Source organism: Homo sapiens, chromosome 15 (genome assembly GCF_000001405.40).
Source record: "Homo sapiens chromosome 15, GRCh38.p14 Primary Assembly".
Classification (NCBI taxonomy): Eukaryota; Metazoa; Chordata; class Mammalia; order Primates; family Hominidae; genus Homo; species Homo sapiens.
In genome coordinates this window covers 70,824,467-71,821,885 of record NC_000015.10, presented here as the reverse complement: position 1 = coordinate 71,821,885, position 997,419 = coordinate 70,824,467, and the positions used below count along the sequence as shown (strand labels likewise).

The 997,419-nt window shown below is 41.8% G+C and overlaps 5 protein-coding genes, 8 long non-coding RNA genes and 4 pseudogenes across 34 annotated transcripts, besides 49 other annotated features; 12 read left to right on the top strand and 5 right to left on the bottom strand.

Moving 5' to 3' along the window:
* On the bottom strand, positions 3,633-11,332 carry NR2E3 (nuclear receptor subfamily 2 group E member 3). Of its 2 annotated transcripts, NM_014249.4 has the most exons (8): positions 11,025-11,332; positions 10,277-10,403; positions 10,017-10,120; positions 9,710-9,931; positions 9,375-9,550; positions 8,251-8,497; positions 7,769-7,874; positions 3,633-4,334 (listed from the first exon to the last, which is right to left on the bottom strand). In NM_014249.4, the coding sequence occupies exons 1-8, from the start codon at positions 11,140-11,142 to the stop codon at positions 4,202-4,204; spliced, it is 1,233 nt and encodes a 410-aa protein (NP_055064.1). In that variant the 5' UTR covers positions 11,143-11,332; the 3' UTR covers positions 3,633-4,201. The 2 variants fall into 2 exon arrangements, with proteins under 2 accessions (NP_055064.1, NP_057430.1); NM_016346.4 differs by lacking the exon at positions 3,633-4,334 and having other exon boundaries at positions 6,957-7,874.
* Positions 17,052-17,121: an enhancer, noted in NCBI's record as "active region_9706". NCBI's record gives its function as "activates an Ori minimal core promoter by ATAC-STARR-seq in GM12878 lymphoblastoid cells {active_cell/tissue: GM12878}" and the evidence as "EXISTENCE:reporter gene assay evidence [ECO:0000049][PMID:35858748]".
* Positions 18,842-19,136: a silencer, noted in NCBI's record as "tiled region #1602; K562 Repressive non-DNase unmatched - State 12:CtcfO". NCBI's record gives its function as "represses a minimal TATA promoter and a strong SV40 promoter by Sharpr-MPRA in K562 cells {active_cell/tissue: K562}" and the evidence as "EXISTENCE:reporter gene assay evidence [ECO:0000049][PMID:27701403]".
* Positions 38,503-724,992, bottom strand: THSD4 (thrombospondin type 1 domain containing 4). Of its 10 annotated transcripts, none has more exons than NM_001394532.1 (18): positions 724,880-724,992; positions 680,330-680,437; positions 666,954-667,023; positions 606,487-606,851; positions 578,790-579,237; positions 565,171-565,273; positions 410,063-410,199; positions 161,152-161,356; positions 93,162-93,337; positions 90,669-90,765; positions 83,879-84,154; positions 76,651-76,780; positions 74,844-75,048; positions 73,292-73,465; positions 63,811-63,984; positions 56,687-56,866; positions 50,678-50,822; positions 38,503-44,654 (listed from the first exon to the last, which is right to left on the bottom strand). In NM_001394532.1, exons 2-18 carry the CDS (start codon positions 680,356-680,358, stop codon positions 44,512-44,514), a joined length of 3,057 nt encoding a protein of 1,018 aa, NP_001381461.1. In that variant the 5' UTR covers positions 680,359-680,437; positions 724,880-724,992; the 3' UTR covers positions 38,503-44,511. The 10 variants fall into 10 exon arrangements, with proteins under 10 accessions (NP_001381461.1, NP_079093.2, XP_047289036.1 ...); NM_024817.3 differs by lacking the exon at positions 724,880-724,992 and adding an exon at positions 706,188-706,415; XM_047433080.1 differs by lacking the exon at positions 724,880-724,992 and adding an exon at positions 691,349-691,367.
* Positions 39,837-39,926: an enhancer, noted in NCBI's record as "active region_9705". NCBI's record gives its function as "activates an Ori minimal core promoter by ATAC-STARR-seq in GM12878 lymphoblastoid cells {active_cell/tissue: GM12878}" and the evidence as "EXISTENCE:reporter gene assay evidence [ECO:0000049][PMID:35858748]".
* Positions 59,459-60,658: an enhancer, noted in NCBI's record as "P300/CBP strongly-dependent group 1 enhancer chr15:72053567-72054766 (GRCh37/hg19 assembly coordinates)". NCBI's record gives its function as "activates an origin of replication core promoter dependent on BRD2, BRD4, P300/CBP, MED14 and CDK7 cofactors, with strong dependence on P300/CBP, by STARR-seq in HCT116 cells {active_cell/tissue: HCT116}" and the evidence as "EXISTENCE:reporter gene assay evidence [ECO:0000049][PMID:35650434]".
* THSD4-AS2 (THSD4 antisense RNA 2) lies at positions 130,347-133,185 on the top strand. Its single transcript, NR_120346.1, has 3 exons — positions 130,347-130,520; positions 131,116-131,226; positions 131,332-133,185. It is a non-coding gene; the product is annotated as a THSD4 antisense RNA 2 (long non-coding RNA).
* Positions 165,146-166,345: an enhancer, noted in NCBI's record as "BRD4-independent group 4 enhancer chr15:71947880-71949079 (GRCh37/hg19 assembly coordinates)". NCBI's record gives its function as "activates an origin of replication core promoter dependent on BRD2, P300/CBP, MED14 and CDK7 cofactors, and independent of BRD4, by STARR-seq in HCT116 cells {active_cell/tissue: HCT116}" and the evidence as "EXISTENCE:reporter gene assay evidence [ECO:0000049][PMID:35650434]".
* Positions 211,542-211,836: a silencer, noted in NCBI's record as "tiled region #14876; HepG2 Repressive non-DNase unmatched - State 3:PromF". NCBI's record gives its function as "represses a minimal TATA promoter and a strong SV40 promoter by Sharpr-MPRA in HepG2 cells {active_cell/tissue: HepG2}" and the evidence as "EXISTENCE:reporter gene assay evidence [ECO:0000049][PMID:27701403]".
* Positions 248,882-249,176: an enhancer, noted in NCBI's record as "tiled region #7020; K562 Activating non-DNase unmatched - State 23:Low". NCBI's record gives its function as "activates a minimal TATA promoter and a strong SV40 promoter by Sharpr-MPRA in K562 cells {active_cell/tissue: K562}" and the evidence as "EXISTENCE:reporter gene assay evidence [ECO:0000049][PMID:27701403]".
* On the top strand, positions 297,288-343,443 carry LOC107984716 (uncharacterized). The gene is made up of 3 exons (XR_001751787.2): positions 297,288-297,848; positions 303,411-303,464; positions 340,213-343,443. It is a non-coding gene; the product is annotated as an uncharacterized LOC107984716 (long non-coding RNA).
* Positions 336,517-336,596: a silencer, noted in NCBI's record as "silent region_6615". NCBI's record gives its function as "represses an Ori minimal core promoter by ATAC-STARR-seq in GM12878 lymphoblastoid cells {active_cell/tissue: GM12878}" and the evidence as "EXISTENCE:reporter gene assay evidence [ECO:0000049][PMID:35858748]".
* Positions 344,694-344,783: a silencer, noted in NCBI's record as "silent region_6614". NCBI's record gives its function as "represses an Ori minimal core promoter by ATAC-STARR-seq in GM12878 lymphoblastoid cells {active_cell/tissue: GM12878}" and the evidence as "EXISTENCE:reporter gene assay evidence [ECO:0000049][PMID:35858748]".
* Positions 355,711-356,402: an enhancer, noted in NCBI's record as "OCT4-NANOG hESC enhancer chr15:71757823-71758514 (GRCh37/hg19 assembly coordinates)". NCBI's record gives its function as "activates a minimal SCP1, AML or CMV promoter by ChIP-STARR-seq in naive H9 embryonic stem cells {active_cell/tissue: H9 hESC(naive)}" and the evidence as "EXISTENCE:reporter gene assay evidence [ECO:0000049][PMID:30033119]".
* Positions 428,398-428,898: an enhancer, noted in NCBI's record as "H3K4me1 hESC enhancer chr15:71685327-71685827 (GRCh37/hg19 assembly coordinates)". NCBI's record gives its function as "activates a minimal SCP1, AML or CMV promoter by ChIP-STARR-seq in primed H9 embryonic stem cells {active_cell/tissue: H9 hESC(primed)}" and the evidence as "EXISTENCE:reporter gene assay evidence [ECO:0000049][PMID:30033119]".
* Positions 428,899-429,399: an enhancer, noted in NCBI's record as "H3K4me1 hESC enhancer chr15:71684826-71685326 (GRCh37/hg19 assembly coordinates)". NCBI's record gives its function as "activates a minimal SCP1, AML or CMV promoter by ChIP-STARR-seq in primed H9 embryonic stem cells {active_cell/tissue: H9 hESC(primed)}" and the evidence as "EXISTENCE:reporter gene assay evidence [ECO:0000049][PMID:30033119]".
* Positions 434,407-435,300: an enhancer, noted in NCBI's record as "OCT4-NANOG-H3K4me1 hESC enhancer chr15:71678925-71679818 (GRCh37/hg19 assembly coordinates)". NCBI's record gives its function as "activates a minimal SCP1, AML or CMV promoter by ChIP-STARR-seq in naive H9 embryonic stem cells {active_cell/tissue: H9 hESC(naive)}" and the evidence as "EXISTENCE:reporter gene assay evidence [ECO:0000049][PMID:30033119]".
* Positions 435,364-435,898: an enhancer, noted in NCBI's record as "OCT4-NANOG hESC enhancer chr15:71678327-71678861 (GRCh37/hg19 assembly coordinates)". NCBI's record gives its function as "activates a minimal SCP1, AML or CMV promoter by ChIP-STARR-seq in naive H9 embryonic stem cells {active_cell/tissue: H9 hESC(naive)}" and the evidence as "EXISTENCE:reporter gene assay evidence [ECO:0000049][PMID:30033119]".
* Positions 457,155-457,662: an enhancer, noted in NCBI's record as "H3K27ac-H3K4me1 hESC enhancer chr15:71656563-71657070 (GRCh37/hg19 assembly coordinates)". NCBI's record gives its function as "activates a minimal SCP1, AML or CMV promoter by ChIP-STARR-seq in naive H9 embryonic stem cells {active_cell/tissue: H9 hESC(naive)}" and the evidence as "EXISTENCE:reporter gene assay evidence [ECO:0000049][PMID:30033119]".
* Positions 457,663-458,170: an enhancer, noted in NCBI's record as "NANOG-H3K27ac hESC enhancer chr15:71656055-71656562 (GRCh37/hg19 assembly coordinates)". NCBI's record gives its function as "activates a minimal SCP1, AML or CMV promoter by ChIP-STARR-seq in naive and primed H9 embryonic stem cells {active_cell/tissue: H9 hESC(naive and primed)}" and the evidence as "EXISTENCE:reporter gene assay evidence [ECO:0000049][PMID:30033119]".
* Positions 458,171-458,678: an enhancer, noted in NCBI's record as "NANOG-H3K27ac-H3K4me1 hESC enhancer chr15:71655547-71656054 (GRCh37/hg19 assembly coordinates)". NCBI's record gives its function as "activates a minimal SCP1, AML or CMV promoter by ChIP-STARR-seq in primed H9 embryonic stem cells {active_cell/tissue: H9 hESC(primed)}" and the evidence as "EXISTENCE:reporter gene assay evidence [ECO:0000049][PMID:30033119]".
* RPL17P39 (ribosomal protein L17 pseudogene 39) lies at positions 480,153-480,766 on the top strand (annotated as a pseudogene).
* LOC124903520 (uncharacterized) lies at positions 515,553-531,313 on the top strand. Its single transcript, XR_007064700.1, has 2 exons — positions 515,553-526,727; positions 526,967-531,313. It is a non-coding gene; the product is annotated as an uncharacterized LOC124903520 (long non-coding RNA).
* Positions 525,826-527,025: an enhancer, noted in NCBI's record as "P300/CBP strongly-dependent group 1 enhancer chr15:71587200-71588399 (GRCh37/hg19 assembly coordinates)". NCBI's record gives its function as "activates an origin of replication core promoter dependent on BRD2, BRD4, P300/CBP, MED14 and CDK7 cofactors, with strong dependence on P300/CBP, by STARR-seq in HCT116 cells {active_cell/tissue: HCT116}" and the evidence as "EXISTENCE:reporter gene assay evidence [ECO:0000049][PMID:35650434]".
* Positions 526,282-526,576: a silencer, noted in NCBI's record as "tiled region #14552; K562 Repressive non-DNase unmatched - State 24:Quies". NCBI's record gives its function as "represses a minimal TATA promoter and a strong SV40 promoter by Sharpr-MPRA in K562 cells {active_cell/tissue: K562}" and the evidence as "EXISTENCE:reporter gene assay evidence [ECO:0000049][PMID:27701403]".
* LOC124903521 (uncharacterized) lies at positions 530,083-551,039 on the bottom strand. Its single transcript, XR_007064701.1, has 2 exons — positions 549,760-551,039; positions 530,083-544,482 (listed from the first exon to the last, which is right to left on the bottom strand). It is a non-coding gene; the product is annotated as an uncharacterized LOC124903521 (long non-coding RNA).
* On the top strand, positions 558,876-564,649 carry LOC105370884 (uncharacterized). Of its 2 annotated transcripts, none has more exons than XR_001751791.2 (3): positions 558,876-559,033; positions 563,825-563,880; positions 564,564-564,649. It is a non-coding gene; the product is annotated as an uncharacterized LOC105370884 (long non-coding RNA). The 2 variants fall into 2 exon arrangements; XR_001751790.2 differs by lacking the exon at positions 558,876-559,033 and adding an exon at positions 560,998-561,164.
* Positions 597,957-598,457: an enhancer, noted in NCBI's record as "H3K4me1 hESC enhancer chr15:71515768-71516268 (GRCh37/hg19 assembly coordinates)". NCBI's record gives its function as "activates a minimal SCP1, AML or CMV promoter by ChIP-STARR-seq in primed H9 embryonic stem cells {active_cell/tissue: H9 hESC(primed)}" and the evidence as "EXISTENCE:reporter gene assay evidence [ECO:0000049][PMID:30033119]".
* Positions 617,548-618,390: an enhancer, noted in NCBI's record as "OCT4-NANOG-H3K27ac hESC enhancer chr15:71495835-71496677 (GRCh37/hg19 assembly coordinates)". NCBI's record gives its function as "activates a minimal SCP1, AML or CMV promoter by ChIP-STARR-seq in naive and primed H9 embryonic stem cells {active_cell/tissue: H9 hESC(naive and primed)}" and the evidence as "EXISTENCE:reporter gene assay evidence [ECO:0000049][PMID:30033119]".
* Positions 618,391-619,235: an enhancer, noted in NCBI's record as "NANOG-H3K27ac hESC enhancer chr15:71494990-71495834 (GRCh37/hg19 assembly coordinates)". NCBI's record gives its function as "activates a minimal SCP1, AML or CMV promoter by ChIP-STARR-seq in primed H9 embryonic stem cells {active_cell/tissue: H9 hESC(primed)}" and the evidence as "EXISTENCE:reporter gene assay evidence [ECO:0000049][PMID:30033119]".
* Positions 621,680-622,180: an enhancer, noted in NCBI's record as "H3K4me1 hESC enhancer chr15:71492045-71492545 (GRCh37/hg19 assembly coordinates)". NCBI's record gives its function as "activates a minimal SCP1, AML or CMV promoter by ChIP-STARR-seq in primed H9 embryonic stem cells {active_cell/tissue: H9 hESC(primed)}" and the evidence as "EXISTENCE:reporter gene assay evidence [ECO:0000049][PMID:30033119]".
* Positions 622,181-622,681: an enhancer, noted in NCBI's record as "H3K4me1 hESC enhancer chr15:71491544-71492044 (GRCh37/hg19 assembly coordinates)". NCBI's record gives its function as "activates a minimal SCP1, AML or CMV promoter by ChIP-STARR-seq in primed H9 embryonic stem cells {active_cell/tissue: H9 hESC(primed)}" and the evidence as "EXISTENCE:reporter gene assay evidence [ECO:0000049][PMID:30033119]".
* Positions 626,262-626,556: a silencer, noted in NCBI's record as "tiled region #1499; K562 Repressive non-DNase unmatched - State 13:Ctcf". NCBI's record gives its function as "represses a minimal TATA promoter and a strong SV40 promoter by Sharpr-MPRA in K562 cells {active_cell/tissue: K562}" and the evidence as "EXISTENCE:reporter gene assay evidence [ECO:0000049][PMID:27701403]".
* Positions 632,827-655,074, top strand: THSD4-AS1 (THSD4 antisense RNA 1). Of its 4 annotated transcripts, NR_120348.1 has the most exons (4): positions 632,827-633,070; positions 636,380-636,461; positions 638,670-638,780; positions 654,697-655,074. It is a non-coding gene; the product is annotated as a THSD4 antisense RNA 1 (long non-coding RNA). The 4 variants fall into 4 exon arrangements; NR_120351.1 differs by lacking the exon at positions 638,670-638,780; NR_120350.1 differs by lacking the exon at positions 638,670-638,780 and having other exon boundaries at positions 636,380-636,481.
* On the top strand, positions 656,374-658,414 carry HMGB1P6 (high mobility group box 1 pseudogene 6; annotated as a pseudogene).
* Positions 666,670-667,869: an enhancer, noted in NCBI's record as "MED14-independent group 3 enhancer chr15:71446356-71447555 (GRCh37/hg19 assembly coordinates)". NCBI's record gives its function as "activates an origin of replication core promoter dependent on BRD2, BRD4, P300/CBP and CDK7 cofactors, and independent of MED14, by STARR-seq in HCT116 cells {active_cell/tissue: HCT116}" and the evidence as "EXISTENCE:reporter gene assay evidence [ECO:0000049][PMID:35650434]".
* Positions 667,293-667,794: an enhancer, noted in NCBI's record as "NANOG hESC enhancer chr15:71446431-71446932 (GRCh37/hg19 assembly coordinates)". NCBI's record gives its function as "activates a minimal SCP1, AML or CMV promoter by ChIP-STARR-seq in naive H9 embryonic stem cells {active_cell/tissue: H9 hESC(naive)}" and the evidence as "EXISTENCE:reporter gene assay evidence [ECO:0000049][PMID:30033119]".
* Positions 701,289-701,805: an enhancer, noted in NCBI's record as "H3K4me1 hESC enhancer chr15:71412420-71412936 (GRCh37/hg19 assembly coordinates)". NCBI's record gives its function as "activates a minimal SCP1, AML or CMV promoter by ChIP-STARR-seq in primed H9 embryonic stem cells {active_cell/tissue: H9 hESC(primed)}" and the evidence as "EXISTENCE:reporter gene assay evidence [ECO:0000049][PMID:30033119]".
* Positions 706,022-706,111: a silencer, noted in NCBI's record as "silent region_6613". NCBI's record gives its function as "represses an Ori minimal core promoter by ATAC-STARR-seq in GM12878 lymphoblastoid cells {active_cell/tissue: GM12878}" and the evidence as "EXISTENCE:reporter gene assay evidence [ECO:0000049][PMID:35858748]".
* Positions 706,262-706,401: a silencer, noted in NCBI's record as "silent region_6612". NCBI's record gives its function as "represses an Ori minimal core promoter by ATAC-STARR-seq in GM12878 lymphoblastoid cells {active_cell/tissue: GM12878}" and the evidence as "EXISTENCE:reporter gene assay evidence [ECO:0000049][PMID:35858748]".
* Positions 706,262-706,515: a biological region, named in NCBI's record as "ReSE screen-validated silencer GRCh37_chr15:71407710-71407887".
* Positions 706,338-706,515: a silencer, noted in NCBI's record as "fragment chr15:71407710-71407887 (GRCh37/hg19 assembly coordinates)". NCBI's record gives its function as "represses an EF-1alpha promoter that drives an FKBP-Casp9 reporter gene in an ReSE screen in K562 erythroleukemia cells {active_cell/tissue: K562}" and the evidence as "EXISTENCE:reporter gene assay evidence [ECO:0000049][PMID:32094911]".
* Positions 706,382-711,642, top strand: CT62 (cancer/testis associated 62). 2 transcript variants are annotated; one of them, NR_168259.1, is made up of 4 exons: positions 706,382-706,757; positions 708,123-708,251; positions 709,592-709,738; positions 710,460-711,642. It is a non-coding gene; the product is annotated as a cancer/testis associated 62 (long non-coding RNA). The 2 variants fall into 2 exon arrangements; NR_168260.1 differs by having other exon boundaries at positions 706,382-706,962; positions 708,123-708,255.
* Positions 706,432-706,491: a silencer, noted in NCBI's record as "silent region_6611". NCBI's record gives its function as "represses an Ori minimal core promoter by ATAC-STARR-seq in GM12878 lymphoblastoid cells {active_cell/tissue: GM12878}" and the evidence as "EXISTENCE:reporter gene assay evidence [ECO:0000049][PMID:35858748]".
* Positions 706,552-706,601: a silencer, noted in NCBI's record as "silent region_6610". NCBI's record gives its function as "represses an Ori minimal core promoter by ATAC-STARR-seq in GM12878 lymphoblastoid cells {active_cell/tissue: GM12878}" and the evidence as "EXISTENCE:reporter gene assay evidence [ECO:0000049][PMID:35858748]".
* Positions 718,213-718,322: an enhancer, noted in NCBI's record as "active region_9704". NCBI's record gives its function as "activates an Ori minimal core promoter by ATAC-STARR-seq in GM12878 lymphoblastoid cells {active_cell/tissue: GM12878}" and the evidence as "EXISTENCE:reporter gene assay evidence [ECO:0000049][PMID:35858748]".
* Positions 718,463-718,512: an enhancer, noted in NCBI's record as "active region_9703". NCBI's record gives its function as "activates an Ori minimal core promoter by ATAC-STARR-seq in GM12878 lymphoblastoid cells {active_cell/tissue: GM12878}" and the evidence as "EXISTENCE:reporter gene assay evidence [ECO:0000049][PMID:35858748]".
* Positions 718,683-718,752: an enhancer, noted in NCBI's record as "active region_9702". NCBI's record gives its function as "activates an Ori minimal core promoter by ATAC-STARR-seq in GM12878 lymphoblastoid cells {active_cell/tissue: GM12878}" and the evidence as "EXISTENCE:reporter gene assay evidence [ECO:0000049][PMID:35858748]".
* A 3,463-nt stretch (positions 724,993-728,455) lies between the features above and the next one.
* LOC105370886 (uncharacterized) lies at positions 728,456-745,260 on the top strand. The gene is made up of 5 exons (XR_932439.2): positions 728,456-729,120; positions 729,336-729,432; positions 730,442-730,534; positions 741,921-742,089; positions 743,532-745,260. It is a non-coding gene; the product is annotated as an uncharacterized LOC105370886 (long non-coding RNA).
* Positions 735,713-736,328: an enhancer, noted in NCBI's record as "OCT4-NANOG-H3K4me1 hESC enhancer chr15:71377897-71378512 (GRCh37/hg19 assembly coordinates)". NCBI's record gives its function as "activates a minimal SCP1, AML or CMV promoter by ChIP-STARR-seq in naive and primed H9 embryonic stem cells {active_cell/tissue: H9 hESC(naive and primed)}" and the evidence as "EXISTENCE:reporter gene assay evidence [ECO:0000049][PMID:30033119]".
* Positions 748,564-749,763: an enhancer, noted in NCBI's record as "P300/CBP strongly-dependent group 1 enhancer chr15:71364462-71365661 (GRCh37/hg19 assembly coordinates)". NCBI's record gives its function as "activates an origin of replication core promoter dependent on BRD2, BRD4, P300/CBP, MED14 and CDK7 cofactors, with strong dependence on P300/CBP, by STARR-seq in HCT116 cells {active_cell/tissue: HCT116}" and the evidence as "EXISTENCE:reporter gene assay evidence [ECO:0000049][PMID:35650434]".
* Positions 757,821-758,848, top strand: RPL5P3 (ribosomal protein L5 pseudogene 3; annotated as a pseudogene).
* On the bottom strand, positions 768,228-968,508 carry LRRC49 (leucine rich repeat containing 49). Of its 5 annotated transcripts, none has more exons than NM_001284357.2 (17): positions 968,417-968,508; positions 948,663-948,978; positions 928,246-928,302; positions 925,950-926,037; positions 920,862-920,964; positions 917,131-917,334; positions 910,288-910,354; positions 902,693-902,836; positions 885,064-885,125; positions 857,954-858,101; positions 841,702-841,785; positions 837,629-837,792; positions 813,270-813,507; positions 811,894-812,079; positions 808,973-809,082; positions 784,554-784,707; positions 768,228-772,477 (listed from the first exon to the last, which is right to left on the bottom strand). In NM_001284357.2, the coding sequence occupies exons 2-17, from the start codon at positions 948,678-948,680 to the stop codon at positions 772,274-772,276; spliced, it is 2,031 nt and encodes a 676-aa protein (NP_001271286.1). In that variant the 5' UTR covers positions 948,681-948,978; positions 968,417-968,508; the 3' UTR covers positions 768,228-772,273. The 5 variants fall into 5 exon arrangements, with proteins under 5 accessions (NP_001271286.1, NP_001185947.1, NP_001185946.1 ...); NM_001199018.3 differs by lacking the exons at positions 948,663-948,978; positions 968,417-968,508 and adding exons at positions 923,431-923,519; positions 928,944-929,060; NM_001199017.3 differs by lacking the exons at positions 948,663-948,978; positions 968,417-968,508 and adding an exon at positions 928,944-929,060 and having other exon boundaries at positions 928,231-928,302.
* Positions 798,027-798,625: an enhancer, noted in NCBI's record as "H3K27ac-H3K4me1 hESC enhancer chr15:71315600-71316198 (GRCh37/hg19 assembly coordinates)". NCBI's record gives its function as "activates a minimal SCP1, AML or CMV promoter by ChIP-STARR-seq in primed H9 embryonic stem cells {active_cell/tissue: H9 hESC(primed)}" and the evidence as "EXISTENCE:reporter gene assay evidence [ECO:0000049][PMID:30033119]".
* Positions 831,274-831,774: an enhancer, noted in NCBI's record as "H3K4me1 hESC enhancer chr15:71282451-71282951 (GRCh37/hg19 assembly coordinates)". NCBI's record gives its function as "activates a minimal SCP1, AML or CMV promoter by ChIP-STARR-seq in naive H9 embryonic stem cells {active_cell/tissue: H9 hESC(naive)}" and the evidence as "EXISTENCE:reporter gene assay evidence [ECO:0000049][PMID:30033119]".
* Positions 831,775-832,275: an enhancer, noted in NCBI's record as "H3K4me1 hESC enhancer chr15:71281950-71282450 (GRCh37/hg19 assembly coordinates)". NCBI's record gives its function as "activates a minimal SCP1, AML or CMV promoter by ChIP-STARR-seq in naive H9 embryonic stem cells {active_cell/tissue: H9 hESC(naive)}" and the evidence as "EXISTENCE:reporter gene assay evidence [ECO:0000049][PMID:30033119]".
* Positions 929,100-929,798: an enhancer, noted in NCBI's record as "H3K27ac-H3K4me1 hESC enhancer chr15:71184427-71185125 (GRCh37/hg19 assembly coordinates)". NCBI's record gives its function as "activates a minimal SCP1, AML or CMV promoter by ChIP-STARR-seq in naive H9 embryonic stem cells {active_cell/tissue: H9 hESC(naive)}" and the evidence as "EXISTENCE:reporter gene assay evidence [ECO:0000049][PMID:30033119]".
* THAP10 (THAP domain containing 10) lies at positions 929,453-940,544 on the top strand. Its single transcript, NM_020147.4, has 3 exons — positions 929,453-930,042; positions 938,978-939,125; positions 939,236-940,544. The coding sequence occupies exons 1-3, from the start codon at positions 929,614-929,616 to the stop codon at positions 939,430-939,432; spliced, it is 774 nt and encodes a 257-aa protein (NP_064532.1). The 5' UTR covers positions 929,453-929,613; the 3' UTR covers positions 939,433-940,544.
* Positions 943,813-943,989: a silencer, noted in NCBI's record as "fragment chr15:71170236-71170412 (GRCh37/hg19 assembly coordinates)". NCBI's record gives its function as "represses an EF-1alpha promoter that drives an FKBP-Casp9 reporter gene in an ReSE screen in K562 erythroleukemia cells {active_cell/tissue: K562}" and the evidence as "EXISTENCE:reporter gene assay evidence [ECO:0000049][PMID:32094911]".
* Positions 945,537-945,736: an enhancer, noted in NCBI's record as "active region_9701". NCBI's record gives its function as "activates an Ori minimal core promoter by ATAC-STARR-seq in GM12878 lymphoblastoid cells {active_cell/tissue: GM12878}" and the evidence as "EXISTENCE:reporter gene assay evidence [ECO:0000049][PMID:35858748]".
* Positions 945,747-945,806: an enhancer, noted in NCBI's record as "active region_9700". NCBI's record gives its function as "activates an Ori minimal core promoter by ATAC-STARR-seq in GM12878 lymphoblastoid cells {active_cell/tissue: GM12878}" and the evidence as "EXISTENCE:reporter gene assay evidence [ECO:0000049][PMID:35858748]".
* Positions 950,079-950,636: an enhancer, noted in NCBI's record as "NANOG-H3K27ac-H3K4me1 hESC enhancer chr15:71163589-71164146 (GRCh37/hg19 assembly coordinates)". NCBI's record gives its function as "activates a minimal SCP1, AML or CMV promoter by ChIP-STARR-seq in primed H9 embryonic stem cells {active_cell/tissue: H9 hESC(primed)}" and the evidence as "EXISTENCE:reporter gene assay evidence [ECO:0000049][PMID:30033119]".
* Positions 950,637-951,192: an enhancer, noted in NCBI's record as "NANOG-H3K27ac-H3K4me1 hESC enhancer chr15:71163033-71163588 (GRCh37/hg19 assembly coordinates)". NCBI's record gives its function as "activates a minimal SCP1, AML or CMV promoter by ChIP-STARR-seq in primed H9 embryonic stem cells {active_cell/tissue: H9 hESC(primed)}" and the evidence as "EXISTENCE:reporter gene assay evidence [ECO:0000049][PMID:30033119]".
* On the bottom strand, positions 961,524-963,249 carry KRT8P9 (keratin 8 pseudogene 9; annotated as a pseudogene).
* Positions 967,729-992,756, top strand: LARP6 (La ribonucleoprotein 6, translational regulator). 3 transcript variants are annotated; one of them, NM_018357.4, is made up of 3 exons: positions 967,729-967,997; positions 985,381-985,591; positions 988,770-992,756. In NM_018357.4, the coding sequence occupies exons 1-3, from the start codon at positions 967,798-967,800 to the stop codon at positions 989,832-989,834; spliced, it is 1,476 nt and encodes a 491-aa protein (NP_060827.2). In that variant the 5' UTR covers positions 967,729-967,797; the 3' UTR covers positions 989,835-992,756. The 3 variants fall into 3 exon arrangements, with proteins under 3 accessions (NP_060827.2, NP_932062.1, NP_001273608.1); NM_001286679.2 differs by lacking the exon at positions 967,729-967,997 and adding an exon at positions 968,068-968,539; NM_197958.3 differs by lacking the exons at positions 985,381-985,591; positions 988,770-992,756 and adding an exon at positions 970,166-970,440.
* Positions 967,839-968,340: an enhancer, noted in NCBI's record as "H3K27ac hESC enhancer chr15:71145885-71146386 (GRCh37/hg19 assembly coordinates)". NCBI's record gives its function as "activates a minimal SCP1, AML or CMV promoter by ChIP-STARR-seq in primed H9 embryonic stem cells {active_cell/tissue: H9 hESC(primed)}" and the evidence as "EXISTENCE:reporter gene assay evidence [ECO:0000049][PMID:30033119]".
* Positions 992,757-997,419: the final 4,663 nt, after the last annotated feature.

Here is a 997,419-nt window from a genome sequence, read left to right as displayed (position 1 = left end):
AACTCAGTTTGTCATTTTTGTTCTGCTACCAACTTTACTGCATGTCTGGGAAAGGCATTCGCTCTCTCTGAATGTTAGTTTTCTTATCTGGAAGTCAGTTCTGTTTCCCAAACTCCCAGCTTTGGAGAACTCCTACTGACTCGCAGGTTTTAGTATAAAAGGTAGTTGTCCTAGGAAGTTTGCTCTGACCCTGTGAATTGGGTTAGAGGTCTGTGTTCTCAACAGCTCTCAGTTTTCACAGCGTCAAACACTTACCTGTCTTGCTGACTCTTAGATCCCAGCACCTAATAAAAGGTGCTGGCTAGGCAGATATTGGATGAGAGGATTGACTAGGATCAGTGGTTCCAAAATGCCAAATCAGGTCTGAGGTTACATGGGGAAAAAAACATGTCCCTAATGCCAAATGTATTCAATTTTTAAAATTCTGGGGTCATCCTTCTCACTTGTTTTTACGTTACATTTACATTTTCATTTTTGCATTAAATTTATATTACATTGAAATATGAAGTGTTAATTGTTTAAAATTCCCTTAGTTGCCCAAATAAAACCTAGAAATACCATTTTTATTTATTTTTATTTTTTTGAGATGGAGTCTCACTCTGTCACCCAGGCTGGAGTGCAGTGGCACAATCTCGGCTCACCGCAACTCCCACCTCCCAGGTTCAAGTGATTCTCCTGCCTCAGCCTCCCAAGTAGCTGGGACTACAGGTGCCTGCCACCATGCCTGGCTAATTTTTGTATTTTTAGTAGAGACGGTGTTTCACCATGTTGGCCAGGCTAGTCTCAAACTCCTGACCTCAGGTGATCTGCCTGCCTCGGCCTCCCAAAGTGCTGGGATTGCAGGTGTGAGCCACCACACCCAGCCGAAATACATTCTTAAAACTTGCCCCTGAGATGATTACTGAGAAGACAACTATTGTGATTATGAAGACCTGAGAACAGAAAGGTATATAAGGAGAGGCAAGTTATAAAGTGACCACAGCTTTGGTTTGGTTTGTTTTTTAAATTGCTTTTGCCCCTAGAATGGGTGGCAGTACAGTGTCTTAGAGCCAGAGATATAAACATGAAAGTAGATAAAGTACATGTAATATCTGACTGTTGAATCTTGTAGGTATCTCAGACTCACAGTCAAGGAGTGTGTCACTTCCAGGTAGTGCCCACAGGCATTGTCCTAGGTGCTTAGGGTACATTAGTGAACAAAACAAAGATCTCTGCCCTGTGGAGCCTGCATTCTAGTGGGGAACACCAGTGATGTCCACCAGATAGAGACTAGTCATCCATGATACCTGGGTTTGACTATGAGGTTGCGCTTCTTGGCATCTTTGAGTCTTTCCCTGCCCTTCCTACCTTGAAATATCCCCTTGTGGGTAGAGGAGTGTCTCGTGAATCTAAAAACTAGCTTTATTTGAAAAGAAAGGCCCAGATAGTCCCACAGGGACTACCTCTGTGGTGCTTCATAGCCAAAGATATTTCTGGCATTGAGGGGGAAAAAAAAAAGCTTTCAAATTATCTACCCTCCTAATAAGGACCCTAAATGCAATGGAAAAGCCATTACTCATCAGAATTTCTGTAGAGCCAATCTACAACAAGAAGTTGAATAATGGCTGCCATCATCCTAGGTGGTTTACAAACAGGAGTTTGTATTCTTGTCTGTAAGACATGCTGAGAGCTGTACCAGGTTAGGAGAACAGAGGCCACTTTGTATTCCAGGTGAGATGGACTTAATACAGAAATTAGGATCTAACAAAGGTCAGAGATATTCCCACAGGTCAAGAAAGCCAACGCAAATCTCAGCTACAAGTTCCAGAGGAGTTCTCAAGAGCTTGCCTGGAAGCTAGTGCAATTCTAGCCAGGAGGCTGCTATGAAATCTATTTTCCCACGACAGGGCTGCAGTGTCTCCAAAGAAAAATGGCTTCTCTTTTTCCTAATGCCAAATTTAATCAGTTTGGCATTAGGGGGGAAAAAATCTCCTGTGAGTGTCTTTCATTAGCAAATCCTAGGGGAAAGGGTTTCTGGGAAATGTAGTTCCTTCCTGGCATCTCTGCAGTGAAGAAAAGCCCTTAGAAGTGGGGGAGGGGTGGTATTGATGCCCGATTGACAGCAGACAATCCAGCTTATGTACTTCCTCTAATTCTCCAAGACTTCTTGGAGAGCCCTCAAATCTCCTTCCCAATGTAGATGTGCTGGGCTCACACATCCCAGATGCTAGCCTGTGAACTTCAGCAGGCTACCTTTGCAGTCTTACCATGTCCTCCAAAGCCAAACTGTAAGATACATACGCAGGGCTGGTCATGTCATATTTCAACCATGTGTCTTACTAAGGTGGCTTTGCTCAGGGCTTAGCTCATATGGATAAAACTTTTGATAGGGAATTGGACTGTATAATGGCATTATAGACATTAGTTGACCGATTAACTGAGGCCACTCTGATACTTTGAAAAGTTGGAGAGAATCTGAAGTAGCCTAGGGGCTGAAGTAAGAAGGGCTTCAGCTGGGCAGCATTTGCCATACTCTTTCCTCTCTGGCACCAGCCCTAGCGGTTCTGAGTTCCTGAGTAGATAGGGCATTTCTGTCAGCTAAGGGAATTCAAACACAAGCCAAAGGACAGGGAACCCCTAGGATTTCTCAGCCTTCTCACATGACCCTTTCTGTCTTGATTTCAAACACTTATCCTTTGAAGGCAGAAAATGCAACAGAATTGTTCAGTCTTTCATTCCAAAAGTGAAGGGGAAGTTGGGAAAGAGGCGGTGCCAAAGTTAAGCAGCATTAGGTAGAGTCACACCAAGGTTTGAGTCCTCTCTAAGCATCAGTTTTTTCACTTATAAATGGAGAAAATTGGCTCTTCCCTCAGAGTTAATCTGCGGATTAAATGGCAATTTAAAAAGTGCCCGGCTCACTGCCTGCTATTAATATATACATTGCCTGATCTATGTTAACATGTTAAAATATTATTTTCACAGTCATCTGGGTCTATCTTCAAAAAGGATTAGGTTCACACCTGTAATCCCAGCACTTTGGGAGGCCAAGGTGGGTGGATCACCTGAGGTCGGGAGCTCTAGACCAGCCTGGCCAACATGGAGAAACCCCGTCTCTACTGAAAATACAAAATTAGCTGGGTATGGTGGTGCATACCTGTAATCTCAGCTACTCGGGAGGCCGAGGCAGGAGAATCACTTATACCCGGGAGGCGGAGGTTGTCGTGAGCCAAGATTGCGCCATTGCACTCCAACCTGTGCAACAAGAGCAAAACTCAGTCTCAAAAAAAGAAAAAAGAGAAAAAGAAAATGATGAAGTTTGTCTGAGCTGTATCTTTCCATAAGGACCTGAGAAGTGATGAAGAGTCCCTTTCACAAAACGTACCTGTAGCTGCCTTATGTTGAGTTGGAAGGTGTTCTTTACTTAGGAAGGAGATGAGGCAGGAGATAGGAGATAAAGGTTGAGAGATGCTGCGGATGATGGGATGCCATCTGGAGAGAAGCTGGGTGGTTGAATTCTATGGGAGATTTTCCACTGGGCTTGAATTCATTGCGCCTGGTCTCTGACTTGGAGTGGAACCCAGATGGAACTCAAAGACCTTGCGCTCATTCCTTCAGTGTCCCCAAAGGGAGAGCCTTGACCACACTCATTTTTCTGGTTTTTTTTGTTTTTTTTTTTTACTTTTTTATTGAGGTCTAACAAAATAAAGTGCACAGCTCAATGAATTATTACGTATGAATACATTTGTGAAACCACTGCCCAGATCAAAATCAACATTTCTGGTACACCAGAGGGCTCCCATGAGCCCCCTCTGTATCAATCCCCCACCACCCAGAAGTAACCACTATTCCAACTTCTATTATTGTCAATTAGTCTTGCCTGTTCCTGAACTCTGCATAAATGGAACTTCGGCCTGGCTTCTTTCATTCAACTTTTATGTCTGTGAAGTTTACCTGTGTTGCCACATGTATCCGTAATTCATTCTTTTTAAATTATTTTTCATTATATGAATATACCACAACTTGTTAATTCATCCTACCATCAATATACAGTTTGGGGCTATTATGAATAAAGCTGCTATGAATATTCTTACAATATCTTTCGGTGGGCATTTCTGCTGGGTACACACACCTACGAGGAATTGCTGGGGCAAAGAGTAGGCAAATGTTTCGTTTCAGTAGATTGTTTTCCAGAGTGCTTGGAAACATTTCACCTCCACCCCCACTAGTTTTTGAACATATCACAAAGGAGCTTCTCCATTGGAGTATTCCCTATGGTCTTGCGGAAAAAGAGGAGCTCGATGCGTTCCGCAGTGATAAACCTCAAAGACGGGAGGAGCAGGAGCAATTTCCCAAACCTGAACAGGAGAGAGGACGCCATCAGTTTTACGACCAGCTTCTGAGCACTAGTCCCTGGGGCGGTGCCCTCCCAGGAAAGGGAGGGGAGGAAGGAGAGGAGAGATGAGGTCCCCAGAGTGGGTCAGGAGGAATTTCGAGGAAAAGCCACATTCAGGCCAGGCGTGGTGGCTCACGCCCGTAATCCCAGCACTTTGGGAGGCTGAGGCGGGCGGATCACAAGGTCAGGAGATCGAGACCATCCTGGCTAACATGGTGAAACCCCGTCTCTACTAAATATACAAAAAATTAGCCGGGCGTGGTGGCGGGCACCTGTAGTCCCAGCTACTCGGGAGGCTGAGGCAGGAGAATGGCATGAACCCGGGAGGCGGAGCTTACAGTGAGCCGAGATCCCGCTACTGCACTCCAGCCTCGGCTACAGAGCAAGACTCCGTCTCAAAAAAAAAAAAAAAGAAAAAAGAAAAGCCGCATTAACCAGAGGAGTTGCCTCCACCTACCTCGACCCATTGTGAGCCGCCACCCTCTATTTAGTTTAGGAGTGCAATGAAAATAATGAGTAAATATTGTTTATTATATGTAAAGATTATAAAGTGAAGTTTATATTAACTCTATACAGATGGTTCGACTTTATCATGGTGTGAAAGTGATAAGCATTCAGTATGCTCCTTGACTTAAGATGGGTTATGTATGAAAATTCATCTTCAACTTACAGTAGCTTCAACTTAACAATGGGTTTATCCAGATGTAACCCCATCATAAGTCAAGGAGCACCTGTATATGAAAATATTATTATTAATCTCATATATAAGTATTATAATTATATGATTAGTTTTTAGTAGATAAGAATTGTTTGTAAGAATACAAATTCCTGTCTGTATACCACCTAGGATGATGATAGCCATTACTGAAAATGTCCTGAAGTTGAAGGATAATTTTGGTGACTGAGATAGTCATTGAAAAAAATATTTATTGTTTTAAATAAGAACTATTTGCTGGCTGAGCGTGGTGGCTCACGCCTGTAATCCCAGCACTTTGGGAGGCCGAGGCGGGCGGAACACGAGGTCAGGAGATCGAGACCATCCTGGCTAATGCGGTGAAACCCCGTCTCTACTAAAAATACAAAAAATTAGCCGGGCGTGGTGGTGGGCGCCTGTAGTCCCAGCTACTCGGGAGGCTGAGGCAGGAGAATGGCGTGAACCCAGGAGGTGGAGCTTGCAGTGAACCGAGATCACGCCACTGCGCTCCAGCCTGGGTGACAGAGAGAGACTCCGTCTCAAAAAAAAAAAAAAAAAAAAAGTATTTGCTAAGACAGGAGTCCGCAACACAAAAGACGGATGGTGAAGCCCCAAGAGACAGATGGGGGAACTAAACCTTCCCTGGGTAGGTCTGATGGCCAGGGTCAACACCCAGCATCAAGGAGGCTACTCCACATTGGGCAGTCCCATGCTCCTCTCACCGTGAATTTCGGGGAAGACTTCCCCACCACTCAGTGATCTGCTGGACTTGCTTTGCCAACCTAAGGCCTTCCTTTCTCTTGCTAGTGCCAAGTGAGCAGCACTGAGCAAGTCGTATACCCCTCCCATCTGCCTTCCCTGCTTCTGTTTTTCTGATCTAAATTAGAGTGGGAGGAAGAAGAAATAACTATAAAGTCAGTTAAAGAATGTTTTTTCCAAACTGCAGGTATTGCCTCACCTAGTGGGTCTGAAATTAAATTCAGGGGGTCACAATCAGCCTTTTCAAAAAAAGAAAAGAGAAACATCAGGTAAATTGTAAAAGCTAAGGGTAGGAATTACTTCGTGGAACTTCGCTTTGGTGTCTGTGTGCATATCAGGGGGCGATGGTAATTGTGTTTCTTCCTGGGTGTTGCAGTTTTTAAAAACTGAAATAATATGCTGGATTAGAGAACCCCAAACCACTATCTTCATGCTCAATTCCCTTGTAGTAGGCAATGAACCGCTATAAAAGGGACATAGGAAATCTTAATCAGCATTTTGAAATTTGACGCATAACCAATATGCCAGGACATCTCTGGGAGTTGGTTCCAACAGAAACTTGGCAGAGAAAGGCTGCTGGTTTCTGAATGTCTCTGAATCCCACTCTTCAGATGCTAAGTCAAGTCTTAGTAGTAGCAGCGTTCTCCCTATGCTCATAAGCAGCACAAATCTTCCTGTGCTATATGGCATATACTTTGTATACTGTGGCTTTTCTTAAAAGGAAATTACCTTTTCTCCTTGTAATCATTTCTTGGATTAGAGGTGATGCAAGGATGCCCATATTAGCTTGCTTCTTCAGAAAGAAACTGCCGGGAGCCCCAAAGATTGCAGATAACATGGTCTAAAATAGCCAGTAGATGCCTGAAGGCCAAATGTTCCAACCTTGCTGAGGCTCCATGACATCTGCCTGTGCTGGGCCAAACAGCGTAGTCCCAGAGCACCGGCTCCTGCCCCACCCTCGCGCAGCCACACTCAGCCTGCAGCAACTCTCCCCCAAACCTAGCCAGGGCCATCCATGTGCTTGGCATCTCTACAGGATGCTCAGTGCACCTACAAAACACCTTATCATCTTCCCTCAAAACCGTCTTTCCTCCTGGCTTTCCTTTTTATATTTTTAACAATGTCTTCTCCCAAAGAGCTCCTCTTCCCTCATTCCTTACCTTCACCCAAACACCGGGTCTGACCCATTTCAACTCCTAGAGTCTCCCTTCTGCTTCCCCTGGCCATGCCCAAAGATCAGAACTCCATGGAACCATCTGGAAGGTGGCAGTAGCTGCCATCCCCTTCCCAGTAGTATCCTCTGGACCCATGGCCATGCCAGTCTGCGTGAGGTCCAGCCCTGTGTATGACCCTCTGCTCGGAAACCTGCAGTAGCTGCCCTCTGCCTCCCAAGTCAGACGTGGCCTTTGGCTGGCATTCAAAGTCCTGAACGGGCTGGTCCTAGGGTACTTTTCTGGCTTATTCTCCCCATTTCTCACTGGCAGGAACCTGTTATACCTTCAAAGTGGGCTCCTGTTCTAACAACATATCATGCTTGCCCCTCTCTCCCTTTGCAAATGATGTTTTCTTTTAGACTTCTTCTTCCTTTCAAGTCCAGCCCTGTCTCCACAAAGTCCCTCCCAATTCTGCTTTATGTTTCCCATGCAAGGGGATCTCTGTCTCCTGCAGATTCATGCAACCCTCAGTACCTGGCTAGGGCAGTTTTTGTCTTCAGTGAGGTCACTGCCGGTTGTCTCTAGAAGGCAGTAGCTTTGTCTTATGTACATCTTGGTCCCCACTCCCGGGGCCTGGCACTGTGCCTGGGACACCATAGATGTTGGCTGTATGCTGTTGAACTGAGACCCTTGTGCTGTCTAATCAGTGAGCTCTGGGAGAGTGTGGGAGAGGCAGAGAAAGGTTAGAGGTCAGGGACAGATGAGTGGGTGGGCGCATGCTCAGGTCACCTCACGGGCTGGCTGGGGTGGTGGGCCTTGCTGTGCTGGCTCAGCATCACTTGGGACTGGTCCTGCAAGGCCTCTACGTGCTCAGGATCCTTCAGGCCCCGCGTCTCTGGGGAGAAGCAGCACCAGTGAGCTTAGCACAGGTTTACGGCTGTTATAAGGCTGGCCATGAAGTGGTGGCCCAGGGTTCTGGCTGCAGACATGGACCTGGGGCCCTGTGGGGTGGGCTCTGCCAGGCCCAGAGGAGCCACCAGGGGCTCCGGCTGGGGCTCAGGGTCTCCCAGGGGCTCCCAGCCTGCCCTGTCCCCTCACAGTCAACCAGGAGTGGCCCCAAGGAGAAGGGAGTCCAGCCTCACCACTCTCCTCCCACCCCCCAGGATAGAGGCCTACACACATCTGCACACATGGGGGTAGTGGAGGGAGAGTGAGAGGCAGATGGAAGTCACCAGAATTCCCACTCAAGGTTTGGGCAGAGACTCAGTTACCTGGCTTGAAGAGGACCAAGGCCTTCATGCAGGCAAACTCCGTGGGGTCCACCGCCAATGCCCGGAACCGAGAGATAGTTTCCTGCAGGACACGCGTCTCCATGCTGGCCAGCGTGAGCCGGCCCTGGGCACCACCGGCAGCAGAGGCCTCGGGCGGTGCCAGCAGAGGACAGCTGTCCAGAGGCAGAGACCACTGGATGGCCCCGAGGAGAAAGAGTTCACTCCACGCCTCTTCCAGCAGGATCACCTGTGCTCAGACAGGGGTGCCTGTTATGGCAGACACACAGCTTCTCTGGCTCAGTCTGGAGCCTCTGCCACCATCTCAGGCACCCAAGGAATGGAAGTGCTGTCCTGGGACCCGAGAATGCTCTCCTGACATCAGCCAGAGGCTCAGAGCTCTGGGATTTGGCACCATCCGGCTCAGCTGCCTATCATCTGAGACACTGGGTTCCATCCAGAGCTGCAGCTGGGACATTTAGGAACGCCCAGAGCCATTGGAAGTTGGGCAGCCTCAGAGACATGCCTCATGAGTGTCCTAAGTTGAGTGTATTCAAGTGGTGTGGCCTGACTCTTCTGAGTTGCTCCACCCCAGCACACAGACTGGCTGAGGGCCTCAAACCCTCCTCATGCCTCTCCTCCTGGTTTTCCTGAAAGATCTGCTTGCCCATTAGAAGCCGAGAGGGATGGCCCAGAGCTGGAGAGATTGAACTAAAATGCAAGCCCTGAAGTCGTAGGCACTTGTGCTCCAAGGGGGCCTAGAGTCAGCCACTCAGCCTGTTCAGGGTGTGCAGGTCACTTGTTACCCACAGAATGTCTGCAGGGCCTGAGGGTCTTCCAGAACTTAAGAAGACCCTGGGCCCTGTAGGTCCCTAGCCATCATCATCTCCTAGGTGTGCACCCCGACCATCATCCCTGTGCCAGAGATGCATGCACCCCCACCGTCACCATCCCTGAGATGCACCCCAGCCATCGCTGAATCAGAGGTATGTGTGTCCCCAGCCATCACCATCCAAGCTGTGTGCATTCATACTGGCGTGGGGATGTGTGTGCCCTGTCTGGTTGACTCGAGTGGGCCGCCTGACCCCAGCCCAGCCTAGCTCCCCAGCAGGCAGGCCGGTAGGTACCTGATCCCGGAAGGGCAGGCTGGAGAACACAGGCAGGTTCTTGGCCCACTTGACGGCCATGAAGAGTAGGCGAGCCGAGGTCTCATGGATGCTGTCCAGGCCGCAGGGGGAGGAAGAGGAGTATGGAGAGGAGGGGAACTCAGGGTCATTGCTGGTGACATCAATATTCTCATCAGCTGTTGGAGGAGGAGGTTGTGATCTTAGCGCCTGCTTCTCGGGAGGTGGCAGGGAGTACTTGGAGCCCCGGGGGAGGGAGGATCAAGGCAAGGCGCTGCAGCCCTGCTGTGACCCGGGAAGCCAAGCCCTGCTGTGCCCTCAGCTGCTCTCCCACTCACCATCCTCTGGCTCCAGCTTAGCACAGGTTTCAGCTGTTATAAGGCTGGCCATGAAGTGGTGGCCCAGGGCTCTGGCTGCAGACATGGGTGTGGGGCCCCGTGGGCTGCGCCCTGCCGGGGCCGGGGGAGCCACCAGGGACTCCGGCCGGGACTCAGTGTTGGACTCCATGCTGTCCAGGTGGACCTGGGCTGTGCTTCGCGGCTGGCGCTCGTTCTGCACGGCTGGGGAGGCAGGAAGGGTCAGGACGACACGCCAGTCCCGCTGCCCATTTCTTGTCACCTCCCCCCGGGCCAGCCCCCGCCTCACCGTCCTGGTTCATCCCCGCCTGCAGGCACTTCTTCAGCCGGCAGGCCTGGCACTGGTTGCGGTGGGCCTTGTCCACGGGGCACATCCCTGCCCCCACCTGGCACCTGCAGGTGAAGAGGAGACCCCAGGGGTCAGTGTCCCTCCCATGCCCTGAGCCATGGGCTTGGACATTTTTGCCCAAGCCCCTCTTCCCCTGAGCACCCCCTCACCCCTCCAGAACCCCTCAGGGGCAGACGCCCAGCAGGGCCCACCGCACTCACCTGTAGATGAGCCTCCGCCGTACGCTCCTCTTGAAGAAGCCGCTGCAGCCGTTGCAGGCATAGATGCCATAGTGCTTCCCGCTGCTGCTGTCTCCGCACACGCGGCACTGGAGCGAGGGGCTCACGCCTGAGGGGCAGGGGGCAGGGCTGGGCCAGGGCAGGGCTGGGCCGGGGCAGGGCTGCACGCTCCCCTCCTTCCCTCGGGTCCCTTTCCCAGTCCTCAGGCCCCGCTCACCCGCATTTGAACGAACCCACGCGTGACTCTTCCATCTGGAGAAGTGTCTCCCTCACTGTGCATCCACACCCCAGCCCCCACCCCCATTCCTTGCCCTCTCTCCTCCCTCAATGGCCAATTTTCAGCAAGAGTCCGAGCCCTAGCTCCACTTTCCCAGCTCCCATCCCTTCTCTGTGGGTGGCTTCAGGCTCCATCATCCCACAGAAACATTCTTGTCAACGCCACTAGGGACCTCTGTGCTGTTAAGCCCTAAGGGCGCTTCTCTGTTCTTTCCTTCCCCATCGGCTAGGCTGTCCTGTCCTGGCTCTGCAGCCTGCCCGCCCCCAACCCCCATCCCCGCCCCACCGTGTTTCTAGGATTCTGGGTTTACCCACAGGCTACCCCACCCTTGCCCACAGCCGGCGGGGCTGGGTCTGAGTTGTTCTGGCTCCTTCCATGGTCCCTGCGAACCTCTGGCCCTTACCCTGCTCCCCAAGGGCCCAGACCCAACCCTACCTCCAGGAGAAGCCATACCTGTGGGATCCTCCCCCAGGCCCCATCTGCCTGGAGACTCCTTCCTGGAGGCAGCCCCAGCTGCAGGCGCAGCTGCAGCCACTGTGGAGCTCATCAGAGCTGTTGGTCTGGTCTCCATGGGTTACAGGGCAGCCTCTGCCTGCCTGCGGGAGGCCTGGGTTGCTGAGCCTGGCCCAGCCTTTGCCTCAGTCCATGAACCTCTGTCTCTCTGTGCCCCTGTCTCCCTTCCTGAACTCTGTCTGAACTCAGGAGCTGCCCCAAGGTCCCGAAGCCCCTCACAGCACAGGCTCTGGCTTGAGGAGATTTCTCCCGGGGCAGCCGCTGGACGCAGTTTATGATCCTCTTAATCTTTACTGTCTCCACAGGGGATCAACTGGCCACACCTGCAGCATTACCAAGGTGCCCCGGGAGCCGGTCAGTCCTGCTACCCCATGCTGGTTCCCGGGCTGCCCAAGGTCCCCCGGGGCCCTCCTGCCCTGTGTGCTCAGCTGTTCACCATTTCATGCCACATCTTGAAGAGAGGTGTGGACTCCACCTCTCCCAAGGACTTTAAATCTTTTTCTTTGTTTTGATACGGAGTCTCGCTGTGCCACCCAGGCTGGAGTGCAGTAGCATGGTCTCGGCTCACTGCAGCCTCTGCCTCCTGGGTTCAAGCGATTATCCTGCCTCAGCCTCCCAATCAGGTGGGATTACAGGCACCTGCCACCACGCTCGGCTAATTTTTTTTGTATTTGTAGTAGAGATGGGGTTTTGCCATGTTGGCCAGGCTGGTCTCGAACTCATGACCTCAAGTGATCTGCCCACCTCAGCCTCCCAAAGTGCTGGGATTACAGGTGTGAGCCACCCCACCTGGCTGGACTTTAAATCCTTTTGAGCTGCTTGGCACACATCCGAAGGCAAGTGTGTGGCCAGTGTGTGTGTCTTTGCCTGTGGGGGTCCTGCCTGAGACACTCCCCTTGGGTCCTAGGTAGATCTGGCTCTGCCCCACGAGGTTCTCACTCCAATCCCTTGGAAAGGGACTGCTTGGGGCTCACGATTTGAGGATCCAGCCCCCCCAGAAGGCTAGCAGTCCCCAGACACCTGGCACAGAGGACGTTCCCAGAACCGTCCCCCGTAGGGTCTGAGGCTGGCCTGGAGGAAAGAGGCCTGGATCCCCATCTGGAGGGTCTCCTTCAGGCCTGTGAGGGGGCAGAAGAGGAGCTGGCAGGCTCCTCTGGAGAGCCAGGCCTGCAGGACTAGAGCCAGTGAGGACACAGCCACCTTGAGCCTGGCCACGGGCTCTCAGGAGTCCTCCCCTTCCCCCCGAACTCGGCCTCACAGCTCCGCCTGCCTCTTGCCACACCAGCCCCCTGCGCTGCTCCCAGGTCCATCCTTCCCACCTCCAGCCCAGCGATGCCTCTGCTCCTGTGGGAAGGAGAGGGAAGGAGGAACTTGTCTTACATCCTTGCCTTATAGTAAGCCCCGGGCCCCCGCAAGGGAGTGTGGAGAGAGCAGAGGCAGACCCAGGTTCAAGTACCTTCTCCATCACCGGCCAGCCATGTGTCCCTGAGAAAGTGACTCAATCTGTCCAAACTTCAGTTCCTCACCTGTAAAACAGGATGAGAAGAGCACCTGTCCTATGGTGTAGTTGGGGAACTAAAGACAATGGTTCAGGAAATGTGTTTCAGAGCCTGGTACTCAGTAAGAACCTAATAAATGGTGTGTGCAGCTGATATTGTTATATTCTTGGGGTTACTGAGAAGGTCACACTCAGCAGCCTTTTCTTGCCTGCTCCTCCACCCCCAGGCCCACTTGCCAGCCCCCTCCCTGCCCGGGACAGAGCTGAAAGCCCATGTTGTCCTGGAGGGGACCACTTGTCCCCAGCAGACCAGAGCTCACCTCAGGATGAGCTGGGGTGGGGTTGGTCCAGCCTTAGACCCCAAGGGGAAGCGGGCGGAGCGTGAAGCTTCCAGAAGGATCATGGAGTTAAGGGGACAGGGGGCGGGGCCTGGCCCTTATGTAAGTGGGGTTAACCCTCCCTGTGACAGAGAAGCACAATTAGGGATTTGGGAAGTCAGCTCGAGGGGCTTTGCAGGGTAATCCGCTTTCTGGGGCCTCAGAAGATCGAGGCCACCGGGCTGGGTGCTCTCACCTGTTCTCCTCTCCTCCGTCCTCACCCCTCCCTGCCTCCTCTGCCAAAAAGCCCCTCAGGACAAGGTCTCCAGCTCCACCTAAGACTGAAGCTGAGGCCATCCTCCATGGATTTGACTGGCCACTCCCTCCTTCCCGAAGCCGCTCTTTCCCATCTCTTCTGGAACACGGGTCTTTGCCTTGAACTTGTCATCACCTCCATGTACCCAGAGACTGGTCCCAGCAGCCCTTCCCGCTCTCTCCTCGGGCAGTTTCACACACACTCACGGCTTCCAGGGCCACTTCATATCAGTTCCACCGTGGAGTCCAGCTCCACATGCCCCAGACCAAACCACCCCCAATTTATCTGCACAGAGGTAGTAACCCCAGGACTGGGGGGCCGCCTGGAGCAAATGCGTGCAGGTTTGAAAATGCCTAAGGCTGAGCTCAAGGGTCTCAGACTCTGGTGGCTGGAGCCAAGGACAAGCTGATGACAAAGGCACATCAGAGACAAGACGGAAACTCAGGACAGCGCTGCGCTGTCGCGGGAGCCAGGGACGGGGAGGAATCAGCAATGGTGGTGTCACCATGCAAGTGTTCCTTCCGTGTCATGCAGAAAGGAAGCATGCCAAGTTCTTACACAGATCCTTCAAACCTCACAGCAGCCTTGTAAAGGAGCTGTCCTTACTAGCCTCAACTCATGGGTGAGGAAAAACAGAGTCAGAGAAGTTAAGTAATTTGCTTCAGGCCACACAGCTAGTGAGTGGTGGAGGAGGCTGGGGATGCAGATGAGGATTTCAAACTGTGCTTGGCACTGCACTCAGCTTTGCACCAGGACACCCTCCCAGGAGGGGCAGCTGCCTCATTGGGTTTCAGCAGCAGCCGGAGGAGCTGGTGCCCTGGGAGGGAGCATGATTCAGGAGGCCTAGTTGTGGGGAGGGAGCGTGGCTGTGAGGGAAGGAGACGGGGCTGAGGGGTGGCAGGGAGGGTAACATTAAGGAAAGATTTTTTTCCCCAACGAATTTAGATATTTAAAGAAAAATATGTTAGGAATGCAGTTCCTTTTAAAATGGGAGCTACAGAGGAGAAAGAGCCAGGAAGAGAGGTGGAGGTGGGTGTACCTCAAACCCTGCCCCATGCCCAGCATCTCCGGAGAGACACCTGCAGGCTTGAGGGGGCGGCAGCCGGCAGGAGAGAAGGGGCTGCTCCGGCCTGCAGCCCGGGCTTAAGGGCAGGCTTGGGCCAGCACCGCTCCTCTCAGAGCCTGGCTGTGTGGGCTTGGGGAAGTTATTCTGCCTCTCAGTTTCATGCTCTCTGGAATGAGTAGGATGGTGTCCCATTGGGCGGTTGTGGTGGGATTAAAGGAGGTGAACTGAAGCGGAAAGGGCAGATGGAAGGGAGGAAGCGGGGGCAGGGCTACTGGAGGAGAGCGCTTCCTTCTCTCAGGGGCAGCACACGCAGGGGAGGCCGCTGAGCGGGGCTGGCTTTGGCCCTCCTGCTCCTTCTGCCCAGACCCTTCCCATCCCTGAAGGCCTGTCCAGGGCTCACCTCCTCCAGGCTGCCTGTGCTGACTCCACAGGCCACCTGTTTTGACTCCTCAGGCCGCCTGTGCTCTCCGAGAGAGAGCTTCTCCGGGTGCAGATCTTGTCCTTACATTGAACCTCACTCCAGGTCAACTTTCTCTCCTCCATCCAGATGGAAGATTCCAGGGAACAGGCTTAGAGTTTCGGGTTAGCTGGGGATGAGGATCCCAAGGCACTTAATGGACAGAGAATCTGTTTTCAACCTTGTCTGTATTTCCCTGTATTCTGTAGTGGGTATGTATTACCTAAAATGGCAAAAACAAAACAAGCCAGGCCACACAAGAAACCCAGTCCCATCTAAATGAAAGCCCCCTGCAGTGTTTGACCGGCCCATTTTTACGCTGTTGATTTTGACTGTATTCTGTCACTCCATCACGTGGATGCCAGCCAAAATCCCCTCTGAGCCTGGCCCTGGGTTCTTTGGCAGGTCAGGCCAGCCAGAGCTGTGCCCTATGCACTGTGCTGGGGGAATGGAAGCCAAAGCCCAGCAGGGCCTGGGGGTTGGGGGGGTCTCCCCGATCTGTGATCACCAGCTGCTGGGGCAGACGCCAAAGGATTACTCAGCCCAAAGCCCTGAATCTGCTGACTAAGCTGCCAGAGGCCACCTTATCACTAATACAATTATTCCCCCAGGGGACAGGTCAGCAACTTCCTCTGACTCCCAGGAGGTCTGGGCCGGTTGGGGGTGGAATAACAAGGCGTGATAGGGGCAGCAGGACTGACCTCCCTCTGCATCCTCAGGGCCCTGGCAAGGAATCCCCTGTTCTAGCCTCTCTAGGGGGAGCGGCTCTCTGGGCTTCTTGTCTGGGGCATGTCTCAGCCACAATACTGGGTGCTGGGAACAAATCTTCCAGGATCTCTTTTTTCCTTATTTTATTTTTTTTGAGACGGAGTCTTGCTCTGTCGCCCAGGCTGGAAGTGCAGTGGGGTGATCTTGGCTCACTGCAACCTCTGCCTCCTGGGTTCAAGCAATTCTCCTGCCTCAGCGTCCCGAGAAGCTGGGATTATAGGCGCCCGCCACTATGCCCGGCTAATTTTTGTATTTTTAGTAGAGATGGGGTTTCACCATCTTGGCCAGGCTGGTCTTGAACTTCTGACCTCAGGTGATCCACCCACCTCGGCCTCCCAAAGTGCTAGGATTACAGGCGTGAGCCACTGCACCTGGCCCCAGGATTTATTTTTTCTTTCTTTCCTTCCTTCCTTTTCCTTCTTTTCTTTTTTTCTCTCTTTCTCTTTTTGAGACAGGGTCTTGCTCTGTCACATAAGCTGGAGTTCAGTGGCGAGATCACAGCTCACTGCAGCCTCAGTCTCCTGGGCTCAAGAGATCCTCTCGCCTCAGCCTTCCAAGTAGCTGGGACTACAGGTGCACACCACCATGCCTGGCTAACTTTTTAGTTTTTCATAGAGATGGGGTCTCCCTGTCTTGCCCAGGCTGGTCTCGAACTCCTGGGCTCAAGTGATCCTTCTGCCTCAGCTTCCCAAAGTGCTGTCACCATGCCTGGCCCAGGATTTATTTCTTAAACAGTCACCCACCCCCACAAATTCCTGCCCACCCCCCGAATTCCTGCCCCCCACCCCCAAGTGTCTTCACCTTCTTTGAAGCATAGCTAGTGGGGAGTGCACAGGCCCTGGAGCTGAGGCCTCAGCCATCCACACTCCAGGAAACTATCCCTTGGAAAATTTTACAAAGATTTAATTATATGGATGTACCCTGCAGCAATTTTCTAGACAACTGGCTAAATAAGTTCTACTCCCTCTGTACAGTGGAATCCCATGCAGCCATTGCAGCTGGTGGTGTTCCTATATTCATTTACATGGAAATATGTCCACAATGTCTCAACTTCAAAGCCACTTACAAAACAGACATGGATAGTTTGATTTCATGTGGCCCAGGGGAATTTCTGGCTGAAGATCATGGGATGCTTGTCTCCTTGGCAGGACCTAAATGAATCAATGGTTTTCTTTCTAGAGCAGGGAGTGGAAGGTGCAGGGCTCCGAGAGGCAGACACCAGCGGGAATGTTTCTCAATAAAGCTTCTTTCTTTTCTTTTCAAGATAACATTTAGAAATGATCAGATATTCCCCTGCACAGTTTTCCCAGCCCTTGACTAGTAAAGTCTTTTTCCCCTTGAACTCTTCTAAAGGTCTAAGCAGGGCTGGCGGGGGCCCTGCCCTGTCCTGGGACAGGCAGACAAAAAGCAGCCTGTCTGGAACATGCACCATCTGTTGCTCCACCCTGGGTCACCTCTTCCTCCTCTGTACCCGAGATGACTGACAGGAAAGACCTCCAGGTTAGCTTGGCTTGACTCCCAAGCACCATGCGAGGTGGCTGTCTCAGTTCTGTTGCAGAGCTGTCACCAGAGGCCACCGCAGACATTCTCCCCACAGGCAAATATTTCTGTTTCATTTGAATGTTTAATAATACACATGTATTACAGCTCTAACCTGGATAAAATACAGTTCTTTGTATTTTAAAAAAAGAGACTAATTTGAAATCAATATTACCTATACTAATAATGATAGGAAATATTTATAAAGAAATTCAGTCTTTATGTGTGAAAATGAGAAGCTCCCCATGCTTTCATTTTCTCTCCCTCTTCACCCAAGAGGAGGACCTAAATCTCTAGCGGCTGCTCTGGCCTGAGCCTCCGCTGCTTGGAACAGCTGCAGCCCCCAGTGCAGAGGCCGCCCGTCCACCTGCTGCACCAGGTGTAAACCCTTTAGTTGCTGGGCCATGGGCAGATCTGGAGACCCTGGGAGGGGCCAGAACACTGGGGGCAGGCTGGGGCAGGAAGCTATTTGAAAACCAGTATAGAACTATTTTTAAACGTTTAACAACAGGCACAACCACACCAGGGTACACTAGCTGACTGACCAGTTCATTTATGCTGGTGGTGAGGACACCATGGAGGAACAGCAGTCAGGGCTGTGTCCAAAAAGTTATCTGGCTCTCAGGCTCAGAGTATGCATTCTTTTTTCATTTTCTTTTCTTTTCTTTTTTTTTTTTTTGAGACAGGATTTCGGTCTGTCACCCAGGCTGGGGTGCAGTGTGGCGTGATCATGGCTCACTGCAGCCTCGACCTTCTGGGCCCAAGCAATCCTTCTGCCTCAACCTCCTGAGTAGGTGGGACCACAGGTGTGTGCCACCACACCCGGCTAATTTTTAATTTTTTTGTAGAGATGGGGGTCTCCCTATGTTGCTCAGGTTGGTCTCGAACCCCTGGGCTCAAGCGATCCTTCTGCGTTGGTCTCCAAAGTGCTGGGATTACAGGGCGTAAGTCAGTGTGCTTGGCCTAGAATTATAATCAAGATAAAATAAAGCTTTTTTGTCTTTTTAAAAGAGACGGGTTAATTTTTAAAAAATACGAGCTGTAATAATAATGGAAAATATTTATTAAGAAATTTTATGTGCCAGACACAGTTCTAAGCGTTTATATGTGTAAACTCATTTAATCCTCACGACAACACAATCAGATAAGCATTGTCATTATTATCCTTGTCTATAAGCAGGCGCCTGTAGTCCCAGCTACTCGGGAGGCTGAGGCAGGAGAATCACTTTAACCCAGGAGGCGGAGGTTGCAGTGAGCCAAAATCATGCCATTGCACTCCAGCCTGGGCAACAGAGCAAGACTCTGTCTCAGAAACAAACAAACAAAAAACAAAACAAAAACTTCTGTGGAAGTCGAATTATTTTGAAGATAAAATATTTAAAAACAATATATACAATTAGAATATATTAAGGGGTTATTAGTTTGTTATGACAATGGTATTGTGGATATGTTTAATTAAAAAATAATCCTGCTAGAGATATACTCTGAAGTATTTACAGAAGTGAGTCAATGTCTTGGATTTGCTTTTAAAGACTGTTTTTTTTTTTGTTGTTGTTTTTTTTTAATAAACGAATGAATGAAAAGAGGGAGTAGATGAACTGAGGACTGAAGGTGATAGTTATTGATATGGGTGATGGGTACATGGGTGTCATGGACCTTTTATCTCTAATTGCTTTTGTGATTGAAATGTTAGGTAATAAGTTTAAAATATGTATACACATACAAGCTGCCTACACGAACAATGAAACAACAGGTGCCACTGATGACTTTAGACGCTCTACAGGCTCCTCAGCTTGGACCCTCCCCACCCTACTCTGTCTCCACTGCCCATCTTCGCCTTGCCTTGCAGCTTTGGAGGCTCTAAACTGAACCAGGTGACGCGCGCGGCAGGAAACCCCCGGTGCTACTGGGGAACTGCCGGGCCAGTCGGTGGACCAGCGCCCCCTCCTGGAAGGACAAAAAGCGCAGCGAGAGGGGCCGGTGCCACCTTGCGCTTCCTCTGACCTCGAGTGCTGGCTCTCTCCTTCGCGCTTCTGGCTATACCCGGTTCTGGCTCGGCTCGGCCTGTTCTTTCCCTCTTTCTCCAACCGACTCCTCCTCACACTTCAAGACCAGCTCCAAGGTCTCTCCTGAGAGCACGCACTCTATCATCGCTCCTCACATCCCAGGCCCTATCAGAAACAATCTTACGCCCTTTCTTTGCAGTCACCCGGCTCCTCCAATGTGCACAGAAGCTTTGTGAGACCAGGGTCTTGTCGATCTTGTTCAACGGCATGACACGTAGAAGGAGTCTGATAATTATTTGTTGACCGCCTGAGTGGACGTAAGCTTGCCCTAGTCCTGGCAGCCTGCGGCGGCTTCGGCTTTCTGCCCTGCCCGGGGCCCTGTGGGCATCTCTCGGGCATCCTCCCGGGACCGGGTCCCAGCAATTGCAGGTCCCAATGGTGTCCGGAGGCCCGGAGTTGGTTCTTTCCGGTGGGTTCTTTGTCTCGCTGGCTTCAAGAATGAAGCTGCGGACCTTCCCGGTGAGTGTTAAAGCTCTTAAAGGTGGCACAGACCCAAAGAGTGAGCAGCAGCAAGATTTACTGTGAAAAGCGAATGAACAAAGACTCCACTGCACCAAACTGGACTCCCACTGGTTACCAGGGCTGGCTGGGGTGGCCAGCTTTTATTCCCTAATTTGTCCCCGCCCATGTGCTGCTGATTGGTCCATTTTGCTGAGCACTGATTTGGTCCATTTTACAGTGTGCTGATTGGTCCATTTTACAGAGTACTGATTGGTCCATTTTATAGTGTGCTGATTGGGGCATTTTACAATCCTCTTGTAAGACAAAAAAGTTCTCCAAGTCCCCACCTGACCCAGAAGTCCAGCTGGCTTCACTTCTCATCAGCAGTCGCGGGGCCACACACCCTTATCCTATGAGGCCGTTTATTCTGCCATGAGAGGTGTAAAATGTGTTTTAATAAAAGGCATTTACCTGGCCAGGACCTAAACTGATTGAAGCAATAAGCTACTCGGAAGGGAATGCTATTGTCCTAGGGGGCTTTCCAGGCTGCCACAATGATGTTCCATTACCCAGAGAAGCAGCATCCCCCTGGCACAAGACAGTGGTTTCCAGGGCGTGATGACTGAAGGTGCTGGGAAGGGTGGGTCCTTCTGCAGTCTCTACCGGGACTCTCTCTGCTTTCATCTGTTTCATAGTTGGTCAAATTTTGTTTGAAGAAGTTTTTTTCTCTTCCTAAAGAGTGACAAGTGGGTAGCATTGAGCCTCAGGTATGAGACCGTGCGTATTAGCTGGGTGGGCTCGGCCAAGTCTCTTCACCTCTCTGGACTGTTACTATGAGGAAATCATGGAGCTAATAGTGGAGCTTCACGTCTGGGTGAAGGCAGAGGACCGAATCAGAGGACCTCTCAAGTTCTCTCAGATCTGATTTATTGTACCCAGAATCACAAAATAGCAGGTAGTTGGATCCACTTGGAATACCCTGAAAGGCCACAAGATGGAGGTGTTACTCCATGAGAAAAGTTTGGCCTGCTCTGCACTGTTCCATCCCCCAATTTGTAGCCTAAGAGACTTGAGAATTTCTTCTTTGGAATTGTAGCAAAGTAAACACTTCACCAATACGCACTTGCATCTTCAGGCAGAGGATTTAAGCTCTTACTAAAGAACCCCAGCGGTTCCCTATAGCGTTTCATGCACAACTTTTTTTTTTAAATCAAAGCACCAAAGAGGGGCTGAGCGACAGTCAGGAGACTATCTGACGCAGAGGTGGCATCCCCGCCCCCTGGGAGTATCACCCCATTGTGTCCTGATACACTGGCTCATGTGCGTCAGAGCTCCTGACATATCGCAAACACCCAGAAAACAGATGTTGAGTGGAGTGGATGCTGGATTTATTTTACTGAATCACGTACTTGGCATTAAAATATACGGTGTCCCCTACAGAGGGTTTTCCATGTTCCCATAGGAACTGTTGAGATTTTTTTTTTTTTTTTGAGACAGAGTCTCTCTCTGTCGCCCAGGCTGGAGTGCAATGGTGCAATCTCTGCTCACTGTAACCTCCACCTCCCGGGTTCAAGCAATTCTCCTGCCTCAGCCTCTCAAGTAGCTGGGATTACAGGCGCCTGCCACCACGCCTGGCTATTTTTTTGTATTTTTAGTAGAGACAGGGTTACACCGTGTTGGCCAGGATGGTCTCGATCTCCTGACCTCATGATCTGCCCGCCGCGGCTTCCCAAAGTGCTGGGATTACAGGTATGAGCCACTGCACCTGGCCAGGAACTGTTGAGATGATTGGAAAATGGCTGGAGACAGATGCTTTGTCTAGAATTTGGTTTCCTGTATTCTAGAAGTGATTGCCTCAAGGCCCAGATTCCCAGGATTTGGAGATCAGTGAGCAGGAAGGGCATTTACTGAGTCAGTCCTGGGAGCAAGTGTCAGGTGAATCCTGGCAAACCTACTATGGACAAGGGTGTCGCCAGAGAAAGATGAGATTCTGTGCATGTGCTTGGCTAGGAACCTCTGTCATGTTACACTTTGCTGGTAGGTAAAGAAAGTATGAAAGCACCGGGATTAGGCAAACTTGGCTCCGGCAGGAAGGATGTGTCTTAAGCAGCAGACACTAGGAATGGAGGCAGGGTGACATGGAGGAGTGAGGGGTGTTGACTTCTCATGGCCCTGCCAGTCAGGGGAGCTGGAAAGGTACTTGGAGGAGGTGGTACAGAGGTGATGACTGGGGTCACCTGGCAGAGAGCGTGAGTGATGATCAAGAGTGCATGGCCGGGCACGGTGGCTCATGCCTGTTATCCCAGCACTTTGGGAGGCCAGGGTTGGCAGATCACCTGAGGTCAGGAGTTCGAGACCACCCTGGCCAACATGGCAAAACCCCATCTCTACTAAAAATACAAAAATTAGCTGAGCGTGGGTGGCGGGCGCCTGTAATTCCAGCTACATGGAAGGCTGAAGTGGGAGAATCACTTGAACCCGGGAGGTGGAGGTTGCAGTGAGACAAGATCACACCTCTGCACTCCAGCCTGGGTGACAAGAGCAAAACTCCATCTCGAAAAAAAAAAAAAAAAAAAAAAAAAGAGTGCATGGCTCGGCATGGTGGTTCATGCCTGTAATCCCAGCACTTTTGGAGGCTGAGGCAGGTGATTGCTTGAGCTCAGGAGTTTGAGACCACCCTGGGCAACAAAGTGAGACCCTGTCTCTACAAAAAAAATACTAGTTAGCCTGATGTGGTGGTGCACACCTGTAGTCTCAGCTACTTGGGAGGCTGAGGCAGGAGTATTGCTTGAACCTGGGAGGTCAAGGCTGCAGTGAGCTGTGACTGTACTACAGCCTGGGTGACAGAGCGAGGCCCTGTCAAAAAAAAAAAAAAAAAAAAAAAAAGGGAGGGAGGGAGGCTGGGCACAGTGGCTCATACCTATAGTCTTAGCACTTTTGGAGGCTGAGATGGGTGGATTGCCTGAGCTCAGGAGTTTGAGACCAGCCTGGGAAACATGGTGAAACCCCATCTCTACTAAAATACAAAAAAGTAGCTGAGTGTGGTGGTGCATGCCTGTAGTCCCAGTTACTCAGGAGGCTGAGGCAGAATTGCTTGAATCTGGGAGGCAGAGGTTGCAGTGAGCCAAGATTGTGCCGCTGCACTCCAGCCTGGGCAACGGAGCGAGACTCTGTCTCTAACAAAAAAAGGAAGGAAGGGAGGGAGGAAGGGAGGCAGGGAAGAAAGGGAGGGAAGGGATGGAGGGAGGGAAAGAGGGAAGGAAGGAGAGAAGGAAGGAAGGAAGGAAGAGTGAAAGAAAGAAAGAGTGAGTGAGTGTATGCCTGGAACCTGAGAGCCAGAAAACTTTTTTGGACACAGCCCTGCCTGCTGTTCCCTGACGGTGTGCTCACCACCAGCATAAATGAACTGAACATTCCTGAATCCTGGCTGGACCATCCTGTCAGGGCCTGTGCATGGAGGAGGCCTGGTGACCACCACGAATGGCCTGGACAGGTCCTGACTAGCTATTTGCTACCTTCATGGCCTCCCTGACCCTTGTGGCAGCCAGGAACGTTCAGCCCTTCCTGAGTGGGTGACTGGGGATGGAGCACAAGAAAGCCTGTTTTGAATTATCCCATGCTCCACACCATTCGTTATTCCAGTGTGTGCACACTCGAGTAACACTCAGACGACCTTTAAAAGAAAATAATTGGAAGATGGCCGAATAGTAACAGCTCCGGTCTACAGCTCCCAGTGTGAGCGACGCAGAAGACGGGTGATTTCTGCATTTCCATCGGAGCTTTGAAGAGAGCAGCGGTTCTCCCAGCACGCAGCTGGAGATCTGAGAACGGGCAGACTGCCTCCTCAAGTGGGTCCCTGACCCCTGACCCCCTGAGCAGCCTAACTGGGAAGCACCCCCCCAGCAGGGGCAGACTGACACCTCACACGGCCGGGTACTCCTCTGAGACAAAACTTCCAGAAGAACGATCAGAGAGCAGCATTCGCGGTTCACAAAAAACCACTGTTCTGCAGACACCGCTGCTGATACCCAGGCAAACAGGGTCTGGAGTGGACCTCTAGCAAACTCCAACAGACCTGCAGCTGAGGGTCCTGTCGTTAGAAGGAAAACTAACAAACAGAAAGGACATCCACACCAAAAACGCATCTGGAGATCACCATCATCAAAGACCAAAAGTAGATAAAACCAAAAAGATGGGGAAAAAACAGAGCAGAAAAACTGGAAACTCTAAAAAGCAGAGCACCTCTCCTCCTCCAAAGGATCGCAGTTCCTCACCAGCAATGGAACAAAGCTGGACGGAGAATGACTTTGACGAGTTGAGAGAAGAAGGCTTCAGACGATCAAACTACGAGCTACAGGAGGAAATTCAAACCAAAGGCAAAGAAGTTAAAAACTGAAAAAAATTTAGACGAATGTATAACTAGAATAACCAATACAGAGAAGTGCTTAAAGGAGCTGATGGAGCTGAAAGCCAAGGCTCGAGAACTACGTGAAGAATGCAGAAGCCTCAGGAGCCGATGTGATCAACTGGAAGAAAGGGTATCAGCGATGGAAGATGAAATGAATGAAATGAAGCAAGAAGGGAAGTTTAGAGAAAAAATAATAAAAAGAAACGAACAAAGCCTCCAAGAAATATGGGACTATGTGAAAAGACCAAATCTACGTCTGATTGGTGTACCTGAAAGTGATGGGGAGAATGGAACCAAGTTGGAAAACACTCTGCAGGATATTATCCAGGAGAACTTCCCCAATCTAGCAAGGTAGGCCAACATTCAGATTCAGGAAATACAGAGAACGCCACAAAGATACTCCTCGAGAAGAGCAACTCCAAGACACATAATTGTCAGATTCACCAAAGTTGAAATGAAGGAAAAAATGTTAAGGGCAGCCAGAGAGAAAGGTCGGGTTACCCACAAAGGGAAGCCCATCAGACTAACAGCGGATCTCTCGGCAGAAACTCTACAAGCCAGAAGAGAGTGGGGGCCAATATTCAATATTCTTAAAGAAAAGAATTTTCAACCCAGAATTTCATATCCAGCCAAACTAAGCTTCATAAGTGAAGGAGAAATAAAATCCTTTACAGACAAGCAAATGTTGAGAGATTTTGTCACCACCAGGCCTGCCCTAAAAGAGCTCCTGAAGGAAGCACTAAACATGGAAAGGAACAACCAGTACCAGCCACTGCAAAATCATGCCAAAATGTAAAGACCATCGATGCTATGAAGAAACTGCATCAATTAATGGGCAAAATAACCAGCTAACATCATCATGACAGGTTCAAATTCACACATAACAATATTAACTTTAAATGTAAATGGACTAAATGCTCCAATTACAAGACACAGACTGGCAAATTGGATAAAGAGTCAAGACCCATCAGTGTGCTGTATTCAGGAAACCCATCTCACGTGCAGAGACACACATAGGCTCAAAATAAAAGGATGGAGGAAGATCTACCAAGCCAATGGAAAACAAAAAAAGGCAGGGGTTGCAATCCTAGTCTCTGATAAAACAGACTTTAAACCAACAAAGATCAAAAGAGACAAAGAAGGCCATTACATAATGGTAAAGGGATCAATTCAACAAGAAGAGCTAACTATCCTAAATATATATGCACCCAATACAGGAGCACCCAGATTCATAAAGCAAGTCCTGAGTGACTACAAAGAGACTTAGACTCCCACACATTAATAATGGGAGACTTTAACACCCCACTGTCAACATTAGACAGATCAATGAGACAGAAAGTCAACAAGGATACCCAGGAATTGAACTCGGCTCTGCACCAAGTGGACCTAATAGACATCTACAGAACTCTCCACCCCAAATCAACAGTATACATTTTTTTCAGCACCACACCACACCTATTCCAAAATTGACCACGTAGTTGGAAGTAAAGCTCTCCTCAGCAAATGTAAAAGATCAGAAATTATAACAAACTATCTCTCAGACCACAGTGCAATCAAACTAGAACTCAGGATTAAGAAACTCACTCAAAACTGCTCAACTACATGGAAACTGAACAATCTGCTCCTGAATGACTACTGGGTACATAACGAAATGAAGGCAGAAATAAAGATGTTCTTTGAAACCAACGAGAACAAAGACACAACATACCAGAATCTCTGGGACACATTCAAAGCAGTGTGTAGAGGGAAATTTATAGCACTAAATGCCCACAAGAGAAAGCAGGAAAGATCCAAAATTGACACCCTAACATCACAATTAAAAGAACTAGAAAAGCAAGAGAAAACACATTCAAAAGCTAGCAGAAGGCAAGAAATAACTAAAATCAGAGCAGAACTGAAGGAAATAGAGACACAAAAAACCCTTCAAAAAATTAATGAATCCAGGAGCTGGTTTTTTGAAAGGATCAACAAAATTGATAGACCGCTAGCAAGACTAATAAAGAAAAAAAGAGAGAAGAATCAAACAGACACAATAAAAAATGATAAAGGGGATATCACCACCGATCCCACAGAAATAAAAACTACCATCAGAGAATACTACAAACACCTCTACGCAAATAAACTAGAAAATCTAGAAGAAATGGATAAATTCCTTGACACATACACTCTCCCAAGACTAAACCAGGAAGAAGTTGAATCTCTGAATAGACCAATAACAGGAGCTGAAATTGTGGCAATAATCAATAGCTTACCAACCAAAAAGAGTCCAGGACCGGATGGATTCACAGCCGAATTCTACCAGAGGTACAAGGAGGAACTGGTACCATTCCTTCTGAAACTATTCCAATCAATAGAAAAAGAGGGAATCCTCCCTAACTCATTTTATGAGGCCAGCATCATCCTGATACCAAAGCCTGGCAGAGACACAAACAAAAAAGAGAATTTTAGACCAATATCCTTGATGAACATTGATGCAAAAATCCTCAATAAAATACTGGCAAACCGAATCCAGCAGCACATCAAAAAGCTTATCCACCATGATCAAGTGGGCTTCATCCCTGGGATGCAACGATGGTTCAATATATGCAAATCAATAAATATAATCCAGCATATAAACAGAACCAAAGACAAAAACCACATGATTATCTCAATAGATGCAGAAAAGGCCTTTGACAAAATTCAAAAACCCTTCATGCTAAAAACTCTCAATAAATTAGGTATTGATGGGACGTATCTCAAAATAATAAGAGCTATCTATGACAAACCCACAGCCAATATCATACTGAATGGGCAAAAACTGGAAGCATTCCCTTTGAAAACTGGCACAAGACAGGGATGCCCTCTCTCACCACTCCTATTCAACATAGTGTTGGAAGTTCTGGCCAGGGCAATTAGGCAGGAGAAGGAAATAAAGGGTATTCAATTAGGAAAAGAGGAAGTCAAATTGTCCCTGTTTGCAGATGACATGATTGTATATCTAGAAAACCCCATTGTCTCAACCCAAAATCTCCTTAAGCTGATAAGCAACTTCAGCAAAGTCTCAGGATACAAAATCAATGTACAAAAATCATAAGCATTCTCATACACCAATAACAGACAAACAGAGAGCCAAATCATGAGTGAACTCCCATTCACAATTGCTTCAAAGAGAATAAAATACCTAGGAATCCAACTTACAAGGGATGTGAAGGACCTCTTCAAGGAGAACTACAAACCACTGCTCAATGAAATTAAAGAGGATACAAACAAATGGAAGAACATTCCATGCTCATGGATAGGAAGAATCAATATCATGAAAATGGCCATACCGCCCAAGGTAATTTATAGATTCAATGCCATCCCCATCAAGCTACCATCGACTTTCTTCACAGAATTGGAAAAAACTACTTTAAAGTTCATATGGAACCAAAAAAGAGCCCACATCGCCAAGTCAATCCTAAGCCAAAAGAACAAAGCTGGAGGCGTCACGCTACCTGACTTCAAACTATACTACAAGGCTACAGTCACCAAAACAGCATGGTACTGGTACCAAAACAGAGATATAGATCAATGGAACAGAACAGAGCCCTCAGAAATAACGCCGTATATCTACAACTATCTGATCTTTGACAAACCTGAGAAAAACAAGCAATGGGGAAAGGATTCCCTATTTAATAAATGGTGCTGGGAAAACTGGCTAGGCATGTGTAGAAAGCTGAAACTGGATCCCTTCCTTACACCTTATACAAAAATCAATTCAAGATGGATTAAAGACTTAAACGTTAGACCTAAAACCATAAAAACCCTAGAAGAAAACCTAGGCATTACCATTCAGGACATAGGCACGAGCAAGGACTTCATGTCTAAAACACCAAAAGCAATGGCAAAAAAAAGCCAAAATTGACAAATGGGATCTAATTAAACTAAAGAGCTTCTGCACAGCAAAAGAAACTACCATCAGAGTGAACAGGCAACCCACAAAATGGGAGAAAATTTTCGCAACCTACTCATCTGACAAAGGGCTAATATCCAGAATCTACAATGAACTCAAACACATTTACAAGAAAAAAACAAACAACCCCATCAAAAAGTGGGCGAAGGACATGAACAGACACTTCTCAAAAGAAGACATTTATGCAGCCAAAAAACACATGAAAAAATGCTCACCATCACTGGCCATCAGAGAAATGCAAATCAAAGCCACAATGAGATACCATCTCACACCAGTTAGAATGGCAATCATTAAAAAGTCAGGAAACAACAGGTGCTGGAGAGGATGTGGAGAAATAGGAACACTTTTACACTGTTGGTGGGACTATAAACTGGTTCAACCATTGTGGAAGTCAGTGTGGCGATTCCTCAGGGATCTAGAACTAGAAATACCATTTGACCCAGCCATCCCATTACTGGGTATATACCCAAAGGACTATAAATCATGCTGCTATAAAGATACATGCACACGTGTGTTTATTGTGGCACTATTCACAATAGCAAAGACTTGGAACCAACCCAAATGTCCAACAATGATAGACTGGATTAAGAAAATGTGGCACATATACACCATGGAATACTATGCAGCCATAAAAAATGATGAGTTCATGTCCTTTGTAGGGACATGGATGAAATTGGAAATCATCATTCTCAGTAAACTGTCGCAAGAACAAAAAACCAAACACCGCATATTCTCACTCATAGGTGGGAACTGAACAATGGGAACACATGGACACAGGAGGGGGAACATCACAGTCTGGGGACTGTTGTGGGGTCGGGGGAGAGGAGAGGGATAGCATTGGGAGATATACCTAATGCTAGATGACGAGTTAGTGGGTGCAGTGCACCAGCATGTCACATGTATACATATGTAACTAACCTGCACATTGTGCACATGTACCCTAAAACTTAAAGTATAATAATTAAAAAGAAAAAAAGAAAAAACAGAAAATAATTATTTCACTGCCCTTCAATGTTGAATTAAATAATGTTTAATTATAATATTATGGACATAAAACTAAGTAGAAGGGGTATGACTGATATAACTATCCCATCAAAATGAAATTGCTAATTAAATCAAAGCACAACTTCAAAACACAGGGTTAAAATCAACAACTTTGCAAAGATAGAGAATGCTGTGCTGAAACCCAACTGCTCCTCATGGCATAGATGTAGGAACTCATGGGATGGTGGGCGTTCTCACGGGCTAGGAGGGTAATAACAATGAACTCACCATTCTTCTGTGCCACTCTACTGCATTCTTCCCACATTAGCTCAGCTTGTTGCAATTAAAGCAATACTACTTAACTCTGCTGCTGGAATGAAATGTGGTATTGAGATATAAGTAATCAACCAGACAGTGGAATATATGTTCACCATTATTTTAAAAGGTTATTGTTAAAAACACAAAATTTAAAAACTTCTTATTGAAAACTTGAGACTCCTGAAGAATACTGTTTTGTTAAATTCTCTCTCCAGGTTGAATTCCCAGGCATGGAATTATTAAGTGAAAGGGTATGCTCAGCTTCACGGCTCTAGCCTCTAATGCTAATGGTTTTACCCAGGAAAATAGGTGATTTGCACACAAAGCAGGTGCACGAATCCACAGCTTACATCAGACTGCTGGCCTTAGTCGAATCCTGTTGCTCCTCTGCCCAAATCCCTTACTGGCCGGTAATCTCACTCAGACTGAACCCCAGGTCTTTCCCCTGGGCCCCACGTCATCTGACTATACCTCTTCCCCTGCTCCGCCTTGTCCTCCCGCATCTTGAACCCTCTGCACAGGCCCCACTGCTCAGGGCTTTCGCACATTTCCCTGCCCTAACAGGGACACCCTTATCCAGATAGCCATGTGGCTGGCTTGTTCCACACCCCCTAACCATCTATTTCAAATTGCAGGTCCAACCCTGTCTCTACCACTCCTTATCCATGTTTTCTACTTTGCTTTGTTTTTGTTTTTGAGACAGCATCTCACTATCTCATCCAGGCTGGAGTGGCTGGTGTGCAGTAGCAAGGTCATAGCTCACTGCACCCTCCATCTCCTGGTCTCAAGCGATCCTCCCACCTCAGCTTCCCGAGTAGCTGGGACCACAGGCATGTGCCACCATGCCTGGCTATTTTTTTTTTCTCATAGAGACAAGGTCTTCTTATGTTGTCCTGGCTAGTCTCAAACTCTTGGGCTCAAGCAATCCTCCCACCTCGGCCTCCCAGAGTGCTGGAATTACAGGTATGAGCCCACATATCATGCCTGACACACCACGTAGAGTGTCCTCATTTATGTCTTTATTTTCTCTCTCCTTCTTTAGGATGGAAGCTCCCTGGGGACAGTCTTATGCCACCTGGTTTACTGCTATATATTCAGTGCCTAGCATAGTATCAGGCACAGGGTAGATGCTCAATTAATATTTGTTGAACGATTGAATGAGTGAGTGAATGATTACCATGACTGAGGAGGATAGAGGCAGTTGGGATGCAGCGAATCCCAAGGGAGAGTAGCTGAGTTCTGAGGCAAACAGAACTGAGTCAGGAGCAGGCTGAGGTAGACTCATATCCCTTCCCTTGAATGCGGGCAGGCCTATGGTTGGCTTTGACCAATATAACAAGGCAGGAGTGTTGTCTGAATGATTCATACAACTTTTATGAGGTCAGCCTCTCATAGCACCTGCCACAACCATCTTCCTCACACCCTTATATCAACAGGAAGACCCTGAATCAGTCTTGACTTGACTTAAAATTGCCACAAGGAAAACAGCAATGCCGGCTGGATGTGGTGGCTCATGCCTGTAATCCCAGCACTTTGGGAGGCCAAGGCAGGCAGATCACCTGAGGTCAGGAGTTCAAGACCAGCTTGGTCAACATGGTGAAACCCTGTCTGTACTAAAAATACAAAATTTAGCCGGGCGTGGTGGCAGGTGCCTGTAATCCCAGCTACTTGGGAGGCTAAGGCAAGAGAATTGCTTGAATCTGGGAGGTGGAGGTTGCAGTGAGTCAAGATCATGCCACTGCACTCCAGCCTGGGCAACAGAGCAAGACTGTCTCAAAAAAAAAGAAAAGAAAAGAAAAGAAAAGAAAACAACAATGCCTCTGGCTCTTATCAATGGGGCCAAACTTGAGAATCAGCTTGCAGGACCCAAATCTGGATGGAGGGGCCGAGGATGGAAAGAGCTGGAGTCACCAAGAGTGACGGCTACATTGCCGTGGTGCTTCTCAGCTGCCTCTTGCCGCTACAAAGGCCTATTTGTGGCTTTCCAGTGTACCTCCAGGACAGGGAGTGGACAGGGACGACTGCCCATCCCCAGGCTCGGCAGACCCCTCTGAGGTCACTGAGGTGGGCCGGGTAGTGGAGTGAGTGAGAAGTGTGAGCCTTTCCCTAGGTTAGCGTGCCAGGGGTTCCACATGCAGGAAGGGTGCTTAAGCCCAGGCCTAAGAGATCTGGCAGCTCTCTCTTCCTTCCTCTTGCCTGTTCTTCATCCAGAGAAACCCTCGTGAAGAGACCACATGGAGAGGAAGAAGCAGGGAACAGGGCGGCAGAGAGAACTGAGGCCCCCTTGGCAAACCATTCCAATCATCTCAGCCTGATCATCATCAGACCTGCGAGTGAACCAGCCAGCCTGGATGGCCCAGCCCCGGCGGACTTCATGTGGAGGAAGAATGAGCTATTACCAGTGTCCCGACCACATTCCTGACCCAGTGAATCATGAGAAATAATAAAATGGTTGTTTGTTATAGAGCAAGAGATAACACAAACGGGGGCATTACCTGAGTGTGTCGGGAGGGTGCAGGGGGCATGGTTCTGGGCTCAGGTGAGCTGCAGGTAGGGACGGTGGCAGAAGTTAGACTGGTGGCACTGTCCGGGCACAGGTGGAGGGAGAAGCCGCCACTTCTGCTGTCAGGGTGAGAGCATTGAGGCTGACATCGGCATCAAGTTCCAGCACACTGGATTCTTTGGGTCCCACTGGTTCTGTCCCCCACCTCCTTGGCCAGCCTTTAAACAAGACTGTTCCTGGGCCTAGAAGAGATTTTTGGAATCCACGTACAAAAGTGGGATGTAGAAGTAGAGGTGGCTCCTGAAGCATTTTCCCTGCAGGCAACAGTGTTTGTGTTTGTGTGTGTGTGTATGAGTGTGCATGTGTGTGTATGAGTGCATGTGTGTATGAGTGCGTGTGTGTGCATGTGTATGAGTGCATGTGTGCATGTGTGTGCGTGTGCATGCTTGTATGTGTATGAGTGTGTGCATGTGTATGAATGCGTGTACGTGTGCATGTGTACGTGTGTGTGCATGTGTTTGTGCATGTGTGTGTGTCATAGGAGAAGCCTTCCTTGTGTCCCCAGGCTCTTATTCATGAAGCCACAGTGATCATCAGCAGTATCTGCTGTGATGAACGCCCCATGCTCAGGGTGTCAGTTCTGGCTGAAGTTTACTTTTAAAGAGAGTTTAGTCTTCTACGTGATGGCTTCGTGTGATTGTTTCAGAAAGGCCGCAGCATGCAGAGGAACCAGCATAAGCTTTGAAATGAGGCGGACTTGGGCTCAAAGTCCCCAGTCACTTGAGACCTGCATGATCACGAGCAAGTTCCCTCACCTGGCTGAGGCTTTGTTTTCCCCGCTGTAAAGCAGAGAGACCTGCAGCACCCAGCTGTTGAGGTGGCTGTGAGTATACAAGGTGAGGTCGATCATGTGGAGGCGCGGTAAGTGTAAGTTCCCTAGCTATCTGGTTAGAAATAAAATCTGTAGCATCACCCGTTCCAGCTCTCAGCAAATGGAGAGCCAAATATGGTGTCCATTCATAGGCTGTTCGCTCCAGAAGCCTGATGCAATAGGTCTCCTTATCTGCAAGTGTTTTAGGTTGCACAGCATTTTGTAAGTTCCATGAGATTTATGTATTTCCATTGCCCCAAACATTGCTTGGCACAGAGTGTGTGCTCAATAAATATTTGCTGAATAAAGGGAGGATGTACGACCTAAACCCATTTTAAGGAGTAGTTCCTCAGTGGGTCAAAGATGAACAGACACTGCGGTGTTTGAACTTTTGTTGTCCCTTCCTAGAAGCTTTTGCTTGGTAAGGGTGCAATAATCAGACATCCCAGGTTGTCTCACCCACATCCTTCCTGTCTTTCTTCTCTGCTAATGGAACCCCAATTGGTCACAGCCAAGCATAACAATCCCTTCTCTGTCTTCCCAGCTTCCTCTGCAGCCACAAATGGCCATGGAGCCCACTTTGGCCAATAAGATGTAAATAGAAGTTTGTGGGACGTAGGATGGGGCTCTGGGAATGTATTTGGTTTATTGGCAAATGGAGATACACAGCTGCAATGGCCCTTCCTGCTTTCTTCCCTGAAGATGGACATGATAGGTGGAGCAGGAGAAGCTGGCTTGCAACCATGAAGAAGAGGCCAAGAGAGCTGCAGAGAAGCTGGCCCTGAAGCTGTTGAGTTGCAGACCTAATCCAACAACTGCCTCCCTCTGAACTTCTTTTTTTATATTTTGAGATGAGGTCTTGCTCTGTCGCCCAGGCTGGAGTGCAGTGGTGCAATATTGGCTCACTGCAGTCTCTGCCTCCTGGGTTCATGCAATTCTCCTACCTCAGCCTCCCGACTAGCTGGGATTACAGGGGCATGCCACCATGCCTGGCTAAGTTTTGCATTTTTAGTAGAAGGACTTCCCGGCCAGGTGCGGTGGCTCACGCCTGTAATCTCAGCACTTTGGGAGGCCGAGGCGGGCAGATCACCTGAAGCTAGGAGTTCAAGACCAGCCTGGCCAACATGGTGAAACTCCGTCTCTACTAAAAATACAAAAATTAACTGGGTATGGTGGCATGCACCTGTAATCTCAGCTACTTGGGAGGCTGAGGCACAAGAATCGCTTGAACCTGGGAGGCAGAGGTTGCATTGAGCCAAGATCGCGCCACTGCACTCCAGCCTGGGTGACAGAGTGAGACTCTGTCTCAAAAAACAAACAAACAAAAAACCCACCAACAAAAACAAGTCCCCAAGTCAGTGCAGTCAAGGTTTCTCTTTTGTGTGGACAGCTGAGTGCCTAAATACACCAATTATCTAGTAAAAACAAATAAATCACCTATGCAGGAGCACAGAGGCTTAAAACCACTTCAGAGTCCCTAAGCGTCATTGGCCAAAAGGTGAACTAGTAGATTCAGACCTAGCATCTAGACTTCATAGAAGACTGTTTTATAAAGAAAGCAAATGACTCAGAGGTCACCTGCTCATCTTCCCGGTGAATATAGGAAACCCCTCAGCATTCTGAAGGGTGAGGTGCCTCACTTTTCAGTGCGGTCCTTGGACCAGCAGCATCAGCATCACCTGGGAGCATGTTAGAACTCAGTCCCCACCCCAGACTAACTGTATCAGAATCCGAAATTCAACAACATCCCCAGGCAATTCATATGCACATCAGAGTGGGACATACTCTTCTCAGTGTTTTCAGCCTTAGCTAGAATTCCCTGGAGAGGTTTCAAAACATCGATGCCTGGTCCCCACCCTCAATCAACTGAAGATCAAAATATCTGGGAGTAGGGCCCCCATATCACTTTTAAAAGAAGTTCCAGTTGATTTCATTAGACAGTGAGGCATAAGGAAGACCTAAGCCAGACTGTCCCACTTAATAGCTTGGTCACATTACTTATTCTCTTTGGGCCTCAATTTATTTGTCCATAAAATGGCCGCACAAGAGTGCTTGCTTCATGAGTTGTTGCGAAGATGAAAACTAAGTGCTGTAGAGACTCGGACGATACCTGACATCGAGTGGTGCTCACCCAGTCAGGGTTCCCCAGCCTTGATGAGGGCAAGGATCACCACACAGATTCCTGTCCCCTCTCCTGGGACCTCCCCTCCTCTCCACTGGCTCCACTGTCCACTTTTGGAAGGCTTGTTCTTTGCTTCGTTAACCCATTCTAATATTGTGTCTTCTTTCCTAGCACTTTGTAAACCCGCTTCTCTCTCTTTTCTTGGTCAGAGAGACCAAGGCAACTGTTCCCGATAAAGTGATGTAAGGCGCCTTATTAAATTGCACTTGAGTCTACTAAGTATTGACCATTCCTCCTCCTCTTCTCCTCCTCTTCGTCCCGCCTCCTCCTTCCCTACTCCTCCTCCCCTTCCTCCTCCTCCTGTCCGTCCTCCTCACCCTCCTCCCCTCCTCCTCCTCCCCTCTTCCTGCCCCTCCTCTCCCTCCTCCCCCCCTCCTCCTCCCCTCCTCCTTCTTCTTTCTTTCATCTTTCTTCTCCTTCTCCTTCTTTTCTTCCTTTCCTCCTTTCCTCATCTTCTTCTACAGGGTCTTGCTTTGTCACACAGCCTGGAGTGCAGTGGTGCAATCAGAGCTCACTGCAGCCTTGAACTGCCTCCTGAGTAGCTGGGGCTACAGGAATGCACCACTTCGCCTGGCTAATTGTTATTTCATTTTTTTTAGATATAGGGTCTCACTATGTTGCCCAGGCTGGTCTCAAGCTCCTGGGCTCAAGTGATCCTCCCCCTTCAGCCTCCTAAAGTGCTGGGATTCTTTATGGGTATGAGCTACCATGCTCAGCTAGCCATTCTTCTTAAACCATAATTGATAAATGATTCATTGAAAAAAATTCAAACAATTAAAAACATTTGTTTGTGCACATAATTTACCTTGCTTACCTTCAAGGTTGAATGAGCACCCCAGTTAATTCTTATTAGGTAAATCTGAAAAACACAGCGAAAAAAGTTAGTTCTCTTTCTCCCCATCCCCTTTTTGTACTTTATTTCTGCCACCCACAACTTTCTATTTTAGGAAATTTCAAACCTCAGAGAAGTAGTGTAATGGACACCACATACCCTTCACTAATATTCACCAAAATACATCTTACCTTATCTGTGTGCATGCTTTCTCCATACACACATGTGCATGTGTGTGCACACACACACGCACACACTTTTAGTGACCCATTAGAAGGTAAACAGCAGATCATGACCTTCCTGGCTAAGTACTGGAGGAACATGTACTCCTGTTTGGCCAAACACCATCCTCACGTCCAAGAAGCTTTACACAGATTCAACAATGTCATTTTTTTTTCTTTTTTGAGACAGAGTCTTGTTTTGTCGCCCAGGCTGGAGTGTAGTGGCATGATCTGGGCTCACTGCAACCTCCACCTCCCAGGTTCAAGTGATTCTCGTGCCTCAGCCTCCAGAGTAGCTGGGATTACAGGTGTCCGCCACCAGGTCCAGCTAATTTTTGTGTTTTTAGTAGAGACAGGGTTTTGCCATGTTGCCCAGGCTGGTCTCGAACTCCTGGGCTCAAGCAATCCACCCACCTTGGCCTCCCAAAGTGCTGGGATTACAGGCGTGAGCCACTGTGTCCGGCCAATGATGTCATCTTAAATACAGCCCATATTCAAATTTTCCCTCTCCTAAAATGTTCCTGATCACTTTTTTGGGGGTCTCACTCACTCTCTCTCTTTTTTTTTTGAGACAGGATCTCACTCTGTCACCCAGGCTGGACAGCAGTGGCTCGATCTCGGCTCACTGTAACCTCTGCCACCCAGGCTCAAGTGATCCTCCCACCTCTGCCTGCTGAGTAGCTGGGATTACAGGTGTGCACCACCACACCCAGCTAAGTATTTGTATTTTTGTAGAGATGGAGTTTTGCCATGTTGCTGAGGCTACTTTCGAACTTCTGAGTGATCTGCCCACCTCGGCCTCCCAAAGTGCTGGGATTACAGGCATGAGCCACTGCCCCTGGCCCTGTCTCTTAAAGTGTCTTTTCCCATTGTTCAGCCTCTCTGATTACTGGAAACGTCTCATTTTGAACCAAGTCTGACTCCCAGTCACATCCCTGCCCTGGTCTGCTGGAGGAGTCCGGGTTCTTGTCATCTGTCCCTGACAGTACTTTAAATTGTCTGAAGGTTGAAGACAGCCCTCCTTCCAGAACCCCTCCATCCTGGTCACCATCCTACCATCCTCTGGGCTTTTTCCAGACAGTCAATAAACCTTATGACATGTGGTCCCCGGAACTGGAGGCAGAGGGTCCCAGCCTGGGTCTGCCCCTTGCGCAGAGCAGGCTCACTGCCTCCCCCTGGTGGGGGGTGCACTCCTCCAGAAGCCGCCTCAGATCACATTGGTCACACTGAGCCCGGGTAGGATGGGCAGCGCTGGACTTTTTCAACCAGTCCTTGTGCAATTGTTGCCCAGTGACTGAAACTGATGTGGAGAAAGAGGTTGGAACTAGTATAGGCTGGAACCATATAACATGCCAGGCCCCGGGGAGATGGAGGCGGCAAAGAGACAAGCCTCAGCCTCTAGGGGAAGAGGACTGTGGCATCCTAGCACCACCAAGTATCAGCTGGGGTACCAAACCTCTCCTAGTCTCAATATTCTCATCTGTAGGAGGAAACAATATTTGAACTTCATAGGTTTGCTGTGAAGACGAAATGAGCTCATGTAAGTGTGCTCAGCAGAGTGGCCGGCGCCTGGTGGACTCCTGTATTGAACTGTTGAAGAATAAATGGAATTTTGGGGTGATGGTTGCCCAACACTGTGGTTGCTTTAAATACTAGTGAGTTGTACGTTTGGAAATGGTTAAAATGGAGGCCAGGCGCAGTGGCTCACGCCTGTAATCCCAGCACTTTGGGAGGCTGACGGGGGCGGGTTGCTTGAGCTCAGGAATTTGAGACCACCCCGGGTAACATGGTGAAACCCTGTCTCTACTAAAATACAAAACATTAGCTGGGCATGGTGGGGCACACCTGTAGTCCCAGCTACTTGGGAGGCTGAGGCACCAGAATCGCTTGAGCCCCGGGGGCAGAGGTTGCAGTGAGCCAAGATCACGCCACTGCACTCCAGCTTGGGCTACAGAGTGAGACTCTGTCAAAAAAAAAAAAAAAAAAAAAAGTTAAAATAGTGAATTTTATGTAAAGTGGATTTTACCACAATAAAAAAAGAATGGAGGTTTTTCCAGGCAAAAAGGTGGATGGGAAGGGTGGGCGATAGCATTTTAGGCATAGAGCTGGTTTCTGAGTTATTGACGACATGCTGTCCAGGACGGAGTCCGTAGCAGAGCTTGCAGGCTTCGCTAGAGACTGCTCTCTAGGCCAGGGTGGGCTTCAACTGGCATCACCATCTTAGTCGCGTTTCACTTTATTTTGCACCAAGATCGCCTGAAAGATTTTGTCGAACACTTTGCTAAAATCAAGCCCCAAGTGAAGTCAGCTAGAGGGAGCTGGAGGAAGATTAATTCAAGTTAGAGATGGAGCCCCACCAAACCAGCAGAGTGGCTGCCAACCTATTCTGCACAATTCCCTGGGGGAGACATAAAGAAATTCATGTGAGATTGCATCCTGGGCGCGGTGCACACGCCTGACGACTTCACTTTAAGCTTCTCAGGTGAGTCTAATGCAGCCTAACATAGGACGGGTGGGCTCATGTTCTTTCTAAGGCGTGTCTCATTCTCTAACTGGCCCGGCTCCACCTCAAGCACCCAAAGCCAACGTCTACAAGCGGCTGACCTCTCAAGGGTCTGAGTTTTATTTTTAGAGGGGGCTATTTGTAGGAGAACAGAACGTGAATAAGGCCAGAGAAAGCACACGCTTGTCAACAAAGCAGATATTTCAACCAGTTTATTGTCTGACTCTTCTTTTTAGAGGGCGCTATTTGCAGGAGAACAGAACGCGAATAAGGCCAGAGAAAGCACACGCTTGTCAACAAAGCAGATATTTCAACCGGTTTATTGTATCTTTACAATAATAAAAATAAATTAGTCACACACAAAAATAGTCATTTTTGCTGAAGAGAAAACAGACCATATTTACTCACATAATTCGCCTTCTACCTTTCACCTGCTTATGTAATAATTTAACACTGTAGAGGGGACATGGAGGTGACGGAGTATTTAGTGGGTTCCTTGCTCCTGGCTGTGCAGTTCACAGGCCCCACAGGCCTTGGCCCCAGCATCCCCAGCAGGGACAGTGGAAGTGTCAGAGCAGTAAATGCCACCACTTCCCTCTCAGCCTCTCCCTGTCCCCGCCAGCCACCTGCCTCACCCACGGCTCTAACCAAGCCCACCGAGCAACTGACGCTGCCAGTCTAACAACGGGGACAAAGCAAAGAGAAAGGGATAACAGACACCCTCCCATTTCCTTCTCCAAATGTCTGTGGATGAGGGGAAGGCAGATTAGATGAGGAAATATAATATTTAAGATGAAAAAGTAGCAATCAGGTTCAGGTACAATGCTACCTGAATGAGTCGAAAAGCAGAGTAATTTATATTTGATCTTAAACCTCAGGGAACTGGACTGATTAGCATACTAAACAATTGTAACTATGGACTGAGAAAAAGACATCAATCATCGTACAGCGACATTCCAGGAGGCTGGGTTAGTATGATCACATGCTTTCACACAAATGTGGATCGCATATGTAAATAAATACCTATCAGGTCCCTTTAAAATTAACACATTCTAAATAATAGAACTATTTTGGTGTAGTGACTCATTCTGCAGATAGAGTTCAGAATACATATTTCCTATAAACATCTTGTATTTACAGAGAACAAAATAATAAGTTATAACAAAGTATATCCTTCTGTCAACTGAGTCGTGGGGAAGGGGTCAAGGCAGGGGGTATTAGTTTGTATAGCAGGTGGCTTCCCTCTCGCAAGAGAAAGGACTGAGAAAGTTGGCTGGAAGTTTTCACCCTCTTGCGGTCACACCCTCAGCACGATGGACACCCCCCCCCTCCATCATTATCTGCTGAAATGAACAGGAATGGGGGGTGGTTCAGGGTGCAGGGAGTTACTTTGCCCCTGCAAAGGTGCAGAAACTCCAGTCGAGCTGAGAAAGAGTGATGGTATCTATAGGGTCCTAGGCAAGCCATGGCTCTGCTTACACCACGGTGAGAGACCCTGGGCAGGCAGCCCCCCATCCTGCCGCTCAGCTACGCCTCGATGCAGACGGCGGCTCTGACCAACTTGCCAGTGTTTCTCTGAGACATGAGGCCGCATTCAGCTCAGGGTTTCAGTCCCACAGTGGGCTCCCCATGGCTGACAGGGTGGCAAAAGTCAGAAACGGAAAGTGCATAGCTGTGTACTTGCCTTCCCCCACCAAACAAATCACCTAAAGCTCTTCTACTCACAGACTCCCCTAAGCCCTGAGTGGAGACGGCCCTGAGCATCACGTTGCCCAGCCAGATGCTTGAATCCCCTCTCCAGCATCCCTGGCAAACGGCCTCTGCTTCCACCTCCAGTGATGGGTGGGTCACCACCTACCACAGTCCCTCTATCTCTGGAAGGCTCCAACTTGTGAAAAGCTGGGTCTCTGCAGGAGCTAAACTGTGCCTGCCTGTAGCTTCTTGGTCCTGGTCCTAGGAGAGCTCTCCTTGTGCCCTAGTGCCTTCTCCAGCCTGAGGGTTCTCATGAAGTCCTTCCTGCTGTTTCTGAGAGTCTGCACACTTCATCAGGACGGGGCATTGATAAACTGATGTTATTATAGATGATCGGTTTTCTTCTTAAAGTATGGTTCCGGCAAATGCAAACACAATGTGATGTGATCCTCACCACTGTTTTCTCCTCACGTAGCCTGCATGTCTGTGGGTTTTGTTTTTGCATGGTTCCATCCCACTTTGACTCACACTGAGCTTAGTCAACTGAAATTCTTGCCTCTCTCCCACCTTGTATTTAGTTTTTCATTTTAGCCCAAATATAGTACTTTATGTGGATTCCTGGTGAATTTTTAACATCCAAGTTTTATTCTAGTCTCCCTGATCTTTTTGGATCCAGCACGTGTCACCCAAGCCATTGGCTCTTCAACTTCACGTCACCCATACATTTTGTGAGGAAGCCATCGATATTTTCCCATGTAAACCATATTAAAATGTTTTATATGGCAAGGATCAAATACTAGTCTCCACCCACAAGGCTGATATAGATTATCCAGCCTGTTTTAAGGGAAGTCATGTTTCTTTTTACCACTTATATTTATGTCTTCCTCCTCATTAGAATTGATATTCCAACTATAAAGTGGCTATCCGAATGAAAAGAAAACCCACAACATTTGTTTAGACAGGTCCTGGTAATATCTGGATTTCTCTGCCACATAACTTGATGAAAATACACCAAGCTCGTGTCTTCTCTTTTCTGTCCCTTTGTAAGGCCATTCTTTTTAAAGCAAAAAGAGTGTTGAATGCTAAATACTTTGAGAATAAGTAGATGAGTACATAAGAAAATAAAGAAAAAACCCTCCAAGAACTCTGGGCCAGAGAGGTAAGGTAAAGGGACAGGTAGGCACAGTGCGGAGAATTCTTGTCATGTTCTAGTTCCCTGGGGGCGGGGACAGGCTGCCTTGCCCTCCCTGGGGTCCCCAACAGCTTGCAGGCAGCGGGCACTGAGCATACCTTTACGGAACTGAACTGACTCCCTCTAGTGGCTGGCTTTAAATGGCTTTTTTTTTTCTTTTGGTGTTTTTGTTTGTTTTTTTAGTTGTATTTCTTAGGCCATCCCTTTTCTACAGAGAGAACCGCAAGTCATCGTGAGGGTGGAAAGAATCGATAGTACTAAATGTCCTTTGCCTAGGCTGCAAGAGGCACAATTTCCTTTTTCAATGGATGAAAGTAAAACGGCAAACTATTTTTGTTTGGACTTTGTTGACTTTTGTGAGGAAACCATATGACAGCTTTAATATCTAATTTTAAAATTCAGAGCAGGAAATGAGGCAATCCCGTACACAGGCCAAGAAAAAAACCGTATCAAAATGTAAATATCAATTCCACATTACGGCCAGTTAAAGAACAATGGGAAGACCAAGAAGGAGATGGCAGTGACAGAAGAAAGGAGAGGGGGAAATAATGGGCACTAAGAAAGCAGAAAGAGACATATTTGGAGGGAGATGGCTACCGAAATCTGGGCTTTTCTTAGATCCTCTCCAAGGAAAGTTATCACTGGAAATACCCAAGGCCCTGATTGTATGCACTGTGCTAGGGAGAAAGACATTCAGATGCTGAAATAAAAAACTAGGGAATTAGTAAAAATTGGATCTCTAAGACAAATAAATTGATCAAACTATAATAATAATCAAACTTCTAATAATGTATAACCTCTCCAGAGATGAACTCCAAGAACAGCTCAATGGTTTGTTGAAAAAAAAAAAGAGACCCCTGGTTTATGCACTTTCTCCCCAAGGGAGACATGGGGTTGATCCATCGGGTCTTCTTCAATTGCACAGTTGGCAGGCTGGCCATTCCCATGGAGGGTCATTCTCCTTTTAAAGAATGGTTAGGTAACCTTCAGCAGCCATAGGGCACTTTAGACATAAAGAGACAAAGCCATCACTGACCCAGCCCAGCCACGAGAATTCCTGAGTTGGAAGAACCAGGGTGTTCACCTCCCACTCAACAGAGAATTCCCTTTAAGGACAGAGCGCTCTCTCATGTGTGGTGGCCCTTGCCTCTGTTGGGCGGCTTTGATGGCTAGAAGGTGTTCCTTTAACTTGAGCTAAAACAGCCTTTCTCTCTTCCACTCATTGATCTTAGCCTGCCCTCCAGCATGAAAAGAAAACCTCTTCAAATGACTGGCTTGCTTGGAAAGATCTGAGAGCAGCCACATACAGGAACAACTCTCCTCGTGACAAGCAGCAAAACAAGTGGTGAGTGGAAAAGAGCAGGCCCTGAACAGCACCAGTCAATATGCTTGGCCTCTCTGGTCTCTTTTCACTTTGTCGGTTTGGGAGCCTGGGCCTCTGCCAGGATGCTTATCTGTAGGAGTTCCAAGAGAATCAGGAGATGGGGATGCTTTTGGGAAATGATGCCTGGGGCTCCCTAGAAGAGAAGCTGGAAAGCTACCCACAGAAAGGCCAAATAGAATTTCTGAAAGCCCCAGGTTAGTGGAAGCCTAAAGAGCATGTCAGGCCAGGTTGCCATACTGCTTCCAAAAGCTGCAAACCATCATCACAGTGGCAGATTTGTCAGCTAAAAGAGCAAATGGGGGAAACACTTTGCTAAGAATCCAGGCTTGCTCTAAAAGGGAAATATGCTCAGGACCATAAGACAAATTTTCTGTAAGTTTAACATTTGTTTAGCTTGCCATTTTTTCTTAATGGGTAAAACATACATATATTCCTCTTAACTGTTTTCAGAGGGTCCACCTTTCAATATGCACTGCATCCTTCCAGGCCTGCGGCCTCTGGAACTGGATAGTTGGGGAAAGTGAATTGGAAGAGATGGGGAAGGGTCCACAGCTCCTTGTCGCAGGCCAACTGCATTAATGCAGAGCTTGGTGCTCAAGTCTGGGGGTGGGCCATATGGACTGTGAGTCATGGGGGAGGGGAGGAATTTGTGGCCACAGAGGGAAATTCATAAACAAAACCAGAAAGACCAGAAAGAGACTTTTTCTAATACAGCAGTGTTTCGGCTGGGACAGGTTGGCCGGACTCTCCAGGAACGTGGTGAAGAGCGTGGGGGAGGCGGCTGAGGCAGGGCAGAGCCCAGGCTGCAGAGCTGTGTGCTTCACAAGTTGGCTCTGTGGTCGGGAAGGCTCCACGGCCATAAGGACCCTGGCCTTTGATTTCCTGGGAGGAACAGCACTTGGAACGGAGTAAGAATTTCAGGCAATCACCTGGTTTCCCCAATGGCTTTCTTGTCTCACGGACAGTTTAACAAAGCTGGCAGAGTCCTGTAACTAGGATCTGTAACTTTGGGGGTAAGGGCAAGTAGGAACAGACATCCAAAACAACTGAGTGCTGGGATAAAGGCTTGACCGGAAAGATTTCAGGGGCCTGGGCTTTGTTTGCATTCTGGGAAACTTCTCAGTCTCTTGGTCAGAAATGAAGCAGCACCTTTCACATCTAAGTACAGGCCCCAGGCTGGATACTGGTAGATGACTGGGGCGGGGACTCAGCTCTTCCACTGGATGGGTGAATATACCTGGCAGGTCAATTACTTAAGTTGAGCCTCAGTTTCCCTGTCAGTAAAATGGGGATAATGAGTCACCCCCTGCCTCCCATTCTGGGATGTTGTGAGCTGCTAAGGAGCTAGTATCTGTGAGTACACCTGCTAAATAAAGCACAATATTCATGTGAGCTATCTGTGTCATAGGGCAGGAAAACAGTCTAATGTCTTTGAGAATGAAAACAGGCACATCTGGGCTGAGGTCACAGAGGGATGCACGCGTGTCAGCAAGGCTTAGTGGGGCGCTGGGTTGGGGGCGCTGCCTCCTTGGACTCTCCAGGGTGCTAAGTTTAGAAAGACCAGTAGCACCAGGGACGGGGCAGTGCTCAGTCAGTGGCCCATCTGCTGACTTGAAGGTGCCAGATGGGAGCAGGGCTGAGAGCTCCATGTACTTCCCACTGCTTGACTTTCAAAGGGCACCATTAGCAGATGCCAGGTCCAAGGAGGGGATCATCAGTACATGGTGATGCTTAAAGGACTGACTGTGGCTTTCAAACATCTTGTGTAAAAAGCCCCTGGGTACCACGGGGTGCATTCACCGGAGGCAGGGGTGGTGACTAAGTTGGTTGGCAGCGCCTGGGCCAGGGGGCCCGTGGTGGAGCAGCAGCCAGCCAGGCGCACTGCTGAAGCCCCCGGGAAGGCAGTGATGCTGCCCTACTGATGGGGGTGCAGGAGTGTTATCTGCTCCCCAGGAAGCCCGTCTGCCTGTTGGCCACACGGGTGCAGGAGGCACAGCAGGCGGTCTTGTAGTAGTTGTAGACACAGAGTCTTGCCTGGACCACCACGTTGCAGTTGTAGTACTTGTCCTTGCAGTTTTCATCTGTAGCGAAAGAGAATGAACAGAAGACTCCCTGAGCACAAGAGGCAGCCTGGACCAGTGGGAAGAGAAAGGGCAGTGGCTGTGGCTTTAACTCCTGCGCTGCTGTTTATTACCATTGTGGGGTATGAATGTGTGCCAAGGGCTCACAGGTTTTTCTCTTTCTTTTAAACACGATAAGGGAAATAGGTATAGAGAATAAGTTACTCATCTGTGTCCTCACTTCTCTCTGATCACTTCCTCCTTCATCCTCATCACTCCAGAGGTAATCAGAAGTTCCAAATTTGGCGTTTCTTATCCCCAAACATTTCTTTACACTTAAACTCTATGTGAGGGAATCCCTCACCACTCTGTGACATTTAAACATAAAAGATACATACTGTATAAGCTCCTTGGCAACTTGCTCGACATTGAATTTGTGCGATTCATTCATATTTGATGAATGCTATATTTTCATTATTGAATTTTCTTGTGTATATAATCCACAATTTAATCATTTTCTATTGATGGACATTTAAGTTGGACATTAATCCAATTTTTTTTTTCTAGTGCAAACAATGCTTTTAAGTAGTTTTGTTACCATCCTCTGCCTGGGCCTTGCTGGGTCATAAGGTATATCCAACTTTGCTAGATACAGTCAGTTTGCTCTCCAAAGTCGGTATAACTGTTTATGTTCCTGTCAGTGAAACAGAAGAATTCTCTTTTTGCCATATGTTTTAGTTTTTGCTGAGCTAGTGAATGTGAAATGATTCCCACGTGAGGCTGAACATATCATGTATATTTGCCATTCAAGCTTCCTTTTCTGTGAATTGCTTTTCTGATCTTTTGCTCATTTTCTGATTTAGTTAACTTTAAAAAATGATTCACGAAAATTCTTTATATCTAATGGATCTGATCCTTTGTGAGTTAGGTTATATGTGCTGCAAATATCTTCTTCAGCCTGTGGCTTTTCTGATCACTTTGCTTCTGGTGTTGATTGATAAACAGAGATTTTTAATTTTAATGTAATTGATATTATAATATGTTTTCCTTTGTGGTTTGGAATTGTTGGTTTCATTTAAAAAACCCTTCTGTACTCTGAAATAAAATATAAATTTCCCTGTTCTCTTCTAAAAGTTTTAAAATGTTCTTTTCACATTCTTTTGACTAATCCACCAGGAATTAGGGTTTGTGGAGTGTATGGTATGTGTAGGATGAGAGGAGGGAGTTCAGTTTTCTTGTTTTTTTCCTTGTATATGGATAAACAATTGTCTCATGACCATTTATTGAATTGTTCATCTTTTCCCCACAGCTTCATAATATGACCTCCATCATATATCACACATCCTTTATATGTGTATTTCTGGCCTATTCTGCTCTCCTTGCTTTTTTTATCCATCCTTGTGCCAAGATGCCTTGATATGTGGTAGGAAAAGTCCCTCAACATGGTTAATCATCAAAACAGCCTTGGCTCTTCTTGGTTCCTTGCTTTTGCTCTTCCATATAAACTTCTATTTATTTTATTTTATTTATTTTATTTTTTTTGAGACGGAGTCTCGCTGTATCACCCAGGCTGGAATACAGTGGCTCTATCTCAGCTCATTGCAATCTCTGCCTCCCGGGTCCAAGCCTTTCTCCTGCCTCAGCCTCCCGAGTAGCTGGGATTACAGGCACATGCTGCCACACTTGGCTAATTTTTTTCGTATTTTTAGTAGAGATAGGGTTTCACCATGTTGCCCAGGCTGGTCTCCCACTCCAGCTCAAGTGATCTGCCTGCCTTGGCCTCCCGAAGTGCTGAGATTACAGGCGTGAGCCACCACATAAACTTTAGACACAGGTTGTCAGATTTTTCTATGAAAAACCTTGCCTGGATTTTGATTAATATTGCTTCCATTTATAGATTACTTTGGGAAAGAACTGACAATATACTTCTCAGCTGCTTGCTTTTTAAAATATTACTCATAAATATATTTAGATAATTTTTTGTATCATAATATCTACCATCTTCTTTTTTGGGGTGTCTGTATTTTGTCCTATGTGCTGGAACATAATTAAATAAGTCATTTCCTTCTAGTTATAGAAATGTAATTGCTTCTAATTTTTTTTTTTGAGATGGAGTTTTGCTCTTGTTGCGCAGGCTGGAGTGCAATGGCATGATATCGGCTCACCGCAACCTCCGCCTCCCGGGTTCAAGCGATTCTCCTGCCTCAGCCTCCTGAGTAGCTGGGACTACATGCACGTGCCACCATGCCTGGCTAATTTTATGTATTTTTAGTAGAGATGGGGTTTCACTGTGTTAGCCAGGCTGGTCTCAATATCCTGACCTCATGATCCGCCTGCCTTGGCCTCCCAAAGTGCTGGGATTACAGGTGTGAGTCACGTCGCCCAGCTTGCTTCCAATTTTTATAAGTTACAAGAAATTGTACGGTTCATTCATTAATTCTACACAATTCATTAAGCCCTATTTTTTTTTTTTTCAGAGATGGGGTCTTTCTGTGTTGCTCAGGCTGAGGTGCCGTGACTGTTCATAGGGGCAGCCACAGTTCGGGTTCCTGGGCTCAAGTGATCCTCCTGCCTCTGCGTCCTGAGTAGGTGGCACACCCGATGAGCCCTATTCTTTGCATGTGTGTGCCCCTGTACATTTTTGAAAGCATATTTTTAGTATATATTCCTAGAAGTGAAATTATTAAGTCAAAGGTAATAATATCTTTGTATCTTGATAGATATTGATAAAATTCTCTTCAAAAAGTTTACACCAAGTTACGAGTTGCCACTTGACCTATCCCCCATGCGGTTGCCAACAATGAACAAACATTGTCTAATATTTTAAAAGCTTGCCAATCTTATGGAAAAACATGGACTCCCATTATTTTTAAAATTTGCATTTCTGATTACTAGTAGCTTGAGCATTTCTTCAGCCTCTTGTAGTTTTTTTTTTTTTTTTTGAGACAGAGTCTCACTCTGTCACTCAGGCTGGAGTGCAGTAGTGCGATCATGGCTCACTGCTTCCTCGACTTCCTGGGCTCAGGTGATTCTCCCACCTCAGCCTTCCAAGTAGCTGGGACTATAGGCATGCGCCACCACACCTGGCTAATTTTTATATTTTTTGTAGAGAAGGATTTCACCATGTTGCCCAGGCTGGTCTCAAACTCCTGGCCCAAGTGATCCACCGGTTTCAGCCTCCCGAAGTGCTGGGACTACAGGTATGAGCCACCGCACCCGGCCCTGTGGTGAGTTTGTTCATTTCCTTTATCCTTTACAAAACTGGACCACTTGTCTTTTTTAAAAAATTGAGTGAGTTCTGTCTATATTGGGGATTTAATTTTCTGTCTACTTGAGTGACATTTATTTGATTTTAAGATGCTATCAATTGTAGGATGATTTAATCATGTCACTCTGGGATTAAATGAAAGATTATATGCAGATTTCAAAAAGCTGACAACAGCACACATGTACCCATGTACTCAGGTACTATTTTCTTCTTCAGCAGCATCATCAAAATGTGCACTTGAGCCTTCTTTTCCTTCAGAGCCTACACAGATTCTTGCTATCAGCAGCCCTCTGGGATATACCGAAGTGTGTGTCATAACTCTGGCTTGTGGCCTGGACATCTTTAGTAACTTTGGCATTGACAGGTATAATTTTGAGGCACATCAAAGAATACCAAGGCTTTGTCTACATATTCTGTTTTGTTAATCTCATAGTTTCCCTTTTTTTCTCTAGTTGGATTTTATATAATTAGAAGTTAGACAATTTCCCCTGCTTGAAAAGATACCATAGACAAATACAGAAGACAAAAACAGTGGCAACACATTTTGTATTATATTATATTAGCTAGAAGCCTTTGACATAGTGAGGCAGCTGAGTGACAGCTCTTCAGAGTACCTGATTTGCTTATGCCAGTCATTCCTAGCTTTGAGAATTACACAATCAATTCCAAGGACCTGGTGATTTTGATTGTCTTTAGTTATATTATCTGGCCTGAGACAAACAGGCAGCTTTATGTGTATAACTTTTTTTTCTTTTCTTTTTTCTTTTTCTTTTTTTTTTTTTTTGAGACATGGTCTCACTCTGTCTCCTAGGCTGGAGTGCAGTGGTGCGATTGCACCTCACTGCAGCCTTGACCTCTTGAGTTCAAGTGATCCTCCTACCTCAGCTTCCTAATTAGCCGGGACCATGGGCATGCCCTACCATGCCCAGCTAATTTTTAAGCGTTTTTTGCCAAGATGGGGTTTCCCAGGCTGGTCTTGAACTGCTGGGCTCAAGCAATCCTCCCATCTTGGCCTCCCAAAGTGCTGGAATTACAGGTGTGAGCCATTGCATCCAGCCCAAGATACTTTTTTCTAGCATTTTTACAGACTGTTTTCTCTGTTAGAGTCTTTAATCCATTAGACATTTATATATTTTATATTTTTAAAGGGATCTTCAGTGTGGTCTCAATACAATGGAAGCCTCTCCTCTCCCCACTTACTTATCATTCCCCCTTTATCAAACTTAACTTTCCTTTATAAAGGAGTCTGTTTCAGAATTCTGCATTATAACGTTGGTATATGGTATGCCTATATCATATATCAGGTTTGTGCAAAAGTAAATGCAGCTTTGAAAATAATGGCAAAAACCACAATTACTTTTGCACCAACCTAATAGTTTTAGTTTCTGTAGCTTTATAATATGTTCCAATATATGGCACATACGGCTCCCCTTGGGAACCTTCTTTTATCACCTTTATAGTATTGAGTGTTCCCATTCAGGAACATGTTAATGTTTCTATCTATTCACATTTCCCTTTATATTCTATAGCAAGGCTTTCTTACTTTTATTTATTTTTTCTATATAGATCTTATAAACTTGTTAATTTTCTTCTTATGGAATTTATGGGTTTTTTTGGTAGCTACTGGGAATGGTCATCCCCATAACTTTAGTCATGGGTCATTGCTGGGACATAGGAAACTTATGATCATAAAGCATCTATGCTGTAACTGACACATCTTCCCTGGGATAGGAAGGATGTTAGGTCAGTATATTAAAACCTTCAATTTGGTCCACAGCAGGAGGAATCTACCCCATGAAAGCTTATTGATATATTAATACATTTCCTTTGATGTTATTGTGAAGACAGAAAAGTAAATATGTTCTTAGCAGACTGTGAAGAAGCTACTGAAGGGGCTCGGTGCACCTCCATTCTGGAACCAGTCCTGACTATACCTGGGGGTGCATTCTGAGTAGATTTCAAGTTGGGCTTTGGGGCATCCAATATGCCTCTGGAGATGCATCTTCACCCACCTCACACTTCCTATCTGCCCAATCTATGTGCGAGGTGCCTTCTTTGGTTTTCTGGCTGTACTTGAGCTCCCCTGCTGGGATGGGCCCCTTCCTCATGAACCGCAGCCCATGAGAGGGCCTAACCTCCCTAACACTCTCCAATGCTTTCCTCCAGGAAACTGGCCCCTATTTCAAGGGTGCAGGTTGGGGTCTTCTGAATTGCAAGACTGCTGTTCTTTGCAGGACTCTGACCATTGTGTGGCCTAGATCTTCCTGCTGTCACTCCTCCTCCTTGAGTCTAGTCACTGCATCTCTCTGGACTCAGCTTGCACTACGCCCCTCTGAGAGATGGTCAGACCCTCCATCACTGTCTCTACCAATTCTTGGCCTCCTCCCCTTCCTCCCTTCTCTGCCAACTCCCTGCTAAGGTCCCAGAATCTCCCCACATGGTCCAGCCTACACTGGTTTGCACCTACAATTAAAAGTTGACATTTTACTACTTTGACCTTAAGGACGATAGAGCCAAATCTTTGAAGGCATTACCATTTTAATCAATCCACACTAAAGTGTGTCTCTTGGTGGGTGGCTTAGACAGCCATCCTCGCTATGAATGATCATCTTAAACCATGAAATTTATAATACCAAAAGCACCTCAACCCTCTGAACTCCATGACTGTGTGCAAGGTCACAGAAAGACCTAGAAGAGGCTTGTTATTGTCACACCGGAGAATCTGACAAGCTTAAAAAACACAAACCTTTCCCCCATGATTGAAATCTCTACTTACCAACTTCAGGGACACAGTCCTGAGGGTTACAAGATTCTCTCTCTTCTGGTTTCAACTGAGGGTCACAGAGGTTACTTAGAGTCATGTCATCAGACAGACACCGCACTTCCCGGACCCGAAAGCCACCCTGGCAGCTCTTGGAACACTGCATGGGAACAAAGGGAAAACATCAGATTTTTGGGCAGACCAATAGCTCAGCACACTGGAGAAAGAAGACACTGGAAAATCTCAAACATTTCCAAAAGGAGACAGAATATGAAAACAAACTCCCATGTACCTATCAACCAGCTTCAACAATCAGCAACTCATGCCAGGTGTGTCCTATCCATATCCCCAGCCCTCCTGCTCCTCCCACTATTTTGAAGCAAATCTAGACATCTGATCACTTCTTCCATATACTTCAGGCTGTAGCTCTAAAAGACAAGAACTCTTAACAATTACCACAGTATCATTATTCTCCCTAGAAATTACAATAATTTCTTATTCTCTTCAATATAGACTCAGTGTTCCTACTTCCACTTATCTTGCGAATCCTATAGATTTTTTTCTTTTTTGAGATGGAGTCTTGCTCTGTCACCCAGGCTGGAGTGCAGTGGCGTGATCTCGGCTTGCTGCAACCTCCACCTCCCAGGTTCAAGCAATTCTGCTGCCTCAGCCTCCCCAGTAGCTGGGATTACAGGTGCATGCCACCACACCTGGCTAAGTTTTGTATTTTTAGTAGAGACGGGGTTTCGCCATGTTGCCTAGGCTGGTCTCAAGCTCCTGACTTCAGGTGATCTGCCCACCTCGACCTCCCAAAGTGCTGGGATTATAGGCGTGAGCCACTGCACCCAGCCAAGATTTTTTTTTTTTTTTTTTTTTTAAAGGACATATCATATTTATTCATACACATGCTGGAATTATTGGTGCAGACATTTAAATACATTTTCTTTGAGAAAGTCCTTTTTTTTTTTTTTTTTTTTGATGGAGTTTCCCTCTTGTTGCCCAGGCTGGAGTGCAATAGTGCAATCTCAGCTCACAACAACCTCTGCCTCCTGGGTTCAAGCAATTCTCCTGCCTCAGCCTCCCAAGTAGCTGGGATTACAGGCATGCACCACCACGCCCAGCTAATTTTTTTTATTTTTAGTAGAGACGGGGTTTCTCCGTGTTGGTCAGGCTGGTCTTGAACTCCTGATCTCAGGTGATCTGCCCGCCTTGGCCTGCCACAGTGCTGGGATTACAGTCGTGAGCCACCACAGCTGGCCTGGGAAAGTCCATTCTTTTTTTTTTTTTTTTTTTTTAAATTTATTTTTTTTATTGATAATTCTTGGGTGTTTCTCACAGAGGGGGATTTGGCAGGGTCATGGGACAATAGTGGAGGGAAGGTCAGCAGATAAACAAGTGAACAAAGGTCTCTGGTTTTCCTAGGCAGAGGACCCTGCCGCCTTCCGCAGTGTTTGTGTCCCTGATTACTTGAGATTAGGGATTGGTGATGACTCTTAACGAGCATGCTGCCTTCAAGCATCTGTTTAACAAAGCACATCTTGCACCGCCCTTAATCCATTTAACCCTGAGTGGACACAGCACATGTTTCAGAGAGCACAGGGTTGGGGGTAAGGTCACAGATCAACAGGATCCCAAGGCAGAGGAATTTTTCTTAGTGCAGAACAAAATGAAAAGTCTCCCATGTCTACTTCTTTCTACACAGACACGGCAACCATCCGATTTCTCAATCTTTTCCCCACCTTTCCCGCCTTTCTATTCCACAAAGCCGCCATTGTCATCCTGGCCCGTTCTCAATGAGCTGTTGGGCACACCTCCCAGACGGGGTGGTTGGCCGGGCAGAGGGGCTCCTCACTTCCCAGTAGGGGCGGCCGGGCAGAGGCGCCCCTCACCTCCCGGACGGGGCGGCTGGCCGGGCAGAGGGGCTGACCCCCCGCCCACCTCCCTCCCGGACGGGGCGGCTGGCCGGGCGGGGGGCCGACCCCCCCACCTCCCTCCCGGACGGGGCGGCTGGCCGGGCGGGGGGCCGACCCCCCCACCTCCCTCCCGGACGGGGCGGCTGGCCGGGCAGGGGGGCTGACCCCCCACCTCCCTCCCGGACGGGGCGGCTGGCCGGGCAGAGGGGCTCCTCACTTCCCAGTAGGGGCGGCCGGGCAGAGGCGCCCCTCACCTCCCGGACGGGGCGGCTGGCCGGGCAGAGGGGCTGACCCCCCGCCCACCTCCCTCCCGGACGGGGCGGCTGGCCGGGCGGGGGGCCGACCCCCCCACCTCCCTCCCGGACGGGGCGGCTGGCCGGGCAGCCAGCCAAGATTTTTTAATACAGATTTTTTTTCCTTTAAAAATCAGGATTGCTGGGCGCAGTGGCTCACATCTGCAATCCCAGCACTTTGGGAGGCAGAGGCGGGCAGAGCAGGTCAGAAGCTGAGGAGGTCAGAAGATCGAGACCATCCTGGCTAACATGGTGAAACCCCGTCTCTACTAAAAATACAAAAAAATTAGCCGTGCATGGTGGTGGGCACCTGTAGTCCCAGCTACTTGGGAGGCTGAGGCAGGAGAATGGCGTGAACCTGGGAGGCAGAGGTTGCAGTGAGCCGAGATGGTGCTACTGCATTCCAGCCTGGGCAAGAGTGAGACTTTGTCTCAAAAAAAAAAAAAAAAAAAAAAAATCAGGATCTGCGTCAGGTCTGCAAGTTGCAATTGGTCAATAAGTCTCTCACAACTCTTTCAATCCATAGGTTTCCCTTCCACTGTCTTTTTCATTCTTGCACTTAAAAAGTTTTTGGTTGCGGTGGTGGGGTGGAACTGAGTCATTTGTTCTGCAGTTGCCCATAGTCTGGATTTTGCTGACTGTGCTCCCACGGTGTAATTCGTGTTCCTCTATGCTCTATATCTCCTGAACATTGGAAGTTGGACCTAAAAGAGGCCTTAACAGGTGCAGGGTTTTTTTTTGGTTTTTTTTGTGAGACTACTTCCGGGGGGCTGCCTCTCTTTTGGGGATGTTAGTGGCCACTGATGTGCAATGCTCAGATCCATCAGTTTACAGGGAGTTTAGAATTCTAATTCTAATTCTATCATATTCCCTCAGCACCTTTACTCTTTGGTTACCCAGTGGTATGTCGTTTAAGAAAGAAAGCATAAACACTTGAATCTTTCCCTTCATTTACGGGTTTTCATAATAATAAGTTGGTTCCCTAACATCCTATGATGATGACTTATCAGTTTTTTAAAGTATTATAAACTTCATTGTAAATGGATGGATTTAAACACATATAATGTGTTTCATCTAATCTATGGTATTATTATTCTTACTGATGCTCAATGGCTCACAGGAGCCTCTACAAGTTGGCTCTGGGATGCTTTGGACATGAGCTCTGTTGTGTTTAAGAACTTCCTTGCTGCCTGCTAGAAAAAGATATCCCAACCTAACTTACATATATGCTGCCCCAGATCTGGAAGCGGCCACCCCCTCTGAATCCCGAGATTGGTCACTGATTCTAGACTCTTTCAGTGGGTGAAATTAGAAAAGATTTTTAGAGAGATAATTTCTAAGTTTATACTGACACTTCCAATTCAAATTCAGGACAACAGGCTTTTTATTGCGGACTTAAGCCATACAATATCTATCTTGTATCTGTATCTACTTTCTCCTAAGTTTGAACATCCTACTTCTCAAGGATATTGGGGCTAACAGAATTATACTATCATCTAATTACTCATTTACCTTCTCACACATTATATGCCCAATCATCATATCCAGCACAACACTATCACCAAAAATAGGATAATTGCAAACAGTGTGAACATTCTTCTGCAGTAATTTTTTTTAGGGATAGAATGTCAAATTACTATGTATTCAAGTCACTTGCAATAGTGCTGATGCCACCAACTAGAAACATATTTACATTAATTTGTTTCATTGTATTTTCAGTTCTGGGGGATTGCTTTTTTAAAACTTAATTTTCTTTTATGATTATCTAAAATATTTACTTAGTTCCAAACTCAAATTTGTAAAACAAGGTACATTCAAAGAAGTCTAGCTTCCATCAGTCTTTGCTATTATAGTAACCATTTACTTCATATTTTCTAAATTTGCATCTAAAAATGTCCCTTTTTGTGGTATACACATCTATCAGTTTTGACAAATTCATACAGTTGTGTATCTCCTACCGCAAACAAGACACGAAATATTTTCATTGCAGACAAAAAATTCCCATGCTGCCCCTCTACGGTCAGATTGCACAGATGTGGTCACCCCATCCTCCAGCAGGCACTGATTTGGCGTTTGTAGCTGCTCCTTTTACAGAATATTATATAGATGGACTCATACAACACGTAGTTTTTTGAACCTGGCTTTTTTTTTTACTTAGCAAAACGCACCGGAAGTTCATCCATATTTTTGTGGCTGAGTTTTTTGTTCCGCTGTGTGGATGCACCATGGTTTGTCCGTTCACCTGCTGACGGACATTTGGGGTGTTTTTGAAGTTTGTCTCCTTCAACTTGGCCTGGTGAGCATGGCTCTTTGTAGACTCTCCAAATCAGATGACAAAAGAAAACTGCGATCTGTTATTGTATCCTCAAGCCTTGGTCAACATCAAAATAATTAAATTCCACTTCCCAGAAGTTGCCAGAAACCTTTCAACCCACCTCCTTCATTCCCATCTACCTCTGAGATGTGGTTTGCTACACAGCCAAATGGCTGTTATCACTAGAGCAGACAGACACTTTTTGGAAATGGAATTCTCAGCTTTTATTCATATATTTTCTAAGCAAAATTCCCTTTTATCACCCTTGGATCACTGTGAGAAAGGCTCTGGCCCCCCTACTCTGGGCTCACTACAGCCTCTGCTTGAAGATCTTCAGTGATGAGAAGCAGAATGACCCTTCCTCCACTTCCCACCCCAACCCACAGAACTACGCCAATGGTCACCTGGGATGGGGCCCTCAGGAGGTTTTCTGGTCACCTGGAATGATGGTGAGGAGGTTTTCTGTTTTAGGAAGTTTCTTGAAAATGAACTCTTCAACTTGAAAAAAATGAATCTTATCACTATATCCATCCTTTCCCCTTTCATTTCTTAATAACTTATTTCTGTATTTATCAATCTCTCTCTTTCTTCATTTACACACTATTTCCCTCCTTACAAAAAGGATTTGAAATGACTTGAGAAAGACTTAGAGGGCCACAAGATTTTAAAAAAGTGAGAAAACTAGTACTAAAGGAAGATAAAAGTAGGAAAAAGAAAGAGAAGCCACAGGAATATTAGCACATAAAATCCACTTTGCAGGATCTGGTATACTAGGTGAGGCATAATTTTGGCTTTGCGCTTCCTAGTAGCCAGTTCAAACAGAAAACAGAATCAGTCCCACAATCCATAATCCAGAATGTCTATAGGATTTTTAAAAAGTGTACACACACACACACACACACACACACACACAGAGAGTGTGTGCGTGTGTGTTTGTGTAATGTAGTAATTAAAAAAAATGTTTTTCAGAGATGGGTTCTTGCTAGTTGACCTGGCTGGTGTCAAACTCCTAGCCTCAAGTGATCTTCCCACCTTGGCCTCCCAAAGTATTGGGATTACAGGTGTCAACCACCACGCCTGGCATCAGATGTAGTTCTTTTAACAGCACCCTTGAATCCTCAATCCTCTATGGCAGCATTGCTCAAAATGCAGTACAAAGACAACTCCATCCAACACACCTCAGGAACTTGCTAAAAATGCAAATCCTCGGCCACAGTTGGCCCAGAGTTGGTCTTGTCAAACAAGATCCTCAGATGATTCCTATGCACACTGAAGTGTGAGAGTCACTGTTTCTACAGTTTAGAAAGCAAGATCATCTAGGTCTCAGGCCTTCCCCACGAAGCAGGCTGAGTCACGGGGTACTCCAGCAGCTACCACCTAAGGTAGATTGCTGTAGGGAATCTCTTTCAGGGCTGAACCCAGTGCCTGGCCCAGAGGGGTCTATAGGAGTTCAGGTGGGGGACGTTGTGCCAATGCAACCTCCATCAAGAGCACCATGACTTACCATGCTCCATTCGGTGCTAAACCATTTGGCTCCGCAAGGCTTGAGGTGGCAGGATTGCTGGCTGGGGGGTTTCTCCAGGAAAGAACATTCAGAGGGGTCCAACACTTCAAAGGTGTCTGCATTCTTTCTAACACAAATCACCTCCCTCTGTTGCGTCCCGCTCCCACACTCGATGGAACACTGCAGAAAGAAGCAGAAAAAGATGAGTGTCACATGATGGAAAGGGGGTGGCAGCTACTGTCCATCAAGGGATGCTTATGACGGGCACCGTCAATTCTACCACCAATTCTAGGAGGAAGAACCCAGGAGAACTTGGAAATGTTTCTGGAGGAGAAATGGCATATGGAATGCAGTTTCCTAACAGTTCTGTCTCCAAATGCAGACTAGGTGCCCTGATTGTCATACCTGGAGGATGCTAGTCACTAAGATCTTGTTGTCTTCTGTGCTGAGAGGGAAACAGTTTACCATAAACTCTCCTGCAGGAACACACCAGCCAGGTCATTTGGTTGTCTCTGTCCCATAGACTCTGGCACCTCTCACAGGAGGCAAGACAATGAACTGACATTCTTATCTGTTATTCTCTTAGGAGGTGGATACTGTGACTGAATGAACTCCTACACTCTGCACACCTGTGAACACCCAAAGCTGAGGAGAAGACCTAAGACTTGGGAAAATGTACCCTATGGTCAACCCTCCCCTTCCAACAGGGCAGCCAGCGGGAACTGTGACTACAGAGCCCAATCTTCTTGTTTCCTAATGTGGTGCTGAAATCTGCACCATGGGGTAGTGACCCCACAAAGAAGCCAGGCAATTACATATGTTGGTTCATTTCATTAGTTTATGGAAATAAAATGCATACAACTGTTTGCTGATAAATCATCCCATTTAGTATCTATTACTTTGCAAAATGTTTTTTGTTCATGTTTGGTTTACTCAATATTTTTCCTTGTTTTTGAGACAAGGTCTCACTCTGTCACCCAGGCTGGAGTGTAGTGGTGTGATCATGGCTCACTGCGGCCTCAACCTCCTGAGCTCAAGTGGTCCTCTCACCTCAGCCTCCAGAGTAGCTGGGACCACAGGTGTGCACTGCCTTGCCTGGTTCATTCGTTCTTTTATTTATTTATTTTTTTTTTGAGGCAGGATCTCACTCTGTCACCCAGGCTGGAGTGCAGCGGAGTGATCTTGGCTCACTGCAACCTCCACTCCCCAGACTCAAGTGATCATCCCACCTCAGCCTCCAGAGTAGCTGGGAATTACAGGCATATGTCACCACACCTGGCTAATTTTTGTATTTTTTTGTAGAGATGGGGTTTTGCCATGTTGCCCAGGCTGGTCTTGAACTCCTGAACCCAAATGATCTGCCTGCCTCGGCCTCTCAAAGTGCTGGGATTACAGGCATGAGCCACCATGCCAGGCCTTGCCCGACTAATTAAAACAATTTTTTTTAGAGACGGGGGCCAGGCGCGGTGGCTCACTCCTATAATCCTAGCACTTTGGGAGGCCAAGGTGAGCAAATCGCCTGGGGTCAGGAGGCTGAGGCAAGATAATCACTGGAACCTGGGAGGTAGAGGTTGCAGTGAGCCAAGATCGTGCCACTGCACTCCAGCCTGGGTGACGAGCAAGACTCTGTTTAAAAAAAAAAAAATTTGTTTTTAGAGACAGGGTCTCATTATATTGCCCAGGCTGGTCTTGAACTCCTGGCCTCAACCAATCCTCCTGCCTCGGCCTCCCATCGTTCTGGGATTACAGGCGTGAGCCACTGTGCCCAGCCTCTTAATACTTTTTGATTTAAAGTTGTAAAGCTGTGGTCTATGTACTTTATTATAGACTTTAAAGAATCGACTACCTTTATAAGAAGCCTGCAACAATGTCTGCAGTTCAAACTCTAAATATTAGCTTTGCTGTCCATAGGCAGCCACACAATCAAATAAAAATAGAGAGAAAGAAAAACACGCATCTACAGAAAAAAAAAATTATAAAACCCCCAAACCAACAAATGATGAAGTAGTCACACAGGGCATGAAATAGCAGAGGCCATCAGTTTCTGCTTTGTCTATGTCTTCTTTTTTGCCATCTTCGTAGCATTAAAAAACTACGGGATTTTTTTACTAAAAAAAAATTTTTTTTTTGAGATGGAGTCTTGCTCTGTTGCCCAGGCTAGAGTGCAGTGGTGCAATCTCGGCTCACTGCAACCTCTGCCTCCCAGGTTCAAGCAATTCTCCTACCTCAGCCTCCTAAGTAGTTGGGACTACAGGTGTGAGCCCCTATGCTTGGCTAATTTTTGTATTTTTAGTAGAGATGGGGTTTTGTCATATTGGCCAGGGTGGTCTCAAACTCCTGACACCTCAAGTGATCTGCCTGCCTTGGCCTCCCAAAGTGCTGGGATTATAGGCGTGAGCCACTGTGCCCAGCCAAAAAAAAACTATAAGATTTCCCACTCTGTTTCTCCTATTTTCTTCCATGTTAGTTTATGATTTGGAGTGTATTCGTGTCTTGTCCTTTTCTTTCAAGTGCTGCAGGCAATGGAAGAACTGAAGGCAGGAGAAGAGCCACAAGCTGCAGCAGGCAAAGGTCTGGCCTCTCCTGCAGGAGGAATGAGGATGGGGCAGGGGTGGGCGGCAGGGGTGGAACACTAGACTGAAGTCAGGAGACATGGAAACTAGAGTCTAGACAGTGTCGCTAAATAGTTCTGTGTCTTTGGCTAAGACGTTGCACTTTCCCAGGTCGCTGTGGTCTTATCTGAAAAGAGAAAGTGAGGGGTTTGAAAACATAATCTGAAAGACCCCTCAATGCTATGAGATCCTACATCTGTACTAAGTGTGTGGCAGAACAGAAGACTGCAAACTTTGATCAAAACTTGTAGTTATCTTCTGCTATTTTTGGCAAGTCCTTGAAGAGATTGTGTACTTCAGGGAGAATGAGCCCGTCTCAGCCTTCTCTTACTGTAAATGCTCAGAAATGGCAGAATATGTGCGTCTGGAAAGTGAATGAATGTGTTCATGTGTGTGTATCTCTATCTCTGTGTGTGTGTGTGTGTGTGTGTGTGTGTTTGCACACGCGCATGAGACAGCATTTGAAGACAAGAAAGGGCAATCAGCCTTGATGGACCAGAAATTATGGGGAATCTTTGAACAATGAAAGACAGATGAGATCAAATTGAAGAAGGAAACTATAGTCCAAATGCACACAGAGGAGGAGCTCTAGCAAAACTCATGTGCTTCAGGCTATATTGGTGGTGGACATGGAGATCAGGATGGAGGCCTCAGGACAATGAGTGATCAGCTGAGTTACTGGCCAAGAGCAGCCGGGCTGGCCTGACTGTGCCAAGGAAGAGGAAGCAGTGAGTCATCTGCCAGAAGCATTCGTGTCAAAGTGCAAAATGAAGTCATTTTCAGGTATTCAAGGGCTCAGAAACCTTACCACTTACAAATCCTATTTGAAAGACTTCCTGGGTTATAGTCTTTAGCAAAATAAAAAAGAACCAGGAAGAAGACACAGGACATAAAAGAAGGAGCTGGCAAAGACACCAATAAAAGCCGTTATTACTAATGGATGCCAGGTGTCTTTTTGGAATGATAAAAATGTGCTGGAATTGGATAATGCTGAATATGGTTGTACAACTTTGTGAATTTACTAAAAACCAATGAATTCTATATTTTTAAAGGGTAAATTTTATGGTACGTGAATTATATTTCAATAAAAAAATCTTTGGGGGGAAAGCAGAAAACTATTTTAAAATTTAAATCTATATTTTCTATAAAATTAACATTAATCTGGAGCTAGATCCAGATAATATCAACATCTTTTTGGAGATATTGTAGATTGAGAGAGTGGAGGTAAATAAAAGGGGAAGGCTTCTATTTTCTTTTAGGAGAGGATGTGGTCACTGATAACTTGACACTAATGGAGACATAAAAGTTTAAAATTCTGTGCTAAAAATTTGAATCTTATCACAGAAGAAATACCACTAGAAGATTTATAACTTCCAAAATGTTGGAGGGGAAAAAATGGAATTAAGAAAACCTGACTAATAACAAGCATGTTGAAAGGAAAGAGGAAAGAAGCAAGAAAGCATGAAAATAGAAAACACAAAATAAGATGGTAGGGAAAAGTCCAAACATATAAGTGATTACAATAAATATAAATGGTTAAAATTTAACTCTTAAAATACAGAGGTTTATAGATTGGGTAAAAATAAAGACAAAAATAGTCCTGAAAGACATACCTTAAAAATACATAGAACGTTTGAAAATTAAGAAATTGATGAAGATACATCAGGTGAAAATCAACAATAAGAAACAAGATGGAGTAATTCAAATAGTAGATAAAATGTAATCCACAGAGAAAAGCACACATGAGAAAAAGTAATATTTAATAGGGATAAATGCTTTCAGTGAGAAGTGATGGCAATTAGGCATGTTTCTGTACCTAAAGAATTCCTGCAGTTGCACTTTTGTGGATCACTGATTCGCGAAGAGATGAGAATAAATATATCTATTGCAATAAATGCAATCAATAAAATGCAATCCAGACCCAGAGGCAGACAAAATGGCTGCTCCTGAAGACTAGAGACTGTGACAGATCTCCCCGGAACTAAGACAATCTAAGGTTGCAGTAAACTCAGAATTGATAGAGAAGAAAGGAAATAATTCTGGGCATAAATAATAGACTTGGTAGACTCTCATGAGTAAGAGTTGGGCTACTGTGCCTCCAGAGTAGAAAAAGACTCCCTAAGCTTGATATACTCCTAGTTAGTTTCCAGGGATCTGGGAAGCAGCAGAAATGGAATATATTCCTTTCTTGGTGGAGTCAGAAAGACTCTAAAGCCAGAAACTCCTTGGTCTCTGCCTCTCCATGGACTTAGGTCTCATTCTCTCAGACTGGCTTTTTGCACAAGCCTCAGTAGGGCCACTGCCAGCCCTTGAGCTCACAACCTCTTAGTGAGTCTCTTCCCTAAAACACAAATGAAATGTCCTTGGGAAGGATTCTGTGGCTCAGCTTGGGTCACACATCCACCTGTTGGATCACATGTCTACTCCTGGACTAATCACTGTGACCAGGCTGGTGGGGTATTCGAAATACCAACTTTCATTCAACCCATATGGTGAGAAGGAACATTTATTTTTATATTCTGAAGCCAGTTAATGTTTAAAACTTACCTTTCAAGAAATAAGCATGCTCTTATTTCATTTTCTTTGGGGATAATGTCAAATTCCTAGGGCAGGGAATTTCCAGCAGGCCCTGACATCCTTATAAATCCAGAACCAAAACCCTTGGCCACATTCAATTGTATCTTGACCCTTTTGGACAACAGGGCAACAAATCCTTTGTTTCTAATCTTAGCAGAAATAAAGGTTGTCTTTGCCAGGGTTCATACCACCCTTGGTTCTTTAAGCTTAGGTCTAAAGTCAATAGGAAGCCACAAGCAAAAAAGGCCCTGAATCCTGCTCCCTTCTCTTCTAAGAATGGTAGACATATGAGTTCGATTGTACTGCTTATCTTCACGTGTGTGACTGTAATGATCTGATATGATTTCACACATCTATGGATATTTGGTATAATTGGTGTCCTATATACAGTCGCTGCTGAATTATCTTTGGGGTTTAGGTCCTATGTATTTTACTACCAGTAATGAGATAGAAATAGCTGGCAGAAAAAATAAACATAGAGAGATGGGAACCAATATTTATTAAGTGTTTCCCATATCCCAAGCAATGGGTAATTCTCTTTATGTATAGCATCTTATGAAAACCTCGTAACAACCTTAAGAGGTTGATATGATTACCTTCATATTCAGATGAGGAAACAGGCTCAGAGAGGTTAAATCACTCACCTAGAGCCAGAAAACTCATGAGAAGTCAAGCTGGGATCAGTTAGCAAATGTGTCTAACTTTGATATTCACCAGAGTAGCACTGGAAGTACTTGAATTCTTTCTGAATTCTCTATATTTTAAAAAACATTAAAGGGAATTTGAATAGAAAAACATTTCCCTATGCTTTTTGCATAAAAACTCTACATTGAAGTGGCAGAGATGATAGGGTTTGAATATTTTCACATTCTATTTCTCACTTGCCATTATACCACATGCACTTTCACATCTTCCTAACGATCGCTGTCATTGTCACCTTATATTTTACTGAGTTATGATATGCCATAATATCTGTAACCATCCTGCTGTCATGAACATCTCTGTTGAAAAAGGCTGTTTTTTTTCTTTTGTTAATTATTTCCTTAAAATGAATCCCCAGGAGTGGGGTGACTGGGTTAAGGCAAAGGAACATTTTTATGGTTCCTGACTTTTATTGCCAAATTGCTTTCCCAAGGGCTTGTGTCAATTTACAAGGATAAGGCAGTGCATTTTTTTCCAAGGTCAGTTTTTAATGCTACTTAAAAGAAATAAAATTCTATATGGAGCCAGAGGTCTTGATAATGTGTAAATCATGATCATAAGCCAAACAGTCCTTGGAGAACCAGCCAGCCCTGGGAGCCAAATGCTAAGTGGCTCAAGAACTCCAATACTGATGATAATCAAACCAAGGCAGTCATTTCCACATTTTCTTAGTGGGGTTCACGTTCAATTTTGGAAGAGTGAGGGAAAATGTAATTCATCAATTATTAAAGTATTCAGTATTATTTATTCTTCATAATGAACAATTCCAACTTTTAAAATTTCTGCTTCTGATACTGTCAAATACAGAAAAACTGGCTTTATTAACAGGAATAATAGCAGCAGCCACCATTTATTTTGTGTCAGGCACTGTGCTACATACTTTATGTACACAATTTCATTTCTTCTAAAAATAACCTCATAAGGTACCATCACTGCCAGCATTGTATAGATGAGGAAAGCATGCTAGGCCATAAGCCCCCTGAGGGCAGAGATATTTGTGTTGCTCACTGATGTAACCCAAGTACTTAGATGAGCACACCGTAGGTGCTCAATGAATACTGTTGACTGACTGAGGCTCCAGAAATATAAATAGCTTCTCCAGGGTCACAGATAGACAGTGGCACTGCTGGGATTCAAAGCTGGGACACCTGACACAAAGTCCTGGTTCCTAACCCCTCTGGTATGCTGCCTTTTGCCTGACACAGGCAGACATACCCAGTTCTGGCCACTCACCTGACTCCAGCTCCCGGCAAACCACTCCACCTTGCCCGTGCAGGGTCCGTTGTCACATGGGGTGGCCTCTGCCGGCCGGTTGTTCCCACAGCCCTCCAGGGGCAGGCTGCTGACATGGTTGGTCATGCACACCACCGAGCGTGTCCGCACTCCGGCCCCACACTCCGCTGAGCACTGTGAGACAGGGGAAGGGCACATTAGTCAGGAGGCCCTGGCAGCTGCTGAAGCCACTTTCAAATGATGGAAAGGAGGATGGAATGCTTCATTTTCCTGCCGTCTGTTTCCCCTAGAAATATCTGGCAGCTTCTCGTGCATAGCCTACTCCATTATGAGATATCAGTATGGCAATTCTCTGTCTTAGATTTTCTGGGTTGGGCTTCATTCCAAATTCCAAATATCCAATCTTGCCACTGCAATTAATACACTTATACTTGTTAGACTATCCTTCCCAGCTTTTGCTTTCAAAAATATATTCAGCTTGGCCGGGTATTGTGGCTCACGCCTGTGGTACCAGAGCTTTGGGAGGCTGAAGTGGGAGGATCGCTTGAGCCCAGGAGGTTGAGGCTACACTGAGCTATGACTGCACGACTGCACTCCAGCCTGGGCAACAGAGTGAGAAGACCCTGTCTCTAAAAATAAAAATAAAAAAATATATATATATTCAGCTGAAGAAGAATGGGTGCATGAAAACCTGGGCATATTTCTACCTGCTAGTAGCCAAGTCTGGGTTGGAAAAATAGGGGGACTTAAGTCTGTCACCTCAATGTTGCTGCCTGATATTAAGGCAAATTGTTCCAGTCTCTGAAGGTCACAGCTATGAGGGGATTGGGAGACAGCTTGGTATAGAGGGAGAGCTTGGCTTTGGAACCAGGTACATCAGTGTTGATATCCTCACTAGCTGTGCGGCCTGGAGCAAGTGACCCAGCCCCTCCTACCTTTGGCATGCTCATCTAGACAACTGGCATAGAAACACATTTCTGACAGGGCTATGGAGACTGTATAATGTGCTTTGCAGATGGGAGGTGCCCAGTAAATGGTATAAGGGGCTTCAACCCCTACATTCCCACTCCAAGATAGAGAAACTAAGCCTCATAGGGATAAAATCTTCACTTAAAGCCAAATATCTATTAGTGATTTTTCTACTACAATCACACTGTCCTCTCCTAGGATACAGTGAAAACATTCCTGAGTCACAGCCCAAAGCTCATAGAGCATTTTCCATCTGTCTTGCCATACGTTGGAATGTGCCCTTATTTTGGTTCTCATCTTATCGTGTCTTTTCTTTTTTTCGAGACAGGTTCTCGCTTTGTCACCCAGATAGGATTGCATCACCCAGGTGGCGTGATCTCAGCTCACTGCAGCTTCAACCTCTTGGGGTCAAGTGATCCTCCCACCTCAGCCTCCTGAGTAGCTCCAGGTGCTCACGACCATGTCCAGCTAATTTTTGTATTTTTTTGTAGAGACGGGATTTTGCCATGTTGCCCAGGCTGGTCTCAAACTCCTGAGCGCAAGAGATCCGCCTGCCTCGGCCTCCCAAAGTGCTGGGATTACAGGTGTGTGCCACCACACCTAAACTTTATCTTTTCAAACATTTTTGGGGCGTCCTTATCTGGGTGTCCTACAGATACCTTGAATCCAGCATGTACACCTTCACCACCGTTACCATTCCTCCTTTTATTTTTCTGATTTGCTTTCAAGTTTCTACCTGGATTTAAAAGTTGACTATTCTCCTACCCTCTTGCTTCCAACATCTAGACAATCATTAGGTCTCACAGACTCTAGTTCTGCCACATTTCTCTAACCTGTCTTGCCCCTTTCCATCCATGGTTCCCAGCACAGTTTACTTTCTTACCCTGGACTGTGGCTGTAGCTTCTTGCTCAACCTCACCAGCTTTTCCAATGCATTGGGCTGCCAGGTGTTGAGAACTCCATGCTAAAAATTCCCTCTGAAGTTATCCCATTCCTAACAGAAGTCACATATGGACTTCTAGCATTAAGGGTTTTCTATAATATGGCCCCAATTGACCCAATTCTTCTAGACTAATTTCCTATTATCCTATCCCCCATACCTCCTTCTGGACAGACTCAGAGTGGCTATTATTCCCTGATCACATAAAAGGCTCACAGAGCCCTTGCCCCTGTCATTCCCTCCACCCAGAATGCTCTTTCCCTTCACTGGACAGATCAGAAGCCTTTAAGGCTCACCTCAAATACCTTCTCCTCTGTCCTCTGTGAAGACTATCTTGAGTGTCCAATTTAAGATGTTCTTTCAAGCCTTGGAATTCTCATGGCACTCTATGTGCTGCTTCCTGCCTTTGTATTATGGTTATTTGTGTCCTGTCTTTTTTTTTTTTTTTTTTTTTTTTTTTGTCTTTGCTGAAGCAGGCTTGGTGAGAGCAGGAACTAACGAATCATCTCTAATTCTTTCTCAGGTCAGTGTCTTATTCATGAGTAAATCCATGAATATCAGTTGCATATAGACTTGGGCCCTGCCTTGTTCATTTCTCTTATCTATTAGCACTTTCTAATCCTAGACGTGGCCCTTTAGCACATGACCAAAGCCCTTTCTAAGGGTTTCTGGGTCTTTTCTTAAAAATAGAGTCAATGTTTGAGTTCTACCCGTATTATTTTAGAAAATAAAGCAATAGAATTTAAATAAAAATTGAGAAAAGGGAAAAACAATCCTTACAACCTCATTTCCTTATCAAAATTTCCACTTTCATTTTTGTATGCTGACATCTAGTCTTGTAAAATCACATGCCAGCATGAGCGATCAAACATTTACCTTTCCACTGCTAAGCTGGGCTTGACCCCTTAGGGAAGAAACTCCCTCTGGAGCAAAGGGCTTGAAGGGGATCAGAACATGCCACCCCAAAATATGTTGCTTTGGCATGTTGATTATTTTGAGCTGAAGGCTATTGAGAAATAGCAGATGCAGGAAGAGCTCTCTGCCTTCCCCATTTCTGCCTAAAACCAGGGCATAAATTTCCCATGAGAAGGGTGCCCTCCCAGTGCTAGGAAGAAGAGAAGATTCTTATCACTGGAGATGGGGAGTTGACTCCAAGACAAGTCTGCACAAATAAACTTTAATAAAAGGACCCTTATCTTCTGTCAATTTCCCCCATATTTTTCTTAGTCAATTTCTCACAATTTACTGTCCCTAGAAGCCCCAGCCCCTTTCCTTTGTCTAATCACTTCTCCATAGTTTATCACCCTTTGTTAAAATGGTATATAATCCCTCAAGTCTAACTGCTTCTCTGGGGTTGTCACTTCTTTCCTATGAAGCCCCCCATGCCACTACAAAAATATTAACATCAAACAAAATTGGTATGCTTTTTATCTGTTAATCTTTTGTCAGCTTAATTCACAGACTGCAGCCAGAGAACCTAAGAATGCAGAGGAAACATTTTTCCTCCCCTACAGGTTTGCAGACATTTTTCATGTCCTTTGCTATTTTGCTATTTGCATATTTCATGTCCTTTGCTATTTTGCTAGATTGCTATTAGAAATCTGGGACAATGACTCAGTCCTTTAGCTTAAAATTTGTTACAATAATTGGAATATTCTAGGCTAAAGGATTTGTTTGTTTGTTTGTTTGTTTGTTTGTTTCAGCCATGTATGATCTGGTTTTCTTCCTAACTTTAAAACTCAAGACATTTAAATACTCTTGTAAAGAATACAATGTAGGCCAGGTGTGGTGGCTCACACCTGTAATCCCAGCACTTTCGGAGGCTGAGGCAGGTGGATCACCTGAGGTCAGGAGTTTGAGACCAGCCTGGCCAACATAGTGAAACCCCATCTCTACTAAAAATACAAAAATTAACTGGGCATGATGGTGTGCACCTGTAATTCCAGCTACTTGGGAGGCTGAAACAGAAGAATCGCTTGAACCCGGGAGGTGGAGGTTGCAGTGATGCAGTAAGCCGAAATCATGCCACTGTACTCTAGCCTGGGTGACAGAGTGAGACTCCATCTCAAAAAAAAAAAAAAAAAAAAGAATAAAAGGTAAACAGAATTTCAGTTATCTTCATGTTTCCAACCCTTAGGCTACTTGTTTCCAAGTAATTTCCATCTGACTAGCTAACTTAATTTTCTGCTTTCAAAACCAAGTAATGCACATACATTTGGGAAAGTGTCTTCACATCCCCATATACCTAATTTAAAAGAAGAATATGAAGGACCATGCCAGTGCCCAATGGGAGGACATCACATGGATGAGGCCTGTAGAGGAGTTTCATTTTATTACAACACCTTCAGTGAAAAGCCCAACAAGTGTAAACATGAAAGGAGCTCCCCACTCACGACCTGGTCCAGGAAGCCTGTCAGCAGAAGCAAGGGGAAGGAGAAGTCCCTACCAGGGAGTGGGGACTAACCTTCCAGGTGAGGCTCCAAACCACACCCACCCACTGTCCTTAAAGGATGTTCCTAAAAGGACCAAATCTGCTTTGCTAGTCAGAAGAGGACATGACTCGTAATTGAACTTCTGGGCTGATAAAACACAGAAACACATGGAATTCCTAAGCAACCCTCTGGTGGGGACTGCCTTCTCATTCCAGCAACAGTTAAATCCTAAACTTGGCCCAACTGGCCCCTAAGGGACTATAAGGCTGTAATGACTATTCTTGAACTTCAGCTTTATGCATCATTTCTTATAATTTAAATGATTCAGTATTTTTTTCCTGGAAAACTTTCTTAGAAATTAGGTGTTACCAAACTAAGGCTGGTGGACTTTCTAAAAGTGTTTTTTTCCTGTTGTGATTAAAAATTGCACATGGGCTTAAACCTATCATTGATTTGTAGAACTGAAAAGTCAACGATGCTTACTTCTGATAAGGCCCACTCTCAAGTACAAGCAGCTGAAAAGATGTTTTTAAGGTGAGTCATTAAGCCAGAAGAAACTTTGTGTCCCTAGAAGTTTAACAGAAGATTCAGACTGGGGTTACAACCTCAATTCACTTAGGTAAAGATTAATTAATTTTAAATTGGGCAATAAGACACACTCTGTACTCTTAAGTGTTTGCGAACTTTAATTTTCTTTGGTCTCTCCCTCTTGAGCTTATTGAGTCGGAAGCTGTGTCTCGTTCATGACTGGCATGTAACAGGTGCTCAACACGTGTTTATTCCCAGTAATAAAAAATTTCATAGTTCAGACTAAAGCTTAACGAGGCCATTTTCTACACAAAGCAACTATTCAAAAGTGGAAGACTGCCATCCGCTGGTCATTCCAGGGGCTGAACCTTTTCTAAGACCAACTGGTGGCCCAAAGGCCCCTGGTAACACGCAGCTGAAGAAGAATGAAGCAGCCCACAGGAAATCCTTCCCACTGTGCCAACCTCATCTAGGTCATAGCTTCAAATATATTACTGCAGCGGTTACTCAGCAATGTTACAGTTGAAAAAACTGAAGCTCGGTGAATCAGTAGCTGGCTCAGGGTCAAATACGAAATAAGTGATGGTCATGGAGATGATACCAAAGCCAATGTGCGTTTCTTAAACCCAATAGTACTCCCTTCCCACTCATCTACTCTAAAATAAGCATGAACATTTAGAATTCATGATCTATTCTGAGGGTAGATAAGGCAAAAATTATTTACTTACACCATAGCACCCAACTTGCATGATTTAGAACATCTTTTCCAAAACGAACGAAAGAGTTCCCTGAATAGAATAAAGTGCTCATTCTTTGCTCTATTTATAATTTTAAGCCAAGCTAGATTCGGCAAGAACTTATGTTGAAATGCAAAGCAAAATTACTTTAAGGGGAAATCTGCAAGTCATTATTGGAGAGGAAATAGGTAGAGTGGAAATCTTTGGAAAATTTACATGTAGCTTTTTACTGTTCTAAATAAATGTGGGAGACACACAGAGGAATGAACCACTGCAGCTATTTTCCCCACAGAGTTGTTTTTTCTCTGTACGTATTGTGCTCTGTGCCCCCTGCCTTTTCAGAGAGTGGCAAATGTAGAGACATGGAATTTACAAACTAAAGAATCATGGCAACAAAATGACTGTAAAAGCGCTCTCAGTTGCTGCTTGGAAGACTACACCGAAATAATCTTTCTGGAGAACAATTAGCTAAAATGTATTAAGAGTTCAAAAAGCATTCATAATATTTTCCCATAATTTAACATGATTCCACGCCCCCACTATTTTACAGAGATAAGAAGAGGTGCATATAAAGATTTATGCACAAGAACACTTACTGAAGTCTTTTAAAATATTCTGTTTTAAACAGTAAAACATCACCCGTGTATGGAGGCTTATAACTGTAATCCCAGCTACTCAGGAGGCTGAGGAGGGAGGATCACTAGAGCCCAGGAGGTCAAGGCTTCAGTGAGCCATGATTGTGCCACTGCAGTCCAGCCTGGGCAACAGAGCAAGACCTGGTCTCAAAAATAAAAATAAAAATAAAAATAAAAATAAAAACTAGAAAATCCCAAACATTTAGAAATAGGAGATTGTTTCAGTTATATAGTTCTATAGCTTATTATAATAAAAATCATGTTTTAAAGATTTTATGCTTATAATAATTAAGTGAAAAGAGGTGACCAAATTATACATACATTATGATATAAAGATACATTTATATCTTTAAAATACGTATGAGGAAAAAAAGCTATGTAGGTAAAGTATGTATGAGAAGAAAAAACTTGAAGTATAGCTTAATCTCAAATTTTCTTTTGGTGAAGAGGTTTGGAGCATACTTTTCCAAATTTCTCATATTCTTAAAACAATACTGTGTTACTTTTTAACCAGAAAAAAGCCAACATTTTTAAGAAAAAGAATCATTCCAATATAAAAATGAAAGTCCAGCATCATTCTTTTCATCCATTTGCTGATACAGGAAATCCATCAAGTTTACTGAGAACACGAATGAGTTCAGAAACTGAAGCACAAAAGGATTAGTTGAGGAAACTAGATATTTTTAGCCTGGAGAAAGTGGAAGGGGTTCCCCAATGGCTGTAGGGCTGTCCTTTTCTAAAGGACAGTGGGACTTAGTAAGAAACACTTTGGTTAACTGTAAAAGGAGACCTCTTGACACCTTGAGCTGTACAAGAAATAGATGTAATTGTCTGGACACAGGGTGAATTTCTGATAAAGGGTTTGGGCAAGAGCTGTGACCTATGTCAGGGGCACTGCAGAGGATTCCTCATGCTGGCAAGGAGGCTGAGCTCACAAACACCTTCCCCCACTGTTTCCGCAGTACCATGCGCTAATGTTTGGGATGGGAGGCTTGGAAAATAGGGATACACCGAAGAACTAGGATGAGCTCTCCTGGACTCAGCTTTAGGGCAGAAGCTTGAGTCAGTGGCCAGATCAGCACTTACTCTCCATCTGTTTCTCTTTGGTTAGAGCCTCCCAGATGGCCAAATTAGTGTCTGCTCCTGGGACTGGGGGCACAGTCAGATGCTCATCTTGGAAGCTCAGTATTTGCACCAAGGGCTGTCCATCTGGGGCCATCGTGGGCCTAAGGGGCAGGGGCCATATGCCATGAGGTGTGGGGAACACACAAGAAGATGAGCCGCTAGGTAAGAATCTCCAGGACCATCTCTGGAGGTGGAGTGAAGGCTGCATTTGCAGGTTTGTCCTTCCTCTCTTTCTGGATAACACTCCCTGTGGAAGTGGATTGTTATGGTGATAGAGGGACAAAATGAAGGGGCATCTTACACCGCAGAGGGAGAGAAAACCTATGTGAACACCTCTAGGGGTGATATTCAAAATACTCAATAACAGGTGCATGGTGGCCATTGACCGGTCAGAATGGACACTGACCAGTTGGAGTCAGCCAATGTGGCCGTATGGGGCATGTCTGCTGATATCCCCAAACTGCGTGAAAGGGTCCTTCTTTGAGTCTGAGATACTATGGTTGTTGTTCTCATGATGCTGGGAGTGGGGACGGGGTGGGGGCTCATGGGCTGCATCGTGTCTCCTAAGATCCAAGAACATGGCTGGGCTCCTCTGTCTTTTTTATGGCCTTGTTATTCAGAGTGTGGTCCTTGGACCAGTGGCCTCAGAGACCCTGGGAACCTATTAGAAATGTAGGCTGTGGCCAGGCACAGTGGCTCATGCCTACAATTCCAGGGCTTCGGGAGGCCGAGGTGGCAGATCACTTGAGCCCAGGAGTTTGAGACCAGCTTGGGCAACATGGTGAAACCACAAACAAATACAAAAAATTAGCCGGGGTGGTGGCGCGCACCTATAGTCCCACCTACGTTGGCGGGAGGGGGGCAGGGGGTGCTGAGGCAGGAGGATTGCTTGATCCCAGCAGGTCGAGGCTGCAGTGAGCTGAGATTGCACCACTGCACTCCAGCCCGGGCAATAGAATGAGACCCGGTCTCAAAATAAATAAATAAATAAATAAATAAATAAATAAATAAAAATTTAAAAATATAAAAATATTAAAAAAAAGAAAGAAAATAAATGTAGAATCCCTGGCTCCTCCCCACACCTGCTGCCTCAGACCTACACTTTAATGCGGTTCACAGGTAACGTGTACGCACGGGATTCTAGCAAGGGAAGTGGGGCAGAACTAGTGTATCCGAGAGGTAGGCCGCTAACCAAGGTCAGAGATAGCCAATCATGTCCTCATCCCAGGTAAACTCCCTAGATCTCCTAGAGAATCCAGAATCTGGACTTGGTGCCTCTCACAGCTGTGCAGCTGCCCTGGGCAAACCCTCTGACTGGCCATCCCATGCCCGCCAATGCGCCGATCCCACCAGGAAAGGAAGCACAATTCCTTATCTCCTTCCTCTTTTCTTCTCCCTGTCCCAAGGTATGTTCTACAATTTGTTTAGTGTCTTTTCTCAAACTTCATTTTTGATTGTGGTAGAATACACATAGCATGAAATTGACCATCGTAACCACTTTTAAGCCCACACCTCCAGGGCATTAGGTGCATTCATGCTGTTGTGTAACCAACATCACTCCATCTGCAGAAACCCCTTTTCATATAAATCCTCCTTTTGCCTTTGATGGATGAATTTAATATATGACTGTTTTCCCTTATATCCAGGTAACTGGTGGGCTAATGGTTGACTATATATGCCTTTGAGTTATTCTTTGACACCTGAGACTTCCCATGGGAGGCCAGGCTACTGGGGAGGGAACGGGGTGTGGGATGTTTTGAGTTGGCAAAAAGCAGTAGAGGGGCCTGCCATTGCTGAGTGTCTATGAGACACCAGGCACTTACAAGACATATGAACGATGGGATGTAATGATTCACTTCACCTAGTATTATGGAGTGACCACATGGAGTGCTAAGGAGAATTCAATCAAGTTTTGCATACACCCTCCTCACCTTTGGAGACCCTCAGTCCTCACATAAGGATAGAAAGCCTACGATAATTCCTCTCTGGGCCTTTTTTTTCCCCCCAGAGCCAGAAATCAGTCTTGGGATTCTGAGCTAGTGACTCATCTTTGTGTGGTTTTGGAGGCACCTGGCAGACCTCGGTCCCCGGCGCTCTGCCCGCCATCACACTCACCCTTTCGCTCCACTCGGTGAGGAACCAGCTCTTGGCACAGGGTCCCATGTCGCAGTTCTCAATGTCATTCGGCCGGAGCTTCATGTTGCATTCCTCATCGTCAACCACATCCCCAATGTTGCTCACACACTTCACATCACGGGTCCTCTGTCCCACGCCGCAGGGCACCGAGCACTGAAACACAGCACACTGACGTCAGGGGAACCAGCAGCTTCAGCTCTGGGAGAGAATTGCCAGTATGGAGCCCGCAGCCTTTGTGATCAGCCCCATGAGACTGAGGCTCTGTCATGCATGTCACCAGCTGGGGCAGGGATCTGAGCCCTAGAAAACTCCACAACCCTTTTCTACAAGACCTTCTTAGATGCCTCGCCTACTGTAAACTAAAAATAAAATCCTAAGCCTCCCAGCTGACTGAATGGGCCTCCTCTTGGCCAAGGAGACCCCCAGAGAAACCTTAAAAATGGATTTCCTGGCCATGACAGGATGGAAGGTTGGACACACCCTGTCATACCACCTCCGTTTTGCAGTCTAGACACAACCGACCAGCACTGATGTTAAGGGAGAAATCATAAGACTGACAGAATGGACTCTCTGTGGCAATAAGATACCAAATTATAAACAGGACCCAACGCCATGGCAGGCAAGGGGTTAAGTCATGCACCTCTGCCCTTGAAGAATAAACTATGTTCTAAGTTGCCTGGGAAGAAGGTCTTAGGATTCATGGCTTACATCCTGTTTAGAGTAAAGAATATTATTGTCAGTTCCTCAAATCTTATTGTGAATTCTTCAAACTGTTGACATACTGATTAATACGTAACCTGTGGACATTGAAGAGGACACTGGTTTGTTTGGTTTGTTTCTGAGTCATAAAGTTTTGCTGATTTATTTCTGACTCATGAAGTTTTATTGACTGTCTTGCACTTAAAACATTTTAGCCTGTATGTCGTCATCTGTAGCCAGTGATTGCAACCTCTGTGCTGTACCCTCCAATGAAAAAGACAACTCCGATTCAAGGGGTCCCCGTCTCCTCTCCTAAACTTTCTTCTAAAAGCCTTTCAACTTGTAACAGACTTTGGAACATGTCCAACGTTGTTCGTGTGTCTTCTTGGGCTGATCCTTACATTGGCTTCCAATAAATCTTTTATCAAATTATTTCTGCCTTAACAGCCTTAATTTTGACTGACACTACTCTATTCTTCCAGGCCTCAGTCTTTTCAGCTATAAAATGGGTAGGGAAAATTGGAAGGAGTTGGCTCTACCAGCAGTTGCCAACCTTCACTTCACCATGACTCACAAAGCAGATGAGGCCAGTATCAGAGGGCTCCCCCTGGGCTCACTCATAAAGTTGGCTGTGGGTGGCACACACTACCCTGAACTCTATTGAACTATTGGTACATCCTGTGGTTTGCAAAAACAGCCGTCCAGACCCCCACGGGACGGGTTCCCTCCTGTGGAACTCAGGGTTACCCATCTCAGGTCTTGGTGGGGGAGGCTGGAAAGTGTGGTGGGAGCTGGAGAGGGAGCTGCAGAGCGGGCTGCCCTGCCTGCGTACCGAGGTCCAGTCGGTCCGGATCTGCCACTCGCTGCAGATCTTGAGTTGGCAGGTGCTGGTGGTCTCAGGTTTCTCCAGGTGCTGGCAGCGGTAGGGCTGCACCGTCAGGCTGCGGTTGGCGTACACCTGGCGGCACAGAACCTGGCGGTGCTGCATGCCCAGGCCACAGGTCTTGCTGCACTCAGACCACTCCCCGATGTCCCAGCTGGTTCAGGAATGAGAGAGCGAGAGTGAGAGACAACCTTCAGTCAACAGGAAGTCAGCGTGAGCCCGCAGCAGCGTACACAGAATCATCAGAATCACTATGGGTAGAGTTTCTTACTAGAGCATTGCTTGAAAGTCAGCCTAGGCTGGGCACAGTGGCGCACGCCTGTAATCCCAGCACTTTGGGAAGCTGAGGTGGGAGGATGGCTTGAGCCCAGGAGTTCGAGACCAGCCTGGGCAACATGGCAAAACCCCGTCTCTACAAAAAATACCAAAGTTAGCTGGGTGTGGTGGTGTGTGCCTGTAGTCCCAGCTACTCGGGAGGCTGAGGTCAGGGGATGGCTTGAGCCTGGGAGATTGAGGCTGCAGTGAGCCATGATTGTGCCACTGCACTCCAGCCTGGGCAATGGAGTAGGACCCTGTCTCAAAAAAAGAAAAGAAAAAGAAAAAGAAAAAGTCTGCCTAAGGGTCATCTGACTCTGTAAAGGCAGATAAATTTGCCTGACACTTGACATGCTATTTACCAGTGATTAGGGCCCAGATTCTATGAAAAGTTATAGAAAACTGAAAACGTACAAATGATTTTTATCTAATTAAAAAAAAAACCTCCAAAGGTTAGTTTTATTACACTGTAGATCATTAACTCATTTTTGCTACTAACTTAGGAATCTTATTCTAGCATTATTTTTCATTAACAATTCCCGTATCAGTTTTGCAAACCCTCCTCTGTCATCTGCTCTGTTATTAGTTAAATGAGACATCAGCCCATGCTCACCATATACTTGGATGAGAATTATATTTTTATTACTCTGCAAATTAGGTTTTGACCCTTTTAGGGCCCTTTCCCCTTGTTCTTCTTCAAGTGTCCCATTTATCATTCAATAACCAGTTCAAGGCCAGGCGCAGTGGCTCACGCCCGTAATCCCAGCACTTTGGGAGGCTGAGGTGGGCAGACCATTAGTGCTCAGGAGTTCAAGACCAGCCTGGCCAACATGGCAAAACCCTGTCCCTACAAAAAATACAAAAATTAGCCAGGCGTGGTAATGTGCACCTGTAGTCCCAGCTACTCGGGAGGCTGATGCAGGAGAATTGCTTGAATCCAGGAGGCGGAGTTTGCTGAGATCGTGCCACTGCAATCTGGCCTGGGCAACAGAGCTAGACTCTGCCATAAAAACAAAAACAAAACCAAAAAACCGAAACAGTTCAAGACCTCTCCCGAGACACTTTTCTTGGCCTCTCCAGGCTGATGTTTTTGTGACTTGCATTATCCTCTCTCTGTGAACAGCTCACCTACGACACCAACTACACTGGCTTCTCGTTTTTTGCTTCCTCCTTTGTTTTCCTTACCAGGCTCAAACCTAATTGCTCCAGCTTTGTCAAGGGTGGGCTTCCCAGAAGTGGGTTGACTTGCTAAAGGCTATCAGCTCCTGAGTTCATCCTGAAAGACAGGTGTGCCTGCTAAACAGACTGCATTTTATGCATGGTCCAAGTCTTGTATTTCTAACTCAGATTTAGACTGACTTATATCTGTTCCTAAGGTCCTGTGCATAAGTGACCTGAAGTGACCCGGTAATAGGCGACCTAAATGGAGGGGCCTTCTTACAAGGCTGGGCAAGGGAAGATGTTGCAGGGCTCCTCCTCGGGGGTCGGCTTCATGCTGGAGTCACAGTAACTCTCAGGAGCCTCTTCATGAGTGCTTCTGTGCACACAGCGGAAAATAGGGTACTGCGATCCTGCAACAACAGGAGAATGTCTGAAGGACAGTCCCACACACTGGAAAGCTGGGCTATGGGTGGAGATGCACAGAGATTCGGGTGCTGATGAAGAGAGGGCACAGAAACAGTGAGGACAATTCACACATGCATGCACACTTACGCTCCCCCTTCATTTGAGGGTTTACACACACCTACCTCACAGGTCTTTGCTAGGAACTGTGGGGGTGCAAAGAAGAGCCTGCCCTAAAAGGAATCAATAATCTATTTGTGGACACGGTCTAAATATGCTCAAAGGCAGATACAAAGCATCTTCATTATAGTTCAAGATAACAAAAGAGAGATTCCCTAGGCAGGGGAATGATTATAGAAGGAACACAAATAGTAACTTTTCTAAAGTTCTCTGGAAGCGTCAAAGAGAAAGTGTCCTAAATGGGCCAAGCTTCGTTCTAGAGAAAGAATTGGGTTTGGGTAGATATGTGCATGTATATTTTGGAGGGAGGAGGCTGTCTAGGTCATTAAACTGGAATGAAAGTACCTGCCTGACAAACTAGCCTGCTACACCAGGTACATTTAAGGGATAGGTTGAAGCACAGAAGTAGAAGATTCAAGAAAGGGCGGAAGAGCAGCTGCCTCCCCCTTTGGCAAGCGTCTTTCATGTTCTTCTAATAAAGTACCCATCCAATGGTATTTCAGTGATCTGAGCATTTGTCTACTTCCCATGAGACCGTGAGCTTCTGAGGGACAGGGCTACTTCTTAATCTCTGTAGCCCCAGTACCTAGGAGAGTAGCAGGGGCTCAATAAATGACCGTGTTGAATGAATGTTTGAATGGTGTTGAATGAATGTTTATAACTGTTTTAGGTTTTTTGTTTTACTTTCATTGGATTAATAAGGATACATCTATTTTCGATAAAAAGCCAGAATTTGTTAAATGGAATGTCTAGGTGTCAATTAAAAAAAAAAAAAAAAAAAAAAAAGCTGATTCAATTCTGCCTTCCTTTCTCTGCTGCCACCTGGTGGCAACACTGAGCTATTATTAATGGACGTTTATAACGTGAGAAATGTAACCCCTGAACCTGAACCAACCACGGGAAGATGCTTCTTCACAAATAACTGTCTTCCCCACAGTCCAGGCCAGTATACAACTCCTGCCGGGAAGAACACTATACTTTATTCTACAACTCTGTCTTATCTCTGTTGCTAATTGGCCAGGCATTCATATTTTCTGAAGTTCCAACTCCTTACAATTTTAACTGCAACATAGGGGCTATCTTTTAACATAAACATCTTAATATTTCATCAGTCATGAAAGTGTTTCAGTGGTTTTTCAAGCTCATCTTGTATGACACACTGACCCAGAGGGTAGTAAGAAACTTGACAGTTTGCAAGACAGTGTTGAATCTGAAACGATCATTTGTTTAAATTACCCTGGTAGTAAAAATTTACAGTGTGGCTATAACTTGAGACCATTATTTAAAATAACGTTCCAATTAAGCACAATTATTGGCTGAGTAAAAGGCAGTACTGACTGTAAAGTTAATGGGATGCAAAGAACTTTTGTGGAATTAAAGTTTGTCCAGCTACAGATCTCCTTCCATTAAATAGAACAGATTTTTAATTAAATTCAACAAACATTAAGTACACTGTGCAGTTATAAAGGTGAATACATGGTTCACAGCTTGCAGTGGGACCCGGCTATTAAGGGATTAAGTAAAGATCTTATTTAGCCTATTCCTTTTCCTTCAGACCATGCGGGTTTAGCTTTTCCACTTAGATGTTTGTGGATAGGAAAGCAAAAGGAACTATCTCAACCACTTGGCACTCAAATAAGGGAGAAATCAAATTTTTTTAATCAAAAGGATACAGGCTCCCATAGGAATGCTCTGTGTCTTGGGAAGATGGGTCCTGCTGGGGTTGTCCAGCACCTGGCCACTGCTTGTCTTCCCTTGACATTTTACGGCGTTTATGGACATTGTCCATGGTCCAGCTCCACGGAAATGAACTCAGAGGCCCTCTGGCTCTCTGAAGGTGGGAAAATGCCAGATCTACAAATCTTTTTTTATTTTTTTTGAGACAGAGTTTAGCTCTGTCACCCAGGCTGGAGTGAAGTGGCACGATCTCTGCTCACCACAACCTCCACCTCCCGGGTTCAAGTGATTCTCCTGCTTCAGCCTCTCAAGTAGCTGGGATTACAGGTGCCTGCCACTGCGCCTGGCTGATTTTTGTATTTTTAGTAGAGATGGGGTTTTGCCGTGTTGTCCAGGCTTGTCTTAAACTCCTGACCTCAGGTGATTTGCCCACCTCGGCCTCCCAAAGTACTGGGATTACAGGCATAAGCCACGGCGCCTGACCCATATCTACAACTCTTGAGTCTAGTGACCGCAGTGGTTTCCTTCTTTGGGTCAGTTTTAATATATTTAGAAAGGGAGACAGCACCTGGCCACCTCCCATTGTTCAAGATTGCAATTCAATTATTCCTCTATTTGCTAGCAAGCAGGAACAAGGTGGTGAGGTCAGGCACTGGCTGGGCTTCAGGCAGCAGGAAAACTATTCGAGATCAGTTCGGTTGCCTTATATGCGGACATGTTGATCAAAATAGAAATATGTCATGTTGAAGGGGGGAACTGTACACAGGTAATTAGCAGATAATAAATGAGGTCAGTGAATTCAGGGGCTAGTGTAGAGGTCAGTGGGACATTATGGAAGAGAGACAAAATAAAGAGCAAGAAAAAAGTAAATGACTTTAGACTTGGAACTCTAGGAATCAAATGAAACAAGCCAAGAGTTTGACAGAGGCCTGATCAATGGCTGTGTGAGTATGGACCACTCTTGGATGCCAGCAACAGGGCCCTTCCCTGAGATGGTGATATCATGATGCTGGAAGCACTTAGACAAAGGGAAATTTGACCATGAAAAGCACAGAACTGTGTGGTGTGGTTAGCTCCACCAGGGAGGACTGGAGAAGGGTTTAGGCGAGGGTATGTGAGAAAATACACAATGGGATCACAAGGGGAACAGACTTATTCTGTGCATAAGTGACTTGGACAATGCCGGGAGGCTTGGGATTTCCTGGTCACTTGCCATGACTGCTGACGACCATTAGATGTGCTCTGCATCTGTGCCTCCGCATTGCCTCACCTACCCTGCATGTCTGGTGCCATCACCGCCTGGGACAGAGCAAAGGAGAGGCCTCCACGGGCCGCTGCCACTTGTCACTTGAAAGAAAAAGGAACTAGGATTGCCAGAGAAGGGAGGGATGAGAAACAACACATCCCTAGGTTTGCTTTATTTCCAAGGCACCTCTTCAGTATCTCTTGGGCCTGAGAACTGGTGCCATTTACTGGGTAAAGAAGAGCTAGACATGTCGCCTCAGACATTCTGAGTGGCAGATGCCGAGTGTGTGTGTGTGTGTGTGTGTGTGTGTGTGTGTGTGTGTGTGTACATGCACACATGGGTGTATATGGGCTAAATATTGAAAATGGGTCCTGTGCATGCTCAGTCCCATACCTCACACTCTTGTGAATTTCTGTGTGTGTGTTTCTGCAATGCAAAGGACAGAAGATTAAACAAAATCATATGGAAATCTAGAGAAAGAGATTGTTCAGTTTTTTTGTTTTGTTTTGTTTTGTTTTGAGACGGAGTCTTGCTCTGTTGCCCAGGCTGGAGTGCAGTGGCATGATCTTGGCTCATTGCAACCTCCGCCTCCTGGGTTCAAGCAATTGTCCTGCCTCAGCCTCCCGAGTAGCTGGGATTACATGCATGCATCACCATGCCCAGATAATTTTTGTATTTTTGGTGAGGACAGGGTTTTTTGCCACGTTGGCCAGGCTGCTCTTGAACTCCTGACCTCAAGTGATACACCTGCCTTGGCCTCCCAAAATGCTTCGATTACAGGTATGAGCCACCATGCCCGGCCGCTTATTCAATTTCTAACAGGTAAATCCACATTCTTTATGCTATGTTGACAGAACATGGGAAAAGGCAGTAATAGACTTGTATATCTAGGATACAATAAAGATGTAAAATCTACCCTTATGTCTTTTCTAGTAGCTCATATATTCCGCATTTGAAATGTGGTGATGATATAGTCACTTATTCAAAAAACACAGGAGTGCCTACTGTGTGCTTGGTATGATGCCTGGTGCAGAAGTTGCAAAGTGTATATTCATGGAGACAGCCAAGCCAAGCAGGGCTGGGACAGAAATGTGTCCTGAATTGCTGTGAGGTCCCAAGGATGAAATGCCTACCTGTTCTTTGCAGAATCAGGAAGGCTTTGCAGAAGAGGTGGTCTCAGAGCTTGGAGTACGAGCAGGACTTTGCTGGCCAGATACCAGAGTGTCGTAAAGGAGGGATACTAGCATATAGTGAGGTAGTAACAGTTATGTTTTGCCTTCAGTCTATCAAAACCTTGCTTTCTTTAAATTTCAACTCCATACCTCAGTGTGGATGACACAGCGTGCGGATGGGTTGTGGGGGCAAAAACTGGAACATTTGGTTATGAGTTTGCTCCATTAGAGAGACCGTGGGAGCGTCTGGAGGAGACACAGGGAACCAGCACATGCATTTGCCCTCATCTCATCCTGCTCACAACACAAGGCCTATGGGCTCCGGACAGGGTGAAAGAGAATCTTCTCCACATGGCACCCTTTGTTGAAAACCACGCAGTGACAGCTTTCATCCTTTTTATGACTTTCCCTATTTTCACCTAGTTCTGAGTGTATCTGGTTCCTTTGATGGGCATCACACATTACCTAAAGGTAGAATATTTCAATAATAATACATTTTGATTTCGGGTTCCTATATCAATTATGTTACATACTGCTTACCTCTATAATATCACAGAGTCTCACCAAAATGGTTTTGGCCTTAATGCAAAAATATTTCTAGCTTTCTGACTCTGTCAAGACATATTTTATATGCATTTAATTTTTCCTCACAAAGTATATAAAAGAAGTTGGTCCAATGAATCTGCAGTCCAGATTCTTTGCACATTTATTAAGTATAAGCATAATAAAATTTGCACAATAAAACCTCTATAAATCAACACTCCAGTTACCAAATCATTATGGAACTGCAGAGGTTCCAGGCAGGAAAAGCTCCAGCCCCCAAGAAGAACCAAAGACCTAAATTCTATTCTCAAAAGCCACTAAGCCAATGCTCTTATGAAAAAGATAAAAACTTTAGAAGCTGTCATGAGATTTTTCAGTGTGCTAATTTTGTGAGAGGTTCCAAACTTTGTACTCTTAGATACCAGTATCAAAAGAAAAGAAAAGAAAGGAAAAGAAAAAAAAAAAGCAAAGCAAAGCAAAGCAAAAAAAAAAAACCACCCCAAACCAATGCTCTGGGACATCACACAGTTCCCCAGTTTGCAGAGATTCCTGGGGGATACAGCCTTCCTGTTTCTTTAGCAACCTCCCCTCAAAGAAGAGCTGTTTCAGGGGATAAAATAGGACTTTACTACAAACAGGAGGCTATTATCATATATATGAAGGAAATTATAACTACACAGTTCATAGGTGTATCTTTGCAATGAGTCAGCTTGAAACAGAAGCAGCATTGATTTCCAATCTGGTATGGAATGTCAGATAAAGGGTTTCTGGACAGCACATTCCACATGTATCTTAACTTTGGAGTTTTCAAGGAAACGGGACCCTGGGTCCACTTCATCATCCTGATGTGACCCCTGTAACACTGCCATGTCTTGCTTTCAGCCTATCACAACCCTACTTTATTTAAATTTCACCTAAACTGTATCCTCCCAAATCCTACAACTCTATCTTTTCTTTTGTTTGGAGAGACGCCCCATGCTTCCTCCGGTGTGTGGACTCCCTTGTGGTGAGGGGTCAATAAAGCTGACTTTGTTGGGCTTCAGGTTTGTCCCTGGTGGTCCTAGCTGATCAGGTTGGAATAATGAATGAATACAGGGTTGGGATTTTACCGGGATAGTATGGGAGCTGTGAGTGTTGGTCAGTGTAAAAGCCAGCTAACACGCCAAGCCTGCAAAGTTTTGTTTTTTTTTTTTTTTTCTGAAATCCTGAGATTTGAGAATGAGTTTCAACTGGGATTTGTGTAAGTCTTCCACAACCCTGACTTGGAGATTAAATTTTAGATCTTGAAGTACATGAGTGTATTCCGTTTATTAATGAATATATGTGCACAGCAGGCCTGAGTTGCTCAAACCCTGCACATGCCAAAGACAGGCCCTTGACCAGCTCCTGAGAGAGAACCTCTAAGCCCTTGGAATATGCCACCTGATAAGAGTGTTTTTTTATGCTGAGGTCTTGGGCCACGCAGTATTGGTTTGGCTTCTGGGATGGTAAAGGGAGAGTAGCTAGTGTCACTCATGTGGGAGCTGCATACCTAGACGAGAGACCCCAGTAAAAACCCTGGACACCAAATCTTGGGTGAGCATCTCTGGTTGGCAGTACTTGGCATGTGTTCTCAGCCTCTGAATTACACCATTTCTGAGAGAATTAAGTGCATCCCTGTGTGACTCTGCTGGAGGCAACACCTGGAAGCTGGCGCCTGGCATCTCCAGGACTTTGCCAACACACCTTTTCCTTTATTAACTCGAATCCCTATCCTTTGACTGTGATGAATTGTAACAGCTCTTCTGGGTCTCGTAAGCCCTTTGAGCCAATCATTAAACCTGAGGGTGGTGTTGAGGGCCCCAATGCAATCTGTCACACCCATGAGCCATCTCATAGACAGGCTCACAGAGGTGAGGGTTTGCCATTTCCCTTGGGCCAGGGGCCCCCAATCGACACCAGTCCATGGCCTGTTAGGAACCAGGTCGCACAGCAGGAGGTGACTGGTGGGTGGGCGAGATCAGTGGTGGCGTTACATTCTCATAGGAGCGTGAACCCTATTGTGAACTGTGCAGGCAAGGGATCTAGGTTGCATGCTCCTTATGAGACTCTAACTAATGCCTGATGATCTGCGATAGGGCAGTTTCACCCAGAAACCATCCCCCAACCCCGCCACCATCCATGGAGAAATCGTCTTCCACGAAACCAGTCCCTGGTGCCAAAAAAGCCGGGGACCGCTGCCTTGGGCCACCCACACACTCCTTGCTTAGGGTTCTGCAGGGATCCACCCGTCCCCCACACAGGCTCACCTTTCCCACAGGTCGTGGAACATTCTGTTGTCCCAAGCTGCTTCCAGTTGTGATCCCGGCTGCGCCGTGGGGGCTGCGGTGCTGGTGGCACCAAGTTGTCCGGTCGATGGGGAGAAAATCTGTCTGGATGCCTGACTGGGAAGGTCTGTGCCGATTCTGAGGTGAACATCTCAGGGGCCTCCCCACGCAAGTCTTCCTTCTCCTCGTTCCTCCCTTTCTGTTCTCCCTCCTCCTGGCTCCTGCCTTCTGTCACCATCTGGCCATTGAAGGGTTCCCCTAGGAGAGGTGAGCGTGCACACACAGAATCAGGATCAGTTTAGACCCTGAGTTGTAAAGAGGAAATTGCTTCGACATTAGAGACTGTGTAGCATGAGATCGTTTCTAAGTCACAGCACATAAGCACATCTGTTTAAAATAAGCAGACACCTACTAGTGCTTTCCCTCACATGCAAAGCACTTTTGAAAATCAATAAGACAAAGACGAACACTGCAGTAGGAACAGGAATTGTGAGCCATAGACAGTTCACATAAAAAGAAACACAAACAGCCAAAACCCATACAAAAATCCTCAACTTTACTCATAATTCCATAAATACACATGAAAAGAACACCACCACCTAACACCAAAGATTGGAAAGTTTGGAAACCCTTAAATCCCTAAACTCCTTTTGAAGGTGCAGGAAAACACACTTCCAGTCACTATGGATGAGCCTGCAAATAGATCCATGGTTTTGGAGGGAAATCTGGCATTATTTATCCAAATTTGAAATGCACATACCCTTTGACCTAGCAATTCAGTTTCTATCACATCTGTTCCGCAAATATTTTCTTGTACATAAATCTGAATATACAGGTATGGTTACTGAGGTATTATTTGAAATAGCAAACAGACACAAATGTTCACCAGTGGTACTGGTTAAACTACGTTATGCTACAAGTACAAAATGGAATACTATGTGAGTTTTGAAAAGAATGCAGCAAATATAACGTTCCGACATGAAGAAATGACAATATTGTTTGGTGAAAGAAAAAAGCAGAACACACACACATACACACAGGTGTGGCAGGTCACTTTTTGAGATACTAATTTGTGTGTGATTTACTATCTTTATTCCTCCACTTCCTCCTCCGGTTTGAAAGAGTAGCCAAGTCCTTAGATGTTATTGCTTTGTTTTTGTGCAGGACAGAAAACAAAAGCTGCTAGAAGTCAACAGCTTTCCCTTCCAAGAGTGCAAAGCCTAGGCTTTCATTAAGGGTAAAGTGGATGTCCCTGAGGGGCCAGCCCAGAGAGAGGAGGAGGGCACATTTTGAGAGAGAGAGAAAGAGAGAGAGGAGAGAGAGACAGTGGCAGAGAGCAAGGGAGAGAGAGAGCAAGTGAGAGAGAGACAGAGAGACAGAGACAGAGACCAAGAGAGCAAGAGAGACAGAGAAACAGAGTAAGAAAGAGAGACAGCGAGAGAGAGAGACAGAGAGCAAGAGAGACAGAGACACAGATAGAGAGAGCAAGACAGAGACACAGAGACAGAGAGTGAGAGAGACAGAGAGGGCAAGAGAGACAGAGAGCAAGAGAGAGACAAAGACAGCAAGAGAGCGAGACAGTCAGAGAGCGAGAGAGACAGAGTGCGAGAGAGACAGAAACAGAGAGCAAGAGAGCAAGACAGAGAGTCAGAGATAGAGAGCAAGAGAGAGACACAGACAGAGAGCAGGAGAGACAGAGAGCGAGAGAGACAGAGTGTGAGACAGAGACAGAGAGCAAGAGAGATGGAGAGAGAGCAAGAGAGAGACAGAGACAGCAACAGAGAGACAGAGAGCAAGAGAGAGACAGAGTGTGAGAGAGACAGAGACAGAGAGCAAGAGAGACGGAGAGAGAGCAAGAGAGAGACAGAGACAGCAACAGAGAGACAGAGAGCAAGAGAGAGACAGAGAGCAAGAGAGAGACAGAGAGATAGAGACAGAAAGCAAGAGAGCAGGAGAGACAGAGAAGAGAGACAGACAGAGAGCAAGAGAGACAGAGAGGGACAGAGACAGAGAGCAAGAGAGAGAGACAGACAGCAAGAGAGACAGAGAGATAGAGACAGAAAGTGAGAGAGACAGAGAGCAAGAGAGACAGAGAGAGACAGAGAGACAGAGACAGAAAGCAACAGAGCAGGAGAGACAGAGAGCGAAAGAGACAGAGAGCAAGAGAGACAGAGAGATAGAGACAGAAAGCAAGAGAGCAGGAGAGACAGAGACAGAGAAGAAGACAGACAGAGAGCAAGAGAGACAGGGACAGTGACAGAAAGCAAGAGAGACAGAGAGCAAGAGAGACAGAGACAGAGACAGAAAGTGAGAGAGACAGAGAACGAGAGAGAGACAGAGAGCAAGAGAGACAGCAAGAGAGAGAAACAGAGAGCAAGAGAGACAGAGAGCAAGAGAGAGAGAGAGAAACAGAGAGTGCGAGAGAGACAGAGAGCAATAAAGAGAGAGCAAAAGAGAGGGAGATGGTAAGAGAGACAGAGAGGGACAGACAGAGAGCAAGACAGAGAGCTAGTGAGAAAGAGAGAGAGAGAGAGAGAGTGAGAAAGAGAGAGAGAGGTTTTCAAGATGGAGGAGAGGTAGGAGTCTGGAGTCTTGGGTTTCCTGAGTGCCATGGATCCTTAGGTGTACCAGACAATGTCCAGTGTCCCAGGAGGAAGCCACCCCTGCAGCGGGAGAGGGGGCCTGGCTGCCAGCCTCACCAGCTTCCTGTGCCCCCCATGCAGACTGGAAGGAGCAGAGCCCTAACCTGAAGGCCCCATGAGGCTGCTCCCGGTGGCACCTCAGCGGAATTAGTGTGGACAGACCACCAGGGGGGTCTAGCCAATGTTTTGGCTTGTCTAAGACTCTAGATCTTTCCTTATATCTGGAGTGAGAATATGTGTGTGTGTGTGTCTGTGTGTGTGTGTGTGTAACCCCCAAGCAGACTGCGATTGAATTATCTACTGGTTTCAAAGAAGGGTGAAGTTGAGGTCAGATTTAAACTGACTAATGGAAAATAATAATATGCAATATTCCTTGCACATCTGAGATTGTAGATGATGATTCAAATGGCTGGAAACATGTTTGTGTATGCATAGAAAAGGGCTAGGCAAAATCCCACCAAAGGGTTAGACTCCCTCTGGGAAGGGCATGGGGTTGGGAGCTGTGGACTTTTTTTTTTTTTAATAGGCTTTTTTTTTTTTTTAGAGCAGTTTTAGGTTCACAGCAAAAGTGAGTAGAAGTACAGAGTTCCCACACACCTCCTCCCACCACACAGGCACAGGGTCCCTTACTACCATCATCCCACATCAGACTGGTACATGTGTAACTGATGACCCTACACGGACATGTCATTATTGCTTAGAGTTCATAGTCCATACGAGGGTTCACACTTGGGGGTGCACATTCTGTGGGTCTGGACAAGTGCACAGTGACATGCATCCGCCAGTGTAATATCACACAGAGTAGTTTCACCGCCCTGAAATCCTCCCTGTTCCACCTTTTCATCCCTCTGTCCTCCCAGCCCCTGGCAACCACTGACCTTTTTACTGTCTCCATAGTTTTAACTTTTCTAGAATGTCATATAGTTGGAATCAAACAATAGGTAGTCTTTTCAGAGTGGCCTCTTTCACTTAGTAATATGCATGGAAGGTTTCTCCATGTCTCTTTGTGACGTGATGGCTCATTTATTTCTAGCCCTAAATAATATTCCATTAGTTTTTGTCTATCCACCTACTGAAGGACTTCTTGGTTGCTTCCAAGTTTTGGCAATTATGTGGCAGTTGCTTTTGACTGTATATATTTCTATTTTGACTGAATATTGTTCAAGTATGTCTCATTTTAATAGAAAATAAGGAGGCAAATTCTAGGGTTACTGTAGAACACAGTTAAAACTACAAGGGGGCTGGGTGAGGTGGCTCATGCCTGTAATCCCAACGTTTTGGGAGGCTGAGGCAGGAGGATTGCTTGAGCCCAGGAGTTCAAGACCAGCCTGGGCAACATAGCGAGACCCCATTTCAGCAATAACAACAACAACAACAACAACAACAACAACAACAATTAGGGCTTTCTCAGCAATTTTTTTTTTTTTTTTTTTTTTTGGAGACAGAGTCTCACTCTGTCACCCAGGCTGGAGTGCAGGAGGCTCACTGCACCCTGTGTCTCCTGGGTTCAAGTGATTCTCGTGTCTTAGTCTCTTGAGTACCTGGGATTACAGGTGAGTGCCACCACATCCAGCTGCTTTTTGTACTTTTAGCAGAGATGGGGTTTTGCCATTTTGTCCAGGCTGGTCTCGAACTCCTGGGCTCAAGCAATCTGCCCACCTCGGCTTCCAAACGTGCTGGGATCACAGGCGTGATCCACTGCACCAGACCTCTCAGCTTTTTTGCCAGGGCTTTCTTACTTAGTTGGTTATTATGCTTCATGGTTTAAAATATGACATGCAAATATGACCAACAAAATCAGGACCAGGCATGTTGACATAAATGAGAACTGTCCAAGATGTTGTTGGACAAAAAAATTTAAGAAGTCTTTTCAGTGCCTTGTTCTGGGCTCTATGCTAGGATGGACAACTAATTTATTCAATCTCTTCCCATGTCCTCTCCCCTGCCAAAAACCACCTTATAGGGTTTTTCTTCTATTTTGTAGACTGGGTGTGTGTTCAGAGAGGTTGCTGACCCGCCTGAGGGTGCACAGCAAAAAGGTGCAGAGCTGGATTCCAACTCTGCCTCCAGACTCCATTGACATGGAAGAGGAAGCCTGGTGACAATGCCCCTGCTTACCAACTTTTTACAGGTGACCCCTCCAGGCCTGCCCTGTCCCAGGGAGCTGATCCCAGAACCCCCATGCTATTCATGAGCTGAGCCCCATCAGGCCTGACAGAAATCATCATCATCCTGATAGATTTCAAATAGTCTGTCTGATTATCCCTGTAAACCAGCAATGGACCCCAGAAATCTTACCCAAACTTGGTTTCTCAAACTGTGGATTGCTTCTGGACATGACATAAAAATTCTCTGTTGTGCTGAGTTTGCTGACTTGGAGTTTGGACAACACACCCACCCCATGTTCTGGGGATGCACCCAGCTGTTGTCCTCCCCAGTCTGTAGCAATCAGATAACCTGGTTATCCCGTCCAAAGTTCAGAGAAGAATGGATGGGGCGGGTTTGGCACTTGTGCCTTTATTTCCTCCTAGGGTAGGGATTGGACCAAGTAACCTCTCAGTGATATAACAAGCACAAAGTATGGTCACACAGGCCCTCCTCAGGTCACTGCCCAGGTGTGAGATCAGGACAATTATTAACTTACTCTTCCTAAGCTTCCATTTCCTTACTCTTAAAATAAGGCTAATAATAGTACTTCCCTCCAAGTACCTCCCTCTGTCATGAGAATTCAAAGAACTAATCTACGCAAAGAGCTCAGCACAGCAGTTTCTAAGCCCTTGCACACAGCAAGGACTCAATGTGTGTGAGCTATAATTACCATGAATACTTCTGCAGACCTTCCTATTTTAAGGAAGGAAAAGACTGCCTGCATTTGGGTGGTGGGCTCCATCATCCTCCGGTAGAGAAATGTCTGCAGACTCAGAGAGCAGTCCCATGCCCAGTGCCAGCCGAGAGAAAGCTGCCTGCTCTGTCCATAAGCAGAGCCCACCAGGAAGACTCAACATGGATTGTTAGGTGTGAACTCATTATTCTTGTCTTATAGGTCAAAGTATTATTAACAGAAACAAAAGGGGAACCAAGAGAAAAGGCATATAGTAGACAGATAATGGCCCCCTAAAGATGTCCACATCCTAATCCCTGGAATCTGTGAACATGCTACCTTACATAGCAAAAATGGACTTTGCAGGTGAGACTAAATTACAGATTTTGAGAAGGAGAGATTATCCTGGATTACTTGGGTGGGCCCAGTGTAATCTGAAGGGTCCTTATAAAGGAAAGAGAGAGGAAGATGAGAGTCAGAGAGGAGATGTGATGAGGCCAGGGTCAGAGAGAGATTTGAAAGTGCCACCCTGCTGGCTTTGAAGGTGGAGGAAGGGGCCAGGAACCAAGGAAGGCAGGTGGCTCCTAGAAGTTGGAAAAGGCGAGGAAGTGGGTTCTCTCCTAGAGCCTCTGGAGAGAGAGGGGCCCTGATGACACCTTCATTTTGTCCCAATGAAACCCACTTCAGACTTCTAACCTCCAGAGCTCTAAGAAAGTAAATTTGTGTTGTTTTTTCTTAATTTTGAGATAGGGTCTCACTCTGTTGTCCAGGCTGGAGTTCAGTGGTCTGATCACGGCTCACTGCAGCCCCAACCTCCTTGGGCTCAGATGATTCTCCCACCTCAGCCTCCTGAGTAGCTGGGATTGCAGGCACACACCACCATGCCTGGCTAATTTCTGTAATTTTTTTTGTAGAGACAGGGGTTTCATTATGTTGCACAGGCTGGTCTTGAACCTCTGGGCCCAAGCGATCCACCTGCGTCGGCCTCCCAGAGTGCTAGGATTACAGGCATGAGCCCCCTTGTCTGGCCTGGAAACTAGTATAAAGCATTTCAAATGTTGAACTGGCAGGGCAGACCCAGGATGCTCATGCCATTTTGGAATCGAGTGAATGAAACAGTCTCATCAGTGAAGGCTCAGACAAATGGTGAAGCCTGCTCCAATGTCAAGGCCCCTTGGCTTTGAAATATGCGTCCCTCAATTTTCTCTGTGTTGACCGAGAGACAGAGGGTGGATGCACAAGAATTGAGAGAGAGAAGGCTTTACAAGGAAATGACCAGAGTCCCCGGCCACAAGACAAGGGATTCTACCTGGTCTCCTGTGGGGTGGCACCTGGGGGCTGATGGCGTTGGTCCCCATGATCACGTACTCGTAGTGCACGCCTGGGTTTGGCTGCTGGTGTATCATCTGCTGACACAAAAATCAGTGTTACCGCACTTGGCACGTATGCACACCCCTTCTGGGTTTCAATGGCATTTGCAGAACTACTGAGAAATGACTGGGTTGGTTCACTCTAGTACGCATCCAGTAATATCAGTGAACCTGTGGCAGATTAAACAAAGTTATTCCTGGATGGCTTTTTGTCATTTACTTTTGAAGAATGAAGAACTTAGGCCGAGCAAATCAGAAGAAGACTAAGCTAAGAGTCAAGATTTTCTAAACTCCAAAGGAGAAGATGGAGCAACGGTAGCAGAACCTTTCTGTCCTTAGATTTTGCTCAGTGCTCTTGAAACATCCAACACAGATAAATACGTGTACACTGCAGGAGAACTGTTTTAACACTAGGTGGCGTGACAAAGTCATGCGAACAAGCAGCAGACCTCCTGGACAGAGCCACCCCGGGATGCTTTAGGTTCCCTCAAAGTTCTTGACCTGGCTGGTGAGGCTGGCCCCCAGGTCCCTCCCTCTTATTCAGGGAAAGCCCCAGAAACACAAAGACATGGGGCCAGGAAAACAAGTAGAAGCGACCCAACTCTTGCTGGGTCATATTCTCTTAGGAATGATGACAAAAATAGGATGGCAAGCAGGAATCTACGTAGGACTGTGGAAGTCAGCAGCTGAACATTGTCTGGGCTGAAAACATATTAAATGAGCATGGCCCAACAGAATACGTCCCTCCCTATTGGATTTAGAGCACACAGTCTTTGCTGCCCATGGATTTCCTGATGGGGAGCAGGGTGGTGGGCTAAACCCAGCAGCAGAATGAGAATCCACAGTGTAAATATGAGCCGTGCAAGGAGACACGGTCGGGTTTGATGTTTCTGTCTCTGCTGCTTTATAAAGCAGCTCTCCTATTGACCAGCTGTGTAACCTAGAGCAAGCCCCTTCACCCTGCAGTTTTTGATTTCTTCCTTGGGGAAGGAAGAGGTTAGAATCATGTCACTTTCAAAGGTCCTTTCCAGCTAGAAGCATCTCTGAGTCACTCCTGCATGGTGGGTCCTGTGTCTATTCTTCCTGTTTATGCCATGATCTCTTGCCACTCCCTACTGATGAAATGGGTCTTCATTTTATAAATTACCCAAAGGAAGGCAGACCTGAGAACCCCTGGGATTCTCCTACCCAGGAACCAATATCAAACCATCGGCGTTGCAGAAACGTGGTGGGCACTGAATCCCCAAGGGACACGGTTGTGTGACCTCAGGTTCCTGCTGTGTATCCCTCATCCCCTCACTCCCTTTTCACACAATCTTCCTCTCGGTCTGTGGCTGGAAATCCTCCCTCCCTCTCTGGTGCCTCTTCTGCCTGAGCATTCTGCCAGTGCAAAACCTTGTCCCGTTTATGAAATTGCTGTTGGCTTCCATTCCTAGACCACCCACAGTAGGCCTTTAACAACCTGAGTTTTTACCTCTGATGCCATTTAAAATATATTCAGATTCAACCAACCAACTGGACAGTCTAAAAAAAAAATCCAAAATAAACTACAACAAGGCTTCCTTTGTAATTTCGAGTCTACTAGGCCCAAGAGGAAAGGACATAGAACTGTGTGTAGGTGGAGAAGTAATGACAATGCAATTAATAATATTTCTAAAACTCTGACACAGCAAATATGTTAATCAGCTCAGCTTTGGGGACAGAAATAATGTGTATATTCATGGGTGATCTCAATCTTTTTATCAAAATGTTATTTCAAGCTTTTATGTCTTATCACCCTTTATTTCCTGGTCTTTTAAGAAGATTGAATTCTAGTGGTTTCCTTTGAACGTAAGGACCATTTAAAACTCTTGAGCAATTTAATATCTTAGTTTCACGTAAAAGAAATTAAGGTTTTGTCTTCTATGAAGCAGGGAGCTTCTAGTAAATCTCTCTACTGTGACTCTCAGCTTTATTGTTTCATCTGGAGGGCTCTGGAGCTCTCCTTTCTTCATTTGCTCTCAGAGTCTGAACAGGGCTGGGAGCTGGGAGCGGTCCTGCCTTCCTTTAGGCTCTTGCTTTCTTTTGCCATAAAAAGAAAACATGCCAAATTAGCAGTATAAGGAAAGTGCCTGGAGGAGATCCAATGCTCATGAAATAAAGGGCATGTTTTGCCTCTGATTTGGTTCAACAAGTAAAATTGGTTTTACTGGGTCAATAAACTCCGAAGGTAATAAGCATCTGGTGGAGTTGGAGGTTGCTGTGAGCTGGGCCCATTCAGAAGTAAAGGCAAAGATGAACGCCAAGCATTCAAGGAGTGCCTCCAACAGGCTCTGCTCAAAGGGTTTTTATTGAGTATGGGCAATGATTTGTTGCTTATTTGTTCAGAGTATGTTCCTTAGAAGTGACAAGATTCAAAATCCAAAGAACAGTCCAGAAACATCCAAACTCACGTAGACATCCAAGATCTCGTTGGTGGGACCTTCCGCCAAAAAGGACTCTCCGGCAGTGCTCGAAATCTCATTTGGACGCTTGTAGGTGAACATGGTCCCTCCGCCCTCGTATTTTCCTGGTCGATCAATTGCCCAGTTCCCATTGATGATGGAGCGTCCAGAACGACTTCTCAGGGCTGTTGAGAAAAATCAGACAGTTCTTTGGGTAAGCCCAGGGTGTGCACAAGAAACAGAACTGACTCCCCCAGTTTCTGGCTTCTTCATTCATCAAGGTTTTTGACAGGATCCACTATGTGCCAGGCAATGATCCAGGCCCTGGGGCGCCATTAGGCATCTAGATTACATCCCCTTGGGCTTAATCACTGCTTCAACCCACCCTAATCCCTTCTATCACTTGGACTTAGTATAGAAATGTAGGGTGGGGGCTGGTTAGGTGAAAAGGATGTGGAAAATGGGAGGGAAAGGAGAAAGAGGAGGAAGAGAAAAAAGGGGGGAAGGGAAACGTATTTATATTATATACCATTATCTAGGTGAGAGGTTGCACGCTGGCAGCCCACGAGCTGATTTTGGCCCATAAATGGGTTTAGTTTGGCTTCTGTAGTGTTATTAAAAAAAATAACTGAGCCCAAATTTAAGAATTGAAATATTTCACATAAAAAATTTAAGAGTTCTGGCTTCTCTTATAAACCAGGAAGACATGTTAACATTGGCTTCACACTCCCTCATGGCAGCAATCGGCTGGAGCCCAGGATGGCTGTCCCTCTCAGATGGACCCTATATGCTCTGATTTGCCCCAGTCCCCACCCCTCCCTGTTGCCCCCCAACACTGAGGTTAAGTCTCAGTTTATTACCCCTTTATTTATGAATATGGGTGATTTATATCATTTATCATACTTGCATTGTTCTTTTTCTTATCCAATTTTTTCTCCCCTCCCAGCCCTCCCCTTTTTTTTTTGAGACAGGGTCTTGCTCCATCGCCCAGGCTGGAGTGCAGTGGTGTGATCCTGGCTCAGTGCAGCCTCAACCTCCTGGGCTCAAGGAATCCTCCTGCTTCAGCCTCCTGAGTAGCTGGGACTATAGGCATGTACCACCATGCCTGGCTTGTGTGTGTGTGTGTGTGTGTGTGTGTGTGTGTGTATATATATATATATATATATATATATATATATATTTTTTTTTTTTTTTTTTTTTTTAAGAGATGGGGTTTTGCCATGTTGCCCAGGCTGGTCTCAAACTCCTGAGCTCAAGCGATCTGCCTGCCTCAGCCTCCCAAAGTGCTGGGATTACAGGTGTTAGTCACTGCACCTGGCCCAGAATTTTTCTTATAATTCTCTCTACTTACATGTCTACTACAAGTGGCAAAGCTAAAGCTAAGAGGGTCACATGATTTTCTCATGTACCTGGTCAGCTTCATTCACTTCTATGACCTTCCTGAGTTCCTGGGCATCTGAGGCTGTGGGCTGTGTTAGATACCGCACGTGCACTGTCAAATTTAATCGTCACAACATTGCACAGCAGATGTTATAATCCCCATTTTTCAGAGTGGCTCAGAGATGGGAGGGAACTTGTTCAAGTTCATGAGGCCCATAGGGGTCAGACCTGTGATTTCTAGTGTGTACTCAGGAGGCGGGTACGAAAGGAGAAGGGGGCAAGGAACAAGGTGTTGGAGTTAACAGGAGAAGAAAGGGTGGCATCTGGAAATAGAATTTCTTCAGCTACCCTTGGCACCTGGAAACCCACAATCCAAAGGAGGACTGGTTTAGAGAAGGTACCTTTTTTTTTTTTTTGAGATGGCGTTTCGTTCTTGTTGCCCAGGCCGGAGTGCAATGGTGCGATCTCGTCTCACTGCAACCTCTGCCCCCTGGGTTCAAGCAATTCTCCTGCCTCAGCCTCCTGAGTAGCTAAGATTACAGGCATTCACCACCATGCTCTGCTAATTTTTGTATTTTAGTAGAGACGGGGTTTCACCATGTTGGTCAGGCTGGTCTTGAACTCCTGACCTCAGATGATCCGCCTGCCTCAGCCTCCCAAAGTGCTGGGATTACAGGCGTGAGCCACTGCGCCCAGCCGAAGGTCCTGTTTTAAGTGCTATGTACATAGTGGACCTGTGATGGCCACTGGCTCTTTGCACCTTCGGTTTATAGAATTCCTAAATTTAACTTTTTATAATTTGTTATGGAAAAATGTATACATATGCAAAAGTGGTGTGAACAATATAATAAACCCCCATGTACCCATTGCTCAGCTTCAACAAGGATCAGCTCATGGCTTCTCTTGTGTCACATTGCAAATATGTATCCTTCAACTTTTCAGTAGGTACCACTAAAATATAAGAACTTTTTCTTAAACTCATTTTTTCAGCCGCGTTCCTACAATGGGCCTTCCCAGAGCTCTGGCCTGTAGAATCAGAAACTGCACAGAGGGGCTGGAGTGGCCCAAACTCCAGCTGGGCTCCCCCTGCAGACTCCACACTGGGCTGGCTGGTGCCATGGCTGCAGGGAGGGCAAAGCTGCAGACCTTTCACTACTGAATTACAAGATCAATTCAGCTTACTGAGTAGCAAAAAAGGGTCAAGGGTGGAAACTGAGGAAGAACAGATTTGGGGCTATTCTCTATGAAGAATCACACTTCTTCAAAAGTGGTGCGGCTGGGCACGGTGGCTCATGCTTGCAGTCCCAGCACTTTGGGAGGCTGAGGCGGGCAGATCACCTGAGGTCGGGGGTTTCAGACCAGCCTGAACAAATGGAGAAACCCCGTCTCTGCTAAAAGTACAAAATTAGCCAGGCATGGTGGCGCATGCCTGTAATCCCAGCTACTCAGGAGGCTGAGGCAGGAGAATTGCTTGAACCTGGGAGATGGAGGTTGTGGTGAGCCAAGATCGCACCATTGCACTCCAGTCTCAGAAAAAAAAAAGGAAAAAAAGTGGTCCATATAATGTCTACCATTTTCTCACTTCCCACTAATTCCTCAACCATCTCCAATCTGGCTTCTGCCTCCATCATTCCATTGAGGAAATTTAAAATTAGCTCACCAAGACCCCCATGTTGCTAAATCCAATGGGTGTTTCCCAGGCCTCCTCTTTTCAGATGTCTCGGCAGCACTTGGCACTATTCCATCCTATTTGAAACACTCTCACCCCAGCTTCTGGGAACCACACTCCCCTTGCTTTCCTCCTGCTCTCAGGCTGCTCATTTCTGTTTTCTTTTCTGTCTCATCTTTCTCTACCTGGCTATTAAATATCAGAATTTCTTAAGGAATAAGAGTAGACCTGCTTTGGGCACTATATTCCTTTCATGAGCAATTTCCTAGGACCATGATTTCAACTACCATATGTGAATGACTCACAAATTTATGTTGACAGGCCAAACTTTGCCTCTGGCCTTAGAATTTCATATGTAATTACCTCCTTGCCAGCTTTAGTCAGATGTCTTGTCTAAGGCTGAACCCAACCCCGGCCTCAGTGTTTCTTATCTCAGTAAATGGTACCACCATCCATGTAATCAGAAACCCAGGAATCATCCTGGATACCTCCTCTCTTCCTATCCCCCCAAATCTAACCCGTCATCAAATCTTATTTAATTACCTCCTTGCCAGCTTTAGTCAGATGTCTTGTCTAAGGCTGAACCCAACCCCGGCCTCAGTGTTTCTTATCTCAGTAAATGGTATCACCATCCATGTAATCAGAAACCCAGGAATCATCCTGGATACCTCCTCTCTTCCTATCCCCCCAAATCTAACCCGTCATCAAATCTTATTTAATTACCTCCTTGCCAGCTTTAGTCAGATGTCTTGTCTAAGGCTGAACCCAACCCCGGCCTCAGTGTTTCTTATCTCAGTAAATGGTACCACCATCCATGTAATCAGAAACCCAGGAATCATCCTGGATACCTCCTCTCTTCCTATCCCCCCAAATCTAACCCGTCATCAAATCTTATTTAACCTCCTCCGCCTCTCTTCATGTCCACTGTCATAATCCAGGGCCAGGCTACCATGAGATCTCATCTGGACTAATAAAATATCTTCTAATTGATCTTCCTGTTTCTCTTCTGTTCAGCTAGAACAGTATTTTCAGAATGTAGATTAGATTACCAACGATGGCTCAAAATTCTTCAATGGCTTTCTATTGCTCTAGGCAAAAAAGACTGGGCGTAGTGCCTCACGCCTGTAATCCCAGCACTTTGGGAGGCTGAGGCTGGCGGATCACGAGGTCAGGAGATCAAGACCATCCTGGCCAACATGGTGAAACCCCGTCTCTACTAAAAATACAAAAAATTAGCTGGGCGTGGTGGTGGGCACCTGTAGTCCCAGCTACTTGGGAGGCTGAGGCAGGAGAATGGCGTGAACCCAGGAGGCGGAGCTTGCAGTGAGCCGAGACCACGCCACTGCACTCCAGCCTGGGTGACAGAGCAAAATTCCATCTTGGGGGGAAAAAAAAAATATATATATATATATATATATCCCATCATAGAGGCCTCCTCCCCCAGATGCTGCAGCCCAGCCTTATCTTGCATCACTGTTCTTCTCTCTGTGCTCTGCTCCTGCGCCTTCTTTTAGCCCATCTACAACATCATCTTCCCTCCACGGTGCTGTCCCTTCTTCCAGAAATGCTCCTCCCTCAACTCCAAGTTCTATTCATTTTTTTTTTTTTTTTTTTTTAAATAAAGACAAGGTTTTACTCCTGTTTCCCAGGCTGCAGTGCAGTGGCACAATCATGGCTTACTGCTCACTGCAACCTCCTCCTCCCAGGCTCAAGCAATGTTCCCACCTCAGCTTCCCACAGGTGCGCACCACCACAATCGGTTAATTTTTGTATGTTTTGTAGAGATGGGGGTTTCACCATGTTGCCCAGGCTGGGTCTTGAATTCTTAAGCTCAAGCGATCCTCCTGCCTTGGCCTCCCAAAGTGCTGGGATTACAGGTGTGAGCCACTGTGCCTGGCCCTATTCATTCTTTAGATGTCAATTTCTCCAGGGCAGTCTTCTCCCACCCCTAGTCCAGCCCCCTCTCTTCCCTGCCATGCTCTAAGGGATGCAAGAAACTTTCCTTCAAGGCATTTAATTCAGTTTAATTCAGTTTGTCCATACACTTACTGAGAGAATTATTTGATCAATGTTTGTCTCCTAGTACACTGCCAGCTCCAAAAGATTTCATCTCCATTACAGTTTGAGAGTCTAGCATAGTGCTCACCACATAGTAAGAATTGAATGTTTACACAGTAGACAAGGGCAAAGAGCTCAAAAGAAAAGCAAAGAATAATAAATAGGCAATTCACAGAAAACCAAGTACAAGTACTCCATAAGCAAATGAAAAGAGGCTCTGCCTTACTTATAATTCAAGAAATGAAAATCAAAGCCACAATGGGATCATCCTGACCATCCAAATTAGCAAACATTTTAAAAAATTTAATATTGCAAGTATTGCCAGGTGGGTAAGCAAGGAAGTATTGATGGCATTGCTGGTAGGAATGTAAACAGACTCAGCCATATTGGAGGGCAATTTGATTACATGGCTAAAACTTGAAATGCCCATACACCCTGACCCAAAAACTCTACTTCTAGGAAACTACTTGAGAGATATACTTCTATGAGTATACAAAAATGTTTCTAACAAGGATATTATCTGCCCATTTTTTTTTAAATAGAGAAAAAAAAAACTAGCCTAAATGTCCATCCATAGAACGTTGCTTAAGATGGTTCTAACACTGGCCATCCACACAATGGAATACCAAGTGACTCGAAAAAGAATGAGCTAGGTCGGTGTGTGTGGGTATGGAAAGAATTCCATTATACATTTGTGAATGAAAGAAAAATTCAGAACAGTGTGTTTGGTATAATCCCGTTTGTGCACACTTTTAAATAAAAGCATAGACAGAAAATATATACATAAAATGTTTAGAGAAGGATAGTCACAAAACTATTAACATTTGGGACAGGAACTGGGGTTTATGTTGAGATGGGAGATAAGAAGGGAGACATTTATTTCTCATTTGATATCTCTTTACTGCCCTTTACAATTTGTTTTACCATATGCATGTATTACCTTCTTTAAAGTTTAAACATTTTGAATCAATGTAACGGACATGGTACAAGCAGAAATACTTGTGAAAGATATTTTCTCTTTTTTATAACTTCTTCTTACGATCCCATTCACACATCAAAAATGCAGAATTGAGGTAGGTTCTGGCCACGATTTTATTGCTTTTAATGGGAATATCGTAGAAGAGGTTATCATCTGGTAACTAAAAAGTCCATTAAAGAACCATTTGAAAGACAGCACAGGAGGAATCTGCAAGGACCTCCCTATGAGATTAAAAATTGGTACCTTGAATCTTTTTACCATCTATTACTATTACTCACTCATTCTCTCTAAAGGTTTGGGTTAATCTTGAATCATACAATAGCAAATAATTTTTAAAATGCCACAACAGATTATTAGCAAATGTGGTCCTGATTCCATAGGTCCATGAATTGGCTTCTGAAACAGCTCAAAAACTAGCCCCCATCTGGCCTTGCATATCAAAAACAGCTGCGGCTACAATTTATATGCCTGCAAGCAGTTCCAGGGCTAGGAATGGCATCCAGAACTACCTCACAAAAAGGTGCAGGTGGCTCCTGGCTTTTGCTAGACGCTGTGTTCACTGAAGGTCAAGCTTTAACAAAGCCTGTTTGAAGGGCAACCTCATGGCTATGTCAATATAAAGATACCTTCACTCTCATTTGACATTTGGGTTTTATTCCTTTTTTTTTTTTGAGACAGGGACTCACTCTGTCACCCAGGCTGGAGTGCAGTGGCACCATTATAGCTCACTGTAACCTCGAACTCCTGGGCTCAAGGAATCCTCCTTCCTTGGCCTCCCCAAGTGCTGGGATTACAGGTGTGAGCCATCATGCCTGGCCCCTTATTCCAGTCTTGGTGCTGGGCAAATATTTTTGGCCTAAACTGTGGGTACCAACAATGCCATTCTCCAAGATTCATATAACAAGAGCTTATATATGCAAGCCCTGATTATCATATACTTTAATCCCATAATCTTTTATTTATTTAGGTTTTTTTTTTGAGACAGGGTCTCACTCTGTTACTCAGGTTGGAGTGCAGTGGCACAATCTCAGCTCACTGCAACCTCTGTCTCCTGGGTTCAAATGATTCTCTTGCCTCAGCCCCTTAAGTAGCTGGGATTACAGGCATGTGCCACCATACCCAGCTAATTTTTTTTTTTTTTAAGACAGAATCTCGCTCTGTCACTAGGCTGGAGTGCAGTGGCACAATCTCAGCTCACTGCAACCTCCGCCTCCCAGGTTCAAGTGATTCTCCTGTCTCAGCCTCCCCAGTAGCAGAAGCTGGACTATAGGCGTCACCATGCCCAGCTAATTTTTGTATTTTTAGTAGAAACAGGGTTTCACCATGTTGGCCAGGATGGTCTCGATCTCTTGACCTTGTGATCTGCCTGCCTCGGCCTCCCAAAGTGCTGGGATTACAGGCACAGGGGTGAGCCACCGCACCTGGTCTTTTTTTGTATTTTTTAATAGAGACAGGGTTTCACCATGTTGGCCAGGCTAGTCTCAAACTCCTGATCTCAAGTGATCTGCCTGCCTCGGCCTCCCAAAGTGCTGGGATTACAGGTGTGAGCCACCATGCCTGGCCATAATCCCATAATCTTAATGCCCATTGTGATGATGACCCAACCACTTGTTCCTACAACCAAAATAAAGAAGCTGGTTTCCTTACAGGAGACACATGACTATGATCTAAATGTTTGTTTCCTTCTTTGAGAAATGAAGGTGAAGTTCTTCCTAGTTTCTGGCTGGGAGATAGGTTAGCTTAAAAAGAAAAAAAAGTTTCTCCTAGCAACAAATCGCAAGCTTTGCAATGCTTCAGCAGTTCTTGGAAGCTACGGTAAGTAGCCGAACAAACCGAATACTGAAGTGTCAGACATCATTGGCCACCAGTACAATGCCAGCTGGAGGTCAGAAGCCTGGCTTCTTTGCCATTTCTGGTCTAAAATATGAGCTTCCATGGAATCCCACACATGGGCATGAACCCAAATGGGTCTCAGAATGTGTTAGCTAATGTGGATACCCTGAAAATGAAATATAACTCTTCCTGTACTGCCTTGGTGGGTTCTGTGAATTCCATCCTTCTTTTCACTAACCTCCAACTGAAATTTAGCATTTCGTTTTATTATGAATGTGGTAACACCCATAATAGTATGCAGGACTGTGACTCTATCACCAACGGAAATCATATAGATATTCATGGGACTTTACAGAAGTTACTGATATTTTGAAATATTATTTAAGAACTCATAACTATTTTGAAATTATGATAATTATTAGATCTTCTAGGAGTTCTCCTATTTTAATGTTAAAGAAGCATATGGCTGGGCACAGTGGCTCATGCCAGTAATCCCAGCACTTTGGGAGGCCTAGGTGGGCGGATCCTTTTAGCCCAGGAGTTCAAGACCAGCCTGGGCAACATAGGGAGACCTTGTCTCTATCTAAAGTAAAAAAATTAGCCAGGAGTGGTGGTATACACTTGTGGTCCCAGCTACTTAAGAGGCTGAGGCGAGAGGATCCCTTGAGTCCAGGAGGTTAAAGCTGCAGTGAGCCGTAATTGTACCACTGCGCTCCAGCCTGAGAGTGGGACCCTGTCTCAAACAGAGTGGGACCGTGTCTCAAAAAAAAAAAAAAAAGAAAAAAAAAAAAAGCACATGTTATTACACAGCAAATTTGTTTGTTAAAGAGTATTTTGATGGCCGAACGCAGTGGCTCATGCCTGTAATCCCAGCACTTTGCGAGGCCGAGGCAGGCAGATCGTTTGCGAGCAGGAGTTTGAGACCAACCTGGGCAACATGGAGAAACCCCATCCCTACAAAGAATTAACAAAATAGCCAAGTGTGGTGGTACACACCTGTAGTCCCAGCTACTTGGGAGGCTGAGGTGGGAGGATTGCTTGAGCCTAGGGAGTTGAGGCTGCAGTGAGCTGAGATCGTGCCACCGTACTCCAGCCCGGGAGACGGAGTGAGACCTTGTCTCAAAAAATACATGTTTTGATAATTGTATTTCAAGAGAATTGGTTTCCTTTGTACTCTTCTGTATTTTATTTTATGAGTTTAAAACACTGTTCTGAGAAGGTACCCATAGACTGCCTAGGAGTTCTGCTTCCATCTGGATATTCCTGTTTAAGAATTCTAATCTCCAAAATGTCCTTCTTTCCTTCTGACCAAAATGGCAAACACATGCGGTAATGCATTAAAATTCTGTTAAAAGAAAAGCAAACATTTCTCCTTAGGTAGACCAAGTCTAGTTTGATGTAATGTCCAAATTATGGTTTCTGTTAAACAAATATACGCAGATATCACACAGTAATTTTTTTTCAGTCAGATTCACTTTGGCATTTTGAGTTTGGATGGACTCAAACCTGTGTGAGTTTCTAAAACATGATGTAACACATTTGGACTGAAAATCAGAAGGCTGGCTTTCTCTTTGGCACTCTAATCACAGGTTGTAAGGGGTTTGAACGAAGGGAAGTGCCAAGGCTTTGTTCTTATTTCATTGCTAAATTATAGCAAAGTATGTCTAATTCTCATTCTTTAAATGTTAGAAGGTTTGATTTATTCTGACTCCAAATTTCCTTTGAATACTAACTTTAAAGAAAGTTTGTGTGGTTTAACTTTAAAGAAAGTTTATGTATGTTTAAGCCTCAAATAATGTTGTATGAAATTGATCCCACCTATGGTATAATAAGAAAATAAACTGGTCAAAAAAGTATTGGGGGTTGTAAAGGTACAGCTCATGACTTTGGGAGCTGAGTCCATGGAGCAGTCAGACACATGCCAATACAACGTGACCAGAGAGGCTGGTAAAATTTCCACGAGATGCAGAGGCTCTCAGAGAGCGGGTGGCATTTGAGCAGAGATTTGCAGGGAGGAGTGGGTCACCGGACAGAGGATGAAGGAAGGGCATTGGGGGTCTTGAAGAATGGCATGGACAAAGACAGAGGCAGGAGGGGGCACGACCTTAGAAGGATGGAGAAGGGAAGTTGTGGGGCGCTGGGAGCGTGCATAGATGGGAGCCCCTGGAGATGAGTTTGGATGGAAGACATCAGGCAGACTGTGACGGCTGATTGTGGGCACTGGGATGCCTAAAAGATTTTTGATCAGGATACAACAACTGAAATCTGGTTTTAGGAGCCTACGCTGGCAGCTAAATAGGAAGATGGGTAGCATGTGATACCCAAAGTTCATTCATGACACAAACAGTTCTCACGTACCTACCATGCCTCTCCCAGCCCATGGACAGAACCAGCCCTGCAACTGTGGCCATCTCAGGCCACGCTCCCCTCTTCAGGCTGAGCTGTCCACTTGCTACGAGCAGGGAAGGACTATGTCTGCCCTTCAGAAGGAATTCCAGGAGGCTAATTTTGTCAATGGGTCTCATTGTAGCCCAATTTATCTAGAAGAGAAACCTGATATCTTTCTCATCCCAAAGTAGTTGCTTCCTAATTCCCTCCTCTAAAAAAAGAAATTGTTCTCCCATTACTCAGATTCCAGTTTTTGCAATCTTTTTTTTTTTTTTTTTGAGACAGGGTCTCGCTCTGTTGCCCAGGCTGGCATGCAATGGCATGATCATGGCTCACTGTAGCCTCAACTTCCCAGGCTCAAGCAATTCTCCTACCTTAGCCTCCCGAGTAGCTGAGACTACAGGTGTGCACCACCATGCCCAGTTAATTTTTAATTTTTTTGTAGAGAAAGGGACTTGCTTTGTTACCCAGGCTGGTCTCAAACTCCTGGGCTCAAGTGATCCTCCCACCTTGGCCTCTCAAAATGCTGGGATTACAGGCATAAGCCACTGCGCCCAGCCTGCTGTAAGTTTTTCACAGGGCAGGAGCCCTGTCTCATTTAGTACCTGACCAACAGACACTCAATAGATATTGCCAAGTAATGCTGGCAGCCCCCTCTCATGGTGGTGGGGGGTCTTGTTCAAGGGCCAGTCACTTAATGGCCCCATTACCGCTCCTCTGTCTCCCGTGCTGCTAGCTCCTGCTTCTAACTCTCATCCCTAATCTTAGTGTCTATGCCCTGTTCTTTGATGTTTAATCAATTGCTTTTGTGATTTTTTTTTTTTTTTGCTATGCTAAATGCCATATTTAAGTTTCTCAAGATTTTTTTTTAACCTCAGGAGCAGAAAGGTGAATTAATCAGACTCTTTAGCCTGTGGCAATTTTGTTGTATAAGGTCCACCTGTCTTGTCTTATTTTTCCCTTTATGCCAGATTCCACCACCATCAGTCCCTGGCTATCCCAACAAGCACCTACACTAATGTGATACAGACATGTAATTTACATAAATGTTACTGGGTTTTCCCTTTGCTTTTTACACTGTCTTTGTTGCTGAAATGTCCATCTAGATAACTGCTTTCTAACTGCCATATAGAATTCCATGGCATTCACCTACCTCAGTTTACTTAGCCAATCCCCTAGGCCTCTGGAGCCTGGTTTTAAATTTCTTTGTTATAGTCCACAGTGTCAGTAAAGAGCTAGTGTTTAGTGATGACTCATTAGGTATTTGTTACAAAACACCAGAAGCCAAGAAGGCCCATTTTCAAAAACAGAAACCCATCACTAGGAAGAGGAAAAGTATCTTATCAGGGCTCACATATGTATGCAAAAGGCAGCAACATGTGCCCCAGAATGCATCTTCCTCCTGGCACAGAGAGGGAAAACTGGAGTTGTCTAAAAAATAAGATATCCGAGGTGGGGTCAGAATTCAGCTTTTATGGCTCTTGGTCATCTGGTCAGGTCTGACCCAGAAGTTCCCATGGAGAAACATCTTTGGTGACCTCATGGAGTTAAATATTAGGATTCTACATGAGGAAAGTCCAGGATTCTATGTGAGTGACCAGAACACATGAGGAAAGAAGCATCCTGTATATACTGCAAGGGGGGATGCCCCAAGAAGTGAGACCTGCTTGGTTTGAGGGAAAAAGGCCCTGGAAGTCGGGTAGGAGGATGATAGTGTGCGGTCAGGTGTGCACCGTGGCTGGGCAGGATAACAGCCCACTCGCTGGCCTGGCATCACCCCACAAGTACAGTCAGCTATGATCTAAAGCACTGGTCATTAGACTACAAAAAAAAAAACAAAAACCAACACACACACACACACACACCCCACACTCTATAAAACAAACAGGAAAGTGCTCTATGAACAAAAAGAATTAAATCAATACTCCAGTGCGATTCTAGCGTAGTACTACAGTGCAATCCTACAGCACGATTGCACTGTAGTGTGGATTTACTTCTTTCATTTATGTGGTAATTGCATGGCCAAACATATCCTATACTGGGTTGAATAGTGTCCTCCCAAAATTCATATCCACCTGGAACCTGTAAATGTTACCTTATTTAGAAATAGGATCTTTGAAGATGTTATTTAGATGAGCTCATGCTGCATTAGGGTGGGCCCTAAATCCAGTATGACTGGTGTCCTTAGAAAAGAAGGCAATTTGGACAGGCAGACACAGACACACAGTGAGAATGCCATGTGAAAACAAAGGCTGGAACTGGAGTTAGGAAGCCACAAGCCAAGGAAGGCCAAGGATTGCCAGCAAGCACTGGAAGCTGATAGAGGGTCACGGAACAGATTCTTGCTCTAAGCCCTCAGGAAGGAACCAATCCTGCTGACACCTTGATTTCAGAATTCTGGTCTCCAGAACTGTGAGAGAATGAATTTCTGTTGTTTTAATCCACCCAGTTTGTGGTATCTTGTTATGGCAGCCACAGGTAACTAATACACATCCCTATTATCTAATTCATGTGTGTGCTTGCTTCAGGGTTGGCATGTTTGGTGGTTGTGGAGTGGTGGGTGTTTTGGTTGGCTTGCAAAAGACTAAAACACCAATATTTGAAGCCAGTGTTAAATAGACCTATCCTAAATAGAGGAAAAAAAAAAAAAACCCAGAGCCTAATTCCAAATTTTGAGCCCCAAATCTGCGACTAAATTGCGATGACGTCGGGGAATAAGTGGAAGGGTTGTTCTCAATGTCATGGACAGCTGATGTTTTAAATTTTACTATACTATGAACCAACATAGGATAGTTCTTTCTTTGATTTTACAACACACACACAAACACATACACACACAGTGGCTTCCACATTCTGTTCTAATTACCTGGTCTCATTAAAAAAAATATAAACACACAACTAAATTCCATTTCTGTTCTAAGCACTGTAGAATCCAAAGCCCATTCAATGCTGGGAATTCGGGTAATTAAACAAAAATTCCAAAAGTTAGGACTAAACATAGGAAATTTGAAGTATAAGCTTGAATCCAATGAAAAGATGCAGGATTGTGAGGGGAATTTCAAATGATCCATTCAGAGTTGTAACCAACAAGGCACTGTCGCCATGGGTTCCAAGATGATGGCAGGAATTCATTCCTGACTACCAAACGGACTGCTAATGGCAGAAGTAGTTAACCTAAAAAACACAGGATGTACATAGATGCTAATTTAATACAAGGGTTTTGTAGAGACACAAATGAACCCAAACTTTGGTGTTTTTGAGTATTAGAACTCCAAGCGATAACTGAATATCAATTTTAATGTCCTTTGGGAACAGATGTACATAAACAAATTCCTGTTTAATTATTTTGAGTGTCGAGTTGTGATTCTCGCATGCCATACTCCTGCAAGACTGACCCACTTATGTCTCTGGAGTTATAAGGGTTATGTATCTAATGATGGCAGCTTGTCCACCCACTCACTAGTTGAACAGGTAGGAGACATTTCTGTCACAGTAACAATTTAAGACATTATTTTTATTTGTATTTATTTAGTTTTCATCTATTTATTTTAGGATTGGGGGTACACGTGCAGGATTGTTATGTGGGTAAATTGTGTGTTGCAGCGGTTTTGTTGCCCAGGCTGGAGTGCAATGGCATGATCTTGGCTCACTGCAACCTCCACAAGCGATTCTCCTGCCTCAGCCTCCCAAGTAGCTAGGATTACAGGCATGCGTCACCACGCTCGGCTAATTTTATATTTTTAGGAGAGACAGGGTTTCACCATGTTGGTCAGGCTGGTCTCGAACTCCTGATCTCAAGTGATCCACCCCCACTCGGCCTCCCAAAGTATTGGGATTACAGGAGTGAACCACTGCTCCTGGCCAGCATTATCTTAAGAAAAGAAAATGCCAAGGCAAAACTTCAGCATCCTTTTAGCTATATTTAATTTTATTAATTCTGCTTTTAAATTTTAGAAGTCATGTACAATAGACACTCCTAAAGCTTATCCATTAACCTATCCTAACCTATCCTAAAAGTCCACCCCATGCCTGCACCACCCTGCCAGGCATTTTCCGCCATTCAACAAAGAGTAGTTTAGCACCTACTATGTGTCAGGCACTGTTTTAGGTGCTGGGGATAGCAGCAGTGAGCAAAACAGAACCCCTCCCCCCCCAACACACAACACCCACCGCACATCTTTGCCCTCATAAAGCTTACATTTCAGTGCTTATATAAACTATCTTCATCTCATAATCCTCTGGGACAGGGTTTTGTGGATGAGAAGAATAGGTTCAGGAAGGTTAAGTATTAAGGTTGGTGCAAAAGTAATCACGGTTTTTGCAATTAAAAATAATGTCAAAAACCACAATAACTATTGCACCAACCTGTACTTTGTCCAAAGTCACACAGTAAGTAACTATTGGAGCTATGACTTGACCCCATATCTGCTTGTCTTGTTCTATGGCTCACCTTCTACTCCACATTGGAACAAGGAAATAAGATAGTAGGTGTGGGGGCAACTGGACAGTCAGCTTCTCACAGGTTCTGAAACATTGTCCAGTACAATTTTTTTTAGGTTTCACATCCATCCACAAATCCTTTTAACTAGTTAGGCCTGTTAAAACATCAATGCTTTCCCTTTAGTGTACTATCTTAATCATTTCTAATCTATTATTTAAGATGGCTCAAATGACCCCTGTAACTTGGTAGAAGTTGGAAATGAATTTATCTGGGGTAGAGGCAGGATGAGAGACTTAATATCTAAATTCTACTTTGATGTCCGATTTGGTGGCAAAGCTCACAGTAGTCATCTGATTCCTCCCTAATGATACCCTGGTTGTCATGGCGATGGGAGGGGATTGTGAAATATCACAATGAAGCTTTATATAAATCTATTTTCAAGCTAGATGGAAGACATTCGAGCATGACATCAATAAAACGTAAGATGCTGTAAGATTGTGTAAACCCCACTATATCTCTTTTTCAGAACCCCAAGGGGCAACAGCTGCTGAAAGAATCAGCAACATAGGTGTGGGCGGAGGGCCATGTGGGCACAGTGACCTCCATACAACAGCCTCTGGGGCCCTGCAGAGGATACTAGGAGCTCATTAGGAAAACAGCAGGAAGGACCAAGACAGTTCCTGAGGGCAGTTCCCAAAGGCCAGAGGGTAGCCACACAGCCCTGGAACAGGGGGAATTTAATGCTTGGCAAGGACACTGTGGTAGCTGTCCTGCCCAATGGGAGGGACCAGAGCATATGGGGTTCTAAGATTACAATGATGGCATATTGGATTAAGACGATTCCAGTCACTGTTTTCTACCATTACCCAAAAGCCTTTTAAACTAAACTTCCCAGGTTTCCTTGGCTTGAGGAGCCTGGGCTACCTCGTTATTGATCATAATATTAACAATTATCATAGCAGTATGTTGATTCAACAATTAATTCAACTTTTACAGATGTAAACTTGATGTTTTAAAATTTATTAGTTTCACCTCCTTGAAAAATTCCCCTTCCCCAGTCGTTCGTCCCTGGTAACCACTGCTCTGTTCTCCACACCTATGGGTTTTCCTTTTCCAGAATGTCATAACAAACGGAAGCATAGGGTATGTAGTCTTTTGAGTCTGGCTTCCTCCACTTAGCATAATGCATTTGAGATTAATCCATGTTGTGTGTATCAGTGGTTTATTCTTTTTATTGCTGGAGTAGTATTCCATTTCATCGATGTACCCTAGGTCATTCATTCCTTAGTTGAGGAATAGTTGGGTTGTACTAGGGTAAAGGGCTGTGAATAGAGGCTTATCAATTGTATTGATATTTTCAAAGAACAAGTATTTTGTTTCTTAATTTTCTCTATTGTTTTTCTGTCTTAAATTTCACTGATTTCTGCTCTTGTTTTTATTGTTTCCTCCCTTCTGCAATTCTCCCTTCTGCAAAGCAAAATCCAAAGAAATATGATTTGGGATTAACTTGCTCTTCTTTTCCTAGTTTCTCAAGGTTGAACATCACATTATTGATTTGAGCTCTTTCTTCTTTTCCAGGATAAGCATTTAATGCCACAGATTTCTGCTAAGCACTGCTTTAGCTGCATCCCACACATTTTGACATGTTGTACTTTCACTTTCATTCAGCTGAAAATATTTTCTAAGTTCATGTGAGAATTCCACTTTAATTCAGTGATTGTTTAGAAGTGTGTTGTTTCATTCCTATGTTATTTTTTAATATTTGGGAAATTTCTAGATCTCTTTCTGTTACTGATTTCCAGTTAAATTCCATTATGATGAGAAAAGCGATGTTTATATTATAGCTATATTAAAAATTTTAAAGTCTGTTTTATGGCCCAGAATATAGTTTATTTTAGTGACTGTTCCATGTACACTTGAAAAGAATATGTGTTCTGCTGCTGTTGGTTGGAGTGTTGTATAAATGTCAATTAGGTCAAGTTCTCTACTTGTTCTATCAATTATTTTAAGAAGAAGACTAAAGTGTCCAAGCATTGTTGGGGATCTGTCTATGTCTCCTTTCAACGCTATCAGTTTTTGCTTCATGTGTTTTAGAGTTTTGCTGTTTAGATGCATATACCTTTATGGCTGTTATGTTTTCTTGGTTAATTTCCCCTTTATTATCATGTAATCTGCCTCTTCATTCTTGGTAATGTTTCCTTGTTTTGAAGTCTACTTTGTGTAATATTAATATAGCCACTCCTGCTTTTGATTAGTATTTCCCCGAAATATCTTTTCAAAAATGTGTTTCCTTTAAATCTATTTATATATATCATTACCTTTAGAGTGGATTTCTTATAGACAGCATATCACTGGGTCTTTCTTTTTCAATCTAATCTGACCATCTGTATTTACAACGAGTCATGACTAGATTTCGCTCTATTTTATTGCTCTTCTTTGTCACCTTTTTTATTCCTCTGTTCTTTTTCCTTTCTTTTTTTGTACTTGCATAATTTTCAGTATTCTGTATAATTTATCTATTTGCATGTTGGTCATATCTCTTTGAACTATTTTTTAGTTGTTGTCCAGGTGTTAAAACATACAAACCTAATTTGTCATAGTCTACTTTGAGTTAATATTTACCATTTCAAACAAAATGTAGAAATTTTAAAAGCAACAATGGGAAAAGCTCTGCATGTGTGGAGGCTAGGAATATAGGGGAATTTTCTGTACCTTCGGTTTTTCCGTGAACCTAAAACTGATGTAAAAAATAAAGCCTATTTTCAAAAAAAATCTGAAACCAAACAAACACAAAATAAAGGTCCTTCAAGTCTCCCCTATTTATGTTATATTTGCCATGTGTATTTCATCTACATATATTGAAATTCTCCCAATGTTATATATATATATGTATATATATATACATATATATATTTTGCTTTCAATAATCATGCATATTTTATAGAACTTAAGAGGATATGACTTTGGCTTTTTCTTTTAACCTCACAATAATCTTGGTAAATAGGTAAACAGATATAATGAATTCCATTTAAGAGGCAAGCAAACTAAGTTAGATACTTGTCTGCTCTGACACAGCTGGTGAAGAGTTGAACCAGGACTCAAACCTATATGCTACTTCTTTCCCCTGTACCAGGCTGCATTTTGTTCCTCATTTGTAAGTTACAGCTTTGATACAGAACTAGAGTCTGTGTGGAACAGAACGTACCATGAAATTGTAAAAATATATTGGCACTGAGAATACCTAGGTTCAAGACCTGCTCTGCTCACTGCAGGTCATAAGGAAAGAGCTCAATCCAGGCTTAACACTCAACTTGTGAATGCAGAGCTTGGGAACTTTCACAAATAATAATAAAGTATTTTTCCCCTTGAAGATACCGTATGAGCCAGATGAGGTGGGTCTTACATCCTCTATGTGGCACCAAGATAATAAGCCAAAATTGACCTGGGTCTAGTTTCTGAGGCACTGGGTCAACCACATTCTGGCTGATGCTGTTCATGTTCCCAACTAATAAACAGATTAGGTCCATGGTCATTTATCTTGGCCCTCCTCCATTTGGGATTTGCTACTTCTATTCATCAAAATAATCAAGATTCCAACTACAGATGGCTGAGTAAGAAAATAATTTCTGTGGAAATCCTATTTCCCTTCCCTTAAATTGGTGGTTTTTAAAACTGTGTTCCTTGGAGTCCAAGAGATTTTCATTAAGTTTCCAGATTTCTACAAAGTGTCCTCAGAGGTCATCCTGGAACAGAGGGTGGAATGGAATGGAGGGGGGCACCTCCCTGTTGCTTTGTTTTAAATATTTTATGTTATTTGAACAAATAGTTCCTTGGAATTAAATAAACTGGAAAACTTCCACTTTGGAGCATTGACTCAGCCCCCTCAGGATGGGAAAGAGCTTGAAGTTTATCTATCTTAGTCTACCTCTATGCGGAAGGCTTGAATTCATCATCACCAAGTGACATCCAGCCTGGATCTGAGCAGCTTCAGAGGCAGGGGATTCCCCACATCCCTAGCCGCTCACCCCGTCTTGACTAGTCCTGATGCTTTTACTACTGCATGCATCACTGCTTCTCAAACTTGGCTGCCCATGGCAAGCACCTGAAAAGTTTTTTTTTTTAAACTGATGCCTGGGCCTCACTCCCAGAAATTCTGATTTAATGGGTTCAGGTATGGCCTGGGCAATGGGAGATTTGAAAGTTTCCTGGTGATTCTGATTTGTAGCAAAGTTTGGGAACCATGCCTTAGATAAGCTAATATCTACACCCTGCATGTGTCCACCCAGTGCTCTTACTCTTCCCTGGAAAGCTGGGATAACAAGTCAAATCCAACTTCTACATAAGACCCTTAAGAAAATACGAAGACAGCTTCACTTTCTTCCCAGCGTTTCCAGTTAAGGTCCTGGTGCTTCCTAGATGCCTCCTCCTGCCACATGTTATCCGGCTGATCTACGTCATCTATAGACCAGTGAGGAGCCCCCCTGGAAGGTAATAACTAGGACGGGTCTGATCATGGCACAGGAGAGCAGAACCGTGATGCCCCTTCTTCTCCACAGTCCACTTCAATTGCTGCAGCTCAGCTTTCCATGGAACCCCACCTACATGATAAAAACGCTTTGATTTTTTTTCACACAGGTGCTGCTGCTAAACCCTTTTTTCCCCCATCTTACATTTGGTCACTAATTACTGGCTAAGGCCTAACGACAACCAGAAAACCAAATCAGCAGAACCTGTAGGCAATTCACCCTTACATCCCTGTAGCATTTTATAGTTCGCAGAGTAAATTCACACACCTTATTTTAATTACTCCTCCCCCTGGCTGTCCTTATTCCAATCCCGTTTTCCAGGTGAGAAAGCTAGTTTTAGAGCAAAGAATAGGCGTGCCCCCAAACCACATGGTTAGTATGTAGCAGAGTAGGGGATGTAATCCATTTTGTGATCTGTACACCACGCGACTCTACCTCCCACGTAACTGCACAGTCCACGGTAGTCCAGGGACGGGACCTCACAGCAGGGAAACCTCGGCTTAGCGCTGCTTCGTGTGGCAGTGTTCCAGGGCCACCCACGCTCTGTGCACAGCTGTGTGCAGCACCATAACAGCAGGACAGGGGTCTTTGCCACAGTGCTGAGAAAATAGGCCAGGTTTCAGGGCAACGCTATTTGCCCCTCACTTTAAGTGCTGACAGAAATTAGGTGGTGACTTAAAAACTTCCTCAGAGAAAGACTGCCACATGCATGGCTCAGCCAAAAACCAAACCAAACCAAACTAAACAAAACACCAAAAGACACTCCAGGTCAGAATGAAAATCCGTTTGGCAAAAATTCCTAACCCAGCTCAAGATGAATTCCTTGCTGCATATATATATGTGATGCCTTATTCTCCTTTTGGTTCCTGACATGGCTTTGCCCTAGGACTGAAAAAAAATCTCACAGCTGACACTTAAATGATATACCCTTTCAGTTAGTTTCTATATAGTTTGTTTTTCTGGCTGCACGTTTGGTATTTTCTCAAGACTGTCTCATTCAAACTCCCATTACTGACCCTACTACAGGTCTTCATTTCACTTATTTCATGGGTTGGGCTAAAGACAAGGCCGATAGCCCTTGGCCAGGCACTGGGCGTGGTAGGTCCCAGATGCAGGCAATAAGGAGGTGCATTGTCTACAGAGGATGAAAAACAGTCATAAAACTGTCTAGAAGTGGTGCTTTTTATTATCATCGTGTAAAATACTCTCCCCTGCTGGGTCAGAGCACTCCTACTCTCCCTCCTCCCCAGCCTTGGCAGGTCATTGATGACGTTCAATCACAGACTGCAGTCCCAATCTGCTAAGGTCTGGGATCTGTTTTTGTCCTGTGTCCAGTGAGTTGGGCAGACAGAAGTCACATCTAACCAGGCTTGGCAGGACTTCCACAAAACTTCCCAGACAGTACAGATGGAAGGGAACTCAGTTAACTCTCTTAAAAACAATATAGTCCTAAAAGATGGTGCAGCTTCTATGGCAGAACCAAAAACCAGAGCAAACTGGATTTTAAGAGGCTCCAAGAATATACTCTTGCACAACACAGTGGTTATTCCCAAGCCCTGGAAAGTATCAGGCTGGAAAAAGAGGGCATGAAATTGTTTTTATTTGAAAGGCATTTGTTTGGGAAAAGGATGCTTTCTCCAAGCAAAATGTTAGCTTGCTTGGTTAGAAGTTAATTACAGTATTCATTACTTAAAGCCAGCCTGGAATTTTGGCTTGAATTCTTAGGAGCCTATGATTCAGGAGGGAAATGACCTATTCAACCCCAGGCCAGTGAGCTAAAAGTTAATCTGATAACTGCCTTGTTCAAAAGGGCCCAAGAGATAAGAAATAAATCCCCAAGGGGTAAAAATCAAAACTGTGGTTTTAAATCCAGGAAAATTATCGTAGAGATATCGAAATGTTTGTTACCGAGATTGGAGCTAAATGAGGAAATGACTTAAAAGAATAAAGTGGTTAGTTGCCTTGGTTCCCAAATTAATAATGTTCTTGTTCTTTTGATATCTCTGATATTCACATGTTGGTTTAATTAAAATATTTGGACTCTAAAGTGCAGAACAAGCAGGGAAATCATGCATTTGGTATGTGGCTTTAATGGACTATAGCTTATTCTAATCTGTCTTCAAAAGCAAACTTTATCCTTGTTGGTCATCTTCAGTCAGCCCTGTCTTCTGGGCTGGGTACTACTGACCAACTCGTGTGGGCTTCTGGACATCACGGCTGTTTTTCAGTTGTCCCATCCTTGATGCCTTTTTGACCCTTAACTTTGGGTTTCTCCCAAGGTTGGAGTCTCAGCTTGTGGTTTTCGTGCTGCGTGAGACTGACCTGATTGCTGGGACTTCTAGGCTCCCCTCTGTTTCACCCTTCAGAACCACCCTCCCATCTCAGCTCAGAGACCCTAACTCCAACTGTCAGTAGGCCACACCCTTGACCTTAACCCCTCCTGCCTCCTTCAGGATTATCCTCTGTCACGCATCCCTTCTCCCTCCCATCTCTTATCTCCCACTCTGCCAACTCCTCTCCATCCTCCAGGAAACATATTCCAATTATCCTAGCCTTAAAAAGGAAAAGACAAACCACGTCTTGCCTCAGTTCTGGCACCCCTTAATCCTCCTCCTCCTCTTCAGTGTCAAACTTCCTAGATAACATTCACTCTGGCTGCCTCGCACCTGCAAAGGTCATGCGAGATGTTGTAGCTGCTAGATGCAGCTGTCTCTTTTCTCAGATGTCACGTTGGTAGCATGTTAACCCTTTTTGCTAGAATGTAGACTGCTTCTCCCCAAATCTCTCATCTTCACCTCCAGGGCATTGCATTCTCCAACCTCTGTCTACCTCGGGTCCAGTTCCTGGTTCTCCTCTCCGAAGGGAGCTGGTGCTACAGTCTTTAGAAGGTGGCTATGCTCACCACTGTCCACCAACCTTCTCTGGTCAATTTCTGTTTTTCTCTGCATTCTATCCCTTGGACAATCCCAACTATCCACAATTTATATCTTTTGTCCTGAACTCCAGCACCAGGTTTCCCCAACCTGTTAGAGATTTCCCCTGTATATTTTATAAAAACCTCCAGTTCAACATGTCCCAAACCAAACACACCATTTTTTTCTCCCATCCCTGCCTCCTCCTGTTCACTGGCTCAGGTGTCCTCCCAGTCATCAGGCTGGAGACCTCTGGGTTCCCCTGGCTCTTCTTTTACCCCTAGCAGCGAATCAACTACAAAATCCTATTTTACAAGCAAGCTGCATCCTCATTCCACCATGAGCAGTCAAAACTTCCACACCCCAGGTTGGTGCCCACACTGTCTTCTGTTCGGAAGGCCAGCCCCAGGTGAGGAGAGTGCTGAATAGAAAAAAGCTCCATTTCAAAATCTGCCATTTACCAGCCTCGACCTCAGTTTCCTCACATGTGAAATAAGGGGTTACACAATCTCTGAGGCTTTATGATTCTCTAGATGCAATTCCTCACCATGTCTGCATGTCCCAAAGCCTGTGTATCCTTCAAGATCCTTCTCCTCTCAAAGCATTCTCTGCCTCTCTCCCTGCCACCCCAACTAGAAGTAATGTCTCCCCACTCTGGATTACCGTCACAGTTTCTGTATTTCTTTCAGGGCATATAGGGCATTTTACTTATCTCCCTCATTATATGAACTGCCACAAACTCTTGGAGGGAAGAGTTCATGTCTTGCGCTTTTTCTCCTTTAGATTCTCCTTGTATGTAGTAGGTGACCATGATGTAGTCATTGAATGACTGAATGACTGCAAAATCTTCCCCACTGATGAAAAAGCTGCAGGAGCTTCTCATTTCCTCCTGGCTGCTGTCCTGACACAGGGCTGGAATAGCTTGTCTCTTCTGAGAACTAGAATAAGGGGTGGGCCAGCCTGGCAGCTGCTGAGAGTGTTGGTCTATAAGGGGCTCTAAAACACCTCCAGGACAGCAACATCTGACCAGATATGCAAGGAGATGATGGAACTCCTGTGCATGGCAAGAAGAATGTCCTGGATAAGCTGCTCGGGGTTAGAGGAGACACTTCCCTCCCCAACAAGGCAATACTTCATTAACAATAGAAGTCAGTCCAATGGCGTCTGAGGAATGTGGGTCTGGTTATCTGTGGGGTTTTAGTTTTGTTAGTTGCGGTGTGCAAATTAGGTGCCGCCCGCCTTGCTCTTCCTCTCCACACACAGGGCTCAGCCTGTCCTCAAAATGAAAGTTCAGTAAGTATTTGAAGACTCAGTTTGAGGGACACCTGCTGTGGGCTGGCTCCGGGTGCCCATCCCTCTGGCCCTGCTCCTTCCCTGCAAGGGTAGAAGAATTCCAGCTACCCTTCCATTCTTCCAGCTCCTTGACTGCCCTTCAGTGGATTAGGATTATCTTCATTCTTTGGCTTCTGCATTTTCCCTTCCAAATTCTACCCATTCTTCAGGGCTGGGCCCACATTCTACCTCCTCTACACCTCCTCCACCCTTGATCACTTCATATAGCACTGGTTTCTCTCTGATTTGAAGGCCCAAAGTGGACTTTTTATTCCTTCCCTAGGCCAAACACTTTACATCAGAGTCCGTGAAGATGGTATCACTATGTACTTCTCGTTCACAGAGGCTAAGGCTTGCCGTGTCTGCACGTCACAGTCTGGATTCAAACTTGGATTTAGGCTGCAACACACTTGCTGTTTTCACTGCCATCATGCTTCTCCCTGGTCTGTCATACAAATCATTGTAGCTAGGGGTTGTAGCCAACCGGCCCCTGTATGTCCAGGACCAAGTGCCTGGTTCATGGTGATTGCTGGATACATGCATAATAACTGAATAAATACTTAGCTCTGAATTATATAATACAGGGTTGTATTAGTCTGTTCTCATGCTGCTAATAAAGACATGCCTGAGACTGGGTAATTTATAAGGGAAAAGAGGTTTAATTGACTCACAGTTCCACATGGCTGGGGAGGTGTCACCATCATGGTGGAAGGTGAAGGAGGAGCAAAGTCATGTCTCACATGGTGGCAGGCAAGAGAGCATGTGCAGGGGAATTCCCCTTTATAAAACCATCAGATCTCATGAAACTTATTCACTGTCACAACAGCAAGGGAAGACCTGTCCCCATGATTCAATTACCTCCCACCCGGACCCTCCCACGACATGTGGGAATTATGGGAGCTACAATTTGAGATTTGGGTGGGGACATAGCCAAACCATATCAAGGATTAATGTAATGTGCTATCTTGTCACTTAGCAATCTTCATGTTAGGGTGCTAACTCTAAGAAAACTGGTTTCTTGGGGAGAAATCACTTTAAGTTCTGTTAAAAACTTTGTAGAGTTTTTCAGGCCAGGCGCAGTGGCTCACACCTGTAATCCCAGCACTTTGGGAGGCCAAGGTGGGCGGATCACGAGGTCAGGAGATTGAGACCATTCTGGCTAACATGGTGAAACCCCGTCTCTACTAAAAACACAAAAATTAGCCGGGCGTGGTGGTGGGCGCCTGTAATCCCAGCTACTCGGGAGGCTGAGGCAGAAGAATGGCGTGAACCCGGGAGGCAGAGCCTGCGGTGAGCAGAGATCGCGCCACTGCACTCCAGCCTGGGCGACAGAGCAAGACTCTGTCTCAAAAACAAAAACAAACTAACAAAAAACCCCAATCTTTGTAGAGTTTTTCATTAAATATTGGCTAAAATTTGCCAAGATCCTTGCCCCTCACCAGAGACAGGCGCAGAATACAGTGCTGACAAGGAAGAAATTGAGGAGGCTCCCTAGGAATTAGACCCATCTCCATCCACCCCAGGCTGTGGTAGAACCTTAGGCCTGCAGCTGAGCCCTGCAGCTGGACTCAGTGCCTGTGTGTCAGAGCACCAAGCCCTTGAGGCCCTGTCCCCAGTGCTATGTAAGACCTGTCCCCAGTGCGATGTAAGACCCTGTCCCCTCTCTTTGCTGTATCTCAGGTTATAACCACTCATAGGTTCCTCCCTTGCTTAATCAGGCCACTAACCAGGAATGATTGAGTGAAACATTAAGATGCCAATGGACAGCTGAGCAAATGACATAAGCTAATGGAAATATGTTAAATCTCCCTTGTAATCTAACACAAATTAAAATAATAAAACTATCATTTTCACCTGCCATATAATAATAACAGAAAAATTAAATAATAATAGAGATTTCTGGGTCTACATGATGAGATAATCACATAAGAACAGGAGCCTGGCCGAGTGTGGTGGCTCACGCCTATAACCCCAGCACTTTGGGAAGCCCAGGCAGCTAGATCACCTGAGGTTGGGGGTTCGAGACCAGCCTGGCCAACATGGCAAATCTCTGTCTCTACTAAAAATAGAAAAATTAGCTGGGCATGGTGGTACATGCCTGTAATTCCAGCTACTCAGAAGGCAGGAGAATCCTTCGAACCCAGGAGGCGGAGGTTGCAGTGAGCTGAGAGGGCACCACTGCACTACAGCCTGAGCAACAGAGTGAGACTCCATTTAAAAAAAAAAAAAAGAGCAGGGGTCAGAAACCTTTCAAAACTAGGTGTCAGATTTGCTCATTCACTCAAACTCTTTTTTGAGCACCCACTAATGTGCCATGTGCTGGATGCATACAATAGTGGACAGAGAGGCACGGACTCTGCCTCCTTTGAGGGAAACAGGTTGCTGAAAGGGAGAATGGTGGGAAGGGAGTGCAGTGGTCAGGAAAGGCCTCTCCAAGGAGGTGCCTGAGTGTGTGGAAAGAGCCAGCCTTGTGAAGAGCAGGGAAGTGCATTGCAGAAAGAAAGAACTGTCTGTGCAAAGGCCCCGTGGTCAGAAGAACTTGGTATGAAGACATGACAGAAAGCCCAGTTGATGACTTTTGTCCTCATGAAGAGACATAATCATGTTGGCTCTTCTGGAGGTGTGTGGGTTACAGGGTGGCAATAGCATTCTCAAGTAACATTCTGCATAGGAGGGGCAGAAGTTGGCTCACATAAGAATCAAGAAATTTAATGAGGCTTGAGCCCCCAAATTCAGGGTCTTAAATCTAATACAATTTATTAACCATCCTTCTCTGGGCCTCCCCTTCCTTACACATAAAATGTTAGGATTGAACAAAAGGATATCTCCAAGGACTCTTTAAGTGAAAAATTCTTTTAAAAGATTCAATGTAATTAAAACAATGAGTTCAAAATGATGAAATGAATCAATTAACTAAGAGTTTAAATATGACTATGAGCTTCAGAGGCTTGATGGCAACTTCCTCCTGTCTTTCCCTGGTCCCGTTACAACATTCCAGGCTGCAGGGTCCAGTGGTTCTGGGGGGCCCCTGGACGAGGCCTGCCCTCAAGGAAGAATTCTGAGCAGCAGGAAGAGCAAGCAGATGGGAGCACCTGACCCATAAGGAGGAAGTCACGGATGGATTTGCAGACAGTCAAATTTCTGAAGACTGTCAGTTCAGAATACCTCAGATGGAGAGGAGGCCTGGCAGGGGGCATCTGGTCCAAAGACACTTTTCAGATTTGATTTATAGGCTGTGCAGCAGTGTTACCTCTGGCAGTTTTATTTTCCATATGTTTTTCATCAGCACAATTTTAATTTTTTTTAAATCACAGAAGCAATGCATGATCATTAAAAACAATTTAAGCCTCCTAAAAGAAGTGGAAGGTCTCACTTCTTCTGCTTGGCCCCAATCTCGCTTCACTCCACAAGGATAACCACTTTTAACAATTAGTGAGAATCCTTCCAGATCTTTCTGTGCATGTGCGGACAGGCATAAACAAAATTATATAAAAGTTCACATGTATTTTTTAATACAAAATGGGACCCTACTATAATTTTTTTAGCCCACCATCATTTTAAGGACCTTCATTTTGTGTTATTAAATATAGAGCTAGTCCATTATTTTTAATGGCTAAAGAGTGTTTCATAGGATGGAAATAATGTAACATTTAATCATTTTTCTATTGTTGAATAGTTAGGTTGCATTTAATTTTTTCAGCTTATAAAACTGGCTGCAATGGACATTCTTATAAAGGTCTTTGTGCTCTTAATGACTATTTTGCTAAATCAAGGGTTTGCTTACTGTGGTACATTATACACTCAATACTTAGTGAGTCACAAACTTCTCCCCCAGCTCCCTACCCCATATTATATTTTACCATCATTTTAAATTTCTGTAATCTGCCAGGTAAAATTGTACCCCACTGTAACAATCTGAATTGTCCTGATTACTAGTGGGTAATAAATATCTTTTCATATATTTAAAAATCATTGGTACTTTTTCCCCTGGGAATTACTTACATACATCCTTTGCCTTTTTTACATTGGGTTGTTTTATCTTTTCTTAGTGAACTTCAGGAGCTTTAAAAAATATTAAGGATATTAGCTATTAGCACTTTGTTCAGAAATATTATTTCTCAGTCTGCCATTTGACTTTAATAGTGTCTTTTGACATAGAGAAGCCCCCAATTCTTATTAAATCAGATTTGTAAACCTTTTTAATGCTTATAGAGGCCAAAAGAGTTTAGTTCTTGTCAGAAAGTCTCTCCTCACCACAAAATTTAAAAATATTTTTCTGGGATATTTTTATAGATTTTATTTTTCTATATTTTCTTTTGGTATATTTATAGTTTTTATCTTGGTATATACTGTGACACAGAGATCTAACATTATTTTTTAATAATAATTATTATCCTAATGCTGATTATTGAGTTGTTTCCTCAATTATTTAAATGTGCTTTTATCATATACTACAAACAGGGGTCTATTTCTAGATTATTTCATTTCATTACCATCTCTTTGGTATCCCTGTTCCTTCCCCACGTGTTTTAATTGCTGTGGGCTTATAAAATTTTCATATCTTGTAGGACATATTTTCACTTCATCTTTATTCAAAAGCTTTTGGCTACTCTTGAACATTTGCTCTTCTAGATGAATTTTAAAATCAGGTGATTCTCATGAAAATTCCATTGGAATATTGAGGAGTTTAAAAATTGAATTTATGGATTAATTTGGGGGAAATTGATGGCTTTTTAGTAAGGAGTTGTCTTCGACTGAAATATGTTGTTTTGTCATTTATTTAAATTTTATGCCCTTTAGTAAAGTTTGTTTTTCTTTCCTATGGTTCTTGTACATTTATTGTTTCATTTATTTTAAATATTTAATATTTTTCTTGCTATAGTGAATGGCATCTTGTTAAAACTACCTGATCTATATGGTTCTTGCTTATATATAGGAAAGCTATTGAGTTTTAAATGTTTACTTGATCTGGACAGTGTCATGAATATATGATTAGGTCTAATAGTTTTTCATAAGTTGGCAATAATTTTGTTGGTAAGAAATGATGTCATATATAAATAAGGTGGGTTTTATCCTTTTTCTACAATCTTTATACCTCATTTATTTTTCTTGTCTCATTTCATTGGCTGGAACCTTCATAGTGATATTGAGTATCCTTATCTTTTCCTCGAAATAGGATTGGCTCTCTTGTTTCACCTTTAGGTATGATGAATACTACTGAATTCCAGTAGACTTTCCTTATCAAATTAAGGAATTTTACTTCTATTCATAGCTTTTTATTAATTTGTACAGATTGGGTAGTAAATATTATCAAGTAATTTTTCAGTATCAATTAAGATGATATTTTTCTCTTAACATCTTGGTGCGTAATAGATATCCTAAAATGAACCGACCTTTTTACTCCTGGAATTATTTGAATTTTTAAAACTGACTACAATTTGCCCCCCACAAAGCCCTTCTGATGAGACTGGCCACGAAACAACAAAGACCGTCATATTAATATAGAAAACCCATTCCATCAAGAACAGAATTCTGGACCTGCCATCTCTCAACCAGTTCCTGTTGCTTGGCACTTCCAGGCATGGAAGCTCTTGATGAAAGTATGGTATAGAAAGCTGTATGATCTCAGCATGGACTCAGGTTTGGATGTGGCTTTGGCAAACTCTGGGCTGTCCCTGTCAAGTAAAATGTGAAATGTCTAATGCAGAGAAACAAATGGAATAATTGGCTTTAAAGAAAGCCACTTTATTGAGGTATAATTGACATTAAAAAAGCTGGATCGAGACCATCCCGGCTAAAACGGTGAAACCCCGTCTCTACTAAAAATACAAAAAAATTAGCCGGGCGTAGTGGCGGGCGCCTGTAGTCCCAGCTACTTGGGAGGCTGAGGCAGGAGAATGGCGTGAACCCGGGAGGCGGAGCTTGCAGTGAGCCGAGATCCCGCCACTGCACTCCAGCCTGGGCGACAGAGCGAGACTCCGTCTCAAAAAAAAAAAAAAAAAAAAGCTGTAGCTATTTAATGTATACACCTTGATAAGTTTTAGAGACTGTGACATCACCACAATCTATGCCATAAACACATTACTCACCTCCAAAAGTTTCCTCCCATCCTCTTTATTATTACCATTTTATGATAAGAATACTTAAAAATAAGGTCTACTCTTTTAACACATTTTTAAGTATGCAATACAGTATTGTTAACTGTAAGCCCTATACTGTATCGTAGAGCTCTAGGACTTATTAATCTTTTATAACTGAAACTTTGTACCCTTTGAATAACACCTCCCATTTCCCCCTTCCTGCCAAGCTCTAGCAACCACCACTCTACTCTTTGCTTTTATGAGTTTGGCTATTTTAGATTCCTCATATAAGTGGTATCATGTAATATTCATCTTTCTGTGCCTGGCTTATTTCACTTGGCATAATGTCCTTCAGGTTCACCCATGTTGTCACAAATGTCAGAATTTTTCTTTTTAAGGCTTAATAATATTCCATTGGGTGTGTGTGTGTGTATAGACGAATGGATGAAGAACTTGTGAAATATATACATGCATGTATATATTTCATGTATATATACATGCATGTATATATTTCACAAGTTCTTCATCCATTCGTCTATAAATACACATTTAGGTTGCTTCCATGTTTTGGCCATTGTAAATAATGCTGCAAGAAATAAGGGAGTTCACTGATCTCAATTGAAATCAGGATCTCCTGATCCTGATATATATACCCAGCAACCCAGGGATTGCTGGATCAGATGGTAGTTTTATTTTTCATTCTTTGAGGAACCTCCATACTGTTTTTCATAGTGGCTGCACTCATTTATATTCCCACTACCAGTGTGTAAGGGGGCCCTTTTCTCTGTATCCTTGTCAACACTTATCTTTTGTTTGATAACGGCCACTCTAATAGAGTTTATTCTTCTCCCTCAGATTCTACCTTAGCACCCAGCTGACTACATTCCAGATGGTTGTTTAACCTTCTGTCTCTCCTCTAGACTGAGTTATCCAAGGGCAGGGAATGGTACTTATTTATCTGTGTGGCTCCAACATCTACTGCAATAGGCATCAGGAAGTGACAAGTACCAAATGATTTTCAAGGAGTGTGCCACATAGCCCCCAGGTCCTGGGGCGGTCCCGAGGGACTCTGCAGTGTGAGAAGGGGCTGAGCTGATGAGGGGGAGGCCCTTGGCCCCTTCTTCAGTGAGAGAACTGCCTTCTGTGTCTCATTCACGTGCTGAAGTGGGGGTTCTGTGCCATATTTCATCTATTATCTACCCCCATAAAAAAAAAAAGGATTATTTCTACCATGTTCCCTTTCCATGCATACATAGAGAAAAAAGAACTTCAAAGATGAGACATCATATCTTGTGCTGCAAAATGAATTTATATTTTGTAACTGGAAAGATATGATGTTCTACAAATAACCAATAACATCTCCCCTGCAAAATACTTAACTCAAATGCAGGTTTTGCAAACACCATAAATTTTCAAAATCCTAAATGTTAATCAGTGTTACCAAAGTTGCCCTCTCTTCTTTTGTTTTACATGGTGCGTTTTGGACTGATCTGAATTCTACAGCATTTCTTTTCTATGATGTCCATAATCACCACATGTCCCCTCCTCTTCTGTCGTCTGGATCCCAGTGCATACTCTTTCTTTACAGCAGAGCCCCTTGGATGTGCCCTACTTCTTTGCCTGCCTGCCGGCCCTGGGATCCTCTGGCAGAGGCTTGCTGGGAGACAGGTGTGTGTCTATGTCGATGTGCCTATGCACCTACTTCCCCTGAGCAAGAGTTGTCCTGAAATGAACACCAAGTTTGACCACTGAAGCTGCTGTGTCCCAGCAAGTCCCACCCCCAGCCGGCTCCTTCACTCCCCAATTTCATGCACCTCTCATAGATCTTGTTCATGCTGCTGTCCTCCATCCCCCTTTCCATTACATCATCTCACCCTTCCGCATGGCTCCTCTGCCTCGTTTTCTGATTTGTTTCTTTCTAAGCTCTCTGATTTAATATTCCTTCCGGTATTCTCTCTGGCACATTTTCCCTCATGCTTCCCCATTCTATACAATAACTTGTATCTGTGGGCTCTTAACAGTGGCCACTTGAATCATCCCCTTTTGCTCCTTCACCGTCTTATCACCCAGTTGCCAAAGGGCACTCCCTCCTTCCTTTCTCCTGTTCTCCTCACCTGAGAAGCTGTGCATTCTGAAGGCTGCCTCTCAAGTCGCATGGGCTTGTGACTGTCCTGTACACTGCACCATGATCGACCTGGACACCTCGTGTTGTATTTTCAGGCTTTGGGTGGACTTGTGGCTGGGAGTGGTTTTAGATCACCTATAGGCCTCTATACTAGTTCTCTCCTTCACTCTTCCTTATAGATCAGCTCCCTTTCTCTCTGCCTGCCTCAAAGCCCTGTAGTGGGGTGGGCTGGAAGGAAGCATGAGTTTTCCTGTGCTTGGATTTGGTATTCTTTCTCTCTTTAGTTAAAGTTATTTTTAACTCTCTGTCCTCAAGGTATGCCAAGGGTGTGATTTTTGTGTCTTTTCCTTTCTCCCTTTTTTGATCTATATCATTTGGGGAGGAAATATTGGGATATGGGCATCTGGCTGCCACCATTATCTTCAGCTAATTGGAAGCCCCCATTTTCTCCTTTTAACTGATAATAGCTATGCTATAGTTTCAATATGCATTTCATATTGAAATGTGATCCTGAATGTGTTGGGAGGTGGCGCCTAGTGGGAGGTGTTTGGGTCATTGGGGGTGGATCCCTCAGGAATGGCTTTGTTTCCTTTTAGCTGTAGTGAGTGAATTCTTGTTCTGATGAGATTGTATTAGTCCTAGTGTAAAGGGGTTAGTTCCCAAAAGAGTGGGTTGTTATAAAGTGAGGTTCCTCCTCCTGTTTGGTCCCTCTCTGCACATGGGTCTGCTTCTCCTCTGATCTTCTCCACCATGTTGTGACATAGCACGAAAGCCCTCACCAAAACCACGGCCATGCTCTTGAACTTCTCGGCCTGCAGAACTATGAGCTAAATAAACCTCTTTTCTTTATAAATTACCCAGTCTCAGGTATTTTTAAAACAGCAACACAAAATGGCCTAAGAAAAGGTACCATAAACAGGAATTTTCAACAAATTAGATACTTTATATAATACTAGTAAAACTAGCTAACATTTATTGAGGCCTCTCTGTGCCCCAGGCACATCCTGCATGCTTTATCTGTATTAACTCATTTAGTTATCACAATCATTTTACCTCTGCTATTTACATTTTACAGATAAATTAAGTAACTTGCCCAACACACACTTATTGTCTTATATAATCTTCACAAAGTCTCTGGGTGGGCATTATTAGCTTCATTGTATAGATGGGAAGCAGAGGCTCAGACAGGCTAAGTAACTTGCCCAAGGTCACAGAGCTAACAATGAGGAAGAGTCAAGATTTGAATCTGATTCTGAAGGTATTCTTCTCCCTTGTGAAGGAAGAAGAAAGCAACATCCGTCCTGCCTCCTGAGTGTGCAGGGGCTGTGGCTCCCTGGGTTGGTTGGGACTCAGGCTACCTTCTTACCTGTCTCTGTAGTGGTCACCATCATCTGTCCCTTCACTAAGGGAGAATGGCTCTGCAATCAGCAAAACTCACCACTATGAGAAATGTTACAGTCAAATACCCTGGGCTGTAACACACACACACACACACACACACACACACATGCACACACACAAATATTTTATGTGTATATACACACATTATTAACAAAAAATCTAATGCCTGCTGCCCATATTACAGCGTCTCAAGAAAATTATAGGTATCAGGAACTGAACTTGCACACACACATACATACACACACACTCATACATACACAAACACACACACACATACACATACAATAAAAGGATAGAAGGGAGAATCTGTAGATTAGAGAGGCTTAAAGGACCTAATTTAAAATGGGCCAGGTTAAACCAGAATGCCTAGGGATGCACACTTGGGTTATACAATTATAAAGAAATGCAAGGAAATGATTTCTCTAAAAGTCAAGAGAGGAAGAGAGGGAGCAAAGATTGGGACACAGCCTGTGGAAGGGCCTCTGGGGACTAGCAGAGTTCTAGTTCTTCCCCTTGTAATAGCTCATTAAGCTATATGCGTATTCCGTGGGAGGTTTTGGAAAGAGGGCCGTGAGGAGACAGAATGAGATGTGAATTCAAGGGGCACAGAAGGCAAACTTCAAATTAAGAGAGAGCCAGGGCCATCACATGCACTGCTGGTTCCTCGGCACACCTCTCCATCTCCTGTGGGCTGCTGCACTTAGGACCATCCTGGTGGCCAGGTGCACACGACTCCAGGTGGATACAGGGGAGTGTTCTGGGTGGTTTGCTGTGGTCCTGTGGGGTCTAGTGTGGTGGTCTTCAGTGCTATCAAGGGGCTATGGACTGTCTCAGAGTTGTACTTCAGGCTTCTCCTGACAAAGCTACACAGAGTTATAACAGCATGTCCTGAAAATTTCAGTTCAGTTCCTGGTATCTGTACTTTTTCTTGGGACATCATAATATGGGCAGCAATCGCTGGATTTCTTGTTTTTAACAGTTCTTTTGTTTGGAAGCAGAATTTTTCACTCAGTTAAAATCTGAAATAACACATTATTTCTTACAATTGCATATGAATTCCCAATTATTTCAATAAAAATTTCAATTAAACTATACACAGAAATGAAAAGTTAAATTGCCAGGCAACTTGCTGCACAACTGGAAGGAAAATGTATAATCCTTGCAAAAGCTTAACCATGTTAAAAGAAAATATGTTGACCCAGAGTCATACTTGAAAGATGCCAGACCTTTATTAAAAGTCATCAGAGACAGCAGATCTTAGAGGCAAGTGAAAAATGCTAACCAGGTCCAAATCTATATTTTGGGATAAAATAGATTATAAAGAGAAAGAAACTGAAAGAAGAGAAATCCAAGTATTCTGAATCAGATGAACCAACCATGACATTACAAGAAGGATAAAGCCACCAGAACATAGATGGAAATCCATTCCATCTCTCATGGTTTTTCCAAATAGAGGATCTGACCAAGACCATTTCTCACATGGTTTCCACCAAAGGGTCCACCTTCATCTGAGAGGAGATCTTTATGCTCACCTCTGCTCAACCTCCAACCTTGACACTGGCTTTTCTTTCTTTCTTTCTTTCTTTTTTTTTTTTGAGACAGGGTCTCACTCTGTCATCCAGGCCTGAGTGCAGTGGTATATGATTCTGTTCTCATGCTGCTAATAAAGACAGATGTGAGACTGGGTAATTTATAAAGGAAACAGGCTTAATGGACTCATAGTTCCACATAGCTGGGGAAGCCTCACAATCATGGCAGGAGATGAAGGAAGAGCAAAGGGATGTCTTACATGGTGGCAGGCGAGAGAGTAGGAGCCAAGTGAAAGGCGAAACCCCTTAGAAAATCATCAAATCTCGGGAGACTTGTTCATTACCATGAGAACAGCATAGGGGAAACCGCCTCCATGATTCAATTATCTCCCACTGGGTCTCTCCTACAACCCATGGGAATTATGGGAGCTACAATTCAAGGTGAGATTTGGGTGGAGACACAGCCAAACCATATCAAGTGGTGAGATCATGGCTCACTGCAACCTCCTGGGCTCAAAGCCATCCTCTCACCTCAGCCTCCAAGTAGCTGGGACTACCGGTGTGCACTACAACACCTGGCTAATTTTTGTATTTTTTGTACAGACCAGGTTTCATCATGTGGACCAAGCTGGTCTTGAACTCCTGGGCTCAAGCAATCTGCCCACCTTGGCCTCCCAAAGTGCTGGGATTACAGGTGTGAGCCACCAAGCCCAGTTGGCTTTGTTTCTTTATCCACCAATTTAGGATCCTTGCTGCTACTGGATCTAAAGAGACAGATCATGAGACTTGGACCTCCTTTTCCTTCTGCCTCACCAGAAAGAATGTATGGATCACCCCAGGATGCTTCCTGCTAAGAGGTTTTTGTGGCCTTACACATCCTTTGATAGCAATGAAAAATGTCTGTCTACTAAAAGGTTTTCCTGATTTTCCTTTCCCATAGGCTAGGTTTCCCCCCACCCTCCCCACATCCTGAAATTATTGAGCTAACATCAGGGTTGATTTCATCTTCAAACGAACCTATCACTAAACATTCAGAACCATAGCAAGAAATTTGAGACCTTTTTATCTCCCTTTAAAAGCAATTTGGACTTCACTCTCATCTGTTTAGGAAACTGCTCTTCCTTAAGTTATTATTCTTTGCCCACTTGGAAGTTTTATGGAATTGTAATTTCAGGAGACTGACTTGTAAATCGTTTCTTTAAATACTTAAAAGCTAGCTTTAAACATTAAAATATGACCTCGGTCAGCATTTCCCCAAATTGTCTTCCCTGGAACATGAGTCCCTTCAGAGGACAGCGCTTCTTATTACCAGGAACACAGCCAGCAGACGTCATCTGCAGCACCTTGGTGCCACTCTCTGCCTCCCCACTTTCTCCTGCTGCTTCCCTTTAAGTACCCTCAGAGGTCAGAGCGACACTCCAACTCAGAGATCTCCTAGTTAACTCCATCAAGCACAGAGGAGGAGACACAGAGTTGAACAACTTGAGAGTTGGGCTCTGGTGGCTAAGCTGAGGTCACCCTGGCCAGCTCCTGACCTACAGTTTACTGGTAGCTCCCTGTACACTGCAGAGCTAAATCTTCCAACTCGGTGAATGAAACAAAACAAAAAACAAAACAAAACAAAAACAAAAAATCTACAGTGGAAGAATATATGTCCTGCCATAAAGTACAGCTTTGACTCTGGCTAAATCACCTTGGCATCTAACAACATAAAAGTGGGGAAAAAAGTCCTCTCGTGTTTTGAGGGATGCTCTGGAATCATAGTTCCAGCCAGATGACCTCATAAGCTATGTAATTCTTGAAACCCATAGCAGCAGTTCAGTTTAGAATAATAGAAACATTGAAATTAACTCATCTTTAACGTACACGTGCACATACACCCACGTCTCCTTTATCAGTCTGTGCCTAGATGTTCTGGAACACTCCTTTGTATATATTAATGTCCTGGTATTTTGTTACTCTTAAACTAATTACATGGGAAGCTAGCCAGATGGAGGCTCTGGTCATTTGGATAGAGAACACACCCATGTGATTACTTGTTACTTTTGGTGAACGTCCCAGCTGGAATGTTGTTATCCCTCCCAGAGAGGTTAAACATTCCAGCCCAACCACACTGCTGTGTTTGGCTACTTGAGGTTTCCACCTGGACGGCTTGATCTTCGGGAATCTTGATTCTAGTTTCATTCTCATTCCCCTGGGGATACGCTATGCCAATCTCTCATGTATTCGCCATGTCCAGCTGCCTGGAGTCCATCTGAGCCTCCCAGCAATGGTTCACTAGGGATCCCCAGGGCAAGGCAGTCCTGTGCTAGACAAGGGAGAGAATGTCAATCTCTCTCACACCCTAAAAAAAGAGAAACACTTCCCAGGGGAGGGAAGAAAAGGCACAGTTCAACTCATCATTACTAAAAGAGACCATGTGTTGAGAGCTGACTGCATGCCAGGTAATCAACCAGGAGTACATTCTGTAGTTTAATCCTGTAATGATTCCTGCTTTAGAGCATAAAGGTCAGAGAAATGAAACAATCTGAGCAAGGCTGTGAAGCCAGAAAGTGATGGCACTGCCTCACTCAGCTCTGCCTCGATCCAACGTCTGTGCTCCTTCCCGTCCAGACAAGCTGCTCCTTAACGATCAGCTAACACCTGAACAGGCATGGTCTCCAGCCAGGTGAAGTCCCTGCCTTGAGTAGCAGGATGTGTTGATGATAAAGGAAGGTGAGTGTATTCTTTTCCTATTTGCTGTTGTAACAAATCACCATTCACTTAGTGGCTTAAAGCAACATAAATGTATTATCTTGCAGTTCTGGAGGTCAGAAGTCTGAAATGGATTTTGCTGGGCTAAAATCAAGGAGTTGGCAGGGCTGTGTTCCTTTACGGAAGCTTTAGGGGAAAAATTGTTTCCTTGCCTTTCCAGCTGCTAGAGTTGTATTTCTTGCACTCCTTAGTTTGTGGCCCCTTCCTTCATCTGCAAAGCCCGCAGTTCAGCCTCTTCAAATCTCTTCCTGACTCAACTCTTCGTCCTGCCCCTTCTACCTAGAAGGACCCTTGTGGTTACACTGGACTCACCTGGATAATCCAGGGTAATCTTTCCATCACAAGGGTCTTCATTAGGACCTTAATTCCATCTGTAACATTAATTCCCCTTTGCCATGTGATATGGTTTGGCTGTATTCCCATCCAAATCTCATCTTGAATTCTCACATGTTGTGGAAGGGACCTTGTGGGAGGTAATTGAATCATGGGGGCAGGTCTTTGCCATGCTGTTCTCATGACAGTGAATAAGTCTCACAAGATCTGATGGTTTTATAAGGAGGAGTTTCCCTGCACAACCTTTTTTTGCCTGCTGCCATCCATGTAAGATGTGACTTGCTCCTCCTTGCCTTCTGCCATGATTGTGAGGCCTCCCCAACCACATGAAACTGTAAGTCATTAAACTTCTTTCTTTTGTAAATTGCCCAGTCTAGGAGATGTCTTTATCAGCAGTGTGAAATGGACTAATACACCATGTAACTTAACATGTTCACAGGTTCTCGGGAGTAGGCTGTGGACAACTTTGGGGGGCCATTATTCTGTCTACCATAGTGAGTATCAGTAAGACTCGGTCCTCCTTGCCATCTCAGGTCCCCACGCCCCAGTCAGGCATGTATACTGACTCTTGGCTCCTACTCTGCTAGACGACCTTGTGACTATCTAGAAGTACAGACTCAGGCACCATCCCAGGAGGTGGGGAGTGGCAGCTGCAGCTGCATGCCACAAGGACCCCAGATTCTCAGCAAGGATTCTGGGCTTTTGTGATTCCGAAGAAAGAGCCAGCAACACCAAAGAGGACAGTTCCACCAAAAGATCTTAAAAAATGTAAGGCTCAGGCAATTACCCATTAATCACAAAACCTCAATACAACTCCAGGGCCAGAGCCAAAGGCAAGGATGGCCCTTCTGCAAAGATCACTCTGGCTGAAATTTGACTTATTTTTCCACCAAAGATTGACTTTGATGCTTAATTGAATCTGATTCCACTGGGATAAAAAATCTTAATTGGAGAAGAGTTTGGGGGCATTTACTCTATTTCATGCATCACCAGTGGGAAGTTTGAAGCGGCATATTTTGGTTAAATATCAAGGACTTTTGAAGAGCAAGACCTGTTCAGGGTTGAAGAGGTTGCCTCATGAAAAAGTCAGCTCTAAGCCTCCACTCACGTTCAGGGACGGGGAAGAACACCCAAACAGGTTGCTCCAGAAAGGATTCTGGACTCAGAACCCAAACTGGAGGGAAATAACACCCGAGGAATCTCTTCCATTGTCCAGAAGAGGTGCTGGCACTTTCATGTGTACATCTTCTCAATCCCCATGATCTCAATGAGGGTGATGGTATCAGTTCCATTTTATGGATGCAGAAACTGAGGTGATGCACGCAGTCTTGCCCCAAGTGACAAATCTCATCCAGCACAGAGCTAGGAGGATGGTGTAGGTCTTTTTCTATCCCACACACCTCTCTGGTTAGGCGTGAAGCCTGGAGGAACTTGGCTCTCCTTTGTGGGTTACTGATTTTATGACAGCACTGAGGGGGAAGGCTTATTCTGTATATGGAGGCAGCTTTATACAACATGATCTCCTTTCATCCTCTCTACCTTCCTCTTATCCTCACTTTATATGTGAGGAGAAAGGAGAGTCACAGAGTTCAAATAACAATGCTCAAGATCAGAGCTGCTCAGTGGCAGACACAGAATTCAGAGCCTGACTTGAGGCTCCATGTCTGGGACTCTCTCCCCTGCCCCTTCACAGACGCTGCTTCCGGAAGCCCAGAGCTACTGAGCATCCGAGGAACCAGGTGGTGGCTCCCAGAGCAGAGAGGCCACACCAGGTTCAAAATCCATCCTTGGTCTGACTTTTTGAGGGTTAAAAACACTTCGTAGAAATTTCCAGTAGAATTATTAGTATATCTTGGTCACATTTTAGATAAACCATCTTTCAGAATCTCATTGAGGAGGAAGTAAACTGAAGAGCTCTACAGGGCCTTATGGATACAGTTGCAGAGTGTGGGGATCCCTGGCTCTTGCCTGCCAGCCAAAGATGGACAAAAGGCGTTCCTGAGCTTTATCTCATGGGCCGGGATGGAGAGGAGGCAGGGAAATGGCCTTGCCCAGGAGGAGAACCATATGCACGTGGTTCTGGAACATCTGTCATAGTGGGGAATGAAAATGTCAAAGTAAGCAAATAATTGAAAAAGAAAAAAACACTGGCAGGGGGTGATTATTCCAAGATGTTAACATTTTGCCCTCAAACACAGGTTTTAGAAAATTACAGGCACCTCTCTCTCTTCTCTCTCTTGCTCTGTCACAGACACACACACACACACACACACACACACACACACAGAGATACAAAACAAAAAAAAACCTCAACAACAAAAAAGAAAAAAACAAAACAAAACAATGAAGATGATTAAACAGGGAACCTAATAGAAGAATGTTACTATTTTTAATTACAGAGGATTTAATTTCCCTTTTTCATCTATTATTTTTGCAAATAAGCTTCTCATCTAGGCTGGAACTGATTATGAAAGGTTGGGAAAATATTTCATTAACTGGAGTAACAACAGTTTTACACATTAGCATTTTACTTTTCATTTTTATGAATCAAATGGAATACGGAGTCTCTTAAAAAATTAGGACACAATTCACAATATGACATCAGGATTAATTCACTGGAGCATGTAAATGCACTCATGTTTAGGGTGAAGTCTGGGTCCCAGTGATGACTAATTCTACACAAGCTCTTAAAGGCTGAAAGGAAAATGTTCTTTGTAACCTTTGGGAACTATAGAAAAATTAACAGAAGAATTCTGGATGGGGCTCAAGACAGAAGACTGGCTTGTAAAGGCTTCCCACCAGTCAATAAATCAAAATCATGTGCTAAATGCTTTATTGCATGCAGAGCATGCAGTTGGGAACTGTGGAGAATTATGAAGAGACGGGAAAATACAGATTTGTGCTCAAGGAGCTTTTTCATTAAAATAGAAGGTAGAGGCAACTGTTACATAGAATACATCTGAACACATGTGAACAAAACAAACATTTACAGGAGATTATAACTGAAGCCACAACTGCAGCCTAAAACAGACTTGGCTAATAACAGACTTAGCTCATAACAGACTCTCAATAAGTGAATGAATGAATAAATGAGAAAAAATGAACAAACAGGTTAATTTGCATATTGGCATACTTTGCATTAGTAATTTCCAAATATTTGCATTCAAATATTTTTGATTGATGAATGGTTGATACAGATGAATTTCTGAGGTGCTGGTTTGTTTTTTTTTTTTTTTTTGAGACAGAGTTTCACTCTTGTTGCCCAGACTGGAGTGTAATGGCACGATCTCAGCTCACTGCAGCCTCCGTCTCCCGGGTTCAAGCAATTCTCCTGCCTCAGCCTTCCGAGTAACTGGGATTACAGGTGCCCACCACCACTCCTGGCTAATTTTTGTATTTTTAGTAGAGACAGGGTTTCACCATGTTGGCCAGGCTGGTCTCAAACTCCTGGCTCAGGTGATCCACTCGCCTTGGCCCCCCAAAGTGCTGGGATTACCGGTGTGAGCAATGGCGCCTGGCCAAGGTGCTGGCTTTTAAGGTTAGCTTGTGAGTTCAGCCGTTTTAGTGGTTTTTCACGGTCTCTTATGCCTGTTTTCTAAAAACAGAAAGTGCTGTCAGGAGGAAGCAATAATGCTCTGGTTATAGCTTCCTGGTCCTAACAGCAAATATCCCATAACTTCTAAAAATTATAGCATAATTTTTCATATAGAATAAAATTTAAAACAGCAAAACCTAACAACATTAAGAGGTGGACTCAATAGTCCTTAAAGAACAAGCAGTTAAAGAAGGTGGACATCTAGTGAGAAGTCTGTAGTTTAATTTTTATTCTCTAGGGGTTAATAGATGCCACCTGCCTCATGCTCAGAGTTGACTATGAAACTTTTATCAACTAAATGTTGGAAGGAAGCGTGATATCCTGCTTTGGTACCAGCCAACAGGCAGGATATGTGACTGTCCATTGCCTTGGTTACTGTTCATCTGCGTGCTGGTAGAACTCTCCTTTAAGATGGTCAACTAGTGTTGACTGAGATATTCCTAAGTCTTAACCAGTTTTCGGACCCCTGCCAGGAATTCATTTAGTGTGGCGGTCACCAAAACACAGTCTCTGAGCCAAATATGGCCTGCCACCTGCTTTTGTAAATAAAGTTTTATTGGAATCAGTCACTGCTTTTGCATAGGAGAGTTGAGTAGTTGTGACAGTGTCCATAGGGACTGCAAAGCCTAAAATATTTCCTATCTGGCTGTAAATCTTCAGTTTTCTTGCTACTGCTTCCCCCCACAGAGATTGGAACAACAGAGTGCACCATGTCCTCCATCACTACTGACTTCCCCTTCCCCCAAGAATGGGTCTAGGGACTCCTCCTCTTCCTTTGTCCTTATAACCCAAGCTTAGCAATATGGTGTTTGTGGGTGAAACGTCATGTCATTACTCTCACTATCCCATGTGTTCTGATTTCATGGTTTATATCAACTGACAGAGACTGATGAAGTGATGAAGAGGCAGTGCTCTGGCCATCTCAAAACAAAGGTGCTCCTATGTGGAGGGAACAGCTGTCCTTTTTTGTCTGGTATAAACTGTATAGCCCTGATTCAGTAGACAGAGAGAGAAACAGTTTCTTTCTCACCTCAGCCCTCAAAATCATGCAGACTACACTCTCCAAAGCAATACAATCAGGTATTAACAGCACAAATGCAACCAGTTAAGCATGTAAATCTCAACAGATGCCTCAAGTAGTTTGGGTTAATAAGTGAATCCAACTTACACATCATGGGTATAGAGTTTCAGTTTTGGAAGATGAAGAAAGTTCTATGGATGGGTGCTGTTGATGGTTGTACAATAATGTGAATGTGCTTAATGCCACTGAACTGTACATTTAAAATGGTTAAAATGGTAAATTTTATGTTATATATATTTTACCATAAAGTTTTAAAAATTTCTTATTAGGGGAAGCTGGGTTAAGAGTACATGGGAACTCTGCATTCTCTCTGCAACTCTTCTGTAAATTTAACATTACTTGAAAATAAAAAGTTTAAAAAAATGGATATATTTCCATTTACTTGGAAAAGTATATCTGAAAGTATGGTCCTTAAGATCCTCTCAGGGGATCTTTGAGATTAAACCTATTTCCATAACAACTCTAAGATGCTATTTGCCTTTTTTTCTCTTACTCATGAGTATAAAGAACATGACAAGTTTATTGATGTGGTTTCAGATTTCCCATTGCAACTAACCTTTAAGAAACTACCACTTTTCTAGTTTGGTATAGTATCAAAGGAGAAGATTCACAATGATCTGAAAAGACCACTAAACTACCTCTCTATTTTCCAACTACATATTTATGTGAAACCAGATTTTCTTCATATACTTTAGCCAAATAATCTATCACAATAGATTGGAGAAGCAGATATGAGAATCCAGCTGTCTTCTATTAGGCCAGACATTAAAAGATACAGTATTTGCAAATTGTAAAATGATGCCACTCTTCTCAAAATGTTTTTGCTCTGGGAAATAGTTACTTTAAAAAAACTGTTACTGTATTATATAGTGAGTTTATTATTGTTATTTGAAAGCAAAGTAATATAAAATTCTCAAATTTCAGTTTAAAATGTGAATACTGTAAATATTAACGAATAAATTCATATGAACAAAAGCTCTCTGGGGTCTTCAGTTTTAAAGAGGAGAAAAGGGTCCTGAGATGAAAACATTTAAGAACCACTGAGAAAACAGCAAAAACAGAAGTGTCACACATTGAATTTATGCAATTTAAATACTCTTATTTCTTTTTTTTTTAAAAAGAGGAAACCAAGGTAGAAATCATAAAACAGAAGTATGTGAATTCAAGAAAGAAAAACACACATAAGAACCTGAGAGCTGGTCTCCAAGACATTTTTGAAAATAAGCAAATTTAATAAAAAAGCAATAAAGCCCAAATAAGAGAATATATCAGATGATGCTGAAATTAAAAGTGAATTTGATATGTAATTCTATACTACATTTGAAATTCTCCATGAAAAAGATACATTAAAAAATTACCAGCTTGATTTAAGATGAACAAGAAAACATAGTAGACTCACAGCCATAGAAGAATTGTTACAAGTTAGCAGTAATTTCTTCCAAAAATATTCTAGTGCCAGATGTTTTTTATTGGTGAGTTTTTATAAAAATCTGAAGGAACAGATTATTATATAAGCTTTTCCAGAGCACATAAAAATTGGAACACTAACCTAACCTCCACCTCAGAGAGGTAGCACAAAATGAAAACAATAGGCCAATCTCACTTCGGAATACAGATTTTAAAAATCCCAAATAAGGTCCTAGCAAATTGAATTCAACAGAACATTAAAAAAACCATTCAGCAAGATGAAACAGGGTATAATCCAGGAATTCAAGGATAATATAGAAAACTTTAAAGAAAAAATAACGTAAGTAGGTGCCAAAATGTCATTTAAAACTCATCCTGGTAAAAAAAAAAAAAGATTACAAGATTAGAAATAGACTTTCTTACCCCAATGATGAGCATGTAATCATATATTCAATTAAAATATTTATTGAGCATACATCCATTTTCCTTGCTAGTAAAAATTAGGAGCATTCACATTAAAATCAGAGATAGGTTAAGGATGTCTGCTATTCAGAGTAATTACTATTGGAAAGGAGGAGGCAATATTATAATTATTTCTATATGGTATGATTATATCACTAGAAAACGATGAGAATCAACTCAAATTACTCAGAATTTATAAAAGCGCAACGAAATTACCAGATAGAGGTAAATATAAAAAAACCCATAACTTTTCTGTATATTGATAAGAATTTTAGAGATAAAAAGGAACAGATTCCATTCTTTGTCATCATCATCATACCACAGCAAAATGCAATTAAATACCTATGATGAATCTTTACAAGGAATGCAGAGAATTTATATGGAAAATAACAAAACTTCACTGGCAGATGTAAGCTATTTGAATAAACGGTAATAAATGCTATGTTCTTAGACTGAATGGTTTTGTTGCTGTTTTGAGATGGAGTCTTGCTCTGTCGTCCAGGCTAGAGTGCAGTGGTGTGATCTTGGCTCACTGCAACCTTGCCTCCTGGGTTCAAGTGATTCTCATGCCTCAACCTCCTGAGTAGCTGGGACTATGGGCACCTCCCACCATGCCCAGCTAAATTTTTGTATTTTTAGTACAGATGGGGTTTCACCTGTTGGCCAGGTTGTTCTCAAACTCCTGACCTCAAGTAGGCCGTTCGGCTCGGCCTCCCAAAGTGCTGGGATTACAGGTGTAAGCCACTGAGCCTGGCCAGACTGAACATTTTAACCATGTCTACTCCTCCCAAATGAATTTATAGATCTAATACACTCTGGGCATGAATCAGGTTGGAATTCAAGGATCACATTCCTTAAGACATTGACAACCTAACTCAAATAGCAGCCTGCTCTTCCAGCCAGCACTCATTCTCCTCTTCCCCTGTTTTATTTTTTATAGCATGTCTCATCATCTGAAATTACCTTTTTGTTCTTTCGTCTCCAGTTTCCCCGGTAGAATTTTGTAAATGCCATCAGGGCTGGTGTGCCCTTTTCTGAGTATTCCCAGTACCCAGAATTCCACCCGGCACACAGTAAGGACTCAGTACATGTTTATTGAATGAATTTAACATAATTGCGTGCAAACACCCATAGGATTTTTTTTTTCCTTACATATGACAAAATGGTTTCAAAAATTCACCTGGAATAATGCTAGACTGTCTGAAAATTGTTATTGAAAAGAAGCAAGGCTGGGTGCGATGGCTCACACCTGTAATCCTAGCACTTTGGGAGGTCAAGGTAGGCAGATTACTATAGTCCAGGAGTTCGAGGCCAGCCTGGCCAATATGGTGAAACCCTGTCTCTACAAAAAATACAAAAATCGGCCAGGCATGGTGGTGTGAGTCTGTAGTTCCCGCTACTTGGGAGGCTGAGGTAGGAGGATCTCTTGAGCCCAGGGGGGTTGAGGCTGCAGTGAGCCATGATTGCACCACTGCACTCCAGACTGGGCAAAGAGTGAGACCTCGACTCAAAAAAAAAAAAAAAAAAAGAAGAAGAAGAAGAAAGAAAGAAAGAAAGAAAGAAAGAAAGAAAGAAAGAAAGAAAGAAAGAAAGTAGCAAAAGAGGGAAGAATTGCCATGCCAGATACTAAATCACATTTTAAAGCTATGATAACCAAAATACTCTGTGTGGTACAGAAATTATTTGACAGATAAATGGAATACAATAAATGGTAAGTATGTGACTTAGCACATTCTACACATTCCAATGTTAAATAAATGAACCACTCAACAAATTGGTTTGTAAAATTGGCTAAACATTAGGAAGAAATCTACCTTCTCATTTTATACTCTACTCCAAGGTAAATGTTAAAAATGTTGAGAAAAAAAAAAAAAAAGCCAGATACAAAACAGTATATGCTGTATTATTCCATTTATATAAGGTTTTTCTAAAAACAGACAAAAACTAATGTATGGTGTGAACAATCACGGTAGTGGTTCTTTCTGCGGTGGGGAGGTTAGTGACAGAGAGGGGACACTGGAAGGGGCTTCTGGGAGCTGATCAAGTTCTATTTCTTCATCTGAGTACTAGTGACGTGACTGTGTTCACTTTGTGAAAATTCATCAAGCTGTACTTATAGTTTTGAATAGAGAACTTTTCCTGTGTATTTATACTTAGCATTTCAATAAAAAGCTTATCCAACAAATAAGTAAGTGCTAAGCCAGCCAATGGCTCTGGCCAGACAATAGGCTTTTGGCACTTAAACAGGTATCTCTTTTTCACTTGTGCTTTGAGAAGAGGGGATAAAGTCTGTGATGAAAGTTTAACTTACTTAATTGTAATGAATTCAGCAGGTCCATAAAGACCTTGGGTTGAACTATGTCTTCATCCTTTCCAGGGGGGGTCGGATTTCACAGGGGCTCCAAGGGTCCCCATGCTGAATGGTACTGAGAGACCGTGCCCATGACCCTCACATGCTGACAGCAGAAATTTCACTGTTCTCTGAGGCACAGCTGAACATTTTAAAGACCAACACATCAGAGAATAGTAAGTCAGTATTCATATTAAAAGAGGAACATCTAATAGCCCAATCCTCATACTTGCCTAGGTCTGAAATACAAGTGTTGATCAACTTCCGTTTGCCCCCATGAACATCTTGGTACCACCTCAAGCCAATGAGCTGAGTTAGGGGACACCATATTTACTGGATACAACTCAAACGGTGCTTGATCTTAGTTCACTATCAGTTAGTTATAAAGGCATGTGCCATGTAAAACTTTTTTTTTTTTTTTTTTGAGACGAAGTTTCACTCTTTTGCCCAGGCTAGAGTTAAGTGGAACCATCTTGGCTCACTGCAACCTCCACCCCCCCGGTTCAATCGATTCTGCCGCCCCAGCCTCCCGAGTAGCTGGGATTATAGGCTCGCCACCACACTCTGATAATTTTTGTATTTTTAGTGGAGATAGGATTTCCCCATGTTGGCCAGGCTGGTCTGGAACGCCTGACCTCAGGTGATCCACCTGCCTTGGCCTCCCAAAGTGCTGGAATTACAGGCATGAGCCACCACGCCCAGTGTGCCACGTAAACTTTTGATACTGATTGTTGGCTTGATAAGTCTAGAAAAAAATTGTCTTTTGCTTTTGGAAAGGTATTTATTGTCTAGACAAAGTCTCAAAGCACAATTATGTGGATCTCTAACCATATAATCCTGGACTAATTTGTATAACAGTAGCAACAATTAAAATACCATAGTAGGGCCGGGAGCAGTGGCTCATGCCTGTAATCCCAGCACTTTGGGAGGCCAAGGCAGGTGGATCACTTGAGGTCAGGGGTTCAAGACCACCCTAGCCCACATGGTGACACTGTCTCTACTAAAATACAAAAATTAACTGGGCATGGTGGCACATGCCTGTAATCCAGCTACTCAGGAGGCTGGGACAGGAGAATTGCTTGAACCTGGGAGGAAGAGGTTGCAGTGAGCTGAGATCATGGCACTGCACTCCAGCCTGAGCAACAGAGTGAGATTCCATCTCAAAAAAAAAAAAAAAAAAAATTACTAGTAATGACATCTGATGTTTATTGAATAAGTATTTTGTGCCAGTCATTGTGCTAGATGCTTTACCTGTTTTACCTTATTTAACCTTCCCAATAACCCTATGAGATAAATATTATTGTCAATTCATCTTACAGGTAAAGAAAATGACATACGGAGAGGTCAGGTAACTGACTGAAGGCTATAGAGCCAGAAAGCTGCGTGGCTGAGAGTAGAACTCTTAACTTGCACAATTCTGCTCATACTGAAATGTTTGAGACAGTACTTTGGGTCCTTTGGCCAGTGAAACTGATAATTCAAATTTTTCTTAAAATTCCAAGTGAGTCCTAGCCATGCACGATTTTGTAAGTTAAGGAGGACCTAGCAATGATGTGGAGTATTTATTTACAAGAAATCTTAATGCAGTTGATTAAATCCTTTTTCTCTGATCAACAAATTTTTACCCTACCAACAGAAATTATCTTACAGGTTAATATTGGTCTTCTCGCAGCAATTCTAAAAACTTGGCAAATATGTGATTTGTTAGGGATAATTAAAAATCAAGGAATTCAACTGAAAGCATTCATGTAGGACAGGATCTATGCTGCCTGCTGAGAACCTGCTGTTTGGATTGGGACCTTTGTATGGGAGAAGGCTTAGAGAACCTTGGTGTTCCCAGAACTTACCAACAAAACAGGAAAGACAGGAAAGGCTGGACTAGGTTTCAAAAGTACTGCTTTAGAGACAAGGGAAGGGATTTAGCTTATCTCAAATGCAACCACTCCCCTCTTTTTAAAGAGGACTGATTACCTAAATTTCCAACTCCCAAAATTATTTATCCGTCTTTTCTACTCTGATTTGCTCCAGATCATCTCAAGTTTCCAAGTGCAGTTTATCACTCCCTGATGTAGCAATACTGTGGTGTGTATTACGTTCTTCTATCATAAGGTGCTCAACCTACAGTCACTGATTAAAAACACACGCAAAAACTCTGGTTTTCTAACACGGTCAAATTTACTGTTTGGAATCACAGAGCCCACTGACATAGCAGTATCCTTGTTATTAGTCACTTCCCCTGCCTCAGACTCTTCCTATAGGCCAGGCCTTTTTACAGCAGCCGCTCCCCCTCCTCCTCTACAACTGCCCCAAACTGTCTGCAGAGCAGAGGCAGGACCCTGTCACAACTCTTCTCCAGCCGAGCATCTTCAGATTTAATACAAAGGATGTGGTTCAGGATGAAACAGGCCTAGCTATACCCTGTATTTGCAGTCTCAAATGTCAAGGTCACCCTCACTTATTTCATAAGTGACTAAGTCCAGAACATGCCTCACATTCTTCCTTCTCTGTACCTTAGCTTGTGCTGCTTCTTCAGATTGAAATGCTCTTTCCCTATTTCTTCTGAGAAAAGCCTATCCATCCACCAAAACAAGGGTGGGCAAACCACAGCATGAGGGCTAAACTTGGCGGCTGGCTTTTTTGGTATATCGTATTTTATTGGAGCATAGGCACCCCCATTCATTCACATATTGTCTATGCTGCTTTCTCACTGTGCAGCTGAGTAGCTGTAACAGAGGCCAAATGGCCTGCAAAGCCCAAGATATTTACTATATGGTCTTTCCAAAAAAAAGGTTGCCAGCCCCTGCTCTACAAGCCCAGTTTAAATACCACCTCCCCCAGGTGCCTCCTCTGATTATCCTATTAGAGTTAATTTCTCCATCCTTTGCACTCCCATAGCACTGGGTCTCTTTTCAAAGTCATCAAAGGATTTCCAAATGGACAGTAAATGCCTTTCAGGGAAGGGGCCATGTATCGTTCAACTCTTTCTCTTCATAATATATTGTACACAGTAGGTGCTTACAGATATCCATTGAAATGTTTAATTATCTTGCAGGAATATCAATTCAGACAAAGAGCAATGTTTTCTTTAATCAAAGAAAGAAAATCAGTCCTGATTCACACTAAACACTAGATAATAAAGGGAAAAATAAATATTGATCAATGAGACAAATTCTGCCCCCAAAGCATAACAAATATAGGCGTGACTATAAGGCCACAAAGAAAGTTAAAGGGTGGGGCTATGTGAAAGTACATTTTCCAAGGAAGAACATGAATATTGATTCAGAATTCAGACAGAAGGAGTGAGTCTTTCCCATGCTGACATTTATATGGTTTCTAATTCAGAGAATAGTGTCTGGCTTGGGGACAGAGTAGGGTAGAGTCAGGAGATGCCAAAAGTTATTCTTAAAGCTGTTGATGCTAAAACAGCCAGAGCAAAGCTAATAAAGGCGGTTCATGATGAGAGGGAGAAAGGAGGCTTATCTTCAAAGACCACCCCTTCAGTGACTTATCTGCAAGACTTCAAGGTTTAGAAGAAGAGCACAATGTGCCTAGAGTTCTGCTTAATAAAAAAGGGGAAAGGGTGCTCAACTTCTTCCATGGGAAAGTAAGGCCTGAAGAGAGAAGAGGGCAATCTTAGAAGGCAGGTTTCACATTTCTGAAGCTCTGATGCTCACGAGGAAGGAAGAGAGGCTCCCAGTGAGAGCAGTAACCATGGAGAAGCAAAGGGTGGGTCATCCCCAGCTGTTGGTTAAGAAATCTTCAAGATTACTGTTTTTCTCAGGAGTCACTTCTCTTTCATTAAGTCAACTATATTTATTAAACGTTGTTTAAACCTTAGATATCTCTTCTTGGGGCTTAGCTTGTATTAGTTCCCTAATGTGGTAGCTCAGTGATCTAACATATCACAAAAAAGCAAGACTTTGATTCAAACAGGGAAGATTTAAATGCACTTCCAAGTGGGTTAGGGAATAGGCGGATCTAGGGACAGTGTTAACCACATTGGACTTGCAGATAATGGATTCTCAGCTATTATCCTAATCCAGATAGGAGACCTGGGAGCGATTAACAGCCCTGCTGAAGATGCTGTCCTTAGGCGCTGCTGCCTAGAGTGGGCTAGGAGACAATGTTATTCCTCATGCAAGGATAGCGGTGTCAAATCACTTCCATAAAAATTCAAGACTCAGCCAGCTCAGCAACTGTTTCCTGCATTTGAGGAAAGTATCACATTAAGTGTAGGAAAACAGGTGTGGGCATTTTGCATATTTCTGAGACAGACGATACAATTAAAAGCAAAAACAAACCACAGCTTAACTATTTCCCCAGAAAATGAAAGACAAATCCATGTACAAACAGGAAAACTCAGTCTCACATTTCCAGGGTAGCTAGGTGCTAACTATCAATACAAAGCAGAAAATGTGAAACAATCAGCAGAAGGGGGTGGGGCAGAGTTGATTTCCTTTCGTTCCAGCATATCTGAAAGCTTTTCAAGGCAAAGGACTCTGAAAGTGAAAAGAAAGTCCCTGTAAACAGATGCAAGGACATCAGAGCTGTCCTAAATCAAAGGGAGGTGCGCTGTCAGACACCATGTGGAAAGTATGTAATCCAAAAGTAAGTCCAGGAGTGCTAAAACAAACAACAGCATCTTTCCAAATCACAGCAAGAGGGCACAGTCTCTTTGGCATGGAATCTTTGTTTTGTGAATATTTGGTTCTGGACAAGAGTCATAAAAGCTTTTGGTGAAGAAAAGGCAAGAACTGAGTCCAAATAAAAAACAAATACTCAATGATCACTTTCCTCATCTACCAGCATTGACGAGGAACATTCAGCCAAGAGTCAGGATATCACTTTGAGTTGTTTGTGACTTAATCGTCTCCAGGGGCTGCCATGACCTGCAGCAGGTAACAAAGCCCAGCGCAGCATCTTGTCCTGATGCCTCAGAGCTGACCATTGGTGCCTATTATATCACATGCTTAAATACTCTTTCAAAAACACACTTGAAGTGTTGGCGAGAATGTGGAGACATTGAAACTCTGGTTGGAAGATAAAATGGGGCAGTTGCTGTAGACAGCAGTTTGGCAGTTTCTCAAAAAGTTAAATATAGAGTTACCATATGACTCATCAATTCCACTCCTAGGTATATACCCAAAAGAATTGGAAGTAGTGACTCAAACAGGTAGTTGTATGCCAATGTTCATAGCGCATTATTCACAATAACCAAAAGAGAGAAACAGCCCAGGTGCCCATCAACAGATGAATGGATAAACAAAATGTGGCATATACATAAAAAAGAAATGAAATTCTGGTGCATATTACCACAGGGATGAATCTTGAAAACATTATGCTAAGTGAAATAAGCCAGACACAAAAGGACAGATACTGTGTGATTCTACTTGTATGAGGTTCCTAGAATAGGTCAGTGCATGAGGCAGAGAGTTGAAGTTACCAGGGGCTTGGAGGACGGGGAAAGAAGGGGGCTATTGTTTACTGAGTACAGCTTTTGGGATAAGAAAATATTCTGAGGCTGGGCGCAGTAGCTCACACCTGTAATCCCAGCACTTTGGGAGGCCGAGGTGGGCAGATCACGAGGTCAAGAGATTGAGACCATCCTGGCCAACATGGTAAAACCCTGTCTCTACTAAAAATACAAAAATTAGCCAGGCATGGTGGTGCATGCCTGTAGTCCCATCTACTTAAGAGGCTGAGGCAGGAGAATCGCTTGAACCCGGGAGGCAGAGGTTGCAGTGAGCTGAGATCGTGCCACCGCACTCCAACCTGGGCGACACAGCGAGACTCCGTCTCAAAAAAAAATTCTGAAAATGGATCGTGGTGATAGCAGTGAATGTACTTAATGCCACTGAATTATACACTTAACATCATTAAAATGATAAATGTTATGTTTATATATATTTTACCACAATAAAAAAAGAAAAAACACACACTTGATGTTTTATTTCTCTAAAATGTTCTACTCTTTTTAAGAGCTGGATACTCTTTTAAAAGCTAGTTCCAGAAGGTCTGCTGAGGCAAGATGGTGCAAGTCTAGTGACTAAGATAATAACTATGGAGATTTAGCCCAAGGATTCCCAAAGAGAGCATGGGATGCATGATTGTAATCAAGTTTGAGGTAGCAGTGGGGACAGGGATGGAACAGTGAGGAGGGTGCAAGATGGCTGCAAGGAATTCAGTGGAACATGTCTTTCTTCCAGTGGCTGGGAAGTGAGAAGACACAAATACCACCCCACCCTGCCATATTTTTCTTGCAAATGGCCATGGTCATAAACATGCAGGGAAGGTCATAAGTGAGGCCTGTGCCCAGGTTCAAGTCCTGACTCCACCCCTCACAAATTGTTTACCACAGGCAGGTCCCTCAACTATAAAATGCAGATGATGACATTAGTTCCCACCTTGTGTGAGTGTTGTGAGGGTTAGATGAAGGAGGTGGGAGACCCAGGATTCCAAGCATCTAGTGAGTAGTAATATGACTCCAGTACCACGAGCGAGGTCTCATGATCAAGAGGGGCTAAGATGTCTGAGCACAGAACCCCCACACGGGCTGCACACCATGCATGGGCCTCAGGAGAGCCAGCACGACCTTTATTTCTGTATCCACACCACTGAGCACAGTTCCTGGCTCATGGTGTGTACTCCAGAGAAGACTGTCTAAGGCTGGCCTGTTTGTCTTCAAGGATTGCACGGCCTCACCGGGAAGAGCACAGACATGTAAACAGATAAACTACAGTAAAATATATTTAAGTACCGAGCTGGAGAGATGATCAGAGTTCTATGAGAATCCAAAGAAAAACTGACTTTCTTTGCTTTTCTTTTTTTTCTGTCCTTTATTCTTCTGCCATGTATTAAGAAAGCAAGAAAGGACTCCAAACACCACAGGGCTGGCTATAAAAGGGCATTTTAAGATGGTACTTCTGTTGTTGGGGCTGCCTCACAGCTGTTCAGAGATAAGCAATCTAGGGGCCCACTACCAAGAACTGAGTGAAATCTGGAAAGTAAACCAAAGGAGGGGGATTGGATTGGAAGCTAAGGATTCAGAGTGAGCTGATGAATGTGAACTTAATGGTACATAAAACGGTCATTCAAAGAAAACCTTAGATATTTATTGTTATTTTAAAAATATCATTCTGAAATAAGTGGCCTACAAAACTTCAGCACTGAAAGGGATCTTAGTGATCAAACAGGCCAGGGTTTCTTACTTCAGCACCACTGAGGTTTAGAGCTGAATAATTCTTCACTGTGGGAGCCGCCCTGTGCACTGTGGAAGGTTCAGCAGCATCCCTGGCCTCTATCGACAGATGCCAGCAGCACCCGCCTCCCCCCTTCTCTGCCCTCACTGTAACAATCGAAATGCCTCCAGCCATTGCCAAATGTATGGGGAGCGGGTGCAGAATAGTCCCTAGTTGACACCTACTGACATAGGGAAAAGGCCTTTTATCCTGAAAGGACATTGCAATCACCTTTAAAGTTTAAAAAAAAATCCTGAAGTCCAGGCTGTCAGGCTGTGCCCCTGACCAATTAAACATGCAGGTGGGACTCAGGCATCAGCATAGTTCAAACATGCCTCACACAGCATGCCTCCCATGAGTGCAATGTGCAGCCAGGGTGAAAAGCACTGATCCAGGGAGATATGGGAACTAATAGGGTTGACATGCAGGGTATTTTACCTACATTTTCTCATTTAAAGGTAATAGTTCTATGACATTGTAATTGTTTTCCTATTTTGCCTATGGGGAAACCGAATCTCAGAAAAGTTAAGGAACTTGTCCAAGAGCATCCCAGCTGGAAATAAGAGCTCTGCAAAGACCAATTTCAATGGGCAGAGCTGGACTGTAAATGGAAGACAAGGCCAAGAACTGGAGACCACATAAGAGCAAGAGCAGAGGAATGCCACTTAGACCACTGGATGCAGCCTAGGGCTGGGGGAGTAAGGTGGAGAGGCATAAACACATCATCACACATTTATACCCCTAGAGAAACCATTCTCTGAATAGAATGAGGTCAGCACAGGAGACGCACAGAAGAAGCATGTCTACTTTTCTTTCTCTTTTTGTTCTTCTGGGAAGAGGCAACTACTCCGACAGACAGTTGGGTGCAAAAGCCATAAGAACACACAACTGTGCCAGTTAAATCAGGTAGGCTTTTGATGTCTAAGAAGAAAAGTATATGGCCAGCCGTGGTGGTGGGCGCCTGTAGTCCCAGCTACTCGGGAGGCTGAGGCAGGAGAATGGTGTGAACCTGGGAGGCGGACCTTGCAGTGAGCCGAGATCTTGCCACTGCACTCTAGCCTGGGCGACAGAGCGAGACTCTCTGAACAACCTGCTCCTGAAATGACTACTGGGTACATAACGAAATGAAGACAGAAATAAAGATGTTCTTTGAAACCAATGAGAACAAAGACACAATGTACCAGAATCTCTGGGACACATTTAAAGCAGTGTGCAGAAGGAAATTTATAGCACTAAATGCCCACAAGAGAAAGCAGGAAAGATCTAAAATTGACACCCTAACATCACAATTAAAAGAACTAGAGAAGCAAGAGCAAACAAATTCAAAAGCTAACAGAAGGCAAGAAATAACTAAGATCAAAGCAGAACTGAAGGAGATAGAGACACAAAAAACCCTTCAAAAAAATCAATGAATCCAGGAGCTGGTTTTCTGAAAAGACTGATAAAATTGTTAGATCGTTAGCAAGACTAATAAAGAAGAAAAGAGAGAAGAATCAAATAGACGCAATAAAAAATGATAGAGGGGATATCACCACCGATCCCACAGAAATACAAACTACCATCAGAGAATACTATAAACACCTCTATGCAAATAAACTAGAAAATCTAGAAGAAATGGATAAATTCCTGGACACATACACCCTCCCAAGACTAAACCAGGAAGAAGTTGAATCCCTGAATAGACCAATAACAGGCTCTGAAATTGAGGCAATAATTAATAGCCTGCCAACCAGAAAAAGTCCCAGACCAGGCGGATTCACAGCCGAATTCTACCAGAGGTACAAAGAGGAGCTGGTACCATTCCTTCTGAAACTATTCCAATCAATAGAAAGAGAGGGAATATTCCTTAACTCATTTTATGAGGCCAGCATCATTCTGATACCAAAGCCTGGCAGAGACACAACAAAAAAAGAGAATTTTAGACCAATATCCCTGATGAACATTGATGCAAAAATCCTCAATAAAATACTTGCAAACCGAATCCAGCAACACATCAAAAAGCTTATCCTCTAAGATCAAGTTGGCTTCATCCCTGGGATCCAAGGCTGGTTCAACATACGCAAATCAATAAACATAATCCGTCACATAAACAGAACCAAAGACAAAAACCACATGATTATCTCAATAGATGCAGAAAAGGCCTTTGACAAAATTCAACAGCACTTCATGCTAAAAACTCTCAATAAACTAGGTACTGATGGAATGTATCTCAAAATAATAAGAGCTATTCATGACAAACCCACAGCCAATATCATACTGAATGGGCAAAAACTGGAAGCATTTCCTTCGAAAACTGGCACAAGACAGGGATGCCCTCTCTCACCACTCCTATTCAACATAGTGTTGGAAGTTCTGGCCAGGGCAATCAGGCCAGAGAAAGAAATAAAAGGGTATTCAATTAGGAAAAGAGGAAGTCAAATTGTCCCTGTTTGCAGATGACATGATTGCATATTTAGAAAACCCCATCGTCTCAGCCCCAAATCTCCTTAAGCTGATAAACAACTTCAGCAAAGTCTTAGGATACAAAATCAAGGTGCAAAAATCACAAGCATTCCTATACACCAGCAACAGACAAACAGAGAGCCAAATCATGAGTGAACTCCCATTCACAATTGCTTCAAAGAGAATAAAATACCTAGGAATCCAACTTACAAGGGATGTGAAGGACCTCTTCAAGAAGAACTACAAACCACTGCTCAACAAAAATAAAAGAAGACACAAACAAATGGAAAAACATTCCATGCTCATGGATAGGAAGAATCAATATTGTGAAAATGGCCATACTGCCCAAGGTAATTTATAGATTCAATGCCATCCCCATTAAGCTACCAATGACTTTCTTCACAGAATTGGAAAAAACTACTTTAAAGTTCATATGGAACCAAAAAAGAGCCCGCATTGCCAAGACAATCCTAAGCCAAAAGAACAAAGCTGGAGGCATCAAGCCACCTGACTTCAAACTATACTACAAGGCTACAGTAACCAAAACAAGCATGGTACTGGTACCAAAACAGAGATATAAACCAATGGATCAGAACAGAGCCCTCAGAAATAACACCACATATCTACAACCATCTGATCTCTGACAAACCTAACAAAAACAAGAAGTGGGGAAAGGATTCCCTATTTAATAAATGGTGCTGGGAAAACTGGCTAGCCATATGTAGAAAGCTGAAACTGGATCCCTTCCTTACACCTTATACAAAAATTAATTCAAGATGGATTCAAGACTTAAATGTTAGACCTAAAACCATAAAAACCCTAGAAGAAAACCTAGGCAATACAATTCAGGACACAGGCATGGGCAAGGGCTTCAGTCTAAAACACCAAAAGCAATGGCAACAAAAGCCAAAATTGACAAATGGGATCTAATTGAACTCAAGAGCTTCTGCACAGCAAAACAAACTACCATCAGAGTGAACAGGCAACCTACAGAATGGGAAAAAATTTTTCCAATCTATCCATCTGACAAAGGGCTAATATCCAGAATCTACAAAGAACTTAAACAAATTTCCAAGAAAAAATCAAACAACTCCATCAAAAAGTGGGCGAAGGATATGAACAGACACTTCTCAAAAGAAAACATTTATGCAGCCAACAGACACATGAAAAAATGCTCACCATCACTGGCCATCAGAGAAATGCAAATCAAAACCACAATGAGATACCATCTCACACCAGTTAGAATGGCAATCATTAAAAAGTCAGGAACTACAGGTGCTGGAGAGGATGTGGAGAAATAGGAACACTTTTACACTGTTGGTGGGACTGTAAATTAGTTCAACCATTGTGGAAGACAGTGTGGCAATTCCTCAAGGATCTAGAGACCCAGCCATTCCATTACTGGGTATATACCCAAAAGATTATAAATCATGCTGCTATAAAGACACATGCACACGTATGTTTATTGCGGCACTATTCACAATAGCAAAGACTTGGTACCAACCAACCCAAATGTCCATCACTGATAGACTGGATTAAGAAAATGTGGCACATATACACCATGGAATACTATGCAGCCATAAAAAAAGGATGAGTTCATGTCCTTTGTAGGGACATGGATGAAGCTGGAAACCAGCATTCTGAGCAAACTATTGCAAGGACAGAAAACCAAACACCGCATGTTCTCACTCATAGGGGGGAAATGAACAATGAGAACACTTGGACACAGGATGGGGAACATCACACCGGGGCGTGTTGTGTGGCAGGGGGATGGGGGAGGGATAGCATTAGGAGATATACCTAATGTAAATGACAAGTTAATGGGTGCAGCACACCAACATGGCACATGTATACATATGTAACAAACCTGCACGTTGTGCACATGTACCCTAGAACTTAAAGTATATATATACATATATGTAAAATTTAAATCTAAAAAAAAACAAACAAAAAAAGAAAATGTGGCACATATACACCATGGAATACTATGCAGCCATAAAAAAGGATGAGTTCATGTCCTTTGTAGGGACATGGATGAAGCTGGAAACCATCATTCTGAGCAAACTATTGCCAGGACAGAAAACCAAACACCGCATGTTCTTACTCATAGGTGGGAATTGAACAATGAGAACACTTGGACACAGGGCAGGGAACATCACACACCGGGGCCTGTCATGGGGTGGGGGATAGGGGAGGGATAGCATTAGGAGAAATACCTAATGTAAATGACGAGTTAATGGGTGCAGCAAACCAACATGGCACAGGTATACATATGTAACAAACCTGCACACTGTGCACATGTACCCTAGAACTTAAAGTATAATAATAAAAAAAAAGGTACACCCGAAGTGGCATAATCCTGGAGGCTTCCTTGGCAGTGGAGCTGAAGAGAAGCCTGTTTCTTGTCATTGCAAGGAAATTGCAAGGCAAACTAAACAGGTTTGTTAAGCAGTCACTGATACATATTGGAGTCTTGAGATAAAGCAGGGAAAATATGTATTAAATTCATTATCATGCTAGGCAATTCGTGTTTATCCTACTGAATCCTCATATGCCTCTAAGAGAGGATGATTTGTATCTGTCTGCCTGTCTGACCCCTGCCCACGCACACTCAGAGGAAACCTGCCTGACTGCAGCCTGGCAGCATACTGGGCTCTGCTCCATTTGGAGAAAAGGACTGTTGCAAAAACAGATGAAAGTAATTGTGGAGGAAAGCAACTGAACGTACCTAGAATAAGCAACTATCCATTATCTTTATAAATATAAACTGACAACTAAGGATTGATCATCAGACATTCAGAAGAAAACTAAACAAAACGGGCAAGTTTTAATAAAAATTCTTAAAAGCTAGTTATAGAAAGAAAAATCCTTATTTTGGTGAAAGGTATCTGTCAGAAAACCAACAGCCACAAAAAAAAAGGACAGAATTGTGTATACCTGTGTAACAAACCTGCACTTTCTGCACATGTACCCCAGGACTTAAAGTATAATAAAAAAAGATGAAAATTTTTCACCACAGAGTAATAGATAATTTAAGCAGAGTTGAAATGTAAGATAAAGGCTAATATTTTAGATAGACATCACCAAAAATGGTTATTACTGATTATGTATATGAGTTCTTAAAATCAATAAGAAAACTACAAGTGCAATTTAAAAATGTCAAAGTCATAGAGTATAAAGAACAATAAAAATTAGTGGTCAGGAAAATGCAAATAAAAAAGATCTAGTAAGAATTAAGTACACTTATAATATTTAGTTTTGGTAACGGTGTGAAGAAAGAATTATTTCATGTGCTTCTGGTGGGAGTGTAAATTGGCACGACTTTGGAGAGAAATTTTGCTTTATTTTCCAGAATTTTAAGTGTGCATTCCATTTGACCTACAAATTCTTCTGCCAAGAGTCTATCCTACAGAATTATTTATATAAGTATGAAAAGATATACATATTAGGATATTCATGGAAGCAGTACTTGTTAGAGAACCTTTAAGTTTTCTTCTCCAAGAATTTGCTCAGTTTCTTCCAGAAATAACTTTTCCAGTTATTTATCTTGGGCCTTATCTTTCATGCTATAGGCTTAAGAAAATGTCTAGTGATCCTTGGTCACCCATTCATGTTATCTTCAGTTATCCATTGGCATTCAAGACAAAAGCAATGTGAAGGTTTCCTGAGAACCCTGTGCACGTTGTGAGAGTTTGTTAAAAGGCTAAGTTCTACAGAGTCAGAGAGTGGGGTACCAGTCAGCAAGCTGCCCTTTCTCCAATTCCACAATGAAGACAGAAGTCTTGCAGCACCCACCTCTCATCCATGTCCTAGTTCCTTTCCGTATTTGGACGAGGAGGCAATGCCAGCATTCTGAATGTGTGTGTGTGCTGGGAGTGGGGGTGTCTGTTCCACAGACAGGTTTTTTCACTTCTTTCCCCATTTTCAGCCACATTCTCCCCTTCTCCCCTCCCTTTTACCTGCTGTCTTCCAGGCTCAGAGCCTCTTGGGGCTTCATCTCACAGGTCAGCCCCTTCTCATCCCAGACCCCCTCTGCACACCTGGGCTGTGATTTCCTCTGCTCTGCTAGTGAACATCCTCCCATCTGCTTTCTGTCTTCCAAAAATCTGTTAAGATATTTGCTCACTGATGCCCCCACTCCAGTCTTAGTGGTTTTAGGTCACATCTTTTAGTTAAATCGCTTTAGTATCATTTTGAAGGAATCTTTGGAGAAAGGGAAGAAAAGCTCATGTGCTCAGTCTGCCATCTTGAACCAAAATTCTAAAGTATTATTTGTAATGTTAGAAAACTAGAGGCAATCTAAACATCCCTCAGTAGGGAAGTACCTAAATAAATAATGGTACATCCACTGTACAGAATACTCTGCACTAAAAAAAAATCAATAACATAGGCTTATATGTATTAATATGAAAAGATACCCATGATATGATATTAAAATAAGGACACAAATTGCAAAAAGTATGTATAGTAATATCAATTTTAGAAAATAGCTATTTATTGGTACTTACAGAAAGGGCTGGAGAATACACAATGAACTGTGAACAGTGGTTATTTACCTTCAAGTAGTCTTTACACTTGAAGGCAGTGGATCAAGTGTGGAGTTTGTATGAAGAGGGAATTTTACCTTTTTGCTCTATTTCATTTGTCTTCCTTGAAATTTTTACAGTGAACATGCAAAAAATATTAGGGATTAATAGTCATACGAATGTAAGACATCATAGTATTTAAACATCCAATGTTTCCTGTAAAGAAAGCTGTTCAAAGAATAAATTAAAGCTTGCAAATTATAGATGATCCATGATACTTGACTTTTTTCAATGCTGACCATTACTGTTGTTTAAAACTTTTAGGAGAACATGCTTAAAAGTAAGAATACTGCCAGTTTATTTTTGAAAGTTTACAGATCTTTAAAAATTCCTTCCAAGTCTAAAACTCTATGACAATCTAACATGTTGGCAGGTGGTACATGTCTTGTATAATCAATTTGTGCTTGGTATGCTTTTATGTCTGATTTCTTAACTGTTGCATAATGACATTAGTAAACTGAACTGACTGAACTATGCCAAACTTTGATATTTCAGCTAAAATAATTTTACAATATCTTTTATTAAGAAAAAGGCAAGTAATACAAAATGTCAATCATTTAAATAAACTTTTTTTTCCCCAAATGGCAGAGTTCAGAATAATTCACATACAAAAGGAGAATTCATAGCTTACAATAGATACAGGAGTTCTAAAGTCTTTCCCATTTAAAAAAATTTAGGACTCTAGAACTCATGAAACAGTCTATATTTTGGAGCATGTAAACAAATTCAAATAAACAGAAATTTGGAGCTCAAGTCTGCAGAGTTTCATTGGTGTATAACCCCAAATGAGATGAATAAACATCTTATCTCCTGAAATATGTGCACCATTAAATGTTATGATTTCTCTAGCTTTGCTTGGAGACAAGAGTAAGCATTGTGGTGAGTTGGCCTCTTCCCCCAGCTCTACATAGGCCACTCCTCCTAGGAGTTATGGCTGGGAAGGGGCCAGACCCAAAGCCTTCAGAATCTGAGTCTAGTAGGCTAGGCCTTGATGGTCAAACTAAATTAAGCCAGAAACTCAGAGTTAACTTTAATGTACCATCACTATAAATATATCAGCCAAGGTTTCTGGAATACATGCCTCCGTTTTCTATTTAGTTTTTAAGTTTTAAATTTTAATTTTCATATCTTAACTCTATAATTATACCTTCAGTAAGTTTTAGTAAGTCTAAAGCATTTTGAAATAAGCAAAGTATTAATAGTAAGTTTTAGTACGTCTAAAGCTTTTTGGAATAAGCAAAGTATTAATAAATAATGTCCAGTGTTAAAGATCAGAAGGCCATGTATGTGAAAATGCTTTGGAGACTGAAGTATTATATATGTGTGGTATGACTACTGTTATTAACTGAGAAGCCTAGGGTGGGAGGAGGGAGAAGATCAGGAAAAATAACTTAGGGGTACTAGGTTTAATACCTGGGTGATGAAATAATCTGTACAACAAACCCCCATAATACAAGTTTAACTATGTAACAAACCTGCACTTGTACCTTTAACTTAAAAGTTAAAAAAAGAGAATCCTAGGGATGCTCATTTAAATATTGAGGGCTTAAAAAATCATTTAAAATGAGGTAATTCAAAAAGAACAAAATACTTAGGAATACAGCTAACCAGGGAGGTGAAAGATCTCTGAAATTTTAATTCAAAACACCACTCAAGGAAATCAGAGATGACATAAACAAATGGAAAAACATTCCATGCTCATGGATAGGAAGAACCAATATCATTAAAATGGCTATACTGCCCAAAGCAATTTACAGATTCAATGTTATTCCTACCAAACTACCAATGAAATTCTTCACAGAACTAGAAAAAACTATTTTAAAATGCATATGGATCAAAAAAAGAGCCCCAAAGGCCAAGGCAATCCTAAGCAAAAAGAACAAGGCTGGAAGCATCACGTTACCTGACTTTAAACTATACTACAGGGCTACGGTAATCAAAACAGAGTGGTACTGGTACAAAAACAGACACATAGACCAGTGAAACAGAATAGAGAAATAAGGCCCAGAAATAAGGCCACACACCTACCACTATCTGATCTTCGACAAAGCTGACAAAAACAAGCAATTGGGAAAGGACTCCCTATTCAATAAGTGGTCCTGGGAGAACTGGCTAGCCATATGGAGAAGATTGAAACTGGACCCCTTGCTTACACCATATATAAAAATCAACTCAAGATAGATTAAAGACTTAAATGTAAAACCCAAAACTATAAAACCCTAGAGGACAACCTAGGTAACACCATTCTGGACACAGGAACTAGCAAGGATTTCATGATGAAGATGCTAAAAGCAATTGAAACAAAAGCTAAAATTGACAGATGGGATGTAATTAAACTTAAGAGCATCTGCACAGCAAAAGAAACTGTCAACAGAGTAAACAGATACCCTACAGAATGGGAGAAAATATTTGCAAACTATACATCAGACAAAGGTCTCATATCCAGCATCTATAAGGAACTTTCACAAGTTTACGGAAAAAAAAACAACCCCATTAAAAAGTGGGCAAAAGACATGAACAGAAGACATACTTTTCAAAAGATGACGTATGTATGGCCAACAAGCATATGCAAAAAAGCTCAATATCACTAATCATTAGAGAAATGCAAATCAAAACCACAATGAGATACCATCTTACACCAGTCAGAATGGCTATTAATAAAAAGTCAAAAAAGAACAGATGCTGGCGAGGTTATGGAGAAAAGGAAACACTTATACACTGTTGCTGGAAATGTAAATATTTTCCAACTATGGTGGAAAGCAGTGTGGTGATTCCTCCAAGAGCTAAAAACAGAACTACCATTCGACCCAGCAATCCCTTACTGGGTATATACCCAAAGGAATGTAAATCATCCTACCATAAAGACACATGCATGCATATGTTCACTGCAGCACTATTCATTATAGCAAAGACATGGAATCAACCTAAATGCCCAACAATGACAGATGAGAGAAAGAAAATGTGGTACATATACACCATGGAATAGTATGCAGCCATAAAAAGAATAAGACAATGTCCTTTGCAGGAACATGGGTGAAGCTGGAGATCATTATACTTAGAAAACCACGCAGGAACAGAAAACCAAATACCACATGCTATCACTTACAAGTGGGAGCTAAATGATGGAAGACATGGACACACACAGAGAAACAACAGACACTAGGGCCTACTTGAGGGTGGGAGGAGGGAAAGGATCAGAAAAAATAACTATTGGATACTAGGCTTAGTACCTGGGTGACACAATCTGTACAAAAAACCCCAGTGACGTGATTTTACCTATATAAAAACCTGCACATGTACACCTGAAGCTAAAATAAAAGTAAAAAATAAGATTAAATGAGGTGATTAAATCATCAGCTTCAGCATTAATAAATACAAGTCTGCCTTTTTCATAGAAATCTATTTTCTATTGTTACTGGGGAATCAGTTATTTAAAAAAATACCAAATATTTCACAGGGAAAGTTTTATTTGCATGACAAATAACTAAAGGTAATTCTGGAAACAACAGGAAACTAAAAAAAAATAAAGTTGTAAAAGTTCTGGAATCTTTGGCTGGGCATGGTGGCTCATGCCTGTAATCCCAGCACTTTGGGAGGCTGAGGCGGGCGGATCACGAGGTCAGGAGATCGAGACCATCCTGGCTAACACGGTGAAACCCCATCTCTACTAAAAATACAAAAAATTAGCCGGGTATGGTGGTGAGCGCCTGTAGTCCCAGCTACTCGGGAGGCTGAGGCAGGAGAATGGCGTGAACCCGGGAGGTAGAGCTTGCAGTGAGCTGAGACGGCGCCACTGCACTCCAGCCTGGGCGACAGAGTGAGACTCTGTCTCGGAAAAAAAAAAAAGTTCTGGAATCTTGAAAGCAATGATACAAATGTGAAGTATTCATTTCCTTTATATTGCTTATTCTGCAGATCAAACTTATGCAAATAGCTGAGTAAATTTTGTGTATCAAGTCAAATTTTACAGAAAATACAGTTTTCATAGCCAGAACTCACAAGGTAAGAAAACCAGAACCCTCATTGTTACCTAGAGAATTATGGAGAAACCTACCACATATCTCTTTGAAAAAGGTTTCAGTGTTTGACAATGTACAATGTAAAAAATAGCCGTCGAAGAGTTCAAAATAGCTAGATACACCTGGTAGTGGTTTCTACATGATCTCAAGCAATCTCATGTATATTTACTTTTAAAATATACAGACTTCACAGAGCAGGAATAGTGGGTTTGGTAAAGAGAACACCTGTGAAGAGAAAAGGGCCGTAACCAACGTACACTTCAAAAGGATGAATTTTATGGCATGTGAATTATAGATCAATTTTTTAAAAAGAGAATACACAAAGCACCCCAGGTGACGTAAGTGCTCTAGAAGGAATCTCTGTTCGTCATCTCTGGAATCTGCTTTCATTAGAGCCTGCTCTTTTGTTTCTGCTCTCTCTCCTTCACACACGGGACCTTATGTAATATTTTCATGGACGCTACCGATTTCATGTGCACCCCACTGATCTTTGGGCATAGGAAGTTGAACTTGACTTTTTGAATCACCTCTCCATTGACTTTTTTCTTTTTCTTTTTTTTTTGATATAGTGTCTTGCTTTATTGCCCAGGCTGGAGTGCAGTGGCACGATTACAACTCACTGCAGCCCTGACCTCTTGGGCCCAAGTGATCCTCATGCCTAAGCCTCCCAAGTAGCTAAGACTATAGGCATGTGTCACCGCATCTGGCTGATTTTTAAATTTTTTTGTAGAGATGGGGTCTCACTTGATGTTGCGCAGGCTGGTCGTGAACTCTTGACTTCAAGCAGTCCTCCTGCCTTGGCCTCCCACAGCGCTGGGCTTACAGACATGAACCTCCCTGCCCGCCCCTCACTGACTCCATTTTCCCTCTGCCTTCCCTTCATCTTTTTTAAGGAAAGAGGAAATGTTTATTCCACAATTTTGATGGAATCAAAACTGACAATCTCTCTGAGACAAAAGAAAGGCAATGAACATTTGTCAACTGCCTAATAGGTGTCAGGGGCTCTGCCGAGTCTGAAATATCTGTATCCTATTGAATCGCATGACTACTTATAAGGTGAAGATTCTTATTCCCATACTCCAGATGAAAACAACAAGCCTCCGAGAGCTTCCTCCATTCAGACATCCAGTAGATATTCACCCAGAATGTCTATTTTTTATTCAGGGGGCACAGCTTGAAAACTGCTTACTGAATACAACTAACTATAGCCAGGGAAAATGTACTAAAAGCAACACAAAGCTAATAAAAAGTGGCATTGTTTGCCGGTACATCTGAACACAATCACAATTCAAATAATCCCCAGAAGAACATTTCCCATTCTAGGAGGCAGGATGTTTATGGAGATGTGATCTCATAGCAGTACAAAAGAAAGGAGGAAACACACAAACACTATTTTTCAGTATTAAAAAGAATATACAAAGCACTCACTGGGAAACTAGGTTTTCTGACACTCTGGTGGCTCCTGGGTTTTGTCAAAGCAAATTGAACAGTTTTTCTTTGATTGGGTTTGTCTCTGAGTCCCATCTGCCATCCCTTCCTCCTCCCCCCCCGTAAAACCACTTAGTTTTGGCTGCATTTGACTAGATGGGGATGGAAGAGCTGTAGAATATGGAGTTCCCGAGTCTGGAGTTAACTTGTGGGTGATCCTGATATTTGAAAGTTGCAGACTTAATAGTCTTTCAAGTGCTGCAGCCATTGACTGCTGCACGGCCAGTGGCACACCAGAGGAACTTAGGTTCTGAGACTGCCCATGGGTATCATCTCTTGACAGGCTACTACACCTGGAGCTAGACTGCCTGGTCTGAACCCCAGCTCCACCTCGTTATGGTATGGTGAGCTTGGCAAGGTACATAATCTCTCTGTGCCTGCTTTCTTACATGTAAAGTGGGGATGGGAATAGCTTCTTTTCCCTGTTGAGAGAATTCAAAGATTGAATGCTTGCAACACATTAAGAATAGTGCCTGACACATAGTTTGTTTTAGGTAAGTTCCTGTTCAATAAATAATTAAAAGATAAAAATGAATATAGCTATTCATTAAACAAATGGCTCCCTTATATTGTTAACTGATTTAAACATGCTTACATCTATTAGAAATTCATAAAAAGTAATTTGTTCAAGGCCAGGCGTGGTGGCTCATGCCTGTAATCTCAGCACTTTGGGAGGTCGAGGTGGGCAGACCACTTGAGGCCAGGAGTTCAAGACCAGCTTGGCCAACATGGTGAAACCCCATCTCTACTAAAAATACAAAAATTAACTGGGTGTGTTGGTGCACGCCTGTGGTCCCAGCTACTCGGGAGGCTGAGGCAGGAGAATCATTTGAACCTGGGAGGCGGAGGCTGCAGTGAGCAAAAATCGCACCACTGCACTCGAACCTGGGTGACAGGGCAAGATTCTGTCTCAAAAAAAAAAAATAAATAAATAAATAATGTGTTCGATTGGCTTGTGGTTTTTATCAGATGGAATGCAAATAGCTCCAAAGTCCAGAAGGAAGTATCAACAAAGATCTTTTGTAGAAAAATGGGTTAAAATTGGCCTCTCAGTATTGATGATGTTGCCCAAAATGATTGCTGGAGGATTCCACAGCTTTTCAGAAGACATGCACACTACTATGTATAGGTCTGCTGCCCCAGGCAGATGAGGCAGAAAGAAGAGAAAAATGGCTTCGCTTTAGACCTCCAGGGAGTGAAGGTATAGATAGGATCAATTGTCCCTGGCCACCTCAAATCCCAACAGAACAAACACTGGCTGGTCTCCGCGCTTTGCAAAGAGCTTCTCCCATCTCAGAGCAATAATTTGGGCTGTTATCCACTTTATAACCATGTTTCTCTTGGGAAAAGCAAAGGCTGGTTTAAATGTATAGATATTAAGTATTTATCTGCAAGAAGGACTTTTTTTTTAACGTTCTCCACTCAAGCTTCTCATTTCAAGGCGCAGGCCAGGTGGTACTTTGACATTCCCCAGGGGCACTGCCTGCATGCCCCGGGACTCTCGGACACTGCTGTGTCTATCTCACAGTTCTGAAGGAATACATCATCTGGCAGGGACAGACGGTTTTCTCTGGAAAAAGACCAAGCTTACCCAAATAGTTGTTGCTCTTGTACATCTCCGTGATGTTGATTTTCGTGGCTCCCTCGGGAATCTCCACGACGCGGTGGTAGCCCAGGCTGGTGAGGGCATGCTTAAACACGCCCGACACAACCTGACAGCCCGTGTTGTCTCCTCCACACACCCCACATTTGTCCACGACTTTGTCGGAGCCTAAGTAGTCATCACAGCCAATGCTCTGCAAAAAGACAGAAAACAAAAGACTCATAGTATGTATCAGGAGCATGCAGAGGAAGGAAGGGAGAAGATCCCTGGGCAAGAAATTTCTTTTCTAGCTATTTACGAAATGTATATTCTAGGAGTGGGGTGGGAGCCACAGACGGTAAACCAGACAAGTAAATAAAACAGAGTTTGTTTGGTGGTGGTAAATGATCAGGAGAAAAATAACACTGGGAAAAAGACTAGGGAAGATGTAGGGTGCTAGAAATTTACTTAAACAGGTTGTACAGTGAAGTTGTTCTGAAAATCCCCGTTGGACTCTGGAAGGGGAGAGGATGGTCTGTGCTGGGATTTTTATATAAAGAATCTCTCTGGAATCATGACAAGTGCCACATCTGAAACTGAAGTTTGCCCTCATGTCTTCTTATAGATGCTACTCTTAGCAAAGTACCTCCAAAAGTAGTGTTCCCTGGACCAGTTTCTTAGGAAATTAAATGGTTTGGGAGCTGAACCTCTAACTGGTAACTGTGGCTCTAGAGGCCTCAGAAGCAGGACTTTTCCTTGGTTACCCCAGAGCACTTTTCCCAGAGCAGAAGGATGAAGGTAAGCAAGAGCCAGAATCATCAACAAACGAGATCATAACCTGCTAAACCACAGAGTGCTGTCTGTAGAGCTGGTCTCATCAGTGTATAAAGGAATTCTGACTTTCCTGAATTCCCTCCCCCGACAAAAGGAATCTTCCCATTACTCATTCTAAGATCTTTTTGCTTTATCTCTCCCTCCTCATTCATGTTTCCGTTGGGACCATTTTATGTCGCACACACAAATTAAACTTTGGGCCAGACATGGTGGCTCATGTCTGTAGTCTCAGCACTTTAGGAGGCTGAGGCAGGAGGACTGCTTGAGCTTAGGACTTTGAGACCAGCCTGGGCAACTCAGTGTGATCCAGTCTTTACAAAAAGTAAAAAATTAACCAGGTGCGAGGGCACACACCTGTAGTCCCAGCTACTCAGGGAGGCTAAGGTGGGAGGATCACTTGAGGTCAGGAGTATGAGGCTACAGTGATTGCATCATTGTACTCCAGCCTGGGCAACAGAGCAGGCCCTATTTTAAAAAAACCAAAAATTAAACTTTGGAACAAAATGGAATGATCTTCACAAAATCTTTTTCTACTTCTGAAGCTTTCCACTCCTGACCTCACAGGGCTCAGGATCATGTTTCCTGAATCTAAAATTGGGACTCATGTTCTGAACAAAGAATTCTGTCACTTTTCCATGAGCAGATGGAAGTGGGTAGATTATGGTTTGGACAATGAAATATTGTGAGTACAGGATTATTCACTGGGTCATGAGGATATGGAAAGATACTTGAAATCAGAATGGTATTCTAATTCTTGAGACACATATTCTCCAAATCACAGGCTTGTCCTCTTTCTTGAATTCTAAGTGCAATAATCAGACCACATCTCTAGGACAAAGTGAGCAGCAAACCAGTCAAAGTCCACTTTTGATTTTGTTATGCAACCCTGGGTCTCTTCAGGTAGGTCCTATAGGTCAAATCCTGTGGGCAGAGTCAAATCAAAAGGTGCCCATTCCTTCCCCTCTAGTTGCATGCCTGATTGAAACCTTTCTGCAGGCACTGCCCTTGGGCATTATTGCTTCCATATTCCCAAGCGCACATTGACCCATCAATAATGACTGGTCTCTCTTCACAAATAGCATCTCTGTAAAACATTATCTCTGACAGTAATAGAACATCATCTCAATATGCTCATCCACATCCAATTAGCCTTTCCAAATGCCATGTTTGCTATGTATTTCTCCTCCCTCAAATCCTTCTCAATCTGCCCCACGCACATTTTAGCAGAAAAAATAAGGAATATGTTTTCCATGTGTGATTTCCATAGCCCCACCCCCCTTGAATTCTCCCTTGCTTTGAAACAACAACAACAAAAATGTCACCATCAACAGGGGTTTTGAATAGTAGAACCCATGTTATCAAGGCAAGATTCCAACTGAATCAAGGAGATGCCTCTGACTGTCATCAAGGGGGAAGGTAGACAGGAGAGGTGGTCAACACCCATTGCCTGCCCTGTCTAGTGACATCTCACACTCCCTCCCTTCCCAACCTCCAGTCTGTTGCTGCTACCCCTGGACTCGACTTGTCCAGACTGAGCTCATTCTCATAGGGGTCCTTCTGTTAAAGGGAACAATGTGTACACAGGTAGGAAAGAACACAGAATGACACGGCTGAAGTGCAAGCCTGCTGGGAGGGATAATACGAGGCTGGAGAGTTCAGCGGAACTTGTCAAGAATCTTGTTTGCCAGATTGAAGAATTAGATTTTCATCCTATGGCATCAGCAACCCCCAGATGTCTGGAGAAGGGGAGAGCCATGCTCAGACTTGCTTTTCGGTGGTAACAATGACTGCAGTGTGGAGCGGGCCTTACCTAGAGTGGAGACAATGAACCGTCCAGTGAGTCCCTCTCCTGTAACTAGGGTGTCAGAGATATTTCAAGAATGAATGAGAGTCGCCAAAGATGGGACAGACGTCACATTAATCACATTAATCCTCAGCCCCAGCCCAGTTAGAATGGAACTATCACAAGGAAATTACACTAGCATGGATAGCTTCAGATAACCACAGACACAGACAAAATGTTATTTGATCTTGTGAATCAGACATTATATGAAAATGCTCTGCACAGTTTGATGGACACACCCCCACCAGATTTCCTGCAGAGCATGGTTGCTCTGGATCAATCTAGACATGGGAAGGAAAGGCTGCAAGAGTTTTTCCTGGTAGATGTCGAAGTAGCCTGGAGGTTGGTTTCAGTGAAGCATGCGGCTGCACAAGGATGCCAAGAACTAAAGGTGACAGCCTGTCTACCGGGAGCCATGATCAATAGCTTCCTTAGAACATACTAGGAGCACTCTTCAGTGTTCTAGTGGCTACCCAGGCCTCTAAGAGACTGAGTTCCCATGGAGTTACCAAATATCTCTCCTTTACTTCACAAAGCAAGAGGGACAACTCCAGAATGAGAACTAGGCAGACAACACATATTCAAGACCTTAATATTTAGCTGAGGCCAAGGGCAAATTACACACATGACAACTGTCCCTTCTCCTGCACAGGGCTGTTGTGAAGATCAGATGATGTAATGAGGGAAGAATTGGACTAGATGTCTAGGAGGGCATGGCTGGGGAATGACCTCTGGACTAGGATCTGAATGACATGAAGGACCTGCCATGACAAGATCGAAACACGTAAAGATGCATTTCATCACTGATATTGTTGAGTGACTACACTGAAAAGGCTGCCTGGAAAATCCCAAGCTGAATCAGACACAGGTCCTGACTTTGGGAATCTGAGTCTAACAGGAGCAATCAGACATACACATAGAGAATCACAAGCTATCAGGCCATGAGGAACGCTTGCATGCTCTATGTCGTGCTGGACAGGATCAAATCTCCTTTAGAAAGTCGATAATTAACAATTGGGTACATAAAGTCTGGAGGATGTTGCAATATCCCAGCCTGAATGAGGGGACTGGGGATGGCGTGAAGGGATTTGAGAGATGCTTAGGATGCAAAATGAACAGGCCTTTCTGACTGTCCTCATCCTCCTCCTTGCCATCTTCCTCAACATTATCATGTCTAACATTTACAGTCTTTACTATCTTCTAGGTCCTCGGAAACATATATGTTTTTCCATTTAATCCTAAAAAGCCATCTGTGAGATTGCTGAAATTTATAGGAAACTAAGACTTAGAAGACAGGTTAATTTGCCCAAGGCTAAAATGCTAATAATAGATAGAGCTTGGATTTAAAGCAAGGCCCCAAATCAAAGTCCATGTTTTTAACCATTAGGTAAAAGTCGGAGGTCAAAGGATCGGAGGTCGTGTTGAGGGTTCTAGCTTTGTTGAAGGAGTAGATCGTGACAGTGACCTAGGTGCAGAGGAACAAGTTCAAAGCATAGTTACCATGAAGCCTGGAGAGGGCCTGGCCTAGAAGTGACTCTGGCTTTCTCCTCTTGCAGGATTAAGAGGGACCAACCCCATTATGTATCTCTCTTACACTGGCTCTTTTAACATTATACTTTATACACAGTGTGTGAATACATATTCTAGCCCATCTTCCTGTTGCATTACTTTCTTATTGTTATAATGTTTTATTTTGAAATAGTGTAAGACTCATAAGAAGTTTAAAATGAGCGCAGAGAGTTTCGGTGGTCTTTCACCCAGCTTTCCCTAACGATAATATCTTACATAACCAAAGCACTTTGTCAAAACCATGTATGCCATTGACAGCAGTATACTACTATTAACTTAAGAATAGGCCTTGTTTGTATTTGTTATCTTTTAGATGCACTTTTTTTGATGTTTCATGAACTATTATCACATGTATAGATTACGTGCTATGACTTTCTTTAAAGCAGCCGATAGTCTCCTCCAAAACACAGCTGTATAATCATTAGGTATAATCACTAGCTGATGTCATTTATCAGGAAAAACAGTTTGGAATAATGGAAAGAATGTTGGGCTGCAAACCAGAAAACCTGGGGTGCAGTCCTGGCCCAGTCCCTGGCTTGTTGTGTGATGCTGGATTGGTCACTTCTCTTTGAGGTAGGTGCTGAAAACATTTCCACCACCATCCAGATCTTCTTCCCAAGGACAGTGTTCAGAAACGAATCTGGCTTGAATTCTGGTTTGTGTATCAGGAGGCTGATCAATTGGTCGCTGATAGGGACGACTTAGTGCTGACCTATGTCTAGACTCTTTCCGAGGCACCACTGCTTTGGGTGGGCAGGAGAATATGCGTTCTTGTGCTGTCTCTGCTGCTGACGAGTGCTGTATCTTTGGACATTTTGATGAGCTGTTCTGAGCCCTGGGATTTTTTTTCTGCCTGGATGGGGATGGAGCAGCTACCCCTTAGGACTGTTGGGAAAATCAAATGAGGCAAACATAGAATGTAATTAGCAGAATTCTGCAATATGGTGGCTTCTCAGAAAATGCTGGGTTTTGTCATCTTTGTCTTTATGTATTTTATTTTGTCTGAAGTCTATTCACTTTTAAGTAAATCTCATCATCATACAACCACCCGGACCCACCCGTACTTCTGTAACACTTTCTACTACTTCTTAGTCAGAAATATTTTCTTCTTCATTTGGTGAAATTCAGAAAACTTTGAAGTGCAAAAAACAAAACAAAACAAAATCGGCCAAGGTTCACCATAAAGTCAAGACACCTCATACAGCTTCTACATTCTCACTGCTCAAACGGTACCTGTCGAAAAAGGCCAGAAAGAACATCTACTCTCTGATCTACCTTTATTTTATGTTTCTTGCTCATCGTGTACTGCTGTTCAGAATAGATATTTCTTGCTGTTACAAAGACCAGTGGATAACCATCAGATGTCCTTTGTATTTTTTCCAGTGATTTCTGCAACACGTTGTAGGAAAATTTTACACATCGCAAGCCATCACAGGAGAAATTGCTCAAGAATTACCCCCAATTGTGTGCCAAAATTAACCTGAATGAAATTTCCTGAGGGAAATGAGCAATCTGGATGACATATTTGGAGGTGAATTTCACAGGGAGGAGGCCTCTGTCCTTCACAGCAGGGTAGGCTGGTGCCAGGCATTCAGATAGTGGAGGTCCTGATTCCCTAATGGGAAGCAGATGTGTCTGTGTGTGCTCAGTAAACACATGAGATAGGGTAACCTCAACTGTTTGGCTAGATGACCCCCACAGGTAAAACAGCGTGCCTTAATAATCATGCTGGTAGAACAGTATGGGAGAATATTAAAATGATTAGTAGCTGACACCAATTTACTTATATTTACGGTGAGCTAATTCGTGGAAATGCATATGGATGCCAAAACGTTTATTCATGACATTCTGTTGAAAGAAATCCTTTGTATATGATAAATATCTTCCTGTTATTACTGTTAGGCATGTAGATCAATACCACCTTCCTGGAAAGCAATTTAGCAATATAGACCGTTTGATCCAGTAAATTCTTCTTCTAGGAATTTATGCCAGGAAATAAGAAATCAGGCCAACAGTTTCTGTATGAAGGGCTCATCACAGTATTGTTAATAAAAAATTGGAAACATCCTAAATGTTCAACATAAGGAAACAGTTAATCTATTCTGGGTGGATCTTTTTCCAGTTGTTATTCTCATTAAAATCTTCTAACACTTATGCCTGTAAAACTGACCTTCGATATAGTTCAGTAAATGTTTCCTGAGCCAACTTCAACTACGTGCCAATTCAGTGGTAGGCAGCGGAGACATGAAGGTAAAACAAACAAGGTTCCTATTTACAGTCTAAATCAGGGGTCAGCAAACTGTAGCTAGTAGGCCAAATCTGGCTCACAACCTGTTTTTATAAATAAAGATTTATTAGAACACAAACACTCCCATTTGTTTAGTTATTGTCTATGGCTGCTTTTGTGCTGCAACAGCAGATTAAGTAGTTGCAACACAAACAGGAAAGTCGACAAAGCCTAAAATATTTAGATCTGGCCCTTTACAGAAAAAAATTGCCAATCCCTGGTCTAAATTGAAAGTCAGACACAATCAAATCACTTCAATATTGTTTGTAAATGTCGAGTCCTGTGCAGCCAAAACCAAGGCTCAGGTAGATGCTTCCAAATCTACCCCTGACTGCCCTCATCCTGTATCATATACACCCACTTGATTTGTTCCAAAGTGACTCAATTGTAAAACAGAAGGCAGAGAGTTGTCTTCTACCACAGTAGTCTTCAACTTTTTTAAGTAGAAAAAAATATACTTCAAAAATAAAATCTCATGTGGAAATCCAAAGCTCCACTATGCAAAATGAGAAGAGCAGAACTGCTTTGGTTGAAGGACTGTCAGGGTTTAGAAACCTAGCTTCTCATCCTCCTGCCTGCTCTTCTTCCTCAAGGTGAGGGCTTCTCAACTCCAGCTCTACTGATGTTTTGGTCCTGAAAGGTCTTTCTTATGGGGGTTGCCTTATGCATTGTAGGATGTTTAGCAGCATCCTTGGCTTCTACCCACCAGATGCCAGGAGCATCCCTCTCAGTGTGACAAACAAAAATGTCTCCAGACATTGCCAAATGTTCCCCATGGGAGCAAAATCACCCTCAGTTGAGAATCACTGCTCTTTATTCCAAAGCTCATGGGACACCGAGGAGCACATGACAGATTCCCCAGAAAGCTTTAAAATGATGGTAGTTCCACAGAAGTGCACAAACAGCCTTTGTAAATGTCAGAGAAGCTAATAAGCAAAGAACACTTAATTATCCAGTTTCCAAAAATAGTTCCTTACTGCTATCAAACCTTCTCGAGTTCTTTAAGATTGCCTCTTGGCTTAGCTTCAGCAGGAGTATCATTATGTATTGCAAAGAGCACAGTACCTGCGACTTGGTAGGTGTTTAATAAGCGTTTGTTGAATGAAAGAGCAGCTGGTTGAAGAATCAAAAGATCAAAGTTACAGGACCAACCTGCTCTTCGAACTGGCTCATCTCTAAGGTCCCTTCTGGTGCCAAAATTTTTCTTTTAAAAAGAGATACAGCCCTGATATGAAGAATCCTGCCATGTTTAAAGGGAGGGAAATTTGCTGTATATACACAAAATTAAATTGGAAACAGGAATCAATGAAGATCAAATTGACGATGCCATTCATTTGAAGAGAAGAAATGGTCCATGGCATAAAAGGTATTTTGGCTTCCTAAATGAAAGCAATTGTAAAACGAGCGATCTGGTTTTAATCAAGCTTATGGCTGTCACTTTTCAGTACCTCATCCTAGTTCATAATAGGATAGCATCTTATCAAGGGACTCAACTGGAAGAAAATGTTGGCGCTCTTGTAGGATAAAACTGGGTAAGAATCAACTGCAGCTATGTTTACAAATCTGAAGAAAGGAGTCCCGAGAGGTAAACATATCATATTCTGTAAGATAATTACCACCTCCCCCAATTCCAACAAGGGTCATCGTTCTCTGGAGGGTGGGGATATCCCAAACTCTAAAATTCTAATGCTTTACTTTCATAATTTTCCTCCTCCATGGATTGAAATGGGGGAAGGAGGAGAGAGGCCTGAAATAGCTTTTGACAGTGATAATTGCTCTATTATAAAAGTAAGGTAACCATATTTTTGTATAGAATACTAGAAACCTCTAGACTTTCACTTTACTTTTAATGTGTAGAGCCGTATGGTGAATTGTGTTTAAAGAGATCATAATATGTCTGGCCAGATTTTATTGTAATTTTTTAGTGTCTCAGGAGGGGCTGGCAGCAGGAAAAAACCACGTGGGATGGGTCTGTTAGAAGCTGTGGTTTGGGGCTGATAAGGGGTCAAGACTAGGAAGTTCCTTGCAGAATGGAGCAGAGAGACACTGCCTACACCCTATAAGGCAGAGTTCTGGAGGCTAGATTATCAGCAAAAAGGCAATAGTGAGTTGGGTTGATGAACTCTGATCCAGGATGGAGGTTGCTTGCACACTGGCCTGATTTACAGGGCCTCCTGAGCGCAGATGGCCTGTGTCTACCAATGCAGGTCCCCAGAAGGCTCTCACGGGACCGTCCCCATGGCCAGAAGGCAATGATGGAGATTCACGCCGGCATCTTTGTCATTTCCTTAACACACAGCCAAATGTGCCTGTTTGCATTTTTCTCCACAAGATGGCACCTCTAAGCCTTTGCAAGAGGGTACTTACCTAAACAACTAGTTTAAGTACAAGAAGCAGTGATCCAACATTAACAAAAACAATGACTGTTGAGAAACACAAGAAGGGTGGACCCAGAGATGCAGGCTGACTGCATATTTACTGTGCTCTTATGTGCAAGTTTCTGCCATGTTGTTAAGGCATGATTTCATTTCTTAAAATTTTTTTGGAACATCAAAAAAAAAAAGGTGGGTGAAATATTCAAATCTTGTATTTCCAAAATGTTCAAGAAAAATGCTTTAAAATCTGTGTAAATGAGTTACAACATTGGGGAATATATAGGCTTCTTAGCTATCATTGGGCCATCTCCAGGGACGGCTGAGAGGACTGACTGGGTGAGTGGGACGAGATGATGAGAGAAAAGGCTGGCAACGAAAGTGTGGGATCTTAAATCCGAAGACTCTTGAGTGGGAAATGGCAGGCTGAAGAGCTCTTTTCAGAAGATGTCTGGCAAACACGGGCAATGGACTGGAGATGGAAGAGACTGGAGACTGGGACACACACAGACAACTGCATTAAGATGGGCACAAAGTGATGGAGGCCTGGACCAGAGAGATGAAATTAGAATGGAGGGCAAGGGCCCACCAACATCACGCTGAAGGAATGGCCAACTGGACTGAAGATGGATGTTCTACCAAAGGTGGAGTAAGGAAGACCAAGGTTCCTGGCCTGACAACCTGAAAGAATACTAGTGTTCTTGAGGCAGAAACTCCACTGGGGGGCAGGCCTTTGATGGAGCCATCTTACAGCAAGGGTCTGAGCATAGATCTTGATACTCATTAATTCATTCATCGAATTTAGTTATAATAATTCTCTCTCTCCCATTCTTTCATCAGAATTTTCCTCTAAAACCCTATGCATTTTTATTTTAGCTTTTTGGATAGGAATCCTTCTAAAGTATATTTTATAATTCTCAGTTTTTAAAAAAATCAAGACTAGTAAGTGTAAGGTTCTTGTACTGGTTCGAACCCTGAGAGCGTGCCAACAGACAACAGGAGGCGGTGTGGAGCAACATGCTGTTTTAATGAGCACCAGGGTGCAGGCGGGCTGAGGCCTAAAATGGCGTCAGCCCCAAGTGAGGACAGGGCGAAAGTTTTATAGTCTCCTGTAAACAGGAAGTGTCCTAGTCTGACATTACTGCTATGTTGTACCCGGATGGCCTCTTTCTTGATTTTCAGGGGTACGTGTCTTCCGGCTGGCTCTCTTCCTGCTTCTGCTATTTTGCTGGAGCACACTGCTGGTGCAAGTAGCCTTGTGCCTTGGGACTGGGCCTGAGAAGGGAGGAGTTATTCATCTCCTTAAGCTTTCAGGCCCCCGGGGAGAATCTTACAATAAGCCTTAGTTTATTTTCTCTGGCCCCCTGTTACTCAAAGTGTGGTCCATGGACCAGCAGTGCAGGCATCGTCTGGGGCATTTTAGAAGTCTTGCACCGCTTCCCAGGGCTACTGAATCAGAATCTGCAGTTTAACAGCATTCTCAGGTGATTCCTATGCACATTCAGGTTTGAAAGGTGCTGCTCTACATTGTGGGTCAGCAAGCTTCTTTTGTAAAGAGCCAGAGAGTAAATACCTCAGGCATTGCAGTCATATGGTCTCTGTTGCAGCCACTCTGCTGGATTGTTGCAGCGTGAGAACAGCCATGGATGACTTATGGCTATGTTCTAATAAAACTTTATTTACACAAACAGACGGCAGGTGGATTAGGCTCACATGCTAGATTTGGTTTACTTGCTAGATTTGGCCCATGGGCTATAACTTGCTGACTCTTGCTCTAGATGACTCAGAGACATTCTGAGGTGTGAGAGATTGCCACCCTCTATATTAAGTAGTTCCAACTACCAGAAGGTCTCTGCCGTCCCTCCTCTGGATGTCAGAAGTCACTTCTTGCAGCTGGCAGTCCTTTTCTGACTTCCTTATTGGCTGTTTTCACCAGGAAATGGTTGAAGAGCAAATGAACTATCACAGAACTGAAAGAACTCCCTAGTCAATAAATGTTGCTGCCATAACTGGCTAGCCATATGCAAAGATTGAAACTGAACTCCTTCCTTATACCATATAAAAAATCAACTCAAGATGGATTAAAGACTTAAATGTAAAACCCCAAACTGCCAAAACCCTGGAAGACAACCTATGTAACACCATTCTGGACATAGGAACTGGCAAAGATTTCATGACAAAGATGCCAAAAGCAATCAAAACAAAAGCAAAAATTGGCAAATGGGATCCACTTAAGAGCTTCTGCATAGCAAAAGAAGCTATCAGGCTGGTGCACGGCTCATGCCTGTAATCCTAGCAATTTGGGAGGCTGAGGTAGGCAGATCACCTGAGGTCAGGAGTTCAAGACCAGCCTGGCCAACATGGTGAAACCCCATCTCTACTAAAAAAATACAAAAATTAGCCAGGCATGTTGGTGGGCACCTGTAATCCCAGCTACTCGAGAGGCTGGAGGCAGGAGAATGGCTTGACCCCAGGAGGCAGAGATTGCAGTGAGTTGAGATCACACCACTGCACTCCAGCCTGGGCAACAAGAATGAAACTCTGTCTCAAAAAAACAAAAAACAAACAAAAAAGCCCTGAGATCTGGCTAAATAGAAAAGCCTAGTTTTGCTTCCAGTGCTGGAGAGAGAGGAAAGGGACAGAGAGGAAAGGGAGAGGAGAAACTAGGAGATGGTGGAGAAGAGCCAAAGAGAAGCTCTGAGTGATGGGGGGACTCCTAAGGACTTTGAATCTGAAGTGCACTTGCTGGGATTTAAAGAATTTAACAAAAATTTCTTTTCTACGTTCCATATGTTCAAAACGTCTTTTCTTCTAGACACATGAATGTTCACCTAAGAGCCTTCCTAATAATGCACATTACACCCGCAGGTGACATCATTTTCTGAGCCCTAGTTTTGTTACCTGTAAAATGAGGGATCAAAGTATAATTCACAAATCTCTTGTGAGGCTTAAATGAAATGTGTAAATGAAGGTACCTAATTCAGAACTGGCATGAAGTAGGGGCTGGTAAAATGTTGTGCCTCTCCTTCTCCTCGAGACGCGTCCCTTGGCAGTCTGGCCATGGGATCCCCTTTTTCACACAAGCTACATATACTTCTCTACCAACAGGGGAGGCTTGTGTATTTGCACTGTCCACCAAAACCCCCCTTTCTTTTCACATGATTCTCAAGTGGTGTTTGAAGACAGAGCTGTAACAGGTAAACTGTCACAATCTATTTGCATTTCAATAATGCTCTGGGACAATGGTGATCAAGGCTTCCAGAGATTTCTTTTATCTTTGTAACTTTTCTCATTAACAACAACAACAAAAAACTTAAAGAAAATGCTTTCTTTTGGTAGTCTTTCCCGGTTTGTCTTGGAGACCAGCTATGGAAAGCCTAAAAAACTGGAAAGGGATTATTTTCATTTTAGAAACAGAGCAAGGGAGACTGCTGGATGGAGCCTATGGGTTGGGCATGTAGGGTCATGGTCTTAGATGAGTTGTAGGTGGAAAACAGATGCAATCAGGGCATTCAAGCATCTGGTAGGGATTTAGGCAGTAGGAAGCCCCATGGATATATGTGACAGCTGTTACGGCTGGACCACTCACCATGTGCTTGGCACCTTACCTAATATGTTATCCTGCCTAATTCTCTCAACAACACCAGGAGGTAAGAATTACTATCCCTATTTTGCCAAAGCTCTGAGAAGGTAAGTAATAGGTCAAAGCTCACACAGAAGTGATGGTGGCGGGTTTGAAATAAGTGCCTTCTGGCCCCGAAGTCTAGGATCTTTTTCCTCTGCTAGTTGTATTGTCTCTTGGGACAACAGAAACCCTTCTTGTAAGAACAGGGCCTGGTAGATGACTGACCAAGGGCCACCTATACGCTTATATCTCTCAGGCTGCTCTCGGGCTTTCCCCAACATGCTTACACACAGGCTTTACTCCCAATCCGAGGCCTCCCCTCCCACGAGGCCTGGCCACACTGCTTCAGCATCTCCTATAGCGTCTCTTGATTCCCTTGCAATCCCATATTGAAGTCCTCTGAAGTCCCATATTGTGCTGATTTACCCCCCATGAAGGGACATCTATAACACCACCCTTCCTCTCACAACAAATTCCTAGATCCAAAACTATCCACTGAAATAGTAACGATTTTTCTCATTTGTCATCCTGGGAATGGGAACTATTGGTTTGCCAAGTTGAGAGATATTTATAACTCAATGAAAAACATCAGGTTCCTTGGGCGACGTCATTACCCAACCCGAGAGCTTGCTCTCTGAGACCAGAATGACTAAGAAATTAAATAAAGATAATTCCTTATTATTCTCTCTTCTAACCATAGATACATCCAATATGAATATTTCATTAGGAAATAAAGACATTGTGTTCCATGCATTGTCAGAAGGAAGAAATTTGGCTGAAATGTTTAAACATGAAGGCTCCTTCATGCTTTTCTTGAAGGATGGCTAAGAACAGGGTTATCTGTCAAACTCAATGTGTTGCTTAACAGTAATTCAGGTGGCTGCCAGATGAATGATTCTCATGCTGGCAGAGAATTTCCGTTCTCTTGCAACTTTAAACTGAAAGGTAGGGCAATAGCAGATCTGCTGCCCACACATGGCTTCCAAGAGACTGCACTAACAATATGCACTTGTATACATAAATATTTAGGACACATAAACCAGTTGGAAAAACACCGATCCTTCACCTTCTTTGGTAGAACCTTGAAATTCTTAATTTTCACCAGTCCCTTCTTTAAAATCCAGATTGTATTTATGAGCTTTTAAATCATGCCCCCCAGATGTGTAAGCATAAAGGCTAAATGTTGTGGTTTCAGGTAATCTATACTGCACGTGGTTGTGACATTTATCTTCCAAAGACACAGCTATCATCATGTCATTCTTCTGGCTCAAAAGGCCTCCTGATGTCAGCCATCACTTAAACGAGCTGATTACTTCCTCCTAGGCATTATGCCTATATGTGATTCTCTGATTCCAGGTGGAAGGGAGTGCCCAGGGCTGCAGCCGCTCAAGAATAAGCCTTAACCCAGGTGTGGACAACTGAGTGAAGGTAGGGATTTTGACAATGATCCAGTGTCCTTATGCTTTGACAGCAAAAATACTTTGCTGTCATAAAGTGAAAATACGTAATAATTAGTGACACTATTTATTAATTATATCTCCTAATTTACTGGGTTGGTTTTATGATGATGAAGCCAGTTTATGTTTGTAAAAAGCATCTGACACATGGAAGGAACTCAATGCATATTATGTTTTATTTAAAGTCAAGTTAAAGATAACATAGAGGGCAAATTCAAAGAAACACAAATAAATGATATCAATTCCCAGCTTAAACAGTAGCTGATTGGAATGTTATTTAGCTAGAGAATGGCCTGAATATACTTTTAAAAATGTGAAACGGCAGCAAATATGGAAGTAAAATGAAAAGCATTTCTCCAGCAGAGAACAAACTCTGGTTAAAAGAGAGAAAGAGCCAAAGTCAAAAAGAATCAAGGATTCCATTTTGACAACTTATGGACTCTGGTGACTTTAGGTTCCATAAGAAAAGTGTGCTCCCTCTATTCAGAGAGGTGTGCAGAGGTGCTCCTGAGCACCAAGAAAAGCAATATAAAGAAAAGAAACTGGTATTTGTTGCTTATCTGATAGGATGAATGTATTTACTACCATTTTAATAATGGAGGAAAGAGGGAGATTAAGTAACTTGCCTGAGGTCACACAGCCAAGTGCTAGGATCTGTGCTCGTATCTATCTAGTTCAAAAACTCAAAAGCAGAGTTTTAAGGTGGAAGCCACAAAGGCAAGGAGATTAATGGAGTGATTGAAACAGGGAATATGGTAGTGAATAGCAGATGCCAGCAAGTGCAGAGCACCCACTGAAAGGTGCACGTGTTGGACAGGTGGAGGGATGAGGGAAAGTGGCACTGGGTGGCTTTGGAGTACTTGCTTTGTCCTGGTATTTCTTGGAAAGGAGTCGTCTTAATTGCATCTTGAATTTCCCCTTTATAAACATGGGACACCTCCAATTTCCCAGAAGCTTTGAGTTCTCTCTTATCCATTGCCTACATGCACTGCCTGAAGTGCTGGTACTAAAACCTCTCCCAAACATTTTGTTTTCTGTTGCACCAAAAGGCTGTGATAAAAGCTTTTTTCCCCAAAGCAAACCCAAGGGCCTGGGACTTTAAATTATTTTGGACAGCTCCTATTTCTTCTGGTGGCTCACTCTGCCTCAGGCCTCCAGAATGTTCTTCGATTATCAGAAAGGGAATCTAAAACCATGGTATGATTTCGATGACAAGCCAGGATTTCCTCATGATATGGTTTGGCTATGTCCCCACCCAAATCTCATGTGTGGTGGGAGAAACCTGGTGGGAGGTAATTAAATCATGGGGGCAGTTTCCCCCATGCTATTCTCATGATGGTAAGTTCTCATGAGATCTGATGGCTTTATATGAGGCTTCCCTCTTTGCACGGCTCTCATTCTTCTCCTTCCTGCCATCATGTGAAGAAGGACATGTTTGCTTCCCCTTCTACCAGAATTGTAAGTTTCCTGAGGCCTCCTCAGCCTTGTGGAATTGTGAGTCAATTAAGCCTCTTTCCTTTATAAATTGCAGAATCTTGGGCAGGCCTTCATAGCAGCATGAAAACAGGCTAATACACCCCAAGACCATCTTTCCTCTGGGTTTGAGTCACCCTAGTGACCCTGGGGCTCCCCATTTTGAGCCCTGAGGTACCAGCTTTGAGACTGTATTCTGTATATGATTGAGGGCTGCAAGGAAATCACTGTTCGACTTGTGTTTTTAAATAATGATAGAAAAACAGCCTATTACCTTTAAGCTGAAGGAACTTCTGGAGCTCTTGAGCAGGGGCAGGCTATAAATCCATAACTTACTAGGAGCTGCAGTATAATGTTCATTTTGAACCGTTATTGCCGCCTAAGGATTCCATGAACTAACCAAGGCATTACCCCTGAGCTGAGGGGTGAAATGGACTGCTAGAGGAAGTTGTTGGAAGTGTCTACTTGAATACTAGAGAAATCCCTGCCTCAAATAAGTTGGTAATGGTGACATGATTGATACAAAGCCATTCAGATTAGTAACCAGTAAAAGTGATTTATTCACTTCTTAGGATGGCTGGAAAACCATGTCAGCAGCATAGATGAAGATATCCATCTTCCTCCTTGCTGTGACTCAAAGTCAGCAACATATTGAACCAGTTTTTAAAAAATAAAAGCTAAAATGTCAGAGGAACAGAATACAAAGGTGGCATAGAGTATTGACCTAGCTGGCCGTGAAAGTCAAATTTGAATTTTTTTTTGTAAATCTGGAGCTTACAGTTACCAGTTTGTATTAGGAAAAACCACAAATTCTTGCTGGTGAAGATTAGAATTCTGTATTTTATACAAACTGAAGTGGATAGGAATAAAAATAAAATGAATTTGGAGCAAAGGACATTTATCCTTTTCAGAAAATATAGCTCTGAAATTTCATTTCGTAACAGATTTGTAGTATAGAGAAGAACAAAATGGCCTAACCAATTGAAGGAAGAAGAGGCTTATCATAGAAAATCAGGCTTATTGGCAAGTATTCCCACTAAACATAGAATGCTAGAATCATAGACTCTTAGAACAGAAGAAAACATAGAGATCATCTGGTTTAACCACAATCAGTTAGACCCTGGTGTTAGCCTGAGTCCTACTGTTTTCTGTTGAGACCTTGGACAGTCACTGGGGCTAATTTAACCTATAAATCATGTCTGCTAAATGAGACAGGTCAGTGGCTTTCAAGCTATTCCAAGGCTCTACTTCAGTATTTTCATAATCTTTAAGATATATTTTCAAAATGTGAAGAACTGTGATAAACATCATATATACTCAACCACAGTATACGCCTACGTGTAACACACCAGACATCTCTGCATTAACTCATTTTTATGCAGCCTTTGGAACAAACTGCTCCCATTTTTATTCAACCAAAGAGACTGTCTGTAATTTCCTGCCTATGTTAATTAAGAACTCTTCAAAGGTTGTAAATTGAAACACAATTCAGAAATAAAGTAAACGCTAAGGCATCCAAATCATTTTCCATATTACTTGTGCTAAATTTTCTAATGGACAAAATAGCCACATGTTCACTAAATGCCTGTATAAGAGTTAGATGTTAATGTTTTAATTAGAAATTAATTTATACTAAAGAACAAGATCATGTCCTTTGCAGGAACATGGATGAAGCTGGAGGCCGTCAACCTTAGCAAACTAATGCAGGAACAGAAAACCAAACACCACATGTTCTCACTTACAAGTGGGAACTAAATGATGAGAACACATGGACACATAGAGGGGAACAACACACACTGGGGCCTACTTGAGGATGGAGGGTGGGAGAAAGGAGAGGAGCAGAAAAAATAACTATTGGGTACTAGGCTTCGTACTGGGGTGATGAAACAATCTGTACAACAAGCCCCTGTGACATGAGTTTACCTATACAACAAACCTGCACATGTACTCTTGAACCTAAAAATTGTCTCAAAAAAGAAATTAATTTATGCTAACAAAACACATTAGTGGTTTTAAAAAATTTGTTTTATGTGTTGGGATTACTTATATCTCTTTTCTTTGGAAACAAGATCATTTTCATGAAAAAGTGTTAGGACCACCGGACCAGATGATTTAGCATATGCATGGGCACTTTAAAAATGTTTTACTATTTAAATTAACTCACTGACTCCTCCCAGTACCCCAAGAGGAAAGTCATACTATTATTTCAATTTTAGAGATGAGAAAACTGAGGCAGTTGAGTAAATTGTCTAAGATGAGTAAGATGTTGAGCAGGAATGTAACCCAGGCATTCCAGTCCCAGAACCTAGACTCTTTTTTATTTTTTTATTATTATTATACTTTAAGTTTTAGGGCACATGTGCACAATGTGCAGGTTAGTTACATATGTATACATGTGCCATGCTGGTGTGCTGCACCCATTAACTCGTCATTTAGCATTAGGTATATCTCTTAATGCTATCCCTCCCCACTCCCCCCACCCCACAACAGTCCCCAGAGTGTGATGTTCCCCTTCCTGTGTCCATGTGATCTCATTGTTCAATTCCCACCTATGAGTGAGAACATGCGGTGTTTGGTTTTTTGTTCTTGCGATAGTTTACTGAGAATGATGATTTCCAACTTCATCCGTGTCCCTACAAAGGACGTGAACTCATCATTTTTTACGGCTGCATAGTATTCCATGGTGTATATGTGCCACACTTTCTTAATCCAGTCTATCATTGTTGGACATTTGGGTTGGTTCCAAGTCTTTGCTATTGTGAATAGAGCCACAATAAACATACGTGTGCATGTGTCTTTATAGCAGCATGATTTATAGTCCTTTGGGTATATACCCAGTAATGGGATGGCTGGGTCAAATGGTATTTCTAGTTCTAGATCCCTGAGGAATCGCCACACTGACTTCCACAATGGTTGAACTAGTTTACAGTCCCACCAACAGTGTAAAAGTGTTCCTATTTCTCTGCATCCTCTCCAGCACCTGTTGTTTCCAGACTTTTTAATGATTGCCATTCTAAAAGAACCTAGACTCTTAATGTTAACTTTTAACACACCTTCAGATGATCTCCTGGGTGCCTGGTAACTTTCTAAGCCATTTCTGTCCTTGCAAGAGCCCTGTCTATCTGATTTTGTTTGACTTTCTCCGGTGACAGGCAGCCTTCCACCCATTAAGGAAGCCAGTTCATCCCTGAATGATCCTGACTTGTAATAAATCCTCTTCTCTCTGTGTACGGTCCATTGCTCCACGTTCTGCCCTCCAAAAACCTTTGGACACTGGTCTGTGACACTTCCTTTCTAATATATTCCATTTGGTTTTATGTATTTGCCTAAAACAGGTCGTCTTCTCAGGACTACAGGGTGAGAGCACCCTGATGCAAGGAGAACCCTCGGTTTCTAGCTCAAAAGTTAAATTACCTGGAATAACTTTACTGTGGTATAGGTATCAATTTTTTTTTTTTACAGTTTCTTTTTAGCATTGTACCTTTTCTAGCATTTGGTTTTCTTGTGAAAACAGTGGCTTAAAAATATCCCTTTAATGAATCTTCTTTCTGTGACAAAGTATTTGCCCTTTTCTCCCTTTTATTATGAAAGTGACATAAGGGATTCTAAACTGTTAAAACAGTGAAAATCACCATAAGTAGAAATGATGCCAAACAGTAATGAGAAACTCTGTCTTTGGAATCACACCCCTCCAGGATTGCAGTTCTGTTGGCCATACACTAGCTGTGTGACCTCAGGCAAGACGCATAACCTTTCTGTCAATCATAAATGGGAAAAAATAATTTAAAGCACAAAAAGAAAGCCTTCCTCACAGTACCTGGACTACAGTGAGTGTTCAATGAGACTCAGTGATTGTTGTTAACAATGGTGTAAAGACCTGGGGGGTTTAACAAGAAGAAAAGAAGACAGGCATTGCTAGATAGCCCCCACATTGGAAACTTCGTCACTTGGAAGAAAGATTAGATTTCCTATCTGTGGTCCCAAGACATTGGACTGGGGCTTACAGAGGAATGGTATAGAAGGACTGATCCCACGTAGTGATTGGGAAACAAAGCCTTAGGGAATGCCTCCCTCAAAAGATTGCTGTAAGGATTAATGTTATAATCTCTGTAAAGGGCTTAGCACCATGCCTGGAACATAGTAGGCACTCAGTAAATCTTAGCTCATTACATTAGCAGTTGACTGAAGATGGAAGGGCTGTTTTGGGAGGAAGTGAGCTCTTCACCACCGGAGTCATTCAGGGAAAGACTAAATGATCAGAGTGTGTAAGTGTGTGTGTGTGTGTGTGTGTGTGTGTGTGTGTCTGTAGGTGGGTTTTGAAGGAAAGATCTAAATCATCAGGTGACTTGTTATATTAATGAAGGATTAATTAAACATCGACCGTGTGCCTAGCACTGACCTGGTCCTTTAGAGAAATCAAAAGTGGCATATGTTACATCCCTGCTCTCAATGGGCTTAATATCTAGCTGGGGAGATAAACAAGAGATGAACCACATGGTAGGTGGAATTGGAATTAAGGGATAAACTGGGCAGTAACAGCTGAGGAGTTCAGAGACCGCTTCATGGCAAAATCAGGATTTATAAAATAAAGGGATGGATTTTTACACTTAAAATAAGAAGAAATCAAAGATTAAGATATCATGCAATTTGGGGAAAGCCTGAAGTTTTTAAACAATAATCAGCATGGCTTGGGACTTTATCTATGTCATGCTGTCCTTCCTGCTCTCGGTTCTGAAGGAGTCATGTGGGTCAGTGGCCTCAACTTACATCACTGAAATTAATCCAATACGGGAGAATTTGAGACCAGTCCTGGCAACCCCCTGGCTCTCTTGCCATAAATTATCCCCTAGATTTGCCACAGTTGGCCCTCTAATTTCACTATTTAGGATTAGAAATTTGCCTAGGCCAGGTGCAGTGGCTCACACCTATAGTCCCAGCACTTTGGGAGGCTGAGGTTGGGGGATCGCTTGAGCCCAGAGGTTTGGGACCTCCCTGGGCAACATGGTGAAACCCTATTTCTACAAAAAAAAAAAATTAGCTGAGCATAGCAGTGTGTACCTGTAGTCCCAGCTACTAGGGAGGCTGAGGTAGGAGGATCGCTTGAGCCCAAGAGGTCGAGGCTACAGTGAGCTATGATCATGCCACTCCACTCCAGCCTAGGTGACAGAGTGAGACTGTCCAATAAAAGAAAAAGAAAGTTGCAAAAAAAAGTTGCCGTTGTTACCACTTTTCCAATAAGCCCCCAATACTAGTATTTTGGTGGCTAATGAGCAGTACAATTTCTTTCTTGACCTATCTTTACTGAAAAAAGTCAGTAATATATATTGTAAGATGTATTATTTCTCATGAAGCTAAAGTAAGTTTTATTTTGAATAAGGAAAAAACATTAACAGGAGTAACATATTTTTCTGGCTTGGCTTTTCTTTTCTTTTCTTTTTTTTTTTTTTGCTAAATAAAAACATCTACAGCTGTCTTAGGCCATCCTGTAAGAAATCAGGGATAAGAGCTGAGGAACAAGAGGGATATGTAGGCAGTGAGTCAGGACTATGCAAAACCATAAAATAAAGAACATAATTTTTTGTTGATTCACAATTTAATAAGTTGTTTAACATATTTAAATCATAATGTCATTGTCAGCCTTGTATCATGTCTGTGTTGTTACATCTAAAGGCCCTTGAGCAAAGAAGATGCAAAATTTGACTTTGCATTCCTTTCAGAACTGGCACATATTCAGTGAGAATAATTCTTGAATTAAGTAAAATTCTTACGACTACAACTGGGCTTCCATTCCAAATCATAGAATGCCTCATTTAAAGAATGAAGAAATTAGAACCCAGACCCTTGTGGAGTGGAATTTTGTGGTTAGTGCATTTTGGTCCTGTATTGCAAATGGGGGCATTTTACATCAAATAATGATATTCTATGAGCTTAAGTGAATGTCATTCCCAAATTACATATGGCTTTCTGGAAATCCAGCCCCCATGCAAGCTACCAGGATTTACTTCAAAAGTACAGTTTACAAATTGATGAAAGTACTCATCTTTTCACTTTAGGCAAAGGGAATGGTAGAATGGATTTCTGTTAGCCATTATTGATGTTTCTCAGTATCTGGCTTCTCTACTTTTTGGGTACATGGAGGATTACAATTCTCCAACCTTCTGAAGTTAGGTCTGGCCATGTGACTAGTTCTGGCCAATGGGATGTGAGTGGGAGTGGCAGGTGTCACTTTCATGTTGAAGCATTTAACTGCCGATGCTCAATTCTTGAGCATCAGAGCAAATTTTGCAGCTGTTGGGGGACATGACTGCAAAGATGGCTGACTTTGAAGGGAGCTATCTAAAATGGTGGAGCTTCCAACAACCTGGGTCCCTGAGGGACCATAATGAGCAGGGTCCTTGCTGACTCTTTATGAACAAGTATGAGAGAAAAACCATTGTATTAAGCCACTGATATTTTGTCATTACAGTAGTTGTCACTCAAGCATAATGTAGCTTATTCTGATTGGTGCAGAACTTCTGCTTACATTCTTAAACCTATAGTCCAAAAATTAAGTAGAATTTCATGACAAAGACTAAACCATACTAATTTATAATATCTGATACAAACTAGATCTCGAATTCTTTCTTTCAAATGCCTGAATAAGAGTGTACTGTTGCACTGATATGTCTTCATTCAAAAGTACTGAGATTATGAGAAGAATTAGGTTTTAAACTGAGTAGTTTGCTTAAAAAGATTTTCTCTGTTATATAGAAAAGACATACTGTTCATAGACATAGAATGCTACTTGCCAATTCTATGTGCAGTTAGAATAGTTTTAGTGTTCAAGGGTTCAGAATTTACCTCTAACTCAGTGCTGCTGGGCTGTTTCATAGTTTGGAAAGGTTCTTTTAAGACCTGCAGGACATCTATAGGACATTTCATCACAATTTTTATGTGTCACACAAGTCAGAGTGAAGCCAAGGGCCCACAAATATCCAAATGACCTCCAGACTTCTGGAAATATAACCCAGAGAATCCTGTATTCACTTGTCTACACTATGTGCTATCAGCTCAATGTTATACTACAAAAGAGTAACTGCCCTGCAAAAATGTAGATATTAAATGTGGAATCACTGACATTCTTGACTTTCACTGTGGCTCCAAGCTTGATGCTTCCTGCACTTTTTAAAACAAAAACGTGGTAAAATAAACATAATATAAAATTTACCATCTTAGCCCCTTTTAAGGTATAGTTCAGTGGTATTAAAATATACTCTTGGCTGGGCACAGCGGCTCACACCTGTAATCCCAGCACTTTGGGAGGCTGAGGCAGGTGGATCACCTGAGGTCAGGAGTTGGAGACCAGCCTGGCCAACATGGTGAAACTCCGTCTCTACTAAAAATACAAAAACTTAGCCAGGTGTGGTGGCGGGTGCCTGTAATCCCAGCTACTTGGGAGGCTGAGGCAGGAGAATTGCTTGAACCCAGGAGGCAGAGGTTGCACTGAGCTGAGGTCACACCATTGCACTCCAGCCTGGACAATAAGAGCTAAACTCCGTCTCAAAAAAAAAAAAAATTCATAATGTGCAACCATCACTCTACCATCCACCTCTACTCTGTACCCATGAAACAACAACTCCCCATTGCCACCTCCCCCAGCCCCTGGCGACCACAGTGCAACCACAGTGCTGGTCCCACTTCCACATAATCATTGTTCCTTTAACCTTCTGCCATAGACTGCTACCCTCACCAGGTTACTGGCATTTCTTCCCTGAGGATGCCAGTAGCTTCACTTTCCCTGCACGTGGGGTCTTCTCAGTTCTCATCCCTCATCTCTTGAGCTATTCTCTGCCACTGCCTTCCACGACACTGAGATCATGGCTCCCCATGTTTCCCTTTTTTTCTTTCCTTTGCTGTCTCCTAGCCCTGGGCTTCAGGGCTTGACTGCATTTTCTCCATGTATACAGCCCAAGATGGTTTCTGAAAGCCAAATGTTTTAAGAATTTGTAATGCAAACCATCTTAGTTATCATCTAAAATTCTAAATGCAGGTGCTTTGAAAGCAAATGAGAAGTTAAAGCTCTGTAAACAACGGTGAAAAATAGTTAATTGGACTTGAGGCTGGGCACTGTGGCTCACGCCTGTATTCCCAGCACTTTGGCAGACTGAGGCGGGTGGATCACTTGAGGTCAGGAGTTCAAGACCAGCCTGGCCAACATGGTGAAACCCCGTCTCTACCAAAAATACAAAAAAATCAGCTGGGTATGGTGGCGTGTGCCTGTAGTCCCAGCTACTTGGGAGGCTGAGGTGGGGAAATCACTTGAACTCGGGAGGTGGAGGCTGTAGTGAGCCGAGATCACACCACTGCACTCCAGCCTGGGTGACAGAGTGAGACCTTGTCTCAAAAAAAAAAAAAGAAAAAAATATTGAGAGAGAGCGCCTGGCCCACAGATGTCAAGCCTGTAGATTTCTCACATGCCTCGCAGGTCCTCCTGTTTTTCAGTCATGGCATGGGAGTCTGAGGAGAGAGGTGGGAGGCTGGGAGGTCCTCGGGGACCAGCTGGGGTCAGGATTGTCAAAGGCACAGCTGCAGGCACTGCTGGGAAGAACTGGGCAAAAAAAGATTTCTCTGTGTTGGTCCCCAAGACAAAGAGCCAAGAGGAAGTGGAGAATGCAGGAACAACATAGCGGAAGGTGGTGGGAGCTTCAGTCCAGTGACAGGAGAAAGAAATAACTGGAATGAAATGAAATGGGAGGTGGGGTGCAGAATACCCCTAAACTAACACTTTGAGTATCTCTGATTTTTGTTTACCCTTATTTCATTGAATCTGTGTAGTAGCCCATGAGGCAGCTATTATTTTTCTTTTCCTTTTTCTTTTTTTTGAGACAGAGTCTGGCTCTGTTGCCCAGGCTGGAGTGCAGTGGCACCATCTCGGCTCACTGCAACCTCTGCCTCCCAGGTTCAAGCGATTCTCATGCCTCAGCCTCCCGAGTTGCTGGGATTACAGGCACCTGCCACCATGCCCAGCTAATTTTTTGTATTTTTAGTAGAGATGGGGTTTCACCATGTTGGTCAGACTGGTCTCCAACGCCTGACCCCAAGTGATCCACCCGCCTCGGCCTCCCAAAGTTCTGGGATTATAGGTGTGAGCCACTGCGCCTGGTCTATTTTCCTCATTTTACTTCAGTTGAGGAGAAGGTAAACAATTTGTTGAAGGTCCCATGACAGAATCTGGATGAAACTCTAGTCTGTCTCCAAAGCCCACGTGCTTTCCACTGTACCAGGATAACAAAGGGTTATGAACAGGAACTTCATGGCAGACAGACTTCACTGAGATCTGAGTCCTGACCCTGCCATCTACCAGCTGGGTGACCTTGGGAAAATTGCTTAAGCTTGCCAAGCCTCAGTTTCCTCATCTATAAAATGGGCATATGATAACATCTAAGTTTTCAAGAGTCAAATAAGATAATTTATGAAAATGCATTCTTTTAAAGTGCCATGTTGTGGGCACCCAATAAACGTTAATTCCATTAATATCATGATTGTGACTATTTCCAGTCTCACCTCCAGCTCCACACCCTTGCTCCCAATCATGCAGCTGGGAGAAAATTAGTATTTGATTTTTTGATAACTGGCAACCTTTGTCTGGTATGTTTTTGATTTGCCATTAATTAAAGCATTTGATAACTAGAAGATCATGTTTTCCAATCAATCCATGACGTGTTTCCTTTAGAAAAAGAGAGACTGAAGAGAAAATACACTCAACTCTTTTCAGCCTTTTAGCAAAGTCACTACTGTAAATTGGTCCACTTTTTTCTTTCAAAGAAAATCAAGCTGCTATCTTCAAGGCCATCTTCTCACATGATTACTTTCCCCAGATAGCTTTTCATTTTCCAGGGTGCCTCAAATAAAGAGTGTGTGTGTGTGTGTGTGTGTGTGTTCCCACCCACTAAATCTCCTGCTTGGCAGAGATTGTTTATGATTTCTGTGAAAGGGTCTTTTTGTCCCTTTTTGTCTAAGAAGCTTTTTCATTACAAGCCTGGAAGTCAAGGTAAGTGCCACAGGGATTCGAAGATCTCTTGGCTTTTCTCCGATGTTCACATTATCTCCCAGAAAAATGAAGTCCTACATTCCCTGCAATCAGTTAATAGAAGTGACAGCTGTGAGAGCTTCAAATCTGGCCTTAATTAATGGGCAGTGCATACATGTGACCGATGCATATTTGCTGAGAAGAGGCTTTAAATAGCATCAAATGTTTGTGAGCAGGAGGCCATGCGATGGCAGGAAATATCTGACGGTCTTAATGGGATCAGGCTTTTGTGTGCAAACAATGGCAAACAATGGCAGCAAACCACAGCCCAGCTGACAGCCATTAAGATGGAGTATTCATTTGTCATGGTGGGTAAAGGCTCTTCAATAGCTGCTAATCAAAATAGAGAAAAATGAATGTATGGCACGATGCAACTCTAATAAGACTGGGTGTCCAAATGAGTGACTCCACATAGGTATGCGTAAGGCGTACATGGAATGACCTTCTCTTTGAACTTGCTGCCACCGTGGAGCAGCATATCTCCCTTGAGAACTTCCTCCCTTGACTTCCGAGGAGATCTTACTCTCTCATTTCTGACCGACCTTTCTTTACCTTGTTCTTCCCACCCATTCCCTCAATGAGACAGTCCCCCAGCCACTGCTCTCTGTTCAAATTCCCTGCGTGACTGATGCCCTGGGGAAGATCCCTTCTCCTAAATCTTATGGGGATTTAAGAATATTACTTGTCCAGCTGCAGCCAAAGTGGACATGGCATTGGGACGCAGATGTGCTTGTGCTTACCTAAATACTCATTCTAAAGATGGCAAAGACTGGGACTTTCATGTATTCATTTCCGACACTCTCATTCCCAGATACTGAGCTAGAAGCTGGTGATGCAGATACAAGACTGGTGTTCCCAAGGAACTTAAAAAACCATCCTCCCTGTCACTGTAGTGGCTGCCATGGGTTGACTATACCAAGTACTCTGCTAACTGCTTTACTTATGCAATCCCACCTAATCCTCACAGCAACCCAGTGAGGTGGCTACTAGGATTATTTCTTTTTCTTTTTCTTTTTTTTTTTTTTTTGAGACGGAGTTTCACTCTTGTTGCCCAGGCTGGAGTGCAATGGTGCGATCTCGGCTCACTGAAACCTCCTCCTCCTGGGTTCAAGCCATTCTCCTGCCTCAGTGTCCCAAGTCGCTGGAATCACAGGCGTCCACTGCCATGCCCTGCTAATTTTTGTATTTTTAGTAGAGATGGGGTTTCACCATGTTGGCCAGGCTGATCTAGAACTCCTGATCTCAGGTGATCCGCCTGCCTTGGCCTCCCAAAGTACTGGGATTACAGGCATGAGCCACCGTGCCCAGCCAGATTCTTTCATTTCACAGATGATGGAGCTAGTTTTTTGTGGAAGGGCATAAACCAAGCTGGGAGTCTGGTAAGCAGTGGACATTGGACTAGACCAGGCTTATCTGTTGTTAAATCCCATGCCCATATCCATTCTGCTACTCTGACTTTCCTGTTATTTAACTGCCAGTCTAGCAGAGGGAAATAGACAAGTTTACAATTTTTGATAATCATAACCCAGCAGGAAACTAAATGAACTGAAAGACAAATATTAATAATTTATACAAATATCCATTTGAGCTGTATGTTTCAAGGAATCCAAATTTGTCCCTTCAAAAGAAATACTGCTTTCAGCAGGGCACAGTGGCTTATGCCTGTAGTCCCAACGCTTTGGGAGGCCAAGGCAGGTGGATCGTTTGAGCCCAGAAGTTCGAGACCAGCCCAAGCAACATGGCAAAACTCCATCTCTACGAAAAATACAAAAATAAGCCAGCATGGCGGCATGTGCCTGTGGTCTCAGCTAATGGGGAGGCTGAGATGGGAGGATGGCTTGAACCCAGTAGGTCGAGGCTGCAGTGAGCTATGATTGCGCCACTGCACTTCAGCCTGGGCAACAGAGTGAGACCCTGTCTCCAAAAAAAAAAAAAAAAAAAAAAAGAAAGAAAGAAAGAAAAAGAAAAGAAGAAATACTGCTTTTGATTCAAGGCACTATATTCCCCCAGTTAGACCTGTCTTCAGCCTCTGTGGTATCTTTCTCACAGGTGGGGCTGATCATTTATACACACAATAGATGGGGGTTGACTTACAACAAGAACCTGAAGAGACCAACTTTGCCTTGCCTAAATGCCTTCCTTTTTGTCCTCTTTTCTTTCTTGCCTCACCTTGATGTCCTGCCTCCTGAAAAAAGGCAAGCTGTCGGGTAAGCTGCCAAACTTGGGAGGCCTGTAATAAAATAACTGCCTTTAACAAGGTCTGTTGATTAGGAGACTTGTTACAGCAATAGGCTCAGACAAGAGCTGAAAGAACTTAGATTTCAACTTCCTCTCACTCACGAATTAGCCTTTATCGTCAGCCTCTGTGTCCTCAAGAGAAAATTTCACATGTAAGCTGTTTGTGTAGTCTTCTTATTAATGTAAATAAACAAGACCCTAAATGAGATGCAGAAAAGAAGTTAATCAGGACCAGGCAATGTTTCCAAATCACTTACAGCAGTTGCTGGGAAAACAAAATTTTATATTTAAAACATCACACACAAAAATGTGCAACACTTCAGTCCAAGACATATAAACTGTGGGTTAGGGGAGTTCACTCCACCAACACTTAGAGTGACTTGAAAACATACAGACATTTAAAACATAAGCAAGAAAAGCCAGTCAACACTCTCTGGTCATGGGAACCCAAACTAACAATTCCAACATGCTGGAGGACCACAGAGTGGCCAAAGAAGTAGGTTCTGGCCATAGGGCTTTTGGCTTTCAGCCTGTTGGTTGCAAACAATCCCTGGAAATTTGAATCAAGAGTTACATGACCCGGTAACACCTGGAGAGAGGTCAACTGGGTGGCAGATCAAGGAGGGGTCATACAGTCATCAGGAGGGGACACGGAATCATCCCTCCTTTAAAGGTCTCTCCTTTTCAACCCCAAGGGTGACTGGTGGTACAGAACTCAGGCAACGCCAACAGAGATGGGAAGAAGGGGTCAGATTTTCAAAATACATTTCCAAGGAAGAGAAGGAAACAGGACTTCTTGAATGTTGGGCCAAATAACAAGAACTAATGATAGTAGTTAATAATTAGTGAGCACTGGACTCAATGCTTTTCATGGATTATCTCATTCACTTTTTCTGCCAGCTCTATAAGATAGGTATGATTATTATATTTCCCATTTTACAGATGGGAAAACCGAGGCTCAGGCAGGTCAAGTAGCTTAGTTCTTTAAGATATCTCGGCTAGTAAGACACAAAGCTGAGAACTAAACACAACTGTAGTGACTCCAAAGCCCATGCTCCTAATTTCCGTGCTACAGGAGGTTTTGTAGCTTGGGATATTGGACGGAATGATAGTTCCCTGAACCGAAACCCAGAGACACCTGACACTACAGCACCCATTGTTTTTCTTCTCCTTTTGGTCTGGGACTCATGTATCCTAGAGGAAAATGGTGGGACATCACAAGACCCCAGCCAACACTGCAGAAGCAAATTTCTTACCCTCAGTTGACTGGAACCGCGTAGCCAAGGACTGATGGCTAAGCCCTCCTGGGCTATTTCGGCCTCTTTCTCTGAGGCCTCAAAGACTCAGCATACTTTTCCTTTTCAAAATCTCTAAGATACATCCTACTCATTTAGGGTTCCTCTTTCAAGCCTAGCTGTGAGGTGCTACCTGATCTCCCCAGCTCTTCCCTTCCAGCTACCCCAGAAGAAAAGAGCACAGGCCTTCTTCATTTTAAGAGTTCTACTAACCACTAAAGACGACAAAAAGAGCAAACACAGAGACTTAGTGAGGGTGTTTGTCATTCTCGGCCTTTCCTTTTTCACCCTCTTGTTAATGAAATTAAGATGATTCAAGGCCTCTGCTCCTCTGTCAATGGAGGTCATGAAATCCTCCCTCCTTTCAAAGCTCTCTCCTTTTCAACCCTGAGTGTATCCTAGAATCACTTTGAAGGCTTTGAAAAGCTACTGATGCCCAGGCCTTACCCACAGGACTCTGCATGACTTGGGCTGGCACAGGCCTGGCCATGACAACTTGTTGAATGTTTCCCAGGTGATCCTACTGTGTGCCCATGACTCTGGGGCACCCAGACTGTGCCTCTTACCTAGGGGGATCCTTTTCCAAGCCATCCAATGCAGAGTACTCAACTGCGGGGAGATCTTGCCCTCCCCAGGAGACACTGGGAAATGTCTGCGGGTGTTTTTGATTGTCCAGTTGGTGGTTGGGGAGGAGAGCATGATGGCATCTGGTGGGGAGAGGCCACAGGTATTGCTAAACATCCTACAACGCACAGGACAGCCCCCACCGCAAAGAACCTTCAGGGCCAAATGTGGATAGAGCTGGAGTGGAGAAACCTTTGCCGTGAGGAGCCATCCTGTGCACTGTAGAATTATTGGTCTGAAATGTGAATAGTGCTGCTGTTGAAAAACCCTGCTCTCACAGAACCAGAGACACACACTGGTGCATTCAAACACCCATGTGTCTCTGAGGGGATCCCCAGAGCTGGGAGAGACCCTCCTGGAAGGGCCTTAGTCTTTGTGAAGCTCGCTCTTTCCTGGACAGCCCAGACTGTCATTACCATTCCAGAAACAATGCAGTGAAGGTCGCTGTGCCATATCCTTACAGACTTCATGCTTGAATAGATGGGGAAAAACCTTTCTCTGTCTTCAGAGAAGGGAACTGTGCTTTGTATTCTATTGCACAGTCATGCTCAGAGCACTCACACCTCTTTAATTATATAAAGAAAGTTTTTGAGGAAAGCATGACAAGAAACCCCAAAATTGGGGGTAAAATATAAACAAATGTTTTGGCTGATGTACTGCACATTTTTTAATCACAAAGTGTGTTTTCAGAGTATACTGAGCCCTGCCTAGAATGGCTCAAATTAAAGATCAAAGGCAGTGCCGTGACGAGACAGAGCAGAGCTCTGTGCCAATTTAGCATCCCCGTTTCCCCTCCCTGGAATAGCCATGTGGTCATCCATTTGCCTAAGAAGTGCTTGTCTGAAGCACCAGTTAAGACAGCAAGCATTGATTAAAGGAGAATTTTCTGTTTTTTGTCTGTTTGTTTTCTTTTTTTACTGGGGGACTTTAGAGTGTAGTTAGATAGCAACAAATTTTAAAAAAGAAAGAACATGATTGAGAGCCAGCTTACAAAGACATAAGTTTGATGCTTGGAAAGTGGAAAATGTCAAGAGATTCCAACTAGAGACAGGAGGAGCAAAGCCGGCCAAGAGAGACAGAGGCCCCTCTCTGAGCACACAAGGGCCTGGCCACGTGGCTTGCGGGTACAAAGGCGCCTCCAAGGGTTCCAGAGCCAAGCCATCACTACCTTACAGCCAGAGTAACCCGAGGAAATAGGCTCCTGAGAGCTGAGGTTGCAAACCACGCATCCCAAATGAGAAAAAAGTATAGAAAAGCAGGGCTATCAGCTACATATAGGATGGATTTGATTTGGGATGGGGGCAAGGGAGGTAAATAAACAAAGAGAAGCTTACAGGGAGGCTGAGGCAACAATGTAGGTATGGGATGTGGAGTGGGGTGTGGGGAGGTAGAAGACGCAAGTCTACCCAACATCACAAAAGAACAACCAGGGGGCCTGAGCATCTCTTTATGTGTCACATCCTCTAGAGCTGAGTTCTCAAGAAACTACAAATGGAAAATGTGATGGAGAGTGACTGAGGAGGACGCTTTAGCTGGGATAGTTAGGGCGGGTGATATCTGAGTGTGGCCTGAAAGACACAGGGAACACGGAGGCCCAGCAGCTGCGGAAAGGCCCTCAGGGTCCCACTGGCTCTTCTGTCTTGAAGCAGGGTCCACACTGCCAGGTCTCTCAACAGTGCTTGATGCAAAAGGGTTTGGGTCTCCTCTACTGTCTGGCCGCCCTGCCCCCTAGATGAGGCCCAGTTTGTTGCAATCCACATTGAGATAAGGCTGGGAGACCTGAAGGCTGTCAGTTGTCCAGCTTCAGCCTTACTGGGCAGACAGTGCGGGTCTCTACTGCCAGTTCAGTATGCTGCTGTTCATGCAGAGGGAGCCCCCATGAGTTTTCTGGCCGTTCCACTACATTGTTTATTCAGATTGAGCCAACCCGGTGACAGATTGGATGTAGAGGCTGACAGAGTGAGAAAAGTCAGGGTGTTTCAAGGGTCTGGTAAGTTACAAACGTAACCAAACCCCGTGATAACTGTTTTGCTTTAGACACACACCACTAGATTATAAAACTGCCTTGTTTATCTTCGCATCGCAAGTGTCTAGAACAGTCTCCAGCTCACCATAGGCACTCAATAAATATTAGTTAGATGGCTGGATGACCAACCATATTTCTGTCACTGCCAGCCTCATTCTGCCTGTTTCCCGGGGATGCCTGGCTGGTGCCTCAGCAGGACAAGCAGCAGTTGTGAGTCAAGGTGGGGGCTTCCCAAACTTGCATGGATTTTCTGTTTTCTCACCTGGGGAAGAGTCACCAAATTCATCTGTAATCAAAGACTCTTGAACGTCTCCATCAAGATCAAGATTCGATTCTCAAAGTGTATTGACACCCTTGTTACGCAAAGTGTCACCTGCAAACTAACAGCATCAACATTGCCTGGGAGTTGTTAAAAATGCAGAACCTCAGGCTTCACCCTAAACCTCCTGAAGAGGAATCTGCATTTTAACCAGATCCCAAGGGGACTCGTGTATGCGTCCCAAAGGGTGAGCAGCCCTGGTCTCTGCCAAATGGGCTGAGACCTGGTGCACCTTGCTTCAAATTCCCGTTCTGCTCCTTGATTGCTGCGCCACCTTGGATAAGTTAATTTCTCTGATCTCTGGTGTCTTCATATTTAATATGAGAATAAATAATGCATAGGGTTGCTATGAAACATGAGGAAGTGTGAACATAAAACTATCCAGTTAAGAAGGTTTCAAGTAAGGCTGTGTGTCATTCTCAGCCTTTCCTTTTTTACCCCCTTGTTAATGAAATTAAGATGATCCAAGGCTTCTGCTCCTCTGTCAATGGAATCCTCCCTCCTTTCAAAGCTCTCTCCTTTTCAACCCTGAGTGTATCCTAGAATCACTTTGAAGGCTTTGAAAAGCTACCGATGCCCAGGCCTTACCCACAGGACTCTGACTGACTTGGGCTGGCACAGGCCTGGCCATGATAACTTGTTGAATGTTTCCCAGGTGATCCTACTGTGTGCCCATGACTCTGGGGCACCCAAACTCTGCCACTTACCTAAGGGTAAGAGAATGCTTAGCTGGAATATGGAAGGGCCCAGCGAACGTTTATCAGGTTGTCCATATGTGAACCTTTCTAAAGCTTTGTCTTCCTGAAAACATAGTCTGCTGGTAACCCCCACATGAAGTTCCTGTTCATTGTGAAAACCAAATTTCTGCCTTGACCCAGGAGATGCTCTGCTTGAAACCACCATATAATTAAACTCTTCAGTGACAAATGACTCACAGCTCAACTGGAAAAAATCTCTCCTTACTCTGAACCAAAATCTTCCTCTCCCCTGCCCTATTGTACAATACCCTGAAAATAATCTGTAATTCTCATTCCATGGGGATTCTTAATTTATAAGAAGAGAAATATTTTTCCCCTACTGTCATTTCCAGCTCAGATCCAACAGGCGGTCCTCATATGAGATTTCTGGACCCCTATAACCTTGGTCAAACTCCTCTGAAGGCAAGTAACTGGTTATTTGATACCCATGTGTCCTTCTAAAAGCTAAACCTACTTCTCATCTAGTGAAGGGGCTGCCATTTACAGCCAATGGTGTTGTGGTACGGCCTGAGCTTGTGCAAGCTCAGATTCTCTGAGGAAAGTCATTTCAGTAGCACTGGCCCTTTGATGCCTGGGGCTCAAGTCACTGATCAAAAGCCAATGCCATGATTCAGCCCTACTGGCCCTGTCACAGATGAAGATGTCGGAGAGGTGACATACTACACAAACCCATATGAGCTGAACATCTTCCTCTTGAGGTTCCCTCCTTAGGATGGATGAATAGAACACACTGATCAGAGAAGGAACATTTAACTCCCCTTCACACAGACATCTATTCTGACAGTCCTCTGCCCAGCAATGGGATAGCTCTCCTTTCCCTTTCTGTAACCTCAGGACATGTTCCTTTTCTTCCATGAACACCTAAAAAAAAAGAGTGTCAAAACCAACACAAAAGAAACAGAAAATGTATACAGACAAATCTCCATGGACTAAATTCATATAACAGAGAATCTTCCTATGTCCTACCTCCCTTCCTCAAATATTAGACGTAGACAGTTTTATGGGTAAGTTCTATCAAACATTCAAGGAGCAGATAATTCCCACTTTACAAGTTGTTTCTGAGTACAGAAAAAGAAGGAAAGCTGCCCATCTCATTTAATGACATAGTATGTCCTTGATTCCAGAGCTAGATAAGAACAGTGAAAGCAGAGAAAATAACACGTCAATGCTACCTATTTTGAAATGTCATGATCTTGAGTAAAACACTAGATAATGAAATCCAGTGGTATGTTAATGTGGTAATGCGTTATAATCAGATGATTTTTATCACAGAAGGTAAGGATAGTACAAAATCGGATAAAATCTCTAAATGTAATTCATTCCATCATTGGTACTACAGAAGAAAAATCATATGGGAATCTCAAAAGATGCAATTTAAATAAAGCATCTTTTGATGCTTTAAAAATCTGTTAAAGTTCAATGCATATTTAGTGTAAAAATTCTTAGAAAAACTTAGACACAGAAGGGCACATTATGAATCTGAAAATGGTTTCTACCAGAACCTACCTCCACAGAAACCACCACTCTCAAAAGAGAAAATTTAATACACATTCCACTGAGGGTCTGGAAGAAGACAAAGATGCCCACAGTCACCATGTTGTTCAATAAGATATAAGTGCAATAACACACAGGAAGGAAATAAGAAGTATTAGTGCTGGAAAACATGAGAAAAGGTTGCCATTGTTTGCAGATGTTGTTTTTCTTACTTAGAAAACCGAATAAAATCCAACAACTCTGAGAATTAGAGAGTACCAAAAGATTGCAAGTTACAAGATACCATAAATTGTACGTCTCTATAACCAACAATAACCAACCACAAAAAGAATGCAAAATAACATACTCTTCACAATAGCACCAAACATTATGAATTACTTAGAAATTAAGCTCACAAACACTGTATAAGATCTTTGTAGAAAAATGTATAAAAATCCTCTAAAAGGACGTAAAAGAAGATCTAAATAACTGGAGAGATGTGCCACAATTTTGAATGACAAAACCATATTTGATTTACCCATTTCTAATCCTGCAGAGTCCTCCAGGAAGTCTTCCGTGACTCTCTAAACAGGATTATGGACTGCCAGTCTGTGCTATCCCAGCTGCTGTGCCCCTCTCTACCTTAGCAATCTATCACCTCTTAGTCTCCACCCCCTCCACCCTGGAATTGTGAGCTCCCTGAGCAGACTAAATTTTCCTCATCCTGCACTCCTAGCATTGAGCACAGTGCTTGGAATATAGTTACTGCTAATTAATACTTATTGCATGAATGAATAAAAGAGACCAATGCTTGTTTGCATGGTCCCACTTATTTGCTATTTGTCAAGATAAACACAAGGACCACTTTCATCTAAGAGTAATGGATATGGGAATGACAGTAACCAAGAAGACCTAAGAATCTTAGAGATTTATCATAGTCTCTAGTACCCAACTCTGTCCTTTGTCCTCCTGTTTTTCTCTTTTATTTGAGTGCAGAATTTTTCAAACTTCTCCTCACCTTCTTTCTCATTTCTACATGGTACTCCTCAGTTCCTCAAGAAGCTCTTTCTTTGAGATTTAGTCTCTTGAAGAGCCCCCAATATACTCAACAGGCAATCTCATCTCCAAGAACCCTGTAGAATAGATGGATTTATCAAAGGTCTTCACTGGCCCAGGCTGTGGCTGGTGGCTCACACCTGTAATCCCAGCACTTTGGGAGGCCAAGGCGGGTGGATCACCTGAGGTCAGGAGTTCAAGACTAGCCAGGCCAACATGGTGAAACCCCATCTCTACTAAAAATACAAAAATTAGCCGGGGGGTGGTAGTGCATATCTGCAGTCCTGGCTACTTGGGAGGCTGAGGCAGGAGAATCACTTGAACCTGGAGGCAAAGGGTGCAGTGAGCTAAGATGGCACCACTGTACTCCAGCCTGGGAAACAGAGCAAGACTCCATCTCAAACAAACAAACAAACAAACAAACAAAACAACAACAAAACAAGCTCTTCACTGGCCCACTAGAAAAAAATAAGTATGCCTGGATCCCATCCCAGCCACCAGGAATCAGATTCTTTAGGAGGTGAAGTCCAGGTGTACATGTATGCCCAATATCTGTCAAGATCAATGACAGTATAATGGATTGCTCACCAGATGATCCTAGCACAGGACATCTTTCACATGGCTTTCTCTGCAGGCAAGGCTGACAGGGTCTTTTTGCTGGGCTTGAAGGATGACTTCATGCCACCATATGAGTTGGATTCCTGGCCAATGACAACAGTCCATGGCCTTCTTTAGACTGAAGCAAAAAGCCAGACTAGACTTCCACTTGAACAAGGCATCATAAAAAAAAGAGGGCAGGTGTGAAAACAGGATTGGATTTACACATTAACACCAAATGAGTCCAAAACACAGGGTTTCAATTAAGCCACACACAAAATGCCTTCCATATTGATTACTTTCATCAAGAACTAAGGCTGTCACTCCATGGCAAAGAAATATACTGGCAGATTTATTGGACATTTCCTCCCCACCAAAAACTACTTTTACAGGAAAGTATTCCCCAAAAATGTGATTTAAAGTGTTTACAAATTGAAGATTAAATAATTCAAATATATAACATGTTCATCTATTTTGTTGTTGTGGATGCTGTGGTATGCAGTCCGGATTCCTTTCAGGACTGAGGCTGGAGACTCAGAGCTGAATCCCCCACATAGGACTGCTTTGCTCAAGTGTTCTCACTGGGGGCAGCTGGTATCCACTGATTGGGTGATGGAGGGGCATAAAGGCCCTGTCCCATTGCTTCTATTGGGACAACTCTGAAAGGTCATTGTGGCTCCAGAACTCCCTGTAGGATATGTTAAGTTATCTGTTGGACCTGATCATTCTTGCAGCCCTTACCCTTCACGTGTTGTTCTCGATCACTCTCCCTAGTAGACCTCCTGCAGACAAATCTCAAAGTCTGTTTCCCAGGGAAGCCAATCCATGACATCTGTCTGGTTCATGAATTAATTCACTGTTGTAAGACTTGATTATCTGATTAGATTTTTTTTTTTTTTTTTCTTGAGAGGGAGTTTTGCTCTTGGCATCCAAGCTGGAGGGCAATGGCGCCATCTCGGCTCACTGCAACCTCCACCTCCCAGGTTCAAGTGACTGTCCTGCCTCAGCCTCCTAGGTAGGTGGGATTACAGGTGCCCGCCACCATGCCTGGCTAATTTTTGTATTTTTAGTAGAGATGGGGTGTCACCACGTTGGCCAGGCTGATTTTGAGCTCCTGACCTCAGGTGATCCCGCCCACCTCGGCCTCTCAAGTGCTGGGATTACAGGCGTGAGCCACTGCTTCCGGCCGATTCTCTGATTAGATTTTAAACTTTTTTGATGAAATATTGAGTCTTAACTACTTTAAGATGCCATAATACTGAATACAGTGCTAAGCAAAATAAATATTGACTAGTTCTCATTTCTATCTTTCAAATATTTCTAATGCTCCTCTTTTATAGCATGGGCTCAGGTATCAGATGGCGTAGGTCAAGATCTTGGCTCTACTGTTTACTTACGGGAAATACTTTTATGTTGCTAAATCTCAGTTTTCTCTTCTGTAAGACGGGATTAAAGTACTTCTTTCATAAGGCTATTGTGATGATTAAAGAGTATAATCTATGTAAAGCATTTCGCACAATGCCTGGCACATAAACATTCAATAAATGGTAGTTGTTGTCATTAATGGCATAACACTGGCACCACTCTGGTAACCTTAGTTATTGTCTTAATCATCACTTTGCTCCTTGATTATTATAATAGAAATTGGTGTTCCTAACACTCAGTTTTCCTCTTCATTACCCCTTCCCTCCAATTCTTTCCAGTGGCACCAAATTAATTTTCTTAAAATATGGCTTTTATTACATTTTCCTCTGCTCAATATTTTTCAGGGACTCCTGATTACCGAGACCTCCATCAACTGGCACTGCTGGAGCCATCCAACCAGCACTGCAACAGAAAAGACTCCTCTTCCTTGTCCTTGGAACATGGCTCACTCTGGCTTGCTCTTATTTTCTTTATCAATCCAAATCCTGCCCAGCTCAATGTAGATCCCATTGAACAAATCTCCCCTCAATCTAGGTCCATAGCTACCTCTGCCTATCCTGAGCCTTCACTTACCCTAACAGTATCCTGCATTTCCAATACTGTATGATCAAAGGTCTCCCTAAACTTCTAGCTTTCCCTCAGGCTTCATAACTGACTTAAAAATCTCCCTTGATAAACTCTTCATCAGGACTTCCTACAAAAATTGCTATTCTGAGCTTCTCCATTGGTCCTTAGCTGCTTTTCACATCATTAAAATTTACAAAAAGAGGGTAATAAAAAGTAGATTGAACATCTTGAAAAAAGTATTTAGAACATGTTAGAGAAAAGTGAATCACACGTGTAAATAATACACAAGGCCAAATGCTAAGTTGCAATGAAGTAAAGAGACATACGGAATTTGTCAAAAAGGAGTCAACTGGCTTCCAGATTTGGGAGACTGATGCCTCTGAGTTATTTTTGCTGGTAAAAATTCCAGTTTATGAGTAATATTTGGGACATGGTATCAACAGTCAACAGTTCACAAACTCTTGAAAAAGTCTCCAGTAGAAAAGGTTTAATTAAACTTGACAGAAACTCTCTAGCAGCTTTCATAAGTAATTGCTATTACCCAAAATAGGACCAACTCATAAATTGCATGATTTCAGAAATGATGAATCAATAAAAATGTTTATAGAAAGAACATTTTGATTAATTCCTTCAGAGTAACAAATTCATGGCACATGTGATAAATCGAGATTTCTATTGTAAATTAGGGAAACCCAGAAATCAAACCCAGCCTTCAAATACAGCCCTTTGGATAACTGATCCCAACTTTTGGCATCGGGAATTGCTTTCTAAACAGCTCCTCCAAGATCACCTGAACCACACCTCTGGGCCTCATTCCTGAGACAGGTTCAAAATCACTTCGATTCTCAGTCATGCTAACAGCCAAGTAAGATTAATGATAGATAATATATCATGATTACAAAGAAGTCTTGATAAATCAAGCAACAAGTTACCCAAAAGTAACTAATGGCTTCTTTTTCTACCTATAAACTCAACAACAACAAATCATTAGCAATTGTAATAAAATAATATCTCCTCTATTACTGAGACTTAACATGGAAGTTCCATTTATCTAGAGCACAAGTGAATATTTTTGTTATATGGCACTGTGTTCATAGCAAATGACTTGAACTTCTACAAGAATCTAAAAGGCGTTTTCAGCCATCAATGAATATGAAATTATTTTCACCACAGTTTTAGTGTCCAAACATAGCTATTAATTTTTGAAAATATTATTGAATGATAGCTATAGTAACAGTTAATCAGAATATCAATAACTTAACACTCCAATGGAAATGTACACATGATTATTTAATAGGTACAATATTACTATGTCATCCCCGTAAACTACCTTTTTTTTTCTCCAAAATGCTCTTCAGTTACTGAATGAGTGTGCAAAACAACAAATAACTGGAATAAAGTTAGTGTTTCATAGCATCTCAGGGTTGAAAGGGACCTTTAGGAACACCCAAATCAATCCCTCATCTGGGACAACTGTCCTAGCAACTCATGGGTTCTTTTCCATGTTAATGATCTCCATTGAACTTACAAAAAATGTACGCTTGTTTTCAGTCAATATCTTGACAGCAATTTTCAATTTTTCCTGTAGAAACTCGTAATTAAGTAGTATTTTTATTAGTACCTCTCACACATTTAATTATATATTGTATTTCACAGCAATCTAAATTACCATTAATTGTAAGTTATATCCTGGGTTCTTAGATGTTAAGATGTGAAACAATTGTGCATTTTAGAATTGATAATCCATGGTACTTTGGGTGTATAATTATACTTACAAAGGAAAAGAAATCATGAACATAGAATATGGGGCAAAGGACCCCAGAAATCATCTTGTCCAACGTCCTACCATCCTATTTTAAAGATCAATAAATTTACAGCCAAAGAAATTATCTGCCCAAAATAACACAATAGGAGGCAGCCAGAAAGGAGACCATAACATAGGTTGGACTCCCAGCCAGAAACTGACCCTGCTGCTTATTAGCCTTTTTAACCCTCTACCCCACCTGAGAGTTAAGACATGTCTCCACTACTAAGAGTGGTCACCAGAGCAATAAGTCTATGTTGGAGGGGTGGGCAAAGTTGGAAGGATGGCATCAGATATGTGCAGGTTGAATCTATCCACTCTGAGGCTTCATTTCTCAAGCCTTGTGCAAGGTTATACACAGAGTACATAGATCTAATTATGTTATTTGTCACCACTATCATTAATAAGGTTGCTTCAGCTGAGTTAATCAGCAAGAATAATGAGCTACTCTTGGTGCCCTGCTAATGACATATCATCAGACAAAAAGTTGGCCTTGAATTCCTGGGCTCAAGTGATCCTCCTGTCTCAGTCTCCTGAGTAGCTGGGACTCCGGGCATGCACCACCATGCCCGGCGAATTTTGTTATTATTATTATTTTTTTTTGTAAAAACAGAGTTTTGCTATGTTCCCCAAGCTGATCTCTAACTCCTAGTCTCAAGCAATCCTCTCACCTTGTCCCCTTGAAACTCTGGGATTACAGGCATGAGCCCCCACACCCAGCCAGACAACTATGTTTTTAAATACCAATAATATGTTAGACACCATATTAAGCATTTTTCATTAGTTAGCTCACTTCATTCTTAACAACTCAATTTTTTGGATGAGAAAACAGAATATCAGAAATGTTAGGTAACTTTCCCAAAGCCTCACAGGTACTAAAGTGGCTGAGCTAGGCTCTGAAGCCCAGTTTGTCTGCTTCAAATGCTGGGCTGTTTCCTCTATGCCTCCTTCTTAGGACTCTCAAAGGCCTTTAAACCACACATCATTACAACTTGCAGAACATCCTATATTTTTCTTCTCACTGACTTCTAGGACTACACCTGAATTTCTAAAGAGCTATATGTAACTCTAGTCTTCTAGGCTGGTCACACTTGATGGAGAATATGTCGAATATATACTAGCTGAACAGAAGAAATATTAAGAAATAGTTAAACAACGTCAAACCTTGGTCAGGATCACCAATCAGGTATCAGTTGAATTAGTTGGAAAAATGAACTGTTACTGTCAGACAGACCTCCCTCCATGTGTATGCATTTATTTCCACCTACCAAATAAAGTTCTATCTGAAACAGACAGCGTGCTGTGCCCTATGCTTGTATGTTCTGTTTGGAGTTACATGTTTGAATATAATGCACGGAGAGAAGAGAAAACTTGAGCCACAAAGAAACAGAATAGATAGGAGCAACAGAAATTTCAATGTATATTATCACCAACTGGGGGTAAAACTTTGTTTCAGGCAAGTAGAATGGGACCAGGACATAAGTCATCCAGCAAGGATTTATGGAATCTTAGGAGCAGGCTACTGAATGAGAAAATAACAAATTTGCTCAAACGTAACTCTCCCGGTGCCTCTGCCCCTTCCGAACACTGGGGCCTGCCTTGTTTTCCAGATGCTAACTATCCTGGCTCTCCTGGGTCCGCAGAGAAACCTTTCTGGGTGTTTGACAATGCTTTCATCTTTTTAATTTAAATCCTGGTTTGGCTCTTTAAAAATCTGTAAGATATGTAAAGATGCAGAAAGATATAGAAAATAATATCCAAGACCAGGCGCGGTGGCTCATTCCTGTAATCCCAGCACTTTGGGAGGCTGAGGTAGGTGGATCATCTGAGGTCAGGAGTTCAAGACCAGCCTGGCCAACATGGTGAAACCCCATCTCCACTAAAAAAATACAAAAATTAGCCGGGCGTGGTGGTGGGCACCTGTAATCCTAGCTACTGAGGAAGTTGAGGCAGAAGAATTGCTTGAACCCAGGAGGCAGAGGTTGCAGTGAGCCAAGATTGTGCCACTGCACTCCAGCCTGGGCAACAAGAGCGAAACTCAAAAAAAAAGAAAAAAAAAAGAATATTCAAGTATCCACCAAATTAAGTTTTTGTTACTTTTGTTTAAAGTACCTTCCTTTTTGAGAAAACAAAACATTATTAATAATGTTGAAGAGGCTGTGCACGGTGGCTTATGTCTGTAATCCCAGCACTTTGAGAGGCTGAGGCAGGCGGATCGCTTAGGTCCAGGAGTTCAAGACCAGCCTGGGCAACATGGCGAGACCCTGTCTCTACAAATAATTTTTTTAAAAGTCAGCCTGGTGTGGTGACACGCACCTGTGGTCCCAGCTACTCAGGAGGCTGCGGTTGGAGGATCACCTGAGCCCAGGAGGCTGAGGCTGCAATAAGCCGTGATTGTGCCACTGCACTCCAGCCTGGGTGACAGAGTGAGACCCTGTCTCTTAATAATAAAATAATGTTGAAGAACCTTTTGTTGCACCATCCCCATTTCCACCCCCTCCCAAGAGGCAGCCTGTGATGCCGGGGTATATCCCTGCTTTTATATTTTATATTTTGTGTTGTCTTTAGCAATTTGCATATTGGTAACATAACTTTAGTAGCTTGCTTTCTGCGCTCTGTTGTTTTTGAGATCTATCCACGTCGACACATATGCGTATAGTTTAGTCGTTTTAACTGCTGTTAAAGTGTGCGCATGTGGGAGAGGTGCCCTAAAGTGTATACCTGGAAGTGGGATTGCTTACTTTTATGGAGTGTGCATTTTCAATTTTACTAGAAAGTGCCTCTGTCTTTAACTTTTGCTTGTCAATTCATGCAGTTTCTGTATCTAAACAAGGTGACCTCCAACAGCATTAGGTTAACAGAGAATTTTTATGAAAACTTAACCAGGGTTCAAAGAGCATCATACTTTTCTTCAGAAGACCACTTTGGATATTTCTTGGTTTTAGATCTTTCCATGACTGAAAGTGTTTCCAAGCTTTGGGCTAGGAACAGAGATGGAAAAATACGGACCCTTGTTGTTCAGAGGTGTGTGCTGATTGTTTGGAGTCTTTGGACATCAGCTCATGCCAGCCAGGGGGGAATTGGTAAATGGCCCCTTTGAGAAAAAAGATAAACAGAAATCAAGAAACGCTGGAGCTAACTGGAAAATTGTTTTCATAATTCAATTTTGTTTTACATAACCTTGCTCCCCCAAATGTTAGTAATTTAGCTCAAAGAGCTGTTAGTGTTATTAAATAGTCACTAAATGTTGCAGAGGCAGCTCAGCAAAATTCACGAATGGAGAAACCATTTTATGACCATCGTTTCACCTCCGGGGGTGGCTCACTGCATTTTGTTCCAGGCCCCTAGGGCCCAGAGGTAATAACATCTGTATTTTTAAGACCAGCTTTGCACCACACCTGCATATCAATTCCCCTTTCTGACTTCTGCCTCTAAACCAAAGCCAAATGTTTGGCTACGGATTTGGTTTCCAGGGTTCGGCTGAGTATGAAAGGCAGCAGCTCCAAGACTTCACTGGTCCCACCAAAAAATTGTTTAAGTGAGGTTAATTGAGTCCTGGGAAAGTTTAAAAAATTGAAATCCTTAGAGGAAACTGAGATGAAGGGAAAGAAAGGGAGAAGAAGAAAAAGAGAAGGCAATGAGAAATGACTGACAAAAACAGAAGTTAAATCAAATGATGATATTAATTAAAAAAATTTAAACTAAAATCATTTAAAAATTAAAATATTTAAAAAATCATTTTAGTTTAATTTCACATACTTCCATTAATTCGTTTCTGGCTTGTATCTGATTTTATTGCAAAACTAGAAAATTACTATTAAATGTTCTAACATCAACTGGAGGATAGGAAATTTGAGGAGGGTAAGAAATCTCAGATTGGAGTTTATGTTAGTTGGTTTATCACTCTAAGCTTCTGAGGACATTTGCCATGATATCACATGATGCAATATGAATCAATTCTCTAATTTATAAATTATCTTCTAATAATTAGAAGTAATTCTAGATTGGCCACTCCCTGGTAACAGGTTGGAAGTCCCTTTAAACTAATGGCTAAACCCTTCTGAGCCCCTATTACAGGCATGGGTTACTGTGAGCAGTTGATCTAGAAAACAGTGTAAATGAAGCTTTCGAGGAGATTTGCTGCACAGTGGCCCTAATCGAGAAAGCTTTCTCGTAGAGAGTTAATCCTATTCATGATGAATGAAGTGAAACAGTCACAGATGCTTGGAGATGAAGACCACCCAGTCCAATCCAAGCCTCTTGCCCAATGCAGGAATCTCATCTACAGCTTTCCATCCAGCCATTGCTAGAACATTTCCAGTGAAGAGAGCTCTTTGCGTCTGGGTGCAATTCTATTTTCTAGGAAATGCTTCCTCACAGTGGATTGAATTCAGGCCCCTTACTACTTCTACCCACTGGTCGCAGTTCTGCATTGTGAGTAGTACAGAAAAGTTCTAACCCTATTTTCCAAGTTTTGAAGATGGCACTGTTGCCACCACTTGTCTGCCTCTACCTGTTCTTCTTCAGGTTAAATCATGCCATCTCTTTCTCAATTGTCCTCTTTGGATTGGAACCCTATATTACTGGTCCTGGTCACCCTCCCTTGGGTATGTTCTAGTTTATGAAGGCCTTTCTTAAAATAAGCACCTAAGAATGGAACATGATGTAGTCTGACCAGCAAAACATAAGAGGATTATGCTCAGAACCCTACCTTTCTACTAAGACATTCCACAATTAGATTCACTTTTTAAACCTTTTTTCATACTAGTGGTTTTTACTGAAGGTCAGTTCCAATTTTCTGACCATTTTTAGGTGAATTTCAGAGTATTAAGATCAGCTATTCAAGTCTGTCTGTTCAACAGATTTTTTTTTAAGGAACTGCCATCAAGCTTAGATGTGGTTTCCAAATTATACCCACCTTCCATTTTGAAAACATGGACATTTGTCCATCTTTAGTCTTACAGTTTTTCAATCAATTGGCACATTTGTACTGTGTGTCTATCCTGGGCCAGATGTTGTGCTGTGAGGTGGGTCAGTGAATAAGACACAATTTCTGCTCTCAAGGAGCCTCTATTCAGTGAGGAGAGTCACATGAATGCACAGAAGGTTACAGGAGCTCAGAAACAAGATGCCTCTGAGAACATATTCATCCACACTAAAGAGGCATCGTTCCCTGGGGTGCTGGGCTCAACCTGCACACAATGAGTGTTGGTGGGAAGCCCAACTTCATCTTAAATGCCTGGGTCCTTCATCTTCTCACCTAGCCAGGGCTGCAGAGGCCTCTTTTCGCTGTTGTTTACACCCTTTCTCATGTGAAGAGCAATTTCCATCCAGGAAAAGACAGAATACAAGAGGAAACAGCTCTTGTTTCCCTTTGACATTGTTAACATTATTCTTGGGGCCTAAGGAAGAAGCCTGGTCCTCTACTCTGTACCTACTTATTCTAAAGGATGATGATGATGAAGATAATGGGAAAAGAAGTAGCTTCTGTTTAAAAAAATATTCATTCTGTGTAAGGTACATTATATAGTATAAAATACATAATTACATATATTTATATAAATTTATAAATGCATATTTCCCTTCTTACCCTGGTTCTCATTTTCTTTCAGTGGCATTCCTCAGCACAGTAAAGTGGATTGAATTTACAGGTTTTTGCTTGTTGTCTTATTAATTTACTTACGTACCTATCTACATTTTATTTTTAATCTTCCATCCTTTGGGAACCATATTTTCCTTTGGAGTCTCTGACCAGGGGACCCTGTTTATCTTTTCTAAAAATAGAGATTCCATGCATCACAGAAATCTCATTTCCATTTTTCCATTTACATGTAAAAGGGAAAAGTGAACAAGTCTGTGGGCAGAAGTAGAGAGCTATAAAAAAATTGGCCAATTGTTTTCCCTTACAAAACCAAATCTGCACAAATCAATTTACATAGAAAGTAGTGTAATCTGAGAGCCATTCTGAATGCCAGCTCTTTCTCAGGTCCTGTTTTTGAAAATTGGGCAGTAGTTTGATAGAGAGGGTGGCATCTTCCTATTCCGCGCAACACCTCATGCACAGGCTTCTAAGAACTCGTGGAGGGAAGCATGCTCCGCAGAGGTCCTAGCCAGGAGTCGGCCTCAGTTAACTTGAACCTCTGGGATGTTTGCTTATACTAGTGGATGCTTCTTTCCCTTTCAGGTCCAGCTGACTGCCTCTCTCCTTCAAAAGAAGGAAGTAATCATCCCCTAGTTTCCTTGTATTCCGTTGCTGCTCTCTTTGAACATTACATATGCTTCATCTCCACTCAGAATCTCATTTTTTCTTTGGAATCCTCTACCATGATCATAACCAATATTGACCTCTCATTCTCTTCCTATACTTGAACTATGTCTTATAACCCAAACATTTCTGGATTTAATTATTTTCAGAAACTATTATTTTAAAATTTCACATTTAGGGATGTTCTTTTCAGTGAGGTGACACACCACAAGGTAGGAACCAAAATTTACTCTTCTCTCCTTCTGAAAACAACATCCGTTAGGTCATCGGGGATAGGTGAGATAAATGAATGGAAACGTTGCACACAGAAGATGGAGACTAGCAGGGAGGACTTTAGGAGTAGGTGTGAGAACCAGGAAAACTTAGCATCCTCTCAGTCAGGAGACTAGAATTCTCCAGAAGGCTCTGAGGTGGAAAAAGCAGGCGAAAATGACAATTGGTTTTGGTAATTAGGCAACTTCTAGTGTCCTCAAGAGTAATGGTGGCCGAATCCAGGCTGGAATGGATACAGAATGAAGTAAATGGTGGCGAGGAAATGCAAGAAGTGGGTCGAATTCTTCCCAAACAAAGGTACTCTTCTCTGTACTTACTTCTACTTTTGGGAAGAAGTGTTTAACCTGGGACAGACAGAAAAATGTTTGGCCAAAATAGAGTTGCTGCATTTTATAGAAAGATAAGAATAGGGTTCTTTAGAGAACAAGCATTTATATTCTGTTCCTGCCTCAACCACAGAAATTGGCTGTCTGGAGATGGCTTCCATGCTTAAAAGTTGCATTAATGAATATTCCTTGTATTACGAGGATAGAGAAAAGGGTCTATTTATTGAGTTTATGGTCTAGTCTACATGCAGCAAACCCCCATTCAGACCATAGACAGATATCAGTTACAGATATACAAAGCCCAGATGAGCTATACCTATACCCCACATAAAAGGAGGCATATTGCTCAGCAGGGAATTTGGCCAAAATATGATACTATTTTCCACCTAATCAGGACTGGTTTATTGGAGTACAGAGTTCTGCATGGAACCTATGGTTTAGATGAGATATGATCCTGTGTGTGCACAGAAGAAACCCTTCAGAACACAATAGCTGGTGAAGGTATGGATTCATAAATAAGTTGCAGAGGAAAAAAATGAAGATGTAGTCAGTTTAGTTTTGCTTGGGTGGATGTAGAAAGCTGTGAAAATGAGAGGGTCTAGATAAGGAAGAGAAATTTAATAGATTGTGACTTATTTTATATATGTGGCTCCATATGTATCTTCTGGCTAAAGATTAAGTTGTAATAGACAATTGATAAACCCATACATCCTCCTCCTATTTATGTCTTAATTCTTCAAATCAGGGTTTCGTAAAGTGGTTCTGAATCTGCAGGACTTAAAAAAATGTTAAAAATTGAAAAAACAAACAATGGATCCAGGGACAAGTTTGGGAAATGTTAAATGATACCAAATTAACCAAGTTTCCTTAGTGCAAGATATCCTAGAGGCTTTACTATGCCAGCGAGCCTTATGAATCTCCAAGAGGGGCACATAATACACGGCATTTCTTGAATTTACTTCCATATAAAACTCTTCCCATGCAAGACTCACAGGGTTTGAGGTTCTGAAACATGCTTTGGGAGAGGCTGCTTTTCACCACCTCTGCTTATACAAATACTACACCCTTGACTAGGGCCATTAACAAATGAAAATGCATTTGCTTTTCCATAAGTCAAGGTGAATTTCACAATGCTTTTCAATTAAGGAAGCAGACTCCACAAATCCTTTACCTGTGACCATTTACATGTGACCATGTGACAAGGGCCCTTATTAAACAAACAATAACACTCAAGATAGAATTACTGCCAAAAAACTAATCTATGAGTTTACTTCTTCCTACTGATGGCAATAGAGTTCTGTCTTTAGCCATAGTTAGCAATCACCAGAAACTTCAGCAAAGCAACACCCATCCATTTTGTTCTAAGCTTTTTGGAGTACCCTGGCTTGGACCTTTGAGCCATATCAATGCATTGACTCTCTGTTGGGAAATAATTTCACAGCTGGGGCCTCTTTCTGACTGTGACCCTTTGAGTTGTCAAATTCAGAAGGCATAGCAGACATGAGAGGAAGTTGAATGGCCTCCCATTCCAGTCCCCTAGCAATGTGTCAAAAGTTTAAGCAGCTGCATATCCCTCTTGTCTCCATCAACAGCTGCAGCACGGAACCCATCCCTTTCATGGGTGTCAGCCCAGAAAACAGCCTAACAGTGTTAGGTTCACACATTAACAACCTGAGCAACCTCACTGAGCCTAGGATAGCAGTTGGGCTTCCTGGGACCTGCCCTTTGAATTCCAGATCCTCCCTCTTTGTGCAACCACTTTTTCTATGAAATATTTATTTTCAGAAATCCTTCAAGGAACCATCTTACACAAGAGGTTTGCAGAAGAAATCTGGCCTCAATCCCACCGGGGGGTGATTGTTGAAATTGTGAGCTCATCCGACTGACCTCAGAGAGCCTCATTACATCTTTTACAAAAGGCTTTAATTCCCCTTTAGTGATCACACTGACAAAAGCACAAAGATGTCAGGTCATTCATGACCCCTTTCCAAAGGTCTCCCAGGCCTCCTGGCCCCTCCCTGACCACACAGCTAGTGTTTCCCAAGTCTTTGAGAGTTGTCCATTTCCAGAGAAATGGCTAAGAGGGGATATCTTCCAAATGACCCAGTTTTCCTGGGACCCCACAAGTCTTAGCTGCAGCTGGTACACAATACTCAACTGATTTAAATGCAGTTCTTGGCGAAGAGTACTCACTCAACTGCTCAGTTCAAAGCCTCCAAGACCTCATCCCTGCCCAATTTTCCAAACTAATTTACAGCCATTTCCCATCCTCCCCTCCCCACCATTACATCCTCATCCAGCAACCCCAGGGATCCAGGCATTTCAGAATATTCTCTGTTCCTTAATCCTGTCTTGCATATTCTTGACTCAGGGCTTTCACCCATGCTGTAGGCTCTGCCTTATTTGTCCTCATTCGCTTGGCAAACAAAAAGCCTCCTGTAATTTCCAACTGAAATGTCATGTTCTCTGAAACCTTTCCTGGCCACCCCAGGCCGGGTTAATCCTTCTCTGTTCTCTGCACATAACATTAATCGCCCACCTGTCATATTACACAATGGTTGCTTGTTATTGATCTGTGTCTCCTATGTCTAGACTGGGAGCTCTTTGGGGGTCCCCAGTGCTTAGCACAAAGCAGGTGTTCATAGGATGTTCACTGAAAAGAGAGAAGCACTGTAGCGTTTTCACTGTGAATGGGCACAGGGGTTGCTGAGTGAGAATTAGCATAGGGGTTTTTGCCGGGGTAGGGGCTGGCAGCAGGAAGTAGGCAGCAGCAAATGGAAAAGGCTGGCCTGGTCCCACCCTTCATCTCTTTCTAGAAGGAAAATGGCATTATTTTTACATCCAATGAAACACTCAAGACCCTCCAAATGCCTGATGCAGAAAAGAGAAGACCAGCATAGCAACACTAGGAAACCCAAAGGGCAGAGGATACACAAGGGAAATGGAGTCCATGCGCTGAAACTGGCTGTCTCTGCTATTTGTGGCATACTTACTGATTGCACAACTGCAAAACTGGTAAAATGGCATAATCACGGCTCAGGCCAAGTGTATTGGCTGTAAGTCCAGTGATTTTTATTTTAACTCGTCTAAAAACACTTTAAAAATTGCTAAGCCCTCTGTAAATAGTTGTATGCTAAGAATCTAGGGTAACACGTTGTTTATCCATGCAATCTTTTCCATACCCCAGTCCTTCTCACTTCTTCTTTCCATACACATATGCACACATCTACACACATATAAATATGCATGTAGGCATACATGTGGATATCTACATACATCTCAACTCACCTAGGGGCACCTCTCTAGACTCCCCATCCCATGACATAACTGCCCCTACTGCTCTCTGCTTCCCTCCAATTTATATCTGGAGAATGATTATCAGAGCATTACCTTTCATTATGTAAGGAAAGAGCTATAAAGATGGGCACTTTATACAGCATGGGGAAGGAGAGTCTATTAAATATATGTGTCTATTGCAGTAAATATGTATGTATGTATATAAGTATATACAGGTACATAAGTCACCCATGTTTACACATGAGCACAGACAGTGTTATAAATTTCTGGAGCCAGGATGCCTGTATCCCTGTCACCACTAAGTAGAACCTGTCCCTGTTGTCATCTCCATGCTGTTGCAGGACAGACTGTTTCTGAAAGGGCAGTCCCCTTTGTTAAGTTCCATCCTGTTGCCACAGGAGTTCTGTTGTGAAAAAATTCTCATTGCCTTGAGTATGCCCCAGTGCCTTCCTAAGAATTGCAGTTCCCTGGATGAAGGTGGGTCTCTGTGGTTCACATATATCTATGAAATGTGACATCCTCTTGCACTGGAAGGAACAATGAATAAAAACCAAGGGGAGAGATGAAGATGGCAGAAGGTGCCCTCTCTAAAGGAGGGGCCTGTAGTGGGCATGACACATCTCACTGGGCAAAATGCCACCATGGTTCTCTGCCTCTCTGCAACACATATTTCCTCTGAAACATCAGTGCTGATCATTATCAGTTACTTATCAATCTGATGCTTTCCCCTTACTTAACACCAATGTGCTCTTCTTGAAGTTAGCGAAGGACTGTGCATGACTGGATGTACTTTGAAACAGTTTATTTAAATCTCTCTGCAAACAGTTTTCACCTCTTTATTGTCGATGACAGTCTCGGATTCCATGCCAGGCCGCCTGTATTTAATTTGGCTTGCTTACTGGGCCCCAAGCATGCCCGAGCAAGTTCACTTTCTTTCAGTGCCTGGGATATAGGAAGCCCTCAATACATGGTAGTTCTGGTTGTTGTTTCTTTTTCTTTTTTTCTTTTTTTTTTTTTTTTGAGACGGAGTCTTGCTCTGTCGCCCAGGCTGGAGTGCAGTGGCATGATCTCCGCTCACTGCAAGCTCTGCCTCCTGGGTTCACGCCATTCTCCTGCCTCAGCCTCCCGAGTAGCTGGGACTATAGGCGCCTGCCACCATGCCCGGCTAATTTTTTGTATTTTTAGTAGAGACGGGGTTTCACCATGTTAGCCAGGATGGTCTCAATTTCCTGACCTCGTGATCTGCCCGCCTCGGCCTCCCAAAGTGCTGGGATTATAGGCGTGAGCCACTGCGCCCGGCCTGTTGTTTTTTTTCTTATACTCTCTCCCTCCATGTGTGCCCAAGTGAGATTACTGGCTTCTTCAGGCTTCCAAGAGAGCAGATCAATGTGGCTAATCTGGCCACAGCCCAAGTTAAATCAAGAGGTGACCCTGGCCCTGGAAGTCTGTTACCTCTGACCTTCAGGTCTGAACAAAACCTGAAGAGATGCTGAGGAATCAGGGACAGGGCTGAGCTAAGAGAAATTTGACTTTACTCCTAGTGAAATGACCCCTTCCACAGTGATGAACTATACAGTGCTGTTTAGAAAGTCCTGCAGTGGCTTGTATTTGTTAACTAATTTGTATGAATTCATATATGTGTTACTTATTGCATTAATAACCTACATTACATCCTCTATTCTTTTTTTCCCCTGTCTTCACATTACCAGTCTTCAGTTCATACATGCTCTGAAGAACAACAGTGTGTTAAGAAAGAGTTCTCTGGCGTCAGCTGGTAGTTAATGTTCTTTAGATCATTACCAATAGATAAGCCAGCACTAAGAAGAGCAAGCCAAGGGGATCCTGGACTTTATGTCACTTTCCAGATTTAAAATCCTTCTGTGGGGCTCATCACCTGCCCAGGGAGAGACTGATGTCCTCTTGAGTTAGCCAAACCAGGCCTTGGTTCTGACCGCCTTACTAACTCTGTGAAATGGGGCGTGTGAAATCATCCACCGGCCCCACTTTCCTTATCTACATATTGGGGATAATAGTCATTGCATTAGAATACTCACTGCATGATTGTATCATGAGGATTAAGTGATAGCAAATTTTAAATTATAATATTCATTTTTGGAGAGTATGAGGTGAGATGCTGGCAGTAGAAACAGAGATTAGAAGGACTTTTTGGAAAGCCATTTACCTTTGATAGGGATCAAGACACTTAAAATGCTCATGGCCTCTGACCCAGTCACTCCAATAATGGAAACCAATCCTAAAGGCATAATCCGAAACAAGGCCAAAGATTTAAAGACAAGTATGTTTATAATAGCTTAATTTATATTTACAGAAAACTGGAAACAACTCAAATGCACAGCATTAGGGAAATGATTAAATAAATTATTGCATGCTCATATCATGTGTGTAAGAGATTGCTTAAAATGATGTTGACAGAGAATTTGTAATAATGTGGGAAATCCCTTTTATAATGTTAAGTAATGAAAGGATGGTAGAGAATTTATATAATCCAGAAAGAAGTACATCAGGACGCTAACAATGGAGGATTTTCTTCTTTCTACTTTTTGAGTTTTATCATTTTTCTACAATGAGTGTGTGTGTGTGTGTGTGTGTGTGTGTGTGTGTATATATATATATTTTTTTTTTTTTTTTGAGACAGAGTTTTGCTCTGTCCCCCAGGCTGGAGTATAGTGGCGCGATCTCAGCTCACCGCAACCACCGCCTCCCGGGTTCAAACAATTCTCCTGCCTCGGCCCCACAAGTAGCTGGCATTACAGGTGCCTGCCACCACGCCCCGCTAATTTTTTGTATTTTTAGTAGAGACAGGGTTTCACCACGTTGGCCAGGCTCATCTTGAACTCCTGACCTCGTGATCCGCCCGCCTTGGCCTCCCAAAGTGCTGGGATTACAGGTGTAAGCCACCCAGCCCAGGCTAAGTATATATTTTTTAAAATGGAAAGATCACAACTACACTGAAACAATATGAAAACCTTGGCAAAGAGACTGTTAGACAGCAGGCACATAACACATGAGTCCTGTCCTCCTCTCCCTGAGCACACTCTACTCACTTCTTGCTCTCCTCCAGATTCTAGGCACTTCCTTAATTCTGAACTCCTACCTCCCAGGACCTCTCATGCCCTTCCACATGCCCTCATGTTTGTCCACCTGGAAAACATCATAGGTGCCCCATACCCACGCCTCATTAAGCCCTACTCAGTACGGCTCTAAGGCCACACCTCCGTTGTGACTGGGGGTTGGGTAAGGCTCTGCCACACCGGTGCTTTCCTGAGCACCCTCCTCATTCCCCAATTATAATCCTTATCATGCTTTGTGCTGTGATGACCACACACGTCTGTTTCACCGGAATGACAGGGAACTACTTCAAGTGTGGACAACATACCTTTCTCACCTTTGAATCCTCAAGTGTTGGGCATGATACTTGGGCCTTGGCAGTTCGTCAAAGGAGTACAGGAGACTTTCCTATGTTAACATCTTAACTTACCATGGTCACCTCTCAGGCTCCTTGTCATTTACAAATGCCATCCATTCTTGCCTTTGAGCATTTTTGCAAGCTGGACCATCTGCCTGTGATCTTCCTCATTACCACTTATTCTCAAGACAGCCAAGCTGTCTTTCCCCAACCTCTGGAGAAGCTCCTAAAATTCCACCTCTCCTGTGAAACACGAGTTCCTCCACCACTTCTGGTCAGAGACTCCTGGATCCATATTTAGGCATAACGGCTCTCTGGTGTCAGCCAGTGTCAGAGCATCTCTGATACTGTATCTCCATTTGTATCTCCTTCAAAGGCCCCAAATGGAACTTACCATGTGGCCCCCAGCTGGCCCATCTTTTCCTACCAATACACTTCTGTTGGAGCATTGCTGAGCTTTTGGTTTCTCCAAAATCTTCAGAGTATTCCACTCATGCATCCCTAAAGCCAAGCTGTCATCCAGTCCTGCTTTTTCCCCTCCTCCAAAATGTTTTCAGATTTGATCTCCCAATTTTAAGGACAGCTACAATACAATTGCCATTTGAGGCTGGGCATGGTGGCTCACGCCTGTAATCCCAGCACTCTGGGAGGCTGAGGCAGGTGGATCACCTGAGGTCGGGAGTTTGAAACCAGCCTAACCAACAAGGAGAAAACCCATCTCCACTAAAAATACAAAATTAGCCAGGCGTGGTGGCACATGCCTGTAATCCCAGCTACTCGGGAGGCTGAGGCAGGAGAATTGCTTGAACCCGGGAGGTGGAGGTTGCGGTGAGCCGAGATCATGCCATTGCACTCTGGCCTGGGCAACAAGAGTGAAACTCCGTCTCAAAAAATAAATAAATAAATAAATAAATAAACAATTGCCATTTGAAATGTTATTTCTGGGAGGTCTTATTCCTCTGAGCAGTTTATCCTGCCTCCTTGCTGGAGTTTGTGCCTCCAAACTGCATTCACTTTGCCATAGAAGCCTAAGTGACAAGGAATATAAAATTAATTATCACACTGCTGCAAAATACTCCTACCCCCAAAAGGAGCCAGACACCAACAACAGAAAATAATACAACTTATGTGGTCTCTCTGCCCTGCCACTGCACAAAGTAGTTTAGAAGAGGTTTCTTGGAGGAATCACCTTTGTCTTTTGCTCTTCGCAAGAACCAAGAAGAGGGAGAGCAGAAAAACAACAAAAAAGTAACCAAAAAACAAAAACAAAAACAGAGACAGTATTTTCTCTTCAACTACCCAGAGTCAAGCTTCTGCCCTCACTACATGAAGACATTTCCTTTGTCAAGGTTACCAGTGATGCCAAATCACTAAATCTGATGGCCAATGATGAGTCCTTATTTTCCCTGACCTAACAGAACACTTGGCCCAGGTGATGACTCCTCCCTGCTTCAAATACTTTCTTCAAGTAGCCTCAGGCACAGCTCACTCCGTTGGTTTTGTCTCTCTGTCTCTGGTTGCTACTTCTCAGTCTCCTGTGCCTTCCTCCCCATTTCTCAGACTTCAAGCATCGGAGCATCCCAGGGCTCAGTTCTTTGACCTCCATCTCTCCTCTGTCTACACTTGGTAATCTCATCTTGCCTCTTGGCATTGAATACTACATTTACATCTCCAACCTGAAGCTCTCCCAAACCTCAGACTTTTACACTCACTGGCTCTCTGACATCTTTACTTAGGTGTCCAAAAGGCCCTAGAAACTTTACAGTCTAAAATCTAGTTCTCGATCTTTCCTCCCAAAGCCGTTCTTCCCAGTCTTCCCCATCACAGCTGCTGGCTACTTCATCCTTCCCCCTGTTCAGGCTGAAGGTTTGCTGTTATCCCACCACTGCCACTGCTGCCATGTGGTCCAAGCCATCTTCCCCCTCACTTGGGTTTGTTCAGTAGTTAGTAATGGGCACTTCTTCTTCTGTTCTGTCCACTTATTGTCTGTTCCCCACACGGCAGTCAGAATGATCATATTAGAGCCAGAGCTCTGGGTGAAACCCCTCAGGGGCTCCCATCTCAATCCACCTAGAGGCCAAAGTCTTTACATGACCTATACTTAGAACGACTCTGAAGTTTCTCATCCAAACCAGGACGTTTTGATAATAATATTAGGACAGTAGGTATAAATGTGGATGGTCCCAGGCAAACAAAATATATACTTATTCTTCCTATAATGCCCTGCACGGTCTGGTCCCTGTCAACTTCAGGACATTATCTCCTTATCTTCTCTTCCTTGATCCTTCTGTTCCAGTGACGCTGGTCACCTTGTTGTTTCTTAAACATGTAAGAGATGCACCTTTCTTGGGTCTTTCTGCTTGTTATTTCCTCTACCTGGAATGTTCTCCCCTTTGTTTACATGGCAACCACCTTACCTCCTTTGGGTCTCGGAGCAAATACTGCCTTCCCAAAAAGGTCTTCCTCTACCATTCTACTTAAAACTGAGAACCCACTCCCCATTCATTTCCTACTGACCTTTATTGCTTTATTTTTCTCCATAGCATTTCTTCTGCCATTGTTGATAAAGAGTATTTTCACTGGATATAGAATTCTATGTTGACAGGTTTTTTTTTTGTTTTTGTTTTTGTTTTCACTTTTGGCACTTCAAAGATGACACTCCACAGTCTTCTGGCTTGCATATTACAAGTGACATTTTGTATAACTTAAAACAGTAAATAACTGACATTGAATGATACATATACATTTCCTAGCCCTTGCTTGCTAGAACTTTCCTTGGGCTCCTCTAAGTTTAAATGAGGCATTTGCTGATTTGATATAGATAATACACATTTCACCAGGTACTTGTGTGGGTGTCTTACCTTGCATTAGAATATCCTAGGCCTTTCTAATTCTTCCTCTTGAATTCCCTGTGTCACTCATCTGAGGTCATCTCTTGGATTTAAATACATTTGGTCTGAAATTCTCAAACTGCTGAATAAAATGCCATAGTAAGTCCAACTATATGGTTTCATGTAGGGTAAAGTAACCATTGTGGAAGGATTACGATAAAACTGTGTGACAATAAATAGAATAAAAGATGGCAAAACAATCTGTAAATTACAAAGTGTTATAAAAATGCATTGAATTTCTAGTGTTCTTACACTTTCATATTTCTCATTGGCACATCAATCAGACCTTGCCTTCCTAAAGTGGGAGGAAGAAAAAGGCTGCACCTGTCTGGGCTGAGGGTCTGGGCAGAACACTAGCAAAACTTTTAATAAATCTTCATGTCACCACCCCAAACTCATTAGGGCCCAAACTTATTTCATTATCTTCACTATCCCCATGGTTTTCCTCTCCATTATTTTTCATGCCCATCTTCAGCACTTTCATGTTTCTAGTCTTAGAAAACCCAAAGTTAAAAAGGAGAGCAACTTAAGAGTGTTCTATACCTCTTTTCTCTCCTTCATCTGTGGCCAAGGCTATTTTTTCTTTCTTCTAATTCTTGCCCATATTCAGTTCTTCTCTCCATTTCCATTACTAAAACCTTGGACTGAATTCTCCTTAACTCATGCCTGGATGACCACAGCTAGCCTCTCTGACCACTCTCTCTTCAGCCTAACCCACCCTTTATATACTGCCAGAAGAACCTTCCAATAACAGCAATTGTCTTCCTAATGCACCATGGCCCATGCCCACTGCGTCAAATTCAAATTCTCCCACCAGAGGGAGAGGCATTTCAAGCCATTCATAATCTGGCCCCCTTCCAAAGACCCTACCTGTCACAGCCCACCAGCTTCAGGCACCAAAAATCCCATCGGCTTGCTCAGCCAGTCCCTGAACCTATGGGAGCCTCCATATTAGGATTCCCCTCCTGACCATGGCGGGGTGCAGATTTGGTCTTGCTCTCTTCAAAGCCAGTGTCTTGGGAGTAACCTTCCACTCAAAACTTAACTACGCATCTCATGACCCACTTGGTTCTGATAGATGCAGGAGGCAGATAAAGGGGAGGGTCCCTGGAGAATCTCTGACCCACCTCTGCACTGGGAGAACGGGGTGGAGCCACGGGAAGTTCGTGCTGTGTGCAGGGAAAGGAGCCTGGCTTCTTTAGTTCCTGTGTGGTGACCTGGTGTTCAATCTGTGCGGTGGGGGCCCATTAGCAGGATCCCCTCTTGCTTTGCAGAGAGTTTTTTTTCTTTTTGCCCAGTAAATTCCATTCCCCTCACCCTTCAATGTGTCTGTGTTCCTAATCATTCCTGGTGGTGTGACAAAAACCTGGTTTTAGCTGAACCAAGGAGCAAAGCTCTACATCAGTTCTACATTGTACCTGTCAGACATCATTGCATTTGTAGCAAAAATGCATTTTATTCTTTGACCAAAAGTTTGTAGCCAACCTCACCGCTAAGCCCTCACAGGTCCTGAAAGGACAGAGGCAACATAGCGGGGAAAGAGCACAAGCTTTAGAGCCAGAAAGCCCTGGGTTCAAACCCCAGTTTGCCTTCTCACCAGTGGCTACATAAGCTTGGGAATGTCACTTGATCTCTTTGAGCCTTATGTTTTTTCCCCTCCTTATTTGAGATATAATTCATATACCAGACAAGTTATCCTTTTAAAATGTACAACTCAGTAGTATATTCACAAAGTGGTACAACAGTCAAAACTATCCAATTCTGGAATACCTCATCACCCCAAAAAAGAAACCCCATAACCATAACCATTAGCAGTCACTGCCCATTCCCTTCTACTCCCAGCCCCTGGCAGCCACCAATCTGCCTTCTGCCTGTACAGGCTTGCAGGAGCCTTGGTTTTAGTGGTCTCTAAACTGAACGTAACATTTACCTTATAGGATTGCTGTGGGGATAGAGACTGTTTTTCTTTTTCATTTTTTTTTTTTTTTTTTTTTTTTTTTGAGACAGAGTTTCACTCTTATTGTCCAGGCTGGAGTGCAACGATGTGATCTTGGCTCACTGCAACCTCTGCCTCCCGGGTTTGAGAGATTCTCCTGCCTCAGCCTCCTGAGTAGCTGGGATTAGAGGCATGCGCCACCACACCTGGCTAATTTTGTATTTTTAGTAGAGACGGGGTTTCTCCATGTTGGTCAGGTTGGTCTTGAACTCCCGACCTCAGGTGATCTGCCCATCTCAGCCTCCCAAAGTGCTGGGATTAGAGGCATGAGCCACTGCGCCTGGCCGAGACCATTTTTCAAAATGTCTACATCATAATTTAGCATCTAAGAGGACTATAATAAGTTGCTAACAGTATATTAATTATTTTTTGGCTCCTTCAGTGTCTCAAGTACAAAGACCTTTAGCTCCAGACCACCCCTGTTCTTTATTACTGTCCTCACCCCTCCTGTCTGTTCTTACCCACAACTCATTTTCTGTCTCCTAGAACTCTGCCACTCCAAACCCAACATTTAAGATCCAGCTGAAATCCCACCTCCTACATCATGTGAAGTCTTCTCCAGAATAATGCTGCTTTTCACATGGTTTTCCTAAGCTACCCTGAAGAGAAAAAAAGCCCTTTCAGTCTAACTTTAAACATTTCCAATATAATGAGATTCTGGACATGACTCCAGGCTAATCAAACTTGTGTTTATTCTAGATACTGCTTTGTGGCACATACAGAGCTGCTCACGCACACAGCTGCTTTGACACAGTAAAGAAAAAGAGTGCTATGATATTTTCAGGAGAGATTTCTGATCTCGCAACCAAACTTCCATTACCAGATGACGCTGAAGCAATAAATAGTGACATTTCAGTAGCTCTGTACAGGGCAGCTAGATTTTTTCCACGTCCTTGTGATTCACAAATCTGAAGTCATCAAAGATTACAGCCTCTTCAGAGTTTATTTGGTCTTGAAAACGCTCTTAATGAGTTTGACATTTTTATTAAGTTCAAAGTCTTTCACCAAAGACTGGTGCAATTACAGTCATTTATAAAGCGGCCAACAGGAGCAGAGTCTTGGCAGGCCCATGACAGTGCCTTGCAAAGTCCGGCAGCCTGGACATGCTCACCCAGTTTTCTGCCCCCTTGTCTTGGAAGCTCCATGGAGGCCATAAGGGAGCAACCCCTGGAGTGGTGTGAGAGTAGCTATCCTGGAGTGCTTTCTCTAGCTGCTAAAGGCTTCCATTCTAGGCTGATTTCATAAATGCATCAATTCTCCCCACTACCCCCAGCCAATCATTGAGGCAATAAAGGGAGAGGATCTGCTCTCACACACAGCAGGAAGTGTTAAATGATAGTCTTTAGTAGAACAGAATGGTAATGGCTCTTGCTCTGTCATCACATGAGCCTGGACTCAAATCTCGCTTCCAACATGCACTCATTTTATCATTTAATTATCTCACTGGTTGTTGGGCAAGTTATTTATTCTCACCAAAACCAAGTTTCCTCATCTTTAAGATAGGCATGATAGGTTGGGTACAGTGGCTCATGCCTGTAATGCCAGCACTTCAGGAGGCCAAGACGGGTGGATCACCTGGGGTCAGGAGTTTGAGACCAGCCTGACCAACATGGTGAAATCTCCTATCTACTAAAAATACAAAAATTAGCCAGGCATGGTGGTGAGTGCCTGTAATCCCAGCTACTCAGGAGGCTGAGGCAGGTGAATCGTTTGAACCCGGGAGGTGGAGGTTTCAGTGAGCTGAGATTGCGCCACAGCACTCCAGTCCAGCCTAGGCGACAGAGCAAGACTCTGTCTCAAAAAAAAAAAGAAAGAAAGAAAAAAAAAGACAGGCATGATAATAGGGTATTAACTGAGATAATGCAGGTGAAATGCAGAATGTAGTGTCTAGAATGTAATGAGTGTTCAGTTAATGATGGCTGTTGTTACTACTTTAATTGTCATTGTCATCATCATCACTGCATAACATGAACCAGTTTTGGGGGTCACTGAAAATGGTTGGGTGTGATTAATAATTCCCAATCATTCTTTTTCTACTCCAGATATTTAGAAAGTGCCTCATATGTGTAAGGCATTATACCAGGTACTGTGGGGCTTATGATGATTCAGACACAGATTCTTCCCTCAAGGATCTTACAGAAGAGTAAAGGTCATGTATTAAGACAAAGAAGACAATGACAAGAATTCCAAGAGAAGAGCAAACAAAACCTACGGGAATTCAGAAGGGGAGTATAGCAGAAATCACAGAAGGTTTCCTGGAGGAGATGTACCTGAGCTAGTAAAGATGGTAAGATTTGACCATTCAAAGACTAGAAGGCAGGTACTCCAGGAGGAGAGCAAGACTTTGAAATACAGAGCTTTCTGAGTGAGTAAGTCTTGCACAGAACACTAATCCACAGTATTGACTGTAGCTAATTAGTAGCATTTCCCCACGGAATGCTGCAGAATCTTAATTGCTGTTTTAGTCTTAAAAAAGAAACACTTTGGCTGCCCAAAATCAGTCACTTTGGAAGGAAAGTGAAATAGGCTTTCACCAGATGGAGTCATAACAGAAAGAAGACACTAACCACGCCTGGATGTTTTAGAATTTGAGATGTGAGAGCTTATGGTCAAACAGAGAGCCAAAGTGTCTCTTGGTGAGAAGATTTGTGGCTCTGCAGCTGGAAAGGAGCTTCCCATACTGGGGGGCATTGTGGGGAAGACATTGGGGCTTTATGCGGCTCCCAGTGTTTCGGCTCAAAGTGGGCCTCTCCACACAATGCAGAGAGATGACATTTGCCCTTGAATGCACACACGTTCCTCCTGGCCCACTGCCAGAGTCCACTGGAGCGGCTGAGCGGCAGAAGGGAACAGCTCTTAATTTATAAAATGCTCCTCATCAGGTTTTATGAAGAAAATGGAGCAGGGCCTTGCCAGGGGAGCACATACCACGGGCTTGATGGCATGTAATTAGCCTGCGTTAGTATTTGGGCAGCATTCCTGGTTTAAGGGCCTTTCTACCCTTGAGATACTCCATAGCATTTCTATGACCTCACAGGTGGTTAAGGTCTGGCCAGAACAACAGTTTGCCTGGGTTTGAACCTTAAATCTAGGAGTGAAGAGAAAGCATTATGATGTGGATGAACAGGGCCTGGCATATCAGGGGCTCATGAGTATGTGACAATGTGAAAAAATAGTTAGACAGGAAGTGGGCTCTGTGTATGATGTCAGCTCAGAGGACTTGGACTCTCCGCAGGGGACAAGCATCCATATTTCTACTTGGATGGAAAAAAAATACAGCAAATCAATCAAATATTTATCTTGTATATACTGTGTAACCAGCATTACACCATGCTAGAGACAACAGATTGGATTCCAAAGAAATATAAAACATAGTCTCAAAGATTTACAATTTAGCTTCGGAGACAGAACTAAGCCACATGAAATTCTTGTACCCAGTAACATTTATGGTTTTACTAAGGTTTGTCAAGTGGTCCTACCTTTAAATACTGACAGTAGTGCAAGTGGAGTTCAGAGGGGGAAAAAAGGTCGGAGCAAATCGGATTAGTTGAAAAAGTTGTCATAAAGTGGGCAGGACTTAAGCTGGGGTGTTCCTAACATAAGTGACACATGCCTTTGTCAATCTTTAAAAAATAAGTTCCGGTCAGATGCGGTGGCTCAACTTGTAATCCCAGCACTTTGGGAGGTGGAGGTGGGAGGGTTGCTTGAGCCCAGGAGTTCGAGACCAGCCTGGGCAACAGGGCGAAACCCTGTCTCTACAAAAAATACAAAAATTAGCTGGGTGGGGTGGTATGTGCCTGTAGTCCCAGCTAGTAGGGAGGCTGTGGCAGGAGGATCACCTGAGCCCAGGAGATTGAGGCTGCATTGAGCTATGATCTCGCACTACACACTGGGTGACAGAGTGAGACCCTGTCTCAAAACAAAAAAACAAAACAAACAAACAAAAAACACCTAAGAGAAACAGGAAGAACTGTGGAAGATTCCAGCCCAAAGCACAGGGTGGGGCACAAAGAGAGTGTAGCAGGGAATGGAGAAATGACGTCTGCAAAACGGTGGACCCTTCTCCCCAGTCTTCAGTCAACTCCTGGCCTTTACAATGAGTCCTCTAGCATATTTATACTTGATATCACGTATACCTCCTGGCCTTCCTTGTCTCAGTACCCATCAATGCCTATAGTCAAAAGGTCAAACTCATGGCCTCAGGGATGTGTCCCGTTTGACTTTTAAAATGTCATGATGTCGCCACTCTAGTCAAACTAGCACTCTTCAAATGTATCATGGGCTGGATACCTTCTGCCCTTAGTACTTGCTCTTGCTACCTTGGCCTGGAAGGGTCTTCTTGCTCATCTTCCTGACCAATTCTTAGCAGTCTTTCAAGGTCTAACTTTAAAACTGGCTCGGCGAAGCCTTTCCTAACCCCCAGGGCTCTGCCCACCAAGATAGCCTGGCTTCCATCTCTTGACCGGTCCTCTTTGCTCAGCTTAGCCTGCACTAGGAACACTTCTTGTTCCCCTGAAAGCCTGGGAGCACCTTGAAGGCCTGAACCATGACTTATTCATCTGGGTGATCCTAGGGCCCAGCACAGGATTGGGACCATAGTAAGAGCCCACTAAATGTCTGGCGCTCACTAAATATCTGAGGGAGAAATGAAAAGCAATTCCAGGGAGCGTCTGAACTCACTTCCTTTGGGGCTGACACAGAGGTGTTCCCTGATGAGACACACATCGCAGGGCCCTGGCATCTTGGAAGCCACGCCTGGGGACGAGAAGGGATCTGCTTTCCCACCCTAGGAGGCCAAAGAGGGAAGAGACACTTCTCACATAAGGCGTCGAGCTTGTTAAAAATTCGTCAGTGTCATCCAATACTTGGGGGTGGGACATATGCAGGAGAAACTAAGTCATCAGAACTAGGTGGTTTGACCAGGAGTCTTCTCCTCCTGTTCTTCCAAACAAAGTATTAAAAGTGCTTTCTTTGTATACACGATTTTTGGTAAAAAGCTATTTCTTTAAAAGTCTAATGATCCTTAAAATGACCTCTGTTATTATGCCTTTTATAATGTATGTTGTCTATAGAAATAGCTGGCATAAACACTCTGTAAAGAAGTCTAGAAGAGCTGCATGTATATGTTACCACATGTGTATTTTGGTATATATACACACATATATCTGTGGGTGTGTGTGTGTGCACGTGCCTGTACCTATTTAGCAACTTTCTGAATCTCTGAAAATTTGCAAGGTATAATACATATCAATTGCTAAAGAGTCCAATTGTCAGTTTCAGCCAGGCTGTTCTTACACATATTCTTGCCTACTTGAGACAGGAGATTCCGGGTAGCACCAAGGAAGGCCTGTGACAGAAAACGTCCCCAAGAATTTGAGACATTTAATGCTATAATTTAGAAATAATCTAAATGGTCAATGGCCCCACCCAGAAACAAGATTAAAACAACAGTATTTTTTGGAACAATAAGAAAAGAAACAACTTCAAAGTGAAACTTTCAAACAAAGAATTTGGACTGACAGAAAAAAGTGAAATCTAGTTAAATATTTTGGTTTAGCAAGAGCTCCCCTTTGCCTCACCCAGCCCTGTTCCCTAAAGCTTGTGGCTTCAATGTTCCTTGGCTGCTTTCCTTCTTCCCCACACGCCCTCTTTGGCTGCTGCTCTTAAACAACAGCATTCCAAGCCAGGAGAACCAGGGTCACCTAGGGGCCCGACAAACCATTGCCACTCTTCCACCTCCCTCTGCTGCTACATGCTTCTGCTGTCTCCAAAACAGAGCTGCGCTCCCCAGCCAGGAGGCCCGCAGGATTCTAACCCTACCATGTAGAAGGGGAAACAAACAGAAGGTGGTTCTATCATTAACAATTTGGCCCAATTGAGCCTAAAGATTTTTGTCTTTAGGATCAACCTAGACCCTGTCCACACCAGGAAACTTTAGAATTCAAAGAGTTCCCACAAGTGACTCAATCTGGAGTAACTAGATAGAACTAATATCTTATTCTGTCCCCATGGAGCCAGTGTTAAGTTGATACTATGGACAATCTGAATGGCAACTCAGTTTATAAAATACAAAACTCTTAGCAATAAGCTTTCACAGAACCTTCTGGAAGATGAGGCACTGATGCATTTAGTGCATCAGAAAAACAGATGGCCACTTCTGGAATGTGGTGGAAGACTTTCATAAAAAAAAGGCCTTTGGATAATTATCTTGTGTTTGTACTTGGAGAAGAAGAAGAAAGAGAGAAAACCACAACAATGTCACAATCTGACTGCGTTCCTACCCACAGAAGGGTGACACACACTGTGTCATTTGTGGAAGGCCACTCTCCCCTCAAACCCATCAGCAAAATAGAAGTCGCCCCAACATTTCACTCAACCACCACAGACAGTGATTCCTCTAAAGACATGTTTTTAATAAAGGATGAAACAAATACTCACAAGATAAAAGCACAAACAAGGAATACCTCAAGGACATTCTGGTTGTGATTTTAAAAATTCAAAACAAACAAAACTGAACTTTTGCTGGAAAAGAAGCAACAGTGAGGTAGGATGGATGATGCATGTCCTGACTTTCATGGTTAGCAGATGCTGAAACGGTCACCAGCGAAAAACTGTGCTATGTCTCTCAGTCAAATCGATGTGCATAGTTAACAAAAACACAGACACAAGTCCCTTTCTGTCACTTTCGCAGACCTTGGGCAAGTTTCTTAGCTTCTTTGGGTCTTGGTTTCCTCATCTGTAGAATGGGTATAACAGTAGCTACCGTCTTTAAATGGAGGGCGTTGAACTAGCAGATCTTGGGGTGATGGAGTTGGGGGAGTCTTCTGCTCAATAATTCAAGGGAGAATGTTCTCCACTTAACAGGACTCTTTGGAAATACAATCTGCATCCCCTGGACTTGCATACACACATGTGCAATTTTAGGCCCTCTGAGCTTCCAAGTTCTGAACATATGGCTTGTGTATTAGTTCATTTTAAAGCTGCTGATAAAGACATTTGAAACTGGGAACAAAAAGAGGTTTAATTGGACTTACAGTTCCACATGGCTGGGTAGGCCTCCGAATCATGGCAGGAGGCGAAAGGCACTTCTTACATGGTGGTGGCAAGAGAAAAATGAGGAAGAAGCAAAAGCGGAAACCTCTAATAAACCCATCAGATCTCATGAGACTTATTAACTATCATGAGACCAGCACGGAAAAGGCCAGCCCCCATCATTAAATTACCTCCTGCCGGGTCCCTCCACAACACATGGGAATTCTGGGAGATACAATTCAAGTTGAGATTTGGATGGGGACACAGCCAAAGCTTATCACCTTGTTAAAACAAATCTTTAGGATTCACAGTGTCTGACTTCCAGGCCTGTCCACTCATAGTACCTTTCCAGCAATCACCCATTACTTGTATAGAAGAGAGCTTCCAATCCCAATCTGATTAAAGAGAGAAGCTCATACATTTAGTTTAGTAAGAAACTAGCTGACTTTTCAAACTCAGCTCATCTTTGTTCTCTATTCCAAACTTTTCCTGTTTATACCATATCACCACTTAGTTCCCACCACTGGGATTGACTGACCCCCTAGATAGCTGGTAAATGCTTCCTTCTTCTTTGACACCTAGCTCAGATGTCACCTCTTCAGAGAAGCCTTCCCCAATCCCTCCCTCCCAAAGGAGACTCAGCTGCTCACTTATTTCCGCTCCCGAGCTCCTTGTATATCCCTCATGCATAAAATATACTTTGTTAACTTCTATCTCTCTTTCTTGACTAGGAAGTCCTCCAGACCAAGACTGTATCTTATTTCCCCTCATGCACATCACACAATACTGATATGGGGTAGGAAATGGGTTAATGCTTGTTCGATACATGGAGGTCTGAGCACCAGCGATCTGGAGCACAGCTTTCCCATGTCTGCTGCTGAAGCCTGGGAAGCAGCTGAGACCCCAGGGAAGAGGCCTAAGGTCTCCACCTAAGGCAATGTGGGGAGCCTCTTTGATTTTGGAAGCCTGGATCATTTGGGCACACCTGGGTCGGGCTGGATACTCTGGAGCTCAGGCAGAGGCTGGCTCACAGAGGGCAGAAATCCCAGCTACTAAGAGGGGAGGCCGAGGTGGGTGGATCATGAGGTCAGGAGTTCAAGAACAGCCCAGCCAACATGGTGAAACCCTGTCTCTACTAAAAATACAAAAATTAGCCAGTCGTGGTGGCAAATGCCTGTAATCTCAGCTACTGGGGAAGCTGAGGCAGGAGAATAGTTTGAACCCGGGAGTTGGAGGTTGCAGTGAACTGAGATCGTGCCATTGCACTCCAGCTTGGGCAACAGTGACACTTTATCTCAGGAAAAAAAAAAAAAAGGATTCATCCAGGCTTGGGAACAGACTGGAGTGAAAGGAAATAAGAGTCCAGTGGATCCCTAGGCTGTGAGGCAGAAGGGGCAGAGAGAGGGACCGGGCAGGAAAAGGCAACCCCCATGCTGAGCTGCATTCAGCACCATTGTGCAGCTCATGTCCAGCTGCCCCACCTCACCACCCTCTCAAGTCCCTCCTGTTCCTGGGCACCTTTCCCCTCTTCCCTCTTTCTCATCAGCCCCCATTCTTAGTGATTTCAAACAGTCACTAATTTGGGTAGTAAGATTTTTTTTTTGCCGGGGGGGTGGGAAGGGGTGTCAGGATCTTGTGTTGTTGTCCAGGCTGGAGTGCAGTGGCGCAATCATGGCTCACTGCAGTCTCGACCTCCCAGGCTCAAGCAATCTTCCCACCTCAGCCTCCCAAGTAGCTGGGACTACAGGCACATGCCACCATGCCTGGCTAATTTTTGCATTTTTTTTCTATAGAGACAGGGTTTTGCCATGTTGCCCAGGTTGGTTGGTCTCAAACTCCTGGGCTCTTGTAATCCACCCACCTCGGCCTCCCAAAGTGCTGGGATTACAGGTGTGAGCCACCATTCCCCAGCTGATAGTAAGAATTTGCATCCAAACACCGAGGACAGAAGAGCAGGAACAGGTAGGAGGGCACTGTCATCCTGCCTTGTCACACTGTCTCCAGCGAGTTAGGGTGCTTTTAAAAGGTCACCCATGAGGGTTTCTTACAGGTTTTTTTTTTTTTTTTTTTTTTTTTTTTTTTTTTTTTTTTTTTTTTTTTTTGAGACGGAGTCTCTCTCTGTCGCCCAGGCTGGAGTGCAGTGGCGGGATCTCGGCTCACTGCAAGCTCCGCCTCCCGGGTTCACGCTATTCTCCTGCCTCAGCCTCCCAAGTAGCTGGGACTACAGGCGCCCGCCACTACGCCCGGCTAATTTTTTGTATTTTTAGTAGAGACGGGGTTTCACCGTTTTAGCCGGGATGGTCTCGATCTCCTGACCTCGTGATCCGCCCGCCTCGGCCTCCCAAAGTGCTGGGATTACAGGCGTGAGCCACCGCGCCCGGCCTACAGGCTCTTTTTATCACAATGGACAAAGAGATAAGGCTGGGGACAGGATAGAAACCTCTGCTCACTTCCTCTGCTCACTTCTCCACTTGATTTAGATTTGGCTCTGACCCTCTCTGGAAAGAACCTGAGGTTCAAATCTCTATTTTCGCTAGGTGCATACCCTTGGAAAAGTTAATGAATCTCTCCAACATTCCAACTGCTCTGCATTAAAACAAAGATGCTCCTGCTGACCTCACAGAACTAAGCTGGAACGCGATGAGAGAGGGCAGGCAGGACAGTCAGCTCAGCATGGGGTCCGTGTGGCTGCTTGCTAAATGTTACTCCTCACCCCTCCTCTCAGTCAGCACTGAAACTCAGGACTTGTAACACCTCGATGCTCAATATTCTAATGCATGCTGTTCTCAACCTAGAGGCAGGCTACGTTCCAAACATTTGAAAGCTGAACTATGAACGTGTTTTCCCACAAAATGCATTCTGTAAATGGTGATTGGGTTCCCAGACCTATCTATAAAAGTGAATCCAGCCCACAGTGTATTCACTTTTATAGACAGGTCTGGGAACCCGATCACCACGTATAGAACAGTGACACAATTCTGTTGTTTTTCTGGAGACCAGAACCCAACTACCCAGGAGGGCATGGTTTCTGTGGGAAAATGTGTTCTGAATTCCAACTTGTCATGCCGGGCAAACAGCTTCTCCTAGCACCTCTACAGACAAGTAACAGCTCAATTCCTGGGGCGGCAGGGCCATGTGGCTGTGCACACGCTCAGATGGCTCTGGGGGCTGCCAACAGCCTTCTCCCTGCCACTGCGTCCTGCAGCTCCTGCCCATCATGGGCTTCACTGCTGGTGGAACATGGGGGAACAGGGCATTCACCTCAACAACTGTCAAGAACCTCAAATGGTTTCCCTGCCAAAAGATCCAAACTTCCTCTCTGCTTCTTCCCATGGTGGCCACATGTTGGCTTAGAAATGTGTGTACTTTTCTCTTTCAATGTTACTGCTGTGTGATATGGAGGAAACATTGCAAGCTATGGAGAAAAACCGTAGCTCAAATCCTGGCTACATCACATGCTAGCCAGTGACCTTGGGCCAACAAGCTAATCCCCCAGCTCTCTTTTCCTCGTCTTTAAAATGAGGGGCATTAACATCTGCCTCATAGGGATGGGAAAATTACACGAAATAATGTTCATGAAAACACGACATGGTGCCTGTCACCCATCAGGCCCACAAACATTTGTTTTCTTCTTTTCTTCCTTTATTTCTGTAATGAAACCACTTCTGAACAATACCATTCCCATTTACCTATTTACCTGCTGCCTTTTTGTTATATACCCACTTTTTTGTTTCTCAGTTTTTGGTATATGGAACATATCTGGATTTATTGATTTTTTTTTTTTCTAAAAAAAAATCTGGCCGCAGTCTGAACATCTCTCCCACAAATAGGCTGGTTGCAAACATTCTTGCAGAAGGTTACACTGGGCCTCATACTCCCAACAGCTGCCCTCTGACATCTCCTGGAGCTTCACCAGCATGAATTCACCAGGTGTTTGTCCTTGAACTCTCCCTTTCAGTGTCATCTGCCACACATGGAGCATGTCACATGTGTGACAGGGAAGCCCAGGGGATGATCTGCTCCTCTACCTTGCAGATGGGAGTCAGCCAAGAGGATCGGTATAGCAATGCTCTTGCTGTGTGAGAAGTGAAGCTGTCTGAGCGATCAAAATCTTATCACATAGTTATATGTTTGTGACATGCATAAACAGAAAACAGAAGGAGATGTAAAGAATGACACTTGAGCTTAGACCAAAGGTAGGCACAACAGGGCAGCCTTGAAAGGCTAGAAAAGCCATGGACAGCCAATTGCAATTCCGAACTCCACCACACACTACTGTCTTACCTTCAGTCACTGACTTTCTCCAAATTCCAGCTTTCTGAGGTTCATAATAAACAATTGCCTTGCCTATTTTGTGACAATAGGTAAGAGGAAGTCTATAGAAGTGCTTTTCTATTTTGAAAAGCCCTTTCACAACACAAGATATTGTCATTACTGTTATCATACATACTGTCATATGAGAACGGACTATTCTTTTTTTTCTTCAACTTTTTTTTTTTTTTTTTTTTTTTTTTTTTTTTGAGATGGAGTCTTGCTCTGTCGCCCAGGCTGGAATGCAGTGGCGTGATCTTGGCTCACTGCAAGCTCTGCCTCCCGGGTTCAAGCCATTCTCCTGCCTCAGCCTCCTGAGTAGCTGGGACTACAGGTGCCCACGACCATGCCCGGCTAATTTTTTTTTGTATTTTTAGTAGAGACAGGGTTTCACCGTGTTAGCCAGGATGGTCTTGATCTCCTAACCTCATGATCCGCCTGCCTTGGCCTCCCAAAGTGCTGGGATTACAGGCGTGAGCCATCGTGCCTGTCCCTTCTTCAGCTCTTAAGTTCAGGGTGCATGTGCAGGATGTGCATGTTTGTTACATAGGTAAACATGTTCCATGGTGGTTTGCTGCACAGATCATCCCATCACCCAGGTATTAAGCCCAGCATCCATTAGCTATTCTTCCTGATGCTCTCCCTCCCCCCACCCACCCGTTCTGACAGGCCCCAGTTGTTCCCCACCATGTGTCCATGTGTTCTCATCATTCAGGTCCCACTTATAAGTGAGAACATGCAGTATTTGGTTTTCTGTTCCTGCGTTAGTTTGCTGAGGATAATGGCTTCCAGCTCCATCCGTGTTCCTGCAAAGGACATGATCATGTTCCTTTTTATGGCTGCATAATGAGAATGGCCTATTCCTATCAACCTAGTCCAGGTCCACACGGCCTCAAAACTACATTATTACAAGCTGCCAAATCAGTCTTCGTCCAGCACTGGCTCATGCCATTCTGAAATTCTGCTGTGAACAAACGTATTACGGAATATTTCAAGTCTTCAGACAAAGATAGGGAATGACACCACAAACACTTGGGTTTCCATCACCCAGATTTGTCTTAACCCAACAGATATGACTGAACGTCCTTCCCTCAACTCCATTCCCCTCTCTCCTTCATCAGCCGTAACCACTATCTTCAATTTGGCATTCATAATTTCCATGCATATTTATATTCCTACTGATATGCACAGATCTAGAAATGATTGATGGTATTGTTTTACATTTTTAAAAAGTTTCTGTAAATGATATAGTACATTTATAATTCAGAAACCATCTTTCTTTCACATTTGATTTCTTATTTGTGTCCATGATGACACATGTGGCTCTAGTTTTCCTGTTTTTAAAGTGTTACTCTGTACTTCATTACATGCATAGCCACAACTTATTTATCTATTCTCGTGGGGATGGAGATTGAGAATGTTTCCAATTATTGGTGATAATAAACAGTGCTGCTAGCAACATTATTGTACTCGTCTCTGTGCACACATGTACAAGGGATTTTCTGGGTAGTATTTTTCAAACTTTTTACTGAAACCAACAGTAAGAAATACATTTTAGGCCAAGTGTAGTGGCTCATGCCTGTAATATCAGCACTTTGGGAGGCTGAGGCCGGAGAATTGCTTGAGGCCAGGAGATCATGACCCAACAGGGTGACACATGGGGCCCCATCTCTACCAAAAAAAGTTAAAAAGTTAGCTGGGCATGGTGATGCATGACTGTGTTTCCAGCTACTTGGAAGGCTGAAGTGGGAGGATCCCTTGAACCCAGGAGGGCAAGGATGCAGTGAGCCATTATTGTGCTCCTGCACTCCAGCCTGAATGACAGTGAGACTCTGTCTCCAATAAATAAAAAAATAAATAAATAAATAATTTATATCACACCAGACTACACAAAACACAAAATATGTATGCACACACACAAACACACACAAATTGGAACTATTTTATGAAATAGGACTTATTACTCTTATATCCTATGTCCTTTAATATATTCAAGTCCATTTAATTCTATAATTTACATGCTGGTCAAAATCCACTAAATTCACTGTATAAGGCATTAATGAACCTCGGATATATATTCAGACCTGAAATTGCTGAGTGAATGCATGACTATGTGAATCTCCAACTCTCCATTGTAAAACTGCTATTTTAAATCACTCTCCAGCAAAAAAAGAAAGCACAAAAGGTCCCTAATGTCTAACATCCCACAGCAAATTCCTGGGTCTCTCTCACAAGGCTTCCCATGACTCACCCACCTCCCTGACCAAATTGTCAACACTCAGTCATTAACCCTTTGACAGATCTCCCCATGCTCCCACAACACACATTGCTTGTTCCTGTCTTTGCTCAAACTGTGCCCCCTGACTGCAACACTCTTTTTCTCCCACTCTGCATAACTGATACCTATCTCCCCCACATGTATTCCAAGCTACCCCAGCCCCATACTGCCCTTGAACATAAGCCTCATTTAAAAGCATCACTGGCCAGGTGTGGTGGCTCACGCCTATAATCCTAGCACTTTGGAAGGCCAAGGTGGGTGGATTGTTTGAGCCCAGGAATTCGAGACCAGCCTGGGTAACGTGGTGAAACCCATGTCTACTAAAAATACAAAAAATACAAAAAAATTAGCCGGGTGTGGTGGCACATGCCTGTAGTTCCAGCTACTAGGGAGGCTGAGGCAGGAGGATCACCTGAGCTTAGGAGGTCGAGGCTGTGGTAAGCAGAGACTGCATCACTGTACTCCATTCTGGGTGACAGGAGTGAGACCCTGTCTCAGAAAAATAAATAAATAAATTAAAAAAAATTAAAAATTAAAAAAAATAAATAAAAGCACCAGTATGATATTTCCTCCTAATCTTCAGCTGTGTCTCACTTTTCCCAATGACAAGATTCTTTTTTTTTTTTTTTTTGAGACGGAGTCTCGCTCTGTCGCCCAGGCTGGAGTGCAGTGGCGCGATCTCGGCTCACTGCAAGCTCCGCCTCCCGGGTTCACGCCATTCTCCTGCCTCAGCCTCCCGAGTAGCTGGGACTACAGGCGCCCGCTACCACGCCCGGCTAATTTTTTGTATTTTTAGTAGAGACGGGGTTTCACCATGTTAGCCAGGATGGTCTCGATCTCCTGACCTCGTGATCCGCCCACCTCGGCCTCCCAAAGTGCTGGGATTACAGGCGTGAGCCACCGCGCCCGGCCATGACAAGATTCTTGACAATGAGATTCTTGACAATGAAACTATGCCACAGGGAGAGTACTGGTTTTAGAGGTAGAGGATCTCATTCTTGAGTCAAAAGTCCCAGCTTCCAAGCCACTGGGTGTGTTACCTCAAGTTAATGTTTTAACCTCTCTATCTGCCATTTTCTTTACCTATAAAATGAAAACATGGTAAAACTGTTTTTTGGTTTTTCTTTTTTTTTTTTCTTTTTTTTTTTTAATTTTTTTTTTTTATTATACTCTAAGTTTTAGGGTACATGTGCACATTGTGCAGGTTAGTTACATATGTATACATGTGCCATGCTGGTGCGCTGCACCCACTAACTCGTCATCTAGCCTTAGGTATATCTCCCAATGCTATCCCTCCCCTCTCCCCCGACCCCACCACAGTCCCCAGAGTGTGATATTCCCCTTCCTGTGTCCATGTAATCTCATTGTTCAATTCCCACCTATGAGTGAGAATATGCGGTGTTTGGTTTTTTGTTCTTGCGATAGTTTACTGAGAATGATGGTTTCCAATTTCATCCATGTCCCTACAAAGGACATGAACTCATCATTTTTTACGGCTGCATAGTATTCCATGGTGTATATGTGCCACATTTTCTTAATCCAGTCTATCATTGTTGGACATTTGGGTTGGTTCCAAGTCTTTGCTATTGTGAATAGTGCTGCAATAAACATACGTGTGCATGTGTCTTTATAGCAGCATGATTTATAGTCCTTTGGGTATATACCGAGTAATGGGATGGCTGGGTCAAATGGTATTTCTAGTTCTAGATCCCTGAGGAATCACCACACTGACTTCCACAATGGTTGAACTAGTTTACAGTCCCACCAACAGTGTAAAAGTGTTCCTATTTCTCCACATCCTCTCCAGCACCTGTTGTTTCCTGACTTTTTAATGATTGCCATTCTAACTGGTGTGAGATGATATCTCATAGTGGTTTTGATTTGCATTTCTCTGATGGCCAGTGATGATGAGCATGTTTTTTGGTTTTTAAAAGAGAAAATGAGATCACAGCTATAAAAGTGCTTTGAAAACTGTAAAGGGTCAGAGATGGGCTTATTCCTATGTGCATTTTATATCTTCCATAGGGCCTAGCACTGACTAGGCATAATGCTTGTTGGTTGTGATAAGCAGCTTCCTTTAACGAATGTCAACAGCTTCATGAAGGAAACACAGAATAGTGTGGTAGGCAGAATTCTAAGATGATCCCCAGATTTCCTGCTTCTGCTGTACTGCATACCCTGGATAATCCCACGACTGTGAATGTGTTGGAGTTTGCTCCCACAATTAGGTTATGTTAAATGGCACAGTTGACCTTCAGAAAAATTATCAGAGTGGCCTGACCTAATCACATGATTAAAAGCAGATAGTTTTCTCTTTCTGGTCACAGGTTTGAAGTATGAGAAGGATTTAGCATGCTGTTTCTGATTGAAGACAAAGGGAGCTATGTGACAAGGAATGTGGGTGGCCTTTAGGACTCTCAAAGCATCCCTCAGCTGAGGGCCAACAAGGAAATGGCTACTTCAGTCTTCCAGATGCAAGGAAATGAATTCTGGCAACAACCAGTGAGCTTAGAAAAATATTCCAAGCTCTAGATGAGGGTGGTGCCCTGGTAAATGCCTTGATTTCAGCCCAGTGAGACCGTGAACAGAAAACCTAGTCATGCTGTGCCCAGACTTCTGACCTATAGAAATTGTGACATAAAACATTTATATTGAGGGGTGTGACATCAGCAAGATAGTAGAATATGATCCCAGAGATAGTCCCATCAGCCAAGAGAAAGTCTTTATCTGCCAGAACCAGATGGAAAAGACTAGAAGAGGTATCTGCCCCTTCAATCCAAGGCTACATGAATTATGAAGAATCAGGCAAAAATGACACCGCCAAAATAAACTAATAGAACATCAGTAACCAACCCTAAAGAAATGGAGGTCCATGAACTGCTTGACAAAGAATTCAAAATAATCATCTTAAAGTTAATGAGCTACAAAAGAATTAGATAACTAAATGAAATCAGAAAAATAATACATGCATAAAATTAGAAGTTTGATAAAGAAATACAAACTATAAAAAATCCTGGCACTAAGTAATACAACGACTGAACTGAAAAAAATCAATAGAGTGCTTCAACAACAGACTCAATCACGCAGAAGAAAGAATTGGTAAGCTCAGATACAAGTCATTTGAAATTATCTAGTTAAGAGGCACACACACACACAAAAAGAATAAACAAGTGTAAAGAAAGCCTACAGGACTTATGGGACACCATCAAGTGAACCAATATATGCATTATGAGAGTCAAAGAAGGAGCAGAGAAAGAGAAAGAGGCAGAAAACTTGTTTAGAGAAATAATGACAAGAAACTTTACAATTCTGGGAAGGATATTCAGCATCCAGGTCCATGATGCCCAAGTAACCCCGAACAGACTGAACCTTAAGAGATCTTCACTGAGACACATTATAACCAAATTGTCAAAAGTCAAATACAAAGAGAGAATTTTCAATGCAACAAGAGAAAAGTGACTCTTCATAGACAAAGGAAACTCCATGAGATTATAAGTGGATTTCTTGGCAGAAACCTTGCAGGTGAGGAGACAGTGAGGATATATTCAGAGTGCCGAAAGGAACAAACAACCAACCCTGTCAACCAAGAATACTATATCTGCTAAAATTGTCCTTCAGAAATTACAATGACAAAGAGATTTTCCCAAACAAAAGTTCATTATAATTAGGTCTTCCTTACAAGAAATACCAAACAGAGTTCTCCAAGTTGAAACAAAAAGACACGAATTAGCAATATGAAAACTTTTAAAGTATAAAACTCACTAACAATGGTAAGAATATAGTCAAAAATCAGAATAACCCAATATTGTAATGGTGGCATATAAATTACTTTTAATTCTGGTATAAAGTGAAAAGACAAAATAGTAAAAATAACTATGGCTACAATAATTTGTTAATAGAGATACAACATAAAAGTTATAAATTGTAATATCAATAACATAAAATATGGAAAACAGAAGTTAAAAATGTAGATTTTTAAATTCAATCAAAGCTTGTTATCGGCTTAAAATAGACTATTATAGATATAAGATGTTTTATGTAAGCCTCATGGAAATCATGAAGATAAAAACTAGTAGACACACAAAGTACGAAGAGAAAGGAATCAAAGCCTACTACCTCAAAAAATTGTCAAATTGCAAATGAGGACATCTAGAGAGGAAGAAAGGAAAAAAGGAACTAAAAAACAGAAACAATTAACAGTAAGTTCTTAACTATCAATAATTATTTTAAAAGTAAATAGATTAAATTATCTAATCAAAAGACATTGAATGGCTGAATGGATTAAAAAACAAGATCAACTATACATTGCCTATCAGAGATTCATTTTAGCTTTAAGGATAAACACTGGTTGAAAGTGAAAAAAGTCAAGGCTGGGCATGGTGGCTCATGTCTATAATTCCAGCACTTTGGGAGGCCAAGGTGGGCAGATAATCTGAGGTCAGGAGTTTGAGACCAGCCTGGCCAATGTGGCAAAACCCTGTCTCTACTAAAAATACAAAAATTAGCTGGGCATGGTGGTAGACGCCTGTAATCCCAGCTACTTAGGAGGCTGAGGCAGGAGAATCACTTGAACTGATTCAAGTGGAGGCTGCAGTGAGCCGAGATCATGCCACTACACTTCAGCCTGGGTGACAAAGTGAGACATTGTCTCAAAAAAAAAAAAAAAAAAAAAAAGAAAGTGAAAAAAAAAATCCACGTGAATGGTAACCAAAAAAGAGTAGAGGTGACTATACTTAAAATAGACTTTAAGTCAGGAACAGTCAAAAGAGACAAAGAAAATCATTATATGATGATAAAGGAATCAATTCATCAAGAGAATCATCAAGAGAATATAATAATTATAAATACATACACACCCAACATTGGAGCACCCAATATTGACAGAACTGAAGGTAAAAATAGACAGCATTACAATAATAATAGGGGCCTTTAGTACCCCAGTCTAACTAACAGTAAACAGATCATCCAGACAGAAAATCCATAAGGAACAGTGGACTTGAACAACACATAGACCAAATGGACCCAACAGACATGTGCAGAACATTCTACCAACAGCAGCAGAATGCATGTTCTTCTCAAGAGCACATAGAATCTTTTCCAGGATAGAACATATATTATGCCCAAAACAAGTCTTAACAAATTTAAGAAGAGTGTAATTATATCAAGTATCTTTCTGATCAAAATAGTATGAAACTAGAAATTGCAGAAGAAAATTGAAAAATTCACAAATATGTGGAAATTAAACAATGCACCTCTAAATCCACTCTTGAACAACCATCAAGGAAGAAATCGAAAGGGAAAATAAAAATACATATTAATACAAACAAAAATGGAAACACAACATATCAAAACTTATAAGAGACGCAGCAAAAGCAGTTCTAAGAGGAAAGTTTATAGTGACTGTGAAAAAACAAGGATCTCAAATAAACAACGTAACTTTAGAAACTTTAGCTCCTCAAAGAACTAGGAAAAAAAAAACAAAGCCCAAAATTCACAGAAGGAAGAAAGTAATAAAGATTATAGCAGAAATAAATGAAATAAAACTAGAAAAACAACAGAAAGATCAATGAAACTAAGAGTTGGGTTTCTGAAAAGACAAACAAAATTGACAAACCTTTAGCTAGACTATAAGAAAAGAGTCAAAGGCTCAAACAATGAGAAGTGAAAGCGGAGAGATTATAACTGATATGACAGAAACAAAAAGGATCCTAAGAGACTACTATAAATAATTATATGCCAAAAAGGTGAATAACTTGGAAGGATAAATTCTGAAACATATACCACCTACTAAGACTAAATCATAAAGAAATAGCAAATCTGAACAGACCAATGATAAGTAAAGAGATAGAATCAGTAATTCCTCTCAACAATGAGAAGTCAAGATTGGATGGCTTCACCAGTGAATTCTACCAAACCTTTAAAGAAGGATTAATGCCAAAGTTTCCCAGACCCTTCAAAAAAACTGAAAGGGAGAGAGCATTTCCAAACTCTTTTTATAAGGCCAGCATCGATATTCTTGATAGATACAGATGCAAAAATCCTCAACAAAATACTAGTATACTAAATTCAAAACCACATCAAAAGGAACATGTACTACAATCAAGTGGTACTTATCCTTGGGATGCAAGGAAGGTTTGACATGTGCAAATCAAGACGTGATATACCACATTAACAGAATGAAGGACTAAAGTTAGTTATATAATCCTCTCAACTGATGTAGAAAAAAGCATTTGACAAAATTCAACATCCTTCATGATAAAAACTAACAAATCAGGTATAGAAGAAATATACCGCAACATAATATGGCTATATATGGCAAGCCCACAGCTAAAGCCATACTCAATAGTGACAAATTGAAAGCTTTTTCTCTAAGATCAAGAACAAGACAAGGATGTCCACTCTTGCCACTTCTATTCAACATAATACTGAACTACTAGCTGGAGCAAGTAAGCAAGAAAAAGAAATAAAAGGCATCCAAATTCGAAAGGAAAAAAATCAAACTGTCTCTGTTTGCAGATGACATGATCTTATACATAGAAAATCCTAGACCCTAACAAAAAAACCTGTTAAAACTAATAAACAAATTCAATAAAGTTGCAGGATACAACATCAGCATACAAAAACCAGTTGCACTTCTATACATTAACAATGAACTATCCAAAAAGAAATGAAGAAAACAATCTCATTTACAAAAATGAAATACTTAGGAATAAACTTAACTAAGGAGGTAAAAGATCTGTACACTGAAAACTATAAAACATTGAAGAAAGACAGTGAAGAAGACAAATAAATAGAAAGATCTACATTCATGGATTGGAAGAATTAAAGATGTCCATACTACCAAAAGTGATCTACAGAGTCAATGCAATCCTTATTAAAATTACAAAGGCATTTTTCACAGAAACTGAAAAACAATCCTAAAATTCAAATAAAACCACAAAAAATCCTGTATAGCCAAAGCAATCCTGAGCAAGAACAAAGCTGAAAGTATCACACTTTCTGGTTTCAAAATATTATAATGCTACAGTAATCAAAACAGTATGGTATGAACATAAGAAACAGACTTATAGACCAATGGAACGGAATAGCCCAGAAATAAACCCACACGTTTACAGTCAACTGATGATCTTCAACCAGGGTGCCAAGAACACACAATGGAGAAAGAATAGTCTCTCAGATGGTGCTGGGAAAACTGGATGTCCACATGCAGAAGAGTGGAATCAAACCCTTATCTCTACACAAAAATCAATGCAAATGGATTAAAGACTGAATTGTGTAAGATCTGAAACTGTAAAACTACCAGGAGAAAAGAGGAAAAAAGTTTTTTGACACTGGTCCAGGCAATAATATTTTTTTGTTGCACAGGCAACAAAAGCAAAAACAGACAAGTGAGATTGCATCAGACTAAAAATCTTCTGCACAGCAAATGAAACAATCAACAAAATGGAAAGGCAACCTATGGAATAGAAGCTAATATTTGCAAAACATATATCCTGATAAGGAATATAATATCCAAAATATATAAGGGGCTTGACTCAGTAGCAAAAAAATCAAATAACAGAATAGACATTTCTCAAAGTAAGGCATACAAATGACCAACAGGTACATTAAAAGATGCTCAATATCACTAATCACCAAGGAAATGTAAATCAAAACCAGAATCCAACATCACCTCACACTTGTTAGAATAACTACTGCCAAAAGACAAAAGATTAAGTGTTGGTGAGAATGTGGGGAAAAGGAAACCTTTGTACATTGTTGATGGAAATGCAAACTGGTATGGTCATTAAGGAAAACAGTATACAGGCTCTTCATAGCATTAAAAATAGAATGACCTTATAATCCAGCTATCCCTCTTCTGAGTATATATCCAAAGGAAATGAAATCATTACCTTGAAGAGTCATCTGCACTCCCATGTTCATTTCAGCATTATTCACAATAGCCAAGATATGGAAATAACTTAAGTGTCCATTGATGGATGAATGGATAAAGAGAATATGGGGTGTGTGTGTGTGTATATATATAACACACACATATGTGTATATAAGTAGATATATACACACACACATATATATGTATATAATGGAATATTATTCAGCTTTAAAAAAGAAGAAAATCCTGCCATTTGCAATAACATGAATGAACCTGGAGTACATTATGCTAAGTGAAATGAGTCAGATACACAAAGACAAATACTGCATGATCTCACTTATAGATGGAATGTAAAAAAAGTTGAATTCATGAAAGCAGAGAGTAGAATGGTGGTTACCAGGGCCTTGGTGGTGGAACTTCATGTTGGAGAGATGTGGAGGTGTCAGTCAAAGGGTACAAAGTTTCAGTTACACAAGATAAATAATTTCTGAAGATCTAATGTACAACATGGTGACTATAGTTAATGATACTGTATTGTATGCTTGAAATTGAGTAGATCTTACATTTTCTCACCACACACACCCACACAAAGATGTGAGGTGATGGATATGTTAATTAGCTGAATTGTGGTAATCATTTTACAATGTATATATATATCAAAACATCACATTTGATACCTTAAATATATACAATTATCATTTGTCAATTATATGTCAATAAATCTGGAAAAAGAAAAGCTTAGACTCTGGAGCCTAACCGCCTTAGAGTCTGCCATTTAAGGATTTAACTTCTTTCCCAATGTCACTTCTTACTTTATAGTCTAGACAAAGCCTACATCTCTCCATATCTCTCTAGCGTTTCAAGTCCAGCTCGCAGGTCACCATGCCCATTTCCCTGAAATAATTTTCCTCTCCTTGGAACTATCCTAGCATGACATCTATACTTCTTACTGCCTGCTGTGTACAAATTACATGTATTCTTTTTTGAAAACTCTCTCTTGGGAAAGCACAAATTTCTTAAGAGCAGGATATTATTATGTGATTTTTTAATATCTCCAATTAGTCACAGTGTAATTTGCATCCTGTGGTTGCTTAATAAATGCTAGGTGAATGACAAATTCGTCATTCGATGCTGAGCATCACCCTCCTCAAAAAAAAAACCCCACCGTTTATGTGTTTTAAGCCACTAAATTTGTGGTAATTTGTTATATAGTGATAGAAAACTAATATACATAGAGTTGGGCAGGTTTGGTCACCAGCTAGGTTTTTAATTGCTCTACTTATAAACAGGTGTCTCTCATTGCTATTGTTTTACCTTCCAAACCATGGTGTCTCCAATATTTTGAAAGCTATAAATGGGAAATAAAACCCAAGGGTTGAGGGCAGAGGAGAGATACATGACCCAATTTGAGGGGATCTACCATGTGGAGGCATTTACTACAGAGTGGAGTAGAATCACCCTTCAAGAGTACAGTAGCAATCTTTTCTCAGTCCCAGGGAAGTGACTTTAATCAAATGACAGATCTTCTGACCTGTGTTAACTAAGGCTGAGAAATGGAATTTAGATGGTAGAATTATTATTTTTCACACCTATGCTCTCCCTCTTCTGGGGACTTGTTTACTCAAAGGGATTTCCAGTTCCCTTTCTCATCGGAACTCCATAGGCTTCTGCTACGCAGATGATCATGAGAACAGGCGTGAGGAGCCCCTTCTCAGGAGGACATTCTGGCTCTCGGTAATGCTCACACACAGCTGGCCTCAAGCAAGTTAACAATAGCTACTGTACAACCATGAAGAGCCAGCTGTTATGGAGAATACAAAAGAAGTAAAGTAATAACACTGCCTTACCTAAATCCAATTTATCCCCAAATTTATAAAGGCAACTTATCTTAAACTGAAAACATAATTACTGCTAGTTTGATTAAAAAGTTAATGCACTCACGCCTGTAATCCCAGCACTTTGGGAGGCTGAGGTGGGTGGATCACGAGGTCAGGAGATCGAGACTATCCTGGCTAACACGTAGAAACCCCATCTCTACTAAAAATACAAAAAATTAGCCGGGTGTGATAGCTGGTGCCTGTAGTCCCAGCTACTCGGGAGGCTGAGGCAGGAGAATCACTTGAACCCGGGAGGCAGAGCTTGCAGTGAGCCGAGATTGTGCCACTACACTCCAGCCTGGGCGACACAGCAAGACTCCGTCTCAAAAAAAAAAAAAAAAAGTTAATGCAGTCCAGAGTCCCCCAAGTCAAATTAATGTATGCAAAGATAACACCAAATATCATTAAAACAGTGTTCATTATTTACTATCATATATTATCACAATATAACCTAAACAAGTATTTTCTATTTATTATTTAGTCTATCGAATGGCTGTTTACCTGCTCGTCGTAGGCCACTTAAGAAGAGTACACTTAAGAGTATACTATAGGCTGGGCGTGGTGGCTTACGCCTATAATCCTAGCACTTTGGGAGGCTGAGGCAGGTGGATTGCCTGAGCTCAGGAGTTTGAGACCAGCCTGGGCAACATGGCGAAATCCTGTCACCACCAAAAAAGAAAGTCACAAAGTCACAAAGCATGTTTATGGATTACATTATACAAAGTTTATATAATTTAACCATTAAAAAAATAAAGTCAAAAGAAATCAATGGCAGAATCCAAATGACATGACACTTATCAAACAGGTTGACATCATAATGAGCATCATCCTTGCTATAAATTAGCAAACCTCGAGTCACCTGTTAAGAAGGGCACTCAGCCAGATGTTGGTGCTAGCTACCCCACTGCCAAGATAACCACCTGGAGTCTACACTGCCGCTTACAAGATGCACCAGTGCAGAGTTTATATATATATTCAATTTATCAATTGTGTGTATATATATTCATTATATATATAATGAATATATATACTATATAGATAGATATAATGTATATATATACTATATAGATCGATAATGTACACAGACACAAGGGTATAAAATCCAGTGAGAAGGGCTCACACATGCCAGGTAGGGGAAGGGAGCAGTGGCTTTAACTGCCAGGGTTGAGGCCACAGTGGAGGCACACAGGAAATGGTAGAGAGTAGCAGCCTCCCTCCATCGGATCATCTGAGGACAGGAGTTTGAGCCCAGCCTGGCCAACATGGTGAAATCCCACCTCTACTAAAACCGCACACGAAAAATTAGCCAGGCATGGTGGGCGCCAGTAATCCCAGCTACTCGGGAGGCTGAGGCAGAAGAATAACGTGAACTCAGGAGGTGGAGGTTGCAGTGAGCCGAGATCATGCCACTGCACTCCAGCCTGGGCAACAGGGCAAGACTCCGTCTCAAAAATAAAATAAAATAAAATAAAATAAATAAATAAAGGTTGCACCAGTCCACAATGGCTTTCATAAATGCCAAGACAGACCCCTTAGAGCTGAATTAGGGCATCAAGTGAAAGTTTTAGTAACGCCAAATGGTTGTAAACCAAAGAGACATAATTTCATAGTATGTACTTCACAGTTTCGAAAGCATTTCTCCATCTCCAAAGCTTCCCCATATACCAAATTTATTTCCAGCCTCTGTGAATCTGAAAACTGGCTTTCACCCCCTCACAGTCTCCTATCCTCCTCGTATTTTACAACTGTCAAGCCCCAGAAAGTTAGAGACCTTAGCCATCATGTTTAACATGTGAGAAGCCAAGGATTAGAGTGGCAAACAGCCTGTCTTCTGGCCATCTCTTTGCATCTCCTCTAGGAAAGCTTTTCTAACTCCCCCAGAACACACAGATCAGTGGATTAGTCAATCAGCAAGTATTCATTGAGCATGTCTGATGTCCTGGCACTGATCGAGAGAAACTGCAAGAGATTTAAAACAACATACAAAACAAAATTTCCTTCCACAAAAGGAATTACAGTCTAGTTCAGCACACAGGTGAGATAATTTTGAATATGAGAAATACTTAATAAAGTACTAAAGGTTTTTTTTTTTTTTGTTAGGACAATCATGTAATATACTCTGGAGACATTTACAGTTCATACTGCATAATCCAGTACTTTCCAAAAATACCATTTATTATATAAAACATTCTATTTATTTAAAAAGTAATTGTATATCACTCCAATATAGGCTTTTGGGAGCTCTGAATAAAAGACATTATAAGGTTGATAAAAATGGAAGAAACCAGGAAACAGAAAAGATATCAAGCTTAAGGGTATAACAAAGCTGTTCTGGCTGAGTACAACACCTGACTTTGAGACCACTGGTAGCCAAGGCAAAAAAGGTAACATGTTATCTTTTTATCTGAAAGGGGGAGAAAAGATAAATTCAAAGGAAATTAGAAAGGATACTAAAATTTCCTTAACGTCTACTGTGTGATATAAGAGAAAGTGTCCTTAACACTGAGGCAGGAGAATCACTTGAATTCAGGAGGCAGAGTTTTAGTAAAATCAAATGGTTGTCAATCAAACTGACATAATTTCATAGTATGTACTATGTACATGACTGTCCTAACAAAAAACAAAATGAAGGCAGAAGTAGATTTTTAATTGGCTGTTTCATCTTTCATAAAAGCTAAGAACATAGTAGCAGAATGTAGCTTTCTGGAGGTGACGTGTAGAGGGGCCTGAGCTGAGGTCCAAGTATTTTGACTTGCTCAAAGAGTAGATTCAGAATTCCCAGTGAGAGGGGAGGAAGGAGAATGTTCCTTAAACTGTTTTCCTAAACATCTTTAAAAACAAACAAACAAACATGGTTTTTAATAGGAGCTCAACTGCAAATGCTAACAGGTAGTATTTTCTGTTAAGGTCCTGATGCATGCAAATGTATTGAGAAAGATTATACTAAATATTTTTCTCTTATTCAACCACAGGTTTTCAGAATATTGGATTTTATAGAACAAAATTTCCAAAAAGAATTTTGAGGGCTCCATGGATTTGTCCACTTTTTATTGTCAAGTGAGAACAATTTTTTTTTTTTTCCACAAAAAAGACTACTATCTAACTCTTACTATCCTTTCATAAAAGACATTTTAATACCAAAAAACTGCAGAGGACATAATCTCATAATAAAAGAGAAGTGATATAAATGAACAAATTTAGCTTCATGTAAGACTCTACAATAGTCTTCATTTTCACACTTTCCTCAGGGCCAGTGCAAACGGCATTGAGAAGGATTTAGGAACCTCTGACCTAGATTGTAAGTATCTTGCAGGCAGAGCCTAGCCCACAGACAGACAACTTTCTAACTTTTTTCATTCCTTTGCCAAATATTTGTACACTCAACACCATATAAAGTAGACTTTTTTGTTGTTGTTGTCGTTGTTGCTTTAGAGGGATTATTCATAAATTTCCTACAGTCCTCTGGAAAGTCCATATAACTAGCAGCTCCACTTTAGAGACAATAATGAGGGAAGGTCATCTAGTGGTAATACACGTAACTACAGGCTTTCCAAAATAATCTTTCTAGAATTCAGTTTCCAGGTATGAATTTTGGCTCAATGTAGGACTTCAAACACAACTTATTAAAGACGAAGAAACAAAATGTCCCGATTTCCAGTGCATTTCTGGGTATATGAAGGTACTCTTCTTGTTCATTCATTTTAGTGATTTTATTTATCACCTACTGTATTCAAACAGGATTTTAGGCAACTTACAAAGTATGCAATTCAAAGCTACCTTCTAGTTTTTGCTCATCACTAAAACAAAATAAAACTTAAAGTATGTACAGATGAGATCTGTTTAAAGGAATAATAATATGAAGCTAAAAGTGAAATCAGTGCCAAAATACATGTCACATGGTCTTTGTATTTGCTGGTGGTAGATCACATATTCAGCCTTAAGCTTTCCAGCAGACAACTTGAAGAGAGAAATCCATTGGCTTCCTAAGTTACAAATCCATAAAATTGAAAAAACCAAACAAGCCCAGCTTTAGAGAAGTCTAGGTTTGCCTAGTGCTGAGACAAGAGAGTAATCTCTCCCATGGTGCAGTAAAATGAACAATGCCCTCAGCAACAAGCTGGTAGTAAATACGATAGTGAGATGCATGAGTTCGGTTTCCTATAACTTCCTCTATATACGGCTGATGCATCGCTAAAGCCCCAAGCATAAAGGTAATTCCACAGAAGACTATAATGCTGTGGTCCAGGTATGCAGCTTCTGCCAGTCCTGCTTGGTCAGAACATATTCCAGGATATCTAGAGAAATGGACTAGATTGTAACAGTTTCAGGCAATCGCTATGGTAGATTACAAAAATGGCTATACCTGTTCATGCCTTTCCATATCAATTCCTGTGGAAATGTGACTTTGAAGCTCCTCCTGTGAAGAGATGATCACGGTCATGTATGAGATATAAGACCTCATGTTTAGAGGTCTTGTATCACCTCTAACCTGGGCACTACAAACTGAGGCTCAGACAGACAAACGGACTGCTCAGGGTCACATAGCATGATGCCAGAGATGCAAACCTATGTGTGACAGTCCCTTTGACATCCTAATGCCCACCTTCATAGCCATCGCTGCTGACTTAGTTAGTGAAAGGAGATTCAGGACCCAGTTATTGGTACCATGAGGATCCAGGTGAGGATGGATCCTTTTTAATTGGATGGATGGTACCTTTTTAATTATATGATCTTGGTTTAGTGTTTCCAAAACTTAGTGTTAGGTATCATGAGGATCTAGATGAGGGAGTCAGCATACCTTTTAATTATATGAAAAATAGTTTAGTGTTTCCAAGCCTCATTTTGCTTGTCAGCAAAAGGGGATGACAATAATATCTACCAGGGTTGTTGCAAGGTTCAAAACTTGAGCCTATCATAAATGTTTGCCATTGCATTGACACACAATAGGGGCTTAATAAATGTTGAATGCATACATGAAGGGATGCATTACTCTCTAAGGCATATACTTGAACTAAGGGCTGTGGCTCACCATCAGACACTACAATACAGGGTCAGTCAGCAAATATTCACTGACTGTCTACTGTGCACTGAGGTACTGCGATACAGTAGTGAGCTAGAGAAGTTCTGCGCTACTTTCTCAAGAATTGAAATTATGGTTTCGCCTCTTCAGTCAATACCCATCTGAACTGCAGGCATTCACTCCGACTTCTCTAAAATCCTCTATGGAACATTTTAAAAAGATTAAAAGCCCTTCATTCAACAGACATTCATTAGAATCCTTGCTTGTCCTAGACACTCCAGTAGGTGCTGGGGAAACAGCTAAAATCAAAGTAATCAAAGCGACACAATTAGTATTAAGTTACTAAATGAAGTCACAACTAGTGAGGCTGCAGGAAATCAATCAGAGCTCATATTGACATTTATTATAGCTCATAATCCTTCAGAAACAGTTGATTCATAACCTACCTCTACAGCAATGGAGAGCATATGAATGGAGCACATTGTAGAAGGGAAATTAGATTATCCTATTCCCCAAAGAGTAATTAATTTATACAGTGGATTTGAGGAAATATTTTTACATTAAAACAGTATGGTGTTTAACTTATTTCACAGGTGGCATTTGAGGGAAAAAGGGAACTATTGAATAGAACCAAACTGTGTAATTCACAAAGCACAGATTAAAGTTTTGAAAGGTCTAGAAACATTCCTTTGGCCAATTGGTTCCTGAAGTCAAACGCCTTTTCAAAGCTACCTTCTAGTTTTTGCGCTTCACTAAAAAATGAAGTTTCTTCGGTCCTTGGATTTCAGATTAAAAATTTTCACCCACGTCCCTCCTAAATGTCTTTCTAAGAGGATCCCTATCTTCTATTCTCACTGCCACCACCCTTGGCATTCCCTGCCTGGATTCGTTTAACAACTTTTCCCAGATTTAATAAATACTGGGCACCTACTGCATGTCAGGCACTGTGCAAGGCCCTGGGTGAGCAGTAAACAAGTCATGATTCCTGTACCTAGGAGGCTCGGATTCCTCACCCACCAACTCTCCCCAGAAACCCTAAGTCTGTTGTCCCTCCTGCAGATGCCACAGTGTATTTCCCAAAGTGCATGTCTGCCAAGCTCAGGCCTCTATGTGTAACCCCTAGCAGCCTCACGAAGTCTTTGGGATGAAGTCGTCCTCCTTGGTGGGGCATCAAAGGCCTCTCAGGGTATGCCCTCTACAGACTTCTCCAGGAACAGCTCCTGGCATGCCTTCCCAGGTATCTTAAACTCAGGCCAGAACAAAGACCTGGCACATACCTAACCCTGCCAGGCTCCCTTTCTTGACATTGTTTGCCTTTCCTGGAATGACCTCTCCTTTCCCCTCCCAACCAACCTCCTTCCTGTGTGTCACTTTGTTCTTTGAGAAGTAGCTTGAGTCAGCTTCTCTTGGAGAGTGTTCTCCCCACCCCTAACCCTACTTTCCGACTTGGAAAATAAAACACACAGAATCCTAAGATTATGCTGAACCAACTTAGTATTTGATGACTCAGCAAGCCCTTTTGGACTCCGCTGTCTTCAAGGGGGTGGCTCCTAATATTAAGTATCACATTAGTAGACATGATACATGCCCAGCGCCAGAGCTCCCCACCCCTCTCCCTGAGGGCAAGCCAGTGTCTCTTCTTTCTTTACCCTAGAGCCAGCCCAGTGCCAGGCTGTGCTTTCCAGCATGCAGTGCAGTTCCCAGCATGCAGGGAAGAAAGTGGTATACTGTGTAAGTGGCTACCTTGCAACAGCCACTACTACAGGTGAGTTTGAAGTAAAAAGATAGAAACAATCTACAATCCCAGCACAAAGGAAACAATTAAAATAATTGCTTCACCCATAGTATTAAATGTTATTCAGCTATGAACAATCAAGGTTTTGAAGACTATTTAATGATACAGGAAAACTGCTCACTATTTAATATAGCTACTCTCACCCAACTGGAAATTCACATAATTGGCAAGGGTTGAGGATAAATAGCTAAAGATTTTGTAAATCCAAAATATAAACAACAATAAGCTTGTTGTGGTAGGATTTTATTTTATTATAAATAGCTTTTTAAAATTTTTTCTCTGCAATATCCATCCCTGTTTCTCTCTCTCTTTCTGTCAACAATAAACATCAACTACTTTTATAACAAAAGATAAATAAACATTTTAGGAGAGAGAGGTTAGGATTGGCAGAGACATGAAGCAAATGAAAAACCCCACTCTTCTAAGATGCTGAAGAAAGAAAATATAATTAATAGGGATATTGCCAAGGCAGCTCATACATGGTAGGTTAGCTAATAAGATAAGCTGTTTGTGGCCAACCCCAGCAGCTGAATCTCCCATTGTCATGAAGGAGGACAGATGGCCACACAGAGATGCAATATTGTACAGTTTAAAAGATCAGCGTGGGGGAATAAAGCTTGTCTGTAGGTAAAGGTGAGACTTCCTATAGATTCTAATGCAACCATTACAACTAAATTTGAAGGAAGGGTTTCCATCTCATTTGGCTGCTCTATCTCCTGCAGGGCTCAGAGGAGAATCCTGTCCACAATAGGTACTCAAAATGTGTTCTAGGGGCTAAATACAGGCATTTTTCGAAAAGCATACCAGACATCTGGGGATTTGGTGAGGCGACCTTGCCTTAATGCAGTGGGAACATGGAAATCACATTTTGAAATATAAGCCCAGGGATCTCTTTTTTCCATTAAATAAGGAATTTCTTGGGATTTGCTAAACATTTCTGTTTTATTCAACACAGAAACTTTCAGGCAAAGGGATGCCAGAAACAAACCTGGAGCCTAAAGCCTGGGCCAGGGTTTATTTATCTAGGCATAGGAAACGAGCATGCGGCATTCTACCCCTCAGGGAAGCCCTTTCACTGAGACCCGGCTAACTTGTAAGAATTCAAGATGTGTCCATGTGATTTTTGGGCTCAAGAGAAGTTTTAAAAGGAAAAAAAAAAAAGTGAGTTCTTCAGCAGGTCTAGTTCCAACTTCTGGTGCTTTCCACTTTGAATCCCTTCAAAAAATCTATGGAAGACAAAGTATCAAGGAAGGAACAATGAAACATGTTCCGCCGACACGGTGGAAATGCCCCATAGGACACCTCAGGCTCATAGGGAGTTCTGACGTCTCACAGCCTTTAATTCACAGCCCACACACCCTAGCCCCAAGCAGGCTGGGGCAATGGTGAAGGTTCAATGATCCACAGAGGCGCAGCCACGTCTGTACCACAGAGCAACTGCTAATGTGAAAATGACTGGGAACACCCTGGAGTGTAGTCTGGGAAACTGCCTGGAGCCACAGACACCCAGAGATGAACAGGCTGTCACAGCTGGAATGAATCTTCCCAGACAAGTCATCAACCTTCTTATTTTCCAGTTGAAGACACTGCCACTCTAGGGAGAAGAAGGACTCGCCCAACACCACACAGCCACTTAATGGCAGGCCCAGGAGTAGACAACTCACCTGAACAAACTCAGCTTAAGATCCTAAAGCCAAATGTCCATATTCCCATCACCAGGGTTTTGCTCCCAGATTATGAAGTAGTGTAAAATGTGTATCTGATGGTGAAACTCCGTCTCTACTAAAAATACAAAAAGTTAGCCAGGCGTGGTGGTGTGCACCTGGAGTCCCAACTACTTGGGAGGCTGAGGCAGGAGAATCGCTTGAACCCAGGAGGCAGAGGTTGCAGTGAGCCTAGATGGCGCCACTGTACTTTAGCCTGGGTGAGATAACAAGACTCCATCTCAAAAAAAAAAAGAAAAAAAAAGTATATCTGAGTAATCTGGATTTATATTCCGGGTGCAACAATGATTAGAAATGTGATCTTACTTTCCTCATATAAAAATATTTTCCTGACCAATATCTCTCATAGGGTTGTTGTGAGCAATTAAGTAACAACACAAACGAGAAAGCCATTTGTAAACCCCAAATTCTACTTTTAAAATATAACTGGCTTTACCTGATGCATGGTGTTCTTATGTCATAATTACATTGGTTAGGTTAGTGCTTGGCATATAAGAAGTGTTCACTGATGTTAGGTGTTATTAATTGTTCTCATAAAAAGTGGTATTGACTTCTTGAGTCAAAGGGCTAATATATTTTATCCGCTTTATTTTATTGCCCCAACTTACTTAACTCAATAAATAAATAAATCAGCTTATTTTATTTTATTTTTTTGAAATAGAGTCTAACTTTGTCGCCCAGGCTGGAATGCAGTGGCGCGATCACAGCTCACTGCAACCTCTGCCTCCTGGGTTCAAGTGATTCTCCTGCCTCAGCCTCCTGAGTAGCTAGAATTACAGGCACACACCACCACGTTCAGCTAACTTTTGTATTTTTAGTAGAGATAGGGTTTCACCATGTTGGTCAGGCTAGTCTTCAACTCCTGACCTCAAGTGATCTGCCCGACTTGGTCTCCCAAAGTGCAGGGATTACAGGCCTAAGCTACCGCACCCAGCCTTTCACTTATTTTTACCTATGAGTTACACATTCAATTGTTTCTTTCTTTGCTTTGGCTGCTAGGGAGCTCACAGTAAAATTTTTGACACATCTCTAGTTAGATGTAAAGGCACGGAGTTTAGACACCAGTCTTACTCATGTCCTATTTTTTCTACCCAGTTTCCTCTTTGCTCCATTTTCCTCCCTTATTTGTTTTCTTGTAAATTCTATTCACTACATTTGTAAACATTATTTTAAATTCTTTTTAGAATGAAGGCATTATAAATAAATAACTTTTGAAAGATGTTTAGTCAATACATTATTGATCACTGGGCCAAATAAAGAAACAAACAAGACTGGACTCTAGATTTATATGGTTTCTTTCTCCTGTCCTCCCTCCCTCTCTCTCTCTCTTTCTTCTTTTCCTCCCTCTTTCCCTTTAACAGTGACATCTGACTTAACATTTCCCTTGAAACATGAAATCAAATAGCAAAGAAAGCCTCCGTGTGGGTCAGCACTCACATCCATGAATATCAGAGGGCAGAATCTCCGCTGCTTCAGGGCTCCTGACCAGCAAAGAAAACAACTAAAACTTTAGATTTCTGAGTGGCAGGCCACATTTTACCCTGGATGCTTCTAGCAAAACATCTATTTTTAGAAAAGAAGGCATTTTGGGGGATGTTATGGTAAAAACATATTCAGATGAGACAACACTTTTTCATTTTCTCCCCATTTTAAAGTAATACATGCTGATTAAAGAAAATTTGTCATATACTCTATAGACAAGCAGTAAAAAAGTTAACAAAAATCATGCATAGGAGGAAACATTTTAAAGATTGTTCTTAAAAAAGAGAGAAAGATCAGCAAACTATAGCAAGGACAAAAAACCAAACACTGCGTGTTCTCACTCATAGGTGGGAACTGAACAATGAGAACACTTGGACACAGGAAGGGGAACATCACACACCGGGACCTGTTGTGGGGTCGGGGGAAGGGGGAGGGATAGCATGAGGAGATATATCTAATGTAAATGACGAGTTAATGGGTGCAGCGCACCAACATGGCACATGTATACATATGTGACAAACTAGCACGTTGTGCACATGTACCCTAGAACTTAAAGTATAATTAAAAAAAGAAAAACAAAAAACAAAAAAAAAAAAAGAGAAAAAGAGGTAAGAGTATAACAATTAAAAGTTCTGGAGGCTGCTTCTGTTGGTACTTGCACTTTATTTTTCTGTTTTACTTGTTTTGAAAAAGGTCCTGAATCCTGATTCAGCAAAACAGAATCATGGGATCCTGAATCCTGATTCAGCAAAATAGAATCCCGGGATCCTACTTGGCCTTCAAGGACCTCTCATCATGTCACCCATGTGCTGCATCCTATTTTGTAGCATTGTGGGGATGATGGGCATCTGTCTCTGTGGCCACTTTGAAGAAAACATGCATTTTGCTTTATTTGCAGTTCTCAATGCAAGGTTGATGTATGGGCAAGAATTCTGTGGTTTTCCCATGCAGTCAGGGCCTTCATGTGAAGACCAGGGAGTCCTCGTTAAAAAAAATATTTCTGAGGTAAAACTAGAGAAGAGCTAGCAGTGTGGCAGATGCTTGTGACTAGTCCCAAGTTTGTATCTTTTTGGTGTGTAATTGGCTTTTGTATTTATTTATACTCATCCTATACCAAGAAAGGAACTTAAGGGGACTTTCAAAGGCACAAACAGGATAATAATAAGTATACAAAGAAAGAGAGGCAGAAGGGAAATAAATAAGAGAAATAAAGGGTAAGGTGGGTGAAGAGATGACATTCCCTTAAGGTCTTATCCAACAGCTAGAGGTGGGGTGTAAATTGGTTCTGAGCTTCCAAATGGACAAAATCAAGAAGCAAGCATGATGGGATTCATGGGGAAGACAGACACACACACCCACACACACCTACAAACACACACACACACACACTCTCTCTCTCTTTCTCTCTCCAGCTGTTCTGGCTTCCCTGGTTTTGACCGCTGATGGCGCTTCCTCTTGTGGATCCTCTGCCCATGCACTGCTACATTCCTTCCTCTCTCAGCTCCTGAAGGCAGTTTGCTAGAAACACTGTGACTCTCTTTCATGTGTGTGTGTGTGTGTGTGGGGGGGTGTCTTTGTTCTTGTCCAGGAGCAAGTTGGAAGTGCTAAAGAGGTAATGCTCCTATAGCGGTACTCAACTAACAATGAAAAAGGAGCTGGTGGACAAATATGCCTGCTTCCTTGCTTCATTGCTGGGTAATTCTGAGGTGTGTGCTTCACTGACTCCTAGATGTCTCCAGCAGGATTCAGCTCTGGTGCCCACAGTGGCTACTGGCTTGATCACACCCCTGTATCAGGCCGCTTCCCTTCCTATCTCACTTCCTCTGTCCTCTGCTGGTGTTTTCACCAGTAGAACCACCTGCCAAAGGAACCACTGGCACTCAGGTCCTTGGCTCAGCTGTGTCTGGGGGAACCCAAACTAAAGCAAAGACCTCTCTGGGATCTAGTGAACAGGGGTCTTAAAATGCTTCCAGGAAACACCATGATTGCAACGTGCTGCCTCTTATAGGGTCCGCCAGTACAGTCGAGGGCAGTTCCACATTATGAATGCCACAGCTATCCGGGCACTGCTCTGAGTGAGGGGTCCACTTCATAAATTAACTTTTAGCGTTGCTATGCGAAGTTGGGCCAATTACTCTATCTGTCCTGCAGTTTCCAAATCTCTAACGAGAGAGGGTTGGTCCCTTGCTCCCTTCTGGTTCCAAGATTCCTTGGCATAAACTTCCACACCTATGTGAGTTTAAGTGTTTAGGGAAAAAAAAAAATGACAGTACTCTCTGCTGATGTGTTTTTCAAAGAATCCCAGTTAAGTACTCAGGGTGAAAAGACAGGGAGGTGCCCCATGGAAAGAAATGCCAATGTCTGGAGATCTCTCAAGGTGATGACCAAGTGGGAATGGCAGGGGGAGCGGGGAGCAGGGGGAAAGAGGGGGGGCCCTGGGATAAGAGGCCAATTTATAAACCAGGGGGGAAAATGACCCGGCCTTTGAAGGCCTAGTGAGCAAGTTATATCCAACACAATCTTGCAGGGTAGGAAAGGTAGGGATGGGGAATTATGGGGAAAACAGTCCAAGAGACCAGGATCTACAGCACAGAAACTCTCGGGGCAGCACGGTATCACTCAACATGGCTGAGGACTCCAAGCCCCACCCTTTAACAAGTTATATTCAGCAAGCTAGTTATCTGTCTACCCCCACAACCCCTGTCACAGAGGGCTCTGGTGGAGATTAAAGGAGAGTATCTAACACCTGACCACAAAGTAGATGCTCAGTAAGTACTGGTGTTGAAATCTGTGGGCTGATCCTGAATTAAGGAAATACATGGACATTGCCTCTGACCACAGACTTCTGGGTATTTTTACTTATAGCTATTTCAAAAGTAGTTTGCATTTTTATTTTATTAAATCCCTGTAAAGAGAAAACACACAACCTCCAAACCACGCATTGTTATAGAATAACTGTGCCTTAAGAGAACTTGAATTCACTACCGAATTTCAGCAAAAAAAAAAAAAGAAAAAAAGAAAAAGAAAAAAGAAAGAAAGAAAAGAAATGGTTTAGTCATTATTTTTCTTTAAGCTGTAACCTTATCAAATTTTTCCCCTCCTTGGGCCTCGGATTTCCTGTAACTAAAATCAGGGAGCGTTGGGCCAGATGCACTTGGAGTGCCCTTTCAGGTCTTTAGTTGGTTTCAATTCTAGGAGCCTCTGGGAAAGCAGAGAAACAAGTCCTTCATGAGGTCATAGAGACTTACTTCTGTCTGCCATCATCATACTTTGTTCTAAGCACCTCAGAAGCTGGCTTAGAGCCTCTAACCCTTAATGATTCCCTTGCTTTTCTTCCCTTGTCAATAAATTAGACGATGCTTCCCCCTTGTTTCCATTCCTCTGTAATTTATGTCCTGTGGTTTCAGAGGTTCATTCAGGGCCCAGGAAAATCTGCCTGTTAATCCTTCCCTCCTCAAGTTCAGTGTTTGTTTGCAATTAAACTTAAAAAAAGAGAGTCCCTGGAGCAGAAATCAGAGGGATAAGGTCTCTACCATCACTTCTAACACATCCTTCCAGCCTGCTAAAGTCTTTTACTTCTCTAAATCATTTCAACGAATGGGTGCACTGTACTCCATGCAATTAGCAACTTATTATGTACTTTGCTAAGTTCTAATTGTCTGTATCACATAATTGAGCAGTGGGTTACATGGGGCAGACTGTTTTCCACTGATGTGTGAGCAGCCTAATCTGATGTGGGCTCTGGAATAGGAGAGATGATGGTCTGAATCCTGGTTCTGCTCTGGGCTGCATTACACAGTCAATATTATGTGGGTACATCTGTGATGCATATATAATTATCGCTTATGATTTTTACCTACTAAGTGTCCATTTTCCTGCAAACAGCACTCTGAGGTCACTTTGTGATCCTGGCAGGCTGAGCATCCTGCCATTCTAGGGTGTGCCCAGGACTTCAGCCTGGCAATCAGCACATTTATCTCCACTGGGTCAGGGATGAGCATGTGACCTCAGTCAGCTTAATGAGAGTTAGCTCTAGAAATCTGCTGGACCTGCAGCCACAGTCCTTGTATTCAAGATTCCAAGATTCAAAAGGCTTAAAAACCTAAGGTGTTCTTTTGGTTGTTGTTTTTTGTTCTCTTTGTAAGTTTGGTGTTCAAACTCATTTGGCCACAAAACATGACTTAATTGATGTGATACTATTGATAGTCTTCCTTATCCCATTTAGTATGACTATTTAACCTTTTTGTCCTGGATATATTCATGTATTTGACTAGAACCTGCTGGGGATGTTATATAATATACAATATATTGTATTATATGTTATAATATACAATATATAGTATTATATGTTATAATATACAATATATATTGTATTATATGTTATAATATACAATATATATTGTATTATATGTTATACTATATATTGTATTATATGTTATAATATACAATATATATTGTATTATATGTTATACTATATATTGTATTATATGTTATAATATACTATATATTGTATTATATGTTATAATATACAATATATATTGTATTACGCATAATGTACAATATGTGGAATATCCAAAAGAATCCAAATTCTGAAACACATCTGAGTCTCAAGGGTTTTGGGTAATGGAATCTGAACTTCTACAGACTTCCTGCCTTTGCACCTGCTTTTCCCTCTGCCTGAGAAGTTTACCTCCCTCCCCTTCCACCTCCAATCTTCTTCAACTGAGAAACTCCTACTTAGGCAACATGCCCTAACCTGAATGTCCTCTCTGCTGTGAAACATTCCCTGACTTTCCTCAGCAGAATCAGCCATGCTGTTACGTGGGTTCTCATGACACTTGATCCACACACAGTACAACAGTTTTCACACTGGATTATGGTCCTCTCTGGGAACCTCTGCCCCTTGAAGGGCTTCTAGGAGTGGGGACCCACCTTTGAATCTTCAGTTTCTGGTATAATGCCCAACATAAGCATAGCAGGAATAGGGCATCTTACCTCTACAACTTCCTGAAGAGGGAAAAATGGGCAGAAACATTGCAGAATCACTGACAATACATTTGTCCAATTTTATAAATTGTGAAACAGAAGTCTTGGTTTCTAATCTATTCTACGATGCTGCAAAAAACTATTTAGTTTTTAATATACAAAAGTAAAATGAAGAAAACTCAGTGCAATTTGGAATTGGCTGACTGGCACATCAACCAAGACAACTGATGGAAAAGCCCACCCCCACACCCCCAAAACAAGTCAGGGCTACCTCAAATGTATGAGCAGCACATCTGAGGTCTGGGGCATGTTAGGGCCTCAATACGCATTTGTCACACGGGATAAAGAGTTCACTCACCAGTTGAATATACTTAAAGGAGATGGGAGCAGTAACTGGAAAAAAGGGGCCCTGGCTGGAGAGCAACCCTTTTTGAGGCTGGACAAAGCCACATCTACTAAGGTCATTAACATACAAATTCTGAAACATGAAAATCAGAGGCTAAGTATTTACAATCAGGTTATTTGGACCCAATAAAAAGATGTGGACTTTTTCTTTACTGTCTGTCTACTTCAGTGTGTTGTCTTTATCAATAATAAAAGGTAAAATGATTAAGTGTTATTTGGCTTAACCATTATGATGTGTATCCGGATTTAAGCTTTGGCTTAGAATTCTATTAATTATCAAAATGCTTCATAATTAGAGGGCCGCCTTTACCTGACTATCCCGAAGTGCTTACACGTAGTTCTTAGATGTTTTCAATGATATTTGTGATTTTAATTGCCTTTGGATAGGTTTTCAGAGCATTTAGAAGATACGGTTCCAAGTAAGCGGCCTTCAGGGTACTAACAGAGTCTTTACTATCCGAGATTTCCAGAGTGGTTTTGCTAGTGGGTCCTCCAGCAAGACTCCACCATGCCTCTTGCCTCTGATGGGGGTCCTCATCAGTCATGATACAGCTTTTCTGCTCCAGTGTGGTGATGTAAAGGTTCACTAAACATGCGCTGTACTCACGCATCATGTGTCCAACGCTGTGCACCATAGGACGATGTGGGATATAAGAGATGGTTTCCCAGTCTCAGCTGCTTACAGGCTTACTGGGAGACCAGAATGTTCATAGGGGAAAACTATTAAGAGGCCAACTGAGGTCAAACCAGATCTGAGACTTGATGTTATAGAATATACAGCAAAGGGCATTTAAAGACCAGAGATGCATTTTGGGAGGCCGAGGCGGGTGGATCACCTGAGGTTAGGAGTTGGAGACCAGCTGGCTAACATGGCGAAACCCCGTTTCTACTAAAAATACAAAAAATTAGCCGAGCATGGTGGCACATGCCTGCAATCCCAGCTACTCAGAAGGCTGAGGCAGGAGAATTGCTTGAACCCAGGAGGTGGAGGTTGCAGTGAGCTGAGATTGCGCCATTGTACTCCAGCTTGGGCAACAAGAGCCAAACTCCGTTTCAGAAAAGAAAAAAAAAAAAAAGGACCAAAGGTGGTAGGCTTAGGTGTTCTGGAAGAGGTGGGACTTAGAATAGGCATGAAGCAGGAACTGTGAAACGGATATAACATTACATTTAGGCCCTGGCAGTTCTCAGGTTCCTGCTTTTCTGCTACACTTCCAGGAGCAAGAGTGTCAGAACGTGAGGTCAGGATATTTGTCTGTCTGGCTTATCGGCATATATGCGAACCACTTTGAATAATGCCTGGCACATGGTAGGCTCTCTGCAAATAATATGTTGATGAATCATAATATGATAAGTTGATTAATGAGGAGGCATGGTTTCACCCCTTCCCTTCCCTTCCTACCACCTTCCAACACACTCAGATGGTTGATGTACAAAACTAACCATCTCTATAGCGCAAGCATACTGACAGAACAAACTATACAGCTGAGGTATCTTACAAATAGCTTTGAACACATTTAATGTACCTGGTTTAAACTGTATCTGATTTAAAACCACAAATACTCTCTTCCAAGTACCCCCAAGCTTTCCCTTGCCTAAAGGTCTCAGAAGCCACAACTGGGTGTGTGAAGATTATTTTGTTTCTAGACCATTCACCCTCCAGGTCTGGGTTAAACAACTGTGTGGTCCTGGGCAAGCCACATAACCTCCAAAAAATTCATTATCCTCATATGTAAAATCAGTAGGTTAGACTAGATTATCTCTGAGGTTCCTTATTAAATAATGATTCAAGACACTGGAATTTGGTGCTTAACATCACTTTCTGGCTCTAGAGAAGAGAGAGAGTGAGTGAGTGTTTGTGTGTGTGTGTGTGTGTGTGTGTGTGTGTGTGTGTGTGTGTGTGTGTGTGTGTGTTTATTTTAAAAGGAGTCCTGGGTCCACCCTTTGCTGAGAAAATCCCAGTGACTTCCCAGCCCTTCCTTCTCCACCTGGGAGGGTATGGACACTTGTAGCTTTGGAAATCCTGGTTTTTGCTCTTTCTTCTTTCTCAACTGCTCACTCTGTCATTCCATTTTAAAGCATCCTACATATTTTCTTCTCCTTTCTCTCCAATCGGAGCCTGTGGGTCATCAGATTTGGTTAAGGAATTTGGAGCTACACTCCGGATTCCTGACTGTATACCTCCCCTCTCTAGGATCCCATGTTTGTCTTTTTATTCTCATGGGTGATGCCCTCACCCCCAACTCCATATTAATTCCCTCTCATTCTTCTCACTTTGCATTCTACTTCAGTTGGACAAATACCCACTCACAGATTTCACAATTCCCTTAGTCTATATAAAGAATCTTTCTCCATTAGGCTTGAGAGATCAATTTTTTAATAATGGTGATAGCTGCCATTCATTGAGCATATTCTCATACCAAACACTTTACGGAAATCACCTCCTTAATCTTCACTAAAACTCTACGATATTGACATGATCCTCCCATTTTAAAGATAAAGAGAGCCGAGTGCGGTGGCTCACGCCTGTAATCCCAGCACTTTGGGAGGCTGAGGCAGGTGGATCACGAGGTCAGGAGATCAAGACCATCCTGGCTAACACGGTGAAACTCCGTCTCTACTAAAAATGCAAAAAATGAGCCGGGTGTGGTGGCAGGCGCCTGTAGTCCCAGCTACTCGGGAGGCTGAGGCAGGAGAATGGCGTGAACCCGGGAGGCGGAGCTTGCAGTGAGCCGAGATTGTGCCACTGCACTCCAGGCTGGGCGACACAGCGAGACTCCATCTCAAAAAAAAAAAAAAAAAAAAAAGATAAAGAGAATGATGCTTAGTGAACTTACTTGTAGCCTGCCTAAGCAAGAACCAGAGAGTCAAGCTCAGGCCTGTGTGTTTGAAAGCTCATGGACTTTCTCCCACTATACAAAAGACATCAACTCTATTCAAGGGGTTTATGATATGTGTTTGTAGTTTAGTGGTCACTCCTACATTCAGATAATGTTAAGGCTGGAACATACTTAGGAAGTCACTTAATTTTAGTTACTTCTAGTAGAACCTAAGAAATATAAGAGCATACCCACACAGAGAAAAGAAATGATACAATTACATGGAAAATTGCACACGTATTATATACAACTATATTTATAACACAAATGGAAAGTACATCTTTACAAGCTTCCACAGAACATTTACAAAAATGACTTGGAATGCATTCCTCTAATATCTGCCTACGAAACCCCTAAGCATTCTTCAATCCCATCTCAAATGCTACTTTCTCCATAGGCTGTTCCTGATCTCACAAAAGAGTGTGATATGTTTATTAGAGTAATTTATATCTTAGCCCTCACTAACCTATTTGTTGTTTCCTGTCTTTAGAGGGCAGATTGGGTCTCACCTCTTTATGAATTCCACAGCACTTAGCACAAAACTTGACACAAAAAATAGCACTCAATACATGGTTGTTGAATTTAATTCAGAATTGTTTATTTTGCCTTGGTGCAATGTAGGAATATGAAAAATATTGTAGTCAGGCAGAATTCAATACATTCTGATATAAACCACTCTGTCTTTTACATCAATTACTCATTTTGTCCCTTAAAAATGCCTTGCTTGAAATTTCAGCATTCTTTCTGTTGCTTCATATTAACTTTCTAAGCTAAAGTAAATAAATTTATTGAATATGCTGAATCAGAAAATAAGGTTTTTTAAGTAAAATGTTATTTTTAAAGGAGAAATGCCTAATTGAGTATGCATGTCAAAAGTATAGTATAAGACAATAGGGAGGAAAAAAGATACTCATTGTAGCATTAGTTTTTAGACTAAATAATATTTTCATTTATTAAATATGTGACTTTCTCTTAAGGTATTCAATAGTTTCTTGGCAATAAATTTTCTCAAGAAGTAACAATAAAATTTTGTTTGAGCCTCTCACGATATGCTAACCACAATTAATCACTTTTCTCTAATGTAGCTGAGCTGCTTTATAACACCGGCTACACAAAAGGAGAGTGAGTTAAAGTAAGGAACTAAAGGCCATCCTTTGCATTTGAATAAATCTTTACAGTTTGCAAAGCACTTTCATGAACATTATCTTATTAATGTTCCTTATATGTCATTGCGATGAATATTATTCTTCTTCCCATTTTATGGGAAGAAGGTAGAGAAGCAGAGGTCTAGAAAAATTACTTGCCCAATAAACATTTATTGCAAAAAAAAAAAGGAGGAAAAGAAGGATAAAAATGTGTCTTATGTAGGGTCAAGATGGCAGATTGAGCAAAGGTATTTGTTTTCCTCTTTCCTTTGCAAAATTCCATTCAAATCGCAGAAAACACACAAGTTGTAATGACAACTATAAAACAAGAAAGGATATGATTACCAGATAAAACATTCTGAGGAATTTCTGGATATTAGAAAGTTTATGTTGGCAAGAAACCACAGCAGAAGAAACCACCAAAACAGACTATTGCAGAGATGAAAAAATTCTAAACTCAGAAACCACAGGTACAGTGAGCAAAAGCTAGAGTGGCCACTAACATCAAGGAAAGGATTGCCTGAAGAATGCTGAGGTCAGCCATGCCCCACCCCTCCACAGGCCAACAAAGATGCTGGAGGGAGGTTTCAACATGTCTTCTTCGAATACTGACAGATGAGGCAGCGCACATTAGAAAAGACACAGAAGACTTGAACAACCTAATCTACAACCTTGATTTAATAGAAATATAAAAGTCTCCGAACCAATTATCAAGAATGTTCATCAAAACCAACATTTTTCTCAAGCACACTTGGCGTGTTTACAGAGGCTGCTCACATACTAAGCCATAAAGCAAGTCTCAACAAATCTCAGAAAAATCAGCATCGCACATACCACATTCTCAGACCACAATATAATCAAGTTAGAAATTAATTTCAAATTTAAAAAAACACCGAAACCCTCCATACTTAAAAATATAATTAAATAGTGCTTGGGTCAGAGAAAATATCATAATGAAAAATTTTAAAAATATTTAAAACTGAGGCCAGGGGCAGTGGCTCACGTGTGTAATCCCAGCACTTTGGGAGGCCAAGGTGGAAGGATTGCTTGAGCCCAGAAGTCCAAGATCAGCTTGGTCAACATAGAAAGACCCCATCTCTACAAAAAATTTTAAAAAATTAGCCAGATGTGGTGGCATGCATCTGTGGTCCCAGCTACTGGGGAAGCTGAGGTGGAAGGATCACTTCAGCCCAGGAGGTTGAGGCTGTATGAGCTGTGATCCTGCCACTGCAACAGAGTGAGACTCTGTCTTAAAACAAAACAAAAAAACCTTAAAACTGACTAATAATAAAAATACTGTATATCAAAACTTAAGAGATGCAACATAAGTAACACTACAAGAAAAAATTGCCATCTTTAATACATTAGAACAGATTAAAGGCTAAAAATAAATGAGCTGAACATACACACACATATATTTTTTTCTGAAACAGAGTCTCATTCTGTCACCCAGGCTGGAGTGCAATGGTGCAGTCGCAGCTCACTGCAACCTCCACCTCCTGGGTTCAAGCGATTCCCCTGCCTCAGCCTCCCAAGTAGCTGGGACTACAGATGCCAGCCACCATGCCTGGTTAATTTTTGTATTTTTAGTAGAGATGGGGTTTTACCATGTTGGCCAGTCTGGTCTTGAACTCCTGACCTCAAGTGATCTGCCCACCTCGACCTCCCAAAGTGCTGGGATTACAGGTGTGAGCCACCACATGCGGCCCACATAAATTTTAAAAGTTACTAAAGTTAAAGAAAAAAATGATGACATAAATAAACCCGCGGAAAGAGCAGAATTGAATGGAATAGAAAACAAAGCTTCAATGAAGAGGAAGAACAAAGCCAAAAGTTGATTTTTTTATGAAGATTAGTAAAATTTACAGTATTCTGGAAAGAATGGTTAATAAAATAAAAGGCACAATTGAACAATATTAGGAAACAAAAAAGGGCTCTGCAGCACCTGGAGATCTGCAGATGCTGTAGATAATTAGAAGGTATAATGAACACATTTATGTTAATAAACTGGAAAACGTAGATGAAATGGACAAATTCCTAGACATATTTAACTTTTAAACATTTTCCAAGAATAAATAGAAAGCCTTAATACTCCTATAATTATTAAATAAAAATAACTGGTGGTTTAAAATTTCCCTGTGGGGGAAAAACACATCAGGCTTAGCCAGTTTTTTAGGTGACTTTCTAGGAATAAATTACAATAATTTTATATTATAGAAAATCCTCCAGACATTAGAAAACAAGGCAGTACTTCTGAAATGAATTTATAAGACTGGTATAGCCTTATAGCAAAACAGGAAAGTAAACCATAAGAAAGAAAAGTTTACAGGCACTCTCAAATATATATTTTTTTAAAGAACCCTCTTAAAAATAGTCATGTTATAAAATTAATTTAATAAAAATAGAAATATATCATAACCAAGTTGGATTTATCCATGGAATGCAAGGATAGTTTAACATTATAAAATCTGTTTCTGTAATTTATCACACTGACAGATTAAAAAAGTAAAACCAAATGATCATCTTAATAGAGAAAATGTGTCAGATAAAATTCAACACATGTTCATGATTTAAAAAATAAATCTCTTAGTACACTGGGAATAGAAGAGGGTTTATTGAGCTAATACAAGCATAAACTTACAGCAAACTTGATTTTCAATGGCAGAATGTCAGAAGTGTTCTCTTGAGCAAATCAGGAACAAAATAATACTGCCCCCATTCAACATTTTGCTGGAGGTTCTAGCCATTGCAAAGGTTAAGAAATAAAAATTATAAAAATTGGAAAAGAAACAAACTCAAAATGGCCATTAAAAAAGAAATTAGATATACAAGAATTTGGAAAAGGAAAAAAGCCAAAATGGCCATTATTCACAGATTACATAATTATGTACTAGAAATTACAAAAGTTCCTACATAAAACTGATTTAAATTAATAAGAGTTTAGAAAGCTGTTTTGATATAACATCAGTTGTACTTTTTTTTTTTTTTTAAGACAGGGTCTTACTCTGCCACCCAGGCTGGAGTGAAGCGGTATGATCATGGCTCACTGCAGCGTCAGCCTCCCTGTGTTTAGGTAATCCTCCCACCCTAGCCTCTTCAGTAGCTGGGAATATAGGCACACACCACCATGCCTAGCTAACATTTTTTCTATTTTTCAATTATTATTATTTTTTTTGTAGAGACGGGTTTCACCCAGGGCTGGTCTCGAACTCCTGGGCTCACGTGATCTGCCTGCCTCAGCATCCCAAAGTGCTACCAGCATTACAAACATGAGCCACCATGGCCAGATGATCATTTGGACTTCTAAGCATTAGCAACCAAAATAAAAAATTAATTAGAAAAACATACACATAATTTATAATAAAAATAAGGAACCTAGGATTAAATATAAAATAAAGATGTATAAGACCTTTGTGTAGAAAATTGTAAAACTTTATTAGAAAATGTCAAAGAAGACTTAATTAAATGTAAAGCTTATACACTATGTTCATGGATAGAATGGCTCAATGTCAGAATGATTTTAGTGTTCTCATATTGATCTATAGACTCAATACAATACTGATAAAAATTCTTAAATGATTTTTCAAGGAAAATTGATGTGATAATTTCAAATTTCATAAGGAAGAGCAAATGTCTAAGAATAACTAAGACACTCCCAAAGAATAATGCGAACTGATTTGCCCTACACAGATTATTATAAGGCCATAGTAATTAAGACAGCATGTTACTTGTACAGACATAGAAATGTCCAATGGAGCAAATACAGAGGCCAGAAAAAGATAGACATATATATGGAAACTTGGTACTGAAAAGAAATGGCCCTGGAAATTTGTTGAAAGGGAAAGACTATTCAATAAATGTTCCTGTAGTAACTCATTGCCAATATGGGGAAAAAAGAAAATTAGATCCCTTAATGAAAAATGAAATTAGATCCCTTATTTACCCCATACAGAAAATTTAACTCTAAGTGTATAAAAACTTAACTGTGAAGTGCAAAACCTCAATAATTTTAGAAAGCAATATAGGAGACTATGTCTATAACCTTGGGATCAATAATTTCCTAAACAAGAAAAAGAGAGTGTTAACACAAAGAAATAAAATGGATACATTCAAATACACTAAAATCAAGGACTTCTGTTTAGCTAAAGACACTTTACAAGTCATAAAGTGGAGAAAATATTACATGGAATAAAAAGCAGAGGGTTCATATTCAAGATACACAAAGCACTCTTAAATCAGTAGTGAAAAAGCAAAGAACTAAATTTAAAACCAGAAAATAAATACAAACAGGCATTTCACAGAAGAGGAAACGTGAATGATATGTATACACATAAACATTATACAATATCAATAGTTAATGATCAGAGAAATGTCCATTAGCATACACTGATACCATTTTATATCTTATATATCAGTAAAAATTAACCTGTCTGATAATGCCTAATACTGGAAAGGAGATAAATCATTGAGAACTTTTACATTCTACTAGTGGAAATGAAAACTAATACAACTGCTGTGGAAAGCAATCTGACATTAACTGTAGAGTTAAACAAACACATTCTCCATGACCCGCCAATTCAGTACTGCATTCTGGAAGTTCTAGCAAGCACCTCTCAAAGTGCTGGGATCAGAGGCATGAGCCACTGCACCTGGCCCAAATAGCATATTCTTTAGACACACATACACCTGTGATTATATTATAAATAAAAGCAATGAAGTGAAAACCATAAAATTCAGGGTGATGGTTGTCTTTCAAGGAGAGAAGCGAGGAGGACATGAGTGGGGAGTGGTGCATAGTACTGGGAATTTTGATTTCTTTAGTTGTGTGGTGAGTTCATACGTGTTTGCTTTATTATACTACTTCATAATTGCTTATATATTACATATGTTCTCCTACATATATTCAGTATTATGCCTTTTTAAGAAATAAAATAAATGGTTAAAAAGATACTCAAATACCATCACTCCACTAAAGAGCTGGATGGTGTTACGGTTGAGTTCAATAAACCTTCAAAAAAAAAAAAAAGGTAACTTTTTGGTTGTTTAAACTGTTTCAGAGGCTGGGTGTGGTGGCTCACACCTGTAATCTTAGTAGTTGGGGAGTCTGAGGTGGGAGGATCACTTGGGTCCAGGAGCTCAAGACGAGTCTGGGCAACACAGTAACACAGTGAGACCCTGTCTCTACAAAAAGTAAAAAATTAGCCAGGCATGGCGGCGCATGCCTGTAGTCCTAGCTACTTGGAAGGCTGAGGCAGGAGGATTACTTGAGCCTGGGAGGTTGAGGCTGCAGTGAGACGTGATTGGGGCACTGCACTTCCAGCCTGGGTGACAGAGTGAGATCTTGTCTCAAACAAAAAAAACCGGGGCATGGTGTCTCACGCCTGTAATCTCAGCACTTTGGGAGGCCGAGGCGGGCAGATCACGAGGTCAGGAGATGGAGACCATCCTGGTTAACACGGTGAAACCCATCTCTACTAAAAAAATACAAAAAAAAAAATTAGCCGGGCATGGCGGTGGGCACCTGTAGTCCCAGCTACTCGGGAGGCTGAGGCAGGAGAATGGCGTGAACCCAGGAGGCGGAGCTTGCAGTGAGCTGAGATCGTGCCACTGCACTCCAGCCTGGGCGACAGAGCGAGACTCCATCTGAAAAAAAAAAAACCAAACCAAACAAAAAACAAACGAAAAAACAAAACAAAACTGTTTCAAAGCATACAAAAAGATGAAAGACTTCAGAATTGATTTTACAAAACTATCAAAACCCTGGTCTAGCACAATAAAATACAGCCGAGAGCCAATAACACTTATTTAAAAAGAAGAAAAAATTTAAAATATTTATAAATCAAATACAGTAGCAAATTTAATGAAGAAATCATGATTAAGATAGTTAATTCCAAGAATGCAAAGACAGTCCGACATTAAGAAATCCATAATATATTCACTATGTAAGTAGATTAATGGAAACAACTCATATGAGCATTTTGATAAAGGCAAACAATATTTGATAAAATTCAGCAATCACTCCTGATAAAAACTTAGAAATAAACTTGTAACTGGATAAAATGTATCTACCTAAATCTGTGACAGGTATCATACTTAGTGATGAAATATTAGAAACATTCCCATTTAAGTCTGGAAGAGCTGGGCGCAGTGGCTCATCCCAGCATTTTGAGAGTTCAAGGCGGGTGGATCACCTGAGGTCAGGAGCTCGAGACCAGCCTGGCCAACATGGTGAAACCCAGTCTCTCCTGAAAATACAAAAATTAACTGGGTGTGGTGGCACAAAACCTGTAATTCCAGCTACTCAGGAGGCTGAGGCAGGAGAATCGCTTGAACCCGGGAGGTGGAGGTTGCAGTGAGCCGAGATCACGCCATTGCACTCCAGCCTGGGCAACAAGAGCAAAACTCCATCTCAAAAAAAAAAAAAAAAGTCTAGTAGAAGACAGGAACGTTCACATTCATTTATCTTATTCAGTACTGTATTCTGGAAGTTCTAGCAAATGCAGTTAGACATGAGGTAGAAACAAGAAGCACAGGTATCAGAAAAGAAGGAAAAACTCTGCCATTGCAAGTCATAGGCATACACATACACATATGCACATAAACCCACAGACACTCACATAGGCACATACCCTTACGTTTATAAATGTACAAGAATGGTTCTAGAAGGACAGATGCTAAATTGTTAACAACGATTTCATCTTGGCAGGGAAGAAGGATAGGGGAGAGAATGAGGGTAAAGAAGAACCTTTAACTTTTATTCTCTGTATTTGTTTGCTTGAATTTGTTTTTACAATAGTTTTTATAATGTAAAAAAATTGCTAGGCTGGTGCGGTGGCTCATGCCTATAATTCCAGCACTTTGGGAGGCCAAGGAGGGCGGATCACTTGAGGTCAGGAGTTGGAGACCAGAGTGAAACCCCATCTCTACTAAAAATACAAAAATTAGCCAGCATGGTGGCGGGCACCTGTAATCCCAGCTACTCGGGAGGCTGAAGCCGAAGAATCTCTTGAACCTGGGAGGCAGAGGTTTCAGTGAGCTGAGATCGCACCACTACTCTCCAACCTGGGTGACAGGGTGAGACTCTGTCTCAACAACAACAACAAAAACATTTAAATGAGAAAAGTCATATGGTGAGTTTTCACCCAAGTGATTGACCCAAAGCTCAAACTTGGGTCTTGCATTAGCAAGTGAGTTCCACATAGCTGACTGGCTATTTTAGATACTAGAAAAAGAAAGGCAAAGCCAGGGAGAATTGTGTACCACGAAATAGTCATTAAGGTCATTACATTGACCCTTCATTTCTATTTGCCACAAATAACACTCTAGGAATGAAGAGTGACAACTAGTTTTTTAAATAAAGGGTGTCACTGCTTACAAAGCAGTCCTACATTCATTATTTAATTTGATTTACTCCTTAGGAAATAATTTATGAAGAAGAAAATGTCCTGCAATGATGACCTAAATGACACGTCATAAAAAGATAATCTTAAGACTGTAGATCTAGAATTTTGAGAACTTTCATAGGCCCAGAGAAAAACTCCAGTTCTCAGGATCGAGCTGACTGACAAATTTCCCGCCACATCCCCTCACAATGGATGCTTCTGTGATCTGAACTATGCATTGTTTCCAGAACATGCCATGTCCTTTCTTATTTCTGGGGCTCTATAGATGTTTTCCCTCTGCCTGGAATGCTCCCCCTCTTTTCCCACTTAAAGTGCTTACTTATCCATCAGAAAAGAGTTAAGATTGCAGACCTGACTGCTCTCCTTGAAAAGATCTGCTTACAAGGCTGGCCCTAGGCTGGCATCTGGTAACTTGGATTTGGGGAGGGTTCCCATCATTCCCAGAACTGGTAAGGGTGGCTTGCTTGCTGCGCCTCTACTGTATAGACAATATGGTTTATGCTGAACACCTGCTTTCCTTGTGGGAGTCTGGAATTTTGTTAGCTGGCAGGCAGAGGGTGTGCATGTGGTCAGCCCCAGTAAAGATGCTGGGCTCTAGGCCTCTAACAAGCTTCCTAGCTGGCAACATTTCCCATGTGTTGTCATAACCCATTGCTAGGGGAAGTAAGTGGGTCCTGCGTGCCTTCCCTGGGAAAAAAAAACCTCGGGAGCTTCCATCTCGTTTCCCCCAGACTTTACCCCAGGAACCTTTTCCTTTTGTTGATTTTCTTCGTATACTTTCACTGTAATAAATCATAGCTGTGATTGCCAATGTATGCTAAGTCACTGAATCACGACAGATAATTGAATCTTAGGGGTTATCTTGAAGACCCCCAACACACAGCCCTTCAAGCCTCAGTTCAAATATGTCATCATTTGTGGAATCTTTCTTTGCTTTCTTAGGTAGCTTCCCATTGCTCTTGCAATTAATGAGAGACCCTTATTGCATGATCATTCACTGTTTGTATTCTGTGCCCCTTTTAGAGTATAAGCTCATCAAATACAAAGATCTGGTCTTTTCACCTTTCTTTTTTCAGCACAGGGTTAATACACTTGGTAGCATTTGCAATGGTGATTATAGTCGATAACACATTTTACACAATGGGAGCATTTTATGCACATTCAATTTGCTTTTCCTACCTAAAAGCATATCCTGGTAGTCATTTCATTACACATCTAGAGCTACCTCATTCTTTCTGAATAAATGCACAGCATGCCTTATCACTAGGACAGTAGGATGGAAAGGACCTAATTATGACAGGTGGCTCATAGAACATTTTACACACTCAGAGTAGACCTATATGATAAAAAGTCTTAGAAATGGAAAATCTGGATCCAAAAGACATTTATTTATTTTTAATGTAAAAAACTGTGATATAATTTACATGCCATAAAATTGCTCTTTTAAAGGATATGGTTCAGTAGTTTTTAGGATAGTCACAAAATTGTGCAACCATCACCACTACCTAATTCCAAGACACTTTCATCACCATGAAAAGAAACCTTGTCTGTACCCATCAGCAGCTAAGATATTTATTTTTCATTTTGATAGGTTTTGCCATACTGTACCGTCAAAATTAAAGAACATCCACGCCTGTAATCCCAGCACTTTGGGAGGCTGAGGTGGGCGGATCACGAGGTCAGGAGATTGAGACCATCCTGGCTAACACAGTGAAACCCCATCACTACTGAAAATACAAAAACAAAATTAGCCGGGCGTGGCGGCAGGCACCTGTAGTCCCAGCTACTTGGGAGGCTGAAGTGGGAAAATGGCGTGAACCCGGGAGGCGGAGCTTGCAGTGAGCCGAGATTGTGCCACTGCACTCCAGTCTGGGCGACAGAGCAAGACTCTGTCTCAAAAATAAGAAAATTAAAGAACATCTTTTTGACCACACTTTGCAGAATTTATCATATTATTCCAAATATGGAATGTAGCAGATTTCTAGTTGCATCTCCCTCCCTGTCCCTACATATAACAATGTCTCATTGGTCTTATCTGAGAAGGTAAGTCCAAGTTCAAGAAAGAAAATGCAAGCCTCCCATTCCCACCTCCCCTTCCCCGCCATTCTGCTGCATCCTGCAAAGAAGCTGCACGTTGGCACGCTCCCCACGCTGACAAATGCCTCAAAAGTCCAGCTTGACTTTAAAAGTCCTTTACAGTCTTTTCGGGGATACGCCCCATCTGTACAAGTGTACACGACTGCCACCCTAACCTTGACTAAGACAAAAGGGATTCTCATGATCTCACTGTTCTGAGTTTAATGCTCTGGCAATGGGAAAATTAAAGAAGGCACAGTTCTTTTCTGTGTCTGTCCTCCAACCCATGCACTGACACCATACCAGGTTGTTCTGTCCTTGGACCACAGTCACCAGCACTGACAGTGCCAGCCACAGGACGCCAAACAAGGCTTGCTTTGCATCACAGCCCTCCTCTCCCCACCTGCCAGGTCCTGCTTATCTGAAAGGACCTCACACCCTAGAAAACTGACTGTAAACTGCTTCCCAGAGTGTGCCGCTTGGCTTCCAGCCCCACGTGGAGAACACAGCCCTCCAAGCGCCCCCAGGTGTATGACGCTTTCTTACCCATTCTTCCTTCTCCTCATGTGTTTTTAGGAACATCCAAAGGGAAGATAATTAAAACCTGCAAGAAAACCAGCTGGCAGAGAAAAGGAAAATCCTGGTGACTTAGTGACGACGCCACATGTTTATGGGTAAGTTTTGCAAGTAACACGACAATAAAAAAGAGGCTGTTATAAATAAATGCCACATTCTTCAAAGCTCTATATAAACTACATTCTTTTTAAGAGGTGGGGGCTACTCATACTCATGCTCCTTCCTCATCATTTCATTTCCAAGAAGGAAAAAGGAATCCTAATTGTATAATTTCCTAGGAGCTCAGGCGTTCTGGAGCCAACAGCACAGAAACACACACGCACTCACACACGCATGCACACACATGCACACACTAGGGGAAAGAGGGAAAGCAAGAAAGAAAAGAGGAAGAGGCCCAAGAGGATCTTTACTTAGCAAAGCAGAGTGGAACAAAGGGGCAGGAGGGCAGGCATCTCACTACCTCTGATCGGGTTTTCTAGCTATTCATGTTAAGCACACATACTTTTAACTCATAAGACAAAACCTCTGCCTTCCTCTCTCAAACGCTGAGCACTGTCTGAAAAGCACCAAGATTTGGGTGAGCCTGTATAATCCCTTTCATTTTTCATCTGCTTTGCTGATTGTCAGGTGAAGCAGAGCCATTTGCCACTCTGCATGTGACACAAGGCTAGGGGCACACAGATTCCGGCGTGGCCTTCCCCACGAGTCAGCTGTGTGCAGGTAACTAAAGCCTGCCCTTTGCTTGCTGTTAATAAGAATAATTGGCACACCACTGAGGGGCTGCTGGAGCACTGTGATTTGCTCAGTTCGGGGGTCTCCCCAGACCATATGTGCATGCAGCGGTGATAGAAATATTTTCCATATGAGCTCTCCTCTCGCCTGCTTAAATGCTCCAGGCTGAGTGAGGCCAGCCCATTTGTCATTCACTCTACACACGAAAAAAATCAACAGGGAAATTGCGAACTTCAACTACAACTAGAGGGCAATGGTCTGCTTTCAGCTTCCAGCATCACTCACCCATTCAGTTCCTCCTGCTCCCATTCAAGGGCTCAATCCCCCCACAGGCCCAGAAAATGTCTACAGAGCAGAGGACATGAGTAACTAATAAGTGAAAAGCCTACAACAAGTGACCCGTTGCTGCATGTCTCTGAGCTGCATGTCTGTTTTGAACAGAGCAACAAGCCTGCTGAAACCACAGCTAGCCTTGCAGCCGTGGGCTTGGGAGCACTCCCACTTCCACTCTTCTTAGACAAGGGAAAGTAATTACATTAGGCTTTCAGAGCCTGCTTGGTCCCTGACAAGGCTAACAAAAGGCAAAGCTGTGAAGTGGCCTCATGGCCTTTTTAGGAGATACACTTTTCATTTGGCTTTTCAAAGACGAAGATGGATGCAGGAGAAAGGCTGTCCTTTCGTTACTCAGGCATCAGGGTAAGGAGGGAAAGGAGTGGATGAGGGAAATACGTTGCAGGCTTGTTTGCAGGTGAGGGTGGATACACCAAGGTGCTTCCCTCTCTGGACTCAATGATCATCTATCCCAATCTCTTTGCCTGCATCAAAAACTGACTCCAGGAGGTATCACTGATGTTAAAAAAAAAAAAAAACTGTACCCAACAATCACATGAACTAAACCAGTAATAATAAATCATCCTCATGAACTTAAAATATGTCTCCCTGCTAAGGTACATCTGGGTACACTCCTAGCCCTGTTGTATATCATTCTCCCTCTTCAAATCTATGATAGAAAGTTAAGCACAGATTTTTCTAAGCACATCAAAGAAAAAAAAAAAGAGAGAAGTGTTGCAAAAGCAGGGAAGAAAAGCAATTCCCCTAGCATGTACATTCTCTCTGCAGCACTGGAGAAAAATTCTCAAAAGGTAACAGTCCCTAACGAAATCTGACATGGCACATCTTTTTTTTTTTCTGCTACAGCAGGAGAAGCGTGCGTGCTACAGGCATCTGTCACCAAGGCCAGAGCAACTTCCCAGTGTGGCAACTGCACAGACAGCTTCAAAATGACATTTTAGAAAGTATAAAATTCTTCAAGAAGAAAAGAAGTCTTCATATAAGAAAAGGCAAGAGAAGCCTACAAAAGTAATATAAAGCATTACTCTTTGCACCCCATAAAATTCCATTCCCTGATCCCTCTTGGTAGATAGAAGAGGAAATATAATGCTGAAAAAAAATACAACTTCTGACAAGATATTTTATTTGGCTTACCTCTCCCCCAGGTCTTGCTAACACTGCTGTTTGAACGTGGAGCAATGTTAATATCAGGTAGCTGACAAACATTATTACCCAAAGTTAGAACTACCCTAGAGGAGAACTCCGTCTGCCAAGTGCTAACAGCTAGCAGATGCACTTGTGTCTCGGGATTCCAGCCCTGGAGTTCCGCTAGGCACCGCGCTGGTTCCCTCGGCTCTCCCTCACTGTACTGCCCGGCGCTTCGAGCTCAGCCTCTGTTCTGAAGAAAACTGGTAAGCTGATCTCTTCATGTAATAACTTCTCCCGGCTGGGGGAGGGGACAGGAGCCAGCTGGGAGCTGGGGGGCTGCCTTTAACAGAAAGCAGAAAGGGGAGGGACAGAAATGATCAATGTGGAGTTCTGCATCTGGTCTCATTCATGAAAAGGGTTCCAAGGTAAGCACGCCACATGCAGGGGGACAGCCCCTACCTCGTCCACTGAGGCAGGGAGGAGGCAGTGAATTGCAGCAGGATGAGCTCCGGGCTGGGAACGGGGAGAGCCAGGGCCTTCCTAGTCCAGGATCTGGGACTGACAAGCTGTGTTTGCCTGGACAAGTTGCCAGTCCGCTCTGGGCTGCAGTTTATTTTTCTCACTTATACAAAGGTTGGGTGAATGACTTCTGAGTTCCCTTTTAGATCTGATTTGATGGTTGCAGAAATCTAGGCAGTTAAAAGCTGCATTATCAAGGGCAGCCTCAACAGGGACAGAAGTCACAAGGGTGATGTGTGTTTGTGCACCAGTTGTATAGACACAAACGGATGGGAACTGTGGAAGCCATTATATCCCCCTCTTGCTGCATCCCTGGGTCACTATGCCTAACCAAGAGCTTGAGGAATTATTGCAGAAAATGTAAAAATAGGTGGTAACATGGGAACAAGTGAATCCCAAGTGTCAGACAGTGCTGTCAGAGTACACTGAAATGCAGGATGGTTTTAAAGAAATAAGAGCTACCTCTGAGTAGACTCACATAGACCATCAAAGTGGGGCTTGGGAGCATGGGGAGCAGGCTGGGAAAAGGGTCTTCCTAAAGCCTACAATGCACTTGAGATACACTTTACATGGTCACCTGTTATCCTGAAATAGCAGAGACCATGGTTTAAAATGGATTAGAACCCATCAAGTACTGTATTCTGCCTAGAGTGGGCTCAAGGTGCTATTCTGAGGCTCTTGGTGGCCACAGAGGATAGGATGACTGCACGGTGCAGTGGAAACACCCTGAGGTCCTGGAATTAGGCAGGTGTGGGTTAAACTCCAGTTGTACTTCAAACTCTTCATGTGTGTCTCTGGGTGAGTATTTAACCCTGGTGAGCCCTAGTCTCCCCTCCTGTGAAATAGGGAAATGCCATCCTATGGTTATGATGACTATCAATGAGCTCACCTAGGCACAAAATGTGGCATAGTTCCTGGCACACAGTAACTACTAAAGACACAGGCTTTCTCTTTGATCTGAAATAAGTATCAGCAGCCAGCCCCAGAAAGTAAATTAATAAACACTTGAAAAGCCTCAGGTTATGAGCATTTTCCTGCATTAATGAGGAAACTTTAAACCTAACTGCAGTTCGTAGCCATCTCAGAAAGTTTATTATCACCAGTCACATGACCATTTACCAGTGGGGAGTTTTTTGGTGGGGGACAGGGAGGGAAGAACTTTCATTCCTTTTTACAGGGCTGTAAGAGAAAAAAAGGTATAGTGAGGATAATATCTCCAGTTAAGGAAAGAAAGGAATGAATTTTTCCTCTTCCTCCTTCTTAGTCATTGTTACTGTTCAGCTTTGGTTCTGTTCTGCTACCTAACTAAAGGGGCAAAGTTATCTACCGAGTAACCTCATGAGAAATGCAGGAATTATTTAAGAAAGCCAAAGTTCTTGAAAGACCAGGAGTGTTGTCTAGCCAGGGGTTGGGAAACTTTCTGTAAAAGGCCAGATGGTAAATATTTTAGGTTTTACAGACCACGTGGGCTCAAGTAGCAACTACTCAACGCCGCCATTATAGCACAAAGGAAACCACAGACAACACACACATGAATGGGTGTAGCTGTGTTCCAATAAAACTTTATTTGTAAAAACAGACAGGCGGCCAGATTTGACAGTAGTTTGCCAGCCCCTGGTCTAGACACTTCTCAATCACCCTTCAATCCACTGCAATCTTTTGACCTGTCTGCTCTACTGCAAGGGCTCTGGAAAGGTCACCAATGGCCCCTGTGTCACAAAATTCAAAAGAGAATCACTAAGAACTCATTTACTTCTCTGTAACCATGTCCTCCTTTTAATATTGTGGTAACATATAGACAACATAAATTTATCATTTTGGCCATTACTAAGTATACAATTGAGTGGCGTTAAGTACATTCACAATGTTGTGCAGCCATCACCACTATTCATTTCTAGAACTTTTCCATTATCCCAAACAGAAACTCTGTATTCACTGAACACTACCTCTCCATTTCCCCTCCTCCAAGCCCCTGGCAACCTCTATGCTACTGTCTGTCTCCATGAGTTTTCCTGGTCTAGGTACTTCATATAAGTGGAATCATACACTACAGTATTTGTCCTTTTGTGTCTGACTTATTTCACAGAGCATGTTCCCAAGGTTCATCCACTCTGTAACAGGTATCAAAACTTCATTCCTTTTTAAGGTTAAGCAATATCCATTGTATGGATATACCACATTTTGTTCATTCATCCATCTGTTAATGGACACTTGGATTGTTTCTACCATTTGGCTGTTACGCATAATGCTTCTATGACCATGGCTGTACAAGTATCTGTTTGAATCCCTGCTTTCAATTCTTTTAGATATATATCTAGGAGTAGAATCACTGAATCATACGGTAATTCTATGTTTAACTTTTTGAGAAGCTACCAAACTGTTCTCCATAGTGGTGACACCATTTTGCATTCTCACCAGCAATGCATGAAGGTTCAATTTCTCTACCTCCTTGACAACACTTATTATTTTCCACTTTTTTGACAATAACCATCTTAATGGGTGTGAAACGTATGTCCTCCTGTTTGAACCACTCTCTTTCCATAGCTTCCAGGGCTATGGCTCTAGATTTCCTTTGCCTCTAATCAGCCAACATTCGTTGAGCACTATGAGCCCAGTATTACTAAAATTATTTTAAAAACTTTTAAAATAGTTTCATGTAACCATGACAACAGTCTTATTAAATAATTTGCTCCATGTCACACAGCGGTAGGTGGCAGTCGGCATTCTGACCCTAAAAGCCTTTGTCCAGAGCCTGACTCTTAATGACAGCACTGCCTTGTTACCATTGCTCTGGACTCCTTGACACACCCTGGGCCTAGCTCCTAAATTCCTATATTCTAGGCCCTGTCTCCTCTCTATCTGCCCTTGTTGGGCCATCCTATCCTTCCAATGGCCCCAATGCTTTACACATCCATGACTCTTTTTTTATTTTTATTTTTTGAGATGGAGTTTCATTCTTGTTGCCCAGGCTGGAGTGCAATGGTGCAACCTCAGCTCATTGCAACCTCTGCCTCCTGTGTTCAAACAATTCTCCTGCCTCAGCCTCCCGAGTAGCTGGGATTACAGGCTTGCACCACCATGCCTGGCTAATTTTGTATTTTTTAGTAGAGACAGGGTTTCTCCATGTTGGTCAGGCAGGTCTCGAACTCCCAACCTCAGGTGATCCACCTGCCTTGGCCTGCCAAAGTGCTGGGATTACAGGTATGAGCCACCACACCCGGCCCACATCTGTGATTCTCTACAACCATCTGTAGCCAGGTCTCCCTCCTGACCTGTAGGTCGATATACCCAGTTGCCTAATGGATACTTGCATTCCTCAAATGTACTCCAAATTCAACAGGTCTAAAACTGAGCTAGTGTTTCCCTGAAACCTGTTCTTCCTCCTGTTTCCTCCATCTCAGTAAATGACATCATTATCCATATAATTCCCAGGGGCTGACAACAGGGTCTTCCCACTCCCTCGCTTTTTCATCCAAACCATCATTGGGTCTGATTGAGTTTCCTTCTAGAGAGCTCCCCAACAGGTCTATGGCCCCACATTCCTGCTGCCCTGCTCCCATCCAGCCCTCCATCATCTCTTCTTGACTTTATGTAGCAACCTTCTTGTTCTGTTCTCTTCTCCTTCCAGGCCTCTTTCCCAGTGCAGCCACTGGGATCTTCTAAAATGTGACTCCAATCATGTCACTCTCCTGATTTTTTTCTAACTTTTTTCTTTTGAAATAACTTTAGGTTTACAGAAAAATTGCAAAGACAGCACAGAATATCATGGCATCTCTTCACAATGTTAACATCTTACATAACTATGATACATTTATGAAAACTAAGATGTTAACATTGGCACAATAATATTAACTAAACTACAGACTCACATTTCCCCAGTTTTTCTCCAAAATGTACTTTTTCTATTCCAGGACCCAATCCAGGAGACCACAATTACATTTAGTCATCACATTTCTGTGGTCTCTCCTGGTCTGTGACCATTTCTCAGCCTTTCTTTGTTTTTCATGACCTTGATGCTCTTCAGGACTACTGCTTAGGTACTTTTTAGATTATCCTTCAATTTGTTTTTTTTGTTTTTTTGTTTTTTTTTTTGAGACAGAGTCTTGCTCTGTTGCCCAGGCTGGAGTGCAGTGGCACAATCTCGGCTCACTGCAAGCTCCGCCTCCCGGGTTCACGCCATTCTCCTGCCTCAGCGTCCCGAGTAGCTGGGACTACAAGTGCCCGCCACCATACCCAGCTAATCTTTTGTATCTTTAGTAGAGATGGGGTTTCACCATCTTAGCCAGGATGGTCTCCATCTCCTGACCTCATGATCCGCCTACCTCGGCCTCCCAAAGTGCTGGGATTACAGGCGTGAGACACTGTGCCCGGCCCAATTTGTTTTTTTCTAACGTTTTTTTCATGATTAGACAGGGGTTAATGAGTTTTTACGAAGAATACTATAGAAGCAAAATGCCCTTCTTATCACATTCGTCAGGGGTATTCTATTTCAATATGACTTACCACTGATGATGTTAACCTTGACCATGTGGTTCAGGTGGTATCTGCCAGGTTTCTCCACTGTAAAGATAGTATTTTTCCTTTTCCATAGCCTATTCATTAGAAATGAATCAGTAAATCCCATAGAATTAAGATCTCCTTCCTGGAGGGGGAGTATCAAAGAATATTCCAACATATGTTAAAACCATCACAAATTCATAAATATTTTAGAGGAGATACTTTGAGGCTATGCAAATGTCCTGTTTTCTCTGCTAATTTTAATACTCATCTGTAGATCTTGCCTGCAGTAATTATTACTGCAGTGTTCTAATGGTGATTTTCTGTTTCTCTCATGCCTTCTGCATTTAACCAGAATTCAGCAGTATGGATGATTTGTCCCGCCTCCTCCATATATTTATTAATTCAAACATTTATTTTTACTCCTCTGCTCCTTAAAATCTTTTGATGAGTGTCCTTTGGGATGAAGTCCAAATCCCTTCATATGACAATTACAAGACTGTTTGCAATACGTTCTCTTCCTGCCCTTCCAGCCTCCTCCTCCTGTCTTGTGTTCACACACACTTCATTCTCCAGCCATCTTAAGCCACAAGAAATTATCTCAAATACCATGTGTCCTTGTGCTCCATACCTTCTTTCCTGGTACTCCCTTTCTCTAGAAAGGTCATTCCCCCATCCTCACTGAGCTAGCTCCTGTTGCTTTTTGTCTCTAAAAACTTAGCCCAAATTGTTCATAAGCACCAAATATTGGAAACCACCTAAATGCCCATCAATAGAGACTAATTGAATAATTTGTGACATCCATAAAATGAGGTACCCTGAAGCAACAACAACAAAAAATTGAGTTTGCTTCCTATGTAATGATATGAAACATATCCAAGATTTATTGAGTGAAAAAAGTAAGATGCTCAGAGGTGTGATTACCATCCTATTATTTGCATATGCATGTTTATAATTGCTTGTCTATGTGCTATCTGTGGAAGAACACACTGGAGACTACCAACAATGGTTACCTCTAGGGAGGGAAACTGAGTTGCTTCAGGACAGAAATGCGAGGAAAATTTATTATTATACATCTGTGCTGTCTCATACTGCAGCCACTTAGCCATGCACAAATACTGAGCACTGGAAATGCGGCTATTCCAAATTGTAATATCCTGTAAGTGTAAAATGCACTTCATACAATTTGAAAACTTGGTATAAGCAAAAGAATGTAAAATATCTCATTCATATATTTTTATGTTGGGTTGATGTTGAAATAATATTTTGAATATGTTGGGTTAAAAAAATATAGTATTAAAATTAATTTCACTTGTTTCATTTTACTTTTTAAAATGTGGCTATTAGAAAAATAGCCACACTGGTGGACAGCATTTCTATATACCCTTTCATACTTATTGAACTGTCAAACATGTGAATGTATTGCTATTCAAAAAGTAAATAAAATGAGGCTGGGCGCAGTGGCTCACGCTGGTAATCGCAGCACTTTGGGAGGCTGAGGTGGGTGGATCACTTGAGGTCAGGAGTTCGAGACCAGCCTGGCCAACATGGTGAAACCCCATCTCTACTAAAATTACGAACATTAGCTGAGTGTGGTGGCACGTGCTTGTAATCCCATCTACTCGGGAGGCTGAGACAGGAGAATCACTTGAACCCAGGAGTTAGAGGTTGCAGTGAGCCAAGATCCTGCCACTGCACTCCAGCCTGGGTGACAGAGACTCGTTTAAAAAAAAAAAAAAAAAGGAGGCCAGGTGCAGTGGCTCATGCCTGTAATCCCAGCACTTTGGGAGCCTGAGGCAGGTGGATCATGAGGTCAGGAGTTCGAGACCAGCCTGACCAACATGGTGAAACCCCATCTCTACTAAAAATACAAAAATTAGCTGAGTGTGGTGGCACGTGCTTGTAATCCCATCTACTCGGGAGGCTGAGACAAGAGAATCACTTGAACCCAGGAGTTAGAGGTTGCAGTGAGCCAAGATCCTGCCACTGCACTCCAGCCTGGGTGACAGAGACTCGTTTAAAAAAAAAAAAAAGGCGGCCAGGTGCAGTGGCTCAGGCCTGTAATCCCAGCACTTTGGGAGCCTGAGGCAGGTGGATCATGAGGTCAGGAGTTCGAGACCAGCCTGACCAACATGGTGAAACCCCGTCTCTACTAAAAATATAAAAATTAGCCGGGCGTGGTGGTGCATGCCTATAATCCCAGTTACTCGGGAGGCTGAGGCAGGAGAATCGCTTGAACCCAGGAGGCAGAGGTTGCAGTGAGCCAAGATCACACCACTGCACTCCAACCTGGGCGACAGAGCTAGACTCCATCTCAAAAAAAAAAAAAAAAAAAAGTAAATAAAATGAAATAATGGTTGTAATAATAGTTAAGAAGAGAAATGAAGCCATGCACAAGTCCTCCTTGCTCCCAATGATTCCCTTAAATGTCACTTTTTCTAGGAGTTATATCTCATCAGGCTCCCTGTCAAGCTGAGGGCACTGCCCTGGCTTCTGTCTCCAGATATCCTCTGATTATCTCCAGTGTAATATTTATCATGATGTGTTGTAATTGTTAATTAATGTGTTGTCTTCATCAATACAGAGTGAGCCCTCCATAACAAGAGATGCATCTTTTTCTCTGTGGCCCCAAGAGTCAGCACACAGATAGCCTGATTCAATGAATGCCAAACAAGAGAACGGATGCAAAGGAGGGCTTTATAGCAAACTCTAATCTGCTTATGACGGGAGGTCTTCTAATGGTTCATCTTAGATACCAGAAAACAGAAAACGCAGAGGAGAAATTCCCAGAAGGTATATTCCTCAAGGAAATTCAAATAATTTCAACCTAACTTTTGGGTGACCTAAAAAGAGAAAATGTTAGTGGTACAAACGAGAGTATCAAAAAATACGGAAAATGAACATATGATGCCTAAAACCACACATCCCATGTAAAATATAATTGTGCACTACCTCTTACTAATAAAGAAGAGTAAACCATAGCAGATGTCACCTCTAAGGCTATTTTACCTCCTGCAAAGAATGTGTATTCTTTATGAAGGAAGAAGGAAGATGCAGGTTTCTCCACAGAGGTCCATATGGTATGGCTAAAGTGTTCAAACTATGTTTATTTCTTTACATATGCTGACATTGTGTGGAATAGGTGGAAAAAGTCTCTTGTCAAGAAAGCAGCTGGCTATCAGTCAGGGAGCTGGCCATGCAGGAAAGGAGAAGCAGAAGCAGGTGTTAGTAATTAACTCTCCCTTTGTACAAAACCAAGAAGCCATTAAAGAGCCACAGAGGTGGGAAATGAGGAAAGCAAAGAAGAGTTCTCTGCTGCATTTCTGGTGATTGCTCTCCCTTCTCTTCAAAGATAAGGACAATCATGAGAATCTACAACAAAGCAAGTCACTGCATCCTTACCCTTCTCTGATTTCTATCTGAAAGGGGCCAAAGCCTGGCTGGATCAGCACTTGTAACTATCAGGGCAGCCATGCAGTTAGGCTGAGCACCTTGCAGGTTCACTGAAAGGAGGGTTATGTTACTTGGCTCAACTGGGCTCAGGGATTTAAAGTGGGGCCAGGAGAAGGGCCAGAGACACAATCAGGGAGATGCTCAAAAAAACCATACAGGCCCATCCTAACTCTTACAGCACACAGGGGAGCTAGTTCAGACAATGCATTGGAACCATTCTCATGTTGACTGTATTCTTTGTTTCAAGTATTTGCTCTAAGGCAGAGGTTCTCAACTATGGTCCCTGGATCAGCATCATCAGGGAACTTGTTTTAAAATGCAACTATCAGGCCTCATCCCAGACTTATGAATTAGGAACTCTGGGGGTTAAGCCCATTGATTTGTGTTATAACAAGCCCTGTGGATGCCTGCTGGTTTGGGAACCACTGCTTCAAGCAATAATTATCTGTCTAGAAAACCTTAATTCAAATTGCACAAAGTATTATTTTATGAAATCTTATTTTCTTACAAAAGGTAACTGTCAGATACTAAAACATAGCACGAAGCCGTAATAATGAAAACAGTGGCAAAAACAACCAGCGACAGAAGAGACAGATCATTTACCTGACTAAACATGTAGAGGGATTTCGTGTGCAATCAATGAGTCACTTCAAATCATCAAGGAAAGGAAGGCAAAGGGTTGGGAATGTGGCCAGCCACTTGAGGAGTAAAGTTATTTCTCTAATTTATATCAATGACAAAATAAATTGCAGGTGGATTATAGGTTTTATGCAAACAACGGAAGTATGAAAACTGTAAAAGGAAATGTGTCTATATTTCTATATTCTTAATGTGGGGAAGGATTTTTAAGCAGAGCTATAATGAAGACAAAAACACAAAAGAAAATATTTATATATTTGTATATATATTTTAAAATTCTGTAAGTTGAAAATATCATAAACAGAATTAAAAGACAAATAGGCTGGGCACGGTGGCTCATGTCTGTAATCCCAGCACTTTGGAAGGCCGAGGTAGGTGGATCAGTTGAGGTCAGGAGTTCAAGACCAGCCTGAACATGGTGAAACCTCATCCCTACTAAAAATACAAAAATTAGCTGGGCATGGTGGCATGTACCTGTAAACCCAGCTACTTGGGAGGGTGAGGTGTGAAAATCACTTCAACCTAGGAGGCAGTTGCAGTGAGTCGAGAACACGTGATTGTGATTGCACTCCAGCCTGGGCCAGAGTGAGACTCTGTCTCAAAAATAAAAATAAAAAAATAAAAAAAAATTTTTTTAAAGCCAAATACACAGTAGAGAATGTATTTCACTTGTCCATTTACTGAAAATATCAGTACTTATCATCTGCTTGAACCAGGAAAAACAGACTCAATTCTTATCATTACGGAACTTTTTGTCTGGTGCAGGATGCCAACATTAATGAAACCCAACAAATACATTTAGAATTGCAATGTGAAAAGAATTACAAAGGAAAGATATATGGTAATATAGGGAGATTGTCCTCATTAGAGAGATTGGCTTGTGAGAGGAGCAATACTTGCCTTCCTGATGACTTGAGAGGAAGGGGGTATGGCTGAATAGAAGCAACCAAGGGGGAGCCAGCCCAGTATCAGATGGGCTGAGGACAAAGGGAGGGGCCATGTTGCAGAGATTTTTTCTTTCTCTTAATGAGAATCTACTTTAAGGGCAAGGGCAGCAGTTATAGGACCAGATTTGCATTTTGCAAAGGCTACTTCTGTTGTATGGCGAAGGGATTAGAGGGAGGCAAGAATGGAAGCTGGAAGACCAGTTAGAAGATTATGGCTGTAGTCCAGATGAAAAGGGCTAAGAGCTTAAACTGGGATGGTGGAAAGAAGTGAATGATTTCAAAGATAATTGACAACATTTATAGTGGGAAAGGGCTCAGGTCCACAATATATTTTTAAAAACACAAAACCCTTAAAGACAATGTTAACTGTGAAAGGTTGGACTCAATGTCTAACCGTAGGGGAGGTCCTAGATACACTATGGTATATCCAAAAAGTGAACTCCTATCCAATCCTTTAGAGTGACCATGCCATTGACTGCTGATACTAACAACATTTTGATGTTACATTTTAAGACAAAAGTAGGCTACATCAATAAGGGAAGAATAGTCTTTTCCACAAATGGTGCCAGGATAAGTGGATATCTACACGCAAAAGAATGAGGATAGACCCCTACTTCCTCCCACATACACACACAAATTAACTCAAAACACATCAAAGATTCTACATCATGGTCACTATAATTAATAATAATATATTATATACTTGGAAACTGCTAAGAGAGATTTTAAGTGTTCTTATAATACATAAGTGAATTAGCTTGATTTACTCAGTCACAATGTGTACATAAACCCAAAACATCATGTGGCACACCATAAATATATACAATTTTTACTTGTCCATTAAACAAATAAATCATAGATCATGGTAGGCAGAATAATGTCTCCACCAAGATGTCCACGTCCTAATCCCTGAAATTTGTGAATATGTTACATTACATAGCAAAGGGAAAACAAGGTGGCAGATGGAATTAACATGGCTACTCTGATGACTTTAAAATACAGAGATTATTTTAGATTATCAAGGTAGGCACAATTAATCACAAGGTTCCTTAAATGTGGAAGGGCCAGGCAGAGGAGGGAAGGTTGTGAAAGGAACTCAACCTGCCATTGCAGGCTTTGAAGATGAAGGGGACCTGGGAACCAAGGAATGTGGCAGCCTCCAGAAGCTGGAAAGAGCCAGAAGTAGGGATCCTTTCCTAAAGCCTCCACAAGGCCTGCGGTTTTGCCAACACCTTGATGGCAGTCTAGTGAGACCCATTTTGGACTTCTGATCTCTGGAACTGTAAGATAATAAATTTGTTATCTGATGCCACCAAATTTGTTAATTTGTTGTAAAAGCCATAGGACACTAATATATAGACCTGACTATAAGAGCTAAGATTTTAAAACTCTTAGAAGGAAACACAGGAGCAACTTCATGAGCTTGGGTTAGGTGATGGTTTTATAGGTGTAACACCAAAAGCACAAGTGAAAAAGGAAAAATAAATAAATGGGACTTTATCAAAATTCAAGACCCTGGTGCTGCTAATGATACCATCAAGTTGGTGAAAAGGCAATCCACAGAATGGGAGAAAAAATGTACAAATCATGTCTGATAAGAGACTTGTATCAGAACCTATGAAGTATTCTTATACTTTAATAATAAAATGAAAACTCAATTAAAAATGGGCAAAAGGTTTGAATAGACATTTCTCCAGGAAAAAACATACAAATGGTCAATAAGCACAGAAAAAGATGCTCAACATCAAGAGTCATTAGGGAAATGCAAATCAAAACCACTAATCAAATACACAGGTGATAACAAATGTTGGCAAGGGTGTGGATAAGCTGGAAATCTTACATACTACTAGTGGTCAGGTAAAATGGTGCGGCTGCCTTGGAAAAGTCTGCAGCTGTATCAAAAAGTTAAATGTAGAATTACCACATGATCCAGTAATTCCAATTTTAGATATATACCTAAGAGAAATGACAACATATGTCCACATGTTCGTAGCAGCATTATTCATGATAGCCCAACCCCCGAAATGGACGTAACTCAAATATCCATCACCTAATGAACAGATATATATAAAATGTGGTATATCCGCACTACAGAATATAGTTTGGCAATACAAAGCAACGAAGTATCGATACATGCTACAAAATGGATGATCCTTGAAAAGATATATTAAGTGAAGGAAGTCGGTCACAAAAGACCATTCGTTAAATGATTCCATTTATATGAAATGTCCAGTATAGGCAAATGTATGGAGACAGAGAGTAGATTAGTTGTTTCACAGGCCCGAGGAGGGTGAGCGGAAATAGGGAGTGACTGCTAATGGGTATAGGATTACTTTTGGGAGTGATGAAAATGTTCTAAAGTTATACTATGGTGAGAGTTGCACAACCCTGTGAATATAAATATACTAAAAAAATGAAATCAGTGAATTGGATGATGTATAAATTATACCTGTTTTTTTCTGTTTGTTTTTTTTGAGACGGAGTCTCGCTCTGTCACCCAGGATGGAGTTCAGGGAACAATCTTGGCTCACTGCAACCCCTGCCTCCCGGGTTCAAGTGGTTCTCATACCTCAAACACACACACCCACCACCACACCTGGCTAATTTTTGTTGTTTAGTAGAGACAGGGTTTCACCATGTTGGCCAGGTTGGTCTCGAACTCCTGAACTCAGGTGATCCGCCCGCCTTGGCCTACCAAAGTGCTGGGATTACAGGACATCGTGCCTGGCCATAAATTGTATCTTAATATGCTGTTTAAAAAGTAGGCCATAAAATGCCATCCTTAATATAATTTTATTTTGAGCAAACATAAAAGGTGAGTATCACATTCTTTTAATTTTGTTATTTTCTAATTGTTTTTACAGTGAGCAGAAAAATATAGTAACAAAACAAAAATTATTCTCATTTGGAAAAATAGTGAAATGATAAAAATGGGAATGACCATGAATAGGCAGTTCACAAATGAAGATACACAAATGCAATATGAGACTCTAATACGAAAACCAATTTAACATTAATAGTAACCAAAGATACACAAAATCAAATAACACGTTGCTACGTTCATCTGGAAAATAATTTTTATGAAGGATAAATGCCCATTACTGGCAAGAGTCTAGGGAAACAGGTAGTCTGACACAGGGTTGAGACTGCAAATGAATACAGGTGCTTTAAGAGTTGGGCTTTGGCCAGGCACTGTGGCTCATGCCTATAATCCTAGCACTTTGGGAGGCTGAGGTGGGAGGATTGCTTGAGCCCAGGAGTTAGAGACCAGCACGGGCAACATAGTGAGACTCTGTCTCTACAACAAAATTGAAAAGCTAGCCAAGTGTGTTGTGTGCACCTGCAGTCCCAGCTATTCAGGAGGCTGTGGTGAGCTGGGATCGCGCTGATGTACTCCAGCCAGGGCAACAGACCAAGACCCTGTCTCTGAAAGTGTATACAAATCACTTCGTATCTTAACATGATTTTAAATCAGTAGGTCTGGGATGGGGCCTGAGACTTTGGATTTCCAATAACCCCTAATGATATTGGGGTTATTTTAGTTCAAAATATATGCATTACTAAGCCTGCCAATAATGCCTACTTAGAGCACATCTCCTACCCGATCAGTAGGTCTCCCCTTCATCTTCAAAGCTAGCAATGGCAGGTTGAGTTCTTCTCACAACCTTCCCTCATCTGCCTTGGTCTTCTTCCACCTTTAAGGACCCTTGTGATTAAATTTTCTCCTACTAGTCAGGTGGGAGTCCTGCTCTAAGCAGGCAATATCAGCGGACTTCATAATGCATACATTTTCAACGAACACCAGTTCCATCTCTGAGAATCGTGGACATGAGCCAAAATTTGTCTAAAAAAGAGTTTTCATCTTGGTATTGTTCATAATGGTGAAAAATCTTAAATAATGTAAACATTTAATCACAAGGTCTGAGTTAAATACATCTTACTGTATGTTCTGAGATACTCTTTAATTATAAAACTAAGGTGTTGTAATATTTAGTGACACTGATTGGTGTATGCTGTATTGATGTGACAATTTACTAAGTGAAAAAAAGTTACAAAAGGGGATTTCGAGGATGAAACCATTTTCATTACACACAGAAAAAGTGATCAGAAGGCTATTCTCCAGCATGGTAATGCTGGTTACCTCTGCACGGTGATTTTTATTTTCTCCCACTTGCAAATCTATATTTCCTAGTGTTCCCACCACAAACACACAATACTTACGTAATAAGAAGGAGTAACGAAGTTTATTTTGATCCTGCTCAGATTACCGGGGATTTGCCCCACGGGCAACCCAGCTCAACCAAAAGGTGCAAAAGCTCCATCTAGAGGTTATTTTATCAAACTGCAGGCACCTGATCCCAGAAACCCAGGGAAGACTCAATTGCTCAGCAAATACAACTCATACTTCAGAAGGCACACACATGGCAAGTGAATATCTCAAAAGGACTGGCTTTCTTTCCATGACCAAAGGTGTTCACTCTCTGCCTAAATGGAAAACTTTACAACTCCCACCAGTGGAGCTGAAAAAATATTACCAGTGGGAAAATGACAGAGCCAACCAACTCATTGGTTTTCTTCCAAGGGTCTTCAACACACTCCTTCTCTAATCTTATTTTTACTTAATTAAATATAATTTTCTGCTTCGAATAGAACAGAGATGATTATTACTTTCTGAAAAAAGAAAGAAAGAAAATGGCTTTGCATGTTTTAAGAGATTTGTCAAACATCTATATTATAAACAGCCAGCACCAAACACTCTGGTGAAAGAGTTTAACAAATATGTGGCAAGATAAATTCTACATTAAGTAATTCCACCCTGGCTGGATGTGGTGGCTCACACCTGTAATCCCAGCAGTTTGAGAGGCCAAGGCGGGCAGATTGCGAGGTCAAGAGATTGAGACCATCCTGGCCAACATGGTGAAACCTCGTCTCTACTAAAAATACAAAAAAAAAAAATTGCTGGGCATGGCAGCATGTGCCTGTAATCCTAGCTACTCAGGAGGCTGGGGTAGGAGAATCACTTGAACCCAGGAGGCAGAGGTTGCAGTGAGCTGAGATGGCACCACTGTAATCCAGCCTGGTGACAGAGTGAGACTCCATCACACACACACACACACACACACACACACACACACACACACACACACACTCTCTCTCTCTCTCTCTCTCACCCTTTGTTGTTTCAGTCAGTGCTAAGAGTTTAGTGTTGGCATTGCTGACGGCTGTTACCCTTCTGGGTCATGTCTCTCTTCCCTCTAGGCCAAGGCTATAGAATAAGCACCAAAGGTCCCAGTGACCACCGTTGCATGTCTGCTCATGGCAGATTAACACAACAGTGTAACCTTACTTACTCCTCAGCATGGCTTGGACTGTATTTTAGGCTGCAGGACTTACAGAAATTTCTGAGGACTTGGAGAAAGTACGGGAAAAAACTGGAAAAACTGACCTTGCAGTAAAAGCTTAAGACTGGGGTTATGGGTGAGCTGGAGAAGAGGAACATGAAGAGGGGGACACACTGATGGTTTTCAAGTTCACAAGGGATTCTAATGCAGCCCTGGTCTTCCTCCACCCAGAATTCAGGCGTCTTCTGCCCAGTTTCTGCTTCTCTTATTTGGCAGCTGGAAAATATCGGGGAGACTAACTCAGAACAAAGAGCTAATTAAGTGATAACTGAATTGTAGTGTTACCTCTCCCTGCATTTCAACAAAAGAACAACATTTAATGAGTGCTTGATCTGTGCCACTAGGCACTGTGTTAAGAGACCACGAGTGTATTCTCTGTTTTAAATAACATGCCCAGTGGACAGGTCAGGTCAAGGCTTGGAAAAGTTAAGTGACTTGCTCATGATCACATGACAAGTCTGCAGCAAAGCAGGGATTCAAACCCAGGGCGTCTGTCTCCACAGCCGAGGTGCTTAACCACAATGCAGTAGAAGAATCTTACTGACTGCATTTTTGAAATGTGTCTTGAATTCACCCACTTCTATCCATTTTCATGTGTCCACAAGTTCAAGGCCTTGCACCTCCCGGGATTTTTTTCAGTCACTTCCTAACTGATCTCTGGGCTTCTACCTTGTCTATTTCCAACACAATTTCCACATCTTGAGTAGAATGATATTTTAAAACAAGAGCGGAAACAGGTCATTCTTTTATTACTTCAGGCGTTTCCTATTGCCTGTAGGATGAATGAGGAAGTCCTTAGGTCTGAATTTAAGAAGTCCTTAGCCAGGCCCAGAAGCCCAGCAGGATCTAGCCCCATCCCACACTCCCCAGCCCCTTCCTTATGACCCTCTGGTCTCCCTCTAGCTCCTAGCTCCTTCCTGCCTCAAATGTTCACTCATTTTTTCCTATGGCTCTAAACTCATCCCTTCTTTTGCCTGGCCAAGGACCACTCCTTCAGGTCTCTGATAGAAGCACATTCTTCCAGAGAGGCATTCTGACTCAAAATCTAAGTTAGCACCCCTGCCCCTATCCCCGTCAATGCCCCCGCCCCCCATTTAATTTCTCTCTAAGCCCCTGTACTTCACTTTCTAGACCCCCTTCCTCATCCACAGCACAGATTTCTCATGTAATAATCTCTTCAAGTAGACAGTAAGATTCCTGAAGGCAGAGGCAAAGATTTTTTTTTTCGGGGGCTTGGTACACAGTAGGTATCAACCCATGTTTTCTGGTGACCATATGAGTGAAAGAGAGCAAACACTCCACTGACCCTAAGGGATACATCTCTTCAGGGTGAGATTCCTTAATCAAGGCAAACTGGATGAGGAGATATTTTGGAGGACAGATCCTTTCTAAAGTTCCTCAAATCACTGAGATGTCAGCTGATACCATATTAAATAGATGTGTATATTACCATCTTTGTGCTGGATAATGAATGATTGGGGCTTTTAAATACGTGGGCATGTCATATTTAGCCCCAAATAAGTAGTGTGTCATAAAAACTCACACCCAAAAACCACTGCTTGGCCTCCTCAATGAAGAATCACTAAAGTTACATCTGACCCTGGATATCCTGTCCTGCTTCAATCTCTGATCTTTACCTCCTTCCTCCCCGCTTTCTCCCAGCCACAGGAGCTGAGCTGGCAAGAAGTGTGGCAGCACCATACTGAACTGGGGAGTTCTGACTGCTGCTAACCTCAACTTGCTGGAACCAGCCCCAATCTTGGCACTGAGTGTGCTGGCCCCTGAGCTGCTGTAACTGCCATTCGGCTGGTAGTCTTCTTGGCTGGAGTGTCTTCCAGCTTGCATACAGAACTCGTTCATTTTCCAATAATAATTTCTAACAGGGGTGTTTCATTTTCTTCCCCCAATAAAAAGGATTAGAAGAAGATAGTTTTGAAGGCTGCAACTACAAGCAAAAAGTGGCAAGAAGAAATCAATAAAAATTGTAGAAGTAGTTACCATAACAGAAGCACTGCCACCTAGCACCATTCCATGTTGGGATAAGCAGCCACAGATAATTTACAAGTCTCCAATGTGATAATTCATGTTCATAAGCATAACTCCCGAGCATATCCCAACAAACCAGGTCATTAAGAAAGGGTAGGGTTTTAATATTTATTACGTCAGGCATTAGGCTGGGAGGTAGCTATGATCCCCATTTAATTCTCAAATCCTGTAGATTAAGTATCCTTCATTTTACAGTTGATGAAGCTGAAGGCTGGAAAAGGTAAAACTATTTTCAGTACATTTTGTTCAAGAAAACATAAAAGTATATAGGATACGTTAGACAAATCTTTGATGATTGTCTAATTTCTGGATTTCTGACTATTTAGAAAAAAAATTACTTTTATTTCTTCTGTCTTTACTAAGCTTCCCCTTCTCAACCTAGCACCTGGCACCATGAGTGTTTAATCTGATTGAAAACACAATAAGTGTAGTTAATCACTAACCCCAGCTTTCAATTGAGACTGTTAGGTAAAAAGTCAAATAGACTTCCTGCTGACAGAGAACCTCATTCCATCTTTCTTATGATCAATATACACAGCATATTTTGAATAGATAAGTAATTATGACATTTGTTTTCCCACAGTAACAACATAGAAAATGTTCAGAAGAATGTCAGTGCTATCATAAAAGGGGAAAGTTTAAAAAACTCACCTCCTGTTTCATCAAGTTTATTCGTTAAGGCAAAGCTAGCTGCTATAACAGATGAACCTTGACAACTCCTCCATGGCTTAACATGAAGAGCTTATTTCTTGCTAGGGTAAAACTCAGATGGTGGGCAGGGAGGGTAAAGCTCCACACAACCACTTAAGGACCCAGGCTGCCAGAGGCTCTATGCCCCTCAATACATGGTTTCCAAGGTTGCACTGGACACTGATATCCACCTGGCAGATGGAGAGGGGAAAAAGTGGAGAATCACCAGGACTGGCCCATCTTCCATTGGCTACATCCAACTTCAAGAAGGCTGGGAAATACGGCCTAGCTATGGACCCAGGAGGAAAGAGACTCAGGTTTGGCAGACAACGAAAGAGTCTTTGCCATAGCAGTCAGGATCTTCCAAAGAAGTGAGTTCATAGCTGTTATCTAAGTTATATGAAAGTGTGATGTGTATTAGTAATAAATTGATCATGGATAGCTCAGACTTACTCTTTACCATCCATGAAACCTAAACACCTGCCACAGATCAAGATTTCCCCCTCTGCTCCTGCTTCATCTAAGGCCAGTCAGGAAATCTGATGAATCTGTGAAAGAAGCATGTCTCATCATCTCTATCAGTTGATTTTCAGATATTCCAGTGTCAGTAACAAAAGGTAGCCAGTGAGGGAGGTTGTGTTTACATTATGGGATGCAGGGAGGCAAGGAAAAGAACCTTTATACAGTGCCTCCTCTATAAGGATGCCTGACAGACATCTTATTTAATTTTAATAACCACGGGGGAGAAATTTTATTTCCATTTTCCAGATGAGGAGACCAAGCTCACAGAAGTGGACAACTCTACTAAAGGTTGCAGTAGTAATGAGTTACACTTTGGTTTGAGTGCTATCCAAGTCCACGTACTTCCCCCATACTGCTTCCCACGGAGCTGAGGGCTGCTGGCTGCCACTGTGGGTTGTTGCCTGGAATGAGAAGTTGCTGACAAAGTCCTCAGTGGCTGCTCCAGATGTTCTTAAGGGCCATGACTCTCAGAGAGTCAAGGACCCCATCCACTGCAAAAGTACGATACATGGGCAAGAGCATTTACCTCTCATTCTTATCACTGACTCTGACAATGGCAGAGATGGAGGGATGAGGGAGAGTTTCCAAGTTAGCTGTCTCCCATTTTCAACTTTTGTGGTTTTCAATAATAAACACTCTGGAAAGTTGGGTATTTGTCTGAGAGCAAGAGAGTCCAAGGCACTGTTCAGTCTTACTTAAGGCAATTTTCTTAGGCTTATACCTAGGATATATCAGGCAAGACATGAAGAGTTTAAATTGATTGGTGCGGTGGCTCACAACTGTAATCCCAGCATCTTGGAAGGCTGAGACAGGAAGATTGCTTGAGCCCAGGAGTTTGAGACCACCAGCCTGGGCAACATGGCAAGACACTGTCTCTACAAAAAATACAAAGATTAGCTGAGTGTGGTGGTGTGCACCTTTAGTCCTACCTACTCAGGAGGCTAAGGTGGGAGGATCACTTGAACCTGGGAGGCTAAAGCTGCAGTGAGCCATGATTGTGCCACTGCACTCCAGCCTGGGCAACAAAGTGAGACCCTGTCTCAAAAAAAAAAAAAAAAAAAAAAGAGGATAAACATGGGGAAAAAAAATCAACAAAATCTGAGTAACATCAATGAAGAAAAGCAGCAAAATTTAAAGAAAATCCAAAAGAAAAAACATTAACTAAAGTGCTGTGTGTGTGTATGTGTGTCAGAACCTAACTGATGATGTCGGGAATGGATCAGTGGTTTGCAACCTTTTTGCACTTTCAAACACTCAAATTTTTGGCTATACATTTGAAGGGCATTAATGGGGAATACATTATGAAAAAGAAAGTGTTGGGAAGTTATAAAAACTTCCTTCTGTTGTCACATTTTTCACTTTTGTTGCCCTCCATTTGAGAATTATTTATTGCCCTGACCACAAGCCTTTTTGTATTCATCAGAGAAGAGTTTGTGTGTTTCAATAAATGGCTGTCTTAGTCAGTTTTCTGTTACATCAAAATACTTGAGAACGAGTAATCTATAAATAATAGAAATTTATTTCTCCCAGTTCTGGAGGCTGGAAGTTCAAGATCAAGGCTCCAGCAGCTTTGGTGTCTGGTGAGGGCCCCGTCTCTACTTTCAAGGTGGCGCCTTGTTGCTGTGTCCTTACATGGTGAAAGGCAGAAGGGCAAAAAAGGCTGAACCCCGGGTGAAGGCTATTTTATAAGGCATTAATCCCATTTATGAGGGAGGAGTCTTCATGACCTAATCACCTCCTAAAGGACCCACGTCTTAATACGACTGCAATGGTGATTAAGTTTCAACATGAATTTTGGGGAAGATTCAGACCAAGGCAATGGTCATTTTTCATACATACTAACTTGACATGACACTGTGCCTCTTAGCTATGGCACCATAAATTGTGCCTCATTCTGTGCCACACTCCATAACTTGCTCAGTTCAGCATACTGTCCAACAGACACTATAAGAGAATCTATTCTAGGTTGAATCAAATACAAATTTTAGATACACATCAAAATTTGGCAGAATACCTGTGTGCCATTGCTACACAATAAGCTACCACACTAGCCCTAGGGATTCACATCACCTAATTGGAAAAGTGTCAAATCAAAGTCTCGACATTTGCACAAGTGAGAGATTAAGCTTCATTTCACATATGCAGTTCATCCCACCCATAAACATGCCAAGAGAGAGTCAACATCGTGTTTCTAATGCAGCGACTATTCCTGGAATATTCCAGTGCAACTATTCCTGAAATAGTTTCTTTCAGGAATAAAAAACCAAACACAACTTAAAAAAAGAATCACTAAACGAAACCTAAAGACAGCACAATAAAACTGCCAAAACGACTGCATTTCTGTCTACTTGGTAGACCTCTAAGCGACTCTCTCCTAACAAGAAAGAAGTAACTGGAAAATATTCTGCCTGTGCCAGTGATGTGTGATTTAAGAGAGGAAATATTTAGAGGCTTAAGAGACCTTTGCAGGGAGTCTGGAAGCCGGCTGCAAGTTTGAAGAAATTTGCATTCTCTGGAATCCAGGCTCATTTCTCTCTGGGAACCACCAGGAAGTAAAGTCCATAAACTGAGATTTTAGACGGTCCTTGAAACCGGCAATCAATCAGAACAAAATGAAACTCGGTTCAAGTAGGCAGTAATTTATTGTGGCATTGTCCCCAGCCTACAGGGGGAAAATTCAGCCATTTACAATGAAATAGTGATGGGTCAGTGAAAACACTCTAAATTTGATAATATATCCAGGAGCAGATGTAACCGAATAGGGTCGGTTCTTATTTCCTTGGTTCTACTAATTCACTTACTGTTTACTGAGTGTCTGCGTGTGTCGGGTGTTAGAAGCTCCTGGATGAATGAGACCCATTCCCTGTCCTTGAGGGGTTCAGGTTCTACAGGGAATGGGAAAGGTGGTGAGTCTGTAGCTGGGGATGCTAAGGCAAAGCTCTCACCAGCTCTCACCAAGGACCATGATTTTCTATTGCACTTGTGAGACCATTGAGATGAGATGAGATGCAAAGAATGTATCTCCAAAAATCCCAACAGATTCTGACTTTTCAGCATGATTTAGGACACAGACTTCTTCATCTGCGTCCTGTTTCCTCACAGTTGGAATGTTCTGTCCATGGACCATAACAAAAGTCAGTTATTTCTAACTCATTACTTGGGAAAACATCTCCCTAATACATAAAACATTTGCGCAGATTTCTCTGTACATTGTACATCTGTATAACTGACTCTCAACTCATAGTTTGAATAAACGCATCTGTGGGCACCTTTCAACCACCCCCACTCCCTGGCTCTGTGCCCATGCCTGACCTTGTCCAGTTCTGTATCTTCCTCTGCCTCCTGCATATTTCCACTTGCAAGTCTTACCAATGTTTCAAATCCAACATGTCTATAATTAAATCTGCAGTTCAGTGGTTATGAGTGTCGGTTTTAACATTAGGATGCTTAAAGTTAAATCCTGGTTGTAGCACATATTAGCTGTGTGTTCCTGGGCTAGTAATTTAATCTCTATGTGCCTCATGTTCCTCATCTGTACAATTAGATGATTGATGGTACCTATCCCTTGAGGCTGCCATGAGAATTAAATGAGACATTACATGTAGAACACTTAGCAGGGAGCCTGATGCATAATAAGTGCTCAGTAAATATTAGCTATTTTTATTATTCATTGTGAAATTGATGGCTACATTTCTCTCATTGATACCACCATTTTCCTTCTAGGTGAGAGCTCAAGATTGAAGAGTCCAGGAAGACTGCATCCAAGATGCATAACTGCTGATCTTGGTTGGCCCCTTTTGAGGCATGGACAAGGGAGGGAGGGAGCATGGGCAAGGAAGTTCTTTGAAGTATAAAGCAAGAGGCCGGGCATGGTGGCTCACGCTTGTAATCCCAGCACTTTGGGAGGCCGAGGCAGGCGGATCACAAGGTCAGGAGATCGAGATCATCCTGGCTAATACGGTGAAACCCCGTCTCTACTAAAAAATACAAAAAAAAAAAAAAAAAAAAATTAGCCGGGCGTGGTGGTGGGCACCTGTAGTCCCAGCTACCTGGGAGGCTGAGGTAGGAGAATGGCATGAACCCAGGAGGCGGAGTTTGCAGTGAGCTGAGACTGCACCACTGCACTCCAGCCTGGGTGACAGATAGAGACTCGTCTCAAAAAAAAAAAAAAAAAAAAAAAAAAAAGAGGCATAAACCAAGAAGGGCTCTTAGCTCATCTCCATCTTCCTCCTGTGCTCATGGCAGACATTACAAGTCATTTACAGCACTCTTTCCTGCGCAGCCTCCTGCAGCTTAGCATCCTTCTCAAGGCAGCATGAGAGTCAGCCATCCAATGCAGCAGAGTTGGCACACTGGGTGAAACATACTTGCTGCAACTGCTCTAAAGCAACAGCTTCTACTGTCAAGAAGGTACCAGAGAAATAAGAAACCAAACCACAGGACAGTTGCACGGACTATTAAAGTCAGAGCGTCACTGTGCAAACCTGCAAATGGCTTCTGCCAGCTGCCAGTTACTGGTGTCAGTCCCTGTGGCTATCTTTAAGGCTGGCAGGGGTCTTGGAAACAAGCCTGGCCCTCATCAGACTGTCCGATTCCAGTTTTCTTCATTCCATCTTTCTGAACGTCACTTATATTATCTTTTCTCAGAGGGTGGATGCCATCGAGCAGTATTTTTCAGAGGTGTGTGGACCACTTGTTCTTCAAGATAATCTAGATAAAGCAGGCCTATGGTCAAGTAAGTATGGGAAAGACTGTCCTCTAGAAACCTTCTTTAGACACTTATGATATACGTGGGGATGTTAAAGGCTTACAGAAATCCTGCAGGATAGACACCTGTTCAATGCTGTTTAATCCAGTGTCCCCCAAATGTCTTTATGTATAGAACCATTTTCCCCTCACACAATAGCTACTGATATCCCAAGATCCAGCATTCTGTAGCACATATTTTGGGGAAATATGCCTTGGTGTCAAATTAGGATTTTCTCTTTCTCTTACTGACCACACCAAAATTTATCACCAAGTTCTGGCAAATTCTTCCATGAAATATCTCCTGCTTCCATTTCCTCCTCTTTATTCCCATGGCTCCTGCTGTGGTCGTTCCTTATTTCCCCAGTCCTGGACTAAGGCCACAGCAGCCAGTGAGCCCAGTGTCTGCACCCTACCCTTGCTATCACACTCCCCCTGTCAAACCATCTTCCTAATACATCAGCATCATTGCAGTAGGTTGAAGCGTGGTCTCCCAAAAGATATACTCATGTCCCAATCCCTGGAATCTGGCCTTATTTGGAAAAAGGGTCTTTGCAGATGTGACTAAGGATCTCATAATGAGGTCATCCTGGATTGTCCAGGTGGGCCCTAAATCCAATGGCATGTGTCCTTATGGAGAGACACACAGAAGAGAAACACAGAGAGAAAAGAAGGCCGTGTGGTGATGGAGCCAGAGATTGGAGGGATGCAGCCAGTGGGCAAGGAATGCCTGGAGTCCACAGAAGCTGGAAGAGGCCAGGATTGAGTCTCCCTTGGAGCCTCAGGAGGCAGCACAGCCCTGCTGGCCTTGATTCTTGATTTCAGGTTTCCAGCACTATGAGAGAATTGATTTCTGTTGTTTCAAGCCACTGAGTTTGTAGTAATTGGTTACAGCAGTTATAGGAAGCTACTGCAGTTATCACATCTTTTTACTCATCTCTAAAAATGAAGCAACACGAGCTAACACTGACTTACTCCAAAGTGTTGACTCCTCTGTTCCCATAACATGCCAGATAACCAAGCAGGACCCTCACTGTGGTGGGCACATGTGTGTTGATGTTGTGCAAGGGAGGCATCCAGACAGGCTTGGCTGCCCCTTTGCCGTGGTTCAGACTGAAGTCCCATTAAGTTGTTGGCTCCAAAGTCTCCCTCTTTTGAACTTACTAGATCTTCCTTTTCACCTTCCAGGTATACAAAACCTACTCCTCTAAATAGCATCTCAAGGTAGATATCCATAAACTCTGCCACTGACACCTTTCAGTTCTACCTAGAGACACAGAGGTGTTAAATCATCTATTCCAGGAGGCACACAGAAAGTCAAGGAAGATTCTGGGTTGGCTTGCTCTCCTTGCTTTGTATTTCTTCACCCCACATTTATTCATTCAGTCAACATGTGTTTATTGGGCACATATTAGGTGACAACCATGACATCCAGAATTGGTCGCACTTAAGCATGAAATTCTGACTACATCTCTTTCAATCAGTGAGCAATACTTTTCATTTTTCCAAACACTCAATCAGCAGTTGCATGTTTCTCTTATTGTCCTGGACCTCCCTCATCCCCACTCCTAACCCCATACCTTCAGAGAGAAGCTGTCTTCTATGATCTGTCCACAACTGTGCATGCCCTGGACTGGGGAGGCAGCCCAAAGGACAGTTTTGAGTTTGCTTCTACCATGTCACCTCAGTAAAATATGTTGGCTAATCTAAATAACTTGGTTATAATAATAATATTAATAATAATAGTAACATTTGGAAAGGTAAATAAAGTACACAGATAATGAGCAGGGTTTTATTTTAGACAGAAGAAAGTGCCCTGAAGTAGGAATTAGAAGTTCAAGGCCAGGCTTTGCCATTTTCCAGGTAGGTGGTCCCTCTGGGTAACATCACTCCATCTTAAAGAGTAGGTATGTGCCTTCATGAGGTGCAAAGCCCAAAGTTCACATCAGGTGTAAAAGGGTGAAAAATTGTAACAGTGAACTGATGATGAATATTTTATATTAGTACATTCAAGACATTAGGGCTCTAACTTTCAAGGAATTTTTTACACAAAGGGACACAGACTGGCTCACCACACAGGTGGCTGTATTTGCCCCTCACCACCAATTTTTCTAATAATTTCTTCAAACAACCAGCCCTTAGGAAGAAGGATCCCAGCTTACTCATTTTGGCATCTGGAGTCTGAAACGCAGTAGGCACTCAATATGCATTTGTAAAATGATAAACACATGTCTATTACTCGTAACTTTTTTCTCCAAGGAGCTCAGAGGAACATTTAGGGACAGCAAAATCTGATCCACCAGGTGAGTCAAAAAAAACCCCAAACTGATCTACAGGTTAATGAATTCTTTTAGAACACAAATGAGGGACTGAGAGCAATCCAAGAGGCCATCTTCTTACTCACGGCCATTTGGCAGAGAAGTTCATGGCTCTTCCACAGCAGTTCAGTTGCCTTGGAAGTCTAGGTATTTTCAAGTTGGAGAAACATAGACAAGTGATTAAAAAGTAACTCTGCCAGGATCACGGAGCCTAAGAAAACTGAGATCCGATCATCCACCCATGTTTTTGGATAGGAATAGATGAATGTCAAAGAAAATATATTTTTTAAAGGGATGAAATGAATTCAATTAAATATGATGCCTAAAGAATCTTATTTCATTTATTTAAACAATTTCTTTTAAAAATACCCCACATATTTTTCTTTTAAAATAATAGAAAACTAAAACATCTTAATAGAAAAGTATCCATAATCCCACCATTTTTCTTGTTTGCAGGGAGAGTGGGGAAGTAAGCAGTTTTTTAGGTGTTCATTTACTGGAATTAAAAGAGAGAGAAAGTATTATCTGAGTACTGTTACTTTTAGATCACGTAGTGGAAGACAAGTTAAGTAAACCAATAATTTCCTTTTCTCTATTTACAACAATTTCCCCTTTCTCACCCTTGTCTTCCCCTCCTGAGTCCATTACCTTCAGGTTCGTCTCTGATGCTGGTAGTTGATCTACCAACATTTCAACATCAGTATGGTCACGGAAGGAAGATGCTAGCCACTCACTCTCAAGGTTTCCCTTCAAACTTTGTGTTGCTACAATCACTCATTCTTTTGGGATTTACAAAGACTTCCTGGGCAGCATTGCCCCAAACCTAGCAAACATATCTTCTTCACTTGCAGCAGAGTGAGGCTATAACCTCTGGTGTCAGGTTGTAAGGTTTAAATCTCAGGTCCACCACTCACTATATAGCACTTTGGGCAAATGACGTAACCTGTCTAGAGCTCAGTTAGTCCATCAGAAAAAGGGGAGCAAGAATAGTAGCCATGTCATAAGACTACTGTGTTTATTGAAGGAATACTATATGTCAAGTGCTCAGCATAGAACCTGACACATTGTAAGTGCTTAATGAATGATGAATGTTATCTATTATTATCTCCAAACGAGAACTGCAGTAAAACATCCCAGAAATGTGTAAATATGAACATTCTCCCAACTCAAAGGCAGTGGGATAAAAGGGGTCAAGACACTGCCTTGTTTAGACGAAACTCTTCTTGCCCCACAAGCTGCCTAAGAAAGCAATCCCAGTGAGGAGGCCCTGGGCCCCACCCCACGGGAAGCTTCAAGAAAGAGCAGTCACTCCTAGGCTCCATGCTTCCAGTCTGAACTGATGGGGAAACTTCCTCTAGTGTCATTCAGGGCAAATGGCATCATGGAGCAAGCTTTACCTCCATCAAAACCTCCCAGGTCACGTTTGCCATCTGGGTCTCATCTCTAGACCAGTCGACCCCTCCCTTAGTGAGAGCACGCTCCAACCCTCTCTGACAACCCCTCCAACTTTCCACTCTGACTTCTGAAATTAGTAATGCCATCCCAGCCATATTGCTTACTTGCTACAAGTTTCTTAACTCCCTGTCAGTTTCCTATGTGATATGGGGCTAATAATAGTATCTACAGTTTAGGATTACCAAGAGGACTAAACAAGTTATTGCAGGAAAAGCACTTAGAATCCTGCTAGACAGACAGTACATGTTCAATAAAAACTAGCTATCCTGTGATTTGCCACCACTGCCGCTGCAGCAAACTCCCCTAGAGCTACATCTTCTTTTCTGAAGGCTCCCTTCCTTTTTGCCTACTCCCTGGACCTGGCTGGCCCCTGAGGATCACTCCTCACACCCAGGGCCTGGAGGTAGGATAAACAGTCATTTCTTGCCCACTCTCCCCCTTTGCTGTTTCCAAAGCACTATCCTCCTCCTTCAAAAACCTCCAGCCCTTCTGATGTTCATGTTCTTCTAACCATTTTTCCCACTTCCTGTCTTGCTACTGTACACTCTGTTCCATACATAGAAACCAGAGTTATCTTTCAACACTTAATTCAGGCTAGGCACAGTGGTTCATGCCTGTCATCCCAGCACTTTGGGAGGCCAAGGCGGTTGGATCACTTGAGGTCAGGAGTTTGAGACCAACCTGGCCAACACGGTGAAACACTGTCTCTATTAAAAATACAAAAATTAGCTAGGTGTGGTGGTGGGCACCTGTAATCCCAGCTACTTGGGAGGCTGAGGCAGGAGAATTGCTTGAACTCGGGAGGCAGAGGCTGCAGTGAGCCGAGATCACACCACTGCACTCCAGCTTGGGTGACAGAGTGAGAGACTCCGTCTCAAAAAAAGAAAAAGAAAAAAACAATTCAGATCATATACCGTTTCTGCTTAGAACCCTGTGGTGTCCCATTACACTTGGAGCAAAATCCAAAGCCTGTCTATATCTCTGACCTTATATTGTCACTCACCCCCACCGGCTACACAGCAAAACTGGCCTTCTTGCTGCTCCTGAAAGACATGGCACTCAATCACCCCAGGGCCTTTGCGCTTGCTGTTTCCTCTGCCCCCAACACTGGATTCTGGATCCTTCATATCACTCAGGTCTGAGTTCAAAAGTCATCCCAGAAAATCCTTCTGAGAGCTCCCAACATAAAGCAGCCCCATATTCACTATTGCTTTACTCCATCTATTGTTCTTATGGCATTGCCAACATCTGAAATTATCATGCCAGATTATTAATTGTTTAAAAATGTTATATTATTTTTTAACTTCCTGTTCTTCTGTCTTTCCTCTCCAGGGCATATGCTCCATAAGATCAGGAGTGTTGCCTTTATTGTTCATTGTGGAATCCCTGAGCAACAGTGCCTGGCCACAGTAACCACCAATAAACATTTGCTGAATAAACCAACACAGAACAATGGATCTAAAGACCACAAAGCTCTGTCCTGGGTTTGAATCCGAGCTCTGACAATTTATTGACTGTGTTGCCTTTGAGAAATTATTCGCCTCTCTGAGACTCAAATTCCTCCAATTAGAATATGGTGGTGGGGGAGAGTCACCTCATCAGGGTTGTCATGAGGATTAATGAGATTGTGTTTACAGCAGCAGCACCTAACACACTGCTCCACAAATTCCAAGCACTCAAAACATCATTATAGTTATTATTATCCAGAGGATAACATAAACCTTAAAACTTTACTAAGATTAAAGTCACTTAAACTTGGATCTCTTTCTCTTTTTCAGAGTCTGGAGCAGTACAAAACCCAGTCAGAGGATGTCTCTATCATTCCCACGCAGGTAGGGACTTCCACTCTTGGAAAAATGCCTCCCTTTGTCTGAGAAAGACAGCAGATCATCACATCATTTTCCTGAGAATAGTGGATCCCATATTTAACGTTTTAAAGCTGACAGATAAAAATTTCCAAGGTATCATAACTTCTTATATAAATTAGCAAGAGGAATTAAATTTTCCACAGCCTAACTGAGTACATTTGGAAGGGGTGGGGAGGTGGGGGGAGGTAAACAGGTTTCCCCGCAAGAAGTAAGGGAAACTTTCAATTTTGTACTCCTAAGGAAGGGTCTATTTCATGGAATTGAGCAATGCACATATGTTCCCCAGAGCATCTTGCACTTCTGAGGGCTCTTGGGTCCACTTGGCCTTTCCTTTCCTTTTGGAATCTCTGGATAATTAAAACAAAGAGAAGGCAGTCTAGTCAGTTCTCCTCCTTGACATTCATGGCCAACAGATGAAGCATAAATATGTCTACACAGCACTTTCCTCCCTCTGGGGGACCTCCAGTAACCTTATGGCTCTGGAAGGAGTTCTGATTAAATAGAAGTGGCATCAGGCCTTCAAGGCAATGCCTGGCTTTTAGTCTGCTCAAGAAGTGTAACCAATGCCACAGAGCAAGGTTTGGACCTTTTTCCATGGGCCTGAAGAGAAGCATGGTCAAAAATTCTCTTGTTCTTTAAAGGAGACTTTGGATGAGGAGTAGAGTAAAGCAATTAGTTTGTTATGGTTTTACATCAGTGAGAGACAGGCAGAGGTTTGAGCAGGAAACAGTCGTTTTATGTGCATTAACACAGAGCTGAGATGCCAGTGAGACTTATCACATCTTGTGGAATTCTGCTAGGAGGTATCCCTTATTCACATTACAAATGAGAATGTCCTTTGGCCTGAAATTATTGTACTTGAAGAAGAATTTACAAAACAAAATCCAAATATACTTAAATTTTGAATGAGGGAGATTCAGAAGGTTGGGAAGGTAAAATAGGCAGAAAGGGAGAGAAAGGACTGAGGGCTAGAATGAAAGTGAGGTTAGGACACACAGGTGAAGCAAGAGGAAGAAGAAGCATGAAAGCGAAAACACAGACACACACTGAAGAGAGACATGGACTGGGAAGGAGAGAAGGGGAGAATGGGAGTGGCGGGGATGGAAGAAGAGACAGCCCTGAGAGAGAGCTGGTTTAGAGCAGACTGAAGTGATCCATTATCAAATCAGATGCTTTGACTTGTCTTGCTGCTTACTTGGACAGTGGTCAATGAAAGAAACTATTATCTGACATTTTTGGTAGCAGTTCTTAAATTAATTCACCTTTCTTTTGATAATCTTGTATGTTAGTCTAGCTTAGGCTAATGAAAGCAGTGAAATGTCTGCTGCTTTAAGTGCCCTGGACAAACCTTAGGAAGAGTCTGTCTGATAGAACTTCCTGGGATGACAGAATGTTCTAGTCTGCCCTGCCCAATATGGCAGCCGTTAAGCTACATGTGTCAACTGGACACTTAAAATGCAGCTAACTCAACCAAGAAACTGAATTTTGAAATTTTATTTCATTTAAATTAATTCCTCAGAGTATAGTGTGTATATCAAAGGGAGAAGTGAGATATATTATGTACTACAAAAAATGAACACAAGATTTTAACAGCTATGTGATAGCATACATTAGAAAACTATAACTGGTACATCAAACTAATGATTTCAGTTACTAGAGTTCTTAGAGCAAGAAAAAAGTGAAATTGTAATTTGTCTGAAAACAAATAATGTAAATAATGGTACAGGTGGCACACAGATGTGGCATAAATTGTGAAGACAGTGTGCAAATAACTAAAATAAAAGTTGAAAATAATTTTAAAAATTAAAGTCTGGGAAATACTAGACTAGACAATGTTTTCCAATTGCATTATACTGAAGATTGGCAAATGACTTGAATTTATGACTATGGACTCAAAGAGTAAGAAAAAAGTAATTTTTCAATTGTCATAGAAGAGAAAGGAGGTATGAGACTATGAAGATCTGCCAAGGAAGCAGGGATTTACGGTATTTTAAGCCAAGCCGTGAGGTTGTTGCAGAGGTGATTGGGCCACTCACGACCAACACTCCAACCCTTGCATTTGCTCGGTGGTAAATTGGGACAAAATGGCAATGATGATATCCTGGGGACATTGTGTAGAGTAAATAAAGTATGTTAATGTAGGCTGCAAGCTGTGGAGCACCAAACACAGATGTTATTCTATTTTATTCTTTCTTCACTTCCATTAGCTTCCTCTCCTCTTCCAGGACACCACCTGTACCCCATTTCAGTGGAGAGCAGATACTTTATTTAGAAATGCTAACCATTACTAAGCATTCCGCTGTCCTGTTTCCTGTGGTACATGTCCCAAAGTGTTTCCACTTGGTCAAAAACCCTTGGCATGCCCAGGATAAGTGCTCTATTATAAAACCTAGGCCTCTGACTATAGGCTTGATTTGGGGTATTAACATAGAGCATGTGTCCTCTTGCAAGGGGAGCAACCCCCAGGTCATTACATCTGCTGATCCTCTGAAAAAGATGCCAGGATTTTGCCAGAATGTGCCCTGAAAAATAGCCAAGGCACAAATTAACACCCACTTTCCGGCAATGGGAACCATTCCTGAAAAAGCCACTTCCGTGAAACCCGAGGCAACCTGGAACAATCCAGGAGCCAAGACACAATTTATTACTTCACAAAGAACATCGAATTCTGATCCAGCAGCAAACTAGCTGCTGGGTTTGTTTCCTTTCCCACACAAGCTGCATTTCAAAGGCCTGCCACGCTTAATTTACAAGCCCAGCCCTTGAAAGGAATGCTTTAAATAGCCGAAGATTTATTGAATGTCATAACTAAAGACAATGTAGAGATTGAGCCCCCCTCAATCCCCTTGTCTTAGACATGGGGACACAGAGACCCAGGCAGGGTACGTCAGCAACTTGCTGGTGATTACACAACTACAGACAAGGACGCGGCCAGCCCTGAAACCCAGGTACTCTGACCCCAGGATCACTTCTGTTTCTGGCTCCTCCAATTTTTCTACTACACTCAAACATCAATCATGTTTTCAAATTAACATTTTTAAAGAAATGGTTTTCATTTCAAACTAGCAGAATCCAAAAGGGAATTCAGCCATTGCTTGGGAGATGGAGCTAGACAACATCAAAGGTTAATTTCTAATCCTGACAGGTGCTTCAATGAAAAGAGGTAGTACTTAGCACAGGGACGAAAGTTATAGTCCACCTGTTAAGGTGACACAGAATAACACATTCATTCACTGCTGGTGAGAATGTAAATTGCTAAAACCATTTCAAAAACAATAATTGACAATATGTATTAAATTCCTTAAGGATGTCCAAACCATTTGACCTAGAATTTCCACTTCTAGAGTTTTCCTTGAGGAAATACTGAAAAAAAGTGAGCAAATGTGTTATGTTCAAGATGTTCTCTTGTAGGGGGTAGTAGGTAGTAACTAAAAACTGGAAACAATTTAAATATGTAGTAGCAGAGGTTTGGTTAAACAAAATTTGGATATATCCACCCATAGGATGTTATGTATCCAATAGAAATTATACCCTCTGATAGAGAGAAATGTTCACTGATATGTTGTTTAAAAGGCATATTATAAAACAGCACGTATAGTATATGATCCCATTTTTGTTTAAAATGTTTTTATTTACTGAAAAACAAAAACAAAGATCAGAGATTATCACGGGATAATAAGACCATAGGAGGTTTTATTTTTTCTTCTTTTATGTATATTTTCTTTCTGCAGTGTATATGTATTAATTATGTCATGAAGAATTTTTAAAAGATCTTACGAATAAAACAAGTTTATTGTTTACTCAGCAACAAAAAACAAACTGATTCAATACCATGGATGGATCTCAGAAACATTATGTTGATCAAAAGAGGCCAAACACACAAGAATTGATTTGTAACATTCCATTTATATGCAGCTCTAGGAGAGGTGGGACTATGATGATAAAAATCCCATTTGGATACCAACAAGAGAATAACTTTAATACCTTCTCTACTGGCAGGCTCCACCAGTTGGATGATGATGCTTCTCTCTCCCACATCTGTCAAGCCCTCCTAATTACTTCTGCAGGTGGCCACGATGGAAGGGCCTCTTTCCATCACAGGTGCCATTATGAGCCTTATGCCCAGGACAGAAATGTGACCTCAGTGACTTCTGCCTTTCCTTTCTCCTGATACCTTACCTGCCTTCCTTCTGCTCCCCAGCTGCTGTGCCTCGTTCTTCCTCACCTTCCTTCTATGCTGAGAGAGTGTGATGTAGCCAGTGGGGCCCTAGCCCTGAGATCTGTTGGCCTGAGTTCAAGCACTGGCTCACCCATTTACTTAAGCAAGTAAGTCAATTTCCCTAAATAAAGCAAGTAAACAAGTAAGTCAATTTCCCTAAATGGAGGCAACTACTTTCTGACTTTCATCATCATAGTTCCACCTCTCCTAGAGCTGCATATAAATGGAATGTTACAGATCAATTCTTGTGTGTTTGGCTTCTTTTGATCAACATAATGTTTCTGAGACTCATCCATGGTGTTGAATCAATAGTTTGTTTTTTGTTGCTGAGTATATCTATTGCATGCAGAAGCCACAACTTATCTATTTACCTATTGATAGATGTTTGCGTTGTTTCCAGTTTTGAGCTACTACGAATAGAGCTGCTAATAATATTCATGTTCAAGTCCTCTGTGTCTGTATTTTGATTTCTCCTGAGTAAATACCCAGCAATTTCATTGCTGGGTCAGTTGTCCAAAGTGGTTGTACCATTTTACACGCCCATCAGCAATGTGTGAGTGTTTCAGTCTCTCATCCTCACCTTGGTATTGAGAATAAAGTAGCATTAGTGGTTCTGCAAGGAGGTTTTCGTTTGCATTTTCCTGATGATTTATGATGTTGACCACCTTCATGTAATTATTGGCCCTTCATATATCTTTTTTGCTAAATGTCAATTTAAGCCTTTTGCCCATTTTATTAAGTTGTTAGTCTTATTGAGTTCTTTCCATATTCTAAATACAAGTCCTTTGACATATAAAGTGGTTTTAAAGATACTTTCCTAACCTATCTGAAACAGGGTGAGGAGCCAATTAGACAATGCTGTAACAGTCTATGAAACTTAAGGACTGCTTTGCTTGATGGAAGTAACAATCCCGCTATGTACAAGGAACAGTAAAACTGAGGCTAAGGGCAATGCAAGGATGGCACATTTCCTAAGTACAGAGATGACAGGAAGCTCTCGGCTCACGCCATCTTGGAAAGCCTCTAGAAGTGGTGTGTGGATGTCTGGTCTCCCATGAGATTCCTCTGATTCTGCATCTTCTTCAACACTACTCATCAGCTGTGTCATGATTATCATTCCTGAGCCCTTGCTTAAATTTTGGATCAATTTCTTTGCTCTGATCTCTGTTGATTTCCTTATTCGTAAAACACTGGGTTTTGAGCTTCCTGCACCAAGATGTATGTTTTCATTTTCTAGAGTTAAAAGAACTCCTTCAAGTATTATTGCAGCTAAAAATCTGTGTCCTGACCAGGCAAAGAAGCAAGTCCCTGTAAAAAACAGAGCTACCACAAGCCCTACTCTCGTATGGATGTTTCACTCAACACTTACGCAGTTGCTCTGTCCTGCTGGGATACTGGATACTTTTTATTTCTTAAAAAAAAGAAAAAAAAGGAAAAGAATTCTAGTATTGTTTTTATAATACTGGTGGAAAAATAAACAATTGTTTAATGTTCTGAGCGGCGAGATTAAGCCCCCAGGGGAATAGGAGAGAAGATAAATCAATATTTACCAGTAGTCCTTATCCTATGTTAAATATTAGCTTAAACTTAAAAACCCGTGGTTTTTGTTGCTGCCTCGCCTTAAGCCCAGATTTCACTGGTCTTTTGCTCTTGTGGAGAAATAATCATTTCAGAAGCAGTGGGAAATATTTGAACCATGTCCATTATATATGTTTTACTGTCGTCTTTAATAGTTATTGTAAACGCAGGGGTCACAGGAAAACGCTGCCGGGCTGAAGTGGTTCAACCTTTGCAATGCAGCAATGCATAAATCTCAGTGGGAGTCAACCAGTACTCCTAATAAAGCTGTACAGTGAGCAAAATTAAGGGTAATTTGCTAGCATTTTTGAGAAAACCTGTGAGCTACACTGGAGGTTTCGTATTTCACAGATTTGCATTAACCCTCAAAACATTGGAAGTTGCTGCCCAGGCCTGTGCAGACATCATCGGAACCTCCACACCAAAGAAGAACACATTAGGCATAGAATTTGCCATGTGTTCAGCCTGGGCGGTTACCCCCTGATTTCTTAGCTGCTGGGATAACAACAAAACTCGGTCTCCAGAGAAGCCAGAGAAAGGTCTCTGTAGGGGATATGAAGCCAAAATAATAGGTCATTACATAACATTGCCTAGATGGCCCAAACAGCAGATTGTTCATTGCATATTAAAATATTCATGTATATCACCCTCCCTAGGGTTGCCAATAAAGATCCTTTATAAACACTAACTGAATAAAATTCCCGACACCGTCTCTGTGGGGGATGTGTATTAAATACCAAGCTTTTCTTATCGATGCTAAAGCTAAGCCCTGAGAGGTGAAATAACTTGCTTTAAATCGCAGTGCGCCAGGAGGAGCCCAGGTGCGCTGGCATCTGAACCTGCTTTGTAAAACCTCATTATAATTGTATAAAATATGACAAGAAATACAATCATGATACAAAGAATTTGGGAAGTTAAGTGATTACTTAATCAAAGTCACTTAAATGATTTGTGGTTGGAAGGATCAAAGAATTAATGTTACAAAATTAAGCAAAAGCCAAAACAAAAGCAGTGGGAGGGGGGAAATTTGGTTTTCCCACGTTTTAATTCTTTTGTGAAAATGAACTCAACAGATCCTTAAATATTTGTAGTGAAAGTAAATCTTTTTCCTTTTTCCTGGGAGGAAGGAAAAACAACAACAAAAATCTGTGGTGTTCAATTCAGAGTGAACACCTTGGCCTTTGAAAAGTCTCTGAATCCTCCCACCTTTATTCCCCACTTCAGCTGTAGCAGGGGAGAGAATCTATTATTCCTTCTTCAGGCCCCTAAACCAAATCTGAGAAAGAGAAGCTGGTGGAGACATCCCCAAACTCTGCCTCAGTCCAATACCAAATGTCTGTTAAAACGTCCCTCAAGACCAACTTGGTTACCAGTTCCACACACAGGCCACAAACAGTCCAACTCTCTTCCCCCTTCCTCTTTGTTCTCTCTGTTTCCCATTATTTGGTGCCCTTTCCATTTGATTGGCTCTGCTGAAGACAGAAGCCACATTTTCTTTATCTTGCTCTGTACTCAGACTTCTCCCCTTGACCCTTACAGCAAAACATCTCTTTATCACATCACCAAACATAAGCTCAGCCATCCTCTCATACAAAACATCACTCGACCACACCGCCAAACGTGAGGTCATCCATCCTCTCACACAAAACATCACTCGACCACACCGCCAAACGTGAGCTCACCCATCCTCTTATATAAGAGCCTAGCATATAGCAATACTGTCACATTCAAGCAAAAAGAATGATTCTACTTCTTTGATGGCAATCTGAGGTAAATAATGAGACTTTTAATTATCCTTCACAATGCCAAAGACTCTACCTGCTGTTGTTAAGCATGAGGTTTATCCCCAGACTACAGGTGAGTTAAGGTCTGTAGAGAGACCGTGGTCCGTAACAGAACATGAGGCTGGGCTACGAAGAAAACCTGGTTTGTCTTCAGGTCCATCTCATGCTTTGCCCTAATCCAGGCAGCAGCATTGCCACATCTCCCTGCTGTTTGCTCCCATGCTGTATTCAGGTCACTCTGTAGACGTCCTAACCAAGCAAGGACCTCCCTGATCACAGAATCTAGAAGAGCCCACTCACACCATCTTTCTCTCCAGCCTGTTTCTCCTATTCAACTTTTCTTCAGAGCAGCTATGGTCACTGATATTCTATGTCCGTGCATTTATTATCAATCTCCCCTCTGAAAGATAAGCTCCATGAGGGCAGGCACTTTTGCCTTGTTTGCAGCTGTAGCCTCAGTGCCTAGTATAGATTTGTCCTTTCAGTAGGCACTCAATAAATACAAAATAAGTGAAGGATGAACAAACAGCTGTCATTCACTGGGAAAACATTTACCGAGTACCAAGTCATAATAAAATCTACCAATTACTGAGTGTTTACCAGACACTAGACACTGTGCTGAGCGCTAGTGGCAAGCGCATTGGGTGTTCTATCAATGCAACAACTTTCTACCAATGGGCAAAGTTCTGTTTTTAATAAAATGTATCTTGCCCCAGTAGAGCAGCGACACACAGCTCTAGGGTTATTCATTACCTCCTCTTCGTTCCAGCATGAAAAGCTTCTAACTTCTGCCAATATGGATATTAGAATGATTCCTACTGTATTCATTTCATTTTTAAAAATATCGACAATAGTTATGCACTAGAGCCTGCTGGAGAAAAAAAATTCTTTTTAAAGCCAATGAAACACTACAACAACCAGATTTAAATGTTTTCATCATTCAATCTAAATAAACCAGTTGGGTAGCTTGGTAGAGAAATTCTCCAAATAGGTAACAGATGGCAAACTTTCCTGGGGAAAGTAGCTTCAGACTTAACACCTACCTAGGATCCACCACTTTTTAAAATGAAGAGTCCATTTGAGGTTCTTTATTAATTTCATATCAAATGGTTCCTACTGCCTGCAAGATACAGTATGGTGAAAGCAGCCAATAAAATATGTGGGATTTGGAGTCCAACAGACCCAGGTTTGATTTCTAGCTCTGCCACTAGCTGTGTAAAATTAAGTTAGATGCTTTGCTTCTTGAAGTCGAAATGCCCTTGCTGCTCATCTACCATTGTATAACTAACATGTAATCATTACTTGGCCTGGGGGTTGATTTTACTCCACTTACTTACAAGCTAATGAGTTAATCTATCATGGTTTCATGGATACTAGCAGAGAATCTTGGATAATGAGACAAAGGACTTTATTACTCATGGCACAGCAAGTAGCATGGATATCAGTGTTTGCAGTCGGTTCCCCTTGTCTCCAAGTCCACAGGGGCAATGCAGAGAGGTCCAGACATATTCCACATGCAGTGTGTTTGCAATGCAGTGGATGAATACTGAGCTTGGGAATGCACTGCATTCACAGCAAGCAATAAACAAGCCTGTTCTTCATTCTGGAGGTAGGCCTTCCCTCATTTCTAAATGTTGCTTACTGAAAACACAGTCCTGAAAAATGGGTCAGGTAAAGGGGATCATGTCCTCATATTCTGGTCATACCTAACATGACATGTAGGAGTATGAGTAAACCCATGGAGGACTGCTTCCAATAATAACATGATTAAATTATCCCCCCAGTTCCTACAACTCGGTATCCAAAGATTCCACCTGCCTCCTCCCTCTCTCTCAGAAATGCTTCCTTTTTTGAAAAAAAAAAAAAATCCATCCTTTTATTTTTCTTTTTGCATCACGCTCAAAGAATTCTAAAATGTTTGACCTGGAAGGCATTTTTCAAAGCAAGCAGTTGTAAAATTTTAGGTAGCTATTAAAACTTACACAGAATTTTTGTAATGCATGGAGAAGTGCTTCATATAATGTTAAGAGAAGCAGCAGGATCCAACATATTTATAATACCTAAAAATACACTACATATACATGATAGTTTTCTGTGTTTTACAAATTCTACACTGAAAATGTATCTCACTTCTCTACTCAGAAGAAAACTGAAATGCTTTAGCTCACCCCCTTTACTTTGCAGATGAGGAACTGAGAAGCATACAGGTTCAATGACCTCCCACAACACCCCACCACCCCACCCCCTGCCGCAGGCCCTTTGCAGAGCTGGTAATGAAAGGCACAGCCTCTGATTTTCAGTGCGGTGACTTTGGCCCTTGCCTCTGGGGATTTGGGAGGGACAGCAGGGCAAAACTGGGTAGGGAGGATCTGGCCAAGGTAACCATGACCATCTGAACCTGGGGAAGAAGTCCTCTGCATTTAATGACTGTTGGCAGCTGGACTCAGGTTTCCCTGCCCGTTACTATAACTGGCATGAGGGAGAAGATGAATTCCCTTAGGCCTGGGCTTCTTATGGTAAGCTACTCATTGTTCAAAGTTGGCAGCCAACTGTGATGTGGCTTAACCCAGGGCAAAACAAAGCCCTGAGACTCCAGTAGGTAGAGCTGAGGTTGGGCTCTGGTGCAAACTCCTGAAGGGCTGGCTTCAACATGAGCTATATGAATTACTTGTCTAGACAGTTCCCATTTCACTGAATCATTAAGTGGTCCTCCCGCCCCCTTAGCAATGTTCATAACTCACATAAGCATCTTTCTCAATCACATACTTCTTTTTCCTTCACTATTATTTTCAAATGACATTACTGCATCATTGTACTTTTTATTTTATTTTTTGGTAGTGAAGACTTTGCTATTCCCTAACTGCAGGAGAAAAACCCAACAAAAGTTATTAGAAGATCTAACTGGAGAAGTGGTTAATTTGCTCAGTTGAGTTAGAATGAACCCCTTGGAGCTTCATGGGGTTTGTCTCTAAAGTCCTGCAGTCTAATTCTGGTCCTGCTTCCATGGGGAGGGCATGTGGCTTTCTGATACCTGTCAAAGACAACTCAAAGTAACATTCCAACACCAAGTCCAAGCTTTTCTCCAGGCACAAAGGATATGGAGTCCAAAGATTTGGTCTTTGCCTTCCTGGAGCTTGGGGTGTAGAGGGAGGCAGATGAGGTTCTAGGTGGCAATGTGGGGAGGTAACTGCTAGAAACTGCCTGACTACTCCCCTTCTCTCCTCAGCCCCCACCTTTCAAACTTTGGGACAATGCGGGGAGCAGTGTCTCCAGCTGAGAACATACCAGAAGGGGAAGATCTGAGTGTGGCTGAAAGAAAAACACACAACTAAGTACAGGCCTTTCAGTATACTTCCTGAAAAATCTTGTGTTCTACAAAATAGTGCAGTTTATGAGAGAAATAAGAGCAAACAACTCAAAATCTGTCCAGCTTTTTAACCAGAAGCCAGGAAAACCCAAATTGGTTCCTGGAATATAATTTGACACCCCAAGTAAGAAACTCAGAACTCTGGAGTCTGTCTCAGGGAATATTAAAAACATACAACATCAAAAAAGTGGCACACTGGCTTGCAGGTGCTGGGGCAGGGCGGTGAGGCAGAGCTCTGAGCCAGCGGGGTAGCCATTACAGGTGTACAGGAGGAAGCACAACCAACTGCAGTCCTGGAGCTTCAGCGACCTCCCCTGGGGGCAGCCCGAGGCATGTGCTCATGTCTCATTTTAAATTTGCCTAATACACATCTAAAAAGGCTCCTGCCTATGCAACACCCTACTGAGAGTTTTGGGTTGTGTGTGAGTGTGTGTGTATGTGTTTGTCCTGTTGAAGTTTTCAATTCTGCTCCCACTATTCCACTTCCCCCTGCCTAGGAAAACTTACAGATGAACCAAACTAACTTGCATGGCACACTGATAACATTCTACCTTTTACCAGTTATTTGTGAACTAAGCAACGTTGTAACACAAGTTGTAACAGAACAGGCTGCACCTCACAGGGCAGCTGAGCCTGAAACACAAACCCCATGGAGCTGGCAGAAGGGTCCTGCCATGGCAGTAGCCTTGGGCCAGTTCAGACCAGGAAAGACAACCTGCTCTTCAGGCCGCCGTAAGTGGTGGAAATGGAATTGTGGGATACAATGGGATCATCTGATCCTTTACGCAAGTTGAAAGTTTAACGTGTTGTTTTGTGTGAATTACATGGATTTCTATAACCTTGTGTTGACATTCTTGTATCTGATGGGATGTCAGTGTGGGGCACTTGTGCTGGAGGGGACTAAAGGTTCGACAAAGCAGGCCACCTGCAAACAACCTGGCCTTGGTTGGCATGGGCCTTACGGGGTAGAGTCAGTCTCTGGAGACAAATTTACTGTCTCTGTGCCATGCTGATGGCAAGCTCCTCTTGACAGTACATGGGGAAGGAAGAGTGAGAGAGTCAGTACAATCCAATACTTAACCCTGGGCAGTTTGGAGGGAGAGGCTGAAACAGATCACTCATCCTGACGGGTAATGCATTGTTCTAAACATCATGGTGCACAACCTAAATTACAGAAGGAAAAAAACCAAAAAACACAAACCTGGAGGCAAAAGATATTTGATTCCTAAGATCTAGATCAGCAAAACCACAGATGGGAGTTAAGGAACAACATGGCCATAAACTCAGCAGACCATAAACTCCTTACGGGCAAGGACCACTCCTGACACCATGCCTGAACACAGAAGGTGCACGATCAATTCTTTTTGAAAGAAAACATTCAGTATGACATGTGGGCATGAACCACATTTAGAAAACATGTTCGTGCATTCTTTCCCCTCAAAATAAATAAAACACCATTTTACCACTTTACAAAATTACTCAAAAGTTTTAAAGGTTTTCTTGTAGTTTTTCAAATTCCTTCATTGTTTGCTTCTTGAAACAAAACAAAGAACTGGATCTTCTGCTTATACAAAGAGAACCAGCCCACTTTCTAGTATTCTTAGACTTCATTAAGCCTAAGCTGATACTATTAATCGCATGGGTATCGCCAAGAGCTTCTGACACTTTCCAAATTACAGGACTTTCCTGTTGCAAGATCAGATAACTGTATTATTTGGCATTTCATTACCATTTGCCTTACCTATTTGAAGCTTATTTTTCCATCTATGTTTCTGTTCCCATACAAACTTGAACCACTTAAATTTCCTCTACTTTTGCAAGATTTTATTTTAAAGTTGGAAACTTGATTTTTAAACTTTTGCTTTTGACCGCTGCTTTTCCATTTTTACATTTGCTATTTTAATCACAAATTTTGCCCCTGTTTGATTTGGCTGTCTACTTTTGGCTGCCATTGTTTTAAAACCCCATCTTGTTCCTTTTCTATATCTAATTTTGCATTTCAGCTCTTCAATTTTCTTCCCCAAACTCTACAAAAGTCTTTTTAAAGTACATGTCTGTTTCATTCACTCTCTTGGACAATGTTTAAACAGATACTCAACGAACCTCTGTACAGAAAGAGATTGTTGGTACTAAAGCAAAAGAGAATAATTGTGGGAAAAGGTATCAGTGAAGATGTGAAGATGCAGTGTTCTGGGCATCTTAGAGAAGAATCTCTGTACTACCTAGTGTAATCCTGCAAGGATGGGGAGGTGAGCATAAGGAAGGGAATCTGTTGAGGTAAAGGCAAGGACTGTGCTCAAGATTCATCAAGATGAATATCCCAATACTGTCATGTTGATGTCATGTGGCTATCATGTGCCCTTGAAATGATGGGATGAGGACACTTTACCTGCATAGTATTCTTCCCTCAAACCCATAGCCCCAGTCTAACAAAGAAAAACATCTGAAAAACTCATTTTGAGGGACACTCTACAACACACCTGACCATGCTCTTCAAAACTGTCAAGGGCATGAAACACAGGGAAGACTGAGAAATTAGGACAGGCCAGAAGAGACTAAGGAGACATGATGACTACATGTTAATGTTGGGTCCTGGGTTAGCTCCTGGAATAGAAAAAGGATGGCAATGGAAAAACTGCTGAAAACCAAAGAAAGTCTAGAATTTAGTTAATAGTAACGTACCAAGGTTGGTTTCTTAATTTTCATAAATGTACCCTAGTAATACAAGACGTTAACACTAGGGGACACTGAAACTGGCTAAGGGGTACAGGAACTCTCTCTACTATCTTTGCAACTTTTCTGTAAATATCTTAAGTTACTCCAAAATAAAAAGGTTAATAAAATTAATCCAAATAATGAAGTATTCTCAAACTCCTTGTATTTGTGGCTTTAACCACTGGCTCCATTTTCTTCTTTTCTCCACCTTCTCTAATTATTTGTAATACTTTGTTTCTGAGATGAATGTGTGACTTTAGTCTTTACGCTTCTGAAATGGTTTCTTCTAAGGTCACCTGACTTCATAAAGAGGTCCTGTAATTGTTCATCAATTCTTCTCCATAAAATCAACAGTGGTGACTATTTTCACCTTTAATTATCTCAGCTTCCTTAATCCCACATGCACACATTCATTCATTCCCTCATGGATTTCTTCAACATATATTCAGAGCCCTATCATAGGCCAGACCTTGAGCAACCCTTCACGACCTGCTGGTGATTTGGAGTCCCAGCCCTCAAGTCATCAAGATAAAGAAAAGTGAAATTCTGCATGACTTGATCATCACAAAACAAGGGCCTGTCTCAGAGGCCTTGCCAAATCTCAAAGTATGATTTGCTGTGCTGTTTGAAAAGCCTTCACTTTCCATTTTTTTCCACCTCTCCCTTTCCTCCCCAAGCTAGGACCATGCTATGCTCCCCTAAAATCATAATGCACTGAGTAACTGAGTCCCACAGACTATCTGCGTGAAGAGTGCCAGTATAAACTGATTCTTCATGGTCAATTTAGTGAGGAAATTACAGCACAGACAAAGATTCCATTTTCCTGTTTTGTGTATGATTTTCATCTTTTGAAAAAGTTAGGAGGATTGGCTCCAGGAGTGGATTCAGTGCCTCTTTTGACTTTACTATGACTGTCTCAATGCATATTGGCCCTAGAGCCAATACATTAGGCCAACAACCCTGGAGAGTGACATTCCTGGGAAGAGGTGTTGGGAGGTCTGTAGAGAGGTATAGCCCAGGCCCCCCTTTGCTGAAGATGCACAACAGCCTAGGGGCTGTGGTGGCTCCCTGAGTATGTGGAAGGCAGGGTGGCCTCAAACTGGGTCCCAGCCAGGCTGATACAATTCTGCTAGTCAAGGCTTTCTCAGCATGCTGCAGTGACGGGACACTTGTTTTGTTTTTTCACTTGTGGACCAGACAGACTCCTAAAGGGTGGGCTGGGAATCCCAAGGTGGAACAGCTCTATGCTAAGGTGAGGTCATGAGGCTTTGGGCGTGGGGTGCTGGGGACAATGGGAAAGTGTGGTGTGGACTTGAGCCAGGATGGAAATGCTCCCTGAGGAATAAAACCCTTTCATCCTTGCTGTGGCCTACAGAGCTGTGCTCTGATGCCTACCTACCCCTCTGACCTTCTTCCCAACCACCCTCCCAGCATTTTTCCATGCATCATCAATGCTGGTCCTCTTTCTAGTCCTCAAACATGCCAGGATCATTCCCAATGTCTTTGCACGTGCTGTTCCCGCTGCCTGGAATGGTCTTTCCAATAGATCTTCACAAGGCTTCATGTCAATCACAGCTCAAATGTGTCCTCAGAGAGGGCTTCTCTGCCATCCATCTAAAATTGTCCTTCAGTCACTATCACAGGAACCTAACTGAGTGCTTCTCAAACTTTCCTGATTGATGGCACCCACAGAATTGGTATGCTGTGCTGTGCTGAACTGTATTTAAGTTCATTCAACTTACACTATATAATGCAACCGTATCTAAGTTCAGTCTGCTGCAAATTCCCCGAGTAAGATGACAAACTCTGATGCGGCACCTGGCACATACAAGGGCTGAAGTAACAGCATATTTAGTATTATAGTTCTTATTTTGGCCATTTGTCAGAAAGACCTCATTTATAAAATGATTTCTCTCTCCAACTCTCACTTAAGACATTTCCTAACTTTATTCTCCCTAAAGAGGTACAGCAGCCTGAGATGATCTTCTGTAGAAGATCTTCTGCTTCTATTCAGTATGTATTCCATACATAGAATATATTATGATCTGATATGTTATTTTTCAAGTCAACTGTTTTGCGTCTTTTATGTTCCAATGCTTTAATCATCTTTGCTCCCAGCCACCTCAAAGTTCCTTCATTTCTCTAACTTGTGAAGCATAAGACTTGATATGTTACTACTGCACTCAGTTCATTTAAAATTGAAAGATTTTCAGCAGATTTTTAAATTGTTAAAACATGCTTAGTATTTGCTTTTGGATAAAATATTGTGTTCCTTTTCATCTGTGATCCATGATAACCTCTAAATTGTTTTCTACCATAAAAGTTTGCAAAGAAACATACCCATTATTTTCATTCACTTCCCCACCCTAATTTTGATTAACTTTAGCACTCCTAGTTCATTTCCATAGCACATGATAAGTGTTGAGAGGCATTTTTAAGTGCTTTCTGGGCTGACCCTATATTATATACAAGCATCTCTAACCAGATCCAATACCTAGATGCACGGGCTTGCCCTGATTACACTCCATTCCTTTCAGTAACTATATCAACTCTAACCACCATGCTATTTATCCCTGTACAATGGGGCTCTAATTAAGGTCCAGTTCCCACAAATGTTCTGGAATTTTATGAAAATATTTCTCTATGAGATCAGTATTGTGGATTAGTTCTACTTTATTTCTAAAATCAATCAATGTCAAAGGCCTCATTCTCAGTTTTATATTTAAACATGTTCCACATTCCTGGGCAGATCTTAAACATAGTTAAATAGGTGTGTTCTCTGCATGATTTGTTCCCTCTTTGGCAGCAGAAATTATGTAACATGCACTAAATAGAGGAGGCAGAGATGGGAAAGAGAAGTCAAAAGATGACTCAATGACACATCAAAATCAAAATTAGGGTGGGGGAATGAAAGAAAACAATGGGTGTGCTGCTTTGTGAGCTTTTATGGTAGAAAACAATTGAGAGGTCATGATGGATCACAGATGAAAAGGAACACAATATTTTATCCAAAAGTGGGAAGAGTTATTTGCATTTTTAAATTCAAATCTGCCTTCAAACATTAGCTGTTCAAAAGATACAAGGTTTAGTTAATTAAGTCAGAGGACACTGGATTATTCCATCAACTCAGCCTTGCTATGTCGAAATGCTTCTCCAAATGACCTTGGCATTACCTAGCCCTGGCATGTAGGCAGTAAACAGCTCATGTTGGCAGAATTGGAAAATACCAGCATAGAGGAGAACAGAAAGGGAGGGGAGATTGAGAATGAACAGAACACAGCCTTGGAAATCAGATAAACCCACTTGAGGTATACCCAGCTTCTGCCATGTACTAGTTGAATGACCTTTGATAATTGAAGTTATTAAATGTGAGTCTCAATTTCTTTCTTTGCAAAATAAGAATCCCAACACTTACAAGTTTATACTGAAAATAATCATATATGGATCTGTGATACACTGAAAGTGCCGAATATGTGTGAATTGTTTTGCCTCTTTCTGCCTTCTCTAAAAGAAAAACACACACAGCTTTGGTGGATTTTTTTTCACACTCATCACCAACAACAATCTTATTGTTATATATAAAGAATTGCGCTGGACGGAAAGACATATCATGTTCATGGATTAGAACACTTAATATTGTTAGAATATCCATGCTACCCAAAGCAATCTACAAAGTCAGTGTAATCTTTATCAAAATCCCAATGGTATGGCTTTGCAGAAATAGCAAAAACAATTCTAAAATTCATATGGAACCACCAAGGACCCTGAATAGACAAAACGATCTTGAGAAAGAAGAACAAAGCTGGAGGCCTCACACTTCCTGGATTCAAAACATATTACAAAGCTACAGTAATCAGAACAATGTGGTACTGGCATAAAACAGACATGGAGACCAATGCAACAGAAGAGAGAACCCAAGAATAAATTCTCACATATGTGGTCAAATGATCTTCCACAAGGGTGCCAAGGTTACACAATGGGGAAAGAACAGTCTCTCCAACACGTGGTATTGGGAAAACTGGATTTCTATATGCAAAAGAATGAAGTTAGACTCTTACCTTACACTATGTACAAAAATTAACTGAAAACGGATTAAAGACCTAAACATATTATCTGAAACTAGAAAACTCTTAGAAGAAACTTTACTGGAAAACCTTCGTGACATTAGATTTGGCAATGATGTCTTGGATATGACACCAACAACACAGGCAATAAAAACAAAAATAGACAAATGATATTATATCAAACTTAAAAACTTCTGCTCAGCCACGGCAACAATCAACAAAGGAAAAAGACAACCTATGGAATGGGGGAAAATATTTGCAAACGATATATCTGAGGAGAGATTAATATCCAGAATATACGAAACACTCTTACAACTCAACAACAACAACAAATCTAATTTAAAAATGGGCACAGGACGTGAACAGACATTTCTTCAAAGACCATATACAAATGGCCAATAGGTGCATGAAAAGGTGTTCAAAATTAATTATCAAGGAAATACAAATCAAAACCACAATGAAATATCACCTCACATCTGGTATGGCAGCTACCATAAAAAAAAATAGATAATAACAAGCGTTGGTGAGAATGTGGAGAAATTGGAACCCATGTACACTGTTAGTGGGAATGTAAAATGGTGCAGCTGCAATGGTAAACAGTAAGGTGGTTCCTCAAAAATTAAAAATTGAATTATCATAGTATCTGACAATTCCACTTCTGGGTATCTATCCAAAAGAACTGAAAACAAGACCTTGAAGAGATATTTGCACACCCATGTTCACTGCTACATGACTCACAATAGCTAAAATGTGAACCCAACTGTAGATGAATGGATAAAGTGGCATATTCATACAATGGAATATTATTCATCCTTAAAAAAAGGACGAAATCCCATCATATGCTACAAATGGATAAAGCTCAAGGGCATTGTGCTAAGTAAAATATGGGAGTCACCAAAAGACAAATACTGTATGGTTCCAGTTATATGAGGCATTTAAAGTAGCCAAACTGTTAGAAACGGAGAGTAGAATGGTAGTTCCTGGGGCTGAGAGAAGGAAGAAACAAGGAGTTGTTCAATGGGAACAGAGTTTCAGTTTTGTAAGATGAAAAAGTTCTAGAGATCTTTTACATTGCAATGTGCATATACAGTAATTAACACTATTGTACTATACACTTAAAAATTGTTAAGATGGTCAATTTTATGTTTTTTTTTTTTTACCATAATAAAAAAAAAACAATTGTGCCAAACACCTAAGATACCTAAACATGGTCCTCAAATTGCTTAGAAGATAAGTGTATGGAAAATATAGTACATGGTATCCTATGTGGCATGGCAAAAATGTGCTAGGGAAAATATGTGCTTCAAAAACTCAAGTGTTTGAGAGACTGCTGCTCCTTGGGTAGTCAGGGCAAGAAGAGAGAGGCTTCCTCCTTGGCCGTGGAGGAAGGATTGAACTTAGAAGGAGGTGCTGCTGGCAGAGAGGAGAGCATTAAGCAAAACTGCAATGAAAGGACAGCAACTGGGTACCAGGAGTTGCATCAATTAGACCAGAGTGAAGGGTTTGTCTTTGGAAATAATGAGAGAAAAGGTAGGAAAGGTAGGACCCATCTGATCAATGCCAAGCTACAGCACTTAGAATTGATTTGTCATCAATTCAATACTAATGAGGGTTCTTGAGCTTGGGGATTAGATGACCTTGTAACATTGACCTGTGCCGGGTGTGGCGGCTCACACCTGTAATCCCAGCACTTTAGGAGGTCAAGGCAGGTGGACTGCTTGAGTTCAGGAGTTCAAGACCAGCCTGGGCAACATGGCAAAACCCCATCTCTACAAAAAATACAAAAAAAAAAAAAAAAAGTACAATGTGGTGGTGTGTGCCTGTGGTCCCAGCTACTTGGGAGGCTGAGGTAGGAGGATTGTTTGAGCCCAGGAGGGTGAGGCTGCTGTGAGCCATGATCATGCCACTGCTGTCCAGCCTGGGTGACAAAGTGAGACACTGTTTCAGGAAAAACAAAACAAAAAAAAGATTAACTTGGTTGCCGTGTGCAGGATCCATGCAAAAGGCAGAAACCAGAGGCAGAGAGGGCAGCAAGGATGAATACTGCAATGTCTAGGAGCCAGTGGTGAAGCCTGGATGGAGAGTGGGCATGGGAGTGGAGGAAGGTATGATTCCAGACAGACAGAAGATGGGACTCTGCAAGGAGGAAGAATATTAGGAGAGGCAGCCATGGGATTTGTATTTAAAAAACAGAAAGACAATAAAGCACTGTTTCCCAACTACTATCAGCCAGACATTATCAACACCCAAGCACAACTGGGGTGAAAAAATGCAAAATATTTTAAAACACATTTCAGGCACTTTACACAGCAGGAAGGTTTTGTGGGTTTCAACTTGCAATGGACCCTAAAATGTTAGCATTTAATTAGGCGAGAAATAATCAGCTTTCTCAAGAGGCATGAGTTGTTCCCCTCTTAAAGCATGATAAATTACAATACTATATGGATTATTCCCATGGATTCTTTCTGATTAGAAAGTGTTACAAAATTTAATATTGTTTTGAGGAATATAATCCAACAGCAGTGTTTCTGTTGGTTAAAAATTACTTAATCATTAAATTCGAGTGAGTATTCGATTTCTATCACCAACGCATGCTGGCTTCATGCCACCCCAGTTAGGATAAGCGCCTAAATCATTATGAGAATCACTTATAACCCACCCTCCCCTTGTCATTTTAACTCAAACATATTTAATTCCACACTTTGAAAATCCTATTAGCATATACCAGCCATTCTATCTGTAAATGATATGAAGATAATGATCCCAAAACAATATTTTAATTCAGGGCATCAAGCCCATTTATTTTTCTAAACAATAACAGTTAAAATACATTATGAGAAATCTTTACAGCCCAGTGGTTATATTCAATGACTGAAAACTTTATGTTGATAAACAGGAAAAAAAAATTCTAACAGAGACTACAGTGGTCTGGGGACCTATACAACACGGTGACGCTAGCTTGGCAAGTAATGCTTTTCCACAGGGAAAGTCGTTCTTAAAAGATTAAACTTTATCTCTGTAGACAGGACTCCTTGAACAAAGAAGTAGGCACTACAAAATAAATTTATTTTAAAAATTTATATATTATTTATATGTATGTGTATATATATTATTTCACTCACATATATGCCTTTTTTTTTGTTTTTGAGATGGAGTCTCGCTCTATCACCCAGGCTGGTATGCTGTAGTGCGACGTTGGCTCACTGCAGCCTCTGCCTTCCAGGCTCAAGCGATTCTCCTGCCTCAGCTTCCCAAGTAGCTGGGACTTCAGGCACACACCATCACACCCAACTAATTTTTGTATTTTTAATAGAGATGGGGTATTGCCACATTGGCCAGGCTGGTCTCGAACTCCTGACCTCAAGTGATCTGCCTGTGTCAGCCTCCCGGAGTGCTGGGATTATAGGCATAAGCCACCGTGCCCGGCCACATATATACCTTTCAGACACATAGCCATATTCCCCTTCTCTTATTAACACAGCATTTTGGAAAACATTCGCCTGTATAATGGTATTATCATCGCAGAAAGGTTTCATTTTGGGTGCAACAATTTCAGAAACTGCACAACATCTTTCCTTTGGCAAAATACTCTTTGGTGGTTGGAATGCAATGGCAGTGCTGGTGTTCCATTTCTTGGATGGTGAGGTCTGCAGCATGCCCAGTGTTCATGTATTTCCTTCTCTCTGGCTGGTAATTAATTCATCACCCTGCTCAGAGCCCAAAGCTTCCAGCAAATGCTCCTGGAGCGGTTGATCTCATTTTTAGCTGCTACCAACCCTGTGGCATGGCTGCTACCTTCTTTCCATTTTTAGCTGGAAAGAAGGGAGGAGCCATGTCAGAGTCTTTTCCTTTCTTTAGTATTGCTTATGGTAGAGACTGAGTCACTTCCTCAGACTCATTCTCCCCTTCTCCCTAAGGACAGAACCCTAGTTTTATTCCAAGCATCATTGTGCCTGGTTAGATGGCTATAGTTTCCACCCTTTCCCGTATCTAGAGGTGTCCAGTGAAATGTCAGTAGAAGCTATGGGGTAAGTTTCTGGGAAAGGTCCTTAAATGGGGAACAGGGAGTAACGTACTTTTTGCCTTTCTCCTCTTTCTTTACCTTGCTGCCTGGAATGTGGTTCTGTTGATAGGAGCTCCAGCAGCCACCTTGGGCCTGGAGGCAACCTGGATGAAAGCTGCATGCTGGGAGTGATAGAACAAAAAGACTGAGGAACTTAAGATCCTCACTGCCCATACGCAGACTTCTTTCAAGTGAAAGAAAAAAGAAAACCACCTTTGGGACTATAGGCCATGATTATCTTGGAATCTTCTGTTTATGAAGCCCATTCTCAATCTCAGTAACATAATAATTCATCCCAACTGCTTTCTATTGTACAACTAAATCAATTTTTAATATGAAACATTAATTTTGTTGTACCATGAAGAAACATTAGCATGCAAAAGCTGTAGTTCAGGTAAGTGACAGGTACAATTACATATCCTTAAATTATCTCAGTTCAGCTCAAAGAACATCTCAGATTCACCTAGAACAAGCGACGTTCCAAACTGATCTGTAACTTAAGAAACCAAAGGATGGTATTTAGCTAAATCTATCCCTTCCTCTATGGGAGAAGCTTCTGCTACCAGGCAGATGAGTGCCTATGCTGGTGGTTTACTGTGTAGGCAAGAGATTGGCATGAACTGTGACTGCCCCTCCAGAATGTAAGCAGGGGAAGGCCCTGTCCTGAACGCTGCCAAAGCCTGAAGTTGTAACCAGTCCCTCTAGTGACTCTACCATGGGCTTAAATGAGACGCATGGTCTTTTCCTGAGGTGAAGCCTCATGGAGTTACTAAAAACAAAAGGACAGGGTGCTTGGGAGAGTTTCTGGGGACAGGGGCATGTGTTTGTAAAACAGTTTTTACCTGGGATTAAGCGTTTTTAGACTTTCTCCTCTACAGCCCACATGGGAGGTTTCTAAGTCCAAATTCTTCTATGTTACAAAGATAATAATATTGACACTCATTTTAATCCTTTACAGTGTCTACAGTCTACAGCTGTCATGACCCAGCAGAATTTGAGCAGGTCCTATTTGACTTGTCTGGTATTGGATGTCCCGAGCACAGGGAAGAATGTTCCATTCTTTCCCGTGTCATGTTTCTAACAAAGAGAAACTATACTTTTAGTATCCTATTTCAGTTTAGAGTGGTATTGGCAGGGTGAAGTGATGAGAGGGAGGGAATGAATATTGGGGACAATCAGTTAATCACAATAAGATGCTCAAAGTCCATTCCTTTCCTGGGGCAGACTCTGCTCTGAGAGGGGCCACTGTCTACTTGCGGGCTTTCTTCTCTGGTTAAAGGGACTTTGGTGCCTGGGTCTTTACATTTGAGGGCAGGGTTGGAACTGCTCCAAGCAGTAGGAGAGGAGAGCTCCATTTCAACATTCTCAAAAGTAACCCAACAATTCAAATTTATGGTGAGAAAAACGGGGTTGGGTTGCTATTGGCAGTTGTCAACTTGAATTGTTAGCAATTTCTACCTTTCGAGGAAACTGTGACTTAGGTCACTGGCACCATCTCTTCTCCCCGCTTTCTGAAAAGCAATAAATTGCCCACATTTCCTCAGCCTCCCTCCTCTCACCCGTCACTGGGCCTGAGCCAGGTCAGCTGTATCAATACTTTGGGAGGTGCGTGGACCATTAAGCTGGGAGTCAGTGGAGACCTTTCCTACCAGCACCTCATCAGAGCACCTAAATCACTTCTTAGGCCCTGAAAGAGAAACAGATGCCAAAAATATGTCGATTTACAAAATGTTTTCATATCTTTAGGGTATTTTATTTCTCCTGCTTCTTGTGACATAAATAGCACATAACCCTGACCCTGGGATCTTTTAATAACCAGCTGTGAAATTTCACTAGCACTGGCATAAAATCAAGAGCCGAAAATAATTCATCCCAATGTATGGAGGCTTCTGTCCTCCTCTGATGGGGCTTTGATTTGGTAATGGTTTATAAAGCCACCCTTCTTCCTGATCTGAAACAGAACTTAAAAGAAAAATATCAAATTCACTAATGGGCAAGAATCCAGAAGGTATTTCTCTTGGGGTCCATCGTGTGGTGGCGGTGGGGGTGGGGGGTCAGAGTATGGAAAAGTAAATAGGAAACATTGTATATAATACAGACTTCAGTTGCTTGAAAGCTTTTAAAAGTATTTAATTAAAAGCCAGTGTCCTATTGGGGAGCTACTTACATTTTGTGCTTGCTTTTGTTGAGACACAGAGGCTGACAATGACTTGGGATCACTGAGACATTTAGAGCACAAGGTTTCCCAACTTGGAAGGGGGGTTAGAAAAGAAAAGATGGGGACAGAGATGAGCTCCGTCCTTTTTTTAAAAAAAGTTAGTATTCACCTATTTTATTATAATTTAACCAAATAATGTTCCTCCCCGCAGATGCTCAGTTTGCAAATACAAACAATAAGTGCAAATGGAAAAATAGTTCTTCCTAAATTTTTTCACTTACAAAGGTTCAGGTGTAAATTGAAAAGACTCTCCTTGTTGGTATGCCTAATTTCCTTGAAAAATTGGCCCTCACAATCTTCAATCAAATTAAAGTTAGATTATACCTGGGTGTCCCATCCACAGGTGCCACCTGAAAGCGACGCTGTAAACTAGGAAGGTCAGAGCCAAGGCTGCTAGGGACAACCATGCGCTCATTAGTGCTCTAAAGGCCAGTCCTGGGGCCACCCAGGACAGGGTTCACATGCAGCGCAACCTCTGATTAGCTGTGCTGTGCTTTTGGGCAAGGTGACCACTCTGAGCCCTTCTTGCCCCAGCTATGATGATGGCAATAGCCCTTCCCTCACAAGGAAGGCAGCCGTGGCTGATTTGACAGACCGGGTATGAAGTGTCTAGCGGAGTGGCAAGAAATAGTGTGAGCCCAATAAACCTTTGTCCTCTGGATGACAGAGCTGTCCTAAAGACAGAGAAAGTTCATGCCAGCAATTCTGGGGCAATCTAATCACACTCTTCACAGTGAGTGTGAAGTGTTCACACTGAGGTCTATGGAGGTCTCAGAGTAAAGCTAACGCCCCACATTCAAACACTAATGTTGATATAGACTAGTCATATGGCCCACAGCAACACATTAAGCTTCCCGGAGCCTCAGTTTATTCAGCTATCAAATGGGGATAATAGCTACATTTTCCACACAGATGATAAAGATCACATGAAAGGAGCTCTTTGTACCTGTGGGGTGCTACATAAATAGAGGTTATCATTAAGTTTGAGATGGCTCCTGTCCAAACTCAGAGGAAAGGATAAAAATTATTTTTAAAAATCAAAGAAATATAAGAGTGAGAGTTAGACAGAGCACTGGCTTGGCAGCCAAAGCTCAGAAGACGCCGCAGGTGGTCTCACAATTCAGTGTTAACTTCTCCAGCTCTGTCACAAAAAAATCCGCCATTCTCACATTACCCCAGAGCCCATGAAATCTGACGAGGGGCAAGCTGGCTTAGCATTCATGCTTTTATACCAACCTTACTAAAGTCTTCCCAAACCATTTTTACTCTGGATATCTCAAGCAGGTTTATTTATTTTGGAGAACAACCATATGGCTCTGAAGTATCTTCTTGTCGACTCCTCTAAGCCAAGAAACCTACCTGAATTCACAAATTTTATTTGGAAAGTTTGATGGGTAGAGTGGTTTTTTGAGGGGCTACTTTCCTCATTACAGTGATTAACCCTTTTTCAACAGTTCATTATATGGTTCTAAAAAAAAAAAAAGACATTTCATGGAGGGCAAAGGGTTTAAATGTGGCATGCTTCAGTAATAATTCTCACCACAAGCAAATCGATTCCTGCTACTAGGTTCCATGAGCATGGAATTGATTTAGGGGCTTCTTTAGAAACAATAGGGAGCTTCTGCACTTTGAAAAAGACCCTGGGCTAACTCTGGACCTGGGACACAAAGGGAAAGAGGCTTCCTTTACTGCCATGTTTCTTTTCTAGAAGCTTCCTTCTTTCAGGCTCATGGAGTTGGTGAAGCCAGGTCCTCAGCGGTTTTGCTTTCTCTTACAAATATGCTTCATGGGGCTTCCCTTCAAAACAAAACCTAAGTAATCCCAGCACTTTGGGAGGCCGAGGTGGGTGGATCACTTGAGGTTAGGGGTTCAAGACCAGGCTGGCCAACTTGGTGAAACTCCCCCCCTCTATTAAAAATACAAAAACAACAACAACAACAACAAAAATAGATGGGCATGGTGGTGCGCACCTGTGGTCCCAGCTGCTTGGGAGGCTGAGACAGGAGAATCACTTGAACCCAGAAGGCAAAAGTTGCAGTGAGCTGAGACTGTGCCACTGTACTCCAGCCTGGGTGACAGAGCAAGACTCCATCTCGAAAATAAAAAATAAAATAAATAAAATAAACAAAACCTAAGACGAGGAACAGCCATACTACCTTAGACTAATGGTGTCCCATCCACTATGGACTACATGTATGCTGTTGTTTTGAGAAAAGAAAATGTCAAAACATCAAGTGTAAAACATCCATAATATATAAATACATCTCACAGACCACCGAGAAAACAGCTAACATGCCCACAGAAAAACATGCAAATGACATGAACAGGCATTTCAAACAGGAAATAAAAGTGATAATGAAGAAGAAATATTCCACCTGACTTGTCATCAAAGGCAGGCAAGCAAAAATAAGATACTGTCTTAGTCCATTTGTACTGCTATATCAGAATATCTGAGGCTGGGTAGTTTATAAATAAAATAAATTTATTTCTTTTCTTTTTTTTCTTTTTTGAGACGGGGCCTCACTCTGTCAACCAGGCTGGAATGCAGTGGCACAATCACAGCTCACTGAAGTCTCAACCTCCCAGGCCTAAGCAATCCTCCCACCTCAGCCTCCCAAGTAGCTGGAACCACAGGTGTACAATACCTGGCTAATTAAAAAACAATTTTTTTTTTCAGATGGAGTCTCCCTATTTGCCTAGGCTGGCCTCAAACTCCTGGGTTCAATTAATTCTCCCAATGGGCCCCCTAAAGTGTTGGGATTACAGGCGTGAGCCACCATGCTGGGCCATAAATTTATTTCTTACAGCTCTAGAGGCTGGGAAGTCCAAAGTTGAGGAGCTACATCTGGCAAGGGCCTTCCTGCTGATGCAGACTCTCTGCCAAGTTCCAAGGCAGTGCAAGGTATCATGTGGTGAGGGGGCTGAGCGTGCTAGCTTAGGTCTCTCTCTTATAAAACCATTAATGCCCCACCCTCATGACCTGAGCTAATCCTAATTATCTCCCAGAGGTACCACCTCTCAAATACCGTAGTTGGATATCCCACCCTCTAAATACTGTAACAACGGGGAAAAACATTTCAACATGAGATTCAAAAGGGATCAACACTCAAACCATAGCAGATACCCTTCTTTAACTTTCCAAATTTAAAACATTAAAAATATGATCATACCCAGTGTTGTCAAGGGTGTGGAGGAAAAGGGCATGTTTTCACATTTTAGTAGTGGAACAGTCAATCAGCTTTTCTGGTGGACAACTTGACAAGTGCCATAAAGATGTTTACATCCCTTTGACCAAAGTAATTCCATTTCTTGGGCTTTATATTGAGAAAATACCATACATGCACACAAAAATGAACATGCAAACATGTTCACTTTTATGTTGTGTTAGTACAACAGAGTTTGGAAACCCTTTCTATTAAGGGGCCAGGTAATATATATTTCAGGCTTGGCAGGCCACCTGGCATCTATTGCCATTATTCAACTCTGCCATTGTAGCAAGGAACCAAAGACAATACAGAAACAAATGGGCACGGTTATATTCTAATAAAACTTTATTTCCGAAACAGGTAGCAGTAGACTGGATTTGGCCCATTGACCGTAGTTTGCCAACCTGTATAGTACAACTTATAATTAATTAATTTATTTTTTTGAGACAGAGTCCTGCTCTGTTACCCAGGCTGGAGTGCAGTGGTGCGACCTTGGCTCACTGCAACATCCGCCTCCTGGGTTCAAGCAATTCTGTCTCAGCCTCCCAAGTAGCTGGGATTACAGGCATGCACCACCATGCCTGGCTAATGTTTTTTTTTTTTTTTTTTTTTGAGACGGAGTCTTGCTCTGTCACCCAGGCTGGAGTGCAGTGGCGCGATCTCAGCTCACTGCAAGCTCTGCCTCCTGGGTTCACGCCATTCTCCTGCCTCAGCCTCCCGAGTAGGTGGGACTACAGGCACCCGCCACCAGGCCTGGCTAATTTTTCGTATTTTTAGTAGAGACGGGGTTTCACCGTGTTAGCCAGGATGGTCTCGATCTCCTGACCTTGTGATCTGCCTGCCTTGGCGTCCCAAAGTGCTGGGATTACAGGTGTGAGCCACCACGCCCGGCCTAATTTTTGTATTTTTAGTAGAGATGAGACTTCACTGTGTTGGCCAGACTGGTCTCGAACTCCTGACCTCAGGTGATCCACCTGCCTCGGCCTCCAAAGTGCTGGGATTAGAGGTGTGAGCCACCACACCTGGCCTATAATTTTTAAAAGTAGAATCACCTGAATGCCTAGCAATATGGAAATGGTAAAATATTTTATGTAAACATTACAACTTTTTTAGTGAAATGGGAAAATGCTCATGTGGAAAAAAAAATCAGGACACAAAACTGTAGGTTTAGAGTGATCTCAATCTTTCAAAGGAAAGAAAATATGTAAGCATGGAAAAAAGATTAGAAAGAAATACACAAAGATTTTAACAGTGATGGTGGTTTTAATTTTCTTTTTTAATACTTCTCAGGATCCAAATTTTCTATAATGGGTATGTGTTTTATTTTCAAAATAGAAAAAAAAAAATGTTTAAAATGACAGCAGCGGACTTCTGATGTGAAAATTATTGCATAAGTCAGCATTCTCCCGTCTTTCATGTGGAAATAACCCAAAAATGAGAACAAAAGAAAAAACCCACCATCTTCTATTTCTGGCAAAACCAGGAGACAAACATCAAATTTTTTTTAAGGGTTACAAAATGAAAACAAATTTTCTCCAGAGGTATAGAGGAGGAAATGTGGAGAAGCGGAGTAGGGGAGAGTCTAGAGGCAGCAGATTTCATAAAGCCCTAAAAATAATGCACTTCTGGAGTGTGAGGGGCACCTCTGAGGGACTAAGGCATATCCATCGCCTGCAGAGGAGTCCCCACAGAAGATGGTGAGCTGGGCAGCAGCTGGGGATAGCTCCTGGGGGTTGTCGGCCTGAGATTTATGCAATTTGGGGGGTAAGAACCTTTTAAAGATGAATAAGACAACATTTTAAATACATTTTAAATACAAAATTAGCTACAATGAGAGCACTTACTTAAAATGAGCAAAGAAATGGTAATGCATGATATATTTTACACCCACCACCAAAATCCAGAAAAAGAATATGATTCTAACAACTAGCTGCAACTAACTTATTGACCCAATTCTGTAACACTCCACACCTCTATCATATTTTCTTTCCCTATTTTTTGGCTACATAGTCATACTTCTTCACAGGAGAATAATTTTTAATATTCAGGAACTCTGAGAATATTGTTCCTATGAGCTTTTCTGGGGAAATTTCTAGAAGACGTACCTCAGCCAACAGAAAGGTGATGGGAGAAGCTATGGCAAAGGGACTGGCGGGACCCTCTGAACACACTTAACTGCAAATCTCAGATGACAGCAAATTTGGGTATTTGAAGGTAGAAAAGAGAAAAGAAATAAACTGAAGAGAAGCATAAGGAATTAATAAAAATAACATCAGATATTGGTGAGCTGGAATAACTCGCTAATAGTAGAATAAACAGAACTAAAAGCTTTTGCAGGGGCAAAATACATAATCTGCTAGCTAACTTAATCGGGAAAGGGGCGGGGAATAGTAAATACACAAACTAAGAAATGTTATGAGGAAATAACTACAAAACCTAAGTAAATGAAAAGAATCATAAAAGACTATTTAGCTAAACTCAAGACAAATACATTTAAAAACCTAAAAGAATGGACAATTTTTGAAAAAAAATACAATTTACTTAAACTGACTCCAGAAGAAAGAGAAAATCTAAACAGGCTAATCTCCATGGAAGGAAAAAAAAGAAGAAAGTTGCTAAAGAGCCTCATCTTCTAAGAAGTATGAGATTAAGATTTCCACCAAACTTTACAGAACAGGAAATCTCAAACTTATTTAAACTATTCTAGAGCACAGGATAGAATGGAAACGTCTAAGTTTTCTGACGTGAGCAATAACATCATGCAACAAAGATTTCAAAAATGAAACCGTCTTATGAATTCTTATGCAAAAATTCTAAATAACTTACTAAAACAGAATTCAGGACATTAGAAGAACGATGCATCCTAATCAGGTGGCATGTATGCCAGAGATACAGTTTAATATTAGGAGATATATTAATATAATTCACCATATAAATAAGTTTAAGAAGAAAAAGCATAATTCAACATCTATTCTTGTTAGAAATATTCAAATATATTAGAATGTTCCCTTCATATGATAACAATAAATCTACCGCTGCCCAAGAGCTTGCATCCTGCTGAAGAGAGAAATACAAGAAGCATCTTCAGTAAACTCAGGAGCAGGACAAGGATTTCACTCTTACTTTTGTGCTAGAAGCAGCAGCCTACATAACTGAATAAGAAAAAAGAAAGTATGTGTAAAAAATTTGATGAGGAGGAATAAAATTATCATTACTTGCAGGTGATATGGTTACATACATCAAACACCCAAAGAGGAAAAAAATTAAAACCACAGAAATAAAAAAGAATTTATGAAGATAAAGTATATAAAATTATAGAGAAGCCAATAACTTTCATATTTATAAACAATAACCAGATTCAAGATATATTGGAAGAAAAGATTCTATTTACAATAGCATTTTAAAAAGATAAAATATAAGTCAATTTTTAAAATGTTAAAGTCACTTAGAAAAATTTAAAAATATTTCTGAAGGTCCTCAACAAACATTTGAACAACATTCTTGAATTATATACCATTTAACATGATCTTACTTTGGAGCTAGACAAATATCTACATGAAAGATTCTAAGCTGGCCATAAGGGGAACTGCAAACATAAGTCAAAGAAGATTTTTTTCTATACCATGTTGCTTTGGCCCTTATACACTGGTTGACAGTTTCTTGCAGGTTACAGCTATCAAGATGCTCATAAAATCTTTTATATATCCCGAGACTTAGAAAAGGCAATTGGATTTAGCAAGGAAGTGGTCACTGTTGACTTTCCAGAAAACAGTTTCCACAGAGTAATGGAGCTGAAAACTAGTCTGCAGCTGTTAGCAAAAGCCATTCATTCCAGTGCTTAAGGAAAACAACACAATTTCTTGCCTGCTTACAACAGTGGGAACTGATGCAAAAATCCCACCTTCCATCTCCAAACAGAGAGATAAGTTGGATAGAATACACATGTACACAAATCCCACATCGCTAAATTCAGAATAAGAAAGGGAAATCCCAAGGTGTCAGAAATGACGAGGAAATGCAAGGTCAGAAGCATGTTGCACTGGCATACAGCTGAATGTCTTACAGTGGTGTGAGAACCCAATAAGCCCTGCAAGGCTAGGATTTTAATGCAGTTTTAATAAAGTTCACAACTGAGACTGTGGTCAACTACTTCCCTGGCTGAAAGGGAGCTACATCTGAGAGATTTTCTCAGAATAAAGCTAAAAGCTTTCTGAACTGGTGGGCAGATACTCAATAGGTGGTGTCTTCAAAAGCTTAGTTAACATAAATCCTGGTTTTGCAGGACCCCGAAAAGGCAAATTCAAAATATTCTCATAGGTACTCCTCTTGAGCCAGGGGGTTAGCTCCAGGAAAAGGACCCTGCTGCACTAGCTCACACTCCAAAATTGCAAAGCGTGGGAGAATTACCTCACCATGAGCCAGCATTCACAACAAAGAAATTCACACCCGGGAGCTGCAGATAAGGGGCCAATCTGAAGGAAGCTTTTAAAACTATTTCTAAAATGTATATAGAGGTGGACAGAGGAGTGGGAAATAAAAAAAAAAAAAAAAAAAAAAAAACAGAAAAGAAACTTGGCATTAGGGAGGTAGACAACTAGTTCCAATGAAAGTTTCAGTAAGATGTGAGCGATAACTGCATGCATAACCAAAATGGTAAGCCATGTATGCCACTTATGCCACACGTAAGTGAGAGAATGGGCATTTACGGATAGCTGATTATATACCAGGGAGTATCCTAAAATGTAACTTTCTCATTTAATTCACATAACAAGTACCCTGTGGGGTAAAATCATCATTCCCACTTTTTAGCTGGGCCTCGGAAAATTTCACTTTCCCAAGGTCCCACAAGTGGAACTGGAAGTGGAATCCCAAACTAGCAAAGGGGGAGAAACTACAGCTGTTAAGGAAAAAAATTCAGGACTTAATATCTCCAATGAGGCAGAAGAGGATCGAGGAAGGTTTGATTTTGAAGGAAGATGGATACCACTTCAACTCTGACTCCGAGAAAGAGATATTTTGAGATAGAGGGGAGGGTGTGTAAGGGTGCTCAAGACTGAATGTTATATCCTGCAATATATAAAACTCCACATGTCCCTAAACTGAAATCACCTCTTACTCATGCAATTATTTTAGCAGGAGAGGAAAAAATGATCTGACTTCAATTTGTTCAGCATTTATTTTCTAAAAAAGGATATTTGCCACAAGTAATTACTGCAAAGGGGGAGCTATTCCTGGTTAGAAAGTTTTTAATCATGAAGTGGTATTTGACGTTCTAATTATTTCCACAGCTTGAAAAACAAACTTGTCACTGGGCTGTAGTAATAACTAAGTATGACCACAAAAAGAAAGCTATGCACTGTTGATATACACGGCCACTAATTTTATAGGAATAACACTAAAATATTTACCAGTAAATATTTGTCATTCAATGAGAGGTACTGTTAAATAATGTAGGAAACAGTTTTATTCTCTCTCTTTTTTTTTTTCTTAAGAGCTGTGGGCCCTGGACAAGTGGTCTGTAGAGGGCAAGAGAAAGAGTCTAGAATCTCCAGGCACTTCTGTCTCCAATTTCCATTTTCCTTAGGCCTCCTTCTGCCCAGCAAGGCTGGTAACATCAAATGCTCTGGAGGCAATGGTTAGCTCAGTTTTCTCTTAATGATCTCAAAACATTTCAAAGTTGAATTTGTAATAAGTTCCTCTTCTACCACTGAACCACAATAATTCTGAGCCAAAAATAGTCAATGATGGTGAACTGTAATTCTACCCAGAAAGGAAAATAAATCACAGAAAAATTCTTTAGGGGGTTTCTAGTTCAACCTTCTCAGCCTAGGGATGGAGATCTGAGGCCCAGAGGTGGAGAGGGAGATGGCCACTAGGGGCAGAGCTTGGCCTAGAACTCATTTCTTAAGGTCCCTCATCTAAGGCTCCATACCATGCAGATGACCAGGTCAGACGAATAATGGCAGAACAGAAATACATATACAGATGTGGAGCCAGTGGGGCCTAGAAAAAGCCATCAGCATTAATGAGGATAGCAGGAGTGGCGGTAGTGGTTACTGATTAAACACCCTTAGTCAGCCCAGCCCTCTTTCTTCCAAATCTGGAAACACTAGCCTCTAGAGGAGCTGGGGAAAGGGCGGAGAAACAACGTATTTGAAGACACAAAATGGTTTAAATGTTTGTAGATCACCTAGCTGGTCAGCAATAGTCAGGGGTAGAAGAGAGGACTGGACCAGATGTCTGCCTCTGAGATGATGGGACGTCTTAAGCAAACTCAACCAGAATGCATTTTTTATTAGGTCAGAAGTCCTTGACCTCTTTTAAGTCCCAATGCCTCTAAATGATTTGGAGGGGAAACTTTGGCCCCAGGTCGTACTCCATCACAAGGGTTCACTTCATCACAAACTCCAGATGGCCACGGACAGGTCACTTCACGTCTCTGAGTTTCCTCTGTTTCCACACCTGCAAATGGGGGTTAATAAACTCACAGTTCTAACAACCTCAAAGAATTTTGACTTTTCAGAGTTCAGCCCCCGACTTTGAACCTTCCCAAGTTCAAACCTCCTTTTAAAGAGGGCTGTATGAGATCACAGGTATGCTGAAAGGATGATGAGGAAGAAGAGGAGCTTAGGTTGATAACGCTACCTTTGACAGCTGATTCGAGCTCTGCCTCAGGACAGGACAGGTTTGGTTTAAAAGCCAGGCTTCTGTGTAAAACACAAAATCTTTCTGAACCTTGGTTTCTTCAAATTTAAGTTTGGAATAATAATAGCACCTATCTAATCGAAAAAACAATGTAAGAAGAGACCCAGGGCCAGTTTCTTCTTCAGATCTTACTCATGAAAACAGCAGCATGTGGGCCCTTCTAAAAGCTAATTTAGAAAAGTAGAACCATTCTCTCTGGAGGTTCCTCATGAGTCAACTATGCTGGTGGAGTCAGTAAAATCAGCAGAGGGAAGTTTCCCGATGGTCAGAGCATCAGGAATTTCATAGAAAAATATTCCAAAAGTTTCCGTTCCAGACGGCAGTATCTCCATCTGAGTTTCAAATCCTGAGAAAGTCTAGGTTCACAGAGAAGCTAGTTAATGGGTCCAATGTGAAATATATACCATTCTGAGATATATTTGAAAGGCCGTTTCCTCTTTATAGAGTATTTTCTCACTTGTTCACACCCTGTGAAATAGGCAGAATGAATGGTGTCTCCCTTCCCTAGAGGAAGAATCAAGGCTACATAAAAAGGAACGAGATCGTGTCCTTTACAGGGACACACATGGAGCTGGAGGCCATTATCTTCAGCAAACTAATGCAGGAACAGAAAACCAAACACCGCATGTTCTCACTTACAAGTGGGAGCTGAACAATGAGAACACATGGGCAGAGGGAGGGGAACAACACACACTGGGGTCTGTCGGGGGAGGGTGGGGTCGGGGAGAGCATCAGGATAAATGGCTAATGCATGCTGGGCTTAATACCTAGGTGATGGGTTGACAGGTGCAGCAAACCACCACCACGGCACACATTTACCTATGTAACAAACCTGCACATCCTGCATATGTACCCCAGAACTTAAAATGTAAAAATAAAATAAAATAATAAATAATAAATTAAAAAAAGAACGAAGGCTGTGGAAGTTCAAGTTACTTTCCTAAGTAAATTGCCAACCAGTCAAATGCTCTTCTCATGAGACAGCGCCACCTCTCACTCCACTTGATCAAGTTTTAGAACATCATTCTCCCTGAAATAAAATGTCCAAACAAAAACCAAACAAGCCTTGATAGGAGAAACTTATAATCTTTGACCTATTATGAAACCAACATAGATTAAAATTCAAATAAGATGCAAGCCACACATTTACATATATTCACACGTATGAAGATTGAGGGGAGTTTATGAAGGTACTCAAGAAGAATTGAGGTATTGGAGACTGTGACTGCGTAATCAGTCTGAGGGACTCGAGCCTGTAGTCAGCCCAACTTGGCCTATGCATCTTCTCTCTTTCATGTTTCTCTATGTCCCTGGATGGTGCTTTTATTAAATATTAAAGATAGCTCTTTAATATTTTGTATTCCTTACTGTAAAAGATACTGTTTATTAGCAATCTTAATACCTATTCTCAACCTCCTTATTTTTTTTGTCTTTAAAAAAATACTCACTTTCCTAGTCTCCTTCATAGCTGGGATGGGCATGGCAATGGTTCTGGCCAATGAGATATAAGTTGAACTCTGCTGTGGGGGAGGGTGGCAGTTATGAGAAAGGTTTGCTTTCCTATTAAAAGTTACAGTACAGGCCAGGCGTGGTGGCTCATGCCTGTAATCCCAGCACTCTGGGAGGCCGAGGTGGGTGGATCACCTGAGGACAGGAGTTTGAGACCAGCCTGGCCAACATGGTGAAACCCCATCTCTACTAAAACCACAAAATATTAGCCGTGTGTGGAGGCGGCCACCTGTAGTCTCAGCTACTTGGGAGGCTGAGGCAAGAGAATCGCTTGAACTTGGGAGGTGGAGGTTGCAGTGAGCCAAGATCGAGTCACTGTACTCCAGCCTGGGCAATAAGAGCAAAACTCCCTCTCAAAAAAAAAAGTTGGCTGGGCACGGTGGCTCATGCCTATAATCCCAGCACTTTGGGAGGCCGAGGCAGGCAGATCACGAGGTCAGGATATCAAGACCATCCTGGCTAACACAGTGAAACACCATCTCTACTAAAAATACAAAAAATTAGCTGGGTGTGGTGGCAGGTGCCTGTAGTCCCAGCTACTCGGGAGGCTGAGGCAGGAGAATGGCGTGAACCCAGGAGGCGGAGCTTGCAGTGAGCCGAGATCGTGCCACTGCACTCCAGCCTGGGCAACAGAGCAAGACTCCGTCTCAAAAAAAAAAAAAGTTACAGTACAGTCCTTTCCATCTTTCTGTCTGCCTTGAACTCAAATATGATGGCTGGAGCCACAGGAGCCCTCTTGAGACCATGGGAGAATCAGTAGAGATGATACCAGTGTTAAGCCACTGAATCAACTGTAGTTACTGTCTACCTTCAGACTTCTTGTTATGATAGGAAAGTAAATCCCTCTTGGTTTAAGCTGCTATAAGTTGTTACTGTTACTTGAAACCAAACACACTGATCAGACTATGGCCAGAAGGAGCAGGGATTATTTTTTTACCCCATGTTTTCTAAGTTGGCTCCACATGTTGTTGCTGGACTTTGGGAAGGGCACTTATGGCTCTGAGCAATTATTCTGGTGTTTAAAGCCAAAAGGCTGAGTTTTCAAGCAATGACTGGAAACACATAAAGAATCCCTGCCTTTTCAATATTTACTTAGAGGGAATTCACTCAAAACATGTATTTATCAGAAACCATGGTGTTCTCATAAATGTCTACAGAAGGATTGATCACTTAATAAGGTGAGAAAATAATACTCTAGCCAATAGAAATAATGAAATGGTTGTTCTATCCAACTATGAGCATATACGTACACATCTTGTCCTTCTTTTTCTTATTTCTTTTTAGGTAATTACAGGCTTAATGAACAAATGAAAAGGGGAAAGAGGCTAGAGCATGAAGAGGGGCAAAAAGGAAGGACTGGCTAAAAGGAAGAGAAAAATGAGAGTTGAGAAAGAAGGTCTTCTCTTCTCCATCTGGGCTACGTGTATCTAAGAAATTACTTCTCCACTACCACTGCCTGCTGGAATTCAGTGAAGGACTTAGCTACTTAGAAAAATCCTTGTGGTTCAGTGAAAGCATCAATCTACTTGTATTTTCAAACTTTTATGTCTATTTTTAAAAACTTCATCATCCCAGAAATTCTCAAAGTTTTATATACATAAATATATATGAAGGAATGACTCTGATTTTATAAGCATACTTAGAAACAAAGAAGTAGCTATTAGTACTTTCCATAGAAGCCTAATAATATAGTATTCCAAAAACATCAGATTACCTTATCCTGGATCTTTGAGAACTAATCGAGGCTTCTTTTATCACAGAGTCTAAATGTTACATTTAATGTGAGAATTTTTCACTTTTTAGAGCTTTTTTTCTTCCAATCAAATGCAGGTTTTTATTTGTTTGTTGTTGGCTTAGTGAGCATCCTCCTTTTTCCCTACCCCAAAACAATCTAACAAACTGCTCTGTTTTTAAACAAGTCTAACAAGGGTGGTCTGGTCACAGGCATAAAAATTAAAACTTTGTATACTATTTGACATTGGACCAAATTTCAGTTCTATGAATCTATAAAAAAAGTCAATCAGGTATGTAAACTGCATGCATGGGGTGTTCATGGATGTGTTTACAATGAAAAATGAAGATAGACTATGGTAGAGTTGATGAGTGTTTGAAAATATTTTACTATCCACTGCGCTCCTCTTCACAGGTCCAGTGCACTCCCTGCCCCCTGACTTTAGGCTGGGCCACGTGACTTACTTTGGCCAATGGAATATTTGTGACTAAGATGCAATGCAAGGCTTGAAAAACATTTATGTGATTGGGCTTTGCACTCCTGCACTTTTGTCAACTCTAGCTGGCAACGCGATGAGAAGATCCCAGGAAGGGTGTAAGAGGCTCAGGGAGCAGAGCCCGCTCCACCTCATTATGTACCAATACCACCTCAGCCATGCTGAAAACTCACGAGCAAGAAGGAAGTGCTTATTTCTATCTGCCTTATTTTTGTAGTTGTTACGCAGCAATATTATGGCAAGAGTTAACAGATATACAACTTAAATTTCAAAAAATAGGGAATTTAATAAATTGCAACACATCACATAGTATTAAACCGTCATTATTATTAATGACAATGATCTATATTTATATATACATGGGATATGTCTAAAACATTAACAAAAAAAGTGGCGGGGCATGGTGGCACATGCCTGTAATCCCAGCACTTTGGGAGGCCAAGGTGAGTAGATCGCTTGAGCTCAGGAGTTCGAGACCAACGTGGGCAACATAGTAAGACTTTGTCTCTACAAAAAATAACAAAAATTAGCCAGGCATCCTGGCATGTGCCTGTGGTCCCAGCTACTTGGGAGGCTTGGGTGGGAGGATCGCTTGAGCCCAGGCAGCGGAGGTTGCAGTGAGCTGAGATCCCACCACTGCACTCTAGCCTGGGTGACAGAGCGAGACCCTAGCTCAGGAAAGAAAGAAAGGAAGGAAAGGAAGGAAGTTACAAACAATGTATGTCCAGCATGAATCTCTTATTTTATACAATATAAACACATATGTGTGCTTACACACACAGAAAAGAACCTGGACCGAAATACACAAAATGTTAACAGTGTTTCTCTCTGAGGGGGAAGAATATAAATATGTTCACTTTTTTCTTTCTCAATCACTATTTTTTGCATTAAAAAACTCATAGCAGTTTTAAGTGCAAATGAAAATAATAAAGTTATAGAGTTTTCTAACTGTAAGCTGCCAGGTATCACTGGCCTTCAACAGGAAACACAGTTTTTTTTCAAACCTTCTCCTAAAGAGTGAAGGGTACGTACTTTTAAAATCTGGCAACTAAAAGCTGAAGTATGCTTCAAAATTTAAACCAAATCCCCATCAACATATAAAAAACAGCCCAGCCTGTTTCTTCCCCAAATTTGTCTGTTTATTCCATCGACTAATGAAAAGTCTCTGTTTCAGACTCCGAGATGCATATCTGTGAATTAGTGCTCAGTTTCCCAAAACTAAAGTTAACCTTCTTTCCTGCCTCTCACTCTTCATTTGTCCTTGATCCTTCCATAAAACCCCAAATCCAGAAGCAATGATTAGGAAACTGCAGACTCTAGTAAAAGTAATTTCACTAGTGTCAGAGAAAGAGAAAGGTTACCCAATTAAAAGAACTAAGGCTTGGCATCAGAAACAGAAGTTGTGAACATGACAAATAACATGAACAAATGGAGATGGAGAATGTTATTTAAGCCTAATGGGAATCGGTGCAAAATATGTCCATCTAGTACCTTACTCAGGTAGGGGAGTCATTGAAAACACCTGACAAAAAAAAAAAAAAAAAAAAAAGGCAGAAGAAAGAAAGTAAAGAAAAGCCACCAGTGAACAAGTGATCAGCATTTACAGATCCCAGACATGGCTTGCCAAAAAAAAAAAAAAAAAAAATACACTCTGCCTAATTTTCCTGCAGGTGTTTCTGTTCCCCTCGACTGCCACTGCACTACTGGGGGCCCACAGCTCTCTGGTGTTAAGGATTATAGTTGTTTCAGTTAAAGGATACAAAGCAGACCTGTGGTTTCAGGAAATATTAAAGACCTGTTCACTTGCAGAAAAATGACAGAAACTTTCATCTCTGTTAACCAGCAAACAGTCCCTTTTCTAATGGCCCATTAGGGAAGCCCAAGAGGAATAACCTCTCAGAACACTTTGCCCAGTGTCTGGAAAAGGCTCATATGATTCTCGTCCTTTGTGGTCCCCTCATTTGGTTGCCAGAGTCTTCCCTTTATCAGAAATACAGTCCCCAATATTTTATTATTGCACATCCCATAATTACTCTTGGCATAACTGTGTTTTAGGCCACATAGAAGTGATCTGAATTTTGGCTGCTACCTACCATTGAAATTCTTTCTACTTGCCTCCTACTGACATTCAAGGTCTAAATCTCTCTTCACAATGCTGCACTATTTTATAACAGGTTACTACAGGTGCTGTTGTGACTTTGATTTTGTTCATCTTTTGGGTGGAGTCCACCAAATCGGGTTGTCTATAAAAAGTTGCATTTTTCTGCTTAATAAATAGATCCTCACAGATACTGTATGCATGTGTTTATTTACTAAAATATGAGAATAGGGGATATAATTCTGCATAAGTTATGTCCTACTTTAAAGAAGATTTACATAAATATATGTAATAATACCAAATAAAATAAATTAAAATAAGTAGACGAAGACACAAGAAAGTCAGGAATGGAGTTAGCATACAACATCTATTTTTATACCTGCTTATATACTTCCTAGAGGCAGGTCTGGGCTTTCTGATGTAAGCTATAATATGACATGGCATTCACAGAACCAAAACGGCCTCACTTGCTCAGGATGAAAATATCTAATCCTACGCAGCCGACCCCAGGGGAAATTTCTCCCATAGGTTCTCATTAAGATGCTGTTATGGAATGTAATGAGCAACATCTTTAAGGAAAACATTGTGCCAAGGCAGCAAGCAGTTGCACAGGTCTGCTTCTTGCAGCAGCCTCCAAGCCTTGGGGCTTGAGCACACCACCTCCCCATCCTTGGGGACCAGAATTGTTGGATTTGGGCACACAGCTCTGCTACATCGTGCCAGATTTGAAAGCAAGCAGTGAGATAGTTTGTTATGATTTTTTAAGCTGCAGAACCCTGTATTCAAGTGAAGATTTACTTGGGTGTGGGAATCACAGAAGGAGAAGCAGGTTCAGCATGGTGAAGAGGGTGAATAAAGTGACGGTGTGAGGGATGCTGATGCAGGGCAGGAGACGGGAGGAAGATCTGGGCTGCACTGGTGGTGAAGACTGGAGAATGGTCAGCATGAAGGTGGAGGCTGAAACAATGGGAGAAGAGCTGACCCAGCTAAGGAGGTGAGAACAGGAGGGGCTGAGGACCTACAGATAGAAGAGTTGCTCAAGAAGAAAAGGAAGCAGCAGCTTTTATTTCTTTTTCCATAACATGCAGCATAATGCTCCCAATGTGGCCTCCATACTCCTAATCCCACTCCAGTAACTTTCAAATGTCTCTTGCTGTCCGCCCGTCCTTTCATCTTCCAGGCACAAGAGCTGTCTTCAGGGTGGGGAAAATGAATTCAATACCCAGGGCCTGCGGGGCAGCACATCCACTTCCTCTACCTCTGGACTCCTCTGGGCAACTTCGAACCATTCTAAACACGGTTTTGCACACATATGCTCGGAGCTTTACTAGCAGTCTGTTTATGTTCTCATTTGATTTCACATTAAACAGAAGAAGACCCCGTCTGATAGGAACCAGTGGCGTCACACCCTCACACATTTGGCCCTGGCTGGCTCCGTGCACGTCTGAAGGAGGGCGTGTGGAGCTTTTGCCTCGTTTCAATGCCTTGATGTTGTAGCTCTGGTTTCTGAAATGTTCTTTTGTAAATCAGGAACTGTACTGCAAATTATCTGTATGTTTACCTTGGTGAACAGTGCTATTTGGGGGACTTAATTTGCCTAAGCATGAAACCTGAGTTTGCACATTGCTGGGAGGAAATGAGAAGTTCTCCCTGCCCCAGGATGGGAGGATGCCAGTGCGCGTTCACTCATGCTCACCCTATAGAAAAGGATTGGAAACCTATGTCGGCCCAGATAACTGATGAGGCAGCTGGGGCTCCTGAAGGCTCACTTTTCCAAAAGTAAACGTTCCAAAAGTTTCTTGAAGAGTCTGAGGGATGCTGATGCTGGGTAGAGATGGGGAGAGAGACCTGGGCTGCACTGTTTCTTGAACAACTGCTCAGCAGAGAGTTTGGTAATGATTCCGCTGTGAGCTCTCTTCTTGAGGTGCTAAAAGAAAATAGTATTAGCTTTAGCTATAGATTTGGACCTAGAGGTTGCCTTGTTGCCTTGAAGACAAACAGGACATTCTACAGCAGCTGCCAATCTGGAACACTGGAAATTGTCTGAAGGGAGCTAAGGGCAGCTGAGTATCAGGGATATACAAGGGGTTGGCCAGGCATGGTGGCTCACACCTGTAATCCCAGCACTTTGGGAGGCCGAGGTGGGTGGATCACTTGAGGTCACGAGTTCGAGACCAGCCTGGCCAACATGGTGAAACCCTGTCTCTACTAAAAATACAAAAATTAGCCAAGCATGGTAGCAGGTGCCTCCCGCTACTAGTAATCCCAACTACTCTGGAGGCTGAGGCAGGAGAATCGCTTGAACCTGGGAGGCGGAGGCTGCAGTGAGCCAAGATTGTGCCACTGCACCTCAGCCTGGGTGATAGCACGAGACTCTGCCTCAAAAAAAAGGAATATACAGCCGGTGGAGAAAATAACCATTGGAATAGATAGGAGATGGGGCAAACAATTATCCCAGCTATACTTCTTGGAATGACCATGATGGATCAGGCCCTTTGCTAAATACTTTACATACCTATGTTACTTTATTTGGTCATCACAAAACACTATGATTTAATCCCCATTTTGTAGACAAAGAAGGTGAGGCTCGAGAAGATTAATAAACTTGCCTAAAGACACAGTTAGTGAATGGCTGAGTGGGGATATGAGCCCAAAGCCCATCTCTTAGCCACTTCTTTTAAAAAATAAAGAATTTTTTTTTTAATAGACAGGGTCTCACTTTGTCACCCAGGCTAGAGTTGCAGTGGCATGATCCTAGCTTACTAAAACCTTGAACTTCTGGGCTCAAGCAATCCTCTTGCCTCAGCTTTCCAAGTGGCTAGGACTAGAGGTGCACACCACTATGCCCAGCTAATTTTTAAAAAACGATTTTGTAGAGACAGAGTCTCATTATGTTGCCCAGGCTGGTCTCGAACTCCTGGCCTCAGACAAACTTCCCGCCTCAAGCTCCCAAAGCACTAAGACTAAAGGCATGAGCCACCACGCCTGGCCGCCATTTCTTTATGCTTACTCCCTAACACCTGCTACTTAGAGTGTGGTCCTTGGACCAGCAGCAGCAGAATTACCTGAGAACCTGTTAAAAATGCAGACTCTCAGGCTCTATCCCAGACCTCCTAAATCAGGATCTGCATTTTAACAAGATCCCCAGATTTACGCCACCAAATCTGAGAAGGATGACCCTAATACACCACCACTGTCTGGTGAATCAATAGTCATTGAAGAGGTATGTTAAACAACCACAAGCCATTTTTATAAATAGAAAATTGGGACAACAAAATGGGGAACAATTTGGCAATATCTATGAAAATTTGAAATGCATGTTCCTTTTCCACAAAAATGCTATTTAAAGGAATTTATTCCTCTAATAAACTCACACATATGTGCAGAGATCTATAAACAAAGGTTCATGAGACAGGCTTTCAAGAGGAGACAGATGGCACATTCAACTTAACGACTATCTGAGGCTGGCTTCGTAAAGGGATTATTAGTAAAGTTATAGGTTAGGGCATAAGAGGAAGGCATAATGCAGGGAGTCTCAAACTTGAGTTTGCATCAGAATCATCTGGAGGACTTGGTAAACCACAGACTGCTGGACTCTACCCTCAGGGTGTCTGAATCAGTAGTCGGTCTGGGGTGGGCCTGGAAATGTCCATTCCTAACAAGTTCCCAGGTGATACTGATTTTGCTGGTCCTGCAACCGCACTTTGAAAATCATCTGCATAGTGAAGTAAGCCAGAACTAGAGAGAATGGAGGGGATACTCCAGGCCCAGTGAGTCAAGGGAAGAGAGAGATTGCTAGAATCCAGAAGGAGATGGTCAAGTAGAGAAAGCAACCTAAGATGTCCTTGCAAGGAGAGAGCCAAGGGAATAAATACCCCAACCTCACTCTCCTCCCTCCTCCTGTCTCATGTGGGGCTGAACCCAGAGGGAATCTAGGAGGAAAGATTTGATGATGCAATTCACATACAGCAGCCTTCTGCAGACAGAGAGCATAGGATGAAAGGATGGCTGACAGATCTGGAGAAGTGAGAAGAAAACAGCTGGTACAACGGTGGACTGGTTGCATGAAACCATGGAGAACTCTGTACTTGCAAGCAAAAATAAAGTAGAAGGCCAGGCGCGGTGGCTTAAGCCTGTAATCCCAGCACTTTGGGAGGCCACGGTGGGTGGATCATGAGGTCAGGAGTTCAAGACCAGCCTGGCCAAGATGGTGAAACTCCGCCTCTACTAAAAAAACTACAAAAATTAGCCAGGCACAGGGGCAGGCGCCTGTAATCCCAGCTACTAGGGAGGCTGAGGCAGGGGAATCGCTTGAACCCAGGCGGCAGAGGTTGCAGTGAGCCGAGATCACGCCACTGCACTTCAGCCTGGGTGACAGAGTGAGACTCCATCTCAAAAAAAAAAATAAAATAAAATAGCAAGATGCCAAACAATATGTGCTGTAATGTTCCCATTTGTGTGCAAATAATGCAGAATGTCCCTGTAAAGGCACAAGAGGCTATGAACAGTGACTGCCTCTGCCTCTGGGGAGCAGACTAGGACACTGGGATTCCCTGAATGGATAAGGCCTGACCATGGATGAGGTCATAGGGTTCCAGGTATACCTGACCTGCGATCCACATGAGGAGTCAGTATCAAGAGACTGCCCAGCAGTGTCCAGCACAGTGAGATCCCGGGATGCTTTGAAAACCACCATATAGGCCCTGCCCTAAATTCCAATTTAATTGGCCTAAGGTAGGACCTGGGCTGGTAAGTAAGAATGTGCCCAGGTGATACTGACTATGCTGGTCACTTCCACTGGTGAGAACCTTCCACTGATGGTGGCCTGCACATCTGTATGCATCGCACAGCATGCATGGGGACTTTGCTAGCTCCATTCAAACTACTCCAAGCTTCAATGTCCCTTTTTTCAACAGCACCCCAAAACAGGGGTCAGGGTCCTTGATACCCCAGCCCCATCCCATAGGAGCAGTGGCAATGGGAAGGGAATGTTCCCTGACTCTTTTCTCTGTATAGGATTGGGGGCACCAGTGGTAGACTACATTCCTTACAATGATATGAGCATGTTAGGCATTAGTGTTCAGGCTGTTACCATTACTATGGTGAACAGTCATTTACCAATAGGTTGCCTGGTAGATTTGAAGGCTCAGAAACAGCGACAACTCCAAGTAATTCCGTGCTCAGGGTTCCAGCTGGGGTATGGCCTGGAGAAAAGGCTATAGCTTTTAAAATAATATTGAATGACCTAAAAACAGTTTATGATTCTCAAAGCTGGGCCAGGCACGGTGGCTCACACCTGTAATCCCAGCACTTTAGAGGGCTGAGGCGGGTGGATTGTTTGAGCCCAGGAGTTGGAGACCAGGCTGGGCAACATAACAAAACCCTATCTCTACAAAAAATGTAAAAATTAGCCAGGTGTGGTAGTGTGTGCCTGTAGCCCCAGCCACTTGGGAGGCTGAGGCAGGAGGATTTGCTTGCGCCTGCAAGGCAGAGGTTGCGGTGAGCCAGGATCACACCATTGTACTCCAGCCTGGGCCACAGAGTGAGACTTTGTCTCAAAAAAAAAAAAAAAAAAGCCAAATACAGTAATACAGTCAAAAAGACTTGGTAACATTAAGAATTTTTTTTAAAAGCACCTGAAAATGCACTATTCAAAACAGATCTCACCATTAACAGCATCTGCAACAAGTCTGCCTGCACAAATCAGGTATTCTCCGTGCCAGAGTTACATAAAACAACTCACACTGCCTCCTCCAGTGTTTCAAAGGCTACATTTCCTTCCCATGGGAGTTTTTCTAAATTTACAATGCAAAGTTTACCACTCACACAGTTTCAATTAAGATGACATGTGCTTTATGAGAATAACACACAAGTCAGCCTCCTGTGAAATCAACCTCTCTTAAAATCAAGATCCCATTTCCATGCAGGTCAGCGAGCAGGACTTCCAAGACGCATCAGGAGAGGGGATGTTTCTGGAACATTCATCTTGGAATGAAGAAAAATTCCTCAGGAGACTTTTTCTAGTTTGTCTGCTGTGGAACTCTGCCCGTTAGAGAAGCCAAGCCTCTGTTCTCTAAGAAGAGCAAAGAAATCTTCAACTGGGGGGAGTTCTAATGGGCAATATGAGTGAGAGCACAATTAAAGGCTTGCAGGGACAGTCCAAGTCTTGTTGGAAAGGATCCCTGCTCAGATGGGCCTTTCACAGATAGGCAGTAGAGTTACTCTAGAATGAATTAACTGTTGATGATAATAATGATAAACAGTAGTGGTTAATATGTATTGAAGGCCTAATACATACTAGTTAGCATTTAAATATTTGACTCTTAAGTTTATAAGCATGAAATCTTGACAACAACCCCATCATGTAGATACTGTTATTAACTCCATTTTACAGAGGAGGATAAAAAACTTACTAGGCCAGGCGCAGTGGCTCATGCCTGTAATTCCAGCACTTTAGGAGGCTGAGGCAGGAGGGTCACTTGAACCCAGGAGTTTGAGACCAGCCTGGGAAACATAGGGAGGCCCTGTCTCTACAAAAAGCTTTAAAAATTTAGCCAGGCATGGTGGTGCATGCCTGTGGTTCCAGCTACTCGGGAGGCTAAGGTGGAGGGATTGTTTGAGCCCAGGAGGTTGAGGCTGTAGTGAGCCATGATTGTGCCACTGCACTGTAGCCTGGGTGACAGAGCAAGATCCTCTCTCAGAACAAAAACAAAAACACCAATGTACTTAAGCTCACATGGTTGGATGTGGCCAAGTTGGGATTCAAACCCATGGTCTGACTCCAGATCCCACGCTCTGAAACCCCTACACAGCCTGTCTCTCATAGCCAGTGTTGATTGAGCACTATGGATGATCTTACCTGAATCCTCCCGGCCACCCAGTAAGGAAGGTTTTATGACCCCCACTTGATAGATAAGGAAACAGGAATGAAAAGTGTCAGGGACTTGCCTCAGGCTACATATCTAGTATGAGGCTGGGCCAGGAAGTGGAGCCAGGCATGTCTGAGCAGTGCATCCTTGCTCCTGATCACTTGATCATACTTCGCCTTTCACATTGCAAAAGACAAACATCTGACTGAGTGACATAAAGTGGGTGAGGGCAAGGCAAAAGAGGACAGCAGGAAGTGGTGGCTGGAGGGCCTCAGAGGGGCACACTGTATCCTTAAGACCCAGCATGACACCTCAGGGCTGGCCTAGGTGAGTAAGAGGGGTGTGGGAGAGATGAAACAGAAAGTATTAAGCACATTTACCACCCCAGAGAGTCAGGGCCTCCTGTAAAGGCACAGACATTCTGGAAACTCTGTCACCTGTCCCTCCCCTCCATGAGTCTGATTTTTGGACACCTCCACCTGCTTGCCCTAGTGATTAATTCTGAACCTTAGCATGCAGAGGGCCCATGTGCTCACATCCAAGGGAAGCTGGTTGAGTGTCATGAGTGGGGATGGGTCACAGAAGGGGTAGCCTGGGACTGGATGGGAGGAGAGCAGCAAAGTCCTGAGGCCCACAGCACAGGAATGTGCAGGAACCGACAGGCATCAAGGCCAAGGGGTTATCCCAAAACCAGCAAGTTCTTTTTGTTTTTGTCTCTGCTTAGCAGACAAGCTCAAACAAACAAACAACAACAAAAAGAAATAGCCTGATAACTTTAAACATACTGCAAAACTTTCAAACTATATATGAGTTTAAAATCCTCACTCAGGCCGGGCGCGGTGGCTCACGCCTGTAATCCCAGCACTTTGGGAGGCCGAGGCGGGTGGATCATGAGGTCAGGAGATCAAGACCATCCTGGCTAACAAGGTGAAACCCCGTCTCTACTAAAAATACAAAAAATTAGCCGGGCGCGGTGGCGGGCGCCTGTAGTCCCAGCTACTCGGGAGGCTGAGGCAGGAGAATGGCGTGAACCCGGGAAGCGGAGCTTGCAGTGAGCCGAGATTGCGCCACTGCAGTCCGCAGTCTGGCCTGGGCGACAGAGCGAGACTCCGTCTCAAAAAAAAAAAAAATAATAAAATCCTCACTCAGCCATTTATTAGCTTTGTGATCTTGATCAAATCACTACATCTCTGTCAGTTTCCTCACCTATGAAACGGTGATAATACTAGTACCTCCTAATGAGACCATTAGGAAAATTAAATGAATTAATAGACATAAAATGCTTACAACAGTACTCTGCCATAGCAATGCTGGCAATTGCTGTTATTATTTTCTAGCAGTGGTTATCACTTGGGTTTTAAAAGACCTTTATATTGAGACTGTGCAGCATTCACATGGCTCCAAGTAGTCAACCTCTAGGAAAGAAACAAAAATTCTCAATTTTATTGGTTCCCTCAGGTAGGGAATAGGTAGAACTCCAACAAACTATCAGGTTTTTTCCACAACCCTTGAATGCAAATAATTATCCCAAAGCAAAGCTCTGACTCCTTATAAATTAGTAGTAATTATGAATCACTTCTAGAAAAAAAATGAAAAGATTTAAAAAAACAAAAACAAAAAACAAACTACTTTATAAACTACAAAGTTCTTAAGGTAGGGAACCTCTTATACTTATTGCCTGAACATGTGAGATTGTTTCATGCCTTTACACCTTTGCATAAATCGGCTCCTCTGCCTTCATCTCTACCTCCATATGGCTAGTGAACTCCTATTTATATGTTAAAATCCAGCTTGGACATCTCCTCTGTGCTCATTTGACACTGTACATATTTATATTGTATGAATTCCTCTCTATTATAACTGTATGTTGTTCTCCCACTAGATTGGCTCAATGGTCTTTGTATATCATTTAGCACATGTTGTTCATTTTTCTATTCGTTAAACGAATATTGATAGAAGGCCTGCTATATGTCAGGTGCCACAGGAGACACTAAGAAAGGATACAACAGCGAGACCAGCATGGTGGAGATCATGGGGAGGGAGATCACCAGACTGAAATTCCTGCCTTCTTGCCGAAATAGGGCAGTCTTCCAAAGATATATTTGATGCAGATGTGTTGAGCCTAAGTTGAACACATATCCGGCTAAATGTATTCATGTGGGTGCTGCTTAGTAGATAAATACCACCTGTGCCTCACTTCGCCGGAAGGGGGCTCTCAGAAGAAGTTGGTTGGCAGCTTCTCAGCCTTGAAGCCAGCCCCCAGCAAGTGTCCGTGGGACTGTGAGGCAGGGGAGCTAGGCCACGGACATTCTCGCATTGCTGTCTCACTGTTCTCCATGGGTTGCTGACTTGTGAACCTGCAGCTGCATTCTGAGAGCTGGAAAATCTGAAAATGTAATGTTAAGTCAACTACAACTTGGGATGTGTGTGTGGAAACCAGTCCTGTGTGCAATCTGAGGATGCCCACTGAGGACAAAGCCATGACAACCACATAGGGCCTGGGCAGTGCAACACATGAAGTTAGCACGGTTTAGAAGATGGAGAAAAGTTTATCAAGCAGAATTCTCTTTGGAAGTGAGCTGCAGGTGTTTGAGAAGAACACCCAAACAATATCTTAGGTCAAATGTGAGGCCTGGAGGGAGCCTAATCACATGTCAAATTAAGCAAGGCAAGAAAAGGGATGGATGTTTATTGTCACAGGTGTGACAGAGTCTGCTAGTTGTCTTCCAATATTTATTCTCCCTTTCTTCCACAGTAAGAGAACCACCAGGTTTCAGACACGCAAATACCTGCCCAGAATAAAGACTACATTTCCCAGTCTACTTTGTAACTAGGTGTGGTCATGTGACTAAGTTCTGGCAAATAGGATGGGAGCAGAAGTAGTGTGCAACTTTTGGGATATTCTTAAAGGGAGGGCATATGCCCTTTTTGCTGGCTGGAATGTATATGTAATGGCTGGAGCTGCAGCAGTCACTTTAGATGATGAGATAATCTTAAAAATAGAAGCTAAGCATGAAAGAGTAAGACAGAAGAGGGTCCAGTAATGTGGAGACCACAACAGCCCTGGACTGTTTATTCTCAGACTTACCTAACGTGAGGCAGAAATAAACTCCTTTAGATCACTGCTATTATTTTTTCTATTATAGCTAAAAGTAATGTTTTATTATATTTACATATTATTTTTCTCTTATAGCTAAAACTAATGTTAATAGGAAATAGGAACAAGGGAGTGAAGTGAGGGCTGAGCCCTTGAAGGCACCTATTGCCAATTGCTTGTTAAAGTCACCTCTGGTGGTGTTTTGGACATGCTATCCAAAAATATGGGACTTTTAGCATATGAGCATATTAAATATTTTAAGGAAAAAGGGATCTGAGAGAGCATGTGCAGGAAGGTCTCCAGACCTGTATGATTCTGTTCTCATGCTGCTAATAAAGACCTACCCGAGACTGGGTAATTTATAAAGGAAAGAGGCTTAACTGACTCACAGTTACACATGGCCGAGGAGGCCTCACAATCATGGTGGAAGGCGAAGGGGAAGCAAGACACATCTTACATGGCAGCAGGCAAGAGAGAGCGTGTGCATGGGAGCTCCCCTTTATAAAACCATCAGATTGGCTGGGCGCAGTGGCTCATGCCTGTAATCCCAGCATTTTGGGAGGCTGAGGCGGGTGGATCACCTGAGGTCAGCAGTTCGAGACCAGCCTGGCCAACATGATGAAACCTCGTTTCCACTAAAAATACAAAAATTAGCCAGGCTTGGTGACAGGCGCCTGTAATCCCAGTTACTTGGGAGGCTGAGGCAGGAGAATTGCTTGAACCTGGGAGATGGAGGTTGCAGTGAGCCGAGATCATGCCACTGCACTGCAGCTGGGCGACAAGAGCAAAACTCCGTCTCAAAAAAAGAAAAAAAAAAAAACCATCATATCTCCTGAGACTTATTCAATATCATGGGAACAGCATGAGAAAGACCCGCCCCTATGATTCAATTACCTCCCCACCAGGTCCCTCCCATGACACATGGGAATTATGGAAGCTACACTTCAGATGAGATTTGGGTGGGGACACAGCCAAACCATATCACCTTTCTCCTGCTCTTCTTCCCTGAAGCAAGTCATCACACCCAGGAAGGATTTTCTGACCCTTCCTTGAAGCAGGTCATATGACCCTCATATGGAGGTGACCTCCCTATACTCAGAGAAGAGAAGCATCCTTATCTCTGAAGACACAGGGACAAGAAAAGAATCTGAACAAACAGGCCTTGCTTGCTGAGATTCCCCCAGTTTATCACCATTAGATTGCACTCTTTTGCTCTATCATATTTCTCCATGACTGTCCACTCTTCATCAAACCTGGCATAAAAATACACAGATTTAATCATTTCTTCAGGTATTCATTTCCTTATGAAGGCTCCAGTGTCACATAAAACTTATATTAAATAAATTTGCACTTCTCTTGTCAATCTGTCTTTTGTTATGGAGTGCTCAGCCGTGAACCGAGGATGGATGAGATATTCCTCCTTCCACACCTCTCATGATCATCCTAATCTTTAGTAAAGTTAGTCAATTCATGACAAGTTAACTCATGCCATGTGGACTTTTGTGGAAAATAGATTTGGGGAGAGACACAAAGGCAGCACGTGAGGTTGTAGAAGTGGAGAGGCAGAAAAAGCAAGCTCTGGAAGTCCCTGGAAGCCACGGGAAATGGTTTGGATCTCCTAGGCCTTTCCATTTGAATTGAATAAGACTTCCGGGGATGTGAGTTACAAACGCGAGGGCAATGCCTCACAGGGGACACCGGATTAGAGGTCTGGATAGGGAGGCTCCCTTGCGGAAGCTACCTTTTAGCTGAGGCCAGAGGCCCTTGAGGCATTTGCCCCAGACTCAACAGGGCTCAGGCCCAGTCCAGTGTAGCTAGAAAGGGGCTGGATGGGGCATGAGGGGAGGACTGTGTGACTAAGGGGTGATGTGAATAGAGTTCCTCCAGGTTTCATCAGAAGACTTTGAGATTAGCATTGCCTCCTAGAAAGACAGCCCTGGCTCCAATTCAGAAATCGGATGAGAGAAAAGCCAGCTGGAAGCAGGGAGGGTCATTACCAAGCCACTGCCACAATCTGGGCAAAAGGTGATGGAGGCTTCTACCAAGGGATGGAAAGAAGAGGAGCATTTGAGGGAGATCCAGAAGGTGGAGCAAACCCTAGAGGGATGAGGAAGAATGAAGACTCAAGGAAGGCTCCTGAGGGTTCTGCCCTGGCACCAGCAGATAAAGGACATGATGTCTTGGAGCATGTCCTCTCTGGATCGGGCCTGGAGCTGGGGGATGCTGGGGCTCAGGTGGGTGGTCTTCAGCATAACCATGTCTGACCCTTTTTCTCTGTTACAGCTTCTCCTGGGGCCTCTATTTTCCTTTTTTTTTTTTTTGAGATGGAGTCTTGTTCAGTCTCCCAGGCTGGAGTGCAGTGGTGCAATCTCAGCTCACTGCAAGCTCTGCCTCCTGGGTTCACACCATTCTCCTGCCTCAGCCTCCCGAGTAGCTGGGACTACAGCTACCACGCCCAGCTAATTTTTTTTTGTATTTTTAGTAGAGACAGGGTTTCACCATGTTAGCCAGGATGGTCTTGATCTCCTGACCTCGTGATCCACCCACCTCAGCCTCCCAAAGTGCTGGGATTACAGGTGTGAGCCACTGCGCCCGGCCTCTATTTCTCTTTCTATTCCCCATGTCTAAGTGAAAGAAGGGGAGAAAAGGAGGATAAGGAAGAAGAAATATCCCTTAGAATTCTCAAGGAAAAGTCAGCCAGATCCTCTTCTCCACATCAATTTCATCCTTGGCCTTCTTCCCAGGCCTTTCACTCACCTGCCACAGGAAACTTCAGGACCTACCCCCCATGGAAGTGCCAATAAATGCCCTGAATAGGCATTCTCTTATTTGCCACTACTTTAAAACTGATGTAAAGTGACCAAAGCATTCTTTCCAGTGCCTTCCTCTCTCCAGCTGATATTGCATGCTTTACAAATGAGAGAGCAACAAAGCAGGTTTTGGGAAATAACCCATGAGATTAAACCTTTCCCAACAGGGGAGATGAATACCGACAATGCAACAGACGAGGTTTGCTTGATATGTAGGTAACTTGGGTTGCAGGGATAAAAAGTCTGCACAAATATAAATCTTAAATTTAAATGCACATCACCCAGATTTTAAATAATGATCCTCTTTCCTTTGGGCTCATTAAATCTGAAGCCAAGGAGGGAGGCCAGGGAGAAAATAAAGCATAAATCTATCAATTAGCTTTATAATGTAGAAAGGAGTTGAAACCCCCAAAAGGTAGCAGGAACAGCTTTTAAATCCTGCCTTTTCTCTGCCCCTGTCTACCTCTCACAGCCACCCTAATTAACTGCAGCATAAGTGTCAAACTACGGAATCACAGCCAAGATGCAGTAGGAGCCTGAACTGCTGAGTTCAAAGGGAGCTCATTTGTTTATGACTATTATGTAATGACTGAGTCAATCACACTGAACATCCTGTGGGAGACCTTGTTTCCATTAATAAAAACCTTGTTTTCTTCAAAGTGAAATGCAAGAACAGATTAATACATTTAAAAATGAGTAGAAACAGGTTTATTCACTAAAGAATTTCAGTGGCTAAAAGCTAAGATTTCCTAGCATTAAGGGCAAGCATGGGGAGGTTGAGTTCCACCTTGAGTCACTCGCTCACCAAGAAAAAAATAACTCAGGTAAAGGTCATACACAAGACAAATTTGACTCAATTTGGAAGGTTTAAAATGTGCATTTCTTACTTACTCACGGGGGAATATAAACTTATATTAAAAGTGCATATATTCATTTTCCTAAGTAGGGAATTGAGGACTTAAGGGGGAGGGGGTAGTGTTTTCATGTCTTACTCTAATGGAAGGTCATAGTTTTGGAAGACTGTGGAACAAATGGGAAGTTGGTAGCTGGCTACCCAAGGAGGGCTTATACATAAGGATTCTGGGACTTCTCTGAAAACAGTGTCCATCTCCCAAAACTGGGAAAATTATGGCAGAGGAATTTCTGATTAGGGGGTTTGTACTTAAACTTTAGAAGGGAAAGTGTCTAGGTGAGATGATGAGTGAGAAAGATGATACTGAGGGACAATGAGTGTGTTGCAGGTAAAAGTACCAAAGCCCTATCTTTCCCATGAAAAACTCAGGGCAAGAAAATTGGGTATGCTCCATATAGCTTAAAGGAGCTGCAAACCAAGACACAGACTGTGGGTAACACGGCTACCTTGAACTGTGACCCTTGATGGTGAGCATCTTTTCACTGGCATCACCAAGAATGATAGCTGAAACTCATTGTTACCAGTCAGGGAGAAAAAAAGAGTATACCTTCTCTAAATTAACAAGCAATACACAGTACTGGATTACCAGCAACTTGGGAACTGGAACCCAGTCTTCTCATCTATATGGCCACCCACCGCCTTTCTAATCTGATAGGTGAAGGGTACACTCTGCCATGAAGGTTCTGGGGTGGAGAGGGAAGCAATGTATATCCTACCCATGGTGATTGGTCCGATGGAAGTCACATCCTGATGGGAAAAAAGGACTGAGCCAGAGTGGACTGTCTAAACCAAAATGGGATAAACAAGCATGGCATGGAGCCAAAACAAATGGCTAAGTCAGAGGTCCTAATGCAGAAGGCTGGACAACTAGGATGGTGGGGAAAGACATGAGCTTGAAGGACTTCCCAAGATAAAGCAGAACTAACCAGAAGAGCCTGTTATAGATTCATATTGGGGGAGTTTGGGGGTTTGTGCAGGGTGCATCAAAAAGCACTCGCATGGAATAAACATATCTTGCACAGGAACATATGACAGGTAATTGAATAGTTTGATTTGAATTATGTAAAGACATGATCCTGATGGTAGAAGGATGGTACAGAGTAGACAAATGAGGCTAAAAGATGAAGGTGAATGAACTCAGCATAGCTAGAGAGACAGCTGAGGAGGAGTTAAGAGATTGGAGTCTAATCAGGATAATAACACTTGTAAGAAATCAGGTAATCCCTGGTCCTAAAGGGTGAGGACAAGAGGTCGGTCAATAGATAGATCTTTGTGAACCTAGAAGTTCCCTAGGCTGACCCAGGAGTTATGTGGTTAGGAAAATTGAGCAGAGGACAAAACAGTTCCCAGCTTGCCCCATTTCCTTTCTTCCTCTGGAGCAAGAAGCAGGTTCCTAGAACTGACAACTGTAAATGTCAGAGACCCAGAATGTATTGATTAATCAGGCATTTAGCAAAGTCTTTCAGGAAATTCTTGTGGACAAGAAGGAGAAATGCGGACCAGATGACGGTATAATTTGGGCGACTGATAGTTGGCTGAAACATGTTCTCAAAGATAGCTGCTGGAAGGGGGCAGGGAGGTGACCTGGGTCTGCCAAATGGCTCTGTCACGGGTCCTGTTCTACTCCTCATTACCATATGTGACTTGGATACAAAGATAGACGGAATGCTCATCAAAACTGCAGATGACACAACGCTGGGAGAAATAACTAATATGATGAAGTCAAGATTAAGAGTTAGCAAATATCAGAATGACTTCAATGGGCTGGAAAAATGAGCTGGACCAGCGAGAAGGAATTGGATGGAGGTGAATGTGAAGTCTTTCATTTAGGTTCAAAAAACCAACGACATGAATATAGGATTGGGACATCCTCAACTGACAACAATTCCCTTCAACAAAACTGATAATTTTAGTTGATCACAGCTAAAAATAATCCAATAGTTTCACATGGCTGCAAAAAAGCTAATGAGATCTTTGGTCATATCAATAGAAACATAACATCCAAATCAACTGGAAGAAACAATCTCACTCAACTCTGTCCTGTTAAGACATCCGGACTGGCACAGTACCTTGCCAACAGACAACATTCAACAAATACTTGTCACACAAATGAATGGATACCACATTTTCAGATGGACTTTGAAACTAAGATAGTTAGTTTGGAGACTGTACTTTAAAGAGAAGGCTGAACAAACATGGAATGTTTAGCCTGGAAGAAACTAAGGAGACCCACATGAGATGGGTTTTCAAATATTTGAAGAAATTTCACATTTGGTTTTACTCCAGAGAGAATAAAAATTAAGGGTCAATGGTCAGAAGATATGCAGAGATACAACTTGGCTCCAGTAGAAAATGAGAACTGTTTGAAAATCAAGGGTAGTGGTGGCATGTGTTTTATCACTGAATATATTAAAGTAGAAGTGGGATGATCATCTTTCATGTCTTAAGTGTTTCAGAATGTATGTCTGCATTCATTGAGAGTTAGGCCTGGGCTGGGCATGGTGGCTCATGCCTGCAATCCCAACATTTTGGGTGGTGCAGGAGGATCACTTGAGCCCAGGAGTTTGAGACCAGCCTGGGCAACACAAGGAGACCTCATCTCTACAAGAAAAAAAATTAGCCAGATGTGCTGGTGCTTGCTTGTAATCTCAGCTACTTGAGAGGCTGAGGTGAGGATCACTTGAGCCTGGGAGTTCAAGGCTGCAGACAGCCATGATCACATCACTGCACTCCAGCCGGGGTGACAGAGTGAGACCCTGTCTCAAAAAGAAAATGATCAGAACTAAGTTTAGTGAAGAGTTATATTTTTTAAAAGACAATATGAAAAAGAAAAAAGAAAGTTAGGCCTGGAAGACCTGTTAGATTTCTTCCAACTGTAAGGTTATAAGAGAGATGATTCTAAGATGCTTCTGGTCTTGTTTCTTCAGCTCTGAAGGAGCTTCCAACTCATGGGAGTTGGCTCGCCAACATACAAAGCTTCATGCCAGCCAATCTTGGCCACATATTTCAAAGCAGCAGCTAACAAAAGAACCTGGCCTGCACTCCAGGATGGCAACAAATGAATGGTAACTTTGTAAAAAGAGGTTCAGTTTTGATCTATTTGTTTAACTTTTCTCAATGCAGACACTAGAGAAGAAAAAAAAAAAAAAACCTGACAGTGCCCATATGTCTTCATCATAGTGGAAGAAAATCCTACTTGGAAATTATGATCAAAAGTGGACTCTAATATTGACTTTTCTGGACTGTATTTTTGTTTCTTAACAAAAATCATATTAAGTACGTTTGGAAAGGAATAATGCTTTTAAAGGACTACATATATTTTGACACTGTTTGGTAGCCATATTTAATACTAATGGACCCTATAAATCCCAACAGGATCTATTTGCTTCTTTATTTGAAATAACACTATGGAAATTTTCTACTAGAGGAGACTGAAAGTGCTGAAGGGCCATCGAGGGTGTGCTGACCCAGCTCTGAGATGGCAACTGGTGTTCATGCCCTTCTATAAGTCCCTCACACACTGAATAACACTGACCTTGTAACCAATAAGATTGCAGAGATGACAGGGTATGACTTCTGGGACTAGGTCATAAAATATATTGGGGCTTCTACCTCGCACTTTCTTAGATCACCTGGGGAAGTCAGTGCCATATTGTGAAGACACTCGAACAGCTCTATAGAGGTGCATGTGGCAGGGATCTGAGGCCTCCTACCAACAGTCAGTACCAATTAACTAGGCACATGAGTGAGACATCTTGCAAACAAATCTTCCAGCCCCAGTTAAGCCTTCAGATGACTGCAGACCCAACTAACATCTTGACAACAACCTCATGGGAGGCCCTAAGCCAGAACCACCCAGTTAAGCTGCTCCTGAATTCTAGAGTCACAGAAACTTTGTGGGGTGATAAATGTTTATTATTTGATAATAAATATGATAAATGTTATTGCTACCTTTGGGAATAATTTGTTATGCAGCAATAGTTAATGAATATGGGGGGGTTAACATAGAGCTACCATGAGTAAAACTCAGTTTTTCTCTGTAGTGCTTAAATAGTAGGGGGCCAACAAGAAGAACCAATATGTATAAACCGGGGACACAGGAAACCATACAGAAGATACAAGTTTTGTCTTTCCAGGACTGCAATGAATGATTAGGCAATGCCAGACACCAGCAAGGTAAAGTGACCTTGGCATTAAATACGAAACGTAGCTATCTTGTACGCAAACAGGTAATGTTCATAATTGTCCCAAGGCAGTCTTTTACTATTTTCACTGAAGAGACAGCTACCAGCCCGTCGAGAGAAAGGCCAAAACCCAGATTCTAAAAGTATCTGTTGACTTTAAATGGCCCAGGATAAATCAGCTCCCACAGAGTCAAGGGCATTACCGTCAGCTTCTGATGTGAGTTCAGGACTGGAGGTAACATAAACCAAGCTAGAATGTGCAAATATGTCCACATGCCATCCAGCCCTACTGGCAGGCAAAGGCATAATAAATTCAAGGTGGAATGTACACTGATCCATTAATTTGGGGAGGACAGGCATGATACTTAAGTGCCTTTTAATATACCATTCAATCTACTCCTGGGGTTATCTGGGACCAATGGCATGCTTTCAAAAAAAAAAAAAAAAAAAAAACCAGGCAACTTGTATTTCTTCTCCACCTTGCTTATCTACCTATATTTTTATGAATGCTGGTAAGTGATTAATTTCTTCTATTAGTGAGTCGGCTCAGAACATTGACCTAGCTTTCAACCTCTTAGCCATTCCCTTAGGGAATCTTTTCAGAATGTGCTCAAGAAAAAGAATTACCACTGGTATCGTGGGCCACAGAAATCAAGTGGATAAAAAGGGGACAGCTCCAGAGAAACATGAAAAAGGGGTCTTGACACCTATTATAGGATAGACATTAGTGTGGCCAGAAGTAGAAAATCAGAGACAGGCCCAGAGGTAGAGACCGCTGGTAACTTTGGGGCTGCAAAAGGTATGGTTGAGTGTGGCATAAGAGAAGTAGATCCGGGCTGTGTGAGACTGAATATATAGTCTTTAAGAGAGAACACAATCCAAAAAATTAAATGTATAAAGCTTATCTGCCTAATACCTCATCTCCCTAGAACGTATTAACCCACTCTCTACTCTCTAGTTCAAAGCAGCACACAATGAGCCAATCCTTTACAAAATAAAAATGTTATTCTTAAGTAAGGTTAGTTATTATATGTAACTTTTTAGTTTATATATATTCATTCCTAAGTTTGTATATATTTTAATATGAGGGTTCTGGGTCATTTTTACTTTGGGAATGTATGTGTTTCTTTTTGTATTTTTCAAATTAAAAAGTAGCCTGAAAAATACCAAGACCTGCTTCAAATATTCTACTTTATGCAAGAGATACAACTATTTGAAGAAAACTTGCAGAAGAAATATTTCATTCTACCTTAAACTAAGCAAGGTGAGCAAAACCCATGCCAGAGACAGTTCTGGGCCTTTTTGCTGGGTGACCAGCTCAGGAGCATGTTGACGAGAGAGAGAGAGAGAGACAGAGAGAGAGAGAGAGAGAGAGAGACAGAGAGACAGAGAGACAGAGAGAGAGAGAGAGACAGAGAGACAGAGAGAGAGAGATAGTTGGGCATGGTGGCACATGCCTGTAGTCCCAGCTACTCAGGAGGCTGAGGCAAGAGAATCGCTTGAACCTGAGAGGTGGAGGTTGCAGTGAGCCAAGATTGCACCACTGCACTCCAGCCTGAGCAACAGAGGGAGACTCTGTCAAAAAAAAAAAAAAAAAAGAAAAAAAGAAAATGAAAAAGAAAAGGCTGATACTACTCAAGATTCAAAGGGTGAAGTTAGGAATTCATGAGAAAGCTGTGTAAAGTATACCTTTCAGGTCCCTAAAATATAATTCCCAAATATTTTCAATCCAAGTGTTAATTATAAATAAAACATAGTCAAGCAGAGAAAGTTCCATCTGAGCATCTAGCAAAGTAAAGAACTTGTGACTGGCCATCCACAGTGGGCACGACTGAAAATGAATCACAGAGTCAAGGTTTTTAAAGGGTAAATAAGTTTTTGTTTTTAAAAATTCTGTGTGAAAGACTATAACCTAAAGTTGCAGAGATCTCACAGAATAAGAATGGCCCTCTTTCAGTAACGTAAATGTCTTCCATGCTTTCTCCAATAACATCTAAGGATGAATACAATATTTTCCTCACCTTTATTTCCCTTTTAGAAAGTCCTAGGCTATCTAGAGTCTTGATGTGTGACAATTACATGATCAGTTAACATTTATGCTTTATCATTCATGAAGTACTTTTGGTACCTTACTTGTTTTGAGCTTAATAACAACCCCCAGAAGCAGGCATAGTATTTTTACTTGCGAGGAAACAGGTGTTTGGAAGTCAGTGAACATTTATTGAGTTCTTACCAGGTATGCTGGACTCTACCAAGTACTTTATACACCTTATCATAGTCCTACTGCAGTACTGTTGTTTTTTTACATTTATTATCCTAATTCTAGAGATAAGCACACTAAAGTTTAGAAAGGGAAGTATGTTGCCTTTGATAATATTGTTATAAATATAATAAAATACAAACTAAGACAAAATAGAACCTTTGGCTCCAAATCCCAGGCTCTTTCCACAGTGTAACAATAGATGTATGAATCATATTTCCACGTGTATTTATATCACAAAATCCTTGTTCTAAGTTCATCTGATTTTTGGCAAGTCACCAAATTTCTCTGAACTTCAGTTTTATTATCTGTGAAAGAGAAATACTAGCAACAATTATAACAATTAATCCATGGTCATTAAAGAATTAAACCAATGCATATACATATAAATGTAAATATGCAATGCATATAGATTATAATAAGATTATATTTTCACCGGATTGTTTCACTTTTAATAATGTATCCCAGGTCTAGAAAAGCCCAGGAATCCTCTGGGAAAGGATTCTGGTAACTGCTAATATCACAGATCCCCTGACTTCATTTGTTCATTCCCCACATATATGCTAGGCATTGTCATGGCGCTGGAAATCCAACGGTGAGGAAGATGGACTAAGACTCTTCACTCCTGGGGCCCACATTCTGGAGAGGAAGACAGGCCATAAACATATAACCAAAGACATGCTAAGACCTCAGGTAAGAATAACGGATCCGGGAAAAATCAGGCAGTGTGAGGGGGTAGAGTACAGTGGTGGTGGAGGGACAAGTCTTGGAGACAGGCTGGTCAGAAGATGACCCTCTGAACAGAAGCATCGAAGAAGTGAATGAGTGAGCCTGGTAAAGGCCCCAGGGTCAAGTGTTCCAGCAAGTGTCAAGCCCCTGAGGCAGACATAGGCTTGGCAAGACCAAGAACAAGGCTGGGGTGTCTGTGCTGAGTGGGAATGGTAGGTGGGAGGCTGGAGCTCTGGGAAGGAGCCAGACCTTGAAAGGACCCTGTTGTCCACAGCAAGGAGACTGGACGGCATTTCAGGTGATGAATCCATTTCTTAGCCCCAGCCAGAATGGGCAAGGTTGGAAACACTTGCATTACCATCTTGGCTTTTTTTTTTTTTTTTTTTTTTTGAGGCGAGATCTCACTCTGCCACCCAGGCTGGAGTGCAGTGGCGTGATCTCAGCTCACTGCAACCTCTGCTTCCTGGGCTCAAGCAATTTTCCAGCCTAGCCTTCCAAAGCTGGCACTACAGGAGCACGCCACCAATGCCCGGCTAATTTTTACATTTTTTGTGGAGATAGGGTTTCACCATGTTGCCCAGGCTGGTCTTGAACTCCTGAGCTCAGAGCGATCTGCCTGCCTCAGCCTCCCAAATTGCTGGGATTGCAGGTGTGAGCCACTGCGCCTCGCACATCTTGGCTTCTTTATTGGACAGAATTCTGCATACCCTGGGGACTTTATCCTTGTTTAATGGATGTTCATGAGACAAAGTTCACAAGTTCTCTCAATGAGACAAAGTTCTCTCAATGAGACAAAGTTCACAAGTCAGCCTAGAAACTGTAGCTTCTGGAGGGAAGGCCATCCATGGCCCTAAGATATTTCCTTGAAGGGACTCTTGTACTTCCCCAGAACCCTCATTTAATCATCTTGAGCTGAAATAACACTGGTTTGTTAAAGAAGGGAATGCCTCAAGATGGATTTTTGAAGGGAAAATTTCTTGGCTGCTGCTATGAAAAGAGGTGAAAATGGAGAGAATTTACATGTTTTAATCCACAGCAGAAGTTTTGCCTCCCCATTCTACCCTAACACTCTTTCAATTTCTAGAATAGGGGCTTGTTGAAAAGGAAGCAGTGCAGCCTCAAGGTGGGGCTCCCAGACTCAGAAGTTCCACTGCTGAGGTCTGATTCCTGACTCAGCCACCCACCAAGTATAAGACTGCAGGCAAACTGCTATGTACCTCAGTTTTCCCATCTGTGAAATGGGGATGGTAACAAAACCCACCTAACAAGTATGTTTTGAGATGATTGCTTGAGATGATCAGGTAATATGCTTAGCACAGTGCCTTCATCATCACCATGAATCATGAAACAATGCTTTTTTTCTTTTTCAACAAAGATGATCATTTAAGCATCTTCACCATCTGACCAAAATTTGAAGGCAGCTCCTTTTGCTCCTGGCAAAAATTCTTTCCAGAAGTGAAAGAAATTAGGAAAAAGAAATGCATTACTTTGCCTTAAACTGTGAGGTGAAGGGAGTACACAGGGTGGAAAGCATATAAATAAACATGGTGTGCTGCATTAGCACTCTTTGGATGCTTAACGGGACATTTTCAAGCTATTTATTTAAGTAATCCAAAAGTAAACCACAAGAGGAAAAGAGAGGAAGAGAAAAGTTCTTTCCTTATACCCAAAGCAAACACCGCAAAATAACTTTGCCATTCGTAAGAGGGGATCCCAGTTAAGGTAGTCAAAGCCTGACTTTGCTTACAAAAGGTGGCCCCCTCAGAAAGGTCAGTGGGTCAAACAAGGCTGAGCTTGACCCCTGACTTTCGGACAGGCTCAGAAAGAGAGGAAACTGACCTCAACGGGGCAGGATCAATGGCCTCTGTTGCTCAAGGGAAACAAAAGGACCTATCAGAATTGATGGGAAAAGCACAAAAAATTGCACTCCTTGCTTTAATCTAGGGCCACCAGAGGTGAAGAGAGCAATTTTGTCTTTGACACCTCCCACTTCTCTTTCAGCATCTACTTGTGTCAAATTTCTACCCCCCTCCTCAGTGCTTCTAATTTCTGCCTGCTACCTCTCAGCCAAATTGGGGTTCATCTGGAACGGATTACATCCACAAATTCACTTTCACACTAGGCCTGGTGTCATGCTACAGAGAACAGCATTTTATTACAGCCCAACTCCTTAGGTAGAAGGAATGAATCCCTAATGCTGGGGATGGGTCTAATGGCATATGGACCCACCTCAAGAGACAAGCTGCCCTGGAGCATGGAATGATGGCTACTCATTAAGGGAGTGGCCTGTCTTATCCATGAAGCAGCAAGGCCAAGGGGGTGGCTGATGGAGATAAAGAACACTCTCCAATCACACACCCTACCAAAGCCTCCAAATCAATATACAGTCAAAGCGAAAATTATAGGCTTCTCAGTAAACACGACTACATGACAAGCCCTGTAATATCACCTTCCATGCAACCTGACACCCTAAGCCCTTCTGATTTCATCATTGTGGTGCCGCTGCTGCATCAAGTATGAAAACCTTCTAGCCTCAAGGGGCTCAAGACTTCTACATCAGGCAGAAGGAGGGAAAGCAAAGTTCTGCTCTTTTCTAGCCCTCATTTCTCCTGCTCTGCAGACCTCCAACAAATACACACAGCCACAAAAGATGCCTTGGCCCAGAGAAACCAGGCAGGAATTTTCTCATGGTAGAAAATCCAGCCCCACGTGATCAGCAGGTGATGCAGCCATTTGTGGGTGACAAAGGTGGGCATAGGAAGGGAGAGGGAGCCTCTAGTCAAATCAGAGAAGATTCATGTTGAAAATCAAAGCTGTAGCAGGGGTCCCACAGGCTTCTGGCTTTGGAAGGAGAGAGTGTTTATTCCTCCCATCTTGATCTCTTCAACTGGGCTTTGGGGATTTTATTGATTCAGTCAATTTAGCATGTCTTAGTAATGAATTCTTGTTAATTTTGTTCCTCTTTGGAATGACCTTAGTGTCAGGGAGAGATGTTTGGAGAGCTGAGATTGCAAAGGGAGGGAAACTAGCCTGCCAACACTGCACTGAGAAAGCCTTCTTTTCAATTACCTTTCTGACCACTTAGAATGAATTTTAACGGGCTGTGCTTTTCCTGGGACATTTTTTCTTTGAACTTCCAGACTTCCCTTCATTGCAAGTTGCCATAATATGAACCAGATTCTTTTTCTCCCTCTTGTTTGCTTAAAAGGCGTTAACTATAAATTAGAGTATCTTAAGAGCGAGGTGTCACACGCGGGGCCTCGGGCTCCTTGGCCCTGGAGCCCCACAGCTGGGAGAGGGGCCAGGCCACCTCTTTCTTTGGTGGCCAGACTCCAAGACCCAGGCCAGGGATGATCCCACCCTTCTTTTCAAAGCTATCCAGTTACATCAACATACAGAAAATGCCTTGTTTAACTTAAGTATTAAGGTTTATTACCTTTAAAAAGAAAAAAATTCTTTCCTAGAGGTGCAAGAGAGGAAAGAGTGGGGTTTCTTTTTGTTTTTGTTTTGTTTGAGATGGAGTCTCACTCTATCACCTAGGCTGGAGTGCAGTGGTGCTATCTCTGCTCACTGCAACCTCCACCTCCTGGGTTCAAGCGATTCTCCTGCCTCAGCCTCCCAAGTAGCTGGAATTACAGGCATGCACCACCACACCTGGCTAATTTTTGTATTTTTAGTAGAGGTTGGGTTTTGCCATGTTGACCAGGCTGGTCTCAAACTCCTGACCTCAAGTGATCCATCTGCCTTGGCCTCCCAAAGTGCAGGGATTACAGGTGTGAGACACTGTGCCCAGCTGAAAGAGTGGTTTTAAATGTACATTTGAGTTATTTTCCATGCAATTCTTTCACTCTAAAGAGCATGCCCCCACCATGGAAACCAGGTTCATTTGCAATGCTCCCATGCCTGGAAGAGATGCCTGGAGTGTCTCATCTGTGGAAGCTGCCAGCAGGCGGTTATGATGGTCACAACACAAGAAGGCAATGACCATCACAATCCATTTTTTACATGTACCTATTCATTAAATTCTCATCAGAAAATCTTTAAAACCGCACATACCCACATCCCTCAGTGTCTGGATACAATACCTCCAGGGAACAAAGCCACCAACCAGCGGACAACCATTGTTGTAGTGTAATTCAACTTTGTTTTTTGGACACTGAAATTCACAGCTGTTACTCAATGTCAAAATCTAAGTCGCCAAGTACCAATTGTTTACAGGTATAGTACTAAATAATTTCACATCTGCTCCTGTCACCAAATATGATTTCCAATTATTATCCAATGTATTATTCGTTTGTGGCAGGTGACACCGTGTTGCTCCATGGCCCTCACAGTGAGGCATCCAAGGACAAAGGAGATGACAGATCAGTTCCTGAAGCCCATTTCAGACAGAAGGGTCTGACAGCAAAACACTTTGAACTTGTAAGAACTGGGTACTTCAGATCAAAGAGTTTAAGTTTTGAATTCTGAAAGGGCTTGGCCTGTAAGCTACATTGTAGAGAAGAGGAGAGCTACGGCATGAGGCAATGTCTTGCCACAGGGGAAAGGGTGGTCTTAGTCTGCTCAGGTTTCCATAAAAGAATACCATAGATTGGGTGGCTAAATCACAGAAGCTGATTTTCTCACAGTCCTAGAGGCTGGAAGTCCCAGATCAAGGTCCAGAAGGGTTGGGCTCTCGTGAGGCTCTCTTTCTGGCTTGCAGATAGCCACCTTCTCGCTGTGTCCTCACATGGCCTTTCCTCAGTGGTTATGAGCAGAGACAGAGATAAACTTTCTGGTGTCTTTTCTTATAAGAGCACCAATTTCATCACAGGGGCCCTATCCTCATGACCTCATCTAAATTTAACTGCCTCCTGGCCAGGTGCAGTGGCTCATGCCTGTAATCCCAGGACTTTGGGAGGCCAAGGCAGGCAGATCACCTGAGATCAGGAGTTCAAGATCAGCCTGGCCAACAAGGTGAAACCCCGTCTCTACTAAAAATACAAAAATCAGCTGGGTGTGGTGGCGGCACCTGTAATCCCAGCTACGTGGGAGGCTGAGGCATGAGAATCACTTGAACCCAGGAGGTGGAGGCTGTAGTGAGCAGAGATCGCGCTACTGCACTCCAGCCTGAGCGACAAGAGCAAAACTCCGTCTCAAAAAAATATAAATAATAAATAATAAATTTACCTCCTAAAGGCCCCATCTCCAAATACCATCACCTTGGGGTTAGGGCTTTAACATATGAATTTTTTTTTTTTTTTTTTTTTGGTGGAGGGGAGCCACAATTTCAGCCATGACAAGGGTTAATCCCTTTGAGAGCTGAGGGAGGAGGGGAGACTGGCACGGAGGGACTAAAGTTTCCAGTGTGGAACTTTTTCCTTCACCTCATGCAGCCTCCCCCATACCCAGCCCAGGGTAGAAACACCTGGGGGTGGGAATAGAAAACTACAGAGAGTTTTGGGAACCCAAAGCCACAGGGACTTGGGTCCTCCTTCCCAAATGGGAAAATGGGAGCTGGGAGATCACCTTGCAGAGTGACCCCAGCAACACAGGACAGCTGCAGGAGAGGAGATGCAGCGCTGTGGCAAGTCCAGCAGAGAAAGGAGCTGGCACAGCAGCCACAAAGCCAGTATGTGGCTACAGGAGGTGGTTAGGCATGAGGTGGATGGCCAGAGCTGGGAGCCTGGCAGGGATGCAGGGGAGCCTGTGAGCATCAGCAGCACTCATGAAGACCATGGTGGAGCTTGAGCTTGAGCTAGTAAGGAGGGTCCTGAGGGAAGGCTGGAGTCCACCAACCCTCAACAGTGTGCTGCCAAACAAACCAAGAGTCGCCTCCCTGTGACTGGAGCAGATGCAGCGAGGACATAGGTCCCAGAGACCAGGCAATGCGAAGTGCAGCTCCACTGGTCAGCACGAACCAGCAGAGAAGAACAATGGGGAGCACACCCTCTTTCCTCAGGACCAAAACGCTGTGTATGCTTCCTCCTCCACCCTGACCTACCCAGGAGAACAGACTGAGAAAGGGGAAGAGAAGGGACCTGGAGAAGGAGGGAGGAACTCTGGGAGAGAGGGCAGTTTTCCAAAACAGGCCTAGTCCAGAAGTGACATCTAAACCAGAAAGGACTAGCTTTAACTGACTAGAAAATAAAATATCACCCCTCTCCCAGCCCCCATGCCTCTGTCTACCAAGTGTTAATGCAAATCATGTCCACTGAAGGAGTTCAGGAAATGCCACCCCAAAATATGCCACTTTGGTGTGCTGATTACTTAGAAGTGAAGGCACTTGGGGAGCAGCAGATGCAGGCAGGGAAAGCCTTCCTTATCCGCCTAAAGACGGATCCTGCAAAACAAACTCAATTGTCATGAATCTGCTCCCTGGGAATCTTCTCAACATGGGAAGATTAACTGGGATCACAGGAGTGGAGCTTGGAGGTTGATCCCAGTCCAGACAATCACCTCCGCTCCCAAGGGCTGCTCAGAAGCAACTTGTATTACTCAACAGACTTTTTATCTGCCTAACAAGGTTACTTTATTCACCATACAGTTCCCTGACTCACCCTCCCATAACTTGTGTCGCTACCACCCCTAGAAGCCTCCCTTTTTTTTCTTTGAGAGGGAGTCTTGCTCTGTTGCCCAGGCTGGAGTGCAGTGTTGTGACCTTGGCTCACTGCAACCTCTGCCTCCCGGGTTTAAGTGATTCTCCCACTTCAGCCTCCTGAGTAGCTGGGATTATAGGTGTGTGCCACCATGTCTGGCCAATCTCTGCATTTTTAGTGGAGACGGTGTTTCGCCATGTTGACCAGGCTGGTCTCAAACTCCTGACCTCAAGCAATCCATCCGCTCTGGCCTCCCAAAGTGCTGAGATTACAGGAGTATGCCGCCACGCCCGGCTCCTAGCCCCACTATTCCTTTCTGTAGCTCAGGATGCAATATAGGCTTCAGTCATCTGACCCTTCTTTGAGTCTCATATTTTGTGGGGCTCCCGTGTGTACTTATATAATTAAATGTGGCTTTCCTCCTGTTAATCTGTCTTATGTCAATTTAATTCATAGCCCAGCCAAGGAACCTAGAAGGGTGAGGGGCAAGCCACATTTCCCTCCCCTACACTACCAAGTGAAATGGGGGCTTGTGAACAATTTGAGCTGAGTTATGAGCAAAGTTACACCTCCACAGACTCCAATTTGTCACTAATTTATACTTGTTACATAACCTTGGATGCTATAAGAATTATTATTTCCATTTTGCAGATGAGAAAACTGAAACCTGGAGAGCAGCAGCAACTTGTGAATGAGCACACAACTTGTAAGTGATAGAAGCTGGATGTGAGCTGAATCTTCTGAGCCCAAACCCAAAGTGTCTTCTGTTTCTTTCCTGTTCTACTCTCCCCCAACCCTCTCTGAGTGGGCATAGCTCTCAGGTGAAAATTAGAGCAAGAAAAAAAAAAATCTTCAATTGCCTGCATTATTCTCACCTGGGCCTACAATCACCAGGCACCCAGAGCATGAGTCTCCACTTTTTTCCAGGCCTAAGCTTCCTCCAGGCAGCTATGCCAGTCAAATGAGGCATATGGACACGCAGCCACCCAATTCACTAACTACAATGACTCAAGGCGCAGCGGGTTAGTGAAAGAAGCAACAGGTCTGCCATCCTTGAGTTTTCAAACACACACTGCTGGATTTATATATTTGTCCCACACAATCCCTCCTTCCCTTGTTCCTTCGTTTGCACATCACAACTCCTATGGCCATCCGTGTCCACCCTGGACAGCTGCCCTAGGCCAGAGTCCCAATCCACCTCTTTGCATTGTCATAGGACCTTAATATGGGAAGTAGTTTCTTTTCCTACTTTTAATCCTAAGTAGTTTTTTGTTCCTGTCTACAAATTCTATCATGAATTTGTGGTAAAAGCTACCCAAGGAACTAGGTGGATAACAATTGGTATTAAGATGACTGCTTTTCATTTTCTAGTAGTTGGGCCTGCATATTGGGTATAAATCAATTTTCTCCCAATTAAATCTACTTACTTCTCAAACGCTATTTTCACTTGAACTGTTAAATTTTACTTCTCATTTTGCTCCCAACACTTTACAACCCAGGCTAAAGTGACTATAAAATGTCTACACAGGATGGGGACAACCGATTATCATCATTGTCCTGTGTGACTTTCATGTCTTTAGATTACATGGTAATAAAAATAACAGCTGATTGTATTTTTAGTACTTACAGAGTAGCAGGCACTGTAAGTACTACACAGAATTATCTCCATCTTCACAATGACTCTGTGAAGTAGGTTTTATTATCACCTCCATATTTTCTGAGGCGCAGAGAGGTTAATTAACCTGCCCAAGACCACACAATAGTTAGTAGGTGATGGAACCCAGACAGCAACCCAAGTCTGACTCCAAAGCTCATGTTCTTCACCAGTGTCTGAAATGCCACATAGAAACAGTATCAATGTACCCCCAAATAATGTGTTCAGTGGAACAAGAGTTTTAAACCAGAAGTACTGAATAATAGTGTATGTGTTTATGTCGACAAGAGCAGTTTAAAAGCCCTAATTACTAACTCAAATCAACATATAAGCCTTTTCCATCTGAATATCAAAGTCCTGATGTGGCAACTGAGTGTCCTCTGTGATCACCATCTCAAGGAATGTGGCCAAGGAGAATAGGTTTCCCTTGACCCTCTGGGGCAGTGACCAGGTCGCCCGCTGGTCAGACAGGCACACTGGTAAGGCTGGCCAGTCCATTTTCTGGTTTGCCCACTTTGGCTGCTGTGAGGGAGAATGAACAGAAGGCAAGGGGGTTTGTATGTACTCATGAAATGTGTTTACAGCCAGTCCCCAGTTTTCACCACTTCTCCTTTGACCAATCTATTCACCCAGCCATGCCTGGGAGCCACCTATATTTAACTTTTCACCACCCTGACTGAAGAATTTGTCAGTTTCTACCAGGCAGTTAATATTATCAGTGACTGGTTTCCCAATCAATGCATGAGTGCCATCTAGAGTTAATGGAGGTAACTGCAGCCACAGTGGACAAATCATTCCTTCCTACATCTTCCTAAAAGTCCCTGCAGAGAAAGCAGGAAGGACTGCATTAAGATCATTACAGGACTCAGGGATGGATACCCCATTCTCCATGATGTGCTTGCTTCACGTTGCATGTCTGTATCAAAACATCTCATGTACCCCATAATATACCTACTATGTATCCACAAAAATCAATAATTTAAATTTAAATTTAAAAGAATCATTACATGACTCCATACTAGGCATTACTTACAGCAAACCACGCAAATACGGTTTCTGTTTCTGAAGACTTTGTTATGTAAGGCTGGAAAAAGAAGTTAATACATCTAATATCTATTACCTCAAGATCAAATTATGAAATGCCCCCAAATGTTAAGGGAGTTAGACTTGAGATAAGGACCGGTTGTTTCCTAAGCAGTCTCTGCCACCAAAATATTTGATTTTGCCTTGGGCAAATGACATTTCTCTGGGCGTCAGTCTTCTCAACATTGTCTTCTTAATATTCTCAATGAGGATGTGGACAATATGATACAAGTCATTCTTACAAGGCCCATTTCTAGTATATAATACAAGACTTCCACATAACAACTTTTAATGGCTGCTATTGTTTCAAGCAGGCAGACAGAACAAGAAATAGAGTAAATCTTCTTGTGACCCTAACAGAACCCTGACAATGTTTGTTTTGGCATTGTCCCGTAAAACCAGATCTGTGCCTGGCTCATGGGATATAACCAGAAGTCAAGTAAGCAGAGCTGCCGAGAAAGCTACTGTTTACCAGAGGAAAAGCCACAGATTCAATTGACAAGTAACCTGTACCTTTAGTCCTTCTTTTTGCCTGGAACATGGACTCAGGAGGTGGAAGAGCCAGGATGTGTTCATGAGAACATGCAGTGACATGCCAAGGAGAGCAGAACAAGACTCTAGAAGGCTCCCAAGCCTGTGATGAATTGTAAGTGCATGTTTATTAGCCCAGGACCTCTTCCTCTGGAGTTGTTCCATGAGAAAAACAGTATCTCTTTTGGTTAAACCACTCTAGGGTTTCTGTGGCAAGGAGAATGTCATCGCTAATTGACACAACTCAGGTTTTGTCTTTTATTTTTATATTCAACAAATATTAGCACATATGCCTGTAGCTATGTGCCAGTAACTATGACAGATACTAAAAGACAGTCCTACCTCGAGGCACTTGTGGTCTGGTAGGATAAATTCTATAGCTGTATTAACTTGTCAGAAGGCATCAAAAGGAAGAGAGGTGGTCAGAGAAGTCTCTCCGAGGGTGACTCATTAGCTGAGTATTCAACAATTAGCCTGGCAAAGAGGAGGAAAGGGCTGGGCGTGGTGGCTCATGCCTGTAATCCTTGCACTTTGGGAAGCCAAGGTGGGAAGCCAAGGTGGCGGATCACGAGGTCAAGAGATCAAGACAATCCTGTCCAACATGGTGAAACCCTGTCTCTACTAAAAATACAAAAATTAGCTGGGCGAGGTGGCACATGCCTGTAGTCCCAGCTACTAGGGAGGCTGAGGCAGGAGAATTCCTTGAACCCAAGAGGTGGAGATTGCAGTGAGCCGTGATCGCATCACTGCACTCCAGCCTGGCGACAGAGTGAGATTCTGTCTCCAAAAAAAAAAAAAAAAAAAACAAAAAAAATGGAGGGAAGAGGGCAACAGAGGACACTGTTGTTTGCAAACCCACTGGGCACTTCCCCCTTCCTCCATGCTAACAGTGCCTTCGTTTTCATTCCTGTGTCCTTGTCTCCCCCGGCCCACTCCCCTGACTTCTTTAAATCCCTGTGCCAGTGACAGGCTACAGATGAGCATGAGACTCAGTTTTCACTACTAAGACAAAAGACAAGTTTTTCTTTGAGGGCTTCTAGAAACATGTCCCTGACTCTTAAAGAGCATGCACAAGAAAGAATAGGCTCCTCCTCCTGCTGGACTTCATGTCTTCCCGAGATGCTCAGATCTGTGGCAGACATCCTGAAAACTGGAGGGAAGTGACCCTGAGGAGGCCACACAGAGTTTGGCAGAGAGAAAAAATGAAGAGAAACTTGTCCTTGATGACACTACCGAATTGCTGCCATTAATCAGCCCTAGAACCACCAGACACCCATCTTTATGTGCTTAAACTCTTAGTGTTTAAGCCTTTGCATTGGATTTTCTGTTACCTGCAGCCAAAAATATCCTGCTATGTAAGGCATTCTAGGCAGAAGCAGCAGAATATACTAAAGCACTGAGAAAAATGACAAAAGATGACTTGTTTGGAAAACTAGAGGTATTCAAGACCAACGTATAAGGTAAGATAGTAGTGTGATAAAACAACACTGTAGAACTAAACAGAGACCTAAAGACCGTGGAGGAATTACTGGAAGTTTTACAGGAGAGTGACACATTTTGATTCCTATTTTACAAGACGACACTGGCAATTCTGTATAAGAAAGGGCAATGCTAAATAAAGGAAGACCATTAAAGTGGTTGCTATACTTATCTACACAACTAATGATGAAGGTTTAAAGAAAGGAAGTGATGGCGGGAAGAAGAACAAAGAACAAAGTAGAGAGAACTACTAAGGAGGTAGTTTCCTTGGGACAGTTTCACTATGGGATAGAGTCAGGGGATGGAAAGCGGAATTGATATTGACATTTATATTTCTGGCCTGGGTGATTAGTTAGATGTTGTTCATGGAGATACAGAAGAAAGTATCCAAAGTTATTTTCTTTTGGGAGAGTTGAAGGAAATAAATTCAGTCTTAATTATCTCAAGGTTTGAAGTCCCTGTTAGACAATTAGGCAGAGCGATCTTGCAACTGCATTTTGCTAAATGGTGTAAAACATGGACTCATCTCCACAATTAAGCTCAGCAAAATTTGTCCCATGCTTAATGCTTTGATGTACAAAAAAAGCAAAGCACATCGTAAGGATTTCATATCCCGTCATGGATAACATTTGAATTCTACAACCTTGAAAAGAACTTTCTGAGCCATTAGCCATGAAGATAAATCATCACCTCTTTCCAGTCAGCCAAAACAGTGGTCCTAACCAATGCTTTGAATTTCAGACTTGGGTACTCAGCTGTCTACTTTAGATCACAATTTGGAAATGATGGGAAGGATCATCTGAGAAAACAGAGAACCTCCTGTCAATCAAGATGACGGGGAACAGAACATTGACTTTGCTGGTGCTTCTGTAAATGTGACACATCTGCACTCTGAGGTTGTGAGATGAGGGGATATCCAGGTAACACCTGGTGAAGAATGAACATATGGTATGATATCAGCAGCTCCAGATGAACAGTGTTGCTCCCATGGTGATCTCATGACTGGTTAAATAATAGATGGATTTGTTCATTTGAACAAACATCTTTTGAGTAAGTATTATGCGCTGACTCACTGTGCTAGATAGTGGAGGATCAAAGATGAGTAAGACAAGGTTTGTTCCTAGTTTAGGATTTTTCTGTGCATCTGTGGGGAGGTAGATACGTAAATCAAAAAGGGCAATAAAGAATGATGGGTGTCTTAAAAGAGGTCTATTTGGGGCACGACAGGGAGAGGAAGCCACCCTCTCTGGGGACCAAGAGTAACAGCACTATAGAAGAAATGACACCGAAGCTGTGTCTTGCCAGGTGAACAGCTATTTGCCATGTGTACAGATAGGAAAAGGTATTCCCCATAGAAAAACAAGTAGGGACAGAGCCCAGAGGCATGGCCTATTCAGAGAGCTGTACGTGGTTTGGTATGGTTGGAATGTTTGCTTTAAGAATGGAGAGGTAGGCAGGGGCTAGATCATGGAACATACTGAATGCCATGCTAAGGAATTTGGACTTTTATCTGTGGACAATGGGGAGAGGTAGAGTGGGCACAGAGGCAGGGGAATAATTTATATTTTAGAATCCCTCTGACGGTAAAATGAAAGCTCACCTGAAAAAGAATAAGAAAAGGAAGGAAGACTAGTTAGTAGACCACTGCAATGGTCCAAAGAAGATGATGTGAAATGAAGCTCTTCTGAGACTTCAAGAATAAATAGAACTGGGTCACCAATGATCATGGAGAGGTGGGAATGAAGAAGGCATCCAGCTGGTCTGTCATGGGGACTCATTGAGTGGAGGTGTCACTCACCAAAATCAGAAACCCAAGAGCGTGCACAAGGGAGGAAGAAAATATAATGAGCTCAGGTTTAGTCACGTGCAGCGTGAGGTGCTGTGAGATGTGTGGGTAGAAATGGAAAGCAGTGAATTAGCAGATGAGTCTGGTGCTCAGGAGAGAGGCATGGGCTACAGACGACACATGGATTCTCTTGGTATATTTCTGTCTTCTGACTAAGAGTTACATTGACATGTGACTGGACAAGATTAACAATGACACCAGTGGCTGTAGAAGAGACGGCATCAGTCTGGGACTCTTCAGGTGGACCCCATGCTTTAGAATTCTCCACTGAGTTCTTCAGAATTTGTGATTTGCAATATCTTAGATGGAAGGGATCTAGCAGTGATCCTGTCCAAATCTGCACTTAGTGTAAACATCCCTTTTTGGCACCAGTTTCTCCAGCTTACCAGTTTGTCCACACTCAACCCAAATACCTCTCTGCGTGCCTGTCCACCCAGCAACCCACCATTCATCATGCATTTATTAAGCACTTGCACCGTTTTAACAGGGAAGGTGTTATAACAAGGAATAGGCCATTCATTGTGGGGAAGTTCTAGTTCTTAGGAACTTTTTTTTAAATGCAGACAAAAGGTCTATTAGATCAGAAAGGACCACCTCAGCCTTGGATAACCATGAGACAGACAGATTTTCCACTGAGAAGCAGCACCTATGCTTTAGCAGTGTGGCTGTCTTTACTTCTAGGATTTGCCTCAGGGCCTTTCTTAAAATGAAATGAGATAACATAAAACAGAAGCATTTGAAGAGTATTTGTTATGCACCTTTGCTTTAGTTTTGAAATTCTATTTTCCCATTGTGCTTTCATTCAATATAGAGCTTAACAGCTGAAGCAATGTATGTTGTAGAGGGAATGGGGTCAGGATACAGCTTTGAACATGCACCTTTTATGCTTTTCAAAAAGCGCAACGTGGAAATTTTTTAACGAGTGATCTGGGATGCTGCGGTTCTGCAAATGCCCAGCAGGGGGACCTGGAAGGGACAACATACAGGTTTGCTGTGTTTTTTGTTTTGTTTTGCCTCTGAACTTAACATGTATTTTCAAAGGGCTGTTTCAATGCTTCCTCTTTGCAAAATTCGATGTTCTCCCTCCTTACTCTAAATTCAGAAATACACTGTAGCTTCCAAACAACATCAGGTGGGGTGCTCATATATACATAGAGAGAGAGAGGGATCTGTTTTTCTTTTAATTACAGGTTGGACATCAGTCGATAGAAGCCAAGTTGGGTAAAAAGACCTGCAGAGAGAAAGGATAGCTTCACCTTTCGGTCACAAACAGCATTTATGAGCAACCAGAGCAACCCAGGGAGGCCAGAGAAGGGGAGAGCCTAGGCCAATCTCCCTAAAAAGGAATGCTTTGAATGTAAAAAGAAAAATCCTTAACATTTTTCCTCCTCCAACTTTGTATTTGGAAAGATTTCACACCTAAAGAAAAAGTTGCAAGAATAGTTCAACCAACATTCATGTACCCTTCACCTAGATTCAGTGAACATTTTGCCACACTTGTTTCACTGTCTCTCTGCTCCCCTCTTTCTCCCCCTTTCTCTTGTATTTTTAGTGTATTCATAATTCTTTCAACATTTCTTAAGTACCTAATCTTCCTGGGTCTGCCCTCAAGGGGCTCATGGTTTATCGGAGGGTTCGATGCATAAACAGTCTAGCAAGAACAAGAAGGTGTCAAGCACAAGGGACTATGGGGACTGGAAACACAGTAAAAGGAGCAACGATGCCTGCCAGAATCAGAGATTGCTCTACCAAAGGTGACCTATGTGGGTACATAAGGGAAGAAAAAGATTTCCAGGCAGAGGGAACAGCCTATACCAAAGCAAAGAGGAAGCAGAGTCATGTGTCTGAGTTTTGTTTGTCCTGTTTTGAAACTTCTGCTTTCATCTCCTCCCTTCATATATATATATATATATATATATATATATATATATATATATACACACACACACACACATATACACACACATACATATATATATACACACACACACACACACATATATATATATATATATATATTTTTTTTTTTTGAGATGGAGTTTTGCTCTGTTGCCCAGGCTGGAGTGTAGTGGTGTGGTCTCGGCTCGCTGCAACCTCTGCCTCCCGGGTTCAAGCGATTCTTCTGCCTCAGCCTCCCAAGTAGCTGGGATTACAGGTATGTGCCACCACGCCCAGCTAATTTTTGTATTTTTAGTAGAGACAGGGTTTCACCATGTTGGCCAGGCTGGTCTTGAACTCCTGACCTCAGGTGATCTGCCTGGCTTGGCCTCCCAAAGTGCTGGGATTACAGGTGGGAGCCACTGCACTCGGCCTCATCTCCTTCCTTTGGATAGCAACAAGGGGCTGGGTGCGGTGGCTCATGTCTGTAATCCCAGCACTTTGGGAGGCTGAGGTGGGTGGATCACGAGGTCAGGAGATGGAGACCATCATGGCCAACACAGTGAAACCCCATCTCTGCTAAAATACAAAAAAATTAGCTGGGTATGGTGGTGCATGCCTGTAGTCCCCACTACTCAGGAGGCTTAGGCAGGGGGATCGCTTGAACCCGGGAGGCGGAGATTGCCGTGTGCCAAGATGGCGCCACTTCACTCCAGCCTGGTGACAGAGCAAGACTCTGTCTCAAAAAAACAAAACAAAACAAAACAAAAAAGATAGCAACAAGGGCTACCATTTAGCTACTGCATGCTTACTAAGCTGTGCCAGGCATTGTCTAGGGCTCTTTTATGCACCGTCTCATTGAATCCTCACAAACCTGCGGGGTCAGTACTGCTCTCATCCCCGCTTTACTAAAGTGGAAAATGAGGCTCAGAAAAGTTAGGAACTTAATAAAGGAGATCCAGCTCCTGAGAGGCAGGGTAGTAAGTCCTACTGCATGTTACTATATCTTCTTAAAGTTCTACAGGTGAGGCTGGACATGGTGGCTCACGCCTGTAATGCCAGCACTTTGTGAGGCCAAGGCGGGCAGATTACGAGGTCAGCAGTTCGAGACCAGCCTGGCCAACATAGTGAAACCCCGTCTCTACTAAAAATACAAAAATTAGCTGGTGTGGTGGCGCACACCTGTAGTCCCAGCTACTCCTGAGGCTGAGGCAGGAGTATTGCTTAAAAAAAAAAAAACCCCAGGGGGCAGATTTTGCACCACTGCACTCCAGCCTGGGCAAAAGAGCAAGACTCCATCTCAAAAAAAAAAAAAAAAAAAAATTCTACAGGTGAAACTCTCCAAGGACACTGAGGCTTTCTTCCATCCCTCTCTCCCGAACCCTGTTGCCCACTGATCCCAATATCCAGTTACAATATCCTGGACAATTTCTGCACCTGGTCACTGCCTGTCTTTGCTACCCCCAGACATCAAGATCCATGCAAATGACTTCCCAGACACATCCCCGCATCACCATCACCATTACCCATCACCAGCACTGCTATTTATTATTCACAATGCACCCTGCACTGAACCCAGATCATTATACATGAAACATCTCATTTAATTCCCCCAGAATTTTATGATGTGGACTCAGTATCTCAAATTTATAGATAAGAGGACTGTGTCTCTGAGAAATTTTATGACTTGCTTAAGATAATCTGACTAGTGAATTTATACACACTCCTGGTCTGAGAAGAGCCAAAGAAGGACTGAACTAAACAACAACAAAAAAACAGATTCAGAACTGAGTCTGAAGAGCAGTTCACTTTGCATGTCCATACATAATTGCTCCCAAGTGTAATTTACAGTTCTTGATGTTATCATCAAGGAGCAATTACCCTTCTAATTCAAACTGTCCCCAGTTATTGCCCCAATGACTCCACTTCCATTTTTGTATTTTGGCCTTTTTGGTGCATTGCCAGCCCTGAATTAAACAGTAATTTATGCTGGTTTCCCTATGAGCTGCTTTTGAGAAAGATATGTAATTTTAGTACTGAACACTAGATGTCACGATCAACCAGTTCAAGAAAAAGTCATCATCAAGCAGTATTACAAGTCTCACGTTTACTTGTGCTATATGATCTATAAAAGCAGGAACACGGCAATAAGGCATAGACTTTCATTTAAAAAATATTGGATGGTCTCTAGCCTCATTCTGAGGGGGATTATATATCTATCCAAAAATAGAAAGAGTTTATCTTTCCCTAAACAAGAAATAATAGCATGAGTACACCAAACATTACTGAAACACCATGCATTGTATTTTATTTATATCATATATTTGAAATTTCATATTGTATGTGTGAAGTATTTAAATTAGGCCTTTAGAAACTGACTTGAAACTCAAAGGATATAAAAATCCTTCATCCACAAGAAGTTCATCATAGCTCTCACAAGGGAGACAAAGCTTATATTGAGGTTTTGTTAAGCAGTTTTGAGGAAATGAGATTAGTATTTGGAAAGCAAATGTTGGAATCCAAAATCTTTGTTCATGCATGATCATATTCAGTCCATTTAAATGACAATCATGGCTGTCACTGATCTCCCTTCCTTAGTCCATTTGGGTGAATGTGGAGGTGGGATGGAAAAAAAAAATCTTTTTGGCTGGCAGCACTCAAGATTTGGTTAGGAAACTAGGTTCAGAATATTCTTTTTTTATTATTATTATACTTTAAGTTCTGGGGTACATGTGCAGAACATGCAGTTTTGTTACATAGGTATACACATGCCATGGTGGTTTGCTGCACCCATCAACCCGTCACCTACATTAGGTGTTTCTCCTAATGCTATCCCTCTCCTAGCCCCCCACACCCACCAACAGGCCCCAGTATGTGATGTTCCCCTTCCTGTGTCCATGTGTTCTCATTGTTCAACTCCCACTTATGAGTGAGAACATGTGGTGTCTGGTTTTCTGTTCCTGTGTTAGTTTGCTGAGAATGATGGTTTCCAGCTTCGTCCATGTCCCTGCAAAGGACATGAACTCATTCTTTTTTACAGCTGCATAGTATTCCATAGTGTATACGTGCCACATTTTCTTTAACCAGTCTATCACTGATGGACATTTGGGTTGGTTCCAAGTCTTTGCTATTGTGAGTAGTGCTGCAATAAACATAGATGTGCATGTGTCTTTATAGAATGATTTATAATCCTTAGGGTATATACTCAGTAATAGGATGGCTGGGTGAAATGGTATTTCTAGTTCTAGATCCTTGATGAATCATCACACTGTCTTCCACAATGGTTGAACTAATTTACACTCCCACCAACAGTGTAAAAGTGTTCCTATTTCTCCACATCCTCTCCAGCATATTCTTAAGCACTATAATTACTAGCATTTTGCTGGGAATTGTGAAAATAGAACACAAGAAGAGTAAGTAGAAAAAAATAGTAAATTTCAAGCCATTAGAAGATGGATTGATAAACTTTAAAAAATTGCTATGATCCATATGCAATAAAACAAAACTTGTGAAAGATACCGCCTATTTACTGAATGGCAGAAGACGGTTCCTCAAGAGCCGCCTATGGGAGCAGTGATTTGTTTTTCCATGTCAAATCTAGTTTGTCCTAAAAGCAAACAGCTGCCAAAAGCATATTCTGCATTTTTCAATAAATTTTCCAGTTCTCTATTTTTTAATACTTTCCCTCAACTGTCCATGAGATCTTGATCTGGCCTACCGTGGTCTTGTCATTTGGAATGCTTTTCATGATTGTAACTCCTGCCATTCTGCTCCAAAAAGTCATAGAATATTCATTTTTCAATCAAGTAAAAATATATTGTAAACAGGAAGTCTTGTTAAGGTACCTAAATACAGGTGGCTTTTCCAAGTGATGAACAAAGAAAGGTTTCCATTTGAAGTCCATAAATGCATTAGCCCCGAGCAAAGCAAACTTACCTTTCATCACTTCAAACACCTGTGTGTTCTGCTTCTTTTTCGAAATGTATGTTCTAATATTTGTATATGAAAAGACAGAGATTCATAGAATTGAATACAAAGCCAAAAATATACACAAGTAATAAAGAGGGAGCCTCAAAATAGTGGGGGCAAGGTGGACTATTCAATTATGGTTTAGGTAATTGGGTAATTATCCATAATTGGGTAGCCATCTGAAAAAAAGTAAAATTGAACCCATACCTCACACGATACACTAGGATAAATTCCAAATGAATTAATGTAAAAGGTAAAAATGTAAAAACACAGAACCATAAATTGCTGAAAGAAAACAGGATGATTTCTTAATAACTTCAAACTGTAGGTCTTTCTATGACATAAAATCCAGAATCACAAAAGAGAAAATTGCTAAATTTGCCATTTAAAAAATGTGAAACTTCTGCATGGCAAAAATAAACAAAATTTCATAAGCAAAGGCATAAGTTAAAAAAAAAATAAACCCTGCAATTTACACAATAATCTCTTTAATGCATAAAAAGCTCCTACAAGTTAAGAAAAAGATCAGCAACCCAATAGAAAAATGTGCAAAGATTATTAAAAGACAGATCACACAAAAGGAATGTAAGTGGTTCCTGGGCGAGGGTGAGGGCGAGGGCGAGGAGGGCACTGCACAGAGCTGGGACCAGGGTGGGTAGGGGAGGTGCTTAGGGCACGTAAGTGAAGGAGACCTGGAGAACTTAGTAAATGCCTCCTTAAATTCTTCACCCAAGGCACTGCACTCACTTCATCCTAGCCCAGTCCCTGAAGGTTCAGTTCTGAAGCATGTGAAAAGATGCTTGAGCTCACTCAAAATTAGATAAATGCAAATGAAAACTAATAATACTACAGGAGATACCACTTTCCCCTTATCAGACTGGCAAATAGCCAAAAAGTGGATAGCAAACCACTCTCATACATTGCTGATGGATGTGTTAGTTGTTTCAACCACTTCGGAGGGCAATTTGCCACCCACTAGCTATCAAAATCACAAATACATATGAATTCTTGGCTCCCTTTTAAGAATTTATCCAACAGTTATTGCAAACATGTAAAGGGACCCATGTACCAGTATATTAACTGCAGTGCTGGGGCTCAGAAACCAATACCCGAAAATATAGCACTTTAACATGCTGGACTGAAGTAAGCACCTCAAGGTCTCTCTGACCTTACCCTACCTCCACCTCCCTTTAGCCTCTCAATGTTCTGTCTCTCCCAAAGCTGTTCTCTGGAGTTCCCTTATCTTCCTAAAGTCCACACCTGCCAAAGAAGAAAACAATTACCTCTGGTCCTTTCCTTGAGTTTTCATTAACTCATATCGCAGGAAGAAAGACTCAAGCTGTCAATGCCTGGGCAGACTTCTGTCACAAACCATCGTCTTCTATTTTGGTGCCTGATATGGTTTGGATGTGTGTCCCCTCCAAATTGCATTTGGAAACGTGATCCCCAGTGTTGGAGGTAGAGCCTAGTGGCAAGTGTTTGGACCATGGGAGTGGATCGCTCATGAATGGCTTAGCACCATATCCTTGGTGATGAGTTCTCAGTTCATGTGAGATCTGATTGCTTAAAAGAGTCTCCCCCTTTTCTCTCTCGCTGCTGCTCTTGCTATGTGATGTGCCTGCTCCCACTTCACCTTCCACCATAATTGTAAGCTTCTTGAGGCCTTACCAGAAGCTGAGCAGATGCCAACACCATGCTTCCTGTACAGCCTGCAGAACCATGAGCCAAATAAACCTCTTTTCTTTATAAATTACCCAGCCTCAGGTGTCTTCTTTATAGCAGTGCAAAAACAAATGAACACAGTCCCATTCAGTATTTCAAAAAGAATCATTTACCAGCCATTGTCTGCTCTGTGGGCCCAAGAGACTTTGTCCCAGGTCACTGCGTGTTCTCCAAGTCCATTCATTTCCCCGTAAAAATGTTACTATCCCTCAAATTGCCACATTTCCCTCATCTCCAATTGCCTTATGAAAAAGGGTGTATAAACATTTCCATTGGGTTGCTGGGCATTCATTCTCCTGCAATTCCCCCGTGCTATGCATGTTAGAATAAATTTTGTATGCTTTTTTTTCTTATTAATCTGTCTTTTGTTGATATTCACAAACCTCCAGAAAGTAAAGGGGGAAGCTTTCCCTTGGTCCCTACAGATGAGGTGCTGTGAACAGGATAACCGAAACCACTCTGCTCTTCTGGAAGCCAGATTCGAGGGAACCCCAGACCTGATATGCCAGCCAAAGGGGAGAAATTCTTATCAGTCACTCTTGGTCACTCTTTGTGAAATCTGGTTAAGTAGGTGGTAAAAATAACTGTCTCATTTTCCTTTCCAAATTTAAGATTAATGGGAGAAAAGCACTTGTTTGACTAGCATTGAGTATAGCAGCTCTGGTGTATTTTTATTATGAATATTCATATTATCTAATCCTTCTCTTTCCAGAAATAGTCTTTGTTTTTTCCTTCGTCTTTGTCTTCCTGTTTTGTTTTGTCATAAATAAGGGTATCACAGGGTAGAAGTAGGATAGAACATAGGCCTAAAACCCCTATAAGCCCATTGTCTGAGCTGATCTCCACAGACTGGTGAGTTTTATGGTTCTCATCAGACCCGCATCTATTTAAGACAAACTGTGCTGTGGGTCCCTGAAATGAAAACCGGATGAGGGTCTCCTTTCGTCTTGCTTTATGCCCTTCAGAGTTGACTTGTAACCAAGAGGGAGCATTCTCCCTTGGTCTCTGCCTCTGGGGGTGTGATTTTCAGGTCACGTCCAGTAGCTAGTCTAAAAGCACTGGGAATCCTGAGCCATGTCAAATTTTAAGCAGCACTCTCTTTTTCTCCCCAAATGTGCCAAGCTGTCAGTGGAGTCTGTCCTAAAAGGAGTTCTATCCATGAAGGGCTTCTGTTGCTTCCATCTTTGTTGCCTGGTTAGTGCTGGGAAAGTCTAATCCCTGAAGTGCCTGCCCTGTGTCACAGGCGTCACAGGTTGGCAGGTCTGTGACTAGAGGCACCCCCATGTGGCCACGTGTCCATGTGCTCATAGGGAGACCAGCTACACCATCCTTAACCGCCTGTGGCAACAGAGATCTGCTATCTTAGCTTATTTCTGGGAGTAAATTTTGGGGAGGATCATGAAGGCTGCATCTTTCGCACCCATTTAAAAAAAGATGCCAATTTTGCCTGTCGTATTCTAAACCCGGAAAGTTACCTCAGGGACTTTCCATGAAAAAAGCCTTTTTGGCTTGAGTCACTTATGAGATAAAGAAATTCTCTAAATTTAAAAGACTACTCTTTAGAGAGCTATAGTCTTAAACAACTATCTTATTGGTACCTATGAAAAGAAACAAAAGAAAGATAGCCTAAAAACTCCCTTGGCAAGATTTTTAAAAGGCAGAAATCAGATCTAAAACAATGTTAAAATCCTTTGTACATGTAAACTGTCTGCTTTGGAGCCTTTGAGGAATTTGCAAAAAAGACACTCTGGCCTGTAGTTTAGTGACTAGGATTCTGAACTTTCTCTGCTCTGTCTGGGGTTGGTTTCCCAGTCAGAGAACCAGTCCCTTGGAGATATAAATCCTTTAACTAAGAAGAAAAAAAAAATGAAACATTTATAAGGATTTGTTTTAATTACTTGTTTTGAATTTATATTTGTTTGACTCTTGACTTTTTGGAGCACACATTTGTCATTGATCCTTTTCCCTCCCATGAACAGCTACTGTTGTGCAGCTCATCTTTAAGTTTCTTTTTTCTTCTAACTGTCTTAGCGGGTGGCTCCGGGTCTTGGGAGGACTGTTTCTTTGCACCTCTTTAGAGATGAATCATACATTCTTGGTTAAGTCATAAAAGGCTTATTGATTTGCATTCAGAATCACCTGATAGATGCTTTTAGTTTTTTAAAAAATTAAAAACCCAGAATATGTGCTGTTTGTCCCCATTGAAATCTAATAATAAGAAATTGTAAAGGATTGTTTCAAAAAGAAAGGTCTGTGGTTAGAAATGGTTAGAAATCAGCTTCATTAAAAGCTGACATTCAGACTGCACTTTTTTTAAGCTTCTCCGTTCTCTTTTGGATATTGTTCTCCCATAAGAACTTTTTAGTCAGCTAGATTCCCTTTTCTCAAACCCCTGGTAACTAAAACTTCACAGGCCTTTTGGAAAACTTCATCCCTCCACGCTAAACTATCTCCTCTACAACTCATTCTTCCAACTACTTTTGCCCCTACTTCCTTTTGCCACCTTCAATACTACATGAAGAGATCTAGAGGAGACTTCTATCAATCCTTAAACCCCTTCAGAAATTAAAAAAAAAAAAAAAAAAAAAAAAAAAAGGGACCACTGACCTCTTTTTGTTTTGGGATTCCCTGTCTTCCTCATAACACTCCAAAACTCGTGGGCAGGTTCCTCTCAGGTCTAAAGCTCTGCTCTTTTGCACTGATCTGCTTCATCTCTTTGGCTTCTGTGTACATAATGTGTGTTACATGCTATGTTTACATGTATGCATATGTGTATACATGTGTTTGTATGTTGTTTAGATGGTACCGATTTAGAAATACGTAAATACTCATAAATCAAGTAAATAAGCCCAAATGCTTTTTTAGGTTCAGGTTGACATTAATAAGCCTTTGGTAAATAAAGCTAGCTTTAAAATTGTTGGTAAAATAACATAAAAATGGCTTCAGAATTTAATTAGGACATTTTGCCTAGGTCTGTCAGACAGACTTATGCTGTCTCTGCTTGATGTTTTAGTGTAATAAAACTATTGCTTTTGTAATAATTTTTGATGCTTGTTTGTTTTGTCTGTGAGCTAAAGCTCTAAGGGCCGGCTAATGGGGTTCCCCAAAGTTCTGTATACATCTTGCTGTGAGCTTATGCCTTTGGTTTTGAGCCTCTGGATTTTGAGGTGTAGAAAGGTGGCCATGGTGAGGCCTGGGGATATGTGTGTGTGCAGCACCTGGGCCATCAGCTACAGGGCAGGGCCCAGCCTAACATGGCCCCATCATTCCTGGCCCAACTCTGTCTCCTGGCCATGTTGGGAAGGGTTGGATCCTCCTGGCATCATCTTCACAGCTGTTTCCTTTGTCCTGGGCTCTGTACCTAGTATGTGAATCCAGAACAGACAGGCCCTGCCCTTCATAGCCACCTGTGTGCCCAATGAGTACCTGCGACCCAGGATGACTCAGGGGACACACTGGGGAGGGTGTCTATGTCCAGTATCTCAGAGGCCTTAGTTAATATGACACTGGCTAGTACAAGGATAGACTGGTTTTGCTTTTGCAAAACAAACAAACAAACCAAAAAAAAAAAAACAAAGAAAAAAAGTTAACTTAAATGGCTAGTTTTGTTCCCCATAAGCAATTAAGATGTAATTGTTAAGAACAAGTAAATTAGGTAAATATGAATGGGATAAACATTTATAGACAAATGTGTCAGTTCAAAAAAATCTTTTCAGTAATTTAAAATCTTAAAGTCATGTTATGTTAAATAATAGATTAGCATGAAATGTCTGTGTCATATCTAAATAAATTAAAATACTAAAACATTAATTATTAAACATAAGTTTAAGCTTACATACTTTTGGCTTTTTATTTCACAAAGAAAGAATAAACTTACTAGTAAATATGCCGTCTTCCACATTAAAAAACTGTTCTACAGAAAAGGCTGTTTCTAAAAATTATAAAATATATATTTATAAAATGTTTTGGTACACAGCAATTAAGTTGCTTACTTTTCAGGTTTTTCACTGAAAATTAAGGTTACTAAGAGTTAAAAGTATAATTAGAATATGTAATCAAAACTACCAGAAATAAAGGAAATAATTCTGTATACAACACGTACAGGGAGGGTAGGAAATGTTTTTGGTGAGGAAGATTATTAAAAAGGCATAAGGATGTGGTTTTTGTTTAAAAAGATTATTTTGTCTACTTTAGAGGTTATTTAAAAGTTGTTCCCAAATGAAGAAATAAAAAGATGGTATAGATAAAACTGAATAAATATAAAAAGTTGAAAAAGAATAAAATAAAACTTTAAGAGGTTATAAAAGTTTATAAAAATTGTATCATATGTGGTCAAAGCTGACTATACAGGATAGGTTTATTTATAAGATTTCATTAAAATTAGCTTTAGCATTGATACTGATGCAAAAATAAATTTTGGTTGTCTCTTGCAAGCAAGATTTACAAATATTGACAAAAAAAGATTTTGTTCACTTTTTGAGTAAACTGCAAAAAAAAAAAAAAAAGAAGGGAGGGAAAGGAACAGATTATATATGCTTCATGCTGTTTTTACTGTGTCTTTTGATTATTTGGAAAACTGAGTCTCCCGTCTATCAAAGAGTAAAGGTTTTAGCTTTTTGAAATCTCTAAATTATCACTTTGGTTAAACAAATGATTGTTTCACAATGACCTGTGATTCTACTTTTGATCAAGTCTTTTGAACATTTTTAAAAGACTTCAAAATCAAATTTCAAATTCTAAATTAAGTCTTTTCAACCTTGAACTACTTTTGAACATTCCAGAAGGGCCTTTGGAAGGTCCAGAGAGACGTATTAGGCATACTCAGTATGTTAAAATCACATGGGAAGCATTGGCAAATACAAAATGGTGTTTAGTTTTCCTTGAGTTATATTTGTATAAATGTGTAATATGTGTTCCAAAATAGTACGCGAGTCCTAGAAATCTGATATGTCTTGGTTTATGTTACCAGTCATAATCGTAATGTTAAATCTTGTATGCCACAAAAATAACCAGATCTCTTTGTGTGGAGACAAAATGACTCCATCTTGGATGTTAATCCACCATTGACTTCTGAATGACCCTATTTCTGTGAATGCCTCCTGATTTCTTCTTAATTTATTGTCCTTAGTGTAAGAATATGTGCTCACTACAAATCCCGATTTTAGATCAAAGCAACCTTGATGTTATCACATAAATTATAGGCTATGACACATATAACATTCTTGGTGTTCTGGAGGGTTGCCTTGAATTGTCTTGCTGGAGCATGTATACCTTTCCCCTATGGTATACAAGCCTTGGGTCTGGGAAGTAACAGTGTAGATATCGACCTGTCTTGCAGCCACCCAAGACCACGTTTCTGTCTGTAAGTTCCCCTAATAAATCATCATATACCAACAAACTGGATTTATCTGCCTCATTTTTTGGTTTCTTGGCTCCTTTGGCATTTGAGAACTGCTTTTTACATACAGATCTTTCACAGAACACCTTGTCGATTGCATCATTATTGTGAACTCTCATAAGATTTTTAACCATGGCCATTTTAAGTCTTGTTGTCCACAGTAAATTGTTTTACTCTGATGCTTCTCCTGAAAGACATTTGCAAGTGTTCTGTCTTCAAGAAGGTTCATGAAAAAAATAAAAAGCTTCTGACAGCTACCCTGAAATATAGACCTCTGCTAATGACTTTGAGATTATCCAGTTGGACTGTATAAAAATTTTAATAATTCCAATGGAAAAAGCTGGACTCATAAAACTGTGAACTCAACCAGCAGAATAAGAATTACATGGGCATCAACTGATTAAGGATTATGATATTTTATGGCTTTAGGTTTGAACATTACTGATTCTTTTTGTTTTGTTTTCCAAAGTTAAGGAGCTTCCTTTTATTCCTCTTAAAGTTTACAGCAATTGGGTATAGTTTTGTGAACAAAATTGAAACATTTGCCTTTCTCTCTACCTTATCCCTCCAAAATGTTGAAATTCATGAATATTCTTATTTTATGGTAATGTAGTTATTTGCATAAGCTCAGTAAGAATCTGTTCTTCTTGTAACAGAACACAATTGGAAACACTGGTTATTTTACCAAGGCCTTGACTGGAATGTCATATTTTCATCTATGACCAGACAGCTTTACAGAACGGAGGCTGACATTATGAAGCCAATAGAAGCCCTGGGAAAAACTGGCCTAGTACCTTACATACACATTTCTTATGGCTGCCCCGTGGTAGGTAAAGAATGTAACTCTCTTTTTTTTTTTTTTTTTTTTTTTTCTTGAGACAGAGTCTTGCTCTGCCATCCAGGCTGGAGTGCAGAGATGCGATCTCGGCTCACTGCAACCTCCACCTCCCGGGTTCAAGTGATTCTTGTGCCTCAGCCTCCCGAGTAGCTGGGATTAGAGGCGGGCACCACCACGCCCAGCTAATTTTAGTATTTTTAGTAGAGACACCATTTCACCATGTCGGCCAGGCTCAAAAAGAGAGAAATTCACTCAATTTGTGTAGTTATTACAGACGTAGTCTGAGGGCAAGTCAAATCTTTGATTTAGCTTACAGCCTTGAGAGGCTTTTAAAAGTCTAATCTGAGATTCCTTATAAAAATTTTCAGCAAAGCCAACTTGAAAAGTGCCTATATAATAAATCATTATTCTAATTGTACTTTATGCAAGTAATCAGGCCAAGTTAATAAAACTAACTTATTTTACAAACAAATTAGTCTCATTATGAGTATCTTTGGTAGAAATGGAAGGCTAAAGAGAGAAAAGTTACATTTCAGAAGAAAACAATGGTGCATCTGTTGTTAGATTCTAGCCCTGTTCATTGTTTTTGAGTTTTTCTCCTACCCTTCTGACTTGGAATCACTAAAAATTAAAATTTCTTTTTTCCTAAGGCCCTACAAGCTGAAGCTAGTAAACTTGGCTTTGAAAAAAAAAAATCACCACAACAGCTTATATTTGAACAAACTTACACACAAACTAAAATCCAGGAAAATCTATCACATTGCCACTGGCCCTCTCAGCTGACTGCCCCCATGACTCTAAAAGAAACTAGTTTATAGACCACCTCAGACATTAATGTTTGTTTTTCATCTGTTTCCATAAAAATATCTCTTATTAAAGATCTGTTTGCCTGTGTCATGGATAGAGGTCTAATTTTGAGAGCCCATCTACAATACCATCTCTTAAAATGAGAAACTACTGTTTAGTTGGGTTGGCCTATTCTCAGGAATGAGAGACTGGTTTAATGGGATCTTTTACCATTCAGCTACTAACTCTATTTTCCTCTCCACAGTCACTAGCTCATCTGTTAACATGTGAAATGTCCAGGAAACTCTGAGCTCAGAAACGAATATCCCAAAATGTGGCACTTTGATGTGCTAAAGAAGCAACCTCATGGTCTTTCTGATCTCCCTGCTCCTGCTTCTCAACCCTCCATCTCTCCCAAAGGAAAGGATGAAGCTGTTCTTTGAAGCTCTCTTATTTGCCCAAAGTCAAGACCCACCAAAGAAAATAACTACCTCTGCCCCTTCCCTTAGTTTTCATTAACTTAACTCATATTGAGGAAGAAAGATTCAAGTCTGTCAATACACCTGGACAGACTTTTGTCACAAACCACTGTCTTCTATTCTGGTCCTATTCAGTATTTCAAAGAGAATCATTTACCACCCATTGTCTGCTCTGTGGGCCCAACAGACTTTGTCCCAGGCCACTGTGTATTTTCCAAGTCCATTAATTTCCCCCTAACAATCGTTTACTATCCTCAAATTGCCACATATTCCCATCTCTTTCCTCTATGGAGAAGGGTATATAAACATCTGTATCCCATTGAGCTACTGGGCTGTCAGATTCTCCTCCGATTTTCCTGTGTCACGCATTTTACAATAAATGTCGTATGCCTTTTCTCCTTTTAACCTGCCTTTTGTCAGTGAACCTTCAGAGGAGGAAGTGGGAAGCTTGGCCCCTACAGCAGCATGACTGGTAATGGTAAAAGACTGGAAACAACCAACATGTACATCACAGTTAGATAAATGATGGTTGTTCCTAGTGTGCGATACCATACAAATGTAAAATGAATGAGCATGTTCTCTAGATATTGAAACAGAAAGCTCTCTAACACATGCTAAGGAAGACAAGCAAGGGAAGAGCAGTGTCTGTAAAACGCTCCTGTATGTGTCAAAAAGAGGGGGAAGATAATATGAATTGGCTTGTAGATGTAGAAAAATATCTGCATTAAAAAAGAAATTATCAACCACTGGTTATTTCCTGTTGGGGCCCTGGGGAACTGAGTAGTTTTGATGTTTGAGTCATATAAATGTAGTATCTATTAAAAATATGAAACAAAGAATTCAAGTGTTTTCATCTGACACTTTTGTCCTCAAAAACCCATTTTAACCTATTTTTCTAAGTCTTTTCTATTACATTAGTGGTGCTTCTAACTACTTGGTTTGACCTGAATTTTGCCAGGAATTTAAATGAGATGTCCAAATATGGTGTTCAGGTGACGAATGTTTCCTTCACATCTTCACTCAGATGTCCAGGTCCTACTTGAGTCATCATTAGGCTAAGCAGCCTATGTTAAAAAATCGTAATAATAATTAAAAAGTCTGAGCCTATGTCAATATAACTGGTGAATAATATGAGCTGATTCTGCAAGGATGTGCACAGGGGCCAAAAGGAAAGGGGGCTACTGCTTCCTTGGCCCTATTAGTCTGAACAGAGACAGCATGGAGTTTCCCCATACAGCACAGTTTTCTAAAGTTTTATTATGTGCCTTGTGGAACAGTACCTGTAGAAGTGACTTTGCATACAATGAGTATTGCATAGCTCTGTATATATACCATAACAGATCCTACTTAGACAGTGCTTCTAGACTGTGCTTAGGGTCAGGGATGGTGGTGGGTTGGGGTAGAAGTGGACTATCTGGCCCAGAGGACTTTTCTCTGCTGAAGTTTCCCCTCATTTCTCAGTTACAAGTGTCAGTCACCACCCCTGCCAATTTAGACTGAACACTTCAAGTTCCCTTTGGGGGAATGCTACCTATTCTTTCATAAAGCTAGGGGAGGGGATCCTAACCTCTCTTCTGTCTCTTGGGTAAGAGGACCAGGTTGGATGCTCTGGACATCCCACCCCAATTTTACCTGAACAACCTCTCTCTTATCTGTTTTAATGTTGGACATCCTGATTGACCAAAGCCTCTTCTTGACCCACTATATTATCCAATTTCCAGGGAAGTCTTTTGGGCCTGGGGAATGACTTAATGGAGGGTTTCCCATTACTGAAGCCAGCATGTGTTCAGAAAGAAGTGTGCATACCTTGGAGGAACTAAGAATGGCACCACCAGAAGTAGACCAGATTAACTCAGGGCAGAGAGCAGGGTGCAAGCACAAAATGGTCACCTCAACTTCTATCCTGAGTATCTCGTATGTGCTGGGTCCTGGGCTAGAGGCTTGGCATACACTTTCTCCAATCTCCAAGGTCTGGGAGGCCAGTAACATTGCCTTCACCTGTTTTCTGGACTCCTGCCCTCCCTGGAGACCTTCACCTAACATTCCATTTAATGTGTGCCCCCCACCATTTTTCACTACCCAGTTAACTTCACAGCGTTCATCAACAGCATTCATCATAATATTTGTTGAATGCATCTGAATGCTTCATAGCATTCATCAGTTCTTTTGCTTATTAACTGACTTTGTATTACTTTTCCCACTAGGTTTTAAGCTCAATTTGAGTAGAAACTGTGTTCATCTTTTCCACTGTTTCATCCCAGTGCCTTGCCCAGTGCCTTGCCCAGTGTATGGCAGTGAGCAGTTATGATTATTTGTTAATAATTATGTGTATAATTTAGGTTGATTAATAATTATTTAATATATATAAAGAAATCTAAACAGGGTTTTTATGTTGGGTAGTTGTTCTAATGATTAAAATAAGAAAAATAATAGATAATTTTTCTAAACTACATGTAACAAAATAAATTTCATCAGTTTTATGTTAGGTTTCAGTTTAAGGTTTCAAGAGGTCCTAAGAACAGATCAAGTGCCCCGAAAGTTTACTTCTTAGTTAATCCTATTCATGATTATTTCTAGGAAAGGAGGTTTCATAACCAATTTCTACCTCGTTCTTTTGTTCCATTCTTGTATATATTTAAAAAACATTTACTGAATAATTTTAATCTGTTAAGCACTGAGGATACAGATACATATAATACTCAATCTCTCCTTTAGGAGCTAAGACACATGTCAAAATAACTATAACATAATATGATAAATTTTTAATAGTCACAAGCAGAAAGTACTTTTAGATTAGAGTTTGCTTGGGGTGTTTATAAGAGAGAGAGTCCACAAAGAGTCACATTAAGTTGGAATTTGGGCAAATTAGAAGCTATCTACCCTCTTTCAAGGGTGAAATCATGCAAATATCTTGGAAAAGAGAAGAACAATTTACCCAATCCAATTATTCTCTTGGTTTCATTGGACTAAAAATATAAACTCTAAGCAAAGCCCACAAAGTGAAGCCAGTAAAAAAGCAACGTAGGGCAAAAGGGCAGAAAAATGAGCAGGGTCTACTTGTGTGGTTCAGCAGAGCACAATAGTGTATATATAAAGGAGGGAAATGGACATTCAGCACCTGAACACACACACACACACACACACACACACACACACACACACAGCTATACTTACAAATGCACACATTCATTATGTCATCCTTCCCCATCAGGGCAACACATTGGTTTACAGCTTATCCCTCAACATTTGGAAACAGTTACCTTGCTTTAATTTATTGAATAAATATGAAACTGTCTGCCAATGTGTCCCGATGGAAGCCAAGTGGTGTCCCAGCTGGGGGAAGAGGTGTCAAAGCCCACACTGAGTGTGAGTGGATGGCAGAGCCGCAGGAAACGCCCTACAGTGGGGCGATGACTGACCAGAGGTTGTGCAGAGGATATAAGGGAGGAGTTCGGGAGCCAGAAGGCGGCTTCTTTCCCTTCACCAGAAGGCACCATGGGAGCATGCACTCACACTTTCTTAGGTTCCTCTGCCATCAGCTCTGCAAGGACTCGAGAAATTCAGAGTAAGCAACCAAAAAACAAGATGAGGCTGACAGGGGCTTGGGAGGGTGCCAAGAATTCTCCCTGACCTTCAAGGCCTTGTGTTCTGGGTATTTGGCCAAGGGGGCTTCATCTCCTTGTTTCATCTGCACTCAACTGCCTATCCCAGGTCCCAAATGAGAAAACTCTGTGATGAGTTCAAGATTAACTTCATTTGCTGAAATTCAACATATTGAGTACCAAGTACCTTCTTTCATTTACACATTTATTTCAAACACCCATTCAAATGGTAGGCTTTTTGCTAAAGCAAGACTGGACACAGCAAGGCACTCCAGACTGACGGGACAGCACATACATTCCCATGAAAGCACCAACCAGTAGGCCTGCAGTGTTAGGGACTGACACATTCCCATCTGGCTGGCACTGGCAGCCAGGAGGCCTGACAGGGGGCAGACGATGAAGGGTTGGGACTTTATTCCATAGGCGCTGTGGAGCTGCAGGTGGAATTTAGTCAAAAGAGAGGTTCATCCTGATTTGTGTTTTGAAAAGATGGTCATTTGGAAAGAGGAGGTGAGAAAAATAAACTCAGAAGAGGGAAAAGACTTAGAAAATTTTTTTCCCAACACATATAAACAACTCTTTCTATTCTGATTAACAATTCAGCCTAAAAAGCCGATATTAATAATAAACCCTATGTAGCATTTACTGTGTACAATTAACTTCATCTTCAGGATAGCCCTCTGTAAAATGGGGATTAATAATACCTCTCTGACTGTGTCACTGTAAAGATAAATGAACAAAATCACTTTTGTGTAAAGGACACAGCACATGGTAAACTCTCAGAAATGGCTCCTTGCTGGCTTGCATCAGCTTCAACACCTTCCTCCCCTATGATTTCAAAGCAGCTATTTTTTTTTGCAAGGCACCTACTCAAGTTCTGTTCGTTCTCAACCAAACACTTTTTTCGGGGGGATGGGAGTAGGCCTTGGGGTCATTCTGACTCAGGATCATTAAAGTCTGGAAGCCTGAGATTTCTGAAAGGTTGGTCTCCAGGGAGCTAGTTTTGGTTTCTTTTTTCCTAGTGCCTTATCCACATGACCCTGTTCTTTCAAATGCCTGCTATACCTTCAAGGCAAAGTTTCATCTATTTTTATTAAGTTGGGAGCAAAAATAATACATACACCCCCAAACTATAAAATTTTGGAACACTTAAAAACAGAGTTTAAAGCTGAGATCAAGTAAAACTAAATCATAGCGTGGTTAATGTGATGTTTAATAATAGAAATTATAATCGTGCTCTCTGTTAATTAGACCTAAGTGATATTTCGCTTGCATAAATGACAGTAATGACTGGGGAGGGCCAGAGTGTCTCTGAGACCTCTCTGAAGACTGGCCAGATATTCGTTTTTGATGTCTGGAGAAAGGGGTTGGGGTGAGGGAGGGAGAATCTCTGCAGGCTTCCAATACATCCTCTCGTTTTTGGAGATGACAGAATGAGAGCTCTACTTGCCCTTTCCCTTCGAGGCCTTTCAATATGCAGTAATTAGCCCGAAGCCGACATTTAGACTCCTTCCAGTCCCTGTCAAAAAATGGAGTATCACCCTGCACCAAGGGAGTAGACATCAACCCCAATTTTCTCTGTTCCCCAACCCTCCCCAAGGTAGACCTAGGACATCACATTCTTCTTGTCCTTATTTCAGCTCTCGGGTCTAAAGTGCAGAGGAGAAGCAGAGCAAGATGGCTGAATAGTAGCCTTCATCATCATCCTCCACACAGGAACGCCAAATTTAACAACCATTTATTAAAAAAAGCACCTTCATATGAGCCAAAAATCAGGTGGGCGATCACATAACCTGGTTTTAACTTAGGATCACTGAAAGGGGCACTAAAGAGGGTAGGAAAGACAGTCTTGAATCACTGACACCAATCCTCTCCTATTCCCCAGCAGCAGCCATGGGGTGCAGAGAGTCGGAGCGCTTTTGGGAGGGAGAGCACAGTGATGTGGGACTTTGTATTGGAACTCAGTGCTGCCCTGTCACAGTGGAAAGCAACACCAGGCAGAACCCAGCTGTTGCCATGGAGGGAGCATTGAGACTAGGCCTAGTTCAAAGGGCACTCATCCATCCCAGTGGTTGGAACTTGAGTTATGGCAAGGCTTGCCACGGTGGGCTAATGTACTCTGGGGTCCTAAATGTACCTGAAAGGCAGTCTAGGCCACAAGCCGTGTAATCGCTGGGAATGTTCTGGTGCTATGTTAGGCTTGGAGCTAGTGGACTTGGGGGGCACGAAACCTAGTGAGACACCAGCCAGGTTGGTCAAAGGAGTGTTTACACTCCGCCTCCTCCAACCCCAGGCAGTGCAGCTTGCCTCTATGGGAGAAACTCCTTCCTTCCACTTGAGGAAAGGAGAGGGAAGAGGAAACAGGTCTTTGTCTCATCCACCACAGGATAGGGCAGCAGGTAAGTCCTGAGGCCCCCATTCCAGGCCGTAGTTCCCAGAAGACATTTCTAGACATACCCTGGGCCAGAAGGGAACCTGCTGCCTTGAAGGGAAGGACCCAGTCCTGGCAGGATTCATCACCTGCTGACTAAAGAGCCTTTGGGCCCTGAATAATCAGCAGCAGTAACCAGGTAGTACATGTCATGGGCCTTGGGTAAGACTCTGAGATCTGCTAGCTTCAAGCTGTGACTGAGCGCACTCCCAGCTGTGGTGGCTATGGACAGAAACTCCTTCTGCTTGAGAAAAGCAGAGGGAAGAGTAAAGGGGACTTTGTCTTGTAGCTTAGATACCAGTTTGGCCATAGTGGAGTACAGTACCAAGTGGGCTCTTGGAGTCCCTAATTTTAGGCCTTGGGACTTGGACAGGATTTCTGCACCTGCCCTGGGCCAGAGGGGAGCCAACTGCTCTAAAGGGTGGGTCCCAGGTCTGGCAGCATTCACCACAAGCTGACTACAGACCAGTTGGTCCTCGAGTGAACATCAGCGACAGCCTGGCAGTGCTCTCCATGGGCCTGTGGAGGTGGTGGCCACGGGGACAGACTCCTCTGCTTGCAGAAAGGGGAAGGAAGAGTGGGAAGAACTTTGTCTTCTGGCTTGGGTGCCAGCTAAGCTGCAGTAGAATAGAGCAACAGTTGATTCCTAGGTTTCTGACTCCAGGCCCTGGCTCCCGAATGGTATTTCTGGACCAGCCCAGGGCTGGAAGGAATTTGCCACCCTAAAGGGAAGGACACAAGCCTGGCTGGCTTTGCCACCTACTGATTGTAGGCTCTAGGGCCTTGAGTGAATGTAAGCAGTAGCCAGGCAGTGGCTATGGCAGGCCTTGGGCAAGACCCAGTGTTGTGCTGCCTTCAGGTCTGACCCAGCGCAGTCCCAGTGGTGGTGGCCACAGGGGTGCTCATGTCACCCCTTCCCTGATTCCAGGCAGCTTATCACAGAGAGAGACTCCATTCTTGTAGGAGAAAGTAAGGGGAGACAACAACAGTCTCTACCTGGTAATCCAGGGAATCCTTCTGGAACTTATATTAAGACCACCAAGGTGGCACCTCTATGAGTCTGCAAGAGCCACAGCATTACTGGGCTTAAGGTGTCCCCTAATGCAAATACGTCTGCAGTGACCAAAGACTTAGATCACAACACCCAAGTCCCTGCAAATATCCAGAAAGCCTTCTAAAGAAGGACGAGTACAAACAAACCCAGACTGTGTACAAGCAAACCCAGACTGTGAAGACTACAATAAATACCTAACTCTGAACTATCAAGACCCCAGTGAACATCCACAAGCATCAAGACCATCCAGGAAAACATGACCTCACCAAACAAACTAAATAAGGCATCAGGGACCAATCCTGAAAAAACAAGAGATATGTAACCTTTCAGTCAGGAAATTCAAAATAGCTGTCTTGAGGAAACTCAGCAGAATTCAGGACAACACAGAGAAGGAATTCAGAAATCTATCAGATACATTTAACAAAGAATCAAGCAGAATTTCTAGAGCTGAAAAAGTTAACTGACATACTGAAGAATACATCAGAGTCTCTTAATAGCAGAACTGATCAGGCAGAAAGAAGAATCAGTAAGCCTGAAGACAAGTTATTTGAAAATACACAAGAGGAGACAAAAGAAAAAAAGTAAAAAGGAATAAGGCATGCCTACAAAATCTAGAAAACAGCCTCCGAAGTGCAAATCTAAGAGTTGTTGGCCTTCCAGAGTAAGTACAGGACAGATGGGGTAGAATGTTTATTCAAAGGGATAATAACAGAGAACTCCCCAAACCTGGGAAAAATATCAATATTTAAGTACAAGAAGGGTATAAAAGACCAAGTACAATATAACCCAAATGACACTAATCAAGACATTTAATAATCAAACTCTCAAAGGTCAAAGCAAAAGAAAGGCTCCTAAAAGCAGCAAGAGAAAAGAAATAAATAACATACAATGAAGCGCCATTACATCTGGCAGCAGATATTTCAGTGGAAACCTTACAGGCCAGGAGAGAGTGGCATCACATATTTAAAGTGCTAAAGGAATGACACTTTTACCATAGAATAGTATATCTGGCGAAAACACCCTTCAAATATGATGGAGAAATAAAGACTTACCCAGACAAACAAAAGCTAAGGGATTTTATCAACACAAGCCCTATCCTACAAGAAATACTAAAGGGAGTAGAAAGAGACTAGAAAGAAAATGATGTTAATGAGCAATAAGAAATCAGTTGAAGGTACAAAACTCACTGGTAATAGTAAGTACACAGAAAAACACAGAATATTATACACTAATTGTGGTGTGTAAACTACTCCTTTTTTTTTTTTTTTTTTTTTTTTTTTTTTGAGACGGAGTCTCACTCCATCACCCAGGCTGGAGTGCAGTGGTACCATCTTGGCTCACTACAACTTCTGCCTCCTGAACTCAGGCAGTTTTCATGCCTGAGTAGCTAGAATTATAGGTGCATGTCACCACAACCAAGTAATTTTTATATTTTTAGTAGAGATGGGGTTTCACCATGTTGACCAGGCTGGTCTTGAACTGACCACAAGTGATCCCAAAGTGCTAGGATTACAGGTGTGAGCCACTGCACCTGGCCACCACTCTTACCTTAAGTAGAAAGACTAAAAGATGAACCTATCAAAAATAATAACTACAACAACTGTTCAAGACACAGACAGTACAATAAGATATAAATAGAAACAACAAAATGTTAAAAAGCAAGGAGATGAAGTGTGAAATTTTATTGGTTTCTCTTTGCTTGTTATTTTGTTTGTTAATTGCAATAAATGTTAAGTGATAATCAGTTTAAAATAATGAACTGTATTATTTGCAAGCCTCATGGTAACCAAACCAAAAAACATAGAACAGATATACAAAAAGCAAAACTCAAGAAATTAAAACATACTACCAGAGAAAATCACCCTCACTAAAAGGAAGACAGGAAGGAAGGAAAGAAGAGAAGACTACAAAACAATCAGAAAACGAATAACAAATGGCAGAAATAAGTCATTAACTATCAATAATAACATTGAATGGAAATGGACAAAACTCACAAATCAAAAGACATAGAGTGGCTGAATGGATTAAAAAAAAAAGACCCATACATCTGTTTCCTACAAGAAACACACTTCACATATAAAGACACACATAGACTGAAAATAAAGGGATGAACAAAGATATTCTATGCAAACGGAAACCAAAAATGAACAGGAGTAGCTATACTTAGACAAACTAAATTTCAACGCAAAAACTATAAAAAGAGACAAAGAATGTCATTATTTGATAAAAGAGTCAATTCAGCAAGAGGATTTAACAACTGTAAATATATATGCACCCAACACTGGAGTACCCAGATATATAAAGCAAATAGTACTAAAACTAAAAAAAAGAGACAGATGCCAATACATTAACAGCTGGACACTTCAACACCACACTTTCAGCATTGGACAGATCATCCAGACAGAAAATCAGCAAAGAAACATCAAACTTAATCTATACTGCAGACCAAATGGATCTAATAGATATTTACAGAACATTTCATCCAACAGCTGCAGAATACACATCCTTTTCCTCAGCACATGCATCATTCTTAAGGATAGACCATATGTTAGGCCACCAAACAAGTCCTAAAACATTCAAAAACATGGAAATAACATCAAGTGTGTCCTCTGACCACAATGGAATAAAACCAGAAAATAATAACAAGAGGAATTTTGGAAACTATACAAACTCATGGAAATTAAACAATTTGCTCCTGAATGATTAGTGGGTCAATGAAGAAATTAAGAAGAAAACTGCAAAATTTCTGGAAACAAATGATCATGGAAACACAGCATACCAAAATCTATGGGATACACTGAAAGCAGTACTAAGAGGGATGTTTATACTTATAAGCACCTACATCAAAAAAGTAGAAAAACTTCAAACAAACAACCGATTGATGCATCTTAAAGAACTAGAAATACAAGAAAAAACCCCAAAATTAGTAAAAGATAAATAATAGACCAGGCATGGTGCTCATGCCTATATCCCAGCACTTTGGGAGGCCAAGGCAGGAGAAGTGCTTGAGCCTAGGAGTTCAAGACCAGCCTAGGCATCATAGCGAGATCCCATCTCTACAAAAATTTAAAAATTAGTCAGATGTGGTGGCGTGCACCTGTTATTCCAGCTACCCAGGAGGCTGAGCTGGGGGAACTGCTTGATCCTGGAGGTCAAGGCTGCAGTGAGCTGTGATCATGCCCCTGTACTCTAGCCTCAGCAACAGGGCAACACTGTCTAAAAAAAAAGAAAAAGAAAAAGAAAAGAAAAGAAAAGAAATAATAAAGATCAGAGCAGAAATAAATGAAATTGAAATGAAGAAAACAATACAAAAGGTCAATAAAATGATAAGTTGGTTTTTGAAAAGATAAAATGGACAAACCTTTACCCAGACTAAGAAAGAGAGAAGACTCAAATAAATAAAATCAGAGCTAAAAAAGGAGACATAACAACTGATACCACAGAAATTCAAAGGATCAACAGTGACTACTATAAGCAACTATATGTCAATAAACCGGAAAATGTAGAATAAATGAATAACATTCCTAGATACATACAACCTATCAAGATTAAACCATGAAGAAATCCAATACTTGAACAGACCAATTAACAAGTAATGAGATAGAAACAGTAATAAAAAGTCTCCCACTAAAGAAGATTGGGACCCAATAGCCTCACTGCTGAATTTTACCATACATTTAAAGAAGATTTAATACACCAATCCTATTCAAACTATTCTAAAAAAATAAAGGAGGAGGGAATACTTCCAAATGCATGATGTAAAAATCCTTCAGAAAAAAACTAGCAAACTAAATTCAACAACACAATAAAAATATCATTCATCAGGACCAAGTGGGATTTATCCCAGGGATGCAAGGATGATTCAACATAGGCAAATCAATTAATGTGATATATCATAGCAACAGAATGAAGGACAAAAACCATATGACCTTTCAATTGATGTCAATAAAAGCATTTGATAAAATTCAACATCCCTTCATGATAAAAACCCTCAAAAAGTTGGGTATAGAAGGAACATGCCTTAACATAATTAAGTCATATATGACAGACCCACAGCCAGTTTCATACTGAATAGAGAAAAACCAAAAGCCTTTCCTCTAAGATCTGGAACAAGACAAGGATGCTCACTTTCACTACTGTTATTCAATGTAGTACTGGAAGTCCTAGCTAGAATAATCAGACAAGAGAAAGAAATAAAGGGCATCCAAATTGGAAAGGACGAAGCCAAATTACCCTTGTTTGCAGATGATAAAATTTTATATTTGGAAAACACTAAAGACTCCACCAAAAATGATTAGAATTGATAAATTCAGTAAAGTTGCAAAATACAAAATCGACATACAAAAAACAGTAACATTTCTATATGGGAACAGCAAATATACATTATTTCTATATGCCAATAGTAAACAATCTGAAAAAGAAATCAAAAAACTAATCCCATTTACTATAGCTACAAATAAAATAAAATACCTAGGAATTAACCAAAGAAGTAAAAGATCTCTACAATGAAAACTATAAAACATGGATGAAAGAAGTTGAAGAGGACACAAAGGAATAGAAAGATATTCTGTGTTCCTGGATTGGAAGAATTAATATTGCTAAAATGTCCATAAAACCAAAGCGAATTACAGATTTAATGTAATCCTTATCAAAATACCAATGAAATTCTTCACGGAAATAGAAAAACACAATTTTAAAATTTATATGGAATCACAAAAGATTAAGAAGAGCCAAAGCAATCCTGAGCAAAAGGAAGAAAACTGGAGGAATTACATTACTTGATTTCAAATCACACTACAGAGCAATAGTAACCAAAACAGCATGGTACTGGCATAAAAAGAGACATATAGACCAATGGAACAGAATAGAGAACCTAGAAATAAATCCACACATCTACAGTGAACTCATTTTCATTAAAGGGGTCAAGAGCATACATTGGAAAAAGGACAGTCTCCTCAAAAAAAATGGTGCTGGGAAAACTGGAAATCCATATGCAGAAGAATGAAACTAAACTCCTATCTCTCACCATATGCAAAAATCAAACCAAAATGGATTAAACACTTAAATCTAAGACCTCAAACTATGAAACTACTACAAGAAAACATTGGGGGAACTCTCTGGGACATAGGACTGGGCAGAGATTTCTTGAGTAATACCCCACAAACACAGGCAACCAAAGCAAAAATGGACAAATCAGACCACATCAAGTTAAAAAGTTTCTGCACAGCAAAGAAAATAATCAACAAAGTGAAGAGACAACCCACAGAATGGGAGAAAATATTTGCAAACTACCCATCTGACAAGGGATTAATAACCAAAATATATAGTAGCTCAAACAACTCTATAGGAAAAATATCTAATAATCTGATTTTAAAATGGGCAGGGCCAGGTGCAGTGGCTCATGCCTGTAATCCCAGCACTTTGGGAGGCTGAGGCAGGCGGATCATGAGGTCAGGAGATCAAGACCATCCTGGCTAACATGGTGAAACCCCGACTCTATTAAAAATACAAAAAAATTAGCTGGGTGTGGTGGCGGGCGCCTGTAGTCCCAGCTACTTGGGAGGCTGAGGCAGGAGAATGGTGTGAACCCAGGAGGTGGAGCTTGCAGTGAGCCAAGATTGCACCACTGCACTCCAGCCTGGGCAATAGAGTGAGACTCCATCTCGAAAATAAAATAAAATAAAATAAAATAAAACAAAACAAAACAAAACAAAACAAAACAAAACAAAATAAAATAAAATAAAATGAAACAAAATAAAATAAATAAAATGGGCAAGCGATTTCAATAAACATTTCTTAAAAGAAGACATACAAATGGAAAAGAGGTATATAGAAACCTACTCAACATCACTGATCATTAGAGAAATGCAAATCCAAACTACAATGAGATATTGTCTCACCCCAGTTCTAATATGAGTGAATAACTTACTAAAAGTGAGGCAATAACAAATGATGGTGAGGATGTAGAGTAAAAGTAATCCTCTTACACTGTAGGTGGGAATGTAAGTTAGTACAACCACTATAGAGAACAGTTTGGAGGTTCCTCAAAAAAGTAAGAATAGAGCTACCCTGTGATCCAGCAGTCTCACTGGTAGGCATATACCCCAAAGAAAAGAAATCAGTGTATCGAAGAGATATCTGCAACACTATTCACAAAAGCCAAGATTTGCATCAACTTGAGTGTCCATTAACAGATGAATGTATAAAGAAAATGTGGTACATATACAAAATAAAGTACTATTTAGACACAAAGAAGAATGAGATCCTGTCATTTGCAACAGCATAGATGGAACTGGAGGTCATTATGTTAAGTGAAATAAACCAGGCACAAAAAGACAAACTTCGGGCCAGGCGAGGTGGCTCACACCTGTAATCCCAGCACTTTGGGAGGCCAAGGCAGCTGGATTACCTGAGGTCAGGAGTTCGAGACCAGCCTGGCCAACACAACGAAACCCTGTCTCTACTAAAAATACAAAAATTAGCCAGGTGTGTTGGCACATGTCTGTAATCCCAGCTACTCAGGAGGCTGAGACAGGAGAATGGCTTGAACCTGGGAGGCGGGGGCTGCAGTGAACCAAGATTGCAGCACTGCACTTCAACCTGGGCAACAGAGTAAGACTCCGTCTTAAAAAAACAAACAAACAAAAAGACAAACTTGGCATGTTCTCACTTATTTGTGGAAGCCAAAAATTAAAACAATTGAACTCATGGAGATAGAGAGGATAATGATGGTTACCAGAGGCTGGGAAGGGTAGTTGGGGGTTAAAGGGGAGGTGAGCATAGTTAATGGGTACAAAAAAATAGAAAGAATAAATAATATCTAGTATTTGATAGCACAACAGGGTGACTACAGTCAATAATAATGTAATTGTACATTTTAAAATAACTCAGTATAACTGGATCATTTGTAACACAAAGGATAAATGCTTGAGGGGATGGATACCCCATTTACTCTGATGTGATTATTATATATTGTTTGCCTGTATCAAATTATCTCATGTACTCTATAAATATATATTATGTGCCCACAAAAATGACAAATTAAGAATTTTTAAAAAATAAATAAACCACAGAGGAGCTCCAGAACTGGATAAACATAGGCTTTAACTTGAGCTGAAACAGAGCATTCAAGCCAGCAATGGGTGGGCCTGCGGCCTTTACTTGGCTTGATGTGAGGACAGTGCCCTCCTCTCATGAGGACCCTTTTGTAGACTCAGTTCATATTATTATGTAAGGCTTGTCACCTTTCATTAACTTTTCTTGCAAGCCTGGCTATTTCTTTCAACTCTATGTGGCCAGGAGAGGCTTTGTGTCACTATTTCAGATGCAGACGCACATCTTAGGGAAAACTGTCTGCAAGTGACAGCTTTCTCAGCCACAAGTCAGAGAAGTAGAGAAATCAATTTGAATTCTGGGCATCCAATCAAATATTTAGAAAAGGACACTTTACCCTTTGAAAGCTGCAAAGTAAACAGAAGTTCAGCCTGGGAAGCAAATGTACTTCTGATTATTTAAACTGAAGCCGTCAGTGGTTCCAACAACTTCAATGAGGGAATTTCAGGCAAATGCAGAGAACAAATGCAAAGTAGTATCCAGTAGTCCTAGTAACATCAGAACCCTATTAATATACTCACATCCTGGAAAATGTCTGTTTCAGGCTTTTAGCAATTATTATCTGCAAACTGTGTTGCCGTAAAGTTTGAATGTTTTTCATCAATTAGTAAGAATCCATACCCATGTCCTTATAAGTGTTTGCTTTTCTTTTATATCATCAGCTAATAGACATTTAATGAAATACTAAGAAAACGTGCTCTCCCAGTGAAGAGACCACATTTCATATTCCTTCCGAGTCATCTTACCACCATATATTTATATTTCTGGCTCTTTGTTAACTATATTTTAATCAATGTCCCTTAAAACCTTGCTACTCAAAATATGATCCAGGGACCAGCAGCATCAATATCACATGGAAGTTTGTTAGAAAAGCGGATTCCCAGGCCCTTCCCCAGGCCCTACTGAATCAGAATCTGCAATCCCCCAGTGTTTCACACTATAGCGTGAGAGCACTGACCCAAAAGAGCATGTGCATCTGACAAATCTATAATCGACAAAAAAAGGCAAACACTTTTGCATAGAAAATCCAAGTACAATGGTATATATGTAGGTATATGCAGTGATACTAATAAATGCCAGTATGCTTACTGAATGCCAAACCCTGTTATACGGTCATGACTCTTCACCGCAACACAGGACGTAGGTACCATCCTCCTCATTCTTTAGATGATGTACAGAAGCACAGAGAGCTTAAGTAACTTTTGCAAAATCACACAGTAAATCTGTGGAAGAGGCATGACTTGAACCCAGGCAATCCGACTTCGGAGGGCAGGTTTGTAACCATTATACTCTACCATTACATTCACCATTCCTCAACAGTGTGCACCTGTATTCAGGAAATGAAACAGTTGCTTTGGAATCTGAAAGATAAAGCTAGATTGCTATCAGGCCCATCATTTTAGTTCAGTAACATTTAGAAGCAGGGAACATTAAAGCTGGAGATCACAAAACTCTCAGAGAATGCCCTTAAGTATTTTCTGAGGACACTGAAGCTCAGAGAGGATGTGTGAAAACCAGTGGTTTTTCCAAAGGAGCAGAAAACTGGAGGCTATGATGTTTCCCATGATGTTTCCTGCCTCTTCTGTACCGCATCCTAATTCTTTCAGGGTTTGCTCTTCCAAAGATACTTCATACACATCAGATATCAAGTGACACCTTGTTCCTTTCTTAACTTGCATTCAAAATGTGAGAACAAAATCCTGTCATTTGCAATAGCATGGATAGAACTGAAGGACATTCTGTCAACTGAAATAAGCCAGGCATACAAAGACAAATATCACGTTTTCACTCACATGTGGGAGCTAAAAAAACCAAAATTGAACTCCTGAAGACTGAGAGTGAAATGCCGGTTGCCAGAGACTGGAAAGGGTAGTAGGGATGGGATTATAAAGTGAGGATGGTTAATGGGCAAAAAAATACAGTTAGAATGAATAAGATCAAGTGTTTGGTAGCACAATAGGGTGACTATAGCTAATAATAATTTATTGTATATTTTAAGAAAACTAAAAGAGTAGAAGCTGGGTGCGGTGGCTCACGCCTGTAAACCCAACACTTTAGGAGGCCAAGGCAGGTGGATCACTTGAGGTCAGGGGTTCAAGACCAGCCTGGCCAACATGGTGAAACCCCGTCTGTATTAAAAATACAAAAAATTAGTTGGGCATGGTGGCGTGAGCCTGTAATCCCAGCTACTCAGGAGGTTGAGGCAGGAGAATCCCTTGAACCTAGGAGGCAGAGGTTGCAGTGAGCTGAGATTGTGCCACTGCACTCCAGCCTGGGCAACAAGAGTGAAACTCCATCTCAAAAAAATAAATAAAGTAAAATAAAATAAAATAAAAGAGTAGCACTGGAATGTTCCTAATACAAAGAAATGCTAAAAACTTGAGGTGACGGATACCCCAGTTACCCAGATTTGATCATTACACACTGTATGTCTGTATCAAAATATCACATATACCTCATAAATATATACATCCATTATGTACTCATAATAATTAAAAATATACTTTTTAAAAATCTGAGAATATCAATCCTGCTTTATGTTATTTTGCATCCTATCTGAAACCTCCTCATTCAAAATGTTGTTGGTGGGGGGGTAGGTTGTGCTCACAAATAACACCTCAATATCCCTAATATTAAACACTGTAGCAAGTTATATTCAAACTATAATAGGAACTTCCAGGTGTCATAGCCAAAGAGCTCTTCCTGTGATTAAAATCGGTCTGCCAGCTAGCTATAGAGTGCTAATTAAGAGAGACTCTTCGTTTGGGCTCCAGAGTCATTTACCTGCTAAATCTTAGCTCCATGAATACATACGTAGATGAAAGGAGGGTAGAAGTCCAAGCGCAAATTAATGTAGCTACGGAATTTGTGCCATTTCATCTAAGATGCCTATTTTTAACCAAATGGTGCTTTCTGTCAACACTGAGCATCCCACAAGGATTCTCTGAAGCCCAGAATGTTTGCAGAACGCCAGGCGGGGTGTTCCTGGAACAGACTTCAGAAGCCTAAGGAGGTTGAAAACTTCCTGTTTAAAGTACAACTTCTGCTATAAAAGGCATGAAACAACTTTCCTTTGGAAGCCTGCCCCTTCTGGGGAGAGGCAAGATAAAATATGCCATTCCCTTAAAATGCCACCCTCATGACGCCAACCAATTCTTGATTAAACCAGCAGTGCCCTTTCCATAACCTCCGTTTCACAGGCAAAGAAGGAGCTCCAGATCCAACTCGCAAAGATTGCTGTGTCCCTTGTGAAGCATGTGGTGTCAACATAAATCACTTAATAATGGGAATGCTAGAGTGGGACCTGGTGACGCCCAAAGATCAAAAGCACAGTCAGGGCTGACCAAGCAGCCCCATCTCAGCCCACTCCTCCCAGAGCGCATGGTTGAGTGGCCCTGACGTGGGCTGGGGGGAGCTAGCAGCCTAGTCTCTCCCTGGAAAACAATGGAGTCAGCAGTCACAGATCAAACACCTTAAGAATTCACCCCAGTTCGGGGGCACTTACCTTGCACTGCCCAGACACACAGATGGCCGTGCCGTTCTGGTCACAGGGGGTGCCATCGATGACTTTCTCAGCTTGCCGTACATAGAAGCGGTAGCCCATTGCCTGGCAGTTCAACTCACATTTGCGATTGCCTTTTACTACCAAAGTAAAATGAAATAAAATAAAATAAAGATAAGGTATAAGCAATATCATCTCTGTGGAATCAGCACCTTTTTTCTTCCTATAATTTTTATTGAGAAAAATTTGTATAACACAAAATTAAGCATTTTAACCAACTATACAGTTCAATAAGTCTTCGTATATTCATAAGGTTGTGTGTCCAACCGCAACCATTATATAATTCCAGAACATTTCCATCAGCTCAAAAAGAAGCCCTGTGCCTGTGAGCTGTCATTTCAATTCCTCACTCCCCCTAGATCTTGGCAACCACCAATCTACTTTCTGTCTCTATTGATCTGCCTATTCTAGACATTTCATAATCACACACTTTTTAAAAGTGCATTAAAGTTATCAGCTCTCCCCATATTTGATGATAGAGGGAAGGGATTGTATCTTGATCTATTTGCATATAGTAGTGATACAGTGCTGAGTGAATATTATAAAGGAATTCTCAAAGACTCGCCATGCAAATAACAGATTCTACTTTTAGACATCCTCCCACGCTTTGCCATTGTCATAATTAATTACGTTGGTGCAAAAGTAACTGCACAATTACTTTTGCACCAACCTAAATATATTTCATATATCAGCAATCACAGTGAGCACATAATTTTTATGTTTACAAGTCTCACTCTGTAACCCAGGCTGGAGCGCAGTGGTGCAATCTTGGCTCACAGCAACCTCCGCCTCCCGGGTTCAAGTGATTCTCCTGCCTCAGCCTCCCAAGTAGCTGGGATTACAGGTAACTGCCAACACAGCCAGCTAATTTTGTGTGTGTGTGTGTGTGTATTTTTTAGTAGTGACAGGGTTTCACCATGTTGGCCAGGCCAGTCTTGAACTCCTGACCTCAAGTGATTCGCCCACCTCGGCCTCCCAAAGTGCTGGGATTACAGGCATGAGCCACCACACCTGGCCATATTCTGCTTTTTAAACTTAATATCTACGCAGTTATATCATCTGTATGCCTTTTTAAATGGCCGCAGCTTCCTGTAATAATTCCTCCATTATGAGGTATTTAAGTGGCTTCTCTGTCACTCTAGGTTGAAGTTCAAAGTCCTAAGCAAGGGATAAAACCTCTTTCAAGAGCGGAACCTCGCCTACCTTTATAGCCTCATTTCCTCCTGTTCTTCCTTAAATCCCATTCCTAAATACACAGTCTACACACAACTAAGCACTCCCTCTCTCTAGCCGTTGCTTAACTGTTCCTTCCCTCACTTGGCTGGCCTGCATTTGTACTTCGCTTGCATTTCCAGGTCACCTCCTCAGGAAGCCCTCCATGGATCTGGATCCCACCTCTACTTCTGCCCCCTCTCAGGTTGATGTGGCCTCCTCTATTTCAGGGTTAACCATGCTGTATTGCAGTGTGGTTTTGCGAGAATACAGGATGTCTCTGTCTTATTCACTTTTGTATCCCAGGAACCCAGCACAGAGCTTGGCGCATAGTAAATGCTAAACAAATCTCTGAGGAATGAAACAAGGGATGGATAAATGAATATCGGCCTTTTCTCCCCCTTGTCTTTCTCTCCCCTCCTCCTGCTAGATATATTTCCCTACCTCAGAGTCTTTCTGTACATTTCTATCACTTCACACCAAGCCTGGCACACAGAGGGTGCTCAGTAAATGCTAAATTAATTACTGCTACAAGGAACATCTCAGAACAATTTAGTTGCTTCCAAAATAAGAATGAAAATAAATTTCAGGCAAGATATATTTCTATATCCAAAAGAAACAGACAAGATAAGTACACACTGTATGTAAAAAAAACAAAAAAAAAAAAACTGTTTTGGAGACAAGACTAATGCTGTGCTCAGCCATAGACAGCCTAGAACAGGCTGTCTAAAAATCAGATTACCTGACTGGGTAATACTGACTTTTTCCTACACTACATGATACAGCATATTTCCCCAGTGTGGCTGCCTGACTGTCACAGCAATAAACTGCCTTCTATTCCAAAGCCACTGAAAACCTCTAACAGGAAATCACATGGAGCCTCTGGGACCACATGGTTCAGGAAGACTGCATCGTCTAGATACTCTGAGCTCTATCTTAGAAGTCAAGAGACCTGGTTTCTTTCCTTGGCTGCCCAAAAGATGTAAGAGGTGATTTGGGGGAAAAAATAAAAGAATACCAAGATGGAATCACCTCTGGGATTTATTTCAAACGAAATCATCATTTGATAGATTAAAAAACAGGCTTAAGAAAGGAAGTGACAAGTTGGAGGCAAAATTCATCTCCTACAACTTGCTTTCTCATTTCATCTACCAAGACCCCATTCCCTCTCTCCCCAGCTCCTCACTTTCTGAAGCGCTAGAACTATCCAGGTGCATTGCATTGTAAGTAATCCAAGTGTTTGTGAAAGGCAGCCTCATCTGGGCAAGGGTTTTGGGTCCTCACTTCTCTTGGCTTCCTCCCAACTATCTGTATCTTTTGAGATACTATCTTTTGGGGCCAGAATTTTATTCCTCAATATTTGCAACCATACTGCAGAAGAACATTCTGAGGGGGGGGGAAAAAAAAAAGCTAAACGTGAGACAATTACAGCAGAATCTCCGAATGGCCACAAGAAAGGAACCCAGAGGAATGGCCTTAACTCTGGGCTCCTCCCACCAGTAGACACTGGGGACACTGGGTCCACCTTCTCCGATCTGCAGCTAGGAGATAAATAAACCTGAGGACAAGGGACTTCTTAACAAAACTACCTGGCATCCTGTTGCCTTAGAGAACACCCTAGTTCTTCTCATAAAATTATGTAATGACTTCTCTAGACCCTGCATAGACTTCCTACCCACTGCCCCCAACCCTTGTGTCTGTGTGAGATAGGGTCTTGTTCTATCACTCAGGCTGGAGTGCAGTGGTGCGTTCTTGGCTCACTGCAACCTTGACCTCCCAGGCTCAAGCCGTCATCCCATCTCAGCCTCCCGAGTAGCTGGGACTACAGGTATGCACCACCACACCCAGCTAATTGTTGTATTTTTTGTAGAGATGGGGTTTTGCCATGTTGCCCAGGGTGGTCTCAAACTCCTGGTCTCAAGTGATCCTTCTGCCTCGGCCTCCCAAAGTGCTAGGATTACAGGCATAAGCCTCTGCCCCCAGCCCCCACCTCCTTTAAAATTCCTCATAAGAATGCATTTGGGCCGGGCACAGTGGCTCATGTCTGTTATGCCAACACTATTGGAGGCTGAAGCAGGAGGATTGCTTGAGCCCGGGAGTCCAAGACCAGCCTGGGCAACATAATGAGACCCTGTCTCTACAAAAAAATTAAAAATTAGGTGGGCGTGAGGGTGCACGCCTGTAGTCCCAGCTACTCAGGAGGCTGAGGTGAGAGGATCCTTTGAGCCCAGGAGTTTGAGGCTGCAATGAGTTGTGACTGTACGACTGCACTCCAGCCTGGATGACAGAGCAAGAGCAAGATCCCATTTCAAAAACAACAACAACAACCTTTGAAGGGTTTCAAATTAAGGTTTTGCATGGATATTCACTTTATTCTTTTTTTTTTTGCCTTTAAGTAAAGTACAATTCTGATGCCAGGAGACTCTTCTCTAAGCAGATTTTGTCAGGTTTTGTTGGTGCAGGGAAAGTGGGAAAACACAAGGGTTGCCACAAGCTGGGAGCAAGAGGAAGTGGGCACAAACTTCTGTTTCTCTCCTTCTTTGTCCTCATCTGTTTCCTGAATGTCCTCCCTGCCTCCAAAAGGAACATTTCACCTAGCATCCTGTCCACACACTAAAGCAGTGGTTCCTACTGTGGTCCTGGGACTGGCAGCACCAGCATCACCTGCGTACTTGCTGAAAATGCAAATTCTTGGGCCTCACCCCAGACATCCTGGATCAGAAACTCTGGGGATGAGGTCTAGGACATGGTCAAGTTTGGGAATCATTGCTCTAAGGAAAATCAATCAGTGAGCCGACTTGGAAGCAGCTGACTCTTATTTTGAATCAAAGATATTCAGATCCCACGCCTGAATTTAAAAGATAATACAACCCCAAATATAGGTACTCTAAATTTAGGATATTACCCGGTATTTGGAGCCCTGATATTTAAAAGCCCTCTGACCATGAAAAAAAAAAATGCTGGTGACTATACAAGAAAATTTAGGTTACTAAGAGTAAAGCAACTAAAAGCTAAAAGTTTACACTCGAATACAAGTTAAAGATTTAAATCACTCTTGAATTTTGTTTCCTTGGAAAAGCCATTGATATAATAGTGAAGAGTTTTTAAAAAGTAATAAACTCAAAAGAAAAAGAAAATAGAAAAGGAGTTAACGGTTACAAAATTTAGGAAACCGGAAAGCAGAAGGACTCATTGTAATGACTTAGCCGACCCAAGAAAGCTGATCCTAAGCAGCAATAAAAGCAGCAAAGCTACGCAGCATTACGGAGTCTCCAAAAGGTAACTTTGGAAATGGGGGAGAAAGCAGACCTAAAACCGGGACAACTATCTCTAAGAGTTGTAAGAAGTAGTTAGAGGTTCTGCTTTCCAGAATGGTTATCAGTGCCTCTGAAAATCAACTCTTCCATAAAAGCAAAAGGCAGCTAGAGTAGCTCTACTAATATTTTGGACAAAGTAGACTTTAAGACAAAAATTGTTACTAGAGAAAAGTACATTTTATAATAATAAAAGAGTCAATCCATCAGGAAGACATAACAACCAAGCCCCAAAATACATAAAGTAAAAACTGACAGGCTGGGTACAGTGGCTCATGCATGTAATCCCAACACTTTAGAAGGCCAAGGTGGGCTGATCACCTGAGATCAGGAGTTCGAGACCAGCCTGGCCAACATGGCAAAACCCTATCTTTATTAAAAAAAAATACAAAAATTAGCCGGGCTTGGTGGCATGTGCCTGTAATCCCAGCTACTTGGGAGGCTGAGGCAAGAGAATTGCTTGAACTCGGGAGGCGGAGGTTGCAGTGAGTCGAGATCATGCCACTGCACTCCAGCCTGGGTGACAGAGCAAGACTCCATTTCAAACACACACACACACACACACACACACACACACACACACACACACACACACACCAAACAAACCTGAGAGAACTGAAAGAAGAAATAGACAATAATACAACGGTAGTTTCAAACTTTGATATCCCACTTTCAATAATAAATGGAGCAATGAGACAGAAGATCAATATGGAAATACTTGAATAACACTATAAACCAATTAGTCTTAGATATCTACAGCAGATCAATAAGGAAATAGAATACTTGAACAACACTATAAACCAATTAGACTGAGACATCTATAGAAGATCAATAAAGATAGCAAATACTTGAACAATACTATAAGGCAATTAGACTCAGCTAGCTATAGAATACTCCTCCCAACAGTAGCAGAATACACATTCTTCTCAAGTGCACATGAAACATCTCCAAGAGGGAATAAATGTTAGGCTATAAAATAAACTTTAATAAATTTTAAAATATCAAAATAATGAAAAGTATGTTCTCTGACCACAATTGAATGAAATTAAAAATAGCAGAAAAAAATTTGGTAACTTTTTAAATAATGGAAATTAAACAACATACTCCTAAATAATCAAGAAAAAAAAAACACAGGAAAATTAGAAAATACTTTGAGGGCCAGGGACGGTGCTCATGCGTGTAACCTGTAACTTTGGGAGTCCAAGGCAGGAGGATCACTTGAGGCCAGGAGTTCGAGACCAGCATGGGCAACATAGTGAGACCCTACCTCTTAATTGTATTTCTATTTACTATCAATGAGTACTCTGAAAATGAATTTGAAAAAGAATTCAATTTACAACAGCATTAAAAAGAATAAAAATACTTAAGAACAAGTTTAATTAAAGAAGATTTATTCATTGAAAACCTCAAAATATTGTTGAAATAAATTAAGGAAGATCTAAACAAATGGAAAGATATCACATTTTCTTGGATCTGAAGATTTAACATTGTTAAGATGGCAAACTCCCCCATATTGATCTACAGATTCAATACAAACTACCAAATGCCCTCTTATTTTTCTGAAGGTAATCCTAAAATTCACACAAAAATGCAAGGGACCAAAGAAAAACAGCTGGAGGATTCATATTTCCTGATTTTAAAACTTACTACGAATCAACAGTAAGTGTGGTATTTTCATAAGGCTAAACACATAGATCAATGGAATAGAACTTAAGAGTCTAGATATAAACCCTTACATTTATGGACAATTGATTTTTGACAGAGGTGCCAAGACAATTCATTAGGGAAAAAATACTGTTTGCAACAAATGACAGTGGGATAACTTTGCATATCTACCATGCTAGTGGGACTCTAAAATATATGGCAGTTCCTCAAAATGTTAAACATAGAGCTACCACATGACCCAACAATTCTGCTTTTAGGTTTATACTCACAAGAAATGAAAACCTACATTAATATAAAAATGTGTACATAACTATTCATAACAGCTTAGTTTGTTTGGGCTGCTATAACAAAACATCTTAGATTATGTCATTTATAAACAACAGAAAAGGCTGGGCATGGTGGCTCACGCCTGTAATTCCAGCACTTTGGGAGGCCAAGGTGGGTGGATTGCTTGAGGTCAGGAGTTTGAGACCATCCTAGCCAACATGGTGAAACCTCATCTCTACTAAAAATACAAAAATTAGCCAGGCATGGTTGCGCACATCTGTAATCCCAGCAACTCAGGAGGCTGAGGCAGGAGAACTGCTTGAACCCGGGAGGCAGAGGTTGTAGTGAGCTGAGATCATGCCACTGCACTCCAGCCTGGGTGACAGAGAGAGACTCTGTCAAAAAAGAAAAGCAAAGAAAAGAAAGAAAGAAAAGAAAGGAAAGAAAAGAAAGAAAAGAAAGAAAGAGAAGACAACAGAAATTTATTTCTAAGTTCCAGAGGCTGGGAAGTCCAACATCAAGGTGCCAAAAGATTCAGTGTCTGGTGAAGGCTCTGCCTGCTTCATGGCACCTTGTTGCTGTTATCCTCGCATATCAGAAGAGGCAAGGGAGCTTACTCAAGTCTCTTTCATGAGGGTACTAATCCCATTAATGAGATTGGAGCCCTCATGACTTAATTCCAAAAGGTCCTACCTCTTAATGATATCATATTGAGTATTAGGTTCCAGCATTTGAATTTTGGGGTGACACTAACATTCAGATATAGCAGCAGCATTATTCATAATAGCTAAAAAGGGGAAACTGAAATGTCTCTCAACTGGTGAATGGACAAACAAAATGTGGTATATCCATACAATGGAATATTATTTGACAACAGGAAGCATTAAAGTATGGATATATGCTATAACATTGATAAATCTTCAAAACATTATGCTAAGTAAAAGAAGCAAATCATATAAGGCCACATATTGCATAATTCCATTTACATGAAATACCCAGAATATTCAAATCCATGGAGAAAGAAAGTAAATTAGTGGTTGCCAGGGCCTGAAGAGAGGGGATAATGTGGAGTGACTGCTAATAGGTATCAGCTTCCTTCTTAGGATAAGGAAAATGTTTGCAATCATATCATGATAATAGTTATATAATTGTGAATATACTAAAACAACTAAGTTGGTGACTTTTATCATATATGAATTTTATTTCAATAAAGTTGTGATTTTACAAAAAGGAAAAGAAGTAATTAGTTTTCTAGATTCACAGGAAATCATCAAATAAATAAGACAATTTCTGTTTCCAGATTGCAGGAGTCTATCAAGTGCCCAGGAAAATGGTGTCAGGACTGGGATTTGATCTTTCCCTACTTACAATCAATAAGTTATCCTGTTACTGTTTCATGGATACAAACAGAAGATAGAAGATTTCTGAGTGAGAGATAAAAAAGAGCAAGCAGCATGAGCATTAGTATGTGTCAGTTTCCCTTGCCCCCAAGTCCCATAGGGGCAATGCATAAGGGCAGGGCCCATGGATACTGCATATACAGTGGTTTTGTATTGCAGCTGGGGAACACTGAAGTTGAGAGATCTACTGCTTTTATTGAAAGCAATAAGCAACCCTACTATTTGTCCCGAAAGGAGACTTATCTTACCCCTCAAGGTTGCTCACTGCAAATACAAGCCTGAGAAATAATCCAATTTTAGGGTGGTCAGGGCCTTGCATTCTTGGTATACTCCAAAGACTTGTAAGAGTACAAGAGACCCATGAAGAAGTGTCTCCCAATAAATAGATAAAAATAAACCCTCATGAAGGTTACATCACTTGAAATTTCAAGACACTGGGACAAAGAAAAGATAATACAAGCACCCTGAATAGAAACAAAATAGTATTGGATTTCTCAACAATAACTTTGATGGCTGAACAATAATTGAGTAATGCCTTATAATTTTTGAGGCATAGCCATTTCAAAATTAGAATTCTATATCTAGTCAAATTATCAATCCTTAGGAGAAAATAAAGCATTTTCAGAAATGCAATTCTCACGCAATTTACCTGTCATGCACCCTTATTGGAGGATGTAGACTACCACAATAAAGGAGTAAAACAAGAAAGTAGAACGTGTGGGATCCAGGAGATAGAATATCTAAGCCAAAAAAGAAGCAAAGAGAATGGCCAGGACTAGGAAGAAAGGAGATCCCAACAAGACAGCTGTACACTAGGAAAAGACTAGAGCAGGTCAGAGAGTTCCAGGAGAGAATTCTTCAAGACGAAATGCGTAGAATACCCAATACATTTTGAGATATTGAGATTTCAAGATATTGAGACATGAAGCTACTGAAAGATGATGTACACAATTTAGAAGAGCTTGAGTTGAATTAGCATGAAGTACATATAGAAAAGTAGGCAAACTAAAAACCAAAAGGTATTAATCAACAACAGGGAAAGTCAGATTTCAGGAAAGGAAATATAATCACGGCATATGTAGTGGATGCTTCACTATGGTGCCCAGATAACCTACCCCTACCTGCCAATCCAGTCAGTCACACCCCCCAGCAGTTAGGAGCTGGCTCATAGGTGTTTATTTCTGGAGCTTGCGCTGTGCCTGAGGGAGCTGCCTCCCTCAAGGTTAAGCCTCCTCTCCAGGGACAGCTCCATCTAACAACTGGTCCTCTGGTACAAAGGCCCACCCTGTCTCAATTGCTGGTAACTCTTCAGGGCTCTCCCTGCTCAGAGCTTCCTGTAAGACAAGCTGAGGCCTTGGTGTGACTGCATCACAGCCCAACTTCCCCTCTGTCCAATCCTGCCTCCCACATCCATCACAGGTGTTGTGCCCCAAGGAACACTGGGCACAAATCTCTGCTTTAGGATCAGTGCTCTGGAAATCTGACCTAAGGGAGTATATCACATGGCTCCAGTGTGAAGTGCATGTACATAGTCATCATACTGTAAGCAATGGTTATTAATCTAAGCTAAATTACAATAATTATATTGAGAGGGTGCAGGATGGGGAGTGTGTATCCATGGTGAGGTCTAGGGAGAGGATAATGAAAGAGGGCAAGACCTTCATTTTCTTTTTTTTTTTAATTATTATACTTTAACAGGTTTGTTACATATGTATACATGTGCCGTATTGGTGTGCTGCACCCATTAACTTGTCATTTAGATTAGGTATATCTCCTAAGGCTATCCCTCCCCCATCCCCCCACCCCACGACAGGCCCCAGTGTGTGATGTTCCCCTCCCTGTGTCCATGTGTTCTCATTGTTCAATTCCCACCTATGAGTGAGAACATGCGGTGTTTGATTTTCTGTCCTTGAGACAGTTTGCTCAGAATGATGGTTTCCAGCTTCATCCATGTCCCTGCAAAGGACATGAACTCATCCTTTTTTATGGCTGCATAGTATTCCATGGTGTATATGTGCCATATTTTCTTAATCCAGTCTATCATTGATGGACATTTGGGTTGGTTCCAAGTCTTTGCTATTGTGAATAGCACTGCAATAAGCATATGTGTGCATATGTCTTTATAGTAGCATGAATTATAATCCTTTGGGTATGTACCCAGTAATGGGATCGCTGGGTCAAATGGTATTTCTAGTTCTAGATCCTTGAGGAATCGCCACACTGTTTTCCACAATGATTGAACTAGTTTACACTCCCACCAACAGTGTAAAAGCGTTCCTATTTCTCCACATCCTCTCTAGCACCTGTTGTTTCATGAAGATCTTCATTTTCAACAGAACAAATGTGAAATGTAAAAACCCAGAATTAACAATATAAGTATTATTTACAGATAAGGTAAAAATCAAAAGAACAGCTAAAATGGTTGAGGAATAGGAAAGATTAGGGAAGAGGCAAACTTTTAGAACTATTTGACTCTATAAAACATGTACACACATAACGTGGAATAGAAAATAAAAACCAATTTTTAAAAAAATCTAGAAAATAACACTAACAATTCAGGTTCTTAGAAACAAAATCCTTCTGTGCAGTTATTAATAATGGGAGGTCCCTCCCATCTCTATTCAAAATCAACAAAAAACTACAAAACTTCTTGCTGTATTCTTAGGAATTTTGCTTAAGTGGAAGAAACTTGCAAAAGGGAATGCTGCCTTCTAGGGAAGCAAAATATTGCTAAAGTGTTGAGGTTTTGGATTTTAGGGAGCTTTGCTACTGCATAGGTTTGCATTTGCTCTCAGTCACCAAGAAGAGACTTTGGGAGGGATGGGAGGGGACAAAAAGTGGAAGGAAACGAGGTTCAAGCTTTTCCCACAATTGCACATTCTCCCACTGTCATTTCAGTGGAGAGAAAAACTCAGGTACGAAAAGAGGAGATTCTGTGCATAAACATGTGAAGCTGTTCCTGGAGAATAGGGAACATCTGTGCTTAGTTGCAGATCCATTCAAACTTCACAAGTTCACTCCAAGTTGAGCACTGAAGTCCTCACTTCCCAGGCTCAAGTTCTTTTTTTTTTTTTCTTTTTTTGTGGAATATACGATATCCCTGTTCAAGAATTGCAGCCTAGTAAACACAGCTCATAAAACTTGGAGGTGACAGGGTGCTTACCCAACAGATGCTGATGAGTGAAGTGTAAATGAATTAGAAACATGTGGATACAATGTCTTAAGTGTATATGCAGGGGTTAAATAAAATAAGGTGCTTGCTCAAAGCAAAGCAATGGACCAGTTTGCAGCATTTGGTCTAGTAACTAATCCAGGAGCAGTCAGAGCCACAGCAGCGCCAGACTTTTCCTCCACTGACTGCATTATCTACGTATTATTGCTCCTGTTTATGACAAAGTATCCGCCTGCCCTTGGATTCCAAATTCTGGACTAGACTCAGATGATTACTATTTAAAATGCTTTCCCCCAGACTGCATTTTCCAGGACAAAGTTATGGAAAATAAGATGAGGAGAATGATTCTCAGAGCTCAGGCTCTTCTCTGGAATTAGAAAACTGTTTTGAAAAAGTCAGAAGAGGGGTGAGACTAAGTCTTAGCTTTTCCTGTTCTGAAAAAGAAAAGGTTTTGGGCGCTTTCCATTATTAAAGCTTAAATGCAAAAACACACAGCTTATCAATTGCCTAATACCCCAAACCTTCCATCCCACACTTGGAATTTAAACTTTAGAAGTTAATACTGAACATATTTTAAAGGGCATTTCTAAAGGCAATGTCCTTTAGAAACTTTAGAAGTGCCCTACTGAATCTTACTTTACTGACTGTTTTAATAGGCTTGGGTATCCGGATTAGAAACAGTGAACAAAAATTTCTTTTTAAATTTTTATTTTGTTTTTCTTTCTGCAGCATTACTGAGGTGTCATCACACACAAAAACATCCCTTTTAAACCCTGAAAAAAAATCATTGGCTCAATTTTCTATCAATAGTCTTCTTAGCACTGCTCATACTTAAACACAGTTCTAATTTTCCACAACACTCTGATTCAGTGGCTTTCAAACTCTAACGTACATCAGAATTACCTGGGGGTCTTTTATTAAAACAAAGGCTGATGGACATGGACCCCACTCCCTGGAGTTTCTGATGCAGTAGGTCTAGTATGGAGCCCAAGAAGGTTCATTTCTAACAAGTTCCCAGGTGATGCCAGTGCTGCTGGTCCGGGAGCCACACCTGGAGAACCTCTGCTCTAACTGATGCTTCTGAACTAGGATAGAGAAAGGAGACCTCGCTTGTAACCAGCCTACTAGCTGACACCCTGGGAATGCACTGCCATAGCTAACATAAAAATTGATGTTTGGCTACTTAAATGAAAGGTTAGTTTTATACTTGAAAGCTAGACAGTGAAGACTGCAGCCATCAGGAGGCCTTGCAAGGAGGAAGTTTCCTTTTGATCTGTCAGGTATGGTCTATGCTGTGCAGAAAACAGAGAGGAGACAGGAACTTCTCTTCCCTTTTTAGCTGCATTTGGATTTAGCAGGCATTAGGATGTAACTGGCTTAGTCCTACCTTTTGTAAATTTTATATGTCTAGTGTTTTTTGAGCACCTACTATATGTTAGACCCTTTATATAAATTAATTCAGCCAATCCTTGCCTACGGAGGACAAGGAACCTAAGGCTCACACAAGCTTAGTGACTTGGTCACAACCACATGGTTGGTAAGTGGTAGAGCTCAGCTGTAAACAGGTCCACGTGATTGAAATGTCATTGTTACCACTGCACCCCCCACCTCACTACTCCACTCTGGAACCCAAAGATACTCCAAGCAGAGCTTCCCACTGCTGTGCTGTGCTGCCAATGGGCTACAGCTATGGCACCACTGGGGCATACCTCCCCAACAAAGTCACCTGCTGCAGGCCAGATCACCTACCTACTCCCATCCTGCTTGGATCTCATGGGGGCCTGGGGACTTTCTGCTTCCCCTAGGGCAGCCAGTTAAATAAAGGAAGCCTCCCTCCTATGGCCCAGAAAGTTGCCTCTGTTTCTGTTCTGGATTTCTAACACCATGCCCCTGTCTCCTACCCAATCCCCTGGCCTACTCCCATCAGCTGCATGAAACCTGTGCAGAACTGCATGGGTCTGCCCTGGTGCTGGACATGGGAGGTGGCTGTCAACCTCTGCTTCTGTTCCCTCTTTCTGCACCCCCTGGCTGCCAGCTTTCAATCTTCTGCTGGGTTGCCAATCACTAATGCACATTTCTAGAGCGCAACCCAATTTTCTCAAGGACAAGGATGCATCTCTGTCAATGGTAACAAACATTCTAGAAACCTCTTTCAATCCCTATTATTGGCTCTACCACCAAGCTATGTCATTTATTCATTGTGAGTTCTCCTCCTCCCTTTCACTCCTTCTGCCAAATCCCAGCTCAGGCCTTCATCAGCCTGTGTTAGAAGCTACACATTCTCCTAGCTGATCTCCCTGACTCCAAGTTTCCTGCCCTCTCCCCATTTGTCTGACTCAAGCTATATTATTCCCCAAACCTTCCTTCTTCAGGTCACCCTCCCTTCAAGAACCTGTTGTAGCTTTATACTCCTCCTTTCCCACCACTCCTAAAGAACCACCCTCCCACCATCACCTCTTCCCCAAATGCCCTGTGCTCCTTCTCCACCACCATGGTTTTGTACACTGTTCCCCAGGCTGGCGTGTCCCACATTCTATTCTCTGCCTAAATAAATTCTACCTGACCTTGCAGATGTGACTTCTGGAAGCTTCCTCTGTCATAGCCACTAATCCTACTAATAAGTAAGATATCCTACTAATCTTGCTATCTCTGCACTACATGGACCATCACAGCTGGAAAGACCCCACCCAATCCTTTCATACTACACAGTAGAAAACTGACACCCAGAAAAGTGAAAATACTTGTCTAGAGTCATACTGTTTGTCAATGACCTCACCACACTTAAAATATTGCACAGAGATTTCCTAAATTGATTATAATGACACCCAACCTGGCTAGAGTGCTTGCATTGTACCAAGTACTGTGTGAGACACTGCATATGTATTAGTTCATATCACTCTTAGAGAAGTAGACACTATTACTATCCCATTTTACAGATGAGAAACCTTTGGCTCAGAGAGGTTAAGTAACTTGCTAAAACCCACACTGCTAGAGAGTGGTAGAGCCACCAGGATTCAAATTCAGATTTGACTTAGAATGCTACCTTCAGTGCCCGATTAAACTCTTAATTCTTTCCTCTGAGTACATATTCTCTCCCTAAGCAAATGCTCACCCTCTCAAGGTCAAGGACAGTGCCTGGCATGGTGCCATGTATGAAGCAATGCTTGTTCATTCACCAGATGTTTATTGAGCACCTATTGTAGGCCAGGCACTGTGCAAGGATCTAGAAATAAGCAAATTACTAAGACAGAGTCCCTGCCCTTATGGGACAATCAACATTTATTCATTCATGGATTCGTTTACTCAGCAAATACATATTGAGGATCTTATTCCAGACAGTATAGTAAGTACCAAATAAATAATTTTAAAAAGAGACCAGGTCCTTGACCTCCTGCAACTACAATTTCATGGGGAAGACAGGTATGAATTAACTAGTCACACAAATAAATGTGAAATTATAGCTGTGAAAGAGGAGAAGGAGTTTATTATGTGAAGGGGAGGGGAGGAAGGAGGAACATTCCAGGCAGAGATATATCCAAAGGCCAGGACCACGAAGCACACAAGATGCTGGGAGACATTCCTCATCGCTGAAGTAGAAAGCACAAGCTGATACCTGGTGAGGCTGCAGAGGTAAACCAGCAGTCCAGGTCATGCAAGACCATTGTTCTCACAGAAAGAATGAGCAAAACTTGTCTAGAGTCCTGGGAAGTGCCACAGCTTGCATCCTGCACACTTAAAACCTGAACAGGGAACAGCAGTAGCTTCCTGTTCGTAGAAAGTTCCTAGACACATAGTTTCATGGGATTTGGCTAAGTGAACCTTGTCCAAGTTACCCAACCTTTTTCTGAAATGTTTCCTATTTCTCTCATGTCACATTAAATCCAAAGCAGGAAAAAACGACTGAAAACAAATGCCATTATGAAAAGGCACCATGCCGTTCAAAACTCTTCATGCTGTGTGACATGTTGTGTTACATCTTAAAATGTTATATTTAATAAAAAGTAAGTTGGAAAGGGGTTCTGCCAGTAGTAAGCCAGTCTGGCCAACTGTCAAGAAAGCGGCTTGACAGCTTCAGCAGAAGCGGGAGGTCATGGCCGGTGTTTTACAGCTTTGGAAAATGTCTAACTATCTGAGCGGATATATGTGTTAAAACACAGAATAGATACGTATCCTCCAGCAAGATGATGTGGCTGGGGTTTCTCCCGTCAGGAACTGAGGCTGTTGAGAGCTTTGAGAAGGAAGTCAGGGAAGGGAATTCTGGTACAAACTGCCACATAAAGTAAAGGTCTTGGAAACCAGAGAAAGTCAGAGGCAGAGGAAGTGGTAGCACCTCTGCAGGCAATACCCAGGGGAGGACGGCTTGACTTCCTATCCCCTGCTATTACCATCTCAGTAAAATAGGTATGTATACGTATAGGTATGTGTGTGTGTGTGTGCATATGTACGCATGTACATGTTTTATGTGTGTACATGCATATGTGTATATTATGTATGCATGTGTACATATGGTATAGATATGTGGGTGTATCAGAGTATGTATTTATAGGGCATATGTGTGTATGTATATACATGTGTCTACATGTATGTATACATGTATATGTAGATATGTGTGTGCACATCCACACGTTTCATTCAGAGTCTATTGGTACACGGCCAAAGCACTCAACAGCGATAAAAGCACACGGGTTCATCAGGTGGAAAAGGCTGGCACTTGAATGCGTGGGTCCACTCAGCGAATCCCGACGCCTGAACAACAGGCCATGTGCTCAACAAAGTCTGTGTTTGTGTGTGTGTGTGTGTGTGTGTGTGTGTGTGTGTGTGTCTCTCTTCAAAACACTGAGAAGCAGACTTGGGAGACACTGGAAAAGGAAGGTTGTAGCAGGAAGAGAGTTTTGATGGCTTCAGCAAAAGAATGTTCTGGTATGACATCATCCAGGAATTCAGGGGAAAACTCCAAGGAACCCCAGCTCGCACCATCTTTTTTTTGGGAGTCGGGGGACAGGGGCTTGTTCTGTGGCCCAAGCTGAAGTGCAGTGGCGTGATCTCAGTTCACTGGCAGCCTCTGCCTCCCGGGTTCAAGCGATTCTCCTGCCTCAGCCTCCTGAGTAGCTGGGATTATAGGCATGCACCATCATGCCCAGCTAATTTTGTATTTTTTGTAGAGGTGGGGTATCACTATGTTGCCCAGGCTGGTCTCGAACTCCTGAGTTCAAGCGATCTGCCCACCTTGGCCTCCCAAAGTGCTGAGATTACAGGTGTGAGCCACAGCACCCGGCCAGTCTCAACTTTTGACTGCAGAAACCAATGAGTGAGAATTGTCTGTGCCTCTGCCCAGTCCTTGTGAGCTGCCATGCTTAGCACAGGCTTTGCACCTGGGGGGCAGTGGAGCTCAGTGGGGACTTTTAGACTGGATGTCCTCTGTCACCTTCACGGCATGTCCCTTAGCAGCCTCCCAGAGGGCTCTTGGCTACTGAGCTCCCCGTTTTGGGGTTTAATAAAACCCACTAACAAGTGACTTTCAACATGTTTCATCATGTTACTCCTCTCCTCACAGCCATCCGGTCCTTCACCATCCTCAGAATATCCGCATCCGACTCCTAAGGCAGGTTTCAAGGACACCGCCCTCTTCAACTGGGCCTGTAACTACTCAATGGTTCTCCTCATTGTTACAGAAACACAGCAAAGGCATTCCCACCTCAGTGGCTCTGTTTCTTCTATTCACCTGTCCAGACTATCCTTGGTTCTCCAATCTGCCTTCACAAACCCACCTTCAGCATTGAGCTCCAGACCTACGACTCCTGGGAAGCCTTTCATACTGACATCTGTTCAGAAATATCTGTCTAGTGCTGAGTAGAAGCGGGTGGAGATGTCAGAGGGACTCACATTAATTTTATTAAATACACAAAAATGCAAGCAACTGTATAAACGCCAAATTGTAGCAAGTGCTGTGATGGCAAAGTCTCCCAGGGCATATACAATAGAGAAACGACTTAGTCCAGGGTATCAGGAAAGGTTTTACTGAGGAAGTGACTTCTGAACTGAACTGAAATCTGAAGGATGAGTAGGAGTTAGCTCTGTGAAGGAGGAGTAGGGAGGAAGACATCCCAAGCAGTAGCACCAGCCTATGCACATGCTCTGCGGCAGGAGGAGGAGGAGTGAAAAGGCCAATCAGGCACTGTGGCTCACGCCTGTAATCCCAGCACTTTGGGAGGCTGAGGCGGGTGGATCACCAAGTCAAGAGATCTAGACCATCCCGGCTAACATGGTGAAACACCGTCTCTACTAAAAATACAAAAATTAGCCGGCCGTGGTGGCACTTGCCTGTAGTCCCAGCTACTCAGGAGGCTGAGGCAGGAGAATCGCTTGAACCCAGGAGGTGGAGGTGGCAGTGAGCCAAGATTGCACGACTGCACTCCAGCCTGGGAAACACAGTAAAACTCCGTCTCAAAAAAAAAAAAAAAAAAAAAAAAGACAAATGTGTTTGGACAACAGAGTGTATGACAGCCCAGAGGGGAAGCCCACCTTTAAGTGTCTAGTTTGCACCATCTCTCTGGATTAGGGCTGCCAAATAAATACAGGATGCTCAGTTAAATATCTCAGATATGCAGCACACATTGAATGGGACATACTTCTACTAAATATGGTAAAAAAAAAAAAATATTGTGTATCTGATATTCACATTTAACTGGGCATCCTGTATTATTTACAAGCAACCGTACTCTGGATACAACCAAATAACACATTTTTCTATGTAACTCAATTATATTCTTAACTACAATGGGTCTTAATTTTTATCTGATTTCATATCATTCCATCTTAGTGATTGCCTCAATCGGAGAACCTTGGAGCAGGAAGACTCCTTATAGAAATCAGCTAGTCTGTCTGACATTCTCACTTTACGGATGAGAATAGGAGGCTCCGGAAGGCCCTGGAGCTGCTCAAGGTCACAGATAGAGACTCCTCTGGGGCTTCTTTCATGCCTCCCTGCTGTGCCTAGGACAGTGCTAAGCACACTAAAAACAGCTTAATCAATTGCTCAATTGAATTAACAATCTCATTTACATGCCTCTGTACAGAGGGGGATGAATAGATACAATCCCAGACACCCAGGAGCTTTCAAAACAAAATAAATAGGAAGCCAGACAGAGTAGGAGCCATCTGCTCACGCACAAACACAGGGACAGACACAAAGGACACGGGTAAGGGGCTGATTCCACCAACCAGACTCCAGCCTTTTCCCTGAGATTCTACAAGGGCCTGGGAACCAAGGCTCACCTCTCTCCCTGGTAGCGTGGTGAGTTTATTCCTGCATGAAGGCTCATTGGATTTACATGGCAAGTATGGAAAGTGATCATTTTTACCAAAAGATGGAAACTGTGACCCTGAAGAAACTTGCCAGCCTCATTCATTCATCCCATTCAGGCCGCAGTTATTTGCTGAGAGACTATTTCAGGCCCTCTCTGTAGGCAGAACACGTTCTGTCCAAATATGCACAACCACCGAGAGAAAAAGGCAGGGGCGGGCCCCTCCACCACTATTTACCAAACGAATGCAGCCCTCCACATTCAACTGGAACTGAACGCAGGGGGCATAATCCCCCTGAGTAAGCTTGGCTTTCATTCCTCCCCAGGACTTTAAAAGACGTCAATCCATCCCAATCACAATCAAATGCAAGCATTTCACTTCCCCAAAGACAAACAAGGATTTGAACAAATGAGAAACGGAGGTTCCCTTGTGGCTGCAAGAAAAGCAAATTCAGCAGTCCCGGCTCCCTCTCAAAGGAAGCGCTGGGAAGGATGTTCTTGTCGTGGCCACACAAAGTGTGGCATGAGCTCATCGTGCCAGAACCTAATTGAAACCTCAGGCTGAAACAGTATTTGGTGGTATTTGAAGGGAAAGGATGGGAAAAGACAAAAAGGAAGAACAAAGGGTGTGTACAGAAGACACATGAAAAGCAGCCCGCTTCTTGACCGTGGGACAATTTGGATGGTGGCCATTGAGTTAAATGAGGTGTAGCTTTCCTCTCAAGCTCTCTGAGACACAGAGATGCTCTGCAGAACTAGCTGCTGCCAGCATTATGGTTCCATAGCCAAGGCCCTCAGGGTTCATTAGAACCTTCAAAATGTAATTATATTCAAAGAAATGTGGCAGGAAGGATGATGGTTAGGCCTTTAGACAAACTACCTAGCACACTGGAGAATCTACTGAAAGGCATACAAGTAAAAGAGAAAGAGGATGATCTCTGCATAGTCCTTACCTGGGTTTGAATCTGAGTTCTTCTACTTAATAAGCTTGTGTCATTGGACAAAGTAAGTCTATGAACCTTGCTTTTCTTACCTGTCAAAATCGGTATGACAAGGCTTATCTTAAAGATTTGTCTGTGAATCAAATAAGAGAATGCTTGTAAAAGCACAGGCACTCAATAAAAGTTAACCTCTTCTCCCGTGAAACTAGATGCCTAGGGAAGTAGGGGAATGTCTGCATTTGGAAGCTTTATAAGAATTGCAGACATGGAAATATCGACATTTATCAATATGTGGCAACCCCTGGCAGAAAAGTTGGGGGTGGGCAGTAGTCCCCAGTGGTCTCAAGGCTTCATTTGCATATTCTCTTGCTCTTAAGTAGTAAATTGATCTTGGGCTGTCGTCAGAGCCCTTCTGAGCTGCCTGTTCTTTTAATTTTCTCTGAAAATTATCATAGAAACATGGCCAAGTTAAAATATCCCTGGAAGAAGAGTAGGGAGATGGGTTCCACGGCATTTTGGCTGCATTTCAGGACTCCAGCTGCTCAGTAGCCAAATCTAGAAATGCTGTTGAGGGTCTCATTATTCTATTTCCTTCCTCTGTATGGTTCTTGCAAACAGCCACCTGCAAGTTTCATTTTGTTATTGGATCTGGACAGAGACCTAGTTTTAATCTTCCTTCTTGTGAGAGTCTCTTGTGTTCTGAGAGGCCATCGTCTCCTGCAGTTCAATCATCAGCCACTGATAAACACAAGTCTTAATGAAGGACTCACTATTCTTTTCCTTCAGTGAAAGTTCCCACTAACAAGCATACTCAGATTCAATGGAAAGCGTGTGACTACAGACTCAGATACCTGGAATGAACCCTGGTCGCCCGCCCTTCCTCTGACACGGAACATAAATATAGCCAGGTGTGTGACACTGGCTTTTTCCCTAGACTCAGTTCCCTGACTTCACCTTAAATATGTAGCAAAAGCTTGATGCTCTACTTTCTCTTGGATATATTTAGCCAACCAGTCTGGGTGCAGTGGCTCACACCTATAATCTTAGTCCTTTGGGAAGCCCAGTGCAGGAGGATCGCTTGAGGCTTGCAGCTCAAGACCAGCCTGGCAACATAGCAAGACCCTGTCTCTACAAAAAGAATTTTAAAATTAGCCGGCATGAGTTGCCAGGCGCGGTGGCTCACGCCTGTAATCCCAGCACTTTGAGAGGCCGAGGCAGGCGGATCACGAGGTCAGGAGATCAAGACCATCCTGGCTAACACGGTGAAACCCCGTCTCTACTAAAAAATACAAAAAATTAGCTGGGCGTGGTGGCGGGAGCCTGTAGTCCCAGCTACTCTGGAGTCTGAGGCAGGAGAATGGTGTGAACCCGGGAGGCGGAGCTTGCAGTGAGCCGAGATTGTGCCACTGCACTCCAGCCTGGGCGACAGAGCGCGACATGGTCTCAGAAAAAAAAAAAAAAAAAATTAGCCGGCATGGTGGCTTATGCCTGTAGTCTCAGCTACTCGGGTGGCTGAGATGGGAGGATCCCTTGAGCATCAGGAGTTCAAGGGTGCAGTGAGCTATGATCGTGTCACTGCACTCCAGCCTGGGTGACTGAACAAGGCCCTCTCTGTACAAAAAAAAAAAAAAAAAAAAAAAAAGATTTAGCCAATCATAATTACCTAAAAATTGAGGAGCCCGGAAAAAGAGACAAATTTTCTTTGAAAGCCCAATATATTTGAGATGAAAGGATGTGATTTTTTTCTGACAGTAATCCCAGTTATTCCTACTCCCCTTCCAACTCTACTCTGTAGATCAGGATTCAAGGAAAATTGCTAGGTAACTCAATATGGTAAACTACTCCTCAGGGCAGAGCTCTGACAAATGCAGACACGAGTTTAAATCAAGGACATTCAAGGCCTGTTACTGTGGGTTCAGAGGGCTAGACGTCAAAGGAGGGCTATATGACAAAGTAGACATAGGGAGATACAAGATCCAAAATTGGATTTAGCCTCTGTAGACTTATGTAAAGGAAAGTCAAACTTGCCACAGCTTATCTATGCAATCCTGAATCTTCCAATACTTTTACCCTTTAAGTAAAAAAGGGTAAAGGAAGGAAATATTTCTTTCCATCTTGGTTTCCTATTTCCTTCCTGGTTTCCTTGTCCAGCTAAAGTCATATGGACGTTCGCCAAAAACAGATAATGCCATGAAACTCAGATAACATCAAAAGACAGAAAGTGTAATATGAGCTCTCTTAAGCCCTTGGCCTATATTTCACTGGGTCCATCCTGTCTGGTTTTTGATAGTAGGTATATATAAAGGCCAATGTGAGCATTTCCTGCTTTGTTTCTATTTATCTGAAAATTCAGGGATTGCCCAGAATATGTTGCTCATTCTGATTTATTATTTCACCCTCAAAAATGGAACCTGTAATCCCAGCACTTTGAGAGGCTGAGGTGGGCGGATCACAAAGTCAGGAGTTCAAGACCAGCCTGGCCAATATGGTGAAATGCTGTCTCTAATAAAAATACAAAAATTAGCTGGGTGTGGTGGTGGGCGCCTGTAGTCCCAGCTACAGGCTGAGGCAGAAGAATCACTTGAACCCAGGAGGTGGAGGTTGCAGTGAGCCAAGATCATGCCACTGCATTCCAGCCTGAGTGACAGAGCGAGACTCTGTGTCAAAAAAAAAAAAAAAAACAACCCAGAAAATAGCAAGTGTTGGCAAGGATGTGGATAAATTGGAACCCTTATATATACTGTTGGTGGGAATGTAAAATAGTATAGCCATGTGGAAAGCAGTATGACAGTTTCTCAAAAATTTAAAAATAGAATTACCACATAACAATTCCACTACTTTGTATATACCTCAAAGAACTGAAAACAAAGTCTTGAAGAGATATGAATACGCTCACATTCATAGGAACATCATTCACAGTAACCAAAAGGTAGAAGCAATCAACTGCCCATCAGTGGATGAGTGGGTAAACACAATGTGATATAAACATACAGTGGAATATCATTCAGCCTTAAAAAAAAAAAAAAGAGGAAATTCTGACACGTGCTACAACATGGATGAACCTTGAGGTGATTGTGCTAAGTGAAATAAGCCAGTCACACAATGACAAATAACATATGATTCTGCTGCTCGGAGGTACCTAGAGTAGTCAAATTCAGAGACAGAAAGTAGAATAATAGTTGCCAGGGGCTGAAGGGAAAGGGAAATGGGGAGTTTCTGTGTAATGGGTATGGAGTTTTCATTTTGGAAGATGAAAAGAATGCTAGAGATTTGTTGCACAACAATGTGAATGTACTTAACACTACTGTACACTTAAAAATGGTTAAGATGGTGGATTAATCCATTTTCACGCTGCTGATAAAGACTGGGTAATTTATAAAGACAAAGAGGTTTAATGGACTCAGTTCCATGCAGCTGGGGAGGCCTTGCAATCATGGCGGAAGGTGAAAGGCAAGTCTTACATGGCAGCAGGCAAGAGAGAGAATGAGAACCAAGCAAAAGGGGTTTCCCCTTATAAAACCATCAAATCTCATGAGACTTATTCACTACCATGAGAACAGTATGGGGGAACCACCCCCATGACTCAATTATCTCCCACCGGGTCACCTCCTACAACACATGGGAATTATGGGAGCTACAATTCAAGATGAGATTTGGGTGGCGACACAGCCAAACCATATTGGATGGTAAGTTTTATGTTTTTTATATATATATATTTTATCATATTATCACAATTTTTTTAAAAAAGGACTCAATATGCCTGAGTCCATACAAACATCCAAAGCCTGCTCCCTCCCTACACACACACACACACACACACACACACACTCTCTCCAAAGAATCAAATCAATACTCGAATGAAACAAGTAAGTAAAATTGGTGAGCAAATTAGAGTAGCTGAGATGATCTCCTACCAGACCACTCTGTCCTATAGGGACTGGCTTTCTTGTTTTTATTTTTCCCCCCTTCATCTAAAGCTGGGCATACAGGAAGAGCTGAACAACAGAAGACCTTTCAGTAAGGAACACATTCTGGTAGATGGAAAAATCAGCCGTCCTTTGGAAATGAAGATGACATTACTGACCCAAAACCAATAAAGCCTGCATGAAAGTTGCTGTGTTCCCCATTACTAAGGATAAATTTCCATCACTTCACCCACATTCTCCTACTATAAAGTACCTGGCACCTAGTGGGTACTCCATATAGGTTTGGTGAGCAAATTAATGAATCACCTACAGGCTAAAGGGAACAAACCAAGCAGCTATGCAGCAGAAATTTAAGAAGCCCTCAAGAGTGTTAAAAACGCAAACTGATTGCCTCTTTCTGGATGAATTCAAGGGATGATTTATGTGAAAGAAGGTAAAGTAAGTTCTTGTTAAAGTCTCAGGTTTTACAGAGAAAGTGTGATATCCTGAGTGTAGTTTTGATTTGTCTTCTGTTTATGTGTGTAAACCACAAAAGCAGTTAACTGTTGATGGCCAAATAACAAATGCCTCTGTCTCTCCCAGGAGAGATTAAATAGCTCTGGGTTGAGGGGGGAAAATAAGATCAAAAGAAGATCCAGACATCCCTGGCTGGCAGGCAGCAAGAGGTCCCCTGGCCAAGGGAGGGTAACCTTTGCTTGAACCTAGAGCAGTTTGGAAGAGGGGTTCTGGGCTGAGAAAAAAATCTTTAAGATGCTTTTCCTAAGCTGTGCTGACCAGGATTCTGAGCTACATGCCTGAGATTCCCTGACCAGACCATAATATTTCCTTCTAAGCCTTTGTTGTATATACTTACAATCAACAAGAAAGATTTCTCTCTTTTTTAAGGACAGCACATAAAGCAAGTTCGGGATGAAAGTTGTATCTTCATATGACTGGTACAGCTTTTGGGAAAGTAAGACAGATATCAGGCAACATAATTCATACCCACTGACCCATTCATCCTCCACCTGGAATTTATTCTAAGACTAAAATCTAAAACAGCATATTTCCTTTTTTCCTGAAAATGCATTTGAATGAATTTTGAGTTATTTTGTTTATACATATTAGGAAAAAGACTCTAGGGAAGGAAAACAAATTATAAAAAAATGATACCCTTTAAATCTCAAGGCACGTTGTCTGTCTACAGTGAAACCCCGTGTAAGCCCCGATTCTTGGGTACCATTTGGTTTGGAGAGAATCACCAAATCACAGCATCCTGAGCAGATAATGTAAATGTTTCCCTAACACCTGAGTTCACCCAGACAACAATGTCAGTCAAAAAGATCCCTTTCTATAGTCTCTCAGCCTGTTTTTTTTTTTAACGTTAATGAGTTATGCCTAGCAGGTAGTTTCCAGCGCACAGCTATTCATTCTTCAAACGTGATAAAAGCATCCGGCCCAAGTCCTAAGAAGCCTAAAACAAAACACAAGCAAACTGAAAACAACTTGACCCTATGCCCATAGGCTGCAAAGGAATCTCTAGAGACCAGAAAAGAAAAAGACAGCACAAACAAAAACAGAAAACCCGGAAACCTTGCCTCCTAAAGTAGCAAGCAGTGTAATGCAAATACATGTTGATTACGAGGCGAACAGAATCCTTTTCTGTTCTGTTTCCAAACACAAAGCTTAGAAAACAAATGATTTTTGCCAAATTCTTCTAAAACAAGGAAACAACTGGCGAATGCTTTCATCATTTAAAAAGCTAACCCTCTGAATTAGGAACTCAGGTAACACTTAAAGTTTCTTTTAAAAAGTATTATTTATTTAAAGCTCAGGAGTCTACCTATTTTAGGGGTCTTCTCTTTGTCTCACTCCTAAGAAACAAACCATCATGTTTTAGAAAGCGAAGCTGAGTCCACCTGTCAAACTTCTCTTTCACGTGGTAACATCTCCATCTGCTGGAAATTTAAATGTCTGCATTAAAGGCAGATAATGTTAGCTTTATTTTTCTATAAATTTATGTCTAATTCACATTTCCATTTTCTCTTACATGTGTCAGTATTTTATTGAAAATATATGCCCCTTTTCCCTTTTCTCTGAGGTTCCCAGTGGTCTCTATTGTCATGGTATTTGCAGCACCTCCCCTAACCCCCTCTTGGCCTTCTCCACATGCTTTGGGCAGGTCCTCATCAGTCTTTCTTTATAATTGTACATCCTTATGTTAGTCCTGGAACCCTTGGCTGAATCTGGAAATTGCTTACCTGTCCTCCTTGGGTAGCATTCCTTTGAACTATTATCTTAGCTGCTCACAGCATGAGCTTCTTTATTTGGCTGGCAAACCATTAAGTAGCTGCCTGTTTTGTCTTTGATTTTTAATGGAAGTCAACCCATTAACATTTGGGCAGCAGAAACAAGGCTGTGGTTGTCACTCTCTGATTTCTGGTGTTGCTTTTCTGTACGTTGGCATTTATTCAATCTTCACTAAGCACCTACTCAGTAAACAGTCCCAGGAAATACTGGTGCCTATGAGACAGAGAATATGATTTCTTCTCTGACATTTCTGTTGGTCCGCTAGCTACTTAAGCATCACTTTCCTCATTTTTCCTTAGAGTTCTGCCTCCATTCTGCCATTGCTTTCTTTAAACTAACACACAGTTCTACTGATAAATTGTTGTTTCCTGGTGTTAAACTCACAGCATGAACATCAGCAGCTTTCCGGACCCCCATCTCTTGATCTGTACAGTAAGGAGGTTGGGATGATCTCTTAAGTCCATCCTATTTATGAAGGTGTTAAATTAAACGAAACGTGATTTGAGAAAGCCTCCATATTTGCATACTCAAGCCCTTATGTAACCAAAACCTAACTCTGTAAACAAACCATAAATCTAATTTAGGAATTTGGCTTTGTAACAGATAACTGAGTCTCAGCCAATCAGGGCAGCCAAGTTTCAGTCAATCACAGGTGGCCACGTATTCAAACCAGGTTCAAATTTATTCGCTTTAGCGAACTCCAAGCTCTAAGTGAGCCAGCTGTTTCTATAAGTCACTTCTGTTTTCTGTACAATCCTTCCCTTTTTGTGTCCATAAGTGTCCAGTCATGTGGCAGCCCCAAAGTCTTTCTGAACCTGTTCTGCTTCTGAGGGCTACCCGATTCACAAACTGTTCTTTGCTCTATTAAACTCTTATTTGTCTAAGGTTTTTCTTTTAAGAGATTAGTGTCACAAGTGGGACTCAAAGTCAGACTCCAATGACCCCCAGGAACACCAGGCAACCAGGTGAGGTATCCATGGAGCCCAAAGTGCTCACTGCTCTCGTTTGTAACTGGAGGTCATGGGTTAGTTTTTCTCTTGAGTTCTGAACTCCACAGCGTTGTGTCTAGAGCTCTCCTAGTTTATATGAGCAATTTTTTTTTAACTGAATTGGGTTCGGAAGTCACGAAAGCAACTGGACTGGATCCAGGATTGGATTGGATCCAATAATTAACTGGACTGGATCCAGCTATAGGCCTCAGATGTCTGACAGAATCAAAGGGAAACTGGCAGTAAATGGCAATTACTGAAGGGGGTGCAAACTCCAGCTTTCAGAAATTTGCAGGGATTTTGTGTCCTATCCTCATCATTTCTTTTTCTTGCATGTTTAGGTAAAGAAAAATCATTGGCTAAGCTGGTTAAGGGGATCTGAGAGCCAAGGCCAACATTCAACATAAAAATGGGATCCTTAACTTTGGAAGAATTGAGTACTCCACTTTCTTGTCATGTCTACCTTTACATGTATTAGTATTAGGCCCTGAAAGGCAAAGTCTTACTGAAGATAATTTAAAATTACAATGCCGTTATGTGGATGGTTCCAAATGAACGGCACTGCACTTTAAGAAGTGCATTTTAAAATGTGGGCTCCAGAACTAGGCTCACCCGGGAAGCCTATTGATGTGCAGATGCTTCTAAGAAGGTTTCAAAAATTTTATTGCCTCTTTTAAAAGACTATTTGCAAAAGGCAAATAAAAAACTGAAGCAACTAATTGAAAGAAAAATTGAATCTGCTAACCTTTTGGCTTAGCTACTTACCTCATCCAGAAGGCAAAAAGCAAGCTGGATAAAGTGTTTATAAAGGTATACCTTCAGATAAAGGAAGGCTTCATCTTTTTCAGTGCTATCCATGCTGAATCCAGGCACACAAAATAGTTTCATGTTTTTGTTTTTTTTTTGAGACGGAGTCTTGCTCTGTACCGTTGCCCAGGCTGGAGTGCAGTGGCGCACTCTCGGCTCACTGCAAGTTCCGCCTCCGGGGTTCACGCCATTCTCCTGCCTCAGCCTCCTGAGTAGCTGGGACTACAGGCACCCGCCACCACGCCCAGCTAATTTTTGTATTTTTAGTAGAGACGGGGTTTCACCTTGTTAGTCAGGATGGTCTCGATCTCCTGACATCGTGATCCGCCCGCCTCGGCCTCCCAAAGTGCTGGGATTACAGGCGTGAGCCACCGCGCCCGGCCACAAAATAGTTTCTTTGCCCTATTTGTTAATGAGCTCTGCCCTGAATTAGTAATTTTAGCTAAGAAACAGAAGCTAAGTTGCAAAGAGACCACCTATTGAACTAAATTGGTCTCTCAAATACAGTCATTCCTCAATATCCACAGGGGATTAGTTCAGGACTTCCTGCAGATGTAAAATCTGCAGATGATCAAGTCTCCTATGTAAAACGGCGTATTATATAAACTACGTACATCCTCTTGTATACTTGAAATCATTTCTACATTACTTATAATACCTAACACAATGTGAATGTTATGTAAATGATTGTTATCCTGTATTTTTATTTGTATGACTCTTTACGATTGTATTGTTTTTTTCTTCCTGAATGTTTTCGATCCATGGTTGGTGGAATCCATGGATGCAGAAGCAGATACAGAGGGCCGACTATACACTTTTCTGGCATTTAGCTGGCTATTTTGAAATCCTTTTGTAAAAGAAATTTACATCAATTAAAAAAAATCCACATTCGTAAAGTTGTCAGCCTCTCTGTACCAGGAACAGAGGAAGGATCCAGTCATTTGAAACTCTCAAAATGGAAAAGACACTGGTTTAAATTTATATCGCAATATATCACAATATCACAGTGGCCATTTTGCCTTAAGTAGGCCTTAAAGTATGACCTTCTTTCTTGATTTGGGCAAATGATGGTATTCAAGCCTTAAGTCTCAGTTCCGTGCCTTTGAGATATAAATGTTCTACCTAGCTTTGCTTAAGCCATCACTTTGGAAATGCAAATTTAGGAAAAAAATCATTAGATGCTTATGATAAAAGGGGATAAGTCAAACAGACTTCTGAGGTTAAAACAAAGGCCAAATCTACCAAAGGCTGGACAGACGAGGGGGACCCCTGCTGGTCCCCCAAAATTACAGGGTCCAAAACCAGTTTCCTCTATTTACAGCAATTTGGAGAAATTCAAAAAGTAGGAAGACAGAAATTATAATAAGCAAACTAGAAATCACTTAGGGCAATAATCTAACAGGTTAATTTAAAAAAACAATGATGGGGGGAAGGGTCCCTTGACTCAACCCCAACCCCTTGTTAGGATGGGATAAACTTGTTTCAAAATTCATTGTTTCAAAGTTATTTTCCAGTAACTTAATGTCTTAAAGTCATGTTACATTAAGTAATAGATACTTATTAAATGTCTAAGTAAGTTAAAATACTGGAACATTAATTGCTGGACATAGGTTTAGAGTATATATACTTCTGCATTTTTTAATACAGTATAGAGAAGCTAAATATATTTGGGTCTATTAGGAAACATAAAAAATTGTGTTATGAGAAAATACATTTCTAAAAATTATAAAATGGTATCATCTCCCTTCAAAATTATTTATTCCATGAGAAATTAAAGTTAATAGTTTAAAATTCTAATAAATATAAGGTAATTAAAACTAGATATAATAAGGGAAACAGTAAAAGTAAGATGTGTTTTTGGTGAGGAAAGTTATAAGAAAGGCATGAGGATGTGTTATATTGTTAAGGAAGAGTAGTCTTATCTAGTTTGGAGGTGGTTTCAGAAGGAATGAAGGAAGAAAAGAATGACTGGATAAAACTAAATGGATAAGATGTAGAAGGTTTGTGGAAGATGCGTATTATAAAAGGAATTTTATATGTGATCAAGTTGGCTAAAATTAGAAGGAAATTGTTTTTCTAAAATTGAGTGCTAATAGCAAAAGTACACTGATGCAAAACTAGCATTTGGTCCTCTCTGTTAAAAGAAGAACGTTTTCTTGGAGTATTGGCTTCTGCTCTTAATAGGAAATCGTGAAAGGTTTTTCTTTACCTTTTAGGCATTTGGCCCAGAAAATAAAAATTCTGTGTTTTACCGAAACACTTTCCTGTCCTTCATGTTGTCTTTCTTAGGTCTTTGATTACTAAAGAAAACTGGGTCTTCTCTATTAAAAAGTTAAGATTTTTCCTACAACTATGTAAACTTCTGTATTTGTCCTTAAAATACCTTATTGTCATCTTGATTAAATACATAACCAAGGTCATATTTAAGTGTTTTAAACTTTTTGACATTTTTGACAAACTTCCCCAAATCAAATCTAAATTAATTCTTTTTGATCTTGAATTAACTTTGTGATTTCTCAGTAGGGCCCCTGGAAAATCGCAAAGGATGTATCTCTCACCTTTTAAAAAAAGAGATATTAAACTGAGTAGACTTACTTGATATGTTAACTATATGGGAAGCATTGTCAAATAAGAAATAATGTTTAACATTTAAATTACTTTTATGGATATGATATTAAGATGACTGTTCCAAAAATTGTGTGGGATTACTAAAAATCTAATACGGCAGCAGTCATAATTTCAGTTATGTTAAAATGTTCTATGCTACAGAAATAACCAAATTTTCTTTTCAATTGCTGATTATAATGAATTCTCATTAGATTTTTAACTGGACATGTTAAGTCTTTTGTCATCCACAGTCAACTATCGATAATCCAAAAGTGCTTTGTGTCCAAGGAGGTTCATGGAAAGGATGGAAAGGACTCTGACAAGTACAGGTTTCTGACAACCTTAAGATAATTCCAATGGAAGGGTAATAATTCCCAGAATGCTTAGGAAGAAACTGACTGTCTTTATAAAACTGCTAGCCCAACATCAAGCCAGAGCAAAACTTAATTAAATATTAACACCAAGGAAATGCTTTGGCAGGTTTTTATATTAAGTCAGCCAATACTAAAATTGTTAAGATATGCAATTTGAATGAACTTCATAAGATTGATCCAAATTAAATTACCTATGGCAATCTATTTAATAAATGGTGCTAAGTACCTGAATTGGAAAACAAAATTGATATTTAAAAGGATGCAAAGTCAGTGTAAAGTGTGGACTCATGGAGGCCCTGGGGCCCTTCCTGAGTCCTTAAAGTTTCCCTTATTACAAGTTCTGCACTCTGTAACTCATCAAGCAGTAGGCAAAATGATATAAATAATGAAAAATATTAGTGTGGTGACTATTCTAAGCTTGCTAAAATGGTCTACAACCAATGTTTGGCTTGTCAAGCCCATAATCCTAGGAAGACAATCAAAACTTTAGGTGGTGCATTTCCACTACCTGATGGGCCATTTGAACATTTACAGAGGGACGACATTAAATTGCCACCCTCAATGGGACGGCAATAAACATATTATGTGTTCCTTTCCCATAAGAGAAAGGGAAAGGAATGCATAATATAATATGCTTACGGAAGCAGCTAACAGTTGGTTTGGAGGCATCCTAAGTGGTGGGTGGCAAGCTTGGCTTTTCAAAGTTTCCAATCTGTGTTTCTTCTACTGTGTCTCCAGATTGCTATGACATGTGTTGCCAGGCTCACTACCAAGATGGATACCTCTTTGAGTCAGACTATTTTGCAACAAGATAGGGTCCCTTGATTGCCATCAAAACCAAAACAGGGGCTATGATCAGTTAGACTCAGCTATTATTGAACTGCCTCAAGTTCCAGAAGTTTGGTTTGTTTGATTTAGATTGGTCTGTATGGGCTCTTGTTAAGGAGTGTACTTTGGTCTTTTGATACTATTCTCTTGATAGTGATCACAGTCGTCTCCTGGGTGTGTTGTACCCTCTCAAGTCTTAAATATTTGTATGCAGCCATTCATTGAGCATCAAACGGTTTCATTTTGACTAGATTAGCAAGAATATAAAAAATTATTCAACTGATGACATGACATTGTGACTTGTGAATTCCATACTGTGACCAAATAAGAGTTATGAGTTCTGTACTGAGACCAAATAAGTCCTTTTATGATGACGACAGAGAGTGGCACCAATGCCCAAAGTTTTGATCAATCTCTCAAAATTTGGTCAGAGGCTGACCAAAAGAAGAAGGGAATTGTTAAATTCAACTAAATTTGGCTTGAGAAAGCCTCTGTACTTGCATACTTGAGTCCTTACATAACTGCAACCAACTTAGTACGTAAACAAAAATGAAAACCTAACTTTGGAATTTGCCTTTGTAATAAGTAGCTGAGTCTCAGCCGGTCACAGCAGACAACCTTCAGTTAATCACAGGTGGCTATAAGGCAAACTCCAAGCTTTAACCAGTCCAGCTTTCTCTGTACCTCACTTCTGTTTTCTGTATCTCACTCCCCTTTTTGTGTCCATAAATATTATTCAGCCATGTAGCAGCCCTGGTCTTTCTGAACCTGTTCTGGTTCCAAGGGCTACTCCATTTGTGAATCATTCAATTAAATTCTGTTAAATTTAATTTGTCTGAAGTTTTTTTTTAAACAACAACAACAACAACAAAGGTCAGCAAATAAACACATACATGTGTAAAGAAGCCATTTGTGGCCGGGCGCGGTGGCTCACGCCTGTAATCCCAGCACTTTGGGAGGCCGAGGCGGGTGGATCACGGGGTCAGGAGATTGAGACCATCCTGGCTAACACGGTGAAACCCTGTCTCTACTAAAAATACAAAAAATTAGCCGGGCATGGTGGTGGGCACCTGTAGTCCCAGCTACTTGGGAGGCTGAGGCAGGAGAATGGCGTGAACCCTGGAGGCGGAGCTTGCAGTAAGCCGAGATCGCACCACTGCACTCCAGCCTGGGCGATAGAGCAAGACTCCATCTCAAAAAAAAAAAAAAAAAAAAAAAAAAGAAGCCATTTGCTTCAGTAATTTGTCATAAACTACAAACTTAATGGAGTCAGAGGTTGGAAGGAAAACTGTCCTCTTAGGAATGGAGGGCTGGCGAAGGACAAGTTAGATATGACAACAGCTGACTATAAGAAAACAATAGCCATGTAAACCTAAGAGAACCAGAATCCCCTTAGAACTGAAAAGATGGGTAGGATGACCTTTCCTTGTTCTCTGTAACCAACAGCTAAGATGTACTTTAACAATGAGAAAATGAGAAAAGCTAAAGAAACCCTCCCCACCCACACACACCAGTGCTACCTAATCCTGGAGCAGAAGCCTTAAAAAGCTTTTGATCTCAACAACTGGCTTAAAACAAGTTACCCTCTGGCCGGGCATGGTGGCTCATGCCTATAATCCCAGCGCTTTGGGAGGCCAACAGAGGAGGATTGTTTGAGCCCAGGAGTTCAAGACCAGCCTAGGCAACATAGTGAGACCCTGTCTCTACATAAAATAAAAAGATTAGCCCAGCATTGTGGCATGCAACTGTAGTCCCAGCTACTCAAGAGGCCGAGGCAGGAGGATCCTTTGAGCTCCGGAGTTCCAGGCTGCAGTGAGCCATGAGCACACCACTGTACTGCAGCCTGGGCAACAGAGTGAGACCCTGCCTCAAAAAAATAACAAAAAACAATAATGACAACAACATTACCTTCTTATACCTAGAAGAAAGAATTAGGTTTATTAAGCAGTGACTCTCAACCATAAAATATTCATTAAAAAATATGCTTTAATTATGGCTAATATTTAAGCTTATTCCACTAAAAAAACTAAAGCATAATGGAGTGGAACAGTGCAACTGGCAGGACGAAGCATCCCCTGGTACTTTATATATGCAATTACTGCATTACATTGTTTTCCTACCTGTGTTCTCATTGAAATTCTGAATTCCTCAAGGATGATGGGACCTTGTCTTTCTCATAGCCTAGACAGAGGTCTTCTCACACAACAAGTGGTTGGTAATTGATTGTTCAATTAGAATGAATCAACCAGTGCCCATTCTGATGGTCCACACCTGGAAAGAAGCTGGCTAGCCATCTACTCACAAAAGCCTCCACCCCTCATTCATCTGGTGGGAGCTCTCCAGGCCACTTTCATCATGCCTTTACAAGAATAGTGAAGGCATCCCTTTCTCAGCATCTTTATTTTGACCCGATAGAAAACTGTATGATGTATTGATATTATTAGAAAAAGCCACTTTACTGTTACCTGCCAGAAAGTTGTTCTAATAAATATACACATCACTAATCTTTAGAATCAATAGTTATAATAAAATATGAAAAAAATCAAAATAAAGATATCTACAACGTAAATGCTATCCCCTTAGATGCAGTACCCTGTGCAGTGCACAACCTGAACAACTGTACAAGGCAGATAATTTCTTCCCGACATCTCAGTAGCTAGCCTTGAACAACTAAGCCTATAAGTAGGTGGAAAATGGCAGGACAATTTATGTTCTGCTATTTTCAGGTTGGCTTTCAGAAGAGTCACTGAAGGAAATTGTGTGTGTGTGTGTGTGTGTGTGTGTGTGTGTGTGTGTGTGTGTGTTGTGGATATGTCCGGGAATAGAGAAGAAGGCAAGAGTGTGATCACAAGCAGGAAAGAACAGGACTTTAAAGAATGACTTCTGTATATCACAAAGTTCTCAGGCCCAGGATGACCTGCAACCTTGTCAGCAAAAGAGTTTCCCTGGAGATACACGGTTAGCTTAGGTCCCGAATAGCTGCCCTGAAACAGAATGGCCCACTGCACCCTGGGTGTTGTCTCTAAACCCACAGGCAGGCCTCATCACGCCCGCCCTCTTTCTCCTTATCCTCCCTGTAGCACTAACACTGCAGACGACCACCTTCTCTTCAATGTCCTCTTGTCCCTTTGCATCCCTGTCACTACAGCCCCCTGGTTCCCTTCCCCTGGGGTTGTTCCTTCCCTGATTCTACTTTTTTCTCCACCCCGATGCAGACATTCCCCAAGGGTCATGGCTCAGAGTCCACAGCTCCTTCCTCCCCTCTCCCCTTTCCTGCTGTCTCCTAGGATGGGGAACACCCACATTCCTGTTGATCCTAGCCCACATACTGCCTGTGGTCCTGGATTTCCATTCACCTGCTCAGCATTCCCACCAGGATTCCCTGCTTTCACCTCAAACTCATTTAGTGTTAATTTCAAGTCCTCAACTTCCTCTCACATCTGTTCTTCCCCACTGGGCATCCCTCTTTGTGTCAGGTTTGATGTTATTCCAGTCACCTTGACTCTTCTCTGTCCTTTACCCCCTTCATGAAATCAGCCATCCTGCCACATTGATTCCCTCCTGGGAGTGTCTCCAGAATTCCTTTCTCACGTCCATTTCTTTCCTCTTCCCACAATCAGTGCCACATCAGGCCCAGATAACTGTGGCCACCTCCTTTTGGTCCCTCCCTGCACATCACCCTGCACACACCTGCTAGGTGAGTATTCGTACAGCATCTCCTTAAGGTGTCACCACCTTCCCCAACCCAGAGCCTTTGGTAGCTCCCTCCTAGGGCATGAAGTTTAAGCTCCAGAGCTGGGGGATTGAGACCCTCAAAATCTGATCTTACCAATTGTTTGCTGATGTTTCAATCCAATATGTCTCGGCATGAGTTCTTAACCCAGCCAGACTGATCTACTTACAGACCTAATCATATTTTTCATATTCTGACCTCATGCCTTTGCTTATACTGGTCCCATCACCTGGGATCCCTTTCTTGGATAACTAGCACAGGTTGAGGAGACAGCAGAGACTAGGAGTCTGTGAACATAAGTTGGCCTGGTTTGGGCAAAGAGTTTGCAAATGGGAGCAAGGGGGAAAGATTTGTTTTTCTCAGGGCAGATCAGAATTATGTGTGTCCCAGGGGAGATCCAAATGATCTGACCCAACCACAGAATGGCCAGAAAAAGGTTGCAAGTCAGAACAAGGGTTGGTGGTCTGGCCAAACAGTGACAGGGCAAACTATCAATCAAGACCCAGAAGAGTGGTGGTATGAAGGAGGTGAGTATGGGACTGGTGTGGGAGACTCAATCATGGTAAGAACAGTGTCAAGAAACAGGACATCTAAACTAGGGCATAAGGAAGGAGGCTGGGTCCTAAAAATTCAGAGCATGAAGATCAGAAGAGAGCCTGCAGCCAGGCCCTCAGACCTGAGCACTGCCTTCATCTTGTCCTACATACATTCAGGATTGGCTCCAGTCAGAGACAGCACATGCAAGAGGTGTGAGCAAAGGATGTGAGTACTCCTCCTCCTGCACCCATGACAGACATTACTAATCAATTCTGGCACTCTTTCACCTTGGGCACAGTCATGGTCTCAGAATCTCTTGCATAAGAACTCTCGCCATTAATCAACTGCAAGTAGCAGGAGACAAACTCTATTTGTTATGCATAATCACAAAGTCGCAGGTAGGGCCTAGTCGGTATGTGACAGTACATTGGTCTCAGTGATAAATAATACAGAGTCATAGTAGAAAAGTGCTAGGTCAGTTGTTCTCAAACTTTGAAGTTCACCATAATCACCTGGAGGGTTTATTAAAACCCAGATTGCCAGGGTCCTCCTCCAGAGCCTCTGATTTAGTAGGTGTGGAATGCAATGGAATGTGAAAGCAAATTTGGGAGTGAGGCCCGAATTTGCATTCCTAACAAGTTCCCAGGTGATGCTGATGCTTTTGGTCCAGGGACCGCACTTTGAGAACCACTGCACTAGATAAAACCACATCCTCTCTCCTCTTGTTCTTAACTTATCTTTCAAGGCTGGCTGGAACCCCTTCTCCTGGGCTTCAAATGACCCCTTCCAACTCCACTCACAGAGGACATCATCAATACTGCTTGTGGAATCTGTCAACAAACATGTATTGTGCCAGGAGTAACACAGACAGGCAAAGTCCCTGCTCCCAAAAAAGACACAGTAGGGGGCTGGGGAAGAGTGACCCAAACAACTGAACAGGCAATTACAATTCAGTGTGAAAGTGATGGGAGGGGAGAAGCATAGGCAGCGATGAGAACACAGAACCAGAGCATCCAACTCGGTCTTGGAAGGTCAGAAAAGGCTGCTCAGAGGAAAGCACCAATGAGGTTGAGATGAAGATGGAGAGAAGTTGTCAGGAAGAGGGAGAAAACATCACTGTCTTGGGCTATTTCCCTTTCGCACACATATGTGTCCACATGCACATACTCTGCCTCATCTCTCCATGTAAACTGTAACATACTTGGATGAAAAGATCATCTTTAGTGTACACAATCCTCGTGGTGCTCGGTCCCTGGCAGACATGCAGTTTTTATTAAGTGAATGCATACATTTGCAACATCCTGGAATTGTTCTACATTTAGGAAGTGGGGGAAATGGGGAAAAGGGAGTGTGAGGAGATGTGGATTTGTCTGAAATCCCTTCTGTGGGCTTCTGGGGATTTCTGTGGCTGTGAGGATTTCTCTAAATACCCGCAGGACAGGTGATTCCACATTAAGCCCCTACAGTACACCCTTTCTTAGTCTGGGAGGCTCACTTTTACCAAGCAGCACGTCTGTGCATGGTGATTAATGGTCTGCTGTCCTAGCCTTTGTGTCTACCCAGCCCAAGCCACCATCTGTGAATAGTCTCTTGCTTGAGTAATAGCCTTGTCTAGCAAATTGTTTTGCACATTTATAAACAGAGATTGGGCGTTTTCCTTTGCTGCCTTAATTTCAAGTGATTAGGCTGAGGTCATTCCTGCAAGCAACTTCTTTCCTAGAATTCAAAGTCTGAAGGTCAGGGCCATTGCTCACCCTCAAGATTCATTCCTCAATGCAGCCTCTGAAGAAGCTGGAGGGAGACCCAGAGCTCTGATGAGGTAGAGGCAGCCTTTCTAACAGCAGAACTGGTAGAACTTCACTCCTTCCCCTAGAACCACCACTTTCTGATTTGGATATTTAGATGAACATTTTCTTACCACATCCCCTTCTTATTGCATCCAATTATTCATATATAGCATGTGGTTAGCTCATGTGCCACTTTAGATGGGATAAGAAGTAACAGATACTCACTTGCTGATCTCTCTCTTATCCAGCTCTGTCTCCCCAGAAGATAGCACACCCTGATGCATACTGAGTGCTCGACAGATGGGAAATGAGTGAAATAATGAAGATATCGACTTCATGGTACATTTGAAATGAAGAAAATGAACTGAGTGCTTTGCAAAGAAAGGTACACTTCCCTCTGCATCCCCCATTTGAGAGTTTCTACCACTCCACAGTCAAGGACATCAGGGCAGAAGGACTGTAGTACTGAGCACTAGAAACATGTGTTTGCATCACTTTGGAAGAGGACAAACATCACCCAGCCCATGCTCAGCTGTTCCACACAAGAAAATACAAGCCAGCATTTTGCATATCATTCCAGGTCTACCCTCTTGACTTATTTTGTAGTTGAATTCAGTCCAGTGTTCACATAACATCCTGAGGGAAGGGTTGTCCTAGTGACTTTACAACTGATTGCAGACAAGCAGTTTCAGAATTTTTAAAGTAATGATTTTTAATTCTCAGGGACCATCATGCAGCATTTGTGTGTATATAATGCTTTCTCCAAGAAACACTCACTCACTCTCAACGGGAACACTGTCTTTCGTGAACTGCCTGTGACCTTCAGGATGAAAAGCCAGAGTCCCACCACACAGAGTCACAGATTTTGGAAGCAGAATGGACTTTGACAACATCTGCCTGGACCCTTGTAGCTCATGGAGAGGCAATTTGGACAGGAGCAAGTCAGTGGCAGAGTAGGGCCAAGAACTCGAGTTTCCTGACCACCATTCGAAGCTGTCTTTTAGAAGCTGAAGGAAAGCTTCACCACCAGATCTTATGGATCCAGAAAAGATCCCAAAAATATAGTTGGGTTTGAGGTATGTCAATGTGTTTCAATGATGATTTGCTATTTGAGTCATAAGCACCTCCAAAATGTCTTTGTTTCAGCCACCGGGATATCCTGTGTATTAGACCCTAAAATAGGAGTCATGTAAGTTCAAGTTAGGAGAAAGCCAGAGAACTCGGCACCCAATAAAGAAAGGAAATAACAGTCTTTTCAAAGACTCATGAAACAGCCACTAAAACTGCCTGTGTATTAGACCATAATACAAAATTCACTACATTTTAAAAGTTCAGACTTATTCAGGGCTATATTTCTGACCCAAAAAGCAATAAAACTAGAAATTATTAAGAATTATTTTTAATCCATCCACTTGCAGTTATAGGCATTCTTCTAAATAACTTTTTGATTAAAGAGGCAGTTAAGACTGAAATTATGAACTATTTAGATAAACTGTTTCCAACCCCAACCCTAATGCTATCTGAATATTTTTAGACCAGTCTTAGAATCTCTCGATTTTCTTCTCTCTGAAAGGAGGTTGTTGCAAGATTGAAAAGAGATAACAAGAAAGAGGGCCTAGCCTGCGGGAGGGGCGCCCGCCATTGCTGAGGCTTGAGTAGGTAAACAAAGCAGCCAGGAAGCTGGAACTGGGTGGAGCCCACCGCAGCTCAAGGAGGCCTGCCTGCCTCTGTAGACTCCACCTCTGCAGGCAGGGCATAGCTGAACAAAAGGCGGCAGAAACCTCTGCAGACTTAAATGTCCCTGTCTGACAGCTTTCAAGAGAGTAGTGGTTCTCCTAGTACGGAGTTTGAGATGTGAGAACGGGCAGACTGCCCCCTCAAGTGGGTCCCTGACCCCCGAGTAGCCTAACTGGGAGGCACCCCCCGGTAGGGGCACACTGACCTTACACGGCCAGGTACCCCTCTGAGACGAAGCTTCCAGAGGAACAATCAGGCAGCAACATTTGCTGTTCAGCAATATTTGCTGTTTTGCAGCCTCCACTGCTGATACCCAGGCAAACAGGGTCTGCAGTGGACATCCAGCAAACTCCAACAGACCTGCAGCTGAGGGTACTGACTGTTAGAAGGAAAACTAACAAACAGAAAGGACATCCACACCAAAACCCCATCTGTACGTCACCATCATCAAAGACCAAAAGTAGATGAAACCACAAAGATGGGGAAAAAACAGAGCAGAAAAGCTGAAACTTCTAAAAATCAGAGTGCCTCTCCCCCTCCAAAGGAAAGCAGCTCCTCGCCAGCAACGGAACAAAGCTGGATGGAGAATGACTTTGACAAGTTGAGAGAAGAAGGCTTCAGACGATCAAACTTCTCTGAACTAAAGAAGGAAGTTCGAACCCATTACAAAGAAGCTAAAAACCTTGAAAAAAGATTAGACAAATGGCTAACTAGAATAACCAGTGCAGAGAAGTCCTTAAATGACCTGATGGAGCTGAAAACCATGGCACAAGAACTACGTGACGAATGCACAAGCTTCAGTAACCAATTCGATCAACTGGAAGAAAGGTTATCAGTGACTGAAGATCAAATGAATGAAATGAAGCGAGAAGAGAAGTTTAGAGAAAAAAGAGTAAAAAGAAATGAACAAAGCCTCCAAGAAATATGGGACTATGTGAAAAGACCAGATATACATCTGACTGGTGTACCTGAAAGTGATGGGGAGAATGGAACCAAGTTGGAAAACACTCTGCAGTATATTATCCAGAAGAACTTCCCCAACCTAGCAAGGCAGGCCAACATTCAAATTCAGGAAATACAGAGAATGCCACAAAGATACTCCTCGAGAAGAGCAACTCCAAGACACATAATTGTCAGATTCACCAAAGTTGAAAGGAAGGAAAAAATGTTAAGGGCAGCCAGAGAGAAAGGTCGGTTTACCCACAAAGGGAAGCCCATCAGACTAACAGTGGATCTCTTGGCAGAAACTCTACAAGCCAGAAGTCAGTGGGGGTCCATATTCAACATTCTTAAAGAAAAGAATTTTCAACCTAGAATTTCATATCCAGCCAAACTAAGCTTCATAAGCCAAGGAGAAATAAAATCCTTTACAGACAAGCAAATGCTGAGAGATTTTGTCACCACCAGGCCTGCCCTAAAAGAGCTCCTGAAGGAAGCACTAAACATGGAAAGGAACAACCAGCACCAGCCACTGCAAAAACATGCCAAAATGTAAAGACCATCGATGCTAGGAAGAAACTGCATCAACTAACGAGCAAAATAACCAGCTAACATCATAATGACAGGATCAAATTCATACATAACAATATTAACCTTAAATGTAAATGGGCTAAATGCTACAATTAAAAGACACAAACTGGCAAACTGGATAAAGAGTCAAGACCCATCAGTGTGCTGTATTCAGGAGACCCATCTCATGTGCTAAGACACACATAGGCTCAAAATAAAGGGATGGAGGAAGATCTACCAAGCAAATGGAAAACAAAAAAAGGCAGGGGTTGCAATCCTAGTCTCTGATAAAACAGACTTTAAACCACAAAGATCAAAAGAGACAAAGAAGGCCATTACATAATGGTAAAGGGATCAATTCAACAAGAAGAGCTAACTACCCTAAATATATATGCACCCAATACAGGAGCAACCAGATTCATAAAGCAAGTCCTTAGAGACTTACAAAGAGACTTAGACTCCCACACAATAATAATGGGAGACTTTAACACCCCACTGTCAACATCAGACAGATCGACGAGACAAAGTTAACAAGGATATCCAGGAATTGAACTCAGCTCTGCACCAAGTGGACCTAATAGACATCTACAGAACTCTCCACCCCAAATCAACAGAATATACATTCTTCTCAGCACCACATTGCACTTATTCTAAAATTGACCACATAGTTGAAGTAAAGCACTCCTCAGCAAATGTAAAAGAACAGAAATTATAACAAACTGTCTGTCAGACCACAGTGCAATCAAACCAGAACTCAGGATTAAGAAACTCACTCAAAACCGCTCAACTACATGGAAACTGAACAACCTGCTCCTGAATGACTACTGGGTACATAATGAAATGAAGACAGAAATAAAGATATTCTTTGAAACCAATGAGAACAAAGACACAACGTACCAAAATCTCTGGGACACATTTAAAGCAGTATGTAGAGGGAAATTTATAGCACTAAATGCCCACAAGAGAAAGGAGGAAAGATCTAAAATTGACACCCTAACATCACAATTAAAAGAACTAGAGAAGCAAGAGCAAACACATTCAAAAGCTAGCAGAAGGCAAGAAATAACTAAGATCAGAGCAGAACTGAAGGAGATAGAGACATAAAAAACCCTTCAAAAATCAATGAATCCAGGAGCTGGTTTTTTGAAAAGATCAACAAAATTGATAGACCACTAGCAATACTAATAAAGAAGAAAAGAGAGAAGAATCAAATAGACACAATGAAAAATGATAAAGGGGGATATCACCGCTGATCCCACAGAAATACAAACTACCACCACAGAACACTATAAACACCTCTACACAAAAAAACTAGAAAATCTAGAAGAAATGGATAAATTCCTCGACACATACACCCTCACAAGACTAAACCAGGAAGAAGTTGAATCCCTAAATAGACCAATAACAAGCTCTGAAATTGAGGCACTAAGTAATAGCCTACTAACCAAAAAAAACTCCAGGACCAGACGGATTCACAGCCGAATTCTACCAGAGGTACAAGGAGGAACTGGTACCATTCCTTCTGAAACTATTCCAATCAATAGAAAAAGAGGGAATCCTCCCTAACTCATTTTATGAGGCCAGCATCATCCCGATACCAAAGCCTGACAGAGACACAACAAAAAGAGAATTTTAGACCAATATCCTTGATGAACATTGATGCAAAAATCCTCAATAAAATACTGGCAAACCAAATCCAGCAGCACATCAAAAAGCTTATCCACCATGATCAAGTGGGCTTCATCCCTGGGATGCAAGGCTGGTTCAACATACACAAATCAATAAACATAATCCAGCATATAAACAGAACCAACGACAAAAACCACATGATTATCTCAATAGATGCAGAAAAGGCCTTTGACAAAATTCAACAGCCCTTCATGCTAAAAACTCTCAATAAATTCGGTATTGATGGGACGTATCTCAAAATAATAAGAGCTATCCATGACAATCCCACAGCCAATATCAGACTGAATGGGCAAAAACTGGAAGCTTTCCCTTTGAAAACTGGCACAAGACAGGGATGCCCTCTCTCACCACTCCTATTCAACATAGTGTTGGAAGTTCTGGCCAGGGCAATCAGGCAGGAGAAAGAAATAAAGGGTATTGAATTAGGAAAAGAGGAAGTCAAATTGTTCCTGTTTGCAGATGACATGATTGTATATTTAGAAAACCCCATTGTCACAGCCCAAAATCTCCTTAAGCTGATAAGCAACTTCAGCAAAGTCTTAGGATACAAAATCAATGTGCAAAAATCACAAGCATTCTTATACACCAATAACAGACAGAGAGCCAAATCATGAGTGAACTCCCATTCACAATTGCTTCAAAAAGAATAAAATACCTAGGAATCCAACTTACAAGGGATGTGAAGGACCTCTTCAAGGAGAACTACAAACCACTGCTCAACAAAATAAAAGAGGACACAAACAAATGGAAGAACATTCCATGCTCCTGGATAGGAAGAATCAATATTGTGAAAATGGCCATACTGCCCAAGGTAATTTATAGACTCAGTGCCATCCCCATCAAGCTACCAATGACTTTCTTCACAGAATTGGAAAAAACTACTTTAAAGTTCATATGGAACCAAAAAAGAGCGCACATAGCCAAGACAATCCTAAGCCAAAAGAACAAAGCTGGAGGCATCACACTACCTGACTTCAAACTATACTACAAGGCTGCAGTAACCAAAACAGCATGGTACTGGTACCAAAACAGAGATATAGACCAATGGAACAGAACACAGCCCTCAGAAATAATACCACACACCTACAACCATCTGATCTTTGACAAACCTGACAAAAACAAGAAATGGGGAAAGGATTCCCTATTTAATAAATGGTGCTGGGAAAACTGGCTAGCCATATGTGGAAAGCTGAAACTGGATCCCTTCCTTACACCTTATACAAAAATTAATTCAAGATGGATTCAAGACTTAAATGTTAGACCTAAAACCATAAAAACCCTAGAAGAAAACCTAGGCAATTACATTCAGGACATAGGCATGGGCAAGGACTTCATGTCTAAAACACCAAAAGCAATGGCAACAAAAGCCAAAACTGACAAATGGGATCTAATTCAACTAAAGAGCTTCTGCACAGCAAAAGAAACAACCATCAGAGTGAACAGGCAACCTACAGAATGGGAGAAAATTTTTGCAATCTACTCATCTGACAAAGGGCTAATATCCAGAATCCACAAAGAACTCAAACAAATTTACAAGAAAAAAACAAACAACCCCATCAAAAAGTGGGCGAAGGATATGAACAGACACTTCTCAAAAGAAGACATTTATGCAGCCAAAAGACACATGAAAAAATGCTCATCATCACTGGCCATCAGAGAAATGCAAATCAAAACCACAATGAGATACCATCTCACACCAGTTAGAATGGTGATCATTAAAAAGTCAGAAAACAACAGGTGCTGGAGAGGATGTGGAGAAATAGAAACACTTTTACACTGTTGGTGGGACTGTAAACTAATTCAACCATTGTGGAAGACAGTGTGGTGATTCCTCAAGGATCTAAAACTAGAAATACCATTTGACCCAGCCATCCCATTACTGTGTATATAGCCAAAGCATTATCAATCATGCTGCTATAAAGACACATGCCCACATATGTTTATTGCAGCACTGTTCACAATAGCAAAGACTTGGAACCAACCCAAATGTCCATCAATGATAGACTGGATTAAGAAAATGTGGCACATACACACCATGGAATCCTATGCAGCCACAAAAAAGGATAAGTTCATGTCCTTTGTAGGGACATGGATGAAGCTGGAAACCATCATTCTCAGCAAACTATCACAAGGACAGAAAACCAAACACTGCATGTTCTCACTCATAGGTGGGAATTGAACAATGAGAACACTTGGACACAGGAAGGGGAACATCACACACCGGGGCCTGTCGTGGGGTGGGGAGGGATAGCATTAGGAGATATACCTAATGTAAATGACGAGTTAATGTGCGCAGCACACCACCATGGCACATGTATACATATGTAACAAACCTGCACGTTGTGCACATCTACCCTAGAACTTCAAGTATAATAATAATAAAAAAAAGAATGGCATAGTGGTAATCAGTTTAGACTCTGTAATTTAACAATAAAATATTTTTTTAAAATAAAAAAAAAAAAGAGAGCCTAGCATGAGGTAATTGTTCAACAAATGCGATGACATCATCAAGGTCAACCTTGTGTAACTGGGTGTTATAACACAATGGGTTGTTCCTGTGTTCTAAAAATAGTGGAAGCTACATTTTGAAGGACCGCTATACAAACATTTCAAAGTTCATGAGCCAAAACTCACTAACGACTCTTGAATCCCTTGTTCACACAGAAGATGGAATATGTTTTGAGAAAATGGAGCTTGAAAGAGGAGCTCTTTGGAGAGAGCTGTGCTGGCATTTCCCTCTGCCAAGGAGAAGGGTCAGGGTCCTCTCCTTCACAGTATGAGAAGGGCGCTTCACTGAGACCATTAGAGGGTTCGATTTGGTCTCCCTACAATTGTTGGGACACAGGGTACTGGGTCTAATTCCCACCTGGAAATCTAAAAGATTGGGTGTCCAGTGGTATGAGCAAAGGACAGGTGCCTGTTGAGTACTGTTCTCTTGGAGATGATCGGAGCAAATAATGTGGGAGTGTTTTTCATAGGCTGAAGAGAAGGCAGACTGGGGAGAGAGCCAGACTGCATTGATTTGAAATCCCACATAAGAGGATTCCATGAGAAAGTGACTGACCCCAACTGAGAGGGCCCATATAGTGCGGGCCATTGGGAAAAACAGCCAGAGGAAAATGCAACATGTGTTGTCATGGGAAATATAGTTCAATGTTCCCAGGAGGAGCCTCAGAAGAACTCTCAAAAGAGCCCATGAGAGGAGGAGTCACCTCTAAAGACCTTCCAGGCCAATCCAGTGGAGATATCACAATGGTACTCATCAAGCAGCAGCAGCTCTTCTTCCCTCCCTATACCCAGCAGAGTAAAAAATCTTGGACAGCCGGGAGCTGTTTCCCAGCACTTTGGGAGGCCAAGACGGGCGGATCATGAGGACGGGAGATCGAGACCATCCTGGCTAACATGGTGAAACCCCGTCTGTACTAAAAATACAAAAAAATTAGCCGGGCATGGAGGCGGGTGCCTGTAGTCCCAGCTGCTGGGGAGGCTGAGGCAGGAGAATGGCATGAACCTGGGAGGCAGAGCTTGCAGTGAGCCGAGATCACGCCACTGCACTCCAGCCTGGGCAACAGAGTGAGACTCCATCTAAACAAAACCAAAAACAAAACAAAACAAAAAAACCTGGGACACAAGTAGGAGGGAGGATGTGTGAAAGGACAGCAAGAAGGAACCTCCACCTCTTCTCACCTGAGAGAAGTTCTAGTTTAGAGAGGGGAGTGGTAATTTAACTTTAAAGCAAGTTTTGATCACTACACAGGCTAGATGGATACTTTTAGTAACTGACTTGCGACTGTGACTGTGTTGGCAACTTCCAGTGGTCCTAGGAGTCTTGATGACTTGAGAGTGATCAAAAAAGTCATGAGACTACCTGAGTTTTCAACCAAGAACAGTGAAATAACTTCTCCTACTAAATTACTTTTAAGGGGACAATGAGAGAGAGAGGGAGGAAAGTTGCTTGTAGCTACATCCCATGAGTTTCCTGTTCAGTTGGTGGGTTGGACTTAACAAGATTCATCTCCAATCCAAACAGAACCCACTTCAGCATGCTATCATACCATAAGGCCTCCCAAGGAAGCAAGAGAACAGAACAGACCTCCTTTCATTTCATAAAACCTCTTCCTTGTCCCCCACACCGCCCCACTGTATTTTTACAAAGCGTCAGCAGATTGTGCTGTTTATGGCTATTTTTGGGAGACAAGGAAATACATGAGAGCATCTCAAGCAGGCAGAAAGACAGAGTAGAAGGATGGAGTGGAGGGGTGCCCTGGGGTTAGGCTCCTACTCTGGAGTCATGCCTGGGTTACCATTTTGGTGGCTTTGTTACTGTTACATCAGCAACAGTGACAGGAAGGGTAGAGACTGACAACCACAAGGCAAGCTGAGAAAGTTAGTACCTACAGCTTTCTTTGCTTCACCTGGAAATCCTCATGCAAAGTCCTTTAGTCACTACACACCCAATCACATGGGTCATTGGCTTGCCCTCTCTCTTCTTTTCTGTCTTTCTCTCTCTCATACACACACACACACACACACACACACACACACACAATGGGGGGGGCAGTGGATATATTTTCGTGAACTACAAGTGAGTATCATTTCCAAGGGTCTGATAAATGATTTTTGTATCATCTCTGGAAAAGAGAAACTCAGGGAGATGCAGTTTTAGGTGCCAAAACAATAGAATTCTTAGGATATTTTATTGTTTAGGTGGAAGCAATGGGTCAAAACATTTGTGATTAGGGCTGTCTCAAACAACTGCAATTTAACAGAGCTTTAAAAAACCATTAATTCACATGCATACAAGTTCCATTTGTAACCCACCCCCAGAATCAGCTTCCAGCAATTTCATACTGTTTCCCATTTACTTTGACCACAACGTGTGCCCCTTACCAAGACACGCTTTAAAGCTCAGCGCTATGCAAAGGCTAAAAAGAAAACACAAGTGTTTGAAGAGTAGGTGACAAAATAAAATAAAACTAAACTATGTGCGTACTAATGATTCGAAATATGAGATCTGGAAACGTTGATGTACAAAACAGCTACTCACCCATTAGGAATTGACACACAGGTCACCTCGTCTATGAAGCCCTCTTGAACCCCTAAGGGGAAATTAGTATTTGCTAGAACCACGACCTGCTAGTTTTTTCTTTAGTTACTCTGTGAGGGAGGTATCATTTTCCGCATTTGAACAGGTGAAGACAGCTGAAGTAACTTGCTCAAGGGCACATAGCTAATGTCTAGCTAAAGTACCCCAGATAAGGTGGGAAATTAATCTGTATTAGAAACAGCTATCACCAGGCAAAGTGCTAAGTAATGAAATATGTGCCTTCTCATTTGATACAATGGCCTCTGAGGCAGTTCATCTTACCGCCCAACTGCAGATGAGCAAACTTGTCCAGACTTGCCCAGTGTTGCAAGAACGATGGGTAGCAGGCTGGGGCTCCCAGGGTTGCTGACTCCCATCCCATGTGATTCCACGCCATCATGCTGCCTTTTCTGTAACAGCCTCTGAAATTGTCCACCCCACCCCACTTCCACTGGCCAAACCTCAGCCCTCAACTAGGTTACTTCTGGTGAAGGCGTCTCTTTTCACCTTGTATTCCCACAGGCTCTATCAGAAAACCTCCTGTCTAGAGTTCAACCATCTTCTATCGCCTTGAGTAACACAACTTTAATGAATACTATTTCTATCAGATAAAATTAGGAGCAACTTGGAAAAGAGTAAAGAAAAGATTTCTGAATATCTTTTGTGGGGAATAATGAGGCATTGTTCAAGGAACCCTTTCTGCACCATCTCATTTTATACGTCTGCGCCTTTCATTACTTTAACTGAGTTACTTTACAACTCTATAAACTGTAGAAAACTGATAGTAATGCAAATGAATTTTGTCAGCAGAGATGCAAATGGAAACCTTGCCTGGTCCCCAAGAGGCCAATTATCCTAAGCAAATTCCTTTCCGCATACCTGATGACCTCTATATGTGTCCGTTCTCTCCTTTGAACCAGTTGTAACATCATACTGGTTCCCTCATTAATTAATGAGTTAAATAAAATCTTTGACGCATGTTCATTTTGTCTTTGAAAAGGAGTCATGATTTCGCTTTTTGTTCTTAATATTCTTTAACATTTTCCACTGCTGCCTGAGACACTATCAGCCTGGGTTACTCTATTCTAGAAACACAGTATGCTCATTCCTTCCCTTTTCAGGTCTCCCCTGCCCAGGGATCACAAACACACACACGCGTACACACATGCACACCAGGAGCAGTGAGCAGGCTTCTAGGGAAAGTTGAGAAGGTGAGAAAGCAAAAAGGGAATATAACAGCCAATTAGACCAAGGTTGGCAAACTATGGCCCTTGGGCCCAATCTGGTTTACTACTTTGTTTTTTTAAATTTTTATTGCAATGCAGCCATATCCATTCATTTATGTACTATCTATGGCTGCTTTTGTGTGACCACAGCAGAGTTGGGTAGTTGTGACACAGACTGGCCTACAGTCTAAAATAGTCAATAGCTGGCCCTTTACAGAAGAAGTTTGCTGACTTCTGAATTAGACACACTCTGTACCCTTTACAGCAAGCTTGTCCACCTGCCGCCCGCAGGCCACATGCAGCCCAGGATGGCTTTGAATGTGGCCCAACACAAATTCAAGAGCTTTCTTAAAACATTACGAGATTTCTTTTGTGATTTTTTTTTTTTTTTTTTTTTAGCTCATCAGCTATCATTCGTGTTAGTGAATTTTACTAATTCACAATTCTTCCAATGTGGCCCAGGGAAGCCAAGATTAGACACCCCTGCTTTACAGCATTTATAATTTGGTGAAGGGAAGCAGTGAGTATACATAGAGAAGAATATAAAACACAATGAAATAAAGTGGATCTCCATATGTGTGGAGGGAGGGGGAGGATGAAATTAGGGTGGGAGTGCTGCGTGCGGACGAAAACGGAACTCACTGTCGGCAGTAACTCCAGAGCATAGCACCGGGACCATGCATGGAAATTAATTTATTTATTGCAATTTTTCTTTTTTATTGCAAAATAGTTCAAGAATACTAAAAAGCAGTATGATCGATGTATGTGCTTACCTTAACTCACTTTAACATTTTGTCATATTTGCTTCCAATTTTATTTTCACAGTCTTTAATCTAGGAAGATGAGGCTAGGCTTTTCTCTCTCAACTGACTATAAAATTAAAGGCAATCCATGGAATATTTATTCTACCCCAGATTTAAAGAAGCTTGTAGTGGTAATGATTTGTTCTACAATCTTGCCTTTGTTTTGTCTCATTTTTATTTCTGAAAACTAAGATTCATATGGTTCAAAATTCAAAAGGTACAAAGGAGTAAAGAGTGAGATTCTCCTCCTACTTCTGTACCCCAGCCACTCATTATAATTTTTTTTGAGACTTAGTCTCACTGTGTCAACCAGGCTGGAGTGCAGTAGCACCATCTTGGCTCACTGCAACCTCCACCTCCCAGGTTCAAGCGATTCTTCTGCCTCAGCCTCCCAAGTAGCTGGGATTACAGGCATGCACCACCAAGCCCAGCTAATTATTTTGTATTTTTAGTAGAGATGGGGTTTCGCCATGTTGGCCAGGCTGGTCTCAAACTCCTGACCTCAAGTGATCTACCTGCCTTGGCCTCCCAAGTGCTGGGATTATAGGCATTAGCCACCACGCCCAGTTCCACTCATTATTTTGAATAATATAAATTTCTTATGTTTCCTTCCAGATATATTTTATGCATATTTGACCAAATATGTATGTATATTTATTTGTCTGCCTCTTTTTACACATTTTTGGTGTTCACTCAACACTTTATTTTGGTGACTCGTCCAGATCAGCACATACACAAAGTCTCATTTTCTGTTTTCAAGATTTCATATCCCTTTGTATGGATGAAATATAATTTGTTTGACCCGTTTTTTCTCCCATAGCATTGATACTGTTTCCAATCTTTTGTGATGACAAACAAGACTACAATGGATGATCATGAGCATTTATTTCTGCCTCCAAATAGTGAAATAGCTGTAGGTAAAAGGTAGAATTGCTAGGTCAAAAAAAAGTGCATTTATAATTTTGATGGTTATTACCAAATTGCTTTCCACAGAGAAGTTCCCCAAATTACACTTCCATTGGAAATGTATGAGGAAGCCCATATCTTCAACGATCACAGGTGATATTAGCATTTTTTATCTTTGCCACTCTGAGGGGTGACAATAGCTTTAGGTTACACCTTCCTCATAATGAACAAGGCTGAGCATCTTTTCATACAGTTCAGTTGTGTGTATTTGCACCTTTAAGAACTGTATGTGAAGCATTTTTGTTCTCTTTTCTTTTGGGTGACTGTCCTTTTTTGGGAGGTAGCACTTTAAAATCCATCCAAAGTGACATGATCACAGCAGAATCTGGGCACAGAGAAGTAGGTCAGCTAATAGTCACTTTTAAGCTCTTTCCCAATAAATGTTAAAAGACATGTATGGTCTTCTCCTTCAGTGGCTCCCCATTACCTACAGAATCAAGTCCAGATCCCTCAGTAGGATACCCAGGGCCCTCCATGCTCTACAAACACCAGACAGCATGTGCCACCCTTGCCTGCTCACCTCTTCTCCTTTTTCTTTCAGGACACTCTATCCACTTTTCTTTGCCTAGATAACTCTTCTCTGTATACTTGGTGATTCAGCTCAAGTGTCACATTCTCCAGGAAATCTTCCCTGAAACCCAAATTGTATGGTATACCTCTCTACTATGCTTCAATGGGATCATATGCAAACTTCCATTAAAATTATCTCTAAGATATCCATCTCCCCTGTTAAACCATAGGCTCTTTAGGGTCTTCTTTCTGTTTATGCTTCTGGCTCAAGGAAGGCACCTTCAGTGCTGACTGACCTGAAACTCTATTAAAAATTAACCACACAATTTTGAATATGCTCCCTTGTAAAGTGAAAAGGTGAGATTAGATAATTTCTAAAGCCCTTCTTGGATCTATGAATACATGAACTGTGGATGAAAAAGGCATCTGAGGAGGAGTCATATGCTAGCAAAATACACAATTGGATTGGATGCCGGGGAGAGAGTCCGAGTACCGTAGTGAACCCAAAATGATGCGCAAAAGAACTGGACCCTGCTAAGGTGGCAGTAGTAGACTAGAATGGCTAAGAGGGATTTTTTTAAGCAAAAATATTTATGGGTCTTTATCCTATAAAGATGGCCACCATCAATTTCTTCCCTCACTGTATGCATACGCTGCTTCTCATATGAAGAGATAGAGCCGAGTAACCCATCGTGTTGAATCTGGATTGGCCTTAGTAACTTTCTTGACCAGTAAAATGTGCTAGAAGTGAAGATCTGAGATTCTAAAGCTAGGTCATAAGAAACCCTGCAGCTTCCAACTGGATCTTTTAGAATGCTTGTTCTGGGGAAAGTTGGCTGCCATGTAGGAAATTTGACTACTCTAAGACCACCATGTTGTGAGGAAGCCAACACAACACGAGCTTCCTCACATAGGAAGGGAGAGATTCTCCATCAGCCCCCAGCTCTTCCCCACGTGCCAGATAAGTGAGCCAAGAAGCCTTCGGATGAATCCAGCCTCAGCCACCATCTGAGTACAGCTGCAGAAAAGACTAAGCAAGAATCTCCCAGCTGAGTGCAGTCAACCTCCAGAACCACGAAAGATAATAAACTGTTCTTTAAGCTACTCAATTTTGGGGTGGTCTGTTATACAGCAATAGACAGCTAAAACACAGAGGAAGCAGCAGACACAAGATAACAAGGTGGGAAGGACAGAAGATGAATCCTCACATCTTTCTCTTTTTCTTTCTCTGTTTTTTTTGTTTGCTTGTTTTTGAGACAGGGTCTTGCTCTGTCACCCAGGCTTGAGTGAACCGGCATGATCTCAGGCTGGAGTGCAGTGGCAAGATCTTGGCTCACTGCAACCTCTCCCTCCCAGGCCCAAGCGATCCTTTCACCTCAGCCTTCTGAGTAGCTGAGACTACAGGTGCACACCATCACACCTGGCTAATTTTTCATATTTTTGGTAGAGATTGGGGTTTTCTCATGTTGCCCAGGCTGTTCTCAAACTCTTGAACTCAAGCAATCTACCCACCTCGCCCTCCCAAAGTGCTGGGATTACGGGCGTGAGCCACCACACCCAGCCACATACCCAGATTTCAATCCCAGCTTGGCTTATTACTGAGTGACCTTTGGGAAGGCTCTTAACTTCACTAAGCCTCAGTTTGCTCATCTGTAAAATGGTACGAATACAGCTTCTACCTACCAGGGTTACTGTGAAAACCAATGAGATAACGTAAGTAATGTTTTTGCTAAATAGAAGGTACTATATCAATAGAGGGAGAATCAAAGATAACTCAAGATTAATAAGAGGACAGTGATGCGAATGATGCAATGGGGGTCAGAAAAGAGTTTTAAGCACGTTAAGCCTGACCACAAAAAGAGTGTCTTACACATCTTCTGTGCCCCTACGCCTCCTCACACTGTCCTGGGTGTGTACAAGGTTCTTGTGACTGAGTAATTCATAGCAGAAGAGAAGATGCGAAGGGGAGGACAGGAGGGTGGGAAAAGGTGTTGACTCTTTAGACTGAGGATTACGTTAACTTGTACCAAATTAAAATTAGTAACAAGGACTATCCTTGCCATTACACAGCCAGCTTTGCTATGGTAAAATGAATCCTCTACCTAAATAGCTGACAGGGTGGGCTATGCTTAGGCAGGGTGTGCTGGGGAGGGACAGAGGAACTCATTTTTGCCATTTCCACTGGGTGTCAGGCCCTAAGCTGAGTGTCTTCACATTCCTCTCTTAATCTTCTTGGCAACCCCCATTAGTATCATCCCCATTTTACACAGAAGGAAGCCAAGGTTCAGAGAAGCTAAGTCACTTGCACTGGGCCACCCAGATAGTAAAGAAAGATGATGATGACAGCGGTGCTGATGATGTTAAGTGATACTAATTGAGCAGGCACTATTCTAGGCACTTTACGTGTATTACTTCATTTAATTCTCACAGCAACCAGAGGTAAATCCTATTTTTGCCTCCATTTTACAGATGGGGAAACCCATGCACAGTGAAGTGGAGTCTTGTCCAAGGCCATGCTGTTGATAAGTGGCTTAGCCAGAATATGAATTTATGAAATCTGGCCCCAGAGCTGAAGCTCTTGAAAGCCCCACACTTGTTCCTGTCTGTCACACTATGAGGACAGGTCAGTCCTATCAAATGATTCTAAATGGAGACCCTATCTAATGGGATTTCTGTCGGATGGCTGCCCCAAGTCCTATCTTATGACACTCTACAATTAAAATACAGTTACTAACAGTCACTAAATAGTCCCTGGACTGATTATACAGAGGTTTTGCCATATGGGAAACCCTGACATAGGAACTCTCAATTAAACCATCAAAAAAAGAGGCCAGGGCAGAATGTTAAGGAACAGCTTGGAAGGAGGGGAGGGAGGCCGATGCCGTACCCTGGGGTGAGAGAGACACCTTTGAGGCTCTCCAGCCAAATGTGACTAAGCCCTTCAAAGCCCAGAGAAGGGGAAGGTCAGGAAGACCGTGCTACAGGCACTTGTCTGGAAAAGAAGGAGAAGCCAGCTAAGACCTGAAAATGGGATCTGGCCGCCCCTTCCCAAGGAGGCTGAGCCTCCAGTTCTCATGTCTATAGCTGAGTCCCACAGTCTTCACAGACAGCAAAGCCACCTCAGAACCTCACCCAAGTTTGAGGTATTTGGTAGGAATCGCGCAGCACAAGGCCAGCATGAATGCTTTTTCCCCCTCTTTGAATAAGTAAGGCAGTTGGTAGTGTGAAGGGAAACTAGAAAAACCTCAAAACAGATTATTTTGCAAAATAATATAACTCAATTATTTTCAGACAGAAGGGGAAAATCCATTTCTCGCCACATTTAATTTTCTCACTCTCTTTCCTTTATCCTTCCCTAATCTCTGTCCCCGTATCTGGAATGTGATCCTGATGTGCACTCCCCTTCCTCTGCCAGAAAGGACTCCGGTTGCTGGATTCTGCCCAAGACACTTAATCCAGGCCCTGCCCCTATTAAAACTGCAGGCGGGAGAGCCAGGAGGGGAAAGGGAGCAAGGGCGTGGGGCTCTGCATAGCCTCCCCAGTGCCTCAAATACTTTCTCGAAACCTGGCAGCCGCACCCATGGCTCTTGGCTGCTGCAGCCCACGCCCTCTTAGAGAAGCCAGTCTGCAGGGAGTCCCACTGGGTGGACTTGCTGAAATACACACTGCAGAGTGAGCCTGTCAGCTCCCACCAGGGACAGGAGTGGTGGCCAAGGAAACGCAGGCCTCCCAGCCCAGCCCTCTCAGCAACACCTCAGCGATGGGGTCTAGAGCAGGGAATGACACCCTCTCATAACCGAGTTTAGAGTCCCTGCAGTGCAGATGTCCTACAGTAGGCTCCTTGTCCATGCAGTGGCCACCAAATCTAAAGACTATCACAAGCCGTGGGGCCAGCTAGGATGCAAGGCAAGAAGGCAGGAGGCAGAAGGACATTCCTTTGTATTCTCTCCATCACCTAGGGCATGCCTGGAAGTAGTTTTCTTGGCCCACAAGCCACAGGGCACAAGTGGAGCAGCTGCCATGCCCTGTGTACCTACTAATGCTGGGAGCACTGACATTGATATGCTCTTCTTACCCCAAATCCACAAGGCCAATGTCATCTCTCACACGTTTGATGTGCGCAGCCATGGTCTCTCTCTGCTACCCCTTGGGCTGGACTCAGTGATCACCCTGTGCGCTGTCGTTTGGTGTCTTCCTGCCATACAGTGCTACTGGTGCTCTAGGAATAAAATTCCCTGTAGAGAAGGGGCTGTGAGTGTGAAGAAAGTCGGGGGAGGGAGAAGACAGCAGATCCAGGTCCCAGCTATGAAAGACCCCCATCTGACCTAAGGCAGGGCTTCAGGAAATAGATGGACCACCATGAGAGAGGGCAGCACCCTGCATGAGCCCTGAGGATTTTGGTCTCCTCAGCCCCAGCTTGCTTAATAAAACAGTTAGTACCCCTGCTAAAGCCTCCTCCCTCCCTGCCTTCCTTCACTCTCTCTTTCTCTTTCCTCCCCTCCTTTTCTCCCTTTCCTTCCTTCTCTCCATTCTTCTCTTCACTCATTCAACAAATTTTGATTTAGCACCTACTATGTACCAAGTATCTTTTCTAGACTCTGGGGATACAGCAGAGAAAGAAGTCAGTAGGTCCCAGTCCTCAAAGAGCTTCCATTCCACTGAGGCTGAAGACAGGCAATAAACAAGAGAAAATGCCCTCCTGCCATGTTGGACTGTAATAAGTGTGTCATAAGTGTGAGAGCACAGGGGGACTAGACAGGGAATGACTGCATGGCCACCTCAGGCTAGGTGCTCCTGGAAGGGCTTCGGGCCCCAGAAGCAACCGTGTGCAGAGAGTAGCCATCAGCTCAGTGGGAGAATAAACTAATTAGAATCTTCTGGAGAAGAAACTCACTAGACTAATTAGAAGAAAGTAAATTAGGGCCAGGCATGGTGGCTCACTCCTGTAAGCTCAGCACTTTGGGATACTGAGGTAGGCAGATCCCTTGGGGTCAGGAGTTCGAGACCAGTTTGGGCAACACGGTGAAACCCTGTCTCTACTAAAAATACAAAAATTAGCCAGGTGTGGTGACGCACGCCTGTAGTCCCAGCTACTCAGGAGGTTGAGGCAGCAGAATCGCTGAAACCTGGGCGGCAGAGGTTGCAGTGAGCCAAGATTGTGCCACTGCCCTCCAGCCTGGGCAACAAAGTGAGACTCCATCTCAAAAATAAAATAAAATAAAATAAGAAAAACCTAAATTAGAACACTTGGAAAAGAGTTACTCTAAGACTCAATTTTTTACCTGTGAAGAAAAAACTTCATCCCTGACCCTGGGTCCTGCTGATTCAAACGCAGTCAAGCCAGCAGCACGCTCTTTGGGCCCCTTGCATCCATTAATTGAGCTCTCCACAGACCCAGCCTGACTGCTCAAGAACATGTTCTCCGCTGAGCAGGGGCCAAGCCTGCAGCCTCTTTCCTCTCCTAACTGACCAGCACCCGGGACAGTCCTCTTTTCCTCATTATCCTTCCTCTAGGCACCACTGAACAACACACAATCCAATAATACTCAGGGCTACAGGTCCACACTTGTCATGAAAACAAGAAACAACTTCCTGGGTAGATAGGGAAATGCAACAAACTGAGAGACATTCTTTTGGAGCCTCTCTTTGGAACAAGTGTCTGCACGCACACACATGCACATGCATGCACACACACATGACACACACAGCCTTTAAACTAGCTGGAGGAAAGCATGTCTTGCTCTGAAAGGCATCAGGTTTGGAAGCCAATTTCAAATAAAGAAGAGCTCCTTGATGAGCTGGGTGTAAGCAGGCCAGGATTAACACTCACCTTATGCAATAAGCGTGTTATATCAGTCTTTTATTGCATGTGGTTTTGCTCCAGGAAAACCTTTATTTGAAACATGATTTGATCTGCAGTACACAGAAATCTCCAGAAAGAAGACTTTCAGCCCAAACAACATGATGGATACGAAAGACTCTAACATAGGGCTTGACTCACGGTCAGCATTAGGCAAATGTTATTTTTGTTTTACGAAACATTTGTAATGCTTCCATGTTAAAACAACAGGATTCCCTGGGGTTAGGAGGGATAATCCTCAGATGCAATAGATTTGTCCATTCACTAAACGTAAGTACAGGCACAGGAAATTCAAGGAAGAACAAGAGGAGTGTGAAGTTTACTGGAGGGACATCATACAAGATGAAATGTTCTAAGCATAACCAGAGTTTTGTATATGGAAGGTATTTATTGGCCACCACTCTCAGCCCACATCTTGTCTGGACAGTGATGTAGGATTTATTCTGGATTAGGAAATTTAGGATAATCTAGTCTTCACGCTTTAACCTGAAGAGGTCATGTGGCATGCCCAAAACCACATAGAAGGCCTAACTATTTTCTGATTGGGTGTAATTCTATGCTTATTAGCAACTGCAGGGCTAGAAATAATGTTAGAGCCCAAAGTGTTTAAAGGTGAGACCTCATGAACCAAGCTCCTTCAATGGCTTTGTTTGGCACATAAAGGGCATTCAACAAATTTATGTTAAATTAATAAAGGAAGAGTCTTTTTAGGTCATGAGATACTTTCTTGGCCACAATTTGGAAAAGTCTCCACCTGGGTTGACAATTAAAAAACAAAGATGGCTTCTCAGTCCTTACCTAAGTAAATCAGTCTAAAGCCACTGTGATCCCTGCTGCTTAACACTCTCTCTTCTGGACACTTTTCCCTTCTGGTTTTCCTCGGAGCTCCCTGGCCTCTCCCCTCAGTCTCCTTTATCAGCTCCCTTTTCTTTTCTTTATAGAAACACAAGGTCTCGATCAGGCTGGAGTACAGTGGCAGGCGCATGGCTCACTGCAGCCTCAACCTCCTAGACTCAAGTGATCCTCCTGCCTCAGCTTCCCAATAGCAGGGACTACAGGTAAATGCCACCACATCTGGCTAAATTTTTAAACCTCTTTTAGAGATGAGGTCTGACTGTTGCCTAGGCTGGTCTGGAACTCTTGGGCTCAAGCAATCCTCCCACCCCGGCCTCCTGGGTAGCTGGGATTATGGGCATGAGCTACCACACCCAGGTGGCTCCTTTTCCAGACAGCCCCTGGAATTCTGATGTTCCTCAGGGTTCTATCTTCAGTGTCTTCCTTCCTCAATCACCTGGCAATCTCATCTCCTCTCTTTACTCATACGTGTAATAACCTTATCTGTTCCCATATTACTTCTCACACTTAGAGAGGAGGGAACCAAAGCTCAGAGGTCACACGAACAGCAAATGGCAGAGGCAGCATTTGAACACCAAGTCTGATTCTTAAGTCCATGCTTCCCATGCAAAGAAGCTGGGATTTTATCATCCCGGCATTGAAATAGTCGGGACAGTGCATTCTACAAATCCTGGCTCCTCTTTCTTTGGGCTAACAGACTCTGTTTAGAATTGTATAAAAGCATGGGCCTTCTCTAGAAAAGCTGCACATGGGAATGTGTTCACAGAGAAAACATTTTGTATACAATATAAAAGGTGTCCTGGATCCCTGGAAGCTCATCAATGACTCCTTCTGGGTCAGGGACCTCAGATGTAAGAACTTATCCTATAAAGACTCAGAAAACACCTTTGAAGTACTTTAAAGGAAACCACAGTTTAGGTGTTCTTTCTCATCTGCTCTGACTTGCTCTAGTAAAGCAAACTGTGAAAAAGCTGAATCACATGATGGTTTCTTTTGCAATCAGATTAAGTGTTTGCTAATAAAAAGTGGACACAATTTTTATCCACATGCCTTGTTTATCAAACAATTACACTTGGCCCAAACCAGCTAAAGATGTTGTATCACATACAGATTTTATGTTCCTCATCCCACACTGCTGTTCTCGGAGTGACATCCCTGAATGAAAATAAAGTAGGCTTAAAGTGTAGACGCACTCCTTCTGCTTCATGTGTCAATGTCTGTTGATGTCAGAAGAGTCTGACTGGGATGCATGATCACTACATGAAGCCTCATGTATAGAGTGCTCAGAAAAGTGTCTGGTACATGAGATAGTGTTGAATGAATGTGAGTTATCGCCTGCAAGGTCCTTGGAAAGCCTTTATAGCCTCCTCTCCCAATCGTCCCACCTACCCAACCTCTGGACCAGTCTCAAGGATGACGCAGCATTTCCCAGAACGTTTGGGCTTGTGAGCCATTGCTCACGATGCTCCCTTCTCCTAGAATGTCCTTCCACCCATGTCCCGTCCCTATGGACAATTCCATTAGGACTCAGCTTAAATGTTAAGCTTTCCTCTATCCCCTCCCAATACTCTGGCTGGAATTCATTTTTCTTTCATCAGGGCTCATAAAAGCAATATGGATAAGCCTCAATCATAGCACACAGGACACTGTGTTACAATTATTCATTTCTTTTCCCCTGGTATCTCTGAGCTCTTTGAGAACGGGACCTGTATGTCCAAAATTTGTATCCCTAACTGACCACATAGGCTCTCAATAAAATTAAAATTTGAAATGAACTCAACTATATCAGCCAATCCTTTCTAAGTCCTAGGGTGTCTATAAGCTTTAGTAAAATTTACCTGGTTTTTAAAGACCCATACTTTTTAACTCCACTCATAACAGCTCCAGCATACACAGTAATGCCTGCTACTTGGTTATGGGGCCATGACCGTGGGAAACATCCTGTAATTTATCTCCATACAAAGTTGTTGGCAAGGGAAACAAACATGTCTGCTTCTCAGGAAGAATGGCTGGCAACCGTCAGGGCTTTGGATAAACTCCGGCCATGTGTCTTCAGCCAGAAGTTTGCTTTGTGGATCCATCATCAAACCTTAACCTGGCTGAGGGCTGCACGTAATAGTGACACCAGAAGTGACGGTCCTGGAAGCTTCAGTCTTTCCAAATGAACATTCAGCATGTTCCTGGTTGGGAAAGGATGTTAAAAGACAAAGAGGACAAAGAGGACAGGAAAGCATCAACTCTGATGGAATCACGAATCTGCCAAAAATAAATGGACATGGCAGTCTTTTCTTTTGTTTAATTAAAAGGCTCACTTTGGAAGCCAAAAAGGACAGATGTGAGAGTACAGGGTTGACATGGTTCTTCAGAGGGGCTTTTACACAAGTGTATCAAGGAGTGTTGAAAAGAACCAGGGCAGGCAAAGTGTGCATGGTAAAGCCAAATGACAGAAGGTAGTGGGTTTCCTAAATGCAGAGAAGGGTAAACACATTACCATTATTTGGTAATTGACTTCTGAATCTATATGGCCCCTGGAAGGGAGTAGGGAGATAAAAAGCAAAGGCATGGACCAAGTTGGGAGAAGTGTTGCAGAAAGGAAACTTGTTTCCATGTTGTTTTCAAGTCCAATCTGGCCATAGAGAACCATCACCAGCCCAGCAGAGAGGCCACGCGAACACCATCTCCACTCACTGGTGACAGTCTCAATAAGACATTGGAGATCGCTGTGTCCTAGAGCTTGTAAGCCTTGCCACAGATGATGTGAGCAAAGAGCACATGTGAGAAGCATTTTGATATTTTGAAGTTATAAAAGATTTGCTTAGTTTGTGTACCAGGAGAAACTCAAGAGCAGATGGCTAGGAGATGCAGCAAGGTGGAAGGCCTGATGAAATCCATAATTTGAGAGGAAAAACCAGAGTAAAATCAATCAACAGAAGCAATGTTGGTTAAGGGTCTATAGTACATGTCTGTTTTATGTATGTATAGTTTCCCTAAAGAAGGGATTTTTCTTTTCCCTTTGCAATCATGATATATGATGTATTATGGTGGGAAATGCAGAAAGCTCAGCTCAGCACCAGGTATCAGATTGGTCCTGCTCCTCACTAGCTAGGTTTGGGCTTCTGCTGTATAAAAGACAGGCTTGCACCAGATGATCTCTAAAACCTCTTGCAGTGCTCATGGCCTGTGATTGATTTACCATGCAACGTTCAATTGTGCTGCAGAGGCTGTTTTCCCACAGAATGCAGATGGACTTCTGCTACTCCTCAGGGCAGTTCCCCAGCCATTGACCTGATACCCCAGGACCACAGCTGGCCTTAGAAAGCACTTCCCAAGCAGAGGTCATCGGTACCCCAACCGGTACAAAGCTGTTCCCACCACAGCGTGGTGACAAACTTGTCTGACTATGCACCTTGAACACAGGGACCTGAGTGGTCTCATGTATCAGGTCAGCTTAAAGGTAATAAAACAGCCACCGCCAGTGGGGTTTCTTAGGAGAGTTACCAACAAGCTTAATACAAAAGTGTGGCCACGTGGTTTGCCTGGAATGATACACTTGCACACAGGAGACGCCCTGAATCTGGTAATGGCACATCCTTGTTCCCAGCTCTGTTATTTTTCCATGTGCCCTCCCCCAAGGCCTCAGCTCACCTCCCCTCCTCATCCCTGCACCATCCTCCTAAACTTCCATGGACAGCTCAAGCTTGTTGGCCATTCTTTCTAGCTGAATTTCTTTCAAATTAAGGAAACTAAACTTCAGAGTTTTGTAAAGGGCTATGTTGGGAGATTTTTATTTTAAGCAATGAAGAAGAAAAATAAAAATTCAAGTCAAAAAATAGTCACTTTTAGGAGTTGCAACACCTTGGTTCCTTATGTGCCAGAGAGCCAGAGGGGAGGTCACTTAAGCGGTCACTGGCAGCCCCAGGTGCAGAACTCAGGGGTCCTGATTCCCAGTAAAGGGTTCATTCCTGTTCCACTTCTCTGCTTGGCAGGGAATGACTAAATTCTAGGGCTCCCCACCAAGAATGTCTGCTTCAAAGTGAAGGTGCCAAAAACGAACATTAAACAGACACCATATCCTTTCTTGTTATATGCTGAAAAGCATAACTTTGAGATATTTTTAGTGAGTAAATGTGGTCAAACTCAAGGACAAAGCTGAGTTCAACTTAATGAAGTTTACATTAATATATCCCACCTTGTTTTTGGCATCAATGTTCATTTTTTTTTTTTTTTTTTTTAGTAATTTGCAGTTTATATAATTATTATAAGGCTGGAAATCTATCTCCCCAGCTGGGCAAGGATACACTATAAATGTGCTAGAATAAAATATAGATGGAGATTTAATTATCATGCTACTCATGCTTTTTAAATAACGGCATGTCAGCACTTCCATAAACCGATTTGCATTACGTTAAAATTAATGGACTGGAAACCTTTGCTTCTGCTGAAATGGACCATCCCCGTCTTTCCCTTTCGCCCTCCACCTCCTTCCTGAGACCAGCTGTGTTTCAGCTCCCCCTTCCCTGGGCCCACACTGAATCTCTGTTACCCTTACAAACCCCTGCTGCCTCTAAGAGTAAGGACCCCTATCCCATCCCAAACTCAAACCTAAGCACATGCAGCCTCATCCCATTTCTCCAAAACATGTGAAAGCAAAAGAAAATCAAAAACTAACTCAGCAATCTTGTTCTTCCTACAGTGGTCTTTGGCTACTGCTGGGTGTGGCCCACTTTTAACCTGTGAGAGTGCCATCCAGTGAAGAGACAATGGGAATGCTACCTCCCAGAGGTGAGCCCAGCAGGGAAAATACAGGCTTCTCAAGGCTAAGGGCAGGTGCTCTGGGGTCAGGGGTCACTGACAGGTGCTACGTAGACAGAAAGGTGATGCAAACGGCCAGTGGCCACACCTTCAAGACATGTTGATAGGGGCAGGGGGAGATGGACAGGCATGTGGAGAAGTGAACAGGCTCGTGTCATCTTTGTTTTCTACATTGTGCAAATGTACGCATGTGAATGAAGAAGGAATGAATTAAGCAAAGAAGTAATTAATACTAAAGAGAAAAAAATAAGAAAGGGAAACAACAATTTTAGGTGCTTTTCTGGGCTGGCCACTTCTGTATCCAATTTACATTTTGTATACAACATATCTACTTTAATCCCTGTAACTCAGAGTAGCCTTGTTTTTAATTAGAATACTGAAGGTCAGAGAAGTTAAGAAATTGCCTATGATCTCACTGCTAACAATTGAAATGGGATTTGAAGCTGGGTCAGCTTGCTCCTGTCCTGGTTTTCCTACCACTCCACGTGGCAAAATGTTGGCAGATGGCATGGACTTGTGAACACAGATAGGAAGGATGGCCCAGAAAAAGAGAATTTATGTCTGAAATACAGAATGGATTACTATAGAGATTACAATACAAGAGGTAACTTCAAAGGAGAGTAGATTTCATAACAAAAATGCAAGAACCTGCATATCCAAATGAGACCACTGCTTCCCTTTACCAGGGTTCCTCTGGAGGCTTGGCACTTACTCCAAAGATGCTGCTGTCTCAAAACATTTATGTAACTCCTTGTTGGAATGCAGTTACACAGCAAGTGACACATTCCTTTTAAATAGCTCATCCTTTAGCAGGTAAATTTGGTTTTTGCTAACAGTCGTATCCTTTGGGACCAAATCTGGAGCAACAATTTGTATTGGGAAGCATAAGTTTTAATCAAAGGCTACAACAGCCATTAGATTAGGTGTGACTATAAAACAGAGAGTTGTCCCTTCTTTAGCTCAATCGGGCTCTGAACACAACTAAGAGCTAAGCTCTGAGCTGTTTTCTGGAGTGGTGGCATTGCCAGAGCACAGACTCGCAAGGTATCTCTGTTGAAAACCAACACTCACCTGGATGTACAGGTCATGGTGAGCAGGTGTTCTGAGGGAAGACAAAGGAAAAGCAGAGGGAGTGTTGACAATTCTGAGCTTCCATATGGCAGACATTCGGGGCCTGTTGGCATGGTCCTCAGAGCAGCAACAACAGCATCAATTGAGGTTCATTAAAATGCAGAATCGCAGGTTCATGTGGACCTACTGAATCAGAACCTGCATTCTAACAACAGTTTTCAGTGGTTCTTCCGCACATTAAAGTTTGAAAAGCACTGGTCTGGAGGAGGAGGCTCTACAAAAGGGTTGGGTATTGAGGAGCCGAAAAGACAACCTGGAACTGAGATTCCCAGGGATGACCTGAAAACAAGCATTTCAAAAGCTCAGAAAAGCAAGATTTTAACTACTCTCATTTTATATTATCGCAACTACATGTCCAAGATTTTACAAAATAGTCTCAGTTTCAAACACTCTGTTCCCTTTGCAGATCATGTATTATGGATGGTCTGGGGCAACAGGGATAGACCCATGGGTATTGGGAATGAGTATGCAGAGGGTAAGATTACTGAAATTGTTATTATGTGGGTATGGAGACGGGCTAGTTAGCATGAAGGACTGCTGAGTGTTTGGGTGGTCCGGCTGATCATCTGAACACTGAAAAATTAAGTTGAAGTCAGAGAAGGATCAATGTTAAGTTAGGAGAACAAGAGAACTTTCTGTGATGATGGAAATGTTCTATATCTACACTGTCCAACATGGTAGCCACTAGTCATATGCGGCTATTCAGCACTAAAAACACAGCTAGCACAAGTGAGAAACTGAATTTTAAATTTTGATATGGGACTACTGGCTAGCACATTGGACTGCACAGGTATATAAAAACCCCATGGCAGCCCCTGTACCTGCAAGTCTAAAGAGGACCAGGAGGATCCCCGCCAAAAGAAGGGTAATCGATGGGACACCAAAGTTATCAGTCAAGTAAGGCAGAAATGCTTGAATGAATAAATGTATATAGATAGAAAGTAGAGACCTTGATAAAGTCAAACTCCTTGCCTTTACAAGTGTGTGTTCAGCAGCCATGCAAGGGAGATGTCCATCTGGCAGTGGCCCAGGGCAAGGTGTCAGAGCCCTAGTGGCAGGGAGATGGCATCCACATATGAGGGAGGGTGACATGGTGCTAACTGGGCATCTACATAGGGCAGGGGGACAGTGGTGATGTGAAATTGATTACATTCAGGGTGACGGAGTACACAGTAAAAATATAAAAGATAATGGAACCTAGATTTCTCATGGCCAGAGAAGAGAGTTACAACTGCAGAAAGAGAGAAAATGAGAATGAGCCGGGCACGGTGGCTCACACCTGTAATCCCAGCACTTTGGGACACCGAGGCGGGCAGATCGCCTGAGGTCGGGAGTTCGAGACCAGCCTGGCCAGCATGGTGAAACCCTGTCTCTACTAAAAATACAAAAATTAGCCAGGTGTGGTGGCACGCGCCTGTAATCTCAGCTACTCAGGAAGCGGAGGCAGGAGAATTGCTTGAACCCAGGAGGCGGAGGCTGCGGTGAGCCGAGATCACACCATTGCACTCCAACCTGGGCAACAGAGTGAGACTCCGTCTCAAAAAAAAAAAAAAAAAAAAAAAGAAAATGAAAATGAAACTTATGATGTTATTCGGAATTTGAGATGTGTGTGAACTGACAATTTTTAATATACAGATGAATACAGAAATACACACATAATAAATATGTGCTTACATACATAAGACGCATTGCCCAGCTCTGTTTGACTGCAAGGGTCTAGGAGCAGCAACACCACAAGAGCAACAGGTACATTTATTGTCCAGATTTTGGCTTGTAAATACTATTCTCCAAAAAAAATGGACGAGGGCTCCTTGGAAAAATGGCTGATTCCAGGGCTAGGACTGGTAAAATACAAGCTTGAAACATCGTGTCATACCTGAAAGTGAAGAAGTGCTCAAAGAGTGATGGAGATGTGTCAAAAAAGACACTGAAGCCAGGCCAAAGTGGCTCTCACTAGCCAAATACGGGGCAATTAGAGCTTCAAAGCAAATAATAATGGTAACAGGTCAAAACCCATTGAGTAGAAGGGAAATCCATGTGTCCATGCTGACACCAATAAATGGCTGAATAAAGGAGCAAATGGACAAGCTGTATCACCTAACAGGATACAATAAGAATACCCCATCACTTCTGTTATTTTCCTGCCAAAAATTCATCGACTGAATCTAATCATGAGGAAACACTGCACAAACCCAAACTGAGGGCCATGCTACCTAATAATGGTCTATATTCTTCAAACATGTCAAGATCATGTCACGAAAGTCAACAAGAGAATAAGAAATACTTCCAGGCTGAAGGAGACCAGAGATGCGACAACTAAATACAGCGTGTGATTCTGAATCAGATACTTCCACTCTAAGGACATTATTGGGACACTCAGGACAACTGGTGAAACTTGAATGTTTGGGGACTGGGTGGTAGCAATATATCAATATGAATGTCCTGATTCTGATGGTTGCTTTGTGGTTATGTATGAGAATTTTTTTGTTTACAGGAAACCTGGGGGAGTGGCAATGTATCACATTGGCAACTTACTCTCAAGTAAGTCCGAAAACAAAAGAACTCTTCGTACAGGGCTTTAACTACCATATAAGTTTGAGACTGTTTCAAAGTAAAATAATTAAAAAAAAAACAAAACACCCAAAGAATTATGTTCACTTATTCTGGCGAAGGCACTCTAACGGAATGTCTTTAGGGGCATCTTAGAAAGATGTTCTTCTCTAGCAACAACTGCCTAAAGGAAAAGTGCTTCCTTTCCACCTGACATAGACATTCACCCATCAAAGCTGAGGCCTGGACCTGTCACAATTATTTTGCAAATAGGGAAAAGCCACTAAAAACTCAGAGAAGCCACCCCAGAGATCTGCCATTGTTGAGCTGCTAAATTAGCAAGCCCTCAGACTGGCTACCTCCAGATTTCTCGTTATGTGTGATTTATTACCAAATCCAATTGGTTTAAGTTAAAAAAAATCTTAATTTGCTTTCAGACGGCACCAGCTCCGTTTGAAGAAAGGGCCAATCACAGAGGTCAGCACTCTCCTCTCACAGGCAGCCCGGGGTGCCTTTGGCCCTACCTTGCCCCTGTATCAGACTCCCTCCTACATACCCTCTGGCCCAGGATGGGAGCTGCTGGCACTTGAAAAGCCCTTTCTATCTGGCAGGCCACAAGTATACAACTCCTCCTTATTCACAATCAATCCTTCCCTTTGCCCCCTACCCACCCCCCCAACCCCCCGCCACTTGCATACTGAAACAGAACAAAAACATACCATACAGAAATGAGAAATCACATATATAATTACAGCCAATATCACAGACCCAGGCTACACTAAGAAAGGATCAAGGATAAAGATGAAGAACTCTGAGAACAGTTTCCTTTTGGACTTTGTCTCCCGATTTTCTCTGTGACTCTTTCGCCCCCTCTAACCCACACACTGCTTGCTACCCATCTCCCACATGACCACTCACATACTCAGAATTCTTGGCTCACTTTTCTGTCATCATATCTAAAGGGCATCTCCCACCTTGGCAGATCTCACGATCTGGACCTGAGACACAGACATGGAGAGTACACCATTTTCAAAATCCTTCCCACGGCCCCAAAGATGCTGGCAGGCAAAGGCCACATTTGTTGAGTAGACCTTGTACATCCGTGGAAGTAGGCACAAGAAATCTTTGTGAATGCTCATGATACAATTTGGTGCTTCTACATTTCTTTTTCTGATTATGAAAGAATGCCCCTACCCGGAGCCCAGAGAAATTTTCACCCAATTTATTATTTTTCCTAAATTAGCATGTTTGGCATGAAACAAAGATATGCTTACGGCACAGTGCTGAGTACTGTGGAGGACATAAAGGATAAAGGATGTGAGGTCTGTGGAACAGGCACCCAGCCAGCCCCCTGCATGTATGCTCCCTGAGGCGTGAAACATGTTTGAAGAGGTCGTCAATGCTCCATAAGGTGGAAGTGGTGAGCTGAATGGTGCCCTCCCTTCTCCCAAATATGCCCAAGTCCTGACCCTGGAATCTGCACATATCACCTTATTTGGAAATAGAATCTTCACAGATGTTATTAAGAATCCTGGCTGGGCTGGGCACAGTGGCTCACGCCTGTAATCCCAGTACTTTGGGGGGCCGAGGCGGGTGGATCACGAGGTCAGGAGATCGAGACCATACTGACTAACACGGTGAAACCCCGTCTCTATTAAAAATACAAAAACAAAATTTAGTCGGGCGTGGTGGCGGGCACCTGTAGTCCCAGCTACTCGGGAGGCTGAGGCAGGAGAATGGCGTGAACCTGGGAGGCGGAGCTTGCAGTGAGCAGAGATCGCGCCACTGCACTCCAGCCTGGGCGACAGAGCGAGACTCTGTCTCAAAAAAAAAAAAAAAAAAGAATCCTGGCTGGGTGCAGTGGCTCACGCCTGTAACCCCCACCCCCACCCCACCCCCATCACTTTGGGAGGGTGAGGTGGGCTGATTGCTTGAGCCCAGGAGTTTAAGACCAGCCCAGGCGACACGGTGAGACCCAGTCTCTACACAAAATACAAAAAGTTAGCTGGGTGTGGTGGTGCATGCCTGTAGTTCCAGCTGCTCAGGACGCTGAGGTAGGACGATCATCTGAGCCTGGGAGGCTGAGGCTGCAGTGAGCCATTTTGCGGCTGCACTCCAACCTGGGTAACAGAGCAACACCCTATCTCAAAAAAAAAAAAAAAAAATCCTGAGATGAGATTATCCTAGATTTAGGATGGCCCTAAATCCAGTGACAGGTGTCCTTATAAGAGAAAGCACAGGGATTTTCAGTCACAGAAACACACAGAGCAGAAGGTCACTTGAAGACAAAGACAGAGGCTTGAGCAATGTGCCTAAAAGTCAAGGAAGGCCAGTGATTGCTGGGTGCCACCAAAAGCTGGAAGAGGAAAGTGAGGATTCACCCTCAGAGACTCCAGACGAAGCCAACCCTGATGACACCTTGACTTTGGACTTTTCCCCTCTGAGATGGTTAGAAAATAATTTTTGTTGTTTTAAACCACTAACTTTACAGTCATCTGTCATGGCATACCCTGGAAACTAATACAGCGGGCAAGGCAGGCTATTTATTATTTATCAATCAATCAGTAGAGACAGGGTCTATCTAATCTATCTAATTCATCTAACATATCCATCTATCTCTCTTTATATCTAATATATCCATCTATCTACCTACCTACCTACTAGAGATAGGGTCTCGCTATATTATGCAGGCTGGTCTTGAACTTCTGGCCTTAAGAGAGCCTCCACCTCTGCCTCCCAAAATGTTGGGATTACAGGCATGAGCCACTGGCTTAGTCAAGGCAGATCATTTAGGGGTGGACTTTGTTTGTCCAGAGAAGAAATAATTTTCCCTCCCAGCTCTGATAATACATGCCCAGTAAGCACAAAGGCTCTGGCATATGGGTAAAATGGAACCTTTTAGCATATGGCAAAGGCTGTCTCTTAAGACCCTTCTATATGCAAGATGGGCCAGTCGGGAGGAAGAGAACAGAAAAACTCGAGCACAAACGGAACTCAAAGACCTTCTGAAGCTCAACACTTGTGGACTGTCTCTGAGGATCTGGGTGTGCCTGGCACACACAGCCTCAAAAGAGAATTTGCCACAAGAAAGAAGACATCTAGTTGGTATCCAAGGACCCCCATCAGCTGCTGTGGGGTGGGGAGGGCCGCTTCAGGCACCGTCCATGGCTGAGGTGGGATCCCCTCCAACACGGCTGCCTGGAGAACAAGGACGAACATGTCAGAGTAGCCAAAGTGGCTGTAGCCACGGAATGTCCCCAAGGGCCACTGTGCAGCCACTGCAGGGTCTGCGCCTGCCAGGGCACACCAGGGCAGGGGCAGAAGTTGGGGGTGGGCAGGGGGAAGGCAAGGAAACCCGGAGTGAAAGCTATTAACCTGCATGGCGATCAGCTCAAGGTGGGGGTCAGAGAAGGGAGGGACTCCCATGCTGAGACTGCACCCCTGTTGTTTCTTCTCTCCTGTTTTCAGGCTGTCCTCTGACTTCAGGATCTCCAAGTGCCTGCAGGCAGAGGACCAAGAGTGCAAGCCCAGCACAAGCCCCCATTTCTTTCTTCTACGCATCATGTGCACCGTGAGTACTGTGCACTCCCCGTGGCAGTCTCTGTAACACAAACTCTCTCTGTTCCAGGTTCCCAAAGCGTATTTTAAAACCTCATCAGCTATGTTATTTTTAAACTCCAGGAAATAAATGGGATTTAGTAGATGTTATTAAATAACACCTACTGTCCCCCACCTTTTTTTTTTATGAAGAAGCGTTTCAGTCAATCAAAGGATGTATCAGTTTCTGCATCTGCATGTCCACCCATCAATCCACTTATTCTACCCCTCCCCATCTCCTGTTACAGACAGCTGTGACTATCCTCATCTACTGTTAACAAGAGTTAATCCTCTGTGGTAGGATATGGAGTAATTTTTTACTGTCTTCTTGGCTTTCAATTGGATTGTTTGAATACTTTATGTTGAACACAAGCTACTTTTAGAAAAAAAAATCGTTAGAGCATTAAGGTCATTATTCTAGATGAAATATAATAAAAACCTAGTAGGTGGAAATAAACCAAATGAAAGGAAAGGAAGGAAGGAAGAAAAGAGGGTTGTGAGGGAGGTAGGAGAAAAAAGGAAGAAAAGGGAGAGAGCTCTTTTCCTAAGCAGCCTGAGGTAATCTGTGAAAATGGTTCGCTATTCACTTGACCCGGAGAACCCCACGAAATCAGGCAAATCAAGAGGTTCCAATCTTCGTGTTCACTTTAAGAACACTCGTGAAACTGCTCAGGCCATCAAGGGTATGCATATACGAAAAGCCACGAAGTATCTGAAAGATGTCACTTTACAGAAACAGTGTGTACCATTCCGACATTACAACGGTGGAGTTGGCAGGTGTGCGCAGGCCAAGCAGTGGGGCTGGACACAAGGTCGGTGGCCCAAAAAGAGTGCTGAATTCTTGCTGCACATGCTTAAAAACGCAGAGAGTAATGCTGAACTTAAGGGTTTAGATGTAGATTCTCTGGTCATTGAGCATATCCAAGTGAACAAAGCACCTAAGATGCACCGCCGGACCTACAGAGCTCATGGTCGGATTAACCCATACATGAGCTCTCCCTGCCACATTGAGATGATCCTTACGGAAAAGGAACAGATTGTTCCTAAACCAGAAGAGGAGGTTGCCCAGAAGAAAAAGATATCCCAGAAGAAACTGAAGAAACAAAAACTTATGGCACGGGAGTAAATTCAGCATTAAAATAAATGTAATTAAAAGGAAAAAAAAAAGGGAGAGAGAGGGAAGACAGAAGAGACAATAGAAAAGAAAAGGCAAGGCAACAAAAGAAAAAAGAAATGGGAGAGAGAGGAAATGCAAGACACTGGGAAACAATGGGGAGACCATTACCTGCACATCTACCCCAGGAACTGTAGGGACCAGTGTAGACCCTCCCAACCCGTTTTCATAAGTGAACTCCCAGGGAAAGCTTATGAAAATAATCTCTGGGGCTGGGCACGGTGGCTCACGCCTGTAATCCTAGGACTTTGGGAGGCAGAGGTGGGTGGACCACCTGAGCTCAAGAGTTCAAGACTACCCTGGTCAACATGACGAAACTCTGTCTCTACTAAAAATATTAGCCAGGTGTGGTGGTGGGCACCTGTAATCTCAGCTACTCAGGAGGTTGAGGCAGGAGAATTGCTTGAACCCAGCAGGCAGAGGTTGCAGCAAGCAGAGATTGCACCATTGCACTCCAGGCTGGGTGACAGAGTAAAACTGTGTCGCAAAAAAAAAAAAAAAAAAAAGTCTCTGGATGCTCATTAAGGCCCAAACATGGACCTACAAAAGACAGCCTAGGAAGTGGAAGGCAGTCACAGCAAGGAAGCTCCAGAGGGTGCGCAAGCTCCCAGCACAGCGGAAAATGGGTCACACGGCCTGGCTCTTCCAGCTCATCCCTCATGGATTTGGTTTCAGGGTCCAGAGCCTTAAAGCTACAGGGTGGATGGCATTTTGGAAGCACCGGGTCTAAGCTCCCATTCAGAGTTCCAGGACTTCTACCATATTCTGGTCTTTAAAGTGACCTTCAGCAAGTCCTTCAACCTCTCTGAGCCTTGGGTTCCTCATCTATGAAATGGGGACGAGAGACCCATCCTGGCAAGATGTGAAGCCAAGGCATATGCCAAGGAGCAGGTGTACCCGCACACTGCCTCAGCAAGCACACGGTCCAGTCAGGGAGACACACAGTACAAAGCCAACCTGCAAACATCTACTGATTAAGTGTTAAGGTCCAAATGCAATAATGAAGCCTAGAAATTCGGATCAACATCAAGAATAACTAAGACTTGGCCAGGTGCAGTGGCTCATGTCTGTACTCCCAACTCTTTGGGAGGGCAAGGTGGGCGGATCACCTGAGGTCAGGAGTTCAAGACCAGCCTGGACAACATGACGAAAGCCTGTCTCTACTAAAAATACAAAAATTAGCCGGGCATGGTGGCACGCGACTGTAATTTCAGCTACTTGGGAGGCTGAGGCAGGAGAATTCCTTGAACCCAGGAGGCAGAGGTTGCAGTGAGCGGAGATCGCGCCACTGCACTCTAGCCTGGGTGACAGAGTAAGACTCCATCTCAAAAAAAAAAAAGTTAAAACTTACTGAGCACTTATCTGCTTTACACATATTTACCATTTAATCCTCATAACATCCCTATGAGGTAGTTACTTTTATTATTCCAATTTTAGAGATTAGGAAACTGAGGCACAGGGCAATTAAGAACTTATCTCAAGTTATGACAGAGAAGTTCCTACCATACTAGGTAGTGCTGGGATTTTAATGCAGGCAACCCATCTCTTAAACACTACACCCCATACCTGATCGATAATAGATAATGTACGGCTCTCATTTTTAATGAGGTTATATTGTTAGAGAGTGACAAGGCAAGTAAAAAAATATAAAGTAATGCACTGTGATCAGCTTCATGGGACATTTGTGCAAAGTACAGAGGTGACGGTTGGGGGAGGGGATAATTAAATATCTGAGAGGGTCGGCAAAGATTTCCTGAGTCATTAAACTTGGGGGTTTGGAAGGATGAGTAGGAGTATTTCTGGATTAAAAAAATCAATAAAAGGGAGGCTCAGGCAGAAGTAACAGTTTGGGTAGACAGAGACAAAAAATACAAAAAACTCAGCATAGAACACTGAAAAAGTTTAATGGAGATAAAACATACTAAGAATGCTAAAATGCTATGAAGAACCCAGAGGGAGTTCTTAAGTGATATCTTAAGGGCAGAACACAAAGCTAACAAAAAGATCTCAGGGTAGGTGAGGTCAGGACAAAATGTCCTGAGAAGAGGCGAGGCCGCAGAGATGGCCAGTGGCTGGAGCAAGACACAGTGTGATGTCCTGCAAGGAGCCTGCTTTTAACTCGTAAACACTGGTCACTCAGGCACCTGTTTCTATAGAAACAGAGGTGACCTTTAGGACAGACAGGTCTTCACTGACAGCCCCAGAACTCCAACTCTGGTTTCCAGACAATGGCCAGACCCTGACCTCAGTTCTGGCTACATTAAACTGGAGATTTCAGTCTTTCATAGGTCCACTCGGTTGGGTAGAGTTGGAAGGTCTTTTCTCCCTTGTCCCATTTCCCCCTTCTCTTACCTCCCACCAAGTGTCTGTTGCTGCAAGAGGCCAGTTAAGGGTGTCTTTTCCTTCTAATAATCTCAGTGTTTGGGCACAGATTAACCAAGCCCAAACAACAGAACTAACTCAAAAACAAAAGCTAAGCTCCAGCCCTGATGCAGTGAATACACGTGTTTGTAACTCCTCTGTCAACTACCTCCTAACCTCCTGCCTGTCTCTAAAGACACCATAAAAGGAGAAATCAGAGCCGAAAGAACCTCACTGCAGAGTAGATCAGTGTATTAATTTATAACAGTTCACATACTCTCGGCATTACCTCATGGCCCAATTCTAGGATCCACGCGCGAGTATGAACTGGAGCAATGTGAACCTCCCTGATATCTATAAGTGTTCAGACTCCGGTCCAAAGAGTGTTTATCATGCTACATGAAGCAGACCCCTTGCTTTCAGATCTTCCTGTCCTACTGCTGAGTGTTCGGAAAGAAGCTCAGAGTGGGGCGGGGGGTGGGGGTACCTAAGCCATCACCTGGAGAATCCTCCCATTTCATGGGATACCAAGACTGTAGGATTGGCTCAAGGTCACACAGCTAATTAGGGAAACTCCAGGATTCAAAGCTCAAACTTCTGATTCTTCAGTGTTTGAAACCATATTTTGAACCCAGTTCTTAGAGAAAAATAAGCAGATAAGATTTTGGGGCATTGATGGGGGAACAGTTTAATGATAGAACAGGGAAGAAAAATATGAGCACAATTCTTTTCTAGGTACAACAAGGCATTTTACATACATTTTTCCAGTTAATCCTCATAATCCTTCCAGGAACTTATCAGCTCCACCAGTTTACACAGGGAAGCGGCTGAGGCTGGAAGGACCAGAAAGTTGCCCACAGTCATTAGTAAATGAGAGCCCCATTTGACCTTCGAATTGCCCATTTCTGCCTACATCACATTGCATGCAGAAATCACTTTCCTAACCTTTACTCAAGCCTGCTGGGAACGTCTCCGGTGGGCTCAGCCTCTACTAGGTTCACCTGGGGTATGCAAAGGCCCTCCTCAAGTGTTCAGGCAGAGCCTCATCTTCCAGCCTGGCTGAGGGGCCCTCTCTCCCAGGGCCCAAGTTCTTGAGAACCTCCCAGAGCCCAGTAAGAATTTGCATAATTAATGACCTGCGGGCCAGAATGTCCAAGCCTCTCTCACCCCATCCCTGACTGGGAAACCTTTTAGCTATTTATCAGGCCAGACCTGTTTATCCAGTTTCCATTTGGGACAACTTTTCACATGTTAACTAGCTGATCCTTGTTAAGCTAGGGTTTGGCTCACAAGGCAAGTATTTGCGGTTTTTCTCCTGGGCTGAAACACTGAGTAAGGAGCATCAAGCCCTCCAGGGGCAGGTTTCCTCCCACTGCCTCAGGCTCTGCCCACTTTTCACTCCTGGCTCCCACAAGGGCATTGGGCCTGGCTCTACCCTCGGTCCCCCTGGACTGGAATGCAACCACATGCTGTATGTCCAGGTGGGGCCACTCTAGACCCTACCACTGGCCTGGCTGCTGCAGCCACTACCACCCCTTACAGTTCTTGGGTTGGAAAATGACCACTTCATGTTTTCAGTGTTGTACCCAACTAAGACACATCCACATGCACAGACTTCCTCTGCCTAGCCCAGGACCAAGGCGGTCACTACATCATTACAGTCCTTCTCTTTCCTCCTTGCCTCCCACTTCTCTCCAAAACAAAGCACATGCATGCACGCACACACTCCCTCTCCCCTCTCTCTCTGATTTAGCCCAAGGATTGGAAGGCCCTCAAGTAAACTGTGCCTTGCAAAAACTGCCCTTTGCCACCCTAAGGCATGTACTAAAATGTGATCAAAGTTACCTTCAGTTGACATGAAGGAACAGCATTTTCCACCGGTGAAAGTGTGAAAGTCTAGCTCGTTTTAACAGGTTTGACAGGTTTGTATGTCATTCTTAGACTCTCTCCTACTTCTTACAGAAAAATTAGATTGGGGTTAAATCCATTTACTGCTTCAGACACTGTATCCAAATTGCCAAATAAGGGAAAATAAGTTGTAAATTAAAATGATACTTTAAGGAACAGAAATGATAAATTTTTAGATTTGGGTTTGGAAAGCACCTCTTACAGAAATATAACACTTTATGTCTCTTAAAAAGTCTAATTCAGTGATTTGAACATGTGGTACTTCAAAACAAACTCAGATATGGTTCCACGTGGAATATAGTTCATGACCAGTGATAACTCCAAACATTCTGGATACTGATCTTCAACTTTAAGAAAAACAATCACACTCAAATTACTTTTTTCCCTTAACAGTTAAAATGATAAAGTATAAAATTCCTTGCTTTAAATATTGCTAATTAGAAATTTTAACTTTTCTATAACTTGAATTTGAATCTCTTCTGTTTAAATGACAACTGAATTTCAGATTTAACAAAATATTATGAACTCATAATAAAGGGTATTAATGTATTTGTTATCTACCACTTCCTTCCCTGTATCTTTGGGCCCTCACCACTCAGACCAAGGTTGTAACATTTTTATTCTAGAAGTTGAAAAACACTGCCCTAAATCCCTTGATTAAAAACATTCTAGAAGCTTGAGCATTTTGTGGGGAGAGGGAGACAGTGTGTGAACATGCCTCACATGTGCTGGCTGAGCAGGGGATGGCCTCCATCACTTTATTTCCTCTTCCTAATGGATTGCAATGCGAAAGGCCATCCACCGAGGTGATCTCTCCCCAATGATTGAGATTCTTTTTTTCATTGACTGTGTTCTGCTGCAGTCCAGCCCCTCAGGTTTGGCCTTCCACATCATTCCCCGACAACCCACCCCCATGCCCTTCTCCAAGAAGGATGACCTCAAGTGTGAAATAATCTCCAGCATCTGTTTGGGGCTTTGATTTTGTGGGTTTATTTTACACATCCTAATTCTGCAGGAAACTCCCTGCAGATGTGGAGAAGCCCTCAGTTACTGACCCCTTGTTAAAAGAAACAGCCAGAAACCAGAAACATGACCAGGAAGATAAACAGCTGTTGAGGTCTCAGCTGCTCTCCAGAGTGGCATCATCTTCGGAAATAAGCCTTGCATTCATCTTCACCGAGGAAATTGGGCCTTGAAGTTCATTTAGTTAGAGATGGTAAAAGCATGGCACACATACCTCCCACCCTTCTCTCGCACCCGTGACAGACATCACTCATCAATCATTATATCCTTTTTCTCTGGGTCTGAAATCAGCCCCAGAATTCTCCTCAAAAAGGGGTCCAGACAAACTCTGTGAAACCATATTAAATATATTTGTCATTCTAGAAGTCTAGGTTCTAAGGGATAAAGATTCTGAAAAGAAAAATTAAATAAAATCTGTGCATTTTTGTTGGGAGGGGTTGGGGAGAGGTTAGGGGGTACTTGGTTCAAGTCCTAAACAGAGTAGGAAATTCTGTTTCCTTGAAATACCATCTCAAAGCCCACAATACTGATTTAAGAAAAGAGCCCTCAACTAAAAGCAGAAGAAGTTGCTGGGGCTGACAAGTATTTGCATTTCCTGAACGTGAGCTGTGTTCCAGGCACTGCTCTAAGCACCTCACATGTATTGTCTCATGTAATTAACAGAAGATGATTCTGATGCTAACATGACCCAGGATTCAAGACTCATTTCTCAGATCCAACATGTTTCACAGATGAGTGCAGCACAAGTCACACAAGACAGCTGCCTGCCAAGAGTGCGCTCACCCTCCCCAGACCTGAGCTCCATTAATTCTGCTCAGGAAGGAGGGCCTTTTTCAAATCCAGCACAGCCCTGGCCCATCTGCTCCAGTGTGTCACTTAGCCATAGTCTGTTTCTGAATGTGCAGCTTCAAAAAGAAGCAGATTTTGTAACGGATTCCCCCTTTGTCCCAGATAGACAGCACAACCTCCATGAAAGATGTGCATCTTCCTTCTTCCAGTGAAGAAGTTCTGCTGACAGTTCTGAGCACTATGAGGGCCACAGGTCTATCCTGCAACAAACATATCAGGCTAAGGGCTTACTTTCAAAGAACTAGAGAGAGGGAGGCTGGTTTGTTTCTTCTCCTAGGCTTGGGTCAGACACTGGCAAACTGACTCATTTGCCTTGATGGGCTGGCATTTGGCCGCAGCCTTGGTCAATGCCAATTTCAGCGTTATTTGGCCCTTGGGGATTGTCCATGGGTCCTGGGTGACAGCCATGCACCAACTGCCCCCAGAGCTGGGGAATGAGAAAATGACATGAACAATGATAAAAATAAAAATGAGAGCTACTGACTGTATTGGATGTTTAGTAAGCACTCAGAAAATGTACCAAAGGCTTCATATACACTCTCATGCTGAATCCCCAAATTCTTCTGTGACCTGTTCATCTAGAAAGCTGCCGATGTCCACCTCTTAGAGAAATGGTTCTGTGGTAGTCGAGTGTCGGTTTCAAAGCTAGGATTTTGAAGAAGTCCTTTAACTCTGTTTCCCCATTTGTGAGAAGAGATTACCCTTATGTTTCATGTTATGCATCATGAAGAAAAATGATCCACAAAAATATGCCTTGGCTATTCTGCAGAAAAGAACAAAGTAAGTTCTCAGTTTATGACTGTTATGGTTGCTGATATACTGCTCTGGCTTCCGGTTTGCTGGGTGTATCTTATCACACTGTCCTCCATATGTGAATCCTAAACCTTAAAAACAATGTTTCTTTAGATACTTTCATCAACTCAACTCGAAACTAAAACAACAGGCTGGGAGGCAGTGAGTTTCTTGAGGGCAGAGGTTGTGTCTTACTCATCTCTGAATTCCACATATTTGGCTTAAAAGAAACAGGCAAAAATGTTATTTGAGGATAAAGACCAGAGGGAGGTTGAGAAAGGGAAGAAAGAAGCCACAACCTTCTGTAGCATTATCTTGTCAACGAAAGTTCATATATTTTCAATAAGCATCTACTAAGCCCCGTAAGAGAAAAAGGTTTGTTGTCTGCTTGGTACTACCTTAAACATTGGGTGTTTGATGCAGACGCTGCCTTTACTGAGTGGGAAATAGCCTTGAGTAAAGTGTGAAGCAAGACTTCAATAAGTCCTTAACGACAGTCACAACCATTTGTACCCTCAGTCTGGCCGATTTTTGGAAAAATAAAAAATGCCCATGCTGATGCCATGGGAATGTCCCCTAAGATCACTGCCTTTCTGCACTCTATCAGTTGCCAGCCACTCAAATCTCCAAAATTATAGATGCCAGAATGACAAGGCTCTTGGCCAAGAAAAAAAACAAAGGTTCAGCCAAATTAGAGTATGTTGAGGGTGAGAAAGCTAAAGTCTAAGAGGCCCACATATCAGAAATGGGAAACTAGAATAGACATCTGTTTGGAATCTCCATGGGCAATTCTCTATGACCACAGTGAGCTTAACAACTGCAAGGACAGTAACAAGGGGGCTTTAGGTTGACTCTGCCACTCCCCACTTCCCCCATAAATGCCTGCTCTGAAAGCCAAAACTCAGAATGCCCCTCCCAAGACCCTTTCAGCCTAGAGACTCCAGAGAAAGGAAGCTCACACTCTTGGGCTGAGCTGCTAATGCCTGCAATGCACCTGCTTTTCTAGCCACAAGTGGCTCTTTATGCCCCCACCTCGTGGGCAGCAAAAAGGGAAGATGTCCTTCTCACCTAAGCATCCCAGCCTCCCCATAGGAACAGCACTATTAGGGAGGCCTAAAAGGGGGGAATACCCAAATGGAGTCTAGGTGAGCTAGACCAGATACCAAGCTTAAAGGCAGAGGTGTCCGATCTTCCCTGGGCCACACTGGAATAAGAATTGTCTGGGGCCACACATAAAATACACTAACACTAACAATAGCTGATGAACTAAAAAAAAAAAAAAAATGTAAAAAAATCTCAATGTTTTAAGAAAGTTTACAAATTTACATTCCGTCTTGAGCCACATGTGGCCCACAAGACACGGGTTGGACAAGCTTGTTTAAAGGGCTCAGCTTGCAGTTAATGAATTCATCACTCAAATATTTGGCGAGTACTCTCTGCATATCAGGCATAATTCTAGGTATGGCAAAAGAGAGAGAGAGACGTCTGCTGTCAGGTTGAATGGTCCCTATCTTAAGCCTGTGACAGCAATCGGGCCATAAAATGTTAACATCACAAGACTTCAACCGGGGTTCAAATCCGAGGCATGCTGCAGTCTAACTTTGTGACCTTGGGTACCTGACTTCCCTGTTAAGGGAAGGATTAAATTAAGGGGCAAATTTGAAGGCCAGGAGCAGAGTCCTTTTCTCCTTCTAGGATTCCTGATTCCATGTCTAGTTTACTCCTTCTGCATTTTACAGCCAAGAATATACACACAGACACGTACCCATGTACACACATACATCATCCTTTAAGTAAGACTTACCATACATTCATCTCTTATCCTTATAGCCGTCTGGCAGTGTAGGTATTTGTGGTACCCATGAGAATCAATGCTCTTCGCAGACCTCCAACTACAGGCAATGAAATTGACCAACGGCTCCAGCTGCTGTGCTCTGAAATCCATCACTGTAGCTGTGTGGGCACCAGACTGCACTTCTCATGGGCTGATTCCAGAGGCAATAGCGGAACCCAGCAGGGGTACTGAGACAAACCTATTCCTGGGAGACATGGGACTCCTCTGACAGCTGAGTTTGGCTGCAGGACTCCCTGATGGCATTGTGGACCCTCCTTGGCAATCTAGGACCCTTCCCTACAACTGCCCCTTCTTCTTTCCTTCAGTAGAGATCAGACTTGCATTGCTATCTGACCATTCTCCTAACCTGTTTCTTTTAATAAAATCCTTGAATGTACAGTCCTGTCTTGATGTCTGCTTCCTGGAAGATGCTGACAAACAGAATTTTATCATGTCTGTATTACAGATGAAAAAGCTGAAGTTCAAGGGACAAGTAGGCAGTCCAATGTCACGGGGTGGGGAGGGGGGGGCAAGGAATGCATTGTAATTCAATATTAGCTATTTGTGAATCAAAATGCCACAGAGGCCTCCCATTCCCTCCACAAAAAGTCCTGGAGATGGGCCCTGAGGTGTTCCCTGTGAAGCAGTATGCCTTTCTCCATTTCCCTAGGTCCTACAACTCATTAGTGGTGGGCCAAGAGCAAAGCCTAGGTTTTCAGCATCTAAATCAGGGGTTCCTCCTCCCGGCCCACCATGCTCTGGGGGCCAGACTGCAGAGCAATCCCAGCTAGAGTGAAGCTCTGCAGCTCACCCCGCCCCATGGTGCCTGTGGAGCCACAGCAGGTTTTTGCATTTAGTAAGTGTGTTTGGAGACAATCATTTCATAAAAGTTAATCTGTTCTGGGCTGGAGCCAGCTGAGACTGATAACTCCAAGTCTCCCCAAATGAGAACTTCAAATGCAAAGTCACATTTCTTCCCAGTGATCTTGGCCGCCTGAGACCTGACTACCTTCAGAGGAAACCAGGCATTCATGTATCCACATCCAAATTTTCTTGGCCTATCCCAGTTGGAGATTTCAGAGCTGCTTCTTCAATGCCAGAAGAAGTACGAGGAAGGGCAGCCGCCCCTCTGTCACCATCACAAGCCAAACACACTCCATCTGTACCTAGGTGGCTGGGGAGACGCCCAAACAGCACCTCAGGAAAACTAATCAACACTGTCCAAATGGCTGCAGCAGAAAACTAGAAGGGGAGACAAACAGCTTTGCCAGCCAAAGGCCACTGAGAGGAGCGCAGGAGAAATGAGCTCAACGCTCTGTCTACACCCGGGAGCCACACAGGTGGGAGAGCAAATTAGCACAGCCTCCCTCCTTCCTCGACAAGGCCAGATCGCCAGTGGCACCCGGTAAACGGGTTAGTGTCCATGTCACTCAAACCTCTGCTCTGTGTGTAGACTGGTGTCTGTTTTATTTGAAATTACTTACCAACCTAGTCGCTCTCTTACTCTTGGCAACCAACAGAGCGATGGACTGGTGACAGCAGCAGCAGAGGCAGAGAGAGAAAGTGAGAAAAAAATGAGTGGGTTTATATGACAGTATTGTACATCAGAAGGAACAAAGCATAGGACTGTTCTCTTCACCTGGGTCCTGGAAGAATTGAGAGGGGCAGGAAGGAAAGCGCTAACAGTTATTGAGGGGTTTACTGCATGCCAGACACTGCTAATGGATTTACATGCCTTATGTCATCTAATCCTCATAGTAACTATAGAAAGCTGATACTATTGTTATTACTTCCATTTTACAGAAGAAGAAACTGAAGTTCAGAATGGCGAAGCAACTTCCCCAAGGCTTCCCAACGAATCACAATCCTGGCCTGGATTTTAGCAGAGTTAGTGTAATTTGAGAGCATCCTCTACTGACGATGATACACAATTCCCCATGTTTGTTGAATACCTACCGTGTGCTGCGTGTTTTAATTAATGACAACTGCATGCCATTCTTAGAATAGCTTTAGAAAGTACATGTCATACCCATTTCTGAGGAGTGGGGACTGAGACTCAAAGATGAATTTAACAAAGGTCCTATAGCTAGGAAGTGGGGGAGCTCAGATTGAAAGCACATCTGAGTGACTCCACAAGACCACAAGGCCCTCCTCATAGGCACACCCAGGGCAGCTCCCACCCCTCCTCGTTTGGCCCAGGAGGGCACAACAATAAACAATACTAGAACAATCATGGTGGTCTTTTTTTTTTTTTTCCTTTGGAGACGAGGTCTTGCTCTGTGGCCCAGTTTAGATTGTGCAATGGTGCTATCACAGCTCACCGCAGCCTCGACCTCCCAGGCTCAAGCAATCCTCCCACTTCATCCTCCCTAGTTGCTGGGACCACAGGCACGTGCCACTATGCCTGCCTAATTTTTTATTTTTTGTACAGATGAAGTTTCACCATGTTGCCCAGGCTGGTCTCAAACTCATGGGCTCAAGAGATTCACCCACCTTGGCCTCCTAAAGTGCTGGGATTATAGGCGTGAGCCACCACGCCCAGCCCATAGCAATAATGGAACACTGCCTGAGTTATTTTCAATGTGCTAAGCACCCTTCATTTTATTGTTACCACAGCCCTGTCTGTGAGTGAGTGGCTTGACCTCAATTTCACGATGAGTAATTCGAGGCTTACAAGGGCAGGGCACACAAGTCACCTGAGCAGAGCTGGCGTCTCGGGAATGTCCAGCATACTGCCTGAGACATGACATCTCACAGGGGACAACATCGACTCCGTCCTCTCCTTTCCACTCAACAGACATTCGCCTTTTGGCTGAAGAAACTCTCTAATGCAAGTTGTTAAGGAGGCAGCAAAGGACGTTTCAGGGTTTCATTCTAAGCAGGTTTCCCTAAAAGAACCTTCTAGAAGTTATAAGCAGTGTGGGTCACTCAAAGGTCTGGCAACCTTTCTCTCCAACTTGAACTTTCCTCAGGCTGAAGCCTCCCACATTCTGCCGCAGACATCTCAGGAAACGTCTCTGTCCTTTCAAGTCCGTGAGATTCCAGCCGAGGCCTGACCTCACACTCAGCCTGGCCCGCTCCCTGTCGCCAGGCAGCCAGTTCCTTGTTTTTCCTCCCATAATGATGGATACAACCTGTCAGGAAAGCTGGGAATATTCTTAGCTCCTAACTGATTTTTATCTAAATTTAACTCTGAGCCACAGCACAGCACAAGCAGACTTGCATCCAGAGGGCAGCCAACATTTTCATGGCGACACATCACAACGGAGGCTTGGTATTTCTCAGATGCCCTGGCTTGGCTTGAAGCTAAAATAAGACAAATGGCTCTTTAGGAAAAAAATCTTGATCTTGTAGTACTAGAACCATCAGACTGTAGAGTTGGAGAGAAACTTAGATTTATCCAGCCTCATTCTACAGATCAGGAAACTGAGGCCCAGCAAGCACGGGCCACTTGAACCGCAAAGCTTGGTCTTGCTTTTTTCACAATACCACATTGCCTCTAAGGAACACAATGAGCAAATTAGATGGGACATCTGCAGAGGGCCATAACTTTTTATTTTGTAAATCATAAAATCAAATGTTCTGGGTCATGCAGCTAAAGCTGGTTGAACCCTGATCTCTAGTAAACAGCACCAACTGTCTGATTCAGCACATTTAATAAGCCCATGGAAAGTGGACTTTTTCCAAGGTTCAGAGTCTAAAAAAAGTTCCAACTGAAACAATTCAGCAAGTCATTCTCTCTCGCTAGAATGCTGGCTCCTGGAGAGGGGGGCATTATCAGTTTGATTCACTGTTCTATCTCTGAAGCCTGGAATCGCACCTGGAACATAGTGGATGCTTGATAAATATATATTGAATGGCAGACTGAATGAATTAATGAACGAATGAACAAATGAATAATTAGGAGGAACAGAACCATTAGGCCTGAATGACTGCTTGTAGGAAAGGGAGGGCAAAGCCACCAGCAAAATAAAGTGAGATTGTGCTTTTCCATTCTTCACCCACCAAGCTATGCAGCAATCGATGTCTTCTAGGAATTAGATAAAAGGTTTTGCGTGGCCATACAATAAAATGCAGATGGAGATCCCCAAGTGGCCACTATCATTCACACGGAAGGCTTGACTGAAGATTGGACTCAAAAGAAAAAGAAATAGAGGAACAATAAAAACAAGAAGCACGAAAATACGGTGTCCCAGTCGGGACCATGACCCAGAGGGTCACCATGGTTCTCCCAGCAGAATGCAGCAGTGAACTACAAGCCTCGCCTCTGAGCCAAGGTTTGAGAAAGGAGGACACGGCCTATTGTAATGGAGGAAAGAAGGTGGCTTTACTTTTGTCCCATTCCTTACCTTAGTAAGTTTGTGGGAAAAGAGGCCATCATTGCTACAGTATGTTTAATTGAAAAATCACCATTCTTGCACAGACCCGGCTGAATTAATACATTCTGAGGCTCAAATGGTATCAGGTGTCCTAGGCCCTACATTGTTAACACATTTATTTTTGCAAGCAGGTCACTATATATAAATACAAAAGGTTGTGTTTGTGTATATTTGAAGGCACATGATATGGGGAGTAGGGTGAAGCAAAAGGGGCAAGAGAAAAATCAAGATTTATAAAAAAGAAATCCAAATACAGCTTTATGCATTGAATGCCATATACATTCAGCATTGTGCTTTAAACAATTTTTTTTTCCACAGTGGGTGGGGGGTGACAAGAAGGGAATGGGGGTTTCTAAAAGAAAGGAAATGGCATTCAAAAAGTAAATAAAACAGAATTCTTGACTTCTTAGAGCTTTAACTTATTAGGAAGACAAACGCAATGAAACTTTCATAGACAAAATAAATATTATACATATTAAAACATAATAAGGCATTAGTGAATTGGTTTTATAAAGTGTGTGGTTCAGGGAGTCCCAAGAAAGGAAGTTCTAGGTGGGTCAGGTCAGTCAGGGAAGGCTTCCCAAGGGAGGTTCCAGAACCTGGTGGAAGGCGGCTAAGGTTTAGCTGACAGGAGCTGTTTGAAACTGTAGGCCGGTGGCAGGACAGTGTGAGCCCCTCCATAACTATGGGAATTTATGTATTTCACAGGGGAGAAAAGGCCACCATGAACAATTAAAAGAAGGAATGGAATGAAGTGGTCTATTGGAGTGTTTGAGCTGGTTTTTTGTTTTGTTTTTCAGATGGAGTCTCGCTCAGCCACCCAGGCTGGAGTGCAGTGGTGTGACCTCGGCTCACCACAACCACTGCCTCCTGGGTTCAAGCGATTCTCCCGTCTCAGAATCCCGAGTAGCTCGGATTACAGGCACCCAACATCATGCCTAGCTAATTTTTGTATTTTAGTAGAGACAAGGTTTCACCATGTTGGTCAGGCTAGTCTTGAACTCCCGGCCTCAGGTGACCCACCCACCTCGGCCTCCCAAAGCGCTAGGATTACAGGCGTGAGCCACCATGCTCGGCCTGTTTGCTTTTTAGAGACAGGGTCTCGCTCTGGCATCCAAACTTCAGTGCAGTGGTATAATCATATCTCACTGCAGCCTCAATCTTGGGCTCAAGTGATCCTCCCACTTCAGCCTCTTGAGTAACTGGGATAACAAGCATGTGCCACCACACCCAGCTAATATATATATATATATATATATATATTTTTTTTTTTTTTTTTTTTTTTTTTTTGAGATGGAATCTTGCTCTGTTGCCCAGGCTGGAGTGCAGTGGCGTGATCTCGGCTCACTGCAACCTCCACCTCCCAGGTTCAAACAATTCTCCTGCCTCATCCTGAGTAGCTGGGATTATAGGTGTGTGCCACCACACCTGGCTGATTTTTGTATTTTTAGTAGAGACGGGGTTTCACCGTGTTGGCCAGGCTGTTCTCAAACTCCTGACCTCAGGCGATCCACCCGCCTTGGCCTCCCAAAGTGCTGGGATTACAGGCATGAGCCACCCTGCCCGGCCACCACCACTATCACCGTTATCATCACCACCACTATCATCATCACCACCACCATTTTCTGAGTGTTCACTCTGGACCAGCAACACTCTGGTTGTTACTGACATTAAGCCCTTGACATGTAGTTTACTCATTGACCCCTCACAACTACCCTGTAGAGTATGTATCATTTTTTATCTCCACATTGTGAACGAGGAAACCAAAGCTTGGAGGGTTAAATCACTTGTTCTAGGTCACATTAGTGGCCAAGTCTGGGTTCAAACCATTTCTTTCTTTCTCTCACGCCATCTACTTCGTGCTATACCCAACTGACTAAATTCTGCTCCTGGCAGCTTTGCAGAATAGTTATATGGAATTATTAAGTAGATGTTCTTGCTCTACTCGAATGCAACATTTATCACAGAGGTGGAAATTGTTAGAGGATTTCCCATAATGTATTTTACATGCATATTATTAGAATTACTCAGGGGTGAGGAAAAAAAAGTTCCCAGGAAAAATATTTGGGCTTTTTTGGTTCTGGTTTTGATGTTATCATAACCTATAGGTGTCCCCTGGACAAACTATCTAGAGTTCTTGGAGTTTTTTTGTTATTGTTTAATTAGTGTCATACATAAAAGTCAAATGGGCTCTAATTTAGCATTTCCTCTGACTAATCTCTGACCTGGGCTTGGCATTTCAATAGCTGAGCCTCAATCACAAGAGGTTCGAAAAAAAATTCCTAAGCAGTCAGTACTGACAGTCCATTGCACAAATGTGGAAATTGAGGTTTGCAATAATCACAAATCATGTAACCTTGTACTCTGACTTGAATTCCAGGGAGGACTGTGACTGTGACATATCCCAGTTTTGAACTCCCTTAGAACATTAGCTGGACATTTCTGGTATCCAGGTTCCTTGCATCCTTTTCATCCCCACACTTGCCTCCTTCCTTCCACTGGGCTGTCAGCTCTACATACATGCAGACAAAATCAGTTTCTTGGCCATCTCTCTATCACCAGTGTCAGCTTCAGGACTGGTTGGCACTGGGTAAGTACTCAGAGACTGTTGAACTGAGGAATAAAGAGAAAGCTGATGGTCTTGCAATGGAAGGAAAAGGAGGATAGCATACTGGAGGTTACAGATAACAGTCTCATTTTTCTGGATGAGAGATATGATTCCTGTACATGTATGAGGAGTTTCTTGCAACATTGGGCATGACAAGTCAAATCTATACATAACCCACATCTTCAGCAAGAAGGGTTGGTTATATAAATTATACACTCAGAGCAAATTATGTGAATAGATATTTCTTTAAAGAAGATATACAAATGGCCGACAAACATGAAAAAATGCTCTACATCACTAATCATCAGGGCAATGCAAATGAAAACCACAATGAGATACCTACTTACTCCTGCAAGAATGGCCATTAAAAAGTCAGAAAACAATAGGTATTGGCGTGGATGTGGTGAAAAGGGAACACTTATACACAGCTGGTGAGAATGTAAATTAGTACAACCTCTATGGGAAACAGTCTGGAGATTTCTTAAATAACTAAAAGTAGATCTACCATTCCATCCAGCAATCCTACCAAGGGGTATCTACCCAAAGGAAAAGAAGTCATTATATCAAAAAGACACCTGCACATGTATGTTTTATTGCAGCACAATTCACGATTGTAAAGCTATGGAACTAACCTAAGTGTCCATAGGCCAATGATTGGATAAAGAAAATGTGGTATATATACACCACGGAATAGTACTCAGCCATAAAAGAGGAACAAAATAATGTCTTTGCAGCAACTTGGATGGAGCTGGAGGCCATTATTCCAAGTGAAGTAACTCAGGAATGGAAAACCAAATACTGTATGTTTTCATTTATAAGTGGGAGCTACACTGTGTGTACACAAAGGCATACAGAGTGATATAATCAACTATGGAGACTCAAAATGGGGAGGATGGGAGAGAGCAAGGAAGAAAAAAAGTACACATTGGGTACAATGTACACTACTCAGGTGATGGGTGGGCTCAAATCTCAGACTTCACCACTCTACAATTCATCTGTGTAACCAAAAACTACTTGTACTCCAAAAGCTATTGAAATAAAAAAATATTTTTAAAAAATTATTGCACACTCATATAATGAAATACTATAAAGCTGTATACGGCGCTATCGTGCATGCGTTGTCAAAGGGCCAAACGTTTGTTGTTGGGAGGTTAAAAAAAAAAAAGAACACAAAAAACAGCTATCACAATTATTTGCTACCTTCCAAAGGACCCCAATATATAAACAGATACAGAGTATACCTGCGGTATTAACATTTCATGGTGGTATTCAAAAGGCTCCTATGGGAGCAGTAATGAAGAGAGGGTTGGGAAACACTGCTGTAGTAGAATCACTCACGACAGAGACAGATGCTGAAGATGAGTGCCGCATGAGAAAAGCAAGTTACAGAGGTGCAACACGACTTTGGTAAAATGCATGCACACAAACACAATAATACACACACACACAGAATGATACATTTATATCACTGGAAAACATGGAAACCATAATAGTAGCAGCATTCTTTGAATAGTGGGGTTGCAGATTATTTATACTTTCTTCTTGCTTATCTGCATTCTCTAAAGTTGCTACCATAAATACATTCCTTATGAGAAAAACAACTCTGTGTCTGTTTCTAAGAGTCAGATCATTGCATTACTCTGGTGTTCTGCCAAAGGAATATATAGGCAGCCCTTGATTTTTGCTGCTTCATCCTTTATCTTTCTTCCTATCAATAAGCTTGTGTCTTGCCACCTCGGGACACCCACTCAAGTTAATGATAAGGATCTGCTCTGGCACCCACAGCTTTAAGCTCAAGATGACTACCTGGAACCCAAACCCCCCTGCAGCTCTTCAACCAGTTTTCAGGGAACCTGAGAGAATGGAACAGGCTTTTCTACCTGCCCCCACTGGCTCTCTGAACAATCCCAGTTTCTTTTCAGTTGGCCTCACTGGCTTAAGCTCCTTCTTTCTCCTTTTCTAAGCTGCTACCATGTGTCTAGTTCCTAGACTTCCTCCTGCAAGGCTGGACACAGGCGAACATGAGATTTCTATGTTCTCTTCATGACCTTTAATCCTTGGTTGTGGTAGTCAGCTTCTGAAATGGCCCCCTGCGATTGGCGCCTTCTAGTATCCATGCTTTTGGGTGGTCTCCTCACATACTGAATCTGCACTAGTCTGTGTAACCAATAGAGAATGATGACAGTAAGCACTTCATAACTTTCAAGATGAGGTTAAGGATTAGAAGACTACGATCTTTTTTTTTTTTTTTTTTTTTTTAAGACAGGGTCTCACTCCAACAACCAGGTTGGAGTGGAGTGGCACAGTCACAGCTCACTGCAGCCTCAACCTCCCAGGCTCAGGTGATCCTCCCACCTCAGCCTCCTGAGTAGCTGGGACTACAGGTGTGTGTTACCACACCCAACTAATTTTTGGAGTTTTAGTTGAGACTGAGTTTTGCCATGTTATCCAGGTTGGTCTTGAACTCCTGGGCTCAAGTGATCCCCCCACCTAAGCCTTTTAGGTGCTGGGATTACAGGTGTGAGCCACCATGCCTGGCCACCACCTGGCCTCTGTGATTGGCTGCCTTGAGGAAGGCCAGTCACCGTGTCAGGAGGACACTCAAGCAGCCTTGTGGAGAGGCCCATGTGGAGAGAACTAAGGCCTCCTGCCCACAGCCAGCACCAGGGAGTGAGCTACTTTGGAAGTCCATCCTCCAGCACCAGCCAACCTGACTGCAACCCCATGACAGACACTGAACCAGAACCACCCAGCCAAGCCACTTCTCAATTCCTGACCTATAGAAACGTTTTAAGATAATAAATATTTATTGCTGTTTTTAAGCCACTAGGTTTTAGAATAATTTGTTATGCAGTCATAGACAACGAATACATTTCTGTTTTTAGAATTCTATTACCCCGTATCAGGCCAAATAGACAAAATTTAAAACAGAAGGAAGTCACGAAGATTTAACAGGCCTAGCAAGTTTTTCTGATCTGTTCCTTGGACTAAATTTCCTCACTTTTTTCTGACACATTTTTCTGGATGGTTTTAATAACCAAATATCCTCCAGCAAGGGTTGAGTGTTGTCTAGGTGGCCCGCCTACAGTCTTAGCCTCTCAGACTCTTCAACTCATGGAAATCCTGTTTTCTAGCAAGCAAGTCAGCAGGTACAAATCAGGAGACCAAGGGGTCATTTCCTCAAAGTTCCTAAAAAGTCACTGATACCTTCCAGGCTAAATTCCATAACACTGTATAAACGTCAATGAATTTTAAAAAACCATTATTAGGTGCATTTTAATGTACTCCAAGCTTGTTTTCAACTTAATTTGACCCACTTTTTTTTTTTTAAGTCCATGTGATCATTTTACTCAGTTCTACATTTTCCCTTTAGTTCTAATGGTCTTTGATTGTTGTTAATATTTGCAATTGTTGACTCTGGCTTTTATTTGTTTTTGCTGCTTTTCAGGGTCTTAAGAAAGTAAAATTTTTTGCCCATATTGAATTGACTATAATATTTTAATATTCTTTTAAATATTGCTCACATTAGCCCATTTGTTGTTTTAATAGGTCTTAAGTTGTTTCAGCTGTTTTTCAGTTAAATATTTTAACTTAAAAAAATTGTCTGATGTTACAGCATTTTAAGAATGCAATTACATTTATTTCAGCACTCTCACATTCATAACTGCTTTTAATATTTTAATAACTTAGTTATTAAATAAATCTATTCTTAGAATATGATTTCAAAATGCTGCAGGGAAGGGAAAACAATTTTAAAAGATTCTGTTAACCTTATGTTTTAAAAGAGAAGGCTGATACTAAAGCTTTTTTTGTTATTTTGGAGACGGAATCTCGCTCTGTTGCCCAGGCTGGAGTGCAATGGCGCCATCTTGGCTCACTGCAACCTCTGTCTCCTAGGTTCAAGCGATTCTCCTGCCTCAGCCTCCTGAGTAGCTGAAATTACAGGCGCCTGCCACCATGCTCAGCTAATTTTTGTATTTTTAGTAGAGACAGGGTTTTACCATGTTGGCCAGGCTGGTCTCCAACTCCTGACCTCAGGTGATTCGCCTGCCTCAGCCTCCCAAAGTGCTGGGATTACAGGCTTGAGCCACCGCGCCTGGCCTGATAACAAAAGTTTTACAGAGGGAGTACATGAAGCTGCAGAAGATCTTAGGTCCAGCTCTGGTTATTTCAGTCAAATAACTGGCACATCACTGAGGCAGTCATTTCATCTCTGCTAGTCTCAGCTGATACATCTATAAAACGGGGAATCATGTGTTTTGGGTCAACCTTAGAAGGTTACAGGGCAGCTGTTATGACAGCAGTTCTAATCTTCACAATATACTCTGTTTAAATGTTTTAACGTTTATTTTCAAAACGAATCTTATCTTGCCATGGAATATGGAAAAGCTACATCACTTTCCATGGATAAAAAGTTATAGTAAAATAAATACAAAAGAAAATGAAACCATGTTATTAAATCCTAGCTAGACACAATTGAAGACTAGCTCAATTTGAGAACTGTTAAAGACATAACTAGCATAACATCTTCCTTGATGTTGAAAAAAAAAGATGTCTGGAGTTGAAAGAGAACTGAAAAAGGAATGACTTTCTCATTCTAGGATTCAGTGTTATTTGATGCGGTTTCTTGGTTCCACTAAAATCAAGGGACAAGCAGTGCGAGTCCCACATTTTTGAAAAAGCTTTTGTGAGGAAAGGTATGGATGGAGCAAAAAGTTTGATCACGTTCCAGGAACAGGCTTTCTTGGGCTACTTGGATCTTTTTTTCTATGTGTTATCTGTCTCTTTACCAATCTAACGTGGGCTATGTTGTATGAAAAGGCCAAAAATGTGAGCTGACCTATTTTAAATCTTAGTAACATCTGGGACCTTTAGGAGAAGGAAAGTTTGTGATCCAAAGGAGAGTTCAGCTTGCCAGAAGCTAGTATCCTCATCAAAAAAGGAAAATGGACCTGCTCGTGAGAAGGGCAGTTGCTGTAATATGGAGATGTTCAGAAGATTGCAAATAACTTTGAGGTTGTTTTAGTCTGGGTTAACTTGCAGTCTTTAGTACATTCCAAATATACAAAGATGTTTTATGAGCTTACAACTTATATAAAATGTAAGGCAATATGGAATTGTACCATTAAACTGAGAAATGGTTATCATGAGTGACTGCAGAATGATCCTCACATAGTTGAACCTGATGGGGGAAGATGACTCATCCAAAGGCCAACTTCGGGAACTAGAAGTTCACCTAGGGGTAACCCAGTGGACTCTGGGTTCAGCAAACGTTAATTTCTGAGTTAGCATTTCCCCAAGCATATTTTCAAGAATGTTAGTGCCAAGAGATCTAACAACAACCACCAATTTAAAAATGGTTCTATGACCCTTTTGCTGGAGTCTAGTTACCATACCGTCCTTTTAAAGATTTATAATTCATGTCAGTACAGTAAGAGCTCTGAGAACTCCTGTAATAAAGAATTTGCTTACCTTTGCTTAATCACGTGTTTGTAACACTTGTTGGCCAAATAAACGGTCATTAATAGCCTAGCAAAACTCACATTCAGGGCCATCCTAACTGACTTTTAACAGGGCAGCACCACCAACAGGGCAATTCAGAATCAGAACAAAGAAAAACACATGCTATAAAGACACATGCACACGTATGTTTATTGCAGCACTATTCACAATAGCAAAGACTTGGAACTAACCCAAATGTCCATCAATGATAGACTGGATTAAGAAAATGTGGCACATATACACCATGGAATACTATGCAGCCATAAAAAAGGATGAATTCATGTCCTTTGTAGCAACATGGATGAAGCTGGAAACCATCATTCTGAGCAAACTATCACAAGGACAGAAAACTGAACACCGCATGTTCTCACTGACAGGTGGGAATTGAACAGTGAGAACACTTCGACACAGGGCAGGGAACATCACTCACTGGGACCTGTTGTGGGGTGGGGGGAAGGGGGAGGGGGGAGGGATAGCATTAGGAGAAATACCTAATGTAAATGACGAGTTAATGGGTACAGCACACCAACATGGCACATGTATACATATGTAACAAACCTGCACGTTGTGCACATGTACCCTAGAACTTAAAGTATAATAATAATAATAGACTTTAGAATCCTTGATGTCAACATTGTGGTGTTCCCCATTTCCCTGATTAGACATACCAGGAGTGTCCTAAGGTGCTCAGTCCTGATTATGGTGTGCTTGAAACAGGCCTGAAACAAATGTCATCAAATGTGATCACTTAAGAGAAGTATTTTGCAAGCACCAATGTCCAGCACAAGTAATTGTTACTTCCAGGAGATCTGGTTCTAAATCAAGTTCTGCCATTAATCAACATTATGACCTAAGGCATGATCATCCTCATTTTGAAACTGAGGAAACTGAAACTCTGAGAAATAAAACAAATTATCCAAAGCTAAACCCCAAGCTAGGAGAATCGTACTGCACCCAGGGCCAGGGCTCCCGCTCTCAGCTCAGTGTTCTCTCCACTGCTGTACTCTGCCTCCCCAGCCCTCCTGCCTCTCAGGTTCACACTTGGCATCATCTGACTCTTCTTCAGGTAACCTGGGTGTCTGTGCTCCTTCTGTTCTAAGTCTTAGATTCATTGCTCCTGCTTCCCCTAGGATCTTTATTCCAGTCATTTCCAACCCAGAATGAAATGATCCAGTGTGGTTCTGGCCCTTCTGATTGCTGATGGGCTGAGTCCCAGCCTCAGCTACAGGCCCCTGGTTTGTGTTGGTCTGAATCACCTTAACAACTCTTGAACCATCAATGACTGTGGCCAAACCCTGAGTGCCTCCAAGAGGCTTTAGCTTTTCCCATTAGGATACTTATTCCAGGAGCCTTTATGCTGGGCTAGGAACTTAATGAGTAAAAGACAAATAGTGGTTCCTTCCCACTAAGATTCCATCTCTCAGTGTGGTAAAGGAACAAATGTCCCAGGTGTAGAAAACACCAAACTAACTCCACTTCAAACCATGCTCCATCCTATGCCTAGTGCCATTCCCTGGCTCTCTGTCTGTCTCCACCCCTGACATCCTCGGCCTTCATTCTGGGGGCCATCCATGCTGCCTCTCTCCTAGTCTGTGGTGACTTTGGAGGCTCAGTTGTCTTGAATCTCTGTCTTCCCAAATTCACTGCCTTATCTCTGGCTCATGGCATGCCTCCTGGGAAGGAAGTGGGACTGTTCTTCATAAACTTCCCTCAAAGGCGGACCAAGCAGATTAGGAACAAGTAACTCCATGCTCCCTGAATCCTTCCTCCCTTCCCTACTGCCCCCCAAAAGCCACTGGTAGGTGGGTGTTGGGCAAGAAGCACCATCCTCCTGGGCATATAAATTCTAAGCTCCACCACCTCCTCACCTAATAAAACAGCAGTGAGGATCTCAAGGGACACTGATACTTACTCAGCCCCGACCAAATACCAGGCATTTGCTAATCAACTGCGTTAGGTAGTGTATCTCATTTAATGCCATGAGAATTCTATGAAGGTAGGTATTATGAATTTCTCCATGTTTACAGATGTGGAAAATAAACCTGGAAGAGGCTGAGTAATTTGTCAAATGTCAATACTAAGTGATAGATCCAGGATTTGAAGCCAGACCATTCCCAGTCCTCAACTATCCCACTGTCCCCCTACACAGGCAGCCTCTTCCTTGGAATCATGTGAAAAAACGAACTTCCCAAAGGGTACATTTTGCCATCTGATATGGTTTGGCTCTCTGTCCCCACCCAAATCTTACCTTCAATTGTAATAACTTCCATATATCATGGGAGGGACCTAGTGAAAGTTACCTGAATCATGGGGGTGTGTTTTTCCCCTGCTGTTCTCATGATAGTGAATAAGTCTCATGAGATTTGATGGTTTTATAAAAGGGGAGTTCCCCTGCACATGCTCTCTTGCCTGCCACCATGTAAGACATGCCTCTGCTCCTCCATCACCTTCTGCCATTACTGTGAAGCCTCCATAGCCATGTGGAACAGTGAATCCATTAAACCTCTTTTTCTTTACAAATTACCAGCCTTGGGTATGTCTTTATTAGCAGGGTGAGAATGGACTAATACACCATCTTCAAAAACATTCTACCCTGTGTACACAGAAATGGGTTCACAGAAGACGACAACCTTTTTCCTTTTATGGCTACTCCTCACTTCTAATGCTCTCCATCACAAATATGTTTCAGAGGTTAAGGGAGTGGAGGCTTAGTCACTTGTATGTTGACTATTTTAAACACCAATATCCAGCTCTGAAAATTCTCCCTTAGCAGTTTATTCAGACTATTATTATACAAAGCAAACACTTAGGCAATCTAATTTGTCTAAACATTTATATCCCACCCAATCTTTTTAAAACTTCAGGCTCTGCCAACCACTTTCTAAGCAACCTTGAAAGGCAGTTCCCATGGCTCATTTTGTGTCACATGAAAATATAAATGTCAGCATTGACAATGGTTTATTAGGTCCCACTGATAACTACAAAGTATAATACTTTGGTATTTTCCCAACATGGGCTCAGTCCTCAGATTTCGGCCCTAAGATCCATTACATTTGTGTTCTCAGAACTCCACTGAGATGCTTGGAACATAAATCTTCCAGCCAGACCCTGCTGCTTGTTGGGGGCCCAGCCTTTCCCAGGTCCAGGGAGCCCCACTCTGGTCAGCTGCTGGAACTGAGGAAGCTTGCCCCAGGTTCAGTTGTATCTAGGCCTTCAGCCACTAAGCCAGGCCTGAAAGCATGATGGGTACCCCTCCCTAGCAGCAATGGGCCTAAGGCCTAGGTTGGTGTGTAGTATATTTAAGGAGCCAAATGACACCTAGAACTCTGTAGAGTGACAATTTTGTATCACTCACCCTAAACAAAGGTAGACTTGTGCTTGGCCTACCAATTCCACAAAAGTGGGCCAGTCACCATCATGCCTTGTGGATAACTTCAAGATTGTAAAATAGGTGACTGAAGATGTCCCACCAGTATCGTCTTAATGTAACCCCTTGGTTGGAGCAGGGGGGTTAAGGTTTGTCAATGTCTACCTGTTTTGAAAAGATGGGTTTAGGTTTAGATGTACTTAATTTGAAGTCAAGCTGAGTTATATAAAGGAGGGGCTGTTTAGCAGAAGTTGGAGATGTGAGAATGAAGACCAGAAGAGAGGACAGGAATGGCAACAGACATAAATGACTGTTTCAGCTGAATCAAGTGGTGTGTAACTTCAGTCATAGCCAAGAGCCTGTTTTGCAAGCAGATTTCCATACAGGCTAACAGGGATAACTTTGAAGTTATCCCCAACTCCTTACTCTGCTCATACCCAGTGAACCCAAAAGTCTTACTAAGATTTCCTCTGTAATTTCTATTTTACCTCTCATTCACCTTGACTTCTAATTTGAAAGTCATCCTACATTCACTTTTGAGGATGAGGCTATATATATAGTCATTTGTTATTAATCAGTAGATTCTACTACTAAGAATATAGAAGGACAATTTTTTTTGTGTTGGTGAAATACAATCTGATATATTTTTATTCCTTGTGCTCCTATTTCCCCAAATCTCTCCACCTCCTGAAACTGAAGCATCTACATCCTCCTTCACAGCAAGGACAGATACAACTTTGAACAAGGGAGTCATTCCTAATCCTTGAAGTTTAAAATAGTGTTTTCTAAATCCCTGGTCTAGAGATTTATCTGCAAACAAAGCCTCCCCGCCGCCACCTCAGTAACAGTAATCAGGCTTTGTTCAAAAGAAAATAAAAATATATTTGTTGGTTTCAAGGAGGCGGAGCCTGGAGGACTGACCACAGAGGACACAGCTGACCTCCTATCCTGGGTGCTTTCCTTCCCATTTGGAATTCTGGGAGAAGACCACCCGCTGTGTGCCCTACATTAACAAGAGGTGGCCATGGTGGAGTAGAGAAGACGGAGTGTCATGCAGGCTTTGAAATATCTCCCTGGTTTCCCACAGCCTAGAGAGAGGTGAACCAGTTCATGCAAGGCTCAGTGTCATAATAAAAGTGTGAAGGGGGTCTGTGGACAATTAAAAGTCCAGGTTTTGGGCAAGAAGGATACAGACTGGCTGAAAGCCAAGGCAGGGATGGTCACCAGTTGCACAGTTAGAGCCAGCCCAGAGCACAGGTGAATGCAGGTATATCAGCCAGAGATGAGGAGAGATGAAGGCAGGCAGCCCAGGCCATGCTGGGAGGACAAAGGGCACCTCTAGGATGCCAACAAGGACCCAGAGGGCAGAGAGTGTTCTAATAGTCCTCCCTGTTACCACTGCCATCAACATATTCCTGATTGCAGAGGTCATCCTGGGGGAGTGGGGGCAGGAGGCAGAGAACCCCAGGTGGAAAATAGCCCTGGAGCTTGAATTAACTATGAGCCTGAATCTTTAGAAAAATTATCCCCAGAAAACTGTTTTAAACTAGATAAGAGAGTGAAAGTATAAGAATACTTGACAGTGTAAGTTTATATTCTACTGTCTTTGAAAATAAGACATACTAAGTTACATTTGTTTAAAATAGAAATATTTTTAAAGTAATGGTTCTCTTTGAGTCTGTTGCAGAAATTTAAAACCTGCTACAAGAGGTGTATTTAGCATCCAAAATATCTAACCTGCACTACAGCACACTGAACCAAGGTGTGGCAATACTTGGATCACAACTTTGTGATACAAATAATAAGATTATGTTGTAGGCATGGTTTCTCTGAGGCTGAAAGCACAAGTACTTTTCTCTTTTAAAAGAATAAAAATGGCCAGGCACAGTGGGTGGCTCATGCCTGTAATCCCAGCCCTTTGGGAGGCCGAGACAGATGGACCATCAGAGGTCAGGAGTTCAAGACCAGCCTGGCCAACATGGTGAAACCCCATCTCCACTAAATATACAATAATTAGCTGCGCGTGGTAGTGTGCACCTGTAATCCCAGCTACCTGGGAGGCTGAGGCAGGAGAATCGCTTGGACCCAGGAGTCAGAGGTTGCAGTGAGCTGAGACCAGCCACTACACTCCAGCCTGGGTGACAGAGTGAGACTCCGCCGCCAATAATTAAAAAAAAGAATAAAAATATAATATTTTCTTATAGTAACTTATCAAAATTAATATTACCAGGCTAAGTTTTGAGATAAGTTCCTTCAGCCTAAATCAAACAAAAGAGAAAAAAAAATCAAGATATAATTCAACCTCTTTCTCAGTAAACTGTAACTATTAAACCTTTAAAAAAGGCTATAATCATATGGCTAAAATGATCTTTTCCAACTCACTGAGAAACACTTCTTAGGATAAACATTCTCAAACCACTGAGAAAAGCCGCAGGACTTTCAGCACATTTGCTTTCAAAGCCCCTCTGGACAGAAGAATTCCTCCAATAAAAGCCTTCCTATGCCTCATCATCCGTATCAGAGCATTGGAACTAATTAACTGAAAAGATGGCTTTAATCTGCTTTTGTTAGTAGGAGCCCATGCTGTGTTTTTTTCTAACTACCTAAGCCCTCATTCTAACAGGAACAATTGATGCCAGTAATGATACCAGCAATGGCATGAAAGCTACGGAGAGCCCCCAGTCGGTACAAACCTGCGGAGATGGAGGGAGACCGCGAGACACAGCTAGGAGGTCCGCTGCTTCTGGGGAGGGGTAAGTATGAAAAAATCAAAAAGTAAAAAATGACATGCTTCTCCTAAGAAACACTTTTACGAAAAGAGTCTCTCCTTCCCTCAAAGCATTATTTTTAAGATTTTGAAATTGTCTATATATTGAAACTAATTTTACATAGGTAAACGTGTGCCATGGTGGTTTGCTGCACCTATCAACCCATCACCTAGGTATTAAGCCCAGCATGCATTAGCTGTGTGTCCTAATGCTCTCCCCCGACCCTCCCTCAGCAAGCTCCAGTGTGTGTTATTCCCCCAAAATAAAAATATCAAAAAATAAAATACAAAAGTACCAGAGCTCCTTGAAGAAATGGCTGATTTGATAACTGGGGCAGGGAATGTCCAACATGAACCTGGAGCATCTTGTAGTGCCAGAGAGTAAGGAAATACTGAACACATGCACACACACACATATGTGAGCACATGCATGTACACACACAGAATGACGGGGTTGTGCCAAAGGGATACCAGGGGCCAACTAAATTCAGTGACTAAGGCTTGAATAACTTGAGCAATAAATAAATAAAGTAGAAGTGAACTGTAGCCCAAAGTATAAAATAAATATCCATGGGTCCATACTGATATCAATAAATAAATGATACTGATATAAATAAACACATAGGAAAAAAACCTTAATTTTATCATACATCTACTCATTCATTCCAATGAACACTCATTAAGTGCCGTTATATGCCAGGCACTGTTCTAGCGAGTGAAGACGTGGCAGTGAACAAGACAGAGGAAGTCCCTGCTCTCGCAGAGCTTTCATTCTAGGGCAATAAGTAAACCAACTCCAAAAGTTTCAGATACTTGAGTGGTGAGGTATGACAGTGAAGGTCTCTTGCAGGGAGGGACAATCAGAAGAGAGGCCTGAATAATGAGGAGGAAGCCATAGGAAGATCTGGGGGTCAGAACATTCCCAGAAGCACAAAGAGCAAGTGCAAAGGTCCTGTGGGGTGGTGGGGAAGTGGGGAGTGGGAGCCCGAGTCGTGCTAGAGTGGAGTGAGAAAAGGCAGAGGAAGGTATGAGGCCAGAGGTAACTGATCATGTGTGGCTTGGCAGGTTATATGATCATGTGTGGCTTGGCAGGTTAGAGGAGTTTTCTAGGGCTGCCGTAATGAAATATCACAGAGTGGGTGGCTTAAATAATAGAAATTTATTTTCTCAGTTCTGGAGGCTGGAAGTCCAAGATCAAGGTGCCTGCAGGACTCGTTTCCTCCGAGGCCTCTCTCCTCAGCTCACAGATGTGCATATGCAGCCCTGGTGTCTCTGTATGTCCTAATCTCCTCTTCTTAAAAGCACAATAGTCAGATTAGGTTAAGACCCACCCTGGCAGCCTCATTTTAACTCAATTACCCTCCCCCCACTCCCCACTCCACCCCCTGCCTCGAGACAGAGTCTTGCTCTGTCACCCAGACTGGAGTGCAGTGGTACGATCTCAGCTTACTGCAACCTCTGCCTCCCGGTTTCCAGCGATTCTCCTGCCTCAGCCTCCCTAGTAGCTGGGATTACAGACGGCCTCAATTACCTCTTTAAAGGTCTTATCTCCAAATACAGTTACAATCTGAGGTACTGGAAGCTAGGACTCAACATGAATTTGAGGGGAGCACTATACAGTCCAGAACAGAGGGCAGGGAAACAAAGAGAACTCTGGATTTTTCCAAAGCACAACAGGAAGGCCACGGAGGGTCTGCAGTAGGACAGTGTCACAAAAGATAACTGCCTTCAGTGCTGTGTGGAGCACGGGCTATGGGGAGGGGTTGGCAGGAGGGAAAGCCAGAGGCCAGGTATGAGGGTGGCTGCAGCTGCCCAGCTGGAGACAATGGGGTACGCACTAGGGTGACAGCATGGAGGTGGAAAGAGGAGGACAGATATAGGTCATGGGAAGAAAAGAAGACAGGACCTGCTAACAGACTGAAGAGGAGTGACGAGAGAAAGGCCGCTCTTCAGGATGACTCCCAAGCATTTGGCTTGAGCAATGGGTAGATGGTGGTGCCATTTACCCAGGTGAAAACAGATTTTATTATATGATACACAAGGATAAAAGGGAAACATGATATCAACATATAATGCTAGGTTTGTCATCTGTAAGTCTAGAAAGAGGACATGTGGAAGCAGAAGGCAAGGATCAGTGCACAGTTAGAAAGTGAAGCAGCAACTGCACCATGAAACCCCGGGATCAGACAAAGAGGGGCAGGGAGCACAGCACTCTTCTAATTAGTTCAAAAAATGCCTTGGAAGAGGCTGGATTCTAAAAGCTGTTCAAATGGTGCACCCATGCCAGAGAATGTCGGATGTCTTCCAAAACCCATTATCTTCCAAAACAATAGACTTTTTAGCTGAGCTCATGGCTATCCCCTTCTAAGATGACATTTCTAGGCCTTCCTTGAAGCTAGGTGTTGCCACTGGGGTGCACTTCTGGCCAATGCAATATAAGTAGAGGTGGCCTATGACAACTCCCTGGAAATCTATGTTAACAAACAGCAGGTCTATGTCCTTTGCTCATTGTCCTCCCTTTTTATTCTCTATCCTGCCTCTTGAAATTGAAATACGATGGTTAGAACTTTGACGGCCTCTTGGAATGTTAAAATTAGGACCAAACCCAAGGGATAGAAGTTAAGAAATTGGAAGGCTCCAGGCCCTGAGGACTGTGTGGAGCACAGCCACTTTTAATCCACTTCTGTCATGTTTAAGTCACTTTATTTTGGGTCTCTGCTACTTAACACTGAACTAAATCTGAGCGGATACAACAGGCTAGGGAATAACTGGCACGTTGTGGGGGAGATGTTGGGGCTCAGTAAACAACACCCCAAAACGAAGGCCTCAGAAGTAAAAGGTTTTCTTTGACATTCTCCTGCCCCCCTGTCTCTCAGTCCCATTCTCCACCAAGGCTAGACAGAGAAAGTGAATCCCTCTTCTCCCAGGTGGGTCATAGAAACCAGAACCCCTTTTCCCCAAAGCCAACCATAAAACCTAAAAATATATTTCTAACTTTCCCAATGCTTTTCTGTGTAAAAACTGGCCATAAAGAAATTATCTGACCTACCTTGTTTGACAGTCATAAGAACCCCCCTCCATTCCAGAGAGGTCACCCAGAAGGAATGAATGCAAGCTTAGAGAGGCCAAGAAGAATCTAGATAGGCAGGCCCTGCTGAGTTTCCCCCACTCAGTCTATTAGCATTAGATCACATCCTTTTTGTCAACCATGTTTCTACATGGCTGTCCATACTTTGTTGAACCTAAGCATAAAAATGGATACTTTAAAAATATGGACACTTTTCCCTGTATCTTTAGGTCTTCGTTCTGAAGGGACCTATGTACACATGTTTCTCCAATTAATCTGGCTTTTGTGAGCTGATTTCTCAATGAGCCTTCAGAAGGCAAAGGGGAAGTTTCCTTGGCCCCCACAGAGACATTTACATATGTTCCAGGCATCCTTTCAACTTAGTGATAAACTGGATTCTAATGGATCTCTCCTAGTCCCACAGTGTAAGAGAATCATAAGGTCTGTGCTGATTTCCTAAAATGAAAACATGCTAAAAGACAGATAGGTAGGTAAAATCATAATAGCAGAAGTACTTGGATTAGAGGAGGCAGGGTACCAAGGACCACGGTTTGAAAATCACCTCCTAATACTAGCATTATCCAACTGATAGCTTTCTATGGTATGTCAGCTGACATCCTTCCCCAACCTTTTAGGAGCTGTATGAATAATAAATATTTGCAGGGTGAAGACAAGCTATACAGGTGGAGAGCCATCAATGCTGGGTGTCCATCTGCGAGTACATGAGGTAGGGAGGAAAGTAGCAGAGGTCAGCACTGGGGCTGTTTCAGGCAGCCCATATTCTCTGTGTAACACGGCCTGCATGCCACACCTTCCTCTGTCAAGTATATCTTTTTATTAAGAAAGAAACAGAAAACAAGCCCATACATATACGGTCAACAAGAGTGCCCAAATCATTCAATGGTGGAAAAATCGTCTCTTCAACAAATTGTGGTTGGACAACTGGATATCCACATGCAAAAGAATGAAGTTGGACCACTTTCTCACACCATTTACAAATACTAACTCAAAATGGGTCAGGGATCTAAAACTATAAATCTCAGAAAGAAACCTAAGTGTAAATCGTTATGGCCTCAGACTAGGTAATGGTTTCTCAAATAGGACATCAAATGTACATGCAGCCAAAGAAAAAATGGGTAAATTAGACTTCATCAAAATTTAAAACTTTTGTGCTTAAAAGGACACTATTAAGAAAGTGAAGAGACAACCCCACACTGGAAGACAATATCTGCAAATTATATATCTGGTAAGTATTCAGAATATATAAAGAACGCTTACACTTTAACAATAAAAAGACAGGCAACCTAATTTATAGATAGGTAAAGGATTTGAATAGGTATTTTTCCAAAGAAGACATACAATGGTCAGTAATATGCTCAACATTAGTCATTAAGAATAAAACAGGCCAGGTGTGGTGTCTTATGCCTGTAATCCTAGCAATTTGGGAGGCTGAGACAGGCGGATTGCCTGAGCTCAGGAGTTCAAGACCAGCCTAGCCAACATGGTGAACCCTGTCTTTACTGAAAATACAAAAAATTAGCTGGGTATGGTGGCATGCGCCTGTAATCACAGCTACTCGGGAGGCTGAAGTGGGAGAATCACTTGGGCCTGGGAGGCGGAAGTTGCAGTGAGCCGAGATAGTGCCACTGCACTGCAGCCTGGGCAATGAAGTGAGTCTCCAAAAAACAAAAGCACAAGAAACCACTTCACTCCCCACTAGGATGACTAGAGTTAAAAAGATGGACAATAACAAAGGTTGACAAGAATGTGGAAAACTTGGAACCCTCATACGTTGCTGGTGGAAATGTAAAATGCTGCAGCTGCTGTGGAAAACAATTTAGCAGTTCTTCAAAAAGGTAACTGTGGAGTTATCCTATGGCTGGGCACTTCCACTCCCAGGCATATACCCAAGGCCACACGATAACTTGCACGTGAATATTCATAGCAGCATTATTCATAATAGCTAAAAAGTGGAAACAACCCATGTCCATAAACAGAGGAATGGATAAACAAAATGATATATCCAAACCATGGAATATTACTTGGCAATTAAAATGAAGGAAGAACTGATCCACATGAACACATGGAAGGCCACTGAACTGCACAATGTAAAATGGCTATGTTATGTTCTATGAATTTTACCTCAGTAAAAAATAAAGAAAACAAAATAAAAAGCAAGGAAGGAGACAGGGCTCTCCTGATCTTTCAAACCAAGCCCAAATATTGTCTTCCATATTTCAATAAGCACCCTAGCAGGAAAAAGAATCAATGTGAAGAACCTGTTATTTGACTTGAATTCAATCATTCTAAGAAAAGTAGCAACTTAAAAGGACAAGTTAAACCCGAGTAGGCAGGGAAGGGTTAAGAAAAAGCTAACTCAGCAGGCCTGCGATGCTCAAACCTTGCATATTCCAGAGAAAGGCCTGCCTCAAGGACTGACCCTTGGAGGCTCCTGGGAGGTAACCTCTGGGTCCTTGGAATACTGTCCTGATAAGAGTGTTTTTGTATGTCTGAGAACATAGACCACCCAGTATTCAGGGTGAATGCCTGTTTTTGCTGGAGGGTAGAGGAGGTTGGGTTGGGAGAAACTAGAGGTCAGTCACACAGGTGCTGCATGCTTCTATGACTGGCCCCAGTAAAAACTCTGGACACCAAGGCTCTGGCATGCTTCCCTGGTGGGGAAGCATGTATCATCACACATTGTTGCTGGGAGAATTAAGCACATCCCTGTGCAACTCCACTGGGAGGGGATCCCTAGAATCCTGTGCCTGATTTCTCCTGGACTTGGCTCCATATGCCTTCTCCTTTTGCTAATTTTTATTTGTATCCTTTCACTGTAATAAACCATAAGTGTGAGTATGAAAGCATTTTTTGTTTGTTTTTGAGATGGAGTCTAGCTCTGTCGCCCAGGCTGGAGAGTGCAGTGGTGCGATCTCAGCTCACTGCAACCTCCACCTCCCAGGTTCAAGCAATTCTCTGCCTCAGCCTCCCAAGTAGCTGGGATTACAGGTGCCCCCCACCATGCCTGGCTAATTTTTGTATTTTTAGTAGAGACTGGTTTCACCATGTTGGCCAGGCTGGTCTTGAACTCCTGTCCTCATGATCTACCTGCCTCAGCCTCCCAAAGTGCTGGAATTACAGGCGTGAGCCACCGTGCCTGGCCTGAATGGGTTTTTAAGTACTGTGATTTCTTTTAGCAAATCATCAAGGCTGAGGATGATCTTGAGGGCCCTTGACACACTTAGGTCTTAAAAATTCAGTATGCTGGCACATCCAATGTACTTAACATACACATCAATCACACAGATGTAGAAACTGGGTATAATACCAAGTTACATGTGGGAAGACGGTGACACAGAGGTCACACAGCCACCGCCATAACTATGGCTACATGACAACCTAACTTCCCATCATGGAGGACCTGGGCATATTTACTGAGCCAGCCTTAACACGTGGCTAGTGAGGAGGTGTTCAGCCACCAACAGGCCAGAAAAGTTGGGGTGTCAGTCAAGAAGAGCAACTTTCACAGGCCAGAGCTCCGAAGAATCCCCAAGAACAAGGAAGGCAAATTTGTCCCAAAGCCTGGAAGGAAAGTGTTTTCCCCAAGAGTATGGCTTGAGGGAGGACTGCAGAGCAAGACCTGGAGAGAGGACAAGGCAGAAAATTCTGGGATGGTGCCTGAATATTCTCCTAGACTGGGACATGAGGCCAATTAAAAAATTTGAGAAATTTATGCTTGTACTTCAAACTGGTATTTCTAAAGAATGCTCTGTGAAGGAGAAGTGCAACAAGGATATTAATACATGTTTCACATATCATACAGGGGTCTATAATATGTTTGGCAAACACAAGGTTAAGCAATTTTATGTTTTGGGGTTGTTTTGAACTGCAGGACTTCTCAGAACCTTTAAAATGATACTCTGCACTATGCATTGTCAAGATGGTAAGATTATATGCAGCACTCCTGACTTTATTTGGCCACAGAATTCTCTTTCAAGCAGGATTTCAGAGATGTATGGCTCTAACAGACACCAGGGTTGAGAAAATTGCTGAACTAGTGGACTAGACACCCATACTTTATAAAACACAAATGCTTCCTTTCCAAACCCTTTTTTCATTGGTGCTGCTTTGTTTACCTTAATTTCTCAGTAAAGGTAACTGAGAAGCAGAGAGTGTACTGAAATGAGCACAGGCTTTGAAGAAAGATAAATCTGGGTGTGACCTCTGTTATTATGAGGATGAAAATGAGATAAAATAGTTTAGTAAGATACTGGCCATAAGAGAAGGCATCAAAAAATATATAATACCATTCCCTTTTTTTTTTTTTTTTTTTTTTTTTTTTTTTGAGGCAAGAGTCTTGCTCTTATCACCCAGGCTGGAGTGCAATGGCACAATCTTGGCTCACTGCAACTTCTGCCTCCCACGTTCAAGTGATTCTCCTGCCTCAGCCTCCCGAGTAGCTGGGATTACAGGTGCCCACCACCACGCCCGGCTGATTTTTGCATTTTTAGTAGAGAAGAGGTTTCGCCATGTTGGCCAGGCTGGTCTTGAACTCCTGACCTCGTGATCTGCCCACCTCAGCCTCACAAAGTGCTGGGATTACAGACATGAACCACTGCGCCTGGCCCGTCTCTCATCTTAATGCCTTTAAGCTCTTTACAATCGTTTGAGGGAAAAAGTTATCTTCACACTTCCTCCAGTAATAAAGGGAAAGCTGCATAGGATGGTGGTGGTGACTGGCCAACTCCAGGTCCCAGAAAATCTGGAAGGCTGGAGATTCCAGTGAGTGGGAACTCGAGAAGGATAGATTTGGAGTGGGCTATAAGGGGAGGCCTGTCCCAGCAGGGCAGGCCCCTTGGTTAGTGACACATGTGAGTTTCATTCTACTATTAAGAACAAACAGCTTTCCCTCTACTCATCCATTTCTCCTGGACAGCATCAGTCCCCATCCGGAATAACCTTTCTAGGAAGGGTGATAAGAGCTACCACATCTTAGTGCATCTTAGGTGCTGGGCAGTTTACAATAACAATCTCATTTATCCTCCCAGCAACTTGGAGTTTTTGAATAAAGCAAACGGACTCAGAGAGGTAGAATACCGTTGAAGGTCATAACTATTAAGTGGCAGAATCAGGATAGGAACTTGTATGTGTCTGGCTCCAACCCCACGTTAACTACTGCCCTCAACTCACTATGAACTCCATCCTCCCTCCAATGGGCCCCCTCTGCTTTCCAGTCCTGAGCCAACTCCTGGGGGTGATCTTGGGAAGACAGCTCACCCACATCAAGAGCCTGGGGTTTGATGATAATTGAATATATCTTCATCTTTCTACCATTCCATCCTTACAGAGTAGATCGCAGGGGGTCCTCTTAGACTCAAGTCTGTCCTCTGGGGACTGGTACTGTCTTGGATTGAAATTGGTACTTTGATGTGTTGGGTAAGAAGATTAATAGAGACAAATGTCTTCCATGTTGGTATACGATTAGCCAAGTGATTTCCATTTTCCTATCACCCATCAGCTCTGGGTTACAGGGAAACATCTCCTACCTCGTTAGGGTTTTCCCCAGAATCCTCATCAGAAAACGTACCCACTTTTCACCAGGGAAAGAGGTGAAAAGAATATGTGTTGGATGGACCACTGTGATTCACGGAAAAGAGGTGTTATAAACAAGCCTCGTGTGTTTATTGCCTGGGCAAGAACAAAAAATAGTCTTTATTGGAAACATGTATTTGATGGCATCTGGATCCATTTAGTAAGCATATTTATTTCATAACAATATGAGCTCATGATGCCAGGATGATTAATGAGCTTTTATATTCTACCACTCTTTTTGCCTAAATCTGCAAGTCTGTTAGGGAGTTTAATTACCTAAGATGGGGCAAATACACATTTTGGTTACTTTTTGTTGGAAGGAATCTCTTACTTGGAATTTATTTTACCATAGACGAGGTTGGAGAACATTGGAAACTCCTTTAGGCATCTTCAAAACCAGCAGCACCTGAATTCTCTGAAAATAATTTCAAAGTTCTTAGGTAATGTTCTTGTGTTTCCCCTGGGGGAAATACCGACCGAATCTTCCGATTGGGGAAAAACAAGAAAGGAGGAAAAGAATTTGGGCTAAAATTTTAATAAGACTGAAAATTTTACTACCAAACATATTTTTAAATAGGCAGGATGATACCATATATTATGACTACATTGGAATAGAGATGCTATTCTCTCCATGGCAAACTTCAGAATAAATTATGTCTCTCTTAAACTCCAAGCAGAAGCCCCAGAGAAACTAAACAGTTTGAACAGTGTCATGGCACTGTCCAACCTCTGAAAGGAGCACAAGACTCCTTCTTCTTTCCCCTTCACTCCTCACCTGGTGAGGAGCAGCACAGACAGCCCTGAGCAAAGGCCCAGCTGGTCACAGCCAGATGGGCCAGAGCTTGTGCCATGTTTCATGCAGTGGAGAGAGTTCCTGACCTTTGCATGGTGCAGCCCTTTCAATATGCCTCCCAGAGCAAGCTCACCTCCTGGTGGTATCTGGGATGAGATGTCCAACACTGCTAGAGGCATCTCACCCATAAAAAGGCCAAGAATAAGCAGCTCCAGCCAGTTCTGCCCATTAGCTCTTAGTGCTCTATCTTGGAGACGTGTCCTTCTCGACTTCTTGCCCTCTGATCCTGAAGGTCATAGCCAGAGTGGACCAGAGAAAAGCAACCAAAGAGGCCTGCTTTGGGCTAGGCAAAGGGGTCCTTGTGACCCAAAGTGGAGCAGCCCAAGGTTCCTAGTGTGAGGAACTCCTGGGAGGGGTCTGGAGACACAAGGGCCAGCCAGTGTTAAAGGGTCTATATTTGTCTGGTGGTGTTCCTGAGGTAACCATGCCAGAGTCACTACAATAGGCTATGACTAATCCAGCGCACCAGGAAACTATCCTTCCAAGGACCCAAGATGCCAGCATAAGGCCCAGTTTATAAGGAGGTACCACCTAGAGAGGGCACTGAATGCAAGACTTCTGTGAATGGTATCAATAGTAAGCTGGGAAAACTGGAAAGAGAAGATTCTGGAAGAGAACACATTCAAGACCCAAATATCAACTTCTGTCAGGCCCACAGCCCTGGCTTTTCCTCCAAAAACAAAAAGAAACAAGCAGAAATCTCATCCTCAATGTACTGCTTTCTCCATAGAACTGGCTTGTCTGAGTTCCACATAACACATTATTCTTTGCAACGTTAGAGGCCATTTGTCATTTGCCTTCCCATTCCCTCTTTAGCCAAAGCAGACAACACTGTCTGCCAGAGATCTGTAAAAAACTTAGCCCATGCTGACTGCCCCCCTCCTGACCAGGCAGCTCTTTATTCTGAGTGTATGTGGGCCCTACCTGAAGTGTTAGCCACTGTCCTGGATGAAGCAGGCAAATGCGCGGCGCCCAGAGCTAGTGATGCCTGAGTGTCTGTGCACAGTCATTCTGTGCTGGCTGCCAGAATCACTTGGGGAGTTTGTATAAACACAGTTTCCAGTGTTTTGCCTTGAGTCTCCTCCTGGGTAGGAAAGCTTATCCTCCTGGGTAGGAAAGCTTATCCTCCTGGGTAGGAAAGCATGGTGAGGAGCTATGTGATGCACACAACTCATACATGCAGACCTCGTATCGGGTGGGCAGGCCTGAGGCTGCATGCAGCCTTCTCCACATGCAGGCTGCCATTTCTAGGGACCAAACCAAGAACTCGCAGGGAAGTATGTAGATGACTGCAAGACCCTCCTGGGCCCTCTGCATAATGTTGAGTGGCAGGGGGTTGTAGGGCTAAATGAGGCGGCGGCAGGTGCAGCATCTTGGGGGCCATGGTGTTGGAAGAAGGGGGAAGGTGTGTACCATTCAGTTCTCCAGCTGATAATCTCTATCAGCTGAAGCAGGGTGACAGATCATGACATGCCACTGCCCCACCAGCCAAGCGGACTTCCTGCTGGCCCCAGGAAGAGAAGCACCCACTGGGCTAAGCATGGGCAGGAGCATGTTTGGATACAGATCCAAAAATCTGCATTGCCTGCTTCCCTTGCTCACTGCCCCCAGCACCCCACCCCCACTCCCACCCAACAAAACCATTCCACTTGGAAAAATCAAAGTAAGTGGATGTGAGGAGGTTCTTTTGCAGCTGGTGTGGCCACATCTCATGCATCAAGGCAGAAATGGGGCCGGCTCTGAGCAGCAACCCAGAGCCTCCCTGTGGGATGGGACCTGCTGCTGCTCTGCTGTGTCCCTGATTCAGCCATTTCCAGCTGTGTGTTCTGGCTCAGTGCCTGCATCAGCCCCTTTGGTTCTGGTGATCTCCTGGCCTTCCCTGGTGGGCTTATCAGACCTGGTCTTCTCTATTTGGGTCTCAGCCTTGCTCTGCCTACCCCTACCCTTCCGCCACCTCTGGTGTGCTCTCCAACCTGGGATGAGAAGCTGTCTGTCTAGCCCCAAGCCCATGGAATCTGATCAAACAAGGATGGAAAACGCTGCCAGGGAAAGGAGACTCACAACGACACTTGGCAGCTCACCTCTTACATGTGGAATGCGTTTCTGGGTTTGAGCATGCTACTTCAAACCTCAGTCTCTAGAAATAGATCCCAAAATAAACCAACCCTAAGCTTGCTCCCACAGGCAGACCTAGTCTGACCAAAAAATCAGAAGGCCCTGAAGTTGCTGTGGTGGACCAGTGTGGGCATCAGGCAGTGGAGTTCAGTCCCCCAGGAGCCCCCCACACTAAAGGGCTCGCTCAAAAGGCATCCCATCTAACATCATGCACTGCAAAGACTGAGTGATGCTTCCTCTGCTCCCTACAAGTTCCACTGGCCAGAAGAGAGGATATCTCCCTTGAGGTATCCAGGCAGGATATAAGTATAACTAAGCACACACTCAACTTCGAAACTCTGCATTGTAACTCAAATCTCATATTACCGGAGGAGGTCTCCAGGTAGCCCAGAGAAAATTATTTTTTAAAAATAAATTATTTCTCAAAAGAAAACAGAAGCATCAATTTACGTTCATCTGGAGAAAGGACAGCCCAGAACAGCTAGGAGAATCTTGGAAAAGGCAGAGTACTAGAGGGGAACTAGGCCTTGCAGATATTAACACATATTACAGAAGAGATCTCATTTTTTACCCAATAGAACAGCAAAGATGGAAAGAATGATTATCCCCAACACACAACGGTATATGTTCAAAGATAGTCACATTGTTTTAAATAGCAATATGCTAATAAAATAATAAAATATATTATGATAAATATAAATGAGATACTTGGAGCCGTGAAAAATCACGGAAAAATCATGTGAAAAATTATGTGAAAAATCAGGTCTTTGTTGGCCTAAAAGCTGTTTACAACATATTGTTAAATGCAGAAGGACAGATTAAGCAACATTATATACATAGGTTTTGTTAAAAAATTAAATAATGTGTAGAACAAAATATTAATGGAAGTTATTTCTGAGTGGTGAAACTGGAGCTGATTTTTTTCTCTTGCTTTTAGTCTCTATTTCTGCTGAACAACAAACAACAACAGAAAAACCCTCCAACCTGTAATGAAAGAAAAATTTTAGGCAATTAGAAAATAATCTTAGGGCAGAGAAATTTCCCTTGTCCTGCAGCAAAGGCCCAGATTATTTTAAATAAAACAGGACCTGTCCAGACAACACCTACTTTAGCAAATTCTTGTGTCCTAAAAGAAAATTATCTAATTAAACCCATATTCCTTTGGACAACGATAAAATCTCAGCAAAAAGATTCCCCTGGCTGTGATTTCAGAAGCTGGGAGTTGGTTCCTCAGGAAGAGGTTTATCAAAGTCACTTTGATGCTCTATTAGAACTTGCCAGCACAATGCATTTATTTATCTTGCTTGTAATTTCTTAATCTGGAACTTAATCGAGTTCTCATATAGTGTTCTCCTGCCAGACATTTCACTGAGAGTTTAAACTAGACAATGCAATCAAAAAGAACACATTATACATTCTAGATTTTTACTATAGTTTTTACTCTTATACTACAGCATCTTCATGGATAATTTTGAGGGGGATTGATAAGAGTTTAAAAAGCTGAACCCTGCCTAGAATATGTGCTGAGGAATTTAGTGAGAAAAGTGATGAGAAACTTCTATAAATACAGCATTTGATCCAAAAACATCAACCAAGCCAATCCTTCACAATCAGCAATCAAACTATCTCAAGTTCCCAGCTGTCCCTATGTGGCTTTGAAAGCCCCTGAACGTTAAGAAAACCTAACCAGAAGAGAAACTACTATTTTCCAGAACTCCTTCCAAGGAGGGCTCTGTAAATGGTTGCAAGTCCTCTGATAAGGGGGCCTTTGGTCATGACAACCACAGAGGTATGCCTGAGTGACAGGAGAGGTTCATCAAAATGCCTTCTGCTTTCTTCCCCTTAAACACATTATTTTTTTGTTTCTTGGTGAAGGGGTGTGGTTGCTAAACTGTTCTTTTTTAAAAAACTAATTTTATATTTAAATTTATTTTATTTTTTTAAGAGACAAGGTCTTGCTCTGTTGCCACACTGGAGTCAGTGGCGCAGTCATAGCTTACTGCAGTCTCAAAACCCTGAGCTCAAGCAGTTCTCCCACCTCAGCCTCCTGGGTCACTGGGACCACAGATGCCTGCCACCACCCATGGCTAATATATATATATATATATATATATATTTTTTTTTTTTTTTTTGGTAGAGACAGGGTCTCATTATGATGCCCAGGCTGTTCTGAAACTCCTGGCCTCAAACAATCCTGCCTGGGCCTCCCAAATTGCTGGGATTACAAGTGTGAGCTATCACGTCCAGCCCAATGTTATTTTTAATTGACAAATAAGAAATGTATGAATTTTATGGGGTACAATATGTGTTATGGCACATGTATACATTGCAAAATGATTAAATCAGGCAAATTAACATACCCATCACCTAAGATACTTATCATTTCTTAGTGATAAGGACAATTGAAGTCTACTCTTTTAGTAATTTTGAAATATATGTTATTAACTGTAGTCATGATGCTGTGCAATAGATCACTAGAACTTATTCCTTCTAACTGAAACTTTGTACCCTTTGACTAACAGCTCCCTCTTCCCCATTATAGCCACCATTCTACTCTCTGCTTCTATGAACTGAACTCTTTAGATTTCACATACAAGTGAGATAATGCAGTATTTGTCTTCTTCTGCCTGGCTTATTTCACTTAGCATAAAGTCCTCTACATTCACGCATGCTGTCACAAAGCACATTGTTTTTCTTTTGCTCAATGCAGCCTGCAAGTTTCAGAGCAGAGGTGAAATACCCAGAACAGAGGAGTGGCTGCCTCCAGTGGTCTTCCTTTCTCCCCTTTCTCCTAGCACAGCTTCTTCTCTAAACAGTGTAAATAGTTGAATATCGAAGCATCCACAATTCTTAACTTGCTGCTATGAAGAAACCAAGAATTTTAAACTAAAACTGCAAATGGCTTAAGTTTTAAAACTTCAAAATATATTAAAACATTTAGATGAGTACCATCAACAGTCATGTTACCTCATTCCCGCCTCTTTTAATGGTCATTCTGCTATGTGGTTATTGTTCCTCCTGTCCAACTCAGTAAGATAAAGGCGACTCAGACTAGAGACTCATGAAATAACAGGGCAGAACCTGAGATCACCAGGCAGGTGCTGAGGGTGTACCAGGGACTCAACAACAAAGGTTCTGCTTCTCCAGCCATTGAGGTGATTGAAATAAAAGGTCAGCACTGGGCTGTGTGCACGGCTCACGCCTGTAATCCTGGCACTTTGGGAGGCCGAGGCCGGTGGATTGCCCAAGCTCAGGAGTTCGAGACCAGCCTGGGCAACAGAGTAAAACCCCGTCTCTACTAAAATACAAAAAATTAGCCGGGTGTGGCGGCGTGTGCCTGTAGTCCCAGCTACTCAGGAGGCTGAGGCAGGAGAATTGCTTGAACCCAGGAGGCAGAGATTGCAGTGAGCCGAGATCGCACCACTGCACTCGAGCCTGAGCAACAGAGCAAGACTCTGCCTCAAAAAAAAAAAAAAAAAAAAAAGTCAGCACATATCCAGGGGTCAGTCTCAGTCTCACAGAAGGAGGGAAATATCTAAGGGGGGGACTAGAAGAGAAGAAATAAAGCCTCATCTGGTGGAAAAAGAATAGAGACACCAGATATGTATAGCTAATTTTACAGTATACATAGCTGATACCCCGGTCTAGTAGCAAAATAACAGTGGGATGGCTGGTTAATAACAGAAGGAGGCCTTTAAAAAGAAGAACAAAGTTGGAAGACTTACATTTCCTGATATAAAATGTGCTACAAAGCTACAGTAATGAAGACAGTGTGGTGTTATTGTAAGGTCAGACATATAGATTAATGAAATAGAATTGAGAGTCCAGAGAAATCCTTGTATCTATGATCAGTTGATTTTGGATAAAGGTACCAAGACCATTCAAAGGGACATAGTCCCTTCAACAAATCATGCTGGGACAACTGAATAGCCCCTCCAAAAAATGAAGTTAGAACCCTACCTTACACCATATACAAAAATTAACTCAAAATGAATCAAAGACCTAAATTTAAGTGCTAAAATTATAAAACTCTTAGAAGAAAACACAAGGGTAAATCTTTACATCCTTAGATTTGGGCAATGAATTCTTAGATACGACACCAAAAATATGAGCAACGAAAGGAAAAAAACAGATAAACCATCAAAATAAAAATTTTTGTGCATCAAAGGACTATCAAGAAAGTGAAAAGACAAATGGCAGAATGGGAAAATGTTTGCAAATTATATATCTGATAAGGTTCCAGTATCCAGAACACACAAAAAAACTCTCAAAACTGAACAACAAAAAGACATACAACCCAATTTAAAAATAGGCAAAAGAGCAGGGTGCAGTCGTGTGCAGCTGTAGTCCCAGCTACTTGAGAGGCTGAGGTGGAAGGATTGCTTAAGTCCAGAAGGTGGAATCCAGCCTGGGCAACATAGTGAGACCACCCTACTGTCTTTAAAAAGGAGGAGGAAAAGGCCGAGCGTGGTAGCTCACGTCTGTAATCCCAGCACTTTGGGAGGCCAAGGCAGGCGGATCACAAGGTCAGGAGTTCAAGACCAGCCTGACCAACATGGTGAAACCCTGTCTCTACTAAGAATACAAAAATTAGCCAGGCATGGGGGCACGTGCCTGTAATCCCAGCTACTCAGGAGGCTGGGGCAGGAGAATCACTTGAACCTGGGAGGCAGAGGTTGCAGTGAGCTGAGATTGCGCCACTGCACTCCAGTCTGGGTTACAGAGCGAGATTCCGTCTCAGAAACAAACAAACAAACAAACAAACAAACAAAAAAAAGAAGAGGAGAGCAAAGGACTTGAATAAATATTTTTCTGCAAATAAGATATATGAATGGCCAATAAGCACACAAAAACATGAAAAGAAGCTCAACATCATTAGCCATTCAAGAAATGCAAATCAGAACCACAATGAATACCACTTCACACCCACTACTAGGATGGATATAATTAAAAAAAAATAAATAACAAGGATGTGAAGGAAATGGGTTAATATTATGCTATGTGAATTTCACCTCATTAAAAACAATAGAAGACATATAAATGGGCAATAAGCTCATGAAAAGATGTATAATAATGGAAGCAGGGATGGGGCAGAAACAGCCAAAAGAAAGAAAAGAGCACTGAGGTCCATTACAGTAGCATTTCACAGGTTATCTCATTTAATCCTTTCAAGAGACTTCATGATGTCGATGTTATTAATCTCATTTTGCAGATGAGAAAACAGAGGCTCGGAGCAATTAAAAATCTAGTTATAGCTAATAAATGGCAGGGTCGGGATGAGGCTTCTCAACAAGTTACCAAAATGACTGCAACCAAGATTATAACTTAAAGGAATACGACGTTTTCAGATGCACTGAAAACTGGACCCTTGATTTTATGGCACTTTTACAATGTGATAACACATAAAAACCTGTGATAAAATTTTATGTCCATGAAGCCAGGGACACAAAGCCTTGGCCAGTGTGGAGGATAATGCAGGACAGGTGCTGCGCAGAGTTATGCACGCTGCTTGGCCAACTCCCTCAGCCCTGCTCTGCGTACTGATTCTCTGATCCAAAGACAAACACCCAGAGAGACTTGGCAGGAAGGTGCGTCTTGCCCGAGAGGCACAGACTAATAGAGACAACAGGCCTTAGGGAGGCTTCAGAGGTCATCCGGTCTTAGTGGGCCGAAACACATATCCACGAACCAGATGTATCTGAATTACCTGGGGAGCTCATAAAATGCAGATTCCTGGGCCCCATGCCAGACCTCAGGTGGGTAGGGCACAGAAATGACAATTTTTAAAAAGCTCTCCAGAGGGTAACCCTTATCTATTGTTGATGGGAATGTAAAATGGTACAGACACTTTGGGAAACAGTTTGGCTATTTCCTGAAAAGTTACACATAAGAGTTACCATTTGACCCAGTAATTCCACTTCTAGGTATATACGCAAGAGAAATGAAAACATACGCCCTCACAAAAATGTGTCCATGAATGTTCTAAGCAGCATCATTCATGACTCATCAACTGGATCAAATATCCATCAACTGATAAGTAGATAAATAACATGTGACATATCATACAATTGCCATATTATTGAGCAATAGAAAGGAATAGGCTATCAATACATGCTACAGTATTAATGAACCTCAAGTATGTTATATTAAGTAACAGAAGCCAGATGCAAGAGACCACACAGTGCATGATTCTATTTATGTGAAACATCCAGAAAAGGTAAATCTACAGGGGCAGAAAGTACATAGCTTACTTGTTGCCTAGGGCAGGGAGTGGGAGTGGATGGGGATATTACTGACATGATAAAAATGTTCTAATACTGATTTATGCTGATAGTTGCACAACTTGGTAAACTTACTAAAACTCATTGATTGTAAAATGTGACTCAATAGAGCTGGCTTTTTTTTTTTAAAGAAAATGTCCCCAGGTGATTCTGACGTTCCAGCAGATTTGAGAACCACTGAATTCCAATATACTTACTGTGCAATGAGGAACCTGAAACCCAGAGAGGGAAATGATTCACCCAGAGTCACAAAGTGAGTTCATACAGAGCCAGATTGCCTCTGATCTGTGTCTCCACAAAAGGAAATGGAACGCTAGGAGATGACCTGATGAAATTAACCAAAGGGGACTGCCAATCTCAATGAGTCAGTCCCCATTAAACCCTTTTCCCCCTTAACTCGCAGGAAGCTGGTTTGTTTTGCCTGACTGAACCAGGAAAGGGGCTCAGGAAGCAGCTGTAGGCCAGTGAAAGGACTACAGGCTTGGAGTCAGAAGGCCTGGGTTCAAACTTGGCCTTGAGAGTTCATCGTGATCCTGGGCCAGTCACTTCACTTCCTAGGGACTCATCTGGTTCATCCATCTGTAAACAAAGCCGATCATATCACCCTCCCAGGATCACTGCAGGACCAGTAAGGAAGATATTGAGTAATCCAGGTAGGAGATGATTTCCTTCCTGCCTAATCTGAAACCACAGATGTCCAGCCCAATCTGTTTATCTTAAGGCTACAACCAGAGCATCCCTTCCAGCCTGCAGGGCACTCACATTCCCTGACGCAAGCGCCACTCACCCACCCCAATCTTGGACCCAGTCCCAGCTTGATCCCAGTTCCCAGGTGCCATAAAACTCTGGAAAGGTGGAAACAAGACTGTATTTTTTTTTTTTTTTTTTACAGCTGTGAGAACTGCAGACTGAGAACAATAAGTATTTTTAAAATAACAACCTTCCGAGTGACCACCGACGCATCAAATACTGGATTGGGCGTGGTGTTATTATAAGACCAAGAGAATGTAAAACATCCTGTAACATATCTTAGTAGAAGATCTTTGCCAAGGGAAAGAAATCTGTCTTCTATCTAAGAGGAATGTTTGGTAATCGTTTGGGCCTTGGATAAACTCAGGCCATACGTCTTGGGCCAGGCATTTACATTATGGACTAATCATAGAGCCCTGCAGTGAATATAGACATTGTGGAGTAAGAGTAGGTTACCGAGATGGTCATGGCAGCTTTGACACTCACAGAGACATGCAGCCTGTGTCCGGATGGGGAACATTCAGGCCAAGACCCTTTCTTAAAAGGAAAAATGTGAACGCTGGTATCCCCTGAACGGACCCCATCTAAGTGGATCCTGAACTCCCAGCCTGTGCCATCAGATAAGAATGTCAACATGGCAGAGGGCGAAGGTAAGAAGGGACCCGTCCAACTCAGCCTGCTTGGGTCACATTTTGTTTGCTTTATCAGGTCCAAGAGAAATCTGACTTCTTTGAGGGACCTGTGGGTGTCATTCACAGGGACTCCTGGTAACTGAGCTAGACAGTGAAAAACAGGCATTCTCTGTAAAAGGGCACTTGGGACTGACAAGAAGACAGAAGAAACAGAAGCTCGCCACTCATGACAGCAGCACAGGCGTAGGCTTGGAGAAAGAAAGATGAACTTGAGAGCCTTTGGTTCAGAGAGGTGTTACAGACTTGCTGAAAATGTAACTCCAAGCAGCAGCAGAAGATAAATGAGAACAGAAGGAGCTAGAAGGGAAATGGACTAAAGCAGGAAAAATACAAAGAAAAGCAAAGGCTAGGAGATCAAACATCTAAAACAATACTAGCAAACACATAGCACATGTACTGCAAGTGCCCTGCCCCAGGATTCACGGTGGTCTCACACCCTTCAGGGACCCCCCAGGCAGCCACTGGGAGGGACTGTTTCATGTGCACCTCCCAGGCCTGAAGCAAAAGCCTAGACTTTCCACTTCCAGTTAAACATGGAAGAGTGACCATCTTACACCTCCTCTCCCTTCCAAAACCCTACTAAATTTCCTACTGTTAGGGAATTTTAAAACGTTTTAACCTATGAGGACAAAGCAAAAAGAGAGGAGATATCCACAAATAAAGATTTCAGCAAACTTGGAGAAAAGTAGAGGAAAGCGTTGTAATTGAGTGTAAGTTGCAAACATTCATATCCACTGTGGAGGAAACTTGAGAACAAAGCCATCTGGACTGACAGACACCCCAGTAGCCCAGCCCTCGGAGGCACAGGAACCATGAAAGATGAGGCTCTGGTTCATGATGGAAAACTGAGCTACTAAGCCCATGTTATGCAGCCAGGCTACTACGTAACCCCCATGCTCCTCCCCAAGCAGGGGAGAGGTTTACTCTTCAGAGAAACTGAGAAGGGGCTGCAGACCCAGGAAACAGGCACCATGGAGAACAGAGCTCAGGGCAAGGGGCACCCAGAACACCAACCACACGTCCACCTCCACAGGCAGGAGATTCAAGGGTTCTTCTCTGGAGAAAACCAACCACCTGAGAGGAAAACCATCTACATAATGACAGTTGTGTGCAGGGTTCCAACAAAAAAAGATAGCTCAAAATCTGTTCTCCTAAAGAAAAGCTCATCAACCAACTACCCCACCTATGCATGCTGAGCTGCACGGCACAGGGCATCTGCAGCACATGCACGTAGAACTTTCGACCTGTCCAATATGGATATACTCTAAAAGCTGACAGCCATCTGGGGAAAGCCCCTGACAAGAAAGGCAGGGTTAACACAAACACAAAAAGAACTTGGAGGTGAGGGGATAGGCAGGGAAAATAAAAAGAACTTCAAAAGTCCTGTTATATTTGGCCAGGTGCGGTGGCTCATGCCCGTAATCCCAGCACTTTGGGAGGCCAAGATGGGCGGATCACAAGGTCAGGAGATCAAGACCATCCTGGCTAACACAGTGAAACCCTGTCTCTACTAAAAATACAAAAAATCAGCCGGGCGTGGTGGTGGGTGCCTGTAGTCCCAGCTACTCGGGAGGCTGAGGCAGGAGAATGGTGTGAACCCGGGAGGCGGAGCTTGCAGTGAGCTGAGATCGCACCACTGTGCTCCAGCCTGGGCGACAGAGCAAGACTCCGTCTCAAAAAAAAAAAAAAAAAAATCCTGTTATATTCTTAAAGAATGTTAATTAAAGTATGTTAAGATAGTGCATCCATGAAACAAGAACAGAATGCTATGTGAAGGAAATAATCAGAAACTAGAAAGGTCTTAGAAATTACATGGTCATAAAAATTAAAGAATTCAACAGAGAATTTAGAAGACAGTCGAGCAAATACCACAGAAAGGAGAACCAAAAATAAAAACAGAAAATAGGAAAGACAAGGAAATTTGAGATGCTGTCCAAAACAGCATTCCAGAAATAAAGAACAGAGAATATACAAAGAAGGAAAGTATCAAAGAAATATTGGAAGAAACTACACAAGCATGAGTTTCTACCTTGAAAGGGTTCATCAAAAGGGATGCATAGGAGACAATGGATATTCAAAGGCCCTCCCCGAGATACCTCATCACAACGTACCGGAATGCCAGAAATCAACCGAAGACCTGAAAAGCATCCAGAGGCAAAATTCAATCACACACAAAACAAAGAGCATCAGGATGGCATTGGTCTTACCACAAGCAGAATGCTGGAAGACAATGGTGGAATACCTTCAGAACTCTAAGAAACAAATGATTTCCAACACTGATTTCCAAAACTGGTTTAATTATGTCAAGTCTAGGGTGCAATCAACACATTTTAGATATGCAGAAGCTAAAACAATACTTCCCTCGCACCCTTTCTTGAGAAGCTATTAGAGGATGTGCTTTCAGTAACCAAGAAAGCAGGATGTGGTAGACAGGGGCCACCACAATAGAGGATGCTAGCTATGCTCCCAGCCTAGAACACAACTAGTCCAGACTGGAGTAGGAGGGTGGAAGACTAAGGGTAGGAGGCCTCCAAGAAAAAGCAAAATGCAAATGGTAGGTTATGTGTTTGAGTACTCAGAAAAATGGATAGATGTCAGAAAGATATTGCAGTGATTAATTTTATGTGTCAACTTCACTGGGTCATAGGGTGCCCAGATATTTGGTCAAGCATTATTCTGGTAATAATATGTGTGTCTTTGAGGGTGTTTCTGGACAAGATTAACATTGGAATCAGTAGACTGAATAAAGCAGACGGCCCTCCTCAAGGTGGGTGGGCATCATCCAATCAGCTTAAGGCCAGAATAGAACAAAAAGGCTGACCCTCCCTCAAGTAAGAGGGAACTCCTCCTGCCTGATTGCTTGTGTTGGAATTTGTCTCTTCCTGCCTTCAGACTTGAACTGAATTATTGGCTGGGTCTCAAGACTTCAGGCTTTCAGACTGGAACACAACATCGACTCTCCTGGGTCTCCAACTTGCCAAATGTAGATCTTGGGACTTCTCAGCCTCCCTAACTATGTGAGCCTGTTCCTTATAATGAACCTATTTCTATATATGCATACTATTGGTTTTGTTTCTCTGGAGAACCCTGACTAATACAGATATATAGAAATGTTTAGAAAGTGATATATGTGATAACATATGAAAGAACTGTAGTGAACTATTTTTTCCATAGTCATAATGTAAACAATAACTATTTAAAAGTTCAGTTGTAACTACATGGGGGTGATTAGGGTGCCAAAGTGAAGCTGGGGGAGTGGTTGATATAGGAGTGCTCAATCCAGTTACCTTACAAGAAGTCAAGAAGGAATATCCTAACTGGATAATTCACATTGTCTAGAAAAATTAAGGTAAATGCCAGAAGACACTTGCCTCTGGGGAGTGGGATGGAATTTGGGGGAATATGTTTTTCATTATAAGTCTTTTTGGGCTATTTGACTTTTAAATTATATGCATGTGTCTATAAATAAAAGTTAACAAAAAAAAAAAAAAAAAGGAAAAAAGGAAACCAGGTTTCCAGACATCAATTACAATGTGACTATACATGTTAAAAATAAGTTGATTATAGTTGGCAGTAGGGACAAACCTATTAGCCACCTTTAGCATGTGATGACAAGGTTACTTATTTGTAGCCAGCAGCTTTTTATCCAGTTGAGTGTCTTATGGGTTATAAGCAAACTACAAAGGTAACTAATTTATGTATTATGACCAAAATACTTTTTAAATTAAGCACAAGTGAATGATGTATCTCTGCACTTCTTAGTAATCAAAGCCTGAAATAAATTTAATTACAATGCATTTAGTTTCCTCTTGGCAGCAAATAACTTTTACAAGTGTTGAATGTCATTGTAAACAACAGTTTTTAAAAGCAATGCAAGCAATCCGTTGATAGATGTGGAGATCCCAAAGAGACACTAACAGGACAAACAGAGGGGAAAAAAAAAATCTAAATGACATACAAATGAAAGCCTGGGACTTCGCATAAAATTTCAAGGATTTTAAAAGTGCTCTCTTGGTCTGTTGCAAATAGAACCCACCCTAGCTGGTTCCAGGGGAAAATATATTTAAAGGACATCAGGCAGCTCGCAGAACCTCCAGGAGAGCCAGCTTTGAAGCTACTTAGCCAGGAACAGAGGACCTGCTGTGCCAGCACCAGGCCTAAGGCTACAGACATGTCTCATACACTGTTGCCCATGGTCACCAGCACTATGTAGTAACAAGACACAGTAGGGGAGACTAAGGCAGCTGGATCCCAAGCAAAACTTCCAATACACTTCTCCCGATTCCATCTACTGCTGGAAATAAAGAACTGTGAAATGTTCTTTGGGGGCAATGTGTATCTACTCTGGGGAAGGGTAGGTGAGGAGGTATCAGCACACGTGGATACTCCCCCCATGCCCGGGCACCATCATCTCATTCTGGATTGTCAGGGAGGGATCATCCAGCTAGGAAAATGGAAAAGTGAATCCCAGTTACTTCTCCCTTGTCAGAAGGAAGCTAGCAGCAAGCAGGAGATGAAATGGCAAGAGAAGCCAGGGTATTTATTTTGACTTTTCCTATTCTTCCCTTGTTCCTGGCAAGTCATAAAGGAAAGGAATAAGCCCTAGATGAGGGTTGAGAAGGCATCAGGTGAGGCTAGGAAGGCAGGTTAGGGCTCTACGCGTTATGATTCTCTGTTCTTAAAACAGATCAACATTTGCCTTTTGAGCCAAAGAGGTATCCAGATAATTATAATAATCGAATTACAAATTGGTCCACTTAATGTCTTCACATACTCATTTTGCAGTTGCCCAATCAGTTCCTTTGAAAACTGGACCTCAAAAGAGAACCCCCAAAAGGGAGGCCCTGGTATCTATCTCAGCCTGGGTTCCCTGAAGCAGAGCCACTACTTTATTCAGGGTGGAGAGCAATGGAGAGTGCGGCAGGGAAGGAGGGAGAGAAAACAGGATGGGGCATGTTCCCCAACTGACCTCTGCTTGGCGTCCAGTGCAACTGAGCCTGGGATCATGAGGAACCATCATAAAGGCAGCATCAGGACAGTCCGTTCAGAGAGGGGTAAGCAAAAGAACTTCACTAATTCCCATCTCCCAGCAGTGCCACCTCCCTACCCTCCTGGTTGCACATGGCTGAGCATCCATGGGGTCCTGGGAGTCTTGCCCCTCAGAGTCAACAGGGAGCCCCAGGGTGGCAGACATGAGGCTAGGAGCTGTGGCATTTGTCCACATGAGGACAGTTTTCACAGGGACTGAGCCAAGACTCCTGAGTTGATTACAGTCAAGAGGACCTGAGGCAGCACAGGAAAGATGTCTCATACAGTGTCTAGCTCGTAATTAAAACTCTCATTCCAACTTCCAGCAACATTTAGCTATCTTCCTAAAAGATAGAGTTGATTTTATATTCAAAAAGCAGTACTAATAAACAGAGACCTCTTCCAGCTGGGGATTTGTCCATTGAGTGTTATATTTCCTTCTGCAGAAATCCCCCATGCAGAAGACCGTGGATCCCCGGAAGGTCTTGGTATTGTTGTCAGAGAAGCCTGAACCCATACACTGCACCAAACATCAGCAAGCTTGTTATGTAAACAAGTATCACACATACATATAGGCACTATTTTAAGTGTACGTGGATGCTGTTGTGATTAGTAAGATACGGAAATTTACTGAATAAACAGATGACTGCATTCCTAAAGGATCTTTTTATTCTGTAATCACTGTGTTGATTGTTCTCTGCCTTCCCGGATCTATTCTCTGCCATTATTTGTCCCATTCTATGTCCCAGAAAGGAGCCCTTGCCCTTTGGTTTCCAGCTGGATTTGACCAGCAGGAGATGGAATGGTAAGATAAGTCAGGGTATTTATTTTGACTTTCAGCCCCCACCCTCACTTGTTCCTAGAAGCTCATTAGACACCTCTGAGCATCAGTTTCCCCATCTGTACAATGAGAGAGTTAATCAGATAATCTCTAAGGTGGTTTTTCAGTCACTGGCCCATGTTTTCACTTCCTGGATCCTCTGAAAGAATAGTTTATTCACATTTGCCAAATCAAATAGGTATGAATTCCAAGCTGGTATTTCCTTGTTGCTGTCAGGATGCTTTCTTTCAAAAATGGATCAAAATGACAGGATAAGAAAGTTTCCAGTTTGCCGTTATCTCTTTTCACATTAAGTGTTTACTGTGGACTGGTTCATTTTTATCATCTAAAGGCCGAATCAAATTTAGCAAATACCAAGCAAACGGTTGTGTGGGACTGTATAATTCATTTTTTTTGATAAGCATTTTACATGTTTCATCAGGTGCAAACTAGAACATCTGCAGTATAAAATATCACCCAGTGCACTTTGTAGGTGGCCTATCTATATTTACAGGGCATGTTGCGCGTCGTGTATAAAGTTACTCAAATGTGAAAAAGACTCAATTTCTTCTCAAAAAAATTTCCCAAATTGATTTGAGGGAGTGTATTAGCTCTCAGCCATAGAAATCATTTTTAAACATGGAAGAGTTAAAAATTCCTTCTTGAATTCAACATCTGGGAACATGGTTTATCAATCCAAGAAGAGCTGCACCCAACTCTACCAGCTCAGAACATCAAAAACAAAATATGAAGCATCTGAAATATGCAAGTACATCCTCCTGGCATCAGACCACAGAGTGGTCCTGGACTCCTGGGTGGCAGGGGGTTCATCCTAGTTTCAAAACTGTGCAAGACGATTTTCAGCAAGTTACATTTGCCTCACAAAAGGCTATTTTTAAAGTTTCTATCTGGTTTTAAGCCTTCTGGCTAAGGGCTTTTCCCAGGAACATATCCCTCGTTCTCTTCACCACGTGAAGCTTGATTATTTTTGCGGGTAGTGTCTGGAACTGTTTTGGATATAAAACATCTAAATTTAAAAATATCCTCATGCATATCAAAGAATGGAAGAACATCAGCATTATTCCATAATGCTTATTACAGATATAGCAATGGGTAAAAGTCTAGATCTGTAGGTTTATATAAAAACATCATGGGATAATAAGATTATTTTCAGTTTTTCTTGGACACGTACAATTTTCTAAATATCAAGTATTAACACAGCATGATGAAATGATAAAAACAATGAACTTTCTCCCATTTCCTTCTGTAAAGACAAGCATCTAACACTGCCATACTAAGCCACCCAAAAGTCTACTCCTGTACTTTTACATCCTAAGTATTTCATTTTGTCGGGCATATCTTCCAGGCAGTCACACTGTTTAGTATTAATTTCTTTGTGACTACGACTTTGACTCAAATATCATTCTTCTTAAACAGGAATATGTTTACTCATAGGAATGTTGTTTGTTAAAGACTGAAAATTTGAGGTATACATGACCAAAAATGTGAACGATAATAGGCAAAATTCGGAATAACCCCACATCAGCAAAAGTTATAGTGAAATTTCCCTACTATAAAATTGACAATAACAAGCATATTTTTTAAAAGCTCAGCATCACTGATCATTAGAGAAATGTAAATCAAAGCCACAATGAGACACCAACTCACACCAGTCAGAATGGCTATTATCAAAGTGACAAAAAATAACAGATGCTGGTGAGGTTGTGGAGAAAAAGAAATGCTTATACACTGTTGGTGGGAGTGTAAATTAGTTCAGCCATTGTGGAAGACAGTGTGGCAATTCCTCAAAGACCTAAAGTCAGAAATACCATTCGACCCAGCAATCCCATTACTGGGTATATAGCCAAAGGAATGTAAATCGTTCTGTTATAAAGACACATGCATGCATATGTTCATTGCAGCACTATTCACAATAGCAAAGCCATGGAACCCAAATGCCCATCAAGGATAGACTGACTAAAGAAAATGTGGTACATACACACCATGGAATACTATGCAGCCAAAAAAGAACAAGATCATGTGCTTTGCAGGGACATGGATGGAGCTGCAGGCCATTTTTAGCAAACTAACACAGGAACAGAAAACCAAATACTGCATGTTCTCACTTATAAGTGGGAGCTAAATTATGAGAACACATGGATACATAGAGGGGAACACCATACACAGGGGCCTATGGAAGGGCAGAGGGTGGGAGGAGGAAGAGAATCAGGAAAAATAACTAATGGATCCTAGGCTTAATACCTGGGTGATGAAGTAATCTGTACAACAAACCCCCATGACGCACATTTAGCTATGTAACAAACCTACACATCCTGCACATGTATCTCTGAACTTAAAAGTTAAAAATAAAATTGATAACAGATAACAGTAATAGTAACAACAACAGTAAAAGCATGACCCCAAACCCAACTTAGAGTAAACTGGTCACAATCTAAGATGCGTAGAACAAATACATCAAATAAAGTGTTTATCACTGTGGATATATAAATGCGCCTAAACCTCACTTTGAAAAAATTGGTAGAAAAAAACCTGAGTATTAGCTGAATGAAAAAAAAAATTCTTGCAATGATATTAATAAAGAAACTACGCACATTTTTAAAGAAAAATCACTAGAATTTTTTTTTTTTTTTTTTTTTTTTTTTTTTTTGAGACGGAGTCTCGCTCTGTCACCCAGGCTGGAGTGCAGTAGCACAATTTCGGCTCACTGCAACCTCTGCCTCCCAGGTTCAAGCAATTCTTCTGCCTCAGTCTCCTGAATAGCTGGGACTACAGGTGCACACCACTACGCCCAGCTAATTTTTGTATTTTTAGTAGAGACAGGGTTTTACCATATTGGCCAGACTGGTCTCAATCTCCTGACCTAGTGATCCACCCACCTTGGCCTCCCAAAGTGCTGGGATTACAGGCATGAGCCACCACACCCGGCTGTTTTTTAATAAAAGAGAAAAGTTGGGGTTTGGAACAATTCATTGGAAAACAATTAGTGAAGTACTTAGTTGCTTGAAATTTTATTTGGAGTTAGTTTCAGAAACACTTTAGGAGGTGAAGCGCAATTCATGAGAACATTTGGTGAAGCCCTGTCATGTAGACACAAACTATCCTGGTTTGGAGCAAAAAGAGACAGCCAAGCCAAAAATCAATAATACCACCAAACAACACATTTTAAACTACTCAACAGACACAAGTGAAGGAATAGTCACAGGACCTTCCAGTTGGCTGGGAGGCTTTATATTAGTGATGAGTCCATTTAATGATCTTTGCTTGTTCTGTTTATAATATTATTTGTGAAGGCTTATTAGTGTGCAAAATGCTTAGCTGTAAATTATTTAATGGAGTAATATTTAATCAAGTATTATTATTCCATTCCATTCATAGTAAGAATGGTACTTACATCTCTGAAGATGTAGAGCGGATGGTTAAAATTGAGAATAGCAGCCTGGACAGAGGCTGGTGAAGGCACAGACAGCTTCAGTAGAGAACAACACACTCAAAAAAAGAAACGAGTCAATGCAGACAGTGGTTGAATATTAGTTTGTAGAAACATTGCAATAAAAAGTGCCTCCTAGGAAAGCTTGCTTTATTTATCCACTCGAATACTAGCTATGGGGAGGGGGAAGGACTGGGTAGGTCATGACTAGTGTTCTTAAACTTACTGTTGAATTGTTTTTTTTTAATGAGAAAACAAATGTTCTCAAAACACAAAAGTAAAGACCTGGATACAATGAATTATTTTATTATTCAGAAATTGACTTATTTAGGAAACTTTTTTCTTTCATAGCTGAAACCCACCATTGCAAAGAAGAGCTAATATGAAAAGGTTTGAGAGTTTTTCATGAAGAGCTCAGATCCAGAGGTCTGTAAGTCTTTGAGTTAGGTTATTTACATGTGAAGACAAGATAATTATTTACATGGGTCAAAATAAAGAGCAACAGTTGTCGTTACTGAAATCAGAAACACTTTGGGTCCATGATATTATAGAAGTAACTTGGCTTCTCAGCATGAAGAAATACCTACCGAAATTCCTATATGTAATTCCTATGCCTGAAAATGTAGCATGGAACCACTTCTTTGGCAACATGCTGAATATCTCCCTGTGTGGAATGCCCCAACACTTATGTGTATGAATTTCTGTTCTCAATATATAACACCAACAAAGAGAGAGAGGCTGCCTGGACCCAGAACTTATTATAATGTAGCATTAGCACTCTTTTTATCAACCCAATTTTTAAAATATCCAAAAATCATATCTTTTTTCCTCAATAGCAAGGAATATAAAAGCATTTTTCTATTAAGACAAACAGGCATACACTACTGTGCACAATGAAAATCCCACACGCATTCATAAGAATGTGTAGACATCTCTAGTCTTTCTTTGTACTACTTGGGGCCACATTTCCAGGGTTCTCATCCATTCGAGTCTAGAGCTAAGGACACTTAAGAGAAAAGGCATTGTACCTCTTGTTTAAGTAGAATATGATGGTACTGACATAATTTAATCCAACTAAAATGTGAAATTCTGGCAAGAGATACATAAGGCTGCTCTTTTCTAAAGTAAAGAATCCCAACAGGACAAAGGGCTAGCTCTTTCCCTCCCCCACCAGAGTCTCCATTTACCATCCCTGGGCATTGAGCTCTCAACAGAGCAGATCTTCCCCTTGCCCCCAAACCCAGCAATGCAGCCCACTGTCAACGATACCTTCCACTTTTAAGCTATGTAGAAATATGAATTTTAAAAATAGGGCAAAAAATTTCCCATGATGACCAATCTTTGTGATGAGTTAAAGCCGCTTACTAGCTGTTGGATCTATCTGATCTTAGCAAGTTGCTAAACCTCCCTAAACCTAAACTTAATAATGTCCTTTGTCTTACAGAAGTGCTCGGAGGACTGTGTGAGATGCTTCTTGTAAAGCAGCCCAGCACACTGCCTGCCACATAGTAAATATTCAATAAACATTACTACTATTAGGGACCAAGTCTTTAATGAGCTGGGTTCAGGGTCAAACGCCATTAACAGGTTCTGAAGTAAAAGACATCTCTCTCAACATCAAAAATACTACAGACTACTTAAGGAGATAATATTAACATTTAATATTAACATTCAAGAAATAAGTGACGTAAAACCATATGTGAGCAACAGGGCTGGTAGACTTGGTGTGTTCAAGTTCTTAGTCTCATTGGCCATATGAGCTTGACCAAGCAACTGTATACAACAGAGTTACAAAGATCTGACCTGGCCGGGCGCGATGGCTCACGCCTGTAATCCCAGCACTTTGGGAGGCCGAGGCTGGCGGATCGTGACATCAGGAGATGGAGACCATCCCGGCTAACACAGTGAAACCCCGTCTCTACTAAAAATACAAAACATTAACCGGGTGTGGTGGCACGCGCCTGTAGTCCCAGCTACTCGGGAGGCTGAGGCAGAAGAATCGTTTGAACCCGGGAGGTGGAGGCTGCAGTGAGCCGAGATTGTGCCACTGCACTCCAGCCTGGGTGACAGTGCAAAACTCCGTCTCAAAAAAAAAAAAAAAAAAAAATCTAACCTGCCCACCTCACAGGTCAAAGAAATAATATACATGAAAATCCTCTGGGGGCTAGAGAACTTTATGTGCATGTTTGTAAGTATTATTGTGACTACAATTAATTAAAATAGGGTACTCTGTTATAGGGCCCAGGCTGAAAAGGATACGCAAGTTGAATAAGGAAGAAATCAGTGAGGAGTCAGGTAGTTGGGGATGCCTTCATGGATCTGGTAAGCTTTGAGTTGGACCCTGAAGATTAGATAGAATCTGGGTAAATGAACAGCACTGGCAGGAATCCTAGCAGAAGTCACTACATGAGCAAGTTCAGAGTGAAGTGCTTGGTAGAGTGTAAAGTGGAATGGTGGGAAAGTAAGTGTGGGTTAACTGTGGGTGTTGGCCTATGTGGACCGTCAAAGTCAAGGAGCAGAGCTTAGCTAGGATATGTCGGAACCAAGGCAGCACTGGACAAGCAATGGCTACCCCTAGAAACAGGACTGTTGACAGCTACAGGATCAACCTCACATTTACAAACAAGTAACACATCTCCTTGTCTTCTTTTTTCCTATTTCTTCCTTTTTTAAATTTTATTTCTTACAACTATACCAGGTTATGGTACAGCTGGACAGGGATATAAATCAGTGAACTCTGAGAACACTTTTAATCCAAGCACCAAATAAGGCAGCATTTCCTGTGACTGCTGGACGCCACGGTTTAAGTGAGATGCCAAACATTCCTCATTTGGGAAAATGCGCAATAGTCCACAGAGAGAACAAAATCAAAATGTGAAAAGTTGAATAAAAAACACTCCTTTGGAAATAAAATATTACTCAGCATAAGTTAGCTGACCTCATCTTTGGGACTAGAAAAATAACAGTAAATAGTAATAATAGCTAACATTTATTGAGCCCATACCAGGTGTCAGGTGTAGGAACTATTTCATTTAATCTTCTCCCAAACCTTTGAGGGGGATACTACTATTATCCTCCTTTCCCTAATGGGGAATCTGAGGCCTTTAGTCCCGGAGCAGGTGAACATCAGAGTCAGGGTTTTAATGGTTATACTACATGAGCCAAAGCCAAAGGACAGTGAAACTGCTGATGGCTGAACACGACAAATAGGAACATTTTTTATCAGTTTTGAAAATTAGTCATCTAAGATACAAAATTCCTCATGGTAAAAAACCAACTCTATAATTACTGAACAAGTGCCTTTCATATATACAAACTCATTTATCAAATGGAGAAAAGATTATCTTAAAATTTCTTCATGCTATGGAGAAAGGATCCCACTTAACACAATACATATATCCAGAAACAGTCATACGCACTGAATTTCTGTAAATCAAGTACTATATTTACTAAAGAACTTCTCTAGGGTAAATGTGCAGTAAATATTTAATAAAATGAAGAATCGTTTTGCAACCTGAATAGTCATTCAATAATTTATCTGTTTTGTAAATTTGGATATACAGCAGACTCTTGACATTCCTGAGGCATACATCTGAAACCTTCTTGAATTCCCAGATCCACAAATACAAGAATGTTTATAGAGGCTCCCAGCTTTCGCTTGAATCACATTTCTATGGAGAGCCATATGCGTTTTCCTGTGCATAGCCTCACACTACAAGTTAACCCTACTTTCAGATTTCACTAAATGTTGCTCTCACCTGATGGCTGTTTTTCACAGACACAACACAATGTTTTAATTAACAAGCATTGTTACAAATGCATGAATGCGCAGAACAATAAGGATAAATGACCCTTTTCCATAACATGTGTCTTGCAAAGTAGACTTCTCGGATTCATACCTCAGCCCAACTCTGTGCCACAGACCCACAGGGGAACCCACAAAGAATCACAAACCTGTGAGTTAAATCCATGAACACCTAAGGTCTGAACACATTTATTAAGTTTGCCTGGGCAGGGACATGGGGCGTATCTATAGAATCCACTTGCTAACCCACAAGTTACAGAAGCTGACTGAACCTTTTGGTGATGAGTCCAGAAAGTTCAATTGTAGAAACATTGCCCCCATGAATTACAAATGATTCACCTACAAATTCAAAATACCGATACTTTGTATGATGAGAGTTGAAGATCAAATTTGGGTGATTTCACAGCCTTCAGTAATGTAGTCCATTCACAGCGGGTATGCTGGGCACAAAAACCAGCAGATGGACCTTTTTGAAGGACTGTCCTGGAACTCGCAGTCCCTGGCTCGGTTTAGACACACCTCCAAAACACCACTAACCATGAAAGACAGAACAGGGCAAAGAGTGAGGGAGGGACTGGGTGAGTGAGAAAGGAAGACACACTGAAACCAGGAGAAACAATGAAAGAAACAGAAACACAGGAAAAATGAGAGAGAGAGGGAGGGAGGGAGGGAATGAGGAAAAGAAATAAAGAATGAACAAGGAATTTGGCTGCTGTGCAGGAACAGAAAAAGAAAGATGTTATCATTTCAAAATACATATTATAGCTTACACATTTCAGAACATATTTGAAAACATGACTGCCAAATTTTCAAATTATTTATTTTCACCCCTTTTGTTCCAAAGAGGTTTTGCAGGATTTTGCTGCCAGATTAATTTTCCTGAAGCTCAGCTCTGATCATACTACTCTCCTGCTTACAAACCCCAATAACTCCTCACTGCCCATAAAAGGCAGTCCAGTTTCTTTAGCCTCCTGTTTGAGGCCCTCTATAATCTGGCCCCAAACTTCCAGGCCAACCTCGTCCTACACTGTTCCCCTTTATAAGTTCTTTGCTCCAGAGGAAGGACACTCGCCGATGTTTCCTAACACCTGTATTTTCTGCCCAAGCACCTTTGCTTCTGTGGTTCCCTCTGCCTGGAACACCCTTCCCCTACATCTGCACACGCCCAGTCCCACTTGCTCCTGGAAGCTCTACCTGGAGGATAAGCATACAGCAGGCACCCAGTCACCAATAGTGGAATGTCCAACACTGATACACGTGCTTTACACATGGCATCTCGCCGGAACCTCACAACAAGAGGAAGTTATTTCTTAATTTTCTAGATATGCAACTGTGGTCCAAGGGAGCTAGGGCTTTTGCACTGAGGTTGTGTCCTTTGCCCATTGCTCTTCCTGCTACCCCAAGGCCACTGTTTGTACAGAACAAAAAGTGACTGCATGAATCAATGCCAACATGTTGTAGCAATCTTTGTGTTTTTTTTTTTTAAAGGGGAAAAAGTACACCTTTCCATTCTGTGTGAACTCGAATTCGCTTGTCCAGTCCTGAGTCACAGTTTCATTTGGGAGCCCCTGTGCAGCCCTTGCCAGTTTCCACGAGGCAGGATACTCCACTAGCTGATTCAGACAGGCAGAGGCTGCAGAGGCCCAAGAAGCCAGGGCGGTACGGATGCCCCAGGCACCCTCCACACTTCCCTCCTGGAGATGCCACAAGAACATATGCAGAAGGAGGCTGATAACCACCAAAGATGTCAATGGATCCAGTTCTACTCCTTCGCATCCTAAGAATGTGCCAAAGGATTTTTAAAGGTGCCATTTATCACCAAGGGTGGGAGAGCAGGTTGCTAACACTATTTATACAACCTCCAAAGCCGGCTTAAACAAACATGGCAACTGGGTGTAGGACCAGGCATCATGACTGATTGATGGGGGCCTTTTAAGCACGCAAAGCCGCCAATATCTACAGGCTCACTGGACACGGGCCAAAGCTATTACACTATGAGCTGTTACGTAACCTTAAGTACAAATGGAATTTGAGCTGTACACATCTGATATGCTTCCCCTTTCTAATTTTTGGCATCAAGAGGCTACGTGAATTGACTGGAATGTAAGAGTCCTCCCCTCCATTTTCTCCCTTTCCTGATGACAGGCAGGCCACGTGATCACAGCAGAACATCTCATAATAGTTACTGATGTACTCAAAGTTTCCTCAAACCAAACGTTCCACTGTCCTGTTGAAATCTGACCTATTTTTAATAGGCTGCTCCGTTTAAAATCAGCATAATTTGCTGGAGCATGACTTTAGATGAAAGCTGTTTCCTGGGATAAATCCAAACTTCAATCCCCTGGACAAAACTCAACTCAGCCCAATAAATTATGGCTCACTCGATAAAATTTTAAAGCAAAAATAAATTAATCCAATAACCATATGAAATCTATGGTCGCCCTGCCAGTTTCTTGCCCCTACTCATTTGTTGACTTCTGGGCTCACTAAACTCGTGACAAGGTTTGTCTGCCTAGCGTTTCTTACCCCTGCAATACTTGGCTTTCTCCACCCCTCTAACCTGCCATATTTCAGACTGGCACAATCGAACAAACTCCTTGCCCCATCAGAGACTAGTCAAGGTCCTCCTCCTTGCCTCCGCAGAGAAACAGCATCTGCAGTAAGATTTCAAAGAAAAAGATCAGCAGAGCACAATGTAGAACTTTGTTTCCCCAAACTTTTCTTATTAATTACTAAATAGCGTTCTTGAGTTGCAACTTCTGTTGAACAGCTCCAGAGCTACAAGTGAGTTATTAATCACCTACATTTTAAAAATCTGTATCGGGGCAGGTTGAGGCAGGTGGATTGCTTGAGCCTAGGAGTTCAAGACCAGCTGGGCAACATGGCAAAACCCTGTCTCTATAAAAAGTACAAAAATGTATAGTGCATGGCTGTATTCCCAGCTACTTGGGAGGCTGAGGTGTGAGGATCACTGACCCCAGGGAGATCAGGGCTACAATGAGCCATGATCATGCCACTGCACTCCAGCCTGGGTGACAGAGTGAGACCCTGTCTCAGCAAAACAAAACAAAAACAAGCAAACAAAAATTCTGTTGGCTTCTAGCAGTCTTTAGTTTGAAATTAAAATGTGGGACTTCTCCCTGTTTTATTTCTGAATCATTAAACATAATTAAGCAGACATTTGTCAACAAAGTTACACAGTGCTTTCCTCACAAGGCGGAGTGCTGGCGGGAGGCAGTAGTGGTGGTATTTTTATATTTGGAAATCCAAAAGAAAGAATAAAAAATATAGATTAAAAACTAAGCACTACCCAGTGAAGGGTGCTGCTGTACAGGAGGAATCTTACACAGTGGGTAGTGATGATAGCTTCTGCTTTGGCCAGAGGGAGCTACAGAATACTGTATGTGCCATCTTAGTCCCAGCACAGAAAGGGCTGGGAGGTATCTACCTTCAGTGGACCATCCAAAGATCACTGGACACCACCAGGAGAAAAGTGATTCCAATAGAGCAGTGACAGTCACAGAATAGGAAAGACAGAGAGAAGCAAAAACCCAGAAATGTCTCCCACGTTAAACAGAAATGGCTGTGAATGAGAGCATTCTATTCCAGGGTAATGTATGTCACACGTAGTAATCTTAAAGAAAAATATATCCCTACATATACTCAATTACCAAGTATTTGGGTTACTAAGTAAAAGGGCCTCAAACAGTTAACTGATGGTGAAGCCTAGATTTGCAGCTAAGAGGTGTGATAATTATGTCTATGACTTCAGGATATGATGACAAGTGCTTGCCACTGTTTAGGCTGAAGGCAGCTGGGTTTGGAAACAATAATTCAGATACAGGCCAGGCACGGCGGCTCACACCTGTAATCCCAGCACTTTGGGAGGCCAAGGTGAGCAGACCACCTGAGGTCGAGAGTTTGAGACCAACCTAGCCGACATGGTAAAACCCTGTCTCTACTACAAATACAAACATTAGGTGGGCGTGGTGGCGGGCGCCTGTAATCCCAGCTCCTCGGGAGGCTGAGACAAGAGAATCACTTGAACCCGGGAGGCAGAGGTTGCAGTGAGCCCAGAATGCACCACTGCACTCCAGCCTGGGTGACAAGAGTGAAACTCCGTTTCAAAAAAAAAAAAAAGAAGAAGAAGAATTCAAATACAAATAGTTGCCAGTACCTCCATTTTATTATTCTGCAGTGGATACGGCCTCAGATGCAGACAGGAAATACAATCAAAAGAATTAAACCTATTTAATACACAGCCATCAGATGATCCAGTTTTTAAAACTATCCTTGATTCAGTTCCTCCACCTCTGGATACACTGCCCCCAATGAGAGAATTCTTAATTTAAAGGATTATTCTGGGAAACCAGGCCAGCCCCTGACAATTTCACCCATCCTAAGGTCATCTCTTGAAAAATTACAATCCGCTACATATTGTTTTTTACTTACATTTTAAATGTGAATACATTTAGACAATGTACGATAACCTGTTCATATTTATTTGCATCATTCCCTGCCATTAAAGAATGCATACAGGCATTTGTAGTCAAATATAATGAAATATTGTAAACATTTATGAAGCTCATCGTCTTTAATAAAGAATAGAGACTCATCTCAAATTTTCGAGCAACTAGCAGGATTAATCGGCACCTAGGTAACCATGATTGGAAAGATTGAAAAACCATAGAACTGGCAAAGAGGCAGCACAGATGTAGCCATTCCCCCTTCCCAAGCCCAATCAAGGCATCACTAATCAATCCCAATAACATTCCTTGTTTCCAAGCCCAGCACATCAGAGCTCACACAGGTGAGGAGACCTGCGCGTTATGACTCATTAACCACACTCTAAAGGGAAGAGTCAGGATAATAAACAGCAAGCCCCAAAGCACAGAAATCAGTTTAAGGAAATAAAATTATTCAGCAGGCTGGCAAAAAGAAGATGCGGGGTGACAACATGATTGTATTAAAATATCCGAAGAGGTACACTGGATGTTGTGCTCAACATGGCTCCAAAGGGTAACTAGGCAATAAATAATTATTCCAGGGTAAACATGGTGGCATCACAAGAATGTACCAAGGCAGATTTTACCCAGATAAAAGGAAAGAGGGGTGCACCTTCCCACCTCAGACTACAGCTACACAAGTGATTTTTCTTTTAATCTTTTGTAAACAACTCCCACTGATTCATGGAGTGTTCTCACAGAAATTTCTAAGAAATGGAGACTGGCAGGTTTGGTAGCTGTTTAACAGCTTTGGGGGAAGGACAGTGTATTAGTCCGTTCTCATGCTGCTGATAGAAACTTACGCTAGACTGGGTAATTTACAAAGGAAAGAAGTTTAATTGACTCACAGTTCAGCATGGCTGGGGAGGCCTCAGAAAACTTAGAATCATCGCAGAAGGGGAAGCAAACACAGCCCTCCTCACACGGTGGCAGTAAGGCGATGCACCAAGCAAAAGGAGGAAAAGCCCCTTATAAAACCAACAGATCCCGTGAGAACTAACTCACTATCACGAGAACAGCAGCAAGGGGTAACTGCCCCCATGATTCAATTATCCCCACCTGGACCCTCCCATAACAGGTGGGGATTATGGGAACTACAATTCAAGATGAGATTTAGGTGGGAACACAGAGCCAAGCCAAATCAGACTGTATCAGTGGGGTGAGAATGTCTGATAAATATATAAAGCATGGGCTGAATGTGTAATTTAAATATAAGTTGCATATTCACTGATCACACCGTAGTTGTAAATCTAACTCTGAAAACCTCTTGATATGCACCAGATACTAATATCTCAAGGTCCATGCAAGGTACAACAAAATGTCCCAACCACTCCTTCAGGACATGTCCCCACCAATTTACAACATGGTGACCTCTGCTCGGAGAGTGAGAGAACTGTGCTACAAGAGATTAAGACAGAGACCCAGGATTTCCTGGAGAAGTCTTAGTAGTCTTGATGTAAAAACACATTTGTTTGTTTTTAAAGGAAATGAATCAGTCATGGCTTGGATGCATGGAGGGAGAAATTCTTCTGCAGGCCCTCAGGCAAATCGCTGCTCTCAGCTTGGTGGGCTGTGCTTATGTAACTTCTCGGTGACTCTGATTCTTCTCTGTTGTTCTGTGACCCAGGGCAGACCATCCTACCCCTGTGAGTCTCTATTCCTGCATCTGTTGAGTAGGAACACTAGAATACTGACACCCCGACCAGCCACACGATGACAACTGAGCAAGGCAGTCTTTGTAGAAAGCTGAGTTCTTGGAAGAGAGAAACAATAGGATCGGGTCTCAGTATTTAATATTTTGCAGTGAGTTTAAGCTCTATGCTTGGTTTCAAGTCCTTAAAATCATTCCTATTTAGTCTAATCTGCTCATTAGATGTTGAAATACACCCTGAGGCTTTTCTTTACTAACTACCCAGAATGACATGGGTTCAAGTGCCAGGAAAGAAACAGCTTTTTAAAGAATCATTTACACCTGCTAGAATACCCTAGAATAGAGGCAATTTTCTCCCTCAATCTTTCCTTTCTCATATCCTACATTTTCCAGTGGAAAGACTTACAGAGGTAGGTAATAACCATTTGCCCCATCCTGCATTCTCCTTCCTCTTTAGCTAGAGAGAGAAACATGGTGTGGGTGTGAGAAGGAGGCCTGTCCCAGAGACATTTCACACATATACTCCTACTTGGCAGCAGTGGTGGGAGAAGAACTAGACCAGCAACCAGGATTATAGGAATCAGGGAGGAGGGAATCATTCCTCACTCCCATCCTAAGGTCATGCCCCCTTATGATGCAGTGGCCCATGCGCCTGTGTAAATACACACTGGTCAACCTGAATTACACCAGCATCACATTTGGGATCAGAGGGGATCTACACAGGTCTTGTCTGTACAATCTTCAGAAATGCAAACACAACAAGAAGGAGGAATGAATGATACTTGCGTGTTACATTTCAATTTCAACAATTCCCCCAAAGGTGTCAGGAAGCCCTACCAGCTGAATGATGAAATGACAGTTGATGAGCCAGGTGGCTACCCTGACATGTCATGAGTTTCAGTCACAGACACCAATCATTTTTGTCCATCCCATATCCACTTTCCCTTCTTTCTAGATTTCTTATTTGAAAATTACTTCTCCCCTCTGTGTGTAGTCTTGGCGAGACTGTCACTCAGGGTGTCCCAGCTCCCCCTGGCCAAGGTGTGGGATGTGGCCTAAGCTAAGCCAATCCAACCCTTGTTACCAGGACTTTGACTCTTAGATGGAGAAACCTGCTGGAATTTTCCATTGCAGCAGCAGCACACTAATGAGACTGTGAGTTCTGTCCACCTGGAAGCCCAGGGCTTCCCAGTTTCCATCCTTTACCAAGCCTACTTCTCCACACTTCCTGTTGGGTCTCTGAGCTATTGGATATCCTCCTGATAAAATCCTTTTGTGTTTGACTTAGCCAAAATTGGTGTCTGTTGCTTGCAAAATAAGAAAGCTAACTAACACAGATGTCTGGCTTGCTTCCTCGGATTCTGACCTATTAGAGGATTCCTACGCCCAGCAAAGCCCTATAATTCTAAATGAGTCTCAAAATGATACTGTGTATTTTTAAATTTTATTTCGATTGATAAATATTTGTATATATTTATGGGGTTTCAATACGTGTATACATTGTGGAATAAGAAAATATGGTTAATTAACGTATCCCTCACCTCATACTTATTTCTTTGTGGTGAGAACATTTAGAATCTACTCTTTTAGCAACTTTGAAATATACATTATTATTAATTATAGTCACCTTGCTGTGCAATAGATCACCAAAACTTTTTCCTCCTGTCTCACTGCAATTTTGTGCCCTTTGACCAACATTTTACTTTTCACCACCCACTCCCTCCCTCCTCAGCCTCTGGTAACTGCCATTCTACTCTCTTCTTCTGAGTTCAAATTTTTACATTCCACATAAAAGTGAGATCATCTAATATTCATCTTTCTGTGCCTGGCTTATTTCACATAGCATAACGCCCTCCAGGTTTACCCATGTTGTCACAAATTACAGAATTTCATTCTTCTTTCAGGCTGAATCGTATTCTTTCATGTACACAGACCACATTTTTAAATCCTTTCAGCTGTCGATAGGCACTTAGGTTGTTTCCATATCTTGGCATGTGAATAACGCTGCAGTGAACATGAAAGTGCAGACGTCTCATCAACACACTGCTTTACATTCCTGTGGCTATATACCCAGAAGTGGGACTGCAGAATGATGGTAACTCTATTTTTAGTTTTTTTTGAGAAACTTCCATACTGTTTTCCAAAATGGCTGTTCTAACTTACATTCCCACCAACGGTAGACAAAGGTTCCCCTTTCTCCATATCCTGGCCAACACTTACCATTTTTCTTTTTCTTTTTTTTTCTTTTTGAGACAGAGTCTCATTCTATCACCCAGGCTGGAGTGCAATGGCATGATCTTGGCTCACTGCCACCTCCGCCTCCCGGGTTCAAGTGATTCTCCTGCCTCAGCCTCCTGAGTAGCTGGGATTACAGGCGCGCGCTACCACACCTGGCTAATTTTTTGTGTGTTTTCACTAGAGACGGGGCTTCACTACGTGGCCAAGCTGGTTTTGAATTCCTGACCTTAAGTGATCTGCCTGCCTCGGCCTCCCAACACTTACCATCTTTCATCTTTTTTCTAATGGCCATTCTAACAGGCATGAGATGATAGCTTATTGTAGTTTTAATTTGTATTTCCCTGCTGATTAGTGGTATCGAGCATTTTAACATATACCTGTTGGCCTATTTTATGTCTTCGTTTGAGAAATGTCTATTCAGGTCCTTTGCCCCTCCCTCCCCACTTCTTTCTTTTTTTTTTTTTTTTTTTTTTTTTTTGAGACAGAGTCTCACTTTGTCCCCTGGCTGGAGTGCAATGGTGTGGTCTCAGCTCACTGTAACCTCCACCTCCTGGGTTCAAGCAATTCGGCTTTGGCCTCCCGAGTAGCTGGGACTACAGGTGCGTGCCACCACACCTGGCTAATTTTTGTATTTTTACTAGAGACAGGGATTCACTATGTTGGCCAGGCTGGTCTCGAATTCCTGACCTCGTGATCTGCCCGCCTCAGCCTCCCAAAGTGCTGGGATTACAGGTGTGAGCCACCACACCCAGCCCCTTTGCCCATTTTTAAGAGTTGTTTTCTTGCTAGTAAGTGGTTTCAGTTTCTTGCATATTTTGGATTTGAGCCCCTGATCTGACGTATGATTTGTAAATATTTTCTCCCAATCTGTGGGTTGTCTTTTCACTCTATTCATTGTTTCTTTTGCTATGCAGAAGCTTTTTAGTTTGATATAATCTCATTTGTCTATTTTTGCTTTTGTCTGTGCTTTTGAGGTCATATGCAAGAAATCATCCCCTAGACTGATGTCTTGTAGTGTTTCTCCTATGTTTTCTCCTAGTAGTTGTATAGTTGATACTACACATTTTTGAGTCTAATAAAAGAGAGAAACTAGAAAGCCTTAGAATAGTTCACAATGTGACATTAATACTAGCTCTAAAAGTCTCCTTCAGGAATTGGAGAGACAGAGTGAGAGAGAGAGGCAGAGAGTGAGACAATGAGAAAGAAAGAGAAAAGGGAAAAGAGAATCATAAGGTTTTAAAAATATAGTTTATATTATATACAATAAAATGCACATAAGTGTATAGTTCAATGGATTTTGATAACTGTATACACCCATGTGTATATAATGCCAATCATGACATAAAACATTACCATCATTCCAGAAGGTTCTATCATTTCCCTTTCCAGCTATAATACTCCTCCCACCTGCATAGGCAAACACTGTTCTGATTTCTATCACCACAGCCTAATTTTTCCTATTATAGAATACCATATAAATGGAATCAGACAGTATGTGCTCTTGTATCTGCCTTATTTTGCTCAACATAAAGTTTTTGAGATTCATCCAGGATTTTACATGTGTCAGTAGTGTGTTCTTTTTTTACTTTGAGTAATACTCCATTGTATGAATGTACCACAATTTTTTTATTCAGTCTCCTGTTGATGGATATTTGGGTTGTTACCAGTTTGAAGCTAATATGAAAAAAGGTGCTGTGAACATTCTTGGGCAAATTTTTTTTTATGGCAAAACGATTACTTTCATTTCTCTTGAATGAATTAATTTTTATTAAATGATGAAGAAGCTTTTTATAAAAGCTTGCAGAGAAGCAATAATACACATTCTACAGGAAGAAAAAATGCCCACTTTGCATCTTTTCTTTTAGGATAGCACAGGTTCAGAGATATCATTCTATTAAATCTGTACTCCCTTGCTACAAGCTACATCCTCACATCTACAGAACATCCTCATTCCTTTATCATTCTAGACAAACCTTTCCCTTCTCCTTAAAGTAGCATACACTCCTAATATGCCTTCTACATGGCCATTAAAAAAAAAAAAAAGAGAGATGGCTACCTGACCACTCTAATTCCCTTCCAGTAGGGTTCCCAACAGCCCATCCTTGTCTTATTTTCTCAGTTATTTCCCTTGACCTCTTCTGATGTTCAGCAGTGTTGACCACCTCTCCTTCTGGAAACCCTTTTCTTGGCTTCCATATACATATGAGTAGAAATTCCTGTAGCCAGACTTTGGAGTTTGAACCTGGCTCTATCACTTACTAGCTAGGTGACCGTGGGCAAGTTAGTTAACTAGTCTAGGCCTTTGTTTTATCTGTAAAATGAAGGTAAAAACTAGTTCCCACCTGATGGGGTAATTGTGAGGATTAAATGAGTCAACACTTTGAACTGTGCCTATAATATAGTAAGTGCTCAATAATTATCTTGAGTTAAATTTTGTATAAGGTGTAAGTAAGAGGTCCAATTTCTGTTTTCTGCATATGGCTAGCCAGGTTTCTCAACACCATTTATTAAATAGGGAATCCTTTCTCCAGTGCTTGTTTTTGTCAGGTTTGTCAAAGATCAGATGGTTGTGGAAGTGTGGCATTATTTCTGAGGCCTCTGTTCTGTTCCATTCATTTACATATCAGTTTTGGTACCAGTACCATGCTGTTTTGGTTACTGTAGCCTTGTAGTATAGTTTGAAGTCAGGTAGTGTGATGCCTCCAGCTTTGTTCTTTTTGCTTAAGATTGTCTTGGCTATATGGGCTCTTTTTGGGTTCCATATGAAATGTAAAGTGTTTTTTTCCAAATCTGTGAAGAAAGTCAGTGGTAGCTTGATGGGGATAGCATTGAATCTATAAATCACTTTGGGCAGTATGGTCATTTTCACAATATTGATGTTTCCTATCCACGAGCATGGAATGTTTTTCCATTTGTTTGTGTCCTCTCTTATTTCCTTGAGCAGTGGTTTGTAGTTCTCCTTGAAGAGGTCCTTCACATCGCTTGTAAGTTGTATTACTAGGTATTTTATTCTCTTTGTAGCAATTGTGAATGGGAGTTCACTCATGATTTGGCTCTCTATTTGTCTATTATTGGTGTATAAGAAAGCTTGTGATTTTTGCACATTGATTTTGTATCCTGAGACTTTGCTGAAGTTGCTTATCAGCTTAAGGAGATTTGGGGTTAAGACGATGGGGTTTTCTAAATATACAATCATGTCATCTGCAAACAGAGACAATTTGACATCCTCTCTTCCTATTTTAATACCATTTATTTATTTCTCTTGCCTAATTGCCCTGGCCAGAACTTCCAGTACTATGTTAAACAGGAGTGGTGAGAGAGGGCATTCTTGTCTTGTGCTGGTTTTCAAAGGGAATGCTTCCAGCTTTTGCCCATTCAGTATGACATTGGCTATGGGTTTGTCATAAATAGCTCTTAATATTCTGAGATACGTTCCATTAATACCTAGTTTATTGAGAGTTTTTAGCATGAAGGGGTGTTGAATTTTATCAAGGGCCTTTTCTGCATCTGTTGAGATAATCATGTGGTTTTTGTCATTGGTTCTCTTTATGTGATGGAGTACGTTTATTGGTTTGTGTATGTTGAACCAGCCTTGCATCCCAGGGATGAAGTTAACTTGATTGTGATGGATAAGCTTTTTGATGTGCTGCTGAATTCAGTTTGCCAGTATTTTATTGAGAATTTTCGCATCAATGTTCATCAGGGTTATTGGCCTGAAATTTTCTTTTTTTGTTGTGTCTCTGCCAGGTTTTGACATCAGAATGATGCTGGCCTCATAAAATGAGTTAGGGAGGAGTAGTTTGGAATAGTTTCAGAAGGAATGGTACCAGCTCCTCTTTGTACCTCTGGTAGAATTTGCCTGTGAATCCGTATGGTCCTGGGCTTTTTTTGGTTGGTAGGCTATTAATTACTGCCTCAATTTCAGACCTTGTTATTGGTATATTCAGGGATTCGACTTCTTCCTGGTTTAGTCTTGGAAGGGTGTATTCATCCAGGAATTTATCCATTTCTTCTAGATTTTCTAGTTTATTTGCATAGAGGTGTTTACAGTATTCTCTGATGGTAGTTTGTATTTCTGTGGGATCAGTGATCTACCCTTTATAATTTTTTATTGTGTCTGTTTGATTCATCTCTCTTTTTTTCTTTATTAGTCTGGCTAGCTGTCTATCTATTTTGCTAATCTTTTCAAAAAAAAAAAAAACAGTTCCTGGATTCACTGATTGTTTTTGAAGCGTTTTTCATGTCTCTATCTCCTTCAGTTCTGCTCTGATCTTAGTTATTTCTTGTCTTCTGCTAGCTTTTGAATTTGTTTCCTCTTGCTTCTCTAGCTCTTTTAATTGTAGTGTTGGGGTGTTGATTTTAGCTCTTTCCTGCTTTCTCCTATGGGCATTTAGTGCTATAAATTTCCCTGTCAACACTGCTTTAGCTGTGTCCTAGAGATTCTGGTACGTTATGTCTTTGTTCTCATTGGTTTCAAACAACTTCTTTATTTCTGCCTTAATTTCGTTATTTACCCAGTAGTTATTCAGGAGAAGGTTGTTCAGTTTCCATGCAGTTGTGCGGTTTTGAGTGAGTTTCTTAATCCTGAGTTCTATTTTGATTGCACTGTGGTCTGAGAGACTGTTATGGTTTCCGTTCTTTTGTATTTGCTGAGGAGTGCCTTACTTCCAATTATGTGGTCAACTTTAAAATAGGTCCGATGTGGTGCTGAGAAGAATGTATATTCTGTTAATTTGGGGTGGAGAGTTCTGTAGATGTCTATTAGGTCCACTTGTTCCAGAGCTGAGTTCAAGTCCTGAATATCCTTGTTAATTTTCTGTCTCGTTGATCTGTCTAATATTGACAGTGGGGTGTTAAAGTCTCCCACTATTATTGTGTGGGAGTCTAAGTCCCTTTGTAGGTCTCTAAGAAGTTGTTTTATGAATCTGGATGCTCCTGTATTGGGTGCATATATATTTAGGATAGTTAGCTCTTCTTGTTGCATTGATCCCTTTACCATTATGTAATGCCCTTCTTTGCCTTTTTTGATTTTTGCTAGTTTAAAGTCTGTTTTATCAGAGACTAGGATTGCAATCCATGCCTTTTTTGCTTTCCATTTGCTTGGTAAATATTCCTCCATCCCTTTATTTTGAGCCTATGTGTGTCTTAGCACATGAGATGGGTCTCCTGAATACAGCACACTGATGGGTCTTGTCTCTATCCAATTTGCCAGTCTGTGTCTTTTAATTGGGGCATTTAGCCCATTTACATTTAAGATTAATATTGTTATGTGTGAATCTGACCCTGTCATTATGATGCTAGCTGGTTATTTTGCCCATTAGTTGATTCGGTTTCTTCATAGTATCGATGTTCTTTACAATTTGGTATGTTTTTGCAGTGGCTGTTACTGGTTTTTCCTTTCCATATTTAGTGCTTCCTTCAGGAGCTCTTGTAAGGCAAGCCTGGTGATGACAAAATCTCTCAGCATTTGCTTGTCTGTAAAGGATTTTATTTCTCCTTCACTTATGAAGCTTAGTTTGGAAATGAAATGAAATTCTGGATTGAAAATTCTTTTCTTTAAGAATGTTGAATATTGGCTGCCACTCTCTTCTGGCTTGTAGGGTTTCTGCAGAAAGATCCGCTGTTAGCCTGATGGGCTTCCCTTTGTGGGTAACCCGACCTTTCTCTAGCTGTCCTTAACATTTTTTCCTTCATTTCAACGTTGGTGAATCTGACAATTATGTGTCTTGGGGTTGCTCTTCTCGAGCAGTATCTTTGTGGTGTTCTCTGTATTTCCTGAATTTGAATGTTGGCCTGTCTTGCTAGGTTGGGGAAGTTCCCCTGGATAATATCCTGAAGAGTGTTTTCCAACTTGGTTCCATTCTTCCCGTCACTTTCAGGTACACCAATCAAACATAGGTTTGGTCTTTTCATATAGTCCCATATTTCTTGGAGGCTTTGTTCATTCCTTTTCATTCTTTTTTCTCTAATCTTGTCTTCACGCTGTAATTTCATTAAGTTGATCTTCAATCTCTGACATCCTTTCTTCTGCTTGATCAATTCAGCTATTGATACTTGTATATGCTTCATGAAGTTCTTGTGCTGTGGTTTTCAGCTCCATCAGGTCACTTATATTCTTCTCTAAACTGGTTATTCTAGTTAGCAATTCCTCTAACCTTTTTTCAAGGTTCTTGGCTTCCTTCCATTGGGTTAGAACATGCTCCTTTAGCTTGGAGGAGTTTGTTATTACCCACCTTCTGAAGCCTACTTCTGTCAATTCATCAAACTCATTCTCTGTTCAGTTTTGTTCCCTTGCTGGCAAGGAGCTGTGATCCTTTGGAGGAAAAGAGGCCTCTGGTTTTTGGAATTTTCAGCCTTTTTGCACTGATTTTTCCTCATCTTTGTGGGTTTATCTACCTTTGTTCTTTGATGTTGGTGACCTTCATATGTGGTTTTTGCGTGGACGTCCTTTTTGTTGATGTTGATGCTATTCCTTTCTGTTTGTTGGTTTTCCTTCTAACAGTCAGGCCCCTCTGCTGCAGGTCTGCTGGAGTTTGTTGGAGGTCCACTCCAGATCCTGTTTGCCTAGGTATCACCAGCAGAGGCTGAAGAACAGCAAAGATTGCTTCCTGTTCCTTCCTCTGGAAGCTTTGTCCCAGAGGGACCCCCACTAGATGCCAGCCGGCGCTCTCCTGTATGAGGTGTCTGTCAACCCCTGCTGAGAGGTGTCTCCCAGTCAGAAGGCACAGGGGTCAGGGACCCACTTGAGGAGGCAGTCTGTCCCTTACCAGAGCTTGAGCGCTGTGATGGGAGATCCGCTGCTCTCTTCAGAGCCAGCAGGCAGGAATGTTTAAGTCTGCTGAAGCTGCGCTCACATCCGCCCCTTCCCCCAGGCGGTCTGTCCCAGGGAGATGGGGATTTTGTCTGTAAGCCCCTGAATGGGGCTGTTACCTTTCCTTCAGAGATGCCCTGCCCAGTGAGGAGGAATCTAGAGAGGCAGTCTGGTTACAGTGACTTTCCCGAGCTGCGGTGGGCTCTGCCGAGTTTGAACTTCCTGGCGGCTTTGTTTACATTGTGAGGGGAAAACTAACTACTCAAGCCTCAGTAATGGCAGATGCCCCTCCCCCCCCACAAAGCTCAAGCGTCTAAGGTCGACTTCAGACTGCTGTGCGCGCAGCGAGAATTTCAAGCCAGTGGATCTTAGCTTCCTGGGCTCCGTGGGGGTGGGACCTGCTGAGCTAGACCACTTGGCTCCCTGGCTTCAGCCCCCTTTCCAGGGGAGTGAACAGTTTTGTCTCACTGGCATTCCAGGCGCCACTGGGGTACGAAAAAAAAACTCCTGCAGCTAGCTTGGTGTCTGCCCAAATGACCACCCAGTTTTGTGCTTGAAACCCAGGGCCCTGGTGGTGTAGGCACCCGAGGGAATCTCCTAGTCTGCAGGTTGCAAAGACCACGGCAAAAGCGTAGTATCTGGGCTAGAGTGCACCATTCCTCAAGGCACAGTCTCTCACGGCTTCCCTTGACTCGGGGAGGGAGTTCCCCAACCCCTTGTGCTTCCTGGGTGATGCAGAGCCCCACCCTGCTTCAGCTCAGCCTCCGTGGGCTGTACCTACTGTCTAACCAGTCCCAGTGTGATAAGCTGGGTACCTCAGTTGGAAATGCAGAAATCACCTGCCTTCTGCATTGATCTTGCTGGGAGCTGCAGACCGGAGCCGTTTCTACTTGACCATCTTGCCAGCCACCACTGTTAGTGTTCCACTAGGAACACTGGTGTCCTTTCCCTGCCTCAGTGAAAGCATGAGTTGAGATACAGCTTCTATCGGCCTGGGTCCCCAGGTAATATTAGTGTTCCTCTTATAAGAACACTAATCCTATCAGATCAGGGCCCTGCCCTTAAGACCTCATTTAATCTTAATTAGTTCCTTAGAGTCCCCATCTTCAAATACGCTGGGGGTTAGGGCTCTAACTTATGAATTTTAGACAGACATAAACATTTAGTCCATAGCATTCATTGTGCTGTGTGTATTAGCAGAACTTTATAAACCACAATAAGCTTTATTAACATAAGAAATGATACATGGGATGATAATGCCTTGGTGCCTCTCCTATACCTGGATCACCTTCTCAGTGTCCTTTAATGGCTGAGACTCTTTCCCCTGCTTCCTTAATGTAACATACTCCAAAGCTCATTTCCTGGTCCTTGTAAAATCCATTTTGTTATTCTACATTTTCTTGAAGGTCTTATCCACTAATCTCACCAAGGTTGATGACTGCAAGTATGGGTCTACAACCCTAAGATATCTCCCTAAACTTCAGAACCTTGCATCCCTAACCTCCTGTTGGGTCCCACCATTCATTCAGACTCAACATATACAAAACCAAAATCATCATTTTGTTTTCACAAAGAGGTTGCCCTCTGGGCTTTGTCCTCAATGATATGCTCATCCCCAAAGCAAACATGGCCTAGTCTTGCCAGGTATCCCCTGGCATGTAAAAGAGAGCTCTGAGAATGGATCTTGTGGGGAGCATTCCAGATCCACTCCCAGTGAAATAGAAACCGCCTCTCATTTCTCTAAGGTCTGCCCCTTCCACTCTGAACATTCACAGGATTATGGATTATCTATGCACAGGGGTGGGCTGCGGGAATGAGAGTGCCTATGAATAAAGCCGCTTCAGTAAAACACGAACACTCTAATTCCAGGTCCACCAGCACTTAGTCACAAGCCTCCCTCCCTCATATCTTACAGTTCTGATAATATTGTCTATGTTTTTATCTGACAGCGCCCCCTGCCCCATCATGCCCCACCATGGCGTCTGTGTTGGGGCAGACTGCTGGATTGGTGGAGGAGTCAGAAGCACGCAAGGGGTAGATCTTGACTGAAGTGGCTCAGGGCTCTGTGGATATCAGACTGTGTGGTGGCACCTTTAATATTCCCTGGAGCAACATCTACTATTCTTGCAAACAACCTAATAAAAGTCACCTGGACTTAACGAGGAAGGCATTCAGGGAATTTCACTGGAGCTTCCTGCCTGCTAGTCACTAGGGCCAGCCACAGATATTCCATTTCTCCTCCTTTGAGCACATAGTGGGAGGGTACCTCCCTTCCCCCTTGGAAGTTAGGTGTGATTTGTGACTTGCTTTGGCCAATGAGATGTGAGCAGAAACAATGTGGATCAATTCTAATTGAAGCTTTAAGAACCTGAGTCTGTATGGCTGGCTATCATTAAGTCAAAAATAACAAGATGCTGGCAAGGTTGTGGAGAAAAAGGAACACTTATACACTGTTGGTGGGAGTGTAAATTAGTTCACCCATTGTGGAAGACACTGTGGCAATTCCTCAAAGACTTAGAGACAGAAATACCATTCAGCCCAGCAATCCCATTTCTGGGTACATACCCAAAGGAATATAAATCATTCTATTATAAAGACACATGCATGCATTATGAACATATGCATGTATGTTCTTTCATTGGCACTATTCACAATAGTAAAGACATGGAATCAACCTAAATGCCCATCAATGATAAACTTGATAAAGAAAATGTCGTATATATATATATATACCATGGAATACTATGCAGCCATAAAAAAGAATGAGATTATGTCCTTTGCAGGGACACGGATGGAGCTGGAGGCCATTATCCCCAGCAAACTAATTCAGGAACAGAAAACCAAATACTGCATATTCTCACTTATAAGTGGGAGCTAAATGAAGAGAACACATGGACACAGACAGGGGAACAACACACACTGGAGCCTATCAGAGGGCAGAGACTGGGAGGAGGGAGAAGGTCAGGAAAAATAACTAATGGATTACTAAGCTGAATAACTGGGTGATGAAATAATCTGTATAACAACCCCCCATGACACGTTTGCCTATGTAATAAACCTGTACATCCTGCACATGTACCGCTGAACTTAAAATAAAAGTTAGAAAAAAAAAAACAAAAACAAAGAATTTGAGCCTAGGTCACTTGTTCCCTTTCCCTGCCTCAGTGAAATCATGAGTTGAGATACAGCTTCTACCAGCCTGGGTCCCCAGGTAAGCAAAATACACCCACCCTTACACGTGGAAGGTGAACAGCAGGCAAGCTTTTGTCATGTTAAGTCATTTGGATCTGGGGGTTATTTGTTACTGTAACATAAGCCAGCCACTGCTGACAGATACAATCACTGTTCATGTCACCAGTTGGCGACCTTCACTTTCTGACTCAGCCTCCCCTCTGGCTTTTCAGTTGCCACTCTTTAGTTCAGCTCTCAGGGACACACAGTGCACTCAAGCTACCCAAACATAAAGCTGCCCCCTAGCAGTTTTAAGGATTAAAACTGATATCTGATGCCCTATAGCCTATAGCAACCCAGCAAAACTCCAGTCTCATGCTGCAGCCCCATTACCCTTGGCATGAAAACAGGTAGAATTTGCTCCAATCTCAGCACCTAAACAAGTGGCTTCCTATGAAACTGCCCATGCTCGGTGTAATGGACATATATATTTATTGTCCAAGACAGAGAGTGAAAGGGGACTGGGACGACAGGCATAAACTATCACTGTCCTGGGTGAACTGGGATGCACGGGCACCCTAATTCCACTTTTGCCATCTTTACAGTAATAGGTCCCAGGCTATGAGAAAAATTCCTGGAGGCATTATCTAAGGATAGGTCACCAAATCCAGGAAATGCAATTAAAGGCTTAAGAAGAACCATCTGGTAAAATTAATGTGTTTATCAGAGAGTATACTCCGCTTTTACTATTCTATGTGGCATTGCACTGAATGAGCGCAGCTGTTTCCCTAAGTAGGCACATGTGAATAGCAGTAGACATCCAAACAAAACCAAGAGCCCGATGCAAAATCCAGCCGTAAAGCCCTGCAGAAGCATTAGCAGTGTCTTCCTCCCGCCGGTCAGCCTGGGAGCCATTTAAGAGGAGGAAGGATAAAATCAAGAAAACAATCTTAGCAGCAAAAAGAATTATTTAAACAAAGCCAAAGTAAACTCAACTTCAGTGACCATAGGCTTCCTCTCTCCTTCTAGGCATGTGAAAAATATCAATGTCAGTGACCATTTTAAAAGACTGCATTATTTTCTAGTAACACATGGTAAAGGATAGCTGATTAATCCACATTAGGATGCTAATTAGTTGATTCAACATCTCAGTGGCTTCCAGTAAAGAAGTATGCACTGATTTTGGTAGAAGAATGTTTTCCTGTCTGTCTCAATCCCCACTTCCCTATCTCCTCTTCATGCGATGTGGGTCCCCTACCATAGGGTTGGTCACATGACCTGAGCTAACCCAAGTACCCCATCCCCCAAACTAGGTTCCAGGGATGGGAACAGGATCCAAACAAGACCATGGTATAGTTTGTCTGGGATTGGAACAGTCACTAGGTATATTAGTTTCCTAGGACTGATGTAATATATCACACAAACTGGTTGGCGTCCTGTTGAACACAAACAAGAGAAATGTATTCTCTCACAGTTCTGGAGGCCAGAAATCCAAAATCAATGTGTTGGTAGGGTCACTCTCCCTCCAAAGTCTCTGGAGGAAGGATCCTTCCACGCATTTTCCTGGTTTCTGGAAGTTGCTGGCAATCCTTGGCGTTCCTAGGCTCATAGCTGCATCACTTTAGTCTCTGCCTCTGCCTTCACATGGGCTGTCTTCCCCCTGTCTGTGTCTTCCCATGGTGCTCTCTGTGTGGGTCCCCAGTCACAATGGATTAGGGCCTATTCTACTCTACTGTGACCTCATCTAAACTTATATCTTAATTAGATCTGCAAAGACCCTCTTTCCAAAGAAGGTTACATCACAGGTACCAGGGGTAGGCTGGAGTGCAATGGTGCCATCTCGGCTCACCGCAACCTCTGCCTCCTGGGTTCAAGTGATTCTCCTGCCTCAGCCTCCTGCGTAGCTGGGATTACAGGCATGTGCCACCAAACCCAGGTAATTTTTTCTATTTTCAGTAGAGATGGGGTTTCACCACGTTGGTCAGGCTGGTCTCGAACTCCCGACCTCAGGTGATCAACCTGCCTCAGCCTCCCAAAGTGCTGGGATTACAGGCGTGAGCCACCGCACCTGGCCTAGGGGTACCTTTAATAAATCTTTTTGGGGGTGCAATTCAGCCCTCAAGACCAGGTGAGAGAGTCCCTCCCAGTATGATTGCAAGCTCAAACCCATGGTAAGCCTTCTCGCCTGCCCGAGACAGAAGTAAACAGAACCTAGAGATGGAGAAAGATGAGAAAGGCAGGGTCCTAATGTTACTGATTCCCTGGAATGCAGCCACATTTGAATCCCAGGCCACCTCTTGCATTTCCCAGTAACATGACCAACAAAATACCTTTCTGATCAAAATGTATTTAGTTTGGGTTTCTGTCACTTACAACCAAGAGTTCCAATTAATATATCCACCAATGAATAATGCTCTGTAATGTGAATTCAAGCAGTTTCCCATAATCTGGGTGGGAGAGAGAGGATGGAAATATTTGTGAAAAAGATTGGTCATGGGCTGATAACTAATGGAATTAAGTGGGTACATAGGAGCTTATCACACTATTATACTATTCTCCCTACTTTTACCTATGTTTGAAATTTTCCAAAAAATCAGTTAAATCAAATGTTCAAAAAATAAGTTCTTCCAGGTCTTAAAGTCTAGCACAAATCAGAGGGGAAAAAAATAACAGAAAAAGTAGACCCATACATAAGCCAGACAACAGCAGGCATTCACATGTAATACATGAAAACATTAGCAAAGTTTTCTTTGTGGTTTGCATAGGGCTATCAATATTAGACCTGCATCTACCAGACCTCAAGGTCTTAGACAACAACAGCTGGCTGATGGCCACCTCAGACCACGCAGAAAAGGTCTGGCAAGGCAGCTTCTGCTCCTGGGGAAATTACAGAACGCACACTGCTCAGTGTAGTGTGGAATTCATCTTTCCCCCCAGGTAATCACAATAAAGCAGCTATTATCCACAGCCAGCCATAAAGCAAGGGTGCAGCTCAGACAAAAGACAGGGTCACTTCTTCTCTAAATGTTCACTGGAAAGCATTGTTGTTCTGACACAAGAATGTATTTCAGGATTTATCAAATACCCATGATTCTGTCCCTCAATGTAGGCTGAGTCATCCCCTCTTAGATGAGAGGTTCTCTACCCTAGCTACCCATAAGAATCACCTGGGATCTTTAAGAAATCCTGATGTTCAGACTGCATCCCAGACCAATTAAATCACAATCGCTGGGGAGGGGTCTAGGCATCAGTGTCTCTAGGAGGCTCCTCAGTGATTCTGAAGAGCAACCAGGGCTGAGAACCACTGTGCTGGACAGACCTACATCTGTGAGCCAGTTGAGGCAGTTGCTCACTTTGGATACATGCCTCACTTCTCTAAGGCATCTGCTACTATCAGCTGGAGCAAACTCACCTCTGGATCTACTCTAGCGAGTAGATCTCAATCAATCCAGAACCTTGTTCCTTCTTCTTTGTATTAGTTTCCTAGAGCTGCATGACAAAATACCATAACCTTGATGACTTCAAACAAGAGAAATTTATTCTCACAGTTCTAGAGGCTGGCAGTCCAAAATCAAGGTGTTGGCAGGACCACGCCCACTTTGAAGGCTCTAGGCAAGGATGCTTCCTTGTCTCTGCCTAGCTCTTGGTGGCTGCCAGCAGTCCTTGTTGTTACCTTGTAGAAGCATCACTCCAATCTCTGTCTTCATCATCACTTGGCATACTCCCTGTATGTCTGTGTCCTTTCTCCTCTTCTTTTTTTTTGTTTTTTGTTTTTTTTTGAGACGGAGTTGCACTCTTGTTGTCCAGGCTGCAGTGCAATGGCGTGATCTCAGCTCACCACAACCTCCGCTTCCCAGGTTCAAGCGATTCTCCTGCCTCAGCCTCCCAAGTAGCTGGGATTACAGGCATGCACCACCACGCCAGGCTGATTTTCTATTTTTTAGCAGAGACGGGGTTCTCCATGTTGGTCAGGCTGGTCTTGAACTCCCGACCTCAGGTGATCCACCTGCCTTGGCCTCCCAACTTTCTCCTCTTATCAGAACACAAGTCATTCCAGATTAAGAGCCCACTCTACTCCAATATGAACTCAACATAACTGATTACATCTGCAATGACTCTATTTCCAAATAAGGTCACATTCTAAGGTTCCAGGAAGAATACCAATTTGGGTGGTGGGTGGGGGCAGTATTTAACCCAGTGCACTCTTCCTCACCCATATTAAGTGAGTATTACACTTTGTCTTCACCAGAATCCATGTAAGACATAGCTAATTGGGAGTACAATGCCTTCAAGACGTTTTATTTTGAAATCATTTTAGATTTACAGGAAAGTTACAAAGATAGTACAAAAGTTCCTGTATACCCTTTCTTTACCCAGCTTCGCATAATGTTAACATGTTACAAAACCATTTACAGGCTGGGTGCGGTGGCTCACGTCTGTAATCCCAGTACTTTGGGAGGCTGAGGCGGGTGGATCACTTGAGATCAGGAGTTCGAGGTCAGCCTGGCCATCATGGCAAAACCCTGCCTCTACTAAAAATACAAAAATTAGCCAGGCGTAGTGTTGCACACCTGTAATCCCAGCTACTCGGGAGGCTAAGGCAGGAGAATCGCTTGAACCTGGGAGGCAGAGGTTGCAGTGAGCTGAGATCACGCCACCGCACTCCAGCCTGGGCAATAGTGCAAGACTCCACCTCAAAAACAAAACAAAAACAAAAAACAAACAATTTATAAAAACTAAGACATTAACGCTGGTACAATACTATTAACTAAACTATACAATTTATGCCTATTTCACTAGGTTTTCCAACAATGCCCTTTTTCTGTTTCAGGATCCAAATCAGGATACCACCTTAAATTTAACATAATGCCCTTAAAAATGAAAAAGGTCAGAACCAAGCTCTATCCACAGAATCAAATCAAAATTTCACTTTGGCATCCTTCTTTTGCTCACCCTTCACCCTGTTCCCCACCCGTTGTATGTGCACTCAGCTAGCTCTATGTTTCCTCTGTACATCCTTCCTGCTTGAATTTGATAGTCTCAATTTTTCAGTCAAGTTAGTTCTTAACAATTTTGAGGTCATGGGACCACTCTGAGAATCTAATAGAAGCTATGGAGTCTCTGAGAACACTGCACAGATAAAAACAATTTAGCATCCAATTTCAGAGCAGTCAGATACTAATCCACTTCCCTCCTCCCCAAGGGCCTCTAAGTATAGAACCACCTTGCACAGTTTGGCTTCCCCAGGCATTGATTCTGCAATAAAATCATCACAACTCACTATCAATCCCTCTTCCAAGGCAATTTCTCCAGATCCTGCACATTGTGCAGTGCTCCATACTCTGGGTCTTGGCCAACCTTAGCTGTCCAGCCACTGCCTCGGGCTGAAGCTGAGAAGGGCTGGCTGGGCAGAGCTCTTCCACTGGGCCCTGAAGGCAGCTGGACTCCCTCTCCAGCCAACTTGGCTGTGAGCATAGAACCCCCACAAATTCTGCTTGACCCAACACCTCTTCTGAGCCCACTTTCTCCAGGGGTGGGTAGAAATATCTCAGAATGTTAAAACTTCTCAGTCCGCAAGCCATGTTATCATCTGGATTTCAACAAAGAAAAGTGACTCCAGCATGCAGAGTGGGATCAACTTGCTCTACCAACTCTGGATCTTCTGTCATCTGGAAATGACGGGGATCTTGTACTCACGGGCAATGCCTGCCTACTATTATCTTTGGAATCAGCATGTGAGGCCCCCTACAGGTGAGAACCATACAACTGTACAACCCCACATGTTCTCTTAAGCTCCCATACTACCCCTTGTAGCAGGAACCAAGGAAAGGGAAACTCCATCTGCACTCACGGCTCACAACTTTATGTTTGAACCTCTTCTCCAACTGATTCCTTGAACCCTGTTCTGTCCCCCTCACCCTGCCATCCTTGGATGTTGCTTGTTTCCATCAGTGCCTCATCCATCTGACTCATGCCGAAGATGGTCCAGGCGTCACCTGAGCTATGCTACCTTTGGTAAAGACCCATGCAGGCTTCTCTTTGCCCTGGAGTCACACTTTCTCCCCTATTGACACCCCAGCCAGGATCACACCAATACCTCCAACATCAATCAGAAGTCAACAAGAATGGAAAACAGACTAAAGTAACTTCTATGGACAGGGCTGGGTCTATTCTTACCTTCTGCAAATGGTTCCCACTCATAAAACCGGCCCATGAATGGCTTGTTGTTGTAGGATGCACACTGTACCTCCCGGATACTTCTACTGCTTTCTGGACATACCTAATAAAGCAGATATTAAATATGCAATTAGTGTCCATACTTTTCATAGCTCCAGGATACATTTCCAAACCCTGGATACCTTTCCAACTTTATTTATTTTTTATTTTTATTCTTTATTTATTTATTTTTTTTTTTTTGAGATGGAGTCTCACCCTTGTCGCCCAGGCTGGAGTGCAGTGGCCCAATCTCGGCTCACTGCAACCTCCACCTCCCAGGTTCAAGTGATTCTCCTGCCTCAGCCTCCCAAGTAGCTGGGATTACAGGCACCCACCACCACACCTGGCTAATTTTTGTATTTTTTGTAGCGATGGGCTTTCACCATGTTGGCCAGGCTGGTCTTGAACTCCTGACCTTAGGTGATCCACCCGCCTCAGCCTCCCAAAGTGCTGGGATTACAGGCGTCAGCCACCGCGCCGGGCCCCTTTCCAACTTTAAATACCAGCCCTCTTCTACCTAAACTACTGGGTTTCTGAACATTTGCTCAAAACCTGCATCAAAAAGTTTAAATGCAGATCCCCAGGCTTCATGTATACCAACTCAGAATCGTTATAGGGGCAAGAAACTTTTAACAAGCTCCCTAGGTTATTTTTTTGCACACTATAATTTGAAAACCACTGATCTAAACCTTCTACTTCTGACAAATCAGTTTACTCCATTCTCTCAAAGAGGCCATCTGCTTCTGTTTGACTTTGTTCATGCCATTCCCCTTGCATGGAATAGTAGCCACGGCAGACATGTTCAGAGCCCTTACCTTTGCCAGGCACTACTTTAAACATGTTCCACATGTGAACTCATTTAATCTTCACAACAACCAATAAGGTAAACACTGTAGTTTTACAGATTTTTCATGAGAGCAAACTGAGGCATGGAGGAGTCACACAGCCAGTGAGGTGTGGGGCCTGGATTTAAATGCAAGCAGCCTGGTTCCCACCAGGCTGTCTCTCATTGTCCGCCCCATCTTCTCTAAATTCTAGTCTAAATTCTGTCCCACATGAAGCAGGAATTTCCGACCTTCTGCATGCAAAACAATCACCCAGAGATCTTTCTGGAAATGCAAACTTCTGGATCCCTCCCTTAAGGATTATTATTCAGTAAATCTGGGATAAGATCCAGAGATCTGTATTTTATCAAGTTTATCCAGGTGATCCTGATGCACTAGACTACTCAAGGAAAACATACTGCTCCCTCTGGCTTATCTCTTCCTCATTTATAAATGGTAAATATGAGCAAAGTGTGGCATAAAGTAAATAAGTATGAGACAGAAAATAACAAGATCAGAATCTCTAATTCATATTGTGGATAAAGTATGATCTAGCTTTGTTGAACCCAAGCTATACTCTGTTTAAGAGAGTGTGTATGTGTGTGTGTGTGTTTGTGTGTGTGTGTGTGAATAATCAGAAGGAAAAGGAGCCTGGCCCCTGAAACATTAAACAGTACTGTGTAGAAGTCTCTGGAATAAACTGCTAATAGGATAGTTCAAAGTCTTCAAGGATTTGTAGAGAAATCTACTGTATGTATCAGAAATATTAGGTCTCCCGGAAGATGAGGGACCAGAAGAAGGACTGAAAACAGGTGTGAGGGTAAACATCTCCTGCTTGATTAAGGACAGTCGCAGTTGGGGAGGCTGCTGGTACAAATGCCCAGCGTGGTCATTACCCTGCTGTGGCCTGAGCCGAACCATATGGAGCAAGAAGCCCCCTAAAGCAGAAAATGATGGAAACTGGTAGGAAAAAACAGGCAGGGTGAACAAGCAGGGTGGGCTGAGCTCTGACAATCAGGGAGAGGCGGACAGGCCACAGAAGCCTGTCTCCTAGGGCTCTGGAAGCCAACCTGCTGGCAACCCTAAAGCTGGGCCCATGTAAGCTTCCAGCAACACCAGCTGTCTCCATGAAGGCTTTTGAGTTAACTAAGATGCTTTTCACATGCCTTTGGCCTGAGCCAGAGTTCAAGTAGGATGTGAACAGCTGGGTGACTTGGAGAGGCCACCATCCCTGCAGCAGTCCCCAAGTACGGCTTCGAGAAAGAAACCTTAAGGAGTTTGTTAAAAATGCAGATTCTCAAGCCTCACTCTGGCAGAAGAGTGGGGATGAGAGCCCAGGAATATATGCTTGAAGTGCTCCTTGGGTGATTCTGGTGTGGCCTGTGCATCCTAACCTGTGCAGCAGCGATGAAGGGCCACGCCCAAGCCCCATCTCACTCCACTCCAAATGACTTAACGTGGAATCACAGAGTGCTAGAGCAAAAGAGAATCAAATCCAACCCCTTTCATTTACAGATGAGGGAACTGAGACCTGGAGATGTGGCAAGCCTTGCCAAAGGCTCCACAGTGACACAGAAGCAGAGCCCAGAGCGCTGAAGGCCCACCCTGTCCATAATCAGAACTAGAGATCGGCTGCCGGGCCGCAGGTCTTCGTAGCAGAAACAGACCAGCACAAGTGGTTGAAGGTCCTGTTCCTCAAATAACTACAACTAAGTAAAGCCAAGCTGCTCCACAGTGAGGCTCCAGCCAGAAGCCACCCTTCATTAACCTGGTGGCAGTTACCAGAACTGGAAGCTGTAGACTACAAAGACTTAACAGTCTGCTTAACCCCTTTCTCTCAATGAGTAAAATGGCTAATAGGCTAGACCACAAACCAATGCACATTCAGAATCATCTAGAATTGCTCAGTACTTGACAACATAAATGTCTGTTTCACGACTTGGAAAGGAGTCCACAATCCACTAAGTGTTAAAAAGATTATGTGTGTGGAGTGTGTGTATACATACACAGAGAGAGGTTAAAAGTGTTATCTCTGGAAGGTGATGTTATAGATGTTTTTAATTTATAATTAATCTTTAGTCTATTTGTGTTATTTAATTTTTTCTGCAATAAACATGTAATATTTATGTAATAAAAGTGACAATTGGCCAGATGCAGTGGCTCACGGCTATAATCCTAGCACTTTGGGAGGCCGAGGCAGACGGATCACTTGAGGTCTGGATTTCGAGACCAGCCTGCCAATATAGTGTAACCCTGTCTCTATTAAAAATACAAAAAATTAGCCGGGCATGGTGGCATGCACCTGTGATTTCAGCTACTCGGGAGGCTGAGGCAGGAGAATCACTTGAACCTGTGAGGCAGAGGTTGCAATGAGCTGAGATCACGCCTCTGCACTCTAGCCTGGGCGACAAAGGAAGACTCTGTCTCCAAAAAAAAAAAAGTGACAATGTATAAGTATAGAGCCCTGCCAAATACACCAGCCCTTAGCCAACTTTGCACATCTTTGCAGTTTATAATCTTAGGGTACGGCTTAATACTCCACTAATGCCTGGTGCTCTTACATCCATACACATCTGCCACCCAACTTATTGTGGGTCATTTAGGATACCCTGTCCCTTGGTCACCAATAAGTCATTTACATCTAAGCGTAGTCCAGTTCCCATCTAAGGCAGAAAAGCTTAACATGGCATTAGAGCCACAGTGATCAGCAGATCCACCTGCAGTTGCCAGGAGTCAGCTAAGCCCAGCAGGAGGTAACAAGGTAACAAGGTGTCCTGGTGGATGGGCATGGCCCTGTGTATGACTCCAGCAAGGACTCACATGACGCCAGGCAAACTGCAAGCCTGGAGGGCAGAGGGATGTGGCCAGAGAAATGCAAGGCTTCTTGGGCCCGGACGTGGAAGTGGGTTATTGAGGCAGCATTGTGGTACAGGCAAGGAAGGCAGAAGCCTGGACTGATGATGATGATGATGATGATGATGATGATACCTAACTTTTATTGAGCATTTATTAAATGTTAGACATTCCACTATGTGATTTACATATATTCAGCTCATTTAATCCTCACAATAACTATTATACCCATTGTACAGATGAGGAACCCAAGGCAACAAAAAGTTAAATGAGCTGCATAAGGTCATAGGGCTCATAAGTGGTGAAATCAAGATTTGAACCCTGACACTTTGCATCTAGAATCCATCATAGTAACCACTATGCCATGGTGCCCTTCGTGACTGTGTAGACAACAAAGTTAATTTGTGATGGGTCCCCAGACAAGAGAGCCATAACTGTGTCTTGTCAGGATAGGGCTAGAGGCCAAAGCCGGAATCAGCCCCCGAGGCCTGGCGAAGTGGCTGGCCTCCACCACAAGGAGCAGGGAGCTGCGGAGTGAGGATGAAAACCAAGCAGGGCCTGGGAAATCCTGTTTCATGTCTCTTTTATAGATTACATCTGTTTGTACTTCTCATACTATTATCGGGATGTGATCTCTCATTTTAACAGACTCTCTGAAGTGAAAACTTCCAGGTTACAGATCCTTTTACCCCTTTCTTAGGTTTTAAATTGGTTGTTTCCTGATGTCATGGACTGAGTCACCTTCACCTTATCAGTAATTGTCTGTACATTACACTGTGAACTGGCCCTGGGGGCAGGTTTCTTGCAGATAGCTGATCCTTTTCATGGGCAGAGATTCTTGTAATCTTAAGGCCAGAAAACTGAGACAGGGGAAAAGCCATGTAGATAGAGATCAGGCTCATTCAGGATGAGACCAACAAAGTCTGGAGATTTAGAGCCAAGTAATGCCTCTGGGAGATAACCTCCCTTCAAATGACTCCCACCCAAAAGAGGGAGGGATGTTTCCACTGGACTTTTAATGGAAGAGAAATAAAGACGTACTTTAATATGATTAGCTGAATCCTTATAAAGCAATATGAGCCCTATCCAAAGTTCTATCTAGACAATTGCCTGGGGTTGCTATGAGTCACAAATAGTATTATGGAAACTCCAGCCACATTTCTAGTGACCCTGGTTAATCTGAAATGACAACTGCCTGTACCCAACTTCACTGCTCAAGAGCCACCATCAGTGATCACACTGATGGTAATTAATTACTGTCATCTCCCCAGGAGACGGACAGCATCATCTCCAATGTAGCGGTGCCAAGGAACATGACCTTGAAGGCTGCCTGCGTCAGATATGTAATTTTTTTATCCTTTTCACTGCTATGGATTCAATCAAAAGACCAGCTACCATAGCAACATATGATGTATTTAATGTCACCACAGTCATGAAACCTTTTAAAAAAAGAAATCTAGAAAATGTCCCTGCACTGCCATGAGAAAGTGGCTGTGTGACCTTGGGAAAAACATTTTGCTTCTCCAAGTCTAAACTACCACAATTGAATAACAAGCCCTGTACCACCTTCCAGGCCCCAATCCCCAGGGGTTTTTATGGGGATTTTTAAGTGGTAATACATTAATGTTTCCAGCTCTCTGTAATGCTGAATAAATGTTTGCTGAAGTGGAGACACCAAATGTCCACTGTGGAGAATCCAGTAGTTCCAGAAGCCGTAATTGCTTGAAAAGTATGTGTTCTAAGCAAACATGCCCTTCCTTCCTTTCTCATCTACAGCTGGAAAATGGGCTTGTTTTCTAGCTATAGAGAAATAAAACCATGGGCCAAAATTTCGCTCCAGTTATCTTGCACATTTTTCAAATATGTTTAATATCTCCTTTCTCAAATTACACAGAACAAACTCAACCTCACAAAAACCTTTGCCACCTCCCACCACTTCCAGAAATTCTCCAGTCAGTGAATTAACTAGTTTGTCCAAAGAGTTGGGGAAAGGCTTTGGATGTTTTTCATTGTTGTTGTTTTGTTTTGTTTTGTTTTATCTGAGATTTTTGTAATTCTCAAATGCTTTTTTTATTTTTTTCATCCAAGGAAGTTCATAATGTTCTCCTAGGGAGAGGTGTTTCCCTCTCATTCAATACCTACATCAAAGCCCCAAAGGATGTTAATATGACACTAAGCCCAGCCTTTCACCCAGGCCAATCATAGATTTTTAAATATTCGAGATCCCTTCAAATCTAGGCCTATTTCAAGAGTGCTTACTTATGACTGCCTATTTATATTATTTACATATCTCTATGTCTGTAAGAAGATCTAAAAAAGAATTCTTTTTTCCCTAACTAATCAGGAAGCACATGGCAAAATGTAAACTTGTTAAAAAATTTAGTCTGGTGTGGTGGACCCATGCCTGTGATCCCAGCACTTTGGGAGGCTAAATTGGGAGCATGTTTGAGTGCAGAAGTTCAAGACCACCGTGGGCAACATAGCAAGAACCCATCTCTACAAAAAATAAAAATAAGCTGAGCATGGTAGTGCATGCCTGTAGGCTGAGGCAGAAGGATTGTTTGAGTCCAGGAGTTTGAGGTTGTAGTGAGCTATGATCATGCCGCTGCACTCCAACCTGGACAACACAGTGAGACCCTGACTCAAGCAAAAACAAAAACGAAAACCAAACCACCTTAATCTCCCAAGGAGCACACATTTCTTAGTGGCTATTTCCGGTACCACATTAATAAGACTGGCTTCCTTCCCCTCTGCTATCTGCTGAGGCAGGGTGCAAAATTCCATTCAAAGGCAAATATTCATTGCAGCGCTCCATGTGTGAGGTGTTGACAGTAATGAGGATACAAAGAAAAATTTGCCATAATAGCCTCCCTCAGGGACTTATAGCCCAACACGAGAAAAATGCATAAACAAAAATGTATAATGCATGGAAAGGAATGTAGTGAGTTGTTTGGACACAACATTTCTAACCTTGCAAAGGAAGGAGTTAACTGATTTTTCCTAATGTTGAAAAATCAAGAAAATAAAAATTGTTAATTTACTACATATAGCCAAAAATATAAGTGAAAATAAAAATGTGGCTAGTGTAGATCAGCAGGAGTGGAAGGAAAGGGGGTCAATTCTTCATCTTCCAGAATAAGGAGTTGATGGAGAAAATTTAAGTTGATATATCAAGAAGCAGGGGTATTAATGTGCCATTTAGAGTTATAGAGAGAATGAACGTAAGAACTACAAGTTAAAAATCACTGGCTGTGATTACATCTTGAGAGACAGACAAGGATATACATGTCTTTGCTGTTCTGATATTTCTTACTCTTTGTTTGTACTTTTTATAACCATGAAAAATGACAACTGTTAACAATTCTTGTGTATATAAATGTGTGTGTGTGTATATATATATGAAGTCAATAAGAGAACAACTTTCTATAATCATGAAAAATGACAACTGTTAACAATTCTTGTGTATATAAATGTGTGTGTGTATATATATATGAAGTCAATAAGAGAACAACTTTCTATAATCATGAAAAATGACAACTGTTAACAATTCTTGTGTATATAAATGTGTGTGTATATATATATATATATGAAGTCAATAAGAGAACAACTTTCTATAATCATGAAAAATGACAACTGTTAACAATTCTTGTGTATATAAAAGTGTGTGTATATATACATATATGAAGTCAATAAGAGAACAACTTTCTATAATCATGAAAAATGACAACTGTTAACAATTCTCGTGTGTATATATTTGTGTGTATATATATGCACACACATGTTATGTATACATATATATGTGTGTGTGGTGTGTATACATGTATACATATATATACATATGTGTGTGATTCACATATAAGTGTATATACATACGTGTGTGTGTGTATATATATATGTATGAAAAGGTCAGTAAGAGAATTTTCTGTGGAAATTCCAAGTGGTCTGAGAAGACAGAAAGACAAATGCTGCAAAAACACTGATACTCGCACATATTTCCTAGATAAGGAGGCTGATGATAAGCTCATGATAAGAGAAACTAGTGTTGAAACCCCCATTCTGTCCATTCAGTAACTGGCCTCATGGTTCCTGGCAAGCTTTACACCTTACAGAACTGTACTCGATTCTTACCTGGCCCATTTACTAAGTTTTTGCTTAAAATTGCAGTCAGGAAGTTATTAGCTCCTCTTTCATTCAATATCAGACTAGAGATGGAGTAGAATTAGAATCTGCCTGCAGAGAGCACGCCAATCTAGATTTGAGATTCGGCCAACATCTTCCCCTTATTTGCACTTACTCTGGGGCAGAAACAACTCCATATGGATAAATCCATTGTCAAAAGCCAGTCCTACCCCAGGGAAATTCACTGGAGAGTCATTGATACCAGTACTCATCATGTCCATGTTTGCTAAAAGCTGCTTTTAGCCCCAGGAATTTCTCCCTCATAATGTTAAGTGCACTCTGTCTAAACTCAGGATCACGCCTCCTTTGGCAGCAAAGACCCTTAAAAACTCATAATTTTGTCCCTGCCTTGCACTGCAGCCTCCCTCCTCCAGAAGAGGTCAGAGTATCAATCAGTCTCCTCTCCAGGGAGAAAGTGTTGCATTCAGAGCACCTAAAAGAAAGTGTTGAATTCGGAGTCCCTAAGAGAAAGTGGGAAGAGAGACACCTAAGTCCCCAAGACAAAGGCAGAAAGGATTTTTTGTTGTTGTTGTTGTTTTAGAGACAAAGTATTACTCTGCCCCCCAAGCTGGAGTGCAGTGGTGTGATCATAGTTCAATGCATCCTCCAACTCCTGGGCTCAAACAATCCTCCTGCCTCAAGCCTCCTGGGTAACTGGGACCAGAGGCACATACCACCAACCTCAGCTGTTTCTTAAATTTTTTGTAGAGACAAGGTCTCACTATGTTCCCCAGGCTGGTCTTGAACTCCTGGCCTCTGGCCTCAAGCAATCCTCCCACCAGGGCCTCTCACAGTGCTGGGATTACAGGCATGAGCCAATCAAGCCCAACTGAGTCTGGCCAGAAAAGGGTTGTTGTTCTTTTTCAACTGCATCTCCTCAGGCACCAGAGGAATTGAGGTTTGATTTCTCCTTCCTCTGTTGCAATCCCTACAAAAACTCTAGCTATCAAGCCTTGGGCTTCAATGAGCTTCCATGAATAAGAAACTTAACTGTTTACTCTATTCCTTGAGTTCCTATTACTTTTAGCCCTCATCAAGAAAGTGCAGGGCTGCGGATTAATCATGACTTCCGCCCTGTGTTGCCCCTTCACTGCTGAAGACAAACTTGCAGGTGAAGCCTTCACTCACTGAAAACACATCTGATTCCACCAAGAGCTCCTTGAGTGCCTCCTTCTTGCTCCTCAGCCCTTACAGGACTGCAAAGGGCCTCTAGGACCCCTGTCACTTGCTCTTCCTAAAACATCCTCCCTCGCCTGGATAATCTGCACTCAAACTCCACCCAAGCCAGGTTAATTTCCACTGTGTGGTGATTTGAAAGGACCTATGTGGCGTGTGCGGTGGCACATATGATCTGCACTGTTAATGCCTTTTTATGAGTCTATCCCTCTTACTGGACTCAAGCTGCATAAGGCAAGAGCCTGCTCGCATCTCAGTGTCTCCAACCACAGCCTAACACCTCACCCCACGCAATCAACGTCAATGTTATGCTTATGGACTTCAAGCAAAAGCCTTCTCTTGAGAATGTTTAAAAGACTGCGCCACTGCACTCCAGCCTGGGCAACAGAGCGAGACTCTGTCTCAAAAAACAAAAAAACAACAAAAATAAACAAACAAAAAAACCAAGGCCGGGTGCAGTGGCTCATGCCTGTTATCACAGCACTTTGGGAGGCAGAGGTGGGCAGATCACCTGAGGCCAGGAGTTGGAGACCAGCTTGGCCAACATGGTAAAACCCCATCTCTACTAAAAATACAAAAATTAGCCAGGTATGGTGTTGTGCACCTGTAATCCCAGCTACTTGGGAGGGTGAGGTGGGAGAATGGCTTGAACCCTTGAACTGGGGAGGTGGAGGTTGTAGTGACCTGAGATCGTGCCACTGCACTCCAGCCTGGGCAACAGAGCAAGACTCTATCTCAAAAAAAAAAAAAAAAAAAAAGACTTTGGACCAGATTGAGTCTTGCGTCCATCACATACAGTCTGAAGGAGAGTGTTGCACCAGCAGATGTTTGAGATTGGTGCTTGAAAAGACCATAGATTCTCTATCTGTACTAGGATGTGTCACCTGAACTTCCTCGTACACATTGTAGGCAACAAAATAATAATACTTCCTTATCTTTAAAGTCTACATTCAGAAATCTTACATGAATTGAACAATCTCAGAGACATGCTGGAATGCTTAAAATTCCTAGATCACACCATAAGATAGGTCTTAATATTAAACATGCACATCGGAAGACATAAAGAATTCACTGTTATTAAGCTGGTTATCTATAATTTAACTCTTATCACTTTAAAGTCACCATGACCCAAGGGTGATCACACTGAAACTAAATCACAGCTGAATTGTTGGGTCTCTTGGCAATCTCGTTTTGTCACTGCGTAAAGGTAAAGGAGCCTCAATCGCAGCTAACGTGGGACTGAGGATGACTCTGAGCAAGTCTGATCATTTCATCCACGTATTTCTTCAGTTACCACTGAGAACCTGGAAGATGTTCAGATAGGGGAGATCTTACTCCATTCCTATCTAAAGGGGGGTATGCCAGTCACGTTTATTTCCCAACAATGTGTCAGCACCATGCCTTCCATGTGTCACTGCCATGCCAGCTCTTCTATACTCCATCTTGTCTGAACCTGACATCAACCCTACACGGTAGGGATCATTAGCCCACTTTACAGATGGTCCTCAGGGTGTTAAGTGACTTGCCCAAGGAAACTCAGTTCCTCCGTGTCAAAGCTCGGCATCTGTATACCTTTTCCTCTTTCAGTAGGAATACTTACATAATTGGGTCATTCATGTCCTCTCTTGATGCTGGACACTGGGGAGGACAGATAAATGTCTACATGAGGTCATTGATGCTGAGATGCTGGGGCATATGGGTCCATCTGGGGAGTATATAAAAAAAGCAACATAGCTGAACTGAGACTGCTCCCCTTAGAAAGGCCTGTTTGCAAGGCTGGTCCATGGCTGGCATCTGGGAACTTGGATTTCAGGGCAGTTCTCACCACTCCCTAAATGATAGGAGTGGCTCACCGTGCCTAAAATAGCTTATGCTAAACACCTGATTTCTTTTTAGGAGTCTGGAATTTTGATATGTGGCAGGCAGAGGGTGCCTATGTGACCAGCCCTCAGTAAAAACCCCGGGCACAGGGGAGACTTCTCTGGTATAGAACTTTTACATGTTATAACAAGTCATTGCAGAGGAATTAAGCAAGTCCTATGTGGCTCCACTGTGATTCTGGAGAGCTTATGCCTGGTTTCCTATGCTCTTCGGCCTATGAGCCTTTCCTTTAGTGATTTTGCTTTGTTTATTCAATCCTTTGGCTGTAATAAGTCGTAACTGTGAGTGTGACTATATGCTAAGTCTTATGAGTCCTCCTAGGAAATCATCAAACCCAGGAATGGTCTTGGGGACCTCTGAAAGAGGGAATTTTAAAGAGATCATGGGGGTGTGGCCCAAGTCACAAGAAGACATGGGCTTATGAAAAAAATACATGCAATAATGGAACCTCTAAGGAATGACATCTCTCAATAAGGGTAAGCAGGATGTGGACTTGGAACAGTGGGGTGCACTGGGGAGGACACTGTGCACATGTCACAGGGAAGAGAAGGGAACTACACCTATACAATCCCGTGTCAACATGTACTTCTTTGGCTTGGGTTGGAGGCTTTATTTTGCCTTCATCCAAAATGCCAGAAGACACCATGACCTCACGAGAATTTCCTGGGATTCCTTGCAATACAGTCTCCTCAGTGGTGCCATTACCCCAGCACTCAGGGAAGCCACAGCTTCTACATGGGGAGAACAACCCTGCCGTTGGCAGCACAGGTCTGGCAAAAGGGGCGGGCTTTACAAATGTAAGTTAAATGCAAGGAATGCTAAGCGGGCATCAGCTCCACACGGATGCCAAATGCCCTCTCTTTTACTTTCTCTCTATGGTTTGCTTGGTCTTCAAAATTAAGAGATACACTACTCAATGGGAGAATATGTTGTATATTACAAATGAATTCATTTCGTTTTAAAAGAACAGCAACAGATATTCAGGAACAAGGGCATGTCTGACCATGAAACCAAACAATTCTTTACTTTTTGATTTACAAAGCACTTTCCTACCATCCCTCATTTGATCCTCAAAGCAATGCTAGGAGGTAGATACCACGACTTTTCTGTTATTCTCCGTGACACCTACTCTGTTACAAGACAAGCAATGATGCTCAATGAAGACTTACTGGTTGACTGATCAGCAATGGCCTTAGAAAAATTACTGCTTTTTAAAATTAATGATTCCTGAAGTCTGACAGTGGAAGAATAAGCTAAAAAGCAACCCAGGCATTCAATGAAATTATTAAGATCACAAATTAAGTCATTTCTATGGACTCTATAGCAGGAAATATATTTTTAATGAGGAAATTGAAGCTAATATAGAACAGCTGTCCTGTTACCCAGCAACAGAGTATTAAGGCAGATTAAATTATTAATGAAAAATATACTGGCTCAGAAATTTAACCTCTTAACATCCTCTCATTCACTTCTCTTTAATACGCAGTCTTTAAACTGATATTTTAAAAAATTCCTTTGGTCACCATATACAATTAACATTGATAGTTGGTTCTACTACTCACTAGCTGTGGCATCTTCAGCAAGTTATTTTACCTCTCTTTGCAACTATAAAATGAAGAGAAGAGCAAACTCATGGTTAAGGAGATGAAATGGAGTTAGTAGAAAAAGTGCTGAGCACAGGCCAGGTGCGGTGGCTCACACTTGTAATCCCAGCACTTTGGGAGGCAGAGGCAGGCAGATCACAAGGTCAAGAGATCGAAACCATCCTGGCCAACATAGTGAAACCCCGTCTCTACTAAAAAAACAGAAAAATTAGCTGGGTATAGTGGTGCGCACCTGTAGTCCCAGCTACTCGGGAGGCTGAGGCAGGAAAATTGCTTGAACCTGGGAGGCAGAGGTTGCAGTGAGACAAGATCGCGCCACTGTGCTCCAGCCTGGGTGACAGAGCGAGACTCCATCTCAAAAAAAAAAAAAAAAAAAAAGTGCTGAGCACAAGGCCTGGCTTATGAGTTTTTAATAATGGTAGATATTATGTAAATGCATGAAGATAAAATCAATAAATATTTATTGAACTGATATCCAAAGTGGGTATACCTGTATATATATGCATGAGTACAGCTATACAGGTCCTTAAAATAACAACATACTTCCACACCAGTTAGGAACTTACTGCTGCCCAGAGGCCTCTGTGTGCCATCTATCACCTTAGCTGTCCCAGCTCTTCCCCTAAGAGAAGACTCTTCACAACTTCACTCTCAGACTTCTTCATGCTACAATACCTAGTGTTTACACCTGGAATAGCAGAGAACCTCTGGGAAACTTATATATTGCACTTGAGCAAAGAATAAATATTGTTAATATAAGTCACTGAGAATTTGGAGGTTGTTTTGCAGCAATAGCTGTTAATAATTAATACCACCATTAAGCGATTGTCAATAAGCAATTCAAGAAGCAATGTATAAGTTACTAAAGCAATAACTTTAAAAAAAAAAAAAGAAAACTATGTAGGGAGAATACATGGAAAGCAAAGAGAAAGGAGGAAGATTAAAAGGTGTGTTAACATGGCCCAGACACCATATCCTTGCTGTCTTCATCATGCTTAGTGCCAAATGACAGAAAAACGAGGGGCAGCTGTTTCCAGGCCCGGTATGGGTTGTGTGTACTCACGTTGGTGTTGCACAGCTTGTACTGCCGATAGGCCCCGATGCATGAGATTGCTGTAGATCGGGCAGGCTGAGAGAAGCTCTGAGTTGCCCCATGGGTCCCCACACCGTGGTTGTTGCTTGTTTCTGGGCTGTGAAAGAGACTTGAAGCTGCAGGGTAGCCTTGATCATGGGTCAAAGGTAGCTGGTAGATGGGGGCCTCCGCAGCCTGCAGTCCAGAGCGAGGGCCACTGTCACTTTGGTACAAAGGCCCATGTTGGGGGACCTGGTGGGCTGGTGAACTGTAGCCATGCCTAGCAGAAGATGCTCCCTGGGACCTGGAATGGCGGGATGAGAGCTTCTGTCTCCGGAGCCTCTGTGGCGTGTGTGCAGTGTCTGTCTGCAGTGGTAAGATATATGGGGCCTTACCATAGCCATACTTGCCAGGGCCAATGGTACCACGGGTCCTGCTCCTAAAGAGAGATAGACAAGAGAGGAGATGATCAGAGTCGGATGAATTTCATGTTAACTCAGAAGCTCTGGTCCGTGGTAGAGAGGACCAGGTAGGAACGGAAGCTTGGGAAAGGGTCTATGGTAGAACTGGGAAGCAGGGGGAACGCATTTTAGAAGGCACCATCATGGAGGCTGGAACAGAGGCTCCACAGAAGTTGGAAAGTAGAATGAAAGAGGGAATCAACAGAGGATGAACAGTGGATGATGCAAGTGGTTGGAAATGAGATTAGAACAGTAAACTATGGTCAGCGTGTAATTTTTATGCAAAGAGTCTGGGCATTTTTGTAGGTCACTGGGAGCCACTGAAGGTTTTCAGAGAAGTACAAACATATGATTGCAATTTCAGCCACAGGAAACTTTCCTGTTCACTTTTTTTTTCTAATCATGTATTTTTTGCTCCTTCAACTAACTGTGATATTTCAGACCCTGTTTCCTTCACTATTCATACTCAAAGAGCTTTTCTACGTAATGGAACTTAGATAAGCAACCAAATTCTAGTGCAGTCCCAAGGCCTCACTTGCACTGACTTTAATCCTGAAAATATTCAAGGGCGTTAAATACTTGGCTCCTTCACCACTCTTGAAGTAGCCCAGGCAAAGCAATGGGTAAATGGCCATCTTCACATTGGTTTAGAAGAATTGTCTTGGGTCACACATAAAATACAGTAACACTAATGACAGTTGATGAGCTAAAAAAATATATTGCAAAAAAAAATCTCATAATGTTTTAAGAAAGTTTACGAATTTGTGTTGGGCTGCATTCAAAGCCATCCTGGGCCACATGACGCCCATGGGCCATGGGTTGGACAAGCCTGGTTTAGATCTTTAGATTTTTGTAAAGACCCACTGCCCTGAGGTGGGGTGGGGCGGGGGACGTGGGCAGGACAGGGTAGAAGCCCTGATTTGTAGCATTTGCCCACTCCTATGGTGTAAATACTTCCATCATGGCTGATATCAAGCTACCAATGTGAAGACACAGTGAGCTCTGGTGAGCAGGTAAAAACCAGCTCCAGAACACCACTGCATGAATATTTATTGTGCAACTACTCTTTGCAAAACACAGAGTTAGCAATGATGAAGAAATACAAAAATTAATCATCCATAGTTTTCAAGACCCCAACCTTACAACTGAAAGCAACTAGATCACAATGCAGGGCGGGGTAAGGGCCTTAGAGGCCATACAATAAATGTTGCTTTGGGAAATTCTGAGGCAAGAAAAAGCACTTCTGTCTGAAGGGATCAGAAAAGGTTTCGCCTTCACTGGCATTAGAGTTGAGGAGCGCAGGTTCCAAATCTCTGTGGAAGGACTTAAGTAAGTCAACTAACTCTTACTTACTTTTAAGATGACTGAGCTGGATTAAATGACCGCCAAGGTCGCTCCAACTCTAAAATTATATGCTTCCATAATAATTAATTCTACATTTACGTAAAATTGGAAATGTGCCCAAGGGTTTCTACAGGATGGCCCCATTAAAATAAGCACATTAAAATAGCAATCAAGGTGAAACATTGATTTCTGCCCTCATGAGAAAATTCTTTCTTCACTCTCCACATAATTACTGAACATAAAATTTAATAGACCACAACTAATTATTAACATCTTTATTACTAATTGCACCTTCATTCTTAGCTGATATGGAATTAAACCACGCCACAGTGTTTATTTTGCATTTAGGTCTTTCTCAATTAATCTTGGCAACACTTGGGACTCTGTTAACGATGGGGGTTTTAAGAGATGCAATTAAGAAGTTAGTCATATATATGTATATATGTGTGTGTGTGTGTGTGTGTGTGTGTGTGTGTGTGTGTGTATACACATATATATAAAACTTGGATATAATTTGCCTTTTTCTTTCTTGTGGCAGGCCAGGTAAAATGAATGACATCATGCAAAGGCAAAGGAAAGAATTTCTGCGTATGTGTGTTTTTTTAAGATCTGAAAGTCTACCAAAAAATTTTAGCCTCAAAGTAAGTACTGAATGGAGACCCTAGCTGAAGGTAACAGAGAAATGGACATGTGGAATAGCACTTCTCAAACTTGAGTGTTCACAGGCATCACCTGGGATCTTGTTAAGTTGCAAATTCTGGATCTAGGACATCTAGGGTGCAGCCTGAGAGTCTGCATTTCCAACAAGCTCCTGGGAGATGCCAATGCTGCTGGTCCACAGACCCACAGCTTTGATAATCAGTCATAGAATAAAATAGAAATTCCAAACAAAAGGGTGAAAATTCAACACTGCAAATTACCATTTTTAATGAAGGAAAAATGGCAATGAAATTCAAACCAAAAACCTCTGAGTTTGAGGCAGATACAAAAGATCTGCTGGCCCGGGACAGGCTGCCCTGCTGGAGCTCACTCAGCACTGATGAACCAAAACTGACTTGAGCTTCCTCTTGGGGAGCAGAAGAAGAACCTGCTGTTGGCTGATGACTTGTGTAAACATCTTCCCAAAGGCCTGAGGGGGTAAAATATACAAGCACCAATGTATATTTTTGTATTCATATTGCCTTGTGGGAAGCTCTGCCTAAATTGGAGAACCATTCAAAACCCAATGACAGAGCAACAGCATTGGAAAGGTGACGAAATGAATGCAAATGACCAGTTAATTCTAAAAGACCAAAGAGCATGAGCTACCAAATTGGGTGTGTTTATGAGAGATCTGATTTCTAGGTATTTGACTCAGAACATTTGGACAAGTGGCAGATTCATTCTGGCTTGGCCAGGAGAACGTTTGTTTTCCTTACAGCTGGTCAGAGCTAATAATCCTGACGGGTCTGAATGGCCTCTTCTCCAACAGGACAGAGTCCATCTGGCCGCTTGCAGGGGGGCCTCCACGGAACTGGGGAGATTTATGCAGAGCTATGATAAGTACAGATGTGGCGAGGCGATCTGTGTGGCCAGTAAACTCCTTCAGGAGAATCATGTGGTAGGCGCCCAGGGGAGCTGTTGAGTAGTTCGGCTTAGTCTCCCCAGAACCCATCTCTGGGATTTTACTTTAGGTGCTCCACTTGTCAAAGCACTGGCTAATTTCTGAAAGTTATGTCTTGAGAAAGAAATGGAAAAGGCACAGTTTGCAGATCAGAGATGTGGGAGTCAGTGTAGGCTAGTGGTTCACGACATGGACCCTGAGGCCAGCTTTCTGGGGTTTGAATCCCAGCTCTGCTACTTGCTAGTTTGGAAACTTTGGGTAAGTTACCCAATCTTTGTATGCCTCAGTTTCTTCAAACAGGACCAGGATTAAGATGAGGCCAGTGAAGCAACTAGGATGCAATATTTAAGGAGATAACAGTCAGGGTCGTGGAAGTGCTGGTAGGAACCTGAGAGTAATGTCTTCTTAAATGTTGCACCCTAAGAACCTCCCTAGCTGCACTCCAAGCCCAGTTCTGGCCTTGTATTCATTTACAAATAAACACAATAATAGTACCTTTGTTATAGATAGTTACAAAGATTAAATGACTTAAGAGCAAATGACCTAATGCTTCACACAGAGTATGCATCATACAAGTATTTGCCTTTATGTAAGAAAAGCTCTAGTTTGGCTATTTAATAGCTCTACCAACTTTGGCAAATAATGCACCTTCAGTTTTCTTAGCTGTAAAATGAGAGCATGACCATTTCATGTTCACTAGGATGGCTATACTCAAAAAAGACAGATAATAGTGTGTTGGGAAAGATAAATTGGTAACCTCATACATTCCTAGTGGGTAGGTAAAATGGTGTAGTCACTTTGGAAAACTATCTCGGAGCTCCTCAAAAGACTAAATGTAGTGTTACCACAAGACCTAGCAATTGCAGTCCTAGGTATATGCCCAAGAGAAATGAAAACATACATTTGTATATAAACTTATACATGAATGTTCATAGCTACATTATTCATAATAGCCAAAAATGCAGAAACAACCCAAATGCCTATCAACTGATGTAGAGAGAAATAAAACATTGGTATACCCACAGAGTGGATTATTATTCAGCCATAAGTGCTGATATATACTGTAACATAGATAAACCTACAAAATATTCTAAGTGAAAGAAGTGAAAGAAGCCAGACACATATGATTCCATTTCTATAGAATGTCTAGAATAGGCAAATCCATAGAGACAGAGAGTGGTTTCCAGGGATTGGGGAGAGAGGGGAAAAGAGAGTGACTGCTAAAGGGATGGAGTGTCTTTTTAGGATGATGGAACTGTTCTGCAATTAGATAGTCGTGATAGTCACACAACCTTGTAAATATACCAAAAACTATTGAGTTACATAGTATTTTTAAATGGTGATTTTTACGGTATGTAAGTTATATCTCAATAAAGTTTTTTTTAAGAAAGCATGTTTACTTACAAGGATGTTGTAAAGTCAAATTGAACTTACTGATAGAAATGCATTTTTTAAATCTGAAAGCAATTTTTAATGATTTGTTTCAACAATATTTAACAAACCTTTATTGAGCAACTTCTATGAGTGCCTATTGAGCATCATGTGTGATTTTTTTTTCCACTTGTTCACATTTCCAGCCCTGACAACGTAAGTACATGGAACACCCCCACCCCGCCCCCACACCACCATAAAGTAGGGCTCTATGAGAAGAACATGACAGTGCACAGTAAGGGTTCTAAGTCCAGGTTCCAGGCCCAGTTCATCCAACGGGCGTCTGGGAAAATTGCTGTTGCTATAATAGTTGTTGAGATAATGGCTGCAAACAGCATGTTTTCCTTACAACAGGCTGGCTGCCATCCAGGGCTGGTTATGTGTGATCTTCCACAGCTCTACAAAGATAATGCTAAGCAGTCAGCATGACTCAAGCAAAGTCACTCCATCCAGTCTCCCTCCCTACACACTCACCCTGGAAATGTGTCATCTGCAATCATCACCTGGAACTGACAACTCCCGCCTTTCTGTTTCCTGCCAAGATCCCTCTCCCGAGCATCAACCCCATGTGCCTAGCTAACCTCCAGACTAGAGCCTGAAAAGTGCACATAAGTCACCCGGGGGTCTCACTAAAATCCAGCTTCTGCTTCAGCGGGTCTAGCACAGGCCTCTGCTTCATTTGTAACAAGCTCCCAGATGAAGCTGATGTGGTGGGTCCTGGGACTGCACTTTGATAGCTCCACGTGTCACTTCGAAGTCAACACACTCAAGTCCGGATTGACCATCTTTCCTCCACAAAACTGATGCCCCTCTAGCTCTTCCCATATTCTCTATCTCAGTAGTCCTTAAACTTGAACAAGCATCAGACTCACCTAGAAGACTTGTTACAAAAGACTGTGAAGCCCCACCTGCAAAAACTCCGATTCCATTGGTCTAGGGCACGGCCTGAGAATCTGCATTTTTAACAAGTTCTCAGATGATGATGATGCTCTTGGTCTGTGGGCCACAGTGAGAACCACTGTTCTGTCTTACTCCCAAGTACCACCATCCCCTGAAGACGGCTGGCTCTTCCACCCACCCCTTCTCTCTGCATTCCACCCAAACTCCTTGGCTTACCCACTCAACCTACACAGCCTGGCTCCTGCTGCATCTCTTGTCAGCCCTGGCCCTGCATGGACCACCCACACCACTTGTACCTCCTCAGTAGGCCAAGGGACTTTATTCTCCATGTTTTGACCTATGCTGTTTCCTCCTCCTCAGCTGCTTTCTCCAGCATCGTTTCCCAAAATAATGACCTAGTCACCCTTCAGGATTCAACGGAAGCATTTTGGTGTCAATGAAGTTTTTCCTGGTCCAAACCGCCCTCCAACCCTCTCCTTCAAAGAACTGATGCCCTTCTCTTTTGTCCTTCCACTGGGCCTCATGTAGCTGTCACAGCACAATCTTCTATTATGCTTATTGTTTGCACACCTGCCTTAGTTGACCAGGCTGCAGGCTCCTTCAGGGCAGGGACTATGCCTTATTTCTTATATCCCTATAGCCTACTACAATGACTAGCACATAATAGGTGCTCAGTTAATTGACCCTAGAAAAGCTGAAATAACAAACGAATGGCTCAAACCACTATTGCCAAAGGGAGAAAAATCTCCCCTCATCATTATTGTGCCTGTTTAATTTCTGTTATATGAATTATTATATCTTATTAAAAGACTGTTAAACTATTATGGCCCTGAGGACAAAGCCACCTCCTTCTATGTAGGAACAGAAGTCTCATCTATTGTGTGAGAGCATTTCTGGTATCAAACACCTAGAGAAGAGACAGGTCCTCAGAATGGAGAGGGACCCAGCAGGGGCTAAGACTCAGCCTTTATTTTCAAAAGGAGTGAAGAATTAAGAGCTCAAGAGCTGTCAGAGCTGGAAAGCCACCCAGGCAAAGCTGTCAGCAGCCTGCAGCTATAGGGGGGCTTCCTACCTCCTCTCAGTTTCCAGGACAGAGGGGAGTGGGCAGAGTGAGAGCCCCGCCCTCCGGAGCCAGGCTGTTTTGTGTTTCTTAGGCTCTCCGTGTTTATTTCCATCTTGTTTTCCCTTAGAGCTCAGGCAAGTTCCTTTGAGGGGCCCTGCCTCTCTCAGCTGTGCTAACATGAACCCCACACGGGCCACAGCATCCCACAGAGCAGCAGCCCCGGGGACTGCCCTCGAGGAACCAGAGGAGTGGAGCCCGAGAACCCCACAGTAAAGTGGAACTCCACGAAGGCAGATAGGCAATGAGGCTGACCACCCCTGCCCGCGTGGAAAGTCTCCTTGCACTGCTTAACCTTGAAGGTCCTGAGTTTTATAGCATTAAGAGCGGTGGCATTCCAGCCAGCATGGTGGCTCACACCCGTAATCCCAGCACTTTCGGAGGCTGAGGTGGGAGAATCACTTAAGGCCAGGAGTTCCAGACCAGCCTGGCCAACATGGCAAAACCCCATCTCTACTAAAAACACAAAAAATTGGCCAGGCGTGATGGGTGCACACCTGTGGTCCCAGCTACTCGGGAGAGGCTGAGGCACAAGAATTGCTTGAACTGGGAGGCGGAGGTGGCAGTGAGCTGAGATCGTGCCACTGCACGCCAGCCTGGGCAACAGAGCAAGACCCAGTCTCAAAAAAAAAAAAAAAAAAAAAAGAGAGAGGTGGCATTCCTTGCATCTTGCTACCTAAGTTGAGTTGCTACAGAAACAGAAATAAATTCTTCCATAGGGAAGATGAGAAGGAAGCTCATGAGATGAAAGCCTATTTATTGTTGGAGAAAGCTGAATAGTGGGGAATCTAAGTCCCCGTACTAGATTCTGTGGAGAAAATCTAAGATACTACTGGATTTTACTATGTCTAATGAATAATGTCCATGTGGCTTAAAGAGAGCCTTTATGCCACATTTGCACTTTGAACTGTTACTATATATCAAGGCTAAACTCCCAAGCCAATGTTTTGGGGCAAATTTCCCGGAGACTAAGTATCACAGGGTCCTGGTTACAAATGTGAGGATGCTGCATCTGAGGGCTGCCTCAATGCCAGCCTCCGAAATGTGGACAGATACTCCTCTATTTCTCCTGGCATTGATACAAAGCATTGGCACTTTAAGCTAGGAGAGGGAGGAGGGAGATGTAATTCACAATGACTATCAAGGGAAATGCTTTTTGCCAAAATACTTTCGTATGACCACACGTATCTTTTAAAAAGGTTTTTATAGACATTAAAACAACACTAGGTGGTAGAAATTATACCGAGGAATAGTCCTTCTCAAGTGCCTGTAAGAGCACACAGAGATGTGAGTGTGGGGATCCTCAGTGCAGCCCTGGGGAGCTGGCAGGACACCTGAAACCACAGCAGGACGGCGAACTGAGGAACTGGCCAGTGCACTTCAGTCATTCCTTCTTTCCACACAGTTCTTCTAGAGTGAGACTGAGGATGATAGCGCCAGAGAAGGGAAGACTCAAAGATCAGTATGAGGAGGGAAAAGGTTTCTTTAAATTGGAAAAACTGAGCTTTATCCGTCAAGAGCCAAAGTCTGGAAAACAGTAGGCAGAGGTAGAGCTTACACTACAGACTATGAAGAAGTGTTATGACCTTGGAATGACCTTTCTGAACCCAAGGAAATTAAGAGTTTGACTAGCAGGCTGGATGTGGTGGCTCGCCAGGACTTTGGGAGGCCAAAGCAAGTGGATCACCTGAGGTCAGGAGTTCAAGACCAGCCTGGCCAACATGGTGAAACCCCATCTCTACTAAAAATACAAAAATCAGCTGGGCGTGGTGGGTATATGCCTGTGGTCCCAGCTACTTGGGAGGCTGAGGCACAAGAATTGCTTGAACCGGGAGGTGGAGGTTGCAGTGAGCCAAGATCGTGCCATTGCACTCCAGCCTGGGCGAGTGGAGAGTTTGACTAGCAGGCAGATGAGGGAGGAACCAAAAGGCAGTATTCAGAGATTAGGACAGAATGCAGTGGCCTGGGCTGGGGAACAGTAGAAATCCCAGATGTGTTTAGGGGCCTGAGAACAGAAGGGACTTGCACGCTTTATGGGGAAGCCAGTGTCCAACATAGCACCTGACTAGGATGTGGGAGGGAGGCATCAAGGTGGAGGGGCCCACCTGAGAGTGGGTGGATCACCCCTTTGTGGTTCCACAGAGTATATGGCCCTTGGTGACAGAAGGCCAGGAGGGTACATGCAGAGATTTCAGCAGCAGCCACAGCAAGGGTGGAAGGTGGCCAACAGCTTGAAGCACAGCCGACAGCTTGCTTCCTTTGCCAAGCCTGCACAGGAGCCCCTCACCAGGGGATCCAGGTCACACCTCCTGGGAAGAGGGGAGGAGAGAGAGGAGAGAGTCCTAACTGAGCTGAACATAAACCCTGAATTGATCATGCTTAACACGAAGTGTCTGAGCATCTGAGTCTCCTGGAATTGGCAAAGTTTTCCTTCAGCAATAGAAGCAGAGGCTCATGAACCACATCTAGTTATAGAAAAATAAATTGTGTTCTGCATACCTGAGTGGTGGTTGTAAATTGTAAATCTGAAAGACAATCTAAGTATCCTTAAACAGGAAAATAAGGAGCTAGTTTAATTATGGTGCATTCAGATATTGGAGTACTATGAAGCTGTTTAAAAGAATGAGGCAGCTGTGTATATACTGATATAGAAAGCTCTCATAAACATAGTTAAGTGAAAAAGAATAAAACAGTAAAGATACTAAGCTGAGGACACTAAACATGCTCTCATTTGTGCGTGTGTGTTTTTTTTAAAGAAAAAATGTATACAGTATATGAAAAATGTACACAGTATATACAGAATATATTTCCAAATTGACCAAAAGGAAACTCTGGGCAATGATTTCCCCTGGGCAGTAGACCCAGTGAGGCTCAGTTGAAGCAGACTCATTTGTCATTTCTTACCCTTTCATACTGCTGTGTAAGCAGAGTCAAAAAGAGAAACCAAATCAGTAATCTTAACGCCTAAATATGCAGACATTTCAATTTGGACATAAAATGCCCACTTATAAATACACTGTAAGCCCCAAAGACCAGAGGGACAGAAATAGCTCAAGGACAAAATATTCCTCTGAACTGTCTCATCAAGAACAGAAAAGTCATATACTCCCAGAAAGATTTTAGATCAGCACAGACCAGCATCAAGCTCATACCGAGGCGGAAGCTTCTTAGAGTCTGAATATGCTTGAATCTCATAGCCTGTGGGAAGAAGAACAATGACTTTATGATGTCCAGTCCAATCTTTTCAGTGATGACAAACACCCCAGTGCGCATTCCCAGTAGGCTAAGAGCATCCCCATCTGTCAGGTACCCAAGTAAGGAATCTCACACACTTCTGACTTCCCTCTCCACTGGATTTGTCTTTCTATGCACAGCCCTGGTCATTACTCTCTATTTGAAAGACCCACCTGGCTCATTTCTGCCTAGAAAATAAAGTTCAAACCAAGACAGTTTTAGGGCATATTTGGTTTGATGTCACATTCCACCCTTCATCATCTGGTTTCAGTCTATCTTCCCAGATTCAACTCCGGTCTTCGTCTCCCTTCCCCTGTATCCTGCTCACAACCCTTCCCAACCATCACTAATGACTCACCATTTCCCAAACACATGGGGCTCTTGTGCGGCAAGACTCCCTCCTGGAACCCTACCCTACCTACTTCTGTACTTCCAGCCCAACATAAACACCAGCGCCCATGTGCTTTCCCCACTGTTAGTACTCTCGGGGGCAGTCTGCACACCCCTTTACCACATTAACACTGTATTAGTAAGTTTCATTCTCCAGGGCTATGCTCCCTGTTTCTTATTGGTGTGTGCATGATCCCTGAGACTAGCTCTGAGTCTGACACAGAGGCACCCTGGGAATGTATGCTGAAGTGACATATGGGTGGGCCCAGAGCCTCGTTGCTCAGCATTTGTAACGAATGGGTCAATAAAGGCTACTGCTTTGGATTAATTCATAAGAGACAGAAAGGCTAGGAGTTTCCATATGCAAGAAGTCAAGGCAGCCCCACACATCTGGGTGGGAATTAAAGGGAGCTAGGAAAATTAGATCAGCAGCCAGTGGCTACCTAGAGCGACCTGAGAGCCCAAATTAAAGGGAGGAAAAATGGGAGGGAGCAGCAGCTGAGGACCAGAAACGTGTGTGTTCACCAAGGAGCCGCTTGAGCCAAGGCAAGCTGGGAGGAAGGGAGTGTGCAGCCTCGAGCTGGAAAGAGAGCCCTGTTTTCCTAAAACCCACCCTGTTCCACTAGGATCACCTGCCAAAGGGAGAAAGGATATCATGTGCTAAGTTCAAAGAGCCTGCGAGCAAATGGTTTAGGTTGAGTGCAGATGTCTTCTTAGAAGTTCTAAGACTGAAATTCCTGCCAGGGCTGTTCTGGGTAATAAATTATCTGGTGTCTACAGAAGATAAGAGGCAAAACTCTGACCACTTAGGGAAATAAAAATTAAGAAGATGAAAACGAAAGCTTCCCTGGTCGCCTACTGTGCAGCACACAGTGTCACATACGTTAGCTGCAGGTTTGACTAGATCTGCTGCTGCTCCCCACCATGTGCTGAAGACCCGAGTTTAAAGGCCAGCATGAGAATCAGCTGACAGGTTTGCTCTGAGCCTTTAGGAAAGAAGGACCCCACAGGCTTATGGGGGGTATGGCCACAGGAAGGAATGACAAATGTGTTCCAACAAAGTGAAAAGAGAGAGGTCTTTTCACAGATGGATTCAGGAGCTCTTCCAGAAGTCAAGAGGCAAGCCACCTAGGCAGAGGAAGCAGAAAGGTGGTTTTAGAGTCACTCAGATGTTAAAGGGCTTTTTTTGCACCAGGAAGCCAAGCCTCTAGAAGACCCTATACTCAGTGACCCACCCGTCAGCCTCCCAGGATGTGAGTTCCATGGGGCTGTCCCCCAACCCCAGCTGCCAAAATAAAACAGAGCAGCAACCTTAAGAATAAAAGACTCAGGCCTTCTGGGGGAAACGACCCCAGGAGATGATTTAGACTCACAGCCCCAGATATTGCCATCAGGTGGCTTCTCTTCTTCTAAGATTGTGTTTGAAAATCAGCCAAGTTTCCCTAAGAACAAGCCAACCACAGTGCTCACGGGTGCTGCTGTGCATCAGAGTGATCTGGGTTTCCAGAACTGACCTTCAGGTGCCTTATTCAGTGTGGGCCCGGAGGAGTGGAATACGGACAAGTGAGTGAGTGTTCAAGGAACCCATTTGAGTGCCACAGAAATCAATGGTGGAGAGGCTGCAAGGATGCCACCTACAGTTGAGCAGGTTACTCACTGCACAAGGACACCTGGGAGTTGAAATCCAGTGTGTCCTCCCAGCAAGGAGATGAATCTGACCAGAGGAAGAGGCATCTTTTTGGATTCGCACAAAGGTAAGAAATCAGTCAGTGGAAGTTTAAAAGAGAGATGCTTCCAGCTAAGGCTGAGAGAATATTAGATAGCTCAGAGCAAAGATGATTTTTCTTGCTGTATTTTGTGCTGGGCAAGATATCTCTGAAGGTGAAGAGAAGAAGAGACCAACAGGGACAGAGGTGGTAACATAGGATGGTAGAGAGAGCCCAGGTATTCCATCAGACAGGCCAGATCAGCCACTAATTACCTGTGTTATTGTGGGCAAGTCATTCCACACCCTGTCTCCAGCAGCAAAATGGAGATAACAATGCCTGCCTCCCCTGGCTGTCGCACAGATAAACTCAATGATTCAGGGAAAGCGCCTAGCACAGGGCTTGGCCCTCAGTGAACGCTCTGTAAATGGTAGTTACCGTGACGGCTGCACTGCCCTGAAGGTAAGAGACACAGAGCCTCCAATGTGATATGTGCGAACTGTTGCAGAGGCAGGTAGCCAAACATGGGACTGAGGAGTACGGAGGCGGCTTTGCATGAAAGAACAGTAAATGCATTCATTTCTCCAGAGTAACTAAGAGGAGCCCTCTTAGGAGTCATGCCTGTTGTTAGTATGGGTTGTAATCTGAACCTGTGTGGCCCTCCAGGACTACGGGGGTTAGAGGAGACCAAATGAGTTTACCTGTGGGGTCCAGTGCCTGACCAGGGCAGGTGCTAAGCAAATGGAGATCCTATCCCCTCTCTCCCAGGGACTGTCAAACAGTGCCCTCTGCCCTAGAGGCTGACCCCCGGCAGGTTGAAGGAACCTGAAGAACTATTTTCAGCAGTAAGTTCTGCTGAATACATTAATACTACAGCAATAATGATTATAACACAACTACACTTCTTGAGCATCTTTTATGTGAAAGGCTCGTAGAGGAAGCAATGGTATTTCTCTCATATGCTGGATGTTTCTCCCACTCTCAATTTCTATATCACTGCCTATGTACCCACTTACTCTATATCACTTCTATTTCTTTCTTTATTATAAGTATGAAGCATCGCAAGCATAATTATCAATCATGATAATAAGAAGAGGCATAGCTTTCTTCCTTGCATTAGAGGAAGTTATTTAGATGCAGGTCTGTCACCTTCAGTTAATTAAAGCCAGGAGAGATCTCTACTCGAGTTTACCTATCCATAAAAATAATTAGCACAGTGTACGGTCAGCCATATCCATGAGTTCTGCATCTGTGGATTCAACCAACTACGAATCAAAAATATTGTGAAAAAAATGGATGGTTGCCTCAATATTGAACATGCATAGACTTTTTTCTTGTCATTATTCCCTAAACAATACAGTACAACTATTTACAAAGTATTTACATTGTATCAGTATCATATATAATTTAGGGATGATTTAAAGTATAGGAAGATGTGTGTATGTTATACACAAATACTACACCATTTTATAAAAGGGACTTGTACATCCTCAGATTTTGGTATCTGCAGGGGAGTCCTGGAATCAATATCAATCCCCACTGCACACCAAGGGACAACTGTATTTAAATAATACATTCTGTATGTAGATGGCTATGCTGTATCAAATACCTGCTAAATGAATTATGTGTGTAATCCCATTTAACCATCACTGCAAAGATCAAAGTTACTTTATTTTATAGATGAGGAAACTGAGTCTAAAAGACATTGAAGAACCTGTCCAAGCTACTAAGTCTGTGTGAACAGATATTAACAAATGTGACTGAATGAATAAGGGCAAGCCTCTAAAGAGCTTAACAACTGCAACACAGTACAGCTTTTAAATACCAAATTCCCATTCACAGAGGATTACAGGGATAGACTATTTGAAGTGAGGACTTACTGGAAAATGGGAAAAATTATTGTTTCCCCCCAAATTGAGAAAGGAAACGTTTTCAGCACTAGCCCACAATGAACTGTGGTCCAATCACTGAGGAAAAGGGCAATTTTAATTAATTGCTGCTGGATCCATGTGGCCCACAAGAGAACCAAATGTTTCTGCATGAAAAAAGATTCATGAGGGAAGATAAAATATATTGTGTGCTTGGAAGCTAAACCATAAATGGGGAAAGGAAGGCTCTGGGGCAAGGCCTGACCTGGGGCATAAGGGCGAGAATGGAGTTGGGAGCAGGAAGGGAGCATAACTCAGTGTTACAAGCTGGGCTTTAAAGCCAGGTTCTCTGGTTTAAATCCCTGCTCTGCAGCCTACTGGCTCTGGGACCCAGAGCTCATCACATTGTTGCTGTAAGCACAGAATTCTTCTCATGTTACACAAGACACACTAAAGATAGTTTATGCATAAGGGTCCTATGAGGTTTAGCTCAGAGCCTCTTACAGTGCATTAGTTTCTGTAGCTGCTGTAACAGGGTACCACAAACTTGGTGATTTATAACAACAGAAATCTATTCTTTTACAGTTCTGGAGGCCAGAAATTTAAAATCAGCATCACTAGGCTGAAATCAAGGTGGCAGCAGGGCCATGCTCCTTTCAGAGGCTCTGGGGGAGGATCTGTTTCCTGGCCTCTTCCAGCTTCTGGCGGCCGCCAGCATGCCTTGGCTGTGGCTATATCACTCCAGTCTTCAAGAGCTGCATCTTCAAGTCTCTCTCTATTCTATCTTCACATCAGCCACCCTGTTGTGTGCCTGCATGTTACATCTCCCTCTGCTTGTCTCTTATAAGGACATTCATAATTGCACATAGAACTCACCTGAATAATCCAGAATACTCTCCCCATCTCAAGATACTTAATCACATCTGAAAAGACCCTTTTTCCAAATAAGTTAGCATTTACAGCCTCCAGGACTAGGGCCTGCTATCTTTGAGGACTGAGTGGGAGAGGGCAGGGAATTATTCAACCTACTACAGAGGAAACCATCGACAAACATCAGCTGTCATTGCTCTTGTTACTATTAATAGAGACAAGACAAAAGGACTACACATCCAGAAAAGGGCTTATGGATTGACAAGCAAGTGAGGACCTAAAAAACCCTTGAGGGATGTGAGCACTTTATCCTGAGAACCAACAGGCAGGCCATGTGTATTACAGGTCAACCACAGCGGGTATCCCCTAAACCTCACGTAAATTACCCGTGTCCACATTGTGGGCTCGGGGTGGCAATGAGAAGAGCAAGGATGTTAGAGTCAGGGAACCCTGCACTCAAATCCCATTCCGTCCCTTCCTGGAGCAGGATGCTGGGGACTTCTTTACCTTAGTTCAGTGTCCTCTGTAAACTGGGGCTGGTTGAGGCTCAAATAGTACATGTCAATGATGTGGCACATAGTAGGTCCTGCAAAAATGGCTGTGATTACTATGACTGAATCAACAATATGTGCAGGCTCCTGCAGGTAGGATGAGCAAAGGAAACGATAGCAACCCCCACATGCGGGAAATTCCTTCCTCCCATCCTCATATGAAGGCATCGCAGGCTGGCACTAGGTGTGCGCTGGAGGAAAAGCCCTAGCGGATTCCAGATGCAGAACTGAGATCCCCCTTCTGGGACACACATATTGCAGTCAGGCTTTTTCCATAGCCCATCGCATCTTTCTTCTGGAACCAGAGTTATGAATGACTTGGAGAAAGTTCAATGCAGCATTCTTACGGCGAATGTGATCTTTGTTCTGATAACTAATGAAATACTTCTGACACTTAATGAAATACCGCAAGAAATGAACAAGGGCTCTTCGGAGCCTTGTCTGAGATCAGAGTAACTCAAGCTTAAAATCTGGCTCCAATCCTTCCTAACCTACAGGCAGAAATGTACATACCATCAGGCCTAGCTCTGCTACAAACTCTGTTACTGAAAAGGGCTAAGGTTTCTGATTTAGAAATCAAAGCATATTGGAACACCGTTTATCTGCTTAGCATCAACAGGTAACTTCTTGTCAAACGATTCAGGGACTAAGTGCTATTCCTGCTTCAGAAGGTAAAAAAAAACACACAAAAATTCCCTTGAAGTAGGAAAACAAAAAATACCAAAAACAAGGAGTATGCATTTCAAACACTTGTATCCGTTTTCTCGGCTAACTACCCAGGATGGCCAGGGAGGCTTTCCAAGGAGAAACACAGATAAGGCCAAAGATTTCACTTCTTGCTATGTGGTTTCTGCCCCCCTGTAGGTAACAAGACTCCCTGGGTATTGACTGAAGGTCAGGAAATCGGCATGTGGCTTTGTGAAGTTTAATTAACAGCAAGTTTTCCTATCCAGCATCACGAAGAGGCCCAGTCAGCTCTAGGGGCCCCCAGGAAAGAAACAACATATTGCTCCAAAGTTATTACCGATGAAATGCAAGTAGCCTCCAACAAAGCATGGGAAAGGAGGAGCTGAAAAAACAAATGATTCCTACCTGCAGCCAGGGACAGTTTCCAGGGGAGGTGGGAATGTGTGGGTAAAACTTGTGATCCAGGCCTGATCCAGGCTGTCCTGTTTCAAAATGAACGAACCTTTCAAACAAACACACATACATCCATGTGTGCACATGCAAACACACACACGTACTCCTGTACACACATGAACATGGACACACAGACAACAAATTATAGAAAGGGACACAAGTCTCTAAATCCCAAAAATTATCTAGTCAATAGTAATAAAATAATCAAGCCATGTTGTTTTTGAATGGTGTCTTATGTTTTTTGAAGTACTTTTACAGCTGTTACCTCATTTGACCCTCACAACAGGCTTGTGTGGTAGGCAGAGGACATATAATTATTCATATTTTATAGATTACATTAAGTGACTCCCATAGGCCACCCAGTTAGCAGATGATGGAGCTGAGACAGGAAGTGGGGTCTAATGATTCCCAGCCCAGGGGTTTCTACAAGGCACGAAATAGTGATCCCTTCCATGGAAGGGGGCTGTCCAAGAAGAGACTAGCAAAAGGAGGACAGACGTGTGAACAACACTTTAAAGAAAAACTCATGAGACAGAAGTCTGAATGGAGGGAATTGAAGAGTTACAATGTCAGTGCATCTACAGAGAAAAACCAGCACATTCCAGAAGCATGTTTGGAAAGGTGTTTGAGGCCTAGCACGGTAGCTCACGCCTGTAATCCCAGCACTCTGGGAGGCCAAGACAAGCAGATCACTTGAGGTCAGGAGTTCGAGACCAGCCTAGCCAACATGGTGAAACCCCATCTCTACTAAAAACAAACATTTGCTGAGTGTGGTGGCACGTGCCTGTAGTCCCAGCTATAGGCTGGGGCAGGAGAATCATTTGAACTCGGGAGGCGGAGGTTGCAGTGAACCAAGATTGTGCCACTGCACTCCCGCCTGGGCAACAGAGCGAAACTCCGTCTCAAAAAAAAAAAAAAGAAAAAAAAAAAGAAAAAGAAAATGTGTTTGAGAGCTGTGCTTCCTAGTCACCTTCTCTTCTCATTACTCTGGGTGGCAGAAAAGATGACAGGAACATTTAAAACAGCAGTTGGTCTCAATAATGCATCAATAAAAAGCAAGACCCCTTAATAACTAGAATAAGGACCTCTTTATTTTATGAATGTAGAAACTCAGGCCCAGAGAAATGAGGTGACTTGTCCAGGATCAAAGCATTCATAAGAGCTGAGGACTGAACTCTGAACTTGGGATACAAAGCTCTTTATTCTATACTGGCTGCCTTGGGCATTTACTATTTTTAACTTCATTATTGTCACTCTCCTTCATAAACACTTCTAAAGAAGAATGCTTAAGGGTAGGGTGGGGATGCATGGTTTTTCCTCTTCTTCATTTTTCTGGGAAACAGGATCACTAAATTTCCCATAAACAACCAGAGTGGATGGGGGAAAGTGGCAGGTGGTCCTGCTGGCACAGAAGTTGTCCTATTGCTTGAGTAATCATAAGACCCCAAAATGCAAGTACTATTATGGTAGGCTGATAATGTCCCCCCTCCCTTCCAAAGATGTCCACATCCTAACCCCCAGAACCTGTGAATGTTACCTTATATGGCAATGGGACTTTGTGGTGATGATTAAATTAAGGATTTTGACATGGGAGATTATCCTGGATTACCTGGGTGGGTCCAGTGTAATCACAAGGGTCCTCCTTATAAGTGGGAGGTAGGAGGATAAGAGTCAGAGAACGAGATGAGATTACAGAAGCAAGAGATTAGAGTGATGGGAGGAGGGGCCACGAGCCAATGCAAGTAGGCAGCCTCTCAAAGCTGGAGAAGGGAAGGGCACGGTTTCTCCTCAAAGCCCCCAGAAGGAGTGCAATCCTACTAGCAGCTTGACTTCAGCCTTCTGACTTCCAGAACTGTAAGCAAATAAACTGGTGTGTTTTTTTTAAGCAACTAAGTGTGTAGTGAGTTTTCCAACATCAATGGGAAACTAATACACCTGTAACAAAACTACAGGGTCAAGCCTTAGTCCCCAGTTAACCCCGGCTTCTTGGATTGACAGAGACGGGGTGGTAGATGGCATAGCCAAACAGCTTGAAAAGCACAAGGCATTAAGGAGAAATTTAGATGGGCTTTACACTGTATACATCATCTCACGGAAAAAATGTTGGCCATCCATGTTTATAGGGACTGTCTTACTCTAAGAATTTCTTGTTCAGTCCCCTTAGGACTGCTTTAAAGTTCCTCTCTGGAAAGGAGCCTGTGGACTTCCCCAGTCTCGCCTGGACACTCCCTCATTTGCAGCCTGTGCTCCAGCCTCACCAAACCATTTATGAACATGACATGCTCACTCATGCCTCCAGGTCTCCACCCTGACCATTTGCTCTTTGCAGGAAGGCCCTCCTCACTCTTGGGCTCTGCTAAAATCTTTCCTTTTCAAAGCACAGCTCAATTATTCCTCCGAAGCCTTCCCTGGCTCCTCCAGTTCTCCGTTGTCTTCCCCTCTCCTCCCTGGGCACTTGACTTGTAAATGTCTGCTTGTCTTCCTGCTCCACCCCACCAGCATGAGCCCCTCAAGGATAAGGAGTACTTCTTCTCCACTTTGTGTCAGCAAACCACCACATCCCCCAGCCACACCAAGCCTTTCCCAGCTCTTTCCCATCTTTTCCACCTAAAAAATGCAAACTAATCATTCAAGAAAGTACCCTCCACCATGAAGTGACCTTGTTCCCTAAGAATTAGTCCCACCTCTCTGCTCCCACAGCCCTCGGCTCATCCCCCAGGTAGAACACTCAGCACACTCCCTTAGGTATTCATACCTGAGCTGTTTCCTCATCAGACATGGAGGTCATGGAAAACCACGCCTCTTTCACCTGTCTACCCCTCCTGTGTTTAGCACAGTGCCTGGCCCAAAGCAAATACACAAAGAATATTGGCTGAATTCAAATGACAACAAAACTTTAAACAAGGCAATGTCTATTAAGCCCTGAGATCCAGAGGCAGCCTTAACAGCAAATAAGTATGTGAATGAAGACTTTGCAGGGCCAACTTCTAATGACAGCGGGTAGTGTTTCCTCTGGGCTTCTGGAGTTCACAGTAGAGCCAGTTTCAGTATTCCTATGTAACACTAAAAGCTTTGGGATAAATATTAGAGAAATATTTCATTTTCCATCTCAAAGAGGTGTTAGTTTATCAAACTTAGCTAAATTAATGAGTGTTACCTTTCACTTTGAAAAGGGCTTTCTAGAAAAGCAGGTCTGAAAGGAGCATGATGTCGCACAGGCTTGTGCTCTCTTGCTTGCCTTCTGCGTGACCTTGAAGGAGATATTTACTCCCTGACCCTTGAGTTTGGCATCCATAAATGAGAACACCACGCATCTGTCACACAGGTTGTAATGAAGACACGATAAAATGCTGCAGGTCAAAACAACTGCCAGTGTGTCTGGCAGGTGGAAGGCATTGAGACGCCTTTACTGAGCACTCAGGAGATACTGTGCTAAGCATGTGGTGTGAGTTATCCAACTCACAGCAACTCAGTGAGGTAGGTGTATTATTATTCCCACCAGGGAAAAGTTAAGTAACATCGGCAGGATACACAGCCAGCAAGTGGCAGGGTCAGATGGAGCATCCAAACCTGTCAATCCCAGAAGCTGCACTCATAACTATCCTGTAGTTTACAGCCTTTCAGGGTGTGTAGCTCCTGTTCTTCTAGATTCTAATAAAGCACTGTATTTCAAAGCCCCAGTCATTGAGAGCTGGCCACAAACTGCTCTTGAAGTGTGGGTCTGCACGCCTGGGCAAGAGTTTTCCTCACCCGACCAGACTCCTTCCCAACAGGAAATCAGCTCCACAGAAAAACGTCTATAGGAAACTGCTCTGGGAAGTTCTGGGAAGCCCACCCTCCTCAACCTCTTTCACCCCCAAACACCTGAGGAATATGACACACTCCCCTCAGTGGGAACAGGGTCATGATTTTCATAGTTGAGGCTTTCATATCCCAGCCACCCACAGCTGTCTCCAGGAGAAGAAAGTTGTCAACCTGGCACTGCTTGGCTCAAATTCATACTTGAAAATCTGAATTAAAGCCATCAAATATCCCATTCCCCAGATTCCAGCTGGTTAATGAGTGTGATGAATGACCAGAAAAGCTGGCTAATGTAGGCAAATGTAAGGAAGTCCAGTGGGAAGGAAAGCTTGCCTGATATCGGGCCCTTTAGCATGAGAGTGGTGAAAAAAATCACCTGAAGTCCTCAAATAAGAGAGGGCACTGCTCTCATACCCTGTCTTTGTGGAAGCTGGGTGAAACTGACCAACAGACATTTACAACACATTTCTGTTAGGTTGTGTACTTGGGTTCTGGGCCACAGGGAGTCTTTCTGGATGCCATTTTCCCCAGACATTTTGGGAATGGGAAGAAATCCACCCTGCTTTCAGAGTTATAAAAGGGAAGGTCTTCAAAGGACTTTTTTTCCAACAGGCATTTTTCCAAAGAAGATACATAAACAGCCATTAAGCACATAAAAAAATGTTCAACATCACTGATCATTAGGGAAATGCAAACCAAACTACAATGAGATACCACCCCACACCCATTAGGATGGGCACTATCAAAAAAAAACAGAAAATAACAAGTGTTGGTGAGGACGGAATCCTCGTGCACTGTTGTGGGAAGGTAAAATAGTACAGCTGCTATAGAAAACAGTATGGCAGTTCTTCAAAAATCTAAAAATATGATTACCCTATGATCCAGAAATTCCACTTCCCAATTTCCACCCAAAAGAACTGAAAACACCCATGTTCATAGCAGTGTTATTCACAATTCCTAAAATGTGGAAGCAACCTAAATGTCCACTGATGGATGAAAGGATAAGCAAAATGTGGTCTATACATGCAATGGAATACTATTCAGCCCTAAAAAGGAATATGCTACAATATGGAATAAACCTTGAGGACATTATGTTGAGTGAAATAAGCCAGTCACAAAAACGACAAATACTGTATCATTCAATTTACATGAGATACTTAAGAGTAGTCAAAATCATAGAGGAAGAAAGTAGAATGGTGGTTGGCTAAGGGCTGCGGTGGGGGAAGGAAGGAATGTGAAGTTATTGTTTCATGGGTACAGTTTCAGTTTTGAAAGATAAAAAGAGTTCTGTGAATGGATGGTGGTGATGGTAGCGTAACAGTATGAATATACTCAGTGTCACTGAACCATATGCTTAAAAATAGTTAAGATGGTCAATTTTATGTTATGTGTATTTTAACACAATAAAATAATTGGAGGAAGAAAAGTTGAAGGGGAGTCCTATAGTAACAGGGGCTCCTTCCAGCACCCTCTAGTCTACAGGTACCCATTTCCAGAAACTGAGGGGGAAGTCTCCCCTACCAAGGAGTCTCTTCAGTTTCACAAGTGTGAGTTGCTACAATGCGGCATGCTTTGCAGGACTCACCTAAACACCTTTCTTCCCTACTCGCCCCTTCCCCTTTAGCCATCACGGGGACACAGCCTTGGGCCTGGAGTGAAAGATGACTTGGTTGAGTGCCATTATGGAATCTGTTGGCCAAGACCTGAAGGATGAACCCCCTAGCCTGGAACCTCCCCAGGCTGCCATTGCCCTCACTAAATCACAGGAGAATGCCACCCTTTGTGGAGGATTTTTCTGAGCAAGCCACACTAAGAAGGGGCAGAGAGCAGGGAGCACAGACACTAGGGTCTTGGCTGCACCCAGTCTATGCTTCCCAGAGTCCCACCCATCTGGACGGGAGCTCAGTTCCTGGCTCCCTGTCTTCCTGAGTGGCCCTAGTTCACCTGATCCCTTCTGCTGCACTTGAGTTCTAACTGGTACTCTCTCTAACACACTATCTAATACCAGCCTTTAGACCCATAATGGGAGTTACAGCGTTCACTTTGAGCATCCACTATGGGCCAGGCAATATGAATGTATTTAATGAGTGTCCACTATGGGCCAGGCAATATGAATGTATTATTTCATTGAATTATTCAACAACCCCACATGATAGGTATTATTATTACTCTCATTTGAAAGATGAAGCCCCTGAGGCTCAGAGAAGTTTAATTGTCCTAAGCTCGGAATCCTTGGGAGAGCTCCAATGAAGATTGACGTTATTTTTGAGGCTTTTAGAGTAGGATTTATACTACGTATGTGCTTGTTTTAATGAGACAAAGGCCTGATATGGAAGCAAGTGGACTCAAGAAGTTTCCAGATATATTCCAGCTAAGTAAATTCTATTTATTCATCAAATCCTACCTGCTCTGTGCAGTCTTCCCTGACTGTTCCATTCCACAAGGATTCCTTCTTCCTGAACCCTGGTCGTATCTCTACCATCTCCCAGAGTGGGCAGTGTTTTTTGGGTTTGCCCTTCTCCACCACCAAAGTGTAAGGCCCCCAAGAATAGAGACTGTGACTTCTAATTTTTTTTTTGAACTCACGTGATGCCTAGGATTAGATGCAAAGAAGATTACCCTGGTTAAAGGAGCTGAACATTGAAAGGAAGAGATGCAGCTCATTTTAAGCCTTCACTATTAAATCCCATCCATTTGTCAAGACACAGCTCAGACAGCCCAACCTCCACACAGCTTTTCTGAACACACCAGCTGGAAGTCAGCAGCTTCATTTTCAGAATACCCATTTCAGTGAAAAGAACTTTAGTGTCAGACTCTGGCAGACCTCTTTTGAATTCTAGTGCTGTTGCTTCTCAAGTGGTAATCTTGAGCAAGTCACTTCATTCCTCCCAGCCTCGGTTTCATTGTTTATAAAATGTGAATAATAGTTTCTGCCTCACAGGGTTGTGTAACTGTAAATGTTGTCATGCATTTGAAAGAATGCCTGCACAGGAGACGTGCTTCAACATGGGAGCCATTGTCACTACTATCTCATCAGACTGCCTTATATTGAAGGCATTTACATGTGCATCTTTTCCAACCCTCTAGAGGAGTGGTTCTCAAACTCTAGGGTATATCAGAAGCATTTAAAATGAAGAAACGTAGAACATATAACTGACCTACAAATCAGAATCCCCATTAGGCATGGGAGATGGTGGGGACTTGGCAACTCTCTTTTTAACAAGCCACCCACTCCACGGCAAGTGATTCTGATACGTGCTCACCAAACTTGGAAAATTCTGCTAGACAATATTTGATTCCCAAAATCTTTTCCATGGAAACTTGAGTCTCCAAAGAGCTTCATCCAGACCAGTGCTTCCCAAACTTGGCTGGATTGGAATCAGACCAACATCTGAGGGTGGCCCCTAGAGATTCCGATGCTGGTTTGGAGTGTGACGTGGGTGTCAGGGTTTCTAAAAGATGGGAAAAAAAATTCTAACAGTCAGTCAAGGTTGAAAACCACTGTTCCATTGGATCTTGACCCCAGGTTTCTATAGCAATACCTCTGAGGCTTCAACCAGAGCAACTCAGATTTTACGTGTGTTATTACATAAACTGAGCCTCCATCTAAGATTGATTTTGCAGAACGGATTCTTCTGCTTAAAAAAAAAATGGTAATTTTGCAAACAACTGCTCTAGCCTGTCAGTAAGAGCCATGAGGTCCCAAAACCTGGCTTTTATTCACCTTTGTGTATGTCCCAGGGCCTTACAACATAGTAGATGTTTAATAAATATCTGGTGGAAGGTTGAATAGCTTCATTTGTTATCTGACTCCAATGAAGTTTCCTGTTGCCTAGCAGAGCAACCTAACAATTTTTTAAACATCTAAACTCCAACAGCCTTTTCCTCAAACTTCAAACCTGAAACAGAGAGTGGAGCGGACAGCCATCCTGAAAATATGCTGACATTTCTCCTTGGGGTCAAATATACTATGCAAGTACCTAATGACTGATGAATATAAGCAAATGTGATTTTCATCAGCCGGGAGGAGCATGACATATGTAGGCAGCACAGGCCTCCTAGGCTAATATTTGGATTATTTCATCAGTAACTGTCAAATCACAAGAGCATGATAAAAACTTGCAGGAACTTCATAGTAAACAGTTTAACTGGCCCCCGTCAATACATTTGAAGAAAAAAATTTCCTGCTGCCAAAACACACAGGCACAATGCCTGCAGCACAGGCCTGTGGCCAACAAGAGCCTGATCCTCAGGCAGCTCTTCTAGGTTCTCCACCACAGAGGCTTTCAAGAAGCCTCTTTCCCACTCAGACCTCACCCAAATCCAGCCCTCCATCCCTTCAGTTGGCACCCGCAGGAGGATGAGTACTGCAGGGATCTGGGGGTGAGCAGCACCGCCTTCAAAACTCAGCTTGTCCACTGGCTCTAGGTCCTCTGATTCCTCAGGTGTAACATCTACTTCATCAGGTCACGTCCTTAGAGCCACGATGGCCTGGGTTTCAAGCCTGACTCTATTTCCTTACCTCTAAAATGAAGATGCTATTAGCAACTCTCTTATAGGACCATGAGTGTAAAGTGATAAGAACAGTGCCTGGGGAGGCCACGCACGGTGACTCATGCCTGTAATCCCAACACTTTGGGAGGCCGAAGCGGGCAGGAGTTCGAGGCCAGCCTGGCCAACAAGGTGAAACCTCATCTCCACTAAAAATACAAAAATTAGCTAGGCGTGGTGGTACATGCCTGCAGTCCCAGCTACTAGGGAGGCTGAGGCACAGGAATCATTTGAACCCAGGAGGTGGAGGTTGCAGTGAACTGAGATGGTACCACTGCACTCTAGCCTGGGCAACAGAGCCAGACTACATCTCAAAAAAAAAAAAAAAGAACAGTGCCTGGTACAGGATGGATATTTAATAAACCTTAGCTATTATAAATTTGCAATTCTAAAATTAAGAGTTTTGAAAATCAAGATTTGTCTTTCCTTTTCAGGCTTTTGTCAGTTTGGTGACAAAACTCATTGGCCAACAAACCTGATCTTTTTTTTTTTTTTGAGACGGAGTCTCTCTCTGTTGCCCAGGCTGGAGTACAGTGGTGCGATCTCGGCTCACTGCAAGCTCTGCCTCCCGGGTTCACGCCATTCTCCTGCCTCAGCCTCCCGAGTAGCTGGGAATACAGGCACCCGCCACCACGTCTGGCTAATTTTTGTGTGTGTATTTTTAGTACAGATGGGGTTTCACCACGTTTAGCCAGGATGGTCTCGATCTCCTGACCTCGTGATCTGCCTGCCTTGGCCTCCCAAAGTACTAGGATTACAGGAGTGAGCCAACGCACCTGGCCTCAAACCTGATCTTAACCGATATCAGGCTACTTATGATCTTTTTGTTGTATCCTGCTTGGTGAGAACATCCATATGTTTCATTGCAGAAATAATAATGTGTTTGATTATGGGATGCTGTCCCATACGACGGAAGAAATGCTATTAACATGTGAAATATGTCTGAATTACCTTTCTAAAATCTGGGCAGTTCTGAATTCCAAAACATATTGGCCATATGCATTTCAGATAAGGGACTATGGGCCAGGCGCAGTGGCTCATGCCTATAATCCCAGCACTTTGGGAGACCGAGGTGGGCAGATCACTTGAGGTCAGGAGTTCAAGACCAGCCTGGCCAACATGGCGAAACCCCACCTCTACTAAAGATACAAAAATTAGCTGGGTATGGTGGTGCATGCCTGTAATCCCAGCTGCTCGGGAGGCTGAGGCATGAGAATAGCTTGAACCCGGAGTTGGAGGCTGCAGTGAGCCCAGATGGTGCCACTGCACTCCAACCTGGGTGACAGCGTGAGACTCTGTCTCAAAAAAATAAGGGACTATGGAGCTATGCTATTACGGCATTGTGGCTGGGATCAAAAGAGACAACGTACATCTAGCCTTCGGCTTTAGGAGCAGACCGTCCTAGAGGGTGCTCAGGTTCCCATGTAGAAAGAGAGAGAGAAGGAAGCATTCCTTTGGGGCTGCCTCTCTCCTTCCCCCTCCATGCTCAGTCTTGGAACTCACTGTTCTTCACTCCTCTCTTCTGTCTACTCAAACTTGACTCATCCTTCAGAATTCAGCTGAAGAACCCTTCTTCCCGAAATGGTCCTCTCTCTCTCCAAACCCCTACTGCACCAGGTAAAGAGCATGTGGCTGGGGAGGCTGGATGTGTCGCATCTCCTTTCCACCTTCAGGCGGCTGGCAGTGACAGCTTCCATCACTGAGCTAAGACAGACTCTCATGCAGCAAGTGGCCACCGTGGCAAAGGGTGGCCATGGAGACTGATGCTGAACTGTGAGTGGGCAAGGGGGCAAGGCAGCCCACCTGATAAGCTCAGGCCCTGCCTGCTGGGCATTAACAGGGCTTGACAAATGAATTACGCATTTCTTAAGCAAAGAGAGCACATCTTACACTTTTTGTTCTTGTCCATATTTGTTTTTTGTTACTGTTTTTGCATTAGTATTCTCCCAGGATCTATCAGGAACCTAGGCACTAAGACACCCAACAAATACTGCCGGATGAATGCAGTGATCTGTTAGTATCTATTGCTTCACTCACTGACAAGCTCTTCTCAGCACCGCAATGCCTACTTTGGCATATTTATGCTTCTTAGAGCTATACCACTATTCTGATGACACTATGCCATTTCTAGAGTTTACATTTTATGACTCTGAAACAGTTTAGGTCCTTAGACATATCCTCAAACCAATGTGTTGACTCAAAAAACTTCGGAGAAACTTACTAGAAAAGTTCACAGAATCTGGAAGCCTACAGCTTGGGAGCATTCTAAGGCTCCAAACATTCAACTTATCCTAGGATTGGCAACTCATATCAGCTTTCCGGTTAGACACACTTCTTCTCGTCTTGTGTCCTCAGCTTTAATCCACACAGGCTGAGGATCTCTCCTTCCCGGCACCCGGACAGCACTCCCCTCCTGCTTTCACCCCTCTAGGAGGCCTCCCTAAAATTCTTCCTAAGGGCATTCTCAGAATTAGCCTGGCTTTGAAGATTATTCAGAACCACAGAGTGAGGTGGGAGTGGCCTCAACACTTTACAAGGCTGCAAAATAAATCAAAAGGTGAAAGGAGCTTCGTGGAGCCCAGAGCTCCTTGCCACCTGGCAGAGCAATGCATTAGTCGCACTGTCTGTGGTGCAGAGCAGCGTGCGAGGCAGGGGCAGGGACAGGGGCAGATACTGGGACAGGGACGGGGAGCGGCACAGACAAGGGCGGGCGTGTACCTTCTGTCCCCAGTGACTTCGAGGCCCTGGGGCTGTGGGTGCCGGCTGCCTCGCAGCACCGTGGGGCCCTGGCGGCTGGCGTCCGTACCGGCCAGCGCTGGCGTCTCGTCGCGGCTCCGGTGCAGTGGCACCGACGTGCGCACCGCCGACACCACGTGGTCCGCGAAGGCGCGCGCAGGGGCGCCAGGCCGCTGGCCGCCGCGCAGGCGGTAGGAGCGGGGCAGGCAGGGCCGCGTCTGCTCCATCACGCCGCCGCTGCAGCTACGCGAGCAGGCCGACCAGGGGCCCCAGGCGCCCCACACTCCCGGGGCGCCGCCGCCGCCGTCGTCCTCGGGGGCGCCCTCCGCCGCCATCCGCTGCGGGACCTGCGGAGACAGAGGCAGGTTAGGGGACCAGAACACCGCTCCTCTCTTCACCCGAAAAGCTTTGAGCAGGGTCGACTTATCCATCAGGCACAAGTAGGCACAGTCTGTTTCAAAGATAAGTATTAATACAATCCAGCCTGGCTTAGAGTCGGTTTTTGGAGGAAAGAGGGCCCCGCGAAGGCAAAAATGCCTAGGCCCCGCGAAAGTCATAATGCGGCCCTGGCTTTGGGTGTCATGGCCTTGGAGGGCTCACGCGGTTTCAGGAGTCCCCTTTAACCTCCAACTCGGTCTTCCGGATTCCCGCCAGAGGGACTGGACTTCCCATAAACTGCAAGGAAGACATGCCTTGTGTCACCCTGCCGGAAAGGCAAGGAACTGGATGGACACTGTGGTTGAGAGGCCACCGCTTTAGAGCCAGACTGCCTATGATTACACCCCTGCCACCACTTCCTAGTGTGTCCGGAGTTTGTTCCTTCCGGTGGGTTCGTGGTCCCACTGACTTCAAGAATGAAGCTGCGGACCTTCACAGTGAGCGTTATAGCTCTTAAAGGTGGTGTCACGGAGTTTCTTCCTTCCAGTGGGTTCGTTGTCTTGCTGACTTCAAGAATGAAGCCGCAGACCTTCGCTGTTGAGTGTTACAGCTCACAAAGGTAGCACTGACTCAAACAGTGAGCAACAGCAAGAATTACTATGACGAGCAAAAGAACAAAGCTTCCACAGCATACAAAGATACCTCAGCAAGTTGCGGCTGCTGGCTGGGAGGGACTGGAGGGACTGGAGGGAGTGGGGCGGGTCGCCAGCTTTTAGTCCCTTATTTGTCCCCGCCCACATCCTGCTGATTGGTCCATTTTACAGAGTGCTGATCGGTCCATTTTACAGAGTGCTGATTGGTGCATATACAATCCTCTAGCTATACACAGAGTGCTGATTGGTGTGTTTTTACAGAGTGCTGATTGGTGCATTTACAATCCTTTAGCTAGACACAGAGCCCTGATTGGGGCGTTTACAATCTTCTAGCTAGACAGAAAAGTTCTCCAAGTCCCCACTCGACCTAGGAAGTCCCCCTGGCTTCACCTCTCAATAGCAGTGTGACTGGGAAGTTTCTGAATTTCTCTGAGGCTCACTGTGCTTTAAAGATGGATAGTACCAGTACCTACCTTGTAAGCTGTAAGGGGATTTAGGTTAGGCCATCCATGTGCATAGCAGAGAGCTTGGCACTAAACAAATATTTGTTAGTAATGATAATAATGTCCCTGCTGCCATGGTGACTTGGAAGAGGTGAAAAATGTCAGAAGGTTCAAAAGCTCTATCCAAAGAGTGATCTATACCCTCATTTAACTGGTCATTTCAGAGACCTACTGTGCCAGGCTCCATGCCAAGAGCAAGCACACTGTAGTTTATTCATTATGAAGACATGCTCTGAGCACCAGCTGTATGCCAGTGCTGAGCCAGGCCCAGAAGACAAGGGAAAACACATCACAGGTCCACACAAGTGCTTAGACCCAGCAGCAGATGAGCTCTATGCAGCCAGTACAAGATTGTGGGAGGCTTTTGGAAGGGACTGGCTGTCCTGGCTGGGCAGGGTGAAGGCGGGGAGAATTGAAAAGACCTCAGAAGAGGAAACGGGAGTCACAGTCATAACTGTAATTGTTCAGGCACCTGCTCGGTGCCAGATTACATAGCTCATCTCAAGAAGAGATCATCCTAGGTAAGCCAGGTGGACCCTAAATCCAATGACAAGTGCCCTTATAAGACATGGAAGAGAAGACACGGACACAGAGACAAAGGCAATGTGACCCCTGAAGCAGAGATTGGGGTGGTGTAGCCACAAGCCAAGGAATTCCTGGAGCCACCAGAAGCTGGAAGAGGCAAGGAAGGATTCTCCCCTTAGTAACTTTGGAAGGAGCGTGGCCCTAGTGACACAGATTTTGAACTGCTGATCTTCAGAATTTCAAGAGAGTAAATGTCTGTTGTTTTAAGCAATCCAGTTTGTGGTAATTCATTATGGCAGCCCTAGGAAAATAATGGAGTGTGCTCATACTTGGAGAACAAGGAAGGAAAATGGGCAGGCACGGGCCACACTCCTCCTCTGTGTCCCATGCTGCCCAGATGGCACATGTGTAAATGGCCCGGCTCTGTGACACAGGCAGCACTAGCGCCAGTTAACACTTTCCAGGGCCCCTCAGCTCCCCCAGCCACCCAGAGAGGTTGATGTTATATGGCTCCTTTTAGAGGGAAGAAACTGAGAACCTAGGAGACTTTATGTCTTGTCCTCCGTCTCAGGCTAGTGCAGGGCACAGACAGGACTAAAATTGTCTCCCGACTTCTGGTCTAAATTCATTTTTCTCCCTGCAGCATGTGGCCTCCCTGCCTACATTGTTGCTAGAAAACAGAAGGTTAAAATGAGAAGAAATAAAACCACTTCGACAATTGTCCTGGTGGAAGGATCATTGGGATAAACGAACAAAGGCAGAAATATGTTTCTGGCACATTTGGAGATTTCAGTTATCCACCGCCTCCTGATCTCTCATTAACACAGATAACTAAGACACTGCCTATAATACTTGGATTAGACATACAGCTATACTCAAAATCCACTTCCTAGAACTAATCTCACCCTTAATTTAGTTCCTATTGCCAAATTGGGCAGGTCCCTGGGGGAAGAAAACATGAAGCCACATTCCGTCCTATTCTATTCATAATAATTCTCTAATTTATAGTCGAATTATGGTGAGTGACTTGAAATTCCATCTGAGTCCCCATGGTGAGAAACTAACCACATGCTCCAGAATTGCATTTTTATAGTATGTAGCCAGAAACAAACAAACAAACAAAAACACAGAAAAACAGAAAGGAACGAAGGAGTAGAAACAGAAAGAGAAAGGAAGAAAAAGCCAATCAAAGAAAAAATGAGGGGATGAGGGCTTGAGATGTTAGCCTGCTAGTTGCATTGACCACCCAGCCTCCCTCCACTCCTTCCTGATCCTCCTGACAACCCTCTCCCCTTCTTCTGTTCTGATAGTCAAGGAGTTTTCTGTAAGGCAAGATGCAAGATGGGACAACTTTCAAGTGTTTTGAGACATAATATTCCTAAAATTAGGACGAACTAACAGGACCTCTGTTAGTGACAGGCAGCAAAACCAAATAATAAATCATGGTAAGAGACAAAAATAATTGAACCTCGAAGCTTTATAACCTGCCAGCGTGCTGCTCCGTCCCCAATACATACTGACATGTGAAGACCAAAGCAGAAAACCTGTTCTAAAATGCACCCTAAACTGCTGGTTTTCTTCATTTATAAATAATTCTAACAAATCAATAAGAAACAGACAACCCAGTGGAGACAGGATCTAAGGGTATGAACAGGTGGTTCACAGGTGTTGTGGACTGAACCTGTCCCTCCCCACCATTCATATATTGAAGCCCAAATCCTCAGTATGATTGTATTTGGAGGTGGGGCCTTTGGGAGGTAACTAGGTTTAGATGAGGTCATGAGGGTGAGGCCCCCATGATAGGATTTATGTCCTTATAAGCAGAAGAGAGACCAGAGTAAGGAAGAGAAACCAGTTTTCTCCCTCTCTCTCTTAGCCCCACTCCCCACCCCACCATATGAGAACACAGGGAGAAGGCAGCTCTCTGCAAGCCAGGAAGAGAACCCTCACCAGGAAACTAAATCGCTCAACACCTTGATCTTGGACTTCCCAGCCTCCAGAACTATGAGAAATAAATTCCTGTTGCTTAAGCACCCAGTCTATGGTTTATTATAGCTGCTCAAGCTAATATACAACAGGAAAATAAATAACATATGAAAATTGTTTAACATCACATATAATGAAAATAATGCAAAATAAAGCACCAAAATTCTATTTAAAACCCATTAGACTGCCGAATATTATAAAGTTTGACAATACTGATATGGCAAGAATGTTCACTGCTGATTAGAATCTAAATTTGGGCAACTTCTTGGGAGAGAACTTTGCAATACCTATCACAATTTCCAATGCACATACTCTTTCACCAGCAGCTCTACTTTTAGTAGTTCATCTTACAGATATACTCAAAAATACTATATAAAGTTATATATATATACATAAAGACACATATTGCATCATATTTTGTAAGAACAACAGTAAAAAAAGGAAGCAACCTAAATGTTCATGAATAGGAGCCCAGTTAGAATGAAATCTATCCAAACAATGGAATGTAATTTATCTGGTAGGATGAGGTAGATTCATATCTGTTAAAAGGAACAGCTCTCCATATATTTTTTCACTATATTAATTAGTGAAAAAACAAAACTATAGGACAGTGTAAGAGAATAAACCTATTTGTTGATATCACTCTTTAAGTGTTCAGTTGAAACATTAAAAAATCACTGATATTTGACCATCTTTGATCTATAAAAATACAATTTCATATGATTAATACTTTCATATGATTCAATCTAATATGAGTAGTTTTCTGACCTTGGCAACTAACAGAGCCCAACTAGAAAATCTTTTCCCACCAAACAAAGCAGCAAGAAAAATAAGGCAGAATGCAGTGTGTCCTCATCACCCACCCCTCACCAACTTCCTATACTAGCCAGTTGCCCTGGGGATCACATCCACACCTTGCAGCAGCTGGCAAGGCCTATTAGCAGGTGTTTAACAGTGACACCAATAACAACTATTTATTTAGTAACAGAATACAGGCCAACCGAAGGCTAATTACTTTATATATATTATCTAATTAATCCTCAAAACACCCACCTAAAGAAACTATCATCACCTCCCTTTACAGATGAAAAACTGAGGCTTAGAGTTTATTTCTAGAGTTCAAAAAATTCGTAACAGTTCATGAGCACCCAGGATACCTCCTGTGATTTCCAGCAACGATTAGAGTGACCTTAGGGGTAGCTAAGATTCTGCACTGTGTACATGTGAACAGAAGGTCACAAAAATTGGAGTGATAGCGTTTAAATGACTTTATACCCAATGTATTAATCCGTTTTCATGCTGATAATAAAGACATACCCAAGACTGGGCAGTTTACAAAAGAAACAGTTTTACTGGATTCACAGTTCCACAATCATGGTGGAAGGTGAAAGGCACATCTCAAGAGAGAAGAACAAGAGAAGAGAAGACAAGAGAAGAAAATTGTACAGGGAAACTCCCCTTTATAAAATCATCAGCTCTCGTGAAATTTACTCACTATCATAAGAATAGCACAGGAAAGACCCGCCCCCATGATTCAGTTGCCTCCCACCAGGTCCCTCCCACAACACATGGGAATTGTGGGACCTACATACAGTTCAAGATGAGGTTTGGGTGGGGACACAACCATATCACCCATAGACTGCTGGGTCCTAAGAAAATCTAGGGTAAAGTTATTTAAATGATCAGAAAAACAAAACAAACAAAAGAGATCTTCCATTATGGAAAACGACATGTTGGTGTAAGGAAAGGAGTGGAAGATGAAGTTAACATTGGATGGCTTCAGCCTTCTATGAAAGAGGTAAGGTCTGCCACTGAGGGAAGGGAAGAGATATGCTGGAGGATTACAGACAGAAGAAGCCCAGTGGAAGAGCAAAAATACCCCTTATCTGCCCTAACTACTTTAACACAAACTCTCTGATACTCACAAGATTCATTTCAAGGATGTATATTTCCATTTTGCAGATGTAGTCACTGAGGTTCAGAGTGTCCGTGTGGTCTAGTGGATGATGTGGGCTTTAAAAATATATGTGAGATAAAAGAATGCGAATCTGCTAGTATTACTTGGTAGATGAAATGAAATGGCTAGGTAAGGCATCTAACATGTCCCCCAGCAGGGACAGAGGAAATCTCCACTTTGTCCCTTCACTGGGAGAATGTACACTACCATTCAGAAGCTTTATAATGTGTAAGACACAGGTCCAACCCAAGAATCAAATCAGTGCTCTCTCCGCTTCACTGGAGGTTTTAAAGGATGGGGGTGAGGTGGGTGTCAGGGTAACATAACAGAATTAGAAGAGGAGCTTGTTCAAAGCACACATGCCATGCCGTGACCCTTCCCCCAAGAGATTATGACCTGCCCTGCATGGGGTGAGGCTAGGGTTAAGGGGGCCATGTATTTTGGATGAAATCCTCCAAACCTGATATCCCCCTCCTCATTTAAAAACTACTGCTTGATATTATGGTGCCTCTCTAAATAGTCATGATGGGCCATGAGCCAGGGAGCAGGAAACAGAAACGACATCCAGAGCCTGGCACGGTGGCTCATATCTGTACTCCCAGTACTTTGGGAGGCTGAGGTGGGTGGATAATTTGAGGTCAGGCGTTCGTGACCAGCCTGGCCAACATGGTGAAACCCCGTCTCTACTAAAAATACAAAAATTAGCTGGGCATGGTAGTGGGTGCCTGTAATCCCAGCTACTCAGGAGGGTGAGGCAGGATTATCACTTGAGCCCAGGGGGCAGAGACTGCTGTGAGCCAAGATTTCACCACTGCACTCCAGCCTGGGCGACAGAGAAAGACTCCATCTCAAAATAAAAAAAAATAAAAAAGAAAAGAAAAGAGAAAAAAAGAAAAAGAAACAGCACCTAGAGAAGTTAGAGAAGCAGTGTAGTCCCCTTCCCATTTAACTCAACTTGGGCTGTGCAAGAGACTGTGACAGTGTTAGAGGGAAACTGAAACCCCTGCCAAAGACTTTGGATTTGGAGCTGGATGCCCTAACTGACCACATTTTGAGATCGGCTCTATGGAAGTGTTGGTTAATGTTAGGCAGGGACATTTGCATAAATATATATCCATAGGAAGGTGTATATATGGGGCAGCATTCCCCTTTCCTTAGGTCTGTAGTCACCTCTCCACATTGGATTAAGTGTGGTGGAAATGTATTCAGGGGCCCTGCCAGCTAAAGCCAAGGTAGGCAATGTGGATCAATGGACACTTCCTCCCTGGAATTTGAATTTCCAGCAAATTGACCAGCAGACCAAATGGCTTTGAGTCCTTGGCTCCAGCAGCAGCTCCTTTGAACTTGCTGTTTATGCTGAGACCAATCATGTGCAATTGCTCTCTGATGTGCCTCACTTCCCACCTGCTTCCTAGACTCGTTATTGTAAATTCCTTATCGCTTATGTTAGTTTCTGTTGCTTGCAGTAAAGAACCCTAAATGATATCTAAATCAGTGGTCCCCAACCTTTTTGGCACCAGGAACCAGTTCCATGAAAGACAATTTTTCCACAGATGTGGTGGTGGCGGGGGTAGAGATGGTTTCAGGATGAAACTGTTCCATCTCAAATCATCAGACATTAGATTCTCATAAGGAGCGTACAACCTAGATCCCTCACATGCACAGTTCACAATAGGGTTCACGCTCCTATGAGAATCTAATGCCGCTGCCCATCTGACAGGAGGTGGAGCTCAGATGGTAATGCCCGCTGACCCGCCGCTCACCTCCTGCTGTGCGGCTGGGTTCCTAACAGGCTGCGGCCCAGTACTGGTCCACAGCCCAGGGTTTGAAGATCCCTGATCTAAATGATTGCAAATATTACAATATATGCATAAAATGTGGTAATCAAGATAATGTGAAATGAACTGGGTCTGCCTTTGGCACAGGACTTGGAGGACAGAAAGCAGCTCCTGGAACGAGCAAAGGCTGGAAGAGGGAGGTGGTCTGGACTTGGCAGAAGCCTCATGATTAAGCGAGCCCAGGGCAGAAAGAGTCATTTAGCGGCAGTAATTGACCACAGCCAGAGTAACTACAGAACCATGGTCTCCATGAAACATGATGGGGCCAAGTGAATCAGAGGCTCACAGGAGAGACAGCAGGCGAGCTTTGAGAAGAACAGGAGAGGTAATTATCAGAGCAATTGTGGATGGGGTTTATTTCATCATAGCCTTTTTAAGGGAAATGAACATAAATGACCAAAATATAAGGATGGTCAAATAAATGAGGGTCAAATGAGTCCATGAAACATCATAATCATGAATAATACAGAGCAATATGGAAATAGTCTTGTAATACAATATTAATTGAAAAATGTCAAATATAAACTTATAACGACACCATGATTATAATAATGTAAAGATTCTGTAGCATAGGAACAGAGCCTGGAAGGTGACATGGAAAAATGAAAACATACGATCTGTTACTGAAGCTGGACCCAGGATAAGTTTTCTCGTAATTTAAAAAATTTCAGTCATGGTTACAATATTGCTTGCTCAATAAATAAAAATAAATAGATTAAATGGAGAAAGATTTGGAGCAGATTGTGGAGAGTGGGAGGCACAGAGTGAACTAAGAGTTGGTGATAGTCTTGTCACAGAAAACCCTGGAAATTTCTCATCGCCACCAGTAAATTCATAACCAGAACAGCTCTCAATGTTTTCAATGGATTTGGTTTCTGTACTAATGTGAAATCATGTAAGGTTTCACTGGTTTCTAATTCTCTTTCTACAAAATAAACCTCCCATCTGTTCTTCATAGAAAACGAGTCACATGCAAAGTCTGAAATTCTAAAGTCTCATTCTAAGAGAGACTGGAAAAAGTAGGTTTAGTTTTAGCCACATAACCAAGTCAACACTCTAAAGCAAACGTTTCAAAAATACACCTTGGAGTTTGAGCCCTGAGAACAAAGTTTTGGGAACCTGAGAGCAAATGAAAGCAGGAACATATAGCTGGCTGCTCAGCTAGGACAACCTGGGGCCTGTGCAGGAGCTCGGGGAGGTGGGACCACTTCATAGAGAATCTCCAAACGTGGCCGGGCGCGGTGGCTCATGCCTGTAATCCCAGCACTTTGGGAGGCCGAGGTGGGCGGATCACCTGAGGTTGGGAGTTCAAGACTAGCCTGGCCAACGTGGTGAAACCCCGTCTCTGCTAAAAATACAAAAATTAGCCAGGCGTGGTGGTGCACACTTGTAATCCCAGCTACTCGGGAGGCTGAGGCAGGAGAATCACTTGAACCTGAAGAAGGAGACTTTCGACTTGAAACAAGACTTTAGAATTTCAGACTTTGCATGTGACTCGTTTTCTATGAAGAACAGATGGGAGGTTTATTTTGTAGAAAGAGAATTAGAAACCAGTGAAACCTTACATTTCAAGCAAGGAGGAGGAGGTTGCAGTGAGCTGAGATTGTGCCATTGTCCTCCAGCCTGGGCGACAACAGCAAACAAAATTCCATCTCAAAAAAAAAAAAAAAAAGAGAATCTCCAGACTCCAGCCAGATCTAAATTCAGTATTATCACTATGGTGATAAATCATCTGAGACAGATGATTTAATGTTACATCTTGATCAACTATCTAGACTCTGACATGACACATTGCAAAAGGCCCCAAATTTTACCTTTCAGCATTCGTGTTAATGCCAGCAGCTGCAGTATCAGTGTAAGAACCTCACAGTATGGAAGACGGGAGCACAATACATTCAGCCTTGATTATTGGATCAGAATTGCCCCAATAGAAATTATTATGTAAATGAGTTCTACAAATGCATTTCAGGAACAGTTAAATGATGTATTTGCACAAAACCAAAATAAAGGAGGAGTGGGTAGAGGCCCAGGGAAACCAAGATAAATGAGGAATGAGACAGCCACGCTTTAGAGAAAATATGAACCATGCAGAGGAAAGCACCACTGACATGCAGCCACCCAGCAGCTAAGTAGTTCTGAGTCTGGTGTTCTGCACTTTCCAGCTCTACCCGAAGGCTTTCTCTCAATACCTGTGTCCTCCCAGTTGGAGAATTCTCACAGTAAATGATCTCAGACACACAAACTGCACCATACTTCTCCAAGTATATGTTATTGAGTGTATACCCTGAACACGTGGACATGCCCCTGCCCTATCTCTCCTGCTGCTGTGCTACGCTTCTCAAGGTGAGAGCCACGGGGTAATGTGCAACACAATCTACCTGACGTATAACTTGAGAAATGCAGATTCCTGGTTCCTACACCAAACCTAGTGAATAAGAACCTCTGGGGAAAGGCCCAGGAATATGCATTTTAAATAAGCTCCCCAGTGATTTGAATGCATCCTCTGGTTTGAGAATCACTGACCACTGGACACCCCTATGGGCTACTCAAAAAGAAAAGGGCTAAACTGAGCTCATAGGCTGCTACTTCCTTAGCCCCCAAATGCTCTAGCCACATGATTTTATTACCCTCAAATTTCCTGCATTTTGAACCACCCCTTCTACTTCTGCCATTCAAGTTGAGGCCAACTCAGAATTTCTCATACGAGACAAGGAAACATTCATGGACTGAGAACTGCCCCTCACATGGTACGTAAGCTAAGCAGATTCCACTGGAAATACCGTATACTTTTAATAAAAGAGGTATAACAGCAAACAGGAAATGTAGAAAGATGAAAGAAGAGGAAAGGGTGGACTCGTGGGAAGCTCTGGACTGGACCCTGCAGGCTGGTCCCAAGTCTGCCGTCCCTCTCTTTGTGATTTGAGGCCAGCTGGTCTGTGGCTCGGGACCTCAGTTTCCATATCAGTAAACTGAGCTGGTTGGACTTAATGAGGGCTGAGGTCCCTTCCAGTGCTAACAGCCTCTGATTTTTCCTGGAAGCACACTTACATTTCTTGCCACTTATTGATTCGCTTCAAGTACCACAACAGGGAGAGGCAATCCCAGGTTGTACCCAGGGCTCCCCACTGCCAGCAAAGAGGCTCTGAGCACAGAACTTCCCTAAACGCAGTGCAAAGGAGGCCCGGATGGATTTCCATGATCTTTAAAAGCAGGGCCCAGCCAAAACTACGATGCAATGAGGTAAATATTTGGATGTGATCTGCATAATCGGAAACACTCTTCTTTCTGAAATTGACCTGACTCTTTCATCACCAGCCACATGGAAACTGTACTTCGTTATAACTAGAAAATAACACAGGGCATGTGCCTTGGTACCCACTTGGCCCTGTGTTGCTGTGCAGTTACTCAGGAAACAGAAGCAGATGTCTCTGTGCAGTGCCTGGTGTGGTTTTTGTGATAGCCTCATGCTCTCCACGGCAAGTGGCTATTTGCAACCCAAGCCAACCAGGACAGTCAAAATAATGAGTAATGCATGAAATAAAGAGTGCTGGCTTCTGGACCCAGAGGCTGATTCGGGGAACAGCAATCTTCTAGCAGAAGAGTCTGCCTGGTCACTTGGCTGTCTGCATCTGGGTCAATATTCAGCACTCCCCAGAAAGCCCCTGAGTTCAGCATGCCGCTTAACAAAGGCAAGCCGAAAGCATTTTCATGGAAAGCATCAGCATCCAGCAGAGAACACAGCACGCAGCAAGTGTTCAACAAACACCTGCTGAGTGAAAGAGGCTGCAAATGGATTGAGATTTGACCTTACCTGGATTCCCTGCCTTAGCCTTTCCCTCACCCACTCAGGCTTCCCTGTAACACCAAAGGTATTTTAAGATGGAGTCTTGCTCTGTCGCCCAGGCTGGAGCACTGTAGCACAATCTCGGCTCACTGCAACCTCTGACTCCTGAGTTCAAGGTTCAAGCAATTCTCCTGCCTCAGCCTCCTGAGTAGCTGGGATTACAGGCACACACCATCATGCCCAGCTAATTTTTTTTTGTATTTTTGGTAGAGACGAGGTTTCATCATGTTGGCCAGGCTGGTCTTGAACTCCTGACCTCAAGTGATCTGCCCACCTTGGCCTCCCAAAGTGCTGAGATTACAGGCATGAGCCATCACGCCTGGCCGCCAAAGCTATTTTCTTAAAACCTAGCCCTACTGTGTTACTCTCTTGCTTACCAATGTCTCCTGGGTCCTCACTCTCCAAAAGATAAAATCCAAAATTACTCTTTGCCATGGCATCCCAAACCTGTCACCATCTGGCCTCAGCCTTCCTTTCCAGCTTCAACTCCATCTCTGTCCCCCTATGCTCACACCACGCAAGAACACTTTCTCTCCCTGCCCACCTTCACCTGGCTGTTCTCTCAGCTCCAATGCTCTCTCTTCTACTCTGCCTATGAACATACCTTTCTCATTGAGATCAAGCAGGCTCTCTCCCATTCTCCAGGGCCATTACACACCCTTCTCCATAGCACTTACCACCTGGCACTGTCATTATCTTTGTACACAGCTACGTCCCCACCAGCAATGTGAGCTCCCCAGGGCAGGAATCATGTCTTATTTATTTTTGTGTTCTGCCCGCTCTCTCTAACAGAGAGTCTGTCACCTGGCTGATGCAATCTGCTGAAGGTTACGCTGCTGGGAAGCAGTGCTGCCAGAATTCAAACTCAGATCGGCCTGCTCCAGAAGCCAAGAGATGCCCACCCCCTCCCCGCAACCACCAGGCTTCTCTAGCTGGGGTTGCTAGCAGCATGTCAAGAAGCGCCAGAGAGTCCCCCAACAAAGCATGTGGCATCTTCCCAGGTTATCAGATTCCTCAAGGGCTTTTTACAAAATGGGGGAAAACGGCTGAATTTTTTTTCTTATGATAAGTAATTTAAAACATTGTTTTAAAAATTAGAACAACCAGTTATCTTTTGGGAACAGATGTCACATTCTGAGGAATGTTTAAATAAAACAGTAGCCTTCAAGAAAATTCCCAGCATTCAGTAGGCCACTTTGGGCTTCTGCAGGCCATCTGTGTACGTGTGTGTGTGGGTGCATATATTCACACTCTTTTGCTGGTGGGGCATTTTGGTGGAGATGTTTGAGAAGCACTGCACTGTCCTGGCCACTACCCAAAAGTGCTAGAGTTGAAATGAATTAGCAGACAGGAAAGTAGCCAAGAGATGACCACCCTAAACAACGACTTTCAAGGCCACAAAGAGCAGTTCTACAGAGAGAAAGGTAAACAGGCCTCAGCTAAAGAGATTTGGGTGACAAGGCAAAGACACAGATCACTACAAATAGATGATGTTTCCAAGGAAGGGGATGTGCAAAGTCCCCTTCCCAGAGCAGTTCCAGATTGAACGGATCAGTCTTTCAGGGATGGCTTAGGTGTGGTCTCGCCTGAAAGAGAAAATCTCTGGAAATTACTTCCATCTCAAGAACTCTACGGTCCAGACCACCACCAACAGCCAAATTGGGAGCTCCCACCACTATTTCTGCCATGAGAAAAAGGGGCCCCTCTTAACAGATCTTTGGCTTGATCTGAACCTTCTGGCCCCAGCTATTCACAGAAGAAGTTTCCCAGGCCAGATTCCTTGCTCTGGCAAAGAACTGAGCACTGCAGCAGTGCCTGTGCTACCAAGGCGGGCTCCTCTTGCCTTCTGCCCATGTCGACGTGAACCATATGTACAGCAGAAAGGAGCCTCTCTCAGCAGCCCTCCTAGGCTTCCCCAAACATTTCAAGTCCCCCTGGCTCCGAGCCAAGAATCCCTCTCAGAGCCAACAGCTTACAGCCCATTAAAAACCCTGTGCAAATGCAAACACTCTCTCCATTAGACAAGGAAGAAACAAGAACCACGCCTTGGGACTGAGCTAGCAGTTGTTGAAACTAGACGAGGGGCTGGAGTCCCTGAAGAGGAAATATCACTGTATTAAAAACCACAGCTATTTCCAATGCTCACAGTCAATTACATGGGAGACCAAAGGTGCCCTTGGAGGCACTGCGTGGGCAAGCCGATTCTGCCACGTTACAGGCAGTACCAGTTTGGAGAGATGGGAGGTAACTTTGGATTTTCTAGCTGTCTGAGGCCTGAGATCCAGTGTGTTTAATCTTAAAAATACTACATGAGTACATTCATAAAGTCATTTAATCCACACCCTGAGCCTGTGAGATCAATATCATCCTCATTTTATCCATAGGAGAGTCGCTAATCTGTTTAGCATCCCAGATGGCCAAATAGACCATGTTTATTGGTGAGCAGAAGTACCATTATGAAAGCCCTCATCCTCCTGGCCCTTTCTTCTACAACACGGGGTCCTCCATCTCTTTTTTTTTTCAAACAACCACTTGGGAGTGTTGGTCATTGGGCCTAAAGAAGACAGAAGGCTCTATTTAGGCCTCAAGTTCAAGCTACACATGACACTTGACTTTAATGGAAGTCGGCACTGGGGGTCATTAGGCACCAACCCAGATAGTGTTTCCAGGCATTTGATTCACAGCGTAAGTCTTACTGTGAACTCAGTATAATGGGAATGATTATAAGTGAGCACAGCCACCATCACATGGATATAGGGCACAAAGGGAAGCCAGCTTGGGGCATGGGAAAGGCGGCTGCTCGCGAGACATGGCACAGCTCCATTTTGGGCTTGCCACCAATATGGCATCTCACACATCTGTTGCCCTTGGTGATTGTGGATGGAGTTGCATTGTATTTTCACTCTGTGCATCCCCACATCTTATTTCAATTGTATACTTTATTGATTATAACAATGGATTATGATGGTCATGGCCTATAAAGTTTACTAAAATATACTTTGTGGCCACTGAAAGCATTAACTAAATCCATAGAGAAAAAAACTATTTGGTTACTGCAAGTATAAAACCTTCAAACACTTAACCCTTTTCAGAACCATTATTCGGAACAATGGCTTTGAGCACTTGATATTTAGCCCAAGACCTCTCAGGAACATAACTAGTGCCTTATTACAAGACACATCAGACTTTGTTTCCCATTTGCTACTATTCTCAGATTCTCTTTCCTTTGAGAATCCCACAAGCAGGCTTCAGGCATTTCAGGGTCCTCGGCCATAATACCATCTGATGACGTGAAAAGCTCACCAGGATCCAGTGCCAACATTACAGACAAAGCACGCTGAGCCATACCACCAGTGAGAAGCCAATCCAGGACAGCAGCTCAGGATGTCCCATGCTCCATCCACCACCCTCCCCCTAGTCAACATAAGGTGCAAAGTCAGAGAAGCTGCAGACCAGCCTGTCTGGACCAACAATGACTCGGTGAACAACAGACCTATGTGAGAAGCAATGTGGTTTCTGGCTAAAAGAAGAGTCACAAAAATGAAAGGGAAGCATGCTGCGCCCAGGAATGTGCAGGGAGCGCTGGAAAATGCTCTCCACCACCCCTAGCACTCTGATACTCCCGACTGAAGGAGAAGCCTAGGGATGGCTACAGAGGCCTCTGAAATACCTATGACTGTGGCTGCTTCTAGAACAACAGTTCTCAACCAGAGGCAGTTTTGCCCACCAGGAGACAACAGACAATTCAGACACCCTGCCATACACACACACACACACACACCCCACACATGCACCACACACACATACCACACATGCACCACACACACACACACCCCACACATGCATCACACACAGCACACACACACACACCCCACACGTGCATCACACACACACAGCACACACACAGCACACACCCACACACCACACACACCACACACATCACACACACCCACACACACTACACACACACTACACACACACACCACACACCCAGACACCACACACACCACACACACACACACCCTCCACACATGCATCACACACACACACCACACACACACCACACACACCACACACCCACACACCACACACACCATACATCACACACACCCACACACACACACTACACACACACCACATACACACACCACACATACACACACCACACACCCCACACACACCCCACACACACACACACACCACACACACCCCACACACACACACCACACACACACACCCCCCCCCACACACACACACAGTTATCTGGCCCAAAATGTCAACAGTGTCTAGGGTGAGAAAACCTACTCTACGATAAGCCAGGCATGTCCTGAACACCTCTCAGCCTTCTCTGCAAAGCCCCAGTTCTGACTTGTGCAGAGAAGAGAAAAGCAAAAGAATCTAGTCCCCAGAGCATGGCCATCGCAATTGAAAGGAGGAAGGGGACGGAAACTGAAAGGAGGAAAGGGATGGGGCACAAAATCATAGGGAGCAAAGATCCAAAAAGAAACGGTCCAAAGGGAATGGGATTGTGGGAGGACACATGGGGACCCCGAGTGGTATCCCTGAGTCTGCCTCTAATGTGCTGTGGCATCCATGCAGAGTCCAGGGAGGCCAGTTTGCTTCTTGGTGCATCACTAGTGGCTGTTGACATAGGCTATTTTTAAACAAGGTCACTAATAAAATATACAGTAGGGGATTGCCAGGGAATCTACTATTAGGAGAACTTCTTAAGCCAGTTGACTAAACTTGCTATTAATGAAGTTAAATTGTGAATATACTCAGACTAGGGCTGGCCAAGTAGGATGAAAAGGAATGTCGCTCTGATTCATTAAATGGTAGAGGCAGAGCCCTTGCAATAATTGGGTTATATGTGAAGTTTTATTCAAAGACATAGGGATCATCCCTTTCAGTGAATGGTGGAGTGTCCCCACATGCATGGCTACAAGACTTAACTCTACCTAGAGCCCACATATGCCAGCTGGGGTTCCTGAATGCCAGGGATACCTGGCCAGGAGGAGGAGGCAGACCATGAAAGATTAGCAACCTCCTTACGATGGATTTGAGCATCCTTCTGACCCATAACACCCTCTAGGCCAAAGCTACACTTGAAGTGACACTAAGACAGTGATTTGGGTAAACTGAGGCAACTGTTCAACTAGGAAGAGGAGAGAGTAGGGGAGGAATGGGTGACCCCTGAAGGTCCTCCCAGCCTGATATGCAAGAATTCTCAGTGTCCTGGATATAGGCCTAAGACAGGCTCACTACAAAGAAAGGGGACAGAGCTGCCTGCCAGGAAGAGCCAAGTGAAGAAAGTGGCATTTGGGCAGCACAGTCTTCTGTGCCAGCCTCAGGAACCACAACCTTGTTGGCTTTTCCCATTCCTGCTTTGATTTCTTTTCCCCACCGCATTCTCCAGCCCTTTTTTTCTCTAAAGACAGTGTCTTGCTCTCTTGCCCAAGCTGGAGTGCAATGGCACAACTGTGATCATAGCTCACTGCAGCTTCAAAATCCTGGGCTCACGCAATCCTCCAGCCTCAACCTCCCATGTAGCTGGGACTATAGGTTCATGGCACCATGCCTGGTCAATTTGTTTATTTTTATTTTTCGTAGAGACAGGGTCTCACTATATTGTCCAGGCTGGTCGCACACTCCTGAGCTCAAGTGAACCTCCCACCTTGACCTCCCAAAGTGTTGGGATTATAAGCATGAGCCACCATGCCTGACTGCATTCTCCAGCTTCTAAGCCACACATGTATATTCCTCTGAGAGCCTTTCCATTTGTGGCATCAACCCCATCCCCATACCCCAATCACCCAAGAGTGCCAAACACACATAGGGCCAGCACCCTATAACCACTTGCTCACTTCCCAGAGCCCAGTAAGGATATTCAGGGGGCAGACAGGCAGCAGGTATTCAGTGGGACCCTCAGGCAGAGAAACAGAGAACCTGACAGTCCAGTGGGGGCAGCAGATGCGACCTTCTTCTTGGTGGCCCTTGGAGAACAAAGGCCAATCCACACAGCCCATGGAGCACCGAGTTCAGCCAGCGGAGCTCACTCTGCTGTCCTAAGCCTTGGAGCAGCCTGGGGACCCTCTCATCTGCCAGGAAGCACACTGGGTGCTTTCCCACGATGACAAATGAGAGCTCTACCAACTTGTGGAAGGGGGTCTGGTCGTTGAACTTGGGAAATGAAAGTGAAAGGGAGCACTGTTGGAACATCTGGGCTTCAAAACACATTTAAGGCATGAGTTCTAGAAACAGGAGATTCTTTTTAGTACTGAAAAGCCACATGAGGCAGCAGAAATCAAGGGTGATGGACTGAACTGCCCAAACCATTGAAGAGATGGCCACTTCCAAGGAAGGCAGGCTTCCCTGCATCTGGCAGGAAGGCCCCAGAAACAGTCCTTTCCTCTCTTATTTGTCCTTATGGGTTCTAAGCATAATCGAGCTATCACACTCTAGGTACTGTGCTGAGTGTTGGCCATGCATCAGCCCTGATTCCCAGGATAACCCTGTGGGGCAGGTCGCATTAGGTTTGTAGAGGAAACAGAAGCTCAGAGAATAGTTCTGTTGCACTAAGCTGAAGGGCACGTTGCGACCCAGGTCTGTTTTAAGAAGGTTTCCTGGGGCTTTCAAGAGCAGAGAGACTTGTTTTTCTCTTTCTCTTGCCCAAATACAAGGCCAGGCAGATGGAAGCTACCTAATGAATGCATAGTGGGTTGAATGAGTCCTTCCACCTTCATGCAGGAGTCCTAGCTTTGACTTCCCTGAAATGTATGGCAGTCTTGACAATCCACCTGGAACCAACTCCTCCACTGGTTTCTGCCACGCATACCATGATGCCATCTTCCTCCTCTCCCTGCCTCTCTGACAGCTGCTTCTGCTGCTATTCCTCATTTTACTTCCTCCAGAATCTCCCCCTAACACCAGAAGCTTTCTCTTTCCCGTGTTCCTGCTTGCCCATGCTCACAGCTTGTCTAGAATGTAAGCCAGAGAATATGACTGACAATAGCTGCCTGGCATTTCTGCCACCATCTTGATTGCCACATTTCTGAAACTCATCTCACTATCTTCTCATCTGACCCACTCAAGAGCACCTCCTCCTATGATACTTGGTGTCTGGTGGCAATACTGCCACTGTCCCTAAAGCCACAGCTACAAAGTGGAGTCATTCTTTTTCTCTCTCTGTCTCCTTCACTCCTCCAACCTGGTCAGTTATCGAGTCTTCTGGATTCTTGCAATAATCTCTCTTTTTCAATTTGATTATAATTCCCCTAATTTGGATCGTACAGTTCTTAGTGGAAAACTTTACCTACTATAGCCTGGCTTTGAAAGCAAGCAGTCCTGAGTTCAAACGCTGGTTCTGTGATTTATAAGCTCTGGGACTCTGGGTGGCTGCTATGGTTTCAATGTGTCTCCTTCAAAATTCAGGTGCTGCCAATGTGATAATATTAAGAAGTGGGGCCTCTAGGAGGTAATTAGGTCTTGAAGATCCCTCCCTCATGAATGGGATTAAAGGCCTTATAAAAGAGGCTTCTGCCACCTTCAGCTGGCTTGCTCTTCTGCCCTGTGAGGACTCAGCAGTCGGCCCTTTTGCCCTTCTGCTTTCCACTATGTGAGGATGCAGCAAGAAGGCCCTCACCTGATGCTAGCACCTGGAACTTGGACTTTTCAGCCCCCAGAACTGTAAGAAATAAGTTTCTGTCCTTTATAAACTACCCAGTCTCAGGCATTTTGTTATAGCAACACAAATGGGTGGATGCAGTGGTTATTCAACATGAATAAGCCTTAGTTTCCTCATTGGTCAAGTGTACTCAGCTTGCAGGTTATTGAATATGACAGATATCACATTGTACAGTGTCCTGCATGTAGGGAATGCTCAATAATTGGTAGCTATCACCAGTATTATTATGACTCCCAGGTGGTCTCCCTGCCACCAGTCTTTCCCCCAACCCCATCCACCCAACACACACCTCCAGAGCAACCCTCCGACAATACCACTTTTATCAGTGTCTCCCCCTTAGCTCGAAGGGCTTCAGTGGATCCTCAGTACCAGAAGGATAAAGTCTATCTCGCCTAACCTGGTATCTAAGGTCTCTCTAGTATGGACTCAACCTGCCTTTTTAACTGGACTTGTTATTGGCCCTCCCCTGGCCACCCCCTACCTCCAATCTACAAACACAAATTCCTTCTGTGCCCCCTAGAGGGGTCCACTTGGTATTGTCAGAAAACCTCATTCATTCTCACCTTCCCACTACACCCTTCTAGTGACAAGATAAATGTCCTTCCTCCCTGGCTCCATCTACTGGACTTTTCCCATTTCTGCCATCCCAAACCACTCTGCATCCCAGCAGAGAGGTTGTCTTTTGCTAAACTCAACATTTCTCCATTGCCTTTTTATATATGCTAGAGTTGCCCTTCCTAGGATTGACTTATTTTGACTTCATCCTCTTTTAATATTTTGGGATGGAAAACAACCCATATAGGGATGCATATACATCTCTATAGATTTTAATATTTCTTAATGTCTCCCGTAGACTGAGTACAGTTACGTACCTTCCCAAACATTATTGCTTTTCTACCCTCTACAATGAATTAACACGAGGCCTTGCCCATAAAAGTAGTGGATACATATTCACTGATTTGGAAAAACAGCCCCTAGTGAGAGTGTGGAGGGCCCATTCCACATGGTGGACTATGACAGACATGGTCCCAGCCCCGTGCTGGGCTTCGGAACACCAGGCTGTGCTTCATTCCTGTTCCTGCTTCTCTGGTGGCCGCCGACTTTCCCAGGGCAGCTTCTCCAACTGGAATTCCAGATGTAACATCCCACAAGGTATAACTATGTGTAGTTTTCATTCCTCTGCAGAAGAGCCATGGGCTGTGTCTTACAATCCAACAGTGCAGGTGGGAGCCACCGAAGTGAATGTGCACTGAAGACCAGGAACAGCTGGTGTCCAGAAGCCAGAGTTATGCATAGTTTTTGAGGCACTTAAGGGATATCATGAACCAGGGGCTGCTTTGGAGATGGGACTGGTAGGATCTAAATGAATTTGTAGGGGCCTCTCCAAATGGGACCTGCATGCAAGGTCAAGCCTTGTCTTCGGTAAGAGAATGAGTGACACGTAGGAACCGGGCCCAGGAGGGCAACAGGCCACATGAGATGGGGTCACTAGAGAAATTATACCCTTACACTCCCACAGGTGCCCAGAGGGGCCAAATCCATGCCCCGACCCTGAGTGTGGAAATGGCAAACTATCTCCAGACCCCTCCGCAGTGCCCTTAGTACCAAGGACTTGAGTGGGCTGGGCTTCTCAGTAGCAGGTGGCTGGGGCAAAGCTGGAGGAGGCAACTTCTACTCAGTGGCAAGAAGAGCAACCTCGGTTTGTGAAAACAGATGGAGGCATCTGTTTCTGTCATCTATTGGACAGAAGAAACAGAACATAGCTAGACTGTACTTCCATATTCTCACCAACTGCATTAGTCCTTTTTAAAGCTGCTGATAAAGACATACCCGAGACTGGGAATTTATGAAGAAAAAGAGGTTTAACAGACTCACAGTACCACGTGGCTGGGAAGGCCTCACAATCATGGCAGAAGGATAAAGGCACATCTTACATGGCAGCAGGCAAGAGAGAGTGAGAGCCAAGTGAAAGGGGAAGCCCCTTATAAAACCATCAGATCTCAGGCCGGGCGCGGTGGCTCACGCCTGTAATCCCAGCACTTTGGGAGGCGGAGGCGGGCAGATCATGGGGTCAGGAGATCGAGATCATCCTGGCTAACACGGTGAAACCCCGTCTCTACTAAAAATACAAAAAAATTAGCTGGGCGTGGCGGCGGGCGCCTGTAGTCCCAGGGGGGACTAGGGAGGCTGAGGCAGGAGAATGGTGTGAACCCGGGAGGCGGAGCTTGCAGAGAGCCGAGATCACGCCACTGCACTCCTGCCTGGGCAACAGAGCGAGACTCCGTCTCAAAAAAAAAGAAAAGAAAAACCATCAGATCTCATGAGACTTATTCACTACCGTGAGAACAGTATGGGGGAACCACCCCCATGATTCAATGATCTCTACCGGGTCCCTCCCACAGCACGTGGGAATTATGGGAGCTATAATTCAAGATGAGATATGGATGGGGGCCAAACCATATCACCAACCCTGGCCATTCTTCCTTTAGGTAACCAAGGTTCTGTGACCTGGGCCTGGAACCACAGTCCAAGCAGCTAGGAGGATCTGGAAATCCTAAGTCATGTATCATTACAGTTATCCCAAGGGTACCTAGAGGTATTTCCCTGTGCGTCATATCTCAGTGTAATGCGTGTTAATATTGCTAATCTTGTTCTGTTCAAGTTTAAGTGCTTGTGAAAATTATGCTCCTAGTTCCGTATGGCCCACGTCTCTACCACCACCCCAATCACCAAGCTGTGCCAGTCAGTGAGAAGCAAGCTTACAGGAAAGAGGGGGTCCTTTCTGAGTGTGGACGCCCAGTAAGAAACCCCAGACAATAACAGCAGCAGGACCATTTGAGAGTTGTGCCAACACTCAGATTTCCAAAGCTGGCCCAGCTCCTGATCAAAAGCAGGAATGAAGAGCATCCCCCCAGGATCCCCGCCCATCCCACTAGAAGTCATTCGTATTCCTGTGCAGTCAGCGGTTTGCAGCCAGGTTTGGCTGGGGAGGTCCCACTGCTCATTTCTCTCCTAAACCTCCCTGGTGTGCAGCCAAGTCTCCATTTTATGCAAACTTTAAAAACAGAAACGTAGGAAGAAAAACGATTCCCATGAAGGATGGAAAACTAATCTAACAAGAGATTACAGCTGTGCAGAGGGCTGTTAGGGAATCCGGGCACCTTAGCAGAACAGCTCCCCGAGGGTAGGGCAGCATCTCACATCCTTATTCATATTGTCCTGCACACAGACAGTTGTCATGGACAAGAGTATGAAGTCAAAATAAGTCAACTCTAGGAAGGTCAGCTCTAGCAAGGAAGCATGCTAGGAACTGCAGGACACTGAAATAAGTCTAGTTCCTATCCTAAAGAGTTTATAACCCGTCTAGGAGAATAATGCTGAAATACCTGGAAAAAAACTGTCGAGAACAGGTTCACTTCAAAATTCACCAAAGGAGCCAAGCGCGGTGGTTCACACCTGTAATCCCAACACGTTGGGAGGCCAAGGCAAGCAGACTTGAGGCCAGGAGTTCAAGACTGGCCTGGCCAACATGGTGAAACCCTGCCTCTACTAAAAATACAAAAATTATCCAGGCGTGTTGGCGCACATCTGTAATCCCAGCCACTCGGGTACTTGAGGCAAGAGAATCACTTGAACCTGGGAGGTGGAGGCTGCAGTGAGCTGAGATGGCTCCACTGCACACCAGCCTGGGTGACAGAGCTTCATCTCAATAAATAAATAAATAAATAAATCCACCAAAGGAATTTAAAACACAAGACAGTACACATCAAAAAAAGGCTTTTGGAATTTGGACAGTTTGGAAAGGTCAAGAAGGCCAGGTGCGGTGGCTCACACCTGTAATCCCAGTATTTTGGGAGGCTGAGGTGGGCAAATCACAAGGTAAGGAGTTCAAGACTAGCCTGTCCAACATGGTGAAACCCCGTCTCTACTAAAAATACAAAAAATTAGCTGGGCATAGTGGTGGGCACCTGTAATCCCAGGTACTCAGGAGGCTGAGACAGGAGAATCGCTTCAACCTGGGAGGCGGAGGTTGCAGTGAGCTGAGATCGTGCCACTACACTCCAGCCCAGGTGACAGAGTGAGATTCCATCTCAAAAAAAAAAAAAAAAGAAGAAGAAGAAGAAGGCAAAGCATAGGAGGTGGTGCTGCCCTTGGGGTATCAGATATCACCAAGGATTTGGGCAAAAATATAGAGGAGGAAAAGAATGAAGAGACCCGGAGACCTGGGAGTAAACCGGTTCATGTGGGGCCGACTCATATGTGGAAGGGTAAAAGGAGATGAGATTGCAACAGTGGGCTGCGGCAAGGAGGGAACAACCAAGTACAGCACTGAAGAGTGAGAGCTCAGGGGCTCAGTATGAGCTTGAATTTCTGTTCCACCACTAGTCAGCCAAGGTTCCTATCCATCTCAAAGGCTGTCTCCTCAGAGATAAAACAGGGATGATAATAATCCTGCCTACTGATTCATAAGGTTGCTGTGAAGTTTAAGTAGAATAACAGATGTACTTAGCACTATGCCTGGCACGCAGCAAATAATTAACAGATGGGCAAAGGCACGAATGGCCAATGTGAGAGGCAGCACAAAGGAAAGGCAAACCAGACATGAACCGGATAACAGAGTTTAATGCGACCAACAGCCCAGGTCTAGGAGATCAGCATAAACACTGGTGCCCAGAAGAAAAATAGGGGAGTCCAGAGACAGGGCCAATTTGGTGGGCACAAGAAGTTCTACAGACACTGTTGGGAGACTGGGACTCAGAACATCAGTCAGACCTGTGCCATGGATCTGGGGAAGGGATCCCAGGGGAAGGACGGTGTGTAGAAAAGTGCTATGGGACAAAGATGGTGGCCCTGGGGAAATGCTCCCACTAAGGAGCAGGAGAAGGCAAAGAGGTTAGTAAAGGACACAGAGAAGGAATGGAGAGGAAGCAGAAAAATTACGTTCCCAGGAACAGAGAGAGTGATCAACAGAGTCGGATGATTCAGGGAGAACAAAGAGAAGAATTGCTGTTTAGGGTGTGTTGGTGACTTCCACAAAGAGCAATTTAGTAAAGCATGAGTGGCAGCCATGAAGGGGGACGCGAGTCTAAATTTGGGAGGGCTGGCACTGAGCAGAGAGGAAAACCATGGGGCTGAGAGTTGGGGAGTCTCTGTGTGAAAACGTTTCCTCTCGATGGGACCTTCTGCATTCCAAAATTCACAAAAGGTAAGAAAGCGAGGGGAGTGACACCTTCTGCTGTTAGAGACGAATTTTTTGGGAACTGCTCCAGAAAAATGGTTCCTTTCTAGCTATTCTAGGACAGTGGCTACCACCCATTTCAGCCTCCTGTCAGGAAGCCTCTGAGACAAAAATGGTGTCAACAGGCCTTTGGCTGCTTCTCCTTTCTATTCTGTTTGTCAGAAAAATAAAGAGATGCATAGAAGAAAAGGGGATGCTCTGCAAGGGGAATCTTCAGCGACAGGACAGGAGTTAGCAACTAGTTTTAGAGTTTGCACAGCTTCTAGCAACCCCCTCAGTCCGATAGCTGTCAGCCCTAACCGTACCTTAGAATCACCTGTAATGCTCATAAAGCTGCTAGCAGCTGGAGCCCACCTCAGACATGGAAGGGAGCCCAATAGTCTGGTTTTCTTTTTGTTTTGAATTTCCTAGGTGATTCTAATGTGCAGCCAATGTCAAGAACCACTCCCCAGGGGGTTCCCTCTCATGAACAATTAAGGCACACGTTCCACAAACAAACAGAATTTTTCAATGACTGATTTTGGAAGTGTCGGTTAGAATGTCTAGCTTAGCAAACAATAAAAGGTTTGGCTTGTGAGCCAACACCATTTGATTGGTATGGGCAGGCTACAGAGAGATGAGAGGGACCTTGAGCCAGGACTCAGTTAAAAAGAGCACAGTGGTCAGTAAATGATGTCTACCCCAGGTTTCGAGGAAGGGGGGATGGCTCATATGTAGCCATCCCGGGTCTAGCTCTTCTAATCCTAGCATGCCCTCCACAAAATAGACTCAAACCATCTGAGCATGCAGAGTCCAGGAGCCTTCCACCCCAGCAGTGCGTGGGCGGGATGAGCATCAGCAGCCTCTCCCGCAGCAGTTCTGAGTATCCTCCTCAGAGTAGCAGTATGGAATGCAATGCTTAGGCCCACCAGAGGCCTCCTGCATCAGACACTCAAGGGGTGGAAGCCCAGAATCTGTGTTTTAACAATGGATACATACTGTGGTTGAAGAACTATTACTCTAGCGGACTTAAAAAAACAATGCACAGATTCTTAAGCTCCACCAGGAGCCACTAAAACAGAACATTTGGGGCACAGAGCCCAGAAACATGTATTTTTTTTTTTTTGAGACGGAGTCTTGCTCTGTCGCCCAGACTGGAGTGCAGTGGCGCGATCTCGGCTCACTGTAAGCTCCACCTCCCGGGTTCACGCCATTCTCCTGCCTCAGCCTCCCGAGTAGCTGGGACTGCAGGTGCCCGCCACTGCGCCTGGCTAATTTTTTGTATTTTTAGTAGAGACGGGGTTTCACTGTGTTAGCCAGGATGGTCTCGATCTCCTGACCTTGTGATCCACCTGCCTCGGCCTCCCAAAGTGCTGGGATTACAGGCGTGAGCCACCGCACCCAGCCAGAAACGTATTTTTTAAGCACCTGGTGCTGAAATGGTGCTAATGCACAGTCAGGCTTGAATACCACTGACCTAGTATTGCTCTCTGTTGGTTTCATTTCCTCAACAGCATTACTAGAAATAATCAAACTATTCATAGAGACCTGCTTGATGTAATTACCCTGGCAAGGTGCTCAACAATGCATATAGCTGGTCACCTCCAGCAGTTCTCCTACCCTCTCAGAAGCTTATTTTCTTCATCTGCAAAATGAAGATGCTCTGATCTCACGAGACTGGGTTGCTGTGGCAACCACGGAGTAAGAGCAGCTGGCTTAGGGTGTGTCCATATGTTGAGTACTCAATGATTCTAGTTGAAAGAAAGAAAAAAGGAAGGAAGAAAGGAGGAAGAGGCAGGCACAAGACAAAATGAATCTCTCCGCTGTGCACATGGAGCCTTAGCTCTGATTCCAGTTGAGCAAAATTATGAAGAAGATGATTCCCCATATGGATGACAGATAAACACCCTGTGGCGAGTCACTCACTCCCGAAAGGCCCTCTGAAGGATCGCGCATGTCCTGACTGCACAGCCTGCTCCTGTAAGTGTATCCTTTTGTTTTGTTCCTGTCAGAAATCATGCTACAATAATTATTTTAACTGATGTTAAAACAGCAAGCTCATGTCAACTCTTGGCTGGAGGCTTCTGGAAACCAAGACACCAGAACATCCATTTGCCTCACCCTGTCATGGGTGAAAATTTTTAATTTACCTAGGAAATCATGCAGGCCATGGGAGAGGGGCAGGCAGCATGGTGTGATGGTTTGGAGGCAGCTTCTGCAGGTCAGATCCTCTGTCTTCACTGGTGATGAGATGACCAGTCCTACGCCAGGACCAGTTGAATCCTCCTGTTCACCTTGGCTATTTCACACCAGTATCTCTATGGCTTCCTTCAGCCCCCAGGGTAAAGCACAAGTTCCTCACCTGCCTTTCAAGCCTTCCAGATCTGTCCCTCCCATCTCACAGCTCCTGCTCTCCTCTTCCCAGAGGAAGCTCCATCTAGGTGACCCTTTGAGAGTCATGGAATACACCCTTAACTCTCACGGCTCCCACACCTTCGCCAGCCTCTCTCCCCTTTTTTGAGTCATCATCATCCTTCGAAGCCAAGGCCAAGTCCTAGAATTAAATGAGCCTCCCCTATCACTCTCAGCCTCAATGGCTCCCTTCCTTCTGCAAACACCTAACTCCTCTACCTCCAATCTCTACCTTGTTTTGAAATTACCGTATTTACCTTCATCCTTTCCACCCCTTTTATCTTATGAACACTTGACAGACATGAGTAGGGCAACCTTGTAATTCATTGTCTAATCAGGATCACTTTTGAGAGTGAAAAGAGGCACTATTAATAATTGTATCAGGATAACAAGCATAAGCAATGATTGTCCCAGACAAAGCAGGATGTCTGGTTACCTTAAAATTAGTCCCGTCTTAAGTCTGTTTATATCCCTCTCAGCACCTGGGCCTTATAAACATGAGTTGATTCAGTGAAATGCTGGGAACCAAACTCGCTGTTGATGGAGGTTCAGGAAGATTAATCTGGCAGTGCTGTGTAGGGTAGATGAGAGCTAGAATAACAGCTCACAGTTATGAATAGAAATGAGTAAGTGACATGCTGCTTTTATTTCGTTCTCTATAGAAATGCAAATGCAGCTCAAGGGCTGATGTAAGGTAGAAACAAGCCTTGCATGAGAAATGCGGTTTGCATAGTTTAATACAATTTAATATCTACTCATGGTCAGCTACGCATCTGTCTCTAATTCCACAGCCACGGTCCTTTCAAAGTCACTGCCTTTGGATGTAAGTTTCTCAGAGAGAATGAGCCTTGTGTCCAATGCCTGGAAAGCAACAGCATTTGGCCACCAAGTTCCTCTTCATCCTCATCAAGCAGCTTTTCCTGTTTTGTTTTTAGCTCCAACCTTAGGACAATGGACAAGTCAATCAGTCCAGATTACCCTGCACCAGGGAAGAGAGGCACCTGACAGCTATACCCTTCACCAAGTCCACGGGGACAAAGGCACAAGAGTAATAGAAGCTGCAGGGAGAATGCAATTCTCATCAACCCTTGGGGTTGCCGCATTGTTTTTGCTCTGTTTTCCAGAAAGTCTTTAACGGAGGAGAAAGGGTGTGGAGGAAGGGAGGGCCTTGCCTATTAGCAGATATTTCAATGCAGTCATCACCCTCCCGCCATTCAATGTCAGGGATCAGCCCTTGCAAAGGAGCAGTCATTGGACAATGGGCACAATCAGGGCTCTGGGTTTTTCTGTCCTGCTGCACATTCGACCCGCCTTCCTCTGCTGAAAAGGCTGCTTTTCCACTAGGCATGCCCTATGTATGGAAAAAACTTCTACCTCTGGTTTGCTTTCGTTTGTACCCACCCACTGCAAACTAAAATTGCATGAAGCAGAGGCTAAGATGGTTTTCCTAGTACAACGAATATCTGCCAACTCTAAATAGAAAGACTTAGATCAATGATGACTAGTTAATTAAGCAAACTTGAGAAAGGGGACTATTCATTTATTCCTTACCTTTCACTGAGCAGTTTAGAGGCTTTCATTGGAAATATCATTAATCACCTGAAATGCCTTGCAATAATAACTGGTATCCCCATTTTACAGTTTATCATGTACTAGGCTCTGCGGTAGGTTCTGGGAATACAGACTTGAACCAGACATGCTTTCAGGCCATCTGCAGGACAAAGCAAATGTTACAGAAGTTAAGTGACTTGCTCAAGGCCCCTTGAAGTCCAGCTTGGAAGACTAAGAACTCAACATCCCTGTGGATCCTGCCAGCCCTGCCAGCTTTCCCAGAGACGCCCAGCTGTTGAGCTTAATCTCAGAGTCACTGGAACAACCACTTCAAGGTTGAATTCGTCACCCCAATCACATGGGAACATTATCTAATTAAGTGGCTCTGCCACTTGAGGGGCAAGGAGAGCTGAAGTCGGGTATTGGGAAACACAGGTTGCTCTTCCATGACAACAGGTCACACAGTTGAAATCCCAAAACCATGGGCAGGACCAGGTTGTGTAAATGAGGTTCAGCTGCCCTGGCTCCCACTGCCACCCTGGCACACAAAGGTCATCTCATCCATTTCCTCCATGTCTTTGTATTTGCTATTCCTCATCCCAGAATCATGGCCCCTTCCTTCTTCCCTGTGGATAATGCCTCTTTTCCCCCCATTGCATCTTACTTATTAATTACAAAATTGTCCCTGGATAATTCTTACTTTGCTTTTAAGATTCAGCTTAGAAATGTTGTCTTTGAGTCTCAATTTCTTCCTCTGTATAAAGGGGACAATAGTAGCTTCTACGACACAAAGTTGTTGCCAGGATTAAAAAATAGATAATGTGTAGAAAGCACAGTGCCCAACATACAGAAAGTGTTTAACAAACGTTGGTTGTCACTGTCATCATTGTCACTCTCCTCTGTGATCACAAACTCTGGCCAGACTTTAACCATTGCAGTGCACCTCCTGACTGCACTGCACTTGTTTATTCCTGTCTTCCCCATTAGGCTCCGGGCTCTTCCAGGGAGGGGTGGGTACATCACCAGCATATCTCCAGTGCCTGGCACACAGTAGGTGTTCAATAAACCTCCTGCATTATCTGAATCAACGAATAAATCCATACTAAACAATAAGCCCTCCTCCTGCGGGTCTGTATCTCTGTGACACGTCTTCCCTGTGAAAGGCACAGGAAGAAAATAAAGGAAGAGAACAGAATGTTCTCGATGCTACTCAGAAATATTCTCAAACAAAGATTCTACATAATTCATTTGTACTTTGACATTTTATGGCCTTCATTTTCTCTGAGTGCTTTCTACAGATATTGTTGTTATTTTTTTCACTCTAAGGACAATGCTCTCAAAGCCACGGTTGTAATAGAAATTGGAAAATCAAAGCAGATCCATGTGGCCTCAGCATAACGAAAACAAGGTAGGCCAAAGAGAAATCAGGTAATGCATGGATTTATGGTCCAAATCATAACCTGTTCACACAAACTACCAATGTCACAGGAGGAAAAAGACACCACACTTTCCAATGGCCAACATATTTTGAACAATATTCAATACAATAAAATTCCAGTAAAGGCCCTTTAAATTAGGTATAACTCTTTTTCCACCCTAAGATCTTTATATTTGGCTTATAAGGAATCCTGTATCTGGGATGGAGCTGAATGTGTACTAAAAGTGACCACTCTTTGCTTAGAGAATTAACAGTTTTAAAGAAGTTGGTCTTAGGAAATGTAGGTATTAGGAAACCTGGTGCCAGCAAGGTAAACTCTGTGGCCAATGGGCTTAGCTCAAAGGTTTTGATGCAATTTAAAAGGTCGGTTTACGCCTCAAAAGGAGACTTATCAGTTAGCAGAAGCTCAAGGTCAGCCTAAAGGCAGGGAAGAAATGGGTTTAGTGTTCAGCATAGGGAGAGCCAAAAAAAACCAAAGGGTTTGGGGAGCGGGTGGGTCTCAGTGACATTATTAACATGAAAACAAAACAAAACAACAAAACGAAACTACTTCCATCACATTTCAGGACAGCGTGAGGGTAACCTAATGATAGACAGTTGTATATGACCAGGATGGAATGTAGGAGCTTAAATCTAACTAGAGCAGAACAGGGGACAGTCCAAGGAGGAAGCTGCCACTTTCTAGAGACCAAGGGAGATGGTGCCATGTGAGCAGATGGGAGGATATGCATCACTGGGGTTCAGCTTTGCAGCCAGATGCCTGGGTTTAAATCCATGCTTCTACCTCTGGGTAGCAGTGGATTTAATGTCTCTAGGCTGAGGTCTCCTCATCTATGAAATTGAGACAAAAATATCTGCTTTAGATGGTAAACGTGAAAAGTTAACAGGCCAATCCTTATAAAGTGCTTAGCCCAGGGTCTGGGACATGGTGAGCATTCCATCAAAGTTAACCATCTGTGTAACTCTTAACAAGGGCACGGGGCATGGAGAACCTGGACCAAGGACCATGCTGTCCCATCTCACACAGCAAGATTTCCCAAGTGTGAGATTTTGGGACACCTGCTTCTTTTCCGTAGTGATAAGCAGTAAATTCCTTAAGCTACAAAGGCTGGGAGGCTTGTCTTCAAGGGTAGCCACAATCAGAAGTCTGAAGAAGGCTATGTGCTTTCTTCCTCTTTCCAGAGAATCCTGAGATTGAGAAGAGGGAGAATACTTTAAAGAGGAGCCCCTCCTACTACAGAAACCTCAGTGTAACAGCAGGAATGACCCTGTGCCTCCAAACATGTGGTTTAAGAGGCAGATCTAACATGACTCTTCAAAAACAAGCCCAGGGAAAAGAGAAGATGACAACATGTAACCAGCAGCCACCTTAGAATGCAGGGGGCAGCTATAGTGCCACCTCTGCAGGCGGATTTACCAGTTTAAATAGATGGTTCTCAAAACTGCAGGCAACTTTGTCCCCAGAGGGACATTCGGCAAAGTCTGGGACATTTTTTGCTTGTCACAACGCAAGAGTTTCTTACTGGCATCTATTGGGTAGAGACCATGGATGCTGCTAAAATTCTAACGGCTCACAGGACAATCCCACAAGAAATAATTATCTGGTCCACAAAACCAACAGTTTCAAGGCTGGGGAACTCTGATGTGGATAAATCAGGCCTGGGTAGATAGAAGGAAAGTACCTTGAGAAGAAACATGTTTGGGTACCCAACTTTAAAGAGTTTGGTCTTAGGGACGTTTATGTGCCAGCAAGGTAAATTCCATGGCCTGGCATGTGTTGCAGCAACAACAGTAACACCACCACCTATATAGTATTTACTATGAGTCAGACAACATTCTAAACCCCTTATCTGTAACTCATGCAATCCTCAAGACAACCTACGTGATAGGTACTATTATCACCCTCATTTTACAGATGAGGAAACTGAGGCACTGGACCTTGCCCAAGGTCCAGAATTACTAAGCAGTAGAACTGAGGTATTAACCAGGCAATCTGGCTTCAGAGTCTGCTATGGTTTCGCTGTGTCCCCATCCAAATCTCATTCTAAATTGTAGCTCTCGTAATTCCCACATGTCGTGGGAGGGACTCAGTGGGAGGTAACTGAATCCTGGGGCAGTTTCCCCCGTACTATTCTCGTGGTAGTGAATTAAGTCTCACAAGATCCGATGGTTTTACAGATGGGATTTCCCCTCCACAAGCACTCTCTTGCCTGCCGCCATGTAAGGCATTCCTTCGCTCCTGCTTTGCCTTCCGCCATGATTGGGAGGCCTCCCCAACCATGTGGAACTGTGAGTCAATCAAACCTCTTTCCTTTATAAATTACCCAGTCTCCGGTATGTCTTCATTAGTAGCATGAGAACAGACTAATACAGAGTCCAGGTTCACATGGTAGGCCCTTGATACATGTGTGATGAGTTAATGGGGAAAAATAAATGGACATGGCTATAAGCAAAAGCATGCATCAAATGTATAAAAAAATACAAAGAGAATACAATTAGGAACAAAAGGACATTGACTTCTGCTCTGTTTCTCCAAACTAACCAAGGAGTGTGCATCCTTGGTAGGGAAGGAAGACAGCTGACATGGGAAGGCTCCACTTGCCAAATTCCTACATCATCAAAAATCAGATCACATCATCACTGGGAGGAAAAGATAGACCACTAACATACAAAGACAGTGCCCAGAAGACTGTGCTATGATTCATTTTGCTCCCCAAAGACTAAGATTTGTGGCCTAAGTGATAAGTTATTCTGTCTGTCAAAACTTTGTTTTAACTGTAATGTGGCCTGGAAACATAACATAGTGGGAATTTAGAAGTTATTTAAAAAACACCTTTTTATGGTTTGGGTTTTATGTGTATAAGTGTGGGAGGGAATGGAAATTTTGAGAAAAAAATTAAAGTACATAAAATACTCATTTTTTCTTAGAACCATTTATAGTCCTAAAGTCACTTCATTATGGTTGAAGCGCACAAAAATATCTACTCTGTATAACTTGGGTTTATTTATAAGAAGACCACATTTAAGATATGGGTACCAGAGTAGAGTTTGTTCAGACACTAATAACAAATTTATAATGTATTTATTTTTCAATATTGCTATAAATGGAATGACAAACGTCCAAAGGAAGGAATTTATACACTCAGATTGTGTGGGTTTCTGTGAAGCAGGCAAACTCTAGAACAAAAGAAATATTCATATATAGAAAAACAAAGGTTTTTTGCCCTTGAACTTAGTAGTGATTAAATACCAAAAAGAGTTCTTTAAGAAATCAGGGCAGAGGGTGTCATAGAGAAGGAACACTCAAAAGTCAATGTATATCATTTTTGCCATAAAAAAATGGGGCTGGTAGCCCCAGTTATCCTTGTGTCTCCAGCTTACATCATCCCCAGTGTCCGCTTCCTCTGATGATCTCTCAACATCTTCTGCAAACAGAATCTGTGACCCAAGATTTTTTTAGGTCTCATATTTCATTTCTTGATTTGGAGATCACCCACCAGAGGACAACTCCTTTCACAATCTAGAGATGGAGGGATGTGAAGGAGGCAAGAGTTAACAACAGGAGTCAGGCAGATCTGCCTTGATGGAAGAGGAATGATTATGGCTTCTTTCTGGTCTTCCTGTCACCAGGTTAACACTAGGATGGCCAGGACCAAGACTCCTCCACAGGAGAGAGTTGGTAGATACCACTAGGATGGGAGAATGAAATACCAATTAAAGTCAAGTCAGCCAAAGCTGGGGATGGCAAAGAGGGACTCTGTCCACAGTGGAGAAGTCCATAAGCATTGACAGAGATGTTCCTTCTATGTTCCACTTTTTGCCTTCAACTCATGGGTACAAGCATACTCAGAAAGAAGTCAGAGATTTGAAGGGGAATCCTGGCCCTAAACAAAGAAGAGGCTAAGATGCCAGGACCGTACCATTATTCCCAAACTAAAAGCCTGAAGATGTTCTCCTTCTGCAACATTGTAAAGGGCCTTCCAAACACAAACACAAAGTTTTAAGCTTATTGCTCCATTTTTAATAGAAGCAAATTAGATTTTTCTGCTGTTGACTTTGAATCCAAGAAATTTAGAGCAGCACAAATTAGTGAACACTGAAATTCTTTTCTTAATAAGGTCTCTTTACTCCAGTTTATTTTTTTCATAAGTAGAAATGCTCTTAATTTTTCAGCAGCAGTCAGTTATATTTATGCCATTAGAAACGGAAGGCTTGACAAACACCAGCTGGAAGAGACACAGTGTCTGCTTTAGAATCAGCTTCCAATTCTGTAGGGGTTCTGGGCTGGACACCCTCAAATGAGTGCACGCCCTGTGCTATTCTTTAAAGAGCATCTTTGTTTTCTGGTCACTCCCAAGGGACAATCTCACACTGTTCCAGAGACTTTTATTGCCATTTCAGTACTGGTATTTGATTCACTGCACTGTCTTCTTCCTCCTTTTCCTTCTCCTCTTTTTTTTTAATTGAGGTATAACATACATAAAGTACACCAAGTATGCTCACTGTAAATGTATGAATTCTTATACTTTTAAGATCCATGTAATCCCAACCCTGCTCAAGACTTAGAATATTTCCAACACCCTGGAAGGTTCCCTCATGCCCCTCACTATTGAATAGCCACCCTCACCCCCTGTTGGTATCCACTATTCTGATTTTATTTTCATCAAAAACTATCTTTGTCTATACTTGAACTAAATATACATGGAATGATACTGTACATACTTTTACATCTGGCTTCTTATTGTCAATATAATGGCTCTGAAATTATTTCGGTTGTTGCTTATATCAGTAGTTCATTTTTAACAGTTTCATTGAGGTATAATTGACACATAATCAATTACATATTTGAAGCATACAATTTGATAAGTTTTCTCATATGTATTCCCCCCTGAAACCACCACCACAATCAGATAATGCACATATCCATCACCCAAAAGTTTTTGTAGCCGTTGGTAACCTTCATTTCTTCCCTTACTATCATCCCTCCTAAACATTGAGCATCTTTTAATGTGCTTATTGGACATTTGCATATCTTCTTTGGAGAAACGTCTATTCAAGTCCTTTGCCCATTTATGAATCATGTTGTCTGCTTCGTTGTTGAATTTTGTAAGTTCTCTATATACTCTGGATATCAATCCCTTATCAGATATATGATTTGCAAATACTTTCTCCCGTTCTGTGGGTTGCCTTTATACTCTGTTGATAGTGTCTTTTTTTTTTTTTATTTTTTTTTTTTTTAATGTTTTTTTTTTATTATACTCTAAGTTTTAGGGTACATGTGCACATTGTGCAGGTTAGTTACATATGTATACATGTGCCATGCTGGTGCGCTGCACCCACTAACTCGTCATCTAGCATTAGGTATATCTCCCAATGCTATCCCTCCCCCCTCCCCCGACCCCACCACAGTCCCCAGAGTGTGATATTCCCCTTCCTGTGTCCATGTGATCTCATTGTTCAATTCCCACCTATGAGTGAGAATATGCGGTGTTTGGTTTTTTGTTCTTGCGATAGTTTACTGAGAATGATGATTTCCAATTTCATCCATGTCCCTACAAAGGACATGAACTCATCATTTTTTATGGCTGCATAGTATTCCATGGTGTATATGTGCCACATTTTCTTAATCCAGTCTATCATTGTTGGACATTTGGGTTGGTTCCAAGTCTTTGCTATTGTGAATAGTGCCGCAATAAACATACGTGTGCATGTGTCTTTATAGCAGCATGATTTATAGTCCTTTGGGTGTATACCCAGTAATGGGATGGCTGGGTCAAATGGTATTTCTAGTTCTAGATCCCTGAGGAATCGCCACACTGACTTCCACAATGGTTGAACTAGTTTACAGTCCCACCAACAGTGTAAAAGTGTTCCTATTTCTCCACATCCTCTCCAGCACCTGTTGTTTCCTGACTTTTTAATGATTGCCATTCTAACTGGTGTGAGATGATATCTCATAGTGGTTTTGATTTGCATTTCTCTGATGGCCAGTGATGATGAGCATTTCTTCATGTGTTTTTTGGCTGCATAAATGTCTTCTTTTGAGAAGTGTCTGTTCATGTCCTTCGCCCACTTTTTGATGGGGTTGTTTGTTTTTTTCTTGTAAATTTGTTTGAGTTCATTGTAGATTCTGGATATTAGCCCTTTGTCAGATGAGTAGGTTGCGAAAATTTTCTCCCATGTTGTAGGTTGCCTGTTCACTCTGATGGTAGTTTCTTTTGCTGTGCAGAAGCTCTTGAGTTTAATTAGATCCCATTTGTCAATTTTGGCTTTTGTTGCCATTGCTTTTGGTGTTTTGGACATGAAGTCCTTGCCCACGCCTATGTCCTGAATGGTAATGCCTAGGTTTTCTTCTAGGGTTTTTATGGTTTTAGGTCTAACGTTTAAATCTTTAATCCATCTTGAATTGATTTTTGTATAAGGTGGAAGGAAGGGATCCAGTTTCAGCTTTCTACATATGGCTAGCCAGTTTTCCCAGCACCATTTATTAAATAGGGAATCCTTTCCCCATTGCTTGTTTTTCTCAGGTTTGTCAAAGATCAGATAGTTGTAGATATGCGGCATTATTTCTGAGGGCTCTGTTCTGTTCCATTGATCTATATCTCTGTTTTGGTACCAGTACCATGCTGTTTTGGTTACTGTAGCCTTGTAGTATAGTTTGAAGTCAGGTAGTGTGATGCCTCCAGCTTTGTTCTTTTGGCTTAGGATTGACTTGGCGATGCGGGCTCTTTTTTGGTTCCATATGAACTTTAAAGTAGTTTTTTCCAATTCTGTGAAGAAAGTCATTGGTAGCTTGATGGGGATGGCATTGAATCTGTAAATTACCTTGGGCAGTATGGCCATTTTCACGATATTGATTCTTCCTATCCATGAGCATGGAATGTTCTTCCATTTGTTTGTGTCCTCTTTTATTTCCTTGAGCAGTGGTTTGTAGTTCTCCTTGAAGAGGTCCTTCACATCCCTTGTAAGTTGGATTCCTAGGTATTTTATTCTCTTTGAAGCAATTGTGAATGGGAGTTCACTCATGATTTGGCTCTCTGTTTGTCTGTTGTTGGTGTATAAGAATGCTTGTGATTTTTGTACATTGATTTTGTATCCTGAGACTTTGCTGAAGTTGCTTATCAGCTTAAGGAGATTTTGGGCTGAGACGATGGGGTTTTCTAGATAAACAATCATGTCGTCTGCAAACAGGGACAATTTGACTTCCTCTTTTCCTAATTGAATACCCTTTATTTCCTTCTCCTGCCTGATTGCCCTGGCCAGAACTTCCAACACTATGTTGAATAGGAGCAGTGAGAGAGGGCATCCCTGTCTTGTGCCAGTTTTCAAAGGGAATGCTTCCAGTTTTTGCCCATTCAGTATGATATTGGCTGTGGGTTTGTCATAGATAGCTCTTATTATTTTGAAATACGTCCCATCAATACCTAATTTATTGAGAGTTTTTAGCATGGAGGGTTGTTGAATTTTGTCAAAGGCTTTTTCTGCATCTATTGAGATAATCATGTGGTTTTTGTCTTTGGTTCTGTTTATAGGCTGGATTATGTTTATTGATTTGCGTATATTGAACCAGCCTTGCATCCCAGGGATGAAGCCCACTTGATCATGGTGGATAAGCTTTTTGATGTGCTGCTGGATTCGGTTTGCCAGTATTTTATTGAGGATTTTTGCATCAATGTTCATCAAGGATATTGGTCTAAAATTCTCTTTTTTGGTTGTGTCTCTGCCCGGCTTTGGTATCAGAATGATGCTGGCCTCATAAAATGAGTTAGGGAGGATTCCCTCTTTTTCTATTGATTGGAATAGTTTCAGAAGGAATGGTACCAGTTCCTCCTTGTACCTCTGGTAGAATTCGGCTGTGAATCCATCTGGTCCTGGACTCTTTTTGGTTGGTAAACTATTGATTATTGCCACAATTTCAGAGCCTGTTATTGGTCTATTCAGAGATTCAACTTCTTCCTGGTTTATTCTTGGGAGAGTGTATGTGTCGAGGAATGTATCCATTTCTTCTAGATTTTCTAGTTTATTTGCGTAGAGGTGTTTGTAGTATTCTCTGATGGTAGTTTGTATTTCTGTGGGATCGGTGGTGATATCCCCTTTATCATTTTTTATTGTGTCTATTTGATTCTTCTCTCTTTTTTTCTTTATTAGTCTTGCTAGTGGTCTATCAATTTTGTTGATCCTTTCAAAAAACCAGCTCCTGGATTCATTGATTTTTTGAAGGGTTTTTTGTGTCTCTATTTCCTTCAGTTCTGCTCTGATTTTAGTTATTTCTTGCCTTCTGCTAGCTTTTGAATGTGTTTGCTCTTGCTTTTCTAGTTCTTTTAATTGTGATGTTAGGGTGTCAATTTTGGATCTTTCCTGCTTTCTCTTGTAGGCATTTAGTGCTATAAATTTCCCTCTACACACTGCTTTGAATGTGTCCCAGCGATTCTGGTATGTGGTGTCTTTGTTCTCGTTGGTTTCAAAGAACATCTTTATTTCTGCCTTCATTTCGTTATGTACCCAGTAGTCATTCAGGAGCAGGTTGTTCAGTTTCCATGTAGTTGAGCGGCTTTGAGTGAGATTCTTAATCCTGAGTTCTAGTTTGATTGCACTGTGGTCTGAGAGATAGTTTGTTATAATTTCTGTTCTTTTACATTTGCTGAGGAGAGCTTTACTTCCAACTATGTGGTCAATTTTGGAATAGGTGTGGTGTGGTGCTGAAAAAAATGTATATTCTGTTGATTTGGGGTGGAGAGTTCTGTAGATGTCTATTAGGTCTGCTTGGTGCAGAGCTGAGTTCAATTCCTGGGTATCCTTGTTGACTTTCTGTCTCGTTGATCTGTCTAATGTTGACAGTGGGGTGTTAAAGTCTCCCATTATTAATGTGTGGGAGTCTAAGTCTCTTTGTAGGTCACTCAGGACTTGCTTTATGAATCTGGGTGCTCCTGTATTGGGTGCATAAATATTTAGGATAGTTAGCTCCTCTTGTTGAATTGATCCCTTTACCATTATGTAATGGCCTTCTTTGTCTCTTTTGATCTTTGTTGGTTTAAAGTCTGTTTTATCAGAGACTAGGATTGCAACCCCTGCCTTTTTTTGTTTTCCATTGGCTTGGTAGATCTTCCTCCATCCTTTTATTTTGAGCCTATGTGTGTCTCTGCACGTGAGATGGGTTTCCTGAATACAGCACACTGATGGGTCTTGACTCTTTATCCAACTTGCCAGTCTGTGTCTTTTAATTGCAGAATGTAGTCCATTTATATTTAAAGTTAATACTGTTATGTGTGAATTTGATCCTGTCATTATGATGTTAGCTGGTGATTTTGCTCATTAGTTGATGCAGTTTCTTCCTAGTCTCGATGGTCTTTACATTTTGGCATGATTTTGCAGCGGCTGGTACCGGTTGTTCCTTTCCATGTTTAGCGCTTCCTTCAGGAGCTCTTTTAGGGCAGGCCTGGTGGTGACAAAATCTCTCAGCATTTGCTTGTCTGTAAAGGATTTTATTTCTCCTTCACTTATGAAGCTTAGTTTGGCTGGATATGAAATTCTGGGTTGAAAATTCTTTTCTTTAAGAATGTTGAATATTGGCCCCCACTCTCTTCTGGCTTGTAGGGTTTCTGCCGAGAGATCCACTGTTAGTCTGATGGGCTTCCCTTTGAGGGTAACCCGACCTTTCTCTCTGGCTGCCCTTAACATTTTTTCCTTCATTTCAACTTTGGTGAATCTGACAATTATGTGTCTTGGAGTTGCTCTTCTCGAGGAGTATCTTTGTGGCGTTCTCTGTATTTCCTGAATCTGAACGTTGGCCTGCCTTGCTAGATTGGGGAAGTTCTCCTGGATAATATCCTGCAGAGTGTTTTCCAACTTGGTTCCATTCTCCACATCACTTTCAGGTACACCAATCAGACGTAGATTTGGTCTTTTCACATAGTCCCATATTTCTTGGAGGCTTTGCTCATTTCTTTTTATTCTTTTTTCTCTAAACTTCCCTTCTCGCTTCATTTCATTCATTTCATCTTCCATTGCTGATACCCTTTCTTCCAGTTGATCGCATCGGCTCCTGAGGCTTCTGCATTCTTCACGTAGTTCTCGAGCCTTGGTTTTCAGCTCCATCAGCTCCTTTAAGCACTTCTCTGTATTGGTTATTCTAGTTATACATTCTTCTAAATTTTTTTCAAAGTTTTCAACTTCTTTGCCTTTGGTTTGAATGTCCTCCCGTAGCTCAGAGTAATTTGATTGTCTGAAGCCTTCTTCTCTCAGCTCGTCAAAATCATTCTCCATCCAGCTTTGTTCTGTTGCTGGTGAGGAACTGCGTTCCTTTGGAGGAGGAGAGGCGCTCTGCGTTTTAGAGTTTCCAGTTTTTCTGTTCTGTTTTTTCCCCATCTTTGTGGTTTTATCTACTTTTTGTCTTTGATGATGGTGATGTACAGATGGGTTTTCGGTGTGGATGTCCTTTCTGTTTGTTAGTTTTCCTTCTAACAAACAGGACCCTCAGCTGCAGGTCTGTTGGAATACCCTGCCTTGTGAGGTGTCAGTGTGCCCCTGCTGGGGGGTGCCTCCCAGTTAGGCTGCTCGGGGTCAGGGGTCAGGGACCCACTTGAGGAGGCAGTCTGCACGTTCTCAGATCTCCAGCTGCGTGCTGGGAGAACCCCTGCTCTCTTCAAAGCTGTCAGACAGGGACACTTAAGTCTGCAGAGGTTACTGCTGTCTTTTTGTTTGTCTGTGCCCTGCCCCCAGAGGTGGAGCCTACAGAGGCAGGCAGGCCTCCTTGAGCTGTGGTGGGCTCCACCCAGTTCGAGCTTCCGGGCTGCTTTGTTTACCTAAGCAAGCCTGGGCAATGGCGGGCGCCCCTCCCCCCAGCCTCGTTGCCGCCTTGCAGTTTGATCTCAGACTGCTGTGCTAGCAATCAGCGAGATTCCGTGGGCGTAGGACCCTCTGAGCCAGGTGTGGGATATAGTCTCGTGGTGCGCCGTTTCTTAAGCCGGTCTGAAAAGCGCAATATTCGGGTGGGAGTGACCCGATTTTCCAGGTGCGTCCATCACCCCTTTCTTTGACTCGGAAAGGGAACTCCCTGACCCCTTGCGCTTCCCAGGTGAGGCAATGCCTCGCCCTGCTTCGGCGCGCGCACACACTGGCCTGCGCCCACTGTCTGGCACTCCCTAGTGAGATGAACCCGGTACCTCAGATGGAAATGCAGAAATCACCCGTCTTCTGCGTCGCTCACGCTGGGAGCTGTAGACCGGAGCTGTTCCTATTCGGCCATCTTGGCTCCTATTTCTGCTCGATAGTGTCTTTTTAAGGCACAAAATTTTAATTTTCATGAAGTCCAGTTGGCTATTTTTCTTTTGTTCCTGGTGCCTTTGGTGTCATATCCAAGAAATCACTGCCAAAACTAATATCATGAAGATTTTGCTCTACATTTTCTTCTAAGAGTTTTATAGTTCCAGGTTTTACATTTAGATGTTTCATCCATTTTGAGTTAATTTTTATACACGACATCTTTTCCCATCGAATGGTCTTGGCACCATTGTCAAAAATCATTTGATCATATATTCTAGGGTTTAATTCTGGGCTCTCTATTCTATTCCATTGGTCTCCATGGCTGTCAGTGTCACACTGTTTTGGTTACTATAGCTCTGCAGTAAGTTTTGAAATCAGAAAGTATGAGTCCTCCAACTTTGTTATTTTTTCAAGATTATCTTGACTATTTGGGGTCCTTTGAGACTCCATATAAATTTCAGAATGGCTTTTTTCTATTTCTTTGAAATAGAAAATTGTCCATATATATGTATAAAAATCAATTGTCCATATATATATAAAAATGTATATATATATATATATATATGTGTGTGTGTGTGTAGGTCTATTTTTATGCTCTATTCTATTCCATTATCTATTTGCCTACCTTTACACCAATAACAACTGGGATTTTTATAGGAATTGCATTGAATCCATAGGTTGCTTTGCATAGTACTGATATTTTAACAATATTAAGTTTTCCAATTCATGAACATGGGATATCTTTATACTTATTTATGTCTTCTTTAATTTCTTTCAGCAATGCTTTCTAGTTTTCATTATACAAGTTTTCACCTCCTTGATTAAGTTAATCACCAAGTTCTTTATTTTTTTCAATGCTACTGTAAATAGAATTGTTTACTTTATTTGCTTTTCAGATTGATCTTTTCAGTGTATAGAAATGCAATTGATTTTTGCATGTTGACCTTGTATCCTGCTACTTTGGTGAATTCATTTATTAGTTCTAACAATCTTTTTACAGATATTTTAGGGTTTAACATACAAGATCATATCATCTGTGAAGAGAAAAAGTATTCCTTCTTCATTTCCAATTTGGAAGCCTTTTATTTCTTTTTCTTGCCTAATTGCTTCTCCTAGAACTTCCAGTGCTGTGTTAAATAGAAGTGGCAAAAGTGGGCATCCTTGTATTGTTTTTGCTTTCACCATTGAGTATGATGTTCACCGTAGGTTTTTCTTATATGGTCTTTATTATGTTGGGGTAATTTCCTTCTATTCTTAGATTGTTGAGTCTGAGTTAGTTTTCGTATATTGTACAAGATACAGATTGAAGTTCATGTTTTTGCACATAGATATCCAATTGTTTCAGCATTATTTGTTAAAAAGACTACCTTTCTCCTTTATAAAAAATCAATTGTCCACATATATATATATATATATATATATATATATATATATATATATATATATATATGTATAGGTCTATTTTCATGCTGTATTCTGTTCCATTATCTATTTGCCTATCTTTACACCAATAACATGCTATCTTGATTACTGGAGCTAATAATATAAATATTATGGAGTACAAGTCTTGCAATTTTCTTCTTCTTTCTGAAATTTGTTTTGGCTATTTTAGGGCTTCTACATTTTCATAAGAATTTTTAATCATCAGTTTGTCAATTTATATTAAAAGTCTGCTAAGAATTTTATTGGAATTGTGTTAAATCTATAGGTCAATTTGAAGAGAATGGTTATCTTAACAATATTGAGTTTCTTGAACCATAAACATCATACATTTATCCATTTATTTGAATTTATAATTATTTTTTTTTGAGACAGAGTTTCACTCTGTCACCCAGGCTGGAGTGCAGTGGCATGATCTCGGCTCACTGCAACCTCTGCCTCCCAGGTTCAAGCAATTCCCCTGCCTCAGCCTACTAAGTAGCTGGGATTACAGGCGCGTGCCACCACACCCAGCTAATTTTCATATTTTTAATAGAGACGGGTTTTGCTATGTTGGCCAGGCTGGTCTCGAACTCCTGACCTCAGGTGATCCACCCACCTCAGACTCCCAAAGTGCTGGGATTACAGGCGATATTTGAATATTTTTAGGATTCCATTTTATTTCATTTTTGGCATATAAGCTAAAATGCTTCATTTTGTCACTTTGATGGCTTCTTTGAGGTTTATAACTTACATCTTTAACTTACCACAGTATACCTTCAAGTAACGTGATACCATTTTACATGCATTATAAAAAGAACCTTATAATATCATACTTCCTTTTATGATCGTCTTCCAATTCATGAACATGGCATGTCTTTATACTTATTTATGACTTCTTTAATTTCTTTCAGCAATGCTTTGTAGTTTTCATTGGACAAGTTTTTCACCTCCTTAATTTATCCTTTTCTGGCATTTATACTATTACTGTCATACATAATTTACTTATACACATATTATAAACCCTACAACAGATGATTATTATTTGTATTTAAAGAGTCAATCTTTAAAAGATGCTTAATTTAGGAGAAACTTTTAAAATATAGTTACCTATGTAGCTATCATTTCTGGTGCAGTCATTCCTTTGAGAAGATCCATATTTCCACCTGATATCTTCCTTCTGCCTAAAGAACTTCCTTCAACAATTCTTATGGGGCAGGTGTAGTGTAGCATTTGTATGTCTGAAAATGTCTTTATTTTACCTTCATTTTTAAAAGATATTTTTGCTGGGTATGAAATTTTAGGTTAACAATTTTATTCTTTTAGTACTTTAAAGATGTTGCTTCACTTGCATGAATGACAGGAGGCAGAGAATCTACTGTCATTCTTAACTTTGTTCCCATATATGTAATATGTCTATTTTTTCTAAGGGCTTTTTAAATTTTTTTCTGTACCAGTGGTCTTGAGCAATTTGATTATGATGTGACTTGATGCCATTTTTTTTCATGCTTCTAGTGCTTGGAGTTCATTGACATTCTTGGATTCATAGTTTTCATCAAGTTTGGAAACTTTTCTATTATTTCTTCAAATATTTTTTCTGTCTCCCTATCTCTTCTCCTTTTGGTACTCTAATTGCCCATGTATTAGCCAACCTGAAGTTGTCTCAGAGTTCACTGATGCTCTGTTCATCTTTTTTAAATTCTATTTTTCCTTTTTATATTTCACTTTGGAGAGTTTCTACTGCAATATCTTCAAGTTCACTTGTTTTTTTCTTCTGCAATGTCTAATCTGCCATTAATCCCATCCAGTATATTTTTCATCTCAGATCTTGTCATTTTCATCTCAAGAAGTTAGATTTGGGTGTCTTTTTAATATCTTCCATGCCTCTACTTAACTTTATGAATATATGGAATATGGTTTTAGTAATTTTTAATATCTTTGTTTTCATATTCTAAAATATGTGCCAGTTCTGAATTGCTTTCAATTCAGTGATTATTCTCCTCATTATGGGGAATAATGTTAATATTTTTCTGCTTCTGTGCAAGCCTGGTAACCTTTGACTAAATGCTAGACATCTTGAATTTTACCTTGTTGGGTGCTGGATATTTTTATATTCCCATACTTTATGCTAGGATACAGTTAAGTTATTTAGAAACAGATTAATCATTTCATTACTGCTGTTTTAATTTGTTAGATCCAGAGCAGGACACAGTCTAGGGTTAACTATTCCCCCAATACTGAGGTGAGAGCTTCCTGAGTATTCTATTCAATGCCTCCTGGATTATGAGTTTTTAAAGTATGCCTAGTGGGAACAGTCACTGTTCTTGGTCCTGAATGAATGCTGGGCACTGTTCTTTTTCATTCTCTTGGATGATTCTTTCCTCAACCTCAGATTGTTTCCTCAAATGTGTGTGCTGATCAGTAGTATGCTGCATCCTTATGGAGGATCTCCTGCAGAGCTCCACAGTCTTCTGTCTGTGTAGTTCTCTCCTCTCTGGTACTCTATCCTGCAGACCATCATCACTTGGTCTTGCTGGACTCTTTTTCTTTTTTCCAAGACAAAGTCTCACTCTGTTGCCCAGTGAGATCTCGGCTCACTGCAACTTCCGCCTCCTGGGTTCAAGAGATTCTCCCGCTTCAGCTTCCCGAGTAGCTGGGATTACAGGCACTCACCATCATGCCTGGCTAACGTTTGTACTTTTGGTAGAGATGGGGTTTCACCATGTTGGCCAGTCTGGTCTTGAACTCCTGACCTCAGGTGATCCGCCTGCCTTGGCCTTCCAAAATGCTGGGATTACAGGCTTGAGCCACCATGCCTGGCCATCTTGCTGGACTCTTAAGTCTATCTCCTTAACTCAAGATGTCTAACAGGTTCTGCCTAGCATACCCCTCCCTGCACCAAGACCAGGAAACTCTCAAGGCAGTAAGCTGGGGACATTTTATGACTCAATTCATTTATTTTCTATCTCTGAGTGATAACTATCTTTTGTTGTCTAAAGTCCAAGGTTTTGAAAAACATTATTTCATATATGTTATCTGGGTATTTTTGGTTGTTTCAAGTGAGAAGGTAAATCCAATCCCTGGTGCTCCATCTTGGCTAGAAACAAGTTATTTTTTCCTTATTGTTGTTTGGTGTTCTCTTGTATAAACACACTATAATGTATTTCTCCATTCTCTTATTGATGGACTTTTGGGTTATTTCCAGTTTAGCTTTATTGTAAAGGAAACTACTCTGAATATTGTTATCCATGTGTTTTGGTGGATATATGTCCATATTTATCTTGGGTAAATACCTAGGAATACAGTAGCCAGATCATAGCATGGGCAATGTTTAGCTTTAAGATACACTGACAGTTTTTCAAAGTGGTTTACCATTTAAACTCCCACCAGCAGTGTATGAAAGTTCCAATTGCTTCCTATCCTCACCAACACTGGTAGTGTTTTTTATTTTAGCCATTCTGGTAGTGTCACACTGAGATTTTAATTTGTAGTTACCTAAGGACTAATGATTTTGATTGACTACCTTTTCATATGCTTATCAGCCATTTGGATATCATCTCACATGAACTGTCTGTTTAAGCCATTTAAATTGACTGGCTTAACTTTTTCTTAATGATCTGAAGGGGTTCTTTATATATTCTGAATAAAAATCTTTTACCAAATATATTGTTGTAAACATCTTTACCCTGTCCATGGCGTATCTTTTCACTGTTTTTATGATGTGTTTCAATTTTTAAACAACCTCGACTCGAATGTAGTACAATTTTATGGTTACTGATTTTTGTGTCTTGTTTAAGAAACCTTTGCCTACATCAAATTACGAAGCTATTCTCAAATGTTTTCCTCTAGGAGCATTACTGTTTTTTCCTTTCTTCTTATTGAATATAGCAGCAATAATTTGAGTTTTATGTAGCCTAAAATTTTTTTCCCCTTCTATAGGCTTTCTGTTCAATATCCAACTGCAAGACATTGTCAAGGGGCAATTTGAAGTCACTGGTTGCACATCCTACCGCATTAATAGTGCCTGTAACCCATCACGAGGTCCTCTGCTGTTTGCATCGTGACCTGCTTATCAGTTAGCAACACAAATATTTTACCTCACCCTTACTTCATTCTGCAGTATCTCTGTTCTCTTAGAGTTTCTATAAATAACAGGTTAAAAAAGCAGTTCCCCTTGGCTGGTGGCCGTGACAATGAGTTTTTAGTTCCTGTAGCTTTCATTGTTTCTAAATTCTCTATAATAAACATAAATATTTTTAATTTAAAAAGTTAACAAAAAAAAAGTTTGAGCAGTTGTGATTAAAGTGTATGTGTGATTTTTCATATGTGGAGCTAAAAAATACAATGTCTCACAATCTTTCCTGCATACAGTATGTTGACCATACACATTATGACTTGTAAAAAAACTTGTTCATGGAGTGTCTGCTAGGCAGACAGTAGAATAGTTCATTAATTTTAAAGCATTCTACAATCGACATATTTTCCCTTACTAATAACTTATTGTTTTATTAAAGTCTTGCTCAAGTTTTTTCCTACTCTTGGTTTCACTTTATCCACAAATGAAGCCACAGAAAGTTTTAAAAATGTAGTCATTTGCCAAGTATCTTTAATTAATTGCCAAGAATGGAAGTTGAATAGTTCTTTGTGATACTGTTCATATTGCAGGAACATGAGGACGACTTCTGGGCAGAAACATCTGGAAAGAGCTACTTAAACTCTGTACCAGCGTCCTCTTTTCCTGCACTGTTGTGGGACAGTTTTTGCAGAGATGTATCAAGTCACCTGAGCAGCATTTGGAAATGCATAGTTTACTTGACAGCATTTACAAATTATGTCTTTTCCTCAGAATAACTTACACTGTAGAAATGCTTCCATATGCTAAAGTTGGACACACCATTGTATTGAGAAAAAAAGTGATGTCTTTTAGTAGCAGTTTTCATATACATACTAAACTACAGTGTACACAAATTAATAATGTTGTCCCTTAAGAATTTACCATAAATGGTTTTCTAATTCTTTATGCCCCAGCTGTCTGCTAAAGATTGTGAGTAGATTTTGCCACAAAACAGTGGGTCAGCAAAAATTGAATTATGATTATCTAAGTAATGAAAACAATTTGATCACAATGGTAAGTCTTATGCCTTGATGAAAAAAATACTTTTACCCAAAATCTTCTGTGTTTCTTAAAGTCCCAGGAGCAGAAAATTTCCCACTTCAAATTCCAAAACACGTATACTTGCAGTTAACACCTTTCTATCCTGACTTTAGAGCAAGAGTTGGCAAACTGTGCCCCATGGGCCAAATCTAGCTCACTACCTGTTTTTGTAAATAAAGTTTTATTGGAACACAGCCATGCTTATTCATTTACACATTGTCTATGGCTGGCTTTGTGCTACAAAAGCAGAGTTGAAGAATTGTGACAGACTTTATAGCACAGAAAGCCTAAAATATTCTCAACAACCCTTTATTTAAAAACATGTTGACTCCTGTTTTAATAAGCATTTCCTCATTTCACATCTTGCAGGAATAAATGGATGTTACTACTACTAGTACTGCTTCTGCTGCCAAGTTTTTGAGCACATAACCAGGATGACAACCACAGTTCCACAAAGCTCTGATAAAACATCAAAAAGAAACTCACCACCAAGGAAACCAGAGAATCCTTTCTTGTCTTGAGTGAATGGCAATGATCTTGGTGGCCAAGATAATAAATACACGTTTATTATATTGAAAAACTATTCTAAAATATATGTTCTCTATATAAAGTAATCTCCACATGATTCTGAGAAAAAGTTTAATCTATCTTTCTACTACAAAGTTCTTAATAATGCTTTGACAAGGAGGTACCATATCCCAAGATGTGATACACTTTGCTCAGTTTTTAAATTAAACATTCTAGAGTAACTTATAGAGTGATGTCAGCATGATGGCCAACTAGAGTTGCCTGACACAAAAAGGTACCAAAACAATAAATAAACTACACTTTGACTGGAGTTACTGATGAAGTACACTGGAAAGCACCGGGGGAGCAACAAAATTTCTATAGAGCATGGAAGCCCAGGATAGCACCACAGAGAGGGAAGTGAGATATCCTCCCTCTGCCACATGGTATCCCCCACCAGGACCAGCTCAGAGCCAGGGAAACTTCTTCTCACGGGGAAAAAGTAAGCTGGAATCCTTTGCCCCATCACCTCCATAGACAGGAACAGTCATTGCTATAAAAGGGTCTCCCAGTCCTCACAGGACCAGAAACCAGTGTGGACAGTTACTGGGAGTTCATGTGGCTGCATTGCCCCAGAACAGGAAACACTTTAGCATTCCAACCTCCATGACCTAAGCTGCTATAGCATGGTGCCATCTTGAAACTTGACCCATTGCTGGAGTGCATCTTGTGTTGGGGGTCAGTAGCCACCAATCCCCTCCATCTCTGAGGTTCCACCGTCATTCCAGTACATTCATAAGGGAGTCTACAGCACCAATACGCCAGCTGCCCAGAGCCTAGGCCTAAAGGAACAACCAAGACCACAACATCTGAATTCATCAGGTACCCTATTCCCTAGGGAAATAAGCAAACTTCACAGTGGGGAAACCCTGTGAAGTCACCCAGCTCATATGCTCTCATACCCATCATAACAGCCAGCCTGAAAGTGGCTCTACCCCACTGGTGAGATCCTGGCACAGCTGCCCAGCCACCTCTGGTTCAATAGCTGGCCTAGAGATGTCTCACCTCCCTCTCCCTACAGAGAGAGCACCACATAACCACTCAGGCACCCCACACACACCCTTGGCCTGACAGCCTGACTGGAGGTGGCTCAGAAAGAGCCCCATGCAGCCACACAGCACACCACACCACAACTCAACAGCCAGTGCAGCAGTGGCTCCACCTTCCTAGAAAGCCCACCAAACAGCCTGCTGGCCCACCACACCCACACATGCTTAGCCTGACAACCAACCTGGCACCCCCACCACTAGCAAACCTGCACCACTGCATCACAAATTCCTGCAGCCTAGGCCACTGAGAAAATTGCAGACACCACAGATGAAGATTACAGTTGAAAAATCTGTACAGAGACCATGTTACTGAGTCCACCCAGAACCAAAGTCAACATACCATTCCCGACCAACAACCCAGGATCCATTTACAGGAAAAAGGCTCTTGCTATGAAAGTTAATCCATAAAATTACAAAAATGACTGTTTTGGCAGTACATTGAGCTCCACAGAGACAGCGCCAGGGCAAGTGAGAGCCGGACGGGCACTGGGCGACTCTGTGCCTCGCTGAGGAAAAATAACTAAACATGGGCAAAGGAGATCCTAAGAAGCTGAGAGGCAAAATGTCATCATATGCATTTTTTGTGCAAACGTCGGGAGGAGCATAAGAAGAAGCACCCAGATGCTTCAGTCAACTTCTCAAGAGTTTTCTAAGAAGTGCTCAGAGAGGTGGAAGACCATTTCTGCTAAAGACAAAGGAAAATTTCAAGATATGGCAAAGGTGGACAAGGCCCATTATGAAAGAGAAATGAAAACCTACATCCCTCCCAAAGGGGAGACAAAAAAGAAGTTCAAGGATCCCAATGCACCCAAGAGGCCTCCTTCGGCCTTCTTCCTCTTCTGCTCTGAGTATCGCCCAAAAATCAAAGGAGAACATCCTGGCCTGTCCATTGGTGATGTTGCGAAGAAACTGGGAGAGATGTGGAATAACACTGCTGCAGATGACAAGCAGCCTTATGAAAAGAAGGCTGCGAAGCTGAAGGAAAAATACGAAAAGGATATTGCTGCATATCGAGCTAAAGGAAAGCCTGATGCAGCAAAAAAGGGAGTTGTCAAGGCTGAAAAAAGCAAGAAAAAGAAGGAAGAGGAGGAAGATGAGGAAGATGAAGAGGATGAGGAGGAGGAGGAAGATGAAGAAGATGAAGATGAAGAAGAAGATGATGATGATGAATAAGTTGGTTCTAGCGCAGTTTTTTTTTCTTGTCTATAAAGCATTTAACCCCCCTGTACACAACTCACTCCTTTTAAAGAAAAAAACTGAAATGTAAGGCTGTGTAAGATTTGTTTTTAAACTGTACAGTGTCTTTTTTTGTATAGTTAACACACTACCGAATGTGTCTTTAGATAGCCCTGTCCTGGTGGTATTTTCAATAGCCACTAACCTTGCTTGGTACAGTATGGGGGTTGTAAATTGGCATGGAAATTTAAAGCAGGTTCTTGTTGGTGCACAGCACAAATTAGTTATATATGGGGATGGTAGTTTTTTCATCTTCAGTTGTCTCTGATGCAGCTTATACGAAATAATTGTTGTTCTGTTAACTGAATACCACTCTGTAATTGCAAAAAAAAAAAAAAAAGTTGCAGCTGTTTTGTTGACATTCTGAATGCTTCTAAGTAAATACAATTTTTTTATTAGTATTGTTGTCCTTTTCATAGGTCTGAAATTTTTCTTCTTGAGGGGAAGCTAGTCTTTTGCTTTTGCCCATTTTGAATCACATGAATTATTACAGTGTTTATCCTTTCATATAGTTAGCTAATAAAAAGCTTTTGTCTACCCACCCTGCATATCATAATGAGGGTAAAGTTAAGTTGAGATAGTTTTCATCCATAACTGAACATCCAAAATCTTGATCAGTTAAGAAATTTCACATAGCCCACTTACATTTACAAACTGAAGAGTAATCAATCTACTCAAAGCATGGGATTACTAGAATCAAACATTTTGAAAGTCTGTCCTTGAAGGACTAATAGAAAAGTATGTTCTAACCTTTACATGAGGACTCTATTCTTTAACTCCCATTACCATGTAATGGCAGTTATATTTTGCAGTTCCCACATTAAAGAAGACCTGAGAATGTATCCCCAAAAGCGTGAGCTTAAAATACAAGACTGCCATATTAAATTTTTTGTTGACATTAGTCTCAGTGAAGACTATGAAAATGCTGGCTATAGATGTCTTTTCCCATTTATCTAAATATGGACTGCTCAGGAAACGAGACTTTCCATTACAAGTATTTTTAATTAATTGGGCCAGCTTTTCAAACAAAGATGCCACATTCAAAATAGGGTATATTTTCCTATATTACGGTTTGCCCCTTTATAAATCCAAGTAGATAGGAGGAAAGAAGACACTTAAACTTTGCATCTCAGTATGAATTATTCAATTTATTTGAATGATTTTTCTTTACAAAACAAACTCATCATTAGTCATGTTTATCTGCTTAGCAGTTTAGGGAACAATTTGGCAATTTTGTGGTTTTCGAGATTATCGTTTTCTTAAAGTGCCAGTATTTTAAAATAGCGTTCTTATAATTTTACACGCTTTTGTGATGGAGTGCTGTTTTGTTATATAATTTTGACTTGGATTCTTTCCATTTGCATTTGTTTATGTAATTTCAGGAGGAATACTGAACATCTGAGTCCTGGATGATACTAATAAACTAATAATTGCAGAGGTTTAAAAAAAAAAATGACTGTTTTACTAGATGCACAGACATCAACACAGGGACACAAGAAACATGAAAAAGCAAGGAAATATTATACCCCTAAAGGAGCATAATAAGTCTTCATTAACTGACCCCAAAGAAAAGGCTATTTATGAAATGCCCAAAAAGCAATTCATAATAATGATTTTAAGGAAATTCAGTAAGATATAAAAGAACACAGACAAACAAGTCAATGAAATCAGGAAAACAATTCGTGAGCCGAATTAGAAATTCAATAAAGAGACAGATATACAAAAAAGAACCAAATAAATCTTAGAGCTAATGAATTTAATGAATGAATTAAAACATACAATTAAGAGCTTCAACAACAGACCAGATCAAGCAGAAGAAAGAATTTCTGAACTTGAAGGCAAGCCTTTTGAAATAACCCAGTCAGAAGGAAAAAAAGAAATAAGAATTAAAAAGAACAAAGAAAGCACATGGGACTTATGGGACACCATTAAGGGAACAAATATTTGCATTATAGGACTTCAGAAGGAGAAGAAATGGAGAAAGGCACAGGAAATCTATTTAACGACAACAACAATATTTTCTAAGTCTTGGGAGAGATACAGACATCCACATTCAGGAAGGTCAAAGGTCTTCAGTGAGATACAACCCCCAAAAAACCTCTCTGGGGCACATTATAAACAAACTGCCAAAAGTCAAAGACAGAATTCTAAAACCTTCAAGAGAAAAACATCAAGTTACATACAAGAGTATCTCCGTTAGACTACCAGCAGATTTTTTTTTTAGCAGAAACCTTTCAGGCCAGGAGAGAATGAGATGACATATTCAAAGTGTTGAAAGAAGAAAAAGCTGTCAACCAAGTAAGAATACTATTTCCAGCAAAGCTGTTTTTCAGAAATGAAGAGGAAATAAAGACCTTCCCAGACAAGCAAAAACTGAGAGAATTCATCACTACTATACTGGCCTTACAAGAAATCCTTATAGAATTGCTATAGCTGGAAACAGCAAGACAATAATTACCATCATGAAAACATGTGAAAATACAAAACCAGTCTGGGTAAATCCATAGTCATACTCTGAATACCCTAGTGCTGTAATGGTGTTATGTAAATCTTTCAATTCTCTAGTATGAAGGTTTAAAGCCAAAAAAAGTCAAAAACATAAACAACTACAATTAGTGGCTGAGGAACATACAAAAGATGCAGATGTAAATTAAGGCAACCAAAACACAAATTGGGGGGTGAAAGAAAAATGTAAAGTACTTTAATGCAACTAAAGTTAAGTTGTTTTCAGCTTGAAATAGTCTATTATAACTAAGACTATTTATGCTATCCCCATGGTAACCACAAAGAAAGAAATTACAACAGATACACAAATAAACATGAGAAAAGAAACAAAGCTTAACACCACAGAAAACCACTAAACCACACATGTAAACAAGCAAGGAAGAAAGAAACAAAGGATCTTCAAAATAACCAGGAAACAACAAAATGACAGAAAACCTTACCTATCAATAACAACCTTGAATGTAAATGGATTAAATGCTCTAATTTAAAAAAAATAGAGTAACTGAATGGATTAAAAAAAAACAAGATCCAACTATATGGTGCCTAAAAGAAACTCACCTCGCCATTAAAGACAAACACAGACTGAAAGTGAAGAGGTAGAAAAACATATTCCATGCAAACAGAAACCAAAGGCAAGCAGGAGCAGCCATTCTTACATGAGATGAAATAGACTTTAAATCCAAAACTGTAAAAAGAAGGTCATTATATAGTGAAAGAGGGGTCACTTCAATAAGAGGATATAATCATTATAAATACGTATGCACCCAACACTGGAGCATCTAAATATATAAAGCAAATATTATTGTATCAATATTAGAGATAGACTGCAATACAATAGTAGAAGGGGGCTTCAACACCCCACTTTCAACAACAGACAGATCACCTAGACAGACAATCAACAAAGAAAAGCTGGACTTACACTGCACCATAGACCAAATGGACCTAACAAATAATTACAGAACATTCCATCCAAGAGATGCAGAATACACATTCTTCTCAATTGCACATGGAACATTCCCCAGGTTAGATCACACGTCAGGCCACAAAACAAGTCTTAACAAATTTAAAAAGATAATGTAACATGTATCTTTTCATTCCACAATGGTGTAAAACTAGAAACCAACAAGAAAAACTTTGAAAACCTTACAGATACATGAACATTAAACAAGATGCTTCTAAACAACCAGTAGGTTGATGAAGAAATTAAAAGGGAAATTTTAATTTCCTTGAGACAAGCAAGAATAGTTAATAGGTTTTTTGGTGCTTTTCTCCATTACCTCCTGTGACTCCTACCTCAAAAATCAAGAAATATTTCTAATAAATAATTTAACCATGAACCTCAAGAACAAACTAAACCCAAAATTGCTAGAAGGAAGGAAATAATAAAGCTCAGAGCAGAAATGAACAAAAGATACTAAAAAAAAAAAAATTTTAAGATCAACAAAATAAACAGTTTGTGTTTTGAAAAGGTGAACAAAATTGACAAACCTTAGGTACACTAAGAAAAAAAAGAGAAAAGACTCAAATAAATAAAATCAGGTATGAAAAAGGAGACATGACAACTGATAACACAGAAAGACACTATTATGAACAACTATACACCAATAAATTTAAAAACACAGAATAAATGGATAAATTCCTGGATGTATACAACCTACCAAGATTAAATTATGAAAAGACAGGAAACCTGAAGAGATCAATAGCATATAAGGAAGTTGAATCAGTAACAAAAAGTCTTTAATCAAAATAAAACCCAGGACCAGATAGCTTCACTGCTGTATTCTACAAACAATTTAAAGAAGACTCAATACCAATTCTCTTCAAACTATTCCAGAAAATTGAGGAAGGGGAAACACTTCAAAACTCATTTTATAAGACCAGCATTATCCTGATTCCAAAACCAGACAAGGATACAACAAAAAAAAGAAAACTATGGGCCAATATTCCTGATGAACATAGATGCAAAAATTCTCAACAAGACGCAAACTGAATTCAGTAGCATATTATAAATATTATTCACTAATATCAAGTGGGATTCATCCCAGGGATGGAAGGATGATTCAACATATGTAAATCAATACATGTGACACACCACATGAACAAAAAGAAAGACAAAAACCATATGATCATTTCAAAAGATGCAGAAAAAGCAAATGACAAAATTCAACATTCCTTCATGATAATAACTGTCAACAAATTAAGTATAGAAGGTATGTACCATAACACAATAAAGGTCGTATATGACAAAGTCACAGCTAACATTATACTGGATAATGTATACAGAATAGTATAAATTATATTAACATTATACTGAGCAAAGCTTTCACCTTTTCCTCTAAGAACAGGAACAAGGTAAGGATGCCCACTTTCACCACCCAAATCAACATAGGAATTCCTAGCCAGAGCAATTAGGCAAGAGAAAAAAATAAAGGGCATCCAAATTGGAAAGAAGGAAATCATATTGTCCCTGTATGCAATGACACAATCTTATATACAGAAAACCCTAAAGACTCTACCAAAAAACTCTTAGAACTAATAAACAAATTCTTCTCAGAGGACACAAAAAATCAAAATTCAAAAATCAGTAGCATTTCTATATGTTAATTGCAAACTATCTGAAAAAGAAATCAAGAAAATAATTACATTAACAATGGTACACACAAACAAAAATAAGATACCTAGGAATAAACTTAAGTAAGGAGGTGAAAGAGCTCTACAATGAAAACTTTAAAAACAATAGGATAATAACCCATGTTCATAGATTGGAGGAATTAATGTTGTTAAAATGGCCATACAAGCCAAAGCAATTTACAGATTTAATGCAGTTCTTATCAAAATAATAATGACATTAGTCACAGAAATTGAAAAAATAATCCTAAAATTCATATGGAACCACAAAAGACCCCAAATAGGCACAGTAATCCTGAGCAAAAAGAACAAAACTGGAAGCATCACACAACCTGACTTCAAAATATACTACACATCTATAGTAACCAAAGCAGCATGGTACTGGCATAAAGCAGACATATAGGCCAATGGAACAGAATAGAGAGCCCAGAAATAAATTCAAACATCATCTGATTTTCAACAAAGATGCCAGGAACACATATTGAGGAAAAGACAATCTCTTCAATAAATAATGCTGGGAAAACTAGATATCCAACTGAGAAGAAGAGACTAGACCCCTACCTACTAAAATCAACTGAAAATGGATTAAAGATTCAAACATAAAACCCAAAATTATGAAACTACTAAAACAAAACATAAGGTTTTATTCAGTGTCATAAAGCACACTGGGCTGGGCAAAGATTTTAGAAATAAGATCTCAAAAGCACAGGAAACAAAAGCAAAGATAAACAAATGGAATGACATCAAACTTTGCTTCTGCACAGCAATGGAAACAGTGAAGTGAGGGGGTGTAAATTTCCACAATAAACTGAAAAGACAACATACAGAATGGGAGAAAATATTTGCAACTATACATCTGACAAGGGGCTAATATCCAGAATATGTAAGGAACTTAAATAACTCAACATCAAAAAAAAAAAACCAACTCAACAATCTGATTAAATAGGCAAATGATCTGAATAGACATTTATCAAAAGAAAACATACAAATGGCCAAAAAATATATTTTGAAATGCTCAACATCACTGATCATCAGGGAAATGCAAACCAAAACCACAGTGAGATACCACCTCCCTCCAGTTAGAACAGCTATCATCAAAATGACAAAAGAAAACAAGTGTTGGCCAGGCGCGGTGGCTCCCACCTGTAATCCTAACACTTTGGAAGGCCGAGGTGGGCAGATCACCTGAGGTCGGGAGTTCAAGACCAGCCTGATCAACATGGAGAAACCCCGTCTCTACTAAAAATACAAAATTAGCCAGATATGGTGGCGCATGCCTGTAATCCCAGCTACTCAGGAGGCTGAGGCAGAAGAATCACTTGAGCCCAGGAGGTGGAGGTTGCAGTGAGCTGAGATCGCGCCACTGCACTCCAGCCCAGGAGACAGTGTGAGACTCCATCTCAAAAAAAAAAAAAAAAAAAAAAAGATAAGTGTTGGTAAGGATGTGGAAGAAAATGAACACTTACGTACTGTGGGTAGGACTGTAAATTAGTACAGCCACCATGAACAACAGTAGGAGCCTCCTTAATAAACTAAAAATAGAACCACCATAGGATCCAACAATCCCACAATTGCATATATATCCAAAGGAAATGAAATCAGAATGTTCAAGAAACATCTGTGCCCCTATGTTTACTGCAGCACTATTCACAGTAACCAAGGTATGTATTCAGCCCAACTGTCCAACAACAAATGAACAGAAAAGAAAATGTGGTGTATATATACACAATGGAAATACTATTTGTCCATTAAAAAGAATGAAATCTTGTCATTTGTGACAACATGGATGGACCTGGAGGTTATTATGTTTAAAGTGAAATAAGCCGACACAGAAAGACAAATACCACAGATCTCACTCATATGTGGAATCTGAAAAAAAAAAAAAAAAAAAAAAGAGTTGATATAGAAGCAGAAAGGAGAACAGAGGTTACCAGAGACTGAGGAGAAGAGGGGAAAGAAAAGAGGGGAGAGTGGGCAGAGGTTGGTCAATGGGTACAAAGTTACCATAGATAGGGGGAATAAGTTCTGGTGTTCTATTACCCAGTAGGTTGATGATGGTTAACAGTAAGGTATTATATATGACAAAATAGCTAGAAGAGAGGCTTTTGAATGTTCTCACCACAAAAAAAAATGATAAATGCATGAGGTGACTAGAATGCTAAATACCCTGATTTGATCATTATATAATACATATGTATTAAAATACCACCAAATTGTATGCATAAATATGTATAATTACTATGTGTCAATTTAAAAATTTTAATGATAAAATAACTCATAAATCTTTTTTTCCCCATCTCTCAGAGCAAACACTTGAAGAAAGATGAGAGTGATACCTATTTGGGGACCTTTTGTTCAGGTTACGCACATATCATTCAGCTTAACTTGAAAAATTACAGGAGACAGCAAAGTAAATTGATCACGTATAAAGTATTTTCCGTTATGATAGCCTATTTGAGCAACAACAACAAGAGGAACACAGTAAATTGACTCAACTCTTAGGATTAACAACCCTGATAATTCTAAACATTAATAAATAATATAACTTCATAATAAAAGTAGGCAGTTGTCCTTTCTGACTCCTGATATTATGAATAGAGATGATGCAGCAGAGTAAGCAGGGGAGGGGGGTGCCAATTTCCAGGTGAATCCATTGAAATGATGCTTAGACCTTGGCCAGGTTTTCCATTCAGTCAGTCATTCAACAAGGATTTTATTGAGCACCTACAACATGCCAGGCTGTATTCTAGGAGCTGGGAATAGGGCCATGAACAAGACCAGTAAGTTCCTACTTTCACGGAGTTGACATCCTAGTGGGAGATACAGTACAATAGAGGTTTATACCTGGCCCAGAAAAACAGAGCCCAAACAGAAAATAAATTAGACTATAATCAGATAAGAACGCAAAGAACTGCTCCCAAGAAGGGTCATGTTTAGCCAAATATGTGCACATACTCTTTTTTCTTGGCCCCCTTCTGTCCTGAATTTCCCCTATGAAAACCCTCTCTCAGGCCAGTGCAGCGGCTCACACCTATAATCCCAGCACTTTGGGAGGCCGAGGTGGGTGGATCACCTGATTGAGGTCAGGAGTTCGAGACTAGCCTGGCCAACATGGTGAAACACTGTCTCTACTGATCATACAAAAAAAATCAGCTGGGTGTGGTGGCGCAGGCCTGTAATCTCAGCTACTTGGGAGGATGAGGCAGAAGAATCACTTGAACCCAGGAGGCGGAGGTTGCAGTGAGCCAAGATCGTGCCATTGCACTCCAGCCTGGGTGACAAGAGCGAAACTCCATCTCAAAAAAAAAAAAAAGAAAACCCCCTCTCAGAAAAGGAGCCGACCAACTTGCTCACACTTAGATACAAATAACTGATCTCTTCTCAGGAGTCTGAATTTGATTCCAGGTAAACAGGAGGAGCTCCTAGGTAGCAGAAAGGGCTTCTAGGGACTTTCTAAGAGTCCTATCATGCATTGTCTCTAAGGAAACATTGATCAAGGATCTGCTCAGTTGCAGAGCAGCATTAGGCTTGTTCAGGCAATGGTGGATGGTTCATTTACTATAAAACACACAAAGCCTGAAGGGAAGCATATGCAATACTGTCCATTTGCTCCTTCTCCACCCAGTCCTATGGCCCGGGAGGCTGGCCTTTGGGGACTGCATCAAAGCCTTCTTGTCTTCTGGTTGGTTTGGCCAAAGGGAGTCACCAGCAGGAAATAAGGGGTGAGAGGAAAGAGAAGGCCAGGTTCTTATCTTCCAGTTCCATCCCTGCCGGCCATCAGTTGGCAGTGACTGCGTCCCTCTACTGAAGATCATGACTCCCTATCAGGGGGTTCTCTTGCATAGCAACAGCCATAGCTACAGCTGCAGCTCTATCCCTGCCCTTGACCTTGAAGGTGCCCCAAGAGAGGGTAAAAGCTCCATACTGGTCTCCTCCATTCCCAAGTGGGTTCCTTAAGCCCTGCCCATGCCTTTGTAGAGTGCTCTCACTGACCTCTCAACTGTCCATTCTAGCAAACACATGTTGCAAAGCTGGCACTGCTCTCAGATCAGAGACCAACTGCAGGTACCAGCTTCATGTTTTAAGCTCCGTGACATGGTTCAGATCTGTGTCCCCACCCAAATCTCATGTCGAATTGTAATCTCCAATATTGGAGGCGGGGCCTGGTGGAAGGTGATTGGATCATAGGGATAGTTCCTCATGGTTTAACACTATCCCCCTTGGTGCAGTCATGGCAATAAAGAGTTCTCATGAGATCTGGTTGTTTAAAAGTGTATGGCACCTCCCCGTTCTCTCTCTTGCTTCTTCTCCAGCCATGTGAAGTGCTGTTCCCCCTTTGTCTTCCGCCATAATTGTAAGTTTCCTGAGGCCTCCACAGAAGCCACGCAGATGACCAGCATCATGCTTCCTGTACAGCCTGCAGAACTGTGGGCCAATAAAACCTCTTTATAAATTCCCCAGTTTCAGATATTTCTTTATAGCAATGTGAGAACAGAATAGTACACTCCATATTCTGTAAATGGTGCTTCCTTTCAGGATCAGTGGTGACTCACCTTCAAACAGAACAAAGTTCAGGGCAGTGACCACAGTGGCCCTAGCCCCTTGGGCAGAGAAGAAAACCTCTGGATGGCCATGGCTTACCTTCCTGTGTTGAGTGGAGGGCTGTGGGCAGACGAACTGGAATCCAAGCAGCAGAAGGAAACACAGGACACTGAAAAGGGAAAATAGCAACAGGCAGGATGGTGAGTATGTTCCAGGCAGCAGCACCCAGGGAAGGCAGCATCGCCATCTCATCAGTGGATGGGGGGGGAACAGCCCAACCCAGGCCCTGGGATGTGACCCAGTGAAGACACAAAGTGTTGGCCCCAAAGGAGGGAGGCAGCATGGTGCTGTGGCAAGGCATGGCATGGGGCAGATGTGGGATCACATCCCAGCCTTCCTGCTTACCCGCAGGGGTTCTAGATCAGAGCTTTAACCTCTCTAAGTCTCAGTCTCCTCCCCTGAAAAACGGGGATGACAACGGGAACTGGCTTAGAGGTTTAGGGGAGAACTGAGTAAGAGGATGCACCGTGCCTGGCAGAGGGAGTGCTAGTGTAGCCCACATGCGGTCCTTCACGGGTGGTAAGGTCAGGGAAAAGCATGGGCTTTGAGCCTGCCAGGGAAGTTCCTCTCCTTACAGCTCATGCTTTCCTGGGAACCATTCCTCTGCCTCTTTCCAGCCTTTTGATGTCACATATGTTCTCCATGGGTGGGATTAGCTGTGCTAAGCCTCACTGTCACCAGCCCTGATTAGAGAATGTCATCAAATAAAGAGGAGGTGGGGAAATAGGAGCCGGCTGAGACAGCAGGGTGTGCTGGAGAGGGCATGGAGCCAGGCTAGAATCGCAGCTCCATCATTCCCATCTGGGTGATCCTGGGTCACATTTCCACGTTAGCATTTCCATGCCTCAAACATTCTCACCTTCTGTGAGGATCACTGAATATGACAGAGGTAAAACACCTGGCATGGTTAGTAAGTTAAGAAGGTGAGGGAAGGAGTAGAGCTGACCAGGAAACCTGGAATGCAGCTCCTCTGAGTCAGAGGAAAACCTAGATCTTTCACTCCCTCTCCTGCCCCAAGTCCCGCTGAATGTGATTGGAAATGTAACCTCGGACCAAAGGTGAGACAAGTATTGTCAATTAATTTAAATGCCCAAAGTCTCATGATTTCAAATCATCAATGTCATTATTTTAAGCATCCCTGCAATAAGGCCACTACATCTTTTGACCATTTGTCAAATCGTATTTAACCTAAGTTAAATAATATAGTGGTTCCCAACCTTTTTGAGGCTTCCAACACAACTGAGAGATGTGAAACACTGCCCCGAACCAAGAAAAACCATCACGTCAGGGTGGAGATGAGGAAAACCTGCCCGAAGCCGGGGGTTAGGTCTTGTGGAGTTAGATAAAGCTTCCACCATTTCTAAGAATCCAAAATTCCACCCCAGCTCCTGTTTTGTATGTAAGTGACCCAGGAGATCACACAGAACAGACATGGACAGACTGGCTAGAGACTGTGCAATGTGGTGAGAAGCAGGGAAGATGGTCTCTGTAATATGGTGTTGCAGGCATCCTTCTTGCTGTTGTCATGGAGTTGCAGCTGAGGATCCAGAGCTGAGAACATGGATACTAAGTATGCACACATTCCAAAGAGAGGGGCTGCCCTGTCTGTTCAGAAACTACAAAGCGGGTGCGCGCCATCCCTCACTCACCTCCCACCTGTATGCACAAGGAGGCTGGAGGATGGAGTTTGCTAGGTGTGAATTTCCCTGAAGATGGATGTAGGAGTGCTGCATACAGCCCCTCCACTCCCCTATGGGGAAGGAAAAGTAGGAACTCTCCCCCAAGCCAAGCAAGAGGGACAACATTCAGAGCTTGATCCGGATGCCCTGGTATCTGGGGGTACAAGGATTGGTGCCTGATTCTCCTCTGAAAAACATCTAAAGGCCAAACCCTAGCTGGAGTATCCAGGAGGGAAGACTGGAGAGAGGGCTAGGGTGGGAACAGTCTGTATTTTTAGAGCCTGGAGGGGCAGGAGATGTTATGTTTTAGCACCATGGAAAGACATGGAACTTAGGTTATCTGGAAAGGACTCCACCAAAGATTTTCACCAGAATGAGGTGACCCCCCTCCTAGAAAGTAAATGTACAGCTTATACCCATGGAGTACGGGAGCTGGGGGTGCGGAGGTGGATCTTAAGGAGTCAGCCAGATTTGCACAGCCTGCACCAGGGCATGGCGCAGCAGGAGAGCCCAGTGAGGGGGAAATTCTCCAAAGTGCCCTGAGAGAGGAGAATCTGGAACTTGGACATCTGCCAACCAAGGACAGCAGCACCAGATTACAAGGAACACCAGTCCCGCTGGGAACGTCTTTGCCAGTTACCTCTCCTCTCCTCTGCTTCACCCTGGAGGAATTCACAATGGCAGTGAGTGGGCCGGGCAGGGAACTAGGAGTGTGAAGGAACCAACCAAGCCGCCTCTTCCCTACTACAGGGGTCTGAGGCTACAACAGGCCCAGCTTAGAGGAGAAAAGAAGCTTTTAACTGGATGAGAGATCAAAATGTTTACATCTGACTAGACTTTCCTTTTGTTGATTTTTATTTTTTTTTTTTTGGAGACAGAGTCTCGTTCTGTCTCCCAGGCTGGAGTGCAGTGGCTTGATCTCGGCTCACTGCAATCTCTGCCTCCCGGGCTCAAGTGATTCTCTTGCCTCAGCCTCCCCAGTAGCTGGAATTACAGGCAGCACTACCATGCCTGGCTAATTTTTATATTTTTAGTGGAGATGGGGTTTCACCATGTTGGCCAGGCTGGTCTCAAACTCCTGACCTCAGGTGATCCGCCCACTTCAGCCTCCCAAAGTGCTGGGATTACAGGCATGAGCCACCATGCACAGCCTAGACTTTCCTTTTAATATACTGTATTTGTAACAACATTCTTCCAAACAAGGGGTGTATTCGGGACAATAATATGAAATTAGTGGGGAGAAGAATAAAAGAGTTGAATTATAACTTGCTGAGGATCTAGAGCAGCACTGTCCAATAGAGTTTTCTATGATGACGGAAACATTCTCTGTCGGTACTGTCCAGTGCAGATACACAGATCTGTGCTATTCAAGACACAGGAAGCTAATGGTACAGGTCTAGATGGTGATGCTACTGATGTCCTGGATAACTTCGAAAATGATTCACCTTCTCACTCCCATCACACACAACTTCCTTTGGACTTTTTAATACTTGAAAATGAGCCTGTTCATTACACACAGAATGTACTGGAAATATTGCCCAAGATGTCTTCCAGCAATAGGGCAGGAGAATTAGAGACAGCGGGTTCCCAGACAGTGGTGGCAAAAGGACAGTAATCTTCTAGCTGTATCCCTGCTGGATCCAATTTGACCTCTAAATCAAGAACATGTGCATCACAACTCACAAGTCCATGCTCCATGGTTGCATGACCTTGGGCAAATCACCGTCTCTCTGTGCCTCAGTTTCCTCATCTGTAAAATGGGAATTGTATAACCTGTCCTCCTACCTCAAATGAGTTAATGTGCTTTCTTGCACCCAGGCCTAAAAATGTGAATCATTTGTAACACATTCTGGCACTGCTTACTCATTTAAAAAGAAAACCAGATTGGTGTGGTTTTGTTAAAAAAAAAAAAAGCTGCAGCTCCATAAACATGTTACACCTCAGTGCCTCAAAGCTCTTGGCACACACAGTAGCCACATATTTGTAAGGAGCAGTTTTGGATAATCACTGATCTGAGATTGCACTTTCATAGCATTCAGGGGGACTTGGGGCAGGAAAGGGAGTGAGATCACATCTAGGTTTTCCTCTGACTCCGAGGAACTGCATTCCAGGTTGCCTGGTCAATTCTACTCGTTCCCTCACTTCTTAAGGTCTCTGCCCAGAGGATCTTGTCTTCACAGGGCTTCCTTGACCCTACAAAAAACAGTGGTCCCTCTCCCAGCCCAGCCCTTTTCTCCATAGCATTTACCGTCTCACATACTATGTCTTTATTTAAATTTCTCTCTCTATCCAATGGAATGTAAGCTCCATGAGATCAGGGAGTTTGTTTTGTCACTACTTTATTCCCCAGCACCTAGCACAGTGGCTGCTATATAGTAGGAGCTTAATTCACTGAATTAAAGAATGATGCTTCACCATCTTGGTGACCCCTGAAATTTCAAGATTAAGTGAAAATACTGTGAATTAACATATTTGAAAATGTCCAAAGCCACTTCGGGAGCTTTTAAAATTTTCTTTTATGAGGGATTTATAAAAATCAGTTCTGCTTTTGAATTTCTATGTTACCCCTCTCCAAAAAACCATCCTTAGAAGATCACAAGATATGGCAGCAAAATGTTTGCTGGTGCCTCTTGTTACAAAAGTGCAACACAAATTACATTTAGATGTTCAAATGCTTCTTCTCTTCATTTACTGGGCCCTATTGAAGCTAAAATGCATAGGGGTACCCAACAAAATTCATTCTGGAGTAAACTCTGAGATATTAAATGGTCTCTGCTCTGAATGGAATAGAATAAATTCCCCCAGAGGGGCAATTATTCTTTGGGCTACAATAACAGCAGGCACAGCAATATATAACCCCAGGGGCCAGAGGAAACTCTGCCAAGGGCTGAAAGTTTCCCACCCCTGCTCAGCACACTCTGTTTTAGGATACCTCACCCTGCTTGCGCATACTTAGCTAATTGGTATCTGTAGCTGTGCCCACCTCTTTTCAAAACACCAACAATCTAGCCCAAATCCTTGTTCCTCCTGACCCAATTCAAAATTAATGTTTGGAGAATGAGAGAGCATGCATGTGTCTCTGTGTGTGCAACTCGTGTGTTATTTCACTTTGATAGTTTGCTTTGGCAAACCGCTCCCAGCTTGCAACGTTTTGACAGATTGAAGGCTACCAGGGCCTTTGGCAAACAAATCCCACACTCCTTTCCAAGTGGCGTGGGGGAAGCTACATTCCTACCAAGACTTTCCGATTCACCTTGCAGTTGAAATAACCTAACATTTCACACCAAACAAAAAAAAAAAGTTATGCCATCTACCCAGTGCTGTTCTAGGTTTTAAACACTCCATCATTTCATTTCCCCATGTAGAAAATAATGCTCATTGAAATTTGGTACAAGATTTACATCATGGAACTGGAGCTCTGGGCTTCTGTATTTGCCTTGGCCAATCCCACTCTCCACCCCCGCTACCATCTCAGCTGCAGTGAGGGTGGATACTGTCACAGCCCCTGTGTACCTCAAATTACCTCAATGAACTCAACACCACTTGGGCATATCAAGTAACAAAACAAGGAAAACAAGAAAAAAAAACTACTTCCTTTCTTCCTCAGTTAATACAACCCAAGAGATATTTTGGGAGCAACCAGATCACTAATAAAATTATATCGACCTTAGCAAAAGAGAGCCAAAATCTTAGCATTGAAGTGAAATCCTGCCTAGTGCACTCTGGAGATAACAAATGTTTGCTGGCCAGGCACAGTGGCTCACATCTGTAATCCCAGCACTTTGGGAGGCCGAGGCAGGCGGATCACTTGAGGTCACAAGTTCGAGACCAGCCTGGTCTCGAACACAGTGAAACCCCGTCTCTACTAAAAATACAAAAATTAGCTGGGCGTGGTGGTGTGTGCCTGTAATCCCAGCTACTCGTGAGGCTGAGGCAGGAGAATCGCTTGAACCCAGGAGGTGGAGTTTGCAGTGAGCCGTGATCACGCCATTGCCCTCCAGCCTGGGCAACACAGCGAGACTCCATCTCAAAAAAACAAAAATGTTTGCTAAGCATGCATTTCACTATGCTCAGCTCAGCCCTCTGCCTTCTTCTGACAACAGTTAAGTGCCTGTAGTCCCAGCTACTCAGGAGGCTGAGGCAAGAGAATGGCATGAACCCAGGAGGCGGAGCTTGCAGTGAGCTGAGATCGCACCACTGCACTCCAGCCTGGGTGATAGAGCAAGACTCCGTCTCAAAAAAAAAAAAAAAAAGTAAAGGCAGCAAGGAAGGGGGATGGGTTACCAATGACATTAGCCAACAAAGAGCTGATGGCTACCATTGATCTCAGCACTCACAAGTAGTACTTCATAACCATCCTATCAGACACTTTTATTATACCCATTTTGCAGGTGAGGAATTTGAGGCAAAGAGAGACTAAGTCATTTACCAAACAGCCACACATACCTACTAAGTGGCAAAGCCTGATTTCTAACACAGGCGGTCAGACCCTTGGCCTGGACTCTTAACCACTGTGCTGCGGGGCCTCATTAGGACACAACACATTTTTACAAAACAAGCATTTGCCATCTGATTACATCCACTTTCTTCCTCACTCTGTATGAGGTGGGGAAGCCTGGTGGCTTCACAGCCTCCTTTATTTTCTGCCACTGCTTGCAAGAATCATCAGAAACTAGGTGGACGCAATAAAGCTGCATTCATCCAGTCCCACCAGAGGATATTCTAAATTTCAAAATAAATGAAGCTGACCATATAAATCCCAAACTTAAAAAAAAAATGCATTCTATTTATTTTCTCTGTTTTCTTACACAAATTCATCTGAGCTTAAGAAACCTTTCTTAGATGGCTCAGAGGCACCAAGGTGAATATCAATCAATTTGTGCAGCCCAAGGTGGAGGTCTTCGGCGCACAGCAGCCTTCGGCTTGAGAACTCCAGACACCTAGGGCTTTCTGAATCTGGTTGGCACTTAGTTGTCTCCTTCCTGCTATCAGGTGTTGTTTACTGTACTGTCAGTGACCCTGTGTCCTCTTAACTGGGCTCCCTCTGGATCTGCCTTGGTCTTGGAAACATTCAGATAACTAAGCTGCAGCCAAACCAAGACCAACAGGCCCCGGGAAAAGGCCTGCCTGGCTCGCGCAGAGTGAAATATTTCCATTATAGAGCATGGACTTAAGGACACATATTTTAACTGCAAATTGGTTTTTATTGCTTGTTTCCAGGTTCTCAGGTCTTGCAGCCATTTGTATTTTCTCGACCAGTACTTCTGGCAATGTGAGGTGGTTTATCACAGTACAGCTTTTTTTTTTTTTTTTTTTTTTTTTTTGAGACAGAGTCTTGCTCTATCACCCAGGCTGAGTGCAGTGGCAAGATCACAGCTCACCACAGCCTCTATCTCCCAGGCTCAAGTGATCCTCCCACATCAGCCTCCTGAATAGCTGGGACCACAGGTGTATGCAACCACACCCAGTTAACTGTTCATTTGTTTGTTTCTGTAGAGACAGGGTTTCATCATGTTGCCCAGCCTAGCCTTGAACTCCTCGGCTCAAGTGAACTGCCTGCCTCGGCCTCCCAAAGTGCTGGGACTACAGTGAGCCACCTTTCTGGCCTACACAGCACAGCTTTTAAAGACACAACACGCTTTGGTAAATTTCCCTCCTCAGTGGCAGGTTTCTTGAAGAAATGGTTTCTGATACACCTTTGCAGCAAACAAAACAATCCGCATAATCTTGACCCATCCTCAAGACTAATAAATATCAACTGAATAAAAGAATGGAAGGATAGAATAAAGTGAAGGAAGAAAAGGAGAAAGAGAGGAGGGAGGAAATATCAGTCACTAAAGAACGTGTTGCTGTCCAGGGGTTTAAGATCAGCCTGGGCAAGATGGTGAGATCACATCTCTACAAAAAAATTTTTTTTAAAGTGAGCTGGGCCTGGTGGCACACACCTGTAGTCTCAGCTACTCAGGAGGCTGAGGTGGGAGGATCGTTTGAGCCCAGGCATTTGAGGTGGCAGTGAGCTATGACTGTGCCACTGGACCCCAGCCTGGGCAACAGAGAGAGACCCTGTCTCTAAAAAATAAAAATTCAAAAACAAAAAGTGCTGCTCTGTGACAGTTTTCATCAAGAAAATGTTTTCTAAGTGCATCCCAGAATTCCCTGTTGGAAAAGCCAAAGAGCTGGGAAAAGGAAGACAATGGTAAAAAGCAGATTTCTACAAATTGGAATTACTGGTTCTAATCCCTGGCAGGAAGAGGAGGGGTCAATGTTAACCCAAGGCATAAAAATACACTTAGAGATATAAGGAATGGGTAATTGGCAGCCCAGTGATCACACCTTGACTCCATTGAGCCTTTTTGGGTACAGAATGTTCTAGCAAATCCCACAGTCAAGGAGTGAGTGATGAGGACAGGATCCAGGTACAGGGCTGTGCCAGGCATAAAGAAAAATCAATACTGTCTGAATGCTTGCCGTCATTTTACAGATGGGGGTTTGCCAGGGCAGTCCTCCAAAAATCTATTTTATTTCCTCCTAGCCTCTATGCCTACCACTCAGATGGCTCCTCCCGGGCTTCCCACAGACAAGACTGCGGCCGATTCTTCCCTGGACACTTGCACACTTCTGCACCCCCCAGATGTACTGTGTTCATATAGTGTCAACCATGTTTCCACACCTGTTTATGCCAGTTGCTATTGCTTTGTAGTGACATAAGTATTCAAATAGTACACAAACCCATGAAAGCAAGCACAAGAAGAAAGAACATTTGTTAGTTGTTTCTACAAAAATGAAGTTAATTGCTTTGGAAAGTTTCAATAAAGGCAAGCAGCCAAGATTAAAAAAAAAAAAAAAAAACTACTGGCAAATTAGGTGTGGATGAGACAACTGCAAATGATTAGGGGCAAAAATAATAAAAATCCAGAATCATTCTGGTACTCAGACTGCTTTGCAAATGTCTTTATATTCTCACTGCACTTTAAAGAAACCCAAATGGAAACCTCACATAATGCTTATGGGTGTGGTTTGTGCAAGAAAGACAATCGGGTTCATGAGCAAAGAAAGGCCCATGGCCCCAAATCAAAAACTGGTGAATGGATGTACATGTGTTTTAAGTTAAAAGTAAACTGTTGAAGGTGTGTGTGTGTGTTATTTGTTTGATTTCCATGCTTCACCCTACTTTTGTAATTAACTAGCTAACTATCCTGGTCAGGAAAGAGAAAATTTCAACCTTATCTGTTGTACATAAAAGGTAGTTATTAATTTATTCATTTACTCTTCAACAAATATTTATTAAGCATTAACCAAGTAGTAGTTTAGATGTCAGTTACACAAATTCTGGCCTGCCTTATTAATACCATGAAGTTTAATACTTGTGATCCAGGCCTGGCCTCCCCTTCCCTTTGCTCCTCTTCCCCTCCTCCTCCTGCTCCTCCTCCTTCTCCTTCCCTCTCCTTCCTCCACTCCCTCCTCCCCAACCTCTTTCTCCCCATTTCCTGATCACTGGCACAGGGACACTGATCGACTCCATGACCCCACACAATTATTACATATTTCTTTACCCCCAAGGGAAATTTCAGTTTTCACTGATCAATTGTACCTTAAATATCACTACTTGGGGCATTCTCTTTCTCACACATAAAAACACGTTTTCTTAACCCCTTTCTTCCTTTCTGTATTCAGGATCTTTTTCAATTACTCCTAAGAACAGCCACCTTTCTCTTTCTCATTTCCTCAACCCTTTTGGTTGTATTTCTAAGTGCAGTAGCTGACAGGCATTAAAGTAATAATACTTTACTGAAGTATGCATCAAGGAAAAGAAAAACTTTACGTTTCAGAAGACTAAAACCAGACACTTGACCTAGGGCCATCAACCTATAAAACCCTTAAAATAATCCAGAAGTCTCCCTCATAAGATCTATAAAAATCACCTTCTAACTCTGTAATCACTCTCATTACATCTGTAATTCTTCAAAAACTACTGTTCAAAATAAAAATCACCAAAATCAATTTTATTTCCTGCCAGTTTCACTACTTGTTTGGCATTTGATAGTTCTGTTTTTCTCTTTGCTTTCACTTGAAATATAAAATACGTCAACCATACAAAAGCACTCCTTGAAGTAAAGGAAGAAGCACCTGGTCAAGCAGACTGGCTCCAGAGATTTTGTTGGCTGGCCAGGTCAGGTAGCCATCAGCATTTATTGTACTGTTCTAGGGACAAAATTATGTTTCCTTCCTATCACTCACTGAACAAACAAATAAAGATGTAATTGTGCATCCAAAAAAAAAAAAGTGCATAATTTGGAGCAAGTCTTTAAGAAACATAAATAATTCTGTATCATTTAGTGCCATTTCCTTTCTAATTTTTAACAGGTGACAAACATTCCTCATTAAGGATTAGCCTACACTTTGGTCCACATGGACTTTCATTGCCCTGAATTTTACATGGCATCCAGAGCTTGTCCAAGATTCAATGATAATTCCCAACCAGATCCATCGAGAGTTAGAATCTTAGTGCCTCCTCTGCTACTAGGTTTAACTGTGATTCTTTTTATTACTACACACTCTGAGCAAGGCAGAGATACTCTTGCGATGTTAATGCCCAAGGCTTCTCTGTCTCCTTCAATGAGAAGGAAGCTGGTTTTCTGTTTCTCTGTGGCTTGGCAAAAAATGGGGAGGGGTTTTTAAATGAAATCTCTGTGTATCAGAGTTGTGATTCCCCTTAAATGTTCTTTCAGGGATTTTCTTGGCAGCTAATTCCTAATTTTAACCTGTTTTCTCTTAAGGTAGAGAAATTCTCCAGCTTCTCCAATTGATCTTTATGTATTTAGTTGCCTTGATAAATATTAAAAATCCCTTCACATGTGTGTGCGTCTGTGTGTGCTTCTCATCTACCACTTTTGTCAAAGACCTCTCACGCTTCAAGTAACCCACAGCCCTTTTCCCCATAACATTCTGAAAAGCATTTAAACAGAAGACACTCTACTTTTGCTTCTTTTTCTCTTAAAAATATATTTACATGGCCCTAAAAACAGGGATGCAAAATGGTTGATGTGCACCTGGTTTATGAAGAAGGGAGTTTGATGGGAATCTCAAGCTGAGATCTCCTAAAGAATCAGCTGTCCTCATAATTCACATTTTCTTCCTCTAGTATTGACAGCAGAATTCTTGGCAAAATGTCCCGCTGAGCAGCTCTGTTCAAACAATCCCTGCAGCAGGACTCTCGTGCTGGAGGCCTGTCAAGGCTTCCAGAGCTCCACCACAAGGGTAGCATCTAGCTTTCAACTACTCCCATCCTGCTAATTTCCCTTCTGTGGGCAATTTCCTTGAAATAATGCACAGTTTAGAGGTGAGTTCCCCAGGCCTCCCGCAAAGGGAGATGATCTCCATACCACACACCCTGCTCAGATCATTACAGGAGACTGTTTGCAGGGGCATTAATTAAAATTCCAGGACATGGCTATTCGTACTTGGGAGGCAGAGGTGGAGGATCGCTTGAGCCCAGAAGTTCAAGGTTACAGTGAGCTATGATTGCGCCACTGTACTCCAGCCTGGGTGATAAGCAAAATCCTGTCTCTTTTGAAAAAAAAAAAAAAAAAAAGAAAGAAAAAAAAAAGAAAGAAAAAAATCCAAGACATTAAGAAAAAACTTTGCAAAAGGGATTTCCTCCCAAGAAACTCCCTGCCTGTGCAGCCTGGGTGGCCACATTTTTGAGGGTCCTCAAGCACTTTTAGGGGCCTTTTTGACGACAGCCAGACTTACACAAGCTTAGCACATGGCGAACCTACCTTTCATAATCTGCTTGCCCTTTTCGAATAAGTTCAATAACCGACTGTGACCTCCACTTCTTTGTCCTACATGGGGTCCTGGGTGCTTAAAATGCCATGGTCCTACAATGACCCTGTGGGCCAACTGCATTTCTCACTACCCTATAGTTTTATAACAGTATTTTGGAACTTCCACAAACTAGATGCATATTTCATGTCTTGAAATATCTTTTAAACTCTTTTTTAAACTATAGTTTTAAAAAAGCACACATGCTAATTTGTACTAGATGCCAACTTCTATCCTGAAGAGATCACCAAACGTTAATTTGGGCTGTCCTCCTCGTGGCTCAATATCATACAGCCTTCAGAATGAAGCTTTTTCTTTCTTTTCTGACCATATCTGACATGCATGTGAATATGTCATTGATAAAGAGGTTTGTAGTTCTCTGCGGGTATTTGGATTGCAGGCCTGCACACGTCTGCCCATGTAAAATTATACAAGCAACTACATACTAAAGCTCACACACATGCACTGCACTCAGTTAAATGCCAGGCATTAGCCCAAGGGCATCTGCTTGGCAAATGCTCTAGCCCTGGTTGGCCAACCACCTGTGGCACCATCATATGTAATATGCTATATATTACAGACCATTTTACTTTCTGTTATAAGTTCTAGGCATGTGGGACTAATGTACAGGTATGGAAAAAAGACTACAAGATATCATAATGATTCAACTTGGAAACAAAACGTTCTTCCTTCCCCTCATTCCAGATTCTCAGTCAATTTATTTAAATAGTATCCTAAAATAGTAAGATGAGCTTCATCACAGAATTGTTACCAATTGCAAGTACTTACCTGTAATGGGTTAGGATTTTCTTAATGCTACACAGCTAAAACAGCTGCAAAATAAACTAGATGCTTGGGCAGATATTTAAGCTGCCAACCATAAATCCTGATTTCAAATGTCGGTATTTATCAAAATTAATGCATTGATCTCATAATGTATAAATATTATAAATTTAAACTTATAAAGTAAATTTATATTAATAAAATACTGTCATTGTCTATTTTATATATTGAGATTTTGCATAGGATTTTGATTGAAGAATTTTTAAAAGGCTCTGTCAGCCTTTTTAAAAAGTTTGAAAACAACTTCGATAACATGGACTACAGTTGCAATGCTCAGAGCCCTTATTCTAACTCTGCACATAAAGGAAGGTGACAGCCATGATGTAAGCTCTCTGAGCATTGGTTTTCTGATCTACACAAAAGGGATAATAGTACTTACTCAACTTGCCACGCATGGTTGATATAAAGATTGAATTTTAAAACGCAGGTGAAAGTCAAAAATGTTTTGTACATAAGGGACAAGAGAGAGCACCATTTTAAAATACCAGATTCAGTCAAAATCTATGGCGTTGCAACCAGAGAACAATTTTTTTAAGTTCTTTAGAAAATTGTATTATGCAACCACGGTAAATATACATTGATCTGACCCCACCTCCAGGGTTCAAGTGATTCTCCCGCCTCAGCCTCTCCAATAGCTGGTATTACAGGTGCCTGCCGCCATGCCCAGCTAATTTTGTATTTTTAATAGAGATGGGGTTTCACCACGTTGGCCAGAGTGGTCTTGAACTCCTGACCTCAGGTGATCTGCCTGCCTCAGCCTCCCAAAATGCTGGGATTACAGGTGTAAGCCACTGCATCCGGCCTAAAAAAATTTTCTTGAAGCCTACAGAAGGTCTCCCAGAAGATAGTAGATTGACTTCGACCCCAAGCCACTCAGCACAGCACACAGCTCCCAAGGCCTTGGAGGCCCTTCTGAATAGCAAACTTTTACACAAGTGGACGTATTATATCAAAAATATCAGTCAGCTGCAGACCCTTAAGATCACTTACTTTAAGAAATGACAGAGTAAAATGCAAATATCAAATTTCTTATTCTCCTGTTTTTTTAAAAAAAGTTTCTTCACTTACCTGAGAGACCCCATGAAATGGGAAACCATGATGCTGGGGGTCCAGGCAAAAGCAAGGGCTCTTCAGAGACGTTGCCAATTTTCTGCAATTGGGAGTTGCGTTCAAGTCCTATGGAAATGAACAATGTTATTTTTAGCAACATTTACTTAGGAAGATTCTAGAAGCGTAACTCGGTCAACAAAACCAGAAATGAGCAAATGGAAGATACTAAAACAAAAGTGCCCAGTTATGGTTCCCAGGATTTCCCAACTGAAATCTGATTATTTATGAACATGAGGTAACAAGTTTACAAGACAACCAGCACAGTGCCTGACCCACAGAAGATGTTCAGTAAATTACTATCAGAACGATCACCTCAGACTCTGAGCTAACAGGGGAGCTGGTGCTAGGCACACTTGTGCTGGAAATCCAGCCCCATCTATTACAGGCTATTTGACCATAGATGTCATGTCACATTCATGTGTCTTGGTTTCCCTAACAGTGCAAGTTGAGTAAAAATATTGTCTAACAACAAAAAGAAATAAAGTACTCATACACGCTACAATGGGGATGAACCTTGAAAACATTATATTAAGTGAAAAGAGTCAGATACAAAAATAGCATGCATTATATGATTCCATTTATAGGTAATGCCTAGAATAGGCAAATCTATAGAGACAGAAAGTAGATTCGTTGGTTGCCAGGGATTGGGGGTTGGGAGGAGTTCATGGGAGGGTACAGTGTTTCTTCCTGGAGTAATAAATGTGTTCTAAAATTAGATTGTGGTGATGGTTGTACAACCCTGCGAATATACCAAAAACTACTGAATTGTACACGAAATTGTGAAACGTATGGGAAATAAATTATATCTCAATAAAACTTATTTAGAAAATACTGTCTAAAGAACTCCTGCAGGTTGTTATAAAGATTAAATGAGGGAACGCATGTGACATGCTTAGACTGTGGCTGGGGCAGCGTCACCCTCAGTAAATGGTTGCTCTGATGATACTGAGAGTTTGGATACTTGTCCTCTTCCAATCTCATGCCGAAAACTGATTCCCAGTATTGGAGGTGGGGTCCATTGGAGGTGTCTGGTCATGCGGGTGGGTCCCTCATGAATGCCCTGATGCCCTCCTTGTGGTAATGAGTGAGTTCTCACTCTATTAGTTAGGGTGAGATCTGATTGTTAAAAAGAGCCTAAAAGGAGTCTGGCACCTCCTCCCTTCTCTCTCACTCCCTCTCTTGCCGTGTGACACACTGGCTGCCCTTCCTTCTCCACCATGATTGAAAGCTTCCTGAGGTCCTCACCAGAAGCAGATGCCAGCCAGCACCATGCTTCTTGTACAGCCTGCAGAACTGGGAGCCAAATAAACCTTTCTATAAATTACCCAGTCTTAAGCATTCCTTTATAGCAATGCAAAATGAACTAATATGGTGATGCAAGAAGAGGTCAAACAACACTTAAAATACGTTGTCACAGTGAAAACATGGAGGTAAAATCTCTCGCCCATAAATACTACTTCATTCAGAAGCCCTCACTAAACAAAATTTCTAAAAATTGTCAAGTGAGCCAATAGTTTCAAAGGCAAGTTATGAATAGCAACAGAAAGCCCAGGATGGGCGGGTTGGTTGCAACGTAGTAAAACTTAGAGAATAAAACAGAACATGGCCCAGTCTCCTCTCCTGCTGCAACTCCTTGAAGGGAAAGACAAATGAAGCAAGGTTCCAAGGTGGGCCAGGGATCCTTTCTAATAAAGGTGGAGTTCTCTAAGATCATTATTTTCTTGTTTCTTCCAGAGACTTCAGACTTCCTTTTCACCAGAAAATGTGGGTGGGAAAATAAAGGACAAGGATTTACAAAAAGATAGTCATGAGAACCAGACAATTCCATTCTCAGGGAAAAAGAATCAAGATTTTAAGTTACCACAGGCCCTTTCTGCGGGTTATTAAGAAAGTAAAGCCTCTTAACTGTAATCATCCCTAATTAGCCATCAGCAACTCATGAAATTACTCCTGGTATTGAAGACCCTTAAATTCTTGGCTCTCAGTCAGAAATTACACTGAGATCCACCAGGAAGAAGGCCAACAAGTGCAAATTGGAACAGTTAAAATGCCTTTGAATCAGAGGTGTGGTCTTCTTGCTCTTGGCTGCAGAACAGGTCTGCACCAAGTCAGGGGATTTAACTTGGAAGTCAAATGAAGTCTTTGCCAAGTCCCTGATAACCATCAACTAATCAGTAATTATTTACTCAATAGGTGGTAGGCTCAGGTCCTCTCCAGTGCTGTGGGAATGGTCTGGGAGATGAACCATGGGGAAAATGATGGTGTTATTATCCAGAACAACACAGGGTAAACTGTTCATTCAGACCCTAAGTACAACTCAAACTAGCAGAATCGCTGTAGAGGGATGGTCTGGCATAAGCAAGGTAGATGGGACTTAAATTCAAGCCTTAGCCTAATGAGATAGTAAATCAACTATCTAGAATTGTTGGTAAGTGTGCACACTGTAATTGGAAAGAAATGGGTGTGAGGCTAGCATTCACATTTATTAACTAGCTGACCTTTGGCAATTAACCTTTCTTCATCTGTAAAATGGGGGGGGGAGGGATACTGTTTGTAACTACCTCATAGGGTTGTTATATTAAATATTTATCTAGACTGTATGGCCTGAGTGCTGAACACAAACACACACACACACACTCACACACACACACACCAAGAAATTACAGCCTCGATGCTGGAGAACTACACTCTTTAAACAAACTAAATCATAAATAAGTATAAAAATAAAATTGCATTAAGAGCCATGAAAGTCCAAGGTGCCTCAGAAAGTGCCCTGGGCAGTGATCAGAGAAGATCCCTCTGAGGCAGTGGCCTATACGTGGTGGCTTGAGGGGTGAGTAGGAGTTGGCCTTGTGGAGGGGGGAGGGAAGCATCCCAGGGAGAGGGAGGCTCTTGTGAGGAGTGGGAGGAAAAAGGAAGCAATGTGGCAGGAGAAGGTGGGAAGAGCTGACTGTCTACTGGGCAGTCAAGTCCCCAGAACACAGTAAGTGAATGGTTGAGGTGACAAGAGAAAGAGAGGTGTCAAAGACAACTCCCTCCAGATTTCTGGGGGACAGAAGGAGCAAATGGAGATTTTGTGGTTGACAATGTTTGGTTCTGTGTCTCCACCCAAATCTCATCTCGAATTGTAATCCCCATAATCCCCACGTGTCAAGGGAGGGACCAGGTGGGAAGTGACTGGATCATGGGGGCAATTTCCCCCATGCTGTTCTTGTGATAGGGAGCGAGTGCCCACAAGATCTGATGGTTTCATAAGGTAGCTTTCCCTGCTCTTGCTTGTTCTCTCTCACCTGCCGCCATGTAAGATGTGCCTGCTTCCCCTTCCACCATGATTGTAAGTTTCCTGAGGCCTCCCCAGCCATGCAGAACTATGAGTCAATTAAATCTCCTTTATTTATAAATGACCCAGTCTTGGGTAGATCTTTATAGCAGTATGAGAACAGACTGATACAGTGGTTGTGTCAGGAAAGGAAGGGCAATATGAAAGGAAGAAGGTTTGGGGGAGAGCAGTTGTCCCCAGAGTGAGGAGACTGCCTGAACAGATCTGATAAGATGTCAACCGGAAAAACATCTGAAATTATCAAAACCTTTGAAAACAGATTTGCAACCTTACTGCTGATAGTAACAAAATAAATAACCAGACATATATTGAAGTTGTATGCTTATTTTTTTACTGATGTAAAAATTGTTACAATCAGTGCAATCAAAAAAAATTATTGGAGGCCACTGCTCTAGTATGTTTTTGGACCAACTTCTTATCAGATTTGATTGGTCACTTCTCCCTCAGGATACGGCTGATGAGCTTGCACTGGCAGTTTCCAGCTCTGCCATTCTTCTTGGCTGTTACTTGAGCTTCCGTGATTAGTATTGTGTTAAATCAGCCCTGCTTTTCAAACTGGGGGTCACCACTCATGAGTCTGCCATGAAATTAATTTCTTGGGTCACGAACAGCATTTTTTAATAAGTAAAAAAGAATGAAAGATAAGAGAAAAAAATACCTGCATTCATCACGCATAATAAGGGTATTTCTTACTGTGGATCCCAGCCAGAAAAGTTTAAAAGTCCTCATTCTGGAAGACCAGAGGGCAGCGGAGGCCTAGAACTGTGATTGTGGGGAATTAAACCTAGAAGCCAAGGCAAAGCCAAACATTATCTCAGGCCCTGAAAGGTGGCGCCAGGCCAATGTTGACAAGATGGGCAAGAAAGAGCCATTGTAGGTTGTAGAGCAGGGAGGGACCTGGAAAGAGTGAGGGTTCCCAAATATCCGTCTGGCAAGGGTGCACCGAGAGGGCTGAGCACACGTGCTGTCTGCGGAGCTCTGTCCGCCTTTTGAGGTTTGCTCCTGTTGATTTATAACCTTTCTTCACAGTGAACAAAAAATCTAACAATCTAGTTTCTGTTAGAACATATGCTCCTTGGGAGATGGAGGCCCCACCTTCTCTCCCTTCCACAAAGATCCTACAGGAAGGTTGAATGAGTCACCTGATTTGGTTCAGGCCAAAGTGGCCATCCCCACACACCAGGAGGAGGCAGCAGCAGGCCCAAGGCTCAGGACGGTGGGGTCAGACAGAGGGTCAGGATCATCAAACTAAGGGTGGAAAAGGATTCCCTGAGCCGAAGGGATGCCATGCTGCCTGAACTATGACACCATTCTGCCGCCCCTTACACACAGGCCCACCTCTGAGTATCCTTCCTGCCCCTTCTCCTCAGGGCCTGACCAGAACTCCTGGAGGACCCCCTCCTGGAGGAACCCATGCCTCAGAAGACAAGGATCTGCTCAGTCTCTCAAGTCGGGGTTCAGGAAGGCCCCACTGCAGGCGCCAGTTCCACCTCCCTCCCTCCCTCCCTCCTACACACGCTGTCCTCTGGAACTCCCGCAGCCTAAAGCAACTACCCAAACAAAAGCACTCATCCCTGGGGAGGGGAAGTGACTCACTGGCAAGGAATGAGGACCAGAGATGCTAGAAGGAAGTAGCTCCAGACCCCAAATCCAGCACCCAGTCACATGTGGTGAGGACACGTTCTCAGAACCTGCCTAGGAAAGCTGCCTCTGAGGGTCCCAACAGGGCAAGACAGGAGCCTCCACCACTGCAGCCTTGTCCTGTCTGTACCAACATCACCAATATGCTCTCCTGTCCTGCTGACATTTACGCAAACTCTCCTTATGCAACCTTGACCATCTGTTCGCAGTGCCCCTACCGTCCCCAGTCTGACATTCTAGGTGGTGGTGGATAAAAGCATCAGGACGTTGGCTCCCGACATCAGGGCAGTTCCAAACCACTTTTTTCTTGCATGATGAGAAAAGAGTCGGGAATTGGCTTTTACTGGATCGTCCCACCTGAGATGGGACGTAAGTCATGCTATACAACCCTCACAACAAACCAAGGCCACACAGCGGGTCTAGGGTAGCTCAGACACAGGGAACCAGCACCTGGATAAGTAACGGGGTTTGGGGAAAGATGATTGGTTGAGTGGACAGGAAAGCTTCTGGAGTCTTAAAAAAAAAAAAAAAAAAAAAAAAAACTAAACTAAACAAAAAACCAAAGGACTTGTGTGTTTGGGGAATGAACAAACCCCATACTGGAGAAAGAGCCCAGTGTGAATGACAGAGGACAGGACCGGGGATCCAATAAGGCCCTCAGAGCCAACAGGGGAGGAGGAGAAGGGGCAAGCATGGAGGTGGAAGCCAAGGAAGTTATTGGGAGGAGGCTGCCCCATAATGCATGGAGGTGGGGGCAGGCCCAGGACAAGATGTGCGGAGTGTCCCCTCCACCCCCATCTGAGAAAACTCAGTACATTGGAGAAAGAGCTTTGGCTGGAGAAGGCTGCCAAGAAGAATGGCCCAAAAGCAAGAGGCAGAAAAAGGGATGCTCTTATTTCTTCAAGGTACCCCCTGAATAAATGGCTATTATCCACAGCAAGTGGGAAAAACGGAGGAAGGCATAGGCTTTAAATCATCCTCATAAACAATATGGTGGGCAGACTTGCTAGCTGACAATGGCAGGCACAGGAGAGTCTAGAAGTTGAAAGAGAGGAGATCATCTCCCTTAATAGATACTAGACATACCTGTTTACACTTGCCCCTCACTGCATGGGAAGCTTCTTCTTTTTTTTTTTTTTTTGTCATTTAGTAAGTTTCTTTTTTTTTTTTATTATACTTTAAGTTTTAGGGTACATGTGCACATTGTGCAGGTTAGTTACATATGTATACATGTGCCATGCTGGTGCGCTGCACCAACTCGTCATCTAGCATTAGGTATATCTCCCAATGCTACCCCTCCCCCCTACCCCCACCCCACCACAGTCCCCAGAGTGTGATATTCCCCTTCCTGTGACCATGTGATCTCATTGTTCAATTCCCACCTATGAGTGAGAATATGCGGTGTTTGGTTTTTTGTTCTTGCAATAGTTTACTGAGAATGATGGTTTCCAATTTCATCCATGTCCCTACAAAGGACATGAACTCATCATTTTTTATGGCTGCATAGTATTCCATGGTGTATATGTGCCACATTTTCTTAATCCAGTCTATCATTGTTGGACATTTGGGTTGGTTCCAAGTCTTTGCTATTGTGAATAATGCCGCAATAAACATACGTGTGCATGTGTCTTTATAGCAGCATGATTTATAGTCATTTGGGTATATACCCAGTAATGGGATGGCTGGGTCAAATGGTATTTCTAGTTCTAGATCCCTTAGAATGGCAATCATTAAAAAGTCAGGAAACAACAGGTGCTGGAGAGGATGTGGAGAAATAGGAACACTTTTACACTGTTGGTGGGACTGTAAACTAGTTCAACCATTGTGGAAGTCAGTGTGGCGATTCCTCAGGGAAGCTTCTTAAAGGTAGACTCTTTCAGTCCTCTTTACAAATGCCCTTCCATTAGACATGCTGCCGACACAGGGCGGGCATGCAATCACAGTTGGACAAATGAATGGATGAACGAATGAATGGGTGAATGGGTGAAGAATGAACGGCACGAGTTTCTTACAGACTTTTCCCTCTTAGAAAGCAGGGCCTCCATGTGATTTCTCTCTCCCTGCTTTTGCCAATGTTCAGCCAATGTCTAGACTGCCCTAGGAAGAGAATGAAGGCGCTGAAGGCGCTAAGCCACTGCAGATGCACGCTGCCTCTGTGGAGGTCCCACCCTCCTGAGCTCTCTGGTGGCGGTCATCAATCGTCACAGCCCTTTCAGGAAATCCTGCCCCAGGCCAGAAGTATTCAGGGACGCTGACCTTGGAGCCCCAGGCCCGGTCACATTTCCAGCTGCTCCCTGCCTATGAGGACAGCCAGAGGAATGTTCCCCCAACATGTCCTTGGCTCACAGTCCTTTCTCCTACCACCTCACAGAGGCTGTCCTTTTTGTTCCTGTCATATCCAAACTCAGCTGCAGAACTCATTTCTTCCCATGGAACCCCCACACTGCAGACTGGCTGGCTTGCCCAGAGCAGCGTGAAAACCCACAGAATCTGGATTAGGACTAAACCTTGAGAAGATCTATTAAAACTCCCTGGCAGCTTTCAAGCAAACACATTACAGTGGGTTTTGTTACTCATTAAGGAAAACACCGTGCTTCTCCGTCCTCACCTGGAGAAATTAGGTAATCAGCACAGATTAGTTAAGGATTTCAATGCAAATTGCATCATTTTCATGGTCATTAACAGTGGTGTGGTTTATATCTGTTTTCAGTCCTAAAAAAACGTTTCCCAGGTAACTAAAGAAAATATTCAAGGGCAGAAATATCAGGCGGGTAAGATACTTAAAATAAATGAGCCATTTGTTCCTGCTTCTGTATAAAGTTGCTTTTTCAATTTCAGATGACATGATACTGCAGATCAAAGTGGGGAAAAACCTTTGGAGTAAGAGCGCTTTTCTTCCCTAGATATGACTGACTTCGTTGCTTGATTTACAGCACTTGATTAACCTGGTTAAATTTCTGCTTCTGTGCAAGTCTCAGATGCAGAACTAGGGATCGTCAAAGCGTATCATTATGATTTGTGCTTGTCTTTCCTCCCTCACAACACAGGACCTCTTCCTCAAAGACTTATTTGTTATATTTCTGGTGTCTAGAATAGCACCTGGGGTGCAGCAGGTGTTCCCGATGACAGAAAGGTCTTCCATTCAAACTCAGGTGGGGGCTTTCTTTTCCATGCAGGATTGTGCTGCCTGTCTGAGGCACCACTGCGCAGCCCAGGATCCAAACAGCCACTCCATTCTTCTGCTGTTTCTGAAATTAACATGACATTCTCCACCCTACTCCTAAAGACCACAACACACAAATAAACAGCCGTGATGAGATGCAGGTCACCCTACCTAGGAATCAAAGACACCTAGACACACTCCAGCCTTCCTCCACTCTCAGACTCAACCTCTTCCCAGCATCCGCTGCCAAGAGCAGTTTATAATCCCTGGGTCATAGCTACCAAAGGAAAAAACATCAGACTACCACGGCTGAGCTCTGCATGGGAGCTGCAGCTTTTCTGATGTGCTGCCCTTTCTCCGAGATGATGACCCATCTCATTCCAAAAACCAATATTCTCCAGCTGCCTTGGCCAAAAGCAGGTGGCCAGGGGAGGAAAAGGCAGCTGGGGGCTCAGGCCTTCCTTCCTGCTTTCCAATACAAGGCCTCAGTTCTGCTGCCTACAAATGGCCTCTTGCCACTCTGGTGAGCACGTGTGTACATCTGTGCATGAGCGTACACACATACACACACATACGTGTGTTGGGGAAGGAAGGTGTAACAAGTGCACTGACACTAAAAGAATAAACACAGTAAACACCACATTCATTCACAAGGTGAGGATTCAGGGCTGAGTGGAACACACCCAATGAGGTATTCTTCTGGAAATAAATCTGTCTATAAAATTTATTTATTAAGGAAATCTATTTATTAAGGAAAGTTTGAAACTACAGAAAAATACAAAGAGGAAAGCCAAAATTACTCATTGTAATTGTAATTGTATTACCTAATAACCCAACACCATTAAACCTTTTGATGTTCTTGTTTATTTTTTCTATGCATAATGCTTATACATATCATCTGCATATTTTACATATACTATTTCTACAAAACAAAATCACACATGTAGCTTTGTATTCTATTTTTACCTTACCTCATAAGCATCTCATTAGTAATATTCAAAATCATTTCTAATCACTGCAAAATAGTCCACCCTATGAATGCCTGATAACACATCTAATAATGTTCCCTTATTGTTGGAAAATATGATGAACACCGTTGTATAAAATTCCTTATTTGCTACTCTTCCTTGTTCCTTAGGATAAATTCCTAAAAAATGAAATCATTAAGCCAAAAGGTATGACTAAGGTCCTTCACAATGAATTATTTTCAAAAACAATTGTATCAACCTAGAATCTCACATGTAGTGGATGAAATAAACACATTTGCCAATAATGCTATGATTGCAATCTCTCCTAATTTGATAAGTAATTAGTTAGGGTAGGGTTACTCTGCCACAAACCCCCTCAAAATGTGAATGGCTTAACATAGTAAAAGGATTTTTGCTCAAGTCACTATCTGATGCAGGTTGTCGGGAACATTCTACTTCACACAGTCATGCAGGCATCTGGGGACCCTTTTTCCATCGAGTGATTCCACCATCGTCCGGGTGGAATTCCACCTGGGTTCTTTCCATTCCATGAACAAACAAGGGGAAAGAGAAGGCATAGAGGACTGAGCTAGCAGCTTCACTAAGGTAGCTTAAATCACTGCCACTCATATTCCATTACCCAGCTTAGTCATATGGCAGTATACCTGTCTGCAAAGGAGTGTGGGAAACACAGTCTATCTCTGTTCCCAGGAGGAAATCTTCTGGTGAAAAACTAGCCAGTGTTTGTCACAATAGGGAAAAAAAATGGTAAAAGTCATTTTAACATGTACTCCTGTGATTATTGGTAAAGTTGGAATCGATTTTCATTTTTATTAGTCATGTATACTGTCTCTTCTGTGAATTTTTTACAACCTTATTTGCCCATTTTTCTATAGGGCTCATAATGTTTTGAAATGATTTTTTTTTTTTTTTCAGATGGAGTCTCGCTCTGTGAGACTCGCTCCGCGAGCCACCCGTGCCCGGCCATGTTTTGAAATGATTTTTAAGAGCTCTTTCTTCATTAACATTGTTAGCCCTTATTTTGTCAAGTTAGGACCTTGTTTTCGTTTGCTTTTCATCTTCTAATTTTATTTATAATTATTAAATAAATACATTTTTATTTAGTGTCTTTAAATCAATTATTTCCATTGTGATTTTCTGCTGGACATCTCATCCCAAAGCAAACCTACACACACAAAAACTGGGCAATTCTAATCTAACTCCCCAATGTCATTATTTTGTCATCATGATTCAAAGATGAATAAACTAATAGGTAAAGAAACCACGTGACTGGTACAAGGTATCACAGCTACTTAGAGGCAAAGCTAGGACTAAAGATTTTAAAAGTTAACATTTATTGGCCGGGCACAGTGGCTCACACCTGTAATCCCAGCACTTTGGGAGGCCAAGGCAGGCGGATCACGAGGTCAGGAGATTGAGACCATCCTGGCTAACACGGTGAAACCCCGTCTCTACTAAAAATACAAAAAAATAGACGGGCGTGGTAGCGGGCGCCTGTAGTCCCAGCTACTCGGGAGACTGAGGCAGGAGAATGGCGTGAACCCGGGAGGCGGAGCTTGCAGCGAGCTGAGATTGCACCACTGCACTCCAGCCTGGGCAACACAGCAAGACTCCGTCTCAAAAAAATTAAATAAATAACATTTATTAGGTGTATAATATGTGACAGGTTGTGCTGAATGCTTTTTAAACATTAACTAATTCTAAAGACAACCCTATGAAGCAGGTGCTATTCCTATCCCCATTTTACATAGAAGGAAACTGAGGCTGTAAGAATTAAAACAGTATGCCTACTCAGAGTCACACAAGTAGTAAGTGGCAGCAGCACGATTTGAATGCAAGCTCACCTAATTGTTGGAGTCATGGCTTGTCTTAGCACTAAATTAAACTGCCTCTCAGGGCCGGGCGCAGTGGCTCATGCCTGTAATCCCAGCACTTCGGGAGGCCAAGGTTGAGAATTACTTGAGCTCAGGAGTTCGAGAGCAGCCTGGACAACATGGCGAAACTCCATCTCTACAAAAAATACAAAAAAATAGCTGGGTGTGGTGGCACATGCCTGTAGTCTTAGCTACTCAGGAGGCTGAGGTGGGAGGATCGATTGAGCCGGAGAGCTCAAGGCTGCAATGAACCGAGACTATGCCACTGCACTCGAGCCTGGTCAACAGAGAAAGACTCTGTCTCAAAAAAATAAAAATAAACTGTCTCTTGAGTCTCCTGACACACTGCATCAAATGTACCTTTTCAGGAGAGTTGCCTGTGTTCACATTTACCTGGTACACAGCATGCAGGCTGCAGCCTGGGCCCCTGCCAGGCAAGATGTAGGGTGTGAGGTTGTGCTCTGCCCCATTCACTCTGGAACAGCTCCGCCCTTGAGTCCAGGATATTTTCTCAGTGCCTCCACGCATTTGACCATCCAGAAAACATCCCAACTCAGTGTGCCTCGGCCACCATAAATCAGCCAACCACACATGCTGCCCTCAATGCTTCTGAATATCAAGGGAAAGGATCTGCCTCATCCTGCCCTGCTCCTGAGGCTTGCGCATTGACGTTTGAGTTATGTCATTATTTTTTTAAGTGATAGAAATCTAGTCAATGATTTGTAGCAATCACCACTGTGCAACGTATGCCAAAAAACTCTGTCTATCCTTACAGAAGGAGGGAGAAACCTAGCAAATTAGTCTGACTTCCTTGACACAATTCTGTGATGGGCCAGTATTAGGTAAGGCTAAAATCAGGTGCTGTGATTAAAAGATTATGACAATGTGAAAAAGTCAGTCATCACATAAATTAGAAAATGTTTTCAAGGAAACCAAGAGAGGCACATCCTTGGAGGTCAAGGGTCCCCCAGAGGTCAAGAAGGACAATAAAGGGCATTTAGGTTTAGAAAGAATAGGCTGTCACTATCCCCCTTTTTCTTGAACTTTGTCATCAATGGCTACGATGCCCTACAAACCTGCTCTCTTCCTGTCTCTTCTGTCTTCCTTGTTGGCTCTCCCTATGACTCAAACCAGAACTAGAAAAATGTCAACAATAAGCAACCCTCACTATCAAACTGTGTACTCTGGAGAAATACTCTTACACTCCAACCTCTTTATTATTTCATGCTAAGGTCTCAAAAACTCAACACCTCAAGACCTGCACGCTCATTCAGGCAGCTTCCCTGTACTTCGAGTTTCCTCCTGCTGCTGATGGCCCAAGGTGAATAAAAGGAGCCGTCACCAGCTCATGCTAAGCCCTCCTTCTTCAGCGGTGGCATAACCGTCCTTCCAGGAAATGACTCTCAAAGCTTGCCTGGGCCTCTGGGATACCCTCTCCTGTATGCCTTGGGCCCAGTCTCTTGCCAACTCTCAATTCTTCCTTTGTACTATCTCTCATGTACTTTCTTCTCCATCCTCCACCAGCCTCCTCCACCAGCCTCATCTAAACCATCATCCAGATAATTGCAATTAATGTTCTCTGATTTCCCTATGCACCTTTGTCAAAAATCAGATGGGTGTACTTCCAGGTTGTCTATAGTATTCCACTAATCTATGTGCCTTTCCCTCACCAATACAACACTCTCTTCATTGTTATAGCTATGTACATGTTAAAACCAGAAACACTCATTCCCCCTCCTTTATTCTTCTTTTTCAAATTTGTTTTCAAAAGTTTGACTATGATATGTCTTGGTATAACTTTCTTTCTATTTAGGGTTTGCTCAGCTTCTTGAATCTCTAAGTTTGAGTCTTATGCTCAATTTGGGAAGTTTTCAACCAGTATTTCACTGAGTAGTTTTTCATCCCACTCTCTTTTTCCTCCTCCTTTGTCTTCAAAGACAAAAATGTTAGATCTTTTGTTATAGCCTTTTTTTTTTTTTTTGAGGCAGAGTCTCACTGTGTCACCCAGGCTGGAGTGCAGTGGCGTGATCTTGGCTCATGGCAACCTCTGCCTCCCGAGTTCAAGTGATTCTCCTGCCTTAGCCGTCCAAGTAGCTGGGATTACAGACATGTGCCACTATGCCCAGCTGATTTTTCTATTTTTAGTAGAGATTGGATTTCACCGTGTTGGCCAGGCTGGTCTCAAACTCCTGACCTCAGGTGATCTACCCACCTCGGCCTCCCAAAGTGCTGGGATTACATGTTATAGTCTTACAGGTCCCTGAGACTCTATTCTTTTTTTTTTTCTTCTTTCCCAGTCTATTTTTATATCTGTTGCTCAGGTTGGGTAATTTCTATCGTTACATCTTCCAATCCACTGATTCTTTCCTGTCATCTCCATTCTGCTGTTTAACCCATCAGTGAAGTTTTATTTTTGTTATTATATTTTTCCATTCTAAAATTTCCATTTGGGATTAAAGACTTAAATGTAATGCTAGAAACTGTAAAATTACTAGAAGAAAACATAGGAGAAATACTACAAGACGCTGGCCTGGAATAATTTTTTGTATTTAACCCCAGAAGTGCAGGCAAAAATAGACAAATAGGATTACATGAAACTAAAAAGCTTCTGCACAGCAAAGGAAACAATAGTGTAAAGAGACAACCCACAGAATGGGAGAAAATATCTGAAAGCCAAACATCCAATAAGGGGTTAATATCCAAAATATATAAGGAACTCAAACAACTCAACAGTAAGAAAATAAAAAACCCAATTAAAGAATGGGCAGAGGACCTGAATAGACATTTCTCAAACAAAGATACACAAACAGCCCACAGGTATATAAAAAGATCCTCAACATTGCTAACCTTTAGGGAAATGCAAATTAAAACCACAGTGAGATATCATCTCACACCTGTCAGAATGGCTATTATCAAAAAGATAAAATAAATCAAGTGTTGGTGAGTATGTGGAGAAAAAGAAAATCTTGCATACTATTGGTGGGAATGTAAATTAGTACAGCCATTATGGAAAATTGTATAGAGCTTCCTCAAAGAACTAAAAATAGAATTACCATATGATCTAGGAATCCCACTTCTGGGTATTTACCCAAAAGATTTGAAATCAGTTTGTCAAGAGAGATCTGCACTCCCATGTTCAATGCAGCACTATTCACAATAGCCAAGTCATGGAATCAATCTATGTGTCCATCAACAGATGAACATGGTATACCTATGCATATGATGGGACATTATTCAACCTTAAAAAGGAAGAAAATCCTACATGCTACAACATGGATGAACCTGCAGGACATTAAGCTAAATGAAATAAGCCAGGCACAGAAAGACAAATACCACATGTTTTTACTTATATGTGGAATCTAAAACATCAAACTCACAGAAGCAAAGAGTAGAATGGTAGCTACAGAGGCTGGAGGGTGGGGGCAATGGTGAGGTTATGGTTAAAGGGTAGAGAGACTCAGACAGGAGGAATAAGCCTTTTTTGAGATCTATTGCATAGTGCAGTGAAAATAGTTAATAGCAGTATTTTGTACATTTCAAACTTCCTAAGAGTAAATTTCAGATATTCTCACTACAAAAAATGATAAGTATTTGAGGTGAGGAATATGTTAGGTTGATTTCATTATTCCACATTGTATTCATAAATCATAGCATCACTTTGTGCCCCATAATATAATGCAGTTATAAATTGTCAATCTACAATAAAATGTTTTACAATTTTTTGAAAATAAAATTTCCATTTGATTCTTCTATTTCTTTGCTGAGACTTCTCATTTATATTTTCTTTATTTGCCTCAGGCATGGTCATAATTGCTCCTTGAGGCATTTTTATGATGGCCGCTTCAAAGTCTTTGTGAGATATTCCCACATCTCTGTCAACTCAGTGCTGGCATCAACTGATTGTCTTTTTCATTCAGTGTGAGATCTTCCTGGTTCTCAGTGTGATGAGTGATTTTCCATTGAAACCTGGACATTTTAGGTATTATGGTATGAGGTGCTAGATCTTATTTAAACTTTCCCTATTCCCTGGCTTCTTCTGACACTGCTCCAGCAAGGAAGGGGGCCCCCAACATGATGGCCACGTGGGAACAGAAGGCCAGGTTCCCCACTTGGCCTCTAGTAACACCCGAGGGGGAAAGGGGAGTCGTCATTGCTTCTGGGTAGAGGTGGGAGTTCCAGCTCCCCACCAGGTCCCCAATGACATGTCCCTGGCTTGGAGGGGCAGGAGAGCCTCCTGTGGCCTGTGCTGGTACCACAGCAGGGAGGCTCAGAGGGATGCATGGCTTCGTTACTGCTGGGTGGTGGTAAGAGCCCTGACTGTCCACTAGGCCTCCTCTGACCACGCCAGTAGGAATGAAGAATTAGTGTCCCGGAGATGGAAATGGATTGCTGGACGTCAAACAAGTTAGTGACAAAGCTGGGGCTCAACGCCCATGCCCTTGGCTGCAAGACCACTCGCTTCTAAACCAAACACACAGGAAGAATGCCAGCCCCCTGCCCAACAGAATAATGAAAGATCTCACCAGCCAAAGGACAGCGAGCGGCTGCCTCCCTTCACATCCTGCCAGACCCCAGGCCAGAAAGCACATGTGGCTGTGCGCCACCACCCCCTAAACAACACAAACACACGTCTACTTAAGACGGGTCTCCCATCCAACATACACAGCAAAAACATGTTCCCGAGCCAAGAACCACAGCACCACAGTCACCTTCGGGGCTGGTGGTCTTCCATCTGGAGAGGTTCTGGCTTTCCTACTGTTGGAATCTCTGAAACCAAGATACACCCAGGAGCAGCCAGCAGGCCTGGCGCCCCCCTCCTGACTGGAGAGCTGGGTCTGCACCCAGCTGGAGGCGCCTTCTTCGGACCTGGGGCCTCCCTCTGGCCCTGGCTGGCCAGCCGCGGTCTCAGCACAGCCCTGCTTATTCTCCAGTAAGGGAAAGCTGGTGACCCGGGAGGGGAAACTCTGCTTTCTAACAGTCTTTGTTTTTGTTTCCATTTAAAAAGGTTAGTGACTTTATTGCATGTGGAAAGAACCAAAGTAACAATTTCAAAGAGGCTCAGCATGTTTTGGATCTGACCAAATATACAGAACTTTTGAGTGAGGAGGAAAGAAAAGGGAAAAGAGGGAGCAAAAGTTTATTCCACATTCACTGTGTGCCAGACACAAGCCTTGGTGCTCCGTCTATGCTCTCGCCTGCCTTTTACAATAAAAAAATTCCAGCTAGAATCAAGTTCCAAACTCCAGCCAGCAGGCTGTTGGGAGTCAGGCAGAGCTGCTGGACTCCAGGAGAGTACACAATAATAAACCAGTGTAGGGTATAAAATTTTTTCTTTTCTTCTCTTTTCTCTTTTCTTTTCCTTTCCCTTTCCTTGCCTTCCTTTCTCCTTCCCTTTCCCCTTCCTCTTCACCTTCTCTCCTCTTCTCTTCTCTTTCTGGCTGGGTCTCACTCTGTCACCCAGGTTGGATTGCAGTTGCATGAACATGGCTCACTGCAGCCTCAAAACTCCTGGGCTCAAGCAATTCTCCTACTTTAGCCTCCCATATATGTAGCTGGGACCACAGGTGCACACCACCAGCTGGGACCACAGGTGCACACCACCATGCCTGGCTAATAGTTTGATGTTTTGTAGAGATGGAGTCTCACTTTGTTGCCCAGGCTGGTCTCGAACTCCTGGGCTCAAGCGATCTTCTCATCCCGGCCTCCCAAAGTGCCGGGATTACAGGCATGAGCCACCGTGCCTAGCCAGGGTACACAATTTAAGTCACGAAATAGAATGACAATAACAATATTAATAAGGTTATTGGGTACCAAAATTTTGAAATAATATGATTTAAAATTTTTAATTCACTAGAATAACTACCTAAATAATTTAAAATTGTATTAAAGGAACCGCCTATGTTGGTACCATTCAAGCTGATAAATACCCCAATCTTTTGACAGAACTTGTGAATTAAGCATTTTTCTTATGAGCACTGGAATGTCCGTGAATGATTTTGTTGACTATCAGGATATTTTAACATTCACTCTTCCTACAATTTAAAACAATTTTCAAATATTGTAAGCGTCTAGACCAGGGGTCCACAAACTCTGGCCCACAGGTTAAACCTGACCCTCTGCCTGTTTTTGCCACATTTTCAAATGATTGAATAAAAATCAAGAAAAGAACATTTTATGGCATATAAAAATTATATGAAATTAAAATTGCAGTGCCCATAAGTCAGTTTCACTGGAACACAGTCCTGCCTGTTCATTTATCTATTGTCTATGGCTTCTTTTGCACTCAAAAGGCAAAGCTGATTAGTTGCAACAAAGACCACATAGCCTGCAAAGTCAAAATATTAATGTTTGGCCCTTTCCAAGAAAATATGCGGACCCCCAATCTTGACAGTCTGTCAAATGGTGGTGCTGGTGTCAGACTGAAAACACACAGAGATGATGATGATGGTGATGATAACAGCAACAACCACGACCACCAGCTTGGCAACTGAGAAAGCCAAAAAAGCATCACGAGATACCAAGTGGGTAATTTATGAGTGAGCCCACTGTGCAATGTGAGAGAGAGTGCGACCATATGAGAAGCAACAGCAAAGCAAAGCTATGTGTTTTGAGACCATATCAAGTAAATGCACGCTCCACATTTATTCTGTAGGGGGAAAAGTCTGAATTATGAGAGATCTGAATACCGCGAGGTCTTCAAGAATGTAGCCCTCCCATAAAACACAACAGGCTTCTACTTCCTTTCTCCCTCTTCCCTCTCCCCCAACCTTGTTTCCTCCTGTTGGGAGGCAGATCCCACCCCAGGTCTTTCTGAATTCCCACCAATCTGAATCTGATGCCTGTCTGGGTCCCCCAGCCTCTCTACGGCATGTTTATCACAGTGATTTTCCTCTCACCTGCCCGCTGCTAAGGCTGTAAGTATACTATTACTCCCCGCCTCTCACACTCCCAGGCAAGAATACACCTTCTTCATCTGTAAGAAGAAAGAAGTTCTAGTGTTCACCTGCACAACAGTTGGCCCTTCATGCATTGTAGGCTTGAGCAGACACCTTACCTATGCTCTCTCCTCTAATTCCTACGGCATGTACAGAGATTGTTAGCCCATTTCATACATGAGGAAACTGAAGCTTAAAGAGATTAATCTACCCAAAGCCACACATGCAGAGTCAGGTCTGGAATTCACACACTTTACAGTGCATGGCACTGCCACCTGATGCACAGTAGGGGCTCAGAAAGCACTGGATGCCTGAGTGAATGACTGCATAGCAATGCCCACACAGGACCACTAACGCACAGCAGCGCAATCTCAGAAGCAGCCAAGACCTTCCACTCCAAGAGACCTCTGTGGACACTGAAATAACTTCCCTCTCTGGAACTCAGAAAGTCACCACTCGAACAGTACCTCTCACACCCCTTGCTAAGAGTGAGGTATCAAGTTCCTCCAATCTGAGCCTCAGGAAAGAACAGTAACTAGTGAGGAAAGGAAGGGTAGGCAGAAAACAAGCACCTGTTCTGTTTCTGGGTCCCCCTTGTCTGGGCCTCCCAAGTGCAATTTCTCTGAAGACCCCATGAGCAGCACGGACCACTCTTATTACAGCTCTTGCTTTTGACCTGGTAATCACATGGCTGGGAAGTGTATTTCCAAAGCAGAACATGAGATCAGAAATAAATAAACATCAGCAAATTGAACATTCACGTTGGTAGTGCCAATTTTTAGAGTGGGAGAAACTAGAAACAACCTAGATCCCTGATAGAGGGTGGGGAATGGCTAAGGAAACCGTGATGGAGCAAAATGATGAAAAGCATCATTGTGCTTTAAAAAATGGGAACCCTGCTTAGGTGGCAAGTGGGAAATGTTGACACAAAATCCTGTTAGTTGAAAAGACAAATCTGCATGTGCTAAATTAAAACATAAGCCGATATCAAGGAGAAAACAGAGCAATATTAGCAGTGGCATTATGCGTATATGCGCTCATGTGAAAGAGGCCAAGAAGACAGAGCATCCTGTAAGAGGCTGAGAGCAGGGAGAGACCTTTCCTCACTGAGATACTCACTAACTGGCCTGAGAGTTCCTCCCTCCGGCCCCACCGCCAGTATTTGTTTTGGAGTCAGATGACTTGAAATTGAAACATCATTCTGATGTCTACTTGCTGTGTGAGCCTGTGAACATTCCTTAGCCTCTCTGAGCCTCAGTTTTCTAGCTGTAGAGTAGAAATAATAGTGTCTAGTTCACACAGGTTGTTGAGAGGATTAAATAAAAGAACGCAGGTAAATCCCAGTACCTGACACGGAGCTCTGTAATGGCAGCTCCTCCCCGCTTAGCTGACCAGAAGATCCTCTGAACTTCAAGCAGAATGAAATCCTGGGCCTCAACTAAAATATCGCTAAAGTCAAGCAGGTCCTGGGTACTTGTCTGCTCTGGAAAAGAAACTAAATGGAACTAAAGGCTATACTGTCACTACACGCCCTGTAATGAGACTTCAAAACTTGAAGACACAGCTCTACCCTCAGGGCTCACCTTACAACCAGCAATAAACTCCCCTACATGATTCCCAAGCGGCCTCATGTGCACGGTTGGATTTGATCCTCCTGTCAATCATTAGGTAAGTATAACTATTATTATCCCCCACCAAGAACAAGGCAATGAGAGGGCAGAGAAACCAGAAAACAGGGCAGAGTGGGGATTTGCATCCAGGCCAGACGGCCTCCACGGCTCCTGATTTTCCTCTCAAGACAGCTGCATTCTCTACCCTCAGCCACTTGGCTTGGGACTATCAGGTCACAACAAAGCTAGCAAGGAGCAGAGCCAGTGCAGAATTGGCCAGTACCACTGGAGGACCCAACAGATGTCACAGCCCAGCCCACAAGTAGTCTGACAACCTAGCATGAGGGCAGGAGACGAGGGGCAGGGTAATGTCATCAAAGGGGCAGCTGGAAACCATGGAGCTGGAGCAAAGGGAGGAGCAAGCCAGACAGAATCCAAGGCATGTGAGGGTCAGGGGTCAAACAAGGGAGATCAATCAAAGAGTCAGTTGTCAATTTACCCAAAGCAAGCCTTGGCGCCCTGGAAGAGAAGTTGCTTCTGTGCTTCCCAAAGGAGATGCAGGCTCAGGACTCAGCCAAAGTGGGGAAAAAAAAAAAAAAGTGATAGCTAACATTCAAGTGGCACTTTTCTACACGCCTGAGATAGTTTTGAGCATTTTCCAGGTGGAAAAACTACAGCCCAAGAGGCCAAGGAACCTGTTCAAGGCCCAAAACTTGGTAGAGCCAAGGCTCAAACTCAGGACCTGGCTCCAGAGTGCTCTCCTCCTCAGCACCACCACGCTGCTGCCTGGCCGGGGAAAGGAGGTGGGCTCCCTCTTCCTTCACATCACAAGTGATCAGAGACGCGACATTTCAGGGGGAAAAGTATGTCTGGCAACTACAAATTTGTAGCTTGCTGATATGGTCGGAGGGTTTCCAAGAAGGAAGCAGGTAGGGCAGCCTCCCAGCAGTCCATTTATCCTTTTTCATGGGAAATTAATCTTCTTCTCTCTCCTGACTGTGCCTCCAAGAAAAATGGTTAAGTCAAAGCTCGTCATCCTCCCACCCCTGTAGTCACATGGCTGCATCCCCACCATAAATCAAAGCTGATGCCCCCTTTCATCAGATGCCTGCAGATAATTCCCCTGTGATTTCCCTACTGGGGCTCAGAGGGCCAAGGCCTAAAGGGTTAACATCTCATTTCCTCTTGTCTTTCAAGCCTTAATCCCCATCCTGAGCTGGGTGCATTCCAAGCCCACCTGGAGCAGGTCATGACGAGCTCCCAGCCCATGGCTGGCCCTTCATTTCCCCTGGCAGGAGATTAGATGGGGTGCCCATTAATCACTCCGTGCTTTTGTCCTCACTGCTGGCCAGGCCTTAGGCAGCTGGCCAAGGGCCAGGAGGGTGGAGCAGGCCACATGCTGCCCACCCGGTTGTGGGGTGCCCAGTGCCACCCTCCTGGGACAAGACACAGCGGCACTGTGAACCTGGCTCACTGCCCTCGGACCACGCCCTAGAGAAGCAGGGCTAATGGGCGCCAATGCCTGGGATGACACCTCAGTGATCAGCTTCGGAAAGGCTGGTAGGAGAAGACAACATAGGCAGTACACTCAGCTGGGTGACGGGGTAGACAGGAAAAGAGGTCAACAGAAAGAGACCACTTTCCCAAGACAACGCATCAATACACAAAACTGCTGCCTCTTGTTCCATGGGTTCTTCTTTGGGCAATCTAAAGGGAAGCTGGGGAAGGGGAGTGGGGCGAGCAGGGATGTTGGATGGGTAATTCATTATTACTATCACCGCGCAGCTGGGAGTGTTCATTTGCTGGGTTTGAATACACAGTTGTAACATTCAGCCCTGTGCCCTTCAGACACAAAACCCTGGATTTGAGGGGGCCTGAGATTACATATACATTTTTGTTACAGCAATACATTGAGCTCCAATTGTCTCAAGCACTGATCAGGCACAGAGTAAAGAAATGGGGCGAGAACTAACACTGAGCGCCTGCTATGTGCCTTAGGGCTTTGCCTTAAGCTCTGCATACCCATGCACTGGTCCCCCACCAGCCCTCCAGACTTTGGCCATCCTCTTGTTACACATGGGGAAACTGAGGCTGGGTGGGTAGGAAGTGGAGCAAGGCCAGTTGAATGAAAGAGATCTGTCAACGGCCAGATCCCATTCTGGGAAAGGAGGTTCAACTCACCGTGCCTGCAGGGAGGAAGGGGCTGGCTTTGCCTGTCCAGCCCTATTCGGGGGGTCCCAAACCAAGCAACTTGGGGCTCTTGAACAAACCCACCCTGGTCTTTCTCCCTGAGCACTCGCTCAGGTCCCAAAAGAAATTCACAGTGAGTCTGGTGGCAGGTGGGTTTACATGCCTTCGAGTAAGCTGAGGGGGCTGGGCCTTCAGGACTGAACTAAAGACCCCTCGGGCCAAAAGAGAGGACCCTCTTCCTGGCCTTGGCCACAACTCTCCATTGCTCACTCCTTAGAGTCAAAGTCAGGGCCTCTGTCAAAAAGGAACATGCTGCCTGGGATAAAGTGGCGTATTAACCCACCACCTGTCGCTAGAACCACATTGTAAAGGAAGCCCAGGGCAGTGGTCCCCAAACCTGGGTGTGCGGAAGAATCGCCTGAGGTAATCTTAAAAACGCCAGTTCTCGAGCCCTGCTTCCACCCTGGAGCCTGTGTTTTCTTTCACCAGATCTGAATTTTGATTCAGATGTTCCTAAGACAACTGTTTCAGGAAATAATGATATAGTGGAAAGAACACCAGATTTAGAGAGCTGGGTTTAAGATTTCAGCTCCAAACCTGAGCTGCTGACCTCAGGCAAGTAAGCCTCAACTTTCTTCCTGTACAAGGCAGATGCTGATGTCTCCCTTCTAGGTGGCTGGGAGGATTAAAAGAGAAACCACTGAAAGCCCCAAGCATTGCACACACCAGTGCTCACTAAGCATGGCCCCAGTGAGGCTAACAAGCCAGCGAGGCTGTGGGCACAGAAGTAAGTTTTGACAGGAGGAGGAAAAGAGAGCAAAACAGGCCTAGATGATGAAGGGGTGTCCCAGCCTCAGCACAGCGGTCCTGCGGAGGAGGAGTAAAATTGGGGGATCCCAAGAGGGGGCCAGAGGCAGCAAAGCAGCCTAAAGCCAGAGCTTCCCCTGAATCTTCTCCTCACCTGCGTCAGCCTGCATCATGTGTTGGCTTCCAGCATAACATTTTTAATCCATTTTCACAGCGAGGATATTCAACAAATACACATGAAACCTTTATATCTGCGCATAAGTAAACATCACGATTCTGCATACACACGCAAAGAAAAAGATGGGAAAACCAGAAAGAAGAGGAGAGAGAAGAGAAAAGTGAGATGAGGGGTCAAACCCAGGCAAATAGTCATGTGCTTTCAAGTGTGCTGGGGCCACTAACATGAGGACAGTGTGTTCCATGACCTGGAGAGGCCCAAGGAGGCTGCTCGGGGGAAACCTCAGAGTGGCTGGGGAGGCGAGGCTCATCCAGGCTGAACATAGAGCAGGCACAAAGAATGCAGGGAAGAGACACAGGAGTGTGTGCAAGAAAGGCTGGGTGGGATACACTGCCTGGCAAAATTTAGATCAGAAGAGGGGAAATCTGAATTTCTGAGCTGGGGATGGGAGGTGTGGGGAGGGCAGATAAGACCATGATAGAGACTGGGTGAGTGGAGGGATGGCCTTCAAGCAGGAAGGCGTTGGGATGGCTCTTGGATCAATAAAGTAGACTGGGATTAGGAAACATTTTAAATGCCCTGATGAAAAGTAACCTGGATTCAACCGTGTCCATACAGTACTTTCCTATCTTTCAGTCTTTCCTCGAGCTCTTTCCTCTGCTTGGCCTGTCCTCCCTCCCCACCAGCCTTTCCCATCTCCTTGAACTCCTCCTTAGGCTTCAAAGCCCAGTGGTAACTGCCCTAGCTCCTCCCATGCAGAATCAATTTCTCCCTCATTCGCATCTCCTTGATGTTTTGCACATCCCCCTTGTATTGCGGTTATTTCTTTACTTCCCTTTCTCCCCTGGGTGGTTATTTATCATCTGCTAGCCTGTGGACTCCCTGAAGGCAATGATATTGTCTTGTTCATAGCGTAAGCTCCAGCACATAGTAACAGTCCCTGGCACATAGTAACAGTCCCTGGCACATAGCAGACGCTCAGAAATATCTGTTGGAGATAAATTAAATAGAAGTGAATACTGGGGAGCCATTGTGATTTCTTGAGAGAAATGATGTGGTGAAATCAGAATTTCAGAAATATTAATCTATCAGCATGAAAGAAGATGGATTAAAATGAAGAAAGCAACTCGTGGCTGGGAGTCAAGAGGGGAGATTATTACTGTAATTTGGACATGGTTGAAGGTGGGGGCAGTGGGAATGGAGACAGGTAAATAATTCCTCAGATATCACAAAAGAATGTGGAAGAGATTTTGCGATGAATGAGCTATAAATGTGGGGGACAGAATGGGAGTGTTGGGAACATTTAAACATTGAGACTCCCAGCAATTAGGATAAAAGTGGTACCATGGAGAGAAATGTGGGGGATGGAGAAGACGGCAATACACAGCCTCTGTGTAGGATAACTGATTGCAATCTCCACAAGTTTTTCGAGGCAAAAACAAAAACAAACTCCAAGTCAAAAATCTCCCCACCCCTGATCTTCCTCCCAAACTCTGGGCTGTATTTTTCTTTCGCTAACAGCCAGTAAGAAATATTTCTTTATGGCATAGGAGACTAAAAAGAAGGTAATGCCAAGCTGGTGCCCCGCCCAGTGCTGGGCACAGAGGAGATCACATGAGTTCCACTGGCCAGCCTCCCCACAAGAAACCAACCCAGTTGCTTATTCAGAAGGGGCTCCAGTATCCTGATCACCCAAACTCATTTCCCAGGCCCAGACCTCTGGGAAATCCCTGCTCCAGCCCTGCAGAGATTTATAGGAAAGTCCCAGGACGCCCATCTGCTTGCTTCCTCACATTAATTTCAGGGCTAGGATTTTGTTTTCTAAAGGAATTCAACTATGATGCCAACAAAAATCTATAGGAATTGAAGAGTTCCGTATTTTAAGTCACATTTTTAAAATGTTTGCTTCTTTGTATATTGAGACCCAGTAAGACCCTAGTAAGCCCAGTTACTCCATCACCTCCAACAATATTAATCAAGTAGAAGACACGCGGATTTTAAAAGCTGTGTGATCCTTGAAAAATCTTCAGACTGTCAGGGGTCCTGGGTGCCTCCAACTGTGAAAGGAGGGTTGGACAAGGCGATTCCTTAGATCTCTCTCGGGTATCTATTTCTCTAATTCCAAATTCCAACAGGCATCCAATGATTGCTACCCACGTCCAAGCTTTAGACTCATAGCCCGAAAAGGGCGAAGCGCAGCGTGGTAGAGATCGCAAAGGAGACAGGAAGAGAAGCAAGCATGCACTTTTAGTAAGACGGCAAAGGAGGCTGGGAGGTACGGTGCTGGGTGCGGACTGCTTAAAAAACTTACTAGACCACAAATTCCAGATACTTAGGTGGGCCCGAGAACGCCCTAAAATCCCCTTCCCAAGTGAGGGCTGATGTTATTTCAAATAAAAAGAAAACTTAACTTCCAGATCTGTAGAGCTCCAAGGTGAGCTCGCTGTGCAAAAGCTACTTCTGTAAGTGCGCCAAGGGGCCGCAGGTACTTAGGCTGCACTTGAGGAAGTGTCCAGAGTTGGCGGAAACAACCCATCCACTCGGGCTCCAGGCGCTCGCTGGGTTGCAGCAACTAAACTGAGACAGACAGACACACAGATCCGAGGCCCCAGGCCAGGACTCAAGGAGCGCTGACCGAGACTTGCCCGGCTCTCGGGCCCCAGGCGGGAGGGAGGCGAGGCTGAGGTGGGGGGCGCACGGGCTGGGTGTGCACTCGCCGGTCCCCTCCGACCCGACCCGGGGAGCACGGGGCCCCGACCCGGGGACGACTGAGGTGGATTGTCCCTAGAGTTTAAGACTGTCCCTAGAGTCGAGGGTGGAGGGATGAGCGCCGGCGCCAGCACAGAGCAAGACTCCCAGCAAGGAAGAGAACCAGAGAAGGAGGCGCAGCCGTCCGCACGGACCAGGCGCGCGCTGGCTCCCCGAGCCCGGAGCGGCGCAGCCCGCGGCGCCCCGGACACACCCACTGGGTAGCCCGCGCCAGCCCGCCCCGCCGGCCAGAGAGCGGGAGCCGGAGCCTGGGCAGCGGAAGCCGGGTCGGGGCCGCGCGGGCGGCGCGCAGGGGACGCGGGGCGCGCGGCTCTGCTCACCTGGCGGTCCGCGTCCCGGAGCGACCGGCGGCCGCCTCGCCTCGCCTCGCCCCCGCGTGGTTCCCGGCGCCGGGCAGCCCCGAGCGCCGCCGCATGGACGGCCGCCACCGCCGCCCAGCCGCCCCGCGCCCGCCCTGCACGGGCTCCCGCTGTGCCCCGATTCCGCGTCGGGCTGCGCGGGCGGCCAGCGGTTCAGGCGCGCGCGGAGAGCTCTGGCTCAGAGTTTGCGATCCGAGAGCGGGATCCGCGCTCCCTCGGTCCTTCCTCCCTCCCCTCTTGCGGCCTCCCGCTGTCATCTGGAGCCGCTCCTGCCGCCCCCTGGCGGCGACCGCGGGAAGGGCCGGCCCCCATCCGCACCCCTGACCCCGGAGGTCAACAACGGGATGGTCCCTGGGTCCCAGGGGAAGAGACATCACCCAGTAGGAGGGAGTACGGTCTAGACAGAGGCCACGAGGGCGGGAGGGGGCGAGAGTGGAGAGTGGCCCAGCTGGCCAGGGTCGTCTAAGTGAGAGGAAAAGGGAGAGGGCGGTTGAGACCAGGCCCTGAATTCCGCGTTCATCTTATCCTGAGGTCTGTGGGGACCTGTTGAAGGACTGGGGCAGGGGACGGACGCGGGCATCCTTCCATTTGGAACAGCCATTCCGGCAGCATCAGGATGGGGCGGAGGCAAAGCGGGGAGTGGGCGAGGCAAGTGGTGCTGTAAACCTGTGCGAGAAGGGGGCGGTGACTCTAAGGGCAGGAAGGAGCCCTGGTCACACACACACTCCCACGCAAGGTAGGACGCGCTGGGCTCCTTCTGAGGCCAAGGGGAAAGGACAAGAGCCCTCCAAATTCCAACGGGGGTTAGACAGCATGGGGAGGAGACACACACACCCTGACGGCCAGAGCCGTTCGGGATTCTTTCTTGTCTTATTCAGAGTAATATTTTGTTGGGGAAAAAAAAGCCTGCTGCAAAAAAATAATAATTCTTCTCATTAGTAATGATAAAAATCAAACTTTGATCCCTTCATTTTACGAATTGGGAAATTATTGCCCCCAAAAGGGCATGACCAAAGTGACGCGTTTAGTTAATGGAGGGAAAATTGCTAGGGCCCCGTTTCTTGAGTCCTAATTCAGAGCCAAATTCTTTACATTCGAGCCAAGGTGTTCAGAGCTGGGAAGGCAGGAAATAGAGTGACTGTGAGGAACTGTCTCTTCTTTCCCCAGAGCAGGGAGGGGGTGACAAATATTTGAAGAGGCTGTCCAGATACAGGCGTTTCCCTAAATTTCAGTCAGCCTGTTTGTTTATCGCTGCCTCTAAAGCTTGCCTGCAGGGGTTGTTTTGAAAGTGCAGGTATACCGAGAGGACAATGAAGGAGGTGGCAGAATGCAAGCTCCCTGCCCCAGAGCCAGGCAGCACCAGGGCTGGGTGCAGAGCGCTTCGTGGGAGCAGAAGGGAGCTCCCAGGGAAGATTGTCCTCCAGAAAAAAAAAAAAATTAACAAAAGGGAAAGAGGCTACTCAAGAGATTAGGCCAAAGAAAGAAACACCATTTTGAGCACCGACTACTGGCCCGGAGCCTGGCAGAGCCAGTTCTGATTGATTCAAGAGCTGGTTCCAATGGGATGAAATAATTCCACACTTGATCAAACAGATTTTGATGGGAGGCACCTGGTGTAAATGGGATTAGATTAATTCTGAGTGTCACGAGTCTCATGGGTCCAAATTAAGTCGATCTAACAGCTCTAGTAAATACTGGCCAGTTTAAACCATTTAGAACTGATTTAAAAAAAAAAACCTGCGCAACTTTAGAATGTACTTAATGTCACTGAATTATACACTTAAAAATGGTTAAAATGGAAATTTTTATGTTATGTACATTTTACCATAATTTTAAAAAAGCAAAACTAATAAGATTTGTTCAAACAAGATTGATTTATTCATTCATTCGAGACAGGTATTCAGTGCCGAGTGTGGCCTTGGTGCTAGGATTCAAAGAGGAAAGGAAGAAAACTTTCCATTCTAAAAGAAACTCCACGTGAGGCGAAGAAGATGAAATATAGTCAGAAAACCATACCAGTAGGTGGTAGGTAAATGCAGAAGTATTTAAGAGCTCATACAGGAGTACCTGCCTCAGGACAGGGAATCTGAGATGCTCTGCAGAGCTGGATCTTAAAGAACGGAGTGAGTTCATCACATAATGTCTGGGGCGAACAGGGCTCAGGAGCAAAGGATGTGGTTTTGTTTGTTATTTTTTAATTTTGAAATAATTTTAGACAAGTTTCACAAATAGTACAAAGAATCCCCTTATATCCCCCACCCTCTTCCTCTAATGTTAACATCCGACATAACCAAAGTATGATTATTAGTGAGCAAACTTGATTCGACAGACCTAGGCTGGCTCCTTAGAAGTGATTCCAGTCCATTTTCAACCTTGGTCAAATTGTTTTGACCATATTTTGCTTATATGTCACAAGAAAGTCTCTTTCTTTAAAGTCAAGATAATACTTGTTTTATTTGTTTATTTATTTTGAGAGAGTGTCTTGCTCTGTCACCCAGGCTGGGGTGCAGTGGCATGATTGCAGCTCACTGCAGGCTCCACCTCCTGGGCTCAAGCAATCCTCTCACTGCGGCCTCCCAGGTAGCTGAGACTACAGGCGTGCGCCACCACATTTGACTAATTTTTTTTTCATTTTTTATTTTTAGTAGAAAGGAGGTATTGCTGTGTTGCCCAGGCTGGTCTCAAACTCCTGAGCTCAAGTGATCCTCCGTTCTTGGCCTCCCAAAGTGCTGAGATTACAGGCGTGAGCCACAGAGACCAGCCTATACTCATTTTAAACAAAGAGATATTTACATTATGTGTAAGCATCAGTGAATATTAAGTATGCTAAGACAGCAAGTTTTAATCTTTCAGTCCTGTTATATTTCTGCTTTTATCCAAATGTGTCTGTCACGTATGAATCAGAAGAGCAGAATGTGGTCCTTGCATATAAAATAGCTTACTGACCCTCACCGAAAGAGAGAGCCAAGAATATGTGCTTCAGATCACAGTCAAAGGCTAGCCTGTGCTTACCTAGGCTGGGGGCCTGCCTGGCATGTCAGTGTCAGCTATACACAGCATCTTGGAGGGTGGGTCACCCCTTTGCATATCTGATGTGGTGAGCTACTCACTACCTCATAAAATAGCCACATTGTTCTTAGAGGCTCTTTGTTAGAAATTCCCTTTTAATTTTGACTTGAAACCTTTTGCCCTGTAATTATTATCCACTGGCCCTAGAGGCAGCTCCTAAAGGGACAGACAAGAAACATAACTCTTCTGTCATGTGTCAGTTCTGTCTATGTAAGACAGCTCTAGCTTACACCTGTTGTCCTATTATAATTATTAATTAATTATTAATAGTACCCCCCTTCATTCTCTTGTCCTAGTTAAGTTGATAAATGATGCATACGACATCCTATAGAAGACTGTCACCACCCCACCTCACTGATCAGCCCTCTGCCTACAGCCACACCCACAGAACATTCAGCCATTTCTCCTGTGGTTCCCAGCCTGCAGCACAGCGTCTGCACGTGGTGAGGGCTCCCAAATCTCTGAGGAATGAATGGCTCACTGCTGAGAGCAACCTTCTGGGAGTTCAGGGCATGTGGAACTGGAATAAGAGCAACGTGTGAACAGATTACAGGAAGGCAATGCAGGACAGCTGGACCCTTTGGGGGGAAACTTATGGGGAACACAGTTTTCTTACTTATAAGCACTGAGATTGCCTGAGAGGGGAGAGATGATGCAGAGTGTCCCAAATGTATTTGACGTGGAATCCTTTTACCAGCGAAACATCTCTTGGGCCTAGAGTTCTGAAAATTGCACTTTGAAAAACACTGCTCTCAGCTCTTACAAACCTCGTGTTTTCATCCTAACTGTGCTTCAGAGAATTGTGTCCCAGCAGGAAAGGAAACCCCCGTATAATTCCCTACGTTGCTAGCATTTGGAAGTGGGATGAAAATGGACCTACATTCAAACCCCTAATTTCAAGCTCTGAAGGAGGTACCAGGATCCATCACGATGCTTGTAAAATTGTTCCTTTCATTTTCCTGGTTGTAAACTTATGCAGACTGTAAAGTCAAGGCAAGCCTGTGCCCAGCAAATAATAAGAAAATAAGGGAGGCATGGTAAACAAAACAAAACACTTTGAGAGTTGGTCAACTTGCTGTTATTTTGAGCTGTTTCTAAAAATCTCAGGGTAGATTCCCTCCCCTGCTTGCCTCCTTAACCCAGTCCTTTTTCTTCCTCCTCCAGGAACTCTGGAATGCTGACCTACAGTCTGAGTTCCTGTGCCCTTGCCTGGGGCTGACTCTCTACTTGACCTGTAACCCACAACTGGGCAAGAGAAAATTCTGCAGCCACAGCTCTGAGGACATGAGCAAAATGGTTTCCAGACGGAATGTCAAGGATTCCCATGAAGTGTCAGGGAGTCTTCAGGCCACACTTCAGGTTATCTCCTTCTCTTTCCCTTTTCTGCTTCACACTTGCTCTCATCCTCTTTCTCACCCCACATCTGGTCAGAGGAGATAGGAAGGTTCTTGTTACCTGGTACAAGACAACTTTTGGAATCCCAGATATTCAGATTATTTCCCCTTTTCCTCTTTGCAAATGATAATACTCACAGCCAAGAGGCATCACCCGGATCCGAGGCTGCTTCTCCTTAGGACATGCAGACAGAAGGAGAAGGCGGGGCTGGCAGCCTCCAGTCCACAGCCTCCCTTTCTTCTTCCGGCGATGATTAACTAGGCCTAGACAATGGAGATCTACGGCATACGCCCAGGGCCTCCTCTTCTCAAGCATGGCTGATCAGTCACTTTCCCGTCTATCCTTCATTTATTGAAGCCAACTATGAACGACTAAAGGAAGGATGAGAAAAGTCACCCAAAGTCAAAGGGGACAGCGTGGGAGACTGTTCTAGACAGAAGGAAACACCTTTGCAAAGACCCTGAGGAAGGCAGGGGACTCTCCAGGAGCAGAAGGGCTGTGTGGCTTCAGAGTCCACAAAAGAGAGCAGATACAGGACACTGGCTAGAGCAGGCCCTGGAGCCCGCTGCTGTCCTGGAGGCCTTGGGGAGGCCCAGTGTTCCCAGGGTGGAAGAAGTAGGGGACAGCTTGACGTAGTGGCTGTTGATCAGCTGATATGGAAGTATGTCATTTTATTAACAATTGAGAAAGGAGTGCTGTGCAATTCCATTCAATGCCAGTGATGCTTATGGCCGTTTTTATGAGTTCTGTCATTTTCAAATGAGCAAGAGGAAGCCTCTAAGGGGGTTTAAGCAGGGACTGACGTAATCAGATCTGTGTTTTTCCAAAGGGAGAGGGAGAAAAAGAACATTTCTTATTTTTCAAAAAAGGTAATGCAAAAGCATCATTCCACAATTCTCTTGTAATGAAAAAAATAAATGCAAACTTAAGCAAATCCATCATTCTGAAAGAATATCCTGCGTCTGCCTTTTCCTTCCTGGGAGACTCTCATAATGAGGTCCTGTCCTTCACCCATTGCTCACACTGCCGCCTGGTACCCCTTGTGACCAGGACTGCAAATCTCCAAGACAACTGGAGCAGGGTGGGAGAGCTCAGCCAGGAAGCAGCTTCTCTGTTTGAGGCTAATCAGCTTACATTGTGCTTGAAATTGCTGTCACCTTGGCCTTGTTGGCAATTTTCCCTCTTCAGCAAACCGGCTTTCTTGTTGAATGAATTAATTTTTATAAAATCTCAGAGATAGGGCATATCCAATGAACACTGGCCAGATATGGCTTATGTATAAAACCAGGGCACTACAAACGACAAAGTCACACGGTCTCCAAGTTCATGGCTTTGCCTTGCCTCACTCACCTTCATCCTGCCTCTCTTCAGCACACAGACCACCTACTATGTGCTAGTTGTAGCGGCTCACCAGACAGTGCTGCCAGAGTGTTCCTGGGTCCCACGTTCCTTTTTTTTTTTTTTCTCTTTTAGTGTTTCCTTTCACCACTCTGTGTGTGATGGTGGACACTTTTGCTTATGAGCAGCAGTTTGGTGTCATAAAAGAAAGCAGTCAGTCCCCCAAACACTACACCGCCATTGCTCTCTGGCCATCCCATCGTAGAAGTCACCAACCTCCAAACTGCAGTCGCCTCCCCTATGGAATGGCAAGAACCTAATTATACCTGTTGGGAGAGAATGGGACGGGCTCACACCAACTTGTATAGCCCCTTCCAGTTCTCAGATCCACGAATCTCTCAGAAACTCTGCAACAGGGAAATTATGTGGCTCGTTTTGGATCCATCTGGGAAAAGATGACATACTCAGAGAAGTATGTGACTTCTTTTTTAAAAATTTCAAGCTGCATTTGGAATAGCTTCTTTTATTCCCTGTAATGCAGAGAATTACCATGCAGCTCTAGTGCCACATCATGGCTTACAGACAAAACTCCCCACGATGTGTCTTGAGTCATGAAGACATTGATAGAGCTGCTGTTTGTTGACTTGGGTAGGATGAGAGAACACCTGAGTGGGTGACCCTGAAATGGCTCCTCTATTCCTCTGGTATTAGGTGTTCATCCAGAAGCTACAGGATCAGTGTTCAGGACCAGCTTCTTCCTAAGTTCATCTTTCTTTATTTAAAAATCTCAGAATTCTAGAGGTGGAAGAGAGTATTTTCTCTTTTTGTTTTTTTGTTTGTTTTTTTGTTTGTTTGTTTGTTTGTTTGAGACGGAGTCTCACTCTGTTGCCCAGGCTGGAGTGCAGTGGTGCGATCTTGGCTCACTGCAACCTCCGCCTCTCACATTCAAGAAATTCTCCTGCCTCAGCCTCCTGAGTAGCTGGGACTACAGGCACATGCCACCACACCCAGCTAATTTTTGTATTTTTTTAGTAGAGATGGGGTTTCACCATGCTGGCCAGGATGGTCTCCATCGCTTGACCTCATGATCTGCCTGCCTCAGCCTCCCAAAGTGCTGGGATTACAGGCGTGAGCTACCACGCCCGGCCCTATTTTCTCTTATTCAGATTAAAAAACAGAGGCCCAGGGGAAAAAATGAGTTGCAGACATTCACACCGTGAGAATGTGGTCAATCAGAAATAGGAACCCATCTGGTGGGCCTTGAGCTATTCCAGTGAGCCCCCTCCCCATTGTCCTGTCCCTTGGAAGTCCATGGGTGGAGAAAACCAGGGGCTTCAGGCTGTCAGAAATAGCCATGGAAACTACTTAGGACATCTTGAATTCCAAATATCATACATGTTAAAGCTAAGGATCTTCCCGGCTCAAAGCATATTTAATCTAATCAGGTTATTATTTTTCTTCTTTGGAGTTAAGAAGAAGCCTTGTGGGTTTTCCCTCATGGGCTTGTCCCAAAGCTTAGCCCAGCAATGTGGACCCCAGTCTCTGCTACTATTCATGCCGCTTTCCAGAACTCAGCCTCTTGCCAGAATTCATCTTCTATGAACCTTGGGTTTGTTCAGGAACAGTTTTGAGGCCTGAGAAGCATTTCTTCCATAGCACTGGGACAGCTCCCACCTCCAGGCCCCAGCAGCCTGAGCCCTACAGTGGCCACCTCATCTCAATGTCTCCATTGTAAAGAGCTGCACCTATCCTTGTATCTGCCAGCAAGCAGGCCACATGGAGGTGGAAGACATCAGAGGAGGCAGAGGAGCCCTGCATTGGCTGCATGCTTTGGGCGCAGGTTTCCTAGGAGGAGAGATGGAAGGTTGCAGAGTGGAATGGACAGAAAACGAAGCAGTGATTCAGGAAAAAATAATAGCAGCTGGTTTTCATCTGGGTACTAGCCTTATGACCTTGAGCAGTGGCTTAACCCTGCTGAGCCTCAGTTTCCTCATCTGCAGAGCAGGCTTGACACTCACTAACTGCTGAATTCTCTCAAGGGGGAAAATGGGGAGAAAACACTCTCATGTCCTGTGCCTTCCCCATTAGCATCCTCAGTCTGAGAGAAGTTGGTCTGTTCTTGGTCCGTCCCTTTTTTCTGGCTAGCTATATTGCCATTCTTCCGTTGTCACGGGAACATTCCAAAGGATGAATGAAGGGTATGGGATCAAGCAGAGGCAAACATGAGCAAGAACAAGCGTGTAGATTAAGATACAAACTTCTCCTGACCCAGTCCTGTGAGTGGAAAATACCACACAATGGGAAAGAAACCAAATCACCCTGACATGCAATCAGATATTGTGGTGTAGGTCAAAGGGTGGGCCAAAAGGCTTGGTTTCTTTTTCTTTCCTTTCTTTTCTTTTTCCTTTTCTTCTCTTCTTTTTTTCTTTTGCTTTCTTTCTTTTCTTTTGCTTTCTTTCTTTCTTTTCTTTTTCTCCTTCCTTCCTTCTCTCTTTCCTTCTTTCTTTCTTTTCTTTCCTTCTTTCCTTCCTTCTAAAAACAGGTAATTGCAAAAGGAAAGAAAACAGGAACACATTGTTTCTTTTTGATTGATTAAGTTAATTGCACATGTCAAACTTTTTACTTGTCAGCATCTGAAGTTTCCTTGAAGCTAATAAGAACTTTCTTCTGGATAACGGTTTCATGAAGACAGCACATCAGGTTGTGAAAGGCACATTGGTTTTAGAGTTAAACAAATGTGCACTTGGAGCCTTGCTGTGCTAACTTCCTGACTGTGTGACTTGGAAAAGTGACTTACTAGTCTGAGTTTTTCAACTGTCATGTGGCTATAATGATTTTAGAGGGCATGGTTGTGGTAATCATGACTCAAGTTCACCAATTCGCCTTCAGGGACGAGATTTCACTTCCCCTCCCTTTGAAGTTAAATGTGGCCAGGTGACTTGCTGTGGCAAATGGAATGTGACTTCTCTTTTTAAATTTTTTTTTTTTTTAAAGCTGGTAGCTGCTTTAAGACTCAATGTACAAATCATCGTGTTCCTTCCCACTGGTGCTAGGGTTGTGGAATCCTTGGTTAGCCTGGGTCTCAGAGGACTGTGATCTGTAAGCACCCCCACCATTCTTTGAATGTACAGCATCAAATCTCCCACTGAGATTTGAGTTTGTTACTGCAGCAAAACCTAGCATACCATGACTGATATAATGGTTGATACAATAAAGTATGATGACATTTGTAAATACAACTTGGCAATGGTAAAGTGATCAGAAAGCCTTGTTATTTTAGTGTTCAGAGGTAATTGTGCTGATTAGTAGGCCCAAGTTAAGGGATAAATTCCTGCATGGGTCAGGCAGGCTGCAACTTTACCCCAGATCATTTTTCTCCACCAGGGGCCAGAATCAGGAAAATCTGAAAAAACTCCCCCAACAGATCTGCCATGGTACCCAAATACCAGTTCTGCCTTTGAGATAAAGGCCAATCTGTGTACTGAAGGTGGGAGCTTAGGGAAAGTCATCAGGCTCTGGGAGTGGAGAATACTCAGGAATGGTGGGGAGGCACAGTAGTGGGAGTGGTCTTGAAGAGCAGCTGTGTAGAACTGAGGCCTGCGTCACAGTGGGAAGTCCTTGCAATTTGAAGGTTAAGCACACTGTGCACGAGATCCCTGGCCCTCTTCTCTCACCATGATACACACCCTGTCCTCCCATAATAATTTTCTCCTGTAGACCTTCCACAATAATTTATTCCAAGTCATTCTTTATGCCACCTAAGTCTGGCCTTTGACCCTCACCTCCAGGCTCCCATTTCCCGGATATTTTGGCAGGTGCTTCAAGTGCAATGTGTTATGGATAGAACATATCACTTCCTGTCCCACCCCCCAAACCCTCTTTCCTATTCCATACTCCATATCTGGATGAGGAGCTATCATCTTCCCAATCATTCAAGCTCAACATCTCAAGAGGGCTCATGGCCCTGGAATGCTCTTTTTTTCTCTATTAATATAAGAGGGGAAAATGCAAGCCAGAAAAACAATTGAAGGCATTGTGCAGGCCAGGTGAGGTTGTGGTTCAATCTTGGTGTGAATTTGTTCCTTTGAGAATTCGTCTTTGGGTGGAATGCCTCTAATTGTGGACTCAGAAAATAGGATGAAATGTAGAGGAAAAGAAAATAGGATAGTGTAGTGTGATAAGAAGTATATTTGGTCTTTGTCCGTGGTCCTGGCACAGAGAATCTAAAACCCTTGGAATTTCCTCAGTCATGAGGTGTCCTTTCTTATTCTTAAGGAGCCTCTTTGGAGCACACCTGAGTTTATGCTAATGAGGTAATTTAGGGTAGGACCCCAGATAGCCTCAGGATGGGACTCAACACCAGAAAAACTAAGGGATTAGAAGGTTGAAACTTTCAGCCCTACCCACTGACCTCCAGGAATGGGATGGGAGGAAATTAAATTCTATGAAAACTCTGGGAGAGAGGGGTACCCCAATTCTACAGGGACAAAAGCTCCTATGCTTTGGACCCTTCTAGACCTCACCTAAGTCTTCATCTGTATCCTTTATAATAAACGAGTAAATGGCCTGAGTTCTGTGAGCTATCCCAGCAAAGTATTGCTGAGAAGGTGGGTAGGGGAAACCCCAATTTGCAGCTGGTTGGTCAAAAGTACTAGAGACCTGGCCTGGTGATTGACATCTGAAGTAGAGGCTGAAAACTAAAAATAAAATCCTAAGCCCCTCAACAGCTGAACAGACCCCCTCTTGGCTAAGGGGACCCTAGAAAATCCTTAAAAATGGAATTCCCAGCATGACACAAAGGGAGGTGATATATCCCCACCCTTTTGGAGTTTAGGCACAACTGACCACCATTAATATTAAAATACAGACCATAAGACTAACAAAACAGACTCCTTGTGACAATAAGATATCAAATTATAAAGAGGACATAAGGCCGTGCCGGACAAGGGCTAAGTCACTCAGCCCTACGGGTCACTCTGACCTCGAATATTGGTTCACATACTTCCTTATCTTAACTTAAAACTTTCTTTTCTGTTGACTCCAAATTTTTACACAAAGCTCTACTCCTTTAACCAATTGCAAATTAAAGAATCTCTGAATCCGCCTATAACCTGTAAACTCCCACTTCAAGATATCACACCTTTTCGGGCCGAACCAGTGTATACCTTCCATGTGTGAATTTATGTCTTTGCCTATAACTCCTGCCTCCCTAAAATTTATACAACCAAACTGTAATCTGACTGCCACAGACACACTTTCTCAGGACCTATTGAGACTGTGTTCTCTAGGCCATGGTCACTCATATTGGCTCAGAAGAAACCTCTTTAAAATATTTTCAGAGTTTGGTTTTTCCATTAACAGGGCAATCTTGTGAGACTGAGAACTAACCCTGTGGGATCTGATGCTTAGCTCCAGGTAGACAGTGTCAAAATCGAATTAAATCGTAGGGCATGCAGCTGATGGGAGCAGAATTGGAGAACTTCTTGGGATGGAGAAAAAGCCCCACACATTTGCTGTCAGAAGTATTGTGTGAGCGAAGAGAAACAGTCTGTTTTCTCCAGATGGATTGCCTAATTCTTTCCGGCCATATAATAAAGAGTTATTGCTGGTCAATAAGTTTTGTTTTTTATGAAACTTTGCAGGGGCCGGGGGTGGGGGAGACAATAAATGCCATACATATAAACAAAGATATCATTTCCCACATAGCAAATGATTGATGATTTAAAAAGCAAAAAGAGAGCCTTATTCCAGAAAAGATGGAATAAGTAAGGACACACTAAATGTAACTATAAATCCTGGACAGAATGGATGGAGGAGCTATCTGAGAGTTCTGAAACATAAATCATAGCAGGTGGCTTTGGGAAGAAGACCAGAATTCAAAGTCCCACTAAATCAGTAGTGAATTTTTTTCCCTCCCAGTATCAGCCAGCCTAGACTAAAAGGCAGCCATAAAGCTGGAAGTGTGCACCAGAGGAAGACAGAAAGAGCTGCAAGAGAAGTCCTCTCTAAAACACAAGAAAGGAGATTCTGAAGAGTCAGAGAGAGAGTGGGGTGCAGGGGAACTCCTGGTGTTTTTTTTTTTCCTTCTTTCCAGCCTCAGCCCACAGGCAATATTGTAGCAGCAGTGGTGGTGGCAGAGGCTGAGGGGGTGGGAGTGGAGCTAGGCAGTCATCTAAGATTCCAAGAGAGGGGAATTATTCTGTTTGACTGGAGGAGCAGTGTTCACAAGAGTGTGTGGCAAATCTTTCTTCCTTTTTTTTTCACCTTTCTCCTCCTGCCACTTGACTCCAAACACAGAAACAGTCATGGTAAGTGTGGCAGAGCAGAGAAACTGAAGCCCAAGCTTGCTCACTGGAGGGCTGAAAAGGGAGGCCCCAAGGAGCCAGAGGGTGTTGGGGAGATCACGGAGAGTAGGGAGCTTAAGTCAGAAATCCCACAAACTTATGTTTTAGCTCCTGGGCTCACCTCCAGGCTACACATGTATGGATCTGATCCTAAACACCATACCACATGTTTGGAGAACTGAAACTGCAAGGTAGACCCCAGTCCAGGCCCATGATTGGCCACTGGGTGGCACACACACAGGACTGATCTGAATAGCACTGCACTCTGAAATCAGAAATGATATTGAAACCACAGCCCAAGAGGCAGGTTTGGACTCGCAAAAATAATATAATCTGTTTCATTTCCTGCTTCAAAAAAAAAAAAAAGCCTTCTTTTTAGGATTTAAGTCAGACCTGGGGTCCTGTAATATTCAAAATGTCTAGGATATAATCCCAAATTACTCAGCATATGAAGAACCATGAAAGTCTCAACTGACAAGGAACGAGACAATCAACAGACACTAACCCTGAGAAGATACAGATGTTAGAATTACCAAACATTTTTTAAAGCAGCAATTATAACCATGTTCCATAAAGTAAGGGAAAGTGCTCCTGAAACAAATGGAAATACCGAAATTCTCAGGGGGGAAAAAAGAAGATATAAAAACAGGCCTAGTGGAGTGGCTCACACCTGTAATCCCAGCACTTTGGGAGGCCAAGGCAAGTGGATCACCTGAGATCAGGAGTTCGAGATCAGCCTTGGCAACATAGTGAAACCCTGTTTCCACTAAAAATACAAAAAATTAGCTGGGCATGGTGGCAGGCATCTGTAATCCCAGCTATTCAGGAGGCTGAGGCAGAAGAATCTCTTAAATCCGGGAGGTGGAGGTTGCAGTGAGCCAAGATCACACCATTGTACTCCAGCCTGGGCAACAAAAGCAAAACTGTCTCAAAATTTAAAAAAAAGGAAGATATAAAAACAAACCAAATGGAAATATTAGAACAGAAAAAGAGAAGGACACTAACTTAAATTTCAGATTAACTGGATGAAAAATTAACTTAAAGATAGATCAATAGAAATTATCTAATCTGAACAACAAAGGAAAGAAAATTGAAAAAGAAACCCAGCAGAACCTTAGGGGCCTGTGGGAAAAAATACCAAAAAGTTTAATATTTGTGTCATTACACTCCTAGAAGGAAAAGAAAAAGGATGTTGAATGGGAAAAAAATATTTTAAGAAATAATGGTGGAAAAACATCACATTTCACAAAAGACATGAACATGGAAATTGAAGAAACTCAGTGAATCCCAAACAGGATAAAATCAAAGACATCCACACATTATAATCAAACTTATGAAAACTATTAAAATAAAGAAAATATCCTGAAAGCAATCAAAGATAAATGACTCATTTCAGGTAGAGAAACAATTATTTAAATGACTGTGCATTTCTCATCAGAAACCATGGAAGCTGGAGGGAAGTAGAATAACATTTTTAACATACAGAAAGAAAAGAATTATCGGCCCTCCACAGTGGCTCATGCCTGTAATCCCAGCACTTTGGGCGGCCAAGGGGGCGGATCACCTGAGCTCAGGAGTTCAAGACCACCCTGGGCAACATGGTGAAACCCCGTCTCTACGAAAATACAAAAAATTAGCCAGTCGTGGTGGCATGCACCCGTAGTCCCAGCTACTCAGGAGGCTGAGGCACGAGAATCGCTTGAGCCTGGGAGATGGAGGTTGCAGTGAGCTGAGATCATGCCACTGCACTCTAGTCTGGGCTACAGAGTGAGACTCTGTCTCAAAAAAAAAAAATAAAAAAGAAAAGAAAACTACCAATCCAGAATCTTATATCCAGTGGAAATATCGTTCATGAATGACAATGAAATAAGGACATTCTCAGATAAAGTAAGAAAATTCCTTGATACCAGACTTGTTCCATAAGAAATGCTAAGGAGAATTCTTCAGACTACAAGGAAATTAAATCGAGGGAAACTTTAACAATAGTAATGAAATAAGAGCAACTGAAATGGTAGATACCTGGAAAAATATAATAGATTTTAAGTTCTTTGAAATATGTGAAAGCACAAATTGTAACATTGACTGATGGAATTTTCAATGTATGTAGTCATCATAATACATAATACTATGATGACTACGTAAACAGGGGATGCCAAAGGTACCTATATGGTGAGAAGATCTAATATTTATATCATTTATGTGTTTATACCATTTAAATTTAATGCAAGAATTGAGTACTCCTCTTGAAATTATAAAATATAATAGTAATATAATAGCAGACCATATACTGTAATCTCTAGAACAGCTACTAAAATTTTTTTCCCAGAGATATAGTAAAAATATCAATAGAAAATTAAAATAGAAGACAAAGATATTCAAATATTTCAGAAGAAAGTAGGAAAGGGAAAATGAAAATCAGAAGAAACAAACATAAAATATGTGATAAAATGGTGATCTAAGTACAAACATATCAATTTTATTTTATTTTATTTTATTTTTTATTTTACTTTTTATTTTTATTTATTTTTTTGTGTGACAGCGTCTCACTGTGTCACCCAGGATGAAGGGCAGTGGTGTGATCATGGCTCACTGCAACCTTAACCTCCCAGGCTCCGGTGATTCTCCAACCTCAGCCTCCAGAGTAGCTGAGACCACAGGTGTGCAGGCCACCATGCCTGGCTATTTTTGTATTTTTTTGTAGAGACAGGGTTTTGCCATGTGGCCCAGGCTGGTCTCAAACTCCTGGGCTCAAGTGATCCATCTACCTTAGCCTCCCAAAGTGCTGGAATTACAGTCATGAGCCACTGCACCCAGCCCTCAATTCTTACATTAAATTTAAATGGTATAAACACATAAATGATATAAATATTAGATATCTGTTTCTATGTAACAAATTATCACAAACTTAGCTCAAAAGAACATATGTTTATTATCTCAGTTTCTGTGGGTCAGGAATGCAGGCATGGCTAAACTAGGTCCTCTGCCCCAGGGTCTTTCATGTACCTACAACCAAGGTGTTGGCCAGGGCTGAGGTCACATTTGAAGGCTTTACTGGGGAAAAATCTGATTCTAAGCTTGCAAGCACAGTTGTTCAGACAATTTCATTTCTTTTGGGCTGTTGGATTGAAGGCCTCAGTTTCTTGCCATGTGAGCCTCCCCAACATGGCAACTTACTTCATCAAAGCCAGGAAGAGAGTGAGTCTATGGAGAAAAACTGCTAGCAAGACAGAAGTTACAATCTTAGATAGCACAATCACAAAAGTGACATTCCATCACCTTACCATATTCTATTGGTTGGAAACAACTCACAGGACCTCTCCAAACCTGTTCATACTTAAGGAGTGGAGATTAAACAACAATATAAATCCAAGAGGTAGGACTCAATAGAGGCCATTTTGGAGTCTGTCCAACAGACCTACCAGTTAAAAGACAGAGACTGAATGAATTCAAAGCAAACAAACAAAGAAAACTAAGAAACAACTACATACTGCCTAAGAGAAACTCACTTTATTATGTTTTAATTTTTTGAGACAGTATCTCAATTCAAAACAAACAAACAAAGAAAACTGTCACCCAGGCCGGATGACTGTATGTGGCACAATCACAGCTCACTGCAACCCTGACTTCCTGGGCTCAGGTGATTCTTCCACCTCTGCCTCCCAATGGAACCACAGGTGTGTGCCACCACGACCGGCTAATTTTTGTATTTTTTGTAGGGAAGGGGTTTCACCATGTTGTCCAGGCTGGTCTCAAATCCCTGGGTTCAAGCGATCTGCCCCCCTTGGCCTCCCAAAGTGCTGGGGTTGCAGGTGTGAGCCACCATGCCCAGCAAAATCCACTTTAAATATAATAATATATTTATGATCAGAATAAAAATTAAAATATGGAAAGAAAGCTAAACCATATAATCACTAATCAAAAGAAACCTGGAATATAATTTTATTATTAAAATCAACTTTAGAACAAGGAAAATTACCAAGGATAAAGAGGACACATTGCATAATAATCAAAAGAGCCAATTCACTGTGAAAACATAGCAATCCTAAATGTATGTATACCTAACAATAGAATTTCAGAATACAAAATCCAAAAACTGATAGAACTGAATGGAGAAATGACAAGCCCATAAAGTTGAAGACATCAAAGCTCTCCCCTCAGTAACTGATAGTATAAGTAGACAGAAAATCAGCAAAGACATTGAAGAACTGAGCAACACCACCAACTAATTGATTCTAATGGACATTTACAGGTCCACCCAGTGGCAGAATACACATTTCTTTCAAGTGTACATGGAACATTTTGGGCATCTGATGCACAATACAACTCTTCCCCAGACCACCAGGAGGCAAGGTCTGTGGCCAGAGAAATATAAAAGTGGTGGTCATGGGGTGGAGTAGGAGGCATTTTCTTACTTCACCCTCTAACCCATCCCTGACTCTCTTAAAGGTCGCTGTGAGACCTTGGTGAGTGCAAACTGAAATGAAAAGGTAGTTCTCATTGTAATCCAATTGCAACCAGTTTAAACAATTGAGAACAAATTTTATTTGCATACAAGTATTCAAGCAAGTTTGATTGGATCAGACCTGGATTTTAGGCTTGCAGGTGTCTGATTTTGAAACACAAAATCCAATATTTTCTGCCTGGGAAATATATATATTTTTAATGTAGTTAATATAAATTACCTTTCTACTTCAGTTTGACTATTAATTGCATTGTAACTTAACTTGTATTCTTATTGAGTCTCTACATGTTTTCTTCCACTTCTGCACTAGTTTACCATTTGGATGAGTATATTATATATCAGTCCAGGTGTCTCCCAGGCAGTCAACATAATTCTGCATTCATTTTCGCACTGCCCATCAGCCAGGAAGTTGCAACTAAGTAAAAATGATGAATGTCCCTATACCCAATGATGATCTAGTTCATAAATTTTTTAAATAAAAAATGTGGGGCCAGGTGCAGTGGCTCAAACCTGTAATCATAGCACTCTGGGAGGCCAAGGCAGGCCAATCGCTTGAGCCCAGCAATTTAAGACCAGCCTGGACAATATGGCAAAATCCTGTCTCTACAAAAATACACAAATTATGAAATCATGTCTCTACAAAAATACAAAAATTACAAAATCCCATCTCTACAAAAATACAAAAAACCTAGCTGGGTGGTGGTGGCACGGGCCTATAGTCCCAGCTACTCGAGAGGCTGAGGTGGGAAGATCACCTGAGCCCAGGAAGATGAGGTTGCAGTGAGCCATGATCATGGCACTCTAGCCTGGGTGACAGAGCGGGACCTTCTCTCCCCCCAAAAAAAAAAAAAAAAAAAAAAAAGTGAAAGAATTTTTATTGGAAAGTTATATTCAGGTTATAGAAGAACTGTTCCGCAGCTCACATAGTCAACATATTTACTATAAAAGCAGCACTGCCTTGGGACACAGTGTGCTCACAGATCTGGAGAAACAATTTCTCTTTGAAAATGTGTCCTATTGTGGGTCTGGCTCCTATGAAGTAATGCAAGTGTATTGTCCCTGTGAAAAAAGATGTTTCCCCAAAAACATCACTGCGAGAAGGTCAGCACTGGGCATGAAGTTTATTCCCACAGAGGGACGCTCATACCTAGATAATTGGGGGAAAATTTTTTTGGCAAAAAACTTGCCTCAGTTTCATTAAAACACACGACAGTGATCAGTGTAAGAAATAATTTTAGTGTCAAGAGTAATCTATAGAGCAATGAACATTACAGATTGTGTGATGAATCAGGAAAGAGTTTGCTTTGGACTTAAAAAAAAAAATATATATATATATATATATACATCTTTCTGTGACCTATGAAAGCAAAATGTAAATTATAAGATATAACGTATAACAACATCTGTAACCTATCTGTCTCTTTTTTCCCCCTCAATAAAGAGGCTTCTTTGTTGTCTCATTTGGTTGTTGTTGTTTTTTTTTTTCGAGACAGAGTCTTGCTTTGTCACTCAGGCTGGAGTGCAGAGGTGCTATCTTGGCTGACGGCAACCTTGACCTCGTAGGCTCAAGCAATCCACTAACCTTAGCCTCCGGAGTAGCTGGGACCACAGGCATACGCCACCACTGTCTGGCTAATTTTTGTATTTTTTGTAGAGACGGGGTTTCACCATGTTGCTCAGGCTGGTTGCGAACTCCTGTGCTCAAGCAATCCACCCGTCTCAGCCTCCCAAAGTGCTGGTATTACAGGCGTCAACCACCGTGCCCAGCCTTTCACCTCAATAAATAGTTAATAACATATTTTTGAAGCTATTTAGCAATGCTGCCAGGTTGATCTGGTTTAAACTATTCAAAGCTGGTTGAATAGTTTCAATAACTTTTCCCAAACAAAGGAAAAGCTATTGAAATCAGAGCTGATTTGATCCAGTTTGAATCAGCCTATTTTGACAAATGTGACTTTAAACCATTTTAATTTCATTAGGATCTGTTTGCTCTACTAAGAATCACTTTACACTGTTTTCCCCTAATATAAAGCAATATCACTTGCCTGAATCCAGTTTCCTCTTTCTGAACTGCTGTGATTCAATTCACGTTGGTCTGATCCAGTAAGGACAAGTTAGATGCAGGCTTATCTGGTCTCGATCAGCAGGAACTGCTTGGAATCTGATGTGTCAGTTTGGGACTGTTTTATCCTGTTTGAGCTGGCTTTACCCAATATGACCCAGGAAGGTTGGCTTGACCTGATTAGAATCAATGTAAGCAGGTTTTAACCAACTTGGAATCAGTTTGCTTCTTAAAAAACCAGTTGGCTTTCCTTAGAAATATGATGTTCGGAATGGCTTAGCTCATCTGAGCCTATTGTGAACCACACTGAGTGAGGTTACAGCAGCTCTTCCATCTAGTCTGAAACACAAAAATGTGGAAATGCTAGAAGGCCAGATTACAACAGGGTTAGAGTATAAAGGAGGTGGGAGAAAATGAAAGGTATTGCATTTATACTCATCTAGATACAGGTTGAGAGAGAAACTCAGGGTCAAGAGATGATTTTTTGTTGGTTTGTTTTTAAATATGGAGAAAAGTCCCCAGAGAGGTAGGAGGGCACAGACTAGAGGGACTGGGTTGGAAACCAAGCAGGATCAAATGTATATTGTAATTACCTTAGGGGATTATATTGAAATGGTAATGGTTAGTGCTAATATAAAAGAAAATTTTTTTTTTTGCCATTTTTTTTATTATACTTTAAGTTTTAGGGTACATGTGCACATTGTGCAGGTTAGTTACATATGTATACATGTGCCATGCTGGTGCGCTGCACCCACTAACTCGTCATCTAGCATTAGGTATATCTCCCAATGCTATCCCTCCCCCCTCCCTCCACCCCACAACAGTCCCCAGAGCGTGATATTCCCCTTCCTGTGACCATGTGATCTCATTGTTCAATTCCCACCTATGAGTGAGAATATGCGGTGTTTGGTTTTTTGTTCTTGCAATAGTTTACTGAGAATGATGATTTCCAATTTCATCCATGTCCCTACAAAGGACATGAACTCATCATTTTTTATGGCTGCATAGTATTCCATGGTGTATATGTGCCACATTTTCTTAATCCAGTCTATCATTGTTGGACATTTGGGTTGGTTCCAAGTCTTTGCTATTGTGAATAATGCCGCAATAAACATACGTGTGCATGTGTCTTTATAGCAGCATGATTTATAGTCCTTTGGGTATATACCCATTAATGGGATGGCTGGGTCAAATGGTATTTCCAGTTCCAGATCCCTGAGGAATCGCCACACTGACTTCCACAATGGTTGAACTAGTTTACAGTCCCACCAACAGTGTAAAAGTGTTCCTATTTCTCCACATCCTCTCCAGCACCTGTTGTTTCCTGACTTTTTAATGATTGCCATTCTAACTGGTGTGAGATGGTATCTCATTGTGGTTTTGATTTGCATTTCTCTGATGGCCAGTGATGATGAGCATTTTTTCATGTGTTTTTTGGCTGCATAAATGTCTTCTTTTGAGAAGTGTCTGTTCATGTCCTTCACCCACTTTTTGATGGGGTTGTTTGTTTTTTTCTTGTAAATTTGTTTGAGTTCATTGTAGATTCTGGATATTAGCCCTTTGTCCGATGAGTAGGTTGCGAAAATTTTCTCCCATTTTGTAGGTTGCCTGTTCACTCTGATGGTAGTTTCTTTTGCTGTGCAGAAGCTCTTTAGTTTAATTAGATCCCATTTGTCAATTTTGGCTTTTGTTGCCATTGCTTTTGGTGTTTTAGACATGAAGTCCTTGCCCATGCCTATGTCCTGAATGGTAATGCCTAGGTTTTCTTCTAGGGTTTTTATGATGTTAGGTCTAACGTTTAAGTCCTTAATCCATCTTGAATTGATTTTTGTATAAGGTGTAAGGAAGGGATCCAGTTTCAGCTTTCTACATATGGCTAGCCAGTTTTCCCAGCACCATTTATTAAATAGGGAATCCTTTCCCCATTGCTTGTTTTTCTCAGGTTTGTCAAAGATCAGATAGTTGTAGATATGCGGCATTATTTCTGAGGGCTCTGTTCTGTTCCATTGATCTATATCTCTGTTTTGGTACCAGTACCATGCTGTTTTGGTGACTGTAGCCTTGTAGTATAGTTTGAAGTCAGGTAGTGTGATGCCTCCAGCTTTGTTCTTCTGGCTTAGGATTGACTTGGCGATGTGGGCTCTTTTTTGGTTCCATATGAACTTTAAAGTAGTTTTTTCCAATTCTGTGAAGAAAGTCATTGGTAGCTTGATGGGGATGGCATTGAATCTATAAATTACCTTGAGCAGTATGGCCATTTTCACAATATTGATTCTTTCTACCCATGAGCATGGAATGTTCTTCCATTTGTTTGTATCCTCTTTTATTTCCTTGAGCAGTGGTTTGTAGTTCTCCTTGAAGAGGTCCTTCACATCCCTTGTAAGTTGGATTCCTAGGTATTTTATTCTCATAAAAGAAAATTTTTATCTTTTATCATAGAACTACAACTTTGGTTAAACAATGTATGTAGCTGATTATATTCTTTTGACAATTCTATCAAATTTCCAAGAGTTATAGTTTTCTCCCCTCCCCCAAGACATTTGGAGAGCACATGGACATCTGTGTCCCGGCCTCACGGTACCTCCCTCATCCCCATGGAAAGAGGAAGATGAGAGAAGGGAGGGAGGCCTTTGGCAGCCAAGGGAAGACAAGTTTCAGGAGTTCATGAAGCACCATCCCCCACCCCCAGTGAAGACCCTACCAGAAGGTCTTATGTTCTGAGCTATATTGAGTGACTGCCTCATTACCACTCCCTACTGTTATGTGGCAAGTGTCAGGGCTGTGGCAAGGGTCAGGCTATCATCATTGGCCCCTTCAATAGACTGACCCTAGCATTAGGGCAACCATAAGTCCCTGTGTGCCCAAGACAATCCTAGTTTACATCTGAGGCCCCAGTGTCACTATTAATAGTGACCTCCTTTCACTCTCAAAGTTGTTCCAGTTTGGGCAATGAATTATATGATCAAAGGCCCCATCTCCTTTCATCTGTCTGTCTCTCTTTTTTTCCCTTCCATAGAGATTTTATCCATCCCCACAGCTTAAAATTCTTTCCCTCTGAAGATAACTACTGAATTTTCATCTCTGTCTTTTTGCCCTGAGTCCACAATTTCCGCTTGGATACTGAAACAGTCACCCTCTCAGTGCTGGTGGAAATGACACAAACTGACAAGTATTTATTTAGCCTCATTCCCATCACTCACCACTGCCACCCAGAAAAGTGTCACCTGAGTATTTATTGCATGCAGCCCCAACACTAAAGAAAGATCAGAAATATTTGTTCCCGTGGTGGAAAATAAAGGGCTATTTGCCCACGTCGCCAGGCTTCCTCTGGAAAGCATCTGGGAATCATTCCAGAAATTCAATTTCCAGGTGTGTGTTTCTTTAAGGAAATATTGTGGAGTAGAGAAGGAACGCACTGTGCAGGTGCCATTGGCTGTGGGCGTTGCTATGGCAGATCAGCCTTATTACTGAATAGCAAAGGAAGGAGTCACCAGGAAAACACAACATGAACAGGCAGAGTGCACACGCCGTGGCCTCGGGAAGCCACAATCATGTGGCTGACATGGTTCCAGAGTGTGGCATTAGGGAGACCAACTTCTGAGCTGCAGATTCACAGCATGGCCATGCAGGCAGGGAAGATGTGCTCTACTCCAGGATCAAGGAGCAAGCCCATATTTCCTCTTGATTCTGGGACTCCCTCTTGAGACTGATTTGCTCTAATGTTAGCTCTTGAGAGAACTGGGGTCCCTGCCTTCTTGGGGAGCCTGAAAAGAAGTTTTGCTGTCTGGGCATCACAGCATCCAGAGTGTACAGGAGACAGGTCAGCAGCTGCGGTCAGCAGAGGCACACACGCCAGCCCCTGGAGATGGGTGGCTTGTCCTGAGCCAAAGCTGGGCTGGTTTATAAACAGCACCTGTGAAAAGAAGAGGGATGACTCCAGTGGGACATTCCTGAACCATGTGCACCTATTCACCTAGGAGAAGGAATGGCTGGAGTTGCATCTATCTTTCTGTTTATGAAATATGGGCCCAACTCCAGCGACAACATAATTTTTAGACCATTTAGTGGAATAATAAAAGTCAAAAGAGGAAAGAGAACTTACATGGATTGAACACCCACTGCATGCTTAGCTCTCTGCTAGGTGCATTACAGAAAAGAGCTTATTGAATTCTTACGCAAACCCTTGAGGATGAATGGCCGCTCACCTGGAGTCTTGATAGCCAGGTACTTAATTCACCTCCCTGAGCCTCAGTTTTTGTGTGTGTGAAGTGAGCTGACCCTACCTAACTAGTATCTATTGCAGAATGATTGAGGACACTGAATGAAATTATGGCCGAAGCTGTGCCCTTCCAGCTTACTGAGATGTAATTTAACCTATGTTTGGGGGAAGATGGTCTGGTTCTTGGGATGTGACTCCTGGATATGGTTTGTTTCCACAGGTGATGCAGATTTAGGAGAAGAAGTCCACCTCAGGTCAGGTTTCCCCAAAGGCAGATCCTGAGATGAGGAATCCAGGACCTATCACTTACTTGGGAGGTGAGCTCAGGAAGCATGGGAAACAGCAAGGGGGTGAGGCTGGGAAGGAAGGAGACTCCATACACAGTGTGTTCTTGGGAGGGTTACTTTCGTGGGCAACAGGGCCTCAGTCCCCCTAAGGACCCTCTAGGAAACTGTGCAACCACCCTCAGAGTGGCGCCGCTGAGAGGGGTGGAGCAGGGGGTTTTATTCACCAACTCCTGTCCCTCGCGGTAGAGGCTCACTCCGACAGCCTTAACTTACCTGCACCCCTGGCCTGAGGAACTGTTTGCGGGCAACCTCTAGGGCATGCCCAGGGCATGAGGTTGGGGGACCAAAATGCCTTCAAAAGAGAGTTCCCCCAACTTCCAGAAAAGGAGAGGGAGAAGGCAGAGGAAAGTGAAGGTGGAGAATTAAGACATCTGGAAAACATGTGGCGTCTGCCCTACATCAAAGCTGAAACCTGGAAGATTAGAAATTTGGGCTTCTAGGATAGAGTGCTTCTCCCCCCTTCCACTCATACTCCAGCACCCTCCTGTCCAACCACTCCACTTGCAATAGGTACCCATTTATGGAGTAGAGTGTGGGAGAATTGAAGGCTAGTTCAGTGCTGTTACACAGTGAAAGGAGCACTTATGGTGCCTCATGCAGCATTCATTAGCAGGGAATCTTAAACTGATGTCACTGGGACTTTCACTGGTAGGCTGCTGTCATTGGGGGCGGTATAATCCTGTGATTATGAGCAGGAGTTTTGGAGTGAGACCAAACTGGGGTCAAGGTCTAGTTCCATACCTTGTTAACCATATAAACTTAGGCAAATTACTTCACCATCTATGTATTTATCTATTTATTTTTAGAGACAGGATCTCACTCTGTCACCCAGGCTAGAGTGCAGTGGTGCAACCATAGCTCATTGCAGTCTTGAAGTCCTGGGCTCAAGTAATCCTCCCAGTTCAGCCTCCCAAGTAGCTGGGACTACATGCACAGACTGCTGTGCCCAGCTAATTAATTTTTTTTTTTTTTTTTATAGAGGCAGAGTTTCCTTATGTTGCCCAGGCTGGCCTCAAAGTCCTGACCTCTAGCCATCCTCCTGCCTTGGCCTCCCAAAGTGCAGGAATTACAGGTGAGAGCCCCTACACCTGGTCATTACTTCATCTTTTTATGCTGAATTTTCCTCATCTGTAAAACTGGGTGAAATAATATTAAACGTGTTATAGAACTGCTGTGAGAGTTCAATGAGATAATTCTTGTATCACAGTATCTGACACAGCATGAACACTAAATAAATTCTGGCTAATATTCTCACTCATTCTACAAATATTTATTGAGTATTTTCTGTGTGCCAGGCCCTGTTTCAGGCACCAGTGATACACCAATGAATTGAGATAGATTCAATCTAATTTGTCATAAAATTTAGATTCTATTGTCTTAAAGACAGACAATAAACAAGAAAATAAGTTGATAACTAACCATTATCATTTCAGGTAATAATACGGTTTGGATGTGTGTCCCCTGTGAATCTCATGTTGAAATGTAATCCCCCATGTTGGAGGTGGGACCTGTTGGGAGGTGACTGGATCATGGAGGCAGATTTCTCATGACTGTCTAAGAATCCCCCTAGTGACGAGTGAGTTCTCCCTCAGTTAGTTCACGTGAGATCTGCTTGTTTAAGAGTCTGGGACCTCCCTCTTCTCTCTTCTTGCCCCCACATCTCACCATGTGACGCACCTGCTCTCCCTGTGCCTTCCACCATGATTGGACGCTTCCTGAGGCCCTCACCAGGAGCAGATCCCAGCACCATGCTTCCTGTCCAGCCTGCAGAACTGAGAGCCAATTAAACCTCTTTTCTTAATAAATTACCCAGCCTCAGGTATTTCTTTATTGCAATGAAAAAGAAGACAAACACAGCTAATAATAAGTGTTTGAGCAGAGATCTAAAGAAGTGAGGACGCGAGGATCCTGGGGACAGCATTCTAGGAAGTGGGTGCAGGAAATATGAAAGCCATGCAATGAGAATACTTTATTCTCATAAATAAAGTGGTTTATGAGTACTTGCTATAAAGAGTACAAAATACAGTAATAGATGAAAGAGGAATTGGAGGTTGAAAAGAGATTTATTGATCTGTTAGTTGTTTAATTTAATATAGGATGTTATCGCATGTTAGTATGCCAATGGGATGAACCACAAGAAATAGGAAAATCAATGATACGAGAGAAAGATGTCAAGTCCTTGAATAGGAAAGAGGGCTAGGGCCCTGTGTACAGGTGGCAGATGCCCTGGACCAAGGCTGTGGCAGGCCATCCCTTGCAGCAGGAAGAAATGCAGAGGATAAAAATACAGCCACAAGAAACATTCCTGAATGCTTAGGGAAATTGCTTTCCTCTTAAAAATTTCCAAAAATTCATCTTAAGCACCTATTAAATGGCTCTTCTGGAGCTGAAGGTTTTGTGCTGCCTGCCAAGCAATGATTTGGGGTTCACAGCCAATCCCAGGGGAGTAAAAGCAGGGACAGGAGGTCAGAGAACACATTCTCTTCCATCTGTGCATGCCTTCAATAAACGTTGGATTGACTGGAATTATGAGAAACTAAAATCATTTGTTGAAGATCTGCTTAAAAGATATTTACAGATGGTGCAGAAAACCATTATCCTGAGGAAGGAATTACAACCTCCACAGACAGTATTGGGACTGTCCTAAGAAGATCGGTCTGAAGGCGGGAACCCTGTCCTGATGGGATGCTTCACTACTGAGAACTGGGACGGGTCCATTGACTCTGTGTCTGTTCAATGACATGACCATTTCTTAGGCGGCAAGTTCCCTGAAGGAAGTGGTCGTGTCTTAGTCAATATTCAGTGGCTTCCCCCACCACTCCAGAAGCTCAGTCAAGGAGTGGCAGCACAAAGAACAACAGGGCCTGCAGCTCACAGTTGTTAAAGATGGAGAGCAGATCTCCCAGAGAGAAAAGGAGACCCTCTTCACATCATGTTCTCTCATTGGCTTCTTCCTGAAGTCTGAGGCCTGAACCCCCAAATACTGCTAATAAAAAGATTTTTTAAAATTTAAATTTTAGAATCAGGGGGTACATGTGCAGGTTTGTTACAAGGGTCTGTTGCGTGATGCTGGGGTTTCGGTTTGTATTGATCCTATCACCCAGATAGTGAACAGAGTACCTAACAGGAAGATTTTCAGCCCTTGTTCTCCTCCCTCTCTCCTCCTTTTGGAGTCCCCAGTGTCTATGGAAGGGTATTTCCTAGGTTTTCTTCTAGGATTTCAAAGCTTGAGGTCTTACATTTAAAGCTTTAATCCACCCTGAGTTAATTTGCGTATATGGTGATAGGTAGGGGTCCAGTTTCATTCTTCTGCGTATGGCTAGCTAGCTATCCCAGCACCATTTATTGAATAGGTAGTTTTCGCTATTGCTTATCCTCTTTCTCCTATTTCCCTGTTCCCTTTTCCCCATTGCTTATTTTTGTCAACTGTCAAAGATCAGTTTGTTGTAGGTGTGTGGCTTTGTTTCTGGGTTCTGTATTTTGTTTCATTGATCTATGTGTCTGTTTCTGTACCTGTACCATGCTGTTTTGGCTACTGTAGCCTTGTAGTATAGTTTGAAGTCAGGTAATGTGATGTCTCTGGCTTTGTTCTTTTTGTTTAGGATTGCTTTGACTTTTCAGGCTCTTTTTTGGTTCCATATGAATTTTGAAATAGTTTTTTGTAATTCTGTTAAAAAAATGACATTGGTAATTTGATATAAATAGCATTGAATTTGTAGATTGCTTTGGGCACTATGGCCATTTTAACAATATTGATTCTTCTAATCCATGAGCATGGGATATTTTTCATTTGTTTGTGTTGTTTATGGTTTCTTTCAGCAGTGTTTTGTGATTCCCATCATAGACAACCTTCACTTCCTTGGTTAGATGTATTTCTAGTTATTTTATTTTGGTGGGTGGCTATTATAAATGGGATTATATTCTTGATTGGGCTCTCAATTTTAATGTTACTGGTGTATAGAAATGCTGCTGGTATTTGCATATTGATTTTGCAACCTGAAAGTTTACTGAAGTTGTTTATTAGTTCTAGACCTTCTGGTGGAGTCTATGGGGTTTTCCAGGTATAAAATTATATTGCCTGTGAATGAAGACAGTTTGACTTCCTCTATTCCTATCTGAATGCCTTTTATTTCTTTCTCTTGCCTGATTGCTCTGGCCAGGACTTCCACTACTATGTTGTATAGAAGTAAGAATGGGCATCCTTGTCTTTTTTTCATTTCTCAAGGGGAATGTTTCCAGCTTTTGTACATTCAGTATGATGTTGGCTGTGGGTTTATCATAAATGACTCTTATTATTTTTAGATATGTTCCTTCAATTCCTAGTTTGTTGAGGGTTTTTATCACGAAGGGATATTGGATTTCGCCTAAAGCTTTTTCTACATCTACTGAAATGGTCACATGGTTTTTGTTAATTCTGCTTAGGTGGTGAATCCATTTATTGATTTCCGTATGCTGAACCAACCTTGTATCCCAGGAATAAAGCTTACTGATTGTGGTGAAATAGTTTTTGATATGCTGCTGGGTTTGGTTTTCTAGGATTTTGTTGAGGATTTTCATGTCTATGTTCGTCAGGGATATTGGCCTGTAGTTTTCTTTTTTCACTGTGTCTTTGTCAGATTTTGGTATCAGGATAATACTGGTTTCCTAGAATGAGTTAGGGTAGAATCCTTCCTCCTCAGTCTTTCAGGATAGTTTCAGTAGGACTGGTACCAGTTCTTCTTTGTATGTCTGGTAGAATTTGGCTATGAATCTGTCTAGCCCAGTACTTTTATGGGTTGGTAGGTTTTTTATTACTGATTCAATTTCAGAACATATTAATGGTCTGTTCAGAGTTTCATTTTCTTCCTGATTCAATCTTGGCAGGTTGTGTGCTTCCAGGAATTTATCCATTTTCTCTAGGTTTTCTAGTTTGTGTGCATATAGGCGTTCCTAATAGTCTCTCAGGATCTTTAGTATTTCTGTGGGATCATTTGTAATGTCACCTTTGTCATTTCTGATTGTGCTCATTTGGGTCTTTCTTTTTGCTTTCTTTCTTTCTTTCTTTCTTTCTTTCTTTCTTTCTTTCTTTCTTTCTTTCTTTCTTTCTGTCTTTCTCTCTCTCTTTCTTTCTTTCTTTTCAAAAAACCAACTCTTCATTTTGTGGATCCTTTGTATGTTTTAGGATGGGTCTTAATTTTGTTTAGTTCTGTTCTATTTTAGTTATTTCTTTTCTTCTGCTAGTTTTGAGATTAGCTTGTTCTTTGTTTTTCTAGTTCATTTATGTGTAATGTAATGTTAGATCATTAATTTGAGATCTTTCTATTTTCTTGATGTAGGCATTCAGTGCTATAAACTTCCCTCTTAACAACTGCTTTTGCCTCGTCCCAGAGATTTTGGAAGATTGTTTTCATTCATTTCAAAGAATTTGATAAAAAGACTTTTGAAGTTAACAATGAGTGGAGGCTTCCATCTTGGAAGTCTGGAGTTTTAGTATATTCCCCTGGTGATCTAGCACTTCCTGCAGTGGGAATTGTGGGATTTTCCTGCTATGCTTGTAATGTTGGAAGAATGGTCAGTACATTACTCAAGAGTCTTACTCTCTGCCTATCAGTCACACAGAGGCAGGAGAGTATGTTGACTAGTTTCTCACTTTGGACCTGAAGCTACTTATAACAACCCACCTATAACAACCCACAAAGGCCCACATTGGGCCAAAAAGCATAAGGAGTCCCTTGATCTAACTCCACCGCACAGTAGGATGATAAGACTTTGTTCTGAAAAGCCCTTGGGAATTTCACATACCCTTCCCTTGTCCCCTGGGAGCTGTGTCACCCATGGACACTCTTTCTTTCCTACCCTCACCACTTCCTGTGCTCACCTGGATACTCCTGCTCCCTCACTCCCCTTAGCTCCCCACTCAGGAGTCTCACATCTCTTTGGCCTTCTATGGGGGCTGTCAGAACCATGTCCTGCTTTCATTTAAAGATGAGTAAATGGGGGCTGCAGACACAGGAAGGTAGAGGAGGAAATTTAGAAAAGCAGCTCTAAAAGCCAAAGTTCTATAAGATAATGAAATCTTTCAGATTTTCAAGAATGTCCTCCTCTTAGCACAACTCCTCTGCCTTCTTCTCATCTCCCCATTGATGTCTGCTATGTCTGCAGAAGGGGGTGAGGGTGAAGAAATAGACCCACCCTGCCAGGAAGCCTTCACATCACAGTGGCTGTCTGGGAACCCAGAACTGGGTACATAGCAAGTTGATTTCTGAGACCCCGGGCAGCACATACAAGCTAAAATCTTGCTTTTCTCTGTGGGATGGTCCAGAAAGAATACCATGCTTCAAAGCAATTCTGCATACAAGGTGGTAATTGCAGCTTGGGGAAGGGACCACAAGTGAGGAGTGCCCCCAGGACGTGGATCAAGTTGCCTTGAGAGCACAATTAACACAGCAGGTTACAGACCTTACAGAAATGGAGGCTCACAGGACACAGCAAGGCTCTGCGTTAGTTAATTGATTACATTAGCATATCTAAAGAAAGACTCTGTGGAAACCAGGTAGAACTATGTCTGCTTGGAATCTAGAAAGAACTCAAGCAGAAAGGCACACTTAGGAAAGCCTTGCTAAGGGAGTCAATCCTGAACTGTAGCAGAGGCCAGCTGTTCAATCGCCCTCCCACTGGCTTAGGAGGGGAAATGAAAACACCCGTGGAGTCCCCAGCCTCTACCACAGATAGATCAAAACACTCTTCTCTTGTCTCTGCTCTGCCTCTGCTTCCATGATAGGTAGGTTGAGACTGAGAACGGTGTGCACCCAGGAGCGAGGGTCCTGCAATTGCTTCATGAGATGGGGCATGGGACAAGAGCACCAAGCACAAGGTTAACAGAACTATCCAGACTGAAGTCAACACCCCCTTTTCACCCCACCTGGTTAAAGCCTTTTTACAAATTCTTTAGTAAACAGGAATCAGGTCATTAATTTTAGAACTCTGCCCTAGAATATGGGTGATTTAGTTGTATCAAGGGTCCCCAAGACCACCACCAGGCTCAGTGATTTGCTAGGAGGACTCACAGGATTCCACATATAGCCATGCTCACAGCTAAGATTGATTACAGCAAAAGGATACAAAGCAATTGTTTCATGAGCAAAGGGAACAGGCACATGGGGAGAAGTCCAGAGAAAGCCAGGTGCAAGCTCTCAAGAGTCTGCTCCTAGTAAATTCACACAGGACACACTTAGTTCCTCTAGCAACAAATTCTAACTACACATGTGAAGTATTGTCTGTCAGGACAGCTCATTAGAGACTCAGTGCTTAAGATTTTATACTGGGGTTTTGTCATGTAGGCACCTGCTGCCTAGCATGTAACAAAACTCCAGGCTCTCAGAAGGAAGGCAGGCATTCAGCACAAACCATTTTGTTTGTACAAATGGTGTAAGTCCAATGAGCCACGCTTATCACTGATAGAAGTTTTCTATCAATGTGGGGAATTATTCACTGGCCAAGCTCCCAGATGCCCACCAGGGGCCAACTTTCCAAGCAGACCTTTCTAAGGAGAGCAGTCTCAGGCAGCCATGGTGACTGTTTCCTGCACAGGTGTATACAATTAAACTCATGTTATCCATATAGTAACACTATAAAGTTCTCACTCACAAGCATAGGTTCAAGCATGAACAAATCCTTTGCTATCTTCTTAAAGTCCCAAGACAAAGCCTTCCTCCAAATATTGATGTGGATATATTTTTTTTTCCACCAAGAGGAGCCCATGTGCTACTGCCAACAAGATTCTAGTGCTCCAATTAGCCAAGTGTGGTGGTGCATGCCTGTATTCCTAGTTACTCAGGAGGCTGAGGCTGGAGGATCACTTAAGCCTTGGAGTTCGAGGCTGCAGTGAGCTATGATTGCACCACTAAACTCCAGCCTGGGTGACAGAGCAAGACCCTGTGTCTAAAAATAAATAAATAAATAAATAAATAAATAAATAAATAAATAAATAAATAAATATTCTAGTGTTCCAAGTTGGCAAAACCCACCTCAATCCCACCCCTCCTTTCTACCACTTCCTTGTATCCTTAGTTCGAGCTTTCAAGCCATCCACCTGATTTGGGGTGCTAAATGTTATTCACAAACTGTCTCTTTCTCACCTTTCCCCAAGCCAGAATTGATCAGCATGGCCTCACCCCTGGTTCCCAGACCCAGAGGAGGTCACAGCTCTGAAGAAGTGCTTCAGAGGACTCCCCTGGAGGCTGAGCACAGTGAAGCTCAGAAAAGAGCCCTTCCCTCTGAGTTATTTAAAGGCATCTCTACTCTGCTCCATCTTCTGTCCTTGCTCCCCCACCTCCTTCTACAGTTGAGACATTATTGTCTTACTTTTGCCCTTCAGAAGCAAATTGTCAACCCAGCTCAGGCTGGGGCACAGTGACCTTTTCTTTAGACAGTTGTTCAAATATTCTGTGATATACAAATTGAACCACCCTGAAGTCAACCTCGAATCTACTCAATGGTAATGACTTGATTGCTCTTGGACCTGTGGAAATCCTAATCCTCAGCCCCATTTCACACAGTGATGACTTTGCCCAGTTTATTTTCTTTTTTCAAAGGACGGCGTTAGAGAAGCGGCGAGGGGGAGATTACCCCTTTCTGTCTACCTAGCTCAATCAGTCCATTCATAAAGGCCAAATTGGGAGCCCCTCCACACTCAGATCATTACCTCAGTAGGAATTCCCCTTCTGTTTGTTTTTTTTTTCCAAGTGTAGGATCTGGACTGTCTGTGTGTGAGGGGCTGGGGGTGTTTCAGGACAAATGACATCATGTAGACCCATAGAAACAGATGTTCAGACTTTCTGTACTTCATGAACTCAGTTTCGTGCCATCTACTGGAATGGAAACTGGCCAGGCCATCCGGAGGGAGCTTCTAAGACGAGTGGGTGGGACCTCACTGCTTTCCTTTCACTAAAACAGGAAGGGCCTGGGCTGGAATATCTTAGTGAGCACATCCAGAAATGGGCATGGAAAACCAGTGCTCAACCCACAGACTCCAGCTCCACCAAGCAGATTTGTAAGCGAGATGCTGAAATAATTTTTCCGCTCCACTTCCCCCCTCCCCTGCCCCCAGAAAGGCATGAGATATTTTTAGCAGGAAAAATAAATGCCCAATAAAAATGAACATAAAAATACCATACGAGGGACAGGGTACCCTCCCATCGGTTTCCAAGAGATCCCTGGAGTGACCATTAAATTAAACAGGCTTTGAAGCCAGCATTAGAGGAGTGGATGGGTACAGGCCAGCCCTGGTCTAAAAAGAGCTGGGGAGGGGAATAGAAAGAAGAAACTGGCCGAAAGAATCCTGTGCTTAATGAAGGAGAGTGTAGGACTAGGGAGAAATTCACAAAGCACACCATGTGCCTCTTCTGTGAGCTCATGACCATTTTGCCTGCCAAGTCCAATGACCTTCCCTCCACGCACGTCTCCCTGACCCTTCCGTGGCATCTGATCCATTCCTCCTGCCGTTGGCCTCTGTGGAACTGTCCTTTCTTCATGCTCCTCCTACATTTCTGCCTCAAGCTTAACAGAATAAAACCTGAGGTCCTCATTTTCCTCCCACACCTGCTTATTTCTTTATTTCCCCCTCAGTGAAAGGCATTTCCAGTTCCTCAGGCCAAAACCTTGAAGTCATCCTTGACTTCTCTCTCTCACACCACACATCCAATCTGTCAGCAGATCCTGCTGCTCCACCCTCCAAATACATCGGGACCTGACCATTTCTCACCCCCTCCCCTGTTCCCGCCTGGTCCAAACCCTCGTCATCTCTCACCTGGCTTATTCCACGGGCTTCCTGCTTCACCTTCCTGCTCTGCCCTTGCCCCCTTGGACCATGGATTCTCAACACAGTCATCAGACCCATATTGTTAACATGAAAGTCAGAGGGCAATCTCTGCTCAAAGCCTTCAAAAGACTTCCAGTCTTACCTAGAAGGGAACCCCAAGTCCTTACGATGGCCTTCAAGGCCTCAAGTGGTCTAGCCCTGTGTTAACTCTGTGTTAACTCTGGCCTCTTCTCTTCCTAGAGAGCCCTGTTAAGCTCCGCTACAGCCACATGGGCTCCATGCTAGTTCTCTCATCTCCAGGCCCTGGGACATGTGATTCTCTCCTCCAAAAATACTCTCCCAACCAGATGTCTTCACAGCTCACTCCCTCACTTGCTTCAGGTCTTTACTTGAATGCCACTTTCTTGGTCGCTCCATCTAAAACTGCAACCATCTTGAAATTAAAAAAAAAATTCCCTTCCTTCCTTTATTTCTCACCTTGCTACTTTTCCCCATCTAACCTATTATAGAGGAAATTGACTGTCTTGCTTATTTCCTGCTCCCCTCCTTCACTAGAATGTAAGTTCCATGAGGGTACAAATACTTGTCTCTTTTTTGTTTGCTTGTTTGTTTTTGCTGATGAGTCTCCAGCAGAACCTTTTATTAAATAAATAGAATGAATGAAGGAGTGGATGTATCTGCTAAAATCCACAACCACTCCCAACCTCCCTGCTCTTGATATTGATACTAGTACTTGTCACATCTTCCAGCTCATGGGAGCTGTTCTGGCCCATGCTCCTCCTGTGCCACTAGCCTCTAACCAGATGCCATCTCCTCTGCCACGGATCTTCCTCCTGAGGAACCCGGTGGTGTGATGAGGCAGCTCAGTCTCTGCTCAAGTCACAAGAACCAGGACAAAGTTTTCAAAATGCTTCAGAGCAAGTGGCTTCAACAAACTCCAAACCTCTGGTGCCTCATCTGTAAAGTGGGTTTAATAATGCCAACTTCCATTAGGTTATTGTGAGAATGACATGGGGTAACCTGTGTATCATATTTCTCCTGGTGCCTGATAGAATCACTGCTTCCCTTCCTGCTGTGTTTGTGCCATTCTAAATGTCTCTGACTCTGATGGCTACCAGATTCTCTTGAGGGTCTCTTCAGTCTTTTCAGTAGGCCACCCACCTTGTCCACTGCTGCATAATTTCTCCAGGTTCCTTCCTGGTTCAAAACTCTTTGTGTGGTCAGGTGCGGTGGCTCACGCCTGTGATCCCAGCTCTTTGGGATCCCTAAGTAGAAGGATCACTTGAGCCCAGGAATTTGAGACCAGCATGGGCAACAAAGCAAGACTTCGTCTCTACAAAAAATAATTTAAAAAAATTAGGTGGTTATGGTGGCACATACCTGTAGTCCCAGCTACTCAGGAGGCTGAGGCAGGAGTATGGCTTGAGCCAGAAGTTGGAGGCTGCACTTAGCTATGATTACTCCACTGTACTCTAGCCTGACGACAGAGCAAAACCCTTCTCAAAAACAAACAAAACCCCAAAAACTTTGCATTCCTTCCAAAGGATGAAACATTTCATTTAACCCAGCCACATGGAGTTAAATATGGTCAAGCCAAATGAACTCATTTCACATGTTTAGCTCAAGCAAGCTGATTTCTTCACAGGAGCTGCCCAGTAAATGCTTCAGTGACGCCCACCATGATGTGTGTGGGGTTAGTTCATCAGCTGAGCTGTCTGAACCACTTACAGACTTCCAAGCCCTACATGTTCTTCCTTGTCTCTGAGTCATTGTGAAAGCTGCCCCTGAACTTAGAATACCCTTTGACTCTTTCCTATCCCCCTCTTTACCCACTAAATAGCACTACACTTGCCAGAGTCCCAGCCACTTGTGGGGCTGAGGCAAGAGGATCACTTGAGGCCAGGAGTTTGAGGCTGCAGTGAGCCGTGATCATGCCTGTGAATAGTCACTGCACTCCAGCCTGGGCAATACAATGAGATCCTGTCTCTTACAAAAAAGTAAAAAATAAAAAATAACACCACATCTTTCAGCAGCCTTAAGGGAGGCCCTCCTTTCAAAACCCCACTGTACCTCCTCCCCGAGGTGGGCTTCGCTGCCCCTCTACTGTGCTCCCACCACATCCGTGCTTACTCCAAAGAGGCACGTACTATGTTGAATTGCATGCGCCTGTTTAGTCATCTACCTCTTCAACCCAGGCTGTGAGCCTGGTGGGCAGGGACCATGCCCTATTCATCCGAGTGAACTGGTGCTGAATACAATTATTTGGCACATGGTAGGTGTGGAATAAAGGCTTTCTGAATGAATGAGCTGGTAAGTAAGTGAGGAATGGATGACTCAATGACTAAATGAAGAAATGCAACACTCCACCAGCCCAAGTGAAGGTTTATGAGGGCATGAAAAGACTGGAAAAAGCATGCCTGTTAGGAACAGACCCAGAACGGCAACCCCCTCAACCCCTTGCCTTCTGTCCTGGTCCTCTCCTCTCCGCCCTGCACACACTTGTTTTCCATGAGCCACCTCACCCATCCTGGAGGCTTCTGTTCCCCTCTGAGTGTCATTGATTGCCAAAGCAATGGTCCCAAATTCTGTGCCAAACTTAAGGCAAACTTTTCAGAAAATTTGTCTCTTACCTATGCCTTTTCCATTTGAATTTTTACAGCTACCACTTCCTCCACGAGATGACTTGCTCTCTGGATTGGAGGTGTGTCTGCATTTCAGGAACAAGCAACTTTTCTCTGTGGCTACAGGCTGTACTCTGAACCTCCACCATTGGAAAGTCAACTCCTGCTACGTCCTGTTCAGCAAGGATTTGAGCAGGTTTGGTGAAGGTAAATGCATTCCTATTGCCATGGAGACATGGTATTTCTCAGTGACAGAGAACAGAGAAGCAAAGTTAAAGTTACTTGCATGGCAATATAGTAGAAAAAGTAAAAACTCAGAGCCTGGATGTGTAGGGCAGGCATGGGGAACTTCTGGCTTCCAGCTCTTGGCTCAATTTTCTTCCAGCCTTTGGCAAACATGACAAACCATGGTTACATTAACAAAGAATGATACTTATCAGTCAGATACCACCCAGTGCTGGAAAGGCCCCAGAGCCAGTTGGAAGGCAGTGGGTGGTGACACATTTTACAAGCACGTTCTCACGGTTCTACTCTATTTCAGAATTCATTTGGGCTTCCTACATTTCAAGTCAACTGTCTTTTTGAAATACCTGTAGATTCTCCAGAGCCTGTGCTAAGTTTTAAGGCTTCTTGTTTTTTTTTTTTTTTTTTTGCCGTTTGCCCTTGTTTTATACTGTTGACTAAAGCCATAAAGTCACAAGCTGTGAAAGACGGAAAGACCTTTAGAGATTATCTGATCTAACCCCCTCATTTTATAGGCTAAGAAACTGTCAGAAGTGACTTTAACTTTGAATTTTATGAGATCTATTTGTGTTGACAACATAATCGAATGCCCTGCTTCTGAGACTGAGGATTTGCAAGGGGAAATATTTTTTAAAAGTCAGTGCTCTTTCTGATGGGTGGGAGAGTAGGGTAAAAGCTTTTGTTTTCGTAACTGTTTCTGTGCCACACACTCCACCAGATAGAATGCAAGACCTCTCTACCGGGTTTAAGCCTACCACTGTCAGAATAACCACAGGAGGAATACCTGTAGACTGTTGCTACTCCCCTTAGGAAAGTATCCAATGATCAGAGGTCACTTCCCCACTTTGAGGGTGTTCAGACAGAAAAGACTAAAGACCTCTGAAGCAATGACACGTGCAAGCAGTCAACAGCACCCACTGTTCCCAAAGAGAGTTTCTCTTGGGGGCTCTGGCCAGTTGGACTTCTTAATAAATCAGCTCCTGCACACAACAGCTATGCACATCCCTGCCTCTGTTGAGCAGGCACTGCATGTGGCCGAAGCAGGCTCCATGGCAATGAGGCATGGACTGGTTTGGGAGTTGTAGATGCCTTAGGCTGTTGTGTAGGAAACTGGAAGGCTGATCCCTAGAATCACTTTGGAAAAGGCACAAAGTTCAGAGCTAGAAAAGCAAAATCAAAACCCGTTTGCAGAGCCAATGGGTAAGATCAGGAAAGGCAAACAGGTTTCACATCAACTCTGATTGGTGGTACCTGTCTGGGGTACGGTACTGAGAAGGGTTGTGAAGCCGTGAGTCAGAGGAAAGGTACAGGGCTATGGATTAGGAATGCCTGCATTAGGGCTAAGCAGGGGAGAGCAACAAGTGTACTATGTATTTTTCTTTTTTTTTAATATCATTTTATTTTAGCCAAGAATTACCTGTATAAAGTCGAAAAGTGCTTCCACTGATGCAACACGGCAGTCCTTTTCAGGTAATCTTACCAGCAGGCTCCTTCTTCTCACGGAAGAGCCATGTTAACAATAAACTTTGGCTAGAGGGTGCTGTGGAAATGGTAAAATATGGAGATTATTCTGTGAAAAATTATGGGTGATTTGAGAGTAAAAGCAAGAAGCTATTGGCATTAGGCAGAATACATAGAAAATAAAACATAAACTCACTTTTGTAATCAATCCAGGATGGCATGGATTGAATGGATTGACAAGGGTGCATGGTTGAATGGTCAACACTCTTCACCTGCCAGTGCAGAGCCCTAAAATGAACACTTAACCACCATCAGGGTGAGAGGCAGCTCTTTGATACTGGTGGTCGGGGGGCGGGGGTGGTGTCAGTCTCATTAACCAGGGCAGTGAGGGTTGGCTGAAGTATCTGGCCACCGGAAATCCTATTGTCTCAGCTCAGTTGAGGAAACCAGTAGCCTTAAATGGGGGATAAAACTGATGGACCAGGCTGCAAGTGGCCCATCACACAGAGCAGGCCTGGGATGTTCCTATCAAGGCAATAGGAAGCCCTCCCTGTCCACGCAGTGATGGTAGAGCCAGTCCAGAAGCACAAGCCCAGAAGCAACCTGGGTGTCTACATGGAGGAATGATTCTTGTCCCTCCCAAGGCTCTTATAGATTCTGTTCCCTGATATTCTTCCCATGTGTGTGGGACACAGGGGAAGCTGGGAAGGGTGGCACAAGTATCTTTTCTGTATTTATTCAGATAATTTAATGTTTATTTTCTAGTTCTTACCATGGTGAGTTACATTGATTGATCTTTCAAATGTTAGGCCAACTTTACATTCCTGGGATGAAATCCACTTGGTCGTGACCTATTGTCTTCTTATGTATCATTGGATTTGATTCACTAAAATACTGCTAAGAAGTTTTGTGTCTATGCTTGTCGTAGGAAAATAGCCAATTACATGGCAAGAGTGGCGCCATCTTGAATTGAAACTCCCATGATGACTGTTGTTTGACTCTTGCATGCCAAGGTGGTCTGCAGCAAGGTCTTTAAACAATGCTCATAGCTTAGATAACCCCTCATAAAGATGCTTATCTAACCTCCCCAGTAGTCTTGAGTTTAACAAGAAACACAGATGTGACTAGCTACCACATATTTTACCAAAAAACTTGTAATATAACAGATATTTTCTAAAAGGTGAGTGCAGAGATCCACTGCCTAATGGCCACCCAAGACATCTCTCCTGTTCATAAGCTCCTATTAAATATTTCTTTTTAAGAAACTGGATTTTTCAGCTGTTTTATTCAGCCTCTCATCTCCCTCAGCCTTTGCGGGCAGGTTTACTTATACCTGCTCACTGCGGAGCATTTGTCTTGGTCTGTTTTGTGTTGCTATAACAGAATATCATAGACTGGATAATTTATAAAGAAAAGAGGCTTATTTCGCTCACAGTTCTGGAGGCTGGGAAGTTCTATAGCATGCTACCCACATCTGGTGAGGGCCTTCTTGCTGCATCATAACTTGGCAGAAGGGCAAGAGAGCATGTGAGACAGACAGAGGCACCAGGTGCTGGACCCACTTTTATATCTGCCCACTCTTGTGATAACTTACCCATAATAACTACATTAATCCATTCATGAGGGCTTCACCCTCATGATCCAATCCCCTCTTAATAAGCCCCACCTCCCAACACCGTTGCACTGGGGATTAAGTTTCTAACACATGAACTTTTGGGGGACACATTCAAACTGTAGCAATGTTCATGAGAGATTTTGGACTGAAATTTTCTTTCTTATAACATGTTTGGTATTGGTATTAGACTAGCATTGAACTTAAAGCATGAGTTAGGAAGTATTTTCTCCTCTTCAATTTTCTGGAAGAGTTTGTGTAGAATTAATATTATTTCTTTCTGAAATATTTGATAGAATTTACTAGTGATGCCATCTGAGCCTGGAGTTTTCTTTCTGGGAAGGATTTTTTGTTTTTTTAATTTTAAGATAGAGTCTTGCTCTGTCACCCAGGCTGGAGTGTAGTGGTGCAATCATAGCTCACCAAAGGCTTGACCTCTTGGGCTCAAGTGATCCTCTCACCTCAGCCCTCCCAGTAGCTGGGATTATAGGCACACACCACCATGCCTGGCTAATTTTTATTTTTATTTTTGTAGAGACAGGGTCTTGCTATTTTGCTTAGGTTTGTCTGAAACTCCTGGACTCAAGCAATCCTCTCACATTGGCCTCCCAAAGTGCTGGGATTACAGGCATGAGCCACCATACTCAGCCTCTTTGTGGGAAGGGTTCTAAGTAAAAATTCAGTTCCTCTAATGGCTATAGGGCTACTTGGATTATATATTTCTTCTTGAATGAACTTTAGTAGTATCTTTCAAGCAATTGGTATATTTTGTCTAGGTTGTTAAATTCATATGTGTATAATTATTTATAGTATTCCCTTATCCTTTTAGTGCCTGTAGAAACTAATCATGTCACCTCCTATTTCTTGATATTGGTAAATTATGTTTTATCTCCTTTTGTTTTAATCAATCTGACTAGAGATTTATCAATTTTATTAATTTTTTAAAAAACTAGTGTTTGGTTTCATTGGTTTTCTCTCTGGTTTTGAGATTTAACTTGCTCTTCTTTTTCTACTTAAGGTGGAAGCAGAGGTTATTAATTTGAGACTGTTATTTGGTATAATATGTTTAATTTCAAAATGCATTCTAATTTTATGTGTGTTACTTTCCAAATATTTGGGGATTTTCCAGGTATCTTTATCTTACTGTTTTGTTGTTGTTGTTGTTGCTTTGTTTGAGACATGGTCTCACTCTCTTGCCCGGGCTGGAGTGCAGTGGCGCAATTTCAGCTCACTGCAACCTCGACCTCCTGAGCTCAAGAGATCCTTCCACCTCAGCCTCTCGAGTAGCTGAGACCACAGGTGTGCACCACCATGCCCAGCTAATTTTTGTATTCTTTGTAGACACGGAGTTTTGTCACGTTGTCCAGGCTGGTTTCAAACTCCTGGGCTTAAGTGATCCACCTGCCTTGGCCTCCCAAAGTGCTAGGATTACAGGCATGCACCACTATGCTCAGCTATCTTATTGTGTGTGTGTGTGTGTGTGTGTGTGGTTTTTTAATTTAATTTCATTATAGTCAGAAAACATACTTTGAGTTGAATTGTTTTCAATTTATTAAGGCTTGTTTTGTATCATAGAATATTGTCTACCTTAATACATATTTCTTACGCACCTGAAAAGAATGTGTATTATGTGGTTGTTGAGTGGAATACTCTATGAATATAAACAGAAAGATTGTTTGGTTTATGATATTTATTGTGTCTTTCAAGTCTTCTATGTCCTTACTGATATTCTACTTGTGCTATCAATTGCTGAAAGAAGATTCTGAAATCTCTGACTCTAATTGTAAATTTGCCTATTTCTTCTTTCAAGTTCAATCAGTTTTTACTTCATATATTTTGATCTTCTGTTACTTGGTGCAAAAAATTAAGAATTGTTATGTCCTTTGAGACATAAATGACCCCTTCATCATTTTGAAATGGCCCTCTTTATCTCTGCTAATATTATTTGTCCTGAAATCTACTTTGTCTGGTATTAGTATAGATACTCCAACTTTGTTTTGATCAGAATTATCTTGATGTATTTTTTCATTCTTTTGCTATTGATCTATTATGTCTTTACATTTAAAGCGGATTGTTTGTATGCAGGATATAGTTAGATGTTGTTTTATTATCCAGTCTGACCATCTCTGCCTTTTAATTTGGCGTTTATACCATTTACCTTTAATGCAATTGGTTCTATGTTTATACTTTACTGTTTGATTTCTACTTATTCAATCTATTATATGTAAAGCTTTTTCCATTTTATTGACTTCTTTTGAATTAATTAAATATTTTAAAATCTTTTTTTCCTCCTTTGGGGGACTACTAGTTATAACTCTGTTTCATATTTAATAGTTGTCTTAGGGTTAATTGCAAAAAGCTCTAATTATCACAATCTACATTTAAATAATATTATGTATATACACATGTATACACTAAAATGTGTGTGTTTGTGTGTGTGCATGTATTTCTTGAAGAGTTTCACTCTATGCCTATATATCTTAGTATTAAAAAAAGTCTGGAGCTGTTTTTTACGTAATTCTCTCTTCTCTGAAATTCTGCTTTACAGCTTCTAGCTACCTCAGACTCTTTGAACTCAAATCTCTGCTCCTCAATGCAGAGAGACCACTGTGTTTTGCTTGGGATCATCCTACTCACTCTGCTTTACAGAGTGTACCTCGGGGTAGAAAGGCACAGAGAATATTGGACTTACCTCATTTGCTTCCTTTCTTTCTTGCATTACAGTCCTAATATCCCTATTGTCCAATATTTTAAAACAGTTGTTCCACATGTTTTTCCAGTTTTTCTCATTAAGGCAAGAGAGTAAATCTGGTTCCATGATATAGTTTTAATACTTTATTGAACTCCTTGAGTTAATAAGGGGGATTTTTCAATTCATTTTTATAACTGACCATGACTTATATATGTAGAGGAGCACATTTTACTTTTGAATATAAATACATACATATGTGTATATAAGTATATGATACGTGTATGTGTGTGTGTGTTCTTATCCAGTTTTAGATTAGAAAATTCTTAAAATGCTAAAATGAGCTGGGAAGTTTTTTCTCTTTTTCCATTTTCTTGAATAAGATTAGGAAATGTTTCTTAACCATTCTTTTTTCATTATACTCTCTCCCTCCCCCAGGGCCTTTTTAGACATATTTTTTTCTAATCTTCCACCATAAAATTTAATACCACAGACATACTATATCTGTGTACCATGACCCTTTAAAGGGCAGAGACTATTTTAATATGTAAGATTTTTTTTTACACCTTTCTCTAAAACTAATTGATTTTAATCCCATTGAGTTTGTAAAGCTTTCACCTGGAAAACTTCCACATGGAAAACTTTCTGGGTTACAGGTTTTGGGAACAGGAGAGCTTTGATTACCATTTCACTTTTTGAATGCTTGCTGTTCTAGTTGATGTTTGTATTTCTTCTTGGGCCAATTGGGAATTTAATTTTGATCCCAGAAATACAGAGCTTGTACATACTAGTATGGCATCCTTTCTGGTGGGTCAGGTGTCCATCTTGATTAGTCAGTGCCCAAGCTTTACCTGTTGTTGAGTAATTTAAATACTTGTAGAACAAAATCAATCTAAGATTTAAAATATATTAAAATATAGTTATTCACAATATTCTTTTATTTTAAAAAAATTCTTATGCATCTGCTATTATTTCCCCATTTATAATTCTGTTTTGTTTATTTATATCATCTTTCCTTTATCTTGAAGAGTCTTTCCAGAAGACCATCTTGTTTATCTTTTTAAAGAAGCAATTTTAAATTTTGTTGTTTCGTTCTCGGTAAGGTTTTCCTTTTCAAAACTAATTTCTTTTCTAACAAAAAGCAGCCAGAAAAATCAAGCTGCAAGCATAGATAAGCAAGCTGGAAACTTGTATAGGTAAATGCCAGCAGTTGTGCCAATAGAAAAGGAATACCTGGACACCAAGTGTATTCAACATGGAGGTTTCCTCTTCCCTTTTCTTTGTAACCACGTGTTCAGGTAACATGGCGCTGGCCAGGTAAAGACCTCATTTGCATAATAAAAAATTAGGGTGGGCCTGCCAGCTCTTCACAGGCCATGTAAATGGCACACCTGGTCCAACCAATCCACTACGCCCTATGTAAATCAGACACTGCCTCCTCAAGTTCGTCTATAAAACCAACCACATCTCCCAGAAACCCGCTCGGGCCCCTTCCTCTGCAAAAGGAAGCTCTCTCTCCTTTCTTTCACCTATTAAACTTTTGCTTTTAAACTCACACCTTGTGTGTCCACATCTTCGATTTCCTTAGCCCAAGACAACGAACCTCGGGTATTTCCCCAAATGACGCCACTTCAGTATTACTGTTTTTCATGTTCTTTACTTTGGTTCCTGCCCTTAATATTTCCCTATTTCTAGTATCTTTAGTTTGTTCTAATTTTTCTTCTTCTTCTTGAATTAAACATTTGGCTCATTAGTTTTCAATCGTTATTTATTCGTGATAAATTTATTTAGATTTATAAATTTCCCTCTATTACTTTAGCTATGTTCATAAATTTTGGCTTAAATGCTTTCAGTTTATTCTGTTTAATATTTTTGTGAGTTTCTTTTTAATCTAATGATTATTTAGTTTTATGCTATTTAATATCCAGATTTATGGAATTTTTAAAAACCTATTACGAAGAACTGTGAAGAGTATTAAATTTGATCTTACTTGCAAGTTAACAAACCAGCCAGTCACAGTTTCAAAAATGCTGGCAGAAGACATGAGACTCCTGGATCAGAGACAAAGAACTTAATTACTTCATTTCTCATTAGTTCCCCTTGCTTCACAAGCCCCACAAGAGTGATACATACCTGGGTCCAGGAGGATGCTGGAGGTGGGGTTAAGTCACAGCTGAGGAACCCTGAGTTTAGGAAACTCCAATAAGGAGGCTGTGAGCCAACCCACCCAACTTCTGCCCCAGTGGGAGATATTATCTTCATTTTACTGGACAGCAAATAAACCTGCCCTCTGCCATGAAGGGAGATACTATTTTTATTTTCCAAGGCTGTTTGCTATATAAACATCCTTGAAAATACAGGCCAGAACAAAAGCTAACAATGCCTCTGCTCAAAAGACATACAGAAACATGAGAAATCCATGCAGCATTCTCTCCCAGCAATTATTCTTTTGTAATTTATTTCTAACAAAATTGCACTGTGGTAAGAGAACATAGTCTGTACAATGTAGATCTTTAGAACTATTTATGCAGAAAGGTGGGGAAAGTCTCCACGAGTTCAAGCACCACACACCACAGAACCTGCAGACCAACTTCATTCCCAGTGTCTGCACCAGGCGTCTCCTCCTTCAGGGACTCTTCCTTAAATATTAGGTTGCAATCCAATTTGTTGAGGGCCTGGAGAGAAAGGGAATGAAGAAATAAATGCCTTAGGGCAACTAGTCATCATAACATGTATTCTCACCAGATTCTCAACCTGGCAGGATCTTGAGGTTGCAATGATATTCTCCCCACCTCCCCAACCTTTCTGTCCCACCTTCCAACACACACACACACACACACACACACACACACACACACACACACACACACCCCTGGCATCTGGGCTGCTCTTGCTAATTTCTGTTCTGCAGAAGTGATGAGGCCAGAAAAGTGATCCTGCCAAAGCAATGTAGGGGACAGTTAAAAGCAAAATTTACCCACCACGTTGCACCTACTGCCCCACTGTGTCCCAATCCCAGACTGCTATGAGCTTCTAAACCAGCTCACAACTGTCTTTGGTCTCCTCTGGCCTTCTCAGAGTTTTTATGTTAATTCCTCAGACCATGGCTTCTTTCCCACTTTCAGTTTCTCAACCCTGGCTGCCTATTAGAAGGACTTCAAAGGTATTTTTAAAATGCCATTGTCCAGATTCTGCTTCTGGAGATTCTGATACAATTGGTCCAAGGAGGGCCCCAGATTAGCAATAGATTTCAAAGCTTCTTGGGTGATTCTAATGGGCAACAAAGGTTTTCAATCATTGTCTGTAATTTCTACTGGGTCAATTTTGGGAAAGGGACCTTATAGCCCAGGTTTCTTAATTTTCTTGTTCAGGAACTAAAAACCTATATTTTGTTTAATGCTCAAATTATTGAACCCATTTACCTAATAAATACAAATTTTAAAAAGAAGTTATCTTGATGATTTAAGATGACTATAATTTGATTGCATTATCTTAAATCATTTAAAATGCAATTATAAATTCACTATGGCCGATTTTTTCCCCAACACTTCAAATATCATAAAACTTTCACAAATGCAATGACTACAAAGCTTATTATTAATATTATACTTACACTTGAACCTATTCTAAAGTCTCAGAACAATGGACTTATTCATTTCTTTGACAATTTATGTGCTTGTTTTATACCTTCCTGGGGGATATTAGTATACTTATTTTAATATCTTCCTAGGGTTTCAGTAATATATTTTTATTTCTTCCCAGGGGTGGAGTAATATTACTAGACCCGAAAGAAAAAGTATACGTGCTTGGCCCAGCCAAGGCTGCAGGATCTGGAGTACTGGCTGATCCATTTTTGGTCTGGCCTCAGGACTCATCATCAGGCTGAGTTAACTCCTGGTGTTACTACAACACGATTTTTAAAGTCACACCTTCACTTAGGTTTTATTTTTTTTACAACCTGGTGTCTTTCAGGAAATGATGTACTTTTAAAATCTCACTTAGCCAAAGTTACAAAACCCAAGGTCCTATCAGTATGATATATTGACTTGGTCGGCTACCTTTTTAAAGAGTTACATATTCCTTATTGATGTTTTATTAAAATGAGCAGGGCCATCTAGTGGTTTCATTTCCTGTGAGATGAGATGTTGCATGTGTGTAGTATACTCTTTCTCTCTGGGACATTTGACTAATTCCTCTGTTTGGAAGACCCTGGCTATGGATAAAATGTCTGTGTTCCCCCCAGATATATATGCTGAGATCCTAATCCCAATATGATGAGATTAGGAGGTAGGGGCCTTTGGGGGGTGATTAAATTATAACTGTTCTCATGAATGGGATTAGTGCCCATGTGAAAGCAAACCCAGAGGCTTGTTCATCCCCAGCACGATGTGAGGACACAGCAAGAAGGTGCCATCTAAGAGAAACAGGCCCTCATCAGACACCAAATCTGCTTGCACCTTGATCTTCGTCTTCCCAGTCTCTGGAACTTTGAGAAATCAGTATTTGTTGTTTATAAGCCACACAATCTATGGCATTTTGCTATAGCAGCCCAAATGCACTAAGACAACCCTGTTGGATCTTTCTTCTACTTGGTAATTTTGTGTGATCATTAATCTTGATTAAATATTGGATTTTTTGTTCACTTAAATTATTATATGTTAATCCCAGTACCGACCAATCCAGTCTTCCCTCTTCTTGAAGGAGGTTACTTGGTTCCATAATTTTATTTTTTCCTCAGAAATAAATATGTGCATATATATTTATATCTTTTATAAGAAAGTAATTCAATAGGATAAATAAAATCACCATATATAAACAATGTTCACTTGTTAAAATCCATTATCAAAAACATATTCATAATTGGTTACCTATTTTTTATTACAACCATATTTTTGTACTAATTATGTTAATTGTTGAGTATAATTATGAATCCATGGACTTTTTATAGACTTAACATGTTCCAAATAACCATAATAATAATATTTCACGCTAAAATTATCACAGCTTGGTCCGCGGAAACCTTAAATTGGATCTTTGGCTTTTTGATGTTGCTCCTAACATTTTAAAAATAAGATTTTTACTTTCTGGTAATAACAGGATATTCCAGGCTCATTCTGATTTTTTTTAAATTTCCCTGAACAAAGAGTCATCTGTCCTCTGTAGAGTTCTGGTTTCTGTTACTTGACAATAGTATTAGAATAGTAGTTATGGGTGGATGCATAAAAAAGGAGATAGGCAAAAGTCCTGCCAAAGCTGTTGACCTACTTGCACTTGAAAATGGGACTTTAAAAAATAAATCATGGTTTCCAAAGATTTTTCAAATTTAAAGATGTATGTATTAGTCCATTCTCACACTGCTATAAAGAACTGCCCAAGACTGGGTAATTTATAAAGAGAAGAGGTTTAATTGACTCCTAGTTCCACGTGGCTGGGGAAGCCCCGGGAAACTTATAATCATGGCGGAAGGGAAAGAGGCACGTCTTACATGGCAGTGGGTGAGAGAGAGAGTGTGGAGGAACTGTCGGACTCTTATAAAACCATCAGATCTCATGAGAACTCACTCACTATTACAACAACAGTATGGGGGACACTGCCCCCATGATCCAATCACCTCCCACTAGGTCTCTCCCTTGACATGTGGGAATTACGGGGATTGCAATTCAAGATTTGGGTGGGGACACAAAGCCATATCAATGTTATATTGCTGAACCCTACTTTTCTTACAGTAAATGGTATTACCTGATACTAAGACTTTCTCCATAGTAACAGCAGCCAGTTCAATAAACATATATGGCCCTAATACAGTCCAAGCACTGTCTCTGCCTTGAGGGCTGCAGGATAGCATGAGATAAGCTGGATATAGCACGTTCCTCTCTTCTCCTTGCCATAGGGCCTTAGCTGTTCCTTGTCAGAATAGCTCACATGCCTTGCCACATAATACCACTGGAAATAACTTTGTAGAGACTGAGATTAATACAGGGATTTTTTTTAAAGGCCATGAAGGTCTTGGAAGATGAGGACACAAAGAAAGACTGAAATCTGGAGACACCCAGACACAAAGGGACAAAACAAAGACATCCAGAGAATAATGGAATGAGAGGGAGGGAGTTGTGTTTTCATGATGAGAAATGTGTGGGAGAGCAAGCACTGAGGGGATGGAAGAGAAGATAGCAAGAGGGCTACAGAGAGATTTGGGACAAAAGACAAAGGAAGAGATGACAGATTTGGAGAAAATGATTGACGTTGAGAGAGGATTTGCAGCAAGATATGAGAAGATATGAAAAAACAATGTGGAGAGAGTAAAGGAAGAAAAGTGGACAGAAAGAAGATAAAAAAAGAGAGAAATATGCTCATATAGTTTCTGTTTTGGACCATAAATACAAGCTGTAAATTCACTGACTGAAACAACCAGCTGGATTTGAATGGGTTTAGCTGAACTCAAATCCATTATGTATGACATAGACAAATTAAGGTCTGAGCTCTGTGGGATTAGGGACATATTTCCGTTTTCTCTTTTGCTTGGCTCTGCTGGGTATCAATCATCAGGCTCATGTTTGGCTGCAGCATCTTCAAGTCCATCTCATAGGTCATTGTAGAGTAACAGGCTTTGTAAGTTCAGCTACTACACCTCACTTCCCACCAACCATGGTGCCAATGACCTGTGCATTTTTACATTTCGTGCTGGGATTAGCTGGGATTAGCTGAAAGTCAAAGGTCTTGCTTGCCGCACACATGGTTGATGAGTCCTATCATGTCACCATGTTCATCACTGTCAGCAGTCTATTCCACAGGGTGGAAGTCAGAAACATGAATCTTACTAATACTTAAAGCCTTCGGTCTGCATCACAGTCTTATGAAATGCTTGGCTACTGGCCACCTTCTCTTCCCATACACCAGTTCATGTTCAGCTGGACACATGACTAGCGATTCACAAAAAAGTGTTGGAAGAATGACTTCCCAAATCTGCTACTCCAATGTTGGCTTGGGAAGAACGGCACAGGCTTTGTACATTTAAAAATGTGTAAAGTTAGCATTTTCAAAGCTGATTGCAAAATTTCTTTGGATTCTTCTTCTGATTCTGTTGTTGCAAATTGTTAATTTTGTTAATTGAGACTTGTATCACTGGGGCTCTTGACTCTCATGGTGGTAAGTCTAAAGTGGACTCCTTTCCAGATTTCAGGGAGAGGACAAAGGGGTAATGGGTCTAGTGTCAGCATCTTCCTAAGCATTGGACCCACAACTTGGTATGCAGAAGACTCATCTGGGAGCCTATTAAAAATGCTGGGACCCACCCACAGAGATTGGGTCTGAGGAAATGGAATGGAGGCAGGCAACCAAACTGTAAGATTCCCACAAGTGGTTCTGAGGTAGGTGTCCCAAGGCCATTCTTTTTTAAAAGATGAGTTTTATTATTTTTAATTGACATATAATAATTGCACATATTTATGGGGTCTAGTGTTACATTTGAATACATGCATTGAAACATGTATACAGTGTAACTAGCATATTACTCAGGCCATTCTTTAAGAAATGTTTCCCAGGATAATGACAGTAGGTCTTTGCTTACAAGGTGTCTTGCGAGTTTTAAAAACACCTGTATGATCCCCCGCTTGTGACAGGTACAGATGCATCTAAGTTTTCCTCTCAGACCACATGTCCTACTGTCACCATGGTCAACATCAGTTCTCAAGACAGACACCTGATCACTATTAAACTTCACCTGCATTGCTAATGTAGACTCTTCATGAGCCTCACACATTATTTAGTATAGGTGGTCCTATCTTTTACTGCACAATGAGTTCCTGTATATCTGCTAAGAATCCAAAAGTTCAAGAGGAAAATTTATGTGTTATGGAAGACTTTCATTCCCAGAGAGCCAAAAAATAAAAAATAAAAAATAAAAAAATCCATAGTAACATGTCCTGCCTTTTGGATTCCATCTTTGATAATATATTTCCAGCATTTTGTACATGTTCTTTACATTTTGTTCTTTTCTTGCTCTTTATGGCACTTCCATGATGCTTAATGATACCTATCTTTTACTCTATTGTAGTACTTGTGAAGTTTCACTTCTTTTCTTTTTTTTTAACTGAGTTTTATTTTTTATCAGATTTACTTTTTTTCTACTCTCTGTGCTGTGCACACATGATGATGCTTACAAGACTGAACAGTTGGCTGCTATGCAGAGCCACGATGGGGTAGCTCATAATGTTCTTTGATGGCTGGCTTATAAAAGCCTGAACTTCACATCTGGGAGGTGCATAGGACTCAAAACTGCAGGATGTAGGATGTTAAAAGTCAGAAGTTGAGAACCGTCTCTGAAATAGGAATCCAGCTTTAATGAGACTAATTTGTCTAGGCAAAACCCAAGATAAAGCTTTATTACTCATCCAGATATTTTTATTTTGGGGGGTGGGGAGGGGAGACAGAATTTCACTCTGTCACCCATGCTGGAGTGCGGTGGCACAATCTCAGCTCACTGCAGCCTCCACCTTTCACATTCAAGCAATTCTTGTGCCTCAGCCTACTGAGTAGTTGGGATTACAGGCACGCACCACCATTCCCAGCTAATTTTTGTATTTTTAGTAGAGACGGGGTTTCACTATTTTGGCCAGGCTAGTCTCAAACTTCTGGCCTCAAGTGATCTGCCCACCTCAGCCTCCCAAAGTGCTGGGATTATGGGCGTGAGCCACCGTGCCTGGCCTCATCCAGATATTTTTCTAAGTGTTGGAGATACAGCCTTGAAGGAAGGAGACAGACATGGTCAGGGAACTTACAGACTGGAGGATGAGACATGTAGGTAAAAGGGAAATTACAAATAAACTCTGTGAAAGAAGCTCAGGATATTAATTAAGAAGTGCATTCAGAAAACAAAAAACAAACAAAAACCAGCTCTTAAAAATTAAAATTATAATAGCAAAAAATTAAAAATTCAACATGGGGACTTTCTGCTCTTAGTAATGGAGGACTATGTTATTTGAATTAACTATCCCACTGGATAAAAATTTTAAACAACTAGATAAAATATATTAAAACATTTAAAAAGCATCGAAGACAAAACATGACTGTAAGGAATTATAAAGTCAAAGTAAAGTAAAAATGTGAATCCAGAAAGGTAAAAGAGCACGGAAGCCACATTGATCCTCTGATGCTTGCCAATCCTGGAAAACTAGGACTTTTGTTTTGATAATATCACAGAGAGATGGAAACAGAAATAAGAATCCAACAGCCATAAAATTAAATTTCAAGCCCTGAACTTGGGTTTAAGATGGTCCCATACTAGTAGTTACCCCACAGTAGACTTTACTATATGATTGTTATATTTTAATGACACTTTTTTTTTAAATGAAGGTGAAATAAAGATACTTTCAGATTTAAAAAACCTGGCTGGGCACGGTGGCTCATGCCTGTAATGTCAGCACTTTGGGAGGCCAAGGTGGGCAGATCACGAGGTCAGGAGTCCAAGATCAGCCTAGCTAACATAGTGAAACCCATCTCTACTAAAAATACAAAAAACTTTAGCCAGGCATGATGGTGCACACCATGGGTGTAGTCCCAGCTACTCAGGAGGCTGAGGTAGGAGAATCGCTTGAACCTGGGAAGGGGAGGTTGCAGTGAGCTGAGATCGCGCCACTGCACTCCAGTTTGGCAACAGAGTGAGACTTTGTCTCACAAAAAAAATAAATAAATAAAAAAAACCTGAGTGAGTTCTCCATCACAAGGACAGCACTAAAAATTTCTAAAGGCTATATAATATTTAGACTATAAAAGAGTGATTCCAGAAGGAAGTTCCGAGTTATAAGAAGGAATGAAGAGCAAAATAAGTGGTGAATATATGAGGAGCTCTAAATGATTACTGACTTTAAAAAAACAACAATATCCAATGGGATTGAAATATATTGGATTAAAATACACATTAATAATGCCATGTAGCCTTTCCGCCCCCTAGCACTGCTGGGCCTGCAGGTCTCTGTTGAGCCGCGGACGCGGGTCTTTTGTTCCCCAGGATGTGGTTTGTTAAAGTTGTTAAGAATAAGGCCTACTTTAAGAGATACCAAGTGAAATTTAGAAGACAATGAGAGGGTAAAACTGATTACTAAGTTTGGAAACGCTTGGTGATACAGGATAAAAATAAATACAATACACTCAAATATAGGATGATAGTTCATGTAACAAACAGAGATATCATTTGTCAGATTGCTTACGCCTGTATAGAGGGGGTATGATACTCTGGCCAGCATATGCACACGAACTGCCAAAATATGGTGTGAAGGTTGGCTTGTCAAATTATGCTGCAGCATATTGTACTGGCCTGCTGCTGGCCCGCAGGCTTTTCAATATGTTTGGCATGGACAAGATCTATGAAGCCCAAGTGGAGGTGACTGGCGATGAATACAATGTGGAAAGCATTAATGGTCAGCCAGGTGCCTTTACGTGCTATTTGGATGCAGGCCTTGCCAGAACTACCAGTGGCAATAAAGTTTTTGGTGCCCTGAAGGGGGCTGTGGATGGAGGCTTGTCTATCCCTCATGGTACCAAACGATTCCCTGGTTATGATTCTGAAAGCAAGGAATTTAATGCAGAAGTACACTGGAAGCACATCATGGGCCAGAATGTTGCAGATTATACGTGCTACTTAATGCAAGAAGATGAAGATGCTTACAAGAAACAGTTCTCTCAATACATAAAGAACAGCATAACTCCAGACATGATGGAGGAGATGTGTTAGAAAGCTCATGCTGCTATACAAGAGAATCCAGTCTATGAAAAGAAGCCCAAGAAAAAAAGTTAAAAAGAAGAGGTGGCACTGTCCCAAAATGTCCCTTGCTCAGAAGAAAGATCGGGTAACTCAGAAGAAGGCAAGCTTCCTCAGAGCTCAGGAGTGGGCTGCTGAGAGCTAAACCAAACAATTTTCTATGAGGATTTTTCAGATAAAGACAATAAACTTGTGGACAGCAACTTAAAAAAATGCCACATAGGTTCAACATACACAAATAAATGTGATACACCATATGAATAGAATGAAGCATAAAAACCATATGATCACCTCAATAGACACAGAAAAAGCATTTGATAAAATTCAACATTGCTTCATGATAAAACGTTTCAACAAACTAGGCTTAGAAGGAACAAAACTCGACACAATAAAGGCCATATATGACAAACCCACAGCTAACATCATACTGAATGGGGAAAAGCTGAAATCCTTTCCTCTAAGAGTTGGAACAAGACAAAGATGCCCACTCTTACCACTCTTATTCAACATAGTGCTGGAAGCCCTACCCAGAGCAATTAAGCAAGATAAAGAAATAAGGGCATCCAAATTGGAAAAGAGGAAGTCAATTTATCATAATATTTATTTATTTATGTTTATTTTTAATTTTTTTAGAGGCAGGCTCTTAACTCTGTCGCCCAGGCTGTGCAGTGGCACAATCATAGCTCACCGAATGTAGTGGCAAAATCATAGCTCACTGTAGCCTTGAACTCCTGGGCTTGAGCAATCCTCCCAAGTGGCTGGGACTGTAGATGCCATGCCACCACACTTGGCTAATTAAAACAATTGTTTTTTGTCGAGATGGGGTCTTGCTATGTTGCCTAGGCTGGTCTCGAATTCCTGGCCTCAAGTGATCCTCTTGTCTCAGCCTCCCAAAGCACTAGGATTACAGGTGTGAGCCATTGTGCCCAGCCAGATGACATAATCCTATATATAGCAAAACCTGAAGACGCCATCAAAACACTCTTAGAACTGATAAATAAATTTAGTGAAGATACAGGATACAACATCAACATGCCAAAATCACTGTTTCTATACACCAATAATGAACTAGCTGAAAAAGAAATCTAGTGTTTCTATGCACCAAGTGAAAAAAATCCCATTTATCATAGCTATGAAAAAATAAAATACCTAGGAATACATTTAACCAAAGAGGTGAAAAAACTCTACAAGGAAAAGTGTAAAACACTGATGAAAATATTTGAAGAGGAAACAAACAAATAAAAAGACATCCCATGCTCATGGATTGGAACAATTAATATTGTTAAAATGATCACACTGCCCAAAGCATTCTACAGATTCATTGCAATCCCTATCGAAATACCAATGACATTATTTACATAAATAGAAAAAAAATCCTAAAATTCATATGACATTATAAAAGACACCAAATAGCCAAAGCAATACTGATCAAAAAGAACAAAACTGGAGGCATTACACTACTTTACTTCAAATTATACTACAAAGCTATAGTAACCAAATCAGCATGATACTGGTATAAAAACAAACATATTAACCAATGGAACAGAATAGAGAACCCAGAAATAAATTCACATATTTACAGCCAACTGATTTTTGACAAAGGCACCAAAAACATACATTGAGGAAAGGACACCCTCTTCAATAACAGTGCTGGGAGAACTAAATAGCCATATGCAGAAGAATAAAATTAGACTCCCTACCTATCACCAAATATAAAAATCAACATAAAATGGATTAAAGACTTAAACATGAAACAAAAAACTATAAATCTACTGGGAGCAAACATAAGAGAAGTGCCTCACGACATTGATCTTGGAAAAAATTTTATGTATAAGACCTCAAAAACATAAACAACAAGAGCAAAAATTGACAAATAGTATTATATGAACTAAAAATCTTCCATACAACAAAGGAAACAACAGAGGGAAGAGACAACTGTAGAAAGGAAGAAAACACTTGCAAACTATTCATCCAACAAGTGACTAATATTCAGAACATGAAAGGAACTCAGACCACTCAACAGGAAAAAAAATCCAATTAAAAAGTGGGCAAAGGAAATAAATAGATGTTTCTCAAAAGAAGACATACAAATGTCCAAAAAAGTATTTTAAAATGTTCAACCGCCTCTAGTCATCAGGGAAATGCAAATCAAAACCACAATGAGTATCATCTCACCTCAATTAGAATGGCTATTATCAAACACACACACACACACACACACACACACACACAAATGCTGGTGAGGATGCAGAGAAAAGGGAACTGTTATACATTGTTGGTGGGAATTTAAATTAGTACAGCCATTATGGAAAACACTGTGGGGATGTCTCAAAAAACTAAAGATAGATCTACCACATGATCCAATGACCCCACTGCTGGATTTTTATCCAAAAAAGAGAAAATCAGTGTATCAAAGGAATACCAATACCTGTATCCTTGTTTATTGCAGCACTATTCACAATAGCTAAGATATGGAATCAACCTAAATGTCCACCAACAGACAAATGAATAAAGAAAATGTGATATATATATACATTGAAATATTATTCAGCCATAAAAAAGAATGAAATCCTGTCATTCACAGCAACAAGGATGAGCCTGGAGCACATTATGTTAAGCAAAATAAGTTAGCCACAGAAAGATAAATGCTGCATGTTCTTAATCAGATGTGGGAGCTAAACTTTTTTTTAGCTCATGGAAGTCACGAGTAGAATTGTGGGTATTGGAGGCTAGGAAGGGTAGTAGTGGGGGGAGCATGGGGAGAGGTTTGTTAACAAATACAAAATTACAGGTAGATGGAAGGAGTAAGTTCTGGTGTTCTACAGCACTATAGGGTAAACATGGTTAATGATAATTTATTGTATATTTTCAAAAGGCTAAAAGAGAGAATTTTGAATGCTCACAACACAAAGAAATGATAAATGTTGAGGTGATGGAATGCTATTTATCCTGATTTGATCATTACACATTGTATACACGCATAGAAATTCACTCAATAGCCCATAAATATGTATGATTATTATGTATCAACTAAAAATAAAAAGAAAAAATGCCGTATTAAAAAAAAAAAGAGGGGAAGTAATTTGAGTTACAGTGTTCCAAGGTCCTTGTATTTTCCAGAAGGATGATAAAGATATTAACATTAGAAACCAATGTTAATCAATGAGAAGGTAAAGATCTATGATATAAGTTCTAGGGAAATCATTTACAAAATTAGAAACTGAGTGTATAACTTCTAAATTCATAGAGGGAAAACATGGTTAAAAAATACCCAGTAATTTAAAAAAAGTAATTGAAGGGAAAAAAGAAGTAAAACAAAACATGGAATAGGTGGCACAAGTAAAAACACATATCAAAATGTTTAATTTAAACTTGGTTGATTTTGTTCTAAAAAAACTAACTTCATCTTTTAAAAGGCTAGATTGTTGAACTGGATACAACTATAAATTTAAATTATATATTATTTAAAAGAAACATAACTACAACATAAGCATATAGAAAGGTGGAAATTAAATCATGCAAAAATATCTCATTCAAATATTAATTTTAAAAAGCTGGTATACCTATGTTAATATTGAACAAATTAGAATTTAAGGCAAAAAGAATTTTTAGAGATAGAAGACTCATTTCACAATGTCAAAAACATCAGTTCAACAGGAAGATATGTCAGTTTTAAATTTGTATGTACCTAATAACATGCCCTTAATAAATGCATAAAGCAAAAAATAATAGAGTAGTAGGAGAAACAGACGAATCCAGTCTCAGTGGAGATTTTAGTCTTTCAATAATTGATAAGAACAACCAGAAAAGAAGACAGATGATTTGAACACTATACTTAAGAATTTTGACCTAATTAATATATACACATGTTATGGTCACCTTTTGGGAATGAGACAGGCCCCTCAGTCAAACTTTGGTTCAGATGTTAATACTGATGACACCACACAAACACATACACCAAATAAGCCACAAAATGGTTTATTACTTACATAATGGGGCCAAATGCTTGGAAACTGAACAATATGCCTATAAATAACCTCTGAGTTAGGGAAGAAATCACAAGAAAGTTTAGGATGTATTTCAAAGAATATGGCTTTTCCACTTTTCTTTTAGAAAACAGAATAGGAGACAACACAAAGGCACAATAGAAAATTTTTACAGACCAATATCACTAATAAACATAAACACAAACACTTTTAAACAAATATTAGCAAATAATACTCAGAAATATGTTAAAGGTTAATATATAATTACATTATCCTAGTAATGCAAGGTTGGTTTAACATTTGAAAATCAATCAATGTAATCAATAACATAAGAATAAGGGAGAAGGACTATATGATTATTTCAATAGATGTAGAAAAATATCTGACAAAAGTCAGTATTCTTTCATGATAAAAAATTATCAGCAAAGTAGGAATAATAGGAAACTTTCTCAGCCTGATAAAGGCTATCTGTGAAAAACCTACAGCTGGCTGAGTATGGTGGCTCATGCCTGTAATCCCAGCACTTTGGGAGGCTGAGATGAGTGGACTGCTTGAGCCCAGGAGTTCAAGACCAGCCTGGGCAACATGGTGAAACCCCATCTCTACTAAAAATACAAAAATTAGCTGGACATGGTGGTTGTGCCTGTTGTCCCTACTACTTGGGAGGCTGAGGTGGGAGGATCCCTTGAGCCCAGGAGACAGAGGCTTTAGAGTGAGCCATGATTGCACTACTGTACTCCAGCTAGAGCAACAGAGTGAGACCCTGTCAAAAAAAAAAAAAAAAAAAAAAAAAGAAAGAAAAGAAAGAAAGAAAAGAAAAATTAAAACCTACAAGTAAACTTATGATTGAACATGTTTACTCTAAGATTAGGGAAAGAGAGAAAGGACAATAATGACCACTCTTACCACTTTTTTTTTTAAGACATTGAACTGGCAGTCCTAGCCTGTGCAATGAGGCAAGAAAAAGAAACAAAATGTGTAAAGACTGGTAAGGAAGATGCAACACCATTTTTATTTGCAGAAAAAATGATTTTGTCTGTGTGGAAAATCCTAAGCAATTAATATTGCAAGTTTACAGAATACAAAGTCAATATAGTAAATTCTCATTATTTATGGTGAATATGGTCTATAAAGTTGTCCTAAACATGAAATTAGTGAATACTACTGAACATTTGCTCCAATGGGAAATGCAGGTTTAGGTTCCTGTGAGACTCTGGGACAATATTTTTAGTCAATTAATACTTAACCCTGTTATATGTGTGTTTCTGTTAAATGGCATCGTTAAATATATATATATATATATATAATTGATTTATCAACATCAAACTCATGGCCAACAGCACTGTAACTGATGCCTCAACAAAGCTTATCTAACACATGTCATTTATCTGCGATGTCAGGCACATCACCACCTTCTTGTGCTCAGGAGCATTAGAGAGCACTTCAGGCCGACCCCTGGGGGGCATTGTAAAGAGCAAAGTCATCAACAAAAAGCACAAAAATGCAATAAACATGGCATTAAATATACTGTGAAAAGGATACTTGTTTACTTTCTGATAACTGAAACAAGAAGGGAGAGTATTGCCTTGCTTAACCTCAGCTGGGAACATGTGCATTGGGGGCTCAAATTTGTCATCACTTTGTATATATCCACAAATGAATGTGGGGACTACAAATGAATTTTAGTGAGTAGGCAAATTATACAAAATCTGCAAATAATGAGGATCAACTATATATAAAAGTCAACTGTATTACTATGTATTTGCAAAAAAAACTTGGGAATGAAAATTTAAAATAACTTTAAAATAGCAAAAAATATAAAATGCTTAGGAATAAATCTACTTCAGAATAAAATTTAAACTGAAATCTACTAAATTTTGCTTTAAAAATGATCTAAATAAATGAAGAGTTATCCCATGTTCATGGATTGGAAGATCCTCTCCAATTCATCTATAAATTTGATATAATCCCACTAAAAATCCTAAAAGTCATTTTTAAAATAAATTGCCAAGCTGATTCTAAAATTTATATGGAAATGCAAAGACCTAGACTCACTGAAACAATTAAAGCAATTTTGTAAAACAACAAAATTTGAGGGGTTATATTACCTGTCTCCAAGACTTACATAGAGCTACAGCAATCAAAACTGTGGAGTAAAATTGGTGTAAAAATAGAAAAAATAAATAAATGAAATAGAATAGTAAGTCTAGAAAGAGACCTGCACATATATTGGTCAATTAATTTTCCAAAAATAAATTGCCAAAGCAATTCAATGGGCAAAAGAACACTTTTTGCACCAAATTTTGCTGGAATGCTGGGTTTCTATAGAGAAAAAAGAAAATGAAATTGTATCTCTACCTCAAACCTTTCACAAAAATTAATTCAAGAATAATTATGGTCATGAATGTAATAACTATAAAGCTTCTAGATGAAAGTAGAAGAGAATGTCTTCGCAAACTTGGGGCAGGAAAACTGTTTTAGAGAGATTATAAAAGGCACTTGACATAGAAAATTGATGAACTGGACTTTCTCATAATTCAAAACAAAAGCGTTGTATCTAGTATGTATCAAGAACTTACACATATAAATAATAAAAAGACAATTCAAGTTAGAAAAGTAGGCAACAGACCTGAATATTTACTTCATAAAAGAAGATATAAAAATGACCAAAACATGCATAAAAATGTGATCAACATCATTAGACACCAAGGAAAATAAAATTAAAGCAACAACCTGAAAAGGCCACACTGGAATAGCTGAAAATTTAAAAAGTTCAAAACAACAGATGTTGGCACATATGTGGAGCTACCAGAACTCTATATACATTGCTGGAAGGAGTGTAAAATTGTACAACCACTATTTAAAAAAATTAATGGCAGTTTCTTATGAAGTTAAACTTACAACTATTCTGACTCAACAGCTCCACTGCACAAAAGGATTTGTACAAACATGTCTTCATTCACAAGAGCCCCAAATTGGAAACAACTCAATAGAATGGATAAGAAAACCATGATACCTTTATACTAAGAAATAAAAAATTATTGATACATGAAACAATATGAATGATTCTCAAAAACATTATGTTGGGTAAAACAAGTCAGACACAAAAGAATACCTATTGTATGCTTCCATTTACAGAAAGTTCCAGAACAGACAAAACTAATCAATGGTGAAAGAAATTAGAGCAATACTTGCTTGTAGGGGATGGCCAGGGATTGACTAAGAAAACTTTTCTGAAGTGATTAAAATGTTGGAATTCTTAATTGGGATGTTGATATTTTCAAAATTCATCAAATTATACACTTATGTGCATTTCACCATATGTAAACTTTGTCTTTTAAAAAAATCCTTGAAAGATCTCTTCTCTACACAAAAAGCCACTTTCACGTACGCCCCCCCCCCCACACACACACAGGTTCACTAACACATTAGATTGTAAAAAATGAAAGTCCTAATTGTTAGTGAATATATGGAACAACTGGAAGTTGTATTCTCTACTTGTGGGAGTGTAAACTGATACGAATCACTCTAGAAAGCAATTTGACAATATTTAATGCAGTTGAATGTGTCCATATGACTCAGCAATTCCACAGTTACTGTGTACTCCTAAAGCACACATGTGAACAGGCATATTCAATGCAGCATTGTCTGTACTAGTTTTAAACTAGAAAACTCCTGATGCCCACCAACAGGAAAACAGTTACATAAATCACTCATGGGCTGTACAACCCAATATCAAATAGCAGCAAAAATGAAAGAAGTGGAACTACTCCCATCAATGAATATAATCCTCAGGAACATAATATTGAGTGAAAAAATGCAGAAGAATACATATTGCATGGCCCCATTTATATAAAATTAGAAAATATAAAAACTTAATTCAATAAGCTCCCTATGCATTTATGCATAAATAGGAACAGCCAGAAAATATGAATGAGGTCAGGTGTGGTGGCTCATGCCTGTAATCCCAGCACTTTAGGAGGCAGAGGCAGGCGGATCACGAGGTTAGGAGATTGAGACCATCCTGGCTAACATGGTGAAACCCCGTCTCTACTAAAAATACAAAAATTAGCTAGGCGTGGTGGTGCACGCCTGTAATCCCAGCTACTCAGGAGGCTGAGGCAGGAGAATCGCTTGAACCCAGGAGGCAGAGATTTCAGTGAGCCAAGATTGCGCCACTGTACTCCAGCCTGGCGATAGAGGGAGACTCCGTCTCAAAAAAAAAAAAAAAAAAAAAAGAAGAACATGAATGAATAAGCATAAAATTCAGGATAGTGGTTACCTGGAGGGAGGGAAAGAAGGTGCATAGGGGCTCCATGTCTACTTGCAATGTTTGATTTATAAAATCTGAAGCGAGTGTGGAAAAATATTAAGATGTTATGCTTGGTGGTAGATATAGGGCATTTATTTGAGATATGATTCTACAGGCATTTCTGCACACTGAAACATTTCAAGATAAACAAAGAGAAGAAGTCGACTCTCTGAGGACTCAGGCTTAGGGGCACTTGTAAAAGGAATTAATAAATAGTTTCATTGTCTCCTGAAGAGAAACTGCAAACTATTCCACTCCCCAAGGAGTATATTTATTCTTTAGGAGTAATTTATTCTTTGGAGCTTTGAATATACTTTAACTCTTTCCATAAAGGATTTGAGGTATTTTGCAACAAAAGACACATACAATGAATCATGAAAACATAAACATAAGTAGAAAATCAGGATCAAATATACTAAACATTCCATCAATACTGGTTAACACAGTTGCTGTGATTAAATTTCAAACTTGGCTCTGAAGTTCTTGGCAACAGTAACCACTCCATCTCCATCTGACCCATAAAAGCAGATTATAAAAACTAACCTTTGTTCTTCAAGATTTAAATAAAATATTTTCCTGAGTAGTCTCTCTTTATTCTATTTTGCATTTTGCCTTGAGGCTAACTAGCCAGATTCTCTGTCCCCCTTCTTTCTCTTTTCTTTCCTTTTTTAATTTATTAAATAAACTGTGAGATGGGAGAATAAAGCCCAGGTTTGCCCAAAGAGATGAATAGGATGTTTTTTGGTCTGTCAACAAACTGTTAATGATAGAAAATCATGGAATCAAACCAAGAGAAAATATAGGTGAATCATTAACTGCTTTCTGAATAAGCAGTAAATTCTGAATTACAATAAATGAAATCACAAAGAAAAACAATAGGAGAAAAACAGAAGGAAAATCACAAAGAAAAACAGAAGGAAAAACTCAGATAACAATCAAAATAAAAAGGCAAGTACAGGCTGGGCGCGGTGGCTCATGCCTGTAATCCCAGCACTTTGGGAGGCCGAGGCAGGCGAATCATGAGGTCAGGAAATTGAGACCATCCTGGCTAACACGGTGAAACCCTGTCTCTACTAAAAATAGAAAATAATTAGCAGGGTGTGGTGGTGGGCCCCTGTAGTCCCAGCTATTCGGGAGGCTGAGGCAGGTGAATTGCTTGAACCCAGGAAGCAGAGGTTGCAGTGAGCTGAGATTGTGCCACTGCACTCCAGCCTGGGTGACAGAGTGAGACTCCGTCTCAAAAAAACAAACAAACAAACAAAAAAACCGCAAGTACACTATGATAATCTTATTTAGCAAGTGATAGGTTTATTCTCTTAAATATAAAGATAGCATAAACAAGTACTGCTATACGCCAATGACTCCAAATTCTATAATTCTAGCCCAATCTATACTTCTCAACTCCCAACTCATATTCACACCTACTTAACACCTGCACTTGGATATTTAACAACCATCTCAACATATGCTGAGATGTGTGGTATATCTTGTATATATTGTACATGTTGAGATGCATTGTGTATTCCATAAGACGGAATTCCTGATCCTTCCTCCCAGCAGATGTTCCATTCACAGATTGCTCTCATCTCAGTTGATGGCAACTCAATCTTTTCGGTAGTTCAAGCCAAAAACCTTGTGGCCATCATTGACTACTGTTTCTCATACTCCATATCCAGTTCTGTCAGTAAATCTTGTTGCTTCATCTTTAAAATATACCCAAGATCCAACTACTTTCTGACGCCTCTGCCGCTATCACCTTGATCCAAGTCACAATTATCTCTTGCCTAGAATAATGCAGTACCTTCCCAACTGGTCCCCCTAATTTAATTATTGCCCCCTCCTGAAGTTGATTCTCTACACATTATTGCAATGAATCCAGCTGCCAATATTTTACACTTTAATATGTATATCCTTAAATAATACACAATATTGTACATGTGTACTTATACATTTGTTAGTATTTATACCGCACATAATGTCTACGATATGCTTCACATGTAGACACAGTTGAGAAATTCTCATCTTTTATTTGCTATTCCTCAGCATAATGACAAAACATGAAAGTGGATTAGGAACGACCATGGACATCAAAATTCTTCCCAGATGCCAGATCCTTAAGACTAACAGTGAATGTGGGTACTGTCTACTATTTATTGGTTGAAATACCCTTAGTTACGTTTTTTTTCATCCTCTCTATGCCTCAGTTTTCTAGTGTTCAAATGGGATTGCTATCATATATATATCGCAGTGTTAGGAGATTAAATGAGAATGTATACAAAGAGCTTATAATAGTGCAAGACATTGCTCAATGAATCTTTGTTGTTATGATGATTACTCATTGAAGAGAATATGAATCCCAGTGCATTCCTTGCCCAATCAGGAATAGATCAGGAGCATGGTAGGGTTGCACTGTCTTACATGCCAGGCCTTCAGTGGAATGAAGCTCAGGAAGTGAGGAGCTGATACCAGCACCATCCTCTGACTCAGCAGCACAGTTAACAAGCCTCAGGTCCACCTGCACACTTGGTAACCATCCTCAGGTGTAGCAGCACACTTCACCATCCAGCTGCTGTACCAGAACATCGGGTACAGTATCTCCCTAAATGGGGGTACTAAATGTTTCTGCTTTTGAGGCAAATGCAATAGTGTTTCTGCGTGAGATCCCTTTTGAAAAAAAGCAATTCTTCAGCACACACTAGCCTAGAGAGTCTCAGACTATGGGATTTGCATCTCTTCCCCTTCCCTGAAAACCCTGGAAAATTCCAAGAAGAAATGGCAATTTGTTCCCTAGATCACCACTCACTTACAACATAGGACCCTCACTTGATCCCTAACCCAGCAGACCCAGGTCTCCTTGTCTTTTTATCTGGGGATTATCTTCACCAAGGAACTTCAGAACGCAAAATGAGTTTGGAGTGTAGAACTAGATGGGAGGATCGCCATTCGACGTTTGAGACCCGACAAAGTAAGGATTCAAGAAGTAGAAATCAGTATGGGGTAGTGGGAGCAGGTAGGAGCGAAAGGGAACTCAGGTAGGAAGGAAGCAGAGACCAAAGCTGAGGAATAAAGAGGCTTGGTTTCAGGAACAAGAGAGAGACCCTATTACCAGGCCTGAAGCAGGTCTGCATAGAGCCAGCAGTGGCTGGGATGGCTTGCTGCCATTTCATTGAGTGCTGACTTAGTGTTCCTAAGATTCCCAGGGTGACTGGGCCAAGAAAGCATGTGAGTGTCAAGTCTCTTTAGCAGCAGGGATGGGAGGGTTAGGGGAGAACAGACATGCAGGAAGCTGGACAGATTACTAAACAGCTAGGTCCATTCATCTGCAAAGCCTAGAGTGGGAACAGTTACCCAGACTCCCAAAGAGTCACAAGTTCTTACATCTTTCCAATCTGCCAGAATCCCACAGACAATATACTCTTGGTTCTCCTCTCAACATCACCTTCAAGCTGGGATCTCATTTCTATACCAAACAAGATATAAGCCCAGGAGAGATAAGTGTTTACTAGCCAGATGAGAAATGGTCCATATGTTTCAGTTTGGAGAGGCTAAAGGATCAGAAAGCAATGCTAATAGCTCCTCTGTCCTAGGGCACCAACCCTATTGTTCAACCTACAGCCAAAAGAGTAATAATTAAAGCTCAACGTATTGGGTGTTTGCTGTGTGCCAGGCATGATGAGAAATGCTTTACATGCATTGTTTCTTTTGATTCTCATGACTATCTTACGAAGTGTGTGCTATCAGGAGGAAACTGAGGTTACACACTAGTAAGCTGATGGCCTAAGTGCCAAGATGAAAAAACCAGGACAGGACAGGCATGGTGGCTCACACCTGTAATCCCAGCACTTTGGGAGGCCGAGGCAGGCGGATCATGAGGTCAGGAGATCGAGACCATCCTGGCTAACATGGTGAAACCCCGTCTCTACTAAAAATACAAAAACTTAGCTGGGCATGGTGGCGGGCACCTGTAGACCCAGCTACTTGGGAGGCTGAGGCAGGAGAATGGCGTGAACCTGGGAAGCGGAGCTTGCAGTGAGCCGAGATCGCGCCACTGCACTCCAGCCTGGGTGACAGAGCAAGACTCTGTCTCAAAAAAAAAAAAAGAAAAAGAAAAAACCAGGACAGCCTTTTAAGGCTATGATCAGAAAAATGGTAACCTGTTAAAGTTAAGCACGCCTTTTGGGAGAAGAGTAATCAAGAGATCTTAAGGATGTGGGTCTTTCTCAGAACCGCAATAGCAGCTTACCTAGCTTCCTTCCAGGTGTCTCTGCATGTCTCTGCATGTCTTTGCTGTCGTACATCTTCTAGTCCTGTTTTCCCATATCCTGGTGGTCCTGCTGACATAATAGCTGCTAGGTAAAATCTAAGCAAACCGAAAAATTCCTATTTATTGACTAAGATTGTTTTTCTGAAGTGGCATCATCTCTAGCTATGGTAATAGGCTCCTACTACCCTTCTCACCAGCATGAATTTGATCTTCAAATGAAATTTTAAAAATTAGAACCCTTCACTCATGCATCCCTAATACTTCTGAGACACAGGTACACATGCATGTCTATTAAAAGAGCATTTGAGAGCTAACAATGGAAGGAAACATCTTTCAGAGAAGCAGATTTACTGCTTTGTAACAGCATTTTATAGTCATTCAGGATCTCCTAAGACAAAACATTTTCTTCCTATCCCAGTTTTGACTCATTTGCATATTCTCTGCCCATAGTGATTCCCAGGACCTCCTGTGGTTCCCTGAGAATGCATTCCTAGAAGAATGGGGCATCCTCCATATAGGTGAATAGCAGGAACCGTACCTAACTAAAGAGGAACATACAATAAATATGACAATTCTGACTGAATTAAGGAGGCAAACATACTTTATTTTGACTAATTTGTTAGTAAGTTTATTCTTCACTCATAAAAAGAACATATTTTTGGCTTTGAAATCATGACATAAAATAAAAAGGGAAATAACTGAAAATTATCAGCTAAAAGTAGGTAGATGCAGCTCATGCTGAATCATCAGCAAATACTACGTGCTTTGGGCTATAGCAGGGCACCAATCAAAGCAAGAACCAAGGATGCAGTGCCACGCCATCTCTGAAAACTGTTTAGTTCCCAAAGGTTGTTTGGTCCTCACATACAGGCAATTAATCCTTCCTTTCTCCTGCTTTCCTTCCTTCCTTCTTAACTTTTAGCTATGAGAACAGTGGGCAATAATGCTTTTATACTAGTCTTTCTAGTTTATAGGATAGTGTTGTTGTTGTTTTAACATGTATAACCTGCATATTTTCAACCTTCAAAAAATAAAACTGCCAAAATCAACTGTAACTAAAGGCCATTTTTATTTTTGGTCTGTTATCTGCTGTAGGCAGAGCTTCATATAGGAATTTTTATTGCGAATTTCTATGACTGCATCCCTAACAAGCTCAATGAACATCTGTGGCCAAAGCTTCTGCAAAGCCTCATTTTTCATGTTGATTTCTGTGGCTTCCTTCACAAGGTCTTCTATATATGTTTTACAGAATTTCTTCTTTTCCTTTATTTCCTGTTAAAAAAAAGAGAAAGTTTTGTATTAAATCATAACTAATCCAAAAGTCAAAGCAACAATTAGCTGAACCACAGAAAATTGAAATAATTTATTCTGACCCCCTATTCCTCCCCCATCTACTCCTCAGAGCAGGAATTCTTTCCTAGTCACTGCTGACAGAGTTCTGCTTGAGTAAAGATAACAACAAGGGTCTCAGTACTTCTCAGTCTACTCCTACCTCTGTTGGACAGCTCTGCTAGAAAATGTGTTTCTTTACTGGAATTGTTGAATCATAACTACTATTTCTCCTATCTCAGTTCAGGTCATTTAGCTCACACAAGTCAGCTGAATGCAGACTCACAGATTCCTGTGGTAAATGTATCAGGATACAGATAGTGACAATTTCAATTGGTATGATATTAGTTAATATCTATGTAATACTTTAAGTATGTATACTCTGAATTTACCCTCTATTATGGGAAAGCATAAAATGGTACACTACACTGACTTACGCAGCCTTGACCATTTGGAGAAAGTTGGGGGGAAGTGTACAATTAGGAAGAGTAAACATATAGAAACCTGGGACCCAGGACGTTGCCTTCTAAAGAAACAGGTCTCCCACTCAACTTCTGGGTCTGGCAGTGTGAAAATGAAAAACCTGGTCCTAAACACAACAGAGGAATTTTGGAGCTGAGGATATTTGAATATTGTGCCCCAATTTCATCACAGAGACTAAAACAAAGTGATTTTGTTTAATCAAGAATTTAACATTTATTTTGGCTATTGATACTTCTGAATAGTATCAAGGCATAATCATGGAATGTATAATATACATGGAAGAATCAATGTAACACATCAGATAATCAGAATTACAAGGGAAGTAATGCACATCAATGAAGAAGGAAAGTAATAAATGTCAATGAGACAATACATTTAACTACTAGAAAAAGGATCCATTTAAATCTCCAACTCAAGTCAAAACACCAAAATAATTTCAAGATAAATTAAATGAGCTAAATTTAAAATATCATAAGCCAGGCATGGTAGCTCACATCTGTAATCCCAGCACTTTGGGAGGCCAAGGCAGGAGGATCGCTTAAGGCCAAGAACTCAAGACCAGCCTGGGCAACATAGCGAGACCCCATCTCTACAGAAAAACAAGAATAAAAAATTTAGCCAGGTGTAATAGCACATGCCTGTAGTTCCAGGTACTTGGGAGGCTGAGGTGGGAGAATCGTTTGAGCCCAGGAGTTCAAGGCTACAGTTTAAGCTATGATCATGCCATTGCACTCCAGCCTGAGTAACAGAGTGAGACCTTGTTTCTAAAAAAAAAAAAAAAAAAAAAAAATTTGGCCCGGTGCAGTGGCTCACACCTGTAATCCCAGCACTTTGGGAGGCCAAGGTGGGTGGATCACTTGCGGTCAGGAGTTCGAGACTAGCCTGGCCAGCATGGTGAAACCCCATCTCTACTAAAAATATAAAAATTAGCCAGGGTTGTGGCACATGCCTGTAGTCCCAGCTACACGGGAGGCTGAGGCAGGAGAATTGCTTGAACCCAGGAGGTGGAGGTTGCAGTGAGCTGAGGTCGTGCCACTGCACTCCAGCCTGGGCGACAGAGCAAGACTCTGTCTCAAAAAACAAAACAAAACAAACAAACAAACAAATGAAATCCTAAAAATCACAGATAGTGTCATTAAAATTATACCTACGAAGATTTCTAGGAAGTCCTAGCCAGAACGGTCAGGCAAGAGAAAGAAATTAAAAAGCATCTAAATAGGAAAAGAAGTCAAACTATCTCTCTTTGCTGACAATATGATTTCTATACCTAGAAAATCCTAAAGACTCTGCCAAAAGGCTCTCAAATTGAAACAATTTTAGTAAAACTTCAGGATATAAAATCAATGTACACAATTCAGTAGCGTTTCTATACACCAACAACATCCAGGCTGACAGTGAAATCAAGAACACAATCCCACTTACAATAGCCACAAAGAAAATGAAATACGTAGGAATACAGCTAAGAAGGTGAAAGACCTCTACAAGGAGAACTACAAAATACTGCTGAAAGAAATCAGAGATGACACAAATAAATGGAAAAACATTCCCTGCTGATGGATTGGAAGAATCAATATCATAAAAATGGCCATATTGCCCAAAGTAATTTACAGTTCAATGCTATTCATATCAAATTCCCAATGTCACTCTTCACAGAATTAGAAAAAAAATTCTAAAATTCATATGGAACCAAAAAAGAGCCCGAATAGCCAAAGCAATCCTAAGCAAAAAGAACAAAGCCAGAGGCATTATGCTATCTGACTTCAAACTATACTATAAAGCCACAGTAACCAAAACAGTTTGGTACTGGTAAAAAACAGATACATCGACCAATGGAACAGAATAGAAAACTCAGAAATAAAGCTGCACACCGAAAACCATCTGATCTTCAACAGGGCTGACAAAAACAAGCAATGGGGAAAGGACTCCCTATTCTATAAACGGTGCTGAGATAACTGGCTAGCCATATGCAGAAGATTGAAGCTGGACCTTTCTTATCTTTCACCATATACAAACATTAACTCAAAAGGGATTAATAATTTAAAGGTAAGACCTCAAACTATAAAAATTCTGGAAGACTCTTCTTGATATTGGCCTTGGCAAAGAATTTTTGGCTAAGTCCCCAAAAGCAATTGCAACAAAAACAAAAATAGACAAATGGGACTTAATTAAACTAAAGAGCTTTTGCACAGCAAAAGAAACTATCAACAGAGCAAACAGACAACCTACAGAATTGGAGAAGATATTTGCAAACTATGTATCTGACAAAGGCTTAATATCCAGAATTTATAGGGAACTTAAATCACCAAGCAAAAACCAAATAACCCCAGTAAAAAATGGGCAAAGGACATGAACAGATACTTCTCAAAGGAAGACATACAAGTGGCCAACAAGGATATGAAATAGTGCTCAGCATCACTAATCATCAGAGAAATGCAAATCAAAACCACAGTGAGATACCATCTCACACCAGTTAGAATGGCTATTACTAAAAAGTGAAAAAACAACAGATGCTGGCGAGGCTGTGGAGAAAAAGGAACTCTCATACACTGCTGGTGGGAATATAATTAAATTAGTCCAGCCACTGTGGAAAGCAGTCTGGCAATTTCTTAAATAACTTAAAACAGAGCTACCATTTGGCCCAACAATCCCATTCCTGGGTATATACTCCAAAGAAAATAAATCATTCTACCAAAAAGACACATGCGCTCATATGTTCATTGCTACACTATTCACAGTAGCAAAGACATAGAACCAACCCAGGTGCCCATCAATGGTAGATTGGATAAAGAAAATATAGTATATATACACCATGGAATAGTAACTACATAGCCATAACAAAGAGTGAAATCCTGTCCTTTGCAGCAACATAGATGGAACTGGAGGCCATAATCTTAAGCAAATTAATGCAGAAACAGAAAACCAAATGCTGCATATTCTCACTTATAAGTGGGAGCTAAGCACTGTGCACACATGGAAGATGGGAACAACATAAATATGGGAACAACATAGAGGGTGGTAGGGGTGTGGGCTAAACAACTACCTGTCTGGTACTGTGCTCATTACTAGAGTGACAGGATCCATACTCCAAACCCCAGCATCACATAATACTCTCATGTAACAAATCTGCACTGTACCCCATATCTAAAAGGTGAAATATTTAAAAATAAAATAAAATAAAGATTCATAATAAGAAAAAATGCTTAAATCATAATGTTATGTGAAAAAAATAAAATTTTTTTTGATAGGGTTTGGGTTATATGAATGTATGAATTGTCAAAACTCAGCAATTGTACACCTAAGATTTACATTTCAGTATATAAGTTTTACCTCTAAATGGAAAAATTTACAAAGAAAAATACTCTGTAGAATACTGAATCTCAATTAATGAAATGCACGCTGAATTATTTAGGCAGAAGCATACTAATGTCTGCAATGACTGTGAGATGAATTTAAAAAATACGAAGGTAGACTGATGGATGGATAGACACATAGATATGTGATAAAGTAAGTACACTGTATGGTACGATGCTAATAGTTGAGTGTAGGTTTTGGACGTATGGATGTTTATTGTAAAATTCTTTCAACTTTGCTGTATGTTTGAAATTTTTATTAAAAAGTTAGAAAAGAATGCATAAAAACTATTGAAGAAAATATATTGAAGTCTCATTAAGATTGTTTCTGAATTCTTGGCTCACGCCTACAATCCCAGCACTCTGGGAGGCTGAGGTGGGCAGATCATGAGGTCTGGAGATCGAGACCATCCTGGTTAACATGGTGAAGCCCCGTCTCTACTAAAAAAACACAAAAAAAATTAGCCAGGTGTGGTGGTGGGCGCCTGTAGTCCCAGCTACTCGAGAGGCTGAGGCAGGAAATGGCATGAACCTGGGAGGCGGAGCTTGCAGTGAGCCAAGATCACACCACTGCACTCCAGCCTGGGTGACAGAGGGAGACTCCGTCTCAAAAAAAAAAAAAAAAAAAAAAAGATTGTTTCTGAGTTCTGAGAACATTAGTATGTTTTCCTCCTTTTTAATATTTTCTTCTGTTTCCCAATGCTTATGATTTTTTAAATTAATTTATTTTTTGGAGACAGGGTCTCACTCTGCTGCCCAGGCTAGAGTGCAGTGGCATGATCTCCGCTCACTGCAACCTCTGCCTCCCAGGCTCAAACGACCCTCCCACCTTACCTTCTCCAGCAGTTGTGACCACAGGCGTGCACCACCACACCCAGCTAATTTTATTTTTTGTAAAGATGTGGCTTTGCCATGTTGCCTAGGCTGGTCTCAAACTCTTGAACTCAAGCAATCCACCCACCTCAGCCTCCCAAAGAGCTGGGATTACAGGCATGAGCCACCACACCTGGCCCAAATGCTTATGATGTTTAAAATAAAATATGTTTTAAATTCCTGATTAATTAATGTAAGTTAACAATAAGTCCAACCTGCACTAACTTTCCTTAACAGAGGCATATTTTAAGAATTTTCTTATGACATATAAGGCATCTCTAAGCAATCAATCACCATTCACAGGTCAAAATGCTGATTTGATATAGTCATGTACTAAAACAATAGGTCATAGATTGACCAGTCTTAAAAGTATGTACAGATTTTTGATGTGTGATAAGCAACAAATGGTTCCAGCTGGCCTCTTCTCTGAAGATCTTCCCTCACTCTGAAATACTATAGTCTGAACATTAGCCACCTATACTAAGTTAGCTTGTTGATGAGAACAGAATGTAGCTGCTCCCTTTTCGCACTCAGTAAATCTGGACTACATAGGAACTCCTACAAAGAAGGACAAGTGTGAGTCACTAGAGATCAGCAACTAAAATGAGCAATATTTTACAAGCAATGCATTTACAAGTAGAAAGCATAGAGCATATTTAGTGAATGCTTCTTTTACAGATTTCCAAATTGCTTAAAATAGGATTTTGAATTTAAAAAGACAAAATTCTATTATTAAGATTGGAAGATTTTTTATAATAATTTAGGGATAACAAAAATTAAAACAATTAAATGATATATTTTGTTAAATCATTTATGTATTATACAATTGAAAATAAATTCTTCATAACTGGCACAGTATAATTTACAGTGCTTTAAAATTTTCTGCTATAGTTACTTCCACTGTTTCTCTAGGGACATGTTGATATAGAATTGTATCTGCTATAATAATCCTTAATTTAGTAACTGTGTTTGAAAGCATTTCTACTTCATGATTTCTCCTCTCCTCCAAGCCAACTATTCTGCATCTCCTTACAATATGCCCTATAAGTCATCAGGTGTCTGCCAGGATGACTCACTCTGCCTGTCCAGGATGATCCCATTGAAAGCACGTTAGAGACACCTCTCTTGCCCTGACCTGTCAAGGAGTTGTTGCTCCTTGAGTAATGCTTTTTCCATTCCCAAATGCTTTCATATACTCATCTCTTTTTGTCTCACAATATCCCTGTGGGATTCATAAAGCAAGTATTTTACAAGTTCAATTCTGATGAGATAAACTATATACAATATTGTTTACATTATTTCATTAAACTAGAATTTTGTTGTTATGAAGATGGTTTGGGAAAAAGAAGGTCAACAGTGGGGTTTGTTATAGAGCAATTTTAACTATAATGGTACTTGTATTAGGATTTAATCCATATCTCCATTTTATAAGTGGGAAACAAGGTCTATAGAGATTGAGAGATCTGCTCAGGATTAAGCATCTTCTATTAATACTTCCATAGAGAAAACTCTCTAATCTAGTCCTTGAAGAACTTACAGTCTAGTTGGGAGATGGCATGCACATATAAAAAGTCAACTAAAAACATAAAACAGTAGATACATGCTGAGTAAAACGTTCAGACAGCAAATTACAAACAGTGTTCAGAAAAGAGAGAGCCCTTTGCACTAGGGTGGTCAAGAAAACTTGAGAGAGCACCATGATATACTGTGAACGTGTCCAAGGTCAGAATTAGGACTCCATTCTAGAGGCGGCTCAGTCAATAATTCAACGTGACCCTCAGTAACTCATCTGAGTTTCCAGTTTTCCTCATCTAAGAATAGCATTAGATTCTTTAAAGTCCCTTTCAGCACTCTGATTCTATGTCCATCTTAAATCTTTTTTAGATGAGTCAGGAGAATAGATGGACAACTACCAAGCAACAGAGTTATGACATGTATAATGAAAGGGTCTGCTTAACCTGATTTGTGAAGAACTTACCTCAATTAATTTTCTCAACAACTCAGGATGTATGGAAGAGAGACTGAGCACTTTGTGCTGCAGTGATTTAAGTATTTTTCAAGATGTAAGGAGCATGGTATAAGTGAAGGAATGCTGGGCTGTGAGTCGAGAGAGTGATTAAGGGACTTCAGCAAGGTCTTTCAAGTACTCAGAAGTAGAATCAGGGGCTCAAATCCACATCTCCTGATTGTTAGATTAGTGTTTCTTTCCAAATATTTTGGGGCTTCAGATTCCTTCTTTCCTCTTTAAAATTTCTCAAAGCAGGAGTCAACATTCCCTGTCTTTACTTTCTTATAGCTTAATTATTGCTCATATCACTTTAATCAAGACTCTGCTTACATGACTGCACTGAAGCTATCTGTTTTTAAAAATCTGCATGCCTGTAGTTTCAGCTACTTGGAAGGACAAGGTAGGAGGATTTCTTGAGCCCAGGAGCTCAGGGACAGACTGGGCAACATAGAAAAAAACAAAAACAAAAAACACAATCACCTTGAATGACTGTCCAATTTACCAAAACATTTTCCTTTATAGTTTGTGCATCTATGGTGTTAAAAAATCATAGCCAACCCAATCAAGATCATAAAGATTTTCTCTTCTTATTAAAATAAAAACTTGAAACTTTTGCTTTTAATACTTGGGTTTTTATTTGGTCTGGAGTTAATTTTTTGTTGCATGGTGCAAAGAAGGGGTTCAATATGCTTTTCTGATTGAATATCCCATTTCCTCAGTATCATTTATCCCATTAGACTATCTCTTTACAACCACCCTGTTTTAATTGATAGGTATTTATAATATGCCTTAATATCTAATAGTGCTAGCCTTCTTCTCATTGTTCTTTTTTGGAGTTTTTGTAGCTAATTATGTTTATTTTTCCACATGTACTATAGTATCAACTTGTCAAAAAGCCTCAACAAAAAAGTTTTTGGTATTTTCATTGGGATTATATGAAATTTTTAAGTTAAAGAAAATTGACAAAGTTTGCTTGAAATTCTTCTTATCTAAAACATGGCATGTTTTTCCATTTGTATAAATCTTTTGTATGCTTCACTAATGTTTGAAAAGTTTATTTATAGATCCTGCATATTTATTATTAGGTTATTACAAGATACATTATCTTTCTGTGTTGCTACTGTGAGTTAGGTTTTTCCTTATATCTTCTTTCTGCTTGTTATCTGTAATATGGAAGCTGTTGACTTCTGCTATATTACTGAATTTTCTTATAGCTTTTTATGATTTCTAAATTAATATTCTTGGGATTTCCAGGTATTCAATAATATTATCTGCAAATATAAGTTTACTTCCTTCTTTTCAAATGACCATTGATTTCCTTCTCTTGTTTCATTGCATTATCTGTATTGAGAAAAATATAATAGTGATATTAGGCATCCTTGTCTTGTTACTTACTTCAGTGATGCACTGGTGTTCTAGTCCTGTCTAACAAATTACCTCAAACTTGGCAGCTTAAAACAACGTGCATCTATTAGCTCAGTTTCCATGTATCAGGAACCCAGGCACGGCTTAGCTGGGTGTTCTGCTCAGGACTTCATAAAGCTGAAATGAAGGTGTTGCCTAGGTTGTGTTTATTTCTGAAGCTCAGAGTCCTCTTCTAAGCCTAAGTGGTTGTTGGCAGAATTCAGTTCCTTGCAGCTGTGGGAATGAAGTCCCTGTTTTCTTGTTGGCTGTTGGTCTGGGGCTGTTCTCAGGTCCTAAAAGCTTCTTGCAGTTCCCTGCCATGTGGGCCTCTCAAAACATGGTGACTTATTTCTTTAAGACCAACAGAAAAATCTTTCAGGGAAAGCTTGAATCCTTTTTTTTTTTTTTTTTTTTGAGACGGAGTCTTGCTTTGTTGCCCAGGCTGGAGTACAGTGGCGCAATCTCGGCTCACTGCAAGCTCCACCTCCCAGGTTCACGCCATTCTCCTGCCTCAGCCTCCCAAGTAGCTGGGTCTACAGGCACCCACCACCACGCCCGGCTAATTTTTTTGCATTTTTAATAGAGACGGGGTTTCACCGTGTTAGCCAGGATGGTCTCGATCTCCTAACCTCATGATCCGCCTGCCTTGGCCTCCCAAAGTGCTGGGATTACAGGTGTGAGCCACCGCGCCCGGCCGCTTGAATCCTCTTTTAAAGGACTTGCCAGATTAAGTTAGACTTTCTCAGGATGATCTCTCTCTTCATTAACTCAAAGTCAACTGATGAGGGATATTAATCATGTCTGCAAAACCCCTTTACCCTTGCCATATTCCACTGGTTAAAGGCAAGACACAGGTTTTACCTACACCCATGGGAGGGGATTATATAAGGTATGGATACTGGGGTGTGGGGATCACAGAGGCCACCTTAGTTAGAATTCTGCCTACTACTAATGCTAATGTTTCCAGAGTTTCCCCATCAAGCATAACACTATGCAATTTCCATTTATCCTATTTATTGAGTTACAAAATTAAGAATAGGTATTGAATTGTGTGAAATTTATTTTCAATGTCTATAGAAATAATCATGATTTTTCACATTAGATCTATTAATTCACTAATATTGAATCTTCCCTGCCTTTCTAGGATAAACTACACTTGGCTATAATGTTTGTTATTCATTTAATGTTCTGCTGTATTCTGGCTGACAATATTTTTAAAAGGGGTTTGCACCAATATTTTTAAATGTATGGTTTGGCTTTTCTTTTCCTATGCAATACTGGCATTTTTGGAATCAATGTTATGCTGTCTGTATTGAAAACATGGAAGAGTTTTCCTTCTTTTTCAATACTCTCAAACAATTTTAAAATCATTAGAATTCTCTGTTTCTTAAAAAGTTGGTAGATTTTACTGTGAAATCCTTGGTTTGAATGCAGCTTTTCGATATTTTACTAAATTTCTTTAATGTAAATTGGCATGTTTAGATTTACTAAATACAGTTGGCCCTCCATATCCGTGGATTCTGCATCTGTGAATTCAACCAACTGCAGATTGAAAACATTTTTTTAAAACACATCTGTACAGACTTTTCTTGTCATTATTCCCTAAACAATACAGTATAACAACTATTTACATGGCATTTGCATTGTAGTATTATAAGTAATCTAGAAATGATTTAAAGTATATGGGAGGATGTGCATAGGCTACATGCAAATACTACGTTACTACATCATTTTTTATCAGGGACTTGAGCATCTGTGCATTTTGGTATCTGCAGGAGGTCCTGAAACCAATCGTCCATAGAAACCAAACACAACTATATACATATTAATTTTTTCACTCATAGAACCAGCTGTATTCAGGAAGAGGAGACATAATCCTGCCACCTTGGCTTTCATTTTCTTCTTTTGGCAACACTAGGAAACCCCTATTGGCCAAAGGATTATGTTCAATCTCTTTCACATTGTTCTCTTACTATCTTTCTGGTCTCATCTTTTAATACTGTCTACCTCAATCTCTGAACTTCCACAACAATGACCTGCTTATAGTTCCTGGCCCTCTCCTTACATGTTTTATACTTCTATGCCTTATTTGCACTGTGCTATTTGCCAGAACTGCCTCTTTCCCCTTTTTAATATAGCTATATTTTATCTTTTAAGACTCATATCGGCCATCATTTTTTCTAAAACCCTACTTTGATCTGGGTTAGTTATCTCTCTATGCTCTTGATAAACTGATTGATACTTATCCGTATATATGTCTATCTCCTCCATTAGAATGTGAGATCCATGAGGGCAAGGACAGTGTCTTTTTATAGCCCTAGTATATTACACAGTGTGTTGTGTATGACAGGTGTTCAATACATGATTTTTGAATGAATGAAAGTATGAATGTAGAGAGTGCTGAGATGAAAAAGGTAGTTGACTTCAAGTATTTGAAGCATTTTCATAAGGAACAGACTTGTTCTTTTTACTATGTAAGGTGGTACTAGGATCACTAAGTGAAGGTTATTAAGAGGCAGATTTAAGCTTAATATCAGTAAGAATTTCTTCACGTTTAGAGTTGTTCTGTGATAGACAACAATGTCATGAAACATTGACCTTTCACACTAGAAGAACTTAAAGTAGAACATCTTGTAGGATACTATTAAAAATAGTCTTGCATTGAGTTTTCAAGTAATTTTCAAGCTGTAATGCCTACAGCCCTATGGGTTCCAAAGAGACACTTCAGGATTGGGGGTGGGGAAGGAAAGGAAAGGAAAAGGAAAAGAAGACCCAATCAAATGAAACTCTGAATTTCCTACTTTTCCTCTATAACAACAGCAGCTCTGCTGTTTTGCTTTCTTCTGATACACTGGGTTTTCAGCTATAATACGGTGGTTTGAATAAAGAGGTCCAAAACTGTTAAAAACATTTGAAAACCACTTGACTAGCCATTTCACATCTACAGTATACACACTTCGCCCTGCCACACACACACTTCTAAATGTTATATCTATATATCTAGAGATACATATGTAGATATTGAAAGATATCTATTATATATCAATCGTATAACCTGTGTGAGGGGATCTATAGATATACTTATATCTGGATATAGATGTATCACCTCATACAGCACCTTGCACATGAGTCATAGATGCTCAGTAAATGTGTTTTCTCTTTCTTGTTCTTTTGCCCCTTTGTTCCCTCAAAATCTCTTGAAGGGTCACAACGTTGTATTGTTATGTAGATAAGTTGTTTCTTCAGCTTTCCTATGAGCTCCATCAAGGTAAATACTACATAGTTTTCTTCTTTGTAGTTCCTGCAGCACCACAACATTGTATTCCCCTATACAAAACACTCTGAACCTCTGACCACATAAAACATAAAGGTTTAGTTACCATTTTCCTGGCTAAGTAGCTATATTAGGAATAGAACAAGTTGAAATTATATGATTAAGTAATCATAAAAAAAATGGTGTAGAATGAAAGGTATGAATTAAAACATCAATGGTCCCAGTAAGGAGAACAAAAACGGAGGTCCTGCTGTGTTCTCTGATGGTCTGGCATGATGTGGCTAAGTACCTACAGCAAGCCTATAACCTATTTCTTACATAGATCGGGACCCTTGGTCCTGCTTTGGACTAGATTTTTGCTACAGATTTATGGTACAGATTTCTTTTGAGCATTTTTTTTTTCTGCTGAAATAACGATACTGAAACCCTGGGTTCTTCTGCATCTCAGGGCTCTATTTCTCCCTAATTGCCTGGGTACCTACTGTCCCTGGCTTTGTAATATAAGGTTGACAAATATTCCAGAACAAAAAAGTTATCTTAACTAAGGGTAAAATGTACAACCCCCAAATTCCAAGCCATGTGGGATATATCCTGGCATTAGATCGCAAAGATTAACAGTAGTTTTACCTCTAGCTTTTCATTATAAAAGTCTCTTGTAGTATAATTTAATGTAGCACGATTTGTGTTTTCTCCTACAAGTCTTTTGCTGTCATTATTTTCTTCGTTGATAATACCAGGTTTTTTTCCTTTGGATTCTAGTAGATACCGAAATTGCTTTTTCCTGTAGAAAGACAGTAAAGAGATTTAGAGAGTTACTTATCAGACTTACTAAAACATGTCTATTTTTTGTTGACTTTAGAGGAGAACATATACTTTTTTGAATATATATTTTAATGAGTTTGAGTTTATGATTTATTTGAGTTCAGTCTGGTACCCCAAACTTTCTACTAATTAAGCTATTCAGCCCCAATTATTTTTTCCATAACTACTAATCATCAATGAAAATACGTCTCAAACATTTCTAAAATGAAAAAACTCTCCTTTAATAAAAATCAACACAAAAATTAATCACAGAGCACAAAACAACCCAAAAAGATATAGTAGGTCAAACTTTCAAAGTCTTCATGTCCCATAAAACATGCTAATTACCACTTATAAATCACACAAATGGTTAATAATTCCATTATGCAGCTTGGCAATATTACTGATAGCTAGAAAATGGAATTGGATCTTGGCTTAAGTTTAGGCAAAACCAAAATAACCCAAAAACCAAAAACCTCCAATTGTGAGCATATCATGGCAAGATTCTAGTAGGGGTTAAATATTGAAACAAGAAGCCTCATTTGATTGTGAAGAGGAACATACATAGTGCTCATAGTATCACTTACAGAGCCATCAGCCATGATTCGTCCTCCATGAAGGTGGATTTTTGGTTTCCACCACTTAGGGTGTCTCAAAATGATACTACTACCTTACTGTGAACTGTGTACTGAAGATTGAGGGCAGAAGAGGAATATAACTTTTTTAAACATTTATTTTTCTCTGATCTAAAAGTATAACACAATAATTTTAGAGATTTTTAGGAAGTGCAAATTTGAAAAGTATAAAGAAATGGATAAAAACCACCCATAAGTTTTCATAAATTAATAATGTTCATATTTGAAAAGGTGACCTACAGAATGGGAGAACATTTTTGCTATCTATCCATCTGACAAAGGGCTTATCTAGAATCTACAAAGAACTTAAACAAATTTACAAGAAAAAAACAAACAACCCCATCAAAAAGTGGGCAAAGGATATAACAAACACTTCTTAAAAGAAGACATTTATGCAGCCAACAGACATATGAAAAAATGCTCATCATCACTGGTCATTAGAGAAATGCAAATCAAAACCACAATGAGATACCATCTCACACCAGTTAGGATGGCGATCATTAAAAAGTCAGGAAACAACAGATGCTGGAGAGGATGTGGAGGAATAGGAGTTCTTTTACACTGTTGGTGGGAGTGTAAATTAGTTCAACCATTGTGGAAGACAGTGTGATGATTCTTTGAAGGCCTGGAACCAGAAATACGATTTGACCCAGCAATTCCATTAGTGGGTATATACCCAAAAGAATATAAGTCATTCTATTATAACATATACATGTATGTTTATTGCAGGGCTATTCACAATAACAAAGACATGGAATCAACCCAAATGCCCATCAGTGATAGACTGGATAAAGAAAATGTGGAATATATATATACCATGGAATACTATGCAGCCATAAAAAGGATGAATTCATGTCCTTTGCAGGGACATGAATGAAGCTGGAAACCATCATTCTCAGCAAACTATCACAAGAACAGAAAACCAAACACCGCACATTATCACTCACAAGTGGGAGTTGAACAATGAGAACACATGGACATAGGGAGGGGAACATCACACACCAGGGCCTGTCAGGGGGTGGAGGGCTAGGGCAGGGATACCATTAGGAGAAATACCTAATGTAGGTGACAGGTTGATGGGTGGAGCAAACCACCATGGCACGTGTATACCTATGTAACAAAACTGCACATTCTGCACATGTACCCCAGAACTTAAAGTATAAAAAAAAATAAATCTTTAAAAAAAACAATAATAATGTTCACATTTGACATATTTCGTTGCAAACTTCTTCTATAAATTTTTGTAAAAAATTAAGATTATACTAAACATACAACTTTGTATACTGTTTTCACTTAATGCTATATAAGTATTTTCTGTATCATTAAAAATTATAATTTTAATACCTGAATAAAAATCAATTGTGATATATATCACAATTTACTTAATTGGTTCCTCTTATAGGATAGTTACATAGTATAATTTTCTCACCTTTGTAAAGAAAAAAATGAGTAACATATAGATCTTTTCTTCTATTTATTTTAAGTTCCAGGATACCTGTGCAGGATGTGCAGCTTTGTTACACAGTGAAACATTTATCATGGTGGTTTGCTGCACCTATCAACCCATCACTAGGTATTAAGTCCCACATGCATTAGCTATTTATCCTGATGCTCTCCCTCCTCCTGCCCTCTGGTAGGCCCCAGCGTGTATTGTTCCCCTCCCTGTGACCATATGTTCTCATTGTTCAGCTCCCACTTATAAGTGAGAACATGTGGTGTTTGGTTGTCTGTTCCTGTGTTAGTCCGCTGAGGCTAATGGCTTCCATCTCGATCATCCATGTCCTTGCAAGGGACATGACCTCATTTCTTTTTATGATTGCATAGTATTCCATGGCATATTCCATGGCATATCCATACCACAATTTCTTTATCCAGTCTATCACTGATGGGCATTTGGGTTGATTCCATGTCTTTGTTATTGTGAATAGTCCTGCAATAAACATACATGTACATGTTATAATAGAATGATTTATATTCCTTTGGGTATATACCCACTAATGGAATTGCTGGGTCAAATCGTATTTCTGGTTCCAGGTCTTTGAAGAGTCACCACACTGTCTTCCACAATGGTTGAACTAAATTACATTCCCACTAACAGTGTAAAAGCATTCCTATTTCTCCACATCCTCTCCAGCATCTGTTGTTTCTAGATTTTTTAATAATCGTCATTCTGAATGGCATGAGATAGTATTTCATTGAGGTTTGATTTGCATTTCTCTAATAATCAGTGATGTCGACCTTTTTTTCATATGTTTGTTGGCCACATAAATCTCTTCTTTTGAGAAGTGTCTGCTCATGTCCTTTGCCCACTTTTTGATGGGGTTTGTTTTTTTCTTGTAAATTTGTTTAAGTTCCTTGTAGATTCTGGATATTAGGCCTTTGTCAGATGGGTAGCTTGCAAAAATTTTCTCCCATTCTGTAGGTTGCCTTGTTTGCTCTGATGATAGTTTCTTTTGCTGTGCAGAAGCTCTTTAGTTTGTTTAGATCCCCTTTGTCAATTTTTGCTTTTGTGGCAATTACTTTTGATGTTTTCGTCATGAAATCTTTGCTTGTGCCTATGCCTGAATGGTATTGCCTAGATTTTCTTCTAGGCTTTTTATAGTTTTGGGTTTTACATTTAAGTCTTTAATCTATCTTGAGAATTTTTGTGTAAGGTGTAAGGAAGGGGTCCAGTTTCAATTTTCTGCATATGGCTAGCCAGTTTTCCCAGTACTATTTATTAAATAGGGAATCCCTTCCCCATTGCTGGTTTTTGTCAAGTTTGTTGAAGATCAGATGGTTGTAGATGTGTGGTCTTATTTCTGAGATTTCTATTCTGTTCCACTGGTGTATGTGTCTGTTTTGGTACCAGTACCATGCTGTTTTGGTTACTGTAGCCTTGTAGTATAGTTTGAAGTCAGGTAGCTTGATGCCTCCAGCTTTGTTCTTTTGCTTAGGATTGTCTTGGCTGTATGGGCTCTTTTTTGGTTCCATATAAATTTTAAAGTAGTTTTTTTCTAATTCTGTGAAGAATGTCAATGGTAGTTTAATGGAAGTAGCATTGAATCTGTAAATTGCTTTGGGCAGTATGGCCATTTTCATGATATTGATTCTTCTTATCCATGAGCATGGAATGTTTTTCTATTTGTTTGTGTCCTCTATGATTTCCTTCAGCAGTGATTTGTAGTTCTTCTTGAAAATAGAACAAGCAGTTCTCCTTGAAGAGGTCCTTCACTTCCCTTGTTAGCTGTATTCCCAGGCATTTTATTCTCTTTGTAGCAATTGTGAATGGGAGTCCATTCATGATTTGGGTCTCTGCTCGTCTAATATTGGTGTGTAGGAATGCTTGCAATTTTTGCACATTGATTTTGTATCCTGAGACTGCTGAAAAGTTGCTTATCAGCTTAAGCAGCTTTTGGGCTGAGACAATGGGGTTTTCTAGATATAGGACCATGTCATCTGCAAATAGAGACAGTTTGACTTCTTCTCTTCCTTTTTGAATACGCTTTATTTCTTTCTCTTGCCTGATTGCCCTGGCCAGAACTTCCAATACTATGTTGAATAGGAGTAGTGAGAGAGGGCATCCTTATCTTCTGCTGGTTTTCAAGGAGAATACTTCCAGCTTTTGACCATTCAGTATGATATTGACTATGGGTTTATCATAAATGACTCCTATTATTTTGAGGTACATTCCATCAATACCTGGTTTATTGAAAGTTTTTAACATGAAGGGATGTCAAATTTTATTAATGGCCTTTTCTGCGTCTATTGAGATAATCATGTGGTTTTGGTCTTTAGTTCTGTTTATGTGATGAATTACGTTTATTGATTTGCCTATGTTGAACCAACCTTGCATCCCAGGGATGAGGCCAAAGTGATGGTGTTGAATAAGCTTTTTGATGTGATGCTTGATTTGGTTTGCCAGTATTTGATTGAAGATTTTTGTATTAATGATCATCAGGGATATTGGCCTGAAGTTTTCTATTTTGTTGTACCTCTGCCAGGTTTTGGTATCAGGATGATAATGGCCTCATAAAATGAGATAGGGAGAAGTCCCTCCTTTTCAATTGTTTGGAATAGTTTTGGAAGAAATAGTACAGAATAGAAGGAACCAAGAGGGCAGAATAGGAACAGCTCCAGTCTGCAGCTCCCAGCGAGACCAACACAGAAGGCGGGTGATTTCTGCATTTCCAACTGAGGTACCCAGTTCATCTCATTGGGACTGGTTAGGCAATGGGTCCAACCCACAGAGGGTGAGCAGAAGCAGGGTGGGGCATCACTTCACCTGGGAAGTGCAAGGAGCCAGGGATCTCCCTCCCCAAGCCAAGGGAAGCCGTGAGGGACTGTGCTACCCCGCTGGGTTACTACACTTTTCCCATTAATTTGCAATCTGCTGATCAGGAGATTCCCTCATGTGCCTACATCACCAGGGTCCTGAGTTTCAAGCACAAAACTGGGCAGCTGTTTGGGAAGACATTGAACTAGCTTTAGGAGTATTTTTTCATACCCCAGTGGCGCCTGGAACCCCAGTGAGACAGAACCGTTCACTCCCCTGGAAAGCGGTCTGAAGCCAGGAAGCCAAGTGGTCTCACTCAGTGGGTCCCACTCCCACAGAGTCCAGCAAGCTAAGAACCACCGGCTTGAAATTCTCACTGCCAGCACAGTAGGCTGAAGTTGACCCGGGATGATCGAGCTTGGTGGGGGGAGGGGTGTCCACCATTACTGAGGTTTTAGTAGGCAGTTTTCCCCTGACAGTGCTAAGGAGGCTGGGAGGTCTGGGCTGGGCATGGCAAAGTGACTCTGGCCAGACTGCTTCTCTAGATTCCTCCTTACTGGGCAGGGCATCTCTGAAGGAAAGGTAACAGCCCCATTCAGGGGCTTACAGACAAAATCCCCATCTTCCTGGGACAGAGCACCTGGGGAAGGGGTGGCTATGGGCACAGCTTCAGTGGATTTAATCGTTCCTGCCTGCCAGCTCTGAAGACAGCAGCTGATCCTGACAAGAGGGATTCTCCCAGCACAGTGCACGAGCTCTGCTAAGGGACAGACTGCCTCCTCAAGTGGATCCCTGACCCCCGTGCCTCCTGAATGGGAGAAACCTCCCAACAGGGGCCAACAGACACCTCATACAGAAGAGTGCTGGCTGGCATCAGGCCAATGCCCCTCTGGGACGAAGCTTCCAGAGGAAGGAGCAGGCAGCAATCTTTGCTGTTCTGCAGCCTCCACTGGTGATACCCAGGTGAACAGGGACTGGAGTGGACCTCCAGCAAACTGCAGCAGACCTGCAAAAAAGGGGCCTGACTGTTAGAAGAAAAACTAACAAACAGAAAGCAACATCAACATAAAGGATCCCCACACAAAAACCCCATCCAAAGGTCATTAGCCTCAAAGATCAAAGGTAGATAAATCCACAAAGATGAGGAAAAACCAGCTCAAAAATGCTGAAAATTCCCAAAACCAGAATGCCCCTTCTCCAAATGATTGCAACTCCTCCCCAGCAATGGCACAAATCTGGACAGAGAATGAGATTGACAATTTGACAGAAGTAGGCTTCAGAAGATGGGTAATAACAAACTCTTTTGAGCTAAAGGAGCATGGTCTAACCCAATGTTCTTGATAAAAGGTTACAGGAATTGCTAACTAGAATAACCAGTTTAGAAAGGAACATAAATGACCTGATGGAGCTGAAAAACACAGCACGAGAACTTCATGAAGCATATATAAGTATCAATAGCTGAATCTTTCAAGCAGAAGAAAGGATATCAGAGATTGAAGATCAACTTACTGAAATAAGGCATGAAGACAAGATTAGAGAAAAAAGAATGAAAAGGAATGAACAAAGCCTCCAAGAAATATGTGACTATATGAAAAGACCAAACCTACGATTGATTGGTGTACCTGAAAGTGAAGGAGTGAATGGAACCAAGTTGGAAAACACACTTCAGAATATTATCCAGGAGAACTTCCCCAACCTAGCAAGACAGGCCAACATTCAAATTCAGGAAATACAGAGAACACCACTAAGATACTCCTCAAGAAGAGCAACCCCAAGACACATAATCCCCAGATTCTCCAAGGTTGAAACAAAGGAAAAAATGTTAAGGGCAGCCAGAGAGAAAGCTCAGGTTACCCACAAAGGGAAGCCCGTCAGACTAACAGTGGATCTCTCTGCAGAAACCCTGAAAGCCAGAAGAGAGTGGTGGCCTATATTCAACATTCTTAAAGAAAAGAATTTTCAACCCAGAATTTCATATCCAGCCAAACTAAGCTTCATAAGTGAAGGAGAAATAAAATTACAGACAAGCAAATGCTAAGGGATTTTGTCACCACCAGGCCTGCCTTACAAGAGCTCCTAAAGAAAGCACTAAATATGGAAAGGAAAAATTGGTACCAGCCACTGCAAAAACATACCAAAATATAAAGACCAAAGATACTATGTAGAAACTGCATCAACTAATGTACAAAATAACCAGCTAGTATCATGATGAGAGAATCAAATTCACACATAATAATATTAACCTTAAATGTAAATGGGCTAAATGCCCCAATTAAAATAATCAGACTAGCAAATCAGATAAAGGGTTAAGACCCATCGGTGTGCTGTATTCAGGAGACCCATCTCACATGCAGAGACACACATAGGCTCAAAATAAAGGGATGGAGAAATATTTACCAAGCAAATGGAAAGCAAAAAAAGCAAGGGTTGCAATCTTAGTCTGTGATAAAACAGACTTTAAATCAACACAGGTCAAAAAAGACAGAGAAGGGCATTACATAATGGTAAAGGGATCAATGCAACAAGAAGAGCTAACTATCCTAAATATATATGCGTCTAATACGGGAGCACCCAGATTCATAAAACAACTTCTTAGAGACCTACAAAGGGACTTAGACTCCCACACAGTAACAGTGGGAGACTTTAACAGCCCACTGTCAATATTAGACAGATCAACAAGACACAAAATTAACAAGGATATTCAGGATTTGAACTCAGCTCTGGACCAAGCGAACCTAATAGACATCCACAGAACTCTCCACCCCAAATCAACAGAATATACATTCTTCTCAGCACCACATAGCATGAATTCTAAAATTGACCACATAACTGGAAGCAAAACACTCCTCAGCAAATGCAAAAGAAGAGAAACCATAACAGTCTCTCACACCACAGTGCAATCAAATTAGAACTCAGGATTAAGAAACTCACTCCAAACTACATGGAAATTGAACAATCTGCATGGGACTACATGGAAATTGAACACTCTGCTCCTGAATGACTACTGGGAAAATAGTACACAACTACATGGAAATTGAACAATCTGCTCCTGAATGACTACTCGGTAAATAATGAAATTAAGGCAGCAATAAAGAAGTTCTTTAAAACCAATGAGAACAAATAGACACATACCAGAATCTCTGGGACACAGCTAAAGCAGTGTTAAGAGGGAAATTTATAGCACTAAATGCCCCAAAACAGAAAGCTGGAAAGATATAAAATCGACACCCTAACGTTACAATTAAAAGAACTAGAGAAACAAGAGCAAAGAAATTCTAAAACTAGCAGAAGACAAGAAATAACAAATATCAGAGCAGAAATGAAGGAGATAGAGACATGAAAAACCCTTCAAAAAAATCAGTGAATCCAGGAGCTGGTTTTTTGAAAAGATTAACAAAGTAGACGGACTGCTAGCCAGACTAATAAAGAAGAAAAGAGAGAGGAATCAAATAGACACAATAAAAAATGATAAAGGGGAGTTCACCACTGATCCCACAGAAATACAAACTACCATCAGAGAATACTATAAACATCTCTATGCCAATAAACTAGAAAACTTAGAAGAAACTGATAAATTCCTGGACACATACACCCTCCCAAGACTAAACCAGGAAGAAGTCGAATCTCTGAATACACCAATAACAACTTCTGAAATTGAGGCAGTAATTAATAGTGTGCCAACCAAAAAAGCCCAGATCCAGATGGATTCACAGCTGAATTCTACCAGAGGTACAAAGAGGAGCCGGTAGCATTCCTTCTGAAACTATTCCAAACAACAGAAAAAGAAGGACTCCTCCCTAACTCATTTTATGAAGCCAGCATCATCCTGATACTGAAACCTGGCAGAGACACAACAAAAAAAGAAAATTTCAGGCCAATATCAATGATGAACATTGATACAAAAATCCTCAATATAATACTGGCCAACTGAATCCAGCAGGACATCAAGAAGCTTATCCAGCATGATCAAGTTGGCTTTATCCCTGGGATACAAGGCTGGTTCAACATACACAAATCAATAAACGTAATCCATCACATAAACAAAACCAATGACAAAAACCATATGATTATCTCAACAGATGCAGAAAAGGCCTTCGATAAAATTAAACATCGCTTCATGCCAAAAACTCTCAATAAATTGGTTATTGATGGAACATATCTCAAAATAATAAGAGCTATTTATGACAAACCCATAGCCAGTATTATACTGAATGGGCAAAAGCTGGAAGCATTCCCTTTGATAACTGTAACGAGACAAGGATGCCCTCTCTCACCACTGCTATTCAACATAGTATTGGAAGTTCTGGCCAGGACAATCAGGCAAGAGAAAGAAATAAAGTGTATTCAAATAGGAAGAGAGGAAATCAAATTGTTTCTGTTTGCAGACGACATGACTGTATATTTAGAAAACCCCATTGTCTCAGCCCAAAAACTCCTTAAGCTGATAAGCAACTTTTCAGCAAAGTCTCAGGATACAAAATCAATGTGCAAAAATCACAGGCATTCCTATACACCAACAACAGACAAGCACAGAGCCAAATCATGAGTGAACTACCATTCACAATTGCTACAAAGAGAATAAAATACCTAGGAATACAACTTACAAGGGATGTGAAGGACCTCTTCAAGGAGAACTACAAATAATCAAATAGGAAATAAGAGAGGACACAAACAAATGGAAAAATATTCCATGCTCATGGATAGAAGGAATCAATATCATGAAAATGGCCATACTGCCCAAAGTAATTTATAGATTCAATGCTATTCCCATCAAGCTACCAGTGAGTTTCCTTGTAGAATTAGATAAAAGTACTTTAAATTTCATATGGAACCAAAAAAGAGCCCATATAGGCAAGGCAATCCTAAGCAAAAAGAACAAAGCTGGAGGCATCACGCTACCTGACTTCAAACTAGGCTACAAGGCTACAGTAACCAAAACAACATGGTACTGGTACCAAAACAGACATATAGACCAATGGAACAGAACAGAGACCTCAGAAATTACACCACACATCTACAACCATCTGATCTTCAACAAATCTGACAAAAACAAGCAATGGGGAAAGGATTCCCTATTTAATAAATGGTGCTGGGAAAACTGGCTAGCCATATGCAGAAAACTGAAACTGGACCCCTTCCTTACACCTTTTACAAAAAGTATCTCAAGATGGATTAAAGACTTAAATGTAAAACCTAAAACCACAAAACCCCTAGAAGAAAACCTAGGCAATACCATTCAGGACATAGTCATGGGCAAAGACTTCATGACTAAAACATGAAAAGCAATGGCAACAAAAGCCAAAATTGACAAATGGGATATAATCAAACTATAGAGCTTCTGCACAGCAAAAGAAACTATCATCAGAGTGAACAGGCAACCTACAGAATGGGAGAAAATTTTTGCAAGCGACCCATCTGACAAAGGTCTAATATCCAGAATCTACAAGGAACTTAAAGCAAATTTACAAGAAAAAAACAAACAACCCCATCAAAAAGTGGGTGAAGGATATGAAAAGACACTTCTCAAAAGAAGACATTTATGTGGCCAACAAACACATGAAAAAAAGCTCATCATCACTGGTTATTAGAGAAATGCAAATCAAAACCACAATGAGATAATATGTCAGTTAGAATGGCGATTATTAAAAAGTCAACAAACAACAGATGCTGGCGAAGCTGTGGAGAAATAGGGTCTTGCTCTGTCACCCAGGCTGGGGTGAAGTTCTTTTACACTGTTGGTGGGAGTGTAAATTAGTTCAACCATCGTGGAAGACTGTGTGGTGATTCCTCAAGGATCTAGAACCAGAAATACCATTTGACCCAGCAATCCTATTACTGGGTATATACCCAAAAGATTATAAATCATTCTACTACGAAGACACATGCACATGTATGTTTATTGCAGCACTATTTATAATAGCAAAGACTTGGAACCAACCCAAATGCCCATCAGTGATAGACTGAATAAAAAAATGTGGCACATATACACCATGGAATACTACGCAGCCATAAAAAAGAATGAGTTCATGTCCTTTGCAGGGACATGGATGAAGCTGGAAGTCATTATTCTCAGCAAACCAACAGAGGAGCAGAAAACCAAACACTGCATGTTCTCACTCATAGGTGGGAGTTGAAAAATAAGAACACATGGACACAGGGAGGGGAACATCACACAACAGGGCCTGTCAGGGGGTGGGGGGCTAAGGGAGGGAATAACATTAGGAGAAATACCTGTAGATATCTATAAGGTCCACTTGATCCAGAGCTGAGTTCAAGTTCTGAAAATCCTTGTTAATTTTCTGTCTCAATGATCTAATGTTGACAGTGGGGTGTTAAAGTCTCTCACTATTATTGTGTGGGAGTCTAAGTCTCTTTGTAGGTCTCTAAGAAGTTGTTTCATGAATCTGGGTGCTCCTGTATTGGGTGCATATATACTTAGGATAGTTAGCTCTCCTTGATCCATTTACTATTATGTAATGCCCTTCTCTGTCTTTTTTGATCTGTGTTGGTTTAAAGTCCGTTTTGTCAGAAACTAGGATTGCAACCCCTGTTTTTTTTTTTCTTTCTATTTGCTTGGTAAATTTTCCTCCATCCCTTTGTTTTATTTTATTATTTCATTTTATTTTATTTTGTGTGTCTTTGCACATGAGATGGGTCTCTTGAATACAGCACACCGATGGGTCTTGACTTTTTATCCAGCTTGCCATTCTGTGTCTTTTAATTGGGGCATTTAGCCCATTTAAGGTTAATATTGTTTTGTGTGAATTTGATCCTGTCATCATGATGCTAGCTGGTTATTTTGCAGACTTGTTGATGTAGTTGCTTCATAGTGTCATTGGTCTTTGTACTTCAGTGTGTTTTTGCAGTGGCTGGTAATGGCTTTTCCTCCAATCTCTTCTGGCTTGTAGGCTTTCTGCTGAGAGGTCCACTGTTAGCCTGATAGGCTTCCCTTTGTAGGTGACTGGCTTTTCTCTCTGGCTGCCCTTAACATTTTTTCCTTCATTTCAATCTTGGAGAATCTGATAATTGTGTGTCTTGGGGTTGATCTTCTCATGGAGTATCTTACTGGGGTTCTCTGGATTTCCTGAATATGAATGTTAGCCTGTCTTGTTAGGTACGGGAAGTTCTCCTGGATGATATCTTGAAGTATGTTTTCCAGCTTGGTTCCATTCTCCCTGTCTCTTTCAGGTTCCCCAGTCAGCTGTAGGTTTTGTCTTTTTACATAATCCCATAGTTCTCAGAGATTTTGTTCATTCCTTTTCATTCTTTTTCCTCTAATCTTGTCTGCCTTCTTATTTCAGCAAGACAGTCTTCAAGCTCTGAAATTCTTTACTCTGCTTGGTATATTCAGTTATTGATACTTGTGGTTGCATTGTGAAGTTCTTGTGTTTTTCAGTTCCATCAGGTCGCTATGTTCCTCTCTAAACTGGTTATTCTGGTTAACAGCTCCTGTAATCTTTTAGCATGGTTCTTGGCTTCTTTGCACTATTTTGTCAATTCATCCAAATCAGCCTTCACCCAGTTCTGTGTCCTTGCTGGAGAGGTGTTGTGATCATTTGGAGGAGGAGAGGCATTCTAGCTTTTTGAGTTTTCAATGTTTTTTTTTTTCATTGATTCTTTCTCATCTTCGTGAGTTAATTTATCTTCGATCTTTGAGGCTGCTGACCTTTGGATGGGGTTCTTATGGGGACTTTTTTGTTTATGCTGTTGTTGTTGTTGTTGCTTTCCTTCAACAGTCAGCCCCTCTTCTGTAGGGCTACTGTGGTTTGTGGGGGGTCCACTCCAGACACTATTCAACTGGGTCCCTCCTGCACTTGGAGGTGTCATCAGTGGAGGCTGCAAAACAGTAAAGATGACTGCCTGCTCCTTCCTCCGGGGTCTCTGTCCTAGAAGGGCACCAATCTGATGCCAGTGGGAATGCTCCAGTATAAGGTGTCTGGCAACCCTTGTTGAGGGGAGTCTCACCCAGTCAGGAGGCATGGGATCCAGCACCCGCTTAATGAAGCACTCTGGCTGTCCCTTAGTGGAAGGGGTGCACTGCACTGGGAGGAATCCCACTTGTCTGGACTACCCAGATACCTCAGAGCCAGCAGGAGAAAGACTAAATCGGCTGATCTGTGGAGACTGTGGCTGCCCCTCAGGGGCTCAGTCCCAGGGAGATCAGAGGTCTGTCCCTAAACCCCTGGCTGGAGTTGCTGAAATTCCTGCAGGGAGGCCCTACCTAGTAAGCAGGGATGGGTTACTGCAGTGATGGCTGCCATTCCTGTCTCTGGGAGCTCAGTGGTCTTAGGCAGCAGTCAGATGCAGTGATGGCATCTGCCCCTCCCCTGGGAAGCTCAGTCGTCTTAGGCAGCAGGCAGCTGCAGTGATGGCCTCTGTCCCTCCCTCAAGGAGTTCAGTTGTCTTAGGCAGCAGGCAGCCTCAGTGATGGTGACTGCCTCTCCCCCGAGGAACTCAGTAGTCTTAGGCAGTCTCCAGCCGAGTGGTCACTGAGAATCTGCACAGCTCTGTGCTTGAGATCCAAGGCCCTGGTGGCATGGGCTCATAAGGGGGATCTCCTGATCTGTGGGTTGCACAGATCCATGGAAAAATTGTGGTTTCCCAGGCAGGGTAGCACAATCACTCAATGCCTCCCTTGGCTGGGGGTGGGAGCTCCCCTTGCCCTGTGTGGCTCTCAGGTGGGCCATCGCACCACCCTGTTTTTCCTCTCTCTCCATGGGTTGTGCCAACTGCCCAAGTCAGTCTCAATAAGAGGGCCTGGATACCTCAGTTGCTGGTGCAGGATTCACTCACCATTTTTGTTCTTCTCAGTGGGAGTCTCCAACCACAGCTACTACTAGTTGGCCATCTTGGCCCCTATTTCCATTTATTATCTTTACTGATTTTTTTAAAATTACAGAAGCAATGTCTGTACACATTTGTTATCACTTTTATTAGTCTTTTCACATAATCAGCTTTACATTAATACTCTTTGAACATCATTTCTTTTCTTTAACTTTCTTCTGGATTATTTTGCTGCTCTTTTGCTATCTTGGTGAGATAAGTGTTTTAGCGCATTCACTTTCAGCTTTTATTCTTTCCCACTATACCCATTGCAAGGCTGTTTCCATTTAGCACCACTTTAACTTGATCCCACAAGTTTTGAAATGGGTATTTTTATTATATTTCAGTTCAAGGTAGTTTCAGATTTCTATTATGAAATTATCTTTAACCTGTGGGTTATTTAGAAATGTGTTTCTTAATTCAAATATATGGGAATTTCCTGGTTATCATTTTGTAATCAGGTTAAAGATTGACCACATTTTGAATAGAAAACATGCTCCATGTGATTTCAATTCTTTGCAATCTCTTGACATTTGCTTTATGAACAGTATTTGGTCAATTTTTATAAATGTTCCATGTATGCTTGACAAGAATGTGCAGTTGCTGGGGGCAATGTTCTCTAAGTGGTAATTAGGTCAAATTTATCACATTATTCAAGCATTTTATATCCTTTTTCTATTAATTACTCAGAGATGTGTTAAAACTTTCCACTAATTGTAATTGTGGATTTGTAGTTCTGTCAATTTTGGGGTTATACATTTTTAAGGTTATGCTAATAAGTGCATACAAATTTAAATGTCCTATATTTTTCTAGTGAACTGAACCTATTATCATTTTGAAATGATCCTTTTTATTTCTAGTATTACTTTCAACTTTCAAGTCTATTGAGTCCTCAATAGCTACTCCATTTTTATTTCGGTAAGTATTTATGTTGTTTATCTTTTCTCACTTTTTTACTTTCAATATTTATGTAAACATATGTCAGATGTATCTCTTGTAAACAACATATAGTTGAACTTCATTTTTTTATTCAGTCTGACAATCTTTGCATTTTATTTTTTTGGTTTTTTTTGGAGACAGGGTCTCGCTCTGTCACCCAGGCTGGGGTGCAGTTGCACAATCTCAACTCACTGCAACCTCTGCCTCCTGGGTTCAAGTGATTCTCATGCCTCAGCCTCCTGAGTAGCTGGGATTACAGGCACGTTCCACCACACCCAGCTAATTTTTGTATTTTTAGTAGAGACAGGGTTTCACAATGTTGAACAGGCTGGTCTTGAACTCCTGACCTCAGGTGATCTGCCTGTCTCAGCCTCCCAAAGTGCTGGGATTATAGGCATGAGCCACCAGGCCTGGCTAATCTTTGCATTTTAATCAGAACAATTAATATATTTGCATTTTATCATTGAGGTGGATTCATTACATTGATGGTTGTATTATGGCTTCCTTGCATCCACGTCCTTTAAAATGTGATTTTACAATTACGTAAGGCCTACTCTCAGGCCCCTTAAGTGTTGCTCTGTTATCTGATTTGACCAAAAGTTTGTGGGTGAAATGATGGTATGTCAGTTCTTAGCATAGGACTCAAGAGGCCTTGCATGTTTCTGCTTTTTCTTTGAACCCTGCCTCTGCCATGAGAACAAGCCCAGGCAGATTTCTGGAGTATGAGAGACCATGTGGAGCAGAGACAGGTTGTCCCAGCTAAGGCCTTCCTAGACCAGGTTACAGCCAGCCAACCCTCAAACAAGTGAGAGAGCCAAGGTTTGATCAGCAGAGCCGCCTATCCAATCCACAGGTGACTACTGACACATGAGGACCCCAGCTGAAGGCATAAGATCCACCTAGCTGACCTATAGTCTCAAAGAAAAAAATATATGCTTCCTGTTTTAAGCCACTAAGATTTGGGGTGTTTGTCACACAGTACTGGCAAAGTGACAGGAACATACATGCTGATATACCACTATTTATGTTTAAATCTACCATTTTCATTTCTTTCTGTTTAATCCACATGTTCTATTTTTCGTTTTCTCTTTGCCTTACCTTACTAATTTGGAAGCTATATATTTGCTTATTATTTGGTTACCATAGAAATTACAACATGAACAACATTAACCCACTAATATCTAAAGTTAGTCACTATATTTATCTCCATCCCAGATAATACGAGGTCCTAGAATACAATATCTCCATTTACTCCTTCCGACTACATATGCTTCTGTTGCAGTGTATTTTAATTTTATATTTTTAAACCCCACAAAATGTTGTTACTGTTGATCTATATCAAACTTGTCCAACCTGTGGCTGACGGGCCACTACATGGGATCCAGGATGGCTTTGAACGTGGCCCAACATAAATTTGTAAACTTTCTTAAAACATGAGATTTTTTTTTTGTGATTTTTTTCTAGCTCATCAGCTATCATTAGTGTTAGTGTATTTTACGTGTAGCCCAAGGCAATTCTTCTTCCAATGTGGCCCAAGGAAACCAAAAGATTGGATACTCCTAATTTATATGGTCAATGTTCATTTAGCCTTATCCAACATAGTTAGTACTTTCCTTGTTCTTTAGCTTTTCTTGCATCTCAGACCTTCTAACTGGGGTCACTGTCCTGCCTTAATTATAAGCTTTATAATTTCTTTTAGTGTAAGAATACTAATGGGAATTCTCTTAGATTTTGTTTTTATTATTTTGTTTCAAATGTCTTTATTTCACCTTCATTCTTAAAAGACATATTTGCTGTGCATAGAATTCTAGGTTGGTAATTTCCTTCAGTACATTGAACATATCATTCATTATCCTATCTTCTGGCTTCCACCGCTGCTGTTATGAAATCAATTTGTTGATCTCCACTCTTTTGAAGGTAACTTCTCTTTTCCTGGTTGTTTTTAAATTTTTTCACCTTATATTTAGAGTTCTGTAGTTTCACTGTGATGTGACTAGGTGTAGATTTCATTTATCCTTTTTGCGATTAGCTGGGCTTATTTAATATGTAGTTTGTGTATTTCATCAGTTCTGAACAATTTTTGCCATTATCTGTTTTAATACTGACTCTACCCTATGCTCTCCATTGTGTCTTTTAGAAACTTCAGTCAGATGTTAAACCTCCCAACTCACTTTATCCTCCAAATTTCTTAGCCACTTTCTCATATACTCTATCTTCTTTTCTTTTTGTACTACATTCCAGAAAATCTCTTCTAGTCTGTTTCTCAGTTTATGGATCTCTTTTCAACTGTGTCTAGTCAGCTGTTAAGCCTCCTCATTAAATTTTAACTTTGTGTATTACATATTTCATTTATATAATTTCTTTTGGTTTCCTTTCAGGTCTTCTGGATCACTTTTTGCAATTTCTTATTCTCTTCAGATATTTTCATGCTTATCTTGTATATCATGAGATATAGCAGGCACAGTCGTTTTATAGTCTATGCATGATAATACCAATATTTAAAGTATTCATGGGTCTGTTTCTGTAATCTATTTTTTCCTTCCAGTTCTTTTACATGATGTCTTATTTTCTTGTGTGACTGGTTATTTATTTTTTCATTGTATGCTGGTAATTGCCCTTAAAAATTAGCCATGAGGATTCTTTGAGACAAGATGAAAGTAACTTCTTCCAGAGAGGAGGTATATTTGCTTTTTCCAGATATTTAGAGACAGTGATATTTAAATCTTTATATTATTTTAAACTAGTTATGTGTTATGAATTCAGGCTGCACATCTATATGAGGACTGCTTTTTGTTTACATTTGCTTAGGGACAACTTTCCTCTTTTCTGCTCATATCAAGGCAACCTTCCTTGGAAATTCCTGAGTGGGGAGAAGAGGTAGGTTTATTTCTGACCTGATGGTATAGCCACTGGGGTTTCATTTTAACCCTTAGGAAGACGTCAATTCACATTTACCATTTTAGATGGAGCCCTGGGCTTTGATTTCCATCATTTCTACTGTTCTAGACTAGCAGAACAAAAATTTATGTTTCCTTGAAATGCCTCTGGATCAAACAGTCTCTGTGATATGATAAAATATACATTTGGTCTTTGTCCATCCCTGTATTCTCTCCATTCCCATTTCCTGGCAAAAAGTTCCTAAAACCCTTGGAATTGCAAGAGTAACGAGAATGTTTTTTATGCTAATGAGATGGCTGGTAACTGGGGTGTGTGAGCCAGATAGCTTCAGGATGGGGGCTGGTCACTGGAAAGACCAAGGCATAATTAGAGGGGTGGGACCTCCAGCCCCATCCCCAACCTCTGGGGAGGGGAGAGGAGCTGAAAACTGACTTGATTACCAATAGCCAATGATTTCATTTATCATGCCTACATAATGATGTCTCCACAAAAACCCAAAAGGACAAGATTCAGAGAACTTCTGGATAGATGAACATGTGGAGGTTCCTGAAGGGTGGTATGCCTGGAGAGGGCATGGAAGCTCTGTGCCCCTTCCCACATACCTTGCCCTTTGCATTTTTTCTATCTGGCTGTTCATCTGTATCCTTTGTAATATCTTTTATAATAAACGGGTAAATGTAATTAAAGTGTTTCCTTGTGTTCTGTGAGCCACTCTAAGCAAATTAATAGAACCCCCCAAGAAGGGGGTTGTCAGAATCTCAATTCTTAGCTGGTCAGTCAGAAGCACAGGTCACAACTAGTGCTTGCAACTGGCATGTGATGTAGGGAGGCTGGGTTTGGTGGGGAGGAGCCGTCTTGTGGGAATGATCTTTCAACCTGTAGGATCTGACACTATCTCCAGGTAGGCAGTGTCAGAATTAAATTGAATTAGAGGGCACCCAGCTGGTGTCTGCTGCTGAATTGCCTGGCTAGTGTGTAGGGAAAACCCCCTCACATATCTGTGTTGAATGGTGTGTAAGAGCAGGAAAAGTAAGTTCGGTTCTAAGAGCTTTGTGTCTACCTTAATTCTCAATGTTCTCATTTTCCCATAGATCCTGGCCTAGTAATTATGTTATACCTTACCAGCTCCCCAAAACTTTAATGAAGGTTTTTATTTTGTCTAGCATTTTGTATTGTTTTTAACTCAAGAAATGGTAAAAACAACCAAACTCATCATTGTCAGAAATAGAAGTTCAATATATTCCTAATCTTATACAGATTAAAACTCAAAAACTACTCTTTTCAAACCGTACAGACATAGAATAAAACCTGAAAAGCACTCTTCAACTACTCTACCTTACTCCTCATATCTATATCCTCCCAGGTGTTCATCCTGTCAGTTCCCTTTCTGTGTTTCCATATTTTTAATGTCTACATATTTATTATGTTGTTTTTAAATAACATTGGGTCATAATATAAATAGTTTTATGCCATATTTCATTCAATGAACTGTCTCTGGATCATTTCATGTTAGAACAGGAGATTTACCTCAATCTTTCTCCCCCTCCTCCTCCTCCTTTTACAGTCATATTATCTACTGTAATATAAACAGTATCATATAGATTCTACATCTATAAATGTGGAAGTACTATGATATACTTAGTTTTACCAATTATTTGGCATTTGGTTACTTTCCAAAGTTAAGTAACTACAAACAATAAAGCATGGCAGCTTACTACATAAATAACTTGTGCATATGTGTATTTCATTAGAATATATTCCTAGTACTAAAACTACTGGGTTCAAATATATGTATGCTTTAAATTTTGATAGACATTGTGAAACTACCTTCCACCAAAAGTCATGTTACACTTCTACCAACATGTACAGTGTACATTGTCCTGAATACTAATAAGTCATTGATATTATTGGTTTTTAAATTTTTAAGTCAATCTCATTGGCAAAAATGACATCGCATTATTTTAATTTAAGTTGTATTTCTCTGATGAGAAGTGAGTTGGGCTTACATTTTCTGGCTATTCATATTTCTTCTTGTGAGTTTTCTCTTTATATGCTTTGCCTTTTTTTTTCTATTATCTCAACTGTCTTTTTTCTTACTAAATTTGTAGGATTTCTTAAAAATTCTGTTAAACATGCTGCAAATATATTCTCCTGTCTGCTTATGTATTTTCACTTTATGATGTATTTCATCATATAAAACTGTAAAAATGTTTGTGAGCTACATGTTACAAACCTTCAGGAAGTATGAGAAAGTATAGTAGAACATTTTCATTAACATGAGATGATAAATGCCTTTCTAAGATATAAAATGTATCTTGTTTTAGGGTCCTGAGAAATCATATTGGGATTTGTGATTGGGAATTAAGTAAATTTGTAATTTAATTAGGATAAATTGGCATCTTTACAATATTAAGTCTTGGAATTTGTTAACATTGTAAATATTCATTTTTAAGCTTCCTTTTTGTTCCTAATTGTATTTTTATTTATTTATTTATTTAGAGACAGGGTCTTGCTCTGTCACCCAGATCAGAGTACAGTGGTGTAGATCATGGCTCACTGCAGCCTCAGCCTCCCAGGCTCAAGTGATTCTCCCTCCTGCCTCAAGCCCAACAAGTAGCTGGGACCACAGGTGCGAGCCACATGCCTGGTTAGTCTTTGTATTTTTTGTAGAGATGGAGTCTTGCCATGTTGCCCAGGCTGGTCTCAAACTCCTGGGCTCAAGTGATCCACCTGCCTCAGCCTCCCAAAGTGCTGGGACTACAGGCGTGAGCCACCATGCCAGGCCTGTTCCCAATTTTATTGTGTATGTCAGAGTTACTTTTTATAAGGTGTATTTTCTGATATTTCATAGTTTCTTTGCCTCTATAAATGGGGTACTTTTTCTAATACTATTTTCAACAGCTTATTATTGGTATGAAGAAATATTAATTATTTTGATATGTTAATCTAGTATCTGGCCTCATTGTTATATATTCCAATTAATTCCAAAAGTGTAATAGTTGAATTCTTGGATTTTCTGGAGCGTCAGTGTTTGCTTTTATTGGTCAACTATTCTCTTTCAAATTCTTATTTCTTTAGAAGCTGCTATTATCTTTATGAACTTCTTTTTTCCATTTTTTAAAATTTTGCCTTACTTTGGTATTTCTCTAGGTTCCTGAAGTAAAAGCTTCATTCATTACTTTCTAATCTTTCTTGTTTTCTAATAAGTACATTAAAGATGTATAATTTCCTGTCAGCACAGCTTTGGTCACATCCCAGAGGTTTTGACATATAGTATTCTTATTATCAAATTCATTTATATATGATTTATTATTTTAGCTTTATTTCCTCTTTAATTCAGAAGCATTAAAGTATTTTTAAATGCTTTTTTAAAAAGGATAAAAAATAAAAAAACAAGATAGAACAAAAAGCAAGAAGATAATTCAAGAGGTTCATAGAAACATAGAGTAAAAAGTATCTATGTACTTTGGAATCCTAGTGTCTCCCTCCAGTTCAACACTTAGAGGCAAGCATATTGAAAAAATCAAATATTTTTAAATTGCACAAGAGTATCTTTGACACATATGCCCCATTTCTCACAAATTGCAGCATACTATACAATTGTTCTGTACCTTATATTTTTATTTTCTGAAACACCTTAACCGTTTCATATAAGAACATCCAATTATTTTTAGAGCTGCAAGTAATTCGTCTCGCTCTATTGATGGACATTTAGTGAGTTTTCATATTTTTGCTAATATAAACACTGGCTGCAAGGAAAATCCTTGCACATAGATATTTGTGCTCATGTAAAGAAAATTATCTGTAGAACAAATTCCTTTAAGTGAAATTGCTAAGTGTAAAGGTATGTGCATTTACAATTTATTAGATATTGCTAAGTTACTATGAACAAGTATTACAGTAACTTTCATTACCACCAAAAGTATGTAAGAACTCTATTTTGCTATGCTGTATATCAGGGGTTCCCGAGCCCTAGTCCACAGCCTGGGGCTTGGAGACCCCGATATATAGCATGGTGAAATAACTGTGCTATTCAGGCCTGTCCATGGCTGTTAGGAACCGGGCCACATAGCAGGTGGTGAACTGCGGGCAAGCATTACCGCTGAGCTCCGCCTCCTGTCAGATCAGCAGTGGCGTTAGATTCTCATAGGAACGCAAACCCTATTGTGAACTGCACATGCCAGGGATCTTGGTTGCCCACTCCTTATGAGAATCTAATGCCTGTGGTGGAACAGTTTCATTCCAAAACCATCCCCTAGCCCCAACCGTCCATGGCAAAATTGTCTGTCACGAAACCAGTCCCTGGTGCCAAAAAGGTTGAGGACTGCCGCTGCATATCATCAAACTTCTAGTCTTTTCCCACAAAGTTATCTCATTATTTTAAAATTTGGTTGTCTATAACTTTGACCAAACATCCTCTTCTTAAAGTTTAAAGGCATTTGTATTTTGTTTTCTGGAAGCTTGTGTCCACTGTCTACCCCACTACCCATCCCAATTCCAACTAGATAAGTTTTTGGCTATCCTGACCCATTATTTTCTAATTTTATAATATTATGATTAGAAAATGTGATCTGTATGAGTATGCTTTTTGAGATACTTGAAGATTTACTTTCAGTTTAATAGATGTTCAACTTTTACAAACATTCCATAGATGTTTGAATAAAATATATGTTTTTTTCTGAATTGGGAATAAGGTTGTCAACACAAGATTTTAAGTATATTTATTTGATAAAATGTGTTAACTATGTTATGCAAATCCTCTATAGTCTTTCTTATGTTAGTTGATTTGATCTGATTTATGAAAGAAGCATATTAATGACTATTATAATAACTGAAAAATTTGTCAATATATGCCTGTATTTGTTGATATGTTTAAAAGCTGTAGTCTTAGTTACACTGTTTCATAACTATTTTCTGGTGGATTGTAGTTTTTAGTGTCATCAAGTCTATCATTATTAACCACTAATATTCCTGTATCTGTTTGTTGTTGGCATTTAGTTCATTATATATTTCCCATCCCTTTCTTTTAAGCCTTTAGGGGTTTTTTAGGGGTATCTCTGAAAAACATGTTTTTAATTCAATCTGAGAGCATCTATTAATAGAAGACTTTATTAATATTTATGGTGATAACCCAAATGCTTTTTTTTCCTTCCTGCTTTTCGTTGATCACTTTTTTCCTTTTAGTAGTTTAGAAATTATCCATCTAATCTTTTTCTATGAAAACCCTTAATATTTTAATACACACAAACGTGTATTTTTCCATCAATTTTTATTGTTAATTAGTACCTATTATCTCACCTAAACAGGGAAAGAAAGTAAACTTTAACTTACATTCTCTTAGGATTTTCTTGGATTTTTCCTTGTAGGTTATTTAATCTTTTTAACATTATACATTAATACTTATTCAGACAACTATAATTTTTACCGATTTCTTTCTACATCATTGTTTCTTGAATTCAATGCCTCCTTTTTTTTCAGAATGGTTTTGTGGGTTTTAGATGGGATTTATATTCCATCAATCCGATACACTTGGGTAAGATTTGAATTCAGAACTGGGCTAAGTGGGGAAGTAGGAGTAGCATGCAAAAGACTCACTTTGTTAGTGTAAATTATAGTAGGGTAACATGGTTCTGGAGCCAGATTCTGGGGAGCAGAGTAGGGAACTTCCTGATCCTCAGCGCAGCTAAAGCGGTATGATCCTGGTGCTCACAGCTGGGACAACAGTCTCCTGTTGTCCTTGACTGTAGCAAAGTGCTCCATGACCATAGCAAGGAGGCAGTTTCCTTTGTGGGCTTGTTCTATGGTATAATTCTGGGAGATATCTCTGGAGGCTCAGTCTAGAAACTGCTTCCTCAACGCTTTCAAATATTTTGTAGATATCTAATTCCTTGCTTACTCTAACCAGAGTGACTTGTATGATCTGTAACTGAATCATGACTGGTCAACCATCCTTGACTATTTCTTCATCCATGCTCCACCTCGTCAGTTAGTGTGTTCTGTCAGGTTTCCTCTTCTCCATCTTGCTGCCCTGGCTCAGGCCCTCATAATCTCTCCTGGCCTACAGAGTAACCATTTGATTGGTCTTCATTACTTCAAGCTCTGCCTGCTCAAATGGCAGCCTTTCTACAATGTAAATCCAATTATATGATTGCTTGTGCTTCATTACAAAACACAAGTTTTCATTTTTGCTTGGCATGGATTGGAAAGCTCTTCAAAGTCAGACCACAATCAGTCTTTCTAGCTTCATTTCCTATCATTTATTCATAATCATCCCATGTTCCAATTATACTGAGCTATTTACAATTACTTGTGCTTTTGCAGATATCTTTTCCCCATATCCTCTACCTGAAAACTCCTACTCATTCCCAAAGAACTAGATAAAATGTTTTCTCCTTTGTGAAGCCTTCCCCAGTGTTATTCCAAAATATGGTTAGTCCCTCCTACAGCCCTCCCTTATAGCACCTGAAACATTACGTTTTAATTGTATGTGTATATCTTTAACTTATTAGACTATAAGCCATACGAGAATAAGGACTTCATCTTATTTATCTTAAGATCCCCAACACTTTCAATAGGCCAGTCTAGGATACATGTTTATGGAACACATAATTAGCATAGTTAGGAGGTATGTGGAATTTATTTCTTTTTCTAGTGTAACAGTAATTCTATAAAAAACTACAAAAATTAAAGGTTACCTGGCATCACCCAGAATGGAAATCAGACGATACTGGGGTAACTCAGAAGATGCTACATGTGCTAGGATTCCAAAGAGCCTTTCAGCCATTATCATATCATTCTGTGTCACCTGAAGAGACACAATAGAAAGGGGTAAAAAAATGACACCAACTCTTAGCTGAATAAAACTGATATAATCCCAAAGAGAGATCCAAATTAAATATTATCTTTTAAGCCCACAAAAGCACATTCTCCTGTGCTGTGGAAAGAAGAGTTTTCATTGATATTTTTCTTTCTTGAGTTAAAATGAAGACGTATAATTGTGGTTCATGATGATGGAAGCTGATTGGAGGTGATGAGTCAGCTCTGATTTAGAAGCTGTCTTTCCTGAGAATTACACTTGAGGTACCTTCAATTTTTAGTATTTTTTTTTTTCAGAAATCCTATAGCTTCTTGGATTAGAATGATTTAGAGGAAAAAATTCCCAAGTATCAATGGGATAGATTCATTTTAATAATGTGTCAAAGGTAAGCCAAGGTGTTGGTCATACCTTGCTCCTATAGGGATAATTTTGTCCCTTCCTGAGAGATGGAACTTTCACTGAATTAGCAAGGATGCTCCTGTTCATTCTATCAGTCTTTCTCCCCAAAAAGAATAACTTGTCACAAGTATACCCTATGAGGACCCATTCTTACATTAACCAAGAAAGTACTAAAAGCTGAAAGCAGTACCTGTATTACTATCTGGGGATATTTTCTTTAATATAAAATAGGGTTGCTTACATTTTAAATACTGTTTTTTTGTCTATATATAATTCAATGATCCCAGCCAAGAGCCATTTTGCCCCCTACAGAACAACTGGCAATGTCTGGAGACATGTTTAGTTATTTCTGGACATTACGGGCATCTAGTGGGTAGAGACCAGGGTTGCTGTTAAACATGTCACAATGCAGAGGACAGCCCCCACAACAAAGAATTATCTGGCTCAAAATGTCAACAGAGCCAAGGTTTAGAAACCCTGGTATAATTAAATTTTGGATCTTTTGAAAATTTGTTCCTGACACTATCTGTAATACTCTTCACAGGCATTTTCTTTAAAACAAACCAATAATTCACAAACATACCTATGAATCAGTGCAGGCTAACTCTCTTCCCTTCCCTGGATCTTCACAGTTAAGGAGACTTCAAATTCTTCCTTAGCTAATAACTAAGTAGTGTTTGGTCCAATATAGTCACCTAGTGGCCAATGCAGGCCACTACTCCATGTTTTCTTGATGCTATTAATTCAATTTAATTCTACCTCAAGCAATATCATTCTTTTTTATACACAGAGAAGTAAAAATGCAGTGTAACATTACTATCTAAGGTCAAGGACCTAACAAACAGGAATATATTTTAGGTATTTTAATAAAGTGTCAAATATCCCTGGCATTGAGATTTTCAGAAATTTAAATCAGAATAAATTATATTGGTTCTTTCTAATTCTTTCTAATTCTTCTCCACTTTATATAACTACACTATTCCTTCCTGATTCAAAGTTTGATAATAATGGGTATTATTCTAGTAATAATCCATATCTGGGTAAATACACCATTTAGGGTTAACTGAGGTAACGGTGTGTTACCTCAATTAAGGGAGACTCAGTCACCCACAGTAAAAATAACCATTCTATTTCCAGTCTGGGCTAACTTTGAAAACCTTTAGGACTAATTATTAGGTCCTTCCAGGGACTCACAACCTCACCTCGGGGGAAGTACCAAATAGTATACATGAGTACACAAGACTGAGCCAACCCTCTTGAGAACTAGCTGGAGAAATTAAAAGTCATCTGAAGATTCAGATTTACCCAACATCTTCAGCAGATGGCTGATTCTGAGGTTACAGAAATACCATGGTTGATGCAAATTTCATATAGCTGCTTGTACATTGATCCAGAGATGTACAGTCTCCTCATAGTATGCTGAATTTTTGGAGTTAAGTATCTACCTGTACTGTATCAGCTGCAGGGAAACACAGTTACTGTGCCAGAAAGTTGATTACAGTTAATCTTACAATAAAGAGGTCTTCTGAATTTCAAGAGATATTGTAATAAGACTAACAACATATTAAAGATGTTTTTTTTTTCCTCTGGAGGAGTGTTTAAATTTAGTAGAGGTGGAAGCATAGCTTCTCTCTTTCCTTCCAAATTAATATTTTAAAAGAACATGGCTTTTGAGTAGCTGGGGGATTACCTTGTGACAAGCTTAGCAGAATCAATCTAAAAATAACTTTTCACTAATAATTTTCCAGCTATTCAGCTCCAGACCTGAGTTACCCAATGTAGTCATGGCACAGTGGTTGCTACCAGCTATTAACAAAGCTTTCCAGACATTTACTTATACTTATTTTATTTTCTTTTTCTCTTATTTTCACTTTCTCTTATTTTATCTTTCTTCCTGGCTTATTTCTCCTTTTCATCTCTTCTTTTTGTAAGTCATCTTCTTCCTCCCCTTTTTTTTCCATTTTATTCTTCCCTTTCTCTACCACAATACCCTTATTAGTTGACATTTAGGTTTTACTTCCTTATCCCCTCTTGCATAGCAGGCAGTCTGCAAAGTACTTTGAGAAATACAAAGATCACATTACTTATAAAAGAGTTATTTTTTATTTTTATTTTTAACTGTCACCCCACCATTTTATTTCACTGAATGCTTACAAACAACAGTATAAGTATTTGCCATTTACTATAACCTGGTTACTATTTTATTTTTACAATTTATTTAGTTCTTTGGAAGTTTTAAAATAGATTCTTAGCCTTTTGACATTTTAAATGTCAATTTAAAAAAAACCATTATATCTCAAATGTTCTATCATGGTTACTTAAATTCCTAAACATTTAAAGTAACTATTTTCACTAAGAAGGAATATTTTTATTCTATAGTTCATCTAGTTTTTAGCTTACCTCTGTTCCATTTATTTTCTGCATACTGAAATGGCTTAGCCTAAACAGTACATAGTATTTCCAGAGTGTAAAATTGACAACTGGATTTCCTTGAGGATCAATTGTCAACTGGTCAATACGACGGAGTTGGGCTAGTGCGTTAAATTGCTGCAGCATTACAAGATTTGTTTCCTTGAATTTAAGGTGCTGCAATGATAAAACACAAATACAGATCAGAACATTGATTTTAACCATATTGAAATATTAACATTAAAGCTTCACTAATCATTCCCCAGGTAAATATGTAAACTTTAGGCTTAGCAAATATGTTTTCAATTACATTAAATCAACTGAATGTACTAAACTTACATAACTTTAATTCATCCAATGCACCATTGATGGAATCCATCCAATATTGAATTCTGGGTGACTCCTTCTACAAATGACAGTCTCACTTATAAACCAACATTCTTTAAAGATACATAAATATCAAATAATGCAGATTCTTTCAGGAATTATTGATTTTATATGCTTTACATTGACATTAAATAAATTTTTTTAAAAAGACTGGAAATGAAAATTTCAGAACTTTATAAATACAGGCCCCCACAATTTTCCTGAGAAGAACTAGTTAGTTATTATTACTTGTATCTTGCCAAACACTACGTAGGATAGTTATACTGGCTATAGAAAAATCAAATCACTAAAACTGCAATGTTAACGCAAGCATTCTGTCTGTGAATCTAGATGCTCTTTTCTAAACATACTGTCTTCACCTCTAACTATCTTTTTTAGGGAGAATGAAGTGAAAATAAAAACAAAAACCCACCAAAAAGGCAGGTGAGGGAAGTCTCTTGGCTGACAGAGAAAAACACAACAATAATAGAAACTCAAGAGAGAACTCATTACAGAAATCACAGTTTCTACAAATGCATACTAAATAATACAATGACACCATAATTGAGGAAGGCTAATTTCTCAAAGTAATTTTAATGAGCTATTAAAATTATTTTCAACATTGTTAGGGGACAACTGTAAAAATTATACAGTAAATATACATTTCACCATTACCAGGTACCATAGGTGAATACATAAGGCTATGTGGTAAGGTGAATCACTTATAAAGTAGAAATATATAACTTGAATAAAATTATATCAGTCTTTTTCTACTCCACAAAGGATCATTTTTTTTGAGATAGAATTTCAAATGTTAACATAAAACTTCAAGGCCATTTATGAATACTAATTTAAATCCTAGCTCAAGAAAATCAACACAAAACTTAAATCTTCCTGCCAGATAGAAACTACATAAATACAAGTTAAAACAGGTCTTTGGCCTGAACACACAAGTCATTGACTAAGAATATTCAAATATACTACTAAAAGGAAATATTTACCAGAGAATTAGGAAACTTAATCTTCAGTTTAGGAAGCACTTGGACGATTTCATCAAATTCTATGAAAGTGAAGGAGACTGTTGTGATCATTCCTGCTGTTTGAACACTCCAATTCCTATCCAGAGATTCCAGTGCTCCTGAGCCATATAGGGAAAGTGTATCCCCGTCCACTTCAACAAGGTATGTGTCTATGACAGATAAACCTTGTAAAGCATTGTTGAGTCCTGAGTCTAGAGGCCTGGAAAACCCAAAGTATAATTTTAAATGAAAGATATCATGCAGAATACCTAACAGTATAATGACCTGTCAGAAAAGCTCTTCACAATTTTATATTCTTTTTTCATTTCAGTAATTAAACCTAGAGCATTAAAGACTAATTTTCAATAGACTATCTAGCAGTTTTGTATTATTCTAATCATATATTTTAATTTAAGAGGCATGTTATGAACAAAAAAGATCACCTCTAAACCCAAATTATTTCTATCCATGAAAGATAACTAATATTCCCTTTAGTTTTAAAACAAGCCGTTTACTACATTATGGTTATCTTTCCATGTCAACACAGATAGGTTTTCCCAATCTATAAACTTTTCTGACTAGAAAAAAGTACAGTTTACAAATTAGTATTTCTATAGTAAGAACCATACATATAAAAATATGTTTATGAACCAAGTAATAACTGCTAAAAATAGTTTATTTCTCAGAGGTTGTATTAGGGGGTAACTCTAACTTTCTACTTTTGGATACTTCAATGGTTTTTGAAATTTTTAAAGTGTATACTACAGTTATAATCAGTAAAATCAGTGTAGATTTCCTCCTCACTTTGAAATAAGAAACAGTGAAAAGGAATCATTATTTATATTATATATACACACTATATATATATATATATATATATATATATATACATGCTTCTCATACTGCACTGAATTTGGTAATTATTATTTCCAAGGTAGAAGCCACATTTTTTATATAAGGCTATCTAAATCATAGCTAGAGAATAAATGAAATATCTTAATCCAACTCATATTATCTGCTTTGTGAATAGAGACATAACTATTTGTTTTACCCAACCTCAAAACTTAAACAAAGCATGGTTTTTGTTTCTGCATTTTCCTTCTGGGATTTCTCCTTTCATCCAGTATTTATTTGCCCCTACTAAAATTAGTGTCTCGCTCTTATTTGTGCTCCCATGGTCTTTGGTATACTCCTGGAACACACTTCTCATAACTATATTACAATTTTATGCTTACAATTTTGCCTGTTATTCCAGATAGTGAGTGAGGCTAAAGATTATATATTTTTTCATCTTTGGGGACCCAAAATCTAGTAATCAGCTTTTAACAATGTATACTGAATGAATTATTAAATATCTTCAAACATTTACAATGATGTTAAGGGATAAAACTAAGAAAGCGCTGCCCTGTTGTTTATCATACTTATTTCAGAGGTACCAGTTAACCTTCTACACATTTGTTTATTCAATAACAAGATGAATAATGACATCAGTCTACTTTAAGTGAATATGCAACCAAGAAAATACAAAAAGGCTTGATTTCTACCAGACTAGCACTTAAGACAATGATTATTATGTGACAAAAATCAAATATCCAATGAGTAGTAGTACATGAATGGTCTTAGATAATAATCTTAGAAAGGTGAAGGCTGATAATAGGAAAAACTAACTTAACAATTAGTTCCATACATTGTGCTTTGTGTGATACATTGAGTTAGATTATATCTCATTGAGGTTGCTTATATAATCAATACTGGAACAGAACAAAGGACAGCTTCACTGCCACTAAAACAAAGAAGATGAAAAGAGTGCATACTGCTATTACAATACTTGCCACATTGTACTGCAATTACTTGTTGCCTTATCTATATCTCTCTTACTAAACACAGTGATCCTTGAGGGCTTGAATTTTGTCACGATTACTATAGTAGATCCAACATCTAGTACAGCTCCTAGCCTATGCTCTGCTCAATACATATTTCTTGGATGAATTAATGAAGTGGGACAATGATGAAGTTTTTAATGAGTATGTATTATATCTTAAGAAGGATGTTTGAACCATAAGCTATAGTTTCAGTAAAGGGGCAGAATCAGTGATATAGACACAGAATCAGGTTTAGCAAGAAGGTTTACCCACATAGGGACGCCTGATGGCCACAGTAACCAGCAAAAAAGTTTAATGTAAAAATGATGGGGAATCAGAGTTATGTATCAAAAACATCAACAAACCCTTTGGGAAATGATGTTGCTCCACATCATATATTTAAAAGTGTCTTGCTTTTCTTTTTCCACATAATTAAAAGTTTAAGAATATAAGCTCCACAATAAAAAGTCTGTCATCAGAAAGGGATTATTTATTTTGTGTAAAGGGCTTGTCAAGTAAACTCTTCAGGAAATAAGTGACATAATAAACAAGGCTACATTCAGTAAAACAGTGACATGGTTACAAAACAAAGCAGAAGTAATTTCCAATTTATATAGCTATCACATGCCCATTTGGTAAAAACAAACGGCAAGTCTCCTGGGCTGCAGACAGGCTCATCCTTTTCACTAGCACCTAGTAAACAGGCCATATAACACCTAACCCATTTCAGTTATTTTCTGAAGGAAGCTTTTGAGTTTAGCCTTAAACTCTGGTCAATGTTTACAAATTTGCTCCTCTGGGAAAGTGTGTTCTGAGCTCCATTAAAAAGTGACTTAGCTTGCCAAACAATGTTTATATTTTGGGGATTGTTCTTCTAGTTTTCCTTGTATCCTTAGCAGATATGGGTACATCTTTTTAGTTATACATACACACATATTAATTAATTAACTAATTAATTCTTTCTTTCTTTCATTCACCAAACATGTCCTCAAAGCCCACTATCTACAAAACACTGTGCTAAGAATTCTGGCACATGCCACTAAATCATCTGTATTGATAAGAACAATCAACACTGAGATCATACAAAGGTTTCTGGATATAGCAAAATTATTGCTCACTTTTACTGGGTCATAGTTTCAGAAATATAACTGCTCTAATCCTCCTCTGCAATCAACCTAATAAACACATGGGATATAATTTCTAAACTAAAATGACCTCAATATCTCATTAAACAAATAGGTTTTTGTGGAGAATTTATTATGTGTCAGATATTGTGTTAAGCATTGGGGATATAATAAATCAAGATATATTTGCCCTCAAAGAGCTCTCAATCTGGATGGGTGGGGCGGAGAGGAAGATGAATATATATATTAAATATAATATAATGTGCTTATTGTGATATAACGAATATTTAAACCATATGCTAAGGGAACACAGAGAAAGGAATGACTAATTCTTCCAGAGGGGAAAAGTCAATTTTAAAAAGGAAGGTTGGATTTGAACTGATCCTTGAGAGATAAATAGCAGATTTTTATCAGGAGCAGAAGTTGGGAAAACAGAATGAAGAAGGGCGCAGGAATGACTACTTTAAGTTCAGGGGCACATGCGCAAACCTGACACAGACATTATTTTGTATGGAAAATAAAACCTGATTATGTATAATATATTTATGTAAGAATAATTTCTTTTTTTAACTCTTATTTTAAGTTCAGAGGTACATGTACAGGTTTGTAACACAGGCAAACTGTGTCATGGGGGTTTATTTTACAGATTACTTCATCACCCAGATATTAAGCCTAGTACCCGTTAGTTATTTTTTCCTCCTCCTCCCACCTTTTACCATCCAATAGGCCCTGGTGTGTCTTTCCCTTCAGTGTGTCCCTGTGTTCTCATCATTTAGCTCCTGCTTATAAATAAGAGCATGCGGTATTTGATTTTCTGTTCTGTGTTAGTTTGCTAATGATAATGGCCTCCAGCTCCATCCATGTCCCTGAAAATAACATGATCTCATTCTTTTTTATGGCTGCATAGTATTCCTTGGTGTATATGTACCACATTTTCTCTCTTTCTTTCTTTTTTTTTTTTTTTTAACACAGTTTCACTCTGTCACCCAGGCTGGAGTGCAGTGGCACAATCTCAGCCCACTGCAACCTCCGCCTCCCGGATTCAAGAGATTCTTGTGTCTCAGCCTCCCGAGTAGCTGGGATTACAGGCACATGCCACCTTGCCCAGCTAATTTTTGTATATTTAGTAGAGACGGGGTTTCACCATGTTGGCCAGGCTGGTCTCGAACTCCTGACCTCAAGTGATCTGCCTGCCTCGGCCTCCCACATTTTCTTTATCCAGTATATCACTGATGGGCATTTAGATTGATTCCACATCTTTGCTATTGTGAATAGTGCTGCAATGAACATACATGTGCATGTGTCTTTATACTAGAGAAATTTATATTCCTTTGGGTATACACTCAATAATGGGATTGCTGGGTTGAACAATATTTCTATGGCTGGAACACTAAAATACAGGGCAGGAACATTGAAACATGGAGGGGAGTAGGAGCTGGAGATGAGCCTGAAAAGTCAGATTTTATCCTGCATGGTTCAGAAGCAGAAAAAGGTTTTTAAATTTAAAAAGTGATGAGATTATATTCAATGCAAGTTTTTAAGCACCTCCAAAGTATCATGCATGGATCTAGGTACTGGTGTTAGGGATACAAAGATGAATAAGATATGCTCTCTGCTCTCAAAGCCCCACTTCAGACAGATAAGTCAATCAACTTTGTGGAGGACATAGTAGGGAGAGGCTGAATGTAGGGGATGAGTAAGAGACCATTGCAAAAGTGTCAACTAGACCATATGCTGGCATAACAAAAAAGGGTATGGTGTAGTCAAAATGGCAATGGCAAGAAAGTGAGATAGACTTTAGTTCAAATTCCAGATCTGCCATTGGTAACTGATGACTTCTGGGGCAAGTTATTCAATTCTTTGAGTTTCAGTTTGCTTGTATGTAAATGATTATCATAATACATATATTTTCAGAGTTGTTGTGAAGATTAGAAAAAAATATTCTAAACTATGCCTCATACTTAGCTCAGTACATTTTCATGATTATTATTAATAAAAGAGAACACAGATTTATCAGACATTCAAGAATAAATAAAAGTAAGACTTAGTGGTTGACTGGAGAATGAAGGAAAGGGTGGAATTAAGTGTGAGTCAGATTTCTAGAGTGGGTAACTGGTCATCTGACCCAGTTTCCTACCTCTGTCTAGTCTAAATCTGTACTCTAAGAAAGCTGGTATTCTTCTCTGGAGGATCTGTTTAAAATGTGTTTTCCCATAAAGTCCAATACATTTCCAATTATATTCTCCAACTGAAATATTAATTATATAACAGCAGGCAGAATGAAATCAAATATGAATTCTCTTCAAGATTTTTAGTGGTTAATTTAAGTCCAAAGTTTCATCAATTCAACTTGATCTTTACATAAGAATAAGTCAGGAGGCTGGGCACAGTGGCTCATGCCTGTAATCCCAGCACTCTGGGAGGCCGAGGTGGGTGGATCACAAGGTCAGGAGTTAGAGATCAGCCTGGTCAATATGATGAAACCCCATCTCTACTAAAAATACAAAATTAGCTGGGCATGGTGGTGCATGCCTGTAATCCCAGCTACTCGGGAGGCTGAGGCAGGAGAATTGCTTGAACCTGGGAGGCAGAGGTTGCGGTGGGCTGAGATTGCACCATTGCGCTCCAGCCTCAAAAACTCTGTCTCAAAAAAAAAAAAAAAAAAAAAAAAAAGGCCAGAAAATATCCTATGCCTTTTCAATAAAGGACCCTAAGAAAAGACAGGGTGACTAGCTCAATGCAATAATGACTCTGAAAGCCCAGCTAAATGTAGAACATACTCTTAAATGTCTAGATGAAAAGAGACATTATTTAGGAGGATTATTATTGTTTTTTTAACCTTTAGGCTTTTCGTAACAGGCCTGAACAGAAAGACTTAAAATATTTCGGAAGATTCTTTTCCCAATGAATAAGTGGTGCTGATTCCTATAATAATTTATTTTATGAATTTCTATTACAACATTCATAGGTGTGAAAATTCATTGTATGCATTATATTTTATTATAGTAGTGTTGGCTAAAATACCACAGTGTTCATAGACAGGAAATGACCAAAAATAACCCAGCTTCACTGCATGCATCCAATGTAAGCAAAAAAAAAACATTACACCAAGTACTTTCCAATTTCTGCCAGAGAAAAGAAACCTGCAATATGTCATTTTACTGTAGAGCTGTCCCAAGTACAGTGAATAGTGAAATCATTAGTGGGATATAGCAAAGTTTTAGAGAATTTCTTCCCTTTTTGTGTCTATAATTTTTTCATAGAGACTTGTTTCCAGGCATTTAGTTACACGCCCCCCCCATAAGCCAAAGGTTATAGACATTGTAACCCAAGAAATATCCACTTTTTTGGCATTATGAAATACTAAAGACTATAAATATAAATGATTATTAAAAATGGAAAACCCTATGCAGTATTAAAAAACAAATCGAAACACTAGGTAAGAAACTTTGCGGCCCTCTGACTAGCTTTTTATGTTCAGAAATAGTTAAATTGTATCATTCAGGGTCCCAAATGATAAAATTTAATTATCTTTTTGAAGACTTACAGAAAATGTAGAAATATAACCTCTAATGTTTAAAATTCTTCACTTTGTACTTTCAGATAAAAATAGCAGATAGACAGCCGGGCACGGTGGCTCACGCCTGTAATCCCAGCACTTTGGGAGGCCGAGGTGGGCGGATCACAAGGTCAGGAGATTGAGACCATCCTGGCTAACAAGGTGAAACCCTGTCTCTACTAAAAATACAAAAAATTAACCGGGCGTGGTGGCGGGCACCTGTAGTCCCAGCTACTCAGGAGGCTGAGGCAGGAGAATGGTGTGAACCTGGGAGGCAGAGGTTGCAGTGAGCCGAGATTGTGCCACTGCACTCCAGCCTGGGGGACAGAGCGTGAGACTCCGTCTCACAAAAAAAAAAATAGCAGATAGACTAAGCACATGTGTTTAAAAGCTCTCCCTCCAAGACCCCATTGAAGAATAGTAAAGTAATGAAAAAGACATAAACCCACAACAACAACAAGTGCAGTAGGGGAAGACTATTGGCAGCAGGAGATTTCAGAAAATTTCTGGAAGCTAGAAAGAAAAAGTGTTAAGTGATGAAGAAGGATAAAAAAGGGCTGTGTTCTCAAATATGCACTGGAAATAAGAAAAAGATGGCAGCCAAATTGCTCAGTGGAACTCTGGAAAGCAACTAACAGTAAGTATGATGGAGGATGGGAATGAGAAGTGAGACTGAACACAGGGGCATTAATTGAAGATCTGCAAAAGGTCTCTCCCACCTACTTCTCTCACTGCCAACAAAAGTCTCACAGAGTGGCATTGCAGTTCAATGAGAAAGGAAAGAACACTCAATAAATAGCACTAGGGTAACTGATTATTCCTATGGAAGGAAAACCCCTCCCCACCCAAATCAGAACTTAACCTCAAATATAAAAATCAATTACAGGTATAATAAAAATTTAAATAAAAAAGGCCAAATGTTAAAACTTTAGGAAGACAAAATGGGAGAATGTTTTTAAAATCTCAATGTGGTAAAGGACTTGTTTTCCTAAACACAATCTAAGTGGGTAAACCATAAAGGAACAGGTATATATTTTTGTGTCTTCAGTATATAAATAGTATTTAAAGTCAAAGGCATGTACGAGACTGCCTAGGAGGAAAGCAGAGAGTGTAAACAGAGCCCAGGACCAAAATCCGAAGAACTCTACCATCGAGAGGTTGAGAGGACAGAAATACTTGAAGATATGAGAAAGACACATAATACAAGAAAAAAATCAAAGGCTACTAATAATATGATATAAAATAATAAACTATAAAGAATGGCCCAAAAGCAAATGATGAGTCTAAATTAGATCACGGAGACAGGCTTCAAAAAGAGTAGATTCTAGAAGTCAGAAATGTAGAAACAGCAGTAAATTTCTTTGTTCAATTTTTTAAAAAGGCAATCAGAAACTCCAGAAAAAAACAAACTATATATGAAAGGCATGGCTCAAATATGGGGCAAACTAAAATGTGGCATGGGTTTGGACAACTTTTAAGGTATAATGAAGAGGGGTCCATTTGAATTTGATGCTATGACTATTCTTGGAGTGGCTTAGGAAGCGGAAAAGGAGACAAACATAGCTTAATTCTTTACTGTAAAGTAAAAAATTGTTATATTATAGAGACTTAAATACTGTTTACCAGTTTTCAAGTTTTAAATCCTACCAACTGACAAAGTTTTATGATTATAGAACAGATATAAATGACATTAATCTTGAAATTTAAAAGTATAACTCATAGAATAAAGCCAAATTGGAATCCCAAAGAGAGAGCAAAAATGCTAGAGTAGGGAACTCCGAAACACTCCATCCCTCCACAAAAGCAACAAATATGCTAGGAACAAAAAAACCCCAAAAACAAAATCAACTTTTTCAGAAATCTGGAATCTAATAAATTACAAAACCAGGGAAACACTTAATGAAGAAAAGAAAAACTGCTGAATTTCAATAAGAGAGTTCTGAAGCATCTTAACTTACCCTGTTACCATTCCCCACTCCCCAGCTTGGTGGTGGCCTTGAAGTTGAACAGCCCACATTCCTGGTGCAGATTGCTGGCAACAGAGGAAGCAATGCAGACCATATTCTCAAAAAGTTGTAGTTGTGTGTTTTGACATGTTTGGTGGCTCTCTGAAGGATTAGCTCAAGGGCTTGCCTTTGTATCACTTGCCCTGGAGCTTCCCTAGGGCTGAGGTGGCTTCTAAGTGGCATTTGTTGAAAGTAGTTAAAGGCAAAAATGTATTAGCTGCCACCACATTGGACAAAGGATAGTAGCTGCAGCAAGCAACAGACAGACCAAAAAGGCTGAGAAGGAAGAGGCTAGGGAAAGAGATGTCTGGGAGAATAGAGTTTTGAGAAGCTCCTGTGAGTCCAGGGAATCTAAAAGGCCACATATATGTCCAGGGTCAGACACATGTTTGGAAAAGACCTGAGAAGACACTAACCTTAACCCTAACCCTAACCCCTGGCTGATCTTCAGGTTCCACACAAGCAGGAATGAAGGTTAAGGCAGAGTGGTAAACTGCCTAGATAAGCAGTGAAAGAGTGCCTCAAAACAGAACCAATCGATAGAGTCTGGGAGAGGTTTATTTTTTCCTTTTTTCTCCAGGCATTTAAGAAAATCTCTGAAAATCACTAACTGACCACTAAGCTAAAAGAACAGAGATTTCAGTGGGTACACATGCTAAATAATACAGTCTTCACAGAAATAATTAGGAAAGTCATTAAAAAAATAGAAGACAACAATCAAAACAAGCAGCAACAACAAACCCTAGGGGGGAAGAATGATCTGATCTCCAGAGTTGTCACATAAATGTCCAGTTTCAACAAAAAATATGATGCATACAAAGAAACAAGAAAGACTAACCCACTCACAGGAAAAACAGAAATGAACAGAAACTGTCCCTGAGGAAGCCCAGGCATTGGACTTACTAGACAAAAACTTTTAAGTCAACTATTTTAAATATGCTGAAATAACTAAGGAAAACCAGGAGAATGATGTCTCACCAAATAAAGAATATCAATAAAGAAATGGAAATTAAAAAGGAATCAAATAGAAATTCTGGAGTTGAAAAGTACAATAACTGAAAAGCTCTCTAGAGGGTTTCAACAGCAGATTTTAGCAGGCAGAAGAAAGAATCAGTAAACTTAGATAGGTCAATTAAATTATGTAGTCTGAGGAGTGAGGTTAAATAAAGAATAAAGATAAATGAACAGAACCAGGAAAACTGTGGGACACTATCCAGCATACCAATATAAACATAATGGGAGTTTCGGAAGCACAGACATGAGAGAAAAAAAAAAGCAGAAAGAATATTTGAAAAAACAATGGCCAGAAACTTCCCAAATTTGATAAAAGACATAAAACAACATATCCAAGAGGCTCAATGAACTCTGACTAGGATAAACTCATAGATCCACACCAAGACACATTATAATCAAACTACTGAAAGACAAAAATAAAGAGACAATCTTGAAAGTAGTGAGAGAGAAGTTACTCATAATGGACAAGGGATCCTCACTAAGAAAAACAGCTGATTTCTCATCAGAAATCATGGAGACCACAAAGTAGTGGATGATATATTTAAAGTGCTGAAAGAAAAAAAAAACCTGTCAACCCAAAATTATATATGGCAAAACTGGACTTCACAAATAAGAGATAAATTAAGACATTCCCTGATAAACAAAAGCTGAGGGAATTTATTACTAGTATACCTGACCTACAGGAAATGCTAAAGGAAATTCTCTGGAAATTAAAGAACACTAGTTGGTAACTTGAAGTCATACGAAGAAATAACATCAAGAAAGGTAATTACACAGGTGCATAATAAAAGCCAGTATTACTGAATTTTTAAGGTGGTAATTCCTCTTTTTAATATATGATTTAGAAGAAAAATGTATAAAATTAATTATAAATCTATAATGTGCACACAATGTTTAAAGACGTAATTTCTGAAAATAGTAACAGAAAAGGGAGTAGAGTTAAACAGAAGCAAAGTTCTTATATACTATTACAACTAGGTTGGTATTAATTCTAACTAGCTAAATTAAAATGTTAATTGTAATCCCCAGGGTAACAACTAAGAAAATAGCTAGAAAATGTATGGTAAAAGGAACAAGAAAGGGATCAAAAACGGTACACTAAGAAAATCAGTTAAATACAAAAGAAGAAAGCAATAAAAGAATTGAGGAGCCAAAAAAGGATATACAACAGATAGAAAGCAAGTAACAAAATGGTAGATGTGTGTCCTTCCTTATCAGGACTTCAAAGATTAAACTACCCAAATTAAAAGGCAGAAATTAGCAGAAAGGATTTTCTTTTTTTCAAGATGGAGTCATGCTCTGTCGCCCAGGCTGGAGTGCAATGGCACAATCTTGGCTCACTGCAACCTCCACCTCCTGGGTTCAAGTGATTCTCCTGCCTCAGCCTCCTGAGTAGCTGGCATTACAGGCATGCACCACCACGCTTGGCTAATTTTCATATTTTTAGTAGAGACGGGGTTTCGCCATGTTGGCCAGGATGGTCTCAAACTCTTGACCTCAGGTTATCCACCCGCCTCAGCCTCCCAAAGTGCTAGGATTACAGGTGTGAACCACCACTCCCAGCCAGGATTTTTTTTTTAAAGCTCCAAGTATATGCTTTCTACAGGATTAAAAGACACAAATAGAATGAAATGGAAAGAATAGAAACAGATATTCCATGCAAACAGTAACCAAAAGAGAGCCAGAGTAGCTACTAATATTACGTTAAATAGATTTTATATCAAATATTTTTATGAGAGTCAAGGAAGAACATTTTATATTGAAAAATTGGTTAATCCATAAGGAAGGTACAACAATTATAAAGGTATATGCACTTAACATCTAAAATACATGAAGCAAAATGGACAAAGTTGAAAGAAGAAACAGTTCTACAATAATAGTTGGAGACTTCAATACCCTACCTTCAATAATGGATAGAACAACCAGACAGAAGATCAGCAAGTAAAGAGGACTTGAAGTACACTATAAAACCAACTAGCAGACATATATAGAAAACCCCACCCAGCAACAGAATACATATTCTTCTCAAGTACGCATGGAAAATTCTCTGGGATAGACCATATGTTCAGCCATAAAGCAAGTCTCAATCAATCTAAAAAGATTAAATTCTACAAAATGTCTTCTCTGACCACAATGAACAAATCTGGTAAATTCACAAATTAAACACTGCAGTCTTAAACAAACACTGGAAAAAGAAGAAATCACAAGGGAAATTACAAAAGTGTAGCTGATAGAAGTTGCAATGTACAAAGTGGGAAAAATAAAAAGGATAGACTCATCTTGCAAATGCAGACTTGAGGCCTATTGCCTATAGTGGATGAAACAAAAAAACAGAGATTTAGATACACATTACAAAAGCTACCAATAAAGCAACTATAGATATATAGTTTTGGGAGGAAAAGAGGTGAGGGAGCTGAATCTTCATCTATTTTAGCAAGTAGTATATCTAAATCTTACAAATTTAAAAAACTGCATAATATACATTTAAAGATTTGGTAGAGAAGGAGCCAGTAAGATACCACTTAAAAAAAAGAGAGAGTAGCCACATACATAAAAGGAAAATCAGGTGAATGAGGAGTTTCAACTACGTCAAATGCTGTAAGGAGGTCAAGTAAAATAAGGACTTAAAATTCAAGAAGCCAAACTGAATGCACTGGTTAAGAGTTCCTTGTTTAGATAAAATGCAAGGTATAAAAAGTTCTTTTAGAAATATCTCTAAATTTCAGTTCTAGGAGATTTTAAAGGAATCAGATAACTACAAAATAAACTGAAGAAAAATCTACAACCAGTAGAAGTTATAAGTAACTGATTTTGCATTATAATCTCTACCAGTTATATACTATTTATCCCTAAAATTTTATTTTTCTACCTTCATATATAAATATCTTCTGTGGCTACTCAACTTGCTAGTTTTCCGGTCATTAAAAAAAGAATCAAACTAAGAGAATGTAATAGTGTTTCCATGACACTTTAAACATACATTTGTAGAAAGTAAATCTTTTGCCAGAAATTGTGGATCCCTTTCCTAATTATTCATCATTACTTTTTACATCCTCTCCATTGAACCCCCCACATCACTTCTCCCATCTCTCCCAAACTCTTTCTCTATGCTCCCTTCTTAAAAGCTAACGACTTTGTGGAACTCCTAATAAAAATTCTGAAACTCTTGGCAGTAAGCATAAGGCACAACAATTTTCACTAACAGATACTTCCTCTTTCTCTTGGAACAGCTTGCTTGTTTTGAGACCATAAAGACGCTATGATTTTAAGTTATTTTAGAGGGTCATAAAATGTTTGGCCATATGCCACTTTAAAAGTTCAAAATGTCATGAAAGTCACGTTAATAGTCTGCAATCCACTGATCAGAGGTAGTTTTGCCAGATAAAAGAGTCATTTAATAAAAAAGATACTCCTGCATTCACTGAAGCTGCCAAAACTAGTAAAACTTATACAGTGAATAGCCCTATCACAAGAGAACAGGATGTACGGCCTCTGGTAGCATACCTTGTTCTACCATCAGTAACTTCAATATCTATAATAATGGCTTCAACGGATCTCTCTTCTGGTGACCTTTTGCTTTTACTCTTTTCCAACAATCCACTCTGATAACCACAACAATGGCTTCCATATTGCTTAGATTTCATTACTTAAATGTGTTCTACCTCTAAAATATTTAACCTCAAAAACTTACTTTGACCATAAATTCCCACTATTCCAGCTCATTATTAATGCTCTTACTTTATATGCTCCTCATTTGCAACTTTAATTAGACTTACAGTCCCAGAAACAAAATTTTCTTCCAATCTGTTGCAAACCTTCTGGTTTTTAATTCTTTAAAAATCTCGCCTAGACTATCTGACCCATCATTTCTATCTTTTCCTTTGTCATCACACTTGAATTTTTTAATTCCTTGCCTTTGATCCCTTGTCTCTTTGTTCTTTTTCAGACATTTAGCTTCTCTTCTGTTATACTTAGCTACTCTGCGATCTTGGAATAAACTCACTCAACCATTCAGGCTAAAGTTGCTATAATTTCATGGTCTCTAACCTCATTTAGTTCCTCAGAATTTTCCTTCAATCTTTCAACATTTTCCCAGTTAGCTCCCTCTGGATATCAAACGAGACCTGTTTCTTAAAGTGACGTTACTGTCATAACAATGTTAATTCTTCTGAAATTAATAAGTAAACTTAAATGTGATTTGAACAAGATTCTCATCATTTCTTTTCTATTTAGGTAAACTGATTTTAAAGTTCACATGAGGCTGGGCACAGTGGCTCATGCCTGTAATCCCAGCACTTTGGGAGGTCAAGGCAGGCAGATCACTTGAGCCTAAGAGTTCAAGACCAGCCTGGGCAACATGGCAAAACTCCATCTCTACAAAAAATACAAAAATTAGCTGGACATAGAGGTGTGCACCTATTGTCCAAGCTATTTGGAAGGCTGAGGTGGGAGGACTGCTCAAGCCTGGGAGGCGGAGGTTGCAGTGAGCCGAGATCATGCCACCGCACTTCAGCCTGGGAGACAGAGTGAGGCCCTGTCTCAATAAATAAATAAATAAATAAATAAATAAAGCTCATATGGAAGAATAGGTGTGTGACAATTGAAACTTGAAAAGAACAGTGGAAACCTATTTCCCCTACAAGTTGTGAAAACTTACTACAAAATTACTATAATCAAAAGAGTCTGGTGTTGGCATTAAAACAGATAAGTGAAATGGATAGTCCAGAAATATGTGCACATATTTACAAAATCTTAACATGAGATAAAGATGGCATTCTCATGAAAAAAGAAGTTTAATTTTTAAAAGGTTATTAGCAAATTGACTAGTCAATTGAAATAAAATCAAGTTAGACCCTTATCTAACATTGTGTATAAAAATAAGTTTGAGGCCATGTGCGGTGGCTCAAGCCTGTAATCCTAGCAGTTTGGGAAGCCGAGGCAGGAGGATCACTTGAGATCAGGAGTTCGAGACCAGCCTGGCCAACATGGTGAAACCCTGCCTCTTTTAAAAATACAAAAATTAGCCAGGTGTGGTGGTGGGCACCTGGAAAATCCCAGCTACTCAAGAGGCTGAGGCAGGAGCATCACTTGAACCTGGGAGGCAAAGGTTGCCGTGAGCCAACATCGCACCACTGCCCTCCAGCCTGGGAGACACAGCGAGACTCCATCTCCAAAAGAAGAAAGAAAAAAATTTGACGGATTGAAGGACTAACTTCTAAAACCTTATTATAATTTTAGAATATTAAATTCCATATTACTTGGATAAACTTGAAACTGAAAAATAATTTTTAAAAAAGAAATTAGAAATAGAACTGACCTGTATTATTTCATAAATCTAAAGCCCAATGCTATAAAGTTTTAACATTATAAAGTATTATAGTTCTAACCAAGTAAAATTATATTTTGCCATTTAAATAATATTAAATATAGCTCTAGGGCTATATAAGAGTGGTATATTAGTTACATAAATTGTCACTTCATTAGAATTTTTATTCTTGACACTAGGCCAGGCAGTTCCAAGATGGTCGAATAGGAACAGCTCCAGTCTACAGCTCCCAGCGTGAGTGCAGAAGACAGGTGATTTCTGCATTTCCAACTGAGGTACTGGGTTCATCTTACTGGGGCTTGTTGGACAGTGGGTGCAGGACAGTGAGTGCAGCCCACCAAGCGTGAGCCAAAGCAGGGTGAGGCATCACCTCACCTGGGAAGGGCAAAGGGTCAGGGAATTCCCTTTCCTAGCCAAGGGAAGCTGTGACAGACGGCACCTGGAAAATCAGGTCACTCCCACCCTAATACAGCACTTTTCCAACGGTCTTAACAAATGGCACACCAGGAGATTATATCCCGCACATGGCTAGGAGGGTTCCTACGTCCACAGAGCCTCGCTCATTGCTAGCATGGCAGTCTGAGATCTAACTGCAAGGTGGCAGCGAGGCTTGCGGAGGGGCACCCACCATTGCTGAGGCTTGAGTAGGTAAACAAAGCAGCCAGCAAGCTCGAGCTGGGTGGAACCCACCGCAGCTCAAGGAGGCCTGCCTGCCTCTGTAGACTCCACCTCTGCAGGCAGGGCATAGCTGAACAAAATGCGGCAGAAACCTCTGCAGACTTAAATGTCCCTGTCTGACAGCTTTGAAGAGTAGAGGTTCTCCCAGTATGGAGTTTGAGATCTGAGAACAGACAGACTGCCTCCTTAAGTGGGTCCCTGACCCCCGAGTAGCCTAACTGGGAGGCACCCCCGAGTAGGGGCAGACTGACACCTCACACAGCCAGGTACCCCTCTGAGACGAAACCTCCAGAGGAACAATCAGACAGCAACATTTTCTGTTGAGCAATATTCGCTGTTCTGCAGCCTCTGCTGCTGATACCCAGGCAAACAAGGTCTGGAGTGGACATTTGCTGTTCAGCAATATTTGCTGTTCTGCAGCCTCTGCTGCTGATACCTGGGCAAACAAGGTCTGGAGTGGACCTCCAGCAAACTCCAACAGACCTACAGCTGAGGGTCCTGACTGTTAGAAGGAAAACTAACAAACGGAAAGGACATCCACACCAAAACCCCATCTGTACGTCACCATCATCAAAGACCAAAGTTGGATAAAACCACAAAGATGGGGAAAAAACAGAGCAGAAAAGCTGAAAATTCTAAAAATCAGAGCGCCTCTCCCCCTCCAAAGGAACGCAGCTCCTCGCCAGCAACGGAACAAAGCTGGACGGAGAATGACTGACGAGTTGAGAGAAGAAGGCTTCAGACGATCAAACTTCTCCGAGCTAATGGAGGAAGTTCGAACCCATTGCAAACAAGCTAAAAACCTTGAGAAAAGATTAGACAAATAGCTAACTAGAATAACCAGTGTAGAGAAGTCCTTAAATGACCTGATGGAGCTGAAAACCATGGCACGGGAACTATGTGATGAATGCACAAGCTTCAGCAGCCAATTCAATCAACTGGAAGCAAGGGTATCAGTGATTGAATTTTTATTCTTGATTTATTTTTGTAGCTGAAAGAGCTGACAAGGTCTACATGTGGATCCCAAGTGAGCTGAAGGAAATACACTGATATAAGTTAATTCTATAACTAAAATTTAAAAAGCATATTTGCCTAAATATATGTTAGACTCTAACTACAGACAATTTCCAAAACATTATTCTCATGTCACTCAAATTACTTCCTTTACTATATATTTTTTGCATATGAAAGGCTTAAAGAATTCCAGCTAAAAACCTGAAGTAAAAGCTATATTATATTTAGTTTTAAAAGGTGTTTCAGAGTTTAGTTAAGGTAATAAGACACATATGCTTCATCAAATTAAACAAAACTAAAATGTATTCTATCTTTGATTTTTAGGCTTTATTTTAAAATTATGTAAATATAGTCAGCCCTCAGTATCAGTGGGTTCTGCATCCATAGATTAAACCAAATGGATCAAAAATATCCGAAAAAAATTCCACAAAGTTCCAAAAGCAAAACTTGAACTTGCCACATGCTGAGTACTATACCAAATCCATGCAAATGGAGTGATGTGTAGGCACTGTATTAAATACTATTTAAGTAATCCAGAGATGATTTCAAGTATATGGCAGGAAGAATATAGGTTATATGCAAATACTATCCCATTTTATATAAGGGAATTGAGTATCTGCAGATTTGGGTATTTGCAGGGAACCAATCCCCTGTGGATACTGAGGGACAGCTGTACAAATATATATTTAAATTATACATGCACTATAAAGATATAAATGCTTTATGTCCCTCTGAATTTACTTGATTCCAATATGCTTTTCTAAGAGGAAGAGAAACATGTGGAGTCTAGATAATGCATTCAGCATTGCTCATAAACCTAGGGATATATTATCATGTGATAAATGTATCATAGAAGAAAAGAGGTTGTGAGCCACTGGAATAGACAGATAGTATAGATCACAGCTGGAGTAACTTTCAGATTATATGCCCAATTGCTTACTACCAGTAGTTAAAGAGGAAGGTTTTGTGCTGGCTGCTGAGGACACAGCAGGAGTCAAGTCAATCAAGCAGGATTCCTTTCCTCATGAAGCTTACATTCTAATGGGGAAGACACACATGAAACAACTACCTACCAACTTGGAGTTAGGGAAGGCTTTTTTGGAACATGTGAAGTTTAAACTTCAGACCTCTGTGGGTTTGCTGAAGTTAGCTAGGGCGGGATCAGAGAAATAGTGCAGGGAAGTGATTGGTGTTAGGGCAGAAAAACACTATCCCTATAAGAAAGGTTCTGGCTGGAGCCAAGATGGCCGAATAGGAACAGCTCCGGTCTACAGCTCCCAGCGTGAGTGACGCAGAAGACGGGTGATTTCTGCATTTCCATCTGAGGTACTGGGTTCATCTCACTAGGGAGTGCCAGACAGTGGGCGCAGGACAGTGGGTGCAGCGCACCATGCATGAGCCGAAGCAGGGTGAGGCATTGCCTCACTTGGGAAGTGCAAGGGGTCAGGGAGTTCCCTTTCCTAGTCAAAGAAAGCGGTGACAGATGGCACCTGGAAAATTGGGTCACTCCCACCCCAATACTGTGCTTTTCCGATGGGCTTAAAAAACGGCGCACCAGGAGATTATATCCCGCACCTGGCTCGGAGGGTCCTATGCCCACGGAGTCTCACTGATTGCTAGCACAGCAGTCTGAGATCAAACTGCAAGGCAGCAGCGAGGCTGGGGGAGGGGAGCCTGCCATTGCCCAGGCTTGCTTAGGTAAACACAGCAGCCAGGAAGCTCCAACTGAGTGGAGCCCACCACAGCTCAAGGAGGCCTGCCTGCCTCTGTAGGCTCCACCTCTGGGGGCAGGGCACAGACAAACAAAAAGACAGCAGTAACCTCCGCAGACTTAAATGTCCCTATCTGACAGCTTTGAAGACAGCAGTGGTTCTCCCAGCACGCAGCTGGAGATCTGAGAACGGGCAGACTGCCTCCTCAAGTGGGTCCCTGACCCCTGACCCCCGAGCAGCCTAACTGGGAGGCACCCCCCAGTAGGGGCAGAATGACACCTCACACAGCCGGGTACTCCTCTGAGACAAAACTTCAAGAGGAACGATCAGACAGCAGCATTCGCGGTTCACAAAAATCCGCTGTTCTGCCGCCACCGCTGCTGGTACCCAGGCAAACAGGGTCTGGAGTGGGCCTCTAGCAAACTCCAACAAACCTGCAGCTGAGGGTCCTGTCTGTTAGAAGGAAAACTAACAAACAGAAAGGACATCCACACCAAAAACCCATCTGTACATCACCATCATCAAAGACCAAAAGTAGACAAAACCACAAAGATGGGGAAAAAACAGAGCAGAAAAACTGGAAACTCTAAAAAGCAGAGCGCCTCTCCTCCTCCAAAGTAACACAGCTCCTCACCAGCAATGGAACAAAGCTGGACGGAGAATGACTTTGACGAGTTGAAAGAAGAAGGCTTCAGATGATCAAACTACTCCGAGCTACAGGAGGAAATTCAAACCAAAGGCAAAGAAGTTGAAAACTGAAAAAAATTTAGACGAATGTATAACTAGAATAACCAATACAGAGAAGTGCTGAAAGGAGCTGATGGAGCTGAAAGCCAAGGCTCGAGAACTACGTGAAGAATGCAGAAGCCTCAGGAGCCGATGCGATCAACTGGAAGAAAGGATATCAGTGATGGAAGATGAAATGAATGAAATGAAGCAAGAAGGGAAGTTTAGAAAAAAAAGAATAGAAACGAACAAAGCCTCCAAGAACTATGGGACTATATGAAAAGACCAAATCTACGTCTGATTGGTGTACCTGAAAGTGATGGGGAGAATGGAACCAAGTTGGAAAACACTCTGCAGGATATTATCCAGGAGAACTTTCCCAATCCAGCAAGGCAGGCCAACATTCAGATTCAGGAAATACAGAGAATGCCACAAAGATACTCCTCGAGAAGAGCAACTCCAAGACACATAATTGTTAGATTCACCAAAGTTGAAATGAAGGAAAAAATGTTAAGCACAGCCAGAGAGAAAGGTCAGGTTACCCACAAAGGGAAGCCCATCAGACTAACAGCAGATCTCTCAGCAGAAACTCTACAAGCCAGAAGAGAGTGGGGGTCAATATTCAACATTCTTAAAGAAAAGAATTTTCAACCCAGAATTTCATATACAGCCAAACTAAGCTTCATAAGTGAAGGAGAAATAAAATACTTTACAGACAAGCAAATGCTGAGAGATTTTGTCACCACCAGGCCTGCCCTAAAAGAGCTCCTGAAGGAAGCACTAAACATGGAAAGGAACAACCGGTACCAGCCACTGCAAAATCATGCCAAATTGTAAAGGCCATCGAGACTAGGAAGAAACTGCATCAACTAATGAGCAAAATAACCAGCTAACATCATAATGACAGGATCAAATTCACACATAACAATATTAACTTTAAATGTAAATGGACTAAATGCTCCAATTAAAAGACACAGACTGGCAAACTGGATAAAGAGTCAAGACCCATCAGTGTGCTGTATTCAGGAAACCCATCTCACATGCAGAGACACACATAGGCTCAAAATAAAAAGATGGAGGAAGATCTACCAAGCAAATAGAAAACAAAAAAAGGCAGGGGTTGCAATCCTAGTCTCTGATAAAACAGACTTTAAACCAACAAAGATCAAAAGAGACAAAGAAGGCCATTACATAATGGTAAAGGGATCAATTCAACAAGAAGAGCTAACTATCCTAAATATATATGCACCCAATACAGGAGCACCCAGATTCATAAAGCAAGTCCTGAGTGACCTACAAAGAGACTTAGACTCCCACACAATAATAATGGGAGACTTTAACACCCCACTGTCAACATTAGACAGATCAATGAGACAGAAAGTTAACAAGGATACCCAGGAATTGAACTCAGCTCTGCACCAAGCAGACCTAATAGACATCTACAGAACTCTCCACCCCAAATCAACAGAATATACATTTTTTTCAGCACCACACCACACCTATTCCAAAATTGACCACATAGTTGGAAGTAAAGCTCTCCTCAGCAAATGTAAAAGATCAGAAATTATAACAAACTATCTCTCAGACCACAGTGCAATCAAACTAGAACTCAGGATGAAGAAACTCACTCAAAACCGCTCAACTACATGGAAACTGAACAACCTGCTCCTGATTGACTACTAGGTACATAACAAAATGAAGGCAGAAATAAAGATGTTCTTTGAAACCAACGAGAACAAAGACACAACATACCAGAATCGCTGGGACACATTCAAAGCAGTGTGTAGAGGGAAACTTATAGCACTAAATGCCCACAAGAGAAAGCAGGAAAGATCCAAAATTGACACCCTAACATCACAATTAAAAGAACTAGAAAAGCAAGAGAAAACACATTCAAAAGCTAGTAGAAGGCAAGAAATAACTAAAATCAGAGCAGAACTGAAGGAAATAGAGACACAAAAAACCCTTCAAAAAATTAATGAATCCAGGAGCTGGTTTTTTGAAAGGATCAACAAAATTGATAGACCGCTAGCAAGACTAATAAAGAAGAAAAGAGAGAAGAATCAAATAGACGCAATAAAAAATGATAAAGGGGATATCACCACCGATCCCACAGAAATACAAATTGCCATCAGAGAATACTACAAACACCTCTATGCAAATAAACTAGAAAATCTAGAAGAAATGGATAAATTCCTCGACACATACACCCTCCCAAGATTAAACCAGGAAGAAGTTGACTCTCTGAATAGACCAATAACAGGAGCTGAAATTGTGGCAATAATCAATAGCTTACCAACCAAAAAGAGTCCAGGACCAGATGGATTCACAGCCGAATTCTACCAGAGGTACAAGGAAGAAATGGTACCATTCCTTCTGAAACTATTCCAATCAATAGAAAAAGAGGGAATCCTCCCTAACTCATTTTATGAGGTCAGCATCATCCTGATACCAAAGCCGGGTAGAGACACAACCAAAAAAGAGAATTTTAGACCAATATCCTTGATGAACATTGATGCAAAAATCCTCAATAAAATACTGGCAAACCGAATCCAGCAGCACATCAAAAAGCTTATCCACCATGATCAAGTGGGCTTCATCCCTGGGATGCAAGGATGGCTCAATATACGCAAATCAATAAATGTAATCCAGCATATAAACAGAACCAAAGACAAAAACCACATGATTATCTCAATAGATGCAGAAAAGGCCTTTGACAAAATTCAACAGCCCTTCATGCTAAAAACTCTCAATAAATTAGGTATTGATGAGACGTATCTCAAAATAATAAGAGCTATCTATGACAATCCCACAGCCAATATCAGACTGAATGGGCAAAAACTGGAAGCATTCCCTTTGAAAACTGGCACAAGACAGGGATGCCCTCTCTCACCACTCCTATTCAACACAGTGTTGGAAGTTCTGGCCAGGGCAATTAGGCAGGAGAAGGAAATAAAGGGTATTCAATTAGGAAAAGAGGAAGTCAAATTGTCCCTGTTTGTAGATGACATGATTGTATATCTAGAAAACCCCAATGTCTCAGCCCAAAATCTCCTTAAGCTGATAAGCAACTTCAGCAATGTCTCAGGATACAAAATCAATGTGCAAAAATCACAAGCATTCTTATACACCAATAACAGACAAACAGAGAGCCAAATCATGAGTGAACTCCCATTCACAATTGCTTCAAAGAGAATAAAATACCTAGGAATCCAACTTACAAGGGATGTGAAGGACCTCTTCAAGGAGAACTACAAACCACTGCTCAATGAAATAAAAGAGGATACAAACAAATAGAAGAACATTCCATGCTCATGGGTAGGAAGAATCAATATCATGAAAATGGCCATACTGCTCAAGGTAATTTATAGATTCAATGCCATCCCCATCAAGCTACCAATGACTTTCTTCACAGAATTGGAAAAAACTACTTTAAAGTTCATATGGAACCAAAAAAGAGCCCACATCGCCAAGTCAATCCTAAGCCAAAAGAACAAAGCTGGAGGCATCACGCTACCTGACTTCAAACTATACTACAAGGAAGGCTACAATAACCAAAACAGCATGATACTGGTACCAAAACAGAGATATAGATCAATGGAACAGAACAGAGCCCTCAGAAATAACGCCGCATATCTACAACTATCTGATCTTTGACAAACCTGAGAAAAACAAGCAATGGGGAAAGGATTCCCTATTTAATAAATGGTGCTGGGAAAACTGGCTAGCCATATGTAGAAAGCTGAAACTGGATCCCTTCCTTACACCTTATACAAAAATTAATTCAAGATGGATTAAAGACTTAAATGTTAGACCTAAAACCATAAAAACCCTAGAAGAAAACCTAGGCATTACCATTCAGGACATAGGCATGGGCAAGGACTTTATGTCTAAAACACCAAAAGCAATGGCAACAAAAGCCAAAATTGACAAATGGGATCTAATTGAACTCAAGAGCTTCTGCACAGCAAAAGAAACTACCATCAGAGTGAACAGGCAACTTACAAAATGGGAGAAAATTTTCCCAACCTACTCATGTGACAAAGGGCTAATATCCAGAATCGACAATGAACTCAAACACATTTACAAGAAAAAAACAAACAACCCCATCAAAAAGTGGGCGAAGGACATGAACAGACACTTCTGAAGAGGACATTTATGCAGCCAAAAAAACACATGAAAAAATGCTCATCATCACTGGCCATCAGAGAAATGCAAATCAAAACCACAATGAGATACCATCTCACACCAGTTAGAATGGCAATCATTAAAAAGTCAGGAAACAACAGGTGCTGGAGAGGATGTGGAGAAATAGGAACACTTTTACACTGTTGGTGGGACGGTAAACTAGTTCAACCATTGTGGAAGTCAGTGTGGCGATTCCTCAGGGATCTAGAACTAGAAATACCATTTGACCCAGCCATCCCATTACTGGGTATACACCCAAAGGACTATAAATCATGCTGCTATAAAGACACATGCACACGTATGTTTATTGCGGCACTATTCACAATAGCAAAGACTTGGAACCAACCCAAATGTCCAACAATGATAGACTGGATTAAGAAAATGTGGCACATATACACCATGGAATACTATGCAGCCATAAAAAATGATGAGTTCATGTCCTTTGTAGGGACATGGATGAAATTGGAAATCATCATTCTCAGTAAACTATCGCAAGAACAGAAAACCAAACACCGCGTATTCTCACTCATAGGTGGGAACTGAACAATGAGAACACATGGACACAGGAAGGGGAACATCACACTCTGGGGACTGTTGTGGGGTGGGGGGAGGGGGGAGGGATAGCTTTAGGAGATATACCTAATGCTAAATGACGAGTTAATTGGTGCAGCACACCAGCATGGCACATGTATACATATGTAACTAACCTGCACATTGTGCACATGTACCCTAAAACTTAAAGTATAATAATAATAGTAATAATAATAAAAAAGAAATGTTCTGAAGTAGGAAGTAACTGAACTGAAAGACAGACAGTGATGCTGCAATAGCAGAAGAACATGGTTGATGGCATGAGATAAAAGAGATGAAGTGGGCAAAAGACATCATAGACTATATTAAGAAATCTAGACTTTTCCCTATAAAAAATATGAAATGCCCTATGAAGCATGTTTTAATTTGGAGAATGTTATAGTAAGATTTATATTTTCAACTTTTCCATCTTAATTTCTAATTTCAGCAAGTTTTCTTAAGAAAACCCTTTTAAAATAATTATATGTAAAATGGTTTCTAATTCCCACTCCAAATTCAATTATCAAAGATGCTTGTATCTTGAAAAAATACCATTGCATACCCTGTTTCCTCTGGGAATGCAGAGAGGGTGCTTCCATCAATCTGACAGGGGTCCTGAGGAGAGTCAGAATCTTTTCTATCTTCATTTGTAGCAATATTGGCTACTCGTTGTTGTTGCAAGTCCCACTGTCGAGCTACGTTGTTAATTGTTAACCTTTTCTTCTCCTATGAAAAAGTTAATTGTGACAAAAGTTATATAATGCAATTTTTGTAGCAGAAGTGACATCTAAGGGGCATATTGTTTGTGCCTTCTTATAATACTTTTAAAAGGAGCCTGTTCCTTTTAAGTAGATACCCAATACATTCTAAAACAAGATTCAAGAGGCCTGTATTTACTCTCTGCATCCAAAAATCTCAATAATTATCTAACTCTAAAGGAAAAAAATGCAAACAATTATTGCTCTTTAGGAACTTAATTTTATTAAAAATAAATATACAACCAACTAGAGATTAAAAATTCAAAATCTGAAGTTTTAATTTCACATAAATTTTTACATACTTAATGTTATCTGAAGTTTTAAACAGAAATTTATATGCCTCTAACACAGTAAGAAAAAACTAATGATATTTTAGTTTTTCTACTCAATAATTAAGACTGGTAAGGTGAAATAATCTTGGAGGGGGGGAAGGGAAGGAGTTGATCAATGTTCCAAGTTTCTCAGAATAAATTATACTGTCTGAAATTTAAAAATTATTCTCTAGACTATTAAAAGAAATTGTACTAGGTTGAAATGTCTCTAGATAACTAGTACCATTCCAGATGAGTAGGAAAGAAATTAATTCATTATAAGCAACGGATGTCTTAAGGTAGTGGTTCTCAAATTTCAGGGTACCTCAAATCACCTGGAGCTTATAACAGATTGCTGATTTAGAGTTTTGGGCATAGGGTTTGAGAATTTGAATTCTCCTAAGTATTCTAATATTGCTAGTTCATGAACCTCACTTTGAGAACCACTGACTTCCAGCATTGGAGCTCAGTCATCTCATAGAAACCCTCTTGTGAAAAAGCAGATCTAGACTACTGAAAGAAATTGTGCTAAATTGAAACGTTTCTATTCAATTTATATATATTAATAGAAAAAAAAATCCCTATTCTGGTAAAGTTTCCATTATCAAAAGATAATATTTAATTACAGCTTGTCAATTAGATCAGAATGCTGAAAACAGACACTTTCCTTTTCCTCTTTACTAAGACTACAATCCTGCATTGAAAAATCAGCTGAGTGTGATACTGACCCCTCTTCACCTGCTGGCCCTGAAGCCACAGAAGGCTAGTAGGAAGATTCTCTGTCCACTCCTTCAGTACATGTAGAATAATTCTTTTTAGTTGTACCTCTTTGCATATGTTTGCATAATTTTTGGTTATCTAAGATTTTAGCATGTATGCATGGCATTAGATAGGAATAAAAAGTGATATGGCTTGCTTAATTAAAACTAAAGTTTTAAAAGTTCTATTTCTGTTTTAAACATGTTTTCTGGGGGAGTGCAGTGGTGCACACTTGAAATCTCAACTACTTGGGAGGCTAATGCAGGAGGACTGCTTGAACCCAGGAGTTGAAAGCTGTAGTGTGCTACAGTCACACCTGTGAACTGCATTCCAGCCTGGGCAACACAGCAAGACCCCATCTCTAAAAAAAATGTTTTGGGCCTGGCTTTCTTTTTTTCTGTTGTTTGGTGTTTCAAAATTTTGTGTACAATTCAGTGGGTTATATTTAATATGTATATACTTTGGAGACTTTCTGACATTCTATGTATGTGCTCCTTATATAAAGCAAGTAGAAATCTGCAATTCCTATTGTAAAAACATTTTTTCCCCATTCTATAATAAAAATGCTTCTTACCTTAAGGAATTCTATTTAAGTTACTTGCTGATGACTATGCCAACCCAATTTGTAATCTAAGCAACTCTGTTTTTTTTACTCAGTATCAAGGCCACTTTGAAAGAGGCCAGGGCAGTGAGTTAATGGCTGATGGTTCTCAGTTGGCTTCATGCTTTTGGATTTCTGGCTGGCAGGGGTAGGCGAAAGAAATACTCAGAATGACATAGATAAAGCAGTGCTTAGAAAAAGGGCATAAAATATCTTTAGACCACTGAGTATGTTAAATTTATAATAAGATAATCTTTGAAAATGCAAACGTTTTCCTATATTAGTGCAAAAGTTAAGCTTCTTTAATTTGGGTTATTAAAATCAGATCATTACCAGGTTGACTAAGAGAATGATTAATTTTACTGGGGCCCGGAAAAGGGAAGACATATTTTAAGACAGGAGTATAGCCTGTCTTAATGTCAGGTGGGGATTAATGGCTGGCCAGGAGGACACATAAGGGCTCTATGCATCTGTGGAGGAAAAAAAAAAAAAAAAAAAAGAAGAAGCAAAAGAAAGGTTAGAGAATGCTAGAGATTCTGCAAGGCATAAGGGGGTACCCAAAGTAAAGTGTAAAGATCACAGAAGCATTTGGGATATCAGCGACAATTATGTTTCTAATAGCTAGGTGCCAATAAATGGCCAAGTCTGTGCTAAAGTGACAAATATTTTAGAAGGTGCCAAATTCCAGTTTCTGCCATTTGAGTCTACTTTTCATAGTCCAGGCAAGACCATACCAGTATATGCCATAAGTTTCACTTTCCTTCACTTCTAAGGTTACAAGGAAAATAAAAAAAATAGAAAAGCAACAAGGCAGAAGACAGTATCTATACACTCTTCCTGTAACCAATCCATTCCATTTTCTTTTTTTTATTTTTTAGCATTCTTTTTTTTTTTAAATTATACTTTAAGTTCTAGGATACATATGCAGAACGTGCAGGTTTGTTACATAGGTATACATGTGCCATGGTGGTTTGCTGCACCCATCAACCCGTCATCTACATTAGGTATTTCTCCTAATGCTATCCGTCCCCTAGCCCCCCCACCCTCCAACAGGCCCCGGTGTGTGATGTTCCCCTCCCTGTGTCCATGTGTTCTCATTGTTCAACTCCCACTCATGAGTAAGAACATGCAGTGTTTGGTTTTCTGTTCCTGTGTTAGTTTGCTGAGAATGTCCATCCCATTTTCTTAATGATCAATATGTAGAGTTGCACGAGCAATCCTCAGCAAATGCTGAGGGTCTGTTGTATCATGATTCCAAATCTGAGCTAGGGCTAGAACCTGGGTCTCCTGATTCCCCATGCTTTTCCTCTTACTAAAAATAAAAATACTAAGTAAACCTCGTAACTAAAGAGTCCTATTTAGTGACATTTTGTTTTGTCTCACTGTATTTTCCAAGCTGGACTTAATTCCTGGGCTCAAGCAATCCTCTACCTTAGCCTCCCAAGTAGTTAAGACTTCAGGTACATACCACCTTGCCTGGCTAGTCATTTTTTTGAATTCTGAGTGCCACTTTAATTTTAAAAAGAAAAGCATCTATATAGAACATGAATGAGTAATGATAATCAGGGTGATGTCCTTAATTTTAGAACACAGCATGATGCATATTATGAACTATAAACTTAAAGCTGCCTTTACTTATACTTTGCAATGTTAATATAAAATATTTAAAAGAGAATATTTTATTTAAGGAAATTAATATCTGCTAAATCATTTAAAACCAGTTTAAAACAAATTTTCATTCCTAAGTTCCACAAAATCTTTATCACTTCTATATCATAAACTTTTTAAATTTAAAAAGCTATCATTAAAAAAAAAAAACGTAGCAGAGCTCATTAAAATATATCAGTAAAGATGACAGTCAATTACAGTACGTTCCAAAAGGAAGTGAATAGGCCATGGGATACACAAGATGATGCACTGGTATGAAATAAAAGTGTTATAACTTCAATTATATTTATTTATCATCTCTTCCTTTTAAAACTAGCCTTTGCATTTATTTTATAATGTATATCATATTTTATTTCTTAAGTACAGGTTTATTTATAGGTAATAACTTGTAAAAGTTTTAGGGGTACGTACATTCTGTTGATAGGAACAAAAAACTTACAAAGTTTAGAAACCACTTTTCCAGTAGACTAGCTAGCTGGCTTTGGGGTATGTGTGTCTACGTGTGCACACACATCCATGTAGACATCAGAGAAAATACCTTAAGCAAAGATTGTTTATGACTTTCCCGCTTCTTCTCTTCCTCTTTTTTGGCTAAAACAGATGCCATACGCCTTTCTTCTTCCTAAAAGACATTTTCCGAAAAGTATTATGAAGAGTTTAACCATTTTTTAATGCTAAATATCATTGGTCCTATTAAGCACAGTTTTCTTCTTGAGAGGCATAGTATTTACTAGCAGAAAATATACTCTCAAAGAAAAATTTAGTATGTTTCTCTTTATTTTCTTCTTTCCTCTTAATGCTAAAAATCTGTGCATTCCTAACTCTATTCCCAACTCTGGAGGTGACGTGAACCTAGCTCATACAAGAAAGAAAAAAGAATGAGAAGAAAAGGAGAAGTATGTTTGCATCATTTTCCTTTTGTACGCTGTGCATCATGGTTCCACATAGGTTTAAACTTTCTATCATCAAGGTAAGAAGGATAAAAGTGATACATCTAACAATGTTGACTGGATCTGTGATAGAAAATCAGAACTTTTTGATGAAAAAACCAGGGTAAATATCTTTTAAAACTCCAATTATATTAATAAATTACTCCCCATTAATATAATTACTTTTGGTTTGTTTTTAAATTGTGTTGCCCAGTCTCATTTTTTAAATTCTAAAAGCTATGAAATATAGCATGATGACCGTAGTTAATAATCTTGTATTGTAATCTTGGCATTTGCTAAGAGAATAGATCTTATATGTTCTAACTACAAAAAAAAAAAGATAATCAGGTGAAGTGATAGAAATATTAACTAACTTGATTGTGGTAATCATTTTATCATACACATCAAATCACCACACTGTACACCTTAATTTTATATAGTTTCATCAATCATACCTCAACAAAGCTGGAAAAAGTAGAAATGACAAAATAACCTTACAAACAGTTTAGAAAAATGCTTAAAAATCAGTCATAATCCCAAACACCTAACTCAAATCTTACAATTTCTGTGTATCAGTTTATAATATTCACTATGAGCAATTTTTTTAAAGGTTATAATCTATATACACAATCTGGACAATTTTTCCCCCGAAGACTGTCAGATTTTAATAAATTATAACCACGTAACTTTTAATTTTCATTACCAAAAGATTTGTAGATACTCAAAATAATACGATAATTTGAGAAAACAATTTATTCATAAAAGACAAGCTTGAAAACATCTTCAGAGACAGGAAACCATAACAAGTAACTTAGCAGATTTGAAGAATAACTCTTTTAGAAACAAAAAATTATAAGAATTGAAATTTAAAATTCAACAAAGGGAGATTTAATAGCAGATTATACACAGCTGAAGAGAGAATCAGTCAACTGGAAAATAGAGGATGAGAATGTTTTCTATATGTTTTAGTATCACCCTACATACTTCTCTATCATAGCACTTAACCTGTTTCATTTTAATTTTTTCTGGTGCTATCCCTCTTGCCTCCCACGCCATAAAATAAGCTCTATGAATGTATGAACCATGTCTGTTCAGTAATTTATTAAAACCGAAACTGCTGTATCAAATGGTAGACATATTTCTATCCTTTTGATATGTCTGCAAACTGCCCTCCATAAATGCAGTTCTAATTTATACTCCTACCAGATTTCAACATTTGATTTAAAACCTGATGGTTATTCATAAAAGCTGTTCACCAAATATTCTTGTGTCTTTGCATATCCAAGACACATTGTGAGATAGCACTTCTAGCCCCCTTGAGGTTAGATGTGGCCATGTGACTTGCTTTGGCCAATGTCATATGGACAAAAGTGACATGTATTTACTTCTGGTTGAAAACTTTCAAAGACAATGTATGATACAACTATTCTCTCTCTCACCTTGCTACAGCACCTGCAAAACTCCACAGGTGGGTACTTTGAAAGCCTGAGTACTAGAATGAGGACAACATAGAGCAAAGATCCCAAATCACACATCATAGGCAGACAGGTATTAGAAGCCTGAAATAAACTTTGTTGTTTTAATTCACTGAAGTTAGAGAAGCTGTTACTGCAGCACAATCTAGCCTATGCTGACCAGTATATATATGTTATATTAGAATTAAAGAAGGTCAAAGAGACTATGAAAATGTGTTCTAGAGGATGGGCCATTATACATGCTCCTGAAAACAAAGAAAAAACCTAGATTAAATAATTATATTTAAAAATGCACAAACAGAAACCAACACAGAGTTTAAAAAGAAAACTAAGAAAGCATATACTAGACAACTCTAATTTTAGAAATAAGGTAACAAATGCTCCAAGACATTAGTAACTTGTATGAGGTCACATAGCTAGTGACAAGGCCAGGATCAGGACCAGAAGCCATGGCCTGCTAGAAACAAAATTCATATTTTTTTTATAATAAAGATGTATTTAAATTAATTTTACTGATTTTAGATAGATAAAGAAGAGTTTAGAACTCAGAAGTGATCTGCCATATGATTTAGTTGTTTTAAAGGAAATGGAAATGGAAATGTAATGTAATTTTAGTGAATTTAAAGTGTCTTTTACAATATGGAAAATAATAATAATTATTATTTTTTTAAGACAGTCTTGTGTCTTGCTTGTTGCCCAGGCTTGGAGTGCCATGGTGCAATGTCAGCTCACTGCAACCTCCGCCTCCTGGGTTCAAGCAATTCTCATGTCTTAGCCTCCCAAGAAGCTGGGATTACAGGCATGTGCCACCATGCCAGGCTAATTTTTGTATTTTTAGTAGAGACAGGGTTTTACCATGTTGGCCAGGCTGGTCTCAAACGCCTAGCCTCATGTGATCTGCCCACTTCAGCCTCCCAAAGTGCTACAATTACAGGCGTGAGCCACCAATGCCCAGCTGGAAAATAATTATTCTTAACTTTTAAAAACTAAATAGAGGTAATGAGGAGAAATAAACTAAATTAAAAATGCAGAACTTTGAATCCTAGCTTCACAAAATATCTGGTTTAATAATTCTGTTAAATTCTTTTATTCAGTAAATACTGACTTGGTACCTACAGAGTACAATCTATTTCAGAATAAAGTGTTTAAAAGAGCAAAATACATTGATGTTCAATTGTTGACTCATCTATAAAATGTGAACTAGAAACAGATTGTTTTTTCAAAGAGCCAATTTCAAACAGTACTGGAAACTGTATGGATCACGTACTACACATACTTACGAGATGATTTCATCAGATTTTTGAAAAGAATTTGAGCTTCTATTAAAGGCAGTAGGGCTTAAAAGGAAAGCTAAACCTTGGAAAACTGGATTTACACCAAATCAATTCAAATATTGAATATTTTAAGGAATTTATGTATCTGAGAGCTATATTTCAGCCCAAATAATTACAGAGTAACTAAACTTAGAAAAAAAACCTCTAATTGTGAAGATAAGTTATAAATCTGTTGGTAAGAAAGAAAAACTAAAATTCTGGTATCTTCTTGATAATAGTCCAATTTCTGGGACAAAAGCCATATCCTTTACATAGCAAAAAATAAAAATAAAAAAATAAATAAGTTGGGGGGGGAATCTGGGATCTGGGACAAAAAACTACTTTTTCCTCACTTCATTTTGGCCATGAAGACCCAATATAGAAATAATTTCAAGTCAATTAAGCCATGCAGTGATTTAATAGGTGTTTGATAACCTAGATTATACTTTGTTAGCAGATATTAAGGCCTAAAACAATGCACATATCACACAAGAAAAAGACTGATCCAAAATAAATAATAGTAGTCCTAATATAGGCAGCATTTTATGAAATTTTAAAAATCAAATGGCAAGGTGTGTTTTAACCATATACTTTAGTTATAAACATTATTTTCTTTGAACATATAAAATATTAAAACAGACTTTAAAATCACAGGGTTTTTTCCCTCAAAGAGGTGGTCAATAATTTTTACTCAAACAATCACTTTTAGCAAACAAAACTGATTTTTTTGCAGGGTCACACCTAGTGTTAGAGTGAAGATTAGAAGCCATGTCACCTGACTTCTGGTCCAGGGATATTAGCTGTTAAATACTGGGGAGGGAAATAGTCAGAACAGGATAGGTTATGCTGCTGTAACAACTTCAAAACTTTCACTGGCTTATGACTTTAAAAAAGTTTATTTCTTGATCACGCAAAGAACACTGCACCTGTCTTCAATGTAGTGGCTAAGTATTCCTGAGTGCTATGATCTGATGGCATCCTCAACTTTATATAGGCTTCCGCAGTGACTACCACATGGGAAGGAAGCATGAGAATCATGCTTTTAAATGCTTCTGCCTGGAAATGATATACATTATTTCTGCTCACATTTCATTGGCCAAACATCTTCCCACATGTCAAAAAGGAGGAGAACCAGAGCATATTGGTGAACATTAGTAATGTCTACCAAAACAGAAAACGTACACATGAGATGAGCTCCTTTTTTTTTTTGGAGAGCAAATTGTAAACAAGTTCACACTAAGCCAATTAAATGTGAGCTTGAGGTGAAAACTTTAGACATTGTTTGTTTCTGAATTGTGTTGTTGTTTTGTTTTGAGACAGGATCTCATTCTGTCCCCCAGGCTTGAGTGCAGTGGCGAGATCTTGGCTCACTGCAGCTTTGACCTCCTGGGTTCAAGCGATCCTCCTGCCTCAGTCCCCCAAGTCTCTGGTACTACAGGCGTGTGCCTCCACACTCGGCTAAATTTTTTGTATTTTTTGTAGAGACAGGGTTTTGTCATGTTGGCCAGCTGGTCTCAAACTCCTGACTCAAGTGATCTGCCCACCTTGGCCTCCCAAAGTGCTAGGATTACAGGCATGAGCCACCACGCCCAACCCTGTTTCAGAATTGTGAGAATACTGCCTGCATTCACAAAATGCTGCCTTAGAAATAAAAAGGAAAATTCTGCCTCCCAGAATTTTCTATATAAGGGTCCTTGTTCTAGCCCCTCAACATGTGTCTGTTCTCTCTTTTTTTGAATAGTTGTGAAAACAGGTGAAGATCACTGGGATATCTTCCTTATGTCTTCTCCTTTGTCAACTAATCATGTCAGATTCTTTGGAAATGCTCTAGTTTATTGTCTGCCCTCTAAAACTAGTAATAGTTCAGGTGTAATCTGACCACTGTAGAAAAAAATGGGATGGGACTGTCTCCATTGTCTGAATTCTCTTTTTCTATAAATGAATATTGTTTTAAGCCATATTAACTTTTAATAATCACATCTCATAATTAATTGAACTTGAATTTAGCAATTCCAAGTCACTTTAACACACGCTGCTAAGTCTAATCTTGTATAATACTGAATTTGTGCTAAGAATTGTTTTGCTTGATTGTTGTTATGGAATAAAGTCCAGGATGTTCAATTCATCTATTTTTTATGTTGTTAAATTCTGCTTACTTTTCTAGACTAGGCATAAACAAACTTTTTCTGTAGAGGGTCAGATAGTATGGTAAATATTTTAGGCTTTGTGAGCTGTATGTGATCTCTATCTCATATCCTTCTTTGTTGTTCTTTTTTTTTTTTTTTACAATGCTTTGAAAACATAAAAGCCATTATTAGCTTGAGAGCTGTACAAAAAGCAGGCTGCCAGATGGATCTAGCCCATAGGCTGTAGTTTGCCAAACCCTGTTCTAGACTATGGAGATACTTTTGGATTCTCATTTGATCAACCAATATACCAAGAACTCTAATTTCTCTAGTTTCTGTCATTCACATACTTTACCAGAATAACAAATATTTTCTCCTAGACATTAATAAAAATGTGAATAGAATGGACTGGAGGAAAAAAGCCTCATGGCATGCCAGTACAGATTTCTCTAAAGGCTGGCATTAATCCATTACTTCATGTTCTGTAAGTATACTTGAATCAAAAATCTACATAACCATGTCATACAATTTACTCAAAATGATGCCATAAAAGACTTTGCCAAATGCTTTGCTTAAATACCAAAACACTGTCTATAGCACTCCTCTAACAAGGTCTATTTGTAATTTCTAGGTCAGGAAACTAATTCTTTTCTGGCATGAATTGTTTTTTAGTGAGCTAATGCTGCCTCCTAGTGACCAATTCCTAAGTACTCACAAACCATCTTTTTATTTTATTTTATTATTTTATTTTTTTGAGACAGAGTCCCCTTCTGTTGCCAGGCTGGAGTGCAGTGGCGCGATCTCGGCTCACCGCAACCTCCAACTCCCTGGTTCAAGTGATTCTCCAGCCTCAGCCTCCCGAGTAGCTGGGATTACAGGCACGCACCACCATGCCCAGCTAATTTTTGTATTTTTAGTACAGATGGGGTTTCACCATGTTGGCTAGGATGGTCTCAATCTCCTGACCTTGTGATCCGCCCACCTCAACCTCCCAAAGTACTGGGATTACAGGAGTAAGCCACCGCACTGGGCCACAAACCATCTTTTAATAATGCAATTTAAATTTATTTCAGAATCAACATCAAGTTGACTGTCACAATTTGTGGAATTTATATTCTGTACTTTTGACATTAAAAAAACCACAGTGCCACAAAGTCACTGTAGCCAGACTGACTGCCTCTCTAGATTCCTCTTCTCTAAGCTCAGCAACTCTGAAAGAAAGGCAGCAGCCCCACTCAGAGCTTATAGATAAAACTCCCATCTCCCTGGGACAGAGCACCTGGGGGAAGTGGCGGTTGTGGGCACAGCTTCAGCAGACATAAATGTTCCTGCCTGCCAGCTCTGAAGAGAGCAGCGGATCTCCCAGCAGAGTGCTCGAGCTCTGCTAAGGGACAGACTGCCTCCTCAAGTGGGTCCCTGACCCCCCTGCCTTCTGATGGGGAGATACCTCCCAGCAGGTGTTGACAGACACTTCATACAGGAGAGCTCCAACTGGCATCTGGCGGGTGCCCCTCTGGGATGAAGCTTCCAGAGGAAAGAGCAGGCAGCAATGTTTTGCTGTTCTGCAGCATCTGCTGGTGACACCCAGGCAAACAGGGTGTGGAGTGGACCCCCAGCAAACTCCAGCAGACCTGCAGAAGAGGGGCCTGACTGTTAGAAGGGAAAAAACAGAAAGCAATAGCATCAACATCAACAAAAAGGATAACTACGCAAAAACTCCATCCAAAGGTCACCAACAGCAAAGACCAAAGGTGGATAAATCCACGAAGATGAGGAAAAACCAGCACAAAAAGGTTGAAAATTCCAAAAACCAGAATGCCACTTCTCCAAAGGATCACAACTCCTCACCAGCAAGGGAACAAAACTGGATGGAGAATGAGTTTGACGAATTGACAGAAGTAGGCTTCAGAAGGTGGGTAGTAACAAACTCCTCCAGGCTAAAGGAGCATGTTCTAACCCAATGGAATGAAGCTAAGAACCCTGAAAAAAGGTTACAGGAACTGCTAACAAGAATAACCAGTTTAGAGAAGAACATAAATGACCTGATGGAGCTGAAAAACACAGCACAAGAATTTCGTGAAGCGTACACAAGTATCAATAGCTAAATCGATCAAGCAGAGGAAAGGATATCAGAGACTGAAGATCAACTTAATGAAATGAAGCGTGAAGACAAGATTAGAGAAAAAAGAATGAAAAGGAATGAACAAAGCAGCCAAGAAATATGGGACTATGTGAAAAGACCAAACCTACATTTGATTGCTGTACCTGAAAGTGACGGGGAGAATGGAAGCAAGTTGGAAAACACACTTCAGGATATTATCCAGGAGAACTTCCCCAACCTAGCAAGACAGGCCAACATTCAAATTCAGGAAATACGGAGAACACCACAAAGATACTCCTCAAGAAAATCAACCTCAAGACACATAATCATCAGATACACCAAGGTTGAAATGAAGGAAAAAATGTTAAGCACAGCCAGAGAGAAAGGTTGCGTTATCTACAAAGGGGAGCCCATCAGACTAACATTGGATCTCTCTGCAGAAACCCTACAAGCCAGAAGAGAGTGGGGGCCAATATTCAACATTCTTAAAGAAAAGAATTTTCAACCCAGAATTTCATATCCAGCCAAACTAAGCTTCATAAGTGAAGGAGAAATAAAATACTTTACAGACAAGCAAATGCTGAGGTATTTTGTCACCACCAGGCCTGCCTTACAAGAGCTCCTGAAGGAAGCACTAAATATGGAAAGGAAAAAACAGTACCAGCCACTACAAAAACAAACCAAAGTGTAAAGACCATCGACACTATGAAGAAACTGCATCAACTAATGGGCAAAAAACACCAGCTAGCATCATAATTACAGGATCAATTTCACACATAACAATATTAACCTTAAATGTAAATGGGCTAAATGCCCCAGTTAAAAGAAACAGACTGGCAAATTGGATAAAGAGTCAAGACCCATTGGTGTGCTGTATTCAGCAGACCCATCTCACATGCAAAGACACACATAGACTCAAAATAAAGTGATAGAGGAAGATTTACCAAGGAAATGGAAAGCAAAAAAAAAAAAAAAAAAAAAGGAGTGGTTACAATCCTAGTCTCTGACAAAACAGACTTTAAACCAACAAAGATCAAAAAAGACAAAGAAGGGCATTGCATAATAATAAAGGGATCTAATGCAATAAGAAGAACTAACCATCCTAAATACATATGCACCCAATATAGGAGCACTCAGATTCATAAAACAACTTCTTAGAGACCCACAAGGAGACTTAGACTCCCACACAATAATAATGGGAGATTTTAACACCCCACTGTCAATATTAGACAGATTAACAAGACAGAAAATTAACAAGGATATTCAGGACTTGAACTCAGCTCTGGAGCATGTGGACCTAATAGACATCTACAGAACTCTCCACCCCAAATCAACAGAATATACAGTCTTCTCAGCACCACATCGTACTTATTCTAAAATCAACCGCATAATTGGAAGTAAAACATGCAAAAGAATGGAAATCACAACAAACAGTCTCTCGGACCACAGTGCAATCACGTTAGAACTCAGGATTAAGAAACACACTCAAAACCACAAAACTACATGGAAACTGAACAACCTGCTCCTGAATGACTACTGGGTAAATAATGAATTTAAGGGAGAAATAAAGAAGTTCTTTGAAACCAATGAGAAAAAAGACACAATGTACCAGAATCTCTGGGTGCTAAAGCAGTGTTTAGAGGGAAATTTATAGTACTAAATGGCCACAGAAGAAAGTGGGAAAGATCTAAAATTGACACCCTAACATCACAATTGAAAGAATTAGAGAAGCAAGAGCAAACAAATTCAAAAGGTAGTAGAAGACAAGAAATAACTAAGATCAGAGCAGAACTGAAGGGGATAGAGAACGAATGACCCTTCAAAAAATCAATGAATCCAGGAGCTGATTTTTTGAAAAGATCAACAAAATAGGTAGACTGCTAGCCAGATTAATAAAGAAGAAGGGAGAGAAGAATCAAATATACACAATAAAAAATGATAAAGGGGAGATCACCACTGATGCCACAGAAATACAAACTACCATCAGAGAATACTATAAACACCTCTATGCAAATAAACTAGAAAATCTAGAAGAAACAGATAAATTCCTGGACACATATACCCTCCCAAGACTAAACCATGAAGAAGTTGAATCCCTGAATAGACCAATAACAAGTTCTGTAATTGAGGCAGTAATTAATAGCCTACCAACCAAAAAAAGCCCAGGACCAGATGGATTCACAGCTGAATTCTACCAGAGGTACAAAGAGGAGCAGGTAGCATCCCTTCTGAAACTACTCCAAACAATAGAAAAAGAGGGACTCCTCCCTAACTCATTTTATGAGGCCAGCATCATCCTGATACTAAATCCTGGCAGAGACACAACAACAACAAAAAAAGAAAATTTCAGGCCAGTATCCCTGATGAACATCAATGCGAAAATCCTCAGTAAAATAGGGGCAAACCGAATCCAGCAGCACATTAAAAAGCTTATCCACCACGATCAACCCAGCTTCATCCCTGGGATGCAAGGCTGGTTCAACATACTCAAATCAATAAATGTAATCCATCACATAAACAGAACCAATGACAAAAACCATATGATTATCTCAATAGATGCAGAAAAGGCCTTCGATAAAAATTCAATACCGCTTCATGCTAAAAACACTCAACAAACTAGGTATTGATGGAACATATCTCAAAATAATAAGAGCTATTTATGACAAACCCATAGCCAATATCATACTGAATGTGCAAAAGCTGGACGCATTCCCTTTGAAAACTGGCACAAGACAAGGATGCCCTCTCTCACCACTCCTATTCAACATAGTATTGGAAGTTCCGGCCAGGGCAATCAGGCAAGAGAAAGAAATAAAGGGTATTCAGATAGGAAGACAGGAGTCAGATTATCTCTGTTTGCAGATGATATGATTGTATATTTAGAAAACCCCATCATCTCAGCCCCAAAACTCCTTAAGCTGATAAGCAACTTCAGCAAAGTCTCAGGATACAAAATCAATATCCAAAAATCACAAGCATTCCTATACACCAATAATAGACAGAGAGCCAAATCATGAGCAAACTCCCATTCACAATTGCTACAAACAGAAGAAAACGTCTAGGCATACAACTTACAAGGGATGTGAAGGACCTCTTCAAGGAGAACTAAAAACCACTGCTCAAGGAAATAAGAGAGGACATAAACAAATGGAAAAACATTCTATGCTCGTGGATAGGAAGAATCAATATAGTGAAAATGGCCATACTGCCCAAAGTAATTTATATATTTAATGCTAATCCCATCAAGCTACCATTGACTTTCTTCACAGAATTAGAAAAAACTACTTTAAATTCATTTAGAACCAAAAAAGAGCCCATATAGCCAAGACAATCCTAAGAAAATGAACAAAGCTGGAGGCATCATGCTACCTGACTTCAAACTATACTACAAGGCTACAGTAACCAAAACAACAAGGTACTGGTACCAAAACAGATATATAGACCAATGGAACAGAACAGAGCCCTCAGAAATAATGCCACACATCTACAACCATCTGATCTTTGACAAACCTGACAAAAACAAGCAATGGGTAAAGGATTCCCTATTTAATGAATGGTGCTGGGAAAACTGGCTAGCCATATGCAGAAAGCTGAAACTGGACCCCTTCCTTACACCTTACACAAAAATTAATTCAAAATAGATTAAAGACTTAAACTTAAGACCTAAAACCATGAAAACCCTAGAAGAAAACCTAGGCAATACCATTCAGGACATAGGCATGGGCGAAGACTTCATGACTAAAACACCAAAAGCAACGGTAACAAAAGCCAAAATTGACAAATGGGACCTAATCAAACAAAAGAGCTTCTGCACAGCAAAAGAAACTATCATCAGAGTCAACAGGTAACCTACAGAACGGAAGAAAATTTTTGCAATCTATCCATCCGACAAAGGACTAATATCCAGAATCTACAAGGAACGTAAACAAATTTACAAGAAAGAAACAAACAACCCCATCAGAAAGTGGGGGAAGGATATGAACAGACACTTCTCAAAAGAAGACATTTATGTAGCCATCAAACATGAAAAAAAGCTCATCATCACTGGTCATTAGAGAAATGCAAAGCAAACCACATTAGAGAAACGCAAATCATGCCATTTAGAATGGTGATCATTCAAAAGTCAGGAAACAACAGATGCCGGAGAGAATGTGGACAAATAGGAATGCTTTTACACTGTTGGTGGGAGTGTAAGTTAGTTCAACCATTGTGGAAGACAGTGCAGCAATTCCTCAAGGATCTAGAACTAGAAATACCATTTGACCCAGCAATCCCATTACTGGGTATATACCCAAAGGATTATAAGTTATTCTACTATAAAGACACATGCATACGTATGTTTATTGCAGCACTATTCACAATAGCAAAGACTTGGAACCAAAATGCCCATCAATCTTAGGCTGGATAAAGAAAATGTGGCACGTATACACCATGGAATACTATGCAGCCATAAAAAAGAATGAGTTCATGTCCTTTGTACGGACATGGATGAAGCTGGAAACCATCATTCTGAGCAAACTATTGCAAGGACAGAAAACCAAGCACTGCATGTTCTCATTCATAATGGGAGTTTAACAATGAGAACACATGGGCACAGGGAGGGGAACATCACATACCAGGGCCTGTTGGGGTGTGGAGGCAAGGAGAGGGATAGCATTAGGAGAAATATCTAATGCAGATTACGGGTTGATAGGTGCAGCAAACCACCATGGCACCTGTATACCTATGTAACAAACCTGCACATTCTGCACATGTATCCCAGAACTTAAAGTATAATCAAAAATAAACAAATAAATAAATAAAGCAATATTGCAAAAAAAAAAAAAGTTACTTCATCTTACCTTTCAGCTGCTCCATTATTCTATAACCCTACCTAGACAAAACTCTCAGTGGTTCAGCGATTTATTCAGTGCTCTAGATTAAGGACTGCCAAACTCTAGGCCACAGGCCAAAGTCAGCCACCTGTTTTTCTAAATAACATTCTCCTGGAACAGAATCATGCTTATTCATATATGTATTGTCCATGCCTTTTTTCATACTACAATGGGCAAACTGAGTAGTTTCAACAGACAATATGCAGGCCCCAAAGCCTAAAATATTTACTATCAGGTCCTTTATAGATAAAATTTGCCAACCCTTGCTCTAGATGTGGGCCTGAGTTCCAACTTATTTATTTACCTATCCTAAGCTTCACTTTTATCTTATTAATCTTTATGCTAATCTTTACAAACTAAAACCCCTTCTTCTGAAGAAAGATAAAGCAAAATAGGAGTTGAGGCCAGTGATAGATGGCATCATATTATCTCTTGCCATTCCTCTGGATCAGATTCCCAGACTCTTACTCTGATTAATCTCCTTGCTTCTCATCTCATCACCCATCGCATCCTCTCCGATCTATCTTCAAGGCTGAACCCAGAAAGACAGTCTTCTTAATAGGCAAATCCAATTTAACTACCTTAAACTCTTCAAGGGTTTCTCCTATTATGTCCAAGACAAAAATCTAAACTCCTTATTATGATATAAAATGCCCTAGTCCTTGCCTGTCCTTGCCTGTCAGACATAGTTGTCTCCTTCTATGTCCCTCAGCCATGTACACTCAATGCTTAGCCATGTTGAACTCCTGTCAGCTGCTATATTCTCTCAGCTTCCTTCTGCATTTTGCATGCCTTTATTTTCCACAAATACATCCTCCTTCTTCTTTACCACCCTTAAAGTCTTGAGTCAATTATTTTCTCCTTTGGAACTTTTCTGTTTTTCAGGTAGACTTGGGATTGCTTTGCTCTTTGATATCATTTTGCCCTGGGTGTAAGTGTGTTGACACAAACATATATCTCTATTGATCCATCTAGTAATCTTATCTCTCTAGATTGTCATTTTGCACTGTAATCCAGCTGCATGGTTGCCTCTGCAGACAACTGCAAGTAACTTTAGGGCATGAACTGTGATTTTGATCTTTTCATCTCTACTGTCTAATATATATCCTAGTACAGAAACTCGTGAGTTCAAGATACCTAATAGTCTCAGGGATTTTTTCACAGTGCCTCTAGGCCAAAAGAAATATGTGACAACTCTGTTTACTAAGTAGTTTGGTCCAAACAATTTAATAAGTATTCATGGTCTAGCACTTTAGTAGCAATTAAAAAATAATATATGTAAATAGAAAGAAAAAATATTTTATATCATTTTTAAATAACCACAACTACTTATCAATGGAATGTGTAGAACCAGGAGGACGTTATACAATTTCTCAAACAGAGAATCACATTGGACACTGCCATCCCCATTTCCTGTTCGATACTGATTTTGGCAAGGTATTTATTTTTATTACAACAACTACTGAAAATTCAGCTTTTCAAAGATAGGAAGTGATTGAAACAAATATAGTGTGAGGTCATGTTGAAATGGTAAACTATTTGAGCTACTAATTTGCCCACAGTCTCAGAGATGTCAAATCTCACTGTGTTTCCCCTGGAAGTTAAAAATCACTCCCTATGAGTTCACTGCAGCATCCTCTGCACGCAGTTTAGGAACCACTGCCCCAGTGCACAGAAGTTCATTAAATATTTGTGTAATCCACCACAGTGAGAATGTTTATATGGTAATTTACACAAAAATTCAATTAAGATATTGTTTCTTAAAGAGAAAAAATAGTTACTGGCATCAGCAAACTTTTTCAGCCAGATAATAAATATTTTGGGCTTGTAGGCCACATAGTATCCATAGCAACTACTTGACTCTGCCATTGCAGCATCAAAGCAAACATAGATAATACATAAATGAATGGGCATCACTGTGTTCCAATACAACTTTATTTACAAAAACAGGTAGCCAGCTCACAGGCTGTTTGTTGACATTTGTTATAAAAAGTCCTTAAAAAAGGTACAGCTTCCACACTAAAGTTACTAAAAAGTTATAAATAAAAGACGAGACTAAATACCATAAGTCCATATAGATATGAATGAATGAATAAATTTACATTTTTATGAGGAATGGGATTACAAAGGGAAAAAGAGAATCTTCACAAAGAAAAGCTTGGCAGAAATCATCCTAAAGTAAGCATCCTCAATAAAGAGATAAATATGAAGAACATGTTGTAAGACATGCTGGTCTAAGATGCAATGAGAAGAATACAAAATCACTGCTATGATATTAATGCCAAAAACCTATAAGTAAAAATTAATCATGAGGAAACATCAAAAAATCTGAATTGAGGGTCATTCTACAAAAAAACTAACCTGTAATTTTCATAAATATCAGTCATGAAAATCAAAGAAAGACTGAGAAATAGTTCCAGAAAAATGATGACTTTAGAGACATGACAACAAAATTCAGCTATAATGCAATGTATAATTTTAAACTGCATCTTTTTGCTGTAAAGAACAATATTGATATAACTGGTAAAAGTTCAATGTGGTGTGAGAATTAGATGCTAGTAATCTGTAGGTGCCAGGCAAGAAAGAAGAATGGTTTCTGCCTTTAAAGACTATATATTGTTTGGGTAGACAAGACTGACAAATAAATTCACTATGAGGAACATACCATATAATTAAGTACTAATTTATATAAACGAGTTAGCTCTAAATCTTATCCCACTCATCTCAACCTCATTAGAAAGAGCAATTTAAGAAGTAGCATAGATGCTTAACTAAGAAAGACATGGAGATAAGGGTAAAGAGTCACCACAAAAATATGAAACAGTGTTGACACTATAGAGCTGAATTAACTAAGAGGACAAAGAACCATAGCTCCACCATGGAATAGAGAGAGAGGCAGAACCCTAGAAGACCTCTGGTATCCATCAATTCATCCACACTTTTAGCTATTAGCTAGCCACCTTAGAGGTCCACAGTATTGCCAACGCATAAATGAAAACTGCACACATTGTGATGCTAATATACAAAGAAATAGGTCAGTTGGCAACTGCATAAACCTAGGTGATCAACAGAATTCACATGAAAATCAGCAGTCCAGAAGAGAGAAAATAGGTAGAGGCTTAGGATATTTTTCTAGGTCAGAGACTATCAAACTGAGATTATTAAAATGTGTTTTCTCATAACAAATAAACCTGGTCAAAGAAACAAAGTTAAACAAGTTTATTTAATTACAGAACTTCTTGGATCCTATAATATGCTAATACACATTGTACACCTAAAAAGAGGGGGATATTATGCACAGCATTTCCTTAGATCAGAAACCATATTAAAACATCTAAGTGTAGAAAATATCTTAACATGGAGATACGATGAATAAAAAGAGGTAGCTACTTTGGGAGATATAACATCAACAATAACAACTACATACAAATGCCTCCTAGGAGCCTCGCAGTCTAAAGTGTAGTACCTTATTTTCTAAGGTGTAGTACTTTATTTCATCTTCGCGACAAACCTATGACTTAATTCTGATCCCCATTTTACTTTGAGGAAAATGAGGTATACAAAGATTAAATACATTGCCAAAGGACTATCGTTAGAAAGCAGTCAAGCCAGAATTCAGACGCAGGCAATCTGGCTCCAGTGTCCATGCTCTTAACCACTATGCTACATAACTTAAAGAAATTCTCACTCATTCATTTCAAAATAAATTATTATTTGGATATTAAGCAAGAATGAAAAATAAACACGATGATTAATTTAAACAGAAGGCTAGGAATTTTAAAAGTCTTGCTCAATTAAACTTGGGATGGGATCAGGCAGTAAAAACTACATAATTGCAATTATGAAGTATACAATCATGATAACCCATAGTTCACTAAAATTAAGAAGCATTTCAAGCAAAGAATATGCATCCCAATTTCCTAATCCACACTAAGGACAACAACATGGTGAACACTTTGGAAGGGTTCTCACCGTGATTCTCTTCATATCTAGCTGGCGCAGCTGCATCATATTCTGAAGGACAGTGTGTTTGTACCATGACTCTTGAGCTATGGGATTGCCATCAAAGGTGATGTCCGAGAGGGAAGAAGAGTCAGCAAGGCAGGAAACACTGTCAAAACTGCAGGAGAGACAGAAACCACTGGATTATTCTGAGGCCTTAAGATAATACTTTCATTTTTAATAGACTTTATTTTTAGCACAGTTTTAGATTTACAGAAAAATTGAGAAGATAGTACAGAGTTCCCCTATACCCCATACCCAGTTTCCCCTATTGCTAACATCTTGTGTTAGTATAGTACATTTGTTACAATTAATCAACCAAAGTAAACATATTCTTAGTAGCTAAAGCCTGTATTTTATCCAGGTTTCCCTTAGTTTTTACCTAATGTCCTTTTTCTGTTCCAGGATCCCATGGAGGATACCATATTACATTTAGTTGTCATATCTCCTGAGGCTCCTCTTGGCTGTGACAATTTCTCAGACTTGCCTTGTTTTTGATGAGTTGACAGTTTCGAGGAATACTCATCAGTTATTTTGTAGGATGACCCCCTATTAGGATTTGTCTGATATTTTTCTCATGATTAGATGGGGGTTAAGATACCTACTTTTTTTTTTTTTTTTTTTTTTGAGACCAGGTCTCACTCTGTCATCCAGGCTGGGTTTCAGTGGTGCAATCATAGCTAATCCTAACCTCAAACTCTTGGGCTCGAGCAATCCTCCCACCTGAGCAACCCAAGTAGTTGGAACTACAGGTATGTACCATCATGCCTGGCTAATGTTTTACTTTTTATTTTGTCTACAAAATAAAAAGCGTCTCACTATGTTGCCCAAGCTGGTCTCGAACTCCTGTTTAAGCGATCCTCCCACCTTGCCCCCCCAAAGTGCTGGAATTAACAGGCATGACCACTATGCCCAGGTGGTATATATTATTAATATGACTTATTACTGTTGATGTTGACCCTGATCAACATGTTCAAGGCTGAGGCTGAGGTTATGTTCTTCAGGTTTCTCCAATGTAAAGTTACCATTGCATCCTCTCCTTTTCATACTCAACTATTTGTAAGGAAGTCACCATGTACAGCCCACACTCAGGGAGTGGGAAGTTAAGCTCCTCCTCCTTGAGGACACAGAGTCTGAACTCATGGATATTTATTCTATGCTTTGGGTTATTATCCAATACAATTTTACTATTTTGTTGTTCAAATTGTTCCAGCTTTGGCCATTGGAAGCTCTTTCAATTGGCTTCTATGTCCCTTTGGTTCCCATCGATGTGGATTTTTTTTTTCTTTTTCTGAGCACTTTCTTACTTTCTGGCACTATAAGATTTTCTATACTCATGTATTTTCTAGACTAATTCCGGTCCTGGTCCTAGAATCGGCCATTTCTGAGGAGCCATAGTTCCTTTTATTGGAGACTAGTATTAGAAACAAAGATCTGGGGGCTAAGTGTACTTCTTGCTACTGTGGGGTCATTTCCTTTAGTCCCTCTCAGCTGACACAGCAAGAAAATATATGTGTGTACAGAAACCTGTGTATATGCATATATCTATAAATATTTCTCTAAGTAACCATCTGTCCATCTGTGCCATCTGTGTCTATATTAAGCTAAAGATGAGTTTATACTGATGTCTCCAACTCTAATCCATCACCAAATGAATCATTCTAGCCTCCTTCCCTTGCTTATCTGAACATTTCTACTTCAACAAGAAGTTTGGCTTCAAACCATCAACTCTCCATTTACTTAATTATTCAATTCCAATATGTATGTATAGAGGTATCAGAATGTTTAATGTGTACCCCCAATGAGAAACAACTTTATCAACTAAAGTACAATGATTAGGTATAATTGCTTTTCCATTTAGTCTTACAGGCTCATTTCCGAAGTTTCTTAGATCAGTGCCTTTTCCCCCACCCCCTTAGGGAGGTTGTTTCATACATTTTTAATACAGTTAGATTCTCTTGTCGGTCTGCATTCCTTTCTGAGATCCTCTAAACTCCTAAGTGATTTTTTAACATTTGCATATATTAAGGCTTACTTTTTAATTGTGTAAATTTCTACAGGCTTAATGTCATGTATCCACCATTAAAGTATCTTAGAGAACCGTTTCATGACACTAGAAAAATCTGCTGTACTTTAGCCATTTGATCTTCTCTCCTCCTCCCAAATCACTGGCAACCACAAATCTTTCTACTGTCACTATAGTTCTGCCATTTCTAGAATGTCATATAATTGGAATCATGTAATATGTAGCCTTTTCAGATTGACTTCTTTCACTTAGCAATATGCATTTGTTTCATCCATGTCTTTCTGTGGCTTCATAGCTCATTTCTTTTTATCACTGAGCAATATTCCATTGTATGGATATACCATAGCTTCTTTATCCATTCACCTTCTGAGGACATCTTGGCTGCTTCCAGTTTTTGTTGATTATGAATAAAGCTGCTGTAAATATTCACCTGCAACTTTTTGTGTGGGCATAAGTTTTCAATTCAAATGGATAAATACCTAAGAGTATAACTGCTGTATATTACAGTAAGACTATGTTTATTTTAGCTTTGTAAGAAACTGCCGAACTATCTTCCAAAGTGGCTGTATCATCTTGCAATCTTAACAGCTCACCATCCTCACCAGCATTTGGTATCTGTGTTCTGGAATTTCAGTGACTCCAAGAGGTACATAGTGGTATCTCACTGTTTTAATATGCAATTCCCTAATGACAAAAGATGCTGAGCATCTTTTCATATGCATACTTGCCATCCATGTATCTTCTTTGTGTTTTCAGCTCTTTTGCCTATTTTAAATTGGATTCTTTCTTCTCTTACTGTGGAATTCTAAGATTTTTTTAAAATTTGGATACAAGTCTTTTATTAGATATATATTTTGCAAATATTTATCTCAGTCTGTGGCTTGTCTTTTCCTTCTCTTAACAGTGTCTTTCACAGAACAGATGTTTCTAATTTTAATGATGCCCAACTTAACAATTTTCTCTTTCATAGATCCTACTTTTGGTCCTGTATCTAAAAACTAATTGCCAAATCCAAGGTTGTCTGGATTTTCTCCTAAGTTTTCTTTAGAAGTTTAATGGTTTTGTGTTTTACATTTAAGTCTATGATCCATTTTGAGTTAATTTAGTAAAAGGTGTAAGGCCCATGTCTATATTCCTTTTTTTCATATGGACATCCAATTGTTCCATTACCATTTGCTGAAAAGACTATCCTTTCTCTATTGAATTGCTTTTGCTCCTTTATCAAAGATCACCTGAATATATTTGTATGGGTCTATTTCTGGGCCTTTTATTTGGTTCCATTGATACATGTGTCTACTCTTTCACCAATACCACACTGTCATGATTACTGTAGTTTTATAAGGAATCTTTATTATATAGCTTTGAAATGATTTAAACACTTAGTTTATTTACTACATGAATGATACACGTTTTGCTCTGATAAGAACATGAAGTTTAATTCCTCTCCCTGTAAGATTGTTATATCACTCCTCATCAGACCACATACATGAGTTATTGGGCTCAACGACTGGACTTTAAAAACACATATAAACCCAAGATTTTGACAGATTGATAACTTAGGCTTTGTCAGGGCTACTCTATGTCAGACACTTCTCCAAAGACCAAAATATCAGACTAGCAGGGTTGCTCTCTGTCAGCCTTTGAACTATCCTCCAAAGCCCAGTAACACTGGCACTGCTTGTTAGTGTTGAGGGACATTGCACATTGTTATGGATGTACACTGTGGTGATCAAACCATCCCTCCTGAAACCACTTATAGAAAAGTACTCTCCAAACTTTGATTAGACTTTACATCCACAGAGGCAAGCTTCCATCCTAATTTAGCAACTAGACTTTAAAAACTGGACTCTAAACTAAATTGGAACTCATCCAATATGTGGATAATGTACTTTATCTATTGAGTATATTCCCTATGATGTTTCTTCCTGTTATTCTTCCATTCTTTGAGCATTATGAATAAAAATGATAAGCTCTTTGTATGGCAATAAACTGTGTGATTTGTGAAAACATACTTTGATCATCTGTTTATTTTAACCATACAAAACAGTCTTGCAAAAGGTTAGTGTGACTCCTCTAACTTTTTCTTCAGTATTGTGTCACTATTCCAGGTCTGGCCTTTTCATATAAACTTTAGAATTCAATTGTTGATATCTATAAATAACCTATGGGATTTTGATTGGGATTTTCTTTCTTTCTGGCCTTTTCATATAAACTTTAGAATCCAATTGTTGATATCTATAAATAACCTATGGGATTTTGACTGGAATTTCCCTCCCTTCCTTCCTTCCTTCCTTCCTTCCTTCCTTCCTTCCTTCCTTCCTTCCTTCCTTCCTTCCTTCCCTCCTTTCCTCCCTCCCTCCCTCCCTCCTTCCTTCCTTTCTTTCTTTCATGGAGTTTTGCTCTAGTTGCCCAGACTGGAGCGCAATGGCACAATCTCGGCTCACTGCAACCTCCGCCTCCCTGGTTCAAGCGATTTTCCTGCCTCGGCCTCCCGAGTAGCTGGGATTACAGGCATGCACCACCACACCCGGCTAATTCTTTGTATTTTTAGTAGAGACAGGGTTTCACCATGGCCAGGCTGGTCTTGAACTCCTGACCTCAGGTGATCCGCCCGCCTCGGCCTCCCAGAGTGCTGGGATTACAGGCGTGAGCCACCGCATCCAGCCGGGATTTTTATTTTTTAAAGAAATAATCACTTTTCTAAATAATACCACAGGGCACCTTGGTAAAACTCATTTATATTAGAGTCATTCTCATTCAGTACACAAATACTTTATAAATACTTTATTTATTCAGGCACTAAATTACCAGTACTTTATAGTACTATAAATACTTTATTTATTCAGGCACTAAATTAAATATCTCTTCTCACTGTGTCAAGAAAAGCTAGATGATATAGAATATTCATGGTATAGAAAATAATGTAGGTACTAACAAGGTTGAGGCAAGTTCTACAGCAAGAATAAAGTTCACTGCTTTTATTGTCATATTTAAATATTTCTTCTATGTTTTCCTCACACTCAAGGTAAAAAGATACCCTGCTATTAATTATTTTACCTCAGAGCTTGTCTTTACCAATCTAAAAGGTAAACCTCACAATTTATACGCAACTCATAGTGTTTGAGACATGTTTAGATAAATATTGGAAGGCATTTTTTAACAAACTAGTATATGAAGGTGAAGATGTGAGTTTATAAATTTAAACTTAATCATCACTTAAAGTATAAACAAGCTTGAACAAACATAATTTTTCCTACCCAGCATTGCCAAAATTCATTTTCTTCATCAGTATAAAAATCTCAGAACAGTTTCTGGTATTTGTGATGGCTTTTCTCTCCTTCCCCCATAGTTGTGTACATAAAGCTTGAATCAAATAAAAATGCTTCTGAAGGCAATGTTTTATTTCTTCCACTTTGTTAAAGTGAACTAACTCATCACTTTCCCTCCACAAATCTGCTTTTCTATGTGTATTTTCTACTTGATAAATGATGCCACCATCAAAACAATAATTAAGAATGGGAACTGTAAAGAGTCATGAAGGGATTTTAAGCAAGGCAGTTAATATGATCAGAATAGTATTTTAGAAAAATCACAAATTAATAACGTCATGAAGGGTATACGAAAAAGAAAAGAGATAAGAATCAAAAGCTAGTTATAAAGCAGATTGCGGTAACAGAGGTGAAAAACAGGGCTTAACATGTCAAAAACCAAGGTAGTAGTCAGGAGAGTAAAGAGGGGAGATGTTCTATGGAAGTTTAGAGTGTAGCATGGACAGAAATTAGTAATCATTTGGATGTGATAAGGAAAGGAATCCAGAATAACTCCAAGTTTCTCTCTCAGGTGAACAACTAGAGTTATGGTTACAAGGGTACATACTCTGTCAAAATTCATTGAACTCTACACTTAAAATGTGTGCATTTTATTATATGTAAATTATATCTTTAAAAATTAATTTACAGAGAAATTTTAAACTATAAAAAATATATATTTGACAGATTATCTTTTCATCTATCAAGTCTCCTTTTCCTGGAACACTGTTATGTTGGTGGCCAATGGCCATTAAGATACATTTCAAAAGGGTTTTCACTAAGTTTTCCTCCAACTACCATAGGATGGGCTCACTAATTTCCACCTTAAGGTATTAACTAATGTGAAGAGCAGAGGTAACAGAGCCAGTAGATGTTGAAGAGCATTTTTTTTTCCAATACTCAACCTAACTCAATAGAATTAAACTGTAAGTTTCTTGAAGACTGGAAAGATACTGTGACCACTGCCCCAACACCTAACTTAAGACCAATCTTTAGTAAGTGTGCAATAAAGTTTCGGTGAATGAATGAAAAAAATGTGATGAACTGGAATAATTCCAAAAGGCTTATCCTTGATTAAAAAAAAAGTGAATGAGTGAATTTTCTTACACTTTTATTGGAATTATTATTTAAAGGATAACATGATATTTAAGTAGCATTATGACCCTATATATTACTAATTAGGCAGATGCACTTAAAAGTGAAAATAATATGTACAAAAGCATAGACAAGCTGGAAAACTTAATTTTATTATAGATAGATTCTAATTTTATTGCTATTTACTATTTATTTACAAGCCAGATTGTAGAGTCTATCATTTGTTTCTCATTGCTAAGTAGAATTTTAAACTAAAATGATTGTAACTGTTCTCAGCCCTGTCTCTCAAGTATTCCTTTGGGGAATTAAATTGATCTAATAATTGCCAATGGAATTGGTCTAAGAATGGGTGGTGTCACACACAAAACTAAACAGTATCTTCATTTAATTAAATACAAAGCACTTTTTTATGTATAGAAGAAAACAGTATGCCCAGTATACATTATAAAGAACTTCAGAGATCTAAAAGACCTGTAGATGCCCATATGGTCTATGTCTGTAATTCAAGCACAACAAAAAAGTGGCATCAGGAATGGGAACATCACTGCAGTCCTCAGCAAGTACTATCCGGGCAACTGCTCCCACATCAGCTACTACTGTTGACACTCAGACTGAAGTCTTTATGCTTTGAATAGTTTTATTAAAGTAAAAATAAATCTGTATTTGATCCAGAAGATTCCTCACAAAATTTCATTTCCATCTGCCAGGCATTTGACCAATAACCATGCCAGACATTCCTAGAAGTTCACTGACAAAGACCATATGATTTTAAAGACATTCTCTAACCAAATAAAACAATACTCTTAAGTACAAATACAGGCTAATGATGGGTTATATTTTACCTAACCAAACAAAATCAAAAGCAGACTGTTTAAAAAAAAACACCTGGAAATAAAACAGTAAGTATAGTGAAATACTGGCTTTTAAAAACAGTCTCTCTCTCTCGCCACCCCACCTTTTTTTTTTTTTTTTGGCAGAGGGTTTAAGAACACTCAATTGCTCTCATCTCTTTAGAGTACCAAGAATGAAAAAGCTTTGGTCCAAAGGCTGACATTTAACTTATAATTGACTTTAATCTTTTTCCAGATTACTCATACATTTGTTCTTCCCCTAGTAGTCTCCTCACATTGCCACATCTGCTTCCTATCTGCTAAAGAACCTATAGAGAAACAGTCTGTCCCTACTGACCAAAATTCATATCCCGAAAGGAAAAGAAAATATTTTAGTCCATTTTATGCTTACTTAATAAAATACAGAGAAAGAAATAAAATTCCCATATATGCATGTATCACACAGCATAGATATTTAACTAACAATTCCTAAATATCAGTCAAATTTCTCCAATTAGAAATTTTCCTCCCCTAAGTAAGCTAAGTACTTTAGAAAAAGGGCTTTTACTCTTTTATACCAGCAAGGTACCATGATCTCTGAAATAATCTTAATGAAAAGCCACTTATTTTATATTGATCAGTGAGGATTTTTCTGAATAGTTACTATTTGCCTAGAGGGCTGAAGTGAAATGGAACAATAGAATAAATCATCAAGCGTGCTCACAAGGACTGAAATATACACAACTGACAAACATAAAATAACTAGAAAGATGTATAATATATGATCAAATATTAAAGAGTAATGCACAGTTAAAGAAAAGTACACATAATACAGGTGTTTGTATTCTGAGAGAATGATGAACTAAAACTACTGGTCTCAAATGCATTCATGATCTGCTAAAAAAAACAAATGAGGACTACATAGAAAACTAAATCAATAAATAAACGTAGGAACCAAGAGAGGTAAATAGAATGTAGAAACTGACCTTTATGCTGTGATGGCATTTTGCTAAACCTAATGAAATTGAGATTTGGTTTACATGATCTTCAAGGCTGAGAGATAGAAGACAATCCTAGGAGCCACTCAAGTTGGAGAGTCTAACTAGTAGACACCTGTTGATAAATCTGGGACCCTAAGAGCAAGACCCTCAAAACTGGATTAGTTATAAACTTTCTTACTGACAGCCCCTGAAATATTGCCTATCTCAAAGCTTGGGGCTAAGACTAGAAAGGGTAGAAAATTCTTCCCTTATTACTTGTAACCACAGACCACAACTGTCCCAGGGAAAAGTCTTCAGGGGCTTTAACATCCATGGAGCTGTCATCTCCTAAGATAACAATGCCTTCTTTGGGAATACTTCTTGAAGGACCTGCCTGAGGCTGTTTTACAGTTAACTTTTTTTTGATAAGTAAGAATACACTCTAAAATAACAGTAAAAATATGGTCCAGTTGGCCCTCCATATCCATGTGTTCTACATCTATGAATTCAATCAACCTCAGATTTAAAAAAAAGTAAATTCCAGGCCTCCTGCCTGCGGCATTTCCAGCCAGAGCAACCCACCCACCCATGGTTTCCCCCTGCAGAAGCGACCCTACCCACAGCACCCCAAGCTGGAGTGCCTCCCGGCCACAACGCCTCCACCACTTCTGCTGGAGCACACCTCCCAAGCCCACGGTGCCCCCTACCAGAGCACCTCCCACCCTCAGTGCCCCTGCCAGAGTGCCTTTCGCCCACAGCCCTGCCCACTGGAGCATATCCTGCCCACAGTGCCCCTGCTGCCCCTGCTGGAGCACCTACACCCATGCCCTGTCAATGGTCTGGGAACACCCCAGCCTCTCTATCCCAGCCAAAGCTCAACAGTGAGAGACCAGAGGACAAAGCTGCTGACCCAGTCCCAGTCCCACAGGGTTAGAGCATGCATCCCAGCAGTATGGAGCTGAGTCTTGCCCCCTAAAAGCATCCAGAAATGAAGTGATTCAACTATATCCAGCTTACACCACAGTCAAAAAACCCTAAGGGCAATAAAGATCATAAAAACAAAAAGCCTCACCCAAAGGACAATAACTTCAAATAATAAAGAATCATCAGCTGTCACAGAAGAAAGACCCAGCACAAGAACTCTGGCAACTCTAAAAACCAGCATGTCTTCTTACCTCCAGATGATCACACTAGCTCCCCAGTAGTGGATCCTAACCAGAATGAAATGGCTGAAATGCCAGGCAGAGAATTCAGAATCGGGATGATAAGGAAGCACACTGAGACACAAGAAGAGGTTGAAACCCAACCCAGGCAAAACAGTAAAACAACCCAACAGTTGAAAGATGACATAACCATTTAAAAAAAGACCAAACTGAACTTCTGGAAATGAAAAATTCCAGGAATTTCAAAATACAATTGGATGCATTAAAAGCAGAATAGACCAAGTTGAGAAAAGAATCTGGCAGCTTGGCCAGGCATGGTGGCTCACACCTGTAATCCCAGCACTTTGGGAAGCCAAGGCAGGTGGATCATCTGAGGTCAGGAGTTTGAGACCAGCCTGTCCAACATGGCAAAACCCCATCTCTATTAAAAATACAAAAATTAGCTGGGCATGGTGGCACATGCTTGTAGAGTCAAGTACTCGGGAGACTGAGGCTGGAGAATCGCTTGAACCCAGGAGGTGGAGGTTGCAGTGAGCCAAGATCACGCCACTGCACTACAGTCTAGGAGACAGAGCAAGACTCTGTCTCAATAAATAAATAAATAAAAATGAAAAATAAAAACCTCACAGCTTGAAGGTCACTCCTTTGAAGCAACAAAGGAAGACAAAAATAAAGAAAAAATAATTTAAAAAAATAACAGAATAGCTGAGAAATAGGGGATTACATAGAGACCAAACCTGTAACTCATTTGCATTCCAGAAAGAGGAGAAACAACAAGCAACCTGGAAAACGTATTTGAGGATATAGTCCATGAAAATTTTCCCAATCTTGCTTGAGAGGGTGATATACAAATTCAAGAAACTCAGAGAACACCTGTGAGATACTATGCAAGATGATCATCCCCAAAGCACAGTCATCAGATTCTCCAAGGTCAATGCAAAAGAAAAAATCTTAAAAGCATCTAGAGAAAAACTTACAAAGGGAACCCTATCAGGTTAACAATGGACCTTTTAGTAGAAACCTTATAAGCCAGAAGAGATTTGGGGTCTGTTTTCAATATCCTTGAAGAAAAGAAATTCCAACCAAGAATTCCATATCATTCCAAACTAAACCTCATCAGCAAAGGAGAAATGAAATCCTTTTCAAACAAGCAAAGCTAAGAGTATTCATTACCCCTAGACCTGCCTTACAAGAGCTTCTAAAGGAAGTGCTAAACATGGAAATTAATGAATGATACCTGCCACCATAAAGACATACTTAAGCACATACTTCATTGATATTATAAAGCAACTATATGATCAAGTCTACATAATAGCCAGCTAATAGCATGATGACAGGATCAAATCCTCACAGTCCAATACCGACCCTGAATTTAAATGGACTAAATGCCCCCACTTAAAAGGGATAGTGTGCCCAGTTAGATAAAGAAGCACAAACCAACTGACTATGGTCTTCAAGAGACACATCTCACAAGTAACAACATATATAGGCTCAAAGTAAAGAAATGGAGAAAGATCTATCAGGCTAATAGGAAACAAAAAACGGGTAGCTATTCATACATCAGATAAAACAGGCTTTAAACCAACAATGATCAAAAAGGACAAAGAAAGGGCATTACATAATGATAAAGGGCTCAATCCAACAAGAACACTTAATTATTTTAAATATATACACACCCAACCCAACAGTGGAGCACCCAGATTTTAAAAAAAAGTTCTTAGCGATCTGTGAAGAGATTCAGACAACCAAACAATAATACTCAGGACTTCAACCCCCACTAATAGCATTAGACAGATCATCAAGGCAGTAAACCAGCAAAGATATTCCGGACTTAAACTTGACACTTGACTAACTGGACCTAATAGACATCTACAGAACACTCCAACCATCAACAAGAAAGTATACATTCTTCTCATCTGCACATGGCACATACTCTGACTGACTACATGCTCAGTTATAAGGCAAGTCTCAGCAAATTCAAAAATCAAAATAAAATCAACCACACACTTGGACAACAGCACAATAAAAATAGCAATCAATATTGAACAGTCCAATAATGAGTTCAGAAATTAAATCAATAATAAAAAGTCTACCAACCAAAAAAAGCCCTAGACCAGATGGATTCACAGTTGAATTCTACCAGATATACAAAGAAGAGCTAGTGCCAATCCTACTAAATTTATTTCAAAAAATTGAGAAGGAGGGACTACTCTCTAATTCAGACTACAAAGCCAGCATCATTCTGATACCAAAGCCCAGCAGAGACACAGAAAAAAAAAAAAAAGCTTCATGCCAACGTCCCTGATGAACACAGATGTAAAAATCCTCAACAAAATACAAGCAAATTCAGAAGCACATCAAAAAGCTCATTCATCATGATCAAGTAGACTTTATTCCTGGGATGCAAAGTTGGTTCAACATACACAAATCAATAAATGTGATTCACCACATAAACTGAATTCATAATAAAAACCATATGACCATCTGAATAGACACAGAAAAGGCCTTCAAAAAAATTCATCATCCCTTCATGTTAAAAACCATCAACAAATTAGGCATCAAAGGAAAACACTTCAAAATAATAAGACCCATATAACATAAACCTATAGACAATGTCATCTTACTGAATGGGCAAAAGCTGGAAGCATTCCCCTTGAGAACTGGAAAAAGACAAGGATGCCCATTTTCACTGCTCCTATTCAACATAGTACTAGAAGTCCTAACCAGAGCTATCAGGCAAGAAAAAGAAATAAAAGGCATCTAAATTAGGGAGACAGAAAGCTAAACTGTCTATCTGCATGGACAATATAATTCTATACCTAGGAAAACCCACAGACTCCATCATAAGGCTTCTAGAACTGATAAACAACCTTAGTAAAGTTTCAGGATACAAAATCAATGTAAGAAAATCAGTAGCATTTCTATACACCAATAATGTCTAGGCTCAGCAAAATCAAGAACACAATCCCATTTATAGTAGCCAGAAAAAGAATAAAATACCTAAGGATACAGCTTACTAAGGAGGGGAAAGATGTCTACAATGAGCAATACAATGCATTGCTGAAAGAAATCAGAGGCAACATAAACAAATGGAAACACATTCCATGCTCAAGGATAAGAAGAATCAACATTGATAAAATGACCATACTACCCAAAGCAATTTACAGATTCAGTGCCATTCCTATCATACTACCAATGTCATTTTTCACAGAATTAGAAAAAAAATTATAAAAATCTATATGGAGGAACCAAAAGAGAGCTAGAATAGCCACAGCAATCCTAATAAAAAGAATGAATCCAGAGGCATAACATTACCTAACCTCAAACTATATTACAAAGCTACAGTAACTGAAACAGCATGGTACTGGTATGAAAACAGAAACATGGACCAATGGAACAGGATAGAGAACCCAGAAATAAAGCCACACACCTACAACTACCTGATCATTGACAAAGTCAGCAATAACAAACAATGGGGAAAGTATTTCCTATTCAATAAATGGTGTTGAGATAACTTGCTAGCCACATGCAGAAGATTGAAACCAGACCCCTTCCTCTCACCATATACAAAAATTAACTCAACATGGATTAAAGACTTAAATCTAAGACCTAAACCAATAAAAACCCTAGGAGAAAACCAAGTAAATACCATTCTGGACGTTGGCCTTGGCAAAGAATTTATGACTAAGTCTTCAAAAACAATGCAACAAAACAAAAAATTGACAAGTAGGACCTAATTAAACTAAACAGCTTCTGCACAGCAAAAGAAACTACCAACAGAGTAAACAGACAACCTACAGAATGGGAGAAAATATTTGCAAACTATGCATCTGACAAAGGTCTAATATCCAGAATTTATAAAAAACTTGAATCAGTAAGCAAAAAACAAATAACCCCATTATAAAATGGTCAAAGAACATGAACAGACATTTCTTAAAAGAAGACATACATGTGGCCAACAAATATATGAAAAAATGCTCATATCATCACTAATCATTAGATAAATGCAAATCAAAACCACAATGATACGCTGGTGAAAAGGGAGAATACTTATACATTGGAGAAAAGGGAACACTTATACACTGCTGGTGGGAGTGTAAATTAGTTCATCCATTGTGGAAAGCAGTGTGGAGATTCCTCAAAGAACTTAAAACAGAATTACCATTTGACCCAGCAATACCACTATTGGGTATATATCCAAATGAAAATAAATCATTCTACCAAAAAGACACATGTTAATCACAGCACTATTTACAACAGCAGACACGGAATCAACCAAGATGTCCATCATCGATGGACTGAATAAAGAAAATGTGGTACATATACACCATAGAATACTACACAGACATAAAAAATAATGAAATATCTTTTGCAGCAACATGGATACAGATGGAGGACATTATCCTAAGCAAACTAACATAAGAACAGAAAACCAAATATTGCATGTTCTCACTTATAAGTGGGAGCCAGACGATGAATACACATGAATACAAAGAAGGGAACAAAGACACTGGGGACCACTTGATGGGGGAGGGTGAGGGGAAGGCATATCTTGGAAGTCCGCCTATCTGGTACTGTGCTCACTACCTTGGTAATGGGATCATTCATATACCAAGCCTCAGCGACCCACAATTTACCCATGTAACAAACCCGCATATGTAGCCCCGAACTTAAAATTTTAAAAATAAATAAAAACAAAATATAAAATATAAAATTTCACAAAGTTCCAAAAAGTAAAACTTGAATTTACTGTGTGCCAAGTACTACACTGTATTCACACAAATGAAGTGATGTGTAGGTATTGTGATAGGTATTGTAAGAAATCTAGAGATGATTTAAAGTATACAGAAGCATGTGCATAGGTTATACACAAATATTATGCCATTTTATATTGGGGAGCATTGGTGGATTTTGGTATCCACGGGAGGGGTCGAGTGGGTTCCTAGAAGGAATCCCATAAAGATATGGAGGGAAAACTATATAGTACATCATAAACCAAAAACAGGGTCACTTATTATAATTAACAAGTATTGTGTGCCATAGATAACTGTATGTGCTACGCTTTGATATGACTGGCAGCTCAGTAGGTTTGTTTACATCAGCATCAGCAAAAATATATATGTAATAAGTTGCGGTATGATGTTATAATGGCTATGATATCACTAGACAACAGGAGCTTTTCAGCTCCTTTATAGTCTAGGTAACCACCATTGTAAATGTGGTCCATCGTTGACCAAAATGTTGTTACTCAGTGTATGACTATATAGGTATGTGTGTTGTATGTAAACTGAAAGTGTTTCGGAAAGACCAGGACTTGGCAAACTACAGCCCACAGGCCAAATATGCTCTATCACCTGTTTTTGTATGGCCCACAAGTTAATAATGGCCTCTATGTTTTAAAATGGTTAGAAAAAATGTCAAAAGAAGAATATGTCATATGTGAAAATGATATGAAATACAAATTTCAGGGTCCATAAATAAGTTTTATTGAAACACAGCTCTGCCCATTCATTTACATATTATTTATGGCTGCTTTTGTGTTACAAAGGGAAAGTTAAGTACTTGAAACAGAGACCAACTGGCCTGCAAAGAATCATGTATATGATACCAATTTAAGTTATCTAAATACACACATACACACATACATATACACATGCATATTTCCTAATTCTATCCACTGAGATGGCCCAGAAACAATGATAACTCAAAAAGGATAAGCACACCTTGCACTCAAATCTTAGTTTCTAAACAGCATTCTCCACTAAAAGTCATTAGAACTCCTTGGAGAAATGGCTGATTCCAGAGCTAGGACTGCAAAAGTATAAGATGAGCCTGGAACATCTTGTTGGGCCAGAAAGGAAGGAAGTACTTAAAGAATGAGGACACATCAAAAGACCACAGGACCCTTCTTGAGAAATCAGAGAAAATATGAACATCAAAATAAATAATAATAGTAAAGGATTACATCCCTCTTTTGTTCCCTGTATGCAAAAAAAAAAAAAAAACTTTGCTAATGGAATCAGAATTCCTGAGGGCTAAAAGTATGACCCCCTGTAATATTAATACAAGTACATTTTAACAGATATTCACAGCTTTAAAAGGCGTGACTCCAAGGGTTAATGCCTTAGTGGTAGAATGAAAAGCAGTAGGTGAAGCACACATGCTCTATCAGGAGTGCAATGAAGTAAAGTTAGACTTAGGCAGAGGTATGTGTGTGCTTATCCATAACGTGTTTATATATATTTGAAAGATATGAACTCTCTGAGAGGGACAGGAGAACCATGCTGTGGAATAAGGAAGAACCTCTGATATCTAGGTCAGGCAGACAGATGGCAATGAGGGGTGGGGGAGATTGAAAGTAGAACACACACGAACACACACGTGTGCACACACATACACACACACAGGAAATGGGATGAAATGACCCAAAGTAAAGGAGTTAGCTAGTTCTAACATTAATGTGAGCAAAGGCATGAAAGAGGAAATAAGTTTATTGGACAACTATTGTTATTATCTTCTTTCCCAACTTCCCTTCCCTTGGTAATAAAACACCCCTTTCCTGTAGTAAACCCATTCCACAAACTGATCCCACACCCATTGTCCTAGGGGATAAGGACCATATGTCCCAGGATTGAGCATTCAGTATGTCCTGTATGTCCCTGGCTGCGGCGATTCATTCCAAGTGGGCACCTGACCTAAATGAACACAATCAGAATCCTCTGCAGCAGTGCTTCCCAGACTGTAATGTGCATTTAAATCACCAGGAGACCTTTTTAAAATGACAGTTCTCACCCAGAATGTCTAGGGTAGGGCTTGAGATCCTGGGCTTCCAATAAGCTTCCCAGTGATGCTAATACTGCTGGTTCAAGGACACAATTTTGAACATTAAGGCTCTTCAGAACCTTTTGCCAGAGCAATCAGAGATGAAGCGCTCTTTATACTAGAACTGCTAAGTGACAGACTGTGATTCTCAAGCTGTTGGCTTTTCCAAAAGCTGCAAGGTTTTTTTTTCATGTTTCTGTCACTCACGTCTTTGTATGTTCTCTGTCATTAGGTTATACACTCATGGAAAACAAAAGTCATATGTTTAACTTCTGTTACTCTCCACAATGCCTTTTTTGGTGTTTTAAACATAAAGATACATAATCAATGTTCTTCAACAACCAACTTGGAAAAAAACTTGAATTCTTTAGATGAAAGAGATGGAGAAGGTATTTTAATGAAATTGTAAAGGACAGGAAGGAGGAGGATCAGCTACTAGCTATCACTATTGAGGTAAAAATAACACATCCTCAGGATATCCCTAAGATAATCTTAGATCCTAAACCCACCCAGCTATGAAAAACTGGCATCACTCATAATCCCTGAAGTAGGTCATTTTGAAGAATAACAAGCCAATACCCATGAAATGCCAAAAAGCAAGCCCCAAAAACAAGTCTGAAGAAACTAGCAGAAAAATATTATTAATCTTATTTCACATTTACTCAGTGCTTCCCAGGATATTCCTAAACTAAAAACTATGGTCTCTAACCTGGGGGTCTATAATTGACATTGTCTATTTCTTTTTAAGCCATAAAAAGGAAGTTTTATGAAAAAAAAGGGACTACAATAGACATTTCCCAAAAGAGGATTACAAATGGCCAAAATGTAGATGAAAAAAATCATCAAGGAAATTCATTAAATTAAAACCACAATGAGATATCATCTCACACCTGTTAGGATGGGTATTTTATAAAAAAGACAACAGATAAGTGTGGGTGAGAATGTGGAGAGAAGAAAACCCTGTACATTGTTGCTGTCAATATAAATTAGTACAATCATTATAAAAAAGAGTATGGAGGTTCCTAAAAAAATTAAAATTAGAGCTACCATATGAACCAGCAATCCCATTTCCAGGTATATTCTGAAGGAAATAAAATTAGTATGTTGAAAACGTATCTGTACTCCCATGTTCATTGCAGCATTATTCACAATAACCAAGATATGGAATCAACCTAAGCATCTTTAAATAATGAATGGATAAAGAAAATGTGGTATATATATGCACAGTGGAATACAATTTAGCCTCAAACAGAAGTAAATCCTGTAATTTTTGACAACATGGACAAACCTGGAGGATATTATGCTAAGTGAAATAAGCCAGGCACAGAAAAACAAATACAACATGATCTCACTCATATGAGAAATCTAAAAAAGTTGAACTCATAGAAGCTGAGAGTAGAATGGTAGTTATCAGAGGCTATGGTCATGTAGGGTGATTGGGGAGATGTTGGTCAAAGGATACAAAATTTCAGTTAGACAGGAGGAATTAGTTCAACATGGTGATTATATTTAATAACAATGTATTGTATACTTGAAAACTGCTAAGACTTTAAATGTTCTTTAATAAAATCTTTAAATAAGACATTAAATGTTATTACAAAAAAGATAAGTATGTGAGGTAACATATATGTTAATTGGTTTTAGTCATTCTATAATGTGTGTATATATATATATCAAAACATTATCTTGTATACCACAAATATATACAACTTTTATTTGTTGATTTAAAAAATGTTTAAAACAAAACCAAACAATGCCCAGAGACTAGTTGACAGTTCTAAACTACTTTTTAAGATATTTTGGGGTGTATAATTAAGTCACTGTGATACCTTCCTGTGCATCCAGGATAAACAAGCCTAACTGTTTCACTTCCAGAAGTATCCTCCTTATGGAGAATCCCAACTTCCTTACTTGCATGGAAGCAAAATTTTTTAAAGAAGAAAATACCCTCCTCTTTTAACCAAGCCCAATGCCCTTAATGGTCAGGCAATTATTTTCCTTCCTGAGCAAGCTGAGTTTCAGTCCTACAAAAAAAAAAACATCTTTAATACTAAAAACAAATAAAAAGGAAACAAATTCAACCCGTCTAATAACCTGGACAGACAGACAGATACACACACACACACACACACACACACACACACACACACACACACACAGGTTGTTAAATACAGAAAGAATGTATTGTTGATTTAAGGGGAATTCCATATTCTTTAAGTACCAGACAGGTAAATGGCAGAGATGATATACAATCATGACAATTTGAAAATCTGGTAGATAGAGCTTGCAGTTTTTGCCATGACAGCATCAGACTCACCTTCCCAATGTAAACAACTATGAAACTGGACAAAATATATGAAGCAGATGTTGACTAGCTCAGGGCTGTGATCCTTGGGAGAAGACAGACATATAAAAGCCACGTTCATCTCGGCTTTCTGCCTGAGGGTACTTACAGATCATAGCATAGGGAAGTGGAGCTAGAGACAGAACAGAGGTCTCACTGGGTAGATGAAATAGAAGTCAGAATTTGGGTCTGTTGAGGCTACTGGAATTTGGGTGAAGAGGAATGGAGAGGAGGGAACCTTGTAGAGAAGGAACTCCAGAAGTCTGCATAGGGGTCTCTTGAGTATTTGGCTAAATATTAGGATGTGGGTACACAGGGTATAATTCCACAAAGCCTAGCAAAATATAACTATTGAGGGGCTGTGAGATGAAGAGTATCTATGGGTCACATGGAACTGGGAGACATTGCAATTCCAACCAAATAGAGTGAAGAGACCTCAATGAATACCCAGATTATATATCTGAAGTCCAAGAACAGCCATGCCTTAGGTGTGAGGCGACTCTGTGTCAAGAAACAATGTGAATATTTTCATGTTTCTGCATGGTAATGGCCTTCTGAGCAAAGAAAATTGGCACTTTGATTAAAGGGTGACTGAATAGATAGAAATGATAAGAGCAATATGGACATTTAGGCCGGGCGCAGTGGCTCACGCCTGTAATCACAGCACGTTGGGAGGCCAAGGCAGGCAGATCATCTGAGGTCAGGAGTTTGAGACCAGCATGGCCAACATGGTAAAACCCTGACTCTACTAAAAGTAAAAAAATAAGTTGGGCATGGTGGCACACACCTGTAGTCCCAGCTACTCGGGAGGCTGAGGCAGGAGAATTGCTTGAACCCTGGAGGCGGAGGTTGCGGTGAACGGAGATCGCGCCAGTGCACTACAGCCTGGGCGACAGAGCAGTGAGACTGGGTCTCAAAGAAAAAAAAAGAGCAATATGGAAATTTATCTCTAAGAACTATGTGTTTACATTTCAAAGGGTATCAAAAATGTGGAGCCATTTGTTTATATTCCAAAAGATTATTGGCCAAAACACCTTTGACTTTTCTCTTCAGAGAGGATTTGTTTACATTAGGAAGACAAGGTCTCAGTTTCTCTCTGTGTTCTCTCTTTCCGTCCTGGAGGGGAGAAGGTGCAGTTATGTAAGCAGCTTCTATATAAGCTTCAAGACTAAGAATTTGGGGTTTCTCTCATGTACTAGAGGCCCCTCCTCATACATGCAGGTGACATCTGCATTTATCACAGCACCATGGGAAAAAAATGGAGCATGGGAAACTAATACAAGATATTCTGCAGGTAAATAATCAGTCTGCCTCAGATACACAAATCTTATGTTTACTGTCGTAACAAAAAAAATATGGATGTGTTACAGTAAGTAGCTAGCCAGGCTCCAGTGGGGCTGGAGAGGGCTCCCCAGCAACCAGGAATGTCAGGCGACCCTCAGGTGATGGTCAGGCAGTTGTTACACTGTTTCTCTAAAATAAGAATTGGTTGCAGCAGGCACCAGGGAAAGGCAGTCTCCCAATAGATAGAAAAAAACCTGAAACTGATACTCAGTAGTTTCCCAATAAGATCTACTGATAATTAGTGGCTTCACACTGGAGTTGGGCAAGTGGGCTCAAGCATGTGCATTAAGAGGCAAAATGTCAGAGTTTAACTGGTATATGACCTTCTAGGAACAGTTGACTGGTAAGGGAAGAATGCCTCAAGTGAGCATGTGTGCAACTCCAGTAAACACACTGTGCATGCGGCCTCTCCCAAATGCCAGCAGGCCATTGCACATATGGACAGCCCACTGCAAGGGAAGAATCAGGGGAGAAGGGATGCAAGACCTGGGAAGTATGCCAACGTATAAAACTCTAAATCAAAGGCCAAACTGGGCACTTGATCTCTCAAGTTGCCCACTTGGCCCTCTTCCAAGTGTAATTTACTCCCTTTCATTCCTGCCCTAAAGCTTTTTAATAAACTTTCACTCCTGCTCTAAAACTTGCCTTGGTCTCTCCTTTTGCCTTATGCCCCTCAGTCAAATTCTTTCTTCTGAGGAGGCAAGAATTGAGGTTGCTGCAGACCCATATAGATTTGCCGCTGGTAACAGATATAAAAATATACTACTCTAGTTCTATAATAAGTATCACTTTAGATCTTCCTTAAAAAAAAAACTAAACTAAAAATAAACCTCAACAGGATCAACCTGATTCTCTAGTAGCTATCAAAACAAAACTCAATAATCCTTAAATCTCTCAACAGAACATCCACAATGCCCAGAATACAATCAAAACAATTGCCAGATGAGGAAGAAGCAATAAAAATTGAAACATATATTAACGAGAAAAAAAGTCACTGTAACAGTACTAAAGATGACACAAATGTTGGAATTAGTAGATAAGAACTTTAAAACAGCTATTTATATAGATTTTTAAAATCTATACAATCACGTAGATATTTTTGCTTCTGACAGAGGGCTATCTTACCTTTTCATAAATGAGTTAGGAAACAGCTGAAGCAAGATCTCTGTTTTTCTCCCCCCACTTCGAGTTGTCCCGCCTTTCTGGACCAAACCAATGTATTTCTTAAATGTATTTGATTGATGTCTCGTGCCTCCCTAAAATGTATAAAACCAAGCTGCACCCTGACCACCTTGTGCACATGTTCTTGGGACGTCCTGAGGGCTGTGTCACGGTCCATGGTCACTCACATTTGGCTTAGAATAAATCTCTTCAAATATTTTACAGAGTTTGACTCTCTTCATTGATACTACCTCAAATCCCTTTTGGAAGTATTTCTATAATATAAGTACAAGAAATGCACTAGGGGAAACTAGTTATATATCTTAAGTTTGTTTCTAAGTGGATTTTGAATTTAATATACTTATACTTTGTTTCTGAATATTCTTTGAATTTTCATGCCTTTGTAAAACAAAATACAAAGGAAATCATAAAACGTATGTTGGTCTCAATTTATCATACTTGTTTGTTTCTGAACACCACCCAGTATGTAATCATGAGTAATTAATTTTAAGGCCCTTATGCACCAAAATTTTTCCTGCAACTTTTAGAACCTTCACGTGAATAAAATCCAAAGGGACCTTTGGTACATCAGTGTTTTCAAAACTGCTAACTCACTGCTATGAATAGCTATCAGCCTCTCAAATATGTATGTGTGAACTCAGACTGACACAAGGTATGCAAGCAGCCTGCTCCCAGGCCTTAGTTTAATTTTAGTTCCAGAAGCCTTCTTTTTAGAAAAACTCTCTCTCTCGCTTACACACACACACACACACACACACACACACACACACACACATAACCTTTACAGTAATAAAAATGGAGGCTTACAATTATAGAAGAATATCTGGAAAATTTCCTGTGAGTTTGCAATCATATATATATTTATAAGTTGGTTGAGAAGGTACAGGTAAAAAACCCTCCAACTGACTCATAATGTCCATTAAAGAAAGGCAATCTTTTAATAGAAAACGATTACAATTTTGCAAAGATTAATTTCAACAACATTTTATAAAATGAAGTTGGAAAGCATACACGGTAGCACTCTCCACTTTATAATGTTATAAATAAAATCCATGAGAGTATCTGTATGTATTTTTGTACTTACAGCATTAATGCTTTAAATGGTTATAGATGCTGATATAAGGAGGATAATAAAAGAAGCTATGTAATAATAATTTAAAAAGTGACTGCTATCCATTAGATTTTTTTGCTTTTTGCTGCTTCAAAGGTAATGCAAAAGGAATACAACAAATGTAACAGAGGGTCCCCAGTTTCCCCATTACGTTGTACATTGGCCCCCTTTTCTTTTTTTCTTTTCTTTTTTTTTTTTTTACTCTCTACTACCCCTGCCCCATGAACTCTGACTCTTCAGTAAATTGCAAGGCTTGTGGAAAATCGTCCTCAGAAACTATCATTCTATAACATTTTAGAATAATTTTTGCTTTTGATCTCTAAAAGGAAAAACAGCACTTTAATAAAGTAGTATTGAAATAAGATATACAATGAAAAACCATAGAAAAATTATTTTAGTATAAGTGCTGTGTTTCAAATAAAATAAATTTAGACCCAATAATTACATCAGCCCTGAGGATGATCAAACAAATTGATCTTACCTCAAAGTCTATTTTTCTGAAGCGGTAGAACATATCTATCATTAGTTGTGAATATCTATTTTCACCTATTTTCTGACTAAAAGAATTCAAAAGCTGGAGCTAGGCTTTACAGTCAGACCTACTAAGGCACTATATGCCACCTTACTATACTCAGAGGGGTTTACTCACAAAGAAGGAATAAAGCAGCATGGATGAAAACAAATGCCCCTATTTTTAAATCTTGTTTTTATGGGTCCTCCTTACATTATGCCCATCACATTTAGAAAAATGCAATTAAATGTTTGTCTGAAGGCGAATCACGTGTCAACCATTTGGTAAACCCCTCAAGAGGAGTTCAGTAGATAAATGGGTACTGATAATGAAATTTCCTTGACAAGCATGTACTCATTTCTCAAATTTAAAACTTAGCAGATGGTCAGAAAAGATCTGTCAATAGTTGATTTCCTCTGTTTAACTCAGTAAGAAGATTTGCATATCATTGGTTATCTGCTAACAAAGGAAAAGTAAAGGCATTCTAACAGTATGCTGCATACTAGAACTAAGGGAAATGATTTTCCTTCAAGCCAAAATAATGTAAGTGACACTTGCAATCCTGGAAGGCACAAGAATAAAACCTTGTATCTCAACTACAGGAATACTATCTAACAACCTGAGCTCATAAAAAATATCCATATAGGCCGGCGCAGTGGCTCACGCCTGTAATCCCAGCACTTTGGGAGGCCAAGGCGGGAGGATCACGAGGTCAGGCTAACACAGTGAAACACCGTCTCTGCTAAAAACACACACAAAAAAATTAGCCGGGCATGGTGGCGGGCGCCTGTAGTCCCAACTACTCAGGAGGCTGAGGCAGGAGAATGCCATGAACCCAGGAGGCGGAGCTTGCAGTGAGCTGAGATTGCGCTACTGCGCTCCAGCCTGGGCGACAGAGCGAGACTCCGTCTCAAAAAAAAAAAAAAAAAAAAAAATCCATATATTCTGAAGGTCAGTGAAATAATTTCCTCCTTAAAATACCAACTAGTACTAAATTAGACAACTGCAGGGCAGTTTAAGGTTTCCTAAATAGAAATAGATTCTTTTCTAGAAATATAATTGATATAGGGTGACTTATCAAGCTGAAATATAACTTGAGAAAAATGCAAGGAGAATGATTTCCTGATAAAGGTAAAATTATAAACCATTTTCAGTAAAATTTTGAAAACAGCCCGGAGGATTATCTTGTCTTAGAGAATAGTGATGAAGGAAAAGTCACACCCCAAAGCGTGTGCTTCAGTGACCTTTAACCATACTATATGTACTAACATATGTACTAACAAAGGTCATTAGAGAACTTAAAACAGCATTCCTTCCTAAAAAAAAAAAAAAAAAAAAACCTAGTTTAAAATTTTCAGTGATATCATAAAGAAAAAGCTGAGTCCAAATAACATTGTCTTACTAAAGTAAGAAAAGAGGTATGAGAGGTCATTCCGGCAGAGAAGACTATTTTAACAGTGACGTAGGTTAGAAATTCCAATGCAAAGTGACAATAAAAAGCAACATTATTTTTGTCAGTTTTATTGTTTTTAAATGTCTTACAGACAACGTACCTCATTGTCTGTACCCTGGGACACACCACACCCACCACCCTAACCCTGATATACCCCACTGCATAAATAAAAGTTTTAGTTTCTCTAGAAATTATGGGCAAGATCCTTACTGACAAATCAGCAAATTAACCTGGAAGCCCAAAACAACTGCCAAGAGAACTTTGATTTGCTTATGGCTTTAAACCTCACAGGTCCACACATTAAACACAGACTAAATGACCTAGTAATAACATAAAAATGGACACACCAAAAAGAGTTCTTAGATCACACAGAAAAATATTTCTGTTTGAGGAATTAAGTTCTCCTTATAAATCTTTTCAATACAACTAGTGATACCTGTACTAAGAACACATACATGCTAGATGCTGAAGAGGCTGTAGTAAGCAGTACAGACATATTCCTCTGCCTTTGTCAAGTTTACAGTCTAACAGAAGGGACAATATAAAATGAAAGTACAATAAACTCTAACACTGCAATAATAGTGGAAATATAAGAAGCTATATCTCACAGAATTTTTCAAATTTTTTCATCTAACCCATAGTAAGAAACATATTTACATTGTAACCCAGTTTCCATGTTGTCTATAGTAAAATAACATACACACATATGCATAGACATATCCATATATAATTAAAACTGGAAAATTTTTATGCAACAGTGTATGCTTTTAAAATGTGTGACAAACTCTGATATTTTCCATTCCATTTTAATTTGTCTGGTTTTAAATCACTAAATTGATCTTAGGATCCCTATATGGGTTTTGACCTGAAGTTTGAATAACACAGACCACTGGTATTTTTAAGTCAGCTGCATTTTTAAAATAAAGGTACAAATTCCTGAGCCCTACCTAAAACTACTGAATTAGAGTCCATGGAAGATAGGTCCCAGAAAGCTGGCACTGTAAAACCTGGCAACTCTATTATGCCAGGATATAGAAGAACAATTGTGCCCTGAATATATACTGTAGCTATCACTACAGGTTATCTGACAGCCCAGCTATCTGAGATATCTGTATCTTGAGTAAAGTTCACAGAAATGTTTTCAAAGTTGTTCTCTCTGATTTTTCCCTCCTCAGACCCAATATATTCACTATACCACCTCCTGGACCACAAGCATCAACAAAAACAGAGCAGGAAACATACTGTGCCTCAAAAGCAGATCCGCTGGAAACACTAGAGGAAGGTATACTGTGAAAGCCATATAAAAACACAAAGAAAGCAATCACAGAGAGAATTTTTAAAAGCCTCAAAATTGTCAGCTGACTTCTATCTTTATTTTCTTGAGAAATCACACTTTTTAAAGAAAGTTGTAAATATTAATCTCATTAATCTTAACTTTGTTTTGCTGGGTGAGCAGAACTCCTTTCCAGGTTGGGAAGAAAACTTCCCAGATATAGGCAACCAAAACCAACTTCCTACAGAGCTAGGAATTTAGGAGTTTAGAAATTCAGATATCCTGGGGACCTGGGAACATCATAACCCCTATATAACCAAATTTATATATCTCTTTAAATTACTCCCCATAAACAAGAAGCAAAAGAAGTAATGAGTTCCACCACAGGTTGGGGGAATCTAAAAGTTTGTATCTTAAACAGAGAATATTTTGCATATTGTAAAAACGAGACACTATCTTCTCTAAAGAGTTGTTAATGATTTTTAGGAGGAAATTCCCCTAAAAAAAATGAGTGACCCTTCCATTGCCATTGAAAAGAAATTCTGCCTCCCCAACAAGATAGAATAATGGCACCTGGAATGTTGCATTCAAAATATACTAAGAGGAATATGAAAAGTCTATCAAAAAAACTTTAATATTTTTTCCCACAGAAGAGAAAAAAGAGAAAGAGTATTTTCTTCAAAATAATGTCTATTTGCAAAGCTCACTGTCTTCAGATAATTTCTGTCTTTTAGAGACATAGTACAGGATGATTGGGTTAAAACAAGTCTGATGGCAGACATGCAAAAAACATGCCAACAGACAACACACAAAAATTAAACTAGTTTTTAATACAGAAGCATAGACCTGGAGTTCAGAAAAAGATATGCTCTAAATCTTTTTATATATATTTTTTACCCTCTTATAAAAGCAGATTCAAAGAACAGCTTTGAAGTGAAACTAAAGAACTGAGGGCATTAAAAAGCCCAGTTCAAACTAAGTGGCTCCTGGGAAGGAGGAGAAGGAAAGAATTAGGGAAAAAGTAGGGGCCCTTTTGCATTGAAAAGTCTTACTGTACGTCTCAGCTCCAATTCTAAATGAGACATCATCACAATATAAAGGATAATATGCTTCAAATAGTTAGAAAACTAAATTTATACATTTCTATATTCTAATCCACTGTCTCTTAGCAGCATTAATTCTAAGCAGAGATACTAAGTTAGAAGGCAATTTGGCCTAATTAGCAAGTGGCTCAGTGACAAATATAGCCTGCTGTATTAAAATTGCTTAGTAGCTATACAAATTGTAGCTGACAATTTATGAAAGAAATTCTAATTCAACTGACCAGTGCCGTGAATGTCAAACAAAGGACAGCAAAATATACATTGAAATTTCTATGTACTCATGTTTTACAAAAGAGCAACTCTAAAGCATAATTAAATCAAAAGCACATGCTATATTAATTTCATCATGTTAGCATTACAGGCAAGAATACACACAAGAGCTTTGCTTTTCCACAAAGAACTTTGTCTTATCATTTTCTAATTTAAAATCTTCCATGCTAGTAAAATTCTCCAAGGTATTTACAATCTTAATCTAAAGCACTAGAACTCACACAATCAAGTTATAATGAATGACAACTTGGGAGTTTCCACTTACCTAGATATATTGTTAAAGCTGAGAAAGAGATGTTGGAGGCAGGGCAAATTATCCACATCTCTCTGGAAGAAAATAGACAGCAAAACTTAATCAGATGAAAGAAAAAAATATTATAAATGTCTTCTTGCTAAGCTATTGAAATATATAATCATTTCTATTTACTGCAACATTGCTACATCACTGATTTCTACTGGACAGTGAGCTCCACTCTCCTCCACTGCAGATTAAATGGGAGGGTTTCAGTACATCCGCAGAACAAGCTGCACCACTCGCAAGGTAAAAAGCACTGAGGAGACAGGGAGAGACGCTGCCGCTAGCCTCTTTAAGCATGCTTTTGGGAAAGATGCCAAAATGCTACTTCAGCACTTCAACTGTAGCACAAATACAGTATGATCAAACATTTGTTAAAAATCACTGTTAAAAAGAAGCCATTCAAAAGCTTTAACATTTAAATTTATACAATTAGCTTTCTAAACAATAGTGAGAATTTTAAAGCTATTTAACTCACTGGTCTCAAAACCTTGGAAATAAACCATCAGTTACAAATGAACCAATACACTAATGATTCCCCCATAAAACTAAAAGCAAATCATGGTAAGTGTCACTGAAGGGTACTGTAAGGGCAATTTCTCATCTAAGCTCATATCAGAGGTTCTTAAAATAGGAAATCTACCCTATTATATTTATGCACACCACCCCAAAAACATACCACTGCTGTTTAAATACAGTTAACCTTAACAAATATTGAATTGCTTAGGACCAAATTATTTAAAAAAAAACAACAAAAAATAAAGTAAAAGCTACCTAATTCATTTCATGAAAAGACATAAACCTTCTGAAAAGATTTATATATAATGGAGTAACAGAATCTTACAGACGCTTGGTAATTACCAAGTCTACAACTTTATTATTCACCTAGAAAAGTGACCAATCGAGGTTACTACAGGGGGAGAATAAGGGTGTGGTGGGAAGGTGGCCCAGGAGTACATACAGTCAGTCCCTAGAGGCTGAGACAGGGAAAGATTCCAGTATCCTGACTTCCAGTGCTCTGATCCTCAAAGTGTTACATACTGCCATGTCTCATATAAAATGTTTTTCGTTTTTAAGGGCAGTATCATTTGCAGTAATTCTCAGTTACATTAATTTGAATAATACAAAAATAAGTATATTTTATATGTTATTGTGACCAATATTTAATCCTAAATCAAAACTTGTTTTACTGTTTCCATAAATCATCGTCTTTCTTCCTCCCTCCTTTTCTTCCCTCCATCTGAAAACTACCATTTCTAAGACCCGAGTAAGAGTTTAGGCAAGTGCATTAAAATTATTGACAAACCTAGCTTTTCCCAAAATGCTGTATTTATTTTTTTAAAGTTTGTTATTCAAAGAAAATATAAAAGTGATAGAATTAGGACAGAACCACTTTTTAATGGTTTTTCAGGGAGCAAAGGAAAAATGAAGCTGCCTTGTTTTTCTACCTACCCTATGTACTATTCTCCAAACTTCTCTCAACCCTTTAGACCCTAAACAGTGTAAAATCAATACAATAGCCCATGATCAATACACTGGCTATGTATACCATTCATTTGACATTACCATTCTCAGGCCCACTCCCATGAAGCCTATTCCACAGATGTGAGATAATGATTTTTAGAGCTTTTCATGGCCAAGGAGTAAGTCTGTGGAAACAGGAGGGCAGCCAAATTTCCCTCAGTAGGTGATATACTTCATATGTTGGCAAACTTTTAAAATCATCTCTTTCAGCTACTTCTCTCTGATATTCCCATAAATGGAGGAGGAGTGATAGACTAGTGGTAGGGCTCATTTCACTCCAGGGCCCTAGTTTCCAAAGGAAATGGCAGCCTGCTGCCTATCTGGTCTCTAGAAACATGAAGTCATAGCCAGACTGAAAACCCTCTCTGTATTCCTGGGGAAATCTCTTCTCCCAGATTCTTCCTGGAATCTACCTGAGATATTTCTGGGCACAATCATTGTTATTGGCACTCAACCTGGAGAAACTGAGAGGTAGCAGCCTTTAAAAATACATTTTAAATCCTTTGAATCAAGGCATCTCATTTAAAAAATACATCTGTCCCTTTGAGCTCCAGCATGCCATCTTCAGAGATTATAAACACCTTCTAAGACATAACTTTTTTCAATAAAAATAGAAAACTCAAATTCCATCAGGATATAATTTGTGAGAAAAAGTTTTTTAAGTTTATTTGACAAAATTATAATTATTTAATCTCTGTTTATGAGACAAAATTTTACGTCTTTATCAAATTTTAAAAATCATTAAATGTCATTGCCTAGTAGAGTTATCAAAAATATAAAAATATTCACAAGTTGAAACACTAAAATGCAGAATTCAATTCTATATATCCTCATAATCACTTACATAGATACCCTTTCCAGAACTTTAAAAAGCAAATAATTATACACAATCATTTTTCGTTGTTCCAAATTTCATTTCTGTAAGAAAATGTTAACTTTTCTCCAATTTTTTAGCAATTCTGTGATATACTTTTGTAACAAAATTCTAGCATTATAATAGACAAAAAGAAAACACCGTATTTACCGTATCAATTATCTATGCATGCATTATTTACAGAAGAAAGACCTGTTAAAAACTACTAGGGGATGGCTCCTCTAATATAAGAGAGTAAACAAAAGATGGGATATATATAAGATTCAGGGAGTACAATTCATCATCTAGGAGAGGCAAAGAGAAATCCAAGGATGAAATCTGTATAGCAGGGCTAAATGCAAGCAGACTTCATTAGACAGGGGACAGGAGGCTCTAGAAGGGTATCTCCAAGAGGTAAAAATGAAACACAGATCACCTGAAGTCTTTGCCTATACAGAAAGGGATTTTAGGGTTTTGTTGGAGAGTTTGGACATTAATGATAGTTAAACAAGCCCTAAATTGAGACAGCTATTAATCTCAGGGAAAACAAAAGTTTAACATCATGGTCCAAGACTCACTTTGAAAACCTCACCGTGCTTTGTCAACCATCCTAATCTATTCTATCATAAATGTATCCATTTTCATTAAGCCCCTGCATTGAAAGACCCACCCTAAACCAGAACCCCAAGAAATTTCAAACTAAATCTCCTGTCTCTGCCTTCGAAGATACAGCCAAGGCTATGTCAAGGCAGTGTGCTTTTACTTGCCAGTAGTAATTTCTCCTTTGCTTTATCAACTAGTCATTCTGGCGGTACTCTGCAGGAGCCAGCACTCAACAATCTGCTTACCTAAAAATTATTTCGGAATGACAGGGAAAGTGGAAATGGGGGTTAGGGATAATGTAAGAAAGGTAAATTCTCATCTATTTAAGAAAAAGTATTTATTTTACTGTCAAGCATTAAATACCCCTAACATATCCTTTCTGGAGGTAACTATTTCAGCATCAGAGAAACTATAACAAAGAAGCCAGAATGTTAACATACCTAAGATGAGAGGGAAAAAAATGAAATAAAATGTTTACATGTAGGGGAATATTTATAGCTCGTTATTAATTTCCTCATTATCTTAAATTTATTATTTTTAATAAAACATAATACTGAAAATAATATTCAAAACATTTTTTGAAGTAAAATTCAAAACTATTTTATGTATTTGGAAAATATAATCTTTTAAAAAATAGAAAAAATTATTTACCACAAGATTATTTGAGAGGATTATAATTCTTTATTTTCCAAAAAAATACTGATTTGTTTTCTGAGAAAAATGCTTGTCCTACTCTGCTCAGGCACTGTTGTCCATATCCCTAAACTGCATAAAAGAACTAAATGGCCAGGTGTGGTGGCTTGTGCCTGTAATCCCAGCAATTTGGGAGGTGAGGTGGGTGCATCATTTGAGATCAGGAGTTCGAGACCAGCCTGACCAGTGTGGTGAAACCCCATCTCTACTAAAAATACAAAAATTAGCCAGGCACGGAGGCGTGTGCCTATAGTCCCAGCTACTTGGGAGGCTGAGACGGGAGAATTGTTTGAACGAGGGAGGCGGAGGTTGCAGTTAGCCGAGATTGCGCCTCTGTACTCTAGCCTGGACAACAGAGCAAGACTCCATCTCAAAAAAAAAAAAAAAAAAAAAGACAGAGAAAGAAAAAAGAAAAGAAAAGAACTAAATGATTCAGCAATCTGATCACGTGGGGAATATCTATCACTGGAGCTATTTTTAGAGCAGCTTCCTCTAGAGGAATAAGGAAGAAGAAAGGTGAACAGATTTTGACATGCACCAAGGATTCTGACATGCAACAAGTAGGGCAAAGATGTCTATAATAAAATCATAGCTACTCTCATTTTTACTATGTAGGCTTTCATACAAAACAAGTTAGAGTAAAAATATATAGGGGTAATTATTCTAACTTTGAGAGCTGTAAACAGATTCATTCACAAAGCATCAAACAAGCTTGGAAACAAAAAACAATGAAGTATTCCTTTTTAAAAAAAAGACTTATTAAATTAATTCCAAAATAACTACTTGCTTCACCTATCACTTTGTGACACAGACACTTATTATATGAGGACTAATAGCTGCAAGCCATCATATTAAAACTCTAATCATATATATAAATGCCAATGAAAAAAGTCCATTATTTGGCAGTTATCCAAAGGCATTAATGGGTTTATCTGGTTTTTGTACTTGTTTACTACCCATTACACAGCAATAGATATCAGTCAATTCACCAGTCTGATTTTCTTCTACACACTGTTTTAATACCCCAGAGCAAAAACTGAAAGGGAACTTAAAACCAGACCAGTAAGAAGGCACTGATATGCTGACTAATTAGGGAAATGTCCAGTCTTTATAATCTAGGAGAGCTAGATTTAACAGCTTTGAGGAAATCAATAAAAAGCCTCAATTTCATAACCATAGGCTTTCCCTCACTGGAATTTACAGTTCAAACTTACATCACAAACATAATCTAAAAAGACCCCTCATAAAAAATGGTACCTGGCATTCATGACCCTAACACTCCTGGCAAAACTGTCTAGAAGGACACGAATTCAACTCAGGCTTTGCAACATCCTGACTATTCCAAACTATTAAACTATAAAGAAAAAATTACCATGAGTAACAGTCAGTAGAACTTTCAGGCAACAGATGAAGAAATGCCAAAAAATTAAGAAAATATAGTAACTTGATAAAGACTATGGAATATTTATCTTTAAATTTATAAGAGCAATGAAAAAAATTAAAAACAAGAAAAAATAAGGTACATGCATGCCTCGTTTAATTATGCTTTGCAGATATTGTGCTTTTTTTTAAATTTTACAAATTGAAGGTTTGTGGCAATCCTGTATCAACCAAGTCAGTGCCATTTTTCCAACAGCATGTGCTCACTTCGTCTCTAGGTCACATTTTTGTAGTTCTCACAATATTTCAAATTTTATTATTATTATATTTGTTATGATTATCCGTGATCAGTGATCTGTGATATTACTATTGCAATTGTTTTGGGGCATCACAAACTGTGCCCATAGAAGGTTGCAAACTTAATCAACAAATGTGTGTTCTGACTGCTCCACTCACTGGCACTTCCCCCATCTCTCTCCCTCTTCTTGGTCCTACCTTTGCCTCGAGGCACAACAATATTAAAACTAGGCCAATTAATAACCCCTACAATGGTCTCTAAGTGCTCAAGTGAAAAAATGAGTTACAAGTCTCTCACTTAAAATCAAAAGCTAGAAATGGTTAAGCTTAGTGAGAAAGTCATGTTGAAAGCTGAGATAGGCTGAAAACCAGGCCTCTTTCACCAGCTAGCCAAGTTATGAATGCAAAGGAAAAGTTCTTGGAGAAAATCAAAAGTGCTACTCCAGTGGAACACACAATTAATAAATAAAAACAATAGGAAGAAAGTTTGAATGGTCTGGAAAGATCAAACCAGCCACAGTATTCTCTTAAGCCAAAGCCTAATCCAGAACAAGGCCTTAACTCTCAACAATTCTATGAAGGCTGAGAGAGATAAGGAAGCTGCAGAAGAAAAGCTAGAAGCTAGCAGAGGTTGGTTCATGAGGTTTAAGGACAGAAGCCATCTCCAGAACATAAAAGTGCAAGGTGAAGTAGCAGCAAGTGCTGATGTCAAAGCTGCAGCAAGTTACCTAGATAATCCAGCTAAGATAACTGATGAAGGTAGCTACCCTAAACAACAGATTTTCAATATAGAGAAACAGCCTTCTATTGGAAGAAGATACCATCTAGGACTTTTATAGATGGAGAGGAGAAGTCAATAACTAACTTCAAAGCTTCAAAACACATGCTGACTCTCTCGTTAGGAGCTAACAAAGTTGTTGACATTAAGATGAAGCCAATGCTCCTCTGCCATTGTGAAAATCCTATGGCCCTTAAGAATTGTGCTAAATCTACTGTGCCTGTGCTCTATAAACAGAACAACAAAGTTGTATGCTGATGACAGTATATCTGTCTGCAGCATGGTTTACTGAATATTTTAAGCCCACCATTGAGATCTGCTCAGGAAAAAATTTTCCTTTCAAAATATTACTGCTTATTAACAATGCACTTGGTCACCCAAGAGCCCAGATGGAGATGTAGAAGGAGATTAATGTTGTTTTCATGCCTGCTAACACAACATCCATTCTGCAGTCCATGGAGCAAGGAGTAATATCAACTTTCAAGGATTATTATTTAAGATATACATTTCATAAGGCTTTAGCTGCCTTAAATAGTGATTCCTCTACTGGATCTGGGCAAAGTAGACTGAAAACTTTCTAGAAAGAATTGACCATCCTAGATGCTATTAAGAACATTCATGATTCATGGGAGGAGGTCAAAATATCAACATTAACAGGAGTTTGGAGGAAGTTGATCCCAAACCTCATGGATGACTTTGAGGGGTTCAAGACTTCAGTGAAGGAAGGAACTGCAGATGTGGTAGAAAGGGCAAAAGAACTAGAACTAAAAGTGGAGCCTAAAGATGTGACTGAATGGCTGCAATCTCATGACCAAACTTGAATAGATGAGGAGTCACTTCTTACGGATGAGGAAAGAAAATAGTTTCTTAAGATGGAAACTGCTCCTGGTGAAAAGATGCTATGAACATTGCTGAAATGACAACAAACAACTTAGAATATCACATTAACTTAGTTGATAAAGCACCAGCAGGGTTTGAGAGGACGGATTTCAATTCTGAAAGAAGTCTTACTGTAAGTAAAATGCTATCAAACAGTATCTCATGCTACAGAGAAATCTTTCATGAAAAGAAGGGTCAATGAGGCAAATTTCATTTTTGTCTGAGTTTTACGCCACAGCCATCCCAACCTTCAGCAACCATCACCTTGATCTGTCAGCAGCCATTAACATCACGGCAAGACCCTCCCTCCACCAGCAAAAAGATTACAACTTGCTGAAAGATCAGATGATCATTAGCATTTTTTATTACTAAAGTATTTTTGAATTAAGGTATGTACATAGTTTTTTTAGACATAATGCTATAGCACATTTAATAGACTACAGTATAGTGTAAACATAACTTTTATATGTACTGGGAAACTAAAAACTTCATGTAACTCATTCCTACATTTATTCCTACATTTGCTTTATTGTGGTGCTCTGGAACTGAACCCACAGTATCTCTAAGGTATACCTGCATTAGAAATAAAGACATCTGGGCATTTATGAAAAAAATTCATGTAGAACTTCTACAAAGAAAAAACTACGGTCATTTTTAAAAACTCAATGGATGGACTGAAAATCAAATTAGATAAATTGAGGATAAAGTTAGTGAATTCAAAGGTAGAACCAGATAAGTGATAAGAATGAAGAAATGAAGCAGAGAGAAATAAGAATGATGAAAATTATAGAAACAAAGAATAGAATGAAAAGGTCCATACTATATCTAGCAGGTGTTTAAGAAGTAGAAAGAGATAAAATGGAAGTGCAATATTTGAAAATATAAAGACTCAGAATGTTCCCATAATAAATGAAAGATATGTGCCAGGCACGGGGGCTCATGCCTGTAATCCCAATACTTTGGGAGGCCAAGGCGGGTGGATCATTTGAGATCAGGAGTTCGAGACCAGCCTGACCAATGTGGTGAAACCCCATTTCTACTAAAAATACAAAATTAGCCAGGCATGGTAGTGCACATCTGTAATCCCAGCTACTCGGGAGGCTGAGGCAGGAGAATTACTTGAACCCGGGAGGTGGAGCTTGCAGTGAGCCAAGACTGCAATTGCACTCCAGCATAGGCAACAAGAGTGAAACTCTGTTTCAAAAATAAATAAATAAATAAAAGAAAATTAAATAAATAAATAAATAAATAAATGAAAGTTATGAATCTGCAGATTTAGGAAACACAAATATTAGGTATGCTAATAAAATTACCACATTTTATTAAATCTAACATTATCTTACAACTATTTTATTCAGCACTTGGGGAAAATAAACTTAAAATTAACTTATAGTAGAATAATATATCACTTAAAATTTGTGTTTATTACTGAAAGAGCTCTTTTAGACTTAACCAGATTTTTTTACTGAATATCGTTTTTATGCATACATAAAAAGTAAGTTACACAAAATAAATTTGTTGAACTTCCAGAATATCTCTACTTACTATATAGATGCGGTAGAAAGGGCAAAAGAGCTAGAACTAAAAGTGGAGCCTAAAGATGTGACTGGATCTGGTATATATTACGTAGACGAATAGATGGAACAGAATAGAGGGTCCAGAAAAAAGATCCATTTGATTAGTACTCGATTTCAACAAAGACAACAGTTTAATTCAGTGGGGAAAGCAAGTTTTTTAAATAAAAGATAATGAAGAAAATAGATATCCCTATGTGGGAAAAATGAACTATGATCCCCTACCTCACAGCATACATAAACTTAATTAAAAATGGATGACTGGCTGGGCATGGTGGCTCATGCCTGTAAACTCTGACACTGTAGGAGGCCAAGATGGGAGGATCACTTGAGCCCAGGTGTTTGAGACCAGCCTAGGCAACATGGCAAGACCCCATCTCTACAAAAAATAAAAAAATTAGCCAGGTGTGGTGGCATGTGCCTGTAGTCCCAGCTACATGGAAGGCTGAGGTGGGAGGATTGCTTCAGCCCAGGAGGTCAAGGCTGCAGTGTGCTATGTTCGAGCCACTGCACTCCAACCTGGGCAACAGAGTGAAACTCTGTCTCAAATAAATAAACAAATAAATGAAAATAAAAATGAATCACATATCTAAATAGAAAGGTAAAACTATAAACCTTCTGGAGGAAAATGTAGGTGAACATAGTCATGATATTGGGACAGGAAAAGATTTCTCAGACAGAACACAAAAGATAATAACAACTAACAAAAACAAATTGCTAAACTGAGCTTCACTAAAATTAGAAGTTTCTACATATCAAAAACACTGTTAAGAGAGTAAAAAGGCAAGCCTTTTTACATGGAGAAAATACACTCAATATATATATATCAAACAAAGGACCTGCATCTAGAATGATAAAAAGATAACCTAATTTTTTCAAACAGGTAACAGATTTGAACTGATACTTCATAAAAGATGAAAAGATGCTTGAAAAGATGTTCAGCATCATTAGTAATAAAGAAAATGCAAATTAAAAGCACAATGAGAATCATAGAATTGCTAAAATTATAAAGACTGACAAACTTTGGCAAGGATTTTGAGCAATGAGAACTCTCTATTGCTGCTGGGAGTATAATGGTATAATCACTTCATAAAACTGGTAGTTTCTCCACATCCTCTCCAGCACCTGTTGTTTCCTGACTATTTAATGATCGCCATTCTAACTGGTGTGAGATGGTATCTCATTGTGGTTTTGATTTGCATTTCTCTGATGGCCAGTGATGATAAGCATTTTTTCATGTGTCTGTTGGTTGCATAAATGTCTTCTTTTGAGAAGTGTCTGTTCATATCCTTTGCCCAATTTTTGGTGGGGTTGTTTGTTTTTTCCTTGTAAATTTGTTTGAGTTCTTCGTAGATTCTGGATATTAGCCCTTTGTCAGATGAGTAGATTGCAAAAATTTAAACCATCATTCTCTGCAAACTATCTCAAGGACAAAAAACCAAACACCGCATGTTCTCACTCATAGGTGGGAATTGAGCAATGAGAACACATGGACACAGGAAGGGGAACATCACACACTGGGGCCTGTTGTGGGGTGGGGGGAAGGGGTAGGGATATCATTAGGAGATATACCTAATATTAAATGACAAGTTAATGGGTGCAGCACACCAACATGGCACATGTATACATATGTAACTAACCTACACGTTGTGCACATGTACCCTAAAACTTAAAGTATAATAAAAATAAAAAATAAAAAACAAAAAAACTGGTAGTTTCTAATAAATTTAGACATCCACCTACCCTATGGCTCAGTAATAACACTCCTACATATTTACCTAAGAGAAATGAGAGCATTTGTCCACCAAAATATATATGTAAACTTAAAACTATGGCCATGTTTGGTGGCTCATGCCTGTAATTCCAGAACTTTGGGAGACTGAGGCAGGAGGATCAGTTGAGCCCAGGAGTTCAAAACGAGCCTGGGCAACATAATGAGACCCTATCTCTAAATAAATAAATAATTTTTAAAAACTGCAAGAATATCCGCAGCAGCTTTATTTGTAAGAGCCAAAAATTGGAAATAACCAATGTGCCTGTGAACAGAAAAATGAATAAGCAAATTGTATGATATTTCAACAATGGAATACAGCTCAATAATTTTTTAAACTACTGATATGCACAACAAAATGGATGAATATCAAGACATTATGTTGAATATACAAAAGAGTACATAATCTTTATATATGTACTTTTCAAAAACAGGCAAAATTAATCCACAGGGATAGAAGTCAGAATACCTGTGGGGCAGGGGAGGGTACTAACTAGAAAGAGGCACAAGGAAACTTTCTGAGGTGATAGAAATATCAGTCACATGAAATTACTCAGATTAAATAGAAGCTATTGAACTGTACAGTTGATTGTGTATTTTATTGTACCTAAATTATCCCTCAATAAAGTATGAAGGAAAAGTCTTCATATTTAGATTTAAACTTCTCAATCACTTTTCAACTAATAATGTCCATGCTTTTCACACAATATTGTCTTCTATGCCATTAAGAACATTGATGATGCAGTATATCCTAAAAGTGTGTTCCATTATTGTATATGGGATTTTCTTCCAAATACTGATACCCATTCTGTATGTTTTGATACTATAAGACAAAGAAAGCACCAATATGAATTGTTCACACAGCTTCTTGTTATTTTGAAATTTCTTTCATCTATTCCAAGGGGTTTCCTCAATTTCTTCTGCCTTCAGTTGCATTGCTTGACACATGATAGGCAAAATCTCTCTGAATCTATCTCAGTAACAAATGTAATACAGCTTCAGTAATACATGGCTATCTTCCTTTTAAAGTATTTGATTGTTAATTAGCAAGAGAAGGTAGAATTGCGGCCATTCTTCCAATGAAAAATAATTTGTCTCACTAATATTAAACTTAATGTCTTTGCTGCCCTATTTCCATAACTTTTTGAATAGAATGTTTCATTTCAATGCCAAATCATGGTGTAATATTTTAAAATGCATTTTGAACAGTGATTAAACTCAAAACATACAGTACCAACAACTGAAATGACAATAGTACAAACAGCATAACCAAGTCCACATATATTTAGGCAATGAAATTGCTGTAGCCTGTATAACATTGATTTAAGCATGCTATAGATTGTAAGACATACCTAGATTTCAGAGTTGGAATATGGAAAATGTCTGTTTCAAATTAATAAAATAAGATAGTTCCACACCTAAACATATCATAGTAAATCTGAAGGACTTCAAAAAGAAATCTTACAATCTTAAAGGCAACCAGAGGAAGGAAAAGAAGATACCCTAGACACACACAAATGATAGTAGACATTTTAATGACAATAACAGAAGCTCAAAGGCAATGGAATATGATATTCAAACGTCTGGGAAAAAAATAACTGTCAGTCAAGTCAAACCATCAATCATGAATAAAAGCAAAATAAACTCATTTTTTGATAAACAAAAACTGAGAGACTTCAGAGTTATCTCAAGGAAACTTTTTCTAAATGATATATTTTGGGAAGAAGGATAGACAGAGATGCAGAAGGAGTGGTGAACCCAAACAAGCATGTGGGCAAATCCAAATAAGCACTGACTGGAAACAATAGCAATTAAAATGTCTAATTTTGGGGGTAAAAGAATAAAAAGAAAATACTAGGCAACAAAAACATGTAAAATGGAAAGGTTACTGTATTAAATGATTCTAAGGTCCTTATCTGATAAGAGTGTAGAGATGTGTATTAACTCTGTGATTTAAGTCAAGTGTATATTTTAAAATGCTAAGAGTAAGCATTAAAGTGAATAAGAAAGAACAGAGAAAACACTATCAACCCAAAATAAGACAGAAGAAAATAAAAACATAGGGAAAATATAACAAATAGGAAGCATGAAATAACATCTAAGTAAAAAATCTAAACATATCAGTAATTACAATTAGTACAATAGACTAAAGTCTCTGGTAATAAGACAGATTCTCAGATTATATGTTTAAAAGGGGGGCTATGCATTCTTTTTAAGAGAAAGGTTGGAAGTTAAAGAATACATACTTCATATACACTGAAAAAAACTCAGCATCTTTTCTCTGACATTCCTGCCATACTCTTCACAAATGTCAATGTCATGAAATACAAAAAAAGACTCTTCTAGATTAAAGAAGACTAAGGAGATATAACAACTGAATGCAATGCATGATCTTGTATTTTCTTTTGCTATAAAGAACATTATTGGGACAAATGGCAAAATCCAAATAAGATCTATAGATTAGATAAATGGCATCATATCAATGTTAATTTCCTGAGTTTGATAGTGGTACTGTTGTTATAAGACAATTCCTTGTTTTTAGGAAATACATACCGAAGTATGTGGCAATAAAGAGGCATTATGCCAGCAACTTACTCTTAAATGGTTGAAAAAAAGTATATATTAACTGATATATGGAGAAGGAAAAAGGGAGAAAGTAAGCAAGAGAGAAGATAAAGCAGATGTAGCAAAATGTTATCATTTAGAGAATCCGGGTGCATTTTGTACTGGGAATTCTTTATACTATTATTACAACATTTTCTGAAATTATATCAAATTAAAAATTTTTCTAAAAAGGTTAGGAAATAAAAAAGATATACCAAAGAAAAATAACCAGAAAAGCCTGGTATTAACATTAAATAAACATTAAGGTAATAAGTATTATTAGTGTCCTGTTATATCCCAACTACCTAGAACAATGCCTGGCATATAGCCCATGCTCATAAAATACTTGCTTAATGAAGGAGTTAGTAATAAAGAGAGTTAATACATAACAATAAAAGGAACAATTACCAAGAAGATATATTAATTTTAAACTTGTATGCTTCTAGAAACATAGCTTCAAAATACTGACAAATACTAGACAAATACATTGATAGTAAGCATCAACTATAGATACTGACCACATACCAGGCAATAAATAAGTAAATAAAAACCTCAGCAAACGTTAAAGTACCAATTACACATAATCTACATTTACTGGTCACAATGCAATTAAACTAGAAAAGAATGGCCATAGAATAAAAAATCCATACATTTCAAAATGTTAAGGTGTACTTCTAAATAACACATGGATCAAAAAAGAAATCACAGTAAAACATGGAACTTACAAAATGTTTAGAACTAAATAATAAGAAAAATACTAAATTTCAAGACTTATGGGAAGAAGCTGAAGTGATTTTTAGAGGGAAATTTATAGGCTTAAATGCTTTTATGAGAAAATTTAAAAGACTGAAAACTAATATATGAAATATCCAACACAAAACTTGAGACAGCAACAGATAAAATAAAAGATATATACAAATGTTGGTAATATTAGTTCCTATTATTTTGGGGATATCTGAAATGTTTCAGGTTTTTTTGAGTTTTATTAATTTTTTGCTTTAAAATTTTTTATTAATTTTAAATTTTTGTGGGTACCTAGTAGGTATAGGTATTTATGGGGTACATGAGCTGTTTTGATACAGGCATGCAATGTGTAATAAGCACATCATGGACAACGGCGTATCCATCCCCTCAAGCATTTATCTTTTGAATTACAAACAATCCACTTACATTATTTTAAAATACACAATTAATTTATTATTGACTATAGTCACCCTATTGTGCTATCAAATGGTAGGTTTCATTCATTCTTTCTATTTTTTTGTACCCATTAACCATCTCCACCTCCCCTCAACCCCCCACTACCCTTCTCAGCCTCTGATAACCATCCTCCTACTCTCTATGTCTATGAGTTCAATTGATTTGATTTTTAGATCCCACAAATAAGTGAGAACATGCGATATGTGTTTTTCCATTCCTGGCTTATTTCGGTTAATGTGATCTCCAGTTCATTCATGTTGTTGCAAATGACTGGATCTCATCCTTTTTTATGGCTGAATACTACTCCACTGTGTATATGTACCACATTTTCTTTATCCATTCATCTGTTAATGGACACTTAGGTTGTTCCCAAATCTTAGCTATTGTAAACAGTGCTGCAACAAACATAGGGATGCAGATATCTCTTCCATGTCCTGACTTCCTTTCTTTTGGAAATATACCCAACAGTAGGACTGCTGGATCATATGGTAGCTCAATTTTTAGTTTTTTTTAGGAACCTCCAAACTGTTTTCCACAGTGGTTGTACTAATTTACATTCCCACCAACAATGTACAAGGGTTCCCTTTTCTCCACATTCCTGCCAGCATTTGTTATTGCCTGTCTTTTGGATATAAGACACTTCATAATTTTTAAAGAGAAAGATGCCATACAAACTAAAAATACTTGGTTTGAAATTTATAAAATTTCAAAAACAAAGATTGGTAAATAAACAAGCAATAACTTTTCTACATCAAAAACATCAGAGAAGGTGTCTGTTCAAGACGGTAAGTAGGTTGCATTTGTTTCACCTTCTTTCCAAGATTCAATGGGTGAAGCAATAAAAATACACACAAATGAGTACATTCATGAAAACCCTAACAAAAGAGTTATCATCATCTGACCAACACTTCTGATGAAGTTCAAGCAGCTGAAAAGCTGATGGGATCTTACTGAGATAACCCTGAGCAGAGAGAACTGCAGCTCAGAACTGCAAGAGAGATGCTGCACTCAAAGCCAGCAATTCTTTCTGACTGAATGCCATCTTACTCCATGCTGGGTCAGTGCATACAATGAGCAGGCATGGACTACGGTGAACTGTGCTGAATCAAGTAGTGTATAATCAAAGATCTGTCTACTCAACAGCTATTTTTGGAATACCAACAAACCCACCCACTCCCACTTCTGTCATGAACATAAACATGTACAGAGCATCTGGCTAAAGAAATCCTCAGCTAGAGCCTAAGGAACTGTTCTCCAAACAAAATAGAGTATTTGTCAAAAAAGGGTGGAAAGTGTGGGTGTTTTATCTATAGAGATTATTAACCACCTCTACATAAGAATCAGAGGGAAAAAAGAAATGGCAGTTTCACCTGGCACAAATGAAAACAAAGTCTTTCTACCCCTGAAAGTAAAGTCTTATTTTGGCAGTCACTGAGTGACTTTCCCTTTCACTTACCCTAAAGGGAAGTTCACAAATGTGTGGGATTCAAGAACTTACACAAATCTAGTGATTATTCTAGAGTGAGATCTTATGGTTAAAAAGATCTATTCAACTGCACAGGATACCCAGATACTCCTTAACATGGTCCTTCATTTAAAGATTACCAGCTACTGAGGAAAATCAAAACCATGAAAGAAAAAAAAGCAAGAAGAATAAGTGTGGTAACTGATACTGGAGAAAAAAATGATGGAAGAGAAGTATTCTCAGATTTTAAAGTCCCTTGAATCTTTTAAAAAAGAGATGCTTTGAAAAAGAAATGAGTTGGATGAAGTTTATTTGTCCATATATTTCACAATATATGGATATAGTAAATTTGATATATAGCAAATTTCACAATTGACTGTAATTAATATGCATGATACTTACTACTGTCTTCTTAACTTTTAGAAATTAATACAATTTCCTCTTCCATAAGTTGTTTACTGCTGCCTAAACTATAACAGTAATGATTAAACATAATACTCAACGGGAAATTCAGTAAGCAATTTCCTAAATATGCATTATGCACTTTCCAAATGAAAGCCAAAATATAGGCAGGAATATGCTAGGGCCAATAGATTCCTGTTCCCTACTCTAACAAAGCTTTTTGGAATCTTACCAGACCCAAGGTCCTAAGGACAAACTAAGTCCTGACTGAGCAGTTCTTGGAGATTTAGCAACATAACAGGTTAACCCAATCTGAATGTCTTCTAAATAAACAGTCCAGTTCCAGTATTGTATCTAATCTGGGAAGGGCTTGACAGAATTTAGAAGTTCTGGAATAAATCTGTGTCTTGGATAGCATGCTAAAATTATTCTAACCTTCTAGAAGAGATGAGTATTACCTGACTCATATTTTCTGGGAAACCTTCAAAATAAAACCAATCTGTACGATGAGACCTATAAATAAGGTATCCTCTGTCCCCCAGCCTTTTCAAGTGTACCATTTATAGTACACTTAGTTCTTTACAAGGGAACTCAAGGTATTGAAACAGCTAAGAGTTATATTGTGTCTTTCAAAGTGCATAAATGATACCAGAGAGAACTTAAAGCAGTTTTTCTATAGCATTTAAACAAAGGAAACTTCTTAAAAGAGCAAATAATGTTCCTCATTAGCTGTATCATATCACAAAGCAGAACAGTTATATTTCTAATGCTCTTCACATATGTACGAATACAAAATATCTCAGCATCAAGCTTCTATTTAGTTGCTGACCTTCAGCAAAATCATAAATTTGACAAAGTTCATCTCAGAGTTCCAGAATCCCCTTTTGTGTAGTTTTGCCCCCACAATCGAACTCTTTTTCCTCCTGCTCACATGCCAGTTCTCTACCATCTTCATGTCTTTTTTCAGAGTCAATAAACCAAAAAACACCCTAGAGTCAAACTGGTCCAATGTCCTCATTTTAGAAAAAGCTAAACTGAGGCCAAGAGAGTTGTGATTTACCCAAGGTCACACAGCTAATGAGAGATGAAGCTAAGACCATAACTAGGCCTCTGATGCCCTGTGCAATGCTTTTCCCACCATACCAAGCTCCTCTTTAAAAACTGCAAAGCATACAGTATGTGTATCTTCACAACTCTCAATCTCTCCTCTCTGTGCCTTTTCCCTCTTGGTACAATAATTTCTCAACTTTCAGTCACAAATAACCCTCTTTCTTATTAATTCTATACCCATGACAAAACAGAAGAGGGTTTACTACTCATTTACACCAAATGATTCATTTAGTGATAACACTTCTGTTGTGTTTCTAACATTATATTTATTCTTTAAAATGGAAAATACCTCAATACCTCCCAAACCAACATATTACAGAGCTTAATAATTACATCCACAATTTAAATTCAGAAAAAACCTAAATAACCGTAGATTCTTACTTTGCAGAAAGCCATATTACAACATTTGTTTCAATTCCTTGAAAGAAAGCCACAAAGTACATATCAACTCCATTTTAATACTCACCACGAAAGTGATTTGATTGTGTCGCAAGTTAAGTTCAGTTAGTGAATCCAGCCCATTAAGATTATCAACATGACTTAAAAAGTTCCTGGCAAGATTTAAAACTCTCAACTCACACAAATGATTAATATTTTCAATTTTGGTAATCTGTTAAAGAAAATAGGAGAAGGGTGATTAGCAGGCAAAAACCTGAAATATACATGTTCTAAAAACCCTAAAAATAAAATATTCGAAGTCACTAGATTTAGTGGCAAGTTTATATGTAGACATTTAAAAATCTATTTTCAATTTCCTATGCTGTAGATAACATGAAGTCACGTAACTTGTGAACATTAGCTAAAAGATCATATTTTACAATTTGACCATAGTAAACACTTGACGTAAACGTCATCAAATAGTCAATGAGTCCATTGGGCAACTTTACGTGCCCAGTCTGTCCCAGGTTCTGTGAAGGCTACATACTACCTGCCAAATAGAAACATACTGTGATCCCAAGGCATAAGCTCATCATGTTTTAACAAAGCAAGTCTGCCCTCTGACAGAAAAGGCAAGGGAAAGGAATGACATCAAGTTACCCTTATTAATTCTATTTAAACTGCAAGATCTTGAGAGCAGTCGAGTCTGAATGGAAAGAGTCAAGGAACTAGGATTCCCAGTAGAAGATGAGGTTAATTTTTTTTTAATTAATGGAAAGCTGTTCCATTAATAAGGATGGAAGATGTTTAGTGAGGGTACAAAATGGTGAACATTGTTTAAAACAAGAGGACTTGAATCATGGAATATGCATGTACATATAATGTTACAGGATCTTTGGGGTGTCATTTTTCTGACCAGAAACCTCTGTGGCCAGTGGTACCTTTGCCCAAGTTTTGCTCTGGCCCGCTGGGCTCATTTTGCCTACCCACCCTGGCAGGCTGCACTCAGCTCATGCTACTGGCCTGGGTCCCACGCCTGCTAAGGGCAAGTCAGGTGTGGAACTGAGAAGGGAGTGTGAGTGAGCATGGGGTCTGGCCACTGTGCACAGTCAGACATGCTGGCTGCTACAGCAGGGCAGGCAGCTCCAGGTGCTGGCACAGGCACCAGCTCTCTGCGAGGCTATGGCTGGACCAGGAACACTGCAAGCAGCTTCCACAGCTGGCACTGAGAACACAGTGGCACTCGGAAGCTTGGATATGCGAGGAACCGCAGGGTCCCAAAGAGGGAGTCACAGCCCTGGCTTGGGGAGCTCTCAAGTCTAGGTGACCTGAAGGGCCACAGTTTCCTTCTCTTTGCCTGCAACATGGCGAGCAAGGGGCATGTCTCAGCCCTGTTTGTGTTATAGCTCTTTTAGCCTTGCCATTCTGGGGTCCCAAATTCTGTGGGTCCCAGGTTCTTGTCCTGCGACCAGGAAGAATGAGGTATGCAGACAAGTGGAGGGTGAGCAAGACAAAGAGGAGCTTCTTAAGTGATAGAACAGCTCAGAGGAAACCCACAGGGAGCAGCTCCTTTCCACAGCCAGGGTGTTCTGATGAGTGTTCAGCTCCTAGCAGAGAGGGTAGCTCCTCTGTACTAGGAAAGTCATCTTGACAAGTGTTCAGCTATCAGCAGAAAGGGCAGCCCCTCTTTGCAACTGGTCATCCCATCAACTCTGCAGCTCTCAGCAGAGAGGAAGCCCTAGAGTGAGTTGCTCCTCTCTGCAGATGGTCATCCCAATGTCTCTACAGCTGTCAACAGAGAGAGGGCCCTAGAGTACTTTGGTCCTCTCTACAGCTGGTTATCCCAATGTCTGCTCAGCACTGGCTGAGTCCAGGGCTTTTATGGGCTTCAGGGTAGAGGAAGTGAGTGCTGATTGGCCCATGGGCGGCCACAGGCAGGCCCAGAAAAGGTACCACAAGTTCCCACTCCAGTCGGTGGGAGTGGCAGTCTGGCCTGAAGGTAGGGAGTCACCAGGGACCTGCCCCCTTCTGCTCAGGCAACTGTCTGCTTCCTGCTGCTGTTCATGGTGCCCAGGCTATAAGTATGAAGGGGCACCTGCAGGCCAGCACCTAGCTGCCCTCAGCCCCCCTCAGATTCCCTTCTATGCTTGTTGGCACCAAAAGTTCAGAGGGAGCTGAGGTGGCAAGGGACTGGTGTGTAAGCACTGCCCCAAGCATGTGCACACTTGGCCAGGCTGCCACAGCACCCAGGCTCAACCACAACTTTGCTCTGAGATTGGAGCAGGCACCAACAGCAGGGAGAAGCCAGACAGCAGAAACAAACACTTCAGAACCTGTCGGGAGAGTGAGGGTTGGGGGGTACTTTCTGCGTCCCCAAGAGTGCAGAGATGCCTGGGTCCACAGCTGCAGTTTGGGAGGCTGCAGCTGTACCCAGGAGGGCGGGGCTCCTGCCTGCTTCCTGGCCCCAACAGCACAGGGATGCCCAGGTCTGCAGCCGTGACTTGAGTGGCTGCAGCAGCACCCGGGGAGCTCCCGCCCCAACTCGGAAGGGGCAGGGCTCCCACTTGTCCCCAGGTCCACCTGGCTCCATGGAGCCCACAGCCCCAGCCACGCCTCCCTGCTGCAGCTGGCCTGATGGCAGCAGCCACTCCAGATGGCCTGCTGCTGCCGTTAATAATCAGCACTGAGGCCAGGCGCGGTAGCTCACACCTGTAATCCCAGTACTTTGGGAGGCTGAGGTAGGTGGATCACTTGAGGTCAGGAGTTTGAGACCAGCCTGACCAACATGGTGAAACCCTGTCTCTACTAAAAATACAAAAACTAGCCAGGTGTGGTGGCATGGGCCTGTAATCCCAGCTATTCAGGAGGCTAAGGCAAGAGAATCACTTGAACCCAGGAGGCAGAGGTTGCAGTGAGCCAAGATCACGCCACTGCACTCCAGCCTGGGCGACAGAGCGAAACTCCACCTCAAAAATAATAATAATAATAATAAATAATCAGCACTGAACTGCAGCAGAGAAGTTTGAGCTGCACACTAAGGAGAGGGTAAGTAAAAACTAACACTGTGAAGTGATGAGAGCTCAAAGTGATGTTAAGCCCCACTATTATAATAGAGCAAGTGTAGCACAATGGGATGAGTTTCTGCATGACACAAAATAGAAGTCCTCATGGAGGACTTCATAAACCTGATGAACATTAAAATGAATTTCACAATCACTAGAGATTAATTTGCTCATTTGTATTGCCATCACAGTATATTTGAAATTTCTTACTAACACTTCAAAGCAGATGTTAGCTAAAAGAACTTTTCTCAGATGTCTAATCTATATTTCACATTGTTATTTGGACACTCTTATATTCAAGAAACACCATCTAGGTTCCATCCAGTTTCCAGAAAAGAAACATGTTTATTATAAATTCAATAATATATAAAAGTAACCTATGACCACGTTTAAAATGTGTTTTAAGATTTTTGATTTAACTAATGTAAAGATAAAATTATATAAAAGTTGAAAAAGAAACAAGATTATGAGTATTAACAGATGATAAAACTGTGTAATAAGACATGGAGTAAAATATTTTAAAACTAAACAGGTGATAGAATTTAAAATGCAAGAAGCCAGTAAAAAGGAAAATAGATACTGTAGAAAAAGTAATCAGTAATGTCAGCGCAAGCTTAGAAATCCTCCCAAAATGCTAAGGAAAAACAGAGAGGAAGAATAAAAGATAAGATGGAGAGATGGAAGACAAACAATACAGATATAACAAACATAAATGGAAAAGAAGCAGTGTTTAAATATAGAAAACTTTCCTGAGCTCAAGAAATATATAAATATATAGAGTTATGGGGGACAATTGTATGATCTGCACGGTGTGTTTTCTCCCTTCTGCTAATAGTTCTGGACATTTCTTTTAGAAAACTACCCTTCCACATGGTCCTGGTGGGGCTTACAATTAGAATGCCTGCATTTAGTTACCTTCTAGTTAGAAAAGTCTGAAAAGAAACATGGTTAATTCTTGTATATAGACCCATATTTTAAAAATCACTAAGAATATTATCTGGCTTCTTGGTTTGCAACCCAACAGGCCAGAATCATGTACAACATCTGCTATGGAATAAAGTCAATTACTCGTTACAGCCATGGACAAAGTCACAAGCATAAAGCAGATAATAGAAGCTTCAGGCAAAGGGTTGTATAAAGTGACAGCATAGGTCTTGATTGATTGATATACTTCACAGCAAGAAAAAAGATGATGGGAATGTTGGAAAGCCCATTTATGGGTCATACAGATCAGAGAGTGTCCCAATATAGTCTGCAAGGCTTCTTAATACATCTAGGAAAGCTGGATACTCCAGTCTTAACCTTTGTGTATGAGAGTAACCTAGATTGCTCTGCCTGGATAAAGATAACCTTCCTACCTACCAATACAGAAAAGGCAAGTGTTTGCTTTCAGGTAAGCAGCCACAGAAATAGCAGGCTCTCCCTGGAGGAAAAGAGATCACTGAAAGAACAGATTCTTCTTGAAGCACATCTGTGTCTATGTTAAAGCAAAAATTCACTGAGAGAAAAAATTATGGTTAACCAACACAAGCTCTAGGTTAGAAATTCCTACTCAACCTCCTAGATTCCTCTGTATTCACTACTCATATATAATTAATTGCTAAGTCTTGATGTTTCTACTTTTTAAATATTTATCCAATCTGCCCCCTTATCATATCCTTATTGCTACTACTTTAGTTCATGCCACCATCACTTCTCGCCAAGATTATTGTAATTAGTTTCTCCCAACTGTTTTGTCTCCATTTCCCCTCCTTCCATCTCTACTTCCCAATCCATTTCCTGAACACCATCATCATTACTCAGAATGATTTCACATCCATAAACCAATTATGTTTTATTTCACAATGTGCACCAAGCATATTTTTATTACCAATAGAAGTAAATTCAAAAGACAAAAAACATTCACTTAATGTCTTTTAGCTTCTTTACTATAAGATGCTAAATTTTTAGAATTGGACATTAGTTGTTTCATCTAGAATAGTTCCTTCCTGGCTTTTTAGAAACCTAAGGTAACTAAGACTGTATCTTTGCTTTGAAATACTGTGAATTTTTGCTATTTGGATTCATATATTATGAAACAAGACTCAGATTTTCATTTAAAACTTTCTTCTTCCAGTTATAGAACATTTGTACTGCACAAATTACTTCTCAAGGTTCTATAACTGGAAGAACCTTGAGAAGTAATTTGTGCACTACAAATGTTTAATTTTAACACACACAATATCACAAACATATGCTGAAATTATAAAATATATAACACAGGTCAGCTAACAAGGAACAGACATTTTTCATCAACATAATGATTGGTAAATAATGCCTATACATAAGGTACAGATCAAATGATATGGTATTCATTTATCAGGTGCTCTTGAAGATCTTGGGTAGTACTCACAAACTCTTAAAGATATATTAGAATTTGAAAATCATATGTTTATTATTTCTCATGTATACACTTTAAAATAAACAAGAAAAATACTGCTATCATAAAATGTTTCATTTATAGTTATAAACAGTTTTTAAAATACAGGATAAAACACCAATTAATTTGCCTGGCATACAAAGCCCTCCACAATCTGGCCGTTGCCTACCTTTCTAGTCTCTTCTCTCAGCATCCTTCCACACATGCTCTGTTCTCTGGTGGTAAATACTTACTGTGTTGTTTTCCATCTCAGTGCCTTTGCATATGATATTCTTTTACTGTCAATACTCTTTAATTCTTCTTCCCCTTCTAGCACCATCTAACTGGATAACTTCCCCTCTGTTGGACAGACAGTAACTAACCTGCAGAGCCAGACAATTCCCAGGCCACCAACACTCCTCCCACTTACTACATGCACACACAGACAAACACATCAGGCTGAACTAGATTCGAACCTAATAGATGTGGCCTATTAAATCTATCAAGGTTTTTATTAATTACATTAGCTTTTCACCAAAACTACTGGAACTAACAGCTGTTAGAAAGCCTAGAGAGACCACACTGAGGTTTTCACCTGACCAACTGTAAGCAGCTGTGAAAGATCTTGTTCATCAACAGGCAGGGATTCCCCGATCATCCCAGGATGTAGGCTTATCACTGCAGAAGAGACTTTACATTCTGCATAAGTATGTAGCTCATGTAACTATTTATAAATATTACATTTCAAAGACAAATATTTAAATGGATGAGCAAAGGACTGAAAAACAGCCAATATGATCTGACAGAGAAGAATAAAGAGAGGGAACATAAAAAAATAGATATAGAGCTGGGCACGGTGGCTCATGCCTGTAATCCCAGCACTTTGGGAGGCCGAGGCAGGTGGATCACGAGGTCAGGAGATCGAGACCATCCTGGCTAACATGGTGAAACCCTGTCTCTACTAAAAATACAAAAAAATTAGCCGGGTATGGTGGCGGGCACCTGTAGTCCCAGCTACTCAGGAGGCTGAGGCAGGAGAATGGCGTGAACCCGGGAGGCGGAGCTTGCAGTGAGCCAAGATTGCACCACTGCACTCCAGCCTGGGCGACAGAGCAAGACTCCGTCTCAAAAATAAATAAATAAATAAATAAATAAAATAAATATAGAAATTCAGACAGATACAGGAATAGACAAATTGAACATAATTGGGAGCCCAGATTATATAGTAATCAGGAAAATAGAAATCAAAACCACAAAGTGATACCACTTTATACCAATTCAATCAGAAAAAAATTAAGAAGTCTGACAAATCAAAATGTTGAAAAGAATAGGAAGCAACATGATTATGTATTAGTGGTACGAGTACAAACTGGTACAATCCCTCTGGAAAGCAATTTGGCATTATCTTTTAAAGTTAAACATTTAAATAGCCTATGACTCATCAGTTTCACTCCTATATACTCTAGAGTACATATGGAATATGAAGAACAGGAGACTTGTACAAGAAAGTTCTTAGAAGTACTATTCATAATAGCAAAAAACAAGATAAAACAAACAGACAACAACAACAATAAAAACAGGAAACAATCCAAATGTCTATCAATAAGAAACTGGAGCAAAAAGTTTTTGTATAGTCTTACCATGGAACATACAACTATAAATAAAACTATAGCTACTTGAAATAGTTAAATCTCAGTAATATAATGCTGTATTCAAAAAGTAAACACTAGATGACAACATATAGTATACCTTTTTTAAATTAAGAGACAATACTACTAAAGGATATATTATTAAGACACACCTATATGTGATAAAACCAACTGAAAAACCCAAAAAGGAATGAAAAGCATGAAACCTAAAATAGTGGTTACCTGTGATGCAGAAATAAGGAGATGGAATAAAAAAACAAATACCTAAGTAGAAGAAAGTCAGTAATATTCTAGGTCTTGGATTGGGGTTGCAAAATGTGTACTTTAAAAATAAGTTAATAAAAAACAAAATTGTCATAACTATAAGAATTTGAAATGTTTTATAAGCTGTATCTGTCATGTACTGCTGAGGAGTTACCAAATCTTCTATAAATAAGCTTGATACCTTAGAAATTTCAGTGAATCAATAAAGAAACTCTTGAAAAATTCAATGCGAGTATGATTCTTAAAACTTTTATACCATTTTCCTGGACTTTTTTTCAAAAAAGAAAGAAATGAAAGGGCTTTACAATACCTGATTTCCATGAAGATCCAAGACATCTAAGCTTTTTAGATTCTCCAGATTTGAGATTTTCTTGATTCTGAAAACCAGAATAAGTAGAATAGAAATACGGATGTATCACATCTATCTGTAAATCAAAGTATGCTAAGGCATAAAGGTGTAACTCATTTTAATTTACTCTATCTACATATATAGTTATATATATATTCAACAATAATATATTTCCCTCTGATTTATTATAATTTAAAAAAAATGCAATACCACTCAAGAGAAAGAGAGTTTAAATGTCACATCATTAGAAAAGAGCAATCCTATGTCTAAGAACCTTAAGTCAAGGCACTTATTCAAGGCAGTTCTTCACATTAGAATATAATCTAAACTCCTTACTTCTGCCTACAAGGCACTAACCTGGCTGCTGACCTTTCAGCCAGCCTTATCTCCTACCACAGGCTCGCTCACTCACTCTGCTCCAGCCACAGAGGCATTCTTGCTGTGTCTCTAACCTGGCAAGTACATTTCCACCTTAGGGTATTTATTCTTGCTGTTCCTACTCCCCTAATGTTCTTCCCTCAAAACTTCACATTATTCAGGTCTCAGATCAAACAACTCTTCAAAGTTGCTTCCAGATGACCATATTTAAAATACCTTTCCCTTCCTGTCCCCATTACTCTTTCCTTTTTCTGCTTTGACTTCACAGAATTGATCGTAGCCTAAAATTGTATTATTTTGTGTTTATATTTTTAAAAAATCTCTCTTGCCAAATCAAAATGTGAGCTTTAAAAGGACATTCTGACATGTTCTCTACTCTATCCCCAGCACTCATAACAGTGCCTGGTGCCAAGTAGGTACCCAATAAATATTAGTTTAATGAATGAACGAACATACTAACTAAATGAATAAGTTGTACGCACAAGGGTATTCATAATAGGATCCTTTATGACAGAGACAAACTGCATACCACCTAAATGCTTTCTACTGGGACCTGCTCAGTTTGTAAAATGCTTATATTTATTTGAAATTTTTGATATGCCAGATGGGAGCAATGGCAAAAAAAGAACAACAAATTAAGTTCATACAACCCATCTTTATCACCATATATTTATCACCATCTATTTTCGTTGTCCTTGTTTACTGCCTCAAAGAACCACTTCCACCTCTCTGTTTTCAGAACTTGGATCATCCATTGAATAATATACATGTTATCTATATATAGTGTGTATATATGTGATATATATATGTAGTGTGTATGTATATACATACATACTGATCATTACCATGTAAACATAATGCAGACTTAAACTTCATTAATTTCTGTCTCCACTTTATCTCAGTTATATCATTGCCAAATCAAGAATTTTACTACCACAAGCCAATTCAATCCAATTTAATTTATAAAAATATTTCTCATATGCCCACCATGTATCATCGCTATGTAGCTGTAGATCTTCTTCACTCCCTTATCACACACACGCACATACCACACTGCCTTATGACCACCACCTCCTCATCAGTCTCCTCTCACATCATCACCCTGACAGAATCTGTACCCTATTCCTACCTCACTTCATCCAAATCATCAGCATTCTTCCGGACTCACTGGACTCTTTCACTAGCCTTCACCTAGTGCCAGGCATTTAATACTATCCTATCTAGAATTTAAATCTCTCAAATAGCTAAATTAATAGCCCAACCAGATGGGAAAACAGCTACAACTTTCTTTTTTTGTTTGTTTTGTGTGTGTGTGTGTGTGTGTGTGTGTGTGTGTGTGTGTTTGAGATGGAGTCTCGCCCTGTCACCAGGCTGGAGTGCAGTGGCGCAATCTCAGCTCACTGCAACCTCCGCCTCTCAGGTTCAAGTGATTCTCCTGCCTCAGCCTCTCGAGTAGCTGGGACCACAGGTGCGAGCCACTACACCCTGCTAATTGTTGTAGTTTTGGTAGAGACGGGGTTTCACCATGTTGGGCAGGATGGTCTTGATCTCTTGACGTGGTGATCCGCCTGCCTCACCCTCCCAAAGTGCTGGGATTCCAGGCATGAGCCACCGCGCCCAGCCCAGGTACAACTTTCAACACAATTTTTCCTTTGCCTGCTTTGCTCCTGAGATACCTACAACAGTTGCAGAAAATTATAGTACTGTAATCATACAGCTTAGGACAGAGCCATGCTTTCTAATAGCTATTAGAGAAGCCTTTTATTCCATTATTTTATACTTCCAAGTTCACATTCCCTAAAACAGTGGTTCTCAAATTTCTGGATTTATCAGAATCACCCAGAGTGCTTGTAAAAACACTGACTATTTATGAGTTCCTCTTACTCTCCTTTGAACCAGCTTTGTCATCCTGCTGGTTCCTATATTATTGAATTAATTAAAATGCTGGCCTGTGATTACTATTTGTCTGAGAATCATATTTTTAACACCTTGAAAATTATACATCAGGGATAATGGAGATTGTATCACCCCAAAGTTCTCCGATTTGAAGAATCAATGTAGTCTGTTTCTGTCTTTATGAGAAATCCTGAGCACCTTTAAGGCCCTTCAATCAGAGAAACCATCATGTGCAGTATGTATTCCCTCAGAATTCCACCAGGGCCTCACATATTCACTCCCTATCTGTTGTGACTGCAACCACCTTTGCAAAATTGAGAAATCTAACATAACTGACTCCATCTTGCTTCTAATCATACAAGCTAACTGTCTTTGCTCATTCCTGCACATAGGCCAAGCTAACTATGAGAAAAATTTAGTTTACAGTTTAACTTTAAACCAAGGATGATAACAGTCCCTTCCTGAAACTAACCTCATCTTTGTTCAGGAACCAAAAACATCTTCATAAAACTAATGAAAGATGATAAGGTTAGAATTATGTTAGGGGCCTGAATTCTGCTAATACGGAGGCATAATTAAATGATAATCAGTCATTGTTTTCTAACCTACCTTTTTGTAATTGCTTACTGCTCAGGAATCACAGAGCCAATGGTAATAAGGTTTGTGACTTCTCCAATTTCCCCTATAAATAACATTGTTAGTGAAACCTAAGACTAGTGTTTGAGATATTTTTCAGATATATTTTCACATTCTGGTAGACCAACTGACACCACCCAGACTGGTGATTTCTACTCAGGCACTGACTCAGTGCAAGAAGACAGTTTCAACCTCCCTGTGATTCCATCCCCAATCCAACCAATAAGCAGAACCCATATTCCCTAGCCTCCTGCCTGCCAAACAACCCTTGACAATCCTAGTCTCCAACTTCTTAGGGAGGCAGATTTGAGAAATATCTCCTCCTCCATCCTCCTCACTTGACTGCCTTGTGATTATTAAACTCTTACTCAGTTGCAACACCTGCTGTCTCAGTGTATTGGCTTTTCTGTGCAGCAGGCAAGAAGAACCCATTGGGCTATAACATGACTTCTGGTATTCGTTAGCTTTGACACATAGCTGCTTTATGACTCTCACATCAGATTCGGATCGCCCAGGTGAACAGGAAGAAAAACAGCCAAGTCGTTCAATCAGTTAAACCCAAGACCAACCAAACATCTTGCTCTCTTGTTCTCATGAGTTGCCTTTGGCATAAATTCTCTTTCCACCCCCCAACACCTGAAATGACCTAAAAACTTACCCAATTCTAAAGAATTCAGAGGTAAATGAAGGCATCAGTTGACCTAGAAGGCCCCTACTGGTCAGATTAGGTATTGATGTGAGGAATTTGCAGAATCCTAGCCAGTGCCCCCAAATTTGACCATTTTTACGTTAACACCAATGTGACCTGAAAGATTTATTTAAAAAAGAAGTTCTTCCATTGAATAGAAACTGAAACTAGAAAAAGATGAGGCTCACCCATCACCTGAGGCCTCTAGGGATATATCACAGCCTGTCTCCGCAGGCCACATTATGTTACTGATGCCAGGATAAAGACCTCACTACAGGACCTATATGAAGGCTTAGCTTTTCAGGTGTCAGAAACAAATCCTTAAGTGGGAAACTTCAAGGAGTCAAAAGGAAGGAAACAGAGAATCCCAGGTTCTAAGAGTTTTGATCTATAATCCTGGGTGATCAGAAGAAAATGCAGAGAAGTTCTATGCATTAGCCTGTAATGACGAGGGTGGCAGAGGACCTGGAGAGGATAAGCAGGAGATACTGAAGGCAGAACAATTAGAGAATAAGAACTTTGACAGCAATGTGGGGTCGGGAGTTCTTTAGTATCAACGGAAACCTCACATACAGAACCTGAGCAAGGTTCTTTCTTAGCTTTAGAGTAGAAATCTTTGTTGGAGTTGCCTGAACCCAGAGGCATGATTGCCCTGGATTTCCATATATGGTTCCACTGCCTTGGACCAAAAGGCAATGCAGAGCTTTGTAATGTGGGAAGGAGAAAGCTTTCTGAACTTGACCAACAGGAAGCAACAAGTCATTTAACACAAATGCATGAAGAGACAGGGTAGCAGATGTACTTCCCTCTTTACCAGCATCCTCAGCCAGGTTTGCTTAATGTTCACAAAGTACTAACCCAGGACAGATTTCCATCTTCACAGCTCACAGGCCCCTTGCTGTGACAAAGTCAGCTGGCTGGAGGCCACTTGGCATTTGTTTTAGGGCTCAGACTTGCATTTCACTGACACTTGAAAAACATGCAATAGGGGAGAATATGGAAAGTTTTCTTCTGACTCATTTTCTTTTTGATTCAAGAACACTAATAGTTCTAGAACTGTTCCACAGCTATTCCTTTATGTGAAAAATAAAATAAGATTAAAACCAAACAAATAACAAATAAAAAAGATGGAGGAGTAGAAAGAGGAAAAAGACACAGCATTAGATTGCTTTTACTTCACTAAATAATGACATAGTAGAAAGGCATTAAGTCTCTTAGAGTTGAAAGAACAAAAAGACCTTAAATAAAGTCAGAAGCTCAGATAGACTGGTACCTTCAAGGCACAAGTTAACAAAAACAAAAACAACAACTTAATGAGTAAATTCTAAGAAGCCAGAGAAGCTGAAAAGTACAAATAGGAAAATAGAATAGATGGAAAGATGACTTAAAATGGTAGGAACCAGGAGCAGTGCTTAAATACGAGAGAAAGTGATTTTAAATATCACTAAAAATATTAACTCAGGACTAAAAGCAGGGAATAATGATAATGATATTAAAGAATAACTGCAAGCAAGGCAAATAAATCAGTAACTCTGAGGATCAGAAACTAGTAAAGAAATCTCTGGGTGGCTGGGCGCGGTGGCTCACGCCTGTAATCCCAGCACTTTGGGAGGCCAAGGCAGGCGGATCACAAGGTCAAGAAATCGAGACCATCCTGGCCAACATGGTGAAACCCCATCTCTACTAAATATACAAAAATTAGCTGGGCATGGTGGCACGTGCCTATAGTCCCAGCTACTCGGGAGGCTGAGGCAGGACAATCACTTGAACCCGGGAGGCAGAGGTTGCAGTGAGCTGAGATGGCGCCACTGCACTCCAGCCTGGTGACAGTGCGAGACTCCATCTCAAAAAAAAAAAAAAAAAGAAAAAAAAATGGAGGGAGCTCACTCTCTGACCTTCTCCCACCTTTCTCCCCTAAGGCCATAAAAAGAATTCTCTGATCTACCTACCCTACCTTAAATTTAAGATACTTTTCCTAAGCTCACTGTCTGAGCTTCTCTCACCTTTCTCCCCGAGGCCATAAAAAGAATTCTCTGATCTATTTTCCAGATAGATAGAAGTATCTGATCTATCCCTTCCCTTTTTGGATATAGGGCAGGATTCCTCTGGAATGAGGGTCTTATGACGCTCATGGAAGGAAGCAATGGAAGTAAAATACATAATATACCCCAAAAAAGGGAATGAAGACACAGAGACACCAAGAAGAATCTGAACAAATAGGCCTTGCTAAGTTCCCCCAGTTTATTACCATTAGATCATACCTCCTTTTGTCCAATCATACTGTCCACTTGTTATCAAGCCTCAGCCTAAAAATACACAGTTTTCCCTGTTTTGGAGGATATTCATTTATAAGGGCTCTTGTGTCATGTAAAAGTTGTATTAAATAAATTGTTAATGCTTTTCTCTTGTTAATCTGTCTTCGTTATAGAGTGTCGGCCATGAACCTTGAGATGGGTAAGGAAGAGATAATACTTTTTTTTCCTGCAACGAGTAATCCAAGACCCATGCCAGGGTGGGAGGCAGGGAAAGATGGAGGAGGAGAACCTAGCCTGGTTATAATATATATCTAAAGTCTTCATTTGATAATATAAAAATCATTTTTGGATTTTACTATAAAGCCCTTCTTTGTAGGCATTGCAAAAGCTATTCAGTAAAATAGAATGAAAAGTAGTGAATGAATCTCAAAGAAATGAGTCAAGAACTGTATAGTTGCACTACGGAATAGAGTTGTATAAAAGGAACTGGGAAAGTTCATATAGGATGTAATGTTAGATACAAACTGAAACTACTGTCTGAAAAAGAATCAATTTGTGAGATAATCACAAAGTATCGAGTGTCTACCCTCAGTCAAACACTGGGAAGAGTCACAAGTGAAACACATAAGCCTAAAGTGAATACACATGTCTAAAGTAAGTTCTAAGAAAACAAAATCAAGGCCAAAGTCTGCTATTTACTTCCCTATAAGATACAACACTGGAAAGCAATGGAAGTAAAATACATAATAAACGTTATCTGGTGTGACAAATTGTCATACTGAATCTCATGAAACAAATTATGACTGGATCTTAATCCATTCAACTAATTCAAATAATTTTTAAAAAATTTTAGCCTATTCATTTCTTAAGTATTATTCAATTCTAAGTTGTCATCTCCACATTAATCCTACACATAACATTAGGCTACAAAAACTGCTCTACAAAGAATACCTGTTTTTCCCCAACAGAAGGACACGAAGACATCTCAGAGTCGAAAGCCCACTAATTTCTTCAATCTGGTTATCATATAAATCCAACGATATTAACTTCTGTAGATTAGAAATATTTTGTATCCGAGTTATAAAATTGTGTTGAAAGTTCAACAAACGAAGGTGGTCTTCCCCATTGATGATAGGACATACGGTCAGCTTTTGTCTAGAAAAAATGTTAAAAAGTTAATTAGGTTATGATTCAGCCACTTACCTCTTCTTACAAATATTATTAGTAGTATCTTTGTGCTCCCATTCTGTGAGGAGAAAAAAATAAGTTGGACCACTTCCAACCCCCATGAACTAAGCGACCTATATTTAATTGTAAATCATTCACACAAAAAAAGCCAATAGACTTTGACAGGGTTTATTATTAAAATTATGTCTAAGGTCTCATTGTATTTAAAAAACTCGAATATAAGTTATTTCACATGAAATTGACTTAACATGAGAAAACATTCAACATAATTTCCTTTTGTGATAGAGGTTTAAATGGCTGAAGGAATCTTGTCACATAACCAGACAAATGCCCTTGGCATCAATCCACCGATGTAACGATTACCCAGGCAACTAAGTCATCAGAGTTAAAAACATATAAAAATCTCAGAGAATCATAGACTCTTGAGCCAGATGACATCTTCAAAAGAGCAAGAAATTCAGTCATCTAGAGTTCACTTTGATTAAAAAAAAAAATTCAACCTGAGATCCATTAATGGCAAAGTGGTCCTTACTTAACATTTCCTTAGAAACTAAGATTTTAAGTATATGTTTACATGCTCAACACTTTGAACTTTGCAGAACATTTAGAGTGCTACAGGGTAGGATGAAACCTTAAAAATATATGCTTTGAGCTATATTTAAAACAGTAAGCCTCTATTATGCAAAATGTTGTAACATACTACACGTGAAGTAAATAAGTTCAGGGCCCTTTAAGAATTCTAGTAGTAAAATAATAGGGGCAGACATGAGGTCCTGCGTGATTCTACTCTGAGAGGTTAAAATACAGCTCAAGGAAAATACAGCTCTATCTGAGTGTGAACAACTCTAATAGGGAAGTTTATTAGAAATATTCTCTTTCAGTAGAAATCAAGTTAATGAAAGCTTTAAAGAAAATATATCAGAGTGTTACTAGCATAAGTGAAACTATGACAGTGATCAGAATCTTCCTGATAAAGAGAAAAAAGAATGATTCGCAGAAAAAAAAATAACTGAATGTTAATGGCTAACAAATCTATGATGTTTAAAAATATAGATTCTGAAGAAACCTGTTTAAGATAGAGGAAAAGAAAAGGAAATTTTGGGCAATAGTTTAATTATTTTAATGTGTGGTTAATTTTATAATTCATTTCATATATTCAATTATTTTTTCACAGAATATTTAAAATTCACTTCATATATTCAATTATTTTATCACAATATTTTATCCAACTATTTTATCAGAACTGTGATAAATCAATAAATTTAGTATATAAATTATAAATTAATAAATTATAAGTATTCTACCTTAAAATTTGTATCTTTGTGCATCAGCTTTGCAAAAAATTTAAATCATCTCACTTTTCCTGCTTCAGTCTTTTTCTTTTTCTCTTAGTTAAACTTATTGATACCCCCCAACTTCTATTTCATCCAATTCTTGAATCGGTCATCACTAAGACAGGAAAATAAATAACCTCCATCCTCCCTCTTACCTAAACTACCGTAGATTGAAATAAAGTCACTTTCTCTGATTCTAAACACAGTGGTTAAGTCCCAGTGCCAAGGCTCACTTGTATACTGCTTAACCCCACAAACCCCTGTCACTCCAACAAAACAAGCAAGCAAACATACATAATAACTAGAGACCCACTGCCCTCAAGGGGAGTTTCTAGGCCTACAAAACTCCTGAGTTGCTACATCCTACCCCATTACTGATACATCTAACAGACTATGCCTTTGCTTCTGTGTTTCCTTCTTGGTGCTGATAGGCTGCCTTCCTGGTACTCCAGGCCTAACCTAACTCCCAAAACAGCCAGAGCCTAGCTCTTCCAAGTACTACTTCTCAGGGTTGGCTTCTGCCCTTGACCCCTCAGGCTCCTAGCTAAGAAGCTGCACAGCATGGCAGATCTGCCTTTGGAAATCACTGGCACTACCCACTGGCTCTCAGAAATGATACCTGAGTTAGTTCCTTGCTGCTAGCCAACCTTTCTTGACTGCACATCCTGGTTCTTGTCAAATGATGCCTAACTTTATGATATCTTTGTGATTCTGTCATTTTACAACCAACTTTTGAAGCGGAGTCAGTTCTCTCAATCCTGACTTTCTTGATAAGCAAGTCTCTGCCTGATCAAAGTTTGCTTCTCCACCCCAGAGGCCCATGCTGTTAAGGACCCATCTTCACAATTGCCTGAGTCATCCCAAGCTACAAAGGAAGTGCCTAACTTGTTATGTCACAGTCTTACAAATACTGGCTCCTGTTAATGTCAAGTAACATGAAACTGAAGGGCTGAGGTACTATTCTTGGCCAGTCTTTCAAAGATCAAGAGAAAAGTTACCAAAAAAATCCCTCAAAACATTAAAATAATACCATGAAAGTTATAAATATTAGACAGCATTCTCATAAACCACTTATACCGCAAAGATGTCATGAGAGATACTGCCCTTCAGTGTTACTTTTCCTACAAAAGAACATGTTAGAACCTCCAGCAGTTTTTCCCAACTATAAACACAGATAGTTCATTATAATTTGTTGTCAGGTGTGCACTGCTAAGCTAAAGGTATGCAAAACAGAGATGTTGTCTCTGCTGGTTATACCACTGGGGTAGATAGAGATTGGGATCCTTCACCCACCATGCTACTGTGGATAGTTTCTAGATGTAAAGATGGGGATCGAGTTCTAAATATATTCTTCCATTAAAAAAAATTTTATCAAGAGTGTGTTTTGTACCAGGTTCTGTTCTAAATACCAATAATACAGAACTGGACAAAAGTTTCTGTGCTTATGGAACATATATTCTAGTAGGAGACAGACACTAAACATAATAAGTAAATAGTTATTATGTTATAGGGTAATAAATGCTAAGAAGAAAAATAATGAAAGCAGAGAAGGGGGCTAGAGACTTCAGTGTGGAAGGGGTTGCAATTTTGGAGAGGATGGCCAGAGAAAAATCATCCCTGAAATGATGACATTTGAGCAAAGACCTGAAGGCAATAAGCCTAGAGATATGAGAAGGAACAGCATTCCAGGCAGAGGGGATAGTAAGCACCAAATTCCTGAGGTATAATCACTCTTGGTGTATTCAAGGAACAGCAAGGTGGCAGGTATGATTGGAGCAGTGAGTGAAGGAGAGTGTAGGAAGAGATGAAGCCAGTGAAGTAACAGGAAACTAGACTGGATAGGGCCTGGGAAGCTCATGTGAGGATTATACTGTGGTTTTTTTCTATACTACAATCCATTTTTCATCAATGTCATATTTTAGAATTGCTGTAGTACTCTTGTGAAGTATAGTCAAGCTCTTTTATGTTATATAGATATAAAATTCCTCACCATACCTCAGGAAGGAGAAGCAAAAAACTGGTTAAAAAAATTATATCTAAATAGGAGAATTGAATAACTGGGGAACAGGAGGAAGGAGGGAGACTTGCATCTTTCAAGTCTTGTACCACGTCTATGTATTACCTAGTCAAAAAAAAGAAAAGAAAAGAAATTGTCCTCACCTTTCTAGGCTCAACCTGTCTGAGTAAAGAATTTTCTCTTCAGAAGAACGTTGAAGAATAGGAAATGATGACAATGATGAGCTCACCAAATTAATATGATCACCTATTAAAAATGATATACAAATTACTTAATTAAGAAAAACCTTCGAAGTCTGAAACTAAAGTCATCTTATATTTGGAGAATTTTAGCACCATAAATATCTTATCTAGAAAGTATAGTTTCCATAGCTCTCCATATTTGAAATTAATTACTAAGCTGAATTTGTTTCTTTCCTTCTTAAACCTAAACTATGTGTTCCATGTATGCCAAATAATTTTTCCCTTGCCTTACAGATTGGTTGAAAGTACAGAACTAGTCCAGTGCTATCTTCATCCCTTTGTAATCCTGACTCCTTGTCTTAAATTCTAACTGTCTATAACTAAAATGATAGTTCCTCATTACCAGATATATTTGGGCCAGCACTATGACAGCCCTGCTGGATTCTGGATTTTGAAGGTGTCTTAATGGAAGAATCTCCAAATGCTGATAAGGACCTCGTGGCAGTTTTCATTTCCAGCCCATATAGTTCTGTCACATTTGTTGTGGATGAGATGCATAGGAAATACACAAAAAGTAGTTTTGGATAGCAGATGTAAACCTCGCATCATCTCTTTCTTTGTAAGTTCAGCCACTATTAGTAGAGAATATTGCCAAGATACCAAAGTGGATGTCAGTAAATCTAGCATACCGTAGTTAGGGTCCACAAAGTATATGACACCCCTCTAAGGTTTATAGGCTGTTTGTTAGATGGTGTCCTTGCCATTATGTAGCTTTCAATCTAGCAGACTGAAATTAATAAATACACATATGAAATTCATAAATAGAACAACATACATAAATGCAGAATAAAAAGAATACCTATTTGTAAGTTTGCACATAAGTGTGTCTGGTTATTTTTTACTTAATGAAGGTGGTTACAGAGGGGTTTGAGGGGAGGTGAATATTAAGATATTTTCTAAAGAACTAGAAGAATGTAAATGGTCAAGAAGAAACAATGAGAAGTTCCAGAAATGAGGTAAGAATTTGAGTAATGGGTCAAACGTGACAGTTTGAATGCCAGAGGAAATCTACCATATTTTCCTCTATGAAAAGAAAATCTTCTGAAAGCAGCAACTGATGTTGAAATGCCTGAAGGGAGCACTAAGTATAATAGTAAAACAGAACCTGATGTTACCACAGAATTCTGCTGTTGAAACTAACAAAAAGATGAAAACCAAATCTGGAAAGCTAACCTACTCTTTGGGAGGTCACCAGACAATATAATGACAACTTAAAATCAAGTTCTATATAAATCATATTAAAAAGCTATAAGGCAATGGCATTTGCTAGCTACCTCAGGTCTGCAAGGCATAAACTGAAGTATCTCACCCCTAGTTTCTTGAACAAAATAATCAGTGCTCACATCCCACTTTTCTGAATATTACAAAATATCAAGATAATAATGATGTTCTAGAGTATAAGCATTCAGAATTGACATCATATTCACCAATAAACTGATTTTCTGGCATGACCACATGCTAGCAGGATACCTAAAAGCAACCACAAGTCAGTAAATTGATTTGGAAATCAAGTCAAGATGGTTAAAAAAACAAAAACAAAACAAAAACCAGTCTAAAGACTGACTGCAGTCTAAGAATTAACTAGTTAAAGATTAATTGGTCAACTAAAGACAAAAGATTGAAAAACTCCAAGCAGCAGACAACCTCAGTTTCTCTTGTTAGCATTAGTTAGGTTTTCTGAATGATTTTGTTAAGGCTTCAAGGCAATCCTCAATTTTTAAGAGGCAAATTTAAACTTTACAAGACTTGAGATACAGAGGCAATAACCAAAGATTAAATTTACACTCAGTGAATAAAGGAATTTTATCCTTAAACTTTCTAGCTCTTTTAATACACAGAAGTCATAATCACTATCAGCATAATGAACTTACTATCGATGTGATATACTGCTTACAATAAATAGAAAGACATAAGAATGATTAGGGTAAAAGGCCTTAAATCTACCATACAACAAGACCTTCTAAATAACTGGGAACCAGAGAGATCCGCAGTTAAAATATCCACATATATATGTGGGTATACAAATATCCACATATATATGTGGGTATATAAATACCCACAAAAAAACTACATTACTATGTGGCAAAATTTTCATCATAACAGTTTGTTACTGTTTATTTCCTTTTTCTTTCTTTCTTTTTGAGACAGGGTCTTGCTCTGTCACCCAGGCTGGAATTTAGTGTGGCATGATTACCGCTCACTGCAGCCTCAAACTCCCAGGCTCAAGTGATCCTCCTACCTCAGCCTCTCGAATACCTGGGACTACAGGCATGTGCCACCACACCCAGCTAATTTTTGTATTTTTTTTACAGATGGGGTTTCATCATATTACCCATGTTCAAGATGGGGTCTTGAACTCCTGGGCTCAAGCAATCCACCCACCTTGGCCTCCCAAAGTGCTGGGGTTACAGGCATGAGCCATAGCAACCGGCCTGTTATTATTTATTTCTTATATTACTATTTAACTTACCAGATATGTAGCCCTTGTCTTCCCAAATAAATCTACAAGCTCCTTGGGTGATGGACCTCATTTTACATTCTTTATATTCTTGGTAAAATCTAAATTCAGTAGGCAATCAATAGACAAATTAATTGTTTTTCCAGTTTACTAAGATTTAATTGAAAATCTATTTTGCGTGTGTTACTTCTGTTAAAATCTCAATACAAATAGCATCTCAAAGTGTTAAGAAGTATAATGGTCTAAATTTGGTAAGAATGTTCACTGCACTGTATGCTAGATACAGAGATGGCTGGATGGCTGGTTGGAAGTATGACTATATAGATGAAGAGATGGATGCATGGATAGATAAATGAACAGATGGGTGGATGGACAGACAGGTGGATGGATGGACGGCATAGTACATATTGCCATATATGTGTGTCCACTCGGCCATGTCTTTGAGATTGTTTTGGTAACCAAAATCTTAACTCCAGATTTTCAGTGATTTATCATTATCTTAAGAGCAAAGTATTGCCTCTTCCCTTCTACACACACATTTTAAAATTCCTAATTAAGGGATTTAATCAATAAGGTCAGGTTAACTGAAATTTTATTATATAGTAGTTCCTGCAATATATGGCACTTATAAAATCTCAAAGACAGGGGTTAACTCTTAACAATATTCTAAGAAGCCTAAAGAAATCACATATCAAGTTTTAAACTCACTAGCTTAAAGAAAATATCAAGTGTCTTTACTTTTGACTGAGAGTACCACTGGTTAATTTTTGTGGACAGGCTATGATATGTTTGATTAATTTTGAAAAATAAGAAATGGCTGAAATTAATTATAATGATTGGGTATCAAGATACAGTTTATTAGACAGACATCCCTAAACTTTTCCTGATGAGGTGCTACTTACAATTTTTCCAAAATTTTATACCCTTGGAAGTAAAATTTGAGTACAAAAGTCAAGAAAATAAGTTGTGTGGCCTTCTTTGCATGAAACTGCCTGGAACTATGGAGGGAGCACATTGAAAGTAACCAGGTACACATTTAAGACATTTCAAATTAGTATCCTGTCACAGAAACCAATTTTGAATAAATTTTTTAAATGAAAAACCAATTAGGTTTTTTTTCCTAAAGAGTTAATTCATACTGAATGGGTCATTACTTATGTATAAAACTTTATTCATCTCTCAGGTTCACAAAATTCAATACATCCATACTATTTCCTCATTAGCGAATATCTAGTAATACTTTACCACTTAAATAAGTTTGCCTGGCCAGCCGTCCTCAAATCTGTTTACTAACTGCCTACTCTAACTCAAGAAAACCTTAGTGAAAGTACTTAATTTTGATTCATGGTTTCGGGAAAACTTTTAAGATATTGTTACCAAAAATGTCAAGGAAATTGACAATGCAAGCATAAAAACCCTAGTTGAGGCTTCACATCTATAATTCTGTACCTAAAACAGTGATCGGCACACAATACTTGCTTTATAAATAAGTATTGAACTGAATCAAATAAGGCAAAGACAGATGTTTTCCACACTGTGGAACTGCAGTTAGGCTGACGTCATGTCCAGCAATTGGCCAAGACAAGAGTGTAGAATGTAGGAAAGAGAAAAGATATGTCAGATTAGATGGGTCCAAGAAGTAGGTCCAGAAATAAAAAGAGAGAGAAAATTAACCAATATTTTAAATTGCCATATGTTCCCACAGTAATAACATGAACAACCTAGAAAGGCCTATACTGATCAGCCCTCTCATATAAACTCCTAAGAGGTAGAGGCAGTTTTGTATATGTGGATTCAGAAGTGTTTAACATGAGCACATTACAGAAAGCTAATGGCTGTCAGCAACAAACCAAGATTCAAATGTGAAGGAACGTTTTCCTTGATTTGAAAAATATATTTCAGAAATATAACCAGATCATGTGAGGCAGTATTTGTCAAAGGATGACCCACAAACCATATACCTCAGAATCACCTGTGACATTATTAAAATGCACATTTCCAAATCCCGCTCAAGACCTACAAAATCAGAATGGGGAAGATGGAGGGGGAGCACTAAGAATGTGCATTTTTAACAAGATCCCAAGATCCCAAGTGATAGACACTAGAGTTTAAAGCCTTTAATATAAAATCTATAATTATATGTGACAGTAACAGGGAAAGATTGTTTCTTCTCTACTCCTGACTTTACATTCTTTCCTGATTTCCTTAATATTTGTGTTCCCATACTCTTACTCTAATTAGCGACTTCCAAATACTGTTCTAATACAGTATTTGAAACATTCTTTTTCCATTCTCTAGTGTATAGCCCACCCTCAAAGTAAAATAATAACAGCTTTTTTCTGTATTGGAAATAATCTACTATGCTACATATATATAACCAATGATTTAAAAAAATACCAAACCAATTTGGTCCCAATGAACAATTTCATTTTAAATTCAAGTTTATTTGGATCTAGTAATTCAACATTATTAAACACTTAATATTATTCAAAGATGATGAACCACATCTGATCTCTATTCACTGACAATACCTTGCCTACTTGAGTAGTTTCTTTCAAGGTCATGTTGTAAAAGTCTACCGGGGAATGACGATGTGTCTTTATTTAGCTTGAATTCAACCTGAAAAACATTATTAAAGAAAAAAATATTTGGAGACAAATTTAACACCAAGCAGTGAAGATAAATTAAAAAAACATATAATAACTGATACACATGGTACAATGTGGATGAACCTTGAAAACATCATGCCAAGTGAAAGAAAACTGACACAAAATACCACATTGGCAAATCCATAGAGATGGAAAGCATATTTGTGGCTTCCAGGCATTTAAGGGAAGCAGGGAATGGGAAGTAACTGCTTAATGGGTACAGGGATTCCATTTGGAATGATGAAAAAATTCTGGAACTAGATAGAGGTGATGGCTGCACCTCTATCATTGTATTTTACCACCCACAAAATCAGGATCAATTTTATGAGGTCAGATACAAGATATTCCAAGCTGAGACACTTCCAATCCCTCCACGCTCTCACCACAAATACAATGATTAAAAGAATCATTTGCTTCAAAAAAAAACACACAATATAAATAAAATGCTGTTGAAAAAATCACTGTTTTGATCATTATAATCCTTTTAAATGTCCTATTATAATATAATAAAATTGTATATTTAAGCCTTCTAAGAAAGGTTTTCACTTGATCTAAAACTGATCTAAAATAATTATCTGGTGGGAGGACTGAGAAAAACAAAACCAGAACAACTTCTTATGATTAGCCACAAAAAACCCCAAATATGTATCTTGAATTAATTAAGATACTTCTAATGTATCCATACTATAAACATTATGTTGGCATTTGCATTATATCCTTAGGAATTATATGACCTAAAGGTATTTTCTCAGAATAGATGTCCACACAAGAGAAAGTGAATGGTTTGGAAAAAATATTTAGATGAGGCACACAGCTCTAGAAACATTATAATGGTGGAAAAGGATTTGTCCAGAGAAATCAATTAGGAAAGCTCTGGAGAGAATCCATTATGCTCAATTATAATAAATAATATTTTCAATTAATCTAACTGCTGTTTATTTGAGATGATCAAATTGTCTATTTTCTGAGTGTTTACCATTTTCATATTCATATATAATGTAATCAACAGCTGCCTCCTTGACTAACGATGTCCTTCCATTTACCTTCCTCATGCCTTTTCTTACCCTTCTTCATGCTGTTATGTGTGAACTCTGCCCTTCACTTTAGAGTTCTTCCAGTGACGCCTATTTAATAACTTTTTAGGACACACCTGAATTGTGATGGTTAGAGGTTTCCAACTTGGTCAAAGGAGGAAAAATCATGTTGTGTCTTGAGACATAGTGTGTAGAAAGTAGGTAAGTATAAATGCTGAGGTGAGACAGAAAGGAAAGAAAAACATGTTTATCTCAAAATCTCAAAAATTAAATCAAAAGCCAGAAATTCTAGAAATGCTAGAGACATTATGGGGAAATAATCTTGGGGAAAAAAATCTCATATTCATATCGTAACTTCTAAATAACGTTAAGTCTAACATGTGTCCACTGCTAACCTATTTTTTTCTTCCCTGATTTTAAATGGGATGTGTGGATATGCCCTCCCAATTACCATTTTATCTAAGGTGTCATTAGTAGTAAGACATACCATTATTTTACCCTCTATTAAGAAAGAAAAAAAACCTCCCCAATTAAACTATGACATGCCATCAATTTTAAGAAGGCTCCTGATTTCAGAAATGTGTAAATATCACTGGGTGCGGTGGCTGTTGCCTGTAATCCCAGCACTTTGGGAGGCCAAAGCAAGCGGATTGCTTCAGCTCAGGAGCTCGAGAACAGCCTGGGCAACATGGTGAAACCTGTCTCTACAAAAAATACAAAAATATTAGCCGGGCGTGGTGGCATGCACCTGTGGTCCCAGCTATTCAGGAGGCTGAGGTGGGAGGATCGCTTGAGCCTGGGAGGCAGAGGTTGCAGTGAGCCAAAATTGTGCCACTGCACCCCAGCGCCCCAGCCTGGGTGATACAGCTAGACCCTGTCTCAAGAAAAAAAAAAGTGTAAATGTCAAAAAAAAAAAACAAAAAAACCCTTACCCTTTTGTAATCAATAAAATCACATTAAGTTTTTTAAAGAGGGCTATTTTAGCTTTATGTAGGCAGAAAGTAAGAACTAGCTTTAAACTGGAAATCAAAGCAAATCTACTTAAATTTTTCAGTTTAGAATCTATCTACACTTTAAGTCATGCTGCTATTTGTGTAGAATTTAAAACAATCTTCAATTTAAATGCCAACCTTCTTAAATCTTACTTTGTTTTTTTCAGGAAGCGATGATGTTTGAATAACCAGATGAAGCCCGCAGTTCACCTGAAATGTAAAAATTAAACCATAAAATTTGCTCTTAATACACAAACACATATTTCCAAAAAAAAAAAAGGTACAAACAGAAATACAACAAAAAAATAGAACACAATGCTCTATTTCTGTTTCTGGTAAATGATCTTGTTCTGAGGATTTGCTGAAAACAATAAAATCACATCTAAGAATTAAAAGGTTTCACTGATTTATTTTCCAAAATGTCGGCAGCAATTTAACCCTCTAGTTAGTACCTCAGGCTTTCGACATTTGCCATTCAGGTCTAAATAAACATCTCAATGAGACAGGTGAAGGAGGTGGGAGTCCCTAATGATAAATTCTCTTCACAGTTAAAAGGAAAAGAAAAGAAAAAGGAATTGACTGGCCAAAGGAATTTAAATAAACCCAAGCCTTTCACAGCAGACCAGCTCCACCTTCTGGGGAGCCCAGATCCTGGACAAGACTTTGAGTACCCATCATACAATATTAAATTGTGCCTTGGTCCAGCCCACGAACCTCAAACCCTGGTCAGACAATAGCTTGAGTAGACCCAGCGGTGCCGGTCCTAATAATACAGCCCATCTCCTAGGACAAAGACGCCAGTCAGAAAGAGTACCAGTGGGAAGAAAGAGAAAGTAGAAGGCCCAACTTACGTTGTTCGCAGCCCGGCCAGAAACAGAGCGATATTTCCCGGGAATCATGATAGGAGACAGTCCAGGTTCTCTGTTAGATCTGCCTTCCAGGTGACGCTACAGCGGAGATTCAAAGAGACCCGAAAGAGGTCATCTCCCAGGCAACCTGCTCAGGGTTACCATGGAAACGACCATTTCCGGTCTGGACCTCTCCCGAATCGATAGAGCCACACAGTCGTTGCAGCTTCTAGTTGTATTCGTGAGAGCCCAGTGCGTCACCACTTCCTCGTTCTATTTTCCCAGCCTCATAAAAACAGAGCGGGAGTATTGGGAGGAGGATAAGCTGGGGAAGAGGCTGGCCACACTGGTTGCTATAACCACCACCACTTCCGGTCCGTTCCTCTTTACGGCCCACCTCAGCGCTGCCCGCGCGAAATTTGTATCCCTCTGCTTGTGTCCACTGGCTCCTGGGGAGCAGCGCAGGGAGGAGGAGGAGGAAGATATCAAAGAGCCCTCCCATTGGGGGCCCCAGATCGCCACTTCCGGTGACCAGAGGTAGGGAAGGAAACAATCCCGACCCGGAGTGGACAGGTGAGGAGGGGAGGACTTGCCTCGCCGAGGCCGCTGCGAGGAGCGTGCCCAAGGGCGAAGGTCCAGGGAACCCGGCTCCCGCGCACCGAAGACGGCCGCCATGCCGGCCCGTTGTGTGGCCGCCCACTGCGGCAACACCACCAAGTCTGGGAAGTCGCTGTTCCGCTTTCCCAAGGACCGGGCCGTGCGGCTGCTCTGGGACCGCTTCGTGCGGGGTTGCCGCGCCGACTGGTACGGAGGCAATGACCGCTCGGTCATCTGCTCTGACCACTTTGCCCCAGCCTGTTTTGACGTCTCTTCGGTTATCCAGAAGAACCTGCGCTTCTCCCAGCGCCTGAGGCTGGTGGCAGGCGCCGTGCCCACCCTGCACCGGGTGCCCGCCCCGGCACCTAAGAGGGGAGAGGAGGGAGACCAAGCAGGCCGCCTGGACACGCGAGGAGAGCTCCAGGCAGCCAGGCATTCTGAGGCTGCCCCAGGTCCAGTCTCCTGTACACGCCCCCGAGCTGGGAAGCAGGCTGCAGCTTCACAGGTAAAGAGAGACCACCGAAGGTTGTGTAAGGACCCCTGGACTCTGGCTGGGCTCCTCCACTTAGTGTCACCTTGGGAAAGGCACCTCATCTCGAAAGTTCCTGTTTTCTAATCTGCAAAGTTAGGGGTGTGCTTTAGAGGTGATCTCCAAGGTCCCACTTATCATTAACACTTTGGAATTAAGTGACCCAGTTAATTCCTTCTAACTGCTCCTCCCCCAAAACTCACACACACACACACACACACACACACACACACACACACACACACACACACAGAGTCTTGTCCTGCAGAGTAGTGAGTTGCTTTCACTCGCTGCTCCAGAGTTTTTAAATAGAAAGGGTTTAATTTGAGCAAATCTCCAGGATTGGAGTGCTTGAAACTGTGTTGCATAACATTACATAAGCTTGAGGAAAGTCCCTTATTTGTGTCACAAATGATGGGGCGAAGGAGATGTGGAGCTACAGATGAAGATGATGGAGCTTGCTAATAAATCCCTTCCCACCCCAAGCTTCCTTTATGACTGATAACTAGCTCCAGCTGCCTTTAAGTTCAGTATCCCTAGTGAGCTGACTTTCCCCATCTTGCTCTCTTCTGCCTACTTTTCTGTTCCTTCTAAACATTGTTTGCACTCATTTTGCATCTGGTTACTACTACCTTCTTCCCCACGTACCATTTTAAAGAAAACTTTCCAGCCTTCCTTGTGATAAACTTCAGCCTTGCCACCATTACACAGATTAAATTATAGCAAGAGGTTAGTAATTTCCTCAGGGGTCTGTAATCCTTACTTAGGTCCGGTTGCCAGACCAACACTCTTTCTGCAGTACTAACCTGCTTCCTACATTGGGGTGGGTATTTAAGACCCTTTAATGGCATCTTGCAATTATTAAGATAAAGAGCAAAATTATTAACCCAATTTACATGGCCCTGCATGTTTTTTCCCCCTGCATACCACACTAGCCCTAACCAAGGCCACTGTCCCTGTTGCTCACTGTGTACCATCATGCTGACCTTTCAGTTCTTGGACATACTATACTATATTACTTCCTACCAACAAGACTTTGCTCAGTTGTTGCATGTATTATAATATCCTGGAACTATGCCCCTCCCACTCCCATCATTGCCAATTAAGTCTTTTTCCCTTAAAAATCAGCTAAACATCTTTCCCCTTGATCCCTTAGTTATGTACTCTCATTCTTCGTGTACTCCATGTGATTCAATAGCACAGATACTTCAGTAGCACTTACCATAATTGCCATGAAATAATTGTGTAGTTTGCTTAATATTTGTTTCTCATATTAGAATGTAAGCTCCATGAGAGCTAGGATCATGTCTGATTTCTTTGCCATTGTATTGCAGTGCCTAAAACAATATTTTACAAATTTAAGTAATTCAATAAATATTTATGGAATGATTACATGACTATAAGAACAAATTTTTGCATTATAATTGAATTTTCAATTATCTGCCAGTTTCCCTCCTCACCAAGCTGTATACCTGTCAAGATAGCTGTCCTTTCCTTGAACCATCTGTCCACCATCACCACCTATACAAACTTTGCCCAAACATATACATCCACATACATATATATGTGTGTAGCAAGAGAGATAAATACTAAACATGTGCCACACACATCCCCCTACACCATTTTTCTTCTTCATAATTACACAACCTAATCAAAAATTGGGAGAAGAAAAGCCAAGCTAGTCAAACAACCAAAGTCTTTATAACCCATAAAAACTAACCGTTGGGAAACAGATCCAGCATACATAATAAATCTGTTTTCCATTTAGTAAGTATAACCAGCCAACATTTATAACAATCCATAGTACATTAATATACTTGCTGAATTACTAGAAAACTGTGAGTTCTAAAATAGTCACTTTAAAAGTATATAAGGTTAAAAAGATTTTGAGTTGATAGCAATAAATGTTTAGCCTGGTCTGGATAAAGAACCCTAACCACATCGCTAAAAAATTGGCTTGTCTATCTGACTTCTTCCCCCACCCAATGTTTTTCTTCCCAATCCCAGGACTAACTGTCTAAAAATCAGATTTCCAGTGATTCTGCAACATTTATTGAAGAGCTATTGTAGACACTGTTCTGGGTGCTTGGTGCTATATATGGATCAATATAAATATGAGTGTTACATATCTTTAGGGGGCTTCCAAAAAGATAAGACACCACTTCCAAGGAAAGAAAGGGGCTTATTTATTGTTTTCCCTTAACTGTTAATTTTGCATTCTTTTTTAAAAAACCCAACTGAATTTTTTAAATTGTTGACTTGAACTATAGCAAATACACAGAAAAGTGAACAAATCTTAAGTGGACAAGTCATTAAATTATCATAAACTGAACATGTGTAACCACAACCCAAGTCAAAGAAACAGAACATTGCTAGCACCCCAGGAGTCCCTATATCACCCCATATCCAGCCCCTCCCCTCTCCTCAAAGGTAACCAAGTTTGCTTTTTTTTGGGGGGGGGATTTCATATAAATCAAATCATACTGTAGCCATTTTCTGTGTCTGGCTTCTTTTGTTCAACATTACATTTTTGAGATTCATCCATATTGTTGCATAGAACAGTAGTTCATTTTCATTATTATGTAGTATTCCATTGTATGAATATACCAAAATTTGTCTGTCTATTGTTGAACATTTGGGTTTTTACCCATTGGGGCTATCATAAGTGATACTACCATAAACTCTTGTATATGTGTTTTGGTCCACGTGTGCACACATTTCTGAGGATATATACCTAGAATTGCTGGGTCATAGTATTACATTAAACTTCAGTAGATAATACCAAATAGTTTTCTAAAATACTTGTACCAATTTACACTTCTACCACAAGTTTGATAGTTTCCATTGTTCCACATTCTTGCCTATACGTGGGATTTCTAGTCTTTCACATCTGAGTCCATTTGCAGAGTGCGTAGTAATGTTTTTGCTTTTCATCCCCCGATTACTGATGAAATTAGTAAGGAAACACCTTTTCAAATATTAATTGGATATTTAGGTAGCCTTCAGTGACATGCCCTTTTAAATCTAGCCCATTTTTCTGTTGGATTGTCTGTCTTTTCTTGTTGATTTAGAATTTTTAATAGATTCTACCTGGAAGTCCTTTTTCAGTTAAATGTTTTTATCTTCTCCCACTATGGGTTGCCTCTTGGTTCTTAATAATGTCTTTTGATGTACTGAAGTTCTTAATTCTGATGTAGTCCAAATTACCAATAATTTTCCTTATTCTTAATACTTAAAACATTTTACTATGCTGTTTGTAATAAACTTTGTTGTTTTTACTTTTTATATTTAGATCTAATTCAGAATTGATTTTTGTGTTTGGTGTGAGGTAGGATTTAAGTTTCATTTTCCCCAACATTGATACCCATTTGACTCAGCATCTTTTATTGAAACTACTAGCATTTCTTCTTGGCCTTGCAATGTCAACTTTGTCATAAATCAAGTGCCCTTTATATGCATAGGTCTGTTTCCACATACTTTATTCTGTTTCACTTATCTGTTTGCCTAAGCAAAAGTATCACAGTGTCTTATATAGCTTTATTAAGAATATTCAATTGATTAATACCTCTTACCTTGTTCATGTTTGTGGATATTTTGACTATGTTGGGCTCTTTAGATTTCTAGATACATTTCAGAATTGATTTGTCAATTTTCACAAGTTACTCACGAGGATTTTGATTATGACTCCATGGAATTCATAAATGAATATGGGAATAAATGGCATATTGACAATATTGACTCTTCTAATCCATGAACATATATCTCCATTTATTTGGGTTTTTAAATTTTTCTTAGAAGTGTTTTGTGGCATTTGATGTAGAGGTCTTACATATCTTTCATTAGATTTATTCACAGCTATTTGATTTTGCTACTATAAATGGTATTTTAAATTTTATAATCTATAAGTGCATATTGATAAATTAATTTTTGTTGAACTTGTATCCAAAAACCTTGTTAAACTCACTTATTAATTTCAATAGTTTATAAATTCTCTTGAATTTTATACATGTACAAAAATATCATCTGAGAAAAGCGTTTGATATTCGTGTTTTTATTTCGTATTCTTCCTGTTGCACTGGCTTGAATGTCCAGTACAGTGTGGGAACAGAAGAGGTGAGGGGAATCCTTTTCTCATTCCTAATTTCAGAGGGAAAGCCTTTAATATTTCCCCATTTGATTATGATTTTTACTATAGTTTTTTATAGCTCTCTTTGTAATAAAAAGAAATGTTCCCCTTTATTTCTAGTTTAGATTATAAATAATGGTGAATTTTATCAAATGGTTGTTCTGAATCTATTAAGGATAACATTTTTATTATGTTAATATAGTAAATTATATTGATTGGTTTTAAAATGTAGAGTCAAACTTGCATGGCTAAAATAAACTCAATTTGGTCAAAGTGTTTTATTCCTTTCTCATATTGCTTAATAAAATATTAGCTAAAATAAAATATTTAGGATTTTTGTATCTGTGTGCACGAGTGAAACTGTTCTACAGTTTTTTTCTTTCTTGGAATGCCTTTCTCAGGTTTGGTATGAAGATTATGCCAACAGATTTGGAATTGTTCCTTCTTTTTTCATTCTCTGGAAATGTTTATATAAAATGGCATATATCCATTAATAAATTTGGTATTAATATTTGGTAGAACTCATTGATAAGACAGGAGTTTTCCTTTTGGAAAGGTTTTTTATGATGGATTCAATTTCTTTGTTATAAGGTTATTCAGAGTTCTTTTGTTTATCCATTTTGATAAATAGTATTTTGTTTATCCATTTTGATTAATAGTATTTTTTAATTTGTCTGTTCCATCTAAATTTTTAAATGTATTGACACAAAACCTTCATGATAATCTTGTATTTGAAAAAAATTCTGTTTGAGCTGAGGTAATTTTTGCTTTTTCATTTTTTCTTGATCAGCTTCACCAGATGGTTTATCGATTTTTTTTTTTCTTTTTTAGACAGAGGCTCACTCTGTCACACAGGCTGGAGTGCAGTGGCGCAATCTCAGCTCACTACAACCTCTGCCACCCGGGTTCAAGCGATTCTCCTGTCTCAGCCTCCCGAGTAGCTGGGATTACAGGTGCCTGCCACCGCACCCAGCTAATTTTTGTATTTTTAGTAGTGATGGGGTTTCACCATCTTGGCCAGGCTGGTCTTGAACTCCTGACCTCGTGACCCACCTGCCTTAGCCTCCCAAAGTGCTGGGATTACAGGCGTGAGCCACCGCACCCCACCGGTTTATCAATTTTTATTAGTCTTTCCAAAGAACAAACTTTGCCTTGTTGATCTCTCTAGAATTTTTTTTTCATTTATTTCACTTATTCATTATTCCCTTCCTCTGCTTTTTAAAATTTTGTCCACTGCTCTGTCTTTAACTTCTTAAGAAGTTAAATTATATCATTGATTTTCAGAATTTTTATGGTGAATGTTAAATGGTGCAGCTAAGTTTCACAAGCTTATTTCACAAATGTAGAATTCAGTAAAGTGGTGTTGATAGAGGAAAATCTGGGTCCTGAGAGGGGGCTATGTTAGAGATATTTTGTGGAATACCTTTTGCATGATATTAATAATTCTAACCTAAATTAAGCCCAATTAATTTTCCTATCCTAATATATGCATTAAAGATTATAAGTCCCCACCTAACATGGCTTTACTGAATCTTACAAGTTTTAGGTATGCAGTATTTTTATTATTTAGTATAAAATATCTAATTTCCATTGTGATTTTATCTTTTATTCGTGGGTTAATTAGAAGTATATTTTTTAATTCCCGTATCTCTGGGCATTTTTTAGTTAAATTTTTGCAATAGATTTCTAGGTCAATTACACTACTGCCAGAGAAAATGCAATATATGGACTTAATTTTTTGAAATTTGTTGAAACTTGTAACATGCTCAAAATAGTTTTTTAAATGTTCCATATGTACTTGAGATGAATGTGCGTACTGCACTTGGATAGTGTTCCACTGATGTCTATTAATCATGTTTAAATTTCCTATATCCTTTTGGAATTTTTATCTTAATTACTAAGAAAGTGATGTTGCAATCTTCCACTGCGATTTTGAATTTACATATTAATCTTCAAATTCTACCTATTTGGTGGTATATATCTTGAAGCTATGTTATTAGGTTATTAGCAATGTTATTAGGTATGTATATATTTTGAAGCTATGTTATTAGGTATGTAGTGCTAATATAGCAACACCAGCTTTCTTTAACTTAGTGTTTGCATAGTACATCTGTTTCCATCCTTCTACTTTCAATCTTTCTGTGTCCTTAAAAGTTTAGGCATTATTCTGTCCTATGGTTACCCCGCTGAAGAGAATGTATCTTTTTTCCTCTGGCTGCTATTAAGTTTTTCTCTTCATTTTCCAGTTTTACTGTAGTGTGCATAGGTTTGGTTTCTGTTGTTTTTATTTTGATAAATAGAAAGGGTTTATAGTACTTTTGTAAAGGCATGTCTTAATGCCTTCTATCCATTTTGATAAACTCTCAGCTGTTATTTGTTCAAATATTGCGTCTGCCCCATTTTATGTTATACTTTTAAATCTTATCCCCTATGTCTGTTATGACATTTTCTGTATTTTCTATTTTCCTTTTGTCTCTTTCTGCCTTGTTCTAGATATTTTCTTTTGACTCATGTTCTAGTGGATTAATACGTGCCTGGAAATTCTGCCTCTAAGCTTTTAATCTGAAGAAGCAATCGGATATCTACACAAGAGATTTATGTTCAAATATTCCTAGTAATATGGATTGTTTTAATAAATTGTAGTATATCTGTAGAATACATTCCTATGTGGCAATAAAAATTATGATTTAGAATATTTAATAACAGATTATATATAAAATAAGTGGGAAAACTAGGTTATAAAGCATTATATTATCTCAGTTTTTAAAAATACACATAAAAAGACAACATCAAAATATAAAGTTTTAGCTATGGATTGTGAGATTATGACTAATTTTTAGCTTCTTTTTGCTTCTCTGTATGGTGCAAATTTTTGCAGTAAAAAATGTATTATTGTTATAAAGGGAATAAAAGTTATTTTTTTAACCCTGATTAAATTTCTAAAACTCTATTTTATCCAGAATACACCTTTTTGTAAAGAAATATGTGTTTATTCTGGACTTTGACAATGCTTGGCTTAGAAGTAGATATAGCTAGTGAAAATTGGTCATGATTTAATAAACGTGGAGATAAACCCTTTAAATAAGATTTGTGTTACAAAGGGACTCTTCACAGGAATTTCTTTACAAAGTTTCTTTCTTTTTTTTTTTTCTGTGTGTATATATGTGTGTGTTTGAAACAGAGCCTCACTCTGTCGCCCAGGCTGGAGTGCAGTGGTGTGATCTTGGCTCACTGCAACCTCTGCCTCCCGGCTTCAAGCAATTATTGTGCCTCAGCCTCCCGAATAGCTGATGTACCACCATGCCAGCTAATTTTTGTATTTTAGTAGAGGTGGGGTTTCACGATGTTGGCTAGGCTGATCTCGAACTCCTGACCTCAAGTGATCTTCCTGCCTCAGCCTCCCGAAGTGCTGGGAGGCGTGAGCTACTGTGTGTGGCCACAAAGTTTCTTTAACTTGGGTATCAATAGCCTATGATACAGCCACCAAAGACACCTACTAAAATATTTTTTCAGTGGTTTGAAGGCAGCTGCCACTACTGCTAAACACTTTAATTTTGTTTTCATTTCTCTATCACTTACTTTCTCTCCTCCCAGGCTCTCTTAACTTTTCCAGATATCTTTTCTTACCGTCTTCCACATAATCTCTAGGTACCCTGTCTTATATTACCTTTTACATATCAAAACCCTCCTTCTTTCTACCTCTCACCCATATTAGTTCCCCTACAAATCAAATTTCACCGCCTGGCACAATAGCACACGCCTGTAATCCCAGCACTTTGGGAGGCTGAGGCAGGCGGATCACTTGAGGCCAGGAGTTTGAGACCAGCCTGGTTACCATGGTGAAACATTGTCTCTACTAAAAATACAAAAAATTAGCCAGGCATGGTGGCAGGCACCTGTAATCCCAGCTACTTGGGAGGCTGAGGCACGACAATTGCTTGAACCCGGGAGGTGGATGTTGCAGTTGCAGTGAGCCAAGATCATGCTTCTGCACTCCGGTCTGGGTGACAGAGGGAGACCCCTGTCTCAAAAAAAAAAAAAAAATTCCATTTCACAATGTAGTTTTTCTCAGGAAAGTATTAAAAGTCACTTATCTTATTAAAGGAGACTTCTATAAAGTATAAAGAACAAATGATTAGGTTTTCTAGAATAATATGACTGCTAAGATATCAAATAAGTTAATACTGATAGTATCATCTTGGTTGGGCGAGGTGCCTCACGCCTGTAAACCCAACACTTTGGGAGGCTGAGGCGGGCAGATCACCTGAGGTTAGGAGTTCGAGACCAGCCTGGCTAACATGGTGAAACCCTGTTTCTACTAAAAATACAAAAAAATTAGCTGGGCGTGGTGGCGCCTGCCTGTAATCCCAGCTACTTGGGAAGCTGAGGCAGGAGAATCACTTGAACCCGGCAGGCGGAGATTGCAGTGAGCCGAGATGGCACCATTGCGCTCCAGCTTGGGCAACAAGAGCAAAACTCCATCTCAAAAAAAAAAAGTATTATCTCTTCTAGCTTTTGATTTAAGAAAAAAAAAAATTAGTTGTAAGCAAATAGCTTATGCATTCTGGCTGACCAGAATTCATGATTTATAAGTGGAAAAAAGACAATATGGCAGAATTCATAAAAGGTTGGACTATAGATTCACCTTGCCTAGGTTCAAATATCAGCCTTACTAATATGTGACTGAAAATTTTCAGCTATACTGTCTTACTACTTGTAACTTTTGAAAGATAAAATCCTATAAGGTACACTTTAATATGTTTCTCCTCTGATTTGTATTTTTAGATTACGTGTGAAAATGAACTTGTGCAAACCCAACCCCATGCTGATAATCCATCTAATACTGTCACTTCAGTACCTACTCACTGTGAAGAAGGCCCAGTGCATAAAAGTACACAAATTTCTTTGAAAAGGCCCCGTCACCGTAGTGTGGGTATGTTTTGACTCTTCAATGGATTAAGCAATTGAATTGATCTTTCGTATATTAAAGATATATGAAAAGCAAAGTCTAACTCATAGGTACTTATGCTTATTCTCTTTCAGGTATTCAAGCCAAAGTGAAAGCGTTTGGAAAAAGACTGTGTAATGCAACTACTCAGACAGAGGAATTGTGGTCTAGAACTTCCTCTCTCTTTGACATTTACTCCAGTGATTCAGAAACAGATACAGACTGGGATATCAAGAGTGAACAGAGTGATTTGTCTTATATGGCTGTACAGGTGAAAGAAGAAACATGTTAAAAACTCAACATCAAATGCTCTGATGTGCTATAGATTTTCAAATCTTTACTCACATAATTATCTCTTTGCTATTGTAAATCTTTCACTTCAAGATAATTTGACAGTTGAGTATCAGCATAATTTGTTTAGCTCTAAGGCAAAAGTTTGCTTGCTTGCCAACACAATGAAGATAATACCTACCCACAAACATCCCTATTCTCTACTTTCACCTTTTTTTTTCTTTTAATCCTTTTGGTAGAAATCAGGTTACAAAGCAAAACCACAATATCAGCAACACTTCCTAATCAAAATTAAGCATTGAATATTTGTTTAAGCTTAGTTCAGAAGCAACGCTCCTACAGGACTTGACATTTGCTAGTTAGAATATCCCTACTCTTCTAAATAATTTGAAAGTATAGAGCAGTAACACAGTAACAGTGAGCACAGCCAAGCCTGACACTACTAAATGATTTGGTAGTGAAGCCAGGACATCTACCCTTGACTATTTTTTATGTTATTTATTTATTAGTTTGTCCATTTGTAACATGTATAGATCTGTCCTGTGAGCATTTCTGATGAATCTATGGTTCTTACAGAAATTTTTCAAAGGAATCAATTTAGAGATAGAGTTTTCATATACTTACATTAACTTATTAATGAAATCTGTTTGCATCAGTGCTTACTGCGACACATTAATTAGCTTGATTAATTTAGATTAGAATCATTAACATCATGAAAAATAAAAGTACTACATTTCTAACGTATTCCCATTGCAGGTGTTAGGTATTTTTTCTGTCAACACCTCTCTTTTGAATTCTACATTTGAGAAATAAGCATGGAAATATTAGCTGCCCCGTCTGCCATTCACCAGGAAAAATTTCTATGGCAATTTTGTACCATGAAGTAAACTGTTACAATAGTTTCTGAGAAGCATACTATAACTCTGATCTTCCATTGAGAATAACAAAAATAAATATCAATTTTACACCTCATATGTCTTCTTAGTTCTGAATGATTAGAAGAACTTGCATGTATTTTTATCCTAGAAGGTTTAAATAATACATCAAAGTTATTTTCTTCCAAATGTAATTTTATGTCTGCTTTAAGGAAAATAAAATAAAATATTAATAGGAGTTGTGAGCCTGAACAATGATTGTGTAAAAACATAGCATTATTATTACTTTCATTATTGTTACTGCTATTTTGACTTGAATTTGAGATGACTGTTTTTTGTTTGCTTGTTTTAGAGACAGGGTCATGTTCTATCGCCCAGGCTGGAATGTAGTGCTGCAATCATAGCTCATTGTAACCTCAAACTCCTGGGCTCAGACGATCCTCCCACCTCAGTCTCCTGAGTAGCTAGGACTATAGGTGTGTGCCACCATACCCAGCTAATTTGTTTTTTAAATTTTTTGTAAAGATGGGGTCTCACTACATTGCCCAGACTGGTCTCAAACTCCTGGCCTCAAGCAATCCTGCCACCTCGGTCTCCCAGAGTGCTGGGATTACAGGCATGAGTCACTGGACCTGGCCTGTTTTAAGAGAGCATTATGTTTTAAAATGAATCACATAAATCTTCTGAAGCTAAATCCCATCAATAAGTACCCTTTGAGCTTTGAAATAGCCTATCTCCTTAATTCAAACCATAATGAAGTTACATGCCCATTTGTCCCCAAATTTCACTGCCATGAATCTACTTCATTTCTACATGTTAAACAGTTTTGACAGCCATGTCAACACTTTTTTTTTTACTCTTCACTTAGTTTTCTTCTTCCACCAATTGAGTATTTATACTTGATTTGCTGATTTGCATGATCTCATAATTTATTGTGTATGTTTCACTGCCCTTCACAGTAAAAGGAAATACTGGCTTTATTTTAAATGACGTATAAGGAACTTATAGTTTATATTATATTGTTTGATTTTTGCACAAATATTTTTAATTTATTTAGTTGCTAGACCAGTTTAGTGGGGGGAAAAGTTATATTTACCTTAGTACCTCCCATATCATTATTCAATTTATTTATTCATAAGTATTTATCAAACATATACTCTGTGCCAGACAAGTGTTCACTAAGGATACATTGGTGATTAAGACAAAGATTCTGTCCTGGCGCTTACCTTTTGGTGGGGGAGGCAGACAATTAACAAGAAAATGAATGGATAATTTGAGATAGTGATTAGTGCTTTGAAGAAGACAAAGTAGGAGAAGATGTTAATTGAGGTGGGGGGAGAGGTTTGTTGAGCTGTTTTAGATAGGGTAATCAGAAAAGACCTCTCTGAGGAGAGCATATATGATCAGAGACCTGGATATCAGAAGGAGTGACCACGCAATGATCTGAGGGAAGAGAATTCCAGGTGATAGGAACAGCAGTTTCTCTGGTGTGTCTGAGGAACAGTAAGAAGACTAGGGTGGCTAGAGATAATGAATGAGGCAAACAATGGTAAGAGATGAAGTTGGAATGGTATATAGGACCAGACCATGTTACGGTATCAGAGGCTACAATCTGGAATTTTTGTTTTATTCTGGGCTTAAATTCTATTTTAAATGTGTTCTTATGATTGGTTTAATTATCTGCCAGTATTTATTTCTTAAACTTACTTGGAAAAGTAAGTTTAAAAAATCATTGGACTTTAGGTGAGAGAAGAGAGACATGTCAAGAGTATGTGAATGTAAAGCTTATTCAGTCAAAAATATTCCTCTGTGGGACTTCTGGAAAGCTGCAGGCTTACTGGCCTAAGGAATCAGAGGTAGGAATTCAGTGCTGCCAGAGTGAAAAGTGATGGGGCAAGTCATGGAAAAGAGGAAGCCAGAGGGGAGGAGACCCCAAATCTCATAAACTCCACCCAAATCTCTGACTAATCATGAGCTATGCCTGTGTTGTGACCTCTGGGGGCCCGGCATAAAACAACGGTTGCAAGCCTTAGCTTAGCTGCTACTCATCACAGTGGAAATGGAGTTTGGAGTTTGAGTCCAGCCAAGTTAACCAGCTGTTAAAACAAAATTCAAGTGTTTAGGAAGAAGTTAACAATTTATCATCCAAAATGTCCAGTATAATTTAAAATGACTAGTCATGTGAAGAAATTAGAAAGTGTGACCTAATATCAACACAAAAAGGAATCAATAGAAACCAACCCCAAGATGACCAGAAGTTGGAACTGGCAGACAAGAACTTTAAAGCAGTTATTATAAATATATTCCAAGAGGAAAATGTAGTCATAATGAAGAGACATGAGGAATCTCAACAGAGAGATGGAAACTAAAAAAAGAACCAAATGGAAATTCTAGAGCTAAAGCAGACAAGCTATCGAAACTGGCACAAGGAGAAACAGAAAGTCTGAAGCGCCTATATCTGTTAAAGGAATTGAATTTGTAATTATAATCCTTTCCACAAAGAAAACTCTAGGCCCAGACGACTTTACTTTCAAATTCTGTCAAACAACATAAGAAAGAATACCAATCTTATACAAGCTCTTCCAAGAGAAAAGGACTAGAGAACACTTCCCATCTCATGAGTTCAGCATTAACCTATTACCAAAACTAGGCAAAGACATTGCAAGAAAAGAAATTATAAACCAACATCCCTTGTAAAGTTATGTGTGTATCTTAACAAACTATTAGCAAACATATCCTGCAATACATTATACAAATAATACATCACATCTAAGTACAGTTTAGCTCAGCCACACGAGGCTGGTTTCACATTCAACAACCAATCAATGTAATTCACCATATTAAGAGAACGAAAGAGAAAAATCATGTCACCTTCATCTTACTAGATTTAAAAAACATTTGACAAAAGTCAACATCTATTTATGATAAAAACCTACCAATAAACTAAGAATAGAAAGGAATTTACTTTCTTCACCTAATAGCAGCCATGAATGTATGCCACTAAATCCATAGTTAATGTTCCCTTACAGGCTTTATCCCTAGATCAGGAAAAATGTGAGGATGTCCATTCTTCAATACTTTTATTCAACATCATACTGAAGATCCTAGTTGGTGCAATAAAGGCAAGGGGAAAAAAAGGAAAGAAGGCAAAAAGGAAGAAATGGCAAAACAAAATGCACAGATGTTTAAAAGGAGGAAATAAGGTTGTCCTTTTTTTAGAGATGATATGATTATGTACGTAGAACCTCCTAAGAAATCTATTAAAAAGCTACTAGAACCAATAAATCAGTTTAGCAAACCAAATATGCAAAAATCAACTTCATTTCTATATGCTAACAATGAACAATTGGAAACTGAGATTAAAAAAAACTGGTTTCATTTACAATATGGAAAATGCAAAGAATTTATTTATTTATGTATTTATTTATTTTGAGACAGAGTCTCACTCTGTCGCCCAGGCTGGAGTGCAGTGGCGTGATCCTGGCTTGTTGCAAGCTCGGCTCCCTGCAAACTCTGCCTCCCGGGTTCACGCCATTCTCCCACCTCAGCCTCCTGAGTAGCTGGGACTACAGGCGCCCGCCACCACACCCGGCTAATTTTGTTTTCATATTTTTAGTAGAGACGGGGTTTCACCATGTTAGCCAGGATGGTCTCAATCTCCTGACCTCGTGATCCACCTGCCTCAGCCTCCCAAAGTGCTGGGATTACAGGCGTGAGCCACCGCGCCCAGCCACAAAGAATTTAAAATAACAAACTGTTGGAGAGCAATAGCAACTGGAACTCTCCTACATTGCTGGTAGTAATACAAAATACTACAAGCACTTTGGAAAACAATGTGGTAAACTTTCATGAAGGTAACATACCCATATCATTCAACCAAACAATTTCACTCCTGGGTACTTTACCAAGAGAAAACACATGTCCACACAAAGACTTTTACACAAATGCTCATAAGAGCCAAAATCTGAAAACTCAAATGTCCATCAACAGGTGAGTGGATAAGGAAATTGAAGTATATCCAAATAATGAAATTATCTTAGAAATAAAACAAACATATACAAAACAACCTGGATTAATTTTGAAAGTATTATGCTGAGTGAAAAAAATCCAGGCACAAATAAAAGTACACATTCTATATTTCTATTTGTATAAAATTCTAGAAAAGAAAAAAATCTATAGTGACAGAAAGGAATCCATCAGTGGTTGCTTGGGACTAGGGCAGAGGAACATTCCCTGCAAAAGTACGCAAGGAAATGTTTAGGGGAGATGGAATGTTTTATACCCCAATGTGATGAGGGTTACATTAATACATACATTGTATTAATAGTTGTATGTAAATTATACCTTTATAAAGCATGTTAAAGAAAAAGCAATACACTATTATTTTGCCAAATGATAGTTCAAGCAATAAATTCTGTAGTTTCTTAAGGTAGGCTTCACAAAATAGGTGGAATTGTAATGGTCCTTTAAGGAGAGAGAGGATATAAATATGCTTTAAAAACCAACAGGAAGGACTGAAGGCCCAGAAAAAGTCAGTAGAGACACGGATGCATAAAAAGCAAAGGATGAGTGAGAAGGAGAGTGGCATCATTAGACTGAAGATTTACAAAGGAGTTCTGAAAGATTCAGATAGACAAGCAGAATGTTGCCAGAACAAGCGGAATGGCCTTTAACCTTTGGGCACTGAATGAACTTTTCAGATTTGGGGTCAGGAAAGTATGTTAGGCAAATGAATCTGGAGCATAGCACAAGAAGAATTGGAATGGATTAAATTTGTTAGAGATGGCATGCCTTTGCAATAGTCCTGGCTTGAGAAGGTAAAATATTGACCTAGAGTGAGGAAAGGCAAAAAATGGAGAAGATAGAAAAGGAAGAATTGACTGGACATGGTGGTTACTTTACGGATTTGTGAACAAGGAAAGAGTAAACAATGACTGAGTTTTCAAGTGTGGGTAACAAGAACTGGCAGTACTATTAGTACTATAAGAAGGAGCCAATCTCGGGAGAAAGGTGCTGATTTCAATTTTAGAAATGAGTTGCCTGAGAAACCTACCCTGACCCTACCCTCACCCTCTCTGAAGACTGGATGAAATGTCACTGCATACTACCAAAGCATGTCATGCATAGCCCATCATGGCATTTATCACCTTGTGTTGTGACTGTTTACTAATCTCCCCCACTAGACTCTACACAGCCTGAAGGTAAAGACAGTAGTTCACTGTGCCAAGCACTGTTCTAAGGGTCTAAGGGGTTTCCAAATGTTCTTCCTACATGGTAAGGTTTTACAAGCATTTGCTAAATGAATACTGAATGTTGAGTTTCAGAAGATAATGAAACAGGAAAGCAGATGTGTTTCTCAGGCAATTCGAGTAGTGAGGTGTAGAGATGTAGCTTTCAGAGGCATTTACATGAAAGTGATCGTTGAAACCATGATGTAGGATCCCTAAAGGAGAGTTTTTAGACTTCCTGTGGCACTTAAAGTCTTCATTATTTACCTGGCAAAAGTGATCGAAAATGAGAAGCTGGAGAGACCAAGAACATGCACTTAAGCCTGTCTTATCCATTAATTGAATTAACTTCTGAATATTCAAGAGTTGGCTCTGCAGATAATCCACTAAAAAAAAAGAAAAAAGAAAGAAACTGTCTAGCACTTGCTCCTTGCATCTTCCCTTTATGTACCAAGAATCATGATCAGTGACATTTAGGAAAGTGGGAGAAAAAATTATTGGGACATGGCAACAGCCTGGATGCTTCTTTCACCCTGGCTGAATACCGAAGTTCCAATCTAGGCTCCAAGACGCTTATCGGCTATAGTGTACTTAGATAAATTACATTATCTCTCTGGGCCTGAGTCTACTCCCATGCAAAATTGTGATTTTAGTACCTACAACATATTTCTGTTGAGAAGATTACAATATGAAAAACCTAGAACACTGCTGGGCACATGGTAAGTGTTCCATAACTCTTAGCTAGAGGCAGGAAAGGATATTGCCTAAGAGGATGGACTTTGTAACACACTACCTAGGCTTCCATTCTAGTTATGCCAATTACTAGGCAGGTTACTTTGCCTTTTTGGGCCGTTCCCTCATCTGTAAAGTACGGCTGTTTTTAGTTCCTCGATCATAGGTTTGTTGTGAGAATTAAATGTATGCTAACCACTTAGAACAGCACCTGACACATTGTAAACATCATGTTAAATATGACTTATAACCCATCAACCCCTTACCCATATATCTTGATTCCGAGCCCTGCCTTTAGTTATGTCCAGTCTCTTTTGTGGCCTCTCATTTTAGTCAATAGTTAGTACACTGGATGTTTTCTAAGTTCATTTCACAGAGACACTAGATGGAGTTGCTGAGCTAAAGCACCAAAGAACTGCTGGGCAGCCGAATTGGAATTTTGGAGCTGAATGGAACTTTAGGGATGGTCTGGTTCACACTTTTATTTTGTAGATGAAGAAACTGAAGATCAGAGAAGTTATCTGGTATAATCCCAGCCTGCAAATTGTCTTAGCAATCCAATGTCTCCATTTCTGGCAAAATTGATCCCACTCTTCATCAGAAATGACTGAATAATGAAGCTGGATGTGCTTGCAACTCTTACTTAGTGAAATCATCTAGAACCATTTGATCAAACTCAAACAATCCTGTAAGCCCCACAGGGGCATGCTGCTGTTGTTCGCTGACTGCTCTGTCTACAATGCCTGGCATGTAGTTCAGTTAATATTTGTTGAAGAATGATAGGGATCTATCATGTTTTTAAAGCTTTAGAGATTGAAAATCTTCCTCAGTACTTGTTCCAATGCTTTCTGAAGGGGATTCCTCCTCATGTAGACTTATTCCTTTCACATATATGTCAGTCCTTTTCTTCTTTTTCTAGATTCCCTGAAGGTGTTATAGCTGGAAAAATCTTCCAGTTAAAATGCCTCATTTTGTCAATGAGGAAATTAACTGAGGCAATTTGTCCATACTCACATAACTGATTAGTGGCAGAGCTGAGATTGAATTTTCTGTAGCTTGTCATCTAAAAACCAAAAAATGCAAACCGCTTCAAAAGACTGTCAACCTTCTTCCACCTGCTCTTTAAATGTTCCCCAACTTGTCTCCAGGTCATAGTCTCCAGCTTATTATCAAATTATCAATTTGATTGCTTCCCACTTGGAGCAGGCTTACTATTTACATCCTTCCTTTTCTTGATCCCAGTTCAAATAACTAGCCTATTCTATCATTGCTGCCCACCCACCTGCCCTTTGTACCTCCTGGCTCTTAATCCCTGTCTTTGAGAAGAAAAGGTAGATCCTCTTTCTCACCTAAACCAGCAGGGATGGGTTTGCAGATATTCCAGGGAGCTCATCCCTCCCTCGTTAGTGTCAGAACAGAAGGATCCCAGACATCTAGAACACTTCCAGGATTGTTCCAAGATGGCGTTTGCAGTTCCGATCAGAGTCTCAAAAGTTATGTTGGGCTCTGAGATAACATAACCCAGGGAAATCCCCAAACAGAAGGTTCCCTAGCTGGACTAAATGACATTCACACACTGGTTTACTAACAACACCCAGGAAATGTAGAGTTTCTACAGTCAAGGACTGTATCCTTGACATCTCAATCCCTTTCTACAGTTCCATGTACCTATTGGTTTATTCTTTACTAAGCCTACCACCTAGTTGCAGTAGATTGTAAAAATAGCCAAAAATTCTTCCACTCCCATCAAGAGGTAAAATCTATTTCTCCACTTCTTGACTTTGGTTTGGTCATGTGACTTACTTTCACCAATAGGACATTAGTAAAGGTAATATAAACTGAGGCTTTAAAAGTGCTTGAGCCCTGGGCTTGTCCTCTTGCTGTGTTTGGAACTCTAGGACTACCATGTGACTGAGTTCAAGCTAGCCCCCTATGGAGGAGACTCCATGTGGAGAAGCAGCTGGTCCCTTGCAAAGAGCCCTCCAACTGTCAGACACATGAAGGAAGTCATTCTAGATCATCTGGCTGCCTCCAACATGCCAGCTGACCAGAGAAGCATGAGGAAGTCCAGCAAATCCGCCAAGCATGCCCAGAGAGAAGAGCTGCCCAGTCAGCCCATGCAACTGTAAGATGAATCAATGGTTGTATTTTAGGCCATTAAATTGTGGGGTTGTTTGTCATGCAGCAAGCACTACCTGATACACTAGTGGTAAAGACTCCCTAAGGAAAAGGCAATCACTATTTTCCTGTTCCCTCCTCACCATGACCCTCAGTTTTTCATTCTTGTATAATAGCTTTAGTTAGTATTTTGACCGTATATGATGTTTTAGTTCAGTGAGGGGATAGCAGAGTATAATTGTTATACAAAATTATGTCAACTGAAAGTGTAGACTTACCTCAGCTTGGCAATCCATCTTTAAAAGTTATGTCAAGTTGGCTGGGCGAGGTGGCTCACTCCTGTAATCCCAACACTTTGGGAGGCCAAGGCGGGTGGATCACTTGAGGTCAGGAATTCAAGACCAGCCTGGCCAAGATGGTGAAACCCCGCCTCTACTAAAAATACAAAAATGAGCTGGGCATGGTGGCGGGCACCTATAATCCCAGCTACTCGGGATGCTGAGGCAGAGAATTGCTTGAACCTGGGAGGTGGAGGTTGCAGTGAGCGAGATCGCACCACGGCACTCCAGCCTAGGCGACAGAGTGAGACTCCATCTAAAAAAAAAAAAAAAAAAAAAAGTTATGTCAAGTTTATAAGATATTTTGAGCCAGAGCCATTTCTCTCACAAGTCTTGGAATCTCTTGGAGAAAACGTCCTCTTTCTCTCTAGGGTCTCCATGGCTGTACATGCAAATCACTCTCCTCAGTGGATATGAGAGCTTTCTGAGATGCTGCCTATGGAACTTGTCTGGTCTCAATTTTCTCTTTTTTAAAAATGCCAGCAATTTCTCCTTCTTGACAATTTTCTCATCTTTTTAGAACACACACTTTTTGGAAACCCTAAAGCGTATCACAACTTTATCTTTGACATCATCTCAAGCTTCTAAACCCAGTCCCAGAACCGGACCCTTTGGAAAGTTACTTCCCAAGCACTTATTCCCTAGGCTCATCTCTTAGCACCAATATGAATGTTTTTTCAGTCATTCAACAAACCAGGGATAAAACTAAGTACCTCTCCCTCCCCCTCGCCCTCCCCCTCCTCCTCTCCCTCTCCCCTACGTCTCCGTCTCCCACTTTCCGCGGTCTCCCTCTGATGCCGAGCCGAGGCTAGACTGTGCTGCCGCAATCTCGGTTCACTGCAACCTCCCTGCCTGATTCTCCTGCCTCAGCCTGCCCAGTGCCTGGGATTGCAGGCGCGTGCTGCCACGCCTGATTGGTTTTTGTATTTTTTGGTGGAGACGGGGTTTCGCCGTGTTGGCCGGGCTGGTCTCCAGCTCCTGACCGTGAGTGATCTGCCAGCTTCGGCCTCCCGAGGTGCCAGGATTGCAGACGGAGTCTTGCTCACTCAGTGCTCAATGTTGCCCAGGCTGGAGTGCAGTGGCGTGATCTCGGCTTGCTTCAACCTCCACCTCCCAGCCGCCTGCCTTGGCCTCCCAAAGTGCCGAGATTGCAGCCTCTGCCCGGCCGCCATCCCGTCTGGGAAGTGAGGAGCGTCTCTGCCTGGCCGCCCATCGTCTGGGATGTGAGGAGCCCCTCTGCCCGGCCGCCCAGTCTGGGAAGTAAGGAGCGCCTCTTCCCGGCCACCATCCCGTCTAGGAAGTGAGGAGCGTCTCTGCCCGGCCGCCCATCGTCTGAGATGTGGGGAGCGCCTCTACCCCCCCGCCCCGTCTGGGATGTGAGGAGAGCCTCTGCCCGGCCGCGGCCCCGTCTGGGATCTGAGGAGTGTGTCTGCCCCACCACCACCCCGTCTGGGAGGTGAGGAGCGTCTCTTCCTGGCCGCCCCGTCTGAGAAGTGAGGAGCCCCTCCGCCCAGCAGCCGCCCCGTCTGGGAAGTGAGGAGCGTCTCTGCCCGGCAGCCACCCCGTCCAGGAGGTGGGGGGCAGCCCCCGCCCGGCCAGCCGCGCCGTTCGGGAGGTGGGGGGCGCCTCTGCCCGGTCGCCCCGTCTGGGAAGTGAGGAGCCCCTCTGCCCGGCCGCCACCTGGTCTGGGAGGTGTGCCCAACAGCTCATTGAGAGCGGGCCATGATGACGATGGGGGTTTTGTCGAGTAGAGAGGGGGGAAATGTGGGGAAAGGAAAGAGAGATCAGATTGTTGCTGTGTCTGTGTAGAAAGAAGTAGACATGGGAGACTCCATTTTGTTCTGTACTAGGAAAAATTCTTCTGCCTTGGGATGCTGTTAATCTATAACCTTACCCCCAACCCCGTGCTCTCTGAAACATGTGCTGTGTCCACTCAGGGTTAAATGGATTAAGGGCGGTGCAAGATGTGCTTTGTTAAACAGATGCTTGAAGGCAGCATACTCGTTAAGAGTCATCACCACTCCCTAATCTCAAGTACCCAGGGACACAAACACTGCGGAAGGCCGCAGGGTCCTCTGCCTAGGAAAACCACAGACCCTTGTTCACATGTTTATCTGCTGACCTTCGCTCCACTATTGTCCTATGACCCTGCCAAATCCCCCTCTCCGAGAAACACCCAAGAATGATCAATAAATACTAAAAAAAAAAAAAAAAAAAACTAAGCATGGCAGAATCAGTCCCTGCCCTCAAATATCTTGCAGCATATCTAGAAATTCTTAAAATAAGTTGCAATCATTTTTTAGTTACAATTTGATTCCCAGTGGGGAAGAAATTGAGATGATGACCTTGAAAGGGTTAAGAATTACCTACTGCTGGCTGGGCACGGTGGCTCACACCTGTAATCCCAACACTTTGGGCGGCCTAGGCGGGCAAATCACCTGAGGTCAGGAGTTTGAGACCAGAATGACCAACATGGAGAAACCCTGTCTCTACTAAAAATACAAAATTAGCTGGGCGTGGTGGCACATTCCTGTAATCCCAGCTACTCGGGAGGCTGAGGCAGGAGAATCGCTTGAACCCAGGAGGCGGAGGTTTTGGTGAGCCAAGATCACGCCATTGCTCTACAGCCTTGGCAATAAGAGCAAAATTCCATCTCAAAACAAAACAAAACAAAACAAAAACAATTACCTACTGCTTATACCAAATGGTCCTGTCTTGAAGTGTATCACTCTTTGGGATTGATACAACTTCACATGAACCTCAAGTGTCACAAAAAAAGTGGTAACCAACTATAGTGCATTTGCTCATGTTTCTAAAAATGGTAAACCACAGTTGAGCTAGTGTGATACTGCAGCAGAATTTTTATGACAAAGTGTGGGCTGCTCTGCAGCAATCCCTCCCAATTCAATTTGCTGATGACTCATCCATTCCAATCTTCATGTTTATAAATCAATGGAGAAAACCATGCTCTATATCTTTTATTCTGCATCAGTCTTTGCTGTTGGAATCCTCTTAGCTTAGTACAGAAAAAGAATTTTGCTTGGACACATTCCAAACTTAAATTGTCCTCTGGATTTTGTACCAAACTGAAAGAAACCAAAGAAAACCTCTCAGTTTCTGAAGCTCAGAGTGTCAGAAATAAGAGGGTCTGGATGTAGGGGCTAGTGAGCAAATAGGAAACTTTGCACTAAATAATTTTTTTTTTTAGCTGCAGCTCAAGATTTTAATTTTAATATTTTTCTGTTAATAAAATCAGTAATAAACTCAGTGTGGGAAGCTGATTTTAAAAAAGCAAACACGTACAAATAAGCAAATAAAAATCACCTGTTAATTTAGGACGCAATTGCAAAGAGGAGAAACCCACTTTCACTAGCTCAAGGCAAAAAGGGAGAATATTGGAAGCATAACAGGGACAAGGGTATTACAGTTTAATATTTACAACCTCTCCCCATTGCCTGCTTTTTAAGAAGGATTTGTGCCTGTGTGGGTGGGCTGCTGCATGTGTGTGCTGGTCAGCTCCTGGGCCTGTATTGTACTGACAGTAATCGCTGATAAAGCAGCGGATCTGTAGTAGCCTCCTCTGCTTGCACACAGCCTAAAATGCCCACCAGCCCTACTTAAATATATGTACATTCCACAGCTGTCTAGCCCTAGTTTCTGGGTTTAGCAGTACAGTGTTTGATAGACACTCACTAGTAGGTTCACCCTGGATCACATGTCCCTACAGCCAATCGCCTACCACTGAAAGGGTGGGATCATTTGGTTTAAATATGGCAGTCTAAGAAGCTCCTTCCAGAAGAGGGGAGGCTTTGAGTGGGATAGATTATTTTAGAAGATTAGGCAGGGAAGAAGTGAATGGCATCTATAGAACAAATATAATACTATCCAGAAATCATTACTGTTAACATGTCAGTGTGTTTCCTTAGTTGATATGCTGTTTGTAGAAGTATATATGTATTATATAGTTGATAAATGATAAATAAAGCTCTGTGACCTGAGCTTTTCATGTATTATAATAATCTATCATAAACATTTCTTTTTATCATTAAAATTTTTTTTCCAATTACTTTAATGGTGGCATAATACTCCACTGTAGAGATATTATTATAATTGATAAACTACTGAATATTCATGTGATTTCCAAGTATCTATCATTTTACATAAAGCTGCAATAGACATCCCTATACTTTAATCTTTGTGCTTATTTCTGATTATTTTCTTAGAGGTACCTAGAAGTGGGATCAATGCCTACAAATATTTATTTACTGCCAATTTGTTTTCTAAAATGTTTATACTAACTTGTACTACCACCCACAATGATTAGATGGGATTATCTCATCTTAGCATCAGCTCTTACCTATTTAGAAAAACGAAACAAAGCATGACACTGAAGCTTGTCACTGTATATAGTTTTTGCCTCTCCTGTATATTGTATTCAATTCCACATTTGGGGTGACCCAAGTTTAAAGCTGAGATTCTTATGGTCCCCAGACCAGTTGCATCAGCATCACCCGGGAACGTGGTAGAAAAGCAAATTCTCAGGCTCTACCCTAGACCTACTGAGTCAGAAACTCTGAGAATGGGAGCCAGAAATCTGAGTTTCAACAAGCCCTTTGGGTGATTCTGATGCATGCTCAATTTTGAGAGCCACCAGTTGAAAGCATTGAAGAGTTCTGCCTAAGCCCTCACAGTGTTTCCCCAATTTTGAGTGACCAAATATCATTTTCTTGGCCCTGACCATTTATAAGGGACAGTGTGATGTAACATAAGTATAAGGGATTTTAGTTTAGAGGGCCTGAGTTGTAATAATTGGATGGCTCCCTACTGGGTACGTATCCAAGCGCATGTCATAATAACGTATTACACTGTCATAGCTTACATTTCAAGGTGAAAATTTCTCTATATCATTTAGCCCCAATAGAACACTGGAAGGAAGTTTTAGCTAAGGTTACCCCAGATGTTTCATGGTTACACAAGAATACAAAACAAAACATGTTTTCCCCACAGAATGAAAATACAATATAAGTTTTCTTTAGCAGCTGTGGCTGGAGATTGCAAAATGGAATAGTCTGGCCACCCTCCAAGCCATTAGCACCCCCCTCCCTTTCCCCCAAGGGTGAAAGACAATCAAGCCAAAGAGAAGGAAAAACACTCTGCTCTCAACTTGACAGCTAATACCCAGAAACGGAGCTGCCGGAGCATCTGCGATGTGTCAAAATAGAGATGACAGAGAGGAGTACAGAGCACCTCACCCCACAACCTCTAGATCAGACTAGTCCACTTTGAATGGCTCTCAGAAGCAGGACCCCAATACTCATCTCAAAGAAATGCGTGACAAGATTGCAGGCATTGTGGTAGATGTGGTAGAGAAAATTGGGGAGCAAAAGTCTTTCCAGTGCCCTTCATATAGCACGCCAGCAATGACTGTCTTTTTCACCTGGATTTAATAATGCCCCCACTTCTGAGACTGTTAAGGACTGTTAGGCCCATGGCATCTTCAGAAGAGTGCAGGGTGGGATAATGGGAACAGCATAGATTTGGAGTCTGACAGTGTGAGGATAAATCTTTATGCACTTCCATATCCCAGCCGTATAACCTTTAGCAAGTTACTTAATTTTGCTGAGCCTTAGTTTTCTAACAATACCTCACTGGGATCATTGGGACTTGGGACTGCTGCAAGGGTTAAATGAGGTCATAGGCCAAGAACACAGTAATTGCTCCAAAAATGGCCATTCCCGTCATCTCTTGGACAGTACTTTGGTGTCTTCTTCACCCTGATGTGAAGGACACAAAAAATACTCTGTTGATGCTCAGAAGAAAAAAACAAATCTCATCATGCATTTCAAAACTTCTTCACAGGAAGTTCTTTTCTTCTCTATGCTCTTGTCTTTCAGTCTTTCTTTTGATACTTCATGGTGCCCCTTACAAGCCTCTTTCTCTGGAGAGTGTCTGATATGAGGATTCCCGTCACAAAGGCAGGCCTACATGACTCAGCACAGTTCTCAAGTAGACCTTCTTCCAAAGAGGGTGAAAGGAATGAGAGAGCAGGCATTGAGATGTGCTGTCTTCTGCTTGGACCTTGATAGCCTTGGGCAACTTGGCCATCAGGATTCCGTTCCGATCAGCCTCCACTTGAATTCTCTATAATCAGGTACCCAATGCTACATTAAGTCCATTACCAAATCTTTAACCCCAAAGACTTTCCAAAGGCCAGACTTGGCCTTGAGTCGATCTGGAGTTCAGGCCAGGTTCATAATTATACCTTATTTCAACTTTCCAACCCCAATCTCTACTTGGCCAATCATTTAATGACCCTGGGGGATTCAAATCTGGAGAATAAGGCAAGGACTGAATGAAATTGTGTTAATTTCTGTCCAATTTAGTTAAATTTTCTTAAGGTGTGATTGATTTCCTTAGGACCTTGGTATATGGTCCAGTGCTGCTTAGCCAATGGGTTAAGTATCTCCAGATTCCCAGATATTTTTCTACCCTTATCTATATCCCGTCACTGCATGAAGACCCTGAGGACTTAGAAGTTAAGGTCTTAATTTGATCTTGAAGATGATTTAAACTTCTGGAGTCTCATCTGTAAGGCCAGGACAGTTGCACAGAATGTTTGTTAAGATTTCCATGCAGAAACCTAACCTAATAAGACTCAGTGAACAGGGGTATGGAAATTACCAGTGGGCTGCAGCCTCACTATTTAAACATGTCTTAGTGGCCGGACGTGGTCGCTCACGCCTGTAATCCCGGCAATTGGGGAGTCTGAAGCGGGCGGATCACGAGATCAAGAGATGGAGACCATCCTGGCCAACATGGTGAAACCCCATCTCTACTAAAAATACAAAAATTAGCCAGGCATGGTGGCACACGCCTGTAGTCCCAGCAACTTAGGAGGCTGAGGCAGGAGAATCACCTGAACCCGGAGGCAGAGGTTGCAGTGAGCCAAGATCGCACCACTGCACTCCAGCCTGGGTGACAGAGCGAGACTCCATCTCAAAAATAAATAAATAAATAAATAAATAAATAAATAAATAAATAAATAAATACTTTACATGTACCAGAACTATGGGGATACAATGAGATTAGAGTAATGAGAAAGATATACATGTCTCTGCCTTCATGGAGTTTACTGTCTATTGGGAAATTCAGATGTTAAACAGAGTCAAAAATATGATGCATATTGCAAGAGTATAAACACAGGATGCTATGAACCTACTTATTAACCAAGTGTGGCTGCATAATATCGGATTATTCATTTTAAAAAATGTTTCACTCTATGCCTTGCAACCATTCAAGCAAATATCCAAGTCCATACCTCCTTGCCTCTAGGGTGACCAATTCATCTTGGCTTGCCCAGGATTTTCTTGGTTTTGACACTGAAAGTCCCATGGCCAGGGAAAACTCTCAGTCCTCAAAAAACCAGACAGGTAGGTTATACTTCTTGCCTCAGGGAAAGTCTGGGGCAGAGTTCTCTGGCTTTTGTTTTCAAAAGCCTAAATTCTTTAGGATAACGGACATGAATCCTTCAAAAATTCAATGTCATGAAGCAACAATAACAATATAAAATGGTGAAGGGACTATTCTCGATGTAAATAAATTAGAAGGACATAAACATCAAATGCAATGTGTGACTCTAAATTGGATCCTGGTTTTTGTTCTGAAGCATAATGAACATTCTTGGAATGAAACATTTTGGGGAAATGAATATGAACTCGCTATTAGATAATTTTACGGAACTATCAACAGTTTTGTTAGACGCAACCATGATATTGTGGTTTTGTAGGTGAATGTCTTTCTCTTTAGAAGACAGGCTGAAGTACTGAGAGGTGAAAAAAGATGGTGATAAATTTTTAACGATTTTTGAATTCAGTAGAGTGCATAAGAATGTTCATTTTATTATTATTTCAACCTTTCTGTATTTACGAAACTAATACAAAGTTTTGGGAAAGAAGCCAGTAACCACTAAGCAGAATAGAGATTTGGGTTAAGAGAAATGGCCAGGCATGGGGCCCACACCTGTAATCCCAGCACTGTGGGAGGCCGAGGCAGGAGGATTGCTGAAGGACCCAAGTTCAAGATGAAAGAAACTTGTCCCTGAATTGGAAAAGGCTTCTTCCAGAATGGAAGCAGGAGAAAAAAGGAAGAAAATGACTGTGCTGGTGGTGTTGACTCTAGGCATATGGGGTTATAGAGGGCCTAGCAAAGATCCTAGTGCCCCAAATTTGGCACTGAAGCAGCTAAGAGAGCCCTGACTTAATGATATGGACATCTCAGTTGCTAGATTCCCGGATACACAGATGACTGATGAACAGACACCTGGAATTTTGACCCTAGCCCAAGTTATGAGAAGAACCCAAACTGAAACTGAGATTCCATTTCCATCACCCCAAAGAGTTACATTTTCTCCACATCTGAGTTTATGGACAGCATTGAATGTCCCGTACACTAAACTGGCAAATCCAGAAAAGTTCCCCTGAGTGATATCTTAGCTAAAACCTGAAAGATTAGAAGTTTGCCAGGTAAAAAGGAGAGAATAAGCATGTCACGCATCTGAAACTGCACGTTTAAAGGACAGAAGAGTGGTGCCTTCAGATAAACTAAGAGAAATTCAGTATGGCCAGAGCAGAGGGAGTGAGGGCAAGATGGACATGAGATGAGGGTGGAAAGGCAGCCTGGAGCCAGAATGCTCTAGGCCTTCCAAATTAGGCAAAGGAAATCACCCACACCTCTCCCCTTGGGAACTCCAGGGCCCTGCTCTTCCCTCTCAATGCCTCATCCATCCTGGTGCCCATGCCTCAGGGCCTCTCGGTGTCTTTAGAATGTGCAGTCTGGGCTACAAATTAGAAGTCATCCTGATTAGGCACCAAGTTCTTGCTGTAAAAGTGATGACAAATGGAGAGAAACTGAGTCTGTCACCCATTCTGGGGGGAGCTCTTTCCACTTGAGCCCTTTTACCCACTAATGTTATTAATACACAAACCTAGCCCCTCAAACACTGCCCAAGTATCTGTGGACATTCCCCGGGGGTGTCTCATGTGTGTTCATAGACGAATCTAGCTAGTCACCACCTGGTGTCTGCATGTTGTCCCTCCTTTACTGCCCCAGCCTCCTCTGCTAGACTATACCCTATCCAATGGGCACTACAGGCACTTCCCTGGGCACAACTGTGTCCACCAGGCACCAAAGTCTCCTCCTGCAGCTGATGAGCAGCACAGAAGGTGCCAAAGCTGTGAGATGTTATTCTGAGCAGTGGCAAAAAATGCCTCCCCTCGTGATGTGCACCCTCAGATAGTGGGATCCCAAAGTCATATTCCTTGTGCTGAAATAGTTTATAGGGGTTATAGGAAAACAGGCTTTTCAGTTTTCATGTACAGTCCCCCTAGCTTTCCACAGGGCTCAGATACATGACCACAGAGGTTGGGTAGCAGGGCCTTGGCCCACAGGCAAACAAACACATATCAGACGCTACTCTGTCCCCCAAATCACTCATCTTTTCTGACAATGGAGGCTTTGTTAGTGAGTCAGGCTTGTGGTGCCTGGCTCCTATTTCTCTGGGATGACTATTCTTCTGGGAGGAGCTTCAGTCCCTCCTGTAGGGATTTTTGAATCTGCTAACTGGTTCTCTGAATATGCCAGATATCTGAACTCCAGCAGAGGTCATAGTTTGGGCTCCTCCTGGGACCCACAGCTTTTGTCTGTCTTCTATTAGACCAGAATACTTGAGAAAAGGATGGGGTCTTGTTTGCTCTCATATCCTTGAATGGTGGCATGGGCCTGGCATGTAGGAGATGTTCAATTTGTTGTTTTTATTGAAAGACCATCCCATACCTTCGGTCAGTGGCCACCAAACTTCAGCTTGATGGAAACCACTTGGGAGATTATTAAATACACAGATTTCTAGGCTGTATCTTCAGAGATATGACTCATTTGATCTGGAGTGAAGATGCAGGACTATACATTTAAATAAGTTCCTTAGTAATTCTGATGCCCGTGGTCCTTGAATTTCAGTTTGCCTCTACCTTAGGCAGGCCTGAACCAGGGCCACTATTGGCACAAAGGACCACTTTAGCTCATTTGTGAGAATTAGAAATAGTTACCCTTTTCCCCTCTAGTTGCACCAAGTCTGAGGCCAGGGTGACAGCTTGGTGAGCAGAGTTTAGGCAGTCATTTCATCCCTTTATCCCCTATGCCAAGCATCCTCGTGCTGTGTACAACCTGAACAATTGTTTGCAGCAGGCTGGTCTGATGCCTGCTCCTGCTAAGAAATAGTGCACATGAGAAATGCATCTTTGAGTCACCCAGTCCCTCAGTAAACTCTAGGAAGATGCTGGGGTTGAATTGTGCTGGTTACTTGCACCTGGAGATCAGATGAACCACTAGCCTGAGTCTCCAGACCTGTTGGGAGGAACCTGAAAAATATGGCTTGAAAGACCGAACACAGAGGTTCTTGAATTTTGCTGCATGTTGGAATCATTTTGGGAGCTTTGAAAGCTAGGTATAATGCCTGATGCTTAATGTCTAGGTCTTAACCCCAGAACTTAATTGGTAGGGCATCAGAATTTTTTTTTTTTTTTTTTTTTTTTGAGACGGAGTCTTGCTCTGTCGCCCAGGCTGGAGGGCAGTGGTACAATCTCAGCTCACTGCAACCTCTGCCTCCTGGGTTCAAGCGATTCTCCTGCCTTAGCCTCCTGAGTAGCTGGGACTACAGGCACGTGCCACCATGCCCAGCTAATTTTTTGTATTTTTAGTAGAGACGGGGTTTCACGTTGTTAGCCAGGATGGTCTCGATCTCCTGGCCTTGTGATACGCCCGCCTCGGCCTCCCAAAGTGCTGGGATTACAGGCGTGAGCCACCGCGCCCGGCCAGCCTCAGAATTTTTAAAAGCCCCCCAGGTGATTCTAAGATTCTAACATGCAACTTAAGTTGAGAATTTCTGACCTAATGAAGCCCTCACCCTGATCAGGGAGAAGCATTGACTGCTGTGTGTCTTCCTGGGGAATGGAGGACCAGGGTGGGCTCGCCCTTCAGGCCGGAGTAGGCAGCTGGCTCTCTTGCTATGTGTGGTCCAGCTTTGTGTAAATTCTTTAGGTTTTCCCTCAAGAAAAAAATGAGTACCTGTGCCTGTGTTTCTTAGAATTTCTACCAATCACTTTCATACCTGCTGTTACTGATCACTCGCCTAGATCTAGTCCTTCTTTCACCCTTCTAAAATAAAACCCATCTATTTTTTCTTTTTAAGACAGAGTCTCACTCTGTCACCCAGGCTGGAGTGCAGTGGTGTGATCTTGGCTCACTGCAGCCTCCACCTTCTGGGTTCAAGCAATTCTTCTGCCTCGGCCTCCCGAGTAGCTAGGACTACAGGCGCACACCACCATGCCCGGCTAAGGGTCTCCATCTATTTTTAACTTGTGACATTCCTCATCAGTTTGATAAACCAGTCCTCCACAAGACATAAATGGCAGGTAAAGCTTGAATATACTTTCCAAAGTATGTGTCAAAACAATTTGATAATATGCCACAAAGAAATTAATATTATGAGAGCAAGACGTTATCTTTAAATGGTGGGACCCAAACTGGGGATGTTGTTGCTTTGTGGGGAGCACCTCAAACTTAGGGGAGTGGGAGACAGTACTGAGGGCCTTTTAGAAAACCCTACTCTTTTTACCACCTGCAGCAATGACCCGACTTCCATTCATAATGCTGATAATGCTATTCTTCTGAAGGGAGAGAAGAAGAAGGAATAAAGAATCTGGTTCCCCCACTAGAACACGAGCTCCTATGCTAATAGGGGGAACTACATTCTATTCCTTTTGGACTCCTGCATCATTTGTACCACATAATTTGCCTGCTTTTGCCATGCAATAAATGTTTAAGTTGTTACATTCAAATTCAACACCAATTTATTGAGTAGCTACTATATCCTAGGCCCTGAACTAGGTACTTCCATGTGTTATATAATTCAATCTTCTATTAATATTAGGCATTAATATCTAATACTTTAGACATTAAGTAGGATATAGGTTAAGTCTGTGACAAAAATATATCAAAATACAGTCTATTAGACAAAGTGTGAGATTCTTTCTTTCTAAAATAATGATCCACATTACAGCCCAGCAAACAAATCCAGAGCGTGTTTGCTGGTTCAACTCTCCTCAACATGTGACTTCCATCCTTGGGTTCGACAAGGCCACTTTAGCCAATGGGTAGAGGAAAAAGCCAGAGACACACAACCCAGAAGGGCCAGAAAACCTTTCTGTTCACATCCTATTGGCCAGAATTTAGTTACATGATTATACCAATATGCAAGGCAGGCTGGGAAATGTAATCACTAATTAGGTGGCCATATAGCCATCTAAAACTGGGGATTGATATTGTTAGACAAGAAAGAATAAATATTAATGGACAATACTCATAAAAATCTCACACCTATGGATAACTATCTTAATTCATATTGAAGTTAGAAATAAACTATAGGGCAGAGTGCAATGCCATATACCTGTAATTCCAGCACTTTGGGAGGCCAAGAGTTAGAAACCAGCCTGGACAACATAGAAAGACCCTATCTCTACAAAAAACTTAAACTGGCCAGGTGTGGTGGCATGCCTGTAGTCCCAGCTACTTGGGAGGCTGAGGCAGGAAAATAGCTTGAGCCCAGGAGTTTAAGGATACAGTGAGTTATGATCACTCCACTGCACTCGAGCCTAGGCGACAGAGTGAGACCTCATCTCTCCTTTTTGTTTTTTGGTTTTGTTTGTTTGTTTGTTTGACAGTTGGTAGGGCTAGCTGAGGTTTTATTTAAAAAGCAATTGAATTGTTTTGTAGCTGGAGGCATGGGTAAGGGGTGTCCCCAGGCAGTAAACTCCCCCGCGGGTGGGCTGAGGGCTTGGGCTGAGCCTCAGGTGGGTCTCCTGTTCCCTGTGATACCATGCACAGCGGCCTCCTCCAGGGCCCTGGGGCAGCCGCAGGAGGGGTAGGATGGGAGGGGCTGCCGCGTCTGTTCACTTAGGCAGGATGTCAGAGGACTTGGACACCAGCTTCCCATCACGGGTCTCAATCTTCTTCAACCACAGCCCTGGTGGAGCCGGTGCGGCTGAAGGAGCTGGAGCCTGCGCCAGAGCCAAAGCTGGAGCCCAGGCTGTAGCTGAGGCCGGGGCTTGTGAGGTCCCCATAGGTGGAGCTCAGACCACCTGCATAGCCGCTGGTGGTCTTCGTATGGATTGTCATGTTCTGCATCCCAGACTCCAGCCGGCTCTCCTCACCCTCCAGCAGCTTCCTGTAGGTGGCAGTTTTGATGCCCAAGGCCAGCTTGACATTCATCAGCTCCTGGTACTCACGCAGCTGCCACACCATATCCTGCCTGGCCCATTGCAGAGAGGCCTCCAGCTCGGACAGCTTGGCGTTGGCATCCTTAACGGCCAGCTCCCCACGCTGCTCCACATCTGCGATGGTGGCCTCCAGGGAAGCCATCTGGCCTTTGAGGCCCTTAATCTCAGCCTGGAGCCGGCTGATGTTCCAGTTCATCTCGGAGATCTCAGTCTTTATAGGCTGCAGGTCATGCCCAAGCTTCCCAGCCAGCGTCTGCAGCTCCTCATACTTGATCTGGTGCATGCTCTCAGCCTCCGCCTGGCTGCGGTTGGCAATCTCCTCCTACTGCACCTTGACCTCAGCAATGATGCTGACCGTGTCCAGGAAGTAGCTGTTGTCCATGGACAGCACCACAGATATGTCCGAGATGTGGGACTGCAGCTCCCAGATCTCCTCTTCAAACAGCTGCCTGAGGAAGTCCATCTCGTCAGTCAGCCCTTCCAGGCAAGACTCCAGCTCTATCTTGTTCATGTAAGCTTCATCCACATCCTTCTTGATGAGGACAAATTCATTCTCCACCTCTGTACGCTTATTGATCTCATCCTCATATTTGTTCTTGAAGTCCTCCACCAGCCCCTGCATGTTGCCAAGCTCCACCTCCAGCTTCAGCTTCTCCTGGCTCAGAGTCTCCAGCTGCCACCTAAGGTTGTTGATATAGCTCTGGAACATGTTGTTCTTGTTGTTCCGAGCCATCTTCTGCTGCTGCAGGAGGCTCCACTTGGTCTCCAGCATCTTGTTCTGCTGCTCCAGGAACCATACCTTGTCTATGAAGGAGGCAAACTTGTTGTTGAGGGCCTTGATCTGCTCCTTCTTTGGGTGTGTAGAGCCTGGATGTTGGGGTCCACCTCCAGGTTAAGAGGGCTCAGCAGGCTCTGGTTGACCGTGACAGCGGTGATGCCTCCCATACCACTGGCCCCACCACCCAGCCTCCACCCAGGCCACCCCAGAAGCTGCTGCTGCCCACTCGGGAGAATCTCAGGTGCTGATGCGGGCACTGGGCCCACTTGTGTAGGAGCAGCTGCTGAAGGCCCGGGGGCCAGAGGTGGACATCTTGTAGGACTTCTGGGTCACCCTGATGGACATGGTGGAGGCAGGAGTGGAGGCAGGCGGGCTGAACCAGGCGGAGATTCCAGAAGGAGCAGAGAAGCTGCTTCTTGGTCCTTTTTTTGTTTGTTTTGTTTTGTTTTTAATTGAGACCAAGTCTCGCTCTGTCGCCCAGGCAGGAGTGCAATGGCACAATCTCGGCTCACTGCAACCTCCACGTCCCGGGTTCAAGCGATTTTCCTGCCTCACCCTCCTGAGTAGCTGGGACTACAGGCACCCGCCACCAAGCCTGGCTAATTTTTTTGTATTTTTAGTAGAGACAGGGTTTCGCCATGTTGGCCAGGCTGGTCTCGAACTCCTGACCTCGAGTGATTTGCCCGCCTCGGCCTCCAAAAGTGCTGGGATTACAGGCGTGAGCCACTGCACCCAGCTGTGAGACCCTGTCTCAAAAAAGAAAAAGAAAAAAAGAAACTATAGAAAGATGCTGGTTTCTGGCCAGGGAAGTCCTCGATTTTGTCAGTGTATTCAGGATTAGGTTGGCTCTGAAGCAAAACACTTCTGCAGACCAGATTCAACTTTTAAGAGTATGGCATCTAGAAAAAAACTGATTTATTAATTTACAATGGAGCAATATACATACTCAGCAACTGGAATGTTTGTGTTTCCCATTCAGGCTAAGGTTTTCTTGGTATGAAGGTTCTTGGAACGCTGCATCATAATCTACTAGCATACACTGAGTGTCTAATCTGGGCCAGGTCTGTGCTAGACATTTTTCACAAACAACCTAGTTTTATCTGTGAGCCCAACTCAATTAAGTGAGGATCATTCAGAACATTTTACAGGTAAGAAAACTGAACAGCAGAGAGGTTATGAAGCTAAGCAGCAGCAAGGCTGGAGTCTGAATTCAGATCTATTTGATAATAAAGTGAGCGTGTTTCCATTATACCCTGCTGCTTATGTGTGAGCTTTTCTAGTCAGCTTCAAAGCATCCTTGGGGATGTTTTCACTGGCTGTGCCTCCCTATATGGATTTCTGTTACAGCATTTAGTGCATAGACACAGTCTTATTATTGAAGGCTGTCTTTCCTAGGCTCCCTCCATCTCTTGGTATTCATGGATCATGTCTCAGGCATTTTACAAAATTGAGTATAGCACAGGTCCTGGTATTTGGGACATGCTTAAACAAATGATTAAATGAGTAGATAAAAATGCCCTCTGAACCTACAGTTAAAACAGACCCCTTTTTTTTTCCTTTAATTTGAAGATGGGGTCTCTGTTGCCCAAGCTGGAGTGCAGTGGTGCCATCATGGTTCACTGCAGCCTCGACCTCCTGGGCTTAAGGGATCCTCCTGCCTCAGCCTCCCGAGTAGCTGGGACTACTCTTCTTCTCTTCAACGCTTAGCCTTGTCCCAACTTCCCAGCTTCACCACAATATCTTATTCCAAGTCCTTGGTTTCCAGCTGTAGTGCCAGGCACACTCAAAAATATTTCCAATTGATTCCAAACAACACCCTTGTATATACTGGAAAGGTCTTCTAGGGTTGAGTTTTTCCTTCAACCTAATCTCAGTCCATCCTGATGGCTTGTCAATGTGCTTCCTTTTGTTTCATCCTCAGGAGCTATGGAAAAAGCTGTTTCCCCTTGTGAGTTTACTATGAAAATGAGCTGTCAAGATTCCAGGGAAGGGAAAGATGCCAACTCCAGGCTGAGGTCATGATTTTGTTTAAAGAGGCTTTGCTAATCATCTCAGTGGTGATGCAAACTCCCTGCAATGATGTTCAAGACAGGCCTGGGTGGGACTGGCCTCCCTTCCCCTGCCACGGCTCTGGGGAGGAATAAGCTGGAAATCGAAAGGAGCCCTTTAAAAGCCCTGGTTTCTTCACCAGTGACACAAATGATGGGTATGTGGGTAGGACTAATCAAAGCAAATCAGCAAGTGTTCCTAGATGAAGGCTCCCTGCTAGACAAAATCGGGTGCAACAAAGTGGAAGAAGAGGCCCTTCCCTCTAAGCCTCACTGGGACTCACTCTCCTCATTGCAAACGTGATCGAGTTGGACTTCTCCCATGAAATACCCCTAGTGCAAATGAGGGTTTCTGTCCTCCGCTCCTCTAGGCATTATTCTAAGCCAACTACTATAAATGAGAAACTTATGTGAGTTGCCTTAAACATTCCGTGCAAGTTTTGCATTTGATTTCACAGATATTCCAAGTTGTTTTAATATATACATTGTGGCTGTTCTCTCAAATAGCTAAGTAAAATTGATACCCCAGAAAGATGCCCCATATTTATGCTATGACTTAATGGGTACCCCTAAGAGTACCCATTCTTGGGTACTCTGCCAGACTACCCATTCCCTACCAGGAGCAGCTCCGAGCTGGATGATGTCTGACATTCTTTCTAGATCCAAAATTCCTTTATGAGGAGTCAGAAATAAGTAATAACAGAAACAACATAGGCAGATATGTTTGAATGTAAGGACATATAAATTCAATTTCTTTTTTTCAAAACTCTCACCAAGTAAAACGCTTCTACAGCCCAGATTCACCCACCAACTGTCAGTTTTCAAACTGTATTTTCAGAATCTATATTTTAAGAAAAGTCCCCAGGGGACTCTTATGATCAGGCATTTGGAAACCCTGAAAAGACATGTATGAATTGTTCATAAACTATAAAACCTGAGATGAATGTGAGCCATCATTGTGGGTAAGGATAACAACCCCTGATGTCTTTGCCACACGAGATGGCTTAAATGAGATAGATAATGGGTATCACTTTGTGAAATTCAGGAACCGAAATTATCAAACTGGAAGGCATGGTGGCTGCTGCAGCTCTTTCCTTCTGAGCCTCATCACAGGTGTTTGCAGAGGATCTATAGCCCTGGAGGGAGGCACAGCTGGCTGGAAAAAGACACTGTCAGCCTCTTGCCTCTTCCTTTCCCAGTAGCTCAGATCCAGGGCTGTGAGCTGTTCTGGTGCAGAAACAGCAATAGCACCAAAGGTCTCTCTCTCTTCCTTTACTTACTTATTTTAGGACCTCTTCTATCAAAACAGAGGTCCGACAAAGAAAGGGACACAGATTCTAGTGTCCTTAAGAAGAGGGGCTGTCCTCGCTGGGCCCCTGGGTCTCTCCCCAGCCCTGCCCAGACACCCAGGACCCTATACATGGTGTTCTTTTACAAGGACACTGCCCTCCAGGAGACCTCATTTCCTAAGCCTATCCTAACTTGTCTTTCTATATCAAAACAAATGTATTGGTCCAGGGTTCTGTTGTTTTGGGGTCCCAGTGTGGCAAATTAATATGATAAATTATGTTTAAGGCTCTAAATAAAGTGCTACATGAAAGCAGATTCAGGTCTTATTCATTTCTTTTTCTTCTTTCCTTCTTTCTTTTTTTTTCTTTTTCTTTTTTTTTTTTTTGAGACGGAGTCTCGCTCTGTTGCCCAGGCTGGAGTGCAGTGGCACAATCTCGGCTCACCACAACCTCTGCTTCCCAGGTTCAAGTGATTCTCCTGCCTCAGCCTCCCGAGTAGCTGGGATTACAGGCACGTGCCACCACGTCCAGCTAATTTTTGTATTTTTTTTAGTAAAGACAGGGTTTCACCATGTTGGCCAGGATGGTCTCGATCTCTTGACCTCGTGATCCGCCCGCCTGGGCCTCCCAAAGTGCTGAGATTACAGGCTTGAGCCACTGCGCCCGGCCGGTCTTATTCATTTCTATGCTCCTGTCCCTAGTTTCTGGGTCACATTTGGAGAGGTGAGATGGAACTCAATTTGAAGTTACACGTGAAAAGGTGGCAGTGTTTTAGAACATCCTGACATTTCAATAGCTCCCTTTATTCATTCAACAAACATCTGAGTGCATACTATGTGCAGGGCATACTCTATAGGCCATCGGCTTTCGAACTTTTGTGAACTTCAGCATCACCTAGAGGCCTTGTTAAAACACAAAGTTCTGAATCATAGATTCTGATTCAGGAGGTCTGGATGAGCCCTGAGAATTCAATTTCTAACAAGTTCCCCGGTGCAGCTGATGCTCCTGGTCTGGGAACCACACTTGGAGAAAAACTGATACAGGGCAAGGCAGGAGCCAAGCCCCTGACCTCCTAAGACGCGGTCTAGGGTGGTTATTATGTCAAGGAGACTAACGATGGAAATTTTCTGATCTTGGCAGGCCAGTGGGGGAGACACGCAGGAGGCCTGGAAGCCCCTGGAGCTGTGGTCTCTGGCTGCCACCCCCGGAGTCAAGCACAAACAGAAGTCAGCTGTGCTGCGCCCATCCCTGCGGCGCCGTGAAAGAAGGCGCAGGAGGAGGGAGCCCTGACACCTCCTCTCGGGCTGGGGCCCCACAGCGGCGAAAAGACGGAGGGAGTGATCGGGGGTCGCGGGGATCCTTCCGGGACGGGCCTCCGTCGGAGGAGCTCCGGAAAGCCGCCCTCCACCTCCGAGGCCCCGCCTGCGCGGGCGCTCCACTAGCGGTCGGGGTGGTGGCGGCGGCGGCGGCGGCGGCGGCGGCGCGGGGCGGGGCGCCGCGACCCCTGTCCCTCCCCTGGGCCGAGCGGCAGGCGCGCTCGCACCGCCCCCGCCCCCTCGTCGCAGTCGCTGCCGACCGGCTGGCTGGGCCTTGCGGCGTGAGGACCCCGGCGGCGCCGCAGTCCCGCGAGCCATGGCCCAGTCCGGCGGGGAGGCTCGGCCCGGGCCCAAGACGGCGGTGCAGATCCGCGTCGCCATCCAGGAGGCCGAGGACGTGGACGAGTTGGAGGACGAGGAGGAGGGGGCGGAGACTCGGGGCGCCGGGGACCCGGCCCGGTACCTCAGCCCCGGCTGGGGCAGCGCGAGCGAGGAGGAGCCGAGCCGCGGGCACAGGTAGGCGCGGCGGCTGGCCCGGGAGGTGGGCCCCGAGGGGGCGCCGGGCCGCGCGCGAGTTCGGGGCGCTGACTGCGCGCGACAACTCCTCGGGCAGAGGGGGTTGAGTCAGCCCCGCCGCCGGGGAAGCAGCTCCGGGCCGAGCCCCTGAGTCAGAACCGGCCCGTGGAGGCAGCCGGTGCCCCAGCCCGCAGCTTCGTCGCCCAACCGAGGCTCCCAGGGCTGGCGGCCGGGATCTGAGGGGCCTGGACGTGGGGATGTTCAGGGATCCAGGAGGAGGACTTTCACGGGCCATCCAAGCCACCCCCTCCTCTGGAGGAGGCCTCTTCTCTGTGGGCTCCCTCAAGACACCACCTCCCCATCGCCGCAAAGTCCATCCCTACCCGCCTTCCCCTCCCCTTGCGAGTGGTCCCGCTTACCCTTCACTGCCATCATCGCCCTGCCTTTCCCAGTCCTGCTGGCTGCGCTCAGTCTTTAGGTGGTAGCAGGCCAGGTACAGCGGACACTTGCTGATGGGGGATTCCAGGAGGTGGGATTTCAAGGTAATTTGAGACGGATAGAGGACTTGCTGCTTTACTTCCTCCGCCCTGGGGGATTCCCATTTTCACACAGCCTTTCCCACCAGACCTTTATGTTTGCATCATCTTGCTGCCTTGCGGGGGGCGGGGGGGGGGTGTTCCTGGGTTTTGGGTAGTTTGGAGCTGCTATGGCACTTGTTTAACCTTGTCCCGGGTCCCGAGCTTTGTCCTCAGGCACCTTGGCTCCTGTCCACTAATGCCCAGGCCCTTAAGGACTGGTGTTTTGTTCCTGCTGTTGAAAGGAGATAAAACATAGACATAGACATGAGAGTGGGGAAATGACAGAACTTGCACATTCTGGTGGATGCCAACAGGCACTTATTAGGAGCTCTCTTTCTTCTAGGACCCTGTCCCAGGCGTTTAGCTGTTAAGGTTCTGCAGGATTGTCCTGGCAAGCGTATATCTACTTCACTGGGAGAATACTCAACTCAAGGGTGGAAGAATACTGGGCCCAGAGCCATTCTCTATTACTGGCTCACCCTTCCCCAGGTTAAAGGGTCAGACTTCTGGACCCAGAGATTCGGGGCAGACCAGTAGAGACAGTTGTTAGGGGAGAAAAGTCAGCCCACCAGGGTAGGGCAGGAAAGCTGGACCATAGTGTATGACAAAGTAGATAGATCAGTGCTTTATAATGCAAGGCCTGATTCGTTTAGCTCTGTGCCAAGTACCGAGAGCATAAAAATGATGAACCCTTAGTCACTGACAGCTCACAGTCTCGAGAAGGCAGTCCCCTAGTCAGACAATATCAGAGTATGTAAAATAGCCCCAAGTGGTTTATCCTTATAACTTTATTTTCCTGTGGCAGTGGCAAATAGCCATCCCTATCCTGAGGGCTAAATTTGTGAGATTGTATCATTAGCCAGGATTAAAGCTCTACTTATGTTTAAGGCCTGGAAAGATCCCCTATGGAGGTCTAGGAGAAACCAAGCCTCAGTATGGGTAGGCCTCTTGCCTGAACCCCTCTTGCTCTTCCTCCAGAACTGCCCAGCTCCCGTGGCTTGAGTCTCAGCAAGTGTTCAGTCTGAAGCCCTTCCTGCTGCCCACTGGCATAGAGTTGACCCCAGAAAATCCCTGGGGTTCTTCGGTGAGCTGACAGAGCCCAGTGGGCAGGCACCCAGAGCAGGAGGAGATGTAGCCAAGAACAGGATCCACACTATCCCCTGTTTGGACCCAGGCTCGCATGGCAGCAGCCATCACCCGATGTGAATGTTCTCAGCTCCTGGAGCCTACAGGAGAAAACCCAGATTCCTCAATCTGCTCATTAAGATGTGACACCCACTCACATCATCTCCTCAGCCCATTGCCTCAACAGTTCACGCTGTCAACAGTTCACGCTCCCGTGATTCCAGCTAGTTCCCTGAGCATAGGGGGCTATTTTGTGTCTACATGCCTCTGCACCCCCACCTCTAGGTCCTCTGATTGACTGATTTCTAGTCAGCCTTTAAAACTTCGCTGCCTCTTCTCCACCACCCCCAATCCCCACCCCAGAGCTGGCTGTGTTTCCTTTCTTCTCTGTTGCTGTAGTACTCTGTACATTTTATGCCTAGCACCTTCCACAATTGTGATTCTATCATTGTGTCTCCCTCACAGGAATAGGAGCTCGGTGAATTCAAGGACCATGCTTGCTTCGTTCATTGTATCTTCAGCACCTAGCACAGCACCCAGCACATAGGACATGTTTGTTGACTGAATGCGTATCTCTATCATCACACTCACTCAATGGTGTTGAGATATTTGTGTTTCCCCTTCCCTAGACAGTGAGATCCTTGAAGGCAGCTGCCTTATCTTATTCCTTTTTGTATTTCCATACCTAGCCTAATACCTAGCTTATATAAGGGAACAGAATAAATGAACAATAAAGAAAAGTCTTTACAGCCTCTAAAATGTTATTGATCATCTCCCCACATCTCCTTCATTAAAAAGATGCCTTTCCTTTTATTCTCACCTTTTTAACATAAAAATTTTCAAACATAAAGAAAATATGAAAAAATAGTACTATGAGCATTCATATACCCATCATCTAGATTTAACACAACATTTTGCCATATTTGGTGAATGGATATACAATGTATGTGTTTTCCCCGAACCATTTGAGGTATGTTTTACACAAGATTATACCTTAAATACTTCATTTTGTAACTCCTAATGACATTCCCTATAAAGCCCTAACACTATTATTGCAACTGAGAAAATTAACTATCATTCCCTAATATAATCCTGAAGATAAGCTAATAGCCAAGTTCCACATTCAAGATTCCCCAAATTGTGCCACAATTGTCTTTTACAGCTGTTTCTTTTTTCCCCTCAAACCAGAATATGGTCTGGGTTGAGGCATTTGCTTCTTATGTCTCTAGACTCTATTAATCTAGAAATTTCCACCATTTTTTTTCCCTAATGCTTTGCTATTTTGGACAGAAGAGGTCAGACATCTTGTTGAATGTCTCACATTTTGGATTAGTCTGGTAATGTTCTCATGATCTTATTTTACTTGCTCCTTTGTACCATGTGCTTCTTATAAACTGAAAGATAGGGCTAAGGTTTTGATTTGATTCTGTTTAAACCTTTTGTCAAGAATGCCTCATACTCTGTGCCTGGAACTTGATGTTCCATCACTTCAGGAGCCATCCCACCCTTAGTGATGCTAAATTTGACCATTCGATTAAGGAGATTTCTCCATCGTACAGGTTGTCTTTCCCTTTGCAGTTAACAAGTTATTTGTGGGCTTCTCATCCTGGGTTCTGTTGATGTATCACACTTATTGATTTGCATATGTAGATCCATGCATGCATCCCAGGGATAAATCTCACTTGATCTTGGTGAATGATCCTTTCAAGATGCTGTCGAATTCAGTTTGCTAATATTTTGCTGAGGATTTTTGCATCTATGTTCATCAGGGATATTGGCCCATAGTTTTCCTTGTTTGGCTTTAGTATCAGGGTTATGCTGGCCTTGTGAAATGAGTTTGGAAGCATTCCCTCCTCTTCAAAGTTTTAGAAGAGTTTGAGAAGTATTGGTATTAGTTGTTCTTTAAATGTTTAGTAGAATTCAGCAATGAAGCCATCAGGCCTTGAGCTTTTCTTTGATAGGAGATTTTTGATTCCTGATTCAATCTCCTTACTTGTTATTGGTCTGTTCAGATTTTCTGTCTCTTCATAATTCAGTCTTGGTAGGTTTCATGTTTCTAGGAATGTATGCATTTCTTCCAAGTTTTCCATTCCTCTTGCAATATTCTTTCCCCAATGACTTTTCACCTAATTATTTTAGCATCTATTGATGATCCTTACCTAAGTTGGTTATTTCACTGGGGACTGGAAATTGAGGATTTTCTAATTTTCACATTTTTTGTACACTTATTAGCCAGCATTGCTCTATTTTTTTTTAAAAAAAGCTTTGTCTCATCATCTGGATTGAACAAAAGTTTCTCCTAAAGAGGCAAAAAAATGCTTAATTATTTCCCTTTAATTACAGTTTTCAAAGAGATAATTTGATATAATAGTCACACTAAATAATTTAAATGAGGGCTCTTCCTCAAGCTTATACTCTTCCTCTCTCTCCAATTCATAGATTTGTATTTATTCACTTTTTAATAATTCATCACAGTCATTTTTGGTGCTCAAAATGTCTATATTGCAGCCAGCAGACCCCCTTGAAGCTGGCCTCCTTGTGTCTTTTTGTAACATGCCCATTAGTCTTTAAGCACTTCTTTGCTTTCTGGTACTAGTATTCCAGGCATAATTTGTACTTTTCCTACTCCAGTCATGGAATTCAGCCATTTCCACAGTAATCTCTGCTTTTTTCAAATACCAGTAAGAAAGTATTTAGAAACTAAGACCTGGAATTAGGAAAGCTAACTTCTGCCAGGGTATTGTTGCTTTCAGAGCCTTTCAGTGGACAGAACTAAGAAATATATATATATTTTTTTGTTTGTTTGTTTGTTTGTTTGTTTTGTTTTTGAGACAGGGTCTTGCTCTTGTCGCCCAGGCTGGAGTGCAATGACCTGATCTTGGCTCACTGCAACCTCCACCTCCCAGGTTCAAGCGATTCTCCTGCTTCAGCCTCCTGAGTAGCTGGGATTACAGGCGCCTGCCACTATGCCCAGCTAATTTTTGTATTTTTAATAGAGACGGGATTTCACCATGTTGGCCAGGCTGGTCTCAAACTCCTGACCTCGTGATCCACCTGCCTTGGCCTCCCAAAGTGCTGGGATTACAGGCGTCAGCCACCATGCCCGGCCAAGAAATATGTTTTTTAAAAAACACTTATATCAATAATTCCAATTCAAATTTACATTACAGGATTTTTGCTGTTTACTTCTTTTATTTATTATACTGAAAATCTTGGTTCCTAATAACATTAACATAATTACTTATTTTCTTTGTATTACAATGTGTAAAAATGATTCAAAGTTATAATATTAAATATTAATATGAACAATAAAAACCATTGAGCCACCTGCTTTTAATTTAACAACACAATCTTCTAGGTTTCTCTTTTTTTCCATGATGTTTTTGGGACATTGTACAGGCTGTCTTTTCCCTGCTTTGGATGGTGATAATGAAAGCCTCTACTTTTTTTTTTTGAGACAGAGTCCTGCTCTGTCACCCAGGGTGGAGGGCAGTGGCACCATCTTGGCTCACTGCAACCTCCGCCTCCCAGGTTCAAGTGATTCTTATGCCTCAGCCTCCCGAGTAGCTGGGATTGCAGGCACCTGCCACCATGCCCGGCTAATTTTTGTATTTTTAGTAGAGACAGGGTTTCACCATGTTGGCCAGGCTAGTCTCGAACTCCTGACCTCAAGTAATCTGGCCACCTTGGCCTCCCAAAGTGCTGGGATTACAGGCGTGAGCCACCACGCCTGGCCTCTGCTTTTTTATTAATGTCAATTTTTTTGTCAGATGTAGAACTAAGTGCCTGATATACGTAGTCTCTACTCCAAACTACGAATCATTATTTAGACCCATGGAGACATCCACTAGTTGTATATCCCTTTCCCAGGCTCAAAGGCTTATGCCAGAACAGCATGGCAGAAGACAGGGTCAGAGAGGAAGTTCATGTCTCTGTAATAAATATATAAGAACCCATGGGCCACGCAAGCATAACATGTGCCCCCTGCTAGCACCATCCAAAATATGGTTTGTAAAAGGGTGATGCCTTTAACAAAGTTGAGAACATACCTGTATATGTTTTCAATCTGTCTCAGTGAAAAATCCTTATCTTTTGAATCTGCCCTGGTGTTTTTATATTGCATTATCAATTTGCCCTTTTTGAACCATTTCACATTCATTATCTTGTTCTAGAGGTGAGTCAAAAGAAATCTCACACAGACAGGACCTGGACCCTAGTGTTTTTCATAAATGATGTTTTTGTGTTTGGTACCTTCCTTATTGGTGTCCACCATTTTCTTGGTCTTGGTGGTCAAAATACCATATTCCACCATCTGCAATGATAGACAATGAGTCTGAAAAATCATTCCTGGATTGAAAGCTGTAGTGAGGGTCTCATTATTCCACCATCTTAGTTTGGATATTCTCCTCCTATAGGGTATCATTCGATTAACTGCGCAATCAGTGTAACCAGATTCGATATTTTATGAAAAAAGTAGCCTTGGATGTTTTATGCTACAAATCCTTTTGTTTCTCTAAATCATTTACAAATATGACACACCTGTAATCCCAGCACTTTGGGAGGCCAAGGTGGGCAGATCACAAAGTTAGGAGTTTGAGACTAGCCTGGCCAATACGATGAAACACTGTCTCTACTAAAAAATACAAAAATTAGCCAGGCATGGTGGTGCGCACCTGTAGTCCCAGCTACTCAGGAGGCTGAGGCGGGAGAATCGCTTGAACCCAGGAGGCAGAGGTTGCAGTGAGCCAAGATAGTGCCACTGCACTCCAGCCTAGGCGATAGAGTGAGACAACATATTTAAAAAAAAAAAAAAATTCAGCACTGATTCATGGAACCCAATTACCTGTTTTAAAATGTACCCCTTTATTTCTACCCATTTCTCACAGGTTTATAGCTATAACAAAAGACCTCATCACTCCCAGTTTACAATGTTTTGTTAAAAAACAAAACAAAGCAAAACCTTAAGTGTAAAACTTTTTCAAGCCTCCTTGAAAGGCCACTAAGAGCATATTCATCAGAAACCATACTTCCTCCCTCAAAGGATCCTGATAGGTATGATTTGCCCTCAAAACTATTTGCTTTACATTGGTGATACTTTTTAAATTCCCATTACATGCAAGGCTCTGGGGTAATACTATAATGAAAGAAACCAGCTTGAGTTCTACTCTCAACTCAGTGTTCGGGCTGCTAATAAAATGTGCACACAAGTAGCTATAATACAAATATAGATAAGTGTTGGGAGAAGTAGAAATGATTTTTTCTTCCTAGGAGAATTGCATTTAAGATGGACCTTAATGTGTGACTAGAATTTAGACCCGAGAGAGAGGAGCAAGGCATTCAGAGACAGGAACAGCAAGCTCAAAGGCACAGAGTCCAGAAAGCTTGTGACACTTACAGATAACTATGTCTTTCTGTTTGTTTGGAGCAAAGGATCTGAAAGGAAACCGATGGAAATAAGTTTTGATGCTGGTTACAGCCAGATTCTAAATGAGTCTGAATAAGGAGCTGAAGACTTTGTTGGTTTTTTTTTTATTATGTATGTATGTATGTATGTATGTATGTATTTATTTATTTTTTGAGACAGGGTCTCACTCTGTCACTCAGGCTAGAGTGCAGTGGCGCAGTCATGGCTTACTGTAGCCTCGACCTCCTGGGCTCAAGCAATCCTCCCACCTCAGCCTCCCAAATAGCCTAGACTACAGGTGTGCACGGCCATACCTGGCTAATTTTTAAATTTTTTGTAGAGACAGGGTCTTGCTACGTTGCCCAAGCTAGTCTCGAACTCCTGGCCTCAAATGACCCTCCGGCCTTGGCCTCCCAAAGTGCTGGGATTACAGGCGTGAGCCACCGTGCCTGGTTGGGAGCCGAAGAGTTTGAATTTTATTTAACAGGAAATAGAAAAGCTTTTATTATTATTATTAAAGTAAATCAGTGACATCAAGTAAAGCAGTGACATACTCTAGCTGTTCTTCAAAACATGTAATATGGCACAGAGTGGAGGAGGCTGTAGCCTAAAATATAACATGGGAGGTGGCAGGAGGTGGGAAGACAGAACCCTAGAAAGACTCTGGTTGGGAAATATACCAAAGATGCAGGAGTAAAAAGGGCTACAAATATCTGAAAGGTAATTTAAATTCTTCCTTTAGAACAATTTCCTAGCCTTTCTGTCTGCCAGTGGAAAGTAGCAGGTATTTTATTTTTAAGGGGGAAAAAAAAGAGACAAGATTATTTTCTAAAGGAATTGAATGAGCTCACTACGGAGATCTAGGGATGCGAAAGCAGAGCTGGCAGCCGCAGAGTAAAGCCTTTGCCATTTGGGTAGAGCCCCCAGCTTAATCATTCCCTGCCTGCTCACCCTCATGTGAAGCCTGCCACTTGGCATGCCCCACCTGTGTACATAGAGCCATCTAGGAAGAAAACCAGTGGGAGTGTGCAACTGCAGAGGGAACCCATACAACCCACTAAGAAAAAGCAGCATGTACCTTTTGTCTTCACAGTGAATAGCTGTGGAGTATAACTCCCCACACCCTAAGTGTGGGCTGTGTACAGTGGCCTTCTTCCAAAGAGCACAGTATGGGAGTGGGGATAAAGGGAGTGGTTTTACAGGGGAGAAACCCGACAAACACTACCTCAGATAGGTGATCAAGGTTAGCATCCACAGTGATCATTCATGTTGATAGCATCTACCCTGATAGGATGTGCTGAGAATGGAAATTTACCTCTGTGGTCCTCCCGCCAAAAACCCATAATCCCAGTCTAATCATGACAGAGAACATCAGAAAAATCCCAGTTGAGGGACATTCCACAAAATACCTAACCAGTACTTCTTAACACTGTCAAGGTCATCAAAAACAAGGAAAACTGTCACAGCCAAGAGGAGCCTCAGGAGACATGACAGCTTAATGTGTTAATGTATTGTGGTGTCCTGGATGGGATCCTGGAACGGAAAAAGGGACAATAGGCAAAACTAAGGAAATCTGAATAAAATATGGACTTTAGGTAATAATAATATATAATGAACTAATGAACTAATTGTAATTAGTTCATTGGTTGTAACACATGTACCATACTAATGCAAGATATTTATAACAGAGCAAGCCTGGGTGTATATATATGGGAACTCTCTGTACAATTTTCACAACTTTTCTGTAAATCTAAAACTATTCTAAAATAAGTTTATTAAACCCTTTAATAAAGAAAAAATGAATTATTTCTTAGTCACTTGAAGAAAATCAGTGGCATGAAAGTTAAATGGAAGAACTGACCCCAAAGGATACAGAGGTGATGATGTTGAAACAAAAGACTCAAAAATGTATACTCCAACTAGCACCCTGAGAGTGAACTTAAGATACTGCATCCACAAAACAAGAGTAGGAAGCTCTTAGAAGGGAATTATCTAGGATCAAAAACAGTTCTTAGAAACTAAATAAATAACTACTAAAATTTAAAAATTCTGTAGGAAAGGTTAGAATATAATGTCAAAGAAATCTCTTAGTGTGTAAATTACAAAGACAAAGACAGAGCATATGAAAGAAAAAATAAACATAGAGGACCAATCCAGGTGGTCAGTCAACTAATAGGACTTTGAGACAAGAAATGTAATCTTAGCAAATGACTTAGCCCTGTAGGGAACAGTGTTTACATAGTCATAATAATAAAATACAACTGATTGACTTTCAACTTTCAGTATGTATCTATAGATAAAATATAGAATATTAGTTACCGAATGGAATGAAATATTATGAACCATGGCAAAATGAAATAAAAGTACATCTGATGCAATATGGAAGGTTGGAAATAGGTGAGATGGAAGAGAGAGTAGGACAATAGTGTGTATTAATATATCACGTAGCAAGGAATTGAAAAATACTTTTTAATGTTTATGGAATAAGAAACCACTTAAAGTATATTATTTTAAAACACAAATAGGGCCGGGCATGGTGGCTCACACCTGTAATCCCAGCACATTGGGAGGCTGAGGCAGGCAGATCACATGAGGTCAGGAGTTTGAGACCAGCCTGGCCAACATGGTGAAACTCTGTCTCTACTAAAAATACAAAAATTAGCTGGGTGGGGTGGTGTGTGCCTGTAGTCCCAGCTACTTGAGAGGTTGAGGTGGGAGAATTGCTTGAACCTGGGAGGCAGAGGTCGCAGTGAGCCGAGATCGCACCACTGCACTCCAGCCTGGGCGACAGAGTGAGACTGTCTTAAAAAAAAAAAAAGAAAAAAAGGTCGGGCGCGGTTGCTCACGCCTGTAATCCTAGCACTTTGGGAGGCCGAGGTGGGCAGATTGCCTGAGCTCAGGAGTTTGAGGCCAGCCTGGGCAACACGGTGAAACCCTGTCTCTACTAAAATACAAAAAATTAGCCGGGCGTGGCAGCGTGCGCCTGTAATCCCAGCTACTCAGGAGGCTGAGACAGAAGAATCATTTAAACCCAGGAGGCAGAGGTTGCAGTGAGCCAAGATCATGCCACTGCACTCCAGCCTGGGCGACAGAGTGAGACTCCGTCTCAAAAAAAAAAAAAAAAAAAAAAAAGACACCAAAACCATAAATAAAAGGCTAATAGAAGAACCAAAACTAAAAGAAAATTTGAAGAAGGGGTTATTTAGGGACATAAGTCATAAGTGACCCCAAATACTCATTTTATGTAGTAAGACATGAATAGAGAATGACTACGGTTGGCAAGTGAGAAATAGAGCTATAAGCATATTTTATAGAGCTATGAGATAACTCTCCTAAGAATTAAATGGCTGAAGAGAAGTTACCTCTAGGGAGGAAAGGTGGAATGGGGAATTGTTGATTTCTTTATAAGTTCCCTACTATTTTATTCTAGTTTTTGCTATGTTTATCTATTACTTTAATTTTTTGGAAAAATGTTTTGATGAGCTATTAATAAGTATCCAAGGGAGAAATAATGAGGATGGTTGGAATGGCAAAGAGAGAACAGATGGGAGACCCTGCAAAATGAAATAAGCACTTTATAATTGACTAAATGTGGGGGCAAAAGAGAGAGTGAAAGGACACATCCTAGGTCTTGAGCTTAAGTACATAGAAGAGTGAATAGGGAAAGTAGTTGGGGGGTGGGTTGGAAGGGAAGATAAATGATTGTCACAGGATGGTTGTAATCGGCAATAAGTTGACAATATTCAGGTTTAAAGGATATAAAATTAATATTCATAAAAGATATGGTATCTTTTCCCATTTGAAGGCTATTTCACAAACAGGAAACAATGCAGCCTGCTCCTGGATATAACATAGGCTTTTCAACTCCCCCAAGATCCCCCTTTGGAGATGCATAGTTGCTGCTGACAGCACTCATGCAGAGGGTGGAGTCCTCCAAGCACAAGAAGCTCACCTCTGCACTCGTATAGGGGTTTATATCACCTCCACAGTATCATCCACCTGTTCTGGAATCTCTGGCTATCTGCCTGTCTGCTCAGTGGGTGCAAATAATTGATGCAGAGTCACCCCCAATACATTATGGATAGTCTACTGTGAGACTGTGTGAAAGGAAGGTCAGCTTCCCAGATAGAATGCCTATTGATGGGCCCAGGCTTCAGTCCTGCCTGAGGTCAGGTTCTGCAGAAGGTGAGAAGTTAGATTGTGGACATATTTAATCTGATGCTACATCAGATTGTCCTAGTGGAAATGTCTGGCATGCAGTTAGGAATTGAGGACTGCAGCTCAGGAAGGAGAGGAAGGTGTGGGGCGGTGGACAGGCTGGGGGGTAGATTTGAATTTGATGAGCTTATAGGAGCTGAAGTGTAGAGGTTGCTAGGGGATAAAGTGTCAGGGATAGATTATTGGGTAACACCTACACTTAGAAATGAGGAGAGAGGCCAGGCATGGTGGCTCATACCTGTAATCCCAACAGTTTGGGAGGCTGACGTGGGTGGATCACTTGAGCCCAGGGTTTCAAGACCAGTCTGAGCAACAAGGCAAAACCCCATCTCTACAAAAAAAACAGAAAAATTAGCCAGGCATGATGGCACATTCCTATAGCCCCAGCTACTTGGGAGGCTGAGATGGGAGGATTGCTTGAGCTTGGGAGGCTGAGGCTGCAGTGAGCTGTGTTCATGCCACTGCATTCCAACTTGAGGCAACAGAGCAAGATCCAGTCTCAAAAAGAGAAAAGAAAAGAAATGGAGAGAGAAAGAGGAGACATAAAATGGGGAGAAGAATCAGAAAAGAGTAAGTCACATAAGCCCAGGGGGGAGAGTATCAAGAAGAAGGTGGTCAATAGTGTCAGATCCTGCATCAGGGGCAAGAAGACTGTGTGAGGCCATTCTTGCATTGCTGTAAAGAAATATCTGAGACTGGGTAATTTATAAGAAAAGAGGCTTGATTGGCTCTTGGCTCTGCAGGCTGTATAGGAAGCATGGCACTAGCATCCACTTCTGGGGAGGCCTCAGGAAGCTTACAATTGTGGTGGAAGGTGAAGGGAGAACAGACACATCACATCACAGAAACAGGAGCAAGAGAGAGAGTTGGTGATGGTGGGGGTGGGAGGGAGTACCACATACTTTTAAATGACCAGGTCTTATGAGAACTCACTATCAAGAGGGCAGCACCAAGGGAGTGGTGCTATACCATTCATGAGAAACGACCCCATGATTCAATCACCTCCCACCAGGCCCCACCTCCAACACTGGGGATTACAATTCAACGTGAGATCTGCCTAAGACATACATTCAAACTATATCAAGGACCAAGATGGAGAAGAGACACCTGGATATGGCTACAAGTTCTTTGATGGATGTCTAGAGACACAGAACAAGCTGGAGCGAAGGTTAGGAAAAGGGAGAAGGAGTTGCCCAACGGAGGTCTAGAGAAGCTTGATTGGATGAACTCTATCCTCTCCATCCAGTCTGAGATAGAATCATCTGCAGGCAGTAAAGCAGACATGGCCGACCTTGGGAAGATTGGGAAGCTCTGGAATAAGCATTAGAGAGATTGAGAAATTATACTGCCCGGCCGGGCGCGGTGGCTCACGCCTGTAATCCCAGCACTTTGGGAGGCCGAGGTGGGCGGATCACGAGGTCAGGAGATCGAGACCATCTTGGCTAACACGGTGAAACCCTGTATCTACTAAAAATACAAAAAATTAGCCGGGCGCGGTGGCGGGCGCCTGTAATCCCAGCTACTCGGGAGGCTGAGGCAGGAGAATGGCATGAACCCAGGAGGCGGAGCTTGCAGTGAGCCGAGACAGTGCCACTGCAGACCAGCCTGGGCGAAAGAGCGAGACTCTGTCTCTTAAAAAAAAAAAAAAAAAGAGAGAAAAGAGAAATTATACTGCCTTCCTTCTATTATGCTTTATTTGTTTATGAGTTTACCTTTTGTAATAGCATCTATTGCTCTAGTTTGGGAGTAGGACTAACTTGTCCTGGGAGTAGGACCCCACAGGGGTCCCTTTCGTAGTGCAGTCACTTCTGAGATACTAGCTATTTGTAGTAAGTTAGACCATTTGCCAATACCCCTGAGTCTGCTCAAAACTCTTCACCGGCCATTAGCACACACCCGGCCCCATCCCCTGTGATTTACTGACATCTTTGTTAGCTGGGCCGGGAATTCCCTTTGCATTTGTAGTTATTTTGTCTGTTATATCCAACCCATCTGTTTTTTGTTTGTTTGTTTGTTTTTGTTTGAGACGGAGTTTCGCTCTTGTCACCCAGGCTGGAGTGCAGTGGCGCGATCCCGGCTCACTGCAACCTCCGCCCGCCGGGTTCAAGCGATTCTCTTGCCTCAGCCTCCTGAGTAGCTGGGATTACAGGCTACCACCACCACACCCAGCTAATTTTTATATTTTTGGTAGAGATGGGGTTTCACCATGTTGGCCAGGCTGGTCTCAAACTCCTAACCTCAAGTGATCCCCCTGCCTCAGCCTCCCAAAGTGCTGGGATTACAGGCGTGAGCCACCGCGCCCGGCCTCAACCCATCTGTTTTAACTACTATTTAGGCGATAAACTTTCCCTAATAAAGTGAAATTTGTTCTGTCCATCTTGCATCTCCTTTTTCATCCTATTGGTTGTCCCACTGATGTTTTCCCTTCGGCATGTTTTGAGGACCTCTTTTCTCCATGTAGTGTTGCTGCGGTTACTATTGTATTTGGCTGTTTAAGTAACAGAAAACCCAACAAGTGAATTAAACAAATAGGATTTGATCTTTCTCATGTAATAATAAAAAATCTGCAGGTAGATAGTTATAAGAGCTGGCCCAACAACTCAATCATGTCAGGGCCAATAATGCCAACAAATCAGGCCAAGCCAATTCTCTTGGCCTTTTCCTTATGGTAGTAAAATGGCTGCTGCAGATTCAACCATCACATCCACATTCAAAGCAGACAAAAGGGGAAGGGACAGGGCCAAGAGATTTTCACTTAAGTGTTAGTGGCCATAACATTAAGTTTTTATAGCCTCTAGAGTAAAGACGGCAATTAAAGCCGGGCGTGGTGGTGGGCGCCTGTAGTCCCATCTACTCGGGAGGCTGAGGCAGGAGAATGGCGTGAACCCGGGAGGCAGAGCTTGCAGTGAGCTGAGATTGCGCCACTGCACTCCAGCCTGGGCGACAGAGCGAGACTCTGTCTCAAAAAAAACAAAAGGAAAGGCAATTGAGAAAGTGTTTGTTATTGGATGTTGGGTGAGTCAGCTTAATGTCTGACTTTTATCATCCCATTTTAACAAGACTTAAAAAACTTTAAAATTGAGTCTCCCTATTATTTTCTTCACTATACATTTTTTTTTTTTTTTTGAGACAGTCTCACTCTGTCACCCAGACTGGAGGGCAGTGGTGCGATCTCCGCTCACTGTAACCTCCACCTCCCAAGTTCAAGGGATTCTCCTGCCTCAGCCTTCCAAGTAGCTGGGATTACAGGCATGTGCCACCACACCCGGCTAATTTTTTGTATTTTTAGTAGAGATGGGGTTTCACCATGTTGGCCAGGCTGGTCTCGATCTTCTGACATCAAGTCGTCCGCCCACCTCAGCCTCCCAAAGTGCTGGGTTATAGGTGTGAGCCACCGTGCCAGGCTTCTTCACTCTACATTTACCTTGAGACATCAGTAAGGTATTTTAAAAAGCCATTCCAGGCTGCCTACAGGCAAATAGCTAAAACTCTTTATTTTTAATCAACCAATGCCTATATTTTATACTAATTATAATTTCTGAATTTGAAAAATTTTTAAATAGATTTATTTGCTTTTTTCTCTCTTGCCAGAATATTTTTTCCCTCATTTTGAGTATTCCACAGTTGCTTCTTTTCTTTTTTTTTTTTTTTGTGAGGCTGAGAGCCAGTGAAAATTTTGTTGAAGGACATATATGTATGTGTCTTTTCCAGCTTTAAGCGATCACAGTAATAGGCCTTGTTAAGATTACTGGTCCTGACATTGAGTTGCTAAACCAACTCTTATAACTACCTACCTGCAACTTTCTGCTAACTTCTAATAATGGCATCCGTTATGATGCGGATAATCAGTATTCTCTAAATGTTTATTGGTTTGAAATTGTTATAATCCCCTTATGAAAGATTAGCCCTCCTAAGGAAGCTCTGTCCAGGATTGCTTTGGCTTGTTCTCATCACCTAATGATCTTAGGGAGAGGGAGAGGAGGAAGTCTACCCAGGTGGTGCTGCTGGTGATAGTGGGCTTTATTAAGAAGAGACCCCGTGATGGGATTGTTTCCAGAGTCCATTACAGGGTCCTAGCAAAACATATAAGGTATTATGTATACTGGCTTTGGAGACAGAGGATTTGAGTTTAAATCCTAGATCTGCCTCTTATGAATTAGCGAAGGAATTTGTCTGTGCCTACTGAGCTTTAACGGTACGCTAGGCACTCCTCTGGATATTTTCATGTATTAATTCATTGAATTGTCACAACACTCACATGAGGGTAGGGACTATCATGATTCCCAATTTACAGGTAATAGAACTGAAGTGAGATGCAGTGGAGTTCCTTGCCTAAATTTACTTAACTAATAAACAATGGTACAGGTTGAACATCCTTAATCAAAAAATTCAAAATCTGAAATGCTCTAAAATCAGAAACATTTTGAGCGCCACCATGACACTACAGATTTAACATGGGTTAAAAACTGAGATAGCGACACCTTTGCTTTCTGATGGTTCAGAAACTTTGTTTCATGCACAAAATTATTAAAAATATTGCATGAGATTACCCCAGGTTATCTGTATAAGGTGTATATGAAACATAAATGAATTTGCGTTTAGACTCGGGTCCCATCCTTGAGATATCTCATTACGTATATGCACATATTCCAAAATCTGGAAAAATTGGAAATCTGAAACACTTCTGGTCCCAGGCATTTTGGATAAGGGATACTCAGTCTGAACCAAGCATTTGGACCCAGGCAATCTTAACTCTAAAGCCAGGACTCCTAGAGCTGGCAGCCCTAGGAAATTACACTCCCATCTGTAATTCCAGCACTTTGGGAGGCCAAGGCAGATGGCTTGAGAGTCAGTGATCATGTATCCACATGGAGATTGCACCACTGCAGTGACTCCTGAGAGGCAGTGGTCATGTATCCACATGGAGATCGCACCACTGCACTCCAGATCTTGTCCTGAACCAGCTAAGAAATCAAGCTTTTATTCTTTAATAAATATGGATGATCTTACCGAAAGGTCAAGTAACTCTGCTATACTGTCTTCTAGAAACCAGGATTTGAGGGGATGGAGTAGAGAAGGAAGAATAAGAGAGTATATGTGAAAAGCATTTTGCCCGTGGCAGAGCGCCACATATATGTCAGCAGAGGGTGTTATTATAATAATTATTATTATTATTATTTTGAGACAGGGTCTCACTGTGTCTCCCAGTCTGGGGTACAGTGGTGCAATCTTGGCTCACTGTGACCTAGACCTCCCGGGTTCAAGCTCTCCTCCCACCTCAGCCTCCCAAGTAGCTGGGACTATTGGCATGCACCACCACACCTGGCTAATTTTTGTTGTTGTTGTTGTTGTTTTGTAGCAACAGGGGTCCCACTCTGTTGCCCAGGCTGGTCTCAAATTCCTGGGCTCAGGCCACCTACCTCAGCCTCCCAAAGTGCTGGTATTACAGATGGGAGCCACGATGCCTGGCCAGTTATTATTTTTATGATCCTCCATGCTTGTTAAAAATGAAAGATTGACTTCTTAGCTGTTTGGGGGCAAACCTCTCCTTCTGTGGCCATGTGACCCAGTGTCAATTCCTAGGGCTGCTGTAACAAAATACCATGAGCTGGATGGTTTAGAACAACAGAAATATATTGTTTTATGGTTCTGGAGGCCTGAAGCCCGAAATCAAGGTGTGAATAGGGCCATGCGCCCTCTGAAAGTACTAGAAATGGATCCATTCTAAGCATCTTTCCTCGCTTCTGGTGGCAGTCTTTGGCATTCCTTGAGTTTTGCTACATCACCCCAGTCTCTCCCTTCGCCTTCACATGATGTTCTCTCTGTGTGCATGTCTGTGTTCAAATTTACCCCTTTGGTAAGGACCCTAGTTGTGTTGGATTAGGGGGTCCACCCTACTCCAGTAAGACCTCATCTTAATTAATTGCATCTGCAGTGACCCCCATTTCCAAATAACATCATACTCCAAGGTATTGGGGGTCAGGACTTCAGCATATGAATTTTTGGGGGACACAGTTCAACGTTGACCCTAACACCCGGTGTCTCCTTCTGGTCTCAGTGGCACCACTGCAAGTGGAGGTGAGAACGAGCGTGAGGACCTGGAGCAGGAGTGGAAGCCCCCGGATGAGGAGTTGATCAAGAAACTGGTGGATCAGATCGAATTCTACTTTTCTGATGAAAACCTGGAGAAGGACGCCTTTTTGCTAAAACACGTGAGGAGGAACAAGCTGGGATATGTGAGCGTTAAGCTACTCACATCCTTCAAAAAGGTGAGGCTTGGTTCTCAGAAGCTGCTTCAAGGATTTCAAGTTTGTTTTGGGTTGTGGTTTTAAACATTTTTTTTAACTCCCTTGAAACCTGATGACGAACAATTTTTAAAATTAAGTCTGTGCCTGAAAAAGAGAAAAATGGCTAGGAGAAGGGATTTAGTATTGTTAGGAATATACTCCCACACTATTAAAAGGGTCCTGGGCATTGGGACAAATCTCAGCTGGCAGCAGTTATGAAACAATGTTACTTGTTCTTAGTAAAGTTCAGGCACTTTTGCCAGGCAAGTGGGTGGCCAGGAGGATGTGATACCAGGACAGACGGACTCGAAGGCCTTGAGAGATACCTGCCAGGCCTAAAATTATATGAAATTCAAGCTTTTCATTTGTCAAGTTGAATAAGCAAAGGGAGAGAATGAGCACCCAGAACTCTCAGAAATGAGCCTTCTCTAAGACACACATGCTCTGCCTGTGTGACGCCATCATCCTTATCTATACAATAGGGAGATGAGATTTGTAATTATTGCTGCCATCTGGGCAGCAGACTGCTTGTCCCTGCCATATATAGATCCAGTGTTTGGGCTGTGTACTGTCTACTTCTCAGAGAGTTGACAGACTAGTTGGAGTAAGAACTCTGTGTCTCCCTTAGGGGAAGTGCATTTACTAGAATGGAAAAGCACTACGCGGCCTGTTGCATAACGGGATGCGTAACAAGTGGGTCCCGGCCAAGTTGTCTGTGTACTTTGTCAGAGTGCACTGGAGGAGAGCTTTTCTCCTTGGACCTCTTCCCTGCCTCACCCACTGGTGTACTCTGCCTGGCCCTGTCGCTCTTTTTCCTTTATTCATTCATCAAATATGCTCATTGTCTCTGCTGAGTGCTGTGCTAGGCGCAGGATGTACAGAGTGAAGATCGTACTCCCCCTGTCCTTGACAAGCTCACAGTCCAATAAAGGAGAGAGATCTGAAAGATTACAATGTGACCACATATAGTAGGACAAAAGAGAGAACACAGTATTATTGGGAACTAGTTGATCAGAGCAACTAACCCTGCCTGGAGAACTGAGAAGTCTTCCCAGAGAAGGTGACATTGAAATAGGATTTTGGAGGATGAGTAGGAGTTTTCTAGGTACAGGGGAATGGAAGGGATATTTTAATGGTCAGAGAACAGTGAGCAAACCTTCATATGAAAAGTGTTTGTGGGGGATCCCAAAATGAAGCAGCCAGTGGAATCATCCAGCACGTCTCTTTATTCCTCCCCAGGGACCCCAAGAGTCAGCCTGTTTTGCTTTCCTCTTTAAGCTGCCACTTATGGTCCTATTTAGGAATGTTCTTCTCTGTTGAAACCTGGCTGCAGAGTACAGACAGACTCCCTAACACCTCCAAAATCAGAGCAAAGATCCTTTTCATTCTGAAGGATTTCCTATTAATCACAAAAGGGGAACATACATGACAAAGGTAAAAAGCACAGGGAAACCTTAGAGTTCTTCTAGCAATTGCACAAGGATGAACGCTCCCTGGTCCCTTTTCTCAGGTGCTACCTGGACCTTCCTTATGAATGGTCATGGACCCAGGCTTAGGATGCTCAGACTGTAACCGAGATTTCCCAGTGGACCTTGCTTCTGGCTCAGGAGGGATATTCAGTCCTAGCCAGAGCCTGCTTCTCTTGCAGTGAGATGTGGTCCCCCACAGACTTCTGTAGCCCTCTGAGTAAGGCAGTGCTGTGCTTTCCCAGGTGCTCCTAGCTCAAGCTTCAGGCTTAGGAAATTGTCTCTTTTTATCTCCCAAGTGCTCCCTCCCTAGCTGTTTTCGGAGAAGGCTTCACCATGTTTCACCCCACAGTGAGCCACTGCCTGGCTTTCCCACAGCCTCACACGCACCCGCAGTCATCAGCTTCACCCTTTCTGGATTCCTCATGGACTCTGTCCACCTGAAATCCGACCCTTTGCCTGGGCCTGCTTCTCTGTGCCCTTGGACCCGTGTTCTTCTAGTAGCCTAAGTCTGAGCCATTTCTCCCAGAGACCACAGGCTACAGTGGACAGTGCTCTCTCTCTAGGAGCCTGTGTATAGTAATGGGTCTGCCAAGGTTTCCCCATCTTGCCCAGTGAGTGAGCCTTTCCTTCTTGAGTTTCATGAAGTTCCTGTTTTATGCTCAGAGGCACCTGGAGTTCCCAGTTCTTTTGCAGAGCAGCTTGTTGGCCTGTTCTCAGAGGACTCAGGGGGATCTCGCCATTACGGGCTCAGGTTACCCACCCCACCCACCTTCACTATTTGTTTGGGATGACTCATTCCCCCTGGCATTCCCTTCACCGGAAGTGGGCCTCTAGAAAATTACTGTTTTACAGTATAAATATAGCTTCCATATACTGCAACATTGATACAATTTCCACCAACAAAGGAGGAGGGAGGGATTATTTCACCATTCTTAGTGAGGCCCAAGTTGGATTTAATTTCAAGTTGAAGTAGTCCATGTCATTCTCAGGAGATATTGCAGTGAAATGCGAAAGATCTTTTGGAAACTTCTCTGTATCAAATGCAGAAATGCAGAAATACTGCTTTAGAGAAGCATTTGAATGTTAAAATCTCCAAATCCTATCAAAATAATAGCATGTAATATTGGAAGTAATGATAGCACATGATTACTTAGTACTCACTGTGAGCTAGACACTATTCTGTTTTATGTGTAAATGAGTTTGTATGTGTCTGTACATACATATGTACATGTATATATTGATTCGTTTAATCCTCAGGACAGCTCTTTGAGATGGCACTATTAACATCTCCATTTTCCAGGGCAAGTCGAGGCACTAAGAGGTTGAATAACTTTCCAAGTCTTACTTCAAGCTAGAGGTGGGCCTTTGATTTGTGTATACAGCAGCCTTGTTCCAGAGCCTGCAAATTTAACCTCTAAACTTGCACAGAATGGAATATTTCCATTTTCATGGACAGTTCTGTTGGACAACACTGCTGTGGTGCCCTTGTTTGAAATGGTAGAACTTGTTTTCATTCACTTATTCATTCACTAGATTTTTGAGTGTTTACACATACCACGTATGATTCTAGACACTAGAATACAGGGATTCTAGTGTTACAGGGATAAGGAAGTGAGGGAGGGAGCTTATAGCATACACAAGGATGGACAAGGACATTAGATACTATTTCAGATTTGCTTTATGTTCTGCAGGTGAAACATCTTACACGGGACTGGAGAACCACAGCACATGCTTTGAAGTATTCAGTGGTCCTTGAGTTGAATGAGGACCACCGGAAGGTGAGGAGGACCACCCCCGTCCCACTGTTCCCCAACGAGAACCTCCCCAGCAAGATGCTCCTGGTCTATGATCTCTACTTGTCTCCTAAGCTGTGGGCTCTGGCCACCCCCCAGAAGAATGGAAGGGTGCAAGAGAAGGTGATGGAACACCTGCTCAAGCTTTTTGGGACTTTTGGAGTCATCTCATCAGTGCGGATCCTCAAACCTGGGAGAGAGCTGCCCCCTGACATCCGGAGGATCAGCAGCCGCTACAGCCAAGTGGGGACCCAGGAGTGCGCCATCGTGGAGTTCGAGGAGGTGGAAGCAGCCATCAAAGCCCATGAGTTCATGATCACAGAATCTCAGGGCAAAGAGAACATGAAAGCTGTCCTGATTGGTATGAAGCCACCCAAAAAGAAACCTGCCAAAGACAAAAATCATGACGAGGAGCCCACTGCGAGCATCCACCTGAACAAGTCCCTGAACAAGAGAGTCGAGGAGCTTCAGTACATGGGTGATGAGTCTTCTGCCAACAGCTCCTCTGACCCCGAGAGCAACCCCACATCCCCTATGGCGGGCCGACGGCACGCGGCCACCAACAAGCTCAGCCCGTCTGGCCACCAGAATCTCTTTCTGAGTCCAAATGCCTCCCCGTGCACAAGTCCTTGGAGCAGCCCCTTGGCCCAACGCAAAGGCGTTTCCAGAAAGTCCCCACTGGCGGAGGAAGGTAGACTGAACTGCAGCACCAGCCCTGAGATCTTCCGCAAGTGTATGGATTATTCCTCTGACAGCAGCGTCACTCCCTCTGGCAGCCCCTGGGTCCGGAGGCGTCGCCAAGCCGAGATGGGGACCCAGGAGAAAAGCCCCGGTACGAGTCCCCTGCTCTCCCGGAAGATGCAGACTGCAGATGGGCTACCCGTAGGGGTGCTGAGGTTGCCCAGGGGTCCTGACAACACCAGAGGATTTCATGGCCATGAGAGGAGCAGGGCCTGTGTATAAATACCTTCTATTTTTAATACAAGCTCCACTGAAAACCACCTTCGTTTTCAAGGTTCTGACAAACACCTGGCATGACAGAATGGAATTCGTTCCCCTTTGAGAGATTTTTTATTCATGTAGACCTCTTAATTTATCTATCTGTAATATACATAAATCGGTACGCCATGGTTTGAAGACCACCTTCTAGTTCAGGACTCCTGTTCTTCCCAGCATGGCCACTATTTTGATGATGGCTGATGTGTGTGAGTGTGATGGCCCTGAAGGGCTGTAGGACGGAGGTTCCCTGGGGGAAGTCTGTTCTTTGGTATGGAATTTTTCTCTCTTCTTTGGTATGGAATTTTTCCCTTCAGTGACTGAGCTGTCCTCGATAGGCCATGCAAGGGCTTCCTGAGAGTTCAGGAAAGTTCTCTTGTGCAACAGCAAGTAGCTAAGCCTATAGCATGGTGTCTTGTAGGACCAAATCGATGTTACCTGTCAAGTAAATAAATAATAAAACACCCAACTGGGAGTGCTGACTTTGAGGTTATAGATTGTGCCTGACAAAAGTCTGTGCCTGTCTGACAGAGCTGTGGGTGGTATGTCATGAGGCCCTGAGGAGCTTAGCAGAGACATCTTTCTTTTCTTTAAGAGAACATTTAAAAATTTTTTTATTTGTACACATTTATGGGCTACATGAGAAACTTTGTTACATGTTTATAATGCATAGTGATCAAGTCAGGGCATTTAGGGTTTCTCACTGTACCCCAGGGCAGCCCCAGGGCTCTCCTTGGGCTTCTGGCAGCCTGAGTGGTGTCTCATCACAGGGAATTTTACTGAGCAAAGGCAGCTTGGCGTATACTGAGGGTGTACAGTCCAGGACCCACAGCATTGATCTCACCTGGGAACTTATTAGAAATCCAGATTCTCAGGCCAACCCTAGGCCCACTGAATTAGAAAGTCTGGGAGAAAGGCCTGGAATTTGGGTTTTAACAAACGCTGCAGGTGATTCTGATGCACGCTGGAGAACCACTGGATGGACAAAGGCTGCAGGACTTGAGGTCAGTCCATTTGACCCCCAATCTCTCACTATTTTGTGACCTTGGGAAGGTTACTAAGCCCCGTGAACCTCATCATCTCCCTGTGAATTGCTTTGTTACGATGTCCATGTCTGGAATGCAGCTGGCCCTCCATAAATGTTAGCTCTCTTTCCTTCTCACTTGGGTTAATGTTTGTTATCATCAGGAGCTGCCTTGGTGTAGCAGAAAGAGCATTGGCCTAGATTCCAGTGTTGGCTTATGCTCTGGCTATTTGGCAGGATTTAATAGAGCTTGTTAATAATTATTGAACAGTGATTAGGTGCCAGGGACTATGCTAAGAGCTTTCCATGCATTATCTCATTTAATCTGCCCAAAAACTACAAGAGAAATGTTCAGGTATTATCTCTATTTTATTCCAGAAAAAAACAGACTTTACTTGGGTAATTAACTTGTCTAAGGCTTAACAGCTAAATTGGTAGAGTTGGGCTTGAAACTAGTGGTCTGGCTTTGGAGCCCACACTGTTTAACCACTAAGTGGTACTCAACATTTCTGATCTTTACTATCCATATTCAAAAAAGAATCCACCATAAAAGGTGCTAATATTTATTCAGCACCTTCCTACGTGCTAGGCATTGGGTTAGACACATTTCACTTACTCTCAGTGTCCATCATAAGGAATTATTATGCCAGTATCACACATGCAGCTGCTGAAGTAGGAAAATAATATCCCAAACTTGTGAAAATGGACAAAGATAGTATATCCTAAATGATATGGCTCTATACAAATTAGCAGGTGATTGTGATCTGGATAGTAAGATGCTTTGTCCCTTAAGATGCAGAAGAGTTCGTGTTAACTGGCAAATGCCTCCAGCAATGTTCTGGATTTGCCATTTCCAGCACTACCAGCTGTAGGTAGCCTGAAGGCTTGTGCCTAGACCACCAGGACTCCTGACCTTGGGCAATGTCAGGGCCCCCTCCAGCCCCGCCCTATGCTTCCCTCCCTGACTCTGCTCCCATCACCCCCTGCCTGCTCCTTCCCTGCAGCCACTCCACCTGCTCCTTGGCCATCGGGCCATCTGGGCTTCACCAGCTCTTCTTGGCCTGTGACATTCAAGGCTGTTCCACCCTATTATGCCTGTTACACAAGTCACAGCTCTATTTTTAGATTAACCCTCGTGGATCATAGTTACTTTTAAAAATACCTACACCCTCACCTTTACATGTGAATACAGATGAACTTGGCCTTCCTTTGGTCGTATTGCCCTGTGTGACATTATAAAAGAACCCTGAAGTGGGGGTCAGCAGATCTGAGGTCGAGTCGTGGCTTTTCTACTAAGCAACTGTGACCTTCAGCAAGTCATTTATTTTATTGGTTCACAGTTCTTCCCACAAACCAGTGGATAACAAGAAGATGTTCCTTAAATAAGGTCATATATGTGCAAGTGCTTTCTGAATGGAAAAGTGCTTTGCAGGCATTAGTCACTACTTATCCTGCTGTCTGATCATCACCTCCAAAGGCAAGCCTCCTTTTGCTGCAATTCTTAACCCTGGCCTCACATTAGAGTCACCTAAAGAGCTTTTAAAAACTGCCTATGGGGCTGGGCACGGTGGCTCACGCCTGTAATCCCAGCACTTCAGGAGACTGAGGCGGGCAGATCATGAGGTCAGGAGATTGAGACTATCCTGGCTAATGTGGTAAAACCCTGTCTCTACTAAAAATACAAAAAAATTAGCCGGGCATGGTGGCACGCACCTGTAATCCCAGCTACTTGGGAGGCGGAGGCAGGAGAATTGCTTGAACCTGGGAGGCGGAGGTTGCAGTGAGCCGAGATCACGCCGCTGCATTCCAGCCTGGGCAACAGAATGAGACTCCATCTCAAAAAAATAAAAATAAAAATAAACAAACCTGCCTATGGGCCAGGCATGGTGGCTCATGCCTGTAATCCCAGCACTTTAGAGTTGCTTGAGGCCAGGAGTTTGAGACCAGCCTAGGCCACATAGCAAGACTGTGGCTCTACAAAGATAAAAAATTAGCTGGGCAGGGCGATGTTCGCCTGTAGTCCCAGCTGCTAGGGAGACTGGGGTGAGAGACTTGCTTGAGCCCAGGAGGTCAAGGCTGCAGTGAGCCAAGATCATGCCACTGCACCCAGGCTGGGTGACAGAGTGAGACCCTGTCTCAAACAAAACAAAAGAAAACAACCAACTACCTCTGGCCATCCCTGAGATATTCTGATTTAATTGGTTCTGGGGTGAGGCCAGGGCATGAGTATTTTTTAAAACTCCTGGTGATTCTTGCCTGTAATCCCAGCTACTCAGGAGCCTGAGGCAGGAAAATTGCTTGAACCCAGGAGGCAGAGGTTGCAGTGAGCTGAGATAGTCCCACCACACTCCAGCCTGGGTGACAGAGCGAGACTCCGTCTCAAAAAAATAAAATTAAAATAAAAATTAAAAAACTTGGCCAGGCATGGTGGCTCATGCCTGCAATCCCAGCACTTTGGAATGCCAAAGCGGGTGGATCATCTGAGGTCAGGAGTTCGAGACCAGCCTGACTAACATGGTGAAACCCCATCTCTACTAAAAATACAAAAATTAGCCTGGCATGGTGGTGCGTGCCTGTAATCCCAGCTACTCTGGAGGCTGAGGCAGGAGAATCGCTTGAACCTGGGAGGCAGAGGTTGCAGTGAGCCGAAGTCGTGCCATTGTACTCCAGCCTGGGCAACAAGAGCAAAACTCCATCTCAAAAAAAAATTAAAAAATAAAAAATAAAATCTCCTAGGTGATTCTAATAGGCAGGCAGCATTGGAAAGCTCTGGCCACTGGAATGAGGAGCACATTAATTCCCTCCTCCTTTCTCAAGGCTTAGTCCTGGTCTCTTGTAGGCATTCCAGGGGTCTGAGCACCTTGTTGATGAACCTGCTCCTTCTAACTCTCTGGCCAAATCTTCAGCTGGGGCATGGGCTTCCTGTTTGTTAGCATAGCCGGCCTTTCTTGAATAGCTTGACTGAGAAACTCAGCCAATGGTATTTTTACAGATGTTTCATTATTTTTAATGAAAACCAGTTCCTTCTCCACACTGGGACACGAGGCCTGGTGACCATCTCCGCTTGAGGTGCTGGCAGAACATCTACACGCTACACATATCCAAAACACCACTTTGTCCACCCTCCCTCCCGCTCCATACACATGCCCATCTGCTCCTTCTCCTGACTTCCCCATCTCAGCCAGTGGCATCACCATCTCCCATGTCACCCAGACTGGAGATGAGGCCATGTGGAATACGTGAAGAATGCAGGTTCTGAAGACCAAGTGACCTTTGACTAACAACTGAGCCTCCCTATGTCTCAGTTTCCTCTCCAATAAATAATAGATAATAATAGTAGATAATAATAATTCCTATTTCATACAATTTGTTAGAATTAAATGAGTCAGGCCAGGCGTGGTGGCTCATGCTTGTAATCCCAGCACTTTGGGAGGCCGAGGCAGGTGGATCACTTGAGGTCAGCAGTTCAAGACCAGCCTGGCCAACATGGTGAAACTCTGACTCTACTAAAAATACAAAAATTAGCCGGGCCTGATGGTGCATGCCTGTAGTCCCAGCTACTCAGGAGGCTGAGGCAGGAGAATCACTTGAACCTGGGAGGCGGAGGTTGCAGCGAGCCGAGATCGAGCCACTGCCCTCCAGCCTGGATGACAAAGTGAGACTCCATCTCAAAAAAAAAAAAAAAAAAAGAATTAAAATGAGTCAATACCTGTAAAATGCTTAGTAATTTGCCCATGGTAAATGCTCAAAGAACGTGAGGCTACCATATTTGTACCTTTCCCTTCCAAATCTCCCGTATTCAATCAACAATCCAGAACTGTCATTTTTTGGCTCTGAAATATTTCTTACACGCTCCCTTCTTCCCCAGTGCTTACTTAGTTCCACATACCCTCCTCCCAAGGTCTCTCTGTCTCTAAGCCTCTGCATTAACTTATCTCCCATCATGCTACCAAACCTATCTTACTAAAATAGGGCTCTGGTCACATAACTTCCTTACTTCAAAAAATAAAAATAAAAAATTGCAGTCTGCCTCTTCCTGTACAGAGAAAAAGAGCCCAACTGCCTGTTATGCCCTGCTGTGCTGTATGCTTTGTGGGGAAGGCTCTCTGAACATTCCTCCTTGATCCACCACCCGTCTGACTCTGGGGTAACTTCCTGAGCTGGCAGGCTGGCTTCATATCCCGAATATGTGACCATGCCTGTGTCTCATTTACTATTGCATCACTCCAGGGTGTGGCTGGGTTGAAAAAGGCTCTGTTTGGTTTCTGCCACACAAGACAGACACATGAGCAAGTACTCATTGAAGACATATTGTTCATCGATTATTTTTAAATACTTTTTCCATAAAATGTGAGCTAGCTTTTCCCAGTAATTTTCATCCATATACTCTACTTCTTGTAAGTTGTAAACATGACAGAAAAGCTACCTAGAAACTAACAGCAAAGATCTAAGGAAGAAAGGATTGAACCAACAAGGACTGTTGACTTTTTATTCCTAACACTGACATAGATCCTGGTGAGTGCTAATTCCCTTAATGAAAAAATAATCCTGGGCCGGGCATGGTGGCTCACACCTGTAATCCCAGCACTTTGGGAGGCTGAGGCAGGCGGATCACCTGAGGTCAGAAGTTCGAGACCAGCCTGGCCAACAGGGTGAAACCCCGTCTCTACTAAAAAATACAAAAAATTAGCCAGGCGTGGTGGCATGCGCCTATACTCGGGGGCTGAGACATGAGAATCACTTGAACTCAGGAGGTGGAGATTACAGTAAGCCGAGATCGCACCACTGCACTCCAGCCTGGGGAACAAGAGGGAAATTCCCTCTCAAATAATAATAATAATCCTGTAAGCTACAATCTTAGTACTTCAGCCTCATGAAGCATCCCTCAGGATGACAGTCATGTTGATTGCATCAGTCCTTTGCGATTCATTTTGGGTAGTGGGAGATATATCTGGAGTGTGTAGACAGCCCATTGGTGAACCAAGCTACCTTTATTTGGACCAATTTCCGGCTGGGCAGCTGTTTGCACAACACCCCAGATTTGGAATCAGCTGTGGGATGAGCAGAAGCCAGCTAGATACGTGCCTTGTGATGGCACCCAGATATTCAGTTCAATTTCACAAAGATTCGGCCGGGCGCAGTGGCTCATGCCTGTAATCCCAGCACTTTGGGAGGCCGAGACGGGCGGATCACGAGCTCAGGAGATCGAGACCATCCTGGCTAACACGGTGAAACCCCGTCTCTACTAAAAATACAAAAAATTAGCTGGGTGTGGTGGCGGGCGCCTGTAGTCCCAGCTACTCGGGAAGCTGAGGCAGGAGAATGGTGTGAACCCGGGAGGCGGAGCTTGCAAAGAGCTGAGATCGCGCCACTGCACTCCAGCCTGGGCGAAACAGCGAGACTCCGTCTCAAAAAAAAAAATATTCACAAAGATTCCTGAGCAACTACTATGGGTAAAAGAAGCAGCAGGCTGAAGTGCTTTGGATGAAAGATAAATCCTAGGTGATCCTTTTCCTTACCTATAACCAGAGAGTGCAGTAGGTGCAGACCTGCCTTCTCAATGCTGTATTTACAGTTAACTCGCCTTCAAAGATGAATTTGGGAAGTTCAATTTGTTATGGTTTTTCAAAGTGGTAGCCAGAGGCAAATTCCTCCGATTGTTTTGCTATCTCAGTGCCCTCTAGTGTCCAACCGGGACATAGCCTTATCTAAACAGCTGATAACCTGGCACCTGCTCCTAGTTGAGGGTATGCTCCTGTAGTTGGGGAACAAGAAAGACCAGTTGAAATTCCAACCTTGCCACTTGCAGAACTCTCAGGGCTGTCTCACTTCTCTAAGCTTCAGTTCCCTCACTTGTAAAATGAGGATGATAATGCCTACAACATCAGGTTTTTTTGTAAGGAATTAAAAGGATGATACGTGGAAAGCATGACACCATCCTACCATAAAGAAATAGCTCCCAAAAATATACCATCACTAAAGCTCCCAGACATAAACTCATCATAAGTAAGAAGGATGGGAAAGACTAATCTAGCACACTCCTCCCTCTGCATTTTAGCCAGTTGTTTATGCATCATTTCCTTGCTGAATTATGAACAATGAGGTAAGAGACCATGTATCTCCACACATCTTATAGTGCCTGGCCCATGGCAAGATCTCAGAAAATATTTGTTGAATAGGTACTGAATAAAACGAATTTTTCCTGGCCTTAAAAATATTGTACAATGTAATATAAATTCATGGTTTCCAAATATCCAAGCCGACTCTCTTGGAGAGCATGTAAATCCTAAGGACTCTATAATTCAACACTGTTTGGCAACTTCTCCTTGTCCTGAAATACTCCAGCTCTGGAATATACCTTGGGGTAGCTGTAGGTCTCATTGTAAGCTATGGAAAAGCATATTCAGCATGATAAAATCTGGGATGAGAACTCTTGAGCTCTGACCCCCTGATGCATCTGAAAAAAATGAGTGAGCTCCTGGGATAAATGGGGAAGAGCTTCGTTAATAAGAGTGGCAGCCAAAGGCC

What these genes read in the sequence shown, in the direction of transcription:
- LARP6 (NM_018357.4), top strand. Translation starts at nt 967,798, where the DNA reads ATGGCCCAGTCCGGCGGGGAGGCTCGGCCCGGGCCCAAGACGGCGGTG. An exon ending in GAGCCGAGCCGCGGGCACAG is followed by an intron (nt 967,998 to 985,380) that starts GTAGGCGCGGCG and finishes TTCTGGTCTCAG; the next exon opens with TGGCACCACTGCAAGTGGAG. An exon ending in TACTCACATCCTTCAAAAAG is followed by an intron (nt 985,592 to 988,769) that starts GTGAGGCTTGGT and finishes TATGTTCTGCAG; the next exon opens with GTGAAACATCTTACACGGGA.
- THSD4 (NM_001394532.1), bottom strand. Translation starts at nt 680,358, where the DNA reads ATGGTTTCCCATTTCATGGGGTCTCTCAG. An exon ending in GAAGTCACTGGGGACAGAAG is followed by an intron (nt 579,238 to 606,486) that starts GTACACGCCCGC and finishes ATCTCTCTTTAG; the next exon opens with GAGCAGGACCCGTGGTACCA. An exon ending in GTGTGTCTGGGCAGTGCAAG is followed by an intron (nt 161,357 to 410,062) that starts GTAAGTGCCCCC and finishes GTCTTTTTGCAG; the next exon opens with AGCATTGGCTGTGATGACTA.
- LRRC49 (NM_001199017.3), bottom strand. Translation starts at nt 928,991, where the DNA reads ATGATTCCCGGGAAATATCGCTCTGTTTCTGGCCGGGCTGCGAACAAC. An exon ending in AAACTACTCAAGTAGGCAAG is followed by an intron (nt 920,965 to 925,949) that starts GTATTGTCAGTG and finishes CATTTTTAATAG; the next exon opens with GTGATCATATTAATTTGGTG. An exon ending in TGGATCTTCATGGAAATCAG is followed by an intron (nt 902,837 to 910,287) that starts GTATTGTAAAGC and finishes TTTCTTTAACAG; the next exon opens with ATTACCAAAATTGAAAATAT.
- NR2E3 (NM_014249.4), bottom strand. Translation starts at nt 11,142, where the DNA reads ATGGAGACCAGACCAACAGCTCTGATGAGCTCCACAGTGGCTGCAGCT. An exon ending in CTTGGTCCTCTTCAAGCCAG is followed by an intron (nt 7,875 to 8,250) that starts GTAACTGAGTCT and finishes GCTTCTCCCCAG; the next exon opens with AGACGCGGGGCCTGAAGGAT. An exon ending in CACCCCAGCCAGCCCGTGAG is followed by an intron (nt 4,335 to 7,768) that starts GTGACCTGAGCA and finishes TCTCCTGTTCAG; the next exon opens with GTTTGGGAAATTGCTCCTGC.
- THAP10 (NM_020147.4), top strand. Translation starts at nt 929,614, where the DNA reads ATGCCGGCCCGTTGTGTGGCCGCCCACTGCGGCAACACCACCAAGTCT. An exon ending in AGCAGGCTGCAGCTTCACAG is followed by an intron (nt 930,043 to 938,977) that starts GTAAAGAGAGAC and finishes TTGTATTTTTAG; the next exon opens with ATTACGTGTGAAAATGAACT. An exon ending in GCCCCGTCACCGTAGTGTGG is followed by an intron (nt 939,126 to 939,235) that starts GTATGTTTTGAC and finishes ATTCTCTTTCAG; the next exon opens with GTATTCAAGCCAAAGTGAAA.